General features: G+C 37.7%; 3 protein-coding genes, 4 long non-coding RNA genes and 1 pseudogene across 48 annotated transcripts; 2 read left to right on the plus strand and 6 right to left on the minus strand.

Annotated features, from left to right (window-relative positions):
* The first annotated feature begins 48,104 nt into the window (after window positions 1-48,104).
* UNC5C (unc-5 netrin receptor C) lies at window positions 48,105-405,703 on the plus strand. Of its 2 annotated transcripts, XM_019829187.3 has the most exons (17): window positions 48,105-49,043; window positions 249,607-249,828; window positions 279,655-279,798; window positions 302,547-302,650; window positions 329,092-329,272; window positions 332,852-333,019; window positions 335,625-335,789; window positions 353,771-353,827; window positions 355,845-356,036; window positions 356,768-357,112; window positions 359,999-360,086; window positions 370,216-370,384; window positions 374,326-374,559; window positions 389,101-389,250; window positions 391,520-391,684; window positions 398,137-398,315; window positions 399,087-405,703. In XM_019829187.3, exons 1-17 carry the CDS (start codon window positions 48,920-48,922, stop codon window positions 399,250-399,252), a joined length of 2,853 nt encoding a protein of 950 aa, XP_019684746.1. In that variant the 5' UTR covers window positions 48,105-48,919; the 3' UTR covers window positions 399,253-405,703. The 2 variants fall into 2 exon arrangements, with proteins under 2 accessions (XP_019684746.1, XP_011280094.1); XM_011281792.4 differs by lacking the exon at window positions 353,771-353,827.
* On the minus strand, window positions 279,739-291,222 carry LOC123385010. The gene is made up of 3 exons (XR_006596926.1): window positions 290,626-291,222; window positions 280,899-281,134; window positions 279,739-279,871 (listed from the first exon to the last, which is right to left on the minus strand). It is a non-coding gene; the product is annotated as an uncharacterized LOC123385010 (long non-coding RNA).
* On the minus strand, window positions 299,406-343,846 carry LOC109499062. The gene is made up of 3 exons (XR_006596927.1): window positions 343,720-343,846; window positions 311,757-311,964; window positions 299,406-299,513 (listed from the first exon to the last, which is right to left on the minus strand). It is a non-coding gene; the product is annotated as an uncharacterized LOC109499062 (long non-coding RNA).
* A 3,787-nt stretch (window positions 405,704-409,490) lies between the features above and the next one.
* On the minus strand, window positions 409,491-829,323 carry BMPR1B (bone morphogenetic protein receptor type 1B). 19 transcript variants are annotated; one of them, XM_045056076.1, is made up of 16 exons: window positions 829,187-829,318; window positions 593,805-593,961; window positions 574,757-574,851; window positions 561,573-562,616; window positions 558,402-558,648; window positions 544,911-545,204; window positions 457,281-457,440; window positions 447,950-448,047; window positions 447,067-447,169; window positions 437,138-437,234; window positions 435,933-436,071; window positions 431,488-431,680; window positions 430,390-430,687; window positions 418,773-418,948; window positions 415,220-415,350; window positions 409,491-413,407 (listed from the first exon to the last, which is right to left on the minus strand). In XM_045056076.1, exons 7-16 carry the CDS (start codon window positions 457,393-457,395, stop codon window positions 413,282-413,284), a joined length of 1,476 nt encoding a protein of 491 aa, XP_044912011.1. In that variant the 5' UTR covers window positions 457,396-457,440; window positions 544,911-545,204; window positions 558,402-558,648; window positions 561,573-562,616; window positions 574,757-574,851; window positions 593,805-593,961; window positions 829,187-829,318; the 3' UTR covers window positions 409,491-413,281. The 19 variants fall into 19 exon arrangements, with proteins under 19 accessions (XP_044912011.1, XP_044912004.1, XP_044912006.1 ...); XM_045056069.1 differs by having other exon boundaries at window positions 447,950-448,052; window positions 829,187-829,317; XM_045056071.1 differs by lacking the exon at window positions 593,805-593,961 and having other exon boundaries at window positions 447,950-448,052; window positions 829,187-829,323.
* On the minus strand, window positions 705,282-709,622 carry LOC109499063 (annotated as a pseudogene).
* On the plus strand, window positions 725,520-744,210 carry LOC109499064. 3 transcript variants are annotated; one of them, XR_006596929.1, is made up of 4 exons: window positions 725,520-725,736; window positions 741,879-741,995; window positions 743,777-744,016; window positions 744,139-744,210. It is a non-coding gene; the product is annotated as an uncharacterized LOC109499064 (long non-coding RNA). The 3 variants fall into 3 exon arrangements; XR_006596928.1 differs by having other exon boundaries at window positions 725,521-725,736; window positions 743,777-744,198; XR_002156184.3 differs by lacking the exons at window positions 743,777-744,016; window positions 744,139-744,210 and having other exon boundaries at window positions 741,879-742,195.
* A 75,115-nt stretch (window positions 829,324-904,438) lies between the features above and the next one.
* Window positions 904,439-909,882, minus strand: LOC111560045. Its single transcript, XR_002741512.2, has 2 exons — window positions 908,228-909,882; window positions 904,439-904,715 (listed from the first exon to the last, which is right to left on the minus strand). It is a non-coding gene; the product is annotated as an uncharacterized LOC111560045 (long non-coding RNA).
* Window positions 909,883-915,720: 5,838 nt separating this feature from the next.
* On the minus strand, window positions 915,721-1,140,379 carry PDLIM5 (PDZ and LIM domain 5). Of its 21 annotated transcripts, none has more exons than XM_045056086.1 (18): window positions 1,140,227-1,140,379; window positions 1,136,908-1,137,045; window positions 1,071,699-1,071,850; window positions 1,016,680-1,016,722; window positions 1,011,717-1,011,733; window positions 1,008,257-1,008,271; window positions 1,005,881-1,005,898; window positions 1,005,449-1,005,621; window positions 1,005,055-1,005,091; window positions 979,461-979,577; window positions 977,356-977,496; window positions 976,266-976,397; window positions 970,053-970,240; window positions 940,838-941,012; window positions 926,465-926,645; window positions 923,874-923,994; window positions 920,349-920,464; window positions 915,721-918,965 (listed from the first exon to the last, which is right to left on the minus strand). In XM_045056086.1, exons 2-18 carry the CDS (start codon window positions 1,137,001-1,137,003, stop codon window positions 918,876-918,878), a joined length of 1,812 nt encoding a protein of 603 aa, XP_044912021.1. In that variant the 5' UTR covers window positions 1,137,004-1,137,045; window positions 1,140,227-1,140,379; the 3' UTR covers window positions 915,721-918,875. The 21 variants fall into 21 exon arrangements, with proteins under 21 accessions (XP_044912021.1, XP_044912018.1, XP_044912014.1 ...); XM_045056083.1 differs by lacking the exon at window positions 1,011,717-1,011,733 and adding an exon at window positions 1,014,681-1,014,772; XM_045056079.1 differs by lacking the exon at window positions 1,011,717-1,011,733 and adding an exon at window positions 1,014,681-1,015,099 and having other exon boundaries at window positions 977,356-977,493.
* Window positions 1,140,380-1,153,433: the final 13,054 nt, after the last annotated feature.

A 1,153,433-nucleotide genomic window follows, 5' to 3' on the forward strand; every position in this document is an offset into this window, starting at 1 on the left:
TCATTCTGAGAACATGATAACATTTCTAACAAAACATAGTCCTATTAAATTTATTATCAAAATTTTCCTTCCTATTATCTTGGTAGAGTATTTATATTTAAATTTATGCCAAAATTATTTCAAATGAAGAAATAAACTGTAGAAATCAGCTTTTGAAAAATTGGGGTAAAATACACATATTTACCATTTTATGCATTTTGAAGTGGATGGCTCAGGGACATTAAATGCATTCACAATATTGTGCACCCATCATAACCATCCATCTCCAAAACATTTTCATCACTCCAGACTGAAGTTCTGTATCTATTAAACCATAGTTCCCCATTCCTTTCTCCTTCCAGAGAAATAGGTTTTCCTATTCTAAATTCAAAAGCAAAATATTTTGTTCCCACTATTACCTTTTCACAACCATTTGGAAGACAACTTTGGGAGACATCTATGACTGTAAACATTTAAACTGACAAAAGAATAAAACAGGAAATCTCACTTGCACAGAAATACACAAATACAAGCAATTACCAGAACCAGGGGGGAAAAGAATGACTAACCAGTAAGAAATCAATAGCATTCAACCCAGACAAGTAATTGCCGATATAGAACATGACAATGTTGTTCTTAAAAGATGCATAATACTTATTCAAAATTTAGCTGAGCACCATAGTGCTTTTGTGGTAAGAGTGGTACAGTATTTTTGGAAAATGACTAGTTTTAATAGAAATTATTGAGAAATATGATAGTAGAATGACCAAATATGAAGACAGATAAAATTATTAAAACAAATGATAACTATCTAGAAGAAATAATTCAAAATGCTATTACTAATGAAAAGGACATGAAAGTGAGAGAATGAGTCATACCTAAAGTAGAAAAGGAATAGTACATAATTCAACTAGTTGGTAAAGAAAAAAAAAATCATTTTGAACAACCAGTATTTACCATATAAACTATGAAACTACCAGATAAAAATATAGAAGTAAAAGTTAAAGAGATTCACACTGGTTTTCTAAATAATGAAAAAGTATATGTTTTGAATGAAATAAACTGAGAAAACAGCTTTCAGTTTTAGGCTTTGATTTTAAAGATAATTGCACAATGGTTCAAAAGAAAGGACCTATAAATCGGAATAGTTTTGTCTCTACGCCAAACATGGCTTATGGTTTGAAATTGTCACAAGGAAACATGGGTGTAATTATGACAATGGCAACAATCATGTTTTGAACAATTCAAGATTATATATTTTCCAGATCTACCCAAAGGTGGCAGAACTTGATGAAACATGTATTTTATCTGATCTCACAATGACTCTCAGACACATTAGGGAATGCTGACTAAATTTTATTACTACCATTAGAAACAATTTAACAAAGATAAAATTTATTAGCAGAGTAAAGGAAATATACTGATGATCTCAAATCAAGATCAAATCATATTTTCTGGTAGAAATGAATTTTTTTAATTTGAGCTACATGCAATTATTTAATATGAACTACTACTAATATTAATTGTAGTAGCAATAAGTTACAAAAACTAATTTAAACTTGATTATTTTACTTTAAATTTTTTTTTAACGTTTATTTATTTTTGAGACAGAGAGAGACAGAGCATGAACGGGGGAGGGGCAGAGAGAGAGGGAGACACAGAATCGGAAACAGGCTCCAGGCTCTGAGCCATCAGCCCAGAGCCCGACGCGGGGCTCAAACTCACGGACCGCGAGATCGTGACCTGAGCCAAAGTCGGACGCTCAACCAACTGAGCCACCCAGGCGCCCCTTGATTATTTTACTTTAAATTTTATTAAGATAAAGGCAAGAAAATAAAAATTTTTTTGGAATAAATATAAAATATTTGAACTTTCATGAATCTATTGCTTGTCCAGACATTGCCAACCTGTTAAAAGACTACCTAGTAATGAACAATAATAAGTAAAATTCAGTTGTCTTTGGGATTTTACTGACTTCCAGCGATTGTTTCAAAAATAGCCCTACATTTGTTATCAATTTGGTCATTTTGAATTTGTGCTTGCCAAGGTTGAGGGAACTACAGAAGCATCCCCAAGAATCCTCAGATAGCACTGGAAAATAACTACACACATTTGCTAGAACCCCGGACCTTCTACATCTCACTCACCCCACTCTTTTGTAGTTCAGGGAGCAGGTGGTGGGCCGATGCCATTGGACCAAGTACAAAACACGCAGGCCATTGAGTCTGATTTAAGGGCATGGATCTTTCCCACAGCTTTCAGATTATTACAAGCACTGAAACCAGCACATACAAATGAAATGGCTGATGCTTGTCCTTTTCCAGGAATGCCACCAGGAAGCAAACTCCTTTGGCCCAGCAAAGGCCCAAGGCCAGGGTTGGGAAAAACTCAGAAAAGTCCCTAGTAGAATTCTCCAGTAATTGATGGAGATAATTAAAATTTTAAATTAATAAGAAATGTGAGAAAGAAAAATGGAAGAAGGAACATTGCATCCTTATAGGTATGATTATTTTGATGAAGTTTAGTCTGAGGAGCTCTAGTTCAGGACACTTTTCAAATAACAGTCACAGTTCAATAGAGTTGAGCAGAATGGGATCATCACCCTATCAGACCTTAGTAGACATCAGGGAGTTTTTGACCCACAGGGCCATAGAATTTGTCTCCTGAGGACAAAATTCACTGGAGGGAAAAACAGATACCTGGGCTTCCTGGCTTCATTCCTATACCTATATCTCACATCCAGATACCTACATCCATTCTAAGTTTAAATTTGTTTTCTTAAATCATGTTTTATGAAATTGCATGTATTTAATCTCTTTTATAAAAGCTGTTTTTTCAGGATAAAATAAACTCTTATTTAGAGACTCCGTGGTTTGCTTTAAAAAGTATTAAGGACATCAGTCAGTATTCAGAAACTGCAGAGTTAACCAGAACAACAACAACAACAAAAAGAAGCTTTTTTTTTTTGGAAACAGAGTTCCACTGCTAAATTTATGGAAGTCCTTGTCCTACGCACTTGTAGTTTGTAACAATTATGTGGTCTGGCTGGCCCGCTGAGTGCTCAGCCATGTTTGTTCTCCATTTTTCCCTTTTCAACAACCCAGGGTATATATTCAACAGTGAAATCTTCCAAATGCTATTAAAAACGACACAACTTTTGAGGCAGCTTGGTGTTCAGATTTGCTGGAGAAATATCTAATCTTTGCATAATTAAACTGTTTAAGTCACATGCTTTTTTCCTACTTAAAGTATAATTTTCTGTCTGGGTGAATATTTGTTTTTTATATTAATGCATCTGTTCCCTTTTGTGAATAGTGGAGAAAAGTAACCCTTTTCACATGTCAGTAAAAGAATTTTCCTTGTATTATTTGGGGGACGGGGCATTCTTTTTTGCTTTTGAGGAGTAATTTCCATTTCCGTTTCATGGAAGAAGGCTCTTAGCATCAAAAGCAGGCCCTAGTGACCCAGTGAGGTGGATGTCAACCACAGATAAAAAAGACAAGTATATTAAAAAGGCCATGTACCTTCAATGAGTTATTAGGTGAAAGATCTTTGCCTTTGGATTTTTCTCCCTGAAGACATTATCTCTTACTCTGAAAGAAAAGCGAAAAGGAACATCAATTTTCCTCTTTTAGAGAAGGCCAAATATAATTTTTAGAATTTATTATATTCTTAAAGGTTGCAAAGGTATATAGCATAAAGAACAGAAAAACATATCACTCCTTAGTTCAGAGTTTCTTGCTGATGAGTCCATCTGAGGTAAACTTTTCGGAGTGAGAATGTGATTCTGCTCTGTGGTACCATGTAACTAACACTGAACACAGAGTCCCAGGTAGTAATGTGGCTTTTATACTACATGAAAAAGAAAAGCTGGATGCTCTCACTAAAATATTCAAAGCCTGTCATACAATTTGCTCTGAACATCTAGGAAAGATGGGAGGGAGGGAAGGAAACGGGGGTGGGGGAAGGAGGGAGAAAGAAAGGAAAGAGAAAGGGAAAAGGAAAGGGAAAGGGAAAGGCTCAGGTCAAGATCTCATGGTCCGTGAGTTCGAGACCCATGTCGGGCTCTGTGCTGTCAGTTCAGAGCCCGGAGCCTGCATCGGATTCTGTGTCTCCCTCTCTCTCTGCCCCTCCCCCACTCACACTCTGTCTCTGTCTCTCAAAAAATGAATAAGCGTTAAAAAAAAATTTATACATGTAGAATGCCTTACTCCATCAAACATATTGAAGCAATAATAAACCAGAAAGTACAGAGCTTTGTGCAGATAATTTATAAACATCAATTCAAGTTCTTCACATTAAGGGATTTTTGTTTCTCTTCTTCCCTGTCTACCAATACAGTCAAAGAGTACTGTGTGATCTCAGTCAATCACCAATATGTTATTTCTCAAGAGGCCAGCTATCCCTAGCTAGCTAGATTTTGTTTCACCTATACCCTGATCTTTCTTCCCTGCACTATCCTCTATTAAAATTAACCAGGTCTTCCAGGAGGGTTTTTGAAATCAGATTTGGAGGCAGTAAAAAGCTAGAAAAGAGCAGAGAATTCTAATTGCTCTCAGACATATGCAGAAAAAAAATTTTTTTTAATTAAAAAAAACCACAAAACATGAATCGGGGCTACTCTAACTCCCTGGCAAGACAGTGACATACTGGGAGTTAAAATAATAACACAGTAGTCATAAATCTATAATAAATAGAAATTGTTACATAATCATTATTGTAGTGTTTAGGAATATATTGAGTCTACCAGAAGTGATGTGCATACACACACACGCATATATGGATTTTCTGGTATATACATAATTCTCAATGTTTTTATTCAAAAGTTTGTATTTTAATCAAAACAAAGTCTTCATTTATAAAATAAGTTTTACTGCTTTTCTGCTAAATGCCAGGCAATGTTCAACCGGCAGTAGAACAGTATACAAGCAGACATAATATCCCTGCCCTTATTCTGCTAACATTTCATTATGCATTTTACTCTCCAGATTGGTCAACACTTATCCTCCAAATTAAGACTGGTAAGTAAAAGAAGAGAAATAAAATTAAGAAGTGCCTTTAAAACTCATACAGTTATAATATAGTTTATTCATTTTAAGTTGGGAACATAGTGAATAAATACTAGGATGCATGAGGATCATTTAATATTGACACCACTTAACTTCAGTCTCATACAGTTCAGCACGGTTCTAAGCAGTGATAAGCTGCAGATCACTGGCAATATCCAAGTCTCTTAAGCTACGAGTTTGGCCCCCGCAGAGCTGATCGGAAAGCTGAGGGTTTGTACAGTTGATGTTGGCTCTATGCACAAGCGGACCTCCAATACCCTGAGCGGTTCTCTACCAATCTACCCACAACTGTCACCCTTTAAAATCAGTTCACTTGGGGTCCTTGGGTGACTTAGTCGATTAAGCATCCAACTCTTGATTTCAGCTCAGGTCATAATCTCACGACTGGTGAGTTCAGGCCCCATGTTGGGCTCTGCTCTGACAGCACAGAGCCTGCTTGGTATTTTCTCTCTCCCTTTGCCTCTCCCCTGCTTGCTTTCTATATTTATCTTAAAATAAACAAAAATAAACTTAGGAGAGGAGCCAAGATGCCGGAACAGCATGGAAGTTTTTTGTGTGTCTTGCGTCCATGAAATACAGCCAGACCAACACTAAACCATCCTACACACCTAGAAAACTGACTGGAGGATTAACACAACAATCTGCACAACCTGAACCACAGAATTCAGCAGGTACACGGCGTGGAGATGTGAACTTGGGGAGCAAAAACGTGTAGGAAGGGAGGTGCTTTTGTGAGCAGAGAGAGGATGGAGACTGGGGGGGGGGGGAAGATACAGGAAATGCACCCCACCCCAAAAGCAGCTGGAAAGTGGAAAATTGGAAACAGCTGCAGGGACTAAACTAAAAAGGGAGAAAGGAGAAAGAAGAGGGTTTAAATTCCATTAAGACTGTAAACAAGGGGAGCGCAAAGTCTGCAACTCCACGGCTCAATACCTGGTGGTGCTCTGGTGGGAAGGGCGAATCCCCAGGAACAGAGTGGGTCCGGGAAGTTCTCAGACCACACAGGGAAAAGCGGTTCCACTGCTGGAAGGACATTTGGTAGAGACTGTTGAAGCCACCTGGTCCCAGCAGACCCCAGCAGGCGGCCACATTCACTGGTGCTGGGGCAAGGTCGTTAAGGGTGAAGCCTGGTGCCAGGTGTGTGTTCTGATTTTCCATGATCCCTGAAACGCTGCTGCTACACTATCTTGCGAACTTTTTCTGGGGCGGGCTGGCACCTGGCCGCGGTCTCGGGGCACCGGCAGCAGCAGGGTCCAGAAAGCGTTCCTGGGTGCATCAGACATTCGGCCATTGCTCGGTGAGACCCTCCCGCAGAGGGGCGGAGCGGGTCAAAGCCGCAGTCCTTCGGAAGTAAGGGGCCGGGGAAAACAGCCGCATCTGAGACAAAATTCGGGAGAGAGGTACTGCCTGAGGCCTGGTCCCGGAGAGTGAAAAAGCAGGGAGAGGACGAGAGCTCAAGACAGAGAACGGGTGCACGATTGCTGATCAAGAACAGACTGGGTAGCTGAGCTGGCGGCATTTTCATCGCTCCTGCGCATGCGCATATGCACCTGACAAGCGCAGCAACAATCCACCCCAGTAGGCTAGCAGCGCCATCTAGTGGAGAACGGAGCCATTACACTGAGCCCCGCCCAGCTGGGCCTACTTCACTCTCAAGAACACAAGTCTCACCGCTGGCTTAGTTTATGGACTATAAAGCGCTACATAGACTGACTTCTAGGGGAAAACAAAGTAATTTCAGTCCTACTTCAATCTGTTAGCAGGTTCCATCTATTCAATTTTCTTTCTTTTTTTCCCCTCTTTTACACTTCTATTTCCTGAGTAAAGAAAGAGAAAAAATTCATTTTTATTTTCAATTTTTATTAAAAATATTTTTCTTTAATTTTATTACTATATTTTTTTACTTTTGTGTAAATTTTTTCAAATTCTATTTTACTTCCATCATTTTATTTTAGTCTACTTCAGTGTATTCACCTTTTCAAATTTTCAAACTATTTCCCTTTCTTTCTTTTTTCTTTTTCTTTTTTTCTCTTTTTTGTTTAGTTTCTTTTTCTTGAATGCAGAAAGAGAAAAACTGCATTTTTACTTTCAATTTCTATTAAAAATATTTTTCTTTAATTTTTTACTATATTTTTTGCTTTTATGTAAATTTTTTCAAATTCTATTTACTTCCATTTTATTTTTAGTCTACCACAGTATATTCACTTTTTCAAATTTCCAAACGATTTCCTTTTTTTCTTTCTTTTTTTATCTTTTTTTCTCTTTTTCATTTCTTCTCTTGAATACAGAAAAAGGAAAAACGCAAATTTATTTTTAATTTTTATTAATTTTCTTTAATTTTTTTCTACTTTATTCTTTACTTTTGTGTATATTTTTTCAAATTCCATTTTATTCCCATCATCTCATTTTAGTCTACTTCAGTGTATTCATTTTTCAAATTCTCAAACGATTTCCCTTTTTTCTCCCCCCCCTTTTTTTTCTCTAATCTGTCAAACCACTTTCAACACCCAGACCAAAACACACCTAGAATCTAGCATCATTATTTGATTTGTGTGTGTGTGTTTACTTTTTTAATTTTAATATTTTTTTCATTTTAATTTTTTTTATTTTAATTTTTGTACCTCATTAATTTCTTTTCTCCCTTCAAAATGACAAAATGAAGGAATTCACCCAAAAAGAAAGAGCATGAAGAAACGACAGCCAGGGATTTAACTAACAAGGATACAAGCAAGATGTCTGAACCAGAATTTAGAATCATGATAATAAGAATACTAGCTGGAGTTGAAAATAGATTAGAATCCCCTTCTGCAGAGATAAAAGAAGTAAAAAATAGAATGAAATTAAAAAATGCTATAATTAAGCTGCATTCACAGATGGATGCAGCGGCAGCAAGGATGGATAAGGCAGAACAGAGAATCAGCGATATAGAGAATAATGAAGCAGAAAAAAAGAGGGAGATGAAGGCAAAAGAGCATGATTTAAGAATCAGAGAAATCAGTGACTCGTTAAAAAGGAACATCAGAATCATAGGGGTCCCAGAAGAGGAAGAGAGAAAAATAGAGGTACAATGGTTATGTGAGCAAAGCATAGTGGAAAATTTTCCTAACGTGGGGAAAGACAGACATCAAAATCCAGGAAGCACATTAGACTCAACAAAAAACGACCATCAACAGGTGTATCATAGTCAAATTCACAAAATACTCAGGCAAGGAGAGAAGCATGAAAACAGCAAGAGAAAAAAAGGCCCTAACCTACAAGGGAAGACAGATCAGGTTTGCAGCAGACCTATCCACAGAAACTTGGCAGGCCAGAAAGGAGTGGCAGGATATATTCACTGTGCTGAATCAGAAAAATATGCAACCAAGAATTCTTTATCCAGCAAGGCTGTCATTCAAAATTGAATGAGATAAAAAGTTGCCCAGACAAACAAAAATTAAAGGAGTTTGTGAACACTAAACCAGCCCTGCAAGAAATTTTAAAGGGGACTCTCTGAGGGGAGAAAAGATGAAATATAAATAGATAGATAGATAGATAGATAGATAGATAGATAGATAAAAATACCAAAAGCAACAAAGATTAGGAAAGACCAGAGAACATCACCAGAAACTCCGACTCCACAAGCAACATAATGGCAATAAATTCATATCTTTCAGTACTCACTCTAAATGTCAATGGACTTAATGCTCCAGTCAAAACACATAGGGTAACCGAATGGATAAGAAAACAAGATCCATCTATATGCTGTTTACAAGAGACCCACTTTAGACCTAAAGACACCTTCAGGTTGAAAATAAGGGGATGCAGAACCATCTATCATGCTAATGGTCAACAAAAGAAAGCCGGAGTTGCCATACTTATAACAGACAATCTAGACTTTAAAATAAAGACTGTATCAAAAGATGCAGAAGGGTGTTATATCATAATTAAGGGGTCTATCCACCAAGAAGAACTAACAATTGTAAACATTTATGTGCCAAATGTGGAGGAACCCAAATATACAAATCGATGAATCACAAACATAAAGAGACTCATTGATAGTAATACCATAATAGTAGGAGACTTCAACACCCCACTCACAGTAAAGGACAGATCATGTAATCAAAGAATCAACTAGGAAACAATGGCTTTGAATGACACACTGGACCAGATGGACTTAACAGATATATTCAGAACATTTCATCCTAAAGCAGCAGAATATACATTCTTCTCCAGTGCACATGGAACATTCCCCAGAAAAGACCATATACTGAGACACAAATCAGCCCTAAGTAAGTACAAAAAGATCAAGATCATACTGTGCATATTTTCAGTCCACAACAGTATGAAACTCAACATCAACCACAAGAAAAAATTTGGAAAGGTAACAAATACTTGGAGACTAAAGAACATCCTACTAAAGAATGAATTGGCTAACCAAGCGGTTAAAGAGGAAATTAAAAGGTATAGGAAGTCAATGAAAATGATAACACCACAACCCCAAATCTCTGGGATGCAGCAAAGGCAGTCATAAAAGGAAAGTATATAGCAATACAGGCCTTCCTAAAAAAGGAAGAAAGATCTTAGATACAAAACCTAACCTTACACCTTAGAAAGCTGGAAAAAGAACAGCAAATAAAACCCCAAAACAGCAGAAGACAGGACATAACAAAGATTAGAGCAGAAATTAATACTATTGAAACAAACAAAAAAAAAAAAAAAACAGAACAGATCAATGAAACCAGAAGCTGGTTCTTTGAAAGAATTAACCAAATTGAGAAACCACTATCCAGTTTGATCAAAAAGAAAAAGGAAAGGACCCAAATAAATAAAATCAAGAATGAAAGAGGAGAGATCACAACCAACACAGCAGAAGTAAAAACAATAATAAAAGAATGTTATGAGCAATTATATGCCAATAAAATGGGCAATCTGGAAGAAATGGACAAATTCCTAGAAACATATACACTACCAAAACTGAAACAGGAAGAAATAGAAAATTTGAACAGACCCATAACAAGTAAGGAAATCGAATTAGTAATCAAAAAATCTGCCAAAAAACAAGAGTCCAGGGCCAGATGGCTTTCCAGGGGAATTCTACCAAACATTTAAGGAAGAGTTAACACCTATTCTCTTTTAGCTGTTCCCAAAAATAGAAAAGGAAGGAAAAGTTCCAAACTCTTTCTATGAAGCCAGCATTACCTTGATTCCAAAACCAGACAAAGACCCCACTAAAAAGGAGAACTATAGACCAATTTCCCTGATGAACATGGAGACAAAAATCCTCAACAAGATATTAGCCAACCGGATCCAACAATACATTAAAAAAATTATTCACCCCACGACAAAGTGGGATTTATACCTGGGATGCAGAGCTGATTCAATATTCGCAAAACAATTAATGTGATTCATTACATCAATAAAAGAAAGGACAAGAACCATATGATCCTCTCAATAGATGCGGAGAAAGCATTTGGCAAAATACAGCATCTTTCTTGATAAGAACCCTCAAGAAAGTAGGGATATAAACCCTGAAGAAAGTAGGGATATAAGGAGCATACCTCAAGATCATAAAAGCCATATATGAATGACCCAACACTAATATCATCCACAATGGTGAAAAACTGAGAGCTTTCCCCCTAAGGTCAGGAAAAAGACAGGTATGTCCACTCTCGCCACTGTTATTCAACATAGTATTGGAAGTCTTAGCCTCTGCAATCAGAAAACACAAAGAAACAATAGGCATCCAAATCGGTGAGGAGGAGGTCAAACTTTCACTCTTCATAGATGACATGATACTCTATATGGAAAACCCAAAAGATTCCACCAAAAAACAGCTAGAATTGATTCATGAATTTAGCAAAGTTGCAGGATATAAAATCAATGCACAGAAATCAGTTGCATTCCTATACACCAACAACGAAGTGACAGAAAGAGAAATCAAGGAATCGATCACATTTACAGTTGCACAAAAAACATAAAATACCTAGGAATAAATCTAACCAAAGAGGTGAAAAATCTGTACACTGAAAACTATAGAAAGCTTATGAAAGAAATTGAGGAAGACACAACAAAATGGAAAAAGATTCCATGCTCCTGGATAGGAAGAACAAATATTGTTAAAATGTCAATACTACCCAAAGCAATCTACATATTCAATGCAATCACTATCAAAATAACACCAGCATTCTTCAAGAGCTAGAGCAAATAATCCTAAAATTTCTATGGAACCAGAAAAGACCCCGAATAGCCAAAGCAATCTTGCAAAAGAAAACCAAAGCAGAAGGCATCACAATCCCAGACTTCAAGCTATACTACAAAGCTGTAATCACAAGACAGTATGGTACTGGCACAAGAAAAGACACTCAGATCAATGGAATAGAATAGAGAACCTAGAAATGGACCCACAAACTTATGGCCAACTAATCTTTGACAAGCAGGAAAGAATATCCAATGGAATAAAGACAGTCTCTTCAGCAAGTGGTGCTGGGAAAACTGGACAGCGACATGCAGAAGAATGCACCTGGACCACTTTCTTACACCATACACAAAAATAAACTCAAAATGGATTGAAGACATCAATGTAAGACAGGAAGCCATCAGAATCCTCGAGGAGAAAGCAAGCAAAAACCTCTTTGATCTCGGCTGCAGCAACTTCTTACTCAACACGTCTCCGGAGGCAAGGGAAACAAAAGCAAAAATGAACTACTGGAACCTCATCAAAATAAAAAGCTTCTGCACAGCGAAGGAAACAATCAACAAAACTAAAAGGCAACCAACAGAATGGGAGCAGATATTTGCAAAAGACATATCAGATAAAGGGTTAGTATGCAAAATCTACAAAGAACTTATCAAACTCAACACCCAAAGAACAAATAATCCAGTGAAGAAATGGGCAAAAGACATGAATAGACACTTCTCCAAAGCAGACATCTGGATGGCCAACCGACACATGAAAAAATGCTCCACATCACTCATCATCAGGGAAATACAAATCAAAACCACAATGAGATACCACTTCACACCTGTCAGAATGGCTAACATTAACAACTTGGGCAACAACAGATGTTGGCGAGGATGTGGAGAAAGAGGATCTCTTTTGCATTGTTGATGGGAATGCAAGTTGGTGCAGCCACTCTGGAAAACAGTATGGAGCTTCCTCAAAAAACTAAAAATAGAACTACTTGCACTTGCAATAGTAGTGCAATTGCACTACTAGGCATTTATCCACGGGATACAGGTGTGCTGCTGCAAAGGGACACATGCACCCCCATGTTTATAGCAGCACTACCAACAATAGCCAAAGTATGGAAAGAGCCCAAATGTCCCTAGATGGATGAATGGATAAAGAAGAAGTGGTATATATATACAATGGAGTATCACTCGGCAATCAAAAAGAATGAAATCTTGCCATTTGCAACTACATGGATGGAACTGGAGGGTATTATGCTAAGTGAAATTAGTCAGAGAAAGACAAAAATCATATGACTTCACTCATATGAGGACTTTAATATACAAAACAGATGAACATAGGGAAAGGAAACAAAAATAATATAAAAACAGGGAGGGGGACAAAACAAAAGAGACTCACAAATATGGAGAACAAGCAGAGGGTTACTGGAGGGGTTGTAGGAGGGGAGATGGGCTAAATGGGTAAGGGGCACTAAGGAATCTACTCCTGAAATCATTGTTTCACTATATGCTAACTAACTTGGATGTAAATTTTTAAAAATAAAAAATTAAATTAAAAAAAGAAAAAAAAAGAAACAAAAAAATAAAATCAGTTCACGTAACATTATGTGTATGAAAAGACAATCGAAGGAGGAAATTCAATCTTACATCCAAAATACAAACTAGATCACACATTAAAAAACTAAATAAAAATCACGGGGTGCCTCGGTGGCTCATTTGGTTCAGCATTCAACTTCAGCTCAGGTCATGATCTCATGATTCCTGAGTTTGAGCCATGTGTTGGGCTCTGTGATGACAGCTCAGAGCCTGGAGCCTGCTTTGGATTCTGTGTCTTCCTCTCTCTCTGCTCCTCCCCCACTCATGGTCTGTCTGTCTCTGTCTCTTAAAAAATTAATAAAGGTTAAAAAAAAATAAAACCGAACAAAATTCAAACCAAATCAATTTGAGGTTGTTGATTGGACAGAGAGGACCTGAGGTACTCTCTTAGCTGTCCGTTTGAGTTGGTTCTACTGAAAGCAGGGGTGGGATTTGATAATACTGATGAGGGAGCATGGGCAAGCTGAGGGCAAAATACAGGCTGGCACAGCACTCCCCCACCCCACCACAGTGGAATATGTGTGATATTCCTGGGACACCCCTGGGTACCCAAGAACAAAGTAAAGGGGTTTAAATGCTTGCCATGGTGATGTGGGAAACTAAGGCAAGTGAAAAATTAAATTCCCTCACTGCCTACAGCCCACTGACAAGTTTTTGAAACCGGCAGAGTGACCTCCTCTAGGAACTCAGCTGCCTCCATGATAACACTGTGCTGGGGGTAAATGGATTCTTAGCTTAACATTATCCCAACTTTGAGGATCCTGTAAATCCACTTCCTTTATCTCAACTGCCCCAAGATATATGCTGGCAATCATACTCTAAGCTTATGGCCTTCCGATATACATCTGAGGGGTCTCATGATTTCGGTTTTCTTAAACGGTAATAAATGGCAGTTTCCCTAGCAACAGCTAGTCTCTCAAGGTCCTGGAAACCTTGCTTCCAAAATTGTTTAGAGACTTATTCTATCTCCGACCCCCTCCCAACCTAAGGGTTTATGAGTTACCCATCACGATCCCAGTGCAGCTCTTACTGCCCATGGGCCCTGTCCCCTAGGCTTTAATAAAATCACCTTTTTGCACCAAAGATGTCTTCAAGAATTCTTTCTTGGCCTTTGGCTACAGACCTCATGAGCCCCTCATCATCCCTAAACTTCAATACCATGTGGGGATTGCATGACATAAAAAAAAAGGGGGGCAACAAAACATGAATTTTATGACAACCTTTTGATTCTCAAGCAGGAATCAGGCCCTGGTCACAAGTGTGAACCCAAAGAAGTCATTCCATGAAGATTTCTGGATTCTGTGAGCTTCAGCATCTCCCTACCACTTGTCTACCTTCTGCCAAGCAAGGCCACCAAGCAGTGGAGATAGAGAGACTGAGACTTCTCTAAGGTCAAAGGCTTAGATAACTCATTGACATGAACTTAGGAGGCCTCTGGGTTCTCCAAGCTCAAGCCTTGTGGGGCAGTTGTTTTATACTGTAGCTATGATGTGGTGACAAGAGGAAAGTCAGTGGAACCAGACCTGCAAAACTTAACAAAAAGAATATGACAAATCAGTCCCCCTGACATGTATTAAAATATTTCAGCCAGATATAAATTCCATTTCCAATGATATACATATAAAGAAGCAACTTTTTATAACATCCAGATCTTGTCTTTCATTGGAGATGATAAGCTGGTCACCATATTATATATAATGTATACATAGTTTTATATAACATAATATATATATACATAAAATACGTGCACAGCTTAGTATGATCATTGTTGTTACTCATGAGCCTTATTTTTTTCACTTTAAATAAAGTCAGTGTCTCCTTCTTATGCTCTTTGAAGCATTTTTATGACTCCTATTTTATCGACAAGTAATTCATTAAAGTTTACATTTGGAAACGCTTAACACTGATATAAAAATTGTTCAGAGAGACAACGCATGTCATAGGTGAATGCCATATTCTACCTCAATGTTATGAAAAATAAATCTCCATTTCACCTTAATTTTTGCACCTTCTTAATTTTGATTAATACTGATTGCATTTCTTTTTTTTTAATTTTTTTAATGTTTATTTATTTTTGAGAGAGAGACAGAGTATGAGTGGGGGAGGAGCAGAGAGAGAAGGAGACACAGAATCCGAAGCAGGCTCCAGGCTCCGAGCTGTCAGCACAGAGCCCGATGTGAGGCTTGAACTCAGGAACTGTGAGATCATGAGCTGAGCTGAAGTCGGACGCTTACAGACTGAGCCACCCAGGTGCCCCATGATTGCATTTCTATTTCAGCTGCTACTCAATTGAAAACTTCGGGGTTTTCAAGATGGTGCCTTGCTTCTGTATCCTCCCTTCTTTCCTTTCTATTTCCCGAAAACTTCCAGTTGTATCTCCTTACTAAATCTTGGGGGAAGTCTTTCTGCCCTCTGAATTCCTTCCCAAGTTTTATCCTGACTCCTGTCAATTTGGACTTGTGTAATGAGATTTGCACCTCCTGCTCACCCCCTTATGTCTGCACTGTTCTATGGGACTGCTTGTTTCTGAGGTGAGAGTTAGTCTTTAAATCCAATATGCTTATCCCTTTCTGCAGCAAAACTCCTAGTCAATCCTTGCATAGTTTACATCTCAAAGGCATGTTTCAGATCCTCTGATTCTTAAGAATTAAACAGGAAACATTGGATCCTGACCCTCAACTGACATAACAAGTCATAACGCTTTCTTCTTTTTAATGTTAAGCCATGCTCCTCAGCACACCCTTCTAATGGTTATATCCCGGCACATGCCGAACGCCTCTTTAGAAGCTCCTTAGGCTCTGGAACCAGAGTGGCTGCGTTGGAAATCCTGGATTTGGCATTCTGGATCTGCTGCTCACTAGATGTATGATGCTGGGTGAGGCAATCAGCATCACGGTGCCTCAGTTTCCTCATCTGTGAAAAGGAACCAAGAGTAGCACCTCCCTCATATAGTTGCTGTGAGGACTGAGTAAGCACAAAGTTTTTATAACCGAGTCTGGAATCTAGCAAGCACTGAACAAATATTAGCAATTATTTAATTTGGAGGATAGATGAAACAGAAACACCTCAACATTATATTTCGGTTGAACCTTCAGTTCCGCCTTAGTGCCCCCCATGCCTCTCCTTCTCCTCTCATGCTCTCTCAAGTACTACTGCACTTTGACATATTGCAACACACCTGCTCCCAGAAATCTTTCCGTACATGCCTAATCTTCCTCTTATTGCTTCATTCTTAGTCATTTAGGAGTATGTATACATTTCATTGCATAATTTGTAACATGCATTACAACTGTCCCCAAATCATTTTTATATCGGTCTTTTTGTCTCCTCAATTAAATTTTAAACTCTATCCACTTTTCTTTCCTATTTAGTGCAGGACTCTGTTCCTCATAATAGCATAATCATCCATTTTAAAAACTTGTCCTTATATGTGCTGGATACCATCACATGGGATATCACACAATCTTCACGATGGCCCCTGAGGTGAATATAATTATCCCCATATTGATGAGTAAACGGAAACACAGAGACTGAAGTAACGTGCACAAGCAGGACTTAAACCTGAGATTTCCATGCCCGTAATCATCTCATCTCCTACAGAGAGTTCATTCAGCACACTTAGAAAGCACTTCCAGGCTACACAAGTGACTCATCTGAATGCTGCCATGAAGTTAACGTGAATTTCTCTTGGACGAAGCCTGGAGAATTAAATTGTAGAAGTGTATGTACGGGTAGTGATGCAGGCAGCCTGAGTCTGAGAACCCAGGGGAGAGTCCCACAGGACCAGCCGAGAGGGTTGGGCTCGGCAGGATAGAAATCACATGTGAGCTGGAGAAAACGAAAACAGATTTTATTGAATAGGGTGACAGAGAATAACAGACGGAGTGTCTGGGAGACTCGGAAAGGAAAGGAGAACGAATCTTCTCGTTGCTTGGGGCTGGGGGTGTATATTGGAAAAGAGTCTAGGGTACATGTTTCTTCAGGAATCCGTGGTAGGGTTCAATCAAAGGTGAGTGTCCAGTGAACAGTAGGTGTTATGCCAAAAATTACTGAAGGTAGGGGGTATTGATGCCATTGTCGGCTGAGGTTTGTTTGAAGCTAATGTCCTAGAACATGTTAAGGATCTGGCTCTTCTCAGGTGTTGGCAGATGTTTGGGGCTTAAAACAAAAGTCAGAGAATGATTAACTTTCTGGCTCCCCCTCGAAGTGGGAAAGTAGCTTCTTTGGTTTATTAAGAGCCAAAATACAGAACATGAGTAAATGAGGCCTAACCAAAAAAACAGCAGAGATGAAGTCTTTCTAAAATGGCATCCCTTTAGCTTTCCTACTTCAGTAAGTGTATAAGTTTTAGAGTCTGGCTCACTTGAGGTCAATTCCTGACTTCAGCAATTTCTGGTGCATGGGCTTGGGCAATCTAATCTCCCTAAGTCCCAGTTTCCTCATTCATAAAACAGGACATTATCAACCTCAGAGTGTTTTCTAGGGAGTAAATAGATTAACTTTTATAAAGCATGCAGCATCGTGCTTGGCTCTTAAAGACGGCTCAAAGTACGTGTGGAAAAAAAATTCCATGAAAGATCTAAAGGTGAATTGATGTTTGAAATGAATAATAAAAATAATAAGCATTTGAAGGGGCACAGGAGTAGGGTCTGGGGGGGTAGGGCTGGGTATGGAAGGGTGAGTAGAGAATTTGTGATGTGGGAGAATTTAACAAAATGAAGCCCCTACCTCAAAAATTCATTTTTACTTCTGTATTAAAAAAAAAAAATTAACATGACCTAGCATTTTAGAAATTCTCAAGGAAACCTAATGATTCATTATATAATTTTGGTTCTGTAGAGTTGTCATAGAAATGTTTGGTTTGGTTTATCTTGCTTATATGTTCTTCCTCTCAGTATTCACAGATCACTGTGCTTATTATCTCTAGGGGACAACCAGCTTTACAACCCACACCAATAGATCTCCTTTCACTTCCTGAAAGTACATATTGATTGAGCTTTGATTTCAATACAATGGGTCTCAGTAAAGAAGGGAGACCAAAATAACAAATTTAAAGTCATGAGGAAGCAAAGACCTTCAAGCTTCTGAGCAATTATAAACTTACTTCTGGATATCCTCCCATGACGTGTTTCTTACTGAATTCGTTCTGTGAGTCACTGATGTGGTAGAATACTAGAAAACAAATTTCATAATCACGTAATCTCATGATCTTTCCCTGCCAGACTCACATTCTGTTTCTTAATTGTTTCTTTGTGCAATATACACTGGAGAGGGATGACATGATTTGATTACGCAAAGACTGCAGCATTCCAGTGCCTTCCCGTGCAATTAGGCAAGTCAACTTCCGCGTGGTTGCCACACAAAGTATTTCACGTTTGAATGAAGGCCACAATAAACAGACTGCTACAGATAACTTTAAACATATTTAATTCAATCAAGAGCAAGATTATTAGTTAGCTTTCACAATATAGAGCTCGGGCCTCACAGAGTTGAGTCATTTGGTTTATGCATCTTCACTTTTGCAAGAGTCCCGAGCATCTCCAAATAGAAAAAGAAGTTACTTTTGGTTGATGTAATATGCTGCTCATAAAAGCATGTTTAATACAAGTTGTTGGTCATCTAAAATTACATAGTAAAATCTAAAATTACATAGTAAATCTGGCTTTTATCAAAACAAATATTAGTACTGTTTCACCATACAAACATGGGCTTTATTGCCCACAAAAGGGAAGTTCCTTTTTGCTCGTTTTCAACCCACAGTAGCAACACTGCTATTCTTAAAAATATTCTTATCTCTTTTCATTAGCTTGCAATATATTTTTTTCATGGGGATAAGACTTATAGGAAGATAATTTCCTCTCTTTGTTGTAATATTCAGGAAAAAGGATACTTTGATAGATTTGAATATTCTAAAAGTTTAGTGCAGTCATCAAATTGAATTAAAATATATAAATACAGGGGTGCCTGGGTGTCTCAGTGAGTTGAGTGTCCGACTCAGTTTTGGTTCAGGTCATGATCTCATGGTTCGTGAATTCAAGCCCCACCTCGGGTTATGCACTGGCAGTGTGGAACATAATTGGGATTCTCTCTCTCTCCCTCTCCCACTCTCTCTCTTTCTTAAAATAAGTAAACTTTAAAAATTAAATAAATAAACAAATTAATAAATATAAATAAAAGTTGAGGAAATTTGCTGAATATATATTGACCCTGGATCTTATACTAGAAATATTGTTATCATCATTATTATTATTTAATAAAATTTAATAAATATTATTATTAAAATAGGGTGCAAAAATCTAATTTTCTAAGATCTATTTATTTTTCTGTGTATTCTCCTGAAAAATCAACATAGATAAAAATCTGATCTATTGAGTATATTTTCTTTGTATTTTTAATTGAGTATATTTTCATTGAATTTATTCACATGTATATATCTATGTATGTATTTGACAAATATAATATATTTATATATATATATTAGTATGGTAACTGACATATAGGAGTGGCTTAGTAATTCTAAATCACTGAATTTGGATTTTTAGAATGTGGGGAGGGGCATTAGTAATGTTTTTATATAATAAAAATATTTAATAATACAACTAAATTGGATCATTAAACAGTTCCTAAAAATTCTACCTGATTTACAGGACATATTTTTCAATATTATTTAAGTAAGAAATATTGGGGGGAAAAGTTTTATGCAACTCAAATATTCAGACAAACCTATGGAGTAAAGTTTAAATAATTGAATATAGCCTAGTGAATATTTTTTTTTTAATTAAAAAAAAAATTTTTTTTTCAACGTTTTTTATTTATTTTTGGGACAGAGCGAGACAGAGCATGAACGGGGGAGGGGCAGAGAGAGAAGGAGACACAGAATCGGAAACAGGCTCCGGGCTCCAAGCCATCAGCCCAGAGCCTGAGGCGGGGCTCGAACTCACGGACCGCAAGATCGTGACCTGGCTGAAGTCGGACGCTTAACCGACTGCACCACCCAGGCGCCCCGTGAATATTTTTATATAAAGCACGATGCAATACATGTGGGGATTGTTGCTTTTATTTTTCCATGACTTGCTAACCAAATTTATGCTCATACTACATAAACATTGGTAATCCAGAAAATCATCTCTTGTGAATAGAGATGCTTTATAAAGTTTAATATTCAGGTGATAGATATTTTATCCTTTATGTAGGCATTTGGGATTATTTAACCATGAATTTAATGGGCAAGGCAAAACAAAATACACATTTATCCAGTCTATGGTTGTGCCTCACAGATTATTGCTCGTTAGTATCTCACCTATCTTAAACCCTATAAGACAATATTTGTACTAGTCAGACTTCACTACTCACACTACCCTTTTAACCCTCAAACCTCCTTTATTAATACCACCTCATTACCATATAATTGATCTATGACCTATTTCACAAAAGGCTGGAAATTGTCAGGAATGAACTACCTCAAATCAATATATTTCCTAAGATCTCCTTCTAGAAGCCTTATACTCTCCCTTCACTTTTTTTTTTTTTTGTTAAACCAACCAGGATATCCCACATAATTGAAGTTTTTGTATCGTCAGTGATTTTTCTAAAGTACTTGTATTATTTGGTAGTGCATTTTTTTGAAATTTAATTTGCATTTTAAGTAATATTTTTATTAGCTTCTTTTCTTTTCATGGAGTCATTGGAATAACCAAGGACAAAAATAATACAACTTGACTTATTGGTTCACTGGAGATTTAATTTTCTGTGGGTCCCTGCTTTTACATTGGTTAAGGTTTAAAAGCTCAAAGTATTATTCCTCGGGGCGCCTGGGTGGCTCAGTTGGTTAAGCATCCAGCTTTGGCTCAGGTCATGATCTCATGGCTCATGAGTTCAAGACCCATGTTGGGCTCTGTGCTGACAGCTCAGAGCCTGGAGCCTGTTTCATGTTCTATGTCTGCCTCTCTCGCTGCCCCTCCCCTGCTCATGCTGTCTCTCAAAAATAAATAAACATTAAAAAAAATTAAAAGAGCTCAAAGTATTATTCCTGACAACATGTTAAATGTTTGAGGTATGGATGTATAATGAAATAATGCAATAAATGTCTTGTGTCCATATTGATTTTGCAGATGAATCTGCTTTGAAGAATCTGGCACCCAGGTCTAATATCATTTAACTGCGGTAACCTTTTAGTTTTTTAAAAGAGTTGGCACCACCATAGTCAGGTATAATCCTTAGCAGACTCTTAGTGACAGAAGGAGAATTGATCCTTGTCTTCCCATGCTGTAAGGTCATTTCAAGGAATCAGGCTCTCAAGGGCTGCACTTCTAGGAAAGCTAGCCAGTGCCAACAAGTGGAGACACAATCTGAGGTTTTCTACAATGTCTGGTATTATTCTCTAGAAGAAAGTGTTACTCGTGAATTAAAGAATTACTGAGGCACATGGCTCTGAGACATGTGACAAACAGGAAGCAATATTTCATAGCTTAACATTAGACTTATTAATATTACATTTTTTATGATACACTTTTTAGAGATTTAGATAAACTTATTGAAACAATTAATGTATTCTCTATTCAGTGAAAGTAGCTGAAAGACCATGAAAATGTGGAAAATCGAGGAAGGTATATAACATGCATGGTAGATGCTTCAGGAATAGTGTAAAAGTGTGATAGGAAAGATACTTTGAAAGGAATGAGCAAGTGAAGAAAGACGGGGGGATGGGATCTTTCAGGGTCTCCTTTATTTCAAAATCCCTATATTTTCTTGGCCCATATCCTTAGCATCTGTTAAAGTGAGTAGTTCCCCTCAAAAGTCCCTTAAGCTTGTTCAAATCTCAAAACAGATGTTTGAGTCCTTGTATATAGCTTCCATTTGCCTAAGGTTTGACAGAAAGGAAGGAAAGGGGGAAGAAGATGAAAGAAGGGAGAGAGGTGGGAAGGAGAAAAGAAAGGGAAAGAAGGAAGGAGGGAAGGAGGGAAGGAGGGAAGAAGGGAAGGAGGGAGGGAGAGAGGGAGGAAGGAAATGAACAAATTATTCTTTAGCAAGAAATTTTGATGAAAAAATTAAAAACCCCAGCTATGTTATATGGTGGTTTTGCTGTGTATTCACTACCTTTTCACTTCTGTCTTTTGCTCACTTTTTCAACCAAGCGGTAATTTTCCAAAACAAAACAAAGCAAAATAATAAACAGCAGTGGTGTGCTCCTTCTATTTTAAAAATATTTTCCTTTATATAATCTTATCATTGAGGATATGAAAGTGATTTTAGGTTCATCTTTCAAGATTTTTTAAAAATTGTTTCTTGTTTTCCTATAGAGATGATGGTGGAAACTATTTGGGAGAATTCTAACATCTTCTATTCGTGTTATATGATCAGTTTAGCAAAACTTTGCTTTCAGCATCCTGAACTCAATTTCACTGAGTTCTATCCAGAATGTCTCCATATTCAGAGTCACATTTTGCTTTTCTGTGTTCATTTTCTTGTTGGGACCTTTATGCACACATCCAACAAAACTGTCTTGAGGGTCTATGTGTCTGTTGTGTGTTCACACTTGTCCAGCCCCTGAGACTTTAGCAATGAGCCTCTGCTCCCGGAGACTTAAGAGACTGATCAAATGGCACAGAGTGATTCAAGACATAAATATTCAGTTTATATGAAATCTTTTCAATAACTCGCCTAAATCATTAGGCAGTTAATCATATATACTGTACTCTCCTTAAAGAACCATAAGTAAGCAATTTAGAAAAATAATCCTTCCACTTTCATAAAAAAGAAAAAAATCCCTGGTTTTTATAAATTTCTAAGCTTTACTTTTATTACAAATAAATTTTTGTTTCTTTGCTTTTCATTTTTCAACTTGGTAAAATGTCTGTAATGTTAATTGGGCTATTTGTCAATTGTCAGCATGTTAGTTTTTTCAAATTTAAATTCTGTTCTCAGCATTCATTTTTCATATCATTTAATATTACAGAGTGCACCCTTTTAAACTGTGTGCCCTACGTACAAAGCCATCTGGCATAAATAATACCTGAAACCTGGAGTAATGTTAACTTCTTTGACTAATAGGATTGGGCCCTATGAAAACAATATATAGACCAGTGAAAACAAGGTTGTTTTGGCCAACCCTGAACCAAATAAAAAACTTTTTAGACTACAAAAATTATCCGTATCATCCACAGTGGAAATTGACAATAACTTTTTAAATTAATGTGTCCCCTTGGCCTAAATTTTATTGGATTAAGTGGCATTTAAGGGGAAAAAAACCCCATATATCTATATCTATATAGATAGATAGATAGATAGATAGATAGATAGATAGATAGATAGATCCTATTCCCTTTTATCCTCACACCTGATCACAGATTTTAAACTATCAAGTGACCCAAAGAAAAAGCATTACAACTATGAAGGACTCAAAAGCAATTTGGTAAAATGTTATTTGAAGTCTCTGAGGCCCAAATACATGGAAGTTTATTTTCCATTTTTACTGACTGTAGTTTTATCCAGACCAATGGTCCTTTCATTTCATGGTATTTTCCCAATCCATTGCTCTAAATTCTCAGCTCTCGCCACAATCGGGAGACGGAAGAAAGCAAAGTTACAATTACCACTGTGAGATCTTATCTGGCACTTGCCTCCACTGACACAGCTACTTTCCAAGCGGCTATAAATGCATTCAGCTGCCTTTGCCCTTTTTCCTAATCTCGGTGAGCTACAAAGGAGAAACTCGCACTGAGCTGTTATTTTTCCCCTAAGATCCATAACTTAGAGTGCCTTCAAGCCAAGATATCCTGATCGTAAGAGAATATAATCACAATCCAGTGCCCCCAGAAGTTTCCTAAGGATTTCCAGGTCTCTACTTCTACAGTTTGTTTAATACAAAACACTAGTTAGCAGTTATTTCTTACCAGAAATCACAGTCTAGCTAGTGAATTTTATCTGATGTAACATAAATTCATGGCTGTATTGCTTATATCTTGCTGAATAAGGAAATATATTGAAAATAATTGGGGTGAGGAAAAGTTTCTGTGTTTTCTTTTTTATGTTCAATTTTTACTATACTTTGTTGTACTTTGTGGATATACTGCTTCATATTGTTTCATTTATGTTGTCTCTCTAGGTGGACGATGAATTCCTCAGACCAGTGGTTGGTGAAAACCTCCTTTCATGCCTGACACTAAATAAAATGTGATGAAATAAAGGCTTTCTGAAATTACCAATTGGTTAATGAATGACCACTGCTTTGAAAGAAGTAAATTTTATCATCGTTTTCTATAAGATCTTAAGTTTGATTTCTAAAATATTAAAACTAATTTAGAACAAAGTCATTAATACTTTTAAGATAAAATATTAGTTTGCATCCTTCCAAGGAGGATAGTATATAGTCTACTTGTGTTTCCATATATAACATACATAATACATATGCATAAAATATACATGTATAAATATACACATATACTAGTATATTATGAACTAAGCTATGAGATCATAGGACATGAAATGAACCAAGACCTCTATATATTATAAATATAGAGTATTATATGTACAAACAAACATTTTTTATATAATTTTCTATCTAACCTTACATTTCTAGGAGTTATTAGAAAAAACCTTAACATTGAAAAATCTGTAAGAATATAGTTATATACCCAGTGAAATAATGATGTTATCTAAGCCTGTAGATAATGGCTCAATTTTTTAAGTTGGGTATAAACTAGCAACAATCATTGTTTATTCTCCTTCAAGGGCAAGTCTCTCTGTTCTCTTAGCTTGTATAATCCAAACACCTAGAATAATACTTGGTGCATAATAAGGGCTTAATATTTGCTGAGCAAGTGAATGAATGACCTATGATTGTGTATAAGAAGGCCACATGTGAGTTTATATTTGATGAATTTATCTAGGTGAAGGAAAAGGGATGAAGAGTTTAGCAAGGAGAGAGAACAGCATGTACCAAGGTCCTGTGGCAGAAGATAATGAGTAATGTTCTGAAAATCCTCAGAGTGGCTGGAATATAGAAAGTGGGGAGGGGCGCCTGGGTGGCGCAGTCGGTTAAGCGTCCGACTTCAGCCAGGTCACGATCTCGCGGTCCGTGGGTTCGAGCCCTGCGTCAGGCTCTGGGCTGATGGCTCAGAGCCTGGAGCCTGTTTCCGATTCTGTGTCTCCCTCTCTCTCTGCCCCTCCCCCGTTCATGCTCTGTCTCCTCTGTCCCAAAAATAAATAAACGTTGAAAAAAAAAATTAAAAAAAAAAAGAAAGTGGGGAAAATAATTACAGATACGTGGAGGTAGAAATAGGCTATATTATAAAATTTTTTTCAGGCCAAGTTAAAGATGGTAGTATTTAGGGGAACCTGAGTGAGTCAGTCAGTTAAGTGTTTGACTCTTGATTTAGGCTCAGGTCATAATCTAATGGCTTGTGAGTTCAAGCCCCTTGTTGGGCTTTGTGCTGACAGCGTGGAACTTGCTTGGGATTCTCTGTCTCCTGTCTTCCTCTCTCTCTCTCTGCCCCTACCCCACTGTACTCTCTCTCGAAAATAAATAAATACACTTAAAAAAAGAATGGTATTATTTATCTTTAGAGAAATCAGAAGCATTGCAGGGATTCAGGCAGGGTGGAGTCATGATCTGATATGCATTTTGAGGAAATTTTATTTATGGACTGAGAAAGGTTTAGAGGATATCATGACTGGTAGCAGGGGATTCAGTCAGTAGTCTGTGGTACTCCAGGTAAGAAATTACATGGACTGCCCTAGATGGTAATGGTGAAATGGAGAGAAGCTTATAACTTGTGTATAAGGTCACAAAGTACTATCCACTTTCTCCATACCACTTATCAAAGTTTGCAATTGCCATGTGTTTATATGATTATTGAGTAATGTCTGCCCCCCCCCCTACTAATCTCTTGACCTCTGTGAGGCTGACACTGTTTCTAGTTTGGCTCTCCACTCTACCCCAGGACTTAACACCACACCTGGCACAAAGTAACACTTTATAAGCATTTGTTAATTGCATGAATGAAAGTGCATTCAAAATTAAAACTATCTTGTCACCTCATAAAAGTAAAGAGAGATTTGCTAAATAATCCATGTGTGAAACACTGAATTTTAAACTTTTAAAACTTTATTTATTTTTATTATTTTTATTTATTTTTCCTATTTTTTAATTTTTTTTTTTATTTTTAGAGAGAGGGAGAGAGCCTGCAAGAGTGGGAGAGGGGCAGAGGAAGACAGAGAGAGAGACAGAGACAGAGACAGAGAGTGAGAGAATCTTAAGCAGGCTCCACGCTCAGCACGGAGCATGAGGCAGGGCTCGTTCCCATGACCCAGGGATCATGACCTAAGCAGAAACCAAGAGTCAGATGGCCAACCTACTGAGCCATTCAGGCACCCCATTTTTTTTTTAATTTTTAAAAGAAACTTCAGAGTACTGTACAAACCTTAAGTATATAGATATCTTAGGGTTTAATCTGTTTTACAAAGTTTCTATAAGATGATCAGCTTTAGGAAACTCCACCATGAGTAACCCACTATCATTTGAGGCAATTTATTCCATTGCCACAGAAGGCTTTAAAAGTAATTCTATAACAAGATGAAACTCTATATTCTTTTCCTTTCCACTATTGATCCTCATTCTGATTTCTGGGGCAATATAGGGAAAAAATATATAACCCCTTTATTATTTCAAAGTTGTTTAAATATTTAAAGATAGCTCTGTTGGGTCTACTGTCGAGTATTCAGTTGCTTCCACATGACATGCTTTCTAGACTTTTCCAATCCTAATGCCTTCTCCTGGATTCATCCCACCTTGCCAATTCTCCTCACATATATACCTCCGTTTGGGAAGCACCAGACTGTATAGGTACACAAGCATACTATTTTTTTTTTAATGTATCAGGCAAGGAGTCAACGTATTACTACAGTTGTGATTTGACTACAGTTGTGTGCAATGGGTTTGTTGTTTCCCATGATCTGAGCATCATCTTTAAACACGTAAAAAAACCTAAAACTGACTGGGATCAGTGACATGTCTAAATTGGGATCTCCTCATTCTCAACTCATGCTTCTATCTGCAGGATCGTGTCCAGCCCCAATATGAACCTCAAGATTTTCATAGTGAAAACATGATCAGAAAAATATATGATATTTGCCACATTATACTTCCACTGCTAAAAACCAGCAATTATAAGTTTCTAATTTCCAGGCAGGATCTCAAAGCACTGAATTTAAACTCAAATACTTCTAGTCTGATTTTCATATAGAAGTATAGATAATGTTGTAATTGTAAATCAAGTCCTCTTTATATAAAATATGACCCATCCAAAGAATGCACATCTGTTTTCTGAAAAATAATTTGAAATTGAGAACTTTGTCAATTTTAATTAGGATAATAATACAAACCACACTAGGATGGCTATTTTGTCTCGTTTAATGAGCACTTCAGTAAAAATCTAACAATGTATTTAAAACATAAAACAAAATCATATCCAATTATTAAGGGCAGCTGCCATTTTCATCTGTTTGTAGTTTTTCAACCCAGATATAAATAATTTGTTCTAGCCATTATATCAGATGTACTAGAGTCTAATTGCTATGGGATAATTGAGTAGGCTGTTAATTATGGAATCTAACCGAATCAGAATCCATTATAATCTATAATATCTACTATTAAATTATAATTACTGTTACAAATATTAACACTGGCATAATAAATATAATTTGAGGAAATGTTAAGAAATTTTTAATTTTAAAATGCATTACTTTGCATCAAGATCTTCTTGGATCTTCTAATAATACACACATAGAACTTGCATGAATTTTTTTTTCAATGTTTATTTATTTTGGGGACAGAGGAGACAGAGCATGAACGGGGGAGGGGCAGAGAGAGAGGGAGACACAGAATTGGAAACAGGCTCCAGGCTCTGAGCCATCAGCCCAGAGCCTGACGCGGGGCTCGAACTCACCGACGGCGAGATCGTGACCTGGTTGAAGTCGGACGCTTAACCGACTGCACCACCCAGGCGCCCCTAGAACTTGCATGAATTTTTTAAAGGAACTGATAGGAATAAACACAGAAGACTGCATAGGGAAAATATACATCATTATTTATCATAAAACGAACATTTATTTTACATTGACAATTTTTACTCAGTACCTACTCCACATAAATAATATATTATCCTAACAAGCAATTTAACATCTATTGTATATATGTATCATATAATTTAACAAAAAGCAATGTTTAATAATATACATGCAACATCATAATAATATGTAATAATATAAAAATACTATATATAAGTATATAATATACATTTTCATAGGTGCATATATTTTTTGAACTGGTAATTATATTTATTCATTTTATGATAGGCTGGACAGTTATTAGTTTTTCAATAGATAAATACTGAATATAATTAAATTCAGATTCATATTCACAGCAGGTTCTCTCCACATAACACGTCCATGTGGTAGAACAATTATTAATTTGTACAATAAATAAGTCTCAGCTCATAAAATTCAAGAAAAAGCATACCATCTGCACAGTCACCTAAAAACTGAACCGGATGATCACTTGAGGCTCCATCCATTTATATTAATCTTCATTTCTGGGTTGTAATTTTTATTAGTTGAATACATTTTCCTTTTATTGTGGATCAGAAGCATCCTGTAAATATATCTGGTCCAACAGCATTCAAACTTTTGCTTCAATATTTAAGTACCAGGAATTCTGAAAGCTGATACACTCCTTCACATAATTTTTATCTGATGTTTAATTTCTTCCTAAAAACTTAAATTGTTGCAATTTTCTAGCATGTTGTAATTATTGAAATTAAAGAAGTTTTTGTCATGCTAAAATGTACAAAGGGAATCCAAATATCATCGCAGATTTACCTTTGCTTTTTTAATCACACTTAAAAAATATATGAAAACTTGTAACCAATCAAAAAACATCATGACTTTTCTCTTGAATTCATATATCCATTCCATTCACCCAGAAAATTTTACTGAAGTGTAATAAATCATTAGGTTTTGTTTTTTATTGATCCCACATTATAATTCTCTAGAATAAAATATTTATGCAAATTAAAATTAAATTTAAAAATATTCTCTGTGACTACAAGGCTTTCAAGTGTTGAAAAATTTATTTTAGATTGAGTTACAATTATTTGTAGTACAAACATGAGTAATACCACAGGAATATATTACACGTTTTGTAATAATTATTATACATAGAGAGCAAATTTCTATTAGAACTGCATCTCTTAATGAGATGAATGCAGTTTTATTCCCTAATTAATTTGTGTATCCAGGGATGAACATTATTTATTGCTAGAATAAGATAGGGTTCACTATCAATTCTAATCTATTTGATCTATCATCAAATAGCAAATCAATTAGGTACTCTTTCAATTTTGTTGAAAGCAAAGAATTAGAAACCATATGGTTTGCAAATGGATTTGGTACTGTTATTAGATTCATTTACTTCCTCTGTACAAACACCAGAATTTGTCAATGTCATCTTATTTAGTGCTGTGAGTGGGGCTTCTACACGAAGACAGTTCAACAGAGGCTGCAGCAACGCAGAATGGAGGAGAAGTATAACTTTTGTTTGTGAAGTGAGAGAAGGACATTTGTAAAGAAGGGAGTGGCAAAAGAAACCAGATTAGATACAGATATGCTTACTCAAGTTAATCTCTGTTTTTGGTACTTAGGAAAGTTTGAAGACCTTGGTATAGTCCAGAATTGCATTAGCAAAACAATCCATTCTAAAACAATCTTGAGAAATATTAATAGCTATTGCTGTTAATGTCTTCCATGTCTGAGACACTCTTCAATCAAGGGTTTAATGTCCAGGATACTCTCATAGTAGAGAAGAGGCAGGAGTGTGGAGAAAGAGATTCTGGAGAGCGGTGTAACTAAGCACAATGGTAACGTGTGCCATACCATCTTGAGGACTCTGCCTCAAATGATTTTATTTTACTCATTTTTTTTTAATGTTTATTTATTTATTTTGAGAGAGAGGAAGAGATAGAGTGAGCAGGGGAGGGGCAGAGAGAGAAGGAGAGAGAGAATCCCAATTAGGCAGTGCAAAGCCGGGTTGGGGGCTCGATCTCATGAATCGTGAGCCTAGATCAAAAGTCTGATGCTAAACTGACTGACCCACCCAGGCACCCCTCCGTCTCAAATGATTTTCACCAGAACTAACATTCTGGAGAAGTAGTCTATATTTTTAAGGCAAGACTTCACTCCTCCCATACCTAAACACAGACCCTTACCATTCCGTGTCAGGAGGATCCAATTCTACAATCACTGGAAACTAACAACATTGGTTGAATTGATTTTGTTTTTATTAATAACGCTAATCATAATTGTTCTATTTACTTATTATATACGTCACATCATAACATCTTGTCCAAATCCATATCAGAGAAAAAGAAACCTTATATCTATGGCATTCCCTTAAACTAATCTGTAACACAGCTGTCCAAAAAGAAAAAGGTGTTGATTAAATGTAAAATTTTCTGGTGTGCCTGGGTGGCTCAGTTGGTTAGGTGTCCAACTTCAGCTCAGGTCATGATCTCTCGGTCCATGAGTTTGAGCCCCGCATCGGGCTCTGTGCTGACAGCTCAGAACCTGAAGCCCACTTCTGAGTCTGTGTCTCCCTTTCTCTCTGCCTCTCCCCCACTCGCACTCTCTCTCAAAAAAATAAATAAATAAGTAAACATAAAAAAAAAATGTAAAGTTTTATTTTTTTTATTTAATGTTTATTTATTTTAAAGAGAGAGAGAGAGAGAGAGAGAGAGACAGAGAGAGAGAGAGAGAGAGAGAGAGCAGGGGGAAGGGCGGAGAGAGAGACAGAGACAGAGACAGAGACAGACAACCTGAAGCAGGCTCCAGGCCTGAGCTGTCAGCATAGAGCCCAACAGGGAGCTCAAACTCATTAACCATGAGATCTTGACCTGAGCCGAAGCCAGATGCTTAACCAACTTAGCTGCCCAAACACCCTAAATGCAATGTTTTCTTAAAGACTCATACTAGCCACTAGTAAACCTTACCTTATAAAAAAGCTCACAGATTATCTGACCTGGAATTTTTCCCTGGATTGATATAAGCTTACCACAATGAAACGTGGAATTTATCTTTTTTCTTGTTTGGAAAGTATTGTATCAGCCTTCCAGCTTTATGCCATCTTTACCACTTATATGGATTCACCAACTATCCCAAGAGTTTATATATCTATATATGTATATGCATTCTTCCCTGCTTTAGGATTTAATTTGTCTTCACATAGACAGTGCTAATGTAAGGCATCTAGATGATTTATCATCTGTCTTGATTTTAATTTCTTTTAAAAATATACACTTTTCTATTCTCTCTGCTTTGAAAATGTCTTTATTACAGAAAACGAGGAAGCAAGATATTAATTTTATTAAGTAAATTAGAATGTCTTGCATCTCAGTACTAATTCCAATATTAGAACTTTTTTATTTTCTTCAATTTGAACAATAATACATTTGAATATGGCATTTTAAATATGGGGCATCATCCACTTAAGCAGACACCCAAGCATGGATGATTAATGTGTGGAGTGCAACACTCCATTTGTATCAGCATTTAAGCCACTGGTATGTATTCTGCTAAATGTATTCACTGAGGCTGTTATTGCCCAAGTACATAATTTCCCTGAGGGCAGTTCTCACTCTAATATGGTCCTTATCACAACAATTACTGTAGGATTTTTTTTCTTCTGTTATCTCTATTTGAGATGTTATCAAAACTAAGCCACATCCTAAAATATTCTATTTTAAATGAGATTTAAAAAAAAAATAGCATTCACAAAGGTAAGCTGCTATTTCATATATTTTGTATCAAAAGGAAATATCAAATTATTGTCAATATCCTGATATTTAATAGTTATAAACATTTAATAACTCAGGATAGACTAAGAGTAAATTGGGAATTTTAAATTGCAGATTCTTAAAAGGTAACATTTTTTCATTTGGTCATTTAAGTAGTTACTGGGTGTCTATTTTTTATGTGTCGGGCACTGTGAGAGGCACTATCGAATCAGTGGAGAATAAGACAGAAAGATCCCTGCTTTCATGGAGTTTTCATTTAGAGAAGACAGAGAAGTCTTGTGGTGGGGAGTGTGATGAAATAAACAAGAAAATGTGATCCACAGTGGAAATGGAGGTGGGCGCCCTCTTCAGGTAGTTGATGATGGAGGAGGTCTGAGACTTTGGGGGCAAGAAGTTGTAGTGAAAATGAAAGATCCCTGCCGAGCTTGAAATATCTTTGATCTACAGGTTGTTATCCTTTTAATTGACTTGGTCTAATTTTACAAATTGTCTTGCTCTGCTCTTTTTAAAGAAGAGGCAAACCATTTCTTCTTAATGTCCTTCCGTGTTATCTGTTTGCCAGATCCTCATCTTTATCCCTGAGTTAATGGAGGAATACAGTCTCCTAACTCAAGATTTATCTTGGAAGATTATATAAATTGGAAGTCTGGCCAAAATTAGAACTGATAAAATACAGATAGCATTGACTAGTATGTCCGATATGAAAAATCTCCATGGTCAAGGAAGGGGTCTGATACCAGAGCTGCCGTTTTTATGGGGAGGGTGCATGAGAGTCGAAAGGCCAGAGTTAACACCAGACCCAGGTGATCTAAAAAAGCAGAAATACATAATTAGATAGGATGAATTGGAGCACGTGATCCTTCTGTTATTAAACGTGTGCAGGTCTCAAATGGGTGGATGTCAGGATTGGTATATATGTAGGCTATTGTATAAATCAAGGACTGTAGTATTTTGGGGGATCCCACTCCGGCAGGAATTGGGCTAGCATCTGAGCATACACAGCTCAGAATCATGAAAGCTGTCCTCAGTGTCTTGACACTAATGAAGTGGGCATAGATTCGCAAGTAAATAATATGCCCAGGGAAGGAGTGATTCTCTCTCTCTCTTTCTCTCTCTCTCTCTCTCTTTCTCTCTCTTTCTCTCCCTCCTTTCCTCTCTCCCTCTCTCTCTCTTGGGACTGTGATTATTTCAGACATAATAACTAAGGTGATTTAGCAGATGAATAATAATTTAACAGGAAACAATTGGACATTAACAAGCTTTCTTCTGCTCATGTGAGACAAAAAGTTATCTTAAGTAAATCAGAAAAGCATGCAAGGTAGGCTAAACAGATCTTCTGAAGAAGGAGAATGAGATCATACATTGCTTCATGACCCACAGTCTGGCCATTAACTATAGAAGTCATAATTTGGGGACTGGAGGTTTGTACAGAGTTAGATGGTATAAAGAAGTCAGGGTGCAGTTTTCTATATGTGAACTTGAATGAAGAGAGATGTCTGGGTGTCCCCAGATGCGTCAGGAGAAAAGATGGTATCTGATGAAACCGTCAGGGACCCAGGAGGGCATGAGTTAAACAAGATGCTTATTACAAAGTCAAAGCAGCACCATCCAGAAGGGATAAAAACCTACAATTTTGAAACACGACTCTTTATCTGCTCTTTGTATTATATTTTGTACTTCCTTATAAAGTAAGCAAAGCTGCTTTCAAAATGTCATACGGTCTCAACTGTTTTGAGGGAAATAGGCCGTTGTCTGTGCGTAGGTCAAAATGTTAAACCTATGAGAGGATATAGATGGCAGCCTGAGAAAAAAATCCAGGATGAAGTGGTCTCATGTGGAGGCTGGGAGCAGGGAGGGGAAGACTCAGGAGAAAGTGGTCAGAAATGTCCTGAAAATGTCACCCTCTCCTCTACCCTTAAATCTGACAGAGTCCTTATAAAGGACCGACTACACCTTAGTATCTTGGCCTTTTATGAGGTAAACAGAATGAGGAGGGGCTAGGGAGGTAGCTGGTTCAAGGTGTTCAGAGAGCCTGTTGTTCCAAAATTCTATGCAGAAGGGCCCGGAAGTAGAGCACCAGACGCGAGACACTGATTTCTGTGCAGAAACGCTTGTTCTCCACCCTGCTTAGACAGGGATGTGAGGACTTGTATATTCATACAATCACATATGCCTTTATATATTTTATAAATATTCCCTGGCTACCTGCTAAGCTCTGTGCTTTCTGCCAGTGGCCAGGGAACAGCAGAACTCCTATGATGATGCTACAGGCAAATGTCAAGTCCTGCCTGGGGTTCAGAGACTCCCAACACTTGCAGGAGGGGAGCTGCCGCAGCTATGTCACCTCAGCTTTCAGATGTGCAGAAGACCCCAGTAAGGCCTGACGGTACAGGACATTCCATCGGCCAATCTTCAGACAAGCCGGGGCAGATAGGAAGGAAGCTGCAGCTAGCTGATTTGGAAAAGTTTTCTCTAGCTTTGGAATTCTGAGTATAGACACTTGAATGGGACAAAAGCCAGTGAAACAATACAAAATAATAAATAAATAAATAAATAAATAAATAAATAAATAAATAAGAGTAATTTTGCAGAAGAGATAAGAGTGAACTGAAAGGGATATGGCAAGATCATATGATATAAAAAAAAAAAGCATTGAACTTGGTGGGAAAATCGAATTTATGGTGCACTTAGCATATTCTGTGCATTATACAGGTCATCTTATAGCCATGCATATAAGGATGCTTCATTACAACTCTATTTATTCAGGTTTCATCATTCCCTAGCTAAAGATAAGTAAACCAAAGTTTTCTTTGTCAGGTTAGGTAACTTGCCCAAAATCATATAGCTAGTAAATATCAAAAGTGGAACTTATTAATCATTTATTTCCTATTCCACAATTTTTTCCAATATGGCCAGAAATTAGAAGACATGGTTATTGGTATTGAGTCCATCATTAAACTGTCTTGATTCGGACAGGTTAATTTAACATTCTGGAGCTCAGTTTCCTTATTTGCAAAATTATACTCCCTAGAGTATAGTTCTAATCATGATAGAAAACTCAGTCATGCTTTGGCTCTTTAAAAAGACAGCTGAAAAAGAGGAAAATGTAGAAAGAAAAAGACTGAACTAGTAAGAAAAATGGGCAGTAGAAGGACCCAGTATAAGAGATTAAAAATGTGAGAAGGAAATTGGGAGTCTGTCAGGGTGTGTGTGTGTGTGTGTGTGTGTTCACGCATGCATTTGTGTATGTGACCTACTAGGAAGCTAGTGACAGAGAAGCATTTGGCCTGAATCCCAGAAGAATGAGCTGGCTGACACACCCTCTACACATACACACAAACAATTCACCACCATCACCACTGCACACTGACTAGTAACCTTGAAAATCAGGGCAAGTTGCCTCACAAGGCAAACACAAAATGCAGAGATCATTGCTAGACAAGTGGCATTGGGCCTGTCTGCAGGCCTGCCCTCAAAGATGAGCCAGATTTTCTATGCCCCAGGATTCTCATGGATTCTGGCATGGTTCACACTTCATCTTTTTCTCTCTTTACACGTACAGTCCCTGTCCAGGAAATAGGCGAGCTTAGAAATGGGCGAGAAGGTCTCTGGTATCCATTGTCTCATCAAACCCCAACTCCTAACACAACTTTTCCAGGAGCCTATTCATCCAATGCTGACAATTTCTTCTCCTTAGGTCTTCCAAATTCATCTGATTTCAACATTATCTAAACAAAGCAAATGGAGTTATCCTTCCACCCTCCCATGAATGGGAAAACTTCAGTGCCTCCTGGGGCACACAAGCAACTCCTTTGGGTATAGCAAAGGTTTTTACCCCTGAGGGAGATCAAGGCAACTTTCTGGCACTTCTCCTCAGCATCCATCACTTCTTTGCATTCAATAATCACCTGAAGGTCATAATGATTTCAATGTTCAGACAACTGCAAACAGACTTTTGCCTCCTTTCCCTTAAGAGTTTAACAAGAAAATCTTGAATTTTAGCATGTGTAAGAATCACTGAGCAAATTCATATACATAAAATATATAGTATTCTTCATGATTGACTTAAGGCTTCTTCAAAGGTAGTTTTAGCTGTAATTATTTTAATTATTCTAAATCTCAAACTTTACTTCAACGGTTCCACTAATAATACTTGTGAATGTCATTGCTTACATTATAATGCCACATATGTGTGATCTGTTTTTATTGTGACCTTTATATATGGAAACTTACCCAAAATAGAAATGCTCTTTGAATGACCACGTGGGACCTGCTATTTAGTACCATCATACAAACGGAAATAATGTAGTATTTGCACTAATCACAAGTTTTAAAATGAGTCAATTTTAAGATATTGTTGGGAGCTTCAGGCTTTGAAAATTATGATATAAAATGCAAAGAAATGCAATCAGACAAGTTTCTACCAGAAAATGAAAAGAGTTCATTTTTCACTCTGCAGCTCAAATCAGCGTTAACATGACATTTATGTATCTTTAAGCTTTAAATCAGTGCTGCACAGTGGGGGCGAGGTGGGAGGCTATCAGAATCACCCAGGAAGCCTTTTCAAACTACACTAGCCCTCCTCTCCCCGCAGCCCCTCCTCCCCCTGAGATTCTGCCTAAGATGTGTCTCTGAACTTGAGCAACACCATCTGTTCACTTACAAATAGGCATTTTTATCTCCAAAAGGGCAGGTTTTTACACATGAGCCTCTAACACGTATAGAAAAGGGGGGGAAGGGGACGGCAGGGACCCTGAAACATACATCAATGACAATCTTTCAACTGAATGCTGACATGTTAAAAAATGAATATGTCTATATTTCCTGTGTGATATATTCACTCAGTTAGCCCCTTGTACTAATGAGATGAAAATTGCTACTTTAAATACTCATATAGGTCATACTCATATAGGTCAGTAAGTTTCATTCTGAGGGTTTTTCATAAATTTAAGCTTCATCCGGTGAGATTTTCACAGGTGCAAGCATTTGTAGAAGTAAAAGGGTGTGGCCGACTCAGCTCAAATCAACTACCACTATTAGAAAAGCATGGTGGGTAACACTAACTTGGTATCACAAGGAGCACTAAAAGCCATTTATATGATACACACGTTTCCCATTCCTTAAATTCCTATGACAACTGTGTCACATTCCCTCGAGTGTATTTTTTCCCTTTAAAAAACATTGTGAAAATTTGTAGATATTGTTCTATTCTCCACAGAACTGACCTTTGAGGACTCCTTTGCTGCAAGCTTTATCTTGACTTTGTGAACATAAGGTACAAACATAAACACATACGCTGCTCAAGTTTTTATAATAACATAATTGAAACATTTTATTCTAGTATGCTCTTGCCGCATTTTTGAGTTATGGAATACTGTTGAGTTTTTTAACTAAATATTCATAAATTACAATGTTTCATTTTTTTAAAGAAAAATATGCATGGAGATAACACATTATGGTATTTATGGAATGAAAATATTCTAAATATTACAAAGATATTTAATACACAAATATTTATATCTGTGAAATGACTGAAAGATTTCTGAAACTTCTTTGACAGTAGATGCTTATTTACTGAAATATAATAATAATTTTTAATAGAGCTAACATTAATGTTTACTCAAACCCACACATGGTTATTAGTGCTTTATGTGAATTAATTTGTTCACCTCTTACAACATTACAAGACAGTTACTATTACTATCCCAATTATAGATAAGAATGCTGATGCAATACTTAGGGAATTTTCTTTAAAAAAAATTTTTTTTTAATGTTTATCTACTTTTGAGAAACAGAGACAGATGGACAGACAGAGTGTGAGCTGGGGAGGGGCAGAGAGAGAAGGAGACAGAATCCAAAGCAGGCTCCAGGCTCTGAGCTGTCAGCACAGAGCCCAACACGGGGCTGGAACTCATGAGCCGTGAGATCATGACCTGAGCCAAAGTCAGATGTTTAACCAGCTGAGCCACCCAGGTAACCCCTTAGGGAATTTTCTAAGGTCACAAAGTTAGTGAGCAGCACAGCAGGAACCTAGAACCCGGGCACTTTCACTAAAGGGTGAAGGTTCTGAAACACTTGACTGTCAAGGTCCACTGACGCTCTGTGGCTCATCCTTATGTTGAGTCCTGTTGGCTCTTCAGAACACAAATGATTCCCACCATGGCCCATAGCCTCCCAGAATGAGTATCATTGAATTTACCATATCTTTCAAATCAGTGCTTTTATGTATTTTTTGTTTTTTGTTTTGTTTTGTTTTGTTTTTGTTTTCATTAAGGGCATCCTGAATGCTTCTCGCACACAAAATTGCCTTCAGAATGAAGTTTCTCTTTTTAATTTTTTTTCCACTGAGGCATATTACGTTGATGTAAGATGATTGTGCTATATCCTCCTCTTATCCCGTAGGATTTCTATACTCTCTTCCCTCATAAGTAGATCTCATGGAAAATGAAAGAAAAAAAAATTGCTTGACTTCCTTCCTCTTCCTTTCTATTTCTGCTTTTTGCCACAATACCTGGAGAAATACATAATGAGAGTTGGTCTTCTGGGCTTTTCACTTCTGTGTATTATAACCTCTAAATCATCGAGTTTAATGACCTCCATCTTAATTAGAAGTGGCATCTTTTCTACACTACATAATCTACTTTTTAAACTCATTGTCCACAGACATGGAAATTCTATCTTGGAAATCAAAAACTAAATATGAATTCTTTTTTTTATGTACTTTCTGCCCAAACCATAGATGTGCCCACCACCTTCATCTTTCCCTTCTTCCCTTGTTAAATGAATAGGAAGTCTATTCTGTTCATTGAAAGGCAAAAGAGAAGAGCTCATTAACACATTTAAAAATATTATCCTCTTACTATATGTTGACCAAGTTAGCGGTTGTTAAAGAATCCGAAGTGTCTCAGAACCAAACTCAAGTCATACATGCCATATAAATTTCTATAAATAGAAATAAGCCATATATTTATAGAGATACTGATAGAAGGTGATATAAAAGTATGCAGGCATCAGAGAAGGGCTAACTACTTCCAGCTGTAGGGCTCAGGCAAAACTTTATACCGGGATGAGCATTTGAACTGGACTTTAAAGAATGGCTAGTCTACTTGTAAGAAAGGATATTTCAGGTAGAGTAAAGATAATGAGCAATGCAAAGAGACTTGAAGATATCAATTTCCCAGGTAATAGGCTGTGACCAGACAAAATATTTAATTCTTGGGGCACTTGGGTGTCTCAGTCAGATAGGCATCCAACTCTTGATCTACTCAGGTCACAATCTCACTGTCTTGAGATCAAGCCCTGCATCTAGCCCCATGTCAGGCTCTGTGCTGAGTATGGAGCCTGTTTAAGATTCTCTCTCTTCTTCTCCCTTTGCCCCTCCCTCACTCTCTCAGAAAGAAAGAAAGAAAGAAAGAAAGAAAGAAAGAAAGAAAGAAAGAAAGAAAGAAAGAAGAAAGAGGAAGGAAGGAAGGAAGGAAGGAAGGAAGGAAGGAAGGAAGGAAGGAAGGAAGGAAGGAAAGAAGGGACAGAGGGAGGGAAGGAGGGAAGGAGGGAGGGAGGAAGGGAGATAGATTTAATTCTTGGGAGAACGGAAGTTGACTATGCCAAGGGCATGTGAGTTTCCAGTACCTGTCTCTAGATATCAACACCTCTCCTCAGATAACTTATTTTAAATATTCTTGGGAGATTTAAGCCTTCTCAGGTATTCAAATACATTTTCTTCAAGTTAGTTGGCTCTATCTCCTACAATCACAAATTTCTTCAATAGATTGTTTCTAATCTATAACCACTGCTGTGTGTAGTCTTTGGATGAAGTAGTTAACAAAATGAAAAGTAAACCATTGCCTGCAAATGGTCTCGTTGTATTTTTTAAAAGCAACATGTCAGCAGACAAAACAAAAACAAAACAAAAATGAGCAAGCAAACAAACAAAAACAATAGATGAAGGATGAGGTCCTCTTTGACCTCACTGGTGTCAGAAATGCAAGGCAAAATTTACCTTTGAAACTCATAATTATCAAGAGATTTTCCTGGTTTCACAAAAATATAAAACAGCAAAAGACAATAAAAATGCCATTTATTAAATTAAAATACACATACATTTATTGTATCATTTACTCATTTGTTTGTTTATTTATTTTTTTCATTATGCAGCCAGGGTCCTCTAAGAGTTAGGCATTGGAGTAGGTAGTGTTGATGATTCAAATACTACAGTAGAGTAAAATCCTTCGGAAAAGCTCAAAGTCTAGACGAGCAACATATGTCAACAAGCAAGAAAGTAATTTTAAAGGCTTTATTCTTAAGAGTACCTAACTTGTAATTTTCTCATAAATCGTAATGCTTTGTTGCCCACTGATCTTACTCTGTAATACCAGGCTGGTAGACCATATGGGTGATAATCTGAACCATTGTTGCTTCCTCACTATTAACTTCATCTCATTCTTCTTAACTTTTGTTTCACAGGGTTCTATTTAAAATACTTGTGGAATACTCTCAAATTGTTTTACTCTTTCTTGCCCTATATTTTTTTTATTTATTTTCCTCAATTCTATAAGACAAAAAATGTATTTCCTTTTCTCTCTTCTTTGTTCAATATATTACTAAAACAAACCAAAGAAAAAAACAATCATGATTAAGATAAGGCTAGTTAGCACTAATGTAACATCTATGTTAAGGAAAATAAAGTCTCCCTGTTTCCAGTTGAAATTAGACATGAAGTAGAAGGAACGGTTTCATTATTGACAGTTGTTGGAAGTATGAGAGTAACAGAAATCTCACTAATATTTTACATTTTCTTCCTCTCTCTCCGTAATTTATACAATAAGTATAAATACTACGTTTTGTTTAATTATAAATTGTTTGACTGAATTATATATTCTGTAATATTGTTTTCCTTACACATGTTTAATAGGATTTTGTAGGCTGAATTCTAGACCATAATTATGGCATATTTCTATAAAATAAAGCGCTACACATTTCTAACAATGAACTTGCAACTAAATTCAGAAAAAATAGAAAGTAAAAGATTTCTAATCTGTAAGAACTATTTTAGGTTACATATTATAAGAATTTCTTATGTATTTGTTTTTTAACATGTTTGTTGATTACCTTTTCTGTGCCAGACACAATGTTAGGGACTATGGAAAAAATAAATATGGTTATATAAGCAAAATATTGCTGCATCATTACAATATTGCTTGAACAAACCATTTCAAGTTCCAGTGAACACAAGTAGTCCTAAGAAATTAATGTATCCTCCTCACCCTTTAAATCTTATTTCTAATTCATTAATGCCTTTAATTAAGTTGAAGGTAGTTTACTATTGCAAGTAGCTTTTCAGGGTTACATAGTTTATTTTTAATTATATCATGAATATTTAATACTATAAATTTTTCATCCTGTGTTCTAGAATTAGTAACCACCATCCCACTTGAATGTTGTGTATGTGTCCTCTTCACTTGCTATCTGTCTACTACTAGTTATGTTTCCAGTCTCAGTGCTTCTCATCTTGATTTGGGGAATAAATTTTGTGATTTTTCTCCCCCCTTCAGTCAGTTTTACACATTGATGCAAGACATTGTCATGGTAGCATCTCATTGCCTAAAACCCTTTGGTAGCTTTCTGGTATCCCCATACTGTAGGCTAGTCCACATAGCAAACCATGAAAAGCCTTCCAAAAATTAGTTCTATTTTCCTTTCCAAATTTACCTTGTGGTATTTGCCTGCATCTAGACAAACTTGAATTCAAATCTAAATCTGACACTATTACAGCTAGGCAAGTCACTCAACTCTACTAAGCATTGATTTCCTCACTTGTGCTTAAAATGAAGATAGTAATAATACCTACTTCATGTATACTATTGTGTGTATTAAATGAATGTCTATATCTATATCATCTATATCTATCTATCTATATCTATCTATCTATCTATCTATATACCCAATGAGTGTTCAAAATTGTTAACAGAATTTTTGGTAATTATAATTTGTAGTAGCTTTAAATATAATGCTATACTGCTGTCTGTGCTCTGAAATAAGTCACTCAATACTTGACATACATGTTCCACTCTTCTTTCCTTCTTTTGCCCCAGTTGTTTCTTCCATCTAGAATGCCATCCTCTGCAACTTAGCTAACGCAAATTCTATTTACCCTTCAAGGTTCAGGCCTAATGCAGTATCATTTAAGACTCTGCTGGTCATTTCAGTTTGAAGTAAGTGCCCTTTCCTCTTATCTCCATCAGCCATGTAGGCATACCTCTCCCGCTGCACTTCTCAGAATCACTCTATATAGGTCTCTTGTCTGTCTTACTCTACTAGCTTATTAGCACTACAGGGGAGATTATCATCTGATTTATCCTGAACTTCATCTGAGGACATGATTTCTTACACCATGCATATCAGACACTTCTTGCTGTGATAACGCTGCATTAAAAATCACCCCAGATCTCAGAGGCTGAAGAAACATGCATGGTTTTTTTTCTTCTTTCTCATGTGTCATTGGGTCTACTGCAACTCCATTAAGCAGGTACCAGGCTCCAGGCTCCACAGCTCTCCATGTGTCTCTCATCCACCTTGGACTGATGGTTACCTAGGAAATGTTATTCTAATGACTAGTGACAGGAGCACATGAAAACAAGTAGAAGTAAACAACGAAAGGAATTGGCACACTTTAGTTTCTGCCCACATTCGCTGGCAAAAGCCAGTCTTGTGGCTAAGCCACCAATGGTGAAGCAGGTAAATCCATCCCACCTATGGAGAGTGAGACAGCAAAGGCAAACGTCAATTCTCTTAACAGAAAAGGAGCAAAGAATCGGAACAATGCAATCCCAGCAACTATGTTTACTCCAGAACTCTGTTTTTTAAGGACAGAAGTTCCCCATAATGGACTTTGGGAAAGAGGGCCTAAGGCAATGAGGAATTAATAAACAGGTTTTTAGGACCTTAAAATGATAATATTTGCATTTTAGAAGGTCATTTTAGGGTGTGCAGAGAGCATGGATTGGAATGTGAGGGCAGACTAGCTACCAAGGAAGTAATTACAAGAGACCATTGGGGAACTTGCCAAAATATTGTGTGTCTGTGGGGCTGGAGATAATGGAGTAGGTCCTCGAGACCTTCAAGTAGTATAATGGGATGGATTTAGTAATTGAATAGGTAATGTGGGCAGAAGGGAGGGACATACTGAGAACAGCTCCAAGTTTACACTAGGGTGGTATAATTCATGTATAGAGAGCCATACCACTAGTGCTATTCTTTAGATGATTATGCAAATTAAGTACAATAGACAATATTGAACATATCCTATCACAATAATGTCCTAAGCATAGACACATTACAAAGCACTTTTACACACATTTCATCTTCAGGACAACTTTATGTGTTCATATTTTTCCCATTTTGTATAACTAAAAAATTAAAGTATAAAGAAGTTACAAGACTATGTGAGCAAATATATTAGATAAATAGAAACTTAAATCCATGTTTCCTGATTCAGAATCTTCCCACCATTCCATAAAGTATCTTATGTCTTCAATCTATAACACAAGAGAAACCACCAGAGTCCAATTTGGTAGATAAATTTAAAATAAAGTGCGGTATTTGAAAGCTCTAATAAGCAATTATTATACCTATCCCTAGTAATCTTCTGAGTTACATATCATATTATTTTCCTTATAACTTTGAGCCATTCATCGTTTTCTCTTCCTTAGAGCAATTAAAGTACGGGACACAAATGCAGAAATCATACGGGATTTTATTTCCTTCTCTTCATTTATTCTTCGGTTCCCTTTCTTCTTTTCTTTTTGCCCTCCTACTTTTGTTCCTTGTATCCTTATTCTTTCTTTTCTCTCTTTCCTTTCTCCCTTCTCAGTCTTTCATGTTATCTTTCTTCATTTTTTTTGTTTCTTTTTTCGTTCGTCTGTTTGTCTCTTGTCAATGTTATCTCTATACCCCAACTATAAACTCCTTGAGGGAAAGATACTATTTCAGTACTATACACGTCTCAAAGCTCAGTAAATACACTCCAGTGGACTAAAGAATAGTCTTCTGGGCAAAATTGACTAGCCATTGACTAGCCATTCTGTTTCCTCACGTATAAAATGGAGATAATAATACAAGTACAATACATATTATTGTGCTTCACTTTATTGTGCTTTGCAGGTATTGCGGGTCTTTTTTTTTCTTAACTGAATATTTGTGGCAATACGGTGGTAAGCAAAACTATTGGCTCCATTTTTCCAACAGCATTTGCTCATTTCATGTCTCTGTGTCACATTTTGGTAATTCTTGCAATATTTCAAAATTTTCAGTATTATTATACTTGTTAATGGTGATCTATGATCAGTGAGTATGACTAAAAGCTCAGATGATGGTTAGCATTTCTTAGCAATAAAGGATTTTCAAAATTATGGTATATACATTGTTGCTTTTAGACATAATGCTTTTGCACATATAATAGACTATAGTATAATGTAAACATAACTTTTATATGCACTGGGCAACCAAAAAATTCATTCAACTCACTTTATTTCTATATTTGCTTTCTCGCAGTTGTCTAGAACTGAACTCACAATATCTCTGAGGTATGAGGGTTAAATGAGATAGCACACATAAAAGAGCTCAGAATTGAATCTGACACGCTAAGTGATCAGTAAGTGTTAGTCATTACTAATATAGACATTTGTATCCATCGCTTTTGAATTATGAAAGGCAATGACTTCTCCCTTTTGCTTAAGCTGGTTTAAGTTGGGTTTCTACCACTTGCAACCAAAAGGGTCTTATCTAATACAATTACCATAAAGCATAAGGTCCCAGAGTGTATAGGTTTATGGCAGGCCAACTTCCTTTCTGTGGGCTGAGGCAGAGAAGGAGGATTGGCTCAACTGAATCTGGACCATCTGGCTCCTTTTAGTTGATGTCATCAGTAATTTTACCTGAGTATTTTTCCAACTCCTAGTTAAGAAAAGTTTTCTCATCACCGTCTTATTTATATTCACTAAAATCCTCCTTCTTCTATGTTGCCAGTTAATAATATCTCTGGTATGATTATTTGTTTTTAAATACACATAAAAACACAAAAAGTGGGGAATTACACATGAGAGAATAAAATGAAAGAAAATATTTCCATAATTAAAATATATTTTCTATTGTTTTCAATGTCCCTAAGCCTTAGGCTGTAAACATTCACATACTAGTTTACAGAAAATAATATTATAACTAAGCAGTCTACATGCTAAATAGCATACTTTCTTGGTGTAGATTTCTGGAGGGATATGCAAGGGATTTGCATGTTTAATTCCCATTAGCACCTGTCACTGGGATTTATTATCCCAGAGTTAATTCTCCACTCACTGCAGCCAAGAAAAAGGAAGCCCTTGTACATGGATTTAAATGAAGCTTTTTATTTTTCAAAATGCGATGAATTTCATGTTTGTTCCTCAAACACCTGCAGTAGTCCAACCCGGAAAAAGTCATATTTAAATTCATTTTTGGTAAAAATTTGCCCTAACTTGATTTTATTCAGCAATTAGAAAAGCCTGTTCATAATCTGAAATTTTTTCTTGGAGGAAAAAAGAAGTTTTAATCAAGGACTTAGGTTGGTTTTAAAATTAATTGGCTCTCATTCTTCCATTCAATATTCAATAAACATTTATTGACCACCTATTATGTGCCAGGCAGTTTTCTAGGTTCTGAATATAGAGTGGTTAAAGTACTAGGAAAAAAATTCCTCCCCTTCAGGATCCTCCATTCTGTTGGGGAGTATGCATACATACATATACACAAAAACATAGGCATACACACAGACACACATATACACACATATGTATACACATAAACACACATAGATACATACACATATATTTATGAAGACATATATACATGGACATATATATGTTTATATAGAAGGACTGCAATGTAGAAAATCAAAGCAAGTGAATTCAATTGAGTGTTAAAAGATATATGCTATTTTAGGTTGTTGGTCAGAGAAGGTCTCTAAGCAGTGACATCTGAGCCCAGATCTAAGTGAAATAAGTTAATAATCGAATGCTCAGAAGCCTATGAAACACTGCATTATCTATTTCATAAAGAAAAAAAACCAAGCAGAATGTTGATACACAAGGTAAGTTCCATCTGCAACCATAGATTGTAGAAAACTCACCTGCTTAATAAGGCTGATGCATCTGCTGGTACTTTTCCTGTCCTTGTTCTTATGCTCTTACTCCCCACTCTGTTTTCCATCTCATTTCTACATGCCACGTCTCAAACCATTCTCCTGCCCTCTTTAGGCTGAATTTCAGTATTGAACTACTTTTTCCTTCTTGTCTCTTCCTCTTTCTTTCAAAGAATTAATTTCATGCAGTATCTTTGAGCACTTCAGTGTCCCAAACAGGATTGCATAACAATTTAATTCTATTTAACTAACTAGACTTTGAGGATTCTTCCCTATTGAAACTTTATGACAATCAATCAATCAATCAATCAATCTATCAATATTGATTGAGCACCAACTATATATTGGGCTCTGTGTTAGGAGCCGGGGATGAAATGATGAACAAGGCAAAGTCTCTGCCTTACAAGAGTTAAATGCTAGCTAGAAAAGATAAGCAATAAAATTGTAAATGAGTAAGCAAAAAAACTTTCAGATGTTACTACAATGATAGTGAGTATATGTGAGGATTTCTTAGTATCTAAGCTGCTGTCCTTCCTGGAAAAATTGTAAAGACAGATATGCAATATAATCACAGCTCCTTCTGGTGATATAATCCTCAAAATAAATGGGCATAAGCTGCCTAGCTGCACTGTCCATCATAGTTGCCACTAGCCATGTGCCTATTAAAATTAAATTAATAAATTACATTAAAATACCGGATTTGTACTAGCCACATTGCAAGTGCTCAATAGCCACATGTGTCTAATGACTATCATTTTGGAGAGCATAAATATGACCATGTTCCTCACTGCAGAAAGTTCTGTTGGACAGCACTTATCTAGATAGCATGCAGCTGATGAAGCTCTTTCATCAATGGCAAGAATAGTAGCTAACAATTTCGTGTCAGGTGCTTCACATATGTTGAACTCCTTGATTTCTCACAAAGCCCTATAAGAGAGTTACTGGTACTAGACCTATCTTATAGATATAGAAACCGAGGCACCTAGTTTTATTGTTCAATATCTGTCAGCTAGTCATAAGAAATGCTAAGAATTGAATCCAGACAGTCTGGAGTCAGAACCTACCCTCTTACCAAAAGATCCTGGTATCTGGTATGGGTAAGGGAAAGTGAAGAGGGTAAAGGAGAGATTTTAGCATGACGGGCAGCACCTCCACAGGGGGAAAAAATGGCCAGATTTGTCAATGTCTTTGCCAAGTATGACCTTTTCAAGATCTATCAGACTCATCCAAGACAGGTCTTACTGGCTAAAGGTTTAGATGGAGGTTGGCAGGCAGAATCATGGAATGCCAGCACTGAAAAGAACTTTAAAGCCATGAAATGAAATATTTCATAGATGAAAAAACTGAGACATGCAGTTTACCTGACCTGTCCAGGATAACAAAGTGAGATCTCAAGCTTCCTGCCTGTGTGTGTGTTTACACATTACCCCCTTGGCACCAAGAGCTTAAAATTTCCATGATATATTATTTATTATTAGTTTAGGAGTGTACTAATCTTAGGAAGAGGTTTCGTTCTCCCCAGAATGTTGGACTTGCCAATGTGTATCGACCTTTTAATTCATCCACTTTTCCTTTTGTCTAGCCTGTCATTTTTCCCACCCATTCTTACATTCTTCCGTCATCATTGCAACAGGGATCCAAAACCTAACTACCCAGGCTAGTCTTTCCAAATAGATAGATAGATAGATAGATAGATAGATAGATAGATAGATAGATAAATAAATAAATAAATAAGGGGAAAAGTATAAAAATGCATAGCATCAGTTTGAGTTCTTACACCGTTAGGAATTTGGAAAATATGTCATAGGTTCCACCATCACTTTAAGTGAGTCCCTACAAATTTTGTTGTGCATCGTTTCTGGGAGTTTCAGTATCAGGCATCGTCTCACCACCCTTTACATACTCAACATTGCCAGCCACCAGGATACACGCAAATAAAGCTCTATTGAAGAATGAGTTTTCCTTTAGCTTTTAGTTTCTGTTCCACTACGGAGAAGTCATGGGCACCCAGAACATAAAGCAATCTGAGTGGCGCTGACAACCCCAGGATTGCAGCGGGTTGGGACGCTGCAAATCTTCTTGCCTTCTTCCCACCACGCAGCACTTCAACTTGAGCCCGCACCCAGCTTAATCAATCACAAGACCCCAAGTCGTAGAGCGAGTCCAGTCCTGGGGAGTCTGGCTCAGGCTTTGCCGGCGCCGTGGAAAAGCTGGCAGGCGGCAGGCCTGGACACAGCCAAGAGGCTCGGGGCGCGCCCGCTGCGCTCTTGGAGTCCGAGTCTGGCGCACCGCGGGAGGCAGGCGCGCTCCCACTCTCCGCAGCCGCCTCTGCCCTCAGGTTTCTCTCGCCCGGCTTCCGCGGGTGAACCAACAGCCGGTCTCCACCTCCGGCGCTGGGCGCGCATCTCCCTCCAATCCTTGCTTACATAACGCGGGCGGGCGCGCTCCCGCCGCCGCTTACCCCCCAGCGGAGTTGGGCTGCGCCCTCCACGCCTCCGTGGCGAGCGCCTCTGCGCGCCCGTGCGCCCCACGCTAGGAAGTGACTCTCCTTGGCCACCCAGCAGCGGCAGCCTGGACGTCTCTCCGCCGGCGTGAGCTAACTGAGACTGGAGACCAGAGAGCCTCACTGTGCCCAACTCCCTCCCTCAGCTCCCACCTCCTCCCACTTCTCGCTTCCTCTCCCTCCGCCGCCTCCCCCCACCCCCTTGCCTGTGTGTGTTCGGCACTGAAGAGGGGACCCGGAGAGCAGTCCAGGCTCGGCGCGCGGCGGAGCTGCGGCTGCTCCTGCTGCTGGGGGCAGCGGCGAGGTGGCCGCCTTGCGCCTCCCCGGACTTCCCAAGTGGGGGCAGAGCAGCCGCTCGCGGAGCCGCCAGTTAGAAGGCACAGGGAAAGAGGGACCGCCAAACTCCTCCTCAGCGTCTCCTCTCCACCCCCTTTTGGCTCCTGCCCTTGGAGAAAGTGGAGTGTGGCTCTTGGTTATCATTATTTCTTCGGACTGCTTCGCGGTGCACGGATTCTCCTGCTTCCCAGTGGGGTTTTCCGCTGTTGGCGCGTCTCTCCGTGTGGTTCCGCCCGGCACACCTCTGTCGACGATGAGGAAAGGTCTCCCGGCGACAGCGGCCCGCTGCGGACTGGGACTGGGATACGTGCTGCAAATGCTCGTGCTACCTGCCCTGGCCCTGCTCAGTGCCAGCGGTACCGGCTCGGCCGCTCAAGGTAAGAGGGTCCGCCAAGCTCTGCGGCCACCTCCCTTCGCTTCTTCCTCCCCTCCTTCCTCTCCTCCTCCCCAGTTCTCCTGGCTTCCTTAAATCGCCTCCTTGCTCTCAACTGGAAATCAGCTTACATTCCACTTTCCCAACTAGTCAAGAAGCTTCATTATTTTTAATCCATCTTCCAAGATGGGCACGGATGGACCAGGGACGCTCGGGGTGTGGACACGCATCAGTCTCTGGGCATGTGGGCGCCTTGCGTATCTTTCGCACTTTCCGCTCCACATTCACACGTTGTGGCATATTGTACACACGGAGGTTTGGAGAGACTCTTGGTGCGGGTGGCTGTGTGGTGTGCCATGGGTGCACCGCGATGCGCAGAGGCTCCCCGCGCTGAGCCACATCTGGGGTTGCGGGATCTTCAGGGAGTCTCTGAGCACGCTAGACGCCGAAGGGCGTTCAGCTAAGGAAATGTGTCCATTACCGCCGAGGACCCACCAGCGCCGGTGCCACTCTGCTGCTGCTTGGGGCGCTGTGGACATGCACAGCGCAACCCGGACCCACCACCCAGCCTGCGGCAGACCCCGGGCGGTGCACGCCTCCACACTCTTACCCTTTCCGTGGCTCCCTCCCAGTAAGCTATGGAGAAACTTAAAACCCAAGAGCTCTGGGGGAAACGGACTGGTTGTTCAAACCAAATACGAAACTCCCCCGGGAAAGCGGGCCAGTTTCTAACTCTGACATTTTAATTTAACGCGTCTGAGCTTTAAAATAAGTGTCCGGGGCCTTGGGCAAAACAGGGGTGGGGAGAGGAGCGGTCAGGAGTTGAGGGTGGATGAAGAAGGAGGGGAGGCGCGGGGGCTGATTGCCAAGCTCCCTTCGTGTCCCCCGGGTTTGAAGTGGTAGCGGCAGCTTCAAGCCTTCCGAACCCAGGAAGCGGACTGGAAGGGAGACGGAGAGGAAGGAGCCAACGTTTGCCCCCTCTGGGGTGTGTTTCGGGTCACCTGGGCCCCCAACCTTCTGGCCCAGCCGAGCGCCCACCTCGGTCTTTTCGACCAGTTCTCTGGTGGTCGCTGGCTCAGGGGAGGCAGCTGTTTTTCGGTAGGGTGGGGGTGGAGGAAGCGTTTGCAGCATTCGGAGGTGATTCAGGGATCCCATCCTCTCGGTTACACTCCTTTCCAAATTTGGAGAGCAGAGGAGGTGCAGCGTTCGCCTCAACTCCCCCGGCGTTGCTCTGTGGCTCTGACACTCTGGAGGTTCCCGACTGCATGCCCTCTGATCTGCGAAGGCACTGGGGGAGTGGGCGTTGGAGGTGGAGGGGAGCGCTGAGCGTTAGCGAGTGTGGTCCGCACGAGGAGGTAAGTGATTAGCGAGGCTTTGTGAATTAGCGATTGCTACTTGGGGAGTAAATTTTGCCCTTGCCTAGCTAAGTAGCCACGCTCATAAATCCTTCCTTCCCTTCTTACCAGATGCCTCCCATCTCCGAGGTTCTGTCCTGGTTTTCTTATGCAAACTCCCAGAGCCCATCTGTCCATTTTACAAGGGAGTCTTCTGGAGAATCATAGGAACTTGTTGTAGGTTTCTTGAAATTGGTAGGAAGTTCTCTGGGTAGCAGCCAAGGGTGTTTAGAGAGGGTTGTTTGGAAGTTTAAGTGAACAACCTGATGAATAGTCGTGGAATCAACACCGAGACGCCCTTGTGGGATTCGACTACTGTTATTGGGCGCACAAAGGACCCAGCCACAGGGTGGGGCTCAAGGGGCGATGGGGGGGACTGGACGGTGGGAGACCTGTTTGGGAAAAGGACAAGTTAAAGACCCCCAAGATGCCAAACAGGAGATCTAGGATTCTTGCCGAGAGCTTACTACAGCCAAATTAAAAAGACTGGGTCGGAAAAAAAAAGATCAATAAAGATCATCACACAGGAGATTGTAAGTGGATTAATATTGAAAGAAGGGAGAGAGATTAAAAGAAAAAGATGCTCAAGACAGGCTGAGCGAGCATGTGGCACTTGCACTTTTCTGATAGATCAGGCAATCCAAGACTGAACCTGCTCCTCTAATCTTAAATGGGAAAATAAAATGTATCCTCGTGGGTATGTGCATTTCAGTGGTGTTCTCCATTTAGTTTAGTTCTTTCCGTGCCTGGTGGACATGCTTATGTTTGAATCTTGTGGTCTAGAAAGACGCTATAGACTACTTTTATCTTTGTCATCCTCCATGTTTCAGGACACCAGCTCTTCCTGTGTTGTCGGTTAGGTATTAAAATGTAGAAAGCACCAAACTCTATCAGCTGCAATCACCATCATTCTAATCCATTTCCCCGGCCTGTTTACTGTTGAACTACTATTACACTTTATTCTCAGAAGCATACTTTTATATTGGTCTGGCAGTCAGACTTCCTTTTCCTTCTAATTTCTTCTTTCGCCTCTGTCTTTGGACTAGAACACCGGGGAAACCTAAGACAATGTTGCTTCCTCAAGGTCTGATTTTCATGTGTTGAACACTTGAAGATGGAAATGAACTATTTTTTTATGAATGGAAGTACATATGCAATTAAGATGAGAGAGTTAATTTAAGTACTTGACAGTGTGGATGAGATTTATTCTGTTAGAGAAGTACTAGAAAAATGAGAAGTTTTAGAAAATATGTATGTCTTCACAAATTGCCAAAAAAACAACAGATGTTTAAGATTTAAAACAAAAAAGCATAATAGGTATTATTTGCAAGTGTCCTGTGTTTTGTAACTGTGGTTTGCATAAAGACAACTGGCATTTTATTTAGGTCCTTGGGAGATTCTCCAGGCTTTAGGCCACAACTTTCTCCTTTCTGGCTATGCCTTAATTGTTTCATTCAGGATTGCCGGAAACTCTTAGCTCCAGGGAATTTGTGTCATTTCTGACTTCCAAGAATGAAAGATTTTACTAGGAAAAGTGTGTAAGTGTGTGTGAGTGTGTGTGTGATGTGTGGTATGTATTTGATCAGTGTACCTCAGAGTTAGTGCCCTCCTGTTATAGAAATGCATTTATTTCTGGATTACATAGCATCGATATTCTGCTTATCTAGCACCAACTAGTGTTATGAGTGTTAACATCACCAAACTCAGAACAGAAAATCAGTGAAGACTCTAATCATATTAGGAATATTTGATATTACTGTCAGTTACTTTATAATGTTTTTTTAAAGCAAATACTATACTTCTTCCTACAAAAGGGTAGAAATTACCTTCATGCATTTACGCATATTGGCTTTGGGGAGCTAGACAATTGGCATGAAGGATAACTGAATTTCATTACAGTTAAAAAATGTATTTTCTCCATGTACAGGAGCAGAGTAAATACATAAAATCACATTTGGAATTTCAAAAAGGAAGAGTAGGCTAGTTTACTTTTGTTTAGAAAAAAAAACGATTTTGGGCATTCTACCTTAAGGAATGCTTAAAACGCTTCAGAGGACAAACTTTTCAAGTACTTGCAAAGAATGAAGATCTATTAGATTGTTAACATTCATTAATTTCTTTTCCTTCTGTATTCTGGATCCTGGGGATTCGGGGTTCAACAAGACAAGTTCCTGGAATATCTCCCGTTTTAGTCTGGGAGCCCGGTGTCCTGATCAAAATTCATACTGATCTTCTTAAAGCAGACCCTCTAAAAACATAAAGGAGGCGTGAGTTCTATAGAGGCAAACCCTCCTAGCTTATTTAAAATTATTGTTGAGACTTAAAAATAACTGTTCTCTAATGTATGCTACCTTCTCCAATTAGTGCTAACAGCCAGAGTGTGCTCTATTAGGCCTTAACTGCATTTAGCACTTTTCTGATTTAGGTCATGGCTTTGCTGGAGCAGCAGAGGGAGTCACTCTCAGAAGAAACATTAAAATTACAGGCTGCAACCACTTCAAGAAGATAATGGGGAAGACAGTAGGGGTGGGGATTGAGCCATAGCCGCCATGCCTGCAATTTTAACCTGCTTTTTTTTTTTTTCAGTTTGACTTTTGTATTTGTGGCAGTTAAAAACAAACCTGTTCACATTTCCCCACAAATTAGAAAGCTATTAGCTCATTTGGAGAGTGCATGAGAGAGTGCAGTTCTTAACAAACGGTCCTTGTGTCCATATTATGCCTCAGACAGTGCTATTTGTTAGGGAAACAGAGTCAAGAGATACCGTTTCAGTATAAGGAAGACAGACTTATAAGCATATAATTATAACTCACTGTCTGAAAAGTAACAGTGAGCATAGGTATAGTACTTTTTGGAATCAAGTATCAACGATTGCAAACATAAGTCAGGCTAGAGTTCTAGGGGCAGTGGTAGTGGAGTTTCCAAAAATTCTATCCAGAAGAGCTTAAGGATGGCAGTTGGGTTTGAAGTGGGATGTTCTTATGCAAAATGTGCATTGCAGTTGTTTATTGATATTAAATCCTACTTAGATTTAATGTACGTTTGGTCTGGTTTTGGGGAGGCACAAGCTAAGGGGCTGTTAGTGCTATGTGCCCATTCTTCGGGTTAGCTGATCAATGTCTCCTAATCCTGCTTCTCCCACCCCCTAGTTGTGTGGCCATGGGTGAGTTAATTCCCTTCATCTGTGCCTCAGTTTCCACAGATGTAAAGTGAAGATAATACATACTATAAGTCCTGTTATGATTGAATGAGCCAATACATGTGACTTGTTTAGAGCCATGCCTGGCCCACAGAAAGTAAACATTATTCTTTGGCTTTTAACTCTGTAAACCACTGGCAAAGAAATCTAGAAGTTAAAGAAACTCAAGGCCAATGATTCTGTACTCAGACTGGGGATTGCTGCAGACACTGCTTCCCCAAAAGCAACAAATGAAGCTGTCTGAGGTGATGTTCCAAAATAGATCACTGCAAACTCCTGGACAGTGACGTGCATGGTTCCTTGAACAGTCTGGGGGAAGTTCTCTCCCTTCATAACCCCATTTCTTCCTTTCTGCTCTCTCTGGGAAAATTAACCTAATGCCAGTTCTAAAAATGACATGTTGAGTCACCGCCTGTTAAGTCCTGGCTGCAAGCTCTACCCCTGACTTTCTATCTTTACAATGAATATGGAAAGGTAACTTTTTGTAAATCCATGAATACTTTTGTGGGGAAAAAAAAAAACATGCCAAGTCCCAGGTTTTCAGATAAGGGTTTAGGGAAAATCAACCCTTTATGCAAATGTCAGTAGTTTTTTTCTTACAAAAAATAGGTGAAGGTGAATAGTCTAAAGAACATAATTGAATGCATATTGAAACAACACAAAGAAACATATAGAAAAATAGGTTGACTTGAAGGCAAAGCACATTCACTAGGACTTTTCATAAGTTCGAATTGTATTTGCATAGAAAGTTTTAGTATCATAATTTAGAGCAACCTGGATAATCTGGATAACATATTTTGAAACTTTTACATTTAATTACTTCTCATTATTTAATGGTTATTGCTATTTTTTCATGTTTAGTGGAAATGTTGTTTTCTGACAAACTTTTATGATAACACTAGAGATTTGTGGGGAATTTTGTGTTAGAGTTAAAACAGATCTTTCTCCTATAGTATTTTCATGGTGCTTTTAATTTTTGATTGCCTATTCTACACTTACAGATCCCCAGATTTCTCACTTGCTGTCTTTGTTATCCTAACTTCTTAAAGTTATGTATGGACTCTTCTTTGATTTCATATTTTATCTGGATTTGGTATTGCTTTATGTATTTGTGGAAGAGGGCTAGGTGAAACCTACACCTCAGGTATTGTCCCAGTATTGCATAGTTCAGGGATATTTGCACTAGAACAGAAACTCACAGAAACTCAGTGCTATTTTTATGTGACTTACTTTAAAGTGGAGTAAGTTTGTCTTGAGTAATATTAAAACACTACTCTTTCCTTTTTTCTAGGTCTTAAAAAGAAAATTAATATTTGAATAATTCATAGTTTTTCTTATTTTAAATATTTGTCATCCCCACATTTATGGAGATTGTAATAAAAAACATTTTTGGTAATAATTTTATAAGCTAACAGGATCAGAGATAGTAAACTTTTTTTTTTTATCCTCTCTACCTGATTAGAGCTCTCAGGAGAATTTTTGCCTTTTCTTGAAAACCTAATACATCGATTATGTTGACAGTATTTTGATTCTTTATAAACAAAATGTTAGAAAACATTGTGCCATAATTTCAGATCTTTAAAAGGAGTTTTTGGTTAAAGGTGTAATGTGGTTTTTCATTTGGGGCATTCCTGCTGCCACAAAAGTTGCTACCTTAGGATTATATAATGAAGTTTTGAAATACACAGAATGTCTCCAGATGTTAGAGGTACTTAAAACATGTCTAACCTTCTACACGGAGTTCATAGTGTTAAAGTTATGGCAATGTTCATTTAATCGAAGTTACAATTTAGAAAGTGAACTATAGCTTTACAAGTGCCAAATATTCAGCTCTTTACCCTTAATGTCAGTATACCTTTTATTAGCAGTGAGCAAAAGTGCTTTGTGTGGCAAAAGTGATGTCTATTATCTGAAAATTCCAATGTTTGGAGAATGCCCTCTTTTAATTAAATGACAAACCATATCTCCTTGCAGTGTGGTAGGGGAATGTGAGAGTGAGGGGAACCAGGTGTTCTCTCATCCTAAATAGAGTTCTCTCATTCTAAATATGAAGGCCCAAAATAATCATGTTAACAGATGATATTGATTAATCAGATTTAACTCCAGACTCACCAGTCTTATTTATTTTAAAATGCTGTGAAGATAGGAGTGTTACCTTCATTAATCATTGTCATTTGGATCCTGTGGCTAGTTTCATTTCTCAGCAATTATGAAAGCTATAAAAATGCCTCATGTAGATAAACACGTATTATGTTTTCCTCTAAGGTTGTTAAACAACAGAAAGTCCCTCAGCACATTTAACACGTTTATTGATGACTGCTAACATTTCTTAGTTTTAGTCAATGTCTTAATTGATTATTTAATCATGAACTGCCTGAACACAACTATATATTTTTTTTGTTTTTTCTGTTCAGACAAAAAACCTTATATATGAGCATTCCTTTCCAATAAAAAACAGATTAGTGCTGGCATATTAAAATATATCTGCTGCCCAGTTATAAGGGCAAATATGTCCATGAATGGAAATGAAAGTGTTTTTCAAAATTCAAGAAAATTCGTGTGTATAGTAATATAAAAGAGTAGTACAGAAGTATGCCATTTGCATAGAAATGCCGTCATTTTAAACTAATTCATAATGTATATTCTCTTAGACCATGGAAGTTTAGTGCAACATGATAGGGTGTGTGGTATAAGAATATCTACTTATAACTATAGGCATAGTGAATTATATTCATGTATAAAATTAAAGCTAAAGGGAATAATTTTAGATAATTCCAATTGCTGAATTACAAGTGTATTACTTGTAATCAAATTGAATATTTTAAATCTTCTCTCTTAACTTTTTGGAATTTCAGGAACCTAAAAAAAATCCTTTCTAGAACTAGATCAAAGAGTACTCTTTAACAAATGGTATCCTCTAACTTTTGCAGGAAAGTAGAAACCCTAGTCAGTGACAAAAGCACTGCTATTGAGTTCTGTGTGATTTTCAGAGTCCTGTATCATATCTGATCCAAACCAAGTAAATAACCAAATTGCTACCACAACAAAAACTTTATGATTGGGAAGATATAGTAAATAATGGTCATTTCACTTTGAGGATTATGTCTGTATGAAATATGTTGACATTTTAATTTAGCTTTTGATAAAGGGAAAATGATATATTCTGTCTTCCACTGAATAAAGAGTTTACCAGTGACAAACATCGTGGCCACCCAGTGGAAGTGCTCAAGTTGAGCAAGCAGCAATCTTGAAGTCATTCTAAATAAAACGGTAATTACGCCTGTCGTTTTCTTTAGCAACTTTCCTTCTTCCTTCTGGATCTCCATAAGATGATGACAGGATATAAGCTTTAAAATGTATTAGGGATCAAACTCGAGGATTGAAAGAGCCTAAGACATTTCCCTGCCAGACTACCACAGCCATCACCACAGAGCTTGCAGCTTGGTGGAAAACAGAAGCCCGTTTCAGTAACCACTCTCAGAAGCGGAGGGAAAACAGGCAGGTTCAAATGATTTATTATTTTTGCTGTCCGGAATAGAGACCTCAGATCAGTATTTCATGGTAATATTATTCAACAGTCCCTCTGACTTGCAACTTTTATCTAAATAAGCGTCTTGGTCCGCACCCATTTCGGTTAACATAGCGGAAGAACTTGGAAAGTACTTAAAAGGTGTGTTCTTGAAAAAAGTTATGTTTAGATTTCCTTTGGACCTCTTTGAGCGGGATGTGCTTGCTTGAGAAATCTAGACTTAATTAGTGATATACTGATACATGGCGTCTGGCAGTATATTCTACTGACAGTCGAATATATAATTAATCCTTTAGTGGTCATTATATACAATGTGCTCTCATTTCCTGAAACTTTCTGTTAAATATTACCATTAATAAGAATACCAACATTTTGTTTTAAATCTCAGGTACACAAGCCTTTTTAGAATTTTGTAGGCATTCTTAAGGACCGCTCTTCCACAGAAGAATTTGCTTAATTGGAATTTTATCTTTAATATCATGATGGTACATTTAAAAGGTATTGCCAGTATATTTCTTTATTTATTGGTGAACGTAGGTATTATATTTGTTTAGATTTACATGTACATGCATACATTTATGTAGACTCAGAAGGATCACAGTGAAGAAAGTTATAGCTTACTGACTATAACAGAACTAAAAAAATAAAGAGGAGTACTAGGAAAAGTGTTAGCAATAGATGTGTTTTCCCAGTAGGGGTGGGGGTAATCAGTTTGTTGGATTTATTCGAAATGACGATAATATGAAAGACACACGTCCCTTTTTATTGAATTATATAACTCTAAAATTATTTCCTAGGAGGTTATTTCCAGGCAGACTCTTAGCGAAATGAAGAGTTACAAGGAATAGACGGATATAGTTCAGTAATTCCCTGTGAGCATATATATATGCTGGCACAAATTGTGTGTGTGTGTGTGTGTGTGTGTGTGTGTGTATAACTATTTTTGTCTTATGAGAGTGTTTTCGAATAGGCTTGGCAATGTCTTTAGAGAGAAAACAGAACCTATCAAACAATGTAAACAAAACTTATTTTGCTTATAAAACAAATTCATAAAGGTAGTCATTGACTAGGGAATCAAATGTAATCACTGCTTTATAACTGAAAAAAAATTATACTCTACTTATCTGCAACAAGTTCCTTCCTCTCTGCCAGGTGCTAAGTCATTTGCATAGTGTCCACTAGAGGTGGCTCTCATTTGCTCAGTGGCATATCCATAGAGACAAGTTGTCTCCTGTCTTCCCCACTTTCACTGGCTTATTTCAACGTGTTGAGAAATTCCCCTTGTTTCTTACTCAGCAGACTATAATTTGTTGACCAAGGGAGGACAATAACTTCTATGCATACGTGGGTAAAATCCTTCATCCACACGCACGAGTCCCTCTCTGGGTACTCTTTAGAAGCGACATCATTTCCGTGGTAAGCACCTTGCCTCGGGTGACCTCTTTTGTGGACTGGTCGAAGGAGAGGTCAGTTATGTGGCCCTTCTCTGAATTCAGTGATGATTTGTTTCAACTTCTTAATCAAATATGGAGTTATGTTTCTAGGCTGCAGAATATTTGATTTTCTTGGATTCTCTTCAAAGCTGTACAGGTGACTTTATTTCCAGGTATCTCCATTATATCCATTGAAAGTTATTCAAATTAACTGATGAATGGATAAAGAAGATGTGGTTTACATATACAATGGAATACTACTTGGCAATGAGAAAAAATAAAATCATGCCATTTGCAGCAACATAGATAGAACTGGAGGGTATTACGCTAAGTGAAATAAGTCAGTCAGAGAAAGCAGATATCGTATGTTTTCACTCATATGTGAATGTTGAGAAACTTAACAGAAGTCCTTGGGGAAAGCAAGGGGGAAAAAACAGAGGGAGGGAGGCAAACCATAAGAGACTCTTAAATACAGAGAACAAACTGAAGGTTGATGGGGGGTGCGGGAGAGGGGAAAGTGGGTGATGGGCATTGAGGAAGGCACCTGTTGGGATGAGCACTGGATGTTGTATGTAAGCCAATTTGACAATAAATTATATTTTTTTTAAAAAGAAAGTTATTCAAATGAACTAATAAAGTTAGTTGAGGGGGGGAAGGGTTGTTACTACTGAAAGAATATACAGAATTTCACTCCAGATAGAGGGGTAGTTATGCTTCCTTGCTTATATTCAGTATTGTATTAAATGCAAATTGATACATAAATATTTATATGACGCATCAACATGTGAATACGTAATAATTTGCGCCATACATTTTCACATCACTTGGTGTTTCTGAACTAGAGTTTTAAAAATATAAATAAATGCTAGGGTTCAGAATATTTTTTGTACGACCTCTGTCATACGTATCATACATTCTTGGATGATGTGGGGTTCTCATAGCGAAATATGTAGTATTCTGCTAAGAATGGCAAAATAAATAAGAAGGCCTCACAAAGTTTTGTGATTACAAGTCTAAATGCTAATGAAGGTGGTTGCCTGTTTAATGCTGAATTGCAAGGTTAAAAAGAGGGTCTTAAAGATAACAGCAGATTCCAGAGTCCTTGAGTTTGTTTTGCATTCAGTGACAGTCACTAAATTAGGGAAAGGAATGCTCAAACAACACACTTGAGGAAAAGTGATTTTTATAGAAAGGAGCCATTTCTGCTAATAGCCAGTAACTGCACGTAACCCCTCTGACATTAAAAGTCCATTAGCTAAGCCCAGTTTAAATAGCAGCTGATGCACTGTCAGCTAAATGTACATGGGAATTTTTTCATATAATGCAGTAATAGCAGTTCTATATTTTTTTCCCCTAAAACTACATACATTAAGTAAAACAAATGTCATCCGATAGCAGTGGCAGGGCTGCTAATAAACAGGCAAAGATTTGTGATGAAACAAAAGTAACAGTCTATATAACAAGAAGATAATAAATGGTTGGGATGGTTTTAAAAGGAAGTCTGAGAAAATTCATATGGAGAAGCTTAAGCTGACATCCAGAAAGAGTTGTTTCCTTAGAAGCACATATTAATGTGCACTACTTTGAGATATTCATTTTAAGTGAAGTGATTTTTTTTTAAACTGTTAACCTCAGTGTTTAGTTTTTCAGTGTACTTTGAAACTACAGGAAGCCCCCTCCCTGAGGCACTGTTATGTGTATAAATGGAGCTGGGGAAGACACAAGGTGATTGAGGGAAGAAAACAAGGGAAAAAGTGAAACCAGAGGTATAATTTCCTATGTGGTAATATTTTAAGGTAATGATTATGGTACTATTTTTAAAAGCAATGTGATGTTGCCTGCAATGAAATCAAAAGTTAAAATGTCCATTTTATACACCCCCTCCCCCATTGTTTCCATCTTTGGGATATCTTCTGATCTCCATTTAAGCATCTGAAAGACAAGATGTTTTACTGCAAATTATATTAGAATCCAAGAATCTTTCGCAAGTCATCTTAAGAGAATTTTCAAAGACCGTGTTCTGTAACTGTCAGCCCATTGTGGAGACGAAGCGTGAGGGTTGCTCAGTAATCTAGTGTGTGAGTGGAGAACAGGGCAGTGATTATCAGTGGCTGTCATGCTCACACAACTATAAAGTAGTACAAGAACCTCCATGCCGAACCCCCATTATCGGACCATTAGTGAAACACTGTGTAGGCAACAATGGAGAGCCCTGATTAAGCTTATAACTTCAATCACTTGGGCATAAGCTTTATGTATATGTTCACATGGTCATTTGGGTTCTCATCAGACTCTTAGTACTCAGCATTATTCACCAATTTGTTTATAAATTTGAGAATTATTTATAAGTTTATTTAAGTCTACACTGAGACATTTATTTATAAATTTTAGTCAAACCTGAGGCATCGCATCATTTGTTCATTTATTTTTTTAAAAATGGTCAATTTTTCTCTATATGATTTTTAAAAAATCTCACATCAACCTACATTGCTTGACAATGAAAAGAAAAGAAATATGAAAAAAAAGAGGACTACTGTTTAATCACAACAGGGAGGCAGAGATCTCTTTTTTATTCCCAGATTTTCATATAAGCATTTTTTGTTTTCTATTTTGGAATGTTTATTTATTTTTGAGAAATAGAGAGACAGAGCTCAAGCAGAGGAGGGGCAGAGAGAGAGAGAGGGAGACACAGAATCAGAAGTAGGCTCCAGGCTCTGAGCTGTCAACACAGAGCCTGACGCGGGGCTCGAACCCATGAACCATGAGATCATGACCTGAGCTGAAGTCAGATGCTCAACCGACTGAGCCACCCAGGCGCCCTGAGTGTCAGAGAATTAAAACCATGTTAGATGTATGCCTATGTGTGGACTCAGTAATCACCTGACATAGGAAATTAATCAACATCCATCGAAAAAATATTAATGTCTACAACCAAGACTATTCCTGTGGTAACTGTGCTAGGGAAATACTAATGGAAGCTCTTACGTAAATCTTGTGGTAAAGAGGAATGACCTGCTAAACTCTTAAGCTTGAAAATTGCATCCAAGTTAAAAACCTCTTAGTTTCACTCCACATTTGCACGTAGAATATCAGAATAATAATCTTATTTGCACCATAGAATTGTGAGGATTAACAGTTATCAAAAGCAAAGAACTGAGAACAGTGCCTGGGACCTCTTGCATTTTCATTATGTAAGCCTATGCTATCCAACAACTTTCATCTGGCACTACTATGAAAATAATTAAATGTATCACAAGAATGAGAGGATTGCACTCAGTAGGGAGTACCATCAGGAGGAAAAATGCCAGGTGAAGCCACAGAAAAAATGTCACAGGTAAAATTCTTATAAGAAATTGGTAGATTTTGAGGGACACCTGGTTGGCTCAAGAGGTTAAGCGTTCGACTTCGGCTCAGGTCATGATCTCCCATTTTGTGAGTTCGAGTCCCACTTCGGGCTCTGTGCTGACAGCTGGGAGCCTGGAGCCTGCTTCAGATTCTGTGTCTCCCTCTCTCTCTGCCCCTCCCCCACTTGTGCTCTGTAAAAAAAAAAAAAAAAAAAAAAAAGAAATCGGTAGATTTTGAAATGAGACTTTTATACTCAGTTATGAAATTTTAATTTTACATGAAAGCTTTTTGGAAAGTCAGCACGTTTGTTTCAGTTTTCTGGACAATCAAGTTAATATGGTATCTTTTTTCCTGCGCAAAATTCTGAATTTAGAATATACTCCATTAAAACTAGGACTGAGTAAACCTCAATGAAAAAACAGTTTATACTTTTTTCCACTATAATTGACTTTACTTGTAAAGACAAATATAGGTTAAAAACCAGAAAAAAACAAAAGTAAATTCTTTACTTTTGGCTAACATTTAAATTCTTTCTAGAGGAATAAAAACAATTGTTCTTGCGCTTTATATTCTCTCTTTTTTTAGTTTATTTATTTTGAGAGAGAGAGAGAGAGGGAGGGAGAAAGAGAGAGCAAGTGGTGGGGGAGCAGTGAGGGAGAGACAGAATCCCAAGCAGACACAGAGCCCAAGCCTGGGCTCGAAGTCACAAATCATGACATGAACTGAGCTTAGATCAAGAGTCCGGCTACTTGAGCCACCCAGAAACTCCAATTGTGTTTTATATTCTTTAAAATGCTTCATTGTTAAACTAAAATAAGACAAAACATAAAACCCCTTTTTTTTCATAAAAATGTGTCAAATTTGACAGGAAGAACATAACCCAAACAACCCAAAATAATTCAATTGTGGACCTTTAACAAATAGAATATAATACATGCATTAACTGAACAAACAAGAATAACTCATTCACCACACCAAAATGATACACACACAGTAAACACTTTAGATAGACCCTGTAGAACACTGATTCCTTTGTAATTTTCTTTGACCGAAAAGCAAAGTTTAATACTTTTATTTTTTAACGTTTATTTATTTTTGGGACAGAGAGAGACAGAGCATGAACGGGGGAGGGGCAGAGAGAGAGGGAGACACAGAATCGGAAACAGGCTCCAGGCTCCGAGCCATCAGCCCAGAGCCCGACGCGGGGCTCGAACTCATGGACCGCGAGATCGTGACCTGGCTGAAGTCGGATGCTTAACCGACTGCACCACCCAGGCGCCCTAATACTTTTATTTTTTAACACTAACCATCCTCCCTCACTTTCCCAAGTGCAGTGCTGTAGGAAAACATCCAACTTTATAAAGGGAAAAATAACAAGAATTCTAGAATCAACAATGTGGTTTAGTCCCTGCATAATTATAAAAACCTTTTATATTTATAGGATCTTATTCCATTTAAAGAACCCAGCAGAAGCAACCTAGACTGTTTTTAATGATTGATTAACCTGCTTATTTGTTTTTGTTTTGTTTTAATGTATGTAGCATTTGGTTTGTAGTAGTTTCCTTTCAAGATTTCCAGGGGGAAAAATTGCAATCACAAGAAAAGGTGAGACTGTATTTATAACTCCTTCTTCTAGGCTATATCTGTTTTTTTGTTTTGTTTTGTTTTTTAATAAACACAAACTGATCTTCAAAACTCTAATTTTCTGCACATTAAACTGTCTTAGGAAGTTCTGTTGTGTGAGTAATGAGGGTTGTTTTTTTTTTTTTAAGTTTATATGAAAAATATTTTGTGCCAGAATTCATGTTTCCTTGCTACTGTTTTATTGAGGGGTGGTGGGGATGGGAGCAATTCAGAAAGCCAAGTTGTTATAACAAAGTATTATTTAACAAAACTTAACTTATTTCACAGAGTCTCCTATATTTAGATATTTGCAAACACTTTAACATGTCAACCCTTTAATGATGTTGTAGTATAAAAGATGACATATGTTACCTAAATATATTTCAAATGTGTCCATTTCTTCAACTAGATCACTGAGGTAGGTTCTCCCTGCTTCTTGTCCTACCCCACTCTCAGCTGTCCCCCACATAGGTGCCAGGCAAATCCTAACAAATGTCATCAGTAGAGCTCTTTGTCTTAAAATCCTTTGGTGGCTTCTCACTGTGTCTAGAGCCCAATCTGAAGTTTTTAACATGCTGACAGACATATTTGTTCTTAGGCCTCTGCCTTCATCGCTGGAATGCCTCCATGGTTATAGTCTCCTCAGGCTGTGCACCTTCCCCAAATCTGGCACAGATGTTGCAGTGCAGCTAGATGAGGGAACATCCTTCAGGGTTTGTTAGCAAGCTGGCAGTGAGTGAGCATCGTGGTTCTTTGCTTTGCTGTCAACAAGTGCTCATTCCTTATGTTCCATTCCTTCCCCTGGCTGATTTTGGTTCCATCTTCGTCTCGATTTAGATCTTCATTCCCTCATGAAGCCCCACTTCACATCCCATTGTAGCACTCGTTTCTTTTTCCTGCATCCCCAGCTAGCGTGACGGCATGAGGAGGACAGGAACTGTGTTCCTCATGGAATCTCCAACATGTGATCGAGATCTTTTGGATGATGTTGGATGAAGACATATTTTGTCCATGCATAAATAACACATCTTAGAGCGGCTTTTGGTGACGACTCATGGTGATGGAGTTAGTGGGGGGCTTTCCGGGTTCTCTCCATCATCCACTTCTAAGAACTACCGGACAGTGAGCTGAATCTGAAGTCGATAGGTGGAAAGTGAGAAAAGTCTTGTGACTGAAAGTTCACCATCTCTTAGATGCTACCTGAGAGGCCACACTCCTTACCTATCTTCAGAAGTCCATTCCTACCTTCGTATTGTCCGCCCTATAGTTTGGGGCTATTAAGTAGTGAAGAACTTGGATTCTCTTATGGTTGAAGGAAATAAACCTCAGTCAGTTGATGGGTAAGCAGTCTGACTACTTGGTCGCATCAAGTTACCTAAACCCGGAGTGAGGAGTTACAAAGGTCTACAAGCACAATAGCACCTGAGAACCCCCTGAGAACCTTTCTGATGATTTAATTGTAGAATTCTGGCATAGGGAATACTGCTAAATAAATTGATTGTGCTATCACGTGATGCAGTTGTTTTATGTTAGGATTATTATTGTGTGGAAAATTGCCCGATAGGGTGGTATTTTTTGTTCTTTTCATTATAAAGTGAACAAGCCTCTTGTATGCGTCTTAGTCTGTTCAGGCTGCTAAAGCAAAATACCACACAGACTGCGTGACTTGTACGCAATATAAATTTATTTCTCACAGTTCTGGAGGCCGGGAATCTAAGATCAAGGCACCATGATGGTCACATGGGTAAGAACCTACCTGCTGGTTCACAGTTGACTATCTTCTCTCTGTGTCCTCACGTGGTGGAAAGGGTGAGGGATCTGTGAGGGATCTCTTGTTTAAGAACACTAATCCCATTCATGAACACTCCACTCTCATAACCAAAGTATCTCTCAAAGGCCCTCACCCGGAATACCATCATCTTTGGGAGTTAGGATGTCAATATAAGAGTTTGAGGCGGGAGATGCAAACATCCAGACAAAGCAGTATAATAGTATGAATATGAGGTGGTGGGGAGGACTTTGTGATGGGGAGTGGGGGTAGAGTGGCCCAGATTCAACAAAAATAAGTCTGTTTTGGAGTGCATATTCAGTCTAGCTGTTTCCCTGTAATTGACTATTATCTCACAGTTCTTTTGGTGGGACCACAGCCTATTATCTTTGGCCAGGATATTTTGGTTTTTAGACTAGAAAATAGTATAGTGAAATGTATCATTATATATAGCATTATTGAATCAGATATTCTCGTAGGCACTTTTAAAGGTGACCAAAACATGTTATGGATTATGCTACATTGCCAGCAAAGAGGAAATTATAACAAGTAACTGCTGCTTTTTCGTTCAGACTTTGGTAAACACAGACCCAACTTGTCCTGAATAATTACCGCAGAGAGCTGTTCAGCGGTCTTTAACTGGTAGTTGTTTGTAATCAAGCAGCCTGAATCTTGCCTTGACATAAAGCAGAGGAAGTGGTTAGGAGACAGACATGTAATTATCAGCAGCAGGTGCCCATAATGGAATGCCACAGAGATGTTTAAAGGGCAAATATGACTTTAGGAAAGACTTCAGGACTGTCAATTTAGACCAAATGACATCTAAATAAAAACGGACTCAAAAGCAGTATTAAAAGAATATTATTTTGTAAACAATAGAAAATGAAATAAATTCCTTTTATGCAAATTAACCTCTTTCATATGCCTAAAGATATGAAGTCTAAATGAGATTTGACTCCATTTTCAGAAAAGGGATGATTTAACATTAGACTTTTTTTATTATTAAAAGGTATATTTAAGTTGTAAACAAAAGCTTTGCTCTCTCTATTTTAATAAGTAGCACATACTTATTATAATTTATCACATGATGAATGAATGAAAAATTAGTTTCTTTTTAAAACACATTTTCATGGCCTCAAAGGACATCAAATCATTAATTTCATGAAGCTATATAACCAAAAAAATTTATTTCAATTACATAAGCTAACAGTTTTTTCCATTGTCACTTGTAAGTTAAGGAATAAAAACCGAGGAAACTCTGTACTTAATGGAATCCCAAACTTTCAATACACTTAATGTTTTACTAGTTTACGGTATATTAATTTATTATACATTTGTAAATTGATACAAATTTCATCTTTCACTGTTAACATTTTTTATTATCACCCGTTTCTAAAAGAAATAAAATATCATCCATTCTAAGTGGTACTTAGAATAATGGCCCATACAATGTAATATAGACAATAAAAGCTAGTAATCAAGAGTGGGAGGCCTGGGTGGCTCAGTCGATTAAGTGGCCAACTCTTAATTTTAGCTCAGGTCATGATCTCATGGTTTGTGGGATCGAGCCCTGCCTCGGGCTCTGCACTGACAGCATGGAGTCTGCTTGGGATTCGCTCTCTTCTCTCTCTGTGTCCCCCCAACAAAATAAATAAAAATAAATATTTAAAAAAAGTGAAATCAAGTTATAAAAGAAACATTAAGTATAGACTTTTAATGCCAGCTCCCTTTTAAGAAATGCATGTAACTAAGATGTTTTGATAGTGTGCTATTATTTCAGTGTTTTCTTTCATCTTAAACTATGGTTTATATTAACTTACAAGAAATTCTATTTTGGGAGGCATAGATAGACTAAGAAACCCAACAAAACATAATGCCAGCATGGTGGTTTACATTTGTGGAGAATTTTCTTTTTCTTTCTTTTCCAAGTAAGCATACACTTTGGCTGTGTGTGTGGTTTTGTTGTTGTTGTCGTTTTTCTTTTTTTGTTTATTTGTTTTGTTTTGTTTTTTTTTGTTTTTTGTTTTGTTGTTGTTGTAATTGGAGTAAATGAACTTCATGGAACTAAACATCTTCTAATGGAGAGAGAAAATCATGACATATCTTATGAGCCCATTCATTCTCTCATGTGCTTACCACGTATTTTGGGGAATATTTGTTTTCCTGCCCAATGTAACCATATATTTATAACTATAAAAACAAATGGATAAGTCAGTCATTCACTGCCCTTGCCAGAAATGCCTTCAGCTTTCCACAGTTGTTGTATGTCAGGATCTTGCCCTACTTAAAAGGAAGACATAAGATTTATTCTGGAAACTTACCAGGACAGACCAGCCCTCAAAAATGTGAAGGAAAAGATCTCTGTAGCTAAATTGAAATAAATTTAAGTCACATTGGATGCATTATACTTAAGATAACTCCATCTAAAAATATATATGTGAGTTGTAGAGGGTCTCCGTTCTTATTCAGAGTGGACACCAAGTATGGAAGACAGATTCAAGAATTATTGAAAAACAGATGAATAAAAAAAAGAGAGGGACACTATTTTTATGATCTGTAATTTATCTTCATACGGTGACTGATTTGGGGTTTTCTTCAGATTATCAGGTAGATTAAACTAAGCCTGATGTAAGGGTCTGCAGTTGTTGTAGGTGGAATAATGCATCCAAATGGTTGCCCGCATTCCCACTAGTGAAATTTAAAATTTACATGAAGAGAAAGATGTGACAAGAACTGGTAGAGGTGGAAGTTAGAATATATTTCTATTTTAACATGTAGTGTATTCTCTCAAATCATGGTTCAGGTTAGCATTTCTGTGGAGAAAAAAGTGTAGCACATCTGAGAATAAGTCTTCAGTTAGGAAGTATTCATTACTCTATCCCCACAGAGGTAAATGGAATAGATAATATACAGTACCTGTCTTTTATTTTACTATTATTATTTTTAATGTTTATTTATTTTTGAAGGAGAGAGAGAGAGAGAGAGCAAGCATGAGCTGGGGAGGGGCAGAGAGAGAGGGAGACACAGAATCCGAAGCAGGTTCCAGTCTCTGAGCTGTCAGCACAGAGCCCTATGTGGGATGGAACTCATGAACCCAGAGATCATGACCTGAGCCAAAGTCAGACTCTTAACCGACTGAGCCACCCAGGCGCCACAGACATATGGTACCTGTCTTTAAGAAACTTAAAATCTTGTTAGGAAGATAAAATACTGCAGGAAAAGTTGGAAAATTGACATAACAAACTAAATAAAAATATTTTGAAAGAGATAAAAGGAGATACATGTGATTTGGTGCTATAACTTTCTGCTGGGATAAACTTAGCTAATTTTGAGAAAAGAATAAATCAATGTCTCTCATTCCCTTTAAAGTGCTACTTTCACTTAACTTCGAGGCCACTGAAGATGTTTTGTTATTGCTGTACAAGATTCTATTCTCTCTTCCCTTTTTCCCATTTTCTTTCCCTTTCAATTTTGAGAGTTCTTCCCTCTGGCTTCTCCTATGAACAGCACTTGTCTTTGCCTTGAAGTGAGGAGTTACAGAGACCTGGTCTCTGATTTCTTGAGTCCCTCTTTGCCTTTTCTCTCTCAGGGCTACATTACATTTCACAGTGCAAAATGACCCTCCAATCCAAATTTAGCAGTTTTATTACATACTCTGTAGCTAAGCTACTTTAGGCCAGACATTACCGCATCTCTCAGCAAGAGTTTGAGTTTGTCAAGTCGGGCAGGTTTGTTGTCTCCTTTTAAATACAGTTTTACATGTTTCACAACTTGTTTGGATATTGAGTAATGGTCTCCTTGGCGTTCTGATGTTTATGAAATGATGTCAGTGCTTGAAGGTAGAGGATTGCTATGTTAGATATTTCCCCTTCTCTGTAAAGGATATGTGAAGGGGAGGGGGACCTCTCGCAGGAATCCCTCTGGGTGAGATAATGGATAGAATTAAGCATAAGCCCACCTGTACAACTACTTCAAAGACAATTGTAGACATTTCTAAAAGTATCTAAACTTCATCATGTACCTCCAAATTGGAAGGACCAGAGGGATTTTTATGAACAATAATGAAAGTTAGATTTCAAACTAAAAACATAAAAATGTTTTGCTTTACGTCTTTCACAAATAAATGTGAAACTATAGACAATTAGATAATTGATAGATATGGATTCAAGATTTGATAGTGTCATAAATTTTGGAGCTATAATGTTCTTACTTTGTAGTTCTCCCTTTAGTAAAGGCTTTTTAACTTTTTCTCATGCCTTTTGTCATTTGGAGAGATGAACAGGATTCCTAGGGTAAACAGTGTATATGATGCCAGTGAATATTTCTGAAGCTCTGGTATTTTCCAGTTTTAGAAATGTGAAAACAGAAAGGTGGGAAGAATGCGAGAAGAGTGCAAAGTGATTTTGCAGGATAGTATTGCAGCCATGCATGTGGTAGGATCTTATTTAGGTTTCTGAAATGATTGGATTAAAAATACATATAAGGAGGGGCATGTGTGTGCCTCAGTCTGTTAAGCGTCCAACTTGGGCTCAGGTCATGATCTCATAGTTTGTGAGTTCAAGCCCCACATCCAGCTCTGTGCTGACAGTTCGGAGCCTGGAGCCTGCTTTGGATGCTGTATCTCCCTCCCTCTCTATTGTCTCTCCCCCCCCCCTCCCCCCCAGCTTGTGTTCTCTCTCTCTCAAAAATAAATAAATAAACTTTAAAAAAAATACATATAAGGAAACTTCATATTTTAGATTGCTAGGAAAATCACTCCATATTCTCTCAGATGAACTCTTCATATCTTTTAGCAAATGCTATTCTTCTTGTTTGACCCACTAATTTTAAGTCTATGAAAATAGACAATTCCTTTTTCCTAAAGTATATGACAATTATGTTATATGTTTAATATAATAATATATATGCTTTACTATGTTAAATTTATATACATAAAATATATTGAGATTAATATCTCTGTGTGTGCCAACTTGAAGATCATAAAGAAAGATTTGGCAAGTGAGAGCTACTCCAATATTTAAAAAATCCCAAGGTCTTACAGCTTAAGAAATAAGACTAAGGGGTCTTTCTTTAATTTAAATTTATTAACTCAATTTGGTAACACTGATCAGAAGCCCTATGTGCAATTATATATCTTGGTGATTAAAAGTCACAACATAAGGGTCGCCTGGGTGGCTCAGTCGGTGAAGCATCTGATTCTTGATTTCGCTGAAGTCTCGGTCTCAGAGTTCATGGGTTTGAGCCCTGTGTGGAGCTCTGTGCTGACAATGCAGAGCCTGCTTAAGATTCTCCCTCTCTCTGGCCCTCCCTTGCATTCACATGCATGTACCCCCCCCCCAAAATAAACTTTATAAATAGAAGTTAGTTAACTTATTATTTCTCAATAAATATAAGTTATGTAGTTAGAATAAAACAATGTCAAAGACAAGAAAAATATGTTAAGTCCTAAGTGGTGTAAAATTTCAAAAATACTGCTCTATTTTGTGTATTTGTGTGAGTGTGATGTGTTTTTATCATTAGTTATTAAAATACTTGGAGTTGAAATTGATCACATTGCTAGACTTGAGGTTAGTCAGTTTTTGTCATTTGATTTTATTTATTTGAATTTGTAGAATTTTAATTGATTTTTAAATATTATTTGATTTGAAACTTTATTCTCAAAAGCTATGATATCGTGCCTGTATTAAAGACGTTTTGGTTCCTATTCTTGGTTTTTTTAGTACTACATATTCTTTAAAAAAAAAAAACTACAAATGAACTCTCAGCTATTTCTGTTTATGAGGGAATTAATACAAATAATTATTCTTTTCTTTTTTATTGTTAGTTTGTAATGTTGGTAACATAACTATCTTAGGATCATTTTCCAACCCATATATGTAGTTTCAGAGAGTCTAACAGTGCAAAAATGACATATTGTGAGAATATTCTACTTTGGAGAATGAGAGGTCCATTTGGGGCTCAAAGTCCACTTTTTTTTTTTTTAACTTGAATTACTCCATTATACAACATTTGGGATTTTGTTCATTAGTGGTGATTATTTACGTCGGGCTTTAATTATGATTTTAACACACAAATTTAAAACTTCATAGATATTTTAAGTAACACATTTGTGCTAGTATCACTGATTAGTTTAGTTATCTTAACCTATTTCTGACCATTCTTCATTAATTTTTTCATTGATTAACAAATCCAAATTTAGAATGTATCTTCACTAAAATTTATGTAGAAGTATATTCATTTATATTTAGTATTATAAACTCTTTTTTTAGAGCATTTCTTCATCAGATCCAATCTTATCATTGAACCAACTTCTCCATTTATCTGCAGTGTGTTGAACAGAAGATTGGATGCATTATAGTGACCCAGAGATAGGGAAGCCACATAATTATTGCCTAAATTAGGTCATTTTTGTGAGTGAATGGGAAAGCTATTAAGAAGTATTCCTGGATGACAGTCATAAACTGGGTTTGTCCTAAGTAAATGGGATGAATAATCACCCTAGGAAGAGGACTCTGAGATCCTGCAGTAGCTTTGAAATCACTAGGAAAAAAAGTGAGTTTGTATTTGCAGTGGTTTTAAGATTAAATATAGTTTACTTGATGTCTTTTAAAAGTTATTATCCTTTGGTGCTAGGTTGAAGAGAATCGCTGAGTAACCCGAACAGCTACTTTGTTGCCCTGTCAAATTCTCATGCCTCATGCTTACATTCTTTCCTGAAGCCTGTTTGCAAGGCATTGTAGGAAGTGAAACAGTTTGCTTCCAATAAAAGATTAATTATTTGTGAAGGTAGTGGAAGTCAAGATTTTTTTTTTTTAATCCTAGAATAAATTTTGCCAGAGTTGATCTTACCCGGTTTTCTGCCATTCTTATTAGTTGTCATTTTACTACTGGGAATTGTCACCAAATGGTCATCCCCTTTGGGAGGCTCTATCAACATGTTCATTATGGGCAGCCCTTAGCTACTCAACAACAGAACACAAAACAGAAAATCTTGAGAGTAACCTTCTGTAAGTTGATTTACTTGTCTTAGTTGGTTTCTACTTCAGAGCATAGAGAAATTCAGCTGAGAGGACTGAAAATGTAATTTTGGACTGAAAAGAAGTAATATTTCCAAACAAGTATTTTGGACATTGGCAAGATATATTTGCTATATGTATGTTTGTTTTTATAAATGGTTTTAGCTCACCGATAGGAAATTTACATAAGGTTTTTTTTTTTAAGTGCTTATTTTGGATGAGAATTTTGGTGATACCTTTTTGAGCTACATATATTTCACAAGTTTTTATCTTGGGGAATTTACAGAGGTCATTTTATTAAAATTTTCCATAATAAAAAACACAAAAAGAATAAATAATGATCAAATGCCCATAGTCATTGAGTTTCAAAATGCAGTTTTACAATTGTAAGAGGATAAGGTTAGAATTTTGCTTAAGAAGAAGAAGAAAGCAGATCTAATTTACTGCAGTACTTGAACCTGCATCTATATTTTAGCAAGAATAAACTTGGGGAAACAATTAGTTGTATTTACTCAGTCAGAACTAATGCATAAGGCCAGCAACACAGGGGAGGGCATTCTCAAAATTGCTACTATTATGTATATTATACTTCCTTTTGGCATTTGAGCTTCCAAATGTATTCCATCAACTCTGTGTGCAATGTTTCTTTTTTTGACAGGGGCATGTGGAGGGAGGGCTTTCTCTAATTCAGCCAGGCTTCAGTGACCCACTAATTTGGCATCATTTTTAAAAAAAGGAACACATGAGAAGCTGAAACCCAGATGGGGAACTGACTTGCCTTGTGTTCAGAAACTTGACCTACCCAGAACATATATTTTACAGATGAGGAAACAGACCCCTATAGAGCCCAGAGTTCACACAGGTGTTACTGCAGAACTGGGACTACAACTCATGTCCCCTGGCTCCCGGATCCAGCTGCTTTCCACCACGCAGCACTGCATCTTCAGCTGCCCCCATGCAGATTTATTTTTCATGCCTCTGAGTCTTACTCTTCCTTGGCAAGCCCAACCGCCACCAGCTCCAATGCCTACTGGGACCAGTGAGTTTATGTGCGTATGTGGGCTGAGTGGAGGGTGACAGATACTGCTGGGGACTATGGCAAACCAAGAGTAAGTGTCCTGCCTGACATAGAAGGCTCCAGGTCCCTACTGCAGGAGGATGGGCCTGATATGGTAAGAGCTTCCAATGTGTCAAGAAAAGCCAGAAATCTCAGTTTTTATTGGAAATTTCCCAGGCAGGGCAGGCCAAAGAAAACTTGAATACAGGTGGACATTTGCCAGCTGCCGGCCGGAGTGCAACCTCCACTGCAGTCGCAGTCCTGTCTCCTCTCCCGAAGTGCAGCAATAGCCCTAGGCCCTGTTGCTACAGCATGCAAGGCAGTGTTTGTGCATTACCTCTTTTAATCCTCTCAACAGCCCGGAGAAGTGCTGAAGATGAGGAAACGGAGGCTCTACTTGTTGGAAATCATTTACCAAAAGCCCAGCAGCTAAATGCAGAGCTAAGGATTGAAGCCTAAACACCCTCACTCTCTTAAGCCTCTGTGATGGTCCAGCCCCATCACCGTTTGAATTAAAGCTACTGGTGAACCTTTCAGTTTTCCAAAGTCCATGGCAGTTCAGCTTTCAAAGGCTTCTTGAATTACCGCTACATAAAAAGCACTGCGTATGTAGTCGGGAGGTGAACAGTAGTATTTGAATAAAGCATGATAAGGTCGGCTATATAAACCAATGATTATTTTATTTTTCTTTATTTTTTAATTACTTTTTTAATGTTTATTTTTGAGAGAGAGAGAGAAAGCGAGCATGAGCAGGGAAGGGGCAGAGAGACAGAGAGGGAGACACGGAATCTGAAGCAGGCTTCAGGCTCTGAGCTGTCAGCACAGAGCCCAACTCAAGGCTCCAACTCACGGACCGTGAGATCATGATGTGAGCCAAAGTTGGATGCTTAACCGAGTGAGCCACCCAGGTGCCTCCAAACTAATAATTATTTTAAACGATGGAGTGTGATAATTTCGAGACTTTAAGTCAGATCTGTGGTATAATGAATTTTCAACTGCTTATTTGTTTGGCTCCTAGTTGGGTTGACATATATTTCTTGTTATTTTTCTTCTGGAAAAAATGAATTAATTATTTGTATACTTGCAATAGAGATTAAACTAAGGCTTTAAAAAACTTTATTAGGACACTGATACCTTTGACTTTTATTCCTAAAGGGAACATTGTTTCAATTTGATATAGTATGTATTTGGAATTGGAACTCTAATTGACTCTTTTTTAATAGCAATTTGATTTTTTAATAGTAATCCTTTTATATGCAATTATTAAAATGAATTGTTACTATTTTGTTCCTTCAAATTTGAATACAGGAGGATCTTTTTCAGTTTAGTGAAACTAGTGGGATAATTTTTGAAAAGTAATTTCTTTTTTTTAAGTTTATTTATTTTGAGAGAGAGAGAGCACGCGTGCTTGTGTGCAAGTGGGGGAGGGGCAGAGAGTGTTGGAGAGAATCCCAAGCAAGCTCTCCTCACTCTCAGCGCAGAGTCTCATGCAGGGCTCGATCTCATGGAACCATAAGATCATGACCTGAGCTGAAATGAAGAATTGGATGCTGAACCGACTGAGCCACCCAGGCACCCCTGAGAATTAATTTCTAATATTTTTATTATTATTCTCTCTGTCACTTTCTCTCTACAGTGTAACCATGCATTCTTTAAGAGGTATACCCCAATCCATTGCACAGCCATATTTGATTCCAATTATAATCATAACTTTTCATCTGTCCTAACGTCTGTTTCTGCTACATACAGAGATGATCACTTATGTCAGATGATAGGTGATAGGAGATCTCTAAAGAAGGGCCACTGCCTTGGATACTCTTGGTTCTCTCTCTTGATCTCCTTCGCTGGCCCAGTGTGTGCCTCCCCCAGCTGCTGTGGTATTGGTAGTTAAATGCTCACAGCTTCCCCTTTTTCCAAAGAATTACCTTTGGCTGAACCAGGAGCTGCCTTGCCTGGTAGGTTTCCTGAAGGTGGGAACAAAACCGTGGGGCATCCTCTGTTCCCCTTCCAAGAGGCTGAGTCCTGACAATAACTGAGAGCAGATTTTTGCCTAGCTCCTCCTCTACCCTAGTCTGCTTCTCTCACTTGCATAGGATAATCCAAGCAAAGATAGATGTTGAAGTACCCGGCAGTGTTGTTGGACTACACTGCAATTTGCTAGAAAATGTGCCTACAAGTCAGGGCCCTTTTAATTTCTCACTGTTTGCTCTGGTCCCTGTGGGTTTTCCAAAACCAGAAACTATAGAAGACTTTGGAGTCTTTAAATAGAACAATTATGAGAACATATGGCTAAGAATACAGGATATTCTCACCAGCAGTCTCCAATGTAGACACGAATTCACGGTTAGGAGAAAAAGAAAGAAGAGGTTAAGATGAAAATACTGTAGTGATTTTAAGAACCCTGCTGGGGATTGTAATAGCCCTTTGTATTGAAGGTTAACGTTGATGACAGGATCCACTGAGGTTTTGGAGGTTGACTCTCAACTCTGAACTTTAAGAAACTAATTGAAAACTCAGGACACTTTCTATTCACCATGGGCTAAAAAAACTATTTTTTTAGTTGGTGGTTTTTCATGTTAATGACTTCTTCATAAAGGTTAAATTGTTATAATTTTAATAAAGCCTCTCTTTCTCTCTTCACCCTTTCTTTTCCCTCTTTTCTAGGCTTACTTGGTCTCACCCTCTCCCACTCCTTCCCCCATACACATGGGGATGTTTTTGCTCTCTGTCTCTGTCTCTCTCATCTTCTTTAAGAATGGGTTTTATCCAGCCTTATCTGTTTTTATTGAAAGAAATATTAACATTTACTTTAAAAATGATTATTTAAAGCCCCTGGCTATTTGTAGGGTACCAATGTATAACAGTTTAGAGTTGTTTTTCTTTGTTCATTTGTTTTAATTCTTCTATAGAGAAGGTGTTTTCCAAACATTATTTTACATACAACTTAATATGTGGAAATCAAATATGAAAACTATACCTTTATAAAATGCTTAAACAATATCTCTTTTTTACATGTAGCTGCTCAGCTAGGGACATATTTGTAGATGATCTGGGAAAATTGAGTATGATTTAGTATATACTATTAAATCAATCCAGAAATAAATTACTGGAAGGAATTTGGTCATTTTTTTCTTCAGAAAAAAATGCACATTTTTTGACATTTATTTTCAGTTTGATATTCATTAAGTTGAATTACACAATTTGTAACTGCCAGTTTTCTCATTCACCATGCCAAGACCAAATTGAATGATAGAATTAAATAGAAAATTATGTTTGCTTTTTCATAATTTTAATTCATTTTGTTTGCCTTTTACTCTGTGATATATAAAAATGGATAGGAACTTTAAAAAATATGTGTATATTTGTTTCTAGAGCCTATGTTTTTTGTCAGGTATTTTGGAAAATTGATGATCTCAGTACCTTTCTTCACATTTTTCCCACCGATGTTTCTACTAGTGGTACAAAGACTGCGGGGAGAATCATTATGTAATAAGGCTATGTAGTTGCACAAAGTACCTAAATTATCAAAAAGGAGCATATACTTCAAAATTTTTCTAAAAAAGTGTTTTAAGTGCAGCTTCCACAGTGAGTCCAGAAATCTGTTTCTTGTTGTTTCATTTTTAGTTACTTATCCAAAGAGATAGTGAAAATCTCTTCAGATCAAAGTATTTATATCAGAGTTCAGGTATAAACTGCTACCATATTTTCACCATTGTGGATTTGGGAATTTGTTATAGTAACTAATATAACCTCCACAAATAGTGAGTCAATCAATCATAAAGAATGAAAAAGATAAGGCTTGAATTTTTCTCTTGATTTAAGTTTAGATCTTACTTGAGATAACTCCTTTCTTTTTGTCCTGTATTAATAGGAATATCTGAGGAGTGACACAAGAAAACAGTGATACATACACAAGTATATATATTTTTAAGTTTCTAAAAATGCTTATTTTTGAGAGAGAGAGAGAGAGAGAGAAAGAGAGAGAGAGAGAGACAGAGAGAGAGAGAGAGAGAGAGAGAGAGAGAGAGGTAGTGGGGGAGGGGCAGAGAGAAGGGGACAGCAAACCTTGAGATCATGACCTGAGCCAAAGTCGGATGCTTAACCAACTAATGAGCCACCCAGGAGCCCCTACAAATATGTGTCTCATTTTATATGTGGTGGTGGTGTTATCTGAAAAGAGATCTAAAGATGTCTTTCCAGTTTGGGTTATCTTGAGACCTGAGAAGCTCTGTGACTTTGGGAAAGTCATTTTACCTTTTTGAGCCTCAGTTTCTTCATCCCTCTCAATGTTTTGGGGGATTGATAGAGATTCCTGTATACTTCAGCTTGTTTGAAAGGCTAAGAATCCATCCTGGCATTGCTCAAAGAACAGTTTTGTATGATTCCCAGTGGTGTGGGCACTAGTAATGTCTGGGTTAATGACTCCTCTGGGAGTAGAGCTTCATTATAAAGTCAGCATGTTCCAAAACCTCTTTATAAATCATTTCTATTAAAGATGCAGGCATTCACAGTTATGCACGACAAAAATACCTTCAGCTATGTTTGCAATTTAGTTTTGAAGGTAAGTAGGGCAGACATGGAATAAATGAGAATTCACAAAAAGTCTCCTCTTTTTGTTCCCTTATGCTTTCTGGACAATTAAAACATTCAATGAATGCTCCCACAATTAATTCTATCACTTGTATTGACATAGGCAACCATTCGGTGTGAGGCAGTTGGGTAGGTAAGTTGATTGTACTTCACTACTGTGAGTTCCAGTCAAAATACTGCCTCTGTCAACACTTAAGCCCTCCTCCCCCCTCAAAAAGGAAGTGTGGGTGGGCGTGTATGTATTCATGTTTGCTTTTCTGTTGAGGTTTCCTGAATTAGTAAGTGCAACAATATTTTGGGTTACTGGGTTTTTAAGTAATGGTAATGCTAGTGATGTTGAAATACTCTTAAGTCTATCCTATGGTCTATAATGGGAGAGGGAATCATTTAATCACTCTGGAATGATAGGGTGGTGTGATGGCCTGAAGGGAGATCTCTGATTTCTCCCTCCAAATGGATTCTTATTTCTCGGGGGGATTCAGACCCATGCTGCCCTGCTCTGAATCCACGCACCCAAGCCCACTGCTGAGTGGGTTCAGGTGTCAGTTACCACTCTCCCAGATTTTTTTTTTCCTTAACCAGCTGCTTGCAGCTTAACAATGAACCCAAGCACCATCATCAAATTTTCTTTAACTCCTTTTCCTCTGCGTCCGGAAGCAACATTTCCCAAATGTTGATTTAACTTTGAAGCCATGTTTCCCAAAGTGTGATCCCCTAGAAAATAGGAACTGTTTCTCTAATCAAATTCTCTGTCTCTCTCTTTCTCTCTCTCAGCTTCAAGATGAATTTCAAATAAGGAACTTTTGGAAATAATACCATGAACCAATCTCTCTAATCCGCTGGCACTAAGCGACCCAAGTCAGTGTTTTTTGTGTTGCAAATATATTTTTAAATATTAAATTACATTTCTCCCTAGCTCCTCATTCATACCTCCTTTAAAAAATTACATGAGTTTAGTTTTAAGAACTTACAGCTTAGGAAAGCAACCTCTTTATCAAAGGGAGAGTCACACTTTACTCATTCTTTGACTCAGTTAGCAAGTAAACCCTACACAAAATAGGTATTTGATTGCTTGAAACAAATGAAACAGAAATAGAATTGTTAAAGACCAAGTGGCTAAAAAGACATTTTAAAGTGAAGTGATTGTCCTGCCTATTGAACACAACAAACAAAGCTCTTCCAAAGTGAACTACTGTCGTTGGAGTTAATTTCCTAGGCTTTCCTCCATATTTATATACCTGATGTGGGATCTTCATATAATTTTCTCTACAAACATGCATATTTAAAGTCAAAATATTTTTTAAATATTTTAATTATATTTTGTAGCGTAAGTACTAAATCAGGTTTTCCCATGTATGTTATAGTTTGCAGAGTTTAAATCTTATCTTTGTATAAGGAGTCTTGTCTGCAGCGACCTCTTCTTCCGTTAGTCAATTAGCAGATAAATGGAGTGTGGCTGGAAGAAAGAGGAAAGGATCCCCTTCTTGTTCAGTATAAATATTAGGGGCTGGATAGTCTGTGATTTATTTGGAGTGAGCAAATGGGCCTTGTTTTTTCAGACACTGTCACCAGTGACACGTAAGCCAAACATAAAGGAGATTGTGTAGCCTTAGTTCTGGAAATCTGGTGGGGCAAGGCCTTCTCTCTGGTGCTTTATCAGTTCTGGGACAAGGACTCCAGGGTTATGTTGAGTAACACATACACTATCTCAGTCTTTTCTCCTCATTAGGGGAAAAAACATTCTGCCATAATGTGATCCACGATTAGAGTTAATGCAGTCTCTAACATCTCCCAGATGTTTTAACGTCACTCATGTCACTTGCAGAGTTTATAAATGTGATTTGCCTACTGGTTTATTCTTTTTTGGAGCAAACATTATCTTTCTGCTGGAGGAAAAAAAAGCTAAATCAGAGACTCAATGAGTTACTTAACATGATTTACAGTATGTTTAGAAACAGTGCTAAAATGCAGAGTATGTAATCAATGGCACATTCTCATAAAGAATGTATTTGCCCTCCGTAGCAGAAATATGATCATGCCAAAATGACCAGATGTCTCTTCCTAATGGTATCCCTTTTTGTGCACTGTGCCTCGATTCCAGCTTCTCAGGACCATAAAATATTTCCCTTGTCCTTTACAGGAATAGAAATGGAATAATCCCAACCTGGAAGAGTGTATCCTTGTGGTACTGAATTAGTAGTTTCATTGTCAAAATTGTTGTCTTTATCATATTTTTAGGAGCCCTGTATCATGGCTATCCTTTTTTGTTTTGTTTTGTTTCAAGTGCCTGTGTTGTTTCAGTGTTTTAGATGTGTGTGTGCGTGTGTGTGCGTGCGTGTGTGTGTGTGTGCATGTGTGTGTGTGTGTGTGTGTGAGAGAGAGAGAGAGAGATATGGCTGAAACACCTTCTTTGTCCTCTTTATAGTGCGTTCTAGCCACCCCACCTCAGGTAATCAAATATTCATATGTAGTCAGTGTGACTCCAACGGAAGGTCATAGAGGCTTAGAAACCCCTAATTCACAGGACAAAGCATAAATGAACAAGAGCCTTCAAAGAAGAAAGCATTACATTTGGAAGAAGCAAGAATTTTCTGAGTGAGTTATAAGGAAGAAGATAATAAATAGTGTCTTGCATTATTGTATTTTCATTATATACGTTCGTATTTGCATTATTAATAGTTGTTTGTATCTAGCTCTCCAGTTTATAAAGACATTTATGTGTTATTGCATTTAACCTTCATACTTAGTCTTTGAGTAAGGAGAAAAGGATCTTATCCCCCAATTTGCAGAGGACAAAACTGATCGGCAGTGACTGAGCCGTGAATACATCCTTCCCCTTCTTACATTCTTTCATTACCTCATGCTGCCTCTACACCTCTATCCTGGGCACCTTCAGTTCTCTTTTCGTAGTGCTCTCCATGTGTACGTACCATGGGGAACACAGTCACTTGGCATGCACTGTAGGTCCTTTAGGGCACACAGAAAGTGTCATTCCAAGAAGAGGTTTTTGAAATGCATGGTTGAAATGAAGCCTTCTGTTGCTTGGCTCTCCAAGATAATAAACACCAGATGCAGACATTGAAGTAACAACGATTATCCAGACTGATGAGCATGCTACTTTGATTACAGGGGCACAGGACTTAGAGGCAGTACTTGGGAAGGCTTTGGGAGCAGAGAGAGATTCTGCAAATCCATCCCTCTCTCCACTCTAAGGGGCCATGTGCCTGCTCTGGACAGGGTAGCTGACCACCACTGGGTATTCATACACATTTGTCTCCATACACATTCTGTCTACCAACCAGAGGTCTTGGAAAAAAGACACTGGACCGTATAATCTGAAATATTGGCCCGAGTTTCAGCAGTTTTACTAAAACTAAGGGCCATGTGTGTTTTTACTCTTCATCACATACTCAGTGCTCAGTACCCAACTCAGTACTCAACCAAAGTTGAATGAATGAAGGATATTCCAAACTATAGAATATTCTAATCCTATCAGTACTGTTTTCATTTGCTTCACATCCAGAACATCCAGTCTAAGATTCACATTCAAGAATTTTCTGTAAGGAGCTATATTTTGGGAACAATTCAAGATGTCATGTTTTAGTCGAGTATCAAATATGTCTCATTTTTAATTTTATTTTAATTCAAATTAAATGACTATAAAAGAATTCTTTTTAAAGATTAGGTTTGAAACTATAAATGTTTCTACTATAGTACTGAAAAAAAAAATAAGGAAGATGTTTCTGCATGGGTGATCCAGCAAAAGCATATGTACAGTTACAGTTACTTAATTTTTTACTTGAACAGTCCTATGTGGACACAGTTTACAAATTGTAATATCAAATGTAACATGTGCATATATACATGTACTCTCTAAAATTAATATGTAAACATGCAAAAAACCACATCAATTACAGATTGTTTGGTTAATGTTTATAAAAATTTTGCAACATCTATACATACTGTTTAGACTGCCAAGTTTCACTTGGCTGAAGTCACCATATAGCTCTAGAATAGGAAAATGTGATCTCTAAAAGTAAGAATTGCTGAAATTGATTTTTTTGAGTGAAAATCGACCTTCACTTTAAGGTGCATTATTTAAAAAAAAATCCTATTATATATGTTAAGTGTTTTTTTTTCCCCCATTAGATCTGTGTTGAACATCTGTTGACTATTGGCTATGCATAGTCGATGATTAAAGCTACTTAACTGCATTATTCATGCTTAACATTCATTTATTTCTCTATCATAAAGGAAAATTTTAGAAGGTTTCAATTATCCCTTTTATTTGGCTAACAAACACTTCAGCTCACCAAGGAGAACCTAAGATCCGAAGCACAGATATCTTTAAGGGCCAAGCTGTGGAATACTCTTAGAATCCTGTCATTGGATGGGCATTAAGGAGGGCATTTGTTAATATGAGCACTGGGTGTTATATGTAAGTGATGGATCACTAAATTCTGTTCCTGAAATCGTTATCACACTATATGTTCACTAACCTGGATTAAAATTAAACAAACAAACAAATAATTCTGTCATTGGGATTTTATTCAGAATATAAGTCTGTGCTTGGGGTGCCTGGGTGGCTCAGTGGCTTGAGCATTGGACTTCAGCTCAGGTCATGGTTCACATTGTGAGTTTGAGCCCCGCGTGGGGCTCTGAGCTGATAGTGCGGAGCCTGCTTGGGGTTCTCGCTCCCTCTCTGCCCCACCGCCAGGCGCACACATGTTCTCTCTCTCTCTCTCTCTCTCTCTCTCTCTCTCTCTTTCTCTGTCTCTCACAAAATAAATAAATAAACTGAAAAAAAAAAAAAGAATGTAAGACTGTGCAGATTCCATCCTGCCAGTATCACCTACCAGCTGTTAAAATTTAGGCAGGATCCTTAACATTCTGAAACTCAGTTTGTGTGTCTGTAAAACAAAGGTAATAACTCCTCACCCTAAGAGCCTTGTGATAATTTACTGAGATGATGTATGTGGAAGAAACGTGTTCTGTGAATGCACTATGATTAGGGATTGAATTGCAGTTAGTAAATTAATTGCATGTATATTAAAATATATATTGCTTAAGAAGTGAGATATTTTCAATGCTGCTTTTAAATCATTGTTAGCTTTCCATTTTACTTATGTAAAGCAACGGACTATTTTCTTATCATCTATATATTATAAGTTATCTTTTAGTCTTCTATGCAAATCAAAGGAATACCTCAAGAAGCTGTAGAACCATATAGTTTACATGTACCAATTGCTTGCTTCAGAAACAAGAAATTAGATACATTTAAGATAGTATATTATTAAAAGGGGAAATAACAAGGAATAAATCACCATTCATATGTTTATTCGTTCTATAAATGTTTATTGAATTCTTACTGCTTGTTTGCCTGCACCTTTCTTATATCTAAAGATTTAGTGTAAATAAAACTGATGTGTGGTTCTTGCCCTCACAGAACATCTAGGCTAGTGTAAGAGAGAAGAATGATATAGAAAATTATTTAATTGTAATTGTGGTAAGCACCTTGAAGGAAAGATACAGTTAATTAGAGAAATGTATGAGAGCTTGTGGAGGTTGTCAAGGAAGGCTTCTTAGGGAAGGTTATTTGACACTTAGAAGACTCTAAGAATTAACCCAGCATAAAAAGAATTCCCATCCACTGCAAAGGCCAATAGAACTAAAACATTTGGAAATTAGTCAAAGCATACTAAGGCCATGCATATTTTTTTTCAAAAATTGTTTTTTTTTAAATTTTTTTTTCAACGTTTATTTATTTTTGGGACAGAGAGAGACAGAGCATGAACGGGGGAGGGGCAGAGAGAGAGGGAGACACAGAATCAGAAACAGGCTCCAGGCTCTGAGCCATCAGCCCAGAGCCCGACGCGGGGCTCGAACTCACGGACCGCGAGATCGTGACCTGGCTGAAGTCGGACGCTTAACCGACTGCGCCACCCAGGCGCCCCTCAAAAATTGTTTCTAATGTTTATTTTTGAGAGGGAGAGAGACAGAGTGCAAGCTGGAGAGGTACAGAGAGAGAGGGAGACACAGAATCTGAAGTTGGCTCCAGGCTCTGAGCTGTCAGCACAGAGAACCTGATGCAGGGCTCGAACCCATGAACCGCGAGATCATGACCTTTGCCAAAGTTGGACACTTAACTGACTGAGCCACCCCCCTTTTTTTTCAAAAATTGTTTTTGATGTTTATTTATTTTTGAGAGGGAGAGAGACAGAGTGCAAGCAGGAGAGGGACAGAGAGAGTGGGAGGCACGCATAATTTTTTTAAGTGTCTGGATTTGTGTTTGTACTTAATTTGGAATACAAAATTTTTTTCTTCTTCCCTTAATACAAATTCCTGTGAGATACAAATTCCTATTTTGCTAGTTGAGTTACTTCTTAGTTAATCAAGCTTATCTGTAACAAATTTGATCTTGAGTTATTATACAGTATCTATAATTTTTGAACAATTATATAAATACTATCTAGTAAAAGAGACCATGGAAAAATGAAGAAAAGGGTACTGAGACTGGCAATACTGTTACTCTCAGAAAACTCCTTTGGGAAACGGGGAGGAACAAGTTAAGTGGTTTGTCATGATGATTGGCAATACTTGAGTATCCAAGAAAAACATATTAGGCTTGAATTTTCTAACTCCTGGAATATTCCAAAGGGATTTGCTAAGCTGTTCTGAAGCTGTTGCCTTAGTACCCCCACCCAACACTGCCTGTTCCTGTCTTAAATTTAGTGTGATCTAATATATTCAGCTATAAAAATAAAGTATTTTAGGAGATGTACATTTTCATACTTTTGGTTCATGTGTCTTGATAATATATTAAGTTTGAACTCGGTGAGAAATGAACATGAATTGCTATTAAAATTCAACATAATTTGTCTACTTGAGGGAAAAGGAAAACTAGTGTCGATACTTACTTAGCGCTGGCAGATCTTTCAATATCTAAACGATGTCTATATCCTGAGATGATGTAACAGAAAGGGAAGTTTATCAGAGAATACTGCCCGCTGACTCAGTGGGATCATCATGTATGTGTTGCTGTAACCGTTGCCTTCTTATCACGTTATGAATGGAGGCACCACTTAGCACACTGGACCTGTGTGTGACTGGCATTCTGAACCTTAATCTGACTAATGCCCCCATTGCAAGATGTAAATAGATTACAAAGAAAAATTCAATATTTTCGCCTTTCTCCCACCAGAGGCAGCCCACATTAGTTGTTTCCTGCCATATAATTGCATTACATGCCGGGATGTGATCCATGGTTAATGGCCTCAGAGTCAACTGTCACTTTGCTTTTAGCCTCGGTCATTCAGAGTGATTTACATATTTAGCACCAGGACAAGAACTAGGTTTGTCAAACCACTTGTGGAGGCAGGATGCTAACCTCTATCAAGAAAATAGTATTTTTTTCCCCCAGAGGCACATGTTTGCTGAGAGTGAAGAACATATATATACCATCTATCAGGTAAATTAATTAATTTGTCAAGGATTTTTATGTCCTTAAAAATGTTGACTATATTACTGGGTCAGCACTTCTGAGAAATGATTTTTATTACCTAAAAAATGGCATTTCTGTTTTGATTTTCCAGTTAACCTAATTTTTTTTAAAAAAATTACTTTTACAAGACCAGTGCTGTGGAGCCCCAAAATTACTTTTAAATAATAGTAGCAAATACCTGAGCTTGTTTCCATGAACCTGACACGAAAGAGTTGAAAATCTAATTTATCATAGTCATTAACTAAACAAATATAATTCAGGTAGAGAATCTTTGAAAATGTGAAATGTGAAAAATGTAAAATGTGAAAAATGTGAAATTTTGTGAAATGTGAAAAACGGTCAATTTTAAATTTTATTGTTATAGGTAAGCAGGTATCGATTTAAATGTGCTTAAATCATTCAGTTATGTCTGTGAAAGTTTTCTCCCTGGGTGGCTTGAATGACCAAGGATTTTGTGCATGTAAGTTGAAGTTCTCTCACTGCTTTATTTAATACATAAACTCATTTTACAATGATGCTTAGTTTCCCTTACTAGTTTTGGGGGAAAGAGAGTAAGCCGGTTGCTATCTGTGAATGAGAAATTCTCCATGCTTGTTTGAAAATAGTTTATTCTGTTTCTCTGTTTATATCCTGATCTATAAGTGGAGAAGCAACTGCCTGACTCCAAAATCCATTCGTCATCCCTTCATCAGAGTTCTTTTTGGGTTTTGGTTTTTGTTTATTGTTGTGGTTGTTGTTGTTGTTGTTGTTGTTGTTGTTGTTGTTGTTTTTGCAAGTGAAATCCAAAAATAATGATTTTTTCATATATATTTTTAATTTTTTTCACATGTTCCCTTCTCGCGTTCAAGCTTGTCTGCTTAACATCTTTAAATGGTCCCTTATCACCAGCTTTATTATGTCACAGTTCCTGTTGGCATGGGGTATGTTGGGCCCTTCACATTTGGGTCCTGCCTCCTTTCCCCCTCCTTTTTGACATTAAATAATTATTTGCCTTTTGCAAAGGAAAAAAGTGCACAACAGATATCAAACATTCAGAGCGCCAAGGAAAACTCCAGCAGCACCTGGTCCTTCCAAATAAAAACATGCAACCTCCTCGTCTGAACCTCAAAGCCTCCCAGAGGCTGATAGAGGACTAAAGTAAAACCATGCGCTGGGCCATCTGGTCCAGTAGGAAGGACAAATCGAGAAGTCACAATTCACAAATTCAGTGAACACTCTGTCGGAAATTACAGGATCCATACATTCTTGGGTCTCAGTTTCCCTGTTTGCAAAGAGAAGGGATTCATTCATTTAGCAAGTACCTGAGAAGGCTATAACTAATATCTGGTGCCAGGGTTGGACTAAATGGTCTCTAAGGTCCCTTTCAGTTCTGAAAATCTTACAATTCTTACCGTCACACTTGGTGGACATTCTTTTGGCTCTGACTTGAGAATTTGTCTAGCCTCATTTTTTATTTCCACGCTCCGTTTGTGTGCCCGGTGCCTGGCGTGCTGCTCTCCACTTGTCTAACAGATATTTCTCATTCATCCCTCGAGTTTCTTCCCAAACAAGGTGATCATGACAAAGCGATCTTCTTCCAGACAGTGCCCAGGATGTTACTCTTAAGAAGAAAACTTCCCTCTCTTCACTTCCCCAGTCATGGCCTATATTTTCTATTTTTATCAATTTTCCTATTGCATGAATCAACTTTGTGTCTTTGTATCTAGCAGGGACAGTGGAGTTTCTCTTTCTAGAATGTAGACAGGTCTAGTTCCTGCTGTACCCGAGGAACCTGAATAGGAGCTCTGCAAATATCTTCTGAAGGTACGAATCAGTATAAATATTACGTGAAGAAACCACTAGTGAGACAGATACAGACTATTGCCAGTTGGTTAAACATCTCTCTACCAATTTCTATATCATGGGCTTCTTTTTTCCTCCTATGTGGTTTAATTAGTTGAACATTTAGCACTCGTAACATTAGTTCTGTGTGCCTTATTTGTGGCCCATGGAAGAGAAGTGGCCTCCGTTTCCCTTAGTCATTTGGCTGGCAGAGCATACCTGGTGTATCTAGCTTGCCATGAAAGTGTTAAGGTTAGAAAACATTTTGACCCTGAGATTAACCGTGATGAAAAGCAGTATCCTGTTGCAGAAAACACACACCTACAAACACAATTAAAACTATGTGAGTATGGCTAAAGTCTCTTCTGTGGCATTTGGGTTTGGCTTCTGCCATGGAACTCTTAGCTCCTGCTAATTTGACGGGGTCAGCAGTGGCACGCTCTGTCTTGCAATTATCAAAGGTTGTAAGGATTTTCTCTTGGGTGAATCACAAAATCATTAACTTCTCTATCGCTGAAAGAGCTTCCCAGCTATTCTTTCTGTCTTTCTGGATCAATATCCCCAGGGTATCAGTGTCCTTTTATATTCAACAGAAATTATGAAATCATTCAGCCTGTTTCTCAGGGCACTGGCTAATGGGGACCTGGAGAAGACTTTAATTGTCTCTGACAACTGCCCCACCACTTTTCTCTTTGTGTAACAATGCTGGGCCATCTAATAAAAGAAGGGAAAAACTGAGTTAGGAAAATGCTGAGTCAAATTTTGGACAGGGTTGTAGAACATTCTGTGAGCTATAGATTTTATTTATTAGTGTACTTTATATCCAAAGCTGCTCCTTGATTTGATTTTCGCTATTAGAGATGTATAAATGACTCTGCTAAGAGCTTGTCTGGTGAAGTCTCAGTATCTGATTTTGCTATAGCACACTGTATTTATAATACAATTTTAAAGGTAAGAAATTAAGAAGGAAAGAAACACTGAAGGAATTTATACAAATGATTTTTCAAATATATATGCATATGTGTAGAGGGAGAAAGAGAGACTCAAGGGTAGAGAGAGAGCCATATTTCATTGCTTTAATTCTGGATTCTCAGTGTCTGGCACACAGTAAGCACTGGAAAAAATAGTTGCTGAAGGGAAGAGTAAAAGTATAGAAACTAGTTATATACTAGTTACTTTAAGGAGCTGTATCCATTTCTTCTTTTATAACTGAGATCAGAGTGTTGCTTGCCCTCTAGTGGTCTGTTTCAGTGAAATCGGAAAATAAAGCCTCAGCCTAGCTTTTAAAAGATGAACGTTTGCTTGATAATATAAAGTACGATAAGTGAATGCTAGAGGGATTTTTGTTTTTTGTAAATGTATGTCCAATGGAGTTTTCTTCTGTCCGTGTTAGAACTTTTGCAGTGAAACATGTCAGGGAGAATTTGGGAAACCAGAAATAATAGAACTTTACCCTTTGGAAACATGCATATATTTTATGTGAGACATTGGTATCTTAAACCTGATTATTAAATTTTAGGTACACTTCCTATTTATTCTACCTTACATAAAATACAGAGTTTAAATGGTCTTGCAAGAATTAAATATTTCACAGATGGAAAAACAAATCTATCTAACAGAGCATAGTAATTATAGACATTAAATGCAAAAGCACTCTTCTTTTGTAATATTCTGATTATAACTACTTAAAAAGCTGTGGACAATTTTGATACTCATGTAGATGATAAATATATACTTAGTTTTTTTTCTAATAATTTCTTTTTTATTTAATTTTGTTACTGTTTATTTTTTTTTTGAGAGAGAGAGAGAGAGAGAGAGAGAGAGAGAGAGAGAGAGCAAGCGCGGGGGAGGGGCAGAGAGAAAGAGAGGGAGACACAGAATCTGAAGCAGCCCCAGGCTCTGAGCTGTGAGCACAGAGCCTGATGTGGCGCTCGAACCACGAACCATGAGATCATGACCTGAGCCGAAGTCAGACACTTAACTGACTGAGCTACTCAGGTGCCCAGAGAAAGAAAGAAAATCTTAAGCGGTCTCCACGCTCAGCCTGACATGGTGCTCCATGCCACAACCCTAGGATCATGACCTGAGCTAAAATCAAGAGTTGGCCACTCAACTGACTGAGCCACCAGGGGCCCCTGAATCAGATATTTAAAATATTGGATGCTAATCCTCAACTTCTTATTAAACCTCTTCCTTTTATTTGTATCAGCCTCTTCTTTCCTTTCTTTGCTTCAGTTTACAGTTTATGTAATGAAAAAAAGATTAACTTTCTCTGGCTACAAGGCAGGGCCCACAAATTAGAAGTTGGAGGCTGAAATGTCTGCAAGAAAACACAGAATTATAGACTAAGAGTCTGTAAGAAATCAATCCACGAATAAGGAAGCTTAAAATAAAACTTTAATCAGCATTGGATTATACTTCTTTGACTAACTGCCATCAGATACAACGTTATAATTACACCAAAAATATGGGTCTTTTTATGATTGCTAAAAAAAAGCCTTTTAAAAAATCTGTCTCTGGGCTTCCAAAGTTTTTAATTGATAATAGTGTCATTAAGTCAAATGTAAACTTAATTTGGTGTTATTAAACATTTTTTATTATTGTTATTCCAGAGGTATAATATGTGGATTCTTTGACCTGATTGAAAATTAAGTTTCTACACTCTCAGTTCTCTAGGATTTACTTGAATTCACTTTTGAAATTTAGAATAATAGTAAGATATTGGGGATATAACACAGTTTAAAAATTAAGAGATTTTGGGGCAGCTGGATGGCTCAGTTGGTTGAGCATCTGACTTTGGCTCAGGTCATGATCTCATGGTTTGTGAGTTCAAGCCCTCCATCGGGCTCTGTGCTGACAGCTCAGAGCCTGGAGCTGCTTCAGATTCTGTGTCTCCCTCTCTGCCCCTCCCCTGGCTCATGCTCTGTCTCCTTCTGTCTATCTCTTTCTCCCTCAAAAATAAATAAACATTTAAAAAATTAAAAAAAAAAATGTGACTCCCTCTCTCTCTGCCCCTCGCTCCCTCATACTCTCTTTCTCTCAAAGATGAAGAAACATTAAAAAAATAATAAATAAAAAGTTAAAATTAAAATAAAAAGATTGTCAATTCTGTTCCTGACTCTGGAATATTCATGTCCAGATTTCTAATAGTTTCTAGAAGGAAAGTAATTTCATCTTCAAATAAATTGGGAACAGTTAAAAATAGTTGTTTCTCCTAGGACTTTTCAGAGCCAATTAAACATTACTGTGCATTAGTAATGTTATAACATTCCTCTGTGTGAGGAACCCTTTTTTTTAGAAACTTTGGGCTGCAAGAAATTCTATCTGGTCTATCTTCTTTGGGAGCAAACAAGACTTGAGTAAGACATTGAAGAATGAGTAACATGGTAAAGGTGGAGAGAAAAGGAAACACAATAAGGGAAGAGAGGAACACCATGAGTCATAGTAAGAATGGAAACATAATTTCGAAGTATGTTTTATTAGTTCAACTTGACTGGACCAGAGAATTCATATTGGCAAATACTGTCCATTTAATCTGGCCCATTAACCTAGGGCCAGACTACATAGAACCTAACTGCTGAGTTAAGAGATTTGGGCTTTTTCATATAGTGTATAGGAAACTTTTAAAAGTTTTTAATGAGGAAGGTGATAATGGCAACAAATAAAATCCAAAAAGACAAAAAACAGAGGCCATCATTTATTGAGCTCATGTCTTGGAAACTTCTCTAAGTGCTTTACTCATATGAACTGATTAATGTCTCTCAACAACCCTATGTTGTAGGAAGATGTAAGGCAACAAAATGTTAAGTAGCTTTCACACGAATAGTAACCTGGTGAAAGTTGGAGCTGGTGTGCATTAATTCCCAAGTGTGATTGCATTCCCCGTATGATTCCAGAATCTTTGCCTTTAAACCCTTTCTTATGGTAAAAGGCAGCGTTGTATAGGGAAATTGGAATCATATGGAGGATGGATCCAAGGAGGAGACTGGAAGAAAAATTGGTCAGGAGGTTCTTGCAGTAAACCTAACATCTTTAACTAATGTGATGGTAGTGGTAATGGACAAGAAGGGATGAAATTAAAAGATTCTAAGAAGGAAACATTAATGGTAAACATTTTGATTTAATTGATGACTTTACATTGATCCCGGGAAGCGAGGGTACCTGTGTCAGTTACAGCTGATTGCAGCATTTTGAACACAATGGGAAGATGAGAAGAGACTGTGGTACCATTGACAAAACTGAGAAACTCATACAGAAGGAACAGTCATAGGGGAAAATGATGAGCCTGAATTGTAAAGACTTTTAGTTGGGAATGATGTCAGCATCCTAGAATTATGTGATTGCATATTAGGAGGGAGAAAAGAAAAAATAATTATTTTTACAAAAAGAGGGAGAAATGTCTGTACACAGGGAACTGGAGTAATTAGCACCATGGGGAGGGTTGAGACTAGGAGATGGTATGAGTTTTGAAGGCCAAGTATGAGATAAGAAATGCTGAGGTTAGAGAAAGGGGTCTTTAGATATGTTCACTGTTACATGTCCATGAGAGAAGAGAAATCAGAGAAGGAAATTAAGAATTTTTAGAAAACGGAAACCCTAATGTTACAGAAGCTAAATAGAAAAAGACATTTGAAGTGAGGACCCTCAGCACTGCTAAAGAGGACAAAAGAGAGAGAGAGAAAGAGAGAGCCAGAATGAGGGAGGAAGGGTTAAGTCATTTCATTGGGCTGCTCTTGTTTGGCTGTCATTAGAAAGATCTCAGTCATTCCAGAGTTACCAGCTGTCCTTTATCTATCCTCATTATCTGTTGGTGTATCATTAGCTCATTTTCTTTAGTCAGCTTAAATAGATAATCACTTTCCTTTGTATCTGTCAATCAATGTGTTCTGTATGACAAGAAGAAAGGAAAATGATTATTCTCCAGTATTTTTTGGTATGTTTGATAATCTCAAATTCATGAGAGTAAAAACTTAAAAATGCATCACATTTATTAAGTCGTCAAATATTTATTAAGTTCCTACCCTGGACTTCGAAATAAAATTATGATTTTCAATCTGCTTAGAATGCAGTTTCTAATCATCTAGTGTATATGTATTTTGTATATACATAGACCATTCATTTTTTAGGTCACTCATATTATACCTTACCTGTATTACACTTAATGGTATACTTGCCTTCAGAATCAAAGAGTGAAGGCATTAGAAGACAATAATCATGGAAGAAAGCCAGATATATGTTGTATACTATTATTGCCATATTCATAAGCAAACATTTTATTCTATTTCATTCTTCTCATTAATATGCTGCAGCTATTTTAAAAACTCAGTTTGGTGATGTGGTTTTTGATTAATTTTTCCTAGATTTACCATCTGTCTAGGCTGACTACATGGTCATTTTGTTAGGTCTTCTTTCCCTCTGTAGCAATTAGCCTTACTCGACATGCTGGATTAAAAAAAAAAAAAAAGTAAAGTAACACGTAATATGTTATTACATTGAAGACCATTCAAAATAGCAACTTTAAAGTGTGTGAGTGACAGGATAAATTACTACTGAGTATTATGGTTAACATCACTATCACCTAGGGGCAAAAACCATCATGCAATGTTGGTGGTTTGGTGACATATTTTGACTGGAATGTGCTGTACTATTGGGCCTCAGTCAAATGTAGTAATTTAGGATAATTACTCATCTGAGGCAGATAAAAACAGCATCCTAAATACAAATACTCTCAGAGCACCATTGCTCTGAAGTTATTGTCCCAGAGTTGAATATCCTGCAACTACCTCGTGATTTTCCTTCCAAATTATTTTGTATTATTTTCATATAACAGAGTCTTGATGACTTTGAATACATTTCCTGGGAAGGTCAAAAAAATAAATTTAGCCTCTTGTTAAAATCAGGATGAATTTGTAATGAGGATAAAAATTAGGTGAAGTCAGTAAGTGAAACATACTCTTTATCCTTTTCTTTTTGTCAGATATTAGGAGAAAGGACACATATCAGCACAAACCTTCATCTTCTGGCAGAACCCACCTGAAAATGGCACTTCAGACTTACTCTTCCTTCACCCTTGAGATGAATTTAGTCTTATGTTCTTTGAATCCACTCTTGGACTTCCTCAGAGGCAGAGACCAAATCAGAGCTGAGACCTTAGTGTTTTCTCTTTTCAGAAGGCATGGTCTCTCACTCTTTGCAGAAGCTGTGGTATTGCCTTTTTGACATCCCTTGTATTTCAGATTGAAGGCCAGAAGTTTTGCTTTTAGATATAAGGTTATGCATGCACATATTCCCACCCCCAACAGCATAGTGAGTGATAAATTCATCTGGAGATCACTGAAGTTTCTAGAACAAAAATGCAACGTGCTCCCATCACCTAAATTTGACACGGGTTGAGGAAGAACTTTTCATAATAATGATCAAACTAATTTGCTTTACTTGTTTAAAATATTATGTCACCCAATGACAGAACAAAAAAAAAGTGTTTATAAGGCATACTGCATAATTAGGAAGTAAATTCCTAAGATATATGGCTAATACGGCAGGGTTTGAATAGCACCATTTCTAAAGCTGAATCATGGTCTTTGATGAGAGTGGGCTATAACAATGCAGGCTTTGAGAGCCTTGCAAAATCTCAATTAAGTTGCTGAAATGTTTCCACAGTTTATTTTTCTAGGATCTTTTCCATGACTGCTTGCTCATAAAGACCCGGCTGTGGAAGGAAATTGGGCAGGAGCTCTTGAATTGGCCTCTTGTTTGCCTAGTTCTATTGACCTGTACTAGGGTGGTAACACTTTGGGGGCCTTAAGTTGTTCATTTGCTACTGTTCTTAATCGATAAATTGTTCTCTGTTAATGAATAATTAAAATAAAATTCTGACAGTGGACCAATTGAAGGAGAAAGCAAAACCCTGAAATTGAGAAGTGAATATTTGATTTTTGTCTTTGATTTCCTGTCATATCTAACATTGTTATTTTTATTTTTTAAGAAAACAACAGGAATATTTGGATAAATAGGCTAATCCTCTGAGTTTTAGACTGGTTGAATTTGAGTAATTCAAGTAATATAGAAATTATTGGAAGGATTCGTAAACAAGTGAGAATGAGATATCTTAAGATCATGAAGAAACCACCCTGAAATTTAAACGGGAATGTATAATATCATAAGTCAGTGATTCATATAAGTGTGGGTATTGTACACATATGCTCACATATAATATCTTCACACAAAAAAACATTTTTTAAAGAGCCGTTAATTTGATTTTGGCACAAGGTTTGATTTTTCACTCCCTGTTCTAATGTGTCAGCATCTTTTTTGAAACCACAGCTCAGTTTTGTTACTATGTTTGTAGACTTCAAGCAATGTATGTTTTTCTCCCATTTAAAAAAATTTCTATTCACCTTTAAATAATAGACGGAATCAGTAATGAACTACTCCCTATGCTATTCAATTTCATGGCCATGATTATAATTCATGCTAATTTTTTTCAAGAGTAAGATATGATTCACAAAGATGTGATTTGTGTAAGAAGTGTGTACATTCTTTATATACATTTGCCACAGTCTTAGGGTCAGGAGGAAATGATAGGTGCCCCAAATGGACAACTGGGGATTTGAAGACAGGAGGCTAAAGAAATGCTAAAAGTTTACAGTTTATTTTGTGCTATATTTGGAACTGAGTGGTAGGGAAATTTGCTCAGAGAGGAATGCTGTTTGCAGTAAGAAAGGGGACTAAGCCCAAGTGCATTAAGGCAGAGAAAAAAGGAGAACCTTTCTCAGGAGCTGAGAACTAGGAAGTGCCATCTTGTATTACCATCCATTGAAAGTTCATTATTTCATAGAAAATGTCGGTGGGGCTTCAAGAACAGAAGTCTTGTTTTACTGTATAATATGATCAGAGTTAAGATAAAATCACACATTGTAAAAACTGTAGGAAGTAAATTTTCAGGGTTTTTAGCGGTATTGGATAGTGGTGATTGATTAATGACATTAATTTGAAGTTCCTCTTGGGTTGATATGAAGTGATAATCAGGGACTGAGGTGAAAGAGAAGAAAATGCCACAGGTCTCCGAAACTGAAGTGTCTTTGTTACACTGAGGATACCAGTGAAAAATTTCCACCGAGTATAAGCAAAATGAAATGGGAGAGGATAGAAGCGGTGTTAAATGTCTAGAGACAGTAAAGAATTTAGAGGAGTGGTGGGGGGTAAGGGGGGGGCTATTTTACGCTTTTTTAAAACAGTTGGTTAGATGGTTTTGCATATTCTGCAAGTAAAAAGAGCAGAAATAAAGTACATAAATCATAGGGCTACTATTCTATTATTTTAGTGTCTCTTAATAAATTTGCTGACATTTTTATTTCATTTGGCTTCTATACTTCAATAACTTTCAGAAGGTTTGTGTCCTAATAGCAGCCAAACAATATTAGAAAAAAGAAACTGAATTCATTACATTAGAAGAATTATGTCAAATGACTCTAGTAGACAGTAAATTAAAGTATCAGAATGACTGTCAACTTATTAATGTTAAAGGGAAAAATTACATATATTATTCAATAATTACAAATTTGAAGATAATTAAAGACATATGAATTAAACTTTTTTCCTCAGTAGGAAGTTAAGATATGGCATATATTGGGGGAATGTTAATAAAAGTCAAAAGATTTTTTTTTTAAGGAAGAGGGAATATAAAGCTAGTCATAATCTAGGAAAACATCTTTTGCAAATCTGAGACAGGAGATGTGTGGGAGTCTTGGCAGGGCAGAGATAATAAAGGTTCTGTTAATATTTTCTAGCCCCAAATATTCAAAATAACTGCACTAAAGTCTATGCTTTGCCCTAAAAAGAAGTTATAGGGAACAACTTTATTAAGAACTTCATACTCTGTAAATGTCCACTTCTATTTAATAATGATAAAAATGGTGACTGACATCTACCGAGTGCTGTCCATAATATGTCAAGCCTGGGCTGAACATTAGGCTTTGTCGTATAACGGTTCTGTAATTATGCCATGTGACTATAATTATGTGTAAGTGTTAGAAATGCTTATATGAGAATTATTTTTGTTACGTTTCTAACAAAGTTCTAATCCAAAGTATTCACAAGGTGATCAGGGCTGATGGAAATCCAATGTCATAAAACAACCAACCAAACTAGGAAAAGTACTATTTTCATCAGTAAAATATCAGGTGTAAATGCTCGTTAATTTGTGTCAAAACTAGTAATGAAGCATGACTACAACACCATGGTTAGAATTTCAAAATGAATATTCAAACTAATGAACCACATTTTTTGAATTAAAAAAAAATGGCTACTTTTCAGAAACCTGATTAATCCATGTAAGAGCTGGATTCATTTGTAGTTTTTACTTGACATTTTTTATAAATTGAGGGACAATAAATCTTTCTATTTTTACGGTAGCATTTTTCTGTGGCTGCATCACCACAGGCTTCCAATAAAGAAATAAACATTTCCAACATAAGAGGAAAGAAGCTTTGGTAACTGTACGTCTATTTCAAAACCCGTTTTACATGGAAAAGGTCATTCATCACTGTGAGAATATTTTCAAAGGTAGAATCAGATGTGAAATTCAAAACTGCCTCAAAGCTGAATTCTGCAAAAGGGCTTATAATGGACAAAAGGATCCTTGATCCTATGCATGTTCTTAGGATTCTGATTTACTTTTTCAATATTTATACAAGTGATAGCTTATTATTTTGAAAGCTATTTTACTTCAAAATTATTTTATTTCAGCTATCTATGTATCAAGGAATTTATTAATTCCATAACAATAATTAAGCTTTCTATATTCTTTAATGTGTAATAATACTAATAGTTGATAGGCCAGAAATGACTTTCAGATATGAAACTGTTTAAACTAATTAGTAATAAAAAGTACATTGCAAATGGGGACGCTCAGCCTTCTTAGTGAACTCCTTTCAACTTTTCTTAAGTAAATAGTAAAATTGTATGTAAATACTCTATTTATGGAATGACTGATACTAGTTTCTGACAATAAAAGTTCTAAATACTGGTCTGATTCTCAAGAGTTCTGAGCCAGTGAAATATGCCTCCAGCTAGTCCTTCTTTTAAAGAGAGGCCCACACAGAACAGAGGAAATTGCGTATTTATCTTTAAAAATTAAAATCTGTGGCACCTGGGTGGCTCAGTCAGTTAAGCATCTGACTTCGGCTTACTCATCAGGCTCTCTGCTGTCAGCACAGAGCCCGCTTCAGATCCTCTGTCCCCCTCTGTCTCTGCCCCTCCCCTGCTCGCACTCTCTCTTCTCTTTCTCTGTCTCTCTCTCACACAAATATAAATAAACATTAAAAAAATTAAATCTAATTGTACTGTCATCTATTTCAATATTTCAAACACAAAATGCTTTCCAAGAACTAAAATAAGTACATTAATTTGTACCTCTGTGTCAAAGGCAAAAAACAGAATCACGTCTTTTTTTTAATGCCTATGAGTATGGTACCTAAATTCTACAAATATTTATTGACACATTGGAAATAGTGTTATTCTAAGAGTTTATTTGCTAGTGGTCATGTAATACCATTTATAATAGCTGTTAGTGTTAGAAAGCTGGAACATTTATTTTTCCATGTTTTAGCACATGGCTTGCCCAAGGGAAGGTATACCACGCTTATACATAAACCCAATCTAGGTGATATCCGTGGGACTGAATTTTCCCTCCTTAAATAACCAGTAAATGAAAATTGCTCTCTAGTATTTCAAAGAAGAAAGTGCTAAACACTATTAGCTAAAAGAGCTTTCTGCCTGACTGCATTAATTTCCTATTCATTTCATTAAAGAGAAAGTTTTGATAGGGCTTATAAATTACAGCATGTTCCTAGTAGACTAATAGCTTGAGGAAAAACATGTAATGGCTCTCCTTAATCAAAATAAGAGCAAGTTGTTGTTTATCCAGCTGAGGAGCCTTGGATCAAGGGTACTCATTACATTATTTCTATGCCAAATCAAAAGTAACCCATAGAAACATGACCAATGAAATAAGCATAGAGAGTTTAGAAAAAAAAAGCTTTAATGTGGCATCCATTCATTAGCCAGCTTCTTTATTTAGGACTTCATATGGGCCAGTCATTGGGCTATAAGCCCCAGGTCCACCATAGTAGACCTGATGGTGAAGCACTCATCGTCCTTGTCATCATGAAATTTATTATCTGGGAGGAAACTAAATGGGTAGGATGGGACTGGTAGAAACTCCTAACTCTTTTGCAACTGGAGAACCCTTCACAAATACTCTTCGTGGAAAGATAAGGTGCTAAGAATGGAACCAACATGGAAATTAAATTTATTTTCTATTAAAAAGAAAATTTTACTGAGCTTCCATGAACCAGCTTTGAAAGGATTGACTGCTCCAGAAACAAAATAAATCTCCAGTGTTTATATGGTTTGTAGTGAGTCTCCATGTTCGCTGGTTTTCCAGACTGCCATCAGAGTGCTTCAGCAATTAATGAGTCGGACACGAAAGGTGTATTAAGTGTTCAGAGGATAGGGGGAGTCATGCTCATGTGCCTTCTGGTTTCTGAAATCCAGGTCTGCACTTAATGGCCTAGGATGTAGCCAGTTAACCTTTCTGAAACATGGCCCTGTCTTGTCCTGTTAATCACAGTGAACGGCTGTCCTTTTACTCCTGTTTTTTCCTCCTCAGTGCTCCCACCTTCCATATGTGCACACACATACCACCAACCTCTAACTAGACATCAGTGTAGACTTACCTTAATGGCTTTGGCAAATGTCTGTAGCTGAGGGGAGGGAGCTCACTGGAATGTGTCTAGTCTCCTCATAAGATTTAAAGGAGTTTAGGTTTTCCTGTGATTGAGTGGGGTTCTCCTGCCTTTATCTCTCCACAACTTCACTTCTCTGTCCCAAATCACTGGCAGAAGTTAAGTGAATCAGTTATTTGAAAGCTGTCTGTTGACCTTTCCTTCCTGATTGATTGCATGAAAAGTACGCAGGAGTAAGGTTTCCAGGGAAGAAAACCCCCATGCTGCCTGTTCTTGTAAGCACTCCCAGAGATCACTAGGATTTCCCACAGAGACATAGGCCACTGGTGCAGAAGCAGGACCTGAGAACACTCTCAAGAAACCATAATGAAGCTGAAAGTCACATCCACCCTTCGTCCAGAGTCTGTGGGAATTATTTATAAAGAGAAGACAGTGGTTGAGCGGTTTGTTGGCCTTCAAAACATTCCCGATGGGGACAGCGGCCGGGTCCCCAGTTGCCCAAGGGTATGAAGCCGACTTTTCAACCTCCACCTATTGTATCCATAATATTCCTCCCACTTTGAACTGTGAAAATCACTGGAATTTTTTTTTTCATGTTGGAAATAACATAAATGGGATCTAGAAAAATAAGTGTATTTTATTTTATTTTTTAAAGTTTATGTATTTATTTTGAGAGAGAGCGTGCGCGAGCAGGGGAGGGGCAGAGGGAGACAGGGATAGTAGGCTCTGGGCTAATACCACTGTGCTGTTAGCGCGGAGCCTGACACAGCGCCGACACATGAACCATGAGATCATGACCTGAGCCGAAATCAAGAGTTGGATGCCTGACCCATTAAGCCACTCAGGTGCCCCAAGAAGTATATTTGAAAGCTGAATGCCTGAGAATATTTTTCTCGCCTGAGTGTATTTCACCTGTTCTTGATAAACTTTCCTTTTCTTGATTTCCATGAGGGGAAAGAGGTTTCATTATCAAAACACTCTACGCATATAGAATGTTGTAAACTTGCACTTTTTTCATCTCTAATCATGAAGAAATGCATTTTTATTTGAATGGGACAATAGATACTCTGTAGCAAAAGATAGCAAAGTATCAGCAGTTAAGTAATTATGTTTTTCCCCACCTTAGAGACTTCATGAAGTTCTACGTTACATTTCATATAAATCAACTCCAAAATAAAGTATTAAAAGGTAAAATCTGAACTCAGTTACAATAATACATGACCTTCAAGAAATATATTTCCCGATTTGAAAACATTTTGGGTGGAATAAAATGATATCACAGAAGGGATTTTCTACCTTTTTTTTTTTTCCTGCACATGGAAGAGATTGGCTCAAAGTTTGAGCTACAACCAATCAGTGAATAAAAAATACTATAAGTAAATGATAGTATTAGCTCACATTTGTGTATACATTGAAACTTTTACAGCACTTTGACAAATAGTATCTCATTTGATATTTTTAGAGTAGAATGCTTCTCTTTTTATGTAATACTTGTCATAGCTGAACTTAAAAATACGCTAGTCTTTCTCTTCTTTGCTTAAGGCTCCTTGAAACATTTTCCCCTTTGCCAAAATAACTACTATAAAGATTCGTGATTTGAGGTTAGAAAATAAGAAATTCAGGGATCATTATAAGTGATAGGCAAAGTTGTGGGTGGAACTGAGGAAACAATCTAAAAGAAATAATTATTCAAAACATTGTCATGTAATTCTACAACATTCAGGAAATAATAAACAACAGCTGCCATTTCTTCTCTACTGAGTTGTAGCATCTGCTATAGGTGCTTTCTACGTTAATAGTCTCTCTGATGGTTGGAAAACCTGAAAGGTACATGTTATCATTCGTATGTCACAGATAAGAAAACAGACTAGTGAAATGGTACTGGAACAATTATCTAAATCTTAGCCCAGATTCACGAGATTTGCAAGATTGTGGTCTTTGCATTATGCACGCTATGATTATGATATAATATCTGCTCACAAAATAGAATATTATGTAACAACTTAAAAGCTTATCATAAAATTATGTGGGACTATACAAAAATGCTTATGAGGGAGTAAATGAAAATGTAGGACACAGCAAAATACATATATTTTAGAAGTAAAATACATATATTTTAAAAGAAAAACATGGAAGATGAAAATAGTTTTTATATTATGTTTTTTCCCTTCACTATTCTTTCTAAACTTTCCTCAATACCATTATAATTATATTACTCATAAGTATTATTTTTAAATAATAAATGAATCCAATGGTTGCGTGATAAATGAGTGTGGAGAATATTAATTATTATTTGTGTCACATGTATGCCTTTTGTGCTATAAGTTTATACTTATTACATTAAGTCTTACAATTTGTTTACAGCCCTTGGAAACCATTAGTGATTTCCACATGAGTATGGTCTCCCGGATCAAGCACAGTGATTGTCCCATAGTGTTCACTAAATAAATCCCAGTGAATGTTGAATAAATACGGGTCTTTCTTAAAGCCCATTAAATACACAGTTTATGGAATGAGCCTAGAATTAATGAATATAATTTCTAATAAATGCCTACATGAATATGTCAATATGCATTTATATCTTAACATATAATTTTAAATATTATTCCTTGTACTTGTTCTCAATGCCTATTGTCCTTTAGTGCCCAATATTTATGTCACTTGATCAGATTAGGGTTTTCCTGGATATGAAAAATATCTCTATTTTAAAACTAGATCTAAAGATAATTCTTTTGTTAGTAGCACACCTTAAAGTATTTTAGGTTAAGGCTTACAAATGGACTGAGGATGGGCAGTTAATAATTCCCTAATAAAATTAAAACAACCTATAACTATTTCTCATTCAGTATTTTTCAGGTACTTAACATCACAATATTCAGGTATGGTACAGTTTGAAATATAGTCAATACTTCTGATTTCTTACCAGATACTAAAATATCTCTTCTTAGCCAATCTGGATTATTCAGTAGTTTGAAAGTGCCCTTAAATCCTAATTTCTGAGGTTCCCTAAATATCTCCTTTGAAAAATCAGGAAAGAACTAAACTCTAGATGTAGCACTAATGCCACATGAATGTCACTCTGCTGCTAAATAGATAAGTAAATATTTATGCAAATAAATTGTGTTGAATGGCCAATACTGTTTTTCTCCAGAATAGTATCATCATTTTCAGTTCTCTAGTTGTAATCATTCCCATTAAAAAAAAACTATTTAACGAGGGTGCCTGGGGCTCAGTGGGTTAGGTGTTTGACTCCTGATTTCGATCAGGGCATAATTTCACAGTTCATGAGTTTGAGCCCCATAGCAGGCTCAGTGCTGGGCGTGGAGTCTGCTTAAGATTCTTTCTCTCCCTCTCCCTCTGCCCCTCCCCCAACTTGTGCCCACACTCTCAAAAAAAAAAAAAAAAAAAAAGAAAAGAAAGAAAGAAAGAAAAAATTGTTTAGCATTTATTGAATTGCTCTTATGTGCAATATAAACAGGACAATGTATGTAAAATGCCTTGAAAAGTGCAAAGTCCTATACAAATGAAAAGTGTTACTATTACTATTATGTTCCTGAATTTCTGATTTCTTCATATGAATAGAGCATTGCCAGGAATCTGGACCCTTTTCATGTGTTTGAAGTTTGGTTGATCTTTACATTAAAGCTCCTCCTCCTTTTTGGCCTTTTATGTTGTTTTTGTTACTGTGGTCAACAAAGAGATTTCCATTAAATTCATAATTTATAAATGAAGAGACTGATTTGGCCAGTGAAAGAATAGGAATTTTAGAGTCAAAATTCTGGATTTTAAATCCTAAGTGTGCCATTAACAGCTGCTTAAACTTGGGTAGCCGTTTAATATGCTGGAATCTCAGCTCCCTGTCCATAAAATACAGATTATAACCTGTATCCTGATTTACTGAGATTGTTGTGAAGGTCCAGAGAAGTAATATACGTAAAGCTGGCAGGATCTTTATAAGTACATATCAATTAGTAACTCTTTATTATAAATATGTGGATCTCAACTCAACTCCATATAATATCCACCCTTTTCCTCAAAGGTTTTATCAATGCCAGAAAAAGATCAGTGCTTAATTTCATCTTGAAATTGACAAACTCTTCCCTTCTGGCATTAAAGACAACAGTTTTGTCAATTTCAGGGCAGCCTTTATAGACAACAGAACCTGATCTTTACACTGTCTGTCTTAAATCTGGCAAAGGTTACAGATGATAAAAGGAATATCCTACTGTTAAGAACATCCCTTAGAGAGGGGAGTGGGAAATGTGTTATTGTCTTCTTTTCAGTTAGGCTGAGAGAATAAGGTTTTATGCAGAAAAAGAATTGAGAGCAGTAGCTTTTCTGAAACAAGGAAAATGAAAATGGATATGACACATTGGGGGAAAATAGAAAAACTCTTTCCAGCTTAATGACTAGATGACTTCCATTAAAAATAATTAGAAATGCCTACATAAGTGATATGCACAAGTATATATTACTGAGTCACTTTCATTACATTTGGGCAAACATCCTGTATAAATCCAATTTCCAAATATCTCTATATAAATATTAAATATTCAAATTTATAATGAAGTCAAGTTTTCCCCAATTAATTTTTCCAATCAAATTTAAAGAAAGATAATAATGAAATTACTTCCAGGTGCTAAAATTAATGAAGACATTCATAATAGGTTCTGACTTTAAAAAATTGCATCAGTTCTACATTTTGAGCGTATAAATACATTATATGAACATCTTCATTTTAAATTGGATTTTAAAATAAGTAAGTTTTAATTTTAGCTAAAATTTAGTTTAATAAGTTTTAACTTAACATTACCTCTTAGAAACAGAAGACACCCTCCTTCCTCCACAGAATTTGCTTTTATGTATCTAAATTTTACATCTCCAGTTTTGAGAATTTCATTAAATGTAGGAAGGTGTTCTAAACAGATGTACCCTTTGAGGGGCATTCCATACACTTTCTTTGATAAAAGCATTGAATTCTGTTAGCTATACTTAAGGGAGGGTGGCAATGAGATCTGAAAAAAAAAATCTCTAAAGCCCTAAGCAAATTATGGGATTTCTTTGGTTTAATTTTTAACAGCTGAAAAACCTCATCGGTAAGTAATGTTTTTACAGTTTCTGAAATCTTTGACTGAGTCACGAGATGCCATTCTTCTTGTACTGGTTGAATATCTGAACATACAGACTCCCCTTGACATTGTCATTAAGTTATAAATGTTTTGCTGTTTTTAAAATGTAAATGGTTTCAAATCATTTGATTTGTGCTTGTACATTCACCAAATAGCACCACTCCTTAAGCCAATGATTTAACGATATAGTCAGCCAATCTTTTTGTTGTTGTTGTTACTCACTGATCACATAACTAATTTTTCTTTCTTGCCCTTTTTAATCTGGGGAACATTTTTAAGAACTGTAGAGTGAGTTGAAATAACTGACTCCTACAGTTTTATATCTCTGTATTGAATTTTCATATCATAGTTTTTATTTAATTATAAAATGTGCTGGGGCGCCTGGGTGGCTCCGTCAGTTGGGCATCCGACTTCAGCTCAGGTCATGATCTCACAGTCCGTGAGTTCGAGCCCCGCATCGGGCTCTGGGCTGACAGCTCAGAGCCTGGTGCCTGTTTCGGATTCTGTGTCTCCCTCTCTCTTTGACCCTCCCCTGCTCATGCTCTGTCTCTCCCCATCTCAAAAATAAATAAATGTTAAAAAAATTTTTTTAATTATAAAATGTGCTACATATTTGACATTTTTGGTAGATTCAATTTTTAAAACCTAAAGAAATGACATTGTAATTGAAATAAAATATTAACTGGGAATAGTAATGGAGATTTACTATCTATTATTTCCCTTGAGATTGTTTATTAATACTAGGATTGGCCGTTGGGTTGGAATAGTGTTGATTAGCCAGCCATCTTAACTTTGGGTTAACAAATCGATAATTTACAAAGCTCTCTGAAATAAGCAGGAATGTGGAGCAAACTTACGTCAACATTTTAAAAATTCTTGACCCAGTTACTGGATGCCTAAAAAACCTAGACAACTTTTGTCCAATAGCACATAGTTACAAATGAATAGCTAAGCACAATTTAAAAATTTAAAAGAAAGATTTATTGAAAAACAGGCAATGTATTTATTTTTCACCTTGTACTACTATTGATTTTCCCCAGATTAAAAAAATTGTTAAGGTTTAATAAAGTTCACTATCTATTGTTTCCACTTACTGACTAAAAAATGCATTGCTGGATAAAGATTTGAGAAAAGCCTCTTTAAAAATAGTGTACATGGTAACACCTTAGTTTGAAATTCAGTCTGTTTCTAACATATTTTCTACCATGTTTCCAGCCATGAATATTGCATTACAATTGGATTGGTGTATTCACAGTTTTCCAAAGAGGTCTTGTGATTTCCTCCTTTGAAGATACATCCTTACTCTTGGTGTGGAACTCCTTCCACCTTCTTTTTACCTCTGTTATAGTCTGAGCTTTTAGTTCTGTCCACATCTCACCCCTAACAACTCCAGCCTATGATTGTTTCACATTTACTTGAATTTATATTGCAATTATTATCTTTATTCTGATTTGGGATTAAGCTTGTATTACTTTGTAATCATGTTGGTTAATTTAGAGCTGTCCCCCAATATGTCAAATGCACTATAATTTCTCTATGACATATATCCAAACATAAAATAAAAGTTTAATAATGATTTTTGAGCTATTCTCTAATTGACATGAGTTGTCTGAACTGATTAAAAATCGGGGTTATTTATTAATTTAAAAGCAATGTAATTTAAAAGAAATGCACACTACCAATAAGTGTGCCTCACTAGCCAAATGTTATCCAATAGGGGACCTTAGACAACTGCTTTAATACATAGATGAGGAGTTAAACCTAAAAATCTCACCTCAATTAGTTGAAAAGTCCATCCTATTAAGCTGAACATTGCATTTGTGAGAATTTACTCTGTTTATCTCATCAGGTAATGAATTTATGTTAGAACAATAGTAGCCTTCACCACAAGCCACTCCACTAGTAGCCTAATCTCCATTAAAGGTGAAGTTGAAATTTTGTGTGTGTGTGAAACAGAGATAAATGATCAAATTTTAGATTTTTTTCTACATGGAATAAAATACATTGTTTAATCTTAACAGGGTTAAAAGTGTTTAATGTGCAAGGAGACATAAAGACAAAGCCTTTAAGCTATCTGATATATATCCTGAGAGAGATTATCATAAAAATAAAGGGCAGATAGTTCAGGTTTGTAATGCTGGAAGAGGATAGCTCAGTAACCATGGATGGTTTCTGCTAAATTGATTACACATTAAACCTAACAGGAAGTAGAAACAGCTTTTTAAATTATGCAACAAAGTGGTGTAAAGTGTTAGTTTGATTTTTTTTAATTGCAATAAATGGGAGAAACATGATAGAAACCAACATAGAGTCTTGAACTATCATCATCTTGGCTATTCAGATAGTGCAAGAAAAGAGTACTTTATTAAAATAGTGTGGCTAAGCATAAAATAAAAGTATAATTCATCCAAAAAGCCCTATGCATTCTTATTTCAACAGTCCGTTGAAATGGGAAATCTATCCCATGTTACATTATTTATTTCTGTCATCCATATCCTTTCTCTTCCTCACAATTACACACTCCCCCTCACACACACAGACACAACCACAGAATCCTATAAAATTTTGCACAATAAATAGTAACTAGAACACTAATATACTAATTTTAAGGGTTTTGGTATATTTTCTTCATCTTAAAGGTACATTTTGAGATAAGCCAAAATTTTCTGGCTAATCTTGATGTTTGCTAATCAGTGCCAGTGACAATCCCATTTTAGTGTTTGGACACATATTGATATTCAAATGGCAATTTCTGTTTGAGATTGAAATGGCAATTTCTGTTTGAGAGTAGAACAAAGCAGTAAATGTCTCAGGAATGTTTTAGTAAAAAAACGGAAGAAAACAAAATGCAGAAATAAAATCATCTTATTTGGAACACAACATTAACAAGTTTCAATATTTATGATTTATGGAGCTTTCAAATAAAAAAAAAACCTCATTTGATCTTGGGATCTATCTTATGTAGTAATGATTATCATTTCTAACCCTACAGTTTGGTAAAGGGGTTCACAATGAGTGAATGAATCAGCGTTTGTGTATACATTCTTTGTACCTGGCCAGTGGTCTTCTCTATCATAGCTTTACAGTAAACAGAATGAATTGTCCCAGAAATAGAACGACTATTTTGCTGACTTGTCCATTTACAGGTAGGCAGCTTTCTATATGTAGATCTTTAAAATGTTCATTAAAATAACAAATAATTGGCCACTTTGCCTAACTCAGTTTCTCATCCTAAATTCTGCATTCTTTATTAGTCAGTGCATATAATCACTTCTACAGAACCCTGTCCCTTTTCTGTCTTTAAAATGGCAATGCAGTACTGGCTGAAGAGATCACCATTTGTGCCTGTGATTATTCTGTCAGTCTCCAGTTAAATAATGAACATGTTTACATTTCCTTCCATGTTTCATACACATGACTAATACACTCACCTACACCCCCCCACCTACAGCCCCCCCTACATACATATGTACATACACATATACATACATACTATACATACACTTTTGGACCAGTCCTTGAAAATGTTTTATTTGCCAATATTAGAAACTTATAAAGGAGGGAATTTGTGTATTCCTTTTATCCCACTTTTGTGCTACTACCTGCCATTTCATTTGTTCATTTACCAGGGTTTCTACTTAGGTTTCAACTTTATTTCATGAGCTAAGCATTGGAGAATTAAAGTAAACCTAGTCCCTGCCATGAAGACCCTTTCGTCTAGCGAGAAAAACAGAAAACATATAAAAATTACAAGCTTGATCTACTACAGTGAAATGAGACATGCCTGAGTATATACTAAGTCAGTAGGTGTTCAATTTAAAGCACTTTGTATTTGCAGAAAATTTTACCTTGTAAAGTGTTTTGTTATTTACCCTTTAGAACAAATTAAAAACTTCAGAGACTTAATGAATTATTTCTTAGATATTCTCTTAATATGACAAAAGGTTAAATATTTTCAGAAACGAATTTTTTTCTTTCAGTATTATGATTATGGAGAGATAACCACTGAATGGTAATTTTCTTTTCCGTTTATATTTGTGGTTATGCTGACATTTCAGTAAGGTTTTATTGAAGCAGTAAGGTCACTCACTAAAACACAGATGATGAATCCAATATAAGTGTTAGTTATGTTTTATTTCATAGATGTGGACATGAAGAATCTGAGTCATAGTCAAAATGTTAATTATTTTATAATGATTAGAATAAATTAATGTAGGGGCTCCTTTTATAAATTAATTAAAAGTTCACAGTGGGATCAGCAATTCAGATAAGCAATAAAATGTGGTCGAATGCTTATTTTGGTATGAACTTTAGGAAGTTTATTGTCAGGAATGTCTTGAAAAGTTCAAAATATTTAGCATTGTCATGTTTTTAATGCCTTTTTCCTTTTAGTTACTTCTGTAAGGATCATCAGTAACTTGCTCTATATGAATTGGAGCAAGGAACCCTTTTTATCTTCTCAAAATATTTCTTTGACTGATGTGAAATCATATTTTCCTCCTCCTTTCTTCACCCTGTGCATCTTATCCCCACTTCTCATTTTCCTTTCTTTTTTTTTTAATATTTATTTATTTTTGGGAGACAGAGTGTGAGCAGGGGAGGGGCAGAGAGAGAGGGAGACACAGAATCTGAAGCAGGCTCCAAGCTGTCAGCACAGAGCCAGATGTGGGGCGTGAACCCACAAAGCGGGAGATCACAACCTGGGCCGAAGTCAGTTGCCCAACCAACTGAGCCACCCAGACGCCCCTGCACTTCTCATTTTCTAACCGTGTACGTCACCATCTCCTATGGAGCTCTGCTTGCATTCATTCTGTCCCTTCAGAATGCCAGTGCACTGTCCACCTTAGAGCTTTGGATTCTTCTACTTGAAATGTTCTGTCACCGGAAATTCAGTGACTATGCTTTCTTAACAGGCATCTGTATTGTATCACTCTATTATAACTTCTTAGGTCTTGAAAAGTCTATGTCTTATTATTTCTCCTCTCCCTCCCGCCCTTCCTTTTTTCCCTGACTTCCTCCCTTTCTATTACATTGTTATACCTTTATCCCCTTGTGCATAAGTCAGTTTTTAACATTGCAGAGAAGAAATAAGCATCTGCCAACCAGCATGGTTTGGTCAAATTCTCATTGCTCTAACTGATCCTTCCCTTTCAGAGGATACCTTGGAAAGCTGGAGAGCAGGCATGCCCATGTGGCAACGAGCTACTACTTTCTCTCACGTTATCGTTATCTAAAGTTATCTAAATATTTGAAATATTCTGTGCTAACAACTCTTGCCTTCTCCTGAGACTGTGAATAGAATTATTTCCAGATGGCCCCGAAGTTTCAGAGTATTGCTACAGTTAACAAAAAGCTTTTGTAAATGTTATATTAACCACTAAGGGGCATGTGCTACCATTAATTTGTGTTATGAGTTCCTGTTGTAAATGGTAGAATTTGCCTGTACATGCGTTTTTCTCCCTAAATCATATATAATAATTAGAGTATTGGTTGCTATGAATCATAGATACCAAAGAACTGACATTAAAGTACTTAAAAGCATGTTAGGAGTGCCTCTTAACAAAGAACTAACTTTCAGACGCTATGAATGTAGTGCACTGTTTGATCTTAAGAAAAATTTCTTTAAAAATCTGCTAAAACATGGTAGGAAGACCTAGATTAGTGCCGTTAGGGAGCATATAAAGTGTAATCCATCTGTCTGTTTCTTTTCTTATATTTATATCAAGTAAACTAATGCAAAATTCTCTTTAGAATGTTTTTCCTGTTTAATTGTTATTATAAATAATGTTACGAATAATAGTGGTAGTATATTGCATTCAACACAACATTGTTTTCAGACTTCTCTATTTATGTTTACAGAAATACATTTAAGAAGTAAATTTAGCATCAGTATTCCTGCCATTGACTTAATGGTTATTTCCAGAGCATTTCTAGAATAGAGAGTAGAAAAGTCAATTGGGCTTATTGTAGTTTGACTGAAGGAGGCTAAAGATTGCTTTATTGATTGGACCAGTGTATTAACCAAAGAAAAAAGAAAGGTTATCACCACGGTTAGTCCTAATATAAAACATCCGAAAAGTTTTGAAGAAAATGGGATGGGATTTACTGAAATTGTCTTCAACCTACTTGTAAGCAGTTGACTTAAATGAAAAAGACAAACCTAAAATTATACCACAGCCCAGGAGGAAGGAGTTAACCAATAACGAATTCAGGGTCATAAAGTATACTTCCTTTTTTTTTTTTTTAACAAGGAACCTAAGGCTATAGTTTCTTTTGCTGCTTGCCAGCTTATATGTGGTTACCAGGGAAACTTCCTGTTCTAAATTATGCTGTGTGGAACTTATATATATTCTCTTAATTTGGACCCCAAATTTAGATTCCATTTAAAATAACTAAGATGTGGTAGGCGGGAGTTCTCTAATATATCACTTAACATTTGTAGTTTCTTTCTTAAAACCAAAAACTTTGGTGGAACGTAAGTATTTGTAATAGTGTAAATCAATACATAGCACGTTTAACCGTATCATAAATCTAACCAGTCTGGTTTCTTTGTCTAAATAGAATGAATTAGGCAAATGGCAACGTTTTACTTTAAGTGATTTTATGTGTGAATATTAAAAAGTGTACTACAAAGTCTAATGTTTATATACCATTTCCCTTTTGTATCTCTCGTGGCAAAATATGTGCTAGAGATTTATGGGCATATTTTCAAATGGGAATAAATATTTATAGAGTCTTAGAGAATATGTTACCTCAGTCCTTTAATAAAACCTTGCATTCAGATATTAGAGATGCCTATTCATTCACTCCTTTGTTTATTCAGCAAGCACATACTGTTCACCATTAAGAATAAAGCAATGTACTAAACACAAAGGATCCCAAATCAAATGTTTTACTTACTTTTAAGGAGCCTAATGGGAAATAGGGCAATAAATCAATCATCATAGTATACTGCAATAAATTCTATAAAAAAGAAATGCTTTGGGGCCAAGGTCGTGGTGGAGGAGCATCCAAATCAGATGGTGGGATCCAGGACCATCTGGATTCTTCCGAGACCTGGAAGAAGCAATATTTAAACTCTTTTTAAGCCAAGGAGTAACTCATATCGTCAGATTTGCATTTGAGAATGATAACTCTGATAGCAACGTGGAAGCTGGTGGGGATGAATCTAGACTGGAGCTAAGAACACCGTATACTTGGGAGCCACTGTGTTATTCAGGTGTAGGATGATGAGAGCCTGAGTGGAGGCAGTGGCAGTAGGAATGTGAAGAAGGCATGTCAGAGAGTGTTGACGTGACAATGATTTGGAGTCAAAGAATGTTAGAGGGGAAAGAAACGGACTGTGGATGATGAATGTTTGTATTTTATAGGTTAGGAAATGATAGCCTAGAAAATGATATTTACATATAGTCTAAAACTTAGACAAAGGGGATATTGTCAGTGGTGAGTCTGCAGTATTTTCAGGAACATTTTGTACATTAAAGTTAAAGTTATAAAAACTTCTGTAATGGCTATAAATTCTGAAATTACACATTTTATTTTTTATGCATATTTGACATATTGAACTTGAACAAGTCAGAAACTGGAAAGGTAAGCCTGATTTTTTTTTTAAATCAAAGTTGATTAAATCAGTAAAAATTTTCAGCAAAAGTTGCCCCTTAAATAACCTGATGTTTATCAGAAAGATGCTTTAATTCATTTTTAAAATAAATTTATAAAATGATGTTATCTAACATTCTCTGAACTATCACAATATTGTTAATGGAAAAGATATTGGAGGATGGTATGATTAAATGAATCATTGAACCTGTGATTATTCTGTTACTAGTATTACTCATAAAAGTGACCATCTGGATGCAGCAGAAATATAGTTTACAGAACCCTACCTGATAACCTGGACCCTTTTAAAATCATAGCTGAGATTTAATGTCACAAAAAATTGTAGGAGAAAATGACCAGTTTTGATCAAAATAATATCTTCTTTTCCTTCCCCCTGTAAGAATAACTAAAAATCAAGATTTATTATATATCTGACCAGTATTCATTTAGGACCACATTACAGTCATCAATATGATAATCATTCAGTTTTCAAGTACTGCGTTGTGAAATACACAAAGCAAATATGAAGTATTTTACTAATTTGTGAGGAGGGAGTCTATATTATATAATATGACTCTGTTAATTTATCTTGGGGCCATATGAGGGTCCTTATACATGGTATTTTTAAAAACACTACAGAATGGATTCCTTGGGGCAATAGGCATTGATCTTAGAAAAATCAATAATCATTTTAATTTATCATGACACAAGTACCTAGACAGGTTCTCATACATCTTTGTTTTCTTACTACATGTTTGTTAATAAATAGTTTATATATTTAATTTTATGCATATAATTATTTTTTTAAATGTATATTTATTTACTTTGAGAGAGAAAGAGCACAAGTGGGGGAGGGTCAGAGAGAGAGATGGAAAGAGAGACTCCCAAGCAGGCTCCTCATTGTCAGCATAGAGCCCAATGCAGGGCTTACTCAAGAACTGTGAGATTATGACCTGAGGCAAAACCAAGAGTCAGACACTCAACCTGCTAAGCCACCCAGGTGTCCCATGCATATCTTTAACTTGAGATACAATTTTAAGCCTACCTCATTTAGTGTCACTGTAATAGACATTGTCATATTCCATCTTAGCATAATTCCTAGGAATTTCCAATGCAGTTGATAGTGTATGAGCTTTTTTTAAAATCATACGTCTTTTTATTGGAAATTGTTGGCAAAACATGTAATTAATAAAATACCATGTTCCGTTACAGAAATTTACATATTTTCTCAAAATATAGGATCATACTAAAGACAGCAAGGCAGAATATAAATGTCATATCTTCACATTGCATTTGTTTTGAGACCATTTTAAAGTCATTATGTTACATGTCACATCAGCCCAAAGAGATTATATATGCTTAAGTGGTTATATTTGTCGTTTGTTAAACAATTTATAACCAAGGACAAAAATTTGGAAAGTGTTTTGAGGTTTAAAAGTAATTTGTTATAAAGATACCAGGAATTTGTCAAATGGTTTGGTTTTTACCGTCAAATTTTATCCAAAATCTCACCTCCTGTCCTTTCACCTTAGTCCAAGCTACTGTCATCCCTGGACTGAGTTACTATAATAGCCTCCTAAGTAGCTGATTTCATCAGAACAGAGTAGGCTTTTGAGTGGTAGCTCTCAGTTCTTCAAACCTCAGGGGCTTAATACCAAAAAACTTGACATATCTTGTTCACACATGTCTACTTTATGCTGGCGAGATTAAAGGGTCTGGGGGGAGCTTCTTGTAGTCACTCAGATCCAGACTGCCAGCTACTGTGCCATTCACAATGTTGCTAGCTGAAAAGTAGAGGAAGAGAGAGACTGGAGAATCCTGAAGCCTCAGCATGGCAGTGACACATGTGTCAGTACTGCTCACGTTTCTTCATCCAACACCAGGCCTGTGGCCCCACCTGACTGCAGAGGGGCTGGGAAATGTACCCCTTTGTAAGTCCAGGCAGGAGAAGGGGAAGCAGAAACTGCTGCGCACTCATGGTATCTTTCACACAAGTTTAGAAGATTCACACCCCTCATTGCTACAAGACAGTCTCAACAGAGCAGCAGAAATGATCGTTGTGATGTCTCTGATCATGTTCCTTCTCTTCTGGAAATCAATGAATGGTTCCCTATTTCATTCAGAGGAAAAACCAATGTCCTTACTGTGAATCACAAACCCAAACATATACCTGCCTGTGTATATGCCCTCCTGTATGCCTCTTTACCAGAGAGACCCCTCTTCATCACCCTGTTTTATTATTCTCCATAGCACTTAACCATTATTTAAAAAAAATTTTTTAATGTTTTATTTGTTTTTGAGAGAGAGAGAGAGAGAGAGAGAGAGAGAGAGAGAGAGAGCGCAGGGGAGGGACAGAGAGAGGGACTCACAGAATCCAAAGCTGTCTCTGGGCTCCTAGCTGTTAGCACAGAGCCGAATGCGGGGCTCGAACTCACGAACCGCGAGATCATGACCCAAGCCAAAGTCAGATACTTAACTGAATGAACCACCCAGACGCCCCTACCATTCTTTAATATACTGGTAAATATACTGTTGATTTTGTCAATTTATTGTCTCTTCATACTAAAATGTAAACTACAAAATGGCAAGTACTGTTTACTCTATCATTTTAACCCCAATGCCTGAAATGGTGCCTGACATGTTAGAACATGAATGAAGGAATGAACTTCACTCCTAAGAACTGTATTAAGATTCTCATTCCTCTCTATAATTAACGTGTTCGTCATGTATTATTCTTCAAGAACCATGTTCTCTTTTTATTTTCCTTTCTTTTTTACCTTGTTTCTGAGGTTTCGCTAAAATTAGTCAGACAAAGGACTTGCCCCATGTTTAATGAGGTCCAGGTTGGAAATAGTCAAAATGAGAGATTTCAGCCAACCCTGGTTTATAGTTGCTTTATTCAGAGATCGTGTCAAGGAGAAGGAACCTGCAGGTCAGCAGAGGCCTGGTTTGGGGTGATGGTCAGGGTGACTTCTGAGTCACATTGAACTAAAAAATAGAATATAATACCATACATGGGTCTCTTTCTTCCTTTCATTTTATTCATTCTTAGAATAGGACCATATCTGATATTTGAATTGAGAAAAGCTTATTTTTTATACTAAAGTCAGATTCTAGCAACTTAAAATTATAATTATGTTTAAGATTTCTAGTGGGCAGCACGACAAGCAAAGAAAAATACACCTACAATAGGCACGTTTATATTGGTAGAGTTAAAGAGTGGGTATTTATAAAATAAAGAGAAAAAGTTAATAACATAGTGGGAAAAGTGGTGATCTGACGTTAATAGTTGCAAAAAGAAGAATATTAATATCCTTTCTAGTTCACTTGACAGGAGATGAACTGTCAAAGAAGGGAAGACAGAACAGAGTCTGGGTGAATTATTTGCTCGTGTGAGACTGATGATTTATTATGCCTGAATGGAACTTGAGTTCTTTGCCAGTGGACAGTCTAATATACCAGAACCAAAACCCAGGAATCTACTATTAGCAGGAGGTCTTGAAAATACGGCAGTGATGGGCTCGTTTGTGGGAACTGCTAGAACTCCCTGCTGCTGTTCAGTGAGTTCCATTGTGGTCATCTTAACATCCCCCTCGCCCCTTTTTTTCATCTGAGGCACATCAAGCAGTATGTGTGCAATGGCAGAAAAATGACAGGGGGTGGTCTTTGAGAAAATTCCCAGCGAGCTTCCATCGTACGTGCATGCAAATGATAACATTTATCGTTCATTTCTGAGCATGTGGAAACCAGTGTTTTTAGGCAAGTGTTTCCTACAGTAATAAGTATTTCAAAAATAATCAACTGAAGCCCCACTGTATATCAGAGTTCTCCAGGGAAACAGAACCAATATATATAAAAAGAGATTTATTATAAAGAATTGGCTCATGTGATTATAAAGGCTGAGAAGTCCGCAGATCTGCAGTCAGTAAGCTGGACACCCAGAAGAGCTGATAGTAATATTCCAGTCTGAATCTGAAGGTTTGAAAAGCGAGAAAGTCAGTGATACAAGTTCCAGTCCAAGCCTGAATAGCCTGATGTCCCAGCTCCAAGATGGGCAGAATGGGTGAATTCTCCCTTATTCAGCCTTTTTGTTCTATTCAGGCCTTCACAAGAGTGGATGAGGCCCTCTGACACTGGGAAAGGCTAACCAGTTTAACATTCAAATGTTAATCCCAACCAGAAACACCCTTGAAAACAAATCCAGCATAATATTTAACCAAATAATGGCACTCCTTGGCCCAATCCAGTTGATACATAAAATTAACCTTCATACCCATGAAATTACTTTTTTGGAGTCGGGGGGGGGGCTTCTAGATGAAAAATTCATTTACATTCTTGGGTCCCTTATAAACTAAGTTAACCTATATGAATATGAGGACTTTTATGTCTGTGAAAGATACTTCATTTAGCATTTCAGACCTTCCACTGGGTATTGTAGTTATGTTCTGAACCTCTGTATTGTTTTAAATACACGTTTAGGTAACTGAAGGGGAAGAAACTGTTCGCACAAATGATAACACAGTTTCTAACCTTTGCAGTGGTTTACACTATGAGATCTCAATCCTGACAAGACATTAGTATCAGCCAGGAGAGCTTTCAAACATACTCATCCTAGGTCTGCCAGCCAGAATGATTGAATCCGGATTCACTGGGGTGAGCCTGGCATCTGTGTTTGGTGAAAGCCCCCCAGGTGATTCTAACGGGCAGCCAGGATTGAAAACCCCTGATTCCATAAATCACCGTTGAGCTGCCTTTTGCATAGGAAGTGTCTTGTGCTGCCCGATATTGTCCAGAGGCCCCATCTACCTCCTTAGATTGTAGTGTCTGCCCTTTGTCAAGTAAATGCCAATTTCTGGGTCTCTTAGCTGCTCCTCTGGGGTAACTTCTAAGTTTCCTACCTCTACCATTGTTTCGCAAAGTCTGTCAGTGGTTGACTGTTTCCTAAACACTCCCTAGGCTGCGATGGTTAGACAACTCAGGGGTCCTCTAAATGTATCACCTCTGAGTTCAGATTGGGCTTGTTGAAAGTTAATTAAAACTCTAGTCTTGCGTGACAACTTCAGGAAGCAGAAGACCGTTTGTTTAAAGGAATTTTCTCCGACCTTATGGAGTTGCATTAGGAAAACAAGCCTGAGGAGTATCTCTGCAAAACATTAATTTCTTTGTCTTATGCCTTGATTATAGGGCTTTGCAGTCATTCATTTTAAGGGTAACTGCCTGTCTTTCCCATATGTAAATATACAAAACATATCTCTTGCTTGTGGCATCATCTTTAATAACACACTAAAGGATCTTTCCAGTGGTCTAAAATTCCATGTCATATAAGCCCACACAGGAGCAGTGATCTTAGTTTTTTAACCAAAAATGGAGACATATGGCAAGAAAGAGTGTACATAGAAAGATATTGGGGGGCGCCTGGGTGGCGCAGTCGGTTAAGCGTCCGACTTCAGCCAGGTCACGATCTCGCGGTACGGGAGTTCGAGCCCCGCGTCAGGCTCTGGGCTGATGATGGCTCAGAGCCTGGAGCCCGTTTCCGATTCTGTGTCTCCCTCTCTCTCTGCCCCTCCCCCGTTCATGCTCTGTCTCTCTCTGTCCCAAAAATAAATAAACGTTGAAAAAAAAAAAAAAAGAAAGATATTGGGATAGAATATTTAAAATCAAGAATGGCACATGTATGAGAGTTTTAAGCTCCGAATTTAGTAACAAATAATATTTATATAATTAAAGCAAAAGATAAATAAGCCATTGCTGAATCTTCATGACAAATTTAAGTTTACGTCTTACTGTTCTTATTTTATGAACAAGATGTGAGAAAGTTGCCCAAGTTCCCACGAGAAATGTCCTTGTCCTAAAACTTGGTCCTTCTCTTCATATTAGCTCCTTTCAGCTTGTGCAATTTTGATTTCATATGATTTTTTTTTTATTCTGGTTAACGTGAGATACACAATTCCTAACAGCGTATGAAGAAATTGTAGCATTTTAGAAACTATATCAATATATGAATTTGTTTTTTTAATTTAGAAAAGGCAATGGAGATGAAGGAAATATTCTCTGACAAAACTGGACACCCCAGGTCTAAAAAGTTGTATTTCACTTGGTTATGTTAGATTTAATGTAATTTGTGTAATGTGTCGTTGCCCTCTACCATCATCTTCAGGGGAAAAGAAAATAGCTCACTGTCTGTCATCCCCAACCTGTGACATTCCTTTTTACAACTGCAAAGTACCCTGTGGGGTTGGTAGATGCCAGGCCTTTTAAGACTTTACAAAGAGTGGAGACCAGCAGCTTTCAAACAGAAATATTTACTGAGGAGCTAATCCATGTATCAGAGATCTGAAGAAAGAGAGCATGACTAACAGCTGAAAATAGGGCTCATTACTGGAGCAATCTGCCATGAGCCCAGAGGGAAGGTCTCTAATTCTAGAAAAGATGTGTTTAAAGGGCAAGGCCAAGAAATGGAGTTAGATGGCATGATATATTTGAAGTAAATAGTTGGACACACTGACTCAAGTTACTGAATATTAAAGTTATTACAGTGCCTTACATGTTCTTCATTCAGATGTATTTGCTTACCTGACTAGGAAAGTTGGCCAGTACTTGATAGTGCGTAGTAATGCAGGGAAACGATATGTAGCTGGTCTAATTATGTGAATGTTTAAAAGCACTTTTTATTCCTCTGAGGAATGTACTGGGGCCTTTCTTGTTATCCTTAGAGAGCTTGCTGCCAAACAGAGAACGAAGAAGCTGGTAATAATTTTGTTTCAGGGTTAAGAAAGAAAGATAAATTTTGTAAAAACTTGTTTTGCTAAAAGACAGGAAAAGCTGACACATGATGGCTAACCATAAGTTCTCAGGTCTCCGGATGGGTTTGTTTTAGTGTGGGAGAACTGATTTTTAAAATTCTTTTGTGAGTTTAAAGGACAGTAAACTTAGTTGCCTTGATCATGCAAAAAGCTTTTATTCATGGCAAAAGCCATATTTTTTTGAAATATTTTGATATCACTGAAAATGAAAAGGCAAACAAAACAAATGGGATGTAGAGAAAATTAAAACAAAAAGATAATTTAGTCACATAAAAAATTAATACTGACCATGCAGATTAGCTAGGAGCAAGACATGCTGTATGTTTTCTTGTTTTTTTGTTTGTTTGTTTTTTTAGTATTCTGAATGTCACAGAAGTAAAAAGAAAGGACCTAGCAAGTAAAGGAAGGTTCATCAACGCCCCTTATGTATTTCCTATATGCTATCACTTAGTTCTCTGAGCAGCCCTTCAAACTGGATGTCAGTATCACTTCCTCTTTATAGATTGGGAGATTGGAGTGCAGATGGGAGAATCACTAAAGCAAGACCCCAAGTGCGTTTCTGATTCAGAGTCTATGTTCCCACATGTTGCCTGTGATTGTGGATCCTTCAAGGGGTCCCTGGAGTTTGTCATCATCTTTAAGTCCGTTTCCAGAGGAGAATATAAAGACACTTCTTAATTTAAAATTAGATTACGCCTTCATCTTCAGGAAAGCAGAGACATTTCCCCTAAGCTGCAAGTATACTGGGCAGGACGTAGAAACCCAAGATGACTCCCAGGTGGAGCTGTGTGTTAAAGTGCAAAGCAGGCTGTGGGAAAGACAAAAAGGTGGAAACTCCTTCATCAGAAATGTGTTTGGTGATATAGGTGTACGAACATGCATTAAATATCAAGGCATGGTAAAGCAAACATAAAATGTTACAAACCAGGAAGAGCTAATCTGTGGTGGAAGAAGTCAGAATAGTAGCTACCCTTGGGGCTGGTATGTGGTGCTTAGAAAACAGCACAAGGGAGCTGCTGTGATTCCCATAAGCTTCCCTTTCTTAATCTGGTGCTGGATAGGCAGATGGGGTCAATTTGTGAAATTTATTGAGCTCCATGTTATAATCCATGTATTTCCCCAGGATTTTTTATTATACATTATTTTTATTTTATACTTTTGTTTACATACCAGGTATTTCTTTTTGTACATTTCTGGTCTTTAAGGTTTCAGTTTCTTTCCAGTCCTTCCATGTCTTTTTTTTTTTTAACTATATGAACAAAGTGTGTGTGTGCATGTGTGTGCACGCATGTGAGCGCACGTGTGTGTGTGTGTGTGCGTGTGTGTGCGCGAAGCCCTGTTTGATTGCATCTCAACTTTGTGGCAGAGGGCCAGTCACAGAAGGCAAATCAACGCTGCAGAATGCAAGCACATTTTTGTGCGATATAAACAAAGTGGAAAAAGTAATAACACTAATGGTTTCTGAGTGAAAGGAAAACATCAAGTCCAGAAACATTGAAGGAAGAATTTATCATTGACGACTTAGGTGATATAAGCAAGGAATTTGATTATATGAAATATCACTGTCTTCAACACAGAGAAAATTGAAGGCAGAGGAAAAATGTGTTGTGTGATTGTAGCCTACCAGGGTTGAAAAACCCTGTGATCTATGTAAAGGAGTTGGACCTTGAAAAGAAACAGATTGTCAGGTGGGAACTATTATCCTAACAAACATTTCCCTTCCAGAATTCTGCCATTCTGAGACTCCATGCTGACCTTACTCTCTCATAATTAAGTCTGTCATGGCTACTGTCTTCCCCCCGTGAAAGTTTTCAATACAAATGATATTAGACTTGGAATATGCCATAGAGGAGCAGAGATTTAATATTTCTTGAGTAATTTCGGCATAGGTCACTGCCTTTGAAAATCTGCTTGTATATGACCATCTTAATAAGACTTCATCTTTTGATAGCTTTTTTGACAATGAATACTTAACAATGGGTCACCTCAATTTGATGTAAAGTTACACCTGTATCAGGAGAACATGAAAGAAAATTAAACCTTTGTTAAAGACAGATGAATTCTAAATGGAATTTGCTCTTATCGCAAAATCTGAAGATAAATGCAGGGAAATTTCCCAGTAAAAAGAGAGAAGGATACAACACATTGTTCATAAAGCATAAAGAAGAAACAAGCTCTCAAGAGTCCAAAAGGAAATATAGTGCTCAGCTGTATAATGAAGACTTCAGTATTCACAGATGAACTTCCCATTCACAGATGTAAAAGTAAAACAGAATCCCCGGTTACCACAGATGGAGATAAGGCAGAAATCTTAGGCAAGTGTATCTTTATTAAAATCAGGTTGCAGATATTTGCAGTACAGCAGGTCTCTGATCGCTTGTTCCAAGGGGAAGTTTTAAGGCAAATGAAGTTTTAAAGTGAATAGAAAGTCAAAACACAAAAAATAGAAGATTTGGAACTAATTACCATCAGGTGAGCCTATCATCAGTTTATATTTCGAGGAACATATTAGAAGTTAAATTCCAAATGCTCTGTTCTGATAGCAGCAAAATATATGATATTTGAGTAACGGTTTTCTTATTAAACAATTTATGATCTTTTTATTTCAGTAAAGCGTAAAGGACATGATCAGAATTTGCTACAGATAAACGACAGCTTTGTTGAACAGGAACGTATTTTTTTTTTAATTTTACAACAATAGAATGGGCCAAATATCCCTTGTAAATTACATTAATGAGATAGATTGCTACTTTTAATGGAGGCTCTGTGCTCTACGCACTGCCTTATGCAGATTTGCTAGTTAATAAGCCTGAACAGTGTTTCTGTTCGTGGAAAATGAATCTGAAACGATTGTCAGATTATCTGTTTGGCATGCCTGGCTGGTGTCTGGAATGGCACTTTGCTAATGTGCTATTACTCAGTGTCATTAACCCACACAAATGATTGAAAGGTGAATTTATATGTGTATCATGGGGCTCAGCACAAGGAACAGGCTGCAGTGAAATGATGCTCCAAAGGATAAAATGAGCCATTCATTTTGGATTTCCATTCTTTAGTCTCCATGTCCTCACTCAGACACATACGATATTTAAATATATAGAGAATAAAAAGACAAAGCTATCACCTAAAAAACACAACTTGGCATTGCATCCGTAGCTTAAAAGTAATATAGTGTAAACATGAATAGTCGTTTATCCCTCACTATCCGCATATCTGAGGGATCTTGGCAAAAAAAAAAAAAAAAGGCAGGTAAATACTTTAGAACTTACTTCATATAAGAGTATTTGGGAAACGTTAATTAGAAAAGTAGAACTCATGGTGGAAATGTGAAATGAAAGGATTTTCACTCCTTCATCATAGGAATTTAATTTACACTTTTGCGGATTAATTAAAGTACGTTAGCGTGGAAAATATTTTTTTTCTTTAATAACGCATCTATGACAGACCGTTACAGCAAAGCCAGTAAGTGGAAGCTACGAAATATTTTCCATTTTGGTCTTTTTATTAAGTCTTGTTTGATATTCCTTCAGCAGATATTTTGATATGTGTGCAGGCTTTCAAATTCCAAGGGCTTTGGAAAGTTTGAATAGGTTTATAAATAATGAGATGTACACTTATTCTTAAAGAAATAAATAGAAAATATGCAGAATATGCTCTGTGGTTCCTATTTTCTGCAGAGTTAGATTTTTTTAGATTTAACAGACACTTGAGGCCTTTATTTATTTATAGTTATAATATACTTCTATTATTTTTATTCATCCAAATTTAAACCAAAATCACCATTTCCAAGGAAAGTCTTTTTTTCTGCCTTTATTTTCAGCCTCCTCACTACTGGCTTGCTGTGCGTCCCTCTCCTTCTCTTGGCCTTCATTAAAATAATCAGTTTTAAGTTTCAGTCCTTTTTCCTGTATTTAAATTTAAGAAGTTGTATGATGGATATTTTTAAATTTTCTAGTTTGGCTTTATTTTACTTAGATAATGGTTTCCATCTTTGTATCTCTTCTTTGATAAGAATAAAAATATTATAGTGCTTCCCGACACTCAACAATAGATAGCTAGAACTTTTTCAGCACTATTAATCTATCTTGTTGAGAGATTAAATATTTCATACTTGTTTTTTCTTTTTTTTAAGAGTGCATGTCCTTGCAATTTAGAAAGAATAATTAGTAATTTCTGCCTTGCTAAGCAAATAGACCGTAGCGTAATTTGCACTTGGTGGAAATAAGTTTTCTTTATCATCTTCTTAAAATATTTAGCAAACCAGAATGTTGTTTATTTTCCTACTGTAGTAATAAATGTTTATTAAGCATAAAATTTGATAACTATCTGAACCATCTCAAAACCTATTATGAAATTGCCTTCCTTTGTTTTGTGTACTCGCTTATCATGACTTGAGTATCCTAACATGACAACTGGTTTCCACAGAGCAAGTGATCTCACAGGGAGCACGAGGGCAAGCAGGGAACCACACTGCCTTTTACAACCCACTCTGTAAAGACCTACACCTTCCCATCCACCTTATTCTGTTCATTAGAAGTGAGTCACTACATCCAGTCCACACTCAATTAAAATGCAGTTAGGGAGGAGCACCAAGGAACATATCTTAAAACCATTTGTTTATTAAGACAGAAAAATATCTCTAGTCACTGAAATTAACACTATAATGAGATTTATTAATGGCTTTTAAACGTATAAATAGTACGAGTTTCCTTTGAGTGTTGAGATTTTTTTTTTATCTTATTTACCCTTGTATCCTTAGCTCAACCCAAACATAGATTCTGGCAGGTACTAGTAGGTGCTGAAAATCTATAGAATTAATTAATCAATGTCTCCAAAGGTTGGAATACATTTTCTAAACATTTAAAGTTTTACTGCCAATATTTTATTCTTCTTGCTCTGTTTTCAATAATGTTACCTAAAGGAAAATAGAATTAAATGGGTTTATTCCTTTTATTTTTATTTATTATTTATTTTTTTAAGTTTATTTATTTTGGGAGAGAGAACACATGCAAGCGGGGGAAGGGTAGAGAGAGAGGGAGAGAGAGAATCCCAAACAGGCTTCTCATTGTTAGTGCGGACCTGGATGCAGGGCTCAAACTCATGAACCGTGAGATCATGAAGAGTCAGCCACTTAGCTGACTGAGCCGCCAGGCACTCCTATTCCCTTTAATTTTAAACATTATCTCTAAATGTTTTAAGTGTCCCATTTTTTCTCCTAATTCCTGTCCAACTTATGTGTAGTTTCTGTGTAGTATATTATATGTAGATTATTCTTATATATCTTATTTATTGTCTATTACCTTTACTAGATTTTGAGCTCCATAAAAGCCAAGATTTTTGCCTGTTTTGTTCAAGGCAGTGTCGCCAGCACTAGGCTGTTGTTCAGCATAGCATAGGCACTCTATAGATGTTTATTAAATGAATTAAAATATTTACTGAGCTAAGGATGTCAAAACCTTAACTTCTCATTTGCAAAGATTTAGTTTAGACACAGTTATACTTATTTGGAAATCTTCAAAATACCTTTCCTTGTCTCTCAGCTGAAGTTTTCAGTTTATAAGTAAAAATTTATTTTTGAAACACACACTTATAGCCGTTGCCCTGATACAGACCCATTGGGAATAACCCAGTTTACTTGATTATCTTCTTGGCATCTAAGAAAAGGTAGGGTGAGATTTGGGGAAGTCCAATATTATAGTCAAAATATGGTAAAGAGAAGCCCTGAGTACTTGTGAAGAGGCACCAAGTAGAGGAAGATTGGTACGTGCCCTGAAACATGGGAGAAATCACTCATTTGTAGCTCTGGTCCTGAAATTAGAAAGGAAATAAAACGTGCAAATCCAAACCATTGCTTTTTTTTTTCTTTTAATCCTAGGTACTTTGGGTCCATTTATGTATATTTGTCACCATTAGGTTTTCTAATTTCTAGGATATAAATTGCTGTAGATCCTAAAATACACTACTGAATATTCCTTATTCATTTTTATCCATCCCACATGTTACCCAAAATGATAGTGCAGATCTACCTTAAAGAACCACTAAATGTGTTCAGAAAGGATGGGTGTAAGAGAAAGACTGTTTGCCTTCCTTTTTACATGGAAGAAAAGGCAATATATAGGGTGGAGCTAGAACATTTTTTGTGAAATCCACATGATGGCATGGTGTACCACAATGATTCATATACTTTTATTTTTTTATTTTTATTTTTTAAAATTTATTTATTTATTTTGTGTGTGTGTGTGTGTGTGAGAGAGAGAGAGAGAGAGAGAGAGAGAGAGAGAGAGAACAAGCAGGGGAGGGGCAGAGACAGAGAAAGAGAGAGAGAATCCCAAGCAGGCTCTGCACTATCAGCATGGAGCCCAACATGGGGTTTGAACTCATGAACTGTGACATCATGACCTGAGCTGAAACCAAGAGTTGGGTGCTTCACGGACTGAGCCACCCAGGCGCCCTGATTCATATAGAGTTCAGAGGTGCTTCAGAGACCAGGTATTCTAATCTCCTGTTACTGCGTCAGAGAATTTGGGTAATTATCTACATTAAAGCGTGTTGATAGACAGTTTTCAGTTCAGCCTCTTCCTTCATTTTTTGGGAGATGGAAGTTTTGGGCTTCAGAGTGGCATGAGAAGCTATCCCCTGACAGAAATGGTTGATGTAGGGACTGACTTCAAAATAACTTATCCATTTCCACTCATGAGTATTCCTAAGTCTTTGTGGCTGTTCGTTTTAAATTTTTTATTGTTTACTTAACATAGCCTGCTGGTGACCCCTACCATCTTCCTTTGGAACTATGTGTCTTCATAGTAGGATGTCAGGCCATCACATGGTTCTCACTATCGCTGGGGACGGACGCTCAGCCTGGATTATCTCTCTGTGAAAAGCTCTGAAAGAATTTCCTTTTCATTATTTAATACCCAATTATGGTATTTCATTTGAACAGTAGAACTCTTCAGGTTCACTTACTTTGCCCAAGGTTGAAATGTAGCACTTAACCTCATTCAGGAAAGTAGTCAATTTTCTAAGTTCTGAAAATGATTCTTTTATTTATTTATTTTTAATTTTTTTTTTTTTTTTTTTTTTTTTTTTTTTTTTTTTTTAGTTTCACAACTTCTACAAGAGATTAGTAGTAAGAAACCCTCAATAGACCCAGGCTGAAACAAAAAACTATTTGGAAATTTTTTCATGCTCATGGTAAGAAAATAAGACAGTAATGTATAAAGAGAAATTCAGGGGCGCCTGGGTGGCTCAATCGGTTGAGCGTCCGACTTCGGCTCAGGTCATGATCTCACTCACAGTCCGTGAGTTCGAGCCCCATACCGGGCTCTGTGCTGATGGCTCAGAGCCTGGAGCCTGCTTCCAAATTCTGTGTCTCCCTCTCTCTCTGCCCCTTCCCTGCTCATGCTCTGTCTCTCTCTGTCTCAAAAATAAATAAAAACATTAAGAAAAAAAATTTTTTTTAAATAAAAAAAAAGAAATTCAAACAAATAATTCCCATAAATTATTTCAATTACAAAATGATGATGAATTATTTATAATTAAGAAGTGCGTCTTTGACTTTGGTAGTATTATTAGTGAAATGTTACCTTATGTTTAATTATACCTTCTAGTGGAACGTGTGAGCACAGGTGATTATGTTCATAAGTTAAGATTTTAAAATAGCACTATTTTAGATTCTCTTCCTTTCCTAGCTTAAAAAAGGCTTTCACATACCATGCAGATCACTGTCAAATAACAATTCCTAAGGTTCGGGAAGAAACTTCTCTAATCAGACTCTTCTTAATGATGCTGTGCTCAATCCTTGTCCTTTTTACCTGTCTTTGACTAATTCTCATGTCTTAAAGGAAGATGGAATGGCTCTCAAATGCTAAGATTAAAATGCCAGATGCAGCACATGAATCAATTGTAAGTGACAAAAACGAAACAGTAACAATTTCATTTCCATAGGAACCAATTCGTTATTACGGGGTCTGCCACTGCTACCCCTTGTTGTGGCTCCTCTCAGCAGGCTGACCTCGCCTTCACCAAATATTTTTCCTTACAAGTAAACCAACACAGAGCTTGAAAGCTTTTCAGATGAGCCTGATGTTGTAGTTCAGTATCAATACTTTCCAACTAGATATGACTGGGTCATGAAAATGAGAAGCTTCTTGTCATCCACATATCTAACACTTTTTGATATTTGGTATCGAATTTGGCATATTGGGCAATTTGATGAAAATGGTACCTTACGAATACTAACTTAACTTGTATTGCTGTCTACATAAGCTCGTATTTTCAGCTTATTTAAGGGTACTTACATTAATATATTTCATCTTGTACTTCTTGAGAAAGCTTGTTTACAGTAAGGATTAGCAATCATTTTGTTAAAATGCTCCTTAATCTATTATTAACTGGATATTAATAATTTAATAATATAGTCATAGAGTTTAAAAATACTTAGGATAGAAACCTCCATTTCGTTCGCATATCTTTTTCCCTCCCTAGACTGTCCCCAGTGGGTAGGACTTGCTTCTTATTCATCTCTGTGTATGGAGAACCCAACAATGTAGTTTGAAAATGAAGAGTTGGGGGTACTGGGTGGCTCAGTCGGTTAAGCTTCTGACTTCAGCTCAGGTCATGCTCTTGCAATTCTCGAGTTCAAGTCCCACATCGAGCTCTGTGCTGACAGTGCAAAGCCTGCTTGGGATCTTCTGTCTCCCTTTCTCTCTCTCTGCCTCTCTCTCTGTCTCTCTCTCTCTCTCTCTCTCTCTGTCTCTCTCTATATATCAAATAAATAAATATTTGAAAAAAATGAAGAATCAACATAGGTCTGCTGAGTAAATGAATTATAAGTTAAATGCGTGGAAATGTTGCTATAAGGCATAGGCAGAGATTTGCATTTGCAGTAACCTGAGTGTTACCATAGCCCACATTTTCATAAACCCCTGTACCCTCTCTGCCTCCCAAGCCATGTACATAATGCAGGTTACTCATGGTTTTTACTTGGAGGGTTTTCCAGTACTGTGACTTCTTAGGCTTCCAGCTCTGCCCTCTGCTCTGTGCTTCACTTTCCTGCTTAGAATGGGTGTGTGCATCCTTCCACCTCATGGTTTGTTGTCTGAGCTTCAGCCTCTTCTGGTGCCTTATTCTGTGTTCACCATGGGTGGGCTTCTTGCCTTTTAAGTTAGGAGAGCCCGGTGTCTTCCTAAGCCGAGACCTCTCCTGCCCCTCCATCTTCCTGAGCACCATTCCTCCTGGCAACAGCAGCCGCTTGTTCTCACTTGTTAACGATGCTTCTACACATTTAGCTGCTCCATAGTCCCGGGGACCACTTGTTCCTTGCAAAGGTTGCAGTTTGATCCTGCAGCCTGGTTGCCAATCCAATCACTGACCTGTTTCATCAGCCCTTTCTTTAGCCTCTGTGTGACTGGAAGCCTGGTTTTTCTCCAACATAAAAGCCCAGAGTTTAGCCAGTGGGAGAGCACGGCACATTTGAGGGTGGCGGCTGGAGGACTCCGTGCCTCACCAGAAACACATCAAATGATCATCGGAGATATTTCCGGGTTTCCTTGTTTAAAAGGCAGACAGATCAAAGACGGTGCCACCCTCAAAGAGTTGAAGACTAGCAGAGCAGCCTCGAGCCCTTCACCCCTTCATGACCCCTAACACAGTTTATCAACTGTGTGTTATTTCACGTTCAAGTGCCTGAGTGTGGTGACTTCATGGTGTGTGATTTGACTATCCACCTTAATCAAGTAATAGGGAAAATCAAAGAGTACACTTACATATACACTTAAGTTTCCTGAATATACTCATCAACAAGAGGTGGGCCATTCATTAATTATTTGAATACATTGGAAGAAAATCGTCTGCATGAGTTGTTTTTAAATTTGCCATACAAACCCAGGAAACATGGTAATAATAATTGTAATTTTTTTTCTGGGGAGGATTTAAAATATTACAGATGTTAATTCTCCTCATTTCATCCAGAAAGCTTTCCCTGGCTTTCCTTTAAGACAGAATTGCCTCCCGTGTGTTTCTAGATTACAGAAACATACCGTTGAACTAGGACTTACTCCTGAGGGTTTCAGTTTTGTATTCAAAGTTGAGTTGACTGTGTTCTCCACTATGATGCTTTTAGGCTGATAAGGGCCTTTATAGGCAGGGAATGGGTCTTGCTTATGATTTCATCGCTAGTGCCTAATATAGTACCTGGAACATATTTATCACTCAATAGATATTTCTTGAATCTATAAATAAATCCATAGTGGGCATTGTGCCATTTTGTTCTGTGGCTGGTTGGAATGTCCCATGTTTCCATTTTTCGTTGTCTAAATTTATAATTATTTACTGTGCATCCACTGTGGTGTAATAAGTGTACACATACATATGTCAAACAGAAGGTATTTATGTAGACGTGGAGGGAAAATGAGCCACTATTGAGGAAATACTTTGCCCATCCAATAACAGTTAAAATAGCAGCAATAGCTATTTTTGATTGTGGTTCTATTTTATGGTATTACAGCATATCATATTTTTTTCTCTATTCCCTCACCTAAAAAACCCCAAGGTTCTATCAAGTTGATTGAGGAGAGGATTGTGGGAATCAGTAAACAAGTACAAAGGCAATAAATAGTTCCAACTGCCAATCATATAACCACAAGATAAAAATGAGAAAATCAAAAGAAGTGAAGAAATGTTTTGTCTTATTTGGCTAAGTTTCCTCATATGAAAGGGCATCTGGAGCTACCTGGGGAAGCAGTTTGATTTTACCAGCAGCATTACAGGCATGGTCAGTATTATCCCCCTGCGTCAGCTCTGATTGACATCCCCCTGTGTGGCAGAGCAGGGTCATGCAAGGGATTAGAAAAACACCGGGTTTGAGCTGTGCCATGGCGTTCGGAAGGTTGACCTGCCCAATTAAAGACCCAGAGTTGTTGTTAGTGATTTCTTTTTTTGTAGAAAAAGGCTAAGGATAATGTGACGGGAAACAATTCACCTGAGCAGAAAATAGTGAGAATGTATCGTTTTTAACACTACCGTGAATCCCATTTACCACCTTGAGATAATGTTTCGAAGGTAAAACTGAAGTGGTATTTAAGTTAATGTAAATACTGCATTCTCTCTTCTTAATTGTTTTGGATGAGCCAACAATTTATAATTTTGCTTAGGAGAATATTTTTATACCTGCATTTGATGATACTGTATTTATAATATGTATTTTAATCACAAAGAAGGCAATGATTTCTTTGTCTGATTTTTCCTCTTTTGACATCAGTTCAACTCATTCTTGCCTTTAGCTCTATATTGGAAAAGGACTGTACCACATCTTAACTTTATGGGAAGAATGAGTCTGACAGTATGTGAGTTATTATAAATTCATGCCTATGCTATTCTTGGAGGAAGAGATGTTTTACATTAAGAAATCTTCCCTTTAAGTCTTTCTGAAAGAATAAACAGAGGACCTGTTTATGTCATCAGAGGGTACTTAACTAGGTAGAATAGTTAGCCACTGTCAATAATTTAACGTTAAGATTTATGAATATTTTCTGTAATAATAAAATGTGACTTTTCAGAATATGATATAGCAGAATGTCAGAAAATATCTGAAATATTAAAGCCATCCGTTGTGCCTACGTAGAAAATATTGTGCTGTTCATAATTTTTGTGAATAACAAGTTGTCTACATGTAAGGAAAGTAGAAGTCTAAGGTGGCCCACAGGAATACTTCCTTCTGGTGTGAACACCCTGAAGAATCCTTTCCCATTGAGTGTGGTGGGCCCATGAATAGGATGGGATATAACTGCCATCATTGTTACATTATTTGGCAAAAGAGATTTTGTAGCTCTAATTAAGATCCATAAACTGTTGACAGTGAGTTGGCCAAAAGAGAGACAATCAGGTTTGCTATTTAACTTACTCCACAGAGAAAAGTTATTATTATAAGTGTTTATATATTACATGTTTATAAATATATATTCTAGATATGTTTACTATTATAATATAGAACTGTAATTACTTCAAATTTAATATTTACATATCCATATGTATAAGTAGAACTCTTTAAAAAGCAAGTTTATCACATGGAAATATGACAAATGCACTTCATACTTTACAAAAATAGTTTGAATTTTGATACACAGGCAGTTTTAGAAGCAGACTTGTAAGGTGTAGTTACCTATGGACAGTCTGGATAAGAGGCTCTCTGGTAACCTGTTACTCTTTCTCCTTTTTAAAAATACAGTTTTCTTACATTTGAACCAAAGAAAAATTCATTTTCACAAGAAACAATGAAATTTTAATTTAGTATCTACCTTAATATATTTTGACTCATTGGCTATTGTGAAAAGTAACTTGAGTTGCTATTTAAAATGATTGGCAAGGTACTTCATGTTATAGGAATTGTAGTTCTCACAAATTCCAAATCCATAAATAAGTAATAAATATGTTACATCCACAGAAAATTATTGAAAAATACTTAGAAAGATATTTGAGAGAGTGCTAATTGCATGCAAAATTGAGAACTGCACTATTTAAAGAAATGAATGTGTTCACCACATTGTATTGCAATAAATACTGCCACAATAAATGATTGCTATTCTATAGTGAGTCCTTTAAGGAAATTCTTTTAGGACATCCTGGGATCACATGGTCCACCATCATTGCAATATAATATGAATTAATGCCACATTCAAGTCCCTCATGTACTTCAGAAGGAGTTGGAGCCCACATTAACTGCTCTGTCTCCAATTTTATTATCATTGATAAAACTGTGGGCAGAACCATTCACATGGTTGTTAGCATATTTATAGTTTACAAAGAAGTTTGTCAAATCCATTGCATTGAAGCGACTTGTAATTAGAGTCTATTTGTATACATTTATTGTATTTTGTCCATTTACATTGTGACTTATGGATCTCAAATATTCTCAGTCAATTACATATGCATAATCATTATTGAACGAAAGTAGACAATGGCAGGTTTGGAGCCAATATAGTCTGATACCCTAATGGGCCTTTAAGGGCTTTTAATACACTGATACTGGAATGATACAGTGTCAGTCTACTGAATTACTGTATGTTTTGATTTTTTTTTTAATCTTTAGGTACAAGCCAAAGTCAGTTCTTAAAATAAATTAACAATTACAATGCCTGTGGAAGGACTTGAATTGAATTCCAGGTGCATTTTACTATATTAAATATAGGAAAAGACTAAGGATTTGAAATTCAGGAGTTGAGAGGGACAAGAAAAACACTGAACCAATGTAGTACTTTTGCCTTTAATAGAAGACAAACTTTCAAATAGGACCCAGGTTTCCTTTTATGTTTTTTTTTTTATTAAAATAGGTGTAGTGAGTAAACAACCCAGGAAAATTCCTACATGGTTCATTGGAGTCTGAGTAAAAAGGTGCTAAGAATGTCCACATAACTTTTCTGGAACTGCAAGATAAGACAGGTCAGAAATCTTTTTAGAGCTAGCCAAAGGAAATTGTAATTTTAGAATTCATTTATTTATATATTAGTAGATAAAATCTTGGGATAAAAGTTAAACTGATGGTTATACATTCCTGCTATATCATTTACATTTGGGACCACTGTGAACTTCAGTAAGTATTCTATTAAATAATAGTAATCATAGCACTGATTGAATCATTATGAGGATTAGAGGAATTAACATGTGTATGACTATATAGCAAGAATGCAATAAAAACCAAATCATTATAGGGGCGCCTATGTGGCTTGGTTGGTTAAACGTCTGACTCTGGATGTCAGCTTAGGTCTTGATCTCAGGATTGTGAGTTCAAGCCCTGTGTTTGGGCTCCATGCTGGATGTGGAACCTACTTAAAAACAAATACAAAATTGTAATTATTCCTTTATTCATTTAAATCAAAATTATCTGTGTGACAGACAAGGTATATTTTTTATAATCAACCTACCCTGAGAAAATGAGAGTTTTAACTTTGAAAGGCCTTAGAAGCAATCTCCCTAAAGTTTTTCCTGTCTTCAGTTAGCTCTGGTAAGTGGCTGTATATCTTGAGGTTGAGAGGGAAACAATGAGTGACAAACTTTGTAATTTTAGAAAGAAAAAGGAAGAAATGGAAAAAGCAGACTAAAACTCTGTGTTAGCTTCTGTGAAAAGAGAAACTGATATGTAAAGGACATAATGGAAAATTCTATGTCATGTTTATTTTTCACCTGATTGAAAAATCACATCCAACAAAAAAATGCTCTTTACTGGTAGAAAGTTGTGATGTAGACATCCTCTACACCATCTTTTTATTTCAGTGGCCTCTATTTCATGCCCAAAACAGACGCAGAAATGTAATCTTTAATGTAACAAATATTGTGGTACTATTTTCAAATATAATATTACGAGGCAGGCCTGTTCATTTGTATCCTAGGTTCCATTTTTTGTTAGTTTGAAACAACTAAGCCTCTAAAAACAAAATCTGGCCTAGGTTAATAATGAACATTTTCTTGTAAGTTGTATTGAAACAATGTCATTAAAAAGTTATAAGTGAGGGGGTAAAATGCAGACACACCCCACATGTTCAAGCAGAAACAAATATAAAGAAAATATAGATGAAAACACAAAGGTACGTTTATCATGAATAACTATTCTTAGACACCGGATGCTATATCATATATGCTATCTACTTTTTTCTTCCTATTCCTTTTTTTTTTTTTAGTTTTTTTTAAATTTTTTTTTAATGTTTATTTATTTTTGAGACAGAGAGAGACAGAGCATGAACAGGGGAGGGGCAGAGAGAGAGGGAGACACAGAATCTGAAACAGGCTCCAGGCTCTGAGCCATCAGCACAGAGCCTGACGTGGGGCTTGAACTCACGAACCGCGAGATCATGACCTGAGCCGAAGTCGGACGCTTAACCGGCTGAGCCACCCAGGCGCCCTCCTATTCCTTATGAAACAAATTGATCCTAGATTGCAGGTTTTGGACTCACTACTAGGAATAAATTCCCCTACGTTAGCACCACAAAGAAAGCTGTTCATATTTCTGAGTTCTGTAGGAGAGAACTCCAGAAATGGGTTAGCAAGTTTCTCTGTTCAGAGTCTCCTCAGGCTGAAATGAAGGTGTTAGTCTGTGCTGCAATCCCATCCGGGGCTCAAACCTAGGTCTAAGGTCTTTGGTTGTTGGGTAAATTCAATTCCTTCAGTTGTAGGACTGATATCCCCATTTTCTTGTGGGCTGTCAGTTCTTACAGAGTGAATCTCTTTCTGTCTCTGTCTCACTGTGAATTGCAACCGCTCTCTCTCCAAAGTTTGTGACTGAGGATTCAGAAATAAGTAGATAAAAATATCAGTATGACCCTATTAGCACATGTGCTAAAATATTAACAGCATTAAATGCACACATAGAAAATGTCCGTCAGAACAGAAACCTTTAAGCTGTGTGCTATTATTGTCTTTTTGGTTCCTTAGAGTATTATTTCTTGTGCCTTTTCCAGACAAATGAAAAGGACTCAAGTGGTAAGAATGCTTGATATGGTCACCACTGTTCTTTGACAGCAAAATTTGGCAGATGCATAATATGGATAAGACAAAGTTCGCTTGTTCATGTTTGTTTATTGAAGAAACATGTTTTCAAAGAGTGTGTCACAAACGTGTGTTCTATATGCAAAGTGGTTCCTTTCTCTACTTATGCAATCCATGTGCATAAAAGGTTTGAAGAAGGGAAATAACAAAATGAGTGTGCTCCTAGTGCTTCTGAATTCAAGTTGAATAAACTCGAAAAACAGTGTCAAGAAGCATGACTTAGATTACTTAGATTACTTTCAAATGTAAGTGGAGACATTTTTAAATTATGTTGAGTGATTTGTAATTCATTCAATAGTATCATGTATATAAAACGCAGAGTATTTTTTTGGCACACTGATGTTAGAGATGAATATAATATCTTATGGCTTATGTTTACCCATACTAAATATTTTTGGTTTTAAATATGTACGGACTTAGAAAATACTCTCATTTGCTTTTAATTTTCTAATAAAAAAATAAATCCCTATCCCATATTTGTACAAGAAATATAATCTTTTAATAGTGTTTGTTTAAATATCTTATCAATGAATGTGTTACACCCATTAAATGTAACAGAATATGCAATTATATTTTTAAAAATGAAACCTTCCTCCTTATACATAGGTACATAACTTCACCTTTTTCAAAGTACATGAAATTTCTAATGTCCACATTTGGGTAAGTCTTTGAATATTTGTAACTTCCTTAATACATTTTGGCTCCAAGGTTTTTTTTAATTAGGCAGTATCTTTTATCTAAAAATCAAGTCTAAGGAAAGCCATTTACTTCATTTTAAGGGGTTGCATTGGACACTAGAACCAAATTTATCTTTTGCATGCAAAAATTAAGAAAGTCACTGATAGTGCACAGACTTAATGACAGTTGAGTTTACCTATTAGTCTGTTTCTACATTGCTTTGGTTAAGTTCCTTCAACTCAGTGAGCTCCCTATGCCTACAACTGACTTTCCTGCAATCCTCTGATCCTACTTACACACCTTTTTTCTTACCTTGAGAATTTAAATGTAAAACTAATTTACCTTGTAATTTTGTTTAACTTGAGCAGATTTTCACTTTAATTTTGTGATTTTTATCTCGCTTAGATAGTTGGTGGTCTGCCCCATTTGTTAATATTATATTTGAAATTCATGTTCAATTGCCTTGTTATAATCATTGCCATCATACACACAGCAACTAAAGTTGAGGGTAAGGGTACCTCTATGTGCAATCACTCAATAATATAGGGGGCTATATGTTGTCCCCCTGGGATAGAACCCACAGCTGTCACCCACAAGCCTCATGGAGCAGTGGTCATTCTCTTAGCAAATAAACTAACGTCTAGAGCCTGGCTCTCACACTTGTGATGTCAGATACCAGTGGGTTCAGTTATCTCTCATGGGTATACTGGGATATCAAACCCCAATTCCAATTTAAAATGAAAAGCATAATCATTCCATGGAGTAGAATACTTCCATGGACCCTATAGTCTAGATAGATGGGAAATCAAATCATGTGGAATGCCAAGTTATGCATGTACAGTAAGAACTAGTATCTCAAGGACAAGAATATCAAGGTCGGTATGACAAAAGCATTTTCTCTTTGTAGGCAAATGTGCATGGAAAAAGAAGTAATAACATGTTGTTTGGAATCAGGACAAGGAGAATTATATAAATCATATGGCTTTAGGCCATTACACATAGACACCAAATGCAGTTGGAAAGGTTTTACTAATGGAAAAGGAACAATATAAGCTCCTGCATCTGTCTCCTGCCTGGACATGACTTTGCCAATGGGAAGAAATTCTTTAAGTTTATTGCCCAAAGTTCATATTCTCCTGAACAATGTTTGGAAGATATTTTGAATATTGACCTCTGTGACTCCCCTTTTAATGTGACCCCTGAATGATTAATGGTCCTTTACCTTCTCCAGGGATTGAGACACTATTTTTAATACATGTATGCATTTTGCTACCCCTTTCTTGTTCTATTGCATTTCCATTTTATAGTTTAATGTTAAGAAAGCAATATAATTTCTTGTTATTTTCAGTTTTTTAAGGAATATGTCATTCTGGACTGCAAATATTGGTATGTATATTTCTTACTGTCCTTCCCATAGATTTAATTATAAAATTATATATAGATGTTTAACAGATATTTGGATACTGGTATGTTGAAATCATTAGGAAATGAATTTTTTAGATATGGACATTTAAAGATATATGTATACGTTATTAATGAGTTGCAACCAGGAAATGATTAATTCTAAGTCAAATTCTATGTTCAAGAACACCAAGATATATTTTGCCAGGTTAAAACGTCAGTCAAGTATACCTGCAGCTAATTACATAGTGCTTCTAATTCACCTCTTCTTCAGTGCATGATTTTCCCTCCTCCACAAATCCCACTTGCTTGTTTTCTTACAAAGCTGCCAAGAAACTGTGAACAAATTTAATGTCTGAATAACTGCTTGCTCTCTTAATGACCTTGAAAAATTACTTGCATCATTAAAAATTCATAGAAAAGAAAGATTTTGAGAAGATTGGCATATGTAATCATAGTACCTTCTGTTATGCTACTATATTATTACAATCTTATGAACTTGAAAAAGTATCTCAAAGACATTAACTTTGCTATGGTTACCCAGTTATATCAAAATTTTCTGATTTTTTTTCAGAGAATCTGTATATAGAGAGTAAGAAAGAGAAAAACAGAGAGAAGAGATAGAGTGATGCTTTAATTTGTTGTGATATCTCACAATGACTATTTCGAATTGTCCCACAATTTTTCAAATGAAATATTCCAATTGTTTTTTTGTAACTGAGGTGAAGTTCTCAGAGTATACAATTAACCATTTATAAAAAAATGTTTTAATGTTTATTTATTTTTGAGAGACACAGAGACAGAGCTTGAGTGGGGGAGGGGCAGAGAGAGAGGGAGACACAGAATCCGAAACAGGCTCCAGGCTCTGAGCTGTCAGCACAAAGCCCAACACGGGGCTGGAACTCAGGGACCATGAGATCATGACCTGAGCCTAAGTTGGATGCCCAACCAACTGAGCCACCCAGGCGCCCCTAACCATTTTAAACTATATAATTTGGTGGCTTTTAGTGCATTCGTAATGTGTCTCTCACTCAAAACTTTTCATCTCCCTAGAAGTAGAAGTCTCTGTATCCAATAAATAGCTCTCCATTCTCTCCTTCTCCCCACTCCCCTGAGCCACTAATATGTTTCCTGTACCTCTGGTTTTGCTTATCCTGGATTTCAGTGCTTTTAATTATAAATATCTATAAATTTAAAATTCTGTGTATGCGTTGATTTTATACCCCATTTTTCTTGAGTAAAGAAATTTGGAGGGGAAGGATGTACAATCCTAAGAAGTCCTGGAAACTGACAAGATCGAAAAGTGTCATCGGAAGAAGTTTTTTGGTACCTCTCCCACAGCAAGTTCCACACTGTATTGTGTGATATGCTTGCTTGCTTGTCTTCTGAAGTGATTACAGCCTTGAGAGGCTTGTAATCACTATAGCCTAGTGCTTAGCACAGTATCTTCATAATATTTGAGTGTTTGCTGCTTGTTGAAGGGAGAAGAGAAGACATATAGCTCACTGGTAATATTTTACCTAAAATAATAAAGAGGAAATAATTATACCAGATTCCTTTTTGTCTTTTTTTTTCTTCTTTTTGATTTTCCCCCCCTTGTGTGTGTGTGTGTGTGTGTGTGTGTGTGTGTGTGTGTGTGTTGTTTTTGAGGTATGCCTTTTCTGAACTTTGAAAAATAAAAAATTGGTGCCAAAGTGTGTTTATAGAATTAAAATTGACCTTACCTTAATTTATCCAACATTTAGCTCTATTAGCATATATGCAGTGATGATATGTATATGTGTGTATATATATACACACATATATACACACATATACACACACACATATATGTTATATATATATCCTATTACATATGTATTATTGTCTATATATGTGTGTATTATTGTCTAATATGAAAAAGAGTTACATTTAATTATCTGGACAAAGCAATCTGATATTATTTTGTCTCTTTTCTTTGTGAAGCATTCTTTTCTTCTTGGTACATACAACCTCTGTCTTCCACCCTTAGCCCCACTTCCTTGCCCAGAGCATCAGTACTCAATTGAGTGGGTTCAGTCAATGAATATTCACCCAGTACTCGAGTAAGATCTAGAATTAGAATAGGTGCCCTAGGGGCACCTGGGTGGCTTAGTTGGTTAAGCATCCGACTCTTGATTTTGGCTCAGGTCATGATCTCACAGTTCGTGGGTTCAAGCCCCGCATCGCGCTCTGTGCTGATGGTGCAAAGCCTGCTTAGGATTCTGTCTCCCTCTCTCTGTGCCTGTCCCTACCTCTCTCTCTCTTCCTCTCTCTCTCAAAATAAAAAAATAGGTGCCTTATGGAAAGGGGAGCAAAACTGTATCCAAATAACTTCCTCCTGTATATTTTCCTTAAAATACGGTTTTTATTTTGTGTTCTATAGTGGGAAACAATATCATTTAAAAACTCAATGTTAACCCCATTCGGTTTCATGCAAGACAGCTTGCTTCTTCTAATAGACAAATTGCCTACCATAGTGGTGGGTATTGTTTCAGCAATGAATAAGATAAGTATTTTCCTTTATCTCACCCTTTTTTTCACTTCATGTTGGGAGATAATTCTTCTTGTACTGGCAGATCTGTATGATATGTCTGAAAAAAGTCAATGGGAAATAACAGCCTTTTCCATAATTATTTAAATGTCAGTGCCCATGAGCCTTCATTCTGTGTTGGTTTAGACAGACAGTTCCCTTACAGGTGGGGTGTTAGGAGAGTATTTTAATCTTCTGTTTCCAAGGTTCTGTGAAGATAAGTGCTACACGTTTGATTTGTGGGCAAGAACAGGTCAATGTTGATTTTACTGAATTCCTAAGGAAATTGTTTTCTGCTCATTTTGAATTTCCTCTGGGTAACACATCACATTATCTTGTATGGGGGTGTCTGCGGCTCACTGCTCAGTGCCATTAACATACATCTGGGCCACCCTTTGTGTGGAACCGTCCCCTGGTGAAACCCTCAGTTGTCTGGGATGGAGAAAGACTGCAATTTACAGAGTCCATTATCACCTCTGGACGTGTAGAATGATAATGGAAGTGACAGAGGTGCAGCTGAAAATTGGCTCTTAATATTTTATGTGTTCAAGCAAAGGATTGGAAATCTCATGCTGCTCTTTAGGGAAAATGAAGAATGTGGGATTTTTTTTTCTATTAGAAAGTTTTATGCAAAGAGTTGACTGCAAGGTTTCAAAGAAGGTATTACAGTGCATTCATTTTGTGTTAACCAACTTCTCATTAGAGGTTTAGAGGGAAAAGATCCTTCTGGGTGACAATTAAAATATAGAAACAAATTATATCCAACATTGAAGCACAGTTTTAGAACTGACAGTTATAAAATGATGCACCACATACATTACCACTTTGCCTTCACTGGTGTACCATGTCTAAGGAATCATAGATATTCGCCTAAAGGTATCATTGCCAAATTGTGGAGTTGCTTTTTCTTATTTTCCCCTCAACACATTTTTTTTCCTGACTTACAACTGAGAATAATGTTTCAAGAGCTATCAATGTCACATTGGTGTTGAAAACAGAAATTCTGTCAGAATTTTTAAGTGTTTAAGACATATAAGATGGAAAATAAATACAGCTTCTGAACTAGTTATATTTCACATTTACCTCAGTGTATTACAGCTTATCATAGCACTAACGAGATCCTTGTTGAAAGAATTCTTTCTTGAAAAATGTAGTTACTCTCTGTTCTGACTAAGATGAGAAATAATGCAGTAACCTTTTTATAAGTATTTTATTACTTGTCATCGATCTTATTTCAGACAAAAGTGCTAAGATGTTTTCTTAACATTAAAAAAAACAAATATTACTGGAACTTAAGTCCTGTGTGTATTTTCTTGATGTAGATTTATGATTATCAAGAATGTCTAATTCCTCTATTCTACCAATAATGTACATTAGTGATATTAGTGTACCATTATTGCCTTATCATCTGTGTGTCTCAGTTTTGAATTTTGGGGGATTTGGAGAGGATGGGATAAACCTGGTGGGTTTGTTTGTTTGTTTCAGTTGCTTTTCAGAAGTAACATTTTTTCTGTCAGCTTTCCTCTTCTGGAAATGACCATCACTTTACTCAACTGTAGGTAGGTAAGGGAAGTTTCAAGTTGCCATGGTGGATTTCAAGCCTCATTGAAATCAGCAACACCTGCCATTTTGAATAAGGTCTCTGTAGATCCATTTATTTAGATGTGTCATTTGATTCAGTTGCCACTGGTAACACCAAAGTAGCAAGATTTCCAGACTGAGATTGAAGGAGAATTCTAAATGCTACAAACACCCTGTCAGAGATGCCTAACTAACTGCTTGGACTATAAGTTTCTCATACTTTTATGATACAAATATAGTCTTTATATTGTATTCAGTCACTATTAGTTAATATCATTAAGTTTCATCACTAAAAATTTATTAAGTATTATGTGTCAAGCAGAATTGTAGGCACTTTTACATATATTCTTTACACTGCATTTGTTTTGGGGGCCTGCCAAGTTTATGAGGAAAAATATGCTTATCTTAGTCGCTGTTAGTCCCAGATCTAATCCAGCTCCTGGAAATTAATAGGAACTCAATAAATATTTGTTGAATGAAAAAAGGACTTTAGTTCTAAATATGGTAATTAAAATAGCTACATAGACATTTTAAGGGATGGCTTCATAACCATTCTGGTGAAAGGGCAATGCTTCTTTCTTTGTTTTTGGGTACCTACATTGTAAATAAATAGAATTCCAGATATGAAAACTTCATCAAGGTGGGGGCTTAGTTGATTTGCTCATTAAGGGTAGGCCAGGTCACAGTGGTTTTCCCTCTTGTTACCACATACAGTTGCTCCCTCTGGGTCCTGCCGGGTCTAAAGCGTCAGTGTTGAAAATGTCTTTTTCTTTTTAAATAATATAAATCATAAAATGACCAAATGTTCATCTCCACAGCTTTTCTTTGTAAAAGTGTTGTTTCCCAGGCGTTATTACATCTCATAGTTCTATGTTAAAAATCTGCAGGAATTCTTGGTAGCTGTAATCTATCAAAGGAAATACGTAGAAAATTCCATTGCTGCACACTTGCTCACCCTGTTGAACATTATGCACTCTTGTAACATGTCTGCATCTGTTACCACCACTTTCTGTCAGCTCCACACTGAGTTTGAGTGTTTCTTGCACTATGTTTCTGGTCCAGCCAGGCCAGGAAAACAGGTTATGGCATTTTTGACAGTCTTCCCTTAAATAGTTTCATTATATACTATTATTAGAATTCGAAATGTATTTCCTATATACAATTTAATGTGTTCCTCAAACAATCTCAAGAGGTAGATAAGACAGATAATATTATTATACCTCTTTCACAGGTGAGGGAGCTAAGGCCCAACTAGGTTGTATGATTTGTCCTTGGTGACGAGATTTTCAAGTGTTGCATGAGGAGCTACAGCCCAACTCTGTGTTCTTTCCACACAAGTCATAATACAGTGTTCAGAAATCCAGTTTAGGTCTCTTTTTTGAGTTAGAGAAAATCCTGACAATAGGAGAAATCACACTCGCAATTCTGCATTAGCTGGAAGAGTGCTCACATAAGTGGTTGCTTCCTCTCCTGGCAAAGTCCTTCTTCACCTTAATTTATCAAAGTTGTGTCCACCCTAGAAGGGGCTAACTCCAAGTCCCTTCTTCCTGGAAGAAGATCATTTTTTTCTGAATATTCCTTTACCTCTATTACAACATTCTTTGCAGTTTGCCTTGTGGTAGCCTTTAGTTTTCTACCCTTGTGTCTTAACGAACCTAGAGTTAGGCATACGTGAATTCTAATCTCATAATAACCTATAGCTAGTTGTGTGTCATTGGGCAAGTGGTTACGTTTTCTAGTATAACTTTCTTTGTCTACAAATTAGGTCACCTACCTCATAGGGAAGTTTTCAAGCTTAAAATATGTAAGTAGCTCTGTAAAATGTGCAAAACACAGGAAATGCTGAATAAATAGTAACTTATTATTTTTGGCCTTGGGGTCTTACTAGAGTTTAATTCAGATATCCATATTTCAAAGAATCTGGCATGGTAGTTGAATTTTATATGAATATCTATCTATCTATCATCTATCATCTATCTATACCTAATCTCTAATTATTCAGCTATTATTGGATAAACTAGATTCAGAGTAATCTAAGCAAATATTTCTAGATAAAATATAACATTTTCAACAAGCTAGAGAGGAACTAAGTTGTTTTTTTTTTAATCTTGCTTCTGTGATTCAAGGTACTATAAATATCTTTAAAAAACAATTTTTATGCAGAGTCCATTCTTGACTAGGTCAAACAGAGAAATAAGCACAGATGATGGTAAACTTCTCCCAGTCTTCTTAACTTTGTGCATTGGACATAATAGAGAAATGCAGTGAGGACCATCCAGTGAAAATGGGTAGCCAAGAAATAACAGTGGCACCCAAGGCTTATTCAGTCAATAGACATATTTAATGCTTCGCCATTTGTACACCAGAAAATGAACTGATTTAAAAAAAAATTGTGGTATAATTTACATAGAATGAAAATTACCCTGTTTATAATTCTTTTATTTTATTTATTTATTTTTGAGAGAGAGAGCACAAATGAGGGAGGGCCAGAGAGAGAGGGAGAGAGAGAATCCCAAGCAGTCTCCGCACTGTCAGCGCATAGCCCGACACGAGTCTCAAACTCACGAGTCGTGAGATCATGACCTGATCCAAAGTCAAGAGACAGACGCTTAACTGCCTGAGCCACCCAGGCTCCCCATTTAGGTTACAGTTCTATGAATTTTGAAAAATCCATTCAATTACATAACCACCACAGTTGTGTAGCCAGCACAGTCAAGATATAGAACATTTATCATTGTCAGTGAATCTGGAATTAGGCAGGCCTAAATTTAAACCTATATCTGCCACTCTCAGCCAGCATCCAAAAATATGTTTTCATGTCCACTTTTTGTCAGTTACTTTCCTTGCTCCCAGCTTCCGGCAACACATGGCTGTTTTCTGTCCCTATAGTGTTTACTTTTCCACAATGTGATATAAGTATAATCATAAACATGTGTAGCTTCTTTTTCTGGTTTCTTTCATTTATCCTATTATTGAGATTCAGCCATGGGTTAGTATGTGTTAAGAGTTAACTCATTTCATTCCTGAGTAGTATTCCATTGCATGGATGTACCATGGTTTGTTTATCCACCCACCAGTGGATAAGGCTGCCTACAGTTTTCAGTAATTATGAATAAAATCACTACAAGTATTTATGTACAGGTTTTTGTATGAATATAAATTTTCACTTCTCTTGGGTAATATCTAAGAGTGGATTGCTGGGTCATATGGTAAATGCTATGAACTTACTGGTTAGTGTATTTTACAAAATACAATGAAAGTCATGTCCTACTGATTTTTTTAATTTAGTAATTCTGGATTTATTCTGACTTCTCATATGAAGCATCATGTAAGATTTTCTTAAATAGGCCTCATTTTGAGCATAGCTTATTAAGTAATGAGTAACTACTTATATAAGCATTTGTGTTATTATACTATGTAGTCCTTCAGGGTGTATCACCATATGGGGTGCTATTTTTCCCTAAATGGATTCAGACAATGATTTGCGGATTGTAATTTACCATTTTGTAGATTTATTTTTCCTTCTGTCTTTACAACCTTCCAGTTTACCCCCTGGGCACGTCTTCCTGCACTCTAGTCTTCTTATTTACTATGTTTTATCTATTGTACCATACTGAGTTAACGTAAATAACTTGTTAGTTCAATTGCTGTTTACTTAAGGACAGATAGGCTCTGAATGAGAGCATCTATTTTAGGCACTTTCATAAGTGTATCCTTCCTTCATTCTAGATACTTTATAAAATCTACTTTCCTAAAACCCAACCCGTTTTTTGCAGGTTCTTTTGTTATCTTCCAGAAATTTGATATTCCTGATGAGTGATTTGTGTGGTATTATCTTAATGGTAAAATGGATTTACCTCCCAAATGTGCCCTATCCTCCACTCCAGCAGTGAACGCCTGTCCTGTACTAGGCGACTTAAGACTTATTTCCTACCTCTTCGAGAATGTATTCTTGTCTCTAACTCAGATTACTCAGAAGAGTCATCTATTGCTTTATTATACACTTTTTGCTTTATAATGATTTTAGGCTTATCTTAGCAACAAAATTGTCAAGAACTTGACACCTTTTGCCCTGAGGTGGTCCTCTTTGTATTAGACATATAATTGCCAAATCAATAAATATTTACAGATTGATTGCTTGATTAGGTGGTATAAAGCAGCATTACTAAGAGTATCATCTTACTGAATTTGCATACTTGATGTTCTGAGTCTTCCACAGGGTACTATTAACAACAACACAAAACCTTACATTCTGACTGTTGCTACCACAGGATGATAGAGAAAAGCCCTATTTGATTCCAGATGGAGTAAAACAGAAACCTAAATTTCATTCAGCTGTTCCCCCTCCCTTTTTCACTGTTATTTAATCACCTAAAAGAGAAAAAAATAGATTCATCCGTACAATTTTTTTAAGTTTATTTATTTCTTTTGAGAGAGAGGGAGAAAGGGAGAGAGAGCGAGCCAGCAGAGGAGGGACAGAGAGAGAGAGGCAGAGAGAGAATCCTAAGCAGACTCCACACCCAGCACAGAGCCTGACACAAGGTGCAATCCCACGACCATGAGATCATGACCTGAGCTGAAATCAAGAGTTGGATGCTCACCCCACTGAGCCACCTTGGCACTCCATCCCTATAATCAGTTTACCTAAGAAAATAAGGTGAGGGACGTATGGGATTAAGTAGATAAAAGTAAGGATGAAAGTGATATATATTTGTAAGTGAGGAGGGAAAGCATAACCCTTAGTAATTTCGTTTGCAAAGCATCCCCTGAAAGTTGAGATACACATGATACATGAATTGTCTCTAAACTTTCTCCTTTGCAAAAATAGGAGAGCAAAAGGCAACTAATAATGAAAATAAGTTCAGTGAGGTGACAGCTTTGTCATGTTTTAAATTGGATTCACTCTCTCCTTCCCTTCTGGAGTGACACACCCAAGGCTCTGCCTCCACAGCTGTCAGTTTAGTTTCCTCCAACGTTATTAAATCCTGCAGTGAAGGTTCCATTAAAACAAATCTACCAACAGTGCCTATTTATATGCTTCTCTGTACATTTCTAAATATAATTGAAGACTGCTTCAATATAATATTTCAGTTAATTTTTTAATGGAAGTGAAATCTTGGATTTGCGGAGTGGTGATAATCCCCCTAAGACACATGAGCAGAGCTGTTCTCCGAGTTCCAGCAGTCAGTGGAGGAAAGAACTATTATTCCACTGCTCCAGTTCTGAGGACCATTCTCCTTAAACCTGTGGTACATTTAATGTGCTCTTGGGTAATTGTACTGGTTCCTAAAGGACTTCATTGGGCAGTCCATTACGACTACCTGTTTCAGACAGGCAGGTATCCCCATTGTGTAAATGGGGTTGCTGAGGCCCACAGTGGACTTCCCAAGAACATATAGTAAATAAAGGGAAAGGAGGTTAATCAGAAGTAGGTCTCCATCTAACCAGTGCTGGTTTCACTGTGGAACTCCCATGTTAACAAGGTTGACCTTAATTTGGTTGCTTGTCTCTCCATTTCCAATATAATATATGGAGAAAGTTTTGTTCTATCAAACTTTTAGTAAATTTTCAGCATATATGGAGATGTACTGCTTTAATAGTCAGCAACATGATTGAAGACTAAAGAATTCATTTGGTCAGTATTTGAAAAGGGTGATCAAGTCTTAATGGATTAAAATACAATTATATAGGAAATAAAATATTTATGAATTAATTAAAATTTTTCTAAAGTTAGCTTGATTTAATCTTTAGTGAAAGAGTATTTGTATCATACAGTAAGGAATAGACTATATGTTAACATCACTTAGACTTAAAATTCTATGATCCCACAGAAATGGCATAAAGAACAATATTAAATCGAGACAACAAATAAACAGGCTACATAAACTTTGCTACACTTTTTTTTTAAGTTGATAGAATTCTCGGGGCAACTGGGTGGCTCAGTGGGTTCAGCATCAGACTTCAGCTCAGGTTATGATCTCGCTGTTCACGAGTACAAGCCCCACGTCGGGCCTTGTGCTGACAGCTTAGAGCCTGGAGCCTGCTTCAAATTCCGTGTCTCCTTCTCTCCTGCCCCTCCCCTGCTCTCACTCTGTCTCCCTCTCTCTCTCAAAAATAAATAAACATTAAAAAAAAAGTTGGTAGAATTCTATATAGAAACATCAGTTTCCATGTTGTATCTCTAAAAAAAGCATAAACTGAAAATAAAGGAATAAAATAACAAAGGGGAAATATTATTGAATATCAAGTTTTCAGTGAGTTCCAAAAGGAGAAATTTATTAAATTCTCAAAGATTATGGGTTTTACAGAGGCCCGAGGGAGAAAGGTGACTGGCCAATTGCTTTGATTGTTCCTGTTAAAACCTAAATGTATTTAGGCTAGCAGGTGGATATCATTAGGTCATCCAAAGGAATCTCTTGAGAGTTAAGAAGTCTTTGGAAGTAGTACTTAAAACACTAATTCATACTGTGAGCAGTAAAAATAAGTAGTTTATTACCCTGTAAGTAGCTTCTAATTGAGCTTGAAAAATAACAACAAAAGCGAAGGACTCTGAAGCCCTCCCTAATCTCTCAGTGGCCCCTCTCATCTGGTCATGTACCAAACTCTTCTTGGCCTGTGTCACACTGGCCTCCTTGTTACCTCTTGGCTTATCCAAGCTGATTCTCAGCTCAAGTCTTTTGCTCCCACTCCTTGTAAAATTCCCCTGACAGAATGTTTCCTTATTCTTAACAGGTAGTTCTTTCCTAACCAGTCCCGCCGAAATATTACCAGCTTCCTACTCACTCTATCTCCAATTCACATATCTCTTTACATGTTCCCTCCACTGGAGTGTAAGCTCCTTGAGAGCAAGGACTGTCATGTTCATCGTTATGTTTTCTAAGCCTAGGAAACACTTGTCAGAGTTACCAGTATAATGTACCAGAAGAAGCTATACATACATATTTTTGTGTGTGAGTGTGTGTGTATGCGTGTACATACTCATGCCTGGGACTCCTAAGAGAAAAATAAAGAACACCCCCACATATGTTTATTATTTAGCAAACTGACCATTACTTAGCAGATGATTTAGAATACATTGTTAATTATTCTTTGTAAGCTTGCTATTATTTTACCTAAGCAACATTTTTCCAAGTGCCAATGACAGAGGCAGAAGAAAATATATATACATTGTTAAAAACAGTAGGGACTTTCAAGACTTTCTAATTCCCTCTCTTTTCGGGAAAGTCATACAGTGGTACAGTTAAGGTAAATGAGACCCAAAAAGGTGACACAGCACACAGGGTCACATGTCTGGTAAACTGTACAAGCCTTTCTCCAAACTGAGCTTTTGAAGGGACTTACCCAGGCTGCCTCTCTTCTCTGTGCTGGATTATCCATTTATCTACCCGGATTATCCATTTATCTACCAAGTAGATAAATATCCATTTATCTACTTGGCATCTGTTGGTCTAGGTGGTTACGTATACTACTTGGCTTCATGTAAGTGTTTTATTCTGAAACAGTGTTGGACAGTCCACTCTCCTAAAGCAGAATGTCTGCTTTGAATGCTAACAATACCATTACTAGATCTAGATATATCATTCTAGTTGGGTAAGTTACATAACTGTGCATCATTTAATTCATCCATAACACTGTGATATCAATACTTATTTTTTCTGAGATCATTAAATAAAATAATATATATATGCACAAATATGTATATACACAAATATATATATATACACAAATATATATATATATATATAAAACGGTAATTATACTTATTTTTAAAGATCTTTAGAACACTGGCTCGCAGTTATTGAAGATAAACAAAAATGAGTAATAACATATTAACAAATACCACCCAGCCAAGGTAATTTAGAAATACCCTTATTAGTTAAATATTGATTTAAGAAAAAAACACCTTGGACAGATTTCTTAACCACTAACCAAGGAGTTCTCCTGCACTATTAATTAAATGTAAAACAATTTCAGTATTATCTTTGAAACATACAGTTTTAAAAGTTAAATTTACTACAAAGAGTAATAAATTCATTTGAAGTCCATTATGAATGATTTTTATATTATGTCTTGATTTAGCAGTGCTGTTGCTTCCTTTCATTAAGCAGAATAATGATGAGATGGCCATATTTGACTGTTCAGGAAGTGCATAAGAATGAAACACAGAAATGAAGTCTAGTGGCTTTAAATTGAAATTAACCCATTTGTATCCATTTTTGAACCAGTTTCTCAAACACTCTGGAATTTAAACTGTCTTCATGAAAGAATGCCTTTGTGTGTGTGTGTGTGTGTGTGTGTGTGTGTGTGTGTGGTCTAAAATCAAATTCAGATATCAGGAATTCTAAATTCTAATGTTATATCACATGTATTTCCAATGGCCTCACAGGTTTTTCTTAGGGTTTTTCTTCCTCTTCTAATCAACTGAGTATGGCTTAAACTTGTGAAATTCTAAGTTCTTCAAAATGAGTGATTCTATATAAATGCAACCTAATTCTCAAGAGTGCTAAAAACTACTGAATGTTTGTAAAGTACCTTGAAGATGAAAATTGTGATATAAGCACTAAGTGTAGTTTATTAAAGAAAACCATGTTAGAGCTGTTTGCTGATGAGCACTCTTAAAATTTCATTTCACTGAACTCCTTTCAGAAGTTCACTGCGGCATGGTGAAATGTTATTCAAGCACTGCAGGAATGTTTCCCTTCCTTCTTCTTCTTTTTTTTTAAATCTTTTTTAGTGTCAGGTGTTAGGAATTCTAATTTTCTCTTCTTAACCATCACCATTACTACATTTAGAAATATATATATATATATATATATATATATATATATATATATATATCTCACCTTAAATTGCATACCAGTGAGATTCATTATATATGCACTATTGCCTTTTTATTGTAAAGAAATAAGTTGAGCGTTCTACTCATATTTACTTACTTAACGAGTTATTTATCAATTAAAATGAACATAGCAATATTTGAAATAGTTATGAGAGTATTGAATAGGGAAAATCTAATATCTTCCCTTCATGGTAAATGATATGAATTATCCCTACTGACTGACTATTGATGAAGATTATAAAAATTTGGGCTGTTTTGTTTTAATTTCTCTCACTTAGAGACCGAAGTACTTTTTCCAATGTGACTAAATTCATCTGGGCTATCTCTTTTTCATTTCCATTCCTTTCTCTAGGGATTTTGTAGGGGAAAAATTTTAAAAGCCAGTAAATACACAGATAAGTCATTTCCCACTGAAAATAATTTGATGCCTCCTTTCATCCCATTACATATCTTTCTGGCATCTTTATCCATGTAGAACAACAGTGAACCTATCTGTGATTTTAAAATGTGTGTATAGTAATACCAACAAAAGTAGATGAGGGTAGCTAGCTACCTTGCCAGACAAAGAATCAAAGTGGCAGAACTGCCAATGGAAAACAAGCAGCAACAGATGGCCAAATTTGTGACCATAGAGAGCTGGAAGACAGGAGAGAAATCTGAATAAGAGAAAACAGTCAATATTATGGAAATGTACACGCCTGGCTTGTCCTCTCTTCCTGCACACTATCCTCTTTTCTCCCCCTTGGTAACACTCCAGCCTTTACTGGTGGGGAGTTGGTGAAGGAGTAGTGCCATGAGATGTGAGAGAAAGATTGACATTCCATTGCTTGGTACTTGTGGGGTCACTGCACACTCTAACATATGGGTTTATGTTTCCCACCCAATTAGCCAGTGAAAATTAGATGTTCATTGTTTTAGGAAAATTCATAGACATCAGCATCTCCTAAATTTATTTGACCTCAGAAGACTTTTTTTTTCTGAAATACTGTTAACATCCCACTTATAAAAACCAGTGTTCCATAGAATGCATTTTAAGGAATGATGCTCTAAAAATTTTTTAATGGTTTAATTGCATTTTCAGCACAACACATTAACAAGGAAACATATGATAGTGCTTTTCCAAGTTTTCCTTCAAAAATAGTTCAAATAAAAATGACTTTGTTTCTGAAACTATTTCATCTATCAGAAGGATATGTATGACCCCAAGCATATCAGATAACTAAGGGGTTTTCTGTGTTGTGTTAAATAAACTTTTTTCTTAAAACAGAAAGGAGTAGAGGAAAAAAGAATAACAAAAGCTCACATAGCACTTTTCTTTTTGCTAAATGATTTGGATTTTTCCTCTTGAGTTTATGGTTCTAATGGCCTCTGAACCCTTCTTTACGTCACTCTTGCCAGCCATGCTTATAAATCTTTAACATTCTAGAAGCTTAGGATGTTTCATTATTTATCTGTATTTGTTGGGGCCAGCTTTGATGAAGAAGACTATTTATAATGGACTGCTTATTGCAAGGGCCCGTAAAAGAAACATAAGCTGATTGTGGCCTGTGAACTTGAATATGCACCAGAAGTGTAATTTTTCTTGCTACATGACAGGGCAGAAGGAGACTGAAATCTGAGTTTTTGAGGATTTAGATTTTGAGGATAAAAAACATAGCTACCTTGTATCATCCTCATATGAGGAGAAGAAAGGACACAGCATTTAGAGATGACCCCAGTACTACAGGCCCCCAGTTTACTGCTGATTTACTTCACGGTTCATAGACAACATGAAAAGGAGAAGATATCTGTAGCTCATCCCTAGAAAACTAAGTATCTTCAGAAACCAGTGCTACTATTCGTAAATTTTAAAATAAATCCGTCAATAACAGCAGCTCATTAGGAGGCTATCCACATGGTAAGCATTTTCTGTTCCCACACATCTCAGATAATGTGTGCTTAGGTTCCTCAGATGCAAAATGCAGATCATAAGAATACATCTATCTTTTTAAGGATGTTTGAGTGGTAACTGCATTTCTGCTATCATTACTTATCAGGGAAAATATAAAAAGCACTTTTCACAAATTATCTTTTGTTTTGAGGAATGTATTTTTGCTCCATACAATACTTTTTAGTATATTTTTTATCATTTCATTTACAGATATTTTTAAAAAGAGATTTTACATGGTTGAATTATTAAGAGGGTACCTGTTCCCAGACAATTATCTTGACTCCAAAGCCATGGAATTCATTTTTCTAACCTGCACGGTTAAATTGTGGTACATGGTTCTTTCGGAGCTTTGTTTTAATAGAAGAGGAGCTATGGTTTTTGATTTTCACTTATATTACTAGAAGTGGTTGTAGAATCTCCAAGTTCAGGTCCAGGACTATCTTTATGAGAAACGTCTTGTGAAAAATAGTGATCTTTAGCAGTACAAATTTGATATTTTAGTTATGTTGATAGACTTCTCCAAAACTCTGATCTACTAGAACAGTGCCAATGTCTGTAAATGGAGTTCCTTTGCTGCAAAGTTTCTTTTACTATGAATTTTGTTACAGTGATAGAAAAGTAAGTCCATACAGATTATTAATGAATTTAGAAGCATGAATGTGCAAAGTTTACTCCCAGCTCTGCCTTTATCTTTTCGCCCCAAATAAACGACAGCTAAATTGTGAAATTAATCACACTGAAGGCCTGGGCTCTGATAAGGATCCTGCCCTTCTATAATATTTCTTTTGACACTGCAAAACAATTTACAAAGTTTTCTTAGTTGGGCTTTTGCTTTTATTACAGAATCATATGGCATCACGTGAGACCTTGTCATTGATGCTGTTATCATACTAGTGATTGAATACAGTAACATCTTTGCTAAATTGCAGGGTTGCAGGAAAGATAATTATAGTTTTACTTTAGACTGGTCCCTATTATCTACTCTACCCACTACAAAATATGGTGATCTGTGCTAATTCAAATTTTTCAGTAGTTTACTTTATAGTTTTTTTTTGTTTTATCATACCTATATTTGAGAAAAGAGTTATATCCTTTATTACAAGTTATTTAGCATTTCTTAGAAAATTCTAGATTTTTTATTCTTTTATGCTGTGGGTTCCTAATACAGTATGCCGCAGAATACAGACAGGCTTTGATTTCCTAATTTATATAATACTGTGATTTGTGAATTTTCAATAAATAAAAATACTGACCTTAATAATTTAAACTGTCTTGCATTTTTGAGTCCTTGAGAATTTTAGATTATACCAAAAGACTAAGATAATGCAAAACCACTTGTTCCAGTATTCTAAACCCCCTAAATATGAAGTTTAGATAATATTTTAGTAAAATATAATGAATGTATTAGAATTGACACGATATACTTATGTAAATTTCACAATTAGAGTTGCATAATTTATTCACATCAATCTTAGACCTATATTTGATGTTCAGCAATACTTTTGTTCATTTTAAAATGGTTTCTGCTCTGCTTAATTGGTTTGGATTTGCTCTGTCAGGTTTTTTTCCCCTTTATTTCCTTAGTGAGAAAGTTAAGACCTGCTGTTTTACATTAAGTCTCTATTTTTTTTTATAAGAAAGAAAAAGGCAAGCAAAAATCGTAAGTCTGATTAAAGGCAGTTTATTCAGAGTTTATGAGCACTTCAAAAAAATGTTTCCTGCCTTCACTGAACCATTATGAAAATCCCATGATACATCTGTCATAGAAAATAGACACTAGAAAATACATAAACCATGGAATTGCATTAAAGATCATTATTTCCAAGATCATAGTATTGACTGTGTTCTGGAAAAATAGAACATAATGTCATGGGGACACCAGCCCCACACCCTTCTTTAACTGGTTTGCTAATTCTTTCTATAGTTCCATTGGTTATGGAGCAGTTAGCACTATTCGAGAATACATTGGTAAAATATTCTGTTATACCAGTAGTGTTCTTTTAACTCTTGAGTTATTTCTAGAGTTGATTAACAGAAACAGCCTGGGGCCTTTTGTCATGAGTAACCCGTTTATACATTTTTAGTAAGATGGCTGACTCGAAATGCTAGAAGAAGAGCTAGACCAATCATCCACAGCTGTTTCTGTACTTAGTTGTGTATCTTTGCACTGTTCAGTGTTACAGCTGAATAATCACTGTGGTTCCAGTCCACCTTTAATTTCATAATTGTGTTTTTTCCCCACCCTCTTATATTGAGGAACCTTTTCTAGCTTCAAAAAAGTTTTAAGAGTCTACCTCCAAGAACATAATTCAGGGACTTTTTGAAGATACTATTATGTAATCGAGGAGCATTTTCTCCATTTCAGAGAAACAAACTGTGGGTATGTATTTTTAATCTAGTAGTTAATGATAGCTCCAGTTAGTTTTCTCATTGGATATTTTTTTCATTAAAGAAATGATAATGCTTATATCCCTAGTTTTTATCAATCCTGTAAATGGATAATCACAAGAAATTATTAGAATAAAAATTATTTTAAGTTAAATTTGCATTTAATGTCCTACAGGCCCTTTTAAATTGTGGAGAGGTACTTCATCAAAATCACACATAGCAAGGGGAAACTGTACAATAGGTTCTGCTGTGATACAATAGATGTAATCCTAAAATTCACTCCCCTGTGCAAAACCATGAAATAAAAATCACAAGTCCTTGGGGTACCTTGGTGGTTCTGTCAGTTAAGTGTCCAACTCTTGATCTCAGCTCAGGTCTTGATCTCAGGGTCAGGAGTTCAGGCCCTGCACTGGGCTCTGCACGGGGTGTGAAGCCTACTTAAAAGCAAAGCAAAACAAAACAAAACATCAGAAGTACTCCTGGGAAAAATGAGGTTGAGGCATAACACTCAACATTTGAATTAGGCATGAACACAGATAAACATGGAAACCTAATAATGATAGCATAGTTTTAAACATGTAAATGGTTGAATTGTATACTTAAAATGGTTAAAACTATAATTTCGTTGTGTGTATTTTACTAAAAGAAAGAAAGAAAGAAGAAAAGAAAGAAAGAAAGAAAAAAGGAAGAAAGAAAGAAATGCTACAATAAATAGGGACTTTATCTTGAAAGAGACTAGCAGTTTATTTATGGAAGAGTTGAAACTCTTAAGGACAGGAAGCCACAGCACCAGGTGTGGATCCTAACACATGGGGTAAACTGAAGTAGCTGGTAAATGTCTGAAGAGTGTGTGTGTGTGCACGTGCACATGGATTTTGTGTATTCCTAGGTGGCTCGGTTCAGTGAGGTACAGTTCTTTGTGTTCATCTCTTGTTCCTTACATGCAAAATAGTGCATAATCAAGTGGGAAATTATGTCATGCTCAAATTACTCCGTGTTGGGGATTTGCATTTTCAAAACAAGAGCTATAGTGGAACTGCCTGTGCCCTTGAAAGTTGAGCACACTGACTTTTTCATTGAAGACAAGAGCCTCATGGTGAAAAGAGGTGACTGTTCAATTTTGTCACTATCAGCCGTGCAATCAATATGCAACATTTTGATTTTTCCATCTACTGTCTTGCAAGAATAAACTTCGACCTCTCTGTCCAACTTGATTCCTTCATTAGAATTTGCTTTGCATTGGGAAATAACATCTTACCTGGAAGGGGTATCAGAATCAGGAAGACAACTGAGTATTCATGTAACATTTAAAACTCTCGTTTGTCTGCTCTCTTATTATCTATCTCTGGAATCTGTGCTTACCAAACCAGTCAGTACAAACAAACACATGATTCTCTATTCATTTAATGAATGAATGAATTTAAAGGAGTAAGTGAAAATGTGGGACATACAAAATGTATTCAACCTATCCTATTTCCTGTTGTGTTTTTCTGCAAGACAAAAACCTCCTGTGATGTGTTCCTGTGCTCTGAGAAAAGTTAACAAATATTGGAAGGGAACGGGCTTTGACAGACTTCAGTGCTTCTGTGGCCCTTGCAATGTGCTTTCATATTCTGGAGCTAGACTCCAGTGCACAGAGTAGAAAAATAATAAGTCCTTTGAGCTGAAACTTCATAGTCACTGTGGGATATTCAAGAAGGAGACCATTGGGGAGAAAGATAATATAGTCATAGCTTTGAACTTGTCCTGGATTTTACTTGCCAGAAACCAAGTGAGAGTCACTCTGACACCTTATTATTACTAGTTCTTTCTCCGAGTAGGGAAAAGTGCTCCACAGTCCATGTTGATAAAAGTGAAGGGAGTTCACACATAAGAGAGAAGGTGGTCTTGAATTTAGTGTGAAAAAGAAGTATAGTAAGGCTAAGATCTACTCCAGGTGTCAACTTGGAGGCTACTTTCAATGGTAAGTCTTCCCTACTCTTCTGATCCAAGTTTGGTGTCTCTTCTTGCATTCTGTTTTCTGTTTCCTGTTGTGAGGTGAGGACAGAAACGTTTCTGTCTCATTCCCTATTAAATGCCCCAATGTTTAGTTAGGTCTAGTATAGAGTAGGTGCTTAATTAACATATAGGAATGAATGAATAAGAATTAAAACTCAAAAGCTTATTGTCTATAGGAAGAGATAGAAGATAACCATACAAATTGGCTAAGAAATAATATGGCACGTTATGGTAGAATGAGCAAGTGGTATCTAAGAAAGAAGCACACAAAGTGATCGTACTTCATTCAGTTAATCGTTACCTGCTGTATACCTGCTATATTTCACTGTGTTAGAGAAATAGTGAATTAGAAATTAGAGTCCCTGCCATCAAGAGCTCAAGGGTCTAGTGAAGTACACAGACATTACATAAAGAAAGCATGAACAGGGGGTGCCTGGGTGACTCGGTTAAGCGTCCGACTTCGGCTCAGGTTATGATCTCACAGTTCATGAGTTCAAGCCACGTGTCGGTCTTTTGCTGACAGCTCAGAGCCTGGAGCCTGCTTCAGATTCTGTGTCTCCCCCTCTCTCTGTCCCTCCCCTGCTCCTTCTCTGTTTCTCTCTCTCTCAAAAATAAACAAACATTTCAAAAAATTTAAAAAAAAGAAACTTTGAGCAAAAGTTTAACTCAAGGTTTGATAAGAACGAATACAGAGCATAACTGGGAAGATATAATCCACAAGGCAAGCAGTAAGGGCATTTCCAAGGAGGTGATATTTCAAAGTGGCAATTGAAGAATGGGGAGGGACAGAAATAGAAGAATTAACCTGTGCTTGGGCTGTGAAGGCAACAGAGGCTCAGTTGTTGAGCAGGAAAGACGGCTTGTTCAACTGGAAACGAGTGAGCTGGGCCTGGGGAACTGGAGTTGCCATTAGAGAAATAGACTGGAACCAGACCATGATCAGTAGAGGGTTTAGATTTCAGTCAGAATGAAGTTGTGCATGTTTGTCCAAACTTTGTGAATTTGGACTTCATGTTTATGAATTCTAATTTGTGTAAATATCATGTTAAAAAAATTAAACAAATAGTAAACCCTGGTGAATGATATTCATATTTAAATACTTAGGGGAAAGTGTACTAGGGTCTGTAATTTACTTTGGAGTGCATCCAAAAAGTGATTGATTGATACAAAAATGGATAGATGTACAGAAATACTATAAAACAAGTAAAGTTACTAATAAAATGTAGGTGACAGATACATAGATACTCACTATAAAATTCCTTCAACTTTGCTGTATGTTTGTATTAATATTCATAATAAAATTTTGGAAAAAAATAAGTAAATCCTCAAAAACTGTTAACAAGGAAAGATTTAATAATCATGCAAAATGCCACAACCAAAAGGAAGGATTGTTCTACCACATTACATTTGATTCTTTGTCTATGAATTTTTATTGTAATGGAAACAGTACCTGCTTTCATGATAGTAGGCATATTCCATAGCTTTAAAAACATTGCAGATTATTTGCATGTTTTTATACCACTTAAACTATCAAATCTTCTGATGAGATACTTCTTTAAATAAGTACAAAGACGAATCTGTGAGACGAGAACTCATCCATCCTCAACTGCCCACCAGCACCTATCAGTGTAGCAGAAAGCAAATCAGCACACTCAGGTCTGTTAGCATGATCAGCTCTCAGCAAAAGATGCTACTTAATTTTTTTTTTTTCAGGTTCGTGGTTGACTTAAATAACATAAAAGAAAGAACTATTGTTTCTCTGAAAGTTAGTTAAATGTGCCCAGGAGTCTCGGTCTACTCAGGAGTTTGGCATCTAACCTGATTGTAAAAATTTAAGTAGCATAGTCTGAAGGCTGTGGAACAGAGATCTCTTTTCCTTGATGAGTTGTTACCCACCATGAGCAGTTCACTGATAAATTAGTGCATCACAGAATCACATTAGAAACCTTGTGCTTGATCTCCCTATGTTTTCAATGAAAACATTTCCCTTTTATTGATGTTTGTTCTTATTGACCCTTTGAGGTCAGAAGACAGAGTTTCTTTATTAAATCAGTAAATCAGGAGTATTTAATTGGCTCTAGAAACTTCTGAGTGGTCTTGGCCTATCCCAGCCCCAAACAGGGCTCTGACCAACCACTGTGAATTCTGCTTTTCCAAGAAGGTAGGGGGTGAGAGATTATAACAAGCTCTGTGTAAGTAGTCACTCACTCATTGCCTTCAAAGCAGTGATTTTCTTGTGTAGGCAACATGCCAAAATCAATGTTTTTGATTCACATAAAGAAATAGTTTAGCATTTAGAAAACTATGGTTATTTCCCTTTTTCTGAAAAGCCATCAGACATTAAAAAAATAAAATACATTGTAGGTTTTTACAGAGGAACTTATTTTTATTCTCTGTGTTACATAGAAAATAATTAGATGATTGTTGGCATTAGTGACTGTACTAAGATCAATGATAAGGCAGAAACGAGGAAAGCAGCCTTTCATAATGAGAGTAAATGGCCTGGAGTCTACAAGAAATTGCTAAGAATCCTCTTAGGGTGGCACCATTGCTAATTAAAACCTGAGAAACAACACTAAAATTGTTCAGGAAACACGGATACTCATTGCAAAACCAACCTTGAGGGTCATTCCAATTTCTAAACTATCTTCATTGGAATGTGAGTTTTAAAAAAACGTCTCCAGAGCTGCAGAACCTCATTTATATTCATTTCCTTTTACATATCTTTCATTTGGTTCCCTAAGTTTTCTGTTCTTATGCTTAACATCATTATTACTTGATACGGGGCAGTGAGAAGTGAGGGAAGCAAGTTGTTCAGAAATCATGCCTGTGGCAAGTATTTCTAGACTGGAGAATGTAGCCTCATTTATCATCATCATTATCACTAAAAAGCTATAGGTCAGGAATGTCTTACGTCCCCTGTGTTTCAGCATTGTCTACTAAATTGGGGTTAATTAAAATGTCTCTTTTAAAAGTACTTCTCTTGAATACACACACACACACACACACACACACACACACACACACGTTTCTGCTCCTGTATTTTTAAAAGGAGTCATTTTTCTATGTCTTTCAGGAAGGAATGGAATTGACATGTATAAGATACAATTTCATTTTTTCTAGACTAGAAAAGGAAAACACATCACTTAAAATATTGTGACTTTCAGACATGCAGATGGTTCTACCACCATGCAAAGGCTATGTCCCATTTAAAAAATATTACGTTTGACTCCTTATTCTCTTGAAACTTTTTAAAAAGCAAAAGTAACCTCAATCTCTGTTTTCACTTTCCAAATAATATATTTCCCTCTCGTGGTTCTGAAGCTAAGAGGGGTAGGAATTGCCTGTGAAACTTATTTAAATGTTTCTCAACTTCATTAGCAGAGATTTTGATACAGTAGGACCATGAGTGGACCCAGAAATCTATTTTGACAATTCTCCGAAGAGTTTCCAATGTATGTGAACTTTGGACATGTTCTGAAAATTTGTGCTCTGCACTACCGCTGCAGAGTGTTACAGAGGTGAGCAAGTGATACGAAACCGCACAGGAAAGGAACGTAAGTTAACAAGGTGGCAGCACTGGGATTCGAACTGAGTACTGAAGGTTGAGTGGGAGTTACCTCGTCGGGAAGTTGGGATTAATGGGAATGGGAGAATGAGGACATTGTAGGTAGAAGTAAATTCAAATGCAAAGATGTGGGGACTAGAGGGGAAATGGTGTTTTCCAAGGTCCACAAATGGATCTATCTGGATGTAGAATGATGTGGGAGTGGTTGAGAAGTCATGATATAAAGGTGTGGCTGGAGAAGGGGGTTGAGATTAGAGTATAGAGTCCTTGTAGCCAAGTCAAGGATTTGGGGCAACATCCTGTAAGCCACCGGTAGAACTCCTGTAAGTTGTGTGTCCTTAGCACCATTTCTGTGTTCTTTCATGTCTTGAGCTCTGTATAATCTTGCATCTGTCGTTATCCTAAGAAGACAGCTGCTTTCAATGCAATTACCATTTCCACTACAACTTCCAAGGGTGGAAACCCTGCAGAAATAACAGATCTTAATGTAACATGCACAAAGAATGGCTTTTTGAATATATCTTATTTGATTGTAACTGATGCCTAATAATTCAAACTGCTCTCTTCATTGGCTTTGTCTCATAAATCTTAGGAAGAGGACAGTCACATGGTGGTTAAAATAATGCCATGTGACGGGGCATCTGGGTGACTTAATCGGTTAAGCGTCCGACTTCGGCTCAAGTCATGAACTCGCGCTTCATGAGTTTGAGGCCCACAATGGGCTCTGCACTGACAGCTCAGAGCCTGGAGCCTGCTTTGGATTTTGTGTCTCCCTTGCACTCTGTTCCTCCCCCACTCGCACTCTGTCTCTCTCTCTTTATCTCAAAAATAAATAAAGATTAAAAAAAAAAACAGAATGCCATATGACAAAGATAAAAGGAAAAATCTGGTCTAAACTTCTGCCATTTGGGTCCTGTAGCCTGTATTTTTTATACACATTTCTTTTCTACTTGGTAACTGAAAGTAAACCAAGCACTTTTTAATCATTCATTTTGACTACATTTTATCATGAAAACTACTTATTTATGTATTTATGTATGTATGTATTTATTTATTTATTTATTTATTTATTTATTTATGTTTATTTATTTTGAGAGACAACAAGAGAGAGAATGAGCAGGGCAGGGGCAGAGAGAGAGGGGAGAGAGTAGATCCCATGCAGGGTCTGAGCTGTCAGCACAGAGCCCCATGTGGGGCTCAATCCCAAGACTGCAAGATCACCACCTGAGTGTAAATCAAGTGTCAGTCGCTCAACTGACTGAGCCACCCAGGGTCAGACTCCTTGTATCATGAAATTTAAATAAATAAGTAAATATCACCATCCTGCTCTACAAATTAATGCTAAGATACACATAGATCTTCAGGCTGAAGAAATCCCATATTCATGTCTTTTGACCATTAGTTTTCCATTAGGTGACTCACACTTATTTTCTCTTCATGGTTAAGTATATGTGTTTGTTTAAATGTGTGCTTGTGTGTCAAAAGTTGCCAGTCAAGAAATGCCAAGAAAATATGTGCTGAAATGTAAGAAAACAGCTAACTTGAGCTTAAACCTGATACGATGACTTCGCTGCTGTGAATATGACTTCTTTGGCCCCTCTCTGATCACATCAGTGTACAAACTAAAACACCTTTAAATGGAAAACTTAGAGCCTGCCAGGATGCATTTTTCCCCTTTCCTTTTTCTCCACTGTATTTTGAAAATGGGAGGATTTGATTTTTTGATCTGCCAAGTAGCTGTCAACACAGAGCAATGAGATTTTATTTCCTCGTGTTTGATTTTTTGTTCTGGATTAAAACTTGAACAAGAAAACAGCTACCAACCTTAACAAGTACTGGGGCACGAAAAATCGTTTGCTTCCTGAGTACTTGATAGAATGCAGACATAACCTCAAGACTGTGTGATAAAAGACAGTAAACTCCAGTTAGGTTTTGTTTGTTTGTTTTTGATCATTATTATTTAAAAGAAAATGCAAAGTGCTCCTTCAAATAGAAATCAAATTCTTAAGACAATATTTAAAGACAGTTTCAGACAAGTCATCTAAATGCTATTTTTAAAATGCCCCCTAATGAACTAGAAGAGGCCTTCATTAGCAAATTTACTTGCATTTGGTCTAGGAGTAGTGAAAGGCTTGTTTAGGGTGGGCTCTGCTTTTTCAAATTGCCCTCCTTAAACAAACAGAGCAAGGGAAGAAAGCTTTTAGATGTATAACATGAACCATTACAAGAAGCTGAAAGTCAACCCCTGAAAGAAAGGAGCTGTTTAGTGGGTTTCCAGTTAAGGATCTGGGTGGTGCTGGAAGCAGAATGGAAGATAATAGACTCCTAGTGACGGGGCTGTCAGGGGACAGAAAACTGTAGCAGCTTTGTGGGAAAATAGAATTGCTGGGTTTGCCCACTTGACCTTTACTCTCAATAGATAGGCTTAAGAAGATCACAAAGGGCTTTGCAAAAAAAGTGGTCTGTTCAGTTCTTTTGGTGCCTGAAACTCCTCTTTTATTCTGGAGAGTTTTAAGTTTGTTTCTTGGTATCCTTAAAGGGATTCCTTGAAATCTCTATTATCATACCATAGGTATGTGTTTTAAATGAAGGTATTGCTCACTATATGGCCATCGAGTTCCCAATGCAGCAGCAAGATGGGAGTGTGTCGATGAGGAAGAATTGCTGAATAGGGACCCTATGCTCCACATTATTATTCTTATCAAAGGCAATCATTGAGTTCCCCTTCTGTTTCTGGGTAATTGCATTTAAATCAGAAGCACAATCACCATTTGAAAGCACAATGTATATCAAATGCATATATGCTGCTATGTAGATGAAAGCCTTATAGATTAATGGCCAGCATTTTTAGAAAATAGGGCTTGGCAGTAGTGGTTCATGTGAAAAAGATCTAGGAGATTTTTGTTAAGTACCAGTTGAATACATGCCAAGGTTATGATGTGGTAGCCAACAACCCCATTTAATCTTAGCTGCGTTTATGGAATTATAATTCCCTGCATGGATACTGATTGCACATTAAAAAAAAAAAAAAAAAGTGCCCAGTTGTGAACATCACACTTCCAAACAAAATTGGCAAATTTGAGAACATTCAGAGTAGACTACTACTCAAACCCCTTTCAAAAAAGAAGTTGATCACATTCAACATAGAAAAAGACCTGTTATTAGTATGGAAAGGAAATGATAGGCCTGATCGCAGATTTCAAACATCTAGGGCCTATTATGTAGAAGAATATCATTTGTGAGGTTCCTCAAACCATATAAATATATGCCAGAATAAAAAAATGGCAGATGGCTTAAAGAGATGACAGAAATATTAAAAAAATAAAATAAAATTTACACACAAAAATAGAAGCAAATATTTAACCTCTTTTGGTATAGAAATGAATGATACCAAATGAAGAAACATAAAGGAAATGTTGGTAGTTATGAGAAGGACTATCTAAATTATTCAAAGCTTCTTTAAAGTTAGAATAAAAAATTAAAAATATAAAGAAGCTGAAGAAATTTTAAAAATTATATTCACCAAGAATAGTTAATGGCATGGGTAAATGTTCACATTATAATGCTGAGTAAAAAGATCATTAAATTGGGGTGCCTGGCTGGCTGAGTCGGTAGAGCATGTGACTCTTGATCTTGGGGTGATGAGTTCCAGCCCCACATTGGGCCTAGAGCTTACTTTAAAAAAAATCACTATATCAAAGTTTAATTTTTAAAGTTGAAATATGTATTAAAATAACTTAGGTGCATCTGGGTGGCTCGGTCGGTTAAGTATCCAACTCTTGATTTCTGCTCAGGTCATGATCTCATGGTTCCTAGGTTCAAGCTCCTCGCGGAGCCTGGTCGGGATTCTTTCTCTCCTTCTCTTTGTGCCCCTCCCCCACTCACACATACTCTCTCTCTCTCTCAAAATAAATAAATTTGAAAACAAAAATAACTGCTAAGAAATCCTTTTCAGTGGATTTTTGCGGTGGGTGAATTATAGGTTTTTTAAATTTATTTATCATATTCCTATATTTTTTTAAACTTTAAAAATTAATCCTGTTTTATGTTTGTGGAAAGTTCTATAAAAAGCAAAGGGTACAAAAAAGAAAAGAAGTGAGTGAATATTTAGACATTATGGGTAGATAATGTTGACAAAAAGATATTTCTAACAGTTAAACATTTAAGAATATCTCATGACCTATGGGCCATGCCCTTCATTGGAAGACATTATGAAGAAAAATCACTGTAAATCAGAGATATCATAGAATGGATTTCCTTAATTGGAGGAGGGAGGCTGGATTTGGGGATTTCAAATGCCCTTTCAACACTAAACTTCCCTTGGGAGTGGGGAGGAGGGGTTTCATTTGAAGGATTATGTAGATTGGAGCTGAAAAGTGACATAGAAATCTGAGACTTCAAGTTATTTAGACTTTTTTTTTTAATGAAAAAATAGGATTCAGAGGGTCATTATAATGGACAAGAATGCAGCTGATTAAAGTTTTCTGAACAATATTCCATTTCTTCCCTCCCGTAGAGATATAATAGTTCCTGGTTGAAAGTGTGTGGCTTTGGATGCCAATTCAATCCCTTCTAGTTTTTGTACTTTTCATTGCCTCAGTTTCATCATATGTAGAAGGGTTGTTATCCTTAAGTTGCAGAGAAGACTGAGCACTTTAATATAAAATAAAGCAGTAAGCAGAAGTCCTGACATATGTGAAAAATTGGTATTACCTAGTCTTCATACATTAAATATATATATATATATATATATATATATATATATATATATAAAATAGTTTGGGTATTTCAATTTTGGCTTCTATGGATAGGCATGTATATATGGGGTGGGTGCAGGAGAGGTATGGTAAGGGCTATTCCAGGGTATTTATTGATTTATTTTAATACTATGTTAGTACCTTCAGAAGTCACCTGCCAGGTTTCTTATCACCCAATATGATTTATTAAGAATTTCATGAATCAGAAAGAGAAGAAAGTAAAGCCCTTTAGAATTTTTCCTTCATGTAAGGGATGACAATTTTTAACATCTGAATTAATGTTGGCCTTTTTATTTAGTATCTAATGTTTGTAAAGCTGATTGATTTTGTTGTATAGTTAACCTTCTAGCTTAGACCATGAACATAATTCTATTTGTTCTACAATAACTATACAGAAATGCTTGCTTCACTGTTGTTTGCGTTTTCAACTTTAGAAGATTTAGAGGTGTCAAGGAATGTTTACTTTAAAATTACTGGATCCTGGCTCTTAATCGTACTGATACAAATGCTCACATGTACAAATTACATCTTTCTTAGGCATACAGGAATGGGCACAGTTTTCACTTTTGTTTTTTCATTACATAAAACTTTAATTTACACACATTCTTTACATGGTGGAAGTCTTTACAAGTGTGCAGTATGTTGAGGTACTGCACTGACCACATACTAACAACTTACACCATTGGGATCACGCATGGTTGGGACAGGTCTCCCTGTGCCTCTCTCTGCCTCCTGGGACCTTCCCTGGTTCCCTGAAGATGTATGGCAGCTGTCCCAGCTCCTGTCCCTGATGAGGGCAGGAGTTTTCACTTTTTAAAGAAAAAGATGGAGATTACTTATGCCTTTGAATGTCTACTCTCCTTTTGAAAGGGCATTTCTCCCTAAAATATTTTTGGAATATATCTGCTTTGTAAAATGTCTTTTGTCATTTATCTTCCCCAATTTCCAAACATATTTTACATATTGAAAACTAAGACAGAAAAAAATTCAAGTGTATTGTTTGAATGGAAAAGAACAACATAAAACAGACTTTTATGTCTTGTGAATGTATTTTATTGCGAAAGCGTTTTCAGATCTTCTTTCTGGTGATCCATAGATGGAATCTCTTACATGCAATTTTGTGACCTCATGATTCCATGTTACTTATAGCTATTTAAAATTTTCAAATATAACTATGTTGGGAAAGGTGAGCCAGGAGCAGGCACCTTGGTTCCTTTTGCCATATAAAAACACCCATTGGAATAAGCTGCCAGTGAACACGGGTGGAGGTGATGCCCGTGGACTCTGTCTTTAGTGTAAAGTGCAAAATGCAGTTTTGTTTTCTCCAACTCCAAGGGAGATATTTCTATTGAGATAGCTGCATGATTTTCAGCTCAGGAAATTCTCTCTAGCAGAAACTGTAATTCTTTCATATAGAAAGTTTCATCATTCCTGTGGGGCTTGTCCAAGGATTTTGTCTGCATTTGTAAATTTTACTCCCGGGAGGGTAGGAGGAAGACTCACTGAGCTGAGACCACCACCACTTTATGTATATATTTCATAATAATGTTCCTGAGGTTTGAAAATCAACAGATTTAAAATTCTGAAATTGCAGACTGATATTTCTGTATTATATGCATGATGCCTATAATCATCCTAGGGATTTGATTTTCAAGAATCCTATTTTCAGTGACTCCCTCATTGTTTTTGTTTGTTCGTGTTGTTCTCATTTTTGTATCTGGGAAAGAAAACACACCTAACCACACACGTGTTAAACACACATATGAGTACAGCAGATTATTCACCCGCAGCCATTATCTGCAAAACTAATTAAAGGGAATAGCATATTAACATGCACACGGTAAAGCAAACTCCATTTTCTCTAGAGTATTCTCTCATCGAGATACAAGAACTTTATCTTTGGCACAGTAGGTCTCAACTAATTGAGATGTCATTAAAACAAAAGAAGTCAGTTAAGAAGGTTAAGGGAGAGGGGTGTTGTTGCAGAATTGTCATTTGCAAGAAGATATTCCTTGGTACAAATACAGCCCCCAGTTGCAGATCTAATCAGTGGCGGGAATGGGGCTGGGGTGGGGGGAGGAAAGATAGAGAAAAAGAATGTCTCAGAGAGAAAGAAAAAAAAGAGCAAGCCCCTAATTGAAATGGGAAGCACTCTCATTTTAGAAAATGTTTTCTTAACAGATTGCTCTAGCCCTCTGCCTCAAGGTTTTTGATTAAATTAATGATGGTAGTGATAAGCTCCATTAATGTTGCTGTTTCCAGAGGGACATTTTCCACAGCCTTCTCTTTTCCTTCCTTCCCCAAATCTCAGGTATGACAATAGAATTGCTAATTGAGGCCAGAACAAGCCAAGAAGATGAACTTATTATTGCTATGCAAATGCAGACAATCCAGGAAATTAATCTTTCATGTGTGCTACCTAAACGAGTAATGTTTCCATTATGGGCTTCATGTCACTCAGCTGGGAAGCTGTTGCTGTGGCTTGTTGTCGTCAGTGAGGTCTTGAACTTCTCTTTTTTGTTGCATGTTGCCTGCTGTCTTGGGACCAGTCAGCACATCTGACATGTTGTGCTCAGTTGGCCCTTGCTGTTACCACAGATCTTCTACTAGTGCAAATAGATGAACTTGTTATGATCCATAGGACATAATCAACTTGATTTCCTGTCTTGGTAGTGAAGGAAAAGGCAGCCAAATCCTACATAATAAAGAAGGGAAGAAGGATTTCAGTAAAAGGAACCATAAAGTCCATAACAGGGGATATGACAGGGACTCTTACATGAAGCATAACAAGCTTAATGACAGCTTTAGAAAACACAATAAAAAGAGTGTTACTTTGGGGCCTGAAATAGTTACATTAAATTATTCATAAACATTTGTTTGCCGGACACCATTATATTTCATATTCCGATGAAAACTATTATGTTAACGATTAACATTGCGTGTGTGTGTGTGTGTGTGTGTGTGTGTGTGTGTGTGTGAAAAAGAGGGTATGTGGTAGAAGTGAGTGTGAAGTAATTTCAGTTTTAACTTTCTGATTCTTGTGTTGAGTCAAATATCGAATAATAGATATATTACATAAGAGCAGAAACGCAAAAAACATCTTTTTTGTTAAAACTACCATAGTACCTGAAATGATACTAAGCATTCAAATAGATGTCCAATCAATATGTTGAATTTAATATATTTCCTAAGCTTGTTGAAAAACAGGTAAATCTCAGAAATGGAGGAGGGAGATGAGTAACAGAGAAAGGTGGGCTTGTTGAGGACCCCACTGTTGTCTCATTTTGTCTGTCTGCAGGGCTGTTGTTGATTCGGACATTATCTTTCACAGTTTAGTAGGTCTTTCGCTACTTTTATGAAGAATACATTACAGTTATAAAGTGGTATTTGATAGTAAAGAGACTTTTTTAAAGTAATTGGGAGTCAGGAAGTCTGTCCCAAAAAGATCCTGGGGAAGTTTGGGGGATGTGGAGTGATTTGGGAAATACATGCCTGATAACTTGGAGAGGGAAAAGGGTTGCTTACATTTGCCTAGGTAGAGTAAAAAAGAGACATTACAGAGATTGAGGAGAATTAGATCTTTTAGAGAATTGGCCCCAAATCTGACCATCTCGTAGGTGGTAGACCTGGAGTGAAGTCCTGGGATTTGGCTTGCTAATACCAAGTGTTAATCGTAGAATTTTGTAGAATTTCATCAAAGTAGCTTTTGTTCTTCTCCAGTGGAGAATTTTATTCATTTAAACTCTTTTAAAAACATGGCCTGAATTATTTAAATTTTCCTTTTCTAGTCCTTCTTTGGCTCTCCTGAACCCTCTCAATGTTTCTCATAATGATGGTATATAGATGCCTCCGTGAAAGATTAGAATGTTCTCTACTATGTTTATAGGACCTTTGTGTGGAAGCCAATGTTTTCTTGAGATTTTTTAGTATCATAGCTCATTGTAATAAAATCTAAAAGAGACTCTTATTTTAAAAAAAGGAAAACAAAAGGAACAAGTAAATGAGCTTAAATCAACTTGAAAGTCTGGAAACTAATCAGTAAAATATAGTTGCATAAAGTTTTATTGGGAAATATTTATCAATCCTCTTTTAAAAGATGAAAGTAGGCAAGTGCTGGTAGCTAGGACAAATACATTTGTTGACTCTCTAGACTTATGAAAATATTGATTTTTTTGTTGTTTTTATTTGTCCCCTCTGACACAAATATATCTGACATTCTCAGTGAAACTGCTTACAAAATAGACTAAATCAGCTTGGATTTGATATCAGACATCTCCAATCTATGTAACAACAAAGAATAACTGGAATTGGAGCCTGTAGATACAGTCTTGGTACTTGTTTTAGTGAGTTTTCAGCATATTCTGGAGGGTATAGATTTATAATATTGTTCAAGTAAGACTTGTCATTTAAACTAATCCATATTTTTTGCAGACACACAGTAACTGCGTAATAAGTGAACAAATTTTTAATGTTTGCTAATGCTTTGTTTTTATGTTTGATTATTTGTAATTATTCTCAGAACCTCTCAAGCAGAAATGTCGAAAATGCCATTTAGTCATAAAAAGACGAGCAAATATTATGGAAATACTGTGTTGCATATCAAGTCCTTTTTTTAAAGTTTATTTATTGAGAGAGGGAGAGAGAGAGAGAGAGAGAGAGAGGGAGAAAGAAAACAAGCAGGGGAGGGGCAGAGAGGGGTGGGGGGGTGGGGGACAAAGGATCCAAAGCAGGCCCTGTGCTGACAGCGGAGAGCCCAATGTGGGGTTGGAACTCATGAACCATGAGATCATGACCTGAGCTGAAGTTGGATGCTTAACTGACTGAGCCACCCAGGCGCCCCAAGTCCTTTTAACCTCTTGTAGGCATGATCCATACATAACAATTTCTATAAGAACTATTAGGCTATTCTGAGCTTATATTTTAGAAATTAAGGTCTAAGGACAAGAGTTCTTGTTTTGGGCTTTTTATATTCTGCAGTATATCCAGTGAAGCATCCAGAGTAGTCAGTATTTCATAAATGTTCAACATGTGTTAGAAAAGCACCATTCTAGGAATGAATTCCCTAGGGGCAGAGCTCTGAACGAGGAAAGTTTGAGGGTCTGCAGAGTAAGGTGTGCCTGCATTACTACATTACTGCAACACTCTGTCTTATGTGCAGTGGCGCTCAATAAATATCAGTTTACTTTAATTGAGTGGGCATAAATAGCATTTACCAGAAATCCTTTGCTGGCAGCCAGCTGCATTAGGCTGCAGAGAACCGTAGCATATTCTCCCTGGAGTTGGAGGGAATACAACCTCCTCTTTTTAGTATCCGCCTTTGTCAAAGAGAAGACTCGAGCTGTAAGATCAATTATGGTTTCATTCTGATCGCTGATAAAATGGTTTAATAGAAAAGAAATTCATATTATCATAAGGAATCTGTGGGCAACAAGGCAAATGGAGTAAAATACTAGATTTTTAGGTAATTATTTGAGTTCTTAGTGGTTTTCATCATCATAAGAAATTAAGAATTACTTTCTCTTTAGCTGTTTATATAATGGCAAGGTTTCTTTGTCATCTGAATTTCCCTGATATAAAACTGGGTGAGCTTGAGGGGTATTTCGAAACCGACCAATAAACCAAAGGCATATAGTTTACTCTATCACCATCAATCATTTTTCACAAATTTGATATCTTAATATTTCAGCTGTCAGAATATTGACTTTGAGGAAGTCTAGACTTTTGTTTATATTATCTCAATCCCAAATAGCTCTCATGAGAAAAAAATAAAGGATGTCCAAAATATCGAGATTATTTTGTCTCACCCAATGAGATGGATCCTCCCAAAACAAACTAAAGGCAGTGATACAGAAAGTGAGCAGTCATAAAACATTCTCAAGTCATGGGAGACAGGGATAGGGCTGGGGGAGAGGGGAGAGGGGAAGGGTAGAGTCAGTCTCAGATATTCTCCTGGTGTTGGCCTACAATTGTGATGCGTGGAGACTGTCTTATAATCATTGCCCCTTTTTCTAAAGAACTTTACATTTCCTGGGGCACCTGGGTGGCTCAGTCTTTTGAGGGTCCTACTTTGGTTCTGGTCATGATTTTGTGGTTTGTGAATTTGAGCCCCATATTGGGTTCTCTGCTGTCAGTGCAGAGCCACTTGGGATGCTCTGTCCTCCTCTCTCTCTGCACCTCCCCTGCTCCCACTCTGTCTCTCTCACAAATAAAATACATACATACATACATACATACATACATACATAAATACATAAATACATAAATAAATAAACATTTAAAAAAGAAAGATTTCCTCCTGTTAACACTGAACTACTATGGCTCCATAATGCTGGCATTATTTGATACCACATTTTCTTTGTATAAAGAGTCAAGAGTCAGAGCCATGGGCAGCTGGTGCTTGTTCAGTAACAGATATTCATGTTGTAATAGAAGACAGGCCTCGAGTTACTGTGCACACTTCCATCCAGCAGCCTGCTAGCCTTATTCAGGTACACATTTTGAGTCACAGAGTGATTATTTGTAATGCATTTTTTTTCTTTCTTCATTTTGTGTTTCTTGAAATGCCCAACCAGGTTTATTCTAAAAATTGCTTAAAAGATCACATAAAACTCCTCATTTCAAAAACTATCAACAAATCAAAGTGAAAACCTCCTGTTGTGACATTTCTAGTCAAACTTGTATAGTTCTAGAGTTGAATTCTGAGAGAGAACAGTAACCCCCAGACTGATATTTCAGAGGAAGACCCAGTTGTTTTTGAAGCATGTAAATCATTCACTACAGCAAGACTGAAGCTATAAGACCATGTCTACAATCATGGGCAGGTGGCTTGGGTCCTCACTGCTCCTTCACCTAACTGGAGAAACTGGCTATCAGATGATTTTGGAGGATGCAGCCCATTCAGTACATAGTTCTCTGCTGACTTCTTCATCGTCATCCTCTTCTTCTTCTTCTTTTTTATTTTTTTAATTTGAGAGAGAGAGAGAGAGAGCAGGTGTGAGAGAGCGTGCAAGTGGGGAGGGGCAGAGGGAAAGAGAGGTGGGGAGAGAGAGAATCTCAAACAAGCTCCACACTCAGTGCAGATCCCAATGTGGAGCTTGATCCCACAACCCTAGGATCATGACCTGAGCTGAAATCAAGAATCAGACACTCAACTGACTGAGCCACCCAGGTGTCCTATGTTGACTTCTTGCTCTTCCCTAAATTACCACATCTCCACACTGAAGAAGGAGTAATAATAACATCTCTAATCACTTTGCATGGTCATTAAATATCAGTTAACTCATTTTCTTTGGGGGAAGAAGCCCCCAGAGACTATCTGGTGCTTGGAGGCAGAGGCAGCCTAGAAGGAGGAGTGCAGTTGCAGACAAGGAAGCAAAGGAAGACAGATGTCAGCTGTTTTAACTGTACCCAAGAATTAACCCCATGGCAAGAATGTAAGTCCATGTTGTGAAATTTTAGAGCATGGAAACATTCTAAGAAGTTTGGAGGAGAGAGAGATGCGTTGAAGTGAAATACTGGGTTAAATAGAAGATTATATAATTCTTGAGGAGCTAAAGCTAAACATACAGATTCACAAAGCATTTAGCTAAGATCATAGATAAACCATAATTATTTATTTAGGGTATGTTTGAATGTATATCTCTAATCTGTTGCAGTTGATGTTATGGAAGACAGAACAGGTATTGCTTATTCTGACATGTTCACTGTGTACAGAATTCTTTCCATGACACTGTTAGAGCATGCTTGGATTTTTAAGGGCACTCTGTCACATTCGCTTTGCATTTCCTGTGTTCATATTTAGTCGTTTTTATTGTGCTTGATAACAGGTCACAGAAGAGGAAATAACTGGTGTAGCTAGGACAAAATGACAGATATCTTTTAGGGGGAGTTGGGGGGGGAGGACTTGGCATAATGCCAGAAGCCAAGACTGAGTCCTATGTATGCATGTTCACCTGTTCCTTCTCTTTGTGCTGTCCCCAGTACCTTCCTGCCTTGGCTCTACTTCTCGAGTAATCATCATATGAATGATGAAATACAACTAAGAAATGTTATATCAATTATAGAGACTTCATAGGGTGCTAATTAGCTTAGGAACTGAGGATGCTTACCTTCTTTTTCCTCTAAATTAGTTTTAATCAATCTGAACAACATCCCAAGGAAGCATTTTGAGGGAGAATTACAAAATGGTCATCAAGAGGATGATTTTTCCTGCTCACTAAATGTGAAAATCATTATGCAACAAGTGCAGGATGTCAAACATTGGGAGTTTATTAATAATGAAAATAGCAGAATATAGGTCAAAGAGCTACGTGTGGGGGAGACACATTTAAAACAAATGATTAAACTTTATGCACATTCAGGACTTACCGTGCTAATTTATGTAAAAAGATGTATTAAATCCCCACCTGGCAAGTCATTTCCATATACAATTTCTCTTCCCGTGTGCCATTAGAGCTATAGTTTCTTCATACTGGAGAGGTCTTGATGGGGCTCATTGTGAAGCGTATAAAGAACAATATGCTAGAGCAGAAGTGTGTGGAGATCACTCAGCTCAGTGAGTAAGCATGTGGTTTCTGGCATTAAACAGACTCGGGTTTAATTCTTGTTTCTAGTACTTACTTTGGGCAGGTTGCTTGGCCTCAGTTTGTCACCAGTAAGAGAGGTGTCCTAGCATCTACCTCGTAGGGCTCTTCTCAGAAATAAATGAAACAATAGATTAAATGCTTCTTACATTCCTGTTACAGGAGTTTGAGCTATCATAAGCACTCATGTAGTTGTAATGAGTGTGTTCCATACAACTTTATTGAGTGTCTACTTTGTGATAGAAGAGGCGTTCCACTAGGTGCTAGGTCCTTTCAAACAGCTTTACATTGCATAAATGTAAGGAGCTCTTTTTCAAGGTGCGAAAGCTATTTAATTATGTCAAATATTGTGCTCTGTTGCCCTGTGATGTGGATATGGCCTGTGGAAATTTTGATAATAATGTCAAGGAAGTTTTGAAAGTGAAAGTCTATTTTTGAAATGCTAATATAAGCATATTGAAGCATACTGGACCTTACTGTTTCTATTGTCAGAAAAATCCCATTTATCCTGAATCACATTATATCTCTTTTTAATTTTCATGCCTTTTCTTTCTATCCCCTAGAGCCAGAGAATTTAATAGCACTTACACAGATTTGCATCATAGCTGCATCCTTCTCCACTCATTTTTTTGTTTGTTTAAATCACTGTCCCCAAGATAGTCTCTAATTATTTGGTGCTCCACTTGGTTCTTAAAGGCACACACCATTCAAGGATGGACTGATGATGGACTTCCCTTAAATTAAACTTTCTAGGGGCACCTGGGTGACTCAGTTGGTTAAGCGTCTGATTCTTGATTTCGGCTCAAGTCATGATCTCATGGTTCCTGAGTTCAAGCCCCCATGGGGCTCTGGGCTGACAGTGCAGAGCCTGCTTGGGATTCTCTCTCTCCCTCTCTCTCTGCCCCTCCCCTGCTCCTTCTTTCTCTCTCAAATAAATAAATAAATAAATAAATAAATAAATAAATAAAATTTTTTAAAATAATTAGACTTTCTATTTCTTTAGGGAAATTACAGCGCATACCACCATTTCAAGTGCTTCCTCACTCTAAAAAGTCCTCCTTAGCCTCTAATCTTTCAAACCCCTTAGTCTGAGTGCCACCCACAGAAACACTGACAGATACTTCTCTTGTGTCTGCTGATGAGCTGGTCCATTCCACAAAGTAAGTGCTTAGAGGTTTTTCCTTACATTGAATGAAATCTTTCCAACTTCCATTCTATTTCTGCCCTCTGGGCATTTGCAAACAAATTTATTCCAAATACCCCTTTTCTCTCACTTGATTTATCCTATTTTAATCTTAATTTACATAATCTGATGAAGTTGCATTTGAGGCTGGGGGGAAAGTGACATTATTATCTTTCAGATACTGCTGGAGAAAAAAACCAACAATGTTAAAGTGATTTTTGAAGCATTTGGAAAGTGGTCTCGAAGTGTCCCTTTTCAGAATGATAAGGTCACACTTAGGGTTGCCTTTGAGCACCTGTACTTCCAGAATTCAGGCAATAAACCCAACATTTTTATCCCATATTTTCTGATTACTCATAATGGACACTGGTCAAAGTTGTTAATCATCAAGTTTGTTTTGGAAATAAGTTATGATACATGTAAAAAGCCTTATTTAAAAAAATAATCTGCTTTGCCTTAAGAAAAGTGAACCTATTAAAGTCAGGAAATTGACCTTATGCATAATGTGTAAATAATACCCAGGGACTAGAAAAGTGACCCGCACATAAGAGACCCTCAATAAATATCAACTCAACCAATGAATAATCAGTTTGGCATATTTATTTTGTTTTTAACTGACTTGCTTTTTTTTTTTTTTTTTTTTTTTTTTTTGCATGTTTGGTTTTCTTAGAAATCTGTTTTGGGAGAAAGTCAGGGTGTTTGTTATAAATCATTTGTGCTCTCAGCCCCATCTGAGATTTGGCTTCTAAGAGTCAGGTTAAGACTAGTGGCTTCAAGTTTAGCAATTTTGGCGATTTTTTTTGCCAAGTAATTTGAGAATCAGTGTTCTAATGTATTTGGGAACTCTGAAGCTGTTCAAAGAAGGAGGTAGGGGTATAAGGACAGGTAGACCAGCCTGAGACAAATATTAATGGCTAATTAAACTTCTGCATTCCTAGTATTTTAAAACAATTATTTACTGGGTTTCTTTATATTCATGCTTCTGGTACAACCTCTAAGAGTTAATGGGATCTGTCATAAATCAGGATAAAGTAACAGAAAGATAAGAAAAAAAGAGAAATTCTTAGCTGTGGTGGCCAGGGCTCAAATGGATTTATAATCAAGGGAGAGGCTTAAGGTTATATGAATTTAATATGATGAGTAAATATTATTGTACTGAAGATTTGGGCTTTATTTTATTTCCCACTTGCAAAAGAAAGGTCACAATAATCTCCAAAATTCTTTTCTTTATATTTTCAGCATAATTATCCAGATCATTTTTTCTTCATCACTGCACTATATAACCACCTAGAAGAAAATGTGTTTCAGTTCAAAGGCATTTTACTGCATCTGAAAATAATTACCTTAAAATATTAGGTCAAGAATTTCCACCTGCCCATGTACATCATGTAGATAAGGTCATAAGCATTCATATTCTCATATGGAGAAGTATTAAATTATCTTTTGCATGTTATCATATATTTATTTTATTAAAATAGAATGCAGACTCGGGGTTAGAAAAACTGACATCTCAAAAGTGTTTGCAGTCACGTGGTCACACACTAATAAGAGCTACATTCATGTTTAATACAAAATAGTTGGATCTAAGCACCTTAGTTGCTAGGTATTTTTCTTATACTCTGCTTTTTGTCATCATCTGCCAGTAAATTCAAGGAATACCTTCCTTTGCCTCACAGAACTCATATCACTGCTGATGGTGTTCACAGGAAGACAAGTTTCGTACTCAGCTTGTGTAATGGGAAACTCACAAGCAGTCATGGAGGTGTTGGGGACATAGAGTTGACTTTGTAGGCAGGTTAGATCTTTGGATACTGGCCTAATTTCTTTGTATGACCCTCTGTCTTTACATCTTATCTGCCCCCCCCCTTTTTTTTTAACTTTGCCTCTCTAAAAAAGACTATATTCTGGAAAAAAGAAAAGGTGCAAACTGAAATAAGGAAATTTGAGGGGATTCTAAAGAAATGATGAAAAAATCTTTCCTTAATTTCAGAATTCTTACCAACCATATGAGCTCTTCAGTAAGTTAATTTGGTGTGCTGTTTGAGGTGATGCATAGATCTGATCAAAAAGAATTGGCATTTGTCTAATGTGCCTCCACCATTTAATAAGGTACAGAGAAATTTGACAATGCATTTAGGTCTGAGTACAAATTAGAAAACAGCTTTCCTCTGAAGGTGAGGACTCATCTTTCCCACTTGCAGGCTGTGTCTCTTGGATTAAAAAGACAACCAGGGAGACGGGGAGCCACTCTGCGCTTAATCGAACACCTGTACGTTTTCAGGATTTGCAATGGGGAGCTGTGCAGTAGAATGACTCAGGGACAGGAAATTTCTGATTTTCTGCTTCCTTGGATGCTGCATAGACTCATACACAAGCTATGAGGAAAAGTTTGCTACTTTTCAGAGGAAACATGTTTTGAATGCAGAAATTATTATTGTTTTAAGAGCAAAAATGGGGTGTTTGGCAGTGCTAGAAGACACTTTCCCCAAATATTGCAGCTTTAAAACCTTAGTCCCCACCAATGGGAGAATGAATTCAGTTGTGATTATTCTGCATCTTATTGTCTTCAATAAAGGTAATAAGACCCTCCACACAAATGTGGTATAATCAGAATAATTAGATGTTAGATCCAATCTGAATGATGAGGTTGATGAATAGCAATTCTGGGAAGGAGTGGAGCCCTCTGTGGGAAAATGGTTGGAGGCCAAACTCCACCATGGGTGGCCCTTGAGAAAGCAGGACTGACGAGGTAGGCAGAGAAATAAAGGGCACAAGCAAAAGCCAGTTAAGTTGCATAAGTGGTGTTATGAGAGATATTAGAAACAGAGGAGAGGCCATACAAAAAAAGAACACTGAGCAGGATATTCCTCAGGTGTATCAAAGTAAGTAATAACTCCCCCAAACCAAGGAAGTGTAGGACCAGGAAGCTACAGTGTTGCAAAGGGCATTTGGATATCAGTGTGGGGGACTGAGTATGGTGAAGGAAGGTGGGTTTATCAGAGGGTCACATGGGATTCTTCCATTCTGTACCAAGATTTGTTGTACTCATGATAGGAAAATGTTCTGCTCACTTTTGTTCAGTTCCCGTAAGTGAAAGAAATAGGGAGAATCCTGGCTGTGCAGATGGAGGCGAGAGTCAGTGCCAAGGAAAATTATGAAGTGGATAAACATACTTTTGTTCTTCCTCCTCTGCTGCCTGTACAACCTGGCCTCACCCTCTTGCTATTGCCTGTTCTCTTACCACCCATATTTTGCAGTCTTATGCTCTCAGGTCTATCTGGTGACAGTGGGTACCTAAACACCTAGTCAAGGTCAGGAGTTGGTGAATCATGTGCTAACTGTCACATGAGTATTTACATTTGAATAATCTCCCAAGAATAAGGCAATAAATCATTTACGAAATAAATCATGAATGGTAGATTTTCAGGCTTCAGTAGTTTGGTGTTTTTTTGTCTTTCTTTTTTTTGGAGATGTGTGATTTCCCACTATTTCTCATATTATACCAAATATGGTGACTTTCAGCTCAGTATACTCTTATTCTATTCATGTATCCAACAGATATTTGTTAAGTGTCTGCTAATGCATGCCAGGCACAACTCTTGGTACTTGAAAAACAACCAGAAGATAAAGGTCAGCTCCTTCAAGGAGTGTACAGTCCAGAAAATGGAGAAAAAGCTAACAAAAGATTACACTAAAGTGTGAGAAAAGCAAAGCAGATCCCATTAGGAACGCTTGATGGGCCGGCTGAGTCAAATAGTGTATAAAGTGATATTAACCTGGTGAAGAGAAGGTCAGTTTTTAGAAGAGGGAAACATATGTATGAATATAAAGAGACTTAAAACAGCACAATACAGGTGAAGAATTGCAAGCCACTGGGCATGACTTAAACATGAGATGTTGGGAGAGGGAAGGGTAATAAGAGATGAGACTGAAGAAGCTCATGCGGGACCCTATGCCAAGCTATGCAGTTGACATCTGCATCCTGAAGGCAATGAGTAAACAGTTAAGACCGGATTAGAATTGTGGCTTAGAGAAGAACATTCCACAGCATTATGGAAAACTGATGGAAGGGACTGGGGACAAGAGGCCAGGGAAAGCCAAGGAAGGTCTTGCAATTGTAAAGCCTGAAACGGTAAGGGCCTTAATGAAGGCAGTAACAGTGGATACAGGCAGGAGGGGACCAGTTGGAAGGAAAATAATGACTGTCTAGGATCCATGATTGCTCTGCTGAAAGCCATCAGAAAAGGTCTAACTCAATAACCAGCTGTATTCTGCTAGACATCATTTGGCCAGCTAGGAGGATTTACAACTTCTGAATAAAGAGAAGAGATTGAGATCTGATTTAATGGTGACTTTTTCATTTGCCTAATTTCCTTCAGTGTAATACAAGTTCATGTACGTTATGTGAATTATCTAAAATATATGTATTTTTCATCTTGTGTGCTAGATTTATGGGTGGATATGAGGGAAGCTAAAGTTAAATGTGTGTGATGAATTTTTGACAATAAGGAAACTAGAGCGTTACTATTCCTTGCAAGAACTTTGAACAGAAACAAACAACAACAAAAAAGTAATGTGCCAGAAAACTCAAGAGAATGTATAAAAGCGAATTGCAAGGAAGAGAAACCTGGCCACCCAAAGGAAGATAACTTTCTCTTTAAAATTCTGCCCTATGTGCCCCTAATCAGATAGGCTGAATGACTGACACAGGACCCTTTATGGACATCCAAGTTTCTTTTGCCCCCTAGACCAAAAGCATAAATCTTGTTTCTCTAATAAAGACATTTAAGGCAGAAAGTTATGATAGCATCCTCAATATCTTAAAGTTAGATGTGTCAGGACATTGGAAGACATCCATCTTCCCTGTCCAGCAATTCTCTGGCTTATCCCGAGGGGCCGTGGCATGTGTTTTCCTTGAAATTTTCAATAAAAGATAAGAAAATAATTTCTTTTGGATCATCAGTTTTCCCAGCTGAACTCCTGCAAGGTTGACTTGTAGAGACAATTAAACCAAGCATTTGCTCGGTTTACGTGGACATTGTTATTGCCGCATTTGTCGCTTTCCTGACAAATTGCATTATTCCTCTGCCCTCTGAACCATTAGCTGGTCCAGAGGGAACCAGGTGGTGATGAGGAGGGGTGGATCTCACATTTGTCAACCCCGAGGCAGAGCCAGGCTGAACTGAGAACTCCCTTTGATTCTTTACACTGGGTAAAGGAGGTGGGGGCTGAATTAGGGTGGGACACACATTTGAATGCTGTCATTTGCCTCTGAGCAGAAGGCCATCATCTCTTTAGTGTTCAGAGTGAATGTGATGCCCCCAGATTTGTTCAATAATTGCCCTGATTTCTGCCTGAGGCTTGACTTTCTTCTAGCTAAACGCAGTCGTGTCCCCTAACACTGTCCCCCATTACTAACAAAGTGGCTCTTTCATGTGCTCTGGGCTGTAGCAGCATCGTTATGCCTGTGCTTCAGCTGAGGCTGATTCAGCATCACAGACTTCCCTTTGTGAACATCTTGCCTCTCTTCCCTCTTCTTTCCCCTCCTCTAGGAGTTGAAAATATAATGGGGGTGGGGGGTTAGTTAACCCTGAAACATCTATTGAATCCTAAAGAAGCAGTAGAGCTTTTCATGATTGCACAAAAGTAAGAGAACACAGGTAACCCCTTGGATGGAATCTCTTTTTTATCAATGAGACTGTGACCTAGTATGGGCTGTCAGGTATTTGGAGTGATAACAGGGACAGTACAACCCAGTGGCTTAGGGCTGTGTTTATGAACATGCATATTATCATTAAGAGGTGCATTAGCACCTGTTGGTGTAGCCCAGGGTCTAGTGACTGCCTCCTCTGAGAATCAGTTGTGCCATCTGCAAAGTAGGGGGAACAATACCCATCCTGCAGATGAGGAAGCAAATACGAAACATATGGAAGAAACTGACATGACATGCTAAAAATACCCCAAACCCATCAATGGCGGTCACCATTTTCACTGGCATGGGTGTTTTTGGTTTTTTGTTTGTTTGTTTGTTTTGTTTTTTAACTTACGCTGTGATCATCTGCTCTCAGAGGTTAGAGCCACAAGCCAGCTGGGTGTAGCAACATCCCTTCCATAGGAAGTCCCCAGAGCTGGATGGGGCCCCTCTTTGATTCCAGGCCAATGCTAGGTGCACACCACAGTAAATAAAAGGGACACTGACTCACTCCCCAGGGACCACAACTTCCTGTGGCAAGTGAGGGATGGATCAGAGCTGACTCCAGCACAAGTCAAAAGATAAAGGGGATGCTTGTGATGGAAAGCAAAGGGGGCCGAGATAGAGAACAGTGGGGGAAGTGGGCACCTAGTTTAGTTTGGCTGAGCAAGGAGGATCTCTCTGAGAGCAGGATGAGAGCCAGGGGGCTTTCCAACTCTATTCCGACAGGTTTGACCCACTCCACGGAATAAGTAGTTGTACTTTTAATTTACATTATGATTTAAGACTACACAAAGATAAAAGGCTATCGTGAATTCAGTAAAGAGCTTTTACACAGATGTATGTTTTCTTTACTGGAGTGACACCAATGCACATTTGAAAAATAGAAGTATACACATGTGTAGTATATGTTATTGATTCTTCTGAAGATACTGCCAGGTTTGCATTTAGACCCAAGGATTTAGACACTTTAAAATTATTCTGAGTCCCTTAGGTATTTTGAGACCAGCAGTTTAGGAATCACTGATGGAGTTGGGGAAAAAAATTAGTGGAAAAGATAGGAGACCTGAGTCCTATTTTTTCCTTTTTCAAAAACTAAACAAAGAGCAAAGAAGCTACTTTTTTTTTTTTTTAGTCTGTTTCCTCATTATTGGAATGAGGGTAATAACTCGTGTCATTTAACCCTTTAATGATTGTGTGAGGTTGAACTAATCTGACAAGAAAGTTCTTGCAAAGCATTTTGAACTATGTAAAGATACTAGTATTAGCAATGGCTTGAAATAAGGAATTCTAATAATCTTCAATACAGTTCAGTCGTTTCAAAAAATAATTTGTCAAACTACCCACTTCACCTGCTTTTTCCAGGATTAATGTCCTGAGAAACTCTGCTGGCATCAGCTGCTTTAGCCTGTGTCCATTTCTCCAAATGATGTGAATGTGGGTCAAGTCATGTACCCAAAAAAGAATAAGGATTATTACCCTCAACCCTCTAATCTTTAGGGAGGTTATACCATGTAGCCTACTTAAACATTATAAAAGAAGATTGTCCCTTTCTCATATTTGAAGTAGCTAGAAATGTCCCGTTTTCTTTTTTCTTTTCCTTCTATGTAAACCCTTATATGTGATAGAATCTCAGAGAGACATTTCCGGACAATTGTTTTGTAATGTTTATTTATTTTGGAGAGATAGAGACAGAGAGATAGGGTAAGCAGAGGAGGGGCAGAGAGAGAGGGGGCATAGAGGATCCGAGGATGGAGGGCTCAGACTCAAGAACCATGACTTGAGCTGAAGTCGGATGCTTCACCAACTGAGCTACCCAGGCGCCCCCAGACAATTTTTTTATATAAGAAATATCTTAATATGCTAAACACTCAGGTTTCATTGTTAAATAGCCAAGCCTGATTCTGCTTTTTATTAAATAGTTCAGTGTTAAATTAGTGTATTTCAAATAATGTGCTTCAAATACTTGGCTTCTTTTTATGTTTGATAACAAATGGTTTGATACGGAGAGAGGCAAGATTTCTGTAGAATTCTAACATGCAGAAGATCAGCAGTTCGAAAAAGTTTTTACAGTTTATCCTGTCTTTAATATTTTCAATTGAGAGTGAGTCACTGCAAGGGAAAACATTAATGACAACAGGCTGAATACATTTGTGTGATAAAGAACAGAGAAAGAAGATTACAAGTGAAAATCCTTCGTATCTTGTATACAGAATATTATCCAGACAACAGGAAACATTTTTATTCTTCAGAAGTCTCAGAAACACCTTAAACCATTAAAAACAAGATTAGAAAATATGCATATTTAAAAGAATATGAATATTCTATGACTGAAATATTCTTGCTGCAATTTTGCATTCAGATATGAAGTATCTGCTTTGAGATATTTACAGAAATTAACAATTCATTTAACAATAAACACATTCAACAATTCATTTAACAATGTAGAGGCATTTATTTTAATTTGCAGATTAATTAAATATGCGATGCATTTTCATAGTAGTCAAATGTGACATTTTTAAAAGTTAAATAATTCCTTATCCATTTCTCTCAAACCCTTGAGCCAACCACTTTTGACTCTTTTAATTGCTTCTTTTGGTTTTTACATAAATTATTCCTAAACCATTTGTTCTATTATTTCTTAACATCTTTAGCTATCTATGATTGACTTACAACAATTGCCAACTGCAATTTAGCTCTATTGTAACTCCTTTTCCACCTCAGATGCTCCCCTTCTCTGTGTCTCCAGTAGAGGAATGCAACAGTTTTGGGTTAAATTAATATTGTTTACAGCCTTGTGGTTTGTAAATATCATCATATGAATAGATTTATTTTCTTGCACAATTTTCTGTTTTTATTGAAATTAATCATTGCCTCTCGGCAGCTCTCTCTGTCTCCCTGTTTTTGTTTCTTTGTCTCCTTAGATTTCTAACTACTAAAATGGATGTGTCCCCAAGTGCTTCCATCAGATTCTAGAATTCCTTCCAGCAGAGCCAAACACTCACGTAATCTATCTATTGTCCCTTGGACCCAGTTGCTTTGGAGCCTCTGTCCTCTGCCCCAGCTCCAACTTTCTTGGTGCCATGCTGGGCCTGCCGCCCAAATGTCTACCTAAGATTTCCTTGCCCAATGCCCTGGGAATCGCTCTGCTTGTCACTTTCGCTGAGTACTCTGCCTCTTGAAATGCCTCCCATCCTCTCGTATGGTTTACCCCTAGTGTTGGTGAAACACACCCTTCAGTGTCTTCCTAAGAATACAGGTGTGAAGGAGACAATTTGGGTGCCCTTTGTTATATCTAAAAATATCTTTTCTCTTCAAATAGTCAACTTATACTGTGTTGCATATGGAATTCCAGATAAGAAGTTTGTTATCTAAAACCTTAGCTTTTAATAATTCATCATCTTATTTCCATATTTCATTTCATTTTTTACAACCTTCATCTTCTATTGTCTACTCTCCCATTCTCTTTGTTCTTGTGTGTTTGTAACTTTTTCTTTATTGGAATGAGGAGTTTCAGGAGCAAGTTACAGTCATTCACGTATAAACAATGAAACCCCTCAAATATGCCCATTTAACATCATTTTTGTTAAATTTGCCATCTATAATCATTGAGTTATTTTCATTTTAAAAGCAAATGTTTATGGGGCACCTTGGTGGCTCAGTTGGCTGAGTGTCAGATTTCGGCTCAGGTCATGATCTCACAGTTTATGGGTTTGAGCCCCGCGTTGGGCTCTGTGCTGACAGCTCAGAGCCTGAAGCCTGCTTCGGATTCTGTGTCTCCCTCTCTCTCTGCCCCTCTCCCACTTGCACTCTGTCTCTCGCCTTCAAAAATAAATAAACATTAAAAAAAATTTAAATAAAAGCAAATGTTTACTTTTTTGAATGGGTATATTTTTTAAATAATGAAACTGCTGAAAACATAGTTTGGGGTTAACCAGCTTTTGAGCCATATGTAAATTACTTTTACTTAACATGTTAAGCATTATAGTTTGAATTTTACTTTCATTGTTCAGGAGCATATCACTTTATCTCTCAGTGTTTGAGCTGCTCTATACATTATACTCAGAAATTTAAGCATGGAAATAAGGAATGAATAAACTTTGTTAATGAAGTAGGTGGCTTAAAAGACTATGAATAAACAAAGTCAGCAGTTGTGACCTATTTTTTTGGTTACATAACCTATTTTTTTTTGCCACGTTCTGATAAATGTGGACTATGAATCAAGTGTGCTCTATTTGCATCACGTATAAACCATGCCTAAACTAGAGTTGTCAGGTTTCACTTTAGAGAAATGAGATCAGGGCTGCCCTAATGGAATCAAACAATGACTTTTCAGATGATTTCAAGGTCTTTGAAAAGCCTGCCACAGTTCTGGGCCTCATGGCATTGTCTCCAAGAAGCTCATGCTAGTTAATGCAGCAATTTAACTGGAGGCAGGCAAACTTGTTGTCCAGCCTAACATTGATATGCATGATGTATCCCTACTGGTAGGCAGCAGAGTGTTGGAATGCAGAGAAATGGGAAGTAGAACTAGCAAATTGTTCATGTAGGAGTAGAGTTAGAAGTCAAGATATTGGGAAGACAGGTAATCTTAGAATCATACCTTGATCTAGCATGAAAGTAGGGCTGTTTTTGTTTTTCAGACCTCACTATATTAAGATGAGAATCAGTTTTTTGCTAGTTGACTAGCATATCGTAACATTTGCCAATCCACATTTTTAGCAAAGAGAGTCTGCCTTAGGCCCCAGGTCTATGACCATCAAAAACATCGAACTAATGATGAAACATTGCTTTGCATTCATTTTACACATTACAGTAGCCTTCTATGCATGGCAGTTGATACTGGTTTCCATTTACTGTGATGATGGACAGATTTTCCTTGTAATAAATATACTTAGGTAAAAACATAAATTGATTTCAGTAAAAAAAAATCACAAATAATAAATAGTGAACACATATCAACTTGTGAACATGGGGCACATGCAAATGAGGTTTAGCAAACGTTGGCACAGGGCAAGGACACTGGAGGTATGGACTTTGTTTCTATCCACAGCAAATGTATGACACAGGCAAGTCATCTAACTTCTCCACCTAAAATGAGGCTCTATGCCAGGTATGTTATTATTAAACCCCTCATATTTCTTAAATTTTGTGATTGCAAGGATTTTTTTCTGACATTTGATATATATATGCAATGTAATTGGGAGGACTGAAAACTTAGGAAGCAGCTAATGGTAATCATCAACAGCATCCCAGTAAAGAACAGACGAATTCTGGAAGAATAGACTAACTTTGTTTCATAGAATTTTAGAGTTAGGAGTACCCTTAGTAAACATAAAGACAAATTCCCCCTGCTAAACTTTCTTTTAATAAATGAGAAAACTAAAGTGTCCCAGACAACTTAGGAGGCTCATTATCATATGGCTGAGCAGTTAGAGGCACGTAACTCCTTGGATCTCTGGACATTGGACTAGAACCTCGGATCCACTTTGGTCCTCTTCATATGATATCATTATGGTCTTGTGATATGATTTTCTCAAACTTGTGCATGTAAGAAGTGAAGGTCATACGTGGATGCTGTAACTTCTTACATTTAGCACAGCCAGAAATGAAACAAGGCTTAGCCAAGTGGTCACTTGAAGAATCACGTGAGTCACTTCATCAATACCAGCAGCTAATAAGAATAACTCAAGGCTACTAATTTTTTTCTGACATAGTCTGGGTAGTTCTGTCCAAAAATATGTATTTTTCCCTGTAGTGGTTAGATCTAAATGAAATATGAGGTATAACCAGACCCCTTCCAGGGGAAGCATTATAGAGATTAGCAGACATTATAAACTACTTCAGAATTGTAAACAGTTGTATTATTAATTTGTTTTCCTAGTTGGTGATGCGAAATAAAACTATTCTTAAAAATGGAGGAGAGGAATGTTCATGTGCTGCTTTTTTGTTTTTTCCTCCCAGTCCTTTAGAGTCTATTGACTGTTCATCAATTTAATTATTGTGTTATATATGTCTAATGTACTTGCCACACAGGAGGCTAAGTAGTTTCCTTCCCCCAAGGTAGCTTTCTATGCCTGGAAAGCGATCTATCTGTGAGCCACGCTGGCTTCTTTGGAAATATCCTCCTATTGATTACAAGAAAGAACTTTAAAAGCTGACTCAAGAAACACTACTGAGGAAAAACACCAGTGTTTCCTCTTTAATTATGACCTAAAGCAAATCATTGAAATCAGGGATCCATAGAGCAGCAAAGAACAGAAGAACAGAATGGTGACACACAGAGATTGAGAGAAATGCAAGGGGATGGACTTGGGCCAGAAGAAAGGAACTTGGGAAATAGTGATTGGTCTGTAGCCTGTTATGCATATGGAAAGCATATATTTATTTTGTTTCCACAATAAAAGTATTATGTCTAAAATATTTACCATGGCTCCTGAAGGGAAACAGGACTTCGCAAGGTAGTAATTTTAAGAATCTTAGTAAATATTTATTAAGCACTATTGACTTTGCCACGCAGAAGCTTTCAGTGGCTTCCCACTGTCTGTCAAATTAAATGCCTTCTCTTCATCTCCGCACTGAGCTTCTCCCCAAGTGTGAATCCCAGTTCCTGCACCAGGGCTGTGTTTCAGCTAAGCTGACATGTTCGAGAACATGCTCACTGTTGCTCAATGAACACATTTTTGCTTAGGTTGTTTCCTCAGATGTCCCCTTCCCAGGTGACTCTTTGGAAATTTTGTTAATATTGGCAGGCATCTTTCAAGGCTTTACTCCGAGAATCCTTACGTGATTCCCTCAACCAGAAGCCACCTTTGCTCTTCTTTTGTTTTTAATACCCACTGCATTTACTCTTCTTCCACTTAGTAATGATTGGCTCACTGTATAAAACTCCCTCTTTCTGCCTCCAAGACTGTACAGTCCTTGACATCCTCCTGTGCGTAGAAGTAATTCATACTTACCAAATTGAAAAGTTGAAGAATTGAAAATTAAAAAGTTAAAAGTTAAAGAATTTTTATCTAATACGTAAAAAAATTGAATAACCCCAAATCTAGAGCAGTGTTAGGACCACAGAAGAAATGTCTCAGAGGCTCTAGATGCTTTTTTAACTTCAGAAAAGAAGAGCAATGTCTTTAGTCTTAGGAATTCTGGAGAAATTGCTGCCAAGGAGCCAGAATTTCGAATAGGTTTAGAAATATTTAGCTAAGTGGAGATAATAAGCTAGAGAGGCAGCCTAACTGAAGTGGAGAGGAGGAAAATACAGGATGGGATCACAAAATAGGTGGTAAATGTTTGTTATACTCTATATTGTGACAGAGGGTTTTTACAGCTTGCAAATCATTCTGTACATGTTATTTTTATCCGTAAAAATACCTGCAACACTTAGGTGTTATAACCCTTTAAGGCCTTCTAGATTATCTGTTTATTCCTCTCCCCTATTGGTCTTGTGTGATCAGAAACAGGAGGAACTATTTGCATGCATTTTTATTCCCCTCAAGGCTAAGCAGCTCTTCAAGAAATAAACAAATGGAGAATGATTATGCCTATTATACAAAATAAGTCCCTGAGAGAAGTGTGCTTGATCACAGGGCTCAGACTTAAACATAAGTCTTCTTTGTCCATGCCCAGAGCTCTTTCTTCCATGTCAAAGCCTCTAGCATGCCAGGACAGCAGGACCAGGCAGAAGAGAGAAACCTGGAAATGTACATCTGAGGGATGTTATACAGGGGGTAGGAGTCATTTAAAAAATCATAACCAGCTTAGTGAAACATAGATGATGTCTTTAAGTGGCATAATAGTATTGATTAGAAAGCATTCTGGAAAAAAATATGTAAGTATGTAGAAATTAAATTAAATGAAGATGTTGCATTAGTAGCATGACGTCACAAAATGAATAAAAATACAAATGATAGATTTTTAGAAACAGCTTTTAGGGGGGAAAAAACTGGGTAACTGGTACCTGAAATTGCAGAAAGACTGAAGAAAAACTATTTCTCTGGTTCTGTGCTCATAACTGCTGTCTACATCTTGAAGAACCAACATAAGACAACACTTTCAAAAAGCTGTCCTTGACATACACTATCATATTCTGATAGCTTTTGGGCTCTCAGTTAAAAATCAGTATTTCTTGGGGTGCCTGGGTGGCTCGGTCGGTTAAGCGTCCGACTTCGGTTCAGGTCACGATCTCGTGGTCTGTGAGTTCGAGCCCCGCGTCGGGCTCTGTGCTGACAGCTCAGAGCCTGGAGCCTGTTTCAGATTCTGTGTCTCCCTCTCTCTGTGACCCTCCCCTGATCATGCTCTGTCTCTCTCTGTCTCAAAAATAAATAAATGTTAAAAAAATCATTATTTCTTGAATGTCAGCTATGGGGGTTCCTGGGTGGCTCAGTCAGTTGAGCGTCCGACTTCGGCTCAGGTCATGATCTCACAGTCGTGAGTTCGAGCCCCGTGTCTGGCTCTGTGCTGACAGCTTAGAGCCTGGAGCCTGCTTCGGATTCTGTATCTTCCTCTCTCTCTGACCCTCCTCCATTCATGCTCTGTCTCTGTCTCAAAAATAAATTAAAAAAACATTAAAAAAATTAAAAAAAAAAGAATGTCAGCTATGCATCTAGGGCATACACAGGTGAACAAAATATTGTTCCTGGCCTGAGAGGGAAGTCTATCAGACACTGTCAATGCCCAGATCCATTCAACAACCTCACTTTTCTTGGGCCCTTGCCTGCTTGTCCTGTCCCTGATACTAGCCAGCAGTTCCACCCAGCCTCTCAGCGTTGAAGGCTAGAATAAAAATCTCATGAAGAGGCACTAAATGTAGATATTGAGTTCTTTGTATTATTATCTGGTCTGTATTGGGTCATTGGACTTTATATTTTATACAGTAGCTTCAATATGCCCCCCAAAAAGAGTTCTCCAACTTATGCATCCTGTAGTATACATGGTTGGCACTTAGTTTAGGAACAAATTAAAATTCATTAGGTATGTTGAAAAGAAAAGAAATATAAATACGTCTACGATTCTAGCTCAAGGGCGGCGGGGAAATATTTTATTTAGTGAGAAGATCATCTCTTAAAACAAGAAAAAAAAAAAGAAGAAGGCATTGATTATCTCACAGTTTCTGCAGGTAAGGAGTCAAAGCACAGTTTACCCGGATTTTCTGCTCACGGTCTCACCAGGCTGCAGTACAGGTGTGTGTTCTCATCAGAGGCTTGAAGGGGTCAGTGGGGCGGGGGGGGGGGGGGGGGAATAACCACTTCTTGGCTCCCTCAGGTTGTTGGAATCATTCATTTCCTTATGGCTGTAGCACTGAGGGCCATGTTTTCTTGCTGCTCTTTGTGAGGTCTGCCTTCAGCTCCTATAGTCTCCCCACAGCTATTTGCCATATGCCTCTCTCTGACCATGGCAGCCTCCTTCATCAAAGCCAACATGGGGAGCCTCTATCTGCTAAGACAGAGTCTTACATAACGTAATGTAATCGTGGGAGTGACATTCCATCCCCTTTACCATATGCTGCTAGTTAGAAGCAAGTCACAGGTTTCTTCTGTACTCAAGGAAAGGAGATTACACAAGGGTGTAACTCAGTGGGATCAGTTTAGGGTATGTCTACTGTAACAGTTTTGTCTTGTACAGTTTATTTATATGTAAAAGACTGGTTACTTTCATCTGTTAGGAACCAAAATCAATGAGTGAAAAGTTAACTTTTGTTTTAGAAAATATATATGAATATATGGAGGCATCATGCTAGGGATAAACAATGGAGGCACAGTCCCTATAGTTGAGGAACATATACTGTAATGGGGAAAGCCAATACATTAAAGACAAATAAAATTCCTGCTCCTATACATAATTTTAGTTCCTGATAAAAACTATGAAGGAGCAGGGTTAAGAAAAAAAGATTAATGAGGGAAGCCACTTGGGTGTTAGAGAAGATAACAATAAAAATGTACTCTAGATTTGATGATCATGGCATGCTGCCCTAAAGAAATGTCATTTGACCACTAGACAATGCCTAGTAACTATCCAAGAGGGAAGAAAGGGAACTTCAGATAGGAAGAATGCAAGTTCAAAGGCCCTGTGGCAGGAAAAACTAAGCCTACGTGAGACAGTGGAAGAAGACTAGACTGGTGTACCTGTAAGAAAGGCAGCATGAGTAGATGAACATAGAGAGGTAGAAAGGAACTTTGGGCCATAGTGAGGATTTTACATTTAACCTAAATGCAGTGGGAATCCATTGAAGGGTTTTCAGCAGGGAAGTGTCATGATCCCCTTTGAAAACACTAATGGAGAAACAATATTTTGCCTCTTTTCTTTCTTATCCTCAGTAACTTAAAAGAGTTATTGCCTGCTGTATGCAGTACAGTACTTTTTTGTGAAGTCATTCATAAGGTTTCCTTGATAGTCTCTGGGGAAGGCCCTGTTTAAATCAAAGTAGATGGTACTTAATCATGTCTCAGTTAACATTTTCAGAATATTGTTTTTGGCATGGTAATCTCTGTGTCTTGCGTTGCTTTTTCTTTTCTTTTTTCTTTTTAGTGATTATATTTTTATTTTAGGAACATTGCAGGTGACATACTTCCTTTCATATTTGTTATCCTAATTTTGTCTACAATATTAGAAAGGCCTGTGATATAAATGCCATGTTAAAAGTAAATTGACCTTATTTTGGAAGAGTTCAGTGAATTGCTATATTTTTTCCTTAGTTATTCACGGAATTCATGGAGCACACTAATGTTTTCAGTTTTCGCTCAAGTAATAAACAGTCCTTTTCCTGTGATTTTTATCTAATTAGTTCTAAAGCTGCATTTATATCTGAGCGCCTTCTGCAGCAACCTCATTCCCGCATAGAATTCACTGTTGGCAGAAAAAGGACACACTGCTGAAGTTTTTTGCTACCAATTAAATAGCAAAAACCATCCCACTGAGAAAGCACATACTAAACTTTATCTCATTAAGACAAAGTCCAGATGCCTTGTTTACTCGTGGTTGCAAATCAATACCCTATTGTCTTCTAGAAATACGTAATGTGCAACAGAAACAAGAAACAGGAGGTGTGTATTTATTGCTTTGTCTCAACTACTAATTAAAATGCAAGCTTTTATTTTCAGATGGACAGTTCTAGCAAGTCAACAATAGGGTAATACAAACATTCAATAGGGAGAATTCTCTGCTGTGGTAGAACGTTACTTATTGCCTGGTGCTTAGCTGACACTCAGATAATTGCTGAATGAATGAATAATGAGTGATTAAATTAAGTTAGACTTCTGAATTGCTATTATTCTCGCTAATTTGGTAGACAGTTTGCAGAGGATGGCCACCAGAATTGGGCAGGACTGGTATCACTACTGGGGATGATGGTTTCTTCGTTGCAACTTGGATAAAATGAAGGATAGATCCAATTACTCACACGTGCAGGATACCTTTCATTAAAATTCCGGGGAAATAATTTCTTCTGATTAGCCAAGTCATTTTGATGACCCAGGTAAATGGTTTTGATTATAGTCATGAAATTCTTTGTTTCAATTTGCATATGGTTAGCGATATAAATTTCTTCCTGCCCTTTGAGAGCAAGGATGTATGTTATCCACTGTAGCATTTTACATAGGAAGCAAAAAAAAAAAAAAGTTACATTTGGCTAGTTCTTATTGGGAAATTGTATCCCAAGGGTACAATAAAGATGCCAATTTTATGAAACAGATGTAGAAGTGGACACATTGAATTATGAAGATGGAACAGAATGCAGACAATTAATAATACTGCTGCTCTAAAATATAGATGAGAGTTTTAAAGAAATGTTTTTGATAGTTGTCTCAGTGTTGTACGAGGAGATGATCTCTGTTCTGCTTTGCACAGCTAATTTAAATGTGCTTTATTCCCTGAGGTCTATGTCTCAAATTCTGAAGGCCAGTAAAAATTCATACATTAGTTCTTCCCTATGTGGACGTTTGTCCAAGGAACTGAGTTTTAAGGATACTGGCCCTATTGGGTACATTTGTGTCCTAGGCATGTGATGACACAGACAAAATATATCAAAAGAGCTACTTAAGTTTCTATTTGTTGTATATCCTGACCAATGTACTTTTTTTTCTGCTTGGGAAGAATATATTTGGTATTCATTTGAAACTAATTGTTACTGTACTATCTAATAAAAAAAATTAAGGATATAAAGAAATAGGTTCTTTGTCTAGGGCATAGTTAACTAAATCCTATAGGTGCCTAAGTGTTTTCTTATTAACTTTTCTCAAATGTTACTATTTAAACATTATTTGGTGGGATGAGATTAACAGAAAAACAAGTGTGAATTCTCATATCCATACTTGTTTAGTTGAAAACATAACAGATTGGCAAAGGTTTAAATATATCATTTGATTAACCTTGGCATTGGTTAGACTTTCTCACTTTGTGTAAAGCACTTGCATTTCTCAGAAACCTGAACGGAACCTATTTTATATTCAAGATAATTCTTCTTACTTTCCATGTGTCCAACCCCTACTTTTTCCTTCTGTACTCATTTCCTTCTTGGAGCACCCAGACAACACCCACAAGACTTTGTGCCTTTCTCTTTTCTCTCGCCCGTTCTCTGGCACTCAGCCTCCTGGCTTCCCTGAGTCTGAACGCATTGACCCCATGGGCTCTGCCATAGATCCTAGCACAGGGTAGAAGCTTAGTAAATATCAGTGTCTTTAAGCCCTTTAGCCTCAACTCCCTTACCTGTATAATAGGCATAATTATAGTACCTACCTCATAAAGTGTTTATGAAGATCAGATGAGCTAAATGTAAACTAAATTAGTTGAATATAATACATAAAACACTTAGAGCTAGGCACATAATACCATCATCATCATCATCATCATCATCATCATCATCCTTCTATAAAATTAAATGCCCATGGGGTGCCTGGGTGGCTCAGTGTGTTAAATGTCTGACTTCAGCTCAGGTCACGATCTCGTGGTTCGAGCCCTCATTGGGCTCTGGGCTGACAGCGTGGAGCCTGCTTTGGATTCTCGCTTTTTTCTCTTCCTCTCTCTCTGTCACTCCCCTGCTCATGCTTTCTCTCTCTCACTCTCTCAAAAATAAAAAAAAAGTAAACACATAAAATTAAATGCCCATCAAAAGTAGAGATGTTTCCCTCTTTGAAAAAAGAAAATATAGAGAGAATATAGAGAAAATATAGACAGAATATAAATAAAGAGAACATCTCTCTTTTTTCTTATCTCGTACACATAGTAAGTGTTCCAGGGATCCTCAGGATCCTTTATCCAACACCTTTGCTTTACAGTTGAGAAAAAGGGGATGCAGACAGTTGGAATATCTTACACAAGATCACATAGCCAGTTAACAAGCACTAGATCCTGAATCCAAGTGTTCTGGTAACTGGGATCAGGACGTGTATTCTATGCAGTAGAATCTCTCCCGTCTCTTCCCAAGGTCCTAAAGGCACAGACCCCAAGGTGAATATCCTGTGAGTTTATCCTAAGTTGAAACTCCTTGCCTAGGTATCAGTTGTCTGTCTATAGTAGTCTGCATGTTATTTCCTATGTCTCCTGCCACAGTGGCTCATTATGAAAAATATAGCAGTTGCTTGATGATGAAGTCAGAGAAACTCCTGCTTGGAAAGGAAAGTTACCCCCAGGTTCATTCCAGCTCAGTGAGAAGCAGAGATGGGTTCACAGGTGTGCACCAGGATTCCTTGCCACCCTTAGGAAGTCCCATGCTTAGTTTAAGGCTCTGCCGCTGCTGTCTTGAAATTTTTAATATTTTTTGAACAAGGAATGCCACGTTTTATGATCTCTTGGCTTTACAGATTATCTCATCATTCCTCCATAGCTGCAGTTCTTCATCTTTGTGGTAAATCCCTGGGCCTCAGGAAACTTCTGATCTGCTTTGAGTGGGAGGAAGTGAGATTTGTTTTGTTTTCTAAGTTGATTTATTTACTTTTAAAAGAGAAAGAGGGTGTGCATGTGTGCCTGCAAGTGGGAGAGGGGCAGAGAGCCAGGGAGAGAGAGAATCCCAGGCATGCTCCGGATTGTCAGCACAGAGCCCCACATGGGGCTCAATCCCACGGGAATCGTGAGATCATGACCCTAGCCAAAATCAAGAGTCAGGTGCTTGCCCAGCTGAGTCACCCAGGTGCCCTGGTGAGATGGTTTTAATAGCAAAACTCAGGACTGTGAAACACTCAATCAGTACTATAGATGAGAATTGTATTTTCTTTAGAACCGCATGCTGCCTTTTATTTAAGAAGAGAGCTCTTCAGCTTTGCTATGCCAGCAAAAGAGAAAAGACCAGCTCTGGGCTAGCTGTATCCTTAGGTCTTCGAGGACACTAAGACTTAGAAGTCTGTAGGTTTAAGCTGGACTAATTCTTCTTGAGCTCTGTTTAAAGGAACTTTGTTCTAATTTTTTTTTTAAATAAAGAACATAGCTTTATATATAAGACTAAAGTTAATCATACTTTATTTGAATCTGTGCAAAAGTCAAATAGCTTTACCATGACGAAGACCAGCATTTAACCATCCAACCGAATTAATGGCTTTATTGGAAAAGTAAGGTAAAAACATAAAAAAAAAAATCACAGAAGTATATTGCTAAAAGGTAGATAACTTTGAATCTAATTAGCAGTCAGCATTTCAATGTAGACAACTTGTAGAGCTCACACTATAGTAGTCTACAGGGCTAGAAGCCACTTTTTTTTTTTTTTTAATTCTAGTATAGTTAGCATACAGTGTTACGTTAGTTTCAGGTGTACAATGTAAGGATGCAACAATTCTGTATATCACTCAGTGCTCATCAAGGTAATTGTACTCTTAATTCCCATCGGCTGTTTCACCCACACCCTCCCCCGCCCTCTGGCAACCATCTGTTTATTCTCTATAGTTAAGAGTCACAGGGCCACTTTTATACTGATACAAAGAAAGGCCCGGCCAAAAGACCTGCCCTCCGTGGAGGGCTCCTCCAAACCATTTACCTCCTGGCCAGGGAGGAGGGCTGAAGAAGCAGACTGGTGGGAAATAGGGGGCTCGCTGTGAATCTTTGCCCTTTGAATTAATTCTAGTTGACCTACTTGAGCAACGATTGAGGAATTTTTGATTCAGTTTGCCCCGATCTATCCCCCGGTGAGCATGAGCTTGTTATTTTTTAATGAAACCATTTTCACAGCCTGTTGTTTTAGGTGTCAGTAATAGAAGAGAGTGAGGGGTTTTTTTTTTTTTCAGTTCTTATTCCATTTTTTCATCAATTCTTCTAGTGCTGCTTGTGCTGCTGAATTGCCCTGAAACCAGCATTTGATGCAGAACGTACTTTCTGGCAAATAGTCGGATAACACTAACAAAGGATAAAAATAATCCCAGATAATGACAGATGAGAAAAAAAAATGTATATAGCAAATATCTGTTCAGAATGATGACTATATATTTTGTCCTCTCCTCTAATTTTATAAAGACATCTTTTGGGAGGTACCTCTCTCACCATTGAACTTTTCAGGCCTAATTCATCACCTATCTCTGGATATCAGAAAAAATATATATCACTTTATTGTTTTTGCTGCTAAAATGAACTCTGTTTAATTATATTATCTATTTAGTTCTTGTAAGTTACCGTTGTCCTCCTTCGGCAGTCAGGGTAGGTAAAGCTCAATCCTGGTTCTACCACAAGGATCTTTCCAACTAGACTTTTATTCATAGTACAAGGAGGGGTGAATGGCACAGTTAGCTCCCCCAGTTTGTGGGATTTCATTACTGCCTTTCAAAAATTGCTTTAGTAGGATTGAAGTTGCCTTCACAAATTATTCATGAAGCTTCGGGAGTGGAAAGGAGTCTCAGATAGCTAGAAAGCAGCTGGGTACAGAAGTCAAGCTTAGCTAACTGTTAAAATGACACCAATGGAGTCGCAATACTCCAGAAAATAGTAGATTTATTTCACAGGATCAGTGTGAGCTTCTGTACATCAGAAGCACCACACCACTAAGGGCAATGCATTAGAAGTATTGGTAGAGGTTTGCAGATCAGAGGTCTTTAGCTACTCAGCCAGACATCTGCATTTTTTCTATTTCTATTTCTTTTTTTTTAATGTTTATTTATTTTTGAGAGAGAGAGAGAGAGAGAGAGTGATTGTGAGTGGGGGAGGAGCAGAGAGAGAGGGAGACACAGAGTCTAAAGCAGGCTCCAGGCTCTGAGCTGTCAGCCCAGAGCCTGACACGGGGCTCCAACCCCGTGAGATCATGACCTGAGCCGAAGTCGGACGCTTAACCGAATGAGCCACCCAGGCACCCCTGTTTTTTTTTGTTTCTATTTCTTAATAAAACTATCAGGGAATAGGTTTTAAAAACTGAGTACCATTATAACTTTAATCTCATTTACATTCAAAACTGTCCTCCAGGGTTGATGCCTAGAGGAGAGACATATAGTAAGCTCTCTTGAAAAAAGCGATTGTATAGAAATTGCTTTTTAAATTCTGTTTTTAAAAAAACAAGCACCTCTGAAGTTTATGGAATAGCTGGCTATAATAAAATATCAGAAAAATTACCATTTTAGGTTTTTCATTTCAAATGAGTAAATGATCACAGAGAGGAAACACCAGCATGCTAAATAGTCTTCCCATAAACTTGGTAAAATTACACCCATATCCATATTTCAGAGGTAGGAGGTTGGTAATTAGACCACAGAAATAATATCCTCTTTCAATATTAAGAAGAAAAAAAATTAAATATTTGGAAATGTTAATAGTACTCAATAAGACTTCCTAACAAAGTCTAGAGCACCGGTTGGAATGATTCTAATTTGGAAAATATTCCAGGAGAACCTTAAGATACAGTAAATGTCCTGTGGGTTAACAGTCCAGCCCACATAGTGTGTGTGCTGTGAGCATTTTACAGGAAGAGTCACTTACCTACTTTCTTAATATTTACTCGTTGATTCCTCCAACAGTGCTCAACAGCCAGCTAGTATGATCTGGTCCCAAAAGTGCCATCTTGGAAAATTCACATTATTCACCTTCATTCAAAATCCTCTGTGTTATCCTTTGACCTCTTGAAAATAGTAACTCCTAATATGTTGGTGCGGAAGGTAACACTGCGGTCCACAGACATGGTCTGCAGTCACAGACATGACTTTGAGATTCCCCCTGAACCATCTAACTCTTCCATCTGTCCTACTCCTACCTTGCACTGTATCATGGAGTGACACATAACAGAGCAGTATACAATAAATCTCAACCAATGGCTATCATGTTTTCCCCCAAGGGTAGAAAACCCTTCTGTTTCTTTTCTCTTTCGCTTCCAGGTTAGAGGGTGCATGTGTGGCCATCTAATACCGTGCATGCTTATCTGAAGGAATTTCCCTGGGGGGATGTATAATGTATATATCTTATTTATAGTCTCCTGGGAGATTTTTACTTTTAGATAGTCACAGTTAAATCAATATGGCCTCAGTCCTGTCCTTCTGAACCAGTAATATATGTTTAGCTGAATTGGTTTATAAAACATCTGATAAATTAAAATTCTCTTATTTTCCATCTTGTGACACTTTAAATCACTTTACAATGATAAGATTTCTTTTTTAAATTTTTTTTCAACGTTTTTTATTTATTTTTGGGAGAGACAGAGCATGAACGGGGGAGGGGCAGAGAGAGAGGGAGACACAGAATCGGAAACAGGCTCCAGGCTCCGAGCCATCAGCCCAGAGCCCGACGCGGGGCTCGAACTCACGGACCGCGAGATCGTGACCTGGCTGAAGTCGGACGCTTAACCGACTGCGCCACCCAGGCGCCCCTACAATAATAAGATTTCTATAGTAGAATAGTCTATTAGTAAAGTGTTTAGATAATTCAAACTCTTAAAAATTGCTCTGCCAATTTTTTAAATAATGTCAAAAAAGTGTAACATTTTTAGACTAATTAATGGCTAATCATTTTAACTGGAATGAATGCTTTCTCTTAGCCTAGAAATGTTATGTTGTATAATTGTTTTCTACTGATTCACAGATGATGTTAGAAATAACTATTAATTAGTCAATAATGAACCAAGTTTTGGGGGGAGGGGGTCCTTGGATGAAAATTGAATAAATTTTTAAGCTAATTAGTTCTTTTAGGCCCCAAAGATATATTTCTGTAAAAAAAATCTTAATTTATTTTTCAACCTATGTAAACATGTTATCAGTACGTATCAAAAATACTTTTTTTTCCACAAAAATAGCATGGCTCATTTCATAATTTGTACAACGTGGTAGTTGAAAAAAGTTAAGAGATTTGTCATCATTAAAATAGTTATGACACTATCTAGTAAATACATTTTGTCTATCTTTAATAGATAGTCTCACTGAGTTTTAAGAGTTTACATATAAAATAGGTGCTGTTGACAGTGAAAGACATAGAAAGAGTGAAAGAGAGAAAGAAATGACAGTTATCTGTCTAGCTCATCTTTTGTAAATGATTTAATATCTGAAAATTGTTCAGCATAATCTCTGCAATTGTCAGAAAATGACAATCAGTATAATATATGGGATAATGATTTAGATTAATTGTAGTCCCCAGCTACCAAGCTTCTAAAACTGTGTCGATTTGGAGGTCATTTAGCTTCTTTGCACCTCAGATTTCTCCTTGACTAAACGGGGCTAAGAAGCCTGTCACCAGGTTGTTGTGAATTAAATATGGAAGGTGCTATGGAAAATGGAAAGCCTTCTGTAACAGTTAGCTTCTTAGAATCCATTTAGAACCACCAAACTTTAGAGCTAGAAGAAGCCATTGGAGATCATGAATCACCCCATTTCCATTGGGGAAATAAAGGAACAGGCCCAAGGAGGTAGTGACCTTTGCTTTATGTCACACAGGACCTGATCCACTATTCAGATCTCTGGACACACTGAGCCATCTCACTTGTATGTTTGTTTGGTTTGGTTATATTTACCTTTAGAGTATAGTCCAAAGGATAAACACCGTTGGGATCATTAAGAAGTATAGGGCTGTAACTTTATCTCTTTTGAAAATGTAGAAGCCAAGAATGAGAATACTGTAGATTTCTGTAGTTGGGAACTCCCCTGATTAAAAGTTCTAGGGAGTTTGCCTGTTTGGAGACATGTTAGAAATGTACCTTGCATAAGTTGCCTGGCTAGTTTTCAGCTAGTCAATTTACCAATCCTGGTTTTAACCACCAGTGGTGTCTGGAGAAAAAAAAATGAGTTAGACACCCCAAAGAATCTCTCAGTTTTCTTTTTATTTGAGGTGATTTATCTTTTGCTGAGTCTACTTAATAAAGAATCAAAATGATACTTCTTAATGGGGTGCCTGGGTGGCTCAGTTGGTTAAGCATCCAACTTTGATTTCGGCTCAGGTCACGATCTCGTCATGGTCATGAGATCTAGCTCCTTGTCGGTCTCCATGCTGAGTGTGGGGCCTACTCTCCCTCTCTCTCTATGACCCCTCTTCTGCTTGCGTTCACTCCCTCTCTGTCAAAATAAATAACATTAAAAAAAAAAAGAATGATACTTCCTACTGTTCAACAACTGGAATTGAGATTATGATTAAGAAATAATGTATTTTTTGAGGTGCTTGGGTGGCTCAGTCGGTTAAGCGTCCAACTTCGGCCCAGGTCATGATCTCATGGTCTGTGAGTTCAAGCTCCTCATTGGGCTCTGTGATGACAGCTCTGAACCTGGAGCCTGCTTGAGATTCTACGTCTCCCTCTCTCTGCCCCTACCCTGCTTGCACTTTGTCACTCACTGTCTCTCAAAAATAAATAAACATTAAAAAAAAATTTTTTTAAGGAAATAATGTATTTTCATAAGTTTTGGAGAACACTTTTAAAGTATTTTCAAGATAAGCAGTAAACCTGCAAATTCTAAAACAATAGAACTATCTAGAATAATATCCAATAGAACTATAGTGTGCCCTGCATATGTAATTATAAATTTTCTTATAATCACACTTTTAAAAAGTAAGAAGAATCAGGTAAAATTAATCTTTTAAAAAAATTTTTTAACATTTATTTATTATTGAAAGGCAGAGAGAGTCAGAGCATGAGCAGGGGAGGGGCAGAGGGAGACACAAAATCCGAAGCAGGGTCCACACTCTGAGCTGTCAGCACAGTGCCTGACACCAGGCTCGAACTCACAAACCGTGAGATCATGACCTAAGGCAAAGTCAGACGCTTAACCAACTGAGCCACCCAGGCACCCCTCAGGTAAAATTAATCTTAACATTTTTAACTCAGTATACCTAAAGTATCATTTTTTAAAGTTTACTATTTATTTATTTATTTTGAGAGAGAGGGAGAGAGCAGGAGAGGGACAGAGAGAGAGATAATCCAAGCAGATGCTGCACTGTCAGTGCAGAGCCTGACATGGGACTTGAACCCACAAACCATAAGAGCATGACCTGAACTGAAATCAAGAGTTGATGGCTTAACCTACTAAGCCACCCAGGCACCCCTAAAATATCATTTTTAAACTATTTAAAAACTATTAATGAGGTATTTAACATTCTCTTTTTAAGTGTCTTTGAAATCCAGTGCGTATTTATACTCACAGCACATCTCAACTCAGATGCTAAATTTTCATTGGAAATACATGATCTGTATTTGATTTCATAGAATTTGCATTTGAAAAAGTAAATTTACCTACCTGAGTTGCACCAAAGATACCTAAAAATTTTCCAGTAACTGAATTGAGTATCAATCAGTTTTAAATTTAAATTCATTAATGTAAATACAAATTTAAAATTCACTTAATCATTGTTTAGCCATTTCAAGTGCCTAATAGCCAAGTGCCTATGTGGCCAGTGGCTATCATAGAGGATAGCAAAGTTCTAGAAGACTGTGCAGTGCTCATGTTTTAGCCCATCCCTGTGTATGTGGGAGTAAAAGGGGGCAAAAATCCATCTAAAAATCTTTTTTATCTCATTTCATTGACTAATGCTTTATTTTGTTATGCAAACATCTTCCACATATGTTCTGTTATAAATACTTAGATTTTCCTTTTCAAATCGAACAGTAAAACATCCCTTATAAGAACTGATGGGAAGATAAGTGTTGGGAAATTGCCTTAACTGTGATGTTAGTATTTGAATTGGCCAGATTTCCTTTCCAACAGCTTTGAGTGCTTTGTGGGTTTGTCTAACCCTGTCCCCAGCTTTATAAGTACTTTCAGTGTAACCTGGTTTGTTTCACTTGATTGCTCTAGTATGGTTAAGGACAAGTGTTTTTGAATAATAACAGGGCTATCAAACTGCCAACTGGGAGATCCATGGAATATGCTTAGGGCAGCTTTTTTCCACGTTTCCTTTACCTGACAACAAATTTTTAGAAAAAAAAAATGTTCAACTGCACAATGGATTCTTAACTGGAAGATTCTAGAAAATACTTATTTATATAACATATATGTCTATTTGTTACCATTATTATTTTTTTTAGAAAAAAAAAAACAAATGTCTTGGGGCCATAGAAAGAAATAATATACCAAAGAAATTGAAAGCATGGTTCAGGAGTCAGATCGGTTGTATTTATATCATGATTTCACCACTTATAAATTATGGGAATTTATGCAAAGCTACTTCGCCTTTTCGAATCTTAGTTTCCTCCTTGTAGAATGGAGATAGGAAGAGGACTTACTTAAAAGGGATATTAAAGAATCAAATGAGAATATATCCTCAGCCCTATGCCTGACACAGAGTAAGTGCTCAGAATATGAATTATTCCTATACAAGACTGCTAGAACTATAGAACTGCATTGTCACACTTTAAAGCCATCTGCAAAGGTTAAGAAGAATAGCAAATGCTATACGTGACTGTGGTGAGGTATAGTCAGAGTGTGTAAATACTAGACTGTGGAGAGTCACAGTCTTCATTCCCCATTTCAATTTTTTGTTTATTGTTTCTTTTTTTTTAAGTTTATTTTTTTAGTAAGCTTTACACCCAACATGGGGTTAGAACTCATGACCCTGAGATTAAGAGTCACATGGTGTTCTGACTGAGCCATCGAGTCACCACTGTTTTAACCCCTGTGGGCAAGATCTTTCTGTCATGAAGCAAAAGGAATTGTTCATCAGTTTTGTAAGAATTGTGCTTTTCCTACCTGTTCCAAGATAACTCATTTGCATCTGTTTTGAAACAGGACTTTATAAACAAATTCTCTAAAATGATTCTGTGAATAATAGATCAGACTTTTAATCAAGGTATAGTTTTATGTTCTGAAAATTGTAGCAAAGATAAACATCATAAAGTACATTCACTAATTTATGTACTGCCAGATTGGTAAATTACGGTATTTTTTCGCCGCCCTGTTATTGTTGTTGTTGGTTGCTTTTAAATTTACATTATTCTTCATGTTCCTGGGCTCCTATTTCTCAGAGCCCTTTTCTGTATTATTGTTATTAATGTGGCATATGTAATGTTTATAGTGTTTGCATAAAAATAGATCATCTCTGGTAGGTAATTTTCAGTATTAAAGCAAATGTGCTTACTCATTGAATATGACAAATAACCCTCTGGAACAAATGGAGAACTATTCATCTCTTGAACAGAGTTCTTTACTTATCTACCTAACCGCCTTGGAAATATGACTTGGGAGTCTTTACCATACTTTTGAGAAGCAGTCGATCATTTAGGCAATTTCCACTAATCAGCAAACTCCTTGAGATAATCAGGTTAATACAAGTAAAAATATTTCAGGAAGGGGGTCTCCATGTAGTAAAAACCTACGTGGAACTGATGTTTAAGATGCATTATTACAGGCAAAAGAAAATCTTACTTTGTTCTTTAACAAAGCTAGTTACAGAAGTTCTTAGCTGGGTCAGCCATGGCAGAAACACAGGGTTTTAGAATGTATTTGACATTATTTTTAAAACCATTAATATTGAGCTGTTAGCTCTGTGTGTGGATGGAATTTCAGAGCACTTATATTTTTACATTTTAAAAGTAGAACTAGGTCAGAAATTGGCACAAAATTTAAAATGCCAGGATATTTAATTTGAGGTATGACTGTTTATTCTTAAAGATAACGAATAGGACACAGTATCATATAGAACATAAATGCATTTTAAAATAGTCTTTATGAGTTAGAATATATATTTTTTCTTTCAGATTTGAATTTAATTCTTGAAATCTCGTATTTTACTTATATGAGGAGTGAAAGAGAAGTGTATGTAGAAGACTAGAGTTTATATTAGTTTAAGTATTGCCATACATGCCCAAGCATTGATAATACATATACCCTGTATTTTGTTGACATTTTGTACAGATTTCTTATCTTGGATTATAACCCATATGAATATCCATTAAGATCTACAAGAAGATCCTCATAGAGAAAAAAAAATACCTTGCCATATTAAATTAAGCATAAGAGGAACACAAGACAAGGGTCTTTTTGGTGGGAAGAGAGAACAGGTCCAGCATCTGTCCTTCCCAGTAAGGCAAGGATGAGGTCATGGTGTCTCCTGCTGTCAACATTCTTGTCCTCAAGATAGATTAGCAAATCACAGCTCTGCAGAAGTTTGTTTGTATTTGTTAGGAAGAACATCACCATCAGAGAGACTGAGAAATCATCTGCATGTCAAAGGATAAGCAGGCATTAGAAAAGAACAGAGGACTTCAGAAAAATCAAAAGCATTGATGTTCAAACTATGCAACAGTGCTAAGTGTGCTCAGAAGAAAGAAATATTTGAAAGATCAGTGTTGTGGTAAAGAAGAAGGTAAGACTGACAAAACGTGGACATGTGAATGCTTAGCCAACAGTATATGCAGAAACTGTATCTGGGCATAATAGTGGCGTCAAAGAGACCAGCTAAAAATTGGTTATAATAATACAAGGGTGCAAGGGTGGGGAGGTGGGGGATGAAAAGTTACCTGGAAGAAACATTAGAGAAACTACAGGAGGAGACACTGCAGTTTATGATGGATGATTAGAAATGAGTCAAGACAAATTGCAGAATGGGTACCAGCAGGAACAATGGCACCATTATCAGATGCTTTATGTAGAGAGAATGTTAGCTGTTGTTGGAGAGGACTGAGGTTTTTTGATGTTTCAACTTTGTATAAATGTGGTTCAGCCCCTGAGCAACTTTTAGGTTTTGGCTTATGCAACAATTGTCATCCTACTAGAGCCTGATTTTTTTTCTCAGCTCGTTACTAAAATATAGCCAAATAAAAGAATTCTGGATATACCAGAGCTCAAAAAGATAGAGAGAAAACAAAACTGGGAAGGTGCATTTCTTAACGTGTAATTTGAGGTTCCAAGAAGACATCCACATAAATTGCCTATTAGAAGTTATCATCATGGGATTGGAACTTCAGCCATTGGCCAGCATTGGAGGTAAAGCGTGGATGCCATCCACAAAAATAATAATTTTGCTGTAATATGAAGATTTACAAGTTAATAAGGACATTTTTGTTTCCTCATTTTAATGTGAGAATCATCAACTCAATTCATCGATATCAATAAAAATGGAAACTTCCGACACTTAATTGTAGAACCCTAGAATAATACACTGTGCTATTAAAAACCTTGTATGTTTTATAGTTCTATGAAACATCATTGAAAGTCATTTGGCTTTAGTTCGTACTTATTTAGTGATGGTAAAAATGAATTTTAATGAAAATATAATTTTTGCAGGAATAAAATGAAATTGAGCAGTACAACATTATGTTCTATCATTTTTGCAAATTGTAATCTATGATTTTTTATAGTATGAACAATTCAACGTATCTATTCAATAGAGGAAAATTCATGAATAGCACAGTTGTATGTATTTTCAGAGCATATTTGAAATAAAATGAAGCCTTTATGAGTATGAAAGATTTTTTTTTCTTTAATTACAAAGCACTAAGGGGCACGAAGGGAATAGATGATATAAACAAGCAATCCATAATTGTTCCAATGGTTGAAGACATTTTGCCTCACTCTAGGAGATCTCCCATTGCCAATTCCTAAAGGGCTCCAGTCCTCCATCTGGGCACAGATGTAACATAAGGGAACCCATCTCCATTATCCCCCTTTTTAAACTCTGTCCTTTTCTTACATTCTCTAATTTATTGGTTGCACCAGTCAGCCCATGTCAAAAACTTCATTCTTAACTTATCCCTCTCCTCCAGTACCCATGTCCAACCAAAGACCTCATCTTCTCAGTTCAACCTTGAAGGATCCTTTTAAATTTTCTTTCTCATTTTTACCCAAACTACACTTTTGGTACAGGCTCCACAATGTCACCAGATTTGCAATATTCTCCTACCTACTCATCCTCTTTTCTGTCTTCCACCTCTTCTAATTTCTTTTCCACACAGCTATTGGAGTAACTATTTTTAAATGGAAATTAGGACTTGTTACTCTTTCTTAAAAAAAATTTTTTTAGTGGCTTCTTGCCAGGATTCATTCAAGTTTCTTGTTTCTACCTGGCAGGCCCTTACCATCTCTCCAGACTTCATCCACACTCAGGTACACCCGGCCTGTGTTCCAGCTCTACCCAACTTCTTGTGCTTCCTCACAATGACTCTGTGAGGGCCCTACCTCTGTAACATGGCAAGTGTGTTACCCACTTGCCCACCTAACCAGGTGGTCTTTCAAGATTCTGCTAAAATATATCTCCTCTGACCTCTTCCCTTGCAGACACAATTTGTTCTCTTTGCTTTCTACTTCTATTATTCCTATATTTGTGATTCTTTTTCAATTTATACTCTCTGTTATACTGTGCAATCTTTAAGGAAAGAGAATCTACATTGTATTTGTAAGACCAAGCACAGAACCTAGTACATAATAGTTAACTCAAGAAATAATTCCTGGATGAAGTTGAAAAGTAGGCAGAGATGGGCTAAAGTTAGGGCAACAATCAGTTCTCTTATTAACCCTACCATTGACACATTTTCATATAAAGTCTGTTGAAAAATGTATACATACATATATTTCTACATGTACATATATGTGTTACATTTATATTTTAGCTATCTAATTAGTTATTATAAAATATTTGAGTTTGAAACAGACTGTTCTAGTTACTTTATTTAGAGTAAATCATTTTTCACACCCTGCTCCTAATTTAATAAATGACACTTTATTTTTTTTAATTTTTTTAATGTTTATTTATTTTTGAGAGAGAGAGAAACAGAGTGTGAGCTGGGGAGGGGCAGAGAGAGAGGGAGACACAGAATCTGAAGCAGGTTCCAGGCTCTGAGCTGTCAGCACAGAGCCTGACACCAGGCTCAAACCCACGAACTGTGAGATCATGATCTAAGCCAAAGTCGGACGCCTAACCTACTGAGCCACCCAGGCACCCCAATAAATTACGCTTCATGAAGTAAATTAGTTAATGCTATTTGCAAAAGCGTTTAGTGTACTAAAGTAAAATAATACTTTGAAAGAATCTATTCCTCTTTAAAAAAATAACTGAATAAAAGGGAGGGTGTTGGGGAGAAAAACAAAAAGAGGGAGACTCCCAAGCAGACTTTGTGCTGTCAACCCAGAGCCCTGCTCAGGGCTCAATCTCAAAAACTGCGAGATAACGGCCTGAGCTGAAATCAAGAGTCAGAAACTCAACTGACTGAGCCACCCAGATGCCCCTGGACCTCTTTTTAAGTGAAAGATGACAGAGAAAAATTTGAGTATCATGATGTGAAGAGGAAATGAGTGGGTTTTATTGAGAAGATGAAAAGGTTACATGTGCAGTTATTTTCCAGAGTAATGAGAATGTCTGTGTCTCAGCTTATTAAAAACTGGGAAGTTTATATTAAAGCTAGTTGTGCTTCAATTAAGTTAGCAAATATGGATGTCAATATTATCACAAATGCAATATTAGAACTGATGTTTGGTCCTGTCTTGAATGCAATGATTAAATTAAGTCTAGTATTCAACTCCCTTCTATTGAATAAGGAGGAAGTAGCCTGGCATTTTCCTTATCATAGAAATCTCCTTGGTGTGCTGTTGTTTGGTATTTATATAAATAAGCTGGTAGAAAAGGTAAACAGACTCATCATTAAGTTGTACGGAATCAGTAAAGCGATAATTGAGTCTTAACATTCCCAAACAGAAATCTTGAAGATGACTATTATGGGAATAGTTTTTCAAAAGGAAAAAACATTAAATCACTGAAGGAGATTTATTGGTAACATCCCATTATTTTTTTGTATTTAACAACAACAATAAAGAAAATGCATGCACATATAGGGAGTGCTTATCCATATATAACTGTTTATCAGTTTGGAAAAGAAGTCTGGCTAAAAGTATATATATATATATATATATATATATACATATATATATATACACACATTGTATAATTTTTAATATATTCTAATATACTTTATTTTACTTCCAATATACTTCTAATATATTATATTATGTTAGATAATGTATATCAGATAATTTGCATGTCCTTTTTTGGAAGAAGAAAAATATGAGAACATGTTGACAATTTAGCTTCTTTTTCTTCATCCTCTTCTCTTTTTATTTCTTATTTTCACGCTTATCTTCAGCTTTGATATTGCATGCAGCTTTGATAGTATTGCTTACTGTTTATTCTAGGAATGCTTCTGTGTAGGGCCTCTATTATCATATCCTGCTAACAATAAAGTAAATGGAAATTTGGGGAAAGCAACAGTAGGAATTGCTGTGTATCTGCAATAAGTTAATCAGATTTTGATCCTCCAAAACTAACACAGCCCACAAGACTGATAGCCCAATGCTACAGTAAATTGTTTCTTAGCAGGAAATCTACAGTAGAAGTATAATTTGGACAATGGAGCATTTGACAGCTAACCCATCAAAAGCAGTGCACCCTGAGGAAGTTGCTCACTTCCAGCTTTACATTCAGCCAAGCATTGATAAAGCAGTGGCTAAGTAGGAGAATCAGTTTAGAATCAGATGATGGCAAGGATGTTTATCTAACTGCCAAAAGGGGGCATGGGCAGAAAGGAGATTACTCTACCTGGGGACTCCATACTATGTATTTACCCACAGTAGGGGATGGGTCACCTATGCTTTATGAATTGCCTTTGAGTGTCAGTTTGCTCATATATTAATAAGCATGATTAAAAGCTAAGGTATAATGTGTTCACAAAAGACTGATTTATATAAAGTGACACAAGATAGTTGTAAATTTTCTCTCATACAGCATACTAGAAGTAATCAAATATGGAAGATGGTGTTCATGACTTCAAAGAAAAAAGATCTTTGAAGAACATATACATTATGTTTCTGTATGGAAGTTTGTTTTGTACAGTGGGCCAGAAAGTGTTAAAAGATTAAAACGCAAGCAGTTAAGAAGAAAAAGTGTTACTTTTTTTAAATTTTCTGATGTTTATAATATTTGTCATATTTTCAGATTTTTAATTTGTTATGACTTCTCATTTTAAATAAAATGCTCACTTTGCTCACTTTGATTTTGGATGGTTCCTTTTAACATGGCCTCCCAAATTCTTTAAGCTTCAAGTGTGACAACACCTGGACATAGAACATATTCCTGCAGGTCAGGGATGATAATGCTGGTAAAGAGGACTTTATGTTTGCCAAGTGCACCCAGTGGACTTTGAAACAGGCCACCTGTGACCTGAATCAACTCACTGGTGTAAGTTACCATGTGGCTGGGAAAGCCCGGCACCCGATTCTCACTCCGTTTCATCCGGGGCCCCTGAGTTTGCAGGTGGCTGTTTTAGTACCCTAGCATTGGGGCTTTGCTCTTTTCTTCTAGTAACAGCTGCTCCTGAATAGCTGACTCTCATGCACACATACACTCACACCTACATTCAGCATTGTGGTCAAGAGCCAGTCGCTGTCAAACTGATAATCGTACACTATGAGAAGCCCCCAATGCCTGAATATCTTAACGGCCTTTTAAATTTATGATTTTCATTTAATGTTTTAGCAGGGTGTTTTTTTTAATGTTTATTTATTTTTGAGACAGAGAGAGACAGAGCATGAATGGGGGAGGGTCAGAGAGAGAGGGAGACACAGAACCTGAAACAGGCTCCAGGCTCTGAGCAGTCAGCACAGAGCCTGACGCGAGGCTTGAACTCACGGACCGCGATATCACGACCTGAGCCGAAGTCGGACGCTTAACCGACTGAGCCACCCAGGCGCCCCGCAGAGTTTGTTTTTTAATGTCTAGTCACTTATGTTGTCATTTAGGTCATTAGTAAATGTGTACGTAACATTTTGTGCAGTATTTCCAAATCCCCATTATTGATAAAACACTCAAACTTTAGATGTAAAGTATCAAATAATTAAGTTGTACAATTTAATTTGACATTCTAATATATGAGCTTTAGACATGTTCAAAATTTAATAATTTTTGTTAGAGTTAATACTACTCAAAGTTAGTGTGTCATAGATAGGCATTTATGGTGGTGGTGGTGGTTTCTTTTGGGGGAAGGCTAGAAAAGGCATGTTTATTTAAAAAGAGGAAATAAGAAGATAGAAGAATAGGAATAGTTTTTTTTTAAACTCCTTCCATTTTCATTTTCTTTTAGTGTCATGGCACCCACACACAGACACGTATTTTCCTTTCACAGCAGATCTGCTATGAACTTCAAGCACCTTCATGAATAATTTCACAGAAATATACAATCAACACATCCAGCTCCATGATGTAGATCTTCAAAGTGGCTCTCTTAGAATCACTATGGATGTTCAGTAATGATGAGTGTTTCACACTCAGAAGCAAAGCATATGTCTCATTCTGTGCCCATAAGAAATTCACGTTGTTTCCTGTGGTTTGATGATAGTGGAGTAAAATTTTTCAAAAACACAGGACCCTAAAATAAAATGCTCAGTAAGAATCTATTTATGACAGTAATAATATTAGGTATTAGAATTTAAATCTATTTAAGTTATTAGTATCTTCTTTCCTTTTCCGGTATACCGAATAAAATCCTCTTTAGCATACATCGCATACTTAACAAATATTCATTACAATGAAGGCTTTAAATGGGTATGGGAAAATTGAACAAAATACGAACTTTCACATTTCACTTGTCACGTGGTCCCCGGGAGAGAGAGCCTTTCTTTAATGAGGTTAAATTAATTAAAGTGGGCTCAGTGCTATTAGCTACATGCAAAATTTGAAGCTAAATGCTTAATCATAGAAATTAGAGATGATCATTTAATGAATTCTGAATAAATAGTGTGGTTTTACTCCAGGATATTCACAAAAGGGAGCTGTTTGTCACCATAGAAAAAAAGATGAGAAAAACAGCATCACAGCAAAGCTAACGATTTTGTTTGTGAAGGTTTATTTTTTAAATTTATGACTAATCGTAAGAAGTTATGTTAGAGATGGTCACATAAGGAATAAAGAAGTCTTAGTAATTTGTATTTATAATTATATTAGTAATCTTGTGTTCTTTATAATGTATTATTTATATTCCATACAAATATAGCCATGTTCATGAGACAGAAAATCCAAATTGACAACCTTGATTTTTATTTTTAGATAAATTTCAACATTCTATGTTATTTTAAACACTAAAATCAAAATAATTTTTAAGATACACTGAAAGTACATGGCAAGAAGCTAAGTACGAGAATGTAGCTAAAACAACAATTAAGGCATGAGAAAACGGGACAAAATATGATTGCTTTCCATCAAAAAGAGTTAAGTCAACATAGAGGGCGTGAAAATAGAGTAAAGAACAAAGAAAAATTTCAAAACAGAAGCTCTAAAGAGGATGTTTCATAAAGCTTTCTAATGGAGAATGAGCAAAGTGATTAAGCGACCAATGCTACAATACCTCGTGCCTTTACATCATCTAGCCACTAGCCTTCCAGGGACTATTCCTGGCTCCTTTCCCTCTCCTAGCCCCATCTAACAGCCCTGCTGTAGGCATAGTTGACAAAACCAACAAAGGCATGAGACAGCACTGCAGTCTTGTCGCCTCCTTATCGCCTCCTTATCTTAGGCTCTGTGCTCTCCCAAGTTTCCTTATCCTGCCTCAGAAGTGTCAAGGGGTTGTGATTCTGACGGCTACTGAGCACTGATCTACCACCATGTGAAACGAAATCATGTGAAACTGAATCCAAAATTCCACAAGGAATGGGGTCAACCTATCAGTGAAAATAATAGCCCATTTGAGCGCTTCTTCTTTCTCTGACCGGAAGGCAAGCTCTCCAGAGTCCACTGGGGATATTTCCTAAAAACACTTTGAAAGCTCACACATGTGTGCTGTGATTTTTAGAAAGCAGGATACTCCTCTTGGGAAATAGGAAGGCCTCCACCACAATGAAAAATGATAGAATGGAGAAAGATCCATGAGCAGGTTCAGAGAGGATTCTTTATAATTTAATGTGGTTTATGTTTTCTAAAGCTTTGATAACTGCTTATTAAAGACTTCAGCAAGTTTATAGAAATAGTGCTTGCTGCACGGTAGTCACCATATAGCACAAACCTAATTTAGGAAATTTTCCAATAGTGCACAGCATGCATCTGTGACTGAGACAAAAATCAATGCTTATGGATTTAGCAGTGTAATCCTATCACTTGTTCTGTGAGATATGATTTGAAATGTAAAGTACGTTAAGACTTAAGTGAACTTGGAGGCATGGAGTCTCTGGGGTGTTTCTTAGTATCCTATTTATTATTGATCAGACTATTTCTTTATTGTCTCTCTATTCCTTGCCCCAGTTACCTTTTTCCCCCTTGTTCACAAATAGTTTCTAAATTATGTGTCTCAGAACCAATAAATTCCCCTCAGTAGGAATATTTATTCCTACTTTCAAAACAAGTAATAATTTTCAAGTTCTTATACCAGGAACATGATCGTGTGGCCAATCTGGGTAAGTCTTAAAATACTAATAAGATATTAGGTGACCATTCTAAGTTTTATGAAGAAAATTTAGGGTTTCTCTAGAAATACGATACAAAGTCAGTAAGTCGCCCATTTCGAAGTTACCTCAGATGACCCTAAATTATCATGCTTAGTATCTATAGGAAGTCACTAATGTAAAATTTTTACAAATTCTGGTTTTTAATCTAAGTAAGATTTTAAAATCACATGCTTGCTCTCAAGCTATGGAAGAACAATTAAATGAAGTTTGAAGTTGTCATAGCTACCTGGAGTCATTCATTCATTCATTCATTCATTCGATAAATACTATCAGAGACCTATTGGTGTGCCAGTCATTGACAGGCACTGGGACAAAGTTCTGACTATAATGCTTATATTCCAGTGATCCCTCTTAAGCTCTCTGCAGGAAGCTATTACTAACTGGAATTTACATAAACCATGTGTGTTTGTTCATGCAAAGAGTTTGACTTTTTTTAGCTCCTGAAGTGGTCATCAGCCATAACAGCCTTAGGATATCACGAAAATTGTTGCAGCTACATGGGCTTTTATCAGTACTTTAATGTAGCCTGATTTGAGATAAAATTCTGCCCTGCTTAGTAGATGTGCCTCCCATTAGTAGATTACATCTCTGGGAATCTGATTCTTAGTCCCTAACTGCAAGTGGGTTATAGTTTGCATTTGCCGTATACTTTTGACATAGATGATGCAGTTGCAAACAAATTTGAATTCTAAAAGCTATATCTCTTCTCAAGTCATTATGCTGTACACCTTAAATATATATCATGCTGTATGTCAATTATAGCTCAATAGAACTGAAGAAGAAAAAACATATAATTTTCATTCCCATCAGCATATTCTTAATTTCGGGAACAGTGAGACCTGCCAATGAAAGTTAGGCCACTGTCTCTACAAACTACTAAATCGCGTGTTTCTGTGAACAAGGTGGATTTAGACATGACTGAAAATAGTGTGTGACTGTGTGTGAAAGTAATTATGGGGTGAGGAGGAAATTTGTTCCCATTGGTGTGAGCACTTCTTGCGTGGATGCATATCTGTATCTTTACAGCTTGTCACTTATTGAGAAGGAATCCTTCTGAATATCTCTGAGTACTGTGAACACTATAGATAGTATCTGCTTACACAGGCAGTCTGAGTCTTTTAAAAGTTATTTTGTCTTTAAAAGAGCAAATCCACAGAATGACCTTCAGCTACTATTAATCCATCTAAATGTAGGGCATGAATGCAGAACACATCTGCCATCTGTCAGCTGAGAATTCCCCTGCCACTGCCTGACCCCCACTCCCTGCAGAGCCCTCTTGGGGCTGACATAACTTAGGGAGAAGTCTCTCTTTGCTGGCAAGGAAGGAGTGCATTTAGACCAATCATTAAAATCCATTACCTAACAAAGTGCATGTTCTTAAGGAACACAGTGATACTTGCCAAAGAATTAATCAGCAAAACAGACTGTGAGGAGGTGAGATTAACAGTCTCAGAAAAGATCAGAATCCATGAGATGCCAAAGCTTAGCCCCATTGGAGGGATTTTCTCAAACAATTCGAATTCTATGTAGATTTGGTCTCTTTGTTGCTCCGCACTGTGTTTTATCTGGGGCTGGAACAATGTCCAAGACTTTTCTTGGAGTTTGATAGGAAGAATCATTTATTTGAATAATTGATCATTCAATTAGTAGAGCAAATGTTGAACAGTTGGACAGCTCTTTTTATCAGTGCTGATGGGAAGTAATTGGCTGCAGTTCATTATAAAGCAGAAAATTGAAAAGTGTGATTTTAAAATAAGAATATTAAAGACAGCCTTCCTGCCACATCAAGCCTTGCCTACTTTTTGTCACAGCTGTTTCATTGACCTTTTCTTGGGTGCTATTACATTCCAGAATATAATCAAGCAAATGATTAAGTTCCCTGAATATTACGATTCAGTGCTTTGCTTATACAAATTCTGTATAATGTAAAACAATTGTGCAGAGTTGAGGCCCGAGTAGAGAATGATTAGGACTTCATTGGGTTTAGCCTAAGACACCCTAGAAGAGATAGGCAACTGAAACTGTGGCCTAGGGACACTACGGGTACCCTCTGGCTATGATGACTCTTCGTTTCATTTGTAAAAAGAAACTGCCCTTTCAAGAAAAATGCTTGCTTTAATTATTAAATTTGAATTTCTAGCAATAAAATAATGGATGTATGGTGTATTATAGACAGTAACGTTAATTTATTTGAAAAGAAATCGGAAAATAATTCATCAAGGAAAACCCTGTATAATTGCAGCCTACACTTATTTCACATTAAGTTTAATCTAATGTCAGAAACTGTAATTTGATTCACAATGATATATTCATAACTTAGTTATCATAATAAAAATATAAAAACTCTATTTTATTCTTAAAATAGGAAACTTCTCAAAATACAAATAGATGACTGGTTTTCAAGCTGTCCCTGTTTTAAACTGACATAAATATTGGTACACCAGAATATTCACTTTTTCCTGTAGAACACAGGAACAATTTCAGAATTTATAACCAATCTATTTCCTTTTATTCTCTAGTATCAGATAACCTGTTTCTTGCAGTAGATACTATGAATCACCTTAAAGGTCAACAATACAAGACGCGGAGTAAACATCTCTCTCTGAAAAAGTGTGTGTGTGTGTGCACATGTTTATGACTTATATCTATATCTCAAAGGCAAATTTTTAAAAAGATATATTTAAATCTCAAGGGCATTAATAAAAATGACTTAATGAATCAAATTATCTTTTATGCTTATTCCTTTTATTTTAAAATATTTTTATAAAAGAAATATGAAGCAATGTAATTATTATACACTATATAATATAAAATAATATTAAATAGTGAGCACTCTTATTTTGTTTCTGGATTTAAAGGGACTTTCTTGAGAATTTTGACATTGAGAACACTGTCAAATTGTTCAGTTCTCAAGCAATGAGAATTGCTTTTCATTGTAAAATAGGTACTCTACTATTAGAAAATTGTCCTCCTAATCTTATTTTCAGTGGTTTTATTGGTTTTATTAGGAGGGAATATTAAGTTATCAAATATCTTTTGGCTTGAATTAATTATGTTTGATTTTTGTTCAGATAAGCACATTGTATTGACATATTTTCTTTATAACAATCACCTTTGCATTCCTACTATTGTATTGTTGTGTTTCTTCTTCATTGCAGAAAGATTATCTGTATATTTCTTGACAATGGTTTTATTTAAAATAATCCATTGTTGGTTTTTTCACCCTATGTGGTGGTGTAGAAAATTCATTTTTCTCTGAAATTAAAGAATCTTAAGAGAAAGTACTGTGATTATGGTTTCTTCATATTAATTTTAACTAAGTTTTAAAATGTTTTATTCAATTATGGCCTTAATAACCAATTCTAATTTATTTTTATGTTGATTCAGAACCCCGATTATTTACTTTCTATGTCTGTCATCTTCTCTCACATGTCTTTAATTTAGTTTTGTATTTGTTCATCCACTTCTTACCCAAATGTTAATTGAGGGTCAACTATGTGACAAGCCACTAGGCAAGGTGGGTGAAGGAAAGACAAATAGGATGAACTGTTCACTTCTTTCTCTATTAAGTATTTTCCGTATATGTTACTCCGATCTATGTTATTTGCCATGTCATTTCTACACTTTAATGCTCTAAGTGCTGATTTAAATATTTAGAACTATAATTCAATCTATTATATTATTATAATTTAGCTCTCAAGATATTTTTAACTACCCGAGAATTAATGATGCGATTTTTTTTTCTCAACTCTGTATTTGCTTCATATGACCCACATATTCTGTTTGATTTCCATACTTTTCTACTTCCTTCTTTTCCTGTTTCATGAGGGAGAGAGCCAACTCATAAAAGGCTCTTAAAAACTGAGAATAAACTGAGGGTTGATGGGGAGTGGGAGGGAGGAGAAGGTGGGTGATGGGCATTGAGGAGGACACCTGTTGGGAGGAGCAGTGGGTGTTGTATGGAAACCAATTTGACAATAAATTTCATATTAAAAAAAAAAAAAATAGAAAGACTCTGACTGGTACTGACCAGACCTCCAACAGGCCTGCTCTAGAGGCTTGCTGTTCTGGGCCTTGCACTCTAGACGGTCCCCACTCTGGCCCTTCCCTAGCTGTGCCCCTCCTCACCCACCTGCCAGTCAAGGTTGTACTGAGGGTACCTAGGACTTCAGTATTCTCTGCTCAAATGGTTCTGGCTTGATTCTAAGGCCTCCCATATACCATGTCCCTGGGTCTGCCCTCTCAAAAGGCAAACCTTGCGGTCAGTGTGTAAATTCCTAGTTCTAAGGGGTGGCCAAGTGGCAACTGTCGGTGAGGGTTGTGGACAGACTTCTATAAGTGTATAGGGATGGCCACGTGAGTGCCTGCAAGGCTGCTCATTGCAACGAAGGGATCCGGGGGTGGAAACAGAACACATCTGCTCCTTCCAGGCCCCTGTGGACCTCAGCACGGAACTCAGAGCACTTAAAGAACGATAATGGTAGGGGCACCTGGGTGGCGCAGTGGGTTAAGCGTCCGACTTCAGCCAGGTCACGATCTCGCGGTCCGTGAGTTCGAGCCCCGCGTCGGGCTCTGGGCTGATGGCTCAGGGCCTGGAGCCTGTTTCCGATTCTGTGTCTCCCTCTCTCTCTGCCCCTCCCCCGTTCACGCTCTGTCTCTCTCTGTCCCAAAAATAAATAAAAAAATGTTGAAAAAAAAATTAAAAAAAAAAAAAAAGAATGATAATGGTAGAATTTAGCCATACAGTAAATCCCTGGAAGGTGTATTTATCAAGATTAGAGGATAACGAATATTTTATTTAATAGTTTGTTAGTTTGATTTATAACCTTGAAATATTAAGACATGTGTTATGTGGGCCTCCATTTGCACTCTTTTTCTGAGTCCCGCAAATGTTAGGGGAAGGTCTGTGTTGAAATATTATTTTCCTTTGTTTTCTTGGCTTAGTTTCCTAATTCATTGAGATGAGTTCTTGAGGCATGCTGCTTTGGCATTCTCTTTCTCTGACTTTTATTATTTTATTTTATTTTATTTTATTTTATTTTATTTTATTTTATTTTTTGAGAAAGAGGGGAAGAAGGACAGAGGGAGAGAGAGAGAGAGAAAGAGAAAGAGAGAATCTTATACAGACTCTGTGCTCAGCGCAGATCCCAGTGCGGGGCTCCATTCCACAACCCTGGGATCCCAACTTGAGCTGAAATCAAGAGTCTGACCTTGATCTGACTGAGCCACAGAGGTGCCTTTCTTTCATCTTAAATTTAGAGTGCACACTTCTCAAGTTTGTGTTGGTATGTAAACCTGCTTATAATATAATTGATGGGCTAATTTAAACCCATTCTTCGGATTTACCAAACAATGACAGTTGGAGACAAGCTAGAGATCAGGTCTTATCTGATCTGATTTGATTAGAGATTGTATTCAAAACAACTTCCTTATATTTAGAATTGCTTCACAAACCAAGAGGAAGCAATGTATTTACCCTTGCTTTCTTATTTTGAAGCCTGACAGTTTAACAGCCAAAGAGGAATTAATGGAAGGATTCCACCCTTTTTTCACATTTGTAAAAACAGTCAGGGTCCTTCATTTCCTAGACCATAGACTAACAGCTAAACCATTTATTTCCCAGAAACTAGAGGTCCATTCATTTATTTAGTAGTCGTTTATTGAGTACCTACTATGTGCCTGTCACTGTGCTGGTGCTGAGGACACAGCAGGGAAGCACACACTTTTATGATAGTTGGAAGGAGGAATTAGATAAAAATCATAACAGATCAACATATGCCATAGTATTGGGTGAAGATAAAGGCTGCAAAGAATGAAGGAGTAAATAAGGAGACACAGAATGGAGATAGCAGGCTTCTGGGGTAAGTGACAGTAGAGAGGGGTCCTGGATGAGTTGAGAGCGCAGATTGGAAGGAGAAATGTCCCATCTGCTGGAACCACAAATGATCCTAAAGCAAGAGATTGTTGGCAGGTGTCAGAGGAATACCAAATAAGCCTGAGTAGCTGGAACAGAGTGAAAAGGGAAAGTGTGTTAGGAAGGATGGGAAGCTAGTGTCAAGTTGTGTAGATATAGGGCATTCTAGGCCATGGCAAAAGCCAACTGGGGGTTGTAAATGCTTTTGTTGCATGTGTCCATTTTATATTTTAAAAACATCACTCTGGTGTTGGAGGATGATCATGTTCAGAAGTTTCAAGTCAAAGTAGGGAGAGCTTTAAGGAGGATATTATGGTAGGACTAGACAAAGGTAATGGCGACTCCTACTTTATCGGTAACAGAGGATGCCACAGGAAACGGTTGAATTGGAGTTGATCTGGTTTTGCAGAAATCAGCTCTTAGCAACTCTTAGCTAACAGGAGTGCTGGCATAATCCTGCTACCCTTTTCTCTTTCCCTGCCCTCTCACGTGCTGGTGTAGCTTCCTCAGGGCCTAGAGGCTGGTGCCATCTCTTCCACTCAACTGTACAGAAATCTAGATGGTGCTCTTTTATTATATTTGTATCCTCTGAGCATCATAGGTTGATTTCTGGATACTTTGCTTAGAAGCCAAGTGAGGAAGTCTCCCTCGTATTCACGAACCGCCAGCCACACATTAGGCCCAGCTTTATTTTAAGGGCTGTGTTTTATATCCATTTTTACTGTAAGGTGCCTTGGATCTGTTCCTAAATATAGCATGAGTCCTTTAAATAAAAGTGTAGTAGTACCCAAACAAGGGTGAAAAACTTGAATAGCCGGCCGTTCAATCTCGTAAAATATTTTGGAGTGTTTCTCAATTTTGTGGACAAAGGGAGAGGAAAGATGAAGAAATCTCTTTGGAATCAAAGGTACCTGACAGAGCACATCCTTCCTGTTTAAAAATTGTTTTTGTGTATGTGGTTGCAGAGGGAGAACCAGATTCAATATCTGAAATATCATGGAGACCATTATGTCTGCACTTGTGTCTGTGGGTTCACCTAATTTAGGCCTCAAGTACAGGATGCCAAACGCTTAGAAAGCAGCTGTACTTCTAAATGTATTAAGCAATTTACTTTAGGTAATGTAGCCTATAAAATTTTAATTTTGGATTAAATAAGCCATATCTTTCAGTGTGCCCATTGCACCTTGATATTCACGAGATGAAATATGAGGCATATTGAGTGAATTTCTTCTCAGGATGCTCCACTGGAGGAGGGTCAATAGTTTCCTAATGAAAGTAGTCAATAGCAATTCTTCTTAGAAAGCTCAAGGAAATTAGCATTAAACAACAGGCATGGGTATCTTCGGTTTTACACAATTATGTGATACGGTTGTTACATGTTTTAGGAAATGGTTCGGGAGGCATTGCATTGAAGTAGTAATTGATTAAAAACAGTGTGATTGTCCAGGCTCTAACGCTCGTTGCATTGTAAGCTAGAAACTAGAAAGATGCATACCTTGAGAACCTTTCCCAAGAAATGCGGAACATCGCGTTTAGAACTAAATTGCCAAAGGTTAGTAAGGGTTATTGCATTTTAATGTTTTATTTGGAAGAGAACAGATGTTATGCTGGGTGAAAATCTGAATTAAATACCCATTTGATTTATTGCTTCTCAAGTGTCTGTATGCTGTATGCCGTGAGGTTTGGAGCTTGCTTCCTTCTATGAAAAGCTATTGTATTTAACAAACACTATATAGCTCTTGTGTTCCCAGTGCTTTATACATATTAAATCACTTAACCTACATCACAATGCTTTGAAATTGGCAGTAAGATTATCCCCAATTCTGAAATGAAGAAAGAGAGGAACAGGGAAGTTAAGTGACCTGCCCCGATTTACACAGACATTAAATAGTGAAGTCGGGCAATCTGGATGTAGACACATGGCTGTTAACCTACAGACTATGGTACAGCCTCCTTATTTAGAGTAACCAAAGGACTTGATTTTCCCCAACTCTAATACCAATCCCATTCGATTTTACACACACACACACACACACACACACACACACACACACACAAATCTTAAGTATTTTTCTTTCTCTCTTTTAACTATAGGTTCGGCAAATGTTGAAGCACAATGACAAGTCTGTCTTATGCACAGTGTTCGCCTATTTTTAAGTAGTCTGGATTTTCTCATTTTTTTCCATTTCTTCATTACTTTATGACACTATTTCTGTCAAGATATAACCCATGCACAAAATTTACCAAATGACATTATGGTGAGGAACGTATTGTACCCAGGAAAAAGCTGCTTAACCAACGCATTACTGAAAACAGACAGACTTTCAGTTCACCTTTGACGATACTCACATTTCCCTGTTAAAACAAGGAAATTGGTTATAAACATCGAGCCAAGAAGGTTTATCTGTTTCCTCTATACCATTTTAATAAATAAAAAGTGAAAAGAAAATCAATGCTTGCCTATTTTCTCATGCCAACTCTGGTTTATTTCATTGTCTAATTAACATTTGACATACCATGTAGTGTCTTCAAGCACACAGAATTCGCTAGTGGCCTGAAGCAAATTCCTCTGCTGTGATTTTGTTAGATCTTTCAGGCTAAGCTGTGATAGACGGAGGGAGTTGGAAAAAAACACGAAGGACTATTTTAATACTCTAGAAGTCTTGCTTACATAGATGGCATGTTTTTTTAGGTCTATCCAAAATTAATGTCAGCTGTTCTAAAGGTATTCGATTAAAATGAGTCTCTAAAGTTCCTGTTATTGGCTTAATACAGGTCATTCAATCTCTCCTAGTTCTTTCTGCCTAAAGAATCAATACAGGTTTAAGCAATAGCACCTTGTCTCCTTTTGTCTTTATGTTTTCCTTGTTCCTTTCCCTATGTTCCTAAAACAATAGCCTTGCCATAACTCCAGCTGATAAACCCATGTTTTATTTACTCAGTTTATGTCTCATCTACAGCTTTGTTTAAGCAATCAGGTTACTGAACATGTATTAAGCTTTTACTGTTTGCAAGGCAAGATGGATAAGAAGATACATGGTTCTCAGAGTGATAACACAGAGATAGCAAACCATAACCCAAGTTAGGCTGGATTGAGTGCTGTGGAGTCATGGAATGGGCACTGATTAATATACTTTAAGGAATCACAACCATCAAAAAGAAGGCAATATCAGGCCCATGAGTTTATGGATAGGTGAGATTTTTGCCAGCTAAATAAGGAACAGTTAGGCGAGGGACATGGGTGCCTTGGAAACAAAATAAGGAACAGTTTCTTTCAGGGAATTTATTCATTCATTCAGCAGATATTTACTGAATACTTACTAAGTTTAGAAACCGTTCTAGTCATTTTCAATGACAAATACATAGATGAGCAAAACACACAAAAGTCCTCGTTCTGCCAGGGCCTGCATTCCAGGGAGTTAGAAATTAACAATAAAAAGAGAAATGAGTAAATGTTGGAAGAGAGAGATGTTGTAGGGAGGAAATGTGGAGCAAGTCAGAGGAACTGGAAGTGTGGAATAGGAGAGGGAAGGTTGCCCTTATAAATTCAATGAAGATTAAAGATAAGAATGAGAGGCCAAGGATTAAGGATTAAGGCCAAGAATAAAAGTCCTATAGGACCAGAGTAGGGGGAGAGGTGTCAGATGAGGCTGGAAAAATGGACCAAAGCTATATTATAAAGGACTTTGAATGCAGATAAAAGATAATTGATTTTAATGCCAGGGATAAAGGGGAAACATGAAAGGATTTGGGAGAAAGTTGGTAAAATGACTAGATTGCATTTCAGAAAAACAAATAAATAAGCAAATGCAGGTAGTATGGTGTTTTGTTCCAGGCAAGAACAGATAGGTGGTCTGAGTGAGGTTGATGAGGAGCCAACTGAAAGCTGATGGGAAAGGAAAATGGGATGGGATTCGTAAACATGTCCGAGGTACAACCGAATGACTTGAAAATGAAGTAATTGTGAGAAGTAAGGCAGAGGGGAGAATTAAACTTGATTCCTAAGTTTCTAACTTTGTTGACTTAAGAAAAAAAAATTTATACTTAATTTTCTATATTTGAGCTAAGAAACACAGGACAGTCAGACTGATGGTTATCAGACCAAACTTGAATGAATATCAATTACCTTGCTCATGGTAAAGACATAAAAATGCCACCTTGGACATGTTGAATTTAGAAATGCAACTTGCATATTTATGTGAGGGCGTCTGGCAAGATGGCAACTTGTACTTGAGGTCTAGAGGTACAGATTTATGAGTCATGGAACTAAGATCAGAGAAGAGAATAAGATTATGCAGGGAAAGAAAAGGAAGTCAACTGTCCTAAGTCAAACAATCACAAAAATTGAAATGTTAATTCAAATTTCAAGTCTTCGATTTGATTAAAGAGATAGCATTGCTTTTCCAACCTTTTCAGTAATTTTCCTTGATAGCCTGTAACATACAGTCTATTGTGCTATCAAACATTGATGAAGTAGTAAGTTATCCACCTAGGATCCCTCTCACAGTTCTGAGCATTTAACATCCTTTCACTTTGAAACTTTTTTTTTTTAGTTTCTTCTTTTCAAGCTCATCCATTATCTGTTCAAATCAATAATTGAGACAGAGAGATAACTACAAAAGTTCACTCTTTATCTTAACTTAATTATCTTAAACAAAACTTACTTTTTTCCTTATAATGTCCTCTCATTTTACTTGAAGAGTGTAATATATATGTATAAAATATTATTATAATAGAAGAAATATATACACTCACATATGTAGAGAGGCATATGAATTATGAATTATTGGAAGAATATCCTTTAGAGTGCTATAAATGGAGAATTCAACATTTAGATAGATGGCTACTCACTGAATAGTGTTTTAGTTTGTTATCAGACTGAAGAGATAGCACAGTTAATGTCAGCCATATGCCGTTTCTTGCCTGACTGATTTAAAGATTGTTCTGTTGCATAATTAGGATAACCTATTTGCAAATTGCTTAAAATTAGTGTTAACAGTTGGAGGGTGAGTTATGAATAACAATTTCGTTGCTTTATTAAATGTTACTAAAATATAGAACTATTGTGCTCTGTATAACTGAAAACGTGTGGTGGTTTCTTTATTGGTTCTTTTCTTATCCATCTATATTTAGAACATTAGCTAAGCAAAGGGTAATGCCAAGGACTTAGAGATTAAAGACTTTCAGTTATTTGTTGATAAACAGTTACTGTAAACTTATTCAATCTAAAATTTCAGCTCACTAATATCAATCCTAAGTTTAATGAGCGTACTCTCGCAAGCAATTTGAAAAAATTATAGTATCACCAAGTTTGAAAATCCAACCTCAGTGGTCGCTTACGGATAATGCTTGTCAGTAACAGGCACCCAACTTTAACTCAGGAACATCTTTTTCAGCTAAAGACAGTCTGTCTGTTAGCTCAGTACAAATGAGTGATAGAAATGAGTAATGGTAAGTTTAGTGATAGAAGTTAGGACATTCAAAGCTTAGATCAATGTCTGTGATTCTTCATCTTATAAATTCTGGAAAGGAAGTATGAGAAATATACTTTTGTCTATCACCAGAGAGATTTGACATTATTTTCTGTCACCAGGCAACAATTGCCTGAGGGCTTCTGCAGGCAGAATTCCTAGATTAATACTCTGTCCACTGGTAATGAGTAGTAACATATCTCTAAAATTTCATATTTATCATTGCATAATTCCTTTCATGGTAGTGGGGGGTAGCTTAGTCGAAAGAGCTCAGGCTCTGTTGTCAGGCAGAACAGAATTCAGTTTTCTGTACAGCCACATACAAGTCACGTGACCTTGGGGAACCTGCCCTCACTTACCCTTGGTTTCCTTGTCTATACATGAAGCTCATACTTGAGTGGTTTACTATTTAAGCATGAAGAAGGCCATGTTGGTTAAGTGCCAAGTACTGGACCTGAACACAGTAGGCTCTCAACAAATGTAACACTATGTAATTCAAAGTTTTGGAAATTCTTTCTGAGAGGGGAGTGACAGCTAAATGAATGAAAGATATTAGCCATAGCAGCAAAGAATGAATATCAAATATGTAATAATGGTAGCTCTATATTATTGAAGCCATGAGTTAATTGACATGTGGTAGGCATAGTCCCTTGAGTGTATTCCTTCTTTTCCTGTCCAGGTCTACCACACTTGCTATTTTTTTTATTAGAAAAACAAGTCTATCAAAGCCTTTGGTATTCTGTTCCCAAGAATATGCCTCTTCTATTTATAATTGCGATTTCAGGTAAATAATTCTGAGAGAAAAAGGCAGATACTATGCAATTAATATCCTAACTTAACTCTTCCAGAAATTCAGTGGAATTAGTAATTAGAAAACCAATTATTTTTTAAAACTAGACAATGTGTTGTTATATGCATTTGAAATACACATGGATACCCACATGGGGTGCTAAAGTCAATGTTTACATAAACTGCTGGTCCACTTCTCAGTCTATCAGCAAGATTAACATTTTTTAAAAAGGTGCATTACATTAGCTATTTTTTCCATTTGCAGTCATATGAGCAACCTTATTAACTCTTTAAAAGGAAGTGCTGAAGTTGATGGACCTCCACAAGGCAATCATTCCCTAGAACTCAGTCCTTTCATGTTTCCTGTTGGAAGTCTGTGCTTATAAATGGTATTATTAAATGGTGTGTTTTAATAGGGTTTGACTATTTCATATTTGAAGGGCCTTCTTTGTGGGATCCTTAGAGGCACATTACATTACTACAGTGTTACAAGGCAGGACAAAAGTCTGCTCCTCCTTCTATGAGCCACACGAGAGCGTGTTGCATTGGAGCCTGAGAGTTACAGGCTGAATGGTTTTCAGGGACCAAACAGAGCATTTGTGGTGCAGAAGTAGACTTTCTGCATCCATGAGGGTGTCAGAAAAATCACAAAGGACAGTGGGAATCCGATGTGGTGTCTCCTCCTCAGCAGATTGAACAAGCACCCTCTGTGTCACTTTGCATTGAGTAATTGGGGACAGTGCCAAGCTCTAAGACAAAGTGCTGAGGCCAGACATGGTTGAGTTTCCCGAGAAACCTGATAGGATAATTCCACTTTATAGGTTTTCCAAACTGAAGTTTCCAGGTGCCACTACAGTGTGTGTACAAACAACCTAAGCAACACAGGTTCTCGCACTCACGTAGCATCTCTTGGTGTAACACTACGGAGACTATTTTTCTGTCCTTCTTGCCACTGAGAGGGTAGCATGGCTGGCAGCTGCAGAAGTCCAACATCTTTTCAACTTCCCCAAAAGCCTCAGGGCCACACCACGTGTATGATGATCAGGTAGACCATGTAAAGATGAAAACAAATAAAACTACAGTTTTCCTTCCACACGCTGCCTATTAATAAAATGAATGCCCACTTTGAACTTTATGTTCTTTTGAATTACATACTCTTTTGAACAACCTGGGGATTATTTTATTCATACAATTATTCATGTAGTGCTTTTCTTCTAATGCCTTTGTCCTACTGTGATAAAAAGTAAAACTGCACGCAGTATTTGCATACAGTCGCCCACAATGGGTGGTGTAGTTTGCTACTTTTGCAACTCCTGAGGAATGAAAAGCACAAATCAAGCTGCCAAACATAAGTGAGCAAACGAAGGTTAACAGAACAAAACAGCAATTAGCTGAATATGAGAACAGATAAACCCTCCTTTTCCTGGAGGCCCTGGAGTCCACCCTAACTTGCTTGCAAAAGCGAGCGACAGGAAACCAGGTCACAAGGCCCCAGTGTGGCCAAGAATATGCAGCTTTCTCTTGGTAGAATATTGGTAAAGAGCAACTATGAGAATCAGAAATCACATGCTCAGAGTCAACCAAAAACCAAGCAATGCAGCCTCAGGGGTCAACTCTGTGAGCAGGCAAATGCAAACTCTCTTTCTAGAGAGTGCTGTCCAATAAAAAAATAATGTGCCCACGTATGAAATTTTAAATTTTGAGTAGCTATATTAAAAAATAAAAAGAAATAAGCAAAAGTAACTTTAATAATTTTATAATCAAATACATCCAAAGTAGAATCATTGTAATATGCATTCAATCTTGAAGCATTTTAATAAGACATTTTACCTTTATTTGTACTAAGTCTTTAAAATCTAATATGGATTTTTCACTTACATCACTTCTTAGTTTGGACTAGCCGTGTTTTAAGTGCCCAGTAGCCATATGTGGCCAGTGGCCAATGCATTGGATAGTTCAACTCTAGACTAAACTTTTCTTACTGATAAAAAGCTTTTGAAACAGATGCTCATTGCTCCATTCTAACCTTAAAACTGTACCCTGTATCCTCTTGTGGACAGCAAATAAACAAATCTCAGGACTATTCTGAAAACCAGAAAAACAATAGAATAATCTTGGACTAATTTTTTTTTTTTAATTAGGCTTACAAAAGGCAGCCTTATCCGTGCTTACCATTCTACTCGTTTTCTTCCTCTAGAATGCCATCCTCATTTCTTCTTATTATACCTACTGTTCCAGTTGAAGCTTTGTTGGTTTTTTTTATGTGTTTATATTTGTGCTATTTTTTAAGTTTATTTATTTCGAGAGAGAGAGAGAATCCCAAGCAGGTCCCTCCACTTCCCCAATGCGGGGCTTGACAAGGGGCTCGACATAGGGCCCATCCCACGGGATGGAGCCCCAGGGAATCATGGACCCGTAAGATCATGACCTGAGCTGAAATCAAGAGTGGGATACTCAACCGACTGAGCCACCCAGCCACTGCTAGATTTGTGCTGTTTAATACATAACTCTAGCTATGTTGAATGACCAAGGGCTTGAAATATTGCTAGTATGACTGAGGAATTGAATTCTTCATTTTATTTAATTTTAATTAATTTAAATTTAAAACTGGTATTGGATTCGGTTATTAGAAAATGTTTAGGTATGTTTGGAATGCTTTGAGTGCTTGATCTTACCATAGTTACTGAACTATATACATTTTATAAATACCAAATTCAAATCAAGTAATTTCAGTGAAAATTTAGCTCTCAAATTGAGATTGCTAAATTATAAATAAAACATACACTGGATTTCATAGGCTTAGTACAAAAAAAGAATGTGAAATATCAGCAAATTTTTATCTTGGCTATATGTTATGTATGGTGACAATATTTTTCATATATTGGGTTAAATAAAAGATGTTATTAAAATTAATCCCATTTGTTTCTTTTTACTTTTTGTAATGTGGCTACTAGAAAATTTTAAATTGCCTATGTGCTTTGCATTGTATTTGTATTGGGTAGTTCTGGCTTAGGTCTTTATACTTATCCAGGCTTTGGGAATGCCTCAGACACCTGGTCTGGAGAATAATGGCTGAGAGTTGAACACATTCCTAAAACCTACAAATCATAGCCAGTTTACAGGTGGCCCTTGGAAAAGTCAAAGGGTTTAATGAAGTGCATCATAAATAAACATTGGCAGCCATCAGAGCTGGCCTACTTTTCAACATATTTCTCTATGAAATGGTTTTGCCTGTTTTGTTTCTGTTTTTCTTCTTAATTTCATGCACTTATATTTTTAAATCAATTCGTAACTCTCACCAATGCCATAAAGTGACCTGAAATGTAGTAGTAAGTCTATAATTTGTAAACAGTTTTGAAATTGACAGTTTAAAAAAAGATACTATAAAAACATAAGTTGTTTTACTTAGATTCCGTGGGTCTAGGGGAATAAACATAGACTTATTATCTTATTGAATTTGCTTTCCAAATACCGCAGTATTCAATTGAACTACTCAGTTATGATATATTATAATTTCATACATGGCAGGTAACTAGATTTAATGTTATTTTAGACGTCAAAATGTTTTTAAATCATGAAAGGGGTATTCATATACTATGTTGAACAGGCTGTCAGCACACCAAAGGCTAATTTAGACTGTGTCTGGGTTATTTTCACGGGCCCTAATGCTTCTGTGAAAGCATCTATTCACTGTACTGTATCTGTCTTTCATCAGAATGAATCTGTCAGCCATTTCTAGAGAAGATAATGTAAAATAATTTTCTGAATATACTATTTGTGTTCCATTGCTGACATAGTCTGTAAAGTTCTCCATAGGCAGAAGCTGATCAATTCAAAAAGAATTTCTGAAATACCTACTATGGGCTAAATATGATAGGCCATGTAATCCATTTTCCTGAAACAACTAAAATCTGTGAGTCATTCATATTAACCTATGTAAAAAGTGTAAACATCAGAAGAAAGATAAATTAGTATAATACATAATAATGTTCAAATGTCTGGATATAATCAGGAAGACATAATTAATCTTAATATATCCCATGGGGCATCTGGGTGGCTTAGTCGGTTGAGCATCCAACTTCAGCTGAGGTCATGATCTGCTGGTATATGAGTTCCAGCCCCACACCGGGCTCTGTGCTCACAGCTTAGAGCTTGGGGCCTGCTTCAGATTCTGTGTCTTCCTCTCTCTCTGTCCCTCCCTGACTCACTCTCTGTCTCTGTCTCTCAAAAAAATAAAATAAAATGAAATAAAATAAAATGAAATAAAATAAAATGAAATAAAATAAAATAAAATAAAATAAAATGTGTGAATATATATATATAATATATAATGTGTATATATATATACATATACAATACATATATACATACAATATATATATAATGTGTATGTGTATATATATACAATACATATATATATACAATATATATAATGTGTACATATATACAATACATATATATACAATATATATAATGTGTATATATATGTATGTATATATGTGTATATATATATGTATATGTGTGTGTGTGTGTATATATATATATACGTATATATATATATACGTATATATATATATATATATTCATTCCAGGAAGAACCAATAAGGTTTGTGAGGAGAGGAGATCAAAATTATAGAGGATTAAGTATAGATATTTAACATGTAGAATGTTTAGAAAATCAAACATCTAAATTCAAATAAAGTGGCACAAGGCAGTGTTAAAAAGGACAGGAGAAGTGAGAAGACCTGGGTTCTAGTTCTGACATACCATTGGCCAAAGGTATAATTCGAGGATATGTTATTCAGATTTCTGAGCCTCAGTATTATTGTATACAAAATGGGGATGAATAAATCCTTCCCTGCCTGATCACCAAAGTCGTAGTGAAGATAGATTAGTAAGTTTGTGAAGGGTTTTCTGAACTTTAAATGACTGGTCAAATGCATGACATTAATAGGAACTTAACTTCCTAAACTTAAAATTCCTTTGAAGGCTTGTAATGTTTCTCTGCTTTCTACAGGCCCTTATAGACTGATACCATTGCAAATTATACTTGCATGTAAATAGAAATGTGTTGGCATAAACTGCCTCACAAAGAAAAGTTATTATTATTTAAAAATAACAAACTCAGGGAGCCTGGGTGGCTCAGTCGGTTAAGCATCTGACTTCAGTTCAGGTCATGATCTCATGATGTGGGTTCAAGCCCTACCTGGGGCTCTGTGGTGACAGCTCAAAGCCTGGAGCCTGCTTCGGATTCTGTGTCTCCCTCTGTCTCTGCCCCTCCCCTAGTGCAGGCTCTCTCTCTTTCTCAAAAATAAATATATATTTAAAAAAATTTAAATAACAAACTCAATGCTTATTTCTGCTGTTTAATATAACAAAAGTAAGTTTAACAATTAAAAAATACACAATTTTAACTGGATTTAAGACGATCACAGAGGGTTTTAATATGGAACTACTTTGCAAATTATTTTACAATAAGGTTTCTGGCTAGCATTTTATATTAACAAAGGCCCTACCAGTAATAGCTCCTTGTTACATTTTACAATGAATTGTATGAGTAGTTCACTAGTTTATTTTTTATTTAAATGGGAGATTTTAGACTATGAAGTGATTTTGCAAGACTTAAAAGAATCCAGGGGGAAAAATGTTGTCTTTGTTGTTGTTGGATGCTAAGATAGTTTAGATTCTTTAAGAGGTTTAAGATAAAAGGATATAGTGATTCATCTCTTACAATAAATTTTAGGTCAGATGTAATTTGAATGTTGGTGTTTTCAACATCACGTATATTTTCTCAGTATAAAACAATGCTTACCTTGACTTCATTTCTTAAAAATTATAAACTCATACTTTTCTCTTTTGAAAAGTAGGTAATTCCAGGTCTGTTTTGTGGTAGGGCCGGATAGTGGTTTTGTAGCACATTTGCTCCACGATATTCTGTAGAGCCAAATTTTATTTCTCCTCAAATGGAAAAAGAAAATGTTATCACTTATAGTTAGGATATATATATAAAAAAAAATTACTTCTCAGGAAATTCTTTAGAGTGGAGAAATTCCAAGGGGGAAGCTACTTGGAGAAAAGTTAAACCCCGGATAAGAAAGAAGATACTGCTCTGTAGATGAGCCCTGAGGCTCAGATCTCTAGAAATGACCTTATCCCAGACCGCCCAGTCTCATTATCCTGCTTGCCTTTTATGCTGTTTATTCTCAGTAACTTTTCATGTGCATTGATATTTAGGCATGTGCAGTTTTAATTCTGTGTATGTTAGAGATTGATCTGTTTGGAAAGATCATTTGACATTCCAGCGCATATTTGAGCATTGAGAAGAACACTTTTAAATGTGGTATGAGCCATTAGAAGTAGCATTGTGGAGTGAAATCTTTAAACAGTATTACGGAATAATATTTTCAATGAGGATGTGCTTATAAAAGCAAAGTGGGCCACTAGTTCTGCTAGAAAATTAGAAGAATAGATTATTTATATTTGTTGTTTTGTTTATACTGCGCTGTGCTCGATAAAGAATTTGGCAATGCTTAGAAAAATACATACGCCACAATGGATAAGATAAATCACTGAGGAAGTTAGGAGGACAAGAAAATCATCAAGGCAATGATGATAATGAATTTATGATAATGATGGCATGTTTATTCAGTGGGTACTCAATGCCAGGATCTGTTGTAAGCACTTTCCATTTAGAAGCTCAGTTAATCCTCATAGTAACCTTAGTAGTTAGAACAGCTTACAGATGAAGAGAAAGCACTAAGATACATGTCCCAAGTCACAGTGCTAAACCCGTGTTGGAAACCTGCCCCTAGACTCCCGGTCGCTGAGCTCCATTAACCTTCTCGATAAAACCAGCATGTGGATTGACTTCGTTTTTACAGGTACTGCAGGTTTGGTTCTAAGCCTTTCAGCATCTAAACCGAGGCTGCAAATACAGTCATAGTGACTATTGGTTAAAAATATCAGTCATCCCGGGGAATTAAGAAACGGAATACTTGGTAGACATACTTGAAACTACCTCACTGCACCGTATACTGAATCATGCTGAGACTTAAATAATGCCCTTATGCCAATAACACAGTGTAACTCTTGAACGTATCCACACCTCTGAACGTCAGCACATTAGTCAGAGCCAGGGAAGCATGATTGTACTTGGCCAGCTCAACTGAGAGCTAAATCTTTCAGCCTCCAGACATTGGGCATTTTGCGACATGCAGGCCACAAGGTACTTAAGAAAGTTTCATGTCATGGGTTAGGACAGCAGCAGCAGGTCGGACTGGGAACAACAGAGACGGGTAATTTCGAACATGCAGCAAGCTAGTGGCAGTCTTAGTAAGTTGATAAATACGGATGTGGATGTATATGGACTTGTCATCCCAATGCTTTATTGCAAGAGTTTGGCCAGCATGATTCAAATGCCAGGTTACAGGTTGCTTCTTTCAACCGAGCGAGGTTTCACATCTAATAAAGTAGAGCAATCAACCCAAGCCCGGGGCTGAAGCTCTCTTGTCCTGTGAAGGAGAGGTAGCCCGGTCTGAGTTTGCCTCCGGGCTCACTTAGAGTGGCAGGGGGAGCTGTGGCTGTTATTTCACCAGAAAAGAAAAGCAGCATCTCCCTGAAGATCTCACATTTGTTGGTGGTGGTGTGTGTAGTTGTAACTGAACAATGAACTAAGTACCTTGGCACTGCTTCAGAAGGGGCATTATATCAAAGAACTAGTTTTTTCTCTCTCTCTCTTTTATAACTGAGAACAAGAGAGAAGCAGAACCTCTTTTGTCCAGTGCATATTAATCACCATCAAAACATGCAGCTGTCGGCTTAATTTGGATACTAATTTACTTATAGTTTGATTTTACCACTTAAAATGAGGTATTATCGCTGAGGCAACAGTGTGAAAGTACGTTGTTGTCAACGACCTTTGAGTCCCAAAAGCTCCACTTGTTTTGCCAAATAATGAATCTGATGTTCAATGAATCTCCCACTGCCCAGAGACCTTTGTAATCCCGAGACGCAACATTTTATGTTTACAGATGCTTGATTTAGTGGTGCCTCTGCCAGCTGACCGCTAACAAATGGTAGCACAGCCAAGGAAGACCAGTGAGATTTGCATCTGGCTTGTGGAATGGTAAACCTGTGGTGCCGGCAGTCTGTCACAGACTCTCCTTAGAAACTCAAATATAGTGGCCAATAATCAGTTCATTACAAAATGCACCAGCCAAGAGCTATTAGGAAGACTGAAAATACCTGTTGGTGCGAGTGTTTGGCTGGCCCTCTCTACCAGCTGACAGGGGTGTATGGTTGAGCTAGGGTTTCTGTGTATTACGCAGGGGGATGACATTTTCATAAGCCATGGTGTGGATGGCGCCCCCTAGAGTTGTGTGATATGGTTGCTCTGCATTTTATATAGTCCACAGTTTTCACTTTTTTTACAGTAACCTATTCTTGTTTAACATATGTTTGTGTCCTTAGTTGCCTGTCAACTCCTACAGAGCTAGTTTTATTTTCTTATTTTTCATATTGCCCAACTGTGGCAGAGTGCCCATGGCATAGGAAACGGTTTTTTTAAGCTTAGTCATTTAATTGAATGAAAGTGAAAATATATTTTGTAAAGCCAAGAATTTTTGCTTGTCTATTTAAACAAAAAGGAACTTTTTACAAGTATGATTCATATTGGTATGTCAGCTCAGACTTCACCCTGTAATGTAGTGAGGACTCATCAGGAGATGAGTGAAAGAAGACCAAATCAAACATGTTTAAGGTTGAAAGAAAAAGCTGAATTTAGTGGTTCATGTAGCAGAAATCCCAGAGTTAGATGCATCTGACTTCAGTTGCCACCAGATCCACTGACCCTGGAGATGACCTTAAGGGATTTTCGCTGCATCTCTCAGTTCTGCCTTTCTCCGTGTTGGTTTCATTCAGGCTTGCTTTTTCCATCCCACATCAAGGTCACCACTAACAACGCCATAGTAGCAAACAGTCCTTTAAGCAATCGTTTTCTTTCTGTACAGCAAAATCCAAGATTCCATCTTGATGACAAGCCTAAAGTCGGGGGCTTGCTTACCTGGGACCAGTAGCTGTGGTCCCAGGATTGGGATCTCTGATGTGCTGGATGGGAAGTGAATGGGAAACTGAACCATAAGGCCTGAGAGTGTAGGAAACGTTTCTGTCACAAAACAAGAAGAAGTGGATAATGAGCAAAGAAATGTTTCCACCACATTATCCTCCATTTAACAGGTGATGAAACTAAGATTCCGAGAGGATATTGTCTTGACAATGTGAGTCTACTGGTACTGAATCTGGTATGTTTTGCATATGATCTTTCACTTCTGCAGTCATTCCTGTAACGTATCAGGTTGGTAGGTAATCAACAGTAAGGATTTTGTTTTTAGACCTGTAGCATAGGAATTTGAGAAGACCGAAGAACTGGAAGCAGCAAATGGGTAAATTAAAATAAGAGTCATGAGAATATTTTCTTGAGTCTTTAGTTCAGTTGGATTCAACATGATTTCCCAATTTGTGAAAAAAGGCAGCTTGATTTTCCCGACAGATCATGCAAGTGGAAGTTTTCCCTAAAGTACTGGCAGTGATTTCAATAGAAACAATCAAGTGCGGATAGCTTCATTTCTCTGTTCTCCTGACTATTGAAAGGATTTATTTGCTTTGATATGGATGTGGTTCTGGTTTTGGTGAGAGTGAAGTGGCACTTTGGCCTGAGGGATGTGTATGTGTTCTAGAGAATCGCAGGCATTGGATCCGACCACAGCCCACACTGCCTTGGAGCCATTTTCATAAATACTGCATGATTCTGCGTCCACATTTGCACAAAACAGCATGTCATTGATGACCACATTTATGTGAGTTTAGTTTTGTTTACTTTTTGATTCACTTTTTATACCAGTCAGCCTGGAAGGTATGAAAAGGATAACGATTTCTCAAGAACTTGAGTTGAACCCATACAGAGGAAGAGGGAGTTAGGGGTCTGCCTTGAAATCAACCTGCTTATTTAAGTAGATTTAAAGAAAAACAGAGCATGAAAACAACAAATCAGCCTGACTTATCTAAGAGGAATGGATAAAATAGTCCCTGCAGGAGGAAACGTGTAACCCAATCCAGTAGTTTATCACATCTTCATGAAGCGCTGAAATAGCTCTATGAATTTATATTGTTTCCGAAAGCTATGTGAGCCGTGATGTCTTGCCCTGCCCCACTGTGAACCCTGAAATCAATCCATTGCTCTCTCAAACTTTGGGAAAATGATATGCTGCTAATGTCAATGAACTAGCTGCATTCACAGAATGGTTTTTCACTCCCTGAGTTTACTGAAGTGGAACACAGAGAGGATATGCCTTCCTGAGAATAACCACATGTGCTCAAAGACCTAGATTTTCCAGGCATGAGTGCATTGCTGATAAAACACCCCCTTAGCATGAGCAAACCTTGTTATTCTTCCTTTCCGCAAATCATTTGCCTCCTTTATATTTGTAAAGATTGTCAACTCTTATTTCTTTTTCTGAGGTCTGATAGAACAGAGGCCTTGAACAAAGGAAAATGGATACTGTTCAAAGAATCTACCTCCTGTAACAAAAGAGGCCAGAGCTGTCTCCTCAGAGCCTCTATCTTCCTACAAATCACCCTCCTTTGCCTCAGTTTACATTAGTTCATGATCATTATTTATATGGTATTCTGAAGAAGCACTTTATAGGTGGGTAAAATGCAAGTTAAGATATTTCTGACTTGAGAATAACAGCTAGAAGCTAAATTTTGCAGCCAAGTTGCGCTACATATCTTAAAGTATTTTTCTTACATATTTTTACAAATTGTCTTAGCTTGTTACTACTATTTGACAATAAATTTAACAGTGCTAATACCTTATTCTGTAGCAGTTAACAATTTTCAGCTTGCTTACACATATTCTGTGCCTATTGTGTTTTATTATTCCTCTCCATGTAGCGGACGATGATTTGCTAAGTCTGTTTCCTTTAACATAGACAATAGTTTTTACAGGTGACTTAAAGCAGTTACATATGTTCGGTGACTAAACTAGAAAGTAAACCAATTAAAAGAGCATTAAGGACATATCATTGTGGGGGCGCCTGTATGGCTCAGTTGGTTAAGCGTCCGACTTTTCACATTGTGAAGTGTGAAAGCGTCAAAGTTTTCACATTGTGAGAGGCCACATCACTTAAAAGGCACTCAGGCTTACAAAACCCGAAGTACCTGGATTCTTGTCCCAGCTCTCCCATTTACAGATGGATGGTCTTGGGAAACCCACTCAAACTTTCAAAATCCATGTTTTGTCTATGAGAAACATAAGGAGCTTATTATAAAAGTTATATCCTATAGGGTATCTAAAAAATGAGATCATTAAATCACTTAAAAAATAGTTCCATAAAGGAAACTGTCTTTCCATCTTAGACACAGTGTCTGGCTTTAAGCAAGTGATGGTGGAGCCCATCATTAAATCTCATTCAGTCCTTTGCCCTAGAGCTGAGTGCCCTGGATCAACAACAAATGGTATGTGTCTGATCTTGATATTTTTAAACAAAATAAAAGTAATATTTTTTGTTTATTTGTAAAATGTATAAGAAGGTTTAAAGTAATTCACTACTTGGCAAGTTTTAACTTGATCTTAGTGGAGAAAATACTTTAGCAGTGCTGTATTTCCAGTCTTATCTCCTTCATTCCTTTGATCTTCACTTTTGTTTTCATCTAAATACATAACAATATTAACAGTGCTGCTTAATTCTGAGGTCCAGTAGGATTCCCAAAACAAACTTATTGGGAGTAAGTTCAACCATACTGGTGAGTTAATCCTTTTCCTCTTTTGTTGAAGAATTTAGTTATAGACCCCAAATAAAAGTACTTCCAAATAAAGTAGTACATTTTTTTTTTAAGCTTAACTCTCTTTAAATGAGACCAGAGTCTTAGGAAGTTTTGTTTACTGGTAAACTTCTAAAAGTTTTGAAGCATTTGTCTTATTTCAAAATCTAGTCTTTATCTGAAACATCAAGGTAGATTTAGGTCTTGAAAGAGTTTTTATTTTATAAAAATAGCTTACCTCTTTCAACTTCATGTAAAGATGGCAGGCTAGGCTAAAATGACAAAGAATGCCTTCAGGGGAACTTTGAATGAATAACTTTGAAGGAAAACTATTTTCACCAAAGACTTGTCCAGATTTAATTAGTTATGGGGGTTAAAGGCAGAGAGAAAAGGCCAGGAGCCTAAAGGGATTTTAGGAGTAAAGTGTCAAGGAGAAGTGAGGTCTCACATGGAGAAGGAAGTGTTGCTACTTTAAGGTTTAATAATTTTGTGACCCAGTGTCAAGTGTTGTGATTTCCAGTGGCAGGGGAGGTGAAAAAGGGAAACATTAACCAACCCTGTACCTTGCTGGAGGTGATTCATACCCGTACTCTCTTCTTCAGTGTACTGGGTATAATAGCTTTCCAAACAGTAAATTTTGGAAGAATGTCATTTGCTCCATCAAAAGGGATAAAAAGTAGGGATATTGGTTCATAATCAGTACCCTCACACAAGAAGTGAATTAATCCTTTCCTGGTGAAGTGATGAAATGTGAAATGATATCACGTGCCATTTGTAAACTATAATTTTTATAAAGGACGTACACCCGCTCGCACGCGTGCACAGACACACAGATTCAGAATTCAATTATCTGAGCTAAAGATAACAACGACAGTACTAAAGTCTGTGATGCTTGTTTCTGTTTTAAAACACGTGCAGAAATTTTGGTGTCATGCAGACATTACCAGAACCATAAATGTGCAGTGGTTTTTAGTTGTTGTTGTTGTTTTTATTTTTAACATTGGATGTTAACTTAGCCTAAACATTATAGGTCAGTAGTTGGAACATAGTTGGCATATGATAGCCCCAACTTTGGTAAGGCAGAGAATTTCCTATAAAAAGCCACAGTCAACACAAAAGACATGGAGCATGAGTCCATATATATTTTTAATATATATATCCACACACATTTGCACATGCATAAATAACTGCATGGAGAAAGGTCCAGAACAAAACACACTAGTGTCAACAGTTGCTAGAATTGGGGAGTGGGAAGGAGCTTGAGGAGTGAATTTCCAGTTTTTTTACGTTTCTCTATTATAGAATTTTAGCAATTGGAATAAATAAAATTTTAATTACGTAATTGTTAATAAAACGGTAGCTCAAAAATAAGAAGATAAAATAAGTTATCAGGTGAATTAGAAGGAGGTATTGGAATGGTGCTACAGAGCTTACATAATCAGAAAATATATACCAGAGCCATGAAATCTTGATATTGGCCTGGGATGTCTACTCCTGCCAATTAATAGCCATGCAGTCTTAGACAAGTCGCTCAAACTGTCTGGGCCTCAGTTTCCTCTTCTATAAAATGAGACACTTGAACCAAAACTGTATGTGGATATTTAATTATGTGGCAAATTACTTCTCTATAGCCACAAGCAATACTTACCCATGTTTTCCCCACCCCCTGGTTCTGGTAGAGCCACCCAGCCAGCGAGACAGGGCACAAAGAAATGAATTCTCTCTGCATTTTCCCCCACCTTTGTACCCCTGGCCTCCCTCCCACAGTCCTGAACACAGTCATGATGGAAGCATAGACTTCTCGCCTAGAAGACGTCTAGAGTGCTCTCACTCTCGAAGCCCTGCTGTTTATGTGTATGGTGTACTCACACCTTGGATTTTTGTTCACACTGTACAGACCTACCTATCAACCTACCTACCTACCCACACTTACAAAAAACAATAAATCATCAGGAAAGTGACAAGGACCAACACCTGGTTCCCGACCTGGTGTTCCTTTCACCACCTCCTGATGGCTCTTCCAACTCAGGGCCTGAAAGTGAACGTGTTTTGAGAAGTGATAAAGTAACTGCTGTGTTTATGTAGGGAGATTACGGATGAGAAAGCAAATTCTGAAATTGCATTTATAAATTCTGTCCAGTTTTAAAAGAGGAAAACTACAGTGAGACAAAACTATTTTCTCTACCCACAAGAAAGAATGCAGACTCTTAAGGGAACACTGGTACAAATTCTAAACTTTTTTTTTTAACAAAACAGGAAATAGAAGAGTGTTCACTTCTACACTTATATGTTTGAAAAAAAACTCTAGAAACTTACAGTTTTAGGAATTTCTGTACCTTTTCATCAGTTTACTCAACAAATACTGTCTTTTAGTCCTGCTATGTACCAAATATGACTGGATGCTACAGATTCATGAAAGAATTACACATAATTGTATTTAAATAACGCTCTGTGTAATGGGGCACAGAAAAGGTCAATGTGATCTATCACTGTGTATTAAATGCAATGCTATGGCAATGCATATTGTGCATTGTTAACACAGGGAGAAGGCAACAAGCCCATACTGAAAGGGTCTAGAATGGCCTCCTGGAGAGGATAAAGCTTAAGGTGAACTAAGAAAAACTAATGTTTACTAGGCACAGGAAAGAAAAGACACTTCAGGAAGACAGATCAGAGAGTGACTAGTGCTCAAGGGTGTTTAGGAAAATTAGACAAGCTTAGTATCCACAACAATAATACAACAAGAAAATAATACAAATAGTTACCATATGTGAAGATCTTATATGTGGTCAGCTCTATGCAAAATCATTCCTATTGCCTTATTTCATGTACCCCACACACTATCACCACATCTCTTTGCCTATATGCATTTGATAGACACAGAAACTGAGATTAGGTAAAATGCCAAAAATCATACACCTAGTAGAAAGTGGTGCTGAGATTCAAATCCAAATCTGTGGGGTCCCAAAGTCTATGTTCATAGCAATTACCCAATTCATAATTATGATAACCCAAAGTCCATGTGTTTTCCCCTGGATACAGAAAGCCCTGCACCCATTTATTCAAAAATTATATATTCAGTTCCCAAGAGTGTAATAAGCACCACGTGTACAATGATGAATAACATCCAGTTAATAGTCTAACAGTGTTAGAAATAAATATTTCTCCCCAATAAAGTTGATGGTAGGGTTATGGGAGAGGTATGTTCTAAGCTGGCAGAAGTAGGAAAGACACAGAAAACTTCCTGGAAGAAATTATGGTTGAGTAGAGCTTAGAGGCTGAGGAGGAGCAGGTAAAATAAGAGAGGGGAGTCACTGAAGCAGAAGGTGTAGAAACCGCATGTTGTGTCCAGATGACAGTAGATGGTCTGTGTTTTTGTAATGTAGAGGGCAAGGGATGGAGTACTGAGAAAGGAAGGTGGAATGGTGGGCACACATTAGATCATGGAGGAGCTTGTATACCATGTTCATGAGCTCGGATTTGTCTTAGAGGAAACAGAGACGTGACTTAGATCTTGCCTTTCAGTGGTAGGCCAAGGATACCAACTATGAGACTTTGAAGTGTTCTAGCAAAAAATGGTGATGGAAGTGGAATCAGAAATAGAAAAAGAGACAGATGAAAGAAACATGTAGGCCATAAAATCAGTAGGACTCGTTGATCGTTTTTATGTTGGCAGTGAGAAAGAGGAAAGAGTCAAAGACAATTCTTAGTTTTGTAGCTTGGGGAAATCCTAGGAAAGATAGAGATTGCCTAACTTTTTTTAAATGTTTATTTATTTTTGAGAGAGAGACAGAGACAGAGCGTGACCAAGGGAGGGGCAGAGAGAAAGGGAGACAGACTCTGAAGCAGGCTGCAGGCTCTGAGCTGTCAGCACAGAGCCTGAGGTGGGGCTCAAACTCACGAATCATTAGATCATGACCTGAGCCAAAGTTGGATGCTTAACTGAATGAGCCACCCAGGTGCCCCGAGATTTCCTAACTTTGAAGCTTCCTATACTCATGAACTTCATTATGGATCTATGGAGTACTGTATATATTCGGTGTATTATTATTTCACTAAATTTAAGGGATATGTCCTTCTTTCCAAAGTCACTAAAAAGAATTTCTAATTTGCATGAGAAATATAGATTTTTAATGGTTATGTTTTAAAATTATAAAGTATGTGTTCTTATCAGCGATAATTTTTATTTTAGGTCTTAAATTTATGGCTGAACAATGTATGCATATTGCCATAGATTTTATTTTCATAGTTTCCAATATTTTGAATTTAATTCTTATTCTTTTTTTTTTCTCAAGTTTATTTGAGAGAGAGTGTGTGTGCGAACATGGGAGGGACAGAGAGAAAAGGAGCGAGAATCCTAAGCACACTCCACACTGTCAGTGCAGAGCCAGATGGGGGACTCCATCTCACGAACCGTGAGATTGTGACCTGAGCCGAAATCAGGGGTTGGAGGCTTAACCAACTGAGCCACCAAGGCACTCCTGTTTAATTCTTATTCTTAATTTGGTGGCATTTGTCTTCTTTGCTATCTCAGTCTGACACTCTGATATGTTTAGTTTCCCTTACATGTGAATTCTGAATGCTTACAAAATATTTTTGTGTGTATGAAACAAAATGAGTACACTTGTTAAATTTCTGGAAGTTGGGTTATGGGTGTTTAGGTTCTTTGCTCTATCATTTTTCATATACTTGAAAATATCCATCATAGTTAAAAAAACATATATAGATTTTTTGATAAGTGTATAGATATAGACAGATTACATTTAGATAATTTGAATTATCATAATACTTTACTACGGAGAAGTAATTAATATTTTTCATAGTTCTCAAAGCAAGGAATCAATTTTAGGTGTGTTCACTTCAACTGAGTAAAATTTTAGAGCCTACTAGATATATGGTGGAGCTGGGCTATAATAAGGAATACAGAAATTACTGGCACTCACAAATCGCGTTAAAGGATTTGTACAATTGAACACTAAGGAATGGCTATCTCTGGAAGGACTAAGATCTTTCAGTGGTATTGAGATAGGCATTGAAGAGTCAGTAGGGAATAAGACATCATGTGCACAGCAATATGTGCACGTGGGGAAAAAATTTAAAAACCTACCTTAGTGTGGAATATAGAATCACCAATTTTAGCTGTGGGGGAATGGTGGTAAATAAGCTGAAAATTGAGTGAAGTTTTGGCCTTTTTCTGTTGAACACGATGTTTCCAGCAGAAGCTATTATGATTCCACCTTCCATTTAGATGTGGTATAGCTGGAATTGAGAGAGGAAGGTCAGGAGCAAGTCCAGAGCAAGGCAAGTCAGTAACATTACTCTTGTAATAATTCATATGAATATAGTAAGGACTTAAATTTGAGCAGTGATAGTGAAAAGGAGAATAAGGATTGATGGTAAGAGAGACAATATAGAGCTGATATTCATTGTACATGTAGATGAATTGGACCTGATGGGGAGATAGGACGCCAAGCTTCTGACTGTTAGAATGATATGGTAGTCAGAAATAAGGAGTTGAGTCAAAAAGAGAAGCTGGTTTTAGAGGGAAGATGTTTATCTGATGTTGATGCTGAGGGTAAAGTGTTGAACAAAACAGATAAAATTTCTAATCCCATAAAGCTTTGACTTTTGTAGTGGGGGAAAAGAAAAGAGGCAACTAACTGAGTAAACAAGCTAATTTGAGAGTGATGGGTGGTAAGAAGAAATCAAATAGAATGATGTGTTCTTGAAGAGACACATCAAGAGTTTGAGAGATTGGGTAGTCAAGAATCTCTTTGGCAGAAAATACTGAGACAAAACCTAAATGGCAAGAAGGAGAGAGAGCTTTTCTAAATGAAGAGCTTGTGCAAATGCTCTAGGGTAGGACTGAGTTTGGTGTGTTCAGAGATACAAATACCAGTCTGTCTGTCTCGAGAGTGGTGAGGAAAGGACATGAGGACAAGAAATGAGACAGAGAGGCCACCAGCAATCAGTTTGGGTGGGTCCTCATTGGCCTTGGCAAAGAGTCTGATTTCATTCTTGGTCAATACAAAGGCATCAAAGGATTTTAAGAAGCAAGGGGGTGGAGTGGAAGATTGTGTGTGTGACATGATCTGATAATTGAAGCCAGAGTTGTGGATGAGATGCCCAAGGGAGAGACTAAAGGAGAGAAACTTGGTAAGTTTCTGACTGCACTCAAACAGCAAAGCAGAAGGAGAAAGGTCAAAGAGGTAGGATGGGAAGCAGTCTAGTGCTAATGTGCAGTCCCCAAGAGAGGAGAAAGTTTCAAAAAGGAGGGAGTTGTGTAATGAAGTCAAGCACCAAATGAGGCCAGGAAGTTGAAGAGGCACAATAATTAGATATATCATTTTCCACACACAAAATGTTTTAGATTCAACTTTGATTATTTAGCGAGGGAATATATTTAGCCCAAGGCTGTTGCACCTCATGATGTATGACATAAATACTTGCATAGAAGGTAGATCTATTTTTTTTTAATATGGGGAGTGGATCTGTACTTATGAATGCCAAAGGACCACCTTTCAAATACATGTATTTCTGTTGTATTTTGTGTAAGGACTTCTTCCCATTATTTCTGTTGATAGAGTAATTTCTATATTCTTCTATCTTATCATATAGGAACTTCTTACAGGACAATTCAAATGGAAAGGAAATGACAACCTAAAATCCTGTTGTCCATGCCAGGAACTGGACTAGGTGTCAGTTATGCAGAAACGAATTAAGATAAGCACTTTCCTAAAGCTCTGAACTTGCTTTCTAGTGGGGAAGAAATAATAAACAAGAAAAGTAGAGAGGAATGGGAGATGATATCAGAGGCTGAGGTCCAGGATTTGGAGGTGAGAGGGCCTTCAGAAGAAGGGATGTCTGATGTCTGAAGAATGAGCAAGAGGTATGAAACCATGGCAATGTTGTGGGAAGTGTGATGGCCAGTTTGATGTGTCAACTTGGAAAAGCTGTGGTCCCTGGTTATTCAGTCAAACACTCACCTAGGCATTGCGTGCCCTTCCTTCCTACCTTCTTTCCTTCCTTCCATCCATTCCCAAAAGTGGCATCATTTTATGCAGATTGGCCAAAAACTTGCTTTACCTGCTTAACTAACTAATGGATGCCCTTCTAATTTAATACAGACAAATATGCTTCTTATTTTAATTGGAAAAAACAGTTTTCTCTTAGAAGGATATATCAAATAATTATTTAACCATTCCTCAGTTGATTGTTAGTTTTTCTCATTCAAATACTTCTCATCGAATAGTTAATTCCAGCTGCTTTTGTTGAAATATATCATGTATTTTTTAAAAATTCTTTTAAACATTTATTCATTTTTTGAGAGACAGAGCGTGAATGGGGGAGAGACAGAAAGAGAGGGAGACACAGAATCCAAAGCAAGCTCTAGGCTCTGAGCTGCCAGCACAGAGCCCAACATGGGGCTCAAACCCACGAACTGCAAGATCATGACCTGAGCCTCAGGCACATGCTTAACTGACTGAGCCATCCAGGTGCCCGTCGTGTATTTTTTAATAAACAGTGCTGCAGTGAACATCTTTGTGTATGTGTGTATTATATATATATGCATATATCCATACACACACACACACACACACACACACACACACACACTTATATACATACATATATGCCATTATGTCTGTAAAATGTAAAGTTCCAAGAAATGGGATAACCTATTTGGATGTGTGCAGAGATTAAATTTTTATTTATATTGTCAATTTTTCTCTACCATGGTGCAAATTTACACTATAGCCGGTATATGCAAATGCACATTTCCTCAACTCCTCATCAGTCATTCACTGTTTTTTAGCTAATCTGATAAGCAAAAATAAACTTACCACCTGGTTTTATGTTGTCCTTATTAAATTATTTGAAAAAGGGAGTAAAGGCATTTTTGAAAAAATTTTCTACGAGCATGGTATAGACTACATGGCAGAAGTAAAGACTGTAGGCAGGAAAACACTTGGAAGGATTTTATATTAGTAAAATTGAGAGATTATAAAGACTTAAACTGGGGCAGAAGGAGGTGCCTCTGTTTCACAGGTAAGTGTGTCGCCAATATCATGTTGACTTCATGTCACCGTTAATCACGTATCAGTATGATTTTGCAAGTATTTCTTTAAAAGAAGAAAAAGGAAAGTTTTTTTTTTCTTTTGGAGTTAGAATCGTGCAGTACCTCCAAATTGTGTAATACATTTAAGGCATTATATATTCAGCTACTTAAATTTAAATGATGAATCCATCAATATGTTGCATGAAGTATAGACCGTAGTCTTTGTCTTCCAAAGGATATTTTAATCAAAATATTAAAAATAAGCTGGAGTCTCATTCAGATAGTTAATTTCAGCTGCCTTTTGTTGTAATATATCATGAATTATCTCTCTGATGGATGGGCAGCCAAATGCAGATAAAATTAGCTTTGCAGTCATTCATTTTAAATTGCTCTTGAATCATTTGGAAGTAAATTCCATTTCAGAAGAATACGCTTCAGGTCTCAGACAAAGAGATAATAGTCCTATATTTTATGATATAAGCAATAATAGTTTAAGTCTTATGATTCAGAAATATAGAAACTTATGTATTAAGTTGATGAAAATTAAGGCTTGATACATAGCAATAAAACCAGCAACCTAAGCTTCCTAGATTGATGTTCATAGCATAATATTTTCCTGTCAAGATTTAGGTGGAATGAAAGTCTATAAAAATAATACATGGTACAAAGCTTTCTCTTCTTGTGTATAAATGAAAAAACAAAGGCTATATGAGATAACAGAAAAGGAAATATTGAGATTTACCTGATATCAAGATAAAAATGGCGATATCATTATTGAGTAATGAGAGAGTGGAAAATTAAGTGTTAGAGAAGGTTAAAATGAATAATAACCTTACATCTAAATCGAAATGGCAATTATAGCTTTAAGTTAATAGTGAATTCAATGTACAGAATAAAAACAACTGTGGAAATTTTATTTTGTTAATTTGAATAAACTACATGCAGAAAACTTGTTTAGCAATTTTATTAATCAAGTCATATGGCCCAAATTTCATAATGCCGTCAATATCAGCAACTGAGGTGTGCCTTTATACAACCTATAATAATTTGGGATAACTGTGGCATGTTGCCAGAAATAAGTTCATTGTCTGAAGTTGCTATTCACAAATTGAGTTCCCATTATCTCCCTGAAGACTTCAGGGCTCTTTGGATATTTATATTAAAAAAAAAAAAAGGTAGTAATAGGATGCACTCACTGATCTCCCTGCTGAAAAGACAAACTGTTCTTTTATAGCTTCCAGTTTTGTAGCATGACCTTAATAGTATCAGAAAGCTAGTTTATTTGTATAGTAAAATGAATTGCATGTCAGCAACTGATCTCAGTAAACAGTCTACCAACTCAAGGTAGAATCTCAAACCTTGTTATCCCCATGTATTAAATTTTAAAATCTCAAACCTTATTTTTCCCTTGTATTAAACAGTCTTCTAGTGCCCTGGAAGATTTAGCTTCAGTGTGGCAGAGATTTGACTTGTTTTGGGTCAGGCCTATGAATGGGCACTGGAGTAATCCAAAGGGAAAGCCATGAGCAAATACAGTCGCATGCTTTCCCTTGTGCTCCACTGCAAACACATTTGCTCACGGACTTCTTTGGAGACTGAGTTTCTGTCTCTGGAAAGCCATGATTCTTCTAGAAAACATCTAATCACAATAAGAAGCTGGAAAGTAGCAAATGAGTTCTAAAACAAATATCCATTAATAAAGACAAAGTCTTAATTCTCAGATTTTCCATGAGGTGGAATGCTCGGTTAACTGACATTTGTAGACAAGACCAACTTTCTGAGTATGTGACCTGCGCTGTCACACAGGACTCTTGGTTGGATGCTCATCTGCCATTGTTTCAGAATTCTTAATATATTTTTAATGAGGATCCCCAAATTTCCACTCTGCACCAGGCCACACAAATTTTGTAGCCAGTCCCGTTTGTAGATCTTACTATTGTTACAACCTCTTGTATTGTTAATTAATTTGAGACATTGTAAACTCTAAAATACTTTGTGAATCTGGGGCACCTGGGTGGCTCAGTCGGTTAAGTGTCTGACTTTGGCTCAGGTCATGATCTCATGGTTCCTGAGTTTTAGACCCGTATCAGGCTCTGTGCTGACAGCTCAGAGCCTGCAGCCTGCTTTGGATTCTGTGTCTCCTCTCTATCTGCTCTTCCCCGTCTTGCACTCTGTCTCCCTCTCTGTCTCAAAAATAAATAAAACAATAAAAAAAATGCCTTGTGAATCTTTTCTGAATGATCGCAGGTGCCATTTATACAATATTTATGCTTTTATAAGATTTTTATTGACCTCCTACAATGTGCCTGGCATTATGCTAGACTTAATGGAAAATAAAAAATGAAAATGACAATAACTCCTGCCTTCAGAGGAGCTCTCATTGTAGTGTTAAGCATTTGTTATATATTTCTGGCTTTGAAAATTGGTAATAATTGCATAAAACTGGTGGCCAAAACTGAAAAGTAGGTTTCTCCATATGTGTGCAAGGCAAATGCATACATGATCCAGAGGAGCTAAGTTTTCATGAAGAGGTATTTGTAGATGGTCATTTACCAACGACCATTTTTCCCTTGTAAAATACACATGGTATTTGGAGATGGTCACTTTTTCCTTGTAAAATACACATGGTATTTGAAGATGGTCATTTTTTCCTTATTAAATACACATGATATTTGGAAATGATTACTTTTTTCCTTGTAAAATACACATGGCATTTGAAGATGGTCATTTATTTTTTCCTTGTTAAATACATATAGATGTAACCATGCCAGATATTTAAATACTCAGAAGTTTTCTTTTATAATTTTGGTTGAAGAAAATTGGCTCACTTGTTTGATTTTCAAAACTTAGTCTAGAAAAAATATTTAAAAAGAGATTTCATAAAAATACAATTTCTGAAATTAATCCTCATACTTACCATTTTTTGCCTGGACCAAAGAAAGTATCGTCTTAGCATTCTCAACCCAATGCTAGAGAGGTTGTTATCTGGACCAATTTCCATGGTTGGGCATGGTATCCAGGCCACTTGCTGCAGATGCAGAAGAGGAGAATTTCCCAGCAGCTTATGAACCCACAGATAATCAGTCCATTCCCATTTTGTCAAATCTACCCCATTCTATATATCTTACTGGCTCAGAGTCTTGAAAATTATCTTTAGAAATGCCATTCCCATCTCCAGAATTAAGCACTAAGAGTAATGTACTATATTGCCTGATGTGAATTTATCTAGGCATGGACTTAAACACCATATGTGTATTATAAGAAATAGTAACAACCTTATATGATATTGCTGGTTAAGGCATCTCCCTAGGTCAAATTTAAGAGATAGGGTTTATGTAGTAAGTACAATGATATGTAAAAGAAACACTGAATTTAACACATAATGAAAATGTTTCAAATGATGGAAATCTTTCCTGTTGTTATAAAATACAATAAGTGTTATGTGACAAACACCTTAAAAAAATCAACACTTTATGAAACTTCAAACCAAGTCATAGGATTATTTCACTTTGTTAGTAGTGATCCTCTTGTCTTAAAACACAGAATTAAGCAAATACAAAATTAGGTTGTCCATACATTTTTTAAATACATGATTACTATTTTTTTCCAGCATTTCACAGAGCCCCTTTTCAGTTGAAAACATATGTGTGACTTTCTCAACTTCCATTAGTCTTCCCAGTAGTTTACAATAAAATAATCAGAAGGAAGAAATACACGCTTTTGGCAAGGAAGGGTAATCAATTTTTAGTGCCTATCTTTCTGTAGGATGTGAATACATAAGTACTTTGCTACATGATTGAATAAGGTAAGGTAGTAAACAGTCATCTGATATTTCACAATCATCATTCCTTCTAAAGGAACAATCTCACTTTCTGAAACAATAACTGAATGAAAACCTTTTTGTATTTTGCAAACCTAAATAAAAATATTTCTATAAAATACATCTACATTTTTGCATGTGTATACAGTTTTTTTACTGTTTGTATGTGTACACAATTAGTTTTTACTATTGGTGTATACACTTTTTGCATTCATCAATAGTAAAAAAAGAAAATGAATTGATCCTCTGCCTTCATGAATAATAATTAAAAACAACAGCTAACATTTTACAGAATTTGAGTTTGATATTTTGTGGCATTCTGTTGATAATCAGAACTATTCATCATCACATATAACAATAAGATCATTGGGGGAAAAATGAAATAAGAGAATAAGGCCTTCAAGATATCAGCTTTATGTTGATGAATCTGTCAATACCTCAGTTCCCTATTCCTTTGCCTTTCTGAACTGTGTTTATTTAAGCAGTCTTGAGTGTTCTTGCATATTGACTACAGAAGCTGAAATTGATGGAAACAAGTTTATTCTTTAGTTAACTGACAGTTTGGATCCTTGATGTTCAACAATGGAAAAACCAGAAATGATGCCCTGCCAGAAGAAAGCAAATGAAGGCAGGAAAGTGAGAAAGAAAGTTTGCTACAGGATGCATCATTTACATACCAGTGTCAGAAATTTAAAATTGTGAAGAGCTTTGAAAGCTAGTTGTGTCTGTGATGTAAGCAAAGCCAGTTTTCATTGCACAACATATTGGCAGAGATCAAACATGGTTACTATTTGACAGCTACCCATGACCTAGATGAGAAAAGCTCCAGGCCAGGTTTCTTAACAGACAAATGTCCATTTTACTAATGGCCTTCATGCAAAATAGGGCAACACCAGAATGAGTTATAAAATGAGTTTCAAGGTGACGTATGAACAACCATTGGATATATGTACTTTCAAAACCTTTTAATTTTGAGGGGCACCTGGGTGGCTCAGTCAGTTGAGCATCCAACTTCACTTCAGCTCAGGCCATGATCTCACAGTCATGAGTTTGATCCCCATGTTGGGCTCTGTGCTGACAGCTCAGAGCCTGGAGCCTGCTTCGGATTCTGTGTCTCCCTCTTTCTCTGCCCCTCCCCCACTCATTCTCTCTCTCTCTCTCTCTCTCTCTCTCTCTCTCTCTCTCTCTCTTTCTCTCTCTCTCTCCCTCCCCCCACACTCTCAAAAAGATAAATATTAAAAGAAAAAAATTGTAAAAACTTTTAATTTTGGCCTCACAGTGTTAACCCGACATATTATCCTAGGGTGCTTAATCAACTTAAGGAATTAATAATAGTTTTGCTCTCCACTATCTGTCACAGGAAGAAAAATATCAGGTCTGACTTATTTTCAGTGTATTGGAAAGACTCTTTTTACCTTGACTTTTGTGAAATATGATAGTAGGGTTTTTAATGGCACTTTTATTTTTTTTTTCTATTTTTATTTGGAATCATACAGAACCCAAATTATGAAAAACATACCTCAAAGTGGGTAAATATCTTAAGTGGTTTGGGGGTTTTGTTTCTTCAGTGGTGTTGAAATAGCAGGGTGGGAGCAATATATTTAACAATTTTCTGTACTATAAAAAAAATGAGACCATTGACTATTGTTCTTCACGATAATAACTCAGTAATATTCTAATGAGGGCAGGTTTAGCTAGTCATTTAATACATCTGATACTGGAGGTATAGTTTCTAAATAAGACCAAACAGAATTGCTAGACTCTGGGCTCTACTCTATTGGCTGGGCTCCACTCTGTCAACCTATTGGCTGCTTTCCGGAGCTGAGAATAATCCTGAGTTCAACAAATAGTTTTGGTTGAATGAATGATTTCATTTGAAAGACTATGTCATGCAGTGACACCTTTGAATCTGAACTTAAAGATCACTAATTCAGGTTCCTAGTATTCCTTCTCAGCTCCTTGCAAAGAATTTTAAGGTTTGCTTAGGAGCCTTATATTTTTCAATGTTTCAAAAGAAACAAATGTTTCTTTTTTTTTTTATTTTTTTAATGTTTATTTATATTTAAGAGAGAGAGAGAGAGAGACAGAGACAGAGACAGAGACAGAGACAGAGCACAAGCAGGGGAGGGGCAGAGAGTGAGGGAGACTGAATCTGAAGCAGGCTCCAGGCTCCAACCTGTCAGCACAGAGCCCGACACGGGGCTTGAACTCATGAGCCATGAGATCATGACCTGAGCCGAAGTCAGAGGCTTAACCGACTGAGCCACCCAGGCATCCCAAATGAATTTTTCTAATGCAATTGCTTCTGCTTTTGTCAGCTCTCAAGGAGAAGGAACACTGTGTGATGGGAGGTGTAGTACTACATTGGGAGGATCACATTTTCTGAGTGAGACAAACCTGAGTTCTGATCCCAGTTCTGCTATTTACAAACTACCTGCATGCTCAGGGCATTATATTTACCCTTCCTGATGTTGAGTTTTTTCATGTGCAAAAATTAGAATAATAATGTAAATCATTAACTGAGCAACAAGTCTATAGACCTAACATACTGCCTGATGCATAGCAGGCGCTCGGGTACCTAATTAAGTCATTTATGAGTCACTATTTTAAGTGAATAGCAAGTAAATGGCAAGTGACTACAATGATTTGAATGTTTTCCACTTTCTTCTTGTTTTACCAGATGATGACTTTTTTCATGAACTCCCAGAAACCTTTCCATCCGATCCACCTGAGCCTCTACCACATTTTCTTATTGAGCCTGAAGAAGCTTATATTGTGAAGAATAAGCCTGTGAACCTGTATTGTAAAGCCAGCCCCGCCACCCAGATCTACTTCAAGTGCAATAGTGAATGGGTTCATCAGAAGGACCACATAGTAGATGAGAGAGTAGACGAAACCTCTGGTGAGTTTTCTGCTGCATTTGAACCACTGTTCAGGATGTACTTACTAACTACTTGGGCGTGTTGTCATACTGTGCTTTCACTTGTGAGAATGAAAATGCAGTTACTATCCTTTGGCAAAAGTTTTGAATCAGTTTGGGTGGGATTTGGTGGTCTTGTTCCATGCACTGCAAAACAAAAGGGTGTGGATACATCTTGACTTGATGCATAATGGACATAGTTCATGATTAAAAAGATAAATGAGGAAAACAAGTAGACCTGATGGATGCAAATGCCCTAGAAAAACATGAGTTTTACTTGTGTGTCAATTCTGGTGTCATGTCTAAATATCCCAGGATTGGGGAATATGTTCAACTAAGGATAAGTTTGTAATATTTGTTTACATGACTATCAAGTCTTAATTCACATACATAATTTCCCTTTATATTTTTAAACAACTTGCAAACGTTGCACCTTTGAAGTATCCTGTATCCTTAACTTACATCTAAAAAATAAATCCTCAGTCAGTTAAGCATCCAATTCTTGATTTTGGTTCAGGTCATGATTCCAGTGTCGTGGGATAGAGCCCTGCCCTGGGCTCAGTGCTTAGTGTGAAACCTGCTTAAGATTCTCTTTCCCTCTGCCCCTCTCCCCTACTCATGCTTGCGCGTGCACTCTCTCTCTCTAAAATACATACATACATAGAAATAAATCCTAATTATCTAACTCTTGGGTAAAGTTAAATTGAGAGTGATTGAGAATAGTGATAGTGTGGGATCCAGGAAGAAGTGAAGTGGTAAGGATAGCCACCATCTGGGTGAGTCTTGATTAGAATACCTTTGTTCTTGGCATGGTGAAAACACCTGACTTTGTTGCTCTATAAATGTTATCCCTAACAGTAAAATACTAAAGGCATAGACACGATAAAGGAGATTTTTAATAACCTGTGGGATTTAGATTGGCTAAAAAGGAAACTTTCTTGATAGTAATTTTTTTTTCTTGATAGCAATTTTTTACTCCACCATGGGTGACTTAAGATAGTTGCAGAATCTCCTCGAGTTATTTTAAATTGGAAAGATGTATATCTTTGTACAGTGGTTTAAGTGGTTTTGTTCCCTAGCAGTGAGAATAACAATTTGAACTTTCAGATCCATTCTAGATCTATGATTTTATAATATTAAGACATGCATTTGAAATATTAAGAATTCACTGATCAACATTTCCAAGCCAAATAGTGATAAATATTACAAAAGTGAAACCATTTACATATCTTTATTTTCTCTCATAAATAACTCTACTTACCAAAATAGATACATGTTTTCAAAATCCGAATTGTAATTGATTCATATTTGTGTACAGATGTCAGATTAACCAAGGGCGAGCAGATACCAGCCCTTGAGGGACAACTGTGTTCCCTATCTCTAACAACATGAAGGGATCGTGAGGTGATGGGACATAAAGAAATGGAGCAGACTGTGAGAGGACAGAGAAAAGGCATCTTTTAGAAAAGCAGGTTGTGCATATATTGATATAACATAAACGGTCTTAGAAAATCAGGTGGCAGCTTTACATAACTGTTTGTCAATTTGTGAATCAATATGCTCGCCGCATGCCATCTGATGGCTGTAGAAATAACTGGGTATCCAACTGTATGGTGGCTTTACTTCAGGGAATTGTCCCGCCTCTCATTCTAATTACTCAGAAAATAACTCCACCAGATGTCTACAAAATCTCAAGTGAATTAGTTTTATTTGTTTCAGCTCATTTACTTGTAAAGATTTCAAACACACAAGTTTGAATGGTAAGAGGAAAAAGAAAGACATCACAAAAGCTGAGATGAAAGTCACAAACCTGTTTAGGCTTGTCTTTACTAAATTAATGAAAATGCCTCTATAGGAAGAGTAGGAATAAAACCAAAACTGCTTTGATATTGAGCTCTTGTGCCAGCTTCATTCTGTGATGGTGATACATATGTGTGCGTGTGTGGGTGTATATATTTTAGTAAGACGTTTCCCTTCTTAAAACATTGTATTTGTGGGGCGCCTGGGTGGCGCAGTCGGTTAAGCGTCCGACTTCAGCCAGGTCACGATCTCGCGGTCCGGGAGTTCGAGCCCCGCGTCGGGCTCTGGGCTGATGGCTCAGAGCCTGGAGCCTGTTTCCGATTCTGTGTCTCCCTCTCTCTCTGCCCCTCCCCCATTCATGCTCTGTCTCTCTCTGTCCCAAAAATAAATAAACGTTGAAAAAAAAATTAAAAAAAAAACAAAAAAAAAACATTGTATTTGTTATTATTTCCACATAAAAGTAATTAGTATTGCATATACCAGTTATTAAAAATATCTTCTAAAGCAGTTTATAAATGGAAATGTGTGGCATGTTTTCATTCGAATTCAGGACGGGACAGATGAGAGCTAAAGGCAGAAATGGCAGCTGTGAGGGGTGCCTGGGTGGCTCAGTCGGTTAAGCCTCCGACTTCAGCTCAGGTCATGATCTCACGGTTCGTGGGTTCAAGCCCCGGGTCGGGCTCTGTGCTGACAGCTTGGAGCCTGAAGCTGCTTCGGATTCTGTGTCTCCCTCCCTCTCTGTCCCTCCCCTGTGTGCGCGCAGTCTCTCTCACATGCTTAGAAAAAAATAAACATTAAAATAATTTTTTTTTTTTAAAAATGGCAGCTGCTAGACTTACACATCTCTCAGATTGATAGTTGGAATGAAATGCCATAGACCTTGCTGTCTTTCATGTTCATCCAGAACTTTACAAGAAATCCAGCATTGAGACAGTGGATTACCTTTAAAGTTAGGAAAAAGACAAAGATGCCCTCGGACACCGTATTATTTGGCATGCTCTTAACATACGAACCTGTGCAAATAGACAAGACAAATGATTGAAAAATATAAAAATTGTAGAGAAAGTGGGAAAATAATCATTTTTTGACAGATCATCTGGTTTTGTATATCTGGAAAACATGCATTTTTTAAATAAAAGGTTGAAAAAAATATCAAGAGAATACAGAAAAGCAGCTGATAAAAGATTCATATAACCCTTCAACTTTTCTTAGTATATCTGGCCAGTTCAAATGATAATGGAATAAAAGATAACATTTACAATAACAACATAAAAGAAAATATGTGTGTATAAAGCTAACAAAAATTTGCAGAGTTTTAGAAAGAAAGCCTTTAAATTCTACTCAGAGTAGAAAAAATACCATGATTAAATAAATGGAAAGACATGTCTTGTTCTTGGATAGAAAAGCAATATTTTTTGAATGTTTGCTATTTATAAATGAATCCTAAGATGACCAATGTCGTATGAAAAGTAATTTGTAAAAATAACTGGAAGAGTTCTGAAATAGTATTATAATGAGGGAACCCCAACTCTTTGCAAATATGAAACTAAAGAAATTAAGAGTTTGAGCTGAACAGAAAATAAGACCTACAGATTAATAGATTAAAATAGAGACCAGGAAATTCTCAGTTAAGGCATTTTACAATGTGTTAACATGTAACACAAGGTGGGCAGTTGGAAACTGAATGAATGAATGAATGCATGCATGCATGAATGAATGAATCTTGGATTTTATCTCATTAATTAGAATACAATAAGTTCTTGATGTTAGGGCTTAATGTTATCACCATCATCACCACCACCACCATCATCATCGTCATTAACATCATTAGGAGAAAATTTTGGCAATTGTTTGGATGGTTGGCTGGTTGGTTGGTTGGTTTCAGTAGTGGGCAAAAGTCTTTTTAATAAAGGCAAAATTAAGAAATCATATAAGAAAGCTTTCTGATTTTGAATATCCAAAGCAAGAAAACCACAAAGCTGAGGGACAAGCACACACACTTGATTATATCTGTGGACGGATATATATATATATATATATTTTTTTTTTTTTAACGTTTATTTTTGAGACAGAGAGAGACAGAGCATGAACGGGGGAGGGGCAGAGAGAGAGGGAGACACAGAATCGGAAGCAGGCTCCAGGCTCTGAGCCATCAGCCCAGAGCCCGACGCGGGGCTCGAACTCACGGACCGCAAGATTGTGACCTGAGCTGAAGGCGGACGCTTAACCGACTGAGCCACCCAGGCGCTCTGTCTGTGGACATACATTAATCAAAGAGCTAATTTAACTAACATGTTAGTGGTTCTTAAAGTATATTTAAGAAAAATATCAGCAACCCAAATGGAAAATTGGGGAGAGGTTGAACAGGAGTATATAGTAAAGGAAATGCAAGTTGGTAAATAAGCATCTAAGATGGTGTCAAGATCAAAACAGTATTGAGTGTTGTTTTGTGTTTTTTTAACGTTTATTTATTTTTGAGAGAGACAGAGCATGAATGGGGGAGGGTCAGAGAGAGGGAGACACAGAATCTGAAACAGGCTCCAGGCTCTGAGCTGTCAGCACAGAGCCCGACGCGGGGCTCGAACTCACGGACCGTGAGATCATGACCTGAGCCGAAGTCGGCCGCTCAACCGACTGAGCCACCCAGGCGCCCCCTATTGAGTGTTGATAAAGGAATGGGATAGGGAATATTTCATCCTTTATTAATGAGGTTGCAAATTGGTACAGTCTTTTGGATTTTACCAGGCCAATTTGAAGATACCTACCAATATTTAAATGTATATACCCTTTTACTTGGTAATTACAAATTTAGGATTTAAAAATAAAATTCCAAATGAGCACAAAGACTGAAATGCAAGGTTGTTCATTGCACCCCTATTGCAGAGGCATACTGAGAACTGTTCATCCCTACATGGACTACTGTGATTTTTTTTTTTTTAAATAATGAGCTTTCTCCATACGTGAAGCTGTAGAAAAATCTCTCACATAAAATTTGAAGTGAAAACCAGAGTACAGAACACTGTATGTAATATGTCCTCATTATGTAAAGGATGCACATATATTTGTCTATGCATTGGCATGTTTTGGAGAAATATATAATAAGTAGTTGACAGCTCAAAATCTGGGGTGATAGGAGATTTCTTTTATAGTTTGTTTTCTTCAATCCCATGAATGTGTTATTTTCATAATAAATAATGAAACCTGAAAAAAAAAACTGCAAACCATTTTATTGCATCTCTTTGCCTGTTATCATAAATCTCCAATCTGTACAAGTATTGTGGGAATATTTGTAGGCTTCTTATATTAGAGCTCTTTGCTTTTCTGTGAGATCAGAAGCATTATAAATGGAATTGAAATTGAAATGCTTAGTTTGGGGGACTTTTTTCCCTGAAGTTGGATTTACCTGCAACTTTGGTTCTCAAGTCTTCACTTAATGTAGTCTGACTATAGTCCTATGGGGGGGTTAGTGGTGCTTAATAGCAAGAAATGTTAGAATACATCAAGTCTTGAAATATATTACAAATCAGAGAAATGTCTTGGCATTTAAAAGATCAAATTGGTTCTCAGATATAAGAGGGAGAGAAGTCACTGCAAATGAGTTTGTTTTTATAGATAACTCTGCCTTAGAATAATAATATTTGGAAGCATGTTTAGTGGAATCAGATACATTGCCTTCCAACTAAGAAAAACCAACCACATTCAATAAAATCCCCATCACAGGTAACTTCACATTGAGAAACTATAAAACAATAATCCTGAAAAAAAGAACAAAATTTCTTCTCCAACTTACAATATTCTTCCTTTTAAATTATGAAGGCATTAAATAGACTCTCCAGTTCTGAAACTTGAAGCAAACAATTATTTGTACTCGCTGAGCAAGGCTACCCCACTGATGATAAAATGTACTGATTAAAGATCATTTATTATGGTTAATGTTTCCCTTCCTTCACTTAAACCACATTTGCATTTCTTGCAAATATGTAATATAAGAAACAGAAAAGTGGAAAGCAGTATATATTAGGTGGTTTAGAAAATTTCAATAGTCAGAAGCTCTTGATTAGTAATAAGTATCTGTTCTATCAGAATTTCTTAGAAATTTTGATCTGCTCAAAATTGTATGGTTACATTTTTAAGAAAAAACCAGGCTTGGATGCTTTCTATTTACTTGAAGTCTTTTCAACCCTTTTTCCATGATACCTAAGATATACCATCGAAAAGCAAATATTTCTCCTCTACGAAAAAGCAGGGGAGTTTAGAAAACCTTGGTTGGTTTGAAATTTTAATAATTCCCAAGATTTTCCCTTTTCCTCTTCAATTATATTCTCACATTAGCACAGTATTATCAGCAGGACCAACACAACAATGATAAAAATTTCCAAACTTTATATTGAACACCTTACATGTATTACGTTATTTAGATATCACAATAACCTTCTGAGATCATCTGTTGGCTTCTTTTGTAAATGGGAATACTGAGGTTCCGCAAGATAAAGAAACTAATGAGCCTCAAATCACATAGCTAGGAGATGGCAGAGCAAGGATATAAACCCAGAGCTGTCTGATTCCAAACCTTTGCTCTTGTCCTTGTACCCAGTAGCGTCTCCCTAAATTCTGCCATAACTACCAAACACAGAACAGTTTGTCTAAAAAACATCTGTGAATACATGTTTCCATTTTCTTCAGAAAAGAAAATCCAGTACAGAAGGTCCGCTAGACATTTATCTTCCATGCTTTCTCCTGCCTTCCTTGCCCATGTCAGATTTTCTGTATCTAAGACCTTTCTCATTCTTTAATGGAATAACTTGAACCAGTGCTTAGGATTTGATTCTTTTTATTCTTGAAGGTCTTCAATATTTTGCCAGTTAGCAAAAAGGAGAGCCTTAACAGAAAAAAAAAGAAACTGATGAAGAGAAGCTATAACGGGGCACTAATTTAAGTGAATTTGTCTTTACTCCAAAAGGAGCTTTTACAAATATGCACTCCTCACTCAGGTCCCCATCTGTTGCAAAAGTGGCACAATTGAATTTCTTTTCTCCTCTTGTATTCTTGTTTCAGATGCCTCTTCTCTCCATCCTGTCACCAAAAATAGAAATGTCAGCTTTATCCCTTACTCCAGCAGCCAAAGTGATCATTAGCTACTGCCAGTTCCTTCTCAGAATTCTCCCACAAAACATCCTTCTGTTTTTAATTCTCACTGTTAACTCTCCCAGTATATATAGACCTTTATCATATACCTCTTAGTATTTAGGTAACTTCCAACACCTGTTTGGTGTCAGCCTTTTTCCTCAGCAAACCATTCTGCAGTTCGTCACAGGCCTAAAGCACAGATCCAAGGGATTATACCACACCATTTCTTAAAATATATGATGGTTTTCCTATGTCCGGGGATTGAAGCTCATCTTCTTTGGTCTTATATTCAAAAAGTTCAGTATAATCGGTCCCCAATCAAACTCTCCAGCCTTCTTCTAATAGTTTCTCTTCCACCACATGTCCTAGACACTGGGAAAATTTGACTTTTCCTCTTCAGCTATGTTCAGTGAGCCACCAGTGTCTTATAAGTGCTATTTGGGAAAACAAAAACAAATAAACAACAACCACAACAACACCCAACAAAAACTATGTGGTCAAATACGTTAGGAAACGCTACAGTAATTATATCCCCTTTTTGGAGAAAAGTATAAAGTGTATTTTCCTATAAAAGTCCCAGGAAAGCTCTACGGTGGCAAACTTTTTTTAACCTCATCATATTTGGCAACTGAACTGCTTTTCACAGAACCTCTGTTAAAATATCATGAGCCCTTAATGTCATACCAGGACTTGATTTAGGACATGCTGCTCTTACATATTCAGAGGGAAACAAGATGGGGTTTAAGTTGTATTAAATGAATGTAAACACTCTTTCCTTTACATTTTGATGTCTTAGAATCATAGAAACTTTAAGTTGTGAGACTATGGCAGCCATTTAAACCCAAAGCCGTTATTGGCTTGCTCTTTATTAAATTGACTATAATCAATTTTCTGTTAATCTTGACTCAGTGGTCCTACTTAAGTCATGTGGAACTTTAGAAACACGTCTGGTCACTTTCTGGCTTCTTAGTAATAATGTTAGATACTTGAAAGGGACAGTTATGTTTCCCTTTCTCAAGTTACCTCTCCTCTTCCATCTGAACATTATGAGCCCAAGAGTAAGCTCCATGAAATCAAGGATTATGTCCATCTTTTTCGTTATTCTACTTCCATCCTTAACTTGGCATTGGTACTTAGTAGGTGATCAGTAAGTATGTGTGTATGAATTAATGACCTTTACCCCATCCTCTCCCCTATCCTACTTCTGTCAAAATCCTACTCATGCTTAAAGAAGTATCCCAAATGCAATATTGTGATGAATCCTTCTGTAAAACCCATGTCATATGTAACATGTCTACGTTTCTCTTATTTGTACTTCTGTTTTTATTATACTCATAAGTGTGAGTTGTGTATGTGTAGTAGGTTAAACCATTAGAGATTATCAATTTTCAATCATTTTTGAGGTAAAAAATGTCCATTTCTTATAATACAATGCTATGTTACTTATTAAAGAGTTATATATATAAGATATAAACATGTATTTCATATACACATATAGTGATGTATGTATAAAAACACATGTAGTAATACATATGTACATAATATACATATGTAACTGTGTAGTTGTGCGTATATATCTATACCTGTCTCTTCAATTAGATTGGAATGATATGGTATGGCCTCTGTTTTGTAAAGTTCTGTCTGTTCTGAATTTTATAACACAAGGCACTAAGCACAGGAGATAATAAAAGTTTGTTTTGTGGAATTATAGGTATTCATCCTACGAAATTTGAGTACCTGTTCTGAATTTTATAACACAAGGCACTAAGCACAGGAGAGAATAAAAGTTTGTTTTGTGGAATTATAGGTATTCATCCTATGAAATTTGAGTACCTGAAATTTAGTGAGACATACTGATGATGTTTTTATTTGAGAAATTTCATGAATAGGTGATTTGGGGAATTGATAAGATAGCATAATCTTCTGTAAGGAGAGTTATTTTACATATTAAGTATACACACCATACCAATTATTTTTCTCTATGTAAAATAACTTATTAACAGAGTGAACATTTTCAAAATGAAGTTACATGGCCTTTGTTTAAATTTTAGTAAATGGTGAATAAAATTTGGAAGCTCTACTTGAACTTCATTCCATAATTTTCTATTAAGTCAGTGGGAGTACTGCCTTAGCAAGAATAGAGCCTTATATCTGTAATATATTTGTCTGCCAATGAAGATAAATGATTCTGGAAAATAAACCAATTATTTATTTGATTTCCTTCCCAGAGGTACTCATTTCAGTACCGGAAACTAGCAACTTTTTTTTCCATTTTTAGGCTGGCCTCAAAATAAAAATAGAAAATTGGTAAGGATCCATGTAGTACACAAAGGCTTTTCCACGGAGTCAGTCTGATACCCTGGCAAGAGACCTCAATCATCCTGAAATATATATTTTTCCTTACTCTTCATTTGTTAGTGCTCACAGTTGATTCATCCTTATTTCACATTGACTTTAAGTCTTTAAACACCTGAGTTAACATGGCCCACATAATCCCAGCTGCAATTACAAATACATGCTTGGGTCAGAGTTCCAGAATATAGATTCTAGTTGTTGCTTCCACTCCATTCTAGCATGAAGATGAGTCTCGGCTGCCTGAATGATTCAGGCTCTCTCACTGTAGAGAAACCTGGGTTTTGTTTCCATTCTTTTCCTAACTTACAAACAGAAGAGAGGGCTTGAAAAATTTCAGACTACCTATTTAGGTTCCTTTTGTGTCTCATCTACTGTTTTTGTGAAGTTCTTAATGTTTGTTCATTTTAGCCAATTCCAATATTTGCATGTATTGATATTGTAGACCCTTCACATACTTCAGACACCCTGGCTTCATGTGGAACTATGTAATTTTAATTTAATTCTGTCCCGCAGGGAACATTTTTCTTATTTGAGTTACATACTGTATACAAAATTTTAATAGCATGTATTTATTGAACAGATATGGCCCCAAACATGATTGCAAAGTAAGAGGCAAGAGCACATTATGTCTTTCAGTGCAGTTTTAGTGAGCTATCATTTCATTAGAGGGAAACAGAAATTTTCTAAAATCATATACAGCAAGAGTTTTTAAAGCAACGAACACAAAAGAATTCTCCTCTGCCAGTTAATGCTTAGGGCAAGGTTACTTGTGATGCATTACTCCTTTGTCCTCCCACAGCTGAAATGAAAGCGTTGATTAATACAATTTAATGAAGAATGTGTGTGTGTGTGTGTGTGTGTGTGTATACATGTAGACATGCATGTGTATGTATTTATGTGTGTGTTTGTGTCTGTGTATTTACCCCACTTTAGAAAAAAAACTAAATCAAATGCTACCCATCTCCAAGCCCACAAAGAGGCTACAATAAGAAGCAGGATTCCAAGGACCATTCTTCATCTAGATTACTTGCTACCCAATCAGGGCATTTCAGGAGTAAAAGTAGTGATTCTGTTGCTATAGCAATTTTTCCATGTGCCCAGCAACAATGCATGTGCTGTGGCTTTGAGTTTTCATATGCTCACTTCAAAGTGAGAAGAGCACAAGTGTTAAAACCTGAAGTATATTTTTAATCTCACCTTTGGCTATAATATGTGAGGTGTTTAAGGAGAGTCTCTTAAGCTTTATTTTTATGGGAAGAAACTTACTGAACGGAGTATTGGATCGTTACATGAAATGAATTAGGCATCCTGTTTAAGGAAGTTTAAGAAACAATTTCAGCTTAGAAGAGAGGGTTAGCTTCTAAAAAGCATGGCTTTCGCTCAAAATTAAAATACACTTTTTTGGTGTTGGTACCTACTGCGCTAATATAAATAAACCTCGCTGATAATTATGGGATAATGACCCAGGTTGTTGTCCTTTTTATTCTGTGATGTCACACATTGTAATCTCTTGTATTTGAATCTCTGTATCATTAAATCTTACTATCTAATATTAGCTCCAAAATTAGCTCAAAATTCTGATACTGTTTTTTTTTCTCTCCTCACTCCAGCATATTTTTTTGGCATCTTCAAAGACACAAGAGAAAACTTTTTAATTAAAAAATGCCACAACCAAGGAAGAATCGAATGCTAAAACTTGAGGGGAGAGGGCTTTCCTCACTATGAACCCTTTAGTCTTCTCTCCCAGGTGTCATCAATCCAGAGTTATCGCTGTTGAAATACTCTTTCCAGTTCCTCCAAAAAGCACCATTTGGAGATACAAAATCAGCATGTATAGCATGAAAGCTACAATTAGCAAAATATCAGGGTCTGGCAAAAAAGCAAACACAGCCCATAGGAAGTATAATATCTAGCAATGAAGAATAATTCAGGTTAGGGAAGCCTTGGACTAGTTGCTAATTTCATCAAGGGTTTAACCTGATTTTAAAAATCCGCTTTGGAAGAAATCTCCAAGAACATGAAGGCAAGCGCAACAAGGAAAAATTAGGATGCTAGTTGTGGACCCTGGGTGCATTTGACAATCTCCAGGGGGGATTTTTGAAAACATGTATGTCCTGGTCCCACCTCCCAGAGAATGATTTAATTGGGAGCAGGGCATAGCTTATTCTTTGTTCACTAATTTTAAGCTCTGTAGAAATGCTAATGTACATCCTAGTTGAAATGGGGCAAGAGGAGACACTACTGTGAACGCACAGCATAGAGGAGGTATAGAGACACATGTTTTGTTCAAAATCCATGCCCCAGATACTTTTCTTGGTGCTGTGAGTAGAGACACAACTAAGACCTGATGCACTTGAAGAGATCACAGTCTGAAAGGGGCAAAAGGGATGAGGAAAAAGAGAGAGAATAAAGAGTATGCTTTACCATTTGCTGGGGTTCTCCTCTCATCACAAGAATAAATTCATGAAACCCCTTGGTAGTTCCATGGTATAGAGTTACACGGTAGAGAGCCCCTGCTTTCTGCAATATCCTTTCGCCTGTCTCTGCCTATTAAACTTCTCAGACTGAGGGACTGCAGCCTCCTGAGGGAAGAGGGGGGGAACTCTAGGCTTGAGTGAATTAAAATTTAGCTGGAAAAACCCAGGGGAATGTTCTGTACAAGGCAATTCCAGGAATGGCAGGGAATGAATGGCATGCCTCTTTTTATAGCTACAGTCTTGATGATCCTAGACAATGATGCCCTCTGTATGAAGTGACGTTAGTGACTAAAAGGCTACCTCCCCACACCCGCTCTGTGGGGCATTTGTGGAACCAGAAAAACACTGCATGGCAGACAGCTTTTCCTCACCTTTTTGCTCCGTCTGATCTTGAGTTCATTCTTTGAATGTAGACAGTAAATGCCCTTAGTCACTGTGTTAGTTTCCTAGGGCTGCCACAATAAATTAGCACAAAATTTGGGGCTTAAAACAACAGAAATGTATTCTCTCAGTTTTGGAGGCTAGAAGTCTGAAATGCTGAGAGCAGCGCCCCCTCTGGTCACTAGAGAAAGGTCTGTTCTTTGTCTCTTCCAGCTTCTGGTGGCTGCCAGGCATTCCTGGGCTTGTGGCAGCATCACTCCAGTCTCTGCCTCCTTCCTCACATCACCTCCCATTCTGTGTCTCTCTTCTCTGTGTGTCCACTTATTACTGGAACTGGGACCCACCTGGGGTAATTTAGGATCTCGAGATCCTTAATTTAATTGCATCTGCAAAGACTCTTAGCCTAGTAAGGTAATATTCACCTTTGCTAGGGATTCAGATGTGGGCATATCTTTTGGCAGGGGGTGGGGCTACAGTTCAAAAGCACAATGAAGCTTAACAGACATCTCACCAAGAACTGCAAATAAGCATATGTCATTAGGGACATATATGAGACACCACTCTGCCCCTATTAGGAGGGTCGAAATCCAGAACAATGACAACAGCAAACGTTGACAAGGATGTGGAGCAACAGGAACTCTCATTCATTGTCAGTCAGAATAGAAAATAATACAGCCACTTGGAAGACATTTTGGCATTTTTAAATCAAAACTAAACATACTCTTTCCGCATGATACAGCCATCAGAGCTTGATATTTACCCAGAAAAGTTGAAAACCTATGTCCACACAAAAACACAGATATTTATAGCAGTCCAAGATGTCCTTTAGTAGGTGAGTGGGTAAGCAAACTGGTACATCCAGACAATGGAATATGATTCAGTACTTTAAAGAAATGAGCTATCATGGCATGAAAAACTATGGAGGAAACTTAAAGTGCATATTACTAAGTGACAGAAGCCAACCTGAAAGGCTATATACTGTATGGTTCCAACTATATGACATTATGGAAAAGGCAGAACTATGGAGGTTGTAAAAAGATCAGTGGTTGCCTCCCAGGTAGGGGGAGACAGGGACGAGTAGATGGATAGTAGAGGATTTGTAGGATAGTGAAACTACTCTGGATAGCACTATCAAGGTGGATACATCATTACCTTTGTCCAAATCCATAGAATGTACAATATCAAGAGTGAACGTGAATGTAAACTATGGATTTGGGGTGACAATTGCATGTCAGTGGAGGTTCATCAGTTATGTACCACCCTGGTGGAGGATGTTACTAACAAGGGAGGCTATGCTTGTATGGAAGCAGATTGTATAGGAGAAATATGCACCTTCTTCTCACTTTTCCTAGGAACCTAAAACTGTTCTAAAAATAGTTGACTAAATACCATGAAAAGAAAAGGGTCGTGATGATAGAGACAGCAAATGGGGGTGATGGGAGCTGAAAGTGATGACATTTACCTGGCTGTTTCCCCTCGTTTGGCCAGTATTTCTGAGTTAACTAGAAATGTAACAGGCAACAGAAGCATTCCCTGGTTGTTCTTTCCCGGATTTCTGCAGCTTCCCCCAATCTGTTGTGTTGTACTGCGGGCCAGATACAGGAAACGCAGCGCACAGCTAGGCTCCTGCTTTTCACTCCTTTTCCTCATGCCATAGCATCCTTCCAACCCCCGCACTCCAACAGTTCACCCTGTCTCGTGGAGACCTGAACATTCTCATCACCACATTTTTCATGAAAATTCTTTTCCCTGCACAGGTGCCAAAACCACATGAAAATAGACAATACAATCACAAGAATTTCACCTGATCATTTCCTCTGTGCGCGCGTGCGTGTGCGCGCGCACACACACACACACACACACACACACACACTTTTGCTTGGCCTAGCAACACAATGGGGATGTAAACATGTTGTTAATGCAGTCGCTCTCAGTTGGCTTCCCAGATGGCTTAAGTTCAATAGATTTTTCCCCCTGATTTCCTCAGCTTCTCCTAGCTGGTGCTAAACAGCCATTATGCCTTTTCCTGCACATTGAGATTCATCTGCAGCTACTAAACTGCTTCCAAAGTGCTTCAATTTTGCATGAGTGCTAAGCTGGGGACTGGGAGACATTACCCAGTGCTGAAGGCCCAGATCATTAGAAAGAGCATGTAAATCCTCTGAACCAGAAATAAAAAGTGCAGAGATTTCCTTTGTAAAGTCCCAACTGCAGCTTTATGTAAAGCATGAACCTTTGGCAAGATTTTATGTGGTCCCTTTTTCCTCCTAAATTTTGTTTTTGCTTTTTTTTTTCTTTACTTGGGCATATGTGTTCTATTTTTTTCAAGCAGAGACAATTATTTCATAGTCAGGAAGATGTGAGATCATAGCCATAAGCTATCATTATTTCTCTTCTTAGGACACCAGATCTCTCTTCACTTTTAATAGGGAAGGCACTTCAAAGTATTGCTGAAGGATCACCCACATAATAGATTTTAAAAACAAATTTGAAACCTGCTGAGTAGCAAGATGCTTTGAGGAAGGATGGTTGACATTTATAAGGTATATGCAGGGGACATAAATCTGTATTATTTGAGTAAGTATAGATGTAGGATGTGTAGACATGCTGGATTGTGGAGAGAGGTTGGGATGGAATCTGAAGGGGATTGTGAAACGTATTAATGAGAAAGAAGTGATTGTATTCTTCGCATTTGTCAAGAGATACTTCCCCATACATTGTTACCGAAAAGTCTTGTTTGTATTTGTCAAGGTGGACATATTTTTTATCTGTACTTGATCTGTATTTCCATCGCTGCTGTCCTCCCATGCTGCCTGTCATACCATCTTGCCGTAAATTGAAAGCGTGCCTGTGGTCACCTGGAGAGGTACCTTCAAGGGGATGACACTTGTAGGGCTGGAACTCTGAGCAGCCCGCCGTTCTGCACACTGTGGGGCTGGGCCTGCGTCCCAAGCCCATGGAGATGTGATAAAAAGCACTTATGATGAAAAGGTTGACTCCCTATCCTCATTTGGTATTTCCTTTGCAGTGGAATTTTTTGAACAGTTATGACAACATTTTTTTGGTCTGTAGTGTATCCATTTAGGAAGAGTTAACCAGGCTCCTTTTACATGATTGCCTATAATTATTTCTCTTTTTCCATATATTTATGTAATAGGTCAGGCTATTCTTTGTAGGATTCTGAGAGCAAAAAAAAAATGTGCATTTATGATCAGATACAGCAATTCATTATTTATTTCTAAACACATTTTCAAGGACATTTATTAGCCACTGATTTATTCAACACTGAATATGCAAGTGGGATCTGACAGAAATGTGACTAAATGGGCTTATAATAGAGTATGAAGTAAAAGCATTCTAACTTGTAGGTGAAAAGAAAATACTAGATGAAAGATATGCATATAAACATGCACAGTGAATTTAGGTGTATGCGTATACTATCTATATAACATATGCATTTTATGCTGAAACCCAGTTTTGTTTGTCAGCATGTTGTATGTATCTTTCAGAGTGAATAGTCTTATCTATTAATTTCCCTTTACTAAAAACATGACTAATCATGAAAATGTCATCATCTTTATTAGTGTTAGTGTCATCACAAAACATTATTTACTATGATTCCACACCTCACGACACTGAACTGTACATATTAAATAGCTAAATTTCATGTTCTCCCGTGAAGATTGTTTATCCACTAGGGTGTGTATCCTTTGAAGGAAATCATTTATAAAAGAAGGGAAGGGGAATTAAACTTTGCCTGAAGATATGAAAAGATACATGACTGAAGTTCTTTGTTCAGTTGGCAGTGTTAATGCAGTTACATAAATATCTCAGTGAATTGGAGCTCATGGTAGGAAACAATTATTTTTTCTTCTTCCTTTTTCTCTGTGATGCTGGTACAGAATGGACATGAATACATTACAAGTTACACCCAATATTCAGAATCAGGTGCCACTCTCCTGTTCAAGTTTAAGTTTTTCTATCTCTTATGAAAACATCAAAATAAGATTGCCTGTAAAGAAATGATACTGGTAATTAAACATTATAACCTAGTATTTCACACCAATTTGTTCAACATTATGTTGGAAGTGATATTTTGAAAACGATTGCAAGCGTGCCATCCTGAAAATAATATTTTTGTTACATGCTAAGCAAATTGCTCTGGTTTATAGCATTTTGAGCATAATATTAAAATCACACATTCAGATATTTGAAAACTCTCAGAATTAATAGAAGTTCTTCTCTGTATATCCAACAAGATGTTGCCAAATTAAAAAAAAAATTTTAATAATTTGGAGCTAAGCACTGAATCTTGGTTTAAAAAAAAAAGACCCAAAGCATTGTGGGATTAGTATTTTTGGCATCCATTTATCTAGTAGTCATTTAGAAAAACCCACTGTGGGGGTGCCTGGGTGGCTCAGTCGGTTAAGCATCTGACTTTGGCTCAGGTCATGATCTCACGGTCCATGAGTTCAAGCCCTGCGTCGGACTCTCTGCTGACAGCTTGGAGCCTGGAGCCTACTTCGGATTCTGTGTCTCCCTCACTCTCTGCCCCTCCCCCGCTCATGCTCTGTCTCTCTCTGTCTCAAAAACAAATAAACATTAAAAAAATTTTTAATTAAAAAAAAAAGAAAAACCTGCTGTGTGCCAAGCATATTATTCATAGTCTGTATCATTTAAGGCTGTATCATGTAAGCTGCAGTAACAGACCCCACCAAAGATAGTATAGTTCAAAAGCAATAGAATGGTACATTTGTTTACCTACCAGGAAGGTATCCTTGCTTGTAGGGCAGCTCTGTTCCCTTTGGTCAGTTCTGGACCCAGACTCCTCTCCTCTTGTGGTTCTGTTGTGCTCTCTGGCCTCATGTTCTTCAGTAACCAGCCAGCAGGGAGGAGACCCACAAGCTTCTTCACCAGTTTGGCCAAGAAAAGGTACATGTATCTTCCACTCACATTCCATTGACCAGAATTGCTTTTGTGGCCCCTTCTAAGACTTTAAAGTTTAAGAAAATGAGAAATTTAATGCCCTACCCAAAGTTACTCATATTACTGATATTTCAGTGTGATTGTGATTTCCTAAAAACTCAGCACCTTGTTTTTCCTATTGAAGTAGCTTTGTCAATTATAATGTAGTGCGACTTCTAATACTACCATCCCGTTCTCCTGTCCTTCCTGGATATAGGGGAACACTACAAGTCCCAGCATCCTTGTGGGTCTGCAGAGCCACGTGATTACTTCTGGCCAATGGTCTATGAGGGAAAGTTATGTTGCCCCTGCTGAGCCAAGGTATTTAAGTGCAGGTGGGTGTTCTCTGTGCTCTATTCTCGTGGCTCAGTAGCCATGGTTGAGAGGATATAGATTCAACATAGGTGCAGGCAGGATCACTAAGAAAAGTTCATGTAGGAGAGCAGCCCTGGAGGCTGTTGTGATGGAAAAGTGGACTTATTTTGTAAAGCCTCTGACATGAGGAGAGTTATTTAGTACAAAGCATAGCATAAATTATTCTAGCTTTGGAAATCTTGTTAGTTAGCTCGCATTAAGGGTAAACTCTGCAAAGAGCTTCACATGTATCACCTTATAAGAACCCATTGAATTAGGAATTTTAATTCCTATTTTCCTGTTGAGGAAAATGACATTTAGTGAGGTAAAAGAATTTTCCCAAGGTCATACATCTAGTTACTTGAGAAAACAGAATTTGAACCATATCTTTCTCTAAAGGTTATCTCTCACTTAACTTAATTGCCAAGGATTAATTAAAAATAAGCTTTGAGGGGCGCCTGGGTGGCTCAGTCGGTTGAGCGTCCGACTTCAGCTCAAGTCACGATCTCACGGTTTGTGAGTTTGAGCCCCGCGTCAGGCTCTGGGCTGATGGCTCAGAGCCTGGAGCCTGCTTCCGATTCTGCATCTCCCTCTCTCTCTGACCCTCCCCCATTCATGCTCTGTCTCTCTCTGTCTCAAAAATAAATAAACATTAAAAAAAAATAAATAAGCTTTGAGGGGAGGCACCTGAGTGGCTCAGTTAGTTAAGCGTCTGACTTTGGCTCAGGTCATGATCTCATGGTTCATGGGTTTGAGCTCCACGTCAGGCTCTCTGCTGACAGCTCAGAACCTGAAGCCTGCTTTGAATTCTGTGCCTCCCTCTCTATCTGCCCCTCTCCTGTTCACACTCTGTATCTCTCTTTCAAAATCAAATAAACATTAAAAGTAAACAAATAAGCTTTTATTGTCAAATCTGGATCAATATTGTTTTCTGGAATTCTACCTATAAGCTTATCAAAAACTAAGCATATGTAACTTGGACTCAACAAAAAAAACAAGGAGACATTCTGTATTTTAAAAAAAGGAAAAAAAAATAAGTGTATTATACCTGGTTTCATTGTTTTTATTAAATCATGTCTCCTTTTGGAATGATAATAGAATGATTTGAAAAAGGATCTTAGAATATATAAAAATATTTTGAAAATATCAGAACACAGTTATTTCTTAGTTCTTATATAAAGTTAAAATTGAAAATTGGTATTTCAGTGGCAGTTCATTCAAATACCTACTCCTTGAAAATATGAAATGCTAATATTTTTCATTTCTACTTGGAATTTCACAAGTTAAACTTTCTTGTTGTAAATTAATGAGTCACTCTTGCATATTTGAGTTCCTTAAAAGACAAAGAAAAAATATTTTCACTGGTACTTGACCTGTGTTTACTCAGTTATTATAAATAATTTTGAAGAACCTAAAAACCATTATGAAAACTCTGCTCCTCCCACTCCATTCTCAATGTGACTGCCAACCCAGTTCAAAGTTTAATTCAAAGTTGTGTCTGATGATGTCTTTCTGGCTAGGGAAGGAGGTACAAGTGCCATCATGACTGAAAGTTCCTTTTCTCTAAAATATATTTGGAGAGGTGCCTGGGTGGCTCTGTCAGTTAAGCATCCGACTTCGTCTCAGGTCATGATTTCACGGTCTGTGAGTTCGAGCCCTACATTGGACTCTGTGCTGATATCTCAGAGCCTGGAGCCTGCTTCAGATTCTGTGTGTCCCTCTCTCTCTGCCCCTCCCTCCCCTCAAAAATAAATGAAAAAATTAAAAAAAATATTTTGATATAATCATATATCTTTTAAATAAGTATGTAATAGCGTCCTAGGGAAAATCTTCTTTTGTTTATTCAGTAAATACTCATTGTATGCTCACAATGTGAGGCTGAATATTATTCTATGCCACAGGGACAGCATGTAACAGACACAAATCTCTACTCTGATAGAACTTATGTTCTGGTTGGTAAGTGAAGAAAGACCTAGAAGGTGTGATTGCACTCATCAATTTTAAATCTTCACTAAAATGTAAAAGTTTGCTTATTCTGCCCCAAATTAGTTCATGCTAACCTACCTGGTAATTTCCATTCAGTTGCTTAATGTCCCTGTCTCACCTGCATAATGCACTATGGATATAAGGAATTTCTAACAGATGAACCAAGCAAGCATTCTGGTTACCGAAATAAGTAGACTTTTCCACTCATCTTACCAGGATAACTTTACTTTATCTACACTTTAATATAGTGGGAAGCCTAGAGGGTTGGTAAAATCCTGGGTTACTTGGCTGAAAGACAAGAAACTTAAAGGCAAATCACCAGAATTCCTTCCTGCTGTTCAAACTTCATTTCTAAATATCAGAGCCAGATCTGTATTGCCCTCGGTGATTGGTGTCCCCACCTAGACCTGACTGTCCCAAATCTGCTGAAAAGTTCCAAAACCAGCCATGTCTTTCTCATTTGGGTGTGTGCCTAATATAATTTCCCATCATAGTAGTCCTCCCCTCCCTGAATCTATGTTAGTACCTCCAATGGTAATTTTGTGAATAAAATATAGTTATAGTGTCAAAATAATTGTTATTTTTATACTACATGTATATAATTTAACAGATTTGAATTACTTTTATAGCTGTTATTCCATTTCTTTTCTCAACAAGCCAACAAGACAAAAAAGTTATCTTGTTTTATAAGTTGAGAAACCAAGGCCTGATGAATTTAGGACTTTCCAAAAGTCAAATAGTAAATATTGAACAAGAATTTATTTTCTTAATCCAAGTGAATTACTAGGTTGTTGTATGGTAGGTGAATATTTGTCTAATCTCCTGGTTGTAACATTAATTATCCTGGATGAGTTGAATTTTTTTTAATGATCCTTTCTAGTTTGGTTTAAAGGTTTCCTTAAGAACATGAAATATATCAGGGTGCCTGGGTGACTCAGTCGGTTAAGCGTCCAACTTCGGCTTAGGTCGTGGTCTCACAGCTCATGATTTAGAGCCCTGCATCAGGCACTGTGCTGACAGTTCAGAGCCGGGAGCCTACTTCAGATTCCGTGTCTCTGTCTCTCTCTGCACCTCTCCCACTCATGCTCTGTCTCTCTTTCTCTGTCTCTCAAAAATAAATAAACGTTAAAAAAAATTTTTAAAGAGTATGAAATATATTGCTTTTAAGACAAGTGAACAGCTGTCCTCAGTATACTGTGTGTGAACTGTTATAAGTGGCAATCTATCCAGAGGTGATTGATCTCAATGTTTGCTTCTAAATCACATGAGATAAGTACAAAATGAAAGCCCAACAGTATGAGTAATTATTATTTTGGATATATGTGCTAGTTTCCATCGTCAGTGTTTTCAGAGGCTCACCAAGAATATTCCTTTTAAGCTCTTAAGATTAAGGACTTGATGTAATATCACAGATCTAAGAACAATTTTGGTAATCATAATTAAAATTAAAATGATTAAAATTCCATTAAAAGTAAATCAGATTAGTCTTGTTTACTAGTCGAGACAGATTATTTTTCCTTAAAGCATATGTCACTTGAATAAACATCATTTTACCAATTTACCACTTTTACAGGTTCCCCACTCCATAGAATAAACTTCTCCAGCTGCCAATCAAGGCTCTCCATGAATTTCTCTTCTATCTAATTCCATGGCCTTATTTCTTTAGTTGGTTTCTGTAAACTCTTCTCCCCTGTAGTGCTCCATGCTTTTTCATCTGTGCCCTTTGGCTTTGTGCTATTCTATCCTCCTGAAGTGTCTTTGATTTTTCTCTAAGTCTTTAAACCCAATCCATGCTTCAGCATCAAACTCAAATATTCCACTTCCCCGTGTTTACCCTGATCTCTCCATGTGAAACTATTTCACTATAGCTTTATTTAGGGAGTTTTCAGAATTTTCCAAATAGTAGATTACTTTCATTCAATAAATAAATATATGGAAAGTGCCAAACTATGTTGAAAGACATGATGATATGGGGCTCTGTGTTTATGTTGACTGTAGGTTTATATGGTTTAATAAATTTGGAGGAAGTGGTGGCAGTCCAAATTAAACATACTTTTTTTATGGCAGAACTTCTGACCAATGCCTTTAATATGCTGATTAGCATTTTGAGTTTCTAAGAGGAAGACATAGTAAACAGAAATCCCCATACTTATTTGACCAAAGAACCCTTTTTTGAGACACAATTTGGGGAATGTTGGTATAGTGCAAGGAACAGGAACATTGGATTCAAATAAATAATGGATCTAAAGCTTGATTTTGGTAATCATTGGCTGCATGAAAAATTGTTTAAATTCTGACCTCTGCTCTTTACCTGTATTATAATAATACCCATTCCCAAGGATTATTATGCAGATTAACCAAGACACATGGTAGATGCCCAATAAATTTTAGCTACTTTTACTTTTCTGAGTTACAATTAAATTTACATGTGATTTATGTATAAGACATTTATTCATTTAACGTACATTAACTGGACAAATATGTGTGCCAGTTAATGTGCGGATCCATATGCAATGCATATGACAGGGTCACTGTATTCAGTGAACTCCCATTTGTTTCCTGCATTAGACAGTAAACTAATCAGAAAGGATCCATAAAGAGTTCATCTCGATGGCTATGTTGGAAATGACAGTGCATAAAATAGGGGCTCAAGAACTGTCTCCACAATGAATTGTGAAGGACAGAGACCGTATCTGCCTTCTTTACCACTGTGTCCGCAGCATGCAGAATGCACGCAGCACTCTTCCCCACCCTTATGGACAAGATTTTTTTTTAATTATGGTAAAATTACTTCCATTGAAATTACTAGGTGTGCCTGGGTGGCTCACTCAGTTAAATGTCCAACTCTTGGTTTTGGCTCAAATTATAATCTCACAGTTTGTGAGTTCAAGCCCTGTGTGGGGCTCTGACAGTGTGGAGCCTGTTGGGATTCTCTCTCTCTCCTTCTCTCTCTGCCCCTCCACTGCTTGCAGTCTCTCCCTCTCTTTCTCTCTCTCCCCCCCCCTCAAAATAAACTTAAAAAACTGTTTTTAGTTGAGAAAAAAAGAAATTACTAATGTTTTGCATGAAATAAAAATAAAAAGTAATGCATGTAGTTATGATTTAATTATTAAGAATTATATCTTAAAGAAAAATGTTGGAATATACATTCAAATACATATGTAATAAGTTTCATGTTTCACAAAAAATATTTAGAAGAGTAACGTATCTGCTGTCTCAATGGAACGTGCTCTGTGTTCTCCCAAATTAAATTGCTGTCATATTTTTACAAAATTGATTCTTTTTACTCTACAGAACATTGACATACAAGGTAGAAGTTAAATTTTAGGGGCGTCGGGGTGGTTCGGTTGTTTGAGCGTCCGACTTCAGCTCAGGTCATGATCTCATGGTTTGTGGGTTCGAGCCCCACGTCAGGCTCTGGGCTGACAGCTCAGAGCCTGGAGACTGCTTCAGATTCTGTATCTCCCTCTCTCTTTGCCCCTCCCCTACTTGTGCTCTGTCTCTCTCTGTCTCTCAAAAATAAATAAATGTAAAAAAAAAAAAATTAAAAAAGAAAAAAAAAGAGAAAACTTTTCAGCTCCCATTTTGGTCTCAGAAAGACTTCTTGGAAGAGACATTCAACAGGTTTTTTTATCACCAAAGTTAAGAATAGGAATTAAATGATTGGGCAGAACTAGTAGAATTAATCCATCAATTTATTACCACTCTGTATGTAAGAAAAAGCATTTTGCATACCCCCACTCCAATTACCATTAATACTCACAGCTCTAAGTTTGATGGTGGTTGGAAAGTCCAATCAAAAATAGGAGGACTGCTTCTCCTGTAACATCCAAAACCTGACACTTCGGCAAAGGAAAGGGAAAGCAGTGCTAATGTTGTCAGAGGAAGTACCATTTATAACTATTTTAATATCATCTTGCAGTTAACATCTCAAGTTTTAAGGTAAGCTGCATTTATCCATGGTTGTCACATAGCTTTCTAAAAGCACCATAAATCTCCCCACTCCAGACACACCATCCAATAAATATTTTCTTCTCATTTCTAGACAAAACCAAAACATAGCAAAACAAAACACAGGTTCTCTGGACACGGAATGCCAAACAGAACCAAGTAACTAGAAATGATCATGTAAAAAGGAAGTCAAGTCAATGACCTAGGTATGAAATGCTTCCAAACAACCATTCAGTCCCAGTCATGTTATTCTTTGACTTGTAAATTCATCTTGACCACAAAGATAATAAATGTAACTTTAACAAAATTATAATAAATCTAATATACCAGTAAGTTGTAATTTCCATTTATACAAAGTAATTTTAGTTAATTAGATGGACTGTTTATATATTAAATATTATATTAAAAAATCCAAGGAACACATTTCAGAGAAAAGTTGATGAATTATGTGTTTACAGTGTCTTCTTTTCCTGATGAAGTTTAAAGACTGTCAGATGACTTCATGTAGCATAAAACTATGTCCTGGTAGTAAAGGTCTGCCTTTCAAGTTATTATATTTTGATTGTTTTAGTGAGAATTACAAGCTGATGAAATAATTGTCAGGGTTTTTTGCTGTTGTGTTTGTTTTTTTGTTTTTGTTTTTGTTTTTGTTTTTTGGTGTGACATCCTTTTAAATAATGCTGGTATTTTGTGTGATTTAATTTGTATTAAGACATCTAGAACAGATATGTATCTTAGTTTAGATCATATTAGTGAAAACTAATAGGATTAAGCTCTGGGAGAAAGCATGAAAAAGAGACGACACTAATTCAATAAAGTGTTGTAATATATCCCAGATCATCCCTACCTGTAACTTCATGTGTTTCCCACCACTCTCTGTCCTGTGAATGTACTATAATGAGATTTGGTAGAGTGACCTCTGCAGCTCTTCTCCCAACAGGGAGAGTGTGGAGGAAGCCGAATTGCCAGGTCTATGCAACATGATGTCTCAAACCTTCCATTTGCTGTATGAAAGAAAAAGTAATTGAGAAGAATGAGAAATACAACTCGGGTATACATAACACCTAAGTCTAATGTGGGGTTAGGATGCTTTTTAAGTGAAACATACATGAGGTATCAGAAGGCAAGGATTTGATGACCACATTTTATTTTATTTGTTGGTTTGTTTGTTATGTGTGAAACAACTTCTTTATTTCAATTTTATGTTTACAAAAAGACAAAGAGGATAAGGAGTGGGGAGGCAGGAATAATGGTTGGTCACCTCCAGAGATAAAAGGAAAAGGCCTCTTATAGTCAACAAAAATGGATGAGACTGTTCATCCATGCCATTATTAGTAACAGCAATGGCCAAAAAGAAGTCCAAGCAGGGATCAAAGGCTTCTGTTAACAAGGTCAGTCTGTTTTGGGAGAGTCAGATGGTCTGTCCAGTCCATATCCATGAGGAAGAGAAAGCCCAAGTCAGTTTATTGAGGCCTCAGCTGTGGGTGGGATGGGGCCCATTTCTCTGGGAAGAACTGGGCCACTGACTCCAGGGAATATAGGGACCATGAGATACACACCAGGGAAAACCCCTATGAACTACAGGGGCCCACTGCAGGTAGGGTGTGGGGAAACTTGGGCATAAGTGGTTTGGAATCATCTTCAAAGGAAAATCCTGTCTGGGTAAGTGAGGGGACATCTGAATAGAAATAGTTTCAGAGGAACTGATCAGATTGTGATGACCACATCTTAAAAAATCTTCTGAGATGATGCATGATTTTGGAGTATCACCTAATAAATAAGATAAATCAACAGCAGGATGCTGGAGATACTGGAGATAAAAAAGTATTAAATAACATACTTCTTGACAACAGTGGACTTTTAATGTTTGTTGACAGTACTACAGATTATACTTCTGGGGGAATATAGATACTGTTTTAAATAATTATACAACAGGATTTGTCATGCATTTGTGCTCACTTTATAATAATCTCTAGAAACACACTATTTGTGCTGCCTGACCACTATAATAAAATTAAAATTATGCTAAAGATAAAGGATACATATAATTTACCAGATTTTATTGCATATGCATGTATAGCCTCACAAAGATCCAATAAGAGGGTTGCATTTGCATCTGGATTTCTAAAATCATTTGAAATTCCCTATTAGCAAGTGCATATTCATATTCATTATAAGACTTCTTGATATAGCATGCTAATTACTTGCCTGCACTCTAGCTCCCACGCCACAATAAATCCTCTTATAAAAGCAGATCACTGCAAACTTCAAACAGCATGCATCCTTGAGATGCCACTATTAAAGGAAGAATGCTGATGGAAAATCTTTGATCTTATCAGACGTGATGGAAAATACACATTTGTATTTGAGTAAATCTGTAGAAGGAAGCATTCCACCCCCATCCTTAAGTAACCTGAAACCAATTTCAAGTTCCCAAATGCTCTTCAAAGCAACCCGCCTTGGAAGTGATGCTGATGGCATTACAAATTTCAAGGCAGCTTGCTTTTTCCATCTCAAGACTTCAAGCAGATTTCAAATTTTACTTTCAAAGAGAAAGGATATTACCTACTTTTTAGCCAAACCACTAGCCTCTGGGCCGACGAGCAGCATGTCGTAGGTAAAGAACTTACCTATGGTAATGAAAGATGGTACATTACCAAGTAACTCAGAACTTGAATAATGCAATTGATTGTAGGGAATTCTAAGCTGGAAGTGTTTAGAGGCTTCCTGCTTCAGTTCTTGTTCTAGTGTGGTTGACCAAAAGTTAGAATGTAAACTCTGGGCATGTGGCAGGACAAGTATACCCAACAAATTAATCCAGCTCCTCCTGAATGGGGCGTCTATCAAGCTGAAGACAAAAATCGGTGTGTGTTTGACTCCTGCACCCACAGGGAGCCTGAGCCACACAATTCAGAACATTCATACTATGAATAATCCCTGTAGCAGGAGGGTCAGTCTGTGGCTTCTTAAAAGGCCTCAGATTTGTGGTCAGCAGAAACATCCATGAGCCTATTTGGGCTGAAGGATACAGTGGCCCTAGTGAAGTTCCCCTAGCATTTAATTAGGTTTCCTGTAATTGCTTTAAGTAAAAGGAGGGGGACTAAAGCCTGATGTTATCATCTTGGGACACAAAATATTTGTATGTGGTTTTAATATCCTGAGCCCATTTGTCGCTGCCCTGCATTTTGGAAAGAGCCGTTATAGTTCTGAGGAAATACACACTACAGGTTTACCAGCCCTTTGGTGACTGTAAATTTACTGCAACAGCTTTTAAAGGAAGAGTTTTCTTTCCAGTAACTGAATTTCTGCATGAAGAGAGAAGGTATAAACAAGTAAAACAGGCAAAAGTATTAAATGCCAGAGAGTGGAATAAAAAAGAAGGGTGGGGCAGGGGTGAGGGGGAAAGCTGTGTGCCATCCTTCCATGAACTCCTAGATATCAGAAAATGAGAATAATAATTGCAGTAAGACAGGAAATGAGAGGGCCTAACAGAGACTAGGAAAGAGGAAGGGAAGTAGCATTATTTGTTAATAAGTTGGGATTTATGCTGTGGAGATTGTTCTATTATTTAGACATTGACTAAAATAATATACCGATCTTTTCATAGAGGAGTGAGGGACTTAGATATGCCAGTTTCTTGAAAATTCTTTTTAAACTGACCACTGTGGGGGTGCCTGGGTGGCTCAGTCAGTTAAGCGTTCGACTTCGGCCAGGTCATGATCTCACGATTTGTGAATTCAAGCCCCATGTCAGGCTCTGTGCTGACAGCTCAGAGCCTGGAGCCTGCTTCAGATCCTGTGTCTCCTTCTCTCTGCCTCTCACCCACTGATTCTCTCTCTCTCTCTCTCTCTCTCTCTCTCTCTCTCTCTCTCAAAAAATGAATAAACATTAAAAATTTTTTTAAACTGATCACTGTATAAGCATAAAGGATACTAATTTCCAAGACTTTCAACAATAACTTTAAATATATTTAATACATTTTTGGCCACAGAGTTGCCCCTTCAGGATCTTGCCCTGCCTTGGCTTATAAAATTCACTTTCCTGGGCTTCATTTCAGTTCAGGGGCTCTTGAATGGATCTAAGGACTTAGTTGTTTCTATGACTCAAGTCCCTGCAGTCCCTGATAGAAAATATTGCTTATTTCCCTAGTGGAACAGCATCCATTTATATTGAGTGTTCCTTATTTTTCCTGAGGGCTTTGACCCATTTGAGCATGGTCTCGGTTTTAGGACAAGTTCTGGAATACTCTTGTACTCTTCATGTCACCTATACCAAGAAGTCATGCAAATAGTTTAATAAATCATAACTTTTAGGAACTAAAAATTCCTAATATTCATATTTTTCATATTCATAATGTAGTCATATAAATGTGGATGTGTGTATATATACACAAATATACACATATATATGTGTGCATATATATTTATATTTACATTCTCATCTGATTACATCATCTGCATGCTTAACACACTTTGATGCTGTCCATGACTTTCAGAAAGAAATCCCAAATTCTGAACATGGAGTGCAGCTGTGGTTCTCAAACTGTAGCATGCATCAGAATTCTTGGAGTGCTTGTTAAACCAAAATTGCTGGGCTCAACTCTCAAAGTTTCATACTCAATTTGAGTCTGGAGTGGGACCCAAGAATTTGACTTCCAACAAGTTCCCGGGTGATGCTGATGAAACTGTTCTGGGGCTACACTTTGAGAACCACTGGTCCACAAGAATACATATTAACTGATCTTTTTCTTCTCCCTAGCTTCATCTCATGCCACCATCTCTGTGTCTGGTGCTCAGTTGTCTTCTCCTGGGTTCTCAATCTCCTCATTCTCTTTCCTGCGTCTTCCCATATCTTCTGACCCTCTCCTTAGATAATTTAACCAAGTTAACTCATGTTGGATCCTTAGTACTAAGTTGAGTTCACTTGTTATTCACTCTCATTTTCACTATACTTCTTGTTTGCAGCATTGAACACAGTTGTAATTAAATAATAAATTGTATAATCTGTAGTTAATATGTACCCTCTGCACAATAATATAGGTTCATTGAGGGTAAGGACTATCTTACTCATCAGAGATTCACAAGTGCCTAGGGCAATACCTTTTCCATAATTGATATTAAATATTGGTGCAATGAATGAATGAATGCATGCATGAATAGAAAGTACAAAGAAATATATTTAATCTTTCTTACTGTGCTTATACTTAACCCAGTCAAATTCTTCTAGTCCCTCAGGATGCCCCTGCCAATACTCTCCATAGGTACCTCATACGGAAAGTGTGTGCAGTCAAACTGGCAATTGTCCACGTACATTGATCAGATGATCCTTCTTGCTCAGTGCAAAGAAGCACATTGCAGAATGACTCTAAGAAATAGGCTTAGGTACATTAAGATAAATACTCCTAAAATGATAATCTCAGATTCTTAGTTCATTTTTTGTTATTTAGGATGATATAATGCTGTAAAATAAAATCCAATTATTTGAGCATTTTAGCTGGACGCCACTTTCAGAGGATTTTGGTTACATTACAATTATAGAGAAACATTTGGGCTTTCAAAATATTGTGCATGAGAACTTTAAAGTCACACATTCTTTGGGTAAAATAGCAGGGATTTGTTAACTTAAGGCTGGTATTTTTTAAAGAAAACAGTGTGCCTTAATAGCTACAATGCAACTATTAAAAGAACTTAGTTTTAAATAATCGCCACATATTTATAAAGTACTAGCTTATATTATAATAAAACCTGGCATATATATTTTATATGTACATTTATGATTATAGTTTTAGGTCATTCTCATGTCATGTGAAGAGTTAGGGGAAGATTTAGTTACTGTAAAACTATACAAGGTGTTGTAAAACTGTATATAGCTTTTTGGTACCAGACGATATTATAATAAAATGTGATATGTGTTTATATATATTTGTGACTCATATACTTATGATTATAGTTTTAGGTTAATCTCTGTCATTTCATGTGAAGAGTTAGGAAGATTTAGTTATTGTAAGGTTATGTACAGCACACAGATATCTTTCCACAACCTATATAATTTGGTTACCATCCTTAGGAGATGTGAAATTCAAGTTCATGTTTGAATAAACCAAGGAAGATAACTCAGTGGAGGGTGAATGTTTGTCAGGCTATTTGAGAAAAGGTGTAATTTTGTGGAGTGATAGATCTGTTCGACTTTCATCTTCTGATGAAAGCAGATTTGAAATAGCAAATAAGAAAATGAAAAAGTTGAGAGTCCAATAACTGGGGCCAGAGGAAAAATCACAGGTGGACAGTGACGGTACCTGGTGTGTTGATCGATGGCATCAAGACGGATCACTCGGGGGAAATACACGGTGTGATGGTTTGAGTTTTGTTAGTACCAGTCTTTTCCTGACTTCAATCTTCCTTTCTCTTGCCAGGTCTCATTGTCCGGGAAGTGAGCATTGAAATTTCGCGCCAGCAAGTGGAAGAACTCTTTGGGCCGGAAGATTACTGGTGCCAGTGTGTGGCCTGGAGCTCGGCGGGCACCACAAAGAGCAGGAAGGCCTATGTGCGCATCGCATGTGAGTCATGGCACACGGGCCACATGGGTTTCAGAAACCGGTGGAAGGTGGAAAAATGTAGACCGTAACTGCTCTAAATTCAAAGAACCGTAGTCAAAACTCCCAGATTTCTGCATTTGAGCTACACTTTCCCCTTAAGTCCCCAGGGTACCATTTTGTTGTGGTTGTTGTTGTTTCAAGACGCTTTTAGTTTGTCTTTAGGGATGTGAAAGAATTAGTGGTACTTTCAAAAGATTCTGAATTTTCTTTTTGAATCTGGTAATAATTAGGCTACAGGAAAACCAAACTGTATTCCTTTAATAAGTTTATTCTGCCAGTGTGTTAAGACAATGTTGATTAGTTTTGTTATTGGAAATAGAAATGACCCATACAAAGCTTCTCTATTCATTTTTGGAGCCATTCTAGTGCATCAAAACACAGCACTATTTTCCAAACTGTGTTAAATTCTAGAGTATTCATGTTTAGGGAGAGGTTAGGAAGTGCCTCACAAAAAAGCGTTCCATAATCAAATAAATGTGGAAAATAGTTTTTTGGGGGCCAAGTTAAATAGGTTTATTCATTGCAAAATTCTTGGATTTTTAAATATGCTAATACATATTATCCCTAAGAAAAAGATGTAGCCTGCAGCTGTTTTTTGCAGGCCCCTCTTCTCAAGGAGTGCTATTCACATCTTGAGCAACAATGAATGCTGCTTTAATCTGTCTTAAGGTTCCATACTGAGAAATTTTCTCAAGTATGAGACCACTGAAATCCATGTCAATTATATGATCTGAACTCTTTTGAATGTCTGCATTTGACTAAATTCTGTTTTGTGGTGGATATCAGTATCACCCCCAACACATCACTGAGTCCCAATAGTCTTGGCTCTGAGGGTTCTCCCAGTTCCGTATCTGCCTCTTCCCTTCCCTCCTACTTGATCTAGATCCCAACCATTGCAAACACGCCCCAGCCAGTCTCAATGGCTACACTTATTTCCCTTGTCTAGACCATCCTCCATATTACCACAGTGCAGTCTTCCTGAAACTCAGGTCTCTGCCCAGATCACTTCCCTCCCTGCTAAAATGTTACAGTAGCTTGGAGATAAAGGAAAAATTCCTTACCCTTAATGCCATATGCTGTCGTCCGAGTCTGCTAGGGCTGGCATACAAAGTACCACAGCCTGGGTGCCTTGACCAGCCGAAATCTTCTTCTCACAGTTCTGGAAGCTACAGGTCTGAGACCAAGGTGCCAGCAATGCTGTCTCCTCCGAAAGCTTCTCTCCTGGGCTCGTGGATGCTTGTCTCCACATGTTTGCACTGTCTTCCCTCTGCAACTGTCCTGGCCCGCATTTCTCTTCCTATAAAGACAGGAGTCATATTGGATTAAAGCTACCCTAAAGGCCTCATTGTAACTTCATCACCTCTTTAAAGGCCTTATCTGCAAATAAAGTCACATTCTGGAGTCCTGAGGGTTAGGACGTCAACATGTGAACAGTTCGGCCCCTGACAACTATACTTCATGGTTTATATATGCAGCCTGTATTTTCAGTGTCAACCACAAAGAATGTTTCCATTTTAGTCACAGTACATTTGAAATACTTTGATTTCCATGCTTTCCAGCTACTGTTCACAGTGAAGGGTTTCATCCTTCTCTTACTTCCCTTCATTTTTGTAAACGTTCATTTATTTAACAATATTTAGTAAGCTTTTACTCTGTTCTTGGGACAGTTGTACCTATTGGGTATGGAGCCAAAAGCAAACATGTAACGATCCCTGCCCTCATGGAGTTTTACTTTCGGGTAAACAAGGGCGAACTCTAAATAAAGCAAATACTAATCAGGCACAGAGCAGATGGTAAGTGCTACAGAGAAAAGTAGGGGCGCCTGGGTGGGTTAAGCACCTGACTTCAGTTCAGGTCATGATCTTGCAGTTTGTGGGTTTGAGCCCCGTGTCAGGCTCTGTGCTGACAGCTCAGAGTCTGGAGCCTGCTTCAGATTCTGTGTCTTCCTGACTCTGTTCCTCCCCCACCATATGCTCTATATCTCAAAAATAAATAAACATTAAAAAAATTGTTTTAAATAGTGAAGCAGGAAAGGGGGGTATATTGTGCTCAGGGAGGGTAGTCATGGAATTCCTCTGGAAGCAGCTGGCAGTTGAAGAAACCTGAAGGGGGAGGGGAAGGGGAGTTAGGCAGAGGGAGCCGCAAGTGTCACAAATACAAATACCCTGGGGCAGGAGTGTGCTGGTTATCCTAGGCAGATGGCCCAGGACACTGTCGGTGTAACATCTTTGGTTCTTATTTTGAGAAGAGAACTTTAGAATGTTTTCAGCAGAGGAATTCATGATTTGACTTCCATGTCAGCAGAATCATGACTTGTGCTTAGAATAGATGAAGAGTAGAAGCACAAAGACCAGTTATGAGGCTGTGTCTATGAGGGACGGTAAGCTTGCATAGACAAGCAGCAGTGAAAGTGGCATAACCTGGATCCTAGATACAATAGTCTCCCTTCCCCGGGGTGGGGAGAGGGGGGAGGGGGAGGGGGAGAGATGTGTTCCAAGAACCTCAGTACATACCTGAAACCGCAGATAGTACCAAACCCTATACATGCTATGTTTTTTCTATATATACCTATGAGAAAGTTTAATTTATAAACTAGGCATAGTAGGAGATTAACAACAATAAGTAAAGAAAAAAGAGAAAAATTATAAGGGTGCCTGGGTGGCTCAGTCGGTTAAGTGTCCGACTCTTGATTTTGGCTCAAGTCATTATCTCACAGTTCATGAGTTCAAGCCCCACGCTGGATTCTGTACTGACAGTATGGAACCTGCTTGGGATACTCTCTTTCCCTCTCTCTATGCCCCTCCTCCACTCACACTGTCTCTCTCAAAAGAAATGAACATTTTTTAAAAAAGAAAAATGGTAACAATATACTATGAGAAAAGTTATGAGCATGCACTGTCTCTCAAAATATCTCATTGTGCTGTCCTTCTCCTTCTTGTGACGATGTGAGGTGATAAATGCCTGCGTCAGGAGATGAACAGCACAGGTGTGGTGATGTGGTATTAGTCTACTGTCACCCTTCTCATGATAAGTCAGAAAAGGGAACAACCGCTCCTGGACTGCAGTTGACGGTGGGTAACTTAAACCTCAGAAAGCAGAATGGTGGACAGGGAGGACTATTTTACATTTAAAGGCAGAGGTAATAGCTTTTGTTGAAAGATTGGATGTGAGATGTGAGAGAAAGAGAGGAAAGAATGATTCAAGAGATGTTTGAAGAGTTTGTTTCAGACGTCCTCATGAACTCTTTCCTGTCTCCTGGGTCTCCAGAGAGACAGGCATCCCTTTCTCTTAAACCTTCAGAACACTTTGCCCATTCTCTTAACACAAGGCTTGTCTCAATTAAATTATATTCACTGGTTGGAATGTCTGTGTTTCATGCCAGCAAGTTCTTTGAGATAAATTCTGCTTAATTCAGTTTTGCTTGACTTTATATCTTTTGTGCTTAGCCTAACGCCTAGAACATCATAGATGTTTAATAAATTTTGTTGAATTAAAACTGTTAATAAAAATCTCCCGGTGAAGTTTATTAAAATGCTATACATTAATCTTTCCTCTCTGAGCATATCTATGGAGATTTTCCTCTGTCTTTTGTGGATTCTCTGTGAAGTAGATTCTGGAATAGGGACATGCACACAGAGAGGGTGTTAAAGAGGACTCTTTGAGACAATACTGGTGGAGATATGTGGGCAGTAGGATTGAGCAGAAGGGGGACTTGAGCTTCAGGACAAAGGATGGCCCCATAGGGAGCTCTGGAGCTCAAATGGCCCTTTAGAGTTACCCCACCGTGAGATATAGGGGGTCAGTGAGGCTTTATTCCTCCACATAGACTAGTCCATGGATGTGGGCCCCTACCCAATTGTGTGTCCTGGGTCAAGTCAGCTTTCAGCAGCTGAGGGCAACACTCCCAATGGGTGGCATCAGTCCTAAAAAGGGGTCTCAGTGGCATACCCCATATCCACTGCAATCATCTGCCACAAATCTTGAATACTTTATTAATCATGAAGAAAAAAGGTAGTTTCAAACATTTTTAAAGGAAATAAGAAACTAATTGTTTTGGTCAAATATTTAAATGAATTCAAAGTTAGCTTCTAGGGACAGCTGGGTGACTCAGTCGGTTGAGTGTCCCACTTTGGCTCAGGTCCTGATCTTGTAGTTCGTGAGTTCGAGCCCTACATCAGGCTCACTGCTGTCAGCTTGTCAGCACAGAGCCCTCTTCAGATCCCCATCTCTCCGCCCAACCCCACTTGCACTTTCCCCAAAATAAATATATATAAAAGAAACCCAACAAAGTTAGCTTCTAATTACAATCAAAAGCAACACAATGATATGACTGTATCTTTATCTTTCATTGCTATATGTTCATTAATGTCAGTTACAATAAATATTTAAAATTGCCAATTTATATTCCATATTAAATTGGCTTGGCTAGAAGCTGAAGTTTAAGGACTGCATAGTTCCAAGTGATGAATATCTTGTGCCAATTTCATATATATATACAAATATATGTACGTCATGTCATAGTACACGATATATGTATATGTCGTATGTATATATATATTATTACACGCACACAATCTATATGTATGTCCCTATTCTCCACATAAATATTAAATATCTATAAGAACCCCATCTTTCTTTGCAACATATTATACAAACTTCACTAAATATAATTTGACATTTTCAAATAATAACCAAACAAACTGTTCTAGTAAGAGGTTAATTTACCCATAACACCTTTTCATCTTCATGCAATAAGACTGAAGAGCAGTTTGCCTGTACTTCCATATTTTACTGAATTCATATGTGTGTGGCCGAGGACGACCATCCAACATGTAAAGATTTATTCATGTAGATTTTTATGACGCTAAAAAAGGAGGGGTTAAATTTCGGTGATCTCTGTCAGGGCTGATTCCTACGATGTGAGTTTGTGCTAATGTTGCACAAACTTGCAAATTTTCTAGTTTGCCCTGTTTCAAGTGAGCTGTGGGGCTTTGCCCAGTAATATTTGACAGATGGCCATCACATAAACTGCAATTAAAGCTTAAATTTATCTCCGACAGAGATAACTGTGATGCTAAGGTTAAATAAATGCAGTTACCTCTCACCTAATTAGATGTATACTCACGTATACGATGGAGAGGCTCATCATTCTTTCATTAAAAAGCTCTATTTTCAGAAGTTTCTAAAGCAGGAATGAATATTGGCTCTGTTTATCTGCTTATAATATTTTATTTATTCAAACTATATAAAATATAAAACTAATTTGTGACACAATTAAGACAGAGGGGCAAAAAAAGGAAACCTAAGAGTTAGAATTTAGCCAGGCATGAGCTGAGAACATGACATGCTTGCTCTAGAATCGTGCACATTTACTGGAGGGCTGGGGTCTTATGTGGGAGCTGTGGCTTCCATTGCAAAGAGAGGACTTTCTTCTGAAAGACCTCAAACGGGCACTGTAGTAACTATCCAAGGAGCCTTTATGGTAAGATAGCTACCAGTTTCATTAGGTCGTTTCTTCCAGCCTCCCTTTTTATAAAGCCAATGGGAAAATTCCTAGTATTAAGGCAGGACCATAATTCAGGCAAAATGTTAACAAATACTGTCATTCTTTGGGAAATGTCTTGATTTCACTAAGGCTGCTGTTTTGCTGTGGTGATTGTTGGGGGTGTGTTTGTTGTTGTTGTTGTTAGTGGGGAGGGATAATAGTGTCAGTAGCACAGTGGACTGGTTAGAGCACAAGTTTTGGACCCAGGCTGACTTACGTTCAAATCCTAGTTCCATCACTTACTAATACGACCTTGGTCACATGACTTAACCTCTCTGAGCCTTAGTTTCATCAACCGTGAAATGCAAATGATAGGGTTATTTCAAGATTAAATTGGATAAACTTGTAAAGCATCTGGAATAGTGCCAGACACAAAACAAATGCTCAGTGAATGATAATAGGTGTTCATAACAACAGACATAATGATTTAAACTTTATTTGTGCATTTTGAAACTTACCAATACTAAGTTAACATTAAAAACTAAACAGTATCTTCTTGTTTTACAACTTCATGTCTCAAGCCTTGGTTCTCAATCCTAGAGGACGAAATTCCCTGCCAATTCACATACAATTAGATTGTAATTTTCCCCCTTGCCTGAGGATGGAGGGACACTCCATATGGTCACCTTTCCCCTACAATTCAGGAGTTACAGTGGATTTATGTGCACAGAGAATCCGTCTTCCTGGGAGTGGCAGGATGGTTCCTAAGAATGTCTTCTTTATTCTGTGTGCAAACCAATAAATCACAAAGGCCACTGGCTACAGATTGGAATTTGATAGTTCCTGGGAAGAATTAAGGAGGATTAGGTTGGCCCTCTCTGCTGTCTCTCATAGCTTCCTTGTCCTTTTCCCTGAGATCAGAGCCACCTTGTGACCACCTGTGGGTTTGGACCAAGCCTTGTTCATATTTATGAGTCTGTAGTGTCTAGCATGCTATCCAGAACAGCATTGTCCAAGGATCTTTGAGATCCGATGTGTTTACAATTATAGAACTTCTGCATTAAGACTAGCCCCACATCAATTGCTTGATAGCCCCATGCAACTGGTACTGGACAGAAGTATTGTAGAATAATGATAAAAATTGTGACACTGTTTCAATCACCTTATTTTTCTCCTTACATGGTTATCTTTTTTTTTTTTTTTAGTGAAAGTACTTAAAGTCAATTCTCTCAGCAAATTTCAAATACATAATACAATGTGATTAACTGTAGTCACCATGCTGCAGAAAAATATCCCTAGAACGTATTCATTTGTAACCGGAAGTCTATACCTTTTGACCAACACTCACATGGACTAGCTCATTCAGTCCTTGGAACAATCCTATGTGACAGGTATACTAATCACTATTTTACAGATGAGAAAACCGACAACAAAGGGAGATTATAAAGTCCTGCCTGAGTTCACAGCTGGTATATGGAGAAGTTGGTCTGACCAGCTGGACAGAGTTCAGGCTTTAATGAACACTCTGGGTACAAATAGGAGAGGGGAGGACAATAATGTTTATGTCAGGTAGTAGTTCACAAAACTGTCTTTTTTTCCATAGGCATAATGTCAGAAGCTCGCTATTATTTAGTGCAGAAGTGTAATAAGGCCTCGGGTTCCTCTCTCTCTCCATTGCTTGGTCTACTCCAACCACACCAGTCTCCTTGTTTCTGAGTGCAATACACTCATTTCAAATACAAGCTGTTTGTAATATCTGTTCCTTACCACCTGGAAGAGTCTTCCTCAACTCTTAAATGGGGCCCACTTTCTTCTTTCATTCAGATTTCTCTTCACTGGGGTCAACGCTGACCAATTTACCTAAAATCCACGGACCCCAACTCTGTCACTCTTCGAAGCCCAAACCTGCTTTCTTTTTCTTGAGGGTGTTTCTCTTCATCATTATTTTTTTGCTTTTATGTTGACTGTCTCCACCACCAGAATATAAGCTGCACAATATCAGGCACTTTATTTTCTTTATCACTGTGGCCCCAATGCCTAAAAATAGTGCTTTGCAAATGGTTGGTGCTAAGTAACTGAAGACATAAATAAATGGAATGAAATTGAATTACACTGAAAGCATAAGATGCAACAAAGTGATGATGTTGTTCAATGCTAATGATATGTTCTTTTAGTAAAAATGTTTTCTCACCCAAGTAATTCAAGGACATCCGATAGACTGAAGTGATTGCCTCTGTGCTCCCCCTGCAAGCCTCCATCACATTTTTGTACTTACTTATTTTCTTCGTAGCACTTACTGAATTCTCATCTACTATATACTTGCTTATTTATTATGTTAGCGGGTTGTGGTCTATCTCCCTCACCCCCTTAGGAAGTGAGATCCACACGGGCAAAGATTTTTGTTGGGTTTATTCACTGAGGAATTCAAAATGCCTACAGTGATGCTTGGCACAGTGTAGGAACTCAATATGTCTCTTAAGGGAATTCATTAATTAAAATTTCTATGGTGTGGGGGAACAGTATCTTTAATTAAATATATGTACTCTTGTGAATTATTACGTTGGTTTATATACACAGAAGCCATTGCTTGTGTCCTTATATGTTACTTTTCCATTTCCAACCTGTCTCCTCGGCAGAAAACAAAACTAAATTATACTAAATTATAGTTATTTAGCCAAATAACACATGTCTTGAACCAGGTGTTCTGAAAGATTTAGGTTATACCATGACAGAATCCGGTAGCCTAACACCAAGTATCTTAATATAGCCCAGCAGGTTTGCCTGCACACCAAATAAATAGCTTGTTTCCTAACATTCAGTTCTGAACTGTGGATTGATATGATCCATTGTGCAATCATTTAAGCACCCTAATGAGCCAATGATAAGTCACAGAGGCCAGACTTTGAATTAGAGAAGATTAACTGCACAATTTAGATTTTTTTTAGATAGTGAGAGGGAAATCTTTAAAAATAAATTTCTTCTTGTTCCATATAAATCTCAACTGTTTTATTAAATAGTTCATCACGTGTGAACCCCATGTGAAGATTAAAAACTATAACACATACCTGATTTCATCAGTCTATGTTTTTCCAAACATACTTTCTATTGTATTTGGACAGAAATTCCCAAGATTCATAGAGGCCCCACAAACCCATAGACATTCACGGCTCATGTTTATTCTGAGAGGTAGACGACCAGTTGATAGAACACTGTCTCATAAGTTACATTTTGGGAGAAATCAGCTATCTATGTGTTATAGGCAGGGCTGGCAACCCACTGGACTAAAATGTGCCATTAAAGTAATGTTTTATGCTGTATGAAAAGGGAAGTTTATGGCTAAACTGCTTATTTGCAAGAAAAGCTTGTCTGCAATCATTGCATTCATTTCTTTGTACTCTGAGAAAAGAGCCTTAACTTTTTGATATGTCTGGTTCCTCATCCATAAAGTTGGCATGTTTCTTATTATTTATCCCTAAGACATACCTTAAAAAATATTGTGATGGCATATAATCATTTTTTTTCTAAAACTAAAGATGCAGTGTGAATATAAAAGAGTGGCTTGTATGGGTTTTTCCCTTCCTCTTCTCTGTAATGGATGTCATTTGGAGCTCTAGCTCTAAAATATTTATTTTTTAAAAAACCCTTTAGCAAAACTGAATACCAATATGTTTATTCTATAAATGCCCCAAAGCCAAGAAATAAAGAAGAATGGCTGAAATTATGTTTCCCTTCTGCAGGGAATTTGTGCACTTAGGATTTCTCTGTTTAAATGACCTCAGTGCAGTAAGGGATAGCCATCCCTGGGTAAAACTAAAGACATTGCCAAGATAATCCTTCTGCTGATTTCCTTAAAGATCATTCCAACCTCTGTCCCTGGATTGAAGTATGAAAGTGTTCGCGGTAAATTCCCAAGGGTTGTCAAAAACATTACTTTTTTAAAAAACAGGTTACAAAATAAAACTCTGATATAAGCCCCCAGTAGTCCTATGAGTAGGAAGCCTTAGGTCACTTGACCAAGTCATTTATTTAGGAAATGGTGAATCTGAATCTTAAACACACTTGTGACAATGCTTGACTTTTCCACCTAATTATAGATGAAACTTCATATAGTTTATGTTGGTTTGCTGGTTTTTGTTTGTTTTGTTTTATCTTTTACAATATTTGAGAAGAAAAGGCAAGTGGGAAAGAGAACTTCATCTCATATTTTGTAGACATTGTGTCCCTTACATTTAAAAATCATGGTAAGAGTTGCTAAATATATGTATTAAAAAAATCATGATTTTTTAAAAATTCTAGGCAAGATAAGATAAGCTATTCCTGAAAAAGAAAACCATGGCAAACTTTTTAGGGCTGTATGGCCTTAAGGTTGGCATTTGTTACTTTTAATAAGTGTCCAAAGCTCAGAAGACTGATCTAGTTCTCTCAAAATATGCTGTACTGGTCAGTTCACAGCACTTACTTCCCATTAACAGCCAGAGTTGGTGATTTAAGCATAAGTGGTACTCTACTATGACAACATAATTAGTGCCTTTTATCATTATTGGAAGAAAGATACTTCTTTTCCTTCTAAGAGCATAAGTATTATGACTATATGTGACCACAGAATTATCTTATTCACTAGAGGAGCACTTTGAAAGTACATTAAAACAAATTTTTCAAAAGTAAAAAAAAAAGGTTCAGCACCTCTCTGTTCTTTCAACATGTAAAAGAATTAATTGTATGAAAATGTGAATCATAGTAAATCAGCTATATTTGCTTGATGCGAAGACAGACCTGTGTCAGAAGGTACTGCAACATGGACCTCTTCTAAGCACAGAGTTTCTCTAGATTGAGAGCTGCTTTGTCAAGACTTGCTCAGTCTGGGAGGCAAGGAGCTTAATTCTGATACTTGGAGTATGGCTTCTTGGTAGAAATAAATAAATACGTAAATAAACAAATTATTATTTATTTAATTAAATATCAGTATAAGCAGGAACTCTATCAAAGTTTGACAGCTGGGGCTGGATGGAATGGATATCTGAGTGAGGATATTTGTAGAGGGCTTTTAGGTAATAGTATTGTCCTCTTAAGGGTTTTTACATGTATTACTTTATTTGATCTTCACAATAACCCTGTGAGATAAGTACTGTAGTTATTCTCATTCTAGGGATGAATAAACAAAAGCACATAAATCTCTGAACACACAGGACCAGGATTAAAGTCAGGCAGGTGGATCCAAGCTGCACACTCATAACCCCTGTGGTAGGCTGGATAATGGTCCCAAAGGCATCAGGGTCCTAGTCCATGGAACCTGTAAACCTTACCTTACATGGAAAAGGACTCTTTGCAGATGTGCTTAACCATCCTGAAAGGGAGAGGTTATTCAGGATTATCCAGGTGGGTGCTAACTGCCATCACAGAGGTCCCTATAAGAGAAAGATAGAGAAAGATTTGACACAGATAGAAGAGGAGGGGCCGTGGGATTGCAGAAGCAGAGACTGGAGCGATGCTGCTACAAACCAAGAATGCTGGCAGCCACGGAATCTGGAAGAGTCAAGCTTTGGAGTCTCCCAGAGAACTTTTGGAGGGAGTACAGCTTTACTGTCTCCTTGACTGTGGCCCAGTGAAACTGATTTCACATTGCTGGCCTCCAGACTATGGGAAAATAAATTTTGGGTATTTTAAGCCAGTAAATTTGTGGTCATTTCTATAAGAAATAAATGCAAGCATTATGTAGTACTCCTCCTTCAACAGACCTACATAATGGGGTAGCCTGCTTATAAATAGCTGCTGAACTTGAACAAGGAAGTTAACCTCTGAGGGTTTTAGATGTATTATCTATAAAGTAAGGGGGTTGAACTGTGTAATTTCAAAGAGTTTGTATAGTTACCATAAGAGAAATTGTTTCCAGATCTTCAGTAAACGGGTTTACCAGATTATTTTGGAAATTGATTTTAATTCAACATTTTTTAAGGATCTCCTATGTACTAAGCACCAAGCACCGAGATGTATTTGACCCTAAAGAATTTTTAAAATGAAAAAATAAAATAGCATTTAATTGGCTGGGATTATTTACTTTATCTTCTTAAAGTGAAACTTGGGGCACCTGGGTGGCTCAGTAGGTTAGGCCTCTGGCTCTTGATTTCCGCTCAGGTCATGATCTTAAGGTTTGTGAGATTGAGCCCCCGATCAGGTTCTATACTCACTGCTCCTCCCCCATTCATGTGCTCTCTCTTTCTCCCTCTCTCAAAATCAATAAATAAATATTAAAAAAAATAAAGTGAGGGGGTCTGGGTGGCTCAGTTAGCTAAGCGACTGACTCCGGCTCAGGTCAGATCTCATGGTTCGTGAGTTCAAGCCCCACGTCAGGCTCTGTGCTGACAGCTCAGAGCCTGGAGCTTGCTTCAGATTCTGTGTCTCCTTCTCTCTCTGCCCCTCCCCCACTCGAGTTCTGTCTCTCTCCCTCTCTAAATAAATGAATAAATAAACAAGCAAACATTAAAAAAACCTTTTTTTTAATAAATAAAAAAATAAAGTGAAATTTAACAGTGATGTAATATCTGCTAGAAAGATGGCTATAACTATGCAGACACACCCCATATCAGAAAGTTTTGTGTAGTGAACTCTCAATTGGGAATGCAAATTGCAACATATCTTGAATGATAACTCCTGCTTAGTTGTAACCTCCCAGGGTTCTGTGCTGGGGAAGCTAAGTGAGGCTAAATCCGACTCCAGAGAAAAGAATATAATGACTTACACTGTCATGGAAGGCACTGGCGCCAAACGTTTGCTATTTCTACTCTAAAGAACAAGAGCTGAGAAGAAATCATAACCACTCTGGACATGTTCCTACTTACCTGAAAGAGATTCAGGGTTTTGTTTACATAGCAACCATAACAATGAAGACACTGGTTCAGAAAAGAATGTGGGAACATATTTATCCTATGTAGTCATCAAAAATTACAGAAATAATTACAAAGTGTCTTTCCAGCCATCAAGAAACCTCTTGCTTCTCCTGACTCATGTGCTAATAGTTTCCATTTATTTAAAATGGAATCGTTTTCATTTATTTAATATTCTGAAATCCTAACATTTATTGCCTAACATCATTTCTGAAAGTACGCAAGGGAACATAAATTAATAATTATACAATGTGAATTCGGAAAATGTTATATATGGAATCCTACTAACAGAAACAGCTCTGCCCACCAAGGTCTGTTTCTTGGTTAAGCGTCTGAGAGTCAGAAGGAAGAAGAGCTATGGGGAGAAATCCAGAGGATTGTCTCTGAGGTAAGAAAGAAGCCGCAAGAAACATTAAGTTAACTTTGACACACTCACCACTGAATTTGCTAGACCAACGTCTCAAAGTGGCAGTTCATAGGCCCAATATAGCTTACCAACTTCTCGGTTCAGCCCTCAAAATACTCGGTTCGGCCACGCAAGAATTCTTGATAAATTCTAAGTAGTTAACAACCTATAGGATTAGAAAAAAAGCTCACATAATGACTGGCATTACCAGCTTCTGTTACCAATGAAATATGGGCCCTGTGGGCCCGAGTCTGCATTCCTTTATGGCAACATGCAACTTACTGCTTGAGTAACCAGAGCAAAAAGTAAAGTGGATTGGTTTTGTATTCTTGTCACTATTAAAATTTAGAAATGAAAGATAGCCCGGGTAGGCATCATGTTTCAAGAAAAAAAAATTCTGTGCCTAACTTTCTATCATTTATTGTCACCTGCGTGGTCCCTAGATACATGTGAAATTTCAAAAGCTGATCAGCCTATACAAAAGCTTTCTGCAGCTGACACTCTGGAAATACCAGTAGAGGGACCATTAAGAACCAGGTGGTAAGAACCACACTGCAGAAGCAAGTTTGCTTGGTTTCCACAACCTCCCAAAGCCTCCCTCCTGCTGCCTACAAGATCTAGCCCAGCACCACACGTATCATGGGTGTTCCATAAATAATCAACAGTCAGTCATTAAGTGGTTCACATATTTAAGTGCTGTGTATAAAACACACCTGTGGGACCATTTAAAAGTGTAGATTTCCAAGGCCCAACCTGAGATGAAATCTGCACTGTTATCAAGCACAGAATGGCAGTCCTTGGATTTCTCTTTGTGAAATATCATCTTCAATAATTAGCCCGTCACACTCATAATTTTTTTGTCTCACTTGATTATATTTATTTTGACTAGTAATGATAATACCTAATACCTGTGTAGTGTAATAAATTTGCTAATACAGTGGGGAAAGGTGGGGTGGGGGAATCTTATCTTTTGGGCACATATATCCCAGGCACACACGATGCTAAGATTTTATAGGTCTTCCTATATAACCTATAATATAGTAACTATTATGCCCATTTTTCGGCTAAAGAAACTAAGGCAAGGAAAGGTTAAACAGTGTGCTCAAGGTCACACAGCTGGCTCTGAACCCGGTTTTCTCTATGCAAAGACTCTGCTCTTAGCTACAATGTTATCTTGCCTCCCAGAACTTTCAGATTTTCACAGTGACCTACAATAAAAAATATATTTATATCATGGTCTTCTTACACATAGAAATACACACAGATATATATGTGTGTTTGTGTGTGGGTATATGTATATGTATATACATATATACACACATAATACTATGTATGATACATCTTGGCATGTTCTGTTCATTCGGTTTCATGTCTTTAATGTTGTTTTTCAATCCGCTAAATTGATCTCATAACTCTTTAAGGGGACATGACACATAAGTTTGAAAAACATAGCAATAAACCTTAAATTCCAAAAGACAATAAGGAACATTAGATACTATAGTTTATAGACAATATGGCTAAAGTATGCAAGAAAACGACATGCTGAAAATTTACTCATATGAGTAATAATCTTTCATTTCAGACCTCTCTGAGTATTAATAATAGAAATTGTTATAATTTATTACATGTTCTGTGCTTTATAATCTTTTGAAAACTTCTCACATTCAATATGTCTTTTAATATTCACAAAACTCTATGAGGTATAAAAGAAACGAAACAACCAACAGTAATAATGCAATATTTCATTTATCTTATTATTATTCTGTGGAATTTAAGGATTTTCATTCCCACCAGAATAGACTATTGAAGTTTACCCATTGAAGAATTCTCTTTTTTTTTTTTTTTTTTTTTTAGGTAATGGATGCTTTGTTATTGGAAAATCAGTCATTAGTTTTCCTAATATAAATTAGGAATGTCTGGTGTTTTAAAAAAAGCAGGAGATATATATTTCTTTTTTAAATAACTTATTGTCAAGTTAGCTAACATAGAGTATATACAGTGTAGTCTTGGCTTCGGGAGTAGATTCCTGTAATTCATCATTTAAACACAATACCCAGTGCTCATCCCAACAAGTGTCCTCCTCAATGCCCATCTCCCATTTTCCCCACCTCCCCTAACCCCCACCTCCATCAACCCTCAGTTCTCTATATTTAAGAGTCTCTTATGTTTTGCCTCCTTTGTTTGTAACTTATTTTTCCTTACTTTCCCCTATGGTCTTCTGTTAAGTTTCTCAAATTCCACATGTGAGTGAAAACATGATATCTGTCTTTTTCTGACTGACTTATTTCATTTAGCATAATACCCTCCAGTTTCATCCACATTGTTGAAAATGGCAAGATTTCATTCTTTTTCATTGCCAAGTAGTATTCTATTGTATGTATATGGATAGATAGATATAGATATAGATACAGATATACAGATATGTATCTTCCACATCTTCTTTATCCATCCATCAGTTGATGGACGTTTCATCACATTAATGGAAGAAAGGGTAAGAACCAGATGATCCTGTTAATAGATACAGAAAAAGAACTTGACAAAATATAGCATCCTTTCTTAATAAAAATCCTCAAGAAAGTCGGGATAGAAGGAACATACCTTAACATCATAAAGCCATATATGGAAGGTCCACAGCTAATATCATCCTCAATGGGGAAAAACTGAGAACTTTCTCCCTGAGATTAGGAATATGACAGGGATGTCCACCCTCACCAATATAGTTTAACAGGGTGTTTGAAGTCCTAGCCTCAGCAATCAGAAAACAAAGTGAAATAAAATGTATCCAAATTGGTAAAGAAGTCAAACTTGCACTTTTCGCAGATGACATGATACTCTACATGGAAAATCTGAAAGACTCCACCAAAAAAACCACGAGAACTTGATGCATGAAGTCAGCCAAGTCACAGGATGTAAAATCAATGTACAGCAATCAGTTGCATTTTATACACCAATAATGAAGCAACGGAAAGAAATATCAAGGAACCAATCCCATTTACAGTTGCACCAAGAACCATAAAATACCTAGGAATAAATCTAACCAAAGAGGTAAAAGACCTGTATGCTGAAAACTGTAGAAAGCTTATGAAAGAAATTGAAGACACAAAGAAATGGAAAGTCATTCCATGCTCATGGATTGAAAGAACAAATATTGTTGAAATGTCAGTGCTGCCCAGAGAAATCTATACATTCAATGCTATCCCAATAAAAATAGCACCAGCATTTTTCACAGAGATAGAACAAACAACCCTAAAATTTTCATGGAACCACAAAAGACCCCCAATAGCCAAAGTAATATTGAAAACGAAAGCCAAAGCTGGAGGCATCACAATGCCAGACTACAAAGCTTGTACTATAAAGCTGTAATCATCAACACAGCATGATATTGGCACAAAAACAGACACATAGACCAATGGAATAGAATGGAGAACCCAGAAATGGACCCTCAAATGTATGGCCAACTAATCTTTGACAAAGCAGGAAAGAATATCCAATGGAAAAAAGACAGTCTCTTTAGCAAATGGTGTTGAGAGAACTGGACAGCAACATACAGAAGAATGAACCTGGACCACTTTCTTACACCACACCTTATACAAAAATAAATTCAAAATGAATGAAAGAGCTAAATGTGAGACAGGAAATCATCAAAATCCTACAGGAGAAAACAGGCAACAACCTCTTTGACCTCAGCCGCAGCAACTTCTTACTTGACATGTCTCTGAAGGCAAGGAAAATAAAAGTAAAAATGAACTATTGGGACCTCATCAATATAAAAAGCTTCTGCACAGCAAAGGAAACAAACAACAAAACTAAAAGGCAACCAATGGAATGGAAGAAGATATTTGCAAATGACATATCAGATAAAGGGTTAGTATCAAAAATCTATAAAGAACTTACCAAACTCAACACCCGAAAAACAAATAATCCAGTGAAGATATGGGAAGAAAATACGAATAGACACTTTTCCGAAGAAGACATCCAGATGGCTAAGAGACACATGAAAAGATACTCAAATCACTCATCAGGGAAATACAAATCAAAACCACATTGAGATACCACCTACACCAGAGTGACTAAAATTAACAATTCAGGAAGCAACAGGTGTTGGCGAGGATGTAGAGAAAGGAGAACCCTCTTGCACTGTTGGTGGGAATGCAAACTGGTGCAGCCACTCTGGAAAACAGTATGGAGCTTCCTCAAAAAATTAAAAATAGAATTACCCTACGACTTAGTAGTACTAAAAATTTATCCAAAGGATACAGGAGTGCTGATTCATAGGGGCACATGTCCCCTGTGCTATCTATCCACAATAGCCAAATTATGGAGAACTCTTGACTTCATAGTGTCAGTCTACCACATTGCCAAGATCTGTCTTTTAAAAAATATTTTATTCAAAAAAAAATAAAAAATAAATAAATAATATTTTATTCTAATGAATCTTTCTGTACAATGAAGTAATATTGCTGAGGAAATAAATATTTTTTAATAAATACCAACAATTAAAAAAAAACTTAGGGTAAGGACATAGTCATCTTTAAAAAAAAAAAACAGTAGCAGCAACCTGCCTACTCAGACACTATAGGGACATCTCTTGCTGATATTTTCTTTCGGTTTCCTTTCAAAATCAGTGGGGCTCACAGGTGTTTAGATGGTAGTGTGATGCATTATACTCAAAAATGGCCTGTGCAGCCTTGACTTTTCAGTCGTAGGCGTTACTCACCCTTTTTGGAGTGTCAGGCAGAGATGCTCAAGGGATGGAGATGTGATTTTCTGCCCCTTCCATAAATATGCACATTGACATGATGGGGCTTTCTTACATGCTATTTTGGGTAGGCATTCCCCTCCCCATCTCTCCATGGAGACAGAAAATTACTTTTGTCAAAGTTATTCTCAATGCATTTACAATCATCCAAGTTTTAATTTTAGTTGGCTTTTATGATTGCTTCCTTGGATTTGTATAAAGAACTTTCTGGTATTTTTAATACTGAATCATCTGGAACCTATCATTTTCCCTGTTTTCTCTTAGCTATACCTATAGATCCAAGTATCCAAAAATTCCATGAAAATTGTTCTGAGGGAAAATTATAAGCTGTTGTCTTCAAAGATTCGCCAACTCCTCTATTACTTAAAAATGATTTCTCCTATTGTTTCTTTTAGATACTAGTCATTGGTATAGCTCCTTAAAAATCCATCACAACCAAGAAGTATTTTATTCAACACAGGAAAACCTTTTTCCCCTCAAACACATATTTAAAATGTTAATCTAGTCAGTCATTGGCCCTTTTATATAGCAAAAGAGACCTTCAGAAGCATCCAGACATTTATTTTTATTTTAGAAATGAGGAAAGGGAAAGGCCCAGTCTTCGAACTCCCAGTTAGTCTTCATTTCTGTTCACCACATTGCCAAAAAGCAGAGTTCATGTTTGTAGAATGCCATTAATTAGTGTATTCCACTTCATAAATAATTCGTAACCACAGTAGTATTATTTTGCAAAAGAGAAAAAATCATTGAAAGTGTCAAGATTCTACAATAGAAAATGAGACGTCGTATGTGCCCATGCATGTAGGGGTTCTGAAAGGCTTTCTTTGATTACTGTGTAAATGGTAAATAGAAATCCATATAGTTTCAAGTCTGATTCTACATCTGCTAATTGGATTTTGCTGTATGGATTTAGTAAGCCAATATTCATGCTCTTAAGTAAACATCTCTCAGAATGCATGCATATGACAAAGCTGGTTTTTCTTTTAATCGCTGGAATCAACGACTAAATCGGAGGTAGGCCAAGTTGACTTTGCAAAAGTAATCTAGGTTATAATGAAAGGACTTTATACTTATTTTACTATCAGCAGAACTAATGGAAAGAAAACAGAAATGTAGAATCCTAAAGGTCTTCCAAGGGCAGAAATTCATCTCTTTTCCTGACAGGAATACCCACATTATTCTGAACCGTTCTGTTTTACATCTAATTCCTGGCTGACAAATGTCCGTTTTTCATGCTTATTCATTCGTCACCCTTGTGTTCTCTCTGCCTGCAAGGCATCCAGCCTGCCTTCTATCACATCTCTGCAAATGATAAAGGATATGCTTAAAACGTTACCCACCCTCCCCTTGCAGAGGCATCCAGAAGTGAGCAGCTGCATTCCTGGACAACCACAATATATTCTATGCTCGTTACACAACCTGAGAGCTAGAAAAGAGGGTTTATGGCAGAAATTAAAAGGATTTTGCAGGAAGAAGTATTGCCTCGTGGGGGGTTAAATGCGAGATCATTTTAGAAATTACATAAAATTTATATGGAGTTTAAAGCCAAACCATTAAAATGAAATAATTACAAGGTATTCAATGATGGCTCAGTTAAACCTGTCTCTCGAAGGATGTGCCTCTGATGTGTGGTCACCATTCTCAGTTAGGAAACAGGGATCCTCCTAAGAAGTGCCTTCATATGGCAGGAATTTGAAAACCATGCCAAAAACTACACCATATCCTAAGAATTACAGCATGCTGCATTCAAACCCATTGCCTCTTAATGGTGCTGCTGACTTCTGTCATCATAAAATTTTTGCAAAAGAGCAGTAGGTTCTCATGATGGTCATATTGCCAGTTCCCGTGCACCCCTCAACCCGGCTTGGCTTTCACTTGCCATTCACACCTAAATGTCCCAAACCAGTGGCTTCTTCACCCTTCTGAATCCTTCCCTGCATTTGTCCTGTTGGCCTCTCATCTTGTTAAAACGTTATTCTCCTCTTGGCTCCTCTGACACATGTCTGTTTGGTTTCTCTCTTGCCTCTTTGTTCATGCCATGTCATTTTGCTGGCAGCCTTTTCTTTTGAATGTTGGTGTCCTGTACGTTGAGCACTCAGTCTTTCTCCTGGTGATGTAATCTGTTTCCCGTGCTTCGGTCGTCTCCTAGACAACAAAGCACAAATCGCTTACAAGGAGGTTTTTTATAAGTTCTAGTGTTTCTCAACTTGGGATGGATTTTGCCTACTGGGGACATTAGGCATCTGTCTGTGGGCATTTATTTTACCACAGCTGGAAGAGGTGCTCCTTGCTTTGAGTAGGTGACGTCCAAGGGTGCTGCTAAGTATCTTGCTATGCACAGGACAACCTGACAACAGAGAATTATCCAGTCCCAAATGTCAGTAGTACTGAGCCTGAGAACACATGATCTGGATTTATTGCACTTTCCATTTGAATATCCATTTGAGTATTTCCATTTGAGTATTTGGTGTACACACCAAACTGAACCTGTACCAAGTACATCGCTATCTTTCTCTTCACTTTCCTTTCTAATTCTGTATTTATCATCTAGTGATGGTACCATCTTAACAATTGCAATAGCTAAGAATATACTATTATTCTTGCCTCCTGGCACTCTCCAAATACTTGGGTCTTCTGAAATGTATGATCTTTTTATTTCCAGAATCTGCTTCTTCCTTCTCCTCTTCCTCCTCCGCACTATCACTAGCCGAGTTCAAGACCCCGTCATTCCTCCTACTCTACTCAGATGGGTTCCTAACTACCTTCTGTCTCTTTACCACCACCTCTGTGACGGCTGTCACAATGAGGGGAGTATGATATCTGATCCCCTTCCTTTGCTTAAAAGCTTTTGAGGGTTTGCCATTGCTTAGCATGGCAGAAAGGCTCTCACAAGTAGATCTCAGCTTACCTTTTTAGTCTTGAGTCTTTTTATCTTACACATCATCATCTTAAGCACTTAAGCAAGTGTGTACCAAAGAATATAATACTAAATATGAAAATAATTTGTTTTAGCTATTTGGATGCATACGTACCTCATTCTTATTCTAAGCCCTCATTTTGTGATATGCTTATTAATTTAACCAAGAGAGTCGATAGGTTCTTAAATTTGAGAACTAATTCCAGTCATTATTTTTTCACCCTACCCCACATCAGATGGAAGTTTTTCAGAATGATTTTTTTTATAAACAAGATATATCTGGTCAAGAACATTTTGTCCCATAAAAATTGTCCACCGCTGCTATTATTCTTATTAGTACTTGGCATTTTGCCAAAATTTTTATCTTGATGCAGATCCAAAACGAAGAGAAACTACATAAGAAAAGAAAGAGTTAAAAAAGAGAAGAAAAGAAGAAGAGAGTAACAAGTTTTTAATGTTTGTGTTGGAAGGACACAGATTAACCAAAAGATGTCTGATGAAAGGGATGTCTGTAATAGCAAAATATGTACAAATCAAGTCTCAGAAGGTTCTAATGTAGCATTGGTTATTTTGCTGTAAGGCTTTCGGTAATTTGATAGATATGTTTCTTACATGTAAAATAAAGACCTGATTTTGATAACTTATAAGTTCTAATAACTGTGGATTTTAAGTGTTTATTTTTGCAATATACTCAATTTCTTGATAATCAAATCGGAAGTGGCCTTCTGACAGAAATTTTGTCACCGTTTGGCGAGTCTCTTGTCTTACCTCAGATCACATATATCCCATAATTTTCTCACAACCCCTAAGCTTTTGAAGGTTTTCTTATGCCGAGAAATTCAACAAATGGCAAGTTTGTAACAATGGATTTTTTTTTCTGTCTGTGCTTCCTTCCAGATCGTGCTTTCTGATAGCTCCTTGAAAGACATTAGGAATATACCTCCACAGTCTTTGGGTTTTCACCCATAGTTCAATAGGCTTAAATGGTACTTTTAGATTCTTAAGTCTTTATCAAAGATGTGACATGGAAGGATAGAAGCCTTAATTTATAATCAAAATCAACTGGACAAAATTCCAATAACTTTTCATTGGAAGGAGCTGAAACTGTATGTGTATGAAATAAAATGTTTAATATATTTTTTTGTTTATATAAATGTTGCTTCAAAGCTCTGTGGCAGAATCATTTATTTTTTAACTTTGGTGTTTAAAATAATAAACTGATTTTTTTAATCAGTAGTTTGTTTTTTTTAATGTTTATTTATTTTGAGAGAGCATACACATATGTGCATGTGGGGGAGGGGGAGAGAGAGAGAGAGAGAGAGAGAGAGAGAGAGAGAGAGAGAGAGAATCCCAAGTGGGCTCCATGCTGTCAGCACAGAGCCCGATGTGGGGCTCAGTGATCTCACAAACTGTGAGATCATGACCTAAGCCAAATCCGGAGTCAGATGTTTAACCGACTGAGGTACCCAGGTGCTCTAAAATGATAAACTGATTTCTAACATGTTTATTCCACCTATAACAATTTTTAAAAGTCTAATGCATATTTTAGCAACTATAACTATATAAATGTGTAATTAGACAGTTGGTATATTTGGGGAGAAATGACTATTTAATCTTCTAATTGAAGGATGGCTACATAATTACATATTACATATGTACAATTACATATGGCTACATAATTACATATTCTAGACTCATCCCCATAGTTACTCTTTTCCTTGCCTTGTGTTTGAGACATGTCAAGAAGCTATGTTCATTCTTTCAGGGTTCCAGCATTCTGTTTTCCCCTCTGAAACAAAAAACTTCTTTTTGAGTTATTGATGAAAAGATCTCAGAGTTATTACAACTTTAATAGTATCTATTATGAAGAGAAAAATATGTATGTACATAACAGACTGCGTGTGTGTAAGAATCATGACAATGGGATTCTTTTGATAAAAAATGTGATCACCATATTTGGTTACCAAGCAATACTAGGGAAATGCAATTAATCAGTTTCACTTATTTTGAAAATTAGGTTCTCCAAAGCATTCCATTAAAGATTAAAGTAGAAGCAGTTAATAGCCTCTGAATTTCATGTTTTCTACCACACAGAATATAACCCCAACTATGGTATAGTACTAACAACATGTGGTGTGGTTAAAAAAAATACAAAGACACATAAAATGCTAAACTGGAACATTTTTATAGCGTTTTCCATAAATGAATAAATGTTAATTATTATTAGTTTTGTCATGTATTTTACTACCTGTGCTTTCCAGATCTACGGAAGACATTTGAGCAGGAACCCCTGGGAAAGGAGGTATCCTTGGAACAGGAAGTCTTGCTCCAGTGTCGACCACCTGAAGGGATCCCAGTGGCTGAGGTGAGTAACAAAAATTCTTTGCATTTAGCAAGTGGCATTTAGTTATTCTAACAGAGGCCTAATCCATGGCTAATGGTGCAGTGAATTAGGGTATGGCATGATGAATGTCTGGTAATGGAGTCCTAACTGCCTGCTGCTGGCAAAATAGATTGATTGGGAACTGATTAATGACTCGGGAGTCAATTAGAATGCCCCACTGGACAAAGCCACAGGCAGCTCGGTTTAATTTTGTCATTCTCTTTCAAGAAACCAGAAACATTGCTTTATTTTACCTGGCACTTATCATATGGAGAGGTGATAAGACTTAATAAAGTACCATCGGTTTTATTATTGTTCTTGATAATATGCAAAAAGTGTAAGAAGAGTGTGTGTGTGTCTGTGAGCCTATGCACCCCACATATATATTTCCTGTTCTGTGATGTAATCCAAAGGCCGGATCTACGTACCATGAAGAAAAACATGTCTGAGAAATAACAAGTGTCAATTAGTTTCCCACCATGAGCTTTCTTCCATCAAGCTCTTCTTTTTTTTTTTTTTTTTTTTTTTTTTTTTGGCTAAAACAAAGCCTATTGACTATTAATAAAGCATTACGAATCAGATACATACCATGTTTTTCATTAGCCCCAAATCATATGGTGCCCTTTGAAAATGCCTGTCTACGGGGGTTAGGCCTACATGGCCCCAAGGGAGTGCCATGCCCTCCTTGAGACACTCACCATCATAGAGTATACTTGTTGAGGAAAATTGTCTAATATTGTATTTTCATTTGTTAACGAATAACTCTAAGCTCTCAAAAATGTTACCTTTTATGATTATTAGGAGACATCCTAATGGGCATCAAACACTATTGCCCTAGCTAATTGGGTATTCTGTGGGCCCAGAAACACATTCAGTTTGACAGGTAACATACATAGGTGCTAACCTATTGGTCCTTGTTAACCTCCAAACTACCTTGAGTCCTTTGGAATTCTCACTCTTTTATTGCATGTGTTCAAAGAGGCATTTTTTAGTTGTTGCAATTGGGGCCTGAATATGAGCCAGCTGCTTTGTTTTTTATTTTTAGTTTTTTTGTAAAAATAAGTCTTGAATTCTCCTTTATGTATGAAATTGCAAAATAATATATTGACACAATATAGTTCAAAAAATGTTTCATAGTTAATAGTGTACTTACTATTAGCTTTCTCTTAGTTTTTCAGTCTTTTGAAGGTTGAAGCAAAGGTGGGAGCCGGCTCAATTAGCTGATCTCACCACCACAAGATTAAACATCTGATTGCTCTTTGCAAATTATTATAAGTAGTAAATTAAGAAATCTAGGCAAAGCTCTTAGAAAACAGCTCCATTTTTTCTCTCACAGCCATTTATATCTCTCCATGTGTCAAATGCAAAGACTCAAAGTAGTGTTCTTAAGGAAACTTCTTGTTTTATTTTGCAAGAAGGGAACTATTTTTTGCCCTGTTACTGGCATTCCGTGGTACTTTCTAACACTGCATCAGAGACTTTACATGATTATATCTGTTTTATCTGAGCCCATCAAAACCTTATCTTCCAACACTGATATATAATATGATTTAGTGTGATGAAAGGAGGCAACTCTTCTCTATCCAGTATTTTATTTCACTTATTACAATAGTTCATCTGTCTCCTTAATTGTATTTTTAAAATTCTAAATGCAGGCCTCCACTAAACTACCTTAAAGACCAAAACATGTCCTGAGTAACATGCGTGTCCACAGCCTCATTTTTACCCAGCATTTCCTACTGATTGCTGGTCCCTGCAAAGACTTTCAGCGAGGAGATCCTAGTAATTTTTTCATTTTTTTTAGTCTCTCCAACAAAGTGGTTCACTTTGTCAAGGAGTAAAGATTCATGACTGAAAACTAATTGGCTGTGAATTTTATTTGTATCATTAGTGGGGAAGAGACCAATTAACACTTGGCAAGCTCAAAAATCATATACCCATTTGACATTCAAAGAACTATATTTAATGCATTTTTTCCTTTTTTTTTTTCTGAAGTCAGAAGAGACATCAAACAGTCTTGCTCAAGAGCAGGCTAATAAACTCCTAGGTAGATATTTTCCAACACCCTTAGAATCACCAAGATCAGAAAGCTAATAAATACCCTAATGGGACACATTACAATAGTCATTTGCTTAAGAGGAGCAGATAAATGAAAAAAAGAAAGGAATGAAATGTAACCTGGTGAATTAAAGTGTTATTAAATTATTTTGATTGTATGATAAATGCATTCATTATTTAATATTTAAATTTTTTGAAGAATCTAAAAGCATAAATATAGCTTAGAGTGAAATGCTGATCTTAAAGATCAAACTCTTGCATTTTACCATAAATAAAATCAATCATGAAGGTATACTGGCAAGGATTTGTGCTGCTTTTGTGTCCAAGGCAATTGATTCTGAAAAACTCAGATGGTAAATGCTCAATGGATACATGGTTTGATCAATTCAGTTGATGTTTGTTTTATATGTGTCTAGCTCCAATGAGCAAGTAGTCAGGTACATTCTTTGCAGAATATGAGGAAACAACTTTCTTCCTTCCCATACAAGTCAATAAATTTCTAAAGAACTCTACCAGTTAAAAAAAAATTAATGTTTTTATTTATATTTGAGAGAGAGAGACAGAGCATGAGCAGGGAACGGGGCAGAGAGAGAGAGAGACGGAGACAGAATCCAAAGCAGGCTCCAGGCTCTGAGCTCTCAGCACAGAGCCCGACGTAGGGTTCAAACCCACGAACCTGAGATCATGACCTGAGCCAAAGTTGGATGCTTAACTGACTGAGCCACCCAGGCACCCCGAGAACTCTACCAATCTTAAATTACAGTGGTATCACTTTTGATGCAGATAACATAGGCATTTCTGAGGTCATAAATAACATTTAATATCATCCCCTATTTTGGCTCTGGTCTCTATTATAGAATGTTAAACTAATTTCCTCATAGAACTCTCGGTGTAAACCATTTTTAACTTTTTGACTTTGGGCAAGGTGTTTCAATTCTCTGTATATATGTTTTCTGAATTATAAAATGGAGATAACAATAATAGTATCTATCCAGAAGGTAGTTTTGGAGTTCAGATGAGATGATACACGTAAATCACTTGGACCATGTAGAAAGCTCAAGAAACATCAACCATTTTTAGTACTATTATTATATGATCGCTTACTGATTTACAGAAGACAAAATTCAAGCTCTGGAATTCAGAATAGCCACTAAGCACATTGTAACTATGCTGGGTGCTATGGGGCTGTGAAGCTTCTGTCCTGTGAAAAATCACCAATATGCCCTCTTGTGTTCTCCAGCCAGGGCTTTGGTTAGAGTCCATAAATACTACAAATGAAGATCACAGTGTAACCTTCAAACAAGGAAAAGCCCTCATTTATTGTAAATATCTACTTCACAAATGACTTGTTAATGTAAATACCTACAGCAAGTCATGACATGGCTGCTGTCCTTGCTCTAATTCTTGAAGGTACTCGTGTCCATTTGGCCCTCATGATCCCAAGTCATTGGATCAGTCTGCATATTTTATTTCAAAGAGGACATTTGGGTTGAGGCTACTTTTGGTAGTTCTCCTTTTCAGGGATAAAGGAAGGAGAGTGACAAAGTTTCAGAGGAGGAAGAGGCCAATCCAGATTTCTTATACCACATCTCTCCAAATGGTGACGCTTTGGGTAAGAAAAATTATGTTGTGGGCACCCCAGGATAAAGCATATGGGTTCCAGAACTCTAATCTTGGCTCTCCCTCCTCTGGTCTCCTTGCCACATCCTTTCTTTATATCTATTTTATTTAAGATATTTAACAACTGTATGACTTCCTTAGCCCTGAGGCAGAGTCTGAAGGCCTTGTGCTGTATCAGGCATAAACCCTTCAGCTGCTGAATCATAGGGTGGTCCAGGGAGCCATCCAGTGCTGGGAAGGAGAAGGGGAGCGCTCAGTTCTTTAGCAGCACATACAGACTTGTTTCAGCCATAGCATAACACCTGGTATGGATGAACCAATGTGATTGGCTCCTATATACAATGATGTTTTATAGCTCCAACTACTACTTGCATTGAAATGTATCTGTTTACTCCTCTGCCTGCCTGACTAAACTGTGAAGAAATAAGGAGCAAACGGGTTTTGCTCATGTTTTATCTCTAATACCCACAGACTGAACCTATTTAGTAGATTCTCTAACTATATCTCATTAAATGAAGGAAAGAGTCCCTGTTGGATATGGCTACATTTCAGGAAACGGAGATGGAACTTTCCACAAAAAGGACGTTTGTCACCCCTGAAGTTGCAACCGTATTGAGAGAACTCAGTGTGGGGTGAGAGGTTTCATTAGTCTGAAGCCTGAGAGTGAAGTTCCAACCCACTAGGACCAGAAGGAAAAAAGGGGGGGGGGGCAATTGGGAGCTACTTTAGTTCAAGGAGTATAGGGCAGGTTAATAATAATCATATTAAAATTAAGAGTAGACCACATGGGAGAAAGGAAAACAACCACCAGAAACACTCTAAAATGGTATTGCCCACTATTTTAGTGGTCCGTGCCAGGACCACACCAAAAGTACAATGTTGTTGTTACATTTCTGGGAAGGTATTTTGCCTCCCTTTCAATAGACAAGCCTCCCCATTTCCCTAAACAAGCCAGAAAATTAATACACTGATGAATGGGTGCTGGGTGTCCCAGTGTATCATAGCAGCACTCTGTAAAGTGAATTCCTCTTTGCTCATCTTAGTTTATGCCTACAAAATGTTGTGTCACATGGTGAGCCAGAAATATACTCAGAGATACTTTATTTCATCAGATTATCTCTTTTGGAGAGTACTGGGATCAAAACATCAATGCATACAAGATTTGTTGGCATGGCGGAAGGAGCAAAACTGAATTTTTCAGTAAAACCTGTGATTTGTATCACCTTTAACAAGGGGATAATTGCTTCTCTAATTATAATTGAGCCATTTCTCATAGGAGTTTAATTGGAGGCACAGGGCGCAATGTTCAACTTATTGACCCAGTTGTGCTTAGAAGCCGTCCTCTTATTTATCAACATTTGCATCTCTAATTAGCAAGTGGGAAAATATGGGTCGAAGTGCAAAAGAATAGCTTATTTTGCTGAGTTTAGTCTTGATAAACAGGGAACAGATTTTTTTTTTAAAGCTAATACTGCCGGGGCCAAAAGCTGCTGGCAGCTGGAGGCTATGCCAAATGTGCAGCATCAGGTGCTATGCCATCTAATTGATTATTAATATGGCTGCTGAACATTTTGTTTCATGAGCGGCATGCATGTTTCACTGCCATTCCCTCATAATGGGGACTTCGTGTGGCTGCATTTCCATGCAGGTGCATTGTCTTCCAAGCCGTGCTTTCTGTCCTTTGTAGGCGAAAGAGAGAAAAGAAGGGCTTGAATACAAATTTGGAGAGAGAGACTGCTTTCAGCGCTCAGTGATATCTGTTGGAGTTTTCCCCTAGCACGTGTGTAGCAACAAGCTGCTGATTTTTTTTTTTTTTTGAGCTGATTATCAGCCTTGCAAAAAGTTTTGCGCAAGTATTAGGCTTCCTGACTAGTAGGCAGCTTGCAAGCTTTATATTGGTTCAATCTACAGTTGCCAGCATCACCTCTTTATTATGGTTACCCCTTAAGTTTTTCTTCCAATATCTGCCTCTAATAGTTATATGCAGAGCTGACCATAAGCCCAGATAACCACGTAAACCAAGTTAAAAATAATAACATTAAACGATGCCAACATCCATTAAAAAAAAAACAGAATTATAAACCGTTTTTGGACTTATAATAGATTGTGGCTTCACTCCGTGCTCATACATAGTGGTTCCTTTGAGCTCTAGCACAGCATGCAGCTTTTGTTTTTTAATCATTCATTCATTCATTCAAGAAATATTTATTGTCTCTTCCCTCTGTGCTGGGTACCCTTCTAGTTGCAGGAGATACAAGTCAGCCAAAGTCCCTAACGGGTTAAAACAAAACAAAAAATGACTACACAAGAATAGAAATAAATGACCAAGGAATTGCCAGATAGTTGCAAGTTAAAAGAAGTAAGACAAGGTCATATTTCAGAGGTTGATGGTTATTGGGGATTGGAAGTCACTTCAGAGTCCAAGGAGAATCTCTGTGGAGGCACTCTATGAGCTGAGGTCTGAATGACAGGGAAGAACCAGTTTTAAAAATGTTTGGGTCAGCAAGTTCCATGCAGGGGGAGCAAAATACCCTGAGAAAGAGTTGATGTGGCTTTAGATTTAAAAAGAGGCCAGTGTAGGGGTAGGGGCGCCTGGGTGGCACAATTGGTTAAGGGTCCCACTTCAGTTTGGGTCATGATCTCATGGTTCCTGAGTTCAAGCCCTGCATCGGGCTCTGTGCTGACACCTCAGAGCTTGGAGACTACTTTGGATTCTGTGTCTCCCTCTCTCTCTGCTCCTCCCCCTGCTCACACTCTGTCTCTCTCTCTCAAAAATAAATAAACATTAACAACACTAAATTAAAAAAAGAAAAGAGGCCAATGTTTCAGAGACACAGTGAAGCCTTGAGGAGGGCTTTGTGGACTTATAGGAGGATGAGTTTGTGGGCTTACAGACAAGGTGAGTAGTTTGGACTGATCTCTGAATGCATGAAAACCCCCTGGAGATTTTAAGTAAGGAATTGTCATGTTGTGGTATATATATATATATATATATGTGTGTGTTTCAAAGATCATTCCTGCTGCTGCATGGAAAACAGACTTCAGTAGTGTAAGAATGGAAACAGGGACCCATTTAGGGGATCTTGCCTGAACCTAAAGCAAGAGAAAATGGTTGCTTGTCTTAAGGTGGGAGTAAAAGAGATGGAGAGAGATGGTGAAATAAAGGACATATTTTAATTTCTGCCAGAATACAAAATTCTTTTGGGGGGGACTAAAAATTTCTGAACATGAATTTTAAATTTGCTCTTACGAAATGAATAAGATCTAGAAAATGTTTTCAGGAGAAAGTAAAATCTTCCATGCTAAAGTGCAGCTGTTTTCAAACACAGTCTCTCTCTTAGTGGCAACAGACAATGACCTAGAATGTATCTTTAATCACAAGGCACAATGATCTTTTATTTCTGTTACCCTCATTTCTTAAGAAAAGTGTATCTGTTTCTTCAGTAAGTTCTCTTGCTTGGAAACTTCTTTCAGTGATTCTCTCAGTAGGTCTATAGGCACTATTTACTGGGGGTAAATTCACTGGGGGTGAGAAATGGCAACCTAGTGACCAGAAAGTGCAGAAATCCCATTCTTTTTTTTTTTTATTTTTAAAGTGTTTTTTTATTTATTTTTGAGAGAGAGAGAGACAGAGCACAAGTGGGGGAGGGACAGAGAAGGAGGGAGACACAGAATCCAAAGCAGGCCCCAGGCTCTGAGCTGTCAGCACAGAGCCCGACACAGGGCTGGAACCCACAAACCATGAGATCATGACCTGAGCTGAAGTTAGACACTTAACCAACTGAGCCACCCAGGCGCGCCCCGAAAGCCGGTACTTCTAAAGGTGGCCAGACTTAGTAAGAGTCCCACTCTTATGTGGTAAGTAAGAAATGCTGAGAATTCCTTATCCTGAAAGGCAAGTTTGTAGTAAAGACTCGTTAGGAACTATCTATAGACCAGTCAATGTATAGTTGCTTTGCCCTGAAAAAAAATAGCATTTTAAGGACATTTCAGTGCCATTTTGCTCCCTTGGAAGATATTATTAGATATAGTCATTCTACTCTGGGCATTTTGAGTGGTTGTCGCTATTAGTTAATTTAATAGTTCATTAGGTCAGTATGCTTTTATCTTCTCATAGTTGAACTTAGGTTTTAGGAATGGAAGTTTTCAGACTTCAAGACAAGTTTGCCTCCGCAGTATGGTCTGTGTACATTCAGCTCTCAAAAGCAATAAGCCAGACATATGTGCAATTAAGGGAGTGTTTCCTCAATAGGAAAACAAATTCCTTTCTTAGCAAATTCTTTCCCTTTGCAGAAGTTACAACTGAGCAAAATGTCACTACATTTTCCACTTGTTTTTTTTTATTCTTTGGCTTTTTTTTTTAACAATTGTCTAAGGATAATTTCAACATGCTTGAAAGACCAACACTTTAAAGCATAAAAACACACATACTTTCACAAACCTATTGAATGGTACAGAGTATTTTGGACAGTAGTCAACCCAGAAGTGAATAAGTATCTTATTTTATTGCAAATCTGACAAGCCAATGAATGCCTAAACAAAGTAGCCTTCTATTCTTGGCCAGAGAGAACATCTAGAACAATGTCTCCACAATAGCTGTGGGGGAGATGTAGGATGGAAGGAGAAAGCTCTCGTCCTTTTACACACTTTCTTTTTAATGGCTTCTTGCTTCTTGTATTTTAAGGCACTTTTTATGCACAACTTTTATGGGTAAAGAACATAATGAAGATATATAATGAGGTATATGTATATGTATATGTATATGTATAATGAAGATGTTTTTAGTCATAAGAAGTACCTACAAGAGATGGTGAGAAGGTGTTGCCAGGGTAAGAAATCAGAAGAAAATAATTCTGGGATTGCAAACTCTGGAGCAATTGGAGCCAAACTCTAGGTGGTAAAAGTCTCCAGCAGGGTATTACCTATAGTCATCCTTTAGAATTTTCTAGGTCTTACTACTACTCAAAGTGTGATGCATAGATTATCTGTGTTGACGTGACCTTGGAACTTCATAGAAAAGCAGAATTTCAGGCCCCACCCCAGGCTACTTACTCCGAACCTGCATTTTTAGCAAGAACGTTAGAACCAGTCTGCAGTACTGGTTCTCAAACGAGGATGCGCTTTGGGGTCACCTGGGAATTGGTACATGGTACAGTCTGGCTATCAAGATTTTTAATGGCTCCCCACGTGATTCTGCCACCCAACAAAGTTGGAGAACCACTGGTCTAAAGAGCAAGGTTAAAACAAACAAGTGCAGGAAAACCATCAAACTTGTCACTTCTAAACCAGTCAGTGAAACTTGGCAGACTCTCAGCTTCTAGCTGATGCTCTTTCTAGAAGCTTGGCTTGGCTCAGTGTGCATTTGATAATCACCCCATAATTGCTTTTCCCATTTGTTTGATTAATGTACCTGCATCTAGTGACTCCAGGCTGAATCGCCATCCTCTCAGGTGTACACACTCTTCACAACTCTGTTGTGTCATTTCCAGTCTCCGTGTTCTGACTCGAGGGGCCCCAGTTTGAGTTCAACGGAGTAACCTTTCTGATAGATGAGGGTTTTTCTAGCTAATAGTTGCTGGAGTCACTTTTCATGTTGGGTGGCATGTGGCAGTTTCTCTCTGTTAATTAGAACAAATGTGCCAATTATGTTAATGTTTCTCCCGATACCAATCAGTGAATAATTAGACACAACACATCTGTCTTTCACAGGGGAGTAGAATAGGAGAGAAAACTGCAAGGTGCTTTGTTCTTTATTATTGACATATATGATTAGACAATTCTTTAGCCAATCACATTGTTAACAAGTTCATGTACCTAAAGGGCAAAGGGTGCCAGTAGCTTCTGGGGGAAAAGCTGAGCACCTCTCGTTGTTAGTTTAATTTTGATCAGAAAATTGCTATCTCCAAAAAGAACTCTGTAAACAATTTAAGTGATCCTTCCTTTTTTTTTTCTTTGATTTCATTGCCCTATTTGGTAACATTCAGGTATGTCATTTACCCTGAAGTACAAAAAGAAACAAGTTCTTAAGTAGAAGTACTTAAAACTCTCAGAAAGGATTTAGCTTTATTGATATAAAAGCTCACCCTGAAAGAAATCACAAAACTCGGCCTATAGGATTATGCTGAAGCTGTTGTAAAGATATGTAAATCATCAGATTTATGATTTGTTATAATTTCTGTTTATTTGTCTCCATGTACCTTAACTTTGCAGCTTTCTGATGAATGGAAAAATTTCCTTTGCTTCTATTGTTGTTCCACTGGCGTTTGGGCTCCATACTTGGCATGGTTTTACAGAGATGGAGTTGTAGCCAAATTATTTCTATTGCAAGCAATGCCTCTACCCTTGTGTTGATTCTGGCAGTATGAAGAAGAGACATATGAAACCAATCCATTAGTCTTCCTGAAGGTAGTCAAAGCATATTCTAGGTATGCTTTTACATAAAGCCTTTTGTTTAGTTCAGAATGTAAAGTGTATACGCTCTAGCGAATATGGCTCACGTTCCTAATGTTTAATAATATCAAACTGGGTACTTTTATTATCTAAAGGTAAAACATCAACATAGTTGTGATAAGGTCTCTACTACTGTGGTTTCAAATATGTTGTCACGATTGTTCTTTTAAAAATGGTTGGAAACTAAGAATGGAATTTAGATTGTAATTTTTTTTTTTCTTACTGTGGCACTGATTTGCTTAAACAAAACACAGGAACCACTAAAAGAAAACATTTGGAAATCGTTGCGATTGCTAATACTAGTTAGTGCCAGGCCTTCCTAAAAAAGCCCCTGATGTGTGCATCATCCTGGGATACGTTCTCTTTGCCCAGGGGTGTGGAAGGGACAAGGCAACAGGGAGGAGGACACGGCTGTTGATTTGTTTTTATTACATCATTTTGCCCAAATATTTGTGTTTTATTTCTTAATAGTAAAATATGAACGTGGTTACATTTTACACAGTTTTAGTAGTAAACCATGAAAAAAAATTACCAAAGATAAATAATGTTTGGAAAGTAATTATTTTATGTAAGTGACTCCCCCACTTTATATACTCTTAACATTAGAAGTTTGGGGACCTGTCTTGGGTAGCTTAGCTTTTATGCTGCTTATTTAGAAAGATAAATAAGGGGAGTGAATAAAGGTGGGGAAATGAGTATGGGAAGTCCAGATTAAACTAGAGATTATAATTTATCCCATATTTAATTATGAGTTATCAATGGATAATCTGTTGGGAATGTTAATCCGCTTTTCTCTGTCTTTGCTGATGATAAATCAAAACTTAAATTTAAACTGAAGAATAAAGTTTTTAGGGGGGAGATTTGAAACATGAGGTTGTTGAATGCTTAAATGGCTGTTCAAAAAAGGTTGTAGAAGCCTGAGCCATTGAAAAATGATCCCCATGTTTTGCTGCAAAACCTTTTTTTTTTTTTACCCCCTCACAGCACTTATATAGCCAATAGTTCTGAATTTTATAAAACATCAGTAACAGTAAAGCTATAAAACCGTGCATCTAGGAGCCATAAAAAAAAGTTGATTCTTAAATCACACCACACACAGGAAGGGATGACAGTTTTATACATCTTTTCTGGGAACACACAATATGGGGTCAATATGCTCCAGTCCTGAAACTTATAATCAAATTGGGAATCCCTCATATTCATTAATAAAATCATGTCAGCGTTTTGAGAACTCTCTGCCAGACCGAAGGCATCAATTGAACTGAAAGATCTAACTGTTGGAGGGATTTCTAAACATTTTATCCTCTCTAGAAGAGCTGGGAACCAGTTCTCATATAGGAGGGCAAGAAATATGGTCTCTCTTCTGGTACATACACTAGGCAGGATTGAGGCTGTAAATAAGGGAAAACTTTCCTCACTGGGAGAGTTTTAGTAATGAAGACTCATAAACCAATACCAATAGCCCTATGCAGTGGAAGATTGAAAATTTTCTCTTAGTTTTTTTTTTTCTGATTAGTATTATGAATATGAAGATATGTCCTCCTTTTAAAAAAAATAATGTTTATTTATTTTTGAGAGACAGAGAGAGAGACAGAGCCTGAGCAGAGGAGGGGCAGACAGAGAAGGAGACACAGAATCCAAAGCAGACTCCAGGCTCTGAGCTGTCAGCACAGAGCCCGATGTGTGGCTTAAACCCACAAACTGCAAGATCATGACCTGAGCCAAAGTTGGACACTTAACCAATTGAGCCACCCGGATGCCCCTAAAGACATGTCCTTCTTAATAGAGAATTGAACGCTGAATCATCAACATTTAAAAAACATTTATAGAGATATAGTTCTGTTTGGGGTAAACTCAGTGAAGAAGCAATTAAATTAAATTTATGACTACCTCCCAATTCCAGGTGCTTTCCCTTCCATATCTCATTAAATCCTCCCACAGCCCTGGGAGGAAGGTCCTTCCCTCTGTACATGTGACGATCGTGCTTCTGGGAGCTTCCAGCCTCACAAGGCTGCAAGCTTGGCAAGTGGGAGGGCCTGGCTACAGAACCAAGTCTGGCAATTCCCAAGTCCGTATCTTTTCCTGTAACAAAAACAAGTTTTATTGGCTATGTTTTGGAAATTTAGTTCATTAAAATGACACAAATTATGTGTAGGCCTATTCTATTGATTTTCATGAGCTAATCTCAAAATATCCAAATATCCAAAAGATGTCCAAAATATCCAGAATATCCAAAGGTGTCTTTTGGGGAAAAGTCATTTATTTAAAAAGTGTTAATTCTCGTCAATTTTCCAAGGGTAGAATAAGCATGTTGATTTGTGCTATTTGTTATTATTATCTACACACACTTCACCAAAAAATGAAAATTTTAGAATGTACAAGAGAAATTGAACAAACTTCTGGTCCATTTCGTTAGAATATCTCAATGATTTTTAAACATATTTCATTTGGTGACAGAATTTTTTTCCAAAATTTTCTTCCAAAATATTTTCCTAAAGTAGAATTAATTGGTATCTTCTCTCTATATATATGTTCTCAGGTCACTATTTTTTTGTTGTTGTTTATCAAAGCACTGCTCTCAGTTCTGTTACAAGCAGTACTTCTCAGTACTTCAAAGTCATATTAATGCTTCTAGAAATCAAATATGTATATGCATTGCTAAGAATCAATAGAATCCAACACTGTGATCATCTTAAACTTTAATAGTCATAATTATTCCCCATTGTGTCTAATTTCTAGCACCTGCAATAATCCTCAGTGCATTGTTGCTATTCGATGGATACTCAATGAATAGCTAATTTTCAGTAGATCCTACTGACTTTTATTTTCCTGTGCAGTCATGTCTTTGTTACATCTCTCTGAATGTGGCTACATAACTCAATTAAGGGACTTCTTCCTTACAAAAATTTGCCACTGACAGTAGTAATTTTACTTATATGGGCACACATTCTTGCCTCTGTTCATATATTCATTCTTTCTTTTTTTCACCACACTTCAGTCGTGAAGGCTTTATTTCTGCTTCACAAACAATGACTTTTATAATTGCTCTTCTGTATACCTGGAACACTCTGGCTCAGGATGACTGGCTGTTTCTAGAAATGCATGTTCTAATGCTGAGTTGGCTCTACCGAGAAGCCTTCCCTATCATCTAAAATGAAAGAGTCAGCAAACTATAGCCTGCAGGCCAAATACAGCCCACCATCTGTTTTTGTAAATAAAGGTTTTATTTACATGCTCATTTACATATTGTCTATGCCAACAGTTTAGAGACCTTGGCCCACAGAGCCTAAAATACTTAGTACATGTCCCTTCACAGAAAATGTTTTCTGACTCTTAATCTGAAGCACTGTATAGCACTCTTTCTTTTCTTTTCTTTTTTTTTCCCTAGCCCTAAGGACCACTGAAACTATCCAGTGTATTTATTTGTTTATATATTGTATTCTTTCTTGAGAATCACATGGAGGGTAGACTTTGTCTTTTTGGTTTATTGATGCATCCCAGGTATCAGAAATAGTGAGGTCACATAGTAGATACTCAACAAATATTCACTGGATAAACAATAAATGCATTTTGAACATCTCTGCTAGGGTACTATAATAGATACTCTGAACACAAAACTAAACATATATATTCAGAGATGTTCAAAATGTATCAGTATGGATCAGTATTGGAGATATCATATACACATGAGTAATCGTGCTCTCAAGAACTCCCAGGCACAAACTTTACACAGATTATTACAGTACAGTATGATAGATGGTTTGAAAAGATTGCTACAGGTGCACATTAAAGGAAGACAGACAAAAAGGGCTTCAGAATGAAAGTGTCTTCTGAGTTGAATATTGAAGAATGAGTAGAGTTCTCTCAGCAGAAAAGGAGGAGAAAGGCATTTTGGGTAGAGTAACAGAAAATCCAGTGAGTGGCCACGTTAATGACGCTCACATGCTAAGGAACCTTTAGGAAGTTCAGTACGACTAGAGAGTGGTACTAAGTGATGAAGGTGAAGCTAGAGCAGTAATTGAGGACAGCTTGTAAAAGATTTCATATCAAGTTTGGATTTTAACCTGGAAACAATGACACAGTGGAGAACATTTTAATTGAAGCTATTATTTTTAAGATTAACTTTTTAGTAAAAATTGTTGGAATTAAAATAACATCACAGTACTACGTTTAGGGACATAGAAGAGGGGCCAGGTTGGAAAGCCATTTTAGGTAACGTCCATAACTTCATAGAATGGTTTTGAAGAAAGCTATGAGGATTACTGTAAGCTTCGAGTTTAGGATTGAGAGGATAATGGCTCCATATTTGAAAAGAAAACCAGGAGGACCAAGTTTATAGATGATGTGAGGTGATACTGAGATCAATTCAGCACATGTTTTGTTTTTCATATTTGTTGAGCATTCAGATGGAGTTATCAAGAAAGCCATTGAAAATATGAATGGAGCTTACCAAAAACTGGGAATGAAGGGATTGATTTTTGAGTGAACAGCCATGAGAATGAATGAGATCACCAGTGTATATATAGGCCAGTTGTTTGCAAACTGGCTGCACATTAACATCACCTGAGGAGCTCGGAGAAACACCAATGCCTGGGCCCCTCATAAGCCCAGTTCAGTCAGAATCTCTGCAGGTGGGGCCCAGATACAAGCAGATCTTAAAATCTCCCCGGGTGATTCTGATGCACAAAGTTGAGAACCACTACCATAAAATTAAAAGGAGGAAAATGAAAGAGAGAACCCTGCGGAGGACTATGTGAAACATAGTGGATGAAATAAAGGGACCCGGGAAAGAGGTTTGAGAAAGAACAGATAATTACGTGGCATGAAAGTAGCAGAGGGAAAGAGTGCTGTCGGACTGGGAAGTTAGGCGGGCTGCTGGTTGCCTCTGAAAATGCAGTTGGGGCGCTAAGCGTGAATCCAGACAGCACTAAAGTGAAGGGTCGGCGGGCAGATGAAGAGCTGAAGACAGTTTAGCCACAAAGGGAAAGAGAATGTGGAAGAATAGCTGGGAAAAGCAGGTATGTCCTAGAGTAATTTCATTGCTGGCTTGTGTTCAGGATGGACTGAGGACATGTGCATGTTTGTGGGTGACCTGATAGAAAAAAGGAAGAGCTTTGAGAGGAGTTTCTATCTTTGGGCCTATTCGGCCTATTAAAAAAGGAAGGAAGGAAGGAAGGAAGGAAGGAAGGAAGGAAGGAAGGAAGGAAGGAAGGAAGGAAGGAAGGAAGACATCTGCTTAAATTACGGAAGATCACAAAAATATTGAGTAACATGTTGATGACCTAGGGCCTCAAAAAGTCAAAGAGGTGGAAAAAGTGACCAGTGAGTGCCACTTCTGAGCACAGGATTCAGCAAGGCAGAGTTGGGAATAGTCTTGCAAGTGATACAAACACCTTCTGGGAAACTTGCATGTTTTCCTGTTTGCTAACATTTTTCCCTAGAGTAAGATGACCTTATTTTTGTTTCTCTTTTCTTGGTTGAATGTTGAACAAGATCTCACAATATGAAGATTGCTCTTTACAGAACTATCTCACTTTGTTCAACATCCTTGCCACAGACCGTGTTGCCTAAAAAAATAATAAACCCCAGCGTGTTCAGTTAGGTTTAACACAGGTGAGTCACGGCATATGAATGCGTGCACATAGAATGTGTCATTAGGATGGAATTTGATGGAATGCAGTTGGGTAAAAATGTGCACGTTAAAAATATTTTAAAGGATCTTTCGTTTTGTACCAGATGTTCCTTTTGTTTATTAAACTTGAATCTTAATTTGCAAAAGTCTTTTAAACTAGTAAAGACACTAAATCAGATAGTGTTCTATTATCAGCTATTAGGTTCAGTGACCCATTAGCTGGCATATTAGGTCCTCCTTCCTTCAATTTTGATGAATGCCAAGAATCGTGATTACCTGATTTGCAAACGGATTTGTTACCCTGTGATTTTAGTCCCTTATTCTCTCAAATACCACACTAATGTTCCCAACTAGTTTGCACTTAACTTGTGCCACCCTGGAGGCTTTTACACCCCTAACAATGTATCATGGTAAGATTGGGATGCAAGAGATGGCTTTGGTTTGAAAAGCAGGAGACAAGTTTTCAGCACAATGAGTATCAGGACGGAGTGCATATGGAAGTTAAAGATACAAATACAGGGCCGCTTGGGTGGCTGAGTTGGTTAAATGTCCAACTCTTGGTTTCTGCTCAGGTGATGATCTCATGGTCCATGAGTTCCAGCCCCACATTGGGCTCTGCACTGACAGTGCAGAGCCTGCTTGGGATTCCCTCTGTCTCTCCCTTTTCTCTGCCCCTTTCCCACCTCTCCCTCGCCCCTGCCCTCTCTCTCAAATAAACTTTTTTTAAAAAAGATACAAACACAGATCCCCTTAAACATGTTTTTGTTTGTGTACCCCCATAGAAAATTTTGCATATTGCTGGTTACTTGAATTCCAGTTTGAAATCCACGTGCCTTCAAACTCTTCTTTATCTGAACTGAAAAGAGTTTTCCCTTGGTTTATATGCCAAGTTTTGTAATACTTTATATGGTTTAGATCAAGGTATTATTTCCCAGGTCATTTGCATGTAAAAAGAACCTTCTAATGGTGGGATTACAAACTAGCTTTCCTAAAGACATTTCAAGACACTGCCAAAAATTTGGGTGAGAGCAAGGATGCTTTCCTGATGCCCCTGAAATCAAACTACATCCAGTCCCAGTGTTAGCTTTGAAAGTGAACCTGTGTTTGGTCCCAGAAGAGTGAGCAGGGTAGCGATGATAGAGAGGTTAGGTCTGATGGCTCTTTTCTGTGATCACACTGTTTCCCTGTAGAGCACCAGTGAGAGGCCAACCCGGGCCCAGATCCTGGAGTAACTCGGGTGTTTCCATTCATCACGTCACACACACACACATACACACACACACACACACACACACACACAAATAGGTACCTTGGAATTTCTCAGCGCATACTCAAATTTGGGGGCTTTACAGGTGCAGATAGCAAAAACAAGAACGTATCTTATCACTAAAAAGAGAGGATAGAATGAATATCATGGGGTACTGAGAAAAAATAAGAGTGTTGCCAAAAAAAGCCTATTTCATTAAGTCGACATGTGTGAAATTCTTTTCACGTTGCGAGGGCCAAATTGTTCATATAAAATAAACATTTGCCTAAAAAAATCATTTATTTCCTTAGACTCTGTAAGAATCAATTGACTTTTTTAGAATATTAATATTTAAGACAAAAACTTGAAACCAACCTAGTTGTCTATCTGGAGCCACTTAATTTCATAAAGCCGATGTTAAACTATTCTTTGTCTTTTCTCTGTATATCGTGTACTATATTGAGCTGTTACTGTGGCTTGAAAACAAATGACATACATTTTGAATGTTTAAAAAAAAAGAATGAGTGATGATGACTAACTTGAAGTAACAGGGAAACAGCACTGGGAAACTTAAAGGAAAAACCAAAACTATAAACATGTGGATGGTCTGGGTCTAGGTAAAAGTAATATATAAATTGCCTGTGATTTATACCTTATTACTAAGTACAGTAATGAGTATTTCTCAAATTAATCTTGGTAAAATTTCTTTTATCAAAAATCTGTTCTTGTTATACCTTTAAAACATTAATGTAGTGTGATGATTTGCTTTTAATCTAAAAGAATTAGAAAATACTAGTTGCACAGACTGATTAAAATGCCATGTTATACTTTCTCTAAAGCACATGCATGCTAATGACATCTCTAGAGTTATGGATTCACAAGGTTTAAATGGAAATATGTATTTAGGTTTAGCGTACAGACTAGATTGGCCAATTTAATACTTAATCATTTATATATTTCTAGTACAGTCTTAAAGAGATGTAATCTAATGGTAAGTTGACTTTGTCTCAATAAAAAAGAAAATGTCAGAAAAAGCTAAAGGAATTCAGACATGAAGATATTTTCTTTTTTGTTTTTAAATTTACACCATTTCTCTGCTGTTATTTTAGAGAAGTTTGAGTTTTGTCCTATCTCCTTTAAGTATATCCTTAATTGATATTAATAATAATTTAAGAATTTACCGTACGTCAGACACTAGGTAATTTGTGTAATTAACTCATTTTTATAAGTTTATTTATTTATTTTGAGAGAAAGTGAGCGACCATGTGCGGGCGCGTGAGCAGGGGAGGGGTAGAGAGGGGGAGAGAGATAATTCCAAGCAGGCTCCCCGTGTTGTCAGCACAGAGCCTGACATGGGCTGGATCTCGCGAACCATGGGATCATGACCTGGGCTGAAATCCAGAGTGGAACGCCTAACCAACTGAGCCACCCAGGTGCCCCTATTAACTCATTTGATCTTTATAAACCTTGTGGAATGCATTCAAGGATTATCCTCATCTTGTAAATGAGGACCCTGAGGCACATCTAAGGTAAGAAACTTAAGAGAGACACGAAGTGACAGTTCAATTTTGAACCCACGCAGTCTGGTTTGAGAGCAACCCTCTCAGCTGGTACTTTAGAAACTGATTCTTAAAGTAAGATTTTCAATTGCACACAATGGCATTAATCAACACGAAACATAACAGAATATGCAAATAGGACATCCTAACATTGCCTTGTAACTATTTTTATTACCTGTTAATAAATTCCCATTTCTTTATAAACCCTTGAGTCGATGACTTCAAATGTGCCCCAAATTATTGAAAAGACTGCAGTTACTGAGTCACAAGGACAGAAACACTACTTTGCCTCACTGCAGCCCTGAAGACAAGTTATGGTTTATGGGCAAAGCCTTTTATTGTTTTCTGAACTACAACCTATTTTTCTCTCTTCTTGAATGTTTTATACATAGCTAAAAATAACTTCTAACTCAGAAAGACTTCTCCCATGTATAAATCAGATGGTTTGCTAAATGGGAGGGGTGGGAGGAAGCCACATCTCAGAGTGAAATCAACAAGAAACATTGAAATGAGCAAGATAGGAACAGAATTCAGAGGCCAGACCCAAGTACTGACTCCCAATTAACCAAGATTAGCTTACAAATAAATAGCATTGCAACAATATAATTAATTACTGTTCAATACAATAAAATTCAGCACAACCAGAGATTCTGTACTGTTTCTTGGGATTTCACATACAGTTTATGTAAGGAGGCTCACTGTGAAATCACTGCAGATGAAGACCGTCACTTTATCTGGCGGTGGTGGCTTCTGGAGACACTTCATGAGAAGGATATATTTTGCTAATATAAAGGTATATTTATAAAGATTTAATTGATATATCTTCCTGACTCAGACAGCCTCTTTCATGATAAACAGAATTATTCTCACACATTGCAAACACTTATCTGACTTGTCCCTTTATCCCCCAGCACTTGCCACCATGCCTAGTACATTGGTACTCAGTGTTTGTGGAATGCATTTGAGAAAAAACAAGGTGCCTACTACCTTTTGTTCATTGAAAATTAAAGTTCTTGGGAAGTTGTATTTTAGACTCAGGTTTACTATGATCACCTAGATGAAGGTATGCAATAATTCCTCAAACACCCTCTTTTAATTCTGCAACAGACATACAGGTGTAATGTGGATTAGAGGAGCATGCTACTTTCAAAGATACTTTAGTTAAAACATACTGGCCACCGGACACTTCCAGACTCATAAACGACAGTGAGACATTGGGGGGTCTCCTAGCGTAATTCTAGAGGTCTTCTTCTATCTTAGGACTTCTCCAGTGAGTTCGCTCGGAGGCCAGCACAGCCGTGTAGGATTTCACCTTAGGAAAGAGAAACGTGTGTTCTTAATCCCTACAGAACTTACTTAGAAGGGATGTTTAAAATGACACTCATTTATGGGTATCTGGGTGGCTCAGTCAGTTGAGTGTCCAACTCTTGATTTTGGCTCAGGCTGTGATCTCATGGTTCATGAGTTCAAGCCCCACTTCAGGCTCTGCACTAACGGTGTGGAGCTTGCTTGGAATTCTCTCTCTCCCTCTCCCTCTGCCCCTCCCCTTCTCACTCACACTCTCTCTCTAAATAAATAAATAAAAATAAATAAACTTAAAAAAATTTAATGGCACTCATTGAATATATTTAAGATTAGTTTCTCCACTCTATAGAGATCTAAAACTGTATATAACAGACTTGATCCCACTACATGTGTTAGTGTTGTTCATACATTCAGCAAATAGCAACTAAGCACCCACTATATATCATTTAAGGCCACAGGAATGTAACAGTGATCAAAAATCAGATCAAAATTTGTGGAACTTAAGTTCTGGTGGAGGAGACAACTGCTACATGAAATAGAGACTGTATGAAATGGTGAGAAGTGCCATGGAGAAAATAAAGAAAAGAGGGTGAGAGATTGGGAGTATAGACAGAGAGAGATGTCGCAGTTTTAAAAGTTGATCAGGAGAGGCACCTGGGTGGCTCCATCGGTTAAGTGTCCAACTTTGGCTCAGGTCATGATCTCACAGTCTGAGTTCAAGCCCTGCATCAGGCTCTGTGCTGACAGCTCAGAGCCTGGAACCTGCTTCAAGTTCTGTATCTCCTTCTCTCTCTGTCCCTCTCCCCCCCCCACCCCTACTCACACTATATCTCTCTCTGTGGTATCTCTCGGTCTCTCTTTCTCTCTCTCTCTCTCAAAAATAAACATTAAAAACTTTTTTAAAAATGTTGATCGGGAAATGACTCACTGACAGGGTGACATCTGAAAAACTAAATAAGAGAAGGGAACATATTATGCAGATACCTGGGGAAGGGAAAGGTGATTTCAAGCAGATTGACAAGCAGACTCAAAATTCCCAAAGCAGGAGTACCACTGATGTGCTTGAGGACTAGCAGAGGAGCCAGCGTGCTACAGAGATGAGAGAGAGAGAAAGTGCACAAGGTGATCTCAGAGGGGTCAGGGGTCCTGGTGATGCTGGGCCTAGTGGGTCTTTATAAGAACTTTGGTTTTGACAGCAAGCAAGATAGGAGCCTTTGGAGGGTTGGAGATGAGGTGTAGCACGATCCACTTAAGGTTTCAGGCTCATTCACTCTACTGTGTTGAATATTGAATGTTGATGGCCAAGAAGGAAAGCAAAGATAAGACAGGAAATTGTTGCAGTAATCCAAGAAGGAAATGATGAAGGCTTGAACTGGAAGAGGGTGGTGGTGAGGGGACAAGAAGTGGTCAGATCCCGATACACTGCCCTGACTTCCAGTGGGCAAAGAGAGAGGTAGAGAGGAGTCAAGGCCAAGTCTGAGGCTTTGTTTAGGTAACTGGAAGGATAGAGTTGACATGAACTAAGATGGGCAAGGCTGTGGGAGGAGCAGGGTTGGAAGTGCAGTTCAGGAGGTTGTTATTAGACAACCCAGTGCAGTTGAAAGAAGTCATTTGGATATATGAGTCTGGAGTTCAAGGCCAGGGTCTAGACTGGAGATAAATTTAGAAGACCTCTGCATGAGACTGGATGAGCTCACCAAGGAAGTGAATATGGATAGAAGACAGAAAAAAAGAAGGGGTCCAAGGACAGAGCCTCCACAAGGGAACAGACCTTCGCTCCAGGAAGCTCTGAGGGATGGAGTGAGATAAGACAAAAACCAGGAAAAGTGCCCTGGCCAAGAAAGCAAGTGAGGAAGAGGGAGAAACCAGCAGGTTTGGGTCAAACCTGCTGCTGAGTCACCTCACCAGTGTCTCTAACAAAATGAAAGTAATTGGTGACTTTGAAGAGAGTAGTACCTGCAAAATGGTAGAGGCGAATGCGCATTAGAATAGATACAGCAGAGATGAAGAGGACAGGAAATGAAGAGAGTGATTATAAGCAAGTATTCCAAGGCGTTTTGTAAGGTGAGCAAAGACATGGGGTGACTCCAGGCGGAAACGAGTGGGGAGGGGTCCAAGTGTATGTCTGTATGCTGATGGAGATGGCTCCTGTAGAGGGAATATTAATGATTTAAGAGACAGAGAGGAGAATTGCTGGGGCCTGCCCTTGACCAGGCACGAGGGAATGGAAGGCACAGTACAAATGAGAGGTGACAGGTGGGACACAGAGAGCTGACCCAGTAACAAGAGAGAGGGTGCAGAACAGGGGTGGGGTGGTGAGTAGTGGGAGCTGTGGAAGCTGTCTCGTGCTTGTCACTTTTTTCAGTGAAGTAGAAATCGTGGTCATCAGCTGAAAGTGAGGATAGAGAGGGAGGTGGTGTTTAAAGAGAGTGGAGAAGGTGTGAAATAGCTGTCTAGGAGGATGGGACAGTGAACAGATGATGAAAATATAGTACGATTTTTTGGCAGAATTAAGGGCCCATTTGAGTTCTGTTATCATGAATTTCAGATGAGCCCACTCAATGTGGCTGTGCGCGGCCATATTCCTCTGCAAGTCTGTGAACGTGGTGTCGGGAAGAGCGGCCAAGTGAACACCTTAGAAAAGGAGAGGGGTGGGAGAGCTGAGCTCCTAATGCAAGGGATTGTTGGTAAGGTAAACAGTTTGATTTAAAAGTGGTGAAGAGAGAGGAGGGAACGTGAGAAGGATGACAGCCAAGATAGGTTGTAGGGCCCAGTGAAAGTTTGTCAAAATAGGAGTCTGAGAGGGAATAAGTCAGAAAAATGGAGAATATGGTAAAAGAAACTGCATTGGAGTTTTAGAAGGCTTGCAGTTAATAATCAGTGGTAAGGACAAGAGCTGGCCAGTGGTTCTCTGACTTTAATGTGCATGTGAATCCTTGAATTTCTTATTCACATGCACATTTTGACTCAGTAAGTCTGGGTAGGCAGACCTGAGATTCTGCATTTCTGTCAGCCTCCCAGGTGACCTGGGTGCTTCTTGTCCAGGGATTTCATCTGAAAGACAATCTTCTAGAGTGGTATTCCTCAACCCTAGCAGGAAATCACAGCCCCTTGAGGAGTCTCAAAAATACAGATGCTAGACCAGTCTTGACCAGAGAATCAGAGTTGCTCTGGGTCAGATTTAATTTCTCCGGATTGGATGTAAAATTGATATATTATGAATGTCCAAATTACTCTACAGTGAAACCAGGATTGAAAGTCTCTGGCCTGTAAGTGTGGGTGTCTTAGAGACCAAGACTGTGGCAGGAAGGAGGGTCATGTAATTGAGAGGCCAAAATGTTGAAAGTGTTTGTGGTTATTAAAATCATTAGAAATTGTGACAGAAAAATTGTGCTGCATAAAATGACTGTGAGCCCAGAGGTCTTTAAATGACCACAAAAAATATAGAAGGTGGGTGACATAATCTGATGGCATGAAATTCAAAGCAATGGTGTTTGGAGAGAATGGTCTAGAAAAGACAGTGCAGAACAAGGAGGGCACATTCTGATTCCCAGGCCCAGTGTGTGCTGGGTTTAGGAAATCAAATATCCACCACTTGAGAGAACTCCAGGAAAAAAAAAAAAAAAAAAGCAAAACAGAAGCATCATAAAGAGCTAAGTTTTAGTTAGAGAAAAGTAGAGAAAATAATCTAAACAGAGTTTGAAATTTTGGAGAATTTTGCTTCTGCATTGCAAAGCAGCGTGATAGGGGGTCGATATTTTTTCAGGGTGGGAGATGGGGATGTGCAGGGCAGCATGAGGATTCCAGTGCTGGAGGTGATGACGACCTGAGCTTCCTGTAGAGATGTGGTCTCAAAGCAGGACATTGTGGCAGCTGCGAGTACTGGAATGTAGGGAACAGGAGGGTAGGCAAGGTACCGGAAGCCGGAGGAGCCCATGGCTCACCTTTCCATTTCTACAGCTATTTTCTAGCAGGAGTGAACTCTCTGTTTCTTTAAACTAGGCATTACAAGTGAGCCCAGTATGGAAAACAGGAAAACAGATCAAAGCAGAGCTTCTCTGGTTAAATCCAGAGTTGGGGAGGAAGGCAGTAACCTCCACAGGGCCCTGGGGGCCTCTCCAGTATGTCTGGGGTTCCTCAGGGGTCATCAAAACCCAGGTCATACTCACTGTTCCAGCACTGGCAAGAGACTTGAGAAAAATGCAGAGTGATATATTTGCAGGTAAAGATGGTTTACCCAGTAATCACAGAAGTCTTCTTAGATCTTGTCAACTGTGCAGATTGCTCTTTTTCTTCCATGTAATAAACTTTCAAATATACAAGTAGTTTGCAATATCCCTTGGGATCTCTTTATGTCACTTATGATCAGGGTAACCTCACTATTGTTAACTGATGTGATTTAAACAGAAGAAACCATAGTTTTGAACAGTCATGGGTTCTCCTGTGAGAATAGTTGGAATCTTCAGAAGCAAACCATGAGACCAAGATTTGAATGCAGAGGGTTTTTTTTTTTTTTTTAATGGGGCATTCATAGAAGAGAGAACCTTATAGCTGGGTGGAGCCACCAGGAGAGAAAATGAAGCCCAGTAAGTGTGTATAGAGATGGCGGGCAACATCTCAAGGGGACAGCTTCAGCCTAATTTCACAGGGGAACTCTGGAAGGTAGCAGCTCAGATTCTGACCCCAATTGGACACAAAGCATATTTCCACATCTGTGAGACAATGGCTAAGGTGGAGGTTGTGGGACAGGGCGGGGGAGGGGGGTGCTGTGAACCCCTAGGCACTTTCAGAGTCCACGAATGTCAGAGCCATCTTTCAAAGAAAGAGTAGCAATTATGAGTCCTTGGAAGAAAAGCATGAAGAGCATGCTCTCTCTCTTTCTCTCTCTCTCTCTCTCTCTCAGGAGGGATCCAAGACCAAATCAGGGGATCCCAACAGTGCCTTCTATAAGTGGAAAGCTTTCTCTAGAATGGCATAGATAAAGATTAGATTAGAAAGTTAATGTCTGCTTTCAATGATCAATGATAATTAATAATTATATGAATTTTGCTACCTTCCCTCTTGCACTTCTAGTGAGCTCAAACTACCACACACATAGGGCCAGATTTTGAGAAAATCCGAGTCAAGAAGAGTGTGAGTTTCAGATCAGATATACCCAAGCATGGCCCTGACTGAATGTGGTCTCTGTATGTGAAAACAAAATGCATGTTTTAAAACTCCACTGTTTTAGATGGATTTGATTCTATTTCTCACTACCATAGTATAAATACCAAGAGGGTTTTGCCCTTTCAAAATTTATATCACCACAAATAGTTGCTCTTATCTACATCCTCAAATGTTTATTTCAGGATTGTTGTTGGTTTTTAAACGTTTTTCCCTTTAAATTGTGGTCTCTTTCCTAAGGATTAGAGGAGCATTATTTTAGAGTCCCTCTGTTGGATGTAATTTAGAGCTGTGCAAAGTCAAGCCCACTGACAGATTTAGAGATTAATTTCCAGACCTCTTGTGGTGCTGGAGATACTCTTTAAGATTTTGAAAATGGCAACACTATTGACTCTCTACCACTAAAGATTACTTGTATCCATATCCACAAGGATGCAAAAGAAAAGTTTAAGGGTGGCAAATATCAGTGTTGTTTTGCTTTATGGAAAATCCTGTGCATAGAAAAAAACAAAAACAGCAGCAGCAGCAATTTATAGAACAAGGAATAGTTCATCCTCCATAAGGACAGTTTATACAGATATATCTCCCTCCTTTCATTCTGTAAGCATAATATTGCTTTTGCTAAACTGATGTGATTTTCATGGAAAAAATAGTCCAGTAGTTCTGAACAGTCATGTCTTAGGTCAGGTTCCCCAGAAGCAAACCATGAGTCAAAGATTTGATGTTAGTGATACAGAAAAGGAGAGCTTTGAGTATGATGTATACGCTCTTTGGATTATATTGAAGGTTGGTACAAAACCTTTTCTTCCTCAAGTATTTTGGCTTAAATGCATCTCCAAATATGTGTTTGCTCCATTTTAAAGTAAGTGCATTTTCGGGGAAATTCAATCCATATGTTTCAGCAAGGTTACACGTAAATCATCCAAATGCTGGTTTATTAGAGCTACATGATGTCGAAGATGCCTTTTGAGCTTTTTTAATAGTCTTTACATTCTTTTGTGAAAAGCAGCAAGTTAGTTGCCAAGAGTAAACAAATCAAATAGCAAAAGGTTTGAGTCCCGTTTGAAATGCTTAGCCTATTATTTTTGATTGGGTTCTGAACTTGGCAGTGCACATTCCCTGTTCTTGCCTGCGGGGCAAAGTGAAAACAATTTGAACATTGTATTTCCCAACTGGTTCATTGACATTTGAGAATAATGTAGTACAGACAGAATCAGCATGTTTGGCAGGTGAGTGATACCTCACATGACCTCAGAAAGTTACTTCCTCCCGGATTGCTGAAGTTCATAGCACAGAGCAATGTCATACAAATTCTAAAACACAGGTTAGGACAGACAGCCATCGAGGGATCCGTACTGGGTACTTACCTGTTTCTCTTGTGCATCTTTAGGTGGAATGGTTGAAAAATGAAGACATAATTGACCCGGTTGAAGATCGGAATTTTTATATTACTATTGATCACAACCTCATCATAAAGCAGGCCCGCCTCTCAGATACTGCAAACTATACTTGTGTTGCCAAAAACATTGTTGCCAAGAGGAAAAGCACGACTGCAACTGTCATAGTCTACGGTGAGTGAGCTGGTGGAGTCTCAATCTAGTCCATGTCAAACTACAGTTTCTCGTTTTAATTTAAACCATCAAGCGAGAGGCCCTTTCTCTTTTCTTTTTTTTTTTTTAAACATAATTTATTGTCAAGTTAGCTAACATACGGTGTATACAGTGTGCTCTTGACGTCGGGAGCAGATTCCCGTGATTCATCGCTTACATACTACACCCAGTGCTCATCCCAACAAGTGCCCTCCTCAGTGCCCATCACCCATTTCCAATCCCTATTGCCAGCTTGCAGCTTCAGCAGTGAGGTTTAACTGCTTCCCTGATAGGCATAGAAAGACCAGACTTGGAAATTCCTAGCCCTTGGTCAGTCAGCTTATGGAAAAGTGAAGGAAATCCACCTGAGTGCCTGCACCAGAGCCAGAAGATGCTCACCCATCTAAGCGTGCCCCCCTCCTCCATACCCTGGACCACCCAGATCTAGAGTGAGTTTGGAGATGGTTAAGATGGTTAAGTCAGCCCGCTGACAATTCTGTGGGCTTTGGCTTAGTCAGGTAAATTGTGGCTGACCTGTTCCCCAGATACATCAGAGAACAACGTTGACTTCCTGGAACTTGCTTTACACACTTGGGGGGGGGGGGGAGGGCGGGTAGTTAGAGTGAAGGTGAGCACTGCTATGCAGTGGCCCTAATCCTAACCACACAGCAAGTTCAACATAATGATTTCTTCGGGAAGCTTCCCTTCCGCTCTCTGGCCCTTTCTAGTCCAGCTCATATCCAATTTGACCTAATATTTCTCCAGAAATACTCAACAGTTTCACACCCAATTTTGCCGTAGTGTCTGATGCCTTTATCTCTTTGCGGTATAGCACTCAGTTGTCTTCCAGTCATTTTATGAGGAGTTTCATCTCCCCAGCTGTGTGTCAAGCTCCACTATAGACCAAGAGACTGCTCTGTGTATTTATGTATTTCTCACAGTGTTGGGCAGACAGTAGGTCCTCATATTCTGGGTGATTTATTGTGTCAAGGGAAACCAAACAACCCTGGGAAGTATTTTGAGGGTATGCCCCCTCTTAAATGAGATGCCTGTGTCTCACCACCACTTGGAACTTAAGGAAGCTTTTCAGGGCTGCGTCAGTGTGAAAGGACATTCCAGGGACCTTCGTGTCTGGGTGACTGCAAAGGAGGGGCTGCCCTGGGCAGGTATCTGGCTCGTGGTACTTAGTGTAGATACTGCCATTTGGATGGATGTCCTCCTGCTGTGGGGAGTTAGGAGAAACAGAAACCACGTGAGGCTCCAGAGGCTGTATATTGTGACACTTTAAATCTTTCCTTTTTATTCCAAGACAGATACATACAATTTTTTAATCCTCTGGATACTCTGAGATTTAATTTCCTCGTCAAGATAATGGCTATGTTAAATTGTAGGTAGTTGCCTCTCTTCAGTCACAATGAAAGGATTCCTACTTTTTGTCTTTTTCTAAACTGGCTGAACAACTTGATGAACAGCATTAAAGTGCAAAAGATAATGGAGCACATCACAGCACGTAGCAATGATAGATAACTAATGGCGATGGACTACCTCTCTATGTGTTATATAGATGTTTAATATACATGCAGATCTCTTCCCCTATATATAACATGCTTTCAATATCTACAAATGCAAGCTGAACATGGTTTTTAGAAAGAATCAAACAGATGGAACTTAGGCACTTTGAGTTCAAAAAACATCATTGGACCCTAGGGGTCAGGAGACTTGTGCTCTAGGACTAGTTCTAGTAACTGACCTTCAGTTGGCCACTTGACCAGGATGCTAGGAACCCTCATGTCCTTGTCTGTAAAATGAGGGTATAAGTCTAGGGCTTTCACATTCCTTTTTTTTTTCTCTAGAAGCTTATCATTATTTGTTTCTCATTAAAATCCTACCAGAGCAGTATATGGATACTATAACCCCAAATATTGGCTTGCCAGTATGCTAGTAAGCAGTTTACACTGACAATTCCATGACACTGGGTTTTGTAAAGCTGAGCAGGTTAAGTTGCTTTTTGGAACACAAACTGAAACACAACCTATCAACCATCTGCTTGTCCTTTTCATGGCCTCATAAAGTAAGTCGTCCAAGGCTCATAGATTAGGCTCACCAGAAGTTTACAGCAAAACGTACACATCTAACGAGTAGTTCATTTTTGAGTGTGTTGTATATATTTATTTTTGTTAGTATCATTTTGAGATGGCAAATATATAATCTGTTATAGAAAATTTAGGAAACACAGAAAAGGTCAGAGAAGAAAATGCCAATAATCCTGTCATCTTGTCATCCAGAAATAGCTTTTAAAAAGATTGATATGCATACTACTGGTATTTTTATGCATAGATAAGATTTTTTAAGTAAGGGATATAAATATATGTTTTACTTAAAACGTGATGTTCAAATATTCATGTATTATTAAATAGACTTCTAGAGCACCATTTTTTAATGGCTGCCTAGATGTCAGTCACATGAACATACATTTACCCTTTTCCTATTGTTGAACATTACAGTTGTTTACAATTATTTATCTTTATAGAAAAATAACTCTGCCATGAAAATTCTTTTGTCTGTGTATGTATGTATAACAGATTCATAATTTTTCCCATTGCCTTGCATAGGTTTCTAGCAGAGAAGATGTCGGGCATGTGATATGCACATATAAGCTGTGTGCTGCCTGAGTGTCTAGCACTTTCTTTATGATCAGGAGTTCTAGTTATGTCAGGTTCTAACTTCTACTAGTTATGTCAGGTTTTAACTACCAGCAAATAATTTTTGTTAGAAAATGCTTAATTACAATAATGTACTCTAAACTCACATAATGGAAGTCCTAAAATATATTAGAGTATTTTCTACAGGGATATCTCCGGCGGTAAATAGTGAACATAGCAGTAGAATGTAGGTTTTATAATCATACACTGAACTCTCCATCAAACACCATAATTAACTTTTACACACAGAATAGGTGTCCATTTCAATTACATAAACTAAATGCCAATTCAATCAAATGGCTACTCAATTAGTTTAAAATCTAGCAATATAAGACTTTATTTTTTAACGAGGTTCACCGCATTAATGAAACTGACCAAAAGTCCTTAAAAGGCTGTAAAGTTTACATGTGCTAAAGCAAAATAATCAATCATCTATTAAGAAAAAGCTACATGATTTTATTCAGCTCTCATGCTTCAGATCCACCTGCAACCTTGGCATAAGGATGTAAACATTTATTATTTGAGATAAGCTGTCAAAAATAATTTTTAAAGCTTGACTAGGTAAGAGGAATGTATTTTTTTAAGAACAGTAGCCAAGAAAAAGAGAACACGGTTCTATATACTCTTCTGAGTAGGTGAGTACATTTTGGTAATTCATTTTATTTATCTCTATGCTTAGATTCCTCAGCTATGCAGTAAAACTGAATGAAATGATGCCCAAGGTCTCTTCTATCTTTGAAATTTTAAATTGTTTTATGGTCACTTAGCAGATGACTTTTTGTCTATGTGTTGTCCATGGTTTGTGTGTCTGTGTGCATGAACACACATATGATTCAATTTTATATTTACCTTCTTCCAGTAAATGGTGGCTGGTCCACCTGGACAGAGTGGTCTGTGTGTAATAGCCGCTGTGGACGAGGGTATCAGAAACGCACAAGGACCTGCACCAACCCAGCACCACTCAATGGTGGCGCCTTCTGTGAAGGGCAGAGTGTGCAGAAAATAGCCTGTACCACCTTATGCCCAGGTAAATAAGACAGTGCTCGCGTTCCAAATGTATCCTCCCATTTTAGGATTGTTTTAGGAGATATAAACAAAGCCTTATTCACCTGAATATGTGATAAATGTTATTTATATCCATCATACCATTGAATGCTTACACTACTGAGAAATCAAGTATTTTTCTCCCAAACAGTATTTAACTTTATTAGCCAAACATGCAAAATAGAATAAAACATGAGATTAAACACTTGCGGACATAATCCCTCTCTATTACTGGACAAAACTGCTAGAGCCAAGATTATAGATTCTATAATTCAAGGGATTTGGAGAGCCCTGAAAGCCACACATTTTAGGAATAACAACTCTTGATCTTTAGACAGCCATGGAAATTATTGAAATGAAAATTCAGAATATGTTTTATTCTGAGATATTTGATATTTGGTGTCAGTTTCTGGGCAAGGGCAAATAAAACATTTGGAATGAATTAAAAAGAAGACAAAGCTTTGTGACACCTGGGCTAATGGGTTTTGAAAATACAATGCAGTCAGCTCTTTATTATCTGTACATGTTGGTTGTGCATTTCTGTGAGTTATTTGCAGTGGCAACTATAGCAAGATTGCATCCCTCTGCTTCTGACCATCTTCTGATGCTGTCTCATGTTGTCACCAGCTCTTATCCTTAGGCAAATTAAAGTTCATATTGCCAAAATCAAAACCAAAATCAACTAAAATGTTTAATTATATGATATATTGAAAATTTAAGCTAAAATTGTTTTGAAATAATCCATGAATTTAGTGCATTCCTTGGGTAGCTGTTATATTTCAATTTCATTATTTATTTGTCTTTTATTATTTTTTTTGTGCCTTCATGATTTAGAAACAGTCTCCTTACGTCCCTTTATTTTGCCTACCTTTTGTCTTATTCATCCCTTAAAGAAACTTTCTCAGAGATGGGTTGTAGAAATGAACTGTAGAAAAATATAATCTATATTTTATACTCCCAAGTGTCCACTCTCAAATATCCAAACAGTATCCCATACTGAATCCTTTGAGAGATTTTATTAATGTAACAAATCTTGACACTTAGCTAGGTTTAAAATTTCAATATTTACCTTGTAGTCTCTTATATTTTATCTAGATATTGACTTCCACAATTAAAAATGCACTGAGTATTTTCAGTTGAGATAGAAGTGTGTGTGTGTGTGTGTGTGTGTGTGTGTGTGTGTGTGTGTGAACTTTGGGCTGGTTTAGGTCAAAGCAAATGTATTTTCTCCAAATAGCTGGGAGTTGCTTATACAGCCAACTCTGTATAATTGAAATATTGATGCTTTCATCATTTTTTTTCATATGGGCATGTTTATATCTCCATATGCATTATATATAATATATTTACACAGTAATTTGAATATGAAATCATCTAGATTTTCCAAACTGTGTAGGCTATTAAAATTAATGTAATTTCTATGAATATGTAGGTGTAAGATATTATGTATATTAGGTGTTCAATAAATGATTTTTGGCATTGTTTTATATTGAATTCTAGATAATCATAATTACTTATGTATTTCAGGAAAACTTTTTATTTAACCACTTTTCAATATTGTTATCCTATTTAAGAATTTCTTAAGAATGAATTTTAAGTGTGACTTTAGTGAGACTTACTATGTATTTTTTCAACTTAGGATTTAAGTTGTATATTTTTAAAAGAGATAGCTTAGTATCATTGAAATTACTGACAAGTCAGACACAAAAATTAGAAAGAAAGTTAGTCAGTTATAAATGACTGAGTCACAGCAAAAAAATTAGGAATCTGTATAAATATTATTTGTAAAATAGAAATAGAAATATATATATCATCAATAATGGAATGGAATCATCAAATAATAAGTGGAAAATAATACAGTCATTTCAGCAAAGCATTGCAGAACAGCATCAAGCTGCCTGGATGAAAAAATTTTTAAAAAAAAGTAAGGCATGGATAGAGAATGGATAGATAGATAGATAGATAGATAGATATAGATGGATAAATGGATGGATGGATGGATGGATGGATGGATGGATGGATGGGTTGGTCATTGGGTGGATATATAGATTTCTTCCCCATTGTACCAACCACTTCTCCATATCCTTACACAGGTTTACTTGCACTGACCACATGACACTATGTGCAAAGAAATCTTGGGTTCAAAAAGACGTCCCCTAAGTTTCAATATAAAATCCAAAAGCTTCCCTTTTAATAGAGAAAAGGGCACCATCATGATCTACCTTTATGTACCTCCTAGTCCTCACCAGCTCCTGGTGACAACTTTGCTTTCTGTGTGTCCCTTTAAGCATTTCTTTGCTTGGTCAGTAAGGAAACAGTCACACACCCAGTAAGAAAAGTTCTCAGAACCCTGACAATGCATGTAGAGCGTGCTTACTTGCCAGCAGGTGACATGAATGCAGGACTCCTTGATGGGACATTTTCTTCAGTTTTCTGTTTTGTTGTTTTGTTTTGTTTTGTTCTGTTTTGTTTCATTTTATATACTTGAGTTCTACTCCCTTCTCCCCCCAAGCAGCTGCTTCTCCCTCTGACCTTATGCTGGTTTTTGTGTGTGTGTGTGTGTGTGTGTGTGTGTGTGTGTGTGACAGTGGATGGCAGGTGGACTTCATGGAGCAAGTGGTCTACTTGTGGGACCGAGTGCACACACTGGCGCAGGAGGGAGTGCACGGCACCAGCCCCCAAGAACGGAGGCAAGGACTGTGATGGCCTCGTCTTGCAATCCAAGAACTGCACTGATGGGCTGTGCATGCAGAGTAAGTCTATTTGAGCAAACGCAGTTGGGAGGCCTGATATTTAACCATTTGAATTTCTCGGAGGGAAATATTAGAAATTAAGAATTCTGAACAACAACAAAAACAATGCAGTAATATACCAATATAGTAGCTCTGTCTCAGAATTCAAAGAACTAATCTCCCAGGAACTCGAATGAATAATAACTGTCCGGTTAACAAATGACATACACAATATTGCTTTCTCATGAGCAAAGAGTGAGTTAGTCATTTCCATGGGGGAACTATCATTCTTTCCAGACCTGGGAGCCATTACTCAGCTTTATTAGAATGCATAAAAGAGCACCCTAAGCAACTCATAGTAGAATCACATGACTTCAAAAAAGTAAGCTATTTATTCCTAATTCATGGCCGTTACTGAACCAGTGTCCATGAATGTAAAATATATCTAAAGGACAGGAAATGGTCCTGCAGTTTACCAATTTACAACAAATGCTTGGTGGGAACATGTCCACAAGCCCTTGAAAATTTGAGGTTTGTGTTAATGTCCGTTCAAAGAAAATAATGTTAATAAAACAAAAATTTTAAAACCAGGTGTAGAAGATTGGCCCAGGAATATAATGGGTGCAAATATCCCCCAGTTTTCATGGCTTTGTTTCTTAGATTTTCTTAATGAGTTGATAGTTTGATGTCCATACTTGCAAACTCTTACCCCTTTAATGGAGGAGCCCTTAGATGTGCAAAATTTACCATCTTACATGACCATGAAGTAAGGTATTAAGAATTGTTCTGATCTCACGCCTATGTGGCTGAATGGATCAAACAGTGTGCTATCCTTGGATCTTAACTAATAGCGGCCAGATGTTGACATTTCTTATAACACATTACAAATTGCTTGCAGAATACAGGCAACCAAATATATTTGTATAGATGTATTTGTGTTTGTCGTTTAAGAATAAAATATTTCACTTTTGCCACATTTATGAAATTGTGTTTACCTTCCAGGGTCTATACACACAAGGACCTTTAAAAAGAAACCTTACTTAAAATACAAATAAGTAATTATGTTGCTGACACAGAATAAAAATCCAACAGGCTTCTTATTTTTCTGTCCACAGTATGTCGCATTCTTTGAGGACTGGCTGCTGCTGAGTATAAAGCACAGCTTCTGGTTATGATTTGCAGACTGCTACCGTGCATCTCACCAAGTTTGTGTTAGAAATACAAGAATGAAAAGAATATAGCTGTTTTCCTAACCATTTATCCAGAGATACAGGGTTTGTTCCTCTAGGCGTGACTTTGAGTTGAGGATTAAAATAAAAACATAGCACACACCACGTCATTCTTTTTTAAATATTTTTATAATTTAATATCCTTCCTTTAGTGGTGAACAAATTGATTCATGTGATCAAAAGGTGGCAATATTTGAACTCTCTCTCCATGTGTGTCTCTCTCTCATCTCTTTCCTTTTCTCCCTCTCTCAATTCTATATTTCCACTTTGGGTGATTTAACACCTACTGCTTCTATTGTGCATATTTTTAAATTCCCAAAGCAACCTATTTAACCAGAAATACAATGCTTAAAGATGGAACTTGGGGCCTTTAATTGGTTACACAAAATGACACGTATGAAATTATGACATTTGTCAAATACAAACATGAAACATTCAAATTAAGACTTTCATGACGTAGCATCCCTTTAGCATCTAGCTTGTTTCCTATGGCATTTATAGAACCTTTTGTTTAATGATTGGGTATTTGCCAGTAATGATGGCAGTGAAGTGATTATGTAAATCAGGAACAGGAACAAGGCTACATGAGGAGTTTTGTTGTTTGCTTTTTTTTTTTTTTTTTAAATTTTATCAGATCCCTTGTTAGAGTGAAACATTTGAGTGTTTGGGTTAAAATCAGATAAAAAAAAACCTGTTTATTTCCTTTTACAATTCTGATTTACTATAGTAACAACCCCTACTAAGTCAAACTCATCTGCTCTCCTATATCTATCTACTCTAGTGCAACAGAAAATTGCAGTCTGTACTATTGATTTCCTCAGTGATAAAAACCACAAAGATAGTGCTACACTGTGTAATTATAGTATTCTAGAGTGAAAGTTACAGTTTCTACTTACCAGTAAGCTGGGTGTTTCTCGCATAACATTGCACCAAAATCTTGCAAAGAAATAATACTGCTCTTGGCACTACTCATTTTGAAAAAGAAAGGTTTTCTAATAGTGAAAGTACCAAGCTTGCGAGAGAGACATGGTCTATAATTAAGAAATAGGATGGGGAGCCCGGATGGCTCAGTTGGTTAAGTGTCCAACTCTTGATTTTAACTCAGGTCATGATCTCCTGGTTCGTGAGATTGAGCCCCACATGGGGCTCTGTGCTGACAGTGCAGAGCCCTGCTTGAGATTCTCTTTCTCCCTCTCTCTCTCTCTCTCTCTGGTCGTCCCCAGTTTGCACATGCACACTTTCTCTCTCTCTCTCAAAATAAATAAACTTAAAAAGAAAGAAAGAGATAGACTGGAAGTAGAAAAGATAGCCAAAAAGTTGTACTTGACAATTAAGAATTATAATTTTGCATTTATTTACTTTAGGAGAATTAGTGTCTTCAATGCATTAATAGCCTTTCAACAATATTGCAATATTATCTCAAAATAAAGCTAGTTACCACTCAACAAAGTATACAATACAACCTCTGAAATTGTATTCCTAGTTGAAGTTGTATACAGATGATTCTGATATATATGTAGACATACACAGCTAGGTGGGAGAAATTCAGAGTGCATAATAGAGATCAGTAGAATTCAGAAGCCTAGATAATATAGGGTAGTTTATTTTAAAAGCCAAATTGATACTTAAGAACAATGTGGCATATATACAATATATTACTCTCAATGTTTATTCAGAAATGTGTTCAAAATAGTCATATTCAGTCACATTTCTTCCTTAATCATCTCCATCAGTACAAATACCTTTGACTCAAAATATGTAGAAATATTAGGTAAAATATTAAAACTTAAAGGACATACATATACACACATATGGAGTGTCTGTATATGTGTGTGAGAGAGAATGAGTCAAGTTCAAAAGAAAGAGAAATCCTCAAAATAAAGTAGGAACTCAAAATGAGAGGGGTAACTGCATGAGTGGATACCAGAGTAATCCAGAAGGACATTGGACAGGGGAGTGGATCCTAAGGATTGGGAGCTAGAGTCTTAGTTTTGGCACAGAAGCAGAGGCCCTGGGTTTGCAAAAGCCAGAGGCCAAGAGTTGAAAGCTAGAGCCCTAAATAAAGCTGGGTCGCATAAATGACTGCTCCCACCATGAAAAATAACTAGATTTTTTTTTTACCCACCAGCCCAGGGAAGCCACAGGAAAATTCATGGCAGAGAAAATAAAAATTAAGACTTCACTTAAATAAAACCCATAGTAAAACCACAATCCTACACCCAGATCTGCCACGGAATCTAAGATACAATAGTACTAAAGGACTAAAAACCAAAAGATAAGTAATTAACATAATTGGTGAAATTTCTAGGGTACCAGCAGAAGCAAACAACAAGCCATTCTGTTGAGTTTTTCCCACAACCCAAGTGCATTGGTCTATGACAAAAGTAGCCCAAGCCTGAAAATGAGATTACAATACACAGTTTCACAGCACCCAAGGGAACAGTCTGCTGCAAGAGAGAGCATGCATCAGAATTAAGTGAGTTAGTGTTCTCATAACATGGACACAGAGCAATCTGAATGAGATTATAAAGTAAATACAAGGAAAAACATAAACTGTATTTTTAAAAGGAATAGAAGCACAAATGCAAGAATAGAATATGTAAAAAAGGGTAAACAGATTAGGGGGAAATCAAAGGGAATGCCTAGAAAGGTAAACATAATTGAAAGTTAAAACTCAGGGGGAGGTTAAAAATCGGATCAGAGGCAACTTTAGATAAAGCTGAAGGGAAAATTAGTAAACTGGAATGAAGAGTTTATGAAACATCTCAGAATACAGGGAAGATAAAGTAAGTGATTTTATAAAAAGGAAGTAAAAACACATGTAAAATAGAATGAGAAAATCCAAATTGCTGAAGAAAACAAAATTAAAAAGCTTTTCAGACAATCAGGATGGAGAAGGCTTACTACTCACAAACTCTCACTGAGTAGACTACTAAAAATATTATAAAACAGAAATTGATTTTTTAAAAACAAGAGAGAGACCAATTAAGGGGCAGAAAATAAAATGAAAATAAGAAACTAAGTTATAGACAACATTAACACAGCATATGGGAAAGTGTGATCAAAGTTAAATGTTTCTAATTTCCATATAGTTAGATTCAAGTTTACCAGTTAAAATATTAATACTGACAGATAAAAGGTGAATTCGTAAATTCAAAATAAGATTTTTAAGGGCAGGAAATGAACAAGAAAAAAGAAAAAAGACGGTGGATGAAAACAATAATTAAGATGGTATCGGGGCGCCTGGGTGGCTCAGTCGGTTAAGCGTCCAGCTTGGGCTCAGGTCATGATCTTGCGGTTCTGTGAGTTCAGACCCCGCATCGGGATCTGTGCTGACAGCTCGGGGCCTGTAGCCTGCTTCTGATTCTGTCTCCCTCCCCTCAGCTCCTCCCCTGCTCACACTCTGTCTCTCTCTCAAAAATAAATAAAGATTTTTTAAAAAATTTAAAAAGAGACGGTATATACCAAGGATCATCATATATCAAGGGTAGTAATGTAAATGAATTAAATTTACCTGTTAAGGGGGCACCTGGATGGCTCAGTTGGTTAAGCGTCCAACTTTGGCTCAGGTCATGATCTTGTGGTTTGTGACTTTGAGCCCTGCCTTGGGCTCTGTGCTGACAGCTCAGAGCCTGGAGCCTGCTTCGGATTCTGTGTCTCTCTCTCTGGCCCTCCCCCACTTGCTCTCTCTCTCTCTCTCTCTCTCTCTCTCTCTCTCTCAAAAATAAATAAACAAACAAACATTAAAACAAAGTAAAAAAAATTTACTTGTTAATGGAAGTTCAAAATTGTAGTAGAAAATATGGTTTTATAATGGATTATACTTAATTTCATAAAGATATGAAAGATAATAAGTAGAACTTAGAGTATAGTTCAAACTTTATTTTAAAATGTTCAGTTAGGGGCGCCTGGACGGCTCAGTCAGTTAACATCCCACTCTTGGTTTCAGCTCAGATCATGGTCTCAAAGTTCGTGGGTTCGAGCCCCGCATCAATTCCTCCTGGTGTGGAGCCTGCTTGGGATTCTCTGTCTTCTTCTCTCTCTGAACCTACCCTGCTTGCCCTCTCTCTCTTTCTCTCTGAAAATAAATAAATAAACATTAAAAATATATAGATAAATAAAATGTTTAGTCAATAGCTTTGACTATTTAATTGGGCTATTGTTGATTCACTTCCATCTCCCATTATTCCTAAATAATACATATCAGAGATTGGTTTTACTCATAGTTTTAATTTAGGTTTTTGTTTTTCTTAGACTCTATAGTTTTTAGAATGTTTAATTTTCTATTGAATAATTAATCACAAGTTTTCTAAATTGTTTCTCACATTCCTAGTTTTGTGTTTAAGACACTTTAGAAAATACATGTTTCCCCAATGCCAAATGAAATTTTTAATCAAAGTCTTTGAGGTTTCTTATAAGATTATTGAGTATTTTAAAGGTGCAACAATGCTAAATGTTAACAAATGTGTGAAGTGGGGTCTCTTATATTTTGTTAAATGGGAATATAAATTCTTATAAGTATTTGGGGAAGCCACTTGACAATATGGGTTAAGAGCTGTTTATACCCTAGGGGGGCCTGGGTGGCTCAGTCGGTTAAGCATCGGACTTCAGGCTCAGGTCATAATCTCACATTTCTGTGGGTTCAAGCCCTGCATCAGGCTCTGTGCTGACAGCCCAGAGCCTGGAGCCTGCTTCAGATTCCATGTTTCCCTCTCTCTCTTCTCCTCTCCTGTTCACGCTCTGTCTCTTTCTCTCTCAAAAATAAAATAAGGGTGCCTGGGTGGCTCAGTGGTTGAGCGTCCGACTTCGGCTCAGGTCATGATCTCACACTCTGTGAGTTCGAGCCCCGCGTCGGGCTCTGGGCTGACAGCTCAGAGCCTGGAGTCTGCTTCTGATTCTGTGTCTCCCTCTCTCTCTTCCCCTCCCCCGCTCATGCTCTGTGTCTCTCACTCTCAAAAGAGAATAAATGTTAAACAAAAAAATTTTTTTAAATAAAATAAAATAAAATAATAAAATAAATATTAAAAAAAATTTTAAATTGTTTATACCCTTTGTTCCAGTAATCCTACTTTAATGAATAAATTTTAAGCAATTAATATGAAAACCTAAGAAGATATATGCCAAATATATCAAATATATTACAAATTCCTTGTAATTTATTGTAAAAAAAAAATGCAAAACCTGAAAATCCAGTATCAGAGCACTTACATAACATGGAATATCATACAACCACTAAAATGTTCATGATGGCTTAACATGGAAAAGCAGAATATGGATTTATACATGCATGTGGTCATGACTATGTAAAAGTTAGCTCAGGAAAAAGATGAATAAAATGTATGCATTTATATTTAGCCAGTGAGATTACAGGTAATTTTTTTCTCTTTCAATATGCTTTTTATTCACCATTTGCTTTATACTTGGCTTTTCATTATGTTTATAATTATAAATGATTTTTTAAAAAAAAGAGGTGTTGAAGATTGGTTAGACCAACTACATGATCCTGGAAGCAGGAATCTTGGGATTTGAGATGTAGCAATATCACTGACTTGTCCTGGAAAATTCGTCCCCTTGCTTCAAATTAGATTCAATTCAAATTTGATTACCAAAATAGTATTTGCATAAAACACTCACATAAAACCCTAGTTGTATAAGACCCTGGGTGGCAAGAATTACTTATAGCCAGTAAATCAATTGCATAAATAAAAGGATTTCAAAGACATGGGGATTTGGAACTGAATTATAGTTTTGCATTATTTCCCAGTTGCCTATTATATACATATCACTCTGTCCTTGCAAGCACACTTATTCTTAAACTGTTTGATGAATTGGATTCATTATGTGATGCTGTGTAATTTCATTTGTGAAACAAGGTCATGGTCTTTAAGCAATTTCAGAAGCCCCACTCAATTTTTTAGGCCATCCATACACATTAGTTGATACTGAAGTGTAACGTATATCATGTATATGTTACACTGGATATACATTCATTGGGATGAAAAAGTAGTTCCTATCCTGGAGACCCTACATTCAAATTAAGAACTTCCAAAAATTGTGTTACTTCACTGGAATAAATTATTAAGGAAGACATCAGAATCAATTATTCCAGAAAGAAGTTGGACCTTTTTGGCTTATAAGCACATTGTTCATTAAAAATAGATAAAAATTAAAAAAAAAAAAAAGAAAAACTGGAGACCTTAGGTATGATAAATGGTAATGGATCATATCAAACAAGAAAGGGTAGACTTGGTGTGTTTTTCACCATTGAAAAAAACTAAACACACATGCTCCATATGAGAAATTTAACAGATTACACTGATTTTACTTAGTAATGCTATAGAATACTGTATGTTATTCATAAGGCAGTATTGGAAGGTCCATTGTGCTGTCTGCAAATATAGGTTTCTTTATACCATTTCTAAAATTATATAAAAGCAGCCCCTGGTTCTGCAATACATTTTTGAAATGGGATTCATATAAAATGGTTTCAGACACAGAGAGACAGAGACAGAGAGATTGAGAGAACACTGGACAAAGAGAAAGAAAAAGAAATACAGAAGAAGAAAAAAGCACTTGAAAATCTCCAAAAATGATAAGCCAATGACAATATTTACCTTTTAAGTTGAAATACAATTACTCTTAACTTTTATAATCTCTATAATAAATTTGTAGTAAGATCTACATTGTCATGGTTGGCATATAATGCTTTAATCCATGCTTACCTCTTCCTTTAGAAAACAGCACTCCAGGGGCACCTGGGTGGCTCAGTCGGCTGAGCCTCTGACTTCTCTCAGATCATGAACTCATGGTTCGTGGGTTAGAGCCCCACATCAGGCTCTGCGCTGACAGCCCAGAGCCTAGAGAGCCTGCTTTTACATTCTGTGTCTCCCTCTCTTTCTTTGCCCCTCCCACAATTTCTCTCTCTCTCTCTCTCTCTCTCTCTCTCTCTCTCTCTCTCTCTCTCTCTTTCTCAAAAATACATAAATAAACATTTTAGAAAAGAAAAGAAAACAGCAATCCAAAACTATATATGTAGCTTGGTCCAGAAGTAGTGTTTTATATATCTATATTTATGAACATACTCCGATAATTACATGACAGGAGCTATGGACTTTAGTTTTTAATCCATATGAAGCTTGGAGTCCCACATCGGATGTGTAACAGTTCAAATCTGAATTTAGAATTACTTCTTCTTTCTGACGAGAGCTTATGGCACAGTAGACAAATTTAAAATAGCAATTTACAAATAAGAACTGCCTAGAATTGTGTCTGCATCAGTGAACTCCCTGACTTTGGGAAATTAAAATGTTATGCAGTCTGCAAATTTAGCACTTTCTGCTCATTAAAAAATTTGCATGTAACACAGCTCTTCCATTAATTCTCACATACAGACAAAGTGGCAGAACTCTGTTAATTGTGGTGTGGACACACTGCATACCAGGACCTCCAGAATCCTAGGTGCATTTATTGTGGGGAAATAATTTACCTTACAAATAGTCTCTTTTTGACTTTAGAATGATGTGTTTATAACCGCCACAGCAGGCATTTGAGAAGGTGCTAGTCAGTTTTCAGTGAGATTCTTGTCAACACAGCAATTTGATAAGAAAGCATAATGTGAGTGTCAGACAGTGAGTGCTTTTATCTACAGTTTGGAAGCAGTTGATGTCATAGCTGTGCTTGTATAATCCTTGATACGTGTGGTGTCCCAGCTGGCAAATAAATATTCTGTACGTGGACTAGCTGCCCAGCACAGTGCTCTGCAGTCTCCGGTGTCATGAGTGTGGTTTGCTTTAGTGTTTTTCCTTTCTGGTAAAACATTTTCCTGTTTTTGAAAGCAGGGATGTGGTTAGAAAGTTCAGCCCACAGAAACCTGCTGAACACCTGTGGGGACCCAAACAAATCAGTGGAAGAAGACAAGTGCAAGGTCTTCAGCTTCTAGGATGGAAAGGAAACTCCAAGGGAATCAAGAAGGGTGCCACGTTTCACGACCACAGCAAAGTGTAGATTCCTTCAAGGTCACGAAGGTCCAGAGCCAGGGCTTTTGCTTATGTTTTCCTTTTGCCTAAAAATCCAGCAGATAGAGTGATGTATACTACAGATCAGCCTCTTTGCTTCAGGACTCTTCCTCGTTTTACTTTTTCTGTCAGATGTGTCTCCCCTACCATAGATTACAGACAGCATCATCGCCTTTGAATTTGATAATTTATTCTTCTTCAGAAGCATTGATGAGCATAGGGTCTATTGCGTTAAAAACACTTAGGCAGCTGATCTGTGGGTTTGATTTTACTCAACGGCTGGGTGAAATTTCAGACGTTTCTTCTTCAACTACTGTGAGTCATGAGATAAGGCTTTTACACCCTGAGATGTTAATTCCCTGCTGTTCAATTTCAGAAGGGCGTGGTTGTTACCATAGGAACAGGACTGCAGATGAGTTTCTTGAGGCACTGTCCTGTAAGGCTGAGGGAGGGAATTACCACGGCAATTTAGATAACTGACATCAGTGATAAGCAAATGTTCTTTTCAATTTTTGTTGTCATGTCCTAGGATTTATGTATTCATTTATTTGGAGTTCCTTAAGCCCCTGTCAATAAATAAACCCTCAGAAGAGTGGTAAATTATAATAAATGACCATGAGTGTCTTTGACAGACCTGACCTCTGACATCATTAGTGCAGTCCTGATGGGCTTGCTAGATAAGAACCAACCTAAAAGGGAAAAAAACAAAATCTGGACATGTTTGTTTTGAATGGCCCTTGAGGTTTTTAATATGAACATTCGCATCAGAAGAAATGTGAGAAAAATCACATATCTTGGCTGTGTGCAAAGCCACTGGCAAAAATAAAGACCAAGCAGCCAGGTCAAGGAGAGGGAAGAACCCATGGGGAAAAAAGATTTTTCCAATGCTAGGATCGTAAAAATGAGGACAGAGCTTATGAAATGGTTTGGTATACTTCAGATACATAAATATGCTAAAAATAACCAGAAACTTGATGATTTAAAAACATGTACTTTTATAGAGCACACTTAATGATATTATAAACTACAATTGAGTTGTATCATATTTATAACTTTCATAATAGCCCCCCTGTAAGATATTAATTAATCCTCCATTCTAGTTAATCCTGGTGGTGTCATAAAATCTATTTACATGTATTAAGGTCATAGAAGCAGCTCCATACTGAAATATATTGAAAAAATCTTGAGGGCAAGCAGGAACACCTTACAAAACTCCATTTATCTCCTTTTTGGCTAGAGATTTGATAGCAAATCTGAAGACAGAGTTTTAATTCCCAGACATCTACATCTAGGCTTTCCTTTTAGAGTGTCCCTTAAATCCGGCTCAGGGGTTCTCAAACTTTGAAGGCATAAAAATTACTGAACCATTAAAAAAATTACTGCATCATATCTATTTTAACTTCAAGAAATTTCAGAGTTAATTTTAATTTTATTCACTTTCCATCTAATGTACTGACTTTAAGCCCTGGCATAAGTTGCTTCTGATTCCAAGCTACTGGATCTGCTGACCAACCTAAAGCAAAATGACTTGTTTCAATTTAATTAAACTCAACATAAAAATATTTAAAAAATAACAATAACCTTACAAATAATAAAAACCTTACAATAATAACCTTACAAATAATAACCTTACAAATAACCTTACAAACCTTTGCTAATCCTCTAAGAAGAACTCTATTTTGCAAAAGAAGAAATCGAGGCATAGAATTGAAACAGCTCACAGGTTAGCATAAGGGCCAAGGTAAGAACCCAAATCTGGCTCTGGTCGTACTAAACCTTTTTTTCACGTGGGCTCTTGGATGCTGGAAGCAAGTGGTTGTCAGCTTTTGTTGTTTTAAAACATGATTTTCTTCTGATGTGTAGTGTCCCTGCAATTATTGGTGTTTATTCCTTTTTCCTGTTGGCATCTTTTTGCAGGGAATGATGTTTCTTCTTTAAATATTTACTTATTGTAACATTTTGTGCCAAATACAACGTGATTATCATACATTAACAGCTCCATCATTCTAGCATGGTTCTCCAACTACATCAGAGTCGAAACTCCCAAGTTCAGCGTGCCTCTTAGCTTGCCCCACTCTTGAAACAAAAGGTGTAGCCTGGAAGTTGCTTCATTTAGGCATGAAAATCTTATTTTAGCCTTTCTCATGAATATCAATGATAATGTTTCCAATGAAGAGGTGTTTTAGAGTTTAAATAATTAGCATTACCTCATTCAACAACCGAATTGCAAATTAATCCATGAACATATCAAGCCCTTTTCTATTACATCCTTGTCTCTTCTCATTTGAATTTACTAATTAATGCCTGGACAGTACTTACATAGACTGTTGAGGCTATTGCCGGAGAACTGGGATCTGCCCCTTGCTTTTCTGGTTCACCAGACTTGTGATGTTAGGCAAGTCCCTTCACCACTTGATGCTCTGGCTCCTTAGTATGCGGATAGAAAGGGGTTAGGATAGGAAATTCTAATCAATGATCTGTTTTAACTCCTGGGAGTTAAACTCCTGGGAGTTAGAAAGGGCATAGACTTGGGGTGCCTGGGTGGCTCAGTCAGTTGAGCATCCAACTTTGGCTCAGGTCATGATCTTACGGTTTGTGGGTTCGAGCCCCGCGTCGGGCTCTGTGCTGTAGGCTCAGAGCCTGGAGCCTGCTTCAATTCTGTGTCTCCCTCTCTGCCCCTTCCCCGCTCATGATCTGTCTCTCAAAAATGAATAAACGTTAAAAAAAAATTTAAAAAAAAGGGCATAGACTTGATTTTGATGAATTTAAATCTGTCCAGTGATGCTCAGAGGTCCTGACATTTCTCACATCAGCATATTTGCTTGATAATTTTTCTCTTAGGATACTACTTATAAAAACAGTTTATATTATCTTTCTTAAAAAAAACTAATCATAAATTCATCATCATTTTGGCTCTTGTCTATTATCTCGATCACATGAAAAGAAAAATTTTTAAAAGACTAGAAAAATCAAAGCTGTTGCTGTTTATTTGAGAAATGAAGATTTATGTATAGTTTCTGGCTTTGTTTCTGAAATTTCCCAAATATAAACACACCAAATAGGCTATGTTCAGACATATTATTACATGATTATGAGCCATGCACTTAAGGATAAGTACTTGATGTTACTTCCTACAGTATAAAACCAAGGAAAGTTCACTTCCTTTTTTAAGATACTTGGGCATGGGTTCTCATCTTTTATAATAGTTGGACATCAGCTGAAAAATATGGGCAACCCCACCTCTAGTCTAGAGGATGAGCTTGTGAGAATTAGAAAAAGCCACTCCTTCCCCAAGTCACTTTACCACCATCAGCTGGAAAACTGTTATATTAACAATCCATATCTACAGCCCACACAGCTATGAATGGAGCCACGGAGAGTCTTACAATGCATAACTTGCACACTGTCCACATAATTGATGACTGAGTGGAAGCCAAATTTTAATCTCAACACTTCTGCTTACTTTAAAATATCACTTCTCACCTTTGGGACTCAGTTTCCTAATCTGAAAAAGGTTGGACTAGATAACCCCTAAAATGGTGTCTTGAGCAGTTACAAGATGTTTCCTAGCATAAGGAGCATTTCACTAACTCTTCAAGACATCTAACTATTGGGACGCTTGGGTGGCTCAGACGGTTAAGCGTCCTGACTTCGGCTCAGGTCATGATCTCACAGCTTGTGGGTTCGAGCTTTGCATCGGGCTCTGTGCTGACAGCCCAGAGCCTGGAGCCTGCTTTGGATTCTGTGTCTCCTTTCTCTCTGCCTCTCCCCATTCATGCTCTCTTTCTCTCTAACAAAAACAAATAAAAATTAAAAAAAAAAAAAAAAGGCATCCTACTCTTGCCTCGGTTTTCAAACTGTTTCCAACTTGCTTCAAGTTTCAGAATTCACTTAAAGTTTCTCTCCACAATCAGACTTCTTCTAATCTCTTTTCTCCCAGATCAGGAAAATCTCTCCATTGAACGATACATGTTCTTTAAAATTACGTTTAACAAAAAGAAGGTCGTAGATCACGAGCATCTCCCATGGCGGAAGCACTGCTGTGGGGGTGGCTTCCCCTAGGTGCAGTTACTCGGGCTCCCACAACCAGTGGGGCAAGTCCTGCATCCTCCCCTGAGCCCGGGGCCTCTGCTCCATCTTTCAGTCCAAGACAGAAGGTTTTGGAAGTTGTTACCGATGGAGGTGAGTTTTGTTCCAGACAGTTCTTCTTTAGGCTGTTCCTCCCATTGCAGGACATTCACTATCCTTGGCCCTTACTCACTAAATACCATAAACAACACCCTATCATTATGACAACCAAAACATCCCAGCCCTGCCCCGTTTCCAAACACCGCCCTCCCCCCCACTTTAGAAGTGGCACCACCTCTGGTTGAGAAATTGTTTTAGCATCAAGTTGCACTCTGGCCCTGGAAAGTTGCCTCTGAAACATGCCACCGCATGGATGCCAGAAGCCACAAAGGCCATAAACCTCTTACATAGGAGAGCATGAAAGACTATACAGTACTTTAAAAAGTGCATTGCTTATGGTTTCTCACAAAAACTGGGCTCTTTGTCTCTGGAATAACTAGGGAACCTGCAATTCAAACACATTCGCTAACATCACTCATTAAATAATGGGCTGAGCTGACTCTACAAATAGAATCCCTTTAAGAACCTAGAGTCTTGGGGCGCCTGGGTGGCTCAGTCAGTTAAGCATCCAACTTTGGCTCAGGTCATGATCTCACAGTTCGTGGGTTCAAGCCCCACGTCGGACTCTGTGCTGACAGCTCAGAGCCTGGACCCTGCTTCAGATTCTGTCTCCCTCTCTCTGCCCCTCCCCCATTTGTGTGTGTGTGTGTGTGTGTGTGTGTGTGTGTGTGTGCGCGCGCGCGCGCGCGCACCCGTGCGTGTGTGTATGTGCTCACTTGCTCTCTGTCTCCTGCTCTCTCAAAAATAAATAAAAATTTTTTAAAAAATCTTTCTTAAAAAAAGAACCTAGAGTCTTAGTGTTCCTACAGTGTACATCCTAATGACATTGATAGAGCTGTCATTTATCAATTGCTTGCAGTGTATCAGCCCTTTACAAGTCTCATTTCTCCTTTCCACAGTTCTGTGGGAGTAAGGATCCGTGTCCTCTTCCATGGATTAGAACACTGATACGTAGAGAAGTGAAACAGTTTGACCAAGCTCTCACAGCTAAGGAAACGGCAGAGCGAGGATGTAATCTGAAGTCCATGAGAATGAAAAGCTCCATTTCACTGCCTTGGCCAGCAACTCCGGTGCCTTTTCAGATGGCCTTACTTTCAAGTAATAGGAAAGTTAACTGAAATCCCTAACTTATGAACCAGGCTGTTGATTGGGACACGAAAAACAATTATTTTGCACTGTGTTCTGCCAGAGATGTTATTTTTCATTATTGCTAGGACCGCTCTCAGCAGGGTCACCTCATTAGCCGAGGAAAATGTCCCCTGTTGCTCCGTGAGAGACGGATCAGATGGAGAAGCATAAAAACAAACTCTAGAAAGTGATTCTGTGTTCCCCTCGTTTAGGGGATGGAACAGTAATCCCCTTCTTTTCTGATTTCCAGCCTCCTAAGTGATGTTTTAGTTCTGTAGCTGCAGAAGTGTTCTGAAAAGGATGGAAAAAGTTTTATAGAGTTGCCTTCCAAAAACTCTTTATCAGTGTTTCCATAACAGAGTAAATTGGGGTGTTGAACCATTAGTGGGTATACTTAATACTCTGGTCTGTTTTAAATTTCCCCATGTAGGAAAATAACAGTTTGGCCCTAAATGGCTATGAGGAATAACTAGTAGTGAGACTTCCATTTTTTGTTTTTTAATTTCTATTTTATTTTGGAACAACCTCCAAGCAAACACTTTATCAACTACATTGATACACCTATTGATAGACATCTCCCAAGCCACGTGTCATAGAAACCATCCATAAAGCCCTGTCACTTTGCTCCCTTTGCTCTCCATTACCTATAGGAAAACCAAAACAATCTTTTCAAAATTACATTTGATCATGGGATTTGTATTTCATTTAGGATAAAATCAAAATGCCTCATCCTGGCCCACCAGGCCTACAGGACCTGGCTACCCCTCACCCCTCTGAGCCTGCCTCCTCCCTTTTCCTTTCAATCGCTTCCCTCCACCCACTCCATTTTTTTAATGTTTACTTATTTTATTTTGAGAGAGAGAGAGAGAGGGAGAGAGAGGATCCCAAGCAGGCTGTGCACTGTCAGCACAGATCCCAACATGGGACTCGATCCCACAAACTGTGAGAACATGACCTGAACCGAAATCAAGAATCTGATGGTCAACTGACTGAGCCACCGAGGCACCCCTCCATTTTTATGTCAGGACTTCTGCATTCACGGCTGTTCTTTGAGGAGCATCAGTCCCTCATGATTTCAACTTGGCTGATTCTTTCTCATGTTCAAGTTTCAGCTCAAATCCCATTTCAACAAAAAATTGCTCCCTGAAATCCTAAGGTGGTCATCCCTTTATCTCCAATCACATGACATTCTTTTTTTCTATCTCTTAAAATAAATTTTTCAGCATTTGAGTTGATCTTATTTATTATTTTTACTTATTTTCTATTAAACTAGAACACAAGCAGGGACATTTCCCATTTTTGTTTGTCATTGTACCCCGTGCCTAGAATAGAACCCAGTATATAATAGGCTTCAAGAGTATTTGTTAGGTGAATGAATGAATGAATGCATTCCAGTTCTGTACCTAGAATGAAATATAGTCCCAGATGAATGCCATAAATTACCAAAATATTTTTGAGTTGTCCAGCTCTACATAAATATGGGAAAGTTGAGATTAAAAGCAAAATTATAAATTTCCTTATTTACTATTCCTTGGTCTGCTTTCAAAAACAGGCGTTCTGTTGGGAAGTAGAGGTAAAAGCCAAGGCAAACCCAGAACTGCCTCACAGGGAGAAATTTCAGACCATGTTATATCTCTGTTCTCCCTCTCTCAGATACAATTCTTCTGCGTACTCCAGCAGGCCCATGCTGATTGTGATCAAAATTTTCAAGATGAACAACGGACCATCCCCAGATATCCTATTTTACAGTTGTTGCCAGGCCTTCTAATCTGCAAGAAATGAATATTTTGACACCCCTCTCCTTAATACCTTCCCTACCAGAATGATGACATCAGTTACCTCCTCTCCTCTGCTAGCAGTGAACTCATATTGTCTTACATCTTTAGGTTTCAAAATAAATAACCTTTCTTCTAGTGCCTGTATATGTCCCAGATGTCCTTTTATTGAGTTCACAGAATACAAATGGAAAAAGGTTATTACCAGACAGAAGTGTTTAAAAATGAAAATCAAACCTAATACATGGACTCAGACAACTGGAATAAGAAATATAATATTTATAAAACTGAGTAGGAGGTTGCAATCATTGCTCTAAAATAAAGCATTAAAAATTAATTCAGAGCAAACTTGTCTGTGCTACAGCAAACCTCTCTTTCATTAAGGTAGCACGGCATGTTTCTCCTGAATTACTTCCCCAAATAGGTAAATAGCTTATAAGAGCTGAGTGTTCTGCAAACTACAGAAGATCTACCTAAGGCACGATTTAGAGTTACCTTTGGTATTAGAGCATTACAGACCTTTAATTTTGAGCAAATTAATTGTGATTCTTACAGATTCTCTACAGTTTTTGCCCTTGGGCATTACTAGGAAAGTTTAATTTGTGTCATCTTCATTTGATTAATCCGAATGGCTCTGTATCATTTGATCAATTCATATGTTATAGAATATTAAATATTAGGAAACTGGGGGTACCAGTTATAAGTTATACCTTTAAATTTTTACATATTAAAAGTTTTAAATTTGTATTCCACGTTTTTAAAATGTTTCCCCCAGCCTTCTTCTTGACATTATTTTTATCATCATCATCATCATCAATCATCTTCCTTCATATCTTAGAATATACTCAAAAGAAAGAAAAATAAAAAAGGCTAGTGTTACCTGTGCATTTATTGTTGAGATGAGGTTTTTATTTTTCCCAATTTACACTATTCCTCTGAAGCCCTGAAATAAATAACCTTATAACCTCTAGGCCCTATTGATTTTTGAGTGATTTCAAATAAAAAGCATCCAGTTTCCGTTGCATTGAGAAACTGCTCAGTCCCTGGGCAAAACCTATTGGATTCCTATTAAATGGAGGAACAAGAAACAACCAAAAATCCAAAAGGTGGATTTGAGATGGAGGGAGGAAGGGTGGTCTCAGCTCAGCTCAGCTCAGCTCAGCTCAGCAAATGGGTATTTAACCTTTGACCAATGATGACAGGTCTTCTTTAGTTCTATTAGACCAAGAGCAAGCTGTTATGATTAAATAAAAAAAAAAAAAGAAAAAAACTGCTTAGAGCCTTACTGAATATGTCCTGGGAATTAAAGCATATGGCAGGGATAAGGAAAAAAGATTTTCCTTATGCTAATGACCCTTGATGTCTGAAATAAATTAGATCCATTAGAGTTTATGCTCAATAAAAGAAAGACTTTAAGCACTCCAAAGTTAGTGACTCGAGACCAGTTTTGCTCTGAAATTCAATCTGCCTACTTATTAATTCTTGGTAAGGCTCCAGAGCAGACAGGAGATGCAAAATCATAATTCTGTACTGAACCAGAATTTTAAAGGACCACAGGTTTCTTTTCCTTTTCTTTTAATTAAACCATTTTTCATGCTTCTTATTTTGTTTCCCTCATTAATTTGATTTTGTTCCCATTTTTGTTTCATTTTTTTGTTCTTTTCAAGGTTTCCTTTATCCTATCTCAACTGAACAGCGAACCCAGAATGAATATGGATTTTCTTGTAAGTTTGATGTTTAGTTTTTATGTTGCTGAATAATCATTTAACGTTATTGCCCCCAGTTCAAGTTTACCTTTCTTTAGATCACAGATGTGCACACAGGAAATAGGCGCCTAATATATTCTAACATGAAAAACAAATTAGATTTTCACCACCGAGGAGAAGAAAGAAGGGTCATTTCAAGCCTCTGCCAGCTTTAAAATCTATCAGTCTACCATTCAAAGCTTCAGTCCCAATAGCTGACAAACCATATCATGAAATGTGCTGATCTAATAAAGGGCCAGGTTCAAATGCTAAAAAGTAAAGGGTTGAGAAAATGCAGATCTGTTGAGTTAGGAAGCATGAATGTTGGGTAAGTAATTACAGCCTGATAAAGTAAAATCCTAAGGATTTAGATGTAATGTTCTGGCTAGAGTTCAGAATACTGCTGCAGGACCTCAGATATTACCCAGCAGCAATGTCCAGTCAGCCCTTGGAAAGCAGTGCTAATACAACCAAGAGTGTTTGGGCTGTCACTAGTATTCTGGAAAGATCTGTCAATATTGACTTAGTTGATGGGAAAGTTGATATTCTGGAAACTTTGGGAAAGATAATAGTTAAAAAAGAAATGTCTCTCACATACAGTATATTTAAACACAAAATGCTGAAAGAGAGCAGTTTCTAACAGGGAATCCCTTTAAACTGTCAACGTGTCAAAGAAACCGTGACACAAGAGTTTGGGTGAGCCACTGGCAATCTAAATGATGAGTCATTTCCCCTACATAAACTATGTGGCTGTGAGTCGTAGTGGACAGAATAGGGGCTCTTCAGCTTTTAGGAGGCCATGGGACTCACATATCTGAAAACTCCCTTCCTCCAAACTGCACGTGTATATAAAATTGAGCATAAAAAGGTTGTTCTTGACTATTTGCAATACCAGTGTAAAATCACCTCTTTTATAGTGAGTGGAGAAGCTTTGGTTACCTCTGCTGAAAATTTTTGTGGGTCACAAAATACTAAAAACAGAGACTTAAAGGTGTCTGCGGGGTTCTGGAAAGGTTTAATCTTGTTCGTTTTGTTTCAATTATCAGCTTCTATCACCTTTTGCAGTTGAAGCGAAGTATGTTCTATGCCCCCAAGGCAAGATGAACATTTACAGGAATCATCCTCTTGCTTTACCCAGAAACAGATCTCCCGACCGATTGCACACTGTGTTGGTCAAATGCTCAATTGCCTTCCAGGGTAGTCTGACCTTTATGATCACTGAACCAGGCCTTTATCTGACTCTGCACCATACAGACATTTTGATTTGGTAACAAGTGGCTAAATGTAAATCGCTGACCAGAGACCATGAGACCCTCATAGTTCTCAGAGGTAATACTGAATCTGTATCAAAAGTCTGGTGTTATCAACAATGACCTCTGCTCTCCAAATCTTCTGAAAGCACATCTTTAAAATCCAATGTGTTTGCTCCTAGTATTTGTTTTGCTTAGTTACATATACCGTTCTCAGCCATCTGTTCACTGATTTAGGGGAAAGTGAGAAGAATGTTATTTGTGGGAAGTAACCTTTTGACTTGAATGATACTTAAAAACATATTCTGATTCAATAAATATACAGATTCAGAACATGCCAGATATTTCTAACAGGATATTGATGTTTATTTTTTTAGAGAACTATCAGTGAATTCAAAGCAGCCTTCCAAACTTTTCCACCTGAAATTAGTAATGAACTTTTTTTCCCCTATGGGTTGGGATGGTTTTAGTTCCAGTTTCTTTTTATGCCTTCTAATAAATGGTCTGTTATGCTGCCCAATTTAAGATAGATTAGTGGGTGGGTAGATGCAGAGTGAGAAAGGAAAAGAAATCAGAGATAATTTTCCACTGAAAGGCCACAGTCGTTTTATATAGCTTTTGAAATAGATTTGAAATTAACCTATAAAAAAGGCAATAAATGTCGGAAAAAAATTACCGACAATATGTATGTGATCTGTGGGAAATTTCTCTAAGCAGTTGGTCCAATGTTTCCTTGTCCTCTCCAGCTGCTCCCGATTCAGATGATGTCGCTCTGTATGTTGGCATTGTGATAGCTGTGATAGTTTGCCTGGCCATTTCTGTAGTTGTGGCCCTATTTGTGTATCGCAAGAATCATCGTGACTTTGAGTCTGATATTATTGACTCTTCGGCGCTCAATGGAGGCTTTCAGCCTGTGAACATCAAGGCAGCGAGACAAGGTCAGTTAACGTTGCACTCCACACCTGTGATGTATGCATGTGACCAGCATCCCTGTGTGGTGCCAAAATCGGGGACTTTCAAGTCATGTAGTTTAGCCAGAGCATTAGCTCCATGAAGACATGGATTTGGGTCAACATTACTTCAGACAAAATCAGGGTCATTACTCTGTTGACTTCATTCATATAACAAACTAGAGGTGACAAGATGCACAAATCATTTTTTTGTCTTAACAGGTTTCTGTGTCATACTTTTAAACTTTTACTTTAAAAGAATACACAGATTGGTTGACTGATTTCCTACATCCCCGTCCTTTTTTTTTTTTTTTTTTTTTTTTTTTTTTGCCTTTTGACAATACAGCTTGCATAGCTATGAATATAGTGGTCTACAGATGACCTCAAATCCAGTATCCACAAGGAAAACTATTACCTAAGTCATTGAATGCAGATCACTGTCTTCGAATTCAATCTGTTGAAATAGCTAAATACCTTAGGAACAATGAGTAGACTTCAAGGCAAAATACAGAATGGACTCATCTCCTAATTTGTAGCCAACAATAAAATGGATTGTAGTTATCTCATTGCCCTGTTTTCAACAGAACCTTAGAGTCTAAACATCTCGAATATTCATTTGTTCATTTGTGTTTGGCTCAGAAAGTACCAAGGTGAGCTTGACTAGTAGAAGTTACCTGAATGGAGAATGCAAATGGACTTTCTTTCTCTTTCTGACTCAGATCTCCTGGTGGTACCCCCAGACCTCACATCAGCTGCCGCCATGTACAGAGGACCTGTCTATGCCTTGCATGATGTCTCAGACAAAATCCCAATGACCAACTCTCCGATTCTGGATCCACTGCCCAACCTGAAAATCAAAGTGTACAACACTTCCGGTGCTGTCACCCCTCAAGATGACCTGTCTGAGTTTGCATCAAAGCTGTCTCCTCAGATGACCCAATCTTTGTTGGAGAATGAGGCGCTCAACGTGAAGAATCAGAGTCTAGCAAGGCAGACGGATCCATCCTGTACTGCATTTGGCACCTTCAACTCTCTCGGGGGTCACCTGATTGTTCCCAATTCAGGTAATTCCTAGAGGTTGAAATCACATAGATCTTGAGAACGTATGTTTGTACCCAAATCTTTTTTTTATCTGTTTGTTTTCATTAGGCCTGAAAAGTTAGTTGGAGCCTAATCTAACCCAAATCTACTTTCGACGTAGATCAACATTACTTCAGACAAAATCAGCCAAACCATTCATCTTCCTCCAGCCAACTCGGAAAACACTTCCTCTAGAAATATTATACTCACAACTTTCTGCCAAGATTTAATTTGGAACTGTCATTGACCTTCTTTTTAATAGAGCTTCAGAAGGCAACGGCAAGCCAGAAGTGCTCACCGTTGTCATCACACTTTAAAAGGACAAATTAATTAGAAAACATATTAGTTGGTTCACTTCCAATTTACTGTAGGAAGCAATACTTCAGAATACTAATTTTGAGATCAGAGAACATCATAGTAGGCATCAAATCTTCATTTATTAACTTAACTCTTTATTATACGATCTTCCACCTCAAGGTATTTGTAAGGTACTCGCTCCCTCTTCTGATCAATCTCTCTGGAATCACAGCCTCATTATGTGTAGTGTATATCTGTAGTATAATTGAGTTTTCAGCTTATTATTTAGTTACCTGCTTCTACAGTATAAGTGCCATAAAGGACTTCAATGGTAAATTTAAGTTAGTGACTGATAATGTTTGATTAATGTTTGATATTCATTTATCGGTATTAGCGATGGGTTTTTATCTATTGGCCATAAGAGGGTTAAGGGATTCCTCTGTGACTCTACCTTAGCTCTTTTAACAATACAGCAATAAGAAACAATTTGATTGACCTGAAGTCCTCATGTGGCATAAGAAAATAATATAGTGTAAAAATAGCCATACAGCCAAATAATATACAGAACCAATCGGTCTGCAGATCTGAATATGAACTTGTCTTTGATTCTTTCTCTTATTCAGTCCCTTATTTCAATGCCTTGCCAGTTTGTCACACCATACCTTTAAAAGTATATTTTAATAAATTAAAATACTTAAGGGAATCTCATTTTTCCTTTTATCTATGCATTTTACATAGCTGAGATTATACGTTATATATATATTTTTTGCCTTTTTCTCTTTAATTCTCATGCTATTGTATACTCTTTAAAATCATGATTTAAAATATATTTCTAAAAGTGTATCAGATGGATAGATCAAAATATGCTCTATTGTTTTTTATTATTTAAACATTATATATTCTCAAGGCAGTTTTTTTTTTCATGATATTTGTTGGATTCTACCTTTCCTTCCCACTTTCACACCTGTCACTTTTTCATATATGAATTATTATAAAGGCTTCTTAAGTGGAAAGGAGGGAGGTTGCATGTATTAAATACTTTCTATGTCCTAAGCATTGGTGATTTACATACATTACTTTATAACAAGCTACCTAACATGCATCAGGCATTATTCTTATCACTTTACATTCATAGCTTTATTTCATCCCTGTAACATAAAGGTACATTTTATTGCTCCCATTAGGAAAAATAAAAAACTACCAAGGGTTGGTAGCCTCACATGTGGCCCTCCTGCTTCCACTGTGTGCTTCAGCAAACCATCCTGTCCCCTATTGTGACATTGCGCTTCCCACAGCACTGAGCTTTTATGTGACTTTCCTTCTCGAGAAGGCCGTGACTCAACATTTCCAACCGGTTACACAAACGCCTCTGAGTAACGATTCTCCTTAAGTCTCCATTCTTCATTCTTGAGACTTTCCAACATGGTCGGGCAAGTTTCCTTACTGCCCTGTGCTCATTTGGCATATTCCATTCCCTTGCTAATTCAAGTATAAATTACTCAAAGACAGGAACACTGTCTTTTACCTCGTGGCATTCACAGTACTGCCAAACACCATACTCACAGCGATGCTCCGTCAGTTTTTAGTGAGCTGAAAGTAAACTGCATTTATTGGAATAAAATCACAAAGACGGGTGTCTACAGGTTGTTGCCCACCCGGAATTATTCTTTGTGATGATCCCGCAGTGATGCAGGCCGGTGGTTCTTACAGTGTGTCCACGGGCATCTCTGTGTGTCCACGGGCATCTTACAGTGTGTCCACGGGCATCATGTCATTGGCATCACCCTACAGCTTTCTAGAAGTACAACTTTGGTAGGCCCGATAAGTCAAAAACGCCAGGATCCAGTAATCTGTGTTTTAGCAAGCACTGCAAGTGATTCTGATACAAGCTCAAATGGGAAAGAACTGCGATAGGCCCAGTGAATTTAGAACAAAGCGTGATCCCCTAGTCCTACAAAATGGTGTCCATTAGCAACTGAGGAAACACCCTCCTGACCTGCATTGACTAAAAACTAGTCGTAGTTTGTCTGTTGTCTGTTCGTTTTCTAGAGTTACGTGTGATGAAAGAAGTTCTCCACCAATTATTATTCTGTTACGGAAAAACACTGATGCTGGCCAAATATTTCCGAAATAAGTGTTTTTTGATATTATTGAGGTTAGCATTTCCCTGACTTTGAATTTCGTGGGGATTTTTTTTTCTTAAATTAGAAACGATGCATCATTACAGCTGTTTGAAATTTTAAGAGCGGTTGTTGGTTTTCCCCTCATTTTACAAGGAAAACAACAGTGGAACCATCTGTCTATTCCTTAAATAAAACAAGAGTTTAAAAAATTACATCATTCCTTTGAGTAATTCCAGAACAGTTCAGAGGGAGCTGTGGTAACAAATAAGACCAATAAGGACGGAAAGCAGGGCAGCTATGAATATTTACATGTCTTTAGAGAAAAAGCAGGCTTGTAGCTGCATGGCCACAAAATCTCCTCATTCCCTTTCACTTGCTTCAAAGGCATTCTGTGAAGTTTCCTTTTGATTCATAGGTCTTATGTGACTGCTTTTCTCTTTTGCTATTCAGGAGTAAGCTTGCTGATTCCCGCTGGGGCCATTCCCCAAGGGAGAGTCTACGAAATGTATGTGACTGTACACAGGAAAGAAAATATGAGGTAAATATGCTTTTTCTGGTGCGCTTGACTTTATCAATGTCTGACCTGGAGGAGAATTGTGCAATAGAAAGAATAAACCCAACATGTCTCGAGTGCTCTGCTTCTAGCATACTCTTTTTTCCCTAGACCTATAAAACGTCGGCTTCTCTTTACCTTTGAAGCTTCAGACACTTGTGCAGACCTTGAGTATGGGCCGAAGGCCAGAGATCTTTTCTCAAGTGGACATGTGGCCATTATAGCTGGAAAAAATGGCCAGAAATGTGATCCTTAGATTGTCTGGAGAGATGTGTGGATAGACACAGAGAATCAGCTTCATGTGGCCTGGCTCAGGAATCCACCCCATCCCCATTACAGGGTTAAAGGTCACAAAGATTAGAAAGTCCCTTAACCTCTGGCCTGTCACCCCCACGTCAGTCTAGCATTTTATTCTAACCTGCGGGTTCTTCTTTTTGTAACTCTCCCTAACTTAAGCCTTATCAGCCTCCTTTTTAGGTTTAGCCTTATAAACTCCACATTGAGCCTTTCTAAATGCATCTAGGATTGATAGAAAGTAGATTGAGTCAAAAGGCTTTGTTTTGAATGTATCATAGTCATAAAGATGAAGTTACTTTAAGTAAAAAATAACAAGAAGACTTTAAATGTCCTAAATTCAATTTTCAGTCTGGGCCTCTAACAAATCTAAGAATGGTCTCTCTTGGTTAGTTCCCACATAAAACGTATGTATTAAATAGTGCTTTAAGGTCTGACTGATTAATGCTTCTGAAGTACACTGAGATCTTAAAGTAAGACTTTGTTGAAATGAAGATCCTTACATGTGATTATCATTGTTTTTCCCAAGGGGAAAGGCATCGGCTCTCCAGCCCCGAGCTCCAGATACAAAGCATGAGTGATAAATGTCGAACTAGGTTATCATTATAACACATTATACCTTTTGTCTTCCCTCTCTCATCCTCAGAAAAACACCCATTTTTAGTCTTGTTCTTCAAAAGCCGAAAAGCTCTTTTATCATGCTCTCAGGTAGAGATACAGGCATTTATAATCCGGAGGACCCCGAACATTTTTTTCCTTGGGTGGTGTCCTTTCACCTACACAAGCACTAACCTAAGAAAATGATAAAGTTCCTTGAGCATTATTCATGCCTTAAATTTGAGCAACAGAAAATTACTAAAAGGCTTGTATTTACTCACATCAAATATTCATTTTTTTTCATTCTCCATGCAAAGTAACATTCACAGACCCTGAGAGCGCCCTTCTGTTGCAACAGGAGAAATAAAGATCAGCAAACTCTAAGATCCCTTTATGTACTTTTTTCTTCTTTCTCTTGTCCTAAGTCAAGGTTTGCACTAAGTACATCCATCACTCAAGGCCGTTGCCAACATGGACATTTTGTTTAAACAGAAATGAGGGATGGCTTGTGCTTTATCCTCCGAAGCAGTGAGGTGCCTGGGTCTCTTATTGTCCATGTAATCACCACTATCTTCAGCTGCAAATCAGGCCTTAAGGGGTGCTACAGGGACGCGCTGAGGCTGAAAGATGTGTGCATTGTGTGACTGGTGTGGTTTTCCTTCCCATGGTGTGGCCAGCACCCCGGCAAGAATAATTGTGCATATGAGATGAAAGAAAGAGAAAACAAAAAATTGATAAAGCTAGACACTTCTGCTTTGAGTTTTCCTTTTCCTTCAACTCAAAAGAAAAGGAAAAACTATAAATCACTTCTTGCCACCCGTACTGCCTGAAGTTAGGTGCAGAGAGAATTACTCTGTTCAACTTGGTGTGCATCAGAGAAGTTCTGTTTATATAAATGAAGCTAGAGAAACCTCAAGATCTCAAAAGAAAACATGCACGAGAGACCATGAAACAAGGAACAAACACAAGAAGACGACTGTGTCAAATAATGAGCAGTTCTTCTCGTCACTTATTTTCCGTCGTTTAGGATATATTAATAATAGAATACATGGTACCATTTATTCACCATACTTTAACTTTCATTTATTTCCGCACTGCACCCCTGTGATGAGTTCCAATTTAAAGATCGAAAAACTAAGGCTCGGGGAAATCAAGTCACAGAGCCAATTTTTTCCCAGTCAAAAGCTGAGGGACGGCCGAATTCTCAGGCAGGTGATCTCACCGCGAAGCTTTTCTGCTCTGTCCCATGCCGTCCCTCGTTTACATATAGACCAAGACACTGCACCAAGCCTCTGCTTCTTACTGTGGTACAGTCTCGCACACAGTTTCTTTCTCCTGCTCCCTAAAGACCCTTTCTATCCTCACGCGATCGGAGACAGAACTTCTAACAGGGAAGACATTGGGAGGGCATCAGGAGCTATGAATGTTCCTTCAAGTCATTTATAGGACAAGTTTGATCATTTTTCTCCATTTTCTTTCTCCCTGATTTCCCTTTATTGCATCCCAAACTGGGGATTTTTCCAGCTGGATGTTTTCCAGCTGGTCATCTGCTGATGTGAACTGTCTAAAGGGAGGCGTGAACTTAATTACGTGTGGCAGAGTGGGTATGACAAGGGGGCCTTATCATTACTGAATGTGCTCTAAGAGAAAACCCTGAATGGCAGATGAGCAGCCCAAATGAGCTGCAGCGATGGGACACGCTGTCTCTGACAAGGGAGCAAAGCTGTAAGGGCGTGCTCATGATTTCTACCTCTCCTGCTTTACACATCTCAGAAGACGCCACAAAGCGTCTGTTTCCCCCGTGGATACAATTTCCATGATTAATGGCACTAACGTGGACCTTTTTGCCTTGTTTCCAGTAGTCGTTAAAAAAAAAAAAAAATGAGTCTGACTCAGACTGAAATTTTGCTCTTTGTCATTTCTTATTGAAAAATAATTGGAATTAAAAATATCAATGTTAATTGCCCTTTTCTCTGTATTCTGCCCTTGCTTAGCAATACTCTCAAAAGGCCAGAAAGTCAACTTAGACATTCCACATATGAAGGTAAAAAGAACTTTTTTGGGAAACCGTGGGGAGCCATGGAAGGTCTCTGAGCAGCCAAGCAATAAGAGAATAACAGTGTGTTTTAAAGATTGATCTGGTGAGGTAGGCTGGATGAGTTAGTTGGTGGAGGGAACAGGAAGACTCCCTGAAGGCCGGCTGCCTGGTTGGGCTATGGCAATAAACTAGGTGTGAAGGGGATAGGGGGAAGGGAAGAACCAGGCCTGAGTCTGGAAGATGGAAAGTGAAATATATTTCAGAAAGAAGATTTCACCACCGGTTAGAAGTGTCACAAAAGAATAATGAAACACAAAGGATAGGTGTAGGAATCAAGCCTTGGGCACTGGGAAAATTGTGAGCGCAAGTGGTTCAAGGAGGAAGGACAAATTCTGAGCTAAATGTGGGCAGTGTGCGCGGGTAGGGATATGGGATTCACTCCGGAGATGCGGATGAGGAGTCACCAGTGGGTGGATCCTCTGAGGGTTAAAAATGCAGAGGCAGAAAGTAGAGACCAGGGGAAAGAGCTTCAGGAAATATTCCTATTAAAGTTTGGATGTGATGAGCAAAACGAAATAGAACGTGGAAGGAAAAGGCAGATCAACACAGAGTTTACATCTGGTGTGGTGCTTCTACTGAGTGGCTATGCAATGAATATTTTTCAATGAAAGAATGAATGACTGGAAGTATTATAGAACAATCAAACGTAAAGAGATGTTCGAGATGAAAGAAGTGGTTGACATAGGTATACGTAAAATTAAAATGTACAGAAAAAGAAGAAGACAAGAAATCATTGGGGCACCTGGGTGGTTCAGTCAGTTAAGCGTCTGACTCTTGGTTTCAGCTCAGGTCATGATCTCACAGTTCAGTTCGTAGGTTCAAGCCCCACATCAGGTTCTGCCCTGAAAGTGTGGAGCCTCCTTGGGATTTTTCTCTCGCTCTCTCTCCCTGCCCCTCCCCAGCTTGCTCTCTCTCTTTCTCATAAATAAATAAATAAACAAACAAACAAAAAACTTAAAAAAAAAAAGAAGAAGAAATCATTGGATTTGTCAACTGCAGGACGTTGGCGTAAGAAGAGTTCAAGGTGCGAGTTAGTGGTGAGGCAATGTAAACTATCTATCATATATAGGTACTGAATATAAATAATAAAGTAGTATGTTAGGATAGCGGGCCAAAATTCTCTTATGTAAGTAACCATGTAGTAGAAAGTTTTGATTTATTTTAACATGTTTTTGGAAGTTGGTAAAACAGTATTTGACATTATTATTTCTCAGTGAAACTCAATGACATTCCGCTTTTGAGTCCTCAAGTCCTTATTTGAGCATACAGCCGTATAAAAGGCTACAGGTGTAGGGGGAAGAGAGTGGAGTGCAGGCATATGTAAATCTTATTTTCTCACTGCTCTCCATGGTGTTCATATACCGCAATCTTACTTATAAAGAAATGATTTCAGGTGATTTATGAAAACACAGTCTTTTCAATGGGAGGGAAAAAAAAACTTGTAAATAAGTAGATTGAGAAAATGAGAAAAATTAAGATTTGAAAAGATAACAAAGTCAGGTAAGCAGTTAAAGTATAAAACATTTGGTGCAATTCCCAGCATATTTCCTGGTAATAGGTCATGAATTTACTATTCCAAACCTTTCAAGAGGGGAATGTGGTAAGTGATAAAATCCATGTGTCCATGAGGAAAAAATATGCCCAAGAGAAGCTCAATTATTTCTCCCTTCATTCCACATAAAGAAGACATTTTTTGTTAATACAATTAACAACATCCTTAAATTGAAATAGCAATGAGTTTTCATAGGACTCCTGGTAGTGTCCCTCAATGTAAGTAGATGGTATAAGGCCCAAGTATAAATTCAGTAAAATAATTCCTCAAGGACTCATCAATTCAGTCAGAGCACGATACTTAGCTGTTGTGGCTTAATCCAGGGATAGATTCTGGCTTGTCTGGGGAAATGGTGGCACGCCCTTCAGAGTGGCTTCCATAAATATTTTTTTTTTGCTCAATTGAGCTTTTGATAGCAAGTGAGTTAGATATTCCCTGTCAGATACCTAGAGTGCAAATATTTCAAGTTGCCAGTTATATGCAAAACCGTGTGCTTCAAAAGGCAGCTGAGCCTCGGGGGGGGGGGGGGGGGGGGAGGGTGGCGGTGGGATTGTCATCCTGAGGGACCTGACAAAAGACATGTATGTTACTAGAAAGCATCTTGTCTCCACACAGAGGTGGATGGAGACAGATTCTCTTCAAGAAGTAATTTTAGGCTTGCTCTTGCAAATAGACCAAAAAAAGTCGCAAGGCCCTGAACCCTGATAAGTAACCCAAAATACACCACTGTGTGAAAGAAACCAAATCACTTGTGTTTGAAATCTAGCTTTGCCTGTTACTAGTTTTGAGGCTGTAGGCAAGTGTGTGAATGTCTCCAGATTTCAATTTTTCTCTTGTGGAAAAAGAAGTAATACACATACTTATCCTGATTCCCTTGCAGGTGTGCCATGAGCAGCAAATGCAATTGCTTTTATGAAAGTTTTGTAAATTGTGCACTTCTGTGTAGGAGAAGTTCTCCTCACGGATAACAGCAAGCAAAGGATGAGAAAATCTCTCTGACAGGAAACTAAAACACTTCTCTGAGGGCTTTGTCCTAGAGGCTTCAGAACCCATCCAGCATTTCCTATGATAGTATCCTCACTGGACTTTGAAAAGCCTTTGAAACTTTAATTATTGTTCATTACTGAATTTCTACCTAATCGCTGCTTCTGCAGCTAATTTTTGCTTTGTGCTCATTTCCATGTCATCTGCCGTTAATATTTATAGAATGTTTACTAAATATCTCAGATTACTCATGAAACATATAGGAGTGAAGCCCATTGCAAAAAAACATGGATCAGGCTTATTTATATTTAATTTCTACTAGCTTTGTTTTATGTATTGTAATATTCGTGCTTAATGTGGATTTAAACACTCTGACCTTTGGTTTCACAGAGTTAAATCTTAATCTTCCCTCAATCACTCCACAGAGTTAAATCTTAATCTTCCCTCAATCACTCCTTCCATATAGGCTTGGAAATGTTTCCAATTTCAACACCACTTCTTTCATCTTGAAAACGAAAAGATTCTTATCATTATTTCTTCTTTGTTTTTCATTCCCTGTTATGGATTCCGCTTCACCACTTCCCTATTCATTACATTCTTGCACCTCACTGGGTTAATAAATTCTTTTGACACCTACTGCCCCTTCCTTCCCTTGCTATCCCTCCCTCAAGAATGGTGCCCATCAATATTGCATGCCAGGGGTGTGCTTGGAGAGTACAGGTCTGACAGCTCCCCAACCCAGCAGGGAGGCTTCTCCCTTCTGTTCCAACTCAGTGATGAGAAGAACCCCTCCTCTTTCTGCCTCAAGCACCGGCTGCTAACAGCAGACTGAGGGGCAGATGTTTCCAATCTCCAACTATATAGCAAGGACCACTTGAAATGGATTCCACTTAAGTCTCCTTCCTTAAAAGTTTAATGCCCACTTCTCAAGATATACTTGTGACCAAAAGGTAAGAGTTGTGCTCACGAAAATGTAGTCACTGTTTTTTGTTTTGGTTGTGTTATTTTGTTGCCATGGTAGGAAAAGTAGAATTAGCAAGCGTAAGGTTATCGCTTAGGACCGATAGTATAATATCAGCTATGCCACAATGAAACCAAAACGTCACTCATGTACTAAGAAAATGAATTTCAGACTGGAATGAAGGAAGAAAAACTGGGTTAAGAGGAAATGAAAACTAAGGGATGAAGCGGATGATAAAGACTTCTCAAGCTGCCAATAACCTTATTATTCCCAAAAGTACATTTCCAAGTACTTGGATAACTTTAGATTCAATAAAAATGTGCTGTTATTCAGTGAGGATGGAGATGATGTTAAAAGACAAAGGAGATAAAAGTTGCTTTTACTTTCTAAATAGGAAGAAAGAAAACCCTTAAGTTGGTGAGATCCTAATGACATTTTAGAATGAGAGGAGGGAGGGATAGCCCAGTTTTATTAAGGAGAAAATATGTCAAACTATAATTGAGTTCTTAGAACTGAGGATAATACTTGTCAGGAGCTAAGGACTCTAAGATTTGACGTTACCTTGGCTGCCACAGTCTGGTGGATGTTGATAGATGACACAGTACTTCTGGGCCAGAGACAAAGGACAGTTTGTTACAGCAATAACACTGTCCAGAGTTTTGTCGTTTTTGTGCCAGTTCACAAAACCCCAGTGCCAGAAGGGAGATGCAGAGAGGGTCGGGTGATCTGCAATCACTCAGTGGGTGCCTTCCAGGAAGGACCTCTGAGCTTGGAGAACATGGGTTTTTTTATAATGGGAAGTGGATGTGGTTGCCTTGTACTCCAGAGACCAGCACTATCGTTGCCTTCCAAGGTGATTGCTATGCAATCACCTTGAAGAGACATGCAGGAGCATGAAAGATCCATGGAGAACTGTCTTCCAACAGTATATAAAATATGTATATTATAAATTAAAGATGTATATATATTTATATATAAAAATATCAAATAGCTGTTGTCATTCATTGCGTGTTAAATTAGGGTAGGCCATAGATTTAAGCTAACTTCTAGATTGTGTAGTATATTCATAGGTTAACCATAGATGAGGAAAAAAAATCCTAAAGGAAAATCCTTCTCAAGTGGCCATCACAATTATACAGGAATTTGATATGTCCCTTATAATATCCACGTGAATGAATGGAAAGCTGTGAACTGGACAATGTATATTTTAATTGGTTTATATTTGGCTACACCAGAAAATTCAAATTATTGATGTCAGACTAGAAAGAGGTTTCAAGTAGTATGTTTAAAAAGGTTTTTATCTTTGCCCTATTCTTGTACTACAATGTCAACGGTGATTGGAACGAGAAGATGAGTGGCAGGCAAATCAGCTTTACAGAGGATGAAAGACTAGAAGAGATAGCCTATACTTGGAGAAAAGACAGTGTTAAGAAAGACATACCCTGAAATTTTCTCTGCAACTGTTAAGGTGAAATTAAATAACCAAATGTAAATTTCTGTACATATGTTCAAAAGCCATTGCTGCAACCACAAAACTGTAGAGACTTAGCCTAAGAGCCTTTCATGTTATGAATACACAGAGTAGTTAGCTTTAACAAATAACTTAACCTCCTTGGGGCTTCATTGCCTCATTTTATAAAGGAAATGCTTCATATTATCTCCATCTTCCTCTGTAACTCAAGCCTGCAATAACATTTACAAATAATTATTTGATTGAAAACAACCTATGGCAACAATTTTGTTAGGCATTGATATAACTATGTATTCCAAATCAAGGAAAATAGGAGCCCCGCTATGCTGCCTACTTGAGTATAATATTCACTTCCAGATGCTTTACTTTAGTGAAGACATAGGAACACCAATGGACATCTATATAACGATGAAGGTAGAAATATAGGGAGATATCTGGAAACCATGCTTTTCTAGTTAAAGTTAAACTGAGAATGTTTGGTCTAAAATAAAGAAGACTCTCTAGAGGCATCATAGCAATCTCTAAATATTTGAAAGGCTCTCATGCTGAAGTGAAGAGAAAGCAGGCCAAAGATATGTGGAAAGAAGGATCAGGAAGGCAAATTGTATTTCTCCTAAGAACGTTTTGTAGGTTTGAATCGATAATATATGAGGTGACCCTCAATAGTAGTGGAGTACCATTTTGGATGTGTCTACAGCACCAGCCACAAGCCAGCATATTGTAGAGAGGCTCCTACTTTGTATGGAAGGTGGTGCTTGTTGACCCCAGGGGTCCTGCCTCCTCTGAAACACTCAGCTCATGATCTCTTATCCACACTATTCTGACAGAGTAGTTTTGAATATTGTGTTGAAAAGGCATTGGCGTTAGTCCCCATGCTAGCACTTGTTAGTTTTAAGACTTTGGGCAGTCTGCCCCATACTTTGGGACTACTTGCTCACATATCAGCTTTGGGTTAATTTATCCATTTATTTGTTGATTACAATCTTGTTAGGGAAATGACTGAAGAAAGTTAAAAAAAAATGTGGAAATAAAGAATTTGGATCTTTGGGGCACCTGGGTGGCTCAGTCAGCTAAGAGTCGAACTTCAGCTCAGGTCATGATCTCAGTCTGTGAGCTCAAGCCCCGCGTCGAGCTCTGTGCTGACAGCTCAGAGCCTGGAGCCTGCTTCAGATTCTGTGTCTCCCTCTCTCTGCCCCTCCGCTGCTCTCGCTCTGTCTCTTTCTCAAAAATAAATAAACATTAAAAAAATTAGATCTTTGAGGTTCTTTCCACCCCGATTCTCTGAGTATGAAGTATACAAGTAGAAATATTTCATTTTAAATTCTAGAACTATAGAACACAGTTCTGTATTCTGCCTGGTCATATGTGAAAGAATGAATCTGCTTTACTAGCCAGAATTATCCCTGAAAGTCATCTGGAAGAAATTTAGCTCTAGGGTGTCCTTACTCTGAAGTGATTTTTTTTTTTTGAAGTATTTTTCAAGTTAGGTCCTAAAAATAAATTAAAAGTATTTAAAACCCTGTGAGAATAATGGCAAGTATTATCAGAAAAGATGGTTGTGGGGTCATCAGGCTGGCTCAGTCAGTTGAGCATCTGACTCTTGATTTCAGCTCATGTCGTGATCTCACAGTTCATGGTATTGAGCCCCACATTGGACTTTGAGCTGACAGCACAGAGCCTGCTTGGGCTTCTCTCTCTCCCCTTCTCTCTGGCCCAGCCTCTCTTTCTCTCTCTCAATAAATAAATTGCTCCTTCTCTCTCACAAATAAATAAAGTTAATTTTTAATTAAAAAAAAAAAAGAAAGGATGGTTGTGTAACCTCATAAGGACTCTATTCCTTCCTGTTCCATCCTGAGAGTATCTGCACATGAATTCAGAGAAAATTACCAAAGGCAGGTCTGTCTGTGTCTGGGGGAAGGGGATCAAAGAGACACTGGCAAATTCACTGTTATCATAAATTTCTCCAGTCTTGAAGATGAAAGTATTGGTATAAAGGACATGTCTTCCCATGTAATTCTGCCTCTGCACCCTCCCCCAGCCCCGCAAAAATCCCAAGAAGAAACAATTTGCACAACTTCAGATCTAAAATCTCAATGAATACATAGTACATACATGCTATGGAAATGTCACTCATGCCAATCTCTGCTCTTCTTCTAGGCCACCCATGGAAGACACTCAGACACTCTTGACCCCTGTGGTGAGCTGTGGGCCTCCGGGAGCTCTGCTGACCCGCCCCGTCATCCTCACTATGCATCACTGTGCAGATCCCAATACTGAGGACTGGAAGATACAGCTCAAGAACCAGGCAGCACAGGGGCAGTGGGAGGTGAGCTTCTGTTGGGATAAAGATGGAACACAAGAGCAATTCATTTAGATAAACTGGAGTAATTATGGGAAAGTTTTTGTTTTTAAAGCAGAACATGAATGGAATTTTAGCTTATACTCAAAAAGACAGAGAGAGGCAGAGAGTGTGAGAAGGAAGGAAGAAGGAAAGACTAGTTCTTGAATGCTTTAGCTACTGATGGGTAGGCACAGTGAAAATGATGGTCAAGCATTGGCTAACTTCTAAGGAAAGTACACTTGAGAGTCTTGCACAAGTCCCCTTGGAACATGCATACAGTGTATTGGGAAGGGAAACATATATATATATATTTTAAATTTGCAGGTAAAGAAACATTGCAACTGGGTCAGAAAATGGTAGGCATTGTAGACATATACCCGGAATATAGTTCTTCTGAACTTAACTTGGGGAAACAGAAAAACAATGCATTCCTGAAGCTCCACTAGAATGAAGAACACCCGTGACATCTTGGCTATGTGTGTCTGTTGCCATCATAACCTGTTAAGGACAGTGCCTTAAACAGATCCTGTTCTTTTCAGCAGAACCCTTCCATCAGCACTTGAAGTTACATGCAAACGAATTTGTTATATTTACCATGACCACTTTATACCTAATACCTTAAAAAAAAAAGCTTGCATGTTTTCATTATTATCCCTTGGAAAGACAGTACCTGTTGTTTAAATGGAAAATAGCCATATTAAAAATCACATTTTAGAGTACTCTTGAGAAAGCATATTTCAGGAATATATCAAAAAATGTATAATAGTTTTGAAAGCTACCACTGTATTTTGTGTCACCATTACAAAATATCCAACCCATAAATATTAGATACATTGTGATTACTTATGGTATTTTTCTTTTAGGAAAGAAATTTTCAGAAAAAAATGTATGCGAAGATTCAGATTCAAGCCTTCAGTATTTTAGGGAAAAGTAGTGTTTGAGTTAGAAGGGTATCCCAGGGATTATTCTAATTTCCTTTCTGTGGACATGTTCCCTTGGCCACATGATGGGATCACTCCTTACCAGAGGGCTGAAAGTCCAGCACTGAAGTCTAGGGGTAAACTTTATGTTGAGTTATGACCAGACTTAACCAGATTTAACCTCAATTCCATTTAAGCTTGAAATGATTTATCTCAAAAACATCCCAACGTCTTAATCTCAAGTGATCCTAAGCTGTGTGCACAATTCTCTGTTTAATGCCCTAATACGATGTCTATGTATGGACTTGAGTAATGATAACAGTAGCAAGAACAATAAAATGAAATAAAGAGACAAGAAGAGTAAAAGAGGGCAATGCTTAAGAATACACTCTTACACTGGTGAGGTTGTGGAGAAACAGGAACCCTCTTGCACTCTTGGTGGGAATGCAAACTGGTGCAGCCACTCTGGAAAACAGTGTGGAGGCTCCTCAAAAAATTAAAAATAGAACTACCCTATGACCCAGCAATAGCACTGCTATGAATCTCCCCAAGGGATACAGGAGTGCTGATGCATAGGGGCACATGTACCCCAATGTTTATGGCAGCACTTTCAACAATAGCCAAATTATGGAAAGAGCCTAAATGTCCATCAACTGATGAATGGTAAAGAAGATGTGGTTTACATATAAAATGGAATACTACTTGGCGATGAGAAAGAATGAAATCTGGCCATTTGCAGCAATGTGGATGGAACTGGAGAGTATTATGCTAAGTGAAATAAGCCAGGCAGAGCAAGACAGATACCATATGTTTTCACTCATATGTGGATCTTTTTTTTTTTTTTTTTTTTTTTCAACATTTTTTATTTATTTTTGGGACAGAGAGAGACAGAGCATGTACGGGGGAGGGGCAGAGAGAGAGGGAGACACAGAATCAGAAACAGGCTCCAGGCTCCGAGCCATCAGCCCAGAGCCCGACGCGGGGCTCGAACTCACGGACCGCGAGATCGTGACCTGGCTGAAGTCGGACGCTTAACCGACTGCGCCACCCAGGCGCCCCATAATATGTGGATCTTGAGAAACGTAACAGAAGACCATGGGGGAGGGGGAGGGGGGAAAAGTTACAGAGACGGAGGGAGGCAAACCATAAGAGACTCTTAAGGACTAAAAACAAACCAAGGGTAGATGGGGGGGTGGGGGAGAGGGGAAAGTGGATGATGGGCAGGGAGGAGGGCACTTGTTGGGATGAGCACTGGGTGTTGTATAGAAACCAATTTGACAACAAATTATGTTTAAAAAAAAAGAATACACTCTTATACCTGTGGCAGACATGTGGAGCATCTTTATTACTGACTGTATCTTACTGGAGGCTTTCTGTAACATGCTCATTGGGTGATATTTGAGGCTTACCCTCACCTTGCTGGGGGGGGGGGGGAGCACTTCTTTCCATGTGTCCTTTTGGGGCTAAAATAAACCTGACGGTGCTGAATTTCTCTCTTTGCCAGTTCAGTGTAAGTTTCATCTTGGAGTACAGGTTCAGTTGAAGAAATAATTTCATGAATGGTATTCAACCCAACTCCTACTATAGCTCAGTTGATGTTGTAAGATCTAACTAATAAACAACCACCCCAGGCGGCTACTTCTTTCATATCGTTGAGACTCAATTTATGATGACACAGCCATTCATTTTTTGGACAAAAACCCATTTGCTCACCATGAGCCGGGCCCACTGAGCTATAGTGGGGATCAAAGCAGATACAGTTCCTGCCTCTGTGAAGATTAAGTAGCCTAGTGCAGAGGCAGAATCATGCCCACATATGTATTTTATCTCACTCATATGAAGTTTTCTTTTAAATTTGAATTAATTAAAAGTTGGAAAATTTCACATAAAACTGTGAACTTCCAGAGCCTCTTGAAAGATTCCAGGCTGTTTTTTTACTGGGCCTACATTCCTGCATAGCTGTGATGAGCTGAAACAAGTGGGAACTGAGCTCTTTAGACAGACTTGTGCTCTGCTTTACCAGAATCTCCTCCACTCCCTATTGTCTTCTGCCTTACCTGCCGCACTTATTCCTAATACCTGGCTGCCCTGGGAGGCATGCGGAATTGTGACCCTTAGGTTATGAGTCCTACACTTGGTTTTTCAGATGATTTCTTCCGTGGCCTGAGTCATTCGGATAAATCAAAACTTGGTTGAGTTAGTAACTGTTTTAACAATATTCATCACTTGTATTTATTTTTACTTCTTGCTAAATATTTTCAAAAACTAAAAGGATAGGCTCTTTAACCAGAGAGATGTGTCTTAAAGGCATCGAGTTTACTACGTTGTACTTTCCGTGGAGTCCAGTAGCCCAGGTTATTGAGGAAAAGCAGTGTATCTTTTTGAAAAGTAGTTGGTGGGTGAGTTTGGAAGAACACAGTAGAATGGTATTGTGTAATTCTTTAATCTCTCTAAATCTTTTCAAACCCCTAGATTTTGAGGGGAAAACCTATTACACTATAATGACACTGAAATAAAACAGTACTTTTGGAAACAATAAGAAACTTAGAGATTAAAACATTACATTCTCAATAAATAAATAAATAAATAAATAAATAAATAAATAAATAAAACATTAAATTCTCAGACATAAGTAATAAGCTCAGGTACACTGAAATTAGGAGGATAACTAATGGATTTCTTTTGGAATTTTATGTTGATTCCAGTGAGGTAGATTCTCAGATCAAAAATGCTAACTAGAGGGCCATCGAAATAAAGAATATTGGCAGTATGAAGGCAAGGGGACGTAAGGGAGAGAATGATTAAGAATGGAAAAAGAGCTACATTAAAGCCTGAGAGTGACAAAAACAACTCCCCCCCCCCAAAAAAAAAAAAAAACAAAACAAGAAAAGGATGAGTAAACCTTAGCAGAAGAGGTCCTGTTCTATCTGCCATACTGGCCACCATCATGGCGGCCAGCAGAACCCACAGTAGCTCAACCACAGCTCCTTCCTTCTTGTCCTGCAGGATGTGGTTGTGGTTGGGGAGGAAAACTTCACTACCCCCTGCTACATTCAGCTGGATGCAGAGGCTTGCCACCTCCTCACAGAGAACCTAAGCACCTACGCCCTGGTGGGGCAGTCCACCACCAAAGCTGCCGCAAAGCGCCTGAAGCTGGCCATCTTTGGACCACTCTGCTGCTCGTCTCTGGAGTACAGTGTTCGAGTCTACTGTCTGGATGACACCCAGGATGCCCTGAAGGTAAATAGCTCCTGAATGACCCTCCTTCTTTCCCCTCGCACTGAGGCCAAGGTTTGGTGTGGCAGCGCCCACCCAGAGACCATGTGTACGTGTTTGTGCACCTCAGTGCGCAGACACAAGTATCCGGCCCCAAAAGATGCAGTTTAAAAAAAATAATAAACATTTCTCTGAGGCCATGCTGACAAATGAGTGGTTTTCCATTGTGCTGATTCCTCCCAAGGGCTACTTTTGTTTACCTTCCTTGATTTCCTTTAATGAAAAATTTAGAAGAAGTAGGAGAATTTGGCAACGAGACGTGGATGGTAAATAATCTGCTTCCATGTTTATCTCAGCTGTGTGCTTCCTATAAAAGGAATTGGCGTAATTGCTCACACTGTATGTTCCTCTTGTGTGCCACTTCATTTATATGCTTTCCCATTCTTTTTATGAGGACTGTGAGAAAGAGGGTTAGCATTTGACAACAGGCTGCTGCTTTGCAGAATAAATGAGCTTAATTCCTGGTGCTATTATTGCAATTCATTTTATCCCATTTGAAGCTTTAAAGGATATCGTAAGTGCCTTTGAAGAAGTTATGATCTGGAAGGAGGCATAAAAGAAGTCTGCCAAGGACTGGGAGACAAGTCTGAGTCTGATAAATGCTATAGATGAATGCAGGTTCTGTGGGAGTTCAGGAGGGGGGAGGGGATTATACTATTTTGAGGAGATCTGACAAGGAGCTAACATTTGAATTGGGCCCAAATGAAAGGTAGGGTTTCACCAGCATAGTGGGAAAAAATACAAACTTTCTAGGTGAAGGGAACAGCACAAAGAAACACAGGACAGTAAATACAGATTCCATACTAGCATATTATTTCCAGTAAGCCTCAAATGACAGGTAAGAGTTTTATTGAGATGGACTTCAACTTCCAGAGAGAGGAGTTGCGATTCAGTGTCTTGAGTTATTAGAGAGGAAGTGGAGAGATTGAAACCAACAAAAGACATGATCGGAAATATATGTTAGAAATATTAGTGTGAAGGGTCACCTGGACGGCTCAGTCCATTTAGCATCTAACTCTTGATTTCCACTCTGGTCATGATCTCACCAACCATGAGATCGAGCCCCAAGTCAGGCTCTGTGATGACAGTGTGGAGCCTACTAGCGATTCTCTGTCTCTCCCCTTCCTTCCCCCACTGTCCCTCTCTCACTCTCTCTCTCAAAATAGATAAATAAAACTTAAAAAAAAAAAAAGAAATATTAGTCTGACATCAGCAGAAAGATAGAGTCAAGAAGAAAAGCGTGGTAGATCTGGGCTGATAGCAGGAGAGTGAGGAGAGGGGAATAGGTGTGGAAGGTCCTGTTCAAGTAACTCCTGTCGGACCTGGTGACCAGCAATGAATGGAGCAGAAGATCCAGTCTGCCTCTCAGTAATAGTAACACACCTAGGGGGCAGGTAGCTTTGGGGTGTGGCTCTGGTGACTTTGCTTTTGGAATATTGAGTTAGAGGTATGAATTAGACATCAGGACAAAGATGCCCAAGGGACAGTTAGAAATATGTGTGTGACTCTCTGGACAGAGAGCAGATCCTGAAGTAGAGACTCAGGAACCGACTCTACAATACTCATATTTGTCATCCCTGTGATCAGGGAGACTATCAAGGGAGAGCAGAGAGATACGTTAAACGACATTGTTAAAAAGAACACGCATTACTGACAACTTCTTATGTGCTGGGCATGGTTCTAAATGTTTATTAACTCATTTAATCTTCACAACAACCCTGTATGATACCATTAACCCCATTTTTTCAGATGTTCAATTGAGGGCACAGAAAAATTAAGCGATTTGCTCTAGGTCACACAGCTGTTGAGTGGAGAGAGCAGGCTTCACACCTGAGCAGGGGGCTGCAGTCTAGGCTTCGCCCCTAATGTGGGTTGTTGGAGGAGCCACACCCTAGAAAACAGAGACCAAGGGGAGCCCTGCCATTGTCGGGGGTGAGGAAGGGAAGCCAGCAGAGGAGCTATTGAAGGATGAGCACCCAGGGGAGGAAAAGGAGAAGTGGGAGAAAATGTGTCAAGGAAAAAAAAACAGGGGAAGAATTTTTGTTGTTGAAATTTCAAAGTATTTCCTTCTGGAGTTTCCATCCAGAAAGTAGTTCTGGGTCATGAAACCTGAGTGTTGCAGGTTGGGTCCATGGAGGGGATGAGACACAGGATATGTTTTTGATGGCTGACCTTGTAGGAGTTTCTGATGCTGAATAAATGATGTGCACATGCAGCTGTAGTGTGAAACTTGTGGTTCTTTTATATTCCTTGCAGATGTGATACTTCTGACGCACTGTCAGGGTGGAAATCATCCTAGGCTTAAATTCTTTCACAGGGAAAACTGTATTTGTAGGGAGCCATGGGATCTGATTAAGGCACGTCTTGTAACAATTCTGGAAAAACCATTGTAAAAAGCATACCATAGAAGATCTACATCATATTTGAAATGTTTGATACACATATTTTATATTCATACACATAGTTCTTATACTTAGGACCTTTCTTGACCTTTCTTCCCAACAGAAACATGCAAATCCATGCCAAAAAAGTAATAATTCAGTAAAACTATTTTAATTGTTTTAATTAGTGGAAAGAGATGCAAATGGTCAACACTGAGAAAGATTGACAAACAGGATTAAGCAGTAAAAACAACCCAAGAGCAGTTTGAATCATGGTCAGTGCTTTCCAAATAGACATTTATGAATTCTCAGTAGCTGGGGATCCAGCACTTAGCCTGAAACAAATATGAATAATGGATAAGGCTTTCTTGCACCTCATGGCCTTTTAATAATGCAGAAATACCAAAATCCTAGTTATAGGTAAAGGGTCTATCCAACATACTGAAGAGACAATTAGTTCAGTCCCAGCAACACTGCCTAACACCCACGCTTGAATTGGAACCTTGGGGCTCATTTTCAGAAAGGCCCTTTGTTACCTGAATTCTGCCTTCTTGGCACCCTGCCTACTGGTGTTCCCCAGCAGTCTCTGCCCTCTCCCTGCTTCTGTAACCATCGTTGCCCATAAATACTCTCTTCTGCATCGCCCTTTCCAAACACCTCCTCCTGCTGCTGGCCCACCCGCTCCCCGCTCACACCCTTCCTAAGTCAGTAGTTCTGCATCCCACATATATAGGAATCAGTTGGGGAGCTTTAAAAAAAGACTTGCTCCGGGGGTGCCTGGTGGTTCAGTTGGCTAAGCTTCCGACTCTTGATTTAGGCTCAGGTTATGATCTCATGATTTGTGAGCCCCACATCAGGCTCCATCCTGGCAGTGCGGAGCCTGCTTGGGATACTCTCTCTCCCTCTGTCTCTGCCCCTCCAGTGCTCGCTCTCTCTCTCGAAATAAATAAACTTAAAAAAAAAAAAAAAAGACTCGCTCTGGGGTCCCAACCCAAAGGCTCTGATCTAATTGGTCTGGGTATTGGGGTTTTTCTTTTAACACTCCCTGGGTTATTCTGTTGTGCGGCCAAGATTAAGAACTATTATCCTAAACACTTCCATGGATCTTTGTGGAACTTTAATCCTCCTAAGAACAAACTCTCCTACACCCTTTGAATCATCCTCTCCACTCTTCCTTCACCTACTCACTCACATTAAGGGCAACTGGATCTTCCCCGTCACATGGCATCCCTCATAATCTCCATGGTGAAGACTACACCCTCTAAGTAACCACAAGGCATAAAGGAAGAGTTCCAGTACTTCTCCTACCCCATGATCACTTCTGGGGCATTGTTCTGCTCGCAGGGTTGACTTTTTCTACTGCTATTCTCATTCTGTTACTCTGTTACTCATGACCTATTTCAGTTCCTTAGCCCCCAATCTCCTGGTACCTATCTCCAGCCTAGCAGTACCTGCCTCATGGTCTTTCTTCCCACTCATTTTATTCCTATCAATCTCTCAGATTCAAAGTCACCACTAATCACAGTTTTTTGCCCAAAGTTATTCTGGTAACCTTGACATCATCCCACATTATCTGTCCGCCGGTTTAGGCATGCTGTGGATTTCACCCTCATTAACATCTCCACCTGCCAAGATCCCCACCTGCGAAGCTCCATGTTTCTGACCACAATATCTGACCTTCCATCTCTCGAACACAAAGGGCATGCAGGCCACCTTTGATTCTTAAGGAAGACCTCCCTCAAACTCCTCTGGTGGCCTGGTTCACAGACCCTCCTCTGTTCTTACCCAGATCTCCAGGGAACTCACCTCCACTCAAAATCTCTTGCCAACTGGAGCTATAGTAGATTTTTCTGATTCCACAGCTAAAGATGACTGCCCCTGAACAAGCCCTCCCGTTCTCCCTCCAGGTTGTTGAGTTGCTCTGAAAATGACAGATTTCTGCTTGAGTCTCTGCTACTCTCAAGATGGCTGCCCTAAGCTTTCCCTTTCTTCTTGTCCACACTCCTTTCATTTATCCCTTCTCGACTCACCACTTTTCACATAACGCTTCTTCCAAGTCTTCCCTGCTGTCTCCAAGTCCCTGATTATATGGCAACCCCTCCGTCCTTTGCAGTGACCCGACTCCTACTGCACCACTCAAGGGACACTCCCTTAGCTCCTGTCCTTTCCTCTTCAAACCTTTTATTTCAACCTCTCTTTATCCCATCTGGGTTCTGATGAAAAGGAGCTCTGCTTCCTTGTTTGTGCTTTAGTCCAACTCCTCTACCCCCGTCCATCTCCAGCGCAGCAAATGGTGCCCGAAAGTGGGTCTCCCCAGACTTGATATTTTCTTATAGCTACCACTGTGTGCTGGGGATTTCTCCTGAACGGCAGAAGCCCTCCCAGAATGTTGGACTGGGTCAGAGAGGGAGCTCAGCGGAGGACATTCTCAGGGGTTCAGAACTCTACAGTCTGGAGAGCTATTAGAGAAAACTGTAGCTGGATGACTGGAAGTGAACATATCTAGAATATTAGTTCCCACTCTCTTATCATATGTGCTTATACTGTCTATGTGGATGGGGAGCAAAAAAAAAAAAAAAAAAAAAAAAAAGGAGACCACCACATCAGTCAGTCTCAAGCAAACCTGATGCATCCTTTCATGTCCCCACCTAGCTCTTTGAGTTCGGTAGCCTTGGTGACAATTTCCCTGAGTTTTGTTAAGCCCACAGCAGAAATGGTCACCTGAAGCTTAAAAGCTGTGTTTAACAATTCAGAAGCATTGCTGAGAATCAGGATGCTAGAGGTGAGTGCCAGAGTAAAAGTCAAGGCTGCTGGGAGACAGGGGGTTCTTTCATGTACCTTTCAGGTGGATTTTTCTCCCGTGCAAGTGCTCAAAGGAACAGGGAGAGCAATGTGCTGGTTGAATTCATGTAGAGAGACAAAGATGCTATGAACTGTGAAAATGGCTTAGAGGCAATTCTGTGCCCACACAGAGAGGTCCCGTCTATTGTAAAGATTGAGTTGGGCCACAGATCAGTTTTTCTGTTTCCCTCCTCTTCATGTGATTAAAGTAATGATATTGGTGTTTTCCTCCCATTATTTACAAAGACTTAAATCCTCATATCAAAAGACCAGAAATTAGGGGCACCTGGGTGGCTTAGTCTGTTAAGCATCTGACTCTGGCTCAGGTCATGATCTCACGGTTTGTGGGTTCGAGCCCCATGTCAGGCTCTGTGCTGACAGCTCAGAGCCTAGAGCTGCTTCAGATTCTGTGTCTCCCTCTCTTTCTGCCCCTCCCCCATTTGCACTCTCTCTCTTTCTCAAATATAAATGAACAGTAAAATTTTTTTCTTAAAAGACCAGAAAATAATAGAGAACAAGATGATATTTGGGTAAGTTTTAAAACACGGAGAAGTCCACAACTATGTGGAAATACGTCATTTCTGTCCCACTGTCCTGAATTACAATTCTGAAAATACAATTTCTGAGAGATTTATACTAAACCCTGAGATTCAGAACCTAAAAGAAGAGTTATTTGTATACCTTATGGGCCACATATGATGCTTCTGGAATTTCTGACAAATGTATTTGACAAATGAATTTCTGACCAAATATGTAAATTCACATAAGCCGCTCGCTTCATGTAGTCATTTGGCATAGACTCTTGGGATTTCTTCAGCTTTCACATACCCCGATTCAGGCTGCGGTCTAGTATAGAAACTCTGTGAACTCTCATATCATGTGGAGAAGAAGCGAAAATGAAAGAAATGCTGAAAATGAAAAGAAGTAGGAAATCTAGTCGAGGGCTCTGTGATACTCAGTATCTTGGGCTGCAGTTGGAGACACCATCCTGGAAAAGCTTTTGTTCTCATCCTGGAACCTGGTGCCTTCCACTGCCCTTCTGACGCCCCCTCCACTGCAGCTGTGACCCCGCACAACCCGGAACACCTCAAGCCTGTCTCTTCTGGGCTTATGCAGGCTGGCCCTCTGTTGAATTGGCCCCATTAGCCTTCTCTTTTCTTTCGGTGCCCTCAAACAACCTCAAAACTAACATGACCCATGTTTATACTTTCAGGATGCTGGCCTATGCAATTAAATTAATATATTTGTACATGTAACACAAGTATTAGATAATACCAGAAAATGTAATAAGGTTACAAATGTGTTTTTCCTTTTTCCTTTTTTTTTTTTCTTTCTGCTAAGTGTATGGAAGGAAATGTGGTGTGGTAGGGAAACTTGGGTGAGGCTGGCTAAGCCTCTTGGTTCTGCCCTTCCTCAGGTCTGTGGCTCTGGTCATTGAACTTGACCTCTTTAACAATCATTTGCTGTACATCAGACACCTTTACAAGATTCAAGGAGCTCAAAGTTATTAAATTTCCTAGCACAAAACAGATATTTGATGATGTTCATTATCCCTAGATGGGCATCTGGATATAACGGTATTTTAAAGATAATGGTTCAGTGAAGATATTAAATCTAATCATGATGTAATTGTGGGGTGAGTTTCAGGTTTGTCATCAAGCTATTTGGTCAGCCATTAGGGACAGGGATCTTTTGGGTAAATCTAAATTTACTGAATCTTAATTACCTTCTCATGAGACTGGGCCCTGGCCCTATCATATATTTTGGAAATGACCTGCCACATTGAATTTATTTTTTGAGAAAGAGAAAGTAAAGAGAGAGAAGATAAAAGTCATTATAGGCAGTATAAAGGTCCCCAAAGATACCTGTACACAATATTCAGAACCTATAAATATGTTACCTTACATGGCTAAAGGGACTTCACAAATATGATTAAGGGTATGAACTTCAAGATGAAGAGATTATCCTGGATTTTCTGGGTGGGTCTAATCTAATTACATGGTGCTTAAAAGTGGGGAACTTTAGGGGGCACCTGAATGAATGGCTCAGTCAGTTGAGTGTCCGACTTCGACTCAGGTCATGATCTCAAGATTTGTGAGTTAGGTTTGTGAGTTTGAGCCCCTCTGGGCTTGCCGCTGTCAGCACAGAGCCTGCTTAGGATCTTCTGTTTCCGTCTCTCTGCCCCTCCCCCACTTGTGCTCTCTCTCCCTCAAAAAATAATAAACCATTAAAATTTTTTAAATGGTTTATTTATTATTGAGAGAGAGAGAGAGACAGAGCATGAGCAAGGGAGGGGCAGAATTCACACAGAATTCACACAGAATGTGAAGCAGGCTCCAAGCTCTGAGTTGTCAGCACAGAGCTTGACATGGGACTTGGACCCACCAACCGTGAGATCATGACCTGAGCCCAAGTAAGATGCTTAACCGACTGAGACACCCAGGTGCTCCAATAAATAAAATATTAAAAAAAAAAAAATTTTTTTTAAAGTGGAAAACTTCTCTCAGCTACAGTTGAAGGGAGCTATAACCATGAAGGAGAGACCAGAGAAATGTGCCAGTGGTGACTTTGAAGATGGAGGAAGAGGATCCTGAGCCAAAGAATGTAGTCAATCTCTGGAAGGTAGAAAAGACAAAAAAGCAAATTCTCCCCTAGAGCTTCCAAAAAGGAAGACAGCCTTACCAACACCTTGACTTTTTAGCTCAGTGGGTCTGGTGGTCAGACTTTGGATCTACACAACTGTAAAGTAATAAATGTGTGTTGTTTAGAGTCATTTGGGTTTATGGTAATTTCTTACTGCAAAAATAGGAACTAATGTAGAAATCAAAGAATAACATGTTCAGTGGTGCAAAGGAATACAAGATGACTTCAGAGGCTCTAGAACAACCTAAAAAGTTCTATTGCTAATTACGGAGATGTGAGAGATCACCTTTTCCTTAGAAGTACGCCCAGAGGTGGACAAGGGACACCATCACTTCCTCGAGTGCCACACTCTGGCGTTTTGCTTTCAAAGTGTCACAAGGTGCCCTGACTGGGCAGGCTGGAAGTGGCAGCTCAGACCAAGCATTCGTGGCAGCGGCAGCTGTGGGAGCGGCAAGCAGAGCCCTGGAAACCAAGTGACTTGACGGGAAATGTTTGCACATGGTCATGGGAGTCCAGCCTCGTTATTATGAGGGATGAAGTACGGCAGACAAACTCAGTGGGGGGAGCGCAGCACCCTGGTGTGAGCGCAGGAAGAATAGGTGGCAAAGTGAGGCGGTGGTGACCCGAGCAGGTGGGAGAGGTGGCCGACACTTGGACGTGCCCCACTGGGCTCCGCAGCCAGAGGCCCGCAGGCCAGAGGAGCAGTCAGCACGTGGGAACAGAGAGCAGCTTGGCCGAAAAGCTGGCAGGGCACAGCAGAGAAGGACAGCCGCTCTCTGTGGCCTCTGCCTGGGAAGCACGCGGGCCCACAGCTGTGGGGGCGACCGTGGAGAAAGCCTCAGTAGCAAAAAGAGGAGTTTCTCATCCCCGATGACAAGGGCAGGTCTTCACAAGGAATTCAAGAATTAACAGGAGCAAGGCAGGTTCCACGAAGTCTGAACGGAGATGTGATTTTTTTTCTCAAACACAAGCCAGCACGACCCTTAAGGGTTGGTCTTCTGAGGTTTAGCGCATGGGCAGGCTGCAGGTCTGCTGGGTTTGGGCCTCGAGACCCCTGGCCCACGCGATGCAAACGTGGTGAAGGCGGGGCACAGGTCTTGAACTGCACAACACAGTCTCCAGTGCTTGGTCGGGTGCTGGGGACAGAACGTGGAGTGCGGGTCCCTGTCTGCAGAGTGGCACGGCCAACCGGGGCTGAAAACCTGGGGAGTAGAAGGCTTACGTGCTCGGGTTCCCAGTGCCGCCGTCCGTCCCGGGGCTTCCTCGGCAGCACTAAGCACAGCCAATTCAAGGCTTTCTGTTTCCAAGAGTAAAGAGTGCACAGACAAATCACAGCCCCACAATACAGAGAACAAAGCCAGACAACATAAAACAAAGCCTTGATTTAACCTCCTTCCAACCTTCTTTCTTCCAGAAGAAATGTTAATGCGTTTTAGGAGCTTCAAGTTTAATCATTTGCTTCCTCCTTTCTCTAGCTGATAAGATTTCTAATAAAGGAAAGGAGGGCCAGGAGGGCAAGGTGGGAAAACAGAGAGGGGTGGGGGAGCTAATGGCTAATGGCACTTCTTGAGGAACTGGAAGCTAAAACAAGTGTCTCCAACAAAGGAGAGGGTATGGATGGTTGGGAGCCTTGGGGAGAGAAGAGGCAGGTTTCTGAGTGAGAGGAGGGTGAGCACAGAGTGTGGGGAGCAGAGCCAGGGCCCCAGCACTGCACACAGTTCCTGGCAAAAAGTCCCCTCGGGCAGAGACTTCTCACATTCTTAAACAAGTGCTTCAAGTATCTCCAGTGCCAGCAGCTCTGTCGCCTGGGGGCTCTCCTGTGAGCTCCTTGAGAGACTGACACTCAAGTGGCCTGGAGGCAGACGTGGTCTAACCCCAGCAATAATGCCGCACAAAAAATTCTGGGGTTAGGAAAACCAGAGTGTGGGAGCTGTAAGGCTCCTTCCACTCCCCTTGCCCAGTGAGGCCTTAATGAGAGCTGATCCTCAAGGCTAAGAGCCTGGGAGAGCTCTGGGTACAGGCCAGAGGTGCTCCCTTTGTACGTACGCACAGGCCTTTAAAGCAGCTTAGATTTATTGTGGCTCTTAAGTGGCCCAGGCTAATAGCTTGGCATGGATAATGTCTTGGTTTAATTGGTTATTGTGCAAGCCGCTTGTTTCTACTGTGGAATCTCGTGTCCCTGCCTTTCGAGCGATCCCTCACGGGCCCCCTGAATCAATAGAGCCCTCGATCAGGGCCACTGAAGAGCCTGCGCTGGGCAGCCACGGAGCTGAGGAAGCAGCCATCCTGCAGGACGGCTCAGATCCCGGTGGGCACGGACTCACACGCACAGGGGCCTGCTCCTGGTGCCTTTACGACTGGGGTCTTGCGTGTGTTCCCGCAGAGAGATGGGCTAGAGACACCTCTGCCAATAACTGACTCCTGAGAGAGTCTTTTCAAGTTGCAGGGTGGAGACAGAAGTGGCAAAGAAGTCAGAAAGTGACCTCTTCTCTTAGAAGCAGAGCAAGCTCATTAAAGCAACAGGTGGTCACCCAGGGCCAAAATAAGGCCCCGAGGTGGGGTGCTCCTAAGAGCTGAGGACGACCTTTGCAAAAGAAGATGACATTTAGATCTCTGAGAGCAAAGAGCCTAGATGATCCTAATTCCTAGTATGGCATTTCTTTCCAAGGTCACTGTATTTTTCTTAAGTCTAAATCTTTTGACCTTAAATATATTTTGTTCTTGCTCTCTTTTAAGGTGGGTGAAATACCCTAACCTGTGATCCAAAGGCAACCTGTGATCCAAATACCCTAACCTGTGATCCAGTCTGGAAGCTGTCTTAGAGCTAAGCAACAGCCGTTAGGGTTACACAATTACATAGCAGTCTCCCCGCCGTGAGTGGTATAAGGCAGGGTCGGGGACTGGCTCATCTGTGTGCCCCAGAGCCTGACATGCTTCCCGGCAGGGCATGTGTGTTTGACTGATGTTGAATGAATGCTCTCAGGAAGATTAAGGAGAGGAAAGCATTTAACTCTAAAGCTATATCTTATTGATTCGTACATTTGTTATTTTCATGTCATCTTACTTATGTGTATCATATATATAACAAAATGATTTCATGCAGAAGGAATGCAGAAAATCAAGCTTTTTGAAATACAAGTTACAGCATATTTTTAACCGTGATCTGCTATGTCATACATCTGAAATTATAACACTTAAGACCTTAACAATAGGAACACAAGCCTGACCATTGTATCAAGTGGGCTTGCTTCTTCTCCCTCTGATACAAAATTTATGCAGTTGACCCTTGAACAATATGAGAGCAATGGGCAACAACCCCTGTGCAACTGAAAATCTGCATATAACTTTTGACTCCCCCAAAAGTTAACTACTGTTGACTGGAAGCCTTACCAGTAACATGAATGGCGATTAACACATATTTTGTATGTTATGTGCTTTCCATACTGTATCCTTACAATAAAGTGAGCTAGAGAAAAGAAAATGTTATTAAGAAAATCATAGGAGAAAATACATTTACAGTACTGTTCATCATTTGTCCCCCCAAAAATCGGTAAGAGAACACCTGAAGTTCAAATCTGTGTTGCTCAAGGGTCAGCTGTATATGGGATTTGCTCTATGTGTTAAGTCATCTCTGACTCATGTAGTTGTAGATGATTTTAGTTTCCAAAGACTTGTTTTATTTATTGAATACAATATCTTTAATTCACATTTTAATATTTTCAATTTGTGCTTTGGTTCTTGTCTTCTCCTCTATTTTGTTACGTTTCCTTGAAGTCAAACATGCTGAGTGTGATATCAGTTGCTACGTTTCAGGGAACATTAAATTTACGGTTGGTAAGGATATTCCTTACTGAATCATTTATTCCAGGGCCAATTTCTCCCAGAGGTAGCAGTGAAGAGCCAGCAGTCTCTTGTCAGAGAGGCCTCTGCTTTAAGCATGAGTACATTGCGATGGGTAGTTTATCTTTCACCAGGGTTCATGCGTAATCAAAGAAGACAAAAAAGTTAGGTTCCTCCCAGAGAGGTCAGCAGCTTTGTTTGTATCAGAGAGCTTAAGAATGTAGAGATGTGTTCTTTGGCTCTGTTATCTTTAAAATGGCATTTTTAGATACTTGGTACTTTCTCTCAAAAAAGAAGAAGAAGAAGAGGAAGGAGGAGGAGGGGGAAAGGCTCAAGCCAGCCCAGTCTTTTCCCACTAGTGAGAACGCTAAACATGACTTTTGAGGTCAAGGCCAAAGAAACCAAGGACTGAGCCTTATTCTTGGGCTGACTCCAACCCAGACTTTGCATTCAAATGTGGTATTAGATTTCTTGACTCCAAGGTCATGGCCAATAGGCAGTTGAGGTTTTTTTCAATGGTCCTCCCCGCCAAGAAAACTGATAATGTTCTCCATATCCTCTGGCAATCTATGTTGATTGTAGGAATGGGGTGTGGATTATACATTGTTGGGTACAATTTCCTCCCAGAATACAATGCATCTTCTTTTAGACATCCCAGGGAGATAATTTGGACATAATGAAGATCTATAGTAATCAGATAATTACTATCGATTGCTCTTTAGACGTCTTGATGAGGTAATTAGGGTGTACTGGAAAGAAGCTAGAACTGATTGATTGGCATGACTGTAATCTCAAAGATTTCTAATTATGTTTCTTTTCTTCTAACGGCTTATAAACAAACATCATTTTAGCTTTAGAATTTGTCAGGTGCCAGGTTCACTGGGAACATCAGCTTTCCCTATTATGCTAACTAGACACCGAACATGATCAACATAAGCTCATTATGCCTTGCTGCCGAAGCAGAAGAAACTGCAATTAACCCTCACTTTTCTCATTCGTCTTCATTTCCACATGGCCAGATTCTTGTGGAGGAATGGAGGGTGAAGTGTTCCACGAGGAACGTGTGTGCAGTGCTGGGTTGGGTAGGTTGGTGTGGCTCGGTGGGGACCCTCGGAGCCTGCCGAGCTGTGGGTGCAGCAGAGCCAGGGCACAACATATGTGTCCTGGTAGAAGTTCGACCGGTTGAGAGTTGGCCGACTGCTCAGGCTCCTGTCACAAGTAATAGCTACTCATCAGTCAGCAAGGTGGAATACTCTAAATGTAAATATTCTGAAGCAGCTGGACCATGCTCGTCTCTCTGTCAACATGCTGTTGCCTCTTCTCTTCCATTAAACACTAATTAGAGGAACCCATGTCTGAGACCATTTTCTACATGATCCTAGTATTTCCTACATCTTAAAGGACCTTTCAGCAGCTTGCATTGTTCAGAATAGTGGCCTGGCTCAAAGATGATGGATGCTCAGAACCACTAAGAAGCAGCTAGAAATGAGCTATTTACAGCTAATCAATGATGTTGGTAAGCTCTGCACTTATGGGGCTCCATGTGCATGGGTTAGAATTCATTCAACAAATGCAACGTGGATGTATTTCCGGGCAATCTGGTTCCCATCCTCACAATTTTCCACTGTGACCCATCTGTGCTCGGTACCCCGGTAGGTGCCTGATAGGTGCGTGTAGAAGGACCTGAATGAGCGCCTGTGTTCTTGAACCCCATGCTTTCAACTGAAATGTCACCAAAAAAATAAGTTAGTGGTTTGCATTTATATTTTTATAAAATCCATTATTTTCCTGAACCCTGAAAGAAAGGAAGGAAGGAAGAAAGATCACAAATTGCCTACATATGTGTGTCACTAAAACTTTTAAAGCGTGAGAGAAGCAAAGTACACAGGATGGTTCCAACCACAGAGACTCGGGATATTTTGTTCATTGGTAACTTATGGTTTGCTGCTGTTTGGATAATTGCAGCTGTACTTGGAAATGCTTCGTTAACTCCCATTAGCTTGTTTGAGGAATGGAAGTAGATTTAGAATTTGTCTTCATGTTACATCTTTATAGCATAAGTAAAGTTACATAGCAAATTTTTTGATCAGCCGCGGTTCTTGAAAGATGAGGTCATTGTTTTTCAACTTTGAGTAACTCTTTAGTTCAATATTCGGTGCTGACAGACTTTCCTAATTTGTATTAGTATATTTTCCTGTAATAGGACATATAATGAGTATATATATTTTTGATGATCAAGAAGTGTGCGATGGATAATTTTAAGCAAAAAATGTTATTATTTCTGTACGTAAAGAAACTATAAAAAATCGAAAAAATGCTCAAAATGAATTCCAGGTGTTTACTTGTTGGCTGGTTTTACCAGGTCCAAGACATGGGTTTGTTTTCTAGGGGGTTGCCCTTTGCCCTAAAAGTTCATTGAAAATCCACTTACTTCAACTGTTTATCTATATTCCTACCTCTTTTTTTCTTTCATTTGGAGTTCTTCCCATTTGGGGCTCTGATTGTTGTTTTCCAGGATTTGATTAAATCTTCCACTCGTCCATTGGGAAATGCAGCCTGTACTGAATTTGCTTCACAGCGTATGATGTAGATTGTTGATGGTCAGGTGGATCCAGTCACATACAAACTGGCAGGGGCTTCAATTGGAGGGTCTCCAGGCTGCAGAAGAGGGAGTCTGTACCAGTTGGTTGTGGTGTGGGGGCGGCCCGGTGAGGAAACATTACGCATTTGATGAGACGGCCGGCCAGCAGAAGGCATACGATTCAGTAATTTGCTTTTGACTTTGGACATGTCATTGTAGGAGGTATTGCAGCTTGAGAGACAGATGGGAGGACAGCTCCTAGAAGAACCTAAGGCTCTTCATTTTAAAGGCAGCACCCACAACCTGCGCCTGTCGATTCACGATATCACCCATTCCCTCTGGAAAAGCAAATTACTGGCAAAATATCAGGTAAGGTTCCCAGGCTGAACCAAAGGACTGGAGACAGCTCCAAGAAAGAAGTCTAGGGGTGCCTGGGTGGCTCAGTTGGTTGTCTGACTCTTGGTTTCGGTTCAGGTCATGACCTCATGGTTCATGAGTTCAAGCCCACATTGGGCTCAGTGCTGACAGTGCTGAGCCTGCTTGGGGCTCAGTGCTGACAGTGCTGAGCCTGCTTGGGATTCGTTCTCTCTCTCTCTCTCTCTCTCTCTCTCTCTCTCCCTCTATCTCTCAAAAATACATAAGTAAACATTTTTAAAAAAGGAAAAAGTTCCAAAGTTATTTAGAAATCAGATATTCCTCTCCTTGAAATTAATCCTGAATTAGTTGTTTCTCTAAAATGGTTTCGAGTTTAGGATTTTTGAAAAATATTATAGAATATTTGAAAGAATTTTTTTTCATATTTCTCCTTCAAATAATTGTACTGTTATTGTTTTATTTTTAGTAAAAAGGACTTCCAAGTCCATCATTTCAATTCATTTTCAGAATAAATGCTAACATCGAATTGACCAGAACAGCCTCAAAAATGCCTTCATAAGGAAAAACAGAAGAACCGTGTTATCACATGTGACACAAATTAAGCCTCAGCCTTGCTAGGAAAATACATTTACATTGAAAACTTGGAAGGAACACCAATTTGGAAGTGGAAATAGCACCTGAAAATAAAATGTGGTCAGGATTTTATTAAATAATAGCATAAAAATACGGGTCCAAAATCTCACTGCATGGATACATGGGGAAAGCAGAGGCCTCTCCAAGGGTTGTTCATTGCCCCCCTACCCCCGCATCTCTGAGCCCGAGTTCCCAGGAGGCTGTGCAACGCAATCTCTAGCCTCATACCCAGTCCCAGGAGATGCAGGCACACTTGGATAATCTGTGAATCCGTGTCTACATGCACGCAAATCCAATCCCACACCCCAGCACTGCAGCTAAGCTGGGTGCGACTTACTGATACAAGTCAGTGAACATACTAAGAGTGAAGGGAAGGTTTCTAGTTCATTCTTAGTCTCATATATCTAGTACTTAAATATAAACTGTGGGAAACAAATTTCTTAGCTTGCTAACAGTCTGAAGCTTTCATAAGGGGTGCATACCACACCCTTCCGTGTAACTCAGCACTTGGTAGAGGGATCAGGCTTTTGACTTTCTCATTAAATATCTTCCTTTGCTTTCTTCTCTCTCTTATTTTGCAACTGCCATAAAACCCCAGAAATTTTTCCCTTTTATGAACTGTATCCTTTGTGCAATCATAATGGAAAATACTATTTTAATAATAATGATAATCTGCTATTAGTTCAAGCTAAGCCTTGAACTGGGTGAACTTGTAACATCTTCCAGACACTCCTGCACTTTGGTTTATCTCATTCAACCCCAGTAGGTCTATGATTAGGCTACTCTTTCGCTTACCTTTTCACAGATAAGGAAACTGAGGCACGGAAAGATTATCTTACCCCACGTCACCAAATAGGCAAGGGGAGAGTGTTCGCATTTGTACTGAATTTGGCTCCAGAGCCTTAGTTCTTAACCACCATTGTTCTCCCCCCACCCCACTTCACCCCACCTTTTTTTTTTTTTAAACATATCAACTTTTTCTTTCCTTTATGGGAACAAGATTCTAGGATGGGCTCTTTAAGGTGGTCTAGAATTTTAGAAAATTTATGTTTGTTAGAGGCTTGACGCTTTTTAGGCCAAGGATTTTCTGTGGCAGCTAATCGGCAGCCCACAGTTTCCCACTTGCAGTGAGTTCTGACTTCCCCCCCTGTCCTGTGCAGAGGGGGCATATAGGCATGAAAGCGAACTAGATCAGTGCTTTACCCTTTAGACTTTCTTTGCTTTTCTCCAGAATACCACGGCAGGGATTCCTTTTAATGAGCAATGACTGGAGTGTGTAGGTTTTATTTTGGGAATTGCTAAACTTTTGAAAAATCACTTACAATGGCTTCTTTTGTAAATGACAGAAGTGCAGACTGGTTAGGTAAATGGATTCTGGAGGCTGACCCCTGGGTTCATATCTCAACTCTGCCACTTACTAGCTGTGGGATTGGAGGGTGGCAGATTTAACATCTCTGGGCCTCAGTTTTTTCATCTGAAAAGCGGGTTGGAGTGTCCCTACCCCTAAGCCTGTTGTGAGGGTGAAATAAGGTCACTTGTAATCCTGAGAAAAGGACTTGGCCATGCAGTGTCTGAGAGTCGCTTTTGGTATTAGCCCCTCACTGGTGGTTAACGTTTGTATACCCTTTAGGAAATTCCTTTCTATCATATATGGAGTGGGTCTCAAAGAAACCTCCACTGCACTTTCACCTTGGAAAGATTCAGCCTGAACACAGTGGAACTGGTTTGCAAACTCTGCGTGCGACAGGTGGAAGGAGAAGGGCAGATCTTCCAGCTAAACTGCACCGTGTCAGAGGTAAGAAGCTCTTTCTTGGCTGCCTCTGAAATCAGGGGAAAGAACGACCTTGGGAGGGAGAGGGGGTGTGGAGGATAAAGGTATCTCAGCATAGGCCATGTGGGAAGTCCTGAGAAGCTTCCTGTAGGTCCTATTTATTAATAGAATACTATTTTTAATGAACACAGGGAGCCAGAGATATAAAAGAATATAATAGGAAATCCTTTTGGAGAAAGAAGGCTTTTATATTTAGTGACATGCATTTAAGGATCGTGTTCTAACTTTTTACAACAGATCTGAATTTCAAGTGTAAGGTTTAATTTAAGCAGCGTGTACATGGAGTAACTTTTCCCAGAGCGTCCCCTCGGAGCGCCATACTCTCCCCCGTCCTCCTTTTGAACAGTAGAAACCCTGCACCCTGGAGGAACAAAGGAAAAGGAATCAGGCAAATGGTCAGAAGGCAACATTTCCTGGGGCCTGGAGGAGCCCAGCTCCGCGCTGCTCGCTGAACCACAAAGCGCAGGACTGTCGTATTTTTAAGACTACAGCGGGACGGCCTGTGATTTAAAAGACGGCTTCTCCCTCGCGGTGTCACGCGCGGTGACGAATGAAATGTGGCCCTGCGCCGTGTGGCGCGCTCCATGTTGCATTTGAGGGCTGTCTTCCATAGCAAACCGAGGAGGGGGGAGCCCGTCCGCTCTGGGATGCTCCAGCCTCCTTTCCCACAGCCTGCCCGGCCTCGGCCATCACTTCCTGCTGTAGTTTCAGGAGACTTTTGACTCATAAACAACTTTAGTCACAGACCCCGGTGACATTCATAAGGAATGATCTCGGTGTCAGGGCGCCATGGCAACCGCCCGGCCCTCCGGTGCGCAGGCCCGATCTCCCAGGCACACAGCACCACCCCTGCTGGCTCCGGAGGGTGTTTTCACTTTCCGGGCCCAGCGGGTCTGCAGAGTTCAATAACCGCCCAGCTCCAGGGACAACAAAGGCCGCGGAATTTGGGAGGGGGGCGAGGAGGTCTGCTCCTTTGATGCCTGCTTTCAGTTCAGTGCGAACGTTCGCGGCCTGATGAAAAGCTGGACGAGGCGCGGCCGCCAGTGAAAGAGAGCTGTTGGCGCGCCCCTCCCCCAGGGCCGCCAGCCCCACGCTGGGAAAAGAGTTTTGCATAGTGTAAGCCCAACTTAAGGACTTCCCTTGTGCCAACGTAGAGGAGAGGTGATTTCTTTTGCAACTTGGTGGCGGTCAGCTCGGAGAGGCCATCCCTTCTGTGGCGTCGGAGGCCTTTGCCCGCGCGTGACGCACAAGCGCACATAACCAAGGGAGGGTCAGAAATGACTGGAGTCAGATGACTTTGGGTATTATGGGGCACTCTGCTGCTTTTACTTCTGGGTCACTGAGTCCCACCGCCGTGGTTAGCATTTGAATGCGGGTGCATGCGGCCCACAGAGGGGGACAGACGCGTGGGGCTGGGTACTGATGTTGAGGAGCAAGGCTCGGCTCTGAACAATTGATCTGGAAAGCCCTGAGCCCCCTATCCTCATCAAAAGCTCCAAGTAGGGGTACACTGTGACTGACAAACCGTAACCAAATAGAGAAAAGGCGCCATTTGTGGTGCCTTTCTCCCGCACAGGGCTCCTTCCTAGGGTCACACGGCTAGCTGGCAGGTGGGCTGGGGTTGTAATTCCAAAGTGCTATCTTCCAAGAATGAGCTGACTTGCCAGGAATGTGCTGCCCCCGCCCCCCAGCCACCCACCACTCAAGGCAGTCACCAGCAGTCATTTATAAAGCCATAGCCCTTGGCCTGTCTAGTCAGGAAGGACCTGTTGCCCCCCAGGGAGACCAGGCTGTGCTTGACATAGACCATGGTGATGTCAAGAGCCAGACAGTTCTTCACTGGGTGCTTTGGCCAGAGATTCCTGAAGGAGAGACAAGGTCTTTAGTCTCACAGAGATGGGGTTTAATGAAAATGTCTGAAAGAGTAAAAGTATGGGCATGAATACATGCCCAAATGTAAGTAATTAAGGTTTTACTTTTTCTTTCTTTCTTTTTTTTTTTTTTAAGAGGGATGTGGGCAGAGTAAGAACAGGGATGCTATCCATCAACACCAGAGGAAAAAGTAGTGTAGAGAAGAGAGGGAAATTTAAAGACTCTTCAGACCTTCCATTTAGTTGTAGCTGTACGCAAAGACCTCTGGTAGGAAATTCCCAAATGGACAGTTCCATGGGGATATGGGCCATTACTTAACCCCTCTTGCCTCAGTTTCCTCCTATGTAAATTGATATAATAATAGCATGAAGTTTTGGGTCTGTTGTGAGAATGGAACGAGTGAACGGTAGTAAGTGCGCTGCACAGAACTTGGCTTACAGCACATGTTCAGTTGATGTTCACCATTACTGCTCCCACCAATGCTATTAGGATCACTGAATTCTTGAGTAAACTCTGCCTTTGCAAGCTGTGGCATCTGTCATCAAATTAAACTTTAGAGTCCCTTTTTATCAAAATAATAAAATAAAACCTCTGCCAGCCACTGTGAAAAGAAATGAATGGAAAATAAATCTCAATAAGTAAATAAATAAATATTAGTTCTCAGGGTAAAGGAGACAGCTTATGTTCCCAGGCTGGTTTTTCATACCTTGCTTTAGTTCATAGCTTTCAACCCTGAAAAAGGTGGAACTTGAGGAGGCAGTATTAGTCAATTGTTTTACTAACAGATTTCCAGATAATAGTAACAGTTATAATTTCCTACATTTGCTAGAATAATCTTTGTGTACATCTGCTGTACGCATCTCATGCACTTTTCAGTTTTCTAGAACCCGTTTAAACAATCATTAGGAAAATCTAGTTGCTGTTGTTTTGTTTTGTTTTGTTTTGTTTTAAGAAAGTGAGGGCACAAATGGGGGAGGGGGCAGAGGGAGAGACAGTATGTCAAGCAGGCTCCATGCACAGTGTGGAGCCCGACACGGGGCTCAATCCCACACCCCTGGGATTGTGACCTGGGCTGAAATCGAGAGTCGGATGCTCAACTGACTGAGCCAGCAAGCACCCCAGGAAAATCTTTTTTTTTTTCTTTTTTTAAGTGGCTTTAGGAAGAAGAGTCAGAGTATGGGAGTGGAACGTTATTTCCACCGCCCAGTACTGAAAATGTGTGCCGTCACCCACAGCAGCTGTTTGGCTAATGTTGAAAAATCGTATGTCTAACTAAGGGAATCATAACATCAGAGACAGATGGTACCAATATCATAAACGATTATTGTAATAAGCATTCCATAAGAGTAAACTCTACTCTTACCTGGAAGTAAAGGAAGAACTAATAACAACTGAAGTTACTAGAAGAAATGGAAATGGAAGTATAGATGTATATTTTTCTTTTACCTCCAAGGCTGGTGTCAGCCATCTGGGAAAAGACACAAAAAAATTGTGCCCTATTGGACTAATTTCATCCATGCAGAAATAAATAGGCATAGCAGACAGGGCTGGTGACTCAGACTTGGAAGGCCCACATGAAGTGGTAACAGTTTTTACTCATCAGGAAAAGGTTGACAACAAGAATACATGAACAAACCCTCCCGAGAGGCATGCCTGCCTTTACCTGGCCTTTACTTCAGGATTTAACAGTGAGAAGAGCCGTATTATTAGCCACATTTACCTGGAAGGATGCATAACACACTACTCTGTGGGTTGGGCCTCTGTCGGGATCTCTGTGGGATGGGCCTTTATCCCCTTTCTGTACGAGGAAAGATGTTTTCTCTCATTTCACCAAATTTGAATTGAGGAGCATCTGTGTGCAGGGCACTGTGCTGAGTACCAGGGGGATTCTGAGGATGACAAAAATACCCTCGTCTCCAAGAAATTTAAGGAATCAAAAGAAATAACACATAAATATGGCCAACATGCCCAGAGCAGATGTGTGGGCCGGGAAAGGTGCTGCAAGAGGTCCCAGGTTGGTGACTTTCGGTGGGCTTGTTCAGGGGAGGCACCCCAACATGTGTTTGGGTCCAGACTTTGAGGGATTTGCCCAGCAAAGAGTAAGGGAAAGGGCAGAACTATCAGAGGTCCATCCTTTAAAAAGGCACTAGGAAGAGTGAGTGGTCCAGTCTGAGGAGAGTTTGAGTTCTGTCCAGGCAACCTGAGACCGGGTCGGACTGTGAAGTGGTGGGAGAACAGGAGGATGGGGCCCCTACTGCATGTCAGGCCTGGACCCGTACTATGCAGGCATCGCCCCTCAGGCCTCATACCACCCAAGGGGGCAGGTGGCACAGATATCCCTCACTGCGGGACTCCATGTGGTAGGAGGGGCATTTAAGGCTTTTTATTTTATTTTTTTAAAAAAAATTTTTTTTCAACGTTTTTATTTATTTTTGGGACAGAGAGAGACAGAGCATGAACGGGGGAGGGGCAGAGAGAGAGGGAGACACAGAATCGGAAACAGGCTCCAGGCTCCGAGTCATCAGCCCAGAGCCCGACGCGGGGCTCGAACTCACGGACCGCGAGATCGTGACCTGGCTGAAGTCAGACGCTTAACCGACTGCGCCACCCAGGCGCCCCAAGGCTTTTTAATAAGAGAGAAAAGGGAGAAACATCAGCGTGGCACTTTGGGAAGATTAGTCTGGCATAGACCACAGGTAATCAGTAAGGAGATGTGGCCAACAGCAAGCATACTCTCTGGGGAAGCAAGTCTGAGCTACACCGAGCATACTCCTTGTTGCTTCAGGCGCAAATTTAATCTTCACTGCCAGCAAGGGATAGTCATACCTGGGGATATGCGGCATTTCCTTCTAGGCTCTGTTGTTACTGTCCAGATAGGAAGCAAGCAGGATCTCAGCACGGGTGATGGCACTAAGCTGTGGAAATACCACGTGATGTCTCTTCCCCTCCACCTCCCAACCCATACATACATCATTTTTGCCTAATACGAGTGTTGAAGTCCTTCGGTTCAGAAATCCCCAACACGAATGCATTGATAAACACCATCACCTGCCCCTGGGTCATTCTTCTGCTCTCCTTTGTTTAAGTCCTGTGCCCTTGAGGTCAGGATTCCTCTGTCTTCAGGGTCCCTTGGAAGGAACTCTGTCAGATGTGGGGAAAGATCTACAAGTCGTGTCTTCACTGGGGGACCCCAAATCCCATTTGTTGCTAATGTGTTTCATTCATACCAGTCTTTTAACTGGCATGTGCTGGAATGAGCACAGAGGAGCAAATGGAATCCTCAGTCTCCGTTTGTCAGTTTGGGGGTTTTGAGGCCAAATACTGTGATGGCGGCCAACCCCACCGTGTATATTATGGCAAAAAAAAAAAAAAAAAAAGTTTTGCTCTCATGTGCCCTCCCGGTCCCTGGATGGACCCTGTGCAGTGGGATTGCACAAGCCAAGCCGTGAGCCTTGGCAGTTGGCCCCAGAATACAGAACGTACTGTCACTGAACACTGGGACACAGACAGCGGTGATCCCCACCGGGCAGGAGCAGTTTGGGGGGCTCTGAACAGTGGTGGCACTGACCCCCTGAGCTGAGCACTCTGCAAGACACCAGAGACTTCATGATGACTGAAACTGTGTCTAGTTTATCCTCCAGCAACTAATTATGTACACCAAGGAGTTACCTGCTCTGAGAGAGAGAGAGAGGGAGAGAGAGATGACATTTAAAGTAGATTAAGTGGATTTTCTTTTATTGCTTTAATAGTTCCCAGGCAACATTTGCTTTTGCTTTCCTAACCAGCAGAAGTGATCAGAAAATGATTAGAGTTTCTCCTGCAGATGAAATTCAGATTTTGCATTTGTGCTGTTTTATGAGCTGAAACTATTTTAAGAGCCAATTTATGATTTTCTCTCCTAAAATTAGATTGAACAAAAATAAGGGTGTACAGCAATTGGAGGATGCCATTAGCAGCTTGCCCTAAGGCAATCTACTGTGTTCACCATTTTCTGTAAAAAATTAGTCTTAATTTGATATCATTTGGAGGAGAGCTGTGTTCCATTTCATTCAACAAAAGCAGAACTGACTCTTCTTCTGCAGAGGTTAGAGAGAGAATTTACTTGGGCATTTGCCCAGGGCATTCCCCTCAGGGTCAAGACAGTTTCTAGAAGCTCTGAACTCCCAGCCTTCTAATCTCAGATCTGTTCATTCACAAAGAACTGCCCTTTCGAACATTTCTCCCCTCTTGAAATCTAAACCTTTAGGAGGATTGATAGTCCTCTCTCCTCTTTCATCCTGAACGGGATGAGAGAAAGGCTGTTATCGAATCCCACCAGAACTTCCACCAAGCCCAGCCCAGAGCAAAAACCTATACATTCAAGACTATGCAAAGTCAGCACAGAAGGTACCTCTTCTTCTCGGCCAGGTCAGGTCCCAGCTTTCGGCCAGGAAGAGGCCATTCTCTTCTTATTGCGCAAAGCAAAGCATTATGTCGATTGGTTTAATAGAGATTGCTTTTGTCTTTGGAAATAATGCTGTGTTGTTCCTGTGCCCGAACTACAGGAGCCTACTGGCATCGATCTGCCTCTGCTGGACCCAGCGAGCACCATCACCACCGTGACGGGACCCAGCGCTTTCAGCATCCCTCCACCTATCAGACAGAAGCTCTGTAGCAGCCTGGACGCCCCACAGACGAGAGGTCATGACTGGCGGATGCTGGCCCATAAGCTGAACCTGGACAGGTGGGTATGGCTGGGCTCCTGTTTCTGTTAGACACAGAGCACCGGGGCTGATGCCAATGAGACTTAGGGCAACCTTTGTTGTTTTCTACCCATACACCTGTTTACTTTTATTTTTACCTATTTACTTTTTGTCATTCTGCAAACCCATATTAAGTGGCTTCTTTGCATCTTGCATCTTGGTCTCGCAGACACCTTGTTGAGAGATATCCTGGGCTTATCTGACAAGATAAGGATCAGGTTTTGTGATCCACTTTGCAAAGCTGATGGGCTAAATGGCCCTAAATAATATATCCACTCACTTAAAGTAATTGTTCCTCAACTCTGGTTGAACAAGAGCTGATGCTTGATGGTTAATTAACGTGCTAATCACCGCATTGATACCGAGTTATAAAGAGACCTCAGGAGCCCTTCTTCCTGGAATGTTGCCATCACCACCAAGCACAAGACATGGCATGATCTGTCAAAGATGATCAGAGCCTGGGTTGGAAAGAAAACATAAGTGTCTTGATTTCCTGTTTAGGATATGACCCATAGACATCTCGCCTCTTAAATTATCTTACTCAGAGTTGAGGTTAACAAAGTTAAACATCACATCTCCTGTCTGGGGCTGATCTAATTAAGCATGTGCTAGTTATTTAGGATGGCTCCCTGTAAACCACAGCTTCTCCAGTGGGACCCGGATACTTAAATGGAGAGACGGAAGGGTTTAGTACAGAGAAAATAGATCTGTAAATCTCACCATTCAGCACACTCTCCCATTCCCAATTACAGGTACTTGAATTACTTTGCTACCAAATCGAGCCCGACTGGCGTAATCCTGGATCTCTGGGAAGCACAGAACTTCCCAGATGGAAATTTGAGCATGCTGGCGGCTGTCCTGGAAGAAATGGGAAGGCATGAGACAGTGGTGTCTTTAGCAGCGGAAGGGCAGTACTGACTCGTGCGGGGACTGGAAATGAAGGACGGCAATGCACAGGGAGTCTGTGGCCCTCCAGGGCATCACAGTTGAGAAGGAAATCCAGAATGGACCCAGACCGATGAGTTTCAAAGGCAAGATTGCAAGCGGGAGAGAGAAGGAAAACATAACACAACTGCTGATACACGTGCCCACTTTACTCGGACATCATCACAGGAGTTAAGAACAATTGTGTAAATTTGTACCTTGAATTTAGAAATCGACCTAATTTTCCTCTTAGTTGGGCTGTATGCTGTGTGGTACAGGATCTTACAGTTTCCTAGGAAACGCTTTTTATTGCTATCCAGGTATATGGATAAACTTTCTTAACAAACCCAATTTCTACAAACGTTGTTTACATCAAATTGGACAGGGATGCGGACACTGTCCATGGCTCGTTCTATTTTTGTTTAAATCATTTGAAGTTGAAGCTGTGGACGGTTTGTTGTGTCTATTTCAGATTAGTAATTTACAGAGAAATCACAGACTTTTGCTACAAACTGTGTGCATCAAGTGTCTCAGATAATCCTTCCATTGGTGTTCCGTTTCTAGAACTTGTAGAACCAGTGTTACTGTTTGTATCAGGGAGGTGGAGAATCTAAGTGTAAAGGAGAAATAACTAAGACTCTTTATTCCTTGAGGGCACCCATCTGGTGCCCTCTGGGAACAAAGCTGTAGCAATGCAGGGAAGACAGTGATTCATGTTCAGCCACACAAACAAGCATTTCTTCACCACGTGTGTGTTTGTAATACGCAATTTGAGGTGTTTTTTTAAAGGTATCATTATTATTATCATTATTATTATTAATGAGTATTTACAGGTATTCTAGTAAAAGGATTTTCTTTTAGCTTCTGTTTTTGTTAGCAGTACTGTTAGTATTTAGATATTGACTAGACCTGCTTCACTCTTCTGACATAAGGTGGGCGTGGTCACCAGTTTAATTAAAAGGCTTTGCTTCCTTGACCTTTTATCTTTCTTGCATCCTTCTGCACCAGAAAGATAGTGCTCACTGGCTTTGTCAGTCTCTTCTTTCAGCTTGCTCAGGCAAGGTCTTTCTCCTCCGAGTCTTGTTGGGAGAAGCGTGCTCTATTAAAGTTCACTGAATATTGTAGTTATGTGATTACACACTGACTCCCCCAGGGTACTCTGTCTACTTTAGAGGCAGTGTGCATAGAGGAACAGCCTCCGAACTGGCAATCGGAAAACCAGTTCACATTCTGGCTTTGTCATTGTCTAGCTGTGCTACCTTGGGAAAGTCATTGAACCTCCCTGGACCTCAGTTTCCTCACGTGTCCAATGAAAGGGTGGAAGTATTAGATATTCTCAAGGTTCTAAAATGCTAGACTTCTCCTGTGATGTCTCCAGTCTCATTCATCAGTCTGAGGCCCACACTGGACGCTGACCTGGATCAATAAAGAGCCAGCTAGTCTCTTGCCCAGGCTACAGTATGCCTTCCAAATAGTTCCAGCTTTGAAGAGGATGATCCTTACCTGTAACCTATTTGTCATGCTTCCCAGCCTCGTCTTTGTGCTGCTCACCAAGAGGTGGCATCCCTTTATTATCAATTTCTTTCCTCTTTAGGGACCACTTGCCTTCCTGACTAGTTGCAAGTTATGTTCTATTATTGTCTTAATCAAACGTTTTTAAAATTAAAAAAAAAATTAACCAAAAAGTAGTCAAACGACTACTTTGTGTAAACTATGGTATTTCCTGAGAATTATCACAGGCCCTTGGTTTTAACCCAGGGACTCCATTCATTCAACAGGTGGGAAATAAAGGGTCAATAGCCCAGAAGCCAAGCCACGACTGAACAACAAACGTATGAATCAGAACCTTCAAAACATGGCCGTGGTTCACTTTTGGGCTAGAGGTATAGAGGTTACTGACTGGCATTGAACTAGAAATCATTTTAGATATTTTCCTCCTTCTTTACCCATATATTTCCTCTTCTATTTTGGTGACTTCTTAGTATGCCCGATTCCTCAAGGCATCCTTATCATTGAGGAACTATTGATACCTTGTTATGGAGCCTCTTCTCTCACCGTTTTTGTTTCTTCTGTTTGAGGCATATTTTCCATAACCTGTCTCTCTCAGGCCACCCCTGCACCATAGATAAAAACATGTTACACTTATCGTGAAAGGAAGGGATTGCAGTAATAAATAAGTTCAGTGGATAATGTTTGTACCAATGCGTATTTGACCAAAAGATAGTAACACTGTATGCTACGTAAAAAGATTTTTAAATAGATATTTTTTTACAAAGAGGAGGACAAAAGATTGCTATTGTCCATTACTTCAGTTTGAAATAACTTCTCAAGATTGCTCATCAATACTGGTTTGGGGAGCTGTCATCTGTGGAAATCAAGAATTAGAAATCTGAAGGATGTTCAAAGGAACTTCCATGCCTAGTGGAAAGGAAAGAGTGGTTGATTCCTTGTAAGTGAGGTACTCATCTGTCATAGAACCTGTTATGTTCCCCATCAAGTGAATGGCAACTCCCTTACGTACAACACACCATTCATGTCCAATAATTTTCCCTACGAATTCTGATTTCCTTTTCCTTTGGAGTAAAATAATAGCAGTTAGGTTGCTCTCAAACTTAGAAGGTCCAGATTCAACAGTTCATTTCATAGAGAGCCACTCCATCATTCTATGTGACATGTCCTGCCTTTGATTCCTAGGGTTTCTATATAGCTTGTGAGGAAGGACGCGCTTATTACTTCTTTGGGATGGGGAAAAGAAACCTATCATTTGTGCATAGTGCCATCTAGTGGTGCACAACGCAATCTATCCTAGTGTCACAAAAATTCACGTAAAGTTGTTTGACAAAGGGAATTAATAGCTAAACAGTCAGGATCTTTAGGACACACGTGGGTAAATTTTCACTTCAAATCTATAGTTTTCTTATTGTCACACTTCTTTACTTAAATCACCCATAAAAATTCCATGTCATTATGAGGCTAGTACACCAACTCTTTCACACACGGTATGTCTCAAGTTGGTTTGGGGTAATAGGAATGATAGAAATACATAAATCTCTGTATAAAACAGTTTTTGAAGAGTTGTCATGTTTAACATTTACATTTTTTATTGAGATTTGGATGTTTTAAATCTCTTACATTTAGTTTTCTAATATTTATTTTTGGAAATGTAAGAAGAATCCGCTTACAAATAAGTCTTATATATGCAAATGACAGAACTGTGTCTAAGGAAGGGAGATTTGTGATTGGTAACCAGGACTGGAAGGAAGATTCCTTTCTGCTGAATGTGGGTGTCTAAAGGCAGAGGTCTCGTCCCATTTTCATTTTATTCTCACCACATTCATTTAGATTTCCTTAGAGTGATCTGGAAGGAATAGAAACTGGATTCAGTACTGGTAACTGGACACAGGGTGATGACAAACATGTAACAGAGAACAGCCTTTTCACAAACTGTGTGGACACCAATGTGGACACTCACCTCTGCTACAAGGAAAAAATCCCCATCCTCAGATGACTTCTTCAAAGGCAGGACAATATTTTGGGTGAGGTGTCCAATACTCAACTGTAAAACCATTACCCATTTTCATATGTACTATTATTTTAGAGATATTACTCTCTTAACTTTCAAACAGTAGAGCCATTTGTTAGGAAGAAATCATGGAGACTGAGTTTAGGACACTCTGGAAATTAGATACTCTGTAATTTTTTTTAAGATATTTATTTCTCATGTAAGTTAGATACCTTCAAAGTAAGCATTCAGATGGTGGAATCAAGACTTTTTACTTCTGGAGAGAAGCAAACGAGGCTCTCGTCCTTTGTATCCCCATGTGTATGACTGTCAGAAACACAGCAGATATGCTTTCGGTCCACTTCTGTCATCCACGTATGAGGAAGGGAGCCAGTAAGGTGATCACTAACTTCCTAGAATTCACAAGCCTTTGCCAGTATATGGTCTGCCCCCATGGGGTCAAGCAAATAAAAACTATATAAGGACCTGCAAGAGAGTGTAAAGAATGTAGAAGAAGTTTACATGTTGAATTTTCAGTCTTGAAGTTGAATGTGAGTTTTCTTTAGCTTTTGCTGAGCAGTTGCTCTGGACAAGTTATCTGTTTCACATAGAGACCTCAGTACAAGTCCAAGGCCAATGAGGGAAAGGATGACCATGGAAACAGCTGAAATGAAACTGGGTTTTATCCATCTTCTTTGAGAATAGAGGAGCTTTTGTGAATCAGAATGTTGTTGCTTAAAGCCAATTATTTGTAAAGATGATAGTGGTCAATGAGCATTAGATTTTATAGATCCAATAAGGAAAATATTTTTATTATTATCTCAAGGTAATAAGACATTTTTTTTACCTTCCGAGTGCCTCATAGGACCAACTATTACACTTTGGGTTTTTTGTTTTTGTGTGTTTTTTTTTACCCTTGTTGAACTAATGTTGAATGAAATCCTTAGAACTTTGACTCTGTGCAATGAAGTGCTGTTTCTCTACCCTAAGAAATATATTTGTATAATCTCTGGCTGTAATGATCACTTTCAAAGATTTCCCTTGCATTCTCTGATTTTTTTCAATGGAATAAGTCATAAGGGGAATAAATATATTGCAACCAATGTTAATTTAAACCTGTGTCCATACAGGTCAAGTTAGCCAAATGGAGTCATAAGTATTTCCAGAATTCATGCCTAAAACCTGCTATTTTGGAAAGGCAGGGGTGGGGGGAGGGGGGAATGGCAACGTATGTCACTGGGTAGGTTTTCCCTGTGAACTAAGACTAACAACTTTCTGATCCTTCAGGCTTACTGGCCTTGTGCTTGCCCCCATTTTCAGAAATCCTACTTAAAAAAAAAAAATCTGTCTTCAGGAGAGTTCAGGGTTCCCAGCTTTTCCGGTAGGCTTGTCCCCTCCTCCTATTGATTTGTGGTGGGATACTAATGAGCTCATTCAACCAAATGTAACATATGCTCCTCGACCGATTTTAGAATGGCTGAGGGAGGCATCACCAAGACAAACCACCAGGAACTCCACAAATGTGCTGGTACACAAACCCCAGCAACCGTAAAGAACTCACTGTTGGTAAGAGGCTGTTTCCCAGCCAGCTGTACACTTAGACTCTCGGGGATTGAAGAGATCTTCCAGAATCCAAAGTTGGGAATCTCTGCAGAATGTCGCAAGAGTTGTGGCCAGTACACCAGTTGTTCAGAAGACAACGAGGAAGCTGCCCTGAGACACAGTCAGCTGCCCACCAGCCAAAGTATTTGGTACTGTATACCAGCCTCTTAACATGCCATTTGAGATTTGTGCCTCGGCAATATTGTAAATTGCCGAAGGCCATCACCCTTCAGGGCCCATTGTAAATATTCTCAAATTCTATGTGTCATCCTTCAATTCCAAAGATCTGTTGGAATTGGGGCTATCAGAGCCGCTGTTGAGCCTGATGGCGCTGACCCAGGGTGCAGTAACCCTCATTTCTGGAGTTCAGAACGTGAATCATAGGCCGGTATCTCTGAGCAGTAGCCTAGGAGTTGATGAGCCATTGACCTCTGCACCTCGGCACGATGGTGAGGCGATATCCAAGAATCGTGACGTGAGCTATCTTCTCCATGCTAAAACAAACCTGTTTTAGAACAGCTTAAAAGAGCAAGAAATCGACAGCCAGTGGAAAATGCCTTTGCCTTTTTATACTCTTAAAGTCTCATATGACGCCTGTAATCCTAGGGGCTTAAGTTCAAGTGCGTACCCCTCCAGGCCTTGGGAAAGAAAGAGGACAGCAATCAGAACAAGCTGAGTGGTTTGCGTTCTCCCCCTCACTCTTCCCTCGATCTGCCATTGGTACCGAATCCCTCGCCCTCCAGACAGAATGCATTCAGCCAATTGCAGGGAATATCATCACTGTGTGTGTGTTGGGTGTCAGTGTTGTACATGTTCACCGAGTTTAACGTTGAGCTGTAGCAAGTTGGTGACCTTCCGCTTCGCTCTTTCTAAAGAAGACAGGCAGTGTTTGTCAGAGAGAAATCCCCAGCAGTCTGTGTTGAAGAGCCTGTGTCATCCACCTGCTGTTCCCTTTGGAACAGTTCAACTGCAGAAGTGGATTGAGATTTTGTGCTTTGTCATTTTTCTTTTGGAAACACGACAACACAACTTTGGCTTTTCAGATACGGAACACTTCTTTTGTTGTTGTGGAGTTCCCTCTTGCTGTATCTTCTATGCAATTCCTTTTCTAGAAAACCCCTGGTGGAGGAGTGCTCTCTGGGCATCCCGTCCACCATGCCGCTGTGTGGTGAAGGTGAGGGATGCCAGCTCTGGGTGTGCCTCTTCTCTCTCCCTGCTGCCTCTCCCCATTTTTCCTGCAGTCCCTTGGTTTGTAAATTGCCTGCATTTATTCTGTCAGCCAACATGTACAAAATGTAAGAAAGAATTTTTAAACAGGTAATAAATTATATTTATAAGCAACAGAGTGCTACCTCCTTTGTTTCTTCATAACAAAACACTCCTGTGTGAAGGGTCACCCTGCGTTTCTTTCGGACAGAAAAGCCCTTGGAGTCGGCAAGGATGGTAATCACAGCCTCCCTTGGGGACAGGATGAAGGTTCTGGAATCAGTGTTTCTCAGGCCTCTCTGCACATTATAATCACCTGAGTAGCTTTAAAAACCACTAGTGCCTGGAGGTGCCTGGGTGGCTCAGTTGATTAAGTGCCATACTCTTGATTTCAGCTCAGGTCATGATACCACAGTCATGGGACCAAGCCCCGTGCTGGGCTCCGCGCTGAGTGTGGAGCCTGCTTAAGATTTATATTCCCTCTCTCTCGCTCTCTCCCTCTCTCTTCTCCCCGTCTCAAGCTCACTCTCAAAATAAACAAACACATCACTAGTACCTGACTCCCGACCCTAGAGGTTCTGATTTTATAATCTAGGGTGTGGCCTGGTTGTTGAGAACTTTTTAATGGCCCCCAAGTGATAGTGGTGAGCAGTAAATGGGGAGAACCAGTCTTAGAGCAGCATCAGAAGCTCCTGGGGACCTTGTGGATAAAAAGAATATGGGGCTCTCCCCCGAGAGACCTGATTTTAAATGAAATCAGTTGTTTGCAAACAACTACGCTAATTGGTAGGGCATGAAAGATGAGCCCGGTAACCCAGGATGCCCAGAGCTATGGCAAATGCCACCGGTACAGGACACCCCGTCACCCCTTTAGAGCGAGCCAGCAGAAGGCTCCAAGCATGCGGTGGATGATGGCCATGAAACGAGTGGAATCAAAGGCGGCTCCTCCCTTAGTGAGAGAACTACTTGGAGCCGTGTCCTTGGACGGACCGCAATCTGCCCACCCCTGCTCAGGTGGGATCACAAGAGTGGATGACAATTGTACCAATGCTGAGAAAACGCCCCCTCCTGAGGCCTGGGAGACAGTGACTTCAGACAGATTTAAAGCTGGGGTCACAAACTCAAATGTTTGTCGGGACTAAGGAAGTAGTGACTGTGTGTAGAACTGGAACCTCGGGAAAAGAAAAGGCAGAAGTGGGTTCTATGGCTGGACTAGAGATTTCAACTCCATCCAAAAAGATGAAAATACAGGGGTACCCGGGTGGCTCAGTCAGTTGAGCGTCTGACTTCAGCTCAGGTTCATGAGTTCGAGCCCGCATCGGGCTCGCTGCTGTCAGCGCAGAGCCCGCTTCGGATCCTCTGTTCCCCCCTCTCTGTGCCCCTCCCCAACTTGCACTTCCTCAAAAATAAACAGACACTTAAAAAATAAAGATGAAAATACAATTAAAGAATCAAACGGTACTTCTCAAAGAAATGCACAGGGTGGTAAGACTCCCCCATGCCGTCCACTGACCCCTACTCTGGAGTGTTGGTAGCTGGGATCCCTGTTGGGAAAGCTGAACCTACGAGAGCTACCAAGTGAGTCTGTGAGGACGCTGACATGCAACCTGGGCTGGGGACACTACGGAGCTCTCTAAGGCCTGGCCTCCCGCTGTATCTGTCCTCCTGGGCCAGCACACAGGCACCAGGCAAAGAACCTTCTTCTGTCCCAGAGGTCTTGCAGCTCAGAACCTAGGGTAGAAATTACTTTCCAGAAACAAAAGTCCTTCTAAGAGTGGGGTTGTAACAAATGACTTGTGCCAAGAGAAGGTTCTGTTCTCCTGAGCTGGGATTTACTACCCGTCTCCCTTCAAGTCCCATGAACGGCCATAGCATATAGAAGTGGGGCACAGAGAGGGGCGAAGAGGTGTGCCCACAGTGAATTGTGACTTCTTTATTTATTTTAATTTTTTTTTCAACGTTTATTTATTTTTGGGACAGAGAGAGAAAGAGCATGAACGGGGGAGGGGCAGAGAGAGAGGGAGACACAGAATCAGAAACAGGCTCCAGGCTCTGGGCCATCAGCCCAGAGCCTGACGCGGGGCTCGAACTCACGGACCGCGAGACCGTGACCTGGCTGAAGTCGGACGCTTAACCGACTGTGCCACCCAGGCGCCCCTGAATTGTGACTTCTTTAAACATCGCTAGCTTATATCCTGTTGAACTCACGTCGGTGAGGAAAAGCTGCTGCTGCGTGCTGGGTGGGGCCTTCACGTACTTCACAAATTCATCTCATGTGCTTCTCATGAGAGCCCTAAGCAGATGGGTATTTTTATCCCATATACAGGGGAGAAAACGGTGCTCAGATTCTATACTTCCACAGAAGTGAGAAAGTGAAAACCACGGAACGTGAGCCAAGTCGATCTGAATCCCAGTGCTGGGATGAATTCCCTTGGCCCAAGTGCAGCTGGCTAAATGCAGCCAGTCACACGAACACTTTGGGGTCCCTGGTAACTAAGGGAGTATTCTTATACTGCCTGTGCCCAAACGATCCCGGGCTTCTCTCCTGACCCAGTCTTCAACGGATCCCCTCAAAACTAAACTTTCTACCCTACCTGCCGAGATTCACAATCCAAGCAGAAATAACCCAATCCTTTCCCTCTCCCTTTGCAGAGGGCTTTCTCTGGTCCAAGGGGACGCCGTTTCCGGGGCAAAGGCAATAGCCTCCTTCTTCCATACCCCACGTGTCACGGCTGGGAGGAAAGATGGGGTCTTTGTCATAGTGTTCTGCTGCCTCCGGACCGCAGTCCTTGCATGGAACCCACTGCTTTGTGCTTCAGCCTACCAGGCCCGACTGGCCTCTGTCCCGACTCACTGTCCTCACAGACCATCCCCCATTTTCCTGTGGCCCTGGAGAACTCGGCCTCACAGCCTTCCTTTCCTTAGACTGCTACCATCCTCAGGGGCCCCAGGATCCATGAAGACCTATCCAAAAGCCTTACTGTTGGGTTCTTCTTTCCGTACCGATAATCTGGTCCACTAGCTGAATCCCTGCACTCCTGTGATCACACCCTCCTGCCCGTCCTTAGCCTCGCTGCTCTCTCTCTGAAGCGTCATGTGGACTGCAGCCCCTGTCACTGCTGGTACACCACCCCAAACCCGGAAGGGTTCTCTGTCCTTGGACCTAGTTTCCCTCCACCCGCCAGCCGCCTCCTCTTCAATCCCTTCTCTGGGCCACGTCAGCCATCTCCCTGGATGGTGGTGATCCGCGTTTTGCGTGATCCATGACTGCACGTGCCCGAAAACCTTCAACCCTGAGTGAATGTTTGTTGCAGGCCCCAGGCCTACGCTTCGGGAGCTGACAGAAACCACGCAGGAAAGGGGCACCATGACTTTGTACCGCCAGCTAATATTCAGCAATGGCTGAGCGCTGACTTCATGCCGGATGCGTGGAGGGCTTCGTCTTCAGGACGGTGTCACACATTAGGTAATATTATTCTCAACTTCAAGGGACAGAAAAGGAGTCTCTGTGAGGTGCACACAGGTCTGTTGTCACACAACTGAGGGTATGAGAGGCTCCACACAGGCCGCCTGGCAATCCACAGCCCACCCTCTCGGCCGCTACGCCACACGGTCGGTCCCGTCCGCGAACCAGGCCCTCAGCGCTGCCTGTAACCATCTGGCTGCAATTTTCCACAGCGCAATTTTAAACTGTCTCACTTGTCCCAAACCCCTCACTTCCCTACCTCGCCTCTCGCTCTCAACAGATGCCTGTACCTCCTAATTACAGAGAAGACAGAAGCCATCAGACCATTTATCTCGCTCTCCCGCCACCAAACACATAAGCTTACCTGCATCATTTTCTTCCACGGCTGCCTTCCCGCCTGTTACAATGTGACATTTTCAAAGATGGAAAAAAGGCACAACTATAAGATAACAGACATGTTCTTTCCAAGGGGATAAAGAATCCATTTTATTTCAGTGGGGGGGTGGGGGGAGGGGGGAATGTTAAAACAAAGCCATATACAATTTGTAACAAATACAATTGTTTGTTCCCTAGTCCTGAATAATTACAGTATATACAAATTCAATAAGGCACTGGTTCCCCAAAAGAACACAAATGAATCTTCTTTTGAAACAGACAGACAACTAAACCCCTTATATATTGCCAACTTTTCTCCAAAAAATATGGCATTGTTCTTTGTTTTGTTTTACAAGAGGAATCATAATTGCTAAATTAAACCACTTCTGATGCCACTTCTTCCATTTCCACTGCTGTGCGACCGAGTTTTCTAAAGAGATAGAACTGCAGAACTATTCAAGTTTAAAAAAAAAATTGCTTTCAGTGCCTTCCCGCTCACAAACAAAGAAGAACCAGAACAGACCAACGGCGTAAACCTCCGTAACGTCTAATGACTATGCATGACTCTAGGAACACGAAATTCTGTCGTTATTCAGTATTTCCTGTACCTGAGTACACAACAATCGAGATGTGTCAAGGAATTCCCTGGAAACAAAATCTTGGCATGTTTTCTAAGAAGCTCTATGTTTGAAGAATAAACAGAACAGTCACTAGTGGCCTGTGAGCGGTGCTGCCTGGCAAGGCCAAGCCCTGTCTCCTCCTACACGACGTTCATAGCACTGTCACTTGTGACTTAACCAACTACATGCTTTCATAAATAAATATTATGTTTCATTTAGTACTTTATCATCCATAATATTTTACTCTCTAATCCACATAATGGAGTTGTGCCAGACTCCAAACTGAACATAATATTTATATATACATATATATTTATATAATATATACACACATACATAAACTATAAACCTGAACATCTTAGCATACAAAACTCACATTAGCTAGCAACTAATATTTTAGGATTCCCTTGGAGGGGAGGGAGTGATTAGAAGAAAATCTTAGTCTTTGAAATAGTCTTGAAAGGAAACAACTGACTACAGTAATTTTCAGGTTCCCACTTACTCTATTGAAAGACAAAACAAAAAAAACAAAATTCACTTCTGAGCTACTAAAAATTTAAAAATCAAAAAGTATGATTTGGAAGTGAGTAGGTAGTCCCTTTAAGAACAATTTAGTATTCCCTAAATAAGGTGGGTTTGGGTAAGATACAAAGAAAAGTCTACTCATAAATAAAAGCCTATCTCACTGAAAGACACTAACAACTAAATGGGTCTTTTTAAATATATCCAGAATAATTTTTAAATGTTCATAGTGAGTAAATCAGGTTGAGGATTAGAAAGCAAGCTATAGATTTTTCCCAAACAACTAAACAAATAATATAGAAGAAATTTGGATACTGTTTTAATTTCTTCCCATTCTTCATTGAAACCAAGTCCCCCCTACAAATCTAGTTTACTTTCAAATCATCACCTCCCCACAAAGTATTTTGATTGAAGTTACCTATGTATAAAAATTTACCAAAAATAACACACATTTTGATCTAAGAGGTAAGCCCAACCTCGCTTAAATTTAGGGAAAATCAAGAAACACAACTGCGTCCCCACTCAACGGGCATCAATGTTTGCTTATTTGTTTGTAGATTATCTAATTTAGAGGCACTGAAGTTTCTCTCCAAGGCTCAGATGATTATCACACTTCATTGTACGCACACATTCCTTCCAAGCTATCACAGGGGATACAATGAGACCCAAGGGAAAGGAACCTTTGGGTTGCGATTCAGGTGATTTTAATCTCACTAAAAGCAGCCTTCTGATTACAATTCTATTTGGAAACGAGTGTTTTAAATCTGGGAGAAACAAACATTGTTCCTAGTCAAGGGTTAAGAAAATCTTCGTTACACACAAAACGCGGCTCTAAAGCACTGGGAAGAGAATGCTGACTACAGAACACTCTTTCTCCTGATGTTCTCCCAAACTGTAAGCACAGCTCACAACCACTCTGTGCTCTAAGACGTTTTCAGGTTGAACAAGTCACCAGCTGCAGGCCTACTCCAGAAGTGAGGAGAATATTTTCTCATTTTTCATGCAGCTGTCACATTTTCAAACACCCTCCATCCTTCAGGCACCAACTGGTGAAAATGTGTTATAAAACACTGCCCCCTGGAGTATTCTGGAAGGAACGTCGTGTTTAAAAAGACCAAGAAGTACTTCCCCAATTCTTTACTAAACACTGCAGAATCTCTAAGAAACAAAAGAAAACCACAGTAAGGACACCTAGACGGATACAGGCGAGAGGGGTGTGCACAATTTTAAGCTTTATGTTCCTGTTGCTGAGGACTATTGGCCCTGTCAATGATCTGACTCACGTTCCTCAAAAGTTCAAACCCCACAGAGCCGAGTAGGTGAGGAGATGCTTTGCACAAGTGCCACAGAGAAGAAAAATAAATAAATTAATTAACAAGTGAACTGAACGTCATGAAAATAAAATAAACTGAGTCAGCACTCTTAAGACGTGAAATTATCATTTAGGGTGAGTATGCTCGATCCATATCTATCTTAGAATAATAAATCACAGCAGCCATAATATTTTGTGCCCTCCACTTGCTCTCTTCTGCTGTCCCCTCTGGAGGTTATATTTCTACTTTTAAATTAAAATTTAGTTAAATTAATATGACATGCTTTCTCTCCTTCCCTTCACTCAGACACAAAAGAGACAGACAATAACAAAAAGAAACTGTCATTATCTATATACAAAATAAGACAGGCATACTTTCCCTTGTGCTTCTAAGGCGGGCTCTCCTGCATAGGTAAGAGACAAGCCATTTGCACCCCCAAGCCTCATCTTCTACCTTACTGACATATTTTTCTTACAACACAGGAGCAAAATTAGCTCTATTTTAAAGAGGCTTGTTTATAACAAAACTGATGGCAATTTTATGTAATATCGATCCTTTCGTTTGAGAGATCAAAAACATGCATGGGTCAGTTCTCTGCACCTAAAAACAGCTCTGTTTGTGTTTAATGAAAAGGAAAGGATTTTACCGTGACAGAAACGCCTTAAAAGAATCAGAAACACAAAGTGGTTCTAAAGAAAAGCATCAACACTTACTACTTCTCACAGAGTCACATGAAACCTTCATTTGTTCCATATTGTCTGAAGCTACGAAGGGTCACCTGCAGGAACCCTCAAACGAGGTCCCAGACAGGTGGCATCTGTACCCAGGTGCATTCACATTGCTGTGGCGGCCCCTAAATTCAGGGCTGGCCAAAGTGGTCTGAGGAGGCAGAACCGGGGAGATTTTCAGAGGAGTTCCACTCTGTGTTCTCCAACTTCACAGACTGTCTCTTGGTTTGAAGAGTGCAACAAAATTATACTAATGGAAAAAGGTATTTTAAAACTTGCCTTCCGGCAGAATTTCTGGGAAGACCTTGTGTTGTTATTAAACTATAATAGTAAAAACCTTAAAACATCTACATTATTTGTTCTATTTTGGCAAAATTAAAGCATCTTTTGAAGGAAAAAAAAAAGGGCAATCCCAAAATACAGGGCTTTCTTAGAAAGCAACATGCGTCATATCTTGAACAAGTTACCCAAGCAGTTTCTCCCTCCTACAAACAGACACGGTAAGAACGTGTTTCTGGGAACTTCTCTTTGTCCAGGCTGCTCCCTGAGAGGTGAGGCTGAACCCACTGGGAAGCAGGATGGTGTTCAAGGCTTGTACTGTGGATGCTTCTGGAACATCTTTTGCTCTGCCCACAAACAGAAGAGTATCTACTGGCTTTCTCAAGAGGTGCTTGTTTTTTCCCCTCAAATCAGAGTTTAATGTCCTGGGACTCTGACATTTTGGCTAGTGTTTTCTTGACGCGCAGGGCGGTCAGTCGTGATGCAGGATTGTGAGCCCAGCATTCCATCATGAGCTTTCCCATCTGCCTCAGACACTGTGGGAAGGGAAAGGAAAGCTGGAGTAACACAAGACACAGGAATTATCAGCAAGGTGGCCATTTGATATCTGGCTTTTGGTCTGAGGCTTCAGAAGTTTGAATATATATTTTTTATTTTTTTTAATGTTTATTTTTGAGAAAAAGAGAGAGAGCGAGTGCAAGGGGGCAGGGGCAGAGAGAAAGGGAGACACAGAATCCGAGGCAGGCTCCAGGTTCTGAACTGTCAGCACAGAGCCCAACTCGGGGCTTGAACCCACAAACCGTGAGATCATGACCTGAGCCAAATTCAGGTGCTTAACCAACTGAGCCACCCAGGCACCCTGTAAATATAGTTTCAAAAGATACTCCTAAAAGCATGTAGACAAAATTCCATACAAAATTCTTTTTTCATACAAATTCTAAATGACTAAAACACATTTTCATGTATTCCTTATGACAGTAGCAAGCAGGTGGTTTTGCTGATTGTAGAAGAGTGTCTTTGAAGTCCGTATTAAACAAATACAAAAATACCCAGGGAGTCTGTGTTCCACTCCACACTCCTACATTGTTTATAACACTCGATGAGCTTAAATCTTTTATCTAATTCCATACTATTCAAACAAACATGGTTATTCCTAAATCACAGCTGTCTGCTACAATAAGAGCATCGCACTGTACCATTTAACAAGATTAATGACCTGTGCACAGCCTTGCTAAAACTTTCTCCTGTGTTCTCCTGTGCCACATCAATTATTGGTCTTCCTGTTGAAAAGCACTATTTCACTTCATTAGAAATCTTCAGTGAAGGGATTCTGAATAATACCAATGCCTGTAACCACCTTCAAAATAACAGAACTCCAGGATCTCATAAAGTTTTCTGCATAGCTCATTGGAAAACATCTGCATTATTTAGCATTTCAGTAACGAGACACAAAAACAATGAACCAAGGGTTATTTTTAAATGCATTTAACATTGAAGAATTAGTTTATATACAGTGCTCTTTCCATTTGTTGGCATTGGCTTTGGTACATGTTTGGTGGGGTGGGTTTTGGGGGGGTTGCTTTTTTTTCCCCCTGGGGATGCTTCAAACTCCTCTCTGCATGTTCCAGCCTGCCCAAGCACTCCAGGACTTGGTGAGTTTACAAGCTTGGAGCGTGGATGCAGAGGAAGCGGAGGAGGAGATGAGTCAGGAAATGCAAGGCCACCTAACTCGCTTCCTCCTTCTGAAGAGCTGCCTTCCAGACCTGCTCAGGTCTCATCACTGTGTCCTCAGAGCCAGGCTGAATATGGGTTTGTTCAGACTGCATCATATCATTGCCTGTTAACAAAGGTTTATGGCACAGTTGGGCAGCTCAACTAAGTCAACTAGTATCCCTTCAGTGTAAAGAAAACTAGATTCTGCAGATGCCTATCTTTTCTCTCAAGATGAGAGACTGTTGCAGGCTGGTTTGTCATGGAGAAAATCATGACGCTTTAAAGACACACACACACACACACACACACACACACACACACACACACACAGAAAGAACATCCTTTATGCAAATGTCAGGACATCACAAACAAGTGAAATAATGTGTACCCACTGTGCAGGCTAAGTGTTAATCCAGTCAATATAGTTTAGAAGTAGCAAAAGCAAATTGGAAAAAAGAAACAGATAATTTAACATACTACACTTAGCTCCACATAAATGACTGCAGTGAAGCACCATTACTGTCACCATCAAAACAAAGAAGGAGGATTCCTGTAGTGAATATACGGAATTTCAGCAAAAAGAGAAGAGTCTATTTAGAAGTTGGTCATAGCCACCTGTTTACCTCAAGCCTTACCTCATCACTGCTCCACCGGTTGGGGAATGAGGGACGTAGCTTCTTGATGCACACGATCTCTCTCATGTCCTCGTAAGAGGGGTCACTGGGCACCAGATCATGATAGGGAAGCTGGTATTCTTCCACTATACCTGAAAATATGAGTTGTTTTTGAACTATTATTATCATCACTTTCTATGAGGTAGACGTAAACGGCCAACATACAAACCGTTCTCAAAAAGTTCTGTCAGTACTAAAGACAAGTGTAGGCTGAAAAACTGCAAAATAAGTCTTGAAAAACTACATGTGCCCCAATGACACTTAATCTAATTAAAAACATAAATAGAAAACCTAATGAAACATATTATTACAGGTTTTTTCTAATTTCCCAAAGCTAAGTAAAACAAGCATCTCAAATTTATTTCCAATTTCATAAAGGGTCTTGTGTGCCAAATTAAAAAAAGAATCTATATTAAATCTCAATGCAAACTTGGCAGGCACCTCCCAAACTCATACCGCATAATATGGGACTGTTTCTATTATTGCAATATGAGATTATGAATCTCATAATACATTTGGCAGTGTGTCCTACTCGAACAAAACGGGAGATTTACATTTTTCTGCTTAATCATAAGAATGCACTTTTCCGCACTTAAAATTCAAAAAATTATACACACCTAAAAATACCAGCCATGATTTTTTAGGTGCAAGAACTGTCTGATTTTTAATTATTTTATCCTTTAAATTTTCTGTGTTTCACCCAACTTTCTCTAAGAAATGCATTACTTTGAGAAAAAAAGAGGTCATAAAGGAGGGTTAAGATACAAATCTATGTCATCTTAGGAAAATGGTACTTAGCGTGAGAAATTCCGTTTCATTTTTCCTAGTATCTACCTTCTACCTTATTCCTTTTGTCCTTTAGAAAAGCAGGCTACTTATATCTTCTTTTCAGTCCTATCTGATTAACTCCTCACAATAATTACCAGCAGCCTCTGTCCTTAGAGGATACTGCTCTGAACACTCTACGTGGAGCACCTTTCCTCCCCATCCTGAATCATCTATTACAGAAGCGTAATTGCTTTTATCTGAACAAGATGATACTGCCAGGTTGGCAGGTTATCCAGTGCATCATTAAATTCGCTGGGGTTTACTCTGACAAAAGCAGGAGTCTGTGTTAGGCCCTTTCTTGCAAACTCAAACCCATATATAAACCTAAAGGACGAGAAGGTTCAGCAGTTTCCTCAGACCATTCCAGCTCACTGTCTTGTTCCTCGCTGAGAGCACAGAGCATGACTGCGTGTGTCGTCTACATTAACAGTTCCTTCCATTGTGTTTCATCTCTATAGGAGATACTAAAAGCACAGGGTCTAAAGCATAGGGGATGCTCACACTTCATTTGAGTTCTTCCTCTTTTTCTAATTCTTAAGACAATGGCTCTGGCAACACCTTGAGGGCAAGGGCCACGTCTGTCTTATTCATCTCATATTTTCCTCAATGCCTAATGTTGGTGTCGTTATCAACATGGTGGTAAGCAAGTATATGTACCACAACAAACTCAGAGCCAACCACATAAAATTATGAATTAGTCAAAGTCTATCTTTGAACTATAGGCCTTCCTTCTTTCTCCTTATATGCAATTAAGTTATCAAAACTTCCATATTAGCTGCCATTTAATGGTGTCTGAAACCTCAAAAATTCTTTTTCTTCCCAGGTTTAGTAGACCTACATCCAGATGTATCTGGGTCACCCAATAGTCCCTAGACTAGAAAGACAAGACCAAAACTTCCACCATCTTCATAAAGGAAAGTGTTGGAGAACAGAGTTTTGTGTGTGTTTGCCTTTCTGGAAAGAGAAAACAAACTCACTTATTAGGAACCCACTAGATACCAGGCATGTAGCTAAGTATGCTGTATAACTTATTAAATTTTTATAAACATGTTTGTGAGGTAGCATTATTACCCACATTATCCAGATGAGAAAAGTTGGTTTTGAGGGATTCAGTACCTTGCCCAAGGCCATATAGTTGGTATGGGGCAGAGCTGGGACTGGAATGTCTCTGACAAACATATGTCAATCTCATAAAGAGAAAAGGCAACATTTTAGTACCTCTCAAATCTCCATAGGCAAAGACAGACCTAGTAAAGCAATTAATACTGTGCTGCTTTTATAAGGCTAACTTGTTTTTAAGCTGAGAATCATTTCTCCCGTGTTCCAGCTCACAGGCTTCCAAATACAGGTTTCCTGTGGACTTGTTTGCTTTAGATGTTCAGGAAAACGTAATTAGAGAAGTAGTCTTGTAGTCTACTTACTACTCCTTCAACTTCTACAAACCTATCGTAAGTGTAAGCATAGTATTCAAAAATAGGTTCATCTACTCTTTATACATCATGAACCAAGGCACAGTTAGTTAACTTCTATTTTGGTTTGCTCTCTTCTTCGTATATAATGGGAGATTTATTCACTATCTGGTTAGGAAACATTTCCTATGTCAACTTTCCTTTTTGCAGTTCTCTCACTTTAGAGGGAACGTGTTCTATTTTAAATTAAGCTTCTAATAGGCTCAGAATTCCGAGTCATGAGAAGGCATTGCATCGTGATCTTTCTACCAAAATCTAAATGCCTGTTGATTAACTGTTTCTCCTCTATATTTAAATATGAGTCCAAATATAAGTTAAGCCCCTACCAACCAAAATGAAAATGTTAAATAAGAGCTAACATGTATTGAAAGCTATTGATGTACCAGGAAGTTTTAATTCTCTTTAATTCACCTCCTTCTTAAGAAGAGAGAACTGGAATCAAGCTGAGTAACTTGTCAAAGGTTCACAGATAGTAAACAGCAGGTTTGAGAATGAACCCCAGCCCCAGTGAAGTGTTCTCCACACTTTCAGAAGCATGGGCAAACTCAGGGTTTCACAAAAGTGAGTTTAATTTGTCCGTGATGAGCAGCAGCACGGTCTCTTACCAAGCACAGCCATGAGAGTAACCATAAACAGGGTACTTGATAATGAAGAGCCTAAGATTCAGCTTCTCACCTAAAAAGTGTTGGAATCTATTTAAAGACAGATGATGCAGCAGTAAGCGAGATACTACACACAATAATAATGCCTCTGAATATTTAGTAATGTCTTGCGTTGTCTTACTAGGGAATCCTTGTTTGTAGGAAACTTATCATGACCAGTAGTAATACTCTTATGCTTTCATTTCCTTTTGATAAAAACTGATGTTTTCAAACTGCTTTATGAAGAAGAACTATAGAAAGTCAAGTGTGGGGGGGGAGGTTAAGAATGGGTGTCCCACCCCACATTTCTGTCTGTACCTTACTTAACCTGCATAGAGGAAGCCACAAGGAATGGGGTATTGGAGTTGGGGATGGGGCCCAGCAGGTTGGTGACAAGAAGCTGGAAGGAGGCAGTCCAAGATGATTCTAAGACGTCAGATATCACTTCCTGGGGGGACTGTGACTGTATCAACCGAAACAAGGTGGAAAATAAAAGGCAATCGTGGACAATATGCTAACTCCGATCTCTGATCAGAAAGGATTTGTAGTAGATCCAACAGCATCACTGTTACTTACCTCCTGATACACATCTCCTAGCAACCTCCCAGAGGATGAGTCCAAAACTGTACATGTCGGCCATAATGTAAGACTGAAAGTGATTTCTATTTAAGCTCTCGTCCAACACTTCTGGGGGCATATAGCGTTTGGTGCCAACTCGGGTGTTGGGTGGTATGTCAACTTCATTGGTATCACTGAGGAAAAAGGAAAGCAAAGCCCTATCAGCACTGAGCAGGACCAACAAATGACAAGTTGAAGGGATTCCTGAACAGGGTTTTAGCGAAAGGTGGGAAGGGATAGCCTTTCACAGAATAACGTTTCCCTGAAACATATGTTTTGCCAGGAGTTGTATTATATATTCACACGTAAAAACCCAACGAAGATGGCAGAGTGAAGCTATGACATACAAGGTCGCATTGCCACTGGATCAAATATACACTCGGAATAACTGCTATATATCTATTAAAAATGCCTAAAAATATCTTCTTCCCCTTCATATTTTAATAGCTTTGCTCTGAAAATTGGCATGAGCACATGCCAAGGTGGTTCGTTTGAGACAGTATTTTTAAAACCAAGTGTTGCGAGGTTTTTAGAGGTGCAAACAAGTTAAAAATGAGGGAGGAAGAGAACCAACAAAGACCTGAAAATGTTTTACTCTGATAAGCAGGATCTACAACATGTGCTTCTTAATAAAAGGAGGAAAGGAGTAACTGAACATAGTATCAGTAGGTGAATGAAAATTTCAGGACGCGATCCATTCATCCTGATTTCCCATAGACTGGGAGAAAATTCACGATGGGTGGACACCAATCTGTAGAATGGCACTTGGGAACCACTGCCTCAGTGCTGCGAGCTGCAGCCGGAGTTCTGAATGGAGATGCGTAAAGTCAAACTACCAGTGCTCGATAGGCTGACAACTAACCAAGACGAGGTGTGTAAAATCGCGACCAGCACAGTCCGAAGCATGTATCAGAGGTTAACTAGTATTCTCTCAGCAGACACTAGTGGAGCTAGGAAGAGCAATAAACCCCAGTTTTGGTGAAGAGACTATTAAACAGAAAAGACACAAAAAGGCATTGTTAAAACTGCCGTTTGCGGGGGAACGTGGCTAAACCCGGCTATCTCCTAATTCCTAGGGAACGTGTGCTCCTTTTCATCACACTCCACTGACTCTCTAGCAGCTACGTGTTATTTCTCCTCCACGAGGAAGTTACACAGAGCAAATATCACATTTATCAGGCTGGGTCACAGGCAATAACGCCAAACTTGCCCAAACACTACTGGCTTTCAGGAAGAACCTGTGGCTTTGATCTCCCTGCCTCCATCTTTATTGTCTACAACAGAAACTATGCAGTGTCACTTGGGAAAATTTAAAGGGTGGCAGATGTCTCTCTGCAGATCTCCAAACTGTTAACATTTACTAAAACGCATAAAGCTTCATCCTTAGAACCATTTTAAATTCATTTCCAGCTAAAAGCCTTAATATAAAGCTATTGCAACAGATGGGCCACTAGTATTCTCATTAGGCCCCTCAGGATCTTCTAGGAGCTACTGCTCTGAGAAAGCCTGTTTGTTTTTAAAATAAAAGTTAAAGTGTAATTTTTTAAAAATGAAAATAAATAAATTTACATATACATGCATATATATATATATATATATATATATATATATATATATATATACATATATATATATATATGTTATATGATATATATTAGTCTGTAATACAGACTTGGAAGAAAGTGAGCCAAGAAGCAGCTTAATGATAAAATGAAAAATATCAGATTTCAAAGATGCTACAAAAATTCCACTTTTAATTATACTGACATCTCTTCTGTGAGCACGTAGTAGGTACTTCATTAATGTGTTCTAATTTATGATTTTGAATCATTAGAGGAAGACAGTGGTGGGCCTGGGTAGAGAATTCTGGTTTCTATACGAAGAAACAAACATGGGGGCTGGCAGATGGAAAGAAACTGGTAAAGGGCCTAAATTATATTCCAGAACATGGACTGGGAGACGAAATCAAGACCAGTCTTATCATGGGCCCCACAAGAGTGTATCTGGGCCAAAGATATACTGTGACCACACTTGATAAAGATTTTAGGCAACTCCTTCCCAGTCTTACTCTTAGCTTCTTGTGCTTTATTTGGATTTGCTAGGTCAGGGAGGGCTAACAGAATGTCTGACATGGAGACAATCTATTGTAAACTGAAAGGTAATAGTCACTTGATGACAGAATTAAGATTTCTGATAGGTAGACTACACAGAGTTCATCTCTACACTCTCATTCCCTCAAACACTGAACAAACATACAATCAAGGATTTGGTTGGTCCGTCAGATTCCCAAAAAATGTGCAGGCTTGGCACAACTGTCCCCTCTCTTCTTTCGTTTCCCCACCCTTCGTGTTTCCTTGGTGGTTTGTGAATAGATACCCTCCCTCAGAATATCTGAATAAGTATCTGTTTTCCAACCTAAAAGTGTAAACTCCTTGAGCCCTAAATATCTACCATAATCATTTCACAGCCCTAAAGAGAATTGTCCTGATCCCTCTTCATTCACAATGGGCTATGCACATGGTTGGTAAATAATACACTTTAACTGAAAGAAAGAAAAGGCCAGTCTACAGTAAACTTTGCTATAGATACTTTAAAGAGAAATATAAAAAATCTCTGGGGCACCTGGGTGGCTCAGTCGGTTGAGCGTCCGACTTCAGCTCAGGTCATGATCTCAAGGACGGTGAGTTCAAGCCCACATTGAGCTCTGTTCTGACAGCTCAGAGCCTGGAGCCTGCTTCACATTCTGGGTCTTCCTCTCTCTCTCTCTGCCCTTCCCTGCTCATGCTCTCTCTCTCTCTTTCTCTCAAAAATAAATAAACATTAAAAATATAAAAAAAAATCTCTGTTGTATATAGACCATAAAATGAGACATTACCAATATCTAAGAGGTTAAATAAAATTTTGTTAAGCAAAGTAACATTGTAAAAGATTACTGTTAACCTAATGGCAAATGCCTTCAGCACTACACTTAAATGACAAACACGCCCATTATAAGTACTTCATATCAAACATCATAAAGGGGCAGACCCTCCAAGACATATATAGCTCCAGCCCCTCTTCGCTCAGGAGTGTTTCTATATTGGAAAGTAATTAAACTGCAGCTCTCTCTCAGGTTTTCAGTAACGTTATCTTAGCTGCTCCCAAATTAGGGAAGAGAAAAAGTAAGTTTGTTCATCTTCAAGACCAAAAATAGAAGCCAGGGATATTGACACTGGGGGACCGAGAATAAAGGAAGAAAAAGAGGCCGTAAGTAGAGATCAATGGTGCAGAGCATGTAAGAATAGGGGATAAAGTAATTGAAGGAAGGGGTCAAGGAGGAAGAAGGAAACAGGAAAGGTCAGGGCGCCTTCAGCTTTCCCTGGCTTCCTTTTCCATGAAGGGGCAGTTCATGAGAAAAGACAGATACTGTACAAGGAGGGCAGAGTCGGAGAAACGAACTCTAAGTGCACAAAAGAATCCTCTGTGCTGCAGCGGCCACATGTACATGTGGTCAAATCATAAAATCACTCAGAGCAAAGATAAATACCAACTTCAGGATACTAGCTACTTCCGGGTCGGGTAAAGGGGAATAAAATAGGGAGCAGAATGCAAAGGGCTATCTTCAACACTGCATTAAAAAAAAAAAACAGACCAGATAAAAATAAGGCAACTTGTTAACTTTGTTAACATTATAACAATTGTTACATGAGTGCCTTATTATTTTTTATACTTTTCTGTATATATAAATATATTTTAATTAAATATATTATAAAGGAAAAGAATTCAGCAGGGTAAGGAACAAGAAAAACGTACCTTTCAAGGATTAAGGGATAGGTTGGAAACATAAGGCTCTGAAGAGCAAAAGTGGACCCAAGTAGAGAAGATGAGTTTCTACCAGGAAAAACCAAAAACATTCCATCAAAAACATGGCTGCCACGTTCACTGTAGAGGAAAACATGATCTCTCCTGCCTTCCAATGGAGAAGAGTTAGAAATATTTGCACAAAGGGCTCTAACTGAAAAATTGGGTTTAGAGAACTACAGGGGTAGATATTTTTACTTACACTTTAATAATTAATCCTTCTACTAGATCCAACATTGGCTTTCATCCCTGTTAATGTACCAGTGTGATACAGGCTTAAGTAGAATGTGAAAAAACATAAAAATATAATTTGAATGAGGCACCTTGGTGGCTCAGTGGGTTAAGCATCCTACTCTTGATTTTGGCTCAGGTCATGATCTTACAGTTCATGGGATCAAGCCCCACATCAGGCTCTGCACTGACAGCTCAGAGCCTGTCTGGGATTCTTTCTTTCTCTCCCTCTTGTTCAGCCCCTCCCCCACTTATGTGTGCACACGCTGTCTCTCTCCTTCTCTCTCTCTCAAAATAAATAAACTTAAAAAAATATATCTAAATATATATATATAAATATATATATAAATATATATAGAGATATAAATATATATATATATAGATATCTATATCTATATCTATATCTTTTTTGAACAAAATAAATTAAGGGTTGTCAGGCAACTTTCTCTCCAGGAAAAGAAAATTGTTTTAGAATCTTACGTTACTGGGTATTTTTCTTTATGAACTTTAGGGACAGTGGGCTGGGACAGGATTAAATAAAAACACCTAAAATTTTCTGAATAAAAAATAAACAGTAATTTGGGAGGTTGGGGGTAAAGAGGCAAGTCAATTAGGAAGAAAAAGGGTTCTCTCCTCTGACCTAGAGTCATGACAAGATGTTAAGCTTCTGTAGGAAACAGAGATCAGGAAAATGTTCTGGTGGCATGAATTTCATGACTAAATTTTACACAGTGCCCTACAACGTATCTCAGCAAAGCTCTCTTCAACCTTGAGTTGATGGTGTTTGGCAAAGAAAAGAATCAGCTACTATACTATGTGGAGGTATAGCAAACATATATATAGAACATATATCAAAGATATAAGGCTGATAGGACAGAGAGGAAAACAGTTCCTTAGGGTCCCCAGATGCGCTGTGAATGAAACCGAGTTCCCTACTGTATTAAGTAGGATTAGGGCTGATGAAGTGTAATTTTATTTGATTCTCAAAATGTAGGATGCCCTCAGCTAGGACTACATAAAGAGGCATGAAAACAAACTTCCTATTTCTGACCAAAATCATTTGGATGACAGCGGTAGGATAAAGAAAGTGGCAGCATGATGGTGTAAGAGGTCTACAGAGGAGACCAAACCTTCCAGCATTTGTACACTCTCGGTGGCTCCTTCTCATCCAACGGGGATACAAAGTGATCGAGGGTCCTCAAGGCAACTGCTTTAGGCAGGGAGAGGGCAGCATGGCACACTGACAGTGTGAGACAATGGCAGCCAGAGAAGGGAAGAGAAGGCAATGAAAGGATACAATACTAAGATTTTCCTCTTCTCAAGGTGACAAGGAGGGCTGATGAAGTAGGCACATGGCAGAAGCAATAGGACCTGCTGGGAGACAGATTTCATTACTGACATGGTTTAGAACCTTGGGCGCATGGTGACGATTTTAATCGGTTTTATTGTCTATGGACAGTGCCATTCCCTACTGCGTATGTGGCCCCCTGGGTCTGGCCCTGGTACCCAGAGTGGCACGGCCGCACTGCAGTTCTTAAAATAACCAGCAGAGGGAACCGTGGAGCTCCTGTGAATGCAGAGAGGCTCAAAGTGGAGCCTCCAGCAAGGAGTCAGAGCTGGAGGATGAGCCTGGGCAAAGCATGGGACTGGGGAATAGGGCACAACTTACACTGTCAGCCATGATGCACCAGAGGAAGGGCAGGCAAAAGATTTTTATTTTGGTGGCAGAGTATAATAAAGCAGATTTTTAAAAACACAGTCTTCGCCTTAACCTTGTTTTGGGTTAACTATTTTTCAGGTTCATTAAACCTCCCAATTATAAACACATCGCAAGAATTCTTGCAAGAAGTGTTGGGTAAAGGAAAAAGCCACAGGTTCGGCAAAGTGCACATTCCCCCTGTACCATCGGCTGAAGGGAGAGGTGCACAAAAGACATGAAGATCCCACTGTGGCCATGAGAAACCAGCTTGGGGAATCAAGATGTTAGCTCCAAACAGGTGGCTGTGGCTCATGAAGCCTTTGGTCACACGCAGGCGGTCTTCTGCTGGGTGTTGCTGGTGTCTAAAACAGAGAGATGAAAGAAGGAGAGAGGAAGAAGGGAGATAAAAAGGTAATAGAGAAGGAAGAGAAGCAAACATAGCATACCTTTCATAATCTAAAAAGGGGTTTAAAAAATAAGAATTCAGTGATCAAAAAAGAATGAAATCTTGCCATTTGCAAAACATGGATGGAACTAGAGTGTATTATGCTAAGTGAAATAAGTCAGCCAGAGAAAGATAAATACCGTAGGACTTCACTCACATGTGGAATTCAGGAAACAAAACAGATGAACAAAAGGGAAAGGAAGCAAAAGTAAGATAAAAACAGAGAGGGAGGCAAACCATAAGAGACTCTTAAATACAGAGAACAAACTGAGGGTTGCTGGGGGGCGGTGGGGGAAGATGGGCTAGATGGGTGATGGGCATGAAGGAGGGCACTTGTGGGGATGAGCACCGCGTGTTGCATGTAAGTGATGAATCCCTAAGGCTACTCCTAAAACCATTATTGTACTATATGTTAACTAACTTGGATCTGAATTCAAAAGAAAAAAGAAAAAGAAACTACTCCGAAACAATAAATAAACAAGAACTGAACTTCCAAGAACAATGAAAGAAGGGCAGGAGGCATAAGACATATAAGGGAAGCCAATGGTTTGCTTGAGGCTTGCAAATGACATCTGAAATTAACCACATGGGAAACATAGTAGAGCCTCCAGAACCTCCTGGTAGGAAGACAGAAGCAGCCTCCCAACACATGAAAGACCCTCCTGAGCCTTCAGAGGAAGGGGCTGTGCACATCCCTGGGTGTTTCCTACAGCATCTGGTAGGTAACAGTGGTGCTGGCCAGCCACGCTGAACTCTGCCCAGTCAGATGCTAACCAATGAGGAGAGTTTTCTGCTGCACTTTCAAAAAGACTCAATGCTTCTACAATTAAATCCTGAGACATCTCAGGATTTCTGAGCAACAGAACTTTCAAGCTAAAAACCCTTCAAAAAGAGGGTGGACATGGCTGCGAAACCCTGACAGAGAGCGGGGATTCTGCCACTAATCAGCGGAGTTCTCGGACTCCGGCAAGTCATTTAGGCATGACACTTTTTAAATATACCACTAAGTACACAAACCAGAGGTAGGGTTAGTGCTAATGGCATCAGAAGGACGCAGAGGAAATGCAGTGCCCCCTGGGCTGGGTCACTCCACCTCCTTTGCATTTGGACAAATTGACAATTATCAGTTGGGAGATACATGTTACAGACCGATCTCCATTGTAGTTTTTCTATTTAAAATTTAATAGCAGAGAAGTTCTAAACCAGGATTTTTTTCCCCTAAGAAAATATATTATTCTGACACTGAAGGACCAGTGGGGTTGCTTGATCCTCCAAAGTAAAAAGTGAAACGATTGATAAGTTCCTTTAAGGGATTTCACATGTCATTGTTTTGTCCTCCCAAGAGAGATTTGGGGTTACGATGATGTCTGCTTCTGCATCACCTGGATTAAGTCTCTGTTGGGCAAGAAATACATCAGCACTTACGTCATTTTCAAGTGAGTGCATGAAAAAAAATGAATACAGCCTAAAAAAAATTATACGAGCAGGAAATCTCTGAAGCATAGTCCACTCTCTCTGTGGCTCTCAACTTCCCTGGGAACCTCCCAGAAATTACTTAAAAGCCTGAGAGAACACTTACCATGTAGAGACCATGGTAAAGATTAAATTCTCACAGGAAGTTCACTTATGAAGTCTGAGAACTCCACACTGGGTTACCTTTGACCCCACTTGTAATAAGATCTCTAACGATCTCTGTGTGTGCACGTGCCCCCAAAATAGGAAAATCAGGAACAGAGCAGAAACCAAAGAAATATATAAAGCAAGGTTTAAAAGTAAAGCTCAAAAATTGAGAAGAGCAAAGTTCCTTTGAAACCCAGAAAATAAAATGTGAAAAGGACCTCTGAAATTATCAAATGCAGCCTCCATTTAATGGAAGGAAACTGAGGTCCAGAAAAGTAAACGGTCCCACAACTGCTCCAGCCATGAGATTTCTGCCTCCAACAGCCACGGTTTCACAGCTGAGCCAGTGTCCTCAAGCCTTCCTCTCTTGATGAACAAGTCAATATACGCCAAACAGAGCTCTGAATTATCCCTTAAAGCACTCCCCTCTGCTTCCTGGAATCAGGGTTCACATGAAATTTGAAAGATCATTTAGTTCATTCTCCTTATATTAGCAGAGCTGAGTTTCAGAAATATAACACTCGCTTTTCTTGCCTATTTTAAGATCTGCAGAGAAGAAAAGCCCTCAATTACTCTGATACTGCCAAGACGTATTGCTTCAAAACAATGTTGGAATACCTACAACGAATAATTCACTATGTCATGTCAAATGGGAAATACATTAATTAATCTGGCACGGATCCTGCTCTCAAGATGCCCAGTGACAAGTAGGCAAGATGAGGCAGGTACTAATATACTTATACTACCAGGCAGACAAGGGCTGGGAAATTACCAGGGAGTAGAGAAGATGATGTCATTATTCCTAGCTAGAGGATGGGTAAAGCGACTTAAAGGCAGCTCTGAGACCGGATTAAGGTACACGAAGAAGCAGGGGCATTTCAGACTGGAAACTACGCAAGGCACAGTAAACATGCAGTACATATGGAGAAAACAAATACATCAGTTTTGCAAAAGCACACATACAAACTGGAGGGTTTGTAGGACGTAAAACAAGGAAGGTAGGGCCACCTGGGTGGCTCATTGGGTTGAGCATCCGACTTTGGCTCAGGTTATGATCTCATGGTTCATGAGTTCAAGACCTACATCAGGCTCCATACTGATAGCACAGAGCCCATTTCAGATCCTCTACCCCCCTCTCCCTCTGCCCCTCCCCCATTCTCTCTCTCTCTCTCTCTCTCAAAAATAAATAAACATTTTAAAAAAACACAACAACCAGGAAAGTAGATTTAATCCAGAGTGTGCAGGACCTCTGGAGCTAAGAACAGATGCTTTTTTTCTTCAACCTGTAGTTCATGAGGGATTGTGTATCTGTCCACTAATACAAAATTTGGGAGCAACACTTCTGTAATGGGCACCAAGGAAAGGCAGTAGGGATGTAAATTTGAGAAAAAAAAAACATGGTATCTACCTTCATGGAGCTTAGTCTTCATTGGGAATAACAGACAAGTAGTCCATGAGTATTGCACAAGACTATGAGAAATGTCATGACAGCGTGCACAGGGTCACACAGGAGGGCAGAAGACTAACTAAAAGTCAGACTTAAAAGGGAATAATAAGAGGTATCCCAAAGAAATAAACTGCAAAGATAAGTAGTAGTTATGCAAACAAAAGAAGAGATGCTGGGCACTCAGGTAAAGATAAAAACATGTTGGGGCGCCTGGGTGGCGCAGTCGGTTAAGCGTCCGACTTCAGCCAGGTCATGATCTCACGGTCCGGGAGTTCGAGCCCCGCGTCGGGCTCTGGGCTGATGGCTCGGAGCCTGGAGCCTGCTTCGGATTCTGTGTCTCCCTCTCTCTCTGCCCCTGCCCCGTTCATGCTCTGTCTCTCTCTGTCCCAAAAATAAATAAACATTGAAAAAAAAATTAAAAAAAAAAGATAAAAACATGTTAAAACACCTGAAGGTGTGAGAAAGAATGAAGCATTCAGAATATATATTACAGTTGAACCCAAAGCTATAGGAAACCATGAAATTATTGTGCTGTCCAAAATTATGTTTCAAGAAAATAAATCTGGCAGCAGCATGTAGGGAAAAAAAATGGAAAGTAGGAAAGACAAAGGCTACAAAAACTACAAAGTGCTTCACTCCAGAATCTAGAAAAATGGTAGAGGACCCAAACGGGATTCAGTCCTAGTGGGAATATCATGGAGAGAGAATCCATTCAACTGAGCAAACCAAAAACTGAAGGAACAAAGGAAATGTCAGGCACCACACATTTTAGAAAGCATCAACCACAACTGAGAACTAGAAAGGAAAGCAGGTATCAGCAGGAAATCTAGCAGTGGGGAAATATGTAAGAGACAGACCACGAACAGAACCCACAGACAAAGAAAATGAACGTGGAATAAAGGCACACCAAGAAAATAGCAGGAAGAAAGGTTTGCACACTGTGGACAGTGGAATGACAATAAGAAAGGCTTCTGGTGACAAAGATCAATGGTACCCCTTAAAACAGGAGCTCAGGAGAGAAGGGAGAAGACACAAAATCACACAAGACATTGTGAATTACTGGATTCTGCAAGCAGATTATTCTATGGAACTCAAGAAATTTAACAGGGGAGGACCGAAGAGAGGCCGGTAATTTGAGAAGCATCATAGGATTGATTGATTGATTGATTGATTGATTGATTGATTGATTTGGTAGAGGAGACTTAAAAAAGGCTGTAGATTAGAAAAAAGAATTCAGAAGAGAGAAGGGATTTTTTTCATGTTGTCAGGAGGTTCTTAATTTCCTCCTGCTTTGATTTTAAAGGTGAGAACTTCAATACCATCTTCTAAATGGTGGAGACCTTCCTGTATTGGGGGCCTATTATAAGTCACACCTCAGTCTTTACAAAAATACCAATCCATTAGTCTTTTCTCATGAGTTTTATTGTCCAAACATTTCATCATCTCCATGGCTTTTCCACTGTGCCCTTCTCCATATTCTATCAAGTCTTCTTTGGGGGAAAAAATCCATGAGAGGATCCAACGAATTAATAAAGGCTAAACCTAGATTGAGTTTTTAAAAGGGTAGTTAGTTCTATGATGACCCCTCTACGCCAGCAGTTTGCAAACTCATTCTGTTTTGTATTCAAAGCAAAGGAATCATTTCTTCTAACTAAATCATCTGCAAGATAAAAGGGGCTGCACTGATCAGGGGCAAAATAGAGCCCCACTTACTGGGTACTCTTCCTCCCCACTCTGTACAAGCTGCTGCTGTCACTCCAAGGAGCCCCAGCGGTCTGAAACCACTGTGTTATGACACATGTTGCTTTATATGTTATTCACTTTAAGTCATGGTACAGTAGTGCTGAACGCTGACCGTGCTTTGTTAGTTTCTAACATTTCTCATGGAATAGCTATGCAAACCATCTTTCTTTCATAAGATAAAAAAACACAGCCTTTATCACCACATAACATGTAGATCTTTACTAAAACCTTTTCCTACCTACAAACGTATGCAGAATGCTCACCAAATCATCCCAGACATTAGGTACTCTTTTCTAAAGAGCTTCATGACAGCTACAAACCTAATGTAAACACTGTCTAGAAGCCAGGTCACCAAGGAGCACAGAAACAACAGGACACAAATACGTGTTTCTTCAAATAAATGTTTCTACTTTTTCCCTCCAAAGCAACATCAGAATTAAGAAGGTTCCTCCTCTAAATTTCCTAGCAGCACCAAATGCCAGAATGTACAATCTATAAAAAAGGGATAGAAGAGAATCATAAAAGTGTATTCATTCACTTTAATACCAACCTAATAAACTTGACGGCCAGGCCCAGGTCAGCTATACAGCACGTTCCGTTTTTCTTCACGAGGATGTTCTTACTTTTCAGATCTCGGTGGGCGATTGCCGGTTTGCCTTGGGTACTAAAGATTTCAGTATGTAAATGACATAAGCCACTGACAGCAGAATAGGCTAACTTCAGCATTGATTTTGTATCTAGAGTGGTGGACTTCAGATAGTCATAGAGGGAACCGTTTTCATGATAGTCTGTAATTAGGTACAACTGGGTCCAAGACCCTGTCCCTTTGATATCTGCAGCAATGAACCCTAAAAGGAAGAAAGACAAAAAGGTTTGAAGCCAAGTGTTTTCTGAATACTATCAAGAATAATTCATATTCCCAAATATCATTCCTTGTCACAGAGGTGTCTTTGTTTAGTATTTCGTTCAGCTTTATGGTTATGCCTATGACAGTATTAAATTATGAATACCAACCAGAGGCCATCAAAACAGTAGAGGTAGAGGAACATTAAGCATTTGTACCTGAAAACATGAGCCCTTTCTAGTCAGTCATTGATATTTACGTTATTATATTACAGTAAATAGTATACATAAGCCACGGTTTACAAAACAGGTCTGGAGTCAGGGCTTACACTCCATATTAGCTTATACTCTTTCCAACTTGGATGATGCAGGTACATTATTTCTAACTTGAGAAAATGTTTTAAAAATCAATTCTCAATATAAACTCTGGATACGCATGCACACACACACACACACACACACCCTGCAGATAAAACTTCTCTAACTTTTCACAACATTTAAACATGTGCTCCTTCAAATCCCTAAGAAACCCTAAGAAATTCTGGTATTACATTTGCATTTCCTGTCCCTGAAGAAAAAATTATTGGAGAGTATTCCATTTCCAGCCCACTATTCATTCACAGAAGTGGCTTAGTCATTCCTCCTGTGAGGTCTCCCAGTAGAAACTTATGACGTTCTTGGGCTCAGGCCAAGAAGAAAATGTCTATATATTTCATCACAGGTCTAGACAGATGAGTTAATAGGCAGATGTTAACAGAAAATAGAGGAAATCTAGGAAACCCTGAATACCGCTGTACCGACTCACCCAAAATGTTTTCATGCCTCATCAACACTGTCTGATATATTTCTGTCTCTCGGAACCAGCTGGCCTCCTCCGTGGTGAAGAACACTTTCACAGCTACCTTTTCGCCACGCCACTTTCCCATCCAAACTTCCCCATAGCGACCTTTTCCAATCTGTTTCACCATCTGAATCTGCTTAGCTATAGTCCTTTGGACCTGTTAAATCCCAAAACACACTGTTAGTGTATTCGCAGCACTACAGATTTGTTTAATCTTTTTTTTTTTCCTCCTCCAGAGAAGAAACAATTACTGCATGCAAAATATATTTAGCCAGTAGTTTTTCTTTACATAGACACATTATTTATATTTATTTATTATTTTATACTGTCCCCTTTTAAATGTATTTGAGATTGATTATGGATTCTGAATTTTTGAATTATTGCTTCTACATTATTAAATATTTCATTCTACCTATTATCATTCTCATAGAGGAAAAAAACCTGAATGGTTCACCGTCACTGGCAGAATAAAAACACTTTTCACTCCCACTACTGTAGTGGGATACTGGACACTCTGAAAGGACTCACCCACCATACACTCGATCTTGGATAAATTACAATGAAACACAATTGCAATGCATTGTTGGACACAAAGAAATGAAGGAAATCTCCAAGTAAGAAGGTCAGGGTAGAGGGAGGAGGGTGGGGAGGAGGAGGGAGGGGAAGGGAGGGAAGAGCTGAGACCAGAGCAGGGAACAGTAACCATTAGCACATACAAAAGCCAAGCTGCTGTCTGGGTGAAGAATAACATGAGCACTGCGATCTGGAATCTAAACTCTGACCCCTTTAAAAGTAGAGAAACTGAACCTAGGGCTTTGGCATTAAGCTGGGACCACTGAGTGACACTAAATTTGCCTGAGGTTGGTAGCACCCCATGGCTCCCAACAAGAACAAACAGAAATCCTCTCCAGAGAAAATCACTTGCAGAATATTTTTCATCCCACTACTACAGCCAGCTATTAGATACCTTGAAGGAACACTTGCCACCATACAACTCGATCGTGGTAAGATGTAAGAAATAAAAAACTATAATGAATTATTGGCCTCGCAAAGAAATACAGGGAATTCCCAAGGCGAGGTGGGTAGGGAAGAAAGAAAATGAAGGGGGAGAAGGAAGGGAGACAGGAAAAGAAGATCCCACCGAATAAATTCCTTAAAACCAAAAGAAACAACCACTATAAATAAGAGTCAAGAAAAACAACCCAAGTAGATTGAACCCCTTTAGATTTCAGATACAGGAATTTTCAGACGTACAATGCCACGGAACACTGTATGAAATATGTAAAGAAACAGAAGACAAATGAAAAAGAAGGAAGCAGCAAATAATTGTTGAAAATTATACTCTGAAGTGGAACCGTTAATTGTCACAGTCGAAAATGTAACATGGACAGGTAGAAGAAAAAGAGCAGGTCAGATCTGGAGAGGAAGTTAAGCTTGAAGAGAGCTCTAAAGAACTAGAGACCAGTAGAAACAAAGAGAAAGAAAATATGAGAGGAAAGTGGTCTAAGGGTTAAATGTCTCTTTACATATGATCTGCGGCCCATCTGTACTCACATGAAAATATTGTAAGAACTCCATGACTGAAATGGCTAAGTATTGATGATAATTTACATAATTTGGGAGGCATATATAAAGAACCTAACACAAACTCTCACAAGATCTGACCAGAAAACTGGAATGAATTCTTAGCAGAAATGTGCTTTGAATCAAGTAAAGTTGAAATGTTTCTTTTTACGTTTACACTTTTAAGGACCAATACAACTGAGTCCACCCAGATAATCCAGAATAATCTCATCTCAAGGTGAGCTGATTAGCAACCTTAAGTCCCTTTTCCCAGGTAAAATAACAGATCCCAGGGATTAGGACATTTTGGGGGGCATTATGCCTACCAGAGATGTCTACCAACTAGGGTCATTCTGTTTTTGCATCATGGATGATTTTATTAATTCAAGAGGTCATGCTAACCATTGCCAGAGGCATTAACAGCACCCATATCAGACTAGAAGCTTTTAGGAAAAAAGATAAAATCTGTTTTTTAATGCTGTTTTCTAAAAGAAGGATTGAAAAATTAAAGCATTGCTGACATGCAATTAAGCCACTCAGCCTGAAGTAAATAAGGAACTCTCCAGAAGAGTTCAAACATGCTATTCAAGGAAATGTTCAATGTATTTCCACTTCTAAATGGGGGAACAGCGGCACCAAGAGCACCAAGCAGCTGAGAGACAAATCCGCAAATAGTTAAATTACTGACTAGGGAGGACACTTCCCACATTTATTACAGAAATTTTGTATTTAATTTACAGATGTTACAGAGCACTGTGTATGGAAATCTACAGAACATTTTCTGACATAAACAGTTTTGCATGCACTTCTTTTCTAACGATAATATAGCTTCTCGTAATTTAATGAATGTACTAATGGAATTGGCAATGCTTGAAAGAATAGGAACTTATCTCAAAGATAAAAAGTGTCACTAAATTATATTCAGAAATTTAAAATGTACTTTAGCTTTGAGATTTATTATAACTTCTAAGGAGGAAAACACTGGAAAACAAATAGGTTTCAGTTCCAAGAGCATAAACATCTGATTCATTAATACTGAAGGGGATTTTTATATTTGTACTTTTCTTTTAAAAAAATATAATATACAGATTTTAAAATATAAGAACCATATCTGCTACATATTAAATTCTAACAATTAAAAAAACAGTAAATTTGATAATAAAAACCTCTACAGTAAAAAAAAATTATTTACATCCTAAGTAGTATCAGTTTGGTCATAATGACTACCTCACAAGTTATCTTCTGTCTGGTCTATTACCTGCAGAGGACATATTAATCAAAGAGAAAAGTGTTTCAGTTATGCAAAATAAGTAAGCCCTGGAGATCTGTTGCACAGCACAATGCCTACAATTAACAGTAGTGTATTGTATTCTTAAAAATTTGCTAAGAGGGTGCCTGGCTGGCTCAGTCAGTTAAGCATCTGACTTAGCCTCAGATCATGATCTCATGGTTTTTTGGGTTCGAGCCCCGCATCGGGCTCTGTGCAGACAGCTCAGAGCCTGGAGCCTGCTTCAGATTCTGTGTGTGTCTCTCTCTTCTCTTCCTCTACTTGTGCTTGCACTCTTTCTTCTCAAAAATAAATAAACATTAAAAAAAAATTAATTTGCTAAGAGAGTAGTTCTTACATTATATGTTCTTACATTAAAAAAAATTTTTTTTTCAACGTTTATTTATTTTTGGGACAGAGACAGAGCATGAACGGGGGAGGGGCAGAGAGAGGGAGACACAGAATCGGAAACAGGCTCCAGGCTCTGAGCCATCAGCCCAGAGCCTGACGCGGGGCTCGAACCCACAGACCGCGAGATCGTGACCTGGCTGAAGTCGGACGCTTAGCCGACTGCGCCACCCAGGTGCCCCTATATGTTCTTACATTTAAAAAAATAACAACAAATAAACAAGACAAAATAACAAGAACAAAATTACAAGAGGGCAGGAGGAAACTTTTGGAGATGATGAATAGGCTCATGGCATAAATTAGGGTTATGGTTTCACAGATGTATACTTATCCCCAAACTCTTCAAATCATATACATGAAATATATACTTTTATACATTAGGTGTATATAGCTTTTATATCTCAAAAAAGTTATAATTCTTGACTTGAGATTAAAAAAAAATGACACTAAGAGGTCATGAAAACAATCAAGTAAATATGATATCCAAAGTCAGAACCAGACAATAAAGATTAGGTAAATCAATCTTAAGAGTTTGTTAAATAAATACATATATATATATATATATATATATATATATATATATATATAATTGTTATTTTCTATCCCAACAATCTTTTTGCATGGTCTATAAAGGAATCAAATGTTTTCTCATTAAAACAAATGCCTTGGATTCATTGTATGTTTTCTTCAAGTTTGGCGATGTTGACTATCAGAAAATTATATCTCTCATGAATGGAAAAGCCAGGACTTCATCCTGAAACATAAGCCCTCCAGCTGAAATGCAGTCTTCTTCCCCTGGAGAAGTACTCAGATCCCAGTTCGTTGTAATACTTTTGCCTTCAAAAGCCAGGCCAAAGTTCAGTAACATTATCCTTACTGAAAGCAGAGGGAAGATGGCTCCATACTTAAATGTTTTCTAATCTGCTCCTTATCAGAATGTCTACGGGTCTGGATTGTAACCATACACTTACACTGAAAAACAATCACCTTACCCCCAATATGTCAAAATGTTATCAGAAAGCCCTTCATCTGAGATCTGATGTCTAACTGATGGCGTAGAGCTTCTCTTTGTCCACTACCCTATCTGTTTCAGTAAAATGAAACCCCGTACTTATTGACATTTCCTCTCAGAAGACATTTCCTTTAAATTCAGGATATGTTCTTCTCATACCAGCAGAGGGAGGCCTGATCCACTTCCTGAGCTTTGAGACTGCTCAATTAAGTCTCTCAGGGATTCTCCAGGAGGAATGTACGTTTCGTCCTGTTCTAACCCAATGCTGTACCGAGGCCTGGTTTCTTGTCTTTTATACCTAAAGATGCACAGAGAAAGATAATTTAAGATACTGAATTGCAATGATGGGTAAAACACTGCAAACAAAACAGTCATCACAGCAGATTTCATTTTAGCACAAGAGAAGATAAATTTTAGTATTTATTATCCTTACATGATAAATGCTAGTACTTCTTTACCAATACAAGATACATGCTTACTATTTATTACCCTTAGTTATGATTTCCAAAATATAAATCATAATTATTTTGCTAACCTACAACCATCTATAATTCTTCTTCTCCATTCAACTGCCTATTTCCCAGCAGGGGTTCAATAATATTTTTCTATGGTTCCAATACTCATTGCCTAAAATTTCTCCCCTTAAGGTCCCTAATTAAAGCTGAAAATTTGGGGTTTACAAAAGACATAACAGAAAACTACTTCATCTAAGATAATGTATAAAGCAATAATACAGACAAATGAAAGAAATTAAACTTTAGAAACATCTTGTCAATAATTATGCCTCCAATTAGAAATGAATTTACTTGAATCAACTCCTATTTGCAGAACAGTATCATAAATGAGTGTTACAAAAAGCAAATGATAAAAATTTAAAGGTCCTTGATATCTCACAAAGTAGAAAATAAGTTCTTAGTGAACAAAAAGTAACTCTCACTTAACTTTAATAACTAAGCTTATTTTAGCTGAATCACTAATAAAAATGTGGCTTAAAATTTTTCAGTATTAAGGGAAAATTGTTAACTTGGGAAATAAGGAATTACTAGAATGATTCTAGGTTCAACATGGCCATTTCTTCACTTACGATCCAACCTTAGTAACAAGTAGCTCCTGAATTTCCTAACTATCCTAAATTCCCTAAGGGTGAAATTTATCTGGGTGGCTTTGATGTCTGAAACAGAAATGAGAAGGTATCTATTAACAGCTTCATTAGGACAAATATTTTCAAAATTAACTGATAGTATCAGGGAAATCTAAGATTTAATTCGGTCAAAGAAAGCTACGGCGAAAAATAACAGGTGGAACAGTCGCATGAGGATCATATTTCAAACTCAGAATTCTACATCCACATGTCAGAAACTTACCTGAAGTAACAGAATAAAATAATAAGGACCAATAGCAAACTACAGACAGTTACAGATATAAGTAAGGCCTTGTGGTGTATAGGTCCATCAACAAAATCTGAAATTAAAAAGAAAGAGAGCCATAATATGGAGAATATTTTTACTTAAAAATTAGGAAGCAACTCTTTCCTAAAAGCGTTTGCTAAGCCCCATATACAAGATATAAAAGATCCTTTTAATCTGCCAATTGATAAGAATACTGTATATTGTATAGTAAATATATATGTGTGTATTAATATATATCTGTATTTGTATTAATGTTTGTATATTTGTATTTATTAATATATATAAATATATAATTGTATAGTAAATACATATATATATATGTATATATATGTATTCCAAATTAAATAAGTTCAACTACTGTGAATCATTGTTCACCTAGGCATTTATTTCAAGAGCGTGAATTTCTTCCTCTCTGGAAGGAATAGGCTTGACACAGAATAGAAGTACAGAGTATGAATGAGTGTAAATGGATCAATACCCCCAAAATAGAAGTAGGTAGTTCATCTTTATTTCAGATCCAGCTGATGGGTTTACAGGTTTTTCTCGTGTGATTTCTGGAGTGTTCCATATCGTGAATTTGGATAAAAAAAACTGGTCTATATTCTTTGTACATGAAACACACAGTCATCTTATGATGGATACAAAGGAACAGGATTCCTCAAAAGTTGCCAAATACAGAAGATATGATGTGCACCACTTCAAACAAAGATGCCTTTCAAAATTACATTGCTAAATTTTCCATAAATTGCATCATATTTTAAAATAATGGGTATGTTCTACTCAAAGAATTATTGTGTGATCCTTTTATAGAACAAATTATTAAATATTATTCATGTTGTTTTAACTCCAGCTCTTGACAAATCAGATTTACTTACAGCATGATTTCTTAAACTTGGAAAGCTTTATACAAATGCATATTTACTGACTATAACCTCAGAGATTTTTGTTCCAAGTATTTTATTTTTTTACAATCATCCCAGATGATTTATATGCAAGTAGTCTCTGAAACATATTTTGAGAAAACTGACCTAAAACCAGGTGCACTTATGTAGTAACAGAATTAGCAGTGTTCTTACTATGGGGACCATACTCCCTTGAGAGAGTGATTACTTTTATTTAATTTTTAAGGGTATTATTGTAATTTATGACTTTGGTTGCTATGAACAAGAGGTTTTCCAACTGCACTCTATACTTTTAACTGTATGGCTACCTAAATGTTTTGCCTGGGGACCCTATCTCACCCAATGTAACATTTTTTTTCACTTAAAAGTATTACATAGTCCATGAATAAAAACTAAAAAGCACCAACTAATGAAATAACTAAAATTGCCATCATCTCACTACTTAGGAAAATTACTATTAGCATTTAACACATGCTTTTGCAGTATCATTTCAATGAATACAAAAAAAAGCTTATGAGCAAACTATTTCACAAGAAGGCATTATATACACCCTTGTCCATGGCAGCATTATTCACAATAGTTAAAATGTGGAAGAAACCCAACTGTCCACTGACAGGTGAAAAGATGAGCAAACTGTGGTACATGCTTACATACACGGAATATTATTCGACCTTATTGTGTTCCGATATATGCTACAACTTGCTGACTCGTAAGGACATTATACCAAGTGAAATAAGCCAGTAACTTAAAGACAAACATTGTGTATGATTCCACTTCTACGAGATACTTAGAGGAGTCAAAATCATAAAGAGAAAGAGTAGAATGGTGGTGGTTGCCAGGAGCTGGGGGAAGCTGATGTTTAATGCGAACAGAGTTTCAGTTTTACAAGATGAACAGAGCTATGGAGATGGATGAGGTTGATAGTTGTACAACATTACAAAAATATTTAGTACCACTGGATTGTATACTGAAAAGCAGTTACAATGGTAAATTCTATGGTGTGTTTTACCATAGAGAAAAATTGGAGAAAAACAAAACAAAACACTGTTGCTTCAGAATTAGATTGTTTTTGTTAATAATACTGTGAATATTTTCAAAAACAATAAAATTTTCTCCACATAAGTTTTAAACACTGTATGGTATATATGCAGGCACATCCTGATTAGAAAGTCAGTCTTCTGGGGCACCTGGGTGGCTCAGTCAGTTGAGTGTCCGACTTTAGCTCATGTCAGTTGAGTGTCCGACTTTAGCTGTGTCATGATCTCACAGCCCGTAGGTTCGAGCCCCGCATCGGGCTCTGTGCTGACAGCTCAGCCAGGAGCCTGCTTCAGACTCTCTGTCTCCCTCTCTCTCTGCCCCTCCTCCCTGTTTGTGCTCTGTCTCTCTCTGTGTGTCTCAAAAATAAATAAACTTTAAAAAAATCTTAAAAGAAAAAAAAATTTTTTACGAAGTCAATCTTCTGATGCTGTATATTTAGAAGACCATAAAGATTTTGCTCTAATACACCTTTGCTGAAATACACAAAACCCTGTGAACACTCTTACAAGTACATCATGACAGATGTCAATGGTGATTTTTTTAATCTAGATTCCCAGAAGTAGAGTTATTAATTCAACCAATATATATTTCAAGGCTTTCCAAACACGTTGTCAAAATGTCCTTTAAAAAATATTACAAAGCTTTATATTTCACCATCAGTGTGACCATATGTTTTAATTATTTTGAAGTAATTTCAGTCTTATATAAAACCTGTAAGGACAAAGAACTCGAATATGTCCTTCACAGAGATTTCCCATTTTTAAAATTTTACCATACCTGTTTTATAATTGTCTTGCTCTCTCAGTATGGGTGTCTGTGGGTCCATCTTTATATATATATATATATATATATATATATATATATATATATATGCATATATATACATAATATGTATATATAAATATGTATATATATTTGTATTCATATTTATGTTTATTTACTTATATGTATGTATAATGTAAAGATCATCTGAAGTTACAGACATAATGCCCTACCCATAAACACTTCAGAATGCACTTCCTAAGGACAAGGCCAAGGTCTTACAAAATGGTAATAAAATTGTCAAAATGAGGAAATTAACATGAATACAGAAATTGAAAATAAATCTTACTTTGAAATATTTGGATTTTTGTTATAAACTATAATCCACAGGTCTTCATACTAGGCTGATAATCTTGTCATCAGCCTAAAATACGCTGAACAATTATTCATGATCTACACTACTTATAAAATATTAATGGAAGCAGTCTGCATCTGAAAAGACTAAATAAGAGACCATTAAAGAAATGCAGTTTTGTATTTACAACTTCGGAGACACTGCCAACGGTTCAGAGAGTAAGATGTTCAGGAACCTGACCCACACTGCAGGACAGGTCCAAAAAGCCATTTAGGCTTTAACACCAGCAGAAATTATATAAAGTAGCACATGCACTGTCTGGCAAGTGGTGCTTAGGAAATCTTGAAAATAACTTGAGGACTCTTCAAATCAAAAAGGCCAAGGTTTTTACACAATGAATTGCGTAGCAAATTTCCCTCCACCAGGTTACGGGCAAAGTCAACAATAAACCCAAGGTGAGCACAACACTACTCCAGTGAGAGCACAATTCACTGTGTTTATACATACGCAGAGGTACAAATGCCATGGTACATATACATGCAAACACTGTCCCTGGAAACTTAGTTTAAAATGTGTTTCCAATTTTACGGATAACAAGAGCAAAAAGCCTGAGTTTGCAGAAAACCAAGAGAATGCTGGATACTCAATTAAAAGGAGAAGAACCAACTACTTAAGCACATGTATTATCAGTATATGCACACAGAACACTTTTTCATTCCAGTGATTAATTGTACTGAAACTCAGCCTCGCTGCCTTTTGCTTTCCATGCAAATGCAGAGTACACTCTGAACTGTAAGAACACTGTATTTATTACCCATCTTATTAGATTTCTGATTTATGAGAGCAATGAGACTAGAAAGGATCTAAGGGATTTTTTCCTTAACCATCAAGTGCTTTCTTTCTAAGGCTAGCATTACTCCCATTTTCCTTTTCTTTGCCCCAATAACCCCATCCCCTGCAGCCTCCTTGTCTTCTGTCACGAACAGGTGATCCTTATCAATAAACCTTTTGTTTCTGTTGGTCATGCTGGTCATGTTTTAATCTGCCATTACCTGTGCTCAGAGCATTAACAATGTAAACATTCAAGTCTCTGCCAGGGTCTTGGAAAGCGAACACTTCCAGATTTCTATCAGGAAAGGAACAGAGCACACAGTTCTCTCTAGGGCAGCAGAGTTTTACCTGTGCTGTCACTTCAACTGCTCAAGGAAGTAGAATGGAGAACCCTCCAGGGAAGTCTGGTTCACTCTTAGAAGCAAGTAAGAATCACCAGTGGTTTCTTAACAAAATAGCATTCTGTCACTGCTTGTTTTTTCTCTGATAAGTAAGCAGTTTGTAACTGTTTAAAACAGCAGGACCTTTTTTTTTTTTTAAGTCCAAAGGATGGTTCCTAATTGCAATAAGACAAGAAGAAAAAACCAGGTCGCTAGGAAAGATCTTGGAAATAAGACTGCCCAAAGATATCTCTGCCTGGGCTCTCAAAATTATAATCATGGATAAATTAAAGACAGCTTTCTATTCATAGAGCACAAAGCGCCTGAAAAGTATATTTTTGTCAGAGGATTTTGGTCAACAAGGGATACTGCAAAAGTATCTTACTTACATCTCACATTGGGATTCTCTCTTATAGTAACATTTAGAAATAAATGGACTATAACAACAAAGATATAATTTACTAGTTATTTTCCTGAATAAAAATAGTTACGATTACACTTCTTGGTAGCACAACAGGTTAAGACAGATTTTTTAATGGTAATTTTATTATTATTTTTTTTTAATTTTAGTACAGTTGACATGCAATGTTCCAGTAGTTTCAGGTGTACAACATAGTGATGCAGCAGTTCTATATATTAAGCTATGCTTACGAGGTCAGGTGTATTACCATGCACACCATACATTATTACAGTATTATTGACTAAATTTCCCATGCTGTACTTTTCATGTCCCTGACATATATTTCATAGCTGGAAGTTTGTGCCTCTTAATCTTGGTCAGCTATTCTGCCCACCCTCCCAACTCCCTCCCCCTGTAGCAACCCCCAGTTTATTCTCTGTATTTTAGATTCTGAAGACATCATTTTTATATCCAGATTACTGTGTTCAATGAGAAAGAAAAGGACTAATTATTTCTAAATTCCTTTCATCTGTCTCATATACAAAGCTACCTAGAAACAGTTAGGAGCTGAACACTTCGAGAGATGTTAGAGCTACTCCCTAGCAAGAAATTTAGCTCAGACTTATGCATTGGATCATACTGCCATGGGCATAATATATGTATTAGAAGGAAAATTCTGGAACTCATCTTTGCATTCTTGACACTACTATATATTCAATCTATCTGTGATGTGGAGAACAAAGGAGATGTTCCATTGGTTAAATATCTGTTACCTACAGACTTTGATTTGTAATTGGCAGTATCTAACCTATGCAATAGCTTTTTTTTTTAAGTTTTTTTTTCAATGTTTATTTATTTTTGAGAGAGAGAGAGAGAGGGAGGCAGAGTGTAAGTAGAGGAGGACAGAGAGAGAGGAAGACACAGAATCTAAAGCAGGTTCCAGGTTCTGAGCTGTCAGCACAGAGCCTGATGCAGGACCCAGGAACCATGAGATCATGACTTAAGTTGAAGCTGACACTTAACAAACTGAGCCACCCAGGTGCCCCAGCAATAGCATTTTAAAACAAATCTGTAAACTTCTCAGAATATATTTTTTAACTAAGAAAAGAAATACGACAAATTTTAACTCCGAAAATTGTGTAGTATAATTTGACTTAAACTACATTGAGATTACCATATGTCAAAACAGAATGTTATTTCTGAGACATTTTCTATGAAGTATACATGTAGTATATATGAGGAATTACTATATTTAGACACATGAACATATCTATTTCAAAAAATTATATAACTTTGATTTTATAGAAGCAAAATTAAAGGATCCCATTTAAAAAAGGAACAGCTTCTGCTCATTTCAACACCATTCACTTCTTTAAGTGCTCATTTAAAGGAATTAAAAAATAAGTAACTATAGTAAGTAATTTGGAGTAAGGGTAAAAAACTTCATCAATTTCTCCTGCCTTCACACAATTGCAAGAGAGCATTTTACTCCCAATATCTTGGTCAAACCATCTGATGCTGTGAGTCTGGACACACATCATTCCTCTCAGCATCCTGGTGCCCTGATCACCAATTCTGCAGACAGGGAGCCAGACAGCAGGGCACCACGACCTCTCCCTTTAAGCCTCTCCATCAAAACAGACATCTCTTCCTACCCTTAGCACCAGCTGCAGTGTTACTGGGCTTCCCAGATCATATTTTAGTGTTTATGATACAGGTGCTGCATTTGATCTAGTTACTTCCCATATTTCCTCCTTCCAGAGAAAGAATGTTATCCTGGGGTGTTCTGCTTTTCTGGGGCTGAAAGGGAATAAACAAAGCAAAAGGAAACCCAGCATTCATTAAAGAATTTAGCTGTATTCTGGCTGTCCTTCATCTTCCTTTTTGAAAGAGAAGATGACAAATAAAATTTCGAGGACATAAATAAACTGATAAATATTATTGCATGGGATTGTGTATCTCTAATATCCTGCTGAATGTATCTAAGTTTAAAAAAAAAAGAGCCTGAGAAACCTCTGGATAGGTAGGAAAGATTTTCTTGTTTGTTTTTAATAAGGACAATTTATTTGTAGGTTTTTACCCCTATGCTCAGTACTTCTCTAATCTCTAATAACAAAACCTTGCCTAAGCTTGTTATCACGTAGCACCCAGTAATACAGGTCTTTTGCGATGAGGTTAATCATTTAACTTTTTTGGAAGAGCAGTTATATAAGAAGCAAGAACAACAACGAAAATGGTCAGCTCGATATTTTAGCCTTCTAGTCTTTTGATAACATAGCCTCTGCTTTCTAGCAATTTGACATAAAGATTTATAATAATTTTATAATTTATAATACAATTTATAATATAAATTTTAAATATTTTATATTTATATTATATATTATATATATTTATATATTATATATTATATATAAATATATTAAATATTTAAAAATTTTAAATAAAATATAATAAATTTTATAATAAAATTTATAAATAAAATTTATAATTTGACATAAAGATTTATAATTTATAATATATGGATTCAGTAGTTATGTATATGTAAAGTACTTAGAAAAGAGCCAAAGTAAGTGTTCCATTCTCATTAGCAAATATCACAATCATGAGGATGATTTCCATGGCTCTTAAGGCCAGAAAATCAGCCTGGGCTCTGAGCTTTCAAGGGTCCTACTCTGGCTCCCTCCAACCATGACCCTTCCCATTAAGCAATGAGTCTCCAGGACCCGGGGGATGTGTCCACTCAGAACCTGTCCCATCCCACTCTTCTTTTAAACCACTGGCCATGGCCAGTGTATGGTGGAGGTTAAAAAAAAAAAAAAGGCAGCAGCTCTATGGCATAGCTATGTTACAAATGCTAGTGCTCTCAGACCACTACCTACAGTGACTTTTACTAGACCCCAAAATGACTGCACCAGAAGGGTAAGATGGAATCTGCCCAGAACTCACCTAGGTACTACCGGGGATCCTCAAATTTCAAAGCAATAAACTCCACACAAGCCTATCACTTTACATAATTTTCAGTATTATGCACCAACCATTCCTGAATCCTCTTTCCCATTCTGCTCTAAAACAAGGATTTGTCTTCTCAATGCTGCTGCCTTTCTACTCAAAGCCGTTTCACTCAGTTCTCTAGAGATTTATTCCACTATTTTTAAAAGTCTCAGCCTCCTCAGAGAAAATTCCCTCATCTGCCTAGTGCTAACTAGAATCTGGCTCCATCTACAGGACGATACATGCACTGCAGCCCTTTCAGCAATAGAAGGGTTGGAATTTTCCTAAACCTATTGCAAGTTCTAAGACACATTGCTTCCACTTGCATGTGAAAAGCCTTTTCTCCTTGGGGGAAGAAATTCTAAAATCTAGCACCACTGCCTTCATTTCCAGCCATTTCTCACCCTCCTCCCTCCCTTGTCCCCAGTACATAAGCCTCTGTACCAGGGCTATTCAAAATGTTGTCTATAGACTGCCAACTTTCTGCAACTGGTTCACAAGGAAATAGCTACAAAAACCAGAAAGCATACATTTAGAACTTGACCACAATTTGATATCAGCAGACTTCTCTTTGAAGGTGTTGTCAAAGGCATGCTGAGACACAAGCGGTGCTTTTTCTACCAAAAGTATTACCCAAACTTTAATGTGCATACAAATCATTTGAGGAATATTGTTAAAAAATACATTTTGTAGTCTGGGGTGAGGTCAGAGATTCCACATGCGTAATGAGTTCTGACTGACACTGATGAGCTGATCTACAGACCTATTTTCAATAACAAAGATTTAGAAAACTTAATTATGAGATTTTCTCCAACCAACCACATTGTTTGCTATGCCTGCATTTTGCAAATGCTTCTCAAGCCTTACAAACCAAAACTCTGTGTTTACTACTGCCTCTATTTAGTCACTGCTCCTAACAGGCGGTGCAACCTTGGGAAAGTTAGGTGACCCCTCTGTGCTGCAATGTCCTTATCTTTACACAAGGAGTAAGTCTAAGTACCTCATAGGATTGTTGTGGGACTCAACTGGGTTAAATAATGTGATAGTGAACATGCCTGGCTCATGTCAGCCATTATAATATTTTTAAAATTTTTATTCCTGTCTTATCCATCCAGTGATCTCCTATTCATCCTTACAGTCTTGTTCAAGTGTCACTTCTATGAAGGTCTTTTGACATCCTCCCACCCCACAGTAAACCACTCACTTGTTTGTGTCCTTAATACACTTTACAATCTGACTCCACTAAAACATTCCTGACTGAATACAATTTAATTATTTACATATTTCTCTCTCACAGGCCAGTGTGCACGTCTTGAGAGCAAGAATTTTCTTCATCCATTTCTGTATCCCTAACACCTAGCATGTTGACTGGCAATCTATATAAAAAATCTGTCTGTGAATGTTTTATGTGAATGATTATGAATAATCCTTTAAAGCTTTCTAGGCTTTAGCAGAAACAAGCGTTACAAAATGTTATCATCAAAGCCATGAAATGTCAGTATATTCTGTTAGGAAGATTTTCTCAAGAAGTAAAATCAATCATGAGAAATCATTTTAAACCACTGATATAAGACTTAGGCTTTAGGACACGGTGACAACTCCAATTATCTATTTTGCGGTGAGAGTAAAGAGGAGAAAGGAAACATGGGAGCAGTTTTTAACAAAAAGCCCTTCCAGTTTCAGTATTTGTCTTTTGCAACGAGCGACACTTAAATGTAGAAGTTTTGAAATTAAATTTTCTAGATATCTCCTCCATTCTATCAATATATTGATATATGATTTGGCTAAAAACTAGCTGCTCTAGTACAGATAAAAGGAAATTATCCAGCAAATAATCCAATTCAATCTTTTTTTTTTTTAATGCATGTTAGCCTAATGGCAGTTTTCGAGTGAAGTATAACTTCTGATTAACACTTCAAGGTAAGCATAAAACCCTGTCTCCCTCCTCTATGCTTCTAAAACACACTGCAAGCTCTGGAACCCCTAGATTTCACAGGGAAGTGGGGACAAGTGAAAGAAACGAGATCGTCAAGCATGAAGCCCCATACGACTACTTTTCCAAGAACTACTTGCCCATGTCTTTGAATTCCGTCATCTTGCCTTGGGCCCCTGCCCCAGCAGTGGAAAATGATCAGGTACATTAATTTAGGAAAGGCAGAGTAATTCTCGTCTTTATTTTCTCTGTGGCTAAAGCTCTTCCAGCCCCAAAGCTTTCTTCTCCTTACCTCTACTCTTCAGTGGAGGCAGCGTAGGGTGCAGGTCTTTGTTACACTCGTTCCGCTCTGTGCAGCACTCAATGGATCTTCTCTGATGAGGAATGGGGGTGTCCTAAAGTTGAGCCCAAACAGCTATGAGTGGGGTTCTCCTAAATTTCAAAGTCACATAATCTAAAATTTTTTTAGCTTATTTATTTATTTTGAGAGAAAGAGAGACAGACAGATAGAGACAGACAGCTCGAGCAGGGGAGGGGCAGAGAGAGAGGAAGACAGAGAATACCAAGCAGGCTCCACACTGTCAGCACAGAGCCTGAAACAGGGCTGGAACCCACAAACTGTGAGATCATGACCTGAGCCGAAATTAAGAGTCAGACGCTTAACTTAACCAACTGAGCCACCCAGGCACCCCCTCAAAGTCACATAATCTAAAACTTGAGATACTAACACCATTCAGCGAATTCACTTAAAATTCTGATAATTTTCCTGAAACATTCTGAAAATGTTTTTTTATATTAGAAAATTTCTCTCAAATTTCCATATATTATCTTACTGCGGCTTTTGCATTTCAACAAAACTACTACTACATTTGTAATAACCAGGGTGCATAGTTATAAACTGAGGAAGATGGCTTGCATTAATGCAATTAACTAAACTGGAATCTGAGCGGGATGATCTAAAGAGTCATTAAGCAAGAAGCTAACAGCAAAAATAAAAATAATACTTGCTTCTGCAACGAAAGGAGGATTGGCCCAATGAGACAATTTTCAGATTATTTTCCAACTTACTAAAAACAGGGTGGGCAAGAAAAACAATTCTTTTATATAGCTTGAAACCTAACTGTTTGAAAGCTAGCAATGAAAGTTACAAGGCAGAAGGATGTGATCTTCCTTACCCGGCACTGAAAATCTGAGCCTTCTAGTCCTAGGCATCCAGAAGTGACCACAGGCATCCCAGAATCATCTTCTTCTATCATTGTGAAACAATATCCATCTGTGCTGAAGACCAAACAGGCAAAGTAAGTGTGTGTGTGTGTGTGTGTGTGTGTGTGTGTGTGTGTGTCTAGGGGAAAAGGAAAGGAACATGTTAATCATTTGTTTTACTACACACAAGGAGAAAGTCAATGATCATTACAAGTTACAACCTGTTAAGAAAATTCCAAAACTTTCTTTTATGAAACTGGATTTAATAGTCATAAAACATTAGGTAATATCTTCTCTGTCTAGAAACTTGTGAGAAAGAAGGAAATAAACTTGCCATGTAACATATACTATTAGTAACCATATACCCCAATTACTACACACTCATTTTGGTCCTCCATCGCCTCCACAAATCCAAAAACACAACTATTTTTCTCACCTTCTATATGAAGGAACTGAGGCTCAGAGAGCTTGAGCAATTTCTCAAAGGCCTTACAGACAGTGAGAGGCAAGGCAGAGGTTTGACCCCACGCAGGTGAACATTTATGCTCGTTCTATTTGCTCCAAATGAAACAAACTTGTCTCTCACTAAGGCACCAAAAGAAAGACAGGTAGAAGCTAGGATCAGCACAACATAACCAAGGTGATTAAAACTGTGCCACTGGGTCCCTCTGCTTTGGGACTGATCTGTCATGAGAAACATCAGGCTTTGTTGTAAGCAGGTGGGGCTTACATCGGGGGTACGGTGAGGGCGGACAACAGAAAGAAGGGCTGTTAACAAGACCATGGAAAGCAAAGAAACAAAAACTAAATTTCTGTGTGGTTTTCTACATTAAAGAGAACGTTCACTTATTCTACCTCATGCAATCCTCTCAACAACAATGGAAAATAATACTATTTCTATTTACAGACGAGGAAATTAAAGGTAGAGAGTTTAATAAACTTGTACAAGGTTGCAGAACAAACAGTAACAGAATCAGGCCTTGCATCAAGGACCTCTTGCTTTATCCCCACACGTTTTCCACTATCCTCTCTTGGGACCAAATCTGAAAAACAAGAACTATTATATACAGAACTATTTACAAACAGACTTTACTGTCTTCACAAGTTAGGGTGACTCCTAATATATGTCATCAACCACTATTGCATGTGTTAAGAAATGAAGTACTAAACTATATCTCCATCTTTCTCTCATACATATGCTTGCTCAGCGCCCAAGACAGATATGGCAGTGTAGTCCTGAAAGGTCACAGGAAGAATGCTCTGAGCACAGCATTAGCCATGATTTGTGGATTTGTCTATTCTATATTAGTGGTAGCAGCATTCTGCCGTACATTAGCCCTTCAGTTATCATCAACACCCTTAGAACTGTTTACTTGGTTTATAACCCTCGTGATCCAAAATACTTCAGTTTATAAGAACTAGAACAGCAAAGTTCAAATATACTAATGAATGGCTAAGAAGGGCCGATGGTAAATCTCTTTGTTAGACTAAGGTCAAATGCATGAAAATTATTGTGGAATACAGACTCTGCCTCTGAACAACCCTTGCTCTCAATTCTTTGGGGCTTTTTAGCCAATTTGCTGAAATTGCTATGAAAATCTAAAGCATGTAATCACTGAAGGCAATAAATAAAAGAGCTGTCCCTTAGAAATGTAAGCAATATGAGCAAACAATACCCAGATGATTTTTTTATTCCTTTCCTTCCCATTTAGACCATATGTGTGACTTAGTTTTCTCATCACAAGTAAAATTCAGGAATTATCAGAAATAAAGTCATCTTAATTTTCTGACATTAGGAATTCACAGGGCTAGAAAGAGTGATACAGTATGTTAAATCTAAACAAAAAAAAAACTCTCCTTATTTATGACTTCCCCTTACTCAAAATCTGAATATATGGAAAGGCACTCATCAGAATCAAAAAAAAAAAAAAAAAAAGAATAAGAAATGCTGGTTAAGCTGTGGCAAGTTATTCTTACAATGTCCTGGGAAATGTAAAGAAACATCAGGGAGAGTAAATTCAAGCTTTAAAAATATACTCCCTTGTCTGCAAGAGAGTAGAACTAAAAATATAAACAGGGTGTGGAGAAGGAGAGAAACCCTGGAGAAAAGTCAGTGTCCCCTAAGTCATAAATTCAGACAGAAATCAAACATTTAGTTGGAAGACAAGCAAAAAGGTTAGAGAACCATTTCAAGTGCATAATTATCTGCAACAAAGCAAAATTTATAAGCTTCTCATTGACATTACTAGCTAGTTAGGAACACTAACTGGAAATGAGCAGTACAATTACAGAAACTTCAGAATCACTTGAGAACTTTCAATTCTTGAGCAAACACAAACGTAAACAAAGCTGTGTTCCAGAGTCAAAGTTGTTCAACTCCCTCTGCTGAGAGAGGGCTGCAGAATGTCACAAAAGGCAATTAAGTCCTCCCACGGGCTTACTTGAACATTCTGCTGCCTGGCTGCCATGTTTAGGCTTAGTTTTTAAAGGTTGTATACTGATTATTATTATCTCATCATTCCCACAGTGTTTAAGAAGAAATGAAGACTCATGAAGAAAACAAAAGTAGGAATAATTTTAAACAAAACTGAAAGTACTGAGATGTATACAGGGATATAGGATGAATCATTTAGTTACAGTAATGATTATGAATTTAACAAAAAGGCTCCTGGGTGGCTCAGTCAGCTGAGCTTCTGACTTCGGCTCAGTTCATGATCGTGTGGTCCATGGGTTCGAGCCTTACATTAGGCTCTGTGCTGACAGCTCAGAGCCTGGAGCCTGCTTCAGATTCTGTGTCTCCCTGTTTCTCTGCCCCTCCCCCGCTCACATTCTATCCCTCTCAAAAATAAATAAACATTAAAGAAAATTTTTAAAAGAGACCATTGATGTAATATTTTAAAAATGCTGCCCCTGTGTTATAGGTAAAGACGAGCAATGAACAAAATTGAACAGCTGCGTACAAAGGCGATCAGTTGTCAATACTGACTGCTTCTCCATATTTATGCCATTTTTTTTAATTTGAGGGAGAGAGAGAGAGCACGAGTGGGAGAGACAGGCAGAGGGAGAGTGAAAGAGAGAGAGATTATGAGTGGAAGAGAGGGACAGGGGGAGGAAAAGAGGGAGGGAGGAAGGGAGGGGGAGAGAGAGAGAGAGAGAGAGAGAGAGAGAGAGAGAGAGAATATCTTAAACAGGCTCCACACTCAGCATGGAGCTCAATGTGGGACTCGATTCCATGACCCTGGGGATCATGACCTGAGCCAAAATCAAGAGTTGGGATGCTCAACTGACTGAGCCATGCAGGTGCCCCAATATTTATGCCAATTTTATGTCAGTATGGGAGAAATACTAGAATTCCTAAATTTCTTTTAAGTTTCAGTTAGAATTGATTAGAAAGACTGTTGGTTTTAGTCCATTTTAAATCAGTCCTTGAGAACATTCCATCTTCTAAAATACCTATTTCACATTCATGAGAATAAAGAGAAGTTTTCAAAGTTTTCTGTCACAGATAAACTCAAAGATACATACAAATTTTAGAGCGGCTATTTAAATCATGCAAATTTTAGTTAATTAGAACAGCTGAAAGCTGCTTACAACTTTGTTAACAGTAGTTCACTTGACAAACATTTATTGAGCGTACGATGATCCAGGCAGAGTTAGATGTCCAGAACTCAGGGTGAGGAAGATGTAGCCTTTGCTTTGAAGGAGCTCATAGTCTATGAATGCCACAATCCTAGGTGAAGCCAAGTGATTCAAATTCTAGCAGTAAAGACAGAAATCAAAAGCTAGAAGTGTTTCCTATTGAATTGGGAAAAAAAGCAAAGAAGGATGTTGAACGGTAGTAATTATCAAAGTAATGGAATCCTAAAGTTTATATGTTTTTTCCTTACCACCTTAGACACATGGATTCCCATAGTAGTAAGGGATAAAGGGTAAAATATTTACGGCTACTACTGGTCCCCTGCTATGATTTTTCCTCCGAGATGTCACTGAACTGGAGGAAGGTGAAGTTACATTAATGATAAAGTTGCAATGTGAGAAATGACTTTTACTTTATCTTCAGAAATGGGTAACTATCGGGGCACCTGGGTGGCTCAGTCCGTTAGTGTTCGACTCAGTTTCAGCTCAGGTCATGATCTCACAGTTCTTGAGTTCAAGCCCCGCATCAAGCTCTGTGCTGACTGTGCACAGCCTGCTTGGGATTCTCTCTCTCCTTTTCTCTCTGCCTCTCCCCTGCTCGCTCGTACGTGCACTCTTTCTCTCTCCCTCTCAAAATAAATAAACTTTAAAAATTTTAAAAAACAAAAGGATGTGTAACGATCTTACATCCTTCTCTAGCAGCCATACCAAGTGATTTGGCATTTTGTTTATTTTCTTCTAGGAGGTACAAGACCTTCTGAATTTGCCTCTATTTTTGTATGAATCGAACATTTGTATACTCTCACCTGTGCAGATGCTCTTTGTCTCTCACTTAGATTTGTCTGATTGCCTTCCAGCAGGCCTGCCCATCCCCTCCCTCTGGACTCTAAACAATTCGGTACAGCACTTCCTGATAAATCTTACATTTTCCTTCTCTGCTTTAAAATCATCAACAGTTCTCTATGTAGGAGTTTAAAGAGCTCTGAGCTATCCATTTTCCATTAACTCCACCAACAAATGGGCCCATTTAACAGTCTCATTTATGACTAAGAAGCACAAAAGCAGAGTTATTCCTTATACAAATCTTCATAAGTGCATCTGAAATCATTGCCTTTCCCAACTAAATTATAAATTCTAAGGAAGAACGTATTCTCATAAGTGTGATGGTTTTAACTCACATCTTCTACTGAAAATTTTTTTAAAGATCATAAAACTCAATATTCAGATGGCCTGAGCAATGGTGGAAAAAACTGGATGCAATGGGAGATGTATAAATAAACGAGAACAACTTGCACTTTAAACACTCTGAGATCTTAGGTCAGGGGCGCCTGTAGGAAAACTCACACCATCACATTCAGCAAGAGGTCTGAAAGTCCTGGGTTGATGCAAACTTTATAAAAAGGCTCACAAGCCCCTAACCTTTCCCTTCTTCCCCTTGTGACTCCCCAAGGCACGGTTGGTGTCTTATCTAATTCCTCATTTAGGCAGCCTGGTGTCATTTGCACATCCTTTGTGCAAACATCCAATTACTTACTACACCTGTAAACCCTGAAAACTGTCCAGGCAGAATTCTCTGTCAAACCTAATAAGTAAGTATCTAACTATGGTGAAGTATTTAAAATCATCTCTGAAAAAGAGTGAAAACAACTTTTACAAATGGATACACTTGTGTGAGCACCTGGATGAACTTGAGAGAGGTGGTAAGTAGTAACAAAAATGACTATCAGAGGCAAAGACAGGTAAAACAAGAAAGGATGTGTAAAGCAGGATCACATTATATAGAGAAAAAAACAGACAAACAAGGCTGAAAAATGATACAAAACTTTTGCAGGGTGAAAGTCATGTAAAAAAAGAGTTATTCCAGGAGACTTTGAAGCATTCAAGGCATACAGTGATTATCTAAGATCCCGGGAATAAATCTGGAAATGGAATGAGAAGGATTAACAATGTACCATAACAGCTGGAAAGATATTTAGAAGATAGGTATTATCTTGAGGGAGATAAAATAACAGCTTCACTTCTTGAGTTATGGATACTAAAAAAGGTTCTAATACTTTATTTAGCTTATTTGCACAACATCCTCTAACATGTATGCTGTGAAGCAATGGAAAGGGCATGGATTTTGGAAGTACACACACCCACACATGATGGGAATCAAGGCCAAGAATGACTCTGGCCTTAGTGTTTGGCGGGTAACGTGATTGATGCTACTCGCAGAGAGATTAAAAACCCTCTAAACTTAACACATATTTTCTGAATTATTAGGTGGGATTTCCAAATCTCTTTTAAGTATGATATACTTCTGATCCGGGCCACTTTTTAGATTATTCTGTCCAGGAATATGGGAGTGGTAATGAACAGGAGACCTCCCTAGGATACCCAAATTGACTAAGAACTGCCTACAAGACCTCAGGCCACACAGTTTTGACAAGCCCTTATCTAAGCTCAAGAAAGCATATCCTTGTCTTTAGAACTCCTTTACCTAGGAGTGCAAGATTTAATGCAATATTACCCCAAGTATGTTCCCTTCCAGGTCAGCAAACTGCTTGCTACTGGTCTGTGAGGAGGTTAATATGGAAATGGAAACTTGCAGAGTAATACATTTAGCTCTCTTGAATCCAAATAATAGAAAAATAGGAAAAAATTGAGCATGCAATGTGCAAATATTTTTATAATTATTTTTCTAGTAATTCATTTTTATTGTACTCTAGAAAAATACCAGTGCAACTTATGGGGTTGGGTGGGGAGCATCTTTCACCAGAGATAGTGTGAGAAGTACTGATTTGGAAGACAAAGAGTAGGTAGTGGGAATGGAGGAATGGAGGCCCGAATTTATTCTAGGTCTTAGGACTCAGGAATAAAAGCAGCCCCTGTGATTCACATGATTGATCTCAGTTCACAGGAGACTCAACTGGAGTTAACATCCTGTTAGCAAAAAGGATGTGCATTTTGCCCAAGAGTGAATATTCGCTCCTCTGAGATCCAGTTCAGGGGTTGGCTAATGGTCAAGAATTCAGGACTTTGGAATGAGTATTTCTAAACTGCAGTTATCAAGGTCAATAAATCTGACCTCCATGTTTTAGTTCTTACCCTCTTGACCTCTGACAGCTTCTAACATGGCTGACCTTACTTCCTCCCTCGGTAAACTTGGCTTCAATGACACCATACTCACTGTTTCATGTTCATTCTGGATCTTGTGGGAAGAGCCTCCTTGACCCAACCATTAAACATCTCAAGGCTCAGTCCTACTCTGTTCGATCAGATTGTTTTACTACCGTACTCAATTCTTCATGCTCCACTCTACCCATAGCTTCTCTCTGACATTGAGCTTGACTGTGTCACTTGATTTGGTAAATGGAATGTTAGAGGACAAGCAGAAGTTTTAAGAGGTTGCTCCCTCACAGTCAAGTGAAAAAGAATATGCTCTGGTTAGCTTCTGGTCCAAGAAGGATGAACAAACATGTAGAGCAGGCAGGAACTGAAGCAGCAGCCCAATGCCAAGTCCACCTAACCCAGCAGGTCCCAGCACAGCTGCAGCCCATTTGTAGACCCAGGAATGAAAAGACAAATGTCTTTAGTTGTAAGTTACTATGATTCTGAGCTCACTTATTTCACAGCAAAAACTGCCTCACATTCTACTCACTCACTCTAGACTCTCCCCAAACCCTATCTTCACTCCAAATCCATATCGCATGGCGTACTCTCTGATGTCTCCATTTTGTAGCTATCAAAAACCTTAAACTCAGCATGTCCAGATTAGAACTTGATTATTTCCCTCTGTCCTCTTTCATTAAAAGCCTACACCGTGTATCTAAATGTACATCCAGACTGGTGAAGCCTCTCTGGGCCCCTTCCTAGATCCAATCCATCAACATAAAACTTTCCTTCTAAATATTTCCCCAACACATGTACCTCATTCTTGCACCAGCACCAACCTAGTCCAAGATCATTCTCTCTCACATGAACTGTCCTTCCTAAATCCACATCAATACCCACTGCCACACCTGCTTAAACAAATCCCCCTCAATGGTTTCCCAATGCTTCCAGGAATAAGACAAACATCCTTAATAGAGCCGACCAGGCCATGGGTAATCTCTCCAGGGTCCACACTCAACTACTGCCACACCTCCTTCTGCTCCCTGCACTTTAGGAAAACCAGTCTTCTTCGAACATGCCAAGTTGCTCCTTCCCACACAGAGAATCTGGAAGAAATCTTCCAAATGAACTTTCTTCCAGATCAACTTAGGACACTTCATTGATGTATAAGGAAAATAGGACAAAATATTTAAAGTTGGGATAATTGTGGAAAGCCTGCCTATATAATCACCAGAACTATATCTCCAATGACACACACAGATTTACTCTTAATTATTACAGACCCAGGCAAAATAGTAAAGTATCCCCCTAATATGTTTTCTCCTAATAATTTTCTTTTCTTCAGAAAACTCTGACATTTTCCTGATACTTTTTCCACTTACTACAAAGAGGTAGTGTTTCCCAGGAAATACTGTCTGAGCTCTGGAATCATTTTATCATGGCACAAGACTCGGTAATCCAAGTTTGTTCTATCGTGTAAGAGCCAAGTTAACAGACCTCCCTGGGTCCTGAATTCTTTATACCTAATGGTAAGAAATAAGCATCCCCTACCATGCTGAGTTGTTCTGATAATTAAAGGAGATATATATTTATGAGCATACCCAACTTTCCTCTCTGTCATTCAGTTAGTAGATACTTCTTGAGCTGCATATCTCAGGATACACTTTCTTCCTCAGGAAGAAAAAAAAGCATCCAGCTCATCTTCATGTTCTTTCCTGGGTAATGAGGCCCCAAATGATTACTTAGATATTCTGCCTGGACTTCAAACCTAGAAGTCCATTTTCCCATTTGGTCCATTACCCTTCTCAAGGGATATTCGGCTTCTCTGGCATTTTAACTCTTGAGATTGGTACTTGTCTGGTTACTCTGCCACATCTCCCTGGGCATTCTGGCCTCATTAGGCTATGCCTCTCCACCCACTGTTGTCCTCACCAGGGGTGTAAATGCAGGCTATGGTGTCTGGAAAAATGGATGTGGCTGCATAAGGATGCGTAAGAAAGACAAAGCTAGAGTCCAGTTCCAAATAAGGTTTTGTTACAAACATGATTATCCACTAAGGAGTTTAGTTCTCCAATACTCTGACAATGTCTTTCCTGACATCTGGTAGACTCATGTAAGCTCTATCACTATACTGCTTCCCAGAGTCCGTGAATATTCCTAATGACGCAGGTGGTCTTTCCAGAAGACCAACCACCACTGACATGATGAATGGTTAAAGAAAAATCATCAGACAGTTGACACCCTCTGCTATTGAATTTATTTGGGGGACAAGGTCTTTTGAAGGCAAACAATTGGTTTTTGCTGCTTGACACTTGTCCCAAGCCTGGGATCTATGCTCTATGTTTATGTGCGTATGTGATGTTTGCAGCAAGGGAGAAGAATCCCAGAACACCATTTCGGGTCAAGATGCAATTTAATATTTTTTTCTAAACACAGGCACTGCCCTGTAAGTTAATGGAGTCAGGCACTATTCCTCAAAATGTGTTCTTAGAAAACACCAGCCTACAATTATGTAGTTTAAAAAGTATGACTCTCCGTTAAAACTACATTTAAATAATTTCTATGACCAACCTGCAAATATTGTTGACTGAGTCTTCTGGACAATGGTGGTGACATTTGCAACGCAAGATCTTTGGACGAGGGGTGGGGGCTGTACTCTCACCATCCTCTTTCTTGGTGCCCACATTTAACTTTCCTGAACTTCGCAAAAGCATGTTATCAAGTAAGTTTGCTGAAAAGAAGAAAGAATAAGAGTTTAAGTATCTGTGGGATAGACCAAAGTCTGCTATCCAAAGAACAATGAGATTAAACAAAATATTCACTATTTATGATACTTACAGATTTAAACATAAAACAGATGTTTTAATGATTTCGACATTAGAAATCATATAATTATTACAATTATATATGTCTCATATAAAATACAGAAATTCTCATAACCCTTTCAAGATAGCATCCTACACATTAAATTAGAATAGTCGTCTTTGAGTGCAAGGAGCTCAATGAGACACTAGCATATATATTATCTCTACTCCGTATGGTAACAGTATGGGTAAATATTATCATTCCCATCTGCAGAGGAGAAAATTAAGACGTTAAGTGATCTGAACACACCTAATAAATCATCAAGTAAGCATTTAAACCCAGACTGTCTGGTCCCTAAAACTGCCTTCCTACCCATCTCTTTACTTTAGGTATATCATGTATTTTTGAAAGAAATTATTAGAAATATTTAACATTCAAAATTGGGCAGGATGGTGAAAACTTAGTTATCTCTAATATATATCACATGATACCTCTTCCCTATCAGCTTTACATGGAAAGTGTCTTCCTATTAGAGTAGCAATGGTTGTACATCTTTGATGGAAGACATAATAGTAGACATGATCTCTAGAGACAGATTTTCTGAGGTCAAAATTAGGCTTTACTATTTACCAGTTGGTTGACCTTGGATAACTTTATAAATAATCTCGTTGTGGTCCACTTATCATTAAAGTGGAGGTTATTACAACCACCTACCTCATGTCAACAGCTTAGAGTGTATATGTCACGTAGTAACATATTACTGTTAGCTAATATTATTGGAAGGATCTATTTTTTTGTTTTTACTTTTTAAATAGTAAGATGGTTCATTAATACAGGGTGACCTATGACTAAGATGGTTTTCATATTTTTCCTCTTTACCACCACTTTTGAAAAGTAATGAAGCTCCAAAAGGAGACATGCATTAACTGATACCTATGATATTTCAGCCATTGTGGCAGGAGCTCTCAGACATGCTACGTCACTGCATAAATTGTCAACCTGAGAAATGTTTGATTTAAAATCTCTCTCACAACAAATTGAGCTTGCTTATAATTAAAACAAATCAAATTAGAACAAATTATCTAAAAGATGCTGGGTTAAAACACTGAAATTCTAGGCCAAAGATGCAATATACTCAATAGCATACTATCGCTATTGTTTAGCAATAATACACATGCATACATATGCAAGTGTTAATTTCTTAAACCACAAACTAATGCCTCTAGCCACTGGTTCCATCAGAAAATGAGAGTTTTAAAAGAGGATGGGATAATTTTTGCACGGTAAGCTAATTAGTTGAATTCTTAGTGAAAATTGAAGGGGAAAGTAATAAAGTATGTTAAATCAATTCACCAGCATTTCCTCCAATCATTAATTCTAAATTCATTAGATTCTTCAAATCTATATAAAATGTGCACCTAACTTTCTCCAACAGTTTCTTATATTTTAGCCTAGAGAAGACCTGTAGATGGCCATGTGTATATGAGGAGTTTGTTACATACCAAATCCTCATTCCATAGGTCTCAGGTGAGCCAAGGGAAGTGAATATTCAAGATCCCATGTGATTCTGAGACAGATCACGTGCAGACTCCACTCTGAGAAACCCGGGACTAGATTAAGCAAATAATATTTACTTAATCCAACCATATAATTTATCGCAAAAGATGTATACTTTCTCTACACAATAGGATGCTTATCTTTAAATACTAAAATAAATCAAACATATTGTATGTTAGTATCTTATATTTAAAGTCCTTTGTTACAAGTTCGCCTGCATAAATGCCTCAGCACTGCTTGCAATCCAGGTGCACTGGGTGCAGATAAGCCTATATATCACCCTGCCACTCTGGCTTCCTTCTTTTTAAACCTGGCTCTCAATCTTCCTACTTTATGACCTGAGCAACCGCAAAGTAACTCAAAGTGATGAACATAAGATATTTAAAACTTATTACACCCTGCTGCCTTCATACCAGACCTCTTCTCCTTGAAGTTATAAAACAAAATAATTTAAATTAATTTATTATGCATATGTCTAATTAGCAATTATGTATCAGGTGCCTTTCCTGATCCAGGCACAGACTGAGAATACAGGGTGAACTAAACATAGGCAGGATTTCCCATTTGGTGGCAAAAGTGGCTAAATGGAATCTTTACACTGAATGGTCTTCATTAGAAAAGGACACATCTTCATACTACTGGCAATAAGATGTCATTTAGTAAGAAACATTTCAAGAAAGGATTCAGAATTTCCTCACATTTTAAATTTATTTAAAGACTGATATGAATTTTAGCTAGAAGGAGGTTCTTTGCAATATTGTTTATAACAGCCCATATTTACAACAGGGGATAAGATAGATCTCTAAAAAGAGAGTCACTAAAATGTTGATGTGGAGTGTATTTATCGGCAAGAAAAATATTAAAATGTTATCTTTTGTTGGAAAGGGCAGATTACACAGAGTATTTTATTTAAAAAAAATTGAACATTTATTTATATTTGAGACAGAGAGAGACAGAGAATGCACGGGGGTTGGGTCAGAGAGAGAGGGAGACACAGAATCTAAAACAGGCTGCAGGCTCTGAGCTGTCAGCACAGACCCCAACGCGGGCCTTGAACTCACGGGCCGTGAGATCATGACCCGAGCTGAAGTCGGATGCTTAACCAACTGAGCCACCCAGGAGCCCCACACAGAGTATTTTAATTATGACATTCCACTAGAATAACAGGAAAAAAGGCTAAAAATTTGAACCTACAATATAAAAGAGACCAGTACAAGTCTGGTAAGCAGAAGGAAAGCAGTAACTGATCTGACAAAGCCAAAAATGCTGATTCCTAAGCCTAAGGTGGAGAAAAACCAAGAAGCAAAACAATTTTACCACTTAAGCTCAAAAAGGCTCAAGAGTGGTACCACCAGTTGCTTTTAGAGGTAGAGTTCAGCTGGGGCACCTGGGTGGCTCAGTTGGTTAAGCGTCCGACTTTGGCTCAGGTCATGATCTCACAGTCCATGAGTTCCAGTCCCGCATCAGGCTCTCTGCTGACAGCTCAGAGCCTGGAGCCTGTTTCAGATTATGTGTATCCCTCTCTCTCTGCCCCTTCCCTGCTCTTACTCTGTGTCTTTCTCTCTCTCTCTCTCTCTCTCTCTCTCTCTCAAAAATAAATAAAAATTCAAAAAGAAAGAAAGAAAGAAGTATAGTTCAGTTACCCTCTCTAATTCCCAAAGGCTGGTAACAACATCTCCACCCATCCCACCCCCACATCCCCAACAAAGACTGGAAGAGTAAATCTATTATGCATATCACCGAGATGCCTTATTTCTGTGTTTTATCATCAAGGTGAGGAACTGTAAGTATGGAAAGAGCCCATATGTTCACTATAGATATAGATATAGATATAGATATAGATATAGATATAGATATACACACACACACATATATGTATACATATATGTGTATATATATGTATATATGATGGAGTGTTTCATATATATATATATATATATATATATATGTATATATGTATATGACGGAGTGTTACTCAGCAATCAAAAAGAATGAAATCTTGCCATTTGCAATGTGGATGGAACTAGAGGGTATATGCTAAGCAAAATTAGTCAGAGAAAGACAAATATATGACTTCACTCATGTGGAATTTAAGATACAAAAGAGATGAACATAGGGGAAGGGAAGCAAAAATAATAAAAGAAAAAAAACAGGGAAGGGAACAAAACATAAGAGACTCTTAAATACAGAGAACAAACAGGGTTGCTGGAGGGGTTGTGGGTGGGGGGGATGGGCTAAATGGGCAAAGAGCATTAAGGAGAACACTTGTTGGGATGAGCACTGGGTGTTATACACAGAGGATGAATCATTCACTGGATTCTACTCTTGAAATCATTATTGCACTATATGTTAACTAACTTGGATGTAAATTAAAAAACTAGAAAATTTAAAAACAAAAAAAAATTTTTAAAGGTGAGGGACTGTAGAAGACTAAGCACAGGGGAGGGGAGGGGTGCCACTTTACTGCAAACATTCAGTGAACGTTCACACTGGCTATGGACTCCTCCCGTCCTTTCCCTCTACATGGCTTCCAGAACATGATGCAACCTGGCTTATCTCTTCTTTACTCAGGAATCTGGCCAGGTCAAAAACAAGAAAATACCTAAAGACAGGGATATTAGAAGTTTCTCAGCGAAACAGCCCTGCAATATTGTCTTATGGTGAGGCCCACTGGTGACAAAATCTACCCAACGAACAGAGTTGGCAGTCAGCATTTATAGTCAGACTATAGCATATATAGTCAGCATATATAGTCAGCATATCCATTCTCATATGCATATGCCACTAATTCAGGGTCACCAGATATATGAAGAAAACCTCAAACATCAAAAATTGAAAACACACACACAGAAGAAAGCCACTTGGAAGAAACATACAGTGGAAGAAAAAAACTTTAAAAACCTATCATTAATACTGTCATCTTTATAAAAAAAATACATTGCATCAGTGAAACAAGAATGTGTTGCTACAAAAAGGAAGGAACAAACAAGGAACTCTAAAAATATGATTGCCTAAATAAAAATCTCAGTCAGTGAGCTGAGATAAAGATCAGGAAATTTCCCGCAATATAAGGCAAAATACAGAGATGGAGGAGCTCCCTAAATTAAAGCATCGATCCAGGAGATTCAAAACCTGAATATATCTAGAAAGAGAGGCTTGAGAAAATAGAGGGGAGGAAATCATCAAATAAATAAGTCAGATACAGTTCCCATTAACTGAAAATCATGATTTTCTAGTTTGAAAGGAACCATAGAGCATACATATAGACCTACACCAAGGTATGTTATCATAAAATTTTATAACGCCAGAGACAAAGGGAGGGTGTGTATATCACATATTGTATATATATAAAAGGTAAAAATAAAAGCGATGAAAAATAAGTGTGGCATTGAACTTTCTACAGCAAAACTGGAAACTAGGGTAAAAATAGGGTGATGTCTTCAAAATTCTGAGGGAAAAGTGTTTCAAATCCAGAAATCAATACCTGGGAAAATTATAAATCAAATATGAGTGAAGGAAAATGGCATCAGAAGATTTTTCAAGGTCTCAAAGATGCCACCTCTCATCCACCTTTCTCAAGAAGCTATTGGAGGAGATGCTCTGCCCAAATTAAAGTGTGAAACAAGAAGACAGAAAAAAAAGAATTTCTGCTATAGGAGACGATCCCACCCAAGAGAACAGAGAAGCATACTCTCAAAATAAAGGTAAAGGTGGAGAGTAAAAGAAAAGATCGATGACTGGACAGAAGGAACAACCAGGTCTGACTAAACTCGGGTCAAAAAATTCTGGGAGACAGGGGCGCCTGGGTGACGCAGTCGGTTAAGCGTCCGACTTCAGCCAGGTCACGATCTCGCGGTCCGGGAGTTCGAGCCCCGCGTCAGGCTCTGGGCTGATGGCTCAGAGCCTGGAGCCTGTTTCCGATTCTGTGTCTCCCTCTCTCTCTGCCCCTCCCCCGTTCATGCTCTGTCTCTCTCTGTCCCAAAAATAAATCAACGTTGAAAAAAAAAATTTTTTTTAAATTCTGGGAGACAGAGATCCAAAAAGTTAAAATTAACAGAATAACTCAGGTATTTTAAATTTAAACTGAGAATTTGGAAATGAATTTGTGATGGAAACACAGGAATATAAAGAAACAACTAACATTTAACATATATATATATATATATATATATATATATATATATATATATATAGCATAGGGGATGGAAATATGTATGTAATGGGGGAGAGAGTGGTAAAGCTTCCAAAGTGGAAAGTCAAAGGTAATGCCTAAAATTGAATAATCAAGAGGTAGTAGTACAATGATTTATTTAGAGATATGAGAAAAATACCAAAAGAAAAATATGTAAAAAGGAATAGGTGTAGTCCCTACTAAACAGGAGAAGTTGGGAGGATGCTTCAAGAAAAAAGAAGGCAGTCTCTTTATGTTAAAAGAAAAAAACAGCAGGTTTTGAAATAACGTATGTCATATGAGTCAGACACTTAACCGACTGAACCACCCAGGCGCCACAGTAGTTGGAGCTATTTAAAAGCATTTGCAATTTGCTTCTCAGTTCAAAATAGGGAAGTAATTAGTCTTCTCTCCTGATGTGGAATAAAGAAATCAGTGAACAAGGAAAAACCAAAAAATCAAAACCAAAAAAAAAATCCACTAACAAGAAATATCCCTAGAAAAATTTCATTAATGGCTATACCACTGGACCTATGAACATTGGCTTGGTAGTAACACTAAATCCACTATGGTTTACCGTATTTTATGTGTTTGTATACACATGTGTGCCTTATTCTCTATTGCAAGCTATCAACAATCCATTTTGAGGTATTTTGTAGAACATTCTAAGTTAACTACTTCAGTTATGAATATGGAAGGATACCTGAATCACTAGCTCCAAGCAAGTTTCATAGTCAAATCCTGGCTCTCAAACACTGGACAAATCAGTTAAGAAACACACTTTCTATAAAAATTGTGAAAATGAAATAGTGCTGCATAATCTTTCTAAAATATTTAACACTAACATGCAGTCAGAATATATGCCATTTTACCAGAAACACATTCCACAAGAACCAAAAAAAAAAAAAAAAAAGGAGAAAAGAAGTATTGCTAGTTCACAATAAAGTTACCATTTCTATAAAGTGAGTTAACAGGGGTGCCTGGGTGGCTCAGTTGGTTAAGCAGCAAACTCTTGATTTCGGCTCAGGTCATGATCTCACTGTTCATGAGTTTGAACCCCGCATAGGGCTCTGCCCTGACAGTGCAGAGTCTGTTTGGGATCTCTCTCTCACCCTCTCTCTCTGCCCCTCCTGCATTCTCTCTCTCTCTCTCTCTCTCTCTCTCTCTCTCTCTCTCTCTCAAATGGATTTTTTTTTTAAAGTGAGTTAATAGATAAGATCCTGAATAAGCATGTATGGTTGCATTCATACAATGTAACCTGAATAAGTAAAAATGGTAAGATGACAAAATGATTTCTTTAATTAGCATTGCTAAATAAATTAATAGTTAAATGCAAATGAGACAAGTGGACAGTTCTTCACTTACTTTTGCCAAAATAATCAAATCAAGGGAGGAATTTATGTAAAAGTATGCAAGTGCTACGTAGGAGTCAATTAATCTATGTGTGTTTAACTCCCTGTGAAATGAAATTCATTATCACACAATTAACAATATTTCCAATTGTGAGATAAAATAATTGAGTGATAATTTGCAGGTTAATAGGAGACAAGGGGGTAGAGAAGCAGCAGCAGCAGCAGAATGATCAAATCTGATTAGACTCATTTTAAAATCTAAGAACATTGTTAAAAAGAACAATCATAAGATCTTTTTCTTGAGGTAAAATTGACATTCAACATTATATAAGTTCCAGGTGTACAACCTAATGATTCGATATTTGTATATATTGCAAAAAGATCATCACAGTAAGTCGAATTAACATCTGTCACCATACATTTGTTAGTTTGTTTTTCTTGTGATGAAAACGTTTAGGATCTCCTCTCTTGGCAATTTTCAAATATTAACTACCGTTGCCATGCCACACATTAAATCCCCAGGACTTATTTATTTTATAACTGGAAGTTTGTGCCTTTCGACTCCCCTCACCCATTTTGCCCACCCCCACCCCCTGCCTCTAGCAACCACCATTCTGTTATCAGTGAGTCTGGCTGTATTTTGTATTGTTTTATAAGCTTTTACATATAAGTGAGATCATCTGTTATTTGTCTTTCTCTGTCTTATTGCACTTAATATAATGGCCTCACTCAATATAATGGACCCATAAAAATCCATCCGTGCTGCCACAAATGGCAAGATTTCCTTTTTTTAATGGCTGAATAACGTTCCAGTGTGTATTTATCTACCACATATTCTTTATCCATTCATCTATCGATGGACACTTAGAGGTTGTTTCCATATCTGGGCTATTGTAAATAATGCTGCTATGAACATGGGGGTGCAGATATCTTCCAAGTTAAGTATTTTCATTTTCTTTGGGTAAATATCCAGAAGTGAAATTGCAGGGTCATATGGTAGTTCTTTATTACATTTTTTGAGGGGGCTCCATACTGTTTTCCATAGTGGCTGTACCAATTTACATTCCTAACAATAGGCACAAAGGTTCCCTTTCCCCCACATCCTCGCCAGCATTTATCTGTTTGTTTCATAACAACCAGTCTAACAGGTGTGAGGTTAAATCTCATTTCGAGTTGCATTTCCCTGATGACTAATAATGTTGAACATCTTTTCATGTACCTGTTGGGCACCTGTATGTCTTCTTTGGAAAAGTATCTATTCAGATCTTCTGCTCATTTTCAAGTCAGATTTTTGTTTTTTACTATTGAGTTGTAGGAGTTCATTATGTTTTGAATATTAACACCTTATCAGATATATGATTTGCAAATATTTTCTCCCACTCAGCAAGTTGCCTTTTTTTAATGTTCATTTATTCACTGAGGGAGGGTGGGCAGAGAGGAGAATCCTAAGCAGGCTTTGCACTGTCAGCACAGAGCCCAATGCCGGGCTTGAATTCACAAACCATGAGATCATGACCTGAACCTAAATCAAGAGTCTGAAGCTTAACTGACTGAGCCAACAGTCAGGTGCCCCAATATGTTTCCTTTTTTTATTTTGTCAATGATTTCCTTTTGTGTGCAGGAGCTTTTCAGTTTGAAATAGTCCCACTTGTTTATTTTTGGCTTTAGCTGCCTTTGCTTTTGGGGTCAGATCCAAAAAATCATTGCCAAGACTAAAGTCAAGGAGCCTATGCCTAGGTTTTCTTCTAGGAGTTTTATGGTTATAGGTCTTAAAGGTTTCAACCCATTTTGAGTTAATTTTTGCATATGATATAAGACAATGGTCCATTTCCATTCTTTTGCATGTGGCTGTCCAGTTTCCCCAACAGCATTAATTGAAGAAATCATCTTTCCCAGTTGTATATTCTTGGTTCCTTTGTCATAAGTTAATTGACCATGTATGCATGCATGCATTTATTTCTAGGCTCTCTATTCTGTTCTATTGATCTATGTGTCTGTTTTTATGCCCAGTACCCTACTGTTTTGATTACTATAATTTGTGATATACAGTTGGCCCTTGAACAACATTAGTGTGAACTGTGCAGATTTTACATGTAGATTGTTTCAATAAATACAGTACAGTATTATAAATGTATTTTCTCTTATTTATGATTTTAATAATATTTTCTTTTCTCTAGCTTACTTTATTATAAGAATATAGTATATAATACATATAAAATACAGATTAAGTGTTAATCAACTGTTTATGTTATCACCAAGGCTTCTAATCAACAGTAGGCTATTAGTTTGGGTGGAGTAAAAAGTTATACATGAATTTTTTGCTCTATCGGGGGGGTAGGTGGGGACAGGGTCAGCACCTCTAAGCCCCACATTGTGCAAGAACCAACCGTAGTTTGAAATCAGGGAGCATGATACCTCCAGCTTTGTTGTTCTTTCTCAAGACTGCTTTGGCTATTTCGAGTCTTTCATGGTTCCATAAATACTTTAGAATTGTATGTTCTATTTCTATGAAACATGCCATTGGAATTTTGATGAGGATTGCAATGAATCTGTAAATTGATTTGGGTTGCATGAACATTTTTACAATATCAATTCTTCCAATCCATGAACATGAAATATCTTTCCATTTGTTTGTGTCTTCAATTCTTCCATCCAATGTCTTACAGTTTTTAGTATATAGATCTTTCACCTCTTCGGTTAAATTTATTCCTAGTTATTTTACTCCTTTTGATGAAATTGTAAATGAGACTGTTTTCTTAATTTTTCTTTCTGGTATTTCATTACTAATGTATAGAAATACACCAGATTTCTGTATACTGAATTTATATCCTGCAACTTTACTGGAATTCATTTATTAGTTCTAATGTTTTTTAATTGAGCTCTTAGAGTGTTCTACATACAATATCATCTGCAAATTGTGGCGTCTTTACTTCTTTCTTTCCAATTTGGATGTCTTTTATTTCTTTTTCTTGTCTAACCACTCTGGCTAGGAGTTCCAATACTATGTTGAATAGAAGAGGTGAGAGTGGGCATCCTTGTCTCATTCTTGATCTTAGAAGAAAAACTATCAGCTTGTCAATTACTGAATATAATTTTAGCTATGGGCTTCTTGTATATGGTCCTTATTATTTGAGGTAAGTTCTCTCTATACCTTCTTTACCAAGAGGTTTTTTTATTGACGCATTTGTTGATGCAATCAACAAATGGACGTTGATTTTTGTCAAGTGCTTTTCCTGCATCTATTGAGTTGATCATATGATCTTTATTCCTCCTTTTGTTAATGTGGTGTACCACACTGATTGACTTGTGGACGTTGAGCCATCTTTGTATCCCTGAAATAAATTCCACTCAATCACGGTGAATTATCCTTTTAATGTATTGTTGTATTCAGTTTGTAAGTATTTTGTTGAGGATTTTTGCATCTGTGTTCATCAGCGATATTGGTTCATAATTTTCTTTTCTTGTGGTGTCCTTGTCTGGTTTTAGTATCAGGGTACTGCCTGCCTCATAAAATTAGTTTGAAAGTGTTCCCTCCTCTTCTGTTTTTTTGGAAGAATTTGAGAAGAATTGATAATAATTCTTCTTTAATTGTCTGATAGAATTCACTAATGAAGTCATCTAGTCTTGGACTTTTGTATGTTGGGAGGTTTTTATTTACTGATTAAGATCTTCTTAATAGCAAGTTCCCATTTGAGAAAAAGGGATAGTAAGAAACTGGACTGTTTTATCTACTGTTTTCATTATGAAAAAAATTATTTAAAAAATCACTTTCATATAAAGCCATTCTAAATTTGCTCAAAATCAAACCAGCCTCACAAAGATAAGCCAGACATTTTCAAACATCTGAAGCAGCAACTAAGGCATAAAAAGCACAATTATATGTATATAAAGAATAATGATTTTATAAAACCATGAATTTGGCCAGATAATAATAATGCTAAAATAAGAATTAGAAGAAAAGACAAAGATATATGTGTGTGTGTGTGTGTGTGTGTGTGTGTATGTGTGTGTGTATACACACACACATACACACACACACACACACACACACACACATATATATATATGATAAATGTGAGCATTTAGATGAACAAAGGAATAGCAATAATGGAGATTTATCCCAAATATTAGATGTCTGATTAAGACAACTGTCAAATTTTATTTTACATATTTTATTATATTTATTATATTTTTAGTATCTCTCCACTTGAAAAAGGAGAAAGGCAGACTTTAAGAGACAACAGTGTTTGATTTAGTCAGCTAATTCAAATAATGTAAGATCTTTATTAATTAGGCCCTCATTTTACTTGATTATGTGTTAAATTTTATATAAAAGATAATCAATGAAAACAACTGAAAGATTATCATTAAAGAAACATTAAGTACAATTTAGTACATCATATTTTCTAAATCAACAGGTGAAACCATTAAAATTTTTTTTCTACTAAGGAAAGCTAAATAGTGAATGACTTCTACTTAAGTTGAATAAAATTTCAACAAAAGTGATTATTTCTTCTCAGTAGATTTCCACTCAATTATGGCTTTCATAGTTAGTAACAGAATTATAAATAAACCTGACAGAAAAATGTAGGGGTAGGGGGGCAAATGGAAAAGCCTGACTTCTAGAAATTTCTTAGAAGTAAATACCTCACTGAATAAATTACTCTTTAGAAGCTCATTCCATTTTTCACTTTCCTTCCTCCCTCCTACCCTCCCCTCTCCTCTGTGTCTGTCTCTCTAATACCAATCTTTGCCCTAACAGTATGAATCCAGACACTTCAGATGTTGTCTGCTTGACATAGCTGGTTACATTACAGTTAATAAGGTAGTTAACTATCCAAATTATGATGGTAATAAAAAGTAGGGTTGTAAAAACCAATCTAAAATTAGTTCTCATTTTTTCAGAGGATCACGAGATCTTTAGAGAGCAAATGAACCACAAGATCAGTTCAAGACATGTTTGTGTGTGTGTTCTTAATGAATTACAACTAAATTATATTTATAATCCTTACGATTTTCATACCTGAGATTTATTCCTTGAAAATTAATTCCTTGCAAATTAATCAAACTTCATGAAGTAACCTAATGATCATCATATAATAATGTGACTTCCATTGAATTACAAAGTTTAAATAGGAAGTTATTTTTCTTGAGTATCTTGATATATATATGTATATATATATACATATATAATAGGTATATAACATATTACAGTTATATATATATGTTTTCAGCTACTTTATAGATTTATATATAGCTATATACAAGTTTTCTGTGGTATCTCTTCTTGTATAAGTTAGGAAATAAGGCAGTGTTATAAAGAGTTTCTTTAAGGTACTTACTTGGAATCAGTGGACAATTAGTTTGTAGCTTGGTATAAACACCATAAAATAACTCATTTTTGATGTATGTGCTTAACAAATCAATTATTTAAAAATATTTCTATATTATTTTATATTATTGTGTACTCTTCCACATGATTTTTATAGAAAAATGAAACAAGATTTTCACAAAAACTCAGAAAACACAGAAAAATAAAAGTAAATGTAAAAAATGAATGTACAATAGAACAACTTTCCAAGAGATAAATTTTAACTTCCATATCCGTCCATTATATTTTGAAGTATATTTTATTATATTAAATTTTTTTTCTTAGTAACATTCTTATCACTTCAATTATCATAAATAAAACCATTTTAAGTTTGTGATATAAAAGATGGTTTCATACGTCATAGTGAAGAGAATATCAGAATCCACTGTCACATTAAACCATAGAACAATCTTTATGAACAACATAGATAATTAAGGACACTTAAGTTGCAAAACACAAGGCACTGAGAATTGGATTAGATTCTTCAAAATTCACTGTCAGATGGCATCTGATTATTTTGTGCCACAGAATCTACTAGTAATTTGTTCTTCTTTCTTCATTTCTTTTTCTTTTTTAGCTTTCTGCATATCTCAAAAATTAACAAAATTTTAAGTGTCTTCACTGTTATACCCCATCTTCACCAGAGGGCAGGCAGGAGCAAGAAGAGAAACTGAAATTCCTATCAAACGAGTTTACACTTCAAGTATCTTGGGTGAAAAGATTAGTGAAGAAACATTTGAAAGCATTGAACTGGCCAGTATTGCTTTGGGAATGATCTATTCTATTCCTTTCATGTTGTTATGATAATAAATAATGTGAACTAATGTCCATTCCCTTTCTCAAACAAAAATACCTTGGTTAAAAACAAAAGCTTATGATAAGCAGGGATAAAATTTGAATCAGAGCTTACAAATAATATTAATCTTTAAAATAACTTTAGTGATCTCAAATAATAGGTTTAAATAGATAACTAATTTTTATTAATTTTTATTGTCTTCATTTAAACCTTGAATCCTTTAACTCAGTTCAGTGACTTAATTTACTGTCTAATAAGCTAATTCAGTTCAAAGGCACGACCTCAATATTCATTGCCAAACCCTCTTTTATTGTACGAAGCCATTTTCAAATAAATTTTCTGTGTTGTCTGCAACAAGGACTTAGGAAAAATATATAGGAACAAAACGAAACCCAGTCATCAATAAAAGGGATATGTGCCTAAACTCTTAAAAGTAATCAAATACAAATACAATTCTGATTCAAAAATACCAAAGCAAAATCATATATTTTAAGGGAAGAGTAGACTTTCTCTTATTAGCTGTAATGTTATCTGCACATGGAAGCCTTTCTCCTTCAAGAGTCTCAGAAGTCAGAGGAGAGAGGGACAAGGTAAGATTCCGTGGTGAGTTCCTGAGAATACTATAGAGGGGGATGAAATGTCAGATGAGAAATCGGTATCAGGTATGGTCACCAGGCAGCGGGCCCAGCCTTGACCAAGACAGAGGATGAAACAGTCAAAACAGTTCAAACCCAGATCCGCTATTCCCTCACTCTTCTGCCCTTTGCTAGTCACTTTGCCTTCATGGAGGAGCAGCGGCACTCACTGGTTTGCCATAAAGACCGGATGAGATATTCCCAGGAAAGACCTGCCATAGTTCCTTGCAAGTAGAAAGAGCGAATAATAGTACATCACTGTCATTTGCTGTGCTGCGTAAGCTTATTTTTCAATTTTTATGTTCATTCTTCACCTTCTTCTTTCTCTACCTCAATTCTTTTGTTCCTTTTCCCCACTCCTTCATCTCCTACATTTTTATTTTCTATTTTTCTTTCTTTTTCTTCTCTCCCCATCTTCTTTATCTCATCCTGCATTTCCCTTTCTCTTCAATTCTCCTCTCTTTTGCTTCATCTTACTTACTTTTAGTTTCCCTTTCTTTCTAGACTCATCCCTGTGAGCAAAAAGTCTTTAAAATACAGAGTTTTGGGTTCAAGAAACATCGAGAATTTGTGCAAAGCCAACTGCTATATTATTAATTTTCCTTTTTCCTGTTGTGCATTAATTATTTAGCAAATAATCATTAAATCCCTTCCATCATAACACGATGGCCCAGAACCCTTGAAAAGCCCCCAACAAAATGACAATCTTGCTGCTGAGACAAATCGACTACATGTGGAACATGGTGAGACAAATCAACTACATATGGAAAACCATAAAACAGTATATGAAAACAATCAAATAGATGTCATAATGCCACATATAATTGTCAAATATAAGTAAGTCCTAGGTAGGAGTGCATAGGAGGGAAGATTACTATGGGTGGCAGTAATGAACCAATATCTCTTACAGAAAACATAAGCACAAAAACCAGGGATACTGACAGGTTTTCGTTTCAGTGGTTTATTGTTGACACTGCTGAGTAGGTTAAGAAAACATATTAGTTTAAAAACGTTAGCGATGTGCTGGTTCTCTACAGGAACTAGGGCTTTTATCACAAAATATTTCTACATGTTTCCATTTACTGGCAATTGTTTCTGTTTTCACCATACTCATACATCCACATTACCACATCACTCAGGTTCTGTAGGATAATCATGTTTTCAACATTTTACATCATAAAAGCCCTACCAAGAAATCCCAAAACATCTGGATAAAAAGTGAAAGCGTCAATCACATAAGTATTTTATTTTATGGGATGCTAGATTATGATTTGAGCAAATCACGAAAAGATTAAATATTACATAAATGTGAACAGACAACATACATATTTATATTTATGTGTTTTGTAGGTAACTAATGCAGAGTTATGAGCCTGAGTAAACACAATAATTGATTGTAACAATATACCTCTTTGGACGTCACATGTATACTTTTTGAAAAACAGTTAACCTTTCCCTCAGTTTTTAGTATGTTTTTGAATTTAGAGACACTCAACCAAATGTTCACATAAATTAAAAATCTTTGAAGATAGTCAAAAATACAACACGGTTATAGGTATCTTAATAAAAGTATCAATATAAGAAATAACGAACTTGACAAGCAAGTGACCAGTGTTTACAAATTAAACATCAATCTAGATCCGTAAAATAGCATAATCACTGCTGATGGGATGAGGTAAAAATTAAAAGCGTCTCTGTATTTTATCTCTGTTCAAAACCAGATTGTTGGAAAAGAAACCGAACCACAGCCCCCGTGACAACAATGTCAAAGAATCAACGTGGACTTGGCAGATTTCCACACCAGGCGTTACAGTTTTATTCAGTGACTCCTCTCCGTGCTCTGCTACAGCAAATGCTGAAGCTTATCAAAGTAGATGTTCAACTTGCCACCCCACCAACACTTATTCTGCAGCCTCATCAAGGCCAAGACTGCTTCATGTATAAAACTACTCTGAACAGACTCCTATAAAGGAGACAAGTGACAGAGTAAGTTTTAAAGTTTTAAAGGCAGGCAGATCAGAAACCAAAGCACCATGTTCATGCTATTCTTTTTCCCCAAAGGAAAAAACCTGGAAAGCATTTAGGATCTCTTTGTTTCCAATCATTTCTATAACCTCTAATTGGATAACTGCTAAGGATACCTTAATTAAGGTTCATATTGACCTAAAAATACAAATATATTGCTATTTCAAATGTTTAAATATTTGAGGCATGAAACATAGAGACTATACATATACATTTTTTTAATCTTAACTTAAAATTCACTATTATCAACTACTATCATCACCAATAACTTTAAAGGTTTCTCTGGTGAAACAATATGGAATAATGGTAATCAACAACAGAATGTATTAAGACAAAATCTGAGCACTATAAAGCCATCATAGTTTTCAGACAAAAACTGTAAGGAAACAATTGTTCAAAATCTACAGTGCTATCTACATGACTTTGTTCACATGTATGTGTTATGCTGCATAAAAAGGTTTCCTAAGATAGATACCAAAACTGACATGAATACTAAAACATATTTGCCCTCATTTCTGAGTGCGTATTTACCTCACTAAAATAATTCATAACCTACTTGATCAAAAGGAAGTGATTTAGTAACTACAGTTTCGAAACATTCATTTGTTTTAATATTTAAATCATACTTTTAACACAGTTTTGCATTTTCTAAAAACCCAACTTGGAAGAAAGCAACCTTGACCTTTATAATCTATGAATTTAGAGTTACATGTCGGAGCAAACAGAAGAACTCCCGATGTCGCAACTACGAACAATTAAATTACACCACAAGGTGTAACACAGCCACAACACTGGATTTTAACCATGACAGTGTTGGAAAGTGTGGAAGGATAAACACACACCCCCACTGCAACACATATACTGCACAAAATATTTGTAAAAATTTTAGGAGTTTAAAAGTATCCTAAATTATATACACTGCTGGGGCGGCTAAGCCAAACCGCATTTTCTTGACGTGTGATTTTTGTGCATAAAATTTTTGAACCCCTTGAACTGCTCTATTCCACCGTCTGTGCCAAGAAAGATTAAGTCCTATCATTTTTTTAATTTTTTTGTGTGTGCCGGCATTGGCTTAACTGGTCTTGCTAACACTTTTTGGAGGGCAAAAACAGGCTCTGCAAGATATAAAGCTTCTCCCACTACTCACTTTTGATTTCTGTACGCTTGATAGATCGTTGCCAGGTTCCCTGGGATGAGACATGAGGAGGAGGCACAGAATTGCTAGGGGTTTCCACTAAAAAGACCAGCACCGTAGGCAGCACTAATCCTGCACCTGTGATGTGTTATTCAGCAGTTAAGAAATGCAGTCCAGACTGTGGCTGCCTAATACAGCTCAGCTGTTTTTTCAGTCCTCCCTTTGATTATAAGCTGGCAAGACAGATTATTCCAGTCAGGCATTGAGCTACGTTCAGGATACATGGCATATGACAGTGGAAAGGTAAAAGAGAAAGGAAACCTTAGAATCAAAAAAATAAATAAAAAGAAAAGAAAAAAAAAAGCCACTGACCACAGTGTATTATATATCATTTCCAGATGGTTAAAAGCTGCCTCTGATTATAAGCAAGGCAGAAAAATATAGGACATTTAAATATCTAGAAATCTATTTTTGATACTACCCTTCTGACACTCAGAATGGTACCTCAATGTGCAACCCTTAAATTTATTTTAAAATAAGCACAGCTTCACAGATTCATCAGCTATGTAAACATTTTTAAGTCTTTCTTTAAAGAGGTTTACCAATCCTAGAAGTCAAATTCCTCTTATAATTTGGAACCTTTCAAAATGTTGGGAAAACTGAAATCCAAATGCATGCCCTTAAGTTTTTCTTTTTATTAAGCCCACCATATCATTTGGCTTATTAAAATTTTTGATATAAAATCTGCATTTGAGACACAACTGTCTTATTCATCGTCTATGGCTAAATGAGCATAAAATATTTATTTTAACCAGCATGAAATTACTAGTAAGTCCAAATTGATTTAAGGGACATGTATTGTCTGCAAGGCACTTTGATTTCACCGAGATGAAGAAAAACATGGCCGCTATGCTCAGGAGCCATAAAATCTAGTAGCGAACAGTGGAATGGAAGTTACTTTCTGTTGTTGTTCTGGTGCTTTAGTCATAAAAGGGCTGCTGACCATTCACTCACACCAACGCTCACACTCCATTTCCTTTTACACTTTATATAAACACAAAACCATCTGGCCCCCAGGCTACTATCTGTGCCATTTTAAATAAATAATCTAAAAACCTTATCCAAAAAAACAGATACCCTTTCCTAATAGCAGATGGTTAAAAAATAAAAACAAAAAATTCATTTATATACACGAGAAGAGATGAAATGAAGAAAATATATCAATTTTAAAATGTAAATGAAATTTAAATATATGCATTAAAGAAAATGTTTAATATTTTATTTTTTTTCATTGATTAAATACTTACTACCTGCTAGCCAAGCAGTTTACAAAAAAAAAAAATATTTCAAACTCTCTATTATATTAGGAACAGCAGAGTAAAAAAAAAATTCATGTGTCCATAAAAACATTCCCTCTAATCATAATTTGACAAGTCATAGAACTTATATTCAGAGTGTGGTGTTAGAGATACTAGTGCATTTAGAGTTCCAAGTAACACTCTGAGGCCAGCTGAAGGAGGACCAAAATTTAGGAGGTATGCCACAACATGTTCTATTAACCTCCTCCTAAACCATTCCCATAATCCAGTTTGTGCATCCAAAATAAAATAAGATGGTTCAATTGGGTCCTGGGTATGTACATGACTAGCAACATACAGATGATATTTTAAGGTGGAAATTTTTTTTTCTGAAATTACACTTAATTGGCCATTAAAATAATGCTGAGATTTTGAACCACCATCCACTTTGCTTTGATTTATAAGAATAAGGTTGCCAAAGGACAATCTTGTTGACTTTTGGGCAGAAACACTGAGGAAAGATCTGAACTGAGGCTATGTTATTACAATGATTGTGTTATCTTAAATCTGAGTATGGCACACATTGGAACATTCTGGCCTGATACTGCTCAAGCTGTCCTTCTTTTGATAAACAAATGGCTTAAGTTTTCAAAACATTCTCCAAAAGCAATTTTATTACTTTTATTTTTTAATTGTATAAAGCCTAGTAGACTCAGTGGCCCAGACTTTGAAAACGCTTACTGATCTTACCTTTAAATTTTCTTCCTTTGCCCTTCTTTATCCAATTTGTATCTCCTCATTTATGCTAATAATGTATGTACCCACATATTGTATTCTAAGTCCACAATGTTTCCTTCCTCCTCTTTAAAATAGTTATCAGTATGAGATCTTATGATACACAACCAAAAATAAAAGAACAAAAAATCTGAATACACAGATGCTAGATGAAATATAATTACCTCTCATAAACTCTTTCTTCAGATGTTTCTGTATTATAAATTACATCAACAACAAGGGAGACATATCTATGTGTGTTATATTTTTTTGCTCTGAAATATTTTGATAAATTGGGTATATGATCTTAAAGTTCAGAATCAGACTAAGGAGGTAAGAAATACATACTTACTCATGTTCTATTTAAACTACCAAAGTGCTCCCAGAGACTAGTGATACTAGTATGGAAGCAAAGGACAGTGGCCCTCTCTTAGTTTAGTTAGAAAGTTGTCCACATTCACAAAGAACATATGAGATCAAACAAAATATTTCGTCAAAATGTAAGAGTTGGTATTTCAGCTATTACGGAACCATTCTCAATGTTTACCTATGCAATGCCCTATTCTCTAACTAAAAACCCAGAAAATAAGTCAGTATGGAAGTTCTAGCAAGAATTATTATTGTTTAATGAATTAGAAATTGGTAAAATTTATCAACTTGAACTAGTATGGCCATCAGGCCTGTTGATCCTCACTAGGAGCAAAGTCTCATAGAAGTTCTTTGTTTTGTTTTGTTCTTTTCCCTAAGGAAAGAGTGTGATGTTCTTCCAGAATGAATAGGCTGCATTTATGATAAATGATTACTTAATAATTAAAGTTATTTATTTTCTTTCCATCTTTCTTGGCAGACAAAAAAAATATTTGCTTTAATCATTAAAACCACAGTAGCTACTTGGTAGTAATATGAAAATTTGCTGATGACTCCCATTCTCTATCATGTCAAACAGCCTGACCAGAATAGGATTCAACTTGTGCTAATTATTAATTAGATAGATGATCTGGAATAAAACAAATCCCTCTAACAGATACTTCTGAAATATTTTCACCCCAGTCTTTAGAACACAGCACTTTGTGACAGCTCTCATGCATGCTAAAATTGTGGTCAAGGTAACATAGTTCTCTTCCAATTTCATACCAATAAGCACCAATAGGCTTATCCAATAGGCACCATCCCAAACAATCCCCCCACCCCCCAGCTCTGCCAGGCTCTTGCCTTTGTTGAGTTCAGTGTCTCCTCACTAGCAAGAAAGTCTAAGCAGACAGATCATTAGTTATGACATGTAGACGCTAGCAGATAATGTTGACTCACTTCAGGAACTATTAAACTATAAACAGTGTGCTGAAAGCCATTTATCTGCATTTTAGGATAAACAGCAGAAGCTACTTAATTAAATGGATTTCAAGGAATAAGCTGCTAATGCCAAACCAAGTGACCTTAATTTTGAAAAGAAAAAGCTGTGAACTTTAAGAAAAATCAATCTAGGGTCCCAGGGACACTGACATAAAAAACATTAAACATTTTATTTTATACCTTGAATAGTAAAGATATATATCATAATGTATTGTAAAATGCCAACTGCTTCAGTTACCAAAGTTATCACAGTGTGGTTCAAGTTCAAAGTAAATTTACTGATAAATTGATCTTTTCCCTTAAGTGACATTTATAGTAATATTAATGTTGAATAAATGTATGTTTATCAAGGGGAGCTTTACCCATCACTATATAAAGGGTAAAGTTGAATTAGAGGAGTTTTCTTCGTCAGCACTATTCCTACTCACAAGCAATTTAACTATTTGGAGAGATAATTTCTAAATGATTCCTTCTGAGAAAAAGGAATACAACCTGGGTGCTATTTTACATTTATTTACACTTATGTAAATATATATATACACACACATATATCTACCTCCAGCACATTAAAATGCTTTAAGAAAAAAATCCATCACAGAACCTTGGAGGTTTTATTCTTCAGTTGTCTAGAAGGACAGAAGATAAATCAAGGCCCTCACTGCAAGTACCATACACAGGTAAAACACTACACTTAGAACTTACTTTTCCTACTTGCCAGAAAACAAATCAAAATCTGCTCTTTTTCACACTCCCAGATGTCAGAAGCTTTTCAAAACAGTTCTGAGGTCAGGGAAGAGAACACACAGGTGTGCATTATGTCAACTACTGAAAGCAACTGAAGGTTAGCCTGGAATCTGATCCCTCCACCAACACATTCTTGTGGGCATTACAAATGCTCCCTGCAGGAATATTACACTAATGCTGACTAATTTTTAAAAACATCCCAAATCTCATTAGATCGATTCCTTAGCAGTATTGTTCACAAGCTTCTCTGCTAGTAACAGCAAACTCACCACCGCCTCTTCGTAAACCTTTAATGTTTTCTCCAATATCGCTTCTTCTGTTCCACTCTCACTGACCATAAAACAGGTTCAACAACAATAAAATGTTCAATATCAATAGACGTAAGTTCATGTCATATGATGATAACTATAACAACCCACAAAAAACTTGATTGAATGTTAGGATATCGGTGACAAATGCTTATGAATAACTGGTTCACATTAATGGTCATTTTTGCATTGGGAAAACCATTCTATATTTTGACTGTGGATGTAACAAGACAGAAAGAGAAAGATGGCAGTAGTGTTTCAGATCTGAAATTACCAGTGCTTATGCTAAAAAAAACGTGTGCCTGGCGGTTCACAACCTCTATTAAAGACAAACAGCAACTTAAATATGACACATTCTAAATTTCTTACAAAAAGAAGTGGCCAGAAGGATATTGTTGCCATTAAATGACTAGGTTCCAATCAAGATTGGAAAAATTCTACCTCCCAGTAAAATGACCTAACAGCCACAGATTTCTGATTACGTTTATAACGACCCAGAAAAATCAGATCATTTTGACTTAAAAATTCACTGTCAGTCATATTAACAGTCACTCAAAAGATTCAGTATTTATATAACCCTTCGTCTTCCCTCTCTCTCACACACACAACCCACACGTGTCCATAGTGAGGATCCACAAGTAACAAATTATTGCCGCAAAACCTGTCTCTTCCTGCCAAATGTTCCTGGAATTTTCCAAACCTCAAAAATGTGTCACTACTGAAGAAACTCCCCCAGCTAAGGATCAAAAAACCAAAACATTTAAAACATTTTTTTTCTTTTTCCCCTTCTCAAGACCATCATCAAATGCCTAAATGCTGATGCCCCAAACGAGAGCTAATGCTCAGAGCAGGATGCTCCGTGGCACCCTCAACTTCTGCCACAGTGTTGACAGCGGTTGATATACTTACTTAGAAATTTCATGTCTACACACGTCAAGTTTCTCGGCTTGACTTTTCTTCTTAATAGCAGCAAACTCAGAGGCCTTCATGAACAATATTCTACAATGCATGGGGAAACCAGGAGCAGGGCTCTCTCTACTCGAGTGTACGTGCAGAATATGCTTTTTTTTTCCTTTTCAAATTCACTTACAGTACAACGTACTGCAATACTGGTTTCAGAAGTAGAATCCACTGATTCATCACTTGCATATAACACCTGTGCACATCATAACCAGAATATGCTTTTTGATCTGAGATCCTTTTCTGTTTTCCTTTCTCAATTTTTTTTGGTCTCCCAACCCCCAATGGCTTCTCAAAAACTTCAACATTCGTAAAGACCCAGATGTCTCCTTTCTTCCTTCCCACTCTCACTGTGAGATAAAAAACACCAGGTGTAAAATGTCCCTGTTTGTCCCCCTCCAGTCAACACACCCCCCTCCCTGCTCGTGAGCTTTCATCCTTGCTTGTCATCCCAGGGGAGCCACCCCAGCGTGTCTGTTGGGTCCTCACCTCTTCTCACAGCCCCAGATGCACAGCCAGGATGACAGTCTCTCTCACAGAGGATGGTTTGCCATCATACGTGCCTGCCTGGGTTATAAGCAAAGAGTGATTTGCTCAGTCTACATCAGCCCAGCTGAAGAAAGGTCTTGGGACAAATAGAAAACGAGTGTACAAAAGAAAGGGCAAAAAACCCTGAAAGGAAAACTTGATGTGCTGATCTTGTGCCTTTAAATCAAAATGTAGTAACTTATATACAAAACACGTAACCAAGCACCAATTCTTACAATAGGCCAAGTCACACGTGTAACAGGATAACTAGACTCCAAACAGGTGTAAGAATCATGAGTTCTAGCCCGGGCTATGCTACTGACTTGGAAATCTCCAGAATGTCCAGAGAGGTTTATTTAAAACACCAGCACAGTGATGATTCACCAAGAAGGCGTCGGCAGTAAACACAGGTTCTCAGGACATGTTTGTGTAAGGAAGACCGATGAATGAACCAGATCACTAGCAAAGACTCAGCCAAACGTACCTGTCTAGATTAGAAATTTAGTGTGAAGGAAATGACCCTGAGTCAACACCATAATATGGTAGTGCCACACACTGACTGTTTTTCCCATAATTGCATTCCCCGGATGAGTAACAAAGAGTGATAACAGGTGTTTTAAAGAAAAGAATCATATGCAGCAAGAAGCAGTGGTTGCTCTGGTAACCAAAATATCGCAGACCCTATAACAGGTCTCACTACTTCCACCTCTATCCCGACCTAATAAAGAATTTGGGAAAAGGACATATAACCTCCCATTGCCTAAGATCGTAACTAGTCATGGACATGAAGAGTAAAAATGAATCCAAGTTGCCTGGCTACAAACACAGGAAACCATTCACACACACACACACACACACACACACACACACACACACACACACACACACAGAATCGGGGTATGGATGTAAATAGGGATATTCCTGACTTCACCCACCTGATTTCAGGCAGATTTTAAGGATGACATTTACTTTTACGTATTGAGGGAATATTACATACATATAAAGTTCTTTATGCTTGTGAGTCTGCAAAAAGTGAGTTTACTGACACAGGGATCTGAAGAGACTGACAGGAGGCTATGCTGTATTAGACACAGCGGGAGTGGGGGCAGAATGACAGGACAAACAGCCAACAATGAAGAGCGGTCGTGAATTTCCAAAATTAAACTAAGAGTAGTCTGGAAACAACTTCCATTTCTCTTGAGCTTAGTATTTACACAAACTCTGTTTAAATAAACGTTGAATTTTATTCTGACACAGCCTATTAACTCAATCGATTAAGTTTGTTTTAAATTCTACTTAGGAATAATAAAACGGGGGCTGTAAAGCAAGGCAAAAAGGAATACACATAACAGAGTGATGGTACCAAACCTTATTTCCATCCTCCGTAAGGTATCTTTGGGTTGTAGGTGAAAAGCAGAAGCGTCAGCATGCACAGTACAGTACCATGCACCCTCCTCTCCACGAATCACCAAAACCAGGAATGTTATCCTGAAATCTTATTAGTCTGCTCTGAGGAGATGGGTTGTCTGGTCTTGATCATAAGCGCTTTCCTGTTTCAAACACCTTCAGTTCTTTTTGCTTTAACACAGTATCAGGTCTGCCCTCATATACCCATTTTAAATCACTTCTGCTAAATTTCTAACACGAACGGAGTTCCTCCAGCCTGAAAAAAAAATGTATTGGTAATTTTGTTGCAACAGAAGTAATGAGTATTAACCAGTGTCATAGAGGATTATGGTCATTTACCATAAGCTGTCTTTCTCATCTGTTTTTGTTTTTGTTTTCATTAGCATCTATGTGACATGGGTAAGCATAATTCTTGCCAAAGATACTTGAGTACTTTGGGTCTGGCCAAACAAGAAGAATAAAAAAAGACTAAATAAGAACAACAATAATTATGTTAAAATGCTGCCAGGCTCAAAGCAATTTCGGGGTCCTAACACTGTACTTGATACACCCTGAATTACTTTACCAGGAAAATAAGATGGTAAGAAGAGGGGTACCTGGATGGCTCAATCAGTAGAGCACGCAACCTCTTGATCTCAGGGTTGTGAGTTCGAGCCCCACACTGGTTGTAGAGATCACTCAATAAAATCTTAAAAAAAAAAAGACGGTAGGATGATACATTCTCTAACCTCCCTTCTTCTTCAAGCACATTCTAGTTCTACGTAACTTCTACTTTGCTTCATTCTTTCTTCATATCTACAGCATGAAAAGAGGGTACTAAATATCATATTAATAAAATATAAGAATTCCTGTTCCGCCATGTATTAGTTATGCCCTTAGGCAAATTCTTAAATTTGTTTTGGTCTCAAATACTTCATAATAATAATATTTACACTTCAAGGAGGTTTTGAGAGGATCAAATAAGATGTAATCATTTTTCTATACCCCATTATTTACAAATCTCATATAATGTATTCTTCAAAATGCTCATTTTATGAGTAAGAGACCTGGAGATGGGAGAGGTGATCTGCCTGAAAACAAACAAGTGAGAAACAGGCCAATGTGAGAGAGAAGCTCTGGTCTCCAAGAGCAAGAAGGACTCCTCCAGATGGCAGTTCTCGAATGTCTTGTTATCAGGACCCCTTTCATTATTAAAAATTATTGAAGACACCAAATTTTTTGTTCATGTAATTATAGTTTTCAATATTTACCATATTAGAAATTGAAACTGAATAGTTTTTAAATATATGTAATTCATTTTAAAATAATGAACCCATTTTATTTTACAACAGTCAAGATGCTTACAACCTAAGTGTCCATCAATTGATGAATGGATTAAAAAGATACATGATGGAGAGCGGCAAGATGGCGGCTTAGGAGGACGCTGGGCTCACCGCGCGTCCTGCTGATCACTTAGATTCCACCTACACCTGCCTAAATAACCCAGAAAATCGTCAGAGGATTAGCAGAACGGAGTCGCTGGAGCCAAGCGCAGACGAGAGGCCCACGGAAGAGGGTAGGAAGGGCGGCGAGGCGGTGCGCGCTCCACGGACTGGCGGGAGGGAGCCGGGGCGGAGGGGCGGCTCGCCGGCCAAGCAGAGCCCCCGAGTCTGGCTGGCAAAAGCGGAGGGGCCTGACGGACTGTGTTCCCACAACAAGCGCGACTTAGCGTCTGGGAGGTCACAAGTTAACAGCTCTGCTCGGAAAGCGGGAAGGCTGGAGGACAAAGAGGGAGAGCTGCTGAGCCCCCTGACGACAGAGCTCAGCTTGGTGGGGAACAAAGGCGCTCGCCAGCGCCATCTCCCCCGCCCATCCCCCAGCCAAAATCCCAAAGAGAACCAGTTCCTGCCAGGGAACTTGCTCGCTCCGCACAAACACCCAACTCTGTGCTTCTGCGGAGCCAAACCTCCGGCAGCGGATCTGACTTCCTCCCGCTGCCAGAGGGCCCCTCCTGAAGAGGATCACCTAAGGAGAAGCGATCTAAGCCTGCCCCTCCTGCCCCCGTGCACCTTGCCTACCCACCCCAGCTAATACGCCAGATCCCCAGCATCACAAGCCTGGCAGTGTGCAAGTAGCCCAGACGGGCCACACCACCCCACAGTGAATCCCGCCACTAGGAGAGGGGAAGAGAAGGCACACACCAGTCTGACTGTGGCCCCAGCGGTGGGCTGGGGGCAGACATCAGGTCTGACTGCGGCCCCGCCCACCAACTCCAGTTATACACCACAGCACAGGGGAAGTGCCCTGCAGGTCCTCACCACGCCAGGGACTATCCAAAATGACCAAGCGGAAGAATTCCCCTCAGAAGAATCTCCAGGAAATAACAACAGCTAATGAGCTGATCAAAAAGGATTTAAATAATATAACAGAAAGTGAATTTAGAATAATAGTCATAAAATTAATCGCTGGGCTTGAAAACAGTATACAGGACAGCAGAGAATCTCTTGCTACAGAGATCAAGGGACTAAGGAACAGTCACGAGGAGCTGAAAAATGCTTTAAACGAAATGCATAACAAAATGGAAACTACCACAGCTCGGCTTGAAGAGGCAGAGGAGAGAATAGGTGAACTAGAAGATAAAGTTATGGAAAAAGAGGAAGCTGAGAAAAAGAGAGATAAAAAAATCCAGGAGTATGAGGGGAAAATTAGAGAACTAAGTGATACACTAAAAAGAAATAATATACGCATAATTGGTATCCCAGAGGAGGAAGAGAGAGGGAAAGGTGCTGAAGGGGTACTTGAAGAAATAATAGCTGAGAACTTCCCTGAACTGGGGAAGGAAAAAGGCATTGAAATCCAAGAGGCACAGAGAACTCCCTTCAGACGTAACTTGAATCGATCTTCTGCACGACATATCATAGTGAAACTGGCAAAATACAAGGATAAAGAGAAAATTCTGAAAGCAGCAAGGGGTAAACGTGCCCTCACATATAAAGGGAGACCTATAAGACTCGTGACTGATCTCTCTTTTGAAACTTGGCAGGCCAGAAAGAATTGGCACGAGATTTTCAGGGTGCTAGACAGAAAAAATATGCAGCCGAGAATCCTTTATCCAGCAAGTCTGTCATTTAGAATAGAAGGAGAGACAAAGGTCTTCCCAAACAAACAAAAACTGAAGGAATTTGTCACCACTAAACCAGCCCTACAAGAGATCCTAAGGGGGACCCTGTGAGACAAAGTCCCAGAGACATCACTACAAGCATAAAACATTCAGACATCACAATGACTCTAAACCCATATCTTTCTATAATAACACTGAATGTAAATGGATTAAATGCGCCAACCAAAAGACATAGGGTATCAGAATGGATAAAAAAACAAGACCCATCTATTTGCTGTCTACAAGAGACTCATTTTAGACCTGAGGACACCTTTAGATTGAGAGTGAGGGGATGGAGAACTATTTATCATGCGACTGGAAGCCAAAAGAAAGCTGGAGTAGCCATACTTATATCAGACAAACTAGACTTTAAATTAAAGGCTGTAACAAGAGATGAAGAAGGACATTATATAATAGTTACAGGGTCTATCCATCAGGAAGAGCTAACAATTATAAATGTCTATGCGCCGAATACCGGAGCCCCCAAATATATAAAACAATTACTCATAAACATAAGCAACCTTATTGATAAGAATGTGGTAATTGCAGGGGACTTTAACACCCCACTTACAGAAATGGACAGATCATCTAGACACACGGTCAATAAAGAAACAAGGGCCCTGAATGAGACATTGGATCAGATGGACTTGACAGATATATTTAGAACTCTGCATCCCAAAACAACAGAATATACTTTCTTCTCGAGTGCACATGGAACATTCTCCAAGATAGATCATATACTGGGTCACAAAACAGCCCTTCATAAGTTTACAAGAATTGAAATTATACCATGCATACTTTCAGACCACAATGCTATGAAGCTTGAAATCAACCACAGAAAAAAGTCTGGAAAACCTCCAAAGGCATGGAGGTTAAAGAACACCCTACTAACGAATGAGTGGGTCAACCAGGCAATTAGAGAAGAAATTAAAAAATATATGGAAACAAACGAAAATGAAAATACAACAATCCAAACGCTTTGGGATGCAGCGAAGGCAGTCCTGAGAGGAAAATACATTGCAATCCAGGCCTATCTCAAGAAACAAGAAAAATCCCAAATACAAAATCTAACAGCACACCAAAAGGAACTAGAAGCAGAACAGCAAAGGCAGCCTAAACCCAGCAGAAGAAGAGAAATAATAAAGATCAGAGTGGAAATAAACAATATAGAATCTAAAAAAACTGTAGAGCAGATCAACGAAACCAAGAGTTGGTTTTTTGAAAAAATAAACAAAATTGACAAACCTCTAGCCAGGCTTCTCAAAAAGAAAAGGGAGATGACCCAAATAGATAAAATCATGAATGAAAATGGAAGTATTACAACCAATCCCTCAGAGATACAAACAATTATCAGGGAATACTATGAAAAATTATACGCCAACAAATTGGACAACCTGGAAGAAATGGACAAATTCCTAAACACCCACACTCTTCCAAAACTCAATCAGGAGGAAATAGAAAGCTTGAACAGACCCATAACCAGCGAAGAAATTGAATCGGTTATCAAAAATCTCCCAACAAATAAGAGTCCAGGACCAGATGGCTTCCCAGGGGAGTTCTACCAGACGTTTAAAGTAGAGATAATACCTATCCTTCTCAAGCTATTCCAAGAAATAGAAAGGGAAGGAAAACTTCCAGACTCATTCTATGAAGCCAGTATTACTTTGATTCCTAAACCAGACAGAGACCCAGTAAAAAAAGAGAACTACAGGCCAATATCCCTGATGAATATGGATGCAAAAATTCTCAATAAGATACTAGCAAATCGAATTCAACAGCATATAAAAAGAATTATTCACCATGATCAAGTGGGATTCATTCCTGGGATGCAGGGCTGGTTCAACATTCGCAAATCAATCAACGTGATACATCACATTAACAAAAAAAAAGAGAAGAACCATATGATCCTGTCAATCGATGCAGAAAAGGCCTTTGACAAAATCCAGCACCCTTTCTTAATAAAAACCCTTGAGAAAGTCGGGATAGAAGGAACATACTTAAAGATCATAAAAGCCATTTATGAAAAGCCCACAGCTAACATCATCCTCAACGGGGAAAAACTGAGAGCTTTTTCCCTGAGATCAGGAACACGACAAGGTTGCCCACCCTCACCGCTGCTGTTTAACATAGTGCTGGAAGTTCTAGCATCAGCAATCAGACAACAAAAGGAAATCAAAGGCATCAAAATTGGCAAAGATGAAGTCAAGCTTTCGCTTTTTGCAGATGACATGATATTATACATGGAAAATCCGATAGACTCCACCAAAAGTCTACTAGAACTGATACAGGAATTCAGCAAAGTTGCAGGATACAAAATCAATGTACAGAAATCAGTTGCATTCTTATACACTAACAATGAAGCAACAGAAAGACAAATAAAGAAACTGATCCCATTCACAATTGCACCAAGAAGCATAAAATACCTAGGAATAAATCTAACCAAAGATGTAAAGGATCTGTATGCTGAAAACTATAGAAAGCTTATGAAGGAAATTGAAGAAGATTTAAAGAAATGGAAAGACATTCCCTGCTCATGGATTGGAAAAATAAATATTGTCAAAATGTCAATACTACCCAAAGCTATCTACACAGTCAATGCAATCCCAATCAAAATTGCACCAGCATTCTTCTCGAAACTAGAACAAGCAATCCTAAAATTCATATGGAACCACAAAAGGCCCCGAATAGCCAAAGGAATTTTGAAGAAGAAGACCAAAGCAGGAGGCATCACAATCCCAGACTTTAGCCTCTACTACAAAGCTGTCATCATCAAGACAGCATGGTATTGGCACAAAAACAGACACATAGACCAATGGAATAGAATAGAAACCCCAGAACTAGACCCACAAACGTATGGCCAACTCATCTTTGACAAAGCAGGAAAGAACATCCAATGGAAAAAAGACAGCCTCTTTAACAAATGGTGCTGGGAGAACTGGACAGCAACATGCAGAAGGTTGAAACTAGACCACTTTCTCACACCATTCACAAAAATAAACTCAAAATGGATAAAGGACCTAAATGTGAGACAGGAAACCATCAAAACCTTAGAGGAGAAAGCAGGAAAAGACCTCTCTGACCTCAGCCGTAGCAATCTCTTACTCGACACATCCCCAAAGGCAAGGGAATTAAAAGCAAAAGTGAATTACTGGGACCTTATGAAGATAAAAAGCTTCTGCACAGCAAAGGAAACAACCAACAAAACTAAAAGGCAACCAACGGAATGGGAAAAGATATTCGCAAATGACATATCGGACAAAGGGCTAGTATCCAAAATCTATAAAGAGCTCACCAAACTCCACACCCGAAAAACAAATAACCCAGTGAAGAAATGGGCAGAAAACATGAATAGACACTTCTCTAAAGAAGACATCCGGATGGCCAACAGGCACATGAAAAGATGTTCAGCGTCACTCCTTATCAGGGAAATACAAATCAAAACCACACTCAGGTATCACCTCACGCCAGTCAGAGTGGCCAAAATGAACAAATCAGGAGACTATAGATGCTGGAGAGGATGTGGAGAAACGGGAACCCTCTTGCACTGTTGGTGGGAATGCAAATTGGTGCAGCCGCTCTGGAAAGCAGTGTGGAGGTTCCTCAGAAAATTAAAAATAGACCTACCCTATGACCCAGCAATAGCACTGCTAGGAATTTATCCAAGGGATACAGGAGTACTGATGCATAGGGCCACTTGTACCCCAATGTTCATAGCAGCACTCTCAACAATAGCCAAATTATGGAAAGAGCCTAAATGTCCATCAACTGATGAATGGATAAAGAAATTGTGGTTTATATACACAATGGAATATTACGCGGCAATGAGAAAAAATGAAATATGGCCTTTTGTAGCAACGTGGATGGAACTGGAGAGTGTGATGCTAAGTGAAATAAGCCATACAGAGAAAGACAGATACCATATGGTTTCACTCTTATGTGGACCCTGAGAAAACTAACAGGAACCCATGGGGGAGGGGAAGGAAAAAAAAAAAAAAGGTTAGAGTGGGAGAGAGCCAAAGCATAAGAGACTGTTAAAAACTGAGAACTGAGGGTTGATGGGGGGTGGGAGGGAGGAGAGGGTGGGTGATGGGTATTGAGGAGGACACCTTTTGGGATGAGCACTGGGTGTTGTATGGAAACCAATTTGTCAATAAATTTCATATAAAAAAATAAATAAATAAATACACAGGAAAAAAAAATAAAATAAAATCTTAAAAAAAAAAAAAGATACATGATGGAATATTACTCAGCCATAGAAAAGGATGAGCACTTCTTATTTGTGACATGGATGGACCTAGATGGTATTTTGCTAAGTAACAGAAGTCAGAGAGAGACAAATATCACATGATTCCACTTATAAGTAGAATCTAAAACATAAATGCACAAGTTTTAAAAAGTAGAAGACAGACCCACAAATATGGAGAACACACTTATGGTTGCAAGAGAGGAAGGGTGTGAGGAGACGGGGAAATCGGGTGAAGGGGAGTGGGAGACATAGGCTTCCAGTTATGGGATGAGTAAGTCACAGCATATGGATGAAAGGCACAGCACAGGGAATACAGTCAATGGTATTGTAATAGCGTCGTATGATGACAGATGGTAGCTACACTTGTGGTAAGCACAGCATAACATATTGGGCTGTCGAATCACTATGTTGTACACCTGAAACTAGTGTAACATTGTGTGTCAACTGCAATTAAAGAAATTGTTTTAATAATGAGTCTGTTTTAACATTTTTGAGAGAGAGAGAGAGAGAGAGAGAGAGAGGGAGAACGAACAAGGGAGAGGGGCGGAAGGAGCAAAAGAATCTTAAGCGGGCTCCATGCTCAGCGCAGAGCCCAACATGACCCTGGGATCATGACCTGAGCTAGTATCAACCAACTAAGCCACCCAGGCACCCCTTAACATGTATATATATATTTTAAATAGTGACAAAAAGTGGCACTGTTTTCCAGTTTTTCAAATGTCTTGAATGTTTAACTTAATAGAAGAAGTTGGATATCTGCCTTCTGCATTCAATCAGTCACAATATGTTGTTGTGGCGGAAATATATGAAGACTATATAGCCAGAAACACATAGCTGGAAAAGGAGGGATATTTTAATAGCCTTTTCGCATAATAGTGGTTATTCTTTGATACTACATAAAAAGTGGACAAGTAGGAGTCTTCTAAAAGTTAGATGCAATGTGGAATCTGAAACCTTATGAATGAAATTTCATATTCTGATAAATTAAAGTCTACTTTCTATTGTGCACTTTGAATGGATTTTTTACACATGTATGAATATAAAACATGGACACTGATTGGAGAAAAATCCTGGTTCACTCAGCTAGGCAGATCAGTTCTGCAGATACAAGCTTTCCAAAGTCCTTTTTTTTTTTTTTTGAAAGTTTGAGTTTTATCATTAGGAATAAATACTGTTCATTGTTTTCCTTGAAGTAACAGCCTTATTTCCCTTCATTTCTGAGACTATGTCTGTAAATACTCATAACTAAATAACCACAGTTTGTCATTCTTTCTAGTAAAAATTGTGTTTCATGAAAAAAGTCTCAAAGTCACCATTAATGTTCGGTATGCTGAAACATTTCATTATGTATACCTCACATTTGGTCACACAGAATATAAAAAGACATTTCCTCAGAGGTTGGAATTTAATAAAATTAATAATTTTTATGACAATTCAGGATATTATTAGATGAAGCTAGTGTTTTCTGTTTGGTGTTTGGTTGGTTGGGTAGCTGTTTATTTGGTTGGCTGATTTGGTGTTTCATTGGCTGGGCAGTTTGGTGGCTTGTTTTTACTGTGAGTACATGGCAGTGAAGAATATAAAATACAGTTTGGTGCTCTGTCTTGATTTGTGCTAAGATTCTACCAGCAGCTCTGCCTAGCATTTCTTTTGTATCATCACTGCAAATGTTAATAATACACATTATTACTATGCTTGAAAATCATACTTTGATAACTGCCACACTGGATGAGCAACTACTGGTCATCAGAATTAGATGTAAAATTATATATATCTTAAGATAAGTTAGGAGATTTTAAGGATGGTGGAAGAGAAGGGGGTATAAGATGATTTTTAAAAGAAAAACAATTACGAAAACATGGATAAACACTGGACTCTTTTGAGATCGAAACAGAGATGTTTACTTGGAAACACTAGATTGCTCACAAAAAGTATTATGTACATCAAATACCCGTGAAAGAAATTATTACTGTCAATTTATGCTTTAATGCTCTTCACTGGTCTCTAAATGGCACAGAGTACAGAACCTTAACTGACCTAGCACCACTGACATGCTTCCAGTTATGAAATGCTGACAAACTCTTCTGAAGAAATGATTCATTAATATGAGTGTAAAACAAACACATACAGAAAGTTCACATCCTCAGGAAAGTAATCAAAAAGAGAAAACGAGTGTTCCAAATGTGGCACTAATCAGTCCTGGTTTATTTTTGTGTGTTTGCTTTGATTTGGGGTTGTAAGCCGTCACAGGCAGTATTTTTCTGTGTCTGCCGTGTGTGTTATTTGTCTTTTTCATAGGTGAACACTGAAAGGTTGACTACAGGAAGACCAGCTTTTCTCTAATTTTCACTACGTCTGTTTGTGTGTTGATTTGAACTCAGTTTAAGTCTGATTTCCAAACATAGATCAGTTTTCCTTTACTTCTGCAGAAAACAACCAATTCTGAATTAAGAAAAGTCAGATTTTATATCATCTAAAGGTTTTAAAGAAGGGATACACTTAGCAGAACTTTTTCCCCTTTGCCTACAAATACTATATGGAGACGGTCTCAAAGTATGTTTTCAGTACGAGGTCTGAAATGTGCTATTGTTTCACACTCAGGTGAAATATTTAGAATATTCCATCCAGAATATAAACTGCGTAAGAGTAGGAGTTATATCTCATTGGTTAACCACAATATCCTCACCGTCTAGTATAGAGTGTGGCTCCTCCCAGACATGCAATAAATTCTGTTGGCTGGGTCTGGAGAAAAACTACTCTATCACAGAAGTTTGAAGGATCACCTAATATGAGAGAACATACAAACACAATTATCTCATATATATTTATAATTACGATCTTATCTCAGGTGTGTGTGTGTGTGTGTGTGTGTGTGTGTGTGTGTGTGTGTATGCGCTACTGTGATTGCTATTTGGTAAAATCGGAAACAAAATGTAAAAATTCGGCTGAATTTTTGACACTCCTTCTGCTCCCTATCCATAAAATTTTAAAACTCAAATACACACTTTGACAGAGCCAATTCAACTACATTATATTTTGGGTGAATGAGGAGTATAACATTGGAACTTGGGTTTGAGAGGGAAGATTCTGAACACTGTCTCTAATTCCAGTGTAACCTGGGGGGCATTTGCGGAAGGGAGCACATGGCTTGAGACCACGCCCAGCTCAACTAAGTAGCTCTATGTCTGTGGGAAAATACATTAGTTCCTCTAGACCTTCGTGTCTCCATCTTAAAAACAGAAGTAATAATGTGTACTTCTCACATGACTGTTGGTCAGATTAAATGAAGTACTGTATAAAGCACTTAGCACAAAAAGCCAGTGACTGAGACAAAGTAAATGCCCAATAAGTGTTAGTTCACTTCATTTTATTGAAATCCAGGCTTGAAACATAACAGAAAAGACTGCGACGTTTGTAATACAGAAAAGGATACACCTTTCACTCCAATTACATAAGGTATAAAGCCACTACCAAAACCCACCACCAATTTAAAGGTATACACTAGTTAAGAAATAGTCTTAAATAAAACACCTATGTCTGTTTTCCAGAGCATGATCAATGAGCTACTGGTATTCGTTACTGGTAATAACTACAGGTACTAATTCATACTTCCAATTTGGAGTCAATTTTAGCCACTCTCTAATTGTTTCATAAAAGGATTTCACTGTTTAAAAGGAAAGACATGTGGAAATTGCACTACCATGGCATGGCTCCTGCTGGTGCTGATAAACATGGCGCCGTTCAAAGGAACGACCCTACAGAAAAGTATGCGTCGCATGAAGAATACCAATACTACTTCTCATAGTTGGGGTTGTTCAGTATGTCAGACCAACTTTGCCTCAGAGAACTTCCCATAAACGTCTCTTTAAAACAGCCTGGCTCGTATGCCACATTCAGTTCACTTTACATGTTGTTACTAACTGCTAAGTAACAATAGCTACTACTTTCTAACGATATTTCCTATCTTCGTAACATCTTCAACTTGGCCAGACGCTCACATGAGCATATGTGTGTGTTAAACAGATCCAGAAATTACACACCTATGCATTCAGTGACATCCACGTAAAGGGTTAATGAAGTTTTACGACTGGCCCACATTTAATCTAGCCCTTCCACTGATAGAGAATCATGCAAAGGTGGTTACATAACTTCACTGGACTCTAAGTTCCTCTTTTGTAATAGGAATAGAGTTAAAAGAATATACATGTAATATGGACACTCACTCTAAAATGTATGAAAACAATCTGAAAACTGTAGAAAATGGCTTATCAATTAACCCTTTCCTGTCTGCAAAGGCAATAATAATGTACTTTGTATGCTTCACGCAAATAAATAATGGCTGAGATAATTAACAAGTGAAAGAAATACAACTATTCTTTACAGAGTACTTACCAGAGGTGAAACAACGTTCCAAGAGCTTTCACCTGTTTTCATACAATTCTTACCACAGCCCAGCAAGGCAGGTACAGTTATTCCCATGTTTATAAATGCCCAAGACTTGGAATTAAGGTCTTCGGGTGGAGCTGAGATTTTTCACTACTCCTCATAACTGCTTAAACCAAATCACTCAATAATAATGATACTACTCAATAATAATGAGGAGGAGGAGTAGAAGGATCAGTCATCATCACCCTCAGCACCTGTGTGTAGCTTTGGTTTCTTTTCCCCCCATAGCAAGGACAGGTTTTCCTATTTCTGCCATGTTCCCTTATGGCAAAATATGAGCTATTGGCTGGAGTCCCTCCTTTCTATCCTCTTTATCCCTGTCCCTAATCAGTACTACTGCAGTACTCTCTGATCTCTCTCCCACTTCTATGATCCGTTATTTGCACTGCTGCCTTCTAAAAATAACAACACACATGCATGAACTTGCAAAACCAAAAAGCTAAGCAAAAAACTCTAATGGTTCTAAAGTTCTTAAGAAGGCATTCAAGGTTCTTCATGAATTGATTCAACCTATCTTCCCAGCTTTCTCTCCTCCCATGGTCTGCTCCCTGTCCATACCTTACTCTTATTATGTTCACCGTGTTATTCATAATCCCATGCCTTTGTTCATAATAATCTTCCAGCCTGTAACAGCATCCTTCTCCTTCACCATCTATGTTATATTGCCCAAACAGAAATATGAGTCGCTGTGTAACCTCACAATATACCTCCAAGAATCTCCATTTCCTCATCAGTAAAATGAGGATAACAACAGTATTTGCTTATTCATCTACATAAAATGGATACAACAGTTCCTTGAGCAGAGTTTGCCCCATATAAGTGTGAACAATTTCTAGATTATTATTAGCTGAAATTTGTGACCAAGAATTTCATTATCTGGGGCACCTGGTTGGCTCAGTCGGTTGGGTGTCTGACTTTGGCTCAGGTCATGATCTCACTGTTTCCAAGTTCGAGCCCCACATTGGGCTCTGTTCTGACAGCTCAGAGCCCGGAGCCTGTTTCAGATTCTGTGTCTCCCTCTGTTTCCCTGCCCACCCCCCGCTGGTGTTCTGTCTCTCTCTGTGTCTCTCCAAAATAAATAAAACATTAAAAAATTTTTTTAAAAAAGAATTTCATTATTTGATCCGAACTGGCTCATATATTCATCCAACTCTGATTTCAGCTTTTGTGAATCTTTGAAGGAAAGTTTTCAAGTATAAAATCATATTTAAAAAAACAAACAAAAAACTAGGGGCACCTGGGTGGCTCAGTCAGTTAAGCATCTGACTTCAGCTTAGGTCATGATTTCCCAGTTTGTGAGTTTGAGCCCTGCATCGGGCTCTGTGCTGACAGCTCAGAGCCTGGAGCCTGCTTTGGATTCTGTGTCTCCCTCTCTCTCTGCCCCTTCCCCGCTCATGCTCTGTCTCTCACTCTCTCTCAAAAGTGAATAAACATTAAAAAAATTTTTTTAACTAGATTACTTTATAACTTTTCAAAGTAGTTTATATGAGCAAATATAACCATTATAATAATGGACTAAAAGGCAAGCTAACTGTTAAGACCTTCTTGAGTACACTACTAATGAAGTCAAACTGGATTCCTGCAAAGCACAAAATAAGCTAGTCCCTCCATGCAAAGCACCAGTTCATCCCAAAATTTTACTACATATACAATGAAATGAGTGTTATAAATTAAGGTAGGACTCTTGGGAAGAGACAAGCCCATTCGCTGAACATTTTCATTTCTTCATACAACTTAGGAAACCTTTCTGCATGCTCTCTGAACATTCTGCTATTCACACACACACACACACACACACACACACACACACATTAAGCCTGTTTTACAGTCACAGAACATTCACAGTTCAGCATCTGTGTCTGCTCTTCATTCTCTCTTTGCATTAGCCAACTTAACAACTTGGACGCTGTGGCTCTTGCTGTCTTCAACTGGAAAGCAAATGGACTTCAGGGTTCTGACAGCAGCTGGGAGAAGCAACCTATGGACTACACTGAGCCGGGAGACAGAAGCCTTATTATGGCATACACCAAGAAGCAGACTCATCAGTACCCATGCGCTGAGTGCCTACCTGGAAAATACAGAAATAATGAGTCGTGCTCTCTAAGCTAAAGACTTTGCACTCCCAAATGAGGACTGGATTGCTAAGAACTGTAAAGGCAAATTTAACATCAATCAAAACTAGGGGTAAATACCCAATGTATACAACAGCCATTAAATGGTAAAAGGATCATAATATAATATCAGGGTCGTTACTGATACTGTATCACGCGCACATAACAAGTGAAAATAAAGCCTCCCTATGATGCATCTGAAACACTGAAGAATAAGTCACAGAAGATTCATCAGCATCTTCTCAAAAATCATAAATCTACCAATCACTTCTCCAACAGAGAATAATTATTAGAAGTGAAAGTTTACGCAGTTGCTGTGAAACAGATCTAACGCCTTGCATACACTGAGAGAAGAGCAGTAAAAATTCCAGTGGAAATAATGACTAATTATTATTAAATGTGTGACGCTTGTTTTAAAGATAAGTTTTGGACTTAAACAACAGCAACTCAGTACTTCACAAAGACAAATGTAATCTTATGACCGACTCATAGTGAGTAAAGTAGGATGCTAAATTACTTAAGAATAAGTGGGGATATTCTTTAGAGGAATATATTTATCAACAGAACTACCAAGGTTTGGTTTCCAGGTCAGTGCTTATATCTGCCAAGTGTTAAGCCCACAGAAAGAGAAATACACAAATTGATGCTTTAGTACTTCTCTGCTCATCACAACACATACTTCTATTTCAGACCAGATCTGGCATGTTCAGGGTCACATACTTCTATTTCATATTTAAAATAATGATTAGGGGTGCCTGGGTGGCTCAGTCGGCTAAGCGTCCGACTTCGGCTCAGGTCATGATCTTGCAGTTTGTGAGTTTGAGCCTTGCATCGGGCTCTGTGCTGACAGCTCGGAGCCTGGAGCCTACTTCGGATTCTGTTTCCCTCTCTCTCTCTGCCCCTCTCCTGCTCTCTCTCTCTCTCTCTCTCTCTCAAAAATAAACATTAAAAAACAATTTTAAAAACAATGATGAACAGGCATGTCTAGGCCACTATTTGATTCTATGCCCACATATTTATTTCCATTACCAAATAACAATGATTTATATGGAGTAACATACGTAGCACCATATCCCCCTAAATTACAATGCAGAAACTGAGGCACTGAGAACTTGCTCAAGGTCATAAAGCTAGAAAGAGTTGAAACTGAAATTTAAACACAAAAAAATCTGACTCGGGGAGCGCCTGGGTGGCTCAGTCGGTTAAATGCCCAACTTTGGCTCCTGTCATGATCTCAAGGTCCATGAATTCCAGTCCTGCATTGGGTTCTGTGCTGACAGCTCGGAACCTGGAACCTGCTTCAGATTCTGTGTCTCCCACTCTCTCTTCCCCTCCCCTGCTCATGCTCTCTCTCTTTCAAAAGTAAACATTAAAACAATAAATAAAAATAAAAATAAAATAAAATAAAATAAAATAAAATAAAATAAATCTGACTCTGAAATCTGATCTACACATTAGGTGACATATAAAAGCAGGGTTTCCTAGTATTTTCAGAAAAAAAAACAAAACAACACTCACCAAGACAATAGTCCATACAAAAGTAAAGTTATCATGTAAAAAATCAAACATGTCTATTATATTCAAACTACTATCTAGATTCATTTTTTAAAGACCAAATCTCAGTCGATTTGCAGAGCATTTCTGACTTGACAGTTCACAAAAATGAAACAGAAATGTGAGTTTCTACTTGCCACAATATTCTGCTTTGGCCTTAGAAGTGTTCTTAACTCTTTTCCTTTAAAATGAATGTTAATGAGTCCTTAATAGTCAAAGGACTTCATAAATATTCATTAAACATCAAGAGAAGTTGTGTTTCCTTTCCCTAAAAGCTCAAAAAGAAAATAGTTAAGACTCCATAATGGAATAAGCATGAAGAAAGATTAAGTGGAACTGTAAGTATTCAGTTTTGTGTTAGACGTTTATCGGAATGGTTCACATCATTAGAAAACTTAAAAAAAAATTCTTAGTGTGGAGATACTTTTATTTTTGCTCTTATAAGAGGTTCTCCATAGTATCACCTCGGTTGGAGATATTTCCATTTTTATCCTTCATCCAATTCTGAATGATTCAAAGCATTTCACCAACTCTTCATGATGCCTTCTGCACCAATGAACAGTAAAATGGCTATGATGATGTGAGGAAATGATTTTGATCTAAATCAACAGGGCAGGTCCAGCTATTATGAAAGTGCCATAAACCTTCTTTATTTAAAAAAAAAAAAGTTTCACACTGGATTTGAGTCTTCAAAGAATGCATTCGCCAAACTGTTATATTTTACATCAATCCTATACAGCGGTCAGAGAATATTATCACACAGACAGATTTCTCCTGATGAAACCATAGCCTTAAATGTTTCCTAGGTGCCAAAGCAGGGAGATGGCCATAAGACACCATGGCAATGCCAGTGTCCCCAGGGTCATCTTAGGAAATACAAATGGCCTGGCAAGTCCAGTATTAACTCACTGAGAACAAATCTCTCCAAAACCCACCACAGCCGATTCACCGAATCAGGCTAAAAAATGCACCTAGAAAAGAGGAAAAAATGTATTTGCTACTTGAAGATATACAGCAACAATTTTCCCCTTTTCTCTTAGTATTTTTATGTTTTCAACCAAAAAAGATAAACATACAGTTTTCTATAAAGGTATCCCCACAAAGTCTAGGAATTATGAAAGTAGCTACCTTGCCATTATCAGGCAACCATAAATAAGAGACACATCAGTCATATTTGGAGAAGGTAGGACATAAATATTAAGTTGAGAAAATCGGTATGCTTTTTAATAGGATCCCTAGTCTATAATTTCCAATATGAGCCAAATTCAGAATTATTAAATCATTTAAATGATTTTTAATAAATAATCAGATAATTTTCATGGTTTTTTTTTTTTAAGTTTATTTCTCTATCTTGAGACAGACAGAGGCAGCACAAGTGGGGAAGGGGCAGAGAGAGAGGAGACAGAGAGAGAATCCCAAGCAGGCTCAGCACTACCAGCACAGAGCCTGAGGCAGGGCTCAAACCCATGAAGCTGCGAGATCATGATCTAAGCTGAAACCAAGAGTCAGATGTTTAACTGACTAAGCCACCCAGGCACTCCAGATAATTTTTGTTTTGTACTTGACTCTAAAATGTCAAAATAATCCAAATTACACTTTTAAACTCTTAAAATCATTTCCCCAATTGCCTTGTACTTCTCACTTGCTGAAATGTGCGAGGCACTGGGGTATAGGTGGGATAAAGAGAGTCCTTACATGCTTGTAAGGACTATTTAATAGGCTACACTTTGTGGCTAAATAATTGTGTTTATAAGGACACTCGTGCTTTTTCAAATAAAAACTAAAACCAAAATTTTGCTTACCTACCATGCCCAATAAACAAAAACATTTTACATTGCTGGAATTCAGAAACACATAGCACAAAACAGTGGCTTACAATTATGATAGAAGAATAAAATAATGCAACTCAGAGGCAAAAAATGCTAAAGATTTTTTTTGTGATTATCTACCAGATAATGACTCTTTTAAAGATTAAGTTTATACTGGTTCATGACTTTACGATTATTATACTACCACCTTCATGATGAATATACATTGTGAAATAAATTTTTTTTTTTAATTTTTTTTTAACGTTTATTTATTTTTGAGACAGAGAGAGACAGAGCATGAATGGGGGAGGAGCAGAGAGAGAGGGAGACACAGAATCGGAAGCAGGCTCCAGGCTCCGAGCCATCAGCCCAGAGCCTGAAGCGGGGCTCGAACTCACGGACCGTGAGATCGTGACCTGGCTGAAGTCGGACACTTAACCGACTGCGCCACCCAGGCGCCCCTGTGAAATAAATTTTAAAAAGGAAAGAAAAATAAAAAGAAAGTATACGCTTCTCTTAATTTCTGCTTACTAATTTAAAGTTCAGAATAAGAAACTCAATTTTAGTCTCACATAGTTTGCTTCATTATACATGAGAAATGTCTTTGTGGATGTTAACATCAAAAAAAACTTGGCTTTTTTTTCTTGATTTGATAATACTTTATTTTGGTCTTATTAGGGGTTATCTGCTTCGTATCTTCTATTTTAGATACTCAAAATGTCTTACCTTATGCTGAATCCACAAAGCATGTTTAAAATGTTTACTGATTAAATGAATTTGAACAGATTTAAAATAAATTCTTGCGATGGTTAATTTTATGTGCCAACATGACACAGTTATATAGGGTACCCAGATATTTGGTCAAACATTATTCTGGTATTTCCATGGGTGGGGGGTGTTTTGTGATGAGCGTAACATTTACACTGATAGACTGTGTAAAGCAGATTGCCCTCTCTAATACAAATGGGCCTCACCCAATCAGCTGAAGACCTCAATAGGACAAAAAACCCTGACTCTTCCCCAGATAACAGAGAATTCTCCCTGCCTTCAAGCTGAGACATCAGGTTTTTCCTGCATGCAAACTCAAGTGAAACATCAGCTCTTTCCAGGTCTCAAGCCTGCCCAGTTGCTCAGATGGGAACTACACCACTGGCTCTACTGGGTCTCCAACTTGCCGAATACAGATCTTGGGGCTTGGCTCTCTTTCTACAGAGAACCCTAATACAGCTATTTCTAGTTTTCAAAGCTTCCTTAAATACCCAGGCTTCTTTTAAGTAAATATAAAGTGTTTTTTTAAAGTTTATTTATCTTTGAGAGGGAGGGAGTGAGGTAGAGAGAGAGAGAGAGAGAGAGAGAGAGAGAGAGAGAGAGAGAAAGCAGGGGAAGGGCAGAGAAACAGAGAATCCCAAGCAGGCTCTGCGCTGAGAGTAGAGTAGAGCTCTACCTGGGGCTTGAACTCACAAACTGAGATCATGACCTGGTCTGAAAGCAAGAGTCAGACATTTAACCAAATGACTGAGTCATCCAGGCGCCCCAAATGTTCTTTTAATTAAATACCAAGTGTCTTGGGCCCCTGAATTGTGGTTCTCAGAATTTCCTCCAGCTAATGAAGAATCATAATTTCACTGTCAGCGATAGATCTCATGCATGTAGTGAGAACCCATGCTCTATTGACAGTTACAGGCAGTGTAGCCCGTAATGTCTTGGCACCCTGGTGAGTATCCAATGCAAGCTAAGACTATGAGATCATTAACATCTTATTAGTGTAATGCAAAGTGTCAACATGAGATTAAATACCAAGGATTAAATTCAAATAACAAGATTTCCTCCAAAGCTAAGGTGCACTCACCAACTATGAGAAGATCTCAGATCAGACAACATGATTTTGTTTGCATTTCTATAAATTTCCTTGGGCAGTATCTTTCCCCTCTCTTATCCTCTACTGGCCTAGAGATTTGTATATAGTAATCTTTTCCAACAGTGTTGGCCCCTTGGGAAATCAAATTGTTTAATAAATTTCTAGGTTGAAGACTAGTTCAAAACACTCAACTCTCTACTAAATAAGGTAATAAAAATCACCAGAGGTATAAAAGCAACTGGCAAAAATCTAAGCTTCAAAATACATGAAAAAATGTTGGTGACGAGCACAACCACTTAAAATTTATATTACTAAACAGATAAATATATGCCAGAAATCTTACTTGAAACATTTAGACATTTTTTTTATTACATGCATTCTGGATGTTTTACTAAAGAACTTACTCATTTCCGGTGAATAAAGAGGGGAAAAAAGTACTTCAACATGTTTTCAATAAAAGAAGATGGCTGTGAAAGTAAAACACAGAGTCTGAGGCTGGCCAGAAGAAGCTAAAGGTAAATTCTTTGTACTCCAGAGGTACTCAGACACTTCATCCTAAGATAAATGCCTTTTTCATTCTTTCAAAATGTGCCAACAAAAATGAATCAAGGATATACTTTTTTCTTTTGTTTTTTTCAAGGTTTTCTCTTCCTAAGTCTTTCTAAAATAGTCAAGGAAAGAAATAGTGACAACAGTTAAGAACTCCTATGCTCGTATAGCAACACAGAGTAATATATGGTTTTTCCCGGTTTGATTTTTGTGAGGTCACTACCTCAAGGCACAACTGCCTACAAGGCACTAGTGATCCCCAAGTACCCTTTTCTGAGCTGTAGTCCTGCACAGTCAATGGACTCCTGGATCTCTCTCATTTCCTGCTAAGCAGTCTTGCCGATACACCAAACTAAACATATTTAAATCCTAAGTCCTTCCTCCTTCCTGAAGTTTCTCCACCGTATCGCCTTCCCATCTACACCAGTTCCATCTTTGGCATCTCTCTGACAAATAGAACCATGAAATCCCAGCTGCCAAAGCCAAAATCCTGAGACTCTGCTTACAGGTCTCCCTCTCTCTGATCCATCATACCCAATCCATCAACAACACAATCATTTTACTCTCCTACAGCTTCTGTAATCCTTCCTCAACTCTCCACTGATGCTGTTAAAAGATGACAAATGTGGGGCGCCTGGGTGGCGCAGTCGGTTAAGCGTCCGACTTCAGCTCAGGTCACGATCTCGCGATCCGTGAGTTCGAGCCCCGCGTCCGGCTCTGGGCTGATAGCTCGGAGCCTGGAGCCTGTTTCCGATTCTGTGTCTTCCTCTCTCTGCCCCTCCCCCGTTCATGCTCTGTCTCTCTCTGTCCCAAAAATAAATAAAAAAACGTTGAAAAAAAATTAAAAAAAAAAAGATGACAAATGTGGCCTTCTTCATTTTTTACCTGGTTGCCTACACTAAGCTCCTAATTTCTGTTCTCTAGCCCCACCTTCCTTCACCCACCTTTACACTATAGCCAGAATTACATTTTCTAAAATACACATTCGTTCACTTGCTTAACTCAGCAGTTATTTACTGGGCACCTACCAGGTATCAAGGCTCTGTGGGCCCAACGATGGAAGAGTGGAGAGAAACAGACACAATTCTCTGCCCTGACAAAGTTTATAGCTACTGGAGTAAAGGAGAGAGAATCAAAATAAACCTGAAAGCATCTTAATTATGCTAGGTGCTATGGAGAGAAATGCAGCAGGGAAGGGGGAGAGAATATGCTAGGGGTGGTTGTTATTTTAAAATGGATGGTCAGAAATACCTCAGTGCAGAAGCAATTTTTGAGAAGGGAAAGGTGAAGAGAGTGACGTATGGAAAGGAAGAGTGCTCCAAACAGAGCAAAGAACGAGCAAGAGCCCTGAGGTGAAAGTGCCCCTGGAGTCCTTGAGGAACAGAGAGTACCAGCTTATCCAACACCAGGAACAGTAGTAGGAAGTGAAGGTGGGGTCAGATCCTAGAGCCTCCTGTTGGATGAAACTTTAACTCCACTTGCTATCCCACGATCAGACTACATAGGGCACAAATAAAAGTAGTTAGCCAGAGGCACCTGGGTGGCTCAGTCAGCTAAGCATCCAACATCCGCTCAGGTCATGATCTCATGGTTCATGAGTTCGAGCCCTGCGTCAGCCTCTGTGCTGACAGCTCAGGGCCTGGATGGAGCGTGCTTCAGATTCTGTGTCTCCCTTTCTCTCTGCCTCTCCCCTGCTTATGCTCCGTCTGTCTGTCTGTCTCTGTCTCAAAAATAAATAAACATTGAAAAAAAAGTAGCAAACCAGTTAGAAAATTGCTGTGGTAATTAAGGCAGGCATTGATGGAAGTTTGATGGCTGGTAGTAGTAGAGGTGATGGGAAGTGGTCCAACTGAAGATATATTTTGAAGGTACTGTCACAACCTTAGGTTCCCAGGAAGGTAGAGCCTAAGACAACTGCGTGCATAGAAGTAGTTTATTTGGGAAGGTCGTCCCAGGAAGCAGGAGTGCAGGACCAAGGCTATGAAACAGGGAAGGGGAAAATGGCAACCTGAGGATGAGTTATCTAGTTCGCTCCCACTAAAGGTATTATGACATGAGTTTCAGTGTATCCGTCCTGAGGAACAAAGAAGTGCTCATCTCTCAGTTCCTATCCCGCCCACCGGTCACGTCTGGCCCATGGTAGCTAGCTGCCCCTTCCTTGCAAGCTGTGCAGAATGGCTCCTGCCAGAGTCTCCCATGCTACATCAGAGAGGCTGCAAGGCAAGAGGCTGAGAGGTAAGACAGTATCAAAATTCACCATCAGAAAGCAGGGCCACGCCTCCATGGAACTGGTTGCTACAACTGTGGCAGTGGTAAGGGGTGGTTCCAAGAGGATTCTGAAGTGGTACCCAGGGGTGCACAGTATAGACAGTGTGAAAATAATTCTCCAAATGGACTGTATGTTTTATGTGAGAGATAAAGAAAAGCTAAGAATAATACCACAGGTTTTATCCTAATCAACTACAAGGATGGAACCGCAATTAACTGAAAGGGAAGACCACAGGAAATAGGATTATGTTACTTCCTCCTTAAAAGCCAGTCATGGAGCCATATGATCCACTGGAAGAGTATGTGCTTCCTAGCTTGGGTCCACACACACCTTCAGCTTCCATCCCCTGCTTACAACCTCCAATTAGCCACACACTACCTCTAGTCTCCAACCCAGCAGTTATGCTCAACTTGGCAATCCTCTGGCCGCACCACACTCTCTCAGGTGTCTCTGGGATTTTGGTCATGTTAGTTCCTCCGTCTACAATCTGTTTACTTCTTTTCTTTTCCCAGATAACTTTTTAGTTGCCAACTCAGCTGATCCCTCCTTTTAAGTCAGATACATATCTATCTGTTCCCAAAGTATTCTTTGTGTTTTTCTGCCTCCCCTCCAGAATGCGACCAGGGAATATTTTCCTTGTGTTCACAGGGCACATTACAATATTGGAAGACACGAGGTGTGTAATAGAAGTATGATAAATGAAGGAATAAATTAATGGCTTCTCCAAGTCACTATATGTTTATTTTAGAGATAACAATATCCATGCCCCAAACCATCTTTCCATACTATTTCAATATTTTAATACACCACCTCATCCTCTGACACACTGAAAGTTACGTGTAAAGTCACATCAGTATTTAGTAGCAGGCCAACAATTAAAACTTAATTTTTCTGATTCCTATCAGAAACGGCTACTGCTTTTTCCCAGATAGCTAACTCCTGGACAATAAGCCTAATAAGCTCTAGGATATATTATAGGATTAGGTTGCTAAAGAGTAAAAATTCCTGTGGCATTTTAATACCAATTTTCCATTTAAACTTACAAATAAGACCATCTAGAAGTAAAAGAAAATTGTCCTTGAGAATTTTAAATCTTAATGACTCTTAAGGAGAGGTATAATAATATAATCTGATTTTATGTAGTTGGTCCCATCCCATCTCAGACATACAGGTAAAAGATCTTTTTCAACATGGCTATTACCTACAAAACTAAATGACGTATTTAGTTAATGCTATTGATACAGGGAAGAGACCAGTAAACTTCTCATAGTACTTTCTTGGCTTCATTTCATTTGACTTCTGATGGAAAATATGAGCACATTAGTTTTAGATTCCATATAGGTCTCTGTCGGGTAAACTTCTTGGCCGACTGGATTTTCTAAACCTAGTCCTTTTCACTTGGAACAAATGTGTTATTCCAGAAGATGCCAATACATCATGTGTTACTGATACATAACAAGATTAAGGGGGAAAATGAAAACACTTAAAATGCAAAACATAGTTGGGAAAAGAATTACACAGTAAAGTGACCAGAGGAATGCCCTCAGCCATTTTCTACAAGTATGTGGATAATATCTTCAGGATTTAAGAGTACACCTAGGTCCTATTAAATCTGCAAAATGTTGTAAGTTTAGGGATTAAAATGGCATACAAAAGAAAGCATCATTTTATAATTTTCAGTGAATAAAAACCACTTGTTTGAAACTTCCAAAGTCCTATTAAATGATTAAACGACTCTCATGTTTAGTCACAAGAAAGTACAAACTAATATACTCTTCTGACGTGTGGATCAAATCAGATCACCAGACACTGGCATTTTTATACTTTCCTGACCTAAAATTCCTTTACTAGAAGAGTAAGGCAGAAGATTCTGCTATCTAACTAAAACACTCATCATTCCAGAACTCTGCTCACAAATCTTCCATGAATTCCCACTGCATATGGGATAAAGTTCAAGTTTACTCACCTGGCATTGAAAAAGCAACATAATTCAGTCCAGTGGTTCTCAAACTTCAGCCCCACGTCAGTATAACCTGGAGGGCTTGTCAGAACACAGATTTCTGGACCGATCCCCTGAGGTTTTTTGTTCAGTAAATCTGGGGTAGGACACCAAAATTTACTTTCAATAGGTTCCCATGTAATGCTGATACAGGTCCACAATGTGAAAACCACTGCCCAGTCACAATCTAGTTTTTGGATGCTAATTTCCATTCCCCCACACAAACTTCCCATCCTTTGATTTTGTTTAAACTATTCCTGTTGCTCTTATATCTATGGGCTCTCAAGTTAAAAGACAGAACTTTTAGTTAACCTGTACTCTCCAGGGCAACTGTATTTCAACTGTATTTGAATGCTGTCCCAACTATAGTCCAGCTTTAGCATCACTTGTTATTAGTACTCTGATGTACAAACCTCAAGGCCCTGAGGTCGTTTTCCCGCCTTAACAATGGTCATGGCCCTGAGTGGGAGAAGCATGAAACAATATTCTGGGAAAATGTTTTTGTTATGACTATGAGCTCCTCCTATCTGAGAAGGGCTTGTCACTGCGGGCAATTTCCCAACCACTCTAACCCCATGACAGGAAAGGCGATTCTGCTACATTAACAAGTAGAAAAGTAATGGGCACCTCTGATTCAGACATGAACCCTCCTGGATCATAGACATGCTCTCTTTCCCCCAAGACAATCTTGTAATCTGCGCAGGGAAAGTTCATGATAAAGGTTCAGAAGCAAATCAGCAGATTCCCAGAAGGCCCAGACTCAGGATTATGAACAGCAGCTGTCCCAAGAAGATAGCTTTTCCCCCTTAATTGAGCAAGCAAGGTTGCAGGTGGACTACCCTGCAAAGTTTTTCGTAAAGGAAACATGATCTGATTTCAACCAGAATGAATGGTACCTCTTAATCACAAAGAATTTTCTCATAAACCAACTAATAAAATGACTAAACTGCCTCACTAAAATTTGGATTTCAGAGAGAATATATGATTATAATTGATACCAGAAAAAGCAAACAATAATCAGTATGGGAGCCCTAATTCAATATTTCATTTGTAAAGAGTCTTTTCTGGAGCCAAAGGCTTTAATTATTAGGGAAAAAGGAAAACCCATTATGCTTTCTAGCTACAAGGGGATGGAGTGGATATGTACTTAATTTCGTTTCTGGTTATCTCTTTTGTTATATATAATTCCACAAATATACAAAAAAAAGTTAGAGAATACTATGTTCTTACAACTGATTTTTATAAAATCTTAAAGATTTTATCACTAAAGAATAAAATATTATGGAAGAAAGCCACATGAGTATCAATCCCTTTTTTCCCTTATTCCCCATTATCCTAATTTTGCTACTTCTCACTTCTAGGAATACTTTGGAGCTTTATAGAAATATAATCCACATGCCAAATAATTCACCCATGCAACATCTTCAATTCAATGCTTTTTAGTATAGGTACAAAGTTGTGCAACCATATCACAAGCTGGTATTAGAACACTTTCATTACCCCCAAAATAAGCACCATACCCATTAACAATCACTCCCCATTCCTGTCCCCAGCCCCCACCCCAGACAAATTATGGCTACCAATCTGCTTTCCATCTGTATAGCTTTACCTATTCTGGACTTTTCATATAAATAAAACAATATATATATATGGTCTTTGCTTCTGGCTTCTTTCATTTAGCATAATGTTTTCAAAGTTTATTCATACTATAGGACGTAGCATGTATCAATTCTTCATTTGGTTTTACTGCTGAGTAATAATATTCTATTATACAGATAAACACCACTCTATGTACTCACCAGCTGATGGACAGTTGGGTTGTTTTCACTTTCCATCTATTATTAATGATACTATTATGAACATCTACATACAAGTTTTTTTGTGGACACTAGGTTCTCATTTTGTTTAAGATATATACCTAGGAGTGAAACTTCTGGGTCTCAGGGTAACTAAATGCCTAACCCTTTGAGGAAATGCCAGACTGTTTTCCAAAATGGCTGTACCATTTTACATCCCAGAAGTAGTATATGAGGGTTCCAATTTCTCCACAGCCTCACCAACACTTGTTATTATCTTTTGCTTAGAGCCATCTGAGTGGAAGTACAACACCCTGTGGTTTTGATTTGAGTTTCACTGATAACTAGTTGTATTTAGCATCATTTAATAGGATTATTGGCCATTTGTATATATTCTTGTGTGTGTGTGTGTGTGTGTGTGTGTGTGTGTGAAATATCTGTCCAGATCCTGGCCCATTTTTAAGTGCAGCTAATGATCTTTTTACCATTAATTTGTAAGAGTTTTTATATAATCTGGACTCAAGTCCATTATCAGATACATAATTTGCAAATGTATTCTCCCATTCTGTGGGCTCTTTTTTCACTTTGTTGATGATATACTTGGAAGCACGGAATTTAATTGATGAGATCAATTTTATTATCTTTTTATTGTTGCTTATGCTCTTGATGTCACATCTTAAACTATTGCTTAATCTTATTAATATGTCTATATAATTACTACCTAGATCATTAAGTGACATTTCATTCTTCAATATTATTAAAACTATGTTCCAACATAGTGATAAGGGTTCCCGTTTCTCCACATCTTTGCCAAAGGTTGATAATCTCAACATGTCAATTATTTTGCCGGGTTCCCATTTCTCCACATCTTTGCCAAAGGTTGATAATGTCAACGTATCAATTATTTTGCCGGTTGACTATAACCTGGCATACTATTTTAACTTGAATTTCTCCATTTACTTAGCTTCTTTTCTTATGTTTCCATCTTCTTCTTTGTGGATGGCCTGTTCATGTCTTCTGCCACTTTTTTCGTATTTTTCTCATTTTTGAAGACATTCTTTACATAAAATTGACAGTAAGTATTTCTCAGTGACACATCTTGCAACATGCTTTCCCAGTGTATGGGAGATACTTTTGCTTGTTGGTGATTTGCTTTGTTGAACTACAATCTTTTTTCTTCCTTTAAATCATAGAAACATTTTCTTCTAAGAGATGTGGCATTATATAGCTGCTAATGGAAACGGACACAAAAAAAACAGGCTGTCTTGACGTGAGTCTAGACTCCCCCATGCATGAACTTTGTAATCTGAAACAAAATATTTCACTTCTCTGAACCTGCTTCCTTCTTTATAGAATGAGGATAATGACAGTATCTATCTCCCATTGTGTGGACTTCAAATGAGTTAATATATGTGAAGTGTTTCAAACAATACTTGGAACAGCTATTCTTATTTTCTTCCACACATTTTCCATTTTTGAATTTTCCATTTAGCTTTCTGACACACTTAGGATGATTTTTATAGGTGGTACAGGTGAGGTTTTCATACCTTTTCCCACTGGTTTCCCACGTGCCCCTTTACCTACATCGTTTCCTTATATGTACGTCTTTCTATTATGCTGCATCAGCTATGCCGACCCTAGGCCATAACCGCACTGTAATGACTACAGCCCTAAAACTGTAAAACCTTAGTAAGTTTTCATATCTAGAAGAACAAGTATCTCTATCTTGCTCTTTGCTTAACATCTACAGAAGGAGACATTCACAAGTTAAAACATAAGAGTACTGACATTTGTATTCTTGGATTTGTGAATTATAAAATCACAAATGAAATATGTTAGTGATTGTCTATTAGATGATCAGTATTTAAGGTAACTATAACTATGCCACTCTCTTCTTTAGCCCTAAACACTTTCATTTTGTAGATAAGCCACAGGAATAAGAAACAAAGAATCCAGACTAAGAAGTAAACATTACAGAACTTTTGAAGGGTAATTTTGCTCAAGTATCTTGGAAATACAAAAGGTGATATGAAATCCTCAGCAGATCTTTAAAATCCCTTAAGAAGCAAATACAAGAATCAAAACAAAGCCACAGGACAAATGATCAGACCTTCCCATTCAGTTTGCAAAAACCCAGTCTGGATTCACAATTACTGGAGAAACAGCCAATGGAGAGGTAGAAAAATTAGGATAAACGCTACAGAAATTTTACCTGGTAAAGACAGTTCATCAATTATTCTAAAACATTCTATAGCGACTGCCCAAAACCATAAAACCAAATGTGTAAATCTAAAGGATCCCAGTACAAATGACATCCTACAATGGAAAGGAACAATAACCTTGTAATTTTAGCTTTAAGAAATAAATCTGTTGAGGTGTTAGCACTCACTCTCAGGGTGTAAAGCTGGAGATCACATTTCTTGTTTGCAGTAATAGCTACTCAGGATATTTTACAAGTAATCTCTAGCTTAACATTTGCAGGAAATCTTAGGAAGAGGGGGAAAAAGATGCTCCATTCTTCAATGCAGGATGCAAATTTTTTCTAAAAGCTAACACAAATATATTCCTAACTTTGTCTTCTTCTCACCTCAGATGGTAAGGTACCGTGGCTCAGAACTGAGTAAAATTTGCATTTTCATAAGCACTAAATTGGGACAGCCTAAATGTGGTTGAATACAGAGTACCTCTCACATACTAGCATTCCTATTAGAATAAATAGGAAAACCAAAGCAGAAGTTATCAGTTCTGAGTTTCATTCATACACTGAAATATTTATTCATGGTGATGGTGGTGTGTGTTTTCATAACCTGTTTCTTAAATAAAATGTTCATGTGGCAAAGACTCTGTTTCAACTTTCTAAACATTCAGCCTAAATAGCAATCCTAAAGTCAGATTTAAATGACATTCCTAAAAGAACACAAATTAAAACTGGAATCCTAAATTCTGGTTCCGGCTCTAGAAGTCACAGTGAGACTTTAGTTAAGTCGTCTCACAACCATGCACCTCATTTTCCTCACTTGCAAAAACGAGAAAACACAAGTAGATCATTAAAATTAACTGGGTCTTTTTAAAATGTAGGTGCCTGCATCACATATTTCTGCTGGGTTTACTTTAGGTTATATAGATGTTTGTTTATGTAACGGCACTTTATTTTCTGTTAAAGGAAACCTTCAGCTCCATCATCCCACACACAAACTACTTCCGTTCTTACTTGAAAGGAAATTCCTTTTCAAGGTTCACAGTACATTAGAGACAGCTGCATTACTGAGCTTCCTGCAGAAACTTTAAAACGCTGCAGATGTAGCCCATGCATGACAGGGATCATGGAATGAGACGATCTGAAGCATTTGGATTGCCCCTTCTCTTACCCTCTTTTAATGCTGTATTTGCTAGGGTGTTGCTCGCCAACCTCAAGTGGGAGTGTGTGTGTGTGTGTGTGTGTGTGTGTGTGTGTGTGTGTGTGTGTGTGTTTATTTTAAATCAAGTCCCTGAGACAAGGCAGAGCTCTCTAAAGTGACTATCTTGAGTGCTAATTTCCAAAGCAAGATAAGGTAAAAAGTACATTTCCAGTTAACGACATTTTAACAACAGACCGTCACTACCTATTAACTTCCAAAGAGGCAATCCTCCCATCAACCACACATTCCCTGGCTATGTTTCCATATTAACCTGGAACTCACAAGTGTTTGTCTGGAAAACTCAATTCTGAACTAATAACCAGCAAAACAAGAATACTGAACTATGGTCGTAAGAATGCTGGCAGAGAACTTTTTTTAGCAGAAGCAAAGAAGAGGGTAATGACTTAGTTTATGTTCAGAATAAACAGTCCCCCAAATCACTATACGGGCCACAAAGACAAACTATTTTCATTGGGAATAACATAGTGAATGTAATTGGAGGCGGGTATAGGCTCCAAGAGCATCCAAACAACAATATGGTGGTTTCTGAGGGGAGTTCACAGAACCAAACTCAAAAGATTTCTGGGAAATTATCAGGTGTCCAGTGACTTTTTGGAGACAGAGATTAATTAACATATCTGAGAAAGAAATAGGAAATTTGGGATTCTTGTGTCTGCTTCACTCTCCCAGAAATCCTTCAGTTCATACTTGCATTGTTCCAAGTAAATCAAGTCTTGCTGGCCCTTCTTCATCATTAGGGGCAATATTTTAATAGTGCTAGAATAACTGTTTTATTAAGCAATAGGTCACAGTAATACAGCATTTCATGAAAGAACATCTAAACTGGGTATGTGGTTAAGCCACTTTTGAAACAAATTCTGATAATGCCTTTTAAATGGACATTAATAAAAGAGTTCTTCTAATAAAATAGGTTTGTCTTTGGGTCAGAAAAGCGAATGTAGAGGTTCTACCTGAGGGTAAAGAATGAACTGAAGTTTATTAACTCCAATCCAGTCTGTTCCAAACCCCTTGGGGTAGCTCAATCAATTGCAGCTTTCTGGGCTCAGTTCTGAAATATGTGGGTTAGCAGATTTGGGATGGGGTAGAGGGAACAGCATCTTAAAAGTGACTTAGTGGTTCTGATGTAGGAAATACACTGAACCATGCTGTCAAGAAAACTGCACACTCCTTGTTTCTCAAATGGATGAGTGCATATCGCTCACCCACTGATTCCTCTTCAACAGCCACTGAGCAAGCCTTCAGCCAGTGCTCCCTGAAACACCTGCATAAACCCTCAAGTCTCGCCAGTTAAGCCAGAAAGAGGCAGAATATCACCTGATCCTGAATTCGGGTCTCTTCTACCATACTGCACCAAGCTGCCACAAAGAAAACACACTGGCCAACTGCTCTATTATTGTTGGCAAGCACCAAAATTTGCTCAAAACCTTTACAAATGAAACCCAGCTGCTTAAGCTCAATACCAGATGTCTTCTACAATGTGTGGCTTTGATAGATTAAATTGAGCATAAGAAAGAGATGAAATATATGAAAATCTAATTTGCAAGATGTTTGTCATTAAGTCCGTGGAACAATAAAAGAGAGAAAATTATATTTTTCAATGGAAGAGGTTAAGTAGGGTAGATTAATAATATTCATAATAGCTACTAAAATGCATGTTATGAATAAACTGTTAGTATTATGTTCATAAAATCCACGCCAAAAACAATCTCCAGAAATGCCTACTGGAAGAATGTCATGTGTCTGTGAAATCACATGATTTAGCACAAGGGTCCTTTTCCTTTAGACCCACTACTCCCCAGTTTGAACACGTTTTCACTCAGGGCATAGGAAATTAAGTAGGAAATATTTAGTGATATTCTCTGATTTCAATAAACTGTAATAATCCTATGAAAACATACATATAAGAAACATGTGTGTGTGCGTGTGTGTGTGTGTGTGTGCGTGTGTGTGTGTGTGTGTGTGTGGAAGTAAAAAGGCAATTTGTTGAGCAGCCTCAATTAAGTGGCACCCACCCTTCCTCTGTTACCATGTCACACGGAACTCTTTGTTGTTGTTGTTTTCCAGGCCACTGCACAGGTCTCAATAGCTTCGGCTGATGTCAGAGCTGAAGTTAAACTCAGAGAGCCGCTCAAATATTCCTCCAATGAGCCGCTGCACATGCCCTCACTCAAACGGGCTAATGGTTCAAGGGTAAATACAGCATATTACTTTTACAACATTAACCTTTTTTTTCTTTTTCAAAATAGAAACATAAAAAAGACTTTGCAAACGGAATGTGAAAACAATACTCAATTGAGCTTATTAACTCTAACCAAGACAAACATGCTGTGGGGATTTAGCTCCATAAGAAAATGCATGATTGTTAAAATGATACGCAGTTACAATTGGCAAGTCATTATTTTTTCATAGTTGAGAAAAATATTGTCTTAGTTTTCTTTAGAGAGAAAGCAAAATAAAGCTAAACACTTCAGCAAAAACATAGTTTGATGATGAATATTTCTACAAACATAGTAACAGAAGGATAATTTCATGCCGAGTTTGCAAAACAAACTTGGCCCCAGATTTTCTGAAGCTCCATTGCTATTGGCCTTGGCATAGCTTGTATTTGAAGGAATGAAGGAACGTAAGATGCCTTGTTATATTAAATTGTCTCCCACTCAACTGGTATCTCATCAATAAAGTTCCCACATCACAGAAGATCCGTAGATGATAACAAGTGACGTAAGTCACTGTTTCCTTATATGTAAAACCCCCTTTAAAATTGTGAAGATACCAACATACATATAGGACGTTATGTACTACAGGATACTATGAACCAAAAATCTATGAACCAAAGTCAGTTTTCTGCATGTACTTGTGAGGTTTAGAAAAACCTCATGAATTAGATATGTATGTCAATTTTCCTTTAGACACCAGATGGGATCAAAAGCATAATTTCAGACACTAAATTCTCAGAATCTGAACAAAAAAAAATGTATACCACTAGCCTACAACTTGTGGTCTGTTTAGGGATCATTATGCAAAATTTACAAGAGGTTCTTTGTGAGACATAAGGTTTACCAAGTACCTTTTTCAACAAAGGAGTGAAAATTATATATAACAATCTGAAAGAACTAGTCTTCCAAGTGATTACACTACTTGTTTTATATATTATTTTTGCCACCACCTGTATCTTAAATTTTCTATGGCATCTTTTTTTTAAAGAGCAAAAATAAAAATGTTATACCCCTTCATTTACTGTTAAAATAATTCTGTAATAACTACAGAAATATATGATCATTATTTTTGGTAGTACCATTTCCTGGATACCAAAGTTCATATGAAAATATTAAGGTGTTTCTTTTTTTTAATATGCTTTTTTTTAATATTCATTTATTTTTGAGAGAGAGACAGAGTATGAGTGGGGGAGGAGGAGGGAGAGAGGGAGACACAGAATCTGAAGCAGGCTCCAGGCTCCGAGCTGTCAGCACAGAGCCCGACACGGGACTTGAACTCACCAATGGTGAGACGGTGACCTGAGCTGAAGTCAGACACTTACCCAACTGAGCCACCCAGGCGCCCCACTATACAGTGTTTCTCATAATTTTTCTAAACATACAGCTAATTCATTTAGTAGCCAACAGGAATTCCTTATAAGCGAAAAAGCACTATTCTATTAAAAATGACAGTAGCAGCTATATTAACTGTTTTTGATTGTCAAACTAATCTAAAACTTCTTCTAGAAAAACTTCTCCTGCTCTGTTGGAAGCAGGGTCTGGGTCTGGGTCTGTTGTCTGGTGCCCATCTTGGTATTGCTACACACACCCCAGCTGGGTTACATTTGACTACTGCAAGGATCAGCTGCCAATCAAATTGTCTCTCCAAAAAGAAACTGGAAATAAGAGACAGTGAAACATTGATCAGCTAGTTAACGCTACAGAACTCAACAACAACAAAAAGGCCTTGGAATATCAAGGACACCATTTAGGGTCATGTGCAAAACAATGAGTATACCTAGGACAGCGGTACCCTCTATGTGCTAAGCATTGTGCTATGCACTGGAAACACAGCAACAAATAAAATGGGCATAGCTTTTTCCTCCCAGAAATGGAGCTTCCAGCAGGAGAGTGACATGTAATAAGTCATGATATGTACTGTAAAGGAAAAATAAAACTTACAATGAGGGGTTGTATCAAGGAGCTCTCATCTATTTTGGATTGCTAAGGAAAACTTCATGGCATTTAAGAGAATGGATAAGCAGAGCAGAGAAGCAAAGAACTTTCCAGGTTGTGGAAAAACTCGATGTGAAACACCTGCAAAGATACAAGGTTTGGATGATTTGGGACAGTGTAAGATGGTGGTCAATGACTAGGGAGATGAGCTGGGAGTCAGGGGCCCACTGATACCAAGTCTTGCCAGCTATGTAAAGATCTGTTCTTCACCCTAAACGCAAGACATCACCATGGAAGAATTCTAAACAGAAAGAAGGAAAGAGACACAAGAGGAAAGAAGAAGGTAAATGTCCATGAGACCACCTCAGTCACAGATGAATAGAGGCTCAGACCCTCATGGACTCTGGGTCCCACGAGGCCTGTGTTTGCCTTAGCTTTTCTCTGTATCTCCACTCAACTTCTCTACTTAAGTTTCTGTTCTTTGTGACCCAAATACCAATGCTAATAACATGATTTTATATGAAAAATTAACTAATTACTGAAGGAATGTGACAGAGATGACATAAAGCAGAGAAATTAGTTAATCCAAAAGCCACAGCTTCTGTAATATTAGAAGAAAAATGGCAGGATCTAAAAACAAGACTAAGGTTATCCTGAGTGCACAGTCACAAAACTTCCTTTAGGTATTTTAATGTTAACATTTCCACAAAAAATCCACCAAAATGGGAAAATTAACTACTTTACAAATGGAAAAAAGTATAATAATCAAGACCCTAAGAGTTCGTCTGAACCTAAAATGTTGCAAAAGAAAGCTTGATAGGCAATTTAACTGATAAGGATAATTTTCCTATAATTCAATTGTCAATATACTTTCTCTTATTTAAGGATTTGCCCAATGTCCTGCATGGATTGTAAAATTAGATCTGCATTTGTAAAATTAGGGGACAAAAAACACATTCATGGGACACCTGAATGGCTCAATTGGTTAAGTGTCTGACTCTTGATTTCCGCTCAGGTCATCATCTCAGGGTTCATGGGATTAAGCCCCATGTCAAACTCTGCTCTGACAGGAAGGAGCCTGCTTGGGATTCTCTCTCTTCCTCTCTGCCCCTCCCCTACTTGCACGTGCTCTCTCACCCTCTCTCAAAATAAATAAACTTAAAAATATATATCTATATATTTTATATATCCCATATATATTATACATATCCCATATATATATATATTATATATCCCATATATATGTTATATATATCCCATTATATATATATGTCATATATATATGTCATATTATATATATATGTGTATATATATATATATACATATATATATATCCTGGCAGTTCTAAGACAATAAAAGATTTGTAAAATGTTATTTCAGAAAAAAAAAAGTGTCATTTCAGAGTCACCTGGCTTATAGAGACAAAAACAAAAAAACCCCACCTAATTTGAGTTACTCTGATCTCTGATCTAATACTATTATTCTTCCAGAAGCCTTCATGTATTTGCAAGTTAAAAATTAAAATTATATACACACACCCAAGACTTACTTATGCATATGGTTGCCACCACTGGTGAGCATAAATTCCCATAACAAAGGTAAAGCCAAAGGATTTGAGTTTACACTCAATAGCTGTGTGAATATCTATTATCCAATATACTCTGCAGAATTTCAGTTGAGAACTATAGTTTAGCCACTTTCCTCCAGGTAAGTTACAGAGATCAAATTTCTTACATCTGTGATGCTCACCACTTGCAGTTACTGCCGATTAATAGCCTGAGATTAATTGTTGGACGTGCTGCATAATAGCTGTAGTAGAAAACATTTTAAACACAGACCCACATTGATGCATTTAACAGCTGTGTTGGTCTAACAGTTCAGATTTTCACTGTATTTTGCCATATGGTAACAAGGATCATTTTTCACTTAAAAATATTACCAAAAATTGATGCCCTACAGTAATATTACCATTCTAATTTTTAAACTGCACATTCACAGCCATGTTTGTTAGCCTCCCATTACTGTATTCTCTACGTGCCTTAAGTTTGGTTAAAATACTTAATAACATAATTTTTTTTTTATTTTAAGTTAATGCCAACCAGATCAAATGTAAATATTATAATAGGAAACCTATGGAAAATGACCTGGCAATGAAAAGGCAGAATGTAAAATCTGGTTATATAAAGCCATAGGAGCCGTGAAGACTGGGACTTATTTCTGTGCACTAGGTTTGGGGATTTTCCCGTATTCAAAACCAACTGATTACTACCTTCCTATCTCACCTTTTTTTCCTGTAACTCATTATTGATGTAGAATTACTCCTAAAGACAAAAAGTTGGCTGCCAATTTTGATTTTAACCTAACTGCTATAATAATCTATTACCATGATTTTATGAAGGGGGGAGGGGGACACGTAGAAATGTTCACATATATAACAGGAAGCTAAATAAAAATCTCACCTTTTTTAATGCCAGAACATGAGACCCATCCACATCAGGAAAGGCACACTGTTGCCACCAATGTGTTAGAACAATAAACAGAAAGAGTCCTTTAGTTTTTAGGTCAATTTATCACATTTATAACCTCACTAAATTCCTTTGACAGAACTTAAAAAGAGTAGTAGTGACCAAAATGACACATTGCACTGCGTTCATTACAATTGCCTGTGATTTTCTCCTGTGTTTTGAAAATAAAGGGGCAGGTTGGCATAGACAGTGCAATCCTCAAAATAAAACATTTCAACCAGAAGTGAACACTGCTGATTTTTACCACTACAGGTGATAACTGCACTTTTAGAAAAAAGACAATTCTACATTTCATGATCCTAGCTTTAAAAAATCCATTCCTAAAGCAATCACAACATGCCAATATAAAAAACACAAAGTTCAAAACTTCTACCAAGATGTACTTTTGTTTCCCTTTTTCTCAAGCCTGTGTCTCCTCAAGTTAAAACATTCAGATAAGATTTAAGCAATAAGATTTCGGTTGATGAGTTACACTAGCTACTCTGGTCCAGTAAGAAGAATTCGCCTTTCCGCCTACTGTGACTCTACAGAGCTTTGTTCCATTTATGGTAGAACTGGAGTACTGTACATATTCCTTCCATAAAAAACTTCCACGTTTCCATATGTTTAATTAACAAAATGTTTTTAGTAGCCAGTAGCTCACATTCTCCAAACGTCTCAAGTTGTCATTTTGAAATACATTTACTTTTAACAAGGATTTAAGGTCTCAGAACAGTAACTTTGGCTTTGTCATTCATTTAAGAATCATGACCACTTCATTTGTCTGTATTTCGTGTTTACCAATTTTGTGACCATCATTCCCACTGAAGGACATGCACAATTAATGATCATAAGGCATTACAAGCCATCAATGAATATTTAACTTGGATAGTCAAAGTTGCTTACTCTTGGTTGAACTAATAGTCCCTGTCCGTAGCACATTCTTTCTTCATTGGAGCAAAATCATAAAAACCATGAAGCTTATTGTTTGTAAAACTGTTATCAAATGTTACGGGTAGAGAAATTCCTTTTAAAAAAATTAAAAGTTCATTGGTGACAAAGGCGGGAATACAAATTGGGGTTTAGTATGTTAATTATACTAAGATGGGTTATCAGATTCTTTTTAGATCATGTCTCAATTTACATTTCCAGCTTGGTTGTCCCCTATTCCTACATAAACTATTATTATAATATGAATAACAACAGATACTCCCAAAATAGTAGGTATTACAGACACTGTTCTAAGTGCTTTACATGTACTTACTCATTTAGTAACCAAATCAACCCTATGGTATTACTCTTATCCCCATTTTACAGTTGAGAAAACTGAGGTACTAATAAGATACCTCATTTGAGTGGCAGAGCTAAGATACAAACACAGACATTCTGGGTCCAGAGTTAATATTCTTAACCACTGTGCTGTAGAAGAAATCAGTAGAAGCACACACACACACACACACACACACACACACACACACAAAAGAGCTGTGCATAGAGAATTTAAAAGACTCTGTTACCTAGAGGAAGGCAAGGAATGTCCCTGGGCTTCAATCTCCTCACAAGAAAAGTAAGACAGTTATACAGTATTATTTTAAGATGTATTCTAAGCCTAGTATTTATGATTCAAAAATTCACACTGTAGCATATGGCCTCTGCTTTTTATTGACATAAGCCAATAATGCATTAAGGTATTCACATTTTTCAAGGAAAATGCAAAAAGATAGTGAAAAATTACCCTCAGGCAATCAAGAGATAGTAGTAGATTGAATAAAGGAATAAGAATTTCACCTCAGAAGTATCATACCTCGAGCTTCCTGGAACATTCTTAAGAAACAGTGTCCCTGGGGCTTTTCTATTCCTTTCTGGAAGGTGCCATATTATAACAATTTTCAGAAAATAAATTAACAAATCTGGCAAGTGAACTACCTACTGTTCCTTCACAGCAATACATAAAACTCCTTTGGATTACACTTATCCAGAAATTAAAAGCTTTTTTTCATAGAGCCGACACAGCATATAATATTTTCATAGTGCCATGGAATATTTGAGATCATGAAAACACCAGTCGTATAAACGCCAATCAAAAGCACATGCCAATTGATAATACATACTTCTCCAATAAATAGTATTGCCAAACTGGCTCCATAAAATGCATTCACAAGGACGTGAGGTTGAACTGTAAATGCATTTCCATCTCATACATATTCCCTTTGTCGCCTGGCTTCATATTCGATAGCCACTTTCTCCTCATTTCCCACCTCATGACTCCCTCGTTGCAAATCACTATCACAGACAGTTGTTTCATTACGTTACCTTTCCTCTGTCTTGCAAACAGTTCATCTACTTTTATAACCACTCTTTTGTTTCAATTCTTTTAAGTAACGTTTAAAAATTGCCATCCTTTGGTCAACTTCATACAGGAATAATTCTGCACAAAATAATCACTGAGCAAGCCCCCGTTCTTCAATGTGGATAAACATCTGACATAGTCACAATTTATAACTATTGCTATTATAAACCCAGAGATTTACTCAATGCTTCTACATAAAAGTTGTAATGAACTTCAAAGTTAATTAGCTAAACCTATAAAAATCTAACAGCATCCAAATTAAAATGAACAAAACAAAGTTTACTGGAATCATTTTCTTAAATTCTTCACATATAAACTGCCTCAGTATGTTGACAATCAACTTCATATTCAAAGTTCCAAACTGGACTGGATTTCATTCTTAATTACTAGAGAAAACAGAAACTTTGAATGCCTTTAAAAGCCTCCTAATACACTATCTAGAGAGCTTTTGCCCAGACAGAAAGAGTAGTAAAATTACAGAGCAGTTGGAGGATGGGGACTGGGAATGTTTAGCCACTTCTGCCCTAAACTTTCCCTTCTGTGATAAAAGCCACAAAACCTGACACTAACGCAGCCCCCTGTCTGCACTGTACCGTGGGGCACTGATCTTCTTACCCCTCGTGTGCATAGACAGAAGAATGAGCAAGAAAATGTGAAGCTGCCAGTTTGGTTCTTCCAGCCAACCCACTGCAGCAGGAGAGCAGTAAATGTGACCCGCCTGTTTCAGCCTCCTGTTTCTTGCCTTCGCTCCTTTCACGGAGGCTTCTCTGCTGCCACTCTTGTCAGAGCTTCGGCAAGCCTGCCAGCAAGCCTGAGACAGGACCGTGAAAGACAAGCCTGTTACAAACTGGTTCTGTCACCACAGAGACTTCAACTGATCACCTCGTGGGGAGGACAACAAAGGGCGGTGAGGGACCCTGAGCTGGATTGTTTTCTTAAGAAAGGAGCCCCACCCGGCTGCCCGCACATGCGGGGGATCTGCTCTGCACTGGCCGAACCAGAGCTCCCCAGGTCTCGCAGGCAGTTAGGACGGGACTGCAAAGCAACACACATCTAGACTTTGCTGTCATGAAATAGCGTATTTCTTGTGTCAAGGCTGTTTGTCTTGCTTACAATGTTAACTGGGAATTGCAGAAACACGGGGGAAAAAATGTTTTCTTTGGTGAAATGATACAGATATTGCAACACACGTATGGCAGTTTGCTCACCTGGCTGTTTAAAGGATGAAGCAGATGGCTTTGAATCAAGGGCACAGGTATGAAAAAAGGGTCCCATGTGAAGAGTATCTTTAATGAATATTTCAAGTTAAAATACTTCAGTTAAGCTATTCATTAATCAGCTACTTTTAAATGACTATAGTTTGACGTTTCCTATGTAGGAAAAAAGTACTGTGAACCTAACCAATCTTATTAACGTGAGTTATTTGTTTTAAGATTTTAACTATAATTGTGTCTCATCGTCAACTATGAACAGTCTGTAAAATTTCACCTTCGATGACACTTTGAGTGACCTTTTTAACACTAAAACTGTTTTAAAGGCCATTTTGTTTTCTCTGACTCTGGGAACTGTCAACACTGAAAGAACAGCAAGAAATACAAATAGAATGGACAGTATCTGCAGAAAATACAATGTCACCAGAGATACAAACAGAAGTAGTTATTAAATCCCATTTATCCCATTACATGATAAAGAATTTATGATAATGAAAACAGACACATCTCTTTTTTTATTTTTTTAATGTTTACTTATTTTTGAGAGAGACAGAGACAGAGACAGAGACAGAGACAGAGACAAAGACAGAGTGTGAGCGGGGGAGGGGCAGAAAGAGAGAGGGAGACACAGAATCTGGAGCAGGCTCCAGGCTCTGAGCTGGCAGCACAGAGCCCGATGCAGGGCTTGAACTCACGAACCATGAGATCATGACCCAAACTGAAGTCGGAAGCTTAACGGACTGAGCCACCCAGGCACCCCAACAGAGACATATTTCAATGCTTGTATCTCAGATATCATCAGAATGTGTTTACTTGGTATTTTAAGAATTATTCTCTCAGAAAAAAATCTCTGCCATCTTCTCATTTTTAAGAGACACCCCAGCCCTCTACACACAGGAGCACCTCCCAGCACTAGCTTTCTAGGTGCCATTCAAATCTGTTCTCTAGTTTGGAAAACCAACAACTGCTCTTTTATGAATTTACAAATACTACTATCAATCCAACACCTTCAATGCACACTTTCGAGAAATAAAACATAACAGAAATATAGTACTTTTAACCATATATGTAACCTTGGGATATCCTAAATTTAAGAAACTACACATTCTGCATTTCTCAGAAACCATGCAACTTACGTGCCAGGAAACTGTAAGTCGAGGGTAGTAGTCTTTCAGTATCATTTATCCACATCCCTTGGAGCGAAGAAGGGAGACTGAGGCATACTAAAATGAACAGGAGTGATCAGGAGCAGAGAGTAATATGTGGGAAAAGAAGACAAAAATCAAGCAACAGAATCTCTTGTTCAAACCTTTGCTATTCGGCTCAAAGCCACATCACGACATGGTTCCACCGCCAACTTGGAACCCAGCCTTGAGCTTTGGGAGGACGGGCGAATGGCTGAAATGTGGGACAGCTCCCACTGCCACTCCATTTCCCCAACATGAGCGGCCAAAAATGGTTCCAAGCCTAAAGAGAGAGCTCTCACCTTAGAATCCGAATTCAGTTCAAACAATTCATATCAGCGACCATTTCTTACTCTATGGTATGTGCTCGCTGAAATAAACATACTCAGGAAGTTTACAATGCCACAAAAAAAAAGCAACCTATATAATAGAGAACGGTAAAAAAGGTAGCATATTTTAAGAAGAAGTGTCCTCAAATGGAATAAAGATGGAAAATCAGGGTAAGGCATGGATTAGACTGGGCCAAAAACTGAAGGGAGAGCTGGACGCTGAAATAAGAATTGAATTTATATAGCAACAGAGGAGACGGAAAGGAAGAAATTATATGAGCAAGGATTAGAGGTAGGATTAAATATTTCATTTGTGTAATAGCATGAGAAGAAAAACCCTACTGGCGCAGACAGTTCCTATTAGCAAATGGCTGGAGAGAAACCTAGACAGAGTGGAACCGGACTGTGCAGGACTCTGAACGTAGATTATGGAGTTTAGACTATATATTACATAAATAACTAAAGCCTTTTTGAACACTGACTGGCTTGATGAAGTAAAAAAAAAAAAGTGTAAAATTTCAGCTTATAGGATGAGTCTCCGAACCTGAATTTCCAACTTTGTAAGAAGTGAAAATGAGAAGTGTGAGGAGAGGTTTCTATTTAGTCAAACCTTGTGGAAATATAGATTTCTTCCTTCCATTGATAATATTAAGAAATTCAAAATGTATCCCTCTTAATTCCCTCCAGTTTGCCTTTATTGTTTAATATACGCTGGCTGCATGTTTTATAAAATTCATAATTAGGTTCCAGGTAACCCGGCTCAAAAGATCTAATGAAACTCTCATAACGTAGATCAGAAATCTGGTTTAGGGAAACCACCGAGACTTGCATATGACTTAACCCACTCACATACAGTATACACCCAAGGAGGTTTCAAAGAAAGCTCTCTGAGAGAATGCTAAAAGAAAGGTATCAATTTGAAGATCTATACCCGAGAGAAGACCAAGGAAAGAGAAAAGGAGGACTACCTACATGAGTACAATTTGCACTGCTGTCAACTGTAGAATTCTTTTGTTTAAGTTTATTTATATATTTTTGAGAGAGTGAGTGAGCAGGGGAGAGGCAGAGAGAGAGGGAAAGAGAGAATCCCAAGCAGGCTGTGTACTATCAGCACAGAGCCCAACACGGGGTACAAACGTGAGATCGTGACCTGAGCCGAAATCGAGAGTTGGACGCTTAACTGAGCCACCCAGATGCCCCTCAACTGTACAATTCTTAAACAGACCCACCCATTCTAGATTCATGTGATGTAGACAGCCTAGTTGTGCAATCTGTATAACCGTGCCCAAATCATGCAAACTCTCTTCTACGGTTTGGTCATTACCTGACTTAAGACTGTTATATAAATTACACAAGTAAATGAATATTAGTTACTGAATACGGTGCCCAGAACATAAGAGGATATCAGAAAGTGGTCAATTTCCAAAAAACTCACTAATCACTCCCCTGCCTCCTGACCAAAAAAAAAAAAAAATCCCTGTTAACAACGTTATTTAATGTAACATTTTGCCAAACTGTTCTCATCATAAACACTGTGCTCCCTTAAAAATACAAAATATGTCTTATGTTAAATCTGGTTTTAAAAATTCAAATTATATCTGCAAAGGCAAGTTTTTAGTCAATTTACTTTTACTTAATTCATTGAATATTCATATAATTGCAGCAGAGGTATATGAATTCATTTTAAATTTTGAGATTACTGTTCTAACAGTTTCAATTTGTGACTTATTTTTACATAGAAACTACCCAAACCTCCTGATTTTTATGTATATAAACAGTTTTGAACTGAATTTGGGGAATTGGATCTAGTAAATGGGATATAAGAACATTTCTTAAAAGACAGTACCTGCCTTCAGGACACAACTGACCCTGTAGGTTGAGGACAAACATACAATTAAATAATGACAATGCAGTACAGTAACCGCCTGGGGAACTGCAGGAACACGGAAAGTACAGTGGACAAAGATGAATTCTGACCAGGGGTGGGGACTGAACTTGTGGGGGAGAGGTATTCGAACGAGGTCTTCAAAGAGAAGTAGGAATTCACTGAGTGAAGGGAGGGCAAAGGAATCCTAAGCAAAGAGAAAGGGCAGGACAGAGACTCACGAGTAAGAAAAAGAGCAGTGTTTGCAGAGAACGTGGGAACCTGGAAATGCCTGGAGAACAGAGACGTTAGGATGGAAAAGTAGATGGCGGAGGTGGGAAGGGCCTCATATCTCATATTGTGATTTCTGTCCTGTATACACGGGAAGCCATGCCTTCATTTCTGGAGGAGGTATCTTCACAGTTTATTTTTCCATTATGTGTACTGGCTACAACTGCTTCTTGCGGCTGATTACATTTCCAAAGAAAAGAGTAAAGATTTCAATGATACGATGAAAATACATTCCTTTGTATCTAAGAAAATGTAACAATATCCTCATTATTCCTGATGAGAACAATAAGGTGAGTGTTATTTTCTTTATTATTTGAATATCCTTGCTAATACTGTTTGGAAGGACATTAACTTTTTAATTAAACTTCTGTTCAAACACACAGGCACGTAAAAACAAGCTATTTCCTTCTTCCTTTTGTAAGCTATAGCAATTTAGGTCCCTACCATTCCAGTGAGTTTTGCCTGAAAACATGTTTTAAACTTTTGTACTAGTTGTACCCAAACGAGAAAAGTACACTCAGAACTGTACTGGCTAAAGCATCTTACGACTCTGATTTTCAGCACATTCGCACATTGTGTGATACATTCACACAATGGTGTAAAAAGTGACTCCATTATGGGGGAAAACGTGGACAATAGAACCCAAGTGTACAAAAACATTTCTCCTGACTCCGGGGTTTATAAAGACCACAACTTCGGCCGCTTTCAGGCTGCCTGCCTCCCCACCCTGTTCTCCTGTGCACATTCCACATCACTGGTCATCAACAACCCGAAGCTCCCTTCAGCTGCACAGTGAAAGACCAGCACATCATTACAAATAAACAATCCCTTCCTCCCTCCAACAAGTGACACATTATTCTGAGCACGTCTTCTCTCTGCTTTCATTGCTCTGCCAAGGTCCCCCGTGAGTGGGAAGGGGTAAAAAGAGAGAGAAAATATCCCACAACTTGTCTAAAGCATGTAGAGGATGATTTGTGTTCTTACTTACGGGATATGACTGTCACTGTTGATCTGCTTTCAGGCCTAGATTACATGTGATAAGGGCTGACCTTCTTTAAGTATTCACACATTATGCACTCATGGAGAGCAGGCAGGACACAAAAGTCCTTCAGATGTTCTGGACATCAATCAAGTGCACAGCATGGAGCCTGCCAAACTTTTCTTCCATTTACTCAGGGAGAGGAAGGGGATTGCAAGACAGACTTAATAAAGTTTAAAGCTATGCCACAGTATATTTGGGGAGACCATTGTTATTAAAAGGGTGCTGTTCGAAAAAAAATTCTCTAGAGTTACCACTAGCAACAAAAAAATTCACACACAAGTATAAGGAGACAACTAGATCTCCCTCCAGCTTTAAAATTTCAAAACTTTTGTTATAATCCAGGTTTCAATGGCTTTAGCAAGCTGCTATTTTTTTCCTGAAATAATTGTTCATTAAGGATATATTTCAAAAATTAAAAATATAACTTTTTATGACAATCATATATAAAAGGTATATATATTTATATATATACCTTTTTTTTTGAGGCATTTATAAAGGTAGTAGAGGAAACACATTGCTACAAAATACTCTGAACATATCTTAATATAATTTAAGCACTAATCAACAACACAAACCATTTTTCACCTAATACAAATATGATTATTAACAGGCTAGAGCCCCAATATTACATGATAGACATGACAATATCTTCTGATACAAGCTTTCAGTTGATGGTCTTTTATTCTTGCCACTCCCAACAGCTCATTAAGGGGATTTGAGATGGCTTTTGAAAAAGAACAACTAAGTCCCCAACTGGATTCTCCTAAAACACTGTTACACTGTGTACTTGAAGGGTATAATTTGACCATCAGTACAACCAAACCCATCAAAGCAAAATGCTTTGTGGAATTTTAGAATAGAATGATATCTTAAATCTATGACAATATCATTTACTTAGTGATTGCAGAGTTCTTTTTAAAAGCTCATGTCAGACCATGAATATAACGAGGATATGCGCAGCCTGCATACAAAATAAGACTAGACACAAAAAGCAATTAACATTTTTTTCATATGAAATTTATTGTCAAATTGGATTCCATACAACACCCAGTGCTCATCCCAACAGGTGCCCTCCTTAATGCCCATCACCCACTTTCCCCTCCCTCCCACCCCCCATCAACCCTCAGTTTGTTCTCAGTTTTTAAGAGTCTCTTATGGTTTGCCTCCCTCCCTTTTTTTTCCCTTCCCCTCCCCCACGGTCTTCTGTTAAGTTTCTCAGGATCCACATAAGAGTGAAAACATATGGTATCTGTCTTTCTCTGTATGATTTATTTCACTTAGCATGACACTCTCCAGTTCCATCCACGTTGCTACAAAAGGCCATATTTCATTCCTTCTCATTGCCAAGTAGTATTCCATTGTGTATATAAACCACAATTTCAAAAAACAATTAACATTAAAGAATAAGAAGAGAACTAAAGGCAACTTGCATGATTAAAGTACCAATGAAAACTAACGCAGTGAATACGCTAACTTCTACAGTTAAAATAAAAACAAAATGAAACAAACTTCCAGACCACCCAGGACTCCAAAACCCCATATATGCATAACTCTGTCCAGTTTATTATCTGGTTTCAGTATTATTCAACTAAAGGCTAATAAGGTCAAAATTGTACCCTGGTATTAAGGAATCAGGTGATACATAGAATATGAGGTTATTCTTTACATGAATCACTACAGAGTAATTCATCACCTGATCAAATATGATTATCTCAGACAAGGAACTAAAACTGAACAGGAGGAAAATGTCTTGGCAGGAGCTGGCATTCAAGAAACTCAGGGAAGACAAATATAGTTATTTTTGGAGGGAATATGGAATGATGATGATAATACATACCACTTGGTGAGCTTTTACAGTTTGTTTGACACTACACTATGTGCCTAACATACATTACCTCATTTAATCCTCACTACCTTCCTGCGTGGTAGGCGATATTGTTCCCATTTACAGATAAATATATACTGCATGTGCCTGAGCCAAAAAGGTCTGAAACTCGCTAAGTCTTGATAGGATCAGACACCAGTACTTCACTAGCTAGCACATGTTTTTGCTCTGAAAGAAATGACTAGGGCAGAAATAGTCCATCCAGTAGATGGAGGCCTCAGAGGCTCGGGGGGGCCGGGGGTGGCTGATGAGATTCACTCAGGGAACATAACTGCCAGAAATTCTGAGCACTGGAGCAAAAGAAGGATCAGATATCCTGAATCCCAAACCCGTGGGTTCAGAGGAAGGAACACCAGACAGTCTGGAAGCCACAGCAACGTATTTAGTGGTCAGCAGTTTCAGTTCCAATGAGATGGACCTCTCCTTTAGAACATGTATATTCTTTATTGATAAGAATAATGATAATCATAAGTAAAACAGATATATTATCGTCAATTTAAAGCACTGTCTTGTAGGCATTCTTTTAACTCTTGCAGCAGCCCTTCAACGCATGTATTATCAACCGTATTTTACAAGTGATGTTATGAAGATGACTTGAGGTGCCTTGGGACTAAGGAAGGACGTTTTATTTCCCTTGAGCTCCCTGTGCCTCAGGAGATAAGAGTGAGGCAACTGTGCAGCCTCAGAAAGAAAAAGTCGATGTGTGAAGTCACCAGAACCACATGATGTGGTCCTCTCCTTGTCAGATGAGTCTGAGTCTGTTTCCACAAAAGAAGCTATTTTCTTCACACCATGAGAAGGCAGTTCCAGAAGATCTACTCTGCCCCATTTATAAGCAACTATGTGAGAAAGGAGTTTTGTTGTCTGTTTAAATAACTACAGATACACCCTAGTAATGTAATTATTAAGACTGTGACCGTGAACTCCTCAGAATTAGAGTCACACACTATGAAAATCATGAACCACGGAAGCTACCAACCTGACTTACCCAAGGATCTATCCCAAAGGTGTCTGAAGGATATTTTCTTCTTTATCAAACTAGAGCTAAAGCATTCCTGAGCGGAAAATCAAAATCTCTAATAACTATTTGAAATTCATACTAGCCACTATAAAAAATCAATTTCTTAAAAAGGATTACTATTACTCTTATTTCATCCTAAAGTCAACTTGAAGTGATATTAAATAAGTAAATGGAAAATAAATTTCAAATAGAAATGATAACATCAATAATTTTTTGTGTGTATGTTTCCTCGTAACTCCCTCTGAATATACTTTAGAAATGAGGAAGGTACACATTAGTATACACCTAAAAGAAATATAAAAAGAGTTAAAGTATAGCTCTTATTTAAACACTTGAATAGTCTATGCGTAAGTGAATACATCATATGAAGATAGCTCTTAGAAAATCGATTTTCCACTCTTTGGAAAATACTTAACTATGTATAGGAGGAATCAAATGAGAAAAAGTTTCTTAAAGTAAAAGAGAAGACATTCATAACAGAAAAACAGTTTGCTTTTACTTAGCATATACTAGCTTTTCCATAGAAAACTTCAACAATAGTGTTGCCAGTATAGGATTTACATACTGAGTAGACTTTGCTCTTGATTTTTAAAAAGTTGATGCTAGGAAAACTACAAAGATTACAGAAAGCCAATTTCTTACTTAATGTGACATCTAAAATCTATGTGCATGTGAAAGTATTTTTAATAAAAGAAAAAATAGTGCCATGATATTCAGTTTAGATTCATGACACGTTAAACCTTTCCTCTCTTCTACCAGCCAGAAGTCAACTGTGTATATTGAAATATTTTCCTAATGACAGATGGTTGATACCAAAAGGATGCCTGAAACATACTGTGTTTATATGTGTGTGTGTGTGTGTGTGTGTGTGTGTGTGTATTTCCCTTCTCTTCCTTCACCTGTCCCCAGATATAAAGCACAGCTGCTTAGTGTTTTAATTTTTTTATGAGAAGCAGCAGTTTTTGATAATCTCAGGAAGCCCTTTATAACAGACTTCATACATGGAGAATTTTCACAAGGCAAAGGGTTGGTGTGAATGTTCACACAACTAGTTTGTAAAAATAAATAAATACAATGAAACTCCACATATAGACACTGTTTTATCAGCAAATGTCACAGTACAGCGAAATCAGACTGTACTCTTACTGAAACCCTTTCCTTCTGTGTGCTCTATCTAGAGTGTTACAGCAAAATCAGAGGATACTAAATGTGCATGACAGAAGATGCTTAAATTATGGAAGTAAAGAGGATGAGCTTTAGTGATCACAGAAGATAAAACCAATGACATATTTAGACACAGAAACAATTCTCTACTAGTCCAATGGAAATATATGAAATTGTAACACTCTTCCTGTGTAACATAAAAAGCCTTAGTTACAGAGGCATTCTTTCATCTGATCATCTCATTCTACATGTCTTATTATAGTCACCCCTTATTATAGTGGTTAGGTCTGCAACTACCAAATACCCTGAAAAGTGAAAAATTTGAGCAAATTGTGAGTTACCTTAAGGATTATGCCAAATGAAACATTCAAATTCAACCTTAACCAAAATTACAAAACTTATGCTTATCCAGATGACTTAAAGCTCATTAAGAGGACCAATCAGCAGGGCACCTGGGTGGCTCAGTTGGTTGAGCAGCCGACTTCGGCTCAGGTCACGATCTCACTGGTCCTGAGTTCAAGCCCCATGTCAGGCTCTGTACTGACAGCTCAGAGCCTGGAGCCTGTTTCAGATTCTATATCTCCCTCTCTGTCCTCTGCCCCTCCCCCATTCATGCTCGCTCGCACTCTCTCTCTCTCTCAAATTTTTTTAAATTTTAATTAAAAAAACAGGAACCAATCGGATTCAAAGAGTCACCATCATTTTTACCCTGAGGTCTCCCAAAAGTTTATAGTGGAAGCACTTCAAAGTCCTCAATACATCTCATGAGCACCTCTACTAAAGATGTGTAGGAAAAAGGAAGAGAGAGGAAGTTCAAAAGAAGTAGGTACTCTTTTAGAAACACTTGTTTAAAAAAAAGATTTTCAATTTTTTGTTAAAATGGTATATATATATATGTGTATATATATATATATACACACACACACACACATATATATATATATATATATACATATATATATATATATATAAAATCAGAAATTGGCAACACCAAATGTTTACATCACTCTAGGAATTTAGGCAAAAAAAAGTTATAAAATTATTCATGATACTTTACCTTCTGCCCCTTGAATAAAAAAAAATCCTGCTTCACTTTACACTGGTTATAGAACATTATCCCTTTTTGTGAGTTTCTACGTTATCTCTTTCTGAAGTTGATACAAATAGAAATAGCTTGTGCAAAGTAAGCTTGAAGTTTTTCTGAACTATGTAAGAACCTGTAGATTACCTCATTTTAGTAATCTATAGAAAATATCAAAGAGCTATCAAACCTAGAGTAGGTGCTTATGATGTCCTTACAAAGTCCTTACAGTAGTTTATAATTCTTAGTGTTCCTTTAAGAACTGGCTTCTAATTATCTCATTGGGCTGTTCTCCTACTATTCTCCCGTGTCCTCATCCTGTTCCTCAACCATGCCTCACGTGTTCCAGGTCAGAGCTTTGTATCTCCTATTCCTCTGCCTAAAATATTCTTCCCTTAGATATCCTCCTTCATCTCCTTTTAGACCTGCCTCAAGTCTCAGCTCAGTGAAGCCTACCCTGCTGCTGCTCTATTTACCACCACAACCACCCTACCTGACCCGACTGGACATCCATTTCCCACCATTCTAATGAGCTGTTTCTTGCGAAGTTTAATAAATCCAGTCAATTTTTCTTACTCTGCTTTTTTCCCCCCACAGCACTTATCACCTTCTAACTACTTATAATTAACTTATTTACTATGTTCATTAACAACCTGGTGCCCCTCCTCCCTGCAGAACATAAAGATCCCAAGGGCACTGACCTTTGTCCATTTTGCTGACTTCCATACTCCAAGCATTTAAAACAGTTACTATGTAGTAGGTGTTCAATAAATCTTTTTTTTGAAAGTAGTTCCTTTCACAAGTCCTACCTTTCTCTTCCGAAAGCAACTGACCCTTGATGTCACCAATTATTGTCATCCCAGTTACATCTTCCTTGTAAATCTCTAGCTGCCCTCTGGATTCTACCCCCAGCATTCTAATAAAAGTCTTCTTTCAAAGGTCAACAAATTCAAAGAAATGTTCTTAGCCTTCATTCATTCCATCCTAAGCAACACTGAGCACTGCGGCCACTCCCTTCTTAAGGGCCTCATTCAGTTAGAAGTAAACTGAATAAATACAATTTACTAGGAACTCACTGGAAGCTTTTCTTTTGGTTTTCATGATGAGGGCCTATACATCCAAGTTTCTTCCTCTTGTGTTCCCACAAATAGAAGTGATGATTCTTCCCCAAAGATCTCTTCTTCAAACATGTTCCCTTATAATGTCAGGGCTTCAGCTAATACCACTTTGACTACCAAGCTACATCTTTTTCTGAACCTCCACCCCATATTTCCAACTGCCACTGCCTGTTTAACTATTACTATGTCCTACAGCAGTGCAAATCTTGCCTCTCTCAACTCTGCAGATATTACAATACTTTGCAGCCAACTAGCCTTAACCCCTTCTCACTTCCTGTATATTGGCACTTCCCATTTGTTTGAGGCAGAATTCTCCAAAACAGAAGCTTAAAAACTCAGATTTTCACTTTCTTTGCCCATCCTGTAGCAAGGACACGGGTATGTGATTGAAGCCCTCCCAATAGCTATACCTGTCCCAGACTTCACATGGAGCAAAGGACCTCAGGGCATTCACTGTGACCAGTGATGGGAGCAGGGGCAGCCACACGACCAGTACTAGTGGCAACATCCAGATCCAGCACTGATGTGAACAGCCTAAGTCAGCAACTACCCTAAAGTGTGGTGGCAATGGTGTCCTTATTACAGGATAAATCCTAAGATGAAATTTTAATTATTGTTCTGGGCTGTGTCTCTTCAAGACCTGGTTCCCATATCTTCCCGGAGCAATATTTGCTATGAACTAGCAAATAGCCCCTTAATAACTGTGTTTTCTATGTAAATGAATCACAATTGGTTTCTGTTGCTTTCAAATGAGAAATCTGGATGACTATACCCAGCAAGACCCAACTGGTCCTCTCAGAAGAAATAACTGTTTTCTCCTCTAAATGTCCACAGCATTTTATCAGTATTACTTCTATGACATTTATTCTTTCCCCTGTATTTGAATTATTTATGCATGCTATCATCCCCACTACATGTTACATTTCCTTGAGGTAAGGTGCCTGTCATTTATCTTTGTCCATGCTTTTAACACTTGCCTTCTTGTCCGTTTCAGCTATCCTTCAAAAACAAACAAAAATATTGCAGGCATGTTCTTTCTGGCTGAGGGATGTGCGTGAAATTCCTCTTTCTTTGCTCTTAATCTGACAGTGTCCCACCATTCTATTCCTCCATGACTTTTAGAAGGTCTCTAGTGTCTCCCCAAGATTCTTTTAGGTCATTCCCTCATCTCTATGTGGAAAGGTCCCCCTTTTTCTTTGCTTCAGCAGCACTATAGATCATCACCGAGGTTAACAAGACCATTCAATGGGGAAAGGACAGTATTTCAACAAATGGTGTTAAGAAAACCGGGTATCCACATTTTTAAAAAAAAATGGACCCTTACTTTACAATATATACAACAATGAACTCAAAATGGATAAAAAACCTAAATGTAAGAACTAAAACCATAAAACTCTTACAAACAAACAAACACACATAGAAAAGAAGCTTTATGTTATTGCATTTAGTAGTGATTTATTGGATATGACACCAAAAGTACAGGCAATAAATCAAGGAGATAAATTGGGTCACATCAAAATTTAAAACTTGTATGCAAAGGATTCAACCAACAACATGAAAAGGCAATCTCTGAAATGAGAGAAAATTTGCAAATCATAAACCTAATAAGGGATTATCCAGAATATATAAAGAATAGCTTTAACTAGACAACTACAAAAACAAACAACCCAATTAAGAAATAGACAAAGGACATGAACAGACCTTTCTTCAAAGAACATATACAAAAGGCCAATAAGACATGAAAAGACACTCAAAATCAATTATCCACTAGGGAAATACAAATCAAAATCATGAGACATCATCTCACACCCAATTGGATGACTACTACCAAAACAACAACAACAACATCAAGTATTGGCAAGGTTGTGGAGAAATTGAAACTTTGTGCACCGTTGGTGGGAAGTTAAAAGGATACAGCTGCTATGGAAAACAGTAGGAAGTCTACTCAAAAGATTAAAAATAGAATTACCATGTAATCTAGCAATTCTACTTCTGGGTATATGTCCAAATGAATTGAAAGCACGGTTTTGAAAAAATATTTACACTCTCACGTGCACAGCAACATTATTCACAATAGCCAACAGCTGGGAGCAACTCAAATGTTCTTCAAAAGATGAAAGGATAAACAAAATGTGGTATATACATACAATGAAATATTAGTCAGCCTTGAATAGGAAGGAAATTCTGATACATACTATAACATGGATGAATCTTAAAGACATTATGCTAAATGAATTAAGTCAGTAACAAAAAAATAAGTATTGTTGTGATATTCTTATGTTGAAGCCATAACCCCCAATTGATGACATTTGGAAGTGGGGCCTTTGGAAGATAATTAGGTTTAGATGAAGTCATGAGGCCATAAAGTGCTATCTCCAAAATGGGATTAGTGGCCTCACAAGAAGAGAAAAAGAGGAGAAGGGTGAGCTCTCTTATGTTCTCTTTTTCATCTGCCATGTAAGGATACTAAGAAGGCAGCTGTCTACCAGTTAGGAAGAGAGCCCTCACCAGAAACTAAATCTTCCTGCACCCAGATCTTGGACTTTCTGGTCTCCTGAACTCTGTAAAATAAATGGCCATTATTGAAGCCATTCAGTCTACTGTATTATTACAGCTGCCTCAGCAGACTATGAGTTTCAAATTGCAAAGACGAAGAGGTCTAGAGATTGGCCAACAATGTGAATGTACTTAAAACTACTGAACTGTAACACTTAAAAATGATTAAAACAATTAAGTTTTGTGTTGTGTATAGTTTCTCACAATTAAAGTTTCTTGTAAGAATTGTGTTTTGCTTAAAAAACAATAAGACCTTTGTGCAAACCAGGCTTCAAGGATACCATATCCCAGCATGGACAAATCAGAGTTGGTTTCTTATTCCTGCCCCATTCCCATCCACTCCCATGCTCTCAGTGTGATTAGCTGCTCAAAATCCTGCAAGTGCCCCATAACATCCTCTGTGTATGATCCAAGCACCTGGGAACAGAAGCATCTTCCCCACCTAATTTTCGAATTCCATCTCTTGCCACCATTCTCCATGCATTCCATGTTCCAGACATAACTCTCCACTTCCAACTACAACCCTCTTATATGCCATCTTTTGTCTCAGCTCTCTTCAGTTCAATAAAACCTCATTGAACAAGACCCATGTGCTGAGTACTATGAGACAAGATACATTAAGAAAATGCTTCTATTATCAAGAACGTAAAAGTCTAGGGGAAGGACACTCATAAAGAGAGTGTCATATACTTTAGCACTGACACATAGTTAAATGTTGATAAATGTATATATGTATGAATGTTGATAAATATATATGTATACTTTACATGCATACTTCTTCAATTCTGCTTCTTAAATTTCTTTCATATTTTCAAAAGTTTTCAAATCAATGCACAATGCTTGGATATTTTTAACTTCGTATTAGTAAGTTCAATTTTTCTTAATATTTGGTCTATAAATGGATTTCCTAAAGTAGAAATAATGGATATCTAGTATCTTTTCACATAAAAACACAATTTTGGAAGCACAGATTTACTACCAAGCAGTAGGTCTTCAAATTTTTTTTAAAGGTTAGGATTATGATGAGTTTCCTTGAGAGTACAGATAACATTTTTACAGCAAAGGGGAAAAACGGCAGGTACATTTCTTAATAGCCCATTTACCATTTTAAAACTTAGGTAATTTTGCTTCTTTTATGGTTTCATAATTAAAGTTTCTCCTGCCATTTAGAGTAAACACAATTCCAGCCATGGGAGACAAGAATGACCAGTTCAAGTTCAAGGGTTCACTGCACATGAATATCCATAAATGCCCTTGACAGTCTTGGTGGTATAATGAACCTTGCAATTACTCAGCAGGCCATCACCACAATACATGAACATAATGCCTCCAACGTCAAACGACAAAACATTATACAAATAATACCAACCAACTGTTATAGTTCACATAGGGCTTTTGGAAACTAATTAAATTGCAACAGTTCCTCTTAAATCTTTTTCAGTTTGCAGGGAGTTTTGGTTTACTGAGCTATGTTTATGGCAAATAATTAATAGAAAAAGGTGTTGGCATTATATACAATTGGGAGATGCCAATTAGCAAAACCCTCCTTCAAAATGACACCAGTTAATTCCAGCATGAGCCCTCAGAGGGAAATAGCCTTTCTCTTAAACAAATGCTAGTGCCTCATTGTCTTTGGGAATGTCTCCAATCATCCTATATATAACCTCCTGGGGTAAATGCTTCTGGCCCTGCTTTCCTATTGCCTCTGCAGTGAAGAAATGATCTTCATTAAGTTAGTTCATTTGAATAATAGTGTGCTTTCCTTTCCTCTGGTGGCTCTCCAACTGTGGAAAGTTTGTCTCTGCAAGACAATCTCTGACACAGTAAAAAGTACCATGAAGTAAAAAGTAACACACAGATAAAAGATCATTAATTATTAGCACCCCTAATAAAAAGCATAGAACATACTAGACAATATATGTGTATGTGCACATAAAGCAGGCATCTCATTACCAATTTAATTATATGAGCAGTCTGGGAATGAAAGTACAAGACAAAGTGAAAATACGTACATTCTATTTATGGTAATTATTTTAACTCAGGTTTTCCCAATATATAAGCTGATGACCGCTGATGTTAAAGTACACTGGAATAACGATAAGTAAGTTCATGATGTTTAACTTGGTAAATAGCTACCCTGTGCTAGTTTCATCACAAAGGGTTTATTGTTATTCCAGACATCTTCAGAATAGGCTTGACATGATGGTTCAGCATTTATCATTCAGTTCAAAGGAAATATGAATACTAAAGCAAGCTGGGTTTCCCCCTCAGAATCACATACTGAGGAAAAAGCAGGTAAGATTTGGTCATGAGAAATGGAGAAATTTTGTTTTTGTTTTTTTTCCCTCCTCTGTTTTTAATCCGATAACTTCAGATAACTAAATTAGCATTTAGGACCCCAATAAATTAACCCATGAATCAAATGGTATTTCTACTTCTAACTTTATTTTTGATTTTTTAACAAAGCAAAACATAAAAAAGTAAGTTAACCGGAAAACAGATTTTTCTGGTCTTAGAAACAAATATTTCTTTTTATGTTTTACAAACAAATCAAGCTGATCTTCTGACCTTAAAAAAGTCCTGCTCTTTTTTTAATTGGCCACAGAAAAAGAAGCAGGAACCTGAACTACTGGAAAACTTTAAGTATTAAGAAAAATCTGACATCCATATTTAAAAAGTACAGACTTTTTTTAGATCTATAACTACGGTACACTGTACTAGATTTTAGACAAATGAGATTCAGAATAATTCTGATAATTACCATTTTTCTTTAAAATAATACAGACATTCTGGGGAAAACTCCTAATGTTATCTAACAGTTATATGAACATTAAAGGGAAATTTTTTCAGGAAAACAAAAAATCCTCATAACGATACTGAGAACATCAGACATAAAATACCTAGAATAAGAGATGGTGAGAAATCATGCTTAAAGCAGACAGAGTCAGTATGAACAGAAAATTACTTTGTAACTTGATAAAGGTACAGTTTCATAACTGTGTTCTGAAGTCCATACTTTTCTGTAATATTAGGATTGTTCCTAATATTATAATTTAGGTCTGAATTTCTGATTAAAATTACAGAATCAAATAGGTCATCTATATGACGAAAATGTTACACAAGATTCATATATTTACCTGCATATAATACATAAAGTTATGTTCTATAAAATGAGCTAAGATATACCATACATAATGACTATATAAGGCACATAAAAATGCAATCATAAATCTGTGCTGGTTATAATAAAACCTAAACAAATATTTAACAATTGTGCCTGCTATCTTAAAACAGGTTATTAAGACTGCTTCAAAATCACAGCAGAAATTTGAGCAGTTTCCTTTCTCTTGATAAACCATGGTAAACCAAGATACTAAAAGACCATTCCAGTGAGCTGAGATTTTGATTATAGTTCTACAACAGATATTTAAAAAGTGATTCCTAATGAAGATGGCATTTCTGAACATCACTTTGAAATTTAAAAATCCACTCCGAAATTCATCCCACTTCCTCTCCTCTGATTAAGTGGATTTGAACCCACTGAAGAAGCAACTTCTGGAAACAATTAATATGCATAATGCAGGGCGTATCAGGATACCTCACACTTGCACAAAAATGAATGAATGAATCAATGAAGGAAAGCAACCAAGCCAGTCAGTAAGGCAAGCAATTAACCATTTTTAATCCTTACAAGAAATATTTTCTGTTCCCAAATCATTAAGCCTTTCTTAATTCCTCTCTCTCTCTCAGGTCTCATATCCATTTCATTGTATCATGTCCTGGAAGTACCATATCCAAAATATATCCCAAATAGAACCACTCTCACCACTACCATTGCAAAAACTCTAGACCCAGTTGCCATCACGTATCTTGCAGAAAGCTGTGTGACAGTTTCCTCTTTAACTCATTGATTCCACTATGTCCTGCCACAAACTGAGCTCTCCAATCAGCAACCAAAGTGACATCTACGGAGGTGTAAATCACATATTACTTCTCTGCTTAAAACTTCCAGTTATAAACAAAACCATACTCATTACTATGGCTTTCATAATTTGGCCTCTGCCTCTTTTTTGACCTCACTTCCTTATCTTTTTCCCCTTTTTCCAAAATGTGCCCTGAATGCTGGTTTTCTGTCTATCCCTCAAATATACCACTAATTTCCTTTTACAGTCCTTATACCTGTTCCTCTATCTTATTCCCATTATTTAGATTTCAGTTCCATGACCATTCTAAGAAAAGTAACCACCAACTTTTCTAACTCATTTTTTCTTCAGATCATTTCTTTCTATCTAATTGGATAATCTTTCTCTACATATTGATGTATTTATTGTCTACCTCCTCTTGAATGTGGATACTTTGAAAGCAGATATTTTGTTATGCTCAGTTGCAATGTCCAAAGCATCTATAACTATGCCTAGAACACATGAGGCACAGTCGACATTTATGGAATGAACAAAGGAAGCTGGATTATCTGTGTTCATATTGTATTCACAGATACAATAAACCCTTGTGTTCTGGAATGTCTTGGACCACAGACTGAGTAACCAGGCAGGCAACCTTCATAGCAGCAGAAACAGTGGGTTACAGAGGAAGGAGGCCAATGGGATACCCCTCTCCCATTACCATGAGGCTTCTTAAGCATTCCCTCACACTGACCTGAGAAAGAGATGGTTGGTAGAATCCTAGGAGTGGCAGAAACCTCAAAAGGCTGAGACATTCACCCAGCAGATAAAATTTTCATCTGAAATGTATAAAATATTTTTAATTGTCAAGATCAATCATCTTTCATCATCAAAAAGAAAAAGAAAGTTTTCTAAAAACAAGATGGATAAGTTGGACCCTGAATAGCCAAAGCAATCTTGAAAAAGAAAACCAAAGCAGGAGGTATCACAATCCCAGACATCAAGGTATACTACAAAGCTGTAATCATCAACACAGTATGGTATTGGCACAGGAACAGACACTCAGGTCAATGGAACAGAATAGAGAACCCAGAAATGGACCAACAAACGTATGGCCAACTAATCTTTGACAAAGCACAAAAGAATATCCAATGGAATAAAGACAGTCTCTTCAACAAGTGATGCTGGGAAAACTGGACAGCGACATGCAGAAGAATGACCTTAGACCACTTTCTTACACCGTACACAAAAATAAACTCAAAATGGATGAAGGACCTCAGTGTGAGACAGGAAGCCATCAATATCCTTGAGGATAAAACAGGCAAAAACCTCTTTGATCTTGCCCGCAGCAACTTCTTACTCAACATGTCTCCAGAGGCAAGGGAAACAAAAGCAAAAATGAACTACTGGGACCTCATCAAAATAAAAAGTTTCTGCACAGTGAAGAAAACAATCAGCAAAACTAAAAGGCAACCGACAGAATGGGAGAAGATATTTGCAAATGACATATCAGATAAAGGATTAGTATCCTGAATCTATAAGAACTTATCAAAATCAACCCCCAAAAAACAAATAATCCAGTGAGGAAATGGGCAAAAGACATGAATACACAATTCTCCAAAGAAGACATCCAGATGGCTAACCGACACATGAAAAGATGCTCAACATCACTCATCATGAGGGAAATATAACTCAAAACCACAATGAAATACCACCTCACACCTCTCAGAATGGCTAACATTAACAACTCAGGCAACAACAGATGTTGGCAAGGTTGTGGAGAAAGAGGATCTCTTTGCATTGTTGGTGGGAATGCAAGCTGGTGCAGCCACTCTGGAAAACATTATGGAGGTTCCCCAAAAAACTGAAAATAGAACTACCTAAGACCCAGCAATTGCACTACTAGGCATTTATCCAAGGGATACAGGTGTGCTGTTTCGAAGGGACACATGCACTCCCATGTAATAAACATAGCAGCACTATCCACAATAGCCAAAGTATGGAAAGAGCCCACATGTCCATCGATGGATGAATGGATAAAGAAGATGTGATACACACACACACACACACACACACACACACACACACACACACACAATGGTGTATTACTTGGCAATCAAAAAGAATGAAATCTTGCCATTTACAACTACATGGATGGAACTGGAGGGTATTATGCTGAGTGAAATTAGTCAGAGAAAGACAAAAATCGTATGACTTCACTCATGTGAGGACTTTAAGAGACAAAATAGATGAACATAAGGGAAGGGAAACAAAAATAATATAAAAACAGCGAGGGGGACAAAACAGAAGACACTCATAAATATGGAGAACTGAGGGTTGCTGGAGGGGTTGTGGGAGGGGGGATAGGCTAAATGGGTAAGGGGCATTAAGGAATCTACTCCTGAAATCATTGTTTCACTATATGCTAACTAATTTGGATGTAAATTTTAAAAAATAAAAAATAAAATTTTAAAAAAGATGGATACGTTGTTACATATTCCTTAATTACAGAAAAAATATGCAGTATGCAAATATGGACTCTAAAATATTAGCTACTAAGAATCATTATTATTCAAGTAGCTAAGAGTGTTGGCCCCGTGGGCTAAATTATAGACAGTTTCAGCAATTCTGAATTCAACAGTACTATTAATAAGTTGTGTCATTTTGCTGGATGTTAAAATAGAATTTTTAGTATGGTCTGAGGGAAAGTGCCTCAGATTAAGGGTCACAGATCTCCCCCCTCCTGCAATTAACCCTGCTTAGCATTGGTTCTTGCCATAAAATGGAAATCCCCTTATGCCACACAATATCGTCCCACTGAATAAATGACATATCACATGTGAAAGATACTGCACAAAATTAAAGTCCTTACATTAGAACCTGTTGTAAATATAGTTCTCATTCATGTGTATAAACATGCATCTATTACAGTACATTTTGTGTGCAAGGTCTGTTTCATTTACGGCATATGTTTCAAAGCCAGGGAACCCAAAAATGTATTATACAAATGCATATAAACACATTTTAAAAGAAGTAAGTGTTGAAGGTTGCCATCACTGCTTCTAGAACTGAAGTTAAGTTCAAGGGTCTCTGACATAAGAGCTGGAAAGAACATATAAATTTAAAACATTTTACCACACTAGAAGTTTTGCTGGCAGTCATATGCTGTGTAGAAGAAGGCAGAGGTCTCTTAGGAGAGAGAAGAAAGAGTATGGAGGAAAGTTTTGGGTGTGTGTGTGTGTGTATTTAAACGGAAACATGGTAGGTTTCATTTATTTTGAGCCCTATGGGCTTTTCATTGGAAATGGGAAATACTCTCACATTAAGGAGAATGAAGTTAGTGGCAATTTTACTATAAAGATACACTGTGCTCATGGAAGGAAAGAAAGCATTTCAAGTTTTCCTCAATTATAACCTCAGAGTACGACCAGTTAACAGGGTAGTTTCCACTCACTATATATATATATATATATATATATATATATATATATATATTTAACCTGAGCTCCAAGACATTATTGGTGATCCAGAACCCAGTCCTTCCTGGAATAAATCAGGTTGTTTTCTTTCCCTCTATCATACTGAAAACAGACTTTGTATTACATCTTTCTAATTCATTTAAACTAACAGTGGTAGTTGTATGACATACTATTTTAGTATCGGTTTCATAAAGTCATATTTAGAACTTAATTCTCAAAGTATTTTTATAAACTCAGATTTCAGAAATTGCATTGCTGCCTCAGAAATGGACTACATAGGGGCACGTGCTTATAAACATCACAGAAATAAACATATTTTCCTGTCAGAGAATAGAACATTAAAACTCTGGACTGGGCATATCACGTGATTTTTTAAAGACTAAATAAAAGTTCATCTGGAACTTTAGTACAGTTTTCTTCAATTTCATATTTTGTTTCAAATATTAAACATCTGCCAAAATTCAGAGGAAAAAAAACCCTGCTCAATGATTATATATGATTGCTACTATCATTCAGAAAAAAGAAAAAAAAATACACTGTAACAGAATCTGAGAAATGTCAATTAAGGTAGTTTTTTAATCAATGTGGTTAGAAAACACATCTGTTTTGAAATACTTACCTACTACTAACAGTGCACAAAAAGACATTTTCTAACACTCACTACTAAGACTTGCTTCCAAATGGGGAGTTTTCATATTTTCTTTCCAATAAAACAAAGTGGCCCTTTAACAACCATATGGCCCTGTGCTCTAAAAGAAGTTTCATTCAGCATCTATTTTTAGACATAGGTTTCCTTATAAAATATACTGCAGTCACCAAGCTGAATGAGCCCTCATGTTTCTGTGGACAAAGCCTCCTGCCATCCAACAAGTTCCCTACAGCACTGCGGGCCTCAGCGCTGGTCCCATTTCTCCTCTCCCAGGGAATAAGACATTTAAAAAAATTACTAAATTATGTGCCAAACAAGTTATTTTTCATTTCTTTAGAAAGCTATTTTGGGGGAATATATAGGTTAACCGAAATCTTTCTCACTTCTCACGTATTTAGTATATATTAATTTTCTGTTGAGCTCTTTAAATACAACATGCTTTGCCAATAATACCTAAGAACAGATCAGCTCAAAATGCAAACACGTCTATTTCAGCCAATGTTCAAACAGCACTAACAATGTTAATGTTAAATTTCCTAGGTACAGTGGTGAGTTCAGAAACATTTTTACACGCCATCATTTACATATGCTTTACATATATTACATAAAGTATTTTATAACTTTAAATTTTTTTTTTCAACGTTTATTTATTTTTGGGACAGAGAGAGACAGAGCATGAACGGGGGAGGGGCAGAGAGAGAGGGAGACACAGAATCGGAAACAGGCTCCAGGCTCTGAGCCATCAGCCCAGAGCCTGACGCGGGGCTCGAACTCACGGACCGCGAGATCGTGACCTGGCTGAAGTCGGATGCTTAACCGACTGCGCCACCCAGGCGCCCCTAACTTTAAATTTTTTACATTGTATATCTTCCCTACGATATAAGGAAGTCAACAAGAACTGATTTAGCAACTTTTGAACAGCAGAACACCAAAAAAGGACACTTGGTATATACTACTCAGCATATATTTAGTTGCATTCTTATCATTAAAGAAAAATAATAATGAGCCAATAAAATTTAAACTGTTTAATTTGGAATCAAGCTCTTGTTTTGATAATAAATAAATGCCTGGTTTAAATCTTTCTCTACTTATCACAGGTTGACAAAAATCACATAGGAATAAAAGAAGAGGAAAAACTTTTCAAATCAGATGAACTGAGGCCTGAATTTAGCTGCTAGGTTAAAATCTTTCTGAAAATTTCTAGGGGCGCCTGGGTGGCTCAGTCAGTTGAGCATGTGACTCTTGGTTTCGGCTCAGGTCTTGATCTCGGGGTTTGCAAGTTTGAGTCCTGCATCGGTCTCCACACTGACAGTGCAAAGCCCACCTGGGATTCTCTCTCTCTCTCTGCCTCTCCCCTCCTTGTGCTCTCTCTCTCTCTCTCTCTCTCTCTCTCTCTCTCTCTCTCTCACTCTGTGAAGGAGAAGGAGAAGGAGAAGGAGGAGGAGGAGGAGGAGGAGGAAGAAAAAGAAGAGGAGGAAGAGGAGGAGGAGAAGGAGGAGGAGGAGGAGGAGGAGGAAGAAGTCATCTAACAAACAGCTATTCCACACCAAGGAAGTTGCAGGCTTTATAAGCACAGCAGCATGCGATCTGGCATATATCATTCCTGGCCACACTGCATTCCTTTCAGGCCAAGTAAGCACTGTGCTTTCTTCTATCTTGAATATATATAGTCAATACTGAGAGAAAAACCTACAACACATGTGTAACTGCTCTTTCCCCTGAGATTTCAGATTATTTCCCCCATGAGACACTTTTGTTCCCCGTTTCACTGAGCTATAATTGATACGGCATTGTACTAGTTTAAGGTGTACAACATAACACTTCTGATATATGTACATATTGCAAAATGATTACCATGATTTTGTTAACCGTTTAGTTTACTAATCATCGCTCCTCACAGTGAATCACTTACTGCAGGACAAAAATTTGTCATTTGAAAGGGAGAGAACAAAATAAAATTAGGAAGGTGTTATATATTAGTTAATCCCATACAACCCAATACTTACATACCTACATATGATTGTTTCCTTCAATGTAGCATTTCTTCAGGTAATTTCCAGTATCTTCACAATCCACAGATTACAAATCAGTAGTGTTTCATCAGTAGAAAGCATCATTTAGGTAGGGCAGGTTTCTCAATCCCAGCAATATTAATATTTTGGGCCAGATAATTCTTTTTGTGGGGGGCTGTCCTGTGCATTTTAGGATGTTTAACAGCATCCATCATTTTCTCTCATTAAATGCCAGTAGCACCTCCTCCCAGTCGTAAAAATCAAACACGTCTCCAGACATGGATATATGTCCCTGGGTGGGGAGAGGGAAGAAATCTGCCTCTAGGTGGAGAACCACCTATTTAGGTGAAGACCACAGATTTGGATTTTAATTTTAACTGCAAATTTACATTAAGCCAAGATTCTCTGATTAGACACAAAAATATTATATACCAAAACACTGTTATCATTATTAAACTGTAAATATATGATTAACATCCAAGTTCATAAAAATTTACACTTTGAGATAGTACATGAAATTTTATCAAGGTACCAATAGCGAAATAACGATTTCTGATTTTCCAAAAATATCACCCAATTAAAATGTTTCCCTATACCATTTGAGGAAGATTTATTTTGGTTTTGGTCTGGCCCATAATGGGTAGGAGTAAGTACAGGAAGTTTTATCTGAAAAATGAACATGGACCAAGTCTTATAAATTGGCCCTGGTGCTATTTCCCATCATAGCTCCTGTTTGTTTACATTGGAGTTCGTATAAATTGGGTGTTATTTCCTTTCCACTAAGTTTCAAGGTATTAACAGCCAAGGAGGTGTTTTTTGACTTCTTCCTCCCTCCTTTTCTCCCACTTCCCCCAAATAAATAATGCATTGCTTGGAACACAATTTTAAGACTTGTCCCCAAACTTCAAAACTACTCTGAATTTATTTTTACCTAAACCCATCTTTATACCTGAAAGCAAGAACAGTCTTTTTAAAATGGAAGTGAGCAAAATATGCATTCTCTAACAGCTATCCACTCTCCAAGAGAATCATTTATCTGGTCATTTCACAGCTAAAACTTGCAAATTCTTAAGTAAATCAGTTCCATTTATTTTGACTTCCTGCCTCAGCTCTTCCTTCCAGAGAAAACATTACTCTAATATTTTTATCCATTAAGTACTCTTAAAATTAAATGTCCCTATTTAAACAAAATTTCTTACCCTCACTCCAAACACACACACACACACACACACACACACACACACACACACACACACACACAATTAAAAGAAGCACAGATTTCTTTAATTTCTCTGGCTAGAGTTATTCCCGTCTAGTTTTTAAAAAGCACACAGCACCTCCATTTAGTGACTGCCACTTGTGTGAATTAACAAGTGAAAAGCTAAAACAAGTGTCTTTGTTTGCAATATGTAGTAGCACCTGACAGTTGCAAAACTGTCCTTGACCAGTGAACTTCCAGTGAAAAAAAGCTGTTAAAAGTTCACGCACCCCAAATGCACATTCATTATAATTAAACAAGAAGATTACGTGGACATTGATGACAAGGATTATCAGAATAAAATGGCGCCACCTGCCCCATGCTCTCCCATTAATTAGTAGGGAGTCTGAGGCGCCAATTAACAAGAAGCAGAAAAGGATCAGCACACACAGCTCAAGCTGAACTTAAAGATTAACTCTTCTAGTCCGGGCCCCATTTCTTCACCACACTATGTTAATTTGTCTATGCAAGCCAAAACTGAATCCTAGGCTATTCCTTTTTAGAAAAGAAACAGTATCATTAGGAAGACATTTCAGTTGTATGAAATAATTCCCAAAATAGCTGCCCAAAAAGTTCATACGATTCCAGGAACAAGCGGCCATTCAGTATTTCACAGAGATGCAAAATACTAAATAATCCAGGTAATCCCAGGGACTAAACTGCTTTCACATTATAAATTACAAATCTGCAGTAGTTAATATTAACTGTGGGAAACAACTAGAGTACTGTATGGTTAGCAGTAACTAGCTCCACCCTCTCACCCCTGCTACTAAATAGCACTTTCTAGGCGTGAGACCACAATTTTTTTTAAGTTAGTAAATGACTTCATTATTGGTTTCACAGGACTATTATTAGTTACTTCTAAATTTGACCATTCACTCCTTTTAAACAATACTTTCCAAAAACAATATAGGTGTTTTTATACAATTCCCAACTTGATCCATAACTTCTCTGTAGACAGTATTATTATTTTTTTTTAACGTTTATTTATTTTTGGGACAGAGAGAGACAGAGCATGAACGGGGGAGGAGCAGAGAGAGGGAGACACAGAATCTGAAACAGGCTCCAGGCTCTGAGCCGTCAGTCCAGAGCCCGACGCGGGGCTCGAACTCACGGACCGCGAGATCGTGACCTGAGCCGAAGTCGGTCGCCCAACCGACTGAGCCACCCAGGCGCCCCAGTATTATTATTTTTTTTGAGAGAGAGAGAGCACACATACCCAAGCTGGGGAGGGGCAAAAGGAGACAGGGAGAGAGACTTGGAGAGAGGGAGCGAGAGAGAGAAAGAGAGAAAGAGAAAGAGAGAAAGAAAGAGTCTTAAACAGGCTTCCTGCCCAGCGTGGAGCCTGACACAGAGCTCCATCCCATGACCCTGGAATCATGACCTGAGCCTAAATCAAGAGTGGATGCTCAACCTACTAAGCCACTCAGGCACCTCTGTAGACAATATTGTTATTCTAGAAACCGAAAATTATTTTTTGAAAAAGCACTGCAAATGCAAATTATCAACAACACTATAATGCACATGTGATGATACTGTTACATGCACACAAAGTTACTAACATGCATTTTTAGTAACTACTTTATAAGTCATCATTAAATATTCAGGTTTAACTTGCATAATAAAATTCATTCTGCTTAATGTGAATTCATTTTACTAAAAAGATAGTATTTTCTTCAAAATTCAGAAGGGATTTCCCCTCCTAGGCCTTCAATATTCGCCTAACATTTCACCAAAAGTATTTTCCTTTTTGATGTAGACATAAGTATATTTAATCCATAACATTATTAATTGCACATACTGGTGAAAAATACGTAGGAACTTGGCATTAGAGAAGGAATATCCTAAGGCCATTTCGAGATTCAAATTCCCCAATGGCATTACAGAATACATTCTGAAGCATGGGAATAAAAACCTCAAAGAGTTGCTAAGAGAATTAAATTAGATCAAATGTTTAGAAAGACATTTTTAACAGCCACAATGAAATACTGATGCTAAGCAGAAACTCATATGTCTGCCCCAAAAAATCCCTCAAAACATAACCTATGTCTATTGACGCTCATAACACCGACCTTTGCGCCGTATTGCTCTCTATTCATTCAGGTCTGGGATGGGGTCTACAAAATTGCATTTTTAAGAAGCACTGCTGGAGATTCTAATATAAGTAATATATGGCCCATACCAGCCTTGCCCTTAGACATGGACAAACAAGGTCCTAGTCTTGAGGTATGCACTTTAAAGGTATCCCCTCCAATCCCTTTTTGGCTGCATGCCTCACCACTACAAGGAATCCAATGTAACAAAGGACAGGCCTCTCTGGACCTTACCATCCCTCCTTTCACGTGACCATGACCTCAGAACTCTTTTCCCAAAGAACCAGAGTGTGCAATCCTAGGTCCAAAGGATGGCCAAGAGCAATTAGCAAATAGCATATGTGCCTAATTTAGAACTTTTAAATAGATTACATATGCTGTGCAGTTGTCTGTACTCTTGCCTTGCCCCTACAAAAGTGAGGGATAGATCTGGAAAACACTCTACAGACACCTTGTTAAAGACTTTCATCTCTCTCTCTTACCCATGCCCTTCTTGTCTCTCATCCCTACCATTTGTATAAAATTGCATATACACAAAATGCTGAAAGGTATTTACCTCTTCCATGATTTCAAACATACTAGAAAGAAAGGGAAGTGGATAAATGGTGTACTTGTTTAAATATTAGCCAAATTCTGTCCTAGTAACAAATGGCAAAAACATGAAAACAAATACCAAGCCACATTTCCATATCTATAAAGTTGAAAAGAGGAAAGAGAAAACCAATATTAAATAACTTTACCGTAATTAGGGAAATAAAAAGAACTATAGCACTCAGACCTGGCTTTAGAGAAGCTTAAAAATAAGCAGGGGACAGAATCTTTTCTTGAAATAATTCCCATGACCTAATAGGACAGAAGGTACACAGTAATTATGTGTTGAATATATCAACAAATGAAAAAATGACATGGTAACAACTGTACTGAGACAATACTAATATATTAAGGAATATCACTCTATAGGTAGAGAGGCACCTGTTCTAATCTAGAGTTGAGAGAAGTGTCATTAAACATTTTGGTCTCAGCATTCCTTTACATTCTTAAAAAATATTAAGAACCCAAAAGAACTTTCGTTTATTTTTGTTAACATCTATTTTGTTTTTTATTTACCTTATTAAAATTAAAATGAGGGACACCTGTGATGTTCAGTCAGTTAAGTGTCCGACTCATGATTTCTGCTCAGGTCATGAACTCACTGTGGTGAGATCAAGGCCACATCAGGCTCTGTGCTGTGTGTGGAGTCTCCTTAGGATTCTCCCTCTCCTTCCCCCTCTCAGTCTGCCCCTCCCCACCTGAGCACAAGTGTGCTAACTCTCTCAAAAAAAATTTTAAATGAGATGTATATTCATTTAAAAATAATATTAATAAATCCACTATGTTACTGTAACACAAAAATAGCTTTCATGAAAATCATGTTTCTTCAAATAAAAATAATTTGGTGGTAAGTATCTAGCTTAAAGGAAAATAAGATTCTCAACTCTGCCTCTGCATTCAATATATTATGATATGTTATTTCGCTTGAAGTATGTGAAGGCATTCCTGTCTCCCACAGATAAAGAGAAAGGAAAAGGGGGAAATACTTTAATAACCTTTTCAGATAATGTGGATATAAGTCTTCCTTAGTACTACACCAAAACTCAACATGTAGTAGGTTTTTTTAAGAGTGCACCCATGGGCGCACATGGGGGAGGGGCAGAGAGAGAGGGAGGCAAATGATTGGATAAGGGCTCTGGGCTGACAGCAGAGATCCCCATGTGGGGCTCTAACCCACAAAACACAAGATCTTGACTTGAACCAAAGTTGGACACTTAACTGACTGAGCCATGCAGGTGCCCCAACATGTAGTCGTTTCTTAAGTTTCGTTGCAATGTAGAATCTGAACCATAACAATGAAATATTTGTATTGTTACATTAAAATACATTTTACTACCTTTTACTTTGACTAGATCTTTTATCCATATATAATTGTATAAAATCATGCATTAATCATTTGGAAAATATAAATATCAGTTCATGGACCCCCAAAGAGTTTGAAATGTTAACACATTTCCTTACGAAACGACAAAAAAAAAAATCACATCTGCTAATATCCACACCAGTGTCATGAAAAAAGCTTTTAAATAGTTGGATACTCTCAAGGCTCATGGCAGCAATCACAAGGTTTCCAAAATTTAAGTTTTTATTTGAATTTTTACTTAAAAGTTCATATTTTATCAGCAGCTCAAATACTGTCCATTATTGTCCTCAACAGGCTCACTTTCTTTTCAAAAAATTTTCCACCAAATGTCCAAATCTGAATTGTCATAGTTTGTTGGTCACTCTTTCAATTAAAGATGCTGATCCATCAAAAAGGAATTCATTTAGCAACAACTCCTGAGTAAAACCACTGCCCTTCAGTGCGCGATGGCAGGCACAGAGCATACTTCCATTACATCACACAGAATATTGAAAAGGCATGTACACAAGCGTTGAGATTTAATAAATGGATATTTTTTACCTTTTTATCAAGGACATTTTTAAGTTAAATGTTCACTTTTCTTTTTTACTTCAAGGATGTGACAATGGAGAACACAATGGTAAAATGCCTGTTGCCACCACCTTTGGTTGGTGCTAAGGTACCAGCCGTTTTCCCTACTATTGTCTTTTGAACCACTAAAGCAAATGTCAGCACAGCAAAAAAGACAAATAATGTCTTAGTATTATTATAAAACAGTTTTGAATGTGCAAAATGTCCAATAGTTTCTTAGAGACCTCCCAAGGGTCCTTGGGGCATACTTTGAGGACCATTATTCTCCCTGCTCCTTCGCCTCATGTATCAAGAAGCCCATTGGGTCAAACGAACATCCTCCCACTCCCACCCCACCCCATGCCCTTCTGGATGATACTCCATGTAGTACAGAATCATTTTGTTCTTGGCAGAGTCTCTTCTTTCACTAATCTTGAGGGGGAAAATCACTGGGAAATACTAACATTTCAAAAAGGCATCAATATGAAACCAGGAGATCTGAATACTGATTAAACCTGGTGGTAAAAATCTACAATTCTTATCACTTACTTTCCAGGAATCCATTTTATATGAAAGATTGAGTTTAAAGAGGTATAAAATCCCTTTTAGAATTTCGATGTCATGATGATAAAATCAGATAATCAGATAAATGGTCCAGTATGATCTTACCCCTACCATAAAACAGAATTCAATCATCCCCACACCTATTCCAGAGCCAGGTTAATTAACTTTCACTCTATATAAACTGAAATATAAATTGAAGAGGAATGCCACTCAATTAACTAATTGAATATTAATAGGAGTTTAGCATAATATTAAACTTTACACAGACTTGTCAAGTTAATATAGGTGAGGTTTTTTTCATTGTTTCTTAAATCAGGGTAGTTGAACCCCTATTTTTATTAAGTTAATTATTATTAACAGGTTTGACTGTACATCTCTTGCATAGATTCTACAATTATAAGATAGTGCAGCTTCTGAATTTAGATTCCGATATAATATCTGCTAAATTTACAAATATTAATACTAATCACAGATCAGAATTAGAAGAGATTTTAGAGTTAATTTAGTAACAGAATAGCAAATACACTTCCATTCTTACTTGCTCTCTCAAGTATTGCAGAATGATTTACTCATTCACTGAAAAAATATTTATTTAGTACTCCCAACCTGTCAAGCACCATTCTAAGCTCCAAATATATAGCAATATATAAAACAGAGACCCCGGCCTAATTTATCACTCTAGTTTTTCTTCTCCTGACACAGACACAGCCTCCTAATCCTCAAAACACTACATGAAGGAACCACTACTTATCAGACTTGCCACTCATATCCAGTTAAATATCTTCAGGCTTACAGTGTCTCACATGATGCCAGATGCTATAGGAGAGTCCAAAAGAGTAAAGGATAGTAGTTTCCATAAAAACAAACAAACAAAAAAAAAAAAACAACAACAACTATAATCTCATTAGGAAAGAGAATACATACATACATAAAGCAAATATATAAACAGCACAATAAAATGCTAGTTTTAGACAATCAAATAACAGGTAAAACAGATGAGATAACTTCACACAATGTTTTTTGTAGTTCATCACTTCTTTACCCTCACTACTTTCTTTTCTCCTCATGTGTCAGCAGTACTGTTCCAGAAGTCTACATTTTTAAAAATTTTCTTCGTCTTTCAGAACACTGTTCACTCCCATGTATATTATAGGGGAAACCAATCTGTAAATCCTAAAGAGCAGAGGAGTCTCCATACCTGTTTTCCCAGTCAGCCTCTTCCAGAACACAAATACTAGCCTGGGAGGCATCTCTGCATGGGGCGGCTGTCTTACTTGTGAAGCCTATTCACGTGGGTCCTTTAGTACCCTCCCCCCCCAACCCCCGGACCTGTAAGTCAGCCAAGGAAGCAAATATCCATATTTTCTCAAAGGAAAATCAGATAAAAATAATTTTATCCAAAATTAAATCAGTTGGAGGAAATACATGAGGAACTAGCCTTGCAGGGCTCAAACTAAAGAATTAACTATAAAAACACTACGACTTTTACATAATCAAATTGGAGAGATACAGAGTTTGGTGGAGAGACACTGTTTGGTGGGAAAAATAACTTTTGAAAGTCATAGATTTACTAAATCTGTTTCTCTATTTTGTACATCCTCTTAATTTACCTTAAAGACCACACAATGTTTTCCCAGTTAAAGAACTTGTTATTTAATGAAAATGTTGCATCATTTTTAAATCAAGACAAAGGCACTTAAAAACAACATAAATCCCCCCCTTAAAAAAACTAATTTCAACATTTTTGATATTATGATAAAGTTTAACCTTCCAGGAGGTCTTTTAAAAATGCTTTCTTACTTATTTCTGATGGGCTCCCCTTTGTTTTTGTGGGAGACAGACACCATTAACAAACCCAAACTGTGTTAATTTTTAAACTCTTTTCTCAGAAATTTGCTCCTTCTTCCAAGCACTATTATGCTATGGTGTCTTTGCGTAAATACTTATAATTTGACGTGTGTTATAAAAGTTTATATTTAAGATATAGTAAATGAAGGACAGATGTTTAAGACATTGGGTCCACAATGAAGTTGTAAATACTGCCAGCACAGTAAATTCTGTGATTAAATTTAGTCTGTTTATGCAATAAGGGTATTTACACAGCTGGAAAAGCACCAAAAATAACTGTGCTGGGATAATATTAATTCAAAATCAATACTAATTAGAAGCAGCATAGGTACAGTCATATCAAAGTACCTAGAGGCTCTGTCAAATAGTTATGCTTAAGACTAGGAATGACTCAAATATATCAAGAATCCATTTCCTTTGAATTAATAATACTGTAAATTATTGAAATAATTCAGGTTATTCACTTGTGACCTTAGACAAATTACTGCCTCACTTTCTCCTTTTGTCTAAAATATACCTTTCCTCTGACAGACCTAATGTTCTAGATATATTTGTACATCCAGACACAGACTTCTTTAGTCAAATCCATAAGTTCCTCAATTGTCTAACATATTCCTGGGAGTAATTATTAAATTTCTCATGAAGCCATGCATCTTAATTTGTTATGAGAATAACAAAATGGCAGGGTTTTTGTTTTTGTTTTCATTTTTAAATGGCTAGTAAACATTAAAGGTCTCCATCAGGGCCATTCAGAGTGGGGTAACTGCACCGAAAAATCTTTGACTAAAGAGTAATGTTCATTGTTCTACTTATTTATGAAATACTTCGATCAGTATCTTAACATCTTATGTAGTACATGAGGCAAAGAAGGCTAGTCATCACCCATTATCCAATCTTCCCTTCTTGTGGCAACAGAATCCTGGTTTCTCAGGGCAGCAATATATCCAGCTAAAAAACCATGATGTGGTCATCTGATTAAAAGCTAGTCGTGAAATGTAACCAGAGATGAGATACCGTGAATTGCTACTTACAAGAAGGTACCTGACTAGGAGATTTGTCCATATGATCTGTCCCTTTCTCCTGCTGCCTAGAAATTGGACGTGACAGCTAGAACAACACTAGCCACCAAAAACCATGACATGTCTTTGAAGTCACAATGTAGGTTAGTGGGGCAGAAAATCAAAAAGAGACTAGAACCCTGATGTCTATGGAACTGCTATGCCCTCCCTGGATTGCCTACTTCTGCACTTCTTTATATGAAAAAAATACATACACTTCTCTTTTTCTGCCATTAATTCTAGTTTCTGTTACTTGCATCCAAATGTAATTTCTAAAAGATAGCATATATCCAGAATATGAGAAACTGAACATACATTCTATGTCCTGATGCCTGATGAGGGTGACTCTAGCACTTCTATCACATAATATGTAATAAACCTAACATGGCTTTGATCTATGTGGGCACCAAAGCTCATCTGGAATAAATCTTCCTTAAGCTATCACTGAACATTGAGTGGTTTTCTTACCATAAGACATTTAAGGTAAAGGTACACCATTGCTCTGAAATAAATGGTTCTAGAACTTTTGGTTGCCTAATTAGATTATCCCAATTTCCTGGAGATTAGAGCTGGTCTAAGAAAGGAGTCAAAAGACTATTCACATGGCCAAGCAGTTTCTGTGGAGCTGAGACCCCTGAGCCCATTCTCTTTGAAATTCAAGATATTGGATTTGTTTTACATAAACTGGGATGATTCTGAGAGCAAAGGACACCAAGACACTAAAAAGAAAGGGGAAAATCATCAAAATCAGGTCCTGGCTGATGGAGTTAGTTGTTAAACAGAACTGGTTTCAATATATTGGATACTGAGGATGGAACAGAATGGGTACCACTTCAGGGCAAGCAAGGACCTACTCCAGCAGGAGCAGAAAAAACACCAATGAACAAACATCCACTGGAATGTATGTCAACAGTTTTCAGTAGTGATGGATCCGGAGAGACAGCTACAGAGCAGTAGCTCTAAGAAAGTTGAGGAGTTTAAAAAAAAAGGAAAAAGGGACGCCTAGGTGGTTCAGTCGGTTAAGCATCCGACTTCGGCTAAGGTGATGATCTTATTGGTTCGGGGGTTCAAGCCCACGCTGAATTCTCTGTGCTAACAGCTCAGAGCCTGGAGCCTGCTTCAGATTCTGTGTCTCCCTCTCTCTCTGCCTTCCTCAGCTCATGCTGTGTCTCTCTCAAAAATAAATGTTAAAAAAAATTTTTTTTAAAGAAAAAAGAAAGTTGAGGAGAATTTCTTGGTCTGACATGACTACACTTATGCATGGAGATGTAACATACCTATCCTTCCTCTAAAGCGGTCTTCCTACATTTTCTATTTTGATAAACTGTTCCAGTATCCATCCATTTGGCCAGGTAAGCTAACATGAAAATAGCTATCACCATTCCTTCTCTCTGCCCCTCAAACCTGTTTGATTTACATTTTTTAAGTCTTAAAAAGTTGCCCCCATTTCCCAGCCCTGTGCCTCTGTCTTAAGTTCATTAGGTCTCAATCCTCATTAGATCTCAGTCAGCTATATTACACCTTCCCTGTGACTAGGCTGCTCAGCTCTAGTTCACCCATTCTCCATACTGAGAGAGGGACTCCTCACAAGTGAAAAATCCCACTTGAAAAATGAGGAAATTGAAGACCCAGAAGGTTAACAAATTTGTTACAGTTCATACAGTTCCTCGGAGGTGAAGACAGGCTCAGAGCTCAGGCTCTCTAACTTCAGAGCCCATTGTTATCAAACTACTAAACCTCCCTCATTAAATTATCTAAGTACAGAACAGGATTCTCCTGGAAACTGATGCTTGAACCGGCCACATACTCTATGAATGCTTCTTAAGTATCATATTTTTTTCAATTCCATGAAGTCAACTTCAATCTACTATACGCTCTCCTTTGGGAAGAAGAAACTCTACCTCATTAAACATACGTATATGCTTTATAAAATGAACAGTAATATGTGAAAGAAAATTCACCTTAAAATGAAAGAAAATGCAGTTGTCAACAATAGCAACTAAAACTACAAGTATAACAATGTGTTCTTGTACAAAAGCTAGACTGTTTGGGAATATTCAAGTAATTAGGTCACAGAGGAAAAATCTGACACATAACTAAATACATACTTCACTAAAACAGCAGTCTAGACAGCTTTCAATCAAATAGTATGCTAGCTGACAAACGATTTTTTTAAAAACCCATACTAACTTAATGAAGACGAGCAAAATGAGCTTGGTTCCACTGTGATATGAAGGTTTGTTGCAAATTCAAGTTTTATTGGGTACGTAGCAATTGTTTCAGCAAGAGTTTGGGAAAAGATAATTTATTCTCTGTTAATTTATATTCATACACATATGTAATATTAATGCATTACATCTACTGGAATCTTAAAATGCATATATATCATTGTAATGCATATATGTATTTTTAATATAGTAGAATTTCTCCTTCTCCTTCTCCAAAGAGCTAATAATACACTGACATTGGCTTCAGGGAACTGAGAAAATATGACATTTCAGAAGCCATGTGTGGAGTATGCAGCAGCATAATGGAGTATAATAGAAAGGGAAAAGCACGTGACCCACATTTTTTCTCTTCTTCCTACTTTTGTCTTCTATTACATTTTTTTTCACAAAATAAAAAAATAGAGTTGTTTTTAAAAAACTAAGTGCCCTATCAACACCTTTTCTGAGGAGCACATTGATTTCTCTGTACTATCCCAAAGTCAAAATATTACTTTCTCAGGTTTTTATGATTAAATATTTCAGTAATGCCAAAAGGACAGAGAACATGTAATGAGCACCACATAGATATCATCAAGATTAAGGAAGCAAACATTATTGATACAACTCCCATGCATCCAATCCCAACAGAATTGCCCTGTTCCTACTTTTACAGATGATCACTACCCCGAATGTGCTATTTATCACTGTCAGGTATACTTTAATGTGTGTGTGTGTGTGTGTGTGTGTGTGTGTCCCCACAAGCCACATATACCATTTTATAGAATTTTTACACATTTTCTATAAATATTGTATATTCGTGTGTCCATCACTAACTTGTGTTCAATGTTTTAACGATTAACCCATGTTGATAAACCCAGCTCAAGTTCATTGAATAAACTCATTTCACTGCATAACTATTCAGTTATTTATGTATATAGTTATTTATTCTACTGTGGATAAACATCCAGGTGATTTCTTTTTTTTTCTATTACAATGTGACAATAAAGATTCATCTTTCTTCTCATAGAATCCTGAACAGTCTCATTATTCTCTAAATCAATCTACAAAACAATCCATACTCAAAAAATAAAACTACTTATTATCCAGAAGCATATCCAACTGACAATTCAGGGGGAGAAATTATGGAGATATTGCACTTAATCACAATATTTCACAAAAGCCTAACACTCTTCTTGATGACACAGTAATTCAACGTTAACTAAAGAGATTTTACTGGTCAGGGAAAGACTACAGCCTCAGCCTCAGCCAGTTTAGCAGACAAGATATCCAATTTCTACAGGATGGATTCTCAGGTATATAGTACTATCAAACTCAGTAGAGTATCATCAAATTAAACATTTCTCGGGGCGCCTGGGTGGCTCAGTCAGTTAAACATCTGACTTCGGCTCAGGTCATGATCTTGCGGCCCATGAGTTCAAGCCCCGCATTGGGCTCTGTGCTGACAGCTCAGAGCCTGGAGCCTGTTTCAGATTCTGTGTCTCCCTCTCTCTCTGACCCTTCCCCGTTCATGCTCTGTCTCTCTCTGTCTCAAAAATAAATAAACATTAACAAAATTTTTTTAAAAATTGAACATTTCTCATTAAAATAAATTACACCACAAAGCCATTATTTTCAACCAATTATATTTTTGCAAAAAAATACATAATTATGTCAGTGATATATTCAGAATAAGAAGCTGTTTCTGAAATCACATTTTAAAGAAGGTAGTGAAATTAATCTGGGTTATGAAACATTCTATCTAATTTAGTGATAAGAGCACAGGCTTTCAAATCAGGTGGCCCTATTTTGTGGCAGAGCTCTACTTGTTACCATCTGTGTGTATTTTGGTTATTTATGCAGTCTGAGCCTCAGTTTCATCACCCATACAATGGAGATACAAAACCTACCTCATAGATTTTAATGAAATTTAAATTCAATAATGTATACATTGTACTTACCCTTACTGAGGCTTTCTGCAGTTACTGTTGCTATTTAATAAGATCCAGGCTGGGTTCAGTTTAGATGCTGACACATGTGGGTACACATACGTTAGGGCCACCGATTCTCTCCAGCTATACAGTACACCAGCAGACTTTCCTGGGGCCTGAGGAACCACCTCAGAAATAGTGCAAACCCAATCCACAGAAAGAGTCCTTTTATGTGTAAGTGTGTCTGAATGCCTGCGAATCTACAGTTGTATGATATCTGTGTATGAGAAAGAGAAGGGGGGATGGGAAGAAGGAAAGATGAGAATAATTGATTGGTTGATCTCAGGGCTGAAGCTAAAACAGAACTGCAGAATTTTTAAAAGCAAATTTTCAGGACCTTTAAGAGAGAATGGATTGGTAGGGAAAGAATGAGATGGCAGGTTAGACTTGGCAAGAAGACCAGAGATTCGGAGGAGAACTGGTTATAACTGGATGCATGGGAATGCAACCCCTAGTAATCCATGGGCACGCCACTAGCATAGAGGGAAAACCAGAAAACATGATTCCTTAAGACCTGTAATACCTTAGGGCCCAAGCAGACATGCAGTATGTCCTCAGAACAAGAGCAATTAACAATTAACAGCAGGAAGGCAGTTATCCCTCTTCTCGATTTGCAGAAGAGTGTAGTACACTGTCAGGGACCCAGCAGTAATGAGGACTGGTGGGTCTAGAACAAGCAGACAATCAGTCTGGAGAGGAGGAAATGCCAGAGGTCAGGGACAGATCCCCTTTATGAATGAACAAAAATATCTGGAGCATAGTGATAAACAGCAATGATTGGGAGTAACACCTTCCAACTGAAGGGGCCTATGTCAGCTGGGAGTGGGAAGGTGCTAAAGATAATGGTGGTCCCAGAGAATGGCAGCCTGGATTCAGAAAAGGCAGCCATGGAGAAAGCCGGAGTGTTGGCTCACAGAGGCAGCCTGTTCTGTGTGTAAACAAATGTGGGAACCCCTGTGGAATTCCAGTAATACTATGGGAAGAAAGAAACCTGAGAGGGGGATTCAAAGTCCTGTCACTGATATGTCTCCTCAGGCAAGGGAGACAAAAGCAAAAATAAACTATGGGGACTACACCAAAATAAAAACCTTTTTCACAGTGAAGAAAACCATCAACAAAACAAAAAGGCAACCTACTGAATGGGAGACGATATTTGCAAAAAATATATCTAAAAATGGGTTAACAGCCACAACACGTAAGAACTTGTACAACTCAACACATACATACATACATACATACATACATACATACATGCCCCAAACAATCTGACTAAAAACTGGGCAGAGGACCTGAACAGACATTTTTCTAAAGAAGACGTACATATAGCCAAAAGACACATGAAAAGATATTCAACATCACTAAGCATCAGGGAAATGCAAATCAAAACCAGGAGCTATCACCTCACATCTGTCAGAATGGCTAGAATCAAAGAGACAAGAAATAGCAAGTGTTGGCAAGGATGTGAAGAAAAAAGAACCTTCGTGCACTGTCGGTGGGAATGTAAATTGGTACAGCCACTATGAAAACTGTATGGAGGTTCCTCAAAAAATTAAAAACCACACTACCTACCATACAATAAAATATACAGAAGTGACACTACTGGGTGTTTACTCAAACAAAATGAAAATACTAATTCAAAAATATATATATGCACTCCTATGCTATTGCAGCATTATTTACAATAACCAAGATATGAAAGCAACACGTGTCCAGAGATAGATGAACAGATAAAGAAGATGTGATATATATATATACATATATATATATACACATATATATACATATATACATACACACACACACACACACACACACACACAATGGAACATTATTCAGCCATAAAAAAGAAAGAGAACTTGCCATTTGCAACAATACAAATGGACCTAGAAGGTATTATTTAAATGTAATAAGAGAAAGACAAATACCATATGACTTCACTTATATGTGGAATCTGAAAAACCGAACAAATAGCAGAAACAGAACCATAATCACAGAGAACTGACAGTTTCCAGAGGGGAGGGGAGCTGGGGATGGGCAAATTGGTGAAGGGGAGTGGGAAATACAGGCTTCCACTCATAGAATGAGTAAGTCACAGGGATAGAAGGTACAGCATATGCAATGAAAAATAATAATATACATAATTGTTAATAATGATACTTTTAATATTTTTAATGATCATCCACTTATCCACTTATATATCACCCGAGCTCTCTGGGCTCCTTCCTGAACCCAACTCCTTCCCTCCAACTAGAAACACTCAACATCCTCAATTTTGTTTTAATCTTCCACCTTGGTATTTATTCTCTCTCTCTCTCTCTCTCTCTCTCTCTCTCTCTCTCTCTCTCCCCCTCTCCCCCTCTCTCTCTCCCTCACACTTGCTCACTCTCACTCTTGCTCTTTCAAAGTAAATAAACTTAAAAAAAATATTTCCCCTTGGTTTTCCTATAGCTTGATCACATAAATAAGGATTCCACAAAAATATATTAGTTTTGCCTCTGATCAAAGTTTACATAATTGAAATCATGCTCTTTGCAATTTGTGACTTGCTTTTTTTTTCGTTCAACATTATGATTTGGGGATTCAGGCAGGTAGGGTGAGATGCACTCATTTTCATTATTACGGTAACTCTACTATATACAAATAATGCCTAAATTATCCAGTCTGCTCTCTGTTGGGTTGTTTCCAGATTTGTTTCTATGTTTTTGCTATTATGCTATTTGTTTGTTTTCTCTACAAGGCTACAGTACGAAGTCTTGTACCTATTTCCCGAGGCATACAAGCAAGACTTTGTCTAGGGCATACTTGTAGGTGCTGAGCAAAAGAGTGTACTTGGTTCAATTCCAACTTCCCAATTTACTGTACCAACTCACATTCCCATTACAATGTATGACCATTCCTGTTGCTTCATATCCACACTGTTTAGGATATTTCAGACTTCTATATGTTTAACACAGTGGCCATAAAATATTACTCTAGCTTTAACTTATATTTCCCTAATTATTAAGGAGGCTCAGCAAATTTTCATGTTTATTTGGATTTTAACTCCTGTTCATGTTTATACTGGCTGATTTTACTTCTCTTATTGATTTGCAGGATCTTTAATATATGCTATGCACTAAACCAATTTTCAGCCTATCTTACCCTTTTACAGTGTCCTTTGATTAACACGTCTTCTTTTGAGTTTAATGCTGTTGAATTTATTAATCTTCTCTACGGTTTGCTCTGTTTATACCAAGTCAAAGAAATTCCCGTCTTACTGTAAGATAAAAAACATATCCGTTTCCAAATATTTTAAAGTATTGTTTTTCACAGTTGAGTCTTTCTTCCACATAGAATTTGTTTCTGTTTATGAAATGAGGGGAGTAGGGATCAATTTTAATTTTCCATATGGACAGCTTATTGCAGATTATGTTGGCAGCTAGGATTCATGGCTCACTGAGACTCAAAGGAAGAGAGGATCGATGGCTGGTGGTGTGTGTCATGTATGGAGGCATTAAGAAGCTGAAGCCTACAGTCTATCATTACAGATGATGAGATGGAAGAAACAGAGAGAGTTCAGGGAAAATAAAACCGATTTGATCAATTCACTCCACTCAAATTTTTATGACTTTCTCATAGTTTACATAACTCTCCATAGTCATGCTGTCATCACTTTACCCCATACGGTGTGAGACAACATTCAGTAGTTTATTTAAACTGGTCTGTGTTCCTTATAAACCCTTTATTGACATACCAACACAGCTTATGAAAACCTTTAGGAAAATATTACTATTACACTCTATACTGATTGAGAACTTTTTTGTGTGATAATTCAGTGGTTCTCAACTAGATTCCCATGTAACGCCACAAGCTCACTACAGGTGTTCTGCCACTAAAATCATATTAAATTCTTTTCTCAATCTCGGCAACAACTAAATTAACTTCATAACATTTTCTCAATATTAACACTCTCATAATTTTTTTTTTCCTTAAATGACCTGCACCTGCTCCTCACTGATGTCTGGGATGGGTTATCACATAATGTTATGTTTATTTCTTCACATTTTCATACGCTATAAGCTAATCAAGTTTAATAACTACTCTGATAAGGTCAAAATACTCGCCTTTTCAGTCTGGGTCTTCAACTCACCCTCACATATTATTAATGTCTCCATTCATAAAATGCATATACTTGCTTCAAAGCATCTGAGGGAGCAAACGTCAAAAGAAACACTGGGTGTGGAAATGTTTTTAATATGTAAAACATTTTACAAACATGAATTAAAATTTATTATAACCTTCAATTATATCTTACAAATATGGGGCTAAGAGAGTCATGGAAAAAATCAACAGATAATTCCCAAAGGTCAGTTTGATCTACAGTTTTTATTTCTTCCATTTCTTCTTTAAAAAAAAAAAAACCAGAATCCTTAACTTGACTAAAAATAAAATGTATTTGTTTAAGTGCCATTTCCTGCCTCACATAGTTTCTAAGAAAGTTCCTGAGAAGGAAGCAGGCAAGACAAAGGTAAGAAGTTACTCTACAAGTAACTCATCTCCAAATGATACGAAAATATCTATTTTTGTAAGAGTGTGATCTAAAACTTCATGCCATCCCAATGTGATTTATAACTAATGAGAAAGTCTGTTAGAGTCAAACTGAAATCAAAGAGTGTATAGATTACAGCTGAAGATGTAACCAGCCTCAAAAACATTCTGGAGCACGACATGGATTTATTTGGAAGAACGTATTTTCCTAAGTATTTGTTTTGTTGTTTGGTTGTCTCTTTGCAGAAAGAAACTTTGATAGAATTACAAAAGTAAGAGACGTGAAGGAAATGAGAGTGATATATTAAAATTAAGATTTAATCTTTTGGTTTGTAAATATCAACAGAGCCTTGCCTGGTCTGGACTGCTGTCACATTGGGGAACAGCTTGCACTGCTGTGCTACTTCTCCAACTTCTAGAAAACTGCAGGAGTACAAAACTGAAGTTACCTATTTTGACAGAGAGAGAATGAGAGCATGCGCACAGAGGAGGGGCAGAGAGAGAGGAAGAGAGAGAATCCCAAGCTAACTCCATGCTCAGTGCAGAGCCTGATGGTGGGACTCGATCCCACAAACTGTGAGATCATGACCTGAGCTGAAATCAAGAATCAGATGCTCAATTGACGAAGTCACCTAGGTGCCCCAGAAATTACCTATTTTAAAAGAAAGTCATAAACTATATCATAAGATGTTCAGAGTCAGAAAGAGCTGGGTTCCAGTCACACATCTCCTACTTTCCAAGCTGTGTAATCTTAGGCATGCTTATTTAACTTCTCTCAATTTCCATTTCCTCATCGTTAAAACAAGGATAATAAAAACCATCTCACAGAGTTATGGTTAAATAAGATTTAATAACAAGGTTAAATAAGACTGTTATCATACGTACAAATATCCAACGTACAATATTGACCAAGTTACAATTAGTTATAAAATGAGAGAATAAATGACTTTACAGAAATTGTGAAACATGCTGACTGCACTTTGACATTTTATGATGGAAGTTTCTCTTACTTCCCAGCATTTAATATTGCTGTTAAGACTAGAAAATATTTCCTTGAAATTGCACCAAAAAAGGGGAGTTTTCTGATATAATTGAGTGACAGATGAAAGACCACAGATAAAGAAACTGTTGAAGTTTAAAGAAAAACCAGTAACATCTTGGTATAGATAGATGGCTAACTGGCTGAGATGCAATAGACACTTATGAACAAGATAAAAAATAACAAGGAAACAAAGGAAGAGGAGAGGGGAGAAAAAAGAGTGGGAAAATGGTAACAAGGGGTGAGGGTGGAGGGTTGGGTGGAGGGACAAGGAGGGAAGCAGAGAGGGGACCGATTGCATGATTCACTCCTGGCTGTATGATGATTCTGTGCTGGCCACCAGGTTATCCCAGGTCAGCCTGTTTTAACTGCCCCCCATGTAGAAATGAGCAACCTTTCAGTAAGTATGGGATACAGGCACAAAGGACGATTGGCCATCTTGCGTTCCACATGCCTTATAGGGTTTGTAGACAAATGTTTGATGATATATTCTATGTCCCTAAAAGCGTTAATTAATGCCACGGATAATATATAGTTAATAAACAGAAACATATACCATATGTTAACATGTAAACATATTTGGTTATTAAATATTTGGTTATTAAAATATAACCAAAATTTTAAAAATTGATTTTCAACCTCTGGACAGATCATATGCACTTTGGACTATTAAGAAATTGAAATCAGGGGCGCCTGGGTGGCTCAGTTGGTTAAGTGTCCGACTTCAGCCCGGGTCACGATCTCGCGGTCCGTGAGTTCGAGCCCCGCGTCAGGCTCTGGGCTGATGGCTCAGAGCCTGGAGCCTGCTTCCGATTCTGTGTCTCCCTCTCTCTCTGCCCCTCCCCCGTTCATGCTCTGTCTCTCTCTGTCCCAAAAATAAATAAACGTTAAAAAAAAAACTTTAAAAAAAAGAAATTGAAATCATATTAGTATAAATATCAAATTTATTTTATACTAGAGGGACCATATAGTATAAGGACAGCTTCAAAATGATCACAAAACCAGCTCCCTTACTTAAGAATACACGGTTTCAGCAGACTTATTTTAAGCTCACATTGTGCTTTGGAAGCCGTACTAGTCTGCTTTAGACTACAACAGTACAAAAAAAATCATTCAAAATAATTGTCTATTTCCACCAATAATAATTTTAAAAGATTACATGTAGAGTATTAATGAGTAACTCAAAAGGCTATATGCATTGTATGTTGGCTAGTTTAAAACAAATAAAAAAAAAATTGACACATTCAAAGAACCGTAGATCATTTCAGTAGAACAGTGTGTCCTAGGTCATCATGCTTTCCTTCTCTATTATTGTTGAGTTCGATTTGCCAACAAGCCTCTGACAATAAGCACAGAAATAAATTTCAAGGTTAGTAAGCTAAACTACCACTGTGAATGATGACAAATTTACTGGTGAAGTTGAAATTGGCATAGAGAGTAATGTAAAAGAGAGACTCCTAGTGAAGTCAATTTTACATACAAAAAGAGCAAATATTTATCTGGGGAATTAAAGTATGAAATTATATATGGAATTATGTTCCAACTATACAATGTGCAGTTCTAACCATCTTTATAGTAAAAGCAGAAAAATTATTGAAAAAAGGAGGGATAATATGAATGACCTATTTAAATTTTTTAACACTATTCATTAATACAAATACTAACTCATGCATAATTTTCCAAGTAATAATACAATTAATTTACTTTCAACTGTTCCCAGACAGGGCTATAAACAGAATCCCAATGAAGTTTAGTGTATATCTGACCACAGACATACCAATGTATCAACAAAAGGACAGAGTAATCCAAGGCAAAAAAAAAAAAAAAAAATCCTATATCATTGTTAGGCAAAATTGTTTGCCTTGGGTTAAAGAGGAAAACAAAACAAATTACTTCATGGTTGCCAAATGTATAATAAACAATTAAGATTTCAAGTGATGTCTTTATATAAACTTTTATGTATGGATTGACATACACAAACATCTATAAACACAAACCATATGTATGAGGTATGTCCATCCATAGGAAAGTAAACTATACTCTTTTATATCAATCCAGGTAATCATTTAGTATACAAGCACAAAGTTCTAATGATGCCAAAATATCTAGAATTTCCTTTCCTGCTTTAAATACCAAAGCTTTATACCACAGCAACAACTGTGAGTCTCTTAACTGAGCAACTTAAAATAGAGATGATAGCAAAGGATGCCAGTTAGGTAGACTCATTTCTCCCCTGAACGAAGGTTATAGTTAAGGAAACAGGAACCCAGATGGAACAGTCGCTTCCTGCTGAACTGGCGGCTCCTTGCCATTTTGCCTGCTAAGGTCATGAGCAGGTATGTGAGGGAGGGAATAGTGCTGTGTCTTCAGCATATGATGGACAGCTGAAGTATAAATTGGCTTGCGATGGGATAAAATAATAAAACCATTAGAAATACTAACATTTGAAGAAGTTAAAAGACTTTTTTAGCTGCTTCCAAACTGATTTAAAACTATAAGATTATTTCTGTCTATCCTACAACTTTGGTATCCTCAATGCTAATCCCAAATAATAAAAGGCTCCTCATATCACTGATTTCATTGACTTATCTCTGTACTTTGAAAATCACTGTTCCTAAGCTCATTTTTCAAAAAATGGATGCAAGTTGGGAAGGTTCTTGCTATCTGACCCCTATAGATTCACATCTATTACCATATATGGCAAAAAGCATAATTTCTCTATTTGAGAATGCTTTCTTGAAAGGTGGACTTTGGCCAGATCTGACCAAAGTCAGATTGTGACCCTATCAGTTATTAGCTAGGTGAGTATCAAGCTACTTTACACTTCGGGGTCTCAGTTTCTTTACCCCGAAAAGGAGATGAGAATGTGTCATTCAAAGGTGTGTTAAAAGGATTAAATGAAATCATAATAGTTAACAGTCTTGGTAGAATGCCAGATATATATCAAGAAACTACTTGATAAATAGTAAATATTATTAATGAATAATTTCTCCTCACATAGAATCTTAACTTATTAGATCTGCTTTAATATAATATATTTAAAGCTTCTTTTCTACAATAATTTCAGGGAGCATGCAACTTAAATCCGACAACATTCTGACATGTTCTAATGCTTAAATCACATTTAACAAAAGGAACCTTCATGCACTGTTGGTGGGAATATAAATTGGTGCAGCCACTGTGGAAAACAGTATGGAGGTTCCTCAAAAAATTAAAAGGAGAAATATCAAATGACCCAATAATTCCAATACTACATAGTTACCCAAAGAACACAAAAACCCTAATTTGAAAAGATAACATGCTTCTGTACATTTACTGCAGCATTATTTACAATAGTTAAATTATGAAAGTAACACAAGTGTCCATAGACAGATGAACACACACATATGCACATATGTACATATGATGGAATATTACTCAGCCATAAAAAAGAATGAAATCTTGCCATTCGTGATAACATGGATAGATCTAGAGAGTATAATGCTAAACAAAATAAATCAGAGAAAGACAAATACCGTATAATTTCACTCATGTATGGAATTTAAGAAACAAAACAAGTAAACAAAGAAAAAAAGAGACAAACTAAAAAACAGATTGTTAACTATCAAGAACAAACTCATGGTTATCAGAGGGAAGGTTGATTGGGGGGGCAGGGGAGGCGGGAATGAGTGAAATAGGTGAAGAGGATTAAGAGTACACTTATCTTGATGAGCAATGAGCAATATATAGAATTGCTGAATCACTATATTGTATACCTGAAACTAATATAACACTGTATGCTAACTATACTAAAATAAAAATAAAAATCTAAATTTAAAATAAATAAATAAAATAGCCAAGATATGGAAATAACCTACATGTTCATTGATAGATGAATGCTTAAGGAAAATGTCTGTCTACAGAAAATATATGTCTACACACACACACACACACACACACACACACACACACATGAATATTACACGGCGATGAGATCTAGGTGCACCTGGGTGGCTCAGTCAGTTAAGCATCCGACTTCAGCTCAGGTTTATGGGTTTGAGCCCCGTGTCAGGGTCTGTGCTGACAGCTCAGAGCCTGGAAGCTGCATCAGATTCTGTGTCTCCCTCTCTCTCTGCCCCTTCCCTGCTCACGCTCTGTCTCTGTGTCTCTCAAAAAATAAACATTAAAAAAAATTTTTTTAAAGGATGTAATCTTGTCATTTACAACAACATGGATGGACCTAGAGGGTATTATGCTGAGATATATCAGACTGAGAAACACAAAATCATGTGATTTTACTCATCTGTGGAATGTAAAAAACAAAATGAACAAACAAGAATCAGACCTATAGATACAGAGAACAAACTGTCGGCTGCCAGAGGGAAAGTGTTTAAGGTATGGGCAAAATGGGTGAAGGGGAGTGGACACAGGCTCCCAATTATCGAATGAAGAAGTCACAGGAATAAAAGGTAAAAGGCACAGCGTAGGGAACATAGTCAATGATACTGTAAGAGCGTTCGTTATATGGTGACAAATGGTAACTACACTTGTGGTGAGCACAGCATAAAGCATAGAGAAGTTTAATCCTTACGTTATACATCTGAAATGTAAGGTAACACTATGTGTCAACTATACTCAAAAATTTAAAAAAAACATGAACTTTTATTCAATATAATTAAGAGGTAATACAAAGATTTAAATGTGAACCACAAAAGTGTAAGATAAAGGTGACTTCACAAAAAGTGGTAAAGGGGAATAATGAGTCAACAAAAATACTGAAGTTTAGTAAATTCCTCGTGAATCACAGTATTAACAGTTAAACAAATTAAACCAAAATATCTAGAAAAATACTTTTCCTACTTCTAGATAAAAAAGTTTTCTAAGTTTCAAAGGAGATGGAAAAATACTCATTAGATTGAATATATATTTCAAAAACATAGGAAAATCAAAAGGTGATCAAACGCTTGTGAAAACAGTAACAACTAACAACTTTAAAAGAGCAAGATCCTTTGATTTAAAAAAAAAATAAAAAAAAAACCAAAACCATACAAAAAAAACCCTCTTCTAAACCAGTAAGAGAAATACAGCCTCTGAAAAAACGAATAAGTATATAAATGGGTTAATGATAAAGAATAAAATGTTAATAACTAATGATTCCTTCAGCTTCAAGTTCACTAGTAATTAAAAATATAAAATATCGCTTTTTCATTTTAGAAAAGACTTAAAAATTATAAATCTCTTAGCACGCAAGAGTTTGAAAAGAGAGATAATATTGATTTTGCCATGAAGGAGGTGGAAAGAGAAACCACACGCTGAGGATGGCAACAGCCTTTAGGTATTTGCCCCCAAACTCTTTCATCTTAAAATATACTAGTGATTTTTTCCCAGGAACTTAATATGAATAAGAAGGAAAGGACCCCAAAAGCCTCAACTTCTCTGCAAGTGCAGGGGACAGAACAGAGGAGCAAGTCTTACTGCAAGACGACAGGTACAACACAGCTTATTTACCCGTCCCTTTAATAGGGTTCACATTGTTAAGAGAGTCCCAGATAAAAGTCAATGTAATGTGGAAAATCACACCTGGTTCTTTTGTTTTAATCAAGATTTTTCCATCTTTAAATTAGAATAAGCAACTTAAAAACAAAGTTATAAATCAAAATATAGCCATATATTCCCTATTAGAAACCTTTTAGATACAAAGTATAAAACTTTGTTTTTGCAGTTTCTGTCTTTTGTCTCAGAATTGTCTGCCATGTTGTACTGAAAAGGAGAAGAGTTATGGAGCTTAAATCTAGTGGCACAACCAAAGAGAAGAGGGAAAATCAGGAAAACTAGAAAGGACACCTACATGCTATGGTTATGAGTGGAGAAGTACTACATCCCACCAATAGTTAGCAGCTTTAGCTTTAAGGACTTATGCAATAATTCAAAGGAGTCTAACACAATACAATACAAAACAAAACACAGAGATATGACAACTTGGGCTTTAGATGCAATGTACAAATAAAAATACAGCAATTATAAGCAGACCGGAAGGCCACAGTGACAAAATACTGGCCTTATAAGTGTGCATTTCTTTTTTCTTTTTATAAAATATTTATTTATTTATTTATTTTGAGAGAGAGAGAGAGAGAGAGAGAGAGCGAGCGAGCATGCCTGTGCCAGTAGGGGAGGGTCAGAGAGAGAGGGAGAAAAAGAATCCCAAGCAGCCTCCACACTTAGTGCAGAGCCCAACACAGCGTTCGATCTCACAAACTGATCTTATGAACCGTGAGATCATGACCTGGGCCAAAATCGAGAGTCAGACGTTTAACCGACTGAGCCACCCAGGTGCTGCTCCTTTTTTTCTTTTTAATAAAAATCTTAACTAGCCACTTTAAAAGGTGATGTTTGACAAATCACATGACTTCTTTGTACCACAACTGCCCATATCTATAAAATGAAATAGGTGAAGTAGAAGAACTTTAAGGTTCAGCTTCCATGATTAATCTATTCTTCTGCTCTCACGCTCTATGGATCCTATGCCATGTGTACCTACAGAAAAACTCCGATTGGAAAGTAAAGCTGCTAATAATAATACAGTAAGACTTTAACATACTGGCAAAATCCTTTATGCCTCACTCCGACCTCAAAGTTGTTCAATCTCTTAGAGGGGTGGGAGTATTTTCTGCTTCTATTGGTTTGTTTTGCCATAATCTTATAATACTGAGACAAGCTTGGGTTTCTCTCATCACTGTCTGATGGGCACTAAATATATTTCTGTGTCTATGACCAAAAAACAAAACAAAACAAAACAAAACAAAACAAAAAAATAAAAAACAATCCCACCCTTCCAGTGTTACAATATGAAGATCACTTGATATACCAGTGAGACGTATAACTTACAACCATTACTCCCGAGACACCTCCTCTACCGATTTAACTACTCTATACATGTGTGGGCAAAATACATCTGACAAGAAATTCCACATTGAATTACGGTCCATTTCAAGCAAATTAAAAGGCTTCCAAACTTTCCTATGAAAATATCAATCTTATTTTCATTCCTGAGACAGATACAATTCAAGGTTAAACAAACAAAAGAGTCCCATGTGATGTGTGGAAGAGGTTTGTGAGATTTCAACGCAGTAAAAACTTAAAACTGCCTGTTGAGTATACTAAGAAGTGAAAATCAAAATAAGAAAAGTTGTGAATTACTCTAAATTGTGCATAAAACTCTGTATTTGTTTCGATAATACCAAATATTTCACACACAAAGTAAGTTTTCTATCTATGGTGGAGAAGTAAAATACAAAGACAAAATAAATTCTATTTCTGTTGAGTATCGAAAGTAAAAGAAACAGCTGCTATTTCTCTATTACTTTTTTAAACATTGACATCCTTTTCTTTCAACATTTCTATTTTGAGGAGCAAATTCTTCTGTCTGAAATGGAATATCACCCTTCAGTTTTGAAACTTTTTAAGCCACTATTTTCTGTTATTTCCTTAAATCCCTAACTATCTCTACAACAGAAGATAAAAGTAGGGAAGTATACCTTTATCAGTCATACTGGGAGCCATTCCACTCTGTAATTTTCCAGGGTCCATGAGGATGGACCCAACCTCTCCAAATATTCTCTCTGGGCCTTTTGGAAGGCATAACACTGCCTTCAGTTTGCTAGGGCATAATTTAACTTATCACGCAAGTAAGAGCAGCAATTAGCTGATTTTGTTGACAGATTTCATCAAATTCAACAGTATCTTTGAGCTATATATCCTGAATTTGTATGTGCTAACCAATATGATTTTGAACTTTATTATTCAAATATAACTCTATGGGTCCAACAGGTATCTACTTGCTGGATAAACACACATGCACACATTATTGTGATGGTGCACTGAGAGAAACAAAATAACCTTTTAACACATTGTTATTCTTTAAAAAGCATTTATCATTTACTTGAGGGGTTTTTCTTCAATGCTGTCCATCAAAGTTGTGAAATACATTAAAATAAGAAGTCTATAAAGAAAAGTGGGCTTAAAATAAATACAATAAAGGTTTTCTTTGGTTCAAGTTCTTGAGTGTCTATCGAATGCTATGTCTTAGAGGAACACGAAAGAATAAAGTTTAAAACTTGGCTACGAGTTTACAACTTCATGTGCAAAAAAGAAGCACAAAACGTTCTATAAGGCTTTGGGAAGTTCTGTGACAGAGGTCTATACAAGAGGCCAAAGAAGCTGACAGTGGACCACCAGCAAGGTGCCTGGAGCTGAAAGGCAAAGACCAGGAAGAAGGTTTTCAAGATAGAAACAACATAAACAGCCTCAGAAAGGAGCAAAATAGTACAGATTGTTTTGAGAAAGACACAATGTTCAATATTGCTGGAGCATGAAACAGAGGGAAGGGAAAGACTCATGGGTGAGCAAGAGAGTCCGAAAAACAACCCAGAGAGAATAGCAGAAGATCAAGACAGAATAAAAGTAGCAGGTAGATCAAGAAGAGAGTCTTTGTGCCAAGAAGACTGTATTGAGCAATAGAGAGCCAAGGATGAAAGGGCTTTAGTAGGAAGTAAAGTGTTCACTGGGGTGGGAGATTGATCCTTCTAAGGGTAATGTAGCAGATAGACTGGTAGTAAAGGAGGTTAATAGTAATCTTTCAAATAAATTCACTAATCTTACTTCAACAGACGGTTAACACATGATATGAAAGGTCTTACAGTCTTTCTTTATAATATGCCTATATTTAAAATGTTGTTTACAAATATGATAAATAACCAGTATCAGGATTGACATTAAAGCCAAAATTAATATTGAGAAGGTATTTCAAGTCTTAAAGTACTCAATTAGGCTTCAACCAAAATATATTCCATTTTAGACACTGTCAACCAATGTCACAATTTTTCTATTTGCTTTCTTGGTTAAAAGGACGATTTTCTTTGGTTTCTTTTTATTGTGCTAATTTTATTTGGCTTGTTTTCTGCCCAAAGTTTCTACAGGGTACTTCAGAACAAAATACTAAAAGGAATTAAAATAAAACCAGTAAAAAAAATACTGTAAGAAAGTAATATCATGTATTTACACAATATATAAAGTGAAAAAATAAAAGATATTGAATAAAGAACTGAAATTACAATCTTGATCATAAGATACTGCCCAAAGGCAGTAGCAAAGAAAATTTTAATTGAAAAATGCCCACTCTAGATCAACAGTGGTTGCATTTTCAAAATAAACATACTGTGTCCAAACAGAAATCAAACCCATTAATCAAACCCATCAAGGCAGAACTTGAAAAGGACATAGGAAAAGCTTAATTCAGAGACTAAAACAAGCATTAAATGAATGTTATAATACAGTTTAAATTTAGATATGAGATTACCCTTAAAATATTTCTGAATTCAGAGAACTGATTTTGAAACATTCTGCATTACTTTGGAAATTATAGGAGATTCAATAAAAGTAATATTCCACAATGACTGGCCTCATCTTAAAAGAGATTTACTTTACATTTAGACCTTTTCCACCTGCTGTTCTGGATGTGGTTTATTCTATGTTAGAATTAGCTGGTTCCTGAATATCAGCCCTAACACAAAATCTGTGCCAGAGTATTAGTTTGTCCTTCTATCTCGTTTGGCCTATAGTTTCAGCCCTGCAAGAAAATTTAGTTTTATCTTTGTTTTGAACTTAAATATGTAACACAGAAAACCCTTTGGAGCTATAATCAGCATCTATAACCTAACCTAAAAATTTTAAATATCATGCTAATGCTTATAGTCCCATAATTTAAAAACCAACGACAGGGAAGCTTTCACTAGGTCAGTAGATAAGCTTCCCCTAGTTAATGCCATACTTGCAGTGAAGCAACATATTTATTTTCCATGCCCTGTGTAGTAGACATAAAACATACAAGTTTATAAATTGCATGGGTGTTCTAAATCAAAATAATAGAAAACAATTTATTTCTGTCCTCTTGAGCACCACTGCCCTTAATGTTAATCTGGGATACACAACACAATGACAAATAAATGAACATCCCACGGCACTCTGAACACACGGAGAAACGTGTCAAAGTGCTTAAACGTGCTGAAAGGAAAACAAACTACCAGTGTGTAGCAAAACATGTTAATTTAATGACTTTAATAGGGAAACACTTTTTTGTAAGGAACCAACTAACAAGTCGACTGGACAGATAAACCCCGCCAAACACGGAGTCTTTTGCATCTTGGATTAAGAAGGCTGTTCTCAACTTTTCATCATTCCCTGTTCTCTCTGCTCCCAACGGTGGTCCTCAATTCACTTTTTTGCACTGTCATATGGACGTGGGCTTGCTTTTAGAAAGGACCCATGTTGTTCGTTCACATTCACCGATGATACACTGACACGTCTACTTCTGCACATGTTCGTGTAAGTTTTTCCTCTATTCCATCTCTAGACCACTCATCACGATAAACTCACTCACAGTCCTGTTTTAATGCTGATACGAAAGCAAACAGGACTTAACCAATCAGAAGACTTCAAGTTTGGCAGAACGAGGAAACAGAAACTTGCTGATAGGACACGACATGAGATCAGCGGTGGAGAACCTTTCCCACCACCCCCGTACTTGCGTGTATTCTGATCATCCACAGCCTCCTTAAGGGCCATACACAAAACTGCACCGCCACTGAGAACATTCTTAAGCAGCTGGCAGCCCCTCCTTACTGGCTTTAGCATGACACACAGCCCTTTGCCTAGTGATGCAGGGCAGCCAACAGGGAGACGGAGTTTACGAGTCAAAGCGAGACTGAACTGGCTAATTACTTACCTCCTCACTTATGGCAGGCTTGCTCCTTTAACTTTTTGTTTCCTCTCTTGTCATTGCTCAGCGGTGAAGGGTTGTGATTCAGCAAAAGTCTGAACCTGACAGTTAAAAAGAATCCTTTTAGGAAAAAATACTGGAAGTGAATGTCCCCCCCCCCCACCCACCCACTGTAGTCTTTCTTCCCCTGCCCTCCGTGTGCGTGTTTCTCTCTCGCTTTCTCTCTCTGCAAGGCAACTACGTAGTGGTCTATAAATATTGACCCTGACACTTGCTCAGTACGTTAGCTGCTCATGGCACAGGTCTGTGTTACTGAACACCGTGGTAATACTCCAGCAAAGTTCTCAGCTGCTCAGACAAAGCTGTGGATTGGCTCACTACCCGGCAACCCTGTGCCTGCCTGGAAATACCAGTTTGCTGCCAGCTTTACAGATGCTATGGGCCTTTCCTGAGGCCCAAATCAGGCACAGAAGGGCAATTATGAGGTTCGTCTGAAGAAACAGTTTTCCTCAAGCAGGTGAAGAAAGCGGGGAGGGAGAGCTGGGTGAAGTGAAAGACAAGAAAGGAAATACTGCCTTTGTTGTGGCCAAACAACATCACCTCGACCCCTTCATAAAACTTACACCGAAATGTCATTTAATCAAGCTTTATGAAACTGAATTACTACATACTATGAACGACCAAAACACAGGAAAGCATTTTTTAATTGTTTTTAATATTGCTTCTTATTGAGTAAGGCTGCTGTGATGGAGTAATTAGTCACAAAAAAATGTTTCAACACAGGTAAGTTCACTTCCAGAATGATAAAAATGCACTGGAAACCATCATTTTAATCAGATTGAATAATATATCTGGTGAAAGAAGCGAAATATAATCTGAAAATTATATGACTCAACGTATTATATTAACTACCCTTAAATGTTCAATCATGACAACTTGAATTATTTTACTTTATTTTTATAGATTAAGGACAAAATCGAAGCCATGACACTACATAGTTTGCAGGTGATATGAATGAGGTCAGCATTATCTATCTATATCACACATAATGTCCACAGTATGAACAATTAGAAACTAAAGTCCGTATTTTCTATTCTTCTTGCCTAGAATAATTATATGTTTGCTTTACTGCAAGTTTGTTTCTTGAGTAAATCAAGAGAAAAGAAAATTTTAGAAATAATCTGGTCACTGACTCATCTTACGGATGAGAAAACCGACCCCCCACGCTGGTTAACTTATCCATGGTCACATGACAAGTTTGCCGCAGGGCCAAAACCAGAGTCCTTGTCTTACTGCTCCTAAGCTGTGCTCCTTCTATTACAAGAGTGACTGTTAAACTCATTTTTATGTTCAAAATCCTATCTTCATGTGAAGTTTTACTGAAAACCTTATCAGGAAGGGCAAATATTAAACCAGAAAAATAACCAGCATGAAATAAAAATGACCTTTTACAATTTGACTCCCCGCAAAAAGTTATGTGCAAGAATTAACTTTGTAACGACTGAAATCCACCTCTGTTTCATCCAATAATTAGTATTTGCCCAGTAAATTAACTTATTCTCAGGAGAGGTACATAGCTAGCTGTTGGGGAGGCAAAGATAAAACACAGTTCCTACTCTCAAGGACCTTACAGTCCAAGTTCAGGGAAAAACAAGCTAATGACAAAACAGTGCGTTTGTGACGATGAAGACCAGTAGAGGTGGTGAGGGGTACTGGAGCATGTGCACCTCATCCCACGTGAAGATTGAAAATGTATTTATTTGTTTATTAAGCCAACCATGTATGCATTCAAAAACCATTCTTCCTGTGCCCAGCTGGGACCTCAGAGAGCCTTCAGTCTCCAGTCTGGGCTGGGGAATGTGGTGGGATAGATGGAGGGATGGGGGCTAGGAGAGTATAGAGAGGAGAAACAACAGTTTTGTCTGAGCAGGAGGCATTGGTTGTCGTCTCCTGGGCAGACGGATGTCACTTCCACGGGGGGGCGTTCAATGGGAGATTTCACAATCAAGGTCTCTGCATATTATAGCAGGGGTAGGAGGCAATGAAGCAAAGACAGAAAGAATAACACGATAAAGACAAAGAGGCAGGAAAAAACATGATCCAGAACTTCAAGTAGTCTTTCTGGCTGGAGCACACAAGGTGAAACAGGAAATGGTTAATTTTTTTTAAAAGGATGAGAAGGATAAGAGCAATGAAAAGTTTTATACACCAGGTTTAAAACCTTGGGTTTTATACATCGTGCTAGCAGTCTTCAACTGTTTTTGCTTACAGACCTTTAAAAGACTTTTAAACTATGGAACTACTCACACATTAGCAAGTTAACATGAACAATTTTTCATCTGTGCTGATATAGGTCCATGCAGAGAATTTAATTTCAACTCTGGTGAAATACGGACATTTTAAAGTAAAAGTTATAAGTATATTAAATGGAATATAAATCCATAGTAATTTAATGAAATCATTATCCATTTAAATAATAAACATAAAATCTTCTAACAGCTGAAAATTTTACATTACTGTTTCATTTTTTTTACTTTTATTTCAATTCACCACCACATAGAATTTTTATGCGATATATTTTATAATTAAAAGTCTTTTATTGTTTACTCTATCATACTTCTCTGTGAGAAAAATTTAAGGCATTAACTGAAATTTTAAAATTGTTAAGTTTTCTATGACACCAGGGCAATGCATCACAGTAAGGGTTGGGATAGATGAAAGTGTGACTTTAAGAGAAAGACTGTTATGAAGAAACCACTGCTCTTAGCCAGATCAATATCAATAAAGAGTTTATGTACAAGCTGAAAATCTGGACAATGACTCCATCAAAACCATATATTAAAATGTTAAGTGAAGGAAACTGGTCTGAAAAGGCTATATACTGTGTGATTCCAACCATATGACACTACTCTGGACAAGGCAAAAACTACAGAGACAATAAAAAGATCAGTGGTCACCAGAAGTTTGGGGTGGGTGCAGGATGAGTCAATGAAGCACAGGAGATTTCAGGGCAGTGAAACCATTCCGGACGACATGTGACAGTAGATGCATGGCCTTATGCACTTGACAAAACCCATAAAACTGTACAACACAAAGACAAAGCCCTAATAAAAACTGTGGACTTTAGTTTAAATCTCTTCCCTTGTCTTCCTGAAAGCCACGTGTTCTAGAAAAAGTACTATTATTTATTAAGCAATTACCATCAGTAGGGGGGCTTAGAAATATTAACTTTAACACTTAAAAACAACCCTAATAGATGAGTATGCTTTTGCCTTTTTTTTGAGATAAAGAACATGAGTTATTAAGTGGATGGTCTGAAGTCATCTAACTAATAGATAGATCTGGGATTCAGCCCAAATCTGTCTGACCAGACTCCAGTACCACATACTGCCTTTATATCAGTCACTTGAAAACTGGGTAGACACTGCCCAGGTCAGGCAAGGAAGCGGACTAAGCAGGACCTTCAGAAAGTCAGAAAGGAATGAAAGAATTGTATGCTGCATTTCTCTCAAGGAACTGCTAGATATTGAGTATTATAGGGTAGCAAAAAGAAGAGATTAACAAAGTAATCAGTGGAAGTCAATGGAGAAAATTAAAATAACTGTTATGTGCTATTAAGAAGAACTTAAAGGGTTTTATCTTCAATTTGGTGGGTAAGGAACACATGAAGAATTAAGGATGAGAAGACTCAATACGGACAAAGTATTCTTCCCAACTTTACAGATTCCATGCAACCCCAATCAGGACGTTATTTTGTAGATATGGCCAACCCAATATTAAAGTTTATATGGAGAGGCAAAAAACCCAGAATAGTCAACACCAACATTGAAGGAGAACAAAGTTGGAGGGCTGACACTACCCACTATCAAGACTTACTATAAAGGTACCGTAATCAAGACAACGTACTGTTAGAGAAAGAACAGACAAACAGATCGATGGAAAAAAATAGAAAACCCAGAAACAGACTCACACAAATATAGTCAACTGATCTTTGACAGAGGGACAAAGTCAATAAATGTGGCAAAGACACTTTTTTCTTTTCTTTTTTTTTAATATGAAATTTATTGTCAAATTGATTTCCATACAACACCCAGTGCTTATCCCAACAGGTGCCCTCCTCAATACCCATCACCCACCCTCCCCTCCCTCCCTCCCTCCCTCCCACCCTCCATCAACCCTCAGTTTGTTCTCAGTTTTTAAGAGTCTCTTATGTTTTGGCTCCCTCCCTCTCTAACCTTTTTTTTTCCTTCCCCTCCCCCATGGTCTTCTGTTACGTTTCTCAGGATCCACATAAGAGTGAAAACATATGGTATCTGTCTTTCTCTGTATGATTTATTTCAACAAATAGCGCTAGAACAATTGGACATCCATGTGCCAAAAAAAAAAAAAAAAAGAATCAAGACAAAAGCCTTATACCCACCACAAAAATTACCTCAGACCTAAATGTTAATGCAAAATTATAAAATTCATAGAACATAACATAGGAGAAAATCTAGATTACTTTGGGTATGTCAGGGACTTTTAGACATAACACCAGAAGTACAGTCCATGAAAAAAATAACCCATAAACTGGATTTCATTAAAATTAACAACTCTCTGGAGTGCCTGAGTGGCTCAGTCGGTTAAACATCTGACTCTTGGTTTCGGCCCAGATCATGATCTCATAGTTTCATGAGTTTGGGCCTCGCATCAGGCTCTGTGTTGAGGGTGCAGAGCCTGCATGGGATTCTCCCTCTCCCTCTCTTTCTGCCCCTCCCCTGATTATGCTGTCTCTGTCTCTCTCAAAATAAATAAATAAACTAAAAATTTTTTTCTAATAAATAAAATTGAATAAAATTAATAACTCTACAGAAGACAATGTCAAGACAATGGAAGATAAGCCATAGGCTAGGAGAAAATATTTTCAACACACATCTAATAAAGGATTGTTAACCAAAGTTTACAAAAACTCCAAAATTCAGCAATAGGAAAATAAACACATTTTTAAAAATAGCCCAAAGACCATAACAGATACCTCACTGAAGAAGACACACAGTTTGCAAAAAAACACATAAAAAAGATGTTCCACGCTGTATGTCATCAAGGAGATGCAAATTAAAACAACAATCAGATACCACTATACATCTATTAGAATGCTGCAAGATCTGGAACACTGACAACACCAAATGCTAATGAGGATGCAGAACAAAAGGAACTTTCATTCATTGCTGGTGAGAATGCAAAATGGCAAAGCCACTTTGGCAGACAGTTTGGTGGCTTCTTATAAAACTAAACATACTCTTATCACAACACCCAGCAATCCCACTTATTGGTATTCACCAACAAGAGTTAAAAATGTCCACACAAAAATCTTCACAGGATGTTTTTGGAGATTTATAATCACCAAAACTTGGAAAAAATCAGGATGTCCTTCAGTAGACAAGTAAATAAACTGTGGTATATCCAGACAAAGGAACACTATTCAGTGATAAAGAGAAGTGACCTATCAAGCCATGTAAAGACAAAAAGGAACCTTAAAAGCGTATTACTACATATTTCCACCCATATGACATTCTGGAGAAGGCCAAACTCTGGAGATAGAAAAATCTGCATGGGGGGGGGGGGAGGTGGGGTGGAGGAAGGATGAATAGGTGAAGCGCAAAGGATTTTTAGGGGAAAAAAACCTCCGTATGACTTTATACTAGTGGATACATGTCATTATACATGTGTTGTTAAGTCCAACACCAAGACCAAACTATAAACTACAGACTTTGGTAATTATGATATGTCAATGTAGATTCATCAGTTTAACAAAGGACCAATCTGGTGGGGACTTGATAATGGGCAAAGTTATACATGCACAGAGGCAGAGGGTATATGGAAAAATCTCTGTTCCTTCCATTTTGCAATGAACCTTATTCTGCTATTAAAAAGCCAAGTCCTGAAAAAGTCAAAGGTGGCTCCTCTCTCAGGGAGTTGGGTCTTTGTCAAGGCAGAGGTTACAGAAGGAACAGGGAGCTAAGAAAAGAAGATGCATTTAGTCTTTGAACATGATGAACTGTGTTATAGCCAAGTGAATACAGTCAGTAAGCACTTAAATATATTAATCTATAATATAGGAAAGATGAAGATTGCAGCAATTCAGTAACCTTCTATTCATGTTTTCCTGCTTGAAACTTTTTTTCACCATTAACCTATTCTCAACACAGAAGCCAAAGCAGTCACTTAAAGATATCAGAGGTGCCTGAGTGGCCCAGTCAGTTGAGCATCCGACTTTGGCTCAGGTCATGATCCCGTGGTTTGTGGGTTCGAGCCCTGTGTTGGGCTCTGTGCTAACAGCTCAGAGCTCAAAGCCTGGAGGCTGCTTTGGATTCTGTGTCTCCCTCTCTCTCTGCCCCTCCCCCACTCATGCTCTGTCTCTCTCTCTCGCTGTCAAAAATAAACATTAAAAAAATTTTTTAAAAAATCATATAATACTAGTCTTCCATTGAAAACAGAATAAAAGTCCAAGTTCTTATAATGATCCATAAATCCCTACTTGATCAGCCTCTCATTCGGTCTCTGACAACACTGACTACAGTCCCCCTCGTTTTCTCAGCTCCAGCCACTTGTTCCCCTATTATTCCTTAAATGTACCTGACAAGTTTGCCCTTGGTGTCCTCCTATTTGCTGTTCCCACCCTGGTATGTTCTTGCAAACAGCTTCATGGCGAACACCTCCTTCACATCTCTTTTCAAATGGCACCCTCTCAGTGAAGCCTACTACCACCATACTATTTAACACTGCAAACTTCCTTATTATTTGTCACTGCCTGTTTCTTCCCAACAGAATTTAAGTTCAATAACATAGATTTCATGTGCCTAAAATGAATCTCACACAGAATAAATGCACAGTAAATAGGCATTATATAAATAAATAAAACATAAATCTGTGAGACATATACCAACATAAGTGGCTCCTGAAGTCAGTAATAGTAAGTAACCCCAAACCAACATTTAAAAGGCAGGTCAAGGGGTGCCTGGGTGGCGCAGTCGGTTAAGTGTCCGACTTCAGCCAGGTCACGATCTCGCGGTCCGTGAGTTCGAGCTCCACATCAGGCTCGGGGCTGATGGCTCAGAGCCTGGAGCCTGCTTCCGATTCTGTGTCTTCCTCTCTCTCTGCCCCTTCCCAAGTCATGCTCTGTCTCTCAAAAATAAATAAAAACATTACCAAAAAATTTTTTTTAAATAAATAAAAGGTAGATCAAGGAAGAGAAGTCCATGAAGCTTGTAAAACAATGATGAATGTAAATAGAACAATAGAAAATGAGAAAAAGGGTGATGAGGATGAAGTAGTAGAGAGGGAGTGGCTGACAATGTCACCTGCCATGGGAAGATCAAATATGAAGGGATTGAAAGAGCCTATTACACACAACATTCAGAAAGTACTCTGATACTAAAGATCTCTGAATGGTACATCCTCAAAGGGTGAATTTTATGGTGTATGAATTATATTTCAGCAAAGCAGGCATGAAAAAAAAAAGAGAGTACTATGGCTGAGCTATCTCCATTGGAGGCAGAAGGTAAGCAAGGGAGGTGAGACATGAAATAGAAACTCTCTTTCAAAAATCTGGCCATTAAGAAAAGAAAGATGAGGGTGATGATTTAACACCACAAACAACTCGTTACGGCATGAAAGTGGGTGTTTTGAAGTCAAGCTGACTTGAATTTTCGTCTTTCTCAAGTTACATTGTAAGTTATGCAACTTTAGAATCCTCATTAATAAAATGAGTTTAAAATTAGTACCTGTGTGACTGGATATCAGTATTTCATTTCTCTGCCTCGCAGAACAATATTTCATTGCACAGATACACATTTTACTTATCTATTCATCAGCTGGTGAACATTTGCACTGTTTCCACTTTTGAGTTATTATGAATAATGCTATGAACTTTCATGCATAAGCTTCCGCATAAACATATGTTTTCATTATCCTTGGATAAATACCTAGAAGTGAAATTTCTAAGTAATGTGGTAATTTTATATCTAACATTTTAAAGAACTGTCAAATTGTTTTCCAAAGTGGTTACACCATTTTATATCCCCAACAGCAATGGTGAGGGTTCCAATTATCTGGTTTTTTTATTACAGTAATACTTGTAAATATAAAGCAGAATCTCATTGTGATTTTAATTTGTATTTCCCTAATGACTACTAATTGAGTATCTTTTCTTGTGCTTATTGGCTTTTTGGATATTTACTCTTTACTTCCAGTAAATATAATTTCAGAAAACACTAGGACCAAATAAAACTTAAAACTTATTTTCAAGTGCTCAGCAAAGTTGTACCTGGCACAGGCATAACAAGTAACTTATTAGCTAAAGAAATGAATATTCTAATAAACAAATGAAAGATTAGGAATTAAAAATACTTGATTTAGTGGTATATCATTTCAATTTTCAAATAACTTAGTTTGAATTCCTATACAGTCTAATAGGATTTTCAGTGAAGAAAAGCAACTTTTTAAAAAATGCAATTACAAAGCAAATGTACTAATCCTCTGTTTAGTATTATGATAAATACCTACAGTAATATTTTTAGTTTGGTCATAATAATGTACTCCATCAGATCAATAATAAAGTACTCCATCAGAAACTGGACTTATAATCCAATCATATTAATGCTTTAATTTCATGCTTCTTTGAAGACAGAGGTAAAAAGCAAAAAATTGATTAAGTAGCAAATGACTTAAAAGTATGTGTTGATAAGCTTAATCAAATATAAATACTACAAATATATCCAACACTATAAAGAATGAGACACTTCTCAGGGACAAATGTCTACAAGGAAAATATTAGTAATCCAAGCTTGTTGTCATTTTTCAAAAAGACCTGTGGGAATATGTGCCTTTCAATGTAAACGACTCTGGAGAAAGGAAATTGACTCTACATTGTGCCTAGTGAGTAGCTAAGGATGGGCTGTTTTCTCCTTTATAGGCCTTACTGTGAGTCCCATCACACAGAGTCACTTACGTTTAACTCTAAGGTTCTTTGTTCCCAAGTAATAAATACTTTAGGTCCCCAGGAGCCCACAGGAAAGTCACACAACCTACTAAACTACTAACCCTACAACCAAGTCTACTAACCTTTACTACTGCTAGTTTAAGTACTTATCTATCATTAGTTCTGAGAAGTATTGACTGCACAATTAATAAACAGATCATTTGTTCTTTTCAACTAGAACACTGTTGTATATAAATTGCAAAGAAGCAAACTAAACAAGGAAACCACAGCAAAGAATGCATGTCCTTTTTAACTTTCATTTGGTATCACACCAACCAGTGCCCAACTAAACTAAAACATTTTATCACTTATAAATAGAAATTGTTTAGAAATTCATAGTGTATAGAACGCATATAACCAGAGTAAATAATAAAGCTCAATTATATTTCATAAAATAAGGTAATAACAAAGAGCTGAAAAGCATCAGGGATATAAACTAATTTTTATACTATCATTGTTGCTAATTGGACCTATATTAAAACTATATTAATGTTTCTTCATGCTTAATCATAATAGCTTAGCTCATAACTATGTATCAGTATTTCTGTTTTTCTCTTAAAACCACATGTATATTTTTTATAATACTGAGGAAAATCTCAAATGTGATTTTTAACATAATATTTGTAATATAATTTCAGTAATTTTCTACTTTTAAAATGTGTACAGTTCTTAAAACCATATCTTTAATATTTATTTTCTAAAACTAGAGAACTAATTCACAGTAATTCAAAGTTTTCTACTATCACTCCAAAATGGAAACTTAAGAATGTCAATAAGAATCTTCATGATGATGAGAATTTTTAATTCCATTAATCTCTGAATTGCTCTAATATCCAAATGACAGATATTATCCCACATCTGAAACAACGGTTTTTCTTTCATCATAAAGATGTAGACATCTCTCGATATTCATAGTTTTTTTCAAGGACAACCCATTCAGAGACCTTTTCCATTCATGCAGATACCTATAATTATCAACATGATATTAATGTAACAGAAGAACACTTATTTCTGGAAAAAATTACAGTATATTTTGTTGGGCAGTGGAAATGGAATCTCAAGAAAGCCGTAAGTGTCCTCTGCAGGGAAGGAGCAGTTATAAAGGTGGTCCTGAAATCACCCACACCAGAGGGATTTCAGTCAGCTGAAAGGAGACAGTAGGAAAGACTGGGGTCAGGGTTCCATAAAACAAGCTAATGCCATACATTCCTTACGATAGAGAGTGAAAAACCCCAGCCAGGAAGGATTCAGAAAAAACTCACTCAATGGGACAGGGAACCACCTGTCAACCACAATTAAGCTGACTTTTTTTATTATTCATTAATCATATGGCAATAGCCTATAAAAATACCACTGAATGATTAAATTTAACAGGCAATGAAAATAGCCAGTCACATTAAGTCTGATCATCCATAAAAGAAAAGAAAAACAATACTGGTTTATTTTATTGCTCTATGATGAATCTGCTTTCATATGGAAGATATAAACTATGAAACTAAGGAATATAATTATTCATGTTAAGGCCACATTTTTTTCTAGTCAAAATATATTTCAAAAAAATGAGAGAAAATAAAAAGGAAACAATAAAGCAAACTAATTTTATTTTTTTATTTTTATTTTTTTTAATTGTTTAATGTTTATTTATAATTGAGAGACAGAGACAGAGTGCAAGCAGAAGAGGGGCAGAGAGAGAGGGAGACGCAGAATCCGAAGCAGGCTCCAGGCTCTGAGCTGTCAGCACAGAGCCTGATGCGGGCTCAAACCCACAGACAGTGAGATCATGACCTGAGCCGAAGTCAGACACTTAACCGACTGAGCCACCTAGGCGCCCCGAAAGCAAACTAATTTTAAACAAGAAATGAATGAGGTATCTACTACTCTAGTGTGAGTCATATAAAATGTGCTTCCTTCTGTTGGCTATCCTGCTTGACAGGACCTGAAATTTCCTTGAAAAGTGGTATCAAAAACAACTAAGGGAAAAAAAAGACTAAAAATGAAAAAAATATTAATTTTACTTCTGAATTTGAAAAGATCTGAATATTGTCATATACATTCCTTTTTTTTTTTTAAGTTTTTTGTGTATTTATTTATTTAGAGACAGTGTGAGTGGGAGGAGGGGCAGAGAGAGAGTGAGAAGAGAGAGAATCCCAAGCAGGCTCTGCACCACCAGCACAGAGCCTGACATAGGGTCAAACTCATGAAACTGTGAGATCATGACCTGAGCTGAAACTGAGAGTCAGATGCTTAACCAACTGAGCCACCCAGTAGCCCCTATTTCTGAGAGAGAATTAAATCACACATTGACCTGGACTAAGGCAGTCTTTCTAGTTTTTGTCAGCTTTCATTTCATTAAACTACCGTGGAACAGGTAAATACTGTACAGGAGAACACTTTGAGGTGATTTTCCCCCTTCCTGTAATTTGATTCCTTCTGGGTATTTGGCCTATGCTGACCTAGAACAGGGCTGGAACTGAGCTGAGGATAGGTGGATGGTAAAAGTAGGAAAGGTAAGAATAAAGAATATCCTTATAGTTTTCTTTTCATCATCCAATAAAGAGATGAAATAATGCTAACTAATAAGACATCAATTTAATAACCTGCTTACATTTTTATTTTGAAAATAATCGTACTGAACCATGGAATCAAAAAAATTGCTTTGTATAAATATTTGTGCTTAGAAAAGCATATACAAACTGCTACTAATACCTGATGCTTAAGTAACTCAGTGGAGAACATGAAGGAGAGTAAAGAACATCAAAGCATGTCCTTGGGATGAAGGGATCCCTGCTGATGAAGTAAAACCTCTTACTGTCCAACTCTTAATGGTACGTACAAAACTAACAACTCATATTTATGTAGCACTTCAGGTTTTTGTTTTTGTTTTGTTTTTTTTTACTTTTCTTATTATTTTTTTGTCTTTTAGAGAGAGAGCACGTGTGCACAGACACACACATGCACGTGCAAGAGTGGAGGGTTCAGAGGGAGGGAGGAAGGGAAGGAGAGACAGAGAGAGAGACAGACAGAGAGAGAGAGAGAGAGAGAGAGAGAGAGAGAAGGAGAGAGAGAATCTTAAGCAGGCTCCATGCCTACAACAGAGCCCAACATGGGGCTTGATCCCATGACTCTGAGATCTTGACCTGAACTGAAATCAAGAGTTGGTCATTCAACCAACTATGCCACCCTGGTGCCCAGCACTTCAGATTTTTAAAACGTGTTTTCATATGTTATCTCATTTGTTCATTAAGATGAGCCAGTTAGAAAGTATCCCTACTTTACATATAAGGAAGCTAAGTGCAAAGCAGGTAAAGGAAGAGTCCAACATGTTAAAGTTTGAAAGAAGTGTAGACAGAAACTGAATTTGGTCTTTTCACATTTAACCCTTGACCCTTACTACTCTACTTTTCAATAATACCAGAGGGGCCATATCCTAGTGGAAATTACTTTTCTGTGGAAAAAACATGAATTCCTAGAGGAAATACTGAAGTCTTCCTGTTTGGGGCATATATGTTTTTTTTTTTTTTTAACGTTTATTTATTTTTGAGACAGAGAGAGAGACAGAGCATGAACGGGGGAGGAGCAGAGAGAGAGGGAGACATAGAATGGGAAGCAGGCTCCAGGCTCTGAGCCATCAGCCCAGAGCCCGACACGGGGCTCAAACTCACGGACCGCAAGATCATGACCTGAGCTGAAGTCGGACGCTTAACCGACTGAGCCACCCAGGCGCCCCAGGGGCATATATGTTTTTGATGATAATGGCAAACACACACATACACAGTACATACACGGTAATAACAGTCATCCAAACTTAAAATTTCAAAATTCCACTTCTGGTCTCGCCCAATTCCGTTTAGTTACTAAAACTCAAGACTATATCTTTGTTTTTTGCTTTTGTTTTTCAGATTTTTTTTTTTTAAGTTCTAGTCAGTTAACATATAGTATAATATTAGTTTCAGGACTAGAACTCAGTAATTCATTACTTACATGCAACACCCAGTGCTCATCACAAGTGCCCTCTTGAATACCCATCACCCATTTAGCTCACCACCACCCCCGCCCACTTCCTTCCATTAATCCTGCTTGTTCTCTGTAGTTAAGTCTCTTATGGTTTGCTTCCCTCCCTTTTTTCTCCCTTCCTCTATGAAGAGCCCATCTTTGAAATCTCTGTCTTTTCCCTTCCCTCTGTTCCCACCAAAATTCAGATTTAGCTTTTACATAACCTTAAATCCTGAAATCTAGTCCTGTCACCACTCTCCTTTCTCCTCCAACAACCTTCTGCACTGCCACAAAAAAGAAAAAGTCAACATGCACTCTTGCCAACAACAGAGGGTTTGAACTTTTCTGCACAGAATACAGTCCTCTCTGCCATCTCGAACCGACCTTATTACCCTTTCAGTTTCATTTCTCCTTTGCCCACAACACAAATTCTGTATTACACACTCCTAATACACCAAACCATATGTTCACCCACTGGAAATGTTATGTGTGTGCTTCCACACTTCTGTGTCTTTTCTCGGGATGACCTCTAAATCTTTATCTCTAGGAAGTAACATTTAAACTGGTGAAGAACTGGATCTATTCGGGAATGCAGATTAAAAGGAAAACTGGGTGGCACCTGGGTGGCTCGGTCGGTTAAGCGTCTTACTCTTGATGTCCGCTCAGGTCATGATTTCACAGTCGTTAAGATCAAACCCTGTGTCAGGCTCTGTGCTGGGCACAGAGCCTGCTTAAGATTCTCTCTCTTTCAAAAAAAAAAAAAAACTTAATAGGAAAATTCCATTGCATGCTGTGACTCTGGTATTAACTCCTTGCTCTCCTTGCTTGTTGTGTTTCTTTCCTAGAAAGATGACAAATTCCTTGGTTTGCACTTGATAATGCTAAAACTATAAGGGAAAAGTGCATACCAGTTCCCAGGCTGCGAGCCAGTAAAGCAGTGATACGCTGCGCATTTCAGGAAGATCTGAGGGGACCTGATAAGCACTTATGTCCTGAGTATTCATTCCTCTTTCTCTGTTTTATCTCCTTGGTGACAGAAAATGAGGCAATAAATAATTCCACAATATTAACGAAAATACATTCAACTACATGACTTACCTTTTGAAAGACCTACTAATCTAGCCTTTAGGTAAGCTATGCATAGCAGTTATGTAGAGATTTGAAGCAGGATACTACCTGAAACAGCAATCCTAAGGAGTATTTAAGTGCTAAAATTATGACAGTAGTATCCATGGAACTAACAGGGCCTCTACACAGAGAATTTTAAATATTTATATGCCCAAAAGATTGCTGCCATTTTCTTTTGGGCAGAACAACAAAGTTCAAAGTACAGTAATGAAAGTTATCACTGGGCTTACTGGCAATCAATACCAATTAAAAGCTACATTTTAAAATGCATATCAGGTGTTACTGGAAAATGCATCCATCTGAATAGCAGCTATTGAAAAAAAGTTTATCAAAAAGGGTAAATAATGTATAAAAAGTCCCAAGTGAGTGATGAAAACCTTGTTCAGATGACAAGCCACATATCAGTTGGAAGCCAGTGCTCAGACTTATTGGCACCAACAATGTTTTCTTAATTTCCTAAGTGTGCATAACATCACACCACCCAGTTGGCCTAGAGTACCCTTATTTAATGCTTTATTCTATGAAAGACTACTTCAACTTACTTATGTTGCTGACAAATCCATTTTATAATTTTCATTAGCAGTTCTAATGGTTCTTATGCAATATTTCATATTTATTTATGCTTTCATTCAGCAAAACAGTTGCTGAGTACCTGTTATGGGTTTGGCACCATAGACACAATCCCTATTCTCAGAAAGGCTAGAAGCTGGTGACGGTAGAGAGAAGACTAGTGAATGGCAATGACCGTGATATAAACAAGCCAAGTACAGTAAACCTAACTCTTCCTGGAGACTGAGCTCAGGGAAGGCATCTAGAGGAAGAAATGATATCTGAATTCTTAAAAGAAATTAAGCAGAACATAGAGGAAGATTTCAAATATATGGCACTTTGGGATGACGGTAAGACCCAAGGTATGGCCATGGAGTGAAGGCCTCAAGTGGTGTAACTATTCCTGTCCTAATACCACTGCCCTTCAGTCCTCAGTACTGGGGGCTGCTACATTGCTAGGTTTCCTTTTTCCTGCCTGATGACATTTTCAACTCATTTCATCCTATGGCTTTATTCTAATTTTTAAAATGTGACCCCATGTTTTGAAGTTTTTAAATATAATTTTGTATATTCCCATAAGAATTTTTCTATCAGCATTTTCAGCCATTTATTAAAAAAATATTTATGGAGCAATAATAATTATTGAGCTATATGACAGGCTTGGCTTTAAGTGCTAGGAATATGATGGTGAAGCAGGTATGCCACACATGCCCTTATAGACTTTACATTCTAGTGGCAGGGGGGCGGGGGGACCTAACAAACAAATACACTATCATCTCATAAGAAAAAAAAGGCAATAATAAAAGTGAAACAGAATAATGTGATAATACTGGGGGGAAAAAAGTTTAGGCAAGGGGGACTAAGAAAAGCCTTGCCCGAAGCAGAATCCTTTGAGCTAAAGCCTGAATGATGAGAAGAAGACAGCCTAGAAAGATCTGAAGGAAGAGTATTCCAGGCAGAAAGAATTGCTAATGAAAAGATACTTGAATAAAAAGAATCCTTGGTATTCAACTGACCAAAAAAAAAAAAAAAGCCCAATAATTAGACAATGACTGGACGATGTAGTGTTTCAGATCAGTGGTTCCTAAACTGTGCTGCACACTGGAATTATCTGAGTGCTTTTAAAAATCCAGATATCCTGCAATATCCCAGACCAATTAAACCAGAATCACTGGAGTAGGAGCAGAGATCAGTATTCTTTAAAACTCTCCATGTGATTCTGATATGCAGTCCCAGTGGAGAAGCACTAATTTAGGCCATGGTGAAGAATTTAAATTTTAGTCTAATTACATAAACAGCTACTGAAAGATTAAAATTTCAACTGAAATTTGTCCTGTACCTAGACTGTTTCATTTCAACCTGGATATTTCGTTAAAAGGAGCAATACACCTTAGACATGTTAGTTCCTGAAGCAAATTCTTTTGAACAACAAAAATGAAGGCAATTATTGAAACACTTCCCTTTAAAAATGTGGGGTGCCTGGATGGCTCAGTCAGTTGGGTATCTAAGTTTGGCTCAGGTTATGATCTCGTGGCTCACGAGTTCAAGCCCTGCGTCAGGCTCTGTGCTGACAGCTCAGAGCCTGGAGCCTGCTTTGGATCCCCCCCTCCCCCGCCTCTTCCTCACTCGTCTTCTCTCTCTCCCTCTTTCAAAAATAAGTAAACATTAAAAAATGTTAAAAAGTAAAAATTAAATAAAAATTAAATTTAGCTGAAAATTAGTTATTTTGGAAATGCCTAATGTATTCATTTTATGCACCTCCCTGTAAATTCTAGAATAGATTTGCTTATATTTTGTGAATGACTTATCTCTTGTGAGGAAAACAAATACACAAACCTTTGAAACAGTATCTGAATTTTGCTGACACTATTCTTTTTGATGAGCTGTAAGACTGACCATGGGATTCCTCTAGTGTGGGTCACATGAGCACATGACCCACTCTGCTGTAAATGGTACATCATTTTGTGGCACGTAATTCTGTAAGACTTCACCTACTAGAGCTGAGTTAAGAAATAATCTTTAAGGAGAAATGCGGTTGATTCACCAGCACTGCTGCGACCTGAGAAACTCATCACATTAAAATGTTTAGATACATTTATCAGATATAGATGACATTTCTATTGTTCAAATAAACACACCTGAATACCTTTTGTTGTACTGCACTGAGTAGAAAATAAAGCCCCTAATGGTAGTAAAACGTTTCATTTCCCAACTCTTGGGGTCAATTTAAATTCTTATTTTTTTAACAATAACTGTGCCTAAATTAAGGAACCTAAATTAAACTGTAAGAAAAGCAAAAGCAAGGAAGTCCCGGTCACATTCCAGGAGAGCAAACCAAGCAGCTAAAAACTGATTGAACTATCATGTGGTGCTACAGTCCTAAGATTTCCACTGATACAGCATCTTCTCCAGTTTCAATTAACATATTAATTTAGGCTAACCAGCTGAAGGAGTTCTACTTAAAAATCCAACCACTCCATAGAAGGTAAACTTAGGATATTCCTGTACTTATCTACCCAAAACAAAACTTCATCAGAATTGCGTATGTAAAAAAAAAAAAAAAAAGTGCATATGTAAATATTATACTACCCCCAATTTTCCTCTAAAGGACAAATTTTCTACACAGTCTATTTGTCCTGGAATTCACAGAATGTAAGTAAAAAGGGTTGACAACTTCTACTCAAACTTTTCTTCGGAAAGTTCTATCCGATAAAGCCAGCCAAGGTAATCTATCTCAGAACAGCCTTTGCATTCTTTCTCTCCCTTTATAAAAACCCACAGCAATCCCAACTTGCATTACATACTTGTTTCCCTTTTCTTGCAGACAGTATCTGAACTGAAATCAGGAGCTATATTTTATGCATTTTTGCATATTCACACAACCTTTGTGGGGTTAAGCAAACATCTAATTAAGGAATGAATAATGAAAACTTATCAATCTCCCAAGGCTGAAGATAAGACAGAACAGCTCAGTGCTGGTATGACCTCCTGCAAATATACATCGCCACTTCCAAGCCCTGACTACCATTCTCTCCCTCCTTGGTAAACTAAAAGAGAAGTAAAAAATACGTGAAAATGTGAAATGAGAGGTGCCCTTATGCTCCAAACAAGAAGGGTGGATCAATGAGGAAGAGGATTTGATGATTAAAGACTGCAGACTCAAATGAAAAATCAAACAGAACCATAAATCCATTCAATCACTTGTTCCTTCCGCAAACAATTTTGAATACCTAAAATATTCCAGGCACCTGTAACATACAAAAGTAAATGAAACGCAACTCATGCCTCCAGGTAGCACACAGTTAAATGCTATAATGCACAGTAATAAAAGCAACGCAAGAGCTATGCCTAAGTGATAAAGAGATACAAGTACCTCATTCAATGGGGAAGGAAAGATGGTAGTGGAACTAAGGTTTGTTTGTTTGTTTTTTATGACGTTTATTCATTTATTTTTGACAGAGAAAGAGAGTGTGAGCGGAGAGGGACAGAGAGAGACACAGAATCCAAAGCAGGTTCCAAGCTCCGAGCTGTCAGCACAGAGCCCAACACGGGTCTCGAACCCACAAACCATGCGATCATATCTGAGCCAAAGTCAGATGCTTAACTGACTGAGCCACCCAGGCACCCTGATAGTGGAACTAAGTCTTAATAGGGGGAGTAGAAATTATTCTAGGATAAGAGGCAAAGGGGGATCCATTCCAGAAAGAGGCAGAACAAAGGCATAAATAAATAGGACATTTTAATTCCTTCATAAAGTGAACGACAAGTACAACTGTCATGAATAAACACGCTAAATAAACTGTTACTACTTTTCACAGCACAATTAAAATACGAAGTCAACTGGGATAATCTGAAAATATTTTTATCAAAATCTGGCATTCCAATTATCTACTCACCTCATGTTACTTTTGTTATTTTATGATCCAGTTTTCCAATTATTTTATCATTTGCCACTTTTATAGGTTTGCCATGTAGCTATGATGAAACTTCCTTTGTTCCAAAGACAGTTCAATAGTCTTAAAATCAGGTTATAATTAAATGAACAAGCCTACTGCCAATTTCACTAGGCTGCGTGCTGGAAATCAGACTGTATTGCAGAAAAATTGCCCTGAGGGCAAACTGTTGAGGCAAAATTATGACTATGACACGGACTAAGCAACCCTATGTTGCAACTTATTATATTATAGCTACACTTTGCAAATATTTTAAAAGATCATTCAAAGTATGGTTAATAAATCACTGCCTTCAATCTTGTGAAGACTGAATTTTCATCATCAGTGGGCCAGGCTGATGGCTAAAAAGTGATGTACTCTCCTACGTACAGTAATTGCAATCAACTGTGATGATCCATTCATTTTATATCACCTTTGACCCTTTTAAGAGGGCTGAATGGAGCCTGGTCCTCGATAGCCCTGTGAAGATACAGTCGTGTTTCACGTAGGCAGTGGTTTTCTGGTCGCTGGCTTTCACAGGCTGCCGCGTGCCTGGCTCTCCCACAAAAACCAGCTGGATAGTGTTGTTGCTGAAAGCAGAGGAGAAACCGAAGTGAAAAGATGAGGTGAACGGGGTCCAGCACAGGCAGACAAAATATCTGAAACTGTCAAAAAATTTTCCAAAGCGCACATGGCTCCCTTATCTAGTGGCACAGGACAAACTGAACTGCTGTGGCCAACAAGAAAGGAGACGCCAGCAGCTGCACACTCATCACCTTTAATGAAGCCTTCGCTCTTCACAGTTGTGAAACTCAACCATATGGTTCTTGATATTTGAAAAGATCCGTTTTAAGAATCACTGGGAAAATCTGTCAGTACTTACGCAGAGTTAGATTTTAGGAAGAGATGGGATTTCTCTTCACTTTTACAGAACATTTTTCCTCTTTTGCTACAAAAACACAAGGTTTCAATAGCTGGCCAGTTAAAACTATTACCATTCATAAATCCTGCATGTCTGAGAACTTGATATAACCTAAAACATGTACCACCCACAATCATAAGTTTGGCCTAGCCAAGAGAAAAACACCAAATTTAGAATCCCATTACATGCTATCACTGGAAATTCACTGAATGTTTAATTAGTAAAACTAGAAGATGAACCCGAGGATGTTCAGCTCAAGTGTTTTTGTTCTTTTTTTTTTTTTTAACACAAAAGGTTTTATCTTCATCTCTAACAACATCTATTTCCACATTCTATAACTTTACAATTCACCTCTAAAGGCTGGGTACAAAGGAGTGTGGTAGATTTTATTTTCCAAAAATGCCCACAACAGTATCGCCCACAGCAAATGCTCTTCTTACATCCATTTGAGAGGTGAAGTCTAAACTCTTTCTCCTTAACTCTGGATAAGCTTATGACTATGCTAAAAGTGAACCTCTGTGCTTCAAGGCCAGGTGATAACATGTGATTCGACTCCCCCCTTACTCCTAAGAACCTGTGTTCTTGAAGTCTTTAGTTGCCATTTTAGCAGTCTCACCACGCAGAGGACAGACACAGTGCCGTAAAAGAGAGACCCAAGTTCCCCATAGTGGGGAAATCAGAGAGGCCTCCAGACTGAGTGAGCACAGGCGTGCATGGACAGCTCCTAGCTGCTTCAGTCCCCCTGCTGTTCCTGCTCCAGACCCCATCTGACTGCAAAGGCATGAAACACTCTGTGCCAGAACCACCTAGTGGAGCTCTGCCCAAATGCTGACACACACATACCAGGCAAGACAGGTAAGAACACTGTTTTTTGCTATTTTAAGTTGCTAAGTTATATAGTTATAAAGCTACAGTTTTGTCAAAACGCAACAACACATAACTGGAACACACTTTAATATCAGGTGTGAAGTGGGATAATAAAAAATTGGATAAACCCAGAGGTGCCTGGGTAGCTCAGTGGGTTGAGAGTCTGACTCTTGGTTTTGGCTCAGGTCCCGAACTCACGATTCTGTGAGGTTGAGGTCCGCAGCACAGGGCCTGCCTGGGATTCTCTGTCTCCTTCTCTCTCTGCCCCTCTCCCACTCATTCTGTCTCTCTGTCTCAACAATATATAAACAAACATTTTTAAAATTTTAAATAAACCCAAACATACGGTATTGGTCTTTGGACCAGACCGTAGATGGAACCTGAAGGAGACTATTAGTGGAAGGCTGATAGGCTTCAAAGAGTTGGACTGTGAGAGTTCCAGAGAAATAAGTGTTTTGTTTTTGGAAGAGGCAGAAAAGGAGACTCTTGTTACATGGCTGCAGTACATTTAGCAATATTGTTGCCCACAGTGATGTGGCAAATAAAAAAAGCACCTAATGATATCCAAAGATCTGGCTAAGGAGATTTTCAAGCAGAATAGTGAAAGAAACACCTGCCTTCCTTTTGCTATTTAGGATGAGATGTACAGAGATGTACAGAGAATGGTGAATTAAAATTTTTTTTTGCTTTTCAGCAAAATTTGGAGGGTCTATAAAGAGACAGGATTTGCTGGGTTTCCAAAACAAAACTGTTTTTCATTCCCTATCACTTCAGAGATATCACTTTCATTCCCTATCACTCTTTCCCTATCACAAAGGAGTCTCAAAGTAATGGCAAGGCTCAAGGAAAGGCAAAATGCAGGTGTAGTCAGAAAGATCTGGTCCACAAATAAAGGTAAGTGTGTGATTAAAAGTACTCTTTATTAACACCTCGGGAATATTAAGGTGGTGCCTTATAAGTCCTGTAAGACAGAAAAAAAAGGCCTTATAAGGATCTTCTAGGCATATGTAGCCAACTTTCTTTGATGAACAACTGGACACAGGGAATCTTAAGGGTGTTTATCCAACTGCAGCCTGATAGGGAAGCCCTGAAAAAGGAGAGATTATATGCAAAATTTTACAGGTGTGGCTTTTGCTAACAGTGGATTACTTTTTTTTTAAGATTTTATTTAAATTACAGTTAATTAACATATAGTGTAATATTAGTTTCAGGAGTAGAATTTTGTGATTCTTCACTTACATACAACACCCAGTGCTCATCACAAGTGCCCTCCTTAATACCCATCTAGCCCATCCCCCCCACTCACCTCCCCTCCAGAAACCCCCATTTTGTTCTCTATAGTTAAGAAGAAGCTGTTTTATGGTTTCCCTCTCTCTTTTTTTTGCCATGTTCATCAGTTTCATTTCTTAAATTTCACATATGAGTGAAATCATATAGTATTTGTCTTTCTGACTTATTTCACTTAGCGTAATATACTCTAGCTCCATCCACATCATTGCAAATGGCAAGATATCATTCTTTTATGGCTGGATATTATTCCACTGTATGTATGTACTACTTCTTTATCCATTTACAAGTCAATGGACATTTGGGCTCTTTCCATAATTTGGCTATTGTCGGATGTGCAGGGGTGCAGGGGCTCCTGGGTGGCTCAGTCGGTTAAGCATCCAACTCTTGACTTCAGGTCATGAGCTCACGGTTTGTGAGCTCATGGTCTGCACCATCAGAGCCTGCTTGGGATTCTTTGTCTCCCACTCTCTGCCCCTCCCCTGCTTGTTTTCTCTCTCTCTCTCTCTCTCTCTCTCTCTCTCTCTCTCAAAATAAATAAATGTTAAATAAATACATACATACATACATACATACATACATACATACATACACCAGGATGAATGTGTCCCTTTGAATCAGTATTTTTGTGTCCTTTGGGTAAATACCTAGTAGTGCAATTGCTGGATCATAGGGTAGTTCTATTTTTAACTTTTTGAAGAACCTCCATACTGTTTTCCAGAGTGGCTGCACCAGTTTACATTCCCACCAACAGTGTAAGAGCATTTCCCCTTCTCATCCTCACCTACAGTTGTTTTTTCCTGTGTTGTTAACTTTGGCCATTCTGACAGGTGTGAGGTACTATCTCCTCATGGTTTCAATTTGTACTTCTCTGATGATGAGTGATGTTGAGCATCTTTTCATGTGTCAGCTGGCCATCTGTATGTCTTCTTCAGAAAAATGTCTATTCATGTCTTCTGCCCATTTCTTAAATAGATTATTTGGTTTTCGGTGTTGAGCTCGATACGTTTTTTTATAGATTTTGGATACTAACTCTTTACCAGATTCTGTCATTTGGAAATATCTTCTCGCATTCTGTAGGCTGCCTTTTAGTTTTGTTGATTGTTTCCTTCACTGTGCAGAAGCTTTTACCTTGATGAAGTCTCCATACTTCAGTTTTGCTTTTGTCTCCCTTGCCTCTGGAGGCATATCTAATAAGACGCTGCTATGGCTGACATCAAAGAGGTTGCTGCCTGTGTTCTCCTCCAGGATTTTGATGGTTTACTGTCTCACATTTAGATCTTTCATCTATTTTGAATTTGTTTTTGTGTATGGTGTAAGAAAGTGGCCCAGTTTCATTCTTTTGCATGTTTCTGTCCAGTTTTCCCAACACCATGATTTGAAAAGACTGTCTTTTTTCCATTGGATTATCTTTTCTGCTTTCTTGAAGTTGACCGTATAGTTGTGAGTTCATTTCTGGGTTTTCTATTCTGTTCCGCTGATGTCATATTGTGCTAATGCCATATTGTCTTGATCATGACAGCTTTGTAATATAACTTGGAGTCTGGAATTGTGATGCCTCCTGCTTTGCTTTTCTTTTTCAAGACTGCTTTGGTTATTTAGAGTCTGCTTTGGTTCTATACACATTTTAGGATTGTTTGTTCTAGCTCTGTAAAATATGCTGGTATTATTTGATAGGGATTGCATTAAATGTGCAGACTGCCTTCAGTAATATAGACATTTTAACAAGATTTGTTCTTCCAATCCATGAGCCATGGGATGTTTTTCCATTTCTTTGTGTCATATTCAATTTCTTTCATAAGTTCTATAGCTTTCAGCATACAGATCTTTTACATCTTTGGTTACTTTTAATCCTAAGTATCTTATGGCGTTGATGGAATTGAAAATGGGATCAATTCCTTAATTTCTCTTTCTGCTGCTTCATAATTGGTATATAGAAATGCAACAGATTCCTGTACAATTATTTTGTATCCTGAAACTTTACTGATTTCATGTGTCACCTTGAGCAATTTTCGGGGGAGACTTTTGGGTTTCTACATAGAGTATCATGTCTTCTGAGAATATTGAAAGTTCAACTTCGAAAAGCACCTAGGTGGCTCAGTTGGTTGAGCACCCAACTTCACCTCAGGTCATGATCTCACAGTTCATGAGTTCAATCCCTGGGCTGGGCTCTGGGCCGACAGCTCAGAGCCTGAAGCCTGGTTCAGATTCTGTCTCCCTCTCTGCCCCTCTCCTACTCATGCTTTGTCTCTCTCTCTCACTCAAAAAACGAATAAACTTAAAAATATTTTTTTATAAAGATGTTCAACTTCTTTGCTGATTTGGATGTCTTTTATTTATTTTTGTTGTCTGATTTGCTGAGGTTAGGATTTCTAGTTCTATGTTAAAAAACAATGGTAAGAGTAGATATCCCTGACTTGTTCCTGACCATAGAGGAAAAGCTCACAGTTTTTCCCCACTGAGGATTATATTAGCTGGGGGTCTTTCATATATGGTCTTTCTGAGGTTAGGTTCCCTCTATCCCTACTTTGTTAAGGGTTTTTATCAAGAATGGGTGCTGTTCTTTGTCAAATGCTTTTTCTGCATCTATTGAGAGGATCACATCACATGATTCTTATTATTTCTTTTCTTAATGTAGTTAGATGCTGGCTGAACTGTGAATATTGAACCACCCTTGCAGCCCAGGAATAAATCTCACTTGATCATGTGGTAAATAATTCTTTCAATGTACTCTTGGATTTGATTTGCTAGTAACTACCTGAGAATATCTGCACCCATATTCAACAGGGATATTGGCCTGTAATTGTCCTTTGTAGTGCAGTCTTTGTCTGGTTTTGAAATCACGGTTATGCTGGCCTCAGAGAATGAATTTGGAAGTTTTCATTCCATTTCTATTCTTTGAAACAGTTTGAGAGAAACAGGTATTAACTCTTCTTTAAATGTTTGGTAGATTTCTCCTGGGAAGGCATCTGGTCTAAGACCTTTGTTTGTTGGGAGATTTTTGATAACTGATTCAATTCCTTTGCTGGTTATTGGTCTGTTCAAATTTTCTGTTCCTTCCTGATTCACTTTTAGTAGTTTATATGTTTCTAGGCATTTACCCATTTCTTCCAGATTGCCCAATCTGTTGGCATATAATTTTTTATAATACTCTCTTAGAATTGTTTATATTTCTGTGGTGTTGGTTGGATCTCTCCTCTCTCATTCATGATTTTATTTATTTGGGTCCTTTCTCCTTCCTTTTTGATAAGTTTGGTTATCAATTGTATTAATTCTTTCAAAGAACCAGCTCACTGATCTGTTCCACTGTGGGATTTTGTTTGCTTCTATATCATTTATTTCTGCTCTAATCTTTGTTTTTAATTTTTTTAATGTTTATTTATTTTTGAGAAGGAGAGGGAGAGTGCACATGCAGGTGAGCGGCAGAGAGAGAGGGAGATAGAGAATCTAAAGCAGGTTCTGCACTGTCAGTGCAAAGCCTGATGTGAGGCTCAAACCCACGAACTATGAGGTCATGACCTAAGCTGAAGTCAGATGCTCAACCAAGTCACCCAAGTGCCCCTGCTCTAATCTTTATTATTTTTCTTCTGCTGCTGGCTTTAAGTTTCATTTGCTCTTCTTTTTCTAGCTCCTTTAGGTGTAAGGTTAGGTTTTGAATTTGTGATTTTTCTTGCTTCTAGAGGTACGCTTGTATTGCTATATACCTCCCTCTTATGACTGCTTTGGCTGCATCCCAAAGGTTTTGGACACATGTTTTCATTACGATTTGTTCCATTATTTTTTTAATTTCTTCTTTAATTTCCTGGTTTGCCTTTTCATTTTTTAGTAGGATATTCTTTAAACTCAATGTATTTATGGCCTTTCCAAATTTTTTTCTTGTGGTTGACTTCAAGTTTTATAGTGCTGTGGTCAGAAAATCAGCATGGTATGATCTCAATCTTTTTGTACTCACTGAGGCCTGACTTATGACCCAGTATGTGACCTATTCTGGAGATTGTGCTATGTGAACTCGAAAAGAACGTGTATTCTGCTGCTTTAGGATGAAATGTTCTGAATATATCTGTTAACTCCATCTGGTCTAGTGTGTCATTCAAAGCCAATGTTTCCTTGTTAATTTTCTGAGTAGATAATCTGTCTACTGCTGTAAGTGGGGTGTTAGAGCCCCCTACTATTATGGTACTATTATCAATGAGTTTCTTTATGTTTGTTATGAATTGATTTATATATTTGAATGCTCTCAAGTTGGGGGCAGAAATATTTACAACTGTTAGATCTTCTTGTCAGATCTTCTTGTTATTATGATGTAACACCCTTCTTCATCTCTTGTTACAATCTTTAATTTAAAATCTAGTTTGTCTAATATAAGTATGGCCACTCTGGCTTTCTTTTGACATCCATTAGCATTATAGATGGTTCTCCATTCCTTCACTTCCAATCTGCAGGTGTCTTTAGGTCTAAAATGAGTCTCTTATGGGTAGTATACAGATGGGTCTTGTTTTCTTTTGTTTTTTCCCATTCTTATAGCCTATGTATTTTGATTGGAGCATTGAGCCCATTTTCATTCAGAATGATTACTAACAGATATGAATTTAGTGCCATTGTGTTACCTGTTATTTAATTGTTTCTGGAGATTTTCTCTGTTCCTTTCTTGTCTTTGTTGCTTTTGTCTTTCCCACTTAAAAAGTCCCATTTAACATTTCTTGCAGGGCTGTTTTAGTGGTCATGAACCTGCAAGTTTTTGTTTGTCTATGAAAATCTTTATCTCCCCTTTTATTCTGAATGACAGCCTTTCTGGATAGAATACTCTATCCAGAGTATTCTGCATATTTTTCCTATTTAGCATGTTGAATATATCATGCCACTCCCTTCTGTCCTGCCAAGTTTCTGTGGCAATATCTGCTGCTAACTTTGCCCTTGTAAGTTAGGGATTTCTTTTTTCTTTCTCCTATCAGTATTTTTTCTTTATCTATATGTTTTGTAAATTTAACTATGATATGTTTTGGTGTTGGCCTACTTTTGTTGATTTTGATCAACAAGTTGATCAAGTTCTCTGTGCCTCCTAGATTTGGATTTTTTTTCCTTCCCTAGACTAGGGAAGTTTTCAGCTATAATTTGCAATATTAAACCTTCTGCCCCTTTTCCCCTCTCCTTCTGGTGACTCCTATGATATGAATACTATTATGCTTTATGGAGTTGCTGGGTTCTCCAAGTCGACATTCATGATCCAATATTTTTATTTCCCTCTTCTTTCAGCTTCATTATTTTCCATAATTTTAGCTTCTATATAACTTATTCATTCCTTCACTTCTTCCATCCCTGTGCCCATTACCTCCAGTCAGTTTTGCATCTCAGTTATAGCATTTTTTTAAATTTCAGCCGGACTGGTTTTTAGGTCTTTTATCTCCACGGTAAGGGACTCCCTGGGGTCTTCTATGTTTTTCTCAAGGGCCAGCTACTATACTAATGATTGTTGCTTTAAATTCTTGATCAAGCACATTACTTATACCTGTTTCAATGAGATCCCTGGCCATGACCTTTCCTTGTTCTTCCTTTTGAGATGAATTCCTCTAATTTGGCATTTTGTCTACATCTCGGTCTTCTGTGTGTTAGAAAAGCCTGCTATGTTTCCTGATCCTGAGAGTAATGGCTTTATAAACAAGAGGTCATACACTGTTCAGGGCCTGGCACTTTGGGAAGTGTCTCTGGTGTATGCTCTGTGCACTCTGCTACTGTGTTTTGGATGCTCTTTCCTCCTCAGGTCAGTCCTCTGAAGAATTTCCCCCTGTCTGCAGTGGGGAGTGTTTTGACCCTGTCCAGGGTATGGTGAGTTTTAACTAGGTGTGCTCTGCTCTTGTTAAGAGAGAACTGATGATGCTGGAGCACCTGGGTGGCTCAGTCAATTAAGCATCCAACTCTTGACTTCAGCTCAGGTCATGATCTCACAGTTTGTGAGTTCAAGCCCCACATCAGGTTTTATGTTGACAGTGTGGAACTTGCTTGGGATTCTCTCTCTCTTCCCCCTTTTCTCTGCCCCTCCCCCGCTCTGTCTCTCAAAGTAAATAAACTTCAAAAAAAATAAAAAAGAGATGTATACTATCTCCACTAGAACCGAAGCTTTGCAGACTCTATGCTCAGTAGATGTGGTGTATGTGGTGGGGGAGGGGGGTACTGGTCCCCTGGGGACGGGCCCACTGCTCTAGTTCTCAGGTACACTTGCCTGGGAAAAGCAGCACCTGCAGAGCACAAGGGGGGCAGGGCTTGGTGTAAGCAGTTTACATCGCCACTATTGGCTCTGTGTTGCTTACTGAGGTTAGTTTATGCTGAGGGGTCGGGGAGAGAAATGGTGCCTGCCAGCTCCTTTGTCTCTGGAAAGGCAATGCCACTTTTCAGAGTGCTCCAAGAAGGGGAACCAGCTCTTTCTGTGCAGCCCAGGATCTTCTGCCCCTTGGCTACCTGCCCTCTTCCTCCATAGCGGCACTGCAGCACCCACCAGGCTCCACACCTGCCTCATCATGGACCTCTAAAATTCCAGTATTTGAGCCCTTTGGTTGTAAAAACTCACGAAAATCAACCTCTCTCACTTTCCCAGTCAACAGCTTTGGGGAAGTGTTTTCCCTGTATGATCCCCTGTGTACTCTCTCTCTCCTCTCTTGATGACCAGGGCCCCCTCCCCTCAGTGGCACTCGCAATCTACTTCCCTGCAAATAACATCTCTGCACCTCTTCACTTCCACGAGGTGACCTCTTCTCTCCCTGTAATTGTGCAGTTTTGTTCTGTCAGTCCTCAGATCGATGTATTGGGTATTCAGGATGACTGGATATTTATCTAGGTGAGTTTGACGGATCAGGCAAGCCTACTACTCCACCATCTTAGCTCCTCTAACAGAATGGATTATAAACTGACACATAAGAAAACCTAAAGATTTTTAAGAATTATATCAGCTAGAGCTAAAATGTTACATGGGTTTCAGGCACACAGCACAGTGATTCTCTAAGCTTATACATTATGCTACATTCATCACAAGGTAGCTGCCATCTGCCACCATACCACACAACATCATTACAACACCATTGACTATATTCCCTACGCTGCATCTTTCATCCCGTGACTTATTCATTCCATAACTGGAAGTCTGTACTTCCCACTCCCCTTCACCCATTCTGCTCACTCCCCTCGCTTCTGGCAACCATCGGCGTGTTCTCTGGCAGTACTCTCTTGAAGCATTCAGCCACCATGATAGCAGTGTAACTGCCTTGAAGCTACCATGCTGTGAAGAAGCCTGAATTAGCCTATGTGGACAGACCACACAGACAGGCCCTTAAAAGCACATGAAAAGAAAGAGATGCTGGACTAGCCCCCAGGTGCTCCAGCTGCCCCCTGTCCCAACTCCAGTCCTTATCTGACTGTAAATGCATGAAAAGAGCCTGAGCCAGGAGCAAAGAACCATACCATATCCAAATTCCTGACCCACAAAAACTGTGATGGATAATAGTTGTAGTTTTAAGCCACAATGGATGGGAATGATTATATGGCTAAAGGTAATAATAATGAAAACCACAAATTATTGTGTCTTATTTTGGTCATACATGGGTAGTGTCATTACAGTTGCTAAAAACAGGAATAGATACTTTGAATAAAACAAAGAATTTTTATAGACATTGTCAATCTTTAGGTGAAATCATTAAACAAAACTGAAGAGGTGAGATATTATAACCTCAAGGTATTAAATAAAGGCAAATTAAAAGATGCACATATTCAGTAATCAAACTACCTAAGTCTCTAACAAAGACTTGAATCTCAGAGAACCCTTGAGGATGATTCTTGGACAACAGGAGCTCTGCACTTTTTCACAACAAAGCAATATTCTGGGTCCTATCTGCAATGTTGGCCAAGGACATATTTGACTCCCAACCTGGCTGTTTGCCAGAGCCCACACACTAAGGAGACCCTGGAGCCTGCAGTACCCCAACACCCTTCATAACACCTTAAAGGGCAATCTGGAAGCTTTCTCCCTGTGTAGTCTGCTGGCTTTTCAGAGTCAGTGAAGTATTTTTTGATATATATGGGATCTCTATGAACGAGAGCACAACTGAGAAAACAATGCACCAAACTCTAAAATATTTGTCCCAAACTGTTTGTAGTTCATTTATCTAAGCTCCTCTATCAATAGGTAAAAATAAATGCATATTTGGGGAAGCAGGAGGTAGAGGAAGAAGGCAATTGTCTGCAGTTCTACAAATTAGCAAGTGTTTGCTAAGTGCTTAGTGTGTTCCCTGCCTATGCTAGGAGATTTGGGGACATACAAAAGTATAAACCACAAATCCTATTCTGAAGAAAGTTTTAATGCAGCTGGGAATACTGATCTCATTAGGGAAGGAAGGAAGGGAAGGAGGGAAGGAAGGAAGGGAAGGAAGGAAGGAAGGGAAGGGAAGGGAAGGGAAGGGAAGGGAAGGGAAGGGAAGGGAAGGGAAGGAAGGAAGGAAGGAAGGAAGGAAGGAAGGAAGGAAGGGGAAGGGGAAGGGAAGGGAAGGGAAGGGAAGGGAAGGGAAGGGAAGGGAAGGGAAGGGAAGGGAGGAAGGAAGGAAGGAAGGAAGGAAGGAAGGAAGGAAGGAAGGAAGGAAGGGGAAAGAGAGAGAGATGAGAGAGTGAGGGAGGAAACAAAGAAAAGAATTTATAAAATAAAATAGCAAAACACAAAACTGTGGTATAATATTAGACATAAGAGCCTAGCTTAGGCTTCAGAGAAGAGGTACAAAACAAAAGAGACACAGCAAAGATATGATATGAACATAAATGGAATCTGCAGTGGCAGATAATGGGTCTATCTGACTGCATCAGGGATTTGGGGTCAGAGTTGGAAAAGGGAGAAGGGATTCATGAGAAGACCAGAAAATAGGGAGCCCTGAATAATAATCTAAAAAAGGCTAGATAAAGTTGGTAAAAGCTGTTGAATAAAGATTCAAATGGAAAAAAATCATTCCACCTACAGAAACTGCATGCTAAGAATTTTTAGTAAATAAAATGAAGGATAAATATTAGAATAAGAATAGTTATCTTTTTAGAAATACAATGGAGGTACCTGGGTGGCTAAGTAGGTTAAGCATCCTACTCTTGACTCAGTTCAGGTCATGATCTCATGGTTTGTGAGATTGAGTCTCACATCAGGCTCTGCACTAACAATGCAGAGCCTGCTTAGGATTCTCTTTCCCTTTCTCTCTGACCCTCCCCAACTCATGCATGCTCTTTCAAATAAACATTAAAAGAAATAGAAATATAATGAAGTTTTAATAGCCCTAATATATTTTAGAGTACACACAACTTGATTAGAAAAACACTAAATAATAGGCAAAATCACATAGAGATAACTCATAGAAGAGAACCATAACCGTGAAAATAATTGAACTTCACTGGTGATAAAACAAATGAAATTTAAAACAACACTAAGAGGGGCGCCTGGGTGGCTCAGTCGGTTCAGCGTCCGACTTCGGCTCAGGTCACGATCTCACGGTCCGTGAGTTCGAGCCCCGCGTCGGGCTCTGGGCTGATGGCTCAGAGCCTGGAGCCTGCTTCCGATTCTGTGTCTCCCTCTCTCTCTAACCCTCCCCCGTTCATGCTCTGTCTCTCTCTGTCTCAAAAATAAATAAACTTAAAAAAATTAAAAAAAAAAAAAAAAAACAACAACACTAAGAGTTTCCAGCTAAGTCAATCAGTATAAATTTTGATAAAATTCAATATTGGCAAGGATGTGGAGAGAAAGGCACACTTGTACACCGATATCTCTAAATATGAATTAATACAAACATTCTGGAAAGCAACTTGGATATATGACTGCAGTTTAAAATGTCAATGCTTACTTTTTGGTAGGAATTTTTAGAAGTTGATCATAAGGAAAAGTCATAAATTCAAAGACTGAATTTAATTCAGTAAGTGAATTCTGAGTAATCTTGAAAGAGTAGTAATTATCAATTATTACTATAACACTGATATTTATTTAGCGGTTACTATGAACTGTGTCTTATGAAAATGCTTTTACTATACTACTTATAATATTTAAATACTTCAAGGTCAGCATGATCTCCATCTTCTAAATGGTAAAAGTAAATAATGTAAAGTCACAAATCCAAAAATAATTATATCTAGAATTGAAATCTGCATGTCTAACTCCAAAATTTGGCTCCCTCTACTATGTCTTTATACTAAAAAATAATTACATTTATTATTACAAAGAAACAAAAGAAACCTAAGTGACCAGTGATGTAATATCATGCATTATTGAAAGTATATTTTCAGGGAAGCCTATGTGGCTTAGTTGGTTGAGTAGTTTGGCTCAGGTCGTGATATCATGTCTCATGAGTTTGAGCCCCATGTTGGGCTCTGTGCTAACAGCTCAGAGCCTGGAGCCTGCTTCGGATTCTGTGTCTCCCTCTCTCTCCGTCCCTCCCCTGCTCACATTATCTCTCTCAAAATAAATAAACATTTTTTAATAAAAAAAAGAAAGTATATTTTCAAACAAATTTAGTAACTTGAGACATGCTCAAGGTACATTTGAATATTACCAAAAAGCTAAGTTAATGAAAACATTTATGCAATATACTTATTATGAACATGCATGTATGTGTAACTGTAGAATAAGTAATGGAAATGGAACAATATGTTATTCATGGTCATGTGAGGTGATGGATAATGAATAGATCTATTTTCTTCTTTTTATTGTCTACATTTCTCAAATATTCTTACAATGTGCAGATATTATTTTTCTATTCAAAAAGATCATAATAAAGTTACCCTTTTATTTTTTTATTTTTTTTTAATTTTTTTTAATGTTTACTTATTTTTGAGACAGAGAGAAACAGAGCATGAACAGGGGAGGGTCAGAGAGAGGGAGACACAGAATCTGAAACAGGCTCCAGGCTCTGAGCTGTCAGCACAGAGCCCAACGCGGGGCTCGAACTCACAGACGGTGAGATCATGACCTGAGCCGAAGTCGGAAGCTCAACTGACTGAGCCACCCAGACGCCTCTAAAGTTACCTTTGTAAAGAAAAAGTAAACAAGCAACTTATCTAAAGTCACAGCAAGAGGAGAAAAGACGTTAAATACAAATTATATGGACCTAATTAGTGGACCTAATTCTACCCAAAATATGTTGTAAAGAGGACTCAAAGTTTCTTCAAAGACTTCACGCTATCCATAACTTACTGCAGAGAAAAAAGGAAGAATTTTAAAGAGTTAATAGAACACTGTACATACTATACTACATTTCACAGTGACAGTGTTCATTTGAATACTTCTTTTAATTTCTTAAATAATTCTGAGGATAAATTTATAATTAATGATCGCCACCAAACCATCACTACAAATAAAATATACTGTCAAAGAAAATCAAATGATATTAAAATCATTTAGGAACCTTATTTTTTTTAATTATTATTTTTAAATAAGAACATATTCTATGTCTTTTATTTATAGCACATTTGTCTAGGACATGAACTATTTTAAGTACAGAACCTACCTATATTAATTTTAAACTATAGGGTTTTAGAAGAGATTAATTGGATCCTGGCATACAATTTTATTGCAGCAAGTGCTTTTAATTAGATTATATTTTATTGCTAATAAAATTTATGTTAGTCTCATTATTAGAATTTACATAAAAAGTTATTAGAGGCCTTGAAAACTTGACTTTTGTTGGATTAAACAATCCAAAATATTCCATAACATTAAATATTGAAAGTAGTAAGTCTATTGATAAATAAGCAATAAGAGAAAAATGGTAACGAAATCTGATCTTTGTGGTGCCAGTCTCAATGAGACCAGAAAACTCAACAGATATGAAGCTGATGCCTGCAGTTGAGGCATCTCTGAATTAAATTAGAATAGTACATGCTCATCCATCGTGTTTTGTCATGTGAAACTTAACACTGCAGGTAACTGACACAGAGGATAGAGGGGAGGGCTAAATTGTTTTTCCCTAAATTGACAAGTAGAATAACAAACCACCTTGGTAAGATTTAGATTTTAGCAGTGACTAATTCGGTTACATGTTGAGTTAAAACACCAGTGTAATCATTCTAGTTTGACCAACAGACACTCAAATAATTTTTTTTTCTTACATCAAACAACCTTTCTATAAAACACACCCATTCCTAAAGGGAAAACAGTTATTTTTATTTATCATATTCCATGGCCCAGTTCTTTCACTTCACAAGTACTCAAACTAAGGCCCAAAGGGGTTTGGTGACTTTCCACAAAGTCAATCAGTGATCAGAAACACCAAATAGTTTCTCCAAAACCTCACAACTCTACACAGTTTCTCTGACAATGTTTTCAAGTCCCTTGCCTCCCTACCTATGGGATATATCTAGATTCCCCACAAGTACTTGTTTAACATACGATTCTAACCAGCTATCAAGAACTGACTAGGCCTCCAGAGGGCACCTCCGTTTTATTTAAAAGATGATAAATGTACCATACACAGCAGGTCATGCATTAGGAAACACCTGGGTCGATGTTCAAGTCTGTCTACACTCTCAGCATCAGAGCCCCTTAATCCAGAAGCTCTTGGAGAACCAATTTCTTCAGCAATCTGCCATGCTGAGTTCTAAAACTCTGAATCTCTGCAACGAAGCTGGTTCCAATTGTCAAATTGCAAATAGAAAAATTTCTGTTACATGTGAAGTCAGCAATACCACCTTGAAATCACTGCTGGGTGATTAATCATGACCTTTAATCCAATATTAAGTAATACCAAAGCCCCTCCAAAATCTTACTTTGTTAGGGTAAGTGAGTTATATGAAGTATATGAAGGAACACTATAAAGTGTTTTTATGAAGGTTTTTCAGTAGCTTTGTGGTCCAAATGGGAACAAATTACTCTAACAATTACACTTCGGTGATACTCAAAATTATCCAAAACTACAAAACCTAACTACAATATTTCATCAAATATAAAACATCATTTATATGATGTGCAACACCATCATTCTATGTAGCACTGAGGGAAAAAAATACTGTGGTTGTCATATAATGACACTATGATATATCCCAAATTAGGTAATTCTAAAATATGTTAACACAGTATGTCTTCAGATCAATTAATGAGTTATGGTTTATTTCAACGGGTTTACAAACTGAAATAAAACAAAACAAAACACCTGAATTTAAGGGACTATAAAAAATAAAACAACATATATAACAAAAACATAATCCTGGTCTGCAAGTAACTAAAAAGTTAATCTGTAATTATAATTCTTAAGTAAATAATGAAACATTTAAAAGTATAATAAATATTTAAAAACTCATGAAAGCTTTTAAATATCACAACTCTTTATATATATAAACCACAAAGCAACCAGAACACGGAGACCATTAATTCCTTAGCTGACTTCTAAACTTGAAGACTTAGTTATTTGACAAAGTCAGAATTTTAGTCTATGAATATTTACTGAGCATACATTGGGTGCCAGGCACTGTTTAAGACCTGCAGATACAAAGGGGAACAAAGCAGACAAAATTCCCTGCCCAGATGGCACCCACATTCTGGCAGGGAAAACAAATAATAAACAAGATTCAAAAGTGAAATATATCGTATGTTAGTAATAAGTGCAAAGGAGAGAACTAAAGCAGAAAAGGAATACTTCTACTCTGCTTATCCTGCTATTCCAGCAACAACATAGCCTCCCAACCCTAAACAGCAAATAGGATGCTTAAAAAATAATCAGGACTTTGTCAGGATAAAATAGAAAAAAAAAATAGGCTTTAGGATGGGCTATGAGTTTTCTGAGAGTATCACCCAATGTTAAAACAATGGCTTTCAGGCTTTGAACAGAATGGACAGCCTAGTCTAGCAGCCTGGGAACTGTAGGCTTCTAAACAAGCTTCTCAGTGTCAGAACTTAGTCTCAAGGACTGATGGAATGTGGCCGGAGAAGGAGACCTGGGATGTACAGATGAACCATGACTGCCAGGAACAACTGCCGGAAAATCCACGAAGCAAGTAACAGAGGGAAGCTGAGAAAAAATGTAGAACATCAGGGAAATTTGGCAGCAGAAACTGGGGTACAGGGTAGAGGTGGGGCCCAAAGAATACAGCAAAGGCCTAATTACTTGGGAACACAGAACAAAGGGACAAGAACAGAATGTACCAGAGGTAAAACTCACTAACCAGGAAAGATCTAGAATTCTCACTGACTGCACACAGGATGGATCCTAGAGCTACGTCAAACACCAGAGGCCCACCGGCCTTGTGCCTGCCCCCTGCCCAACAACATAAGTTGCCTTCAAGTTTTAGCATAAAATTTTAACATTAAAGTTGAAACTAAAAGAATATAAAGTTACATGAGGCTGCCACTCCTCAAAGATTCCCCCATGCTAGCATTTCAGTGTCTGAACAGGCAGTGCAAATTTCCTCAGTAACATTCTTCTATCTGATAAAGTAAGATATCTAATTTCTAAATAAATGTATTTTGCTCAGAACTCAATAGAGCATTTCCACTTTTTCATTTCAGTGCAACCCATAAAAAAAAAACAGCTTTTAAAACCGACTCTTATTAATTACTCATCATATCCTAGAGCTTAGCATTAGCATTATAATGTTCTTCCTCCCGGTTGCAGAGATCTTGTCATGAGAAATAAGGGAGACGTGAGACATGAAGAGCCATCATTACTAGCAAGGTGTAATCACTCTGGTCTCTAGGTACCTCTTCCTTTCTAAACAAAGCATAATAAGCCATGCAGATATTACCAAGTAATGATGTCTGGAGAGCTGCCAGGCAAGTTCAAAGATACAAAAAGGGAAAAAAAAAGATTCCCTTGGATGTGAAGTAACAAGCATAGCTAATACTGATGGAGCTAATGGGAAAATTTATCAAACTACTAAAATTTTATTATCGCTACCTTTACAGAGACTCTCCCCAAATAAGATGAAGAATATGGTCATTATTGCATTACATGTGATGTCACAAGTTCTCTAATAATTTCTGGATCAGATTTATTTTGAGCTCTTACACTACTACAATCAGAATTTTGAATGTTCTTATTACTTTATTAAATAGTTAAACGAAAATCCCTTTGACATACATAAAACACTTGCAAATAGAAGTTATCTCTTCTAGGGGAGGAGCCAAGATTGCAGAACAGCACGGAAGTTTTTTTTGCATCTTGTGTCCAAGACATACAGCCACACCAACACTAAACCATCTTGCACACCTAGAAAACTGATTTGAGGATTAACACAATAATCTGCACAACCTGAACCACAGAACTCAGCAGGTACGTGGCATGGAGACATAAATGGGGGAGAAAGAAGCCACGGAAGGCAGGGAGCTGTTTTTGCTTGCGGAGAAAGGGCACAGATGGGGAGAGAGTATGGGGAAAAGCACCCCCCCAAAAGCAGCTGGAGAGAAAGTAGAAAGTGGAAACAGCTACAGGGACTGAACTAAAAAGGGAAAAAAGAGAAAGGAAAGGGTTTAAATACCAATAAGACTCTATAAACAGCGGTAGCGCAGAGTCTGAAAATCCACAGCTCAATACCTGGCAAGTGCTCTGGTGGGAAGGGCGAATCCTCAGGAGCAAAGTAAAGTCTTGGGGGGGGGGGGGGCTCGGGCCACGTGGGAACAGGCGGTTCCCAGGCCGGGAGGACATTTGGTAGAGGTGGTACAGACTCCCCACAGACAGAGTTCCCAGCAGACCTCGGAGAAGGGCCATATCCACTGGGTTGGGAGCAAGGACATTAAGGGTGAAGCCTGGCGCCAGATGTGTGTTGTGATTTGCCATAATCACCGAAACGCTGCTGCTACACGACTGCGTGAGCCTTTCTGGGGCCAGCTGGCACCCAGCCACAGTCTCTGGGCATTGGCAACAGCAAGGTCCCGCTAACATTCCTGGGTGTGGCTGGCACCCAGCCACTGTTCAGTGAGACCCTCCCATAGAGGGTCAGAATGGGTCAAAGCTGCAGTCCCTCAGAAATGAGGGGTCGGGAAAGACAGCTGCATCTGAGATAAAACTCAGGAGGGAGGTGTCACTTAGCAACCTGATGGCTTGTTCACCGACAGTGTAAAAGCGGGGAGTGGACAGACACCGGAGACAAAGGATGGGGGTGCAATTGCCAATCAGGGAGAACAGAGTTCCCGTACTAGAGACTGGGTAGCTGGGTGACTCCATTTTCGCTCCTCCCGTGCATGCACATACACACCTACAAGCCCCACAACAATCCACCCCAGTAAGCTAAGCAGCACCATCTAGTGGAGAATGGAGCCGTTACACTAAGCCCCGCCCAACCGAGCCAACCTCACTCTTCAGGAACACCACAGGTCTCTCGCCTACTTAGTTTATGTACTATAAAGTGCTTCATTATTTGACTTCTAGGGTAGAATGATGTAATTTCAATCCTATTTCAGTCTGTTCACTGGGACATCTATTCAAAAATTTTTTTGTTTCTTCTTTTTCTTGAATGCAGAAAGAGAAAAACTTTATTTTTATTTTCAATTTTTATTAAAAATATTTAATTTTTCTACTGTATTTTTTACTTTGTAAATGTTTCTTTTTTTTCAATATATGAAGTTTATTGTCAAATTGGTTTCCATACAACACCCAGTGCTCATCCCAAAAGGTGCCCTCCTCAATACCCATCACCCACCCTCCCCTCCCTCCCACCCCCCATCAACCCTTAGTTTGTTCTCAGTAAATTTTTCAAATTCTATTTTACGTTCATCATTTTATTCTATTTCATTGCATTCATTTTTTCAAATTTTCAAACGTTTTCCTTTTTTTTCTTTTTCTTTTTTCCCCCTTTTTTCTTGAATCTATCAAGCTCTTTCAACACCCAGACCAAAAGACCTAGAATCTAGCATCATTTATTTCATTTTTGTGTGTGTGTTGTTTTTAATTTTTTAATTTTTTTTTACCTTATTAATTCCTTTTCTTCCTTTAAAGTGACAAAATGAAGGAATTCACCCCAAAAGAAAGAGCAAGAACAAACGACAGCCAGGGACCTAATCAAACACAGATACAAGCAAAATGTCTGAACCAGAATTTAGAATCACGATAACAAGAATACTAGCTGGAGTCGAAAATAGATTAGAATCCCTCTATGCAGAGATAAAAGAAGTAAAATCTAGTCAGGATGAAATTTAAAAAATGCTATAACTGAGCTGCAATCTCAAATAGAGGCCACAGCAGCAAGGATGGATAGGCAGAGCAGCTAATCAGTGATAGGACAAACTTATGGAAAATAATGAATCAGAAAAAAAGAGGGAGACTGAAGCAAAAGAGCACAATTTAAGAATTAGAGAAATCAGTGGCTCATTAAAAAGGAACAACATCAGAATTAAAGGAGTCCCAGAAGATGAAGAGGGAGAAAAAGGGGTAGAAGGGTTATGTGAGCAAATCATAGCGGAAAACTTTCCTAACCTGGAAAAAGACACAGACATCAAAATCCCAGAAGCACAGAGGACTCCCATTAGACTCAACACACTGACCATCAACAAGGCATACCATAGTCAAATTAACAAAATACTCAGGCAAGGAAATAATCATGAAAGCAGCAAGGGAAGAAAAAAGTCCTTAACTACAAGGGAAGACAGATCAAGTTTGCAAGCAGACCTATCCACAGAAACTTGGCAAGCCAGAAAGGAGTGGCAGGACATATTCAGTGTATTGAATCAGAAAAATATGCAGCCAAAAATTCTTTATCCAGCAAGGCCGTCATTCAAAATAGTAGGAGAGATTAAAAGTTTCCCAGACAAACAAAAATTAAAGTTCATGACCACTAAACCAGCCCTGCAAGAAATTTTAAGGGGGACTCTCTGAGGGGAGAAAAGATGAAGGAAAAACAAACAAACAAAAAAAAGACCAAAAGCAAGAAAGACTAAAACGGACCAGAGAACACCACCAGAAATTCCAACTCTATAAGAAACATAATGGCAATAAATTCATATCTTTCAGTACTCACTCTAAACATCAATGGACTCAATGCTCCAATCAAAAGACATAGGATAACACAATGGATAAGAAAACAAGATCCATCTATATGCTGTTTACAAGAGACCCACTTTAGACCTAAAGACACCTTCAGATTGAAAGTAGGGGGATGTAGAACCATCTATCATGCTAATGGTTGCCAAAAGAAAGCCGGAGTAGCCATACTTATATCAGACAATCTAGACTTTAAAATAAAGACTGTAACAAGAGATGAAGAAGGGCATTGTATCATAATTGTATCATAATTAAGGGGTCTATCTACCAAGAAGACCTAACAATTGCAAACATTTATGCTCCAAATGTGGCACACCCAAATACAGAAATCAACAGATCACAAATGTAAAGAAACTCACTGATAATAATACCATAATAGTAGGGGACTTCAACACCCCACTTACAACAATGGACAGATCATCTAAACAGAAAATCAACAAGGAAATAATGACTTTGAATGACACACTGGACCAGATGGACTTAACAAATATATTCAGAACATTTCATCCTAAATCAGTGGAATATACATTCTTCTCCAGTGAACATGGAACATTCTCCAGAAAAGATCACATACTAGAACACAAATCATCCCTCAACAAGTACAAAAAGATCGAGATCATACCATGCATATTTTCAGACCACAACACTATGAAACTCGAAATCAACCACAAGAAAAAATTTGGAAAGGTACAAATACTTGGAGACTAATGAACATCCTACTAAAGAATGGATGGGTAACCAAGAAGTTAAAGAAGAAATTAAAAAGTATATGGAAGCCAATGAAAATGGTAACACCACAGCCCAAAACCTCTGGGATGCAGCAAAGGCGATCATAAGAGGAAAGTATATAGCAATCCAGGCCTTCCTAAAAAAGGAAGAAAGGTCTTAGATACACAACCTAACCTTATACCTTAAAAAGCTAGAAAAAGAACAGCAAATAAAACCCCAAAATAGCAGAAGACAGGAAATAATAAATATTAGAGTAGAAATAAATGCTATTGAAACCAAAACCAAAACAAAAACAAAAACAAAAAAACCACAGAACAGATCAATGAAACCAGAAGCTGGTTCTTTGAAAGAATTAACAAAATTGATAAACCACTGGCCAGTTTGATCAAAAAGAAAAAGGAAAGGACCCAAATAAATAAAATCAAGAATGAAAGAGGAGAGATCTTAACCAACACAGCAGAAATAAAAACAATAATAAGAGAATATTATAAGCAATTATATGCCAATAAAATGAGCAATCTGGAAGAAATGGACAAATTCCTAGAAACATATAAACTACCAAAACTGAAACTAGGAGAAATAGAAATTTTGAACAGACCCATAAACAGTAAAGAAATTGCATTAGTAATTAAAAATCTCCCAAAAAACAAGAGTCCAGGGCCAGATGGCTTTCCAGGGGAATTCTACCAAACATTTAAGGAAGAGTTAACACCTATTCCCTGGAAACTGTTCCAAAAAATAGAAATGGAAGGAAAACTTCCAAACTCTTTCTATGAAGCCAGCATTACCTTGATTCCAAAACCAGACCCCACAAAAAAGAGAACTACAGACCAATTTCCCTGATGAACATGGATGCAAAAATCCTCATCAGGATATTAGCCAACTGGATCCAACAATACATTAAAAAAATTATTCACCATTACCAAGTGGGATTTATATCTGGGATTCAGGGTTGGTTCAATATCCACAAAACAATCAATGTAATTCATCACATCAATAAAAGAAAGGACAAGAACCACATGATCCTCTCAACAGATGCAGAGAAAGCATCTGACAAAATGCAGCATCCTTTCTTGATAAAAACCCTCAAGAAAGTAGGGATAGAAGGATCATCCTTCAAGATCATAAAAGCCATATATGAAAGACCCAACATTAATATCATCCTCAATGGGGAAAACTGAGAGCTTTCCCCTCTAAGGTCAGGCACAAGACAGGGATGTCCACTCTTGCCACTGTTATTCAACATAGTATTGGAAGTCTTAGCCTCTGCAATAAGACAACATAAAGAAATAAATGGCATCCAAATAGCCAGGAGGAGGTCAACTTTCATTCTTTGCAGATGACATGATACTCTATATGGAAAACCCAAGATTCCACCAAAAAAAATGCTAGAACTGATTCATGAATTCAGCAAAGTTGCAGGATATAAAATCAATGCACAGAAATTGGTTGCATTCCTATACGCCAACAATGAGGCAACAGAAAAAGAAATCAAGGAATCGATCCCATTTACAATTGCACCAAAAACCATAAAATACCTAGGAATAAATCTAACTCAGATCAATGGAACAGAATAGCGAACCCAGAAATGGATCCACGAAAGTATGGCCAACTAATCTTGGACAAAGCAGGAAAGAATATCCAACGGAATAAAAACAATCTCTTCAGCAAGTGGTGCTAGGAGGACTGATCAGCAACATGCAGGAAGACGAACCTGGGCTACTTTCTTACAGTATACACAAAAATAAACTCAAAATGGATGAAAGATCTAAATGTATGACAAGAAGCCATCAAAATCCTTGAGGAGAAAGCAGGCAAAAACCTCTTTGATCTTGGCCACAGCAACTTCTTACTCAACATGTCTCCAGAGGCAAGGGAAGCAAAAGCAAAAATGAACCACTAGGACCTCATCAAAATAAAAAGCTTCTGCACAGCGAAGGAAACAGTCAGCAAAACTAAAAGGCAACCGACAGAATGGGAGAAGATATTTGCAAATGACATATCAGATAAAGGGTATCCAAATCTATAAAGAACTTATCAAACTCAACACCCAAAAAAACAATCCAGTGAAAAAATGGGCAAAAGACATGAATAGACACTTCTCCAAAGAAGACATCCAGATGGCCATCCAACACATGAAAAAATGCTCAACATCACTCATCATCAGGGAAATACAAATCAAAACCACAATGAGATACCACCTCACACCTGTCACAATGGCTAACATTAACAAATCAGGCAACAACAGATGTTGGCAAGGATGCGAAGAGGATCCCTTTTGCACTGCTGGTGGGAATGCAAACTGTGCAGCCGCTCTGGAAAACAGTATGGAGATTCCTCAAAAAATTAAAAATAGAACTACCCTACGACCCAGCAATTGCACTACTAGGTATTTATCCAAGGAATACAACTGTTTCGAAGGGGCACATGCACTCCAATGTTTATAGCAGCACTATCAACAACATTCAAAGTATGGAAAGAGTCTAAATGTCCATCAATGGATGAATGGAGAAAGAAGATGTGGTATATATATACAATGGAGTATTACTTGGCAATCAAAAAGAATGAAATCTTGCCATTTGCAACTACGTGGATGGAACTAGAGGGTATTATGCTAAGCAAAATTAGTCAGAGAAAGACAAATATCATATGACTTCACTGATAGGAGGACTTTAAGCTATAAAACAGATGAACATAAGGGAAGGGAAGCAAAAACAATATAAAAACAGGAAGGGGGACAAAACATAAGAAACTCAAATATGGAGAACAAACAGAGGGTTACTGGAGGGGTTTTGTGAGGGGGGATGGGCTAAATGGGTAAGGGGCACTAAGGAATCTACTCCTGAAATCATTGTTGCACTATATGCTAACTAACTGGATGTAAATTTAAAAAATAAATTAAAATGGTAAAAAAAAAAGTTACCTATTCTATAAAAGAAGTTAAAAAGTAAATGGAAAGCAGTTGCAGACAATTACTTTCCAGTAAATGTGATTGATGTACATAATCAGTAACAATAAGGTTGAATTTATCATGGTCCCTACTTTCTGAATGGCTCTGACTCTAGGCAGCCTTCTCAATTCAAATACCATTAACTACTGTGCCTGACTGAGAACGATGTTAAAGGTGTTTATGTGTCTACTTAACATAGACAAAGAGTGGATGAAAGGTCTAAAAAGGTTTGGTCTTAGTCGAAAATATCAGGAAACTATATTATTAAATCTTAATAAGACCTTAAATCTATGGTCTTATTTTTCTGTCAACTTACAAAGCTTGAATATATCTCCACTTCCGAGACATTTTGTCACGGATTCCTATCTCCTTCCTACTTAATAGTTTCATATAAGAATATCTCACATACTTGGTTTTTCTGCCTCTATGCATCACCCCCCAAGATAAATAATTGTTTCATTACAGACTGACTAACATTTCCCTAAGGGCCCTCATTCCCTTCATGGAACTTCTGGAATCGCCTCCTTAACTTCCTCACACCATCTCTTAGGATACAGTGGTTGTATTCATGAAACCTTTCCAATATAAACCTGCCATATAAAATACTTGTCAATGATGGTATATAATATAAATTTAGGCAACAAACTTGAGGTTTTCAACTCCTATGTGTACCTTAAGTTAAAGCTAATAAGATGCAAAAAATTTCTTGGGCATGACAATTAAGTCAAACTCTCTTGAGAACATTTCTGCCATATATACAGAGCCACCAAAAGGTTCTTGAATACCCAGTTACTGAGAGATTTTCCATATAGCTCAGTGAAAAGAGTTCTTGACTTAAAGAATATCCACTATGCAATGGATTGCTCGTTGGAAAAAACTATTGTGACCACTTCAAAAGTTTACATTTTTTCTTAGTATATTATATTCTTTGTCCTTTGGATAGTAGACACATGTGGTTTCTCATACAGCAAAACTCACACTAGGCTTTTCTCATGCACACTTAAGTGTTCTAAACTGAACTATTTTCATCGTAATTACTCCTGATGCTGTTTTTGTTTCTTTGCTTATATTTTTTATTCTTCTGATAATTTCTTTGAGAATAGTAATTAAATCTATATATTTAAACACCATTTTAAAATCTAAATATTTATAAGTTGGTTATATGAGAAGAGTTCACTTTTATGTAGGTAGGTTTGAAGCTAATTTTAGCTTTAACATGTGTTCTCATGCAATGTATTCCTAGAACAAGAAAAATGACCATGGCTGTAAATCAGAAACAACAGAGTACTAGCTATCCAACAAGGCTGTGTTACTGCCACTTAACATGTGGTGAGAAAGATATTGCAACATGGCATATATTAACTTTCATCCCACTTCAAATGTCAATATTTAAACTTAGGGAGTCCAGAGCCAAGACTTTATGTTGAGAGAATCAAAATCTCTTTTCTACAGCTGTGTGGCCATGTGTCCATTCTAAGTGTTTGGCTGGCTAATGCTTTCCCTGTGTGCCAGTGAACTTACTTTTCCAACGTTTCTTTGTCTTTTCCAATTCCACAAACGTTCCCTTGTTGGATCACAAGGTTGTTGTTTTAAATATTGCTTTAAATACTGTTCAGAGCTGCTGAGTGACTAAAGATGTGTTCATCATATCAATACTCCTGGGCATATATGCAAATACGAGAACGCAAACACAATTAACCCTTTCAGTATGAATCAAACTGTGTTTTCTTCGAAACATATTCACCAAGAACACTTCTTCAGTATACCACCAAATAAATTCAGAAGGAAAAAAGTCAGTCTTTAATTTGGACATTCTTTAATCAAAGTTAGTAATTCTCTATATTTTCTCCAATTTCTTTCAGCATTTTTGAACTGGGAGAAAATTAGCCTGAAGAAAAAAAAAAAAAAAAAACAAAAAAAAAAAACACCTTGTAACTCCAATTTGAAATACCTTACATAACCAGGCCAGAAAATAAATGGAACTGCATGGACTCTCTTGAATACCCAGATTTTTTTCTTTGGCCATAGGGATCTTATCTTAGATTTCCCCAGTGATAAGGAATCCCATAAACAGTTAAACCTCGGTGGAGTGTCTACTCAACCAGTCTTCACAACAACCTTGAGAAAGTAAGCATTACCCCATTTGAAAGTAGGAATCTAAAGTCAGGTAGGTTTTAATTTGACTTAAGGTGGGCAAATCTCTGATTCAAATTCAGATCTGTCTGAATACAGAGCAGGTCTTCTCTTCCGTTCTGTTCTGTTAACTAGTAAGAAATGGATGGTGAAGACCTTAATGAATTCTCCCCCTTGTGTAAGTAAATACAATCTCATCTGAATTACAGTGGGACCAAATAAATGCCCAAAGCATGTTTTCCTCTATTTCTCTTAACTTGAGCAACGAAACAAGTATGTCATTTTCAAATGATCAATCAATAAGCAGATAGTAAGTGGTTAAGAGGTACATAGAAATGTAAGATAAGGTCCTTTAGACTAAGCAGACAAAGCTAACTGAAGTGACTGATCAATAAAAACACACTACAAGTGTTTCAATCAATAGGTAAATAACTTACATCTGGAAAGAATATGCCTTGATATTCTGAAAATATTAGGTGGTTTAAGATAAGCAAATATCTTGCCAGTCTACTAGCTAAAACATGCTTGTGCATGGAAACTCTGTACTGGGAAAATTCTGTATGTTAAGTTCTAGTTTATGTGCTGTAGACAGTGAGTGTGGCAGGTGCAGTAAGCAAAGGAGTAGCCAAAGAAGTTGGCATGATCTTGAGAAATTTAGCATTAGGGACAGCCGTGCTCTAATTAGTGAATATATATCTAAGTGAGAACCAAAGGCTAGAATAAACCTGAAACTTTCAAACACACAGTGGGAAAGAAACACCAAGGACATTAGGACAAACCCTTCATTTTCGAAGAAAACCAAGTCCCAGAGTAGTTAAATGGTCTGCCCAGTCACAGAGCTACAGCCAGGGCTTGCACACCTGCCATGACAGCCAATGCTATTTCCACTCCAACAGTGGTTCCCCATCCATTGTCTAACGGTGAGGCGATGCCCAGGGATTCTGTGGAGTTACTTCAGGAGCCCAGCGGGGAACTAGAGCAAGGGTATTTAAACATGGCAGTTCTATTTTTATCTCTTTTATATATTGGAATTCCGGTAAGATTCATTTGAAGAAAAGAGCCTTTTCTGTGTTTAAAAAAACAAAAAAACAAAAAAACAAAAAAAAAAAAAAACTCTTCAAGGCTTCATTAGTGATTAGTTGACATTGTTGAGTTCTGTGCTACGTGACACAGACACACACATGAAAGAAAAAAAAAAGGGTTTTGCCCTCAACAAATTAATGTACTCATTCAACAATCAAGTACTGAGTGCGTGTCATATGCCAGGTACTTAGCTATACATCGAGAAATTCAATGGTGAGCAAAAAGCTGCAAGTCTGGCCTCGCGTCAGGTGGTGGTGAACCAGGACATTAATCAAACAACACAAAGGAATACAAAACACAACCATGATATCCGGCATGACAAAAAGTTGTAAGACGCAAGGAGAACATATGACCAGGAAACCTCAGTCTAAGGAGTCACTGTCTAGGACAGAAGTGATGGTGTGAGCCAACAACTACTGCAAATATAAGTGGTCAATAAAAAGTAGGCACAAGGCGTGAGGTACCACAGAAAAGGCAGTGATGAACTCCGCAGGAGGAGGCAGGAACACCTCACAGTGAAAGTGGCATGTGTGCTTCACCTAGCCAGGGTTAATAAGGACCCTTTACTGCAGGACAAGGGAGGAAAGAAGAATACTTTAGACAGACACCGTGTGTGCAAAAGGAATCGAAACTGGGAAGAAATTTAAAAATGGCAAGTGTTCCTGAAGGATAAAGTAAAAGGTGGCTGTCACAAAGAGGAAATGGGAGCTGCACCTCCACGCAAGGGCCAAACCAGGCAAGGCCCTGTATACCATGCTACAAACGGAGATTTAACCTGCACAGCCGGCCACGGAGGTGATGGGGAGTTACTGGAAGTTGTAATCAGGAGTGTGACATGATCAGAACTGCATTCCAGAAAACTCACCCAGAAAGCAATGTGGAAGAAAGACCAGAATAGAGAAGACTAGAGGCAAAAAGACCAATCGGAAGCTGCTGCGATTTTTACAAGCAAAAGACAGCTAGAACTGTGGGTTTGTATTAGGTTTCCCAGCACATGGTGGCATTTAAAAAGTTATGTAGAATGAATTAACAAATGAATAGGAAATAATACTGGCATGCTAGCATAGGGCAAGAATATAAAGAATCATAAAAGACCAGCAAAAATATTATGACCCGATGTTACAAGAAACAGAAAGTCACTGAGAGTTTTTGATTAGAGAAGCAACATAACGTGAGCTATGTTTAAGAAAGCATAATTACCATGTTACGGTGTATCTGATGGAATGGTTAAGTAACAACTTTACAGTTTAAAGAAGCTTACAATAAGACAGCCAAAGTAGTTCAGGTAGGAGGTGAAAATGTGTCTGGCCTGGTAAAGGACCCATACAAATCAGTAAAGAAGAAAAATAAAAGTGATACTTTCAAAGAAAAATAAATGCAGTCAAATGATTAATAGACTGGATAAGAGATGAGCCATTCTTTTTCTAAAAAGGGTCAGGTCATAAATACTTTAGGCTTTGTGGGCTACACGGTCTCTAATACAGCTACCCAGTCCTGTCACTGTAGCAGAAAAGCAGCCACTGCCTGTCATTGTCATAAACTGTATGTAAGTGAATGGGTGTGTCTGTGTCCCAGTAAAACTTAGTAACATAACAGGTAGTGGGTCTCCATGTGGCCTACAGATCATAGTTTACTGACTCCAGGATACAGCTGGGGAGAGTGTATCAGTCATGAGCATGTTCAGCCATGAGTGACAGCCTAAAATAACAGTAGCTTAGGGATGCCTGGGTGGCTCAGTCAGTTAAGGGTACAACTTCAGCTAGGGTCATGATCTCATGGTTTGTGGGTTCAAGCCCCGTGTTGGACTCTGTGCTGACCGCTCAGAGCCTGGAGCTTGCTTTGGAGTCTGTGTCTCCCTCTCTCTCTCTGCCCTCCCCTACTTGTGCTCTGTCTCTGTCTCTCTCTCTCTCTCAAAAATAAATAAAATGTAAAAAAAAAAAAATTTTTTTAAATAACAGTAGCTTAAACAAGACAAGTTTATTTCTCTCTCACAAACAAGATCCCCAAGTAACAGAGAGGTTTGGTAGGGCAACTTCACACCCCTAAAAGACCCAGTAGCCTTCTACATCATTTTTCCGCCATCCTCCACATGTGACTTTGATTCAAGATATCTGCTAGAGTTCCAGCCATCAAATGACCAAGAGTAAAAGAGGGTATGCCCCTTCACTTTAAGGACAATTCTGTAACCCACAAAACCTTTCTACTTGGCTAGCTCTACACTATCACATGAAAGCCAACAGAGATCACACTTGTTTCAAAGTGAATGGCTAAGTATCTTAAGTCCTTTTCATTCATTCTCCCTAAACCAGAAAATATTTTCTGTTCATCTCTCGATTGTTGGCCTGTATAAAATTTCTTATTGGCTGAAAGTTACTCAATAAACTGTTTTCCTTCTGTCTGAGGTAATAAAACTATACAACACTATAAACATTTTCCATGTTTAACTCCAAGATATTTGGTTTTCTGGACAGAAACAGTAGAGCTTTGTTTTTAAAATTAAAGCAGACCCTTAGACCTAATTTGCCTTAGAATGCCAAAGAGTTTTCTCTTGTTATGTTCTAACATTAGAACCTATTCACCTATTCCAAAAACACATGAATATAGAAGAAACTGACCCCACTTAACTCCAGTGTCCCTGCAAATGGTTCATGGACATAAAGAGTCGGAAAAACAACATGCGAGGAAAAAGATCTCTTAAAGAGTCTAGTATATGGGACATTTATCCTGTAGAAATTATGTTCAAGGTAAGCAAGAGTCTTACTACTGCTATAATAAAGAGGTATTTCACTTAGAGCTGGTAATATAGGTATAATATTTCCTTTTGTTAAGATATAATTTGACTCTCCTTAGAAGATTAATATTTATGACTCAAACTGCCATCATGAACCAAAAAAGTGCATTAAGTTTCTGGCCCTTCATATTAGCAAAAAGAGATAAAAATTCAGCCTCCCAGACAATTTTAACAAGTTCAGAGGGGTTGGTCCTTAGGATCATGCAGTAAATCAACATGTGTTGACACTAACTCTCAATTTAAACAATAATTCAAGAGCTGTTAAGCTTCTACTTCAACGCTGAAAACATGCAAACAACTCAGTTAACATTTAAATCTATGAAAACTAATTTTTACATTATCTGTCATATTGATCTTTTTATTTTTTCTCTTAAGGGGATTTCAAAAACAATAAATAATGCACAAAACTTTCCAAGTTGCAAATAAAGTCATACTCTCTACCCTAGATTTTCTTTCAGATATATCTCAACTCACATAATATTTTTATTACCTGACATTTTAATCAAAGATCAAAAACTTCACTAGCCAAAGCATTTCCAAAGCTCTGTGAAGTAAATTAACTTTATGAAATGGAACCCAACTACATATTTTGTAATGAAATTTTATATTACATTCCAAGAAAGAATGCTATCCTTATAAAGATAGCCAATATGGCTCAGACAATAATAATGGTAAAAATATTTAAAAGAAATGTGAGAAGTAAGAAATATTTTAATAATCCAAAGCACTATTCAACTTTCAGGAGTTTCTGTAAAATGCTTATTGACTCTCTCAAGGATTACCATGAGTCCAACCTAATTGTTCTCAGAAGGGTCCTCATACCTCACAATGTTCTCACAGAGACTGGGGGAGGGGAGAGCACTTGAACACACTGTTTCGGGATGCTCCACATGCATTATGGGAAAGCTAACTGTCTCAACCACTATCGTGGACTGCTAACAAGATCATTACAAATGCTTTTACAAAGGGATTTGTTTTAAGTACATGAGTAATACATGAATATATGCTGACTTTTCACTTTAAAAATATACAGAAATTGGGACGCCTGAGTGGCTCAGTTGGTTGAGCATCCAACTTGAGCTCAGGTCATGATCTCACGGTTCATGAATTCAAGTCCAACATCGGGCTCACTGCTGTTAGCAGTGAGCCTGCTTTGGATCTTCTGTCCCCTGTCTCTCTGCCCCTCCCCCAATTATGCTCTCTCAAAAGATAAACATTAAAAAATGGTTTTTAATTTTAAAAAATACAGAAATTTATAGTGTAAAAAACTGTTTATGACCATCCTAAGTTTTTTTCATGTCACCCTTCAGTTCAATAACATTTAATATGAGTTAAAAAAAAAAAATCACAGCCTGGTTTTCAAGCAACTCTAAAATCTATTCTCTCCTTATCTTGCAGGCACTTAACCTCTCATGCCTTCCAAATGTGAAGCTCTTTTCCTGCCAAATCAGCTTCCTCACATATTTCCAACTATACCATGCTCATTCCAAAATCAGTATTTTAAACATTATTTAAATGTTTAAAACATCTTTTTTTTAATGTTTATTTATTTTTGAGAGAGAAAGAGAGAGAGAGAGAGAGAGAGAGAGAGAGAGAGAGGCGAGGCGGGGAGGGGCAGAGGAGAGAGAGACACAGAATCCGAAACAGGCTCCAGGCCCTGAGCTGTCAGCACAGAGCCGGACGCGGGGCCTGAACCTACAAACCGTGAGATCATGACCTGAGCCGAAGTCAGATGCTAAACTGACTGAGCCACCCAGGCGCCCCTAAAACATATCTTAAGTGACAATCCCACACTACCATCCTCACCATCTAGTTAAAACTCTAACGTTCTCATGTGACCTATCCTAACCACGACAAACTGAGCCAAGTCCTTTTATTTCACTCCACTAGGGCGGCTCATTTGAACACCAGACACCACCTGAGAATTCTTATATAAGCAAAAAACATTTTTAATAACAATTAACATGTGGACCTGCTATAACGGTCAGAATTTCATTCCCCCACAAATTAATATGTCTAAGCCCTAAGCGCTTCAGGATGTGACTGTATTTGGAGATAAGGCCTTTAAAGAAGTAACTAAGTTTAAAGAAGGCTCTTGCGGGGTGGTCCCTAAGCCAATATGACTGCTGTTTTTACAAGAAGAGATTAGGACACCAGAGAGAGCGACATCAAGGATGCACGCCCACAGAGGGATAACCACGTGAAGAAGCAGCAAGAGGGAGGCCATCTGCGAGTGCAGGAAAAGAGGCCTCCAAGAAACCCGTCCCTGCCAGCACCGTGACCTTGGATTTTCAGCCTCCAAAACTATGAGAAAATCGATTTCTGCTTCTAAGCACCCAATGTGTTGTTATGTTGTTATGGCGGCCCCAGCAAACTAATACCCGCCATATGCCCAGACATGGTGTATAGGGTCTTCCTCATATTCACAATTCAATCATCAACACAGACTTATGTGGAAAGTGCGGTCATTATCTGACAAAACTGAAAGAAATGAAGTCATGAGCTCTGAATCTCAAAGCAGACCCTAGCACAAACTTGAGCCACGGCCCATTTTCCTCCACGGCTCCTGATATTGAACACCATGTTTGATTGACCATGTGTGAATGATCCAAAGATAACATTATTACTGCTAGTCCTACTTCTTCAGTAGAATGCTGACGGATGATGAAGTGATGGACTGAGAAATAGAAAGCTTCTTTTTTTTTCTTTTTCCTTTCCTTTCATATGTATTTTAAGAACGCATGTAGTTATCAAGTTCCACAATTAATAATGGCCTATTTAAAAGAGTTGTTTCCAGAAATGCTCCAAGAATGGATTCTGGCACACATGTTTGTCTTGGCTCTATCCGTGATATGCTTCTGACTTCATATCAGATGTGAGTGATAAACCCACAGTAGCCAGGACCCAATATTTCAATGATGCAAAAACCCGTTTGTGTTTTTACATTTCAGCAACCTTGCAAAAAATGTATCTTATGATAGTAACATTTTACCATCACTACGGGCACGTTTTCACACTTACATCTCTGAAATCAGAACAACATACCTTATATCTTAGAGTTGATGAAATTAATTCACTAACTGGAAGTTATATATCACCTCCTGAGTATAATATGATCACAAGATCATCCACGAAGCATCTCTGTGATGAGCTAAACAAAAAGAAGAAAGGCAGACCAAAGAAAAACATTTCTCATCTGAAGTTTCAGTGCGGACAATGGAGGGGTGAGAGGTCGAGAGCAAGTGAAACAGCAAGCTTAGCAGGGCAGGTATAAGAGCTCATTTCAAACATCCTGCCATCTTGTAAGAAAAAGGAAAAAAAGAAGAGCCAGAAAAGAATTCCTATACACATTCTCCCACCAACACATTGCAAAAGGAAAAAAACACCCAGCAGAGGCAGACTGTATGTGCACAGTGTGTCCATAAAGTGGAAACCAGTCTCACACTTTATAATCACACCTCATATACCGCCATGGAAGGCAGGCCTCCTACATGAGGCATCAAGTTTCACAGCCGTGCTCAAACATAGGATTGTTAACACTAATCCACAGCAAGATCTGTGAACGAGAAGGAAGAAAGATAGGTAAATACCCACATGAAATAGAGCCCCAATTAGAGGACTCAACAACACTTGCCCTACTGATGGCTTATCTGTTATTTTGGCAAATGAATAAGCCAAAAGTAATCATTGAATGACGTGTGCGTAGACACAGTAATGCACAATTTGGAAGACTTTTTATCACAATCAAGCCTGTTCATCTTTAGCTATCTCTTAGATAGTTTCTATTTCTATTAGAAACTGAACAATTTTCTTTGATGTCACAAGGAATACAGCCTACACCTCACAAGAAAAAGAGCTAGCTACAAACAAGTCCAACTGCAAGAGTCCCTTTGATGAGTGAAAAAAATGATAGATTCATTTAAATTATTTTTTCCCTTAAACAACACAATAAAAACCAAAGTCTATTTCCATCAAAGGGCTTCCAAAAAACTACTGATGAGATCTGTCAATGATCTACCGTTTATGTTACAAAGTTTGACAAGAGCACAGTAACTCTATCAAAGTTGCTAAAAAACAAATTCTAGTAGGTTACTGGCACCCAAGTAGCTAGAAATTAAATCCAGAACTCTACTGCCATAAATATTTTGCAAACTCAATACTCTGTTATTTTTCTCTCTGGAAATGAGGATCTTTACCAGTTGTTTTTAATTAGACAAATAAGAAACCATTAAAATCTGATGTCCTGACCTAAATTATAGAATTAGTTATAAAATTACAAAATAAGCTACCCCACATTCCAAAACATAAAAGCCTTTTATCTGTTTGCGTTGTTGTTGATAATTATGTTTTTATGAGGAGGGGACTATCATAAAAAGTATCTTTTATTTAAGAAGAAAGATTATAAGCCAAGATTTAAAAAATATGATGGAACATAACTGCAAAACATTGGATCTTGAGGAACTGTAAAAGCTTTCACTTACTGTGAAATAAAGAAAAAAAGTTGTAATCACGATCACAATTAAATAAAATCTGTTGGCACATCAAATTCTTTATTTTTAACAGGGGGATAAAAGTAGTTCCTGTCTTACAGATTCACTGTAAGAATTAAACGTGTTAACACGTGTAGAGCACTAAGAGCAATGCCAAGCACAGCATGCTGTGTTAATGACTGCTCTTAGGATTAATATTAGTATTAGCTCTTAGTATTAACACAAGCATCAAAATTATCAGTACTGTCTGAAGGCCCAGTCCAGCCTGATGTACTCACAGACAACTCCACTGACGCTACACCCCCCACAGAAAGCCTTCTTCTTCCTGACCCAGTTCTTACAGACATGGCTCTCTTCTCAACTCCTGCTGCCTTCTAGTAGTTGGAACATATAACCTAGAATTTAATTACGTTTTCAGTTGTTCACTGTTGTCTATGCCAGCCTTATATCATCAAAGGAGAGACCATGAATCCACTAGTTCTGTTGTCCTTTCTAATTCTCAAGCCTCAAGCTCTGAGGACAGTGACTCACTTCGGGGAAAAGGGTAGACAATGGACGATCTTCAACTGACACCAGTCCCAGGCAAGGCAGAGGTGCTAAAAGCTGACAACACATTAAAGGTACAGATCAGGGTCTCAGCCCTCAAGTACCTTCCACTTAAACTAGAAAGAGAAATATACATACTATAAAGTAGCATAAAGTTCCAAGCTAAATCACATACCTAATATAATTCCTGCTGCATAAAAACCTAAAGAAGGAAAGATAAGGATGAAGGAGGTTAGGAAAGGCCTAATGGAGAAAGACCACAAGTGTGAAGAATAAGCCTTACATAATGATTAAAAACTACCAAAGAGCATCAACACCATAGTAAATAATTTTCACACAGTAAGAAAAACAGCTAACATATATTGGACGTTCACTATATGCTGGGAATTATTCTAAGTGCTTGATAAATACTAACATACTTGATCTTCAAAATATCCTTGCAAGGCAAACACTGTTGTTTCTATTTTAAAGATAAGGAAAGTGAGGCTTAGTAAAAGTTAAATGACTTTCCCAGGATCATACAGCTAATAAGGAGAAGGGCTGAATTGTAATTCCAGGAACTGAGGCTCTTGAGTCCATACTCTTTATCATTATGTTAAGCTACACTCTTTATTGTTTTTTAAGTTTATGTATTTATTTTTGAAAGAGCACACAGGCATACACGTGCACATTAGCGAAGGAAGGGCAGAGACAGAGGAAGAGAGAATCACAAGCAGGCTCCACACTGTCAGCACAGAGCCTGATGCAGGGTTCAAACCTGAGATCATGACCTGAGCTGAAATCAAGAGTCAGATGCCTAACCAACTGAGTCACCCAGGTGCCCCTAAACTATGCACTTTATGAGATCATATAATTCTCATAGCAGTCCTGTAAAGGAAGTCATACATTTCACATGCTGTAACGTATGTGACTACAGTTCCCGGAGTTGTGCAGAGCACAGTCTGAGCAGTGATATGTGGCAGCCATATGATCTGTACTATATGGGTAGAAAGTTTAATAACTAAGCCCAAAGTGCACAGTCTGTACAGTCAAATGTGAAATACAGTCTCTTTTCACTTACACATGGAATCAGAAAAGTCAAGATCTGGTAACGAACAAGATTTGTCCTGAGATCCGAGGAGTAAACTAGTTTGTTCTGATAAGAGAAAAAAAGAAAGAGAAAGGATGAGGGAACTTAGTTCATCTTAGCTCATTTCCCATTTAATTCCATGCTCTGGATGGGAAAAGAAGCCACTGGATATTCCTGAAAACCAGAGCATATAGAACAGTTTCAAAGAGCCAAGCCCACCAATAGTTTATTACAAGAAAAAGGGAGCCTCTTCTCCAGGAAAGAAAAATTAAAGAAGCAGCAAAGAGAAGAACAATGGAAGGTTCAACATCAGAAATGGATGGGGTCAAAACTGTATGCAGAAATGCCTAAAATATAACTGTAATAGGATGAAATTCATTAATAGATATAAAAGTACTCTGTAAATAGAAAATCCCTTACAAACACAAAATGTTAGAGCCCATAACTGTGGGGAAGCAAGGAATACGGAATAAAGGGTGGGATGAGAGTGCCTTATAGTTTTCTAGGTCACATGGAGTCCATTTTAAACAGTGTGGTTTCACTTTTGCATTTGTAATATTGTAAATTCCCTGAATAATATTTAGAAAAACAAAGGAACAATGAATTACTAAGTAAAATAAAATTGGTTGTACTAATCGCTTTTACATTTGTACTATTTAAATCCCTCTCAAATAACTAGGAAAAAAAGAATCAAGAATATAAAACATTTTATAAGTAATCAAGATGTTCTTCAACAGGTAGACAGATAAATAAACTGTGATACATCCAGACAATGGAGTATTACTCACTGCTAAAAAAGAAAAGAACTCTCAAACATGAAAAGACATGGAGGAAAATTAAGTGCATATTAAGTGAAAGAAACCAATTTGAAAATGTTACAGACTATGATTTCAACTATGTGGTATCCTAGAAAAGGCAAAACTATGGAGACAGTCAAAAGATTAGTGACTGTCAGACATGGCGGGGGGCAGTGACAGTGAGGGGAAGGGATGAATAGGTAGAGCACAGGGGATTTTTAGGGCAGTGAAAACACTCAGTACAATACTATACGTGTCATTATACATTTGTCCCAAACCCACAGGATATGCAACATCAGGAGTTAACTGTAATGTGAACTACGAACTTTGGCGATTATACATATCAATGTAGATTCATCAGTTGTAACAAACGTACCACTCTTTTGGTAGTGGGTGTTTTGCATGTGTGGGAGCAGGTGTATATAGGACATCTCTGTATTCTTCCTTCAATTTGGCTGTGAATCTAAAACTGCTCTTAAAACAAACAAACAAACAAACAAACAAACAAACAAAAACCTAGAAGAACTTTTTGGCTTCATGATAGGCACATGCTCCTATACAGAGACTGGAAACCTTAGGGGGGAAATAACATTTATTAAGATTCAATATTTTAAGTCTGATACTTACCTATCAGAAGTCACTTTCTCCTCTGTAACTCCATCAGACAGGAATAAATATATCAATTTTCATAGATGAGAAAAGTGAGTCTTGGTTAAGAAATTTACTTACGTAAATTGTTCAGGTGAAGGTCTAGTAATCTGTAAGCCTCTTGGAGACAGGATAACAAATCCAGAACTGCTTCCCCCCCTCCCCCACTAAACCACCCTGTCTCAGGCCTGCAAATATCAATCAATTCAGTAAAAATTTCATAAATCTGAGGCTTACCCTGGTGACCTCGGATTTTTATGAAAGGCAATTAACTGAAAGTCCACAGAAGGCACTCTTTTCTATCACCTGCTAGTAAAAACTGAACTAGCTTCAGATGCCTCTACCTTACTGTAAAAATATGTTCCATAATGGGAATCCCAACTAATATTTTAGCAACGAGGAAAGGAATGTAATGGCAAATACTAAAACCACAGTCTACATGAGACTTGTTTGTTCCCCATAACAAGATTTCTGGAAAAGAAATGCACCCTGTTCCAAATATTCCTACCCAGCAGGAATTGGGAGACTAGACCCAAAAACTGCAAAAGTGATATTAAGAAGTGTGTGGCACATTCTTCTGCCCTTGATAATGAAACCAAATGTTTCTCTTTCAAAAGGTTAATATAATTTTTATTTTTATAAAAATTACAGTTCTATTTCAATGCCAATATATGAGGAATGTATAAATGAGAGGCAGAGATAGTTAATGCATATTTCTTTTCTATCAATTAAAAATCCTGGGGTGCCTGGGTGGCTCAGCGGTTAAGTGTCCGACTTCGGCTCAGGTCATGATCTCGCGGTCCATGAGTTCGAGCCCCGCGTTGGGCTCTGAGCTGATGGCTCAGAGACTGGAGCCTGTTTCAGATTCTGTGTATCCCTCTCTCTCTGACCCTCCCCTGTTCATGCTCTGTCTCTCTCTGTCTCAAAAATAAATAAACGTTAAAAAAAATTTTTTTTAAATAAAAAATCCTAACCTAGCTAGGCTCCTTTTCCTGATTCAAAATAACCTGTTTCAATTATTCTACATAGAGGCAGCACCTCCACAGGATTAAATTATTTTCTCTGAGGAAGTAACATAATTTTTGCCTGGCACACAATTCACATTCCTGAATGAATGAACTTTCATTTGCAGACAAATGAGAAATATAAATCTATCCTTGAAAAAAAAGGCTAGTCTCTTAGCTGACTTCAGCTTTTATTCTTTTCAGAATACAATTCATTCACAAATACATTTAATCTATTCCAAAAATAAAAACAGGTTTAATCACCTGTTTGACGGCATCCGTTTTGCCTACCTTTCATTCACTGTTGTCAAAGAACACTACTAAACTGCTTAAAAACTTGCACGGTATCCCTACTGACTAAAAGCAACGCCTGCAACCTTAGCAAGGTCTGCTACTGCCTACCTCCCCACACATCTCATCTCCCGATCTCTACACAAGCCTGAACAGGGACTGTGAGTTAGCAAATCTGGGCTGAAACCCAGACACCTGTAGAAGAAAGAAAAGAAAGAAAGAAGCAGAGCAGGAGATTCTATTGTGCAGCCTGGATTCTGTAACTTTCCAACTTACAAACGATGGAATTTAAGCTCTTAGTGTTCTGTGAGTTGCCCAATACTACATAGTTAGCTAAGAAAGAAGTCAGGTTGTATGGACCTCTGAACTTTTAAAATAAAGGCCAGGAGCTCCTCAAGGAAAGGAAGTACAAAGCCACATCTCTTCTTTATGCTCCTCATTCTTTTCCTTTTTGTTTTTAGCTTCTAAGTGAGAAGGACCAGGTACCTCAAAAGCCCTACTTCCTCATTTAGTTTCAACAGAAAAACTGGTTTTGTGCCTAAGTACAATATTTGACTTAGAAACCTGAGAACTTCTGGGCAGAGACCGAAGGCATGGTGAGTGTCCTCTTGCTTTCTCTCTAGCATTGCTCTGGCCTCTCCTCCATGTTCCTCATTTCAGGTCTTGTCTATGCTTCTCGACATGCATGTTTTCTAGGGTCTTTCAGCGAGATTGTGGTGCTGTCACTGTGGAAATTACCACCTTACGTGGACAAAGGCACTTTAGAAGGGTTTGAACTATAGGCGCACAACTACAGTGAAGGAGTGCAAGTGCCTGGTTTGGTGGGGGAAATAAGCTATGAGCAGAAAGAGGCCAAGAGCAGAAGTGTGGAATCCGAAAGCCATGGGTGAACATCGTGTCTATACTCACTTCTTCCCAAATATAAAATCCGTATAGGAGTGGGAGACTTGAATAATTTATACAGATAAAGGGCTTAATACATACGGGCAGTGAATAAACTGCAGCCAGCAGTAGTAACAATTCCAACAGTAGATCTGAATTTTAAGTACTGGAAGAAGGAAGCAAAGCCTGGGAAGGGCAAGTATGTTTCAGGACAAAGGCCCTGAAGAGCCAGAGTGGCACAGGTCGGAGGAGGCCTCTTTCCCAGGAACAGAATGAAACTGCAAGAAGGACTGAGGCTGAAGGAGCCAATAGAGGCCAGAAGATAAAGTCTTACTACACCACCTTGGCTACTTATCCAGTTGGTCCTATCACACAAAGGGAGGTGACCTAATGCCAAAACCTTGGTTGGTTGGCTAACAAGTACACTCCTTCAGTTAACACATCTGTAGTAAACACACCCAGTCTGCTCCCGATCACAGAGGGCTGCAAGTAAACAAATGCTCCAGCCCTCAAGGACCTTACAATCTAACAGGAAAAACATGAATACACATGAATGATAGTCACTAATTAGCCCAGAGAAGCAGGCATCTGGAAAGAACGGTGACTCTTTGTTAAGATGGGCCTATTCCTTATCAGTACTTCTAATCTTGCACTGGCAAATCTTTCACTTTTCCAGTTAAAGCCACCTTCACTACGAGATCAGCACATAAGTAGTATTTAGCCAATTGAGGAGGGGTAACTAAAACTTTCTTAACATAAGTATATCGCTTGTTGAGGGAGTTCACAAAATGGCTGTGTTTAGAATTTCTTTCCAGACTTATTCAATATACACACCATTAAATCTCTCATCTTTGAGTGATGGTAATCAATCTCAAGTTAATCATAAGTATCATGGCCCCACAACTTTCCTACTAAGTCAGTCAGGTCCTCTTGAATTTACCCTTTTGAAAATATGATGACATAAACTATGAATTCTAATTTCAAAATACAGAATTTGAAAGGGAAAGGCATATTTATTTCATGCTGGTTTTTCTGTTTGGCTGGATAAAGTAATCTAATGAATGAAGCTAAAACTATAAATTTATCCATCATCTATAATTCATAATTTTGACCTATTATTAACAGTACATACCACAGGTTCAATTCTTGCCACTGAAAAATCAATTATATGTAGCTTATTTCAAATTTGCTCTAGTGCCTTCTGTAAGAAGCTATATTAACAGGAACTTTCCTCACAGTCATTTTTTTTCTCTCTGTGTATGAGATGCCTTACCCACAAAACCCTCACTTCAAACAAAGTGATATATGAAAACAATGGCTTTGTTTTCACTAGCAATCTGAAAAAGAAAAATAAATATTTTATATAGAGAGCAAGCAGGGGAGGGGCTGGGAGAGAGGGTGACAGAATCCCAAGCAGGCTCAGCGCTGTCAGCACAGAGCCAGATGCGGGGCTCAACCTCATGAACAGTGAGATCATGACCCAAGCCAAAGTCCTGAGCTAGATGCTTAACCAACTGAGCCACCCAGGCAACCCCTCCCCACCAAAAAATAAACAGTTTATAGTCTAACACTGCTGAACAAGAAGCAACTAATCCCCACTCAAAAGAAAAGTAGGCATGACAACAACAATATAGGAAATTAGAGTTTGCTGCTCTAAGCAAAAACTCAGATATACTCGTTAATATTCCATGGCAGCACTATGTTTAGCAAGGATTGTACATGAACATTTGTGAGACAATGTTATTCTGAGTCTAGATTTATAATGAAATAGGGAATTATAAAATATATCCTCCTAAAAATGTCCCCATCTCAGGAATTTTTATCTCACGTACTTAAAATACTCTGCAGAAATTTCCATATCCCAGGAAAAGATATTCTTTCAAAGTTATTAGCTATCGTTTTACTGCAGAAGACAGAAACATGGAAGCACAGAGTTTGTCACTACAAATCATCATAATAAATGATTATTAAAGAAGAAAAAGTCTAACAAGGTGTATAGCATATAAAGTACTTTTTAGGTAGGCTTTAAGTAAACTTCTCTGAATTGGAAGTATTATGCTGAGTGAAAGAAGTCAGTCGGAGAAAGACAGATATCACATGTTTTCACTCATGTGGATCCTGAGAAACTTAACAGAAGACCATGGGGGAAGGGAAGGGGAAAAAATAGTTACAAACAGAGAGGGAGGGAGACTAACCATAAGAGACTCTTAAATACAGAGAACAAACTGAGGGTTGATGGCGGGTGGGTGAGAGGGGAAATGGGTGATGGGCACTGAGGAGGACACTTGTTGGGATGAGCACTGGGTGTTGTATGGAAGCGATGAACCACGGGAATCTACTCCTAACACCAAGAGCACACTTTATACACTGTGTGTTAGCCAATTTGACAATAAATTATATTAGAAAAAAATAAGTAACCTTCTCTGCTAAAATGATTTCTGCTTTACTTAGAATGATTAGAAATAGATATAGGTATTTTTCTAAACTTAAAAAAACCATAGATGTTTAATCAAGAGATCTTTTTCCCCATCACATTACATTAGATTCTTAACTTTATGGTAAGAATAAGCATTTTTATTTTTAATCTTCAAGGACCAAGAATCCATGCTTTTCTATTTAAAGGCTGGAAAATGGAATACTCATATGATGGAAAATCTGATAAAGTTTCAAAATAAAATTCAACTGAAGATATGCCACATCTACTGGCACAAATTTCAATTCCGTACTGATTCTGCGCAGTTGTTACACTGAACAAGAGGTAAAGAAAAACCTTTTAGCCGATGTGCTAAATGACAGTCACCCGTTTTCCACTGTTGTGTTATGAAACGCTCCACACACGGGGCCCATGTCATTACTAGATCTGTTAACAGTTTCACAGCTCAGAGTTTGGCTTCATTTGTTAGCATCAAGCAGCCCTATCACTTGTATAGAGCTGAAAAGGTTGTTATGGTTCATAATGTAAAACTCACAAAAGTGCACAGCTGCTGTTCATATTCTCAAAGAAGTCTGTTATAATAATGATGTCACGGAAAAAGGCTGGAATCTATTACATGTCCAGACAGCCAGGCCATTCAATCTCTCCAGTCAATGCAGGTATACGGGTTGCACCATAAACATTATGGTAGCGGTACGATAAGGCAAAAAGTTCATTAAAACAAAACAATCACTGAGGGTAGGTAATTAGGGGCTCTTTATAGTTCTGCCTTCAGGAAGCATCACACTACTGTAACTACAGAAAAAGCACATCCTCATCTCACTGTCTGATACTCTATTGTGAGCCACAAAGCTCTGCAAAAATTACAATATAAATCATTAGGCCCTCAAAGGAAACTACACAAGGTCATCTAAACAAATAAAACAATTTCTCTTCAGTTATCATACATATCTACTTAGCATGATGAATTGAATCCTGGTCCCCAGTAAAATACAAAGCAATAATGCATTATTAATTTTAAGAGCTTATCTGTAATAAGAAACTGCTATCACTTGTTAGGGCACAAAATGTGAAGGTGTTTCACACTCTAGCAGATATGGAAGAGGAGTCTAGTTTCCCTATTTTGGTATTTAAAAAAAATTTTTTTTTCTTACGTTTATTTTTGAGAAACAGAGTGAGACAAAGCGTGAGTGGGGGAGGGGCAGAGAGAGAGGGAGACACAGAATCCAAAGCAGGCTCCAGACTCTGAGCTGTCAGCACAGAGCCTGATGCGGGGCTCGAACCTACGAACTGTGTGATCATGACCTGAGCCAAAGTCGGACGCTCAACCGACTGAGCCACCCAGGTGCCCCTGGTATTTTTTTTATAACAAAACATACAAACCACTTTGCAAGTGAGATTTTTTAAAGTGATTTTATTAATGTATGAATATTAAATAGTTTCTACTCTATACATTTGGAGCATTTTAACTATTTGAGTGAAATTCTGAATCAGAGAGGAGAGATATTCTGGACGTCAGATCAGATGTATTATTTACAGCTACTGAAATTATTTGAATACTCTTGAGACTAAAACAGAGCAGATGCAGGACACTGAAAAAGGCCTAAATTCTAGTCCCAAATCTGCCATTAAGTAGTTGTTTAATCTTGAACAAGTCACTTAACAACATTCAATTTCCATTTCCTTAACTTTAAAATGAGGACCATGAGACAAGATGACATGTGAAGTTCCATTTTCCCACAACAGCACTTCTCAACCTACAGTCATCAGATATGGGAGAACCAAGCATCAAAGGATGACAGCAAAGCCCCCCTGGCTCAAGGCAGGGCACTGTCCTAAGCACCGTACACACATTAATTCACTTAACCTTTAAACAAACCTGGATAGTAGGTACTCTTACTATCCTCACTTCGAGTTGAAGACATGGAGAAATGGACAAGTAGTTTGACCAATGTCACACACGAAGTGAATGAAGAACAAGAATTCACATCCAGGCTGACTGGCTCCAGGGCCAGCTCTTTCCACCACCGTGCCAGACTGCATCTATTGGCATCTATTCTTTGAGATGGAGATGGTTGTTTTCAAGTTTCAAGTAAAAGGGACTAGTCGGAATTCGGGAATGGAAGGTTTGATGACGGAGGATGATACTCCAGGGCCTCAGATGACAGCAATTCTACAGTACAGGACCGTGTGGATGCAAACAAAGTATTAGGTATTTCCGCAGCTTGTAATCTGTTTCATTTTGCCCACAGAAGGCAAATATGTTCTCAACATTACCAATAAGACCATTTTACGTGCATGGACATACTCTATCCTATGTGTGAAACTTTAAGGCGACATTTCTTAGCATTTGCTTATTTCTTCCGTTGTGCTCTAAAGCTAGAACTCAGTCCAAGAACAGTACACCACATAGTGACAGCGACAGTTCGATTTGATATCAGCTATAAGATGACATTTAAACATGGTATCAGTTACATATAACTAAAGTTTGGAAATAAGATATTTCAACCATGATTATTTACAGCTGAAAGCAAACCTTAAACAGCATGAGAAATGGCTTTGCTTAATTTACTACCTATTGAGACTTATTTGATTAATAATAAGTAAACAAAAACTAGTTTAATCTCAGTTGCATGAAGCACATAAATATTCAGAAGTTCTAAGTTTGTTTCATATCTTGATAAAAGTGTGAGTATTCATGAAATGTCTGAAATGTTTCCAATAAGTCATTTACGATCACTAACCAGATAATTTTATAGCTAGAAAAGACCTTACATATCTTTACTTCTTCATTGAATGGGCAAAATAGAGATATCTTTTCCTCCATTTAAGAAGGCCACATGGCCCTAAAATTTCTGGGAATTCAAGCTCTTTCACTGTATCTTCATACAGCTATAAAATTAAAAATATTCTGATGCCATTTAAATTCTCTTGCCACAATGTAAATATACATGCCAAAATACACGAGGCTAAAAGAAAAACCCATTTACCAGAACCAGTGCTACACATAAAACAATCCCAGTCCTTCCACTTCTTGCTTCTTTTGAAGCAACGACCACATGCAGGTAGACCTCAAATTAGACTTGCTTTTCTGTCTTCGGGCCTCCTGCCTGTGCCTAGGAACTGTGTAATCAGAGAACCCACTTTATAGTAAACAGCCACACTACAAGGTAAGTGTGGAAATAGATTCTAAATCACTTGAAACATTCTGGGCCCAGCTGGCAGAACACCTGTTGGAAATGGATGAGTGATGTTTGAACACACAACAAAAGAAGCATATTCTGTTCACATAACTTTCACTGCACACTCTTCTGCATCAACAACTGTAAGTTTACTGAAAGACTTTGATGAAAATGCAACAGCTAGAACTAGATTGCGTTTTATTCTTCTTCTTGAAAATGCAGCGCAATCCACTGAATAAGACCCCCACAATGAATCATTACCACTTCAACTATCTCACAGATAATGTGAAAAGTCCTATAAAATGCTAATTTTCTCCTGTTTATGTTGTCCACACCATCTGCTAACTCTCACCATTTTATCTTTTTAAATGTCTAAATATATTTCATAAATAAAAATAGGAAATACCTATAAAGAAAATAATAATTTTGGCTTTACGATTTTGAACTACCAAGTAGTACTCACTCAAAGTAAGTAATGAGCCCTTTTTTCTTTCTTTTATCACCTATAGGAAAGCCACAGTGCAAGTTGTAAACTAAGATGCAGAAAGTGCATGGAGAAAGAACCTAGTTAAATCTCCTAAGATTTTCCACCAAACAAATAGGGTTTCATTATTAAAAGTCCCAATACTCAAATGAAGCTATCTGACTTTCTACCCCTGAGAATTCATTCCCAACCATCCCATAAGCATTTACCACATCCTTATACTGTACCTACTATCGCGTACCTCAAAATTCAGAGCAACTTTTCTGCAGGGGGTTGAAAAAAACCTGAAGCAGAGAAATCAGTTCAAAGTCTGTGCCCAAACCCAGTCACTGAAGGATGAAAACAAAGCCTTCAAGAGGGTTCTAAAAGTGAAAATGAAGGGGCGCCTGGGTGGCGCAGTCGGTTAAGCGTCCGACTTCAGCCAGGTCACGATCTCGCGGTCCGTGAGTTCGAGCCCCGCGTCGGGCTCTGGGCTGATGGCTCAGAGCCTGGAGCCTGTTTCCGATTCTGTGTCTCCCTCTCTCTCTGCCCCTCCCCCGTTCATGCTCTGTCTCTCTCTGTCCCAAAAATAAATAAATGTTGAAAAAAAAAAAATTTAAAAAAATAAAAAAAATAAAAAAATAAAAAAAAAAGAAAATGAACTTTAGGGGTAAATTGTGGCGACAACAGAGGATGAAGTCATAGTGTTTGGTACTACGTTCAATTCAGCATAACAGGGAGGAACAAATTCAGTGCAGCCACAGTGGCCTGAGTCCACAGCTGACAATATGTAACGAAATGTTAAAGTGAGTAATAATCTAAATTAACTAGCCACCCAGCAACCCCATAAGACAGATTGTATGTTTTATACTGCTCAGTAAATATTATTTCTTCACATGTTCAACAATCATGATAAAAACAAACAAACAAAAAAGGCTTTAAAAAGTTAAAGCTCTAGTAAGACCACAGAATTTTTTATCCCCAGGGACTAGGACATGTTAAAAAAAATCCCCTAAGCAATATTGCAAATGCCTGAACTTATAAAGAGTCAGACTGGAAAAATTAACCAGACCCAGTGTCTTACTGTATCTTGAACAATTCTTGCTTTGTTATTTCATAAATGTTTGATTTTTATATCACCATAATAATAACACACAAATGTATTAGTATTCTTGGCCTTTTTCCTAGACCAAAAAGGGGGGGAGGGTAGTATTAGATTAATTTGTAATAGTATCTGATTCAAAACAAATAATTCAAGTTAAAGCACTGACCGCACTGACTAACAAGAATACTGTTGAAATTCGCCAGGTACTTTCATGATTGTTGGCTTCCTTCAACTAAGGCAAAGATATCCTAAAATGGCTTTGGCTTTAAAATGTGTCAAACCAAAACAAGACATTTTGAGGTTAAGATTTGGAAAAAGTTACATCAAACCATAAAAATCAGAAAATATAACCACTCGCCTAAAAGCTCTAAAATAACAAATGAGATTTTCTGCTACATATTACCAAATTGCATTAGTGATATTCCACTTCTACACAATTGTTTCTATCAAGGAATTAAGGAAAAAATAAGAAAACGACACCTAGATATCAAATTTTAGTTACCAGGTTGCTTCGGACCCAACTTTAAGTACCAAAGTTGTGGATTTCACAAACCTGACAAAACCAAGCACAAACGCGTACCACATTAGTCTAGGAACATTTCCAAATATGCAAGTACGATGGGCACTCGAGCCCACTTTCAAATTGTAGTTTTTAAGTTTTCATGACAACCCAATAACATCACAGACCACCACAATGTCAAGAACTATTAGATTTACGTTGAAGAGTTTGGTTATTACCCTGGTGTTAACTCATAGTGTTGGGTTACTCTGTAATTACAGAAGCTGTAAAATTAATTCTAGAGTAAAAAGACCAATGTGGGAAAAATGTAAATTTCTAGTCATAGTTCTTTTTGGCTCACATCCAGAATTCTCTTAAGAATCTATCACTTTAAACATTTAGTTCCATCACCAATTTCCTTAATCCTTTGCTGAAAGTTGGTGATCCCCAAAGTACAATGTCAAGGCCTTAAAGAAAAACTGTATTTGTCAAGTGGTACAAGGGACACAGTGATTCAAAGTTTGGATTATGGTATCACATTGTCCCAAGTCTTGGGCCAAGCTCACAAACCGCTCTTTGCCCTAGTTTCCGTGCTACATAGGGCTGTCACAGAAACAGGGTATTCCTGGGGCGCCTGGGTGGCTTACTTGGTGAAGCGTCCAACTTTTGACTTCAGCTCAGGTCATGATCTCAGGATTGTGAGATCAAGCCCCACCCACGTCGGCCTCCTATCAGGCCCATGTCAGGCCCATGTCAGGCTGCATGATGGGCTCCACTCTGGGCATGGAGCCTGCTTAAGATTTTCTCTCCCTCTTCCCCTTGTCTCCTCCCCCTGCTCATGCACACACATGTTCACACTTACTCTCTTCTCTCTTTCAAAAAAAACCAAATAAATAAAATAGAAATTAAAAAAAAGAAATAGAGTATTACTGAAATTATAATATACTTTTAAAGAGGTTTTGGTATATTGAAAATGTAGTTATTATTATCATTATTTTCTTTGGTGTCTCAGAATCCACAGCATGTTGAAGTTACTATCTCCCCAAATTTAAAAAGCTATCAACTCAACATGCTCCTATCCTAAATTTCTAAGGACCTGATAGGGACTTTTAAAAATCGAAGTGATTCTGGACAAGGATGGAGCGTAAGTACTTCTTCCTATCTCTCCTGGCAATAGAACTAAAAACTCTGGACATCACCTACGGAACACACATAAGATGACTATGGAAAGTGCAGAGAAGCTGACCAGAGAGGGACCTCTGGAACTGAGAGGAGTGACACGACTGTGAGTTCCCCACATTCTCTTTCTGCCTCACATATCCTAGATGGGTCAGCATTAACTTCAGGGCCATCAGGGAACTGATATGCAAGGGAGAAATGTAGAGTTGCATATCGTGGCTATAGATCCCAGTCTCTGTAGACATACTAATCATGTGTTTCTGCACATTCTCACTGGTTTTCTCTTCTATCAAACAGTCCTGCGCTATTCAATTTAAACCTTTTCTCACCGTTGATCTGAAAACTAATGAATCTGGTCTGCTTGGTTTTGTTTTTATTTCTGGTTTTCTTTTCATTTTCCTCACTAGGGTGAACAGTGTACTCGCCATAACATCTTTGATCCCAATAAATACTGTTTACAACTACTGCTTCAAGCACAGCCAAAGACAAGTCTTCTCTTACTCTCACAGTACGATTCTTCTAACCATCAATCATTCCACTTTATACCAAGACATCTGTACTAAGACTTCATTATTCACTCCAGATCTCACTTCATATGGATTCATCACTTTCCAACACATACCCAGTACCCACATCAGCTTTCATTCACTGCTCTCCTTTCTCTTATTTGATATTTGGCCCTTTGCAAACAAAAATGACAGTTTTTCCTTTATACTAAACCTATATAAATTAAGACTTACTAAAAATAAGCTAAACAAAACATGTGCAGGAAAAGGACTCACCAATCCAATAGCCACACCACTGTTCACGCCTCAGACCCCATGAGTGGCACCATGGTGCCATTTCCAACCCCAGCTCGCTCACTATCCCATGAAACTCTTATCTAGTCAGTGAGGCCTATCCCATAACTTGCCCTTTGCCCACTCAGTATGTAAATGTACGTGTGTATGCATATGCATAAATATTTAGACTTTAAAATATAAATAATTCATTTATATACTATTCTTTATCTTGTGTTCCCTAATTACTTAATGTATTTACCATACATTGCCCACCAAATAAAGTCAAAACTTCACTGAGGACAGGACCTAAATGGTATTTTTATAATTGTTTTCACCTCTAAGTAGCATAGTGCCAAAATACTGAGCAGGTATCAATTTATTCACTCACCACATGACAAGTCAACCCCTCCTAGTTAGTGTGCTGAGGGCTGGGGATAAAAGGAAATCAGAAGACAGTATCTGTCTGTGATAGGTTTATAGAGCATTATGAGAGAGCCACAAAAAACATTTTAAGGTGTAAACTGAGAATCAAATCAGAGATGTAGTCAAAGCATTATGGAAGGACAGAAAAGGAAGAGGCTACCTCTTCCAGGGAAAGTATCACAAAAAAAGAAATATTTCCTTTAAATAGAATCATAAAGGATAGATAAAAATTTGCCTATTAAACAAGAGAAGAGGTAGGGATGGCATTCAAGAAAGAGAGGACAGCAAGTGTGAAGGAACAGAATCATGAATGAAGGAGCAAACTGATGAATTGAGGAGCTATAGAAAATTCATAGGCCATAAGTATAGGTAGAGAAAGGGTAGCAATTAGTGACAAGGCCAGAATGGCAGGCAAGAACTTGACGTTAAAGGACCCAATAAGCCACAAGACATACTCCTGGAGGTACTAGGGGCCACTGAAGATAGAATGGTAGGATCAGATATCCCTTCTGCTAATGAAATGGTAGACAGTCTGGAAAGAAGAAAAAATGGGCAGATGTTAGGAAGCTGTTTTCGATTATAACTGAGAAATGATAAGGATATGAGCTAAGGGATACAGGGAATGGAATCGTGACACCTGGAAGCACAGGTATGGGTGAAAACAAACTGAATGGGAAGAGACAAGGACCAAGGATAGAACTCTGAGCAAAATTAACATTTAACATGAATCTTTACTGCAAGTCAAATCCATTCTTAGTTCAGGAATAAATTAAATATTTTTTCTACCTTTAAAACTGCAGTTCTCAATGTATAAGCAAGAAGAAACAGGTCAAGATTAATATTTTAAAGCCTAAACTGGAAACCATGTTTATCTACCTACTCATCTTGGAATGTCTTTCAAACACTATGTGTTCAGAGATAACAGAATTCCATCTCCCCTGCCCACCCCCAACCTGTCAAAGTGAAGGGGCTGCAAACATACCTGTTCATCAGGTTTTCTTTTGAAAATGGGTACAAGTAAAATTCACTTAAAGGCATTAAATACCGTCTACATTTGCTTCTTTCTGTTTGGCTCCTATGCCATTTGACTTCATGCCTTCATTAGTACCGCCTCTCCACCCCCTCCAGGAATTCGAATTACTGCTTTAACACTTTAACTAACCTTTATATGACCTGGTTCGACATATGGTGAATTGCCTCAATGTAACTTGACACACAAAATAATTTTATGGTTTTTCCCTTAATATCAATGATTTAATTTCTATGAGGTATACCATCATGGCAAATCTGACTTGCTTTAGACTATCAACCACTAAATATGCTGCTACTATTTGTAGTATACAATGCGCTTGATGATTTACACATGGTACATCCACTTCAGATACATTCACTCACTTGACCACTTTGAAGCCTATAAAATAAGAGAAATAATAAATAACTGCCAGAAAAAAAATTCAATGTGAGGCTCATGTTACATTTTAACAACAGAAAAAGCACACCGAACCTAAATCTTTCGCTCCACTACTGGAGGCAACATAACTTTGGAAGGGTAGAGCATTTTCCACTTAAATCATGTGCCAATCTCTATTTATTTTGTTTATCCTGGCAATATCCTCTGAGGATCTACTATGTCCACACATTGTGTCTATACAAGAAGACTATGAAACCTTGCATCTTCCTTCAGGAAATGACTGCCAATAACAGCATCTACCCAAAGGCTACTGACTCATCATGTACTCCTCAGCTGTAATCCAGCCTCCCTGAAAGTCATTCCCTAAATACTCTGGCTAATATAGCACCTCACACACATTCCAGTCACTCTCTATCCTCTTACCCTGTTCCACTATGTGCATAAGAAGGACCCTCGTCTTGAGTTATATCATTACTCTCTGTGTTTACTTTATGTTTACTTTATGTGTTTACTGATCCGGGAACCATCAGTCTTGTTCCCCACTTTATCACCAGTGCCCAGAAGATTACCTGCCATGTGCTCAACTGACATTTGGTGGCCTAGTAAACGCTTCCAAATCCACAAACTACCAAATTATCAAAACTCTGTTCTAAACATAATCCTAACAGGAAAGAGTTTATTTGGCACCTCGGTGAGCTCATAAGATCCAGAGAGATGCATAAGCCTTACACTGACAAGCAAATATGAACAGATGCAATTCAGCTTCTATCCAGAGCATTCATTCAGTGACAGTCAAATGTTAACTGCTCTTGAAGTATATTTAAACTGCCTTTAAAATGAAGAAGCAGCAAGAAAAGGAATATAAAAGGCAACAAAACCAATCTTCTTACTCAAAGGAGAATGACTACCATAGTCAGGAATTCATAATGCAAACACTCTTTAAACTGTCATCGAAGCTTCAAGTTCAGATTTTTTTTTCCCTAAGAGTCACTGTGGTCATTATGAGAACAGCTACATCGGAATAGATAAAACAGAAACTGTGGTGTTCCATGTAACTGGGCTCCTCTGGAGGTCAGCAACATATGTGGATCAAATCATTGTGAGGGCTTTGTTTAGAACTACTATAAAATGTTAAGAGAAGAAAACTGAAACAAAAAGGTACACAGAATCGTGCAGTATCGCGTTTGCAAAACATGTGACGAAATACAGTCCCATTTTCAAAATCTATTTTCTAAAAAGAACCCTGTACTAATTGCATGTTGAGGTATAAAGCACACAAAACTTCCATTTTCTCCACTCTGGATCCCAGACCCTTGATTCCGTAAGTATAGCCCATTGTACGTAATTCCCAGGTCAGGGGTGCAGGAGACAAATTAATTAGTCTATTAAGTCTCCGTCGTATCCTGGCACTAATGTTTAGGTTAGCACCTTCAGCAACAAGTTTCTAATGCCTAACTATGTGGCCATTTGTTCCTGAGAGAAATTAGGAATGAAAGGGAAAAAGAAAACATGCTGGGAAAAGTTCCCACTGACCTAAAGGCAGAAACACGCACGTGAGTCAGGGGTAGATTGGCGTATTCATAAAAAGGAGAAAAACTCCAGTTGATTAGTTCTTGCTATTTTAAGTGATTAGGAGAAAAATAAATGGCTTCATATCTAGGGAAACTTAAATAGCATTTAACACTCTACAAAATCAACCTACGAAGATGATAATTTGCTATGACTTAGCACTAAAGGGAAACCAATGATTTCATATGACGAATCTCTGAAGCATTTCATGGGAAGATTAAACACTTGACTAAATATGTGTGGATGCTACAAATAACTTAAATGAACCAAAGCACATATTTGAAAAAAAAATCAAACACGTAAGTATGCATGTGCATGTGCACACACACACGTAGAGGGGAAAAGGTAGGGGTGGGAGAAGGAAAGGGAAAACTATCTGTTTTTTTCACCTTATAACCATTAGCTACTGCAAAGTGTATCTAAAAGGATCAAATACCATACATGGTTTTAAATTCAATAAAAGCAAACTCCGTTGACCATACAGAACAATAGAATACCTATGCATTGTGCAGAAGTCTTCTTTTCTCTTAAATTTTTCCTTTTCTTTTTGTTCATTAGGGTCATGGCACAGTGGAATGTTTTTATAGCATCAATGATCCAGAAGTGTGTAAAAGCTGTTTTATCCATAAGTACTGGGTGTTGAGATTGTCTCAGATGTCTGAAAATAGTAATGAGAAATGAATAACTTCATTTCCAATGACATTATTTGTCATAGCAAACATCTGTTACACACTGGATAACTGAACCATGTTAGAACCTTGATATACCTACACTAAAGTGACGTTAAAGTCCAGGCCACTGAAAATCCATCCAGAATGCTGGATTACTGAAAAGGCAATCACAGAGACTCTGTCTTACTGGTTCTCCTGAATATCCTATCGTTTGGGCTCTATAAAAGCTTAAGTTCATCAAATTTTCCCCAAATATGGTGCCGCTAAATTGAGGATTGTTAAAATATAATTATACTTCTTGGACTTTTTCTTCAGGAAATAATCAGATATACTGAAACAGGAAAATAAAGAGGTAAAAAGATACTGATTTAATATTATTTATGACAGCAAAAAACCAGAAACGATGTAAATGTCTAATAAAAAGATAGTCAAATAAATTATGATATAATGGAATATGAAGTTACTAAATGTCATGCTTTCAAGGAATATTTAACAGGATAGAAAATCCCTAGATTAGGCCAGGCACACAATTAATTGTTAAATGAATGAAATAAAAATGCAGTTACAAAACCATTTGTATAGTTTGATTCCTATATATATATATATATATATATATATATATATATATATATACACACATTATTGAAAAAACGTATCATATAGACACCTTTTGTACATAATGTGCATACTCACACACAAAAAAAATACACCAAAGTGTCCAGAGAGATTATCTCTGGGTTGAAGAACTAAACACAGTTCTAATTATGAATACATACTACTTTTATAACTAGAAATGAAGCTACTGTAGCAACTACAATAGTTTGAATCAAGTGAAGTTTCCACTATGGAAGACCATGTTCCTTGCAGAATCATTAGCAGAAGAAAGGGTGAGGCAGACCCTTATGAGTGATGTTCTCATCAACCACTTACTAAGACCCCCAACCCTACCAAGTCCAGCAAATCATGATAACCTCCAATACTCTTTTTGCCCAAGCTATGATTAATCTCTGCTCTTAAACTACTAATATGGGTATTAGTAAAATGTCTACTTATCTGTAAAGCATGTCGTAAAAATGCACAATATGTCTTTATCGATGGCCCTGGAATTTCTCCTCTGGGGCCAAAACCAGGGCGTGTACATATATATTTGACAAACTCATCTATTTATGATAAACTGCCCTAACCTGCTTCACATATGGCAATGGATATTTTTATAAGCTCTGTTGAAAAGAATCCCATCCTTCAAATTGACAGTTGTAGTTTCCCCCAAAATGTCATTTTGAAAGTTTTTAAATAGCATTTTGAATCCACACTGCCAACTTTTTAGAGTGTTTAAAAAGATGCAGTTACTCCCTAGATTCTGCTTCTTTACGACACAAATTATTTTATGGGCAAAGTCCATTCCAACCCATCTCCTACAGACATGCTTTTGTACCACTGCCTATGCCACCTATAAGCATCTCCATGGGTAGTTTTCCTTCCCCCACCACAAAACTAAAGCAAACAGCACTCCTTTGTGTTCTATTTGTGTGGTTACTATGGTAGTGACCTGGATTTCGCACCTAGGATAACCCTATTTGGGGCAGGGGAGAGAAAGAGGGACCAAAAGAATGAAGAATAAGTTAGGTCAATGGTCAACACCTTTAAACATTTACTTTTCCCTTGGAACAGGCTTTGGCCAAAATCTATAAAATTCTGACCTGATCCTTCAGTTTCCTGGCACAAAAGTACTTAGCATTATGATGTGAACACCATGACACTGGCAACATCAGCAACTCTTTCCCTGCTCTTAAGAAGCATTACAATTCTGTTTCCCACCATCCCCCAAATTTCCACCTCACACTCCCCCTTAAACCGATTCAGGCCCTGGTTCACAGGTTCTAACGACCATACAATGGAAATACCATGTGGTGACTGAAAGTCTTTGATGGAAAACAGATGAGACAGAACCCTCTGCTTGTCTAGCACTTTTAAATGTACAGGGGCACCTGGGTGGCTCAGTCAGCTGAGCGTCCGATTCAGCTCAGGTCATGATCTCGCCGTCCGTGAGTTCAGGCCCCGCATTGGGTTCTGTGCTGACAGATCAGGGCCCGGAGCCTGTTTCGGATTCTGTGTCTTCCTCTCTCTCTGCCCCTCCCCCACTCACGCTCTGTCTCTCTGTCTCTGAAAAATGAATAAACCTTAAAAAAAAATTAAATGTACAGTTTTCCCCCAGTGTCTTTGAGAATGTCACTGTAGATGATACATGGAAACAGTAGTGAAAGAAATGTTGCACATTTTCTACATTCATGGATTTTCTCAAGTGTCAACAAGGTGATTTCCTTGAATAGCTGCCTCAAGTGAACCAATGGTTTTCAAGGTATTTCAGAAATATTTCCACCCTTAAATATTATGTTAATAAAAACACCAACAGGTGACAGATAAAAGCAGCTGACATGACAGGAGTGTGGAAAATGCAAGAAAGGGCTGCAGAGCTTCACCAACGGCCCGCCCAGCTGCTCCTTAGAGCCCCCACACAGCACTTCAGACAACCTTCACAATTCTAGAACCCTGAGGGATGTGACTCGAACACAAATGAAACAGAGCCTGCCCTTGCAATCACAGAGTTAATATGCACTACGTTGACTCTTCCAAGCAATATAAAGTCTCTGACATGCGGTCACTTATAACTTGAAAAGTCAGAAGGGTCACTAATTTTTTTTCAACAATATTTTGCTCCATTATGATGATGAAAATTATGTCACAATGGCTTTTTAAAATTGGAAAGTTCATAAAAGTAATAGGTCCAAGTTCTTAAAAAATGTATTAAGCCCTCTTAAATTGTTTTAGACAGAGAAAAAAGCACTGTATTTCTTGTAATTAGTGAATAATTAGAAAGCAGAAAGTCAGGGGCCAGAATCATGTGAAATCTTATTAGATAATAGAAATTATAGTAATTTCAGAAAGGAAAAGAAAAATATGCAATGATCCTCATGCTTCCTAGCTAGCCAAACAGATGTCCAGAAATTTAACACATCCTGCCTCACTTTTTTCAAGTCCTCATAAAATTGACAAAACAAAAGACAGGGTAAAGTTTTAGGGTCAATAAAAATGTTTTCTAAGTACTCTGAATGCCTTAAGTGTTACAATAAGACCTCATTTAAAAGAAACACGATTAAATGGCATGAAATTTTCTTTGTAATTCTATTATATATCCTCAAAAGACAGTCTCTTGAGATATTATCATTTAATAATTTCCTAATTGAAAACATGAATTTTAATAGCTCATACCACACTATCTTTTTGTTGATGGCTGTTTTAAAAAATTATTGGTACTTGTAAATCTTCTCACCTATACAGTGACCTACTTGAGAGTAAAATGTAGGGTTTATTGATCTTAGTCTGGTTACCCATTAATTAATTCAACATTCCCACTGTATATATACTAGCTATACGCTAAATACTCGTAAGTAAAAGTATATATGGAAAAAATGTCATGGTCTCTTATCCTTAAATACTAAAAGTAAAATAACAATAAGAAAGAATAAGAAAACAAATTATTGCAATGCACTGCCTTAGAGTTCAACAGACTGTGCCACAGGAGCACCAAGAAGTGACAGAGCCCATCTGGAAGAGAAAGGAACAGGAGAGATCCGAGCTTCAGTGGAAGCTTCAGCTAGGTATCAAAATCACACAACAGGTGATGAAATATAAGATCTGAGGATTTAAGCAGAACCATATATTCAAGAGCCTCATATGCCATACTAAGGATTTTGTACTTTAATCTGAGGAACCATTTAAAAATGAATTTTTGCAAAACTCACTTTGACTTTAAGACAGAGCCTAGAATGGAAGGAACAAAACGGGTACCAGGGAGATCGGTTAAGAGAATGTATAGTGATTCAGGTCCTAAACTAAGGCTACAGTAATCAAAATAAAGAATGATGTGGATGCCTGGGTGGCTCAGTCAATTAAGCATCCGACTTCAGTTCAGGTCATGATCTCGCAGTTCATGAGTTTGAGTCCTGCGTCAGGCTCTGTACTGACAGCTCAGAGCCTGGAGCCTATTTCAAATTCTGTGTTTCCCTCTATCTCTGCCCCTCCCCTGCTCTGTCTCTCTCTCAAAAATAAACATAGAAAGAAAGAAAGAAAGAAAGAAAGAAAGAAAGAAAGAAAGAAAGAAAGAAAGAAAAGAAAGAGAAAGAAAGAGAAAAGAAAAGAAAAGAAAAGAAAAGAAAAGAAAAGAAAAGAAAAGAAAAAGAAAGAAAGAAAGAAAGAAAGAAAGAAAGAAAGAAAGAAAGAAAGAAAGAAAGAAAGAAAGAATATATTTGAGAAGTACTAAGAAGACAGAACCAGCAAGATTTAAAAACTGAGTTGAAAAAACAGACAGTAGTCAGGATATTCTGGACAATTCCTCAGTTTCTAGTTTTGGCAACAGGGAGAATGGTGAAGTTCACTAAGAGAGAGGACACTGAAAGAGAAGCAAGTCTGTTGGGGGAAGGGAAGATGTGTTTGGTTTAGGATCTGGGCATGTCAAACTCGGAGCTTCTGTTTACTTTCCAAGTAGAGACAAGCAGAAATCTCACAAGAGGGTCTGGTATGGTGAGGAGAGACCTGTTCTGGGGATACAAGCTATGAGAACAATCAGTATTTCAGTACTGGTCAATGAAGTCATGAAATTGGATGGAATGAACCAGGCTGAAAGGACCAGAGAAGAAAGCCCCAGACTAAACTACTGACAGCATCCACAGAGAGAAACAGGAAGCAGAGAAACCTGCAAAAGACCCTGAGAAGCAGCAGCACAGGGGGCAAGAAGTAGGTTAGGAAAATGAAGAGAACCCCTCAGTGTCAAACGGTCCTGAGATACAGCAAAAGTACTAAAAAGAAGCCAAGAGATTTTGTGAAAAAGACCTTTGCAAAAACAGTTTCAGCAGTGAGACCATAACAGAGTGATACAGAGGTTACTGACGAGCAAATATGATGTGAGAATAGAGAAAATAGTTCTACATAGCTCCTGGCACATATTATTAAATGCCCCAAATGTTTCTAATTTACTTTTCTCTACTGAATATCACCCTGTCCAAGTTTTTAAAATATGCCACAGCACCCCCAAAGCAGTACTAAATAAATGTTTAATGATGGCTTGGACTACAACTGAAACCTTCATGGGAAGGAAGGTAAGCACTCCAGGACACTCATTGTAGTAAAGCATCTAGGAATCTGTTAAACCATTGTCTTAGCCAAGTTTCATGTTTCTCAGTTTGAAATTGGTAGACAGCACTGGTTTTGGTTGGTTTTAAGTATATGTGTTATGAAAACTACTCACTGAGTTGTGTCACAAATCATTGTGGCATTTTAATGAATCTAAAGGAAATATTTATCCCAATCTAAAATATTTAGAAAATATATCAAGTGTAAATCTCAAAATACAAACATAATATCAAACTAGGTTTTACCATAGATTTTGTGTGACTTAGTAAGTATACACCAATTATCACTGAACATTAATTGCAGTACAGGAAATATTTACTATGAGTTCACCTGTCTCCTTGTATCACCCATTAAATATTTTTTTAATGTTTATTTATTTTGTTGAGAAAGAGAGAGCACATGAGTGAGCACAAGCGGGGGGGGGGGGGGGGTGCGGGGGGCAGAGAGAGAGAGGGAGACACAGAATCCGAAGCAGGCTCCAGGCTCTGAGCTGTCAGCACAGAGCCCTACGTGGGGCTTGAAACCACGAATTGTGAGATCATGACCTGAGCTGAAGTTGGATGCTTAACAGTCTGAGCCGCCCAGGTGCCCCTCGCCCATTAAATATTTTAATGAAATCTAAGAGCTTATAAAAATTAAAGAATTGCATGTTATTATTTGCAAAGAACACTGGTACATAAAAATGCTAAAAAAAAGACATAAGCAGATAAAATAACTGGTATGAACCAAAGAACAAAAAGCAAAAGTAGAGACCTGTTTTACACATCCTCCAAACATGTTTTAACATCTAAGGCAAAAAAGGCCGTAGTAACAGCCAGTTGTTTATTTACACAGCATCTAGCCAAACAGTATTTTCTTCTTGTCTTTCAGTAGGACTTCTAGAAAAAAATTCAGGCTTTACACTTCATTTGCATGACAACACAGTAAGAGGTAGACCCACGCAGTGTTGTCTCAGAAGAATCAATCAGAAATTAGATTGTGATCTCGACTCTTTGAATTGTTTTTAGTTTGCCAAAATTAAAATATAATTGGTCTTGGGGGCATCTGGGCGTCTTGGTTAAGTGTCTGACTCTTGATTTCAGTTCAGGTAGTGATCTCACAGTTCGTGGGGATCAAACCCTACGTCTGGCTCCTTGCTGACAGTGCGGAACCTGTGTAAGATTTTCTCCCTCTTTCTCTGCCCCTCCCCTGCTTATGTGAGCATGTACTGGCTCGTGCGCTCTCTCTCTCTCTCTCTCTCTCTCTCTCTCAAAAATAACCTTAAAAAATAAATTACTAAATAAAATATAATTGGTCTTCCATCTTGCACAATATTACAGGTTTCTGCATATAACTCTAAGAAATTTATAAAAGAACTCCATGTACCAATCACAATGACTGACTTGCAGATGTCTATACACACACACCACATCTAATTATCAGATGAGACTTTTTCTGCTGGGGCGATGGAAACAAAGCACACGTGAAGTCCATTTTATCGAATTCCTATGTTTTCCATCCATAAACAGCTCCTCCTTCTGACTTCCCAATCTCTGTTAATAAAATCACCAAAATTCCAGAGACACACAGCCCCAAAACGCTGGCTGGAATTATCCTTAATGCCAATCTCCCTCATCCTCTCTGTCTAAACAGTTGCCAAATACAACAGATTCCACATAGTCAAATGTGCCAGGAATTCGCGTCTTTCCATTACTTTTGCCACGATGCAGTTCAGCCCTTTACTATCTGTGCAACTTCTGGATTGCGTGCTAGTTCTTCCTAAGTAGAATTCTAACTGCTGGCATTTAAGACCCCTTGCATGGCAGTTTTCTTCACGCACAACCTATTTAAAGCTTACTACTCTGAAACGTCACTTCTCCAACATTTATTGCCTTACCTCCCTATCTTTACTCATGCCATTTCTGCCAACTGAATCCCCTTTCACCACATCTCTCACCAAAAAGGCTGCTTAATGCGTCAGGAATAATCTCAAACATCAAATCCTTTATAACGATTTTATTTCTCCCCACCCACCTCTGACCCAGCCTTTCCATGTGCCCTCACAGAATGCCTATATCTTGTAGAGTTACTAAATACATCTTGAATGTTGTTTGTTTTTGCTTCTGTGTTATGTCATTAGTAATCCGTTGGTTCCTTGACAAACAAGAAATGTTCCACAACTATTTCTCATCTAGAGGCACCTAATGATCTGACCGTAACAACACTGTCAGTAGTTGCTGAATTTAATTGCAAATATTAATGCACTGATGCAGATTTGAAAGCAAATTAGTTCATCAGTGATCCACAAGGAATGAATAAACTCATCTGTCCACCAGAGCTCTTACTGTCCTTTTCTAGTGTATCAAGTCTGTGACTGGGGCTGGCTGGGTGCAAATCATCCAAGTTTACCAGTTATTGTCAGTGAAACTTAAGAACTTTAAATGAATGGATTATATGCAAATAACTCTCAAGCAAAGAAAGTAAATACTAGGTCAATTTTGAGACAGAAAATTTCTTTTTTAAAATAACTCCTATTATTCTACCACAGGGAAAATTACCCCTTTAAGTTTGAAAATCAAATGAAGTGCTTTAAATTAAGCATGTTTTTTAAAAGCCAATATTTAAGTTAATTTGAGGTCATCTGTTTTCTGAATTTTATCTACTAAATTTTCACCTGATGAACACCATTCAAAGGTACTATTTTAAGCTATTTTTTTTAACTGCAAAAAGCAAATGTAGCCAACACACACACACACATACACACACACACACACACACACACAAACTATAAATCAATATAACACTGTAAGAGTCAATGAAAATAGTGACAACTTTAAAAAAAATGTAACCCAATGTATAGCCAAATAACTCACGAAACTCAGCATGCATTGCTGACTTTGGACATGATCACCAAATTTAACAAGGTGTTCTTGAGAGAAACAAAATAAGACAGGTCCCCGGAGCATCCATTCAAAATGGCAGATGCATCTGAACCCCAGGGCAAACTCCTCTAGGCTAATATTATGGTTGGCCTTAAATAAAAATTATAAAATTTAGATATCTTTAAGTTAATACTTTAGAATGCAGGAAATCTTGTTGCTAAAGTCTCACCAGCAAGCAAAACGGAAAAATTAGAGCAATATAAGACTTAAATATAATCACGTATTTTTTTTTCTTCATGGAGAAGACCAAGAGGAGTTTGATAGAAAATTTGCAAAATCTGTAAAACATCTGTTCAGAAGAAAAGACATTAAATGTCCTGCAGTGCAATCTGGGGGAGCATGCTTATTTTTTATAAGTAGTATTTCACGAAGTCATTCATCATTGAGTCACACATATCAAAGCTGTCATTTTCAAAAAAACAAAACAAAGAAAGAAAGAAAGAAAAAGAAATTTAAATTTGTGCCTTGCAGGTAATCTTTGCTGCATGAAACTGGATTGCTGCAAATTACCATTCACTGAATTCTTATAAAGCCCTGATTGCTTCCTGTCACCATTTGGCACGATCCAATAAAAGTTATTTCCCACCACCACCATACCCCCAACCAACCACCTTCGGCACCCATTCAGCTTTAAAAATCTACATGACTCTTAGCTTACCTTTTTGAATAGATGGTTAAAGTCATCATGAATATCCAAACTCTTATTAAAACCCCCCCAGTAACCTGTCCATGTCTTGAAGCACTTCTGTGCTTATCCTTACATGTCAATTTGACATCAACTTAGCATATCTTTAAGGCAACTGCTTGGAGTTGTTTTTCTACTGCTAGGTCAAAGGTTTGAACTGATCTGTGAAACTATTCTCAAATAATTATTTTAACTACTGACGACTGATGGTTGGCTACAGTTGGGAAGCCAGCATGTTATTTAAATAAAAACAAAAAAATTAACTGATTTATAATGAGGCAGACCACTTATCTTTGGCATCATTAATTATTAGCTTTGCTACAGTCATGTGTTATTTCTCAATTATAGACTAACAGGAAAATAGTCACTCTTCCTCAGTCCTATTTCCATCTCTTTCTCAAAATTTGCATCTCTGAAAAAATTATTTCTGAGGTAAAAAAGAAGAGATGTAATCAGATTGTGAAACTGATTAAAAGTATGCCATTTATGCTATTCTATGCATGGTATTAGAAGATCCACACTCCTAAGGTCTGGATGGTAGCAGGATAAATTTTGCTAAATAGGAAGAGGAAAGTCAACAAATTTCTGATATAACAGACTTGAGTTATGCTTTTTAGAAGCAGAGAGAATAAATTATATATTTTGTATAGTTCAATATAACTCTTCACTTAATAGGTGAGGGAACTAAGGTCTAAACAGGCAGGAGATTTTTCTTCTAAGGAAAGTAAATGAAATTAGGAAGATCCAGGCAAAAGTACCAAAGGCTTTGATATATCAGGCAAAACTCATTCACTGGCAGTGATTTATTCAAACTAACTTACACATAAAGGAGCCTTACTGGCTCCCATAACTGCAAAGTTAAGAAGTAGTATAAGCTTCAGGTTAGGCTTGATCCAATGGGTCAATGAAATAACCAAGGACCCATTTCCCCACTATACCATTTCAGCTCATTATTCCAAAACAGCGGGCAACAATTATGGAGGCACAATACCTGCCTTGCTCAAAATCACCAAGAAAGAAAGCACTGTTGTTCTAAAATGCTGAACCACAGCCCTGTGATTCACTTTGATTGAACTGGCTTAGGTCACACGCCCAACCCGTATACATCACTACAGCCAGAAGGATGAAATGCATTGATTGTCTTAATGGAAACTACATACAGGAAATGAAGTCAGCTCTCCTGGAAATTCACGGATACTCAAAAGGAAACTGCGGGCTGTCGGTAGAAGCGGCAAATGAATGCTGAGGAGGCAGCCAAATAGTCCACCCCACCACCCAAGTCTGGGACACATTCTGATTCTGTATCTCAGACTTTTGCCTCTCCCCTATTTTATAGTCAATGTTCTGAGAGATTACGGTATGCAAAACAAGAATATATTTGCCATGAAAAGAAGCAAACTGCCACAAAGTGCCCCTATTCCAAATTAAGGTAGTAGAGGCACAGGTCTCCCAATAAACTCTTATACTTTCCCCACCTCCTCCAAATTTTATAATGTTGAGAAAGCAAAATGTAAAGCAAAAAAACTAAAATTTTTCTCCAATTTAGGAGTACAAGACGTTTTGCCTAGAAACATAAGAACAAGAAATCATCATACATTATCAGCTGACATAGTTCAGCTGAGAGGGTCATTTCAGCAATTTTAAAATTCAACTTTCCTCACTAGTCCCAGAAGTAACAAGTGAGTAACTACTGTTCCAAATAGGAGTAATACAGATGTGTCAAGTAAATGCTGTAAAAGCCTAAGGGAAGGGTAGAAAAGGAAAATCATTCTCAGAAGGAAGAGGAATTTCTCCCCAAAATTAAAGAGTCCCCAAAGCGGCATATGCTAGTGAAGACATAACATCTTTAAAGTGGATCCTACAATAATTGGAAACAACTGAGTGCTGACAGCAACTCCCCCCTCGGGAATAGTTTATTCATGTTTTTTAGCTCCATACTATTTTCTTAAGACCCAGTCCAAGTGTAAGCCAAACCTTTGAGAAGATCATGGTCAAAGAGATTTAGAACCCAAATTACCTCTGAGCTGAAAGATCACCTAATCTAGTGCATATCAAACTGCCCAAGGGTAGGGGCAAACAGAGCAAAGGAAGTTTTACCACCACTCCCTCCTTCCACTGTTACATCTCCAAGAAGAACATGTCTGATTTTATCTATTCTATAAAAATAGCTTCTGGAAAAGACTTCATTTGAACAAACGGCTCTGTGTCTGAAAGAACAGTTAATGTAAACATGTTATTTTTCTCTAGGTTCATATTCTTTTTCTTTTTTTAATGCATGTCATTTTGGTAAAAACACTTCATGTGAGATTTACCCTCTTGAATTTTAAGTGTATTTCACAGTATTGTTGACTACTGGGGTAATATTGTAAAACTGATCTCTGGGGCTTATTCACCTTGCTTAACTGAAACTTTATACCTGCTGATTAGCAACTCCCCATTTCCTTTACTCCAGCCCTGGCAGCCACCATTCCATTCTTTGATCCTATGCTTTTGACTATTTCAGAGTTTATTTTTGTGTATGTAAGTGGAATAATGCAGTATTAGTCTTTCTGGGAGTGGCTTACTTCACTAAGCATAATGTCCTCAAGATTCATTCATCGTGTCACATGCTGCAGAGGGCCCTTCCTTTTTTAGGACTGAATTGTAAGTATATATAATCCACTGTATGTGTATACCACATTCCATTGTATGTATATACCACATTTTCTGTATCTTTCATCTGTTGATGGATATACAGGTTGTTCCCACATCTTGGTAATTATGAGTAGTGCCCACAATGAACATGAAAATGCTAATAACTCTTTGAGATCCTCTTTGCAATTCAGAAGTGAGATGGCTGGATCATATGGCAGTTCTCTTTTTAATTTTTTGAGGAGCCTCCATATGGTTTTCCATAGCAGCTGCACCATTTTGCATTCTCACCAACATGCAAGCCTTCCAATTTCTCCACATCCTTGCCAACACTGTGTGTGTGTGTGTGTGTGTGTGTGTGTGTGTGTGTGTGTGTGTGTGTCTGGTTTACGTTGGTAATATTCATCCTGACTGGTGTGAGGTGACAGCTCATTGTGGCTTTGATTTGCATTTCCATGACTAGTGACATGGAGCATTTTTTCATATATTTTTTGGGCCATGTGTATGTCTTCTTTAGAGTAATGTCTATTCAAGTACTTAGCTCATTTTTTCACTGGGTTATTAGGTTTTTTTGATATTGAGCTGCAAAAGTTTTTATATATTTTGGGGATTAACTCTTATCAGATATATAGTTTACACATATTTTCTCTTGATCCACAGGTTATCTTTTACCTCTGTTGTTTCCTTTGCTGTGCAGAAACCTTTCAGTTTGATGTAGTCTCACTTGTTTACTTTTGGTTTTGCTGCCTGTGCATTTTGTGTCCTGTCCATGAAATCACTGTCAATATTAATTTCATGAAGCCTTTCCCCTGTGTCTTCTCTTCTAGGAGTTTTACAGTTTCAGGGTTGTAAGTTAAATCAATCTGAGTTGATTTTTGTGTATGGTATAAGATAAAGGGTCCAATTTCATTCTTCTGCATGTGAATATCCAGTTTTCCCAACACCTAAATTCATTATTTTTCTATCTGAAAAGCTTAAGTCCAAGAAGTTTCAATAATTTATCAGCGTCCAGTTGAAATGCCAGAACTTGAATTGAGGGCTTTGGAATTTATTCAACAATTACTATACATCTACTATCAGTAGTTACCTAAGGTAATATCTGCAAACCAGACGCCAATTACCAAAAGGTAAATTGGAAAATCTAAACAATCCCTTTTATTTCAATACTGCTTTCATAAACATAAAATTGCAGAGTACATAAGCCTACTGCATGCATATCCCAACCCTGCTTACTTGCAGAATAATTCCTTTAATATTTTATTTTTCTCCATACTAACCAATTATTTATTAAAATATAATTACCACACAGTGTTATACTAGTTTCAGGTGTACAATATAAAGATCCAACAATTCTGTACATCACTGGTACTCATCAAGATAAGTATAATAGTAATCCCCTTTATCTATTTTACCCATCCCCCTACCCACCTCCCCTCTGGCAACCACCAGTTTGTTCCCTGTACTTGAGTTTTGTTTTTTGTTTTTTTTTTTAAGTTTATTTATTTTTGAGAGAGAGACCGACAGAGCACGGGCAGTGGGGAGACAGAGAGAGAGACACAGAATCTAAAGCAGGCTCCAGGCTCTGTGAGCTGTCAGCACAGAGCCCGATGTGGGGTCTGAACCCATAGACCACAAGACAATGACCTGAGCCAAAGTCAGACACCCAACTGACTGAGCCACCCAGGCACCCTTAAGAGTTTATGTTTGTCTTTTTTGTTTTGTTTCTTAAATTCCACACATGAGTAAAATTATATGGTATCTTTCTCTGACTTATTTTGCTTATCATTAAAACTTCTAGGTCCATCCACATTGCTGCAAATGGCAGGGTCTCATTCTTTTTTATGGCTAATAGTCCATTGTATATAAGTACCAGATCTTCTTTACGCATTCATCTATGGACAGACACTTGGGTTGCTTCTGTATGTTGGCTATTGTAAATAATGTTGCAATAAACACAGAAGTGTATGTATCTTTTCAAATCAATGTTTTCATTTCCTTTGGGTAAATACCCAGTAGTAAAATTACTGGATCTTACAGTATTTCTATTTTTAATATTCTGAGGAAACTTCATACTGTTTTCCACAGTGGCTGTACCAATTTGCATTCCCATCAATAGCACATGAGGATCCCTTTTTCTCCACATTCTCACCAACACTTGTTGTCTTTTTGATTTTAGCCATTCTGACAGGTGGAAAATGGTGTCTCACTGTAGTTTTGATTTACATTTCCCTGATGATTAATAATGTTGAGAATCTGTTCATGTGTCTTCTGGTCATCTGTAGGTCTTCTTTGGAAAAATGTCTATTTAGGTCTTCTACCCATTTTTAATCAGATGTTTTTTGGTGTTGTCTAGGTTCTTTATATATTTTGGATATGAACTCATCAGATACATCATTTGAAAAAAAATGTCTTCTCCCATTTAGTAGGTTGCATTTTTGATTTATTGATGGTTTCTTTTGCTTTGCAAAAGCTGTTTATCTTGGTATAGTCCCAATAGTTTAATTTTGCTTCTTTGTTTCCCTTGCCTGAGGAGACATATCTAGAAAAATGTTTCTATGGCTAATGTCAAAGAAGTTACTGCCTGTGTTTTCTTCTAGGAGTTTGATGATTTCAGATTTCACATTTAGGTCCTTAATCCATTTTGAGTTTACTTTTGTGTATGGTGTAAGAAAGTGGTCCAATTTCAATCTTTTGCATGTAACTGTCCAGTTTTCCCAATATCATTTGTTGAATGGTATTTTCCATTGTACATTCTTTTCTCCATTCTATATTCTTACTTCCTTTGTCATATATTTATTGACCATATATGCATAGGTTTATTTCTGGGCTCTCTATTCTGTTCCATTCTTCTATGGGACTATTTTTGTACCAGTGCCATAATGTTCTGGTTACTACAGCTTTGTAGTATACCCTGAAATCTAAGATTGTGATAATTACGGGTTCGTTCTTTATTCTCAAGACTGTTTTAGCTATTCAGAGTCTTTTGTGGGTTCCACACAAAATTAAGGATTATCTGTTCCTATTCTGTTGGTATTTTAACAGGGGTTGCATTAAATCTGAGGACTGATTTAGGGAGTGTGGGCATTTTTAACAATATTGGTTCTTCCAATCCATGAACATGGATTCCAGTTGTTTGTGTCCTCCAGTTTTTTTCATCAGTGATTTACAGTTTTCAGAGTACAGGTTTTTCAGCTCCTTGGTTAAGTTTAATCCTAGGTACTTTATTATTTTTGGTTCAATTATGAATGGGACTGTTCTCAATTTCTCTTTCTGCTACTAATTAGTGTATAAAAATGCACAAATTTCTTTCTATTAATTTTGTATCATGCAATTTAACTCATTTATCAGTTCTAGTAGTTTTTTGTGGAGTTTTCAGGGTTTTCTTTCTTTTTTTTTAATGTTTGTTTATTTTTGAGACAGAGAGAGACAGAGCATGAATGGGGGAGGGTGAGACAGAGAAGGAGACACAGAATCCGAAACAGGCTCCAGGCTCTGAGCTGTCAGGACAGAGACTGATGCAGGGCTCGAACTCACGGACTGCGAGATCATGACCCGAGCTGAAGTCGGATGCTCAACCAACTGAGCCACCCAGGCACCCCTTCAGGGTTTTCCATATAGAGAATTATGTCATCTGCACATAGTGAAAGTTTTACTTCTTTGCCAATTTGGGTATCTTTAATTTCTTTTTCTTGTCTGATTGCTTCAGCTAGGACCTCAGTTCTTCATCACTGTCAGCTGTGGGTTTTTCATATACAGCCTATATTATACTGAGGTATGCTCCCTCTAAACCTACTTTATTGAGTTTTTATCATGGAATGGATGTTTTACTTTGTCAAATGTTGTTTCTATCCTTTTTCTTGTTAACACGATGTATCACATTGATTTACAAATAATGAACCACCTTTGCACCCCTAGAATAAATTCCACTTGATTGATGACTTTTATAATGTATTGTTAGATGTGGTTTGCTAATATTTTGTTGACGATTTTTACATATATGTTCATCAGAGATATTGGCTCATAGTTGTCTTTTTTTCTAGTGTGTTTATCTGGTTTTGGTATCAGGGTGATGCTGGCCTCATAGGATGAATTTGGAAGCTTTCCTTCTTCTTCTCTTTTTTGGAATAGCTTGAGAAGAGTAAGTATTAACTCTTCTTTAAATGTTTGGTAGAGGGGCGCCTGGGTGGCGCAGTCGGTTAAGCATCCGACTTCAGCCAGGTCACGATCTCGCGGTCCGTGAGTTCGAGCCCCGCGTCAGGCTCTGGGCTGATGGCTCAGAGCCTGGAGCCTGCTTCCGATTCTGTGTCTCCCTCTCTCTCTGCCCCTCCCCTGTTCATGCTCTGTCTCTCTCTGTCCCAAAAATAAATAAACGTTGAAAAATAATTTAAAAAAAAAATAAATGTTTGGTAGAATTCACCTGTGAAGCCATCTGTCCTAGACTTTTGGTTGTTGGAAGCTTTTTGATTCTTAATTCAATTTCATTGATAGTAACTATAAGATAGTTTCTTAACTCTCCCAAGACTTGATATTATCATCTAGAAACAGGAATAATAATGCTAATGCTAAAAGATTCAGGTAAAAACTATGAAGTGCATGTGGAACTGAGAAAATATTAAATACAGTAAAACCTCGGTTTGTGAGCATAATTTGTTCTGGAAGCATGCTTGTAATCTAAAGCACTCATATCAAAGTGAATTTCAAGAACCACTGGCTCAGTTGTGATCATGTAAAATTTGGCATCATGTACTACTTGTAAGACATCTCTCATTTACATGTTAAAATTTATTAGAAATATTTGCTTGTCTTGTAGCACATTGGCAGAACAAGTTACTCACAATCCAAGGTTTCACTATGTATGCTAATTGCTAATATTAACTCACGGGGTACCAGGCATCCAACTCTTGATTTCGGCTCTGGTCATCTCATGGTTCATGGGATTGAGCCCCGCATCAGGCTCTGTGCTGACAGGATGGATCTTGCTTGGGCTTCTCTCTCTCCCTCTCTCTCTGCCCATACCCATATTCAATCCCTCTCTCTCTCTCTCTCACTCCCCCTTTCTCTCTCTCTTTCTCTCAAAATAAATAAACATTAAAAAAATAATTCAGAACACTACTATGTATTCTATATTCTAAATAGTGAATTGGCATTGTTTTTGTTTTTTGTTTTTTGTTTTTTTATTTTAAAGTTTTACCATCACATCTATAATAAATGCAGAGAAGGATCTTCAAGAGAATAATTACAACCTAAGATGTCTGATGAAGAAAAGCTGTATAAAGATGGGTTTATACATAAAGACATCTTGCATGATTATAAGTAGTTGAGACACATTAGAGAAGGAGTCAATGAAATAGCACTTTGGATGTGAGTTCTATTGGAATGTAAGAATATAATAGCACAGAAGCAGAGACAAGTACTCTATGCAACTGGTCTTTCGGATCTCAAACTAAAGGGAAAAGTTTAGTACAACCTAGAGAATAAATGTTGGCAATGGTTGAAAGATTATATAATTTGGTGTCTAAATAACAAAGACAAACTTAAGCTCATGAGAGGAAGTTGCAAGGGTAGCTTAACAATTATGTTTAATAGATAGTAGTAAGGTTAGTTTTATATAGATCATAATATTAAACTGATTCTTACTCAAAATAAAGACATACCAAGGGGCCATCCAGTGATAAAATCTGGCTTTAATGAATAGTTTCCCACAAAGTAATAGCAGGCTGACTAAATTATTTTATATAGAAAGGTAATCATGTATTAAAGTTGAGATAAAAATGTCCTGGAGTCACAGTGATGAGGAAATTTCCACAAAGGGTCCCTCTGTGCTTGAGATTTGCAATCTTGTAACCAGCTTTGAAAACAACAACAACAACAACAACAGCAGCAGTTTTATTAATAAAAGACAATTAACAGACTACTGAAATTCTTTTTGTAGTTTGCATAAATGAACTAATTTTGCTTTTGTACATAATGGTTTACTTGTGGTTTACACATTACGATAGCATAATAAGTAAAACATACACACACTCCACACACAGAAGAAATACCTATGTTGGAGATACATACAAGAAACATGATAATAAAAGGAAAATGATAAATGTTTTTCATAAAGAATTGCTAATCTAAGACTATTTATGTGAAATACAAGAACCTTTTTTTAAAAGATGAGCGTATTTTGGTTACTAAAAGGGAACTCTACTTATTTTTCTCCTTCACCAACTTCCAAAAGAAAATTCAAAATTTACAAAAAAAAAAAATCTCAATATACTATTTCATTTTAACACTGTCAACCTGCAAGGAGACAGGTAATACTTATCTTCCTGCAGAATACAGTATTTCTATTCCAGGCCGACTGAAGTGTGGCTCTAATAACTCTGTTCACATGTCAACATTAAACAAGCTAACAGCACTCTCTGAGGTCATACCGTACTTCAAAAATATCTTGTTTCAGCCTCTAGAGGAAAGACAGGTTCAGAATGCCAAGTAGATTGCTTGAGACAAAAAAAAAAAAAATGTCAGGGCCTGGTGAAGAAGTAAGAATTTCAACTCTGCCACTACAATCCTTTATAATTTAGAAGTTGTTTTTTTTAGTGTAGATATATGCAAATTAATGGTTAACAGTGGGTAAAACATACTACCTTAACCCTTTTAGAGGGAAACAAAACGAAGCACACAAGTCTGAACACATTACTCCAAGACTAAATGTTCACCGATAACCATGATGAGTTATCTCCCCTCAAAGAATACATAAAAATATTTAGTTGTATTTTTTTTTACCACTTGGAAAACAATAATTTACTGGTGCCAAACTGAAATGAGCACTCAAATTAATTATGGAGCTATTAGTGACTTGATTTTCTCCCAAAAATGTAATGAAGTGAGTATTCTCTGAAACAGGGGTCACTGTTTAAAATCAGTCAGCATTTGGCATGTTTTGTGCTCTGCTTATGCTCCTTGGCAACAACAGCACAGCTAACCAGGAGTTTTTTCAGAGCTCTTTCTGGGTACGTTTGACAACTCCTCACTCCCACAGTCCTTTAACAGGGGCTTCCCCAGTCAGGGATGCAAATCCCACACAGGGCCCATAAAACAATTAGTGGGAGGCCTTGGCATTGCATCCAAGTCCTTTATAAAAAGCCAACACAGCCGGCTATGTGAAATCTGACGTGTGGGGAGCCCCCATAAAACCCTTTAGTGGAAACTGGGGGCTTCTTCTGGAAAAAGTTGAGAAGCTAGGCCCTACCTATATAATTAATGTAGTTATTTAACAAGAGACAATAAGCATTTCAATAAAAATAATCAAAAAGCAATAAAAAAAACTTTAAAATTCTGGGTTGTATTTTACATTTATAAAAAAAGTTGTAACAACTGCTCTTTAGAAAGGGGTTTATTGTCACATCTAAAAGAATTTATCAGAATGCCTTTTAACTAATATAGGAAACACAATTAACATCTTTTTTTCCTCTATTTTCACTGTACCCACCATATCTGATTTTATGATTCTGCTTTTTAATGAAGATATAACGGACATACAATGTATTAGTTTTAGACAGACAATATAATTATGGATCTAATATATGTATACATTGCAAAATGACTACCACAACTAACTTTAGTTAATATCCACCACCATATACAGTTACTTTTTTTTCTTGTCATAATAACTTTTAAGATCTACTCTCTTTTAAGCCTGCAATTACATAATATTGTTAACTATAGTCACTATGCTGAACATTACACCCCCAGGACTTAGAAAAAGCAAACTCATAGATGCAAAAAATATACTGATGACTCCCAGAGGCAGGGAGTTGGTAGTGAGCAAAGGGAGTCAAAAGGCACAAATTTCTAATTATAAGATACATAAATCTACCACATATGTTTTTAACCTCATATAAAATTGTGTTTGAAGAGTCTTCTGGAAATTCCGAACCCAAAGACAGGGAAAATTTGCAATAACACACTTTTTCTACTAGTGGCACAATAATCCAATACAGAGTTTAAAGAATTTTCAATATTCATAAACAATTGAAAGACAATTCTCTCAAAGAACAGCCTAAAGAATTTGACAGCAAAATGACAGTATCATCCCAGTTTTATAAACCAGCTTTTTCCATTGTAGAAAAAAAATGACTCAAAGTATCTCCTAGTATAATAACATGGTCCTAATCATGGCCTTGGGGTCACAGTTTTAGAAAACTAAAACAATCTATTTTCATTGGTAATCTCCATTCCCATTATCAAGGGCTAAATGACTGTATCATAGAGTTTAATAATAATACAGAATGGCTCAGCCTATGATACAAGGGGAAGTCCCCAACATACAGAAAGAAGGAGACTGCCTCTTTTGGCCACAGGAGAGTATGGGAAGGAAACAGATGGTGAGCAAGAAGATACTATGTAAGTGACCTCCATAAAATCCGACTATCTGGCCTAAGCCTTTGGAAGGGGGCAAAGGAGATGGTGGTGAGCAAATAAAAAAGTGTCTGTTAAAACACCCAGTAAGCTATAAGGCAACCAAAGACTATCTTACCTAGAGACTCACATCTCAGACATAACGTGGGGAAGGCTGCAGTCCTCTAAAATGTTTACCAAACGTCAATGAAGACATATTAGATTACAAATCCATTAACCACATCACAGTTAGCATTTTAAAAACTTTATTAGAATAATATAGAAAAGAAATTGTATCAAAAAGCAAGGATAAGGGGCGCCTGGGTGGCACAGTCGGTTAAGCGTCCGACTTCAGCCAGGTCACGATCTCGCGGTCCGTGAGTTCGAGCCCCGCGTCAGGCTCTGGGCTGATGGCTCAGAGCCTGGAGCCTGTTTCCGATTCTGTGTCTCCCTCTCTCTCTGCCCCTCCCCCGTTCATGCTCTGTCTCTCTCTATCCCAAAAATAAATAAACGTTGAAAAAAAAAATTTTTTTTTAAAAAAGCAAGGGTAAGTGTTGGTTTGTGGAACTTTTGCTTCCGTGCTGGACTCTAGTTTTAAATTTTTTTTTAAGACCTTTTTATTTTTTAATATTTATTTATATTTGAGAGAGTGAGAGAGAGTGAGCATGAGCATGTGGGGGCGGAGGGGGGGGGCCGAGAGACAGAAACAGAATCTGAAGTAGGCTCCAGGCTCTGAGCTGTCCACACAGAGCCCGACACAGGCCTCAAACTCAGAAACTGAGAGATCATGACCTGAGCCAAAGTTGGACACTTAACCGATTGAACCACCCAGGTGCCCCTAAATCTATTTCTTATTATAGTTAATAGCATAACAGTGTGAAATGAATTGCCCTAAGAGACGACCAACTATCAGTTGAACTCCATAACCTACATGACATGGGAATATTTATTCAGCTTAGAAGAAGGTGATGACAGTTAACTCTGCCTAAGACAGTGCTTCTGGGTAACCATAGTCTGGGCATGGCTTACAGGGATTCAGAACTTCCCACAGGTCTTATTAAGAGGTACATTCATCTGAGAGTGTTGGTGGGCTGGCAGACAGCTTTTTTACTCAAAATGAAATTAAATGAGTTTTAGACAGCTTCTTTACTCAAAATGAGATTAAATGTGTTTTCACTTTAATTAATATGCATAGTCTCTTTTTCCCTTAATTCCCATGACCACCTCTCTCTTGTTTATTATCATCTTCCCCAAATTTTATCTTAAGATTCACTTATTCAAACCTCTTAAACCATCAGCTTCTCTCCTCCAAGCCTACTATGCAACTATATCCACAAAGATAATTCTTAGATTGCATTGGAACCTCAAGTTCATTGACTCTTCAATTCTCTCAGAATCCATCATCCTTCTTCCTTACATGCTTAACCCACCATTAAGCACTGGAGTTCCTCATTTCAGTCCTGTGTCCTCTCATCATCTCAATTAATGCTTTCTTTCTAAGTGAGCACATTCCTGCTCATAACTTCAAGCACCAAAGGTATTTGTCCAGCCCAAACCTCTATTCTGTGTTTCAGGCCTACATATTCAACCCAATATTACAAAACCAAGCTCATTTGCTTTACCTACAAACCTGGTCCTTTCTCAGTGTTCTCTCTCTTAATGAATAACACCCGTATCTTCTGTTGTATAAGCAAGAAATCTGGAAATAATTTTGAAACCACCTACCTTTACCCATTTTCCCAACCACCAGATCCTGTCCATTTTATACCCTACTCATCCTTCGAATTTTTCCACTTCTCTTCACCTCTATCAGCAAAACTTAAGTCTTTAATGACTTGTTGCTATAAGCCAAATAAACCTCCATATGTCTGAAAGCATCATACATGTCTCCTTCACACTACTTATTAGTATTGCATTTTTACATTTTGTGGCGTGACTGTTCAAATAATGTATACTTCCCTCTAAATTTGCACTGTCCAATAAGATAGCTAGTAGACAGCACATGTAGCTATTTAAATTTAAATTAATTATAATTAAATAAAAGAACTCAGTTCCTCAGTTGTACTAACTGCATTTCAAATGCTCAGTGGTCACATGTGCCTAGTGGCTACCACACTAAACAGCACAGACATGCACTCCCAAAGTCACAGAAAATTCTATTGAACAGTATTACACTAAAACGTAGTGTAATAACGTAAACCCCACGAGAGCACTTGTACCCACCATCCACCACCTATCACAGGACCTAAAACATAGTTAGCTATTAACACACACACACACACACACACACACACACACACACACACACACACAGAACCAATTAGTGAGAATGAAGGTAAGACTATTGTTTGGCACATCTCTTTACCACTCTTTAACAGAGCCTCTGGAGAAAGCAAAGTCTACACATTTAAATCAAATGATTCTCTGAGGACTGGAAACATGGTTCAAACCTGTCGCACCACGAATCTCATTTACTGCTGTGGCCCCTATCCTTGTAAAGGTAACAAAAGGAAGTGAGTTTTTCCAAATAAAAAATTATCAGCAGTGACAGAAATTCTGCATCTCTTTCCAAGAGTTTTTTGTTACTGCTGTTGTTACTAATCTGAAGAGTCATTAGTAACTCTTAGATAAGTAAATCTGTAAGTTAGTAATGGAAATCACAGTATCTGTTGTTGAAATGAAGATAGGAAGCAGAAAGAACACTCAATCTCTGCTTATGAGTTAAATGATACATGTATATTGTCTACTTGCAAATTATTACCTAATGGAATCTTTACTAAGTGCAACTAAGATTATGTTCAAATAAAAAATTGAATCAAATCCTCATGAATCCAAGAATTTGCAGCTCTCCCAAGAGCCATATATATATATATATATATATATATATATATATATATATATTTCTGAGTGTATTTAAAAGTGATTTTTTCTAAGAGTCATGAAAATTCTGAACAATTTTAAGGAAAACTGGGAGGAAAAGCAAATAAATAAACATGCACATAATGAAAAATCAAAGGAAAAAGAAAAATCAAAATCAGAATGATGTGCATGAAATACTAAATCAAAATTCAATATTTAACACTAAGACTTATCTTCCCTGAATTTCAGGAGCCTTATCTGCATTGGAAGACATTTGGCTGGTACTGGAATAAGGTGAGAAGAGAAAAATGCCTTTAGACGACATACCAGAATCACCTGCAGGGCTTTCTCAAGCTGCATATTTTTCTCAAATCCTCTTACTGCCCCCAGAAATTTTAATACATCCTGACCACAGAGACCACTGGTTATCCACCAAAGACGTGTGGTTATCTTCAATAGCACTGAGTGACTGAGAAGCAGTGGTCCCGCAGGTGACTACACTCCCCATCCTGTGCATTTAGGTGGGGCCCTGTGGCTACTTCTCCCCAAGGGAACATAAGCAGAGGTTGTGCATGCCACTTCAGGTCTTATGTAGATATCAATCTGATAGAGTTCCTCCACATTGTCACTTCTCCCATATGGCACTTGGTTGGAGATACCAAGGACAAATTTGGAAACCACAAGATGAAAAGATTCAAGCATTCATCAGCCTAGATCCCTGAGCAACAATATGGAGCCAAGCCCACTCCCTCTCACCTAACCTCCCACCCAATACCTTGTTACCAGTCAAAAACTCCTTTTTTTATTTATTTATAATCTCTATGCCCAACATGGGGCTTGAACCCCCACCCCAAGATCAAGAGTCACACACCCTGTCAACTGAGCCAGCCAGGTGCCCCACCAGTCAAAAACTCTTACTCTGTACTTTTCATAGGTGAGAAACAAAAAATAGAGTGTTAATCCATTTGTCTTTGGAAATTTATTTGCTACAAGAACCAGACTGACCTTGGCAAATATACCCTTCTATGCGAACGTCCCCTCCTACCACTGCCCAAGACCAAGAGTTACTGCCACAGTGAACTACCGTTCATTATTAATAGTAATATGTCACTACATAGATGTACCAGGAAGACTAAAGGGAGATGAAAATACCATGACTGTAGCATTATCTGATAGTTTTCAAATCTTTAATATTGGGATATCAGTTATCAGGTCTTAATCTCCATTCACTTCTGCAAATATTAAATAATTTGATATTATGTTATCTGAACAAATGATTTGGTATCATGAGGTCAATAAAATTTTCTGAACTTCTACAAACTACACCAAAGGCCACAGCTACTAGAAACTGAACCATGCACCATAAACTCTAGCAAAACCAAACTGCCTGTAGTTTTTAAACATACCATGAGATTTTACAATGAATGGCGCATTCTTTGTTCATATCAGCCAACAAGCTTCATGGTTCAAAACACAGCTCCTGTTAGCAACCTTCTCATCCTTGTTCCTAGATGGAGTTAACCATTGCCATCTCTTGCCCTTTTCACACTATATTGTAATTTAATGGTCTACACATCCATTCTCTCTTCTAGATTCACTATGCAAAAGTTTGAGTCTCAGAGGCTGGCACCAAGTCAGTGAAAAATTTACACTTTAAATAACCACTGATGAATGAGTAATTTTCTCAGCTCTTCCCAATGTACAAAGCAACTAGTCTATTTTTAATAAATGAGAATGTATAAAATATCCAAAAACAAGTCAGGAGACAGTATATGTGATTGTTGTTAAGTACTAGATTAGTCAATGTAGTGGGTGGTCTTCTTCAACAATAAATTTTTAAAGTGAATTATCTGAAATGTGAAATATTCTATTTTAACTTCAACGTATAACAGAAATAAGCAATTACATCTAAAAAACATATGTTTACAAGCGAAACTGAATAACCTGAGCTTACACATATAAATTACTTGGCTGGATTATGTTGGGTTTTTTTGTTTTGTTTTGTTTTGTTTTTTGCCACTGGGTCTCTAATGACAGAAAAGAATTCAAAAGACTTGAATTTACCTCAACGAATGTATCTGGAGTCCCAATGTAAGCCTGGACCACTGCCACCACCTGAGATACTTGGTGTGTTTAATTTTAAGAGAAAAAAAATACTGCAGAGAATAATATAAAAAGAAGCATGCTTTGAAGTGAAATCACTTCTATTGAGGCCAGAAGGTTCTTAGAGGCAAGACGAGAGTACCTTCCCTTACCTCAGGGTCCCTTAGGTGCCATGAAAGTATCTCAGCCTTGTATGGCTAAAGTGACCCCAGAATCTTTAGTGTGAATATGTCACCAAAGATCCAGTGCTTGACCTGGGAGCAGATTTTAAACTACCTTTGTGAACCTAAAGTACCTTTTACAGGCTCTTAAAACTGACAAGAATGCTTCAAATACAGTCTCCTCTGAGGGTGTCAGTGAATGAGAATGCCACTTTGGGACTCAGCTCAGAAATGCTTTGTTCCAGCTACAGAAGCAACTTAAAGGGAAATATGAAAATTAACTAACATTCCAGGGATCCCACGCAACCACAGGCATCTGGAGGCACAATGGGGCCCCCAACCTCCAGTCATTCAGCCGTGCAGGGGGTCCTGAGTGCGCTGGTCCACCAGTGACCCTGAAGGTGTGCAAAGGCTCTCTGCTCTATCCTATCCCTCTTGCAACACCTCACAAATGGTTACGGTGAGAAGGAGAAACAACTGAATAATATGTAAGATGAGGCAGAGGGAGATGGAGGAATACAGCTGGGAGAGAGTTTTCTGGAAAGCACCTTCACAGGCCTATGAAGCAAGAAGACCCTGACAGCAGTTACTGCTCAGATCCGCTAGGCGTTACTCCAGGCACCTTAAGTACACTGACTATTTTAATCATTACAACGGTTTCATGAGACAGACACTATTATCTCACTTTACACATGCGGAGGCTGAGGCCCACAGAAATTAAGTACCTTGCCCAAAGCCACACACACCTAAGTGGCAGAGAGTCTGGCGGTCATTTTCCAGATTTTGCACTCTATGTGACAGCTGCCTCTCATGTTGGATATTTGGTATGGATAAACCTATCGTGATGGGTGGGTTTTGTTTTTGTTTTTGTTTTTTTTGTTTGTTTGGTTGGTTTTTTTTGCTTTTCCCTAAAACTTCATGTCCTCTCAGAACATTAGAAATAGGGCCTTTGCAGAAAGAATTAAGATTAGGTCATGGTGGATTACGGTGGGCCAAAATCCAATTGTGTGTATCCTTCTAAGAAGAGGAGGGGACACCCAGACAGTCACAGAGAAAAAGCCCATATGTAGATGGAGACAGAGCCTGGAGTGCCACAGCTATAAACCAAAGGATGCCAAGGTTGGCCAGGAGCCAGGAGAAGCCAGGAAAAGGCAACAAAGGATTCTTTCCTAGACCTTCAGAGGGAGGCACGGCCCTACCGACATCTTGATTTCAGACTTCTGGAATCCAGAACTATGAGAAAATTAATTTTTCTCTTTAAGCCACCAATTTAGCAGTAATGTCTTATAAGCAGGCGTAGAAAACCAATACAAAGAGTAAGATTATGAGAAGATAAGAACTATAAACATGGAGAAATTGACAAAACAAATAGAGGTTTTTCATAATTCTTTTCAAGAAGATATCTGACATGAATGCATTAATAAGGCACCATTAAATTTGATGAAAAGTCCTGTCTTCATCTGCAGATATCCATCAGTCTACCCTTTACTCATGACTGAGCTACTGAAATGAATTACTACCTACAATAAGAAGATTATAGCTGAAGATAAAATTTGGGGATCATTGACAACAGATGGTAGAGAGAGCCTTGAGAAAGGGTGCTATCGGTACAGATAATGGTGTGTGTGTGTGTGTGTGTGTGTGTGTGTGTGTGTGTGTGTGTGAGAGAGAGAGAGAGAGAGAGAGAGAGAGAGAGAGAGAGAGAGAGAAGTTGATCTGAATAAACCTTAAGGAGGTTTAGTATGAGAAGCAAGCAAGAGAGCCTGAGGAGCTAAGAGCAGAAAGATGAGCAGGAGAGAAGAGCATCCCAGAAGACATGAGATACTAATGTTCTACAAAAAAGACTGAAATGATTCTTGTTGCATGAATTAACAAGTGACCAAAAGCCAAATTCAAATGTAGTATTTAAAATACAAGACACACCAAATAGTATGTGAGATTTACCCTTACAAAATTCAGGAATTCCAATAAACTGTCGAATCTTCTGATTCAGTCTATAAAGTGCAATTTTCACTACAAATATCTCTGGTTCAAGGTTTACGGGTGCAACTTCCCTGGAGTACTGCCAGGGGCACACTTTCAGGGGTTCCAATCAATGTCTCTTCAGAACAGGACTGCATCACAATACACCGAGAGGTTGCCCAAACTGCACATGCCCAGATGCAACCACCAACATTCTTAAGCAGTACATCTAGGTAGGACACATCTAGGTTGTTCATTCTGAAAAACCTCCCCAGGTGAATGATTCTATCACATATCCCATTGTTACTGATTGGAAACTGAGGGCTATGGCATGAACATTATGCAGAGAGGAACTCACAGGTGGCAGCAGGTGAAACACTGAGATACCTTACTTCTTATGGCTGGGATAATCCTGGCAGAGATTATAATTCAAAAGTTGTTCCATAAAACCCATTAATTGACTAAATTACAACACAAAAGATCTTGTTTGTATTAAGAAGCCAAAAAGTGAGCGATCCTCTAAAAATTGCAAATAAAAGATATATGATTGTCCTCAAGTGTTTAATTTAACCTTAATAGATCCAGGCCAGAGATGTAAAATGAAAGGATCTGTCTTTCTTGGATGAACAGTCAGGAAGACTAATAGTGAGTCATGAAATGTTTTTGCTTTTGGCTGTTGCCCCTCAAGTGTGAGTATTTTATGTGATTTTTGCCCATATAAAACACAAATGTCTGGTCTGAAATGCACTGGTATTTGAACTGGGCTTTCTGACATAACAAAAATAACAAAAATCAAGCAAAACCAAAGAAAAAAAGTTTCCATTTTAATTCGGTCTGTGGAGGCGTTTTCAAGGCATTTACCCATGTGGGTTCCCAAATCAACCACACTTGCCTCGAAAGTGATTGATTTATCAGGATATCTATAGAAAGAAAACATCAATCTGAAAGGGTCACCCAGCTTTAGCAGCCAGGAAAAAGCAGGGTCACTGAAGATAAAGTGAATCACATCCAAACACTATTCAGAAGAGAAAAATTTTGGCCTCACAGAAACTAAGTCCCCGTGTCAAAAACAAATCTTAACTGTGAAATACTTCTCTGAAATCACCAAAATTACTTTGTTAATTTTATTATCTGTTAGTATTCCTTTGTAGCTCAATACTTCCCCAAAGGGAAGTAAATTTGTTATTAGCGACAAAGCAGGGGTGAATAGTTAAAACTAAATAAATAAATGAACTCTACCACTTAAATTGCAAAACGTATCACCGTTCTCAGTAAACACCAAAACTGCAAACTTTCCGTCATGACAGGTGAGTAAATGCCAAGAAAATCAGAGACACACTGCTGCCCTGCCCGTGCACCTATACCTGGCTGTGATGTAAAAAAAATTCAGCCCTTGGGTAATGAGCTGTAGCAGCCAGAGGTAGGGAGGCAGTCTGTGCAGGTAGCCCTGGGCATCACAGGTGCCAGGAATGTAAAGGAATGCAGAATGTGCAACATGATCACATCAGCTACCTTTTTGGGTACATATACAAAGGAGGTAATTAAAGGGGGAAAACTGAAGGAAGGTTATGTAAATATAAGATCTGATTAGTTAGAAGAGGCCTGATTTTCATAAAATCCAAGTCAACAGAAAATATATTCCATTTTCACTTATGAACCTATGTAAACTATATTTTTAGTTATTGAGCATTGTTTTTAAACCATAAGCTTATTTTAAGAGCTACAGTTTTTAAAGTCTTAACTGCTCTGCATTAGCAATCCAGTGCCCTCTCTACACAAGTAATACTAAATGGTATAATAAAGTCTATATATTCTAAAGAGGATTAAAAACGGGAAACTTGCTATGTCTGTTTAAAGCAGTCCAATGAAAATTATAATTTGCTATTTAATGAATAAAAATGAGAAAATTCATTTAAATTAACTCATGCCATTAGGTTAGATGAGAAATTCATGACATTCTAACAACCATGACCTCTTAATCAGTGGAAATAATGTCCCCATCTTTGGACAATGTTTGTAAAGGAATTCACAAATAGTACACCAGTTAAGTAAAGAAGTCTATTTTAAAATAATTTATCCAAAATAATTCTTACAGTGTCTACTGAAAATAGGGATTAAAGATTCCAAAACTTTTAAAGCTGAGTTAATAAAAACAGAGTACCCAAAACCGAGGGTAGACTATTTTATACAAGATACTGCTTTTATTTTCTTGTAGCATTTGAAGTATACACAGAGAATTTTAAAGGATGATTGGAGAAAAAACACAGGAATGCAATAATCCCAGGTGGCCCTTCTTGATATTTACCATGTTGTAAAATAAAAGCAAACCAATGCTAAAAAGTGAGTAGATTCAAAACCAATCTTTTTCATACTGAAGTTTCATAATCTATCTTAAAACATCATAGAACTTACCTCCGTGCTTACTACGAAGAAAATAATGTCTGCATTACTAATTATCACACCATTCATGTGAGAAGCAAAAGAATGCTCACCACTGATCAAAATGTTATAATCTTTGATTTCTCTTACTACCAATTCACAAATCACTTGGGTGGCTAAACTAAAACCAGCACAACTACTCACAACAAAGCCAATGGTAAATAGTATTTACCAGTTAACTGAAACAAGGAATGAGATATTTGAGCTAATCTGATATTCTAAATTCCTGTTTGCTACCATATTAAGATACATTTTCACCACTTCCTAGAACATGAGAATAAATTAACATTAAATCTGAGAAGCCAAAGTGCCTGAGGGTACTAGTCACAATGTCACTATTATAGACACTAATTACAGATATAGATACAGTGTATCTATAAGTCATATGGCCATGTATATACTGAAATGTTGCCAGGCACTGGAATGTATTTTAAAGCAAGTCACTAAGTGCAGATTACTATCAAATGAGAAGATGTATGACATTGTATTTAAAGTATAAAGAACTAGGTAAACAAAATATTATTGTACAGAATATACACATGACATCCTTTAATTTCTTCATTATAAGGATTCCATACTCCCATTAGATATAAATGACAGGTTATTATGTATTAAAATTTAGGTTTACGAAATAAACGATAATCCAAGTGCATTAGTTTTCAAGTTTTCTGCCATGAGAAATATTACATACTGAGTGGCTTCAACAACAGAAATGTATTTTCTCACAATCTAGGTGCTAGAAGTCCAAGATCAAGGTGTCAGCAGGGCTGATTTCTTCTGAGGCCTCCCTCCTTGGCTTTTAGATGGCCACCATCTCCCTGTGTCTTCACATAGTGTTCCTTCTGTAGTGTGTCTTAATCTCTTCTTAAAAAGACAGTCATGTTGGATTAAGGATCACCTTTATGACCTTATTTTAACTTAAACAGCCTTCTAAAGACTTTATCTCCAAATACAGTCACATTCTGAGGTAATAGGAGTGAGTACTTGAAAACAGGAATCTGGGGGGATACAATTCATCCCATAACACTAAATAAGTATTTGCTTCATAAAATTCACAACTGAATTCTGTTAAAAACATTGGGCACCAGGTATGTTTTTAATGAATACATTTTAAAAAAGTGAGCAAAATACAACTTTATAGAAATTTAATTTTCTATGGAAATAATGTGTCATCCTCATTTTTTAAAAAAAACTTTGAGGCAGTTTATACTGTTAGGACTATATGAAACATGATAATAGAATAGCAAGTATACAAAAAAAAGCAAACACAGAAAGTGGAAATCACAAGACACTGTAGAGATACAGGTATAAACAAACATCTTACTGTGTCCAGATGGACAGTAAGTTTAACTAGGAATTTATCAGAAAGGCATAAAAAAGGTATACAGGTATAAAACGGGGTAAGAGGTATAATAAGGGGGTAAAGGTGGGAGTAACTGGGTCCTTATCTTTCACAGACGGGTAGCTGACAAGCTGATCCTGAGAAAGAAACTGACAAGTTCCAGGAGGCAAGTAAAGAATGAATTAATATGGAAGCATCTCATAATGTCTCTTCTAGTAAATTCACTAGGCACGTAACATGCCCCAGTCATGTTACATGCTTAAACTAACAGGCTGTGAAAAAGCACTCACAGCTGGAGATTCATCATTTATCCTTTTATTCATTCGTGCACCGAACCTTACTGAACCCTACTGTGTGCCAGACATTAACTATTATAGATGCTTGAGAGCCAGAGACCAAAATCCCAGCCCTCACAGAGTTTCCATTCTAGTGAACATACAATGAGAAAGCAAAGAATGAATTAAACAGTTTGCAGAGACTGAATTGAGAATAAGCAAGAAGAAAAAGTCAAAGCCTTTCAGGTTACTGCTAACCATGCCTTCCCTGAAATGAAGCCTAGGGTAGCAACGATGACCAAATGAGACCACTGAGATAAACAAACAGCTTAGTTTCCTTCAAAATGTTAAATTACATGTGAATGTATACAGAATTACCACAAACTTCTTAATCTACAACTCAAAGATTAAAGGATTCCACCTTTTAAAAATAAAATAGACAATTTAAATTAATATTTCAAAGAGAAAAGTTGAAAAAATCTGTAACACCCATAGGTGTACCAGCCACATTTACCAAATTTTCATATTTTGCACATTTTGCTTCAGAATCTTTTTCTTCAGATAAAACACTACAGATAACAGCTAAAATACCATCATCAAGTACCACAAAGTATCATCCCTTCTCTCTCTTTCTCTCTCTCTCTCTCTCTCAAATAAATCTTCAGAGTATTATTTTCATTTAGGTTTTCTTATTTTAATGAGTATGGACGCCTGGATATAATAGATACTATCATATTTTGTGGGTCAAAGTTTTACATAAATAGCATTAAACTATATAAATTCTTTGCAGTTTGTTTCTATCTTCCCTGGTTTTTTTTTTTTTTTTTTGTATTCTTGTTTTTTGGATGCATTTCATTGGTACAGAAAGATCTAACTCATTCACTCCAAATGCTATACAGTGTATACGGCATAAATATACTTCATTTTGGTTTTGGTTTCTCAACAGGGGAATGAATGTCAGGTTGTTTTCTTTGTACACACACACACACACGCACACGCATGCACACGCATACAGTTGCAGACAGTAAACTGAGAATGAGCAAGAAAAAAAGTATCAAAGAATTTCAGGTTATCCTCTTAACCATTCCATTGTTGAAATGAAACAAGAGTAGAGCAGAGATCGTATTTCTATATTATATTCGTATATATGTATATAGCTAGATTTAGAATAAAGTCTGCCTATATCCATCCATCCATCCATCCATCCATCCATCCATCCACCCACCCATCAATCCATCCATCCATCCATCCATCCATCCATCCATCCATCCATCCATCCATCCAACCATCTGAATGGTGTGATGAACACCGTGGCACAAGTGTTCTTGTGCACAGGCAGGAAAGTTCCTTCCTCTAGAGTAGACACACAGGCAGGTGCAAGGTCAAAGATACACACATCTTCAACTTTACCAAGATTTGTCAAATTGCTTCCCAAAATAATAGAAAATAATTCCTCTCTTGCCACACTCCAGCCAGTGTTAAAAATATCAGATGTTATTTTTTGTCAATTTGATGGTATAAAGCTGTATTCCGTTGCTGTTTTAGTTTCTACTTCCTAGATTATACACAACTTTTTTGAGTTGACTGAGTCCATAAATTTTAGGAGAGTGAAACTGGTCAAGAATATTAGGAAAAATCTCCTCATCATATTAAATACACTGTATTTCTGCTCCCACCCCATTTATCTATGAGCAACAATAAGCTGCCATACAGTCTCCACCCCTCCCAATATCTGAACACAAAACTCTGGCGGTATGTTACACACTTCATCCCTACCAATAAGAGAGATCTAAGAACAGTTTATCAGAAAATTTATACATTATGTTGCAGAATATAAACACAAAAGCCACAAAACAATGCTCATCCTTATGAGGAAGTGAAGCACTGACATTTTCTATTTTTTAAAGCTTATTTATTTTGAGAAAAGAGAGCATGTGTGTGAGTAAGGGAGGGGCAGACAGTGAGTGGGGGGGAGGGAGTCCCAGGCAGGCTCCTTGCCGTCAGCGTGGAGCCTGACGTGGGGCTCAATCCCACAAACTGTGAGTTCATGACCTGAGTGGAAACAGAGTCAGGCACTTAGCCAACTGAGCCACCCAGGCACCCCTGATATTTTCTATTTTAATTGATAGTTGAGACCCATTAAATTGATGTCATAGCCACGTCAATGGGCCACACGTTCAACTTAAAAAACATTGTATCTTTTCCCAGCCCAATGTACCTAGGAAGAAGAGAATACTCTTGTGAATTTCAAGCTATGGTGAACCTAACCACTCCACACGGACACGGATAGAAAAGTATACCTAACTGGCATTGGGCCCAAGGATTCCAGGCTCTCAGACCCTTGGTGTTTTAAGATCTCATTATACTTTTCATATGGATGTGCCCTGGACAAGATCTTGGGGGGACGTGACACTCTTGGAACATATATTTAAGGGCTACTTTAGCTATTCTGGGCTTTTGTTGATTTGTTTTGTTGTTTGTTTCTTTATAAATTATCTTTCAGATACCAGAGATGTGGACCAGGAGCATCTTTTGAATTGCCTAAAAGCATTCTCTACTTTCTAAACTGAATTCCAAGATTTACCCTAACAATGTAACAAAATTGTTTCCATTCCCTAGGAAGCAAATGACTTATTACTTAATATTTTTACTATTCGGATAGTACAAACAGCTTCCTTGCTGTCCCAACTATTGCCTCAATACCGGAATACAGACATTTGCATTCTTGAACAAAATAGTAAGGTTGAGGATATCAGGATAGTTAAATTTTTTTGTTAACTTTTCTTTTTCTCAGAACTCCACTCTTGCTTTTAACAACATGTTCGTTATATTCAGCTGATACTAAGCAATGAAAATATCTAAATATTCGTACATACATGTGAAAATTTGAATTGTGTTTTTATGATTCTGTATTACAAATATAGGACCTAACATTCTGATTAACATGTAAAATGTTCTTAAAACTTAATACTGCAATGCTGACTATATTCTGCTGTCTATTTTACCTTTTCTTTCCATTTTACTGGATGCAATATAAAAATACACCATCTAGCCAATTGACGTCTGAAGTTTAAGTTATACACAAAGCCAGCACTGAAGCAGATTTGGGGACCTAGTGCATTACGGCGTGGTGTCTTTCTAAAAGTGTACATGGACTCAGCATGGAATGTTATGATTGGATATGTTACAGGTTTCCAAATTTTTTTAAAAAACACTGTTTTCATTCCAATCTTGTTTATGCAAAGGTTCTAAAGATTAGAACTGGCAGGTTATTTCTAACCCTTGCTTTTTCTCCCACTTTCCCTGAGCTTCTCTCTCATACTGGGAGTCTACAAGTGACAACCTGCTATTTTCTGGAACTGTACAGTAGCAATTTGAGTAGAAAGCTCTGTGCCTGCTACAGATCGTCAGAAATGTACACCTGCAACCTTAACTGCACCAGGTGGAGACAAACAGGGGAACTTAAGTTGACATCAAAGGCACTGATAGGAGGAAAAAACGCCCTATTATTCCAGTACAAACATTCCCATGTCAGAAGGAGAAGTTTTAACACCTTTATTAACTTTGATAGTGACCACAGTAAGTTTTCTCAATTTTTCATAAATTTGAGTTAGGAAATTTCACGTTGATTTCAAATCAAAAGTTTGCAAAATGCCCATCACAAAACATCAAGTCTTCTTTTATCTTAGTAAATACCAATATACCACCTTTGCTAGTAGGTCACATAATACTACTGAGAGATAACACTACTGGGGCTCTCTTCACATCATTATATTCATAGTTACACTTCATATTCAACCATATCATTTCCCAGCAGTATCAGCTGCTTTGCTCTAAATAATACAGAAGATTTAAAGAAAAGCCCAAATAACTATTCCAAAACCTTACCGATCTTAGGAACAAATCACCGCAGGGGCCTAAATGGTGCCCCCCCACAAAAGGTATCAGGTCTCATTACCTAGAACCTGTGAACATTACTTTACATGGTAAGAAATGGTTATCCTGTATTACCCAGGTAGACCCTAAATGCCACCACAAGTGTCCTTATAAGACAGAGGGAGAGGGAGACTTCACATACACAGAAAAGGAGGAGGTGATTTGACCATCGAGGCAGACATCAGAGTGAGGCAGTCACAAGTCCAGGAATGCCAGCAGATCTGGAAGCCGGCAGAGCAAAGAAAGGATTCTCTCTGGGAACATCTGGAGGAAATGCAGCCCTGCTGAGTCCTTGATTTCAACCTAGGATACTGATTTTGGATTTCTGCTCTCCAGAACTGTGGGTAAATAAATTTCGGTTGTTTTAAGCCACCAAAATATGGTAATTTACTGCAGCAGCCTCAGGAAACTATAAACTATGTTTGCTATCATCTCAGAGGGTAATATATTGAATTTTCAAATTAAATTAATAGAGCAGGGATGAGGGGTCCCCCACCACTTGGGGAAAATGAGAGTTCCTCTTCAAGTGTGCTGGGGGGAATCTGAGAAAGAGTTTTTGAAAGGATGAGGCCTTAGAGAAAGGAAGAGTGTTTCAAGTGCAAAAAGCCAAGAGAAAGCCTAGCCCAGGAGGCAACTTTAAACTATATTTAAAGTCTCCCAAGAAAGTAATTTCTCAGTAATTCTGAAGAGCATTAAAGTACTCTTACCCCTAGATTCAGGAATCCCACTGCTAAGAGTGAGGATTAAGAACACATGACCAAATCAGATCAAATCTTATAGATTCAGATGTTCCTTACAGCACTTATCTATGATGTAAAAAACTAGAAACAACCTAAACATCCAAATGTAGAAGAAGAGGTAAGTAAACCACATTGTATCACCTTGGCTGGATATCTTATACATCCATCCAAAATAATGATCACAAAGAATCTGGGGGGCGCCTGGGTGGCTGAGTTGGTTGAGCACCCGAGTTAGGCTCAGGTCATGATCTCGCCATTCATGAGCTCAAGCCGCACATTGGGCTCGCTGCTGTCAGCACAGAGCCTGCTTCAGATCCTCTGTTCCCCTCTCTTCCCATTCCTCTGCTTGTGCTCTCTCAAAAATAAACAAACATTAAAAAAAAAGAATTTGGAAAAAACCTTACAACAATATATGCAAAAAGCGACAAGCAAAATACTATACACATTACTGCTCTTCTTATTTAAAATGCATAGAAAAAAGACCAGAAAAAACATAGAAGATTATAGCTGACTTTTTCCTTCTTTCAATCTTGCTGAACAGTTTTACTAAAACACACAAGACACTTTGAAGGTGGGGGCTGCTGAAAAAGGGGTCGTTGGCAGGTACAAATGTTCCAGTTTTCTGGATGTTCAGAAGATACAAGAATAATACCTTACCAGGCAAAACTCCCAAATGCCTTCAAATGTATCACAATCATCTACAATGACTTTGAATCTCTGTGAGTCATGCTGGGAAAAATATTACTATCACTTATTTACACTTGGAAGTGCAAAGTTTTGAGTCCACTGAAGGTCATCCTACATAAGCAGGAAGAGCTGGGACAAAAGCCACATCGTGCCATTTCAGACGGGAGCTAAATCTCCCCCTTCCAGACAATGTTGCAGCAGCAGAGTGAAGCCTAGCCATGGGGAGTGGATAGTTCTCCTCTTCAGGAAGCTTTAAAAAACAAGACTGAGGCCTCAAAACCTTCTGACTGGCTGATATTTAAGTATGGAAATCCTATCAGGTAAAATATCTCAGGTTTCCCTATAACCTTTTCAGATTCATGAGCAAGGTATAAATAAATCCAACTTTTATAAATATATTGCCTACTACACACAACCCAAAACATGCAAGAGACACCCAATCTTTCAAGTCGGTACCATCTCTTTATCTCACTTGTATTTGATTCAGTATATAATTTATATTAATTTCTTGGCCCAAGCATCTCCATACAATAGCATCTTGGTTTTGGTGTTTAATCATTGCACAGTATATTCTAATAGTCGAAAAGCCAACACTTTTGCCAAATATTTGTTTATAGCTATAATTTCACTTATTGGGACAAATGGAAAAATAACTCCTGCAAAATTCTGAAAACAACATAACCTAAAGTATGCCAAAAAGTGTACTGTAGTTACAAAGTTATGGTTTTCTTCTAGATTGTAGAATCAATTCATAGGCATTTTATATGTGGAAATACACTCAAGAGAGATGGGTTTTTTTTAGCAGTTTTGAGCTTGATAAATTCCTAAAATAGAACATAGTCAAATAAATGATAATCATAACTGATAGGAAAAAAAAGATCATGCTCAAATTAGAGCTAATTCTAAACTTTCAGATTTGGATACAGCAAACTCAGAACATCAAAAGGTCAATCACATAAAACTATCAAATGTCAATTAAAACTACTCCATTCCCAAACTAGAACAGATGTTTTGATTATCAAGTCTAGATTTAACTGTCAAAAATACTGTACTCATGGGCTATATATACATATGCCTATATGTGTGTGTGTGTGTGTGTGTGTGTATATATATATATATATATATATATATATAGGCGTGTGTGTGTGTATATATATATGTATATATATACACACACACACACACACACACACACAAACATATCACTAATTTGGAAAAGATAAACATTTTTTTCAAACCTCTAAAGATAGACAAAATATTCATTTTTATTCCTTCAGTATTAGTGAAGATATATTTTTTTTTACAAATCCCCAAAGAGCTTTTAACCAGGACTAGATAAAAATCTCTACAAGTTGAGGGGTGCCTGGGTGGTTCAGTTGGTTGAGCATCCACCTTTGACGCAGATCATGATTTCACAGTTCATGAGTTCTAGCCCCACATCAGGCTCACTGCTGTCAGCATACAGCCTGCTTTGGATCCTCTGTCTGTCTGTCTGTCTGTCTCTCTCTCTCTCTCTCTCTCTGCCCCTCCCCCACTCACAGTCTCTCTCAAAAATGAATAAACATTAAAAGAAAATCTCTACAAGTTCAAAGTCTCTAATGCTATCCTTCTTATAAGATTGCTAGTTACAGGAGCGCCTGGGTGGCTCAGTCGGTTGAGCATCTGACTTCGGCTCAGGTCACGATCTCCCAGTCAGTAAGTTGGAGCCCTGCATTGGGCTCTGTGCTAACAGCTCAGAGCCTGGAGCCTGCTTCAGATTCTGTGTCTCCCTCTCTCTGTCCCTCCCCCACTCATGCTCTGTCTCTCAAAAATAAATAAACATTAAAAAAAAATTTTTTAATAAAAAAAGATTGCTAGTTACATCTAAAAAGTTATACTAGTGAGAGTGGTCACAAAACACCTTATGAAAAATACATTTAGGTCACCAATAGAACTCAACTCACAGGCCAACTAGAAGCGTTCTCAAGAAACCCTACAGATAATCACATATAAGTTAATTTCCTTTCCTTTTATGATTGGTATGCTTGTAATTAAGCATACAATTAATTAAGCATATAATGCAATTGGTATTATGATTGGTATGCTTGTAATTAAGCACACAATGCAACCACTTTTGCCTATTTTAGAATGTTCATATGATAATTTCTAGTAACTGAGCACAAAAGAAACACAAAGGTTTAGGGGAATATTCTGATTGCTTTATTTAAAAATTAAGTGCTATATAGAGCATATTTTTGATACCCTTGAAAAAAGACAAAAGTCATATACCTCATAAATACCAGGATATTTTTTAATGATTACTTTGAAGTACCCTATGTTCAAATTTAACCAATGGATTATATATATGTATATATCTGCAAACTGCCTCTGATACCAAAATCAAGATAATTTCCCTTGATCCAGCCACCTCATGGAGCACCGCTTGAAAGAACCTGAATATGTGATTTAACATCGAAACTGAAGTATATAGCAGGCTGAGCCTTCTTCATGAATTGATTTTTAGAATTAACAGTATTTGTCTAAACTCTATTTTTGCTTAAAAAAAAGAAAAACAGAGACAAAACATTTCAATTTTCTCACTGATTACAAGTCAAAGAAAAACTGAAGGCACTACATAAGCACCCACTGGCTGCATCTGTTGTGTCTGACACAATGATCTCTAATGTAGAGCATTTGGCCTAATCAGGTCTCTGCTGCCATCTTTGAATAAACAGGTCTTGAAGCAGTCTTACTCTAAGCTAAGAGGGATATTTTTCTTTCAAGAACAAACATATTTTCAATTTTGGACCAACTATACACCTGGTAAAACCAAGAGAAAAAAAAAAGAATTTTAGGATGCTTGTTTACATTAACAGTTGGACATGACACTACCAAATCTCTCCAATGAAAAGTTACATTAAAGGATTTATGACATTGATATATTAACTATTTTCAACTATTACTCTTCTGTATCATGGCACTTATGAAACAACTCTATGCCTAATCCTTAGAGAACAAAGAGGAGGAAATCAGTAGTTTCATTATGGATTTAACAAAATTTTTAAAACTCACTAATGATCAAAACTCCCTTTTTTATACAGCTGTTTTAAGAAAAATGATAAAATGTTCAGTACAAAAGCGAACAAGACCTGGCATCGTCTCTCAGTATTCAGTGCTGAAGATTACCAAGTTTGAAGAAATATGACAAGTTTACTTTCTTCAAATAATTCCCAAATAACCAAAAGTCAAAACAACAACTATTCCCTATTAGAAAATGATAAAAAGATATGTCAAAGAAGATACACATCTTGTTTTATAAATCTCTTTTACACTATTTTACTGGGGGCACCAAGCAATATAAATTAATCTCAAAAGGAAATCCTTAAAGAGTTAATCCTTTAAAATAAAAAAATAAAAAAAAAAAGGAACAAATGTGAACCAAAATCAGGTACCACAACATTGCCCTGAGACTATATGGAAATTTCTATGTAAATGATAGAATTTATCTCTCCATCTGTCTCTCTCTCTCAATGCCTTTCACTTTTATAAAGGCCATCATGGCTATGTTTGGTGAGGAAAAAGAGTTGAGAAAGAGGTATAAATGCTTATTGCTTGAGAAGAGCTGGTCTGTGCTCAATACATTGGAGAAACTTTTCAAGTACAGTTGACCCGTGTGAAAATGTAATCCCTGAAATGTCGCCACGGTCACAGAGACCCAGGGTGATCCCTGACACACAAGGAGCACCTTTTGCACATTTGTAAAGAGAACTTGGTACTGGCTTATTTTTACATTATGCATCTCATCGCAAGCAAGTTGGGAAAAGAAAATGCAGATCGGCTGTGCTTTTCCAGTATTTCATTTCACTATCCTTCTTGTGGGGTTACCAAAATATTGGCAATGCCCTGCTTATGAGATATATGTGCGCCCTTTCAAGGTGGGAGTTAGCAGCGCTGTTTTAAAGTGAAATATGAGAGTAACATTACAATTTCCAAATTCAATTTCAGTAACTACATTAACATGACAAGGTTCTCAAGAACTGCCAAAGACAACAAAAATGGACTGTTTACCTTGAGAAGCACATTTCACTGAGGGACTCAAATTTTGTACCTCAGCCCACTTTATGTTGTTATCCACTCCCGACTATGCCACACAGCAGTAGGCTCTCTCCCTCATTCTCACCTTTCTTCAGATTAATACCTTCCATTTACATTTCGCCTTCTACTGGTGGTTCTCAGATGGCCATTTTATAGGAATGGAAAGGCACCAAAAATGTTTGCCTGAAGTCATGTGAGACTCCAGCTATGGAACAGCAAGTGAACCAAGTTCCTGAGCACTGAATAAAGAACATCTCTTCCTCGCCAATTAGAGAAAGCCACTTTAAACTTCTGTTTATGTGAGAAAGTCTCAACTGCTCTTTATTAGCTTGGTACTTCAATGTGTTTCCCAAACTTGTGAAAAAAAAAAAAAAAAGAAGAAGAAGAAGAGAAGTCATATTTTCTCTAAGAACATATGCATGTATTTCTTCTTTGGACGCCCACTCATAACATGATGAAGAGTCTAATTCGCACAAATGGACTATTCAAGTATTTAAAAAGCATTGGGGTAAAGCTTCATTAAGGACTGAAACGGCCCAGTACTACAGATAGAGGGATCCTATGCTCGAATTGATCATAAACACCAAAGTGCAGTGTCTAAAGCCAAAGAAGAATGTTAAGTTTCCAAGTTTCCTTTCCAAGGTGAAAATATTTTTTTTCCACTTTTTGGGCATTATGACTCATTATTTCTCATTTCTTAATCTTTTCATGTCTTAGATGAGAAAGAGGATTATTATTTCTTATAGAGGAATATTTTTATTTTATATAAATATAAAATAAATATAAATATATAATAAATATATATTACAAATTTTTATAATAAATATATATTTATTATATATTTATATATAATAAATATATATAAATATATAAAATATAAATATATTTTATATAAATATATATAAATATATATCACACTGCTGTATTTTCCTTTTGGTAACATAAATTGGCAACATGTCAAGAAAAAATAAACCATTCTTATCATCATTAATACTTACAACCTATCAGACTCCATAAGTGTTAAATTTTTTGTACCCATAACCTCATCAAAATCTTTGCAGAACTAACATTCCCACTTGGCAGATGAAAAACTTGAGGCTCATAGTGTGAAATTACTCAACAATGAACTCCAATACTCATTATATTGTATCTCCTTAAGAAAGAGTACACTCAGGGGCACCTGGGTGGCTCAGTCGGTTAAGCGTCCGACTTTGGCTCAGGTCATGATCTCATGGTCCGTGAGTTCAAGCCCTGCGTCAGGCTCTGTGCTGACAGCTCAGAGCCTGGAGCCTGTTTCAGATTCTGTGTCTCCCTCTCTCTCTGTTCTTCCCTCTGCGCGTGCGCGCGCGCGCTCTCTCTCTCTCTCTCTCTCTCAAAAATAAAGATTAAAAAAAAATTTTAAGCTTTCAATAACCTATTTCTAGTAATTCACCTACTCAAAGTTGACAGATAAATGAAATCTGAGAAAAGAATCTACCTCTTCTCTGGGACAAATCCTTGCATATCATTTAAGATCCAGTTCAGACATCATGTGTTATTTAAAGCTTCTTTACTCTCTATATTGACATAATTACTTCTTTACTAGGTCATATAATTTATTTAACTATTAGCTGTGGTTAAAAATTACATTTTTTTTTTTTGTCCTCAGCAACCAATGCAGTACCTGGTACATGTTCGATAAGTCCTTGTGTTCATGAAATGCTCGCTCAAAGAACGCACAGGCAAATAAAAGAGCTCAGCTTTGAGACCAGATAGAATTTGATGTTACACAACTATGAGTATGAGTCAAACCTTGTCCTTAAGGTTCCCAAACTTCAACAGGTACATGAATCACGTGGATAGCTTATTAAAATGTATGCTCAGATTCAACAGGTCTGGAGTGGGGCCTAAGATTCCGCCTTTCCAGTAATCTCTCTCAGGTAATGACATCGCTGCTGTTTCTCAGACCACCCTATGGGCAGCAACTACTTAACTACCGGGATAACACACACCAGCCTTGGTGAATGGTTTAGAAAGCCATATGTTCCTCTTGAATGTTAACCTCTATTTAGACCTGGCTCCAAACCTCAAGTTATTAAACTTAATAACTAAGAGCAATTATGTGTTTATGTGCATTTCCCTAGATGAGACACAAGCTTTTTTGAAAAGGACCATTCTTAATGATGTGTGTTTTTTCAGTCCCAAGTGGCAGGACAGTGCTGTACATGTAGAAGAGACTCAATTTCGTATTAGTTAAGTAAATACAAAATTAAGTACTTGAAGGTACAAGCTATCAGCGATCTGTCTATCCTCTGTCACAGTGCTTGGCATGGTGCCTCAAACACAGGGGAGCCTCAGTAAATCAATGCCGAATGAGTGAACGAACAAGCAAACAAACCACTCCTTTTCTGTAAATCATCGGGTTTTTATCACCCTGATCAATGCCAAGTTCTGGCACTTGATAGAAATTCAAACTGATCTGGTAAGCCCTAGACATTAATGAATTTGCAGTACTACAGGCATCATACAAATAATCTCTTTGCTGTTCTATTTCTGAATGTTACCTTTCTCCCCCCTACATGATACAAACACTTTCATTTCAAATTTCCTTACTGCTGCACCAGGACTGAAATTGGTGGCCACTACTGTTTTGTTTTAAACTCGGGATTACTGCCACTTCAAAACCCACTAGAACCTAAAAGATCAGCATTAGCCATGTGATGGAAGCCATAATACAATCATTCCCTTTACTTTTCAAGTATCAGGGTCCTACCTTGACATGCACACAAAAATTACTATAATCGGGGTGCCTGGGTGGCTCAGTCGGTTAAGTGTCCAACTTCGGCTCAGGTCATGATCTCGCGGTCTGTGAGTTCGAGCCCCGCATCAGGCTCTGTGCTGACAGCTCAGAGCCTGGAGCCTGCTTCGATTCTTTGTCTCCCCCTCTCTCTCTCTGCTCCTCCCCCACTCATGCTCTGTCTCTGTGTCAAAAATAAATAAATATTTTTAAAAAATTTAAAAAAATTACTATAGTCTAGGAAGATATGAATAAAACTTTACATTTACTTTCTAAATGTACCTGGTTAACTGTTTTTTGCTATCAAAAGGGAAGAGAATTATCTGCTGGAAAATGTTTCTCATATTATTCAAGAAAGGGTCTGATGGTTTCATTGAACAGGGCTTAAATGGCTTATCTCTATACGTGTCAGTAAATTAAGATGTAGGTGGTATGTACATTGGGAAAATGTTAAAAGCGTTTATCTTTTTAATGTACCAAACAAGTATTAAGCACCTACTATGCACAATGCATCCATTAGGGTGCTGTGAGCAGCATAAAAATAAGTATCTCAAAAGCTTTACAAAAATTCACAACAAAACTTCACGAAAATAAGAAAGGATAAAAGATACTCAATGTTAACTTCTAAATTATTCAAGTATTACTTTTAAACCAAATTTAAAAACAAATAATGCTTTAAAGACATGCACTGAGCTTAAAAAGATGCAATATTTGTCTATTCCTTTAAATACTTCTGGTATGGCCTTAATTGTGCCCCCCCCCCCAATTCATATGTTGAACCCCTAACCCTCAATGTGATAGTATTTGGAGATGGAGCTTTTGGGGGGGTACTTATGTTTAGATGAAGCCATAGCCAGTGGGTCCTTATGATGGGATTAATACTCTTACAAAGAGGTACCAGAAAGTTCTCCCACCTCCTCTCCTTCCATCGGCCCAACTTGCTGCCCACCTCAACCACCAAAATTAGGACACAGTAAAAAAACAGCCATTTGCAACCCAGAAAGAAAGCCCTCACGAGACTAACCATTCTGGCACCCTCATCTCAGACTTTGAGCCTCCAGAACTATGAGAAAATAAATTTCTGTTGTTTAAGCCACCAACTCCATGGCATCTTGCTATGGCCCACTGAGCTAATACAACTTCTCTGGCTGCCTTTTATACCTTTACATAAGAATGATTCTAGGTCATAATCAGGTTGTTTTAACTGATGTGTTTTTTGTGATATATTAAGAGTTTCAGAAGTGGAGTTAGGGTTAATAAATATTCATTCTTCAACTGCCAATTGTTGAGAGAGAGAGAGAGAAGGAGGGAGGGAACTCTGCATTTATTTTAACAAGTAACTCAGAAATACACTTTGGGTGAGGGGTTACCTCATTAGCAATAAGCGCAGACATGCAGACATTCCCCTACACAAAACCTCTTTCAGCAGCATCAGAAAGAGAATGCTTTTTGCATGTGTCACTTCTCAGGTCCAAGCCTCTAGCACGCTTCTTGTTATATGCAATTAGCTCCATGCCAAGATTTAGTACATTTCATAATAAATCCCTTGACCGCATTAACTGCAGGCTTGGCAAAGATGGAAAGGCTCTATTCACGAAGGCAGAAAACAAGCCACAGGACTTACCCCACAGCAAAACTCACTTGCTGGATGCCAACACACTACAAATTTCAACAGCCTGCCATGCCCTCCCCTCATTCCTCCCCCTCTGTTTGGGGTGGAGGAGGGGGCAGAAAAATACAACCTGCCATGGGACTGTGATTAAAGAGTATGTAAGAGTGAAAAACGCTACAGACAAACTGGGTTTGTTTACTTCTTCCTCCTCCTCCTCCTCCTAAATCTTGTTATGAGCTTGTTCCCTTGACTAGCCCTCCAAACCCACCCACCCCACAAAAACCTAAAGTCACTTCACAGATGAGATCCAGAGTTTACCCTCATTTAAACAGTAACCATCTGTTGCTTACAGAAGACTGCGGCTCCTACTCAGGTTTCCCCTTCTGGAACATGAAGGCTGTGGAACATTACGGTTATTCTGTATGGGAAAGCTCTCTGCAGGACAGCAGCATCACACGAAAACTGGGGGAGGCTCAGGACTATCCTCTCTTCCCAGCAGAACAAAGAGTAAAACTTTTTTTTTTCCAATAACCACTTTTTGCACTGAAAGAACCAGAACGTTGGCACTGCAGAGTATGTATGCATGGGCTTCGGATGAGCTGCAGCCTGAATTTCAATCATAACTTGTTTTCACTTTAGTAACCTGAGTCTCAATTTCCTCATCTGGAAAACGGAGATAATGACGAGTTGTGGTAAGGCTTAGAATGTTTGGGTCAGTACATGGAGTGCCTGGGTGGCTCAGTTGGTTAAGCATCCAACTTCAGCCCAGGTCACGACCTCACAGTTTGTGAGTTCAAGCCCCATGTCAGGCTCTGTGCTGACAGCTCTAGAGCCTGGATCCTGCTTCGGATTCTGTGTGTCCCTCTCTCTGCTCCTCCCCTGCTCACACTCTGTCTTTCACTCTCTCTCTCAAAAATAAACATTTAAAAAAAATAAGAAATGACTATCATGTATAAGGTATTTATAAATTCTAGATATATAATGTTATTTTTAAAAATTTAATCACAGTCAAAGTAAGATAAAAATATAGGAAGGTAGGGCACCTGGGTGGCTCAGTCGGTTGAGCATCAGACTCTTGATTTTAGCTACGGTTATGATCCCAGGGTCATGGGATGAAGCCCAGGGTCGGGCTCCTGCGCTGAGCTTGGAGCCTGCTTAAGATATTCTCTCTCTCTCTCTCTCTCTATCCCTTTCCCTCTCCCTCTGTACCTCTCCCCTGCTCGTACACTGTCTCTCTCTCTCTCAAATAAATAAAAATATGTATTTATATAGGAAGGCAAGAGATATAATATCTTTATTAAAACTCTATTAAGTTCCCTTTTGGATAACACATTTGGAACATCAGCCTTGTTTACTATTTACAATAAAAACTCGTAAGGAGGGAGGTCTCTCTTGGATCTCACACAAGTACTTCTGATACTGACATAATTAAAGGACTTGCTTATAAATTTCTTTCTCATTCACTGAGGTTCCAATATACACTTGAAATAAGGAAAATGAGGCTTCTGGAGAGCCTGGGTGGCTCAGTCCATTAGGCGTCTGACTCTTGATTTAGGTTCAGGTCATGATCTCCCGGTTCATGAGATCAAGTCGTTCCCCTGCTCTGCGCTGACAACACAAGGCCTGCTTGGGATTCTCTCTCTCTCTGCCTCCCCACGCCCCTCCCCCTCCCACTCATGCCTCCCCTGTGGGTGCAGTCTTTTACTCTCTCAAAATAAACAAGACTTTTTAAATTTTTTTTTTTTTTTTCAAAAAAGAGGAGTGCCTGGGTGGCTCAGTCAGTTTGGCATCCAACTCTTCTTGATTTCAGCTCAGGTCATGGTCTCATGGTTTATGAGTTCCCCACATCAGGGTCTATACTAGTAGCACAGAGCCTGCTTGGGATTCTCTCTCTCTCTCTCTCTCTCATTCTGCCTTTCTCAAAATAAATAAGTAAACTTTTTTTAAAAAGTTTTTTCAAAGAAAAATAAAAAGAAGGCTCCTAAAGCCTATTTTTGATGTTTTTAAAACTAATCCTATTTCAATTTCGTACTGTGTATGATAAAATTTTGATGGTTTTAATACTGATAAAATGTGAAGTTTTCGGCATAAGAAAATTAGAGTAAGCGGTTTCCTTAAAGATCTGTCATTGATAGCTTTTCTAATAATAAAATCCAAAAAAAAACAATTCAGTTTCATGTAAATAAACTGCCAAGAAAATATCTGAAACTGCGTCTAGCTTAGAAATACTGGGTCACTGTCACTTTACTTAGGGACGAAAGCACAAGTCAGCCCTCCTCTGTCTTGATCCCAGCTTTATCACTTACTTGTTTGGGACCAACTTACTACTAATCTATGCTTTAGTTTCCTTATCTGTAACATAATTCATAACATAATGTGGAAAAGTAAACATTTACAAGTGCTTAGAACAGTGCCTGATCCATAGAAAGCACTTAGTATCATCAGTGTTATTACTTACACTAATTATGAGGATGGACAACCATATAGTCACAACCACTTGCATTGGCCAAACACAGCCTATGTTTTCCTGCTCCTGGGTCGTTAGTAAGAGATTTTACCCTGCCATCATCTTCTTCCCCGTTTTTGCCATCTAAAATCCTTCCCAGTCATCTCAGGCCTAGCTCAGAAGTCACATCTCCAAGAAGGCCATTCTCAACCCTCCCACCCATAACTTACCATCACTTCTGGTACCACCATCACAATGTGTAAAAGTAGATACACAAAATATTTTTAATTACGTACATGTACAGGGTGCAAATGAAACATGAGGAGGCAAGAAAGGAGCTAAGGAGGGCTGGAAAGATGGGAAGGAGAGAAAGAACAAGAAGAATATAAGACCAAAGTATGAAAAGGGCTCATCTGTGTGAGAGAATTAATGAAAATATTTATTTTCTTCTTTTTGCATTTTATACTTTCTAAGTTGTCTAAAACAAACAAATCTAACTCATGTAATTAAAAGAGGTGGAAGTTATAATGATAAACAAAAATAAGACTTAACTGACCACCTCACTGCTAGCCCAAAATGAGTCACAGAAGGGATCGCCGTGAGGAGGCATTTAGAAAAGATCTATTCAGGCGAAGGTCTTCACAAAACTCTATGAAGTGGGGTTCCAATCTCTTCTTTATTTAAAGGATGGGCAAAAAGTATAAACAATAAAATGATACAAAGTACTTATAAACTACAAAAAGAGACCAAGGAAAATCATTAGTCGGGTTTTAACTATACTGAATGCCTACTGTGTAGTCTATAAAACAAGACTTGCATCATCCAAGACACAAGGTGTAGAAGAAAAACAGCACAGGTTCTGGGGACCTTCTGCCTACTATGAACACCCAGCTCCTCCACAAGCAAAAAATCTGTACAGATATTAATTTAGACATCAAGTATTCTCCCATAGTACTTCATCAATTCTGCCACTATACTAATGATCATAACTACCCACCTCCACTAGGAGTTTCTCCAAGGCAAGAAAGAGTTTCTTTTTCACCTCCAAAGAGCTAGCATTTGCAACATATGAGGAAAAATGGAAAATCAGTTTGTGGAATTTAGCATTTGGAGTGGTAAATTAATTTTTTTTCCTTCTAAGTGATAGGGTTTCTCTTAAACCCAACTGTATTGTCTCAAAAGCCATGAAGATGCACCCTGCATCATTCTACAAACTTCGTGCATACACACCTGGCCTCCTCTCTGTAAGTTCAACATTTCTATTTCCTTCACAGCTCCTCATGTGTTTTTGGTTTTGTTAAGAAACTCTAGGTTTAATGCATAGTGAGCAGAAAATGCTATTTGCCATTATTCTATTTTGTGGAAGCAACCGATGTCTTCTTTCTCACTGATGGGTGATCAATTTTATGAACATGTCACAGGCCACTTGAGAAGAATGTGTCATCTCTATTCTCATGGTGTACAGTTTACACACACACACACACACACACACACACACACACACACACACCCCTCCATGAATCCCACCCTACTGATGATATTGTTTAGATCGTCTATCTCCTATCTCCTACTAATCTTTTGTCTACTTGATCTGTCTTGTGCTGAGTGTAGTGTTTTGAAGTCACCCATTAGCAATGGACTCTGTCTTCTTGCATCTCTCGTGATTTTTATTTCATAAAGGCTGTTGCCACTGAGTTATTTGGAAAATACATACTTCATTGTGGATTGTGTCTGTTAGCACTGGAATGTGTCTTCTGTGATGCCTAATACTTTGAGGCTGGGACTCTGCTTCGCCTATCAGGAGGCCTGCTCTCTTTCTGTGTCTCTATTCTCAATGTACTTTCGTCGATCCTTTATTTTTGACCTTTCTGAATCACACTTTTTTAGGTGTGTCTATAGTCGGGTTTTGTTTTAGTTGCCAAAATGAAATTTTTTTTCTTCTACTCGGTGAGTTAACCCCACTCACATCTATCATTATGGCTGATATATTTGGTCTTGAATGTATCATACTCTTGTGTAATTATGTGTACTTTATTTGCTGTTTGTTCTTTTATTTTAAAACATTTGGGGGTAGGGGCGCCTGGGTGGCTAGGTCGGTTGAGCGTCCAACTTTGGCTCAGATCATGATCTCACGATCTGTGAGTTTGAGCCCTGTGTCGGGCTCTGTGCTAACAGCTCAGAGCCTGGAGCCTGCCTCACATTCTGTGTCTCCCTCTCTCTGCCTCTTCCCCTCTCATACTCTGTCTCTGTCTCTCAAAAATGAATAAACGTTAAAAAAATTTTTTTTTAACATTTGAGCATAGATTTACAAAGGACTATAGTTTTGTTAGAGTGGCTACCTTTGTACTTGCACAATTTTAATGTCCTGAAGTCTTGTTTTTTTGTTTAACCTTTTAGAGTATGCTGGGTTTTTTCACTACCTTTAATACCAGCTATTGCTATTGCCCACATGACAAAGAGCTTAATTTCCTAGCATCATCTTTTCCTTTCCTCTAATTTTTTTTTTAGCTGTGATATCTCACCTCTACCTTTGTTTTAGTCTTACATGTGTATTTGCTTAGTTTAAAATAATCACTACCAGTCCTCTAGCTCATCATTTGGTTCGATACAGTTCATCCTCTGGTAGACATCCTCAGGTAGAGCCTATGGGTACAAAATTCCCCGACTGCTTTTCTAAAGCCTTGATATTTGAAGGATAGTTTGGCTGTAAAATTCTTGCTTCATACTTTTTCTATCAGTTAGTTTAGTGTAATAAAAACTGTACCTTGGCTGCCTTGCTTTCTTTATATATGTTGGTTCTGAAAGTCTAATGCCTTTCTAATTATTTTGCTTTTGTAGATTCCTTGCTCTTTTTGCCTACTGGCCTTGGGAATTTTATCATTATCTTTGAGACAGGATAAATCTCAGAGCTAATTGTTCGGGGCTAATTTTCCCATGTAAGCATTTTCAATGTTATTTCCTATCTGTGAAAGATTTTCTTAGATTTCAGTTTTAAATATTGGTTTTGGGGGCGCCTGGGTGGCGCAGTCGGTTAAGCGTCCGACTTCAGCCAGGTCACGATCTTGCGGTCCGTGAGTTCGAGCCCCGCGTCAGGCTCTGGGCTGATGGCTCAGAGCCTGGAGCCTGTTTCCGATTCTGTGTCTCCCTCTCTCTCTGCCCCTCCCCCGTTCATGCTCTGTCTCTCTCTGTCCCAAAAATAAATAAACGTTGAAAAAAAAATTAAAAAATAAATAAATAAATAAATAAATAAATAAATAAATAAATAAATAAATATTGGTTTTGTACATTATTTTGTTTTTCTTCTTCAGCAGACAATGCAGGTATTTTTCCTTCATTGCCTGTCTTCCACTTCCACTACTTCCTCTCTGATCCACTTTGCTGCTTTGTGTCATTTGTATTCTCTTGGCATTTTCCCCTGTATTTCCCTGATGCCTCTTACTAACTTCCATTTGAGTCCGTTTTCCCTTCGGTGCTTTGCAATGTATCTTTATTTTTTACATAATTTGCCTTTTTCTCTCATTTATTTCTTGAGTTCCATACATACATACTTTTTCATTTTTCTTTGTTTTTTTCATTTCTGCTTTTGGTTCTTAAATTTCTGATTAAAGGTGGGTTTTCATATACTTAAATACTTGCTAAATATATTTAACTGTATATATATTTATTTAACTGTATATATTTAACTAAATATATTTAACTTGCTAAATATATTTAACTGTTGGGAGGGCAGACGTAGATTTTTTTTTCTGCTTCCTGGTGGTTTTTCAGAACGGGGTGGAATACTACCGGATTTTGTTGTTGATTTCCATGAAAATTCATTTCCTGATTGTCTTCAATAGATCTGTATAGATGCTAGTTCCCTTTTGTTCACTTTTTGTTACTGGAATATTTTCTGATGCTCTTTTCGGTCAGGCTGGCAAGGTCCAGGTACTTTAGCTGTTTTACATGGATCATTTATTTATTTGATTTGGTGATAAGGGGGAAGTGTGGAATCCCCCAAGATTATGGTTTTCTTTTGCTTTCTAAAAGAGCCCCAAACCTACCCCTTTCCCTTCTTTTCTCCTACACCATCTAATTACCAAAGGACTCTTCTTTCCTTTTCACTTTTTCTCCCTGAAAAACTACACATTTGGAAGCCTGTTCCATCAAATCGTTGGTCTGAGCCTTCAAATAATATTCTCTGAAATCCTTTTCCTACAGTCTTGCTCTGATCTGCCCAGTTTCTTTTTCCGTGTTCTTGGATTTGGGCTGTTTTTAATCTCTGTGGTGGTGGTCTCTCCAACGTTTCCTTATGGTCCAGGCCCATACCCCTTTCCTTCCTCTCCACGGCTTTACTCAGTCTGCATTTGTACGCTGCAAACCTGCAACACGAGCACGACGAGAGGTACAGCACTGTGTCGGGCTTCCAGGCTCACAATTACTTTGCCATCTCAGCATCCCCTGCCTTCAAGTAATATTGAGGGTATACTTCTGCAAAGAGGTTTAATGGTTGTAAATTTAAATCATTCGGTGACGAGATCTGGGGAAGTTATTTACATAACACCCTCCCTTGTGCTCAGCCACCTGGAAGGTCTATGGCCATTTTTAAAACGTTTTCCTTGACTTGGAAAAAAAAATGTGTATTCAACAGCTTTGCTGTGCAGTATACAGCACAGAGTCATTATATTCAAATGTAGTATTTGGGTAGCTCCACTCTCTTGTATGCTCGCTGATTTGGGATCTGATTTGGTCGATCTATAGCAAAGACCATTACATTCAAATCTCCTCAACTTTGGCATTTGCCAACTTCTACCTGCAGCTCAGTTAATTTTTTTAGCTTCAAAAAAATGAAGCCATGCATTTAGATCCATACAATGAAGAATTACTGTATGTTTCAGGATATTTGAATCCCATACCAAAATGTAGTGACCTTGTTTTATGAGTAGTAATGCTTTTTCATCTTAGAGTGTTATTTCTTCTTACAGCGTTGGGTCACCAGGGCTGTCAGACCCAGAGCTCTGTTATTTTTCCAGATTCATGTTTTCCTTATTTTTGGTCTCTAAAGATTTTCCTTTGTATCTTGCCAGCTTAGCAGTGCATTTAAAAATTATATTTAATATTAGTTTATGCTTTTTATGTATTTTAAATGTCTTGATTTTTCAAAATATTTATTCTGTCATAATGGAAGTCAAGTGTCCCTTTTCTATATGAATTTAACATTTCCTTCAAAAACTACAGAACAGACATTTTGGCAATTTTCTCTGTACGATATTCTTCTCCAGTAATAAATTTGTTAGCTCCAATAGCTCCAGTTAAAAAAAGAGATACTTTGTATTCCCTTTTGGTTTTAAAAACATATCAGAATAGAAAAATATTCAAACATGGGGCGCCTGGGTGGCTCAGTTAGTTGAGTGTCCGACTTCGGCTCAGGTCATGATCTCACAGCTCGTGAGATTGAGCCCCACGTCAGGCTCTGTGCTGACAGCTTGGAGCCTGGAGCCTGCTTCAGATTCTGTGCCTCCCTCTCTCTCTCTGTCCTAACCCACTCACATTCTGTCTCTGTCTCTCTCAAAAATAAACATTTAAAAAAATTTTTTAAGAAAAATATTCAAACTCTATCTTTTTATGCAAATCCTTAAGAATAGGTAGATGTGGGGGCACCTGGGTGGCTCAGTCGGTTAAGCGTCTGACTTCGGCTCAGGTCATGATCTCGCGGTCCGTGAGTTTGAGCCCCGTGTCAGGCTCTGTGCTGACAGCTCGGAACCTGGAGCCTGTTTCAGATTCTGTGTCTCCCTCTCTCTCTCTGACCCTCCCCCGTTCATGCTCTGTCTCTCTGTCTCAAAAATAAATAAACGTTAAAAAAAAAAAGAATAGGTAGATGTGTTTGTCAGATCCTTCTAAACATCACTAATGATTTTCTTTAAAAAAAAACATGCAATGTTTTCAATTTGATTCTTTTTACTGAGTCTTCTTGTCAGTGACTGGATGGAAAAGGCACTGGTATCTGTGTATCTGTCGTTATTGCTAAAAAAATAAACTACCCTCAAACTCAGTAGCTCCAAACACCAATTACTGCTCATGAGTCTACAGGTCAGCTGGGAGATTCTTCAGGTCTCCACTGGACCACTCACTCAAGTGCATGTCAAGGCACATGGATAGGTGGCTCTGTTTGTCTCCTACCAGGGCTCTCCCTATATGTGTCAGGGTCAGCTGGTTGGTGGCTAGTCTAGAATGGCTAGCCTCAAATTTTTAACAATTTGGCTGTGCTCCACGTGGCAGTCCATCTCCAGGTCCTGCTGTCATGGCAGTGGCAGAGTTCCAAAAGAGAAGAGAAAGCAAGCAAGGGCTCCTGAGACTTAATCTGGGAATTGGCACACCCATATTTCTACTACACTCTATTAGGTGAGGCAAATCACGAGGCCAGCCCAGGCTCAAGAGGTGGGGAAAGACTCTACCTACTTAAAAGGAAACGCTGAAAAATCACATTGCAGAGGATATAGATACAAGGAGAAGGGAAGGACTGGGATCATTTTTGTCATCAATTAGCCACAATCTGTACATATAAAACTTAAGTCTGCAGTTGATATTTCATGAGATGTTATTTTATGAATGTCTAAAAATTCTGTTATGCCTGAATAAGGTTATGTAAAATTCTGACACCTACCTAGAGTGGCCACAACTCTTATCTGTTTTAAGGAGATCCTCTATTTAGTTGGTTTAAGGTCAGTTTTTATATGAGGCTAGAAGAGTAAGCAGCTAGTTAAGACTCTACTCAAGGGCACTGGAAGTCTATTAAAGGCTTTTAACTGGGGGAGTTGTATCACTAGTTCTGAATCCTTGGAAGGATCACTGGCTTCATTGTGGACAACAGATGGACATGGATAAGACTAGAATCAGAAAATAGGTCATAATTTATAGCACTGGTCTAGGAAAGGCAGCGCCCTACATCTGGGTATCAATGGTGGAGATATATAGCAGTAGTCAGATTTAAGGAATAATCATACCATGACTATACTGCTAAGTATGTTTTCAACACACCTACTATATGCGAAATATTCTGACAGATTCTAGAGACTCACTAGCCCATCTACTCATGGAACTTTCAGCTCAATGAAGAACAGAGATAACGATCAAAAAGCACATGCTCGGGGCGCCTGGGTGGCGCAGTCGGTTAAGTGTCCGACTTCAGCCAGGTCACAATCTCGCGGTCCATGAGTTCGAGCGCCGCGTCAGGCTCTGGGCTGATGGCTCAGAGCCTGGAGCCTGTTTCCGATTCTGTGTCTCCCTCTCTCTCTGCCCCTCCCCCGTTCATGCTCTGTCTCTCTCTGTCCCAAAAAAATAAATAAATAAACGTTGAAAAAAAAAAAGCACATGCTCCTCAAAGTATGACTGAAAAATCATTTGCTTCTTCCTACCACAGTTTCATTTGTTTAATGTTTATTTATTTTTTTTTTGAGGAGAAAGAGAGGGGGGAGGGGCAGAGAGAGAGGGAGACACAGAATCCGAAGCAGGTTCCAGGCTCTGAGCTGTCAGCACAGAGCCTGACGTGGGGCTTGAACTCATGAACCACGAGATCATGACCTGAGCCGAAGTCAAAGACTGAGCCACCCAGGCGCCCTTTTGCTACCATTGTTTAAATGCAAATGTACCCAATTTATTGACACATGTTTAGTCCTACAAAGAGAGTAGAACAGGGGTCACACATATCTATCCTTGTCCATATTTATCAGAATTTTTCCTACAATGTGAATGTAAATATTTTGGCAGTACAATTAGTCTTGGTTTTGTCACAGTTTTTCTAATTCCTGTTGTTCTACCCTCAACCCACTCAATTCCCATCCACCCTCAAGGCATTCAAAGTTTTAACCTCTGGATTCAAAACACGGTAACGAATTAAAACTTGGCACAGTAATGACAATGACACAAAAATAACTTATAAAGAAAATAAATACAGCGTAAATAGGTATTCTATGTTCTGTACCTTAAATTTTCTGGGTTTTATATATACTGACTAGACCGCAATGAAGAATCCTACATCTGGAAATCATTTTTAAGTATATTAAATGAAATTCTTATGAAGTGTATTAAGGAATACATTACATGTATTAGGAAAATACATAAATACATATTACGTGTATTCTGCTTGGATAGAAATAAAATTACTAATAAGTTAATGTTTTACATGAACAATCCCAAATACTTTGTAAAAACAGAAGAAAGTTGTAAACAAATGAGCATGTGTGTCACTATGAATAAGAAACCCCTGGGGAATGAGCTATCATAGTAATATTTGATTAGGTGCAAGAGATAGAAAGTATGAGATAAGGCTACCTAGAATGTCAACATGATGGAATTTGTGAATACTTTGTTCTGTCTTGTTTTTTGGACACGGACTCCCTAGAGACTCTGATGAAGTTATAGACCAGAAAACATATATACAGACAGGGCATATAGTTTCAGAATTCACAGACACTGTCTCCCAAAAGCTACCTCAGATTCACAATCACCTTATAAAAGAAAGAGCTCTGGACTGGAATCCAGATGACACAGTTCCTTCTTCTTTGGTGGAAGAAGGGAGGTGAACTAGGACACAGTTACTTTTCTAAGTCTCTTTTCCAAGTTTTTCAGCATCTCTATGCAACACTTCCAGGAAGGGCTGACCAGAAAGAAGACAGAATCCCTCACTGGGAACTGGGTGCTGCCCAAAAACCCAAGGGAACTGGAAGAATGGGGAGGAGAAAGGAGGAAAGAGGAAGGCAAAGAGAAAGACAAAGGAGGAGAAGAGGACAGAGGAGGGAAAAGATGAAGAAGAGAAGAAGGGAGGGGGCAGGGAGGGAGGAAGGCAGGATGACAGGAAGGGCAAGGAGGTCAAAGAAAAGGAGGAAAGAGCCCACTGTGTCTCACAATTTTGCCTGGTGCCAGTTGTGATTCTACCTATAAGCAAATCTGAAGGTGAGGATCTATACACTCAAACTGCATTGCCAACCAAATCACAGCAAAAATGTTAACTTTTTAAACGTATGAATTCCTCTATTTATAATTACCATATCTGATAAGTGCTGTTTAAAAAAAAACAGTTTATTTTGTGAAATGCTCATTTATTTTGAGTGGGGGAGTAGCAGAGAGAGAGGGAGAAAGAGAATCCCAAGCAGGTTCCATGCTAAGAGCTCAAAGACCAATGTGGGGCTTGATCTTATGTCGGGTCATGATATCATGACCTGAGCTGAAATCAAGAATCCGACGCTTAACTGACTGAGCCACCCAGGTGCCCCCAGTTTATTTTACTTCTAATCCTTGAAGCTTGTGGTCTGAAAATCCCTTTTTGAAAACCACAGACACTATATCTTTTAAAGTATTTGAAGTCAAAATGACTTAAATTCAAATCCCCACTCTGATTCTAGTAAAGTTATCCTGGAACAGGTAAATAAAGTCTCTGATTCTGATATTCCCCATCTGTAAAAGGAACAAATTAAAACATCAACTCTACAGGGGCTCCTGGATGGTTCAGTCGGTTAAGCGTTCAACTTTAGCTCACGGCTTGTGGGTTCAAGTCCTGCATAAGGCTCTGTGCTAACAGCTTGGAGCCTGGAGCCTGCTTCAGATTCTTTGTCTCCCTCTCTCTCTGCCTCTCCCCTATTCATGTTCTGTCTCTCTTTTTCTATCTCTCAAAAAGAAACATTTAAAAAAATACATCAACTCTTCTGTAAAGAGCTGTTGACAAGATAAAATGAAACAATGTATGCTAAGTGCATTCTACCTAACATGTAGAAAGCAAACTGTGACAAACAACAACAATGAAGGGGAAAGGAAAATTGGCAAAGCTCCAGCTAAATCTTAGTACATCTCTACTCCTATTCTCCACCCTGAAACTAAACTCTGATGAAGACAACTAAACTTATTTTCAAGATAAAGCAGAGCTATATGTGTTCCCATATGAAAACATGTATCTGATGATAGAATAGTTCTTGCTTGTTAGAAAAGACTATCATACTTCCCATTGCACGCTATTAAGAAAATTTCCTCTATAACAAATTTTTTAAAATTAAACATTCCATGGAAAGAGGTCCTCCTCCTCAATCCTTCAAAGGAGAAAGAACAGTGAGAGACAGCAACACAGGACCCTTTTCATGGCAGCAGCTCAAACCTATCCAATGGCTTCACATAGCAACTTTTTAAAAATACACAGTCCAGGGGTGCCTGGGTGGCTCAGTCAGTTAGGCATCCAACTTCAGCTCAGGTAATGATCTCACAGTTCGTGAGTTTGAGCCCCATATCGGGTTCTGTGCTATCAGCACAGCCTGCTTTGGATTCTGTGTCTCCCTCTCTTTCTGCCCCTCCCCTGCTCATGCCCTGTCCCTCTCTCTCTCTCTCAAAAATAAAATATATATTAAACAAAAAATACACAGTCCATGGACACCTGGATGGCTCAGTTGGTTAAGCGGCCGACTTTGGCTCAGGTCATGATCTCATAGTTGGTGGGTTCCAGCCCTGCACTGGGCTCTGTGATGATGGTGCAGAGCCTGCTTGGGATTCTCTCTCCCTCTCTCTCTCTCTGCCCCTTCCCCATGTGCATGCATTCTCTCTCTCGTGCTCTCTCTCTCTCAAAATAAAAAAAACTTAAAACAATAAAACAAAATAAAAATACACAGTTTTGAGTCTGGAATATCCAGAGTTCTGAACTGTAATCTTTTAGAAAAGAGAAGAGCATTTTTCAGAGCCTCACAAATTTGGTCAGGAGCAGAGCCAAGGTTGAGACACTTTCTTACCCTTAAGAGTCCTTCACTGCACTTACAAACTACTCAGGGTATCTCAATCTATTTTACAAAGATTATTTTAGTGCTGGAAGGGACCGCAGCCATTGCTGAGGTGAAATAAATGACTTATGTTACTGCCGAAGAAAAGGAGGCCTAGAGAGATTAAAATATTTGCCTGAGCCTGTAACTAGAACCCAGCTCCTTTCGCTGCCAAATTCTTGTGTTGCATCTTTTTCACCCACAAGCCTGTAAAAGAAAAAAGGGTGTTCTTCTATGTTCAAAAGTTGATTAAAGTATCATTTTGAGGGGCACCTGGGTGGCTCAGTCGGTTGAGCACCTGACTCTTGACTCTGGCTCAAGTCATGATCCCAGGGTTGTGGGATCGAGCCCCACACTGAGCATAGAGCCTGGTTGGGATTCTCTCCCCCTCTCCCCCTCTGCCCATCCTCCCCCCCAACTCACTCACTCTCTGTCTCTCTCTAATAATAAAAATTTAAAAATATTATTTTGATTCATTGTATTGACAGCAAATTGGCTGTTCTGCCTTGAATTTATAGGCACATCTCAGAGATACTGCAGATTCAGCTCTAGACCACCACAATAAAGCAAGCCAGATGAATCTGTTGGTTCCACAGTGCATATCAAAGCTATGTGTCCATAATACTGCAGTCTATTAAGTGTGCAACAGCATTACTTCTTAAAAATGTGCTAACTTAATTAAAAATACTTTATTGTTAAAATATGGTAGCCATCCTCTGAGCTTTCAGTGAGCTGTAATCTTTTTTCTGGTGGAGGATCTTGCCTCAATTTGATGGAAGCTGGCTGATCAGCGTGGTGGTTGTTGAAGGCTGGAACGGCTATGGCAATTTCTTATGATGACAACAAAGTGTGCTGCATCTAATGACTCTTCCTTTCGCAAAAAATCTCTCTGTAGCACGTGATACTATCTTACCCACAGTAAAACTTCTTTCAAAAGTGGAGTCATCTTCTCAAACCCTGCTGCTGCTTTATCAACTAAGTTTATGTAATATACTAAATCCTTTGTTGTCATTTCAACAATCTTCACCAGGAGTAGGTACCATCTCAAGAAACCACTTTCTTTGCTCATCCGTAACAAGCACATCCTCATCCATTCAAGCTTTATGATGAGACTGTAGCAATTCAGTCCCATCTTCAAGCCCCACTTCTAATTCTAGTTCTCTTCCTATTTCTACCACATCTGCAGTTACTTCCTCCACTCAAGTATTGAACCCCCCAGAATCATTCATAAGGGTTAGAATAAGCTTCTTCCAAATTCTCCTTAATGTTGATATTTTTACCCGTCTCCCATTTCTTTTTCCTTGACCCAAGTCTTGGTAGTAGCATTTTAATAGCTTTTGTTGGCGGCAGCAGCAGCAAGAGGAGGGGGAGAATTTGCCTGCCAACAGCATGTCTAGCCACACTCTTCCCATTGGACTGAAACCAGGAAGATGCGGATTTCCATGGGTTCCAGTGTGATGGCAGGAGGGTCCAGCCAAGAGGAAGAGGGCTGAGGTGTGGGGCCCGGGCCCATGTTTGGTGTCCACTTAAGCCTGGAGACACTGGCCTAGAGCTGGTTGGCTGCCAGGATGGTCTCCTGCAAGTAGGTGACAGTGAAGGTGGAGAATAGTTCCCTCCAATCCAAGGTCACCAAGGAGCTCAGGTTGCTGGAATCCTCCCCTACAGAGAACTGGTGCTCTAAGCAAAGCAGCAATATTTTCTGGTCCCAGTGTGCCAGTGTGAGTAGATATACGGAGGAAAGCAGCTCCCGGTGCAGCCCTGACAACTGCTGGTGTGGGGTAACTTCCAGATGGTAGGGGGTGCCAGCAGCCGGGGCCAGCACCAACTGTGGGGCCGGGACCTCTTTCTCTGCCTGAAACCAGTGCCCAGTGGCCATGGTCTAGACCTTGTCCAGAGGCACAAGGTGGTGGTGCCCTTGCACCCACAGCCCCAACCCCTCCTCCAGCAGCAGCACCCCCACTCCATGTCTATCGTCCATCATCTTTCAGAAGCCTCTGGTGCACCATGAGCTCTATGGAGCCATCCCTCAGGCCGATGCCCCCCCTAGGAGAAGGGTGAATCCCTTCAAGAAACACTCTGTGGACACTGCTCGGATCCATCAAAGGAATCACTATCTATGGCAATCATAACCTTATGAAATGCATTTCTTAAATACTAAGACTGAAATTCAAAAGGACTCCTAGATCCATGGCCTACAGAACGGATGCTGTGTTAGCCAGGGATGAAAACTACATCCATCTCATTGTACATCTCCATCAGAGCACTCGAACCAGTTACATGATCAATAAGCAGTAATATTTTGAAAGGAATCTCTTTCTCTGAGCAGTAGGCCTCAGTAGGCTTAAAATATTCAGTAAATCATGTTGCTAACTAATATGCAGGTTCTATTGTTCCATTCACAGAACACAAGTAGAGTAGATTTAATATAATTCTTCAGGGTCATAAAATTTTCATAATGGTAAATGAACACTGGCTTCACCTTAAGGTCATCAGCTGCATTAGCCCCTAACAAGGGCCAGCCTGGTCTTTGAAACTTTGTAGGCAAGCACTGAGTTCTCTCTAGCTATGAAAGTCCTAGATGGCACCTTCTTCCAATGAAGGCTGTTTTGTCTACACTGAAAATCTGTTCTTTCGTGTAGCCACATTCCTGAATGAGGTAGATCTTCTGGATAACTTGCTGCGGCTTCTACATCAGCACTTGCTGCTTCATCGTGCACTTGTATGTTATAGGGACAGCTTCTTTCCTTAAACCTTATGAACCAACTTCTGCTAGCTTCCAACTTTTCTTCTGAAGCTTCCTCATCTCTTCCAGTCTTCAGAGAATTGAAGGGAGTTAGGATGTTGCCCTGGATCAAGCCTCAGTTTTTAAGGGAATGTTGGGGCTGGTTCGATTTTCTATCCAAACCACTAAAACTTTCTCTGTATCAGCAATAAGGCTGTTTTGCTTTCGTATCATTACTGCGTTCACTGGAGTAGCACTTTGAATTTCCTTCAAAAACTTGACCTCTGCATTCACAGCTTGGTTAACTTTGGTGTAAGAGGCTTAGTTTTTAGCCTATCTTGGCTTGTGACATGCCTTCCTAGGATGAATCATTTCTAGCTTTTGATTTAAAGTGAGAGACCTGTGACTCCTCCCTTCACTTGAACACTTAGAAAGCTTTGCAGGGTTATTTAGCGGCCTAATTTCTATATTGCTCTGTCTCACAGAATAGGAAGGCCATGGAAAGGAAGAGAGACAGGAAATGGCCGATAGGTGGAACAGAGAGAACACACACGTTTATAGATTACTGTACCATCTTATATGGGTGTAGTTCATGATGCCCTGATACAACTACAGTAGTTATAACAAAGTAGTTATAACAAAGATCACCGTCCATAGGTCACCATAACAAATAGTCAAAAAGTTGGAAATACTTCTATAAGTACCAAAATGTGACACAGACACAAAGTGAGCAAATGCTATTGGAAAAATGTCACTGATAGACTTGCTCCACACAGGGTTGTCACAAACCTTCAATTTGTAAAAACACAATATCCACAAAATGCAATAAAAAGAGGTGTGCCCAAATAGAGATGACCATGATTTAAAAAGTAGTCTCTGATGAGTGCCTGGGTGGCTTAGTCAGCTGAGTGTCTGACTTCAGCTCGGGTCATGGTCTCGCAGTTCATGTGTCCGAGCCCCACATCAGGCTCTATGTTAATAAACAGCTCGGAGCCTGGAGCCTGCTTGGATTCTGTGTCTCCCTCTCTTACCCACCCACCCTACTCATGCTCCATCTCTCTGTCTCTCAAAAGTAAATAAATGTTACAAAAAAATTTTTTTAAGTAGTGTCTGAAATTCTGCCAGTTACTGAATGAGAACCTATCACACCTATACACAGAGTTCAACTGTTTTAAAGAAAGGCTTTCCTTCTAGGAAAATTCTATTTTTTAGCAACTGACAAATACACATACTTTAACAGCATCTTGCATGCTTTAAAAAACAATAGTGTAAGGGGCACCTGGGTGGCTCAGTCTGTTAAGCATCCGACTTCAACTCAGGTCACGATCTCTTGGTTTCTGGGTTCAAGCCCTGCATTGGGCTCTCTGCCATCAGCACAGAGGTCACTTCAGATCCTCTGTTCCCCTCTCTCTCTGCCCCTCCCCTGCTTGCTCACTCTCTCTCTCTCTCTCTCAAAAATAAAACAAACATTAAAAAAAAATACTAATATTCAGGTGGTAGAATTACCTTCTGCTAACTCTACCATAAGCATGGATTGTTTTCACTAATAAAATATTGCTTTAATTGTCCTATTAAATATTATATTTCTAGAAAATATGTGAAATTCAATACATTTGATAGTGGGTATCTCTGGAAATAGATGTATGCCTTTCAGTTTCTACTTTTCTTGTTATCACTGTTTTATGAATGAAGTTAAGACTTCAATTTTTACAGACTAACCCACTCTGATTGTTCTGGCATATCTTGACAAAACCAGACAGTTAAAAGCATTCCATACTGGGGATGGGCTCTAGATTAATCATATATTTCATTTCTAAGGCAAGAAGCCTATAGGCACCCTCTCTGTCAGCAGAATTATGGGAACCTAGTCCACAGGCTGGGGTTCTCCCGGCCTTTCTGATTTATTCTGCGCTTCAGTGACTAGCAGGAAATTCCAACCCGGAAGCCAATCCATCTGATTAGTTCTCTGATCTCAACCCAAGTCCTAGTAAAAGACCCCTCTCCTTTGGGGTCTGAAATCTGAATCCGTCAACAACCGTGAGCATGAATCAAAAAATGGATGAAACATTTCCAGACTATTCACTCCGGTACTGCAGATGTGTGACACCATACCCCAAGCCCCTGATACTAACCTCTGGAAAGAGACAGTCACCAGATCGAGACCAGGTTTCTGACTTCCTCCCCCACCATTTCTCCCCATGAGGAAAATCCCATGATTCGGATATCCAAGTCAATGAAGGTTGTGAAGTACCAGGACATAATGTATGATTCTAGACTTTACCATGTTGCAAATTTAACCTTAAAACACTGAACCCAGGAGAAAAACTTAAGTTGTATTGATAGGGCAAAAAACAGTGATAATAATACTTCTCCTACTGCACTGTTTCTGCGTCCTTACTTAAAATTATGTTGTCTTTTAAAATGATCATTTTCAAGCAAGCAATGGAATCTCATAAATATGAAATAAGTTTCTGAAAACATTACTAACATATTTAGTAACGATTTAAAGAATTAAAAATTTTGATAAATTAAAGTCAAACATATTAGGAAGTGTAACTTTTACTCTATCAACTCATTTGTTATGTAAAAAGATTTAAGAAAAATACAGTATATTTTCAATTGCTATTATCAAGCAGTTTATCTTGCAATGCTCACAACCCTCTCTGATCTAAGGTTTTATTTTCTTCACACGGAAAATAAACTGGCTCAATTCCACTATGGCACAGAGTAAAAAATTATTTTCCTCTTTTCAAGTTGCATTAAGATATCACTTTCTCTACACTGCCTTGCAAATTCTCTGACATCCAGATCCTTAAGAGTTGTTAATTCATTTTAAACTGTCCTTTTTCCTCATCTAACACTTTGTCTCACATTAGAGAGGTGTTTCTTCACTTCGGGTGTAATTGGTGAGAGGTCTGAAAGCTTTTAGAGCCTTATTTCCTCCCTGTACTCGGTCTATCATTCAGTTAATTGCCACCAAATAGATGGTGCCATCTTTGGAAACAGAGCAGACAAAAGGGAGCTTACCTTTAGTAGAGTATAATTTTACAGAAAACTATAAAAACATAACAATTAAACAATTACTGGCATCTCTGAGCCTTTAAATAGAAGCATAACATAAAGCAATCTTGAAAATTACAAAGCCCTTACATACAGGTTTTCAGAGCTCTGTGGCCTCCTATATTCTCCATTCAGAAGATTTAGGACCAACATTTCCTGCCTGTATAACAAGCCATGTTGTGAAAACGAGCTTCATCACTCCAACAAGTATCTAATTCATGTTCCTAAATATTTCACTTTCAAAGAAATATGCAGTGATTTCCCCTCATTGAATTCGCCATTAATCTTATAATACTGAGCAAATACTCTAGGAAATATGAAGTAATGACACAAACATCCTCCAGAACAATTTTTTAAAAGGAAACAAGGAACTATGATCGATCATTAATCAAAAGGTTAAAATTATATTCTCTTATTGGATATTATCTTTACCTTTCATTACAACAATTTAAATCTCTACAAACATGAACAGAACTGCAGACATTAAACTGGAGAAGAGTCACTACACTGATATTTCCAAAGACATAATTTTTATGTATTTGTCTTTGACTGAAAAGGTTGTCAAGAATCGTGGGATATGTGTGAAATACAGAATTTTACATAAAGGTAGGATTTGCCCACAAATGTGAATCTGTAGCTAGAGCTCTGAGTTGATGTGTGATAACCAAGGGACTGCCAAAGAGTAATGTCCAAATAGTGTTGTATGTCTTCAGTACAGGATAGCGATTAAGAGCACGGGGTCATGATTTAATCGCAGCCCTACCGTCTACTAGCCACATAATCTTGGGCAGCTTTCTTAACCTCCTAGTGCTCAGTTTTATCATCTATAAAACGGGAATATTCACAGAGCAGTCCTCAAAGAATCATGTTAAAGAATAAACTAAATATATATGAAGCATTTGTGACACAGCTTGAACACCGTGGCACATTATATGAAGTAGCTATGCATACGGGACAAACCGGTTAGAAAAGGGTTTCCAAGTGAACAGTCACCAAGGTCTGTGGCAATCTACTCAGGGTTGAGGCCTCTGAAGTCCACACCACCTGTTTCCCATTTGTCCTCTCAAATGAGTGAAGCCAACTAGAACTATCAGCCCAAAAGTATAATGGATTGGATTTGCTGGAAAACAGCATAATTTTGTAATCTAGTTTGTATTAACCTGAAAAATGTTATCATGATGATATCAGCAATATTTGGGGAAAGGTTATTACCAAATGTGTAAATGTTTGATGAAAAGACTAAGAGTGTCAGCCAACATTTCAAAGGAAAGGCACAAGTTACTTTCTCATTATATAACAAATCCACATCCACTCTGTCATGTTGATTTATACCAGTTTCCTTATCTTATGTGTTTTTACTGATAATTAAAGGAACAATTGCACATTCCATTCATCGTATAAAATATATTATCTTTCTGTTAACTTCAGCATACCACAAAGTCAGAATGTCAAAAAGTAAAAATGATCCCTAACAAATCCAAACTCCTTAATAATTACTATGACCTTACTTTTATCAACAAAGCATGAAATGACCTTCCCTTGCTTTCACATCTAAGAAAGAGTTAGCTCAATTCCACCCTGCCAACAAAGGGGAAAAAAACTGACTTGCTCTTTGTTTTAATCTACTGGCTTGAGAAAAGCGAGAAAAGTGTGAGTGATCTTTTACCAATTCAATGCAGAGTCAATGATAACACATAACAAAATTGGGAGGGGTAGAGTGTATTTGTACTATAACATCTCAAAACCCTAACTTTGGAGCTCTTAGTTTATAAACAGGAGAAAATATAGTACTATATGTAACAGAATTACAGACAGCATATGAAGTATGTCTGACATCTTTCCAAAAAGAAGCAAGGATTAACTCTCAGTCAGCTTATAGTTTGGGGATATTATTTAAAGCAAAAATTTTACTTAAATAAAAGGGTAGCCACAGATTTCTAAGAGTAAATATAAAAGCTGCACGAACCATAACATTTTTCTAACCAAGTTCATTTTCTAAAAAACAGCCAGATTTTCATAGTCTTTTATGAGTATTTATATTACCAATATACCATTCTAGGAAAAACTGTATAAACTACAATTAGACTAGTTATGTATGGAACATGTTTTTTCAGCTAAACCACATAAACAAGAGAGACACAGAACAAGAAAGATGACTAGAAGCAAAATGTTTGCGTGGTCCAATAAGGTCAAAAATAAGATAACAGTATCTTCCATTCTAATGTTATCAGATTATGTAGGCAAACAAATTAATATATAAATTAAATTAACAAAGTGACTTGACCGCCAGAATTAGTACCAGATTCCCATAATCCCAAAGCAAAATAAAACCCATTTCATACATAAAGTTACCATAGAATTGTATTAGAATACAACTATGTTTAAGTCAAAATCATGAGACCTTGATTTACATTCACAAAATAGTACATTTTAATCGTTTGAAAACAAAATCATATGAGATGATGATGCCATATACGAAATTAGCTGATTTACTTTCTACTAACCCTGTGTTCTAAAGTTACCGCAAGTTTCAGAACATTCAAATCACATAAGAAACTCATTAATAAATGGCACAATCAACATAAATCACATGACTCCAGGAAGAACATCAAATTGAAACGCTGACATACAGTAGGCAGTCTTGCCTGAAATGTCTACGTGAGACCAGTTCACCTAGAAACATATTTTTAGTACACAGTAAACTTTGTAAGTAACTGGTAACTGATGAACGGATAAACAGGTTTCATCCTGGCCTTAGATGACTTACTTAATTTCCTCTGCACTTCAAGCCCCTCACTTGTAAAAAGTCAGAGTGTTTCAAAAATGCCTAATACTCAATGATGAATGTTAGCCTCAGTGTGATTAATGAAGCAGATTAGATAATTCTCAAAGTCTAATTTACATTTAAAATGTATTTGTTGTACAAACAAATACTGAGTGCCTACTATATGCCAGGAATGTTGATTTGGAGTGGATTACCCAATCTTACAACTTCCAAAAAGCAAATTATTATTTCCTTTCATTTTTATCTTCCCACAATAATCCCTTTTTCTAAAAAGCACACTGTCCCTTGTGTCTGTCAAAGAATACAAGTGGTATATTTAATTTTTCAAAGCCTTAAAATCAAGCACAAATATCCAAATCATAAGATGCTTTTTTTTTTTTTTTTTTGCTCTCTCCCCCTAAAAAGAGAATCCAGGAAAAAATCATTTTTGACTGTGAAAAACTAGTTACCTTCCCTGAAATTGAAAGGAAGAGAACACGACTTAGATTAAAGTGCCCAGTGTCTTTCAGACATTTTCCTTTTTTTTTTTTAATGTTTATTTATTTATTTTTGAGAGGGTGGGAGGGGCAGAGAGAGAAAGAGAGATTGAGAATCTCAAGCAGGCTCCACCCTGCCAGCACAGAGCCAGATGCAGGGGTCGAACCCACAAACCTTGAGATCATGACCTGAGCAGAAATCAAGAGGGGGACAATTAACCAACTGAGCCACCCAGGTACCCCCAGCCATTTTCATATAAACCTAAACCTCATCAAAGCATGGAGGCTAAACACTAACAGTAAATCAAAAGAATAGCAGTTCTGATCAAACAAAACTGTTAGGCTGAAGACTGCATGCTTGATTCCAGGAACTTTTCAGTTTTAGTAATGTGATGGAGTGACAGCTCCCACCATCAACACTGAGTCTTCAGAGAAACTCCATGCCTTAGTCCCAAATGGTAATCTGCCCTGACTCTCTAGGAACAGAATGCTCATGACCCAGTGACGGACACAAGAACAAAAACCAAGTCTCCAGATGGAAATGTCTGTCACTATATTATAAGAATATATCTAATAGCAACCAATGTCAATTTCAGGAATTTTAAACCACTATACAACACCAATGATCTAGAATTGACAAACAATGACAAGGAGCACTACAGGTATGCAATTTGAAGAAAGTGAACGTCAACCATTCATTCATTAAATTACCTATTTACGTTGAAATGATTTAAAACATGAAATATTCCCCTTGCTTAGAGAACTGAATTCATGGACAGCCAAAACAAAATATTCATATTTCCTTCCATTCAGCAGGGTTTTCAGAAATGTTGAAAAACACATCTTTTACTGAGTAAGGCCTTAAAAATATGCTATGTTCTTACATTTTAGAATCTAGATCACTAATTTTTTTAAAAAATTCATCAAAGAAAAGCTTGTGTGAAATTGGTTAAACATCTTAATTCATACCATATCTGAATAGGTCTTATCCTCTTTAAGAAATCTTTATTTATATTCTTAGAGAAAAATCTCTAAGAATTTTTATTTTGTATTTTTATTATGACAAGTTTTCTGACTTGCTTGAATTAGTTTTCTTCACTTGCTTATTTGGTAGTGAAAATTCATTTTCACTATTCAGCTATATTCCTTTAATTCCAACACAGACAGAATATAGATTTTGTAGGATTCAACTATCCCAGAATATCAGCCAGCTGAGCCTCTTGATAGTAAGTACAGTTGGTCTTTGAACAACACAAGTTTGAACTGTGCAGGTCCACGTACATGTGGATTTTTTTTTTCTTTTCAACGTTTTTTTTATTTTATTTTTTGGGACAGAGAGAGACAGAGCATGAACGGGGGAGGGGCAGAGAGAGAGGGAGACACAGAATCGGAAACAGGCTCCAGGGTCCGAGCCATCAGCCCAGAGCCTGACGCGGGGCTCGAACTCAGGGACCGTGAGATCGTGACCTGGCTGAAGTTGGACGCTTAACCGACTGCGCCATCCAGGCGCCCCGGATTTTTTTTAATAAACACAATACAATACTACAAATGTACACAGACAGACATATCAACTAATGGAACAGAATGAAGAGCTCAGCAGGTCATGATCTCATCGTAAGATTGAGCCCAGCATCAGGCTCTGTGCAGAGCAGAGCACTAAGCCTGCTTGGGATTCTCTTTCTCTCTTCCTCTGTCTGCCCCACCCCACTCATGCTCACACTCGCTTGCTCTCTCTCACAAAATAAGTAAAATTAAAAAAAAAAAAGAATAAAGAGCTCAGAAATAAACCTTCACATATGTAGTCAAACGATCTTCAACAAAGGATCCAACACTACTCAGTAAGGAAAAGACAGTCTCTTCAAATGGTGCTGAGGAAACTGGGTATGTGCACGTGAAAGAATGAAGTGGGACCTTTACTTTACACAAAAATTAACTCAAAATGGATTAAAGGCCTAAATGTAAGAAAAACAAGAAATCCTGGAAAAAAATATAGGGGCAAAGCTTCATGATACTAGATTTGGCAATGAATTTTTTGATAGGATACCAAAAGCACAGGCAACAAAAGCATAGACAAATCGAACCATACCAAAATTATAAATCTTTTGCACAAGATATAACACAATCAACATTGTGGAAAGACACTGAAATGGGAGGAAATATTTGCAAATTATTTATCTGACAAGGGTTTAATATTCAGAATATTAAAAAAATTCCTACATGTCAGCAATAAAAAATAAAAAAACAATTAAAAGATGGGCAGAAGACTTGAATAGCCATTTCCCCAAAGACAGTAAGACTTGGCCAACAAGCACATGAAAAGATGTTCAACATCACTAATCATTAGGGAAATGCAAGTTGAAACCACATTGATAGATCACCTCACACTCATTGGGATGGTTGCTATTAAAACAAAGCAGGGGTGGGGGAAAGAGAGGTGTCCCAAGATGGAGGCATAGGAAGATCCTGAATTTACCTCCTCCTACAGATACACTGAATCTATATCTATATATGGAAAAATTCCCTCTGAAAAACACCTGAAAACTAGCTACAGCTCCTTCACAACAAACAATAAAAGGGCTACACTGAGAAAGGTAGGAGACGCAGAGATGCAGTCTCACCAAAACCCCAACACCAGCAGAGCAACCCACAATTGAGAAGGATCTCACATATCCAGAGCTTCTCCCTATGGAGCGAGGGGTTTGTGCTCCACATCAGGAACCCCAACCCTTGGGACCTTCACTGGGGACATCAGCCCTCAAAATGACTCTCTCTGAAAACCAACAAGGCTTATGCCCAGAAGGCTGTAGCGAACTAAGATCCTGCTCTTAAAGAGCTCACACACAGACTCACTTGCCGTAGGGCCCAGGATAAAGGCAGCAGTTTGAAAATCACCTGGACCGTATGTGAAGGAAATTCATTTGCTAATCTTAAAGCATATGCCAGAAGCACTGGTGGGTGCCATTTTTGCTCTCTCCATCTACCTTGTTAGTGCTGGGGGCACACACAGTCCCTGCACCCTTCCATTGCCCTGTTAAAGCCAGCAGGCACATTCTAATCTAGTGTTCTTCCTCTGCCTTGCTAAAGCCAGCAGGGCACACATAGCCCATACGAGGGACACTCTGATCACCTGGCTCTAGTGGCCAGGAGGGCTGGATTCCCTGGGACTGTAACAATCATAGAGACAGTTCTTTGCAGGCTTCCACCCCCAGGGTAGTGCACAGATGGCAGACTGACACACATCCCCAGTGTATCTGTGAAAAAGGACTACTTACTCGTCCTGGAATTTCAGCCTAAGGAGCAGGCCTCAGTTTTGCTAGACATCTAGAGACTATGAAGATGCTCTCAGGAAAAGTAGGCCAGGAGACACTGTCTGTGTTTTCCCTTGGTTTCACTATATGTCATCAGTATCTCCCAGAAAGGAGCTTACACACTCATCCGATGCCCTGATTTTTCCAACTGTTGCTCAGCAGACATCTCCACATCACCTGGTCTGGAAGATAGTACGGTTCGCAACTGTGGCCCCACAGGACTTTATGTATTTGAACACTTTAAAAGCTGCTAGCTGAGGGGGTCTGGCTTCTAATCAGTTTAAAAGTGACTGAGATCCTGAACTTTGGAAAAGTGACAGGTCACTCAACAACTGGGACTTATCAAGAATAAATCTGGCTGCTGTGACAATCACCAAGTCAGGGCAAAGTTGAATGACAATGTTAATCTACACAAGGCAACCCCTTCAACACTGGGGGAGGTAGCTATTTCACTGAATACATAGAAGCAAACACAGAGCGTCAAGCAAAATGAGGCAACAGAGAAATATGTTCCAAACAAAAGAACAAGATAAAAACCTCAGAAGAAAATCTTAACAAAACAGACATAAGCAATTTACCTGATAAAAAGTTCAAAACAATGATCATAAAAATGCTCACCAAACTGGAGAGAAGAATAGATTAACACAGTGAGAACTTAAAGAGATAGAAAATATAAGAAAGTACCAGACAAAAATCATAGACTGAAGAATACAATAACTGAAATGAAAAATAAACTAGAGGGGTTCAACAACAGACCAGATGAAGCACAGAAAAGGATCAGAGACCTAGAAGACAGGGCAGTAGAACTCACCCAAACAGGGCAACAAAAGGAAAGGTAATTTCAAAAGTGAAACTATCCTAAGGGACCTATGAGACATTAAGCAGAATAACATTCACATTACAGGGGTCCAAGAAGGAGAATGGAGAAAGAACAGAAAACTTATTTGAATAAATAATGGCTGAAAACTTCCCTATCCTGAGGATGGAAACAGACACCCAGATCCAAGAATCTCACAAAGTTCCAAAAGAGATGAATCCAAACAGATCCACACCAACGTACATTATAATTAAAATATCAAAAGTTAAAGAGAGAATCCTAAAAGCAGCTAGAGAAAAACAACTTGTTATAGATAAGGGAACCCCCGTAAAACCATCAACAGATTTTTAAGCAGAAACTTTACAGTCCAGAAGGAAGTGGCATGATATATTCAAAGTACTAAAAGGAAAAAACTTCCAAACAATAATACTCTACCTGACAAGGTTATCATTCAGGTTTAAAGGACAGATAAAAGAGTTTTCTAGATAAGCAAAAGATAAAAGAGTTTATCACCACTAAACTGGCCTTATAAGAGATGTTAAAGGGACGTCTTTAAGATAGGAAAAAGGCATTAATTAGTAACCACAAAACATGAAAGTATAAGCCTCACTAGCAAAAGTAGTAGATTAATCACTTATAAAGCCAGCATGAAAGTTAAAAGATGAAAAGTGGTAAAAATACCTATACGAAGTTAAGGGTTACACAAAATCAAAAACTGTAAAATGTGACACAAAAACATAGAATGTGGTGGAAGGAGGAGTAAAAATGCAGAGTTTTAGAATGAATTCAAACTTAAGTTGCTATCAACTTAAAATAGGCTACTATATAAATAGCTGTTATATGTGAGCTGCATGGTAACCACTAAGCAAAAACTTATAGTAGATAGTACAAAAGATAATGAGAAAGGAATCTAAACATAACACTAAAGAGTCACCAAATCACAAGGAAAGAGAGCAAGGGAAAAAGAAAGGAACAGAGAAGAACCACAAAACAAGAAAACTATTCCCAAAATGGCAATAAGTGCATACCTATCAATAATCACATTAAAGGTAAATGAACTATAAGAGACTCACTTCAGAGATAAGGACACATACAGACTGAAAGCAAAGTAATAGAAAAAAAATTTAATGCAAATAGAAACCAGAAGAAAGCTGAGGTATCTTACTTATAACAGACAAAATAGGCTTTAAAATAAAGACTGTCGGAACACCTCGGTGGTTTAGTCAGTTAAGGTTCTGACTCTTAATGTCAGCTCAGGTCTTGATCTCACGGTCATGAGTTCAAGCCCCACATTGGGCTCCATGCTAGGCATGAAGTCTATTTAAAAAAAAAAAAAAGACTACAATGAAAGACAAAGAAGGGTATTAGTTAATGATGAAGTGCCCAACCCCACAAAAGGATATAATACTTATAAATACTTATGCACCCAACATAGCAGTACCTAAACATATATAGCAAATATTAACAGACCTAAAGAAAGAAATTGACAGCCATACAATAGTAAGGGAATTAATACCCACTTAAATCATTGAATAAATCACCCAGACAGAAAATCAATAAGGAAAAATTGGCCTTAAACAACACGACACCAGATAAACTTAGTATGTACAGCATGTTCCAACCAAAAGCAACAGAATAAACATTCTTCTCAAGTATATGTGGAATAATTTCCAAGACAGATCATATGTTAGGCCACAAAACAAGTCTCAATAAATTTAAGACTGAACTTATATCAAGCATCTTTTCCAACCACAATGTTGTGAAACTAGAAATCAATTACAATAGGAAAAATGAGTAGTCACAAATATGTGGAGGTTAAACAACATACTACTGAACAACAAATGAGTCAATAAAGAAATCAAAAGGAGAAATTAAAAAATACCTTGAGATGAATGAAAATGGAAATACAACATACCAAACTCTATGGAAAGCAGTAAAAATAGTTCTGAGAGGGAAGTTCATAGCAATACAAGCCTATATCAAGAAACAAACATCTCAAATAAACAATCTAACTTTCCACTAAAGAAACTATAAAAACAACAAATGAAATCAAACGTTAGTAAAAGATAGGAAATAACAAAGATCAGAGTGAAACTAAGTGGAATAGAGACTATCCAGGAGACTGAATCAGTAAATCAAAAACCTCCCAACCTCCCAACATACAGAAGTCCAGAACCAGACAATTCCCTGATGAAGTCTACTGAACATTCAAAGAAAATGTAATATCTATCCTTCTCAAACTCTTCCAAAAACAGAAGAGGAGGGAATGCTTCCAAACTCATGTTATAAGACTAGCATTACCCTACGACCCAAACCAGACAAGGACACCCCCCACCAAAACACACACACACACACACACACACACACAACAACAACAACAACAACAACAAAAACACAAGCCAATATACCTGATGAACACAGATGTAAAAAATTCCTAACAAAATATTAGCAAACCAAACTCCACAATACATTAAAGAAGATTCAACAATACACGATAATCCAGTGGGATTCATTCAGGGATACAAGGATGGTTCAACATCTGCAAATCTATTAATACATTAACTATACATACTACACTAAGTGATATACTACATTAACAAAATAAAGGATAAAAATCACATGATCATATCAACAAATGCAGAAAAAGCACTGACAAAACCGAACATCCATTTATGACAAAAACTCTCATCACAGTGGGTATAGAGGGTACATACCTCAACATAATAAAAGCCATCTAATAAGCCCACAGCTAACATCATATTCAACAAAAGTCTTTCCTCTAAGATCAGAAACGAGCCACGGATGCCCACTCTCACCACTACTGTTCAATATAGAATCAGAAGTCCTAGCCAAAACAATTAGACAAGAAAAATAAATAAAAGGCACCAAAATCAAAAAGAAGTAAATCTATCACTGTTTGTGAACAACATGGTTTCATATATAGAAAACCCTAAAGACTCCACCAAAAAGTAGAATGTAAATTGATATAGCCATTATGTCAAACAGCACAGGGGTTCCTGAAGAATTAAAAATAGAACTATTATATGACCCAGCAAATTCCACTCTTGAGTATATATACAAAGAAAACATGGGACGCCTGGGTGGCTCAGTTGGTTGAACCTCTGACTATGACTCAGGTCATGATCCATGGTTCATGAGTTCAAGCCCCGTGTTGGACTCTGTGCTGACAGCTCGAGGCTGAAGCCTGCTTCGGATTCTGTGTCTCCCTCTCTCTTGCCCCTCCCATGCTCACACACTGTCTCTCTCTCTTTCTCTAATCTCAAAAATAAATATTAAAAAAATTAAAAAAACAAAACAAAAAAACAAAAATACTACTTATAAAACATATATGTACCCCTTTGTTCCCTGCAGCATTATCTACAACAGCCAAGATATGGAAGCAACCTAAGTATTCATCTACAGATAAATGGACAAAGAAGATGCAATGTACATAACATAATATACATTATATATCATACACACCCATGTCTCTCACACACACACACACACACACACACACACACACACACACACACAGTGAAATACTATTCAGCCTTTAAAAATGAATGAAATCTTCCCATTTGCAGCAATATGTATGGACATTGAGGATATTATGCTAAGTGAAATAAGACAGAGCAAGTCAAAGACCATATGATTTAACCTATATGTAGAATTTTTAAAAAAAAAACAAACGAAACACGGGCGCCTGAGTGGCTCAGTCAGTTAAGCATTTGATTTCAGCTCAGGTCATGATCTCATGGTTCATGAGTTGGAGCCCCATGTCTGGCTCTCTGCTCTCAATGTAGAGCCCGCTTCAAATCCTCTGTCTCCCTCTCTCTCTGCCTCTCCCCCACTCATGCTCCCTTTCTCAAAAATAAAAAATAAACATTAAAAAAAAAACCTTATAGATAGAGGTGATAGAATGGTGGTTGCCAGCAGGAAGGGCGAATGGGGGAGATGGATGAAATGGATGAAGAGGCGAAAAGGTACAAACTTCCAGGTATAAAATAAGTAAGTCATGGGGACATAATATACAGCATGGTGACTCTAGTCAATAATGTCATAGTGTATTTCTGAAAGTTGCCAAAAGAGTAAATCTTAAAGGTTCTCATCACTAGGGGAAAAAAACAAAAAAAACTTGTGTAACTTTGTATGGTGATGGATAGTAACTAGGCTTCTTGTCATCATTTCATAGCATATACAAATATCAAATCATCATACTGTACACCTGAAACTAATATAATGTAATATGTCAATTATACTTCAATTAAAAAAAAAAACAAAAACTAAATGTTAGAGAGGATGTGGAGAAATTTGAACACCTGATACAAAATAGTCCAGCCACTATAGAAAACAATATGGCAGGTCCCCCAAAAATTTAATATTGAGTTACCAGGGGTGCCTGGGTGGTTCAGTCAGTTAAATGTCCAAGTCTTTTTTTCTTTTTTAATGTTTATTTATTTTTGAGAGAGACAGAGACAGAGTGCCAGCTGGGGAGGGGCAGAGAGAGAGGGAGACACAGAATCTGAAGCAGGCTCCAGGCTCTGAGATGTCAGCACAGGGCCTGACACAGGACTCGAACTCATGAACTGTGAGATCATGACCTGAGCTGGCTGGCCACTTAACTGACTGAACCACACAGGTGCCCCAATTAAGCATCCAACCTCTTGATTTTGCCTTAGGTTATGATCTCATGACTCACGAGATCAAGTCCCGCCATCAGGCTCTAAGCTGACAGTTGTAGAGCCTACTTGGGATTCTCTCTCCCCCTCCTCTCTGCCTCAAAATAAATAAATAAAACATTAAAAATTAAAATAGAACAGAACTGCCATATGAGCAGCAATCTTACTTCTGGATGTATATCCAAAAGAACTGAAAGCAGGATCTCAAAGAATTATCTGCAAATGCATGTTCACAATAGCAGCATTTTCCACAATAGCCATGTAAGTGAAAGCAACCCAAATGCCCACAGAAAAATGAAGGGATAAATGAAATTTGGTATATACCGACAATGGAATATTTTCAGCCTTAAAAAAGAAGGAAATGCTGTCACGTGCTACAACATGGGTGAACCTCAAAGATATTATACAAAGTGACATAAGCCAGTCACAAAAAGACAAATCCTGTATGGTTCCACTTAGATGAGTTATTTAAAGTAGTCAAACGCATAAAATCGAACGGTGGTTGTTAGCGCGCGGCAGGGCAGAGATGGGTGCTGTTTAGTAAGTACAGTGTCAGTTGTGCAACATGACAAAGTTGTGACGATCTGCTGCAAAACAACGTAAATATACTTAACACTACTGAACGGTACACTTAAAAATGGTTACAATGGTAAATTTTATGTTGTGTTTTCTATTACAATTTTTAAGGCAATAAGGCATAGACAATAAGTGACAATACATGAGGTTATGAAGTCAGAATTAATAGTCATGAAGTACAGATAAGATTCAGAAAAGCAAAAGAGAAGAAAGGTCAGGTAGAAGATCCAACCTATTCAAAGGTATTTGGAGAATAGAAAATACTCAGGTGAAAAGGCAAAAAAGGGTAGAGTGGCCCAGATGAAACTAGAAAAGTAGATTGAGGATCATTTGGTAAGGTGGTCAGAACTCAAGGACAAGTCTCTGGTAACAGAATAAAGCTCTGGCTGGACTGACCAGAGGTGACAGGATGTCATCAGGAACAACTGTTACAAGACTGCTCAATGCTAAGCACAGAAGTCTGGCTTAAGGCAAATAAAATGCAGATAGAGTATTTCTAGACACAGTCTAGGCACACGTGAGGTGGGTCAAAGGGAGCCCATGGGCGACCTAATCAGTTGAGGTTCCCATAAATGAAGACATATCCTAGAAAACCTTTGACCTAGAAAACCTAGAAAATGAAGATATAACCTAGAAAAGCCAGTATGGACTTACATTACCTTTGAATTGTACCAAGGTAAAATTTTTTCACTCCAAATGTTTTAGGAAGAGAAATTAGAAATTATCTCTTGGGGCTCCTGGGTGGTTCAGTCAGTTGAGTGTCTGACTTTGGCCCAGGTCACGATCTCCCAGTTTGTGAGTTCGAGCCCCGTGTCAGGCTCTGTGCTGACCGCTCAGATCCTGGAGCCTGCTTCTGATTCTGTGTCTCCCTCTCTCTTTGCCCCTGTCCTGCTTATTCTCTGTCTCTCTCTCTCAAAAATAAAAATAAACATTAAAAAAAATTTTTAAAGAAAATTATCTCTTACATCCTTCCTCCAAAGTTCAGTTTTTTGCTCACAGAAAGCATATATAAGTAATTATCTAGGCAACCAATAATCATCATTTATTGCTGAATATTTACATGAGGCTATGCAAAACACTTAACTGTTAATAAAAGATAAATCTTAAATATGATAAGAAAGCAGATTCACAAATTCATACTAATTATGAAAGACAAAGGAGAAATTTCTGTATTTCCCATCTGAAAAGTAAGGTTAATACTGTGACATACTTCAACTTTAATCAAAAAATAGAATTACAAAACTTATATTTCAAACAAACACTTGTAACCATTACTACATGTGTGATATTGATAGAGACTTTTCATACTATACTGATGTTAGCTGTAAAGAATAATTTTGAAAAAACTCTTGATACTTTTAGAAGATATTTCAACTAGCTTAGACCTGAAGGCTTTGTCTACAAATATTTACATTCAGTTTTACTTAAATTATCAGTTTTGAATTCCCAAACCATAACCTACAGCTTTGCCTTCAAAGCTACTAGAGGTTAAAAGATTTTTTTAAACGCCCTTGTGAGGTCACAGAGGCTGCCAAGAGGCCAGTAAGAGAAAGCAGACCTCACTGCCTGAATGTCAATTATCCAGCCCCTGGGCACTCGCTCACAGAGTGCCACAGCTTAAAATCATTATAAAGATAGCATTAAGACAATTAAACAAATTACTTGGAATCAAGAGTACTTAAAATCTATCCCTAACGTGAATAAAAGGTACCAGAGGACAACCTCAGAAATTGAGGGAAATTACAGAAAAGTGTTACAACATGAGTAAGTACTCATTGGTTTTCTCCTTGCAATTTAAAGTTTTTCAAGCATTCCAGAATCAAACCTTTGGGTATTTCAGTAATGCACACAAACTAGAGAAGGTCTTAAAGTATTTCAGTAATTCACAACACTCAAAATAGCTTGTGTATACAGTAAACCAAGTTGTTTGAAAAGTTTTTGACTATTCAGTGTCCTTCCTAAAGCAATCAATCTTTTTTTATATGTGTTTACCTTGTACTATTTTTTTAAAACAGTGGAGTGTTAAAGATCCTGTTCTCCAGCATGCAATTGTAAGTGAGTAATATAATAAATTATTAAATCCTGAAGTCCAGAAAATCCTAAAAAGAAGACTCTGAGGTAAAACTTTTTTTTTTTTCAGAAAAAAACAAATCCACAGAGCACAAAGGGAAAAACATAGATTCTCTTCCCTTTTTAGAAGTGCGTGTGTGTGTGTGTGCACATATATATTTGTATATGTTTACATATATGAATAATACATATACATCATAAATCAACAAGCAGAACACTGACAAATATTAATAATCTTGAAGGTGAAAATATTTACATATAAAATTATGAAGTCAATGCCAATCCTTGAAATAGCAGAAAAGACCAACAGTTCCAAGTTCCAAATATATATATATATATATATATATATATATATATATATATTCTGATTCTGTGTCTCCCTCTCTCTCTGCCCCTGTCCTGCTTATTCTCTGTCTCTCTCTCTCTCTCAAAAATAAAAATAAACATTAAAAAAAATTTTTTAATTTTTAAATATATATATATATATATACATATATATATATATATGTATATATAAACATATATTTTTTTCCCTATCAGGAATAACAGCTTTACAAAGACATACACATTAATTTATTTAATCTTCACAATAAGCACATGGTCCTTTACATGGAACACAGTGCAGGCCAGTGAAGAGCCAAGTCTTGTAGTCAAAAGAGTCCCCGGGTATGAATGCCAGCTCTGCATTTACTGACCTTATGATCTTGGGCAAGCTGCTTACTTCTCCAAGCCTTGGTTTCCTCATTTGTAAAATGGGGATAATAATACCTAGCTCATATGTACTGTAATAAATAGATAACAGAATACCTCTGTCACACACACACACAGATCACTAGTTACAGATAAGTGTCTGAAACTCCTTGTAAACTAGAGTCTCCTTGAGGACTGTGGCTATCCATCCCCTCATCTAAGGCTATTTCCACTGTCCCTAACTGCTCTTCAAGAGCCTACCACAGGACACCTTCCAGCGCTGACATGGGAAATCCCAAACTGAGTCATGTTACCCTTCTTTGCATCATCTCAGTTTTAGAGAAAAAAGTTCCCAGAGTAAGGTCAGAATCCAATGCAAGACTTTTAAGTATGGTGGAACAATTATCAACTTGCTGTGCTAACAGAGGATAATGTTTGCCGGAAGAATATCAAATGCAAAGGTAACACAAAAGTCTCATTGTAACAGAAACTTAAATTTACTCTCACATACTCAAGAAAAGTTTAATTAAATGATAAAACATTAAATCATTTCTTTCCCTTCCCTAACAAGACAAGCCAAGGCACTGAGAAGACAAAAAAATACTAAGGATGCTATTAATCCAAAACATGCACAAGCTTAAAGCTAACGGTTCCTATTATAACAGTAATTCCATAATCATCACGCAGCAAATAGCATAACCAAGTAAAGATGTTCTCTATCACAAAATGGTAACACTGTAGTTTTTTGTTTGGTTGAAACATTTCAAAACATCTTGGCTGGAAACAGAGAGAAAAGGAAGTCGATACACTGAGAGCAACATCAGCAAGACACTACACAGACACAGTGATTAAGAACTAGTGTTTGACTATGATGGCCCTTGAAAGCCAAAAACCTATTCCTCAAGACAGCATTCCAAGTTTAGTGGAAGAAAATTACAAAAACAAGCCCAAATACGGCACTAAGTTCATGCTGCAGGAATCCACATAACATGAATTTTTATCCAAAGGTTTAAAAGAAAAATTTAGTTAAGACTGGTCATAGTTTATAAAAATAGAATTTTAAAAGGCTATTAAGGACAATAAGATAAATTTCTTTTCCTTAAAATCTAAATTTCTCTGTAGCTTCTATAAGTAACGTAACTTTTGAAACACACGATGCATGTTTTCAACCCTATGACCCACAAGGCTTGCTAAATATCACTTGAAAGTACTACTACTAATTTATTCAATCTGAAAGATATTCTGCTTTACACAAATACTGATCAGAACTCAAAGAGAAAGAGGTGCTACTATTCTTTACAATCACTCATTCGGCTTTGCACCTTTAGAAAAAATAAAGGCTGACAATATATAAAACATGTACCATTCTATAAAAACTAAACTTTTTTTTTTTAAGTTATTTAGAGAATCAGAGAGAGTGAAAGCAGGGGAGGGGCAGAGAGAGAGGGAGAGAGAGAATCCCAAGCAGGCAATCAGGCTCTGCACTGTCAGCACACAGAGTCCGACCCAGGGCTCAAACCCATGAAGTGTGAGATCATGACCTGAGCCAAAATCAAGAGTCAAATGCTCAACTCACTGAGCCACCCAGGCACCCCTAAAAACTAAACTTTTAAAAGAAATGCTTACATGAGGCCAAGGAAAATAACAACTTAAAATGTTACTTGTTAGGAAAAGGTTTTGTACTTAGAAAAACAGTCACAATTTATTTTATAATGAGTAAAAGTGAGTATTTCAAAATCAAACGGGCCTTTTGAACCCACACAATATATGTGGAACACGCTTCTAATTTCAGTCAAATCTAAAAGAGGAAGAAAAATAGATACTACCTGGTTGAAGTATAGCCCAGATGCAAAGCTGAACACTGAAGATACATGCTATCTGAACAGCACAGATTTAGACAAAGTAGTTCAGATTAAAGAGCTGGCCATATATACTTAAAAGTCTACATCTGATCACTTAAGAAAGGCCTCAAAGAAAAAAGGAAAGGGTACTTCAACATGTGATCTGGAAGAAATTTTAGCATCACAGGAAAAGTTTGACTTTCTTCTGGTGCTTAGTTATATAAAGGAAAAAGGTTTGAAGAAAAAAAAGTGTAAAATTGTTTTCATACAATATATGAATAATGAATCCAGACTTTAAAAGAAAAGCTGTGGAGGTTTTATCTTTTACATTATGGAAAAAATAAAATTAAATTCACAAATTATCATTCCCAGTTTCTAAGATAGTAAGAAATTAACTTAGACAAATTACAGCTTTTTTAATTAAAAGAGGTTCTAGAGAAATTTAAGATACAGTCTCTGATTTTTAGCATACTCCTCAGAGTGCTCTAACATTTAACTTTTAAATAATCACTCCATGGCAAATCATACCACTATGTAAACAAGCAGAACAAGAAATTAAAAGTTACAGAAGAAATTCAAGTCCAGCATTCAATCCATCATGTCTAGTCTGCCAAATCAGGAATCCCTAAAATGAAATGTTTGTCTGAATAAATTATAAAGTCACTAGTTGAACATAAATACCTTCTTATCCAATACTTTTGGTTAATAATAAGTCAAATGTATTCTCATAAACTCAAACATTGATTCTCATGCTCCAAGAATATTTTTACCCTGCTTATTACTATCATGGCATTAAGCATTGTGGGTTTTGTTGTTGTTGTTTGTTTTGTGGGTTTTTGTGGGTTTTTTTCGGTTGTGTTGTTGGGTTCTTTGTTTTTGTTTTTGTTTCTGTTTTTGTTTTTGTTTTTGGTCTACCCTCTGCCTAGAATGGTCTTTCTCTCAAGTACAACTGTTAAAGTCACGCTTATCCTTCAACACTGAAAACAAAGAATACTTCTTGGTCCCTTCCAAGGAAACGTGCTCCTGTTAGATCATGATCCTGTTAAATTATGATCTCAATATGCAACTAGAACTAGTCGTCAAAACTACAATAATTATACCTAAACCATAAACATGTATTGAGCAATGTGTCAATCACTTTCTGAAAGTTATGAAAAATTTTGTGTTCCAAAGGGTTCATAAACAAGTATTTTCAATTTTCCCCAAAACAAAACAAAACAAAAATAACAAAATATAGATAGCCAAAGCCCGAGAGGCAGGCAAAGGCTACACTAAGGCTATTCTTGGTGAAAACTGAGATGATATTTAAGCAAGACATAAAATGTAGGAATAAAGAGAAGACTCAAGATTAAGATACTACAGGCAGCAAGAATTAGAGATTTGTTCCCAGATTCCTGGTTTCAGTGTTTGTATATCTGGTAATGTCCTGTGTAGGGATGTCACTTATATGTAATAAAGAACAACAACAACAAAAAAAAAGACTAAATTTTACGGAACTGATCATGAGTTCAAAATGGGCATAGTGAGTTTGGGAGGTATTATGAAATAAACAAAAAGACTGAAGCCTTTAATGAGGGTCAAGACTTAAGGTGGGAGACCTGTTCTGTGTTTTGAGGAGTGCTTGTGAATGGGGCATCAGTCCAAAGAGTAAATCATGCTGGAGTAAGAGATAAAGCAGTTTCTCTGAACCTCAGTGAACACATTTACAAGGCATGTGGAAGAGCCAGGAAAAGAACCTAGCAAAGGGGAAGCCATATAAATAAATGAGGAGAGGATAATATTAATAAAAAGTGTCATTTTCATTGGATACAGGGAATATGCCAGCACCTGAAACAAGTGTTTGGGGAATCTGGCAAATCAGTAGTCATTAGTGATTTGGTGAAAGCAATTCCAGCTTCAGACAGTGAAATAAACAATGAATGGGTGGTCAGGAACACACACAAGTTCTTTCCAGAAGGAGAGTTAGAGCAGCAGTTAGAAGCTGACAATGGGTCAAAGAAGGGTTTTGCTAAGGGAAAATAGTTTATTAAAAAAAAAAAAAAAAAGGAGTTAGCAGAGAAAGAGGGAAAGGGAGAGTGAAAGTAGAAAATCACTGAATATTATTTCAATTTGGAGAGGAGGCTTACACTCAGAAAGAAGGGAAGGCAATATGAGTATATGGGAATATAGGCGGATGTTAATATGAAGCAGAAAGCTGGTGGCCCATGACCTGTATTCATGCAGTTGAAGAAAAGAAATGGTCAGCCTTTGAAACGCTACAAGGATATTCAGATGTAGAGAGCTTGAGTTGATAGAGAGTGACGTAATCCTTATTAGAAATGGGAGAGGGAGCAGACGAGGGGAAAACACAAGCTCTGTAAATGAATGAAGATGAGGCTTCGAAGACAGATACTGGATGTCATCTTGAAGACAATGGGAACCATTGAAAGATTTTAAGAAACAGCATGAGCAGATTCATGTGTTGAACTATATGCTGCATGTTTGTACTAGCTTTAACGAATAAAAATCTACATTTTCCTGAATTGATAGAGAATATACCCATAAAACCTGATCATTCTTTAAAATTCCCCACTGTAGGGGGTGCCTGGGTTGCTCATTTGGTTAAGCGTCCGACTTCAGCTCAGGTCACCATCTCACAGTTGCGGGTTCAAGCCCCTTGATGGGCTCTGTGCTGACCTCAGAACCTGGAGCTTGCTTCAGAATCTGTGACTCCCCCTCTCTCTACCCCTCCCCCACTCACACTCTCTCAAAAATTAACATTAAAAAAAAATTTTAAAAATAAAACTCCACGTTGTATTCAAATGTAATGTTTGTAAATCATAAAACAAACCTCAAATACCACTAAACTATTTTCTCATGTATATTGTAAAAATACGTATTTAAATAGAAAAAAGTAGTAAGTTGATTTCTTACATGTTGACCTTATTTATAATTTTAAGCATGATTTAAGTAAACTGGCTAAAAAGGAATCAGGCAAGTTTGAGTTTTTGTTGACATTTATCCTCTTGCCCTAATATTTTCAAAACAAAAAGGCACCTTGAGCTTATACCTCTTTTGTCAAATGCAATAATAGAGAAGTCAAGTCCCTAATATACCTTGAAGAAATTCTAAGAAATTATCTGCATAAGTGCAATTTAAGTCCTTTAATAAGACTCTGACTTTTTTTTTTTTTAATTTTTTTTTCAACGTTTATTTATTTTTGGGACAGAGAGAGACAGAGCATGAACGGGGGAGGGGCAGAGAGAGGGGGAGACACAGAATCGGAAACAGGCTCCAGGCTCTGAGCCATCAGCCCAGAGCCTGACGCGGGGCTCGAACTCACGGAGTGCGAGATCGTGACCTGGCTGAAGTCGGATGCCCAACCGACTGCGCCACCCAGGCGCCCCAAGACTCTGACTCTTAATAAAGGATCCATTTCTAAAAAACACACAAAACAAAACTAAAATGGCTCAGAAACAGTAGCTAATAAGCACTTCCTTCCTATGGGATTCAGGTCACCTTAATATCCAAAATGATTTCCCAATCCTCCCTCTATCTCTATTCTTCCCCACACCTCAAATCCTTTAAAGGGTACCTTGCTGTTGACTTTTTTTAAATAATTGCAATCTTCCTTAATTCTGATTTTTATTCTGACATCCTCCCACCTGCCACCATTTATTCTCAACCTGCCATAAGGAGATGCAAAATGGGAGAAGGTCTTCTGAAAACTGGATTCCAGTAATTACAGTGGTAGGCACCTGAACCACAGACAATTGTTTCTTTGCAGTATTGCTACTGCAACACATATTCCTTGAATTTTGCCCATTAAAAATGTTGAAAACTAAAAACATAACCCGACCTACTATCTTTTTTTACTTTTCTTTGTTTTATAAATACCAATAGGATATTAACTAAAATCTATAATCTGTAAAGAAACAATTCAAATATACAATTCATCATGTATATTTGAATCTACCTTCCATTACCTTTAACCTCATTACCATGTACTGAAATCTCATTCTGCCTGACAACCACCCATTACTGTGTAGTCGTGTAATTAAATACAACTTCTAATGGGCAAGTATGAAATACATACCAATATTAGAAGATGCCGTATGATTATTTAGAAATGGTTTCATGAATGTAATATGGAGCAACTCTGAAATGTGTAGATGAATCAAAAAGATATCTGCCCCTTTTATTTGTATAATTAACAATATTTCTGAAATAAGTTGGAGTCTGGTTCTCATCACAAATGATCCGAGTAAATAAAACACAGCCACATTGTCTCCTAGAACTTGAGAAAAATTATATCATAAAATGTTTATCTGCAAGAAAAGTCCATGTTAAAATATATTATGTCAAAATGAAACATTAAAGGAGAATACACAACCTAAACTAGAAACCAAATAGCAACTGCAAAGTAAATTCTGAGTACTACTATTTTCTTCACCTTTCACTGTGAATAGCCTGAACATCCTAGAATGTTTGTGGAAAAGAAAATCCTAATACTGTTATTCACCATTCCATGTTGCCAAGAACAGGGTCCTTCACTGTCCCGCTTCACTTCTTGTGGTCACCACCACAAAATAATATCCTCCAGAGCCTGAGAGAGTCGGTCAACTATCTAGAAGCACCATTTCTACACTAAAATGTTGCATTAAAAAAATGTGTCTGGGGGCGCCTGGGTGGCGCAGTCAGTTAAGCATCCGACTTCAGCCAGGTCACGATTCGCGGTCCATGAGTTCGAGCCCCGCGTCGGGCTCTGGGCTGATGGCTCAGAGCCTGGAGCCTGTTTCTGATTCTGTGTCTCCCTTTCTCTCTGCCCCTCCCCCGTTCATGCTCTGTCTCTCTCTGTCCCAAAAAAATAAATAAACGTTGAAAAATAAATAAATAAATAAATAAATAAATAAATAATGTGTCTGAAACTTGCAATTTTCTAAGTCCTCTTTTTTTTTTTTTTTTTTAAGCCTTTTTCAGCCATGATGAGGTACTGGTCGACAGGTACTACGTGGACACAGGCACTACACAGTTACCACTATTACTATCTCCACTGAAATATACAGTTTCCTCACAACTAAAGTCTAACAAGCAGTAAATACAAACTGCTTACCAACCTGTCTGACACTTGGCTTAAGATAATCCTATTTTAATCAAACAACAGGTTCAGGGAATACACGATGTGAAACGACCTCGGATTACTCCTAATACACGAATGAAACTGTAAATCGCTGAAGTCTGCTCACTTATATCAATTTATATCATTTCTAAATTTCTCATTCAGAAAATAGATTAGCTGCAATTTTATAAGTGGCATGGGTTTACCGGGTAACTTTTTTGCTCTGTGCAGTAACAAAGAATACTTATGGAATATCAAAAATCATTATTTGCCTATAGTCACAAAGTTTGCAATCTAGGTTGGTGATATATGTTTTGTGAGTTCAAGCACCATGTCTTTACTTTGGTAATAAGAAAAAGGTAGAACAGGAGGCTTGACAAGGTAGACAGAATTCAGGTAGTTGTGTGGAGAGTACCCAAGACTTCAAAGGGCGCAGGTGAGGCATACCACAGGAGAAGTTCAACCTTGGTTGAAGTGAAATACAAACACCAAATTGGGTCAGAAAATACTCTGGGGTGAAGCAGGTAATATCAAGTTCAAATCAGCCCTCGAAGATAGACAAAGAATTCAGTTACGCACCACACACTGTTCTAAGCACCTCGTATGTATTATCACATTTAATCGTCTAACGGCTCTGAGAGGTAAGTTATTCTGTTATCCCAACTTTACACATCAGGAAACTGAGACACAGAGGTATTAAACAACTTAACCCTAGATCATCCAGCTAGTAAAGAGCAGAACCAGGATTTGAACCCACTTTATTTGCAGCACCTTTTCCCATAATCACTGCACCATACTATCTACAACTCTCAAGCCAGAAGTGAAAAACATACACTTATGTGAAGGAATAAAGAACAGAATGGAATGAAACAGAATGGGATCTATGAAACAGACAGATGTATGAACTTGGACTTTAGGTAGACTTGGTCCAAGAACTTCTTGTTGCATGGAATGGCACCAGAAATGCCTAGAATCAAGAAGATCCAGGTCTGCCAAATTCCAAAGTTGGTTTGAACTATTATAAAACCAAATTTGCTGTAACCTAAATGCTTAACAGGAAGAAGAGCAAACTCCTCTGAGAATTAAAAAAAGAAAGTAAGATCGATAAGTAGCAGACAACTTCTTAAATTAAAAAAAAAAAAAGGCATATGCCTGGTTACACTGAGACTGATAGATATAAACAATTCAATTAATCAAATGAATACTTATGCCTCAGTTTTTAAATTTTCTTGATCTATATTAAAGCAAACCTATTATGTGAACCTGATATTCAAAAGCTAGGAATTAAAACAACAAATAAGAAATGGTCCTTGTCTTCAAGAACTGCCCTGAGATTATGTATATCTCATTCTATAATATCTGATGACTATTTTGGAAATAATATTTGCTCATCATCTGAATATTTCTGGATCTCCAAATGCTTCTAAATATACAGCTTTGGCTCTTCAAGTTTGTAGCATTTATCAGCTAATTCTCAGACCGTACTTTATTTCCTCATTACCCAAAAGAAACCAAAGATTTCCCCGTGGTGAAAAAAATCTACATACAAAATGAAATAACTGCCTCGTTAATTAAATTCTTTCAACCTTCAATTTCTACCTTCATCAGAAGTACTTCCACCTAGTTTAGGAAGTGTTAGGGAATCATTTGTAAAGGGAGAAAAGGGGCAAAAAAAAAAAAAAACGTGCTTCTCTTAGCCCAATTAGGAAGTTTAACCAAGGAGGTGGAATTTCAAATCAAAAAACCAAGTTCTAATTAGTTACAGATGAAAATCCCCAAAACCACCCTGATCACAATACAAATCATTAACCAAGAGCCTGGAAACCCAGAAAGAGAAGGATTTTTCATGATAAAATGGAAATGATTTGCTTTTGAAATCCTAACCACAACACCCTTATTAAATAATTTGCTCACAGACTGGGCCAAAATAACTAAAAAATGTTTTGTTATTTTCACAGATATCTTAAGTATTAGTACTGAGTATTGCTGCATATTAACTCTAAAAAAAAAAAATGTATACTGAACCCAGTTGTTTTAAGGTTTATCATCTTTATGCCACCTGGTTTGAGATGCGTCTGCAAAACTGCCACACTACACTGATCAAAGTGTTCACCAAATCAAGAATGCAGGAGTTGACCATATGAGTATTCCAGTACTTTCTATCTTTGAATGTTCCACAAATAAATGTGTACAAGGTATTCTGAAATTATGTCTCACCTAGCAAATTAATGTGGGGGTGCCCTTAAACACACGACAGTCCATAAAATAAGGCTGCTTTATGGACTTGTCAGTATAAAAGCATCCCTCATGGGAAGGGCGTTAACAGGGTGTGCTATGGTCTTCAGTTTAAATCAAAACAGTGAACCTGAATAATTGAGAAATATAAAAGCCGTTTTTTTTATAAAAAGATTAACCAGAACATGCATTTCTTTCAACTTTACAACTTACAGTGAATACTACCCATTCCAACAAAGTATAGCCTCTTGATGCTTACTTCTCACACCTCCCAATGTAACTTGCTCTAGACAGTCTGATGGGGGCACAATTCAAATTCTTCAAAAAGGCCATGATCTAAATCACTTCCAGATTTGCTTGTTAGTCTAAAATTCTTGCATTAATAAAATAATATGATTATGGCAATAGCCAACTATGTGAACATGCTTATCTATTAACATAGCCAGAAAAAGAAAGGTAGTCATCTCTATAAGAAAAACAAAGAAGAGAAACAGAACAACAACGAACAAAAATTCTTTTGGACTTAATCTCATCTGTGAATAATTAGAAGAATTTAGGTTGATTTGGGAGAGGTGGAAGAAAGATTCTGAAGAGATAGGATTACAGTGTCTTTTACTTTGATGTATTAAAAAATGAAGAAAATGAGGAGGAAGAAAGATTAAACACACATACATGTGTGTGCATGCATACAGGCTCGCACACACACACACACACTTTCAACCATCACAGGGACTAACCTCCCTGTCCCATTTTTCACTTGGTTGGGGTTAATGACAAGTAAGATAAGGGTTGTATTCAGTTCTTTGATTAAAACAAAATAAAGAAACAACTATTTTCACTCTACTTTGGCTCAGGATAACTTACTTTTTTTGGTCTACTGGAACTCATTCACAATAAAGGAGGAACTAATTCTGTGCAAGATGGAATACTTGGTCAAAATATCTCCTTACACCTTAAAAACTAAATGCCGGGGTGCCTGGGTGGCTCAGTCGGTTAGACGTCCAACTTCAGCTCAGATCGTGATCTTGCAGTTCATGGGTTCGAGTGCTGCATAGGGCTCTGTGCTGACAGCTCAGAGCCTGGAGCCTGCTTTCAGATCCCTGTGTCCTCCCTCCTCTCTCTATGCCTCTCCCACACTCGTACTCTCTCAAATATAAATAAACATTAAAATATATACATACATAAAAATAAATGTCTATTCTAAAATCCTGTAACAGCATATAATCACGACATGAATTCCATCACAATGACTCTATTTTATGCCCTCTAATGACTATTGAATTTTATAGGCAGAATTCTTCAAATTTCTCCTTTTTAAATACATTTGCTGTACATTCCTTTATATTAAAAAAAAAAAAGGTATTTCATTCTTATTAAAGAAATTCCTGTCGAAGAAAAATTTAGGAGTGACATATAAGTATATAACAATTTCACCATTCAGAGATCATTTTAAATTATTTGGTGTATTTACTTCAATTTCACATTTTTTTTTTTATTTAACACATTGTTTCCCAAACTGGTATTGAAATAACGTTTTTCTGGTAGATGTTAATATAATGTTAATATCTGTTCCACTAAAAGCAATGTTCTGTGGTATTTAAAACAGTATAAAAAGGTTTAGGCAATGTTAGCAGAAATCTATGGCAGCTTTCTCAGACCTATAAGGTGCTAACATTTACTAGGACTTAATTCATAAGAAATGACTTGGGAAGTAAGTCATCTGGAGAGCAAACATATTTCCACATTTACTTCCCACTAAATACCTCTTCCTTCTTCATTATTAGCTCTCAGCTTGGGGTACACTGAAACTACGTTATATTGGAAGGATATTTCCATATCACTAGTTTCAAAACCATGATTTTAGGGCTATAAATTATCACTAACTGTCTCATAGTTTATCAAAATTTTTCCCATTTGTTATCCTTATAAGCAAATCTTATCACATATCCATGATTGTAACCTTTAGATAAAGCACTAACCTTTTTAAGAAAATGTTACCAAACTATCGAAATGAGTATACATTTCAAACAGGACTTTTCCACTGAGCTTCTATCAAAAGGGTATTTTGGGCGTGCCTGGGTGGCTCAGTCAGTTGAACATCCAGCTCTTGATTTTGGCTTAGGTCATGATCTCACAGTTGTGGGATCAAGACCCATGTTGCACTCCGTACTGAGTGTGGAGCCTGCTTGGGATTGATTCTCTCTCTCCCTCTCTGTCTGCTGCTCACATGTGCCCTCTTTCTCTCTCTCAAAATCAATTAAGTAAACTTAAAAAAAAGGGGGGGGTTCACTTGTTTAATATATGTTAGTTAATTTGATTGGCATAAAGTGAAAACTCATTTTTATTTCCATTTCTTTGCAAAACAGGCTGATTTTTTTTTTTCTTATTTTTATCAGCCACTTGTATTTATCTTTCCTAGACTGGACTTCAGTTCTCCTTCCCCATATTTATTATCTTTTATCTGTTTTTTTATTCTTGATCTTTCTTTGAAATCTAAGTTCCTGAAGTTGGTTCTTCACATCATTGATTTAGTTCTTCAAAACATGAATTCTTCCTTCTTGCCTCCTCTGCAGAGTTGAATCCCACTTTCCCAGTTTTTTTTGTTTCCTGCAATCTTGCCTGAAATATGAGTTAGTTCTCTCCTTGCAGCTGTCTGCAGCAGGTTCACAGATACCCTACCTACTACCTTATGTTATGTTAAACTGTTTTCTAAACGTTCTAGTTTTGTAAATACTCCCTAAAATGTGCTTTTCTCGAGCATTTTCAGAAAGATAGGCCCTTACCCTGAAGTACAGTATCAGTTAACAAATCAAATGGTGTTCAGGTTTTCTGTTGCCTCTTCCTGTGCTGGTGACAGTGTCCACCATCCAAAGAAGGCTTGGCCTGGCTCACTGTGCTCTTGGGTGGTTATAGAAATCCCTTCACAGTGCTGTAGCAGAGATATAGATTCATAGGAAGAGTCAAAAGTCCAATTCTCAGTGGCCATCAGGCATTAATGTAAAGCTTGTCTCCTGGATGGCAAAGGAACCTTCTCCTAACAGATTGCCGATCTGAAAAAGGACCACCTGAAATCTAAAAGGCCTACCATTCGGTTCTCCACTCCCACTTTGAGTCCATTACCTGGGAGACATCTTCCTTTCAGGATGCAGTGGTCTGCAGCTCCAACTAACCTAATCTTTAATGTCCTTGCTGTTTTCTTTGTTCTTAAAGCTGCTGGACGGACAGAAAAACTACGAGAACAGAAGCATAAATGATGGTAATATTATAGCTTCCTCAGAAAAACAGCCGCCCTTGCAGCAGATGGAGAGCTGCCCCATTTCCTCGATGTTTCAAGATCGTGGGTGTCTGAGCAAGCAGATGATGTTACAAAAGAAGCAAACTACATTTGCTACTTTATACTGATTAGTTTCATTAGATAATCCTGTTTTTCCTAGTCTAGTTCCTTGTAGATGGGGGAAATGCATCAAAATTTCTAGCAATTGAGTATCAGTCTTTTTTTCCCCCCCATTACTGAGTTTGTTTCTAGGTCTTCATTAATCTCTTAGCAGAAAATTAGAAGAGGCTATGTCAGCAAATGCAACCAAATGCTATTTTTAATGGGAAGCCTCTCTAAATTTTAAATATAAGTTTGAATCTGATTATTTCACTGCCAAGCACAAGAACTCATTTGATCCATTAACATAACTTTATTTTAAATAAATTTATTAATGCTGAAAAGAACAACACACAGGAGACCAGAAGGCAATGTTGCTCTCAAAGCCACAAGTATCACCAATGCAGAAATACAAATTCCTCTTCTTCACTGGTAACTGGCACCCGAAGAATAAAAGTAGACTTTCCTGTTAGTTGAAGTTGAAGGTGGTTACCAAAAAAATTAGCATTATCCTCTACTTTCTGGGTGTTATTACTCATATAGTTTTTGCTAAGTACATGACAGTGTTTTTGTATTTTCTATCATTCTAGAGCACACAGGCTAACCACGCTCATTTGCTTATTACTGATGAACATCATGATACTGGCAAGTCTGAAGTCCTTGGCCCCATCAATTTCTCATTACCGTGTTGACATTTAAATAACACCAAGTAGAGATTCTACATATGGCTCACTTTCACATCCCACACATCTAGCTAACTCTAAAGAATGGAAAATAAAGAGGAAATGCAGATAAATATGTTATTAGAAAAGAGATAGGGAGAGCTTCTCTGAAGGTCTGTCCTGGACACATTTTAATGGTTATAATCCACCTTTGAAAAGATTCATGTGAACACCAGTGAAACTTAACAGCAATTGATGTAAAGTCAAAGATAAACTGATATAAAATCCGGGCTCTACTACCTAATCGTTGTGTGACCTTAAGCAAGGTAATTAACCTCTCTATGGCTCTCATTTCTGTTTTGTAAAATAAAGGTATGAATAATGTGTGCTTCCTCCGATGGTTAAAAGACTTAAAAATAAAAGATAAGGCAAGTAACATAACTGCTAGATAAGTGCTCTATAAATGTTTGGCATGATCACCGCCCCCCCCCCATGTATTCTAAAATAACACAATCTTTACATGATACGGGATTCCACTTAAGAAGATGAAGAAAGGATGTCTTTGGTAGTCACCCACAATGATTTGCTAGCAACGGATAATTTGCTTAGATTTATTTTTGCACTGACATTATTTTAGCTTGCACCATTCAAGACACCTTAGATGGATTCTGAGAAACAACTGAATCGCTTGTCCTTATCAATTACATTAAAGTATAAGAAAAACTGAATAGACAGAGGAAAAAAACAACAAAAACAAAGCAAACAAACAAAAAAACACACACACACAAAAACTACTGATGCATCAGAAAACAGGCCCTATATTTAAAAGCTTAGCTTAGGGGCACCTGGGTGGCTCAGTCGGTTGGGCATCTGACTTCGGCTCAGGTCATGATCTCGCGGTCTGTGAGTTCGAGCCCCGCGTCAGGCTCTGTGCTGACAGCTCAGAGCCTGGAGCCTGTTTCGGATTCTGTGTCTCCCTCTCTCTCTGACCTTCCCCCATTCATGCCCTGTCTCTGTCTCAAAAAATGAATAAACGTTAAAAAAAAAAAAAGCTTAGCTTGGAGCAAAGGTTCTCAAGAAAAGCACCTAGGACTGTCCTCTTTTTCAAAATAAGTGATCACATTTTTGGCTTGCACATGCTTTTTATGGGCTGAGAAACTTATGTCAATTGCAACACAAAGGAGAGTTCCAAACAAAGCATTTCCCTGGGTCCCTCACACCTTTTGAATGAATGACTAGAGAGGGTGAAGTACACATTTATAACTATATGAGTCTAGAACCTTACTCCATTTTACATAAATACATAGCATTTTAGGAAAAAATTTAATATGCAATGAATTCTTCAAGAACATACAACTATGTTAACATGTTGATTGCTTCTGACAAAGCTCCAAGCAAAACAAAGCTTTGTCAAAAGCAATCAACATGTTAAGAAAAGACACATAGGGTACATGAGTGGTTCAGTTGGTTAAGCGTCTGACTCTTGGTTTCAGCTCAAGCTATGATCTCGCAGTTCATGAGTTCGAGCTCCACATCGGGCCCCACGTCAAGCCCCACGCTGACAGCATGGAGCCTACTTGGGATTCTCTTCATCTCTCTCTGCCCTTCCCCCTGCTATCTCTCTTAAATAAATAAATAAGAACTCTTTTAAAACAGTCACACCCATTATCTTAAAAGCACTTGTTTTTGAATTGCTAATACAAATATTTTTAACTTGTATTTGTAGCTGTGGTCTTCCGAGTGATGCCACATGTCTGTACAAGAATCTACCATTTCATTATTCCTGGTACAGTCATGCCTAAGCATTTCCATATTGAAATTGTTATTTTTGAAAATGTAGTTGTTAAAGTCTTTCATAAAAAACTTTCATATAATTTCTCCTTCATAAGAGACTTACAGTAGGGTAACATAATATTTTTTTTTTTTAATCATTTCAGGATACTCAAGGACTGTTATAGACGAGGCAGCATGGGGTTTGAAGGAAGACAGCACTAGAAGGAAAAGAACTTCACAGATGACCTCAAACATATGAATGCAGCCCAGAGGAAACGGAAGTAACTCAGTTACTTTCCTTCAAGTACACAATGAATAAGAAAGAGTAACTTGAACTTGCATTAAGAAAAATTTAGGTTAGGTATTTTAAACACCATCCCGCAAAAAAGGGCTGTAAATCGCCACAATGACTGAGAAATTAATTATCAGCATACTTCAGCCATTTAAGAATGTGATAAACAAAAGCTTTGTTAAAAACTAAGTTGTACCATAAACTGTGGCAATTCTATAGTAATTCATTTAATACTTTAATGGTTCAAAATGTTTCAAAATGAACTTGTACAAAATTCAGTCTTCAAGTAACAACTTGGGAGCTTGGGATGTGAAAGAAATGGTGGGAGGGGTGTGCTATCTGTTCAGAACGTTTCAAGTTTGATGGCGGCCTGTGCTGCTAGTCTAACCATGACCTCTCCTCCCCACACCATCCAAAGTCGGGGAGAAAAACAGGAAAAAAAGAAAAAAATAACACTGGCACTGAAAACAGCAAAGCTTATTTTGCGTACCTCTTAATCTAAATACAATGAAAGTTACTTTAAGAAATACGATTCAGCATCACACATCCATATATATGTAAGCTACACCAGCCCCCACAAATATTCTCGTCACAGAAGTATCATAAAACCACTTGCACCTTTCATCCAAAAATGTAATGTGGGATGAAAAGTAGTTTACCAAACTTTAATATTCACCATAAGGTAAAATTCAGCTATTAAGTATTTTGAATTCTTAGATTTACAACTAAATTTATTAATTCAATCAATAAAAAATCTCTGGAGTTAACAATTTCACATATGTGACAGTTGTATCGGTGAGGCTTCAAGCTGGCATGAATCTCTCCGAAGGGGACTTTCTGTTACTTTTACTCCATGAATTCCAAGTTTGGTAAACAAATTACCCTTTTTAGGTAACAAACATTTGCTCGTTTTTAATAAATCAATCATACACTACTTTAAATCAGTACTTATGACCAGGGTAATATGACTATTGGTACCAATCTGCGTTGCAGGTCCCTAGGAGTCTGAAAACTCCAGACTGGGGACCATGGGTCTATAATGTATTAGGCTCTAAAAACAAAATAGAACTATTAAAAGCAAACCGATTTTTCACAAATGGACTCTCAATTTTAAACCACCCAATATTTCTTTGTCTAAAACCCAGAATTTTCCCTGTAGCTGAAATTCCACACATGGTCTCCATATCCCCAAAGAAATGCCCTTTCCAGATGAGTTCCTAAGAACAGAAGTATGTTTCTTCGAAGTCAGCAAGCTATTTATAAAAAGTACAGTAGCCCCCAAGGGAAGATCAATTGGCAAGTATAAAATTACCTTTATATAGTGTAGTAGCTGCTATGCCCTTTCTTTTAAGGAGGACAAATACAACAATGATCAAAAAAATAAGGCATGTGGAACGTGATAATTTTAATATGGTGCCTGTCATTACAAGAGGAAAATACTACTGATTTTCATGACCCTGTAAAATATTTGAATTACCAACTAAACTTGCAAGTGCATAAATATCATAAAGCTAAATAATGTACTTTCATTACCACACCTATCATTTGAAACTAGAAAAAGCAACATCTTAAATGTTAAGATATCTTATTTTTAGTAATGTTAAAACATAGCTTACTGATTTATGTAAGTTCTTCAACATGTAAATGGTTTATATTGAATATATGCTAAAATTTCCATCATTGCTTAAAATTAGACATAGTAATGTTCATATATATATATATATATATATATATATATATCTGTGTGTGTACATATTTTTGTCTATACAGCTTAATTTGAATTACTTTTCTTCCAAACACTCACTGAAGACCACAGATGATATTTAAAACACTGTCCAACTGATGTGGCCTGCACATACCCAGGAAGAATGGAAAATGGCCAAAAAGAACCAAGACAGCCATGCCAGTGCATCTGGACTAAATTCTGTACCTCCCTACACTTGATCTACCTGTAAGAACCATACTCCCTTGGTATTTGCAAGAAATGCTAATGTCACCGTGCATAAATAGGTAAGAGGGGGGAAATGTGTTCACTCTTAGCACAAGTTACTGAAATAATCTCTACTTTCTTCATCTTTGTCCCCAATCTATATGACCTACTGCAACAAATTTTTATTAATAACCTACTATAGGCCAGACGCTGTGCTAGGCACTGGGGAGAAGATGTACAAGACAAACAAGATCCCATGTTCACAGAGTTATTAACACAAAGTTTATAATCTAGTTGGAGAAAATAAATGTTTGTGTTTATGTATGTTTGTGGCTCCTTCTTTTATTGTAGAGTGCTTATTATATGCCAAGCACTAATGTGACAGCTTTAGGTTACCTCAATTGACTCAGTATCTGCATAAACACACACATAAAAATTCAAGTAACTATTCATTAATGAAAAAAATAACAAAAGAATAAACATTAAAAGATAAAATATGATGAACAGCTATGTAAATTAGAGTTATGTGTCCAAAGAATATCAGTTACTGCATGAGGAAAATAAATTAATTCAGGAAATGATAGAATAAAAGTAAATTCAGATTAAATATAAGAAATATGTTCTAATACTAATATTGAATACTTCCCAAAACTAAATTCTATTGTCACTCAATTCTATCCTTTTAATCTAAAATACTGTGTGTCCATGTTAATCTAATGCAAAATTCAAACCAGAAGTATATTTTTAAACATGCAACTTAAAGAATTTATGTTAACCATATTACTAAATAGTAAAGTTCAGCAAATTATAAATCATTTCTTTTTAAGATTTATTTTTGAGAGAGAGGATGCACATGAGCACAAGTGGGAAAGGGGCAGAGAGAGGGGGAGAGAGAGAGACTCCCAAGCAGGCTCTGAGCTATCAATGCAGAGCCCAACTCGGGGCTCAAACTCACCAACAGTGAGATCATAACCTGAGCCAAAATCAAGAGTTGGATGCTTAACTGAGCCACTCAGACACCCCTATAAATCATTTTAAATTATCATCCTTATCAGACTTCATGGAAACCAATGAACTTGTTTGACCAAGTGCCAATTTGAACCGTCCTTATCAAAATTATCTAAATATGGAAATCTAGCATATCCCTCTATGAGGATGTTAACTTTTGCATGGACTGCCAGATGAATTTTCTTACTCTACCAGTTTACCAATGGGGTTTGCACTATGTTCATTAGTCCTATGAGGATCATCCTTTCACCAGCCAGAGACAGCTGTAATTTTTGCTAATACAAAAGTTTGTGAATTTCCAAACAGAAGCATCTATTTATTTAACAAACTTTTAGTGATCACCTTCTACAGCAGTTAATATTTTTTAATACTATCCTCAAAATTGTTTTTATTTTTATTTTTTTTAAATATATGAAATTTATTGTCAAATTGGTTTCCATACAACACCCAGTGCTCATCCCAAAAGGTGCCCTCCTCAATACCCATCACCCACCCTCCCCTCCCTCCCACCCCCCATCAGCCCTCAGTTTGTTCTCAGTCTTTAAGAGTCTCTTATGCTTTGGCTCTCTCCCACTCTAACCTTTTTTTTCTTTTTTCCTTCCCCTCCCCCATGGGTTTCTGTTAAGTTTCTCAGGATCCACACATAAGAGTGAACACATATGGTATCTGTCTTTCTCTGTATGGCTCATTTCACTTAGCATAACACTCTCCAGTTCCATCCACGTTGCTACAAAGGGCCATATTTCATTCTTTCTCATTGCTCTGTAGTACTCCATTGTGTATATAAACCACAATTTCTTTATCCATTCATCAGTTGATGGACATTTAGGCTCTTTCCATAATTTGGCTATTGTTGAGAGTGCTACAGCAGTTAATATTTAAAGAGAATGTCCTAGGGGCGCCTGGGTGGCTCAGTTGGTTAAGTGTCTGAATCTTCATTTCAGCTCAGGTCATGATGTCCCAGTTCATGGGTTCAAGGCCCACGTCGGGCTCTGTGCTGAGCGCAGAGTTGGCTTGGGATTCTGTCTCCCTCTCTCTCTCTCTGCTTCTCTCTCTCTCTCTCTCTCTCTCCTCAAAATAAATAAATAAACATTAAAAAAAATAAAATAAAAAATAAAGAGAGTATGCTAGTCACTGGGTTGGCCACACCCAGGAAGGTAAGTCTATCTATTACTCTCACAGGAAATGAAAGAGGAAAGGCAAGTATATTCCAAGAAAAAAGGGAAACACCCATGAGCAGAAAAAGAGATGAGGATCTAAAAGCAATCTGGGATATCTGTTTGGAGTAAGTCTCAGAGAAAATGGGGGTAAAACGCTAGATTGTGGATGGTGGGGTCAGCCTTAGACAGAAGAGGAGCACTACTTCCTGCACCCTTCCTCAGACCCACGGAGGGTGAACACACAGAATGCAGGCTACAACTTGGATGGGGAAGAGATTTCATCTCTGTGTCTATAAACCTCTAGCAAAAGGATATTTAGCATTTCCTTTCATTATGAAGGTAGGCAACAAATCACAGTGCCAATACCGGTAACCTTGTCACCAGTGGAAATCACAAACATTTTCATACCATATCTCAGTTATTACAGATATCTGTAAAAATGCTGTTTACATTACTAACTACTTTGAAATCAAGGTCGTCACATGACCTGCCACTGGAGCTTATTTCATGCACAATAAACACTCACACATAATATCAGAAGTGTTTTTTATATTTTGAAAACTATCTCATTAACCAAAGGGATCCACGGCCCAGAAAAGGAAGAGCAACCACTCTGAAGCATAAGAGACAAAATAAAGATGGGACGAATTATGTTGTCATTTCCTTCCATTGCCTCAACTCTTTGGTCAAAGCCTGCAGCACAGAAGAGCCCTTGTGTTCATGATGCTGGGCGACCCTGAAGGAACGGTTATCAAGAACTAAGAGGAAGGAAAAGCAGCAACCCAGGGGACAATCCTCTATGTACTATAGGTTTTGACTGAAGGGTTAGAACAAACACAAAGAGAACAAACACAATATACCCTGAGACAGGCAACAGCTGCTGTAAAACTCCAGCGACCGAAGACCTTTTACTATGTCTCTAGGACTGCTTTCTCTCTCCAGCCCTTCCTCACTTCTCATTCCTATACCTTTCAATCTTTTATCTAGCATAGCCCACAGAAACTACATAACTAAAAACTTTATTATGCACCACCGCACCTAACTGCCCACTCCATCTGTGCCCCAACGCTCCACCGCCTTTCCTCCAATCTGAATAAACAGTCTGTGCACTCACGTAAGCACCCATCTCCCTGCCCCACAGTCCCATCTTGGCACCAGATCCCATCTTGTGTGGCTAACTCAGTAACAGCACTACAGCCGTTCCCCACCTCACCCCACCCCGTCCCCTGCCTTGTATCTCTCCACTAAAGCACTCCCAGGCTTGAATTACTTTCATTAAAAAAAAAAAAAAAGCAAAAGCAAGAACTTCTCTTGGACTCATTTCCTACTTCAAATACCATTCATTTCTCAGCTCGTTTTTTCCTCAAGAGAACTGTCTACACTCGCTACCTCCAATTCCAACCCTTCAGGCTTTCCATCAACTCCCGCCTGCTTCTGTCAAGGTCATCGCTTGACCACCCCATATGTTGCTGAACTTTAAACAGGATTTAATAAGGTTATCAACTCCTTCTCCTTGAAATATTTTCATCACACGGCTGCCTGGTACACATAATCTCCTGAATGCCCTTCCACCTCACTATTTCCCAATCCTCCTTTTGCTGGTTCCTCTCTTCACATCCCCAACTTCTAAACGTCAGAGTGCTCTAGGATCAGTCTTCAAGTTTCTTTTCTATGTACACTCAATCTCTAAATGTCTCGTTCCGTCTACTGGTTTTAGGCAAAACCTCTATGCTAACGAAACCCAAAATTTCTATCTCCAGCCAGGTCCCTTCCCGAGCTCCCCACCTCACATACCCATTTTCACCGAAATCTCAACATGTCCAAAGATGAACTTCTGGTTTCACCCACACTTTCACATCTCAGTCTCCCTCGGCCCCATAAATGGGAACTTCATCCTTTAATCTGGGAAAAATCCTTGTACTTTCTCTTGATGTCTATTTATCTCCCACACATAATTCAAATTCTTCCATTTCTCCCTTTATAATACATTCTGAATTTTACTTTTTCTCATCAGTTCCACCACTGCCACCCTGGCTCACCTGGGGTTGCTGTAACAGACTCCACAAGTCTCTGTCTTGTCCTATCTTTTGTCCTCACATTACTCTCCATGGAGCAGCCAGAACGATCTTTTTAAAGCCAATGACAACTCATGTTACTTACTTGATTAAAACATTCCAATGACTTTCCATATCACTAAAAATACAAGCTAAAGTCCTTACGAATGCCTGCAAGTCCGAACATGATCTGTTACCTCTCTGAATACCCACTTAGGACCCTCCCTTTGGATCAGTCCACTCCAGGCTCACTGGCTTCCTCACTGGTCTTCAAGCACACTGGTCGCATCGCTGCCTTGAGTTATCTGCCCTTTGTTCTTCACTCTGTCAGGACTGTCTTCTCCCAAAATAAAATAAAACGTACCTCACTCTTAATATATGAAAATCACTGCAGTGATTATTTCTTTAAAATAACATCTTCCCCCTTTTTTGTACTTCCATTACTGAAAACTGTCCCCATTGGGTACTTTGGGGAATTAATCATGAAGAACTGTTATATACAGAAGTTCAATTAATTTTAATTCCCCCTTTAAAATGGCTTTCAGGGGAGCCTGGGTGGCTCAGTCGGTTGAGCGTCTGACTTCGGCTCAGGTCATGATCTCACAGTCTGTGAGTTCGAGCCCCGGCATCAGGCTCTGTGCTGACAGCTCGGAGCCTGGAGCCTGCTTCCGATTCTGTGTTTCCCTCTCTCTCTGCCCCTCCCCCGCTCATGCTCTGTCTCTGTCTCTGTCAAAAATAAACATTAAATTTTTTTAAATAATAAAAAATAATAAAATGGCTTTCATAGACTTGCTGAAAGAGTTTAACTGAAATTTATCTTCACATTTCTTTGAATTCCTGAAAGGTTTGGACAGATAGACTAGAAGTGTATTTATTTACCAAATACTTCACCTATATATATATATTTTTTTTACTTCAACTATATTAAATACTTTTATTCTTACTTCCCCTGCAATTTGAAAGACACTTTCTAATATACTTCATAAAGTAACCAAGATTTAAACACAGATTCCTAGAGGGAAATAATTCTTCCAAATCCTTTGCCCATATCCTGGGCTTCTATTAAATCCAGATAATAACACTCAGTATTTCTTCTTACAATTTCATGTAAATGGACTAGATCCCAACTTTTTGCTTATACCTAAGTAGAATTTTATTAAAAATTGTTTTTATAGAAGCATCTGGGTGGCTCAGTCAGTTAAGTGTTTGACTCTTGATGTCAGCTCAGGTCATGATCGCACAGTTCGTGGGTTCGAGCCCTATGTCGGGGCTCCACACCATTAGTGCAGAGCGTGCTTGGGATTCTCTCTCCCTCTCTCTCTCTCTCTCTCTCTCTCTCTCTGCACCTCTCTCTCTCCCCCCCTCAAAATAAATAAACTTTAAGAAATTGGTTTTATAAAGCTTAAACAGAGGATATAAAGTAGAAACTTTCGACTGTTATTGAAACAAATAGGAGTCTGCCTCTAAGTTTTGAAATAGCCTTTCCTAAAATAAGAACTTCCTACTTATTTTCAGTCTCACCTTTTCTAACTTAACAATTTATGATGAACTGCCTTAAAATTCAACAACTTTCTGAAGCTGAAGTGAAATTATTAAAATATATAAGTTTAGGGGCGCCTGGGTGGCGCAGTCGGTTAAGCGTCCGACTTCAGCCAGGTCACAATCTCGCGGTCCGTGAGTTCCAGCTCCGCGTCGGGCTCTGGGCTGATGGCTCAGAGCCTGGAGCCTGTTTCCGATTCTGTGTCTCCCTCTCTCTCTGCCCCTCCCCCGTTCATGCTCTGTCTCTCTCTGTCCCAAAAATAAATTAAAAAACGTTGAAAAAAAAATTTTTTTAAAAGATATAAGTTTAAATATATTAAATAGCCAAGACATGGAGATAATTCAAGGGTCCATTAGTAGATGGATGAGTAAAGAGGAGGCACATATACATGAAATATTACTGAGCCATAAAAAACATGAGATCTTGTCATTTGCAACAACATGAATGGAACTAGAGGGTATAACGCTAAGTGAAGTAAGTCAGAGAAAAACAAATACCCTATGACTTCAGTCATATGCCGATGCAAGAAACAAAACAAATGAGCAAACAAAACACAGACTCTTAAATACAGAGAACAAACTGATGGCTGCCAGAGGGAAGGTGGGTGGGGGGAAACAGAGAAAGGGGTTAAGAGTACAATTACCATGATGAGCACTGAGTAACGTATAGAATAACTGAATCGTTATATTGTACACCTGAAACTAATATAACACTGTATGTTAATTATACTTCAATAAAAATTAATAAACAACTACTTGTAAGTACTCACAAGGTACTTAATTACTGCCAGATTCTGAACAGGATATAAAGTTAAGTGAGGCAATTTTCTGCCCTCCGAGATTTTATAATCTAGCCAGGAATTAAAAGGAAATGAAAGGGACCAAATATTTGTCTCAAACTATCATGTGCCAAGCAGTGAGTAGGGCAGGAGACATGAACTATATCAGTTAATCCATGTAACCACTCAGGGAAGAAGAAAAAAAAGTAGAGAGAGAGAGAGAGAGAGAGAGAGAGAGAGAGAGAGAGAGAGAGAGAGTGCGAATGAGCCTAGAAAAAATATTCCCGCATAACTTTCTACCCATTTACTCCTTAAATTATGTAGTTAAATCCCCTAAAAAAATTTGTCATCTGTGATAAATTATTTTATAAAATTTCTAATTATCAACATTCAGCAATGATTTTCTCTCTCTCATCCCTTAGTGCTAACATTCTATTTTGCTATATTTTAATTGGTGACAGCAGAGAAGTCTTGCAAGAAGCTAAACCAAAAGAACAGTACAATTACTAATCTAATTCTTCCTCTTTCTTCCTCTCTTGATCTTCTCTAAAGAAGGGCATAGGTGAAGTACATGCCTTCTAAATTCTGGCCCACTATTATCTCAGCCACAGGCATTAATCTTATCAATTTGCACTCCTGATTACTGAAAAACATGTCTCACTGAGAATTATCCAGCGATCAATATGAAATTGATTTGGAATCCAGAGCCATTACTTCTTCCTTTTTTCAGCACATCCTTCTTCCCTAGAGCAAAATCCTGTATCAAATTAGACTGCCTATGTCTGCGAGTGTGCAGAGAATCCAGAGGGAGAGAGACAGGGGACAGCAGAGAGGGAGAGACCTGGCCAACACCCCCATCCCCACAGTCTTTTGAGGCAAGCTCTTCTATACAGTACACCCCATCCCTCTGTCCCAGAGATGGGTCAGGTGGGGAACTAACTTGGGTCCTCTCCCACACTTTCTCCCAGACACTGTAATTGTGAACAGAGAATGTGGCCAGAGAGAAGTCATCCACTTGAAGGATGTCTAGACATAGGTCAACTGACAAGTGGCTCCAATTCTAAAGCCTTGCTGTTCAATTCTTTCTTTGGACCACCCCCAAATCCTCTCACTAAGCCTATTTTCCTTACGATTAGCTTATGTTTCCTATAACTGTAGCACAGGTGGCTGGGCTGGGGTGACAATGGGACAGGGCAAGAAAAAGCCACAAAGGAAGATGAGTGGAATTAAACAATCCACAATGAAATTATTCAAATAATTTGTGATTATTCAAATCATACTAATGATTCAAAATGGAAAGGTATGTTTATATTTAGTATTTCTTCAAAGTTTCTGGTCTTAGGGTTACAATCCCAGCTCCTTCTTCACTATCCCAACAAGCCTGGAAATCCATCATGGAACTGACAGAAACATAAAGTAAGTCCCCAAAATAAAAAGGGTGAAGGTAAGTTGCATGCATCTCAATGAGGCTCAGAGAGAAAATAATTCTTAAGGCTTTCACCCAGTTGTTGATTACCAACACAAAAATGAAACTCATTCACCACACTTCTTTTGAACAGCAGCTGGTGTTTCCAAAAACATTTTTTGGAAGTTTCCAATTTATCACTGAACGGACAGGCACATAAAATAATAACCAAAAGATGAACCTTATAATTCAATATTCTGATTAGTTAAAATAAACTTCTCTAACAATACACCATATTATGACCCACATAACAACAAGGATAAAAGAACCCTAGTTCTATTTTATTGGTAAAGAATGGCCCCATTAACCATTCATTTGAAGTTAGACACCTGAAAGCAACCTGGAAGAAGAAACACATCAAAGACCCAGTGAAGCATGACTTCAAAAGGTATTGCACAGATGTGAGCTTCCAGGAAACAGCCCACTCTGAGGCCAGAACTCAAACACAGGGTTGGCCTTCACTTTCAAACTAGGAAAGACTCTGAATGGTATCACCACAAACTGTTTTCACAGTAAACGTCCCTAGATTCAACTGGAAAAGTTTCCTTTTTAGTTAATTTTAAAAAACTAGAATTTAACACTGTAAAGATCATGATCCCTAGAATCTAGCTCCCTGGGTTCTCCTGCTTGACTCTTTACTAGCTGCATGCATAAGGCTGGGCAAGTTATTTAATCACCTTAGAACTTGACTTTCTCAGGGTTAATGTAAGCAGTAAATGTGGTTATATTTTAAACATTAAAACGGTGGCTGGCACATAGTAAGTCCTATTCCTGCCTGAAAATAATTAAGAGTTTTTCTTTACTATCCAAGTCTCATACAAGATCTAGGTATCAGAGTAAATGGATAACTCTATTTCTTAAAAATAGATCAGCACAAGTGTGTATTTATGTTTGTGTATGTGTGTGTGCGTAAAATGCAAGTATCATTAAATTTAAAAGGTATTGAACAGTACCGTGAGACACTTTCATTAATGATGATAAATAGATTTTTTTTCTTAGTTATTTTTCATCCTATAATTACCTCAGAGAAAACTGGGGTGAAGAGTTCAATTCTGGTTTTTAAAATGTCCTACAGCACAATTATAGCTACAAAACACATTCAGAGACTAAGCTTAATGACCCAGAGCACAAAGCATGTTTTTAAAATAAGTATCCTCAGATATTTTTACTATGGTTATTAATACCTAAGAAGGAGTTAATTCCAGTGATTATATGTAGTTGTACATAAAGATGAATTGTGGAAAACTTATCCTTAAAATGGACAATATTTTCACGGCTTAAAATAGATCTAGAATACGGTATTTAATATCTTTCAGTGTTCTCTTTCCACATCAAATGTGTGTTTACATTGAAGACTGTTAGCTTAGGATTATGTAAGACTTGTTTACAAATACCTACTGATACCAAAGGAGGTTTGAACACAGGTCAAACAATAGCTTAGAATCATTCATTTTACTCAAGGATTTTAAGAAAATTTTTGATTTATACTAAAGCATCTTATGGAAGACAATGTAAAATTATAATTAATATTTAATATAAAACAGGAGACATTAAAAGTTGTGCCTCAGGCTACTTGTCCAAGGCCCCAGGGGTGTGTGTTTGCTCTCCCTTCCCATTAGCCAGTGGGAACTCCTGACTGTATCATCAGTCTGTTTTCTTACTTCCCAGTAAGGGCTAGTTTCCAACGGGGCTACATGTAATCGCGGGACCAGGGATGGAATTTGCAATCTAGCTGCAGTCTAATCAGAGCGAGTCTTAGCATTCTCACTAGAATTTCTGGAGTAAATGCACATGGCTGTAACTCTGGACAACACGGAATGAAGATGTGAAGCAATGAAGACATCCCACCTGGGGATGGTACAAATGTGGAGCAGGGCAGAGGCCAGAGTATTTTAGGAAACAAAGTTGGATCTCAATGATATCCTGAGCCTCTGGATCAAACCTTGCCTGAAGCTGATGTCCCTGAACCTTTTTTTATTTTGTGAGCCAGTACATTTCTTCCACTGTTTAAGAGAGTCTGAGATGCACTTTCTATAACATAGTATTTTTGTGTGTAAAAGTTAAAAAAACATTGAGAAAAAAAGAGCAGAGATTTTATTACCCATTGATCTTTTCTATTACTCAAGTCAATGCCTCTGTCTCACCCCACATACTATTCTTTCTCCTCTCCCTCACTATTCCTTTGTACTTGACGTTAAGAATTTCCATCAGTCTGTGTCTATCCCTTTCTTTATGAATTCGCTTAAACTTCCAAGCCCCTGTCTATGGCAGTCAGTCCTGAATCATCAAACCAAAATTTAAATGAATCTGCACTGGTTTCTTTCATGCCATTTTTGACATCTATATACTATGAACCTGAGAACCCTAGCCCATTTCTTCAGTATGAAAAACTAATTATTATTATAAATGGGGGAAAGTGAATAGAGGTATCCATTCATACATAAAGTTTCATTTTTGTTACTGAAAAGGTATACTTGAAAATGCGTTGTTAATCTTCCTACACTTCCAAACTTTCAACAAGACACAGATCTTTATCTGCCCTTCTCCTCCTCCTCCTGCTAGTTTCGTAGGAAATGTTCTCCTTTCTGCCCATCAAGACCAATCTCTCTCTCTACACTCCCCCAGTTGGTCTGCTACATTTTGAATTATTTTGTTCTTCCGTATCTTTCCTTATAGCTTAAAGCATTTTTAAGTCTCTTCTTTCCCAAATCAAAAATAAATACATAAAACCACATCATACAACCTCTGCCCCAAAGCCCATCTAATTTTTCTTTTCTGTATAAAATAAATTAACTTTGTGTCTTTTTTTTAACCTTTCGTAATATTCCACTAAAACTTTGAAATCATATACACCGCTCACATTATGTTTCTATTTCACGACCTTGTTCCAAGGCAACCAATTTCACCTCTTACTTGTGTTTTCTCTGCCCTTCGGCCACACCAAACCCCAGCATAGCCTCTCAGACACATCATGCATAGCTTCTGTGTGTGTCTCCTTATTTGTGTCATGCCGCTTCCTCCTCGTCGTTCAAGATTTAGCACAGGTACCGTTTCATCCACAAAGCCTTTTCCCACCTGCCTCTGTGACTCCCCACACAATTTCCTGATTTCTATCGCAGTAGAAAACTTGCCTACAGCAAATGATACTGTTTTTGAGACAGCAAAAAATTTTTTAAGTGCAAGCATGTTAAAAAAAAAGTAGGTTTTTTTTTTTTAAACATTTTTTTTTACATTTAAGACAGAAAACAACTAACTGTTCACAAAAGGTCTTTTGGTCAATAATAAGATTATCCCAGGGCACCTGGGTGGCTCAGTCGGTTAAGCGTCCAAGTTCGGCTCACGTCATGTTCTCACGGTTCATGGGTTCAAGCCCCGTGCTGGGCTCTGTGCTGACAGCTCAGAGCATGGAGCCTGCTTCGGATTCTGTGTCTCCCTCTCTCTCTGCCCCTCCCCTCACTCACATTCTCTCTCTCTCAAAATAAATAAACATTAAAATAACAATAATAATAATAACAATAATAATAATAGGCTTATCCAGAAAAAAATAATAGAGATCTAAGGTATTTAATAGCCTGTGGCCTTCTTGCCCATCTTTCTGAAGTTGGGAACCCCATAAAAACATGATTCCACATCTATATGTTGCATTCTGCTGTAGGGTTCTGCTATGCCAAAAATATTCCTAATAGTCCAACATTTACACCTCACCTAAAATCCAATCACAATAAGTATTCCTATTTTTTTCAGACAGAAAAAGATAAATCAAAATGTACTGTTTGTAAACATCACCTTTGGGATATCAGTTTCTTTTTTTAAGTTTTTATTTATTATTTTTTAGTAATATTTACACCCAACATGAGGCTCAAACTCACAATCCTGAGATCAAGAGTTGCATGCTTTTCTGACTGAGCTAGCCAAGTGACCCAGTATCATTTTCTTTCATGCCTAATATTCCTTTCATCAAATATATAAACTGAAATATACAATGTTTTTCTAACCGTAAGAACATATAATTGTTGATTTTACTTTACAGTATTAAATCAGTATTTCTATTTGGGAAAAAAACTATAATTAAAATTGATACCTACTAATCATCAGTGTCCCATTTCAAAAAGAAGAAATCATGTAAGTTAGAATTTTTTGAAGTTATCACAAACATTACATTTTTGGCCTTTAAGAAAAACAGATTTTAGCAGTATAATTGTTTAGAACGTAGGCTTCGGTTCAGACTACCTAAGCTCAACTTAGCTATGAGATTTTGAGCACTTAACTCCTCATGGTTTTTACTTTTAATTTTTGAGGATTAAATAAATTAATGAGAACAAATTAAAGGGTTTTAAAGAGTGCTTGGCACAGAGTAAATGGCAAAAAAAAAAGAAAGAAAAAGTTACCTATGCTTCTATGTCAAAAGAAAAACCTCATATATCAAATTAAAATACAAATTTGGTAAGTATTCCCAAATCCTCACAGGTGGCTATTTTCCCCCAATATATAATAAACTCCTAAAAATTAAACAAGAGCAAAGACGAACAACTGATGAAAACTAGTCACAGTCAACACAAATGAAGATCTGACCAAAAAATAAAAATCAAAATCAAATCAAACATAAATAGTTTCTATATGAAAAGATACCGAACTCTCCTAAGAAAAATGCAAAACAAACATCAGAGAGACAGAATCTTTTCTTTGCCAGCTTTGTAAAAGTCTAAGAGCTTGCTGAGACAGCCACCGGTGGCATCTATGGACACAGACGTGACCACATGCTGTACTGAGCGTGGAAATCAGCACAAGCCCTGTGGCGTACAAAGTCTCCACGCTCCACGAGACGTTCCCGCCGTTCTATGCACATGTCGTCTGTAAATAAAAATTACCGGAAAACCCAAACACTTTATATATCCATACAGTGCACTTAAAAGAACTATATGCAGCATTTAAAGGAATTATGCAGGGGTGCCAAGGTGGCTCAGTCTGTTAAGCATCCCACTTCAGCTCAGGGGCTCAGGTCACGATCTGGCAGTTCGTGAGTTTGGGCCCCGCAGCAGGCTCTGTGCTGACAGCTCAGAGCCTGCTAGAGATCTTCTGTCTTCCTCTCTCTCTGCCCCTCCCCTGCTCATTCTCTTTCTCTCTCTCTCTCTCTCTCTCTCTCTCTCTCTCTCTCTCTCTCTCTCCCTTCCCCCCCTCTCAAAAATAAATAAATATTAAAAAATCAGGGCACCTGGGTGGCTTAAGCATCTGACTTCGGCTCGGGTCATGATCTCACGGTTCGTGGGTTCCAGCCCCGTGTTGGGCTCTGTGCTGACAGCTCAGAGCCTGGAGCCTGCTTCGGATTCTGTGTCTCCTTCTCTACCCCTCCCCGACTCGCACTCTGTCTCTCTCTCTCTCTCTCTCTTTCAAAAAATGAACACTCAAAAAATATTTTTAATAGAAAAAATAAAGGAATTATGCAGCTTTGTATGTATTAATATGAAATACCCGACAACACTTACTGTCAACTGAAAGCAACGTGTATACAACTACTCTAAGTTGTATTTAAAAGACACGTATGTGGGGCGCCTGGGTGGCTTGGTCGGTTAAGCGTCCGACTTCGGCTCAGGTCATGATCTCACAGTCTGTGAGTTCGAGCCCCGCATCGGGCTCTGTGCTGACAGCTCAGAGCCTGGAGCCTGTTTCAGATTCTGTGTCTCCCTCTCTCTCTGCTCCTCCCCTGTTCATGCTCTGTCTCGCTCTGTCTCAAAAATAAATAAACGTTAAAAAAAATTTTTTTTAATAAATAAATAAATAAATAAATAAATAAATAAAAGACACGTATGTTATATGTGGTATGTATGCTCTATACACTGTATATGTGTATATACACTGTGTATTCACATATACACGGATATGTGTATATGCATGCACATATATAATATACATAAATACACATACACTCTGGAAGAAGAACAAGAATCTGGTCACAGCAATTGTCTCTGGGAAGGGCACCTGAGTGGTTGGGAGACAGGAACAAGGAGAAAGCTTAGTTTTGCAGCTTTTCAGTTTTGTACCAAGTACAAAAACCTAAAAATCCTATTCACCCAGTAAATTAAATCGTTTTATTTTAAATCGAGTTGCTAAATATTTTTTATATTCTGTTGTACTAAGCCCCTAAAAAAGCATCTATCCATGCTCAAGGACCACATGTAGGTGATAATCTCCTTCAATTTTTCCAGCGGTCATCTCCTTTAAGTGACTCATTATGGAAGATTTCCACAAAGATTAGAATGTATACCAAGAAACATTACTGAAAATGACTTCATGTACAGTTAGTTCCATCACTACCCAATTAACTACCAACAATAGGAACCATGATAGCTTTTAAGTGGTTGGTAGTCTTGCTTTTTAAATAATCAGTAGGTATTAGGAGATAAAATCTTGAAATAGTACAGTTTTACAAAAGTTATACTTGAATATCTTCAATATAACTTGGCATCTAAAAGAAGGTTACTGCATCTTTCTGACCGTAATCACCAAAGACATTATCACTATGACAATGTAAAATATTTTGCCAACTGATGTAATTTACTGCAATTCTGAAAACTTGTTAACATCACTAGAAGATCATTCCACTTTTAAAAGTCATTTCTTTTAGAAAATAATTTCAGGCAAAGTGTCAGCATGCATAGGGAATAACTTTGTAGTTGAACATCTTGTGTGCATACTGCTGAGAAAAAAAATGTCAACAAAGTATGTCTTACATTTTAAAAACTGCTGTAAAGATAACTCCCACTGTTCTATGGAACATTAAAATGCTCTACAAAAAGATCTTTACAAGTGTCTACATAATCAAAGGGGACTCAGACAACCAATAAAATCCACATGTCTTCCAAAACAGGCCAGGAAACTGCAAAAGTGAATGCCTGTCAAATAGACAATGCCTCATCAAGGTGAGAAAAAGCTATTCCCTATTCCCTAGATCCCATTTTCAAAAAACAAAAAACAAAACAAACAAACAAAAAACCCTAACAAATAGCACAGAGTCCTCTGTGATTTTAATGACAGCCTCATTCTTAAGAAATGTTGGGTTCAGTCAGGTGGGAAGACGAGCTCCCCTTACCATCAAACTATCTGAAGTAGGCACTGCCCCTTCCCCTTCTGAGTTAAGATGTGGAAGGGCTGCAAACTGCTGGTGATGCTGAACGCTCTGTACTGGATAATCAGTGATCTGGAAAGTATAAAACACACCCATTCTGGTGAGCCATTTTATTGGTTCCGGTTCATAAGGTTCTACACGATAGAATTTCACGTCCTACACTAAACCTTAAGCTCCAGGTGAAACAGAAGTTTAACGTCTTTAAATGGGTTTAATTTTGATCAGGTTTTCACCGCCAAGGCCTTCACTGTAGAGGCCTTCAGAGATTCACACAAAATCTTGGGAGTTGCAAAGGTAGGTGGTTGGTTACCCTCAGCTTTTCAAAGAGGAGGTAAAGGGGAGAAAAAAGAAAGGTTTTCCAGTGTGCAGTGTTGCAGGGAAGCTGCAGGAAGGTGGGAAAAAGAAAGGAGAAACATACTAAGAGTAGGGAGACAGTAGGACAAGTATAAGGAAAAACAGCGACAGGAGAAAAGGAAGATCCACACAGACCTTGATTACAACCTAAGGAACTGGTCTGTCCCCTGAAACAAATCTGTACTTGTAAGACTCATGCGGGAGCCTTGGAGTCCAACCTGTTCTGATTCTCAATGACTTCCTGCAAGCAACTGCCTCGGGGTGCTCACCTGCAGATGCACAGCCAGGGACACAACTGTGCCTCTTGCAGCCCCATAAGCAGCTAGCCGGTGAGATTTACATCCCAAAACCAAACATTATACTCTGTACGGGAAGTTCTCAAGTACACTTGCATACAGTGAAGCATTTACTTTCTCAACTTTCAAGAACAATGACAGATGTCTAATCTCATGGATCAGGATTATGTGGTGCCTGTGTTTATAATACCCAAATATGCTTAGTTCCCAAGTGTATACAGGGCAATGTATTCATTCATAATTCACTCACTCCCTCACATGCACACTCCCCATATTTTTTCTGTGCCTAAAGAACACTTCTGGGTCCATAACATGCTACAGAATAGACAACAAATAACCCAGATATATCATTATAAAGTGTAAAATTCTATATGGAACATAGCTAGTAACAGGGGACAGCATGTAACCCGGGGTGTGGAGGGCCGGTGGGAATATCAGCAAAGGTTAGGCTAAGGATGTGCCTTTTGAATTCAAATTGGAAGCATGAGAAAACAATCAGTCAGCCAAGGGAAGATGACGAAGAAAGCATTCTAGGAGAGCAAATAACAAGCAGGTACAAAATCCCCCAAATTTGATGAGGAGCTTGGAAAGTGTAGGGGCCAAAAGCGTGGAGAATGGATAGCGGCCAGGTAACAAGACTATTTTATGGACCTTGTTAAGGATATTTTCTATATCCTGAGAAAGGTTACTGATAGTCAAATGAAGCATGATAATGACTAGTATCTACTGCTCATCTGCTATGTGTTAGGAACTATTCCAAGGACTTCGTATTAATTTTTTTAATCCTCATAAAAAACTATGAAGCAGGTGCTACTGGTACCTACATTTAAAGATGACAAACCTCTATTAACACAAAGAAAAGTTAAATGATGGGCTCAGTGTAAGTGCAGAGTAGGATGTGACCCATACAGTATGACTTTTATACTTCCTTTGTTTTTGAGACCAACCTAATCAAATAAATAAGTCCTCTGCTCCATGGTGCAGATAAACCTTCCTCTATTGACTCAAGGGACTCAAGTTAATTGGAACAATAATAGTGCCTGGAGTAGATGATCATTTACCTCCAGTAGTAAATAAAAAAAAAAAAAAGTAATTCACACTTATATTGACATCATTAATATCCACCTCTATTATTTTAGACATTATGGCAATCTCTATATAGAGGTAAATTCTCCAAAAGGAAGCCCCAGTAATAACAGTACCTGAAAAAGTTTTTGAAAGGAAAGGAAGAAGAATCTAAAATTATAAACTATACAGAATCAAATCCTACCTATGATGCTGATAATTAATAGGTAATTAATAGTGACGCAAAAATATTTTAAACATTAGAATTTTAAAATCAAGTCTAGCTTTTTTGACACAGTATGAATAGCTTATTCATCTGAAGAGACATAATTATATTCACTGAAACACATAGATGTAAGCACATATATGGATAGAACTGTAGAGTCACACATGGTTTTTACACACTAACATTTCTGAAAAGGGTTTGAAGTCATAAATATGTGTAATACTATTTTCTTTAAATTTAGAATTTTCCCTTTTAAAGATGTTCAAATAATTTATTATTGGTTTCTAAGGAAATTCACGATAACTCAAAAATATGCAAATTTATTTAATAGAAATATTTTCTTATGATAGTCTAAACATATTATTTATCAGAACAGGACTGGACAAGTCCATCATGACATATATATTTAATTAAGTTTCACTTCCTATCATTTTAAAATTCAGGATAATTACAGTCTTTGTTTTTTCTACAATTCAATGCACAAAAGATAAATGCACTGAATTTTGTGCTACATGATGAACTGCCTACAGCTTAAAGAGATGCTTCCAAACTGAGTACTGTTTCCTCCTCCAAAATTTAGAAATATTTAAAAACAGAGGTGCCTGGGTGGCTCAGTGGGTTAAGCACCTGACACTTGACCTCGTCTCAGGTCATGATCTCACAGTTTGTGAGCTCGACTCCCGTGTTGGGCTCTGTGCTGACAGCTCAGAGCCCACTTCAGATCCTCTGTCACTCTCTCTCTCTCTCTGCCCCTCCCCTACTTGCACTCTCTCAAAAATAAATATTTTAAAAAATATATTCATAGAATATTCCTGCACTATTTTTCAAGTTAATCACCATGCAATATAATAAACTGCATCAAAAATAAATATTTTAAAAAATATATTCATAGAATATTCCTGCACTATTTTTCAAGTTAATCACCATGCAATATAATAAACTGCATCTATCACATCACAATGTTTTATTTTACATTTCCTCTGAAAAACTTTCCTTCATTCCCAAGGCCCAGAATGTGTGCCCCTCCTTTTCCTCAGCATCTTGAACTTCCTTACCAGAGCACTTCACTCTTTAGGCAGTACTTACTTCCTTGCCTCTACCTTCCCATACATTAGAAGCTCTGTGATGATCAGCACTGCATGTACCTATGTATGTTCGGCACTTAGCACAGTGCCTACCAAGCCCCTACTATCCAGCCAAGAAGTAACTGTCGAGGTAATTTCCTAAGAGCAGAATCATAAGGAAATCAAAAGCAACATAACGACCTGCTAGAATAAACTGAGAGAAACATGATGCTTTATTAAAAAAAAATAATAAAGGCATAGCACCTTATGAAAATGAAAATCCTGAGGAACTGTACTTTCTAATCCACGATGTGCAAGTATGCACTTCTTCAACTTACAGAAGCATAAATCTGAAGCAGTCAGGGTGTGGTATATAAAGTCAGATACATAATCTAAAGCTAATCCAACTCCACTTTTACTAAATCCTGAATCATTAACTTTCAACACCTTTTACATTCTACCACACCTATTCTACTTGGCAAGAATGCACTTACTTTTTTTTTTCTTTGATGAATTCTTTCACATACACACACACACACACCCTTGCATGACAACCTGAGACCTAAACATCACTACTCAGAAAAGAATAGTGACTTTCTTGTAAAAGCATGAGTATTTTAAGTTCATTAGCTTTTATTTTCCAGAGTATGTTCCAGGAACTCAGGTCAGTGGTTCTAACATGCATCAAAATCACCTGGAAGCTTGTTAAACTACAGACTGCTGGGCCCCACCATCAGTGAATCTGATTTTTTCAAAAGGTTTGGGGTGGGGCCCGGGTGATGGTGATGCTGCTGATCTTGGGACCACACAACATCTAACGCCCTAGTGTGCTGTGAAGAGATGTTTCATGAGGGGAAAATATCCATTCTCAAATACTGTTGGAAAATGCTACACATTCTGTATACCTCTTAAGATCTCACTATACCAGGGCACTTGGGTGGCTTAGTTGGTTGAGCATCCAACTCTTGATTTTGGTTCAGGTCATGATCCCAGGGTCACGGGATGGAGCCCTGCGTCAGCATGGAGCCTGCCTGAGATTCTCTCTCTCTTTCTTTCTTTCTCCCTCTCTCTCTCAAATTAATACATTTTTTAAAAGATTTCACTATACACATTAGCATATTAAAATCTCTGAAAAGTTCTGCAATAAATTAACTGTTTTTACTTTAACAAAAAAAACTATTTAAACCTGGTATCTTTTAATCAGAGAGAAATCATTAACATCTCACTATACTCTGTAGAATACACTGAAAAAAATCTTCATTTGACTCTTTTTAGCTGTTTCCTTAAAATATATTTTAGCAGAAAATAATTTTGCCCTTGGAAATAATCCAACTTCTTACTAAGGATCCCTATCCAAATAAAACAGTCTCTCAATCTCAGATCAGGCAGTTCAACCAATCACGTGCACCATTTCTGGCCGTGCTACTTTTGTAGCTCTTGGTGTGAAGTAAATATCAAGATCACACCATGCTTCAACCATTAATCCAATTAACTACATATAATGCATAATTTAACATCATTCCGAATCTGAATTACTGAAAGCCACAAATGCAACTTATCTGTTCACATTTACTAATAAAATGCTTAAAACAATGGAATAAAAAGACTTTAAGTATGTTCAGGTCAAAATATCCTCTCACACACGACCTTATCTGGTGTTTAGAAACACCTTGAGTGGAGCTGATACGGGAGGCATTTCACTCTTACCCTGTTGTCTTACTGAGAAAAGGAGCAGCAAAGTGAGTCACCGATTCGTGGAACTGGGTGATGACATGTCTTTTGACTAACGTTCCAGTCGTCTCTCATTACACTGCACCGCCTTGCTGTAACTTTCATACTCATCCTGTTCACTTCAGGGAGGAACTTTTCTCTCTCTCCTTTTCATCCCAAAAATTGCATGGGAAATACATATTTTAAATCTTCCACGTTATAGTACAGATGGGTACGTTCAAATACTGCGATGTTAGAAGCCAAGCACTGCTGGCTGCCATGAGAACTGCAAAAACGAATGACTAGAAAAATAAAATGAAAGAAAAGAGTACATTCTAAATGAACATATCAGTGAATGTTTAACAGGATTTAAAGAATTTAAGCTCCATCAGGAAAAAGATTTTTGGCAGTTCTGGTACCCAACCCAGTAATTGGCACCGTGTAGGTGTTCCACGTGTATTTACTGAACTAGTGGATCAGCGACTGAGAGGCAGCAATTTGAAAACAGCACAGAAACAAACAGTATGTTTGAAAGAGTTCAATCCTTGGGGCACCTGGGTGGCTCATTCAGGACCTTGGCTCAGGTCATGATCTCACAGTTGGTGAGTTTGAGCCCCGTGTCGGGCTCTGGGCTGACAGCTCAGAGGCTGGAACCTGCTTCGGATTCTGTGTCTCCCTCTCTCTCTGCCCTGCGTGCGTGCTCGCTCTCTCTCTCTCTCTCTCTCTCTCTCTCTCAAAAAACAAACATTAAACAATATTTTTTAACAATAAAAGAGTTTAATCCTTTATACAAACTTTAATTTAAAAGGATCACCAATATTTCCAAAGGGTAATATCAACCTTATATAACATAATCATAATGTGTTATATCAAGAACAGAGGTTCTACCACTTAAAACTTTCCCTACCAAAGGAGATGCTTTTGCCACTCGGAGAAACACAGCAGGAGACTGCGGATAGGGTAAAGAGAACACCTATTACGCAGAATGCCATTTGAGGAATAGTACTCATTTAATGAGCTAAACTAGATCATATTTCATGCCAGAAAAATTACTTCCTAAAAAACTCACAGATTTCTTTAGAATTCAATATTTGGGGCTTATTTTTATAATTATATCATTTTCAAAACAGTAATATGCTACATTTTAATCCCATAAATTATTTTAGTTAAAGAATTTACATCTGTTTGGCAAGTCGTATCAAAGTTACTGTATTTTAATTCCTCTATTTTATTGGCAAAATTGTTACTCTTGGAAATATAACATCTTTCACTGAAATCTCTTAAGACTAAATAAAATTATTCATTTCAGTTTCAACAATATTATGAGTATATATTTACCTTTCCTTGGGGGTAGGTAGAATAAAATTTTGCCTAAATTACTAATAACAGAGACTTCTGACAGAAGTCAGGGTAGCAATTATGCATCTGTTTCCATTTTTATTATTGTACAGAACTTTCCAGATGTTTCTCCATTGGTAAGTCCCCGAAGAATACATTTACTAGGTTCCCTTTATAATCACCTTACTAATGGTAACAGCAATTGAATAGAAAAAGAAAAAATATGTTCATAGGAATCTCTATGATTCCATAATTTTTATATAACAAGAAAATCTGAAATCCACAAGAGCAACTTTCCCTCCAAAAAAGGTTTAAACAAATGAGAGCAAGGACACGGCAGAAAAGCACAGTGGGAAAGAGAACAAAGTAAGCAGGAAGTAAATCTGGAAGCAGTCTGGCCCCTAGTGAGTTTTTATGCATGTTGAAAGAAGAGCCCAGTGCCGCAGGTGTGCAAATGACCGCCCTTGACTGAGAGGAGTAACATCTGCAATATTCCTTCAACCCTTAGTTAACCTTAACATTCCTCCCAAACTATGAACTACACCACCAACAGACTGCAGCCAAAAATCCAATGTAAGACTTCTAGTTAGTCCACAACTACTTAACTGACATTTCATTTATGCCTCACAATGTACCTTCAAAAACCTAAGTTCTACATTCAGTACTCCTTCCTGTCAATTCATTTATCAAAGAAAATAAGAAATAAAATATGATTTCATTTTTTTTCATGTAACTAATTTTAAAACTCATTTTTACACAACTAAAAATAAACTTTTAAATCCTGTCCCAGTAACTAATGGCATGGGAAAAAATAATATCCGTAATGCAAAGGCCTGAAACAAATAAGAAATGTTATCACATGCCTGGCTTCGAAGTTTAGAAAACCAGAAAAAAATTCCTTTGTTGTGGTATTTCTTTTTGAATTCTCCACAAATGTAATGTGTCTTTTTGACAATTGTTTTTTTTTTTTATTTTCCCACAGAACTATTTTCATTCACATGTAATGAAATCCATTTTGCTTCCATATTCAGCAAAGCACTCTGACATTTGTACACAGATTTATGTATTACGGTAGCAGCTCTGATTTCAACACAAATAAGTCTAAACCAGTCATTATCGTCCATTTCCCTTGTCAACGGTGGTTTAGGAACAGGCAAGTGGCCTAATTCTTGCCAATGAGAAGACAGGGCAAGACGGCTGCGGGGCCTCTGGAGAAGGTTTCTTCCTTCCATACTAGGAAAGAGACATAATAAAAGATGGTATCTATTCTTCTGGAAATGTTCTCATATCTGAAGGTGGAGTGTGGTGCTAAGAGTCAGAGGATGAGGCCAACACAGAATGTCAGACACTGCAGACGAACAACAGCAAACAAAAAACAAAAACAAACAAACAAAAACTCTGTGATGACACTGAGCCTCTAGTCTGAATCAGTCAGCTTTGACACCACCCTACCTAGACATCCACCTCAGAGATTGTAAGCCCAAGACTGGCCTAGGATTTTGCCATAGCCTGCTTATCCTGCCTTGTAAGTTTCTACAATTCTCAAATAAACTCATTTTTGCTGATAAAAGAGAGAGAGAGAGAGAGAGAGAGAGAGAAATTATAAACTCATCTCTTGTTCAAGTCAGTTTGAACTGGAATTTTCCATTTGTATGCAAAATTACTCTGATAAGCCAATGAAATAAAATGTCAATTTACATTAGTTTAGCTGACTCAAGGACTCCTACCTACAACATTCAATGACTAAAATTTTGTAGAAAACGGAAACTGGAGAGTAATTTAGCATTGCACATAAAGTAAGTGCTACTCCAGAGCAGTATACCAGCACAGAGGAGGGAGGAACCTCACTGAGAACTTCCTGAGGAAGGAAAAAATGATAGTGAGGAAGGTTTCCTTAGTTTCCTCCTAAACAGAGGCAGGGCAAAACGCTGGCAAGGATCAGGCTAAGTACGTGCTAAATTAATGCATCAAGGTCCAAACAAAAATGGTTTAAACTGTTAAACCCTTGAATTCAGAGCTCAATTATACATTTGATTTTACTTCACTACAATTCTGAAAGAAATTTAAACACCAAATGAGACTTTAAAAACTAAAAGAACATTAAGATACACTGTCCTTCAATCTATAGGCTGCTCAGATATGCATATCTAACCTTTTCTCTGTTCCATATCTGAGGCAGAAACCAACTGCAGGAAATAAACATAGGGCCAGTACTCTGCCATAAAGAGAAGTGGGGCTGTGTGCACGCAGTAAAGGGTCCTTGGTATGTAACCTCAGGTCTTTTTATTTTTTTCTTCATCATCTGTGACTGCCATTTCTTTCTCCTCTCCTAGCTGCTCTACGAATCACTTTCCGGCCACTGGCTCCCCAAAGCACAGGTCTAAAAACCAGCCCCCAACTTTTCCCCACAGCTCACACACATCCACCCCAGAACCCGGCAGCCCTTCAGGAGAGAAGCACGGACGTGAAGGGAACCAAAGCTGATTTTCCATTATGTCAGTTCTCCCATCAGCTCGTCAGCAGGAAGGGACCCCTTCCCTTTGCGCACTCCACTCCAGTTCTAACCAAATTTTGAAAAGTAGCTTTGTCTCCGAATTCTTTAAGGCCTTATGTTGCTCTTCAGTGAGGCGAATTTAGGATGTGAGCTGAGTGAGAAAGGGCACCACAACCTCAATAACAATATAACTTCCAAATATTTGAACTAAGCATTTCAAACAGTTCCTGGTTAACAGGAAAGCCTGTGGTTTGGCATAAACAGGGGCTGCCTGTGGAAAAGTTTGCCAACGTTGATACCAGAAATTAACTTGAAAAACATTTCTTTTTTTGACACAAATGCTTTTTAACTAGGAGGCAAAAATATAATTTCATCTAAAGCACGCATCTTAGGAATATCATTTCCCATGCAAAGGCAATCATCATCCAAAGCTGAGCTGAGGGGGAAGTCAACATGGCATTGTGGAAAGAACACTGGTCTAGAAAGTATTAGTACCCTTCACACTGGCTCAGTAGCTGATGAGGTAACGCTGCTGTTCAGAACATTAAGTAAAGGAAAAACAGGTCCCCTACCTGCCTACCTTGAAGTCCATTCCTGAAATGCACCCACACTAGTCATCTAGGTACGAATCTACAGTAAGTGACATTTCTGTAAGTCTTAGAAACTCACCTCAGCCCAAAGCAGGCTCTAATGCCACTGCCATCATGCCCTCCCCTCCGCCCCAGGGACAGATGTGTCACTGCCTGTGACTCTAGCTAGTCTCATCTGAGGAGAACTGGAGAGAGATGGCCAGCCATCTCCTGTTCTCTCTTACATTTCCTCTTCTCATTCTCTTCTACCGTATCCATTTTCCTCCTTACTCTTTCCTGTGTCTTCTCTCATTTCCCCCTTTCCTTCCAACTTATAAATTTACCCATGTATCCAAACACAGTTGAATATGCTCAATGTGGTGGGGAGTTCTAAACTGGAAACATAAAAGTGGTCTCTGCTCTCTTGGAGCTCACAGTCCAGTAAAAAATGTAGACAGATAAGCAATCACCACACAGTCAAATAGGTGCTACCACAGAGCTCCGCACCAGCACGCAGAAAGGAGTAGCTCATCAGTTGGAGAGGGGGAGGAGAGAGGGTTGAAGATCCACTTACCTAACACCTAAATAGATGCGTGTGACATGAGTCTACCAAAAGCAACCCAGATGGGTTTTTGGGTTTTGTTTTGTTTTTAACTGGCTGCTGATACACAGTCCCACCCAGGCCACAAGAAGAAAACATTTATAAGCCTTGTCCTTATTACACTTCTAACTAAATCCGTACAATTTAGCACATATGTGTTGGTCATTCCTATATCCATAATGCCCAGCCTCGCACAATGCCTAGCACATAGTAAGTACTCGAATGTTTTACATAATTGACTTCAACAGCTTATGTATACTGCTATTTTACTGAATTCTCAATAATTTTGACTGTTTTAAGATCCTTACAGGAAGCAACCCCATCCAACATTATCTGAAACCATACCTTCACTCTTTCGCATGAGTTCTGTTTGAGATTAGAGCTTTGATTTGTTTTAAGTTTAAAAAATTGTTATATATGTATATATTCTAAATAAAATTATTCTGAGAAAACTTGCCAATATTTTTAAATCATTTTTGTATTAAACTTCAAAAATGCTAAATAACGCCTACCTCTTTAGTGCTTACTAATGCTTACTAGTTACAGAATACATGTTTTCAATTAGAAGATTGCAACACCTTTTGGCTTTATTTTCGCCACAATTTTCTGTGGCAATAAATTTAATTTCAAAAGAAAGTAGCTATAGATTATGGAACCCACTATAGCTGTGTAACACATAAATAAGTCTCAGACAGCTTTAAAGCATATTAAAGAGAGTTGTGAAATATATGTGTAAACATGAAATTCTGAAGTGTTAATCCAGTGACACTTAAGTATTGGTTCCAGTTTATAAACAGATTCTTTTAAAGCTGCTAGGCAAAATCTGAGGAATAGCAAGGGCCTGCCCTGTCACAGCTGGTAAGAGTTAAAGCACATTGTGAGCTCTAATGATCTCTCTTAGAATCCATTATTCTAATTATTGTGAATACCACATTTTTTTAACACTCCAATTTTAGCAGCATATGTAACTTGGTTGAAGTTAGTGCTAAAAGTACAATCAATCAGGTTCCTTTTTCTAGTCTGTTCACATGTAACTCTTTTAATTCATAAAATTCCTGAGTATAGCTTAGATTAGGTATCTCTGTGATTTTGTCAACACCTGTAAGAACTGAAAATACATCTACTAGATTTGTGACTCTCTTATTTGTATTCTACAACATGAGTTAAGAATCCTATGTACCACTGCTCCTTAAGAGTAAGTTAGTATCCTTTCAAAAGGTTTGGACCTCCTTTCAAGTACTGAGAGAAAAGGCTTCTGTTGTTGATGCACATCATTACTGTACCTTTATAAGAAAACATGTTTTAATCATAAGGCATTAAGTGATTTAAAACATCTGTTCATGGAACACTCTGCATAGTCCTGACAATGAATAAACAAAGCACCTCTCCTGCCCCTGAGAAGCTTACAGTCCCACTGGAAAGACAGCAATCAGGTTACAGCAACTCGTCAATCACTCACAGGTCATGAGCTCTATAATGCTCCCTAAGAAAACAAAGGGTTTTTGTGGGTAGTATTTATTCCAGTGGCTTTTAATTCATTTAATAACTGAGTTTTTGATGAAAAAGATGTGTGATACACATACACACACAATGGAATATTACTTGGCCATAAAAAAAATGAAATATTGCCATTTGCAACATGTAGGGATCTAGGGGGTATAAGTCAGAGAAAGACAAACACCATATATCATTATTCATGTGGAATTTAAGAAAACAAAACAAAAGAAAAAAAGTAGACAAACCAAAAAACAGACTCTTAAGTGTAGAGAAAAAACAGATGGTTACCAGAGGGGAGGTTGGAGGGGGGACGAGTGAAGCAGGTGAAGGGGATTCAGAGTACACTTATCACAATGAGCACTGAGTTATGTATAGAATTACTGAATCATTATAAACATTTTGATTTTTTGATAAAGTTGAACTATAAACTTTGAATAGAACCACCTGGGTTAAAATTCCTGTTCCACACGGTCAAGGTCTAACAACACCCCAGGAAAATCCTTTCTTGCTTCTCTTACCTTTCCACAGGTATATAATGAGGGTCTGGATGGACTCACTGTGGCAGGTATGGAAAAATACACTGAACAGGATGGGCTTCCCTGGCTGCAAGGATCTTACAGTTTTGTAGTAAAGACCGATAATAAATCTAGGCAATTTAGATTTGTTTAACTACCCACTACTCATGAATGAGAACTAAGAGAATGAGCAGGAAAGAGTAAAAGGTCAGAAAGCCAGACTCTTTCAGGAACCGTTCCTTTTGGCAGAAAAGCACCCCTCTAACTACAACTGAATGAAATGTTTTCAAGACAACCTTTCAAAAAACACAATTTTACGAGGTGAATTCTCTTCCACTGTTAGGGTACTACCAACTGTGTCCAAAGGAACAGTACTGGGTGACCTCCTTGTTAAAAGGTTTGATTCTCACCATGAACCAGATACTGATATGTTCCCATAAAATCTCTGTCAGCATGTACTTGAGAATCTCAAGAGCACCCAGATTAGAGTCAAAGGTCACAACCGATGCTATATTTGTGAAGGACTGAATAAGGGTCTCAAATCAAGGTCCTTGGGGAGGAGGGAGAAGAACTTGTTTACACACACATGGAGTAAGCAGCTGTTTAAGTGGCAGGACTGGAGGGGGTGATGAAAGGGCCCCCGGGCTAAAAATACTCGCAGTGGCTGTGCCACGGAGCCCGGGATTCCCACATCGTTCCTTCTGTGGAGCTCACACGGAAACTCCTGCCAAATGCAGCTGGTATCAAAACGGGCAGCGCCTTGGCTATTACTAGTCAGCAGTATTTTAGCTCAAATTAGCTTCGTTCTTCAGCCACTTGTATCATTTCACAGGGCTCAGACAGAATGAGACGGCCACAATGAGAAGTCGTAAAGGTGAAGGAGTGCTAATAACATTCTGGATACTGGAGATTTTCTAATGAGGGGGAAAAGAGGCAAAAATATATAAGGACCCCTTACTCTGAGAGAACTCAGAGAGCTCAACCTGTAAGATTTTACCCTCTGGCCCAAGGCCAACTCGATTTAAGAGAAAACTAGAAAAAATTAAATAGACCTAAGAAAGGCCAGAGAATGGGCATGGTATTTTTCTTCAATAAACGTCCACTTATTCAGATCAGTCAAGATTAATAACACATTTCTTGAGGTAAGGATACTATGTATTTTCAATTATGCTATGTATTCCAACTATGTATTTCAATTATTTCAACAACTATACAGTTATCAGTAATTATATAAGATGAGGGAAACAGCTTCGTGGTAAAGCATTTCCTAAAACATGACCCTGACTAAAGTTAAGAGCACACTTACGAATTTCCACCTCACTGTATGTTCCACCAAGAATAGGATTTCTAGGGGCGCCTGGGTGGTGCAGTCGGTTAAGCGTCCGACTTCAGCCAGGTCACGATCTCGCGGTCCGTGAGTTCGAGCCCCGCGTCAGGCTCTGGGCTGATGGCTCGGAGCCTGGAGCCTGTTTCTGATTCTGTGTCTCCCCCTCTCTCTGCCCCTCCCCCGTTCATGCTCTGTCTCTCTCTGTCCCAAAAATAAATAAACGTTAAAAAAAAAAAAAAGAATAGGATTTCTATCTGTTCTGTTCACTACTTTAGTCATAGCAAGTCTCTGGTATATAACAAGTGTTAAACTACAGAGACACAATGGCCTAGAAGCCAAAAGCTTAGACTCCATCAATGAAATCAAGCTCTTCCTCTAACTAGCTATATAGTGCTGGGAAAACTATTTAGCATCTCTGTGCCTCCAGTTCCTCATGTGTAAAATGGGGGTGATAATCATATCTATCCCAGTAGTTGTCATAGTAATCAAATAAGTTACATACATAAAGGACTTAGAGCAGTGCCTGGCACAGGTTAGCAGTATATTAACTATTAGATATTGTTATTTGTTGAATAAATGAGGAGGCCTAGAAGACTAACCTAAAAACTTAGGAGTATAAATAAAAAAACCCCGACAAAGGTACTGCAATGAAGCAACCACAGGGATAGACATAAAAGTCCTTATAAACAGAAAAGACTATGAATACAAAGAACAGTACTGGTTTTATTACAGAGAAATAATCCAGAGTATTTGTCCTCAAACCTAGGTTAACAATAGAATCATCAGCGGAGCTTTTGAAAAAGTTAATGCCTGGGGATGCCTGGGTGGCTCAGTCAGTCAAGTGTCTGACTCTTGGTTTCAATTCAGGTCATGATCTCGCGGTTTGTGAGTTTGAGCCCCACATCTGGCTCTGCGCCGACAGTCCAGAGCTGGAACGTGCTTTGGATTGATTCTATGTCTCTCTCTTTCTCTCTCTCTGCCTCTCCCCTGCTTGCTCACTCTCTCTGTCCCTCTCAAAAATAAACATTAAAAAAAAATTTTTTTTAATATTGAAAAAGCTAATGCCTAGGACCCATTTCAGTTTCTGATTTAATTTTTAAAGTTTCTCAAGTGATCCTGAGAAGAGTTAAGAACCACCTACCTAGGGGCACCTGGGTGGCTCAGTCAGTTAAGCCTCCAACTTCAGCTCAGGGCATGATATCATGGTTCCTGAGTTCGAGCCCCGCATCAGGCTCCATACTGACACCTCAGAGCCTGGAGCCTGCTTCAGATACTGTGTCTCCCTTCGCCCTGCCCCTACCCTGCTCACACTCTCTCTCTCTCAAAAAAAATAAATAAACATTAAAGAAAAAAAATTTAAAAAGAACCACCTACCTAGAATTATGGCTTCAGTCTTTTCCATCTCAATGCATTTGAGGCATATAACACATTCCATCAGTAGGAGAAGCTCCCCAGTGGAAGGAGTTAGAAGAGGGAAACGGGTGGATCCATCCGAGAAGTTTTTCTGTATGAACCTGATACCTTCTCTTAAGGGGCATCTATCTCCCATCACCATCCCCCTGACCCGGGAACATACAGCAGACACAATCTCTCATCCTCACAGTAACCCTAGAAACTGGAAGATTTTTCAAATGTTGGCAACCAAGTAGGCATTGATCAATCAGAATGAAGACCAGCTGAATGCAACAAAAGTTTATGGCTAATTAACAGCCCTACCTACAAGGGAGACATTCCTATTCCCATTCTGCAGACCAGGAACAGAACCTGAGGCGTTAAGGCCAATATCTCAAAGGCCACAAACCTAACAAACGGTGGAGTCAGAATCTGAACTCATCAAGAACGAAAAGAGGAAATTTCTGAAACTGTGAATGAAAGTGACACGTCATATTTGAAAAGTTCAGTATCTGAAAACAAATTTTCTGTGGATTTTGTGGTACATTCTTCTCAGAATTAAATTGTTTTCTTCCCTATCAGCCAGTCACTCGAAAAGGCTTTACGGGTGTGAAAGTGCTATCTTTACACAGACACACATACACACGGAGAAAGAAAATTACCTTCACTTTTTTCTCTTTTCAAACTAAAGACTTTAAGAACGGAATGAGCCTGAACTACTTTGTTTTCCTTAAAAACAGAGTCTTCAAAGCTAGGTAACTGTTAACTTCCGCAAAATTCACCTTTTAGAAGATTAACTATACAGCAAGCAATGCGATAACTATTTTTATTAAGAGGCACTTCAGGGGCGCCTGGGTGGCTCAGTCGGTTGAGCGTCCGACTTCAGCTCAGGTCATGATCTCACGGTTCGTGAGTTCGAGCCCCGTGTCAGGCTCTGGGCTGATGGCTCAGAGCCTGGAGCCTGCTTCCGATTCTGTGTCTCCCTCTCTCTCTGACCCTCCCCCATTCATGCTCTGTCTCTCTCTGTCTCAAAAATAAATAAACATTAAAAAAAATTTTTTTTTTAAAAAGAGGCACTTCAAATTATCTTTTTTTTATTTCCACAGAAAATAGATTGAGCTATTGAAAAATGATGGCAGAGTGAAGAATAATGATCCAAAATTTAGGAATATTAATTTAGATCCATATTTCACATTTTATACCAAGGCCCAAACAGAAGAGTTCTATAACACAGTTCAAATTATATAAATACCATCATCAACTAGAACAATTTATCAGATATATGAGAAGCTGCAATGACATATTTACTGTTAAATAATATGTAAGTAAAAGAAAGGAAAACCAATACACCAAAGAAAACCATACAATGCCAAAAGAACAGAAAATATGTCAACACATATACTACACTCTATGAAAAACATACTAATGGTTTAGGATAAACAGGCTAAGGCCTCTGAAAAGACAATACACATGTGCAAGCGTGCACGCACGCACACGTAAATAAACATTAAAACTGCTTAACATGGGGCGTCTGGGTGGCTCAGTTGGTTGAACACACAACTTTGGCTCAGGTCATGATCTTGCGGTTCATGGGTTCAAGCCCTGCGTTGGGCTCTGTGCTATCTCTCTCTCTGTCTCTCAAAAATAAAGTTTTTTTAAAAAGTTCTTTTCTTTAATTTTTTTAAATATTTATTTTTATTTTTGAGACAGAGAGAGACAGAGCATGAATGGGGGAGAGTCAGAGAGAGAGGGAGACACAGAATCTGAAACAGGCTCCAGGTTCTGAGCTGTCAGCACAGAGCCTGACGCGGGGCTGGAACTCACGGACCACGAGATCATGACCTGAGCCGAAGTCAGATGCTTAACCGACTGAGCCACCCAGGCACCCCCCCACCAAAAGAAAGTTTAAAAAAAAAAAAACTTTCTAACATAACTGATCATGCCAGCAGTCAAAAGTACTGCAAGAAGAAACTTCAGTGTAATATTAATAACCTTATAAAATATCAGGCACTATGCTCTTTTTATCCACATCATCTAACTTATTCTTTACAATAACCACATTAAGCAGGCATTTTTCACACTTTGCAGACCAGTACACTGATGCTTAGAATAAGTAACTTTTCCAAGCTCACACATCTAGTCAAGTGTGATTCCAGGATATGAACTCTTTGCAGCATCCATGTTCTTTACCACAAGGTTCCCTCAAATTAGCAGAGTGAAAAATCATATCGCCAAAAGTACCAATAACCACCAAATTAGAAAAATAAAAAATATTTGCAAGGGGCACGTGGGTGGCTCAGTCAGTTAAGCATCCGACTTTGGCTCAGGTCATGACCTTACGGTTTGTAGGTTCAGACCCTGCGTCGGGATCTGTGCTGACATCTCAGAGCCTGGAGCCTGCTTCAGCTTCTGTGTCTCCCTTTCTCTCTGCCCCTCCCCCGCTCACACTCAGTCTGTCTGTCTCTCTCTCAAAAATAAATATTAAAAAAACTTTTTTAATTAAAAATTATATTAGCAATATTGACTATGCATCATTAATAGGATAGGATGTACAGTTTTGAAAAAAATTTAGCAACATGTTTCTAAACCAGAAAGCATATGTTCCTTTTCCTAGTAATTCCCAGTTTTAGGAATATAACCTCAGGAAATATGTAAAATTAAGTGAAATAAGTCAAATAAAGGAGAAGTATTTGCTGGAAAATATGCAGAATTCATATTATAAGAGTATTTATGATTATAACAGTCCAAATATCCATCAATAACAGGTATAACCAAGTACTTCTGTTAACATCAAAATGTATACTCATTATGACCACATATTACAACATGGAAAAATGACAAGAGGGTATGGTAGGTATGCAAGGTGACAGACTGAAAAGAAGTAAAACAGAAATGAAGACACCTCATTAATTTGAGGTGGCAGAGTTCACATGAATTGTTTTAATTTAGTTTCCCACTAATGCTATTATTTCGTTCAGTAAATACAACCTATGCAGAAAATAGAGTTTAAATATATACAATATATGGAATGCCCCGTATAAGTACTAGCTTATAGTAATCATTTAATTAATAGCAGATAATAACAGCTAGCATTATGCACTTACTATATACCTCACACTGTTCTAAGGACTTTATATGTATTAACATCTTTAATCCTCATAATAATCCTTTACTTGTGTTATCTCCCGTTTACTAATAAGGAAAACAAGGCAGAGGGGTAGTAAGTAATTTGCCTAAGCTCAGCCAGCTAATAAAGTGCAGAGCCAAAATGTGTTCCAGAGCCCATGCTCTTAACAACGAAGCAATTCTGCTCTTTGGCACTCACTGTGTGATCCTGTCAAAAACTCTTATTACTGGAAAGCAGAATAAGGACATAGGTAAACAATTTGTAAGCATAATGTTTATGTATGGCAGTAACATGCTGTGGATTTAGGAAACCTTACTTTCTGAACCCAAATTAAAGGTAAACCATCTCTTAAGTTCTCTTTTACAAATTGTGGACTTATAAACGTGAAAATCTGTTAAAAAATAATTTTAAGATACTATGAATAAAACAGAAAAAGGTCACCGAGAAATACATTCTCATAAAAACAATCTATTTTTTCTTCTCAGAACATATTTATTCATTTTTTAATGCTATACTCTTTTTAAATATTTACGAACAGGTATTTGGATTATTTGCAGTTTTATTTTTTTTAATATTTATTTATTCTTGAGAAAAAGAGACAGAGGACAGAGCGTGAGTGGGGGAGGGGCAGACAGAAAGGGAGACACAGAATCTGAAGCAGGCTCCAGGCTCTGAGCTGTCAGCACAAAGCCCAAAGCGTGGCTCGAGCTCACAGACCACAAGATCATGACCTGAGCCAAAGTCAGACACTTAACCAACTGAGCTACCCAGGCGCCCCTATCTGCAACCAGTTTCAAATGAACTCTATTTCTGCTCCAGATATAATCACAATATATTCTACCCTTACTTCTACCCTGACCCTCAGACGTCCACGGTAGTCTATACTTGGCAATTCCTTTTTTGGCATTTCCACCTGCATGTATATATACAGACACAGCACTTACAAATCTCCCAAATTAAACTCCTCATATTTACACCCCACATTCTTGCTTTCCTCATCTTGGCGTCACCAACTCCATTCTTCCAGTTGTAAAGGCCAAAAACTCTGGCATCCCCCTTGACTCCTCTCTCTCATCCCACACATACAATCTGTCAGCATGCACGCTTTGCATGTGACTTCTCACTTCCACCTCCTCCACCCCTAGTCTAAGCCACTGCTTCTGTCTTCACCATACCACGGAACTATCTCCTCACTGTCCCCCACCTTGCCTCACTACAGTCTACTCTCAACAAAACACCCGATACACTATCCCTTTAAAACTTGAGGCAGATGATGCCACATCTCTACTCAAAATTCTCCATCCTGTTTAATTCTGAGAAAATGGCAAAATCCCAACAAGAGCCTACAAGTTTCCAGGGATCTGGCGTCCGCCTCCTTCTCAGACCTCATCTCCTTCCCCATGTCAAACTCCTCCAGCCACACTGCCAAGCCCAGTGTTTCCCAGCTGTAGGCCTGGTGGGTTTTCAGCTCAGTCTTAGCACTGGCTGCTCCCACTACTTGGAAATCTTCCCTCTAGGAATCCAAATAGCTTGCTTCCTCGTGTTACCTTCTCTGAGCGGCCCTCCTTGACTACCCCCAGTAAATAAGAGACCCTTCAACTGCTACCACATCCCTTCTCCTGCTTTATTTTTTCTCGACAGCTATTATGATCACATGTCATTGTACATATTTTCTTGTTTATTTAACATATTATCTGTCTCCCTTAACAGAATTTAAATCTCACATAGGCAGGAGTTCTATAATTTATCTTCACAACCAAGATCATCTCTGAGCACATGTAGGTGCTCCCTAAATATGTGTGTAATTAACAAATCAGTTAATAAAATTAGAACGATGGTTAAAATCCTTGGGGCGCCTGCATGGCTCAGTCGGTTAAGCGGCCAACTTCAGCTCAGGTCATAATCTTGCGGTCCATGAGTTCGAGCCCCGCATCGGGCTCTGTGCTGACAGCTCAGAACCTGGAGCCTGTTTCAGATTCTGTGTCTCCCTCTCTCTGACCCTCCCCCGTTCATGCTCTGTCTCTCTCTGTCTCAAAAATAAACGTTAAAAAAAATTTTTTTAAATCCTTATGTGAGATGAAGCAAGGGAGGAAGCCTTAGAATAAATCATCAGATATTGTCCCAATAAGAAGCAATAAAGGTTGTCTTCAACTTTTTGTTTACTTTTGTTTCCCTGGATGTGACATATGATACAAAGTCTATAAACTGCGTTTGCAAGAAATTTATTAAAGTTTGGGTTGAATATGCCACTCAGTTCTACCTATCATTATCTTTTCCATTTTTCATGACCAGCCAAACCACCACTTTCAAAAACTACCTGATGACAAGCTTCTGGCAATTCTACCTGTGGACCATCTCTCCTTGCTGTGCTGGCCTCTCCACTCCCAATGACTGCCCTCATTCTCTCTCCACTGCCTCTGGTCTTCTTAACGTTAACACATCATTTGCAGAGCCAACAGAGCTATCTGTCTAAAATAGACATCTGATTATATTATTGCCCAAATTAAAAACTTGCATACCGACCCAATACCACTGAAAGAAAAGCAGAAGCCTCAGTATGATCTGTAATACCAGTCCAACCTACTGGGAAAGGCACACACCCACAATCCCTCCCCAAACTGCCCAATTTCTAGCATTTTGGAACTAATCCCAGCATCCTAATCATATCATGAATCTTCAAAACTTTCATCATTTTGGCCATGCCATTCTTTGCCTGAAATACTCTAGTTCCTTTCCATTCTACGCAAATACCAATTGATTACCCAAAGCCAAGATGGTATCTTCTCTGTGAAAACTTTACAAACTCTCGTCAAAAACATGAGTCTCCTGCTCCTTCACCAATTCCTCTCTAACAGAATGGATCACATGTTAGAGTTTATGGAGTCACAGCTTCTCTCCCCTCACTGACTTTAAATTCTTAAGGACTAGGGACTCAGTGTGTGCCCATCACACAGCACACAGTTGGTGCCCATTAAATGTTTAATGAATGATAGTATAAAACAATATCCTCCAGCAAGCAAATATTTTGATTATTACCACATACCTGGAAGAAAAGAGCTTTAAATGTCCTCTAGATAATGTTTCTATCATTTCTACATTAATTTTTGAACTTTAAAAATTAAATAACTTCCAAGATTTCAAACTGTACAAGAACTTTATGAGGACCCTTTACCTCTCAAAACCTATAAATTCTATGGAAAAAAATAAATTTCCACATCTCTGAATATGGTAAAATTGTGTTTATATGGAAACACTGGCACCGTATTTCAGTCGAAAACTTTTTTTGGCACTCATTCACAGGGAGCAATAAATCATTTCCTTCTGCAAATGAATGCTATTGTGGGTGGGCCTTTTATACAGAAAAAATATTTGGATTCAAAGGTTCCCTCCTTGGCACTGGAGAAAGTTGTCGTGACCAAGGTATCAAAGCTAAGCAGTTCTTGAATTTAGGAATTCTGTACTCCAATATTCAGTAAAAGTCTTATTTTCTAAAAAGCCATCAATTCTTTTAATAATCAGCCTGGAATAATAAGTACCATGATGATATTAAAGTCATTTTATTCACAAACGAAAACAAACAGTGATTTAAGAAAACGAGGGTGTAGGTAATTATCTGTAGTCTGGCACAGACTACAGAGTATCCTCAACCCTTGCAGGTAGGTGAGGACCTAGGCACGAGTCCCAGCCAATGGGCTGTGAACAGAAGTACGAGCAGCACCTCCAGGCCTGACCCATGAGATCCTCCAACGTGCAGCAATCCCCCTGCTCTCTCCCTTCCGCTGGCTTGGCACACATAAGCACCATGAAAGCTATACATGACAAATGATGGAGCCATGCAATGAGATCAGCATGGGTTGTTGAAACACTAATTACAGAGGCATCCGCTGGTCACCAAACCTGTCTGGGACTTTATGTGAGTAAGAAAAACTTACATCTCTTCTAATGGTTAAGCACTATCCATTTGGAGATAACATTGTTATACAAAGTTAGCATTATCATATCTAACTACCCTCACTGAGCCTGAAAATTAACAAATTGAGAACTTTAATAAGTATTCAACCATCTCTATTATGATCTCTATTTCTCATTTCATAATCATATAAACATCTGATTTTTCCTTGTAACTATAATCAACCCAATTTTCCTAACACTATATTATGCACTCCAAAAGGATTTCACATATACATTATATACATAATTTTTATATGTAAGATATTTGATCCCTGCTTTATATATAAATACGTAAAGCATATAAAAATATATAAAGCCTATAAAACACAATTTATATACAATTTATAAAAGAAACATAACTGTATGCTAATAAATATAATTTGACCCCTGCTTGAAAGAATCATGCCAAACTAATTCAATTAGCAGCAGTTAACTACCCTACTATGTGCCTGACACTGAGGTAGCCACCCAACACACAAGGGTAAAAAGGACACAATGCCCCCTCGGTAGGATTGCATACTTTGCAAGTAAAACCAGAGAAGAAATATGCCATCAACAGTTTCAAGACACACAGTTTAGGTTCTATCTTTACAGAAGAGATTTAGTTGTGAAGTACACTATATACACTTTGAGAATAGGCTTTTTTTTTTTAATTTGGCTCTACATCTCATATAAAATACAAATCAAATTGCATTTGCTTTGTCCCTGTGATGAAATGTGTGATGTAGGTTTGCGTCCCAATCTTGCTGTATTCCTGACCTTGGGACAATAACACAACACAATTTACTGCTAGTTCCCATTCACACACCAAATTTATACTTCCTCCCCTTACGCTCATGTGCTAATCTCGGAACCAGATACTACTTTACTCCAAGAGACAGGAACAAAATGACTTCTTCAACTACTGGCAGTATTTGGTTATATACCTATATATAGTGTTGTAAGTTAACATGTTTTTCAAATTTCCATGTATTGCTTAGCATTCTGAATATAATCAAGTTAATATGGTCCTCATTAAAGACAGTATGTGCCCAACAACTGTTGAAAAAATTATAGCAGTTCTTTAACACAAAGCAGTAAAAACACTTTGGCTTGGAATCAAATAAATGCCAACATGTAGAATGACAAGGGGACACGGCTCAAAAAGCTCTATTTCTTGAGAGTCAGTAGATAGCAACAGCCTACATAATTCTCTCTCTTTATTCCTTGAGAGTTTTATTTTAAAGGCACAGAAGACAGAAAAGACTGTCCACTGGGATCTTAGTCCACTGCCAATCTGTTCCAGGGTCAAAGCAGCTGCAAATTCACCTGCTCCTCTGTGGTTTTACACAACTGCAAGAGAACTGAGAGGTGGCACAGACACACAAAGTTCAAGAATTCAGGTTCTAGAGTAAAATAAACAACTGCTACCTGAGTCTCTCCCTGTCTTTATGGGTAAACAAACGTTAGCTATACTTTTGCCTCAAATCTTGGCCATTGGCAGGGACCAGATGGGTATTTAGCATTATGCATAAACTCATTTCCACTGGTGTTCTTGAGTCCTTCAGAGTTGTGGCCAGGTTTCTGAAGAGTAAAACAAATTTGTTTCAGAGAGAGAAGGATAAAATTATTCATGCAAAATACTGTTTCCCTTTTCTACATTTTGGCAGAGAGGAACTGTGCAGTGTGTACACAAAAGTGAAGGAAATACACGAATGGGGAAAAGCACTTGAGAATATTTAGTACCAGAGAAGAGAACAGTTGTATTGGGTATTTGTTGTCTGCACTCGGACTACAGTTAGCACGATCCTTGGAGACGTGAAAGGGAGATCACTTGAAGCTTATACATTATGAAAGAACTGATGGGCCGTACACTTCACAGGGTAATAGTAACCTCATTACACACGAACTTGTAGGGTTTTTAAAAATTATAATGGTGCAAAGGGGAAACCGGAAAGTGTTTACCGAGGACAGTTTTATATGATGTTCTGCCTATATGCTCAAGCAACAAGCATCTATTAAACTCTTCTCACGAGCCGACAGCAGACTGCTACTCTAAAATTTTACTTAAAAATGTGATAAAAAGTAAAATGAACAAAAGAAGTCAGTGGCCAAATGCATTTATAAAGTTTCAACCAGAGTAGTAACCAAAGAAATGTAAAACTTCACATTTTTTAAATTATCAAATAAGCAAAAACTTCTGAAATGGTGGAACAAAACAGGAACTCTCAGTGCCAGTGTCGACAAAAGTAAGCACAACCCTTTCAGACAGTAATTTTGAAAATATCTACCCAGGATCTTATAATGCATAGTGTATGTATTTCTTTGGATTATTGAAATTCTACCTTTAGTAAAAAGCCCAAAGCAAAATGACTATATAAAAAGCCATATGCCAAAACTGCTCATCTCGACGTTACTTCTAATTAAAAGTTGCGATTAAAGTAAATGTCTCAAAGTACCAGACTGGCTGAGTAAACTGCGGCACACCAACAGGATATAACATTAAGTTGCCACTAAAATTATAATTATGTGGGTTCGAGACCCACATCAGGCTCTGTGCTGACAGCTCAGAGCCTGGAGCCTGCTTCAGATTCTGTGCCTTCCCCTCCCTCTGCCCCTCCCCTGCTCACTGTCTCTCTCTGTCTCTCAAAAATAAATAAATGTTATAAAAAATTTTAATTATAATTATGTACTGTTGCCATATTAGAAAATAATATAATAATCATGACTCATCTAGAATATGTATACAGAAAAAGGTAAAGACTAAAATACTAAAAAGATGCCAATAGTTTTCTTTGGGTAAGGAGTCTAATTTTCTTTGAATTCCAAGTTTTTAATATTGAGTATACAATGTTTGTATAGGAAACAAAATGCAAAAACTTTTAAAATAGCACTGGGAATGAGTATGAGGTTCACTTAACCTTAGAAATGCTACAAAGCAACAATCATGAATTACCACAAAATAGAAAATAACAAATGTTATTAGTACAAGATTGCAATGAAAGAATTTAAGTTTTCTGTATTATTTACTATTCAAATGCTGAAGTAATATACAAAAATCCATTGAACATAATGGTAGCTATAGATTGAATTTACTTTCCATTCTCCACATATTACAAAACATCATATGTTATTCTCTCCAGTCACAATGTCCCAGGTATGGTTACCATGTTCCAGGGATTTGCTATTACCACATTTCACTCCTTGAAGTCAAATTAAATTATTCTTAATTACCTAAGTGTGGTTTGTTTCATTACTTAATTATGAACAAAAGTACATTCACGATTTCTATTTGGATTCTCACCTTAAGACACAGGCATTTATAATAAAGTGCATCCCAAATTTTTATATCAAATCTGATTATTTTAATATACATGACTTATATAACATTGTAATGCACAAATAACTAGCAACTCCACATTTACTATTCATTACAAAGTTATTTAATAGTAATGTCCTTAATGTAACAAGGAAAAGGAGTATCAATTGCTAATAAAGCAAAATTCAACATGTAGTAATCAAGTTGCCAGATATAGCAAATAAAAATACAAGATACTCAGTTAAATCCGAATTTCAGGTAAATACAAATAATTTTCAGTGCAAATACGTCCCATGTACTATTTGAGATAAGCTATTTATATTAAAAAATTATTCATTGTTTATCAGAGATACAAGTTTAACTAGTTGTCGTGTATATTATCTGGCAACTCTAGAAGTAATAAAGGGCATATTAAAAGCACTGGAAACACAACCAACTCAATTGTTTCCATTTTGTCCTACAATGTAGTAACATAATAGAAAAGAAGGTAAATGAGGAAGAAATGACTAGTTACTGGTCCAGTAACTTCCTCATAAACTGTGCTAGGCAGGTAACATGTCAAATGATCCATTTCATCCTCATCAAAACCCTGTGAGACAGGTACTAAGCTCATTTTACTACTGAGGAAAGAATCTCTATAAGCTTAACTAGTTTTGTTTTTTACCTATTCTTTTTTTTTATTTTATTTTATTTTATTTATTTTTTATTTTTTATGAAGTTTATTGTCAAATTGGTTTCCATACAACACCCAGTGCTCATCCCCAAAGGTGCCCTCCTCAATACCCATCACCCACCCTCCCCTCCCTCCCACCCCCTCTAAGCTTAACTAGTTTAAAGTCCTGCAACTAATAGAATGTTACAAACAACGGAGTACATGGTCAAAGTAAGTGACTGAGCCAACTAATTAATTCTGTTCAGCCTCCCAGTTAGGATAAAAAAATAAAAATTTTAAAAAAGGGAATGTTAACTCTGGACCTGACTTATATCAACTCACTGTCAACACTGACTGAATTCACTGAATATTGCTAAAAAAAAAAAAAAGTGCCGTAACTCAGCATGAGTTTACATTTTACACACACTCTCTTAAGATCAACTTGACACAATAAAGAGAAAGTGTCATCTATGTGATAAGAGATTGGTTTTCTTGAATAAAGCTAAATTGAATTGCATTTACAAGTCACCTCAAAAAATGTATTTCTTGCAAAAATAGAAGAGGAAGGAAAGCTTACAAATTCACTGTATGAGGCCAGCATTCCCTGATACCAAAACCAAAGACTCTAAAAAAAAAGAGAGCTACAGGCCAATACCTCTGATGAATACAGATGCAAAAAACCTCAAAAAATACTAGCAAATTGAATCCAACAATACATTTAAAAAAAAATCATTCACTGTGATCAAGTAGGATTTATTCCTGGGATGCAAGGGTGCTTGAACATTTGCAAAACAATCAACATGATACAGCACATAAGAGAAAGGATAAAAAACACATGGTCATTTCAACAGATGCAGAAAAAGCATTCACCAAAAAGTACAACATCCATTCATATAAAAACCCTCAACAAAGCAGTTTAAGAGGGAACATACCTCAACGTAATAAAGGCCATGTATGAAAAACCTACAGTTAACATCATACTCACTGGCGAAAAACAGAGAGCTTCTCCCCTAAGATCAGGAATGAGACAAGGATGTCCACTTCCAGTACATTTATTCAACATTGTATTAAAAATCTTAGACGCAGAAACCAGACAAGGAAAAGAAATAAAAAGCATCCAAATTGGTAAGGAAGCAGTAAAACTGTCTCTATTTGCAGATGACATGATACTATATACAGAAAACCCTAAAGCCTCCACCAAAAAATTATTAGAACTGACAAACAAATTCAGTAAGGTTACAAAATACAAAATAAACAGAAATCCAGTGCATGTCTATACACATCAGTAATGAAACAGCAGAAAGACAAATTAAGAAAACAATCTCACTTACAACTGCACCAAAAATATAAAATACCTAGGAATAAACATAACCGGGGCGCCTGGGTGGCTCAGTCGGTTAAGCGGCCGACTTCAGCTCAGGTCATGATCTCGCGGTCCGTGAGTTCGAGCCCGCGCTGGGCTCTGTGCTGACAGCTCAGAGCCTGGAGCCTGTTTTGGATTCTGTGTCTCCCTCTCTCTGACCCTCCCCCATTCATGCTCTGTCTCTGTCTCAAAAATAAATAAATAAATGTTAAAAAAAAAAAAGTTTAAAAAAAAAAAACATAACCAAGAAAAGGAAAGGCTTGTGCTCCAAAAACCATAAAACGCTGATGAAAGAAACTGAGGACGACACAAACAAATGGAAAGATATTCCATGCTCATGGACTGGAAGAACAAATATTGCTAAAATAGCCATATTACCCAAAGCAATCTACTAATTTAATGCAATCCCTTTCAAAATACCAGCATTTTGCACAGAACTAGAAAAAATAATCCTAAAATCTGTATGGAACCACAACAGAATAGCCAAAGCAATCCTGAAAAGGAAGAATAAAACTGGAGGTATCACAATCCCAGATATCAAGATACATTACAAAGCTGCAGTAATCAAAACACTATGGCACTGGCACAAAAACAGACACATAGATGACCAAGTAGAACAAAGAGCCCAGAAATAAACCCATGAAGAAGGAACCCTCATTTACTGTTGATGGGAATGCACACTGGTGCATCCACTGTGGAAAGCAGAATGGAGGTTCCTTAAAAAATTAAAAATGTAATTACCATATGATCTAGTAATTCCATTATTGGGTATTTACCCAAGGAATACAGAAACACTAATTTGAAGAGATATATGCACCTCTATGTTTATTGCAGCATTATTTACAATAGCCAAACTATGGAAGCAACACAAGTGTCCACTAATAGATAAATGAATAAAGAAAATGTACTGTGTGTGTGTGTGTGTGTGTGTGTGTGTGTGTGTGTGTGTGTATTCAGTGGACCTTCAGTTGGCCATAAAAATGAATGAAATCTTGCCATTTGCAACAACACCAATGGATCTAGGGGGTATAATGCTAAGTGAAATCAGTCAGTCAGAGAAAGACAAACACTATATGATTTCACTCATACATGTAATTTAAGAAACAAATGAACAAAGTAAAAAAGAGACTCTTTTTTAACAAAAAGAACAGACTCTTAACTATAGAGAACAAAATGATGGTTGCCACAGGGGAGATGCATAGGGAGATGGGAAATAGGTGAAGGGGATTAAGAGTTCATTTATTATGATGAGCAAGGAGTAAGGAATGGAACTGCTGAATCACTATATTACACACCTGAAACTACTGTAACACTGTAAGTTAACTATACTGGAGTTAAACTTTTTTCAGTATTTCAAATGTTATAAAAGTGGAAAAGATGTGGAAAAATATTTGTTGACTTGCAGTGAATTCCAATATATATTACCACTATATCTAGACAATGAAAATTTTACATAAACGTTACTGTAAGAAAATGAGAGTGTCTTAATTGTATGGAAAATTTCCATTACACTATTATCGGCTATTATTTTCCAGCTCTATTTTTTGTTCATTCATTTTTTTTCATTCATTCTATATGTAACTTTTCAGTTGCTACTATGTATTAGGACATGGAAATTTAAAAATAAAAAATAAATTTTAAGACAAAATACAACAGATTTATTCATTCCCAGGGCATTTTAGGTTAAAAGCCATGTTTTTCCAGGGGTGCCTGGATGGCTCAGTCGGTTAAGCATCTGGACTCTTGATTTCATTCAGCTCAAGTCATGATCTCACGGTTCACGAGTTTGAGCCCCACGTTAGGTTCTGTGCTGACTGTGCAGAGCCTGCTTAGGATTCTTTCTCTCACCCTCGCTGTCTGCCCCTCCCCGCTCACACTCTAGGTAAATATTTAAAAGAAGAAAAAAAAAAAAAGAAGGATTCCTAACAGCATAACTATGATTTCTAACTACATTATAAACATGTTCCATTGTAGCTCGTTACAAACCATTCCAACTGAAGAATAAAAATCTTCTGCAACAAAGTTGCAGCTTTCATTTACCCTGAACAAAACACTCCCATTTTCCAAATAAATTAACACCCAAGGCTGTTTCTTCACATATTTATAAAGTTTTGCAAATACACTTCCTTGTAGGAAATAAAATAGATAAAGACAATGGGAGACTTAACATCCATAATGTGCATTTGGTTTTAAGATCTTAAAAGGAATCAGATTCCTTGAGTTTAAAGTGTAATATTTTATCTAAAAATAAAGTTACCTCTTAAATGTTAAATGATTGTTCACCTTACCAAACAAAGGTAATATTATATTTTAGTGGACACTACAGAATCTTAAAATCATTATTTAACTTCTCTGGGCCTCATTTCTCTACTTAGTTTCTTGGGGCTCCAAAGTTCTGCATATCTTTAATTCTATAATTCTAAGTCAACCTATTCCTTTAACAGGCACATGTTTATTTCATTTTGTAGATTACAGAAAATGCCTAAATAAGAACTATTAGTTGGCATATTGCCTCATACAAGTATACATCCTGGCTATTTCTGTCTATGTGAATTGTAGAACTTTATAAAACAGAAATATTGTTAGTATTATACTCTTCTTCTGCAGAAAGTTGACATAGACGAGATCCCAAGTGAATCTGTTTGCCTACAGCCAAGTGAAACGACATTTCAGAGTCACACTGAATGGGAAGAGAAAACTAGCTGGATCTAACAAAAGACTTACCGCTTGGGCATATGTGTTACAAAATCATTTCCACATCATATAAACTACTTAACCAAAAAAGAGCTCCAAAGAAAATGATTTCTACCTGAAGTTCAATTCAAAGTAAATACTAGATGAAAAGGTTTGAACTATATGTTTACCTTGAAAAATGCCTTCATTAGAAGCTCTCTTAGTAATGGTCTTTGGCAAAATAAATAAATAAATAAATAAATAAATCAATCAATCAATCATTACAAAGCAAGCTATATGAACAGCCATTCAGATCTCTGATTTCTCTTTGCTTTTCGGCTCTAACTGGCACAGCTATGATCCTGCCCTGTGTTTAGGTCAGCCGTGGTTAAAAACTGTTTTCCACTAAGAATTGGTAGGTATTTAACATTTTTAGGCCTCATAGTCAAATTTTAAGATACTTTTTTCTTTTTTTAATTTACCTAATTCCAATATAATTAATATGCAGGGTTATATTAATTTCAGGTGTACAACACAGTGATTCAACAATTCAATACATTGTTCACTGCTCACCACAATATATGTACTCTTAATTCCCTTCACCTTAAGATTTTTTTTTTTTTATGCAGGACTTTTCAGAACCTTTAATAAGCTAATATTTGTTGTGAATCTCCAAGATGCATTATCCATGCATCCCTTTTGGAAGGAATCACTTTAAACATGCTATTAATTGACTCTATGGTACACAGTTTGGAAAATCTGATTTAAAAAGCCTAGGTCGGGGCGCCTGGGTGGCGCAGTCGGTTGAGCGTCCGACTTCAGCCAGGTAACGATCTCGCGGTCTGTGAGTTCGAGCCCCGCATCGGGCTCTGGGCTGATGGCTCAGAACCTGGAGCCTGTTTCCGATTCTGTGTCTCCCTCTCTCTCTGCCCCTCCCCCATTCATGCTCTGTCTCTCTCTGTCCCAAAAATAAATAAACGTTGAAAAAAAAAAAAAAAGCCTAGGTCAATTTTCTGAGCCATTTTTTAGCACTTCCGTCAAACACACTCTGAAGTGTTAATGTCGTTTTTTTACCTTTATAGACTTTTGAGCACATGACCTTTTCCCGTATCTGCCCCAAACTTCCATCTTGGAGAGATTAAGATTTATCACAGAAGAACTGCAAATGCAAGAATCAAAACAGAAGAAATACACTAACATTCAGATAATACAAATTTGTATCAAGACAAGAGTTTTGTAAATTAAATTATCTTGAGAGAAGATTTCATAAGGCCCTTATCTTTCCTTTGCCATCTTTGCTGAGCTAAACCACAGAATCCTATACAAAGAAAATCCAAAAGGAAAAGGAAGGTGGAATTCTGCCTATTTCTGAGACTGGGAAGAAGAATAGAAAAGAAAAAAAAAAAAAACAGGAGAGAAGCAAGAAACAGAGAAGAGTAGATACATGTCAATTCCACTTAACTTCTCACAGGTCCACTCTGATCACAAGCTCCTTAGGATACTCTACTTGGGGTGGAGCCACATCAAAATCATCTATAGTTCACAGGCAGGCAGGGGAGTCACTGATGTTCAGCACTCCTGAACATGCCAGATTATTGTGTGGTGTAGACCAGACCCACACTAGCTAAGGGTCTGGCCAAGAAGCTTCTCAGAGGAGGATCACTGCCATAGACTGAGGTAGCTCTGGAACAAGGTCTACAGTGTGGACTGCTCAGGACATGACCAAATGGATGTCACAGCCAGACCTCTAAGGATTTCATGGTCCAGCAGAAGTCAAGCAGAAGTTTGGAGTTAGCCAGGGAGTACTCAATAAGAAAAATGAAAATGAATGGACCATGAGTTCATGACTCACAAGTATGAGCACTGGAGGTCATTAGGGCACTGAGCAACCAGGGAAGCAGAGATGTGGCCCCAGAGACAAAGGCAGTGGACAACGGACAGAAGGTCAAGAACTCCGCCCTATCTGCTATCCTGTACATCTCATACATCTCGTCACATCTTGGAAAAGCACTAAGAAAAAGGGTGAGAGATCTGAGAGATGAGCAATGTTTGCTAGAGAGAAATATTATTACCCAAGGAGACTGTTTAAATTATAGACTCAAACACCTTTTAATCTAGATTAGCTTCATAGTTTATCCCCCTCTTAAGCAATGAGTCAATGAGCCAAACTAGACAGTACAGATCAAGTATACAAGAAGTACATATATCTCTATACATCTACACACACACTCTATTGCAACAGAAGTGAATTTTATGACCCCATGAACATTCTCCTCTACTCCTATCAAAACTTCCACTAAGACCCTCAATACGGTGCCAGTTCTAGGTATACACTCATGTGCTCTGTGCAACACAATCTAAGTAAATCCTACCATCCCACAAAGTGCAGCTCAAATTCCGCATTTGCCACAAAGTCTTTTATTTTTACCTCATTGATCTCTCTCTTCACTGACCTCCATGGGCAAAGATAATTTTAGGCTAGATGACTGAACTCCTGGGATGACAAAGATCTCTTTAAAAAACAAAACACAGGGGCACCTGAGTGACTCATTCGGTTGAGCATTCAACTTCGGCTGAGGACGTGATCTCACAGGTTCATGAGTTCGAGCCCCACATGGAGCTCTCTGTTGTCTGTGTAAAGCCGGCTTCGGAGCCTCTGTCCCCGTCTCCTTGCCCCTCCGCCACTTGCACGCTCTCACACTCTCTCTCAAAAAGATACATAGACAGACAGACAGACAGACAGATAGATAGCAAAACAATACTGAGGAGCTTCCCAAAGTGACACAGCTCACCTGGCTCCTGGAGCCCCCCGGCCTCTCACAAGCTGTGCTGCCAAGGGAAACAGTTCTTCTGTCAGAGCTCTAGGCCAGACCAACCTCAACACAAATACATGGGGTTCAGCCAGAACAACAACACAGAAAGGGAGAAAGTGAAAAACCCAGTAAAAGCAATGACTACGGCACCTGTCTCTCAACACAATTACAGCAGGAGACTACAATGCTACAACCAAACACAAAACATTCCTTGCCCCCAGGGAAAGTGTTCCTCGCAGCCAGAAATAAACACAATCACTTTGAAACAATTAATCTACCTGCCTTGGTATATATTAATTCATTCATAAATTATATGAAATAACAGAATCCTATAAGCAGAAAAAAGAATTCTTTGGGCTTACATAATATAAAATTTCACATGGTGAAAAGAGAAAACACTTGAAAACCCAAGTCAGTTATAATTAACTTTTAATGATCTCAACACATCATTTATCTCTATTCATTTAATCATCAAGTTCATTTTACCAGCAAAATCCAGTAGGGAAAAAAATAATAGGGAAAGTTTCCAAATTCAATTTTTGTCTCATGTTTTCTCTACACGCAAAAACTTGTTAAAATCGAGTATTTAAAAATTATCTTTCAGGGCTCCTGGATGGTGTAGTTGGTTAAGCATCCAGCTCTTGATTTCAGCTCAGGTCACCACCTCACCGTTCATGAGTTCGAGCCCTGCATTAGGCATCTGCACTAATGACTTGGAGCCTGCTTGGGATTCCGTCTCTCTTTCTCTCTGCCCCTGCCCCACTTGCAAGCGCTCTCCCTCTCTCTCTCTCTCTCTCTCTCTCTCTCTCTCTCTCTCTCTCTCTCAAAATAAATAAACTTAAAAAAAATTTTTAAATGATATCTATTTTCCATCACTGGGAAGAAGAGGTACATAGGCTTAGTTCAAGAGGTACATAGTCTTACTTGTTAACTTGAGGTCCTTGGACAAATTATTTGGATTTCCAGAGACTCACGGATTTTTATTATTATTTATAAAATGGGGATAATAATAGTAATACCTAACTTGCAGAGCTGTTACAATGACAAAATGAAATGATACATTTAAACTACATGGCACCATATCTAACACTAGCTAATGCTAAGTGTCATAAGTAATGGAGTCCTCCAGAAGGCACTAGGAAGGCAGAGGAGAGCAAGCTTACCTATGCAGCAGGGGAACCAGAATGGTGATACTTCATCGGTCAGGAGATACAAAACACTGGATTGGAGGGTGAAGAAAGAATTCCATGAAGAGGAGCTATTATGTGCAAAGTAGTAAGCTGAGTCCCAGATACCATGGGGATCCACTATGTAGAGCTTTGGACATATGAAGGCAGACAATTTCCAATTCCACAGCACCTGAATGAAATCAGGTTGATAAGCTTCCCTACTTCCTTCCTTCCAACATGATCACACTCTGCCCTATCTACACTTAAACATCCAGATCAAACCCCACCTTCTGCTGCAAACCTCCTCTGACTTATCTACCTCCATGCATCTCTCCTTTTCCTGATCTCCTTATAAACACAGAACTACTAAAGAAGAACTGCATGTGGTTATATCCTATTTTACACTATCCCCTTTTTTATCTGTTTTATACAAATGCTATTCGTACAAACTGTAAGTTCCTCAAGGACATGGAATTGAGATATCAAATATATTTTGATATATCAAAACACAAGAGTAATTAATACTACCAATTAATTTTAAGTCATTACTTTATAGTTTAAAATAAAACAGCTTCGGGGTGCCTGGGTGGCTCAGTCGGTTAAGCATCTGACTTCGTTCGGCTCAGGTCATGATCTCGCGGTCCATGAGTTCGAGCCCCGCGTCAGGCTCTGTGCTGACCGCTCAGAGCCTGGAGCCTGTTTCAGATTCGGTGTCTCCCTCTCTCTCTGACCCTCCCCTGTTCATGTCTCTCTCTGTCTCAAAAATAAATAAACGTTAAAAAAAATTTTTTTAAATAAATAAATAAAATAAAACAGCTTCTCTTGATCCTGAAAACAACCCAGTTAGGAGGCAAATTGTGTCCACGATATGATAGTTGTATTTTATAGCTGAGGACTGGCCTGAGGTCACAGAGATAATAAGTGGCAGGGCCAACCCAACTATCCAGGCACGCTGACTTCACTCCTTCACGGCTCCCTGTATATATGCTAACAAAGTGTTGGATTCCTAGTAGATGCTTAATAGTTCCTGTCTTGTTTTACTAAAAGGCCATTTGCTCACCAAAGGAAATAGTAAAACAACTAAAAGACCTTACAACAGTTTTGTTTCCCACCACAAGAAAATGCCTAAATAATCCTTAAAGTTTTATGCTTGGACTATTTCCTAATCCCTGAAATGGCATATAATAAATCATCTCCCACGATACTCTTCAAATATAAACTCTAACTACTATACAATCTCACATCTGGATCCAAAAACTCTTCCTACACAAAGAGTATCTGTGATTATAAATGTGTAAACCTTGGTAAAAGAACGATTCCTGACTTAACGTAGCCAATGAGGTACTGAAAACAGTCTGGAATTTCTATCTGTAGACACAGCAATGAAACAATGCCTTCTGCTGAAGATGACCAAAAGGCAAATGACAAGAGAAATCTGGGATCATCCTCCAGTTGTACCAAAACAGAAAATACTTATTCCAATCATAAATACTACACTATTCTACTGAATTCCACTTAGAAAAAGTGACACCCACTGAATCAAATGGACTCAAAACAGCAGACGCAAAGAAATCATAAATTTAAAAACATACAGTCATTTTATTTTTTTTTCAAGTTTGTAGGTGAATTTATTTATTTATTTTCCAATATATGAAATTTATTGTCAAACTGGTTTCCATACAACACCCAGTGCTCATCCCAAAAGGTGCCCTCCTCAATACCCATCACCCACCCTCCCCTCCCTCCCACCCCCCATCAACCCTCAGTTTGTTCTCAGTTTTTAAGAGTCTCTTATGCTTTGGCTCTCTCCCACTTTTTTTTCCTTCCCCTCCCCCCCATACAGTCATTTTAAATCACACAAAAGTGAGATTCTTTTTTTTTTAAACTTGGCTCTCATTTCCCCTTGGTCTAAAAAGTGTAAACAAATACTTCAAAGTCATCTCTCCTTGGAGGCAAAAGGATGGGTCAGAATTATTATCCAAAGTAGCCAGCGTGAATACTAGCCAGCATGGCATCTCAAAGATAAGTTCTTTTCAGCTGTGAAAAGAACAACCAAGAGCAAGTTCTCACCTGGTATGAATGTGGGGAGGCTGCATTGAAAAAGCGTGTTCTAGAAATATATTATGAGCGCTAGCCATTGTTCCTCTTTTGTTTCAAACTGGATTGGAGAAAAGCTTTATTAGGAGTTGTCTGAGAAGCTACACTAAAACATGCCTGGGATACTTGATGGGAAATTTTATATGAAAACCGCAGTGACTCACATCAGCCAAATACCTTACTGAAGATACTGCCTAGCTTCTCTCTTCCTGCCTGGATGCAACATGAGTGAACAGATTCTCATAACTAAGGTGAATCAATCTGGTGGGTTTTTTTGTTTGCTTGTTTGTTTTTCTGAGTACAGCTGACACGCAATGTTACATTAGTTTCAGGCATACAGCATAATGATTCCAGAAGTTTACATTATGCTGGTTTCAAACATGGAGGGGGTAGATGAGGGAAGAGGAACCTTCAGCAGTTATAACCCTAAGGACTCAAAGGGAAACCTACACTCTGCAACTCTCGCCCTCCCCCACAGTCAACACCTCAGATTATCAGCACCCTGATTAAACTCCCCACTCTGCAACTCTGACAGGCAGATGTCACCTAAGTTATCACTTAGGACTGAGGCACCTAACCTGCCAAAGGTCTGTCAGTAAGTAAAAACACTTGTCAAGGATTCAGCTGCCTATCCTTGAGAAAACGCGTGGGAGCCCTGATGGGAGATTCTTTTGGGGGGTAATGGCAGTGTGTTGGTTTTATGTGCAACTCTAAGCTGTTATTTGGAAGCTTATAAGAATAGGGGATGCTCTAGGACCATGTCAGGCTACTTGCAACTCTCTTTGTACTAAAGCCTTCCTTGAGAGCTGTCGGGCGCATTTCACTGGGAAGAGCAATAGTCCCTTCACAAAACTCCCAATAGTTAACACTGATTCTTACCAGAACTGCTTTCTTATTACAGGGATGCTGGGGTTAAGGATCTCAGAACTGTAAACTCTTATCAAAGAAAAGGGAATCAAAGCATACAATGCACCTAATCTTTGGTTCAGAATACTAACTCTGGGGTGCCTGGGTGGCTCAGTCGGTCAAGCGTCGGACTCTTGATCTCAGCTCAGGTCATGATCTCAGGTTCCTGAGACTGAGCCCTGCATCAGGCTCTGCGCTAACCACAGAGCCTGCTTGGGATTCTCTCTCAACCTCTCTGCCCCTTCCTCTCTCTCTCTCTCAAAATAAATAAATAAGCTTAAAAAAAAAAAAAAAGATTACCAACTCTGGCAACTGGACTGCCTGGGTTTAAATCATACCATGCCCACTCAATTGGACCCTAGTCAAGTCAGAGCTCTCAGATTCCTCATCTCAGAAAGGCGATAAAATTAGATGAGATATATCAAATAATAATCACAAACGCTGTATGTGATAAACAAACAATGCCTGCCGTATCTTAAATACTAAAAAAGTACTAGTTACTATGATGAAGGAACAATGCAGGTATATGGCTAGAGTTGTTTCTCACCATCAATATTACAAATTCACCCACTAACATGGCAAACAGTCCTCAAACAGTAGAATTACTGCTGTGTGTGTGGCAGCTGCAACTCAACACACACTACCTGCCAGTTTAACTCTTTAACTCCTGTGAGGATTTGCCAAACATGCTTGGTGAGAAAGAACCATCTAGGGTACTTGTTAAGAACACAAACTCACAGACTCCATCCCAAGCCTACTCAATCAGTATCTCTTCAGAAAGGACCCGGAAATGTGTTTTAAGGTACACACATCCTCCCTCCACCACTCAGGAAAGACTGGCTATTAAGCAAATTTGGGAAATACTACATAGTCCACCCCAGACCGGAGTCAATCCACCTCACTGCTCATCACCAAGCCCAAAGTTGGTCACAATTTTTGCTTCAATTATTTCCAACAACTTTTGAATTCATATTTAATGTTGTTGTATCATTTCTTCTGTATAACACATTTTGCAGTCACACCACTTCAGCTGAAAAAATAAATACTTTCAGGGGCACTTGGGTGGCTCAGTCGGTTTAGCGTAGGACTTCGGCTCAGGTCATTATCCCACAGTCCACGAGTTCAAGTCCTGCATCGGGCTCTGTGCTGACAGCTCAGAGCCTGGAGCCTGCTTCAGATTCTGTATCTCCCTCTCCCTCTGCCCCTCCCCTGCTTGCACTCTGTCTCTCTCTCTCTCAAAATTAAACATTAAAAAAAATTTTTTAAACATTAAAAAAAATACTTTCAGAAATACGTTATGTTTCTGAAAATTCTCAGCACTTTTAAAGTAAATATTCTAGAAATAGAGAAATAATGGCTCCAACTAAATTATATTTACTTCTTACAAAAAATAAAATACATATATATATGTTACATATATATTATATATATATATCTTGAACTCTAAGTACTCTGACAAAGACCAAACTATACTTTATACAGTTTCACACTACATTTAATATTTAATGAACAGGCAAATCTTATTAAACTGATTGTAATTACAAGGTTTAAGATAAATGAGAAGCAAAAATTACTTTGGAGGCTATTTTTTGTTATTACTTTTCACAGCACACATCACAATTTCAAGAAGCACTGGAAAATAATTATCGTAACTATGTAATCAGTAGAAACTCAAGGAAACCTAATAAAGACACATGGACCACATAAGAACCAAAACCACAGAAAGGTACCCTATTTGGGGAAAATTTCTGTTACCTTAAAGCCTGTCTTTAATAAGATTAAAGAGCAATTAAAGGGATGTTTAAATAACATCACTTATTCCATTCATTCAGTCCTAATCTTCAGTCAACCTAAAACAAACATCTTCTAAAACCTCTTCTGAAAGGCTTGAATTATTTCCTATTTGTATACAACCTGAGAAAAGTTCAGAACATGGATTTCTTTAACATATATTAATTCTAGTTGTTCAGTATATTCAGAAACATGATGATGCCACAAACATCAGTCACAAGTCTCCAATTTTACCAAACTTACTGTTCAGTAGAATTAGGGTCAGACCTACTGTTACAAACATGACTTCACCTACGTACTATTCACTACATAGCATGTCGACAAAAGAGCACATTTTTAAAAGCTCATGTAAACTTAGCCTAGCAATTTACTGACCACCTCCAAATATGTGAAGTAATATCACTACTTCCACAAATGCAACATAAATTTCCTAAACATAAAATTCAAATAGCACAATTTGAGTCTAAAATGTTTTATAGTTCTGCTCAGTGTCATCTAAGTCCCCAAATGTTTTAGTGCACTCAGATGTGGTATACCTTTTTTTACTTCTTTTAAATGTTAATTGAGATGCAAATTGTTTTTTTTAATGTCTCAATAAGGTTTCTATCTTTCCATCAGAAATTAGTTATATCATGTTTTCCCTTTTTTGTGACTCTCTAAACAATGTCATTGCTTTTAGACAGTGATTTTCTAAAAGGTAAATGCAGAATTGACTTGTAGACAGTTGTATATTCTTGCATATGCTTCCATAACCAATTTTGCTTCAAAATTTATATGTAACTATCTAAAAGCTGTATTTTTACAGTAGTATCTCAAGTAGTTATGTTTAATTAGAAAATTCAACTAACAGGGGCACCTGGGTGGCTCAGTTGATTAAGCATCCAACTTCCGCTCAGGTCATGATCTTGCAGTCCGTGAGTTCAAGTCCCACATCAGAATTTGTGCTGACAGCTTGGAACCTGGAGCCTGCTTTGGATTCCGGGTCTCCCTCTCTCTCTTCCCCTCCCCTGGTTGTGCTCCGTGTCTCTCTCTCTCTCTCAAAAATAAATAAACATTAAAAATTTTTTTAAAAAAGGAATAAAATTCAACTAACATAGCCTAGACTAAAAAGCAAACACCACCACTAACCAGTTAACAGAGATATCAGATGATAAATATGAGATTTAGATACTTTACTCATGATAGACTCTCTTGGCTTCAGATTAAAGCCCTATTTCAGTTGGTCAATTACGGGATGCCCTTTTCCATCTTAATAATGCCACAGAGTCTCCTGCCCTCTGTTTGGAAGAGCAGGTATCTCTCCTCCCGCCTCAGTTACCTGCTGAATTCAGCTTCATCCTTCACAGCACAGAAAGTCTGATGGGACCACTGCATCTTAGAACCATCTGCTGAAGGAAAGAAAGATGAGCAACTGTCTCCTACCCATCTCCCAGCTCTCACTAGGCAAAGTTTGCCACCCCAGGGTGTTATCTCTGTCATGCTTCCAGGATGTGCTTCCTGGTGCCTGTGGGCAGCTTTCCAGGCAGCCACGGCCTCTGCATTCAGGTGGCACCTCAGCACTGGAGCTACTGACACTCCTGCCCCATTGGGACTGATGGAGGTAGGCATATAGGGGCCCTCATCTCCTCAGAGGAGGCTAAGACAAGAAGTGATAAAGATGAGGTGATGGCAGAGACAGGCCACCACAGTTGCGACAGGAGAGATCTTGGGGCTGCACTGCAGAGGTAGAAGAGCAAGCTGTCGAGACGTGGGCAGGAGGCACCCAGAAGACCTGAAGGCACATAAATTGGATTTAATACAGTCCTCCCCTTGTGCCACTAAGGCAATTTGCACTCTCCTAAGATACACAGATGCATATAAGAAGAAGGCTGCCATTACCTCTTCTTCAACAGAAGATGTGCAAGTCCAATTCTTCATGTAGTGACTTGCCAATCACTGAAAAGGTGTTTTTAATAAACTGAGTTATAGTCTATGCCATTTGTAGCTGGTTCTGTACGTTTATATTTTATCATCTCTCCTCCACCTCCCATTTTAGTTTTCCTTCACCCCTGACCAGTGCTCAGGGTAGTCTGGGGTTTGGGTTTATGGGGTGACCCATGTGTTTATTCCCAAGGGGCTTGGGCCTCTAATTGCCTTACCTTTTTGGACTGTGGTTGTTTAAACTGTCCATTTACAGCTACCACAGGACATGGAAACAGCAGAAGATGACTCAGAGCATTCCCTAAGTCTAGGGTTCCCTCCTTGTACCCACTAGATGGTAGTAATCTTAATTTCTCCTTGTGTTCAAAATTGGTCCACCCGATAATTCTTTTATGTCCACTGGTGCACTGTCATAAGCCCAAAGTTAACAGATGGCAGCCGCAGCTTCCTGTCAGTTGTGTCCTCTGTCTAAAGTGTTCCTCATCCCACCCTCCAGGAATCAGACCCTGTTACCCAGTAGCACAGCCTAAGACTGCAGATACAGAAGACCCCAAGTCTGCACGTAGGTCATTGTGACTGAGAGTAAAAGGAACATCTAACTTCCACTGCTTCACTTATTTTCATCTGTTACCAACTCAGCACTATCAAATCAGCACCATATACACAGTACATCCAACCCCAGAGCTGTCCACGACCTGTTGCCCTCACTGAACCTTTCCTCCATTTCACAGGCTACTCCATCCTTCTATCCAGATGCTCTGCGGTGTTGGAAAACTTGGTAAGACCAGTGAATCCTGTGAACATGCACTCAAGTATAAAACAGGTCCCTTAGTTCAAGGAAATGTAGCAAGAGGTACCATGCTAACTTAACAGGCATTCAGCCAGTGGATTCAACACTCAGATGGTGATATTGGCCAGGTCTCTGAAGGCAGAGGAATTAAAAAAACCTCTATCTGGTGTGTGTGTGTGTGTGTGTGTGTGTGTATGTGTGTGCGTGTGTGTGTGTATGTGTATAAATAAATTCCGTGAAGAACAATTTGCTACCCTTTCCAATTTCAAAGCTGTCCATGATAATCCATCTGCCACCAATGGTTGTCTGGATAGTGCCATTTCAAGAGCTCAGTGCCTAACTCTACTTAGAGTTGGATGGGCATTCAGTAGAAAGTTCAACAATGCATTCCTTGCTGTCCTGGTGAAAGGAACGTGCCAGAGAATATAAATGGTGACTTCTTAAGTCTTACAGAGCAAATCTTTTCTAATATTCCTGCCCACTAAGACTTTTGACCCATTCCTCAATCACATGCCAGGAAATTCTGACATTTCCACATGTCCTGGTCAGAATACTTCCTCCCAAGTCACAGTTAAGTGCCTATAAAATAATGAATTCTCACTCATTAGTGCTCTATATTCCACGTCCTACCATTTTTTAACATCTTCAAGATCTATTCCCACCCACAGATGTTCACATAATCCCTGAAAGTACACACTTACGGTAAGAACTGCACAGACTCCAAAGGGAGGGCTACTTTCCCCTAAGAAATATAGGGAAATTTGAGGGTTCAATACTGTCAGACACATCTACCCAACGTCTTCATTCCTGGTCTGTCACAGAGTCCTACTATGTCTCTACCAAAGTCCTGAATTTGACACAGGGCGCCAGTCAAAATATACACTTAGTCTACTTAATAGCCCTACTACCCTTATAATTATATCCTGAGCCTGGTTTTCAACACAGTATAGTCTGTGCATATAGAAATGAATCATTTTTTTTTAATTTTTTTTAAATTTTTTTAAGTGTATTTATTTATTTTGAGAGAGAAACAGAGAGAGCAGGGGAGGGACAGAGAGAAAAAAAGGGAGAGAGAATCCCAAGCAGGCGCCATGCTGTCAGTGCAAAGCCCGACATGGGGCTTGATCTCAGATCATGACCTAACTCAAAACCAAGAGTCAGATGCTTATTTTTTTTTTCAACGTTTATTTATTTTTGGGACAGAGAGAGACAGAGCATGAACGGGGGAGGGGCAGAGAGAGAGGGAGACACAGAATCAGAAACAGCCTCCAGGCTCTCAGCCATCAGCCCAGAGCCCGACGCGGGGCTCGAACTCACGGACCGGGAGATCGTGACCTGGCTGAAGTCGGACGCTTAACCGACTGCGCCACCCAGGCGCCCCAAGAGTCAGATGCTTATTAACCAACTGAGACACCCCGGTGCCCCTAAATGAGTCTCTTAAACAACTAAAGAGGCCCTCTGGCTCTCATGGTGAGCCTTAAGTTCCCTTTCAGGTGTCCTGGGCCTATCCTTTTCTTTTTCAAGGGCTCTAATGCTGCCCAAACATCAAAATCCTTATAGTCATCCATGCCCATGTGTCAAGTGCAACAGCACATATTTTTCCTTTCACACACACCTCACACCAAACAGTCACAGCTGAAAGCTGCAGTCCCTGTGATGCCACTGCATGCTGGGGGTCTCTGCTGGCTTCCTGACAACCAGCAGTCGTTATAGCCCCCCAAGAAGTAAGCAAACTGTAAACCCCCTTCCAAGTACCTACTTCTACTTCTGTTCCTTAGAAGTCAGAGTTTAAGACCAAGCTTACATGCCAATTATTTTTTCTAGTGAGTAGAGGAAAGGAAGAGGGAGGTTAAAGAAAATTATACAGGACACAAAGGAAAATAACATTAACAAACTAGCCAAAGCTTTCTAAGAAATCACAGTTGGCTGAATGTCACTTCAAACATCTCCAGATAAAATGGAAGCATTTTATCTCCCATCTTCTTCCTATCTCCCATCACTCATTAGTCAGCGTCTCTTATACTGCATGATAATTCCCGTGTGTCCAGGCTATGTTATGTGGCCCCTCCTAAGCAGCTACTGGGGAAGGCTGACCTAGTACACATAGACCTAGTCTTGAATTTGCTGTGGCTCCCACCCCAAAGGTTACACAGAGTCTACTCCAAAGCACAGAAGAGGAGGCTAAGATGATCTATGGCATCAAAGATGAGGTTATGATGAAAACGGCCAGAGCTTTACAATCATGGGAATAGTGTGAGCTGCTATTCAAAGTAAGGCAAACAGCTGAGGTCCAAGGGGTTCATGGAACGAAATGAATCTAGGGAGACACAAACTAGAGCCAATACAGGCATACCTGGCTTTAGTGCACTTCACAGATGTTGCTTTTTTTTTTTTTTTTTTTTTTTTTTTTTTTACAAATTGAAGTCTTGTGGTAATCTTGCATTAAGCAAATGCATCAGCATCATTTTTCCAACAGTATTTGCTCACTTCATATCTGTGTCACACTTTGGTAATTCTCACAATATTTCAAATTTTCTCATTATTATTATATTCATTACAGGTATCTGTGATCCATAATTATGACTCTGAAAGCTCAGATTGTGGTTAGCATTTTTTTAGCAGTAACATTTTTAGTTAAGGTATATGCATTGATGTTTTAGACTTAATGCTGTTATACACTTAATAGACTACGGTATAGTATAACTTTTATATGCAATGGGAAACCAAACTTTTCATCTGACTTGCTTCATTGCAGTGGTCTGAAAAAGAACCTACAATATCTCCAAGGTATGCCTATAAAAAGTTTATGCCAATATATATTCAAATTTAGACAAAAGAGCAAATTCCTAAAAAAAAAAAATTATAAGTTTGAAAAACTAACTCAAGACAAAATAGAAGACCTCCTACCACATATATAATCAGTAGTTTGGAGAGTAGTTTGGTAGGAGAAAACTCCTACCACATATATAATCAGTAGTTTGAAACTAATCCCACAGGTTCAGATGATTCATACAGTTCTATAAAACCGTCAAGGAACATAAGATTCTAATCTTATACAAGTGTCTCAGTTCTGGCTAGTGTAACAAAGTACCATAGACTAGGTGGCTTAGAAGCAACAGAAATTCATTGGGGTCCTGGAGGCTGGATTTCCAGCACTGTTGAGTTCTGGTAAGAGCCCTCCTTCAGGCTGCTATCAACTTCATTATAGTCTCACCTGGCAGAGAGAGGAAGCAAGCTCTTGTGAGGTTTCTAAGGGCACCAATCTCATTTCAAGGGCTCTTCCCTCATGCTCTCATCTAATCCGGATCACTGCCCAAAGGCCCCACCCTCCCACCCTACTAATACCATCACACCAGGGGGTAAGGTTTCAACATATGAATTTCAAGGGGACACATTCATTCCATAACAGTAAGTTCATCCAAAGAACAGAAAAATAAGTTGCATTTTCCGTCTCACCCAACAGGCTAATATACCTTTGATACCAAAATTTCTCATGGAAAATAAAAGTAAAAAAATTAAAAACAATTTCACAGTAATCCACTTCCAGAACAGTAACATGAGGAGCTCTGCAAACCTACTTCCCTGTCAAAACCATAACTGGTGAAAATTACTTAAAAATCAAAAATTTTTAAAAACCATTTAAAGTCTCTGGAAATTGTCAAAAGGGTACAATGCATTCAGGAAACATTTATTCAAAAAAACATACCAAGTCTTGGTAAGAACACTGACAGCCTGTGGCACCTGAGCCACAATCTGCCCCCTCTCTCTCCACCTCCAGCTCAATTTGAGGGAAGCTCCACTCCATGTGGATATGGCCAAGAAAATAGGGATCCCCTTCCCCTCAGCCCTCACTCAAGGCATTCTATCTCACTGGAAGGGAGAGGCCACCAGCATTTGTCATCCCCCCAGCTCTCAGTTACAATAGCTGAATTCCTTATGTAAGTATAAGAGATTGGTGCTTCCTTCCTCCACCAACCCCCACTCACAGGGTGAAGGCTCTACACTGAGCATGGCAGGTAGAGGATCTTGGGGCTCTGAAGGCCCTCACACCAGCTCACTCACGGTGCAATGGTTCCATACCAGCAAAGGCAAGATGTGAAGAACAGAGGTTACCACCTCAGCCCAGCACCATGCTTGCAAAATAGTGGTATCACACCAAGAGAAGCGGACCATCGTCTCCTCCCACACCCCACATTAGTAGCTCAGAGATTTTGCCAATCCATAAAGCAGTCCATAAAAACAGAGCTTCAAAACTCTTACCACACACACCAAGTTTAGCTGAAACCATAGAGTGTAGTAGGAAAGTTCAAGCGATGCTCTAGAAAGAAACAAAAAAACATTTTGGTAGTAAGCAATTAAGAGGAGGCTGGTAGCTCCATGAGAGATATAAGCTAAACTACTAGCCAGCTAGTTTATCAAAGAGAACTAGGGAAAGAGCAAAGAGCCCTTCCAGAGGCAGAAAAAATATCAATCACTGGCCTCAAAAACTAAAAAGCTAAAAAGTAGTTTGAAATATATTACACCAACCTGTGAAGAAATTTATGCTCCAGAGCACCATCATCATAAACAACAGAATTATCATTCAAAAATTAGTAGAGCCTAACAGCTAGGTGTGATAACAGAGGCAGACAAATTAATCTAAGAAAGAGACAGTAAAGAAAGACCTGCCCAAACCACTGTAATCCCAGGGCCCAGGGCCACCCAGGCACTGCTGTAAAATAACTTTTTTAATGGAAGTTATGGAGATAATCAGTACAGTTACTGTTATGGAAAACTGAATAGAGGGGCTTAACAGACTCAAACTGGCAGAAGAAAGGGTAAGCAAACTAAGACACAGCAAAGATTACACAACCTGAAAAACACATTTAAAAAATGAAAATTAAGTAAAGCTTTAGAGAAATGTGGGACACTATTCAATCTACCTAAAACCAATAATCAAAAAAACTCAAATTCCAGGCAGTTGGGTGGCTCAGTCAGTTAAGCATCCAACCTCAGCTCAGGTCATGATCTCACTGTTCGTGAGTTCGAGCCCCACATCAGGGTCTCTGCTGACAGCTCAGGGCCCGGAGCCTGCTTCAGATTCTGTGTCTCCCTCTCTCTGCCCCTCCCTCCCCACTTGCACTCTGTCTCTATCAAAAATGAATAAACGTTAAAAAAAAACTTAAAAAAAATAAAAAGAACCTCAAATTCCAAGTAGAATAAACATAAAGAGGTCTACACCCAGATACATCATAGTAAAAATAATTAAAGACTATTCTGAAAGCAAATAAACAAGAATGACCTAGCATGCACAAGAGAACTACAATCAGATTAACTTCTCATCAGAGACAATGGAAGCCAAAGGCACTGGAATGATAATATTCACATGCTTTTTAAAAATGTCAACCAAGAGGCACCTGGGTGGCTCAGTCAGTTAAGCATCTGACTCTTGATTTCAGCTCAGGTCATGTGATCAAGCCCCACTGTCCGACTCTGCACTGGGTGTGTAGCCTATTTAACATTCCCTTTCTCCCTCTCCTTCTGCCCCTCCCCAGCTCACATGCACATGCACACACATGCACAATCTCTCTCTCTCTCTCTCTCTCTCTCTCTCTCAAAAAAAAAAAGTCAATCATTAATCTTATATCCACCAAAGCCATCTTTCAAATACAAGGGTGAAACTCTTTTAAGAAAACATAGATGGAAATACTTATGATCTTGGATTAGGCAGTGGTCTCTTAATATGATGCCAAAAAGCACAAACAACAAAAGAAAAAATAGACAAACTGGACATTGAAATGTAAAACATTTCTGCTTCTAAGGACACCATCAAGAAAGTGAAAATAACAACCCAGAGACTGGGAGAAAATATTTGCAAATCACAGAAGCAATATGTACCTAGAACATACAAAGAGCACTTATCACTAAGTAAATAACCCAATTTAAAAAAGAGGCCAACAATCTGCATAGGCATTTCTGCAAACAAGATGTACAAATGGCAGATAAGTGCATGAGAAGATTCTTGTAATCAGTAGCCATCAAGAAGATGCGAAACAAAACCACAATGAGATACCACTTCACACCCATGAGGATGGCTATACCCAAAAAGATAATAAATGTTGATGAAGAGGTGCAGAAACTAGAACTCTCATACACTTATGGTGGGTATATAAAATGCTGAGATCACCTTGCGGAACTTCCTGGAAGTTCCTCAAAATGTTAAACACTGCATTACCTATGACCCAGCAACTCCGCTCCTATCTATATACCCAAGAAAAATGAAAATACATACCCACACAAGACCTTGGGCATGCATGTTAATAGCAGTATTATAAATATTAGCCTAAAAGTGCAAATAACCCAAATGTCCATCAACTACTGAATGGGGTATATCCATAATGGAATATTATCTAGCTATAAAAAGAAACTAAGTATTGATAAATGCCACAATATGGATGAACCCTGAAAACATTATGCTAAATAAAAGAAGCCAGTCACAAAAGATCACATATTGCATAACTGCATTTATACAGATTGCCTAAAAGAGAAAACCAAAGAGCTAGAAATTAGATTAGTGGCTGCTTGGGAATAAAAAAGATGATAGGAGAAAAAAACTAATCTTACTAATGAACACATATGCAAAAATCTAAATGGGATTATCTAGCAGTTTATTAAGACAGTAATTTTATATCACAATGAAGTTAGTCTATCCTAAGAAGGTAAGAACAGTTTTACATTATAAAGTAAATGAATGTAGTTCATCATATAAAGAGACTAAAGGAAGGGAGGAAAGCTCACAGTTTCAAGGATGCAGAAAAATAATCTGATAAAATTTAATACTGACTTATAATGAATACACAAAAATAAAATACTCAGCATATCAGAAATGTAAGAGAATTTAATGTGGTAAGTATACATATAAAACCTAGATTAACTAGTAACAGTGACAAACTTAGGCCCTATAAGAAAAAGAAAAGTACAATCACTATCACTACTATTCTATATTATATTCTAGTTTTCAGCGAGTACACTAAGACAAGAAAAAGAAATCAAATATCTAAGACTGGAAAGCAGGAATCAAAACCCTAATAATTCGTAAGGAATATAATTTGAACAAGGAATATATTCAACAAAAAATTAAAAACATAATTAATAGTTAATACTATTTACAGTAGCAAAAAAGAATAAATAAATAAGGTACCTAGGAACAAACCTAACAAGATATGTGCCAGATCTCATTAAAGAATATATCATATCCTAAGTGAGATGCTATAAAAAAGCTATCTAAAAAACAGTGAAATATGCCATATCTCTTAGTAAAAAGACTATCATAAAGATGACATCTCCCCAAATTCATATTTAAATTGTAATTTCAATCAAAAACTTGCGAAATTATAAAGTTTATACAGAAAAGAGCAAAGCACAGGGCCAAGATTCTCATAAAGAAGAAAAAGAGGAAGGGACACACCCAAACAGGTATCAAGACACACAATAAACTTTCATAACTAAGACAGTGTAGTATTGTCACAAGAAAAACAGAGCAATGGAACAAAATTTTAAGGTTCAGAAATGAAGATATATATATATACTTGTGTGTGCATACGCAACAGAGCTGACATAAATGGACAATCATTCTGGAATGAGTAACAGTTTAAACATACAGAAATAAAATTATATTGGACCTTAACTCACACCTCACAAACAAAATTCAAGTGCAGACAGAATAAGGGTGTAAGAGAGTATCATTATGACCTTGGGATGGGCAAGGGTGATTTAAACAAAAGACTAAAAAATATAAACCATAAAGGAAAATGTTGACCACATTAAAATTGAAAACTCTGTCATTAAAAACTACCATACAAAGATAAAACAAAACTACAAGTCAGGAGATGTTTGCAATTCATTTAACTGATTAAGGAATTAATATTCACAATAAACAGTAAACAGTAAGAACAAAATCAGTACAAATCACTAAGAAAAGAGCAAGCAACATAACAGATAATAAGCAAAAAACATCAACAGGCATTTCACACTGTTGGCAGTGGCGTGAGGGGAAGAGAACAAATGGACAAAGAAAACGCATGAAAATATGTTCGTCATTATCAATTAAGAAAATATCAATTATGATCTTTATATCATGTTATATATGGATCAGTAAATATTTAATAAACTGATAACTTCAAGACTAGGTTAGGAGGTACCACAACAGGAAATAGCATATGCTGCTGGGGGGGAGGATGAAAACAATATGGCAGGATCTCATAACTGTGCAATGCGCCTTTTCTGTGGCCAAGCAATCACCAAGTACCTTATAGCTGTGCACCACAACACAAGAAACTCATAACATCATTCCTTATAATAGCAAAAATCCAGAAACAACCCATCAAAAAGCAAATGAGAAACTAAGTGTGGTCCATTCACCTCAGAATAATACAACATAATAAAAGTAAGTGAAATGCAGCTTCAGGCAACATGGATGTATCTTAGAAACATAAATTTGAGAGTGGGGGGAGGGGGAGTAAACACATAGAACACTAATTACAGAATGATCCTCTTACAAACCTCAAAAATAGTTTAGAAATACACATGCATATGGAAAAATTATTTTGAAAAATAAATGAATAGGGTGCCTGGGTGACCCAGTGGTTAAGCTTCCAACTCTGAATTTCAGCTCAGGTCATGCTCTCATGATTGGTGGGATGGAGCCCTACATCAGGCTCTGTGCCGACAGTGCAGAACCTGCTTGGGGTTCTCTCTCTTTGTCTTCTGCCCCTGCTCCCACTTTCTCTCTCTCAAAAAATAAATAAACTCTAAAAAAATGAACAATAAACACAAGGCTCAGGGTGGTGTTTACTCAAATGGGAAGGAAAGGAGCGAAATGTGACTGAGGAGTACATAGGACGCTTAAAAGGATTACTTTCTTTCAAAAGCTGACTAGCAGATGTAAAAGCATTCGTTCTTATTCCTTAAAATGTACATATAGGTTTATGTCCTTTAATATGGAAGAAATGTTTCATTTAAAAACATACATTTTGGGGGCCCCTGGGTGGCTCGGTTAAGCACCAGACTTTGGCTCAGGTCATATTCTTGTGGTTGGTGACTTCGAGCCCCACAGTGATCTCAGTACTGTCAGCGGGGAGCCTGCTTTCAGATCCTCTGTCTCACTGTTTCTCTGCACCTCCCCCACTTATGTTCTTTCTCTCTCAAAAATAAATAATCATTAAAAAAAAATAAGTAAATAAAAAAATACATTTTTTTCAAGCAAGAAAAGAGCAGGGCTCAGACAACCTAGTTTCTGTAGCTCTGCTATAATATGAAAGCACTTCCACAAAGCACAAAACCATCTTATATTTTGCATATCAATTAAGAATTTGGGTTAAATTTTTTTCCTGAGGTAGCTGCTGCCTTTGACTTCAGGGATCTGTGTACGAATTAATAGCTTTTTCCTTAAATCATTCCTATGGTTACAAATTAATGCTCAAACATAATAATAATAATAATTGGAGTTAATTTATATTTTTTAAATAAATTTTATGAAATTATGTATCAAAAGTAATGGTCAGTATTGGTATTAGTAAAAACTTGTGCTTTTTCTTTTTTTAATAAAAATAAGAAGCAGCATGTTCCCACATATCCCAACTACCTTATTGTTTGGGTCTTTCACATCTTGTTTTGACTTTTTCTGAGTGTTATGGAGATTTCACAGATATAACTGAAATATGTATTAACACATCTAAATCTATGGGTAAAATTAAATACCCTGCTGGTAAGATTATAAATTAGAATGACTTCATTGGAAAGCAATTTGGTGTTACACATAACATTCATAATATTCATATATTTAAAAATCTATTCACAAAGATATTCATTGCAGCATTATTTATGATGAGAAATTAAAAAATAAACAAATGAATTATTTTCTAGTCATTAGAATACTTGGAAGCATACTTAATAACATGAGAAGAACTCCACAGCATAATTTTAAGCAAAAATAAAATACAAAATTAAGATGGTAATTTCCCGATTTTTTAAAATCTAAAAATACGTAAGAACAAAGAAAATATATTAAAAAGGCAACAAATGGACTCCAAGTAATACAATTTCCTTTTTGACCTCTTCCTATTTTATTTTACAAAGTTTCCATCAAAAGTGTTCATGTAATTATCAGTTCTTGCTGACTGACATAGCAATATAGCAATATAGTAAATGAATGAATTCTGAACTTTGGGATATCACAAGCTTTGTTTCCTCCCATTTTGGTGAACATGGTTTAATAGGAAATTAAATTCTGCTGTTCTTTCTCTAAATAGCATTAAGTGTTATCTGAGTGAAATATGATTTCAAGATTTCTTTCCAGAACTGAGGGTAAAACACATATACAATAATTAACTGAAGATATGCAATTGGTGAAGTATTTTCTGTCATTGAGGCAAAGAAAGGAAAAAAGAAAGTGATGGCTCTTTATCCTGAGCAAAACGACACCAAAATTTACAGAGAATTAGCTCTCACTTCATAAAGAACAAAAGCAAGAGAGGGAGGGACAGAGCACAAAGGTCCTCAATCAAGAAAGCCCTCGTAAGTGCTTCTGATGCATCACTATAGAAATCTGCTTTCAACATAAAACAAAGAGGAGTCTTGTTTTATTGTTCTTAGATGAAATACTTCTAAACACTTTCCTGCTTTGCCTTAGTACAGATATTACAAAGACTATGAATGTGATTTTTAAAATAACCTTAACATCTCGAAAATATGTTAACATAGAGGGAATAGTGAGACAGAAACAAGTTTCAAAAGGGAAACATTCAGACTTTCAGAGAAAAAAGCTATTAATTTCTAACTGTAGTAATAATATTTGAAACAGATGTCTATCTACTTTCAAATCCAAACTGGATCATGGTTTACACAGTTTAATAAAACTTTAATTAAGGTTCTGGATCAGGGTAAACTGATCATGTCATGCAACTAAACACGTGCCCAATATTAACATCTCTTCAAGTTCCACTAATACTAAACTTAACCAGACTTTTCATAATTCATCCAAGGGAAAATATCATTCAAATTAATAAAAACACACAATTCATCCTCTTATTTCATTATATGAGCTCCTTGTTAGAAGCAAGCATTTGAAATAGAAATGGAAGAATCCCAAATTGAATAAAAAGGGAAGGAAATAACTTTGTTTCTGAGAGCTTCTTGTTTCTAACTAGACACATATTTTAATATGAATATCTGTGACCTTAAAATTTTGCATTTGAAAACATTTTGTAAGAAAGCTTTCTCTTAAATATTGATCAATTGACTGTAAATTTTCCTCATTCTATTTTTAGCGGAACAATCTTATATAAAGTAAGCTACTGTGCCAATGCCACTTAAAGACCTCTAAAATAAAGAAGAATGAACACTTGCTGAACAACTGTTGTATGCCAGGCAGATTTCTAGGTTCTCCATTTACTTCCCCCAGCATCCTTATTTAGTAGGTACTCTTACTATCCCCATTTTACAGATGAGGATGCTGAGTGGGAGAGCCAGCCTACAAACCCAGGTATCTACTTCCAAAATTCAGCGTCGAACATCTACACTGGCTTTAATTAAAATAGAGAAGAGAATTTTTTTTCCTATTTCATGTCCCAGAATGTGTTTGTAAAACAAATGACATTTTTTAAAAATCCCAAGCTTCTCACGTACTCTCAGAGTGAAATTTTCCACAATTACAAAGAAATAAAGATTAGAACCATATAAAAACAGAGAATTCCATCAGTCACTCAACACTAAACAAGCAACTCCATATTTGAGAAATATGGAGGAAAGAGAGGAACAGAACACACTTTTTGGCAATCAGTACAGTAAAAATGATGCCACTTACACTAACAATTCACGAAATTAGCTAATTAGCAACAGGGTGCAAGCAGAGAGAAGGAAGAAAATGAGTCCAGTTGAATGGGATAAATACAATATCTTGTAAAAACTATGAATCAGGTTTCAAAAGAAGGGAACAGCACAAGAGTAGTATCAGTATGAGAAACTGATAAGTGGTCCATGTAGGGTGTAAAGGTAGTTAGATTTTTTTTTTCAAACCAACTTCTAAGAAGAGTCCATACAAGGGGGATTTGCCTTACTCTGTTTCATATTCATTCTCATTTCTGATTTAAGAGTTTTAGGATCGTGAACCCTCACTCATTTCACAATGTTCATTCACTATGAACATTTTCAGCACTTCTTAAGAATTCAATTTTTTCTTTATCTTGTTTCCCTTAAGAACCAATAATTCAGGGGCGCCTGGGTGGCGCAGTCGGTTAAGCGTCCGACTTCAGCCAGGTCACGATCTCGCGGTCCGTGAGTTCGAGCCCCGCGTCAGGCTCTGGGCTGATGGCTCGGAGCCTGGAGCCTGTTTCCGATTCTGTGTCTCCCTCTCTCTCTGCCCCTCCCCCATTCATGCTCTGTCTCTCTCTGTCCCAAAAATAAAATAAAAACATTGAAAAAAAAATTTTTTTTAAAAAAAGAACAAATAATTCGTGTAAAACAATCAACTCTATAGTTTTCAGTGGAGGCTTCCTGCTTTAGATTAACAGCAAATGCTCCAAGGTGAATTTCCAGTGTCTCTCTTTGTTTTCTCAATTTTATTTTACTTAGCTTGATAAGTGTAATGAACCTGTTACTACAGGGTCTTTCAATACATACTGACATCCTATAGGGAAAGGTTTCAGAGAGGCATGCTGGGATTAAAAATTTGATATGGATAATATAGAAAATACCACGGAAACCTTAACACATATAAAAATAATAGAGTTGATTGCTGATGAAAATACAGTTTTTAAAAGGAAATTACTAATCAACTTGAAAATAACACTATATCAAGTTGCTTAAATGTTCTAAAGGAATGTGAACATTAAATCAATCCTAGAACAGTATAAAAAAAAGAGTATTATAGGAATAGAATGGGCACTAAATTCTCATACAACCAGCATAACTGTAGAACACCTCAACCTATTCAGTCTCTGTTTCTATTAAAAATCATTTTAAAAGACAATACTTAGTACAGGGAGTCACAGAAACAAGGGTAACCAATAAAGCACACAGATCATCTCATTGATTAGTGAAGTTACAATCACAAAAACGAACTTACATTGCTGGCATGCTCTGCATATTTTATCTCTAGTAAAATTAGCCATTATAATCCAACACAGTCAAAACATGAAACTGAATCTGACTTCTGAACAAAACCTTTTCAACAAATGCCTTAAAGTTCTTAGAAAATAATTCAAAAGAAGGAGTAAGATATTGATTGTAGAGTTACTTCCTACTCACCAAAATTATATGGAACCCCTGAGGAAAGGAATTATAGAAGCATGTAAAATGGTGCACAATATAATCATATGAGTTTTAAATATCAGTCTCTCATGCAAAGAACTATAAAATCTCAGACATGATAACATTTGGAAAGGACTTACTCTGTGAACATTCTCTTTTGTCTCTGAAATTCCAAATACCACCTGGGGCAGGGGGGGAATACAAACACGCCACAGTTATGGTGCCCTGCTCTAAAGAAACTAATGCCATACTACCTTTATTAAGTACGATAAGATTTGCTCATTTAGGTTACAGAATCACAGCATTTCAGAGCCAGAAAGACGGTACGGAGTTTGACCAGCCTTTTATTTAAGTGATTAGTCTAAGGTTCCAAAACTAATTATGGCCTTTCCTGCCTCCCAGTCGTGTGCTCTTTTCGACATACTACTTGTTTTCCTCCCCTAGAAGAGAGAACAGATGTAAAATGCTAAAATGAGAACAATAAATGTACTGAAACATATTAGTGTATCCCATCCATTACTGTGATGAGAAATTGCAAAACAAGAATTATTTGACCTGAGAAATGAGAACACAAAGAAGACTGGAATTATATGAGATTATGAAAGTTAAAGTAAAAAATAATCAACTGGTCCTTCCTTATTATATGGCTTCATAATAAAATTATGAAGGGTCATTCAATAATTTAAATGGCAGGTAAAATTAAAACAAATAAAAGGAAATACCCTTGACATGTACAACAAGCCTCCAGAAATACACAAGGTCACAGAACAGAGGTCATGTCGTTAAATCCAGTAACATGATTTTAAAATAATCTGGATCATTAGGGAAGCAAATATCTGATTATTTATGTTCAACATAAATATAATTTTCCATAATGGGAAAATTGTATTTTAGAATATAAGGAGTCACTAAGGAAGATTTCTATTTGTTACAAATCATACTATAGCTTAGTATGTTTGTTATAAATCATACTATAGCTTACTATGTTTTTGTGTTATTTATACTCCGTACTCCTTAGAAAAATCAAATGGTGATTACTGACTAGCAAAAATGTATTCATTTAACACATATATAGTACTTATAATAATAAATTTTTAAATTTAATTTTACTTATGATTACTTATAATGCCTCTTAATCAGTTTTAAATTTTGCTTTCCTCATAGCACTGTCTTCATGCAAAATACATGTTCGATCTGGTTTATTTTGGAAACTAAAGATTTCTTTTTTACTTTAAAAACTATCTTAGCTAAACTCCATGGACACAGCCAAGAGACCCCATTGCATTTTGCCGTAAAACACACACTATTATGCTGCAAATAAGGAAGGTTTTAGGATTCCTTCTAGAAAAGATGTGTGTGAAGATAGAAAGCAAGCATGTCACATAACATCCATTCTGGCAGGTTGCAAACCAGTCTGGAGAAACACTGTAGGAATTTCATTTCACTCTAGTGCATTCTGACAGATCAAAATAGAAGTGATAAAATATAGGTGATATCTCTTTATAGATGATGATCTAGACTCCACTTCAATATTTTAAAAAATGATATACTTGAGTTTCAATACCAAACTCTCCTTGAAGGTTTTTCGTTTTGTTTTTGAGAGAGAGGGAGGAACAGAGACAGAGGGAGAAAGAGAGTCTTAACCAGGCTTCACACACAGTGCAGAATCCATGCAGGGCTCAATCCCATGACCCTGGGATCTTGACCTGAGCCGAAATCAAGAGTCGATGTTTAACGGACTAAGCCACCCAGGCGCACCCCCCGCCTTGAAGATTTTTATTGTGTTTTTAGTATATACCTTCTGTTCCCTCGCAACAACTGAACTTTTGCCAAACCCCAGAGTCCAGTTTACTATTAGGTATACGTTATGGTGCCTCCTTCAAAATCAGGTTTTGAATCTAACCAATCATTTCAGATAAACTGGTGATTTTTAAATGATTTTTCATCATTTGCATCTCTATAGTCTCAGCAAATTATTTGAGGTATTTGATTTCCCAAATTCACTAATATGTCACTGTATTTAACCCATGTTAAATGCCCCTCATCTATTTCTCTCTCACACACACACACATATACACAAATATGTGTGGATCAAATCAAAGTCAATTTTACTAAAGAGGTGGTAACTTTGCTCTAAAAAGCAGTGTCCATACTCTCTGTATAGAAATGTTCCATAACTTAAAGGAGAAAAAAAGGAGATTATACCATTTAAGGTTCAAAATGTTTTCCCAAAGATTTTCAAAATTTTCTCTTTATCAATCTCTCTTCTCAACACGTGATCAAGAACCCAAGTCTCTATCTTGAAAACTCCTTAACAATCAGCCTTTTCCTATGCTCTCACAGCACCTACCACAGACAATTACCATTTCAAAGAGTTTTTATGCATAGGCTTCTTCCTTCCTCAGGAGTCTTTCCAAGTTCTCCAAGGCTCTTTCCAAGACCACCAGGACGGAGTGACAGTAATTTTGTAGTATCAATAACCAACACAACGTCCGGCTCTAAGAGGTTTTCAACATTTAAGCAAGGATTTAGAATCAGATGGTCCTATGCTAGGTACAGATTAGGATCTAGATTAAGTCCTACACCTGAACTTCACTGTGCCTTAAATTCCTTCACCTGTAACATGGAGATAACAATCACTACTATCTTAAACAGGATGGACTTATTTAGAACATGGTCTAGAACTTAAGAAAGACTCAGACACAATAACCCCCCACCTTTTTTAATTAATTATTTATTTTTGAGACAGAGACAACCCAAGCAGGGGAGGAGGGGCAAAGAGACAAAGAGAGAGAAGCTCAAGCAGGATCCCCACTGCCAGCACAGAGCCCAACTCAGGCTCGATCCCACCAACCATGAGATCATGACCTAAGCCGAAACCAAGAGCTTAACACTTAACTGACTGAGCCACCCAGGCACCCTAGTAACCCCCTTTTTTGCTTATATATAACTTTTTGTTTATATATAATTGCATTTCAACCATCCCTATTAACGCTAAGTTTCATCTCTTTTATCCACCGTCTTTCAAATTTCTCTAAACTAGTGTTATAATTATTTCTTGGTAATTTGGCAATGTTGTGAGGTCTACATATGCTAAAGCATTCTTCACTGAAGAATTCAGCAAACAATGGAGGGGGCGCTAGCTCTGAATTTTTTCAACAGTAATTATGTCTTAGCAAATTAAAAGATGTGTGCAGCCTCAAGGGAAAAACCAGTGGATACAATCCATGTATTTTTTTTAGAATCCCTTGACAAGATACTACCCCAAAAGTTATTTAAAAAAAAAAAAAAAAGTTTCCCCAGAGGATTTCCTGAACTTCTGCTGGAGAAACAAAGAAAGTGGGGGGAAAAAAAAAAGGCATTGCTTTGGCTGGAAAGCTATAAATAGGGAAGGTGCTGGAAGTGGTCTTATTTAACATCTTTATAAATGATGTAAAAGAGGAAATGTAGATTAAATTTTCCAGGTCTGCAAAAGACACTAACTTTTTCCAGTACGTGAAATGCCAAGTCAGTGGGATAACCTACAAGATTTCCAAAACTTTATGAGTTACTAGGGGGAAAACATCAAATAAAAGTCAAAGTGGAAAACTATAGGGTTAGGCATGTAGGGGAAGAAGTAACAGACCATACTTCTCAGGATAATGGGCCTTAGTTATCATAAAAAGGAGCTTAAAAGACTGCATGAATGTGCTCCCATGGCCAACAAAGCTAACAATGGCACCAATATCACTCAAGAACAAAACTCATGGTACTCATCCCATTTAAAACTACAGCTCATCTTTACAGTTCATCTTTACTTGAAATACCACAAGCAGTTCTAGTCTACTACAGCCTAGCACTCCAAAAAATCAGTTGCTGAATGAAATTATAACTCTAATTTCACCAAAAAGAGAAGGGAAAAAAATATTTAGAAGCTAAGGAAAATCCAAGCAAATAAAAATAAATGATCAAGTTGACCACAGGAGAGTCTTGTGGAAAAAAAAAAAAAACAAGGAAGATCAGCATCTGTCAGCCAACAAAGGTGAAGACTACAAGGGAGCATTACAGATGTCAAGGCTCTCTACAATGTCAAGGCTCGCTACAATGTCAAAGCTCTCTACAATGACGGAAAGTAGGAACATGGCAAAAATGAAGCTAAGGAACTGCTGCCACACTTCAACGAGAATTCATAATCTGGTTGAGAAATGAAATATAAATATAATCCAGGAAGTTAAACTAAAAAATTCTAAGCATTTTCAAAAAGAGGGTAATTTAATTGAGAAAAACTAAGGTATTTGAAGGATAGAAGTCTGAATTTTCAGCCTGAAATCATGGAACACCAACCCAGCCTTCCCAAAACACACCCCCTGATGGCATCATCTAAAGACAGAATAATAGACTGAGTCAACATGGCACTTCATAGATGTTCTCATCAACTTCTCATTTTGTCTTTCCCATACTCTGTCTATTTGTGCTCAGCATTTATTTTGTGGTAATGTATCATCTGTAATTTTAAACACCTTTCCCCTCAGAGCAAGACTCAATTATCTCTTTGACACATACTGCATCAAGTTCTTTCACACTGCATAAACATTTAATAATTCCAGCTGTAAGAAAGACATTATTCACAAACTGAAGAAAAAAAATATTATTGTTAAACTGCATTATACCTTCCAGGTTTAGGAGAGATGAGCCAAAAAAGGAATTTACAGTCTCATGGTAAGTCAAGCTGCATACTAGTTGAGTTGTAAGAAAAATGTTTAATATATAACAATAACTTTCAAATCACAATTATAAATATGTGAAATTTCAAGAAATATATAAGCTAGAGAGTATTTGGAGAAAGTCTATATAATGCAATTACAGATTTTTGTATATCAAAGAGATTGTATAAAGGAATAAAAACTGTCTAGATATAAGAACACCTACAATATATTTTGTATAGTATGTCCATGCCATGTTTAGTTTTAGCTGTAAGAATGCACTTTTTAAAATGTTTAAAACATGGATATTTCATAAAAACACCGAGTGGAATTATAGTTAAATAAGTGACTTCATAACAAAATAGAAATTTATCTTGCTGCTATTATCAGTCTATGATATTAAAGTATTTTAAGATTAGGTCTGAGGAATATCAAATCATCATGTCAATTATGCTAACTTAGTCAAAACTCCAATCAGTCAGAGGATGTGAAGCTAGTAAGGACCTTGGGAATACTCTACAGGTTCAGAATCCTAGAAATGAGCAAGTTTTAACCTCTCTGGCTCAGAAAAAGTAATCCGAAGAAATGACGCTTTCAAAATAAGAGCAAAACAGAGGAAAAAAACAGAAGGGGAGAGGGAGGGAAAGTAGGATGGTACAGACAGTATACAGAACACAAACGAGCATCCGTGTGTGCACAAAATAACTGCAAGTCTCACATCCAGACTGTGGCAGATTCAGCACAAGTTTTTTGAAAAGCTAAATATGTTTTTAATACTTCTAAAGTGCTATACACATGAAGTATCAAGCAATAAAGGCATTAAGTTACAGTCCTCGTACCAAAGTATATAAAACATGTCCCCATAATGCTGATCACAAAGGATAAATTTTACCACTAAAACACTTGAACACTGAGTTTTTCTAAGGAGTTTTCAATTTCTACATGGCTTTGGAAAACAACAGATTACAACATTAAGAGAAGGCAGAAAATGTAGTATACAAAATCTTTGATGTGCCTGAAATACGCAAGGTTTCAAGGAAATAGATTTTTTAAGAACTTTTGGATCATCTGCCATTTTTACAAAACAACAGCACCTGCTTTTATCAGTAAAGGGGTCAAAACTTACATTCTATGAAACATTTTTCAGGAGAAGTTTATATATGACTTATCTTAGCCTTAACATACTCTACAGAATGCTAACATGACAAAATTTAAATAAGTTTAAGTTCTAGAATTAACAATTTCTTACACCATCTGTGTCTAAAGAAGAAGCACACATTATTCCATAAATATGCATAATTATTGGGTAGGAAATGCCTAATTTGCCTACAAAACTCACAAGGGTTTGATGACTGAAGCAAGGAGTGAATCAGGTCCACTGAGAATTACTAAGAAAAACATAATCAGACATAAATGCCACAGAATACAAAGATCATTTTCCAAATTGGTTCCAGAAACAGCTCCTAGGTAAATTTCCATGAAAAGCTAATTTAATTCAATTAAACAGTGTAGCATGGTTTTCCTCTTTAAAAAAGAGTTTAAATATTTTCATTTGCTAAAGATATTAAAGATAAGTGTTTTAAAGAGTGGCTGATTTAATCTTGAGTCAGATGAGGATTCAAAATTGTGGAAGGACTTCTGAATGAAAAAGGACTTAGTGAGCAAGATACACTTTAATCACTACAGCATAAATCCATCATTTACGAAGTACACCGAGTAAAACTTACAATGGTTACAACTGTTCAAGTCTTTATACACTGCCATATAAATACAACATTATTTCCCACTCAAAATTGTAAGACAAGAAAAAATACTGAGAGACACTGTCCTCTGTATTAGTATATTATGAGAGCCCTACCTCCAACATGAAATGAAAGAAACAGAGTTATCATCTTAAAATTAAATAAATTTGTTTTGGATAACTCAGGTTTCCCTGGATAACATTTCCTAGTTAACCTCAAGATTATATAAGTTCACTCACAGTCCACTTGGGATGAGTAAGTAATGCCTCCGAAGCAGTCTGGTCACGGACTCTTCTGCGTCCATCTGGCTGCTGGCTGGAACACTGGAATGACTCATAAAAATGAAGCAACCTGAGGTCACCTACTCCAGGTCTTTTAAAAAGAATTGCCAACTGCTTACCAGGTGGTTCCAATTTCCGAATGAGAGAGAAACTCATTCTAGATACACCATTTTATTTTCATATTGTCTCTGGCCACAGAATTTGGGGAGAAAGGAAGGAAGCTCTTTTGAAATGTAGATTACCAATCATCTGAAAGCCAGAAATCACCAAGTTTCTTGGATTAAGAATATTACATAAAGTCAAGTGAAAAAGAAAGGCAAGACACAAAACTCTATTATATTATGCTCCAAACTTTATAAAGAAAAAAAAAAAGACCCAAAATGTCAAGAGTGACTATTTCCGTGTAGTAGAAGCCTGAGTGATTTTTATTTTGTTAGTTTCCTGCATTCCCCAAGTTCACATCAATGAATACATATTCTCTGCTGTTAGAAAAAAAATAAAAGTAGCTTTCTAGAAAATAGTATAGACTGTAAACTTTGGGCTCAGTAAGTCCCAGAGGTCCAGAGTATACTCACAACTATACTGGCAAAAATTCTTTCTCTGGGTAAAAAAAAAAAAATATTCATTTTACTTTTAAAAAGAAAAAGGGAAAGAAAAAAAACCCAAGAATGATGTGTGTGACAGATAGAGGAAAAATATCCCGGCAACAAGAATGGTTCCTTTCTTTCAGGAGACAATAAATAGACTGGTGAAATGTTTAGTAAATTATTTCTATCAATTTTTCCCAAAGTATGTTCTAAGGAATACTAATTCAATACTAGCATTGAATATATGCAAGGAAAAATACAAGTCCCGTGGTCAAATACCCCCTGGGGGACTGCCACAGGCACAGGAGCATAATACAGGTTCACAGAAGTATTGCAGTTGGAAAATAGCTATTCCCTCATTTCTCTGATCATTCGTTTACTTATCAAATGCTTCTGTGGTGTTTACTACCTGCCTGGCATTGTTCTAAACCCTTTACAAATATTCACTATTCTAAACCTCAAACAAACCTAGGAAGTAATCACTGTTATTGTCATCCCCATTTTACAGATCATGCAGAGACAAACAAGGTTCAGTAATTTGCCCAAAGTCAGACAGCTAATAAGCAACAGAGCCAAGATTCAAAGCCAGTCAAACTCCAGAGTCCCCACAGTTAGCAATGGGACGCTGCCACCCGTGGGATCCTTCTTGAGTTAAACACCTGACATTCACAAAACCATGGTTCCATGGGATACATCGAGGAAAGAAATGAAATAAAGTAAAACCTACTGTTATACGTAAATTGCTTTCCTGAATTAGTCATATAGCCTACACTTCTTCAAACTCCAATTTTTCATTTAATATGTGATAAGATAGAGATAACTAGCAATGGTGTTAGGCCTAAAAATTTCTGGAATATAATTACTAGACAAAAGAGGTTTGATTACATTGTTTTCCCTCTCTGTTGTCGTTTGGTTTTATCAGACATAATTCAAAGGAGTTTTGATGAAATAGAAATCTGTACAACTTAAGCCATTTTTTTAAGTTTATTTATTTATTTTGAGAGAGAGAGAGAGAGAGAGAAAGCACGAGTCGGAAAGGGGCAGAGGGAGAGGGAGAGAGAGAGAATCCCAAGCAGGCTCCACACTGTCAGCACAGAGCCCAATGTGGGGTTCAAACCCATGAACCGTGATATCATAATCTCAGTTGAAGGCAGATGCTTAACCCACTGAGCCACCCAGTCACCCCTGACTGAAGGCATTTCTATACCCTCAAGTTCCTAATTTCGAGAGAGTATTAATTTTGAGGCTCCTAATTTCGAGAGACTATTTTTGTGGTAGGATTATTAGTCATTTTCATTTTCTTCATGCTTATCTAACTTTTTAAAAATCCTAATAAATATAACCAACAGTGATCATTAACTATCAGGTTATACATTAAATCTTATGTCTTAAAATGAACAGATTGATGTACAATGGTATTGTCAATGTCTGGTTAAGCGAAAAATGCAAGTAACAAGATAATCATTGTGACCTTGGTTTTATTTAAAAATACATAAAAATGCACAAAAAAATTCTTAAAGAGGATATAGATGTATACCATAATACTAAGTTTAAGTAATGGTATAAAGCAACTGTAGGTTTACCTACAATTTCTACTTATCCTACCAAGATTTATTATTTGTGTCTCTAGGAAAATCTTCTAAAATTCATACATAAAGAGTCTGGATAACAGACGCAGGTCAGCAAAAGCCCCTGACCATTGCTTGTGATCTCAAGCAAAGTGAGAGTCCTTCCTACTACTCTCTCCCACTACACCCTTCTAATTTCCTTCATAGCCTTAATCACAACTTCATTTCTAAATATTGTTTAGGGATTTTTTTTGTGTTTTTTGTTTTTTGTTTTTCCTGCTCCTTCCAATCCTCATGCCACATAAGGGTAAACATCTGCCTTTTGGTATCCACAATGCCTTGCATACTGCCTGGCCCTAAATACTGACTCTGTAAATATGTACTGTACTAATGAATGAGTAAGAGTGAATGAAACAATCAAATTACATATAGAGGAGGTAAACAGATGACTGTCAATTAAAGTGTTTAAACCAATAAATTTGTTGACAGATTTATATAACAACAACTTAGGTTTTCTATGCCACTGTTTCATGAATAGAAGAATAAAAATCGGGGTGAAAAGCAGATGTCCAATACAGGTAAGGGTGGCCAACTTTTCTTATCAATCCAAGAAGCCTCCAAAAAGGAGGCTTTCAGAAGCTGAATCAACAGAAAATGACACCGTAACTGTTACAACTTCTGATAAGTTGGTAAGAGGATTTATCTAAGGTACAGACAGGAGTTTAGAAGAACCCTGAAGGATAGTACAGTAAAGCAGGATAGTAAAAGCAGAGATTCTGAGATTACTGGAAGGAAGCCTACCTTAAGAAAAGTAGTGCCTTTCAGTGCAGGGACCCAGGCAGCCCAAGTTGATCTAGCAGAGAAGGAGCCAAGAAAATTAAGAGCCTCTTCTCCACTCTCCCCTTAATCTCCTGCTGGGGTTCCCCAATGACCTAAGCCATCTGGAAATCAGAAAAGCTCACCCAGATATTGTCCTAGGCAGAGAGCATAAGGGAGAAGGGTTCAAAGTGCATCTGGAGAGGCAAAGAGAACACTCCTCACACAGAAGGCAATGGGATACTGCAGGAGGTTTTATTAACAAAATAGAGGTAAGGAAACAGAGTTAAGGAAAAGAAGATGTGGCCTCTTGACTAACGGAAAAGGATTAAAACAGTGAAAAGAACTGCTAGATACAGTAAGGTGATTCCAAGTTGTTTGCAACCCCATTTGAATAGAGCACTACATTCAGTAATAAGAGGAAGGATTTGGGGATAATCCCTCATTATTTGTACTATTATGGCTCAATGTCTATTGGACAACAGAACTGATAATTTCGTATCTTTTAAGATGGCTGTAAAATTTATTAGTTAGATAAAAGTCACTGATTTCTATTGATAGATTAATTTAGACAAAGGCACCATCATTACAGACTTCCTTGGGAGTCATTTTAGGTTCATAAATCAACAAATTAACTAGTGACAGATGTGTCTGTACTTGTTTAAGTCCCTGTCTATGCAACTGCTATAAAAATGACTAAAATATTTATCTCAAGAGAGCCAGGCAAGAAAAGGTTATAAAGAGATACCCTGGATTGTATCTTTCTTCCTTTAGCCAATAAGGAAATACAACCTTCAGAAAAATCATTTCCAAACTTGCCACTTAGTACCTTCTAAAGCTGCAGGCACATGCAGCCATATACTTGCTGAAAGACAAGAGAACTGAACTGAGCTGAGTGAAAACTATAGGTCCTCTAGAAGACTGCATTCAGCAGCATTCCACAAATATGTACTGAATGCCTCCTATGTACTGGTTCTTTGCAAAGGGCTGAGATACAAGGATGGGTGAGATCCACATCTAACAACGCGGACTTCGCAGTGAAGTTCTTACAGAAGCATTGCTGTTTTCAAAGCTGAGAGCTAGAGAAAAATGCCACTGAAGCCTGATTAAAGGAATTCTAGCTTACTTGGTTCCTTTCCTCTGTAACCAGAACACAAATTGTATGTAAATGAAGTGATGTTAGTTAGTTGAAACTGTCAAGCATCCGTGCATAGTCCAGAGTCTGCCCTGAAGAACCTTGCCAGGATATACTGCACCCTCTGAGTCAAGGCGCTTATAGCCCAGGAGATATTTGAAGGAAGGTAAGGAGGTGACATGTGGGAAATGAAGTGTGGATGTAAGAGTAAAAGCAAGTATTGAGCCAGTGGATTGCTGCAATGTTGATCAAGATGGGGGAAATGATTCAACTCCGTGACTCTTATTCAGTAATAAGAACAACATCTGATCAATTTCTCTGGGTTCCACCCTTGGCCAAACCACCGAACTATCAGCGAGATCCTTCTCATAGCCTCCCTCATCATCTTACTTCAGACATTCCTGCTCACACTACAGACATGCTAAGTCATACTTATTGACTCCTCTGTATAAAATCTTCCAAGGTGGTTCAATAAAATACTCCATAACATGGGCCTGGCTATCTCTCTGACCTCATTCTTACCATTTCCTTTAATTGCCTGAGTCCAACCACACTGACAAGCGTGTGCCCAACTTGCTGCTGCTTTAGAGACAGCTTTGATATTCCCTCTTCCAGGAAGTTCTCCCGGATTTCCACTGTGCTGGCTTTCTTGGTATTCAGGGACACCCTCAGAAAGGACTTCCATGGCTACCCCATATAAAGAATAGCCCCAGCCACGTGCTGTCATACCTCCCTGTCTTATTTTCCGAATGTCAGTCTTCACTCCTGGAAATGGTCTTACTCATGTGCTTGCTCCTGGTTGTTTTCTCTTTCTAGAATGCAAGTTCAACGACAGCAGAAGCCTGGGGTCTCTTATGGCTACAGTATCCCTGAGGTGTATAACAACACCAGGCAGAGAGGAGGCACTCAAACATTTAAGTAAAATGAATGTAATTAAGATTACCAGGATGTAAAGTAGATACTCTAAAAATCGTGAAAACAGTTTATTGCCTGATGTACTTTATTATATAATACCCTACTTCTGTCTCAATACTATAGACCTTAATAAATACTCAGAAGTAACAAAATGCCCCTCTTGTCCACTCCCAAACCTTCATTTATTTATCTATCTCTAATAAGTTTTAGTTTTCTTCAATTTTAATTATAAATTCAGTGTGAGTGCGTATTTCTAGCCCTATCCCCTCCCTCCTGGGAATACTGGGTGCCTCTATATAGTCCAACATTTCCACTTAAATTTCTACCATCACATCAAATTCAGCATATGAGAACTTGAAATTAGTATCTCTCAGGCAAAATCAGCTCCTCCTGGGGCGTCTGGGTGGCTCAGCCAGTTGAGAGTCTGACTTCGGCTCAGGTCATGATGTCATGGCTCCTGAGTTCCAGCCTTGCACCGGGCTCTCTGCTGCCCACTAGAGCCTGCTTTGGATCCTCTGTCCCCTCTCTCTCTGCCCCACCCCCACTCATGCTCCCTCTCTCTCTTTCTCAAAAATAAACTTTTTTTTTTTTAATCAGCTTCTCCTTCTATCCTAATAACTTTATCAACCATCCTCCAAATACCCAGATTTAAAAGCTAGGAATTATCTTGATTATGAAATTCAAGAATCACAAGAGAGATTGGAAAAGTAAGTGGTCTTGAAGCTTTCTTTAAACTGTGTTAGTCTTTTTTCAAACAAAAGTTCACAGGGAAGTCTGATATGTAAAACAGATGAATATGTAGTTGTTCTGGGAGTTAAACCGGTGGTCTCTGAAGAAAAACTTCAAAAAGTGCTCCTAATCTGGTCCAAACTTCCTTTCTTTTTTCCCTACCCCCACTCAACACATGCACAGAAATTTACAGAGGAGAAAATTTAATCCAGAGAATGTGAATCTTCTATTCAGGTAGAAGTAAGTAGTCTGCCCAAGATGACACAGCATAACGCTTCGCATAAATGCACTTAGAAGTCAATGTTCGAAAGACAACTATTACCTCCATGATTATGTATAACCAATGATTATCAGTTGTTGCAAGATGGTCAGTTTCACGCATGGCTGTCACTGGTTAGCATGAGAAGAAATCTTCAGAGGTTAGATAGTAAATGTTAGCTCCTGGTAATGGATTTACTTCTAGCGAATGAAGGCAAGCAGGAGTCCAGGGGAAAGGACTGTGGCTTCATTGTCTATTGTTGAACAAGGTTTTCAAATTGTTGAGGCCTCATCCTCTTCATCTTTAATATTAATGTGTGTGAGGAGATGCTTTCTAAGACTGTCTCATCCCTCCGTCTGTGATCTATTACACCACACTATAGCATTTCCTTTGAGCTACTGCACCTACAGAGAATTAGCATCGCAAGTTAAAGACAAATCACCCTTCAAGGAATTTTTGACTATCGTAGGGCAGGTACTTCACTGGGCATCTGAAATTCAGGGAAGGAAAGAAAAGACACACTATTTTATTTCAATGAAAAGACAGCCCAGTGAGGAAGAGCCCAGCAAGGAACCAGATGGGCGGAGAGGGGAACAATGAGAGGTGTGCCCAGAAACGGAGCAGCAGTGATGAGGAGGCTTAGGAAAATTAGGAAGGGATTTGCCAGGTTGGAGTGGGTGACAACTGACTTTAGATTTGGATGATAAACACGAGTTGACTGCTGGAGGCTGCTATATGCACCAAAAGAGATCACATTTTAAATTACCTTACACTGTTAAATAATAAAATCAGTATTTACTGTATAAAAATGTTTTATCAGGCCATCTCACACAGTTTTCAAAGTTTACGAGGAAAAAATTAAGTCAATTTCCTCTTAATAAATATTATTTAATGACTGGAACATTCTGAGGGACATATGTGAACACACCCCAAGTAGAGGCAGCACGTCACTGAGGGACAATAATCTAACAGGGAATTCAGACAACCCTGCCTGGGCTAAACACCACGCAGCACCTGGCAGACAAGGTGGCAAAGCCCCTATAAATAGTGATGATTCACTAACGTGACATAAATCAGGATTTTAACTCACCAAAAGCTAACATTTTGATTTAAAATCACAAATCAGTGCCATTAAAACTCATCAGGAGACCCTAGCACATGAGTAATGAGATCATATCAACTTCTATCTCGTGAGCAAAAGGAAAAGGTGGTTTTCTAAATGGTAATTCAGATTGGACAAATAACACACTGTATCAAGTTTTGTAGCCCTCGGCCATATTTTGCTAAAAACAAAGGTACATTATGCATGACTAAAGAAAACAGTGAAAATCAGAGCAATTAATTTCCCAGCTATGTTTCCCATAAAAAACCATCACTACTATGATTTGCTTACAGCACACAACCTGGTTTTGCATCACACAATGATCTAAGTGTGTAATAACTTGCATATTTCACTAAGATGTAATATCCTTCAAAACGTCCTTACAGTGAGAGTTTTCCAAAGAAATTATTGATCTCTGGAAGGTCTCATGTTTTAAAATTACTGACAAATCCTTTCCTATTTTCTTTGCAGTTAAAAATAATTCTTCTTGATCACTGGAGTGTAAAGAGGTGTAAGAGTACAAAGACGGAATATTTTCTCAAAAACAAATGTCCCAGTCGACACAGGACATTTCTCATAATTTTCCCAAAACAATAATTAGGAGAGTTGTCACTAGGATCCTCAAAATATATGCAAGAAACACAGATAATTCGTTGGCATCAGTTTAGTACAGCGAGACATTTCCACAAATACTTTTCAAATTATTTTCAAATACTTTTTGGCTGACTCCTCTCATGATTGGAGGCTTTGTGTTTCTTTCCACAATTCAGAAACGCTTCTCAGGTGGTTCTGCTTCACTGCAGATACGTTTGGTACATTCTCTTTATATGTTGGAGGCAATTAAGCGGCTCTCTTCTTCTGTTTTCTTTCACTGGCACCTCTGTGGCTGCTCAGTCACTGACCTCACCTTGGTGGAAAGGTGACTAAGAAAAGAGCAATTCCTAATAACTCACGGAAACTACAGAGTTCCCATTCTGTGGAGAACAAATGCGAAGGACCCAGGATCCAGCTGAAGTGGTGCAGCTCAAAAGGAATAAGACACTGGACAACTTCCGGAGGATCCTCTCTAATATCTGAAACCCTAACCCCGCAAGGGACAGACAGAAATATGGGGGCCCTGACAGACACGGTCACGAGTGGATTGATGAGCGCTGAGAGCGAAGAGTCAGAAGTAGAGACAGACGAGCAGCAGAAAGCCTGCAAACGAGAGAGACTGAAAAGAGTGTAGGAGACAGAGAGGGAAGAAGATAAGGAGACAGAGAGGGAGGGACACGGAGACTGAAAAGGGGGTGGGGAGAGGGAGACGCACACAAACAGGCCCAGGGAGAGACAGAGAGAGGAGGTGGGGAGAGGGCGAGAGGCAGAGATAGAGAACGGGAGAGAGAGAAACATTTGAGAACGCAACAGACACAGTAAGAGAGGGAAAGAGACGGAGGGAAAGAGGCAACAGCGGCAGACACCGAGAGCCGAGTCCGCGACTCCAGACCAGCCCGCTGCGCACTTTCTCCCGCCGCAGAGCGCAGTCCCGGGAGGCTTCCGAGGCAGGTGGCTCGGCCGAGCTGGGTGTCTGCGGGTCCTGCCTCCCAGGCTGCCGGACTCGCGCCCGTTTCCCCCGATCCCGGGCTGCCCTCCGCTCGCCCTCCCGCCCCATCCCTGGGTGCGCAGGTCCCGACTCCCCGCCTCGGCGCGTCCCTCCTTCCCCCGGTACGGAGCACGTGTCCCGCCCGCAGCTGCCTCTGCCCCCAACTCCCCGCCAGCGCCGGCACGAGGTTTCGGGGTCCCGGCAGCGCCGCCCGCGCACAAAGCCCAGGCGGCCACCTTGTGACCCGCTGCCCGCCGCCGCGCCGCCCCACGGCCGCGCTGCACGTTCTCCTCCTCTCCCCCTGCGCGCTGGCTCCTTACCGCAGCGCCGCCACCGGCTCCGCGCCGCCCCCCTGCCCACGCCGGCTCCGCTGCCTCCCGCTCGCTTGCAGGGACGAGCCCCACGCGCAAGCCCCCACCCCCACCCCCCCGCGCCTTACCCGCCGCTGAGCTCCCGGCACCGGCGTCCTGGGCGCCGCTGTCCCCGCGGCCCCCCAACTGTCCGGGCGCCCCGCGCAGGCCCCACGCCAACTCCGCGCCCCGCGCCCCGCCGCACCGTCAACTTCTGGCCGCCGCGGCCGCTCTGCCGCCGCCGCGGGACTTTTTTTTTTTTTCCTCTCGCTCCTCGGCTGCCTCTGGATTTTTTTTTTTTTTTTTTTTTCACTTGCCCTCTCCAGCTCCCACTAGTGATTGGAGACTGAGAGCCAAGTACTTAGCGGAGGGATTACACTTCTCGGCGCACTTGGAGCTGCCCCAGCTCCGCTGCCTGTGTAAGGAGTGGTGAGCGGACTCGGGGAGCTGCGCTGTTCATGCCCTTCCCCAGCCCCGGGTCCAGGGGGAACTTCCACAGCTTAGCCCGCTTCGCAGAGCATCACTTGGATGGCAGTCCTAGATGTGTGGAAGAAGGGGTTTCAAAACAGGCTAGGTTACAAGAACAAAGATTCGTGGGATTACGGTACATTGAGAGCTGAAAGGGACTCCCAAAGACAATCTAGTGCCGGGAATTTGAACTTCTCAGGGCCACTGACACTTTGGAGAAGTTGATAAAATGCTGACGCACCTCGCAGAAAATACGCACACACATCCGATTATGTCTGCTTTTCTGGGCCGGGGTGTAGGAACTCTGAAACACACAGTTGGACCTCCTAGGGAAATGAATTATTTCCTTTCCTCAAATATTTTGAAACTGGTGAAAGAAAGAAAGAGGGAGGGAGAGAAAAAAAGAAAGAAAGAAAGAAAGAAAGAAAGAAAGAAAGAAAGAAAGAAAGAAAGAAAGAAAGAAAGAAAGAAAGAAAGAAAGAAAGAAAGAAAGAAAGAAAAGAAAGAAAAGAAAACGCCCTCCATTTATATTTGATGAAATTTTATAATTAGTAGTGTTTATTTTGGAAAAGTATGTAACCGCTTTACTTTGTGGTCTCCTTGCGAAAACTTTGTGTTGAAACATTTTCTACGGAAGTAAATATAAATTAAGCTAGTCCACAGTCTTTCGGGAGACTTGGGGAGAAGAGTTAACTTTTTTAAATCAGCGGTTTTCCAGTTCTGTCTCCCAGGGAGATATCTTGTGACTTATAATTTTTTTTTAACTCCCAAGGCCTTTTCAGCTGCCTATCCTCAGAATTAATTCCCTTTTTTTGAAAAACTTTTCTATCTTGTAAATATACCGATAATTCCTCCTTCATCACCAAATGTGTGATTTAAATGACTTAATGACATTTCATCATGACCTAGCTTTTTTCCAATTTTCTTCATCTGTCTCTATTGCCTATTTACTACCCTGTCTTGGCAAACCTTTTTCTTTCAACTCCTCCCTTTTCTAAAATTATTCCCATTGGTTTTTGTTGTTGTTGTTAGACATTAAGTATCTTTTTAACTCATCAATAACTCAATTGTATATAAATTTATTTTATACAGCTCCCAAGTTAGGAACAGGTGGTACTCCAGGCATTTACTGATGAGTTTGTGAAATACACACACATTTCCCCCAAAGAAATTTTAGGATCCCCGTAAAAGTATATTTGCCCCCTAACGTACCTGAACCATACATAATATTATCAGGACTAAACTGAATTCTGGTGCCTGATGCTGGACTGGAAGAAGAAAGGTCTGTTTAGTATAACACTAGAAAATTTTCAGAACAGGTAGTGTTTGCCATTGACATCATCTTGCCTTCCTGATTCAACCTTCATAATCTAGTCCTTGGTACCCAAGAATCCTAAAATAGAAACCATTTGGGGCGCCTGGGTGGCGCAGTCGGTTAAGCGTCCGACTTCAGCCAGGTCACGATCTCGCGGTCCGTGAGTTCGAGCCCCGCGTCAGGCTCTGGGCTGATGGCTCGGAGCCTGGAGCCTGTTTCCGATTCTGTGTCTCCCTCTTTCTCTGCCCCTCCCCCGTTCATGCTCTGTCTCTCTCTGTCCCAAAAATAAATAAACGTTGAAATAAACGTTGAAAAAAAAAATGAAAAAAAAAATAGAAACCATTCAATTCACCCTCACTTTAAGTCCTCTGTGCTCCTAAATTACTTTGCTGGTCTTCCGTCGAATTTCGTATCATTTCCATCCTGATATTAACTAGGTTTAAAGAAAAAAGAAATCTAAATGAATGTGTCCCCTGTACTGTGTGAATTACTGATAACTCTTATTTGGCAAACGTATTTTTTTCTCTTAGAATTTCTGTCCTCAGAAACCACAATGAAACCAGACATTGTGGAGCAGTGTCGGGTCATGCATATCTTTTCAGAAGATGTGCTAAGGATTGGCTTTTCTTGGCTTAACTCTATTCAGCAAATATCCTAAGCATCTGCTGGACATAAGACACAGATCCAGGGAATACAGGCATCTCTGGACACAATTCTATTTCAGCTAACTTATAAATAAGGAGATATTTTTAATGATAAGGTATAAAAAAAAAAACTCTCCAACAGGAATAAAGAAATTTGTATAGTTTTTCATGAAAGGAAAAAAAGCGCTCTGCATGGGAGAGAATCAGAGCACCATAAGGAAACTGTGAAGTGGACCTGAGAAGGTAGCATTGAAATTATCAGGGATGGGGAATCTGAGGTATAAGCCATTCAACAATCAACATTTATTGAGTACCTATGGCATGCCACACACTGGTGTTTGAGATTCAAACCCTGTTGATTCCTTTTTGAAACTTATAGAAGAGACAAAAAACAAATTATATATATATATATATTTTTTTTTAGAACATTCTGTGAGAAGCACAGTGATCAATACATGCACACACAACTACTAGAGCACAGAAAAAGCAGCTATTCTGCCTGGGAATGACAGAGTGGTCACATCAGGGTCCTGAAGGGTCTTTAGAGATGAAAGGGCAGCTGCAAACAGAATAAGCATTTTAAGCAGAGGGGAACAATATGGAAAACAGCAGAGTGCATCCAGGGAACAGCTGGTAGCTCAGTGCTGCTACCCAAGTTAGGAGGAGAAGGTGCAGCAGATTGAATCTCAGGCTCAGCAAGGTTCAGGAATGACCTTGTCAGATATGCTAACGACGTAGATATTTCCTTGTTAGGCGATAGGGAAGCATTAGTGATTTTTAAAACAAAGAGTTGAGTGCTGGAATGGAGTTTTCAAAAGGTCATTTAGAGGTACCTAGAGAGGGAGAAATGGAAGCACAGAACCAGTTAGGACTCTATCGTGTAGAGTGAAGATCTGAACCAACATAGTGACATGGCTACCAAGATCAATAGCAGACTTGAAAGACACTTCAGGTAGAGTTGTAGACGCTGCTTCCCTGCTTTGCAGCCTGGGATGGTGGTGCTTGTAAAGGCAAGAGGGACGACAGGGTAGGGGAAGCTATTGAAAAGAAGAGGAGAGAGGGTTTCCGTTTGGTGGAATGACAAAATTTGAACAAAAACACAATGTCTTTTTTTTTTTCATCCAATTGTAAAAATAAATCCTATAAAAGTTCCAGATATCTCAGGAGAGAATACCAGGTCAGCAAAGGTGAGGACTCTCAAAGAATTCACAGGCTTATTTCCCATTAAGGTAGGCATTTGCCCACAAACTACTTGGGGAATTTACATGCAGCTAAATAGGACAGGCCTGAGGAACAAAGTAATACAGTGAACGTGCTTCTGGGCTTTCCGCTCCCCTTCTCCAACTGTTTCCTCTTCATTGGTATCCTTACTCCCACATCTTACCCTTTTCCACCTCCCCTCTTTCAAAACTATAAAGGACTGACAACCATTAATATATTATCCTAAATTAATGTATACTATGTTAAGTAACATTCTAGAGCATGTGCTTTTAAATTGCTTCTCTCTAAATGTGGAATAAAAACTTGTCTCTTTTTTGAGGTATTTTGGGAATCAGATTAAAGAAATATTTCAGCAGAAGCAAGAAATCTTTCTTTCCCTACAATTCACACAGCTGTGGCTGCCTTTTAACCCACTGCTAATGCGTTGACTCTGCATACACAAAATAAGAGATTAAATCTCTCAACAACTGGAATATTTAAATCCTCACTTGTTAATATAAGAAGGTATAAGTATTGGTGAAATATGTAGCTTCTATAATAAAAGCCATATTGAGTGATCACCATGTGTTAGGCATGCTGCTGAACACTTCACACATATTAATGTACTGAGGTCTCATAATAAAAAAGGTACTATTTCATTCCCATTTTACAGATGAGGAAACCAAGGAACAGAGAAGTTAGATAACATGTTCAAAGCCATACTATGAAGTAGAAGAGGCGGGATATGAACCTTAGGCAAGACCTCAGTCTTATTCAGTGCACTAAACTACTCTATACCAGTGAGAACATTTTTTAAGTACCCAGTAAACAGATACTAGACAAAAATACCTGAAGATTTTTAATCTAAGATAATACATGAGCCTGATCCTAGAAAGTGTGAAAAGACAAAATACTTGTGTCCTTTATATTTTTTTTTTTTTTCATGTTTCCTGAGCTCCTTGGAAAGGTAGCAGCTGGGGGAAGATCTGGCCATGCCAGGAACATGGGAAGCAATAGGGTTTGTGGCTTTTAAAATGTCCCTCTCTGGTCAGCATTTAATGCCCTTGGCTAGCCCTCTGCCAAGTTGTGAACTTCCTGAGGATCTTTTCCCTGTCTTTTACTGCTCCCCCAGCCACTTTTTTTTTTTTAACACAACCACTTTTACTAGATTGGAATGGGTGAGTTTAGCTCAAACATCAGATTTTTTCATATTGTATAGTGGATTGCATCATAAAGAAGTGAGATTCTCATCACAAGTATCCAAGCAGAGGTAAAGGTTGACTATTACAGAAGGTGTTTCTACAGTGGGTGAGCAGACAGACTAAAAAATCTCTAAGACCCCTTACTACTCTCCGCATCTATATTTAAATAGTTAATGTGAATAATTCAAAATATTAACACAAATATCAACATTAATATAATTCATTTAAATATAGATATTAGTATGTATAATTAAATAAATTCAACAAATAAATGTGAACATATTTCTATCCATTCACTCTGATACATGTCGGTCATAATCTCACAATTAAAATACGCATCAACTTACTCCCAAACTCATGGCCTAAAACTTCTACTCTGTTTTCTGGTGTCCCCTATTTGATTTTATACAAAACAACTGTAATTATATACAGGAAAAAATAACACAGATTCCAATTCAATAACAAATTAATTTTGTTCACTATGTAAGCTCAAGAGAAACAGAATTCCTCAACTGAAATGGGAACAGTCATGAAAAAAACCTGAAGTAAAAATGCTGAAATGATTTTGCTTTCTTTTGCTGTCAACATTATTCAATTTTTCTTAATAAAACAGATATTAAGCAGATATTAATATCCACCAATTTATATGTTGCCAAATTATCCAGGGCCTGATATAAATTAATCCCGTTGAAATTGGAAGGCAATGTCGTTTCAATATTTAAATTTTTTTCTAAATTTCTAAAGTCCAAGTATCTTTTTTTCTGAACCATCCTGATCCATACACGTACATATTTTCTAAAACTGGGAGATTAGGAAAAAATTCTGCAACACAACTTATAAAAAGTAATTCTTACATCTGTTTCTTTGGAGTCTCATGTTCCTGATGACTTTTTCCTTCTAAAATGATTTGCCAACCTTGGAACTTTTCTGTGTTTTCCTGACTCACAGTATATTTACAGTGTGTGCCTCAGGAAGAAATATACAGCAACTATTTCCTTCTGTACTAGAAAAAAGAACAGAAAAGTTAAAGAGCAAAAACACATGAAGAACAAATCTCCAATGAAACTACCTGGAAAAAAATGTGTTTTGGCTCTTATTAATTGCCTATTCTTTCCATCATATGTTCTTAAATTATAGAATTGTTTTATGCTCGTGGAGAAAAGTAATTTAACTTCTGTTTCATGAATTCAGAGATTGTGCCTTTTATAAATTACAGAGATTTAACACTGTTAATGTTAGAAATAATATTGACTATAACTACATTAAAAGAAGACATTTTAGAATTCCCTGTTGACATTTCTAATTATAAAAATATCATAGGTATTGAAACAATATATTGTGAAAATATTCATACTAGAACATTGAAACTATATAGATTTCCATACTACAAAAATAGCTTAATTGATGATCTCTGGGGCATGCTGCAGAATAAAGCCACAGCCTTCCTTGGCACTATTGAACAAATCCTGCAAATTTCGCGCTACTATTAGTGGAAAGGAAAGGACAGAATTGAAATCTCAAGAGGAAAGAACCAAAAGAGAAAACAAGTCCACCAAGTACCAAAAAATAGCAGGAACGAGGAAGCAAAAGATCAAGGAGGAAATTTAAGGAAATTATATTCGAAAATGTATTTTTTTCTCTCTGGTAGCAGAATTGTTTAACACAGATCAGATTTGCGATTTTGTTAAGTAACACTATTCATTAAATTGAGCTGGCTATTTATATAGTAAGTCAGAATACACGAAATATTGAAGATGTAATTACAACTCATCTGCTTAAAAAAAATTGTAGGGTTCTCGTTTGCCTACAGAATAAATCCATGTATCCCAGTGGGACCTTAGGGGCCCATGATAATCTGGCCTCAACATCCCTTTCCAGCCAATCTGCCAAACACTCCAGACTACCAGACTGCTTGCCAAACATCTTGACAACTTCTCCTGGCTACTTTACCATCTGGCCCCCTGACCAATATCCCTTCATCATCTGACATTCACCTTCTAGACCCTAGTCAAAGGTCTTTCCTTTCATAAAACATTTCATTTCTCCAGGCATATTAGTCACTCCTTCCCACACTTCTGCATTACCACTCTCCTATTTTATAATTTTTAATATTCTTAACACATAACACAATGCCCAGCACATAATAGGTGCTCTAAATATCTTTGCTGTTAGAATAATGAGGCCAATTTTAGAACCATCTTTAAATTCTCAACTGAAATGACCACTCAAAAAAAAAGATCTCTTGAAACAACAATTAACATTCTATAAATAGGATGTATAGGCAGCAGGAGACATGGAGGTTTGTTGAAAATTGACAGAAATAACAAAAAAAACCTTTTTAAACAGAAAAAAAAAACCAACCCTTAATGAAGAAAAAGCCACGCAAGTTTATTTACTATACTATCAGGGCAAGCAAGAGTCTAGCACAAAATGGCCAGACCAACCTGAGTAGTAATTTGGGTTGGGTATGGGATGGGAAGGGCCCGGATGATGGAATTGCGGTCAGGTACTGGGAGTTACTGGCTCGGGGGTAAAATTGCTTTGCAACAACTCAGGAATTCCAAAGGCTATTGTCATAGTCCATGCGGCTGCTCTAACGCAAATACAATAGAGTGGATAGCTTAAACAATACAGTTATTTCTCATACTTCTAGAGACTGGGAGTCAGGGATCCGGATGCCAGCATGATCCAGTTCTGGTGAGGACCCTTTTCCAGGTTGCAGACGACTGAATTCTTCTTGTATCCTCATATGGCAGAAAAAGCAAGCTCTGATTACTTCATCCCCTTATAAGGGCACTGATCCCATTCATGACCTAATTATCTCCCAAAGGCCCAACTGTTTAGTACTATCACATGAGGGGTTAAGACTTCAATGTCTGGATTTGAGAGGTGGGGTGTTGGACACAAACATCCAGTCCACAACAACTATCATCTCTAACTGATAGAAAACGATCATCCATTATATACTGCTAAGGTTACTGGTCAGAGTTTCAGGGCATCCATATCTGAATACTGAGTATTTCAAGATGTTTTCTGATGCAAGTGAAAGCTTCTTGAGAACAAAAACACAATTAATAACTGGCACCTGGCGCTTACTAAGAATTTGATAAATCTATGAGGAATGAATGAATAATGTTTAACATGACTCTGTATCAATTTCATAACATTACTGTTTCACCCACCAAGTGTTCTTGAAACAGAATAAGGACAGACTGATTTTTCTCACACACACTCCTATTATAGATCAGATTAAATAAAATTTAGGGTGAACTGAAATAACAAGAACAATAATATCCTAGAAATCATGACTGTTAATTGTTCATTGCTTATTATGTACCAGGTACTATAGCATTTACTTTGTTATCTGATTTAATCACAGATGCTATTAATACCATCATTTTACAGATGCAAAAAAAAATGAGGTTTTGAGATATTAAGGAACTTCGTAAGGTACAGAGCTAGTACATGATGGAGTGGATATTTAAACCCAGGATATTAGCTCACATTCTTAACCAGACCATCCCCCTAGATCTTCTGAATACTACCATATGTTTATCTATAGTTAAAAGTGCAATCTAATGCATGAATTCACTTACATACTTCTAGCTGAATTTATCATTTTGTTCTTGTCACTGTTAGTAATAGATCTTTCTAGAACCATGAACTTACCTTATAAGATTGTTCTTTTGTGAAACAAAAAAAGATGTACAATTAGTGATTAAAAATACTTCACCATTTGTTTCACTGTCTTAAAGTTACTTCATTGCTATGGATGTAACGTTGCCCCAGACTGAAATGTTAATGACGAAGCCATCACGCAGATACCACAGAGGACTTTCAATATCATTTGATATTAAAGATAAAATTTTTGTGCCTGATTGAAATTGCAACATCAACAGGGAGTGAGGAAATATTTTATTTAGCATCCTCCTTTCCTTCTGTTGAAGGTTTTAAAGCACTGAAATTATATTGAATTTTAAGTTTTTATTTAATCTTTCTCTTCTCCTTGTTGCTAAACTTCTTTAGGTTGAAACTACATACTTGCATTTTTGTTTCCCCAGCATTCAGCACACTCTGTAGCATATTAATTGACATTCATACATGTTTAACAGATAGATAAATCATGTGATTTGAATCCCATTTTAGTTCATACTATGTTTTCTGACCTGTACGTATTAGAGATAGATAGATATCAGAATTAAGGAATACATGAAATTAAACTACACTGATACTCTAACGTGATTCCTGAAATAGGGGCAGATCATCCTTCAGATTCCAGCCCTGTTAAAAGAGAGAGGTCTCAAAGCTAACAAGAAGCCTGGTACATTGGTGACTATAGTCTACTGTGTATGTTATACAGAAACCAGTGGCAGTATTTTGAATGGTGCTAACAAGCCACAAGACACTGATCAAGCATGAAGAATATTATCTGGGGGTATCTGGGTGGCTCAGTCAGTTAACCATCTGACTCTTGATTTCAGTTCAGGTCATGATCTCAGTTTGTGAATTCGACCCTCACGTTGAGCTCTGTGCTGACAGTAAGCAGTCTGCTTGGGATTCTCTCTCTCCCTCTTTCTCTGCCCCTCCCTATTCACACTCTCTCTGTCTCAAAATAAATTAAAAAAAAAAAAAACAAAAACTTAAGGGCCCCCCCCGGGGTGGCTCAGTTGGCTAAGTGTCTGGCTTCGGCTCAGGTCATGATCTCACGGTTCATGGGTTCCAACCCCATGTCAGACTGACTGCTCAGAGCCTGGAGACTGTTTCGGATTCTGTGTCTGCTCCTCTCTCTCCCCTTCACCCACTTGTGCCCCTCCCCTCTCTCAAAAATGAATAAACTTTAATAAATAAATAAATAAACAAATAAACTTTTAAAAAAGGCATGAAGAATAAATATCTGGGCAGTGAGAAATCGACTTGGAGAAAGGCAATTTTCATGTTTGAACACTCATTAATGAGGTTGCTGCCTTAGGCTGCCCACATCATTGTACTCTTGAGGGGAAAGAAATTGAGACAACTGACCAAAAAGTTAATGACTGTGAGGGCTTTTAGTGATTTTCAAATCATTCAATAGAACATTTCACATGAATTATCACTGTATCTGCAACTCAAATTCAAAATTACTGATAATTGTACTTTTACACTTAGCAACCTGACAATGTTGCATTTAGAACGCAATACTTGTGAAAACAGAGAAGTGTGTAATATATATGAAATTAACATAGAGGTGTCCAAGGTATTAACCAAGATACTGTTTTTGTGGCTGCTGCCATTGTTTTAATGACCTTCACACTCCAGGATGACGTCCGCTTAGGAGAGGATAGAATGATGTGCGTGTATGATGCTCACAGGGAGCTGGCAAAGTTAGTGAGCCAGCTTTACTCTCAATTACACCAAGATGCCATTAACCTCAGAATTCCTTGCCATGCTATTACCACTTTACTTCCCGATTAATGAATAGCCATTTGAAGACTTTATCTCGGTATACTCATGAGTGAATAGAGCTCTGAATTGAAGACTCCCAAGTTTTGCTATGTCATTAAAAAGCAGCATTCACTTCTATATAACCATGACCAGGTTCTATTCAAGTATGTTCCATACATATAATCTAGATCATGATACAGTAGCAGATGGAAAGGCCTGATACCAAGATCTCCATTTCTTTAAAATTAACTCTGATCGGGGCACCTGGGTGGCTCAGTCAGTTGAGACTCCGACTTCCACTCAGGTCACGATCTCCTGGTTTACAGGTTCGAGCTCCACATCGGGCTCTGTGCTGACAGCTCAGAGCCTGGAGCCTGCTTTGGATTCTGTGTCTCCCTCTGTCTCTGCCCCTCCCGCCTTACACTCTGTCTCTCTCTCCTTCCAAAATAAATAAACATTTAAAAAAAAAAAAATAAATAAATAAATAAATAAATAAATAAATAAATAAAATAAAATTAACTCCGATATTATTTAGGTCCTTTGACTAGTTTATGTAATCCAGAAGCAGAATATGTCAATATAAATATAACAGATTTGGAAGCAAAAGAAGATTCAGATAGCAGACGTCCCCATAGTGTAGTGTAGCTCCATGAGTGTAGGAAACTCGTGAAACAGCAATTCACAGGACTTCCGTAATGTTGTATCTGTTTTTGTTTTCTTGTAAAGCATAGTCTTACCAAATCCTTTAGTTATGGTCTATTTTGTTGCAGTCATATGGGTGTTACTGGGAAGGTGTAAAACTAATGGCTGCAGCAGGAAAAAGAATTGATGTGTCATGAGTTATGGCCCTGTTTACACTTCTACTTTAGCCATAATCATTTGTTTAAACAAAAAGTCCTGCATTTGAACCTCTACAATTGTGTGCTTATTATAAACATCTCGTCTTTCATCCAGGCTCCGCCAACACTTGAATGTGTTGACACTCGTAGAGAAATAAAGTCTTCTACTAACAAATAATAATTCATCCTAAAAGAATGTAAACAAACCTTTATTCATTAACTTGCTAATTAACACTTTTGGCTGCATTTATCAACTAACATTTTTGTTAAAATAGGTAAAACTTTGGACGTGCTAATCATCTAAAACTTTCTCCTTTACCTCTCAAAGGATTATCTTCTCACGTTTAGCTGAAGTGGCTGATACTATTGATTTTATCTTTGAAAAGTGTTCTTATCCCTCTCCTGTGGCATGCCAATATAGCCATTAATACACAGTACATGTCTTTTCCTAGATCGTACTCTAGTTCATGTCATTTTCTCCTCCATGTTTTTTTCCTCAAAGGGATTTATAAGATTTAGGATTCACTTTAATGTACAGCATATTCTTTCACTTTGGTTTTCCTATTGAAACCAGTGTATTTTCATAGAAAACACATTAGTAACTCTACCTTGCTATGTACTACATCTGGATTGCAGCCTCCTTCTGAACGAGGACCATAATTACTTCATTCCCTGGACTTTATCAGAATTCATGAGCAAGCAGAACTGTTAAATGCAGCTCTCCCAGTAATCAAGCCTAACAGCATAAAAAGCAAGAATTTTTAAAGGAAGTCAGAGTGTTTTTCTCATTCTCTAATAATGATAATTTATTCACATCCTTTATTATTGGCTTAACCTCTGAATCTTTTAAAGAAGTTGCAGTTTTACTGTGGTGTCACTAAAACCAGAAAGAATAACCTAGAATTTCATGAAATAAATTTACTTTAGTAACTGTGCCTGAAGAGATGAACAGAGAAGAGTGATTAACGAGGCTCATGAACTGAGCTGAAGAATATTCATTCCCGAGTTAATTCTGACAAGGTCTTTGTCTACCTTATTTACCAGGTAAAGAACACATTCAATTGATTATCTAAATGTTAAGCTTTTCTCAATATTTTTGGCCTCATTAATTCAGCATATCTTATATAAATAGACATTATGTTATAGACGGAGGATGTATTAAGTAAGACAAAACTCCTTGTCTCAACTGAGTTTATAGTCCCAAGAGGGAGTTAAACAACTTACTAAACATTGTGGTTATTTATGATTTATTAGCCACTGTGTGAGGTGTTGGTTGTACAACAGCGAGTAAGAGCAGCAGGCTTCTGCCCAGATAGAGGGTGGGTGTTGAGTCCTAAGATAGCATCAAACATCAGATCCTATCACACAGAAGCGCTTAAACCAGTCTTTAGGGGATAAGAAAGTCATTCTGGAGGCAGTAACAGCTTAGTTGAGACCAAAAAGGTAAATAACAGTCAGCCAGATGAAGAATGAGGAAAGGCAGGGTTCCAGTGCACTTGCACAAAAGTCAGAGAGGACACCTCATAGCCAGAGCCCTAGCGGTGGTTTAGTAGAGGGAGAGGATGCAGCACAGAAATCAAGAAGGCAGAGGTGAGCAAAGGAATCAGGAGCCAAATCATGAAGGCATAATAAGGTAAACCATTATAGAACCAGAGGCAAAATCCTGTTTGTACTTACAAGCTGTGTCTTGATGACTTTAGGTGTGCTGAATCATTCCATTAGCACCTTGGTTATCTTGAGAAACATATTTCATACCCTCTTCCCTGGATTGTTCTGTTGGCATTGGCCAGATAAGGAAATTGTGCAAGATTTAGTAGGTGGAAGTAAAGCGGTGGCCATTACCCTCTCAAGGTGACCTTGGTCAAAAGTGATGGAAAGACCCAGAGCTGCCTGGAGGGAATCAGGTTGTCCTTTTCTTCTCCTCAACTTTGGCTCTTCTGACCCAAAGCAGCCCTGGACCATCAATGGATGTCTTGACTACAGATTCACAGAGACAATACCCCCCAGAAACGTAGCTACCAGTCACCCTCACAGTCCCACTTGCGTAGCTGGACCCGCTTGGCTTTTCTTCCTGACTCGCTGGTGATTCTTCTAATCTTCTGGTTTCTCATTTATGACCTTCCTTTCCCATATCTCATAATACTACATATAAATACTAATATTATAATAAATCCCTTATCCTGTAATTCACACTGGTTCTGTTTCCCTAATACGTTAGACATGTTATATAACCTCTCTACACCTTGGTTTATCTTTAAAAAAGATGATTTGGTTCTAATAGTACCTGCTTTATGGAAATAATGTATGTTCACAAAATTATAATTATCTCAGGGAGTTTATACTTTACTTTGAGATAAGTGAGAAGTCAATAAAAGAGTTTTAGTGAGGAAGTGTCATGACCAGACTTGTTTCAGAACATTCAATCCAAGTGAGATTTGTAATACAGATTTGAGAGGAGCAAAGAGACATTTGGAAGACACTCAAATCAGAGTCTGAGATGTTGGTATTCTTAATTAAGGTAGTGACACTGGGGCTGGAGATCAGTAGACAGATTCCAGAACCACTAAGAAATTAGCAATATTCCTCTTTGGCTTATTCACCAGCATAATATCCCCAAGCTCCATCCATGTTGTCACAAATGACAAGATTTCTAGTATATGACATCACTTATATGTGGAATTAAAAAAAAAAACAACGAACCCATAAAAACAATAAAATGGTGGTTACCAGGAGCTGAGGTGGGGGACTGGGATAGGAGAGATGCTATTTTAGGATACAAATTTGCAACTAGTAGATAAGTCCTAGAGATCTCATGTATAGTACAGTACAGTGATTATAGACAACAATATTCTAAACATCAAACTTGATAAGAGCCTAGATCTTAATTATTCCCAACATAAAGAAAGAAATGCTAATGATGTGAAATGAGTTTTTAGCTAATGGTACAAGGGCAATCACATTGCAGTCCTGTGTATAAATCAAACAAATCAACCTGCCTTATACCTTAAACTTACGCGGCATTATGTATCAAAAATAAATTTAAGTTACAATAAATTTTTTTTCAACGTTTATTTATTTTTTGGGACAGAGAGAGACAGAGCATGAACGGGGGAGGGGCAGAGAGAGAGGGAGACACAGAATCGGAAACAGGCTCCAGGCTCTGAGCCATCAGCCCAGAGCCTGACGCGGGGCTCGAACTCACGGACCGCGAGATCGTGACCTGGCTGAAGTCGGATGCTTAACCGACTGAGCCACCCAGGTGCCCCCAAAATTTTTAATTAAAAAATGTGAACACCAAAAAGCAAGATACATGACAAATGCATCAAATGACAAAACCTGGTAAATTGTTAATAGGGGAACAGAGGAAAGAAAGGCAAGCATTACTTTCAAGCTTTCAGCTTAAGACATTGGGTGGATCATGATACCATTTTTGTGAAGCAGTAAAAGTGGACGAAGAACTTGTTTGATGAGGAAGTGGTGAGATTTTGCTTTGACATGATAAGCCTAAAGGGCCCATGACACATCTAATTGGAAATATGAAGAAGGAAGTTGCTACCATCTGTCACCATACAACGCTATTACGATACCATTGACTATATTGCCTGTGCTGTACCTTGGTAGCTACACTTGCGGGAAGCATAGCATAGTGTGTAGAGTTGTTGAATTATTATGTCATACGTCTGAAACTAAGGTACATTCAGTCTTTAAAATCTACATATATAAACAGAAAAAAATGAGGAAATAAGCATAAGCACAAGCATAAGCATAAGCATGCTGGACAGTTGAACATGGAGATCGGACATGAACTGTTGCCCCTTGTTCCTCCACTATTCTTACGGGGCAAAGATGCCTTCAATAAAGGCAAGGAAGGGGCACCTGGGTGGCTCAGTTGGTTAAGCATCCGACTTCAGCTCAGGGCAGATCTTGTGGTTCATGAGTTCAAGCCCCACATCGGGCTCGTTGCTGTCAGCACGGAGCCAGATTTGGATCCTCTGTCCCTCTCTCTTTCTGCCCCTCCCTACTCTCTCAAAAATAAATAAACCTTTAAAAATATGATAAAAATAAAGGCAAGGAACTAGAGGCTGAGATATTGTATTTTTGTTTTTGTTTCCCTCAGCATTTCTAAAGCTGTTTGGTCCCAGGAGACCTTTACACTCTTAAATGCTGAAGTCCCTAAAAAAGGTTTTTGTTCATATATACCCACTGTGTGAGAAATATAAATTCAGAAATTTTAAGTTACAAGATATATATTAATTCATTTCAAAATAATAAACCATTACATGTTAACATAAAGAACATATCCTTATGAAAGAATATCTTTTCTAAAACAAAATTAGAAATAAAAGTACCACCATTTACCTATTATGAACCTCTAAAGGCTGCTTGATAGGAGACAGCTGGATTCTCATCTGTTTCTGCATTCAGTCTGTTGCAATATCACACATCCCGTAGCCTCTCGAAAACTCTACCGCATACGTGTGAGTGAGTGACAGTGAAAAGGAAAATTAACATCTTAGATTTATTACAAAAGTACTTTTGACTTCATGGACCCCCTGGAAAAGTTAAGTCCCTGAGAACCTCAGGAACACTGGACCGCACTTCGAAAACCACGCTTTGTTGTGCACATTAAGTTAGAAGATACCGTGCTCAGGATGCGAGTGGAGAGGAAGACTCAGAAACTCAAGTCTTTAGCGACTTGAGCACAGGGATTAGGAGTTTGGCAGCTGACAGTTTCTGAGAGGAAGTATAATGTAATTGAATAGTGCATGGCTAAGTGGACAACGTGTCTTAGAAGAAAAGGGAGAATTAATGACTGGTCTTGAAATAGTTCTGGGAAATCAGAGCAGTTCGGGTCACACCTCCTGAACTACCTCAGTGGGTGGTCTTTGGGACAGAAAGCCAGCATTTATGTGAGAATATTGTTGGGGAAGCAGTGTCTTTTAGAAGAGCCAAGTTTCAGCTAACAAGTAATAGAAACATCGGGGCGATGGGTGGCTCGGCAGAGTATCTGCCTCTTGATTTCAGCTGGAATCACGATCCCAGGGTCGTGGGATCGAGCCCTGCGTCAGGCTCTGTGTTGAGCATGGAGCCTGCTTGATATTCTCTCTCTCCTCTGCTCTTCTCCCCAGTCCTCTCTCTCAAAAACAAAACAAAACAAAACAAAACAAACATAAATGTCATGTTAATGAGGAAAGGGAATTTAACACATGTCACAAGTGCTAGTAGTTACATACAAATATCTAACCTCTCTTTCTTCCTCAGAAACAAAATTCCAATTCCTACCTGGGCATACTGCACCACTCAGAGAAAGCCTGTATCTTCCAGGTTCCCATAAGATGGGACTGATTCCTGGCCACTGCGGTAGATAGAAGCAGCAGTGTTGTGTGAGGCTAGAGAGAGCTGAATTTGGAGAAACCTTTTTTTACTTTCCTCCTTCCTACTGCCTGGAATACATGACCACCTGAAAGCATGATCTGATAAACATATATGGAACTTTGCACTGAACAAAGGTAGCATATACATTATTTGCAAGCACACAGCAAAGATTGCCAACGTTCTACCACTTAATGCAAACATTAATTCATTTCAAAAGACTGGTATCACACAGACCGTGCTGAGCTTGAACTCACTGTCTGCCAAATATTTCCAGCATTTTCTTGGTGAAAAAAAGGAAGGAAATTTTTCAGGCCTCTCTAAAAAGATCATCTACATCCTGGATTGACTGTGCTCCTGAAGGAAATCCTTGTCCTTTGAGCAGGAAAACAAAAGATTTACCTAACTCCCAGGACATTCAGCATGTATTAGCAACAGCTGAGCAATTGAATGCAGCAGGATTTTCAAGTCTTTTAGAATCAGGCAGAGCCTAAGAAGTCTTAAACTTCTCAAAGGATCCTAAATCAGGTAACCCCTCAGGCATCGTGGAGAGCAAGTCTTCCCACAGGAATGTGCACTCACATCACCTGAGGAGTCTTGTTAAAATGCAAATTCAGTAGTTCTGAGTTCTTGAGAGTCTGCATTTCTACAAGCTCCAAGATGATAGTGATACTGTTGACTCAGGGACTTCATTTTGAGTGGCATGGATAAAAACAATCAGGGTGAAATAAATCTATGGCATTAACGGAGGTCACGAAGCCTAAAGTGTAATTATCAACTTTGAAACGACTTTTTGCATGCATTACTTTATCCACTTAATGAATACTTATTAGATGTTTATTATGTGTCAGATATATATGCTTAGACCCTACCGCTCAAGGAGCTTAAGGTTTGTTAGGGAAGCCAACAATTAAAGAATTACACAATTAGGTATTTACTTCCCAAACATATGTGCTAGAACAGCACACAGTAATTCCTCAATAAAGATTTGAGTCAGCAATAAAGATTTGCGTCAACTCTGGAGAACAGATTTCCATGACTGCATATAATCTGGAGACCAGTGAAGGTTTCTCATATGAAGTGATGGTAAAGCAGATACCTACCTCTGGGATACATAAAAGTTCTAAATGAAGAGGTGATAAGCAGCAATAATGAGAAGCAAGGGAGAAGAGTCCTCTTAGAGGAAAAGCAATTGAAAATTCCAGAAATATGGAACAACAGAAGAATTCAAGGAGCATATTGCTTTTTCAAAATATACTAAGACATATTTTAGTCAAGTGAATTTCATTAGAAATGAGTTTTAAATTATGTCAACTTTCCTACATTCACAAAAGAAGAGTTTATGTGGGTTTTTTGAGCTATATCTGATTTGACTTACCATTGTCTCTTTAGATAGGGACCTCCAAATTAATAGGATAATTCTGAATCAATCAGATTCCAAAATCAGAAATCATGGTTCAGTGATTTTGTGTTAATCATACCCTAAATTTTAGGTATTTATAGGAAAAGTAATTTTTTTTTAATTTTTAAAGTTAAAAAAATGCACACTGCTAAGAGGTCTACGACAGTAGAATAAAGCAAGAGAAAAGATTAAAAGAATGAGAATTGAAAAGAAAGAAAAACATAGTGATTCACAGATGCTATGATTACCTACTTTAAAAAATGCAAAAGAATCTTCAGATTAGTAATTAGAAGTTTTAGATTAGTAAGGCTGGTGGATACATGGATACAAAGTAAATATGTAAAAGTCAATTATTATATTTCTATATGCCAGCAACAAATAGAAATGTGATATTTATAAAGTTTTTATTTATAAAGAGAGAGAGAAAGCATGAGCAGGGGAGGAGCAGAGAGAGAGGGAAAGAGAGAGAATTCCAAGCAGGCTCCACACTGCCAGTACAGAGAGCCCAACGTGGGACTTGAACTCATGAACCATGAGATCATGACCTGAGCCTAAGTCCAAAGCTTAACCGACTGAGTCACCCAGGCGCCCCTAGAAATGTAATTTTTTAAAGTGTTTATTTATTTTTGAGAGACAGAGAAAGAAAACACAAGCAGGGGAGGGGCAGAGAGAGAGGGAGACACAGAATCAGAAGCAGGCTCCAGGCTCTGAGCTGCCAGCACAGAGCCTGATGTAGGGCTGGAACCCACCAACTATAAGATTGTGACCTGAGCTGAAGTCAGACACTTAACTGACTGAGCCACCCAGGTGCCCTTAGAAATGTAATTTTTTAAAGAAGCCAATTATAATACCATCAGAAAAATATAAAGTATCTAGAAATAAATGCTGAAATAATCTTTACAAAGTAGACTATAAAGTTTCAAAAAAATATATTTAAAAATAAACCATGATCATGGATTGCTTCAGTATCATAAAAATGTTGATTTCTCCCAAGATGATCTATAGATTAAATACAAATCTAATCAAGACTTAAAATATTATAGGGTCCATAGAACTTGACATGCCATTTCTAAATGAATATGAATGTGAAAAAGGCCAAGTCACTATAAAGAAGAAAGAACAAGTGAGAGTGGGGGTGTGGGGGTAGTCCACCAAGTAGTATTAATAGAGTTACACTAACTAGTATTGTCTAGTAGTGATGAAAATGTAGACCAACTAACCTGTGGAACATAACGAAAAAATCCATAAATAAACCTGTATATTTGTGGAAACCTGATTTCTAATAGAACTTGCATTGAAAACAGTGGGGAAAAGATGGACTTTACAATAAGTGCTGGTAAAACCATAGATTATCCATATGAAAAGAAAGAGGGGGGATGGTGAGCAGGAAGGTAGAGGAAAGAAGGAAAAAAATAGGCTTAGTTACAAAAATACACACAGATTAAAGATTAAAAGTGAAGAAAAGACACGGAGCATATTTTCAGGATCCCATGATTGGTAGTGATATCTTTAAGAAAACATAGAAAGTGCAAACCATAACAATAATCTTGAAAATTTTCATGCCCTTCTAGCACACCAATTCTATAAAATATAAAATAAAATAAAATAAAGTAAAATAAAATAAAATAAAATAAAACAAAACAAAATAAAATAAAACAAAACAATATGTTCTTAATTTCCGGTTGTAAAAAACTAGACATACCCAATGTTTACCTGCAGTGACCACAATCGTGGGCACACACACACACTGTTATCTGGGGTATCAGGTGTGAAGGACCACAGCCTCAGTGAAGACTGGTTGAAAGTCTGCTTAAGGAGCAGTCTGACTGCGGCACCTGAGTGGCTCAATCTGTTAAGCACCTGACTCTTGATTTCAGCTCAGTCATGATCTCACGTTTGTGGAATCAAGCCCTGAGTCAGTCTCCGAGTTGACAGCGTAGAGCCTGCTTGGGATTTTCTCTCACCCTCTCTTTCTACCCTCCTCCACTCTTTCTTCCTTTCTCAAAATAAATGAACTTAAAAAAGTAAATAAATAAAAGGAACAGTCTGACTCCCAGTTTCCCTCCCCTACCCACTTATTTAGGCAACTGTTCTTTCCTCACCTTGCAAAACCAAATAAAAAACTAAACTAAAAACAAAAATGGTAATTTGCTCTGTGGAAAGGACAAAAACACAGGATCTCTGGATGAAGGGAGGACAACTGGTGGCTTACGTGAATGTTCACACTCAGGAGGCAGAGACCACCGGCTCTCTTCACTACTCAGGTGCCTAGTGCTGACCTGAAGATTGAACCCTCTGGGAAGGACATTGAAGGAGCTGAGTGCCCTTGGCTATTTACCCGTCCTCCAGAAGATCCCTCCCCCACCCTTAAAAATCTTGTTGTTTGCAAAGAGTGTGGATGGAGCTAAAGTGTATTGTGTTTTGCTCAAAACAAGTCAGTCAGAGAAAGACAAATACCATATGATTTCACTCATATGTGGGATTTAAGAAAAAAAAACAGATGAACATAGGGAAAAGGGGGAAAAAAGAAAGGAAGGCAAACCATGAAAGACTCTTAAAGATAGAAAACAAACTGAGTGTTGATAGAGGGAGGTGGGTAGGGGATGGGCTAGAAGGAGGGCACTTGTTGGGATGATCTCTGGCTGTTGTATGTAAGTGATGAATCACTGAATTCTGCTCCTGAAACCAGTATTGCACTGTATGTTGACTAATTAGAATTTAAATAAAAACTTGAAACAAAAAAAATGAGGGTAATAGTAACTACTTAGGGAGTTTTGGTGAAGACATAATGAGGTTGTATGAATGGCAGCAAAGTGCCTGGAATGCGCAGTAATTAACTGAATGGGTAATAAAAAATGTTTCCTATAATAATTTTATAATAAAGTAAAATTTAGTAATTGTTCCATTTACGTATCTATATTGGCTTCTACTCCAAATTTCATTAAAGTAGGGTACATTTGCCATTCACTACTTTATCCCCAGTGTTTAGGAGAGTTCCTGACATACAATAGGAGTGCATTAAGTATTTATTTACTGTTGAACAAGTGAATGCTCATCAGATGATTTCAAAATCCATGGGACCAGTATTAGGTATTAGAAAGTGAAATGAACTAGAATGCGGGAGCCCTAAATTCTAGATCTGGTTGGCTAGATAACTTTGAACAAATCACAACCTCTCTGGACCTCAGTTTCATTTTCTATTAACTGTTCTTGAGCAGATCTAAAGCCTCTCCTGGCAATAACTCTTACCTCCATTTGGAAGAGCTGCCCTCAATGTACCTAATGACCAGTCTTGAAATAACATCCAACAGAGTATTTTGTTCACCTGTAGTCAGTGTACAGGCATTAATTGATAGCTAGCACTCTAATAAGGCTAGGAAGACAAATACGTAAGATATATAGTTCTGTTGCTTAAAAAATAAACACGGGAGATTCCAACGAACCAGTAACTTAGCACATGATACATCATTTATGGTCCTACATTACTTTAGCAACGTTATATCTAAAATCTTATTACTATAAATATTTGGAAAGACCCAATAAAGCATTTTATCTTATTATTAGCAGAATTTCAAATACCGGATTAACTAATATTCTAGAAAACCAATTAAGTTGCTCTTGTATATTAAAAGCTTTCAAGATCTATTCCCATAGTTGATTATTTTCACAGCATATCTCTTTGTATTTCCAAACCAACTGACATGATTTTTAAGTGATATTATCTGTAGCCATAATATAAAGTTAATATTTAGGGTTTGACAACTTAAGAAAATAAATATACAAATTTGCTTATTGAAATCACTCTCGCTCCAACCCTCTGAAGATAAAAGACAATCACATCTGAAGGAGTCTTCTTACTCCAGACTTCATATCATTAATGCGGAATTTCTTCCCGTGTTAACATGGCTGATTGAAATGGCCGTGTGTGTATTTGGGACTGTAATACAATACACTGTTTCTACTCCCTTGTACTTTATGGATATGGACCGTATCCATGTTCAGTGCTATTGAAATTCATTTTCCTAGAAATTTTGTAAGTCATGTTTAAAATTAATATTAAAAATTAATCAAAAGGAGCAGAGAGGAAATAGTAAATAACAAAAGGATCAGAGAGGAAATAGTAAATCAATTAAAGAAACATTGATCCCAAGTTGTTATATTATTTTGCTCGAACCAGAAACTTAATCTTTCTGCAGTGGAGGACCTAATTGTACTACCAGATTCCCTTTCTAGTGGTAGAAAAGTCATCTCAGTATCCCATTGTGATTAAAATGTATTATAGGGAGCTTCTTTTCCATTTCTCTAAGAGTGGAAACTATTTTTTCATCAACTTTATTGAAGAATTCACATACAATAAAATTTACCTATTTAAATACAGAATGCAGTAAGTTTTGACAAGTATATATAGCAATGTAACAACTATCACAATCATGTTATAGAATATCTTCAGGAACTATCAAAAATATCCATTGTCGGGCACCTGGGTGGTGGCTCAGTTGCTTGAATGTCAAGTTTTGGCTCAGGTCATGATCTCACAGTTGGTGAGTTCAAACCCCACATTGGGCTCTGTGCTGATGGCTCAGAGCCTGGAGCCTGCTTCGGATTCTGTGTCTCCCTCTCTCTCTGTGTCTCCCCCACTCATGCTGTGTGTGTGTGTGGGGGGGGAGGGTCTCTCTCAAAAATAAACGTTAAAAAATAAAATAATAAAATAAAATAAAATAAAATAAAATAAAATAAAATAAAATAAAATAAAAGTTAGAGACCATCCTTGGCAGAATGTAAAGAAAGAGGTTCAGCTCCTGCAGCCAGAGGGCAGAAAAAGCTGAGGATCAGGCTTTAAACTTAGAGAGTGAAGTCCAGAAGCTTCTATCCTCAAATATGACAAGTCAGCTTGATTTTAGGGCCCTGAGAGGCAAGGCCCATTAGGAACATCTCAGTCAGTGAACCTTGGAAATCTCAGATTCTGCTGTACTCCTAACCTTACTTAAAGATGACACAGAAGTCTCTGCTGTGCAAGATGCATATACTTCAGAGGGTAGGAGACAATCCCTATGAAGCTCCAGGAGTCCGCAACATCAGGGACATTTTTTTTTTTAAAGCATGCAGGGAAATCTACTAAAAAATAAGGGACAAATTGTTGCATTTATCTGCCGCCATTGAGAAAGAAGCACAAGGCTTTGTGGGCCTTTTTGAAATGTGGAGACAGCTTGCTAAATTTCTCAGTCCCAGTGCCCCTTGTTATAACATATATCATCTGATGTCCCATTTATGAGCCTGAAGTTAAATTAATTGGTAATGTATCTATACAACACATGTGTTCAAAATATTCAGTAAAATATTCTAGTATGAGAAGAGGATAATTTATAGTTAGTACATATTTTACTTTAAATATTTTTATTCAACTACACTAAAAGACAACGTGGGTGCCTGGGTGGCTCAGTCAGATAAGCATCCGACTTCGGCTCACAGTTCGTGACTTTAAGCCCTGCATCAGGCTCTGTGCTGACAGCTCAGAGTCTGGAGCCTGCTTTGGATTTTGTGTCTCCCTTGCTCTCTGCCCCTCCCCTGCTCACGCTCTGTCTCTCTCAGTCTCTCAAAAATAAATAAATGTTCAAAAAAATTTTTAAATAGACAACATTCAGCAATCAGATTCTTGAACCCCTATTTCTAACTACCAATGTGATGATTACAATGTAAATTGATACTAATTATGTAACTCAAATATCATGATGTTGTCATCAACAGTATAATTTTATTTTTATTACTTTATTTTATTATATTATATTTTATTTTAGAGAGAGAAAGCATGTGCAGGGGAGAGGGGCAGAGGGAGAGAAAGAGAGAGAGAGAGAGAGAGAGAGAGAGAGAGAGAGAGAGAGAGAGAGAATCTTAAGCAGGCTCCACACTCAGCATGAGCCTGACACAGAGCTCAATCCCATGACCCTAGATTAGGACCTGAGCCAAAATCAAGAGTTAGACACTCAACCAAGCGAGCTCCCCAGGTGCCCCGAATGTATGATTTTCTAAAGTAGTAAGCAACTCTTGGTAAAGTTTCAAACATAAGACAGTGCAATTATTTATCAGGCAGTTCTATTTTGGGGAGAAAAGGTCAATGTATATTGAAACCATGAAAACAAAACCTTCTGTTTAAAATGGAGTCAGGTTCTGGACATAGAACAAGCTTTTACGTGCATCAGTGTCCAGCAGGATAGTCAAAAGTCATATGGAATGTAATTCTTCATTGTGTAGCACTGTCCTTTCATTGTAGGACACTAAATGCCTACAGGATTTCCAATTACTGTGATGACTAAAAACATCCCGCTTTGAGGCAGTATCTCCCTTCACCCTTGATGGGAACCATGGTCTACTGTATGTTTGAATTTCTCCAATATCCTCTGCCACTCTTTACATGCTGGCAACTCCAAGTCCATATCTCCGACATAGATCTCTCAGGCTCAGACTTGTATCTTTAACTTTCTGCAGGATACAGCTATCCCAGAATATCCCACCTATATCTCTATAGACCCCTGGATATCCTACCCATGTCTCAAATTCAACATATCCAAATCATTCTGTCACCTTTCATCTAAACGTTTTGCTCTTCCTGTGGTCTCAATCTGTGGCACTATCATATATTCAATCACACAAACTAGCATATGGGTGTCATCTCTGGCTCTTCCCTTCCCTTCCTCCCACATCCATCCAATACTTAGACCTTCCGATTTTACCTCCTTTCTATTCTACGACCATTGCACAAGGTCAGGCCCTCATTGTACAAAAACAGCCATCTTACAACCAGAGTGAAAAAGCTGGATTGTGAATGTGACATTCCATTCTCCTGATTTATACTCTTCAAGTTGATCTAATGCTTCTGTGTTCATGAATAATGCCCTGATCATGGCCTATACTACACTGTGTTTCAATTACCTGTTTATACCTCTGTTTGACTAGGCTATAAGATCCCTGGTGTTAGGGATTGCCATTTATTTATGTCTGTGTTCCCCAGTGTTTAGCACAGTGCTAGACACAGCACAGTCAGTACATATTTCCTGAGGAATAAAATATTCATATGCAACCACAATATTAACTGATTAACTAATATTAATGATTAACTTAATGTGAGTGAAATAAGATAACTCGATCAGATGCAGATTTTGGTACTGATATTTCAAAATTATTAACAAAATGACTGAGTTTTATCCTTTGGATTTTTTTCTTGGACAAAATGGACATTTAAACAAATTTAATACGTTCTTGGCTTTAAATGGGCAAAAAAAAAAAAAAAATGCATGGCCTGATAACTTAATGAGTTTATTTTCTCTGAACAAAAGAGCCATTAAAAACAAACAAAAAAACCTCCTTTAGGGGCGCCTGGGTGGCGCAGTCGGTTAAGCGTCCGACTTCAGCCAGGTCACGATCTCGCGGTCCGTGAGTTCGAGCCCCGCGTCGGGCTCTGGGCTGATGGCTCGGAGCCTGGAGCGTGTTTCCGATTCTGTGTCTCCCTCTCTCTCTGCCCCTCCCCCGTTCATGCTCTGTCTCTCTCTGTCCCAACAATAAATAAACGTTGAAAAAAAAACAAAAAAAAAAAAAACAAAAAAAAACAAACCTCCTTTAATCATAAGAGGCAAGTGGGTTTCCTGCTATCCATTTTCTCATTTAAAAAACTCATTAAATATCAACCATATGCCAAGCAATATGCCAGAAAATGGGAAAGTGTGGAAGGCAGGAGAAGATAATAATGGGGGCTAGGATACGGTCTTTCCCTTGGGGTGTTCAAAGTATGACAGAGAAAAGAGTCACATAAACAAAACTACCTGCACTGTGGCTAGTGTTGACAATCACGTACAAAGCATTATGGAAGCACTAACATTGTTGTGATTAATCTGTCTTTGCAGGAGACGTGTGGAACAGGTTCTAGATACTGAACCCACTTCAAACATTCGTTTATCAGTCAGAGAGGGTAAGCCATGGTAGCAAAGTCCCCTGAAATTTCTGTCAATTTGGCACCGACACAACAGTTTCTATCTTTCGCGCATTATACACCTAGTTCTGGCTAGCAGAGAACTGGTGCTGAGCATAGTCACTAGGTAATCAGATGAGAGACTGCATCTCAATTCATGCCTTCCTGATAGATGCAGCAAGGGAGGGAACACAGGAGCTCTCTTCCCTTTCAATATCTCTGCCAGGGAATTTCTGCTGATACATAGCACATGTGCTCACATGCATTAGAAAAGGCAAGTCACATGACCTCATCTAAAATGAGGTGAGCAATCCTACCAAGTGTTTCCCTGGAAGCAGGAGAAAGGGACATCTGTAAACAGCCCTAAAGATGGTCAATTACTAAGAATGAATGAGATTATGTTACATGGAGAAGAGAAAGCAGATGGTTCTAGATGGCAGAAGGTTCTAGAAGGTTCTAGATGGCAGAAGGTTCTAGAAGAAATGGCAAGCATGAGGTCACAGAAGTGTGCTGTATGCAGTATATGAGCAATAATGTTAAGTTTAATGTTGGCCGGGGCATAGACTATACAGCCAGAGAGGTTAGAAAACAGTGGCAGTGGTAGGTTGGGGCCACATTGTTAAAGGCTTGTTAACAGGTTAAGGAGTTTAGACTTGCCAGTAATAGTACTTTTCAAAAGCTTTCAATCAGTTCCACTGGTGTACCCCACAGTAAACTGGGAGACATTAAAGAAATGGTAGACTGGTTAGAACCACTATGCTTAAAAGAGAGACTACATGAGAGAGCAAAATCCCTTCAGATCCTCCATAACCTGCGTCTACAGACTTTCTGGATGCAAGACCTTAGGCTCAGTAGGTGTGTGCATATATATAGATCACTGCATTCTGGCTTGAGGCTCTGATACTTCCTATCAGGGAGTTATAGCTTCTGGAAACAAGTTGTTTTGAACTGTTAATTCACCCTTGAGTAAAAACAAAACAAAACAAAACAAAAAAACAACACTGGGGCGTGGGGAGATGGCTGCTTCAGTCAGTGGAGTTTGCGACTCTTGATCTTGGGGTAGTAAGTTCCAGTCCCATGTTGGGTGTAGAGATTACTTAAAAATAAAGTCTCAAAAAAATAAAAATAAATTAAAAAAAAATCTTAAAAAATAAAACAATACCACAGTTCTCCCTGTAGTTTAAAAATAACCAAGGTTTTGTTTTAAAAATAAACCTAATTTTAATTTTATGTTAAAGATGCCTTAAAAACCATTAGGTAACCATCATTTATTTATTTTTTTTAATTTTTTTTTTCAACATTTTTTTATTTTTGAGACAGAGAGACAGAGCATGAACAGGGGAGGGGCAGAGACAGAGGGAGACACAGAATCTGAAACAGGCTGCAGGCTCTGAGCGGTCAGCACAGAGCCCAACGCGGGGCTCAAACTCACGGGCTGTGAGATCATGACCTGAGCCGAAGTCGGACGCTTAACCGACCAAGCCACCCAGGCGCCCCAAGGTAACCATCATTTAAAGCAAGCCAAACAGAACACTGAAATTATTAGAATTCCTCTAGAGAGTATGTTTAGTTGTCTTCTATTGTCCTTTTAATGGCCTATCCGTTAGCAACTTGTGAGAATTCTATATCAAACTCAAAGCTTTTTCCATTCAATCATATAGAGAAGGTCTAAATAAATAGAAAACAGGAATAATTAACTTATCTTTCCAACAGACATTAATAGGAGATCTCGGGTTCAAACTCCACTGTAGCAACTAACACCACATACAGGCTTTATTATTTTTCCATCACAAACTAATTTTAATAAATAAATAGAAATATATATAGGAAAAGATAGACCCCAAAACCCAGTCCCTCACTCATTTTTTCATTTACTTGAATTCTAGCAAGTGTCCAAGCTTGGTCCTAAAGAAGAAATTGAGCATGCCAAACTTGCCTAATAAATTGATGTGCTAGGGTCCTTAAGAGTTGCATGAAAGTTTTTCATGGGAACACGGAGTTAGAACGAGGAAAAGAGGTCAGCAGTCCACCCTTCTCACATCTTAGTCCCACTGCACCTGTTTGGGCCTTGTGCCTGGAGAGTCTGTATGCAGAAGCTGAAGCTGCTGTTTTCGGAAAGGACAGGATGCAAGCAGTACTACTCAGTGGTTAGGTGTCCCAGTGAGTCAGGGCACAGAGGAAAGAGCACTTTGCCCATTTCTGCATAAAAATACTTGCCATCAGCACATGATAGACTCAGGGAATACAGCACCATCTGTTCATATCCAAGAGATGTGTAAGCAAAGCCCACCTTGAAGCACAATTCCAGCAAGAGCCATTCACATTGGAGTCATGAAGATAGTGCTCCCTCACGCGGTGCCAGGCATCGCCTATATGGTCCTCCATGGACCTACCGGCAGCCATGTTCAGAAGGTCAGTAGACTACAGTTCAGCAAAATTATGAGCATTGTCATTTTGAGCCCCTCAAGCAGTTTCTAATCAGCAGAAATCAAGAAGGGGGCTGGAGTAGAGACCGTGAGAGACCTACTCAAATAAGATGTTCCTTTCAAACTTCTGGAGATCACTCCAAAGACAAAAAGTCAATGCAATTCACCCTGGAGCTTTGTAATCATAGACAAACATACCCTCTATACAGCATCCTGTCCTGTGCTTACCTCATTCTGTAAAACCTCCACTTCTAGAGGGTTGAGGGCATTGTTCACACACAGAGTGATATACATTCAGGTTTTTCTTGCTCTATTCATATTTTAATTTAAACACAAATACTAAAATCCCCATGGGTGCTCTCTTTGTTCCTGACTACATTCAGCATTAAGTCATAAAACAGAAAAGATTGTCTCTTTTCCCTTCCAAATCCCGAGTGGTATTAAAAAAAAGAAAAAAGCTCCCATAAACATTGGTTGTATGGCCAGGTTTGGTAGAGGCATGATCTTTCCTTTCGTGTTCCAGTTTATTGCCTACCTCTAATTTGGTCTACCCACAGGATGTTACTGCCAAAAAGGTGATGTTGAGAATGGAAGAACTGCCTCAGATACATTTTGCCCTCAAAATAACTTCACTCTAAATATTAAGATCATTTAATAAAGTGTCATCTCCCCTTAAAATATTCTTGTTTTGCCCTCGGACGCTGATCTCTTATACGAATATAATAAAACCTGTGAAAATGCCTCATAGAAATGATTTCCTCTCCACTTATATAAAATCTCCACTTCACATTGATGTTCAGTTTCAGTGCTACAAACCAAGACAACCTAAAAACAGCAAGAAAAAGAAAACCCCAGGAAACTCTGCCAGCAAAGTCAACTTTCCCCCACAAGATCCAAATATTCCAGGTTCACAGTACACATGAAACCTTTCATCCTATTGCATTGGAAAGGCTATTTCCAGCGTTCTGCTCATTGATTTTTTTTTTTTTAACTTTTAAATATCTTAATCCCTTGGATCATGCCTCACACTGTAGTTCTCACTCTGGACATGAGACTGTTAAGCTCTAAGTGACAGACTTTTATTTAAGAAAACGCGGCTCGCTACTTTAAACAAAATAAATTCACTTCCTCATACAGATTAAAGTTTGAAGACCGCCCCTCCCTCCCCAAGGCTCGGTCTTTAGACTCAGCTAAATGCTTAAGGAGCAGTTTACCTGGTATTCTGACAAAAGTTACATCAGAGGCCCTTTGTTAAATGTCCTTTCAGAGGTGATAAATGAGAAAGCACTTTACCAGAAATTGATTTCAGCAAAACTCTTGGCCCACTTAAAGCTTTTTCTCACACTGTTCTCTCTACTGATGTAAAGTCCAGGTTTACAACTGAGGACAGGCACATCTTAGAGTCAGAAATACTTCTTACCATATAATAACGATGATCATGAGAATTGAGACTTCCACTAAAATTAAAATAGATTCGCTTAATCTAATGATCACAGGGGACTATTTCAGAATGGATTCTAAGCCATTAGTAAGCTTTCTGTTTTAGTCGTATTAGAAGTTATTCCCTTCATGAAAATTACTTAATTCAAATATCTATTGGAGCTAACCATATATTTTTATGAGTGAGCTGGCTTTTCCACTTCTGAGATAGTGGAAATCATTTTTATTTGTCTGATGTAAAGATATATTTTATATGTCAGTGACTTTGCCACCTCTTTTTAAAATTCAATGCATATTTGATACCTGGAAAAGTAGACCCTCAGTTTTAAATTTTCTGATGGAAAAGCAATTACATTTCAAGTAATATTTCAATTATACTTTCCATGACTCCCGTGGCACTAAATCTGAGCTGAAGGCTTCTTCTTCTTTCTTTTTTTTAATTGTTTTAAATGTTTATTTTTCAGAGAAAGAGAGAGACAGAGCGTGAGCTGGGGAGGGGCAGAGAGAAAGAGAGGGAGACACAGAATCCGAAGCAGGTTCCAGGCTCTGAGCTGTCAGCACAGGCTTGAGCTCACAAACCATGAGATCATGACCTGAGTTAAGTTGGACATTTAACTGATTGAGCCATCCAGGCACCCCTCTTCTTGCTTCTTAATACCTGCCACCAAGTACAGATTTAATGAGGAACTGAATGTGATAACATTGTACCTAAATTTTGAAGGTGAAAAACAGTAACTATGTTTCTGGATTCAACTATGCTAACCACATAAATAGTTTTACTGTTTATGATTAAACTGAATGGTCGATTTAATACAAAAAACAAATTTGATCAGATCACTTAAAACAGTCAAATTGTCTAACAATATCATTAACATTTATATTAGTTAAGGTTCTAAAACTTTAAAATTTTTCTTTTACCACTTAATAAACAAAACTTTCAATCTTAACAAGACATGAAATGAATGGTAATTAAAAGTAACAGCCAAAAATTACCAAGAAACTGATGCTTGATGTTGTACGAGAACAAAGGGGGTGTATGACAATGGATGATAATTATAGCCTGGTTTACGCAGCACAAAAAAACCATAATCTGAATATTTTAAATAGAAAACATGTGAATAGGTTGTGTATTTTTATGTAAACTGACATAAATATGCTTGTATATTTTATGAAGAATAAGTGCCAGGATCCAAATGACAAATTGTAGCAGGTATAAGATTCATAGCTGGGTTTGTAGTTTATCCCATCTCCCCTTACAGGAAATGAAGATGGGGCGGGGGCAGGGCAGAGACTGTCGATTTGGTCAAGGGCAATTGATGCTTATAAGGACGTACTTAACTTTCCTGGCTAGCATTTTACAATCTTGCTTGCATCGTAACAAACTGGAAAACCACTTCTACGACAATTTTGTCATAATATGGTGACATAGTCCTATCCTTATTTACGAGGGTGGCTAGACAGAGGGCAAGCAGGGATAAGAAATCCAGCCCAGGGGTGCCTGGGTGGCTCAGTCACGTGAGCATCCGACTCTTGATTTCAGCTCAGAGCAAGATCTCATGGTTTGTGAAATCGAGACTGCACCTGGCTCTGGAATGATAGCGCAAAGCCTGTTTGGGATTCTCTCCCTCTCTGCCGCTCTCTTTCTCTCTCTTTCTCTTTCTCTTTCTCTTTCTCTTTCTCTTTCTCTTTCTCTTTCTCTTTCTCTTCTTTCTCTTTCTCTCTCTCTCTCTCTCTCTCTCTCTCAAAATATGTAAACTTAAAAACAAAAAAAGGAGGGGCGCCTGGGTGGCTCAGTTGGTTGAGTGTCCGACTTCAGCTCAGGTCACAATCTCATGGTCCGTGAGTTCGAGCCCCAATTCAGGCTCTGGGCTGATGGCCCAGAGCCTGGAGCCTGCTTCCGATTCTGTGTCTCCCTCTCTCTCTGCTCCTCCCCCGTTCGTGCTCTGTCTTTCTCTGTCTCAAAAATAAATAAACGTTAAAAAAAAATAACAAAATAAAAAATTTAAAAAAAACAAAAAAAAAAAAAAAGAAAGAAAAGAAAAAAGAAAAGACACCCAGCCCAAATGAATAAAATGTGTGTAGAGTAGTTAAGGAAGTAAGGTGTTTGGGTTTTTTTTAACGTTTTTTTTTTTTTTTTTTAATTTTGAGAGAGACAGAGACAGTGCAAGTTGGGGAGAGGCAGAGAGAGAGAGGGAGACAGAGAATCCCAAGCAGGCTCCACACTGCCACCACAGAGCCCAACATGGGGGTCTAACTCATGAAACTGTGAGATCGTGACCTGAGCCAAAACCAAGCGTCAGTCACTTAACCAACTGACCCACTCAGGTGCCCTAAGGTGGCAAAGTTTTTAAACCCCGGGTATGTATGATAAATCTAAACCAAAAATTAGACAAGGTCATTCTTCAATGATCAGAATGAGAAAAAACAATCAAATACGCTTTAATGAGCAGGAAAAGATAGAGCTGTAGTTTAGTTCAGGAAAACAACAACAAGAACAACGACAACAACCAGCCCTCTCAACAGGGCCAGAGATTTTGATTGTAAAGCCTGTGGCTTGCACAAGGTCTACCAGCCCAGAAGGCCAGGGAGAGCTCAAGTCTAGCTGCACTCTTCTTGCCTAGCTGTTTTACATTGGTAGGGGTCAGTGCCTGCTCAAAGAAGGGGCACTTTTTTCTAATTTTGACAACGGCAACCTTTGGACAAACAGAGGGCCTGTTTTAAAGAAAATGCTAAATGTTTTGTAGTGCTCGGGAAGATAAAAATCACATATACTGCTATAGGAGTAAAATTAGTGCAAGTTGCCTAAAAGGGAAATTCAGGAATATGTGTAAACCTGAACATGTTCCATAGCCCTTCAAGTCCCATCTTTGGGAATTTATCCTAAGGTTAGTTGTGGTGGCTTTTAAAATGCATCCACAGAACCTTGTAACACTCCACCCTTCAAAAGATGAAGCCTAATTCCTTGCCTTGAATGTGAACCAGATGTAGTGAGGATTCACTTCTAACAGACACAGCATTCCAAGAGAACCGCTGTGTGAATTCTAAGGCTAAACCATAAGAAGAACAGCTTCTTTCTCTATCTATCTGACTTTAGAAAGTCTCACTTCTCTCAATCACTCCGGGATGAAAGCCAGGTGCCATTTTGTAAGAACACTCAAGCAGCCTGTAGAGGGGCCCATGTGAGGAGGGACTGAGGCCTACTGTCATATTCCAACACTAAAATTTGCCAGCCATGAGAGTCAGCCATTGAAATCAAGCCTTCAGCCTCTGACAAGACTTCAGATGACTCTTCAATAAATGGTGTTGGGGAAACTGGAAAGCCACATGCAAAAAAAAAAAAGTAACTGGACCTCTATCTGACACCACACACAACAGTCAAGTCAAAATGAGTTAAAGACCTGAACATAAGAACTGAAACCATAAACCTAGAAGAAAACATAGTGGGTAAGCTCCTTGACGTCACTCATGGTGATGATTTTGTGGACTGACACCCAGAGCAAAGGCAACAAAAGGAAAAATAACTAAGTGGGACTATATTAAACTAAAAAGCTTCAGCACAAAGTAAATGGTCAACAAAATAACCTACCAAATGAGAGAAAATATTTGTCAGGTGTGTATCTGATAAGGAGTTAATATCCAAAACATATAAAGAACTCATACACCTCGATAGCAAAAACAAATACTCTAATTTAAAAATGGGCAGAGAATCTGAATAGATGTTTTTCTAAAGGAGACACAAAAATGGCCAATGGCTACATAAAAAGGTGTTCGACATTACTAATCATCAGGGAAATGCAAATCAAAATCAAAACCATAATGAGATATCGCCCCACACCTATTAGGATGGCTATCATCAAAAGACAAGCAGTAAGTGTTGGTGAGCATGTAGAGAAAATACAATGCTTGTGCACTTTTGATGGGAATATATCTGGTACAGCCCCTATGGAAGTCAGTACAGAGTTTCCTCAAAAAGTTAAAAACAGAGCTACCATATGATCCAGAAGTCCCACTTCTGGGTAAATATCCAAAGGTTCACAAAGAGATACATCTGCCTTTCCATGTTTATTGAATCAAGATAGAAGAAACTTAAGTGTCTGTCAGTGGATGACTAAGTAAAGAAAATGTATGTACATTCACAATGGAATATTATTTAACCATGAGAAAGATGGACATTTTGCCATTTGTGATAGCATGGATAGACCTTGAGGACATTATGCTGAGTGAAGTCAGATAGAGAAAGACAAATACCATATGATCTCACTTATATGTGGAATCTAAAAAGGCCAAACTATGGGGCGCCTGGGTGGCGCAGTCGGTTAAGCGTCCGACTTCAGCTCGAGTCATGATCTCACAGTCTGTGAGTTCGAGCCCCGCATCGGGCTCTGTGCTGACAGCTCAGAGCCTGGAGCCTGTTTCAGATTCTGTGTCTCCCTCTCTCTCTGCCCCTCCCCCCTTCATGCTCTGTCTCTCTCTGTCTCAAAAATAAATAAACGTTAAAATAAATAAATAAATAAATAAATAAATAAATAAAATAAAAAGGCCAAACTCAGACTAGAATGGTGGTTGCCAGGGATGAGAGGTGTGAGGGAAACGAGGAGATATTTATCAAAGAGTACACACTTGTGGTTATAAGATGAATAAGTTCTGGAGACCTAATGTATAGCATAGTGATTATAGGTAATATTTTATTATATATTTATATAAATATTATATTATATTAATATATGATATTATATATATTAATATAATATATAATATAGTAATACATATACATACATAATACAGTAAAAGACATCATTTTTTTAATGTTTAATTATTTTTGAGAGAGAGAGAGAGAGAGACAGAGCACAAGCAGGGGAGGGCAAAGAGAGAGGGAGACACAAAATCTGAAGCAGGCTCCAGGCTCTGAGCTGTTAGCACAGAGCCTGACCCAGAGCTCAAACTCACAAACTTTGAGATCATGACCTGAACAGAAATTGGACACTTAATTGACTGAGACACATAGGTACCCCTTCCTGGCTGACATCTTGCCTGCTACCTATGTAAGACCCCAAGCCAGAGCCATCCAGCCATGCCTCTAAAATCTCACAGAAAATGTGAGGATTAGTAAGTATTTATTGTTATTTAAAGTCACTAAGTGTCGGATAATTTGTTAATGCAGCAATAGACAATACAGATATATACAAAGCTTCAATGGTCATCAAAAGAAAGCTGGAGTAGCCATACTTATATCAGACAAAACAGATTTTAAGATAAAAACTGTAACAAGAGATGAAGAAGGGCATTATATCATAGGTAAGGGGTCTATCCACCAAGAAGATCTAATAATTGTAAATATTATGCCCTCAACTTAAGGGATCCCAAATATACAAATCAATTAATCACAAACATAAAGAAACTCATTCATAATAATACCATAATAGTAGGGGATTTCAACATCCCACTTACAACAATGGACAGATCATCTAAGCAGAAGACCAACAAGGAAATAATGGCTCTGAATGACACACTGGAGTGCATGGACTTAACAGATATATTCAGAACATTTCACCCTAAAGCAGCAGAATACACATTCTTCTCAAGTGCACATGGAATATTCTCCAGAATAGATGAATACTGGATCACAAATCAGCTTTCAACAAGCACAAAAAGAACAAGAGCATACCTTCCATATTTTCAGACCACAACACTATGAAATTGGAAGGGACCACAAGGAAAAATTTGGAAAGACCATGAAAACTTGGAGATTAAAAAACATCCTACTAAAGAATGAATGGGTTAACCAAAAATTAAAGAGAAAATTAAAAAGTGCATAGAAGCCAATGAAAATGAAAACACAGTAATCCAAAACCTCTGGGATGCAGCAAAGGCAGTCATAAAAGGGAAGTATATAGCAATCCCAGTCTTCTTAAAGAAGGAAGAAAGGTCTCAAATACACAACCTAACCTTACATCTAAAGGAGCTGGAAAAAGAACAGCAAATAAAGCCCAAACCAACAAAATTATATTATGAGCAATTATACACCAACACATTGGGCAGTCTGGAAGAAATGGACAAATTCCTAGAAACATATAAACTACTCAAACTGAAACAGGAAGAAATAGAAAATTTGAACACGCCATAACCAGTTAAGAAATGGAATCAGTTATCAAAAGTCTCCCAACAGGAATGCTCTTGCACTGTTGTTGGGAATGCAAACTGGTGCAGCTGCTCTGGAAAACAGTGTGGAGGTTCCTCAGAAAATTAAAAATAGAACTACCCTATGACCCAGCAATAGCACTACTGGGAATTTATCCAAAGGATACAGGAGTGCTGATTCATAGGGGCACATGTCCTCCAATGTTTATACCAGTGCTTTCAAAAATAGCCAAATTATGGAAAGAGCACAGATATCCATCAACTGATGAATGGATAAAGAAGATGTGATTTATATATACAATGGAATACTACTTGGCAATGAGAAAGAATGAAATCCTGCCATTTGCAGCAATGTGGATGGAACTGGAGGGTATGATGTTAAGTGAAATCAGTCAGTCAGAGAAAGACAGATATCATATGTTTTCACTCATATGTGGAAGTTGAGAAACTTAACAGAAGACCATGGGGGAAGGGAACGAGAAAAAAAAAATAGTTACAAACAGAGAGGGAGGGAGGCAAACCATAAGAGACTCTTAAATACAGAGAACAAACTGAGGGTTGAAGGGGGTAGGTGCAGGGGAAAGGGGAAAATGGGTGATGGGCTTTGAGGAGGGCACTTGTTGGGATGAGCACTGGATGTTGTATGTAAGCAATGAATCATGGGAATCTACCTCCAAAACCAAGAGTATACTGTTTACACTGTATGTTAGCCAACTTGGCAATAAATTATATATATATAAAAAAACCTCCCAACAAACTGGAGTCCAGGGCCAGATGACTTTCCAGGGAAATTCTACCAAACATTTAAAGAAGAGTTAACAGCCATTCTTTTGAAGCTCTTCCAAAAAATGGAAATGGAAAGAAAACTTCCAAATTCATTCTATGAGGCCAGCATTATCCTGATTCCAAAACCAGACAAAGACCCCACCAAAAAGGAGAACTACGGACCAATTTCCCTGATGAACATGGATGAAAAAATTCTCAACAAGATACTAGCAAACTGGATCCAACAATACATTAACAGAATTATTCACCACAATCAAGTGGGATTTGTTCCTGGGATGCAGGGCTGGTTCAATATCCATAAAACAATCAATGTGATACATCACATTAATAAAAGAAAGGATAAGAACCACATGATCCTTTCAAGAGACGCAGAGAAAGCATTTGACAAAATACAGCATCCTTTCTTGATAAAAACCCTCAAGAAAGTAGGGACAGAAGGAACATACCTCAAGATCATAAAGGCCATATGTGAAAGACCCACAGCTAATCTCATCCTCAATGGGGAAAAACTGACAGCTTTCCCCCCAAGGTCAGGAACACGACAGGGATGTCCACTCTCACCACTGTTATTCAACACAGTGTTGGAAGTCCTAGCCTCAGCAATCAAACGAAAAGAAATAAAAGGCATCCAAATCGTCAAGGAGGAAGTCAAACTTTATAGACATGATACTCTATGTGGAAAACCCAAAAGACTCCACCAAAAAAAAAACAGCTAGAACTGATTCATGAATTCAGCAAAGTTGCAGGATATATAATTAATGTACAGAAATCAGATGCATTTCTATACACCAATAAGGAAGCAACAGGTGATCAAAAAGAATGAAATCTTGCCATTTACAACAACGTGGATGAAACTAGAGTTTATTACGCTAAGCAAAATAATTTAGCCAGAGAAAGACAAATATCATATGACTTCACTCATATGTGGAATTTAAGATACAAAACAGATGAACATAGGGGAAGGGAAGCAAAAATAAGATAAAAACACAGAGGGAGACAAACCATAAGAGACTCTTAAATACAGAGAATAAACTGAAGGTTGCTGGAGGGGTGTTGGGTGGGGGGATGGGCTAAGTGGGTGATGGGCAGTAAGGAGGGCACTTGTGGGGATGAGCGTTGGGTGTTATATGTAAGTGATGAATCACTAAATTCTATTCCTGAAATCATTATTACACTATATGTTACCTAACTTGGATTTAAATTAAGAAAAACGATATATACAAAGCTTCAACTATGTGATATTGTCTGTAATAACAAAGAATATGAAAAAAGTTAAACATTTACTATCAGAGAATAATTAGGCTCCTCTCATATGACTACCCATAAGATGAAATAAGAGGTGGACATTGAAATTATATTCTAAGTAAGATTTACTAACATTGAATATTTTTATTAATATTAGGTGAAAAAGCAATTTATAAACTATTAGGCAAATTTCACAAATTTTGTGAAAAAAATCTATATATTTATATGTCTATAAGAAAGATTGGAAGACTCAAATAGAATGTTAGAGGCAATAATCTATGAATGGCATAGAGTTAAAGTTGTTTCATCCTTTTTTCTGCCTGCTGATCTATATTTTTCAAATGTTCTGCAATAAGTCTGTGTGACTTTTGTCAAATAAAAACATTTTTTAAAAACTGGGGTGGAAGGGAAGTTAAATTATTATAACGGCAGAATCCCGATACTCCTGATGTTTGGATTCCCTCTACAGTCTTCCTGGAAAGTGAGTCGGCCCCTTATGTTCAACCCCTCTCATGAGATGCAAACCCTTCTCCAAAATGACCCATTCCATCATTAAGCAGATTGGAGAGAAAGTTATTCTTTATATGATCTGAAATTAGTTTTTCTGTAACTTCCATTCAAGGTTTCTGAGAGGGAACATATGCCTCTGCCTGATATAATTTGTGAAGAATGAAAGGAAATTTATATCTCTCATTCTACATATGCACTTAGAGAAGCATGAGACCTTATTAACTTCTGGTCAACTCTACATTATCATTGCAGGCAGAGCTCACTGTCAAACACAAACCATGACGGTTTTTCAATTTTTCCACAAGCACTTCTTCTAAGCTCACCTTAAAAATAACTGACATGTGTCCAGAAAACAATTTCAAATATTTTGTACGCAAGGAAAGGATTTTTCGTTAGTTATTTTAAAGGAATTAATATTCAGTAAGAGGGGTCCAGGGAATCTACACTTCTAATAATACTCTTGTCAGGTGATTCTGAATCTCAAACTACACTTTAGAAAACATTGTTTTTGAGGCTTTTGTAAAAGTTACAGAGCCTAGCCTCAAATACACACTCACCAACTCTGCACACAAGTTCAGGGGTTTTGTGGGCCTTTTAAAACCCATCACTTGTCTTCTGGGCTGACGGTGCATGGGTCCATCTAGCGTTCCCTACTTTTCACCATAATTTACCCCCTCTGACTGCATAGATTCACCCTCTCCAACTTACTCGATACCATGGCGAACACAAAAAATGGTAATTGTTGCAGGACGAAGCAAAGGCCAGAGAGCAGGCCGTTTTAGCTTTCCGGACCGGGCCCTGCCGCTAGGAGGCATCCATATCACCGCCTCTGTGGAAACGGGTTGTGGCACACTGGCAGGGCCTACTATTTAGGAATCATTGGCAGAAGGCAGGTATTTTGAAATATAGAGCCAAAATAACTATTTCAAAATATATCGTGTTAACTTATGCCACAATAAAAGACGATGTCTAGATGACAGGTTAAACTGGTTCTTTCAGCATGCACAATACATAAAAAAATAGCAAGGAGCCTCGAATGACACTTAGAGGAGCATAAAACAGCCCAGTGTGAGGTAATTCTTAGATACCTTTATTCATTAAACACGGATTGGTTCCCACTATAACCCAGTTACTGTTAAGTGCTCCATAAACTCCTAAAAGACAGAGATTTCTTCACTCTTAACACTTGACAAAATTTTTGAGAAAAGGACAAGACAAAATAAAAAATGGGCGTATGATTTGAGTTGGTACCTAAAAAACGTAGGCCAGTTGATAGGATCTCCGAGTCACCCCACTGAGCGATTCGGTCAGGCTATAGGCATTTCAGAGACTTAAAAAGATTAGGAAATGATGACCTAAAGTATAGGATCAAAAACTGCTGGTTGAAGATGGAGATTGAAAAGAATTTTCCGGGGCGCCTGGGTGGCGCAGTCGGTTAAGCGTCCGACTTCAGCCTGGTCACGATCTCACGGTCCGTGAGTTCGAGCCCCGTGTCAGGCTCTGGGCTGATGGCTCGGAGCCTGGAGCCTGTTTCCGATTCTGTGTCTCCCTCTCTCTCTGCCCCTTCCCCGTTCATGCTCTGTCTCTCTCTGTCCCAAAAATAAATAAACGTTGAAAAAAAAAAATTAAAAAAAAAAAAAAAGAAAAGAATTTTCCACTGCTGAGTACTCAATACAGTTAGCCATAAAGAAATAAACAGATTACCTGACATTCATTATGTGTTCAGCACATGCCAGAGACTGTTCTACAAGCTTTACATGCATTAACTGATCAAAGTGAATAACAACCCTTTTAGAAAGGCACTTGACACATTGGGAAGCCAACACCACTGAAGCAAACATCTGACCCCAAGTCTCAGAGCAAGCAAGTGGCAGGCACTTGAAGCCAGGCACTGTAGCTCAGGAGTTCACGCCTTTATCCATTCGACTCAAGCTTGCCTTCGTGCTTTAAGACAAATGGAAACAGTCAACAGAAAGAAAAACTCATCAAGCCACCAAATAAGGAAAGAGGCATAATCTATTGCAATAAGAAACAGCTGATTTTGGAATGAGGCGATGAGAAAAGACCTAGCTTGGCTCAGAATCCAGCCGTCAGCTTTCCAGAAACCATGATGGTAGGTTCACAAACATCTGAGAATTCCCACAAAAACTTCCAAATATGGAAGAAAGGAAATCGAGTTGGTTTTATTATCTGGTTCCTCTTCTGACCCAGGAAGAGTAGAAAAGGGCCTGAAAAGGAGGAAAGGGTGAAACAGAAAACAAATCAAAGCCCAGGAGTACTCCCCAGTGTGAATGGTACTGAGTCCTGATTAGTTGGAGTGAACTCTTTTGTACAGGATATGTAAGAAAATCTTAGGACCTCAGGTCATCTAATCGGGCCCGCACATGTCTCCCATTTCCCACCATCCCTTTAGGTTACAGAAGAAAAGGGTGAGAACATAGAGAACCTCAACCTGTAGGTGGGATGTGGAAAAAAAAAACAGGTAAGAAATCTCTCATATATTATCAGAGCAAATAGAGTGGAGAGCATCACTGAAGCATGAACAATACAAAAAGAAACAGCACAGTAACTCTGCAACATACAGACATTAAAATGGAAGAAAGCCAAACATCAACAAAATGAGGGAAAAGGAAAGGAACAAACCACCCAAAAGAGAAAAACAAAATGAGGGGTGGTTCAGTCTGTTGAGCGGCAGACTCTTGATTTCAGCTCAGGCCATGATCCTAGGGCCGTGGGATCCAGCCCCGCCTTGGGCTGGGCTCCACATTGCACCTGGATCCTGCTTAGGATTCTCTCTCTGCCCCCTCCCCCACTCATGCTCTCTCCCAAATTAAAACACACACACACACACACACACACACACACACACACACGAAACAAACAAAAAAACACTCAGCCAGAAAAACAATTTTTCAAAATACAAAATTCAAAAACACACCAAAAAAAAATCCTCCTAAGTGCTTTATATTGTCTACCTTAATAAGAATATCAAACTAACAATTAAAAAGAGCTCAAGGATGTGATTGTACAACAAAGTGAGATAAAAAGAAACATGGGAGCTACAAATGAGACAAAATTAATATCTTGGGAAAATGAAGCCAATTTCAGAATAAGGATGATTCAGGTCTCTGAAGCGGTACCCACAAAAAGAATAGAAGATCTCCTCAATGTAATATAATACAAGAAAATTTCTCTAAAATAAAGGAAAAATGATATTTGCAGGATACAGACTGAATTTCGGGAAAGTTTGACACAGAAATCTTTTTTTTTAAATTTTTTTTAATGTTTATTTATTTTTGAGACAGAGACAAACAGAGCATGAACAGGGGAGGGTCAGAGAGAGAGGGAGACACAGAATCTGAAACAGGATCCAGGCTCTGAGCGGTCAGCACAGAGCCCGACGCGGGGCTCGAACTCACGGAACGTGAGATCATGACCTGAGCCGAAGTCAGACGCTTAACCAACCAAGCTACCCAGGCGCCCCGACACAGAAATCTTAAGTCTGATCCACACCCCAGTTACGTTATAGAGCCTCAGGTTACAGACCACCTCTCTCCCCAAAAAACACACAAATTTCAGAAAATCCAGCTAGATTCCATCTAATTTACAGCAAAATTCAATGTTACAAGTCAACGAAGCAATGTTTGCCAAGTTCTGAGGAAAAGGAAGGCATGACATAATTATTACAGGCAGTCAAGACCTTCAACTTAAGAATACAGCCATATGTGCCCTTCTGAAAAAGATTACTTGACAATGAAATTAGCCTTTTAAGAGTTAACTCAAAATACAGAATATGAGATAAGAAAGTTGTGATAAGATAGCACTAAGTAAATGTAAACCCAGAATATGTAAGAATAGGCATGTGTTAAAGACAAAAATAATAGGCATGTGTTCTACAGCACAGAATGTTGACATCAGAAACCCAGGCAATGTAAAAATAATAAAATAAATAATAAAAATCAGGATGTGAAGAGGGAAAAAGAGGTCCTGTGGGGGCGCTCATGTTCCATCTTTTGTAACCAAGGATCAGTTCCTACTATTTAAAAAGGATTTTTTTTAAATCATTCTTTTCGAATTTTTTTAATGTTTATTTATTTTTGACAGGGAGAGAGAATGTGAACAGGGGAGGGATAGAGACAGAGAGGGGAACAGAGAATCTGAAGCGGACTCTGTGCTGACAGCAGAGAGCCTGATGTGGGACTTGAACCCACAAACCGTGAGATCACGACTTGCGCTGAAGTCAGACACTCAAACAACTGAGCCACCCAGGTACTCCTGAAAAAGATTTTTAAAAAATCATGACCATGTCAACTTTTAGAAAGTGATTTGCAAATTATTTTTTAGACTTAGCATAGTTTACAAAATAAGATCTCCTGAGGTGTGTGTGTGTGTGTGTGTGTGTGTGTGTGTGTGTGTGTACTGTGTGTGCGTGCATTGAATGGTTCATTCCCTTCCATTTCAGCTTTTCTTTCTTATTTTACATTCAAGTAAAATTAACTGCTTTTATGTTACTAACAGCATCTTTGGGATGATTCCAGTTTTATGAAAGGATTTCTACATACCCACATGCATAGGGATATGTGGCAACTAATGTTCAACTAACGTTAATAATGGATGTTTCTGGGTGTGTGGGGTTGGATTTTTTTACTTTCACTTGTGTACTTTTTCATGCCGTTTGAGTTCCTTATAATGAATTGTAAATCAGTTTTATGAAACAGGAATAATGAAGATAAAGAAAGAAAAATTGGGATGAAAGAAAGAAGAAAATATGTGAGGATTTGTTAATCCTGGATGGCAGAAATGTGAAACGATATATTCTTGTGTGCTTTTATCTTTCTTAAATTACCAATAAAAAGTAAAAGAGGGAAGCAGAACCATAAGTAAAACTGAGGTTCTCTCACCTACACATAAAATCAAAGGATTATGTGTAATACTTACTTGGTTGGAATTAACTGATTCAATTTTAGAATGTCAGAGACTGAAGACCTAATTCAATCCTGATGCTTTTACATATTGTTATTCAATCATCCCCACACAACTGCCTCTTCTCCTACCACCCATCATGGCTCCATGCCCCCCACAAATACCCCTAGAAAGTACTAAAACTTTGACCCTATGGAATCCTTCCTTTCAAGGTACTTGGAATGAAACAAAACCTTGAAACCCTCGATTCCTTTGCTGTTGTCTCTGAGTCAACTGACCAATGCAAACGGCAAGAATATATTCTATTATACTAAAATCAGACACATATAGGCTAAATGGGTAAGGGGCATTAAGGAATATACTCCTCAAATCATTGTTGCACTGTATGCTAACTAATTTGGATGTAAATAAAAAAAATAAAATTGAAAAAAGGAAAAAAATCAGACACATAAATAAATCAAAAAAGAAACAAAACCACCGAGCTCATCAACATTTCTCTTTCCCCAGTTTGGCTGGGGTTGAAAGTCACAAGTGGTGTTTGAGACCAGATTTTTTTCCTCCATTCTCCCTTCCTGGAGATTTGTAAGATGCATATCATTGCCCCCTCATGTAAGGTGCTGCTATCAACACAGTTATTTTAATATCTGTTGGGAAACTCTCGAGACAACTCAGCAGGCAGGGCAATTACCCTAAAGCTAACAGTTCATCCTTAAGTGGAGAGTCACAGAGTCAAGATATAGATTGAGTGAACCGCTTCCGGTCTCCTAACATTTTTTTCTTTCAGACTATTCATCATGTGTCCTCTGATATTCCTATAGCACTTGCAGAGGCTGTAACTCCATGCTACACTGTGCTCAGTGGGACTACAAAGGCAGAATAATGAGCCATAACAAGACCTGCTTGGTTTTTTTTTAAACATGTCAGTAACAAAGTCATACTTTGGTTTGGTTGAAAATACTTTTCAGTGAGAATACTTTCGCTTACTAAAAATTGATAATCGGGCAGTATGCTATTCTCTGACGCTAAATATTTAACAATTGTAGATGCACAGTTAAAACAGTCATGATTAGAAGGTTGAACTTGGACAAAACACTCCATTTTATTTGCTACTAAATGTTCTTACCTTCTATCTACAACTGTCCTCATTATCCAGTTAGTGGAAGTTAGTTCACTGTCTGAGACTAGAAATAATTATCTAACAAATGAAGAGAAACTATATTATATTTCAAAGATACATGCCCTGAGAATCAAAAGAGGCCCTGTGAAGAACGGACTCCTATTGAATGAGCGACATGTGCAAATTTTTCCCTCTTCTCACTGAGTGGAAAAGAGTAGTAAATATTCTTTCTTTCATTCGTTCAATAAATATATATTGAGGACTAGTACATCTCTAGTTTTTTTTTTCTTTTTTTCCTCTCTGCCTTTTCTAATAACAGCAGCTATATGTTCCTTTAGGGAACAATCTCTTTCCTCTTGTCTACTTGGTTCCATTGGCATATTTCCTTTCCTGGCACATTACCCAAGATTGGTCTGTTAGTATTTTCTATCCCTTTGGCAATCATGATTGGCTCAAGGATGTCACAGACCCAAAGACAGGTCCATGGGCTTTTACTGGAAATATTGGCAAAGAGAACTTTTTTCCATTGGGTTGGCTAGGTTGAAAATAATTATGAGGGGCACCTGGGTGGCTCAGTCAGTTGGGCGTCCAACTCTTGATTTCAGCTCAAGTCATGATCCCAGGTTCGTGAGATGGAGCCCCACGATGGGTTCCTCACTGAGCCTGGAGGTTGCTTGAGATTCTCTCTCTCTCTCTCTCTCTCTCTCTCTCTCTCTCTCCTTCTGCCCCTCTCCCCTGCTCTCTCTCTCTCTAAAAAAAAAGAAAAGAAAAGAGAAGAGAAGAGAAGAGAAGAGAAGAGAAGAGAAGAGAAGAGAAAAGACAAGACAAGAAAAGAAGTATGAATCTGAGGCCACCAGCAGCCATCTATCTACCTCAGTTTCATTCAGTTGGCAGCTAGGACCCCTTGAACTTGTGAAGTTAGGCTCTTTCTTAAGGGATCATGATTATTGTTTTAGGTAATAGTTGTCAACCTTGGCTGTGCATTAGAATCACCTGGGAAACTTAAATTTGATGACTGGGCCATACCCCAGAACAATTCATCAGCATCTCTGGAGGGGAGACTCAGGCATTAGTATTTAAGTCTCCCAGGGTGATTTCAAGGTGTGGTGAAATTGGAGACATGTTGGCCTGGGTCAGTCATGGTAATGGTAACCCCTTTCCTTTTCCTAGAGAGTGGTCTGGCATAGGCATGTGGCCCAGCTTTGGCTAATGTAAGTGGACCCAGTTCTAGCCAAAGGGATGTTAGAGGTAGCTCATTGCTTCTGGAAAGCAGGTTTTCTTCTCAGGTGAAAAGACTGAGCCTCATGAAACAAAGGCCTTCTATAGCCACCGTCTTATCCTGCTTTGAACCAGCTGAATGAGGAACAGTGACAGCCAAACTGTTGCCAGGATAGAACAGAAAGGGAGGAAGAACCAGGGTCTTTGATGATATAGCCACATTATCATAGAAATTGCAACTGTCCACTGTCACTTTTCCTGTTGTGTGAAATAATCAAATGTCTTTACTGCTTAAGCCATAGCTAGCTGGGTACTCTGTTACTTCCTGTTGCAAGATTCCTAACAAAACCAATTAATAATTTTTATAAGGGAAAGAGGTCTTGGAAACAGTCAAAAAGGGCTTAGGACATAGTCTTTGTATCTATCAAGCGTTTATAGCATGTGAAAGGTAGGAATGAGAAGCAAATTTGGAAAATCTGTGGAATGCAATGCTAAGAAACATGAAGGCATTTACATAAGAGAATGGGATCACCAAAGCAGGACTTTTCTGATTCTTGTGTGACCTCCAATACCCGTGGCTTTCTTAGCCACCTTCCCCAAATAATCCGCCCAGTTCACACCCTTAATTCGAAGATCAATCCAGATTTGAGGCAGACGGTAAGTGCTTAAACAGCCTTAGCCAGCTTCTGCCTCCCCCTCTGATGAAGCTTAATATTGAGGTGCTTCCCCTTTTTCACCTGAAGCAGGGCCAGTGTCCCTGGGTCAGAGCTCTGTACCACATTCTTCCCTCAGTGTGATCATTGTGTTCCTTTGACTCTCCACTTTTACTCTTTGCCAAATCAAGTTACAAAAAAAAAAAAAAAAATTAACTCCTTTGTCTAGTATTTTACCACATTGTTCAGCCTCATTTATTTTTCTCCCTTGTGTGATTTTTCCTTCCTCTGCATGCCTTAGTCCATGTAACTGGGGTTTTCTCATGGTCTCTCTGTAAGTAATTTCTGACACCCTATGTAGTATTTCAGTACATTCCTAGTACTGATGTCCTATCCTGATCTTATCAATCATCTTCCCAAATACAAAATTCTGTCCTTATAGCCCTGACCAGGGTCTGATTTCTCCTTCATATGGTTGGCCCTTTCTTATATAAACTTCCAAGAATCCCTTATCTTGAGTCAGTGTTACCAGGAATTCACCTCTTACAATATTTCATTTCTTATTAGATCTCTACTCACTGCACAGTTCATCAGTAAGTCTAGACCTCTTGTCAAGAACTGAAGGGTCTGATGTTTTGCCCTAGTTGCAAGCTACCAAGTTAGCCTGCCTCCATTTTGTGGATGCTAGAAGACATGAGAACTTTGAGTTGGAGACCAAGGAGTTTATTGCTCAATAACTATAGCTAGAATATTAGCACTTTCTTACACCAGCACCTCAAGCTATAATTCCTATAGAGCAATACAATGAAGGCCAGGTAACACTTGCATACATAGTGGGTTACTTTCCAGGAAAGAAACTTGAACTTGGAGAACTCAAATCTTCTATAATGGCCAATCAGCATGCCTGCCCTATGCTCCAGAGGAAGACACTACCTCTGTTTTCCAAGATTGTTCCCTATTCAGAGGGATAATAGTCTAGAAAAGATAGTCCAAAACAAAAACTATCAGTGACCCTTCTTACAAGACATGCAGAAATATGAGACACCTGTAGAGAAGTGTGTTCCAATACCCGACCATAAAACACATATTCAAGTATTTATCTTCTACACTGATCACTACTACCCTCCTCTCTCACTGACTCTATTGCAATAGAATCGTAAATGGTCTTCCTGTTTCCACTATCATCCCCTTATAATCCAATCTACCCACAGTATAGTAGAAAGCTATTCTTAAAATGTAATTCAGATTCTGTCATAAAGTCTCTTCTCCAGCGGTTCCCATCACGTTGTTTACAATATCCATCTCCATAGAGCAGGATTTTGTCTGGACACCCAAAGTCTTATGTATTCTGGGCTCTACCTCCTTCTCTGGCTTTGGCTTCTCCCACTTTCTCTCTCCCCTTCACTATGCTCCAAACCCCTGGCCTTCTTTCTGTCCTCTAACACGAAAGCATATTCCCTTCTCGGTTCCTTGCTCTTCTATTCTATTCCCTCTGCCTGAAATACCCTTGTCCTAGATCTTTGCAAACTCTGGCTCTTACTAAGGCCCTCCTTGACCCCTAACTTCACTAATTCTGTCATCAACTGTGGATGCAGTTAAAGCTCTCTATTGAGCTTGTAGTTCCAACTATAATTTGTCTAGTTCTGTTTGGTTCATTGTAAAATCTGCTAAGACATTTAAAACATAGTTTTGTTCCCTGCAGGCATTTTCAAGTTTGTCTTTTCTTTCCTCAAATTGGATTTGTTTTAAACATAAATTTGTACTCATATTTACACTAAAATGTGCATCTCATATCAACATTTGAAGGGTGTTTTTGCTGCCTGTTGTTTCGCATTTCTGCCCATGGTAACTTGTTTCCTGTGAACCTGATTATCTTTGACTGTGAACTACCTCTTTTTTCCCCCCTTGAAAGATTCTATGTGGGAAATCTGTGAAGCCTAGGATGTAGGGGGGTTGCTCATAGGGAACTTGCATCTACTTCTGCCAGGTATATAGAGTGCTGCCAGTCCTGGAACACTTCAGGTTAAAATCAAGGCTTGAACTCTTGGGGGCCTCCCATAAGATGTGAATTTTGCCTATAAATTCTTTTAGAACAAGGCTGTGGTTGCAACGTCTCGGGGATTGCCTTATTATTTTTCCCCATATCCTTCTTTGCTTAATGACTTTCTATGCAATTCTTACAATCTCCTGAGGTTGGGGAAATGGAAAGAGCAGAGTGAGCTTGCTATTAGTTGCCTCATACATCCTTATACATTTGGCATGATCCTTTGAGAGCCCAAGTATATTGGGAATTTACTTGTCAGAGTGCCTGGCTTTATATTAGAAAGGCTCTGTCTTCTGCCCTTCACCCTGCACAAAGTCTTGATAAATTAGCTAGGTACAGCATAACAACTCTGCTTACCTTCCTGGTTACTGCCTTCTAGGTAGATTTTGGCCTGATATTTCCTTACCATTTTTTTCAATATTTTGATTCTTAAAGAAACACAGATACATGCACAACATTTTGTAGTTCTTCCCAGTGAGAAGGTTAGTATAAATACTTGGATAGCCATCGTATGGATGTGGAACTCCTAGAGGCTACCATAGTTCCAGACTATGTATAGAATCCCTTCATTTCTCTCCATTCCTATGCATCCTGCCCTAGTTGAAATCACTGCTTCTCCCCTGCATCACTTAAGTGTCTTTTATACTGTTTTCTCAGCCACCAATCATTCCCCATTCATTTCATTTTCTACTTAGCTAACAAATACTTTGTAAAACTTTGGCCCATCATGTGACTGTTTTACTTAAAAATGTTCAATGGCTCCCTGTTGCCCACAGAGGTTAAACTCTAGTCTTGTTCCAACTTGGCTTGTATTCAACCACTTTGCTCTTCACACACCAAAGCATAATGCTCACCCCGAAACCACCACACATTTCTATACCTTCATGACTTTGTTCAAACCAACTCTTCTACCTGCAGCATACTATTCCCTGCTCAGTAAGTTTCTTCTCACTCTTCTTGGACCAGGTCTCATATCTTCAGTTCTGTGAGGCCAGCCTTTACTCACGCAGAGAAAACTACCCCTCTCTTGAACTATCCTACCTTATCACATATTCATAGTTTGTTTACATGGTCATCTGTCAAAACAGAATATAAGGCTGACGTATGTCCAGCGGTGAGTGCTGTATATTTAGTTTAAAAATAGCTAGACTTTGGGGCCCCTGGGTGGCTCAGTTGGTTAAGCATCTAATTCTTGGTCTTGACTCAGGTCTTGACCTCAGGCTTGTGAGTTCAAGCCTTGCATTGGGTTCATGCTGGTCATGAAGCCTACTTAGGAAAAAAAAAAAATTCTAGCCTTAGGGTGCCTGGCTGGCTCAGTTGGGGTGGAGTGTGTGACTCTTGATCTCAGGGTTGTGAGTTCAAGCATCACATTGGGTGTAGAGGTTACTTAAGAATAAAATCATTAGGGGAACTTGGGTGGCTCAGTCAGCTAAGCATCTGACTTTGGCTCAGGTCATGACCTCATGGTTCATGGGTTCAAGTCTCGCACTGGGCTTCGAGCTGACAGTGTGAGCCTACTTAGGATTCTTGCTCTCTCTCTCCCTCTGCCCCTCCCCCACTCGTGCTTTCTCTCTGTCTCTCTCTCTGTCTCTCTCTCTCTAAAATAAATAAATAATAAATAAATAAATAAAATCTTAATTTTTTTTTTTAGCCTCTAGCATAGTTTCTAGCCTGCTACATAGCCAGTGTTTAATAAATAAATGAAGGCAGCTGGGTCAGCCTTTATAAAAATCCAATGTGCAGGGTTTTTTTTTTTTTTAAATTCCCCGCCTATGGCAATGTAGTCACAGCATTTCAGTTAAAAGGCACTTCAGAAGTCATTAGTATAATTGCTTTTATGAGTATAAAAAACTGAGGCCCAAAATGGTTAAGTGTAAAACTACATGAAGACTCAATGGATGTTTGTTGTGAAAATGAATACTATTTATTCACTGTTTACTGGATACCAGCCATCACTAAGTGGGTTTTATTTTATTTCATTTTCCCCATGACCCTATAAATTAGGAATATTTTCTTCATTTTATGTACAGTGTTTATCAGTCATACCAACTAAACTTTGTGATCTGAAATAATGCCATAGGTTCAAGTCATTGGACCTTTTCATGGCCCCTGGCACCTTCTCCTTCAGCCAGTTGCTGGCTGCCATGTAGAGGAAAAGGTTTTATTGCCTCCTTAACACCTTCTGGTTACTCTAGGCTCTTAATTTTTCTCCCCCAGGGCTGTTCCTTACTTAGAGGCTAGAGCTCAGAGCCTCTGTGCACTTTCTGCTTTTATCAAAATGGTGGCAAATCATGTCATAAGGCTCCCCCCATGCCCACTGAAAGCCACTTCTTCTGGAACAATTCCTATATTTAGCACTCTAGTTTCTTAAAGGGATCCTATTTTTTTACATGTATTTAATTCTTTTTTCCAACACCATGTCAACCAACCTGAACAATTAACTGACTTAAACGAGCACCATCTGATTCAGTCAAGATTCTCTCACTTATAACAGTGTTCTAATTCTGTAGTTTTTACCTCATCATACCCAATTACACTAGCCATGCAAGTCTTTTAACTGTCATAAAACAGTTTTCCAATTTTTCCAGCTTCTGTATGATTTTTAAATGAAATTTCATAAGGCTAAAACAGTTGGATGTGTTCAGTAAATTAGTACATTAGACACTAATTGGGGGGCAATTAACTGTAGGAAGCCTCAGTAATTCAGCCTGGATTTCCATAACCAAATTGTTGTTTTTAGTAAAAATATTTTCCTGAACATGGTATCATTATCACTCCTAGGCCAAGTATTGATTGAGAAATTATGGACTTCTTAATAAATGGAGACAGAATAAGACAAATAGAAAATCACCACCAGGCAAACATTGTCCTAAGGCAAGAACCGTCAACGGATATCCAATTTAGTGAGCAAATGCACAATGAGAAACAACATATTTGCATTGTCTGAAAGCATATCTTCACAAGATAGGTTTTTAATAACAAGGAGAAAAACAGTAACTTTACAGTGGAGAATCCACATTAATCAAATGAGCACAATTAGCATCACTAGTAAGAAGATAAACTGACGTTATGTAAATGGACATGATGCACCTAGAAAGTACATCACTTCTGTGGTGTCTTTGCCAAAAAAGCATAACCTCAAGCTAATCCCAGAAAGTGTCAGACAAGCCCAAATTGGGAAACATTCCACAAAATCATTGACCATTATTCTTTAAAAGTGTCAAGGTCACAAAAGACAAGGATGAACTGAGGAAACATGGCAGATTGACAGAGACTGAGGAGACATGACCATGTGTGCATTGTAGACGAGGAAAAAACACATTAGTGAGAAAACTAGTGAAACCCAAAGAAGGTCTGAAGTTTGGTTGACAGCATTGCACTAGTGTCAGATTCTTGCTTTTGAAAATTGCACTTGAGCTATAGAAGATGGTTATATGAGGGGAGGCTGAGTGAAGGCTACATGGAAACCCTCTGTACTAACTGAGCAACTTTTCTGTCAGTCTAAATTATTTCAAAATAAAGTTAAAAGAAACAATGACATTCCAATAAGAAGATCTCTTCTTCTTTTCCATTTATTCCAGGCAGGAAAAAATAAAAGGTTGCACTGGGCCCATTCCCTGCACTTCAACCACCTCGATGGGTGCCCTGAAGAGACTCTTCAGTCATTCCTGCAACCCAAGTATGATCCTTGTTTTTTCTTTTTAAAAAAAAATTTTTTTTTTTAGCGTTTATTTATTTTTGAGACAGAGAGAGACAGAGCATGAATGGGGGAGGGGCAGAGAGAGAGGGAGACACAGAATCGGAAGCAGGCTCCAGGCTCTGAGCCATTAGCCCAGAGCCCGATGCCAGGCTCGAACTCACGGACCGCGAGATCGTGACCTGAGCTGAAGTCGGACGCTCAACCGACTGAGCCACCCAGGCGCCCCGATCCTTGTTTTTTCTTAAATCTTTGTGAGTTGTTCAATATCTTTCCAATAAATTATTTTTCAAGATTGTCAGAGGTGTATTTAAAATTTTTTTTAATGTTTATTTTTTAGAGAGAGAGAGAGAGCATGAGCAGGGGAGGGACAGAGAAAGAGGGAGACACAGAATCTGAAGCAGGCTCCAGACTCTGAGCTGTCAGCACAGAGCCCCACAAGGGGCTCGAACCCACCCAACCTGAGATCATGACCTAAGCCAAAGTCTGTTGCTTAACCAACCGAGCCACCCAGATGCCCAGAAAATTTTTGCTTTTAAAAGTACATTTGTATACATTCTTTGATCATGCCCTGTGATTTGCTCTGTGTTCAGATAAAGAAATTGAGTCCCAAAGACCCCAACTGACTGGTCAAAGGAGCAAATAAAGATTGGAGGCTCCTGACCACTGAGCCCCTGCAGTTTTGAGACTCCAAGGGTTCCAGTAGCATGGAAGGGGGAGGTCAGTTCCTAGAAGATGGGGGCACTTGAGGGGCCAGAGTCCCCAGTGTAATGCACACATGGGGAATGCTGTGTAGGAGCCCAGCAAGATGCCTCTCCATGTTCTCCCAGAATTCTACCTGGCTGCTAGGACCCTCGGGCTACAGAGGCCTGGGAGCCTCAGCACCATGAGGAACAGGGACCTGTGTCTTTCTTTTGCTTTCCTAATGAAAAGGCGCAGCTTCAGAGCCCTCCCCCAAATTTCTCTTTCCAACACAGAGAATTTCCACAACTGTCTTAGTTCCTATTTTTCAAAATATAAAAATAAAGGAAAAAAGTTTCGTTATTGCAGTGCATTTGCTTTCAAAATATACAGTGATTAGACTGAGCTATGTCATTTGGCAATGAATGTTGGACCACCCTTTGGTTTTGTCTGTTCCATTCTTGAAGGCCATGGGAATTCTTGGCGCTCAACTTTCTGTTTTCACAGCTTTGCCCCAGCACCTGTTCCAAAAGCAATTGAAAGGACTTGACTGGATCCTGATTCTTAATTTTCAGCTCACAAGCAAGAATGTTTAGGATTTAAGGTATAATACCATATTTTACAGTGTAAGAACTGAAGCTTTTATGTGGAATTACACCATAAAACACTTTTCACAATTTAGTGAAAACAACATATTTAAAAGGAATTTTGTCCTTACTGCAAGAATACAAATATAAGCATATATAATAACTGCATAAAGGGGGAGAAATACATATTTGTATGAACCTGTATTATTTTGAGCTATTCATCAGATTACAAACTTTCCCCTTATGGAATCGTATCGAGCATAAATGCCTTATATGTTTCATCAAACAATGAAAGAACAGATTAAGGCATAGTTATTCCAATATGTTCAGATGTTTGCCCACCTACATGAATCCTTTCATCCTACAATTGTACGAATTAAGGCATCAAGAATAAAAATTTTAAGTACTAATGAATTCAGTATATACACAAAACAAGTTCCAAAACTGTTACCTAAGCTTGGTCAGATTCATCCAAATGATCATGGAAAAGCAAGCTTTTATAGTATTTTAGTGGATTTGGAGACCAGCAGGGAAAAAAAGAAAATAATCTTAAGGGGGGTTTCTTCTGTTCTTCTTTAGACGAAAAGGATTCTTGCCTAAACCAATATAAAATGACTTTAAAATACAAACTGATTTCTCATTTATAATTCATTCAACTTGAAAAAAAAATGTCATAATTATAGTGGTGCTGATTCAGTGGGACGCTGGACTTCCATAGGGACTCCTTTCCTGTATAGGATGCTGGCAGGGGCATGGAGCTGTTTCTCCCAGGGTCAGGTCAAGGGCAATACAATAGTCAGGAGGCCTGAGCAAGTCTAGGCTGGGCCAAAGCTGGGGCCTGTGGAGCATCACTCAAAACAAAGCAAGGAACAAGAGTAGGCCTGAAATGTCCAGCGCAAAAGAGTAGGTACCAAAAAGTTAAAAATTGTGCTCAAAATAGAGAACTGGAGAGGGGAGTACAGAGGTTTGTGAGTGAAATCCTGAATAGATCTCCCAGGCAACCTGCACTTGGTTGAGGGAGCTGTTCCCTGAGAGAGGGCAGCCCCATGGCCTCCTGCTGGGAGTGGCTTCAGGCAGGTGGAGGCTGGGGCTAGGTTGCCAAAAAGGAAGTACCCAGTGACATAAGTGAGTGCTGGTCACAACTGCACTGTAGAGAGTGAGAACAAAAAGATAAAGTGGACATTCACACTCTGCTTTTCTGTAACATAACAGAATGTCATTCTGTCTCTTAAAAGTAGGTTCTGAATTATGCATGAAACGGCTTGTCTGAAGTCAACTGTGATATGCAGTCAGGTTCCTCCCAAGCGTTTCCCAAAGGACCAAAAGAAGAAATGGAAATGAACTTTCTCATGTACGGAATTTAAGAAAAATATTCGTGTTTGCTCACAAAGTCTAAATGCCAGATTAAAAGCCCTTTTACAGTATCACCACTCAGGATTATTCTCATTTAAAGTATGAACTTTTGAACACTGCCCGTTTCAGAACGTTCACTAAACTATTAACATAAATATCAATAGAAATGACAATGGTTACCCAGACCCATTGAAAGCTTTCACAAATCTATCTGCGGAATTAAAGTTACTTCCTAAGCTCATGATTTCTGTGCTTGTAAATTAAATAGTCATGAAATGCAAACTAGTTATCTCAAACAATTGAAAAGTCTCTCTCCAGTTTCAGGAGGATTTACTTGCTTCATCAAGAACACTGTGTATCCTAAAATTGTAAATTAACTAAATAAAAATCATGTATTCCACCCTTTTCCAGATGGTGGGTTCTGATTTTCATATTGTAAGATTTTGTGTAAACAGAGTGTTCGCCTTAAGAAATTTGGAAATCTCTGACCTCGTCCAAACTGAGGCTTAGGATCACAGAGCATCTAAACGAAAGGCAGTGTTATGACTAGAACCTGAATTTCCTGACTTCCTCCCTGGTGCCATTTCCATTAGGACATACTTAGGCAAGTAAAACAAAGTTGATCAAACCGGTGTTGAACTTTAAAATCTTACAATAAAATGCAGTTTCAGATTTTGCCAGTGCATTTGTAATATATATTTGACAATATATTTGACAAGTAAAAGGAACCTACAATCTTATTAGTTTAATAAAAAAAAAAGTTTAATTTGTAATCGTGATCTAAATATAAACTTTATGGATCAAGGCCATGTTGTCCTGTTAAGTTCATATTTTAGCCCCTAGACATAAGAGTATAGTAGAACTATATACTGCAACGGTGGAGGAAAATTGTGCCAATGTCATAAAATTCAATAGCATAAGTTTTCAATTTTATACCAAAAATATAAAAAAGTAAACAAATAAGAAATTGAGAAATTATGCGGCAAACCTATTAAATGTTTAAGGGGCAATAAAACTGCCACCAACCCATTAAATATTCTCTTGTAAGCATTAGATCAGGAGTCAATAGTACCAAAGTTCCCAAAATTAAAACAAGAAAATTCTAAAGGACAGACTTACTGAAAAATTATAAAAATGGCTCAGTTATGGATCAGAAAATAAACGTATTTAAATTCCAAACATGATACCCGTCTGCACTGGTGTGCGTTATAAGCAAAATAAATGTTGCGAGAAGATGAGGGTTGAAGATAGGATGTTTTAATTCAGGATAAAATTAACAATTGGGAAAAAAAACCTTCAAATTCCTTAACAGAAACCTAAGAATACAGAAGCCTAAAATTATGATGCACAGTTTATTTGCTTTGAACAAAGTTAGAAAGGGAACACATATTGTGCCCTTAATGAGGCAAAGAAAATGAAATCACTTTCAAATACAGCATGTTGCATAGAATATGAATATACTTGGTGAATCAAATAATGTTAATTTGTGACATATTTATGTAATGTTAAAAATAACGCCTCATTTGTTCAAATATTTACTGACAATATGAAATATTTCTCTAATATTTGTGAGTTGTTTTAATCAGGCTTGAATTTCAAAAAAGAGAATTCAACTAAGGAGGGCTTTCTTGTTAGGATGGATGTAGAATCTTGGCTTTCTAACCGGTGTTCTCAGAAGGGCACATGCTATTTAGAAATAGAACCACGTTCTACCATCAGGAGGGGGACGTCTTACTTTGATTAACTTTCCTTTGTATCCATCCAACTTACCTAAGCTCTGGAGTCAGGCTCTCTGAATTTGAATCCAGAGCTCACCACATGCTAGTGATATAAAATATTTTTATTAAAAGATTGTGTAGCTGTAATTAGGAAACCTAGCACTTATACTCATTGGTTTGGTCAGCTACTCCATTGTTGTGTCAGTTACTCTTCCAACTACTTTCAAATGAATGTCCCAACTTACTTAAATAGCATAGAAGACTAAAAAGCACTTCAACATCTGTATAGTTTTGGGAATATGGCTAATGCCTCTTCCTTTAAGAGTTTCATGTCTGCCAACGTTTCTTTAGTGGCCTTGCCAGACAAAGGGAACAAATCAGAGAGCTGGGTCCACACAGGGTAAAGAATCATTCATAGGAAATCCTCCCCACAACAAGCTGGGGAGCAAATGGGCAACATCTTCGGGATAAATTGAACAACAGGTAAACCAACACTTGTATGGGTTTGCAGTCCAAATTCACACCACCTAGGTTATATAGGGAAATTAAGGTGGCTCTGTATTTGCAGTGTACCCAGAATGGTGTAACTGTACTACGGAGGAAGGGGAGGAGGCAGAAGAAGGGGGGGAGGGGAAGGGGAAGGGAAAGGAGAAAGGGAAGGGGAAGGGGAAGGGAAAGGGGAAGGGAAAGGAAGAAAGAAAGAAAGAAAGAAAGAAAGAAAGAAAGAAAGAAAGAAGGAAGTACTAGAAGTAAAGATAATAATTTCATAAAGATAAAATATTTAATTCCCCTGGAAAATTAACAGTTTTAATTTATAGGTACCACATAATATAGCCTCAATATACATAAAGCAAAATGACAGAATTAAAAGGGGAAATAAAGTAAAAATGACAGTTTTATGAGTAATTTGACAGAATAAATGAACAAAAACTGAAGATTAAGAGATTATACAACCCAATTAACAAATTTGACCTAGTAGAGATCACATATCATATGTATATCATATCACACATCATATACATATACATATATATGTATACACACACACACTGTAAGAAGTTGTAGAAAATATATCTTTTTCAATGATACATGGCACATTTACAAATGTTAAGTATATCTTGGCCATAAGACAAGTCTCAACAAATTTCAATGAATTGAAATCATACAGAATAGGTTCTCAAACCATAAATTCTAGCAATTAAGCTAGAAATAAATAGCACAAAGATAATTTGAATTCTACAGTGTTTGAAAATAAATCATTTAGAAGCAAATTTCTTGAAGAGTCAAAGAATAAATCAAACTAGGGAGTATCTTGAATGCCCACAGCTAATATCATACTCAACACTGAAAAGCTGAAAGCTCTTCCCTGTAAGATCAGGGTTAAGACAAGGATGCCTACTCTTACTACACTTATTCCACAAAGTATTTGAAGTCCTAATCAGAGCAATTAGGCAAAAAAATAAAAACTTCCAAATCAGAAAGGAAGAAGTAAAACTGACATGATACTATATATCGAAAACCCTAAAGACTCCACCAAGAACCTGTTAGAGTAAGTAAATTCAGTAAAGTTGCCGGATACAAAAATCAATAAGCAAAGATCAATTGCATTTCTACATACTAACAATAAACTAGCAGAAAAAGAAATTAATTGCATTTGCAATAGCATTAAGAATAACTAGGAAAAGGAGCATCTGGGTGGCTCCCTCAGTTGAGCACCCAACTCTTGATTTTGGCTCAGGTCATGATCCCAGGGTCATGGGATCAAGCCCCATGTTGGAGGGGAGCCTGCTTCAGATTCTCTCTCTCTCCCTCTGCCCCTCTCACTCACTCACTCTCTCTAACAATAATAATAATAAAAAGAATAATAATAAAAAGAGTAAGTAGGAATAAATTTAACCAAAGACATGACAGATCTGTGAAAACTATAAGACATTGATAAAATAAACTGAAGATGACACAAATGGAAAGATTCTGTGCTTGTGGATTGGAAAGTGTTGTTAAAAGGTTCATACAATCCAAAGCAATCTACAGATTCAGTGCAATCCCTATCAAAATTCTGGTGAAATTTTTTACATAAATAGAACAATCCTAAAATTTGTACAGGACCACAATAGACCCCAAATAGCGAAAGCAATCTTGAAAAATAACAACAAAGCTGGGAGCATCACACTTCCTGATTTCAAATTATATCACAAAGCTATAGTAATCCAAACAATATGGCACTGGCAGAAAACAGACACATAGATCAATGGAACAGAATAGAGAGCCCAGAAGTAAACCTGTGCATATATGGCCCATCAATTTACAATAAAGGAGTCAAAAACCTACAGTGGAAAAAGAACAGGCTCTGCAATAAGTGGTATTGGGAAAACTGCACAGCTACTTGCAAAAGAATGAAACTGGACTTGGACCCACTGTCTTACATGACACCCAAAAATCAACTCAAAGTGAATTAAAAACCTGAACATAAGACTTGAAACCACAAAACTCTTAGAAGAAAGCACATAGAATAAACTCTTCAACATCCGTCGTGGCAATGAGTTTTTGGATTAACACCAAAAGCAAAGGCAAGAAAAGCAAAGCAAGCAAGTGGAGCCACATGACACTAAAAAAATCTGCTGCACAGCAAAGAGACCATCAGCATAATGAACACGCAACTCACCAAATGGAAGAAAATATTTGCAAAGCATATCTGATAAGGAGTGAAGATCCAAAATATATAGAGAACCCATAATTCAATAACAACAACAACAACAACAACAACAACAACAACAAAAATCCAATTTAATAATGGGCAGAAGATAGGGCACCTGGGTGGCTTAGTCAGTTAAGCATCTGACCTGGGCTCAGGTCATGATCTTACAATTTGTGGGTTTGAGCCCTGCAGCAGGCTCACAGTTTGGAGCCTGCTTAGGATTCTCACTCTCTCCCTCTCTCTGCCCTTCCCTACTCATGCTTTCTCTCTCTCTCTCTCTCTCTCTCTCTCTCAAAATAAATAAATAAACATAAATAAATAAATAAATATGAGCAGAGGAACAGAATAGAGATTTTTCCAAAGAAGAAATATAGATGACTGATGGATAGATGAAAAAGTGCTCAACATCACTAATCAAGTAAATGCAAATCAAAAATCACAATGAGATATTACCTCACCCTGTTAGTATGAGTTATCATCAAAAAGGCAAAATAATAACAAGGATGTGGAGAAAAGGGAACACTTGTGGATCGATGGTGGCCACCTCTATGGAAAACTTTGGAGATTCCTCCAAAAAATTAAAAATAGAACTATGAGCTAGCAATTCTACTTCTGCGTACGAATATGGGTACAAAAACATTAACTTGAAAAGATATCTGCATCCCATGCTTATGGCAGTATTATTTACACAGTAGCAAAGGCATGGAAACAAGCTAAGGGCCCACTAATGAATGAATGGATAATAAATAGTATGTATATATATACATGTAACATATAATATATTTAATAAAATTATATATAACAAAAATATATTTTATATAATGTGTAATATATTATAAATATATATATAATAAAATATTTAGCCATCAAGGAAATCCTGCCATTTGTGACAACATGAAAAGAACTTGAGGGTATTACACTAAGTGAAATAAGTCAGAAAAAGACAAATACTCTTTGAGTATATGATGTCACTTATATGTGGAATCTAAAAAACAAAAACAAAACAACAAAAAAACACATTTACAGGGAAAAAAAAGGTATTTTGAATGGGAAAATCATTAAGACACTCAGATTTTGAAGACAGATATAGATAGATAAAACAAGGGAATATGGGACTTCAAATATATATATATGTGTGTGTATACATATATATGTATATGTGTGTATACACACACATATATATATTAGAAAAAAATACGAACTAAAAATTAATAAGATAAATATGCATCTCCGGAAGTTAGAAAACAAGTAACTGAATAAATCCAAAAGAAGTCACAGAGAGAAAAGCAAAAGCAAAAACCAATTAAATAGAAAAGTATATAATAGATTCAACAAAGACAAAAGCTTGTTCTTTAAAAACCATGGTAGTGATACAACTGGTGAGATTTTGATCAACGAAAGTGAGAGAAGACATAATTTACAGACTATGAGGAATCAAAATGGGATATTACCACCTAATCTGCAAACAAAAACAAATGAAAGAATATTAAAAACAACTTTATGGGGTGCCTGGGTGGTCCAGTTGCTTGAGCGTCCAACTCTTGATTTTGGCTCAGGCCATGATCCTACGGTTATGGGATTGAGCTCCATGTTGGGCTCTGTACTGAATATGGACCCTCCTTAAGACTCTCTCTCTCTCTCTCTCTCTCTCTCTCTCTCTCTCTCTCTCCCTCTGCCCCTATCTTCTGATTGAGTTGCCTCTCACTCTCTCTCTAAAAAAAAGCAAAAAAACAAAAACAAAAACAAACAAACCCTTTATGACAAGAACCTAAAACTACATATGAAATGAATGCATTTATGGAAAAATGTAGCCCACCAAAATTTACTCAGGAGAAAAAAAGTTACCTGACATATTCTACAATGCTAAGAAATCGAATTATCAAAAATTCTTTCCCAAAGATAAGAAAAAAAAGGAAAACCCCTAGGTCCAGCTAGCTTAACCAGAAACACCTACCAAACATTTAATAAAGAAATCACCCTATATTCCAACAGAAAAAGAATAACACTCTAATCATTTTATCCTTTTTCACTAGTAAAAACAAAACAGAACAAAAGCCCCAAAATAGTAAGAAAATGTAATTTTAAAGACATCCTATAAAATAATGGTAAACATATTAAGGTCTGTAAATGTGTATATAACACAAGCTATATAGGGATTTTATGTGGAAATCTATAAAACTACTAAAAGACTTTTAAAGAGGCCTAAATAATTGGAGAAGTGTACTATGATCATAGATTGGTTTGTATTGACTTGCGTATTGATGAAGCACAGTAATATGAACCTGAGAAGGTAAGTGATGAGAAATACACAGCAGTGTAAGTCATTGGCCTCCATATACCACTCTCAGACCCATTAAGTCCAAGAGAGAAACTTAATCCTCAGAGCTCAAGCAGAATATGTTACCAATAGCCCCAGGAGTATTTGGGAACTGAAAACTGGGAGTCTAGAGAGGCTTTGATATTCTGAGGTGATTTGTTTCTGGGAACCAGTGCAGGAGGGAGGGACTGAATCCACACAATTGCTACCAGGAACATAGAAAGGAACAACTCTCTTGCTGCTTAAAGAGAGTTCATGGAATCCAGTGCTGGTAGGCTGTCCAGAAAACTTAAGCTTTATTGCACTGTTAAATAAGTTTAGTCCTGGCCACTTGAGGTAGGGAAAGTCATCTGACATCATAATAAGAACTAAAATCTGGGACGCCTGGGTGGCTCAGTGGGTTGAACACCCGACTCTTGATTTCAGCTCAGGTCATGATCTCGTGGTTATTGGGATGGAGCCCCAGGTTTGGCTCTGTGCTGGCAGCACAGATCCTGCTTGGGATTCTCTCTCTCTTTCTCTCTCTGCCTTTCCCCCATTTGTTCTCTCTCTCTCTCTCTCTCTCTCTCTCAAAATAAAACTTAAAAAAAAAACCTAAAATCTGCTGGATATTCTTGAAATTATATTCTTCACACTTTAAAAAAATTGACACTACTTTTTAAAAAGTAATCCTCTTTCTTGAATAAAAAAATTCTCTGTGGATCTTAGTAGTCAGGGTTCTCCAGAAAAATAGAACCAATAGGATATATTGGAGAGAGAGAGAGAAATCTATTTTAAGGAACTGGCTCACTCAATTGTGTGTGTGTGTGGGGGGGGGGGGTCCAATCTCCAATCTGCAAGGCAGGTTAATAGGCTGGAAATTCTGGCTACAGTCGATGCAGTCTTGAGTCAGAAGGCAAACTAGATGCAGAATTCCTTCCTCTGCAGGGGACCCAGACTTTTCTTTTAAGGCCTTCAACTGATTGGGTGAGGTATTTCCACAACATGGAGGTGGCACACTCAAAGTCTGCTGATTTAACTGTTAATCACATCTAAAACATACCTTCACAACAATATCTGGACTGTTATTTGGGGCCTAGCCAAATTGCCACATAAAATTACATAACACAGTAAATGAGTGTTTTCATTCACTTGTGAGACTGGGGACCATTAGAACCTATTAGAACTTTCATTCAGTAGTTTTGTCTGCAATAGGTGGCCCCTGTCATCCTAGAATACCACTCCTTCTTCTGTTAGAGCTGATTCATTTCTGTTTTATTGCAGAGACGCCTTACTTAAAAAAAAAAAAAAAAAGATGATTACACCATAAGAGGTGACGACAGGAAACTGAGGAATTTCCATAACAATTCGGTCTATGATCATCTTACAAAAGTAGTGAGAGAATTATTGTCTCGGCACATGAAACGATGCTCAACATCACTCATCATCAGGAAAATACAAATCAAAACCACATCGAGATACCACTTCACAGGGTGGCTAAAATGAACAAATCAGGAGACTATAGATGCTGGAGAGGATGTGGAGAAACGGGAACCCTCTTGCATTGTTGGTGGGAATGCAAACTGGTACAGCCTCTCTGGAAAACAGTGTGGAGATTCCTCAAAAAATTAAAAATAGAACTACCCTATGACCCAGCACTAGCACTGCTAGGAATCTCCCCAAGGGATACAGGAGTGCTGATGCATAGGGGCACTTGTATCCCAATGTTTATGGCAGCACTTTCAAAAATAGCCAAATTATGGAAAGAACCTAAATGCCCATCAACTGATGAATGGATAAAGAAGATGTGGTTTATACATACAATGGAATACTACTTGGCAATGAGGAAGAATGAAATCCTGCCATTTGCAGCAACGTGGATGGAACTGGAGAGTGTTATGCTAAGTGAAATAAGTCAGTCAGAGAAAGATAGATACCATATGTTTTCACTCATCTATGGATCTTGAGAAACTTAACAGATGGCCATGAGGGAAGGGAAGGGGGGAAAATGTTACAAACAGAGAGGGAGGGAGGCAAACCATAAGAGACTCTTAAATACAGAGAACAAACTGAGGGTTGGTGGGGGTTGGGGGAGAGGGGAAAGTGGTGATGGGCATTGAGGAAGGCACCTGTTGGGATGAGCACTGGGTGTTGTATGGAAACCAGTTTGACAATAAATTATATTAATAAATTAAATAAATAAATAAATAAATAAATAAATAAATAAAAGAATTATTGTCTGGGTACAGCACAGAGGTATAACTTTGTATACTAGCAAATCGTGTCTTTCCAAGTAAGATAAATCAGTTGAGCTAACAATAAAGATCCTGCTTCTGAATGGGTCATAGGAAGAAATAGGGCAATGAAAGGAGCCCCACTTCTGAATTGCCTTAGTCAATGGAGATGCACGAGTGGGAAACAGGAATCTTAACTATGAAGGAAGTCTTGGTGACTGTGCGGTAGCAATGTATGAGAACACCACATTTATTTCTTTATATAGTCATTAATTTCTACTTCAAACCTGCAGTTAGCTCCTTTGAATCAATCACCAAATGTAGGGGATTTAAGATCAAGAATGGGAGAGGCAGGGGGGCTGATCAACATATATATTTAACAATTCATGGGCACCAAGTGATCGAAATAGATGCTGATGGTAGCTCAGGATCAAGGATTCAGTATACATACCTTGCTGTGCCAGTCCTCAACCCTTAGGCTGCTTTTAGTAGAAAGGTTCAGGGGGCCCACACAGGTGGGGTTAGGCTTCTGGGTAACAGAGGGCACTGGGATGAAGGGGCGACGGGCCTTAGGGCAGTGATTATTTCCCAACCAGTATGAACTAGTCTCAGTAACCTAGGAACAGGTACCACCACTTGGAGTAGTACATGAGCTAAGCCTCACTTCAGGAGAGAACACATGGAAAATGGGAGGCACATGGCACCTCATTCTTCTGCATCTAGTAAATGAGCCTCTTTTCCTTTGTGAAATTCCCGGTGTTAAAAGAGGTCAATTTGATTGCCCACCTGAGGAAGTCAGGGACAAGCAGAACAAGCCATTATCCTTTGCCCTTTTTTGTAGTCGACACGAAATTTCTGTAGGAGCTCATCGGTTCATTATTAGTAATTTGAAATTAGAAAGCATTACTTTTTAAAAAATTAAGTAAAACAAAGTTGTAAACCAGAAATTCAATGTGTCTCACGGCCGATCAGCAGTTTTGCAAAGACACTAAATCAAATCGAGCAAACGAATGTATCTGAGGAGGCAACAGTTAGCTGCTGTTCTTGCTTCCTTCACTTTAAGCTATCAGAGAATGCAATGATGGGAGTTTATACTCTCCAAGACTAAACTTGTTTAAAAAATAAAACTTACTAGACATCTAATTGCAAGCAAATTATTTAGTTTCTGAGTTTCAGTTTTTCCATCAGTAAAGTGGGGTTGTTAAAAATAGTGACAATCTCCTAGGTTTGCAAGAAATAAAAGGGATAACCATACGAAATGCTTAGCACAATGCTAAGCACATAGAAAGTGATTAAAAATAGTTTTTATAGCTCTTTATGGTAAAATTGGGGTTTTGAGAATCCTGAATCAGCTTTGTTCAATCTAGCACTCAGAAATCTGTAGGAAGGAAAAGAGGAAGCCCTGTGTCAGCAGTAGAAATAATTTAAGCTTACATGGACAAAACAGTGAGAGGTAGTAGCAACTATTAGAATGAATTTTTGATTTTTCTATCTAGTAAATTTAAATTAAATCTTTATTATAAATTGCTTCTCACAACCACAATTGAAAATATTCTTTTTTTTTTTTAAATATTATGTTTCTTTATTTTGAGAGAGAGAGAAAGAGAGAGACCGAGTGCAAGTGGGGCAGGAGACAGAATCTGAAGCAGACTCCAGGCTCTTAGTTATCAGCGCAGAGCCCAAGGCGGGGCTCGAACCCACGAGTGTGAGATCATTACCTGAGCCGAAGTCAATCGCTCAACCGACTGAGCCACCCAGGCACCCCAAGAATATTATTTCATGTGTAATGAATCAACAAGCCTTATATCTCATTTAATTAATATATAAGTCAATTTAAAAAGAACTTTAATACCTATAACCTCTTTGAAAAATATTTAGCCCCTAAAATTGTATTTTTATAGTATAATATGCATGTTTCTTTCCCATTACATACCTACTATGTATAAAATATAATATTTTTTCTAGTTGATTTGTTGACTTATGCTTTGCAAGCATTTTCTCCTAGATTATGGCTTATCTTTTTACTTTTTTTTTTTAATTTTTTTTTTCAACGTTTTTTAATTTATTTTTGGGACAGAGAGAGACAGAGCATGAACGGGGGAGGGGCAGAGAGAGAGGGAGCCACAGAATCGGAAACAGGCTCCAGGCTCCGAGCCATCAGCCCAGAGCCTGACGCGGGGCTGAACTCACGGACCTTGAGATCGTGACCTGGCTGAAGTCGGACGCTTAACCGACTGCGCCACCCAGGCGCCCCTCTTTTTACTTTTAAAAATGTTCTCTGATAAACCTAGTTTTTATTTAATTTTAATAAAAATATATATCAATATTTTCTTTTGTGTGATATTTTATTTTTTATTTTTAATTTTTTTCAATGTTTTTTAAATTTATTTTTGGGACAGAGAGAGACAGAGCATGAACGGGGGAGGGGCAGAGAGAGAGGGAGACACAGAATCAGAAACAGGCTCCAGGCTCCGAGCCATCAGCCCAGAGCCCGACGCGGGGCTCGAACTCACGGACCGCGAGATTGTGACCTGGCTGAAGTCGGACGCTTAACCGACTGCGCCACCCAGGCGCCCCTTGTGTGATATTTTAAACCACTCATGGTTTACCTTAGAGTAATAAAAAAAAACTCTTCCTATATCTTATACTAGTGTTTTTGAAGGTGTACTTTTCACATTTACATCTTTATACACTTGAAATAAATTTTTGTGTATGAAATACAAATCTAATTTTCCCCCTATATAGGCAACCAATAATAGCAGTGCCATGTACTGAAAAGATGATTTTCTCCAGCTGATCAGCAAAGCCACTTTGATATAGATCAAATTTTCATGTGTTCTTGGACTTGAATCTGGACCTTCTGTTTGTTTCCATTGATCTGTTGTGTACCCTTGTGTCAATACTTCCATTTTAGAACATCCTGGTTATACAAAAAGATTTACTACAAGGAGAATTAAATGATTAAATCCTGTAGGGCATTAACAACTTAACTGTAAAAAAAATCTAACTCATGTCATATTTCAGGAATCATTTATTCTGTAAAATCAGTAAGCTACGTTACTGTGTGGTTATAGTGTTTAACATTTACTTCCCACGGGTGAAAACTCTGGTCATGTAACAATATCTATTGAACTCAATACCTATACGTGCAGTGAATGAATGGATGATCAACCATCATTTGATGTAGAATTTCTGGCATGTTTGTTCACAACAACTTCATTACTCAAGTGTACTTTATGTTTGTAGTTCTTGTGGCAAAGGTGTGCAAGCTTATTCAAAGCTCAGAGCTTCTAGGAATGAATGCCCTCAAAGGCATTAATCCTTGTGTCCTGGCATTTCACTTCTGCACTGAGCTTCAAGGAATTCTTCATATATTTGTGTGTGTGTGTGTGTGTGTGTGTGAGAGAGAGAGAGAGAGAGAGACAGAGACAGAGACAGAAGCAGAGTCAGACACAGAGAGTGTGTGAACAGGTGTGCTAAGGGGTGAGGGTGAGGGTACGGTTAAGTTGCATTTATCATTCTCAAATTTTTTTCCTATTCAAGTTTTTCAAAATATGCACATAGACCTAAGTGTTTGTGTTGAGACACTCAGTGCTGGTTGTCAGCAACAGAGCTCTTACTGCAGGAGGCAGACTTCTCCAATAAGGAGAAGAAAGGAAATGAAAGGCTGTAATAGAACCTAGCCCTAAGGCAAGTTCAGGCAGCTGTGAAGGATCTTTTAAAAATTTTTATGGCAAATTGGCATCTCATTTTGAATTTATGGGAAATTGATTATTCAAAAGTCAGTTGGGAAAGAAGCAGCAGGAAATGAGTCTTATTCTATGGGAATTTAGTTGTAGAGGGGAGAATAGGGTGTGTGCAGTCTCATTTACAATGCGAGCCCTAAATATATCATGATGATTACTAGTAAGAGTCCCAAAGCAATTTCTGCCAAGGCTCAAAGGGAGAGGAAAGTAGATTCGGATAAAAACCACAAGCACCCGAGGCTGATGGGATCCTCGAACTCGCTGAAATTGGAGCAATGTACTTTTTGAGTATTTCCAAGGGCACACCCAGTCCCTAAGTTAAATTAAATTCTGTTGGAATTAAAAGATATGTTTGAAAATGTGTGTGCTCTCAGATACTATTTATAAATTTACTTTTATTAAGCAGTTTATAATTTCCTTTTATGAAAACTATAAAATTTCAGGCTAACAAAAATCTTAAAGAAAAATCTTTAAAGAAAATTTTAGATAAAATTAGATAAAATAATTTTAGATAAAATAAAGATAAAATTTTAGAGATTGACTATCTGCTCCTGATGAATTCAGAACCTGATTCAATGTCTGGAAATACATGTTCTGAGCAAGTGTTTGTTGAATCGACAAGGTCCAATGTGTAATCTGGTATGAAACCTAAAACAGAAGATGTAAAGCGATGCTAAGATATTCTGGGTTGTGAGAGCCCCAGTTCCAGGGTCCACCCAAACTTAGGATGTGGGGCACCCCTCTGCCAAAGCCCTAGTTTTCAGTGGTTGATGAGTATCTCTAATAATGTCTACTTTGTTCATAGTGAGGCTGTGAATGGATAGAGACTCTAAAAGGAACTACAATAACAATATAACGTCAGTCTCTGGGAAGGCTACATTAAATCGTTTTAACTGTACATCCGGAAAGCCTGGTGTGAACTCTCATTCGGTGGCATGGATTTCACAGTTCATGCCTTCGTTTCAAGCTTTCAAGGACTACCTGCTGGGAAGCTGCAGGTAGTAGCATGGCCATTAGCCAGGGACATTCATTCATTCAACAAATATTTATTAAATATTTACTATGTGAGTGAACAAGGCAATGCCCTGTCTATACAGAGCTTACATTCAGAGTGTGGAGCCAGCAAATAAAACATCACAGAAAGAAATATGTCACAAATGGAATTGTGCAAAACACTGTGAAGAAGAAGAGTGGTGGGTCAAATTGAGTCTGGACACCCAGAGTAAGTCGCTTAAGTGTTAGTGGAAGGTTAGAACTTGTTTTTGAAAATGACTTGAAATTATTAAAAGCCAGGTAAGATCTTATACAATATGACTGCAAAGCAAAGGCAAAGTTCTAAAATCATGAAAACATGACTACATGAACATATAGGATTGTTGTTTTAGAGGATAAGTTTTCCAAAAGGCAAACCTGAGAGAGAACCATGTTTTCGCTCAAAACCATTCAATGGGGAGCCTGGGTGGCTCAGTCGGTTGAGTGTCTGACTCTTGATTTCAGCTCAGGTCATGATCCCAGGGACATAGGATCAAGCCCCATGTCAGGCTCCACGGTGAGCATGAAGCCTACTTAAGAATCTCCCTCTCTCCCTCTGCCTCAATCCCCCACTTATTCTCTGTCTCTTTCTAAAATTAAAACAAAACAACCACCAAAACATTCATTCAGTGGTCTCTCTTAGCCCTAAGATAACGTCCAATTGTTTTTGATGGAACCCACAGCGTCCTTCACCATCTAGATCTGCACCCTGCTTCCCCCCATGGCCCTCTCTGCCATCTCCATCATACCCTCCCACTCACACCCTTCTCTCTGTTAGCTCCTTCTTCTTCCAGTTACCAGTTTAGCCATGGCAGCCCTTGAAGTCTTCTCAGATACTGAGTCTGGGTCCAGTGCCCTGCCCTGTGTGCTTGTGGTTTCTTTTATGTTCCCTCTACGAGCACTTACTGTGGGCATCAACTGCTTATTCAATTGCTTGCGAACGTGTGATGTCTTCAGAACGTGACTTCTAGGAAGGCAGGGTTCAGGGTATGTATGCATACATGGGGATATAAATGCATATGTGGCTCGGCTAGACAGAATGGTGGTGGGAAGTAGGAGGAAGCAAGGCTGTGCTCCTTGGCACAGATGCTAGAGATACCTGCCCATTGGGCTGACCTGGGTATGAAAGATGGGTGAGAATCACACCAGACCTGTGCTTCTAGAGTCACCATGCCCGGGTCTGACTCCCAGGCTCTTTGTGCCACATGACCAACCCAGGGCAGCTCTTGTCATGCATCAAGGCCACGGGGGGGGGGGGGGGGGCAGCTAAGCAAGAACTGGACTTAAAACTCGTCCCTCTGCTCATCAAACCTTATGCCTGGCATAGGGCTCTTCCTGCTCTGAAGAAGAGGCACCACTTTCTTGACAAAGATGAAATCTATACTCTAAGAGGCCCTGGTGGCCGAGCTCCCCTGGGGGCTATATGGACACAGAGGGGCACATATCTTTTTATAACTCCTTTGCCCAGTGGTTCCCATTTCTGTAATTTGTCTACCCTTAGTGCCTTTTCTGGATTTGATACAAGGGCCAGATACAGGCTACCTTGCCGGACTGAGATCTTGGGCACGTTACCAATCTCTCAATAAGCATCAGCTTTATCAGTATCTACACCTCATGGGGCTCCTCAGAAGCCTGTGTCAGATAATCCGCATAAGACACTTAAGCACAGAGAAAGTGTTCAAAACTGGTAGCAGTGTTAAGTGTTTGAAACATTCAGGATCTTCTGCCACCATTTCATCTTAAAAAACAACACAAAAAAATCTCTTCAGGAAATGTGCCCTTTCCTCCAACCGGGTAGGAGGTGCCAGAAACTCCAGAGATGCCTTCTGATTTGCCTGTTCTGCTTACACTTCTTGTTAAATCTCTCTTTGTGTATTATTCCCTTCTAGGCTCACTTGTCAAACTGCAGGATGCTGATTTCCTTACACATAATATAATTCTCACAATGGATATTTAAAATTTATGGCCAAATCTCCCACATGAAGGTGGTCTGGCAGCCATAATTTTTTCCTTCTGTACATAAATGACTATTAACTTGTTGGCGTTTTGCAGACAGGTTTTGACGAACTATGATATTTTGCTTAAAATCATTCCAAGAATAATGTCAGACTTCATAATTGCCTTACCCATGACCACCAGCCAGCAGAATTCACCTCCACTGCACAGCTTATATTAAAAGGAATCAAACTACAGCCACAGACAGAACGGTGAATTCGAGAACCCAGGGCAGACAGCAACTTGACTCTAAGGTTTTGGGAATGTATTCAAAAGGGGCAAAGCTCAGACTATAAATATCTGTAAGTTGATTTCTACAAGCAAAGAAATATGCTGTGAGAATGGCTTTCGTGGCCTCTTTCAGATGAAAAGCCTTGGCAGATGGTTTAACGTGAAAACAAAGCAATAATCAAAATTCAGTCACAGTGGCGATAAAAGTATTTCAGTTTGTAGTTGGGTGCCGTTTAGAACAAATGTTCCCAGATACCAGACAACGTTAAAATGTTCATTTGTTCGGAGCGGGATCAGACAAATGTATATATGTAACATTTATATATATAAAAACAAATGCATATATTTATGTCAGAGCTACAGTGGCAACCATCTTTACTCAGGAAAAATGGTCAGTTATTTTGAGATTGTGTCCTTTCAACTTCTTTGATGTTAAAGTGTTCTTTCTTTATGTAATGATTTCCATAGCAAATGATAGTTGTCAATCTGTGGAAAGTTTAAAAATTGGCAGCCTCTAAATTTTGCTTTTTTTGGAAATGTTAATGCTACAGAAAATCCAAAAGCCTCAGAACCAAAAGACTGACTGTATTTTCTATTTTGTAGACCACTGGTTTGCTCTCATATAGACTAAGCTAACTTACCCTCCGTCAAAGAATGGCAGGGGTAGGGGTGGAAGGGTGGTGCTGAAACCTTCTACAAATTCTCAGACACAACCTCAAGGCAAACAGGTTTGCATGGAGAGCCCACCATGTAGAAATCCACTGAGGAGGGATTATGAGATTTTCATGTTTCTTGAATGGAAAATAAAGAGGGAAAATAATTTAGGGGTGCCTGGGTGGCTCAGTCGGTTAAGCGTTCAACTTCGGCTCAGGTCATGATCTCACTGTTCATGGGTTTGAGCCCCACACTGGGTTCTGTGCTGACAACTCAGAGCCTGGAGCCTGTTTCAGACTCTGTGTCTCCCTCTCTCTCTGTCCCTCCCCTGCTCGCGCTCTGTCTCTCTCTCTCAAAAATAAACATTAAAAAATAAATTTAAAAAAAAATTTAGAAGGAGGAAAAAGAATTTTTAAAAAATCAAGCTCACCTATGCAATATGTAGTTCCATTAGGACCTTCGCTCAAAACCTGACACTTTTACATTATTTTGTACCATTACCAACAAACGAACTTTCTCACATGTATTCAACAGGGAACAGCTCTATGCCTCACAACCCTGGATAAAATTGCTTTTCCTAGAGGGGCCTTTCTGTCCTCAACTGTAAGACAAGGTTTGGACTCAATTGCTAAAGTCCCTCCCAACAGTAATATTACACACTCACTCGCTACTTCAGCTGTCAAATACTACTCCACTCCCTGGAACAGCTTGCTTGATGGGAAGGTTTGAATGGAGGTGAGGGAACAGCAAGCGTTATTAACAATTGCAAAAAGTGCCGTGTGTGGCCAGTTTAAAGATCTACGTTCATGTATCACTGTGTCCTTTTTCTTGCTTCTTAACATTCTTATTTAATCCTATTCTCCAACTAAGAACCCACTGTCGCTCTTCATTATTCAATCAGGGACGTGTCACCAGAGCGTTTGCTGGGCCAGCAGGTGATGAAGAGGAGGGACAGGCCTGCTGTGCTCAAGAGTAAGTCTGTGCCCGTGAAAAGAGGAGGGGGCCACTCAGCTCTGGTACCTTAGAGCCAACCAGAAGGGCCACACTGGGAAATCTTTGAGACAGGACAGAATTCTGGCTTTTTGAGTGTATAATCTCTAGAATGTTTTAAATAAATTTTTATGTTTATTTTTGAGAGAGAGAGAAAGAGAGAGTGGGAGAAGGAAGAGAGAGAGGGAGACAGAGGATCTGAAGCAGGCTGTGTGCTGACAGCCGTGAACCTGATGTGGGACTCGAACTCACAAACCATGAGATCGTGACCTGAGCTTAAGTCACATGCTCAGGCGCCCCTAGAATTTTTATAGTTGGCAACACTTGAAATTTTGACAACTTGATGACCATACAACTATTCCAGCTGACAGGCAGGCCGCTGGATAAAAGTTCTGATAGTCAAGATTCTGTCACATAGCTCTGACTTATTTCAGGGTCCCCAAACACATTTTTCTTTTCGTCATGTTGTTGGAATCAGCAGCTGAGTCCAACACTCTTGATTTCAAGATGAGGGCATAAGAACACAGGCTTTGAAGAAAGACAGATCTTGATACAAGTTCTGATCCCGTCACTGGCTACCTTGGAAAAGTTACTTAACTATTTTGTACCTCAGTTCCCCTAGCTTTAAAATAAAGTCACTAGTTCCTACCTTCCAGTTGTTAAAGGGTTGGTTCCCCTCTTTCCCCCTATTCCTTCCAGGTGGAGGGTATCTTTGGGCACGTCTTTGTGTTCCACCAGTGTCTCTTTCTCTGCAGGCCACTCTCCTGGATTCTGCAGAAACTTCAAGGTCTGACTTCTGTCTAACTCTCTGATGCCCCTCTTCCAGACCAGTTCAGTGTGAAGGGACCTCTCTGCCTTACCCTCTGTAAGCATTTGTTTTTGCTTTCAACAGGAATCTTTTTTCTTTTCTCTTTTCTTTCTTTCTCTCTTTCTTTCTTTCTTTCTTTCTTTCTTTCTTTCTTTCTTTCTTTCCTTTCTTTCTTTCTTTCTTTCTTTCTTTCTTTTCTTTCTTTCATTTCTTTCTTTCTTTCTTTCTTTCTTTCTTTCTTTCTTTCTTTCTTTCATCTATCTTCTTTTTCTTTCTTCTCTTTCTTTCTCTCTCTCTCTCCCTCTCTCTTTCTCTCTTGTTCCTTATCTCATTCTGGATTTCAGAGAAGGTATTAAAAATGATCAACTCCCATTTTCCAATTCTAACCTCAACTAGAAAGAGTGAAATTTTTTTGAAAAGAGACCATGCTCGGAAATTATACAGGGTTCAAATTTTGATCCGTTTTAAGCATCATGCCATGGATGGAGCTATAGAGTTCCCCTGCAGGATACAAAAGTTACACACAGGAGAAGTCAATCTTGGAAAAAAGGTGTATTTTGGGAGCACCTGGGTGGCTCAGTTGGTTAAGCGTCTGACTCTTCTCAGTTCAGGTCTTGATCTTAGGGTTGTGAGTTCAAGCCCCATGTTGGGCCCTGCTTTGGGTGTGAAGCCTACCTTGAAAAAAAAAAAAAAGGAAGAAAGGTATGTTTTCAATGATGGCTTTTTTAATACCAACATGGAACGATTTTCTTTTTAATTTTTTTTAATGTTTATTTATTTTTGAGACAGAGAGAGACAGAGCATGAATGGGGGAGGGGCAGAGAGAGATGGAGACACAGAATCGGAAGCAGGCTCCAGGCTCCAAGCCATCAGCCCAGAGCCCGACGCGGGGCTCGAACTCACGGACTGCGAGATCCTGACCTGAGCTGAAGTCAGACGCCCAACCGACTGAGCCACCCAGGCGCCCCTAACATGGAACGATTTTAATAGCCACAACCAGGAACCTCTTTTTCTTCTACCCTGATGGTCAAATAACAACAATAACATCAATAATAATAGCTAGAATGTATTGTCACGGCTGCTTCCTCTTGTACCCCAAAACATGGCCCTAGTTCTGAATTGCTAATAAGATCTTGCTCTAATTTTGCTCTGGGCTGTGTCCAAACTTGATGGTGAAATGCAGTAGATACACCAAGGTACAAGGAAGCCCCAGGAGTGTTTTTTGTCAAAGCCTTGCTTCAGTGATAAAGCTTGCCCTCTAAGGAGATAAGTAATGCCCTCCTGCAACAATCCATTTCAATATCTGTCCAGTACAGGTTTCTCTGGAGATTTATTTGCGCTAAGTTCCCATGATGTCACATAGAGGCAGTGATCTGGAAACAGAGAGAAGTGTTTGGGGGATTATTTCGATGACTAATTGGTCAGGGCCAGTGGGAATAGAGGACACAAAAGCAGTGAGCCTTTCTTATTTGGGATAAATGATCGGCTGTTAATTATTCATATGGCTTCTGCAGCCATCAGAACCGGCCATACACGCACACGATGTGCCCTGAGTCCAGAAGGAACAAATACTGTCATGAGAATAAAACGTTCTTGTGTGTGCTTAGAGGGAACTGTCTGTAAAACTTTGAAAACTTGGTTATGTGGCCAGAAAAAAAGTTTGAAGAACAAAGTGAATGTTGTCCTGCTGGACTGTAACTTAAGAAGACAAGCAAAGGGCTGGATGGAGGAGGACAGCCAAGGAAGTCATTTTGTTGATGCTACTAGACTAGGTCTGAGGGCTCTCGCCACACTGTCAGTTCACACCCCCCCACTACCAGCAACGAACTCCCCAACACCAGGACAAAGTCTTTGAATCCCTACACCCTTTTTTTCTTAACTTTTAAAAACTTTAAAAAGTTTATTCATTTATTTTGAAAGAAGGAGAGCACCAGTGGGAAAGGGCAGAGAGAGAGAGAGAGAGAGAGAGAGAGAGAGAGAATCCCAAGAAGATTTAGTGTGGAACCCGATGTAGGACTGAAACTCACAAACCGTGAGATCATGACCTGAGCTGAAACCAACAATCAGACACTTAACTGTCTGAGCCACGCACATTTGACAACACACATTCCACCATAGGTTTTAGAGACTCCCTGTTACTTCTAAACTGCTCCTGGTAGTTATTTTTCCAGGACAAAAAGGTTTGGGGTGGGCTTTAAAATATGATTTCCCCAAAGTTTTGCAGGTCTCTAGAATAGTGGTCAGAATCACTTTAAGTCGATCAGTGAAACAAATAAAATACAAGAGTCTCAGATTTAAAGTTTCAAGTGAAATGTCACACTTTTTTTTCAGGGGCTTATAGGAAGGAGGCAGGGGTTATTCCGGTCACCTGTGGTTGTAGATACCTCTACTTAACCTGTGCCTTCAGCAACAACGTCTGGTCATTTCACCTACTGCCCATTCATTCTGGCCCTTGAGAATTCTTCTTGAGAGAAGCCTCTCCCAGTGCCTCATAGCTGATTCGAGGATAGGGTTGTGAAGGGCTTATCTCATAGTATGGCTGGTCCTGTGAGAATGAGCTTCCTCTGGGCCCAGAAACTATAAGAAAGAAACAAGGAAAGGAAAATTGGAGACTACTCAATTTTGTCTTACGGAAATTAGAGGAGTCCAGTGGTGAAATTTCATCAAGATGAGAACTATATAATTTCCCTTATAAGCCGAAAATAGAGTGTTAAGGAAGCCCTGCCCTGTGGGCAAATCACAGTAAAAGTCAAAGGTGGTTAGTAATGCTACTGACACACTCAAGCCTTCCTTCCTTCATTCACACATGGCAATGTAGTCCACCAGTTTTCGGAGACCTGCCTCTGGAGTGGGGATTGAGAGAGAGGCGGGTGGGGGGAGAGGATTATATACACCAACCTGAAGAACTTGTTAATATTTGTCATTAAAGTAAAAGCCAAAGTCCTTCAAAAGACCTACCAGGACCTCTGGGGCCTGGCCTATCCCCTCCTTTCGTGCTCCCTACTTTCTCTCTCTCACTTACTCCAGCCACACTCTTGGCTATTCTTTGAACGTGCCAGGCTTTTTTCCTTTCCCTGGAACAGCCTTCTCCTGAATATCCACCTGGCTCCTTCACCCCAGCCCTTCCTGTCTGGGTTTCACCCACACCTACATTCCCTTTTCCTCACCCTCTGTATTGCACCCCACTTTCCATCTGGTAGTCTCTATATTCAATTCCTACCTTATTCATTGTGTCTCTCCTGACTACAGTGTAAGCTTTCCAAGGGTAGAGACTTGTGCTAAATCTCCAGTGACTAAAATGGTGCATGGTAAATTCTAGGCACTCCAGTACATATTTGCTTAGTAAACAAAAGTATGAAAGAGTGGATGGGGCCCCAACATATATGGACCATGTTCATTCAACACCCGTGCAGAAATGTCTTCTGGGATGAGGTTTGATATTTTATTTTATTTTATTTTATTTTATTTTATTTTATTTTATTTTATTTTATTTTATCTTATTTATTTTATTTAATTTTATCTTAATTTTATTTTATTTTTAAAGTTTTTTTATTTTGAGAGAGAGCATGAGTGGGCAAGATTCAGAGAGAGAGGGAAAGAGAGAGAGAACCTCAAGCAGGCTCAGTGCTGACAGCTGGCTCAGGGCTCTATCTCATAAACTGTGGGATCATGACCTGAGTTGAAAACAAGAGTCAGATGCTTAACCAACTGAGCCACCCAGGAGTCCTGAGATTTGATGTTTTAGGAAGAACTTATATAAAACATGACTTTATACAAATGACAGTCTTTCCCACCTGTTCAGAGTTTAAAAACATGGGCCATTTTGTTACCCAAGGTCTTTCACACAAGCATCAACACAATAAATTCCTTCAAGAATCCAGGGCCAGGAGGCTCTTCCACAGTGACACTTATTTGCATCTTTTAAAACTTACATGCAGACCCCACAGCCCTTTTCTCTTAGCTTCCAGAAAAATAACTTGATATCATTGTTGTTACATAGGAAGACTGTGTGTGTACGTGCATGCACACGCGCAGGAGGCTGTTCTAATTAAAATGATCTGCTTTCACGGTCCGTGAGCTCGAGCCCGCATTGGGCTCTGTGCTGACAGCTCAGAGCCTGGAGCCTGCTTCAGATTCTGTGCCTCCCTCTCTCTCTCTCCGCCCCCCAACCCCCCACTCTCTTAAAAAGTAAGTAAACATAATTTTTTTTTTAAGTGTCATCAGTAGGGGTGCCTGGGTGGCCCAGTCGGTTGAGCGTCCGGCTTCAGCTCAGGCCATGATCTCTTGGTTTGTGAGTTTGAGCCCCGCGTCGGGTTGTGTGCTGACAGCTCAGAGCCTGGAGCCTGCTTCAGATTCTGTGTCTCCCTCTCTGCTCCTCCCCCCTCATGCTCTGGCTCTCTCAAATAAATAAATGTTTTTAAAAAGTTAAACATAAAATAAAATAAAATAATCTGCTTAAAAAGTAAACTTTTCCATTTTCACTTGCTAATTCTATTTTCTACTGACACAAGCGTGTGTATGTATTTTCTAACTCCTTATTATGTTGCATGGAGTTAGAAGTGATGTTATTTTACTGTCTCCTGGGAGTCCTCCTGGTCCTTAAAATTGCTTCTGAGTCCTCCAAAATGGACGGAACTCTAAAAGAGTTCAAATACCATTGTACTAGAATAAACCAAAAGGAGAGTCGTCTCCCAGAACACTGGGGGAGGGGGGCAAGGGGAGATGGGAAGCTGAAGGCGAAGGACGACGCTGATAGGAGAGGGGGAATACTGTGCCACACTGCCTCCAAACCAACCCAAAGGTATCCTGGAATCTCCATTAGTCTGTTGAGAGCAGCATTCACGTTGGCCTCTATCCAAGCAGGTTTAGTGGGAAAAGTATTAACGCCTGCAAGGTGGTCCCACAGCAAAGTCCCTGAGGATAGAGGTTCCAGTATAGCCAGGGAAAGGCTATAGGAATAGGCCGATTCCAACACCAAGGTGTCTGTTAAGTGAAAAGGCACCATATCATATACCAAACTGCAGAGTTAGTATGGCAGCCGGCAGAGAAATGTGGAAACCTGTACCGCCCACCGATGGACACAAAATGAGCGAGCAGGGCTGTCCTCGGAGAACGTAATCTACATACCAGAACAGGCATGGGTTTGTTTGGGTCTAAGCCATGGCAACAAATTTTAGCTTTGCAGCTCTCAGAACAGCTGTACCGAGGGGCCTTGGGCAAGGCCGGGCCATGGGTTCCTGGACTCCCTACTCTGGGCTCTGTTGTATTATATCTTCAAACAACACCTAAGTGTTAAACCTTCAGTTCATTTGCACAGCGCAGCTAAGAAAACAAAGCAACTCCCAGACCTCCCTGTGTGGCTGCAGACAACCTTTCCCCTTACCTTCCCCCTCCCAGACTGAAGTAGTTTTCAATAGTTTGAAACGGTGGGTGGGGGTGGGGAACAAACAAACTTGCTCCTTACTTTCAGAGTGGAAAGCATTGAAGGAATGAATTGTGATCAAACACAAAAACAAAAACCAAACTATTGTTTAGGAGAGGCCGAAGTCATTGCAGGGGTGTGAATGGATGTATATCCATCAGCACAGACCTACAATCCCCACAGGTGGTTTCATGTCAGACTGGAAGAAATTTAGGCGGCCTTCCAGTTAAATGATTTACAAATCTCGCTCTTGAAAACCCGAGGAATCCAGAGTCTCTCTGATGGTTTTGCAAATTAGAAGTATTTCTGCTAAAAAATTAAGTTCAAGTGCCCAGTGCTCGCCTCTTGCCTGTTTTATGTGTGAGGTTCTGAAGATGTTTCAAAAGAGAGTTACCAAAACAAATAAAGTGTACAAACCACTGATCCAGTTAATTTTTATAGAGAAGGAAGGTCTGGTTAGGATTGGTTAAGCGCCATTTCCAGGGTCAGAGAAATAATTAGTAATCAACCTGGCTAAACACCCAAATCCCTTACTCCTGACTCAGGGCAGCAAATCTCTAACTTACTCCCGCCACACACCCGCCACCCCACATTGGAGTTTATTTTGAAAGTTCAGGAAAATTAACACTCCTAATCTGGAATGATGGGGAAAAAAACATGAACTTACCATTTGAGATTTACTCACTCCGTTTGTAAACGTGCCCAGCCAGTGCCGGCATTCGGTGCTCCAGCTCAGGCACCAGCCACATCTGTGTGGGACACTGTGTCTGCTCAGCTTTCCACGGGCGCCAGACCAATCCTGGAGAGGAAGAAGGATGAAAGAAATCAGCAAAACTCCCCATGTAGATATATTTTCATGCATCTAATTTTCAGAAACTGAAGCATGAGTCTCTGATTTCAGACCCAAGAAGAAGTGAGAAAAATGTTGGTTTCTACCAGTAGTCTCTGAAGCCTCACCACCCCTTCTCCAAAGTATGTTCGTCTGGGGACCAACGGCGTCAGTGGCATCCACCGGAAGCTTATCAAAACTGCATGTTCATCGGCTCCATTTCAGTCCTACCAAATCATAATCTCAAGATCCTCAGGTCACTTGCAGATTAAGGTCAGAAGCACTGATCTAGAACCAGAACAGGTGCTTCTCCCAAGGTGGTCTCCAGACCAGCAGGATCAGCTTCACCTAGGAACTTGGCCGAAATGCAGATTTTTTGCCCTGCTCCAGACCAACTAAATCGGAAACTGTGGGTCTGGGCTCAACAATCTAGTTTCAACAGCGCTCCGGAAGATTCTGATGCTCAGTAAAGTTTGAAAACCAACGGGCTAAAATGCGAAGACAAGCACAACTCAGGACATTAACTCTAAAAAAAAAGAGAAAGGATAAACCAGTATTTCCCAAATTGTATTCTGTAGAATAAGGTTTAAAGAATAGATTTTCTTTAAATAAAAGGGTCAGACATATTTAGGAAGTACATAGTTAAAACTTAATTGTTTTTATTTTTCATGGCAAGACTACTCAGCTTAAATGTGCATCGCAAATTTCTGAGACAGTTCATAGAGATTCTCAAATTTATTTTGGACGGCTGAAAATTTAAGCTAATCACTCATTCACATGTTGATAATAGGTCTCATTTTCTGAACCAAGGATTAACAATTTGAATCCGTTTTTTGAGTAATATTTCTTACTGTCTCCTAGAGAAGAGGCTGGATAGGCTGTTTGTAGGGCTGGATGTTTGCATACACAATCTCATTTAAGCATTGTGACAATTCTCTAAGACATTGGAGAACTATCCTAGAGGGTGAAAGGGCACACTGATGAAAAAACAACAACACAGGCTCCAACAAGTTCTGTCGCTTCTCTAAGATTAGAAGGTTCTTAAGTGAGGGAACACCAGTCAAAGAAGTTGGTCTACTGGTCAATTGCCCTAGATGCTGCCAATCCACGAGAAGCTCTAAAATATTGTAGGAGACATTATGAGAGAAAGTGATAATTTACTAGGGCAATTCTTGAGGACAGGACTTCATGGGGATTGATGGGATACTTTGCTACCCAGCTTAGAGTCAGGGATGGAGACTCCTAATGGAGATTCTGGAGTAACACCAGCTGACTCCAGGCTCAGGACTTCTTTGCTGAGTGGGATGGATGAGTATGAGTGAGAGCTAAATGGGTCAGAGCATTTAAATGGGTCTGCTTCCAAGGATTCTACACCTCTTCCTTTCCTGCCAAAATGCTCAGCCTTCCCTCTGCATTAAATGTTGAATAAAAATAACAAAAAATGGGAAGCCTGGGTATCTCAGTTGGTCAAGTATCCAACTCTGGATATTGGCTCAGGTCATGATCTCATCGTTCCTGAGTTTGAGCCCCGCATCGGGTTCTGTGCTGACAGCCAGCCGGGAGCTTGCTTGGGATTCTCTCTCCCCCTCTTTCTCTGCCCCTTCCCTGCTCTCTCTCTCTCTCCCCTCGCCCCTCTGTCTCTCAAAATAAATAAATAAACTAAAAAAAATGCAACACCACTGATTTGGAGGTGACCCAAATGACTAGCCTGCCTGTATAAACCTATTGCAAGTTCAACCTGAGGGTATTGATATTGACACTCACATAGGTCTGTCAATGCCAGTGCCTGTGCACCACCTAAGCAGTCTTCTGTCTTTAAGCACTTGACACGTATACTTTGCTCAGGTTGGTCTTGAGATGAACTGAACTCACACAGTTCCCATTGGCTTCCCATCGTAATTTGTGTGAGAGTGAATTTTATTACAATCCTTTCAAGATGCTTTAGTAACTCCCCCCCCCCCCCTCTTGTTTGCTTTCAGAACACTTTGTTGCAACCTGGAACTCAAGCGAGCCCTGTAACCAAGTTATACTTCCCAAAGAATCTGAAAGTTAAGTCACACAGGTTTCTGCTGTGTAATAAATGTAATCGTTACAAGTCTAAAAGATGCTATTTCATCAACGTTATTTTAGTTTGAACCAGTTTAAGAGCCTAAACGCTTAAGTCTTAAACCATAAAAGTCCATTCACATATTTCATAATATGTCTCATTTTCTGAACAAAGGATTAACAACTTGAATGTAAGAAGCAGGTGTGAGCACTCTTGATAGGTCAAAACCTTAACACCACCCAGACAAGTCTATAATTTCTGGGCACGGCGCATGGCATGCGTGAATTTTGTTTCAATATGTTTTCCATAGTGATAGCCTAGAAAGTCACAGAGCCATATCCTACCCAGACTTCCACTCCTAGTGGCACAAGTATTTGCTGATGATTGAAAGGTCATGCAAAACAGATGTGAGGGCAGTTGGATTTTTCAGCTATGCTTTAGTGGACTTAGCAGTGGTGCCTGCCATTACCAAAGAGCAGAGAGATTTTATTTCAATTGAGCCAAAAAAAAAAAAAAAAGAATCTTAGGCAACCTTGTCAGCATAATTGGACATATGTACAGTTGCTCACCGAGGTCTCACCTTTTCCACTCTTCACGCTCCACACTCACAGCCTGGAACTAACTTTGTCACACAGAGAACTGGGTGCCGGCCATCCTGACTCGCTTTCCAACATCTTATAAATAGGTATTGTCGACCTTTGTGTGTCAAAGCCATCTGAACTGCATTCCCGACGGCCTTCTCATTTGTTTGGTACCACGTTGGGTGTTACCTACACCTCAGACCCACTTTTCATAATTCTTGTGCTTCTTGGAAATGTAGCCAAAGCACAAAGAACAGCAAAAGGCCCATTGCAGAGAGGGCTGCCATAGCCCAAATACCTTTGAAAAGCAGATGGTCCAATCGCAAACCTCCCAAATATTGGCATCTGTGTGGCGGGCAAGTGTACAAGTCAGACAGATGTGGCTTTTAAGTTTTACATATTCTATCTAAGTTAAGTAACCCTTAAACCCACCTTTTACCAACTGTATATATGAGAATTGCCCCTTATTGATAAGAGGGACTCTAAGACAATGTGGATGAAATAGTAAATGTTCTCTCTAACCTAGCCGAAAGTCTAAGTGTGAGATTTGCCACTTAGTAACTGCTTATTTTTAGAGAATTATTTCTCTGAGTGTTCATTTTCCCTTCTCTAGTACTTGGGTTAAAAAGACTTGACTCTCAGTTTCTCCAGTTATTAGAATCTTGGAGTGAATTAGCGTAACCCAGTATAACAGGTACAAAGTACAAAAATTATATAGTTCGGTTGGTTAAGCATCTGACTCTTGGTTTCAGCTCAGGTCCTGATCTTACTGTTTGTGAGATCAAGCCGTGCACCAGGTTCTGTGCTGACAGCATGGAGCCTGCTTTGGATTCTCTCTCTCTCTCTCTCTCCCACTCAGCTCTTTCAGTCTCTGTTAACAATAAAATAAACATTTTTTAAAAAGAATGTTTTAGTCACTTTTAACTGTAGGAAACAAAAAAAAAATCCCTTGGTTATATCTTAGTATACATCCAACAAATCTCTTAAATATTCAGAGCGTCCATTACATTGGATGTTGAGGGGTAGGCTTTGAAAAACACAATCAATGCTACATTATATTTACTTTGCATATTTAATTCTCGTAAGATTTTTGACAATAAGGGATGAAAAGTTTGTTGTTTAGGTTTCCAGTTCAGCAAGAATATACAATTCACGTTCTGGATAATGGAAGTTTGGGTTTAGTGAAGAACATAAAGCTTTAATTTTGTACCCAGATGTGCCTATTATTAATTTGTTTTCAGTTCCAAATTCAGCTTTCAGATCCCATTCTATGACAGTGAACTGGACTCTTTAAGCATTGTTCCTTCACGGTGAGCAGTGTTAAGCTTTGTCAACTGTCAGCCAAGGAAACTACAGGAATATTGCAGAAGCCAGGGGCTTGTCTCTCTGGTTCCAAGGGCTGGGTGTTGCTTTTCCTTGCTCCAGCTGCAAGCTTCATCCACGGTGCTTGTGTGTGGGGACATCTGCTGGAGCTCTGCCCCGGCTGTGCCTCCAGAATGCACAGTCTTTCGGTGACTTCACATCCCTGGCCCGGGCCCAGCGACCGCCTTGCTGCCACCCTCTTGATTTGGGTACTGTGTATTCTAGGCCATCGCAGCCCTCAGCTCTCTGCGCACACCCACGCACTAAACTGTGGAAAGCTCACCTTGGCTTTCCTGCATTCTGGAGGAATTTTTCTTGCTCCTGGCAACCTAGGAACAGCACTGGTTGGCTTCAGCAACCAGAGAATTTATCTGCCATTCAGTGGGCTGCGACCACACTTTCTTCAACAAAATCTGATGTCCAGCCATGGGGAAGGGTGCTCATTGGAAATCTGTTCTTCCTCGGGTCCTCTCTATGTTGGGAAACCCTTGGAGTTCTCTCTCCTGCTGTTAGGTGTGATTTCAGTCTTCTGATTGGGCCCAGTCTGATCCACCAGGCGTAATCAACACACTTTCCCCTCAAGCATGAACTTATACTCTCCACAATGTATACTTTGTTGATATTGTTAAAGATCATCCAGAATCTCCTTGGATATTGAAGCACAAGCAAACTCATAGAGTCACATCATTGATTTCTATCTTTCCTTGGGGCAGAAGTCCTGGGTTCACTTTGATGCCTCTCAACTTGTTTGTGGAGCTCATTTTTATCTAAAGCATTTATTATGGTACCAGAGAACTATTAAGCAGGAGTGTAATAACTTAACAGGGCAGAATAAATGATAGGTTTCAGTTGATAAAGCTAGAATTACTTTAACTTATATTTCAAAGTTCATACTTGGAAAGCTCCATGGGTTTGTCTGCTCTCCACTTCATTCAACTAAGGAGGCTTGAGATTGTAAGGATTCTCAAGCAGACAGGAATAAGAGACAACTTCCGGGATCAGATGACATCAGTAATGGTCACCTAAGCAAAGACTTCTATTTACACAAAAACTAATATTGGTGTGACGGGTCACCGGAGCTCAAGTTACTTACTTTCCTATTTACCAAGGGAAGTTTGGCTTATCAGTGATACACCGGGGTGGGTAGGTGGGGGTAATCAAAAGACAGCTCTGAAGATATTATAGTCTACTAAAATTCTTTAAACAAACAATGGTAGTTTTTAGTAAGTGCTTAGAATGGCACCAGCTGTGTGTGCTGTACAAGCAGAGAAAAAACAGAGGGCGGGGGGAGAAAAAATAAACCTAAGTATATTTGAACTAGAAAGCGAATGTGACAATTAGAACATGAAAAACTAATTTGAAACCCAATTATTAACCAGAAACTTTTTCCTTTGAAACACAGATGCATTAGAGACCATGTCAATCAATCCATGGACCCGGCACAGAAGTCATTTTCCCTGGGAACTATACTGCCTGAAGAGAAATTGAAAACTATACTCTCTGTGAATTACAAATTGTTTTATTTTTCTCCCTGAGGTCAGTGATCAGGTTTTCTGACATGGAAATGCTTTATTCTTCTACACTAAGCAATGGCTCCAAGCTTTATTGTATGTGATTACACGCAGTTACAAGCACAGGGAAAAGAATTGCCTTCTTGGCCAACTTTCATTTACCAGGGCTCCCCCAGTGCTCTGCCCTTAGTGCCGATCACTAAACACACCTTGTTTCTCCTCAACTCTGGGTTCAAGGTGTGGAAGCCACACCTTTCTTATTAATCATTGATGTAATCTTGCCACCTACTCAGCCTCTAAATCATGGAATAAAGAGTAAATGTTCAGTAATATAATACCGTAGACAAATGGTTTGTTCCAGATTTTCCTCATAAAGCAAACAGTTGAGTAATCAGATGCTTGCCACACTAAAAATACCTTTGCATATCTCCTTAGGAGAAGAAACACAGGCTACTTCTGACTTTTGGAGGGGAAAGGAGTCTTTGACAAACTTTTGGGCTTGGCGCTTCCTGAGTTAAATGCTCTCATTCAGAAGTACGACACAAAACTGTATCAGTCTGAGATTTCTGTTGGGTAGCCATGTGTCCTAGCCCCTTTCCTCTTTTAACTTTTAAATACTGCAAAGGAACCGTTTTCCCCGGGAGGCTCCCCCCCTTGGGATGAGACCCCCTCTGCAGAATTTTGGCACCCTATTAATTAGTGGTTACGAGTGGGAGCTGCTCTCTCTCAGCAACTCCTATTCTGCCATCAGTCAAGTGTGATTCTGTAATAAATTCCCACGAAGCAAACTATTTCTGGTAATTCTCCCTAATTAACACCAGGCCCGCTAATAATACATCAGTACCTATGTGTTTCTGATATAACCAAGATCTTGTCTGAGAATACTCAAAAAGGGAAGCCGCCAACCTAAATTAAGCTTTTGCTGGCAGAAAGGATTTTATACGTAGTTCTGGAAGAAAACCTTTGATAATCTTATATTGGGGACGTTTTGAACAGAAAACACCGAACGACAGGGAGGCTTGTTTCTGGTTTGAGCACTGAATGGGGATTTATTGTGAACACACACTGTTGAGTCTTAAGCCTATAAATCTTGTACTGGATTACTGTTTCTTAACGAAGGAATGACAGATCTCTTATTTTGTTGGTGCATTTTAATGTGCAATGACGTGATTGATAGAAACCAAACAGCAGCTATTAAAATGTCAAATGCAGACTTGATGCCCTTATAAGTTTGGCTTCTGGAGTTTAATATACTGTGAGCAAATAGACTTGAATTTGCCTTTTATTTCCAATATACAGCCTGCAACAGAAACATTCCTCTTAACTTTATACACTTGGAAAAAAAAAATCTGACTCAAATCAATAAACAAATGAGGAATAGATGAGCCTATCTAGTTATCGAAAAGTTAACTAATGAGATTGGTTTGAGTTAACCCTGAATGTACCGTTTGATTAAAGCGTGAAAATGTAGACGACGACTTACATTGTTTAAATAGGATATGTGATACAAATAGTGCTTGATAGGACAGGTTATTCCAATAAACGGTTTCAGCAATGAGTATTTTTTTAAAACAATGGAACTTATTTGTTAATTTACAGCCATGCATTGTGTACTTGCCACATGCACAGCATAAACATGAATCAAAGCAGAATAAATGTGACACTTTTCAAATGTTTTGTTTCTGGGACATTTTGATAGGCAAATGTCATAAAAGAGGGATTCTCCTGGGAACTGTCATTTCTCTTGCGATCCTGCAAACCCTGTTATCCCCACGATCACTTTGATGGGACCCGCGTGCCACCCACAAAAAGAAAAACCAGGAGAGCCTGTTTACATCACTGCGGCCATTTATTTATTATGTGCACATTAAGGTGTAACTATGCTGATTATATTTCTCATGTGGTGTTTATTCGAAAATATAGCCAAAAGCAAAACAGTACAGACATATACAAACCGAAAAATGTAAAGCAACAGAAAATACAGATTAACAGAAAGGCAAATGATATTTTGAAAATCCAAAGCCAGTATCTTAAAACATGCGGAGGATTAGGGATGACAGTGATGCCACATTAGATCCGTGTAAAATTATTCAGTGTTTCCCCCTCTCTTATGTCTGAAAGGCCTCTCCTTTCGACAGGGATGATTAAAAAACTCTAAACGTTACAAAAATGTTAATACAACACTAGATTCCTACTTGAACAAGGGAGAGGAAGGAATTATTTTCTATGAAAGTGGTCCTAGTACACTACCCTGTGAAAATGGCACCATGAAAACATTTTTGTTGTCGATGACCTTTAACCATAAGGTTTCAACTGACAGTTGGAAGATTGCAACTCTTATCGGTCTTAACACTGTGACCAAATGACGAGGCTGTAGTGTTCAGCTGTAAATGGAGCCCAAATCCGTAAGAAATAGTATGCTGCTATGAACATAAACAGTGGGGATCCTCTCTCGGCCGCCACTCCAGTGGGCAACATTCAGCCCTTGGAAGTCTACAAAACGTTATAAATTGGAACCTGTCACTCGCATTTTCGAATTTGGGAAATACAAGTGGGGGATGCTTTAGAGTCATATACTGTAATATTAATCTGTATTATACTAAGTACAGCATTCCAAAATATACATCAAGAAAGACTACAAGTAAATGCTCTACAGTAAAGAGGTAATAATTAAAAAAAAAAACGCTACTGATCTGGAATATTTATAATCAGAAAAATAAATATTCAGGGAGCTCGCCAGAAGAATAAAGTGCTCTGCCAGTTATTAAAAGATTAATGCTGGTATATTAAATATGGCATTCCCCACTGGAAAATACAGAGATTCTTCTGGGTTATAATCAATATTTATTTCACAGGATTAACTGTTTTAGGAACAGATATAAAGCTTTGCCACAAAAGAGGACAAAGCACAAAGACAAAATGATAAATTAGGAAGAAGTAATGTTATCCTTTTAGGGACAAAATTTAGAGGAATGCAAAATTACGCTCCATGAATAGTGTGTATGAAGAAAAATCGAATAAAAATGAGATCCTTAGTGTAAGGTAACTTAATAAGAAATCCAGGTCAAATAAAATTCTTTAAAGGAAATACCTAAATGCCACTGACTTTTCAAATACTATCTTGGCACAGAATCTATAAAGGCAAAACTAAACAACCAAAAAAAAAATCTCTACTACATCAAAACAAAACCACCAATTTATATCACGTAAAGAAAGAGACTGACATTAAGATATGTGACCACGCACATTAGCCAGCACGAACTCTACAGGTGGTTTCAGCAGCAATGAGAAATAACGCACAATTCAGTCCCAGCACTCTGTTTCGAAAATAAAACTTCCTGCCTCCCTACAGATGCAGGGTGAGGAGGTAGTTGGGGGTTGCTACTGGTGAAGCCACTTCATGTCACCCTGTTCATTCTTTTATTCCCAGTTAATTATTATCTGTATATAATATAAATCTGCTAGGCCATAAATTAACAGCTTTCAGGACAGATGCCTTGCAAAGTTCTTAGGGAGGTTAAACAAATATTAGAGCCTAAAACCTCCCTCTATAACAAACACACACACACAATGGAAGTGAAGTCGTTAGTGAGTTATGGGGCAGGGAGGGCTTGGGGTTCTGTCTCAACTTTAAAAGCACCTTGCCCCAGACAAATTGATATTATACCTTAGTGGGATCATGGGCTTGCATCCATTCTAGAAACAAAGGGAAAAACTATTCAATGTCATAATCTGTTTTCTCACTGGGCAAATATCAATACAATTCACAATTTCACCACAATGGCTGCTCTGTCTTCATGTGTTATCTGCATAATACCCCCCCCCCCCCCAAATACAGAAAACAAATAACGAGCCAGTCTGGGCGACTGATCATGTTTCCCTCCTATACTACCAACCTCTGGGAGTAAACGTTTTCCAAACTTCATGATCACATTTGGAAGTGGTTCATTTATTATTGAGAGAGCTACTGAAAGAAAACAAACAAACAAAAATCCTAGATTTTATCACATCCCCAAGCCAATCTTTTACTTTTCTAATGCAGAATCAAAGAAAAAATTATTCTGCAAAGAGAGTTCTCGAACCTTTATCAGTCAGTAGTACAGATCTGAAACTTATCTAATGGACTTATTGTCCAAAAGGGGGGGATTTTTAAAAATTTTGGATACAATCCTCTGATTTACCATAATTCTTAACCACACTCTTTTCTACTTACTCTCTTAACCTCAGCATGAGGGAAGGGGGAAAAATGGGAGTTTGACTAATATAGGTGATAAAACAATGAATACGCAAATAGAAATGGCCATATTTTAATAAAAGGCAAAAAATTTGACATTTATAAAGTACAGGGTGGCTTTTTGGAGGGGGGTAGATGAGAGAAATATCACACCTCCTATTGGCATGACACATTTTGATAAAAAATCTCAATGGTCTTCCCCACTGGAATGATCAGCTAGAAGACCAAAAAGTACATATGGTTTTTTAAAAAACTGATAGCTACTACTGACAAAATTCTGTTTAAACTATTTCCTCTTTTAAAGATAAGCACTATTTTTGAAAAAATACATTTTACCTACTGACGATGCAAGGCAATTTTCATTGCCTTTTACAGATTTACTCAGAACTACCTAACAAGGAAAGAAAGTATAATTACCTCAGCCTAAATGTTAGAGGTTTTTATTCTAAAGTTTAATTCTTCACTAATTTATTCTATGATGAATTTAATAGTCAACCAGGAAATTGGCTTTTATAAAAGTTATTTTATGGGCAGAAAATAGAGGAAAAAGTAATCATAAATGCCAAACTGTCTCTCTACCTTATGAAGCCAAATATTTCCTCATAGACTTGGTTTTTAAAGCTGGAATTTATCCCTTCAGGGTCACTATTATTTTTCAAAACTCCTACAATATTAAATCTAAAAACTAATCGGTAATTCTAATTCTTCTCTTTCTCTTCAAATTTCTTCTCCTCCCCTGAGCTGTTGACTTTCAAAAATTCACAGAATGAGCATGTTTCTTGCAAAGTGGCTTGTCCTTCTTGGAGAAAAAGGTCTGACCTTCCAAACTTTCGCAACATACCTGAAAAAGAAGCATTATTTAAAAGAATGTCGTTATTTTATCAAATAGGCCTAAGAAGGGGAAATGATTTTTCACCCACTGGATAAGACAAAGCACTTCAGTTGGTTGTATTGGACATTCTGATATTTAACCATTACTATGATATCTCATGTAATCTTTCAAAGGCAATGAAGAATGACTTTTTTCTGGAATGCATTCTGATTTATTTAAATCAGTGATCACTATTTTTCTTTATGATAAGTGAAGCACTTGGCTCTGATGAAAAAATTAAGACATAAAGAGGTCACAAATATAAGTTCTCTTCCCAAATTCTAATCAATGCCTCCTGTTGTAGGGAACCAGAGCATTCAAAACAAAAACAAATACAACTGCTTTGCCAGATACTCCGAAGGCCCCAGACACATAGACGTAGACTGCCTGAGAATTCTTTTTAATTCATTTCTTTGTTCCTTATAGTAAAAACCCTGGTCAACATCTGGCTACTGGATGATGATACAGTCTGTTAACTATCTGCATTTATGTCCTCTTGTCTTTCCTATTGCCTTTGGTAAGTGTAATGGTCATGAGCATCTCTACCAGAGAACAGGAGCAAGCAAATCTGCTACCAGTTGTCACATTTTATAGATACCCTGAAGTCTAAGAGATGGAGGAGGTGAACAAGGTCAATGGTCATGTTTGGGGAAATCCTTTGATTCCTATTAACATAACTTTTTCCCTTCATACAATGGGTATTGAGAATTATAAGATATATTAAATCCAATTAAAAAAAAGCAAATATCTGAACAGAATATCTCTATTGGATATTTACTTTCTAAATTAAAAATAAAAGTCTAAGGGTAATGTAAATCTCTCAATCTATCTCTGCCATTAAAAACAAAACCAAAAATGTGAAAATATCAAATACAATAGGTAAACTATAGGTTTATTATAGTCTCAAAAAGAAAAAAAAATATTCATGGACTATTGCTAAGGAAGGAGGCAAATCAACATATAGTTTGCTTCCATGCTTAATTCAACAATAGATTTTTTTAGAATTGTTTGTTTCTATTTCAAGTACTCATGTTTCCAAAAATTACTAAGAACACTCCAATAAAACAGAGTTTTAAAAAAATGTCAAGGTCTCTTACTGTTTTAACAAATATACAGCTTCTCCTTATAAACATAAATTAAAAATAGGACCTTCTCTAAAGGGGTAAGCATCTTATTCTGTGCCAAGTAATTCAACATAATGACAAAAAATTTAATGAACAACTTTGAAGATCACTGTAAAAATACTTCTAGGTGTGAAGGTCTGAAAGATACAAAATCTGCTATTTCCATTTAGTGCTTAGGTGAAAACTGGCTATACTTGCTCCTCTCACTTGGAAATAAGAGTTTACTTACTGAGCATACAAAGCAGGTGTCATGCCAGGTAAAGCCCAGGGCCTCCAGGAACATGTCGCCAGCCTCTATGGGAAATTCACATCCACGGCATATGGTACCAAAAAGGGCATAATAATCTGTATTGGGGCGGGGTGGGGGTGGGGAGACATAATTTAAACATGAAAAAGCTTTAGAATAATAATTCCTAGAAAGCAGCAACAAAATTGGAATTAAATGAGAAGATGAAGTTACTAGTAACTGGAAAATTTTCAGAGGGTATGTTTTGGCTTGCGACGCATGTGTAGTATGGTTCAGGTTACCTGTGGGGTAAATGCTATTTATTTACATAACTTAACGTCCTTTATTCTGTTTTTCTACGTAATACTTCTCACTTATCTCCAGCTACTTAAATGTCCAACAACGTATGAAGAACGACTCTGTTCTCTGATAAGCTATCAACAGACATGACTTTTAACAAAAGACAACAGAACTTCCCAAAACTAGCAACAGTAAGACTAAAGAACATAAATCAAGAAGAAATATCTGATAACCCAGAACATTTCATAGAGTATCTAACTTGGTAGGAAAGAAAAAAAAGTCACAAGAAACTTCCATGAATAAGTGCCTTGACGGAGGTTCTAGCTGGACTGAACCCTAACAGTATCAGCCACTAATTCTTTTGCTGCAATTTCCTTTCAATTGTAAGACTTTGTGCTGAAAATCCTTAGCCAGAGAACACCATTAACTTGACACAGAGTAGTTATAAAATACCAATGGGATTTCCTTCTAAAGAAAGCAGTTTAGATAAGATGTTTCTTTATTATTACTAAATTAGAACTTACTGGCAATTTTCTTTTATGCAGCCATTCTCACTACTTGTGTTTACTCCAACCTGGGCTGGAGCGGAAAGTAGACTATCATTTCCAACTTGATTTACCTTCCTTAACAATCTTCAGTATTCCTTAGCACCATTTGCTCAACACCTATCCACTGAGTCCTACTATGTGCCAGGCACTGTTCTAGGCACTAAAGGGTGGCACAGTGGTGAAAAAGACAGATGTGGCTGCTCTCTTTACGGTGATTATATCCTCATTGGGAGCAGGATGTTGTTGTTTATTGTATTTTTCAAACAAGTGATAATAAATAATTTCACATTGTGAAAAGGACCATGAAGAAAAGAATCCTGTGATACAGAATAGTTAAGGGAAGTGTGTAACACTCCATTAAATAGGTGGGTTATGAAAGCCTTCTCTAAAGAGGTAACAGTTGGGCTGAGGCTTGACAAAAAAAAGGAGAACTCACCACAGAAGAGCTGTGGAAGAACATATCGGTTAGAAGAAACTGCAAATACAAAGACCCTGAGGCAGGAAGAATCTCAGCATGTTCAGAAAAGCAAAGGGGTGATGATATATGCCTGACAGAGGGTAAGGTAGTCGAAGAAAAGGGTGGCAAAGCACGTCTAGTAAGGAATGTATGTTTACTCAAGTGGAAGCCAACAAAGGTATCAAGCATAATCTAATTCACATTGAAACATTCACATTGAATAACTTCTATTTAAAGGTTGGGGAAAGAAGACAGACCATCTTAGTTGGTGATCAGAGCATCCAGGCAAAGGGTGAGTTGGATTTAGTTGTGACCACTGAGGTGAAGAGAAAAGAATGAATTTATATACACTGAGGGTACTGCTAGAATTTACTAATTACACTGGATATGAGGAGAGTAAGGGAAAGAACAGAATCTTAGATTTTGGGATAGTGGACAGTGGAGCATTTATTGAAATGGGAAAGGCTGAGCTAATAACAAGTGTTGGAGGTTAAAAAAATACAAGAGTAGATCATGTTAATTAGAAGTGACATTTATTTTTTGTTTTTAAAAAAAATTTTTTTAATGTTTATTTATTTTTGAGACAGAGAGAGACACAGCATGAACGGGGGAGGGTCAGAGAAGAGGGAGACACAGAATCTGAACCAGGCTCCAGGTTCTGAGCTGTCAGCACAGAGCCCGATGTGGGGCTGGAACTCACAGACCATGAGATCGTGACCTGAGCTTAAGTCGGACGCTTAACCGACTGAGCCACCCAGGCGCCCCTAGAAGTGACATTTAAATAAATCTTCAAAAATATTTTTCCTTTTCTGTAAGCCATTTTGGGGTTTTAAAAATCTTCCTTCTTAGACTACATGAATATGATATTAAGGCTAGATAGCTGTATAGGTATGTAGCTGGACAGGGACTATCTGCCAGTTAGTCAAAATGTCTTGCAAAACTTAATTTTAAAACAAACAAACACACAAACAAACAAACAAACACCTCTTTCTTCAGAAGAATTAAGTGAAATCACAAAATGTGAAATATTCTGATTGGGTCAGGGTAGCAGCTTGTAGCCATCCTGTCCCCAAACAGCCCCCCGAAGAGATAGTTCACTGGCGTCTCCATAGAGCTTCTTGGTGGATAGTCTGGCATAGATCCACGCTGCTCCTAACTCAGCTGGAAGGAATGAGTGAGCAATAACAGGTCACGTGATGCTACCAGCCTCAAATTATAAGCTGACTGCTCCCTTAACTCAATAGTGTACAACATTCCTTTCCTCCAGCACCACACTTTGCATTTCAAGGTAGATCAACAACTCTAAAGTGGAAATGCAGCGGTAATGAATGCAGGCATGATGAAGGAAAATATTTTATTTTTTGAAACATATGTGTGGTACTAATATCTAAGAGGAATAATAACAAATAAGTGTTATTAAAGTTCACTTACAGCCTTTGGGAAAGAAAAGGAAGTGTTCAGAGCTCACGTAGTAAGACAAATGTAGTAGCTTGGTCCTTAGAGTCCAGTTTATTAAAAATAATTTTACTAAGGGAGCAATCCAAGCCAAGGTTACCCTTCCATTCAGTAAGAGTAACAAAGGACTTCCAATTTATTTTCAAGGCGGTTGCCTTAAACAGCAAATCAATATCACGATTAATAGCTGAATACTTCTCATGTTTGTAACCACTCAAAATTCACCGTTAGAGGTAGCTTTCAGCTACACAATGTGGTGGAATTCATATCCATAAACTATTAGGGATTCAAGTAAAATATTTTCCTGCTAGATAATGCATACATACATGCTCATTTCTCTTCAGGAAACTGGGAATATCTGTTTTGACGAAATCACATAAAAGTTTTACATAGTTTTGGGGCGCCTGGGTGGCGCAGTCGGTTAAGCATCTGACTTCAGCCAGGTCACGATCTCGCGGTCCGTGAGTTCGAGCCCCGCGTCAGGCTCTGGGCTGATGGCTCAGAGCCTGGAGCCTGTTTCCGATTCTGTGTCTCCCTCTCTCTGCCCCTCCCCCGTTCATGCTCTGTCTCTTGCTGTCCCAAAAATAAATAAACGTTGGAAAAAAAAAAAAGTTTTACATAGTTTTTTGCTATATATTTAGAGTAACGTTAAATGCCCCCAAAACAATTTGGAAATCCACTTTGTCCCCTACTGCCTTTCAACTTGGTAGTAACATTAAGGGTTAAGTTTATTCAAAATTTAAGAAACTAATGGCTTCAGGATCTTACCAGTCTCACAGTATGGTTCACCATCCTCCAAATGAAAAACATTATTACGAATGGGTTTTCCACAGGCCACACACACAAAACAGGAAACGTGCCAAGTTTGTTTCAAAGCATTGATGACCTCCTGTTACAGAAAGGCAATTGGATATAAAGAAAGATGATCATACACAGATGCTTACTCTATTAGTTGTAACAACACAGCCCTTTTAAACTGACCCAATGTAGGCACATGCTTTGTCGTTACCATCAGCTTTTCCTCTAAAGACACACTCACAGATGGTCTAAACTGATACCCTATATAATACGTGTGTTTTCCACAAATACCCATCAGTAAACTTATTTAAATAACGACTGTTGTGTTACTTAAACGTTATATATGGAGTGAATGAAGTAAGCATTTCATAAGTACTTGCTGTAATACATTCTGCTTTCTCTCAAAAGGGTGTCAGGGAGTATTACAAAGGTTTCATAGTATTATGTTGAAAATGTCATGGAGGGAAAAAAAAGAAAAGGAAATGTCATGGAGGAAGGGCAAAATGTTCAAAAATTAAAACAAACCTATGCTTTGGTGTATTATGGGAGTAAAAACATAATCAGTGTAATCCAATCAGTTTAACACATGTTTACAGTTCTGGAAATCAGCTGTGACTACACTAAGCACACACTCAAATGAGCCTCTAAAATTTGAACCACAAAGTATGGATTCTAGTCAACAATGACCCCATGGTTAAAAATACCAAGTATCAAAACAAAACAAAACAAAACAAAACAAAACAACAAGTATCAAAGACTTGGGCCAGAGTTTAATTAGTAAAAGAAGTCTTATTAAGAAGCTGGTTTTGCAAGGAATCATTTCTTTGGATTGAATGAGATGGACCCATTAAACATTATTTTTTGAAGATGAGTTAATAAAATGGGACTTACTCTTTTATCACAAAAAAAGAGGATGCTACACATAAAGTATGCTTACAATTTTGTAAATGAATTACAAAGAGCAAATTGGGAGAAAATACATCCTAAGCTTAACAGGAATTATCTGGGACTGGTAAATATATAGGTCATTTTAATATTCTTCTTTACATCTTTTTGGTATTTTCTAATTATTTAGAGTGAAATATTTTTATAATAAAAAACTGTCAAAATACAATGATACAGAGTAAATTATTAGCCATAGAAAATGCAACAGTTGCCTAGTGATGGATAATGGGAAGACATGGCAGTTATTTAGATCCAAAAAGATCACCATGAAAATGTACAACAAATACACACTGAACCAAATCATTTCTCATGGCTCTTAGCATTTACTTCCCTTTCTATCCTTGAGACTGATTCCTATCCCTTAGAACAGGCAATTGAACAACTGAAACACAACCCAGAGGATCTGTCCCTGTAGTGAAGTTCTGGCCCATCTCTAAGGCAATGAGGATAAGATTTCCATTTCCTACAACCTCATTTGGTTCTAAGACTGTTACCTGACTTTGTGTTATTAATGATTGTAGAATTCCATAGACTGTATTTATATACAGTATTAACATATATTCAACTTATTATTTGTCACTTGGGAAGGTATAGCCCGTATGTTGCTACTTTTTTGTTCCCAACATATTGTACAAATTAATAATACAGAAATATTTCATGAAGAATATTTATAATTTAAGTGTCCTCAAAGTTTTAGACCCACTTAAAGATGTAACATGAAATTTACCCAATAATTTATACTAACTTTTCTCTCAACTGACACAAATTAAACTTTCATTATTACATTTTTATAGAGAGAATGGCAGAATTCAGCAATGCCATCTCCATCTTCTGTATTAGCTTTAGGAGTTTCGTATGGGACCAGGCACCTTGGCCACTTCCAAAATAAAATTCCAACTCCTGGTCGCCCACAGGAAATGACTGACCCTTTCTTTGCAAATTGCAAACTGAGTATTCCAGAGCAGGAAATTCATTCATTCATCATGATTCATTATGTATCTGACTCCTACATTACTTCCTTTTCGAAAAGGGAAAAAAAAAAAAACCAAAACGGTGGTTAGATTATTTTTCTATTACATGTCTACTCTCATAAAATAGGTTCTATTTTTAAACATTATATGCATTTAAGAAAAATATATCATTTATAAGCTTCATGTCTTATATATTTCATGAGATCTGTGCCCTGTGCTTGAACCCTGACAAATGGGGAAATGCTGGTCTTATAAAAGCTATGGAATTTAATTTAAAACAGTGAAGGTGTCAGTTCTGAGAACTCTGATGTGTGTGGTCCTGTGCGACCTCTTCATTCCTGAGCAAACAGGGTCCTGTGGAGGTAGCACACCCACAGTAAATTATTTTTTTCCCCACAGTGGCTAGACTTTCCCCAGACAAGTGAGCACTCAGTAAGACAAACCCAAAGACAACTTAACCCCACGAGTCCGATATACTTCTACAGAGGTCTATTTAGTTTTGCTTTACAATAATAAACAGTGATGAAAACAGAGAGGGGATCAAGCAAGAAGAAAATAAAAAGGAAAACTGATGTAAGGGTTTCAAAACAAAAAAATTATTGTGCTTTAAAGCTCATTCAGAATAAACAGGTTTCTGATACTTACTCCAAGGATCTTCCTTTGGCATCGACCACATTCAGGAGCGAAGAATTTCTCATAGCACAGCTCACAATACAGGGATCCCTTTTCCTCTACAAATCCAATGTAGGCCATTGTATTTTTGCAGTGAGCACAGTTAAACTCTTCTGGGTGCCAAGATTTCCCCAGTGCCACTAGGAATGGTCCCCTGCCAGAAGAAAAGAGATCGAGTTGGCTTGGGAATAGAAGTTTCTAAAGTTAGCTTGGACAGAACCTCTTTTATGCAATGTCCAAACAATTAAATACTTGCTCAATTATCCTTCTCAAGGGCTGAAAACATAGGCGCAGTAAATTTACATAGGAACTCTCTGAGCATTTATGTGAAGAGAATAAAGGGGAGGAGTAAAAAGCACTTAAGGGATTCCTTCAAGAAAGGCCATTTCCCCCACTTTTTTTCATCTTCAACAGATTTGGTGGTTATGTTTTTTGAGTTGCAATGAGTGGGTCTGTCTGCATCATGATTATGAATGAGAATGAGGATGTTAACTCTGACATAAAATGAAATAACCAGGAAAAAAAATACATGGTTTAGACACAGATGAGAAGTTGACATTTCTATAAAATAGACAAAAGAGAAATCTCAATTTGGTAATGTCAGGAGTCTTAAAACAGTAATAATTATTACCTGAGAAAACACTGCAGTCAATTTCTCTTCCCCACACATTGTTTCATATACTTATTTCTCAACTCTATTAAACATATCAAATGTTTATGACCCCTCCAAATAGACTATGGAAACTGTCAACTGGATATTAGAGACTGTTTTGAAGCTACTTAGAAAGGTTTTATTTAATTAAAACATGACTGATTTTTAATGCACATTTGTTTCAAGGTAACAAATGTTTGTAAAGAGATTTTTTTCCATTAAATACTATATAGTCATGAACTGATAAGACGGGTTTGGTTTCCTTGACAGGAATCCATTATGAACCCTTATCTAGTCATGAAGCCTGCAGAGATGAACCATTCTAGCCTCTGCAACGTACTTTTCGGTAGCTCCATCCCACTAATTTTTATTCACAGAGTGGCTTTACCTCCAAGGCACTGTTACACTTATCCAATTTGTCCATACAACATTCCTGTGAGATAGACCAGGGCAGTTATTACAAACTCAGTTTAACAGATGGAGAAGCTGAGATACAGAGTGTTCAAAAGATTGACAAATATCATAAAATCACTGACTGAGTGAAGGCCAGAAGCTGAATTTCCTGATTTGTAGCAAACTGGTGTAGTCAACTGAATGTTCTGCTTTTCGTCTCATTACCATCAATTATCATCACTGAGTGACCACACAGTTAATTGTCAGTGAGCACGGATACCTGACTTCTAGGCAGATTATAGGAAAAGTCATAGTAATGAGCATCACAAAATCGAAGCATTTTTTAGCCTTTAATGATAACATAAACCTTAGTATTCAGTAACTATTTCCCACTGGGAAATTCTTTGCAAATACAGTGATGTTTACTCAGAACCAGCACCTAATCCTCCAAGAGTCAAAAAAGTAAAAAAGTTCTTGATGAATGATAAAAATGTGTTCTCTGAGGTATAAGAGGGTATTTTCTAGCCTCATTTTTTGTTAACTTGTTTTTTATTAATAACATGATGCCACTTTTATCAGCTGGTGCATGCAGTTCTCCTGAGCATTTGAGACAAATACTTTATTATTATGTTTTTAAGCTTTAGGGCACCATAGTTTTGTTATCACTAACAAGGAGTGCCTTTGTTAACTAATTCCTGCCAGAGAAAGAAAGGGCTATAGATCACTTATTCTGTAACCAAATATGTTACTTTGGGTAGGTTGTCCCTCAATTTTTAATTGGATAATAAATAACAGTTCTACTCAACAAGCTCCTTCTTCTCATTTTCTCAGTATATATTCAAAGATAAACCAAGGAGTCACAATGCTCAAAGCTAGACAAAGTTTCATGAGTCCACTGAGCTTTTCCACCAAGTGGGTATCTGGTTATACAAGCTTGAAAAGGCTGCCAGGTTCAATTTACTGTGACCATAACATAGAGTCTGGTAGAACTGTGCTAACATTTGCTTGGACACTAAAGGCAGATTTCAAAGAATTTGTTAGACTGAATTTTTTTTTATGAGGGCACATCTTCCAGCTCCTCCATAGGCTGGATGGCCCCTGAAGGCCTGTATCTGTATTCAGCTTTCCAGTTTGCAAAAGTCAATCTAATCAAACTCCACATTCCGTATGGATGCACTTGAGAGCTTTTCTCCACAAACATGGCTGTCAGTGCCAGCAAATATTTAACAAAATTCGTCTGAGAAAAGAACAACTGATTGAGGAGTACACACTCCATTTTTAGATTTCCTAAAATATGTGTTGAAACCAAGTCAGACCAGCAGAGAAGGACGTTCTGCGATTCATGGCATATTGGACCTGATCCATTCCACAGAATGATTCCTTTAATGACTGGTGCTCAGCCTGACACCATCAGTCTACACTGACACTTGTCCTAGGAAACAGCCCTGTGACAGTCACCCTTGCTCCTCCTCTAAGTTGCTATTGAGAGTGTTATCTGTTAGAGATCATACAGGGTCATTTCCATGTGGACTCTCTGGAGGAAGTCCTTCAGGCTTTTGTAGTAAGAACAGTTTTGCTTCTTCTGAGCAATAAGGTTTTTACTCATCGTACAGTAAATTTAAAAATTAACTTTCTTTGTTGACCACTAGAAGGCTTAAAGCCAAATTTAGTCAAACCCTAGGCAAGTATGTAAGGTCATTATTATAGGTTTTGTCAAGTCTCAATGAGCATATTTGTGACCAGTCTTCATTTTTAATGGTCCCCTTCATGATTTTCATTATTCTTTTGCTTCCTTTTATAATTTAGAAGATTTTCTTATATTTCATGTATTCTTAAAAATGTTTTTAAAAGGCGTATAGAATAGTGCCTAGTACAAATAAATTAGTTAAATTGATTAAAACTATCATCAGTTGAGGGACACCTGGGTGGCTCAGTCAGCTGAACGTCCGACTTTGGCTCAGGTCATGATTTCATGGCTTGTGAGTTGGAGCCCTGCGTCGGGCTCTGTGCCTGCTTTGGATTCTGTGTCTCCCTCCCTCTCTGCCCCTTCCCTGTTCTCTCTCTCTCTTCTCAAAAATAAACATTAAAAAAAATAAAAAAAAAAAACCTATCATTGAAAGAATAATGTTAAGATACCTCCTTACTTTCTTATCAAATCTAAATAGTGAAATGTCTTAACAACAGTAAAGAAACACCCTCTGCACCCTTAAAAACTGAGCTGAATATAACTTTTGTTCCTGCCAGAGCTCCTTTCTTAAACATGCTCAGTGTGCTACTGCCCCAACCGGGTATTCCCTGGCCCAGCTGAAAGAGCACCTTTCCCATCATGTTCTTGAAGTTATGTATAGATGAAACAATAAAATCTCTTATATATAACAAAGTACTCTTTTCTGTGTTGGCAGAGACTAATTTAACAAATTCATTAACACAGGATTAACACTGAAGAAGTTCTTCTTGTTCCAGGTAGATTGAGTTTCCATCTGTGACCTGGACAGACAGGCTTGGGTAACAGCAAAGTGGAATTAAGTATGCAGCTACCTCTCTTCCAGTCCTCCACGCCACTGTCTTTCCCAAGTACTCCTTGACTGACAAAGGAAGAGACAGGAAAGAGTTAAAACACTGACTGGCTGACAAAGAGTTAACCTAGCTCATGAAACTTTTTACCCTCTTGATCTTCTGTGAGACTTATACCAAAAAGAAAAGAGAAACAGAGAGAGAGAGAGAGAGAGAGAGAGAGAGAGAGAGAGAGAGAGAAAGGAAAGGTGGGGAAAGATGTCAAAAGGAACAGGAAAAGAAAAGCTTACATGGTGAGAGGGTGAAAGGGGTTGCAAATTTCAACAGGCATAACCTAACAGGGATTCAGCTTCAAAATCAAATACTCCCTTCTTGCCTCCCTTTGTAATTTAACTTGAACAATAACTCTCAGTGACAGAAATTAGCTCTATGAATAGATGAAGAAAACATCAGAAGCTACCTAACATTCCTAAGATCATGTGGATGATAACTGTAAAGCTGGCATTCTAAGGCCTAGCTACTGGAGATTAGAAATTATATTTGACCCAAAGTTACTGCATCAATAGAAGTTAAAAATTTAAAAAAGCTAAGAAAATCAAAAGAAGTTAATCAACAAAAGGTAAAAACAAAGCTACGTGAAAAAACAACTTGTGCTCAAAGACAAAAATGGCATCTGATATTCTACTTAATTAGATATAATAAAAATGTATACACCAATTTTATATTATTAATATGATCAAATTTTGGAAAGGGCTTGGCATGAGCAAGGCGTCCAAGAACAATGGAACCTAGGAAGAGTTTTCTGAAACAGAAAAGATCACTGGAAAAAACCACACACACACATTCACAAATTCAAAGACATATGCAGGGAGAGTAAAAGAGAATGAAATACACTCGAACATGACAGTGAAACACACTCCCTTTCAATACTTACAATACTCACAATTAGCAATAGTAACAATCCTTCCTAAAATTAGAAGTGCGGCATTTCCAGTAAACTGTGCCCAAACTTTCCAATTTGGAGCATTAAATAATATATTTCTATTTTTACTGAGTATCATCTTTAATTTGTAAGCCCATTAAAATACTGCTTTTAAAAGGTTGTGAGGCCAACTGTAGCTTTTTATTTTAAAGACACAAATGACTCACTGCCCAAAAATATATGCACAGGTAAAATGAGCCTGAACATAACAGTGAATAAAAAGGACAAGTTCTAAAAAAGGTAATATTAACTGATAATTCTTTAAGTCTATTGGAGACAATTATACTCAATTATTTATATTGGTTATTATAAAATCCACGAAGCAGGAAAATGTGATTCTATATATTAAGACAAGTGAGGTATAAATTCAACTTGGAGAAACTATTATCATACATTCCTCCAAATACTTTTTAAAAGTTCAGTCATTAACTGAACAGCAGAAAATATGGCAGGAAACAAAGCCAGGAAAGGCCCTGCTCACACGGAACTTACTTCCTAGCATGGGGACAAAAAACCAAATAATGTTAAAAAAAAAAAGTTAGATTTTAACAAGAGGAGGACAATGAAGCAGGGAGGGAAGATAGGGAGACTGTATATATGGGGGGGCAGATTAAACAGGTGGCCAGGGACACCTGTTTTAGTAAAGATCTGACGGAGGCAAAGGTGAGCCACGCAAATATCCAGGGAAAGAGAATCCAGGCAAAGGTAACACCAAGTGCACGGGCCTGATGAAGAGGCCTGGGGAGTCTGAGAAACAGCAAGAAGGCCAATGTGCCTGCAGTAAAGGAAACAAGGGGGAAATTGCCAGGTAATAAGGACAGAGAGATAATGAGGTGGCGGTGGGATGGGAGTGACTGTGTAGGGCCTTTAGGCCACTGTAAGGATTCTGGCTTCTACCAACCATTATGGGGTTTCCAGCAAAAGAGTGACATGATCTGATGTATGTTTTATCAGGATTACTCTAGCTACTGTGTTGAGAACAGACAAGTAAAGGACAAGGGCAAAAGCAGAAAGGTACTAGTTGGAAAACAACGTCATTATCCCAGGTGAGAAATAACCATGGCTTGGATCAGGGTATTAGTAGTAGTACAAACAGTGAGAAAGGTTCAGATTCTGGGTCTATTTAAAAGTTAAGAGTTAAAAGGATGTGCTGATAGATCACGTGAGATCTGGGCAACTGAGCAAACAGAGCTACCACTAACTAAGAAGAGCAAAACTGGGAGAGACAGCATGGTAGGCAGTATTCCAATATGGCCCCCAAGACACCAGTCTTCTGGTGTACATGGCCTGTATGATCCCCTGGTCTAGAGTGTGGGTGGAACCTGCGAATATGATGGAACATCACTCCTGTGACTAGTTTATTTTACCTGGTGAAAAGGATTATGCAGATGTCATGTGAGTTCCCTAATGAGTTGACATGGAGTTCATCAGAGATTGTTTAGGAGTGTGTTAATTTCCACATATTTGTGAATTTCCCAAAATTGTTGGTTAGGTATTTCTCATTTCACTCCATTCTGCTCAGACAACATACTTTGTATGACCATCAGTCCTTTTACATGTATTGAAACTTGTTTTATGGTTTAACACATGTGGTCTATCCTGGAGAACGTTCCATGTGCGCTTCAGAATTTGTACTCTCCTGTTATTAGACAGGATGTTCTATAGATGTCTGTTAAGTTTAGTCATAGTGTTGTCCAAGGCTTCTTGTCAACTTTCTGTGCAGTGTTATGCCCATTATTGAAACTAGGGTACTGAAGTTTCCAATTATTATTGTTGAATTGTCTATATTGCTCCCATCTATTCTGCCAGTTTTTGTTTTGTGTATTTTTGGGCTCTGTTATTAGGTGAATAGATATTTATAACTGTTGTATCTTCTTGATGGATTTAATTTTTTCTCATAAAATGTCCTTCTTTTCTCTTTCAACACCTTTTTTCTTAATGGCTGTTTTATTTAATATTAGTATATAATGTCACTTCAGCCGTCTTTTGGTTATAAAGTTTGCATGGTGTATCTTTTTGTACACTCGTACACTTTTATTTTCAATCTCTTGGTATCTTTTAGCGCGAAGCGTGTCTGTTATAGGCAGCATGTAACCAGACCATGATTTTATCTATTCTATAATTCTTTTAATTAGAGTGCTTAGTCTATTTACATTTAATGTGTAATTTCTGGTCAGTTAGGAATACAAGCACCATTTTGTTTTTTTTTTTTTTCCTAGATAGTCCTACATCTCTGTTGCCTTTCCTATATAAAAGAGGGAAAGAGGAATTAAGCTCATCAGCTGACAGTGAAAATGGGAAATAAGTTATTACAGGTCTAAGGAGAAAAAAGAAAACATAAAACTGGCTTTCTGGGAGATGGAAAAGTAAACATACTAGAGAAATACAGCAGATTTTTGTCACTATTAAGAACATATCTGAGTGACACCTAGATGGCTGAGTCAGTTGAGCATCCGACTCTTGATTTTGGCTCAGGTCATGATCCCAGGGTGGCAGGATCAAGCCCCTCATGGAGTGCTACTCTGAGCATGGAGCCTGCTTGAGATTTTCTCTCTCTCTCTCTCTCTCTCTCTCTTTCTCTCTCCCCCCCATGCTCTCTCTCTAAAATAAAATTAAAAAAAAAAAAAAACCCACACCTGAGATTAATAGCCATGAATTTAAAGTGTCACTGGTTAGTATGGTTAGAATGGGTTTCCTTCCAGCCACATCCACCTTCAAGTGTGGGCACAGAGTAAACCAAGGCTTGGTTTTTCCAGCCTAGTGGTTTCAGTTAAGTGAATATGATGAAGTGAGAGATGGGCAAAGGAACTGAGGATGTATGCAAGGGATACTGACTAATGAGTGCCTACAGAATTCAGACTGGATAAGAAGGGCAGTGAGGATATTGGGACCCAAGGGAACAGTGAGAAGGTATTTGAAACAATGGATCAGAAGTTGCTGGGAGGCAGGGAGTGGTGAAAGGATTGCTAGAATTGAGGTAACAGGGGAGAGTGGAAATATAGGCTGCTGTTCTTTTTTTTTTTTTTTTTTAATTTTTTTTTTCAATGTTTATTTATTTTTGGGACAGACAGAGACAGAGCATGAATGGGGGAGGGGCAGAGAGAGAGGGAGACACAGAATCGGAAACAGGCTCCAGGCTCTGAGCCATCAGCCCAGAGCCCGACGCGGGGCTCGAACTCACGGACCGCGAGATCGTGACCTGGCTGAAGTCAGACGCTTAACCGACTGCGCCACCCAGGCGCCCCTAGGCTGCTGTTCTTGAATGAGGTGCTTAGAAATGAGATTATGGAGGAAATGTAGTTAATGGTAGAGGATATGACTGAAACTGGTGGCTGAAGTTAACTAGAGGAATCACTGAAGTAGAAGATGTCAGAGAACTGACAGACTTCAATATTAGAAGGATCATACAGATAATGAAATCACCAATATGGATTTCCATTATTAATATATTTTCATGAGGCAAGATTAATTTTCAGTTTTACAACTGTGACAATTTAGAACCTTTTGGATATCTCACGATTTTCCTAAGTACTATGATTCAGAACTCCTTACTATGGATATAAGGGCAGTACATATATATTTCTTGTATTACTATAAGGGTATGATGTACCTCTCCTAATGCTTACATTATTACATTATGGTTATCTGTGCCAGGGTTTTGGCTTCTCTATCAGATGATAAAATGTATCAAAACAGGAAGTGTCTCTTAATCTTCATATACTATAGTGCCAGTATGGCAACTAGCGCATGTTTTCTTTTTAACTTATTTATTTTTTTAAAATTAAGATATAATTGCATACAATGTGTAAGTTTATGATGTACAGTGTTTTGGTTTGCATGTTTATACATTGTAATATGATTACTACTCTAACAACAGCCAACACTTTGAAAGTTTTCAGTGGATATTTGTTGTATAAAACTACTGATTTTATAAGTAGGCTATTGAGCCTTATTGTTTGCCATTCCTTTCAAATAAAAGAAATTGGTTTGTTGAAACTAGAGAATTCTCACTTCTTTTGCACAAGTAGGATTCTGGATGTATCTCTATTAAACTTACCAATAACTGATATGGTTGTTGATTTGCTGGTTTGTATTTTTTACTAAAGTATAACTGGATTATTTTGCTAGGGCTGCCTTAACACAGTACCACAGATTGGGTGACTTAAACAGCAGGAATTTATTTTTTCACAATTTGGGAGGTTGGAAGTCACATAGATAATAAATGGTAAAACCTAAATTTGAGTCCAGATCTAACTAATGTTAGATACACAATCAAGATGTTGGCTGGGTTACTCTCTTCTAAGGCCTCTCTTTGGCTTATGGATGGCCATCTTCTCCATGTGTCTTCACATGGTCTTCCTTCCATGTATGTCCAAATCTTCTTACAAGAACCCCAATCATAATGGATTAGGGCCCACCCTAATGACCTCATTTTACCTCTTTAAAGACCCCATCTTCAAATATAGTCACATTCTGAGGTACTGGAAGTTAGGGCTTCAACATATGAATTTAGGGGGGCACAATTCAGTATGTAATAGTCACTTCCTTAAGGGAAGGGAATATGTCTTTGATTTCTGTATCACTGGTGCCTAAATGGGGTAGCACACAAAATATTTAATGAGTGTTGCTTATAGAATGACTACATTTCTACATTAGATGAGAAACCAGAAAAATGAACCCTGGGTCATCTATAGGAGTCTAAGAATGCATGTATATAGTACAAAGTCATTTTGGTGGGGAGGTAGGAACTTCTAATTATTCAATCTATTATTTACTCCCTTCTTTCTCACTTATATACTCACACATTATGAAGAAAAGCACTCAAGTTATTGCAGGTCTGCTTAAGATGTTTTTCTCCTGATTACATACAGTAACAAAGATGACTATGTATATATATCTTGATATATCTTGATGTATATTTTCTTTACACAAAATTAGCATCATACTTAAAATCAAAAATAGATTTATGTTTTAATCTTAATATGATACTATAAACATTTTCCTTTCTTTAACGCATTTTTTTAATGTTTATGTATTTATTTTGAGAGAACACATGTGCATGCACGAGCAGGACAGGGACAAGGAGACAGGGAGAGAGAGAATCATAAGCAGGCTCCACACAACACGAAGCCCCATGTAGGGCTTCGATCCCACAACCATGAGATCATGACCTGAGCCAAAATCAAGAACTGGATGCCTAACCAACTGAGCCACCCAGGTGCACCTAAACATATTCCTAAGTAGTAGTTAAAACATGAATAAAATTTAAAGTTAGATCTGGGCTCAAATTCAGATTCTACCATTTACTTACTATCTGTGTGACTTCAGGCAAGTATGTATCTTCTCTGTGTCTAGGTTTTCTCATCTATGAACTGAGGCAATTTTACTAATTGTCTCACAAGTTTATAAAGAATGAGAATTCAGGTAAAATTCTTAGCACAACATTTGACATATGCCAAGAACACATTAAACAATTATTATTATTATCCAAAAAGGGGATCTTAATGGCACCATAATATTAGATGCTGAACATTTGTGTTTTTTCAAACTTTCCACTACAATAAATCTGAAAGCTTGGTCTATATGTCTTGCTCATAAATCTTGGCCTAATGTCTTTGGTTGTTCCCTTAAACTCAAGAGCTAACATATTACACCAAACTTTTTTATTTTCAAGTGAAGTTTTAACAGAAAGGGAGAATAAATAAAATCTATTAATAAGGGAATGCTGAGAAACTGAAATGCTTGGTGAAACAAGCAAAAACCTCTCCCTGGGGTAGCTGAGATGGCTCAGCATGAGGAAAGTTTGAAAATCACTGAGCAAGAAACAAATGTTAAAGTCCTCTCTCTCACTGGAATAAACAATGGGTTGCCAGAATGTGATTGTTCTGGTGCTGTGCCGCAGGCAAACACAGAACAATAGGACTGTGGCTATTTCTTTTAAGCATTCCACAGCTAGGAAGAAATTCAAGCCCTATAAATCCTGTATTCTTTCACAAAGATACTAAGCTTAAAGTGAATGGTTTAGTTAACTCCCTGTATGTAATACAAGCAGTGAACAGATTTTAATGCCACTGGGTAGATCAGTAAAGAAATAAGCTAGACTTTTCATAAACCTATCCTATTAGGAAAAATAAAATGTGGTTTTGGCTACATTAACCTGATTTTCTGCTTCCCTATTATACCAGCACTCAACTGTCAATCAAGTCATAAGTGTAAGAATCAAAGAAATGGTACTTCTATCATAAATGGATTGGAAATGTTCCATAGCAAACTTCTCTTTTTTAATTTAATGTTTATTTATTTTTGAGAGAGAGACAGAGAGAGAGAGAGAGAGAGAAAGAGAGAGAGAGAGAGAGAGAGCGCGCGCGAGAGAGCACGCGCGGGGAGGGGCAGAGAGAGAGGGAGACACAGAATCCGAAGCAGGCTCCAGGCTCTGAGATGTCAGCACAGAGCCCGATGCAGGGCTCAAACTCACAAACCGCAAGATCATGACCTGAGCTGAAGTCGGACACTCAACTGACAGCCACCCAGGTGCCCACATTCCATAACAAACTTAATCAAAGCATCAAAAGAATTTCTTATCCACCTATAAAAGGCCACTAACTAATCAAAGTAATGTCTATTTAGGTGCAACATTCATAACTCTTTTCAAGGTTCAAACAAACCAAAAAAATGTCAGGCATTAAATTACATCCAAATAAAATATTTTATGGAGATTTTGGATAAATATGTTCTATAAGAGATAACAGGCTCAATGCTAACATTCAATAATTAAGTTTTCTGAGGCTATCAACTTTGCTAAAGAAATTAAAATAAAACAAAATTTGCCTTAGTTTGCTTTTATTTAAATACTTTTTGAAAATGCGGGAATTAGAAAATACTTAATAGGGGTGCCTGGGTGGCTCAGTTGGTTAAGCGGCCGACTTCGGCTCAGGTCATGATCTCGCGGTCCGTGAGTTCGAGCCCCACGTCAGGCTCTGTGCTGACAGCTCAGAGCCTGGAGCCTGTTTCAGATTCTGTGTCTCCCTCTCTCTGACCCTCCCCCATTCATGCTCTGTCTCTCTGTCTCAAAAATAAATAAACGTTAAAAAAAAAAAAAGAAAATACATAATAAAACGATACAAATTATAAACAAATAATGTAAATTACTCTGTGGAAAATAAGAGATATAAATTATAAAATAATCCTAAACTTCCCAGAGTTTGCAGGTTACAATATTCCCTATTGAAGTATCAAGCCTGCAACCGCAGCTTGTTTTTAAAACAGGTGTCCAAGAGAATGTCACTTGATCTAACGTGTCCTTGCTTTGGTAAGTGATACTGACACTGAGGCCAAGAATAAGAATTATGCTTTGACTAGGTCTCTGAACTGACCACAGTCTATTCAAGCTACTTTAGCATTTGAACACCAAGCAAATATGCTTATGTTAATTACCGTCATGTGATCTTGACATGAATTAATCCCTGTTCCTATTAACTTCCCTAGTAAATGAAGCTTTAATGCTTAACTGATAACAAAGTGCTGGGATAATCCAGAGCAATACAAATTTAACAGATGAGGGAGCAATAAGTAATGGCCATTCATCTTATTAATATAATACATATTTATTTCACATGGCAGAAAGACTGTATTAAAATTACATCCTGGCCTAGCGTTAAAACTGAAACCAAGATAGGTAGGGAGGAGTGGGAATGTAATTCCTATTTAGATGTTCATATTTTCTCCACAGTAAGTTTTTCACGTGTTGGTACTGACGATTATAGGATGTCACAGAATTTGATAATCAGACAATATGAATCAACAACTGATAGGGTTTGACAGTTTGTTAACCCATCCAGTAATTACTTGCTTACAACAGCATACAAATAGCAGTGACTCCAATCTCCATAAAGGGTATTTTTATTCAGAATATAGTATCCCTAACCACCAGTCTAGGTAACCAAAGTACCATAACTTCTCAAAACAAATGTTACAAGTCAGAACTTGTTTTTTATTTGATTAATATTAATCCTAAAAATATAACAACTAAATACAGTTGGTAATTAAAAATATAGTTTTATTTATTGGAACAAAGCAGTACCATGCTAGAATCTATTAATTTAGATATTTCTTTAAGGCAGTAACCCTATAGTACTACTTTTAGGAAACTGACTCTACCCAAATTGATATTATGGCTTGAACAAGTGGGTCTAGAGTCACGCATGATCTGTTCAGGTAAAATATCCACAAATGCTTTCTGTGTGTTGGTTATTGTCTAGACTTTGATTTTTTCCTCCTTTTCCCCATAACTATTATAACTACTCCCACTGCTACTGGCTCATTCTTATTAAGCAGGAACTCAAGATGGAAAACACATTTAAGTGAAAAAAAAAACCAGCTTACAAAATATTGTATTATAATTCTATTTCTGTAAAATCACAAGTGTCCTTACAGATGTGTGTTTTAAAAATGAGAGTTCAAATACTAGTAGTGGTTATCTTGGAAGGTAGAATTACGTACAAACTTTTATTTTTGCTTTCTGTTTTATTATTTTTGAAACGTACAATGAACATTTAAGATGAAAAATCTACTTTATTTTTTTTTAATTTTTTTTTTAACATTTATTTATTTTTGAGACAGAGAGAGACAGAGCATGAGTCAGGGAGGGTCAGAGAGAGAGAGGGAGACACAGAATCCGAAGCAGGCTCCAGGCTCCGAGCTGTCAGCACAGAGCCTGATGCGGGGCTCGAACTCACGGACTGTGAGATCATGACCGGAGCCTAAGTCGGACGGACGCCCAACCGACTGAGCCACCCAGGCGCCCCAAAATCGACTTTATTTTTAATCATGTACTGTGTACTGTGTCCTTGACATATTTATTATTTAATAGTGGGTCAATGAAAAGAATATTTATATTTGGTTCTTAAATAGCAATAATTATATAATAGAGTAGGGTAAAATGCAAGCAAGCCTTAACGTTATTCAGCTTTAGACAAGCCACTGTTTAAACTATTTCAAAACAGGATAAATTAAAAATGAGGAGTGAGCTTGAAGAGTCATTTCAACCTATTATTTATTACTGCCAACAAGGCGACTCACAGAAGCAACAAGGTCCTGCTGGTGGGATCCCTGCAATCAACATTCATATCTACACCTTCTAACATTTTAGAAATCACTTAAGAAATGCTCAGAGGTTTACTAAGTGGCAATATAGTGCACTCACATAACATCTCTGGGCCTTTTTTCCCTTATGGAATTTAAGAGACAATAAAACAGATTTGGATACAAAAGTATTTTAAAGAAGCAGGTTATGACCTAATCTAAAATTGAAAGCATTTATGAATAGATCCAAAGGTAATTATATCTTTCAGTACTTAGGTATTCAAAAATCCAATCTTTTTTTCTCTAGGGCTCAAAGTTCTTTACTTTTGTCACTAGTTATTTTTCATCTAAATGAAAAGTCCTCACTTTTACAATCTGTAAAAGAATGAAGTTAAGAGAAATAATCTTCAGGGTCCCTTTGAGTCTTAAAATTTTATTACTCTCTGAAAGGCCATATTAATCATTATTTTTTCTTAGTTTTGACAGGAATTAATAACTGAGAAAAGCGGTATTTTTAGCTTTATTTACAGAGTCCAGAATTACTTTTCATTACAAGAGATTCTAAGAAATATATATATTTTTATTTATCACTTCAGTGACTACATAAAAATATAGCAAGAATATTTTCACTAATAAAATCTGAAATCATTCAAAATAATAATAAAAAAGAAATTAACATTGGTATTAAGTACTTTCAAGAAAATTCCAAAAACGAATAACCCACCTGATGACCTGGTTACAGTGGGCACACATTGGAGTTCGTTTCCCTGCAGGAATGTGCTCAGCTCTTTGCACTAAAGTGCCTTGGTCATGTGACTGGGGCTGTCCCCTGGCTGAGTTGGCTGGTGCTACTGCTCCTGATGAGGCTGCACTGTTTGAGATTCTTCCACTGGAAAGTGCTAGGAATTAAGACACAGAAGAATCAGAATGAGAATAAGCCAAATATAAAGTTTTTCTAATATTCAAATAATAATATTACTTTGTAAAATCATCTATTCATATATAGCAACACAGGCCTACCTCAAGAAGCAAGAAAAATCTCAAATACACAACATAACCTTACACCTAAAGGAGCTAGAAAAAGAACAGCAAAGGAAGCCTAAAGCCAGCAGAAGAAAGGAAATAATAAAGATTAGAGCAGAAATAAGTGATACAGAAACAAAACAAAAACCTAGTAGAATAGATCAATAAAACTCAGAGCTGGTTCTTTGAAGGAATTCATAAAACTGATAACCCCCTAGCCACGCTTATCAAAAAAAAGAGAAAGGACCCAAATAATAAAAATCATGAATGAGAGAGGAGAGATCATAATCAACACCACAGAAATGCAAACAATTATAAGAGAATATTATGAAAAATTATATGCCAACAAACTGGGAAACCTGGAAGAAATAGATAAATTCCTAGAAACATAAACTATCAAAACTGAAATAGGAAGAAATAGGACATTTGAACAGACTGATAACCAGCAAAGAAATTGAATTCGCAGTAAAAAATCTCCCAAGAAACAAGTCCAGGGCCAGATGGTTTCCCAGGGAAAATCAACCAAACCTTTAAAGAGAAGTTAATTCCTATTTTTCTCAAACTGTCCCAAAAAATAGAAATGGAAGGAAAATTTTCCAACTCATTCTATGAGGCCAACATAACCTCAAAAAATTAAAAATAGAAATACCAGGGGTGCCTGGGTGGCTCAGTCAGTTAAGCGTCCAACTTCAGCTCAGGTCATGATCTCGTTGGTGGGTTCAAGCCCCATGTCGGGCTCTGCGCTGACAGCTCAGAGCCTGGAGTCTGCTTCTGGTTCTGTATCTCCCTCTCTCTCTGCCCCTCCCCCACTCGCACTCTGTCTTTCTCTGTCTCTTGAAAATAAATAAATGTTAAAAAAGCTATTTTAAAAACAGAAATACCATATGATCCAGTAATTCCACTATGGGGTATTAACCCAAAGAAAACAAAAACAGTAATTCGAAAATATATATGCAACCCTACGTTTTCTGTTGCATCATATACAACAGTCAAAATATGGAAGCAACATAATGTATCCATCAACAGATAAGGAAGATGTGGTAAAGATATATAATGGACTATTACTCAGCCATAAAAAGGAATTAAATCTTGCCATTTGCAACAACACGGATGGACCTAAAGTGTATTATGCTAAGTCAAATAAGGCAGGAGGTTGGGGGGATGGGAGAAATAGGTGGAGGGGATTAAGAGATATAAACTTCCAGTTATAAAATAAATAAGTCACGGGGATGAGAAATACAGCATAGGGAATATAGTTAAAAGTACTGTAATAACATTTGTATGGTAACAGACGGTAACTACATTTACTATGGTAAGCATGGTATAATGTATAGAATGGTCAAAAACCACTATGTTATACACCTGAAACTAATATAACATTGTATGTCAACTATACTTGATAAAAATTTTTAAAATAATAATAATTATTTTCAGGCAGGAAGACACACACATTTCAAGATAACGGGTTAGCTTTGGGAAAGACACAAAAGAAGTGAGTAAAATTGCAAAGGGGCTTCAATCACATCTGTAATACTGTATTAAATATTAAAGCAAAAGCAGAATTATATAAAAAAAACCCTATTCATTTGCTTATTCACTCACTCACATTTATGGAGACACTATGTATCAAACACTGGACTGTGACTACAGAAATAAACAGAAAAGAAAATCAAGGATTACAACACAGTGAAAGAGTCTTAAAATTTTATTACTGTCTGAAAGGCCACATTAATCGTTTTTTTTTCCTTAGTTTTGACAGGAATGAATAACCTAGAAAATTGGTATATTTAGCTTTATTAAGTCTGGAGTTACTTTTCATTACAAGGGATTCTAAGAAATGTGTGTGTGTGTGTACGCGCGCGTGTGCGTTATACCTATATATATAAATACATACAAATATAAACATAAAAATAAATATATATAATGTGTTATAAGAAAAGCAGAGTTGCCTCTGCTTCCAAGAGGAGATGCAGTTAAGCTGAGCATTGACAGCAAGGTAGTTCTACTCATCTAGACATCTCTGCTAATCAGATAGATTTAACTCCAAGTACATCAGAGGCACATTAAATATCTCAATGTGTTGCAAGATAATAAAAATAAAAATGAACTCAATGTATTACCTCTCTTCCTGTATTCTCTAAGTAGACTGTAAAATCGGTCACCCAGTCATATAAGGTAGCTACTTAAGAACCATTCTAGGACCTTCCTCTCTCTCATCTGTGGTAATAATGGGTCCTGCTGATTTTACATCACAAGTACTTCTTGATTTTGCCCGTCATCACCCATTCCAACAATACTGTCCTGGTTTAGGTCCTAAATCTCTCCCACCTTGCTGGTCGCCAAAATGTCTTATCCTTAAATGCATCCTCCCAACTGCCACCAAGGACTGAAATCTTATCAGGTCACAACTCTGATACACCACTTCAAGAATCTCCTTCTTCTCTGACCACTGAATGTAGTCCATGCTTCTAAGCACTGCATTCAGGGCCCTCCAAGTGCTCTCTGCCTGCCCCACAGTCTCACTGCTCACCACCCTCTGCCTCAGTCTTCATGCTGCAGCAACGCCCAATGCCTCAAGTTTTCTTGTAAGTCCATCTATGCACAGGCTGTCTTCACTGTCCTTTCTCTCCCCTTCTCTCTATTTACCTAGTAACCACTACATAGCATTTAAGATTCAATCCAGAAGTCAACTGCTCCAAAAATCTTCCCTGAAGTACCTCTCCCCACTGCCCATGCCACATAATCCAGATTAAATGTTTCTCTTTCACGTTCCCATAATTTTCTGTGAATAACTTTATTACTGTTTCTCCTTCATATATCTGTGCCTCTTCCTCCCCAACTAAAAAGCAAGCTCCCTGAGGGCAGGAACTATGCCTTATTCCTCAGCCTAGGAGCTAATATGGTGTCTGGAATGAATGAACAAATGAATCAATGAATGAACTGGAATCAATACATAACTGAATGGGGTGCCTGGGTGGCTCGGTCAGTTGAGCGTCCAACTTTGGCTCAGGTCATGATCTCACGGTTCATGAGTTTAAGCCCCACATTGGGCTCTCTGCTGTTAACATAGAGCCTGCTTTGGATCCTCTGTCTCCCTCTCTCTGTCCCTCCCTGACTTGTGCACACATGCTCTCTCTCTCAAAATAAATAAACATTTAAAAAACATAAACGAATGTAAAAACTGTGACAACCTGAAACCAACAGGAGGGCTGCTCCTTACCCACAGGCAATTACGATGTAGTGGAAAAGACATATATTCAAAAAACATTTAAAAGGACTAACTCTTATTTATAATAAATAAATAATAATATAAATTTACTGCATGTGTGTGTATTGACAGGATTCATTTTATAGCTGTGGTTTTAATTGGTAAGATTAATTGGGCTAATTGAAAGAATAACTCTCCCTTACCAGAATAAAGCCTGTTTGCAATGATGGGCAATTACAGATTCAGAAACCCAGCTTTTATAAACACATAGCACATCTACAGGGCTCTCTGCCTGGCACTTGAGCCGTGAAATGGCATTTTACAGACCAGTGAGCTTTACCATTGCCCTTGTTTCAAGTGACTCAACTGGGCTAGGAAAATGTTTTCACTCCCTTAGATTCACGCTTCCTCGTATAGAAATGGGAAAGAATATTACTGTGTACATTCTTCTTCCTTGTTACCGCATTTACTTGCACAGCACAACTTGCTCCTCTGTGTGTCTTCCATTTCTGTATCCAGACCTGATTTCTCTTAGAGCAACAGATAAGCATTTTCAATGCCAATTCCTGTTCTTGTCTTTAAATTCAAGATATGAAAAATGGATTTCATCTTTTTGCACGCATTACCTCAGAACTCCTTCCTGTATGTCTGAATTCTGCCACTTAGTGAGACACGGCGCTCTGTCTCCTATGTGCCTGACAGTCCGCAGACCCTAACAACTGTTCTGCTGTAAATGTTTCCAAGGTCTGTCCCTTCTTTTTAATCCAACCCATGATCTGTCATTTGAGTCCTGGTCTTCAATCTCTCAAGTCTGGACAACTGCAAGTCTCCTAACCATTCTCTCTGCTGCCAATTTCTTTCCAACCTTTTCTGCTGGATTATTTTCCCAAATACACTACTCTCATCATGGTTTCTTGCTTATTCAATCTTGACAGTCCAGTCCCTCAAGGAGCTCACTCCGGTCTTCTTTATGACCTTGTCTTTTATGCTCACTCACATCCCTGCCATCACCCTACTCTATTATAGTTACTTAATATTTAACTTGTGCCATCACTACTTGAAGGCACTCTTGTCAAATCCTTATAACAGCTCTATGATTCAGGCAAGATTAGCACCACTTTTTTTTATTCTGAGGCAAAGAATGGTAAGAAACTGGTCCAAGGCCACACAGCAAATAAAAGGCAATCCTGAACCTAGGCGGTTTGGCTCCAGAGTCTGTGTTCTTAACCACTATGCTATAGTTTACTCACTGTCCCTTGAACATGTCAGGTTAGGCCCTGCCTCTATGACCATTAGCCAATGAAATGTCCCTTTCTCCAGTACCACTCATACTTTTCTCCTTCTACAAGGCTCATGGAAGTTCCATTCCCTGAGCTCCCTGCCACCACCCCATCTGCCCCGAAGATCCCACAGCTAGCAGTGTCCTTGCTCCTTTTTTTTTTTTTTTTTTTGAGAGAGAGACAGAGAGAGTATGAGCAGAAGAGGGGCAGAGAGAGAGACAGTGAGAAAGAATCCCAAGCAGGCTCCATCCTGAACGCAGAACCTGATGCAGAGCTTGAACCTACAACCATGAGACCATGACCTGAGCCAAAATCAAGAGTCAGACACTTAACCAACTGAGCCACCCAGGCACCCTCCTTGCTCCTCTTAACATCCACAACACCCCTGCCTGCATAATTTGTTTATCAACATCTTATATCCTTACAACCTTCCTAAGGCAATGATAAACTTTTTTTTTAATGTTTATTTATTTTTGGGAGAGAGACAGAGAGAGTGAGACAGAGTGCGAGCAGGGGAGGGACAGAGAGACACGGAGACACAGAATCTGAAGCAGGCTCCAGGCTCCGAGCTGTCAGCACAGAGCTCCACATGGGGCTCAAACCCACGAACTGCAAGATCATGACCTGAGACAAAGTCAACGCTCAACCGACTGAGCCACCCAGGGGGCCCCCTGTAATGATAAACTTTTAAACAAAGAGGACAAACTATGTAATTCTCTCTACCCGCTATCAGAAAATAGCCTCACAAAGAGAAGGCAAAAAAAAAAAAAAAAAAATTAACATTTATTCATGCAAAAGAAAAAAGGGAAGGTTCCAAATCACTTTCATTTTGCCTTTTTAAAGAGCAATATTGAGACGGATATTTTTAAAATGCGGATCAGGGTCAGGATTTCAAACAGTGGGAAAGTTACCAATTGAAAAATCTGAAAATCAGACCTCAAAGAGAGTGAAACCCTTTCATCTACCATATGCCTTTATTTTATCACATTATCTATGCATAAGCCCTAAAGTACTGAGTCATTGGGACATTTTTAGCAATAAAAGAGTGTAGTAATTCCCCATCCATCAGTCATTGTAAAATGGGACATAATCCACCTGGCCCATGCCTCAAGGAGAAGGTACATGGGAGACTAGCTTATTTAACATGAGAAGCCATTCTTAAACATGAAACATGTGACTGTGTCTTCAACACATGTAATAAGCCCTAAGCTCACTTCTGTTCCTTGCTTGGGAAGAAAAGCCTTGTTTTCTGTTACTGCCCCATTTTAACCACTTTGGATAAGACAGAAATTCTCACACCTCCGTTTTGTTGCTGTGTTGCTAGCACACTGGCCCGCACACAAAGCTACACAAGCCCTGTTAATTACCAAGCCGCGAACATTTCCAAGGCATAGTTATTTCCCGTATGAATAAAGTGATGTTTCACTTCTTCAGACTGAATTTCTCACTACTTTAGCACAGTAATGGGCAACTTTCGTGCCATCAAGTGCCAAGCCCCTGGCCTCTGCTCACTTGGCTTAATGGGGAGAGGGAGGTGTAAGAAGGTGAGGTCTTCCAACAGGGAAGGCACCATGAAATGAGCCTTGTTTCCTTAATAATTCTGCAGAGAACTGCACTACTATGCAGGGAAAAACGATCTTCCATGGGTGGTACAGAGACCAAAACACTTCACATTTATTGAACCTGTCATGAAAATCATGTTTATGTAGAAAAAAATATACATCTCTTTAGAGATAGTAGTTTAAAGATGACAATCTACTTATTTGTAATAAAAACAACTATTTCTTTTAAGTTTTAATAGAGCTATTAAATAGGACCATTAGATTAGCCCCATTTCATAATCTATGAATCTAAGTCACAAAAAATTTAAGTGACTTAAGCTGAATAATGAATGAGTCAATAAAGTGTCATCCTGAGAACATTAGAAAGAAGTTAGTTCTTGACTCAAGTTTTCCTTTTTAACTTTAATCTTGAGCAACTTCCATAAAATTTGGCTTCTTTGTGGCTAATCTCTACCCCATTGGGGACATGTTGGAAAATTAATTTTTATTCTTTTATATAAAGTACATTTCAGCACCACAAAACTCATCCAGAAATTTAAAGCCACTAGCTACTCTCCAAACGAACAGTGTATCTTATTAACTTTAGAATGGTTATTGATGAGTCATCTGAAGGTTTAGAACAACATACATTCACACCTATTTGCTGAATTGCTAGTGTTTCAAATATTTGTCATATTTGTCATATATTGAAGTATTCTAAGAGGCAATACATTTTTAAAAAGCAAACAGATCCCTGACTTACTAAACATGAAATTTAAAGTCATCTCTTTTGGACTGCAGACTATAAACTGCAGATAAAGAATTTTAAAAAATGGAACCACACAATATTCATTAATTTAGGTAGGACACTTACCTCCTGTTAGGGAAATCTTTGTGATATACCATTTGAATTTTGTTTTTTAAATGTTTATTTTTGACACAGAGAGAGAGACAGAGCATGAGCAGGGGAGGGGCAGAGAGAGAGGGAGACACAGAATCCGAAGCAGGCTCCAGGCTCTGAGCTGTGAGCACAGAGACCAACGTAGGGCTCGAACTCACAGACTGTGAGATCATGACCTGAGCTGAAGTCGGATGCTCAACCAACTGAGCCACCCAGGTGCCCCATGTGATATACCATTTGAAAACATAAAGTAAAAATTCTCCACTTGAGGGGCGCCTGGGTGGCTCAGTCAGTTAAGTGTCTGACTTCGGTTTCAGGTCATGATCTCACGGTTTGTGAGTTTGAGCCCTGTGTCTGGCTCTGTGCTGACAGCTCAGAGCCTGGAGCCTGCTTTGGATTCTGTGTCTCCCTCTCTCTCTGCCCCTCCCCCAATCGTGCTCTTTCTCTCTCAAAATTAAACGTTAAAAATCTTTTTAAAATTCTCTACTCTAGAAAGATCTTAATCACATTATTTCCCAAGCAGGTGATTCAGGTTTGTATTATTTAGCAAATTAGTTAACGTAAGTTTTAAGCAATCTTATATAATTATAATATAATATACATAATGTTGGTTATAGGTAATATTAAAATACTTATATACATATATAATATAAAATACTATATTATAGTATACTATAGTATATAGTATTGTACTATAATTATTTACTGTGTGCTTCAAAAATAGCTGACCTCACTAAAAGACACCTGTTTATATAAATAGCTTTTGGAGAAAAAGCAAGAGATTAAGAGCAAAAGAACCCATGGTAGTACAATGTATGAATTCTCTGAAATCAGATGTTACCTAACTGTATAAAAAAGTAGGGTATTTGATATTTTTGTTTTCTACTGCTCAAAAAAGGCTGTTAACTCTAAACCAATACATTTTTTAATGTTTTATTTTTTTATGTTTGAGACAGAGGGCACAAGTGGGGGAGGTACAGAAACAAGAAGGGGACAGAGGATCTGAAGCAGGCTCTGCACTGACAACATCGAGCCCTATGTGGAGCTCTAACCCATGGACTGCGAGATCATGACCTGAGCTGAAGTCCGACGCTCAACTGAGCTGAGCCACCCAGGGGTCCCTACACCAATCCATTTTTAAAAAATAGTAGTGAAGGTTATAATGTATACATTAAACACCTGGCCAGACTGTACTCAGATAGGAATGAAATTTATCAGTTGACTCTTTTGGTTCAAGTCAAATTATTCAACTAATAGTAAAATATTCTTATTACTGACATGCAATAGGTGAAAAAATACTGTATTATGTCAAACCTTACTTGGAAACTTAACACAAGTCAGTGGGGGCTAGGGGGATGATATCTCAAAAAAAAAAAAAGACTCAAAAAATCTCAAAAAATAAACAACAGAGGTATTTAATGTCTTCTAAGGTACGTTACTCTTACTAGATGTTGTGCTTTTGAATTGCTGAAAATATCATTCATTAGAAGAGCAAGTTTGGTGTTAGGAGATGAACTGCTCATCAAAGTATGAGAAAAACAACCTGACGATTTCTTACCACCTCCATAGTATATCCTTGGTCCAAGCCACCAACATCTCTTGCTTGGCTTAACTGTAGTCACTGCTTATAGAGACGTAGCTTCGACTCTAGCTTCGACTCTTGATAACAATACAGAGGCCAGAAAAAAACTAAGCCAGACCATGCTACTCCTTTGCTCAAAACCCTCCAACTTGAGCTCCCTTCTAATCAATGGTCATACAGAATCAGATTCCTGCTCCCTCTCTGAACTGCCACTCTCCCTTTGTCCATTACGTACAAGGCACACTGGCTTCCTTATGGTTTCTCTAAATGGCCAGCATTCTTCTTTGATTCAGGGCCTTTGTACTTTCTCTTCTCTCCTTCTGGAAATATTTTCCAGCTGTTTGCATGGCTTGCTCCTCACTTCCTGCCGGTTTTCTGCTCAAAGGCCATTTTATCAATGTGGCTCTCTCTCACTATCCTATATGAAGGGGCAACCTGCTACCCACAATCCAGCATTCCCTATACTCACTAACTGGTTTATCTTTCTCCATAGTGTTCATCCCCATTTAACATATTTTATATTCTTTTTATTGTTTTCTTATTTTCTGTCTCTTCAGACCTTAAGGCCAGGGACACTATTTTATTCATTGAAACACCTCTAGCATCTAGAACAGTCCCTGGCATATTGCTTAATATATCTTTGTTTAGAGAATCAATGACTCCAGTACCAAAATTATCATCTTCCCGCTAAAAGGAACCAGACTCCTTAAAAAAACCCTGCTAATTACAGAATTGGGGCAGAAAATAAACAAGGGAAGTCTAGAATATCTTCTCATATTAGCAAGGAAGGAAGCTATCAAAGACTACCAGAGTGGTATCAAAAGGACTTCAAAGAAGTAGATGAGACAGTTTGAACATTAATAAAGATAATAACCATGGACTACAATACTTCAAATATGTTTAACCCCATGAGCTCACAATGATTTCTGAAATTAGAAAAAAAATAGCATTAATCATCTTTAGAGGATGCTAAGGAAACAATTACTTTAAAAAACAGTAAAATTTAATAAAGAAAAAGAACCAAACGTTAACAATTTATCAGTCTGTAACTGATACATTTCATTTATATGCCATTCATTCCCCTGCCATTTCTGAACCATTCTGAAGCAAATGCAACATCTATCACGTCATTGATAATATTTCAATATCATCCCTAAAAGAACACTCTTTTTAAAAACCTAACCATAATTCAATTATCACACCTAAAATAAAAATTTTGTTATCATCAAATAACCAATTTTTAATTTCTCCTGTTAATCCCTGTATTAGTTGTCTCTTGCTTATTATATATAACAGCTTGTTGGCTAAAAAACAACACAAGTATATTGCTTTATAGTTTTCCCACATGGATGTTACTGAGCAAATCAAAGTGTTGTTAGGGCTGTTTCCAGCGGCGCCTGGGTGGCTCAGTCGGTTGAGCACCTGACTTTGGCTCAGGTCATGATCTTGCGGTCTATGAGTTTAAGCCCCGCGTCAGGCTGTGTGCTGACAGCTCAGAACCTGGAGCCTCCTTCAGATTCTGTGTCTCCTTCTCTCTCTGCCCCCACCCCTCCACTCTCTGTCTCTGTCTCTCAAAAATAAATAAACATTAAAAAAAAAAAGTGTTGTCAGGGATGTTTCCTTCTGGAGGTTCTAGAGAAAATTCATTTTTTTGCCTTTTCAAGCATCTAGAGGCTGCCCAAATCCAGGGCTTCATGGCCCTCTTCTGCCACCTCAAAGCCAGCAACAAGCCTTGCATTACTTTATCCCCCTCTCTTCTGCTTTCCTCTTCCAGTTTTAAAGACCCTTGTGATTGCACTGGGCTCCCCAGGATAATGCAGGATAGTAGCCCTATTTGAAGGTCAGCTGATAGTGACTGTAAGCCCTTCTGCATCCCTAGTTCACCTATGATATGCAATATAACAGATACATAGGTTCTGGGTATTAAGGACATGGTCATCTTTCGACATTTGGGGGTGGGAGGTGGGGAGCATTATTTTGCCTACAACACATACGCCAACACAGTATTAACCAGGATCCAAATAAGGTCTGCTTATTTGGTTTGTCTTTTAAATTGCTTTTAATCTATAATCCCTTTCATTGTCTCATCCCTTTCAATATACATGTAGAAGAAACCACATCTCTAGTTATATATATATATATATATATATATATATATATATATATGTGTGTGTGTGTGTGTGTGTACTGAACTTTTCTTTCTATAGTAAAAACTTAAAGATTTTACACATGCTAAACTGAATGATTTCATTTTTACGTTATGAGGTATTATTATTACATTAAAAAACATTTTTTAGCGTTTATTCATTTTTGAGAGACAGAGACAGAGTGCAAGCAGGGGAGGACAGAGAGAGAGGGAGACACAGAATCCAAAGCAGGCTCCGGGATCCGAGCTGTCAGCACAGAGCCTGATGCGGGGCTCGAACTCATGAACCCTGAGATCATGACCTGAGCCAAAATCGGACACTTAACCAACTGAGCCACCCAGGCGCCCCTTGTTATTACTTTTTAATAGGCCAAGAATATAAAGGTCAGAAAGGATAAGTGGCTTACCTGAGGACATATAGGGCAATAAAAGGAGGGAAATGTTTTTTTAACAACTACTACGTACCAAGTAATTTGCTAGGCTTTACCAACATGAGTGAGACAGACATAATTTCTGCCCTCATGAAGTTTAAAGAAGGTTACAGACCAGTAAACAGTCAATTGTTATAGTGGGATAAGTGCTAGAATGATGGAAAGATAATGAATGTAATTATAGATCTTCATTTAGTCAAGTGTATACTGAGAACGTAACACTGTGGCAGGCACTGTGTTATGCATGGGTACACAGGAGGGGACAAAACATGAATAATCCTAGGCCTCAAGGAGCTCATAGCTTTTTCTTTTTTCTTTCTTTCTTTTTTTTTTTTTTTTTTTAGCTGGAGGTGCCTGTGTTTCATCTCAGTACTGACAGTCTATTGAATATATGAACTCAGGAAAAAGATCTGAGCTAGAAGAATTGATTCAAGAGTCATTAGCATATTGATGACATTTGAGGCTGTGGGAGTTAATGAGATTGTTCAGGGAAAGTGAGCGTGAAAACAGAAGAGCTCCTAAGGGTAAGGCAAATAACATATGTACTCTGGGAACACAGAGGAAGGTAGGCGAAAAACCAGGAGACTGCATCACATAAGCCAAATGAGGAAAGTGGACCATTTGGGATCTAAAACCATTTTTGTCTGACTCCAAAACCTATGTACCCTATAGATTCATTCATCAAATATTTATTATGTGCCTACAGTGTCAAATTCTTTGCCAGTTACTGCCTTGACCTATGAAAAATATGAAGGCAGATCTCCTCAAATGTGGTCTAAACCTGGACGTTCTCATTTCTGGAGCAGTTTAGAAGGAGGGGATAGTGATAACTGAGATGATTAACTTCTGCTACTTTAATTTCCTTAATGAGCCTGCCAGAATAAAATTAGGAATAATGTACGAAAGCATTGTTTTTTATTTGCCCCAGTTTGCCTAACAGCTTAGATTACCACTTTTAAGCTATTCATGTATTCTATAAAAAATGAGTTTCCAACAGAGATCTAACTTATTTTCCCTAAACCTAGCTGCCCATGCTTTTCAGCCATTGTAATTAGTGGCCGCAAAGTTCTTGAAATAAAACCTAGAAAATCTTGAAATAAAAGGCTAGATTCTTCATGTTCTGAGAAACATTGAAGAAGATTTATTTAACTGCTTCAGAAAGGAAAAATAAAATTATAGATGTAGTACATTTGCTAAAGAGAAACAGGCTTGAAGCAACTGAATGTTAAATTCATTTTTTGTTGTACGAACTCTAAATTGGTGTGAGTATTTCACCTACTACATTTGAATTAAGATAAAGCAGCAGAGAATGTCACGGCAATAAATCTAGGAATAACCAGAAAAAAATATTTTTTAAATCTTGTAATATTTCATTGTTATTGAGTCTGAAATAAGGCTGCTATCAAGAATACTAATGTTCCCTCCCCAAAGAAAAAAGACAAATGTTTACAGCCCAACGACACAGAAGTCATATGTGAGGTTTTATGGTGTGAAAAACAACTGGCTCGAATGCAAAGGGTATTCCAGTTATAAACACTGAGGCTAATGTTGTACTCATATAAATAACTGGGCCACATCAAAGTGACATTCTGGCACTCCTGGGGAGATAAAGTATTGTAATTCAACATCTCCGAGAATTTGTTCACAAAGGTATGGTAGAAATTTTACACATACTAAATCGGGTAGCAATGATGGCAACACGCTTGCATATAACCGGGCACAGCAAGTGCTTTCTTTGCCCCTCCCCCAACCATCTCAAACAGATGGCGGCCAAGAGAAGCAGAGAATCCGTGCATTTCATCTGTCAAGCTCCTTATGCTGGAAGCATAAGCAACAGTCTACTACTACTCTTCATTACCCAGGCATGAAATCATATCCAGTAGAAATAGAAAAGGTTTAAAATTAAGCCAAGATCTAGGATCAGAGCAAAGTACATTTTAGAGAGGCCTGTGCAACTTTTATTAAACGGAATCAAGGATTTTTTTATTCAATGATTAAAAGCAAAGTTGACAGATTAAACTATTATCGTTTCTCTAAGCAGTGGAGAATGCTGGTATGTATTCTTTATGCTGCCATAAAGAATTGGAACAGGTGCGCCCAAGGCCAAGTATCAAATATTTCCGCAACTTCAGGAGGTTAGTTTCTTCCATTAGCAACAGGCCTTTCAACTCTAAGAACCCAGATTAAACTGGATCTAGAGTGTCTTAATTAAAGTGAGTGTGGGGACTGGATTAGGTTCAGTTCTCTTCTTTCTTAATTTGTTGCATCACACATCATTAAAATTTGGAATATATGCAACTTGCCTTTTTCTCCCAATTAGCGGACCTTACACAGAAAACTTCCATTTGTTCAGAGTGACAAGTAAAACAAACCCAGTGTGTACCTCACAGATAAAGATATGAGATCTTAAAATATCTGGTTTTGCCACCATTCAATTAAAAATCAACATTTCATTTATCAGTCATACAGAGAATTTTCTAAATAATTTCAGTATCACTGTTAAAATTTCTAATTTTACAATGGGAAGCTAAATCCTGCTCTAACTGTGGGTGGTCAATGTGTTTCACAGTAAAAAAGAGGCAGGGGAGGTGGGAGGGAGGGGGAGGAGAATAAAAAGAAACAAAAAAGAAAAACTCAGATAAATTATTAAAAACAAAAACACAAACAAAAAACAAATCTGAGGCATCATTCACAACCTCAGAAATACTCAAGAGGATCACCTCTGCATGAGGTGAACTCATACAGAATCTAAGCTAAGAATTTATTTCAAATATTAAATTTTTAAAATTTTGCTTATATTTGAATGAGAAAACTATAAAGGACATATATTAAAAAATTACTTATACTCATATTATACCTAGAGTTTTGACATATCTTATTTCCAAAGTAACATGAAACCCAAACAGGCTTGGCTTTTACCATTTTCCCACCAATTGTCACCTATTTATACAAGTGAGAAAGCAGCCTAGTCTCAGTCAGAAATAAAGGAGAAAGGTAGCTCAGGTCTGAGTCGCTCATATAAATAGAATTCTTTTAATGTAGGCAAAAAACCCCACAAAAAAACAAAAAACAAAAACAACAACAAAAAAAAACAAAACCTGAAGCAGAAAGGGGACTAAAAGTTAACGAGCGTTCCTCATGTCAAATATCAACAATGTCTCTCATGATGAATACAAGTTACTGGAAAATTGAAAACTTGGGATACTCCTTACATTTCTTTTACTACTACTAATTCTCTAAGACAGCTCTCTCAATTAAAGCCATTAAATCTCTGAAATAAGTGAAACTGTATTATCATTATCCAGAGTTATGTTTGAATTTCACATCTTTTAAAAGCTTTTAAAAGCTATTTTATGCTGGAGGAAGCCATACATCTGGCGTAACGTTAAGATATACTCGGGCTCCTTGTTCTGCTAATTTCTAGCTCCATAAACACAGAAATGTGTTAAGTTTCCTCACCTGTAAAACAGCAACTACCTCAAAATGTGAGAGGCTTGAATGTGATGGTGTAAGTAAAATGTTTACTTAATTTTCTTGAATGTGTAAGAAATGCTTCACAAGTATCAATTACACTCTGACATAAGATCTTTACCTGTTTTTTTTTAATTTTTTTTTTTTAACATTTATTTATTTTTGAGACAGAGAGACAGAGCATGAACGGGGGAGGAGCAGAGAGAGGGAGACACAGAATCGGAAGCAGGCTCCAGGCTCTGAGCCATCAGCCCAGAGCCTGACGCGGGGCTCGAACTCACGGACTGCGAGATCGCGAGATCGTGACCTGAGCTGAAGTCGGACGCCCAACCGACTGAGCCACCCAGGCGCCCCAGATCTTACCTGTTTTAAAAAATAAGGTATCAACTCATTGAAAAACTACTTAGAGACCACACACAATGTTTTAGATCTAGGAACTCTTTGGGTATGGAAGATACATCCAAGAATAAGATGCTTGCCCCAAAGAGTTTTATCTTCTCTCAGGTGATGTTCACAAACAGGCAACAGAGTGCCTTCGGATTAGAGTTGTCAAGGGTGCTCACGACTCTGAGAAAAATTTGCATCTGTTGTACAGAATCATCAAGCATAATTTTTCTTATTCCTATGGTTTAACCCTAGGTTTGGCAATTTTTTTCTGTAACTGGCCAGAGAGTAAATATTTTAGGTTTTGTGGGATGTGGCAGCTACTCAATTATGCCATTGCAGCAGGGAAGGAGCCACAGACATCATGTAACAAATGTAAACAAATGAGCCTGGCAGTGCTCCAATAAAACTTTATTATAAAAACAGGTGGTAGGCCAGAGGTGACCAAGGTCATAGTTTGCCAACCTCTGGTTTAAACTGCATGCATCAATTAATGAGGAATAATAATTCTTCTTAAAAAAATTTTTTTAATGTTTATTTTTGAGAGAGAGACAGACAGACAGCATGAGTGGGGGAGGGGCAGAGAACGAGGGAGACACAGAATCCAAAGCTGGCTCCGAGCTGTCAGCACAGAGCCCGACGCGGGGCTCGAACCCACAAACTGTGAGATCATGACCCGAGCCGAAGTCCTACGCTTAACCGAGGAATAATTCTTAATGAAAATCATATATGAATAAGTCCAGGTGTCTTCCCTTAGAAAAGATTTAATATTTTAATCTCAGGATGAAGGAAAAATGGGGAGAAAGAAGAGCTTTCACAACTGTGCTCTTGCGTCAGCACAGGAAAGCTTCCAACACAGAAATAAATTCCAGTTTATGGGGGGAAAAAAGGCAGTTAATGGTTGTTACTTTTATTTTTTCCTGAGAATCGCGATTCTAAACCAAAATCTACATGTTATATAAAAAGACAAAGCATATTTTACATGCTTCACACCGCAGCTTTGACAATGGACAGCTCCAGTCAGGCCTTTACGGCAAGTGGACTGTTTAGTTTAATGATGTCGAAATGCAGGGGAGCAGATGGCAGTAAAACATTATTAGAAGAGATGAAACATATGCAACTGGTAGCAGTTTACTTATTCATATAAAAATTTTAAAATGGAACCAATAAATCTATCCATCTTAGCTAAGCAAATCTAGTTATCTCGATTTATTACTGTAACGTAAAGCCTACAATGAAATTTGGGATGGTTGTAGAAACAGTAATTTCCTTTCTCACCCCTATCTTCTTTAGACTTCAAATAAAAGATAGAATTTATATCCACTTATAACTGAGATGCACATCATTCAATCTGTGATCTAATCAGATCTCATAAATATATCTGAGTCTTCCTTGAAAAAAAAAAAAAAACAAAAAAGAATACATCAGATCTCTCCAAAGCTCTGTCCATAATGAATAAATAAGCTTTTCTTTATTGCTAAAATGTAGCACACAACAGAGGGAGGGTATGATAAAGGGTCATTTAACTAGAATCTTAGATAAATTTTGAAAATGAAGTTTAGAAACAAAGAAAATGCTACTTGAAACAGTCCTTAGAAGTTGCTAGTTACCTGGTTTATCCTCCCAATGCAAACAATACTCCTTTCTGCACTATCCCATAGAGAGTTAGTCTTCCTTAAATATAATCATTGATACTATCTTGTGATAACAAGAAAATACACTATTTAGTCAAAATAACTAGGTCCAAATCACTATGGGACTCTGAACAATTCCTTTGACTTCTTTCAGACTCTCTTACCTCATTGGTAAAATGATGCCCATTTAAAATTTTAATGACATTATCTTATTGCACACTCTGAGTGAAAAGATACTTAACTGAAAGTATTATAGAAAATAATTATTGCTACTAATCAATGATATGCACAATTTTCCTGTTAAGCAAGGTTTTTTTGCTCCCTTCATGACTATTATATTCCTGAGTTCCAAGTGCCCGAATGGGGATGGTGAGTATTCCCCATGAAAGGATGTAACAGAAGCTAAAATTAACTAAATATTCATTTTGAAAAGCACGTTTGTGTCTTTTTCCCTTTTGCATTTGACCAAAAGAAATTGACTGTGTCCCTAAAAGACCTTCAAATGATCCTAACTTTTCTATTTATAGCTTACTTGCACTATGCTTCTTCAAAACATAATTCACGTTTTCAAAAAGAAATCACCAATTTTGATAAATTTCATCGTAAGTTAAAAGCCCTTGCTTTTTGCCACATATATTAAAACTGTTTCAAAAAAAAAAAAAGCAATCCACTAGTAAAAGGCTTATATACATATAATCTGATAACATTTGTTCACTAAGGAGAATCAGATTCCAAATGTCTAATATCAAATGATAGAATACTACTAGCGTATGGAGTATGTCACCATCAACTAAATGCCTTTCCTTTCCTCAGTTCTATAGAATGTCTGCCTCCATGGACACATTTAACAATAAAAGTAAAAAAAGAAATCCAGTAATTTCTTGCCAACATCAGGGAACATAAGAATAAACAGGGAGTTGTGTGTACATACAAAAAGACAGCACTGAGATGGTATCATTCCAGCAAGCTTCAAGCGCTGCTAATGAAAACAGCAAAAGGAAAAATTTCAGCACATCTAGACGATACTAACTACTGTAAAAGAAAACACAACAAAGCTTTTTATTTTCATTGGCTTTATGAAATAAGGCCACAGTTTCCTACAGAAAACAGTGATTATAGTATTAGCTAATATTGTATAGCTAAATGATTTTCTGAGTAAGAAATTATGTTATTTATTAAATACTTACAATAGTGTTAACACACTGAAGTACCATCACAAATGCTCTTAAAAGCTACATATTTTGGGGCGCCTGGGTGGCTCAGTCAGTTGAGCGTCTGACTTCGGCTCAGGTCATGATTTCACGGTTCGTGAGTTCGAGCCCCGCATCTGGCTCGCTGCTGTAAGTGCAGAGCCTGCTTCAGACCCTCTATCCTCCCCTCTCTCTGCCCCTCCCCAGCTCATTCTTGCTCTCTTTTTCTCAAAAATAAACACTTTTTTAAAAAAAAAGTTATATATTTTGGAAGTGGAAAAGAAGAAAAAACCCTGTAATAAGTGGGAAAAAAAATTTAAGCATATCTATGGACTTAAAGCTTTCTGAACTACATACAAATAACAACATGAGTACTTAATTTTTGACTGGTAGGGCTCTATAGGATTCTTCTTCTTTTGTCTTGTAAGAAAACCTTTTCCATCTCATAATGTTTATTTCCATGACAACACACATAGCACAAGTCCTTCCAGAAAGGCAAGCAGTGCAATGCCAAAGCTACCAACCTCATGATTGCAACTATAAAGAATTGAAAGAGAGTCAACATTTAGAAAATGATGGGGAAATCAATGTACTTGCCTAAGGAAATGCTGCAAAAATAGACTAGTTATGTTTAACTTATTTCTCAAGTACAAGATACAACCCAGATTTATATTTTGTAACTAGACACATTAAAAAAAAAACCCAAAAACTAGAGACATATTCAATCAATTTTCTGTGCCATAATCTGACTTACTCAAAGCCAAGTATAGTTTCTCTAAGCCAAATACAATCCCTACCAGTGTTTCAAAGTTGTTTTTTTAAATATTTATTTATTTACTTTTGAGAGAAAGAGAGGGAGGGAGGGAGGGAGGGTAAGGCAGAGACAGACAGACAGACAGACAGAATTCTAAGCAGTCTCTGTGCCGTCAGCATGGAGCCCAACACAAACTGTGAGTCGATGACCTGAGTCGAAATCAAGAGTCAGATGCTTAACTGATTGAGCCACACAGGCACCTCCCCTATCAGTGTTTTAATACAGGATAAATGCTCTAAAGGGAATAAAGCTCCCTGAAGAGCAATGGTTAGAACTTGCCTCCCATCAGGTTAAAGTGTTAAACTGCATTCTCTTGCCCTTGGAATTCTCTTCATTCCCATTCCCACTGCCCAGGGTAATATTCATTATCAGCATCTCTATCCTGGATTATCTCAACAACCTCTTTAGTCACCAGGACTCCAATCTTAATCTCCACACTGAGGTCATAATGAGCTTTTAAACCCATTAACACTATTAATGATCTTTTAATGATTGCAAATCTGATGGTCACTTTCCAGTTTACAAATCTTTTAAGGGTTTCCTTTCTGTATCAATCCCCAGTCTTACTTTCAAAGCCCTTTTCTGACCAGACCCCCCACTAGCCCATCCAACTTTCTTTCTGGCCACTATCTAGACTGAATGACTTGAGCCAAGTTCTCCGAGAGCTTCTGCATACGTTGCTCCCTCTCCAACTTGGCCTCTTCCTAAAAATATTCAAGGGGCACTGCTATGTGATACGATTTTGCTTTAGGCATAAACATGAACACCTTATTCTTGCATAAAATATGACTCCACTATAAACTAATATAAACAAATATTGTATCTCAAGATTGTATCATTGGAACTTTACTGGTATCTTTCTTCCCTCTCCATAAGACCTCCTTGTCTGATCTGGAACTTGTAATCTGACTTAACTGTTTGCTCCTTTTTTTGCTAATTTCTATTATTTACTGGTGCTTTGCATCCAAGTTAATTTGTCCACCTTGATAAAATGAACAACTATGCCTAATATTTCCTCTGCATTCCACTGCTTGGTTCCTTACAGGCCATATATTCCCATATTTTTTAAGAAAACAGGGCTTCAAGGGCGCCTGGGTGGCTTGGTGAGTTAAGCGTCCGACTTCGGCTCAGGTCATGATCTCACAGTCCGTGAATTCGAGCCCCGCGTCGGGCTCTGTGCTGACCGCTCAGAGCCTGGATCCTGTTTCAGATTCTGTGTCTCCCTCTCTCTCTGCCCCTCCCCTGTTCATGCTCTGTCTCTGTCTCAAAAATAAATAAACGTTAAAAAAAAAATTAAAAAAAAAAAAAAGAAAACAGGGCTTCAGATCTATTACTAATTTTTTAGTTACTGGAAATAAATAATACAGTACTAGTTATAGTACTGTATACACACAACTCTAAAGTCTTAATGGCAGTTTAATGCTTCAAAGAGAGTGGAGTCCTCTGCTCCCTGGGCATATGTGTAGTTTTTAATGGCAGCCTTTGGCAGACAGCACGTCCACCTTTGCTCAATGACTAGCAGGAATTTCAAGTCTGATAGGAGGAAAGAACAACGTCCTGTGAATTCCTCAAAATATACGAAGAAGATGTTCAAAATAAGACAAACCGACCTATCCACCCACTTACCTACTCAGCCACTGACATTTACCAAAGGCCTAGGAACTGTGCTGGGTATTGTTTAGGTACTGTACAACAAAGAGTAGTAAGACTTGGTCCCTGTCCTTAAGGGGATCTAAAAACAGTGGTAAAAGACACATATGTAAACAATTACAATGAATATGATGGATGCTATAATAAAGCCATCATCAACATTTTGTAGGGACAGAGACAAAGAATAGCCAATTATTCAGAGGGCTCAGGAAAGGTTCACAAAGGAGATGACATCTGGTCTCAAAGAGTGAAGAGAAATTTTTCAGGGGTAGAAGAGTGGAAAAGCATTTAAATAAAAGGAGCAGCTTTACCAAGTACAGAGGTGTGTGCCCAAGGAATGGTATGAACTCTTGAACTGTGTGACACGACTGCAGAGAACGTGAAGAACTGTATTACAAAATAGGCTGGAGAAGAAGGTTGGCACAAGGCAATAAAGGGACCATAAGCTCTGTTAAGAAGCCAAACATTTAATGTGTGGGAAGCAGAGAGCCCAAAACATTTTCAAGCAGAGAAGTCACAGGAGCAGAACTGTTCTGCTAGATGGTAACAGTGTAAGTTATTAATGCTGTCACTACCAGGAAGAGAGGGGTAAAAACTTAATCTTTCTTGAGTACCCGTCTATGTACCACAAACTTCAATATGTGTTATTATCGTTTGTGTATGTATGTATACGTACTTACTTATACACAAACATAACAACAATGTTATGGGGGACTCTTTTAGCCTCTTATCTTAACAGATAAAGAAACTGAAGGCTCAAATGCTCCATTTAGGGAACACCCCTGGCCTTCTGAATTTCATGCCCCACAGGGGAGGCATTCCTATTTTTCAGAGCCACTACCTGTCAGCAAAGTGGGTTCGAGGAACAACAGCCCTAATCTTAATGAATTAGACATTCTCATTTTCTATATAATTAAACTAAAGTTAGAAAACTGATGTGCTTCCAAAATCTAATGGCTCCTCATGACTTTAAGACTGGATTTGTGAAGAATATCTGACTATATTTGGGAAGATAGTAGTATTTTATATTTGCATCAAATGAACTAAACTTACCCAATATGGAATCCATAACCTACAGAGAGTCTAGGGAAAACATTACACAGCAAATTAGATCACCTACATAAACACGGGAACATATTTGTAAGTTAAACCATAAAATTTATGAAGGCTTGAAAATACCTATCTAACCACTTATTAATTATATTCAATGTGAAGATTTCAAGCATTACAAAATCTATTAGACGTACAAATATAGTGAATTAAAATGTAAGTTTATAAAAGTATAAATCCCCAATTCTGAAAACCAACAAGAAGAATGTCACCTTTTATGTATCTTCCTAGATCAAGTTAATATTTCCAAAGGGACTACTACATCTGAATTATGAAAGTATTAAAGGCATAGGGCAAGTAGGAAGCAGTATTTGCTAGCTTACATAAAACTCAAGCTTGGATTCTTACTTCTTTTGTGTCTTAACACTTTCATGCAGACTATGAACTCCTGAACACCCTGCATCCTAAAATAGTCAGGTCTTCGCCAGTCACGGACAAGTCTGTATATGTGTGGTGGTGTATGTTAAAATACATGCCTGAGAAAAAGAAGATGATCCGATCAAACTATAATGCTGTTACAAATACACCTAGTTACTCTTTATCAACTGGTACAGCATTACTAAGTTCTTGGGTAACACAAGCTATATAACATCACAAATGAAAGGATCTAAGATTCAAAGTCAGAACTTCAGGGGAAGTAATGGAATCCTATGACAGATTCAGAACACACTAGTAGGTGTTAAAAATTCAATCAGCCCTTTCAATGCAGTTTGGGGAGGGCTATCATTTCCAAACTACATTACTCATCTGATATACAAAAGTATGTCTAATACTTATTTAAATAAATGGCTTCCAAGTGTTTTGACTACTAAAACATAGTAAGAAACACTGTGACCCAAAATACATGTTTGTATACTTACTTCCATGCATGTATAAACTAAAACCACATTTTCCTAACATGATACCTACACCCTTACTATGTAAAATACTTAATATATTAAAATATTCTTATGTCTTCTATTTTATTTCATTTATTTTAAATTATTTTTGAGAGAGAGAGAGAGTGAGTGTGTGTGCACATGCACACAAGCCAGGGAGAAGGGTAGAGGGAAAGAGAATCTCAGGCAGACCACACTCAGCGCAGAGCTGGAAAGCGGGGCTTGATCCCACGACCCTGGGATCACCACCTGAGCCAAAATCAAGAGTTTGGATGCTCAACTGACTGAGCCACCCAGGCACCCCTATTTTATTTCATTTTTTAATGAAAATACTGGCTATGATCCATTAAACCGATTTCATGATCAACCAAGCCAGTTATAGACTGCAATTTAGTAATTTTTATCTCATCCTTCTCACACAACTTTAGGAATTATGCTAAAACGACATCATTGATAAGAGTCACTATTTGAATGATGTTGGGGGGGGGGATCTTTATCCCCCACATTAGAGCACAGCTATAAACTATCAAGAGAAAGAAGCCTGAAGTTCTGTGTGAGAGAAACCAATGCTTTATTCTGAGTCCACCTGCCAGCAACTGGCCTCTCCAGCTTTTGCCTCCCCTTCATTGTAGTTTTCACAATGTGAAACTACACAATGTGTAGTTTTCACAATGTAGTTTTCACAGGTGAACCGTGAAGAACATGAGAACCCCCAATGAGACAGCTCTCCCCTTGTAAATCAAATAACCTTTTCATTTGCATTAGAAAGCTCTTAAACTTATCAAAGAGTAAGAATAGATGCTGAGGTGTTTTTGTTCTGTTTCTCATGGTATACTATTAGGTAGAGTGGAATACAACAATGTGCATGGCTGGGCATTTTACATTTGTTTTACAATTTTTACAAAATAGTGTAAAATAAGTAACTTTTACATTGCATAGTACACATTAAATGCCACTTTGCAGCACCTAGGGCAAGATAAACAGCAAGAGTTCTGCAAATATTTTCTAATTTGAGCTAAGCCTCACGATATAATTCAACTATGATTCACAATGGCAAAACGTGTTTTCTTATTATAATATTAATGCTTTCTAACGTTATATAATGTGTAGTATTTTATACTGCTATAGTTTTGCTCAAATTAAATTCACTTGTATTTTCGTAAGAAGTACAGTATTTTAAATACTAACCATATGAATCATGATTATAGTTGTGTTATTTGACTGCTTTGATTAACTGCAAATTACACTCAGAGAAGACAGGATTCTGTTGCCCTCTTGTGGTAATTTTGCTGTAGTGTATTCTCCAGGAGTTCCACCTCAATTGGGATTTTTTCTTTTCACTTTAAGAGAGTGGTTATTTTAACCACAGTTTCTGAATTTCCAAAAGTAGTACATATATTTTCTGCCCTCTGCAGTGCACAAAGTTAATGTTAGTTTCTACCTCATATAGTTTTTCCCTCACTTTTAAGAAACATTCTCCTGTTCCCTTCCAATTACAACACCAAAGAGATTTTTCTTAAAATTACTCTCTATATTCTAATGCACATACAAAATAATTGCAGCAAATATCCAGTCATCGATAAACTTCAAGTAAGTGGTAAATAATTAAAAATGTATGGGCTGGAGGCGCCTCGGTGGCTCAGTCGGTTGAGCATCTGACTTTGGCTCAGGTCATGATCTCGCGGTTCTGGAGTTCAAGCCCCACATCAGGCTGGCTGCTGTCAGCCTGTCAGTGCAGAGCCCGCTTCGAATCCTCTTTCCCTCTCTCTCTGCCCACCTCCACCCCCACTTGTGCTCTTTCAAAAATTAAAAAAAAAAAAAAAAAAGACATTAAAAAATTAAAAAAAAAACAAAAACAACGAACTATGGGGTTGAGATGTCGGCATTTTCCCCCAAGAGAACAGGTTTTGCTAAATCAATTAACAGTCTAGAAATTTCAGAAGCTAATGATATCAGACTGAATATTTTAAGTTTTTGAAAGTAAGACGACAGTCATTTCTTTAAAATAGTCCAGACCATAAGCAATGGCCTATTTGTTGTTTCCTCTCTGACAAAAAATTTTAGCTTATCCTTGCAAAATTAGTAACACATAATAATTCAAAACCATTCAAAATGACACTATGAAATAAATTTTAATATAAATTAGTATTTGTCTAAAGATAATTTATTAATAATAAACAAAGTGTCTGATATGTTTAAACACTGGAAAATTACAAATCAAAAGATAGAATTCCTAAATTAACTAAAAAATCACTCTTACAACTGTAAAGTGAGTCTTAAATAATAATAAATGATCAATCATTAAAGAAATTCTTAAAATATACATATATATATTTAAAAGCAGACCCTTGTATATATTCAATCAATACTTTTCCCAACACTGATGAGGAAAGGCTAGAATTCAGTAGCAGTCTAGGTAAAAAGCACATTCTCTAAAGAAGGACTAGAGCATTCTAAGGCAAGGTAGCATGGCACGTGTCAGTAACTTGAGATGCTTTAGTAAGGCTATGGCACAGATTACAAATTTGAAGCAGTGGGAGACGACACTGAGAAGTTAGCAGGAGCCAAAGTGAAAGTGGACTTCCGTGGTAAGTTAAGGGATGGAGAAACACAGTAAAGCATCTGCAACAGGAGAGGAACATGGGCAAGTCAGAGTTCTACAAAGATATCTGCTGCAGTATGGAGGACAGACTGATGGGGTGAGAAGAAGACAGGGAAACTACTTACAAGCTGTTTGCAATGACAAAAGCTCGGACCAAGGCAATGGCTCTCACCACAGAGAGGAGAGAAGAAACTTGAGAAATACTAAGAAGTAAAATCATTAGGTGTTAGTTACTGTGAAAACGTGGGGGTAAGAGGTGGGAGGTCTCAAGATCACACTGGAGCTTTGGTGACTAGTGGATGTACCATTCCCAGGGTTAGGTAATAATATTTCTGGACATGCTGCATTTAAGGTGCCACATGGAAACAGCAAGTAGGTCAACAAATTTGAGATATGGAGCTCAGGGCTGAAAGAGGACCCTAAATTATCAGTGGCTAGGTTGTAAAAGGAATCTGGATGACAGATCATCCAGGGAGTGTAAAGAGTGAGAAGGGACGAAGGCTGAGGGTTTGGAACTAGAGGCACTTAAGTATATGATCCTATCTTCTTGTTAAGAGGAGTCCTTTAGTCCTGTAACTATCACTTTTATTCATTTTAGGAGAAACGGGATTATTTAGTCTGCCTTGATTTTACAGATCAGAAAACAGAGGGTCAAAGAAGTTAAGTGACTTTACTTAAAGCTATTGGTAGAAGTGATTGAAAATTCAGGTTTCCAGATAAAGCCCAGGTTGTTCCCTCTTATTATTCGAATGCTCTCTCTCTATAACAAAATGAGGGATAAAAACCACATGATCATCTCATTAGATGCAGAAAAAAAGTATTTGACAAAGTTCAACATCTGTTCATGATAAAAACTCTCCACAAAGTAGAATTATAGGGAATATACCTTCACATAATAAAGGCTGTTTATGACAAACCCAATGCTAACATCATATTCAATGGTGAAAAGCTAACAGCTTTTCCTCGAAGATCAAGAACGAGACAAGAATGTCCACTCTCCCCATTTTGATTCTACATAGTACATATCATAGTCCTAGTCACAGCAATCAGACAAGAAAAAGAGATAAAAGGCATCCAAACTGGGAAGGAGGAAGTAAAACTGTCACTATTTGCAGATGACATGATAGTATGTACAGAAAAGCCTAAAAACTCCACCAAAGAACTCTTAGAACTAATAAAAAAATTTAGTAAAGTTGCAGGATACAAAATTAATGCGCAAAAATCTGTTGCATTTCTATACACTAATGAACTACCAGAAAGAGAAATAAAGAAAATAATCCCATTTGCAACTGTACCAAAAATAATAAAATACCTAGAAATAAACTTAACCAAGAAGGTAAAAGAACTGTGAACTCTGAAAACTATAAACGCTGATGAAAGAAACTGAAGATTATACAAACAAATGGGAAGGTATTCTATATTCATGAACTGGGAGAGTTACTATTGTTAAAAATATCCATACTACTCAAACAATCTACAGATTCAATACAATCCCTATCAAAATCCAAATAGTATTTTTCACAAAACTAGACCAAAGAATTCTAAAATTTGTATAGAAAAAGAGAAGGCCCTGAATAGACAAAGCAATGTTGAGAAAAAGGAGCAAAGCTGTAGGTATCACAGTCCCAATTTTTTTAAAGTTTATTTATTTATTTTTCAGAGCAAGGGAGGGGCAAAGAGAGAGGGAAAGAGAGAATCCCAAGCAGGCTCTGAACTGTCAGTGCAGAGACCAATGTGGGGCTCGATCCCATGAACCATGAGATCATGACCTGAGCTGAAATCAAGAGTCAATGGCTTAACTGATTGAGCCATCCACGTGCCCCATAGCCCCAGATTTTAAAGTATACCACAAAGCTATAGTAGTCAAAACAGTATGGTACTGGCTGGCAAAAACACAGACACACAGATCAATGGAATAATAGATACAGATCCAAGAATGAAACCCATGCTTGCTTATATGATCAATTAATCTACAACAAAGGAGGCAAGAACACACAATAGGGGGAAAGATAGTTTAATCTCTTCAATAAATATTCCTGGGAAAACTGGACAATTAAATGCAAAAGAATGAAAGGGGACCACTTTCTTATATCATACAGAAAAATAACTCAAAACAGATTAAAGATCTGTGAGACCTGTGGGGCACCTGGGTGTCTCAGTAGGTTAAGCATCTGACTTCAGCTCAGGTCATGATTTCACGGTTCATGGATTTGAGCTCCATGTCAGACTCTGTGCTGACAGTTTAGAGCCTGGAGTCTGCTTCAGATTCTGTTTCCCTCTCTCTCTCTCTGCCCCTCCCCCTGCTCATGCTCTGTCTCTCAAAAAATAAAAAAAATGTTAAAAAAAAAAATTAAAAAAAAAGAAAAAAGATCTGTGAGACCCAAAACCCTAAAACTCCTTAAAAAACACAGGCAGTAATCTCTTTGACATCAGGCTTCACAACATTTTTCTAGTTACATCTTCTCTGGCAAGGAAAACAAAAGCCAAAATAAACTATTGGGACTACACCAAAATCAAGGAAAGAAATCATTAATAAAATGAAAAGGCAACCACTGAATGGGAGAGGATATTTGCAAATGATCTATCTAATAAGGTGTTAATATCTAAGATATATAAAGAATTTAAACAAGTCAACACCAAAAAACAAATAATCCGATAAAAAATGGGCAGAGGACTTCAATAAAAATTTTTCCAAGAAGACATACGGATGCCAAGAGACACATGAAAAGATGCTCAACATCACTAACCACCAGGCAAATGCAAATCAAAACCACAATGACATCTCACCTTCCACCTGTCAGAATGGCTAAAATCAAAAAGACAAGACATAACAAGTGTTGGCAAGGATATGGAGAATAGGGAACTCTTGTGCACTACTGGTGGGAATGCAATTTGGTTCAACCACGGTGGAAAAGAGTATGGACATTCCTCAAAAACCTAAAAATAGAAATATCATATGATCTAGTAATTCCACTACTGGGTATTTACCCAAAGAAAACAGAAATATTATTTCAAAAAAATATATGCAATCCCTTTGTTTACTGTAGCATTATTTATAATAACCAACATGTGAAAGCAGCCCAGGTGTCCATCAACAGATGAACGGATAAAAAAGATGTGGTATGTATATATATATAATAGAACTCAGCCATAAAAAAGAATGAGATCCTGCCTTTTGGTAACAACATGGATGGACCTGGAGGGTTTTATGCTAAGTAAAATAAGTCAGAGAAAGACAAATACCATAGGATTTCACTTATGTGTGGAATTTAAAAAAAAATGAATAAACAGAAAAATAAACAAACAGAATCATAAATACAGAGAACTAAATGGTGGTTGCCAGAGGGTAAGGGCACTGAGGGGCTGGGTGAAATAGGTGAAAGGGACTAACAAGTCCAAATTTCCAGTTATAAAATAAGTCACAGGGATAAAAAGTACAGCATAGGGTATCTATGGTCAATAATATGTTATATGGTGACAAACGGTAACTACATTTATTGTGGTGAGTACAGCATAATGTATAGAACTGTCAAAACACTATGTGGTACAGCTGAAAATACATAACATTATATGTCAACTATACTTAAATTAATTAAAATTAAATAGAATTAAAATAAAATAAAATATGTGCTCTTTTTGGTACTGTAACCTTCTTGCAATTCTGCCTCATAAATCTTCAGAGGACAAGAAGGCAAAGATTCCTTCTTCAGTGGTTGATGACAATAAATGCTTCTGTTGTTGTTATTTTGTATATATCATCAAAACTAAAATGCTGTATTTCCAAGGCTAAACTTCCATCAATACAGTTCGTTAGTAAGACCCCAAGTTTACAATTCACACATGTTTCTTGAGTAATCTGGGAAACAAAGAAATTGCTATAATTATGAGTAGCAAATGGCAACTCTATCAAACACACACACAGAACGTTTATGAGACACCTCAGAGGAAACCAGCTATAGCTAGTCTATGCAGTCCTTTTTAAAGCTGAGATGGTCAAGAATGGGTTTCGCCAGTGAATTCTATCATACGTCCTAGAAGATATTTTCATAATTACACTTAAGAAAAACAAAAAGCAAGGGATTTCTTTGGCCCACCTGCTTGGTTTGGCTGTTGCCAGCTTGGAGATTTGATAACGTTGGTGGATCCTGGAGGTTTGAAGGCAGCAGCAGTTGTGAGACCAGCCACCCCTGGTCTAGTGGCCGCTGGGCTCTCCTGTCTCTCAGGCATGCTCCGAGCTGAAGCTACTGATGGGACCAATTGCTGAGGAGTCTCCTGGGTGTTGCTAGAAAGGAAACAAGGAAACGCTTTGGTGAAGTGATAGCAGTCTGACTTAGCAATGAGCCTTTCTTTTCTCAATCTATTAAATCTCTAAGGAAAATAAAAATATTAATGGATATTTTAAAAAAGAAAACCGTGACTGAGGGACTATCTTTCTTTGAAACAAACAAAACAAAACAGGAAAGGAGGAAAGGAGTCAGATTACATTTGTTCACTACTTTGCAAATTCTCTTTAAAAGGTCTACCAGGATTAGGCTATTAAATCATTGTTACACCCAATCCCTTCGAAAAAGAAGCTATTTCTCTCTTCCTATTTTTATTTCAACATTTCAGAAGAGTCATCTGGATTAAAACAATTAATTAGTAAAGAATCCCTGATAATCTCTATGAAATGGCATAGATATCTCTTCCCCCTCCTTCTCACATTCTTCTGGAGTTTTATGAACTAAGTTTTCCTGACATCTTAACAGTCACTCTTTTCACTCACATACTTACTCACTTATCCATTCATTGAATAAACATTTAAGCACCTATTACATGCCAGACATTGTGCTCAGCACTGGCCACAGAGTGGTAAACAAGAGATAACATCCCCTGCTTAATAGAACATACAATGTTGTATGTTCATAACACAGATAAACAAGACAAAACCGCCACTGTCCTCACTCAAAGTTATTTACTTGCTTAACAGGAGGCCTCATCTGTGCTGGTTCCAGTTTGAGCTAGAAGACCATATGGCTTTTTATTACCCTGTCATTTGTTATTTATAATTACATATTGTCATTTCAAAAAAAATCATTTTAAGTAGCTCAAATTATAAAATATGTACTTTGGAATGATATAATACTATAGCAGTTCCTCTCAAGTGAAGTATCACAATAATAATTATTGTAACAACAATAAGAATGCATTATACTAACTTCTGAACAAAAATCAAGGTACTGGTTGCTTAAATAATTCCATGCACAGAAACTCAAGTCCTTCCATAATTGAAACAAACAGCTGGAGGAATAGATCAATAAAGATAGGATACTAATTAATGGCCAGTGAAATAAGTGCCCTTAATTATACTGCTTCGGTTGAGATTATTTCAGTGAAAAGAAATTTCAAATTCAATCATGACCACTCTACTACCATTCTAGGGGCTCCTGGGCACCTGGGGTGGTGTGGGTGACTTCAGCCGATTGAGCATCCAACTCTTCATTTCAGCTCAGGTCAAGATCACAAGGTTCATGAGATTGAGCCCTATAGCCTGCTTGGGATCCTCTCTCCCTCTTTCTCTCTGCCCCTTTCTCTCTCTCTCTCTCTTCCTCAATCTCTCTCTCTCTCTCTCTCTCTCTCTCTCTCTCTCTCCTTTTCTCTCAAAATAAATGAGTAAACTTAGAAAAAAAAAAAAAGAATACCTAATTTTTCCAACGCTCTTGAATCTGGGATGAAAACTAACAAAGCAGACCTGAAACTGCCTAGTCTTAGGAAGGCCACTTGTAAGGTTGGCCTCTAACTGGCATTTGAGAACTTGGCCGGTAAACAGTTTCCTACAATCATATAAAACTTTTTTTCTAGAAGATAAAAGTAGCTCACTGTGCCTAAACTGTATAAACAACATGGTTTATGCTGAACACCTGCTTTCCTTCTGAGAGTCTGGACTTACAGTATAAACTAGGCACAGGGTGACAAAATAAGGAGCCCCAATAAAAAGTTTGTCTTGGGCGCCTGGGTGGCTCAGTCAGTTGAGCGTCTGACTTCAGCTCAGATCTGACTTCAGGTCATGATCTCATGGTTCATGGGTTCCAGACCCAAGTTGGGGTCTGTGCTGATGGCTCAGAGCCTGGAGCCTGCTTCAGATTCTGTCTCTCTCTCTCTCTGCCCCTGCCCTGCTTGCCCACACTCTGTCTCTCCCTGTCTTCCTCTCTCAAAAATAAACATCAAAAAAAAAGTTAAAAAGAAAAAGTTTGCTTATGTACTCAGTTTTCTAATGAGCTTTTCCAGTGAACAACATTGTGCACGTTTTGTCACAGCTCACTGCTATAGGAAGGAACACATCCTGTGTGACCTCACTGAGAAAGGACTTTTGGAAACTTGACTGTCTTTTCTTCTAGACTTGATCCCATGTACCCTTTCCCCTTGCTGATTTTGCTTTGTATTCTTGTACCATAATAAATCTTAGTCCTAAGTACAACTATATACCCAGTTCTGTAAGTCCTCTAGTGAATCATCAAACCTGGGGGTGGTCCTGGGGTGCCTCTGACACTAAACAGTTTTGAAAAATCATACTAGAGCTAGTTTAACTTTCTTGAAATATCATTCCCTATTATTGTTCTCTCAAATTCAAGTGTAACAGAGCCATCACCTTCTTTGATTTTCTTTATTTTTTTAAAAAAATTTTTAATGTTTATTTTTGAGAGAGAGACAGAATTGAGTAGGGGAGGGGCAGAGAGAGGGAAACACAGAATCTGAGGCAGGCTCCAGGCTACGCGCTGTCAGCACAGAGTCCAACGCGGTACTCAAAATCACGAACCGTTGAAATAATGACCTGAGCCGAAGTCGGAGGCTCAACCGACTGAGCCACCCACGTGCCCCTAAGATGTTTAAATCTTAAAAAATACTCTTTAGATACAAAGTGTGAGCAGGAAATTATAAAGACAGACCTTATAAAATTCTAGGGGCACCTGGGTGGCTCAGTCAGTTAAGCATCCAACTCATGATTTTGGCTTAGGTCATGATCTGATGGTTCATGAGCTTCAGGCTCTGTGCTGACAGTTCAGAGGCTGCTTGAGATTCTCTCTCTCTCCCTCTCTCTGTCCCTCCCCTGCTCACTCTTACTCTCTCTCAAAAATAAATAAATAAACTTTTTAAAAAGTTCTAAATTATAAGAAAGAAAGCTGTTCCATTTATGTTTAAATTCAGGACTGTCAGCAGAGCTCAACATTCCCAGGGGAAATAGATCTCTACTTAAAAAATTTAATGTAGTAATGAAAGAATATTAGGTTTTATTGAGACAATCATATATCTGAATAAATAATGCTTAGGTCCGTAAAAAAGCTAACTTCTTTTTTCCTAATTTTTAGTATTAGCTACTACTTAGAGAAAATACATAAATAATAGGTATCGTTGTATTGAAGATTAAAGAGTTAATAAAGCCACTGGCTATATTATTTTATATTTGGGAATAAAATGTTATAATAATCACTAACAGAAAAATATTTTTAACTAATGACTAATTTATTAATACAGTGGCATGATTACTTAGATTAGTATCTTATTTCTGAAATTATGACTCATATATATTTTTTCTAAATTTAAGTTGTTGAAGATATACCTATATTCTAAACAAAATTAAAATGCCTTCTAAAGGATTCTAATAAGCAAACCAGAATAAATCCATAAATACCTTTAGCTAATTCCACAGAAGCTAAGGATCAAATATAGTCATTTTTACTAGTCTGTCAAATAAATAAGCACTGAAATATTAAATGGAAATGACTTCCATCTCAAGAATACCAAAGTTTTTGTTTCATATTACAAAAACTCAACACAGAAAAATACACTAACAGAGCAAAGGTTTCTTTACAAAACTGACCTGTTGAGAAAAAAGAAAAAGGAAGAAAAGTGAACTTTCAGTGTCTGGAACCTGATTTATTTTGAGTTTACATTCCTTTCCCACATTTGTTTAACTATTACAACAAATAAATTTCGGCTGCAGATTGACAACAGTTGGAAATTTTGTTTATTTTCAACGGAAAGACGGTTCAAAAAATACTCCTGAGGTAAATTTTATTCTAATTATATATTTCATTTTTTAAAAAAACCCAACCATACATCACAGGTTTAATTATCAATGTTTAAACTAAACAGTTTTTGGCTAAAGTGTTACCAAAAAATTAATATACTAGTAGACTCTGAAGTAGTAGGAAAGGAATATTTCTGGAAGGATCATCATCATTATAAGCATTCTTCTGTCAAAACTCTAAAAAAGGACCTAGACAAAGAGAGAAGCCATGAGCCTCCTTCCTTCCTGAATTGTGTTTGCAAGAATTTTTTTCCTAAACAAAATTTTTTACCTTAAGACTTTTTTGTATCAAAATTCAAAATGCTGAATATACTACAATAGAAAGAAACAAGTTTGGTGGTATACTATACTTTATTATAATTTTAGAGATTATTCTCTAAAGGAAAAATAAGAGATAAGACATGTGACTGTCCCAACTGCTTTTTTTCCTCACTTGAGTTCACTAAGGTCTCCTCAGAGAACCAAATGTTCCTGCTGTTGTAGAATGCCAACTCACTTATCTTGTTGAAAATCATTTCCCTTCCCAAATACCGAAATATGTTTAGTTTGTGCCTATTGCATGGATAGTGTCAGTCAGCCCATTACTGCATGCACATCTTTTTTGTTTTTTAAACAAGAAGTTTATTTAAACAACAAAATGTTTTACTTGAAGGGAAAACTATCTAGGATTCACTTATTTCAGAGTAATCTATCTCTACTTAAAGACAGACTGCATGTAAAAGCTATGTATGAAAATGTTATAAAACTGTCCTTGTCGGGGCACCTGGGTGGCGCAGTCGGTTAAGCGTCCGACTTCGGCCAGGTCATGATCTCGCGGTCCGTGAGTTCGAGCCCCGCGTCGGGCTCTGGGCTGATGGCTCAGAGCCTGGAGCCTGTTTCCGATTCTGTGTCTCCCTCTCTCTCTGCCCCTCCCCCGTTCATGCTCTGTCTCTCTCTGTCCCAAAAATAAATAAATGTTGAAAAAAAAAAAAAAAAAAAACAACTGTCCTTGTTTTTGCAACGGTAAATGAAAAAAAACATTAAAATTCTCTCATCAAGCAAGGTTTGCAAGAATTTTAATGTTATTCTTTTATATTAAATAGTGAGTGCAAAATAACTTACTGGAATATAAAGATAAGGGCTGACTGAGCATGGCACTAATGAAGGGAATATTGTCTCATAACTAGTATTTTTCTCCATCTTATTTCCGTTTTCCCCATCCCATCTCCACTTGATATCAATCAAAACATATCATTGGTCACTTAGTTTTTTAAAAATGCAATAGGTACTTTTCTGGAGAGAATATCTAGAACATTCCATTAAGTTCTCTAAGGGACTTTTTATTCTCAGTGTGGTCAGTAGCCTGTCTCTGTACAGAGTTAGCTCTGATGATGAAAGATTTCTGCTCAATTAACACTCACAATTCCACAAATATAAAATTATTTGGGGAGGTTTTTTTTCCTTAGAGAAAAATGGACAATGATCTCTCTCCCTCTATTTAAACATCCTCCTAAAAAGTCATATATTTAAGTATACTGGAAACCTCCATAGCAGTGGATAGGCTCTAAACACATAATCAGTGGATGGCCCAAATCATATCAGGTTTTTACTAATTATAGTCATAGTTGTAAACCCCATCATTAATTTTATGTTCCATCAGAAATGATTTTATACAGTTATTTCATTAAGATTACACCTTTAGTGAACACTTGGGATATTTTTATTTTTTATATTATGCCTAATAATTTTTGGCATCATGGTTAAGTTCAGTAAAAAAATTAATTTTGTGTTTCAGAATTTCCCAGATATGGTGAAATTGTTGTTTGCCCCAGTAAAAACTTCGTATTAAGTACTGTAAGTAGTAGCCAATCAAAATGAATTGTTTTATTATTCTTTTTCATTTCTGCAAAAGGTATAAAGGTATATCTTACTAAACATTTGATTATTCTAGTACAGCTACATGCACGCAATAAAAGGGTTCCACTATAATTTAAATACTTGCAAAACTACTAATAATTTCATACCAACATCAAATGTGCTATTAAAAAATGTCACAAGGGGTTAAAAGGAAAGTTAATGACCATACAAAATAACACGCTTGTGCAATAAGCATTGCACTGAATTTACAGTTAATTTAAAACTGAACACAAATCCGCTCTAGGACTTTCTCATCTGGCTTATTAATATAGTGGTTAAGTGTTAGAGAGAAAGCAGTATATTTCACAGCAAACCACCACTGTGATATGCGCTGCCACAGTACCTTGCTTCCTTAACATGGATAGAGCCAGTTGACTTCCTGGAGGCCTGGAGGTACGAAAAAGCTAAAGGCTTGGAAACAGGGCTGATGCTAAGTGCATCCAGGAGTGTGTGATATTTATCAGGACTGGAGAGCCTGGTGAGCATTCAGAAAGAGGTTTAAGACGAAAAATCACAGGACCAATAGCAAAAAGTAGTTTTTACAGTCTATGATTGGAAACATTTTCAGAAAGAGCTACAGACAGAAGCATTTTACAGACAGGCAGAAAAAAACAAAGCAGTAGAAAGAGGATAAAAAGAAGGGCAAAGAGTATTCTATTATTGGACTCATTCATATGGAAATGACTAGATTTTCACCAAAGTTTAGATTGAGACAATCTTTTAGAAAGCATGTAAAGCTATAAAGACTACTAGACATTATGTAAAAACAGAATCTCACAAAAATAAAAAGCTACTATTCTTTTTGGGGGAGGAGGGATGTTAGAATAGTTTGACTTTAGATCACCCTCAAATACAATCGTAAGTTTGTGGGAGAAGAGAATACCAATAGAAACTTAAAATATCTACTGATAGTTCATTCCGTTTCAGATTATGAAAAACTAAAAATTATACAAACCCCACAACATGCAACTGAGAAGTATCCTAGACAAATGGCAGTAATGGAAAGAGATGAACAGGTGATTTAAAGAAAAACCAGTAACAGGGGTGCCTGTGTGGCTCAGTCAGTCAAGCGTCCGACTCTTGGTTTTGGCTCAGGTCATGATCTCACGGTTTCATGGGTTCAAGCCCTGCCTTGGGCTCCGTGCTGACAGTGCAGAGCCTGCCTAGGATTCTCTCTCCCTCTCTCTCTGCCCCTCCCCCCACTTGTGCTGTCTCTGTCTCTCTCAAAATAAAAAAATAAACTTAAAAAAAGAAAAACCAGTAAGAAACACTGTGGGAGAGGTCTATGACCCGGGTAAAACGTTCACAACACAATCAAGGTCTCACACAGAGCTGTGACTGTTTCAAATGGCTATGTCTTCTTTGAGGGGACCTGTAAGGCTGTGAAAAGTGTTGGAAATCACACAAGACACACCCTGCACATAAAGCTCTACCTGGTTTTTGCAGCAAGAACAGCAGACACAGTAGCAGCTGCGCTGCTCAGAGCCGCAGCACTGTATCTAGCAGGAGAAGAGAAGGTAGAAAAGTTTCGAAAACCTTCCAAAGAACTTGTTGCCACACTGCTTGTGTTGCTGCTTAAATTGATAGGTAGGGAAGGGAAAAAAAAAAGAGGAGAGGAACAAAAAGGGAGAGTGAGAAGAGGTAGCATAATAAAGGTAAGATAGTAAACATTCTACATTAATAGACATTATAAAGGTACAATACAGAAGTGTAACAGAAGGTCAGGTCATTTATTTACTGTTGCTATGATTTCTCACGGAAATTAAAATTTGATATATAATCCTCCATAAAACTGATTTTTGAGATACAAATGCTTTTGAATGTATTTAACTTCTGACTCTAATCCTATTTAAAGTTAAATCAATATCATACATCACACATGTGAGGATTGATTTGTCAGCATCTAAGTAGAAAATAAATCTAAACATGATGTTTTGAATTTCTGTAAGCAGAGAAAGGAAGGTTATGTCGATTTCTCTAAAAAGCCTCTACGTAAAGAGCTTTACCTTAGAGATGATATACACCCAGAGCCTGACATTTTAATGAGACTGTGCTTTCAAGAGAAGCAGGTACCACCAGCTGCCTATTCAGAAGAAGCAATACATATTAAAAGGAATAAGAAATAACTTTAAAATATTGAGAATGAACCTCTTTGGGGAAGAAAAGCACCCCTGTAAAATAAACAGCACAGTTTAAGTGAATATGACTAAAACACCACTCTCCCTAATGTTCTATACTCCTATTTTCAGTTAGCTCTGTCAAGACTCAAAAATGCTGGTATAAAATTTTATTTCCAGAACTCTTATGATTAAAATAATAATATTTTCCTTTGGTCTTTTAGAAAAGGTCAAACACCTGGACAGGAATTAACATTCCATTATTAGGGCTGTGATATTTTTCAAGTTGGCTATCAACTTGAAATTGAGAATTTCTTTTTTATTAAGTAAAAAGAAAATCTAAAATGCACAGCGTGAAACCTATGGTCTCTCCTCCTCCTTTATGCATGCAAGTTATTAATAAATATTCTCACCATTCTATGATCACTTTTTTCACAAATGGTGACAGTGGCCACCTCCAACACAAAGCAAGTATGTGCCAAACTCAACTCAGGTTAATTTAAATGAGAGCTCAGGTGTCTGAAACGGTCTTTTCTCCTTGTCGGAAGGATTTGATAATCCATTATTCCTAGTTCCACTGGCTATAACTTTACAAACTGTTAGAAAGCAAATTAAAGAGCAGTGGCAAGCCATTTTTAAAAATTATACAGAGTTGTTTAAGTATAATGTTTTCCCAAGCCTATAATTTAACTGAACTGTAGCGCTATGTTTTGCAACTGTCGTGAATGGCTAGAAAAGAAAGAATGGGGTGAGAAAAGAGAAAAGAAAGATGCTATTAGTGTCAGAGTAGGGTAACATGAGTGTCATGCAATGTGGATGAATCAAGTTACCAAATGCCTCAATTGTGAATTTCTCGATTACTCTGCATCTTTCAGGCAATGGGTACTATTTGGGGGAAGTAATGGAGAATAATAAGAAACTTAATTCTATTTAAAAAAGAAAAGGAAACTGTAATGAATTTCTTTCATGGCATTATATCATAAATATTCATATAAAAGGACTTAGCATGAGTGGAGTCCTGTACAATCTTACAAGTAACCTCAATATCTTTAGAATACGTGTGGGCACCCAGAACATAAGATCTCTAGTGCTCCTATTTTAGAAGTGATGCTCTAATTCAGTAGACTTATAACAAACTCAAGGGAGCTGACTTTCCAAATCACAACGAATAAATAGAAGGCATAGACCCTAACTCTATATTTATGTTTGAATCTGAAAAAAAGAGAGAGAAAAAGAGAGAGAAACATAAAATCAATGTAAAGTGGTGTTCCACAGCTGAGCGCCAAGCTTTCTTGTCTATATATTAATGATGTCAGTTCTGTAATCTACGATCACTTGTTCCCTTTTAGTCCATTTTAGTATTTAATTGCACCATCAGCATTAAAATTTAGACATACCAAAAAGGAAAAAAAAAACTCTACCTAGAATATGTAGTCACTTTGGAGAGTGTGGCTACTTGGCTACCAATATGTAAAACCTGAGGTGCTGCAGGTCGGGGAGGTCCACTCCTAGGTAGGTCTTCCCAAGAACTGTCAAACCTAAGTTTTCAGAAGCAAAATAAGCAAGGCAAAGGAAATATTAAGGAAAAGTACAGACACTTATCATCTAATCCACCTTTTAAGTACACTGGTTCCATTTGGGAAAAACTCCAGCTTTTGTTCTTTAACTTCATATCTGCAAAAAGTTAAAACCCAAACCAACACCCTCACCATCACCACACAGAGGCTGTCCCCATCCCCCATTTTTTTTAACATGGCTACCTCCGTTTGGGAGAAAGGTGGATGGGAATTCCCACACACCTAGTCCCAACACTGTGTATTATGTACTATGTAGGTATCCAATACAAAGTACAAAAGACTATGTACTTTGCATGCTTCAGGGAAGTTAGGCTCCACAAAATTAATTCAGTTGCCCAATATCATATACCTAGTAAGGGTCAGGTGGAATTTGAACCAGGTCTGTCTGTACTATTTCCACTACATAATTCTTTCCAGCATCTTGTGGGGTGGCTGTCTGAGTTGGGCACTGCAAGAAAGCACCTAAAAACATCCTATCAAGTCAGAATGCTGTGCTTGCAGATCTGGTATTACACAGATACTTATCTCCATGGAAACAAAGTATTTTATCCAGTCACACAACAAATGCTTGCATGCAATTGTGTTGCTTTATTTTTTACTTTGTTTTTCTCCTGTCCATACCATTTTTTCTTCTGAATGCCAGAATTAAATTTTAGAAGAACTATCACCAGGTTAAAAAAAAAAAAAATGAAAAATTCAGTGTGAGGCTTGAAAGAAGAAAACACAATGTGTAACACTTTGGGAAGAAAAAATAAATAGGAGAAATACAAAATTTCCCATTGTTTAAAAAAAAAAAAAGAGCCTGTGAATAAAAAAATAGGTCAGTCATGTTACATGGATTTTCAGAATAGAAAATGGAACACTAAGATAGAAATAGAAAGGGAGAGAGGTTATATTCCCACTTTTTATTTAGCATTGGTCATACCTTTACCAGAGTGTTGAAAAACAAGGTAGACAACTGAAGAAAAATGTCATAGTAGAATTTAAGTATCATTTATGAGACAGACTAGAAATGTTAAACAATAAGAACTATAAATCCTATACCAGGGGTCAGCAAACCATGACTATCGGACCAAATGAATTAAGAGTGGTTTTCATATTTTAAAATGCTTTTTATAATTTTTTTTAAATTTATTATTTATTTTGAGAGAGAGAGCGCACGAGTCGGGGAGAGGCAGAGAGAAAAAAATCCCAAGCAGGCTCCGCACTGTCAGCACAGAGCCCGATGTGGGGCTAAACTCCTGAACTGTGAGATCACGACCTGAGCCAAAATCAAAATGCTCAACTACCTGAGCCACCCAGGAGCCCCTAAACGGTTTTTCTTATTTTAATGAAAAGAAGGAGCGCCTGGGTGGCTCAGTCAGTTAAGCATCCAACTTCGCAGGTCATGCATGATCTCACAGTTCACGTGTTTGAGACCCACGTGGGTCTTTGTGCTGACAGCTCAGAGCCTGGAGCCTGCTTCAGATTCTGTGTCTCCCTCTCTCTCTGCCCCTCCCCACTAGCACTCTGTCTCTCTCAAAATCATGAACATTAAGAACATTTCAAAAAACTGAAAAGAATAATAACATTCCATGATACATGAAAATTACATGAAATTCAAACTTCAGCTCTCAGATAGTTTTAATGAGCTTTAAATAAAGCTTTATGGAAAGCAGCCAGGTTCTCTCATTTACATATGTCTAGGGCTGCTTTTACACTACACACACAGGTTAGCAGCTGTGACAGGCCAGGTGGCTCACAAAACCTAACATATTTACTATCTATCTGGATCTTTACAAAAAGTTTGCTGACCTCTGTCCTAGAGATAACATCTCTACACAGCTACCAGAGTAAACTTTTAACAACACAAATCTGACCCTGTCTGTCGCTGAGCAGCACTGCTCCAAAGACACCTGTGGTTTTGGGCTCCCTATTCTCCAGTAAGAGCTCTTCCTTTCTGCCCTGCTCCAATCCAACTGCTTTTTCCTCTCTTCCTGAGAAAGGCCAAGTTTCTCCCCACCTCTAGGCCTCTGCACAGTCTGCTACCACTCACTTTCTATACCTACCTCTCTAACATACCTTCACTGGGCTAATTCCTAAGCGTGCTTCTGGCCTCAGTTTAAATGTCGCCTTCTCAGGGAGGTCTCAATAATTCCCCAAATCACCTTAGGTTGCCCAGGTCCTATGCTTTCAAAATACCCTGTACTTTTTCTTCACAGAACTTGTTACTAATGAAATCATATAGTCTGTGGGGTTATTTGTTTAAATCTGGATTCCCTCGGGGCGCCTGGGTGGTGCAGTCGGTTAAGCGTCTGACTTCAGCCAGGTCACGATCTCGCGGTCCGTGAGTTCGAGCCCCGCGTCGGGCTCTGGGCTGATGGCTCGGAGCCTGGAGCCTGTTTCCGATTCTGTGTCTCCCTCTCTCTCTGCCCCTCCCCCGTTCATGCTCTGTCTCTCTCTGTCCCAAAAATAAATAAATGTTGAAAAAAAAAAAAAATCTGGATTCCCTCACTAAATTAGAAGCTCCCTGAGGTTAGGGACCATTATGTTTACTGGTATAAGTGAAGTGCTTACCACAATGTAAACAATAAATATTTGTTGAATAAATGCATGAATGAAACTTACTGTTTTCAAATACAGAAGTCACAACATACACATATTTCTTAGAAAATACTTGTACCTTCTAAAGACTATACAGCAATCAGGTTACACAGGTACTATAATACTGCCTAAGCAAGAAGGGTCACATCATCTAAGAAATTACTAGACCTCTAAAAGTATCTTTAAAAATTCCCTTTACAAGAAATTACTAGACCTCTAAAAGTATCTTTAAAAATGCCCTTTACAACATAAAGAACTATCAGTAGTCTAGAAGAAAAAGAGAAAACATAAAGAATTATCAATGTCTACATATGACTAAATGAGGACAGGTAAGAAAAGGGATAAGGTGGAGTTCGGTCTTCCAATACCTCCATGAAATGTGCTGATCGGAAAAATGAGTGCCAATTGAGAATAAACTTCACATAATTCATGAAATATCTTCTAAAGCCAGATTTCCAAGTTGCCAAACAAATGCACTTGGCAGGTTTCCCATGAGTTACGCACACCTATTTCTTTGCTTAGCCAACCTCTAAAACTACTAGACTTAAGAAAATCTTGAACTACCTCATTTAATATGGAACAGACATCAGTATCTACTCTAATTCTGCCATCCCCTAATATTTATTCCTTTTAGGATTGGGAGGAAGCTCTAATTCATGTCACCTCTGCAGCAGCCAAACTTCCTGCTTTGTCTGTTACTTGAGTTTTCATTTCTTACCAGAGAGAGGTATGAAGACTTAAATCCTTCCCAGGTATGTCTGAAGAGTTGGGCTTGCCGCCTTTTAGTCTGCTTTTCTTAGGAAAACTGAACAAAGAGCCATTTGTGCATTATCTTTCTCATCAATTGTGTCTTTCTTTGCATAGTTTCGACATTGTCTCTTTCCATGCTTTCTAATGGGGACCCATGCTAACAATTTGTCCAGGTGTGAGGCTGCTCATCTTACTAATTTACCATTCTGCAGGACCAGGGAATGGACCTCTCTTTCTTTGCCCCAGTCCTGACAACTACCCAAAAGCAAGATCCTTATGCTGTGTATTCCACCTCCTCCCTTTTTCTCAGGGGCTTCAATTGATCTATTTCCTTTGCATTTTCCATCTCCCTCTCCACTGCATGCTTTGAGTCCCCATTCAAAACCACGATAGTACAGGGGCGCCTGGGTGGCTCAGTAAGAGTCCGACTTCAGTTTAGGTCATGATCTCGTGGTTCGTGAGTTTGAGCCCCGTGTCAGGCTCTGTGCTGGAGCCTGTTTCAGATTCTGTGTCTCCTTCTCTCTCTGCCCCTTACGTGCTTGTGCTCTGTGTGTGTGTGTCTCTCTCTCTCTCAAAACCAAATAAACATTAATTAAACACAATAACAAAAACAAAACACTGTAGTATCAATCCCAGTGCAACTCTTTCTGCCCATGGATCCTGTCCCTGTACTTTAATAAAATCACCTTTTTGCAAAGGAAACAAAACACCAAAAGCCCAATTATAGAATAATTTCTCCTAAAAAAATAATAATAAAACACATGAACAACAAAACTACTTTTCCTTTCCATTTTCCTATTCCTATTAAAAGTCAAGCTGAATGATAGTTTCACTCCAGCAACTCTGTCTCCATTTCCTCACCTGCCTGTCACTCTTTAACCACCTCAAGTGGGCCTCATCCTCCAAGCTTTATAAAACCGTATTTTTGTCAAGGTAACTAATGATCTCTCTGTGGCTAAATTCAGTTGACAGTTTGTGTTCCTCGTTTTCTTTTTATTGTGGTAAAAAACACAACATAAAACTACCTTCTTAACCATTTTTAAGCGTACATGCAGTTCATTAGTCGTAAGTATATTCATTGTGAAATAGACCTTTAGAACATTTTTATCTTGCAAATCTTCAACTATAGCCATTGAACAACTCCTCTTCCCCCCCCCCCCAACCCCCTGGCGACCACCACTCTACTTTCTGTTCTGTGAATCTTCTTTAATACCTCATATAGGTAGAATCGCACAGTTTTGTCTTTTTGAGTACATTCCTCATTTTACTTAGTCTTGGTATGAAACCCAGCTGACCACTCCTTCTCTTCTCCTGTCTTCTGTACCTCAATCTTACACACTTGCCTGTCTTTAGTCCTATTTTACTGGCTATTCCTAGAAGCCCGACTCACTGTCTTCCTCTTTACCTCATCCCCACAATCTTTCTTGACTTTAGTGCTGTCACGTTGAATCACTAAAGAACCTGACGGCTAAATTCTTTGGCTTCTTCACTTCATTGATAATTCTTCTAAGGCTAAATCTTAGGCCTGGAATCTCTCAGCCATGCACTCCAGAATTCATAGCCTCTATTTTTCATCAAAAAGAATAATACACCTAAAATCTGGATTTTAAGCACCTCTTTGTTTTGTAACTTAACTCCTCTACGTCTTGAGTCTATTAGTTTCTTTACTATACTGAACTGACATTTACCACGGACTCTTACCAACTAAATTAATCTTTACCAAATTCACACAATCTTAGCAGCATTTCTCTATCCATCAACCCCTGCCCCTCAGTATTTCTACACTCTTGTCAGCACTTCCTCTAAAATATACACCCACCCAACTCTCTCACTCTCCATTAATACCTCCTTGGCCTAAGCTCCTATCATCTCTTGCCTGAACTAAGGGAATTCACATAACTAGTCTGCTATGTTCATTATTTCTCCCTCACAATCAATTTTACATAGTATTCAGAGTGATCTCTTTATGATTAAAATCCTATATTGGGCTTTCTGATTAACTGGGATAAGAATCTAAATCCCTTAACACAACTTACAAGGCAAAAAATGATCTGGTTTCTGACTACTTCACTCAATCTCTCATCTCTCTCTCCTTTATTAACAATGCCCTGGGGCGCCTGGGTGGCTCAGTTGGTTGGGCTTCCGACTTTGGCTCAGGTCACGATCTCACTGTTTGTGAGTTTGAGCCCGTGTTGGGCTCTGTGCTGACAACTCAGAGACTGGAGCCTGCTTCAGATTCTGTGTGTCTCTCTCTCTGTCCCTCCCCCGCTTGTGCTCTGTGTGTGTGTGTGTGTGTGTGTGTCTCAAAATTAACATTAAAACAAAACAAAACAAACAAACAAAATGCCCTAGTCACAGTGGGTCTCTTTCAGTTCCTTAAACACACCATGCTGAATCCTGTCTCAGGGCCTTTGCACTTGCTATTCCCTCTGCCTACAGAGCCTATCTTCTCCATATTTGCATGGCTAACGCCTTCAGGTCATTCATGTTTCAACTCAAACGCCTTCTTTTTCCCTAACTAGTGTGTAATGACTTCACTCCTCTCTTTCCCTCATTATACTCGTCATATTGTCCTATATTATTTCTTCATAGAATAACATCATAACATAAAACTTTATTGTTTATTTGCTTTTTTATTGCATGTCTGCTCCATTAGACTGTAAGTCCATGACAGAACCTTGCCTCTGTTATAAACCAAGCATCTATAGTAGGGAGTGGCACACAATAAGTACTTCACAAACACTTGCTGGATTTATTTATTATATGTGTATGTAATAAACAATTAGCTGGGATCACTAAAGCCTGAGACTAAGTGAGAATGTTTGCGAAAGAAGAAGACACAGCTGTAGATTTAAGTTAAGGAAAAGTCCATATTATCAGGTGAAATCAATCACTCATATCTGCCTCATATCTGGACAGCTTAATTGTCCCAGGATTTTTCAATTGACTTTCTTGGGATTACCTACATAATTGTCAGACATTAATCCCAAGGATTAAATATGATATGACAGGTGAGATGGTGAGATTTTACAAGTGTAGAATCAAACTACTGCTTGCTTTATAATTTTAAGAACCATATGACATGACTAACTTTTATAGGGTTTATTTTCTTCTAAAATCTCTAATATTTTTATATTTGTTTTTGCTAACCTTATCCATCCCCTATCACAAATTCTCTCCCAGAAGAGCAAAATTATTTTGTCTAAACTGCACATAACCATATTAAGTTTCTTGTTCTTTTTTCTACTACATTTGGTCCATTTCCTGGTTAAGGTATAAGTGAGCCATACCTCTCGACCTCATGATACCCACAAATTTAGGTAGCAAGCTATAGAAGTCCTCATTCAAGTCCTCATGCTTTAAAACAATATCCTTTGATTCAATTCCTTCAACTATTATGAATCTAAAAATTTGATAATCATTAACCTCATTAAATTCAGTGGTACCTTAAAAGCCTTGCTTTCATGACTTGTTAAAATTAACATTTCCCGCAATTTATTGAAAATGTGTTAAGTTGGCTGTGATCTGTTTCTTGAGGACTTAATTCTGGGTGTTGGCAATTCTGTCCTTTTCTGAGTGCTCACTAGCAAGGCTTTACAAATGTCTCCTAGGACAGGAGGAGTTAAGATGGTAAAGAGGTATGGGGAATGGGATTTCCCTAGTCCCTCAAACCTGGCTGTATTGAGGTCAGCTTGGAACCCCAGGAAATCTATCTGTGGAGGGAGATGGCTTGGTGGCACAGAGGTGCATGTATGCGAATTGGGGAGATAAAACGGCACAGGCACAGAGGGGAGGGATCCTCTTCTGTGGAGAGACAAAAGGGAGAGAAAGAGAAGCTGTGGGTCATGGTATTGAGTTAGGCCAAGGGAAGAACTTCTCCAGACCATGGAATGGGGAATGAGAAATACAGAGAGTTGCAGTCTCTACTTTGCAAACAGCCTTAGGAGCCAAAGATGAGGAGTTTTCAAAAGCGCCTGACTGCCATGTGTGTGTGCCTGTGGGGGAGGGGAGCCAGCACCTGGAAGCCAGCCCCTGGGGTGCTGTAGTGATCTCAGGGGAGCACTGGGAGAGAACAGTCCCCTCCCTCAAGTACTGTGGGAAGAGGGTTTATTGCCCACGCCAAGGGCAGAAGACCCTGCAGGCACCAGCGATATCAGCAGGGCGGAAGGGGTCCCGGTGGTGTGCGATTCTTTAGGACATTGTTGTTTGATTCCCAGCCGAGTGCCTAGAAGATGCAGGGGAGACTGTGAAGCAGGGCAAGCCGGCCTCCTGTGCTGCTCTGTGAGGGCTGCCGGAAGAGTGTGGTTTGAGACACCTGGTCTGGGGAGGAGAGACGGGGGTGTTGCCATTTTTCCCCCCATCACCAACATGGTGGCACTTCAGGGAACAGGACAGCAGCCCCCAGTGGAGGCGGGACCTGATTACACCAACCCCACCCCTCCGTGCCCGGTAACTGCTTATCTACTGGAGTGGGATTGACACTGAGTGACCCAAAGGCCTCTCCTCCAGACCAGCACAGTCCCAGGCACCAACAGACAGCTGTCCTGCAGTTTTGTATGTTAGTCTGCTGTTCTTTTGTTTTCCTTTCTTTCCTTCTCTTTTCTCCTCTTTTTCTTTCTACCCTCTTCATTTTTTCCTTTGGAATCAGGCTCATAGTTTCTGATTTGAGTTTTGGTCAATTCTAATTATATGTGCGTATTTATGTTCTTTCTATCTCTGCTTTGTTTCTTTGTTTAATCCGGCGTTTTCACTCTATTATTTTTACACCTTTTCTATATCTCTTTCTTCTTTATTTTCCTTTCTCTCTCTCTGGATTAAGACACATAGTTCCTTTGATCCTCTGCTTCATCTTTTTGTTTTTGTTTTTGTCCCTTTCATTTCTCTCTTTGTAGGGGATCAGGTCCCCTGCCTTTTCCTTTTTTCCTGGGTTACTTCAACAAACAAATCAAAGCACACCTGGTGTGGAAGGCATAAACAATCCACCACTACGAGTAAGGAGAAGCTCTGTACAAGAATGACCAGTGGGATAGAGCAGTCATATACACAACAACAGAGTGCACACAACACACTCCAAAAACGCTTCCTGAAGAGCCAGGCCCTCTTTAATATAGGAGTGTTCTTAGGTGCAGGACACATAACAGGCTATTAAAACATGTAAAAGACAGAAACCCAGCCAAAATGATGAAATGGAAGAATTCTCCTCAAAAGAAATTCCAGGAAAAAAATGACAGCCAGAGAATTGCTCAAAAGAGACACAAACAACATATCTGAACAAGACTTCGGAATAACAGTCATAAAACTAATAGCTGGGCTTGAAAAAAGCACAGAAGACAACAGAGGATCTGTTGCTGCGGAGATCAAAGACCTAAGAAATAGTCACGACGAATTAAGAAATGCTATAAATGAGATGCAAAATAAACTAGATGCAGTGACAGCAAGGATGAAAGAACCAGAGAAGCGAAATAGGTGAAACAGAAGATAAGATTATGGGAAATGATGAAGCTGAAAAAAAGAGCGAAAGGAAATTACTAGATCACAAGGGGAGCATTACGGACCTAAGTGATACAATAAAACAAAACAATATCCATATCATAGGAGTTGTAGAAGAAGAAGAGAGAGAAAGGGGCAGAAGGTTTATTTGAAAAAAATTATAGCTGAGAACTTCCCTAATCTGGGGAAGGAACCAGGTATCCAAGTCCAAGAGGCACAGAGAATTCCCTTCAAAATCAACAAAAACAGGTCAACACCACAACATAGCATAGTGAAACTGGCACACTACAAAGATAGAGAATTCTGAAAGCAGTTGGGACAAACAGCCCTTAACCTACAAGGGTAGACATATAAAGGTAGTAGCAGACCCTTCCACTGAAACTTGGCAGGCCAGAAGGGAATGGCAGGAAATATTCAATGTGCTGAACAGGAAAAATATGCAGCAAGGCTGTCGTTCAGAATATAAGGAGAGATAAAGACTTTCTCAGGCCAACAAAAACTAACACAGTTCACGACCACTAAACCAGCCCTGCAAGATATCCTAAGGGGGTCTCTGTGTGTGGAATGCTGCAAAGACTACAAAGGACCAGAGACTAACACAAGAACAAAACCTACAGACAACACAATGACACTAAATCTGTATCTTCGAATAATCACTCTGAATGTAAATGGACTAAATGCTCCACTCAACAGACATAGGGTATCAGAATGGATAAAAAAACAACATCCATCTATATGCTGCCTACAAGAGACTCATTTTATACCTGAGGACATCTGCAGATTGAAAGTGAGGGGATGGGGAACCATCTATCATGCTACCGGATGGCAAAAGAAAGCCAGAGTAGCCATACTTGTATCAGACAAATTAGATTTTAAAACAAAGACTGTAACAAAAGATGAAGAAAGGCATTATATCATGATTGAGAGATCTATGCATCAAGAAGAGCTAACAATTGGGGCACCTGGCTAGCTCATTTGGTTAAGCATCTGACTTCGGCTCAGGTCATGATCCCACAGTCTGTGAGTTCGAGCCCCATGTCAGGCTCTTCACTGACAGCTCAGAGCCTGGAGCCTGTTTTGGATTCTATGTCTCCCTCTCTCTCTGCCCCTCCCCCACTCATACTCTGTCACTCTTGCTCTCAGAAATAAATAAAACATTAAAAAAAAGGAAGAGCTAACAATTGTAAATGTTTACACCCACAACATGTAACACCCAAATATATAAATCATTAATAACAAACATAAACGAATGTACAGATAATTGTACCATGATTGTAGGGGACTTTAATATTCTACTTATAGCAATGGACAGATCCTCTAGGTAGAAAATCAGTAAGGAAACAATGGCTCTGAAAGACCTATTGGACCAGATGGACTTAACAGATATATTCAGAACTTTTCATCCAAAAGCAGCAGAATACACATTCTTCTCAAGTACACATGGAACATTCTCCAAAATAGATCACATACTGGGTCACAAATCAGCCCTCAACAAGTACAAGAGATCGAGATCATACCATGCATATTTTTAGATCACAATGCTACGGAACTTGAAATCAACCATAAGAAAAAATTTGGAAAGCCCCCAAATACATGGAGGTAAAAGAACATCCTACTAAAGAATGAACAGGTCAACGAGAAAATTAAAGAAGAAATTCAAAAATATACAGAAGCAAATGAAAACAAATACACGACAGTCCAAACCGTTTGGGATGCAGCAAAGGAAGTCCTAAGAGGAAAACACATTGCAATTCAGGTCTATCTCAAGAAGCAAGAAAGGTCCCAAATACACATCCTAATCTTGCACCTAAAGAAGCTATAAAGGCAGCAGCAAAGAAAGCCCAAATCCAGCAGAAAAAGAGAAATAATACAGACGGGAGCAGAAATAAATAATATAGAATCAAAAAAAAAAAAAAAAAGAACACATTAATGAATCTAAGAGCTGGTTTTTTTAAAGAATAAACAAAATTCATAAACCCCTAGCCAGACTGCTCAAAAAGAAAAGAGAGAGAACCCAAATAGGTATCAAGAATGAAAGAGGAGAGATCACAACAAACACTACAGAAATACAATTACTTGAGAATACTATGAAAAATTATATGTCAACAAACTGGACAATCCGGAAGAAATGGACAAATTCCTAGACACACTACCAAAACTCTAACAGGAAGAAATAGAAAATTTGAACAGACATATAACCAGTGAAGAAACTGAATTGGTTATCAAATATCTCCTGGCAAATAAGAGTCCTGGGCCAGATGCCTTCCCAGGGGAATTCTACCAGACATTTAATAGTTAATACCTATTCTTCTCCTGTTCCAAAAACAGAAACAGAAGGAAAGCTTCCAGACTCATTCTATAAAGCCAGCATTACCTTGATTCCCAAACCAGACAAAGACCCCACTAAAAAGGAGAATTACAGGCCATTATTCCTGGTGAACATGGATGTAAAATTCTCAAGAAGATACTAGCAAATTGAATTCAACAGTATATTAAAAGAATTATTCACCATGATCAAGTGGAATTCATTGCTGAGCTACAGGGCTGGCTCATTATTTGCAAATCAATCAAGGTGATACATCACACTAATAGAAGAAAGGATAAGAACCATATGATCCTGTCAATAGATGCAGAAAAAGCATTTGACAAAATACAGCATCCTTTCTTAATAAAAACTCTAAAGAAAGTCGGGATAGAAGGAACATATGTTAACGTCATAAAAGCCATATATGAAAGAACACAACTAATAATCACCCTCAATGGGGAAAAACTGAGAGCTTTCTCCCTCAGATCAGGAACACTACAGGGATCTCCACTCTCACCACTGCTGTTTAACATACTATTGGAAGTCCTAGCCTCAGCAATTAGACAACAAAACAAAATAAAAGGCATCCAAATTAGCAAAGAAGAAGTCAAACTTTCACTCTTCACAGAGGACATGATACTGTACGTGGAAAACTTGAAAGACTCCACCAAAAAACTTCCCGAGTGGATACATGAATTTAGCAAAGTCACAGGATGAAAAAAATCAATGCACAGAAATTGGTTGCATTTCTATACACCAAATAATGAAGGAGCAGGAAGAGGTATCAAGGAATCAATCCCATTTACAATTGCATCAAGAACCATAAAATACCTAGGAATAAACCTAACCAAAGAGGTAAAAGATCTGAACGCTGAAAACTATAGAAAGCTTATGAAAGAAATTGAAGAAGACACAAAGAAATGGAAAAACATTCCATGCTCATGGATCAGAAGGACAAATAATGTTAAAATGTTGATACCACTCAAAGCAATCTACACATTCAATGCAATCCTAATCAAAATAGCACCAGCATTCTTCCCAGAGCTAGAAGAAAAGACCCTGAATGGCCAAAGTATGTTGAAAAAGAAAATCAAAGCTGGAGGCATCACAATCCCGGACTTTAGCCTATATCACAAAGCTACAATCATCAAGGCAGTATGGTACTGGCACAAAAACAGACACATAGACCAATGGAATAGAACAGAGAACCCAGAAATGGACCCAAAAATATATGGCGAACTAATCTCTGACAAAGCAGAAAAGAACATCCGATGGGAAAAAAGTCTCTTTTGCAAATGGTCCTGGGAGAACTGGACAGCAACATGCAGAAGAATGAAACTGGACCACTTTTCTTACAGCATACACAAAAATAAATTCAAAATGGATGAAAGACTAACTGTGAGACAGGAAACCATCAAAATCCTACAGGAGAAAAAGGCAGCAACCTCTCTGACCTCAGCTGCAGCAGCTTGTAACTCAACACAAATCTGAAGGCAAGGGAAACAAAAGCAAAAATGAACTACTGGGGAACATCTGGGTGGCTCAGTTGGTTGAGTGTCTGACTTCAGCTCAGGTCATGATCTCACAGTTCATGGGTTCAAGCCCTGTGTTGGGCTCTGTGCTGACAGCTCAGAGCCTGGAGCCTGCTTAAGATTCTGTGTCTCCCTCTCTCTCTGTCCCTCCCCCACTCACTCTCTCTGTCTCTCTCAAAAATAAATTAACATTAAAAAAAAAAAAGAACTATTGGGACCTCATTGAAATAAAAAACTTCTGCACAGCAAAGGAAACAATTAACAAAACTAAAAGGGAACCGACAGAATGGGAGAAGATATTTGCAAACGACATATTGGATAAAGGGTTAGTATTAAAAATCTATAAAGAACAAACTCAACACACAAAAAACAAATAATCCAGTGAAGAAATGGGCAGAGGATGTGAATAGACACTTTTCCAAAGACGACATCCAGCTGCCAGACAGACACATGAAAAGATGCTCAACATCTTCATCATCAGGGAAATACAAATCAAAACTACATTGAGATACCACCTCACAGTGGTCATAGTGCCTAAAACTCAGGAAACAACAGATGTTGGTAAGGATGTGAAGAAAGAGGAACCCTCTTGCACTGTTGGTGGAAATGCAAACTGGTGCAGCCACTCTGGAAAAACAATATGGGGTTTCCTCAAAAAATTAAAAATAGAATTTACCCTATGACCAGGCAATTGCACTACTAGGAATTTATCCAAAGGACACCGGAGTTCTACTGATCCAAAGTGGCACATGCACCTCAATGTTTATAGCAGCGCTATCAACAATAGCCAGGTCCAAATATCTATCCACTGATGAATGGATAAAGATGAGGTGGTATATATACACAATGGAAAGCTACTCAGCAATGAAAAAGAATGAAATCTTGCCATTTGCAACAACGTGGTTATTATGCTAAGTGAAGTAAGTCAGTCAGGGAAAGACAGATACCCTATGATTTCACGCATATGGGATTTGGGTCATTTTAACAAATGACCACAGGGGAAGGGAAGGAAAAATAAGGTACAAACAGAGAGGGAGACAAACCATAAGAGACTCTTAAAAACAAGAACAGAGGGTTGATGGGGGTGGTACGTAAGTGAGGAATCTTGAGAATCTAAAAAAAAAAAGCCTCCCAGATTTTTTTCCATGTGACCTCAAGTTCAAACTAGTTTATAGTTCCGAAGTTTTTTTCTTTTTTGAAAATCAGTACTACATTTACCTGTTCAAGTCTTCTATTTTCTTTCCTACTCTCCAGGACTTATTTATATGCATATAGTATTTCTCAGCAAATCTCATCTGTAAGTTGTCTCAATACTTGAGTGATAAATCATTGAGAAAAACAAGACTACCAAGAGCTCACCTAGAATCCCTTTCTTTTTTTTTTTTAATGTTATTTATTTTGAGAGACAGAAAGAGGGAGCAGGGGAGGGGCAGAGAGAAGAGAGAGAGAACTCCAAGCAGGCTCCGTGCTGTCAGTGCAGAGCCCAACATGGGGCTCGAACTCACGAACCGTAAGATCATGACCTGAGCAGAAATCAAGAGTTGGACGCTCAACCAACTGAACTACCCATATGCCTCTAGAATCCCTTACTACCTGAAACTTTAATTCCCTCCGGAATGTAAATAAACCTAAACTTTTTTTCAGTATTTATCTCTGATTTCTGTTTGCTTGTTTGTATCTTTTGACAATGGGCATTTGTTAATTTACAGAAACCCTAGAAAACATCACTTTTTTATCTCTTGAATTAATGTCTGGCTGTTTTAAATTTATATTTAAATAATTTATTTCTACTTCTATTTATACTGTATTTATATTTAAATGGTATTTGTGTGTGAATGTACATTTTCTTAACATGCATGAGGTACTGTTTCACTATCTCTGCTAATAGATTTACCGATTTTCGTAAGAAACCTTAGATTCCATTGCGGTAAACAAAGGATAACTTCGTGGCAAGTCTGTTTAAAAGCGTTACTTCTCATGGCACCTGGGTAGTTCAGTCAGTTAAGTGTCTGGCTCTTGAGGCTCAAGTCTTGGTTTCATGGTTCATGAAATTGAGCCCCTCGTCAGGTTCTGTGATTCCCTCTTGGGATTCCCTCTCTCTCTCTCTCTCTCTCTCTCTCTCTCTCTCTCTCTGCCTCTGCCCCACTTATTGTCTCTCTGTCTCAAAGTAAATAAATAAAAACATTTAATAAAAAAATAAATAAAAGCTTTACTTCTCATTAATATCTTTCAGAAACTCATTCTCAATAGTTTTTTAAAACTTTTTTAATGTTTATTTATTTTTGAGAGAGACAGAGAGACAGAACGTGAGTGGGGGAAGGGCAGTGAGAGAGGGAGATACGGAATATGAAGCAGGCTCCAGGTTCTGAGCTGTCAGCACAGAGCCCAATGAGGAGCTTGAACTCGTGAACCACAAGATCATGACCTGAGCCAAAGTCAGACGCTTAACTGACTGAACCATCCAAGCACCCCTGTCAACAGTTTTTTCTTATGAATTACTAGGATATTGGGGAAAAAAGAATAAAGTACATGAAAAGACAAAATAAATATTTACTTCTAACTCAAAAAATTGCACAGATTTCATCCTAGTTTTAACACGCTCTATTCAAAGAAATAAATACAGACTCTTCATGAGTAATTAATTAGGTGTGACTGGAAGATGAATACCTATCACAAAGTTGGCCAAGCAGCAGGATTCAACATACACCTGTTCGTGGTCATAGAGAAAAATGAAAGGAGAGACATAGTTGAGACTGCTTTTAAGATTTAATTTGAAATTAGAGTTCTTTAATTTGACTAAGAAATGGAAAATTAAGATGTCTAAATATCCGTACCTATGTTTTATACATTATGTTATACATTATTTTAATTTTCTTTTATAAAATCATACTATCATAAAAAATACAACTTCACATAAGGATAGAAAAATGTGGTCTTCTGGATCTTTCAACATGACTAAAATATGTAAAATTGAATAGCAACAAAGGATAGACATTTAAGCCTTCCATCATGGATGAAGACAGCCTATTATCAAAGTAACAAATTAATTTAAGTTGTGACATTTTTTGAAATTAAAAAGTAAACTGCAGGAGGAGCCTTCAATAGTACTGACTTTTAGTCGAGAAGTTACATTCCTTTTACTTTCGAGTTTAATTCAACAAAATAATTTTGTTGTATAATCTCCCTCTCTAAAAGTGAAGCAGAAAGATTTATCGAAATAGCATTGTTAGATAAGTACTGGTGGGCTGATAAAACTTCTAAGGAACTTAATGCATTCAATTCTATCCAGAATGTAAATAAACCACAACTTTTTCAGTATTTACCTCTGGATTTGGATGATTTTTGTTTGCTCGTTTATATCTTTCAACAACGAACATATGGACTATGAAAGAATTTTTGTGTATTACAAATACTGATTTTTATTTCTTTAAAAACTTTATAAGTGGTAGTCTTCTCAAATTATTTTTGGAAAACGTACACAAGTATTTCCATAATTAAACAGAGAAATGAACAATTTGTGTGTGAAAATACATAGAGTAGACAGAAACTATTGTTTCTTGCTTCAGTGATCTTAAAGTACCAGTCTCACAAGGAACTGAAGTGTAGTAATTACTTATATTCAATAGGTGGCGACCTTTACATTATACAGCAGTCACCAAACCAGCATTTGCATAGGACAGTATAATCCACCAGTAGAAAATGAAGAGAGAAATTACAAATGTTCTATATTTTGCAATAGACAAAAATTAGTGTTTGGTTATATACTCATTTTTTTAAACCTATGGACTATTTTCTAGGTTGATGAACATACTTTGCAGTAATGTATATGACGGTCTCAGCTAAAAGATTTTATCTGGCTGTTATTATTTTTATTTTTTAAAATTAGACTCTGTTGTGGAAGCCTTTGCGTTGTGTATTTTTGAGCAAATCCACCTGTTAATTCTTACACTTCATAAAAATATGTGGGAATATGAGAACTAGGGAATGATTCCTGATTTCTTTGCATAGGTTATGAAGAATAATAGTATTAGATAATTTACTGAAATGACATGTGTCTTAAAAAGAATATGTAACAGAGGTGCCTGGGTGGTTCAGTCAGTTAAGCATCTGACCCTTGGTTTCTTTCGGCTCAGGTCACGATGTCAGGGTCTGTGGGTTGGAGCCCCGCATGAGCCTCTATGATGACAGTGAGGAACATGCCTGGGATTCTCTCTCTCTCCCTCTCACTCTGCCCCTCCTCTGCTCGCACTCTCTCTCTCTCAAAAACGAATAAACCTTGGGGCGGGGGGGGAAGGATATGTTACAGGAGTCCAGTATATTTGTGAAAGAGCAACTGAAGGAAGACAAGGCTCAGGTCAGCAAACTGTGTTTCTTCACTAATCTAGTTTATGTGGGTTATAGGAACATCTGTGCACAAACTAAAATTTTTTAAAAACCTGCTGTAAAAAAGAGTATGTTTGGAAATAATTATGAATTTTTTTGCTATATTTTCAACGAATGTACAAAGATAGGTTTCTATCCAAGAAGTAACTTCATATCTGTTCTGATGACCTTTAGCTAGAAAGCATATGGATATGACTTAGTGCTATGGGACAGCTTATACATAACAGGATTCTCCCCCTAATACTGTTTCAGCTTTGTGAAATGTAACCAGTGACTGGAGTTTAGACTATTTTCCTTCCAAAGGGAGAGGCAGTTACTCCTCCCTCCTTCTGAGTCTTTGAAAATTAGAAATCTATAGCACACATTATTCTTAACCATAATATATGAAAAATCAGAACCTACCATCACTTAAGCAAGGGAGATAAAAGAATGGTAAAAGGATGTGTTGATCATGATAATTTTATACTTCTTTCTGCTAACTAAAATGCTATTTTTATTTCTTTTTATAGACCTATATAAGCATGAACATCTTAAAACTACTTATTAAATATTTTACTATATAGTAGAAACCAAAAAAATGGGGAGATCAAGAAAATCACCCTTTAACTTAAGATAAACACGGGGCGCCTGGGTGGCGCAGTCGGTTAAGTGTCCGACTTCAGCCAGGTCACAATCTCGCGGTCTGTGAGTTCGAGCCCCGCGTCAGGCTCTGGGCTGATGGCTCAGAGCCTGGAGCCTGTTTCTGATTCTGTGTCTCCCTCGCTCTCTGCCCCTCCCCCATTCATGCTCTGTCTCTCTCTGTCCCAAAAAAGAAGTAAAAAACGTTGAAAAAAAAATTAAAAAAAAAAAAAAAGATAAACTGTATGGTGCCTGACACAATGATGTATTTTAGGTATATATGTTTTTTAAAAGTTATCTTCCAATGAAATTTTCTATGGCCTCCCATAATTCTCTACTATGGTAAGACACATATTATTAAGAGTTTTCCATTTATTAATATGTTGCTAATAATAGAGCTGCTGCTTCTTTTCAGTTGATGTTGTAGACTAGACTCTCAACTTCAAACTTCTTCATTTCCTTAGGAATGATAAAATTCTGTCTATTGGTTTTTCCAGTCATATGACTAAGCATTTCATATATGCATTTCTAAAATGAGTCATGTATTGTCTTATCACAGGAGTCATGGAACTGTTCATGCTGAAACAGATCAAAAACACAAAGGAAGAGGGATTAAGAAACAAATGTTCATTTAACTTTAAAAAGTACCCTCCACAACATTTATCAAACAGATAACACCAGGGGGAAAGCATCAACTCTTGCCAATCAGACTGCCCAAGGTAGAATTCTTTCAAGCAATTTAGTTTTGATTCCACTTTACCTACAATATAGATATTAATGTCTTGATTTTTTTATAAAAATCTGATTTATATTCAGTTAAAAGTTATGTACACCACGTTCTTAACGATTTCCCTAAAATTCAAGAATTAGGAAATTGGAGAATATGCATTTATGTTAGGAACCATTCATTAGTGCTAACTTGTGCCAAATATGGTGGGGACACTATAACTCTTGTGTTCAAAGAGCTTATATTCCAGTTAGGTATACAGGGCATGGAGACAAACAGCTGTTACCCCAAACAGAAAAAGAGACACTACAACAGAGATAACAACAATCCTTCAAACCACATCCAAGTCAGTGATCCTACTTAAGAATAACCTTTTTTTTAAGATGCTAACAGTCAAATCAGTATTAGTATAGAAATGCAGCTGGTATGTATTATGGACTGAATTGTTCCCCCCCTCCCAAATTTGTATGTTGAAGCCCTAACCCTCCATTGTGACAGTAGTTTGATACAGGGCCTTTAAGAAGGTACTTAAGGTTAAAGGAGGTCTTAACAATGGGGTCCTAATCCGAGAAGACTAGTATTGTTATAGAAAGAGGAGACACCAGAGCTCTCTCTCTGTGTGTCCACAGAAAAAAGGCCACATGAGGACACAGTGAGAAGGTGGTCACCTGCAAGCCAGATAGAAGAGCCTCACCAGAAATCTACCCTGGTGGCACCTACGTCTTGGACTTCTAATTTCTAAAATTGTTAGAAAATAAATTTCTGTCATTTAAGCTACCTACTCTGTGCTATCTTGTTTGGCAGCCTGAGCTAATCCAGTATATTTCTAACTTAAGAATTAATTTGCCAGACATGAATCTTACAATCCTAACACCTACTTTCAAATTGCATATGTATATTTTCTGTATTTGTATACTTATATATTTATATTTATATATACATTTATGTTAAATATCTATTTATATATTGAATGTATAGATCTTACTTACACAGTCACAGTTACATCCAGAAAGATACGCCATGCCTACCGGAATGACTTTTCCTTCCAATTTTTATTATTATACTAAGACTCTTGTCTTCAAAGAGCTCGGTAGTCTAGCTGAAGATTTATGACACACAGACAAATACCCGTAATACATATTAGGAACGGAGTGGTAGAAATTATGGAGTATATTACTTCAGAAAGAAGATTACTGCCACTATGGAGAGTGGAGGTGGTACACTATGGGTGAGTCTGTGTGGCTGGAATTATAGGAAGGAATAAGAAAATCTTGGGAGAGAGAGGAATTGCCCTCAGCCCGGTCATTCTCACTGGCACACCACAGGCATTTGGGGAAGGACCACACTTCATTCTGTGAAATTATTCAGAGCATTACACAGTCCCCCACTAGCATCCTCCTGCTCTTGGAAGATCTGTACTATCCCCCTACATGTTCCCAAAGGCAACTCAGCAGGAATATCTCCCTCAGGAGAAAACAGAAGGTAAACTTTTAAGGGTGTGAAGAAAAGAGCAGAGGTATTCAAATAAAATGTATTAAGTAATTGATTATTAAATGGCTAATATATTTTATTCTAAAATGTTACACATGGAAAATTATAACATACAAAATTGTTATTTTATTAAGTGTTGCTTGCCAGTTACAAGAGTTTATTACATTTACTCAGAGTTCATCCTAACTTTCTACTTTGAAGCTTTTCATTGATTCATATAGCCTTGACTATATTTGACTTCTAAACAGCCTCACCTATTCATTATTTCCAGAATGCTTCTGATGTAATCACCAAATAAACATCCTTCACTCAGGGCAAAGAACTTTACCCTGGTTTTTTTTGTTGTTGTTTATTTATTTTGAGAGAGAGCATGAACAAGCTGGGGGAGAGGCAGAGAGAGAGAGTGTCCCAAGCAGGCTCCGTGTTGTCAGTGCAGAGAGCCCGATGTGGGCCTCGATTCCATGAACCCTGAGATCATGACTTGAGCTGAAATCGAGTCAGACGCTTAACCGACTGAGCCACCCAGTCGCCCCAATGTATCTCTTTTTGATTTCCGTACACCTTGCAGGCTGCCCTAACCTGATCTTTCACTTTAATGATTTCCCTAAATGCTGTTTGTGATCCGGGTTGAAAATTCAAGGGATTAGAAGCAACAAAGACAGAAAGAATGAAGGGAAGATGAGAATAAGAAGTGAGAAGAACCCATGCAAATCGGGTCCAAATTGGGATTTACAATCTAGAATGACCCTCCCAGGTTGTCCCTACCTGGGCTGAAACGACCAGGCTTTTCACTCCCCCCATTCCTTCCAGGCAGCTCACTGCATGTATGCAGCTCATGAAGCTGTGGCTTTGGACGAAGGGGCATCTGCAGCTGAGGTGACATGTGAAAGGGCTGATGAATGAAGGCTATCTGCCCCCTACACGCACACACACGGACAGACACACACACACACACACACACACACACACACACCTGCAGCAGCAGCAGCAGCAGCGGTTATCAAGTCCTCTACTGAAGCAGTATCTGGAAGGGCTTCATAGAGTCCACCACTGACTCGAACTTCCTATTCTGAAGTGGAAACTCAGGGGTAGAAACTAGTGAGTTACAAATCGGATGTCTCAGATTCAGATTTTATCATTCCTTGCTTCCTACTATCCTGGAGTACTGACGTCTATTTTGGAAAGAATGAGCAAGGAATTACTTGGTTTAAGTAATTTTCTTGAATGGGTAAACAAAAAGGAATGAGTTCAAACAATTCTTGGTAAGTTTTATAGACAGAACTAAACTGTCAAATTCATCACTAAACTATGAATAAAGTATTGCATGTCTAATTTCTTTTTTTTTTTTTAAAGGTTATTTTTGAGAGAGAGAGAGAGAGTGCGCACAAGCAAGCAGGGGAGGGGCAGACAGACAGACAGAGAGAGAATCCCAATCTGTGCTAACAACACAGAGCCTGATGCGGAGCTCAATCTCACAAACTCCAAGATCATGACTTGAGCTGAAACCAAGAGCTGGACACTTAACTGACTGAGCCACCCAGGTGCCCCGATATATGTCTAATTTCTGTATCTTGGAAGTTTTGTTTTTTAGTGCCTTTATGTATTTTTTATAGCTGTTCCCTACAAATATGTTACCAACAAATACTATAATAATGCCTCCTTTTCGTAAGTCAGTGGGTCTAATGGGAAAAGCATTAAATTGATACCTATGCTGAGAGCAGCACGAATAAGTGAATGTACTTTATTTAGCTTTGACAAACCTTTGACATACCACCTTGGTTCTTTATTTTTAAATCTGTCTTGAAAGTAGTTAGACAGAAGACAACCTCCCATTCCATATGCTGTGGACAGTATGGAGAATGTAAGTTATACGCATATGTATGACATTTTTATATCATGCTTCCGGTCACATACCACATTTTGGCTACACTGTCCTTTCCGTTCTGTGTAATTGCCACACTCCTGCTCACCTCAGGGTTTCCACACTCGTTTCGTCTGCCTTGAACGGTGACCCCAAGTCATCACATGGCTGACTCTTTTTCCTCTCTCAGGTGATGGCATTAACGTCATCTCCTCAGATATCCACACAACCCAAGTAATCCCTCCCTAAGCCAAATATCCTTTATACGAATTTACCTTAGTAACACAATTATCTCAGATCACTTTATTTATATATTTATCTGTTACTCATTATTTAATCCCTAGTTCATATCAGTGCCTGGCATTTAAGTATTCAGTAATTACTTGTGTGAAAGAATAACTCAGGCAATAAATGAATATTTGTGATTTATATGATTTTAAATACACATCGGAAGTGCGACAATTATGAACTTTTTCTTTTGGGGAAATCAATTCACCCAAATTTATGAATAAATCTGAATAAAAGATGGGATGGCTACTCTCTATCTTAATATAATTTTTATTAAATAAGCTCTCTACAATATTTTTATCTCAGTCTTCCAAAAGGGCATAATGATGTGCAAAATGAGTATATTTCCGTTTCCACAAACAATATATTTTTCAAGGGAACAAAAATATTCACTCTGTGGGTAACATTCCATCTTGTAACTGGTCAAACCTTGTAAAAACGTTGAAAATTCTTAACTTTCAAATTGTACATTAAAAACAAGCCTATGATAAAGAAACTCTGTATCAGAGAGACAAACAAAAACAAGCTATAAATTAGGTCACCAGACTTACAATAATATTTTTGCAAGGAGCTTTTACAATATTTGGCTAGCTTTTAAGCTAGGAATATAAGATGTCCCAGAAGATTAACTGAACACAGGAATTCAACCTCTGATGGGGTCAAATGGAATGTCTTTTGTGATCCTGACTGAACACTCACACTCATACTCAAATACAGATCCTTCACTTATCTAAGTGTATGCTTTCAATTAGACATTACTTTTTTTTTAATTAGGAAGGTATTAAATTCTTATTTGCAATTGTACTTATTTCAAGGTATAAAGTTCTATACATGCTCTCCTGCCTTTATTAGGAAGAAATTCTTTTATTTACTTAAAACTCTCATCTAGTTGCACTCTCTCTCAACTCTGTAGTTGGAAATTTGGCTCCTGGTGGGAAATACCTTGTTTATTCCACCATTTATTTTCATGAGAATTTGATTCCACCTACTTTCAAATATCATCTTTTGAGATGAATGAGAAGTATTAGGTATGAGAAAGCCTGGTCTAAGAAGGTCTATTTCCGTACAGAGGCCAGAGACATAGTAATAATGGATTGATGTCAGGACCATAAAATCACAAGCAGTATCTGAAGAAGAACTGCTACAGTAAAAGAAAGACACCTTAGCATATTATGAAGTACAGTGGAAATGAGCACAGGTAAATCTTAGAATTATTTTTAAGTACACTTGGTGTGCTAAATTTTAAATAGTAATCACTAACTGAAATTAATGTTAGTTTCTCCAAATTATCAGGCAGTTGACCTAGTCTATGATGATATCAAAGCAAAACAAAAAAACAAAAAAACAAAAACCTGGAAAAACAAAAGTGCCCTGAATGGGGGTGCCTGCCTGGCTCCATGGGTATACAGCATGCAACTCTTGATCTCAGGGTTGTTGAGTTCAAGTCCTGCATTGGGTATAGAGCTTACTTATAACTAATCTTCTTGTTACTCATGTAAGACATTATGTTAAGTAACATGACAATTCAGATACAAAAAAAAAAAAAAAATACAGGGCTTTATCATATTCCACACTCATTTTAGCAGCCTTGCAAAATTAAAAATGTTTTCCTAATGAAATGTCAAGATAATTATTTATTTTATGTAAGTGGTAGTGTAACAAGTCTTAGATGACACGATTACTAGCTTCAGGGAAACAGAAAACAATTACAAAGCTAAGTTAAAGGCAACTTTATTACAGTACTTTTCCAAACTTCAAAATGCATTTATTATTGAATGTATAACTAATATATAATACATTATATTACAAAACAGAAAGCATTTCTGGTCAGATGTTAGCTTGCATGTATTGCCCAAAACATAGTTTCCTAGGAACAGCAGGAACACACAATTGTTTATTTATCACTCAGTAAAATACTTCTCTGATGTCACATAAAGAATCATTTATAACTTATTTTATGTTCATTTAAAAACAAAGCAAAATTATCTTTTCTATTTCTTACTATTAATGCCTGGAAGTTGTTTATACCCTAAAAACATCCACCAGTTTAGAAATATTTCCTTTGGTAACAAGGAGGATTTTTGAAACTAACCAAACCAAAAGAACACTCTATTTCCCCATTGCAAGTAGGGGCAGAATTCTCTGCTTTCCTGTAATAGGAGCCAAATTTGGGCCTCCTCCTCTTCGGAGCCATCCTGAGTACCTGCTTTAAAAAAAAAATACCCAAATCTACAACAAACTATTCTAATACAGTCTTCTCTGTTTTCTCTTATCTCCTCACATTTGCTTAGGAGTAATTTACAACCCACGTTGAACATTATGTAATAATGAATTTAAAAGTAATCTTAGGAAATGTAGTAACATAAAGGAAGTATTTTCCAAATTAGACAAGGACATTATTTGCTCATCTGTCTCTGCTTCACACAACCAACCAAATTCAACTTACAGAAAGAATTCCTTTTCCAAGGTCACTACCCTAGTAACAATGGACACCGATGGAAATCCACCGAACAGATCCAGTCCCTTAATTTGCTCTCTTGGTTTAACATTTGTGAGCTACTGATTAGCACAAAACAAATTCATCTTCCTCTTTTTCACAACAGCAAGAAATGGTTAGAAAAGTATAGAAAAGGTTTCTATTTTTTTTTTTTTTGTAAGGCAAATTTAATACAGATTTTGCTATGAGGTTGGAAAAAAAGAAAAACTGAATGAAAAGGTATGTGCTGGCTGCTTGGGGCAGGGGGCAAGACTCATAAATCACTGTACGTTAAGAGCACGTGCTGAAACTTCATGGTGCCAGTCACGTAATTTTGTGTATTTGGGACTAAAGACGTGAAGGGGTATCTTTTCCCTGTGGAAATAAAAGAAGAAAAGAAAAGAAGAGAAGTGATAGAAGAGTCATAAGAAAGAGAAAGAAAAAGTTTCTACACTTAGATCATCATGCAGAAAACATGCTTTATAAAAGCTTAATTTCATATAGCTGTTTTATTTGATAGCAAAGATTTTAAGAGTAGAACGTTTTTATAAATGCAGACATTAATCTATAGAGCCCTCCTGGAAACATCCATTTTTATGCCCAAAATGAAATTACTACAAGACAACACATAAAACTCATTCACAGAGATCTGTAGTGTTAGCAAAGCATCCCCAAATATACTCCTCTGCCCACTTATTTCTATACTAAAGGAAATTATCCTTACACATGAAATCCAGAAATATCTACTAATTTAAAAATCCGTAAGTTTTCTAAGTCCCACATTTAAGTCCCATACAAGACACCGAAGTTAAATGCTTAGCTTCTAGCTGCAAACACAAAACACCATACCATTACACTTGAAACTATGAAAAAACAAATTGAGACCATTCAGGAAAGGAAAGCATTCAATTTACCAAAAAAACGGACAACTTACTTTGCCTTCTTTGTATTTTCAGTTTCCGATTCTTTCACTGAAATATAACAAGCAACATCCAATATTAATTTACTTTTTTAACTTGAAAAATCATTTAAGCAATTACCTGTACCCATCAATACCAAATGGTCAAGTTGCACAGAGCCACTAAAAAACATTCGCAATCATGCTGTCACCGGCTATACTATAGTCATTGCTGCTACTACTGCAACACTTTTCACCGTGACCTTCCTGGGCTGGCTTCTTATTTACATCTCCCCTATTATGCATGGCATAGTTTAAGTGTAAACTGCCTCAGGAAAATTACTGTTTCCCAATAATTGCCCATCTGTCTAAATGCTATTCTCTACGGCAGAGACCATTCACCTATCAGAATCCCTAGGTATTCACTTACGATGTTCAGTCCCAGTGATTTGGGCGAGGATTCGAAAAGAGCGAGACTGAGTTGTTCCAGTCCTCGGACGCCAGTCTTCAGTGTCCTCCATCAGTCTCTTCTTGCTGGCATCACTGTGAGTCGGTATGTGATAAAACTCCGTATTGCGCTCCACGATGTGTTTTCTTGGTGGACTAAGGTTAAGAGGGAAAGAAAGAATTAAACACTTTTAAATTATGTTAAGGATAAAATATCCTCTGCCAAATAATTTGTAATTAATACATTCAATATCAATGTTCTTTTTTATATCTTATGCTTTTCCAAGGGCACTCAGCCTCAATTTTCTTAAAAAAGCATCCTTCTAAACTAGAGTAGACCTGCTTTATCTTTAACTAGTAAAAAAAAAAAAAAAGGGTATTCACATGTTAACATAATATTCAAGAGAAGGGTTACCGTTTAGGTGGAGTTTTCCTTTTAATTGACAGAAGAAGGCAGCAGAAGAGAGATTCCATGCATAAAGAAAAGGAAAAGAATAAGAAAAGAAGGAAAATAATGAGAACTGAATAGTCCACAGTAGTTAAAAAATTTTTTGAAATTACTTGTATTGTTCTTATATCTATCTTATGCCTAACAAAACACAGATATGGACTGCATTCATTCACAACCACCGTTAAATATCAATAGGTTGCCAAAATGTATTGGTTTTTACAAAATTAAATGAAAAATCTTCACCAGGCCCAGGAACTAAGAATGGTTTAGTACAGGCTAAGACAGCAATTCCAAAATTTCCAATTTTGAAAAGGGTCAGAACGGTTACTTTCTACAGTTTTCTCATTCCTGTGTATAGATAAGCCTCATCCTGAATAAAGTTGTGTGCGGGGTCAGCGCAGAGAATAAGAAGTGTAGTATATCAGAAACCAATGAAATATTTATCAATACACCAAGATGTAAATCTTGGCTCTGTGACTTTTTTAGATATGTGATTCTGGACAAGTGAATCTCACTGAGCTTATTTTTTTTCCTTTATCAGATAAGAATATCACATACAGAGTAGCACTGTTCTGGGCATTAAATGAAATAATAAATGTGAAAGGGATTTTGTACACTACAGAGCTCAAGAACTTTGAGTTTGTTAAGAACATTCATTTTTCTATGAACAAAGCATAAATATTAAGAAATTTATAATATATATTAACAACCTAACCTAAGATCTACTGAAGGTAATGAACACTACGTTCTCTTCCTCTACCCACCCCCCAGCCCCCAAATATGACAAATGCAAACCTTTGGAGTCTATGAGTATCATTTCAGGAGAGAAAAAGGAGCCCAAGTCTCGACTAGCAGACTAAGATTTGAGAAGAGAAAGGGCTCAGAGTGTCAGATGTGGGTGGCAACATCTGCTGGGTGTAACTCACTGCTCGAAAATCACAGTACTGTCAGAATACCACTTGACTCTTGTCATTTGAATAGTCACACTATCAGTACACTGAAAGAATTTCTGCCCGGTGAAGAACATGATAAGATTAATATGAACAATGGCTTTAGAAACAGATAATAGTTTCAAGCACTACATTCTTCACTTAGTGTGTATTTTGTGCAAGTCATTTAACTTCTCTAAATCTCAATTTTACTCATCTGAGAAAGAGGGATTGTATCCTTGAAGAGTTGTTTTGAGGAATGAATAAGTAGACAGTGTATGTCAAGTGCTTTCCAAAGTACCTAATGCATAGGAACGATCACATAATGTGTTTTCTTTCATGATTAGTAAAAACATCATTTGCAATGCATATTCTAAGATTATGGGTCATCCGCTTACATAAAAAAAACAGAATCAATAATATTTACACATAAAATCAGTAACATTTATAGTTTATGGTAGAATTCTAAGATTCTGTAAGTGAAATATCTAATATTTTACTAATTACTAATTTACGTTTACTTTGTTTTAAACAAAACCTAATCCTTTTTAAAACAGAATTTTAAAAAATTAGAATAGGCAAAGAGCACTTCATAAACACACTGTATTTGGAAGATATAATTTCCTAAACAGACAACAATTTATCTCATGCAATTACATGAAAAATTTTGTTCAGCTATGAAACTTACAGTTTAAACTTCTCTATAATTAGTTAATGTAGTTTACTCTTAAGTGGTGTCAGTTTCCAGTATAAAACTCTTTTATTTTCTACAAAAGATTTGGTCTATAAAAATACAAAACAATAGTGTCAAGCTAAGAATAAGTACACTAAGAATAATAAAATGACATCACTTAAGAATACTTCTTAGCCATGACATACTTGCAGGAAGCATGGTACACCTTAGACTCTGATATTCACCACGGCTTAAGGCCTGTGTTAAGTGATACGAAGTTTCTAAACTCTACACTCTGATGACTATGATTAAAGGAGAGAGTAATCTCGATTTTATTTTTTAAAATATAGTTGGGATAGAACATAAATTTAACTATCAAGAGCAAATAATTTATTTCAAAATGTAGATATTCACAATTAGCAAGTTTACATTCAAATTAAAAAAAAAAAATTAACGAGGAAAGCCCAAACGAGGTCACTAACTCCAGCATACTTATTTCCCTGAAGGTTTGGCTTACTAAGTTTTTTCCACTGAAGAAGTGGAAAACACACCCACTGATTTATATGAAGTTCTCTAGCAGGAGAAACATGTTTCCTATGCTCCTTATAACATATGTGAAAATTCTTGCAAAAAGACACTAATAAAGTTTGCTGGTAGTATTAAACTAAAAGCAGGATGGAAAGTTACAGAGAGACAATGATGAAAATTACAAAAAGGAACCACTGATTAGGTACTTACACGGTGCCAGGGTTACTGAAGGAGGAGTAATACATACAAAAAAGATGTGACAGAGTAGATAAGACATTGATGTTCCCAGGATAAAGGAAAATAGACACAGATGAAGCAAAGAAAAAAAGAAAAGAAAGAGAAAAGAAAAAAGATGAGAAGAAAACAAAAAGGAAATAATGAAATTTAAAACAATCAATTTACATGAAGATACTACACAAACATCATGCTTCAAAATAAACATGTAAACACAGACAAAAATGAACACATGTTAGTCAAAATTCTGTTACACTGTTAACAGAGAAAGATGCACTGTTTAAAAATATCTCTAGGTTTATATAAATTCTTTTTAGCAGGAATCCGAATTCTTATTATGTTCCTAACAAAAGGCAGAAAATAAAATAATTATTAGATGTCATATGTAGAAACAGAACATTTTAGAATCACTTAAAATCAGAGCAGAATAAGAGAAAGTCTTTCACTCACATAATATATGAAGTGTATATTAATAGCAAATACAACCTTCTAACAAAAATTATCCTGAATCATTAAAATAAAAACTCAAAAAGCCAAAAAAAAGAAAGAAAAGGAAAAGAATCACTATATTTTATACCTGAAACTAACATAAAACACTGTATGTTAACTAACTGGAATTAAAATAAAAATCTAAAAGCCAAAGAGTTATCCTGAATCGTGTATTATAAAGAAATAACATGCTAGCCTATTTGATGTTTTCTCTTATTTTTTAAAAATGTGATTATAGGGGCACCTGGGTAGCTCAGTCAGTTAATCATCTGACTTCAGCTTAGGTCATGATCTCCCTGTTCGTGAAATTGAGCCCCGCATCAGGCTCTATGCTGACAGCTCAGAGCCTGGAGCCTCCTTCAGATTCTCTGTCTCCCTCTCTCTCTGCCCCTTCCTTGCCCATACTCTCTCTCTCCCTCTCTCTCTCTCTCTCAAATATATAAACATTAAAAAAAAATTTTTAATAAAAATGTGATTATAATAGAAAATATAGGCAGCATACTGGATCACCCAATTTTCATAATCTCCTCTGTCATTACCACCACTCTTACTGACAAGCAAATCCCAGTAAGTTCAGAACAGATTTGTAGGAACCCATACTTTCATGTTATCAGTTACCTACCTATTGCTCAGAAAGGCATGTCTGATATGATATAGTAAAGGCACTACATTAATAACATCTGAAGAAGAAAAACCTCACAACATAATTCATTCACACAGCCTATTAACCATACAATCATTAAAAACAAGTATATTTCTATTCTATTATGAAGACTGAAGTATAAACTCTACATAGTTTTCGAAAACACTGCTGAACCAATCCTTCTGCCATGAAGTTTAGTCAGAGTAACTAGTAATTCATTTTGAACATAGTGACAAAAACTGCCTACCAGTTTTAATACCAACACAGGCAGTTAGCTGTATTAGCTACAGATATATCAAAGTCAGCTTCATAAACTCAACAGAGGGCTGAGTTTCACTGAACAGGGGGTGGGATGCCAGAGGTAAGCTGATCTCAATATTTACAGATACTTACTCTTCTCTAGCCACAATGCAAAGCATTCTTTCCTCTGCGTTACTATTTTAAAGAGCAGGTAAGTAGTTTTTCAAAATAACCTCCCCTGAACTGAATTTTAGACATATATTTAAACCTTTTAAAGTTTAGGGGAAAAGTTTTATATTAACATGAAGTTGGGAGAGACACATTCTATGGTGTAGTCAGTTGCGGCAGGTATAGACTTGACTGGTTTCAACCTAAAGATGCCAATTTGTATATGTCGAATAAATATTTTCACATATTTCAGATAATGTGCCCAAGAGGAATGGCCCATCATATACTGCAACAGCTTTTGTGCCAATGTGACCATGAGAAGACCAGGCTTCTCACCCTGGCTAAGCTGCCCACCTCCCCTGTGCCCTGAACAATGTGCAATCTACAGAAGCCTCTTTCCTCCACAGTGGAATGGACTACAATTTCCCATTCTTTCAGACTTCTTCTATAGGCATATGTTTAACATATTTGAAGGCACTCTGCAAACCATACAAACAGATTTGTTGTTGGGGCAGATCCCCTAATTGCTTGTTTAAAAAAAAAGTACTGTAGTTTAGGCATATTATTCATCCATACTGTCCCAACCCATTTAAAAACAAACACCAGTTCAAAGTAACAAATAAGCCAGGGTCACAGTCAGATGATGCACAGGAAGGCACAGTAAACTGGCTTCGAAAACCCTAGGCTTGAATCTTAAATTACTTACAAGCTGCATGACATGAGAAAATTAAGTAACCTGTCAGTATTCAATTAAATTGAACTAAATCACGTAGTGAATTGAGAAACACCTAGAACAGTGCACAGCAATCCCTAATAAATTAACGAATTTACATATTTAACCTAATGCTTAAATTTATTTCTCCAAGGCCCAGTTTTTGCCCTTTACAAATCAAATTGTTTGTTACACTGGAATTTAGTAACTAGTCAAAATCTTTGTGTGTAAGAATTTAAATAATAAATTAGGGTTTGAGGATGTTTCACTAGTATGCTGATACACTATATTCCTATGTGTATATAACATGGAACTAATTATTCAATTAGTGGGACCACAGCCACACTGGAACAAAGGTTCTAGTAATTTGATTGTTAATTCTCTTGAATGTGTCTAAGATAGTTAAATATTCCGTATTTCCCATTCTAATCTACAACGTAGATAAATTTCAGCACATGCTCGGAATAATCGTAACATGAAATTAATTTAAGTCCTTATCTAATGTGATTTTTATCTATTTTAAGGCTATTAATCCCCAGCCAGTTTACCATCAATACCAACAGACACAAAAGCGTGGTTTTAAAGTATACCACTGTGATGCCCAATGTCTATGTCAACTACCTGTGACATTTAATAAGTCAGTAACTATCTCTCTTAACCAATTTCAAAGGTATGCATAAACTTTCTATTATGCAGTGACACACAACAGTACACAGAAAAGTCTAAAACTGTCAGCAACGTTGTTTAAAAAATAAAAACGGTTCTTAGAGACTTTACCTGGGAAACACTGGTTTGTTATATGAATTTGGAAACCAACTCAGTTTTATATATGCTATTCACTGGTGGTACATCTGTTTATGATTTCTCTTGTATCTTTCTCTTTATCTTCTAATAGTCTCAACTCACACAAATTACATTCCCCAAGCATTATCTCTTGTAAACCACTACACAGCAAACCCCACATATATTTTATGACAAAAGTTAAACACGACTATTTTTTGCCATAAAGCAATTCACTACAACATAGCGATGCAAACCAAACTTATTGAAAACGCTAAATATGGTTCTTCTAAATGACAGCTATTTTGCAAAATGTAACTCAATTTTGCAAAAATCGGACACATTCATGCTATTTACTCATATATAAATCACCATATTTCCTCTCCAGTAATGTGGATACTAACTTTGTCACTTGTGTTTTCTGTAAAGAGAAAAGCATTTAAAAATATTACTACCGTACCATTATATTTTGCATCTTCCAAGGCCAAGTTCTTCAAAATAACACATTGGAACTGTTAGAAGAAATTGCAGTCCAACAAAATTGAAATTAATAAAGGATACATGAAAGACTTACCTCTTTAAAGCAGTGGCACATTATAATGCAAGGGCACATGGAAAGCGAAAAGGTAAATTACTTAAACTACTTGATGCAAAATAGCTTTCCTTCTGCTTTGGAATATAAAGTCCCATTTTGCTCTAAGTAGAGTAAGTGGGGAAAGGAGTTAGGAAAATAGCAAGACCAGTAATTTGTTTATGTAGAAGAAAGATTAAAAATTTCCTAAAGGGCCCTGTTCATTATTATCTATAAGAAGGAACAAGAACACTTACATAGTATTGTTAAGAAATATTCTAAAACTATCAGCATAATTATAGACCTCATACTTTACAATGAATAACTATTTCTCAGTAATAATGCATAATGAAGACATACTCTTTTTGTGTCTTATGTTTACTAATCCTATATAAATTTGGGTGAGATGCCTATCAAATTGGCATATGAGCCAGTTACTTTAAATCACTTAAGGACTAATAATCTTTCTGCTTTGAGGAAAAAGACAACTTACAAATTTAGCTTTATACCCTTCTGAACTCTTTAAATTTTTGGTTCCTGTAATGTATTATTTTTAAAATAAAAAGTAATTAATAAAAAAGTAACAACTCTCAACTTTGAAAGGGTTTTTTTGCATACCTTTTGTAATATTATAAAAACATGAAGAAATTACTAATCACATAATTACTAAATAGTCTGACAATGATTTCAGAAAAACAGTTTGATTCCTGATGAAGGAAACACACTCGTCAACGCACCTCTTCAAAATGACTCATCACTGACTAGTAAAGTGTCTGATCTATTTTTTTTGATTTCTCTAATCTAAATGTAGTGAGAGAAATGGCACGGCAAATGTGTTGTAGAATTTCACAGACACCACAGGCACTCTGTTTTCAGGTGATCCAGTTTTCACTGTCCAACATCTGGACATTTGAAATCGAGCTGTTTTAAAATATACCCAGTTTGCAAACGCAAAGCTGTAACTTGCTTGCTAATGATGCCAAATATGCGATAACCCCTTTTCTCCTGAATCTTGCACAGACCTAGACACAGGCACAGGCTCGGCAATCACATGTCCATTGATTAAAAAGCCATCCCCGAAGCCCTATGACTACACCACTGCCTACAGTTTCATTTTGAAAATAATAAGCTGTAAATCATTTTAAGTTTAATCATCCAAGCTGTAGTTATAAAACAAAACTTTAAGCTTCATATTCATAGTTCCACGTTTTAAATGAAGTACCCACTTCCATAACCTCAATTTACTTTTACCTCTACAAGTTTCCATTCAGAAGACTATCTTATAAAATTTCAAGATATGTTAGTAAGGAGAAAATATGTTTGTTCAGACACTTCTTCCAGGGGACTTTTATGTACTGAAACTGGAATTTCATCAACATAGCAAACTTCCGCCCTGAGTTTTCTATGGGGCCAACAATTTGACGGGCTGCATCTTTCTTTCCAGAATATCTACTCTGATTAAAATCTGCTGTCTGAAAAGAAACATACAAAAAAAAAAAAAAAAATACAACCCAACACTACGTACTATTTCTTTTCCTCAAATAAAAGAAGAAATAACTTGCTTTGAAGGACGCTAGTTTTACTCATATGTATGTCAAAACTTTAAAAAGCCACCCACAACCACAAAACCGTATGTTGGGACCAGTAGCTGTTCTTCCAGACCTCCTGCTCTTTCTCTCAGCAGCAGCCTTGGAGATCTGCCACCTTCCATTTCAAAGCCCCAAGGTTGCCATGGCAGCAGTGCTACAGACAGCACAGCCCCTTCATTACACGAATTAACATTCGGAAGGGATTACCTCAGAAAGGACCTATCCACGCAATTATTTTAATTATACTTCCCTGGGAACTGGCATTGGTAAAAACCATCATGCATGCAGATGATTTCCCTTTTAAAGCACGTTTTTGTCACAATAAATCTGATCAAAATGATTTTACACAAATGACTTTGGCTTCAAGTATGGTCACTGAATTCCAAAAAGACTAAAATGACCATCTAGAAATGGAGGCTGCTGAAAATGGACTTCAATCTTTAAAAAAAAATACCTCAAGAAGGGAAAAATCACAAGGAATGGAATTTCAAAACCTTCCACTGACATTATGTATTTAGTACCCACTTCTGTAAATCCATTCATTTTAGAAAAACCTTTACAATGAAAATATTCCCTACTTTGCTTCTGATGTTTGTGACGCATCCTTTGATGTTATTGTTTTACCATTACTGTTTGCTTTTACAGACTAAATTCTAGCCTAAGCTTATCTGAAAAGAATGTTGCTGGCTATCCGACCTAAGCTAATGCATCATACATAGACATGAGTCAAAACTAAATTTGTTTTCTGTCTTAAGACTACGTCCCAAGAAAAAAAGCTTTTCAAACTCCTCACTTCCTCTCTCCTTAGGGTGAGATACATAAGCTGACACAACTTTAACCAGTCTGTTTAAACTTTTGGTGACTAATAAAAGGACGGAAAAATTGAGAAAGAAAGATTCAAGCTCTGCCTTGCATTATAAGTGCCAGCTGCTCCTTGTTATGCCAGGACTTGGAGAAAGAGTTACAGAGCATGTTACATGGTTCATGACATATCAAAATGCATATTTAGGTTTTGGTTAACCTATAATTGCCTTGCAGAAAGTGCTGTACATATATAATATAAAGCTACATGTTAATGAAGCAAATGAAACTTCATCTCCGTTCCTTCAAAGTACAGCTGATTGGGGGCGGGGGGATATAGATTATTTCCTGGAAACTGCCTGAAAGAAGAGTTTGGATAAGAGCAGAAAGCACCCTTGGCCACCTACCCATTTTGCTGTTTACTGTCACCCTGGGATCCTCTTCTCTGCCCCTCTGCTAGCTCCTGAGCAGTCTCGGAACACACGCTGGTGACTGTGGGCTGCCGTGGGACATTAACTGCAGGTTTACCAGCGCTCAGTGCAGACGAATGCTGGTCAGCACTAAGATTGGCATTAGCATGCAGTCCAGATGCAGCGAATGAGGGAGGAGTGACAGCAGCCACGGGTGGAGGGGAAGCGTGTGATGAAGTGGTCGCATGGGGTGGGGTGAAGGCGGACGATGGTGACGGGATGGATGTGACTTTTGGTGAAGACACAGAACCAAAGGGTCGTGGTGCCTTATTGTAGGCCGTGTTGGTTGTGGAAGTGACTTTGGACACAGCAGGAGATGGAATGGGCACAGGTTTAACTACTTCTTTAGGTTCTCCCTATGTGAAATAAAAATAAACACACACAAAAACACACCATATACATGCAAGATAGATTCACTGAAAAGAACACACAGCTGGTTTTTAAAAAGACAAACACAATCGTGTTAGCAGCCCAAACTTTACATGTTTCTAGATAAAAACAATGAGCATAACATGCATGCCAACTGGTCCCAACATGCGTAACACGATGCACACAATGAGTATATTTTTTATAAAAATGAAATAAGTTTCAAAATATTTAGGAACTCAGAGCAGGACACTATCAAAAAGACTAAACACGTCATCATACGTGTCAATATACACTTTAAATTTTCCAAAAGGAAAAAATTTAAATACCCCACAATAAACAAAATATTGCCAATGGAAACATTTAAAATATCCAGAGTCTTAATTATAATTTCATCTTTTAAAAATGTTTACTCTCCAGAGTATAGAATTTTGACTCATGAGTAAACAGCAGCACATTTTTAAGTGTTCAATTTTTTTAGTATGCTAAAATGGAAGAACAAAGACCATTTTCATCTAACTCAGAAATGTGCACATTCTGATGAATCATTGTGAATGAATATATTACTTAAAAGAAAAATGTCAACAATCCACCTGTTTCTCTCTCTGGAATGTTTTGAGATATTATTTGGAGATAGAATAAAATTCTTTCCCTTTTCCAAAATAAATAGTTAATAGTTACATGAGGAAAAAAATGATCTTAGATGTTTCTTCATTGCCATTTCTCAAAGAAAAATTAACTACTAAGAAAGGTCAATTCCTCCCAAAATGTTAATTTGTATTTGCAAATCCCTATTCCAAAGAAAGTGTAAAGTTAAAACAAACAAACAAACAAAAAACAAGTTCCTATGACATTCATAAATAAATACCTACTCATCCTACCATCCCAAAAGAAAAACAATCAATCTTTTAAAAAACTTACAATGTGGCTCTATTATATTTAAAAAAAATAAGTAATAATCTAAATTAATCTTATAGAAATAATAAAGCTAATTGAGGGGGGAAAGTAACTTAATGTCTCAGCACATCAACATAAAGAATTCAATAAAAAGGACAAGTGAAATAAAGGGGAAAACCCCCCAAAAGTATAAACCAGCTGTATGCGAATAATGGTTTGGGACATTTTGAGGATATATATGAGAGAAAAAAGGTACCTGTCAATAACCTAATCCAAAATACTCTAAAAATGCAATTAAAAATCTATTAATATTACTAATAAAATGTTATTAAAGACTTGTGATACTCATTTTCAGTATACATTTACTTTCTTTAAATTATGTGACTTAAGATAGGCAAATTAAAAGTGAACGTGGATGTAAGAAATATGGACATAAGTTATTGATAATATATGGCCCTGGAAATCATGCTTTAATAATATAGGTACAATTACAGACTCTAATTATGTGTTGATTTCCATCCCTCCGCCCCCAAATCTTTAAAGGAAAAGAACTGTGAGGAAAATTATACTGAAACTATAAATTGTCACTATGGCCTAAGACAGGAAATGGAAATAACAGTGATCCAGGAAGGACTATCAAGTGGTACCTAGCGATACTAGATGAGAAACATACCTTTTGAACGGGGACTGGCTCAGGCTTGGGTGTAGCAGAGGCCCTGAAGAGAAAAAAAAAGAAAGAAAAAGGGGAAAAAAAAAACCACATAAATTTTTGCAAACATCTAGTGAATGGAATTTTTATTAGTATATACCTTAATATATCATCAGAATTTATAGCTTCATAATTCATAATCTCGACTATTCGTAATCTACTAATTAATTAACTCATGTAACTCAAAATGCTGCAAGTACCAACATCCTTAAACACTAAGTATTCATTAGTTCTCTACTTACTCAAATGAGGCAAGACAAACACCAATCATGTTTCCTAATGCATCCGTGTTTAAGCTTTCAAGTAAGGTTATTCCCCACCCAAAAGGGAAAAGTATACTAAACATGACTTTCTCATCCCTGGGAAGTTGAAATACCTTATCTGAACCTCTGTCTCCAATAGTACCTGCCTTTTCTCCTACCTAACATCCACGAATACGTCCACAGGATATCGGGTCTCTATGAAGATACTGAATAAATTCTGGTTGAACTCGGTCACCAAATGAGTATTTATTTTGTATTTATATTCTTACATGTTTATGCAAGTTAATATTTGATACACTAAAACTAAACTGTAAGTTCTTCCATTAGGCTATAATTTCAGTGAAGAAATGACCATGTCCCATTTGTGTGTCTATATCAGCACAGTGCCTGGCATGTAACAGGTTATCAGTAATGAGTGTGAAAAGGAGAGAACAAGGAAAGAAATCCATGCATAGAACCTATTTCAAAATTCAAATTAACTATTTTCGATATATGCTTTTTTGTATTATTATTGTCATTTTGATTAGCATGGACTAACAGTAACAATAATTGACTTAGAACAATTATCTCATATAATCATGACAAATTAACCAAAGTAGCAACTATCATTATCCCCATTTTTCAGATGAGGTATTTCAAAGTTTACAGTAAGTAAATTATATAGGATACAACTTATATATACTTATTATATATTGCAATATACAAGTTGTAGTCAAGGATAACTAAATGATCGGGAAAGCTAATAACTTAAAGGCTATTTACCCAGTCTTAAAGTACATATTATGTTTAATAATGCCAGAAGCAATGTGACTCTTCTTATAATACAAGACTATAGATAAGATACCAAGTACAAAATTCAAGAAATGTAACCATAGTAAGTAAATAAGTGACAACAATTTTAAGCTACAAACCATGAGGCTGTTTTACTTACAGAGATAACAGATAACTGATAAAAGAAGCTAGCATAGGATATTTGATCTCTATGACTATAACCTAATAATGAACTCCAACCAGCATTTTTTAGCAGCAACTGAATTTTCCAATAACAACTAATTTGATTAGTTAGGGCAAGCACTGACTGAAAAATTGGCTAACCTAATGAGGCTACAATGGATGCTAACACTCGATTACTACAATATAGAATTATACTCTGTGAAGTTGCATAACTTTCCATGTGTACTCTCAAATAGACTCTCAAATTTCTTTTAGCTTATAGGGCTGTTATAATAAGCAAAGGAAACAAGTTCAAGTACAGAACAGTGGAATCTTCCTTTCATTGAAATTTCACAATAAGATGTAATCACAAAGGATCTACTTATTAAAACCACCCAAGATATTATTGGAAGCTTGCCATAATTGGATGGTTTCCTTTTTCATCTGGACACTTAAAGGTGCATGAAACTATTAGCAATCTAATAACAATTTATAGAAAAGAACATGATGTTTAACAGTCACCAAGTTTCCAAACAGAACAAAATGCATGTATCCTATGTCTATGAAAACAAACCTCTCAGTCTTTTCTAGGTGTTACTTCTTAACCAATGTTAGCAATAACAACAAGAATCTCAGAATGGCTAGTTTTCATTAATTTTGGAGTCCAACCTCTTTTTTGTTGAGAAAGCACAGAATAATAATGAGTCCTAAAATACTTAGTGGACTGAAGGTTCTAAAAAAATACTGCTTGAAATCTTGTATTCACAATAGAGCTTAAAATCTGAAACTTGAATGTTTGCCCTGCTTGCTTTCTGATAAAGTCTCACAAGTGCAATGAACCAAACTAAGCCAAGCAGTCAGAAAAAAAATGGACAACACACCCTCAAAATTCTGAAATTGAGTCCATTACACATTGAAAGCACAAATATAATTTTGTAAATAAAAAACAGACTTACTCATAATGAAATGTCAAATAGTTGATACTAGATCCAATAGAAATTAGCTTCATGGGTTTTTATATATATAAATAACCTCAAATGAGTCATAAAATCATTGAAACTGTGTATTTCCTTAAAGTTACTCAATCACATGACAAATTTTATATAATTTTATATATTTTTAATTTATATATATATTTAATTTATATATTTAATTTATATAAATTAAATAAATTAAATAAATAAATTAAATATACTTAAATAAATATATTTATTTAATGTATTTAAGTGTAATTACATAGTCGTGACACTAAAACTACTGTGGTGTGAGAAATTAGAATACACGACAAATGAAATCTGCAAAATTAATGAACAGCATTAGTACTACTTTAAAAAATCAAACTTTACAAATTATTACAAAATAAAAAAATAAACATATACCATCTTTTGCTCTCAGACGTGCTGAGATTTTTTTTTAAATGTTAATACATAATGTTTGTGAGAATACATGTTGCTGGGAGAACTATATACTATTAAAGCTCTCTTGAAAAATAATTTGGTGTTTATTTATAAAAAGCCTTGAAGACCACTCATGCTCTTTGAAACAATAATAGTCAATTTCTGGGAATCTATCATAAGGAAATAATTTGAAGTATGTAAAAGATTTTATGTACAAAGATATTAATTCCCTACAGGATAACTTATAATAATGAAAAATTGGAAACAATTGATTAAATAAACAACAACAAGGAAATGGTTAACTGCAATATAACCATATGATGAAACAGGCAATGATTAAAATCATTCTTTGAAAGAATCCTGAATTGCATGATAACATGCTAATTTCATGATGTTAAGTGATAAAAGGAAGATATAAAAGAACATATCTAGAATGGTCAGTGCATGGAAAAAAGTAGATGGAAACAGACTTAACATTTTAGTAGCGGCTCTATTTGTTTTTTTCTCTCGTGTGTGTTTTGTATGTACATTCTATGACAAGTAAGACTATTTCTAAAAGTATGTTTCACAGAAAGGTACTTTTCAAAACACAGAACAAGAAAGAGTTTCTGTTACTAAAGATATCTGGAAAACTTAAAGTTACATAATTGTGTTAGCCACAGAACTTCTCAGAGCCTTTAAAAAAATTTGCGAGAGAGGGTATGAGTTGGGGACAGGCAGAGAAAGAGAGAGAGAGAGAGAGAGAGAGACAGAGAGGGAGGGAGGGAGGGGGAGAGAGAGAGAGAGAGAGAGAGAGAGAGAGAGAGAGAATCTGAAGCAGGCTCCAGGCTCTGAGCTGTCAGCACAAAGCCTGATGAGGGGCTCAAACTCACAGACCGTGAGATTCACGACCTGAGCTGAAGTCAGACGCTTAACCGACTGAGCCACCCAGGCGCCCCTTCAGAGCATTTAAATACCTAAAAAAGAAAACACTGCAGATTGTTGTTCATCTGTCCCTTTGAACCATGGCATACTAATCTATTTAGAATACTCATTTATTTAGGAAAACTTTCTCAAGACTGGAGTTAGTGGAAAACCCCTCTAGGAAATGCTGTTTTAAAGAAACAATAAAGAAAGTAAACCTCTGTAAGTCTGAAATGTTTATTTAAGTCTCCTAGAAGCAGCTAAAATGAAGAAAAAGAAACATTATAATCCATACAATCCCCAAAATCTCTTGTCATACAGAGTATCTTCTTTATCTTCAACTTTATTAATAAGACACCCAGAGATTATGAGCATAATTTAAATCAGTGTTTAAGGGAGGAAAACCCCATTTCCTTCACCAAGCTGAAATATGTATTTCCTATATTCCCTGAGAAACTCCTCATATATGATAAGTAAAACTATTTCTCAAAACTAAGATTTTTAGTTATCTATCTTAAAAATAAAATACACGTTAGACTGAGCATCTGTTTTACTTTAGAAATGTCACACATTACTTAAAAAGTCAATAATTTTAAACAGACTTTTAAATAAAATACATAAGCAGTTTTTAAAACTGAGGTATAATTATTAAAAATCATTCCTACATTTTTTTCTCTTCAAATCCTAGGAAATATGCAGTGAGATGATATATCTCCCTTTCGACCACAGTGATCATCACAAGTGCCTTCGGTGGAGTGTGTGCTTCAATCCAGCAGAGATTCTGGCAATGGCTCAGTGCCATGGGCTCAACAATAGGCTTATTGTTCTCTCTTCTGTTAGTGCAAAGCCACTGTACAGGAGTAAGCCATGATGGTGAGAGACTAGTGCCTTGGCCCAGTACTATCCCTCGGCTCAAGGAATTCAGAGAACAAAGCCATCAGTGTGGCTATAACAATCTATTTTGAAAGTTGACTGATTTTTTAAGAGCAGTATCCAAAATAAAAATTCTCTGATGCACTGCAAACAGTCTCAGAACTTCTGGCCAAACAGTTGAAAGGAATTCTATGACATAATGAATTTTGTTAGAAACTAGAATTGTGTGATGCCCTGGTTACGATAATGTATAGGAAAAATAAAGCCATAAATAAGCAATAGCTCTATCAAGGATTAGATTCAAAGGTGTGGAAACTGGGTGCGGCTCTGATAAATCTGAAACAAACAACTGCCACTTGATAATTACTTCCATCAAATAAAACTGCATCTTATGTACACCCAATGAATAGTGTTATATTTAAGTTATATTTTTAATGATTTAATGCATTGTTCTAATATTGCTTTACAAAATAATGTGCTTTGAGTTAATGAAGTCGCCAATGAAATGTTCACACTGCTATTTAAGAATGAGGAATTAAGCAACAGAACTAAACTGATAAAGATTATTCACATTACTCATTATGTCTTGGTGACTCCTTCAACCATATCTAATATACTTAACTCATAAACAAGCATACCGAAAACAGGAGGATTTTTAGTTCCTCTTCTGTGAGATGAGCTCTATCTAAGTTTCCCACAGCATGGCCATCTTTGGGCTCACTGACCTCAAGACCCATAAACACTAGGGTACATCATTAATCACTTTAATTGCAAAGTTGTCAATTTGCAATAACAAAGCAACTCCAGAGGGGAAAAAGTGAGCACTCAAGTGTGCAGAGAGATGTCTCCTTAAACAATTTCCCCATATTTTATTGTGTACTTCCAGTCTATTCTATTGCAAACTCAAACCTTAAACATTTAAATCACTTATGGCAATGTATCAGTGCTTTTCTCTAAAGGATGTGGGAATACGTAGAGATTAAATTTTCTATAAATAAAAGTACAAAAAAGTTAGGTATCAGTATACCATAATATCTTTTAGCTTATATAAAAGATTGTGCTCACATGCACTCATATACACAGTCTCACTTCCAATTTCTCTCTCACCCTGCATCTTCTCTATCTTACCATGGGAACTAACAGAGTACATGTCTTCCCCTAGCAAGGAAGAAAGAACCCAAAGCTGGATGGATTCTAAACAGTGAGAGGCAGAAGGTAGGAAGACAGAAGTAAGGGAATTGCTTTAGAGCCCCTCTGCTTGGGTTTGGCTTGAAACTGGGTATGGCTCTGATAAATCCAGAACAAGCAATTGCCACTTGATAATTACTTCCATATGGAAGGATGAGGTTTTTGTTGTAAAATCCTTCTGAGATGGTCATAGATGGGGTTTGAGAAGAAATTTTCCTCAACCAATTCTAAACCAAGCCAGAGAAAGACAGAGTGAGGGAGCAAGGTAGTAAAGGACCCACATGGTTACACTATTTGGGAGCAGGGCGGGGCTGCGGTCTGGAAGACACAATAAAGGAGAGAGCACTAAGCTAAACTTAAAATGATAAAGTATTTCCCACTATACAAATAATGACAGCATCAGCAAGCATTACATTACATTAACATTTACTGGGACCTTACTAGGAGCTCAATACTGAATTAAAGGCCTTACATACAGTACATTAAGTTTCAGAAATAAAGTCCAGAAGTGTTAAATAATTTAGACTGCTAATGCCAAGATTAATGCCAATGTCCACATTTTCCTTCCTCTATTACATCCATCTCACCCAGAAGGAGCCAACGAATTAACAAATATTTCTTCTTCTCACAGTATGCTGCTTTATTTTTTATGGTTGAAGTTCACAAATTCAATGTTATTAAGATCTTCATAAATGCAAACTGAATACTGATCAATTTGAATAACTAGTTTTGGTGACAGTTTTGTATGTTACTTGATTGACATCTTGCACTTGAGACCATACGTTCATCTGTCCAGTCATCAATATTTATGAAGCTATAGGCACTGTTCCAGTTGTTGGGATTATAGTGATAAACAAGTCAAAGAAGGTCCCTGCCTAGAATCTACATTCTAATGAAGGAGGCAGATAGCAAGATAGTTTCATATAGTGACAAATGCAAAATTTCACATTATTCTACTTGATTCTAGATGGAAGAAATTTATTTTTTTACTCAACATTTATTTCCACAAGAACATTTTTAACAGGGAAAGTTTTATCTGTCCATTGTACCTCATTTCCACACTCAAAATAACCTCAGAAACATTTTTTAAAAACTGCATTTTTCTAAATAGTATTTATAAAATAACTTCTACCAAAAAGACTGTTAAAGACTGTGTAACATTTTAGATGTGTTTGAGTTTATGTATTTATTTTTTAATGAGAAATTTTTATTTTAATATTTGTTTTTTGAGAGAGAGAAAGAGTGCAAGCAGGGGAAGGGGAGAGAGAGAGAGAGAAACAGAGACACAGAGACACAGAATCTGAAGCAGGCTCCAGGCTCTGAGCTATCAGCACACAGCCTGACATGGAGCTCAAACTCACAAACTATGAGATCATGTCCTGGGCAGAAGTCGGATGCTTAACCGTCTGAGCCACCCAGGTGCCCTGACGCATTCGAGTTTAAATAAAAGGAATTTTCAAAGTTGAGGATAGTATGTTCTTATTATAGGTAAAATTCTTTTATAGTGTAAATACTATTTCAACAGAAGTTTAAAAAATTTTTTTAATGTTTTTATTTATTTTTTTAAGACAGACAGAGAGAGAGCATGAGTGGGGATGGGGCAGAGAGAGAGGGAGAAACAGAATCTGAGGCAGGCTCCAGGCTCTGAGCTGTCAGCACAGAGCCCGACGCAGGGCTTGAACTCACAAACTGTGAGATCGTGACCTGAGCCGAAGTCAGACGCTCAACCGACTGAGCCACCCAGGCGCCCCTATTTCAACAGAAGTTTTAAATAAAGAATCTATTTTATATTGCCCATTAAGAAATGGCGAACTTTACTGTAAAGTGCTAGATGGTTGATACTAAATTTAACTACATAGCTCTGTTATCAGAGCAAGAAGGATGATGCAAATATAACTGAATGAACGTGCCTGTGTGCCAATAAAATTTTATTCATATAAACAGGCATGGGCAAGGGGCTAAATTTGGCCAACCTCTGGTTTAGATCACTTCGATGGTTTTGATTATAACAAACTTTCTAGGAAATAATCCTTCATGACCACAGCTCTTCTGGACTCTGAGCCTCACAATCATGCTGCCTTAAAAAAAAATAATCCTAATCACAATTTGTTCAGACACTGACAGGTATAAGAAATGAGTTTAGCTTCTCATTAGTCTTTCTGTGGTTGCTACTTGTCAATTCCTTGTAACCCCTCTACCTCAAACTTTCGTATTACTTGTAATCGAATGACCCATCTAAACTTCCAAATCACCCGCTTCAAATACAATTCACACCACATGGCTGGCACTGATACTGAAGCTTGGTGAAGGGACAGGGTTAATGCTGTTTGATTAAAGATGACATTTTAAGCACTATTTTCAACTCCACTACTCAGCACCCTCAATTCATTTGCGAATACATGATAAAGGCTACTAAAAACCTATCTCAGGATACCTGTCTGACTCAGTCAGTACAACATGCAACTCTTGATTTCAGTGTTGTGAGTTCAAGCCCCACATTGGGCATAGAGCCTACTTTTTTTTTTTTTTCAACGTTTATTCATTTTTGAGAGACAGAGAGAGACAGAGCATGAGCGGGGAAGGGGCAGAGAGAGGGAGACACAGAATGTGAAGCAGGCTCCAGGCTCTGAGCTGTCAGCACAGAGCACGACGTGGGGCTCTAACTCACGAACTGCCAGATCATGATCTGAGCCGAACAGGCGCCCCAACATGGAGCCTACTTTAAAAAACAAAACAAGGGTGCCCAAGTGGCTCAGTCAGTTAAGCATCTTACCTTGGTTTTCAGGTCATGATCTCACCGTTGGTGAGTTCAAGCCCGCACTGGGCTCTGTGCTGACAACTGAGCCTGGAGCCTGCTTCAGATTCTACATCTCCCTCTCTCTCTTCCCCTCCCCTGCTTGCACTCTAGTCTTCTCTGTCTCAAAAATAAACATTAAAAATAATTTTTTAATAAAAAAATAAAAAAACCCTCTCATCTTCTTCTACATATTCTACTAAATGAAACTATTAGTAATACAATTTTTTAAAAATTCTAAAACAGCAAGGAAAAAGGATACACCATGCATTCTGTAAGAGAAGCTGAAAAGTCAATTTCTTTCTTTCCCACTCTTGTCCACAAAACTCTATACTTTCTTTCTGATATCAGGCATGGATGGTAATACTTTCCGGACTGATATAAACAACCAATTGATAACAGAGTTGCATTCTCTGAAAACCTACAATGTTTATATCTTTCTTTCGGCATAATGTTAATCACTTGTATTTAAAATATCTTCTCCAGCTCCAATCAGGAGGAAAAAATGTATTTTTATCAACACAGTACTTTACAGCTAATATAAAAATAATAGGATTTGCAAAGTAAATAATCTGCCTTTGAAAATTTAGGAGTTCCATTTATACACCCACATTTTTCTGGCTCTTTCAATGACACTATTAAAATATCTTTGAATAACAAATGCAGTTAACATTTGTATTAGGAAAATAGGCATCAGTAACAAAATATATGCATAACTGGATTTTCAAAGACTTCTCAAAATGCATAGAAAACTAACTGCTTCACGAAAACCCTGATAAGTATCAGATACTAGAGAATAGAATAAAAGTAGTATAAAAGCAGGCACAATTCATAAACCTAATGTTTGTTTACTTACTTTCTTTTTCCGTTTAGAAAAGCTTAAAGCCCTAAAAAGACAGAGAGAGCCTGCTTTTCACATTCAGTCTTTCTCTCATCAAGCTCTTCATTGATAGAGGAATTCTTTTAGAAACAGAGAAATAGCTAAATGAAGGTTGCAAGTCTACCAAAAAATAAATTAGCTACTCTACAGTTTCTTTGTTCCTTCTGCTGAGGAACTGTTTTGAGGATAAAATGAGGTCATGACTATAACACACCTCTGTGATTCACACAAACTCAGCAGTGACACGTAGTACTTTTCTACTCCTTATATAGAAGATTTGATCCTACAGCTCTAGAAATTATTGTTTCTTATTACATACTGTTATACTCAAACCGAATTATCTACCAGGATAAGTTTCAAGAGAAAACAACAACAAACTAGATGGATGAAAAAGTATCACTTGTTGAGTACCAACAAATGCCAACAATTTCATTTGGCCTATTGAATTATCTCACCTACTCTTCCTGACAGACTAATATTGTTCTCACTTTAAATATAGGAAACAGAAGCTCAAAGGAGTTAAATAATTTGGCCACAATTTAAATTTCAAAATGGCATGGCACAAAAACAGACACATAGACCAATGGAATAGAATAGAAACCCCAGAACTAGACCCACAAACGTATGGCCAACTCATCTTTGACAAAGCAGGAAAGAACATCCAATGGAAAAAAGACAGCCTCTTTAACAAATGGTGCTGGGAGAACTGGACAGCAACATGCAGAAGGTTGAAACTAGACCACTTTCTCACACCATTCACAAAAATAAACTCAAAATGGATAAAGGACCTGAATGTGAGACAGGAAACCATCAAAACCTTAGAGGAGAAAGCAGGAAAAGACCTCTCTGACCTCAGCCGTAGCAATCTCTTACTCGACACATCCCCAAAGGCATGGGAATTAAAAGCAAAAGTGAATTACTGGGACCTTATGAAGATAAAAAGCTTCTGCATAGCCAAGGAAACAACCAACAAAACTAAAAGGCAACCAACGGAATGGGAAAAGATATTCGCAAATGACATATCGGACAAAGGGCTAGTATCCAAAATCTATAAAGAGCTCCCAAACTCCACACACGAAAAACAAATAACCCAGTGAAGAAATGGGCAGAAAACATGAATAGACACTTCTCTAAAGAAGACATCCGGATGGCCAACAGGCACATGAAAAGATGTTCAGCGTCGCTCCTTATCAGGGAAATACAAATCAAAACCACACACAGGTATCACCTCACGCCAGTCAGAGTGGCCAAAATGAACAAATCAAGAGACTATAGATGCTGGAGAGGATGTGGAGAAACAGGAACCCTCTTGCACTGTTGGTGGGAATGCAAATTGGTGCAGCCGCTCTGGAAAGCAGTGTGGAGGTTCCTCAGAAAATTAAAAATAGACCTACCCTATGACCCAGCAATAGCACTGCTAGGAATTTATCCAAGGGATACAGGAGTACTGATACATAGGGCCACTTGTACCCCAATGTTCATAGCAGCACTCTCAACAATAGCCAAATTATGGAAAGAGCCTAAATGTCCATCAACTGATGAATGGATAAAGAAATTGTGGTTTATATACACAATGGAATATTACGTGGCAATGAGAAAAAATGAAATATGGCCTTTTGTAGCAACGTGGATGGAACTGGAGAGTGTGATGCTAAGTGAAATAAGCCATACAGAGAAAGACAGATACCATATGGTTTTACTCTTATGTGGATCCTGAGAAACTTAACAGGAACCCATGGGGGAGGGGAAGGAAAAAAAAAAAAAAAAACAGGTTAGAGTGGGAGAGAGCCAAAGCATAAGAGACTGTTAAAAACTGAGAACAAACTGAGGGTTGATGGGGGGTGGGAGGGAGGAGAGGGTGGGTGATGGGTTTTGAGGAGGGCACCTTTTGGGATGAGCACTGGATGTTGTATGGAAACCAATTTGTCAATAAATCTCATATAAAATAAATAAATAAATAAATAAATAAATAAATAAATAAATAAATAAATTTCAAAATGGCAGAACCAAGATTTGAACCCAAGTTCTCCATATTGCTTTAAAAGCAACTCCAATCCTCTGCCTTTTAAGAATATTATGGAGCCTTCAAACAATTCTTCCATATTTTTCCAGAGAAGTATTTTTCCCCATAGCAAAATAAATTTTCTAATAACCTCATTTTCCAGCAGGATGGAGCTGGAGGCTCCTTAATGAACATTATCTATGGTGCTAAACTGGGTGTTCTGCTCAAAATTGCAACCAGCTTCTGAAGTTAGTGGCCATGTAGATCCCGAGATACCACATCACAAGATCTTCCTGTGGGTATGTCACGAACCGCGTGTTTCTATCTGCTCTTCTTCATCCATCTTAAGAAAATAAAGGAACAGGCATCATGGTCCCCATTACAACTATCAATGGTGATATGCTACCAATAATGAATCAGACTACAGATCTGATGTATGCCTTTGATATACAGTGGTTATAGTGAGCATGTAAGATTACAAAAATAACCATGATGGTTCAATTAGGTTTTGGCTATATATCATATATACCTAGTTACTGAATATATATCTACATACATAAATATACCTACAAATATAACTAGTCACTGAATAATACATTTTTGATAGTGTTCAATTCTTTTTGAATCAGCTGCTATTTTTTAATAAACACACACACACACACACACACACACACACACACACACTCCTTTATGTTATGATCAGAATTTATTTCCCATTAACCACCCCATTTGTTTTTAGTATGGGCTTCTATATTACCATAAATTATTTTTTTTTAATTTTATTTTTTATTTTTTTTGAGACAGAGAGAGACAGAGCATGAGCAGGGGAGGGGCAGAGAGAGAGAGGGAGACACAGAATCTGAAGCAGCCTCCAGGCTCTGAGCTGCCAGCACAGAGCCCGACACGGGTCTCGAACTCACGAAGTGTGAGATCATGACCTGAGCTGAAGTTGGACACTTAACCAACTGAGCCACCCAGGCGCCCCTATCATAAATTATTTTAAGCACTTTCTCATTCCTCACCAATATGTCTTTTTTTTTTATTTTTTTTTCAACGTTTATTTATTTTTGGGACAGAGAGAGACAGAGCATGAACGGGGGAGGGGCAGAGAGAGAGGGAGACACAGAATTGGAAACAGGCTCCAGGCTCCGAGCCATCAGCCCAGAGCCAGACGCGGGGCTCGAACTCACGGACCGCGAGATCGTGACCTGGCTGAAGTCGGACGCTTAACCGACTGCGCCACCCAGGCGCCCCGTCATTCCTGACCAATATGTCTTATACTCAATGTCACTTCAAGTTCAAGGGCAGTACCTGTGCTATAATTTCCTTAAATTATTTCATTAACTTATTAATTAATTCCACAAATATTCACTGAGCTTGTAACACAGGCAACTATTGTGGGACGTGGGGAAACAGTAATGAATAAAACAAACTATCTACTGCAAGGGAGCTTACTTTCTACTTGGGAGAGGCAGAATAAAATGAAACAAGTATGTCACACAGTAATGAGTGCAATGGAGTCCAGTAAAGCAAGACAGGGACAGGGATATGTCATTTTATATAGAGACGGCAGAGAAGGCCTCTACAATAAGATGAAATCTGAGCAGAGACATGAAGTAGAGAACTCCAGACCAAGCAAATAGCAAGCGTAATGTCTCATAAGCAGGAATGTGCCAGTGAGGCTAGAATGGGGCTAGAACAGCAGGGAAGGCGGTAGAGGCACAGCCAGAGAGAGAGAGAACTGGGAACCAGAGCACATAGGCTACTTTATGCCAACATAAGGACCTGGTCTTCTACTCCTCTAAGTGAGATGGAAAAGGATTCCTAAACATAGCACTTTATTTTGTAAGAAAGTCTAATCCAAATCTGAAATTAAAGATTAAATCTAAATACAGTGTCAAGCAAAAAATTAGCCTGTATAAGCCTACTTACTAACTACAGAAGAAGGGAAGAGAGGGGGACTAAATCTTGCCTCAAATCTTAAATCTATCAAGACAAACCAAGTACAAATGGAAAACAGCAAAATACCTAATTTGTTCTTCATACATCCAAAGTGTGACATAATGAATGCTCTTTGAAGTTCACATTTGTATGCGCTCTGTCCTATACGAATGAATACTGGAGGCACAATTTTGCCACTAAATTTTTCCAGATACATCTCTTTTTCTATTTTTGTCTAGGCTAAACACACTAGATTGCAACCTTTTTTGTAAAGTGGGTATTTTTAGGTATTTCAATAAAATTCAAGAGGACAAGCATTCCAGTATTTAGCATAGCCTTATTAGGAAAACAAAGTCAGTCGGCTGTCTTGTGGAAAGCACAGGAATGAAAACTTTTCATTCTTTAGAGTCTCAACTTAGGTTTTTCCATTTGTTTAACTCTCAAAAAATAATTTGGGGTGTGTTTAGGTCTTTCAAAAATCTGGACGTAGTTACTCAGAGTCCAGGAATTTAAAAATTAATGATCAACTGTGGCTATTTTAGCCATAGATAAATCAGGTCTATCCTTGTTTACTTTAAAATGATACCCTAATTTCACATTTATCAGTTCAGTAGTAGAATCTTGTCCAACATCCTCATCACTGAATCTCATTAAATTAGTTCAAAGTATTCAATATAATAATAATATCTAAATCTAAAAAAGGAAAATTTAAAGCCAGCAAGCATTAAAATATTTGTTCATTTCTTTAAAGTTCTTATATTATTTGTGATTAACTTCACATTTATACTATCATATAGAAAGGACCGAAATGTATTCAATCTTTCCTTTATTTATTAAGAAACTATTTTGTTTATAGACACTGAATTTTGTTTGTAAAATAAAATAGTATTGCTTAAATTTCTGATTAATTTAATGGATTTTGTTGTAAAAACAGGCTAAATTAGAATTCCAAAGCTTCCCACTGTTAACAAAGTATTATTTTTTTTTTTTAAGTTTACTTATTCATTTTTGAGAGGTGAGAGGGAGAGGGGCAGAGAAACAGGGAGAGAGAGAATCCCAAGCAGGCTCCACACTGTCAACGATGTGGGGCTTGATCAAAGGAAGAAAATCTGGAACTATAGCAAAGTAGCAACACATTCTACCTATTTTACCAAAAAGTAAGCTTCTTATCCTGAGGGAATTCCCTCCTCCACTGTTTGAATCTAATACATTAGAAAATGACCCTCGAATATTGCTTCATAACAGTACACAACTCACAGTGTATGCTGACTATTAAACAGGTTCAGTAACCCCAAAGTTGGTCTACACCTTTCCATGGGACAAACCCACTGGTCAAATGTCAAACTGCTTCAAAAATTTCTAAAGGCTTATTCTCAATTTCAATATCTCTCTCACTGCAGACCGGAAACGAAGAGTGAACACTGGCACCAGTGTCCAAGGACTGCCAAGTGAGTAGCAGTGGTATAGACCGCTGTTGTCAAACTTTTTAATCATAATATACAGTCAGAAATTTATTTTATATCATGACCTACCTAGTACAAATATGCATCAACAAAACATATTCTTATGTGCAATTCATTAAAACATAGCCTGTTCTAGTCCGTTTCATTTACAAAACAGAAAAGGGAGGCAAGGGAGATGCTGGTCCCGACTCAAGGAACTAAATGCATAATAAGCCTCATTTTGATAAACATTAATCTTGACTCAAAGGCAGAATACACAGAAGGTTCTGGAAACTTGACAGGTCATATAATGAACATGATGGCTAGATAACAGTAGTCACACACAAATAGTAGCTCCCTGAACTGAACCAGCCCATTCATTAAACACTATTAAACTAGTTTTAATTTGTAATTTTTTCAATGTTTGTTTGTTTGTTTGTTTGTTTATTTATTTATTTATTTTTGAGAGAGAGAGAAAGAGAGAGGGAAACAGAGTGCGAGTGGGAGAGGAGCAGAAAGAGAGGGAGACACAGAATCCAAAGCAGGCTCCAGGCTCTGAGCTGTCAGCACACAGCCCGATGCGGGGCTGGAACTAGTGCCCCGCAAGTCCTTGACCTGAGCTGAAGTCGGACGCTTAACCACCCAGGAACCCCAAACGTGAGCCACCCAGGAACCCCAAACTAGTTTTAATTTTTGAAAAACACTGCATTAATAATATCCTCAAAAGAACAAAATAAACAGACCTAAACAACAACAATAGTTAACACAGTGTTTTGACTAGGGCATGTCTATAAAGTTCAACCTCACTAAATTTGTTTCTGGCAGAATTACAATCACTGAGAAGAACAGAGGTGCTGACCATAGGTTACTATATGTATTGTTCCAACCATGACATCCTTTAGCAAGATCTATAATTTGAACGAGATGGTGGAGATTCTCCCTATTTGATAATTTGTAAAAATTTAGAAAAGCCAAACACTAATACCTACCTAACTCTGAAGACAAATAACCTGAAATATATTAGATTCTTTAGTGCGAGAAAACACATCCTCTAATCTGATGTCTCCCTTATACTGATGCTAAGTATCCCCTAAAAGATCTCTAAAGAACAGGAATAGGTGATTCCTATCATGTCTACCTCGCTTTATGAGATTCACAGAAGGACCTGAAACTTCACAAAGAATTGGCACCAGTCCATAGAAAAACATACAATGTGCTCCACACTGTGATCTTTAAAAAAATACAAAACAAAACAATTTACAATAAACACAAAAGTATTTGTGTAGCTTCGGCATCAAAATTCCTGATTCTTTTCAAGATAACAATGATTTTTTTTTTCATAACTATTCTGATACTCAACTCATTTGGCTGCTTTTATAAAATGTTCTTGCTGAATAAATACCAACAGTGAAATTTTTAATTGAAAGGACTATGACTTAATTAGAGTTGTCTAACTGGAATGGGCTGCCTGGTGGTAATGTGCACACAGGAGCTGTATCACTGTTTCAGAGTTCTTTCCTAGAAGATGGCTATAGACCAACTGGCCCAGAAGGTCCCTTCAAGCTTAGGGAAACACAAACATCTAGAATGTCCAGTACCTCACAGAGTTAAGAGCTGATTGTCCAGATTCTAACCTAGCCCCTCCATTTACTATCTCTTCACTTGTCAAGTAAGAATAGTAATAATACTTACCTATCTTATACGGTTATTGTGAAAACTAAATGAAAAAAAATGTCTGTAAGGGGCTTGCAATAGTACATGCCACATAAATAGAATGATAGTGTCAACTATGATATTTATCATCCTTCTTGACATGAAAACTGGACATAAATGACAACTATAATCATCTTCCAGGCTCCAGAGCTTTATGAGAGAAGAATCTGACATTAAATACGATAGTTTGTGAAAGCCACCTAGTCTAATTACAGAAAATGTCAGTTCTTGGCTACCATAAGAATGGGGGAGTTTGGGGATAATGGGAAATGAAAGAGATAATCCCATTCTAAATCATTCACAATATTCAGAATCACTCCTCTATCCCCAGAGTGGAACTAAAGCCTACTTGTCCTATAAACAGTTCTTTCAGCTAGCAACAATCCTATGCCTGGTGATGCCTACGTGTGTTTCTGAGAAGTCAGATGAAGGAGAAAGTATTGAATTACCAAGGTGAAGTCAATGACTCTCCTTTTCTAAATTCCACTCACCGACTTTACTGAATCCAAGGTACAAGGACAACACCTAGGCTCACCACGGCATGCAATTATGTGTCTTTGCCCTCAGAGGAACATTGGGGGATAGTGTGGGCCTCGGATGCCTCTGAAACCATCACAATCAACACAGATAAGAAACTATCACAGACTGGCCAGAGAACAAGCTCAGTTCCCAATCCCCATGAAGAAATCCAGCATATTAAAACTTTCTCTAGCAGTGTAGCCAACTTACTGAAGTTCTATAAACAACAACAAAAAAGTTATGATGATGCAAATAGCCAAGGCCAAAAACATGTATGCTAAGGTATATCTGACATGTTTCCTTCTCTCTCATTTGCATCAATGTTGCAATCCAAAAACCCAGTCACACATGGCAATAAAATATAAAAATTATAGATCAGAGTTAACAGCTATGTTCATAGGCCACACCCAAGGCTGTGGGTGAGCTACATACCTCAATTCATGTTGAGATCCATATTTAAGGAAATTAAACTTGCATTATAATTTTTGCTCCCATTTTGACAAGCATAACATCTAAGAGTTTGGCTTCTTTCACACACGGCCTTATTTTCAGCTGTCTTGTCACATAAAATTGCAATTCAGCATCTCACTGATCTCCTGTTTTCTAGGGAAACCTACCCCAAAGCAAACACTGACATATGCTTATGTTTTGGTGTTCTTACAAAAACAAGATGTGGCATGACTCGCTGCTTTTCTTGTTGAATTATGTGTCTTCTGTGAGTTCTGAAGAAAAAGACCAGCAGTTAAAATGTGCTGGAATATCGAGGAGTACGGCTGTAAGGAACCAGTTATTTGGAAGGAACATCTGTAGAGGTGGTGCAGCCTTGTAAAAATAGCACTAGATAAAAGATCCACCTCAGATAATTACCATTTTCCATTTCAAGCCACCAAAAATATTTGCTGCAATCTGAATATTTGCTGTAGTATATGTGTGATAAAACTGGATATGAAAGTCTTGAGAAATCGAAGAATTGCACAGATCTTACAGGTCATCTAGACAGACTTTATGTAACATCAACATTTTTTAAATCATTAGTAAAATCTTTTTTAAGTTTTCTTGTTAGACAAATAATAACTTGGTCTATGTCAAACTATCACAATTTCCTACTAGTCTAACAAAATCCCTCATTCTATCATTTAAATTTATTTTCTTTAGTTTATCAAAAATGTGGAGCATAGGGGCACCTGGATGGCTCCGTTGGTTAAGTATCTGACTTCAGCTCAGGTTCTCACTGTTTGTGAGTTCGACCCCCGCATTGGGCTCTGCAATGACAACTCCAAGCCTGCTTTGGATTCTCAGTCTGTCCCTCCCTCTCTCTCTGCTCCTGCCCTGCTTCTCGCATGTTGTGCACGACCATGCACATTCTCTCAAAAATAACTAAGCTTTTTAAAATACAGAGCATAAATATCTACACATGGACTCAACTATTACTACAGCTGAAATGCTTTAGACAAGAAATTTCATCATAACTACTTGCAGAAACCGAACACATGGTTTTATTAAAAACACTCTTCAAGATCAATATACACTGCCATAACTTAATTCTCATTACATTTTTACTACCAAAAAAAAAGAGAGAGAGACGCTGACACTTCATTTTATAGAAAAATATAATAGAGCAGTGATTTATGATCTCACCTAGAATAAAAGTAAAGCAGCAAACCAACCCTGAAAGCCCAAATTTTTGTTACCAAAGTAGGTTAGTTATTATAACCCTTGGTTACACTTGAATGTATTCCAAAGCCCAATATATATAACCAAATAAAAGTGCAGCTTTTCTGGCTTAAGTACAAGATAGGCAGAAAACTCAGAATGCACTCCACTAGCCTCCTGGTATCACCACCATAGGACACGTCAGTATAGAATCTGATATAGATGAATCTTCTTTATATACAAACAGGAAAGAAAGAAAAGGTTGACTACTAGTTCATTGTCCTTTCTATTGTACTTGAAATCTTGGCCTTTCCTATGCCTCAGTTTTCTCATTTGAGAAATGGGTATATTTCCTACTCATCTACCTCCATTACAAGGAGAGTGCATAATATCAAGAAAATTAAAATTGCATGAATTTATTTGGAACCAAGCAAGACTCATATCTCAATACTATCTTCAAAACATAAGTCAGTACAAGTTAAATAACTTCTCTGAATTAACTTCTTCATCTGTAAAAGAGCTTACCACCTCTCTCACTGGGTTATTCTGTGGATTAAATGATGTAATATATATAAATTATCCAGCACTGTACCTAAGACTTGTGTCGATAAATAAAATAGCCTCAAATCTGTACAGCATTTCCATATATTTATAAAATGAATCTACTTAACACTGTAATCATCATATGGTACTGTCATGGGCAAATTCATTATGAGCAGTTTACTTCACTTATCTGGTACTTCAGTAGCAACTGAAGTAAAAGATTCAAATGAAAAAGTTGACGTACTAATGATAAAGTTAAAAGCAGAATGACTCTTCCCATTAGTATTTAATTCTACTAGGCCACAATTCTATAATATCATAGAAAGAGAAATAACATTTGGCAAACCTATACACATTGGAGGCCAAGTTTTTATACACACATAGCATATTACAGAGGCATTTTATTATATATTATGTCAATATGTTTTCTTTAAACTGATGAATACTGCTCACAAATTTGATAATGCTACTCCCTTCCTTTTTAAAACTATGTTCTTAGGGGCGCCTGGGTGGCTCAGTCGGTTAAGCGTCCGACTTTGGGTCAGGTCATGATCTCGTGGTCTGTGAGTTTGAGCCCCGCGTTGGGCTCTGTGCCGACAGCTCGGAGCCTGGAGCCTGTTCCGGATTCTGTGTCTCCCTCTCTCTCTGACCCTCCCCCGTTCATGCTCTCTGTCTCAAAAAAATAAATGGACGTTTAAAAAAAATTTTTAAAAAGAAAACTATGTTCTTATACCATACACACGTGTCAAAATTATAATTAAATAATTATGTTATTATGTCAACTGTCTCCTTTATTACTAGCGCAGCATTTCATGACAACAGGTACCATATGTCTACCTCATTCAACTCTGTGTCCTGAACTATATGTTGAAAGAATACATAATCTGTATATATACAGTCAGACCAGAAGAGCATATACTAGAATGTTTGTTTTCTCTAGATGGCATGAGTTTCTTACTTTCTGTATCTTCCAAATGTTCTTCAATATATGTGTAATTGTTTTACAAACAGACAGTAGCCACTGAATATTTTCTTAGGAAGAAAAATGCCTGAAACAAAAGATAACAGAGATAGAGGAAAACAACAGCATGAACTTGAAAGCCACTTAAATTCAAAGGAGTTTGTAATCTCTCCAAGGAAGATGGCCTCTGAAAGAAATTACAGCATGTACTCATGAAAAGGAACACAAAGAAAAACAATTCATTGGTTTTAAATACTAAAACAAAAATTGTTATAAAGATGATAGATAATAAGGGCAATAACAAAAGGGAAGATGACTTTAATGACCAAGTGCTTACAAAACACTATCTGTGCAGATAACACTGTGCTGTAGAGCAATATAAATAAATATATGAAGAATGTGAAAGAAGAGATTTGTTTTGTTTTGTTTTACAAAATGTATTTTCAGAAAATATTTTCACATTTCCCACAAACCTCCTCAGGCTATTCATCTTCCAATGCTATGTCTACATATACTCTTAGAAATGGTGAACTTCCTTTTATATAAAAGAACCAGATTTCAAACATGCAGATACAAACACAACACATGGAGAGCTGTGCAGTGTGGCAAGGAGAGGGGCTCCAGGGTCTCTGGTGCAGAGCACTAAGCGAATCCATGCAGAGAGAGAGGGGCAGTGGCTCACACAGTCTCTGTGAGCCCACTCTTCCTGCAAGTGCTCTCTGTGGGGCACTGTTGACTCTCTTCCTGAATTCCAATACACAGAATTCTCCCAAACTGTGGCTCAGCACAGAATATTTATATTGCTACAAGAATGAAAAGACTGGATTTAAAAAAAATTGCTAAACTATACCTTTCAAAAATGGAAAATGAAAATGGATTTAAAAAATTTATTGTTAAGGGGTGCCTGGGTGGCTCAGTCGGTTAAGCTCAGTCGGGTGGTTCAGGTCAGGATCTCGCGGTTTGTGAATTTGAGCCCCGTGTCAGGCTCTGTGCTGACAGCTCAGAGCCTGGAGCCTGCTTCAGATTCTGGGTCTCCCTCTCCCTCTGCCCCTCCCCTGCTCATGCTCTGACTTTCTCTGTCTTTCAATAATAAATAAACGTTAAAAAAATTTTTTTTTAATTTATTGTTAAATTAAATCTTTCCAATACTGACAAGATGGAAAAAGCAGTGGAGCTGCAAGGGCAAATTCTCACGTACCATCACAAGAAGTCAGTGAGTATAATTAAGACTAAATATTCAAGAGTTAGCAGATGATTATTATTTAGAAATATGAAAGTAAATACCATGAGAAGTATTTGTTGCTTCTGATGAAAGAGACCAGGGAAGGGAAGGGCAAAAGAGCAACTGCTCGGTTTTTGTATTCTGACATATTTACATAATATTGTACATTAAAATGAGATTTTACCTGGAGTAAACTTTCCTATAGTTAAGAGATTTTTATATCTATTTTCATTCAATTAGTCTACAAATGCTCTACTAAAGTCACAGAAAGCTTAATAACCATAAGTTAATTTTAATACTGTCTCTTCAAGGCACTCCTACTTAGACAATATTTAAAGATATAGAACTTAGTCTGTTCTTATTTTTATTTTAAAAACAGACTCTAAGTCTCAGATATAATCCATTTCATAACACAAGCTTTTAAGACATCTTTTATACAATACTTTCATTTTCTCCCTTTTTGGTCCAACCACAAGAATGCTGCCCACATTTCTTTAAACAAATCTCTCAGCCACTCAACCTGACAACTTGTGGACGTTTTAAAATGCACACGAGAGTATGTATTACACTGTCAAGAAACCGTTGTCACTAAATGAAATATACGACTTCTAAAGGAGATTAGGCTCCTCAGATTCTGAAAACAGTTAACCATAATGATACATAAACAATAATCATCAAAGTGTCTGTTTTATCATTTTAATAAAACATGTCCATATCCACAGGTCACCTCAACTAGACAAGCACATTCTTATTGGGTATTAGGTATATGATTAAGAACGGTGAATAAGCTAGCTTTACAATCATTAGGCAGAGTCAAAATCTCACCCTAATTAAGCAAATTTTATTATGTAATACCTTTGCCTATTTAACATGTAAGAAATAATCAGTGCATATAATGGAAAAAAGGCAATCAGTCCTTCTTTAGAAAATGAATGACATATTTCCTAAAGCAAAAAGAAAGGAAACTTCTACTCCTCCAATTTCCTCTTAGAGAGCAATTTATACTAAACAACATAGGAACTTTTCTTTCTGAGCTGACATCAGTTGTTATCACTTGTTTCTTTATGGGTCATGTACTAGACATCATGGCGAGTTTGATAACTGTTAATGTTGCCTGGATTTAACTCCTCATGTTTAGGCATATTTTAGCATCTCGTGTGTGGTAAGACTCTTCCCTGAGTATTGTAGGAGGCAGCACGTGGCTGAATCAGATTTCTTAACATTTATCTGGGGAGATGAAGTAAACAGAAACTAAGGGCTAGTGGTTAAACATGGGCTATGGAAATGAGAAAGACTTGACTTTAAAGTCAGAATCTCTGGGGATGGAACCTGAAATCTGCTTCAAGCTTGTTAAGTTCAGTAAAGTGTCTGGGCCTTGATTTCTGAAAATCTAAGGGATGCCACCCTTTGATTTACTGCACACTCATAAATTGATTAGGGTCCACCACTGGCACAAGTTGTTTACGAGGCTCTGTGCAAACAGTAAATTCATCAGTCTTCATTCAGATTACTAAACTTTCTGTCCCTAGCATTTGGCAGAATAATTGGTATAAAACAGACACAGAATAAGCTTACTAAATAAATGTTAATTAATACATTAAATAGCTACACTGGAAAAAAAAAAAACTGGATTAAACTGAGCTGGAGACAGACCAGCTAGAACACTTTGAGATGAGAATGACTTTTTCCAGCAGAAGCATTAAAATGTTTTTGCAACTTCCAACCACCCATTCCACACTGCCTTTAGCTTTACATTGTGATACATAGCAGGGTAATACACTTGCTTTAGTCTTCAAAATTTTCTACCTTTTCTTGAGCGTTTACTCTTTCATTTGAACTTTAATGTTTACTTTTTTGAGAGACAGAGAGTAAGTAAGTAGAGAGGGGCAGAGAGAGAGGGAGACACAGAATCTGAAGCAGGCTCCAGGCTCTGAGCTGTCAGCACAAGGCCCGACGCGGGGCTTGAACTCACAAACCACAAGATTATGACATGAACTGAAGTCGGAGGCTTAACCGACTGAGCCACCCAGGTGCCCCTCATTTGAATTTTTAAATTGGCATGATAAGTTCAACCTTTTATTATTTTTATTTGTTTTTTGGCATTTCACATTCTCTTAGTTCTTTTTGTATCCATTTAATTTTATTCTGACAAGGGCTTCAACCTCATAGCACAGGTCGAGTTTATTTCCAAGAAAGGCTACACATATTTTCATAGATTTCTTTCTGGTAATGTTTGTGCAAATAAGATGCCTACATATTATGACGAACAATTTTCAGTAAGAGAAATAAAAAACATTACTAATTACCAATATCAGAATTATTCCCTTTTGCCCCTCCAGTATAGAGAACTGCTACTGGACACTGTAGAATTTCGAAATTAGAGTTTTTGGATTCCAAACTTTTAGAGTTCCAAAATCAGACAATTATGGAACAAGTCATCGGAGTTTAAGTCAGTCTGTGGTTATCTCTGTGATGGATATTTTGAAGTGGGCCAACTAAGCTAAAATGCCACTAAAGATAATACACCGAAGTTATTCTGAGAAGTGATAACCTCCAGCCAAAGCCACATTGTTTCCTTGCATCTTTCAGTGTGTGACAGCAGATAGAGCTTAAAATAAATTTGCAAGGACAATAGCACATGTTAAAGTCTTGCTAACGTCTTTTAAATTTCTCATCTTCTGTGATTTGACGTTTTTACATATTAGAAAATAAATGAAAGGTTTCTAATAGATAATGCATAAATCTTCCTGAAATGTCTTAACTTTGAATCTAAAACATGAAAATAAAATGTATCTTATATAGAAAAATAATTCATATGCAATCATAGTTTAGGACAAGAATGGAATTTAAGATGACAGAGATGTCTTGAATCAAACCTTCTAAAATAAGCAAACTAAGGAACTGTATTCAGGTAACAATTCTATTGAATCATTATACAATTATATAATATTACATTATATAATTTTCACATAATTAATATGTGTGCATTGTGTGTATGTTGGATATTTTACCACCAACTTCAGCAAGGAAGCATATAAATAGGAGCTTTATATTTGCAAACCCTTGTACAAATTATCATTTCACTGGAGATGTCTGTTCCTGAAGATTTACTGAAAAGTTTTAGAATCAAGCTATGTATAAGACCTCTGCAGACTCCAAGCCTTCTGATCATCCTACAATATACCGATCTCAGTTTTCCTAGGAGTTGTATAGAACTTGGCCCAGGGATGCTTAATAAACATTTACAAATAAATGAGTAAAGTATCTGGCAAAAGAAAAGCCCTTCTCCAATAATAAACAAGGCACCTCTAACAACCAGAGCAAATAAACACAGCTGAGAAAAGTGACTACTCACTTCACTGTGTCAAAGAAGACGGGTGCTCTGAGAGGTTTACAGCCTCTTTGCAACATGGATAAGTAACAGGTGACAAGGATGAAAAAGATTTCAAAATGAGGTCGAACAATACTGGTGGGTAATAAGCCCAACTGGCAGTGAGTGACAAAAGAGGGCAAGGTGACAAAAAACAAAAAACCAAAACAAAACAAAAAAACAAACCCAAAGGAAAAAAAAAAAAACAGGCACTGACTTCAGAGAAAAGAACCAGAAAATAGAAAACTGAGTCAAAATACAGTCTGAACTTAACTACTACACAGCAGTTTGACCATAGGGCATTTATGCAGGGTATGTGTGTATGTTTGCATGGTGTAAGGAAAGGTTCAGGAAGACATAGGCAGTAGAAGGGAGCTAAGATGACAGTCATCTAGATTTCAGTATTCCCAAGGACATCAAAAGATCATACTAAAGAGACATGTGTAAAACTAAGGATACTGTACTATAGAAAGAGAGTATGGACTCTAGAGTCAGGCCAGGTTCAGAGCACATTTTACAATTTACTTGTCTGAGGGTGACCTCAAACAAGTTACCTAATCTTTCTATGTTTTACTTTGCTCTGTAAGTGGTGACTAACAACAGTATCAGTTACTTCACAGGGAAGATGCTATAAGCATTATAGGAGTTAATACATCTAAATCAGAACAATGATTTAGCTATTAATTATGCGACAGGTGCTCTAGTACATGGCTCTTGTCCTCATTTTCATCATCTTCCCATGGACCCAGTGGCAAAGTTTACCTTAGACAATAGAGGTTATTAGAAAAGTTTACTCAAAGGGCAACTGGGTGGCTCAGTTAAACCTCTGACTCTTGATTTCGGCTCAGGTCATGATCTCATGGTTTTGTGAGTTCAAGCCCCACATTGGGCTCTGTGTTGACAGCACAGAGCCTGCTTCAGATTCTCCCTCTCTCTCTGCCCTTCCTACCCCTTTCAAAATAAAATGAACTTTAAAAAAAATGTTTATTCAAGACGATGTCTCACACATGTAAAATAAAAAACTCTCAAGACTATTAAGAATGTCAGTGTGCCTAATGCCCAAAATTCAGCTCAAACTAAAAAAATTCTAAAAGTAGGGGTGCCTGGGTGGCTCAGTCAGTTAAGCATCCGACTTCGGCTCAGGTCATGATCTCAAGATTTGTGAGTTGAGCCCCACATTGGGCTCTGTGCAGGTAGCTCAGAGCCTGGAGCCTGCTTCGGATTCTGTGTCTCCCTCTCTCTCTGTCCCTCCCCCACTCACACTTGGTCTCCCTCTCAAAATTGAGTAAACATTAAAAAAAAAAATTCTAAATGTAAAAACTCCCAAGATATTGATGACATGGTCATATGTAAAAAACATAAGATGACTGAAGCTCAAGGAAAATAAATGTCAGCTTAAATTCTTGTGCTCATAAAGGACTATCTCTCACACTCCATGAAAACTCACACTTGTGAGAAAGAAGAGTAGGGTGACAAGAAAGTGTCTGCTTTCCACTCTGCTAGTCATTTTAAAAAAAAAACAAAAAACCAAAGATACCGGTTTCAATCATGGCATGACATGATGACACATCAAAGATATAAAGTAACTTAGGAAGTAGATGTTTGAAGTAAAAGAAAGATATCTTAGACATGTTTGCTTCTATTTCTAAGACACAAACTACTTCTGGGGAAGGGTAGCCATGTAACAATTACCACAGAGCTCATCCTATCTTTATGGGCCCAGGCAAATTAAAAACAACAATGCTGACATTCATGAGATCTCAAAAGTTGGACTCAAGTTGCATTCAGCTGACCCATGCCCTTAAATATTCATATGTCCTACAGGAGGGACAAAAGAGAAGCAACATTAATTGAGTATACACAACACTTCATTCGAACAGCCCTCTGACATCTGTAGGGTCTTCTCCCTTGTAACGATGAAAAATGGATACACCCTCTGACCTACCAATTTCAATTCTAGAAATTTACCCACAGATACACTCACATATGTATACAATGAAGCATATTTGAAGTAAACCACTATAGCATTGTTAAGAGCACACTAAATGACCATCCATAGGGAATAGGTTAAACATATTTTGTATATTTATAAAATGGAACATTATGTACCTATTTTTAATATGAGTCAAGTTCTTATTATTGATACAGAAGGATCCCCATGATAATCTAAAGCTGACAATATGCACAGTATCTACCATTTGTAGGAAAAGAGATGAAATGTACATATGTCTTGCTCTTCCATGCATAAAATACCTCTGTGAAAAATACAGGTGCAGGGGCGCCTGGGTAGCTTAGTCCGTTAAGCATCCGACTCTGGATTTCAGCTCAGGTCATGATCTCACAGTTCGTGAAATTGAGCCCCACGCTGGACTCTGTGCTAATGAGAGTCTTTCTCTCCCCCCTCTGCCCCTCTGCCACTTGTGCTCACTCTCTCTCTCTCAAAGTAAATGAATAAAAACTATAAAAAAAAATATGTGTGTGTGTGTGTGTATATATATATATATATATATATACACACACATATATATGCAAAATGTTTCAATATATGGAAGAGAGTTTGGGTGACTGAGAGGAGGGAGGAGAAAGAATTTTCATTGCAAAAGCTTTAGATTTTGAGCAATATTAATATATTACTCATTGAAAAAAATCAATTAACAAAATTTTATTAAAAAAAAAAAAAAAGAGGGGCACCTGGGTGGCTCGGTCGGTTAAGTGTCCGACTTTGGCTCAGGTCATGATCTCACAGTTCATGGGTTCAAGCCCCACGTCGGGCTCTATGCTGACAGCTCAGAGCCTGGAGCCTGACTCTGATCTGTGTCTCCCTCTCTCTCTGCCCCTCCCCTGCTCGCGTGCGCACACTCGCACTCTCTCTCTCTCCCTCCCTCTTTCTCAAAAATAATAAACATTTAAAAAATTATTTAAAAAAAAGAAAAATTTCCTAACATTCCTATGGCTAGTAAATGGCTAATGAGTAGAACAGATACCTAAATATTGGCCTAACATCCAAATCAAAAAGTTTTTCATTTTCAAAAACTTTTTCAAAAAAATTTCATTATATGCTGCCACCTACAAGTCCATCTTTGACACCTTATAATAAATGTTACTTACAAAAAAAAAAAAAAGAGATTCTGAACTGTCAGAAATGTTACATCATGCATATTCTAATACAGAAATAAAGTAAATATTACCAGGATATAAAGTCAGCTCTGTGTGACACTGAAGCCCATGTTCTTTCCATTGTACCAGGTAGTCTCCTTTAGCTAAAGAGAATAATTCATTTATCCAGGAGATTCGACAGTAATCATTCGCTATAGCCAAGAATTTTCTCAGGTTTTAACTGTATTTCCCCAGCTCCAAATTATAACATATATACGTATATTTTCAAAACACTGTGCCTTCACTTAAATATTTTATACTATTTAGACATGCTAAATCTCTTTCCATAACTTCAGTCACTTCTATGGCTTAATCAATGAGGCAGAAAAGATTTCTAGATCTTTAATGAAAATGTTGACAAGAGAGATAAAGAGTGTGAATCCTTGTGTCTATAACAGTCTCCAATTATGAATCCTGATTTCTAGTCGTTTCTAGTTTAGAGAATATTTTTATGCATTCTTCTCCACAAAAAGAAAAATTTGAAAGCAAAGAAATGTAAATTACATTAAGATGTCAGTTCCTATTGTCAAAACTCATGTGTATCCATGGCCTTTTCTGGAAATGCTTACAGACAGTCTCAATCTCCGGAGAATGAGAATGCATATATTAAAATGGAGATAAAAGAATACAAAAGCCATTTAGCTACTAATCATTTGTTCTGCGTAAGATCTCCTCAGTATACTAAAGAATATAAAGCTTGCAGGCATTACACTGTCCCAAAGTACTACCATGCAAGTGAAGGTCAATGGCATATATTTGTATCCAAGTCCTAAATTTTAGGTCAGAGAGCAACTATATATAAAATGGATCTTTTGTACAAATAATCATTTGTGGAAACCAAGAATGTAGGGAAGCACTAAGCAGAGTAGACAATTAAAGCAGAACATGAATTAAAGAACCACGTGACCATTGTTATGTACTTAGTGACTTACACGTCTTTTTCAACCCATGAAACAATGCCAAGGCAAGGAAAAGTTCAGAAGTAGGTAAAATATCGGTTAGTCAGGTACTCCTTTACATAAGGAAGAAAGTGAGACAGAATAGGAAGAGTCTGGCCCGCCACAGGACATCAATTCACCCCTGGCAAGGTAGACTGCATAGCAAAAGCAGTGAGCTGAGAAAGACCAATTTATCTGTGAACTATACTAGGCTTAGAGGGAAGTGGGTGTGCCTGAGGAAGATTAGATGAATTCCTAACATGTTTTAAAGCAGAATAATGTGAGTGACTCACAAAGAGTAAACAGGCACTTTATATCTGATGTCTTTCTGTTCACCCCTTCCTTTCCTTTCTTATCTTCCCTTAAAAGAATGTCACAAAAACAGCCCAATTCCTTACTCCTCCTAAGTTGAAAATTGGGTGTATATGAACCCTTCCTACTGAATCTACTAAAACATAGGCATTATCCCTCAGATTCCCTGTTTTTATCTCCAAAGGGTAAGGCAGAGTGGAAGTATCCCTCAGCCTTACTCTTACCTTCCTGGTAGCAAATAAATTGATATTCAATGTAAAGTTCTCCCTTCTAGTTGCAAAGATCTCTTTCAGTAAAATTTCATGACAAATGGATTTCAAAAGAAAAGGTTCAGGACTTGGGATGAATGCTGGATAGCCACTCAGTCAAGTGGTAACACGGGCTCTCCTGGAACACATAACCTGGGTTTGAATGCTCAATCAGCCATTGATGGCTCACGCTTGTGCAAGTTACTCAACTTCCATTTCTTCATCTTAGAAAGAAAGAAAAAGAAAGAAAGAAAGAACTCGTGTATACACACACACACACACACACACACACACACACACACACACACAAAATGCAAAAGAACAAATGGTACAGCAGATAACAAAAAAGAAAAGACCAGGGCACAACTAGAATCTGACAAAGATCAGACATGTCAAAAAACTGGCAGTCTAAGTGGCCAGAAGTTAAGACACACCAAATGTGATAATGGTGAGAGACATAATGATAAAGATGGGTACAGGCCCTTTTTTGATAATAAAGAGAACAGACAACTAAAAGGTTATTGAACAGGACTGTACTGCCCAGGAGTGAGAAGGAATGTCAAATACCGATTTATATCCTTCCAACAGTGGTCCTTAATGACTCTGATACAGAAATTTTTTCTGTTTGTACAAGTGTAGTCACCTACAGTAAGTACTAGTGAGCCACAAGGAAGACCCTCCCACCAAGCTGGAGTGAAGCCTGGAAGAGATTTTTTTTTTTTTTAATTTTTTTTTCAACGTTTATTTATTTTTGGGACAGAGAGAGACAGAGCATGAACGGGGGAGGGGCAGAGAGAGAGGGAGACACGGTATCGGAAACAGGCTCCAGGCTCCGAGCCATCAGCCCAGAGCCTGACGCGGGGCTCGAACTCACGGACCGTGAGATCGTGACCTGGCTGAAGTTGGACGCTTAACCGACTGCGCCACCCAGGCGCCCCAAGCCTGGAAGAGATTTTAATTTCACTTCTGAGCAATAAAGGATGATAAAATAAATCATTTGGACTTCCTATCTCATGCAATCCTCACAGTCAATTCAGTACACAGAATTCAACACTCTAAGAAGGCAAAATGGTAGGCAGAATAATGGCCTCCCAACAATGTCTCTCTGTCTTAATCTCAAGAACTTATAAATACTGTTAAATAACATGGGGAGGGGAGAATTAAAGTTTCCTCAAATTGGAATTTAAACTGCTAATCAGGGGCGCCTGGGTGGCTCAGTTGGTTAAGTGTCACGACCTGTCAGCTCAGGTCATGATCTCGTAGTTCACGAGTTCGAGCCCCATATCAGGGTCTGTGCTGACAGCTCAGAGTCTGGAGCCTTCTTCAGATTCTCTCTGCCCTTCCCCTATTCATTCTCATTCTCTCTCTCTCTCTCTCTCTCTCTCTCTCTCTCTCTCTCTTTCTCTTTCTCAAAAACATTTTAAAAATTAAAAAAAAAAAACCTGCTAATCATATGACTTTAAAATAGGAAGATTATCTTAGATCCAGTAGGCCCAATGTAATGACAAGGGTCTTTAAACATGGAAGAAGAGGGAAGCCAAAGAGTCCATCACGTGAGAGACTCCATAGCCTTTGCCACCTCTGAAGATGGAAAGAATGGGAGCCAAAGAAAGCAGGCAGCCTCTAGAAGCTGGAAAAGGCAAAAGAACAGATTCTGCCCTTGAGCTTCCAGAACGAAAGTCTGCCAACACCTTAATTTTAGCTCAGTGAGAGCCACTTTGGACTTCTGATCTCTAGAACTGTAAAACAATAAATCTGTGGGGACTTCTGCCACTAAGTTTGTGGTAATTTGTTACATAGCAATAGGAAACTAATACACAAAGAAATACATTTTGAAAGACTTCTATGAAAATGTTGAAACATTTTAAAGAATTGAGATATTTAATGTCAATTTATCTAGAAAATCAAGTTATTCAAAATTAGACAGGCCCTGAGGTTTTGGGGATAACTGAAATTTTACCACTAACTTCAGATAAATGGTTTGTTTTGTTTTGTTTTTCCTTTAAGCCTAAAATCACTATCAGTTAACTGTAAATCTAGACGTTATGATGCTAATTTAGATAATAACCACAACATAAACCAGACGCAATTTCTAATACCTTAAACCCATTAAATATTTAGATTTGAAAAAGGAATGGCCAGTTGCCAAAAGTAATGCTGGCACTGAATATATTAAGTAAAAATTACAATATATACTAAAGCATTACCTTGTTTTCAATGCCTCTTAAAGATTAAATGTAGCTTTATATTTTAAAAGCTACTTCAAATTATAGATGGGATACTATAAAAATCAGCAATACCTACATATGTTTCAAAACATCTTCTATTGATAACAGAAAATTTCATTTATATTTAAAATCGGATTAATAATTAAACACCTTAATGTGTTTCCCTAAAAAGGAAGAGAATCAGCAAACTTGAACATGTCTAGAATCTCTTCAGAGTAAACCGCAAACATTTCCAAATAGCTTTTGTATGATATCAATTTAAAAAGTAAATGCAAGGATGAAAACTACTACTTACATATACTTCTCTAGGTGAAGTGTATCTTCTTTATCTACACGGTTACTTCCAATTTGAAACAAGTCTGCTTTGAATAGAAATGGTATGTGCACATGGATGTGTATGGAGGTGGGTGTTAAGATGGTTATGATAGAAACAAACCATTTTCTACGTTAGGAGGAAATTGATAGCAGGGGCAGTATTGGTAACACAGTATCATTTGGGTCAAAATATTTTTAAAAATCCATCACTACATTCAGTTCTATGATTAAACACTCTTCTTGAAACATACATTTCTGAAAATTTGACTCGTCAGGAATTTAGGTGGAAAAGAGAATATTGAAAACAAAATCAGTCCTTTCATCAGAAAATAGATGAAAAATATATCCGACCACCATGACCTTATCAAACAGGCTTACGCCACTGTGGAAAAACAAACAAGAATAAGTAAGCATGACTGAGGCAGTCTATCTTATCCAGTAACCAGTATTCTCAACAAACATCTACTAAAAAGTACTTAAAATGAAAGATGGCCATGCTTCCTATCTAAAAAATATTCAGAATTGGAACACAGTGCTCTTAAAAAGAAACAATGACCTCCAAGCTTAACAAGAATGTCTGCTTAGGAAAGAGCTATCACTTACAAAATGCTGAAAGTACAATAATCGGATGATGTGATCTGAGCAACATTCTTTCTTACAATTTTTCCCTTTTTGGTATGTGTGTCAGGCACTGGGTAAGAGGAATGATCCTTTAAAAAAATTATACAAACAACAAAACCAAAGCATGCTGAGGAAGATACCACAAACAGGCAAAGTAAATATTATTTGAGTTTTTAAAAAGATACCATATATGTACACGGATAATAAAAGATGCTTACATATTTTTTTTGAAGGAGCAGCCTCATCACTTATGATATAAACAACTGTTTAAAAAGTATAACTTTTATTACTAGTTAAAGAGACCTAAATAATTCAGAAGACATTCATAGACATTGGAATTATATTTTCTAAAATATTTCTTTGCTTAATTTAGGCAAACTACTTATTAAATGCTCAGGTTTGACTTTTTCAACTAATCTAATCATTAGATTCTTATTTATGGGTAAATAAACTGAAGTCCTTTTTCTTTTCTTTTTTTTTTTTTTTTTGAAGTTCTAAGAACTAATGTAATTTGCTCATAGCCTTAGAGCTAGTAAGTGATGAAGTCAGGATTAGAACTCTGATGTTTCTGATTGGTCTCACTAAACAAGAAAAACAAGTCTATGCTGCTGTCAAAGTAATGAGATGCCTTTTCTCCTGATGGCGTTAACCATGGCAAGTAACTCCAGTTTTTGCATTCAGAAAATTCCTCAATGAGTCTTATACACCCTACTTACAAAAACAGACACTAAGCAACAACAACAACAACAAAACTTAGCCAGGTGTGAAGTCACAACTAATTAATAAAAGACTAGATATCATACAGGCAATGCCTCAAAACAGATCATCTACAAATCAAGCAGAATACAGCAGCATGGAGTCACAGTGTGATGGTGGAGAGGACAGCTCATAGTCATAAATTCACTACTCGGTCAAATAATCTTCCTGAGAAATGGCGATGCTAAAAGTCTGAATCTGTAATTGGGTGAATGGTATGTCCATGTGAATGTTACCTATTTGGAAAAGCAGTCTTGCAGATATAATTAAGTTAAAGATCTTGAGAGATCATCTTAGATTACCGAACAGACCCTAAATCCAATGACAAATGGCCTCATAAGAGACAGAACTGGAGAAGACACACACAAAGAGAAGGAGGTAAAGTGATCACGAAGGCAGAGACAGGAGTAAGGTAGCCATCAGGAATGCCAACAACCACCTGAAGCTGAAGAGAGACAAGAGTCTTTGTAGAGCTTCCAAAAGGAGTACAACCCTTCCACCATCTTGATTTCTGACTTCTGGCCTCTAAAACTAGGAAAGAGTAAATAGCTGTTGTTTTAAGCACCCCAATTGTGGTAATCTGTTCCATCAGCCGCAGGATACTAATACAGTACCAAAAAATAGTGTTGAAAAACTTTGATGAGACAGTGTATTCAAAGCACCCTTGATCTGTAAGTACACAATAAATATTAACAATTACTATTAATGAATTAATATATACGAGGGGCAGTCATTCTACATGCAAACATCTGCTTTTGCATTTTTCCAGAGTAGAAAATATACATATTTCTTTCCTTACTATAAAATGAATTACTAAAATGTATTTGGTACCCTACTAAAAATATCTTAAAAATTAGCAGTTGTAAACGTTAAGCTTTGTTTCTAGAAAAGGCAAATGATTTTCTCATTTATTTCACTCTTTTAGACTAAAGCTAACTTTATCAGAAGCCTTGGAAAAAGGACCATCCACTCCTAACTTATTTATATAGATTAAATAAAAGATATTTGAGATCATTGGAAATAGTCTGAATTATAAAAACAGGGTAAATGGTTTAACAAAAAAAGGAAAAAGATCCATTGACCAAATATTACTTCAGTGAGGGCATAGTTATGAAGCACAATGATTTCTTCTTCTAACTCAAAGAATTAGACACTTAAGGAGACCAGGAAGTGTACTGAGCAGGTGGCCCTCAAAACCTTCTCTTACTCAGAAGGTAAGATCTATCACTGAAACCTCCTTCCTGGTTCTCTGCAGAGCTACTGCCTACCAAAAACTGGTAGGCAAATGAGAAGTAAATGTAAACCCTTTCTAAATACAAACCAACTTTAAGGTCCAAAATGCAGGATTTCTGATTTGTGTTCAGGCAAAGAGAACACTCTCATTTTAAATTCCATCTCTGACTCCATTCAGTTATCAAAACAGTAGATAAGGGGCCCCTGGTTGGCTCAGTCTGTTGAGCATCCGACTCCTGATTTCAGCTCAGGTCCTGGTGATTTCACGGTTAGTGGGATTGAGCTTCACTGTCTTCGTGGAGCCTACCTGGGATTCTCTCTCTCTCTCTCTGCTCCTCCCCGGCTCGCACACACATGCTCTCTCTCTAATAAATAAATAAACATTAAAAAACAAAAAAGCAAAACAGTACATTATCCTCTTAGGACTGCCTTTGCTGCATCCCAAAGGGTTGCGATTGTTGGGTTTTCATTTTCATTTGTTTCCATATATTTTTTTATTTCTTCTTTAATTGCCTGGTTGACACCCATTCATTCTTTAGTAGGATGTTCTTTAACTTCCGTGCATTTGGAGATTTTCCAAACTTTTTCCTGTGGTTGATTTCAAGTTTCATAGCATTGTGATCTGAAAACGTGCATGGTATGATCTCAATTCTTTTATATTTATTGGGGGCTGTTTTGTGCCCCAGTATGTGCTCTATCTTGGAGAATGTTCCATGTGCACTCGAGACAAATGTATATTCTGCTGCTTTTGGATGAAAAGTTCTGAATATATCTGTGACATCCATCTGGTCCAGTGTATCATTCAGGGTCATTGTTTCTTTATTGCTTTTCTGCCTTGATGATCTGTGCACCGTTGTAAGTGGAGTATTAAAGTCCCTTGCAATTATCACATTTTTATCAATAAGACTGCTTATGTTTGTGATTAATTGTTTTATATATCTGGGTGCTTCCGAATTGGGTGCATAAACATTTATAATTGTTAGCTCTTCTTGATGGATAGACCCTTCTATCCATATGATTATGGATTATATGATATATGCCCTTGTTACAGCCTTTAGTTTAAAATCTAGTTTGTCTGATATAAGTATGGCTACTCCAGCTTTCTTTTGACTGCCAGTAGCATGACAGTTGGTTCTCCATCCCCTCACTTTCAATCTGAAGGTGTCCTCAGGTCTAAAATGAGTCTCTTGTAGGGGCACCTGGGTGGCTCAGTCGGTTAAGCGTCTGACTTCAGCTCAGGTCATGATCTCACAGTTTGTGAGTGCAAGCCCCACGTCAGGCTCTGTGATGACAGCTCAGAGCCTGGAGCCTGCTTCAGATTCTGTGTCTCCCTCTCTCTTTGACCTTCCCCCACTCACACTCTGTCTCTATCTGTCTCTCTCTCAAGAATAAATAAACATTAAAAAAATTTCTTTTCAAATGAGTCTCTTATAGACAGCAAATAGATGGGTCTTGTTTTTTTATCCATTCTGATTTTATTCATTCCACCGTCTTTTGATTGGGGCATTTAGTCCATTTACATCCATTGTTATTATTGAAAGATATGGATTTAGGATCATTGTGTTATCTGTAGGTTTCATGTTTGTAGTGATGTCTCTGGTCCTTTGTGGTCTTTGCAACATTCAACAAAAAACCAGTAGATTAAAAGGGAACAAGAAGTAAGAGAGAACTGCAGTCCTCTCCCCTAACCAGGGCACCTGCCACACATGAGAACAAAAGGTGAAGAAGTAGAACTTGGAGACTATGACCCTGTTATGGCACAGTGTATGCCACTCAATGGTAAAGTGGCCCAATGAGTATCAAGTTAGAAGCAACGAGACACTGACTCTAACTCCCAGGAGAGAAGCTGAGCTGGAGGGACAGAAGGTGTGTCCTTCATGAGCCCCTTCCAGGTAGGCAGAAAAGATGCCTATGGAAGTTCTGTTCTCACCATGGGCAGAGGCAGTAGAAAGGAGAATGAATTACCTCACTCCCTAGCTGGTGATAGTTGGTTGGACAAAAGAAGGGGATGGGTTTATAATCAAGATCTAAAAATGCAGACATTAAAGTTATAGCTCCCGAGGGAGGGATAGACCATGTGGAGCTGCCACACAAAACTGTTCTTGCCATTCTGTGCTACAATTTAGTATAGTTTTATTTAGCATCACAAACTTGTGCACATTAGTCTCACTCATTGCTTCTGTACATTGTTTGCTTTCATTTCTTAATTCTTAATAAAAGTATTTTTAGGAAATGTTCACCCTCATATGCTGTATTCAGTTCAACAAACACTTCAGCACAAACCATGAGCAAGTCTGTGGGAAAGGTCAGTACATACTACTGTAAACAAGACAGGCATGGCCTTTGCCCTTAGGAACTTACAATCCAGTAGCAGATGTGAATGAGGTTTTACATTCACTAATGAGATTTTTTTTTGCCTCTTAAAACCAAATATTGGGAAATCTGGAAGAGGTGAATGTGTGTATGTGTTAGGGGACACTAAGTTTTCTATACCCCTAAATCTAGAATATGCCATGGCTCTATGAGGGGCCCAGCTCTTATATTTAAGGAAACCAGGAAGCTGCAGACCTTACCAGCTCAAATAAATGTATCTCGATGGCTTTAGAAACACAAATGGAAAATGAAGTACACGGTCAAATGAACATGGCTCTCTCAGAAGTCTTTATCATTCTGCTCACACTAACTTGAATTACAAGTACTGTATTTAGCTGCAGTATTCACACTACATCAAACAGTCCTTTTATGGCAGGGACGAGGGTTTTTTTGTGGGTTTTTTTTTGTTGTTGTTGTTTTGTTTTGTTTTTTGTAACTGTACGGGAATTAATGAATTTTAATCCCAACTAAAAACCTGACAAATAGTCATTAAGGGAATGAGTAAATCAGTGTTACTAAGTGGAAAGAAGCAGAGAGAAAAACTAAGCAAAAGAAACAGAACCGAGTTTAAAATGGGAGATAAATAACAGAAAAGAGTGAGGCATGGATCAAGACAGCTGCTCCTCAGAAAGTTCCTCAACCAGTTTGGAACTTCCAGCTCTCACCATCAGGGCTTCCTCCCCACAACTCTCTCCTCACTCAGGCCTCTATTCCTTCCCACCCAACTGGTCTCCTTCCTTCCCCGCCCTACACATTTACACACAGCCAGAATAGCTGGGCTTGTAATCCTGGAGAATGACCTTAGGCATTGCTTTCCTCCATTTCCTTATCTTAATAGGAGACTAATAATAGCATCCATACCTCACAAAGTTCTTAAAGTTTATTTATTTGAGAGAGAGAGAGAGAGAGAGACAGACAGACAGCCAGCCAGCCAGGGAGGGACAGAGAGAAAGGGAGACAGAGAATCCCAAGCAGGCTCTCTGTTGTCAGCGCAGAGCCCAATGCAGGGCTCAAACTCATGAAGGATCAGACACCTCACAAAGTTCATGAAAGGATTAAATGAGTTATATGTAAAGCATTTAAAAGAATGCCTAATTTAAAGCACCTGATCAATAAACACTATTATTATTACATTTATTATTGTATTTCAAAACCACTCTTCAATAGTTTCCCATTAACTAAGAATCAAAATTCAAAAGTTTACTTATGGCAGCTGTGATCTTTTATAATCTGAACCCTTTCACCTTCTAATTATCTTCTATTCTTCCTGTTCTCTCAAAAACTACATTTCAGCCATAGTGAACTGCTGACAAGTTCTCAGAAAGGAGCGGCTTTGCTCAAGCTGTCCTCTCTGCCTAGAATGCCTTCTTTTCTCCCATTACTGACCACAGGTAAGCCCCTATTCTATACTCTAGCTTCAGCTCATGCACTATCTGGTAGGACATTTTCTCTGCCTCTTTCAGACTCTTTGTCCATGTTCCAGATGCTTCTTGTATATATCCACATTCTGACAACCATCAACCTGGATTATAAAAATGTCTGTTTCACCCCATTAGGGCTTTCCTGAACTAAGACATACATTAATTTCTCCACCTATTCCCTGACCCTAGCACAGTCACTGGCACACCACTGTAATTAAATACATGCTTGCAGAAAAGAGGGAGGAAAAAAGGGTGTCTTCTCTTTGGTACATCATGGCCTCAGCAGCCCCAATCTTCCCCTACATTTCTCCATTGTTCGTAAGTCCTTTTCTTTAGCCAACAAATTCAGTCGGCAGCACATACACAGCTCTACACTACAAAGGAAGTGGGAGGTATGAATTATATACAGACACATGTGCATTAAGTTTGAGTCACAGAAAACTTAGTTCATCTCACCACTCATTCGCATTTTGCTAAGGTTTTTACAATCCTTTCAAGCTTCTTAATTCACTTGATCCCAACCTCCACCCCAGCTCATCTCATCCGATTCCTGGGAAAATTGAGTACTTTTGGCACTAAATCATAAATTGCTCTATATTTTAGTCATGGAATCACTCTCAACGAAGATCTCTTTTCTAAGATCATGGAAAACTTTCTTAGTGCCCTTAGTCTAAAAAATGCTTCCTTTTCAGAACTTCAAACTTCACGTGACTGAAAAATGCTGTTTTTTCCTACCATCATCATTCATTCATGGGGGGGGTGGGGGGGTGGCAGGGGCAGTGAAATCTGTACCTCAGTATTTTTAAGGTCTCTATATCCACTGAAACTAACATACACTTTTTTCCTATTTCTGTAGTTCAAGTGCATATGGTTTATTCAAGCTTCAGACATGTGTAATTAGCAAAGGACAGTTTGACACCTTAGAGACAAGTGGAGGGATTTTAAGGCTTTAAAGAAAGAAAGAGATGCAGGAAGATGAACTTAAAGTAGGAGAAAAGGTTAGAGAAAATGGAAAACATGTTGGCTACTTTCGGAGTAAAGATATTTGGTAAAAACCAACTTGCCACTAAATCCAGCATATTTCCTCCCCTCGGTATAAGATACAGATAAGATACCTAAAAGAACACTGTAGTCAGAGCACCAAATGAAGAACAGAGTAGAGCAGAGTGAGGAGGCACACTGGCTGAGCAAGCTGAATTCATGGCCTAACGCCTGCCTGCTGTTCCTTTTCTCCTCTGCTGCACAACTCCAATCCCAGTGGCACCCCTGTCACAGAGTTGTCACTGTAGGTTTTTTTTTTTTTTTTTGGTAGGTATTTTTTAAAACAGATCAAAAAGAAACTCTAAAGCATAAATAGAGGCAAATGGTGAAAGGAGACTAAGAGTACTACTGGCTGACAGCTAGAGCTGCTTCCTCTAAAATGCTATGAATTCTCTGTCCTTGAACTCAGCCATGCATTGTAATTCAACTGAAAAACTGTTTCGCAGATGAAGATATTATTAAAGCTGCTTTAATAAATCCGGAGAATGCATATGTTGGAGCTGCTAAAGGAATGAACGAGGTAATATTACTGCCAGAATACGGTGAGAGCTCCTGAAAACACAAATTTTTCAAAGAACACTGACTTCTTACTAATATTTTCCATGGAATTTGGAATTACTGGAATATCAAACAAATGTCTCCATAAGTACCTCTTTCTCTGCCTCCTATGGAACAAATTTTATGCCAAAAACTCTTATTGTGGTATATTTGGAATAGTAAAATGAACATTTAGACAACGGGCATTATGATGACTACACAGTAAGAATATTTTCTTAATTCCTTTATTTAAAGAGACAGTGTGATGTTGTAGAATGATCATTATATTAGAGGTAAACAGACCTGAGCTTGAATTCTGGCTTATTTACATACAAGTTGTGTGAGTTTGAAGTACAGTATTTACTCACCCTCTTTGTAAAGTGGGGTGATAATATCTGTCACAATAATTGCTATGAAGACTAAATGACTAAAGTGTATGAAGTTCCAAGCCCAATAACTTGTTAAGATTAAGAATTTAAAATGCCAGTTTCCAAAAAAAAATAGCCAGAACTAATACATGAAGTCAGCAAAGTCAAAGGATGTAAAATCAATGTACAGAAGTCTGTTGCATTTCTATACGCCAATAACAAAGTAGCAGAAAAAGAAAACAAGGAATTGATCCCACTGATAATTGTATCAAAAACCATAAGGTACCTAGGAATAAACCTAATCAAAGAGGTAAAAGATTTGTACTCTGAAAATTATAGAACACTTACGAAAGAAACTAGAGGACACAAAGAAATGGAAAAACATTCCATGCTCATGGACTAGAAGAACAAACATTGTTAAAATGTCTATACTGTCCAAAGCAGTCTATACATTTAATGCAATCCCTATCAAAATACACCAGCATTTTTTACAGAGCTAGAACAAACAATCCTAAAATCTGTATGAAACCACTTAAGACCCCAAATAGACAAAGCAACCCTGAAAACGAAAAGCAAATCTGGAGGCTAGCACAAACACAGACACATAGATCAATGGAACAGAATAGAAAAGTCAGAAATGGACCCACAACTAAATGGTCAACTCATCTTTGAGAAGCAGGAAAAAAAACATCCAATGGAAAAAAGACAGTCTCTTCTGCAAAGAGTGATGGGAAAACTGGACAACAACATGCAGAAGAATGAAACTGGACCACTTTCCTACACTACACACAAAAATAAATTCAAAATGGATGAAAGACCTAAATGTGAGACAGGAAATCATCAAAATCCTATAGGAGAACATAGGCAGCAACCTCTTCGACCTCAGGCGCAGCAACTTCTTACTACACAAGTCACCGGGAGCAAGGGAAACAAAAGCAAACATGAACTATTGGGACTTCATCAAGATAAAAAACTTCTGCACAGCTAAGGAAATAATCAAGAAAATGAAAGGTAGCCTACTGAATGGGAGAAGATATCTGCAAATGACATACTGATAAAGGGTTAGTATCCAAAATCTATAAAGAACTTACAAAATCTAATATCCGATAATCCAGTTAAGAAATGGGCAGAAGTCATGAATAGACACTTTTCCAAAGAAGATATCCAGATGGCTAACAGATACATGAAAAGATGCTCAACATTACTAATCATCAGGGAAATACAAATCAAAACTACAATGAGATACCATCTTACACCAGTCAGAATGGCTAAAATTAACAACTCAGGAAACAACAGATGTTGGTTAAGATACAGAGAAAGGAGAATTCTCTTACATTGTTGGTGGGAATGCAAACTGGTGCAACAACTCTAGAAAACAGTATGGACGTTCCTCAAAAAGTTAAAAATAGAACTACCCTACAATGCAACAATTCCACTACTCAGCATTTACCCAAAGCATTTACAAAATACAGATTTGAAGGGCTATGTGTACCTGATGTTTATAGCAGCATTACCAACAAGAGCCAAACTGTGGAAACAGCCCAAATGTCCACTGACTGATGAATTGATGAAGAAGAGGTTATATACATATATATATGTATATATATATATATAATATATACACATATACATACACAATGGTATATTACTCAGCCATAAAAAAGAATGTAATCTTGCCATTTGCAACATGGATGGAGTTACAGTGTATTATGCTAAGTGAAATAAGTCAGTCAGAGAAAGTCAAATAATGTATGATTTAACTCATAATTGGAATTTCACAAACAAAACAGATGAACATATGGGAAGAAAGAAAAAAAGAGAAAGGGAAGCAAACCATTAAGAGACTTTTTAAAAATTTTTTTTTACATTTATTTATTTTTGAGAGAGAAACAGAGCACAAGTAGGGGAGGAGCAGAGAGAGAAGGAGACAGAATCTGAAGTAGGCTCCAGGCTCTGAGCTGTCAGCACAGAGCCCGACGCGGTGCTCAAACTCACAAATCATGAGATCACGACCTGAACAGAAGTTGGACACTTAACCGACTGAGCCACCCAGGCGCCTCACCATTAAGAGACGCTTAATGATAGAGAACAAACTGAGGTTGGTGGAGGGAAGTGGGTGGGGAGATGGGCTAGATGGGTGATGGGCATTAAGGAGGGTACTTGTTGGGATGAGTACTGGATGTTATATGTCAGTGATGAATCACTAAATTCTATTCCTGAAACCAGTATTACACTATATGTTAACCAGAATTTTAAATGACAATTTGGGGGAAAAAATAAAAATAAAAAAATAAAATGCTAGCTTTTTTTTTTTTTAATATCATTCACTTACCCAATCCCTACTGTGTGCTAAGAAACAAGACTGAATCTTCCAGCTTCCCTAGCAACTTTAACAGTTTTTATATCAGATATCTCAGAAGAAAAACTATTAACTAAAGTTCTTAGAAACATGAATATTATTATAGCCTATTAAGCCTCTTTAAAGGAATAGATAAAAAATAAACTATTTTCTGCATAATACCAAAATAATTTCAACTGTAAATATTATATAGCAACAAAAACTACTTGCAAATAATAAAAAACAGCACAGCCAAGTTGCAATAAAGGAGCAATTTGCACTGATCCTTTGGAGATGATTCTTTGGCTCACTAATAGCAAATAGGCTTCTCACCAGAAAATTAAATCTACATGAACATTACAGAATCTATGAAATATGGGAAAGAGATATTGTACATTTCAGTGTGTCAAAGAGATTAAAATCCTATTTTGTAAGAGGCAATTAACAAGTTTATCTTTCAAATACAAAAATACTTTTCTTAGTTTTAAGAATAATTTGGTAACCAAACATATTCTCAGGATAACAAAAATATTCTAAAATAATAAATAATCCACTATTTCAAAGCAGAGTCTATATAACATAATTCCAGTAAAACAAAAGAACCTGGAAAGTCCCTCATATTCATTGTAACAGGATGAATTACACAGGAAAACAGTGCTATAAACTTAAGAGAGGTCACTGAATTCAGAATTATCATCTGTGGAGTTTTACCGTAATTCAGAAATAAACTCTTGCTGTATTACTCAAGAAATTAAAATCCATACCCAAAAACAGATGAATAAAGGACTATTGTTATGCATTTAAACTGTTAATAAGGGAGCACGGTTGGTAAAAAAAAAAAAAAAAAAAAATTAGGACTAGTAACATTTAGAAACCTGTGTATAAAGCTGGTTTACTGTGAAAATGCAGGCTTTACAATACATTAAAGAAAAAGTAAGCCACAAAGTTGGACAGTATAAGTAATCTGCCACATATGTGTTTTCCACAATCAGTCCAGTTTACTTTTCACCTCACATAAAGCCTAAGCTATTTCAATCTTTTGAGACCATTAATAGCAACAACAGCCACTGGAAACAGTTGGGAATGACTTGAATTTCAACTGTTTCAAAAGTTCTTGATGCTATGGACAAAAATGTTTATTTGGAACCCCAAGGAGACTGCTGCCATTAAATACACAAGAATGACCAGACTGTCACTCTATCTCACTATTAACTTATGAATTGTTTCTAAATTTATCTGGCAAAAGTAGCACAAATGACTATAACTTAAAGGCAGCATTCTCTACAACGAAAGGCAATCAATATTTTTTGAAGTATCTTCTAAGTCCAAGCCGCTCTGGATGGTTCAGCCAGTTAAGCATCTGACTTCGGCTCAGGTCATGATCTCACCGTTCGTGAGTTCAAGCCGTGCATAGTGTTCTCTGCTGACAGCTCAGAGCCTGGAGCCTGCCATGGATCTTGTGTCTCCCCCTCTCTCTGCCCCTCCCCTGCTTGTGCGCGCGCTCGCTCTCTCTCTCTCTCTTAAAAATAAATTTAAAAATATTTTTAAAAAAGTAAAAACAGCCAGGTCACGATCTCGCGGTCCGTGAGTTCGAGCCCCGCATCGGGCTCTGGGCTGATGGCTCAGAGCCTGGAGCCTGTTTCCGATTCTGTGTCTCCCTCTCTCTCTGCCCCTCCCCCATTCATGCTCTGTCTCTCTCTGTCCCAAAAATAAAATAAATAAACGTTGAAAAAAAAAATTTTAAAAAAAAAGTAAAAACATTTAAAACTCTGAAATTAAGCTTATTTCTTTCTTAAAATGATAATGAAGCTCAATTTGGTAGAATACAATGTGGAAGAATCGTGGTCCACCCTATCTGCTAATAAGCAGATGTGACCAGGAAAATCTTCCCAAGCTTCTCTGCTCCTTCAACTGTCCTACTATGTTTGTCTGTCTCTTTCTCTCCCCACTCTCATGCTCTCTCTCATCAGACTTGCCTTCCCCGGATGCTCTGCTTATGACTTGGTCTCTCTACTTTCAGATGGCTTGAAATTTTTTTGGCCAGTAGTTCCCAATCTTTGAATCACAATTGGAAACAGCTGGAGGTAACTGGCACTCAGTTTTAAGTTTTCACAAGTGAGTCATAAATTCATCTGTGTCCTAAGCACTAAGCTGAAAGTCTGCTTAAATCATGCATATATTTCAATTTTAAAATAAATGTAGATTCTTGTACATAAATGTAAAAATCTTCCTCTTCACTTAAAATTGCAATACAATATAAAATCTGCAATTACTAAAAATACAATTACTACCTTAATACAATATTTATGAAACCTGTGGTTACTAAAAATACAATTATTATCTTAATGTGATGGGGGAAGGGCTACCCATAAAATATTTGACATTAAAAGGGGGGTGGGGGGGAAGGTCCTTATTTAAGTTTAGAAACCAGTGCTCCATACAGTGAGCTCCTTGAAGGCAGATGTGAGGACTTGCTTTTTATCTTCAGTGATCAGCACAACAAGTTTTCCATTAGTATAAGCTAAACAAATGGATCTTAAACATTTCCCTTTAAGACCCAGGCATTAGGACTGGGAGCTGTGTCTCTCCCACCATCATACCCCGGGGCCATGCTAATTTATTCTATTCTATTCAAGGTCTCAAGATATACACAAATGCAACTTAACAGGTACTTAGAGAAGAAAGGTTCTGGCAAGGAATGAGTCTTTTGAATCTGGGTGATGGGGTAGAGGTGAGCCATTCACCAAGATCAGTGCAGCAGGGGATGCAAACTGGTGAGACAAGGTATAGAGCTCAGTTTTGAACAAGTTAAAAAGGCTGAGGAAATCTGTGGGACCTCCATGCGTGAAGCAGTTTCAGTGACACGAACGAACGGATGCAGAAGCGAGGCCACAGTAAGCAGAGCAGCAAGGTGGGGCGGGGGGAGGGCGGTGAAAGGAGAATGGAGTGTGGTCCAGTAGGCTAACAATCAGGACCATAGCTGTCTCTTTCCTCTTTCCTCATTTCACACCACTACAGTGACTTTTAGAATTACTCTTCAAGTTCTATTTTCTCTCATTTGTCCTGTTTTCATTTCAAGCCCTCAGGTAGTAAAGTTACTGCAATACTTGCCTGACTGGTCTCCCTGCCTCTGTGTGTCTCTCCACCTTCTTCCAAGCAGTTTCACTATATGTCGCTTCTCAGATAAAAACGTTTAATAAATGCCTCAGTGTCTAAAGCCCTGCAAAGCACTATTCTAATCTACCTTTCCTTTTATCCCCAGCTCTGTTTCCAGTTGGTCAACATGTTCATCCCAACACATGAACACATGCCTGGGGACTGGCCACCTCTGCACCACCTCAGAGGGCATTTGTTCCTCCATCCGAGACACCCTCCTCATCCTGAAAGCCTGGCCCAAGTTTCAGCACCCCAGGAAAGCCTTCCATCTGAATGGGATCCCTGCAGTAGCACTTCCTGTCTCTTCTTCTCCCAATGGATGGATAAAAATTCCTTAACGGCAGAAATCATAAACCACTCTCTTTATATCTACCCCTTATGGCTGCCAGTCAGAATGTAAACCTGGAGGAAAAGTCCAGTTTTTAAAAACTTGGAACATTACGAGATTTTCAACCGAACTTAAGTAATTAATGTTTGTGCTGACAAAAGTTTATAAAAAATGATTTCTAAGAGCATCATAAAAACACAGTCCAAAAGTGAGTAATTTAACTTTATTTTAATATGTTACTCAGGACATTAAAGGAAGTACACATGAATTTGAATGGGGGAGAGAGAAAACAAATCTCATTTTTTTGTTTGTCTGACTTAACCCACTCTGAAGAGAGTAACGATCCCTACACCAAGCAGAACAAGAGGAATTAGCAGAATAAACATGACTAGGTGTGTACTGGTTTCTCTTCACTGCCATAAATTATTGATTCAGCCGATCACTGTGAACAAAAGCACTAGTTAGCTGGCGGGAAGCCTGTTTGTATCCACCGCACTGCTGTACAAAGCTTTAACGCAAGTGCACAATCAAAAAATCACTCAGCAGGGGCGCCTGGGTGGCTCGGTCCGTTGAGCATCTATCTGACTTTGGCTCAGGTCATGACCTCAGGGTTCATGAGTTCAAGCCCAGGGTCAGGCTCAGCGCTGACAGTGCAGAACCTGCTTGGGATTCTTTCTCTCTCTCTCTCTCTCTCTCTCTCTCTCTCTCTCTCTCTCTCTCAAAAATAAGCGAATATTTTTTAAAAATCACTCCTTGGACTAAACAATGTTTTTCTAACTCTTGTACGATTATCTTTCTGACTTTCTCACATAACTACCTACCAGACTGCCCTCGCATTTTCTCGGTTTCCCTCCAGTCACACCCATTTGGTTGCTAAGAAACAAAATAACGATGATCTCCAAGAACCATCATTACAATAGATACTATGATAATACTGACCATGAGGAAAGGAGGAGGGACAAAGGAGAAAAAACTTATCTCTATTATGCCCTTGGTTCTTTACACATGCTAATTCATTTAAACTTTATAAGAGCCCTAGAAGGCAATTATTACTATGCCCAATAACAAATGGCTAACTGAAACTCAGTTACATAACTTGCCTAAGATTACACAGCTAGAAAGTGGTGGAACCAAGGTTTGCCCCAAGTTTGCCCAATTTCAAAGCCAGTGTTATTACTATTCCCCTTCTTTCTAGCTCTGTTTCATGGCCTTTTAAAAAAATTCTGCGCAAACAATTCTACATATTAAAATTTTTCAATAAAGCTTTTTGATAAAATAACAGGTGTTTAGATGTATTATTTCTTAGGACTGTTTTCCCAAAGGATTACAGATTGAAATAATTTTTCCTTCACAGGAATAAATAAGAGTTTTATTGTTAAGAACTAACCACACACTTCTGGGGCACCTGGGTGGCTCAGTCAGTTGAGCATCTGACTCTTGATTTTGGCTCAGGTCATGATCCTGGGGTTGTGAGATGGAACCCCATGTTGGGCTTGATGCTGAGTGTGAAGCCTTCTTAAGATTCTCACTCTCTCTCTCTCTCTCTCTCTCTCTCTCTCCCCCTCCCCTGCTCACTCCCTCTCTTTCTCTCAAAAAAAAAAAAAAAAAAAAAAAGAACCAGACACTTTCACGATATAAAGCTCAAGGGGAAGAATTTCAAATTGCAAAATATACTCTGATCAACCAATAGCTACCAAATTTGTTGTCAAATTGCCACAGACTCTCAAAAAAAATTAACTTGAGCCTTCAAGTTCATTTTCAACAATCTTTATCCCTACTGAAATGAAGGAAAGGGGATACAAGATAAATACCTCTCTTCTATGCCTTCTGACTTACTTGATAATTGACAGTTATTTCTTTTCCAAAGAGCAGAAAGCCTAAAATACATTTTTCAAAATTCCTGAATCCTTAGTTACCCATGGAATACACAGATAGAAGCCTGCTGAAGAACCAAGACTTCAAACTTTAAGACAGAAATAAATTAGCAAATATAGTCAACAGAGCTATAAACTTAGGAGGGAAAATTAAAAGATCACATTCTGATTTAGGATAGGCAACCATACACACAAGTCAGCATCCAAATGAATACTCCTGTCTAGTGGCCCACTAAACTATTTAGCCTCCTTTTTTAAATTTTCCTTTCATTCTAATATATAGGGTCTATGAAACACCTAGAAAATAAGTAAAATATTACTTACAGATGGGGTGCCTGGATGGCTCAGTCAGTTAATTGTCTGATTTCAGTTCATATACGCATATATATATATATATCACTTTTAGAATACCGATCCACAGGTGAGAGTGAAAATGAAAAGTACCGTTTTGGATACAGCTGCTATTGCTTACCAGTGACAGTCAAAAAGCTACCCTCCTGTGTTACTAATCTGTCTTATCAAATTGTATTAGGATAGTGGAGTCATTAAGTCCATTGCTACAACAAAGAAGGTGGGGAGGGCATAGATTTTGAACCGACCTGGGTTTGATACGTAAATCACATAAACTCTTGAAGCCATAATGTACTCATCTGAAAAATGGAAAGTTAATTCCTTCCTTGATGGATTCATATGAGGATTAAATTATATTTTTTTAAAAGTACTGCACAAAAGAGACGTCAATGCATGCTTGTCTTCTTCCCTTTTTCTAAGGTGTACTGCTAATTTTAGTGATGGGGCTGGGGGTGACGTGATCAGACTTAGCCCTTCTGAGAAAGAGTCATCCTCCCACTTGAGATTTAAAAAACAAAACTAAAACCAACACAAGCAACCAAACAAAAAAACAGTAAAACCTAAACTGTAGAATATAAATTAGAAAAGCATGTGAAATATCAACGTGCAATTCCAATGAAAAGATAATCCAACTAAATATTTTCTAATTCACACGAATTCAAATATCCCAAATAGAGAACTGAAAACCTTGATTTAAAAAAAATACTTTCTAAACTCTTGCCTCTATGCTATTATTGAAAGAGCAAAGTGGAACCCATAAAGCTAACAGCAATAAAACGTTAGGCAATCCATTAAAATGAAACAAAAGAAGGCTAATAGTTTCAGTCTGGTACAACAGCTACTTTTTTCTTTTTTCTTGTAACTCAGTGAGCCTATTAAATTATTCCAATCTGTCATTCATTAGTAGTAGTTACTGGACCTCTGACAATTTTTTGTTGTTGTTTGAAGGATGAGGAAAAGGGGAGGAGAAAAGAGAGTACATCAATATTTTTCAAAATTTAATCCTTCCAGATCTTTCACTTCCAATCATAATAAGTTATACACAAAATAAAGTCTAAGCAACAAAAAAAACCACAGACCTGTCACTACCAGTATTGTGAGAAACAAGGAAGACTTAAAAAACAATATATGTTCTCTGTGATTCTGAGAGGATTAATTTAAAAACATAAAATAAGAACTAATATAGGAAATATTTTTTTATGATTAAATGCTGTTTGAATATCCATCTGACCTACCTTTCACCTTAAAGTCAGCAGAATAGTACAAGTCACTTTGCTAACCTGGCACAGTTTAAGATAACTCCAATAAAGAAAGTCCAATTTCCTGATTCACTCAGCCAAAATAAGCAAACTTAAGTTAGTTTGATCTAATAGCAAGCTCTAGGGAACTTATCCATTTACAGCTGAAAAATCAGAACAAGAACCAGAATTTAAAGGAACTTAGAAATCACCCATGACCTCATTTTATAGTCAAGAAAATTAAGTATCAGAAGTTTAGTGACTTCCCCTAATTCATACAGTAAGTTAGTAGCAAGTTTATCTAAGTTATGCAAAGAATTATTGAAATAAAATGAAACAGTTAAAAACCTTATTCATAGAATCCAACTCTAATTTAGTTACTTAATAGTTATCGGACATCAAAGCTTTAGAAAGTAATTTTCTTCTTTTGTTAGCAGAAATGTATTTTATAAGTAATCCACTTGGACTTGGATAAAAGTATAGGCCAAATGCAATTGATATAAGGACACTACTATTTGCCTAATTTCCCCAAGAGGAAAAATAATTTCAAATAGAATTGTTCACTGTCCGGTTGTAGTACTCTTAGAATTAGTTCCAGTTGCAGGGGGAACAAAAAGAAAAAGAAACTTCTACTCCTATTCCAAAGATAAAAGACAAATTAAAATGAAATCTTCCACACCTCTATATGCATTAGATACACAGAACACAGTGAATCAAGACTTATTTTTTTAGGATATCAAAAAGATAATATATTGCCTTATTAAATATTCCAAAATTAGACTAGATAGAAAAAACAGTTACAAAATAACCTTAATCATAAGCAAATATCTTTATCTTACTTTTTCTTATCTAAATCCTATTTTAGGATACTGAGGTTGGGCATAAAGAAAAGATAAATCAAATATATATATACTATATATTTATTTAATAAATAGATACATATTAGTACTTCATGCAAAAAAATTTCACAAAACAAGATTCCTGGTAACTTTAATTTCAAAAACAAAAATGGCTTTTCTCTTATATTCTCCCCCTGGGGATTCTTGGGTGGAGGTGAGCAGAACTCCACAGAAGTGGCAACCATCCAGTGTTTCCAGCGCTAGAAGGAAAAGGCAGCACAGCCACTGAGGGGACTTGGGGAGAAGCTTGCTCTCTCCTCTGTCTAGCCCCTGCTTCCAATAATGAAGTCATTTCCCAAACCTTGCTGGTAGGTCTGGCCAAGCACCAAAACTCTTCATGGCTTTCTCACAATTTTTTTTTAGGTCCAGGAAAACTTAAACTTGATTACAAACATTACAGTGACCCACAAGGCTCTACGAGTTCTGTCCCATCTCAAGCCACTTCCTGCTGCCTCTCTGAGATTACCTCTTACCAGTCTACCTTCACTCACTGTGCTCCAGGCAATCTGGCCTCCCAGGCAGGGCCACTGCACCACCTCTTTCCTCGGCCTGGGATACTCATGACCCAAATATCCAATAACCTCACCGAAGCTTTCCTAACCACTCTATTTTAACTTGCAATTCCTTACCCCTGCATTCCCTATCTCCCTTATGTGCTTTGTTTGTCCCCATAACACTTATCACCATGTAATATAATACATGCTTTTACTTACTTGTTTATTGTCTATCTCTGCTCACTCAAAGGTCAGCACTGTAAGAGCAGAGATTTTTGTCTGTTTCGTTCACTGCATGTCCCCAGCATCTATAACAATGCTTGGCACATAGTAAAAGCTCGAGACTATTTGTGGAATAAGCAAACGATTCCCAGTTTGGGAGTTAATGCTGGTATCCATCAAATATTAATTAGAGATTAAGAACACAAAACTATTCAAGATGCTGTTAAACACAAATAGTGCAAAAACCATGGTCTTTCCTTTCAAGGAGTCTAGCCGGAGAAGCAGAACTAATATATACATGGAGTAATTAGTTAATTATATAGACAGTATTAGGTACAACTATTAACTAATTAGATTTATTTATATGACTCATGGAATGTGCCTTGTTATTCCTGGTTATACCTAGTATATAATTAAATGCTGAATCAAATGGTAGAAACTGGTCATCGGCATTCAGACAGGAAAAAAAAAAATGAATGAATTGCAAAGAAAAGACTATGGGTAGATGAAGTCTGATGTGGGCTTTGTGGATGCAGAGACATGAGCTGGCATGTAGGTCGGTAGGCATCCCTGACAAAGTGAATTTCATGAGAGGGCAGCCAGGGAGGTGAAGGACAGTAAGGAACTAAATAAAATGATGGCATTCACTGATGAGTCGTGATGATCTGGGGAGGACAATCTGAGTCTAGATCATAGAGAGCCTAATCCTCTGAGCAAGAGGACTCAGGTCTAGAAGGAATCTCATAGCAAGTGCTGTATCCAGACTGGGTCCTCTGGAACCCTTCTACCAACTTGGTACAGCAACTAAGGAAATGCTAATGGTTCACACCAGCCACTTTCTGTTCACACCAGCCACAAGAGAAACTACTTCCTACCCCTCCCCTGCATGCACTTTGCACACACATCCACACACATACACATTTCCTCAACAACTGGTGGCCAATGTCTAACAAATGCAAGGGAAGGGAGACAAAAGCCCAATTCCCTTGCCTCAGGGCAAGACATCCTCTATAGTACGATTTTGTCCCCAAGCTCCCTCCCGGATCAAGCTAAGGCTAGATAACCCCTGAAACCACATTATTTGCTCATCTCAGTTTCCTCTTCTTCCCAATTCTGCTTTACTCACTCTGTTGTAACATTTCAAAAACTTTTCTTGATATATTACTTGTACAGGAATCCCACCTCAGATTCTGCTTCAAGGAACACTGGATTAAGAAAAGTCTATAAAGGGAAGTACTACACACTCACAAAGCAAAGTCCATGTTTATGAAGAAAAGAGTTACACAGCACAAATACTGTTGTAGGTCATTCAGTTTGGAAGGAGAATACAAAGCAGTCTGGTTGGTGATAGATAGAATAAAGAAGGTAAGGTGACTGGAGGCCAATTAAGGATGCTCGTGTCAGTGTGCCTAAATGGCTCAGTTGGTTAAGCATCTGACTCCGAATTTCAGCTCAGGTCAAGATCTCACCAAGATCTCTCTCTTGTGTGAGATCAAGCCCCATATCAGGCTCTGCGCTGACAGCACAGGGCCTACTTGGGATTCTCTTTCCCTCTCTCTGCCCCTCCCTCACTTGTGTGCGTGCTCTCTCTCTCTCGCTCTCTCTCTGTCTCAAAATAAATAAAAAAACTTTTTTAGGTGGTTCAGTAGGTTAAGCATCTAACTTCGGTTCAGGTCATGATCTCACAGTTAGTGGGTTCGAGCCCGGCATCAGGCTCTGTGCTGACAGCTCGGAGCCTGGAGCCTGCTTCGGATTCTGTGTCTCCCTTTCTCTCTGCCCCTGCCTGTGCTCTGTCTCTCAAAAATAAATAAATAATAAAAAGGATGCTGTTGTCAGATTCAGAAATAAGTGGAAGGAAAACTATTTATTTGCTTTGAGAGAAGCGAGAACTTAAGAAGGTTCTGGTGTATGTATAGGGAAGAACTGAAACTAACTCTTCAAAGTTTTATTTTTTCCTTGAAAGGCAAAAAAATATGTCTTCAGTAGTATGTCAATGTTAAACCATAAATTCTCTTAAATGTAAATCTCTTTTCAGGTTGACACTGCCTAACACAAGAAGTATTCAAAAACTTGAGAATTACAACAAATAACAATAGGACTCTAAAATTCTCTCTCATGTTTTGGGTCCCTGAATATCCATACTCACAAATATAAAGATTATGCCGCATCTCCAAATGTTTATAACAACTCGTTAAATTCATAGTTAAGTAGCTTAAGAGAATCTTTATTAAAGGTCAGTAACAGATTACTTACATTGGAAATGCATCCAAACAAGGTAACATCTGGTTTTCATCTATTCTTAGGGGACCCAGAAGTATTTTCAACAGAAAATAAGACACTGGGTCCTGGGTCATTAAATAAGAAGGAGTGTAATGTGAAAATAATTAGGCTGATATGAAAGAAGGGATACACAGCCCAGGAAAAGAACTTACACTCTACATAAACTTCCAACTTTAGAATTTGAGAAACACCCATCACCATCTCTATTTATTTTATTTAGTTAACATCTCAGACAATTTAATCTTCTTGGCTTCATGGTATCCTTTCAAAATTCATACTTAGTAAAAATGACTATAACAAAAATGGCTACTTTTCATATAATTAGTAACAATAATTTTGTGTTATATGTCTCAGTACCTAGAACAGAAAGGACACTACAGAAATAGAACTTTTCAGCAAGGTTATTTTTTCTCATTGACTCCTTTATATGCATTAAAATATATACCTAATAGCTACTGATATTTAAATACGAATAACCTTTGACTAAATAGTCCCACTGAAATGAATTTCTCCCACCAAAAAAAAAAGGGGGGGAGGGGCGAGGGGAGGAATGGTTGCATCAAAGTAAATCTGTAAGTCTAAGTTCACAAAAATTTCTCCTATTCAGTTTTAAGACCAAACTGATACTCTTCCAGACAAGTACATAAAATTTAGCCTGTGTATAGTATAGCCTTTAAATAGTCCCAGGAGAGACTCCAAGGAAAAACGGTTCCATAGCCAAATATGTTTGGTACCACATGCTATTCCCCTCTTAAAAATTTATAATATACACAATAATTTATGGAAGCCTGAAACGTTTCAAGGAAGAAAATGGTGTCTTCCAAATTTTACAGAAATAGAGAATATGTCTGTAATCATCAAACACAAGACTTATTTAAAACCCTCCATACCCACCCTCCCCATAAGCCTAAAGGTTCAGAGCCATCAGTCAGTCACCTTCTCCCCACTCCCCTTCACCTTCCTTCCCCTCAGCCTAATGTTATAATTCATAATAATCACAAGCAGCTTATTAAAATATAATTCTTGGTCCTTTCTGATGTTCTGATTTTGTCAGTAATTTTAGCAAGCAATCCACATGATTTCAAGGCAGCAGGTCAAATGTTAAAATGCTCAAAATGCCTGATATATTATAATCAATGAGATGATTAGCTATGCTATAACTAAAGCCAGAGTAACTTTAAAAAACAAAACAGTAAGTTCAGAAAATTTGCATTTCAAATGAGTATATAAAAAAATTATTTTTCTACCCAGGAAAAAAAGGGCAAAAGACATACTAAGAAAAACCCAAACTAGATTTTGAAATAATACCCTCTAATATACTGCCCAGAATATTAAGGCCAAGAGTTTTACCCTATAATAAGAATTTTTAGCCTGTACTTTACTGAGAAATTTTAGGGAATCTTAGATTTTCTCAAACTGAACATACAATTTTTATGAATACATGAATACATGTCTTTTTATGGGGAAATAATCCAAAGCTTTCACCAATTTTTCATACTGTTCAATTATTCAATTTAAAAGCCTTTACATTTTTTTAATTTATCTACTTGAAACAGTGGTAGTAGAAACTTGAGTTAATACCATGAATCAGATACACAAAAACACATTCCTCAGTATTGTTCTCTCTCTGAGGTTAAAAAAAAAAAAAATGCAAATTACCTTTGCAGAGTCATATTCAAAGAGCCTGTACAACCCTTAATCTTGTTCTGGGCTTCAAGATGAGTCATTCCATGTGCACTTATTCCATCAATGGTGAGAACCACATCGCCTATTCTTACATTTGCCTGGGATGCTTTGCCTCCATCTTTTAGCTGTAATGAACAGATTTCATTAGGAGTGTCACTCCTTAAAAAACAGAGAATAAATGCAGATGAAAATTATACTTTTACTTATATCAAAAGAAAAGTAGATTTATATACTTTTAGACAAATTAATAAAAAGTTATCTTGATTAACAGGTAACAAAAACTTTCCTATTTTCTTAAATTCTTACTTGCTAAATTTTCTGAAAAAGGTTCCCTGATAATTTCTCCATTTCTTTATTGTGTAACAGTACCATGTGATTGTTATGAATGAAGAAGAGAAGTAGCCAAGCAAATGACATTTTAGCATCTGTAATGTGAATAGGGTATTTAAATTCTTTCAAAAATAATGTTTAGAACTCTTTAAACAGCTGTATTTTTGAGCACAAAGAGTAACACAGACAGCAGATTTAACCGAACAATCCTTCTTGTTGAGTCCAATTCATATCCAGTGTCTGGGGTACTGAATTCTTTTAGATCAGACCCAAATATCTTTTACACTAGATATGCTTCCTGCTCCAGGCATTTAGTAGGAGGGGAAGGAAACCAGTTGTGTCTGAGACTATCAGACTTTTTTGTGTACCACAGTCTTTAATCCCCAGTTTTTCTTCCCTTCTCTATTAAATTTTCCATGTTCACATTACTCAGTTTGATCTCCTTCCAAGTTCATATATATTTCATTGTTCAAAAAAACCAAACAAATATTAAATTGCAGTAAAATGAAAGATGATGCAATTTTAATAACTACCTAGAAACATGGAACAAATACAAATCAAAAGTAACCATTCTAATTCAAATGGCAAGCTCAGAATTCATTAAGTACAAGTAGATCACACTGAATACTGGGTTGCTGGAAGACAGGTGAGACTTGGCACAAATAAAGAAAACAACCAATATTCTCTAGATACTTAAAACTAAAAGATTTTATACAGTTTCTATTTGGAATAATGAACAAATTCTGGAAATGGATAGTGGTGATGGTCGTACAACACTGTAACTGCACTTAATGCAAATAAATTGTACACTTAAAAATGGTTTACTGTTATGATTACCACAAGTTTTAAAAAACTAAAAAAACACAACTAAATATTTTAGAGAACATTTTGCTAAAATTACTTCTTTTTAAAAAACTATATACCTCAACAAACAAAACATGAATTGAGTGCTACAATTCACAATTTGGAAACAAAGAAATAAATACAATGGATATTTGTATGTTCAGTTAGGCTAGGTTTTGATTACTATCAGTTGTCAAACTCTTTCCTTAAAAATAATGATCAAGGCAGACCAATCTTAGTGCATGAGAACAAATGTCTGGATCTAAAAATCAAGAAAACAGTAGTGAAGGTTAGATCCACCAAGGAAGGGCCCATGTCTGTGTTTCCTCAGGTGCCTGGCACACTACAGGCCTTCACAAAATACATACTGAATGAATGGATGCCACAGATTTATTACTTAACACTGGCGATGGTTTGTTTACACTGTGAAATTAGGAAAAACTACAATTTTACATAATTAGAAATTTATTTCATTTTAAAATACAACTATCAAGTGACCAAAATAGTTCTTGAAATTATTAAGAAAAAATACCTATGTGAGCAAAGATATATGAAATCTCACAGATACAAAGTATAAAAAAAGATTTTAAACCCTTCAAAGGGAATGTTCTCTATCACATACCCAGTATATCATGATTTTGTTTTCCTCTTTACACTAACAAAAGTAATCCTTTCACAGCTGCTGAGATATTTAAGGGTAAGAAAAATTTATACTATGTTGAACACTAAAGAAATAAAATTTCCAGAGTAACAGATCAAAATTTAACTCCTATCAAACTCATATATCATTTAAATTGTCAAATAAATTCCTTTTTGTCTACAGTTTTGGGGGGCCAGTAATATTAGTCATCTGGATTTTTGACATAAGCATCTTTTCTAAATCTCTAACCATGTTTATTATTCAATGCTCAGGTCTTCTCATCACACAATTTAAACTAAAGATCATGAAGAGCCTGAAATAATGCTGTATTTAGTGGGAAAGGCCCAGCACATAGAAACAAATTTAAGTCTTATTAAAGACGACACCTTACTGAATACTCCTATGAGCTCCATTTATCCCCAAAACCACTTCCTCAGACCATCCATTCATTAGAAAGATAAATCTTTTTTTTCTTTCTTAATTGGGTAGAATATAGTACTATAATGAATTGTTAGCAGCTAAGGAAAAACTACAAGGTCACTCATTATTTGTATAGTTCATTTTTTGTTTTTCCAAGTCTGAATAGCTTGCGTTTGTTTGAAACAGTAATAACATTCTGTCATCAGTAAATCTTGTACATATTATATGACAGCCATAAGTATATGTGTATTTCATAAATGTATAATGTGTAGGAAGGAAGCAGTAGTGGGAGGCTCCTGGGTCAAGCTCAGCATAAATCAAACTAATCATAAGCAAATGCTTCTCCTTTGATCCTGAGATGCATTTTTCATTACTGTTGCATAATTTTCCATAAACTTAATTGAGGCTGTATGCTTCTTTAAAAACAGTGCTTTGTGGCCTCACTTAAATTGCAAGCATACATGGCTGCACATGTTGGAACTACCTCTGGGCTTCTGTTTACTGACACAGAAATGAAGGTAAACTAGGACAACTATAAGCTCTTCAAGAGAATGGTATCCTTTATTGAGCCTCCCCATTAACCTAGATAAGAAAGGCTCTAATATTGATCACCTACACTTGGTCTAAAACCCCTAGGGATGCATTTTAATCTTTATCTGCAATTAGGATGACGTTTTCTCTTGAGAAGGAAGTCCAGTCTTTAGTAAACAAATGGGGAGAGAGGGGGGGTGGGGAGAGAGAGAGAGAGAGAGAGAGAGAGAGAGAGAGAGAGAGAGTGTGTGTGTGTGTGTGTGTGTGTGTGTGTGTGTGTATGTAAGGGAAAAAGGCACCAGGAAATACCCAGAGATAAATTTTCTTCAGTCATTTTAGAAGAGTAGCTCTTCGGGGCATCTGGGTGGCTCAGTCAGTTAATGTCTGACTATATAGATCAGGTCATGATCTCATGGTTCCTGAGTTTGAGCCCCACATCAGGCTCTAGGCCGTGGAGCCTGCTTTCGATTCTGTGTCTCCCTCTCCCTCTCTCTCTCTGCCCTTCCCCTGCTCTCTCTCTCTCTCTCTCAGAAAACAAATAAAACATTTAAAAAAAAAAAAAAAGAGTAGCTCTTCTCACATAGTGTTTTTCTGTCCTGAGAAAGAAATGATCCAGAAAAAGTAATTAGGACTATTTACTGAGCACCAACAGTAAGTAAGCAACTTTAAGAGACCCTGTACATTTTTGCCATTATCAGGCAGTTTAGTCTATATTATAGATGGAAAATGAGAGCTTCAAAGGGATTAAATTACTTGCCTGTGTCCATACAGTAAGTAAGAAAACAGTACAGAGCAGAGGCTTTGAAGTGAGGCAAACATGAGGTCATATTCATGCTCTGCCATTTCTTGATTGTGTAACATGAATTTACTAGGCCTCTCTAAGCTTCATCTATCTCTCCTTGAAATGGGGACTACATTTTCATCTGCCTCACAGAGCTCTTGAGCAGAGTAAATAAAACCCCAGCATAGCACATACCTCACAATGCAAAATAAATGCTCACTACTACTACTACTATTATTATTATTATTATTATTATTATATTATTATTATACTATGCCACCAATTCACATAGGCTGGACACCTGCTTCAAGGACCTACAGTGTAGAGAAGACAGCTTTGCAAACTGACCAGTCAGACCTTCTGGCTTCCCCATCCCTCCATCAATAAAGACCAAATATCCCTTCTTCACCCACTCTCTTCTTTCTGCTTCTCTAAGCCTAAAGTTTTCCTTTATTCAGCAACAGAACACAATATGCCATAGGATCAGAACCAGCTCACCATGTCCTTTCTCTGCTTACCACTATCCAATTCTGACTTTTCCAAACTCCATTCTCATAGGATGATGACCTCATATCTCTATTTCCCAGGCCAGTTAGGGGTTGCCACTATACCAAGAGGCCAAAGAATAAGAATTAAGAAGATAACAGTGGTGAAGAAGCCTTGAAATGGGGGTCAAGAAAGGACAGGAAGGAAAGAAGACAAGAGAACACACTGCAAGAGGAACAAAGGAAGGTGCCGGTACAGAGGGTAGAACAGGGAACCAAGACTATGAAAGAAGAAAGGGTCACGAGGTATCCTAGGTTTGATCAACTAGATCCAGGCCTTGCCTCTGGGTGTGCTGTACACCCATGTGCACATGTGTAAAATAATATTTAAATTGAACATAACATCAAAATAATAACTAATCATAGAAGATTTTACACTTTGATTTGAATAACTAAAAAAACCTAAATGACTGTTAGTAATAACTATGATTTGGAGCCAATTAACTCACAGTAATACTAATGTGTCATTAAACATGTCGTTAACTTTACTGTACTCAAATAAAATTTATGACTAAACCTCCCCAAATTCTTAGCCTCCATGCAAATCTGTGGTTCCAGCAGCATTTCTTCTTAAAACGTTTTAACAGAAGAGAAAAGTAGTACTGCATCTTTATAAAATTGCATTAAAAATAAACTAATATCTCAAGAGAACATGCCACTCAAAAATCTCAAAACTGCACCAAGTAGAACATTTATCCACAAAGAAGTATGCTATTTGGGATTCATAAGGAGTTAGAGATACACCAGTTAGACTAACCCTTCACTGTAGTTCTTATCTCTTGAGAGCAAGCACATCACAGAAATAAAACACTCATAGAAAATTTGTAGCAAAAAACAAAATCAATGTAAACATTATAGACCTCTCATTTTCAAAAGTTAAAATCCAATATGGTAGGTATCATTTCAATAAACTTAACTGTCTAAGATTTCTCTTTAAAATGAGTATTTAATAGAGCTGCTATATTGCCCTAAGCTTCTTCATAAAGAGCAAAATGTTTAGCCATAGCAATAACTTCAACACTGTCTTAAAATTCTCTATTGAGAGAAATCCTTCCAAATCATAGGGAATTGATGCACACAAAACCTCTGCATGCTTTCCCTTGGAAATAAGCCAGCAGTTAAAAACCTCAGAAAACAGATGTCAGCAATAGAAATAACTTACTGAAATATATATGCCTAACTATATTACAGAAATCATTTTATAATATAGATAACACCATTTAATAGTCAGATGTTTACTAAGAACAATTTATGCTGCTTCAGAAAATTACTTTGGTAATTATCCTATTATATTCTATGGGTAACAAGCAGGAGACAGGTACCTATATGATGAGCCACCACCAACATGCAAGTTTTCAACCTCTGCCTACTTTCAACAAATATGGAATGCTTGGAAATATATGACCCTAACACCATGGGTATGACAAGAATGCCCTCAGATTTATTAAATGTAAAAAAGGAATACATAAATATGACAGTTATAGAAAGAAACACTACCAGAAATTTCCCATGTCCAAAAACCATGGGAACTAAACCATGGGAAAATAAAAGATGTTATTTTTCTAACAGTGCTGTTACCAAAATTTGAATATACAAATAAAATTATATCAATCTAACCAACAGGATTTTCTTGAGGCAGAGGAAAGCAGAGGAAAGCCTTATTTTGAAAAAAACACTTAGGTAATGGGCAATTAAAGTGTATTTTCTAGTACCTACCGTAAGATAAAAAATTTGAATCCAGACATATAAGCCTCTGGTTCAAAGTCTGTAGGTGTTTATCTCCCACATATTTCCCAGAATACCATGGATGTGCCTTTCTGCACTGCCACCCTCCTCCCACCCCTCCCCCCCAAGAAACACATAAGAATGTATGAGCATTACACCAAAACACAGAGAACTCACAGAACTTGTTTTCCTGCTGAACAATGAGTGCTACCCAATCGTCACCAAATATCACAAATAAACAGAAATGGTGGGAGTTTTTAGCCATTAAAGTGAGAAGTAAAGAATATTTGAAAAGTGCTGAATCTGCTTTTCAAACATATCCTTCAAGCCACTTTTTAAATCCCAATGTATTTCCTGTCACTCTAGTACTTAACTAATCCACCTTACAATACTATGCTCAGCGCTGAAAGCTGTGCTGTCTTGCATGATCTATTGCTTCTATAGTGGTGGCACCTCAACCAGCCTGTATATGTTACTCAACTACAGAGAAAAAGATAATCTCTGATCTGGATGTCTAATGTGAACATGCCCCTTCACTATTTGAGGCTACTCTGGATTCATTTTAATACTCTCTTCTGTGAAATAAAATGATTTCGCTTTTTGTACGTTAGAATGACGAGATAAAACAATCACTGAGGTCTCTCTCTGAGTAAATTTGTGAACTCCTGCCCGACCCATGTGAGTGGTGGTTACTCTAACTATGGGCCTTATTTTCTGGCTTATGAGTCAAACTGTCATCAGTTTTACCCAAAAGTCTGAGAATACACCTTATATGGTAGCAATAAAGCAAATACCTTAAAGTGTGTGTCATTGTGCCTCACAAAACCAAAGGGAAATCAGAGGGTGATTATGCCTTCTCTTTCTTTATGTAGTCACTGAGCTACCTAGTTCAAACACAGGGCTTCTGTTAAGACTGTTTGTTCTAGTAGTCTAAATCTCTTTTCCATAATGAATCCTTCTTTATTAAAGTAACATCTTTATTCTTCTTGACCAGCATCCTAATAAAATAGAAACATGCCTTCTCTGTTTTTTTATTTTTTTATTTTTTAACATTTACTTATTTTTGAGAGACTGAGAGAGACAGAAAATGAGCAGGGGAGGGGGAGAGAAAGAGAGGGAGACACAGAATCCAAAGCAGGCTCCAGGTTCTGAGCTGTCAGCACAGAGCCCGACACGGGGCTCAAACTCACGAACTGCGAAACGATGACCTGAGCCAAAGTCAGATGCTCAACCAAATGAGCCACCCAGACGTCCCGAAACATGCCTTCGTATACTGTAAATCACTATTAACACACCACATAACACTTTCATTTTATAGTTAATCCATATAGGTTTACATCCAAAGACTTAAGGTACTCTGTACTTAATGTGTGAATATAATTCTACCAGAATGTGAAAAGCATGGTGGTTTATAAAAAAAGAATGCATATGCAAACATCTCTAAATCAAACAAATTTGTTAATTACAGATATTTGTGTTTTTATGTAGTCCACTTTATAATGATAAAGAAAATGATAATAAATGTTGCAGATAACTATAAAATTTAAAAATGAATTGGTCAACTCTAGTTTACCTAAGAACAGATTAACACTGTAATACACACAGTTTCAACCCTCCCTCCTTATCTATCAGGTTCTGGTCAAAGATGAGATGAATCCCCTGCAACTGTGTGCAAATTATGTGCAAGTATGCATGCATTTTCCATTGAGTCAGTCCATAGCTTTCCCCAAATTCTCAAAGGCATCTATGACCAAAAAAATGTTAAGAATGAATGATTTAATGAAACCTTAGAACAGTGTTTCTCAAAGTGTGGTTCCTAAACTACCAGTAGCAGCATACTTTCATGACACAAGGAAAAAATTCACTAGTCCTTTGAAAATCACAATCTAAAGTTCTTTTTTTAAAAAAAGTTTATTTATTTTGAGACAGAGAGCGAGAGAGAAAGAGAGAGAAAGAGAGAGAGTGCGCATGAGAGCAGGACACAGGCACAGAGAGAGGGAGAGAGAGAATCCCAAGCAGGCTCCGTGTTGTCAACTCTCATAAACCGTGAGATCATAACCTGAGTCGAAATCAGAGTCAGACGCTTAACCGACTGAGCCACCCAGGCGCCCCAAAAATGTTTCAAAACAAGAAATCCATTAGCATCAAGAAAATTTAAGAACTCAAAGCAGGGTTAATATTTATTTAATGTGGTACAAAATCATGACTTCACAAGCTAATGGAAGGTAACTGTTAAAATCACTAACATTTAATAAGGGCCTATTCCAGTAAGACACTACATTTGATACTGAATTCAGAAAAACGATATAAAGAACTGATATCGTCCTCTCCCTTATCTACTATTTAACTTTCACATGTGTATGTAACTCTCCATAAAGCAATGCTCCTCAAACTATCTGCGGTGAAAGACACTGTGAGGGAAGTTTTTCCCCCGTCTGCCTTATACCAATTCTTCTGTAATCTTTAATAAAGACAAATTACTGGAAAACAAAGTTTAAAGAATATATAAAATATAAGACCAAATTTCTTATCATCAGATTCAACAGACATAAAATTACTCTGTCAAACTACAAAAGTTTCTAGATACCTATTCATTTCTGTCCTTATTTCATCTCAAACTCTAACCAACAGTTTGCTGGGCTGCAGACCAGAAGGATGTTTCTTCTAAGCAATGACTATGCCTTTTATGTCTCTATAGGTCTATTGCACATGGACTTAAAATTAAGACAGACTAGGGGCAACCGGGTCACTCAGTTAGTTAAGCGTATGGCTCTTGGTTTCAGCTCAGGTCATGATCTCACTGTACATGGGTTCAAGCCCCATACTGTCAGCATGGAAAGCACTTGGGATTCTCTCTCCTCTCTCTCTCTCTCTCTGTCCCTCCCCATCTCGCAGGGCATGCGTGCATGTGTCTGCGTGTGTGCTCTCTCTCTCTCAAAATTAATTAAAAAAAAACACACAATAAACATTTAATGAATTACCAAAACAGGCTATTGTTTAGTAAGTTAACTGATTTCCAATTTCCTTTGTTCTTATGTTTAACATAAAGTGATGAAAGTATTATACATTTATTATGGCATACTTAACTGATATTTTCTTCAGGAACTGTTTTTAAAAAGATATGCACATTTAATTTTTTGATCTATGATACTAAAATGCCAGCAAGAATATTTGCAACCATTTATAATTCTACAAACTGTGCATGAAAAGTGCTATCCCACACTCTTGCAACTCTTAGTATTACAAAAGAAACTTGAGGGTAATTCTAACTCTAACACTAACAAATCCTATGACCTTGGGCAAATCATTCACATGTCTGGCCTCATTCTGCCCAGCTCTATAAGAGAGCTGGACCAAATGTTCTAGGGTCCCTTTTAACTCTAAACCATAATAAATATTTATACAGACTACCATCTCTCATTGTCTAAAAAGTCATTATAATTAGTATCCATTACTCACTCTGGCATTAAAATAACTTTTGTACTCTTCACTAATAACTTTATATATATTATTTTTATTTCTCTATTATAAAACATTAAAATGACAAACATGACTACTTTTCAAAAACTTAAAACTTAATCTGGCATTTAATGCTGAATTATGCATTCATTTGTTCATATACATTCACTAAATGATTACATATGGACCAGATGCTAATGACTATAAGAATGAATTATGAGGCTAATGGGGAAAGCAAATATTCATTTATTCCATCATTTAAGAAATACTTGTCAAGTGTCTATTATGTGCCCAGTTGTTCTAGGCATAGTGATACAACAACGAACAGAATGAGGTCCTTGCCTTCATGGAGCTTAAATTCAGCCAGGGGGAAAGAGACAATCAACAAATAAACATGAAGATAAATAAAATATCAAAAATAAGTATTAAAGAAGAAAAATAAAGAAGAGAAAGAGGACAAAAAGCATCAAAAGACGCTCTTTTATGGTAAAGTAGTCAGAGGAGACTTCCTGGGGTGATGACATCTGAACAGAAACCAGAATGAAGAGAAAGCGCCATGAATAGATCTAGAGGGAATGCACTCTAGGCAGCAAGACAAGTAAAAATAAAGGATACTCTGGGACACTAGAGAGTAATAAATGTATAAAAGTTATCAACATAAATACTGGAATGACTAATATACCTAAATGACATGAAGAAGGTTTGTCAGGGATATTGACAATTGTCCTGAATGTTACAATAGAAGTTGGAATTTGCAGAAATAAAATGGGAGCGGTGTTATGTGTTCTGGGCAAAAATAAAAAGCATGTGGAACACATGATGATATAAAAAGTGCTACCATTTCCAAGGTATGGCAAGTAGTTAAGGATGTCTACATTCTAGGGAGAAAGTGACACAGAAACTAAGAGCCCACGCTGGCTAGGCTGCCAAAAGCCATACAATAATGGGCACAGTATACGACAGTAAATAACTCATGCAGAATGTGAATTTACCTCTTGCAGGGTTTTTGTTTTTTGTTTTTGTTTTTTTGGTGGTTTTTTTTTTTGGTTTTATTTTGTTTTTGAGAGAGAAAGACAGAGTGGGGGGTTGGGAGGATGGGGCAGAGGGAGAGAAACAGAGAGAATCTTAAGAGAAACAGAGAGGCACAGAGCCTGACATGGGGCTCGATTCCACGACTGTGAGACCATGACCTGAGCAGAAATCAAGAGTCAGATGCTCTACCAACTCCACTAGCCAGGCACCAAGAATCTAAATTTACAAGCTGCTTCCACATCAACTAGTGTGGTCTCCTTAAAAATGCCATTGCTAGGGGCGCCTGGGTGGCTCAGTCGGTTAAGCGTCCGACTTCAACTCAGGTCACGATCTCGCGGTCCGCAAGTTCGAGCCCCGCATCGGGCTCTGGGCTGATGATGGCTCAGAGCCTGGAGCCTGCTTCCGATTCTGTGTCTCCCTCTCTCTCTGCCCCTTCCCCGTTCATGCTCTGTCTCTCTCTCTGTCTCAAAAATAAATAAACGTTAAAAAAAAAAATTTAAAGAAAAATGCCATTGCTCAGAAAGGACTGCTTACAGATGCAACTATCACTCCCAGATGCCATACTGTTTCTAAGAAATCCACGCTTGTCAACTCCTTGTTCCTTTCAGTGCTTGATTGTGCACTTGTCCCTCATCCTGTGAAGATGGGCACGTCTTCATTCCATTCCTGTCTCAGGAAGTGTGGTCTCAGCTTCCTTTGTTTATCTGTAGCCCTCCAGAACCAAGACCCGTCAACACTTAGATGAAAGGAGTTAACGTTTCCTTTTATGGGACTATTTTATTCATTCTGCTTACAATTTGTTGAGAAAAAAATCCTAAGGATATTTTTCCTTCCAGTTCTTTTTGTATAGGTCAGAACTACCACCAGTACCCCCTAGTAGGTCTCCTGTGCCTTCTCTTGCGGTTCCATGTTTATTTTTCTAACCCAATAAACTTGCCTGCACAGTTGGCTTTTATCAAGATAGCACCAAATGTTGGTAGATCACTTCTAGCACTCTGGTCTCTAGTCACAAAACATCAATTTACTTTAAATGTTTCACCTCCTCCACAGAAAGCAAACAACAACCACAAAGAACAGCTAGAAATGGAAAGGAAATGTTCTTAGGTCAATGCCACTATTTTTTTTTTCCTTTTTTAAACTAAGAGTAAAACAGACTGGAGCAACACTGAATGACTCTTGTTCCGGTGCAGTTGGTCCACCATATGTTTCTGAGCTTTGGGTGACACTGGATTTGGCAAGGGACAGGCTGCTGATAGCAGTTAAGGAAAGTTCATTAAGCAATGTCACTGCTCACAGTTGTGTAAAGTCTACTCGGGGGTGGGAGTGAGGGAATGGAGGGGGTAAGATTTTGGTTTGCCTAATAGAATATGCCTGAAGCATACTGTCTGCTGTTTCATCTTCACCCTGTTTCCCACTTTAATAAATCAAACCACCTCTTTCCTCAGAGTAAGGGCCCAGGGATCACATTAAAGCCATGTTGTTAAAGAAAACAAGAATTTATTAACAGAAGTTACACGTAAATCTAGTAGGATCTATGTGATGCTTTTTTTGTATACATCACTACCAAATGTTGGTCATTATTGAATGAGAGATTAATGTACTTAAAAGTCTTTGGTTATGTTAGAGTAGTTGACATGGGTTCCATTCCTTCAGCAAACCGTTAATGAGTACATAAAATACACCAGTGCATTAGGAACGCTGTGCGTGTGTGTGTGTGTGTGTGTGTGTGTGTGTGTGTGTGTGTGGTAGGGTAGGAAAAGGGAGGTGACACACAGTTATACTTTTTAATTGTTAAAAGTATGTAAAATTAACAGATAACATTTACAACACTAACTACCATCTCTTTACAAAATCTTCCATTTCTACATGTAAAATGACAAAAGATCAGATAACAACAAATGTTGTATTTGCTCTTCTATCTCACAGGTTAACATTTTGCCTTTTACCATCACTTCCATACACACAACGTCTATTCAAAAGTTAAACATTAAGAATACATTTCCAGGAAAATTTATCAACCACCTGGCTAGCTTAGTTATTATTCTGTGCTCGCAATCATTATAAGCCATTTCTTCAACTTCCAAGCAATATTAGAATATCATTTCAGTTAGAAAACTTTTATTCCAGGAACAAAAGCCTCTAACTAGTCCATGAGTTCTCCAGCTACTCTGTTCAACACAAACATAACCTAGAGACCAACATGCTCAGATGTAGTATCTACAGGTCAGAAACACTGAGGTAAGAAACATATTCCTTGCAACAGATTCTTTAATCACAGGCACACTCCATGGACTAAACATTGTTCTGGCACAAAACCAATGGAATAGAAACATACATTTTTACTGAGAATTCTCTGAAGAGTTATAGCAAGTTTCAGGTGTAAAGATTTTTTTCAAATAAATGTTATTTTTGTTTTGTTGCATTTTATTTTGTTTGGATAGAGGAAGAAGGGACACTAGGCATTTTGCTCTCCCTAAGTGATATGCAAACCAAAAACTCCCTGAAGCAATGCAAAAGATAAAAAACAAAAAACTGGCAGATATTACCCACCTTTAATTAAAATGGATTTTTTAGTATATTTATTCTCTTCACTCCCAAATCTAGAACTATATTTCATGAGGGGTGCCCGGGTGGCTCCATCGGTTGAGCGTCCTACTTGAGCTCAGGTCATGATCTCACGATTCATGAGTTCAAGCCCACATCGGGCTCTGTGCTGACAACTCAGAGCCTGGAGCCTGCTTTGGATTCTGTGTCTCCCTTTCTCTCTGCCGCCTCCCCCCACCCTGCTCATGCTCTGTTTCTGCCTCTCTCTCAAAAAATAAACAAACATTAAAACAATTTTTAAGTAAATAAATAAAACCATATTTCATGAAATCTCCTTTCTTAATTTTCACTTGATAATTACTACACAATCATAAAAAACCATTAACACAAGCTCTATTTTTTGAAGTTGATTCAATATTTGTTTCAAGCAACATTTTTTTGTAATTTAAATTTTAGTTAACATACTGTGCAGTATTCGTTTCAGGAGTAGACTTCAGTGATTCATCACTTACATACAACACCCAACGCTCATCACAGCAAGTTCCCTCCTTGGTAACCCATCACCCATCTAGCCCATCTTCCATCCCCCTACCTCCATCAACCCTCAGTCTGTCCTCTAGCAGTAAGAGTCTCTTGTGGTTTGTTTCCTTCTCTCCTCTTTCCCCTTCCCCACCCTTCTTCCTATATGTTCATCTGGCACCTTTTTACAGACTTAGGAGGTATGTATATCAATTTTTAAATGCGAAAAAACAGGGTATAAAAGAGAGGACTATGCTGGGCTGTGGAAAAAAGGATTTAAAAGCTATTAACTTGAAGATACATAAAATATACAGTGATAAATCTACAACCCAGTATTTAGATTCAGAAGCAAAAACAAAACAAAACAAAACAAAACAAAACAAAGAAAAATTCAAATTGAATAATAATCTTTCGGCTTGACAAGGAGCCCACAAAAACAAAATCAGAGTAGTGTGCCTAGCTGGCTCAGTCAGAGGAACATGCAACTTTTGATGTCAGGCTCATGAGCTCAAGCTCTACGTTGGGTGTAGAGATTACTTAAATAAACAAAACTTAAAAACTAAATTAAAAAATTAAACTGGGGCGCCTGGGTGGCTCAGTGAGTTAAGTGTCTGACTTCGGCTCAGGTCATGATCTTGCAGTTCATGAGTTCGAGTCCCATGTTGGGCTCTGTGCTGACAGCTCAGAGCCTAGAGCCTGCTTCAGATTCTGTGTCTCGCTCTCTCTCTCTCTGTCCCTCCCCTGCTCACACTCTGTCTCTCTCTCTCTCTCTCTCTCAAAAATAAATAAAAACATTTTAAAAACGTAATTAAATTAAAAAAATAAAACCAAGGAGATTTTAGAAGGCCATGTCATCCTTATAAGTCAATAGTGTGACAGTCTGTGGGTTTTTTATCTTTTTTTAATAAATGTTTATTCATTTTGGGGAGAGAAAGCATGAGGGGGGAAGGGTCTGAGAGAGGGGGGACAGAGAATCTGAAGTGGGCTCTACGCCAGTGAGCCCAATGCAGTGCTTGAACTCACAACAGTTAGATCATGCCCTGAGCCAAATTCAAATGCTCAACCGACTGAGCCACCCAGGCACCCCCTTAAATTATTTTTAAGTAGCACTATAGTCTTAGGCTGCACCTAAAACAAAACAAAACAAAACAAACAAAAAAAGCACTATTCACATTAGGAAAAGTGTTAGTTCTGCTGTAGTCTATATGTTTAGGTCATATCAGGAATATTATGTGTAATTCAGTACCAGAAAAACAACCACAATTAGAACAGTGAAAGACCCAAAAGGTATACCATACAAGGAATTACTAATTAAAAATAGATGGTGTTGAAAAGACAGTATATAATTACTGTGTTTTACATAGCAGTGATTCCCACACTTGGCTGATCAAAATCTTGCGGGGAACTTTTTATGTAAGTACAGACTATGGAGACTCATTACAAGAGATTCTGATTTAGAAAGCTTAGTGAGGACCCAGGAATCTAATAATCCTCTGAGCAGGAACTAGGGCCCTTGGGTACAAGTTCAAGAAAGAAAGATTTCTTTTCTCAGAACAGTTAAGAACTTGAAAACATTCAGAACATTCCAGAAACAAAATGTTTTCCTTGCAAAGTAATCAGATTCCTATTTCTGGGTATGTCTAAGCAGAAGGCAGGCAGCCATGTGCCATGGGCACTATATAGGATATATGAATCTGAAAATGAAAAAGAGTAAAGTATTCAATAAATTATTGGTGAGTAAACAATCAGACACAAGAATATCATTCATTACACAATTTTAGTTACACATAGTAAATGGTCTTTCTCAATGAAAATAATACCATGAAGTTCTGATTTTCATTACATATCATAGTTAGTTCAATCAGACTACAAATATTTTTGCTTTACTTAGGTAAATGCCATAAAATGAAATACGAGTTTCAATCTAGCTAGAGTTCAGAGAACCTAGATTTTTATTATTTTATCATTAATAAATAATAAACACACTAAACTTTCTGTTAAACTGTGATGATACTGGTAAATGGAAGAAATAAGACAGAAGGAGGACTCTTAGGCCAGATAGAATTCTTATTCAGGGTACTGTAAATCACCTCCACATAGGATATTTAAATTTTCCCATAAAAATGTAACAGTAATCACTCCAAACAGGAAAAAAAGATGCTGTGTGAGCTAACTAAACACAGTCAATTTCCCTATCATTCTGCATTTACTATATAAAACTTTCAGGTTAAATAATTTAATGTTGTATCAAGTTATCACAACCTGCTGTTTAATAGTAACAGAAACAAGCAAAACAGAGTGAGAATATAAAAGTGCAGAATTCCAAGTGATCCGGAGTTAGATGCTCAAATGACTTCTCTTGAGTGTTTGAAAGATAAAAAGCCAGTCTCAGGTATCAAAGGTGGTACACATAATCAGATGTTTGGGCCTTTTGAAACAGGACTACATCGAACATTGGGTGGTTTAACTGGTAACCAAAGAATTCCTTCTGGTGGCCAAGCGACAGATACAAACAGCTAGGAGGAAAAAGCCGGCATAACTCTAAAATAAATTCACATATGACCTGGACAATGTTAGAGCTATTCTTGTACCAATGTGAAGGTGCAGCATCAAAAAACAGCTTCCTCCTAAGTGATGATAAGCTATTATAAAACTATTATTTTGGGAGAGGTAGGCGAAAAATACCCATATTACTCAATTTAAACTTCCACTGGCTTAAGAGAGGTTAAGGAATCTTTTGCAATAAGGAATTTTTGTAGTAATAATTTAAATACAGAATTAACACGGAAGAAAGTTATTTGCAAAACTAATTACGTCCATCACTGAACTCATCTGTCCTGAGCTCCTACAGCTGTTTAAGGGGAAAAAGTGGTGGGGTGGGGAAGCAGTTTGGACTATATAATCCAAGGTGTCTTGCCACTATAGCATTAATCTTTCCATGCCCCTTTTGTGACTAATGGTTCCATGGAGATATGGGAAATCATTTAAGAAACATGCAACATCTACCATTTCCAATCAGTCATTATTACAAACTTGTTTGCTGATTTAAAAAACAACAACAACACTTTCAAAATGGCAAACTAGAAAGGAAGAAACCTCATCATGTGCCCATCCTATGAAATATCTGGTTAGTACCTACACCAGTGGCAACATCCATAAATATCTATTTCAGTCCACTACCCGGTGCAGGCTTGATGCTAATAGTAAAGAGGAAGAAAGGACAAATAACATTGGAGAGTTAGATGTTTTACATGTATTAACTCATTTAACCTCATGAAATGCTGCAGGGTAAGTACTAGCATTGCTAATTTATCAGTGAGGAAAGTAAGGCACAGGCTGCTTCAGCTACTAGTCTAAGGTCACAAAGCTAGGAGGTCACAGCACTGAGACTGGAACACAGATAGTGTGATTCCAAAGTCCATCTTGTGACCACCAGCTGAGCTGCCCTCCCACCGCACGTCTCTGCCACTCTCCCTCCAGAGATAATACATTTCACTCTCCAGCCAAATGCACATGTTTTATTCTTGAACAGTTTACTCCCTAAATTTCATCTATCTTTCCTCCTACTTAGATAAACAAGGCTGGCTAAAGCAGGAAGGAAATCACTCGCCTTGAAAACTTAACTCTAAATTGCCGCCCTAATTAACTCTCACTAAGCCTCATCCACCTTCCAGGAGAAACACACATATCCAACTATCACATTATTTAAAATAAAAAAAAATAAAAAAAACCTTCAAACTTTCTAACCATCCAGACCAAAAAGAAAAAGAGAGAGAAAGCAGAGGGAGAAGAGGGAGGAGGAAGGAGAAAAAGGGAAAAGGAATTGAAGGAAGGAAGGGAAAGTGGCACAGGACAGAACCCCCTCACATCTCCTTTCTTCATTTTAAAATCCCTGCAGTTCTCCTACTAATTAGTTTTATCCAAAATCCAACTCCTAGGCTGCTCTGGGGAGAAAAGAGGTCACCCTCCGCAGTTTCTACTTTCCAAGATCAGATATTTTACCCTCTTTCCTCCCAACATTTTTACTTTGGTGGGAGGATCTTCCCTGGCACATCCCTGATGAATGAGGTATGGAAGCCCCTCTCTGGGGAGACTAGTGAGAGAAGAAAAAGACCAGTTCAAATAGGACTGACCAATGAAATAACCAAGAGCACAGCTGCTCAAAGGGTCTGTGAAGACCTGCTCTTTAAATCTCCAATCTGTTTCAGGGTAACACTTTTAACAAAAATACATCAAAAAAATTATCAGAAAATTAATTCTAAAACTATATAAAATATAAGCAACAATTTTTTTTAATATTTATTTATGAGAGAGAGAGAGAGAAGGGGAGAGGCAGAGAGACAGGGGGACAGAGGATCCAAAGCAGGCTCCATGCTGTCAGCGCAGAGCCTGATGCAGGGCTTCAACTCACAAACAGTGAGATCATGACCTGGGCCTAAGTCGGACGATCAACCTACTGAGCTACCCAGGCACCCCAAGCCAACAATTTTTATTATTACATTCAACAGACTGGAAATTACTGGGTCGAACTGATGTTAAGAACCTCTAAACACTTTCCATTTCTAACTTACGCTATCACAAACTGACGGCTCTATGGACAACACTTTGAATAATGCTGTTATTAGAACATCAAACACCACTTTCTGTGTCCTAAATATCATACTTGAAAGAGCTACAAAAACTTTTAGAAATTTAGAAAAAATATTTTTTTTCTAAGTGTCAACAGGGATTACCAGAAGGGATAGGACAAAGTGATTATGAATGACTTTTAAAATTTCCTTCTTATACTCTGTATTTTAAAAATTAGTAGAATGGGGGGCACCTGCGTGGTTCAGTCGGTTAAGTGTCCGACTTTGGCTCAGATCATGATCTCACGGTTCATGAGTTCAAGCCCTGAATCGGGCTCTGTGCTGACAGCTCAGAGCCTGGAGCTTGCTTCAGATTCTGTGTCTCCCTCTCTCTCTGCCCCTGCCCTGCTCACACTCTGTCTCTGTCTCTCAAAAAGTGAATAAATGTTAATTTTTTTTTAATTAGTAGGATGAAGTTAAAAAGTATTTATCATTTCAATTGCTGTAACTTATGATATATAAATGCATGAATACTCAAAAACATCTTTTCTGCCTTTTTTTACACTTTCTTATATTCTCCTTCCTTTTCTTTACACAGCTTTCAATTCCCCAGTGTAAAAAATAAAAAATGTATGCACAACTAATGTAAAATTTCCTGAGGATGGATATTATGGGTATTGATCCCCTAGTCTGGAAGATATATCAAAATGCTTACTGTGTTTACACATGTCCCTTTGGCTAAAAATTGATGTCAGAATTCAAGGATGTTAATAAAATTCACAACTTTTCTAATACTATTAGAAGGTTTAGATGCTCTGAAAGAAGCTGTTTTTGCTGTTAGGCACAGTGGCTTTTTCAGAAAAAAAATTTAACTTTGAGTTATTTAGGTATGAACAGTCACCACTGTCAAAGTAATAATCATTTTTTAAAAATCCCCTGCCACGTACAAAGCTTTTATATTAAAAGAGTTTGCCCCACAAAGAAAATACATACAGTTATGAAAAGCATATAAACATTATTTTTCACCTATCAAAGAACTAAACTATAAATGTGATAACTGCTGCTGCCAGAGTGTGGGGAAATAGGTGCTTTCATACATTACTGGTGGGCAATCTGGCAGTGTATATTAAAATTACAAATGTGTCTCACTGTATTCAATGGAATACTACTCAGCAAGGAGAATGAATGAAATCCTGCCATTTGCAGCAGTGGATGAACTGGAGGGTATTATGCCGAGTGAAATTAAGTCAGGCAGAGAAAGACAGATACCATATGTTTTCACTTATATGTGGATCTTGAGAAACTTAACAGAAGACCATGGGGGAGAGGAAGGGGAAAAAAAAAACAGGGAAGGAGGCAAACCATAAGACACTCTTAAATACTGAGAACAAACTGAGGGTTGATGGGGGTGGGGGAGGGGGAAAGTGGGTGATGGGCATTGAGGAAGGCACCTGTTGGGATGAGCACTGTGTGTTGTATGGAAACCAATCTGACAATAAATTATATTTTTAAAAAATTACAAATGTATATATGTTTTTTGATGCAGCAAGTCTACCTCTGGAAATTGTCCTACAAGTATCTTCACACATGAGTAAAATCATATACAAGCGGTTCTGGTGCAGTATAACATGTGCTCCAAAAAAACTCTGTGCTATGCAAAATCATGCCATAAGAACTTCATGGAAAAAAAAATACGGTTTATGGAGAAAATATGGCTTAAGGGAGAAATAGGATTAAGGGCACAGCACTCTAGGATTTAACCTTGAAAGAGATCAGAAGTTTGCTAGAAATGGGCTATAGCCCTATGAGTTGGTTATTGAGACATGAGAGAAAGGGTTATCTGAAATCGAAAATTAGGTTATAACACCAGATGTGGATGGAGGTAGCTCATAACACATTCAATGAATTAAGGAAACGTTTACAGTATGTGTGTTTTGCGTATTCTTAAGCAGCTCACTTCAACTGGGTCCTGTTTTCTATGTTCTCCTGGTTTTTCTCCCAGACTAAATCACACATAAGCAAATGCAGAATTCACATTATGTTCAAATTGTTCCCTGACATATCAACAGTGTTGGAACAAATTCACGTATTCAGAACAAACATAATAACAGAACTGAGTGTGTGTACCACTATTGGTAAAAGTAAGTTATGAGAGATCTAAACAGCGAAATTCTCTGTAATTATAAAACAAACAAACAAAAACCCAAAAATTATGTCAATTATACCTCAATAAAGCTGAAAACAATAAACAAGCTTCTAAGTAATGACAAGGCAAGATCTATAGATAAGCACAGATTAAGTTACCAAAAACAAGCAAGGCAGAGAAGAGTAGGCACAAAATGCTGCGATTTGTATAGGAAAAGGGGAAAAATAAACACAAATTCACAGCTGTCTCTCTACATGCATAAAAAGGATACTCAAATAATTATTAACCATGGTCACTGATACAGAGGCTGGGCACATAGAAGACACAGGTAAAAGGTTACTCATTTGAAACTGAACACACAGCATACCAAGTAACATAGAGATTATTTACTCTACATGTTTGTTACAGTTTCTTACCTGAACCTTAGGACTTGCAATGTATGACTTATTGACTAGATAAATAAAATAAATGAATTAAAGTTTAAGTTTACTCTCAAGAAAGGGAAAGAGAAAATATACTTTTTTTCTTCCATTTTATATTTCAACTCCTATAACTGAATAAAGAGCTGTAGTCATACCAGGAAAAAAAGAGAATTATTTACATGCCTCCTGACCATAATAAATGTCTTCTACAGAGAAGGACTCACTTTTTCCAGAAATATCTATTAACACGAGGGATATCTTGGCAAAATTTGACTTAGTCAATCTTATTTCAAATTATTTTTAAAGTGTTCGAGCTTTCATTCATATGAGCAGAGAACTCCTTTTATCTACTAAAAGTAGGAAACAATGCCCAGCCCTAAAGAATTCCATAAAATAGGGGGGGCCTGGGTGGCTCAGTCAATTAAGTGTCCAACTTTGACTCAGGTCATGATCTCACAGTTCATGAGTTCAAGCCCCACATTGGGCTCTGTGCTGACAACTCAGAGCCTGGAGCCTGCTTTGGATTCTGTGTCTCCCTCTCTCTGCTCTTTCCCTGCTCCCTCCCTTCTTCTCCCTCTCTCTCTCTCTCTCTCTCTCTCTCTCTCTCTCTGTCAAAATTAAATAAACATTTCAAAATTTTCAAAAAAAGAATTCCATAAAATAATTTGCAATGAAAACCTATGGGCTCAAATAAAATCAGAAATGAAAAAGGAGACATTACAACTGATACTAATTTTTCTCAAACTATTCCAAAAAACAGAAGAGGAGGGAGTGCTCCCAAACTTATTTCATGAGACCAGCATTACCTGGATACCCAAACCAGACAAGGATGCCACAAGAAAACACACAGTGTGTAAAAATCCTCAACAAAATATTAGTAAATCAAAATCAATACATTAAAAGGATCATACACCATGATCAAGTAAGAATTTATTCCAGGGATGCAAGGATGGTTCAACATATATAAATCAATGTGATATACTACATTAACAAAATGAAGAATAAAAATCATATGATCATCACAATAGATGCAGAACAGGCATTTAACAAAAATGAACATCCATTTATGATAACTCTCAACAAAGTGAGTATAGAGGGAACATACCTCAACATAATAAAAGCCATCTATGACCAGCCTACAGCTAACAGTGTACTCAAAGGTAAAAAGCTGAAAACCTTTCCTCTAAAATGAGAAACAATGTAAGGATGCCCATTCTCATCACTTTTATTCAAAAGAGTATTGGAAGTCCTAGCCAAAGCAATTAGGCAAGAAAAAATAAATAAATAAAAGGTATCCAAATTGGGAAGAAAAAAATAAAACTATCACTATATAGGGATGCCTGGGTGGCTCAGCCAGTTGAACATCAGACTCCTGATTTTAGCTCAGGTCATGAGTTCACAGTGGGCTCTGTGCTGACAGTGTGGAGCCTGCTGGGTGTTTTCTCTTTCCTTCTCTCTGTGCCCCAGCCCCACTCACATGCATGCACATACTCATATTCTATCTCAAAGTTAAATAAATATTCTAAAAACCTGTCACTACTGGCAGATCACATGATTTATATATAGAAAACACGAAAGGTATCATCAAAAAAGTCTTAGAACTAGTAAAAGAATTCTGTAAAGTTGCAGGATACAAAATCAATGCACAAATATCTGATGTATTTCTATACACAAATAGTGAACCACAGAGAGAAGAAAACAATCCTTTACAATTACTCACAAAGAATAAAATACCTAGGAATAAATTTAACCAAGTATTGGTAAAGACCTGTATATTGAAAATGACAAGACACTGATTAAAGAAATTGAAAAACAAATAAATTGAAAAACAAATAAATACAGGTAACAATTTAATGCAGTCCCTATCAAAATTTTAAGAACAGTTTTTAAAGAAATAATCCTGGGGCGCCTGGGTGGCGCAGTCGGTTAAGGGTCCGACTTCAGCCAGGTCAAGATCTCGCGGTCCGTGAGTTCGAGCCCCGCGTCTGGCTCTGGGCTGATGGCTCGGAGCCTGGAGCCTGTTTCCGATTCTGTGTCTCCCTCTCTCTCTGCCCCTCCCCCGTTCATGCTCTGTCTCTCTCTGTCTCAAAAATAAATAAAAAACGTTGAAAAAAAAAATTAAAAAAAAAAAAAAGAAAGAATCCTAAAACAACTAATCCTAAAATTTTTATGGAACCACAAAAAAGCCCAAATAACCAAAGCAATCTTGAGACAGAAGAACAAACTGGAGGCATCACATGCTCTGATTTCAAACTATATTACACAGCTACAGTAATTTAAACAGTATGGTTACCAGCATTAAGAACAGACACACAAATCAAGAGAACAGAGTCCAGAAATAAACCCACACATATATGGTCAATTAATTTATGACAAAGGAGCCAAGAATATACAATGGGGAGAAGACAGTCTCTTCAATAAACAGTATTGAGAAAACTGGACAGCCATATACAAAATAATAAAACTTGACCACTATCTTATAGCATACACAAAAATTAACTCAAAATTAATTAAGGACTTGAATATAAGACTTGAAACCACAAAACTCCTATACAAAAACATAGGCACTAAGCTCCTTGATATAAGCCTTGGTGATAACTTTGTTTTAAAATATAACACTAAGAGTACCTGGGTGACTCAATAGTTAAGCATCTGACTTCGGCTCAGGTCACAATCTTGTATAGTTCCTTGAGTTCGGGCCCCACGTTGGACTCTGTGCTGACAGCGCGGAGCCTCCTTTGGATTCTGTGTCTCCTTCTCTCTGCCCCTCCCCCGCTTGCATTAAACAAAGACAAAAACAAAAACCTAACAACAAAAGCAAAATCAACAGAAGCAAAGGTAAACAACTGGGACTACATCATACCAAAGAGCTTCTGCACAACAAAGTAGACCATCAACAAAATGAAAAAGTAGCCTACTAAATGGGAGAAAATATTTGCAAATCATGTATATGATAAGGTGCTAATAAATAAAAAAAACTCTCATATAACTGAATAGCAAAAAAAAAAAAAAAAAAGCAATTAAAATCATGGCAGATGATTTGAATAGACATTTTACCAAAGAATACATACAGATGGCCAGCAGTTACAGGAAAAGATGTTCAACATGATGAATCATAGGGAAATACAAATCAAAACTACAATGAGAGATCATCTCACATGTGTTAGAATGCCTATTATCAAAAAGACAAGAAGTTTAGTGTTGGCAAGGATGTGAAGAAAAAGCAAACTTCGTGCACTGTTAATGGGAATGTAAACTGGTGTAGCCACTGTGGAAAACAGTATGGAGGTTCTTCAAAAAATTAAAAATAGAACTACCACATGATCCAGAAATTCCACTTCTATTTATCCCAAACAAACAAAAACACTAACTCAAAAAGATGTATGCACCCCCATGTTCACTGCAGCATTATTTGCAAAAGCCAAGATACAGAAACAACCTAAGTGTTAATCAATGAGTGAATGAACAAAAAATTTTGTACGTACATGTATACAAATATATTTACAGTTGACCCTTAAGCAATACCAGGGTTAGGTGCGTTGACCCCTCGCACAGTTGCAAATCTGCATCTAACTTTTGACTCCTCAAAACCTTATCTGTTAATGGGGTGTTTGGGTGGCTCAGTAGGTTAAGCATCTAACTCTTGATTTCCGCTCAGGTCATGATCTCACAGTCGTGAGAATGAGCCCCACTCTGTACTGTGTGTGGAGCCTGCTTAAGATTCTCTCCCTCTGCTCCTCCCCTGCTTGAACGCACAGGTGCTCAGTCCATTAACACATATTTCATATGTTACATACTGTATTTTTACAATAAAGTAAGCTAGAGAAAATAAAACACGATTAAGAAAATCATAAGGAAAATACATTTACAGTACTGCAAAAAATCCACATAAATGGATCTATGCACTTCAAAGCTACCTTGTTCAAGGGTCAATTATATAATGTAATATTACTCAGCTATAATAAAGAATGAAATCTTGCCATTTGCAACAGAAGATGGATGGACCTCAAGGCATTATGTTAAGTGAAATAAAAATAAGTCAGAAAGAGAAAAAGAAATACCATATGAGATCTTTCTTATGTGTGGGATCCAAAAACAAAAAAACACAAAAAACAAACAAGCTCATAGACACAGAGAATTGTTTGGCGATTGCCAGAGGTGGGGGGTGGGGGGCCTGGAGAAATGGGTAAGCTGTTTTTTTGTTTTTTTGTTTTTTAAGTTTAAATATATTCCTTTTTTTTTTTTAAACCTATGGGGAAAACTTTTTTTCCCTGTATTTATACCATTAACAGCTTACACCTATCATTTGAGCTGTCAAGAAGAACAAAATATCAGACACTTAAATTACAAAGTCACATAATGAAGTGAAGACAGCTTTAATCAAAAACATAATTACTTTGTGAAGAGTCACACATTACCGATTGAAAAATCTATTTCCAAACATGGCCAAAGAGGAAAAAAACCTTCAAAATTTCTCATATTATTCAGATATCCTTCCTCCTACCTCAGTTTCCTTCCCATTCCTTTTCTTACACATCCATACACTCATTCATTCTGTACCTATCTATTTATTACTCACCAAGAAGGCACCGAGAAACAGGCAATACATGGTGAACAAGAAAAATGGAGGCTCTGCTTTTGTGAAATTAGTATAGGAATCTGACGGACTAAATAATTAGCAAAATTACAGCACTCAGATACAATTCTCATAAATGTACTACCTTTCTTTTTTTTTTTTTTAATTTTTTTTAACATTTATTTATTTTTGAGACAGAGAGAGACAGAGCATGAACAGGGGAGAGGCAGAGAGAGAGGGAGACACAGAATCTGAAACAGGCTCCAGGCTCTGAGCTGTCAGCACAGAGCCCGACGCGGGACTCGAACTCACGGACCGTGAGATCATGACCAGAGCCGAAGTCGGACGCTTAACTGACCGAGCCACCCAGGTGCCCCTGTACTACCTTTCTTTAATGCAAGGTATAATGTGAAAAAAATATGAGTATCCAATCCAGTCTATAGGTCAACTGGGTGACTCAGAAAGTCCAAGCATTAGCCAAGTAGAAAAAAATGGCAAAAAAATCAGTATGTGCGAAGATGCTAAGCTGGAGATACATCATTACAATAGCAAAAAATACATATGTATGAAAACAGTTACAAAAGTAACTGTTATATATATTTAATTTTCATTTTTCAACATGAGCAAAAGACTCCTGGGGGTGCCCAAATTTTAAATTTAGCCACTGATTTTGAGTAAGAAATGTTAACACCAAAATCTTTCTGCACGTACAGTCCAAATGAATCCTCTTTTTAAAGCACACACATTTGGTTTCTCAAGGCTTAGCCCTGACCTCAAAGCCCCGATCACTCCTCATTTGAATTACTGGCTGAACATCCCATGTTCATTTAGCTAAGCAGTAGCTAAACAATTCTTTTAGTTTTCCAAGAAGGATTCTCTAAGAACAGATATAACAATGTAGTTTTTCCTTTAGGCTTGTCTCTCCCTCAGAGCATGAAGCTACACTGCAGTCTGGCAGTCTCCCAGAGTAAAAGCTCTGGTGGCTAACAGTGGCCCAAAACCTTCTGATTTCAAACTGGAGAGTGGCACACTGGATACACATTCTTCTGCGTTGCAGCAGTTAACACAAAACAGATTCCCATCTTATTTAATTAAGCTCTTTCATGATCTCTACATAAATCTTTGTGATGATATGCACACACAAGCTGCACTACAAACAAGCTTTAAGTCTGAACTCCAGAATTATTCACTAAGATAATTCACTAATAATTCCCACTTTATCTTTCAGATAGGAACATGAGAGATGATCACAGTCAATTTTATCTTTCCAATATGAATTTTGCTTCATACAACCGGTAACCACATCTCTATCATCAACATATCATGGTGTATAGGGTCTACTAGGTATAAGTTGTTCCTGTTTTTTTTCTTTTTTTACCTCTATAACAATACTGATATTACGTGTCTGAATTATTATTTTCACTTCTTTAAATAAAAAGTAGTCATAACTAGTAGGATTACTAACACGATAAAAAAAATCAATTATCTTCTCAATTTTATTTTATTTTATTTTATTTTATTTTATTTTATTTTATTTTATTTTATTTTATTTTATTTTTTAACGTTTATTTATTTTTGAGACAGAGAGAGACAGAGCATGAACGGGTGAGGGTCAGAGAGAGGGAGACACAGAATCTGAAACAGGCTCCAGGCTCTGAGCTGTCAGCACAGAGCCCGATGCGGGGCTCAAACTCACGGACCACGAGATCATGACCTGAGCCGAAGTCAGCCGCTTAACCGACTGAGCCACCCAGGCGCCCCTATCTTCTCAATTTTAAAATACTAAGCAGAAAGATTTTATTGACAGTAAATATATTATTGTTAAGACATGCCCTCATAATCCTCAGCAGGATCACTAGGAATACAAAAACATCACAGACACAGAAAAGTGTTAATTCATTTAATCCATCAACAGTGCCCTCTTTTGAGAGAAATATTACATATGACAACGACTGTAAATGAAAGTCTTAAAAAAAAAAAAACCTACACCAGAGTCTTAAACAATTCTTAAGTCACAATTCACTCACTTGTTGTGAGCTTGAAGGTGACACACCTGCTGGACGTAAGTCTTCTGAAATCAGAAAGACGCGAACTTAATACCTTTTTATTTACTACCATAATGGAAATTTACTGAGGAACTACATTAAAATGAGACATATAATTTTAGATAAATCTGATTTTTCTAGAATTAACTGAATTTGTAGGCTGATATCTATTTTTGCTCTAGTTTTTAGGATTAAGTCAAATGAAACCTGAAATTGGCAATGAGTGGCAGGTTGGTCTCTCCTTCATTAGGTCAAATGTGCATTTGGCAAACTATCAGTCCAGACATGTTCTGGTTATCAGTGTGCTGGCAAAGCAGGCCCGAAATAATTCAACTTGCTGCATTAACGCTGTTCAAGTTGCAAAAATAAAACATTTCCCCAGACTTTATTTGGAAAACAGCTTGTACTGATCTTCATAAAAATGTCCTCTTACATATTCATCAATTCAATAACACTTCCATAAGAATTCAATTACTGGCAATAGAACTGTCATTCCCGTTTTTACCTACGAAGCACGTAATACATTTACTTAGTAATTAAATTTAATATTCAAAAGATTCTAAGTTTTTTAAATTTCCTAGACAGTTGGTTACATGGAAATTGTTTTCACTGCCTGATGGACAAATTTGTAAGTCCAGAAAAAGATGGACAAGTAAGTATAATGCTAAGACTTTTTAAAAAAAATAACTAGGCTCCATTTTAATTTTTGCCATGCTACCTAATAGACTATCTTGTTGAGGTCGATTTATAAGACAATCTTAATTAAATCATATTTATAGGTTATTGTGACTTAATAGAAAATCTTAAGAAAAATCTTCAGCTAAAGTTTAACTATTTTACTCTGTAAACCTATACAGTAAAACAAGACCATGCTTCTACAAATATGTCATTTGAGATAACAAAATGCTGACATAAAGAAAAAATTATTTTAATATATGTGTTGATGTTATTTATCGACATTTCAAAAATAAGTAGTATCAGGCTCCTGGGTGACTTAGTCATTTAAGCATCCGACTTCGGCTCAGGTCATGATCTCACAGTTCGTGAGTTCAAGCCCCACGTTAGGCTCTGTGCTGACAGCTCAGAGCTTTGGATTCTGGGTGTGTGTCTCTCTCTGCCCCTCCCCCACTCAAACTCTGTCTCTCTCTCTCTCAAAAAAATAAATAAACATTAAAAAAAATAGTATCTTTAGAGTAATGCTAATAGTTAGGGATATGTCACATCAATAAGCTTTTCTTTTTTTTTTATTTAATTTTTTTTTTTCAACGTTTATTTATTTTTGGGACAGAGACAGAGCATGAACGGGGGAGGGGCAGAGAGAGAGGGAGACACAGAATCAGAAACAGGCTCCAGGCTCTGAGCCATCAGCCCAGAGCCGGACGCGGGGCTCGAACTCACGGACCGCGAGATCGTGACCTGGCTGAAGTCGGACGCTTAACCGACTGCGCCACCCAGGCGCCCCTCAATAAGCTTTTCAAGTTGAATACAGAATTAACATTAAAGATATACTATAGACTATAATACAGACAAGAAACCTGATTTGATCCAAGCATAATTTAACTAGTCAGTATTGAGGAAAATCAGGCACGGTGCCAGGCACAGTGGTAGGTCCTAGAATTCAAAAACAAATATATAAATTATAGTACATCCTTAGGATGCACTCGTATGCCACGGCTGAAACTGAGAAAGATTTCACATGAAGAAAATCACACTGGATTCAGTCTCAGAAGATGTATGGGAATTTCCAGGTATACAGAGCAGAAAAGCACAAGGAAATGTTGCTATAAAAGCCTTAACAATACATAAGAAACATGTATCAGAGGGAGAAAAAAGCTACAAAGACCTGGAGACATGAAAGTTAGTCAAAAAATAATGTGACCCAGTCAAGATCCTGTGTAGAATGAGAAAGCAGATTACAATATTCTACGAACAATGCATACTTCTAAAGGTTTTTCTGACCCTTTCAAATGCTCCCACTATTGGAGAATAATCTTTCTTGAGGACAATTTGGCTGTAATTATCAAAACCTTAAAATTACATAAACTCTTGGTTCCAGTTAATAGACCTCTAAGTCCTCACTCTTAACCAAATAAGAGTACAGGATGTTTAGAACAGCAGCGTGTTTAGCAGGAAATGGTTATCTTTATGGTATGGAGTGTAAAAATTATAATACATTCATGAAATTAAATACTATTCAGTGATGAAAGGACCATGAAATGAGATCTCTTTCTATGTCAATAAATATATGATCTATACAAATTTGAGTCCATGGAATATTAAGTGAAAAAGTAGGAGAAGACACATCAGTAAAGAAAATACCCAGGTGGCAAAAAGGCAAGTGAAATATGCTCAATCCAGTTATAAGATGAATAGGTTATAGGGATCCAAACATACCATAATGACTATAGTTAACAATATGATATTATATACTTGAAAGATGCTAAGAAAGTAGATCTTAAACGTTTTCACCACACACACACAAATATTATGTGAGTGATGTTAACTAACTTTAGTTAGTGACACTTTCACAATATATACATGTATACCTAATATATATTGCATATCTTATTCAATGTTATATGTCAATTATTTCTCAGTAAAGCTGGAAAAAATGTTTAACTAAAAAAGAAAAAGAGATGCTCAACATCATTGGGCATTAGGGAAATTAAAAGCAAAAGGTGGTTTTCTACAACTGGATATCGACATGCAAAAGAATGAAACTGGACCTCTTCCTTACACCATGCATGAAAATTAATTTAAATGAATCAATTTATCAATGAATCAATGAATTAATTTAAATATATTAGCTACAACTATAAAGCTCTTACAAGAAAATGTAGGAGTAAGTCTTCAAGACTTTGAGTTTGGCAAAACCTTTTTAGATATGACACCTAAAGCACAAGCAAAAAAGGAAAAAAAAAAACAGAACTGAACTTCATCAAAATTAAAAACTTTTGTGGTTCAAAGAATAAGTGAAAAAAATTTTCACCCACAGAATGGGAGAAAATATTTGCAAATCATATATGTGATAAGGGACTTGTCTCTGGAATAGATGTTTAAAAAAAAAAAATCTCATTAGCAATAAAAAGACAAATATCCCACTTTTTAAATGAGTAAAGTATCTAAATAGACATTTCTCTAAAGACACACAAATATCCAATAAGCACATAAAATGATGCTCAATATCAGTAGCCATCAGGAAAATGCAAAGCAAAACAAGAATGATACCACTCCATATCCACTAAGATGACCACAAACAATAACAAGTGTTGGCAAGAATGTGGAGAAGAGTGGAAACCTCATAACACTGCTGATGGGAATTAAAATGGTACAGTCACTTTGAAAAACAGTCTCATAGTTCCTCAAATGTTTAACGAAAAATTACCATATGACCCAGTAATTATTCTACTCATAGGTATTTACCCAAAGCAATGAAAACATACTTGCATACAAAAATTTGTACATGAAAGTTCATAGCAACAGCATTCACAATAAGCCAAATTATAGAAACAACCTAAATGTCCATCAGCTAATGAATGGATAAATAACATGTGATATGTCCATAACAGAATATTGTTCTGCAATAAAATGGAATGAAGTACTGGTATCTGTCACAACATGGACGGACCTCAAAAACACTGTAAGTTCAAGAAACCAGACAAAAAAGGTGACACATTGTATGATTTCATTCATATGAAATATTCAGAACAGGTAAATGCAAGAGACAGAAAGCAGACTGTTAGTTGCCAAGGGCTGGAGGCAAAGGGCAATGGGGACTAACTGCTTAATGGGGTTTCCTCTGGGTGTCATGAAATGTTCTGAAAAGAGATGCTGGTTTTACAACGCTGTGAGTGTACTACAATGCCACTGAATTGTTGACTTTAAAATGGTTAATTTTGTTGTGTGAATTTCACACAATTTGTTGTGTGAATTTTGTTGTGTGAATTAAAAAAAAAAAACTGATCAGTGTATCCACCATGCTGAAAACCCTAAGCATCTTGATTTTATTAAAAGGTACCCTGCATATCTATATAGAATGACTAAAATTAAAAATACCACACCAAGTGTTGATGAAGGTGTCTAGGAACTGGCACTCTTATACAGTGCTAATGGAAATGTAAAGTTTTACAACTACTTTGGAAAACTGGCAATGTCTTAAAAGGTTAAACGTATACCTTCTGTGTAACTCAACAATTTCACCCCTAGGTTTTTAACCCAGAGAAATGAAAGCCCATGTCCCTACAAAGACTTATGTATGAACTCACTGAAGCTTTCTTTGTTAACAGCCAAAAATGGGAAACAACTCAAATGTCCATTAACAAATGAATAAATAAATGTGCTGTATCTATACGAAGGAATACTACTCAGTAATAAAAGGGAATGGACTGGGGCACCAGGATGGCTCAGTCAGTTAGGTGTCCTACTTCCACTCAGGTCATGATGGAGCAGGTTTGTGAGTTCGAGTCCCACATCAGGCACTAGTGCTGTCAGCACAGAGCCTGCTTTGGATCCTCTGTCCATTTCTCTCAGCCACTCCTCTGCTTATGTGCACATATGTGCATTCTCTCTCTCTCAAAAATAAACATTAAAAAAAAAAAGGGAGAAGGGACTATTGTTAGCTACAACATGTATGAATCCTGAAACAATTATGTTGAATGAAAAAAATTCAGACCAAAAACCCACAAAAAACTGAGTACATGTTGTTACGGTTCCATTTATATAAAATTCTAAAACATGAAAACTAATCTATAGTGTCAGAAAGCAGATCAATGGTTGCCTGGGATGAAGAAAGGAAGAAAAGTAGTAGGAAGGGGTTACAAAGAGCTCCCAGGAAATTGTGGGGGGTGATGGATATATGTCTGCTCTCTTGATTGTGATGATAATTTCGTGGGTATACAGATATACCCAAAGTTATCAAAGTGTACATTTCAAATACGAGGAGTATACTGTATGCCAGTTATACATCAGAGAAGCTAAATATTAGGCTATAAAATATATAAATGATTCCATTTCTGTATTTTAAAAATAAACATTTGTACATACAGAAAATATACTTTTTCGTAGTATTTAATAATTCCTACTAGGATTATAAGATTTTTTTCGTTTGATTTTCATCATGGAAACTGAAAAATGTATTTGAATACTGTTTGTAATTCATCAAAAATGAATTAAACTTCTGCTAGGTAAGAAACCAAATTCACACAAAAAAATCACTTAATTCCAACACACTGTATTATAATAGAAATCTATAGTCTTTCAAGCTAGAAATTATATATACAAGATTTTGCTTCATAAATTTGATTTGTCTCTATTGTCTCTTAATGTAAAATTTAATTCTTTTTTTTTTTAATTTTTTTTTCAATATTTTTTATTTATTTTTGGGACAGAGAGAGACAGAGCATGAACGGGGGAGGGGCAGAGAGAGAGGGAGACACAGAATCGGAAACAGGCTCCAGGCTCCGAGCCATCAGCCCAGAGCCTGACGCGGGGCTCGAACTCACAGACCGCGAGATCGTGATCTGGCTGAAGTCGGACGCCTAACCAACTGCGCCACCCAGGCACCCCAGTAAAATTTAATTCTTAAATCTAAGAGGCTCTTCTGGAATTAGCTCAGAATCTTAGCTGAAAAAAGGAATATCAATATTGACAATTATGTAATTATTTCAAAAGGATCATTTTTAAAAATAAATTGAAGATCTCTATCTTATTATAAAAACAACATTCCTTCCTTTATCTGATTCCAGCACAAGAAAACTCTAACTTAAATGAGATGGAGATGATGAAACGGACAATTCATCTTACTGATGCTATGAAAAAATAAGGCACAGTTTACACATCGCAGTTGTAAGGGTCATGAACCTTAGTTGTCACCGAAAACTTCTGAAGACAAAGAACAAGCAATATAATATGCAAGTGATGTATTCTGCAAGTTAGCCAGACACTGAAGATACATTCCAACGAGATTATTCAATATTCAATTTGTTCTCACTCCAAAAAAAAGGGAAATTGTTCCAAGATTTAAATGTGAGCTAGCAATAGTAAAAGTTTCCATAATATGATAATATTAACTCTAAAATACCAGTTGGGGCGCCTAGGTGGCTCAGTCAGTTAAGCGTCCGACTTCATCTCAGGTCATGATCTCACAGTTCATGGGTTCAAGCCCCGCATCGGGCTCTGTGCTAACAGCTCAGAGCCTGGAGCCTGTTTCAGATTCTGTTTCCCTTTCTCTCTGTCCCTCCCCTGCTTGTGCGCACATGCTCTCTCTCTCTCAAAAAAATAAACATTTAAAAATTTAAATAAATAAATAAAATAAAATAAAATAAAATAAAATACCAGATAAAAGTAATCAGTCAGGAGTTCAGAATTATGCAAGGAAAATTATTTAACCAAACACCTGCTCAAGACCTTGGAAGCGGGTAAAGTTTCTAGTCTCAAGTGCAAATGCTAGAGGCTGGTTAAATCAATCCTGTCAGCAGCCAGAATCAATTTCTGGCTTTTGTTCTGAATAAGGTGATGATCATTGCATTTTTTCCACAATGAGAAAGTGGCCACACCCTTAAATCAATATATGATTTAGTGAACACACTGTTGGTGAACACAAACAAGGTTCATAATGGCACATAAAATTCCCACTGGGAATAGACCAATGATGCTTTGTAACAGAGATGAAGAATAAACTTTTGACAAAGTTATATAAAATGCATACAGTCATTTAATATTAGAGCAAAAAATTCATATTCACATATAGTACAAAAAGTATCAGTCATGGAACTGAAGGCATATTAAGAATCTACTCCTACCTTCTTCTGGGTAGACCCCAAATTAATTTATTGAATTACTTAACACTGCAACATTGCTATTTATTAAAACAGTAGTCTAAAGAATCATTTACTTTCTTGAATCCTGATTAGCTGACTAGCCACATTTCTTAAATCCTAAATTAGCTTCTGTCCTGGCACAATTATTTGCGCAATTATTAGAATCATCGGATTATTTTAATATCATCCTGCATAAAATATAAATATCAAACTAAAGAGAAATTTTAGAAAGATAATACATGCAATACTCCAAATAAATAAATTTGACCTTCTACTCCTTTGAGTTATCTCACCAGTTCTTCAACCACAGTTGTATGGCAGGATGTGATCAAGAATTACAAGTACTATGAATAAATAAATGTAGTATATGGGATTATAATTGTAGCTATTTTACCTATAAATCTTCAAATAAACATTTTTATTGAGGTTAATTGACATAACATTGTATTAAATATTTTTAATTTTGAGAAAAACTGAGTGGAAAGTATTTTTGCAGATGTCAAGGTTTCAAAGATTTAAAATACAATCTAAAATCATTCGAATATTATTTTACACAGAATCAAGTATGTAGAAACATATTCATAAAGAGTATAATATTTTAGTCACTGTTAACGATGTTTAGGTAATTTTCAAATTGTTTATTAGTTTTAAATAAATTTGGAAGTAAGTCATCATAACAGTCATTAATAAGATTACCCACACTTTACATCTGATTTTTTCTGTTATTAACAGCCACATAAACATTGGTCAAAAAAATAAATAAGCATTCATTTTTTTTAAAACCCTCTGGATGTAAAGAATAATTACAAAGTCAATAACTTACAAAGTCATAAATTACATACATTGATGATAAATGCCTATATATACTGACCTCAAAAGATAACCATGATGTATTTATCTAAAGAAGAAAAGGAAAGTTGAGACCAACATGTATTTGTGGGGGACACTGGTATGTATCAGACCACAGAAATGATGAGTAAAATGCTGGAAAGATTATACCTCAGAAGGAGGCTAGACAAGGCTGAGGAAATTTTACTTTAAATTGTATAGACTTCTATATTATTTGAATATTTTATAGGTATTAAACTTTAATTTTTAGATAAAATATGTATTTGGTTTAAAAGGTGTTATCAGATGCTAGTCAATATTCTTGATATTCTACATCTCATTAATAAGGATATTATAACCAAAATCATAAAAGTAATAAATTTTAACTGACAGTCAAACTCTAGACTGAGTTCCTCATTTACATGATATTTATCATTCATATACAAGTGTCTATGTAAAATATGTAAAACATATATGCATATGCATTCATAGGAAGTGCATGTTGTATAATTTAGGATGATCAAATATTCCCAATCAGACTGTAAAGTTCTAGAACCAGGGACAGAGTGTCCCAGACTGACTTGTGCCTGGTTCACCGTTACTAGGATATCTACTTGTCTCAATCCATTCTATTCCCTCATGACTAAAAACAGCCCACATACTGAGCCTGAAGGACTGCCAAATTTTTTAGGGCTACTTGTATTTCATCAACAGAAGAAAACACACCTTTACAACATTCCAAAAGGGATGTCTTCTGTAATGCTCTCTCAATGGGTGGTATACAAAGTAATTCTTCCTGCAAAATTACTCTTCCATAAAAGGAGATGAGCTGTACTCACTGTTTACTTCACTTCCTTAGTACTCTTACTCCACCTTAACTCATGGAGTGATAATGCCCTTAAGGCAAATGCTTTATGGCATTTGCTTTAGTAAAGGGCAAAGCATTTTATGACACCTAAAACAGCCCAATAAAGGAAGTGGTGAGGGGAATGCAAAACACATGCCCAACTAGAAGGCCTCAAAGACATCTAACTAAACTGAAATTGACATTGCTGAAAAACTGACTCAAAAAGCAAGAACACTTAAAATGTGTAAGTGTTCTATTTTAAAGATGTATGGATTCAGGGTTATAAAAAGGTTTGCCTGTGTATTTCACTTAGAAGTGAAATTTTTGTACCAAATAAATAATGAGATGTTTAAGGCTGTTGATAATAGGCAGTTAATGGCAAAGATAGGACTTAGAAGTGACACCACATTTTTAAAAACTATTCAAAGGTAAAAGCAAATTATTTTAAGGATAGCACTGATTTTTTTTCTATTTAAAAAAATTGTATTTCCAGTCCTTAAAGGACAAAATAACATCTCTTTCTCTAAGGGGGGGGGGGGGGCGGGGGGAGGAGGGATTATTTCTATTTCTAAAGGACTTTGGGAAAGGATGCCTAAAAAATCAACATCTATGAAAGGAAAAAAAAGTTTTCCCCAATAAAATGAAGGTAATATGAATTTCTGAAAAACCTGAATGAATATAAATCTCGCAACTCAGATAAGCACCATTAAAGGAAAAACAGCTCCCTATTTGCAGGCTAAAAAAAAAAAAAAAAAAATGTTTCAAGAATAATAATGTCAATTACTCGAAGACAAAGTACTGTACTTTAATCAAACATCAAACAATAATGTCAATTACTCCAAGACAAAGTACTGTACTTTAACCAAACAATCAAACATCAAAAGTTGATTTCACACACAGAACCACCATTCAGTAAGCTACAATGTACCCGCATCAACAACAAATGGCTATAATGAAGGATGCACTCACCAAAAGGAACAGGTTAATTCAGCAACTGGATGGACTTGTGTAGAAGGCTAGAAGGCCAGGAAGCCTAGGAAGGCTCAAAAATTGTATTTCAAGTATTTGTGTCCTTGAATCACTTATGTTGCTTGTTAAAAACACAGATTCCCAGTTTCTACTGCAGGGATTCTAACTCAGTAAGTCTTGAGTGAGGCACAGGAATGTGTATTTTTATTAAGATCTCCAGTTAATTCTGACACATGTAGGCCAATAAATACTGTTCCAGAGACTCCCCTACACCACATGAAGTTTCTTAGCAAAGCACACACAGTCCATTTGCGAAGTAACCAAAGGAAAGCCTGAATACTCCCACCCCATGGTAGGAATGACTCCCATGTTAGGCATAGTCAATAAAGCAATTCCTGAACATTTGCAGCACGGGTCTAATAAACATAAAGGAGTCTCCATTCCTAATGAATATTTTAAGAGAGCACAGGCAGGCTAAAATCAGCAAGCAGAAACAGTGACTTTCTGGATATGTGCCATGTGCCATATTTCTTAGTGGCTGCATCTTAAGAAATGAATGGCCAGGCTGCAAGAGGTTAAGAAAGCTGCGAAAAACATGCAGAAACCAAACTGCAAGAATTTATCTGGATCCAAAGTTTTCTTCAACTTACTGTTCAGGAAGGGAACCAAATGATTCTTGATGATGTATTATATTCAAATTATACTGAAAATACGCTGTTTTCTCATGACCTCTCCATCCCAGCTGGTCAAGTTCTACAATGACTTGAGTTCACGGACAAAATGTCCATCTGGGAGATACTAACAGCTTTTAGTAACAAAGGCTCTGGTGTGAGACAAAATGTTTCTTATGCAGTGAAGTTAGGATTATAATCAGCTGCACATACCAGAAAATCCTTCTAGGGTGCTCTTAATAAAAAATAAATTATTTTCTTCATGTAAAGAGAAGGGCGAAGGTGGGCAGTCCAAGGCAGTTCCACAACAACATCACTGCCCCAGGTTCTTTCGTTCTTTCTCCTCAGCCACCCACATACGTAAATTTCACCTACTTTTTAATAGTCACAAATGGTAGAAAGTCCAAGCATTTTGTTCAGTTTCCTGACAAGGAGAAGAAGTAAATCAATAGGGAATAGAGGCACCTGACTCAGGGAAACAGAAATACAACCTAGCAACCATCCTTAGACTGCACTGCAATAACTCTACAAAGGCCAATCTCTTAGCTGGCCACCCTATCACTGTGCTTTCTTCTTAATTTATACTCTTAAAATTTAACTTTCCCTAAAAGTTAAATCTTATTCAACAAAAAGAAAAATGTTTTCACTCATCACTTAACTCCATTTATCAACAAAAAACGAAGGATTTCAGGACAATCCAGAAGCAGCTTCTTAATGTTTTTCCTTCCTCTGTAAAATTACAAGTCACACGTGATGGAATTTGAGCCTGAAAGATAGAAATGCTGAGATGGCTAGACCATAATCTCAGATTGGTAACACACCTCACTAGCAGTGTGCTAGTAAAACTGTACTTTGCACAGAATGTACCTTGTTTTGGGAGACATGCAGATAATATATCTGAGGTTTCAAATTGGTCCCTCATGGGGTCACTGATTAGATTTCAACACAGGAGGTGAGTAGAGGGAATAAGGCAAAGAGGAATTAATATTAAAGCAGTGTTTCCTAATGTGTGGTACTCAAGATGAATTTAATTTGTTTTTAATGTTTATTTATTTTTGAGAGAGACAGAGAAAAAGAGCGCAAACAGGGGAGGGGCAGAGAGAAAGGGAGACACAGAATCTGAAGCAGGCTTCAGGCTCTGAGTTGTCAGCACAGAGCCCGACCGGGGGAGGGGCTCAAACTCACAAACTGGTAGATCCATGACCCTAGCTGAAGTCAGATGCTTAACTGACTGAACCACCCAGGTGCTCGCTCAAGATGATTTTAGATGATACACGGATGAAGAGTTTTATCCTAATATATATTCATCTTAACAGGTATTTTAAAATATAATAAGACATCAAAACTATTATCCCATAAATGTGAATGACTAGAATAAGAAGAATGAATTTTGTTAAAACAGGCCAAGAGTCATGAAAATAGTAAGCAAATAATAAATTGAGAATATGACAAAAATCATGAACACAGTAAACAAAAGACAAATCTGAAAAGCACTCATACTGACCCAGCACTATATTTCTACAATAATAAAGTTATCCCTCAAAAAAATGTTTTATATAATACAAATGGCCCACTTACTTCAGCAAAAAATTGTAAGAAAAAACAAACTATCAAAGAAGTTATAGATTAAAATGGATAAAAGAAATTTATAAATGAACCCTAATCCTAAAAAATGGACCTTATCCAGATCTTGATTCAAACAGATTGTTAAAAAAATAATTATTCTTATAACACAAATATAGTAAAACCTTGGTTTGTGAGCATAATTCATTCCAGAAACATGCTTGTAATCCAAAGCACTTGTATGTCAAAGCGAATTTCAAGAACCATTGGCTCAGTTGTGATCATGTGACATTCAGTGCCTTGTACTACTTGTATTGCAAGACATCGCTAGTTTATCAGTTAAAATTTATTAGAAATGTTTGCTCATCTTATAGAACAATTGCAGACCAAGTTACTTGCAATCCAAGGTTTTACTGTATATGCTTATGGATGACAATCAGTAAAATGAGAACTTTGAAGAGCTGATATTGGAAAACTGTTGTCAACTTTTCAGGGGTGATAAAGGCACTACAATTATGTTTTTAAAAAGAATTTTTACTGGGGTGCCTGGCTGGCTCAGTCAGCTAAGCATGCAACTCTTGATCTCAGGGTCATGGATTCAAGCCCCATGTTGGGTGCAGCTATTACTCTAAAAAAATAAAGTAAAACTCTTAAAAAACAACAACAACAAGAATGCTTACTCTTTGAGCCACATACTGGAATATTTGGATGAAATAATATGATAGCTAGAATTTGCTTCAAAAGAACGCCAGAAGTGAGGGTAGAAGTCAATGAAAATATAGATAAAATGAAATTAATTTACATACTGAGTTGAACCTCAGTGATGGATACACTGGGCTCATTATATTATTCTACTTCTATAATGTTGAAATGTCTACGTCAAAAAGTTTAAATTTGTATTAATGCTTTAAGTTATTACCAGTTACACCAAAATTTAAAATTGTGACTAGAGAGGAAGTGAAAACAAATCTCATACTTGAACTAAAAATGAAGGGCTAGTTTTTCAGAATCTTTTCTGATAAATAATGTATTTTAAATTCATCTCTCCCACCTTCCCTTACAATCCACTTTTTTAAAAAAAATGCTAACTTAACTATTGTTACTCTACAAATGTGTTAATAATATACATTTCATAAGCAAATAAAATAAAAAGTGATGCCCTCTCTACTTATTTTCAGAGTTTCAACACTTTCAAGTCAATAAGCATCATGAGAAAAGCTAAGGAGTTAATTATTAAGTAAACAACCTTTCCTTTCTTCTGACATTCTGACTTTTACTTCCCTACTAAATTTAGACAATGTTCCACACCACAATTAGCAGATTAATATAATTACAGCAATTGATTTTAAAAGGCCACGTTCAAAACACATTAGACACTGATTACTCAACACAGGCACTCTATTCTCCAACTAAACTAAAAAATAAAAATCACAACGGTTGTTTGTGAACCCGCACATAAAAAGTAATTAACAGAGATGCTATGCATCAATATTGAACTTATAGCTATTTGTTTGTTAGTATCAAACGGTCTTAAAATTAACCTAAATCACAATATGACATCTGAGACTTTTTAATTAAAAAAAAAAAAAAAAAAAAAAAGTAGGTAAGGGGCACCTGCTGGCTCAGTCAGTAGAGCAAATGAACTTTAATCTCAGGGTTCAAAGTTCGAACCCCACACTGGATACAGAGATTATTTAAACATAAAATCAAAAATAAATAAATAAGCAAATAAATGGAGGTGAAATGTCTTCGGGTAACCACTTCACACGTTTTTAAAAATAGAAGTACAGGGGCGCCTGGGTGGCTCAGTCGGGTAAGCATCCGACTCAGTTTTGGCTTGGGTCATGATCTCGCAGCTTCGTGGGTTTGACCTCAAACTGGGCTCAGCGCTGGCAGTGCAGAGCCTGCTTGGGATTCTCTCTCTCTCCCTATCTCTCTGCCCCTCCCCCAACTGCACTATCTCTGTCTCTCTCAAAATAAATAAATAAACTTAAAGAAACAAACAGAAGCACATTTTAGCCAATAAATTAAGGAATTAGCAAGGATGGCACTTCAAATAAAATTTGTAATATAACTATAGGTCAATATCTACCAAATTTAAAGAAATCCGACATAGGGCAATTTATTTATTTTTTTTTTATTTTAATTTTTTTTTTTCAACGTTTATTTATTTTTGGGACAGAGAGAGACAGAGCATGAACGGGGGAGGGGCAGAGAGAGAGGGAGACACAGAATCGGAAACAGGCTCCAGGCTCTGAGCCATCAGCCCAGAGCCCGATGCGGGGCTCGAACTCACAGACCGCGAGATCGTGACCTGGCTGAAGTCGGACACTTAACCGACTGCGCCACCCAGGCGCCCCCGACATAGGGCAATTTAAAAAGAAAAGATCAAGATTCTCAAAGCATAGATAATCTTTATTTAAAAAGAAGTAAACTATCTTAATTGGCATTAAAATAATGCATCACCCCATACCAAAAATAATTCTAGGTGGATTACAGAGTTTAAAAATGTTGACAACCTAGAAAAAGCAAATGACAGGACAGAATATTTATTAAATATCTCAAGGGAACTGACTTTCTAATCTTTGAAGACATTAAAAATAAATAAATGAACAAAAAAATACTAAATGAAAATGATAAACTCTTGTCGTCAAAAATATATAAACAATAAAAATGAACTGGCAGAAATATATGCAGCAAATGTAGTAACAGTTAAATAGTACTAATAATAAAGGGTTCCTGAAAACTGAAACCATATACATTGTAATTATTTCCATCTTCTACAAGTTTCCTGAGCCATGGGAGGAGTGTCTTAGAATATGAAAGCATGAATATTACCAGTTCCCAAGGGGGAAAAAACCATTATTTTTGTATTATCTATACTGGTCACATTTGTCTCTTTGCTCTCAGATCAATACCCTGCCCTTCTTTGCTTCTCTCTCTCTATGTCAAGGAACTACATTCCCCAGGCTCCCTTGCTCTGGCTTTTGGATAGGTCCCACCAATTAGAGAGGCAATGGCTGAGCCCTGGGGGATAGGAGAGAAGCCCTGATATTTCTCCCCTTTCTACATCTTTTCTGTGGTTCTACCTCTAGTTAGTCAGCCCCTGGCTTCATGGTCCCACTCTGGACCCTCTCTGTGGTTTTAGCCACACAGCCCCCATGCCCCACCTCTGGTAACATCACATCTTCCCATTGTCTCTCTTGGTCCTAAAGATGGCAACGGTTTCCTACTGTTGCTCATTTGTAGACTACCTTGCCATACCCTGCTGAGTTTCTTTTCTCAACTAAAATGTGTTTACGAATTCCTTGTATTAATATTTCCTATTTAAAACACCTAATGTGTTTTCATTTTCCTACCTGGGCCCTGATTCATTTAGTTCCTCAAAGCAAGGAGTTAATGAGAGATTTCACAGAAGTTGGTAATTCAAAGCAATGTTTATTGAACCTGGGTGGGGGGCGGGGGGCGGAAGAGGGGAACAAAACACAAAAAATTAAGATACGTGAATTACCCATGATGTGGAATCACTTAACACTAATGTATATTCTCTAGGGACCACATTTACCTAAAAAGTCATCATGGTAAGTAAAAAAAGAAAAAAAGTAGTACCTTAAAAAGTATGTATAAATAAATACATAAATACATCAGTAAATAAAAAGTTTTTAAAGAACTTAATAAAAACCATGGCTGCTGATTTAGTAATCCACTATTAAATGAGGTTTAAGGTCTAGCTTCCTGGGAAACTCCTAACTTTTCCCTTCTTCTCCTTCCTCCTACTAGCAATTTCTCCAGAAACAAGAAAAATTCAAAAGCTGCTGAAAGGCAATGGAAAGTTTTATTCAGAAGCTTAAAAATTAGCTTCTTACAAGTGTTGCCAGAATGTTTCTGCCAAGGTTAAAAACTCTGAATCAAAGCAAAGACAAATATCATAAAATGATGACAATGTGAGTGAGAACAGATAAAAAGATTACATGAGAAAAACATCATGATAGGATAGAATAATTTATCTATAAGTTATCCATATCTTAATATAAGGTGGAATAATTTAAGAATGGTTTAGCATCTCATTATGAATTGCCTTGAAAACAACCCAATATACAAAGATCCTCCACCATCTCCCATCAAACTCCCTTAAAGGGTCATTCTGACTAACCAATAATGGGAAAGAAATGGACTAAGAAAAATGTAAAAAAAAAAAAAAAAAAAGTATACTGGAATAGTGGTTTGTGTGTATTTTGCAAAATCAAAGACACCACCGTTTCTAGAAATCACTGATATTATAAATTTCAACCACTTGCCTCAAGTTTCTGCTCATAGCCTAACACTTCCAGCCAGACTGAGTTCACTAAGACCTGGTATAGGTGTAATACTACATTAAACCATATTCTACTGGGTACAGTAACCTTCTTTAATTTCTTTTTTGCCTAACCTACTATCAAAAGTGAAGTGCTGTACACTTAACCACAAAAATGAAGTCATAACAAGATAGATTCATTTGATTAGTAACTTTTCATTGATTTTAAGGAGGTTCATAAAAACCTATACTAAAGTAAAATTTTGCAAACATATGTAACCATAAGCCAAATTTTCTTAAATTTTTTGTTTCACTACATTTTATCTATTCCAGGTCTTTTTTTAATGTTGATTTTTTGAGAGACAGAGTGTGAGCAGGAGAAGGGCAGAGACAGAGAGGGAGACAGAAATCAATGTAGGCTCCAGGCTCTGAGCTGTCAGTACAGAGCCCAACATAGGGCTCAAACCCATAAACTGTGAAATCATGACCTGAGCCGAAGTCAGATTCTTAACCCACTGAGCCAAGCGCCCCTCTAGGTCACTTATACAAACCACTTTAAAATGAAAAACTAAAAGTCATAGTTTCACTCTCTTCCCTCAAATTTCAACTTAAAAAAACAAAACAAAACAAAACCTATAAACATGAAAAAGTCAAAAAAGCCAATTACAAAAAAGGAAGTGTGTCTCAAATAACACAGGCCACTTTTAATGCTTTAAGATGCTTAAACAAAGAAATCAAGAAAATGTTCAGTAAGGTTACAGAGCGCATCTCCAGGCTAGACTACAGGCCAAAATTCACTTTACTTGTAGTAAGAAAAAGTGGGAACAGAGGTTTGGGCTATCTACAACAGTGACACTCTTACCCATCCAAGGTAAAACATTTAAATATTGGGATTGCAAATAACATCCAATCAGAAATAATGTGTTAGAAAACTATAAGGAAACGAGGTAGCTAATTCCAGATGGTCAGAAGTAAAACACAGCACTGGCTTCCCCATGTAGAGGTATGCTATGTAGGCACTTTGACCACCAATATGTGAAAAATCAGGCTTCAGAGTGTTAACCATTTCATATGACATTGGCAAGTGCATCCATACTTCATACCAAGAAATATGTAGGCATATTTATGACATTTTGATTTTAGTTTATATATTAAATATAACTTTATGAATTACCTAACAGTTTAAAAGACAAGACCTAGGAGCAATATATATCAAGTTTTTGTGGGATGTATGTGTGTTTAAAGAGAAAGGCAGATTATAATGCTTTAGAATTACTGAACTAGGAGGTAGTTTGCCAATTCTGACAAACTTTCCACTATCTTTAAATACAGAAACTATTCCCTGGTAAATCTTCCAGTTTAGTTAAGAAATCACATTACCATAACCACCTCAATCCCTAAAGTTAAATTTTAGTTTTCATAATGTCAAGTAAAAGTCTGTAATAATCTGCTGTCTACTCATTCCTGTCCAAATGCTATTAAAATTTCTCTGGTCCCCAAAACCAAGAGCACACTGCATACACTGTATGATAGCTAACTTGACAATAAATTTTTTAAAAAATTATTTTTCTCTGAGAACTTCAAGGAAAAAAAATCTTTTTAAAAAATGTGTATCTGGGGGCGCCTGAGTGGCGCAGTCGGTTAAGCGTCCGACTTCAGCCAGGTCACGATCTCGCGGTCCGGGAGTTCGAGCCCCGCGTCGGGCTCTGGGCTGATGGCTCAGAGCCTGGAGCCTGTTTCCGATTCTGTGTCTCCCTCTCTCTCTGCCCCTCCCCCGTTCATGCTCTGTCTCTCTCTGTCCCAAAAATAAATAAAAAACGTTGAAAAAAAAATTTAAAAAATTAAAAAAAAAAAAAATGTGTATCTGTAATATTTATAAGAAATAAGGTCTTATAAACAATCATTTTCTGTTGATCAAATAAAAGTCACAACAACTTCTACCGTCCTGTATGTGCTATTCATGAGATGAATTTTTTAAAAAGTCCAGCAGTTCAATATACTGTTATTTTTTCTTTTTTCTTAAACCATCTTAACCATTTTTAAGTGAATAGTTCCATAGTGGTAAATACATTCACATTATTGTGCAACAGAGCTCCAGAATTCTTTCAAATTGCAAAACTGAAATGTTATAACCTGTTAAACAATTCCCTATTTCCCTTTCTTCCCAACCCTGGTCACCACTGCTTTTTATTTTTTAAAAATCTTCCTTTTTAAAGACCATGACTTTATAAGATTAAAAAAAAAAAAAAATCAAACCCAAAGCAAATAATAATCATTTCCAGTGGAAACCAAAATTGACCATGAAACTCAAGTATACTGCCATCTACAAAAACCTACATCATCAAAAAATGAAACAAGCACAAGACCTTATTTAAACAGCCTAATAAATCAACTTCCAAATTTTGTTGAAGAAAATACTTCACAAAATCTTTGAAAAATAAGTTTAAAATTGTTATCAACCTAGAGGAGTAACTCATCTGTGTTATATTTGGAGCTTTACCATTAATTAGATTGAATTAATAAAGTAGTTCTCCATTAGAATAAATCTTTTCTTTACATAACAGTCTCCTTTGGGGCGCCTGGGTGGCTCAGGTCATGATCTCACAGTTCGTGAATTTGAGCCCCACATCAGGCCCTGTGCTGACAGCTCAAAGCATGGAGCCTGCTTCAGATTTTGTGTCTCCCTCTCTCTCTGCCCCTCTCTCACTCCCACACTCTGTCTCTCTTGCTCTCAAAAATACACATTTAAAAAAAAAAAAAGTCTCCTCTGATGAGAAAATTTGTTTCTAATGTTTCTTGCCCCTTCTTCAGACAAATAAAAACAGTGGGGTTTCACTGATGCAAAATGTCATACAGTTGATTATGAAACGTTTAATTGGGAAACTGTCTAGCGATGATAAAACTTAAATCTTAAAAAGAATGAAGGTTTAATGATGATAATAAACTGAAAACTCTTTGGGAAAACTGCCCTTCCTGAAGAAACTATTCAATAAGCTATTTTTATTTAAAATTCCAATCTAATGACTAGAACAAAAGCCAAGACAATTGGTCTATGGTTACCAGTTCAACTGATAAGTTAGAGGACTTTAAAAGGTTACTCCTGCCAAGTATAAATGAAACATTTTCATGATCATCCACTCTTTTTTCTGTTTGTTTCTTTTTAAGTAGGCTCCATACCCAATGTGGACCTTGAACTCATATCCCTGAGATCAGAGTCACACACCTGCCAGGCGCCCCTCATGATCATCTACTGTAACAAGACCAGGAAATGTTTCTGAAAATAAAACTTAAAAAGGCAATTTCAAATATTTTTTTGAAAATTCCCAAAACAGACTAAATCATTTTCCATATTCATATGCCTCTAATAATCTGCATGTTACTTTAATGATTACCCAAAGATACTAAAATTCCTCTATCTCCATTACGAAGCTGAAAAACAAGGACAAAGACAAAATCTTGGAGTAAAGACAAAAATAACTTTTTTTGTTTCACCTTACCTTTCAAGGTGAATATTAATTGTAAGGGTGACGGCAATAGTCATCACTCCATAAAAGTTATTATCACTGAACTATATACATGTATGTAATCTGACCCCACTTCTCATTTATAATCAGTTACTCAGTTATAATCAGTTATAACTGTTATAATCAGTTACCTGCTACATATAAACAAAAATACTAAGCATATACAAATACCAATGTTTACAACCTTTTAAACCTCAAATACTATTGAAACTTAACATCAGTCCTGAATAAAATAACACTGCAATCAGCAGACTCTTCAGACTTCAGAGAAAACATCTGCTGTGTACCAGAGTAGTGTGTACTATGCTACAAAAAAACCAAAAACTCTCGCTATACTGACATGGTCTTATTTTAATCTAAAGGCAAAATGCTTCTTTCCTATCAACTAAACTGCTGTAGATTTTAATACAATCTATGTTGGGAAATAACTACCCTCAATTCTCTAAAATCATCTTCTACCACTATCCTTTCAGTCCACTCCAGCCACTGAAGGCTTACCTGTAAGTTCCTCAAACATACTAAGTAAACACTCCTCTCGGGGTCTTTACTCTTTGCCCAAAATGCTCTTCCCCAACTTCATCCAAGTATCTGCTCAAGTAGCCTTATTTGTTCACTTCCTATAAATTAGTAATTCCCAATCAACCGCCACTCCCTTTCCCTACACTCCTGTGTTTTGCCCCCAAACTATTTAACACCAACTATTTTTTATTTGCCTATTGTCTCTTTTTCACTCCCCTAAAATACAGGTCTGAGAGAGCACAGACTTTATTTTACTCACACGGCTGTATTCTCAGTGCCTAGGACAGTGCCTGGCATGTAAGTGATGTTTGATAAATATTTACGGAATAAGTAAACTAATGAATGAGCAGCAAGGATTTATATTCATTTGTACGGCTGAAGTTCAGAGTGGTTAGATCTTACATTTCATAAAATGCATAGAGCTTGTAAATTAAAAAAAAATAGTATGACAGCATACAGATCTCCTAACTTTGTCTACAGATGGCTACATTTAGATCAGGCACCCATGCCATGTCCAGTTCTCTACAACCAGAAAACTAAGATGGCACAGTGAGGACAGAGCTCTACACACAAAGGCTGCTGAACTGCAAAAACTCCTGAAAAGAGACAGTACAAATGGCACACACATTTCTTAGCTTGTGTAGTCTACATTTCACGTGCATATTCTCTTATAATCATACTTATCCTTCACTGGAGAAAAAAAAAAAAAAGAAATCCTCCCCTATAGCAACTCCCTTCACCAGCAATACAGCTTATCATGTCACTTTAAAAGAATTAAAAAAAAAAGAAAAAGAAAATCTCTAGTGAATAGTAATCACTCTAGAAAGAATATCTAATTGGAGGTATTACTAGTATCCATTCTCTTTTTAAAACTCTTTGAGAGTTTATGCGAGATCTGACAGATGGAAGAAGGAAATGGCCCACTCATTCAACAAGTATTTATTATCCACGTTCTATAAGATAACTTCAACAAATAATTCAAACCACAGGGGATGTGTTTGTGTGTGTTGTGTAGGATGGTGCTTCTAAAAAATCCTATATAAAAACCCCAAAATATAAAACTTCTTTACAAAAGAAAGGCACAACTGAATTTTGAAGATGATGTTATCAAAGAAGTGATTGATCTAGAATTATTTCAAAAATAGAGTCAAAACTGCTTCAACTAGATACTAGCAGTAAGTATTTATTACCATCAGGCAACTTTTTTAAGATTTCATTTTTTGTTGTTTTGTTTTTTCCATTTCATTTATTTTTATTCTTTGTTTCTAGTTTTTTATTTAAATTCTTGTTAGTCAACATATAGCATAATATTCGTTTCAGAAGCAAAATTTAGTGATTCACCACTCACGTATAACACCCAATGCTCATCACATCAAGTGCCCTTCTTAATACCCATCACTCATTTAGCCCATCCCCCTACCCACCTCCCCCCCAGCAACCCTCAGTTTTTTCTCTATAGTTAAGAGTCTCCGGGAGCCTGGGTGGCTCAGTATATTAAGCGCCTGACTCTTGCTTCAGCTCAGGTCACAGTTCTCACAGTTCTCATGGTTCTGAGTTTGAGCCCTACATCAGGCTCTGTGCTAACAGCAGGGAGGCTGCTTGGGATTCTCTATCTCTCCCTCTCTTTCTGCCCCTCCCCAACTTGCGAGGTCTCTGTCTCTCTCAAAATAAATAAATAAACTTAAAAAAAAAAAGTCTCTTTTATGGTTTGCCTCCCTCTCTTTAAAGATTTTACTATTTTTAAGTAATCTCTACACCTGACATGGGGCTCGAATTTACAATCCCAAGAAAAGAGTCACATGCTCCACCAACTGAGCCAGCCAGGTACCCCATGATAAGGTAACTTTTATTATTACTAGAGAACTTTCACAAAGTTCTTACTATGAGCCAGGTACATTACATGTATTACTTTATTTAATTCAACAGCGCTATGATGTAAATATTTTACATCCATTTGACAGCTGAAGAACCTGGGTACAGTTATATATATATAAATCTGTTAATTTCAAATATATATATTTGAACAAATATATATATATGTTAATTTCAGAGCTAGGATTCACATGCACACACTAAGAGCTTGCACTTAGTAACTACACTAAACAGCATGTTAAACACTGTTCACTAAAATTATAATCTTAAAATGTTATGTTGGGAGAAACTATGAACCCTACAAAAAAAAATCACTGTAAAAAACAGTCAATAAAAAATACAATGCTAGTATATTAGCTTTGGTAATAAAATATTCATAGATGTTTGACCATTCATTACTATATGATCGTAATTGCCTAAAGTGTTCTTTAAGGCTAAAAATTAATTATTATTAGGTTACTTTAATTTTTTTAATGTTTATTTATTTTGGAGAGATTGACAGAGACAGAGCATGAATGGGGGAGGGGCAGAGAAAGAGGGAGACAGAGAATCTGAAGCAGGCTCCAGGCTCTGAGCTGTCAGCACAGAGCCTGATGTTGGACTCGAACTTGTGAACTGCAAGATCATGACCTGAGCAGAAGTTGGATGCCCAGACGACTGAGTCACCCAGGCGCCCCAGGTTACTTAAATGTTAAGATAATATCATCAAGAAAACTGTATCTAAAATTTTATACTAGTGCATTCTTTTATCATATTTAATGTACTACGGATAATTCGTAAGTTGGTTGTAAAGCATGATTTTGTAAATATAACCCAAAACTCACAGGAAAGCTCATTCTTGTCTTGAATTTATAAAAAACTAATCTAAGTATGAAGTATGAAGTTACATCATTTACGAAGGCACTGTCATTTATTACTGCAGACTTACATTTATATGATAGCGATGACACTCTCAGTTTATCCATTACCAATGTGTCTACTAAATTATCAACGGGCAACTGCTCTTATTAGATGTTAACCCTACCCAAGTAACCTCTCTGAAAGATTCAGAAATGAAAAACATTAAATCTTATAAACTCCCTCCACTTAAGATAATTAAAGGTCACAAAACGTAACTTTTGACCTTGGGTGCTTCAACCAACCAACAGCTAAAGCATTCTTTTTAAAAATAGATACATTTTAAAACCTTTTTCAGCTCAACATATGGGACCTAGAATAAACATCCTAACACTCACTTTATCTCTGAGGCATACTCTAACAAAAGTGTTAATCAACATAATTTGTAAACAACTCTTCAGTGTGTATGCAACATTTCTTTATTAAAATAGAAGAGGTCATAACATCACAAGGAAATGAAAACAGAAGCCATCTGGGCAACAAGCTGCTTCTTACAGTGATAAAAAAATTAAAAGAACACAAAACAGAAAAAATGTAATCAGTGAGTAAATAACAATGAAAAAATAATAATGTATATGCTGTAACAATAAATAACTTTTCAAAACAAACATATTGAGTATTTTACTTCGGAAGAGTCACTTTGGCAGGGTGTACAGTTATTCCTTTTTTTTTTTTTTTTTTTTTTTTTTTTTTACCAAAACCAATTTATAAAACACACCAATTTGGGGAGCCTGGGTGGCTCCGTCAGTTAAGCACATTGGGCTCCGTGCTGACAGCTCAGAGCCTGGAGCCTACTTTGGATTCTGTGTCTCACTCTCCCTCTCTCTGTCCCCCCCGCACTCACACGCACGTGTGCTCGCTCTCTCTCTCTCTCTCAAAAATAAATAAAAATATTTTTAAATAAATGAATAAAACATATCACTTTGTAGATATGGTAAGGTCACAATAGTTAGTAACCCACTCTCTCTAGCTCAGCTCCAATCCAAAGGAATCAGGATCCTCTAAAATCCCCAAGAGTGGTCCTATGATTGCTTCCAATGCTATCCTCCTCAAGCACCCTGAACCTCCTCGTCTCTCATTCTGACATTAGATGCACCTCATCTCACTCCACTTTCCTCCTTGCTCACTGCACTGTGGCCACACTAGCCTCTTTTCTATCCCCTGAACACACCAAGCTTTCCTGTCTCAAGGTTTTTGCACTTCCCATTCTCTGTCTGCAATACTGTCCTCCTGGCTCTTCCCGTGACTGGCTTCTTATTCCTTAAGTCAATGTCACCTCCTCAGTCAGAAGGACCTTTCTTGACCCCCAATTTAAAGTAAAACCCTTGGGGCACCTGGGTGGCTCAGTCAGTTAAATGTCTGACTTCAGCTCAGGTCATGATCTCATGGTTGGTGAATTCTAGCTCTCCATCAGACTTGCTGCGGTCAGCACAGAGCCCACTTTGGATCCTCTGTCCCCCTGTCTCTCTGGCCACCCCCACCCTCAAAATAAACATTTAAAAATAAAGTAAAACCCTTACCATGCCAGACACTCAGCCTTTTTCTCCAATTATTCCCTAGCATATCGCCTTATTAATTTACATTGCTTATTTATTTATATATTTTGAGTTACCAGTCCCATTTACTAGAATATGAGGTCCACAACACAAAGGACTTCGTTTTGCTTATCACTGTATTTTCAGTATCCAGGCCAGTACTGAGCACACAGCAGATGCTCAATAATGATAATGAAAAAATAACTCGAGGTCCAGATGTTGGTATGGCAAATTCTGCCTGCCACTGCCTCTTCTTGTGTCTCCTCCATGGATTCTACAGATCCTCCTCTAGAAGTTCCCTGCTATCCTAACACGGGTTACATGGTCAACACACATTATTGTGTTCTTTTCCTGATCTGATTACATGTAAGTCCTCTCCTATGCCTAAGCTCCTTCACATATTTCATATCACGTTCTGTGTGCCTTTATGTTAGAAAATAGAGAACCACCCTCTGTACCCAAAGCCTAGTACACAGTAAGAATCAATAAATAGGTGTGGAATCACTCCTTGCCATCTCTGGACTCTGGCACAAATCACTCAGGAGAGAGGCAGTGCCAGAAGATGATACCAAGAGGATATACCCTGCTATACCATGAATTTACCCATCTCTCATAAAAGATAACAAAAATAACAAAAATCTCCAGAGACTATGCTTGACTACACTCAATTATCTGTTTCCTAAATTCCTTGCCATGAGGTTCCTTGATCTTTCGCACAAGCAGCACACACACATACACACACCCCTGCCCTCTTCGGCTCTGCTAACCTCCACGTATGTCCAGACAAGCCTCAATTTACACATGTACAAAGCATAAGCCAGTTTTAGTTTTCTTTCTCTTTCTCTTTTAAAAATTTCAAACAGTACAAAAGCATACAGAGAAAACACTGATGGTTCCATTAAGCCCACTGCTCAGAGCAGCTTCTAAACCCCACACTATCCAGTCATACAAAAATAAGCTTCCTGACTTAATAACACTACTTTTGCATTGGTCTTAATAGATCAGTTCTGAGAGTCACACATAAGGAGACATTTAAAAACTTCTAAAAGCATGTGCCCAAGGGTGTGAAGACAGAGGCAAAGTGCCATGAGAGAAACATTTGAAGAAATGGCTTCCTACAGAATATCCACAAGACTCCAAGGGAAATACAACTCGGTCACTATTTGAAAGGCTGTTATCCTTTGTTGTGCATAGCACTAAAGGAGAGAAGCAGAATCATCGGGTTAAAGTTACAGAAAACAAATTCTGACTGGCACAGAGAAAGACTGTACCTTGGGAGGCAGGGGGTTATCACATGATGTAACCTCTGGGACATTTCCTAGAAAGTCAAAGCCTAACTAGAACTAAAAACAAGGAACACCAGGGGCGCCTGGGTGGCTCAGTCGGTTAAGCATCCGACTTAGGCTCAGGTCACGATCTCGCGGTCTGTGAGTTCGAGCCCCGCGTCGGGCTCTGGGCTGATGGCTCAGAGCCTGGAGCCTGCTTCCGATTCTATGTCTCCCTCTCTCTCTGCCCCTCCCCCGTTCATGCTCTGTCTCTCTCTGTCTCAAAAATAAATAAAAAACGTTAAAAAAAAAAAAAAACAAGGAACACCAAAATGCTTCATCAGTTAATTCTATCAATTATGTACATTAACAGACAAATATATAGGAAACTTGATTGAGATTGCAACCCGGCTTCCCATCTGTCCTCTATTATCATTATGATCATCAGTCAACAGCTAATGAACACAAATTGGGAATTCCAGCATGATCTTGAGTAAATAAGACTCACAGTGTAAGGGGTTTTTTTCCTGGTAAGAGAGTTTACAATTTAACAAAGTATATGACCTATTTATATGTACTTACACTATACTGCTGTGAAACCTAATATGAAGACCAAAAGTCTGTAGTATTCTCTGGTTCATGGGATTAAAAAAAACTGTAACTAGTTCTTTTTAACATGTTACCACTTTGATTTAGCAATGAGGTATAAAATAAAACCAAGTATAGTCAAAAATTCCTAAAAAAGTCTTTGGTAAATTTAACATTATTAACTTTTATAGTATTAAAATATTATAATTAGTATATCAACTTAAATCCTCTAACTCTTTGTCACAAAGATACTTAAACATTGTAAACAGGGGTGCCTGGGTAGCTCATTCTGTTGAGTATTCAACTCTTGATTTCCACTCAGATCATGATCTCACAGTTCATGAGATCAAGCCCCATGCGTCTGGCTCCACGTGGACCCCACGTGGGATTCTCTCTCTCCCTCTCTCTTTGCCCCTCCCCTGCTCAGGGCATTGTGCTCTCTCTCTCTCTCTCAAAATAAATAGAAAAGCTTCAAAAAAAAAAACCCAATAAAACATTGTAAACAGAACTAAACTCTGATTGTCATTTATTTACAAAAATAATTTGACCTATGGTGATTGAACTCTGAAAACTGAGAAAAGACTGATGGTTGAAGAAAAGTCGATCTACCACGTTGTTTAGTCAAGGACAGTTATAATGTAACTTAGCCTCAGCCTTTTTGCTGAAATGACCTAACAAAAGGTCTACAGTAAAAATGTTTTCTAAAAAAGCAATACCATACATGGTTCCCAAATATTAGTGTACAAAATGGAACACAAAAGGTAGATGAGAAATATCCAGACAGCATGTAAGAATCCTTAAACATCCTGAATTCAAAGTCTAGGGCCTGAAATCTACATTTGTAAAATTTCTTAGATTGGCTTTGATAATCACTTTGGAAAGCAGTCATTTTTTTTTTAATAATCTCAGTTATTCCCATTTATACAAGTCTTTGATTCTCCAGCATGTATTGTCTCTTTAAGAAATACACACATAGGAGAGAGAAGGAGAAGAAGGAGGAGGAGGAGGAGGAGGAGGAGGAGGAGGAGGCGGAGGAGGAGGAGGAGGAGGAGGAGGAGGAGGAGGAGGAAGAGGAGGAGGAAGAGGAGGAGGAGGAGGAGGAGGAGGAGGAGGAGGAGGAGGAGGAGAAGAAGAAGAAGAAGAAGAAGAAGAAGAAGAAGAAGAAGAAGAAGAAGAAGAAGAAGAAACAACACATTCACGAACTTGGCCGTCAGTAGTTAAAACTGTCATCTATTACCAGAAAAGAGAGAACCTGGTTAAAAAAAGCATTATTACTACTCCGTTTGATTTCAAATCCTAAGCCTAATCAATTACCATCTGTGTAACTCTGGGCATGTTATTTAACTTCTTCCTCCCTCAGTTTCTTCATCTATAAATCAGAGATTTAAAATCATACTTCCTCAGTGGGTCATTATGAGGATTAAATACTGGAACATGAGGAAAACACTTAAAGCAGGGCCTAGACAATAACACGGGCTCAATAAATGTCAGCGTATTTACATTGCTATTGTTATTACTATTTAATATAGAAAAGAAAGGAGACCCAAGCAAGTTGGAGTAGTCAAAAATTTGGAAGAGCACCTGGTATATGAATGTGCCTTGAAAGATAGGTAGAACTTTAGAGGTAACAAGAAAACAAAGGTAGTAAGCACAAAAAATTAAGAGACCAAAAAATTAAGGACCAAAAAAATTAAGGTTAAAAATGGGCATTTTGGATCATAAACTCAGCTGTATTAAGTGGGCCCATTTATATGCAGCCTGAATGCCAGGCAGAGGAATATAGCAATAACTCAACAGATAACAGGAAGCTCTTAACAGTTTTTATTTTTATTTATTTATTTTTTTAAATCTTTATTTTTTTTTGAAAGAGAGACAGAGTGTGAACAGGGGAGAAGCAGAGAGAGAGGGAACACAGAATCCAAAGCAGGCCCCAAGCCCTGAGCTATCAGCACAGAGCCCGACGCAGGGCTCGAACTCACAAACCATGAGATAATAACCTGAGCCGAAGTCAGATGCTCAACCGACTGAGCCACCCAGGTGCCCCTGTTAACAGTTTTTAAATAGGACAATAATGCATTGAATGCAGGATTTCAGAATTCCTGGTTGGGCAACTTGCCAGTCTGAATATGAAGAACCAAACTACAAGGGCATAAACCACTGATGAAGTTTGGAAACATGTGTCTACTAAAATATTGAATATCACTCTGAGAATTGGATACCAATAACTAGAATCTTCCAGAATGGACAGTTATATACAAAAAAAATGCCTACCATAAAAAGACCAGAAGAATTATTTGTAGAATATTTATAAGTAGCATAGAGATACTTCAAGAGAATGTTCAAAATCATGACAATGACATGCATAATAATGCTTTTATCTTTGTATAAACTTCTTTCTCTAGAACATCTCTAAGGGTTCCAATTTAAGGGATAAAGCATTTGTTTTCTAAAGGACATTTGTCCTCCACTACCTTTTCCCAAGAAGAAAAATACCTTCAGAACATACCCACAACCACCTCCAGCCAACATTATACAACCTTACTAAATTTTTTTTAATGTTGCCACCTATAAAAATTAAAATCTCAGAAGTCATTTGTGAAATCCTGAGCTAATAACTGGGATCCTCAACAGAACCAAATCACAACACTTAAGTCCCTGACAGAACTAATAGTAAATGGCATTCAGTTGTTAATGTCATTAAAATAAAATTTTAGTAAATCAAAATTTACCCAAGACAATCATCAAGAAGAAAAATGGCCACTGTTAAATCAATTTTTGGATTCTGGAAAAAAATGTTTAACAAGTCATAGAATTCAAATAACCAATGGTACAAATTCTTATCTAGTTCCAAATTCTTCTCATCATATATTTTTCAAAGATTTTATTTTTAAGTACTCTCTGTGCCCAACGTGGGACTTGAACCTACAACCCTGAGATGAAGAGTTGCACACTCCAGCGACTGAGCCAGCCAGGTGGCCCTCTTCTCATCATATTTAAAAATGTATAGCAACACACTAAAGGGAAATTCCACATCCCTCCTTTAACCACATAAAATACAAACATCCCTGGCATCCTTACTCTTTTTTGTCACCAAGGTTACCAACACACACAGTCTGCTGTTTAAACCAAGGTAAAATGAAGAAATCTATTGTTAGTATGCCTTCACAATGCCTGACTCACTATGCTATGGAACACTTAACACTTCAGTTAAGCTCTACTGGCCAATAAAGGTTGATAATGAAAACACAGTGAGTCTGCTAGGGGTGAATTTTACTGTGTCTGAGGGCCATACTGAACAGCTCATAATGGCCAGTCTCCTTGTTACATCATTTAAAGGGAGCTAGAGAAGAGCAGGATTTGAAATCCCACAATATATCAGGCTCCAGGAGAAACTCTAGAAGTAACAACCTTGAATCTATTAAATGTGATCTGCTTAAACTTTCCAGAAAGTCTACGGCAGGGCAATATGCCAAAAACCGTTCAAGAAAAAACAAGCAAAATATTTCACCATGTAATTGGAAGTAATATGTTAACAATGAGAGGAAATCCATTTGGAAATAGGAAATAAATTTTTTAAAAAACAGGAAATAAATGATAAAGGTAACTATTAATCAAAACTGCATGACAAAACTCAGACTATCATCCCTAGAAATTAATGGTATCATTTACAGAAGAGCAGCACATTTTTATTTCATATGTTCATGCAAAATGGGAAATAATGAACCACTTAAAAACAAAATCCTCAGTAGAATACTTGTGATTAAGTCCTATAAAAAAGAGAAAAGTGGAAATAGGCCCATCTGATTAGAAAAGATCAAAGGCTGTTGAAACATGGGCTAGCGAAAGTATGAGGAAACCAGCATTCTCATATTGTGGGCAGGAGTGCCTCCATAGAGATATTTGGCACTATCAATCAAAATAATTAATATACATAGCCCTTTGACTCAGCAATTCCATTTCTAGGAATTTATCTGATAGATACGTTCACATATATGCAACGTATATAAATGTAAAAATTACACTGCGGTGTCAGTAAAACACAAGAAACAACTTGTCAATAGGAAACAGTTAAATAAATCATGACCTATCAATAGGAAACAGTTAAATAAATCATGACCAATCCAAACAATGCAGCTTTATATAAAAAGAATAAAGATATATTTATTAATTTGGGGTTGAGTGGAAAAAAATGCCAAAAAATATATAGTTTTTAAGGATACAATTTGTGTTGAAAAGGAGGGTGGAAAGGATATATATGTATATACATGCATCTATATAGATCATTTCTGAAAGTATACACAAGAAAATGTTAGCACTGGTTGCTTCCAGAAGAGGAAATGAATGGCGGGAAAAATGAGACTCTCCTTTACATGCTATTGTATCTTTGGAACTTCAAACCCTATGAATATATTACCTAAAAAGAAGCATAAATTAACCAAATTTTAAAGGCAGGAAGGGGTGAAGGGTTAAGAAGATTGCCTGAGTACCAAATGTTACCCAGTAAATAAGTGCTCCACTGTGGCCTTTTTTAAATTGTCTCTTTTCTCCACCTAATGTGGCTCTTTTCCATTTCCTCCTGTTAACTTTCCCAGTCCATTTTGCTCTTTCATGTAGGCCTATCATGGACATGGACTGTAACTATCTAGTCCTGCTGGGAGTACTAAACGCCAAAGAGGTTGATAGACTTTGTTCCATTAATCATCACATAAAATGGGCAACATCAACAGCTGTCAAAGAAATGCTTACTTACCAAGGGTAGATAACACCACTCATGTAAAACAAGAAAAAAATGAGGTAGGGAAAGATAGTGAAGTGAACATATGGTTTCATTAATATTATAAAAAATTCTTCCAAAACTAACTTTGCCTTTAATGTTTATTTATTTTTGAGAGAGGGAGACAGTCAGTTGGGGGGAGGGGCAAAGAGAGCCGCAAACAGAGGATCCGAAGCTGGCTCCCAGCTGAGAGCAGAGAAACCAATTCAGGAGGGCTCTCAAACTCAAAGAAGTGTGAGACATGACCTGAGCTGAATTCAGAGGCTTAACTGAGTCACCCAGGAGCCCTCCAAACCGAACTTTAAACACTCATTCAATACTGTCTGCTTTGTATATTCATAAATAGTTTATTACCGAAAAAAAAAAGAAAAATCTTCATTAAAACAGAGTACCTGTGCTAGAAAAGTTACTTTCCCACTTTTGTAATTTAACAACCAAACCTGCATTCCCAACAGGGCTACTGAGTGGCTGTGCACATAGAATACCTAAGTTAAGAGTCACCAAGGTCACTACATTAACTGCTTCAATTTTTTCTCTTTTCATTTCCTTATGTCATTTATTTACAAATGCATACAAAAATTGATATTTCACATGCTAGGGTCTCGTCCTGTCATGTTTTATATTATATAGTATTATACAGCCAATACTTCTGTATCTCAGAAATTTAAATAAAGGCTTAGAGTCTCACCTACTAAAACTGAACGTAATTATCCCTTACAAGACACCAAAGAAACAACCCCTTTTTTGTCCAGAGCGATGTTTGCTTCTAGATTACCTAACTGATACCAGAGTTTTTCCTCCATGTAGTTGTAACTGGGGGCCACGAGGCTCACGGTATATGAGAATCTGGGTAAGAACTACTGCAGAAAGGATATTTTGGATGAAGACAACCAGTTAACTATGAATTCACACTGCAACCTGACCAACAACTATCATAAAGAAACATTGTTTGCCTTGAAAGTTCTCAAAAATAACTGAAAGTAAGTCCACAGTCTTCAATATTCTCAGTTTAAGTAGAGATTATATCTGATCGATGAGTAGGTGAACAAGTTATCTAAAAATCTCCTTTACTTAGGTTTAGCGTTCTTACTTCGTCTACTCTCTACAATATTGTTTCCTCCATCAGACACAGATAGCCTACAGACCAGTAAAATTCCTCTTACTTTAACAAAGAACCTTCCAAAATGCCTAACATTCATTAAAACTAAAAAAATCAAGCTCCACTTTTCTAAAACTACTTATTTACAACAAAACATAGTGATAAGATTTTTCATTTCTTTACAAGTAACAACCCAGAAAAACATCTTCAGAATTATCTGGAGATTCTTTACCCTTGTCACGACAATGATAGAAAATTACCACACAGAAAAAATAGGTCTCTGTGCCTCACACACAAGGTAATTAATACTTTTAAAGCAGAAGGTGACCATACATGTGAAATATACATTATGCAGTTATACATACTAAATCATTAACTTTCCAACTTGGCATAACGACAGGGTAGTTGGAAGGGAATGTAAAAGAAAATACCCAACAGCTTAAAATTAACAATGGGCCCATTTATTCAAGGTAGGATGGTTCTCCCATTTCAGCCTGAGAGGACTGAAAGTCTCTTTCTGTCCCCCTCTAGGAGGGAAACTCTGCAGCTGGTCTGTCTGGAGAATCACTCAACTATATTCACAGCTTTGCTCAGGGTCAAGCAATGGCCAAGAAAAGTCTTCGTCTTCACTTTGCACTGAAAACCAACACAGAGAAATGTTGACTTTGAGATGTTCAAATTTCATCCTTCAAGGATCATTTCAATTAATTTCTCCTGTAGGAAGCTGACCCCACAAATACAAAAGATCTATACCTACTGAAACTGAGAAACACTTATCTGTATCTTCGTAACTGTATCAATTATCCTTTTGTGAAGGTCTTATGACCATGTCTAGTACTGTACTTATTTCTTTTCTCCCCAACCACTGTAATGCCCAACACTTTGCATCTTCTTAAAAGGCTTCCAGGAAGTATTCCTATAACTGCTGAATGGATGAATTCTTAGAAAAATATTTCACAGCTTTTTTTTCTGTTCTGTCTTATACTCCCAAGCAGAGGTCCACACTCCAGAAAATAGTAAATTTCTTCTGCTTTTCAAATCCAACTAAAATCGTATCTGAGCTGGTAACAACTAATCTTCCCCTAACTCTTGAGAATCAAAATCATTATTATTATCTGTATTAAATTATCTGACCTCATTCTTACCTGCTAATGAAACAATGTAGATGTGTTTATGGAGAACTGGGAGATCATCTTCAGGAAATCCAAATACTGACACTTAAGGAAAAAACTCTAACATCATAAATCAGAAAGCAACACACAGCAGAGTACTGCAACTTCAGGATGCCATACTTAAAATATATCATCCTTCCTGTAATTCCATCATGAGGAACATCAATTTGCCAAGATACGGCCTTGAATTGTGCAAGAAGTCTCCTATTTCTTCTTATAAAATATACTGGCAAAGACCAATAACCCACACCGCTACAATGAAACCCGTCCCCACATCCCGTGGCTTGAAGGCAATTTCATAAATACAGGGTCATAAAAAGTCCTGTAGCCAGCACTCCATTTTAAAAATAGGAAACTGAAGACAATGACATATGATTATGCAGTTACAGCAATCTGAAGATCTTTTTAAAAGTCTGCAGGAATTACCAATCTTGTCTTAGAAAACCACCTACTAAAAAAGAATGCAAAAATCATACAATATAGATAATGGGCAAATTTGTGTGAAATGTTAAAATTATATAATGTGCACGCTTTAATACACAAAGTCATATTCAGCATATTCATATGCTAGTAACAACAAAATCTCAAAACAGAATGTTGAAGTCCTAGCCAATGGCCTATTTGTCACAAATACATCTGCTGTCACAGAGCCCCAATGTTATAGGGGACCATAAACAGCCCTGTGGAGTTCAACATAGCCAACACCTAACCAGAGGAAAACTGTCTACTTTTGAACTCTAAACATAAACATTGCAGGTTCCTAGCTAAGCACACACTTGTGATTTTTTTTTCTTTTCAAATTCTAATAAACTCTAAGTAAAAAATATATACATAACTCCTACATTACCCACAATTATAGGGGATTTGATATTTCAAGTCTCTAAACAATTTTTTCTTTTAGTTTTATGATATTATTGTAAAAAGTAACAACTGAAAGAGTACTACGTGCCAGACCTTGCTAAGAATTTCATATATACTATTAAAATAAGAGAATCATTAAATTATATGTTTCAAGGCATGCTTTCAAGTTTTAATTACTTCTTGATACTATTCATTAAACAACCCAGTGACCACAGAAATATACCCCAATAATTTGACATAATTAAAGCAGAATACAACCAGAGAACTAAGTAAGATGAGGTATAACATTACTAATCTCACTACAATATAAATTAGTTATTAGGCACACATCTTTATTAGGCAGTACTACTAGGCATGTTTAAACTGAACCACACAAAGGGTTAAAAATAACCACAATGAAGGCCAACAGCCTAGCAGCACAGTTGAGCCAAAATTCCCTTCCCTCCTCCCCTCCCCTTCCCATCCTCTCCAGTCCAGAATGAATTGCATGCCCCACTGCACAAGGCCCAAAAAGGTCACAGGAGATGGCAGAGACTTTTGTAAGAGAACAGAAATAACTCAGCAGCTTTGTTACCGTGGTCTCTTTTAATCAGTATGTTCAAAATCCTTTAATTAGCACTCTGTCTACACAAGGAAAGCATTTCTTCTGTGCCAGAGGAGGGCACATATGTATGTACACAGTGTTCTGTTGTATCAGCATCACAACATGGAGCTAGGCCTCAAATTGTCTGCCAGGGAACTGAAGCACAGAAAATTCTTTTAAAGGCATGATACTATAAAATTTACACATCCATTTGCATTTCTATTACCAAACAACAAAGTGATGATTTAGTCTGTTTCATTAGGTGTCAATTTGTTTCTGGACTCTTTTCCCAACAAAAACACATGCATTTGAAACTAAACAGTAACTTTCGTTAGTCCGATATCTATAAAGCAGGATATTCAAATTTAATATAAATAATGTTAACAGAACATAAAAACAAGACAATATTCAAATATCATTCCTGTCCTCAAAGGAGATCTTCAATAAGAGAAAAAAAACTTGCTTTGCTCAAACAGGAATAAATAACAAGACACATTTTCATATGGATGCTTTCCATTTAAAATTTCATCCAACCATAAAATCTTAAAACTTAGAGACTGGATTACATATAAGTATTTCCTTGTAAACTCTGATTAACTGGAATCAAGACAGAAATTGGTGGTAAATTAAACTGTTTTAAAAAAAAGAAAGTTAACTGTTTAAAAAAATTCACAGCCAAGAAACAAGGAAAACTCCATTAGTAAACTGTATACCCTAGAGAGGTTTTTAAGTGTTGCAAACTTATTTTTAACTTTTCAACATCAAGTTGTACATATATATATTGTTGGAAGCAATATGTGTGTGTATATATATATATATTTATACATATATACATCTATAATTAAAACAATAAATTCCTAAATATTAGAGAAACAATCTGATTAAAGAAACCATCTATTAGGGGCGCCTGGGTGGCTCAGTCGGTTAAGTGCCTGACTCTAGATTTCAGTTCAGGTCATGATCTCAAGGTTCGTGAGTTCCGGCCCTGTGCCGGGCTCCACACTTGGTGTATGTTGCTTGGCATTCTTTCTCTCCCTCTGTCTCTCTGCCCCTCCTCAGCTCTCTCTCTCTCTCTCTCTCTCTCAAAGTAAATAAATAAACTTAAAAAAAAAAAAAAGAAGGGATGCCTGGATGGCTCAGTTGGTTAAGCATCCAACTTTGGCTCAGGTCATGATCTCATGGCTCATGAGTTCCAGCCCCATGTCAGGTACTGTGCTGACAGCTCACAGCCTGGGGCCTGCTTCGGATTCTGTGTCTTCCTCGCTCTCTGTGTCTCCCCCACTTGTGCTCTGTCTCTCTCTCTCAAAAATAAACATGAAAGAAAGAAAGAAAGAAAGAAAGAAAGAAAGAAAGAAAGAAAGAAAGAAAGAAAGAAAGAAAGGACAATCTATAGATAAAATTTATTACTAGGGAAGTCGCATAGCATAACTGCTTGAAAGCCAGCTCTTCCACACCATCCATGTAAGCTCATAGCACAGTTTTGTACAACGGGAATAATACTACTACCTTGCAGGTTTACATGAGAATTAAATGAGATGATGCACGTAAAGCACCTGGCAAAAATCCAGGTTTGCTAGCAAGGCTGCTGGGGGCAGGGTGGGGGGGGGGAGGGGGGGGCAGTGGTTCGGGGGAGTAAGTATTTTCATGCATTGCACAAAATTGTAAATTGGCACAACAATCAAAATTATATATGTGTGTATATACACACACATATATATATGTATATATATAGTTAACCCTTGAATAACATGGGGACTGGGGCACTGATTCCCCCATGCAGTCGAAAATCCATATAAAACTTGTGACTCCCCCATGGGGCGCCTGGGTGGCGCAGCCGGTTAAGCGTCCGACTTCAGCCAGGTCACGATCTCGCGGTCTGTGAGTTCGAGCCCCGCGTCAGGCTCTGGGCTGATGGCTCAGAGCCTGGAGCCTGCTTCCGATTCTGTGTCTCCCTCTCTCTCTGCCCCTCCCCCGTTCATGCTCTCTCTCTCTCTGTCCCAAAAATAAATAAAAAGTTGAAAAAAAAAAAAATTAAAAAAAAAAAATAATAAAAAAAAAAATAAAAAAAAAACTTGTGACTCCCCCAAAACTTAACTATACTAATAGCCTACTGTTCACTGAAAGCCTTACCAATAACATGAAGTCAATTAACATGTTGTATGTTATGTATACTGTATTCTTACAATACAGTAAACTAAAAAAAAAATATTATAAAAATCATAGGGAAGACAAAATATATGTACTAGATGGTATATATATTTATTTTTTTCAAAATCCCCATGTAAGTGGACCTACACGGTTCAAATCTGTGTTGTTCAAGGGTCAACTGTGTGTATATGCATGTAATAAAAAATTATGTATATATGGTATCCACTATAGCACTGTATATAACAGCAATACTGGAAATCATATAAATGCCTTTCAATGAAGCACTGGTCATATAAATGCTACTTCTCTACAAGAGAATTGTATATAGTTGTTTAAAAAAAAAAACTCTAGGGAAAACTCTCCATGGTAAATTAGAATAAAGACATGTAAGAGCATGTATACTATACTATCATATAAGTAAACGGGGAGTGGATATTCATATTTATTTGACTATGAAAAAAAAAGCCCTCTGGAATGTTGTAGAAGTAATTAATACCAATAATTATCCACTGGTGATAAAAGTCAAACAGTGCCTGACACACAGTCAGGCCTCAAAAAACATCATCATCATCATCATCATCAATATATATCCTCAAATTGGATACACAGAATATATTCAAACTAAATTCATAATGAAGTAAACAACCAAATCTCAATTATGTACAAGGTGACTATCTAAATAGGAGATCCAAGCCCTTCAATTCCTCTTCAAAGGTAAGTAGCTTTTGGCACTTTTACTGTTGGCTATCATCTTCACCAGAAAGTGAGCTGAGGAAATAACACCAAAAACAGTCATTTTATTCGGTACTGATCAACAGTTTTTAATTATCTTTTGGAACTAAAAGAGACCATGAAAATCCCATAGTGCAACCTTCTAATATTACATATGAGGAAACGAAGGTCCAGAGAATTCTCCAAATTAGTGACAGTTCAAAGATTTGAAGTCCGCCCCCTAGTTAAATGCTTTCCATTATCCTTACTAATAGATGGAGGAAACTGAAAATAAGCTTAAGTGAAACTGAAAATAAGCTTAAGTGAAATCAATTATCCTTGCTAAATTCCCTCCCCACCACATCCTTGATTATACATAACTAAGTTTGAGAAGATCAAATCCCATAAGCAATTGTGATGAGTACAGGTTATCCAGAGAACTCAACAACTCAGCCCTGAGGTTTCCAGGACTAAGCATCGAATGAACATCTGTAATAAAATCTGTGAAGTTTGCTTACATTAGAGATTGTCAGAGGCATGTTGAAATCCTTGCCACCTTGCAGCCGGAAACCCCAAGGAGCTGGGCCAACCAAGGACACACTGTAGTTGCTCATGGCTCTAACAGCTCAAAGTTCAATCCCAGAAAATGAAAGAAACTGTGAAAGAAAATTACATGGTTAACAAAAAAGATTATTTGAAGCCCTATTACACATTTAAGTGCACTTAATATAAACTCAACTAAATTATGCTCAGTATTTTGTCTTGGGGGGGGGGATGAGAAGCTGTAAAGGATAAGTCTATATTAAGTTCTAAGGAAAGGAATCTATGAGCTAACATACAATTTCCAAACTGATGCCAATTTCCATAGTCTAAAAATTCCGTATCAGGATACACCTCTAGACTTGATCAGTTCTACAAACTGCTATAGTACAATTTGTGGCTTCTTGCATACAAACTTTAACTGAAAGTATTTTACAACACATCATTATATATAGGAGAAAGAACAAGAATTTATTTCAGGTTTAATTCAAAATGATTTTCCGCTTCCCTCTACCTCATACATTCTTTTGCCTGCAGTTGGCAAAAGTCCTTAAATTCTAAGCTACTTTCACATATGAAAAGTACTGGAAATCTGTAGACTCTCATTCATGCCTTCCACACACAACTTATTCTTTAAAATAAGTTGGTTTTTAATGCACAAAACTCTTCTCTCCAATCATAAACTACAACTTGCATTGCCTTTTACAGGCACGTAGTGTTTCCCATGCTTAGAGTAATATTTACTTTTCTTTTAGACAGGCAATGATAGGTAATACTCCAGCACAATGATATTTCGGTGAGAAATGTTTTTTGTTTCATACACACCGTATTAGGCAAAGTAGAGAGTGAGCATTAAGCACACAGTGAATAAGACTGACTAAATGAGGGGGAATATAGGTTAATCTTAATGCATGAAAGGGAAGTAGAGCTTCAGCAAAGAAGCAGCACTTCGTGCAGTCTTCTTTGTTTTGCTGTAAGTGTGCTTATAAGGATTCGAATGGTTGTACTTTTATATGATAAAAAAAAGTGTGACCTCGAGTTTGGTATTGGTTGTTATGATGGTCATATGTGGGTGGGAGAAACTGGGAGGAATGGACATTTTCTAAAATGTAATCTAGGAAACCTATTACTTCCCTCTTTAAAAATATTAAAAATGTAATAAATGTAGAATTTAAAATTTTAAAACCACATTTAAAAAAAAAGCTGTTTAAGACACACTTCCTTGGAAAAATCTGTGCTGTTTGATTTAATCACCACTTTATATTACCTGTCTAAATAATTTTCCATTTTTTAACCCACTCAACACTGTGATTAATATTAATATTGGCAGATGTAGGTATTTAAACCATTGGGTATATTAAAAGCAAACAGATTACATCTTCTTATAACGGGAAACTGAGGGAAAACTTTCAAGTTAAGCCTGGTTCTTAAAAAAAAAAAAAAATCAAACCACTGAAAATCTGCACTGTATCTACCTCATAAATGAAATGACCTTTTCCACTAGCATGGTAGTACACATTCAGCACTGATGCAATAAACACAGAGCACTAAAAAGACCCAACAGTCATGCCAGAAGTCAAACTGTTAGGTACACATGAACAACAAATAGTAGGAAGATAATAAAGCGTCACACACAGTTTAATCGCTTTCCCGCTATAATAAAAGATTTTCATAGAACTCGTAGAGAAAGACCGTTTTGACACTGGTATATGATACAAATCAGAAGTATGAGAACCCAACTGGTATTTCAAAGGCAGCCTGGCCCCTCCTTTTTTAATCTTTAACTTGTATCAAGAGAAGAATAGGAAAGTTAGGTACAACTTCCTCTGGCCCCACTGTTCCCTACAAGAAAATGTATGTATATACGACGTACGTATGTTATATATCAAACTATGTGCATGCAACTTCCCTTTACTTGGCAGTTCCCTTCCTGACTTCTCCCATTTATTAAAATTTCTAGCACTGGCCCCACTATACAACTAGTGTCATTTAATTTCTGGTATTCTCCCTCTGTTAGCTTCATTTGCCTTAACCGTTCCGATCCCTAAGCAATGGTAGTATTATTATTGGCCTTTTCCAGGTCTCCTGCATCTGGTTACTAGTGCCCAAACTCTTACTAAAATACTAAGTAGGCAACAAATAATGAGCAGTCTATTCTGCTTTCAAACACGATGAAAATGTTGGAACTTCTGTATAGTTTGGGATTTTCTTTTAGGGAAAGTCTAAACAATACCCTCGCCCTAGTACTTGGGAAGGAAGCTTCGTATTTCCCACACTTCTATCCCGGCTTCTCCGGTAAGTGGGAAGGAGGAAAGGAGAATTCAGAATGACAAGAAAGGTCTGAACTTAAAGAGCAGTATATCTTGAGATTCTCTTTTTCCCCAAATCGAGACGTAAGGGGGTAGAGCCTGCGAACTAAAGCCACAGGCACTGGCCGAAAGCAGACAAGACAGTTTTCCAGCAGAGGTTCACGCCTAGTCCTGTTTGCCAAATAAGGCTCCCGAGCGGGCTATTTCCGTGGTAGGCAGGTCCGACGTCCTCACGGTCAGGAAGGCGGACTCGGGATAGGATCTGGCGATCACACCCTAGACCTGCCCTGCCCGACGCAGCCACGAATATTCTCCTGGCTCTGCCCTGTCCAAACGCCCTTCCTTTTTCCACTTATTGTCAAATGCACTGAAGTCACAGTCTTACGAAAGCCCCACAAGTATTGGTAAATCTGGCGATTATGATAGATTAAAAAAAAAAAAAAAAAAAAGCTTTATTTCTGGTCGCGCGGATGTTTCCCCAACAGGTTACACAACTGTAAATATCCGCGGGGGAAATAAACACTTCTCAGTAGCGCGAAAGCAAACCAAAAATAACACGCCTTTCCCGCGTAGTGCAGCTCCCTACACCCCAAAGAGGTGCACGCAGGGCTGTACCCACACGCCGAGGTAGGTACCCGGTGACTCCCGGCAACCTGCCTGGCCGGCGGGTCGCTGCGGGGGTGCCCGGGAGCCCCACGTCCCCGCCTCCGCCGCGCTCGCCCCGGCCGGCCCCGGCTCCGGGAACTTGCAGGGCTCGTCCTCTGGCGTCGCGCCCACTCCCGCGCCGCCCTTTCCCCAGCGCTCCTCTTCCCACGCGGCTCTCTCAACTCCGCCGCCCCAGAAAGCACCTGAGGAGCAGAATCGGGCAGGGCGCGCCCCCTCCTCCTCAGCTGAGCTTCCCTCCACGCACAGGGCGCAGAACCAGCGCCTCTCCCAGCCCTCACCGCGGGATATCACAGCCGCACATCCCCGCCCAGCAGCCGCTCACCTCGAGTCCGGCGTGGCGCTGCCTCCGCTTCAGACGAGCGCTGACAAGTGACTCCGGGTGCGTGCGCCGTCCCCACCGCCCGCGGGAACTTCCGCCTCCTCGCGCTCCCGGCCCCGCCCCCAGGCTGGGACACGCCCCCGGCCGGGCCGGGCAGCCCAGCGCGGGCGGAGTGGTGTGCGAAAGAGTCAGGCGTGCGGGCTTGCAGAGGCGAGCTGAAGCCAGCGCAGGGAGACAATTGAGTTACCGAGTTTCGGTGGGAGTAGTCAGGGGATTTCGAGCAGTACCTGGCAAAGGTATGCTCCGCGTGTCTGTTTTGTAATGCGATGTATTTCTCTCTCCAGAAACTTTGAATTGGCAAGCAGTTGTTCTGGCTAAAAATAGAAGGGAGCTTTGGATAAATCCCTAGCTATGCAAGTTCAGCGGCTACTGCCTGATTTTTTGAGAGAGCTTTATGTGCCCTAAGAAGTGCAGCCCCTGAAGTTTGCACGTCAGGAAGGTAAAAATTGGTAATCCTGATATGTAGAAGTTAAATTCCATGATCGTACCAGAAGAGACATTGATAGAAAGAAACGGCCAAAAGCGTTTCAGCCACTCTATCCTCATTATTTCCTGTGTCCAAATCAATAGCCCACTTGGCAGTTTCAGTAAAGTTGCTGGATTTAGACCACCACGGAATTTATTAAGCAAACGTAAATAATGTTCAGTGACCATATGGAAAGTAACATGTTGACTGTTTAAAACTGTGAATGGGTTATAAGAAATGAAAAGGACAATTTTTAACCAAGGGAGATGTAAAGCAAGAATGAACTTCATAAGGTCCATGAATCCCCTAGAAGTACAGCCTTCTAGAGGAGAAGGGCGAATGCTCTTCTGATCAAAACCGTAGACACTTAACCATGTGGGCTATTGAACATTCGAAAAATGGCTACTGGGACTAGGGCACTGAATTTTTTGTGTTACATAATTTTAATTGACATTTAAAAACTGAAGCAGGGTAGCATTTCTGTGAAACACAACTTTATTGTTTGGGTGGGAATACATTTCACTTCACCATTGAAAATGTAGTACCCAGTGGGGCGTCTGGTTGGCTCAGTGGGTTAGGCATCCAGCTCTTGATTTTGGCTCAGGTCATGATCTCATGTTTGGTGGGATAGAACCCCCATCTGGCTCTGGCCTCTGCTTAGGATTCTCTATCTCCCTCCCACTCTCTCTCTCTCTCTCAAAATAAATAAACTTAAAAAAAAAAAAAGAAAATTTAACACCCAAATTGAGATATGATAGAAGTAAAAAAAAAAAAAAAAAAGCATACTGGATTTCAGTCTTAGTATGAAAATTTTAATGCAAAATACCTCATTAATAATTTTATGTTGATAACATGTTGGAATAATAAGGTTTTTATACTTGATTGAATAAAATATATTATTAAAATTTTACCTGTTTTTTTTTTTTTGAGTGGAGACTAAGATATTTTAGGGGTGCCTGGGTGGCTCAGTCGGTTAAGCGGCCGACTTCGGCTCAGGTCATGATCTCGCGGTCCGTGAGTTCAAGCCCTGCGTCGGGCTCTGTGCTGAAAGCCCAGAGCCCGGAGCCTGTTTCAGACTCTGTGTCTCCCTCTCTCTGACCCTCCCCCGTTCATGCTCTGTCTCTCCCTGTCTCAAAAATAAATAAACGTTAAAAAAAAAAAATTTAAAATTACCTGTGTGATTAGCACTATATTTCATTGGGTGGTGCTGCTCCAAAGCATTCATCACATTCTCCAAAAGGTTATGTTGGGAGGAAAAGTTTCCTAGTGTGAAAGCTGGTTTATGGAGTACTTTAAGATATGTTATCATGTTTGATACCTCACCTCAAAAATAAATAACAATAGTGCCTTTTACAAATACATACCACGTGCCAGACAGTATGGCAATCCTTACCATAACTTTACAAGACGAATGCCATCCCCACTTCCAGTTAAGAAAATTGAGATTGCAAGACATTAGTTTGTGACAGTGCCACAGGGCAATGGCTAGAGTTACCCTGTAAGGGATGCATCTCTACTCCTCTTCATGTTTGCTGCTGATAGATACAGTTCAATTGAACCTAGATCAACAAGGTTGATAAAGATATCAAGAACTGTAAGTAGTATGTAGAGATTTCACCAGAGGGTAGGCCCCTTGAAGTGATGAGAAAAAGTTAGGAATAAGAGGAGTGTTGCTTACTTAGGCAAATTTAAATTTTAGCCTACAGGTGCTAGCCTGCTTCCTCCTCTCACAGTTTAAAGCCTGCTGTAAGAAAGTAAAAACAAAAACAAAAACAAAAAAACAAGGTATGATGCAGAAACATTCATTTATCCAAGTGTCCTCCAAAGAACCAGCAGCGTCAAAATAACAGAGACAACTTTTAAAAATTGCGTTTTCCTGGGCCCCACCCAGACCCAGGATCCTTGCAGGTAGACCCCAGTAACCTGCCTTTTGAAAAAACACTCCCTCCCCCAATCCAGGTAATTATTAAGCTACAGTGCTTAAAAACCTCCTCCCTAGAAATACTTCTATACCCCCAATTTACTGTATAATGTGCTTAGGTGAGAACCATTCATCCCAGACAGCAGCGACATCTCGGTTCCCTCATCCTTAAGGAAATAATTATAAATAACCTTTTGAGGTTTTTGTGAGTAGAGATAATATATATAAAGCACCTGGCAGCATGGTTGACGCCAAGTAGATGTTAAATAAACGGTAGCCCTATGAAACTTTCCAAACAATTGATTAGATTTATTTACATACCCCAAAAGACAAGTAGAGGACTTGAGCATTCAGTATGTACAGTGTTCTTGGTGACTTATATACATTATCTTTTTAAACTCTTACAACCATGCATAGTAGGGGCGCCTGGGTGGCGCAGTCGATTAAGCGTCCGACTTCAGCCAGGTCAAGATCTAGCGGTCCGTGAGTTCGAGCCCCGCGTCAGGCTCTGGGCTGATGGCTCAGAGCCTGGAGCCTGTTTCCGATTCTGTGTCTCCCTCTCTCTCTGCCCCTCCGCCGTTCATGCTCTGTCTCTCTCTGTCCCAAAAATAAATAAACGTTGAAAAAAAAATTAAAAAAAAAAACCATGCAAAGTAGGTATTTTTTCAGAAGAAGAAACAGAAACATGGAGATTAAGAAACTTAACCAAGGACACATAACTAATGAGTGACAGAAGTAGATCACAGGATCTGACTCTAAAAACCATGTCCTTTTCATCTCAACCCACTAATTCTTGGTAAATTCAATAAGTCATCTAGCCTAAAGACCAGAGAAAGAAGATGGAAAAGGATAGCAGCTAACACTGTTGAGGGCCATAGAGATGCAACTTGCAACAAATTATGGAAATTAAATACTTGCATGTTACTATGAGTATATATGTTACTTGTGTATGAAAAAGGACGAAACTCCTAAGCCATTTCTGGTAGAGCCTGTGCCTTAACTCGTTTTTGAACGAATTGCCACCAAACCATTCTTACTCCCCTTCTCTGTCTTGTTCATGACTAACGTTTATGAAATGGTTGGCCATGATTTGAAGGACAGTCTGTGACTACAGACTAGCAGCAGGATGACAACTGATCCATTGGGAAAGCAGACCAGTGTCCTTAGCCTTGTAAACTCTACAGGCTAAGCAATGAAGAACTCACCACAAAGGAAACCATATTAAAAGCTTCACTTTGTCATCGCCAGTGCTAAAGGGGGAAAAAAAACTGGATCAAAAGATTAACTAATTTAGCAGGAAAAGTTTTTAAGAATTTTCCATCTAAACACAGTATTTACCCAAGTGAATAAATGTTTGCTCTCACATTTTATTATCCAACGTATGACTCAGAATCCTCTTGCGGTGTTTCAAAAATAACAGAAACTTTTAATTACAAGATGGCATTGCTGTGACAAGTTTTTACAGTTGCACCCAATAAACTATAAAGTGCCAGTCTTTAAAAAGTTCCTACATTACTCTAAGTCAATTTATCTTCTAAGTCCTAATCCTGAAAGGCAAACAGACTACTCACAGGTATGAGTGTTTAATGTTTAAAATCTAAAATGCAGAGGATGCTGGGAAGAGAGGCATGCACTAAAGAAGCACAGAGAGAGAGGAAAGAAGTAAATGGATGAGAAAGGCTCTCGGGGCAGATCCATGAAGACTACATAATTGAGGAAATGTGTGAGGAAAAAGTTAAGAAGTTTAAACTTTTTAAAACTAGCTTCAAGGAGCACCTCAGTGGCTTAGTCAGTTGGGTGTCTGACTTTGGCTCGGGTCATGGTCTCACGGTTTGTGGGTTCAAGCCCCGCATGGGGCTCTCTGCTGTCAGCACGGAGCCCGCTTTGGGTCTTCTGCCTCCCCTTCTCTCTGCCCCTCCCCCGCTCATGCTTTCTCTCAAAAATAAATAAATATTAAAAAAAAAAAAACTAGCTTCAAGATTTCAAGTCTGGGTTTTGGGAGTGGTATTAATAACTAGTATTGAAGAAAGAGGAGCAGTTTTTGGAGGGACAGTGCATTTCGCTGGCAGCTTCCAGTAAGCAAAAAACAAAACAAAACAACCCCCCCCCCCCCCCCCCCCGCATTTAGCAAGTGAGAGGTATTAGTAAAAAGGTAGATAGTAAAGGCATCGGAAAAAGTACCAGGAGCTCCAAGTTTGAGATTTCAAAAGGGGAGGAATTTTCCTCATGATAAGATCAAGGGTTAGCCAACTGATGTTTTACTCAGATAAAGGCATTTCCTTGAGGCATCTGGTCGGTGGTGGTAGAAAGAATAGAGAATATGTGATTCTGGAAAGGAGATAGAAACAAAACATGTAGGTCAGTAACGAGAAAAGCTTTGTGTATGAAGAAAAATGTTACTTGAAGAAAGTCCAGAAAGTGAGAAATGGGCCTGGGGCACAAATTCCCAATTACTTGGTTGTGCCAAGGAATAATCTTCTCAGCCAGGGAGGCTATCCTGGCTGGGAAGAAGGCTTACCCATTTTCCTCAAGTTCTAAGTTTGCCTTGCTGTAAAGAGTTGAGAAGCCGTGGGTTAGGAAACCAAGAACAGACAAATGACAAAAGCCGCAAGCTTTCAACCAGGACGATCAGGATGTCTTGCACATTTGAACTAAATAAAATAAGGAAAATGTGCAGAGAGCAGATCTAGATGTATACCATGAGAGCTCATTAGAAAGATCTGCCCACACCTCTGTGCAGTGTTCCTTTATTAAAACATTGTCAATGTTGTTCTCTCTGATGTATACCCGATACTCATAGGCTATTGTATGTCAATTATACCTCAATAAAAAATTATTTTCAATTACACTCCTTTGGCTGTAACATCTGTTTCCTCTCAGAGCACTGACTGATACATTATTGGTGATTCTTTTGATCATCAATACCTTCGCATAAAACATTAAGATGTTATACACACTTATTGAGCATCCTTCATGCCCTAAAATCTGTTGACATGTAATTTTAAAAGCAAATTCACTTTTTGTAAAAATATTACTATTTTTGCTTTTGAGATCTTTTAAAGTTAATGACTTCTTAAATTAGTCATTTTAGGGGATGCCTGGGTGGCTCAGTTGGTTAAGCATCTGACTTCGGCTCAGGTCATGATCTCATGGTTCATGAGTGCTCTGTGCTGACAGCCTGGAGCCTGCTTTGGATTCTGTGTCTCCCTCTCTCTCTTCCCTTCCCCCACTCACACTCTGCCTCTGTCTCTCTCTCTCAAAAATAAATAAACATTTAAAAATAAATAAATAAACTAGTCATTTTAGGATGAAGCATTTCCATTATAATACAGTGTGATGTGACTAACCAATGCTTAGAATCCGGAAATAAGTGCTTTCTTTCCACATTGTCAACTTTTAACCAATTTTTAAAGGAGCTAGTAGCAAAGGTGATTATTCTGAATCACGAGATACTTTTTTTTTTTAAATGTTTATTTATTTATTTATTTTGAGAGAGACAGAGACAGCATGACTGGGAGAAGGGCAGAGAAAGTGAGCGAGAGAGAGAAAATCCCAAGCACCCCACAAATAAAATACTTCTAGGGGTGCCTGGGTGGCTCAGCCAGTCAAGCCTCTGACTCTTGATTTGGGCTCAGGTCATGATCTCATGGTTGGTGAGTTGGAGCCCATAGGCTCTGTGCTGACAGTAGGGAACCTGCTTGAGATTTTCTCTTTCTCCTTTTCTCTCCGGCCCTCCTCTGCATGTACTCTCTCTCTCTCTTCCTCTCTCTCTCTCTCTCAAAATAAATAAATAAACTTTAAACAAAATTTTTTTAATAGTACTTCTTTTAAAAAAATAATGTTTATTTATTTTTGAGAGAGAGAGAGAGAGAGAGAGAGTAGGGAAGGGGCAGAGAGAGAGGGAGACATAGAATCTGAAGTAGGTTCTGGGCTCTGAGCTGTTGAACTCAGTCTGCAAGATCATGACCTGAGCTGAAGTCGGATACTTAACTGACTAAGCCACCCAGGCGCCCCCAAAAAAGTACTTCTTTAATCTGGATCTTGTCTGTGTATATAGGGTAAACCATTAACCAGAGTTATCTTTGGGAGGTGGGATTGTGAAACTGTTAATTTTTTACTTTATAATTTTCAATATTTCAAACTGTAAAAAAAATATTTATTATACCTGTAATGAGAATGAAACAACACAGACTTTGTTTTTAAACACTACATGAATTGACTAACTTCATCATGATAATATAAAGTTTTAATAGCCCCAAATTAATTTTAAATTAATTGGTTTTTAAATCTCCATTTCTTTAAGTTATGATTTTGCCCTAAACTACTGATGTCATCTCTTCTGATCCTTTAAGTAGTATTTCACATTGTCTGCATTTAGAATGTCTCATGCTTTTCCGTGTATCTCTCCAGCAATGGTGGAGCTATGAAGACATAATTATTAACAACGCTGGTGTACAAATAAGGGCATTTAAAGAAGTGGTATTTTGGATTGGAAAGACCCTTGGGGAAATCTAATCTTAACATGCTTTATTTACAGTAAAATCTCTCCACCCAAAAGACAGTACCTCTACAAAGTGTTTTTAAAATCCGTTTACATACTCTGGGAAAAGCAAGGAAACTTGTATTTTCATTGGAGGGTATCCACATGTGTAGTTGCAGTGGAATGCAGTAAAGCATGCCATTCCTAGCCACAACGTAAAAGGATGTGGTACTAACAATGATGAATCAACTCATCAAAAATCTAATTAAAGCATGGAATTGTTTTAAGATAAGGAATAGTATGAAGGAATGAATATGGATCAATAACATATAGCAGAACTGCACTGAATTCCAACAATATCCAGTTTACACATCTTATCAAATTTTGCCAATCTGTGTAATATGCACATAGCTATTGGTTTACTTTCAGAATAGGATTAATTTTGGGAAATGCCTCAAGGCTACTTTCTGCCAGCTGTGTAAAGGTTAACTGATGAAGAAAGTAAGTGAGACATTTTCTTAAATCTATGAGATATGAAACTGGAATCTTTCAATATTTTCATAATCTGATTATTTCACATGACAAACTATTTTTAAACCATACTTTAGCCAAAAGTTTGATGCCTGCTTCTTCTCAGAATTTAAAAGCTTTAACAAAGTAACTGCAGTATGCTATCTATAAGTAATAAATCCACCCATTTCTATTTAAATATTATTACTTTAGACACTAAAGCTTACATTTAAAAATGCACGGAAAAAGTCTAGATTTAAACATTATCAATGGTTGCCTCTGGATGGTGAAGCATGGTATAATTCTATTATGCTTCTATTTGCTTTTTGTATTTTCCAAATTTTCTGTGAAAACATTTTAGTTTTATAATGAAGTGAAATTTAGGAGTATCATTTTTAGCACATGCTCATGCAAGTAACACTGTCATTCACACATATATTGTTATATAAACTGCCATAGGCACATAACAAAGATCTTTGGAACAAATTGAAATTTTGAACAATAACCATCACTAGCTAGGTATTCTTCTGAATCCTTTATAGGTGTTGACTTATTTCATCCTCACAGTAACCATAGGAGCTAGGTACTATTATTTTCAGATAAGGAAATGAAAGAACAGAGTTCATATAACTTATATTTGTACAGCTGGTTAGTATAGGCAGAACCAGGTTGAACCCTACCAATCTGACTGTAGTGTCCATGTACATAACTGAAATGTGGCTGCTTTTGCAGAATATATTATGGAACTTTATATCTCTGAAATTTTCTTTTCATGCAAGTCTGATTCAGCCCAATGTGGTTCTAATCAAGATGCAAACTTCCTCGACAATTTTTATGTTTTTGCATAACTGACAGGGAATATTAGGTGAATAAGTACAATAGAGTAAAAAAGATTGATCATAATAAAAGTCATTTCAGGATTAAGAGATAAATCTCTAAACCTGATAGTAAAGAATATTTTCTTCAAATATCTTAAGCTGAAACCATTATTTCTATTAAGATATATAGCCTTGCATACGGAACAAAACTTGTTGATAATAGTAACGTATTTTTCACTATGTGAAAAAAACATATTATGATCTCCATGGAATAGTTGGTTTTTCTACGAATTTCTTCTATGAAGGAAAATTCGAGAACATATATATGGTTATTCCATCAATACAAAGTCAAACATTTAAATTAAATCTGAAAATTACAGTATTCAAAGCTGTCCTAGATTTTATCTTATTTTTTAATTTAACCCAGGTGCTTGATATAGATACACCTTAATCAATCTTAATAGAGTGGTCTTAATCAGAGCTATATTAAATGTCAAAAGATAATTTTGATAAATCTTTAAACAAATACAGTCAACACAACAGTTAAAGTGATGTAACAAACAGCACTGTGAAAAACATGGGCAAGATGAATACACACATTTTCCAACTTACACACAAGATGAGACACATTTTCCAAATTAACATCAGTTGAACCTTTCCTTTAATGAAATTTATTAGGCCAATAAGTCTTTCTATCTAGGATTCAATCCTTAGGAGAAAAAAATATGAAGACATTTCTAGTTTTCTTTATATCTATCTGGACAAAATTATTTTATTTTATTTTATATTTAATAAAATTTATATTACATGTAAATTAATATTTTAAAATCTATAATATTATGAATTTTACATTATTAAATATATACTTATGTTTATATAATAGTTAAATCAATGTGTTGTCATTTCAGACCTTTGCCTCTGTAACACTAACGAGGTTCTGACCCCGGGGCGCTTGGGTGGCTCAGTCAGATAAATCTCCAACTTCAGCTCAGGTTATGATCTCACAGTTCATGAGTTTGAGCCCTGCGTCGGGCTCTGTGCTGACAGCTCAGAGCCTGAAGCCTGCTCAGATTCTGGGTCTGCCCCTCTCTCTGCCCCTCCCTAGTCACACTCTTTTTCTCTCTCAAAAATAAATAAACATTAAACAAATTTTTTAATGAAAAAAAAAGTGTTTCTGACCCAAAGACAAGAGCATATAAAAATTTTGAGCAAGAGAGCCTATTGTGCACAGGGGACAGAGGTCTAGGAGCAGGAGAACTGTTAGGTTTTTTTATCAAGAGGGCAGAAATACCCTACGAAAATCAAAATCCTATCTCTTTCCGCAGGGACAAACAAGTATCAACCCCTCCTAGAAAAGAAATGCGTTGGTTCTTACAACTTGAGCCAAAGTATCAACTGTTACACATGGATCCAAATATAGTGCCTCCTGGCAAAGAAACAGTGCTCAGCAAGAGGCAGAGCTGGTGGACACCTGATAGCATTGCCTGGGTAACTTGAGCTAAAGGTTTGCTTGTTGTGGAGACAAGTAACACTGAAAATCCAGGCAGAGAACAAATCACATTACCTTAATTTTAGAACATTCTTTGAAGATGGATTTGAAATCTCCTGATACTTTTTTCACGTTACATTTTATGAAGAAATTTCAAACACATACTTTTTATGACAGAAAGAATAATGTGATGAACTTTCAAGGGATCCATTGTCAAGCCTCAACAATCACCATCATCGATATATGATCTTAAAGTTGTATGCATAGTTTTTTTTTTTTAATTTGTTTTAACGCTTATTTATTTTTGAGACAGAGAGAGACAGAGCATGAATGGGGGAGGATCAGAGAGAGGGAGACACAGAATCTGAAGCAGGCTCCAGGTTCTGAGCTGTCAGCACAGAGCCCGACGCGGGGCTCGAACTCATGGACCGCGACATCATGACCTGAGCCGAAGTTGGCCGCTTAACCGACTGAGCCACCCAGGCGCCCCATGCATAGTTTTAAACAAAGATAAAATTTATACATGACAAGATTTCACAAACGGTTGCTCAGTTTAAATGAAGGACTGTGGTTTTTAGTTGCACTTGAAGAGTTGGTTAAAAAGAGAACGCTACGCAGGTCTTTTCCAGTTTGAAATTCTCAAGGCAAATCTTTATGAAGTCTCTATCAGTTAAAACCAAGCATATTCAGAAATTCATTTTTATTGGTAAAACTACAGAATAGACAGACTCTGAGGGACTCATTCATGCTAAAAATAACGTTCACTAGGAGTTAATGAGAAACCTAGAAGTTTATTGCAAATTTTAAAAAGGATACTTATGAAACAATCTAGAATATTCAGGTCACTTTACTCTCAGGGAAGTCCAAATGAAAAATAAAATTTAGAGGCTCCTGAGTGGCACAGTCAGTTGAGTGACCAACTCTTGATCTCAGTTTAGATCTTGAACTCAGAGGTCTGAGTTCAAGCCCTGCATTGGGCTCCACAGCCAGCATGGAGCCTAGTTATAAATGAATGAATGAATGAATGAATGAATGAATACAAATAAACAAATAGTAAATAAAATTTAGTAAATTTAGTAAAATTTAGTAAATAAAATTTAGGTTAGAAGTTTGCTTATCCAGAGTAGAATCTGAGTAAAAAGAGGTGGAAGAAATGAAGGAGAACCTCAACCAGTCCAGATAATCGGATCATCGTTGCGTAGCCACTTCAGTAATTAATGTAGGATGCTCATAATGCACCATTTCCAGGCCACGGTTGGAGAACACTAACAAGAGCTTAGTTTCAAACTCTTCCTTGTTAAAGTTCCAAATTTCCTTTTTTTCCCCCATTATTAAAACCCTTCACTATGAAGATACCCAGTTTCTAAGATTGTGGTTTACCTCCCTAAGTAGCGTTTAAAATAATGTTTTCTGTTTTGAGGGAAACTCCCAGGCCCTTCCCTGATGTTTAGGAAGTAATCTACTGGAAACCATGGGCTTCTGGGTATGGTATCTACCATCCCTCAGGTCCTTTAGATTGGAATCCTGGCAAAACACAGAATACAAATTTTTCCTGTTTTTCCAGATTTCAGAGAAAGGACTCTTGTTTTTTTCTGGGATTGTTAAAAGAAAGACTAGCCTGTTAACCAAACTCTACAGGATACCTTCCCAAAGAATCAAAGTTCTTACTTAGATTTCCAACTTGAACACCAGAAAAGAAATTTTTCTTCCTTTTTTCCCAGCTTGTTGATTCTATTATTTTTTATAAACTTAACAAAATGAATTCATTCTCCTTTGTGTGTGCACAGGCTACCAATGGATTGCTGTATTATCTTTTCTTTTTTAAGGAATTAAGAAGTGAAACAATTTCAAGAGTTCTCAGATTATATGATTAGAATTTCTTTTCATTAGCTCTCTCCTGTATGAACTAACAAAAGAGTAATAAGCATTAGTCAACAGGGACAGAAGTTACATGATTTCATTGTTCTAAGTGACTTCCTTTCTTTTTTTTTTTTTTTTTCCAAGTTGATTTATTTATTTTGAGAGAGAGTACAAGAGGAGAAGGGGCAGAGAGAGGGAGAGAGAGACGCAGGGCGCCAGCCCACAAACCATAAGATCATGACCTGAGCTGAAATCAAGAGTCGGCCCCTTAACTGAGTCACCAAGCACCCCTAAGTGACTTCCTCTCTAACCCAACCAAGTCCATGATAACTTCACTTGATCAACCAGCCTGCTAGTGACATGAATTCTTAAAAATCAATTCCAACCAAAAGAATAAAATTGGAGAGCATTTCACTGTACCTTCATGAAGTGCTAACACATTCTGATTCTGGTGTTTGCTAAGAGCAGTTTCCTCCTCTGCTGGCCTGTTCCAAGATGATTGGCTAGTAGACTGTGTAAAGACAAAATAGTGGTGATGCTGGGGAATTTCCTTGCCATAGCATTTAGGTATCAGTCATCTCAGAAATGATGACATTTGGTTATCTTCTATACAAATATAAGATAAAGTAGGGTATAAATAATTTCACCAAAAACAATTTGCTTTTTAGTTTTCAAGTTAAAAAATTCCTTGGTTAGTTACACAAAATCTAAGGCAAACTTTTGTTCCCCCTCCCCCCAGATTTATTTACCTGTGTTTATTTTCTTGTCTATATATGTATAACTACTAGGGATTGACAAGTAATATCTTTGAAGAGCCCACCTGCAAAATGACAATAAAATTATCTGACAATATCAGAGCATGATATATTTAGTTCAGTGGCATACACACTGAGTGTAAATACAATGCTTCCCATTCTTCACATTTTTTTCCTTAAAAAACTTGTAAGTAACACCGTGGGAGTGGTAGGATACTAATCCATACAAATGGAAATCTTGCAGTTAGTACTGGGTGACATGAGCAGTGACCTTTGCATATTATTTGTTGACAAATTTCCTTTGTATTGTATGTAGTTATAACAACTGATTATAATTCTTTTTTTCATATTTTTCGTTCTTTTATTTTTTTTATTTATTTTTTTTATTTATTTTATTTTATTTATTTATTTTTTTATTATATATATTATTTTATATATTTTATTTATTTATTTATTTATTTATTTTTATATATGAAATTTATTGACAAATTGGTTTCCATACAACACCCAGTGCTCATCCCAAAAGGTGCCCTCCTCAATACCCATCACCCACCCTCTCCTCCCTCCCACCCCCCCAACTGATTATAATTTTTAAGGCTTTTATTAAAATACATTGTTTGAAGGTGTTTAACGAATCTGTACACCCAATGTGGGCTTGATCTTACAACCCTGAGATCAGGAGTCACATGTTCCATCAACTGAGACAGCCTGGTGCCCCCTTAAGATATATTTTTGCTTTAGTTATTAAGGTTTTTTTTTATGTTTTTATTTCTTTTTGGGGGGGGGGACAGAGGATTTGTAGCTGGCTCCATGCTGATATTAAAGGTTTTAATTAATGATTGTGTCCTCGA

The sequence above is a fragment of the Felis catus genome, chromosome B1 (assembly GCF_018350175.1).
Source record: "Felis catus isolate Fca126 chromosome B1, F.catus_Fca126_mat1.0, whole genome shotgun sequence".
NCBI lineage: Eukaryota > Metazoa > Chordata > Mammalia > Carnivora > Felidae > Felis > Felis catus.

What these genes read in the sequence shown, in the direction of transcription:
- UNC5C (XM_019829187.3), top strand. Translation starts at nt 48,920, where the DNA reads ATGAGGAAAGGTCTCCCGGCGACAGCGGCCCGCTGCGGACTGGGACTG. An exon ending in GAGAGTAGACGAAACCTCTG is followed by an intron (nt 249,829 to 279,654) that starts GTGAGTTTTCTG and finishes TTCTCTTGCCAG; the next exon opens with GTCTCATTGTCCGGGAAGTG. An exon ending in CAGCACAGGGGCAGTGGGAG is followed by an intron (nt 370,385 to 374,325) that starts GTGAGCTTCTGT and finishes CTTGTCCTGCAG; the next exon opens with GATGTGGTTGTGGTTGGGGA.
- BMPR1B (XM_023252924.2), bottom strand. Translation starts at nt 522,516, where the DNA reads ATGATACTGAAAGACTACTACCCTCGACTTACAGTTTCCTGGCAC. An exon ending in TCTGTCTATGCACACGAGGG is followed by an intron (nt 457,441 to 520,739) that starts GTAAGAAGATCA and finishes TCTTCTTTTCAG; the next exon opens with CAAACTTACTTGATAACATG. An exon ending in GAGGCATGAAAACATTTTGG is followed by an intron (nt 430,688 to 431,487) that starts GTGAGTCGGTAC and finishes TCTTCCTTTTAG; the next exon opens with GGTTCATTGCTGCAGATATC.
- PDLIM5 (XM_045056077.1), bottom strand. Translation starts at nt 1,137,003, where the DNA reads ATGAGCAACTACAGTGTGTCCTTGGTTGGCCCAGCTCCTTGGGGTTTC. An exon ending in TGCCTCTGACAATCTCTAAT is followed by an intron (nt 1,071,851 to 1,136,907) that starts GTAAGCAAACTT and finishes TGTTCATTACAG; the next exon opens with CTAAAAGATGGAGGCAAAGC. An exon ending in CACTGTAACCAGGTCATCAG is followed by an intron (nt 926,646 to 940,837) that starts GTGGGTTATTCG and finishes TTCTTCTGGCAG; the next exon opens with GGGACCATTCCTAGTGGCAC.